This window comes from Delphinapterus leucas, chromosome 5 (genome assembly GCF_059928025.1).
Source record: "Delphinapterus leucas isolate spDelLeu-1000000601 "Yukka" chromosome 5, BTC_Dleu_Yukka2, whole genome shotgun sequence".
In the NCBI taxonomy this organism is placed as follows: domain Eukaryota; kingdom Metazoa; phylum Chordata; class Mammalia; order Artiodactyla; family Monodontidae; genus Delphinapterus; species Delphinapterus leucas.
Window position 1 is genome coordinate 86,261,187 of NC_143133.1, and position 1,075,007 is coordinate 87,336,193.

The window sequence follows — 1,075,007 nt, forward strand, 5'->3', positions numbered from 1 at the left end:
GAACTCAATTGGGCTTAGGGTAAGGGGATGAGGACACAGTGTGGAACCAGCCGCTAAAGCAAGCTCCAAGACAAGAAATTCCTCCCCACCCCACATCAACAGGTTCTCATAACAGTTAACATAAACTACCTAGGCCAGACAATTGACAATTGTCCAACAAGAGACACTTAAGGACATTCTTGACATCTGGTGATTTTAAAACACAGCTAGGAAGTTGTTTGGAGTATTTGGCCTGGGGTGTACAATCAAGAAATTCACACAACTAAATTATGTAGCCAAATGAGAGCTAGCTTAGAACTCCCAGTAAAATGAGGGTCAAATAAACACACTATTACCAGTTTACCCACTTGTTTCTCTTCTAAGATTCAGTGATAGTTTGTTATGCTTACCCTTGTCTCTGATCAATTTCATGACAGTCAGCAAAGGAAAGGTAGAACCAAGCAAAGAGCATAGTCCAATTCACATGCTTTCAGGTCAAATTCATCTCTATAAAACTCTGATTCAACTTCTTCCAAAACCAGCTGATGAGCAAAAAATTGGCCCAACCTAAACTTATCCAGAAATAGCTGTTCAGACAAGACTTGGCTCTATATAAATTCACTGGAGACCAGCTAATCAACAGAGAAGTTTACCATCCAAAATTCACCCCCAAACAAATGTTTATTCAAGATCTAGTTCTATACAAACTCATTTGAAATCACCTTGTCAGAAAAAAGCTTTCTCTTCCAAGGCTCATCCAAAGGCAGCTGTTTAGCCAGGACCTAGCTCTATACAAATTCATCCAAGACAAGTTGATCTGCAAAGAATTCTCTCATCCAAAGAAGCTATTCAGTAAGGAGCTACCTCAAACAAACTCATCTAAAACAAGCCAGTACTCATCCAAAAACAGCTGCTTCTAAACAAACTCTCAAAAAACTAACATCAGGAAAGTATTTCCCTGTCCATAGCTGGTCCAAAAAAAGCTGTTCAGCTGAGACCTGGATGTACACAAAACTATTCAAGAATAGTTAATAAGTAAAGAACCAACCCATCTAAAATGCATCCAGAAACATCTACTTAATTAAGTGTTGTCTTTCCATATAGTCATCCAAGAGCAGCTATTAGGCAACGAATTGTCCTGGCCAGAGCTCTTCATAAAACAGCTATTCAGTCAGGAAATTGCTCTCAAAAACTCATATAAAACCCCATAGTCAATGAAGCCCTGAGCTATCAAAGTATTTTCCAAAATCTGCTATTTATAAAAAACTTTAAAAGCCACCTCAAAAAATACCTGACCACACCAAACTTCAAACAAATCAACAAAAGACCTGGACAAACTCAATCTCACCAAAAAGAAATTTTTCCTCCCCTACTCCTCTATCAAAACCCAAATCCAGATCTAATATTTTCATTTGCAAGCTCTCACCCTCAAATACAAACTAGAACTATAACTTTCACTGTCCCTGCTACCACTGCTTCTAAAGCAACTTCTACCACCACCACCACATCTACAACTAAGTTCTAACCATAATCCCCACACTAACATCAGCTATAACTATAAAACAAACCACCCCATCCAAAACAGCCCCAAAGCTGGCACCTATAACAATTACTTTGAAACAAAAATATTTCCCTATGATGGCACCTAATCTTAAACTGGCTCTTTGTCTAACTTTGAAACACAGAATCTCCTGTGGCACCACAGAATCAAATACTGACCTTGCATTTCCCTTTAAAACTATATATTTTCCTGATACTCCTACAAAACTGAAAGTAACTACCTAATTGTCAGTATTGTTTCGACTCTGAAACTACGTAAATTCCCAACACCATTCCACAACCTTATTATCTAAACCATCATACCACCATCCAAACACTGAAAACATGAATTAATCCTTATACTAGTACCACATCTCTCATTTCTCCCCTCAGCATCCTCATTTGTGACCATTTGCAGGACATTCTTTCTCATTCTGAAAAATCATCTACAACAAAGCCTGCTATTTTTAAATCTATAAGAGTGTACTTTTAATGGTGAGTTGAAATTTTCCCACATAAACAGAGTACAATGTTACCACAACATGTTGAGCTCAACCCTGATGAATGTGGAAATTTGATATAATGTATCCAGTATTTCTAACGACATTACATACTGAACTTTATCACCTATGACCAATGGCCAACCCACTCTCCCAAGAAGTCTGGACATATTTTCCTGATACCCAACCTGAAAAAACTTCAAGAGATTAGTAATAAACCTATATAGTTTTTTCTATTTAGTAGAATTTTAGATATACTTAATTCAGTGGCTGTCCTTCTGACATTCATCAAACCACTCCATAGAAAAGTGGCTCTACAGAAGGTTTTCAAGCATATACCCTAATTTCCTCTGGGTAGTATGAACTGGTCAACAATTTTAAAGAATTTTGTAAATTTACAAAGTCAAGCAAGTGATAACTCAATTCAACTCATATTTATTGCTCTACCACATGCAAGATACTTTGCTGGGTTGTACAAAGAATACAAAATGAACAAGACACAAGATCTTCCTTTAAACCTAATATCTCAAAATAAGAACACAAATAACTATAGCATCAGCCAAAGTAGAATAAAATAAATATGAAATTCATTAGTTAAAATAGAGTTTCAGGGAAGGAAAAGAAATCCTGACTCCAAATTAGGGGCAGAAAGACAATGACTATTGTGGCATAAAGAAGGATCTTTAAGAATGAGTAGAACATTGACAGCCAGAGATGAAACGGGAGACTCCAGGCAGAGGGAATATCATGAACAAATTTAGAGAAACAAGATGAAAATCCACTAAGGCTCTTTTCTGACATCCAGTGCATACTTCCATTTCACCTTCACATTATGCAGTGATAGATACTGGCCGTATTTCCCATAAGAATGTAAGCAGGTATTCTGTCTTATTCACTTTTGTACCCTAGCATCTAGTACAATGTCTGGGCTAGAGCAATTTAGGTTTATATTTAATAGGTGTTGTTGGAATTATTCTGCACCAGGGAATGCTGACTGCAGTTTCCAACTATTGATTTACTTAATTATTCAATTACGTTATCACAATATCACAATAATAAATAGCAATCGTGTGTCTCAAATCCTTTTAATACTGTGATTGAATGATCAAGTGGTAGAAGGAGAAAAAGAGGTTTCCAGTCTACTTTATCTTTTCATTGCCGAACAGGTCCTCTTAGACTGGGATTCACAAAGAGTGCCTTGTGTCTGGGTAATTCCTATCTTCCCACATCCATTGGGTGTAATGGAGTTGGGAAGAGGGTACATCACTTGGCTTGAGAAATCCTAGAAAGTTCAGGGGTCACACAAAAGAGGTTTCACCAGGATTCTTCTAAACCAGAGACTCTTAACCTAGGTCTTCACAGTTAGGCTCTCAGGACATCCATGAAACACATGTGTTGTTTGATACACATTGTGTTCAAGGGCATATGTGCCTTTTTTCTGAGGAGATGGTGTATAGATTCAATCAGATTCTCAAAATATTCCATAAACCAAAGAAACTTAAAACTAAAACCAATAAAAAACATCAAGAAATGTCTAGACCTACAGGGCTAGGTGTCACCTGTAGTTCACAAAACACTTTAATGAATCCTCATATCAAGTCACTTAAGAAAAATAAATTACCTCACTGTTTTTGCGATGTCTCTCAGTTTTTGAATGATTGAGGAATTTTCTCCTTTTATAGTATATATTTCTTGACACACACCTCCATAATTATATTACTGCAAGTTATCAGCTTTCAAACTTAAAATTCCTTGTCTAAGAAATTACTCACCCTTCTTAATTTCCCTTGTTTATTTTGGCCAAAGTCTACTGACTGCTCATTTTCCAAGCTAGGGCATGTCCCATTCTAGCTTGGGGCTGGAGACATGTCTGCAACAGGCATTTAATGCACTGTCAGTTCCCTGAATCACCTGATGTCCAGACAGTCACACAGTGATTCAATTCAAATGAGCTATTCATTAGCACCATACTCTAGATTGGGAATAGAACCCGTCTCCTCACCTAAGCCGAGGAAAAACAGTGGCATAAAATTCAACTCTGCCTCTTCCAAAAAAGAAAAATATATATATATTTAAGGAAGCCCCTTCCCCTACACATTCACTGAAAATAATGCCCAGGGGAGAGGGGATTCCCCAGTGTGGTGGGCTCCCCCCTACTCAATGAGGCTTGACTATTTAATGTTCCCCCACAAAATGTAAGCTCTTTAAGGGCAAGGATTTTTGCCCCTTCCATTCACTGTTTTATCCCCAGGAACTGAAACAATGTTAGCAAAACATAGAGTGAATATATGCTAAATAATGGGTTGGAAGAATGAATTGACTGAGCAAAAGAATGAAGGGCTTCCCTGGTGGCGCAGTGGTTGAGAATCCGTCTTCCAATGCAGGGGACACGGGTTCGTGCCCTGGTCCAGGAAGATCCCACATGCTGCAGAGCGGCTGGGCCCGTGAGCCATGGTCACTGAGTCTGTGCATCCGGAGCCTGGGCTCTGCAATGGGAGAGGCCACAACAGTGAGATGCCCACGTACTGCAAAAAAAAAAGAATGAATATATCTATGAAAGCCTGTGAGAACATAAAGTTGCTTCCCTTCCACATACTTCAGCTCTTATGTTTCATTGTTCCTCTTAATTTCACCTTCTTTACCAGGCTATTCTCTGTCCCATCAATCATATATATCCTTCAAATCCACTAAAAGTCTCATCTCTTCTCTGAACTCTACCTTGCTCCAACTCCCTAGAGTATATACCTCTACCATTTATCCATCAACATGCAGTGACCATCTGCTGCTCTACAAAGTTATTAATATAGAAGACACTAAAGAAATATAAGACAAGGCCCCAGGAACTCTCCATCTATTTCAAGAGAAACATACAGTCAGGAAATAATGAAGGAGCTGTGTGAGATAATGTCTGATCAAGAGCCAAAATAAATAATAGAAGCAAACAATCAAAAATACTACAGGTGATTAAAATTAGGTATCTCTCCAACCTTTCACTGCTAGCCTCACCTCATTTGGTTCCAGTGATAAGCAACAATAACATCTCTCCTTCATATGTAAACACTTGTTCCACTCTCCTTGCATTCTTAATGAATGGATTATTTTTATTCTTCAAAACCTAGTTCAAAGGTCACCTCCTCTACTGGGTTTCTCTGCTGTCTGTCCCCAACAAAATTAACCACGCTCCCCTTCGTACCTGTGAATACTCCTAGGATTACATTTACCAAGCATATACGGGTTACCCTTTGTGTTTCTCCCATTCTTACCAGACAATAACAAAAGTTGATTGTGTAATGAATAATTACAGAAAAGGTTTTGGGAACAACTCATCATCTCAGACAGACATTCTGTCCCCTAAAACTAGCCAAATCTAAGATGGCCTTCGATGGGACTTCCCTGTGGTGCAGTGGTTAACACTCCACCCTTCCACTGCAGGGGGCACATGTTCGATCCCTGTTCAGCACAGAATGGCCAACAAAAAATAGGAACTAAGATGGTCTTCCATGTGAAATCCTAGCATGACACAGATTTATCTTTGATTGGACTCAAAATTTGTTGAACAGACCCCACCTCCATCCATATATAAATCGTTAGAGAAGAGGCATATCTCAAAAACTCCAGGGGAAGCCTGGGGACCTGAAAACCTATGGTGAGCACCTCATTGTTCTTTCTGTGAAAGAAACCTCAGTGGATCCCTGCATTTTGCTTAGATTAAAGTAGATTTTTCCCCATTTAAAATAAAGTACACCATTCAACTTTTCTGGAAGGAAATTTGGCCATACTTATTGAAACTTAAAACATACATATCCTTTACTACAGTACTTCTAGGAATAATATCTACAGAAATACTCCCACGTGTGTTAAAAAAATTTATAAGGATGTTCATTGTACCACTTTTATAATTACAAATTAAAATGGGAATGGATTAAATTTCCATCAAAAGGAAATGTAATATAATGTAGTCATTAAATACATGAAATTAAATCTGTACTGACATATATGGTCATCCATTATTTGTTAAGTAAAAAAGTAAATTTCAGAGCAATAAACATAATAGGTCTTATTTTTTAACATACACAGTTATATTTTGATGTTTGATTTATCATGTATACATGATAAACTAGGGATGTCTGGGAAGCCGTTTGGGAAGGAGATGGAGGTGAAGAAGGATTGTAATTTTTCATTGTCTGAACTTTTTTTAATTACACAAGGTATATCTTCCTGAAATACCCTCTATTCAAATGGTAGACATTGGGTAATATGATGTCTGCCACTAATAACTCACCTAATGAAGTGTTGGGAAATGAAAGAAACCAAATGATTTCACAGACAGCTAAGTCCTCATTGGTCCCTCAGTTGCCAGCCTCCTGGAGTCAAATTTAAATTCCTACTACAAACTCACAGCTCATGAAAGGGTAAAATTTTTCATCATAGAAACTAGAGAAATCAACTGGACTTTGCACATTGTCTCACCTGTACATTTTGCCTAGTGAAGAAAAAGGTAACAGAAATGACCATGTTTCAAATAGAGCATTCTTTTTTTTCAAGTACCACCTTGTCTCAAAAAGAAAAAAATAGTGTGAAAGAATAACACTATTTTGTTGTTTCAGGTAGTAATTTGAACATGAAGGCCAGGATTCTCCTGTTTTGTCTTCTAGGATCAACTCTGTCATTACCAGTAAGTGCAAAATGTATATTTTATGAACCAACCAGCCTGAGCTGCACCCCTCTCTCTACTTGCCCTCTGCTAAAACTGCTCCGTGACCCATTCCTTTAGTTTCCTGTTTTTATTTTCAAAGTTGAAAGATGATAAACTAATGAAGTATTACTGCATATTTCAATGTACTTACATTGTTAAAATACATCCAATCTATCGTGGATTGAGTGGACTAATTTTATAATAAATTAATTTTTATTATTATTTTGATTTATTTTTGAATAATAAATTATTGATTATTTGATTTATTTTGAATAATAAATTGATTTTGATTATTTTTGGCAGAGAAATAGGGTAGAAATTAGGAGAAAAAGGAATGCTTTAGATTATGTCTGCTCAAAGTGGATAATGATTCTACTTCCAAAAAGAAGTTAAGATTTTCTTGCCAACTAATTATTTTCTCATGACCAAAGATGTAAACTAAAACATTCTGATTTTTCTAATTGGAAGCATGAAACATCTAGATTGTATAAACTCTAAAATGTCTACCAAATCATGCAATAGTAAGGGAATATTAGAAAGCAGTCAATATTTTTTACTTAGAACATTTCATCACAAAACCTGTTCATATATAACAGTTTTTTGAACAAAAAAGAGCACTAGTATTCAAACGTGTATTCCAACTGTCCTTCAATATTTTATAGACATAATATGGGTGGTTTGGGTCTCTAAGTGACTTTCCCTTTGTTTGAGATGCTTCAGTGTGGACAATAAGAAAAAAATTTTTAATATTTACTGTGAATTAGCAGAACAAAAAGAAACAATTCTCAGTTAGGCCTCAAGCTCACTTAACACTTCCTTACTCATCCATACAATCAGCAAATATTTACTGAAAACTCTCTGTATACCATATATTGTGCTAGTTCCTGAAGACACAATGGTAAGAAAAAAAGGCATGATCCTTTGTGGTGTTTACAAGGGCTATAGATACAAAAAAATATTTTTAATGTTAAATTATAAATTATAACCATGATTAGTTCTATGAAGGACCTAAACAGGGTGATCTTGGGGGAAGGGGAAGGAACAAAACATGAATAACAAACCTCCTTCTTATTTCATTGCAAATATACATTTGTCGGGCTTCCCTGGTGGTGCAGTGGTTGAGAGTTCCCCTGCCTATGCAGGGGACACGGGTTCGTGCCCTGGTCCAGGAAGATCCCACATGCCATGGAGCGGCTAGGTCCGTGAGCCATGGCCGCTGAGCCTGCATGTCCGGAGCCTGTGCTCCACAACGGGAGAGGCCACAACAGTGAGAGGCCTGCGTACCGCAAAAACAAAAACAAAAACAAATATACATTTGTCCTTTAAAGAAGTTGTCTACAAAAATGTGATGTTTAAACAAGGTAAATTAGGAAGTTAAATTCTTTGTAAAACATGGATTTTGCGCTTCACCGAAGAAGGTTGTCAAAAGGTTCTTCTAAATAAGGTGTCTCTAGTGAATTTAAATTACTATAAAATTTGTAAAGACTCAAGACAAATAAAACTTTCCTGGAGCACAGCTATCATTCAAAGCAGACTGAGGAGTGCTGTGCAGGTTAATGCAGATTGGGAGCGCAGTTAGAAACAGTGGTGCAGGGAATGTGGGAAGAAACATTAAAATGTCTATTAGGTATAGTATTGGTATTTATTAAATAAAACTCAGGACACATAGACAAGGTTTTCAAAAATGATTTGTACATGAATTTATTGAATTATCATAAAGGTATATAAAATGAATCGAACACTTAAAGCAGCCTAGCAATTGCTTTCAGTAAATCAAAAGTTTGGGAATAGGGTACACACTGGAGATGGGACAGGTTGCATACTCAGAAGAATAGTCAGGCTAGGCCTCAAAAAGAAGGTGAGCTCGAGCAACAACATGAAGCTGGTGAGAAAGTGAGCCAACGATGGGGGAAAAAGCATTCCAGACAGAGGGAACAGGTGAAGATGAGGCTCTGAGGCAAGAAGCAGACTTGAGTGTCCCAGAGACAGCAAGGAGCCTAAATAACAGTAGGAGAGTGAACAAGAGAAAATCAGGTAGGATTTAAGGTCAGAGAGGCACTGGGGCCCCAGGGCCTGAGGGCATTTTAGGCCATTGTATTGTCCCTGGCTGAAAAAGAAGTCAAGCCACGGATTGAACAAAGACGTAAACACACCAGACTGTTGTTTTAAAAGGATCCCTCTGACTGCCATGCTGACAGTGGATTGTAGTGGATGAAAACACATTTGCAGAATTTATATTTACATAATCTTAAGGCTTAAAGGGACTCCTAAGGACAGATAGTACCAATCTTACCTCTTACAACTGAGAGAAAAGACCAAAGTGAAATCAAGAGTCATTGGTAGCTCCAGGATATATCCAAGTGATCCAAGGGTTAATGCAGTGCTGGGGGGCCCACAGCACACTGCCCTTGGGGATGCAGCCAGGAGCAAATGCCAACCAGAGTCAACCTGGCCAGAGAGCTTCCACCTGAATGCAGATGGAATACAAAGAAAAACAAATAGAAGGATTCATTTCTTCAAGGACCAAAAGCACTTGCAGGGATCCTAGTTCAGGCTCTGCAACTCAAAATATCATCTTGGCAGGTGACACTGCTTCTCACTTCCCTCTTCTATAAAACAATACAACTAGATCATATGGATTCAAGGAGATTTTTACCCCTAAATTTCAGTTATTCTTAATACACTAGGAAAATACCCTGGCCAGGAAGGGGACAGAATTTCCATTACAGGAAGTGACTTGTCAGGCACGAGGTAAAATTAGGAAGCTTTGTGAAAATGCAGTAGAAATCATGGCAGCTTACCTTCAAGCTTTGGGAAAAAGCAAATGTGTATAGAGCTAAGGTGTGGACTATATATTTCATGTCCTGGAAAAGGAGGAAAGCACTTTCAGAAAAGAAATGGGAACCTAGGAACTACCTCCAGAAATCCATGTGCCTAACTTCACCCTCTGTCCCTCCCCAGAGCACCCCTCCTGACCTGGCACTTTTCTGCTCCACAATTCCATCTCCTGTCATGCACAAAATGTTCCACGGAGTTAAAACTGCTCCAAAACACACAGAGACTAAAGACAGATGTTTTTGCATTTGGGTCAACTTGTTACCTCCTGGAAATAAATGGATGCAAAACCTCAAACACATCCCTGCTTCTGCAAAAATTTGTTATCACAGATGCAGCTCAACCCTGCTTTGGTAGTTCCTCCAACAAAGCTCGTTCCAGGTCAGGCAACACTGCTAAACCAACAGCAGCCAAATCAGGTAAGAGTCCTACAATGGGGAACATTTAGAGATCAGCAAAGGAAACATGTTAAGACTAGTGGATTTAAAATCAAGATTCAGCCAAAGTCTCATGACTGAGCAACAGAGAGAAAAGCTTTATTTGGGGGAAAATAAAAACAAGAAAATACTTGTTTTCAAAACTTTGAGCAAGAAAACAACACATCTTCATTCTTTTTCTTTTTGTCTGAATAATAATTTGGTTTAGCAACCAAATCTAGTAAACTCTGAAAAGCAATAGCTACACCTATTGAAACAGCTTGGTCATCTATGCCCTTGAAGTACTGTGACTTAATCATGTATGGGATTTGCCAGAACTAGCAGGGATTAAGAAGTAATCTATAAAAATAATTGCAGATTTCCTCGTGGTTTTCTTAAATTTCATTGTTGCTGATGAGCTGATGTGTTACTGTAAAATCTGTCTTTGAAACATATTTAAGTACATATGAAAACTGCATGGTCTCCTGGCTACCCACCCCCTTCTTCCCACCCTTCCTCTGTTCAATAGGACCTCTCCTTACCTACATCTAGACTTTGTGAAATAGTACAATAATACCAGTCTAAAGTTCTCTTTTTGGTCTATGGACATTATACAATACTCATGTCAGTAGCTGACCTCCCTCCTTAAGGAACTAGAAGCTCTGGGGACCTTCTTTGAAAAATAATACAAAGTTAGATATGTAAAATTAGTTACTAAAGTGAATAATTTATAATTAGATAAGAAATAAGAGTAAATTACATATTTTTAAGCTGATAAATACCTTAAACTTGACACATTGCTAGAGTGCCTCCTAGGGCCACGGAAGGGGGCAATGTTAGTGAGAGGCCCTGAAGCTTTACCTTCGTGGTAAATCCACCTGTGACTGGAGTATAGGTTACTTGAGGATATCCTCCACTGACAGCACTGTAAAACCAGACAACCTCTTGTCTCACACATCAATTTCAATGCCCTGCAGGTCTTCCCTTCTTTAAGTCTAATTCCATTGACACAGATGCTCACACTGGGGTCAGACCTGCAACTGGTAAGTACTCTTTTTTATCATTTTAATATCCATTGTTAAATAAAAATAATACCTAATGTGGAGGGTATGTGTGTGTGTGTGTGTATCCATAGATGTACACATGCACACATATTTATTGTAGTGACAGAGGAAAGTCAAAGAGAGTTGAATGCTATTCAATACATCATTAGAAAATTTTCTTAGCAAGAGAATCTCTAAAGGAATTAATCTAATTCTTAAGTCTTTAGTTCTTCTCACCTCCTCTCCGAGCTCCCCTCCCCATTCCTCTGACACATCTTCCTCATGGCCCATACAACATACACATACACACACAAACACTATGACTACTCTCATTGCCCCAAAAACAAGAGCAAACAAGAAGGGGTAGAAATATCTACATTCTTTTCATAGAATATCTGTATAGTTTAATCTGTTTGGGGGATAAAATAATGTTTCTTTCCTGCTTAAAATGGATTTTTTTCACTGGTCTGACTTAAATATAGTACTAGACCATATTCAGACTAGATACTTTATTCTGAGCCTCACAATTTTCATGGGGATACCTATGAAGGAACTCAGTCCTTCATAAGAAAGTCATCAGAAAAATTCCAGGAACCCTTGCTGTTACAGCCAAAAAGGGAAGGCAAATATAGAATCACTTAAATAATCCTCAGGAGAATGGGTTAAATGCCAAAGAAAAACTTAATATGAGAAAATTAGTCCTGGACTTGATTGTTGTACTAGTAGACTAAACAAGTCTTTGAACTTCATTTCTATATCTAATTCCAAATGCAGTGTAGTGTACTATATATTTGCATAGCAAATCCTCCCTTTTACATTTATTAAATATGAATTCGGGTCCTGGATGTTTGAACTGAAAGAACACAATGAAAATCTTCCTCGTTGCTCTACAGCTAAATCCTGCTGCAGGGATGGCACCTGGTACCCAGACCCTCCCACTGACCCTGGGGGGATTGAAGGTACAGCAGCAGCTGCAACCACAAGTGAGTTCAAAGACCTACTAAGTTTAAAAATGGGGAGCATTTTCCCTCAGGTGAAAGCCTAAAGGGGAAGAAAGAATATTTTCAAGGTTCTTTAAAGTTCTACCCTGATAATTTGCAGAGGGATGTCCTACTAAATTTAAAGCAGTCTTTGAGAATTTGGTTCTTGCTGAAATCCCATGAGAACACACCCAGAAAACAGCATGCTGCCCCATAACCTCTCTAGAATACATTTGTAATAGGTAACAGGAAATGTGAAGAGTTGGGGAAGATCGAGAAGTAAAGAATAAACGGGGGGATTGAGAGGTATCAGGATTCTTCTCCAGCTTGCTCTGTTTCTATTGAAGACCTTCTGGGTGACCAAAATCATTCCAAAGAAAAAATAAGAGATGGATAAAGCTTATTTCCAGCAAATCTAATCTCATCCTTTTTGTGTGCTTTTTTCATGACTCCTCTCGAGTCCCCAAGTGTTCTCTTGTTCATTCTCTCCTGCCATCATTATTTGCTTTCAGGAAAACCCCCAAAAAAACCCTCACATGAAGATATAAATGACATACTTAGGACATCACCTCTTTCCAAAGTGTTTGCATTTTAACTGCAAAGTCCAAATTTTGTCTTCTTGGAACTTCTCTAGTTAAATTACTCTAGAGAAATATATAATGATCCCTTTATGACTAAATTGGTTACTGTTAACTAATTCTCCCTAACACATGACCTCAGCCCCTATCATTCCCACGTAATGGTCTAATTTTTTGTAGAAGCTTTCTTGATTATTACATACATAGTATATGTTAACTATAGAGAATTTAGAAAACACAGATAATGAAAAAGAAAAAATAAAATTTACCCATAAGCCTACCAGCCAGAATTAAACACTGTCAACATTCTAGGTTATATCCTTCCACTCTTTTTCTATTCATATAAGTACACTTTTTAAAGACAATATGTTCTTACGATATCTGATGCTCTATAATCTAGTTTTTTCACTTAATACATTTTGAATAGTCTTTCCTATATTTTGAATATTCACTTATAACATTGTGAATCACTTATAACATTGTTTTTAATGATTGCTAGTATTCCATCATATTGCAAAAATTGGGGTTTTTTCCAAAATTTTTGCTGCTATAAACAATTCTACAGTGAACATCCTTTGACTAAGTCTTTGACCACTTCAGTGATTATTTCTTTAAGACCAGTTCTTAGGAATAGAATTTGTGGGTCCAAAGATATTCAGAACTGTAAGACTTTTAATACACATTCCCAAATAATGAAGCATGACTATACCTTAACCATCTTCCTACCACTATGGACACATCCAAATTATAGTAGCAAGCTTATATTAATTAGTAATTATAATCAAAGCTGAGTTTAATTGACAAAATTAATTTAAGCTGCTCAATTTAAATTCTATATCATATGCAACTAATACTTTTTTCTGTGCCTTTTGTCCAAAATAACAACACAAGAAACTCTATACTTCTTCATTTATTCATGTTTGTAAAAATATGTAACATAACTAATTTTTACATTTCTTTTTTTAATATTGATGTGTATGCCTGTCTATCAGTCATTACTTATTCCTTACAGATATATTAGAGCCTTCACTCAAAGTATTTGCTGCTTATTTATATCTTAATAATAAAAGTGATCCTCAGAAAAAGACTAGAGAGAGTAGCAAATAAAATGAGAATCTCTTTACTACATGACCCTGGTGTAATCCATCTGCCAATTGCCCAGGTTCAGTTTCAATTGCTGGCCTGCTCTAACCTGGAAGTCAGGCTTAGTACATTTTCATATCCACCAAAGAATATATCCACCAGAGTCAAAGGCATAAGTGGGCACTGTAGATGTTACTAAAGATTCAGTAGAGACGGTTCGACATTGCACGCTCCCCAACATGCAATAATATAAATCAATCCTCGTTCTCTGTGGGGATTCTTCGATGTCTCTAGGCTATGCCACCACCAAGGGTCCCCACACATGCCTTCTCCTGCGCAGCCCCAGTCCCTCCGACCCTATCTCTCCCTATGTAGTGGACCTTACATCCCTGCCAGAAACCTGGGCAGCTGCCCACAGCGTTCTTTTATCTAAGGCAGGCCAGAGTGGCTAAGAGTGAACTCTAGAACCCCAAAACTTCTGGTCAAATCCCAGCTCTCCACTTACTACCTACGTGGCCAAGTTACCTAACCCTCTGTGACTCACTTTCTTCATCATATAGAATAGAGATTAATTAGAATCTACCACTAGAGCTGTTAGGATTAAATGAGTAAATCTACATAAAACATTTAGAACAGTATCTATACATGGTACTCATTCAATACGTGTTAGCTATTATTATTTCAAACAGTATCTCTGTCAAAAACTAACACTTTTTCTCCTTGTTACATTGGTGCTACATTACTTAATTCTTACGTTTTTTACTTAGACATTTGTGGTTTCCTTTTGTATCTTTCTGTTCCTTCCAATTTGCCTTTAAAGAAGAAATTTCAATTTTGTTTTCTCCCAAATCCTGTGTCCCTTCCCTTCAATCCACTTTTCCATTGCCACCCTGAAGATGAGTTGCTTTTGGTCAGTAGCCAGGGATCTGACAGAGAGTAAGGCTTTTTCTTAAATGTGTGTACTTTTTACCTTTTGGCATTATAGGTGCTACTGTACAAACTTCTTGAGAAATAATAAAGTTAAGAGTCTTTTTATAAGACTTTCAAATCTTTTAGGTCTGGAATATTAAAAGTCCCATTTTGATAACTTTTGTGACACTCTATGAGATTCTATAGAAATAAAAATAAACCTTAAAACCCTAGTTCTTTCTGACAAACCCCATGGTTAGTTCTTAGAGTGCTAGAGCACACCAACACCTTACCCAGATCTTTCCAACTACAAATCCATAACATGTACGCAGTTCTCCGTGACCAGTGTGGTATTTCTCACTTAGCTCTAAGAACTCTGTTAGGATGAGCGTTGTTGAACAATATCAGCCAAAATTTCCTTCCAGTGTTCTATTTTAATATCAAAATATCCAGGCAACCATTATGAGACTAAGTACACATGCTTCAAGAAATCTTGATATTTTAAAGTATCCATTACATGTTTTAATGTATCTTCTGAGATGTCATATAAAAGAAACACATGGATTTTATCAACACGATTGCTTGGAATAATTTTAGGTTTGGGGATAGCTTGAAATCAAAGTTATTTTTTGTTCATCCAATTTACTAATTTCTACCTTTTACATGTGCTGCTTTGGACTGGTTTCTAAATCTCTGGGTCTAATCTTCTTTTTACAAACTGGATGAGTTCCAATTCCCATCCTGCTCTGTGAGTCCATATATATGATCATAGATGATACATTAAACAAATATCTATTCAGTAAATATTGTATGCTTTTTAAAAGTCTCAATATTTATATCACTACCAGAACTTACCTTTTAGTATATTTTTTCCTACGTCTTTCACTCTTTTTTCAGGTGTTACCAGTTATTGTAGCACACCTTGGAGCCCAGGTAGGATTATTTTGTAAAATGATTTTTATTTTAAATCATCTTAGTGTGAAATATTTCATCCTATCTCAATTCACCAGATAGTTGCCAAGTTTCCTATTTACTTTGCACTGTATGGACACTGATAATAACAAGAATAATTATTGAGCACTTACTATGTGCCAGGCACTGTTCTAGTACTTTTTATTTATTATGTACTATCTCATCTAATTTTCAAAACAATCTTTTATAGACAATATTTTTATTTCTAATGTGAAGATGAGTAACTGGCAATACTTACAGTTAGTTATTTATTTACAATCACACAGTTAGTAAATGTCACAGATGAAGCAACCAGTCAATCCTTTAAACCACACTCTTAAGAAAATATTAAATTAATGGGCTGATCTAATAATTAATGATTTGGGGGATTTTTATCTCAAATTTATTTATTAACTATATATCTTTTCCCTAAAAATGACACACTTTCCTCTCTATTTTCCTTTGTGAAAGGTAATTCTTGAGATCACTGATAAAATTACCAAGACCCAAGATCAAATATGAACATCAGATGGCAGCTTTTACTTCTAAAAGCAGAATCAAGTATAAAATTCATATTAAATCTTAATTCCACATATGGGAACATATTCCAAGGAAATAATCTGAAATACAGCTAAGGTTTATTTACAAATAAATTCATCAAAATAATTTTATGGTAGAGAAGAATATTAGGTGCAACCTACATTTAAACAAAAGGAAAATTATTACGTAAACTGTACAACATAAAAGCAAATACTTTGTGACTATTCAAAATTATATTTATTAAAATTTGTTGGTAATGTGGTTAAATGATTGCTGCGTAGTATTAAAAGAAAAGGTAAGACACATTGTAAAAATTACATGACTTCTAGTATGTAAAAAAGAAATGTTTGAAAAACATCTGCAAGAAAAAATATCACATTCTGCATGACGGAATTTTTTTTATTGCTTTCTGCATCTTCCAAGTCTCCCCTCATGTGCATCTATTACCTAATTATAGAAAACATGTAACTTCTGTAATGCAGAAGACCTCCCATCACTCAAATAATAAACGTTAGTAGTTCAATGTCATGTGCTAACTTGAGTTTTGTGATACAAATCACAAAGGCAGTTTAAATTATTGTTGAAAATAAATACATATCTCTTTATAATATTTATAACTATTTTAAGTTATTATAATATATATAATATATATATTGCCTCAAATATATTAAACCTTGCTTCAAATATATTAAAAATCTGTCTAATAACTTGTGTTATTTTCTTTTTAGGGTGCTATCCTAAGCTCAGAGGAATTGGTAAAAAGAAAAATTAATTACTAGTATTTCAAATTCCTTTCACTGCTACCACAATGCTGTTTTCTATCGTCATATAGCCACTTTTGACCACAACCCCTAAATCTGGTGCATACTATCATAAACTGAACACTTTTATAGGTCTTCACATTAGGTTAGCTTTTGTCTAGCTGGGGATTTCATCATCCTTCTCCAGCTACTTATCCCCATTAGTTTGACTTAGCTTTTCTTTTCCACATATTGATGTCAGATTCAGTTCTATCCAGAAAGCCAATTCATAGTTTTAAACTTTGTATTGATTAAAATGTAGGATTGTAAGTTACTGAAATGCATGCAGATTTAGAATAATATACATATTGATATTTAGCGCAGGAAGGATTAATTTTTTGACTTAGATGTTTAAGGTTTATAGAAAAATTTATTATTTTTCTAGCATCTTATGGCGATGAATGAACTCTTCTCTATACATATGAATAACTAGAGGGCTGACCCTAAATAAAACTCATAGTACCATTACTAGGCATTTCTATGCATTTCCGTATAAGTCATTTTCAGAGAAAAAATATTTGAATTAATATGGTATCTAAACATGACACTGAAGTAAAGAGTTGAGGCAATATCTGGGAAGATAGTTTTTAAAACTCTATTATTAAAAAGGTAGGGGTTTGCTGTCCATAAATAAAATCAAGTAACAGGGCTAGACTGTCCATAAATAAAATCAAGTAACAGGGCTGTTTTGCCAACACTGATACATGAATACCCATATCAACCAGTTATTGACCCGATTCTATAAAACAGGCACCTTAGTAGATTTTTTTACATGTGTTGCCTTTAATCCTCACCAGATTACAAAGTAGAGTAGAGATACCAACTTTATATAAAAAGAAACTGAGGCTTGGAAAGCTTAAGCAAATTAGGTCCGAAGGTCAAAAAAATAAAAGTAAATCCAGATTGAAAACCATTTTTCTATCCACTATACTAGTGGATAGAAAAATGGTTTTCTTTTTCTTTTTTTTTCTTTTCTTGGTGAAACTCACAGTAAGGGCTATATTTTTTATGTAACTAACACACACACACACACACGTTTTATGAACAAATATTTACCCTTAGTATATATAGTGCACTGGTAATTTATAGTCTATTATTTTTGCCTTATTTTTTAATGATGGGCACCACTCACCTTTATTTTATTTATTTATTTATTTATTTAGCTGCATTGGGTCTTCATTGCTGCACAGGCTTTCTCTAGTTATGGCGAGTGGGGGCTACTCTTTGTTGCGATGCGTGGGCTTCTCATTGTGGTGGCTTCTGTTGCTGCAGCGCATGGGCTCCAGGCACACGGGCTTCAGTAGTTGTGGCACGTGGGCTCAGTAGTTGTGGCTTGAGGACTCTAGAGCGCAAGCTCAGTAGTTGTGGTGCACGGGCTTAGTTTCTCCGCAGCATGTGGGATCTTCCTGGACCAGAGCTTGAACCTGTGTCCCCTGCATTGGCAGGCAGGTTCTTAACCACTGCGCCACAAGGGAAGCCACTTTCTTTATTTCATATGTATGAAAGTCCCAACTCCCAATTTGAAATTTTCTGTACTCTACTCCTATCTCTCACTCAGCATAAGTCTAATTCTGGTTCCAATACCTCATAAATCTAAGACAGTGTTTTCCAAACATCAGTCCTGGACCATCAAACCAGGACAACTTGGAGAGCTGGTTAAAAATGCGTATTTCTGCCTTCCAGATGGTGCTTATGCAAACTAACAATTGAGATCCACACTCAAAGAAACGGACCTATATCTTAATTTTGAATTCTCAATGCTTTTTATTCTGTGAGAATGCTGTCAGAACTGAGAGGTCCCAGAGAACTGGTTCTTGCCTGAACTCTCTCCAAAACCAGCTGATTTCAAATTATTACTTCTTAGGAAGAACTTTTCACAGTAATTTATTCCCGGGGAAAAACAACAACAACAAGTGTAAGTAGCAACAACATTCATTACCAGTGGGCAAATCACTGACTGTCCAAAAGAGAGAAGATCCACTGAGTAACCTCAAGGAATACACCAGTGGCTGAATTGCCAAAAGAAACGTTTCTTACTGAATATTCCAATGCCTTTGAAAAATACATCAAAAGAAACTTGAAGGGGTGAAAAGCATGAGATAAGAATTGATTAATCTACTTGAACTAATTTTTCCATTAATTTTTAGTCTCTTAAATTACTCTAAAAAGAAATATGGGCAAAGGAGAGACGATGCTTTAGGTCAATAACAGAAATGCAGCCCCCTGTAATTGTATGGATTTTCTCCCTTAGTTCTACCTCCAGATACACCTGATATGAACAAATGATGCATTATTCCTCTTCCTGTGACTGGCTTGATTCTGGCTTTCCCTTTCTGAGGAAATGGAGCACAGCAAGGAATCCCAGTAATGAAAACAGCATCAGGCTTGGCTTGGGAGAGGGAGGCATTTCCTCTGAGGAACGCTCGATCTTTACTGTTTTTTCTGACTCTACCCTCTCCATCTGTAAATCCTACCCAAACTTGCTGCCCTCAAGGAAGAAAAAGCTGGTTGACCACCTTTTAAATGTGTTCCTTTGACTTTGTTTTCTATTTCCTTCTCTCATTCCAGCCAGTGACCCCCCAAATCTTAACAGGATTTATCTTCCATCCCTTGTTTCCCGGAGCCATCCTGCCCACCAGTCAGGCTACTCCAGAGGTCCAGAATGGAATCCTTCCTGCAGGACAAGCAGGAGCAAATCCTGCCATCCGGGGAACCTCAGAGGGCCCCTTCCCAAATACCAGTGGCACAGATGACGACTTTGCAGAGACCACCCCGTAGGCATCCAAAGGGGCATACACACCACTGAGGAAACCACCACAGGGTCACCAAAAGGTAAGTTCTCCAAGCCAGGAAAGTGCCCCAGGGACGTGAAAGTCATCTGCAGAGTGAGAGAGGAGTTCTTTGTCTTGCCTTGACAAATACAGATCCCAGTAATATCAGGGAGCCCCCTTACTCACTCACATTTGATTCCAGCAATGTGAGGGAGTATTTTTACTGGGCTACCAACCCTATTGGATCTATCCAGAAAGAAGACATTTAATTGCTGGCATAATTTACTTTCCATGTTAGGTCGGAGCTGGAAATATTTGGAAACAGACAGTGTTCTCCATTTCCCATCCCCCCCCGCACCCTTCAAACACACACAGGACACAGTTAATCAATCAAGATACTCTTTTCCACTCACTAAGCATGGATGAGCCTCAGAACCTGCCTAACATAAGGAAGGTCTGAGGTTTCAGAAGGTTGCAAGCTGCCACTAGCAATAGACTAGAGCTACTGCAGTGCATGAACCCATGTGCCACTCCCCTCACATGGGACTTAAGAAATGTTGCAAAAATCAGCTCTTCTAGTACCAACAGAGATAATCATTTAACCTGTGAGGATGTCCAGACCCACATGTTCCAAATATCCAAATGGACAAAAGAATGGTTTGCTATTGATACTCTTGCTCCAAATAAATTTTGATCTCAAGTAAAAAATGTTTGAATTCAATATGCCTTTACCTACATTTAAAAAGTGTCTTTTTCTTCCAGGAATTTAGTAAGCTGTCTCAAATTTTTTCAACTAAGCCACCTCAAATGTGGTGATACATAAGAATCTTTTTCATTGATCATATTATGGAATAGACTGAGACATACTGGAGAGTATCAGAAGAAATTAATTCTTAGTTTACCTAAAAATTTTTTCTTGAAATTTCAGAAGATATACACTTCCTGGAGAATACTGACTTCTGAAAAAGAATACTAATTAAATGGATAAATTTATCTTTAAAATATAACATTATGCCACCTTAGACCCAGAAGATATGTATATTAAAATGTATTTTGAAACTGACTCTTTTTCTTCTTTGCGGGTGAAAGCAAGTTGGACAATTTCAGAAACTCCATTACTTCAGGATACTTAGATGGTACTCTTGGTCTAGACTTTCTTTGGAAGCAGACAATGCTGCAGTCATGGGAGTGGACATCCAGCTGTGTAAGAAGAGTTCTAATTTCCTCACAACTACCTTATGACCCACTCTATCCCATAAGAGCCACAAATTTAATTTTTAATATTCAAATTAAAAGCAAATTACATATGCATCTAAAATATGCAGTGGAAGTCAAGAATTATAATTCATATTGTCTGTCCTCAAGTTGCTTATACACAGAGCTAGTGATTATGGCATTTAATCATTAATTTGGTATGCCTGAGTAAGAAATGAAACTGATAAAATACCTGCTAAAGAGCTTGAGGAATCACGTTCCCTGACTTCAGACTATACTACAAAGCTACAGTAATCAAAACAGCATGGTACTGGCACAAAAACAGACATACAGATCAATGGAACAGGATAGAAAGCCCAGAAATCAACCCATGAACCTATGGTCAATTAATCTATGACAAAAGAGACAAGAATATACAATGGAGAAAGACAAGTCCTTCAATAAGTGGTGCTGGGAAAACTGGACAGCTACATGTAAAAGAATGAAATTAGAACATTCTCTAACACCATATACAAAAATAAACACAAAATGGATGGATTAAAGACCTAAATGTAAGACTGGATACTATAAAACTCTTAGAGGAAAACATAGGCAGAACACTCTTTGACATAAATTGCAGCAATATCTTTTTGGATCCACCTCCTAGAATAATGAAAATAAAAACAAAAATAAACAAATGAGACCTAATTAAACTTTAAAACTTTTGTACAAAGGAAACCATAAACAAAACGAAAAGAAAATCCACAGAATGAGAGAAAATATTTGCAAATGAAGCGACCCACAAGGAGTTAATCTCCAAAATATTCAAACAGCTCACACAGCTCTATATCAAAAAAACAAACAACCCAATCAAAAAAATGGGCAAAATATCTAAATAGACATTTGTCCAAAGAAGACATGCAGGTGGCCAAAAAGCACATTAAAAGATGCTCAACATTGCTAATTATTAGAGAAATGCAAATCAAAACTATAATGAGGTGTCACCTCACACAGGTCAGAATGGCCATCATCAAAAAGTCTACAAACAATAAACCCTGGAGAGGGCGTGAAGAAAAGGGAGCCCTCCTACACTGTTGGTGGGAGGTGAATTGGTATAACCACTATAGAGAACAGTATGGATGTTCCTTAAAAATCCAAAAATAGAACTACCATATGATACAGCAATCCCAGTCCTGGGCATATATCCAGAGAAAACTATAATCTGAAAAGGTACATGTACCCCAACATTCACTGCAGCAATATTTACAATAGCCAAGACATGGAAACAACCCAAATGTACATCGACAGATGAATGGATAAAGAAGATGTGGTATATATATACAATGGAATATTACTCAGCCATAAAAAAATGAAATAATGCTATTTGCAGCAACATGGATGGACCTGGAGATTATCATATGAAGTGAAGTAAGTCAGAGAAAGACAAATATCATATGATATCACCTATATGTGGAATCTTAAAAAATGATACAAATGAACTTATTTACAAAACAGAAATAGATTCACAGACGTAGAATACAAACTTATGGTTAACAAAGGGGGTAATGGGGGGTAGATAAATTAAGAGTGTGGAATTAATATATACACACTACTTTATATAAAATAAACAACAAGGACCTACAATATAGCACAGGGAACTATACTCAATATCTTGTAATAACCTATAATGGAAAAGAATCTGAAAAAGAATGTATATATACACACATATATATATAACTGAATCACTTTTATACACATGAAACTAACACAACATTGTAAATTAATTATACTTCAATATAAAAAAATAAATAAAATAAAAATTTTAAAAGTATCCACTAAAGTTGAGACTCTTGCTCTGCAAGCCTAAAAGGTAGAATTTAATCTGATTTAAATTTATAACCCAGACCACTGCAGTTCATTCAGAGTGGGAGGGAGTTGGAGGGATTACTATAAACTACAGTAGAGGTCCCACATAGGAAAGATATGAATAGGTTTAATAACATTCCTCATTATATTTGAGTCAGCCCCATCAGTATGGAAAAAACCTAAATATATACCCACACAATATATTCCATGTTATGTTTTTCAGGTGGTTAAAATTTTACTAGTGGTTAAAGATTTATTAGCCACAGTGTTTCAAATTTGCAGAGCTGAATAACATATTATGAATTGTTAAGATTTTTATAGCCAAATAAGAGTAAATTAGGATTTAATTTTCAAAAAATACTTTGCCATTAATGTCATGTGATACTAATTAAAAGTGCTAATCAAAAGATTTCCTAGGTAGCCCTCTATCAAAAAGCATTCTCTCTGAGCCTCATTTTTCTTATCTGTAAAATGGGGGCAAAAACCTGTTATAGATACCCCACAAGTTTAACAAGATGATCAAAACAGGTAATACATGAAAGTGCTCTGTAAACTCCAAACCACTGTAGAAATTCATTTTGTTTACTTTCAATATCCTTCAAACCAATTAAAATTACCTGTCCTTCCAGCCCCACATCTTCTCCCTGGTCTTCCTCAATATATTTTAATTATTAGTGCAGGTATATAATTGCCAGCTAAGCCATCGAGATCAGGTGTCTTCCTGGGTATGCTACACTTGGGGGAATCTGAAAACTTCCCAAGGCTAAAGGCACACAGATGGATTTAAGGGCTCAGTTTCAACATTTACATCCCACATATGGACTTTCCTAAGATAGATCTGTCTGAGAACATGTACTACATTTCTTCCTCTCCTTTCGTAGTCACTTTTTTCTCACATTACAGAAAAAAGACCTATATCTCATCTGTCACTGATCTCACTGTGGAAAAGTGTTATGTCATAGAAAACCCCCAGGACACAAAACAAACAAAGAATTTCAAATACTGGTGCTGTTGTTGAGAATGACAATGGCCTTTTAATGGCCTTTTACAACTCAGGTAGTTTCTTATTCTTAGCTTTTAATGAAATTAAATGAGGACCTACTGGAATAGGAATTTGATCATTGAAAACATTTTTTGTTTTAATGAGGTACGCGGGCCTCGCACTGTTGTGGCCTCTCCCATTGCGGAGCATAGGCTCCGGACGCGCAGGCTCAGGGGCCATGGCTCACGGGCCCAGCCACTCCGCGACATGTGGGATCTTCTCAGACCGGGGCAAGAACCCATATCCCCCGCATTGGCAGGCGGACTCCCAACAATTGCACCACCAGGGAAGCCCTGAAAACATTTTTGATGGTAGAAATTAAAACTACAAAACATTAAATGTTTAGTTACTAATTCATTTTAAAATATCAATAACACATAAACTACACGTCAATACAAATAGCATCCTTTTAAAATTAAAAATAACTTCTTTAATTTGACGAGAATGCTCAATTTAATTAACAAAATTTAGTGAGAAGAATGGTTTTATCTTTGAACTCTCATGTCTGACTTAATAGAAGATGTTAGGATTCTCTTATCTGCTTCTGCATTCAATCTTCATCTGTCACAATATCACATATGTAGCTGCTGGAAAATTCTACTGTATATTCTTCATAGAATGAGAATGACAAAGGAAAATGAAATCTTTATATTATTATGAAAATAGTTTTATCTCACTGACCTATCAAAAGAATCTCAGGTCCATTTACATGGAATTTTAGAAAATGCGAAGTTATAGTGACAGAAAACAGATCAGTGGCCACCTGGGGCAAGGGTCGGTGGAAGGATCGACACAATGGTTGCTCAGGTAAAGTTTTTATGGAGATGGAAACATCTGTATCTTGAGTGTGGTCATGTTTCCAGGAGTATATGCAGTCACCAAAATTTTACCAAACTTTGCAAAAAAAAAAAAAAAAACAAGATCTCAGTGACCCCCAAGAATCCTCACCAAATTTTGAGAATAACTTTGAATGATGTTGCAGTCACATTTTTTAATCCTCTCCCTGATTATATATTGAAAATGGCATAGTGATCTACCACATGTGTGTGACTTTACACACAGACATTCTCGTTGCTTATTGTACTGCTAGTCTGTGCCCTACACACACAGTAACTCTGATAAAATCAAATTTATTCAATTACCACCAAAAAAGAAAAAAGCTATAGTAAATGTATAATTGTATGTGCTGCAATATCAAATATATTCCTGGCAGAAAACATCTTCCCTTTAAAGGAGGCATCAGTGAAAACTGAAAATTCTGCTTCCAATTTTACAGTCTGGTAGAATTTTACACAGACTAGTTTCTGGCTTCAAACATTACAGACCTTTTTTCTCTTTCATTACTCATACTTCTGCTGCCAAGCACCACAAGACAAGTTCATGTGGCAAGGCCAACTTTCGCCTTTCACTTTGGTGTCCCAACACTGAAACTTTGAGACAGTAGGGGGTAGGAGTATTCCTGAAGCCATTTCTAAAGTGGCAACTTATTCACAAGCCACATACATATAGCCCACTAAAACCAAATTCAATATCTCCCCAATTCAACCTTTCTGAGGCAGATCTTGAAAATGCCTGTGATAACCCCAATGTCATTGACGCAAAGTATGATAAAAGAAAAGTCAACATGGAGAGAAACAGAGGTCTTCACTGGTTGTGATTAAAATATCTTACATTTTCAAGAGTTACAAATATAAGATCCCACAAACACACACTCTCAGGACTCGAGAAGGAGCCTGTGTGAGTGAAAGTCCCTGCAGCTTAAACTTAAACTTTATTGGCTTTATAATTAATCTGTCTCTGCCTCACCACTTTTACTCAGTTGTATTTGCCCTTTCTTCCTCTGTATTTTGTGTTATTTTTGAAATAATCCTATTTATGTCCTTATTGTAAAGCAAAAATTTCATAATAACACCTCCCATGTTCTAGGCGACAAGTTCTGCTTAGAGTACAAAGCAAAGGGAAATAATATATACTGAGAGCATTCTATGTAAGAAGTGCAAAATATTTTTGGAAAATACAACTCTAACTTACTCTTGGTAAGGTAATGGATACCAAACTCTAGAGAGAAATGCCGTCCAATAGAAATACAACATGAATCACATATGTAACTTAAAATGTTCTAGTAGCCACATGAAAAGGTAAAAAGAAGTAGGTGAAGTTAATTTTAATAATATATTTTATTTAACCATATAATATATATAATATTATACCCTGGACATACATATAATACAAACAATTTATGATCTTGGGGCTTCCCTGGTGGTGCAGAGGTCAAGAATTCACCTGCCAATGCAAGGGACATGGGTTCAAGCCCTGGTCCGGGAAGATCCTACATGCCGTGGAGCAACTAAGCCCATGTGCCACAACTATTGAGCCTGCATGCTACAACTACTGAAGCCTGCGTGCCTAGAGCCTGTGCTCTGCAACAAGAGAAGCAACAGCAAAGAGAAGCCCACACACTGCAACGAAGAGTAGCCCCCACTCACCACAACTAGAGAAAGACCCAATGCAGCCAAAAATAAATAAATTAATTACTTTTTTTTTTCTTTTTTGGTTACTAAATCTTTGGAACTAGATGTGTGTTTCAATTTGCATCTCAATTTAAACTACTAGCCACATTTCAAGTGCTTAATAGCCACATTTGGCTAGTGGTTACCATACTGGATAGTGCATGTCTAAATATAATGGAAGAGCCACAGGGTTAAAAGTAACACCCCTATTTTAACAACAGGAAAATCTAAAGCTTGGTATAAGTAACATCTCCAAGGTCACTCAGGTGCTAGCATTTGGTGGAGATGGAGTTTGAACATGGGTTTCCATAACAAGTTATAAAGTTGAAAGAAACTTTTCTAAATTACCAAAAATAAAAATCAAATTTAATCAATAGTGTTAGAGAAAAGACCAGATCATAAAATAATATAAAATCATTGTAAGATGAAGAGAAAGAAGAGAATCTAGACATTGACCTTTCACAAAAATTAACTCAAAATGGCTCATAGACCTAAATGTAAAATGCAAAAATAAAGATCCCTAGAATATACAGAAAGAATATCTACATGACCTTAGATTTGGAGATGACTCTTTAGATACAATATCAAAAGTACTCTCCATGAAAGAAAAAATGGTAAGTTAAAGTTAAATTTTTCTGCTCTGCCAAAGATAGGGGTAAGAGAATTTATAAAAAGCCATAGACTGGGAGAAAATCTTAGCAAAACATATATCTGATAAAGGACTGGTATCCAAAATATACAAAGAACTCATAAAATTCAACAATAAGAAAACAAGCAACCCAATTTTTTGAATGGGCAAGAAATCTGAATAGACACCAAAAAAAAAAAACCCATACAGATGGCAATTATTTGGAATATGGGAAAACAATTTTCAACATCATATGTCAGCATGATATTGTAAATTCATAAACAATGAGATACAACTGAATATCTATTAGAAAGGTTAAAATTCACACACTGGTAAAACCAAATGCAGGTAAGGATGTGGAGCAACGGGAACTCTCATCCATTGCTGGTAGAAATGCAAAATGGTACAGCTACTTTGGAAGACAGTTTGGCAGTTTCTTACGAAACTTAAAATACTCTTAGCCACGTAATCCAGGATTGCACTCCTTAGTACTTACCCAAATGAGTTGAAAACTTAGGTTCACACAAGAATCTGCATAAAAATGTTTATAGCAACTTTAGTCATAATTGCCAAACTTGGAAGCAAACAAGATGTCTTTCAATATCTCAATGGATAAACAAACTGTGGTACAACATACAGTGGAATATTATTCTGCTAGCAAGCCACAGAAAGTCATAAAGTAATCTTAAATGCATATTACTAAGCAAAAGAAGCCAATCTGCTAGATACACACTGTATGATTCCAGCTGGATGGCATTTTGGAAAAGGCAAAACTGTGGAGACAGTAAAATGATCAGTGGCTGCCAGAGTTTTGGGAGAAGGGAGGGATGGACAGGTGAAGCACAGAGGATTTTTAGGGCAATGAAACTATTGTGTATGATACTGAGATGGTAGGTACACATCATTACACATTTGTAAAACCCACATAATATACAACATAAAGAGTGAACCCTAATGTAAACTATGGGATTTACTTAATAAAAATGTGTCATTATTGGATCATCAATTGTGACAAACGTACCACACTAATGCAAGCTGTTAACAATAAGATTAACTGTGCAGGAGACGAAAAGGGGATAAAAGGGAACTCTCTGTACTTTCTGCTCAATTTTTCTGTAAACCTAAAACTGATTTTTTTTTTTTTTTGCGGTACACGGGCCTCTCACTGTTGTGGTATCTCCTTTTGCAGAGCACAGGCTCCAGATGCGCAAGCTCAGCAGCCATGGCTCACGGGCCCAGCCGCTCCGCGACATGTGGGATCTTCCCGGACTGGGGCACGAACCCATGTCCCCTGCATTGGCAGGCAGACTCTCAACCTCTGCACCACCAGGGAAGCCCTAAAACTGATTTTTTAAAGTCTATTAATTTTTTAAAAATACCCAAAAAATTACTGGTTAGTATTTTAAAATATTAGCCCACAATGTTTGCAAATTGATATGGTTTGCTAGAAATGACTAAGAGATAGAAAATACCACCCCCTAATGGCCCTGAGAAAGAAAACTACAAGTAATGAACCAGCTAGAGTCAAAGAAAAAGCAGCAAGTGTCCCTTTTGTGGGACAAGATACTTCTAAAAACAAATTACGTCTCACATATGATAACTATACATAAATCCAAGTAAGAACCCAAGTATTCAGGAGGAAGGGTGATTAAGGACAACATTTAAGGAAAATCAGAGAGTGTATGAGCCAAGTATCAATATATAAGTGACTGATGCCTTATAATACCATGGGAGTGACGTGGAAAGAAGGAAACCAAATTCTATAACTCTTTCAACTGTCTAAGTATTCCTTGGGTAAGAAGGCCTCGGCAGGCCAGGAAACGAAGTCACACTAAAGGGCCATAAAAATGCAGGTCCATCCTCCAGTAAAATATTGGCAGACCTGACCAGCAGATGTAAGATATAAGATCTAAGATGTAAGAAGCCACATTCAAGAAACTCAAGGGGACTAAGCAAACACAAGTTGAACTTTTAATTATTAATATAGTTAAAACTTTAAATTTGTTAAACTAAAACACGTTACCATATACCCAATACAAAATGGGTCATGACGGATCTTAGACCAACACGTAGGACAAATAATTGCAACAATTATTCACTTCAGAATAAAATTTAAAAGAACAGCTAATTTGAATTAAACTTCCTTTAAACTGCAAGAAGACATTACATATAAGAACATCTCAACAAGTATTGTACTTATGTCCCTTACAGAATCTATCAAATATTTTTAGGACCCAAAGATCCTGCCATTTTATTTGTGTCCCTATGTAACTGAGAATATAATTGAGAAGTCATAGACTAGAAATCATAGAAGGAAGATAGCACATATGAGAGCGCTTTCTGTGCAGATAAACACACTGCCCTCCCACTACCATTCCAGGTGAATTCCACTGGTGTTGTGGACAGATTCATGCTACAGATAGCATCCTCAATATTTTGAATTCAACCTCCTGGATGTCAATATATATTGCTAAGGATGTTTACTTTCACCCTACATTCTAAGCTTTGGACCTATGAATTCATGAGCTCTTTATCCAAATGTATCTAACATGCTGTTAAACCCCTCCATTGGTTCTCTTAATTGTGTTCATTGACATTTTCAGTTCCAGAATTTATATTTGGCTCTTTTTGAAATCGGCTACACCATATTATATAGTTTCCTGTTGCCTGTCAAAGATTTCAAGGCTTGCTTTTATCTCTTTGAATGTAGTCTTAGTTTTATCAAAGCAAGGTATAATTCTAATTATCTCGATTCCCCATCCGTTGCTTTCTATTTTCTGTTTTTCCTCTCATTCTTCCCATAGGATCTTGCCTCCTATTGAATCAGGTTATCTTTGATAATATGTCGAACTTTGTTGCTAAAAATTTTTGTAGAAACAATTAGTGCCAGAGGGTATTTTTCTTTGTTTCTGCCAGGAGCCCAGGGAAATAACAACCTGGATCATCCTAATCCAGTTTTAGAGTTTGAGATTTTTCTGGGCCCTCCAAATAACAGAAAGGCAGGCAGCAGTCCCTCGAGGGCAGCTGACTTACTTCTGTTTCACCCCTACTGGTCCCTAATCAATGGCAGGTCCAGGGCTCCCACCTTTGGTGGGCCCTGGACTCTGACTGCTGTCCCTTCAGGCTGGCCAGACTATTAAACAAACTCTTCTAGATTGGCAACTAGAATCAGCGCAAAAATGGCCCTAAATGCTGGACTGTCCTCTCTAGATTTCCATCCCCTCCTGGATCTTAGCCTAGTAATTCTACACTATCTGATTAACTCTTTGATGGTTTTAAAATTTTTGTGTGTCATTCAGTTTTTACTTGTCTTGAGCAGGAAGAATCAGTCCAAATGACTTTATCGTTACTGAAAACCAGGATTCCATTCCTGATCTTTACTCCTAACCCATTCCACAGTATCTCTGGCAGGGGGAAGATCTATGAACAATCAAAAGGTGTATGATGCTCAACGATGTGGCCAGTCCCGACACCTGATGTGGATACTCACCCCCGAAACTAAGAGTGTGGATACTCACCCATGAAACTAGGAGTGTGGATACTCACCCCTGTTCTCAACTGAGGCTTGGTTGCTGATTCTGTTAATTTAGGAACAACCCCACATGGTGCCTCATGTCACCATATATCAAATAATAAGTGATTATTCATTAAAAATACAATACTTCTGGAATTCTCAAAAATTAAATGTTAATGGTCCCCTTTTGTCATGAATAAAGAAAAACTGAACAAGACTCTGATATGGAGGGTGTGTGAGTATATTTGTATATGTGTATGCTAGACTCCAAAATATTACACAAGTTATTCTGCTTACTTTGAATATGTATACATGTTTCCATTTAAAAAGTAAAACACATTATTATACCAAGACTATAAAAATATCCACTATTTTTGGAGCTGGTGCAGTTTATCAAACAATGAGACTTTTAGCCAGTCACCAGCTGATTATTACGACTTCGCTGCATTTTTTTTTTTTTTTTTTTTTGCGGTATGTGGGCCTCCCACTTTTGTGGCCTCTCCCATTGCGGAGCACAGGCTCCAGATGCGCAGGCTCAACGGCCATGGCTCACGGGCCTAGCTGCTCTGCGGCATGTGGGATCTTCCCAGACCAGGGCACAAACCCGTGTCCCCTGCATCGGCAGGTGGACTCTCAACCACTGCGCCACCAGGGAAGCCCACGACTTTGCTTTTTAAAGTAGAAGAAGATAGAAAAAATTTTTAATGCAAAAAATTATAAGAAAGAAAATTAGTAACTCAAATCCCACCATTCATATGTTACTAACCTTCACCCTTTGATAAATACTTTCTAGTCACGTTTTTCTGTGCATATTTTATGTATTTTTTTCAGAGTTGAGCTTATTCTGCAGTAATATATACTGTTATGTAACATGCTTTTTCCACTTAACTCTATACCATAAGTATTTTCTCCTGTCATTATTTTGCTTAAACAATTTTAATGTCTAAATTGTGTTCTACTTTATCAATTAACCATAATTTATACAACCTAATTCCCTAAATTTTTAAAGGGATTTTTCTACAGTAAGAAATCTTTAATGATCTCTGTTGATCTGTGTGAGAAGTGATGTTGGAACCTCCTATCACTGGAAGCCTCTTTTCCTTCTTTTCCCTACCTGAAAATTTGTATCAGTGAGATGATTTAGTATGTTATCCTTCATCCCTCCCCATCACTGTGACATGCCTACTGAGGGTAACAGGGGAGGGCGAGGCATTTGGTAGAGAAGGTAAGTAAAGGAAGGGAAGAGAGTGGTTTTAGGGATTATACCAAATGCAAGACTGGCTAAAAGGTGGTCCATCTTGGCAGTGTGGAAGGTCTGACCAGCTGGTAGATGCTCCACCCATGGGACGAGACACCCTCATGAGCCCCATCCAGTGGGGAATCAACTTGCTCTGGAAACCTGGGACAAGGAAGAGTGGGGCCCTAGATTAAATGAATCTAAAGGCCATGGAAAAGATATAAGTTCAAGGGAAGATTTGTTTTTTCTCCTACAAAGTATAAAGCAGCATAGAATCATAAACTATGCTTCTATATTTCTATGAGAGATGAAGGGTCTCTTGTCTGTGAATAAGTCGTGAGGATGACTGAATCCTTGGGCCCCATGGAATTGTGGGTTGAAGGACTTGTCTCTGACCTGAAAGACTGCTTTGTACATTCCTGTGGGTGTTGTTTGTGTTTGATCAGCTGATGTAAGACTGCTTAATAATGCAGTGTCTCTCCTCATTGTCCTCCACTCCAAGGGATGTAGTTGTGGGGTTACAGAGAGGGAAAACCCACGTATGATAATACCTGTAGACGTATTTTTTTAAATCTCTGTTCAAATCAGACTCTGTGTCAGCAAGTTTCTCATAGTTAGTTGTCAAACATTTAACCCCTCCATGCCCCGTCTACTCCACACACTATAATTGTAGTCTGATGGGCTTTTCAAAGGAATGTCTCCCCAGAAATTGCATTGCTGTACCAGTGCAATTTCCAGAAACTTTCTTAGGAAAGCTTGCGCACCATGCCAAGCAAGTGGCTACTGGAAGAGTCTGCTGAAAGTTATGAGTTACATTCTCATATCTGATCAAATCTCAGTCTCTGAGCCACTATAATAAAATGCACATTTAAATTTTTTCTTAGCCTTCACAAATTATTCTAAGTGTTTTAAAGAAGCCAAATAGGAGGCATATTGTAGGGTTCATAGTACACACAACATACTCAAAAATGAAATTATATTCCCTCATGTTCCTCTTTTTGCACCCTCTATTTTTGTTAGTAGTCCCACCACATGCCACATCACCATCATAACCCTTCATGCTTCCCTCTTCTCCTGTCCATCACATCCAATCAGATGCTAATCCTCTCCATGTCTGCTTCAACCCCCTTGTAAAAAAGATTAAATGAGATTATATGCTTAGAAAATACTTGGCAAATTCTTTAGCGTATTTTAAGAATGCAATAAAGGCTGGGTGTTATTGTTATTATGATGATGATTAATTACATTATAAGTATTACCCTGTTTTCTGACCTGTAAGGACAAGAGAATTTGATTTTCCACTTTCACTTTCAGAGAGTGTAGGAAAGTTTCAGGGAGGTAGAAAAGAGTACCAACGAATAACTGTGTCCTTAGAACATAATGAATATCTCAGAGCCTATATTTTGGAATCACCAAACAAGGCTGCTGATAATAACTACCCTGTCTCATAGGGTTGGTGAGATAAAGTAAAATATAAATGTAAAACTCCTTTGCAAAATATAAAGTAACATATAAACATATACTGTTATTTCCATCTTCTTTTTTAATTACAAACTGAAAATAAGCAGGCTGGGATACATGATGACCAAGATGAAACTTTATTGATTGTGAAGAGAAGTTTCAGAAGTGCCTATTATTCTGTATAATATGTAATTTTCATCTCACAGGAGCAATGATTTGCAGACCATCTGACAGTGAAGAAGTGGCTCTATACAGCCAATACTTCTGGATTCTGGAATGAAATGGTCACTCTTTACAAAAAGAAAACCCAATTACATTTATATTTTTTATTTCTTCTTTTTCTTGAAGATGGTTAAGATCGCAGTCCTATGTTGAGGGCTGAATCAAGATGAAGAGGCACAGACTTTTTCCTTGATAGTATAAAATGTTTTTTATGTTTTAACTTCTTATTTGGAAATAATTTAAAACTTATAAAAGCATTGCAAAGGTAGTACAGTGAACTTCCATATACTCTTCAACCAACTTCCCATAATGTTAACATGTCACATAATTATGGTATAATTATCAAAACTAAGAAATTTACATTAGCACAATATTATTAACTAACCTACAGACTTTAAGTGGGTTTCACCAGTTTTTCCTCTACTATTCTTTTTGTGTTCCAGGATATAATTCATGGTCCCACACTTCATTTCATTGCCATGTTTCCTTAGCCACTTCCAATTGATGACAATCTCTCAGTCTCTCCTTGTCTTTAATGACCTTGACATTTTTGAAGAGTACTGGTCAGGTGTTTTGTAGACTAACCCAATCTGAATTTTTCCAATGTTTCCTCATAATTAGATTGAGGTTATAAATTTTGAGGAAGCATTCCACAGAGGTGATGTGCCCTTCCTCAGGGGGATAAATGGTATCATTTATGTCTTATGTTATGTTGAAGTTATATCTGCTAGGTTTTTCCACTATAAATTTACTATGTTTCTCTTTGGACTAAATAAATATTTGGGAGAGATAATTTTTGGCTCTGCAAATATTGTGTTTCTCCTTAAAATTTTGACCATTAATTTTAACATTCATCTGTGGATCTTGCCTGCAGCAATGATTACTGTGGCATTCTGATGGAAATTTACTATTTCCCTCATTCTTTCTACATTTACTAGTTCGAATTCTTCTGTAAGGAAAAGTTGTCCCCCTCCTCCCCCAAATAAATTTTATTTGATTTGTCACTAATAACAATCACTCTTCACATGATTTATGATCCAAATGTCCTTACTACTTTACAGAGTTATCATGGGAATTGAATAAGATGGAACACATACAGGGTAAGCATTCAATGGATGTGAGTTCCATTCCTTCCACTACCCATTTTCTAATGTCTAGATGAGCCCAATATCTAAGCCATACAGTTAGTACTCAATCCACCATAATCAACAAAATTTTTATCATTAGATAACTTTGCACACATGTGACCACACCAAATAGACTGTAAGGCCCAAAGATGAGCAAATAGATTTCTTTATGGCCACAGAGACTCATAGCACCAGTACACTGTATTATATAGGGACAGTCAGAAAATGTACTGAATGAATGAATGGGTATTTCATAAATGCCAAGAAAAGAGATATTAATGCTAAGAGCCCTAAATAAGGATCAGTTTAAATATTATTCCTTTGTTCAAAACATTCTCCCCTATCTCTCTTTTGTGTCATTTGCTTCTAGACAGATTTAAACTTCAGTGTCAATAGATCTCTATTTCATAGTTCATTCATGTTCCTTTTTAAACCCATCAGGTTTTTCAAATCTTCAAAACATTTCAGAAAATAGCCCTAATTTTAAAACAGGCAAAGGATGGAAATGGACAATTCTAAAACAAGAACCAAAAGTGGCAGTTTAACTTCAAAAGTTGAACCACTGCAAGTTCAAATAAAAATATATTGTTTTTGCCTTATGAAATTAAGATATTTTACATCAGCTGTTCTCAAACTTTAATATGCATTCAAACCACCAGAGGATCTTGTTAAAAATTAGATCTTGATTCAATGGGGCAAAGAAAGGACCAGAGGGATACTGCATTTCTCATAATCTCTGAGCAATGCCAATGTTGCTGAGCCTGAGGACCATACTTTGACCACTCAAACTGTAAACATAACAATCAGTGCTGGTGAAAACGGCTGTGTGCTGTATATAACATTCTGATATAAATCAGTACAACCTTTTGGAAAGTACTTTGGCTATGTAACTTAGAGCAGTGCTTCCAAGTCCTGGCTGTACATTAAAATTTCCTGGCAAACTTTACAAAATATCTATGCCCAGATTCCATTCCAGAACAATTTAATCAAAATCTCTGGGAGTGGGGACTAATAGTATTTTCAATCAAAGGAAAATGAAAATTTTATTGAATAGATAAAATCGTGATTATATAGATAATTAATGAAATATTATGTGTTAAAAATATAATGTAGGAAAATGTTTACAATATAATGCCAATTTTTTCAGCTTTATTAAGGTGCAGTTGACAAATAAAATTATAAGATATTTAAAGTGTATGTTGTGATGACCTTGTAGACATAAACATTGTGAAATAATTCCCCCATCCAGGCAAGCCTGCCATAGGAGCTTCTTTCTCCGTGCATTCACAGGTGGCAGGGCACTACCTCCATGAGCTCCAGGGGTGGGAGTGAGCTGCAGCTGCCATCTTGAACCCCAGAGGTGGATGCAGACCACTACTGCTGTCACTACTGCCACCAAGGATACTGTGAGCAAGTGCAGGTCACTGCTCCCACCTTCCCGGGAGCCTGCACAACCTGCCACTGCAGAAGGTCCTGTGATCCAGGGCCAACTGCTGGTCTCTGCCACCACAGACAATTCGCACATGTCCCAGTTGTGGCTGCCTTATCCCTCCCTGGCCTGAGCAAGTAAGTGTGCCCAAATCAGCCACTGCTTTTGCCCTCTCTTGCCTGGGTGGGGAACAGACGCCTGAGGGTGGCCCACATTCAGAGATGGGGCCAAAACCAAAGCTGAGCTACAGGGGCTGTGCAACTAAGGAAGAGGAACGCAAGTCTCCACACGCAGCTGCACAGGCTGCAGATTAAATCCCAGCAATTAGCTTGGTAAACCCTGCATCTGTGGAATGCATGAATCCCACAACTGAGACTGGTCTAGCTTCAGCAGCTGTAGACTTTGGGGGCAAGTACACAAGGGACTTGGGCTAGGTAAGTGTTGGAGCTGCCCCACAGGGCCCAGAGCAGGTCCAAAGGCATACCTAGAGGCATTGGAGGGTCTCCTGGGGAGGCGGGGGTTGGCTGTGGCTCACAACGGGGGCAAACATACTGACAGCTAAGGCCCTGGGAAAATATTATTATTACTTTTTTTTGTTTTATTTTGTTCCACTGTTTTTTATTTTCTTCTCTTTTAAAAATTTTTTAATATATTTTTTCTATTTTTACTTTACTTTTTTGTTGTTTTTTTCTTGTTTTTGTTTTTTCTTTTGTTATCTTTTTTATCATTTTTGTGTGTTTGTTTTATGTTTTCTTTCTGCTTATTTTAGTTTGCCTTCTGCTTTTGTTTTGTTTTTTGTTAGTTTTGTTTTTATTGTTTGTTTTCATTTGGGGTTCTTTGGTTGGTTGTTCTCTTGGTTTTTTTCCTTTGTTTTTTTTCTTTGGGTCTGTTTCTTTGTTAGGTTTTGCTTTTACCACTTGTCTTGGGTTTGTTTTCTTTTCTTTTTGTTGTTGTTTGTTTGCTTTTGTTTTTGCTATTTGTCTTGGGTTTTGTTTGTTTATTTTCTTTTCATTTTTGTTTTTTTTCACCATGGCATGAGGCTTGCAGGGTCTTGGTTCCTCAGCCAGGGGTCAGGCCTGAGCCTCCAGGGCAAGAGTGCTGAGTCCAAGATGCTGGACCACCAGAGAATTCCTGGCCCTTGGGGACTATTAATCAGCATGAGCTCTCCTGGATGTCTCCATCTCAACAGCAAGACCAGGCTCCACCCAAATGCCTGCAGGTTCCAGTGCTGAACGCCTCATGCTAAACACCTAGGAAGACATGAACACAGCCCCACCCATCAGCAGACAGCCTGCCTAAGGTCATACTAAGCTAACAGACACCCCAAAACACACCACCTGACACGGCCCTACCCAACAGGGGGACAATACTAAGCTCCACCCACCAGAGTACAGGCACCAGTCCCTCCCACCAGGAAGTCTACACAAGCCCCTAGACCAAACTCACCCACCAGGGCACCAGGAGCAGACACCAGAAGCAAGAGGAACTACGACCCTTCAGCCTGCAGAAAGGAGACCTCAGACACAGTAAGTTAGACAAAATGAGATGACAGAGATATATGTGCAGACAAAGAAGCAAGCTAAAAACCCACAAGACCAAACAAATGAAGAGGAAATAGGCAATCTATCTGAAAAAGAATTCAGAGTAAAGATGATCCAAAATCTCAGAAATAGAATGGAGGCAAAGATCGAGAAAATACAAGAAATGTTTAACAAGGACCTAGAAGAATGAAAGAACAAACAAACAGTGATGAACAACACAATAACTGAAATGAAAATTACACTAGAATGAATCAGTAGCAGGATAACTGAGGCAAAAGAGTGAATAAGTGAGCTGGAAGATAGAAAGGTGAAATAACTGCCAAGGGGCAGAATAAAGAAAAAGAATGAGAAGAATTGAGGACAGTCTCAGAGACCTCTGGGACAACATTAAATGCACCAACATTCAAATTATAGGGGTCTCAGAAGAAAAAGAAAAAAGGAAAGCGTCTGAAAAAATACTTGAAGAGATTATAGTCAAAAACTTTCCTAACATGGGAAAGGAAATAGTCTATCAAGTCCAGGAAGCACAGAGAGCTACACCCAATGAGAAACACGCTGAGACACATATTAATCAAACCAACAAAAATTAAATATAAAGAAAAAATATTAAAAGCAGCAAGGGAAAAACAACAAATAAAATACCAGGGAGTCCCCATAAGGCTATCAGCTGATCTTTCAGCAGAAACTCTGCAGGCCAGAAGGGAGTGCCAGAATATATTTAAAGTGATGAAAGGGAAAAACTTACAACCAAGATTACTCTACCCAGCAAGGATCTCTTTCTGATTTGACAGAGAAATCAAAAGCTTTACAGGCAAGTAAAAGCTAAGAGAATTCAGCACCACCAGACCAGCTTTGCATCAAATGCTAAAAGAACTTCTCTAGGCAGGAAGCACAAGAGAAGAAAAAGACCTACAAGAGCAAACTCAAAACAGTTAAGAAAATGGTAATAGGAACATACATATCGATAATTACCTTAAATGTAAATGGATTAAATGCTCCAACCAAAAGACATAGACTGGCTGAATGGATACAAAAACAAGACCCGTACATATGCTGTCTACAAGACACCCACTTCAGACCTAGGAACACATACAGACTGAAAGTGAGGGGATGGAAAAAGATATTCCATGCAGATGGAAATCAAAAGAGAGCTGGAGTAGTAATTCTATATCAGACAAAATAGACTTTAAAATAAAGACTATTACAAGAGACAAAGAAGGACACTATGTAATGATCAAGGGATCAACCCAAGAAGAAGATATAACAATTGTAAATATTTATGCACCCAACATAGGAACACCTCAATACATAAGGCAAATGCTAACAGCCATAAAAGGAGAAATTGACAGTAACACAATCATACTAGGGGACTTTAACACCCCACTTTCACCAATGCACAGATCATCCAAAATGAAAATAAATAAGGAAACACAAGCTGTAAATGATACATTAAACAAGATGGACTTCACTGATATTTATAGGACATTCCATCCAAAAACAGCAGAATACACTTACTTCTCAACTGCACATGGAACATTCTCCAGGATAGATCACTTCTTCGGTCACAAATCAAGCTTTGGTAAATTTAAGAAAATTGAAAACGTATCAAGCATCTTTTCCAACCACAATGCTATGAGATTAGAAAACAATTGCAGGAAAAAAAACTGTAAAAACTCAAACACATGTAGAAAAGACAGTATGCTACTAAGTAACCAAGAGATCACTGAAGAAATCAAAGAGGAAATCAAAAAATACCTAGAAACAAGTGACAACGAAAATACAGCAACACAAAACCTATGGGATGCAGCAAACGCAGTTTTAAGAGGGAAGTTTATAGCAATACAATGCTACCTCAATAAACAAGAAAAACCTCAAATAAACAACCTAAGCTTAACCTAAAGCAATTAGAGAAAGAAGAGAAAAAAACCCCAAAGTTAGCAGAAGGAAAGAACTCATAAAGATCAGTGCAGAAATAAATGAAATAGAAATGAAGAAAATAGCAAAGATCAACGAAACTAAAAGCTGGTTCTTTGAGAAGATTTACAGTATTGATAAACCTTTAGCCAGACTCATCAAGAAAAAAAGGGAGAGGACTCAAATCAATAAAATTAGAAATGAAAAAGGAGAGGTTACAACTGACACCATAGAAATACAAAGGATCATTAGAAGACTACTGCAAGCAAACTATGTGTCAATAAAATGGACAACCTGGAAGAAATGGACAAATTCTTAGAAAGGTTCAACCTTCCAAGACTGAACTAGGAAGAAATAGAAAATATGAACAGACCAATCACAAGTAATGAAATTGAAACTGTGATTTAAAATCTTCCATCAAACAAAAGCCCAGGACCAGATGGCTTCACAGGCAAATTTTATCAAATATTTAGAGAAGAGATAACACCTATCTTTCTCAAACTCTTCCAACAAACTGCAGAGAGAGGAATACTCCCAAGCTCATTCTACAAGGCCAGCATCACCCTGATACCAAAACCATACAAAGATATCACAAATAAAGAAAATGACAGGCCAATATCACTGATGAACATAGATGAAAAATCCTCAGCAGAATACTAGCAAATGGAATCCAACAACATTTATCCCAGGGATGCAAGGATTCTTCAATATACACAAGTCAATCAATGTGATACACCATATTAACAAATTGAAGAATTAAAACCATATGATCATCTCAATAGATGCAGAAAAAGCTTCTGACAAAATTCAACACCGATTTATGATAAAAACTCTCCAAAAAGTGCGCCTAGAGGAAACCAACCTCAACATAATAAGGCCATATATGACAAACCCACAGCAAACATCATTCTCAATGGTGAAAAACTGAAAGCATTTCCTCTAAGATCAGGAACAAGACAAGGATGTCCACTTGCAGCACTATTATTCAACATAGTTTTGGAAGTAGCCATGGCAATCAGAGAAGAAAAAGAAATAAAAGGAATACAAATGGGAAAAGAAGAAGTAAAACTGTCACTGTTCGCAGATGACATGACACTATACATAGAAAATCCTAGGGGGGACCTTGAAGATGGCGGAAGAGTAAGACGTGGAGATCGCCTTCCTCCCCACGGATACACCAGAAATACATCTACACGTGGAACAACTCCTACAGAACACCTACTGAAGGCTGGCAGAAGACCTCAGACCTCCCAAAAGGCAAGAAACTCCCCACGTACCTGGGTAGGGCAAAAGAAGGAAAGAAAAAACAGAGACAAAAGAATAAGGACGGCACCTGCACAAGTGGGAGGGAGCTGTGAAGGAGGAAAAGTTTCCACACACTAGGAAGCCCCTTCGCGGGCGGAGACTGCGGGAGGCGGAGGGGGGAGCTTCAGGACCGCGGAGTAGTGCACAGCGACGGGTGCAGAGGGCAAAGCGGGGAGATTCCCGCACAGAGGATCGGTGCCGACCGGCACTCACCAGCCCGAGAGGCTTGTCTCTCACCCGCTGGGGTGGGCAGGGCTGCGAGCTGAGGCTCGGGTTTCGGTTTCGGACGGAGCGCAGGGAGAGGACTGGGGTTGGCGGCTTGAACATAGCCTGAAGGGGTTAGTGCACCACGGCTAGCCGGGAGGGAGTCCGGGGAAAAGTCTGCACCTGCCGAAGAGGCAAGAGACTTTTTCTTACCTCTTTGTTTCCTGGTGCGCGAGGAGAGGGGTTTAAGAGCGCTGCTTAAAGGAACTCCAGAGACAGGCGGGAGACGCTAAGGCTGCTGCTGCCGCCACCAAGGGGCCTGTGTGCGAGCACAGGTCACTCTCCACACCCCTCTTCCGTGGAGCCTGTGCAGCCCGCCACTGCCAGGTTCCCGGGATCCAGGGACAACTTCCCCAGGAGAACGCACGGCGGGCCTCAGGCTGGAGCAACGTCATGCTGGCCTCTGCAGCCGCAGGCCTGCCCTGCATGCAGTGCCCCTCCCTCCCCCCCCCACCCCCGGCCTGAGTGAGCCAGAGCCCCCGAATCAGCGGCTCCTTTAACCCCGTCCTGTCTGAGCAAAAAACAGACGCCCTCCAGCGACCTACACGCAGAGGCAGGGCCAAATCCAAAGCTGAGCTCCTGTGAGCTGTGAGAACAAAGAAGAGAAAGGGAAATCTCTCCCAGCAGCCTCAGAAGCAGCGGATTAAAGCTCCACAATCAACTTGATATACCCTGCATCTGTGGAATACCTGAATAGACAAGGAATGATCCCAAATTGAAGAGGTGGACTTTAGGAGCGAGATCTATGATTTTTTTCCCTTTTCCTCTTTTTGTGAATGTGTACGTGTATGCTTCTGTGTGAGATCTTGTCTGTATAGTCTTGCTTCCACCATTTGTCCTAGGGCTCTATCCGTCCATGGCTTTTTTTTAATTTTTTTTCTTAATAATTAATTTTAATTGTGATAACTTTATTATACTTTACCTTCGTTCTTTCTTTCTTTCTTTCCTTCCTTCCTTCCCTCCTTTAGACAACGAATCACCCCAAATTGAGGAGGTGGTCTCTGAGAGCAAGATTTATGATTTTTCCCCCTTTACCTCTTTTTGTGAAGGTGTATGTGTATGCTTCTGTGTAAGATTTTCTCTGTATAGCTTTGCTTCCAACATTTGTCCTAAGGTTCTATCCGTCCCTTTTCTTTTTTCTAAATATTTTTAATTCAATAACTATATTATACTTTATTTTATTTTTACTGTATCTTCTTTCTTTCTGTCTTTTTTCCTTCTTTCCCTCCTTCCTTTCTTCCTTCCTCCCTCCCTCCCTCCCTCCTTTCTTTCCTTCTTTGCTTCTTTCTTCCTTCCTTCCTTTCCTCCTTTCCTTCTTTCTTTCCTCATACTTCTACTAATTCTCTCTACTTTTTCTCCCTTTTATTCTGAGCTGTGTTGATGAAAGGCTCTTGGTGCTCCAGCCAGGAGTCAGGGCTCTGCCTCTGAGGTAGGAGAGCCAAATTCAGGACACTGGTCAACAAGAGACCTCCCAGCTCCACATAATATTAAACGGCGGAAATCTCCCAGAGATCTCCATCTTAACACCAGCACCCAGCTTCACTCAATGACCAGCAAGCCACAGTGCTGGACAACCTATGCCAAACAACTAGCAAAACAGGAACACAAACCCACCCATTAGCAGAGAGGCTGCCTAAAATCATAAGGCCACAGACACCCCAAAACACACCACCAGACGTGAACCTGCCCACTAGAGAGACAAGATCCAGCCCCATCCACCACAACACAGGCACTAGTCCCCTCCACCGGGAAGCCTACACAACCCACTGAAACAACCTTAGCCACTGGAGACAGACATCAAAAACAACGGGAACTATGAACCTGCAGCCTGCAAAAAGGAGATCCCAAACACAGTAAGATAAGCAAAATGAGAAGACAGAAAAACACACAGCACATGAAGGAGCAAGATAAAAATACACCAGACCTAACAAATGAAGAGGAAATAGGCAGTCTACCTGAAAAAGAATTCAGAATAATGATAGTAAGGATGATCCAAAATCTTAGAAATAGAATGAACAAAATGCAAGAAACAGTTAACAAGGACCTAGAAGAAATAAAGATGAAACAAGCAACGATGAACAACGCAATAAATGAAATTAAAAGTACTCTAGATGGGATCAATAGCAGAATAACTGAGGCAGAAGAATGGATAAGTGACCTGGAAGATAAAATAGTGGAAATAACTACTGCAGAGCAGAATAAAGAAAAAAGAATGAAAAGAACTGAAGACAGTCTCAGAGACCTCTCGGACAACATTAAATGCACCAACATTCGAATTATAGGGTTCCAGAAGAAGAAGAGAAAAAGAAAGGGACTGAGAAAATACTTGAAGAGATTATAGTTGAGAACTTCCCTAATATGGGAAAGGAAATAGTTATTCAAGTCCAGGAAGCACAGAGAGTCACATACAAGATAAATACAAGGAGAAATACGCCAAGACACATATTAATCAAACTGTCAAAAATTAAATACAAAGAAAGCATATTAAAAGCAGCAAGGGAAAAACAACAAATAACACACAAGGGAATCCCCATAAGATTAACAGCTAATCTCTCAGCAGAAACCCTACAAGCCAGAAGGGAGTGGCAGGACATACTGAAAGTGATGAAGGAGAAAAGCCTGCAACCAAGACTACTCTACCCAGCAAGGATCTCATTCAGATTTGATGGAGAAATTAAAACCTTTACAGACAAGCAAAAGCTGAGAGAGTTCAGCACCACCAAACCAGCTTTACAACAAATGCTAAAGGAACTTCTCTAGACAAGAAACACAAGAGAAGGAAAAGACCTATAATAACGAACCCAAAACAATTTAGAAAATGGGAATAGGAACATACATATCGATAATTACCTTAAATGTAAATGGACTAAATGCTCCCACCAAAAGACACAGATTGGCTGAATGGATACAAAAACAAGACCCTTATATATGCTGTCTACAAGAGACCCACTTCAGACCTAGAGAAACATACAGACTGAAAGTAAGGGGATGGAAAAATATATTCCATGCAAATGGAAACCAAAAGAAAGCTGGAATAGCAATTCTCATATCAGACAAAATAGACTTTAAAATAAGGACTATTAAAAGAGACAAAGAAGGACACTACATAATGATCAAGGGATCGATCGAAGAAGAAGATATAACAATTGTAAATATTTATGCACCCAACATAGGAGCACCTCAATACATAAGGCAAATACTAACAGCCATAAAAGGGGAGATCGACAGTAACACATTCATATTAGGGGACTTTAACACCCCACTTTCACCCATGGACAGATCATCCAAAATGAAAATAAATAAGGAAACACAAGCTTTAAATGATACATTAAACAAGATGGACTTAATTGATATTTATAGGACACTCCATCCAAAAACAACAGAATACACATTTTTCTCAAGTGCTCATGGAACATTCTCCAGGATAGATCATATCTTGGGTTACAAATCAAGCCTTGGTAAATTTAAGAAAATTGAAATTGTATCAAGTATCTTTTCTGACCACAACGCCATGAGACTAGATATCAATTACAGGAAAAGATCTGTAAAAAATACAAACACATGGAGGCTAAACAATACACTACTTAATAATGAAGTGATCACTGAAGAAATCAAAGAGGAAACAAAAAAATACCTAGAAACAAATGACAATGGAGACACAACGACCCAAAACCTATGGGATGCAGCAAAAGCAGTTCTAAGGGGCAAGTTTATAGCAACACAAGCCCACCTTAAGAAGCAGAAAACATCTCGAATAAACAACCTAACCTTGCACCTCAAGCAATTAGAGAAAGAAGAACAAAAAAAACCCCAAAGCTAGTAGAAGGAAAGAAATCATAAAAATCAGATCAGAAATAAATGAAAAAGAAATGAAGGAAACGATAGCAAAGATCAATAAAACTAAAAGCTGGTTCTTTGAGAAGATAAACAAAATAGATAAACCACTAGCCAGACTCATCAAGAAAAAAAGGGAGAAGACTCAAATCAATAGAATTAGAAATGAAAAAGGAGAAGTAACAACTGACACTGCAGAAATAAAAAAAATCATGAGAGATTACTACAAGCAACTCTATGCCAAAAAAATGGACAATCTGGAAGAAATGGACAAATTCTTAGAAATGCACAACCTGCCAGGACTGAATCAGGAAGAAATAGAAAATATGAACAGTCCAATCACAAGCACTGAAATTGAAACTGTGATTAAAAATCTTCCAAAAAACAAAAGCCCAGGACCAGATGGCTTCACAGGTGAATTCTATCAAACGTTTAGAGAAGAGCTAACTCCTATCCTTCTCAAACTCATCCAAAATATAGCAGAGGGAGGAACACTCCCAAATTCCTTCTACGAGGCCACCATCACCTTGATACCAAAACCAGACAAGCATGTCACAAAGAAAGAAAACTACAGGCCAATATCACTGATGAACATAGATGCAAAAATCCTCAACAAAATACTAGCAAACAGAATCCAACAGCACATTAAAAGGATCATACACCATGATCAAGTGGGGTTTATTCCAGGAATGCAAGGATTCTTCAATATACACAAATCTATCAATGTGATAAACCATATTAACAAATTGAAGGAGAAAAACCATATGATCATCTCAATAGATGCAGAGAAAGCTTTCGACAAAATTCAACACCCATTTATGATAAAAACCCTGCAGAAAGCAGGCATAGAGGGAACTTTCCTCAACATAATAAAGGCCATATATGACAAGCCCACAGCAAACATCATCCTCAATGGTGAAAAACTGAAAGCATTTCCACTAAGATCAGGAACAAGACAAGGTTGCCCACTCTCACCACTCTTATTCAACATAGTTTTGGAAGTTTTAGCCACAGCAATCAGAGAAGAAAAGGAAATAAAAGGAATCCAAATCGGAAAAGAAGAAGTAAAGCTGTCACTGTTTGCAGATGACATGAATCTATACATAGAGAATCCTAAAGATGCTACCAGAAAACTACTAGAGCTAATCAATGAATCTGGTAAAGTAGCAGGATACAAAATTAATGCACAGAAATCTCTGGCATTCCTATATACTAATGATGAAAAATCTGAAAGTGAAATCAAGAAAACACTCCCATTTACCATTGCAACAAAAAGAATAAAATATCTAGGAATAAACCTACCTAAGGAGACAAAAGATCTGTATGCACAAAATTATAAGACACTGATGAAAGAAATTAAAGATGATACAAATAGATGGAGAGATATACCATGTTCTTGGATGGGAAGAATCAACATTGTGAAAATGACTCTACTACCCAAAGCAATCTACAGATTCAATGCAATCCCTATCAAACTACCACTGGCATTTTTCACAGAACTAGAACAAAAAATTTCGCAATTTGTATGGAAACACAAAAGACCCGAATAGCCAAAGCAATCTTGAGAACGAAAAGTGGAGCTGGAGGAATCAGGCTCCCTGACTTCAGACTATAGTACAAAGCTACAGAAATCAAGACAGTATGGTACTGGCACAAAAACAGAAAGATAGATCAATGGAACAGGATAGAAAGCCCAGAGATAAACCCACGCACATATGGATACCTTATCTTTGATAAAGGTGGCAGGAATGTACAGTGGAGAAAGGACAGCCTCTTCAATAAATGGTGCTGGGAAAACTGGACAGGTACATGTAAACGTATGAGATTAGATCACTCCCTAACACCATACACAAAAATAAGCTCAAAATGGATTAAAGACCTAAATGTAAAGCCAGAAACTATCAAACTCTTAGAGGAAAACATAGGCAGAACACTCTATGACATAAATCACAGCAAGATCCTTTCTGACCCACCTCCTAGAGAAATGGAAATAAAAACAAAAATAAACAAATGGGACCTAATGAAACTTCAAAGCTTTTGCACAGCAAAGGAAACCATAAACAAGACCAAAAGACAACCCTCAGAATGGGAGAAAATATTTGCAAATGAAGCAACTGACAAAGGATTAATCTCCAAAATTTACAAGCAGCTCATGCAGCTCAATAACAAAAAAACAAACAACCCAATCCAAAAATGGGCAGAAGACCTAAATAGACATTTCTCCAAAGAAGATATACAGAATGGCAGCAAACACATGAAAGAATGCTCAACATCATTAATCATTAGAGAAATGCAAATCAAAACTACAGTGAGATATCATCTCACACCAGTCAGAATGGCCATCATCAAAAAATCTAGAAACAATAAATGCTGGAGAGGGTGTGGAGAAAAGGGAACACTCTTGCACTGCTGGGGGAATGTGAATTGTTTCAGCCACTATGGAGAACAGTATGGAGGTTCCTTTAAAAACTACAAATAGAATTATCATATGACCCAGCAATCCCACTACTGGGCATATACCCTGAGAAAACCAAAATTCAAAAAGAGTCATGTACCACAATGTTCATTGCAGCTCTATTTACAATAGCCCGGGGATGGAAACAACCTAAGCGCCCATCATCGGGTGAATGGATAAAGAAGATGTGGCACATATATACAATGGAATATTACTCAGCCTTAAAAAGAAACGAAATTGAGCTATTTGTAATGAGATGGAGAGACCTAGAGTCTGTCATACAGAGTGAAGTAAGTCAGAAAGAAAAAGACAAATACCGTATGCTAACACATATATATGGAATTTAAGAAAAAAATGTCATGAAGAACCTAGTTGTAAGACAGGAATAAAGACGCAGACCTACTGGAGAACGGACTTGAGGATATGGGGAGGGGGAAGGGTTAGCTTTGACAGGGCGAGAGAGAATCATGGACATATACACACTAACAAACGTAGTAAGGTAGATAGCTAGTGGGAAGCAGCCGCATGGCACAGGGATATTAGCTCTGTGCTTTGTGACAGCCTGGAGGGGTGGGATAGGGAGAGTGGGAGGGAGGGAGATGCAAGAGGGAAGACATATGGGAACATAGGTATGTGTATAACTGATTCACTTTGTTATAAAGCAGAAACTAACACACCATTGTAAAGCAATTATACCCCAATAAAGATGTTAAAAAAAAAAAAGAAAATCCTAAAGATGCCACCAGAAAACTACTAGAGCAAATCAATGAATTTGATAAAGTTGCAGGATACAAAATTAATGCAGAGAAATCTCTTGCATTCCTATACATTAACAATGAAAGATCAGAAAGAGAAATTAAAGAAACACTCCCATTTACCATTGCAACAAAAAGAATAAAATACCTAGGAATAAACCTATGTAAAGAAGCAAAACACCTGTATTGAGAAAACTATAAGATACTGATGAAAGAAATCAAAGATGACACAAACATATGGAGAGATATATACCATGTTCTTGGATTGGAAGAATCAATATTGTGAAAATGACTATGCTACCGAAAGCAATTGAGAGATTCAATGTAATCCCTATCAAATTACCAATGGCATTTTTCACAGAATTAGAACAAAAAGTTTACAATTTGTATGCAAACACAAAAGACCCCAAATAGCCAAAGCAATCTTGAAAAAGAAAAATGGAGCCAGAGGAATCAGGCTCCCTGACTTCAGACTACACTACAAAGCTACACTAATCAAGACAGTACAGCACTGGCACACAAACAGAAATATAGATCAATGGTACAGGATAGAAAGCCCAGAGATAAACCCACATACCTATGGTCACCTAATCTATGACAAAGGAGGCAAGATTATATAGTGGAGAAAAGACAGCCTCTTCAATAAGTGGTGCTGGGAAAACTGGACAGCTACATGGAAAATAATGAAATTAGAACACTCCCTAACACCATACACAAAAATAAACTCAAATGGATTAAAGACCTAAATGTAGGACTGGACACTACAAAACTCTTAGAGGAAAACATAGGAAGAACACTCTTTGACATAAACCACAGCAAGATCTTTTTTGACCCACCTCCTACAGTAATGAAAATAAAAACAAAAATAAACAAATGGGACCTAATGAAACTTAAAAGCTTTTCACAGCAAAGGAAATCATAAACAAGATGGAAAAAATCCTCAGGATAAGAGAAAATATTTGCAAATGAAGCAACTGACAAAGGATTAATCTCCAAAATATACAAACAGCTCATGCAGCTCAATATCAAAAAAACAAACAACCCAATCCAAAAATGGGCAGAAGACCTAAATAGACATTTCTCCAAAGAAGACATACAGGTGGCCAAGAAGCAAACGGAAAGCTACTCAACATCACTACTTATTAGAGAAAAGGGAATCAAAACTACAATGAGCTATCACCTCACACCAGTGAGAATGGGCATCATCCAAAAATCTACAAACAACAAATGCTGGAGAGGGTGTGGAGAAAAGGGAACCCTCTTGCACTGTTGGTGGGAATGTAAATTGATACAGCCACTATGGAGAACAGTATGGAGATTCCTTAAAAAACTAAAAATAGAACTACCATATGATCCAGCAATCCCACTACTGGGAATGTACCCAGAGAAAACCATAATTCAAAAAGACACATGCACCCCAATGTTCACTGCAGCACTATTTATAAGGCTCAGGACATGGAAGCAACCTAAATGTCCATCAACAGAGGAGTGGATAAAGAAGTTGTGGTACATATATACAATGGAATATTACTCAGTCATAAAGAAGAACAAAATTGGGTCATTTGTAGAGATGTGGATGGACCTAGAGACTGTCATATAGAGTGAAGTAAGTCAGAAAGAAAAAGCAAATATCGTAGATTAATGCATATATGTGGACTCTAGAAAAATGGTATAGATGACCTTATTTGCAAAGCAGAATAGAGCCACAGATGTAGAGAACAAACATATGGACTCCAAAGGTGGAAGTGGGTAGTGGGATGAATTGGGAGATTGGGAATGACATACATACACAACGATGTATAAAGTAGATAACTAATGAGAACCTACTGTATAGCACAGGGAACCCTACTCAGTGCTCTGTGGTGACCTAAATGGGAAGGAAATCCAAAAAAGAAGAGATATATGTATATGTATAGCTGATTCACTTTGCTGTACAGCAAAAACTAACACAATGTTGTAAAGCAACTATACTCCAATAAAAAAATTTAAAAAAAAGATTCCCATATCCAGTTAAGTAACACATCCTATCTTTTTCTTTTTCTTTTGTGAGAATATTTAAGTTCTACTCTCTTAGCAAATTTCAGTTATACAATACAGTCTTATCAACTGTAGTCATCATTGATGACTATACATTAGATCCTGAGACCGTATTCATCTTATAGCTGAAAGTTTTTACCCTTTTACCAGCCTCTCCCTATTTCCCCCACCAGCACCCAGTCCCTGGCAACCACTTTTCTGCTCAATGAATTTGACATTTTTTTTAGATTCCACATATAAGTGATACCATGCAGTATTTGTCTTTCTCTGTCTGACTTAGCATAATGCCCTCAAGGGCCATCCATGTTGTCACAAATGACAGGATTTCCTTCTTTCTCATGGTTTAATAATATTTCATCACACAATAATGCATGTGTGTATATACATAAATAAATTTATGCATATATATACATGTATGTATATATACATCGTCTTTATCCATCCTTCCATTGATGGATAATATAATGTTAAATTTAAAAATAATGCAAACTGTATGTACAGTATGATTTTAATTGATTAATTGATTCAACAGTTTAATTATTTAGTGTCTGTATGTGCCAGGCAGTATTCTAATAGTTGCTTGGAATAATTTAGTAAGTAATACAAAGATCTCTTTCCTTGAGGAGCTTACATTCTATATATTAGGTATCTGAAACAAAAGTAGATACAGCCAAACATGAGTCAAAGTTAGTTCTGGGCAATCTTTATTTTTATCTTTAAGCATTTTGGTAGTCCCATGTTTCAAAATCATATAAAAACAGATATTTTCCTCAAATATATTATCCACATGGTATCAAGATGAGTTAACACTCCAAAAGTAATCTTTTCTTGAAAGATTTAAATTAAGCCCTCTTGGCAATTTCAACTTTATCTGTCTCCTTTTTTGACAGTTGCTTTTCTATGGGCTAGAAATTTCCTCCTTTCCCCACTTTGATCTCTAATCCTGAGGTGCATCTTCGACTCCCTCTGCTCGCCAGGCAGCATAAACAGATGAAGACCAAATTGAGGAAAAACCTGGAAAATCACAAAGCACAGCAACTATCCTACACACTTATCCCACATTCGTTCAATAAAAAGACACTTACTGAACACCTATTATGTGCTAGACATCATCCTAGGTGCTGGAAATACAAAAGAAATAAGATATAATCCCTGTCCTTGAAATTGTCCTATACTTTTCTCTAGGAAATTACCAAGTCCCAGAAGATTCCTTGGGCCTAGGACTCAAGAAAAATCATCCATTCTGCCTAGAAAGGATGACTGGTATGCATTCATGCTGGGCTATGAAAATAACATGTTTCTGTGGAAATCAGGGGTACCCTTCTATAATACTCTCTGGAAGATACTAAAATATTTAAGCTTTAAATTGCCCTAGACTAAGACAGTCAGCATAAAGTAAGAGACCTAGGCACAAGGGAGAAAAGTGACCCAAAACCATGAGCAGTCTGGGGTGAAAATATGGTCAGCTGCCCCAAGAAAAGTCAGGTATGTTCTTGATTCTTTCCTAACTTAAGACATGATTTCAAGATTTGAATTGTTGCAGGACTATAAAATTCCATGAAATGAAAATTCTAGAGGTGCTCTATTCTTACCCCCTTCTTTTTTTCTTGCTTTTTGTTGTTTTTGTTTTTGGCTGCACTGCACAGCAAGTGGGATCTTAGTTCCCTAAACACGGATTGAACCCGTGCCCCCAGCAATGGAAGCACAGAGTCTTAACCTCTGGACCAGCAGGGAAGTCCCTTACCCCCTTCATTACATAACAAGTAGTTACCTATTTGATGTGGTGAGCAGACATGATATTCCAGGAATGACATCCCTTAAATAAACATTCCCTATAATTGATGTTTTAACCACAAATGGCCATGACAGACAGATGGGATTTGGACTCTGCTTAAACATCTACTATTGAGTCAATACAACTTGCAAACTCACTGTTTTTTTACCCAAGGGGTTTGATCCTTTTGAGCTATGACAGTATATAAATTACATGAAACATGAAAAACTAAAGTGTGAATTTCAGAGTAAGTTAAGCCATTAGAACATTCCAGTAACTTTTCAAGACTTTGAATAAACTCTGCAGGCTTTGGTTTAAAAGTCTCTACCAGTTGGCTCTACTGAACAGAAGGCGTCCTCACTCTCCTTCAAATCCACCATACTGCATTAGTTTTGCAGCAACTGAACTTAGCCTAAGCCTTTTTCACTGCTGTATAGAAACAGAACCTTGTAATGGAGATGGGACAAACCTTTGGGGGTATTCTGACAATTTTTGCAGGCATTTTTTGCTGTCATGATGATTAAAGCTGCTATTGATGTGCAGTGGCAAAGGCCAGTGCTGCTAAATGCTCTGCAATACATGGGCAAGTGCCAAATGAGAAAGTTTGGTTCACATCTTGCATGCCTTTCAAATGCCCCATCAGACTTTCATGGAGTTAAATAAAACAATTTGTTTATCCAAGCCTAGGATCCAACTCTTTTTGAATGTTAATATACACAGAATATTTTAGGCCTGCACCTTCCTTTTAATCATGGAAAGAGTATGCTTTGTTTTTGCTCGAACTTTTCAGAGAGTTAACTGTTGTGGAAAATCAAGTCCCTAAAGACAAGCACCATTCATGGCATTTGAGCCAGTGGTCTACAGTGGTACCATCTATATTTATAGCTGCCACTTGCCAATATTTTACAGTGCAGATTTTAGACACCATTAATGTTAACTGAGATACATGAAGTGCAAAGAGCTTACCACGTTTTATTAATAATTCTATCATTTTACTTTGGGGAATAATGGTTTCTTATTATGTATGTTATAAAAATTACAACTTGAAATTTCTTGAAATTCCCCATTGTTCTTCAATCTAACTTTCTTTTCAACCTTATAGTCCCTAGAGATCTGCCACAAAATTTCTCTATTGTCCCTTGATTTACTATTTATTTTCTCAGTAGATCTCTAATTCCCCGTTGACTATCAAAGTATATGGTCTCTGTGGTCCCTTTGTATATTCAAGACAGAATGTATACCTCAACATGTGGTTTTAAAATAGAATTTGTTTACTGAACTATTCTGTCTCATCTCTGTCCCATGAAACACAAGGAATTATTTAGACATACACTTGTAAATAAGGTACAGCTAATTTGCAAGATCATACTCCCTCATTTTCTCACCTCAACAGTCTGTAAGTTGTCTTGACATGTTATCCCTACTGCAGTTAAGGTTATTTCCCACTTTCTCTTATCATATATAGACAGGTCTAGTCTGTCATTACTTATCCTAACACTAGTTTTTATTCTAGTGTCTACTGTACCTCTGCTCTTTCATTCTCCTCTACTTCTTATTCAGCATGGCTTTTACTTTTACTTCTAAATTCTTAGTCATTACAAGTAGGTACAAACATCTGACTACCTCATTTTGGCTTCTTGTGTAGTCATGCTCACGTGTTATATATTGAAATGCACACTGCTTATTATACTTTTCCTTCTGCTTTAAATTGCAGTAAGGATATTATATGTATATTTAATGTAATTTAGTTTTTAAATCATGTTTGCATGTAGGATACAGAGTGAATTTAATTTCAGGAAAGGAAATATTTATGTAAAAAGAGGACTTCAGGTCTGAGGAGGAGAAAAAATGTACACTATTTGCCACCTCTACCCTCAGACACGTTGTCCCTCCTCTCTGCCCTGTGGTTCTATCTGCTCTTCAAGGCTCATTCAGAGAGCTTTGCAATTAGATTTTCGAAACTGCTTGTGCCTTTGAAGGTCTCTTCTTTGAAATCCTATGACTCTATTTACTATAAGTAGTTGAAATTTAGTCTCCTACTGATTTGAACTACCACTGCTGATCTTAAGTGTGTGTGCATTATTGCCTCCCCAACTGAAATGCAAGATTCTAGAAAGCAAAATTATTTGCCAGGCTATATCCTCTATCACTATACTTCACACAAAGATAGAACTCAGTAAATTCCGGCTGAGTAAATAAACCAACTTCTAAATTTTATATGATAGCATAGTTCTTGGCACACCCCTCTTGTCAGACCAAACTTTAATTAGTTCTGTGTATGTCTGATTCTCCCACAAACTGTTAGAGAGGAAAGGGACCATGATTATTCAGCCTTGTAATCTCAGCATCAGAACCCACTGCCTAGTTCACAGAAATCACCCAGTGGCTGTTTACAAATGACCAGATGGATGCATTTAATTAAATCCATGAGGAGGATTCTGATTAACTATAGATCATGTGGAAGCAATTTAATAGGAATGAATGTAATTAAAAGTCACTGCAGCAGAGAAAATCCTGAAACGGAGGTTCCCAGAGTTTTACCTTCACATTCACATTACCATTTTGTTGTGACTTTCTGTCTCATTTTCAATCCTCTCCCCTGCAGAAACTTTCTCACAAGGTAACTCTTTGAAAGAGATCTGAAAGAAGATAGAGGTTAAAAAAAAAGATGAGGGGGCTTCCCTGGTGGCACAGTGGTTGGGAGTCCGCCTGCCGATGCAGGGGACACGGGTTCGTGCCCCGGTCCGGGAGGATCCCACATGCCGCGGAGCAGCTAGGCCCGTGAGCCATGGCCACTGAGCCTGCGCGTCCGCAGCCTGTGCTCTGCAATGGGAGAGGCCACAACAGTGGGAGGCCGCGTACCGCAAAAAAAAAAAAAAAAAAAAAAAAGATGAGGTCCAGTGGAGCCCTTGCATGGCAGGCGGCACGGGTTTGATCACTGGTCAGAGAACTAAGATCCCACAAGATGCGCGACATGGCCCAAAAAGAAAAAAAATGAAACCCGTCTCGAGGTTAGAAAGCATTTATCCTCCTTGAAAACTGGGAAGAACTCTATTTTGTAGACTTCTTGTAAGACTAAATTTTGTAGACTTAGAAATAATTCTAAATGTCTAACCAAGTTTATTCTAGTTCACTTTACCACCTGTGCATCACCACAGAATCAGCATGTCCTATATTTTAAATGTATCATTTTATCTTAATAATAAAAGAATTCACATTTATTGTAGAACTTTTGAAAAGACAGATAGTTTCAAATTTTAAATCATTCATCTTGCTAACAAAAATGATCACTGTTTCTGTGTATTTCTTTCCAGTCTTTTCCCTATGCATCTATGGGTCTACAATTTTACAGAATTAGGATCATATAATGGAAATACATGGGTTTTTTTCCAATTTTTAAATTACAGTAATGGTTAAAAAAAAGAAGCCTATAACAGGGGTCTTTTCAATGTCAGGACTCCTCTTAAAAATTATTGAAGACCCCAAAGGGCTTTGTGGGTTAAAATTAGAATTTTTTGATATTTATTTATTAACTATTTTGGAATAACAATAACAAACCAATTACATGCTAACATAAATAAAAAATTTTATATGAAAAGTCACTACATTTCTCAAAACAAAATTTTAGAAAGAAATAATGACATTGTTTTTACATATTTGTAAATGTCTTTAATGTCTGACTTCATAGAAGATAGGGAGATTCTCCTATCTATTTCTGCATTCCCTCTGTTATATCATCCATCATGTAGCCTCTGGAAAACTCCACCGTGCACTTGTGAGAGAAGAGAACGAGAGTGAAAAGGGCAGATAACGTCTTAGAACTATTATCTTTAAAAGTTTTGAATTCAGGATGCCCAAAATGATCTTGGGACCCCTGGGTATCTCCAGACCATACTCTGAGAATGTGTAGTCCTGTGGACTGAATGTGGATGAGAAAATGTTAATGGGCCTCGCCCTTCAGCACAGATTCTGCTCCATGTACTCCAGGAACTCCACATTGGCCATACTATTCCTGGAAGACACTAGAATGCCAGCCTTGGCTCAGTCACATCACAGTCTTGGGGCATGATAATTTGCACATGGACCACTGCACCTCTGGCCTCTCCACCACGATGGCACAGTGAATGACCAGAGTAGAGTCTCACCTAGGCAAGGGCTTATGACTGGGAGGACCAAAGAAAGTCATATATTATTTTCTACAGTAAAAATTAAAATAAAGTATTCTCATCTTGAAAAATATTAACAATTCTTCAGCTAGAAATTTTTTAAAATTAAATAAATTAGAAAAAGGCAAGTCACAGGGACTTCTCTGGTGGTGCAGTGGTTAAGAATCCACCTGCCAATGCAGGGGATACAGGCTCGAGCCCTGGTCTGGGAAGATTCCACAATGCGTGGAGCAACTAAGCCCGTGTGCCACAACTACTGAGCCCACATGCCACAATTACTGAAGCCCGCATGCCTAGAGCCCATGTTCCACAACAAGAGAAGCCACTGCAATGAGAAGCACACACACCACAAAGAAGAGTAGCCCCCGCTCACTGCAACTAGAGAAAGCCTGTGCACAGTGATGAAGACCCAACACAGCCAAAAATAAATAAATATTTTTTTTAAAAAAAAGAAAAAGGCAAGCCACAAACACCAGTAGTGTCTAGCCAACATCACCTACTGAAGGAGCTCTTCCCAGTGAATCTTCAAAATTACAAACAATTTGTAAGGCCATCTCTAACGGGAAAGATGTAGGAGGTTGTGGCTAAGCAACTCCATGTATTCCAGGTCTAGTGACAAATCCACCCTTTCATTAGCTATATGTGCCAGACTAACTTAGTCTTTTGCCAGCTAACCTTATGTTCACAAAGAATTATGTGCTTATGATTTAGCTTTTGATATAGGTCTTTCTATGGAGCAATAGTAAAGTGATCATGAATAGTCTGACCAGAGAGAGCTCTGCTGCTTGTTATAAATTAATAAAATAGTTTTGTTTTAACTGTTTTTAATATTACCGTTGTGTCAAGAAGCTTATACTGAACAGGCCAAGAAAGGTATCTGACAGTCATAAGCCCTTCTGGGAACTTCAAAATGCCTGCCAGATCCACTTCCCCTTCTAAAATTTCCTTAGTCATGCTTCACGACTTTCACCATACCTCCATGGACACAACTTACTGGACTAGGGATGGGTACTTTTTCTGGCCAACTGTCTATGAGTTGCCCTGACTCAAAAGTCCTGCCCAGTTCAGAGTTCCTATATGGAATGGTGACTAGTTAAATCAGTCATGTCCTCTCTCTTAGGAAATTTAGAGACTTAGGAAGAGGCAGTTAGTAAACCTAGTTAGCTGGATCATGAAAAGCAGCACAGAGAACAGCTATGTTTCTGTAAGATGTCACAGCTACCAGAAGAGAAAGCTGCAGTGCCTGCTGAGTTGTGAAGCTGCTGGATACCAGAGCAATTACAAGGTATTGGATGACATTCCAACTCCATGAGGCCTGAAAATACATCTGTTCCTATTTTGCTTTCATTAAGTAAGAAGCACATTTTGTTCTTACAACTTATAACAGTGTAAGTCCCATTACATCATAAGCTGAGTGAGAAAGTGGAAAGTCAATTTAGCCAAAGTCATCCTGCATGCTGCAGTGAAAAGTACTTAAGGTTTAGAGCAGGCTTCAAAAGCCAAAATGCCTACCCAGGCAAGGCAGGTAACATACGTGAGTGAAGACAGACAGATGTAAGGGAAGTAAGGAGGGATGCTTGCCCTGTTAAAGGGAACAATTGCACCTTAACATTGGTTATAGTTACCATTCAAAATGACAGTATGAGAGAACTTAAGCTTTAAATGGCATAATGCATGTTCAATGCTTACTATATGTCCAGCACATTGCAAGACCTCATTAATATTCATTATTATTGTCTTATATCATTTACAATCATCATTAACAGTTACATATCTATAAGAATCATCTGGAGAAATGAAACTGCTTGGAAAATTTACATTTTCTAATTCCTTAATATATATTTATCTCACAAAAATTTTTTGATCATACTCTTTAAAATGCTTCTCCAGTTTTACTGGTCTCTTAAGTGGAAACCCTAAAATTTAAGGTACACTGACTCTACTGATTTACTTTCTGTTGATTCATTTCTTTGGTTTTTGGAGGAAAGATAGTCCACTGTTTCTTGGTTTTTCTAGCCTATATTTTCCCTGGTAATTACCTCCATAGACACATTTCAGACATTGCCTATCAGGCAGAAATGTGAATTGAAAATAATGTGATTTTTTTCCAAGTTGGTTTAGGCCTTTAACCAGAGACTGCCAGTTCTGCCCAGCTCTTCCAAAACAAATCAGTAAGTTTTCTTGCCTTTGAAGGATTGGTACAAATGGCGAAATTTAGCTAAGAAATGAGTAAGGAGATACTATCTAAAAAAGCAGCATGGTGACACAACATACACACTTGCAGAGCACTTACACCATAACTTACAATTCCAGGGTTTAGGTAGAAGATCGTCTTTTTGTTTTGTTTTGTTTTAATGTACGAGATCCCACAACCAAAATGAGAGTAATTGAGTCAAATGCGTCTAAGTTTCCTTCTGTTTTAACAACTACTATGAATTAATATTGTGAAATAATATAATGAATTAATATATAACATATTCAAAGCACTTCAAAGCTCAAAGTAAATAATGCTGATTAATATAATCCATTCAGATTCAGTTTCCTACTTAAGAACAGTGTGATATAGGGTAAACAGCATGTATGTAAACAGCTTATACAACTCAGTATCAAAAAAACAACTCAGTTAAAAAATAGGCAGAAGACCAGAATAGATATTTTCCCAAAGAAGACATACAAATGGCTAACAGGCACATGAAAAGATGTGCAACATCTCTAATTATCAGAGAAATGCAAATCAAAACTACAATGAGATATCACCTCATAGCTGTCAGAATGGCTATCATCAAAAAGCCTACAAATAACAAATGTTGGAGAGGATCTGGAAAAATGGTAACCCTTGTATACTTTTGGTGGGAATATAAATTAGTACAACCACTATGTAAAACAGTATGGAGGTTCCTCAAAAAACTAAAACAGCGCTATCATATGATTCAGCAATTCCACTACTGCGTATATATCTGGAAAAAAATGAAAACACTAGTTTGAAAAGATATAGGCACCCCACTATTCATAGAGGTACTATTTACAGTAGCCAAGATATGGAAGCAACCAAAGTACCCAACAACAAATGAATGGATAAAGAAGATATTATATATATATATATATATATATATATATATATATATATATATACACAGTGGAATATTACTGAGCCATAAAAAAGAATAAAATTCTACCATTTGCAGCAATGCGGCTGGACTTAGAGAATATTATGCTTAGCGAAATAAGTCAGACAGAAAAAGACAAATACTGTAGGATATCGCTTATATGTGGAATCTCAAAAATAATACAAATAAATGTATATGCAAAACAGAAACAGATTCACAGACAGAGGAGACAAGCTAGTGGTTACCAAAGGGGAAAGGGAAGGACAGGAGCAAATTAGGAGTATGGTATTAAGAGACATGAACTACTATGTATAAAATAGATAAGCAGCAAGGATATATTGTACAGAACAAAGGATTTATAACCATTATCTTGTAATAACTTTTAATGGAGTATAATCTATAAAAATACTGAATAACAATACTGAACACTTGAAACTAATATAATATTGTAACTCAAATATACAAACAAACAAAAACAAAACCCAGCAATGTACAGATCTTGGAGTGATACTGACCTGAATTCAAATTCTGATATGCTTATCAGATATATATTTTTGACAAGTTCCTTAACCTCTCAAAGCCTGTATTATCATCTCTAAAGATGGGGACAATAAGGCTTCTTTATAAAGCTTATAAGAGAATTTCATGAAATAACATAGAAAAAGTGTCCATTGTCTATTATTTAGCAGACATTTAATAAATGTTACTTTCTTATTTCTATCCCATCTTCCCCCATCACAACATGAAGATCAATCCAATTTCACGTATATGTCAGAAAATATGAGAGAAGACTTGAATGTCCTTAGACACAATACAGAAGGTTAAGGATCTTGCCTCTTACACCTTGAGTAAGGACAGATCTGTGCTGCCCCTCCATTTCAGGTAGATCTGTCTGGAGTGGCCAGAGTGAAAGATATTAGTTTATTTATTCACTAAGTCATTTATTCAACAAATATTGAACCCTGTAAGTTTGAGCTACATGTCTACAGCGGAAGAGCTGTGGACTTTGGACCCAGACTAAATTGGAAATTTGATTCTACTATTTGCCTGCATGGCCTTGAGCAAATAGTTAAAGCTCCTTGATGCTCATTTCCATATCTAAACATTAGGGCTCATAATAATACCTGCCTCCGGGGGTTCTTATGAGGAATAAATGTAATAATATAGGAAAAATACCAGGAATAGAGTAAAAGTAGACCCTAACAGACAGCATTCACCTTCCCCCTATTCTATGCTAGATTTTATTATATGCTGGAAAGCACAGCTACCAGTCAAGAGATAAACACATCTTGCTGGTTTAAAGAGCAAATACATGTGCTTCATCATGTGTACTTCCTCTATTATTTTTGCTTACAGTTTTGTACCTCTCTGCACTTCTGTGTTTCAGCCAGAAATGCTGAGACAACAGTAGGAAAGTGACAGGATCTTCCTCTTGCCTGAATGAGAAATCCTGGCTGCTTTCTGGGAGAAGTTGTTCTTACATTTGCAGTCCAGTTGGTTTAGAGTCCTGTATTTTTACATCAACCCAACATTACCTTCCTCTATCTAAAATTCAGTAAAATCCTCCAAACTCTTCATCCCTGGGACTCACATGGTCAGGATTTTTTTTTTTAATGATGTGTCATTAAATGTGACACTGTGAAATGCAGTGTCTCAGAGTCACAATAAGATTCCTCCATCATTACTTTAATCCATCTCTCTCTAGAAATGATTAAAATTTACTTCTCGATGATAAAATTAAATTTGAAAGAAATAATCATGTGAAACATGTCTTCATATACACTGTATAACCAATAATGCTCCATTTGTGAGGGTTATCAGAGAATGAGCTATTCCACGTATGTGAATTTCAGATAAATGAAGTTTGCAGTTGACCCACTACTATTTCACTTGCCCCAGCTTACTTAAAATGAGTTCTAGAAGCAGAGAAGAAAATGGAGAAATATGGAGAAGCAGCAAAAGCCCATATTATGAATTCAGAGCAGTGTAGATAGCTTGACTAAAGAAGAACAGGAAGAAGAAGCCACATCCCAGCCCAAGGCAGAAAATGCTGCCAGAGCCCCTGTCCTCCTCCCTACCCTGCTTAGGGCAGACAGTGCAACACTATGGCCTATGGTCATTCGCAGGAGAGGTAGAACTACAGATGGCAAGCTGCAGAGTCCTGGAAAGACAAGCTTTGAAATTAGAAGTATCTTGAGTTGAAATTTTGTGTGGCTTTTTACTCTAGTTATTGACCTAAAGCTGAAATATTTGAAAGAATTTGGTTTCAGGGGTCTTTGGGACTTATTGAGAGCTTTGGGAGCACCTACAGGACTTTGAAATGTGTCAAGAAGGGTCTCAGAAAAAAAAAAGGTAATTCATTAATGGGGCTTGCTCTACGCTCCAGTTTTAAAAGAAAGGGAAGAAAAAAGGGTCTTTACACTGTCTTATGGTTTGTTAAGCCCGCTGTCCAGGGAAGGAAAGGAGATCATAATTCGAGACTACCAGAGCTGTGTATATCTATCAGAATTCACTGTGCTCACCCTAGAAACAGATAAGGGTAAGGAATTCCAACACATTTCATCATTTTAGAGGCAAACTCTATAATTTTACCTCTCTGCTTCCTAGACTAAAAGATAAAAACATAATGTAACCTGATTTTAATGACACGATAATCATTTAAAACTCCCTTTTCTATTTTAAGAGGGGCTTCTAAGGCAGTGAGAAACATGAGATTCTGTATAAACCATCCTCAGCCTGTCTGATTTTTATGTTTTTGTTTTGTTTGTTTTTACCTTTGTTCTTAGTCTCAGCTATTATTTCTGGTGACTATGTGTTTCTAAATTTAGAAGTATTTCTCTTTCCTTTCTTATTTTCTTATGATCTGAAAATAATAAAATGATGATATTTATTTGAACTATAACTCAATTAAGAACAAAAAAGGAACTAAGAAAAATCTCTTATAAGCACATTGGCTTTAGGGCTATGTGCTCTCTGTTTTGGTGGCTTTGAAGAGAATTTTTTGCTTACTTCTGAGTTCTTGAACATGTTCCAAATAGCTACATTTAAAGATAAATAACCCTTGAATTAAATGCACTAGATAAATATTACGCCACCCTTGCTGATTCCTTTCATTCTCTCACCCCTACATATACTCTAGCAGTAAATCCTACCAGAGTTACCTTGAAAAATATCCAGAGTCCAGCCACTTCAACTGTTACTATTGTAGCCCAAGCTGCCATCATCTCTCAGCTGGGTTATTGCAATCTCTCCTAACCTATACTATGCTTCTGCCTTTGGCTCCCTTCAGGCTACAGAACACAGCCAGAATAGTCCTATAAAGATGTTATCAGAACATGTTCTTCCTCTGTTCTAACCCCAATGATTTCCTTCTTCACTCAGAGTAAAAGCCAAAGTCTTTACCATGAACTATGAGATCCTCCATGATTTCACCTTCTATGATTTTTTCTCATTCAATCCTTTCCAACCAAACCTAGCCTCCATTACTTGTTTTTAAACACCAATGGAACCATCTCTCTGTGCACTGGCTATTTCTTCTGCCTGGAATACACTTTTCCCAAATATCCATATGGCCTTCTCCCTCACTGCTTTCCCAGATGACATCTTTACACTGAAACCTTCCATGGCCACCGTACCTAAAATTTCAACACATACCCTCAACAATCCCTATGTTTCTTTCCTATTTAATGTTTTCCCCTTGGCACTTATCATACTACATATTTAACCTACTTACTGTGTTTATTGACAGTTTCCCCCACTAATAGGTGAGCTCTCTGAGGGTTTTTTGTCTGTTTTGTTCTCTTTCAAATCTCAATGCCTAGAACAATGCCTGGTACACATTAGATGCTCAGCGTGTTAAATGGGTAAGCGAGCAATTTTAACCTCTCATTTAAGTTGCAATAAAATTAAATCATCCAATTAATAATTATTCCTTTTTAATATTCAGCTCCTTTCCATTGAGGAATTTTTAATCTTTTGGTGCACTTTGACTCCAGTGTCAGAAAGATCTGGGTTGAATTCAGAGTGCTACTTACTAGTTGTGTGACTTGGGGCAAATTACTTAAATTGACTCAACTCATTTTCTAATCTATAAAACATTAACAGTAATAATAGTACCTGCCTGATGGAGCTGTTGTACAGAGGAAATGAAATAAATGGCCAGGATCTAGAACATAGAAAAGACTTAGCAAATATAATCTATTATTTTCATAAACTTTGAATTTTTCTTAATGTATGTATACAAATATCAGATTTTTACATTATGGGGACCAAATAAATTCAAAAGCTGAGATAAAATTTTCTTTTTCATGATACCATACTTTGGTTATAAGTAACTTACAAAAGAAGAGAAACTAATTTCTTCACTGTCCTAGGCATTTATTACCATATTCGTCTTCCAAAAAGAAAAACTAAGGTTCAGTATGTTTGGCATCATGATCACATCACATCCTACTAATCGGATACATTTTTCACTAGATTCCCTAGTATCATTTGACCTCAACATTTTCTTTCACCATCATGCAACCAGTTCCTTTCTTTTCATAAGTCATTCCTTCAATATGGAAGCATCTTTCACCTTATCTTCTATATTCTTTATCTGAAATCCTGGTTTTAAAACTCACTTTCTGCAAAAGTGTTTCTATGATTAAGTCTCTTCGATTCTAATAAACTCTTTATTTGACATCCCTTTAGCATTTGTGCTAAATCTATAATAATTTGCATTAACTTCATGTTTTCAGTGTACCAGACAGTGTTCTAAGTACCTTAGACACTATTTTATTTACTCTATGTAGATTTCTTTATTTATACTCTTTTACAGATGAAGTAACTGAGGCATAGAATGCTGAAGTAAATTGCCCAAGACACACAGCTAGAAAGTCATGAATCTCTATCCCAACCCAACCACACTAACCCCAAAGCCCACATTTTTATCAGCTAAGCACTTTGTGTCCTATCTTCTTCAACATGATAAGACTTTTCATAATAAGGCTCACGTCAGCTCGTGTATCAATGTCATGTAGTGTTTCTTCAACTAGACTGTAACACTTTTTTTTTTTTTTTTGCGGTACGCGGACCTCTCACTGTTGTGGCCTCTCCCATTGAGGAGCACAGTCTCTGGACGCGCAGGCTCAGCGGCCGTGGCTCACGGGCCCAGCCGCTCCGCAGCATGTGGGATCTTCCCGGACCAGGGCACGAACCCGTGTCCCCTGCATCGGCAGGTGGACTCTCAACCACTGCGCCACCAGGGAAGCCCTAGACTGTAACACTTTTGAAGAAAAGGAGCTTGAGTGTCTTTCTTTACCATCATTAAATTTAATATGTAGTCTGTTCATAGTGAGCTTTTAATAAATGCTCTTTAACAAACTCAGCAGTTAAGTAACTAGCACAAGACATGCTTCCTGCCTTGCTTTCCAATTATCTATGCAAGAAGCTTCTCCTGGGCAGGGTAAAAACAAAACACCATTTCTACTGTAAAACTAACTTTATGTCATCTTGTAGGGTCAATGTGTGTAGACATGAAGTCACTGTATTGGTTTGTGGTCAACTCTCTCGTTCTTCCAAAAGTCCTTCTGAAGTGGGCTTATAATGGGTATCAACTGGCAGATAATAATCCAGAAAAGATACAAATGAATCACCATTTTTAAGATACAAAGCAAGTGGGCGTGTTACTTGGCAATCTACCAAGAACTACTGTACCCATTACACATATTTCTGTCACAAATTCCTTTGTTTGTAAAGGACTAATGACAAATTTGTCCATCATCAGAGTTTCCAAGTATGTGACTTTGGAATCCACCATGCAAAGAAAGGAAAATGGGGCAGAAAATGAGCTCAACCTGACTCCAATAAGTATATATGAAGCATACTATGTGAGAAATTACTATGAAATATAAACTCTTTACATGGAAGGCATTTTAACATATATTTTTAAAATGTCTATCAAAAAGTTTACATCAAACATGGCAAGAGATTAATTTGTATATTATATAAGAGTTTCATAATATATGCTCAGCGATATATATATAAAACACAAATTGATAAGAATATCAATTTCCTTGTGGCTAATAAGCAAATACATGAACAATTTACATAAAGTAGAAGTATAGTTAGAAAATAAATACAGGAGGAAAATATTTCACCTTGATAATGATCAAAGAAATATAAATCAAAACCCCAAGTTATCATCACAAGAAAAAAAATACATTGTAACCATGTATGGTGACAGATGTTAACTAGACTTATTGCAGGGATTATTTCACAATATAAACAAATATTGAATCACTACATTGTACATCTGAAACTAGTATAAAGTTATGTGTCAATTATATCTTAAAAAATGATGAAATATTGCTTTATGCCTATTAAGTTATGGGAAAAAATTAATTAGATGAACAAATTCTGGCAAGTGAACTGGTATACATAAATTACTGATAACATATAAACTTGGATAATTCAGCAATACTTAACAAGAGTCATAAAAGAATGCATACTTTTAACTAGGAATCCTATTCTGGTAAATTATACTAAGAAAATAATTAAAATATAAATTATTAAAATATTTATGGTGAAAAATTAGAAACAATCAAAAGTCAAAAAGTAGGAGTGTTGGGACTTCCCTGGTGGCGGAGTGGTTAAGAATCCACCTGCCAATGCAGGGGACACATGTTCGAGCCCTGGTCCAGGAAGATCCCACATGTCACAGAGCAACTAAGCCCGATGCCACAACTACTGAAGTCAATGCACCTAGAGCCCATGCTCCACAACAAGAGAATTCACCACAATGAGAAGCCCGCGGACCACAAAGAAGAGTAGCCCCTGCCCACCACAACTAGAGAAAGGCCACGTGTAGCAACGAAGACCCAATGCAGCCAAAAATAAATAAATACATTTTTAAAAAAGGAGTCTTAAGCACCAATTTGAGAAGCTATTACCCAAGCAACTTAAAATACAGTATTTATACCTACATGTTAATATAGAGCATAAAGCCCAATACAAAATTATACTTACACTACAATCATAACTATGATAAATATGAATTTAACATGAATAAGTACTGTAAGAGAAAAAAATAAAAACAGTTGGTAAGGTAGTAAAATCCTGTCTAATTTGTTTCTCTTTTTTATTTATACAATCATTATCATAATCACCTTATTTTTCTGGTTATTGTTCTTAATTATGAAACAAACAGAATCCAATAAAAATACTATTTTCTAATATTTTCTGCAGTTTTCAAAACGACTTTGACTATTAGCAAGCAAAAATAATTCAAATTTGACTCCTATGCTGTAGAACTATATGGTAATAATGTATCAATAGATTTCACAAAAATTTATTATCCAAATTTTGTAAAAATTAAAAATCAGTTATAAACATTAGCCTAAACCAGCATGACAATGAGCCTTATAAAACACTAAGCGCTAGCAATCAATATGGGTGGCCTAGCACTCAGGAGCATGGTCTTTGGAGATTGACTCCAGTCATGCTACTTATTAACTCTGGAGGACATAGTACCTTTTCTAAAGCCCAGTTTTCACAGTACTTATCTCACGAGGTGATTCATGAAGATGATTTAAGATAAGGAATATAAAGCACAGCGCCTACTGCATGGTAAATGGTGGTTGATAAAAATAAGCTATTCATATAAAAATTTTTTATTTTTTTAACTTTTTATTTTACATTGGAGCATAGTTGATTAACAATGTTGTGTTAGTTTGGGGTGTACAGCAAACTGATTCAGTTATACATATACATGTACCTATTCTTTTTCAAATTCTTTTCCCATTTATGTTGTTACATAATATTGAACAGAATTCCCTGTGCTATACAGTAGGTCCTTGTCGGCCATCCATTCTACATATAGCAGTGTGTACATGTAAAATAAGCTATTAATATTATATACTGTAGACTTTAGTGTAAGATCCATGAACACTTTATTATTGCTTTCATTATTCAACATACAAAATCAGCTTTAAAAATTGGCCTTCCCTGATGTGATAATACCCTCTGCCCTTGTTTCCTTCCACTAAAGCCTAATGCCTGACACTCCATCAGATTCTTTCCCTGGAACACTTAATATTTGACAGTTCACTCAGTCACCAGCTATTGACTGAGAATATTGTCAAAGCTTATCCTTCTTTCAAGGCTCAGCATGAATCTATTCTCCTCATACCTGACCCCAAAGTCCCAAAGTATTTCTCCAACCTCAAAAATTTTATAGCAATCTTCTACAGCAGGGTTTCCCAACCTCACCACTGTTGACATTTGGGGCTTGATAATTTTTTTTGGTCAGGTGGAGGGGCCTATGCTGTGCATTGTAGGATATTTAGCAGCATCTCTGGCCTCTACTCACTAGATGCCAATAGCAAATCCCTCCTTCCCCATTCCCTGCTACAAATTGTGACAACCAAAATATCCCCTGACCCCCTAGACATTTCCCTGAGGGGTAAAATCATCCCTGATTGAGAATCACTATCCTGTAGCATTCTTATTTTAGCAGTTAATCCATGTGGGGCTATGTTTTTTGATATTATGTGTGCTTTTTAACTAAATTATTGTTGGTTTGTTATATGTTTTATTAACTATTTTTGTGTATCTCTCTTCTTTGATTAAATACCTGATAAATTCCTTACAGACAGGTGTGTTGTACTTCTCTGTATTTGAAATGATTGGTCCATGTCATCTGCCATGGATGATTGATTCATTTTAGCATAGTGCATAAGAAGCAAGTGTCCACATTCTGGTTTCACCACTTATTTGATTGTCACTTCGGGCAATTCATCTCTCTATAGATCAGTTTCATCATATATAGAAAGGGAAGAAGAGTATCTTCTTCATAAAGTTCTTATGAGAATTAAATAAATTAATACATGTAAAACTCTAAAATAATGCCTTCTCATGGTAAATACTATCCAAATATTACCTATAATAATGTGCATAGAACCAAAAGGTGCAACATAGTAGAATGGATGATTTCTGTTCTCACAGCAATGTTTTATATGGTTGAAAAGACATGAAAACCATACCCAAAATTTAGAGGACCACATGCAAAGTAAAATGTGAAGTGTCTTCAACAAACAAACTGTCACCATGTAGTGTACACACAACTGACAAGTGACTGACAATTATTTGGAATTCAGGGAAGAGAAAATCACAGAGGAATGGAATGGTGGGAGAAGGAGTCACAGAAGAGGTAAAATTTGAGTAGAACTTTAAAAACAAGTTGTGAAGAGATGAGAAAAGAGTCTCGGCAGAGAGGAAGTTTCATCCAAAACCCAGGAAGAGAAAAACCAGGGCATAACTGGAGAGAATGACTAAATAATTCTGGCTAGAGTAGAAGGTTGAAAGGACAATATGTAAAAACAAAGCAAAAATCAAAGTTCATATTTTGTCACATGGAATCAACATACAAAATCATTTCTATACATTTTAGTTACTTGTTACAGTTCCCACTGGTGGCTGGAACAGCCACACCAAGGCCCACAGTTCAATATGAAGCATATTTTCAGCATATATGTTTCTTTACTTCAAGAAGAAGAATAACTCATGGTCATTGAACATTTTCTTCATATCAGAGAGTGTGCTAAGCACTATATTCTATTTTAGTATTCTGTTCAGTATTCTATTTAAATTAAATGAAATTAATGTTGTCCTATGGTAGACCACACTTCACAGATGAAATTACTATATGAAAATATTATATATATTTGAGTTGAGTAGCTCACCCAGTGTCGCATGATCAGTGTGACAGAGGGAATTTAAACAGCTGTGCTCTCAGCTATTATAATTATTAACATTGTCCACAGGGTCTTCTTTCTCTAGATTTTTCTTTATAACTTTTTCTGTGGCATGTGTCCCCTCAGGTGTTCAGATTTTCTGTTATTCTGAGGTTTTTTATTTTTGCTGGACACAGAATTTTTTAAATTGGGACTCTGGTTGTTCTTTATATAGGTACTGTCTTGACCAACATTACATACTTTCCATCAGCTGTAGTTACTTCCTTAACACCTATAATCACTATCAGAAATGCATTCATATACTCATAATTTCCAGATTTTTTGTAATTAAAACATTTTGCATAGCATATATTAGGAATATTTACTAACTTTCCCAGTAACATAAGCCAAAAATAAAAAACTGTACTGGATACAAAATGAGACTAACTTCAACTGATTACAACAATCATTATTATTATACCCATGTGTCTCACATAAAGTGGGAGATATGATTGGAAGGTGAATTAAAATGTTAATTTGACTGTCTAGTTACAGAGGGTGGATTTTACATTATAGCCTTAGGGATACTTAAAAAGTTTTTGAGTGTGGCAGTGAAATGCTGAAACCAATATTTTAGGAAGATAAATTTGGTGTTGGTATGCAGGAAACTGAAGGAAAAAGAAACTAATGGGCAAACATCTAGAAGACAACAACCCCAGGACTGAGTATGAAGGATGTTTTAAAAAGGTAAAAGCAACATTACTTATGATGTATTGGATATTTGGCTTAAGAGTAAGGCAGAACATGTGAGTGCCACCAAAATTATGATCACGCTCATAAAACATAAAAGACACATACACACACACACACATTTCCCTGTCCAGCTGTCAACTAGGAAACTTAATCCCATAGATTTAGCATCAACTTCCATGAAGAGGAAATGCCTTCCATCAGGTCCCTCCTCTACATCCTTGGAGCTCATGGACCTAACCACCAAAACTTCTCCTATAACACATGAACACACACAATGTCTTCATGGTCACATGTTTCATGTAGTTTCTCCTACACAAAGGACAATCAACCTATTTATTAAGCACCCACTGTATGGCAGCTGTTGTGTCTTGATTGTTTCACCAAATCTTCAAAATAAGCCTATGGTAGGTAGTAAATGATTATTCTTATATTACAGAGGAAGAAAGTGGAGCTCAGAGAGATTAACGAACTTGATCAAGCACCACAGCTGGAGTAAAGACAGCGAGAGAGAGAAGAGAGACCAAAAATAATACTTATCATTTCATTAACATTTTGTTATTTACAAAACATATTCACAATCTTTATTTCTTTGCCCCCTAAAATAATTCTCTTATCAATGGGAAATGGAGTTTTTCAGGGACAGCTTCTTAGATAACATTATTTGAAGCTGTTAGGCCTAACTTAGGTATGAAGAAATCTTTCTCCTAAAATACCAGCTTCCTAAATGTTCCCTGTAATTTGCAAGATCTCTACTCCCCTAAGGAGTATACTTACTCATCCCTTCTCAAGAAACTAATCTTAAATGCTTATCCCTACTACATCTGAAATCATACCTTTGGAAAGACAAAGAGGGGCAGAGAAATAACAAAAGCAGCTAAAGTTCAATCCATATCTAAGACATTCTTATTTGTTCACAGAGAAAACTCCATTCATGTTGATGTTGGCCTTTTAAGTGACATGAATATGACCTAGTAACCTGGCTTGATACTAAATGCCTGAAAATTGTTCTATCTAAAGAGTGAACTGAGAGTAGTGCCCGTGGACTTGATTGGTTCATGGAGAATGCCCTGATTTATGTCTCCCTCCTCCCAAAGAATATGCACTAAAAGTTTACCTGAGGTGATTATTTCAGAGGGTCCAACTGAAACTTCTTGCAAAAGTTTGGCTATCTCTAGTCTATAATCTTCAGATACGAAAATATCTAGGAAATTCTGAGGAAAAAGTCATAACATATTCATTATCCATCTAATATTTTCATCCTCTCTTCTAAACCCAGAAAGTTATTTTAGTGTTTCCTTCTAGATTGTGTGTATGTTGGGAGAAGGGAGGAGCGTTACTTTTACCACAACAAACATGAAAATGAAAATCCTGAGAATACTAGCTCTTGGTCACTAACTTTACCTGAAGATAAAAACCTGCACAAAACAGATAAGGGTTTATTTTGCCCCTATTTTACATATATTTCCCCCAGCTCACCAAAACCATTGTCTTCAGAGTTTATGTTTATTGTTCCTTCAGTGTCTTCTCTGCAATCGAGTTCTCTGAATAAATACAGGGGTTGAGTTACAATTAAAAATAATGAGACTCTACTGGGCCAATGTCCTTGCATGAAATAAAAGGGTGTGGGCTAATTGCAGGAGCAGAGTTGTGATTTTTTTTCCCCCATTTAGCTTTACTTTGATTGGTGGATTGGCACTTTAAATAAAGGTTTCAGGTCTTCCCTGAATGAGGGATACAGAGTGAGTCTCAGGCACAGTCCAGAAAAAAATTTTAATCTTCTTTTCTTAGAACTATATTGGTTGGCATCACCAGGCCCTGAGAGCACAGTGCATGCCAGCATTGAAGGTAAAGTGTGATTTTATGATTTCCATGTGATTCCTGTTCTTTTTTCCTATCTCCAGGCAGCTTTTATAAAGAGGATTTATCTTCATTTGTCACCAGAAGCTGAATAATAGCTTATTGTGAAACATTATTAGCATGTTCCAGAGGAGACCTGCCTAATACCCTTTCAGCTAAGGACAAAAAGACTTGCCTATAGACTTTTTTTACTATTTGTGATTGTTAGTGACAGTACCTAATTTGGAAAAGTATTAGAAGTTGAGCAAATCTCTTGACTAGTCAGATTTTTGTTCATGTGAGAGTAAAGTGCCTTCTGGACTTATAGAATAAACTGAAGAGATAATTCATTTTAGAAAGAGGAAAACTCAATTTTGAGACATATTTTCCACTAATATCAAAGGAAATTAAAATATTTAGTTAATTTTTATTTTTAAATGATAATTATTGGCATGGTTTCCTGGCTAACCTAAACATAGAATAGTATACCCTTTATATCTGCATATAAAGGTTTGTTATGAAATGACTGTTGGTTGTATTACACTTAAAATGCATTTCAAAATTTATTCTGGAGGGAAACAAAGTAAAAATTCCTGTGAATTATACTTAATAGACCAACATTTCACATAGTGGAACATTTCACATTTAAAATTTTAATTTAATGAATTTCATTTAATTCATTTTCATTTATGAAATGAAATTAAATATTCATGGAAGTGTTCCCACATGTTCATTTAGGTGGTAGCTCTGTAAAAAAAAAAGAAAGTACTTAGAAATTTTTTAATTGCTCGTCAATTCATTCCAAAAACTAATAAATAAAAATCAGTTGTTTAGCAACATTTTCCTGTTTTGGTTTTATTTTGTTTTGAACCTAGTCGTTTTGGAAGAGCAAAGAGCTCATGGAAATATTGTCTTTTAGCCATTCTGAAATAAAAATTCATCCGATTTGATTCTCCAATGCAACTCTGCTTCAGATCCCACTTTTCAAAATGAAGGACATGATACTGATCCTGTGCCTCCTGAAAATGAGTTCTGCAGTGCCGGTAAGTCAGTCTTCTAGAGGGTACCCTAGTAGAGACATTGCCAGACGCCAAGCAACACTGAAGGAAGTGGCTGAGTGTCCATAATTGGACTCATTGGGATTAATCCAGTGGTATCTTCCTACTGAGTCAAAAGTCAGGTGCCCAGATGTCAGCCCTTATAATCCAAAAGCAGTAAGCCAAATATAAAATTTTGTTATACAAAAAGATATTTTAAATTTTCCAAAGACAACTTCTACATCTTATTCCATTCACTCAAAGTTAAAAGATGTATGTGGTCTCCAACAATGTCACAGCACAAATTTATTATCAATTACCTGCTACCATTATGAAATCAAAATGGAAAGAGGAAATTTCTCCAAAAAAGTAAAGTATATTTTCTTCTTCATTTTTAAAAGAACAACATTAGCCAAATTACTATGGTTACAAAACTGAGCTAAGTAATTCCATTTGAAGCTAGTAATTAACCAACAAATTTGCCTTATAGGGAGATACTGTGTGACTAAGCCCTGAAGTTTCTTAAATTAAAACACGCCATGCAATGGGCTACTTGTATGTTACAGTCCTGCACCTGGTACATTCCATCATATATTGAGATGATTTCATAGGAATACAATCCTTTGAGCACTGAACTACTCCAGCCAATATCATGTGATTCTGTTTACATGAAGACATTATTCAGTTGCTTCATGCATTTGACAAATATTGACCGAGCACCTGCAGTGTATCCAGCAATGTGCTGGCATTGGAGATGTGAAATTAAATGTGACGTGGTCTCTTGTCTTGAGGAGCTCATAGGTGGTCTTAAATGAACTTTAAATATTTAAGTTCCTTGAGACAAAGGAGTAGCCATTTGAGCTTCTTAAAGTTAAAGCATTTCAAAAAAGGGGGATGAAAACTGACTGCTAGGATGAAAACCTCCATTTTACAGATAAAAAGAGTTTCTTTTACATTACTCAACATGAATTTTAAATGAAAGAAAAATTAAAGCTGCCACCTTAGCTTACCTTTGTATGATACTGACATTGGGGTCACCTCAGCCATCCACCATCAGTCTAACACCTTAACACTCTTGGAACTTACAACGGTTCACACCTGTGTCAGTCAGGTCCACTCTGAGCAAGAGGACAATGGCTTAAGATTGCCAACTGCCAAATCAGATGTTCTTCTCCCTTTACTTCCTCCTGGGAAAGATATCCTCTGTCTATCTGCATTCATGTAAATATTGCTCATTAATTCATGACTTGGATCAAATAGAAGCAAAGTATACTTTGTCCTGTAGTTGAATCTATCCCAGTTACCTTATTTTTGTACTGGCTAATAGGAGGAAATAAGGCTCTACTTTCACATCCCCTCAAATTCCAAACAATTTTCTCACCACACACATACACATATCACTCTTTTTGTCTACAAAGGTAACCTCTTTCTCTACTTGGAGTATTTGCTACACATTTATAACTCCTTCCCTTCTATCCACTTGCAAAACTGCATTATTTGAAGAAGTTTGCACCATGACCCAGAAGGTAGGATTTTACCTGTATAAAAATGTAGGACGTGGAGACAAATAACATATGCTCAGAAAAATATTCCTGAACCTCCTCACAAAGGAAAAATAATCCCAATACATTTCGTGGAGACTCCAAAAATACCTGTGGTTTAAATGAAGGAAGTAAGGCATTAAAACCCCTTGACCCTAGATGTAAGAATATCCAAAGAAAAAAAACCCCTTAAAATCCAATTTACTCTAATTGTTACTCTTCTCTTCCATTCTCTGATTTTTTTCCCCACTTGTATTCATGCATATTAATAAGGATTGGCTTAGAAAGGAAAATATCTTACAGTTTAAAAACCCAGCTGTAAATATAGCTATATTTTTTTAACAACTTTTAAATGAACACAGTAAGTATAATAGTACTTGGTACTAGAATACCTTTTATTTCAGAAAAAATGCCTTTTATATGATTCCAAAAATATAAACACAGATCAACAGGTTTATACATAATCTTTCACAATAAAAATTAAAAAAAAGAAAAAACATTTAAAAAATAATAATCTTTCACTAAAGATGATGGAGGATTTGTTGAAGCCCTTTGAATGGGAGGCAAGTTAGGTTTTACACATGGTTTTGCCGAATGCCGTGATCCCACACCACGTTCCACAAACCAGGTATGTAGATTTGTCAAACACACAAGAAAACTGAGTTCGAGTTTGTTCCCTTTGCTTTTCTATGTGATAATATTTAAGTTGAGTTATTAGTTTTCTATTTTGTTTCTTTTACTTCTCATTTGTTTTCAACATAACTTTCAAACTAAATCAAATTTTGCTTTTAAAGCAATATAGCATTAAGATGTAGATAAAGGGCAGATGATTCATGTGGGAGCAAAATTATTAAATATTAGGAATTCCCTGGCGGTCCAGTGGTTAGGATTCCATGCTTTCACTGCCAAGGGCCTGGCTTCAGTCCCTGATCAGGGAACTAGGATCCCACAAGCCGTGCGGTGCAGCCAAAAAAATAAATTTTAATATTATGTTAATACTCCAAACAATTTAAGTTCTTCTTCATTCTACCCAAAAGCTCAAGTCATTTGGGTAATAAACCAGTATTAGCTGGCCCTTATGTATACGTGTGGCTTTCTATTTTCAGTGTGTAACGAAGTTTCTCATCAAAGAAAATTCAAAATTATTTTTATTTCCATTTAGGTGTTTCCTCAGCAACCTGGGACACCAGGCATGGTTAGTTTGAGCCTTGAGGTATGTATTGTCAGAGTATTTACATATAATCTTTACATTGGTATGTTCTTCATAAGAGAAATACATGGGCTGTTTCTCAGTTTTCCTGGCCAGAAGTCAGTGGCTGTCCTCCTGTGCAGTTCTAGAGAAGTTTATGACATTTATTAGAGGCTCATCTTATAATTTTACTGCAATTTTAAATTTTCAGTTGTTTTGGTTTTTAGAACATCATCTGTGTGTGATCAAAGCAGTACTAATATTTAATACCCAATACATATATATACATTAATTGAAACACATTATTCTGAAGTCACAAATGGCTTATACTTAGTTCCTTCTCCATATAGCATATGATAAAGTTCCCATGAGGAAAGTTTATCTTACAAAATGTAATTGTTTATGAGGACTGTAAATAGCATTAACACTGTACTATAGTGCCTCTTGCATAGGCTCTGTCTGTCTTATTGCAGTTCTTATACCTAACATATACTCTGTCTAGAAAACCCCAGCAAAATAGAAATGTTTCAGATATCAGTAAAAAATATAAACAGTTATGAATAGAAAAATATTTATGAGATTACAAATTTTTCACAAGGCCTTGCAAAATTTATTTATATCATGACGGTCTGAGGGAAATCGATACTTTGTGCTAGAAGCTTATTTCAAAATGAAGCTAATTTCACTGAGTTTTGTTTTTTTTTTCTTACTTTCTAGCTTAAACTCAATGCAAAGCACTCTAAACCTCTTCCCAGGAAAAAATGAAATTGACTTTCTGTTGAATTGGCAGCATTCTTGACCATCTATCTAGATACTTACCATTTTCCCCAGTGTTTTTTATATTTATTATTTTGAGAACTTTTACTTGGGAAGGAGGTAGGGTTGTTTTGTTTTAATTTGTTTGGTTTGTTTGCCTGTTTTTTCAAATTCCTCTTCGGGCTGGATTTATAAAAGGCAAAGTAAGTTAAATGGGGGAAAAAAGAGTCAATGAGACAATGTCCTCGTGATTATATTGATATTTCAATTCAATGAACTATTTTCCCATGTTTCAATATGACCTCCACTTAAATGATATTTTCTCTCTTTTAATTAATGATGAAAAGCAAGCTCACTATTTTAATAGCAATGATAACAACAATGGCAGAACCACATTTAACATTTCTACTTTTTAGTGATGATTTGTGTCTCTTATTTTATTCAAATTGACCCACTCCAAACTTTGTGCTAATACTACCATATGTTGAAAATCAATTGTGTCATACACAAAAGGAACATATGTGACAAACACTAACCCACTTTTTTTTTTCTTGATAGACAATGAGACAGTTGGGAAGTTTGCAGGGATTAAACATGCTTTCTCAGGTAACCTTATTTTCAAATAATTCTTATTGCAAATATTCATGGTGTTGGTGGTAGTGATATTAGCAGCAGCACTGTAATTCATAAAATTTGTTTGTGAATAAACAATATCCTAAATACTGAAAAAGCAAATGAGTAATTGAGATAAGCTAAAACAAAATAAGGACCTAGGACAGGATGGTAGGAGAAAATAAAAATGTTGAATTTTCTTTAGTAAGAAAAAAATTCTTTTTTGTATTATTAATTTTATTATGCAGCCCAAAATATGAATGCTTAAAAAAGCAAAATCTCAAAGAAGTTTATGGGACTATGTCACATTGGCTCAGAATAAAAAGCAAGTCTATTGGAAGATTTAACCTAGCCACATTAAATTAACCAATAACACTCTAATTTTTGCTATTTCTACACTTTTTGTGGATTTTTTAGAAAATGGAAACCAAGTTTAAGAAAACACTGAAATATAAGCATACTTTTTTTCTCCATGTCTTTAGTATTCAAGATTTGGCTTTGGGAAATCATTTAATTCTTTGTGGATGCATGGTCTCCTCCCACCACATTCCTCTTTCCCGTGGATGAGACCAAGGGAACATGAAACTCAACAGGTAAGTTAATTGCATCAATGTGTCTGAAACTTCAAGCTTTAAAATATTCTTCTGCTCGCCTTCTCTAAGTTGTCATATAGTAACCACAGACAGGTAACAGTAATGAATAAAAAATTTTCCAAATAACAATAAATCAAAACCTATAACTTTTTAGTACTTAGGAAAATTTAAAATAGAATGGTCCAAATTTTCAACCCATTTGTATATTTACTTCAAATAGGAAGATATGGCTTCCAAAACATAGATACCTATGTTAAAGATATGAACAATAAATAAACTAGCCTGAAAATGAAAGCAGGCGCTATCCTGGAAAATTCTGATTTCAGTCAAGATTCCTTAAATAATTACTAAAAGACACATTTAAAATGATGCCAAACATTCCTAGTTAAAACATCATAGGGCTTCCCTGGTGGCGCAGTGGTTGGGAGTCCGCCTGCCAATGCAGGGGACACGTGTTCGTGCGCCGGTCCGGGAAGATCCCCACATGCCGCGGAGCAGCTGGGCCCGTGAGCCATGGCCGCTGAACCTGCGCGTCCGGAGCCTGTGCTCCGCAACGGAAGAGGCCACAGCAGTGAGAGGCCCGCATACTGGAAAAAAAAATCATAAACCCTAAGCAATTAATAAATACCTCAATCAGTTAATCATTATTTATTAGATACCTAACAAATACATAAACCAAATGGTAGATTGGAAATGAAAGTGAAGGTGCTTAAGAATGCCTTCAAAGCTTACAAAATTTCACATCTGATTAGGGGATAAGACAAGACAACATATTACAAGGTGCTAAGTTGTGAGGTATAAGTAATGAATGAGGTACAAGTAATGAAAGCCCAGGAGTTTAGAGATGGGCAATGGTTGAAGAGATGAAGCACAGCCAGATTGTTGTGAGACTTCTTTTTTGTTTATTTTTTGTTTTTTTGCAGTACGCAGGCCTCTCACTGCTGTGGCCTCTCCCGTTGCGGAGCACAGGCTCCTGACGTGCAGGCTCAGCGGCCATGGCTCACGGGCCCAGCCGCTCCGCGGCATGTGGGATCTTCCCGGACCAGGGCACGAACCCGTGTCCTCTGCATCAGCAGGCGGACTCTCAACCACTGTGCCACCAGGGAAGCCCTGTTTTTTGTTTTGTTTTAACATCTTTATTGGAGTGTAACTGCTTTACAATGTGTGATAGTTTCTGCCGTATAACAAAGTGAATCAACTATACATACACATATATCCCCATATCTCCTCCCTCTTGCATCTTCCTCCCATCCTCCCTATCCCACCCCTCTAGGTGGAGACTTCTAAGCCACTTTGAGGAGCTTGCAAATAATTTAAAAATAATAGGGAGCTGTTCACAACAGGTAATTTCAAAGAGGAGCAAAAAAATATGGTTGTTTTAACAGGAACTTTTGATTCCAGATGGTTTTCCATAACAAGCAGCATTACTCACCAAGCCACATTTAGTGGGACAGTAAATTATGTTAATGGTGATTCTTTCTCCACTTGATTGTTTCCAAAATGAACTCATGATGTAAGAATTTGATTGGTATTTTATTTAATTACCCTTTCTCCTTTCATTAACTCAAAAAATATATTATCTAACCTGTGCAAGTCACTTATTAGGACCTATGTTAAGTCCTGGGGCTATAAAGATAAATAAGACATTATTCTCTGTCAGCTGACCAAGGGACAAAGCTTTATTAGGAGTAACTGTAATCTAGTGGGAAAGTGTTAAAATAGAGATACATAGAGGCAGCTGTGGGAACCCAGAGGACGAAAACGGCTCAGTCTACCCAGAAGTTCATATAGCTTTCCATCTTCATGCACAGTCGTAGTCCCAAAGGAAGTAGGGGAGGTAAACACCTACCAGACTGCTCCCAAAAACACTGACTTTAAGTGAATCAGTGCTTCCTATGGAACACATCTGCAAGACAAGTCTCCTAGACTCTCTTCCAAGTAGAAAGTTCCCCAAGCCCTTTTGCTTTGTCAGACACCACAGTTCAGTGAGCCATCGCTTCCTGACGCTCCTTTCAAATTTCTCTGCAGTATGAATATTCTTTGCCTGTGCATCCCCCACCTCAGCCATCCCTGCAGCCTCCACAGCCAGGACAGAAACCTTTCCTCCAGCCCACCGTTGTAACCTCCGTCCAGAACACAGTCCAGAAGGGAATACCTCAGCCTCTGATTTACCCGGGACACCCACCCTTGCAGCAATCAGAGGGGCCAATGATTCAACAGGTGGCACCATCAGAAAAGCCACCAAAGACTGAGGTAATTCCTTTCTCTGAAGTCAGATCTGGATCGTCCATTAACTTAGTGAAAGAAAATCGATTTGCAGAGCACATTTAAATAATCAGAGCTTTGGGCATAATGCATGAAAATACAAATGTTTTCGAGAAATTGACATATCTGGGAGTAGAATATAAATATCCATTCCTGCCCTTTGCCATCTGAGATGGGGCATGGATTCTAAAAGATCCTGTTCCTGTAAAATTGGTTTCCTAGTTACAAAAGATGAAAGCTTTCAGAGGAAATAGGACAGCCCAGAGAATTCCAGGCTTCTTATCACCAGGCTCTTTTTTCAATGTTGGAAGGACTGAGAAAAGTGATTGATCCCTCAGCATTGCAAATAGTATTTTTGCATTATTATTTCTCTATCTGGTAATAGAGAAGACAATCAAGCAAAAGTATCAGGTAATAATATTGAGAAAAGAGCAACGGACAGAAAAGGAAGGTATCATGTAACTAGTATGCTGCTGGCATTTAACATCCCCGCATACCATCCTGACTCCAATCCTATGAAGATAGATATTATCATCCTTTTTTAAAAAGACATATTTTAAGAGGTTATAAAATTTTCCCAGTACTACACAAAAATTAAGTGGCACAGCCAGCATTCAAATCAATCTGGCATGCTCTGATTCCAAAATTCATTACTTTCTATTCTGCAAAACAAAGCAAACTCATGACAGACATGCCCCATCTCCTCTCTGTGCACTTGAGTCATGTCAGTAAAGGGCAACTGTAATCTCTTTGGTTGTACCCTCAGAGGCGAAATGAAAGTAAAAACAAGGAAATTCATTTTAGATTGTTTTATCATAATCGTAAATAAGATAAGAACATTTTAAGTTCACTTCGTCTATTTTAATTGTTCAGTAATTTTAATATTTATCTGTAATGCAGTTGCCAGGAATGAATTTTGCTGATCCACAAGATCCATCGGTAAGTACAAATCTCAGTAAGACACTTTCTTGGGAAATACATCTCTATACTTCAAGAAAGGAGAGTAAAAAATTTTAATTGCCCCATTTATCCATAAATATGAAATATAACGTGTTCCCTTGTTTGCGTAAGTATTAAATACTTGTTTATCATAGTAATCCATCTGAAAATAAGTTTCATATAATTCCTAGAAATGGCCGTAATGGGAGGTTTGCCTGTGTTATAGCAAATATGAATTGCTTATTCTCTTTCTACCACTTAAAGATGTTTCCAATAGCCCGTTTGCTATCTCTGGGACCAGTGCCACAAAATAAACCATCTCCAGTAAGTTTTTTTAATACCACTTCTCTGTGATTTACTTAAAAGCTTTTCTCTTGGGAAATGCATTTTGTGATGATTATTGTATTTATATTTAGCTTTATCCAGGAATATTTTACATGTCCTATGGAGCAAATCAATTGGTAAGTCTTTATCCTATAAAAAGTATCATTTTAATTAAATGTTTTCTTAAGAGATAATATTATAAAATCTAGGCCTCAAACAATAGATTCCATATTCTCTGAATGCCTAAGTTAGCAACTGAAATGGCAAGGAGGCACACTTCCTATTTGGATAATTCTGGCCAGGCATACAAACACACACACACACACACACACACACACACACACAGTGGCATTAAAGAAAAGGTAACTTTTCTATCTTAATTATCCAAATTGGCTACATTTATTTAATAATGACTCATCTCTCCACTTTACCCTGCCTCTGGACACGGTATTAATATTAAGTTTTAAAGAAAGACTAAATGACTTTTAACTTTGTCTTGAGTAGTTACAAAGATAATAGGAGTCAGCTGGCTCATAATATGATGCTGTGTTTCTTTTTGAACAGAACGCTCCTGCCAGACTTGGCATCATGAGCTCAGAAGAAATGGCTGTGAGTAATGTCTTCAAAGTCTACTTACAATAGTGGCCAAGGGAGAACAGTCACAGATGACTGGCTGCAAGAGGTGTTGGCCCTGAATATAGCTGAATATACAGCATGGGACTCAAGTTGTTCCACTCCAAAACCAAAAGCTTGATCCTGAAGCAGTATGCAAAGATTTCATCACATTTCCCATATAGTCGTTTCTGAGTGATGACCATTCTTGCATATAGGATTTTGCCCCATTTCTTGAATATGAGAACAGGAGAAACCTCTCTTGAAAAGCCACCATTATTGAACAGCAAACGCTTCAAACCAAAAAAGATACACATGGTTCATGAAGTTTCCGTTACTTCTCAGACCACTTAACCCCTCAAAACAACAAATTCAACAAAATTGCAAATCATTTAGACCTCAAAATTGAGAGATCAAAAGAAACAAAATTAACCAAGTTTAAAATTTGATTATTGTAAAATTCAAAGTACATTAACAATGTAAGTCAAGTGTATTCTTATTCTCTTATCATTATCTATGCATATTACAACTTTAAAATTTGAGATCAATAGACTCACACAACTGGACTTTTTTCCCTCAGAAATTTCTACGTTAAATCTGTTAGAGCACAAAGCAAAACAAAACAAAACCATACTGAATTAACAAATCATTATCAACTACGGATCCTACTGAGTTAATAAATACATGTAAACATGCTATCACTGAAGAAAACTTGAATCTCAACATTATTGAGTGCCTTCTGTGAGTGAGACACATAAAAAGATCCTATGGAGGCAAGATAAATAAGATAAGGTTCCTGATCTCAGGGAGTTCACAGTCTAGTCAGTGGAAAAAATAGACACAGGGGCAGAAAATGTGAAAATCATGTGATAAAGGTAGCAGCCCAGGGGTTCACAGTGCCATCCCTGGAGGAGATGGGAAAATCTGCGAGTGGAGAGCCAGGAGAAGATAAGAGGAAAAAGTACGGATTCTACATAACACCAACGAAACGGGTTGAAAATTCAAGTGTGTTAATTATTATTTTAGAATTTTAATTAATTTATATTTTGCCTCATTCTTAAAAGATTTTTCTGTAGCTTATGAAAAACACAATAAATATAACCAAAAAATTGAAGATAGAATTTAAAATGAGGAAATGAGAATACAGATATGCAAGTTACAAAGCCCTGCACACTTGCTGTAAGAAGCCCAAGATTTGGTCCTGACATTTTTCACAACAAAGGAAAAAAGGACACATGGTCAGTTCTAGAATTTTAACTGTCCACAGGAAGAAAATATTTCTGTTTCTACAGAGGGAGGTAGGGAGGGAAGAAGGAAGGAAGTAGAGAAGGAAGGAAGGAAAAATTTTTAAAGCAAAAGAAAAAATATTACATGGGGCTTCATTCATTTTGAGGGATACTGAGAAATGATACTGACAATGTCCTCCAAAACTCTGCTCAACAAACTCAGGAATGCTTCAGATTTTGTTTGTCTTATGATGGTATTGCCCTTTTCAACTGCTTATTGTTTTCTTAAAATGAAATTCAAACTACCTTTTGCCTGTAGACTTGGTTCTGTCCTACTTCCCTGCTTCTTTCCCTCTTACCTTTCGGCAGGCATTCAAAGGGTCTTCATCTCCCTTTCAAAGAAGTGAGCGTCCCCACCCAGAAAAGTACAGAAGCCAATTTAGTGAGAAATGTGCTTACACAAAGCTGTCAGCCAATTCTCTGTTCCCTATCAGTTTTTTATGGTTTTTCAGTGAATCTGACTGGTATAATGTCATCGTATAGTTAATAATATGTGATAAATGGTTTTTTCCAGGGAGGAAGAGGAGGCCCCATGGCCTATGGAGCCATGTTCCCGGGATTTGGAGGCATGAGGCCCGGCCTTGAAGGGATGCCCCCCAATCCAGCCATGGGTGGGGACTTTACTCTGGAATTTGACTCCCCAGTCGCTGGAACCAAAGGCCCGGAGAAGGGAGAAGGAGGTGCACAAGACCCCCCTGTGCCGGAGGCCAACCCAGCCAATCTGGAAAACCCAGCTCTCCTTTCAGAGCTAGCACCTGGTGCCCTTGGAGGGCTTCTTGCTAATCCTAAAGGCAATATCCCCAACCTAGCAAAAGGCCCTGCAGGGCAGAGCAGGGGACCCCTCAGGGTCACCCCAGCAGCTGCAGACCCACTGATGACCCCTGGATTAGCTGATGTTTATGAGACCTACAGTGCTGATGAGACCGCAACTCTGAGTCTCCAGGAAGAAACCACCATGGATTCCACAGTGACCTCTGACAGTCAGCACACATCGATGCCAGGAAACAAGGCCCAGCAGCCCCAGATTAAGCATGATGCATGGCATTTCCAAGAGCCCTGAGAGCCTTGAGATATCAGCTACTTTCTGTATGCACAAGCTCCCCAGCTTTGTCCCAATAGTCTATCTTTTTGCGAAAACACTTATTACCCTCTGCAGCAAAGGCATTAAAAATGTTAAGCACATACTAATAAATATAAGTGGCTAGAAATAGTGTAGGTCCCCTTCTTGCTTTCATTCTCTTATTGAAATAAAATGTGTTGCCTGTCTCTGTGATTTAGAAATACTATTAATAACATCAGAGCAAGTCTAAGGGTCTGTGCATTTGAAAGTCACCATTTCTTAGCTGTCTTGACATTATAGAATTTCTCTTACTATCATGACACTGTTATATCCAGGAAATGTGACATTGCTTTGGAAATTTTTCTCTAAGCAAAGGCACATATTCTTAGAATTATAAGTTATTTCATTTAAATGTTATTAAATGGGGATTGGTGGACAAGCCCTGACTGGTATTACGGGGTTTGGTATACTGGATTTAAAATTCTCATTTGTAGAGTATTTTATTTAATCTAGTAAAAGCATCTAGCCTATTTTAAATAAAAATTTTTCTCACTGAAACTATCAGAAATTATACGCTTATTATTTACATATATTCAACTATTAAGAAAAGCATACTCATCCCCTGTATTTGCTACTCTTTAACCCATTTTATTCAACTCATTTTTCTTTCCTGGAAAGTTTATTGTGTATCTACCAATGTCCTAGGCACTGTGCTAGGGAACAGCGACACAGCCCCTTCCCTCAGAGCTTTCAATAGGGATGATTGACAAGCAGACAAGCAACCACAGTAATAACAAAAACAGCCGCTCTAGGCCAAGCCCGAGTACTTTACATGTATTATCTCACAACAACACTGCAAAATAGATACTCCCAAACCTGCAAACATGTGAAAGTGCTATAACAAGGCCAAGTACAGGGTATTCTTGAACCACAGAGGAGATTAGGGGTGTCTCCAGCCTAAGGTTAGGAGCATGGGAGGGGATGGGAGGGATCACATAAGTTTTCTCAGAACAGTATCAAAAGCATCTGTAGAATGAGGCCTCCAAGAGGAAGAAACACAAGAAGAGTTATGTGGGCACCATGTAAGAATTAGCTCATTTCTGTGAAATATAATGTGGGAAAACGATAACCAGAAAATGATCATTACTTGTCACCAAAGCTAGGTATATATCAGTCACATCTATTTGCCTAAATTAAGAGGTTCCAAGGCCAGATCTGAAAATTAGCCTCATCCCTAAAAAGGAGCCTCCTCCCCCATTCTCTCCACTTCCTCCCAAGTTGCCCAGCCCAGGTCTTAGGCTCCATGGAGCTCAGATTCCCCTCCATGCCCTGTGGGGATTTTGGAGATGCAGCCAAGGAAAAGAGCCTTGAGATGCCTCCTGACCTGGGATACTTCAGGAGCCTTAACAGGACCATGCAGCCACCTCTTATTTTCTCGCTTTCTCCAGGCAGAGCTCTGCTCACCCCCACTCCATGGGCTAGAGCAGAAGGAGGATGTAGGAGATTCAAATTCAGTTTTTGTCCCATAGTGGCTCTGGCAAAGGTGTAAGGGTAACAGAATGACTGCCATGGTAGCCAGCAGATGCCCACTGAGACCCACCTTAGCACTCCAGACAGTCTTCTAAAAAGCCATACGGGGACTTCCCTGGCAGTCCAGTAGTTAGGACTTCGCCTTCCAATGCAGGGAGTGCGGGTTTGATCCCTGGTCGAGGAGCTAAGATCCCACATGCCTCGGGGCCAAAAATACAAAACCTAAAACAGAAGCAGTATTGTTACAAATTCAATAAAGACTTTAAAAATGGTCCACATCAAAAAAAAAAGCAGTATGGTAAAAGACATATAGAGAGATATGTGTTCAAACCTTGACATCACATCTAATCAGCTATGAGTCTTTGGAAGTAAGACTTAATCTCTCTGCTCCTGTGTTTTCATTTCCAAATTGGAGCTACAACCCAACTCACCTCACAAGGTTGTTGTGAGAATTAAATGAGATAAAGTACACAGATAAAATTGCTAAATCATAGTAGTTTCCTTCTTTTCCTACTGATAATTTTCATAAGGAGAACCAAGCAAAACAGCAGCAGTAACAGTGGAGAAATGGAATTTTCCCATTATCTGACGAAATTGTGCTTTTCTATTCACACTTCCACACACTACCTTTTTCGTCCTTCTTTGTAATTCAGAGCATACATTTATGAGCTCACATACGCTGGTTTCTCTGATGAATGTTGTCCTATAAAGGGCTCAAAGCAGGCTGGGCACTTAATTGTGTAAATAGTTAGATCAACTTTGACAAGGTGGGATACCAAGTTGTTGATACCCTGCCACCATAGCCACCTCAAACACCAGTCCATGAGCAAACACCAAGGTGGTCAGGGAAAGAGGCTAAATGTCGCCCACAGGAGGAGCCATCTTAATTATTGAGAATTTCTTCTACTATGACTTCCCTCTACCAGAAATTTATATGAGAAATGAATATCTTCCTACTGCATCCCATCCCAAAGCCTCTATTTAAATAGCCTGCCTTCTAGACTGCCTTATTAGTAATCTTCCAATCTTGCTCTTTCCAAGTCCTTGACCAGTTGACCAATCTGGTGTTGTCCCTGAGTTTGTATAGATCTATATCTCAGGCCATTTGTCCTTCCACACAAAATAGACAAACTAAAATTCTGCCTACTCAGTGGGGTTGTGGTGCATTAACCGTGCACTTCCAGCTGATACCTGAGTATAGAAATCCATGAACCACACACACACTCTTTCCTCTCCATTAATTGATCAGAAATAAGGTAGTCATATAATTGATTCTCCAAACTAGGATACTTTGATAATGAAAAGTGGTGTCATGAATGATGAATGAATGTCGGACAACAGGTGTAAACCAGTACTACCTAGGGCAAACCTTGACATCTGGTTATTCTAGTCATATGGAACTCCCCGTGAAGCCAAATGTGTGGATTGAGGGAAAGCCATCAAAGTTATAAAGAGGAACCTGAACCTGTTGCTTAGGCAAATTACTTGATGCCTCCAGACCTGCTAAAGCCTGATCATTTTCACTTACAATGGAATGCTGCTGTTTATACTATTTTTTGGTTCAGTGGATCATAAATCACGTAGTTCAAGATGGGTAACTCAAGTAGCATAGTCACTTGGCATCCCAAAATCAGCATATTGTGTCTATTAGGGTCCAGTAGCAAGATAAGAACTTCTTTTCACAAGGAGAACCCTAAGGTTCCATGCTCTTATTCTCCTGTCAGGACTTGTCAGAGGTCCACAGATACTTCCATAAAGCCCTGAGTCGTAATGCCAAAGTGACAGGGAAGCTCATGCTACAACACGTACTCCTCTCTTGTCCTAAGTCCCACTCAAAACTGGCAGCCTTTCAAGTTATACACTAGGTGGTATATGTTGTCTTCAGAACACAAAGAAATCCAAAAGCATTGTGCTTCTCTCTTACTGTAGGGTGGTGCAAGCTGCTGCAACTTGCCTTTCACTTTAGTTATCTTGACATGCCCCAGACTACTAGACCTCTAGAAATGTCAGGAGCCCCATAAACTTCTGCAGTATTTATCTTCCACCCTCTGGCTTGCTACTTCATTCTAATCAAAACCTGTTGCATTGTGTCTTCAATGTAATGGATTGGCATGATTTCCTGTGGGATTTGAAGATGATCAAGGACCCTCAGGACTATCTTATGACAAATTGCAAGAGAGGTGACACAGTCCTGGGGCAAAACAGTTTAAGTTTGTATTGTCCCTGCCGTTTAAAAGAAAACTGCTTCTGATTTTTCTTACTGATTGGAATAGAAAGAAAGCATCTGTCATATCAATAGCTACATATGAAGTGCCATGGGCTATACTGATTTGTTCCAATAAAGCTACCACATCTAGAACTATAGCTACCATTGGCATCACCACCTGATTGATTTTGCAATAATCCACTGTGTCCCCATGACCCATATAGCATTTACATCAGCCAAACAAGTGAGTTAAGTGCGGATGTGGGAGGTCATCTCCCAAGCCTTCAGTGGTGACACTAATCTCTGTAGTTCCCCCTACAGGTTTTACCATCTTGTTGAGGGATTAAAGAAAGGAATACAGTTCTAGGAGCTTCCTTCCACTTGGACCTTCCTACTTATAGCTTTCATTCCACTGGGGTAGGAATCAATGTGGAATGCTGCCAATTGTTAGGCATAACTATTCTGACTATATATTCTGGGACTGGGGAAATAACCACAAGATAGAGTCATTGGGCCACAGTTAGATGGATGTAGACCAAGATTCCATCTCTCATATGACTTCTGTAAGCTTTAATTGGTAAAATATTAAGATTTTCAGGTTCATAACCACTATCTAATAACCTCCAGAAAGTTTGGGTATTTCTCTTCCCTCACTCCACCCTACACAGTCACCACAGTAAACTGCTTCAAGTCTTTCTGGAGAAAATCTAAGGAAACTTCCATAATATACATATGTGGTCTTTCTCACAGGGACCTCATCTCCCCTCAGCTAAGGGGCTCTAGGTCTGAGAACTAGATAAGAGACTGTGAATTCCATTGTGGTGACTTGAGTTAGGTTCGGTGAACCTAGAATTTTTTTTTTAACATCTTTATTGGAGTATAATTGCTTTACAATGGTGTGTTAGTTTCTACTGTATAACAAAGTGAATCAACTATACGTATACATATATCCTTATATCCCCTCCCTCTTGCATCTCCCTCCCACCCTCGCTATCCCACCCCTCTAGGTGGTCACAAAGCACCGAGCTGATCTCCCTGTGCCATGCGGCTGCTTCCCAATAGCTATCTATTTTACATTTGGTAGTGTATATATGTCCATGCCACTCTCTCACTTCAACCCAGCTTACCCTTCTCCCTCCCCGTGTCCTCAAGTCCATTCTCTACATCTGCGTCTTTATTTTTGTCCTGCCCCTAGTGAACCTAGAATCTTTTTATCTTTTTATGTCAAGCAGCACCTTAACAGGATGTCCATCTACTGTTTTCTAGAGACCATGATCTACTAGTCATCACCACAGACCCCTGTAGGTCAAAGCACACTGACTACCATTCCATCTGGTGGCTTATTATATCCTCCTTGTCTCTGAGAGATAAGCGTCACCACCTGGCCTCTATTATTTCATAATTCTATATTACCCATTGATATTCCAAAGCAGCAGCCCCTATCATTTTATCTGACCTACAGAGGATAAAACCACAGAGCTCTTCATAATGCCTTAGTCAAGGAAGTGTCTTCTAGGCCATTCTGGGTGGAGAAAGGTTGGGAGTGAATCTGGAATGGTAAACATAATAGATCCATTATGCCAATGTGTCTCAATTGTCACACCTGCCATCAGTGTAAAGCCAATAATTTTGAAGTAGTACATAAATAACCATACTTTACTTACATCAAGTGATGATGGTTTTCCATTTACAGATGCAAAAATGAGGTTCCTTTTAAACTAAATTTTATTTTTTAAGTGTTAAAATTTTTGAAATTAAGTAAACAGTACAGATTAGGGTAGGATATGGCAACAATCACGAAGGCAGTAGTACATAAATGACTATGTATATGAATAAAGTTTGGGAAAACACTAACTTAATTCAATCTTCTCATTTATGGGTGAGGAGTCTAATGTCCAGAAAAATAATGTCTTTTTTCAAATTCTACTTGCTGTTAATAGCTGAAATATGCAGATCTTCAGATTTCCCATTCAGCACTCTCACACAGACCCTCCACAGCAGTCAAGCATCCACTTGAGAATCAAATGAAAGCTATGAATCATCTTTCCTAGTATTCATAAAATTCTCCCTACAATTTCAGAGATTACTCAGACAGCCTAAAGTCTAATCATTCAAATACCTACCAGTATATGGTATTGTATGACTTGAGCAAATATTCAAACTGACCCTGACTCATAGTCTGAATTTTTCAGAAATTGAAAGTACTCTCTTCGGGAAAACAAGTCTCCAACTCATGACAGCTTTGAATTCCTAGGTGTGTTCCACTTCCATCCAAATCTGCAGCTTGTACTGAAAGGTCAGCTCATATGGGCTGCATGTGACTATCAGTCAAAGGACATCAACACACAGGCTGGGCTGCATTTTGCAAAGAGGGGCACCAAACCCAAAGTTTAGACAGTTCCTTTCTTCCATAAACACTAGAGACTAGGGGGAAAGTAGGAGTACCGGCAACCACACTCTGCAGAAGCCAGACGCTAGAAACAAAACTCCCAGCTTTGAGAAATGATCATTATGAAGCTGTTTGTCAGCATACCTTTTGCTGATGTCTTCAGCTCTCTGCCCGCACTTTCATCTTTCACAGGGCTCAGCACCTTCCTGCCCAGAAACCCTCACATAACCACCAGTTTGATAATGACTTAAAGATAAGCTATGTGAGCACAGCGAAGGAAATGACTGTGGGTTTTCCCAAGTGGATGGGGATTACATTCTAATATATTCACAACCTAGAAATGTGGAGGTGTTATTTAAAGATGTGTTTAGAAAAACTGACATAAAATGGTCAGCCCTGGAGTCATGTGTCTAGCACAGGTTAGACATGATTTCAATATGACTGTCTAGGGTTATGCTACTCCATGATGCAAGGAAGGCTAAGTCCCAGATGACGGAAGCTACAGCATTACTACAGGGCAAAACCTTGGGGAAAAAATGGAAGATAGAAAGTCAGAAATCCTAAGACTGTCCCTCTGTCTTGGATCTCTGAGACTTCATTTTATACCCAGCCCATGCCCAAATATGCCAAGTCAGCTACATTCAAGCCAAGTTTATGAAAGGTGTGGGTGTTGAAAACATAGATTTTGCCTCCTTTTTTGCAGTTTCAGAAATGTTAGTGCCAAGCACATACTTTTGTGAAAGATCCCATGCTGGTGCTGAGGGTGGTTACCTATCCCAGTCTCCTGGAAAGCACATTTGTCCAACAAAGACCCAAGTGAACACCATGCACTAAGCACTATTTCAGGCATTGAAAAAAAAAACAGTAAACAGAAAACCAAATCTGTGATACAATGTTAAATAATGATAAGCCCTGTGTAGAAACTAAAACAGAGTGAGGGAAGAAGGAGGAAGAAGATACTACGGGGTGGTTAGGGAGAGGTCACTGAGGAGGTGACATTTGAATAGGATGATTTCCAAACTGAAAGGTCCTTAGAGAACCTTTAAGGTACATTAAAATTTTTAAAAATAAAACACTGAATGCCAAAAAAGTTAAATAACTTGCTCAAAATTACACAGAGAAGAACATGGGACCCACTGGAAGCCAGTCTGACCAAGGTATTCCCAGTCTGTTATTCTGTGCTACCTGCTACCACTTCTAAAGCACCTTCTGAGTCTTGGTGTTACACAGGCGGAAGGAAACCTGTGAATTAACCCTGACTCCATGCCTGGATTTCATTAGACAGCAGTACAGCACAGTAGTTTAAATACCAATTCTGCCCTTCCTGGTTGGTGACCCCATTCCTTCATCATTCTGTGCCATGGCTTCCTTATGTGAAAGCAAAACATGCAAGGTTAAGAAAGGTATTAAAACTCAACATGTTTGTTAAGAACTTACAATAGTGACTTGCATATTAAGAGCTCCATAAATGCTAGCAATTACTGTGCTTTTTAGAACTATTGATGTATATAATATCGCCTATCATTACAATTGCAATGAATTAATTATTTGTGTAATGTTTGTTTAAAATCTGCCTCCCCTGCTATAGCCCATAAGCTCTGTGACAGCAGGTATATTTGTCTTGCTTACCTCAGTGTCTCCAGATGCTAGAATGGTACCTGACTCAGAATATGTGCCTGATAAATATTTACTGAATGACTTAATGAATTAAAAATGCATAATTGCCATAGATTTTGAAAAAGAAAGCAAAGCTGGTGAGAATTTTGCCAGTAAAAACTGCCATTGCACATTTAGACTTAATGAGTCTCTAATTTAGACTAATTATTTGTTGCCACAAGAGAGGGCTTTAAGTAGGCAATAGCCTAAGTCATTTTGTATAAGCAGCTACATGTACATGGTCCCCTATTTTATACTGCCCATAATTACTTATCATAAGAGTCAAGTTCAGTTAAGCTTCTGCGATTGTACTTAATTCATTCAGCCAACACATTTTGAGCACCTACTAGACCCTGGTACTGAGCTGGCCACTAGAGACACAATGATACCAAGATGAGTAGGTAACTCAGGCGCTGCGGTAAATGCTGCTGCTTAGATAAGGACTCAAAGAACAGAAAAGTTGACTCTGCTGGGAGAGAAGGGTGGAGTTTCTCAGAAGAGGGTATTTTGGGGTTGGCTCTGAAAAGATACAGAGTTTTTTAAGTGGAAGAAGTAAAGAGGGAATTCTAGGCTCAGAAAACCACAAGTGCAGATGGACAAATATTTAGAAAGCTCTGGAGAGTCTGGGGAGGGGAAATAATATGGCAAGAGTGGCATGATGTCAGGAAATATTCTTTAGTGTTAGGTTATGAAAAACAAGAGGAGGCAGATAGTGACTTGTATGCCCAGCTAAGGAGTGTACATTTTGTTCTGTAGCTCTCAGAGAAGAGTGATACAGGACCAGAACTGGTCTGGGTGAAATTAACCTTGATAGTAGTGAAGTGGGTTGGAGGGTGTCTTTGAATGGGGGAAGATTGGAGGCATGAATCCAGTTAGGACTGTCTCTGTCCTCTGAGTCTTTTTTCCTGTCTGCCCTTTCTGTCTCCCCAACCTCTGTGTGTGTGTGTGTGTGTGTGTCTCCCTCTCTCGCACCCTCTGGCTCTCTGCTCTCTCTCACTCTCTCACTCTCTCTGGCTGACTGCCTCTCCCATTATCGTTATTTGATGTACTGAGTATCAAACCTGGAGTGTGGTTATCAACTGCTAATAACTGCTCAAAATAAAACATCGTGTGCTGAAATGGACATTAAATTGAAAGTCAGTGCCACCAACATTGACCCTGACCAGGAGTGGAACCCTAAAAAAATCAATTAATCTCTCTAGACCATCATCCCCCCCTACCTTATATGCACAATGAAGTGGTTGAATTACCAGATTTTATTTAATTCCACAAATATTTACTGAGTGCTTACTATTGTTCAAGGTGCTAGGAATTCAGTAATGGACAAAACAGATAAAATTCCCTGCCTTTATTGCAGAAGAGGAAGACAGACAAAAACTTTGTTAGGAAAATATACGTCAGTTGATGATGAGTGAAATCGAGAAAAATAAAGCAGGAGAGGGGATTAGTGAGGATGATAGGGCTACAGTTTTACCTCACTGAGAAGGTAAAATTTGAGTGAAGACCTAAAGGAGGCAGGGGAGTAAGCCGCATAGACTCTGGGTAAAAGCATTCTAAGCAAAAGGCATAGCAAAGATCCTGAGGTACAAGCATACCCGGTATGATCAAGACAAAGTAACAAGGCCAGTGTGGCCTAAGCAGAGGAAAGACACAAAGTAGGAGGAGAAGGACATCAGAGAGTTGGGATCAGACACATAGGGGCTTGTGGCTAATTAAAGCCTGTCTTTAAAACAGGCTGAGATGAGGACCCATTGGAGGAAGGTCATGATCTGACTTATATATTTAATACATTACTCTGGCTGCTAATTTGAGAATAAACTGAAAAGGAGGAAGAGGGGCCACTAAGGTGGTAAGATTGGACCACAGTGGGTGGAAGAGGTGCAAAATGGTCTGATTCTGGATCTATTCTGTAGGTAGGGCTGACGGGATTTTCCGAGGAATGGGAGAAGACTCAAAGATTATCCCAAGGCTTTAGGTCTATGAAACTAGAACAAGGACACCATCCCTTTAGATAATCCTAAAGTCTCTTCTACCTCTGAGATTTAATGATTTGGAGAAACTTTTTCTCTTCCTTCATAGTGGAATCTTCCACTATTTCAGAAACCAGTTCTTAAAAAACTGAACATATATGATATCTCTTTTATATTATTTTCTCTCTTCAGGAAGCTTTTCCAATGCAGGAAAATCTATGAAAATCTATTTCATTGTTTAAAAATAAATCAAAGAAAAATATTCTTTTGTTTAAAAACCCAATCTTTTCCAGTTGCTTATCTTTTTTTAAACATCTTTATTGGAGTATAACTGCTTTACAATGTTGTTTTTGTTTCTGCTGTATAACAAAGCGAATCAGCTATATGTGTACATATATCCCCATATCCCTTCCTTCAGGCGTCTCCCTCCCACCCTCCCTATCCCACCCCTCTAGGTGGTCACAAAGCACTGAGCTGATCTCTCTATGCTATGCAGCTGCTTCCCACTAGCTATCTGTTTTATATTTGGTAGTATATATATGTCCATGCCACTCTCTCACTTCGTCCCAGCTTACCCTTCTCTCTCCCCGTGTCCTCAAGTCCATTCTCTATGACAGCGTCTTTATTTCTGTCCAGCCCCTAGCTTCTTCAGAACCTTTTCTTCTTTAGATTCCATGTATATGTGTTAGCATACGGCATTTGTTTTTCTCTTTCTGACTTACTTCACTATGTATGACAGTCTCTAGGTCCATCCACCTCACTACAAATAACTCAATTTCATTTCTTTTTATGGCTGAGTAATATTCCAATGTACATATGTGCCACATCTTCTCTATCCATTCATCTGCCAATGGACACATAGGTTGCTTCCATGTCCTGGCTATTGTAAATAGAGCTGCAATGAACATTGTGGTACATGACTCTTTTTGAATTATGGTATTCTCAGGGTGTATGCCCCAGAGTGGGACTGCTGGGTCATATGGTAGTTCTATTTTTAGTTTTTTAAGGAACCTTCATACTGTTCTCCAGAGTGGCTGTATCAATTTATATTCCCACCAACAGCGCAAGAGGGTTCCCTTTTCTCCACACCCTCTCCAGAATTTATTCTTTGTAGATTTTTTTAGGGTGGCCATTCTGACTGGTGTGAGGTGATACTTCATTGTAGTTTTGACTTGCATTTCTCTAATGATTAGTGATGTTGACCATTCTTTCATGTGTTTGTTGGCAATCTGTATATCTTCTTAGGTCTTCTGCCCATTTTTGCATTGGCTTCTTTCTTTTTTTGATATTGAGCTCTATGAGCTGCTTGTAAAATTTGGAGATTAATCCTTTGTCAGTTGCTTCATTTGCAAATATTTTCTCCCATTCTGAGGGTCGTCTTTTCATCTTATTTATGGTTTGCTTTTGCTGTGCAAAAGCTTTTAAGTTTCATTAGGTCCCATTTGTTTATTTTTTTTTCCATTTCTCTAGGAGGTGGGTCAAAAAGGATCTTGCTGTGATTTATGTCACAGAGTGTTCTGCCTATGTTTTCCTCTAAGAGTTTTATAGTGTCTGGCCTTACATTTAGAGCTTAAATCCATTTTGAGTTTATTTTTGTGTATGGTATTAGGGAGTGTTCTAATTTCATTCTTTTACATGTAGCTGTCCAGTTTTCCCAGCACCACTTATTTAACAGGCTATATTTCCTCCATCGTATATTCTTGCCTCCTTTAACAAAAATAAGGTGACCATATGTGCGTGGTTTATCTCTGTGCTTTCTATCCTGTTCCATTGATCTATATTTCTGTTTTTTCGCCAGTAACATACTGTCTTGATTGCTGTAGCTTTGTAGTATGGTCTGAAGTCAGGGAGCCTGATTCCTCCAGCTCCGTTTTTCTTTCTCAAGACTGCTTTGGCTATTCAGGGTATTTTATGTTTCCATACAAATTGTGAAATTTTTTGTTCTAGTTCTGTGAAAAATGCCATTGGTGGTTTGATAGGGATTGCATTGAATCTGTAGATTACTTTGAGTAGTATAGTCATTTTCACAATGTTGATTCTTCCAATCCAAGAACATGGTATATCTCTCCAACTGTTTATATTATCTTGAATTTCTTTCATCCGTGTCATAGTTTTCTGCATACAGGTCTTTTGTCTCCTTAGGTAGGCTTATTCCTAGGTATTTTATTCTTTTCGTTGCAATGGTAAATGGGAGTGTGTCCTTAATTACTCTTTCGGATTTTTTATCATTAGTGTATAGGAATGCCAGAGATTTCTGTGCATTAATTTTGTATCCTGCTACTTTAGCAAATTCATTGATTAGCTCTAGTAGTTTTCTGGTAGCATCTTTAGGATTCTCTATGTATAGATTCATGTCATCTGCAAACAGTGACAGCTTTACTTCTTCTTTTCTGATTTAGATTTCATTTATTTCTTTTTGTTCTCTGATTGCTGTGGCTAAAACTTCCAAAACTATGTTGAATGATAGTGGTGAGAGTGGACAACCTTGTCTTTTTCCTGATCTTAGAGGAAATGGTTTCAGTTTTTCACCATTGAGAATGATGTTGGCTGTGGGCTTCTCACAGACGGCCTTTATTAGGATCAGGTAACTTAACTCTATGCCTTCTTTCTGGAGGGTTTTCATCATAAATGGGTGTTGAATTTTGTCGAAAGCTTTTTCTGCATCTATTGAGATTATCATATGGTTTTCCTCCTTCAGTTTGTTAATATGATTTATCACATATATTGATTTGCGTATCCTTGATTTGAAGAATCCTTGCAATCCTGGGATAAACCCCACTTGATCATGGTGTATGATCCTTTTAATGTGCTCTTGGATTCTGTTTGCTAGTATTCTGTTTGCTAGTATTGAGGATTTTTGCATCTATATTCATCAGTGACATTGGCCTGTAGTTTTCTTTCTTTGTGACATCTTTGTCTGGTTTTGGTATCAGGGTGATGGTGGCCTTGTAGAATGAGTTTGGGCGTGTTCCTCCCTCTGCTGAATTTTGGAAGAGTTTGAGAAGGATAGGCATTAGCTCTTCTCTAAATATTGATAGAATTTGCCTGTGAAGCCATCTGGTCCTGGGCTTTTGTTTGTTGGAAGATTTTTAATCACAGTCTCAATTTCAGTGCTTGTGACTGGACTGTTTATGTTTTCTATTTCTTCCTGGTTTAGTCTCAGAAGGTTGTGTATTTCTAAGAATTTTCCCATTTCTTCCAGGTTGTCCATTTTATTGGCATATAGTTGCTTCTAGTAATCTCTTATGATCTTTTGTATTTCTGCAGTGTCAGTTGTTACTTCTCCTTTTTCATTTCTAATTTTGTTGATTTGAGTCTTCTCCTTTTTTATCTTGATGAGTCTGGCTAATGGTTTATCAATTTTGTTTATCTTCTCAAAGAACCAGCTTTTAGTTTTATTGATCTTTGCTATCGTTTCCTTCATTTTTTTTTCATTTATTTCCGATCTGATCTTTATGATTGTTTTCCTTCTGTTAACTTTGGGGTTTTTTTGTTCTTCTTTCTCTAATTACTTTAGGTGTAAGGTTAGGTTGTTTATTTGAGATGTTTCTTGTTTCTTGAGGTAGGATTGTATTGCTATAAACTTCCCTCTTAGAACTGCTTTTGCTGCATCCCATGGGTTTTGGGCCGTTGTGTTTTCATTGTCATTTGTTTCTAGGTATTTTTTGATTTCCTCTTTGATTTCTTCAGTGATTTCTTGGTCATTTTGTAGTGTATTATTTAGCCTCCATGTGTTTGTATTTTTTACAGATTTTTTCCTGTAATTGATATCTAGTCTCATAGCGTTGTAGTGGGAAAAGATACTTGATACGATTTCAATTTTCTTAAATTTACCAAGGCTTGATTTGTGACCCAAGATATGATCTATCCTGGTGAATGTTCCACGAGCACTTGAGAAGAAAGTGTATTCTGTTGTTTTGGGATGGAATGTCCTATAAATATTAATGAAGTCCATCTTGTTCAATGTATCATTTAAAGCTTGTGTTTCCTTGTTTATTTTCATTTTGGATGATCTGTCTATTGGTGAAAGTGGGGTGTTACAGTCCCCTACTATGATTGTGTTTCTGTCAATTTCTCCTTTTATGGCTGTTAGTATTTGCCTTATGTATTGAGGTGCTCCTATGTTGGATGTATAAATATTTCCAATTGTTATATCTTCTTCTTGGATGGACCCCTTGATCATTAAGTAGTATCCTTCTTTGTCTCTTGCAATAGTCTTTATTTTAAAGTTTATTTTGTCTGATATGAGAATTGCTACTCCAGCTTTCTTTTTATTTCCAGTTGCATGGAATATCTTTTTCCATCTCCTGACTTTCAGTCTGTATGTGTCCCTAGGTCTGAAGTGGGTCTCTTGTAGACACAACATATACAGGTCTTGTTTTTGTATCCATTCAGCCAGTCTATGTCTTTTGGTTGGAGCATTTAATCCATTTACATTTAAGGTAGTTGTTGATGTGTATATTCCTATTACCATTTTCTTAATTGTTTTGGGTCTGTTATTGTAAGCCTTTTCCTTCTCTTGTGTTTCCTGCCTAGAGAAGTTCCTTTAGCATTTGTTGTAAAGCTGGTTTGGTGGTGCTGAACTCTCTTAGCTTTTGCTTGTCTGTAAGCAAAAGCAGATTCTCTGTTGAATCTGAATGAGATCCTTGCTGGGTAGAGTAATCTTGGTTGTAAGTTTTTTCCTTTTATCACTTTAAATATGTCCGGCCGCTCCCTTTTGACTTGCAAAGTTTCTGCTGAAAGATCAGCTGTTAACCTTATGGGGATTCCCTTGTATGTTGTTTGCTGGTTTTCCCTTGCTGCTTTTAATATTTTTTCCTTCTATTTAATTTTTGATAGTTTGATTAATATGTGTCTTGGCATGTTTCTCCTTGGATTTATCCTGTATGGGACTCTCTGCACTTCCTGGACTTGATTATTTCCTTTCCCATATTAGGGGAGTTTTCAACTGTAATCTCCTCAAATATTTTCTCAGTCCCTTTCTTTTTCTCTTCTTCTTCATGGACCCCTATAATTCAAATGTTGGTGCATTTAATGCTGTCCCAGAGGTCTCTGAGACTGTCCTCAATTCTTTTCATTCTGTTTTCTTTATCTGCTCTGTGGTAGTTATTTCCACTGTTTTATCTTCCAGGTCACTTATCTATTCTTCTGCCTCGGTTATTCTGCTATTGATTCCTTCTAGAGAATTTTAAATTTCATTTATTGTCTTGTTCATCATTGTTTGTTTGCCCTTTAGTTTTTCTAGGTCCTTGTTAAACATTTCTTGTATTTTCTCCATTCTATTTCCAAGATTTTGGATTATCTTTACTATCATTACTCTGAATTCTTTTTCAGGTAGACTGCCTATTTCCTCTTCATTTGTTAGGTCTGGTGGGGTTTTACCTTGCTCCTTCATCTGCTGTGTGTTTCTCTGTCTTCTCATTTTGCTTAACTTACTGTGTTTGGGGTCTCCTTTTTGCAGGCTGCAGGTTTGTAGTTCCAATTGTTTTTGGTGTCTGCCCCCAGTGGCTAAGGTTGGTTCGGTGAGTTGTGTAGGCTTCCTGGTGGAGGGGACTGGTGCCTGTGTTCTGGTGGATGAGGCTGGATCTTGTCTTTCTGGTGGGCAGGACCATTTCTGGTGGTGTGTTTTGGGGTGTTTGTGAACTTATTATGATTTTAGGCAGCCTCTCTGCTAGTGGGTGGGGTTTTGTTCCTGTCTTGCTGGTTGTTTGGCATGGGGTGTCCAGCACTGGAACTTGCTGGTTGCTGAGTGGAGCTGGGTCTTAGTGTTGAGATGGAGATCTCTGGGAGAACTTTTGCCATTTGATATTACGTGGAGCCAGGAGGTCTCTGGTGACCAATGTCCTGAACTCGGCTCTTCCACCTCAGAGGCACAGGCCTGACACCTGGTCGGAGCACCAAGACCCTGTCAGCCACACGGCTATTCCTTCCTCCTGTTTTCTGATGACCAGTATCTTCAAAGGCTCTCCAGAACTCTGCAAATGTAGAAACTTCAGGAAAGGTAGGAAGGAAACATAGCCCATTTGTTTATTACCTCTGGATGCAGGGTTACTGGTATTGTGATTGTGAAAAGCACACAGTGCTAATGACAGATTCTCTTTCTCCTCTGAAACTCCAGAAGAATAGAGATGCAGTCCTGAGGTCAAAAGACTGCTGGTCAGACAGCAATATTTCCCACTGCGTGCACAAACCAAGCCAGAGGATAGCAACAGCAGCAACACACTGGGCTTATTCTAGGGCTTTCAGCTCAGCTTCCAGCTAGAGGAAAAGCCACTACTGTCACCGCCGCAGCCGCGCTGGGTCCGCCAATCCAGTTGCTTATCTTTTGATCACTAAATTATGCTGGGTTCCTACATTTCTTATATAGAAGGCAAATACTAAATTGCTGGTGAGCCCTGAATGATCTTGTCATCAAAGGAAAGCAGAAGAACCAAGATGGACCTCTGGCCAGAAATAGAGGGAAACTGCCTGGGGACAACGTTGACTTACTAATGCTGATGGCTCCAGTTAGCTGGTCCCCCTTGTGCTGGCATTTGCCTAGCCCTGTGATGATGGTATTGTTGCAACTGGAAAGTGGAGGCAACAGACATTGGTGCAAACTAATGCTCTGTGTAGCCTCAGCTTATGTTTGTTACTTAATCACCTCAAGTTTCTGTTTCTACCAGTATTAAATATCTACCATTCAGAGTTATGAGGAAAAGGCCACATACGTGAAGTATACAACTCTAACCCTACATCTCAGGCTGAACAAATGGGTGGTAGCACCTCAGAATCCAAGTTCACATTGGTCTAGCATCCCGCAGGTGGGTTTATGAGACCCCCTCCCTGTGAACAGATGGGTGAATGTTGGTGGTGGCAGGTGGGAAAAGGAACCCATACAACACAAAAGCCATAAACAGAAGACTGTATCCCATGTATTTGGGCCTACTGAGGAAGAAGAGCTTGAAATGTGTGCATCATTTCAGTGTGGATGTGTCAGCGTAGATGCTAGCATTTCTGAAAAAAGTGATTAGATGATGTCTGGTAATAAATGATGTGATAGACTCAACAAGCTTCAACTTACACAATTATCTAGTCTGCTCTGTTTATTTAAAAATTGTTTCATCTTGCCCAGTATGCACTACACTCCAAATACTGAGTCAGAGCCTCTTGCTTTCAAGAGAAGCAAGACTTTTTTTTTACTTTTCATGCAATTGGACTTTAAAAAATCATAAGTCATGTTACTATTTGGAATTGAAATTTCACAAACCCATTTCATATAAGTTCACATCCCACTTCATTTTTACAAAGAAGTCCTTTGTAGAAACTTGGTTCTAGTACCCTGACACCTCTGATAAAAACATACATACCATGTATGTCTACCCTATTTAGATGGAAATAGTTAACTGCAGGCAGACGTGGGTTCAAATCTCCATTATACCACTTAGGCTATGGCAAGTTATTTAACTTCATTAAGATTCCATTTTTTCAACAGTAAAATAAATCATCTAAAGCACTTAGCCCAGTGCCCAGCATGCAGTAAATGAAGATATTTATTGTTATATATTTCAAGGTGTTATTACTGTAAAAGAATGATAATTAGGCAGGGTTTATTATTGTCACTATTTTATTTTATTAATTAAATTTTTTATATCTGTCTCTTCTCAAAAACTATTTTAGACAGTTCACAGCAAGCAACAGTAAAATTGAGGGGAGATAAATTAGGAGTTTGGGATTAATATATACACACTACTATGTATAAAATAGGTAAACAACAAGGACCTACTATATAGCACAGGGAACTGAGCATACTCAGTGTCTTGTAATAACCTATAATGGAAAAGAATCTGAAAAAGAATATATATGTGTGTATATGTATATATATATATGTGTGCATGTGTGTGTATGTATAACTGAATCACTTTGCTGTACACTTGAAACTAACGTGACATTGTAAATTATACTTCAATTAAAAAGTGCAAGAAAAAGAAAAAAACTCAAAAAAAAAGAAATAATAATGTTAGTAATATTAGAAGGTAGACACAAGCAAAAAGGAAGTTCACAGGCTCAACATGGGGTCAGAGGTTGAGTCCGTTGCCTACAATTGGTTAAGCCTGTTGCCTCTTTCCACTCCCATGGTCCCTCCATCACGCTTCTCTTAAATTCAAATGGCATTGGAATAACCATGGGCATTTTCAGAAGCTGAGATGTGGAGAAATTTAGTTTGGGTTTAGTGTGATATATTTATGTGATCCACAGTAAACTTCTATGTATAGTTAAAATATAGCTAGCCATCCTCATGTGGGAATGGCTTCCAAGAATATTCCTACTTCCCATGCCTAATTCTCAATACCTACTCATTCTACACCTGACCTAAAGGTGCAGGACCAGAGATCATACTGTGAAACGAATATGTCTTGAAAGCTGGCACTGGAAACATGTGAGTAGAGGAGGAGAAATAGGCCTTCAAACATACAGATGCTATAACAGAGGTCAGGTAGTTAGTAAAAATATTAAGTTGTTTTTCGAAATTTTATATTGTTTGTACTATTTGTCACCTCTTAAAAATCTGAAATTTGCTGCTATTTCTTTTCTTATCTAAACAAACATTTTTCTTACCTAAATTTTGTGTTGTTTTTCTTAAAGGAAAAGCCCCCAAAATTATACTAGCTAAGGCCTCATATAACCTGGATCCACTGTTAATTAAGTATCGTATTTAGCTTAGCTAGTAACCAGAGTGGTAGGAAAACACAGAATGTTACATACTTCTTATTATGTAAAAGCAGGAAATAAATCACATGACGGTTGTAAGAAAAGTGATTAGAATTCCTAAAATAAGATGTAGAAGGGAAAGGCACTGGTCTGGATACTCCACTAGCAATGGGACTCCAGAAAAATAAGTTATTAGATGTCAAGGACAGCAAGGTTTTTCCTGAAATAAAATTCTAGAAGAAATTTCCTCTGTAGAGTTTTATATAATGCATATTAAGTGACATAGTACAGCTTTCAACAATATTTTATGGAAAAGTCCTTCTCTGGGCTTGAGATTCTGTTTGACTAGCCCTGCTCACCTCTTCTAGCCTCATCTCTCACCACTCTCAGCCATGGAGTTCTTTTGCAGCCATTCTAGACTTTTCTAAGTTGTTAGAATTCACCTTGTTCATTCTTCTTCCAGACTTCTCCAATGCTATTCTCTGCCTTGAACACTTTTCTATGTTCTTCTGGATACCTTCAACTCAGACATCAGGTTATAGCTTATATCTCACTTCCTCTGAGACACCTTCCATAAAATCCCTCCTACGTATCCCTCCAATGTCAGTATTACACCTGACATTGCAAGGTCTAGATCCACTATTGGATAAATAGCTCCATGATGGCACCAGACTCTGTCCGTGGTGTTTACCATCGTAACACCACTCACTTGCACTGTTTCCAGCACCTGCTGGGTGCTTAATAGATTTCCTACATCTATCTCTCATTTGTGAGCTTTAGTAAATACACCTTAGTGGAAGTGATTCTTTAAAGGAGCTAAGCTAATCTAAAGGTATGGGCTACAGATGGTGTGACTCAAGTCACACCAGAGACAGAAAGTGGCTGAATAGCTCTATTCCCAAAACCACTTCTCTCAACCAGGCATTTCAGCAGAACTGAACTGCAAATATTTTAAGGTTCTCTTAGATTGAAAGTCCAGACTACTAGTATTCTACTCTGCTGATAAAAGACAATATCATAGGCTTTGGAAAACAAATAGGGAGATTCTTGTTAAGGAAACTGAAAGGCAGTGAAGTCTAAGGAAATTCCCAATGTCCCAGGGTTGGTGAGTGATCAATTAATCTAGAAACTAGGTATTCTGACTCCCTGTGATTTTTCCCCACCATTTACACCAAGATACTCAAATAGGGACAATGACAGTCGTTAAGAAAAAAAAGCTAAATAAGCTGTATCTTAATGTCACTGCTTCAATTCAGGCCAAGACAACATGGAGTAGAGGACAGAACAGGGACCTTGGGGTCAGACTGTCTGGCTTTAGCCACTTACTGGCTATGTAATTAAACAAGCTACTTAATCTTTCTATGTGTTTCCTTATAGTAAAATGTATATAATAATAGAACCTATCTCATAGGCTTGTGGTGAGGAATGGTGAGAATTAAACCATGAAAATTGCTTACAGCAGCACCCAATGCATATAATAAATGGTCAATATATAAAAGATATTATTTCCATGATGAGATGACATTACAACCAGCTTCCACGAAGTATAAGAAGTAGAAAAATGCTTAAGTCACATGAAACACCTACTATGAGTCAGGCACTATTCTAAGTATACATTACTCAGTATTTTGAAACTCAAGGCCTGGGTTCTTAACTATTGGGTTACATCTTCTCAGACTGAAGAGAGAAGATGGAGAACAAAGTAATCTTCTTAGATTCTGAGTCATTTTTAAGCTGATCTTCAGTACATATAAACACTACCTCTGAGGGTGGCCCAAATAAATAACCACCTGCCAGCAGTAACTCACTGGCATCACAGAGTAACTTTTGTATTTGTAGATCAAAAGCTAGACTTAAACTGAATAAATCTGATAAACTTTATGATCCAGTTTTTTTTCTATATTCTATTTATGAAGATGTTTGTTTGCTCCTTGGAGGTTTCTTTGTTTGCTTTCTGTCTTTGTGTTCTTTTTTTCATCAATAAGCACAAAGAGGTGAAACAGCCTTAAAAATCTTTAAGAAATGTATCAGTGGTCAGTAACAAAGCAGCTATTGAGCAAGCTCTAATCATAATCACAGGTAACATTTATATATCTATTTGTGGCATTTATTTAAGCTATGTACTAAGAACTTTAAATAAATTATTAAATTCTCAACAAACTAATGAAGGAAATGCTTTTATTATCCCCCAATTTACAAAGAAACTGAGGCTTAAAGACTTTAAGTCACTTGACTAAGGTTTTAAAACAATTAAGTCATAGATACCAGAATTCAAACCCACTACTGAGTTCTGACTCAGAAATTTTCCTATCCCAACAGCTTATGCAGGATGGGTGGGCACCTCAGCTGGGGATTTGCATGAAGAGGCTGCTCGGGAAATGTCTGTGGAATAAACATTATTAACCACTTAACCTGTGAAAGATTAAACTACACGTTGTCTTCCTTATGAAAGAAGGTGTTTCACATTTAGGGCCTGAAGATATGCTATAGGAATAGTTCCAGAGAGAAATCAAGATTGTGGATGCTTGGATACTATTTGGCCACCAATAGTGGATTCCTAAAACACTACTTTATTTCAAGTACCCTAAGTTCAGCAATCTGCAGTGTGGAAGGGTTCTACTAATAATAATCCACAGAACTTCAGCGTGACAGTCATGCTTAGAAGATCTATTTGCTCTGAGAATCATTACTGCCTTTATTGCTCGTAGGTCCTTAATTATGAAGTATAATGTGGAACCACAAAAGTACCTTAATGTATTGATCAGTCATACACTGATCATCATTCAGTGCCTGCCAGGTGTCAGGCACTTTACACACATTATTTAAATTACTTCCTAGAAGAAACTTATTACCCCCATTTTACTGAACAGGAAATTAAACAGTTGGTTAATTTGTGGAAGGTTTAAACTCAGGTCTGGCAACTCCAAATCTCAGTCTCTTTCCACCATAGAAATCAGAAGATTTTTCTGCTCCCAATGGCTTAAAATCTAGGGCAACGAGAGGATCTTAGGAGAGTGTGGAGGTCACAGACGCTTCAAGGATATAGGTTCTCCTTCAGGGGAAAAAAATTGCATCCACACACAAATTCTTACATACAGTGGCATGGGTTTACACAGACCGAATAAGAAGTCTTGTTTTATGGACGAAGAGGGAAACAGAGAAAAAAAGAGAGAGAGATAAATTCTAAAAATTTAAAAAGCCAAATAATAAACATATTCAAAAACAGTTGTAATCGTTTGGAGGGAAAAAGTATTTATAAAATAAGTAAAGATAATTGGAGTAAAGGAGGAAAAGTCACAAAGGACTAATTTCAAAATATTCTATGGAGTTAAGCAATTCTTTAGTGTTTTTAAAGAAAAAAAAGATGCTTGGTTGTTTTCTCAATCTGATCCACCACTACTAAGAGTTCACCCATTCAATAGCTTAGCTGGGTTGTTTTTTAATATTTATTTATTCATTTTGGCTGTGCAGGGTCTCAGTTGCAGCACACGGGATCTTCGTTGCAGCATGCGGGATCTTTAGTTGCGGCATGCAAACTCTTAGGTGCGGCATGCATGCAGGATCTAGTTCCCCAACCAGGGATCGAACCCAGGCGCCCTGCATTGAGAGTGTGGAGTCTTACCCACTGGACCACCAGGGAAGTCCCTTAGATGGGTTTTTAAAACATGGATTATTTCATGACCACTAACCAGCCTTATGGCAGAGGGAACAAGGGTAAACAGAGAAGCGATCAAGTGAGGTTTAGTAGCAACTCCCAAGAACCTATATGGCTAAGGCTGATAAAACTCTAGCCTCTATGTGAAGGGTACAGGCAGAAACCAGGGTCATCCAGCATCACGATTCCCATTTCATCTTCATGAATACACTGTTCCCTCAGTGTCCTACCACTTAAAACAAATCTCAGCATACACACAATATTGTAATTCCTACTCAGTTTCTACAAAGTCAGATAAAGACAGTCAGACACTTGGAGCAGATATAACTTTGCACACTTTCTTGGACACATACAGACTTAAAAGATATTTAGAGATCAATTTAAAGTCATCTATTCCGGTGCAATTTTATTCTTTGTGGTACTAAATTCAGGGAGTTTGAGGGCTAAAAAATGCAGTGTTATTTAGCCCAAGAGGAATGACATGGCATCTCTCATGCCTTGGAAGAACAGCACCTTGTACAACCCCTAGGTGAACTGATGTGCACAGTCACACAAAGTAGGAACCATCTTTTGGCATCAAATTCAAAAATTCTTGTTATTTAAATGCCAACACTAAAATAAGCAAATATCACCACTACAAATGGAGCCATAGGGAACAGGAGAATCTAAGTTCAGCAAAGATAACAAAGCTTGCTCTCGTCAATGAAAAGTATAATTGTCCTATTTATTTATTTAGCAGTGAAGTCTTTATTATGGGAAGTCAGATTTCTAAAAACATCCATAACATAATTCCTTCAGCGAATTTCTCAACTCCGATTTTCATGAGGTTGTATTATCATGAATAGCTGAGAGTTCATTTGTCATTTTGCCTTTCTCTTCTACAACTCTGAATCCCCAGTAACTAACCTATACTGACTTCAAAAAGAGCTCTATGGCCTGGTATCCTTATGTAATATGAATCAAATCAAGTCACTGAGTTGAATGTTGACATAACATTCCAGTTAATTTTAATTATATATTAAATATATACTAACTAAACATATTAAACTAAATACATATTTTGGCCTGCCTTTTGATCATGGTCAATGCTTTATGACAATAGCATATGGTTAATATTCATTCACCTTTGTTCCCTAAATATCTTTGCATAAACAATGCTTCTATACTTAAAAAACCCCAAATTCATCAAGGAAAGCATCTTCTAAATCTTACTGCTGTAAGCTCATTTTCCTCGACTGTTATTACACATAAGAGGCTTGATTTGACAGCTCCTATAATAACATATTATAAATTTTACATTGGATGTGTTTTAAACTCTTGTGATGGCAAAACCATTTTTCTCGAAGCTGATTGGTTGTGCAGGTCTACAACAGTGCTTAAATGTAACCCAAGCTTTCTGAAAAGGAGGAGTCTTTTTATTTTAAGACTTTTTGGTACAGAACATGGCATCTTCATGAAGAATTTTTGTTTTATCATTAAGAAATAAATGTGTCTAGCTTCTTGAGATCTCCCTGGCTTTAGCAACTTGTAGTCATTTCCACTGTAGACCATTAAGAATATATTTCAAAGACAGGCTAGCAAAGTTCAAGTAGAAGTTATTTTTTATATGTTGGAATTTCTAAGTGGCATTGGGTGAGTATTAGAGATTTTCAACATAATTAACATAGTTCCAAATAATGAACTTAATTCATAGATGTTGGTTGACTTCCTGATTGCATTCTTTGATGTTTGTTGATAATCAATTTTTGCACAGTAATCTTCTGATAAAACTTTAAACTTCTTCGTTTAGTTGGTGTATTTATTTTTCTTATAAGCTTTCTTCCAAACTAATTAGATCTCATTTAACACTGGGCTTTTGTACACGTCCCCATTGAGCATTCAAGTTTTGTCAACATTGCACTAAAAGTATCTCAAAATACAGTGCCTGGGTCATTTTCTCTCTGATTTAGCTTTCACCTTACTCTTAAAGCAACAGAAGATTAAGCTTGAAGAGAGTTTGAAAACTCTCTAATAAAGGTAGAGCTGAAGTTTTGCTCTTAGTTTCTTCATTTATTTGTTTCATTTCTATATTTGAGTTTCTTCTCATGCAAAATCTATACTTTTCTTAAAGGCTTATGAAAATTTTGGTGAAAAAATGTTGCTGCTGCAGTGCAGGCATGAAGCTTCATCTCCTAAGCTAGATAACCTGGTGAGTATTTTCATTTATTTTTCCTAATACAAACAGATCACATATCGAACTAAATACTGTCAGAAGTACACTTGAGAGGATAAAACACTATTTAAATATGTCAGAAGAAAAAAGAGCATCTGAGACCACAGATGGAATGTCAGAACTAAGAACTTACATAGTCATTGTATTCCATAACAATCATTATAATTTAAAAAAACAGCTAAGCATAGACTTTTATCCAATCATGAATTTTTAGAGATGGAAGGAATCTTAAAGTCATCCAACATATTAGTTTTATAAAAGAGTGACATTTGCAAAACAAAAGACCACATCTTCCTATATGAGTGTTTAGTATTATCAAGAATCTCAGTGACTGCTACTATAGAAATTAGATGGATGATTAAGCAAGATAGAAATTAAACATACAAAGCTTCCCCCAAAATCTCAGGCCATAATCTTAGAAAATAGATTTAGGAAAGCATTCACCAGTATTCTCTTTATTAACTTCCTTGTGCTGTTGTAGCCTATACTAAGCACACTAGTTTCAGTTATTTTTAATTCTCTACAATGCTATGATTCTGAAAATCTTTAATTGGTAGGAAAGACATTTACATATTACTGCTTCCTTTGTTTAATTACACTCTCCCAATTTCTCTGATATATAAACGGTAACTGTTTAAACCTACAGTTTAAGAAAATGATGAAGTGTCCTCTAGTTATATTGCTTCTGTGGAAAGCAAGTAGAAGGGTGAGCATTGGCTCAAATCACTACTAGGTGCATTTCATGCCCAGGAAATGAAAGAAACAAAAGGAATGAGCAAATACTGGTGTCTATATCCTGGTTACTATGCTAGGAATTGTCTTGCATCTGATAAACCGTGAAAATATATCATTCTGATTAAAACCTTTATTTTTGTCTATTGTATATGCAAGTGGAAGAGTTTTCTTAAGGGGTTACCCAAGTAAATGCTTTAGAAGAAACCTTATTCAAAGATGTAAATACAAGTACTAATTATATAAGCCTTGCATAATTAACTAGAGTGGGATAAATAAAATCCATGAAAACAATCTCTGAACTTCATATTTGTCTATAGTTTCTATCTTTTCCTCTATGTTTAATCAAAGTGTCTAACAAAGAGATAAATTTATAGTTTTTCTTATTTTTTCCCATTTCTTTTACCAGACCTTGAGCAGAAGTGATTTGTAAAAAGATTAAATAATAACAATAATAATAATAGAAACAACAATAGCGGAAAGAAGAAAAGCATAGATTCTAAAACATTCCAGTGTACATAACAAGCCTTTTTATAATGGAATGTAGTCTATAGCACCTCAGAAACTAGCTCAAAGTACTGATTTTGGATTGTCCCATCACTGGGACTGAGATTATCCTGAACAGTGAATATAGACACTACTATGACTTTCTAAACCAGCCTAGCAACTAGAAATTCAAAATCACCAATATTCATATTTTTCAAGATAAACTCTAATTTCTAATTTTCACATTCCAGTGCTATGAGCCATCTTTTCAAGCATCAATGTTTTCTCTGTCTCTCTGTCTCTGTCTCTCTCTCTCTCCCTCTTACTTTTACCTTTCCTTTTTAACTGACCCTTTTGGCAGCTTAGAACAGTACCAGGTAATAACCATCTAATAGTTTCTTAATGTAAAATAAACATGGCAGCAGAGGTCCCTTTCACTGTGTATATCAGTGTTCTCCTTGACAGGCAGGTGGGCTAGTGCCTGGATAAGCACCAAGTGCCCCCAGCAGAATTATTTCACAGTTCAAAACTAAAATCCAGTTTTGTATCCCAGGTACCAAGTGGAAAAATGAAGATTCTCCTGGTCTTTCTAGGTCTGCTTTGTTATTCCATAGCTATGCCAGTGAGTATTAAAAAAATTTAGGACTTTTCTTTATGTTCTATTGTTGCATAGTTTGGGGAAAATTCCTGGGCTTATTTCAATTGATGTTCTGAATTTGTCACAAATATTCTCTCACTTCCAGATGCAAATGCCCCGAATGCCTGGATTTAGCAGTAAAAGTGAGGAGGTATGTATGTTTAGTCTCAGGAGAGACATTTTCCAGAGCCCTGTCCTGAGAGTTCATTTAAAAAGAATATTAGGGAGTTCCCTGGTTGCCTAGTGGTTAGGATTCTGGGCTTTCAATGCCAGGCCCAGTCAGTCCCTAGTCAGGGAACTGAGATTCCTCAAGCTGCAGGTGCCACCAAAAAATAAAAAATAAAAAGGAGAATAATGGAAAACTTTCTGATATATAAAATTTCTTATGAAAGAGGTAGAGGGACTCTACCTCTTAAACTCTCAAATCATAGTGCCATAGAAGGTTTTTAAATTTCATTACTTATTTTAAATTCATGTACAACTAGTAAAAGACATTATGACTGCTATATCTAAAAATCAGAAACTTGCTTCTTGTGATTTTATTGAATAAAAAATTTTCACTTTGTGCCACATAAATGGATTCCTTTTGTCACAGATGCGCTATGGTCACTTCAACTTTATGAACTCCCCACCTGTAAGTTCCGCTTTATATTATTTCTAATGATTTCTTGTTTATATACAGATAGTTATAAGGTTTGTCTTAGCTAATAAAGACACCAATCATTATTCACATGTTTTAATTAACCATTATAAGAGTTTCAAGGAAAAAAAATTGTTTCACCTATCCCCTTACACCAAATTTTCTTCTTATTCATTAATATTGTACTTTCATGTAGAAAAAAGCATTTATTAATTACACTGCTTCTTTATATTTGAGAGAAATTTGTTCTGGGAAAAGACTGTACAAGATATATTTACAAATAATGAGAACAAAAAATAGCATAAGTAAATACTGGGAGGAGGATAAAGTTTTATTTGGATTATCTTGAAAGATAACACTAAAATTATGAAATAAGTTTTTGTCTAATTTTTAAAATTTAGCTTATACTTCCCACTATGTGCTAATTCTTAGAACTAACTAATAATGAACGTATTATCAGTTGAATCTTCTGGCATAATTTTTCTGAAAAAATTGTATGATAGTACAATAATACTATATGTTACTTTTGACTTTGGTAACATGATCATGAGACCCATTTAGGGGAAAAATCAAGGACTTCATCAATTTTCCCTTAATCTTTTTCATTCAAGTCATTCTCTTTTAAAGCCTCTCACCTAAAACCATCACCATTGTCAATTTTCTCATCTTTATCTTTTGATAGGCCCAACTTTTCAAACTCTCATTCTCAGTTTTAGCAACTTTGCCAGTGATTTGAAATTTTTACCAACTTAATTGTCATGAAATCCTACATCTTAATGCAAGATTTGCAATTTCACCTTCCATCAATCCACATGGCATTTGCACGGTATTGTGTGTGTATCATCCATAGACAGTGAGAGACTGATTAATGAAGCCTGGAGACAGAGACTGGTGTTAAGTCAGAGAGGGAATGTTTGAATGGGAACTACTGTTTTAAGAGGTCAATTCATACATTAGCATTTTCAGATTATAACTGCTTTTGCTTCCCTGCCAACCTTGTAATTGTGGAGATTTTCATAATGAAAACGGAATTAATGAGAATTCACCTGTAATCGAGAAGCACAGGCCCCATATAAGGATATTTACACACATAAAATTTTTACTCTTTCTCTTTTTTTTAACACTCTCACTTCGTCTTCTTTTTGCTCTTTCTCCTCTTCATCCAGCCTATAACAAGTCACAGGAATTGTGAACTTGATATCAACTCCTCTGTAACTTGACTTGTATACTTTTTACCTGAAGTCAGGGCTTCAGAGTTAGAAAATTATAAGCTGAATTCTTTAACTGAAATTTCTCACCTAATTCTGCCTTTTGCTTTGTTTCCTTGGTTTTCTGAAAGACTGAAATTCATTTCTGTAAGAAAACATGTAAAGAAATGCTAGCTAGGCAGGTGAGAGGGAGGTCCAAGAGGGAGGGGATATATGTATACATATTGCTGATTCACTTCGTTGTACAGTGGAAACTAACACAACATTGTAAAGCAACTATACTCCAATTTTTAAAAATAACAAAAATAAAAAGTATGAGAGCATTTTTTAAAAAAATGCTAGGGCTTCCCTGGTGGCGCAGTGGTTGAGAGTTTGCCTGCCGATGCAGGGGACACGGGTTCGTGCCCCGGTCCGGGAAGATCCCACATGCCACGGAGTGGCTGGGCCTGTGAGCCATGGCCGCTGAGCCTGCGCGTCCGGAGCCTGTGCTCCGCAACGGGAGAGGCCACGACAGTGAGAGGCCCGCGTACCGCAAAAAAATAAAAAATAAAAATAATAAATAAATAAATTAAATAAAATGCTAGCTAAAGAGCTTGAAGCTTCCATTGTTGACTTAAGCTTCATAGGCTTTTTAAGATCCTGGACTGAGTTTTAGAGACTGACAGAGAGGGTGGGGAGTGCTGGAGTACCAGCACTCATGTGAATTTACTGTTATTTACTACCCTTGCAGATGGCACAACTGGGTCCCTTGTATGGAAATGGTATGCAGCTCCCTCAGCTCTTCCTGCCGTACCAGATGCCCATGTGGCCTCAGCCACCACCCAACAAGCGCCCACAGAAACCTTCATCTCCCTCAGCACCCAAACACCAGAGCAAGACTGATCAAGCCCCAGAGACCCAGAAACCCAACCAGCCTCAACTAAAACAGCCCCTACCGGAGCATCCTTTAAAGCAGCCATCACTCACCCCAACTCAGCCCCAAGAGGAAACCCAGACACCTCAGGTGAGGCTTGCCCAGCAATATTCCAAACCAGAGTCATAAATGGCCTCAGAGGGCTTCGGAGGGCCATGCCACCCCCACAAACACACTTCCTCCAATGCTCCTCAACACGGATACCGCTATGTACAAAACAGAATCATTAGTTTGGACACTTTCTTCCAAGGTGATGCTGTCACCACCTATCCAAAACTGCCTGGCAAGTCTATTCTAGCCTTCATTTAATGGAAAATTACCCAAATACTGTTGAGAAGCTCCTTTTAAAATACAGAGGCAACAGGGTATAAACATGAGCACCAACAGAAAAGTCAGGGAACAGACTCTTAGGAACGGCCCTTATTAGTTGTATGATCTTGAGCAAGTCACTTTGCCTTTCTAGGCTCCAGGTTCATCATGAGTAAATGGAATGTTCTCTAAGTCCCTTCCAGATCTATGCTTCGACTGTCTAAAACATTGCTCTGAAAGTTAACACTGCTTCCAGGACTTCAGGATAGCATAAATGTAGTCCTGACTTAAAACAAGAAGACGGGCAGATGATTTCTCAAGATCTCATCCATCATGGAGCTTCTAAAATGTTGTCTTGAGTCAATTAGCCTTCATTATCAGACCTATTATAGCTGTAGAGAATACAAATTTGAATGAAAAGACACTCCTGGCTTTGAATCCTGGCTTCAATCATTTACCAGCTCTGAGATTTGGGGCAAGTGACTCAATTTCTCTGAACCTCAGAATCTTAAGTGAAATGAAAATAATAATAGCACATATCTTCTACAGTTATGTAAAGATTAAATGAGCTTACTAGTATAAAATTCTCAGCACATTACCTAGAACGTAAGTGCTCAATAATACTAATTGTTATTATTATTATTATCATCTCTGCCCTTAAAAAATTCAGTTTAATGCAAAGGAAGATGTAGACTTCCAAGTTCTAAATAATTGTCTTTAATAAGTTTGTTTCATTTTTCATTTACTCTTCTCATTTCCACATCACTCTGATTCTTTTCTTCTTTCTAGGCATTCCCACCATTTGGCAATGGGCTATTTCCCTATCAACAGCTACCGTGGCATGTTCCACATGTGAGTTCTTTTCCTTTAAACTAGAACTGAAAAATAATATTAGCATGCTGTATCTCAAACTAATTTGAGTTCATACATTTTAAATGGAATGCCATATGCCAATCAGTAGAGAATATGAAACAAAATCATCACATCAGTAATCATGTAGGAAAAAAAGAATTTTTTAATTGGATTTTTTACTCAAATTGTTGAAATGAACATAGCCTAAATCATCCAACACTACTACTAACTTAGATAATGAATTAATTTCAAAAGGTTGTGCTCCTTCACTACTATTCCTCACCCAAGAGATGAGAAAACACAAAGATTATCCTCATTTAATGTAATGGGGAAACTGGGACAAAATGGAGTTTGAAAACCATGATTAGGCTAAGATCCTTCCATAATGTCTTATTATTTCTAGACAAAGATATTTCATTGTAAAGAATTTTGCATAATTATAGGAATCCTTTAAAGGTTAAAATCATTAAAATAAAACATAATGTTGAAATTGCATGGCAAGCATTTAAGATATGAATCGCAAACTTAACTGAACTATAGAAATATTAATGGTCAGTTGCAGTTAAACTAACAAAAACAACATCAATAAATATTTGATGACTCTTCATTTAGCTATGGCATTGGTTTTTCTTGTCTACAACTCTATAGCCAAGAAGGCTTTATATAACCAAGGAACAATTCATTTCAAGCAGTAAAAATTTCTTATTTCTTTTTCCTTATAAGAGTGACATCCTTTTTACTGGCAATACTGAACAAAGAAAATGAAGGCAGTACCAGGTGAAGATTTAAAAAGGAGATGAACATGATTCTCTTGCTGAAATAGCTATTAATCTCATCTATGTAGAACTTCTGTGGGAGCTGAATTGCTTTTTGAAACCCTCCCACTATGCTTTTCTCAACCCTCCTATGAGCAGAAACCCAACCTCCTAGTTTGATTAGGAAAATAAACCTTGGTTTTGACTATAAAAATATTTTAGTAATAATCCAGGAAGGATTGTCAGTTTGTCACCTTAAATGTAAACATTCAAAAAATAACATCATTATTTAATCTCAATTATTAGATATTCTAATATAGATGCTTGGATCCTAACAGCACTCAAATCTCTGTGCGTGTGTGTGTGTGTGTGCACGCACACGTGTGTGCATTGGTGATGGGGCAGGACGACTGCCAGGATATGCAGCCACATGTGGTATTTTCCGTAAGATAACCTGGGATCCAGATGAAGGCTTTGTATTTACCAGAATTCACTGATGGTTATGTCATAATTATTAATAGCTAGATTTTAAGAGCTAATGACTCAGAAGCTAAAAGCCACCAACAGTGCTAACGCTGACTTGAACTACTTTTAAAAATCTTGAGTTTTACAATCAAATGGCAACATAGAAAGTGGTTTTCTCTGTGTTCATTGTGTCTTTCACCTTTCAGAGGGTACCACCAGGTTATGGACGTCCACCAGTCAGCAATGAAGAAGGTGGAGTAAGTACAAGCAAAGCTACAATCCTCATTAGGAATTACAATATGAAAGTCTCTGCTTTTTTTTATCCCTATCTAATAAGAAAGTTAAAATCCAACACATGAACCTGTAGCTCAAGCACCTGTGATTTTTAAAAAGTGAAACAAACCAAGCAAGTAATCTAAAATAAAATAAATGTGATATATCATTTCTCCCCTGCATGTATAGAAATCAACCTCTCTCTCTCTCTCTCTCTCTCTCTCTCTCTCTCTCAGAAGGCTAACTTACTAACCTTTGCTCAAGGCTGATGCTGGACTCTAAACAGTGATGGAACAACTAGTCAACAGGAACGAAGTAAATCTATCTCAGAATGTTATCCCCAGAAGGAAATTAAGTAACCATCTAATGACCTCATTGTACAAATAAATTGAAGCCAAGAGAAGCTAAATTACTATTCAGTTTTACCTACTGAGTTAGAGGATAAACTGGACCCAGAATCCAAGTGTTCTGATATCCTATTCAATGGGTTTTTTAGTACACCACACTAGGAGAGGGGCCAAATGCAGTGATACACTATTTAAATATTCTAGCAATGTGTCATCAAAAAAAGCCATTGTAGTGATTGTGGCACAGTACCCCACCCCTGGAGTGTATTTCCTCTTTTCCCCTAAATATGTGATATGTCCTCAGTGAAATGTGGAAACCTGATAGTTCTAGGGGGAGGGGCTGAGGGGCGGGTTGTTAAAACAATGACATTGAAAATTCCTATTCAGTAATAGCATAAGGTGCTTTCAGATATATCATTGTGAAATAATCCCAAATCATTATTCAGATAAGTGCATGCAACCTGGAAATGGGCACTTCAATTTTTTGAATTTTTATTGTGGTATAGTTGGTTTACAATGTTGTGTTAGTTTCAGGTGTAGAGCAAAGTGAATCTGTTATATATATGCACGTATCCACTCTTTTTTAGGTTCTTTTCCCATGTAGGCCATTACAGAGTATTGAGTAGAGTTCCCTGTGCTATACAGTATGTCTTTATTAGTAATCTGTTTTATATATAGTAGTGTGTATATGTCAATCCCAGTCTTCCAATTTATCCCTCCTCCCCCTTACCCCCTGGTAACCATAAGTTTATTTTCTATATCTGTGACTCTATTTCTGTTTTGTAGATAAGTTCATTTGTACCCTTTTTTTTACATTCCACATATAAACGGTATCACATGATATTTGTCGTTCTCTGACTTCACTCAGTGTGACAATCTCTAGGTCCATCCATGTTGCTGCAAATGGCATTATTTCATTCTTTTGGACATTTAGGTTGCTTCCATGTCCTGGTTATTGTAAATATGGGCACTTCAAATTTTTACAAACATTTCATGAGAGAGTGAAGGAGGATGACACAGGCAATTTGCATAGGTATTAACATCTGCATTCCACCTCTCAGGGACACTGCCTGATTTGCTGCATGCTGTCCGAGACATATCCTCACCCATCCATCTCTTCATCTCTATCCACAAGTAGGGATAAAAATACTTTTTCTTTAGATTGTATTTTTTTTTAAAGAAAGACTAAATGACCTAAATGCCACATGTGTGTCTAACAAACATACTAACTGACACTGCTCATGATGATTGCATCATTCATTAAACAAACATTAAGCACTTCCCACTGTGCTAAGTACTGGGGAAAACAAAGATGAGAAGAATGTTTTCACTCAAAAACTTCACATGGGAAAGTCAAGTGGGAGAATCCCAGAAAAATAAGCAACTGAAATTCAGTGGGATAATTGTTAAAGCAGAAGCCTATACTGCTGGGGACACCTGAGAGTAGAGCCTAATTCTGCCTAAGAAAACCAGGACAGAGAAGGGAGCATTCAAGCTGAGTCCAGAAGATGAATCAAGCTCTCCAGGAGGGATAAATGTATAGGCAAAGAGAAAGTTCAATCTGAAGAAGCCATGTGCAAAGGCACTGAAACATAGAGTACTCAGAGAACTAAAAGTAGCTGTTTTTAAATTATTATTTATTGTAGTAAGAACACAACATGAGATCTACCCTCCCAACAAATTCTGAAGTATACAATACAATATTGTTGCCTATAGGTACAATGTTCTACAGCAGATCTTATTCATCTTGCTTAACTGAACCGTTAAGCCCGTTGATTAGCAACTCCCCATTTCCCCCTCCCCCTAGCCCCTGGCAATCACCATTCTACTCTTTAATTCTATGAATCTGACTCTTTTAGATACCTCATAAAATGGAATCATGCAGAATTCATCTTTCTGTGACTGGCTTATTTCACTTACCAAAACGTCCTCAAGGTTCATCTATGTTGGTGCATATTGCAGAGTTTCCTTCTTTTTTAAGGTCATTGTGAATAGTGCTGCAAGTAGTGTGATTTACAACCGCATAAACTACAAGGGGGAGGAAATGAGGCTGGATATAATTGTTATGGGCCAGATGATTATTTAAAATAATAATTATCTTTATTAATATTATATATTATTATTATCAGGCACTTAGTAAGTACTAGGGACTGAGCTTTATATATGTTACCTCACTTGATCTTCATGATAACCTATGAGGTAGATATTATTTTATTATCTCCATTTTACAAATGAATAAACTGAGGTTAGCCCAGAGTCATATTATTAGTACTGGTGGAATAGGGATTTTAACCCATATTTGTCTAGAGTCCCACTCTTTGGCACCATGCTTTGTATGTTATGCTCTGGGTTTACAGTTTGTCCTGTAAGGTAAGGGCAACTTTAATTAATATTTAAGGAGGAAAGTGACAGAACTTTCCCACATACCCACCCCCAACCTCCACTACTCTGATGGCAATGGACAGGCAGGATTATAGGAAAGTAAAATTATATCCAGAGTAACCAGTAAGAAAACTGTTGCAATAGTTCAGGGGTATTGGGGATAAAGGAGGAGGAGACAAAGATGAAAGTTTAGATTTTATAAGATTTGGTCATTAATTATCTGGGGGAAATAAAGGAGAGAGTGGAAACTTGGGAAACTGGGTATATAGTGGTGAATTCTGCTTAGATATAGAATATTAGAGAATAAGGTTTTGGGGAAAATGAGTCCAGTCTGGGTACATTCAATTGGAGATACTCATAAACTCTTTAGTGTAGCAGTCTTGCTGTCTCAACCTCAGGAGAGAATCATGTGCCAGAGTTATGGCTTTAGGAGTCACTGGCATGTATCTGTATTGAAAGAACTGGACTGCAATAGATTGATCAAAGCAGGTGTGCAAAATGAGAACAAAAGAATAAGGTGGATAGAGGATGGAATCCTAAAAAAAAACAAAAAGAACTTAGATTTAGAATCCAGGCCTAGGAAGAGAAAACTGAAAAGTAATGGTCAGAGAGTAAGAGTACCAGAAGGAAGAGGGTCATGGAAACCAAGGAGGAATCAAATTTCAAGAAAGAAAGCATAGCCAACGGTGATTTAAAAATTATGTGGCCAATAAGATTTTTATTATCACTTTTTAAAATTCCAAGCAGCACCATGGTGGGAAACAAAGAATAATTGTCAATTTCCATCTTCTTCCCTACAGAATCGTTACTTTGGATATTTTGGATATCATGGATTTGGGGGCCGTCCTCCTTATTATTCAGAAGAGATGTTTGAACAAGATTTTGAAAAACCAAAAGAAAAAGATCCTCCTAAAACAGGAAGTCCAGCCACTGATCCTTCGGCTAATTCAACAGTTCCTGAAACTAATTCTACCCAGTCAAATGCACCCAATCCCAGAGGGAGTCAGGGTGGGAATGACACCAGCCCAACAGGAAACAGTGTCCAGGGGTCTAACACTGTGAGCAATGCTACAGCTCAAAACAGCCCTGCAGTAAATGTTTCAGGCCAGGGAGTTCCAAGAAGTCAAACCCCACGGGGACCAAGTCAGACAAATATTCATGAAAATTATCCAAATCCTAACATCCATAGTTTTCCTGCAGGAAGACAATGGCGACCTACTGGCACCGCTATGGGGCACAAACGTAATGGGCCTTTTTACCGAAATCGACAAATTCAAAGGGGTCCCTGGTGGAACTCCTTTGTTTTGGAAGGCAAACAAGCAGTTCGTCCAGGATATCCAATATACCGCAGAGCTTATGCTTCCACTGCAAGAGGCAACTCTCCCAATTATGCAGGAAATGCAGCAAATTTCAGAAGAAAGCCTGAAGGGCCAAATAAACACCCTGTGGGAACCAATGTTGCCCCTCTGGGTCCCAAACATGGTACTGTTGGCCACAATGAAAACATCCAAAATCCAAGAGAGAAGCCAGTAAGTCAAAAAGAAGGAATAGTCATTCCTACAAGGGATCCAAGTGGCCCCTGGAGAAACTCTCAAGACTATGGAGTTAATAAATCAAACTATAAACTGCCTCACCCTGAGGATAACATGCTAGTCCCAAATTTTAATTCTATTGGTCAACGTGAAAACTCTTATTACCTGAGAGGAGATTCCAGAAGAGCTCCAAATTCTAATGGACAAACCCAAAGCCAGAATTTGCTCAAAGGGATTATTTTAGAGCCAAGAAGAATTCCATATGAATCAGAAATTAATCAGCCAGAATTAAAGCACAGTATATATCAGCCTGTGTACCCTGAGGGATTTCCTTCCCCTGCAAGGGAACATTTTAATGATGGAAGAAATACTTGGAACCAACAAGAAATCTCTCCACCTTTTAAGGAAGATCCTGGAAGGCATGAAGAACACTTACCTCATCCTTCCCATGGCTCTGGAGGATGTGTTTACTACCCTGACTATAACCCCTATGATCCCAGGGAAAACTCACCATACCTTAGAAGTAATACATGGGCTGAAAGAGATGATTCTCCCAATACAATGAGGCAACCTGAAAATCCACACTATCCCATGAATACTCCAGACCCAAAAAAGACAATCCCTTATAATGAAGAAGACCCAATAGATCCAACTGGAGATGAATCTTTTCCAGGACAAAGTAGATGGAGTGTGGCGGAGTCAAGCTTTAAAGGAGATCCAACAGTTAGGCACTATGAAGGCGAGCAATATACCTCAAATCAACCAAAGGAATACCTTCCCTATTCCTTAGATATTAATCCATCAAAACCCAGGAAGGATTTCCCTTATGGTGAATTTTACCCCTGGAGCCCAGATGAGAATTTCCCATCATATAATACAGCTCCCACCGAACCGCGGCCAGTGGAGAGCAGGGGCTATTATGCTAATAATGCCGTTGGACAAGAAGAAAGCACTATGCTTCCTTCTTGGAACTCCTGGGACCACAGGATTCAAGCCCAAGAGCAGAAAGAAAGAAAGCCATATTTTAACAGAAATTTCTGGGATCAGCCAACAAATTTACACAAAGTCCCTGCTAGTTCACCATACCAGAAGGAGAACAAGCCTTATTCCAGTGACTCCCCAGCTGGGCTTCAGAAAAATCCAGTATGGCATGAAGGTGAGAATTTGAATTATGGCATGCAGATCACTAGGTTAAATTCACCAGAGAGAGAACACTTGGTTTTCCCAGACTTAATTCCTCCAAGTTACCCAGCAGTTCAAAAAGCAGCACATTTATTTCACCTAAGCCAGAGAGGCCCTTGCTGTGCTGGTGGCTCCACAGGGCCCAAGGACAATCCACTTGCTCTACAAGACTACACTCCATCTTTTGGTCTTGCACCAGGGGAGAACCAAGACACCAGCCCTGTGTATATAGAAGACAGTCAAACTAAGCATGTAAGACATACTATCTCCCCGACAAGCATCCTAGCTGGCCAAAGAAACAGCTCAGAGAAAAGACTGCCTGGAGAAAGTCAAAACCCAAGTCCTTTCAGAGATGACATGTCCACTCTGAAGAGGAACACACCACGTTCCATAAATCAGTTGGGCCAAAGGGGAATTATGCCCTTTCCCGAAACCAGTTCCCTTCAATCAAAGAATACACCTTGCCTCAAAAGTGATCTTGGAGGAGAAGGAAACATTTTGGAACAAATATTTGAAGGCAACCAGCTCAATGAAAGAACTGTTGATCTTACTCCTGAGCAGCTTGTTATTGGTACACCTGATGAAGGTCCCAAGCCAGAAGGAATTCCAAGTGAAGTGCAAGGAAATGAGGGTGAAAGGCAGCAGAGACCATCTAGCATCCTACAGTTACCATGTTTTGCCTCCAAATTAACAAAGTATCACACCTCCAGCACTGGAACTCCATCTAGCATTGGAAGGCAAGGCTCATTTGATGGGGATCCAATTATGCCTACTGAAATTCCTAACTCATTGGCTGAGTTAGCTACCAGGGCACAGTTTCAGAATATAAATGTAGACCCACTTAATGGAGATGAACACACTCTATTTGATTCTCTTCAAGTAGGGACCAATCCACAGGACCAGGTGCAAGACTGCTTACTACTTTAGGCCTAGGAATTATCTCAATCAAGCATTCTTTGGGGAAGGAAAATACCTGCTATTCTACAGTGGTTTCCAGACATTCTTCCCCCAAGATTTGATAAGTATCTCACCCTCTTGGTTATCCTTAAGTTTTTCCCCATTCCAGCAATAGGAGGTTGGGGCTCTGGGAGTTGCTAGATCCAGTATTGTCACCAATTAGCACACACTTAAAAAAAAAAAAACAGGAAGGCTATGACCACCAGTGCCTTGAAACTTAGAAGCCACTTGTCTGGATTAGTTTCCCTTTGCTTGCCGATTCTTCCTTTTTCTCTCAAGGTTCCATACTTGCAAAATTGTCTGGTTTTGCAAGACAGAAAAGCAGATGAATTTTCCATTTTATGTATGGAGAGCTATACATCAATATAACCCTAATGCACTGTACTTTTTTTTTTCTCATGTTGGTCTTTGTCAGGTTTTTTTTTTTCCTGGTTAATATTCTCTTTTGGAATTTTTTCTTCTACTACCTCTTTCTTTACCTTTATCATTTCCTTTTTTATCTTCCTTCCTTCTTTTCTTTCTTTCAACCATTCTATGTTTAGCTTTCTATTTTTTCCTTCCCCATCTTCCTCTATCACTTCTTATATAATAAGCTATCTTTAACCATCACTAGTCTTTACATCTACTTTCTCCATATGTCTTCCTCTCTTTTCACCTTTCTGTTCTGTCTCCCAATGTATCACTTGTCAATCAATCTCTTTCTCTGACTCCTTTCTTCCCTTCCATTTATCTTTTTTCCCTGCTATACCATTTGCATATCTTAAGACTGCCCATCTCACTCCCTCTTTGTATTTCCTCTAAATTCTATCCCAATTTTTCTCTTGGCCCAGCCTAACCATCATTGTAGAATGTATTTTGGAAATAGTAGACACTATTACCTACTTTTATTTTTAATTTTCTTATGGCCTTTACCAGGTAGACACAACTAAGCCAGAGGAACACATTCAAGAAGAAGAATGGGGGAAGAGAGAATATTTACCCAGAACTAGTAGCCTGGAGACAAGACTTAGGAAGGTAGAGAGGGAAGAACTCCCCCTCTTCGACTGAGCATCAGATAAAAAGAGTAGGACTTGCCATACCCCATCACCAACTCATAATCTGCAAGATCTAGAGAATATATTGGGGGTAACACTATCTCAATCAAATAAGAGAAACACTCAGTGGTTAATTTCTTTAGTAGCCCAGTGTAAGTGATCCTACCGGTGTATGCTACTACTAACATATAGACTTATTCTTCATGCCCTGGTAGAACTATTCACAGACACACTTCCTTTGTATCTTGATTAAATAGTGTAAATTATTTTGTAAAGTAGATATTTCTATACTGCCTTGCTTAGAATACATCTAGGTATTTTGTTTTGTTTTTAATAATGGCACTTCGGCCTACTCTCTGTATATTCCTTCCTAGAGAGGAAGAATTCTCTGAATTATCTAGAAAGTTACCTTTTAGCTCTTAGGAATTTATTAGGAGAAAATTTCCTGGGACAGATTTCACAAGAAGACAATAAGAAAATATGTTGAAAACTTCCTGAGGATTCTTGTCCTTTGAGTCTTCTCAAGTTCCTGGCGCAGTGTCTTGCACATAGTAGACAGCTTATAAATATTTATTGACTGGTTTTAAAACAGCTTTTGAAGCTCCCACGAAAATAGCACAGTGTGCTTGTCCTGTGGGTAAACCATCTGGGATGCTGAACAAGCCACCACACTCTGTAGCTTTACATAGTCAACAACATTTGCATTGTAGAATCTCAGGGTAAGAAGGGATCTTAGAGGTAGATTACCTAGGCCAATCAACTAGGTGCTTAAATCCACCACCGCCACCACCAGATTTTAATCACACACTGAAAAATTATTAACTTATTCTATATAAAACTGTCTCTTAAGAATTATCCTCATCAAAATAAAACTACATTGTTATGTTTCATTACTATTTTCCAAATGATTTTTAAAATCTAGATATGAATACTTTCACTGTAAAATACTCATTCACTTCAGTATTTCATCAAAATGCATGAATCATATATTTCTTTTGGCAGATATGTCAATGGATCTTCATCTACGAGGCACCACAGCTTTAATTTATCATCTGAGACCTCTGTAATGTAAAATGTAAAAGCACAAGGGGACAAAAATATCTACTGAATTTGAGAATATAGAGTGAAGAAAAGGAGGAGGAGACATCCCTGTAGAAAACGACTCTTCCTCTTACCACCATAGGTATTCTTCCATAAACCTGGATACCAGGGCTAAGTTCCTTACAATAAAAAACTTATTCTGTGTGCCCTTGCTGAGTTATTCATTAAGCTTTTAAGGTCAGCTCTAAGATGAAGGTGCATACAGTGGGGATGGCAGGCTCTGAAAGTGATCCCCTCTTGCCTCTAGTGCCCCCATCCCACCACCGTGGCCCTATTTCTATGATGAGTTCCTATGTTTAGTGGCCATCACCTGCTGATTCTAAAATAGCTGGATATATCCTAGTGATGACTCCAGTTGATAAATTAAAGAAGAAGAAAATAATATCTGAGGATGACAAACAAAGGAAATAATCCAGCAAAGCTAACACACACTTGCCTTATAAGCTTTTCTGTCTCACAGCCTATAACAGATTTCTCTAAGGGGTGGCTGGGCATTGATCCAGTTAGCTGAAGGAAGTCCTTTATTTTTTCACTTTGAGCAAGAAGCAAAATAGGATGATGAAATATAGGGTCAAACCACCTCTGAAAACTCAGCCTAGTAGCCCTTATCAAAGAGATTCTTCCCTGGCTTTTTGGATCCCCTGAACATGATTTATTTTAGTCACTCATATCAGAGTCTTAAATTTATACATCTTTAAAGAAAATTCACAAGACATGCCATGTGAGTTACTTTTATCATTTGTTTTGACATGACTCTGCCCTCACTTAACCTAGTCTCCTTTGATCGTGACCTGAAGGACCCTAAAGAAGATTCATCTTGTCTTCAGGAAACGAAACTTTATTTCTAAAAGCCAAAAAGGGAAACAGAAATGTAGGACTGGAAGTCAACAGCTCTGTCCTTCCTTCACAAAAACCTCAAAGGTTTCACTGTGACTCAGACCAAGTACACAACTAAAACTCAGAAGAAAACTGCACTTGATAGGAAAGAGGTAATCACCGTTTAATAATGGGTTATAGCTATTGGTTTTGTCCACCTGTTCTTCCATGCCTCTGCACCTCATCCCTAGCCCAGTAACATCAGCCACTGGATCTTTTTCTCTCCCTTTGAATTCATAGCCAATAAACAGGATTCAGCTGGTAACAAACAGAATACCATGCTGAAAGAGCAGAATTCTTCAAATAAAGGAGCAAAGAGGAAACTAAGCTGTAATTCAACACAGATGTAACTGTGAAATAGATGAAGCTGCCCTCAATGCCCCATCACCTTCCCAGTCAAGGTCCTCTGCTATCACAGTGCCCCATTTCATCTCCCTGAGGACACAGCACCTGCACCCTCCATTTCTGTGCTTCGTCAAAATGGGACAGTAGGGGCTTCCCTGGTGGCGCAGTGGTTGAGAGTCCGCCTGCCGATGCAGGGGACGCGGGTTCATGCCCCGGTCCGGGAGGATCCCACATGCCGCAGAGCAGCTGGGCCCGTGAGCCATGGCCACTGAGCCTGCGCGTCCGGAGCCTGTGCTCCGCAACGGGAGAGGCCACAACAGTGAGAGGCCCGTGTACCACAAAAAAAAAAAAAAGGGACAGTAGTTTCCTCTGTACTTATCCAAATAACCATGCCTCATTCTTATCTGCGCTGTATACAGCAGGTATTCGCTATGGTTAACCTGGCAAAAATATTCCTTCTCAAGTGTTGGTTAATATGTGGCCCTCCCAAATCATCCACCATGCCCTTAAAGAGTGAGTCTAATCACAGCACGCTACATCAAAGTTTCTCGAGCATTAACGTGCACATGAATCTTATTAAAATGCAGGCTTTGGTTCTGTGATCTGGAGTGGGGCCTGTAATTCTGTATAATGAACATGCTCCCAGATGATGCTGAATCAGCCAGTTGGTAGATCAAAGTTGGAATGGTGAAGTGCTAGGCTATTTCCTGTAAGTAAGGGGTAACTGCACACTCACCAGAGAAGGAACACAAAGGTCTCAACCACTGAAAAAACTGAATATCACCAATTTGAGGGGATTTATATAAATGAAGCATGTAAATGACAGGTTCGATACACAACACAAAGAAAGAGGGGCAGGCCAATCCTCTCTCTATTCCTACATGTATGTTATGCTTCCTCCTGTCTCTTTGCCTGGCTCATGTAGTTCTAGAAAGTTCTACTTCCATCCATGAAGGCCCTATTCCGTTAATATCTCCTCCAAGATTACCCTAGCCCTAAGCTCCCCAACTTCCATGAAGGCTCACAGCACATCGTTCTTTATATTTAATCACTCACTGTCTTATATCATGTGCTGATTTTTTCCTGTGTTAGTTCTACCTATAGAAGAGGGAAGAAAACTCCTAAAAAGGGAGGCTCAGTTCTTATTCATCTCATGTAACTATCACAGTAACTGGCATTGTGCTGAGGACAGAGTAGATGCTAAATAAATGTCACTTTTTCTTTAAATACATTTTGTAAATGGATAGAAATTTAGAATTTCCCAAATTTTAATATAATTGATTAAAAATAAAAATTAATAACAATTAATATTTTTCTAGTTACCGAAATACATACTCATTGTAGAATATTTGGCAAGTAATAAAAAGTAAAAGATAAACAAATAAAAATAACACATAATCCCACTAGCCAATGTTAATACTTTGGTCTATTTTCTCTTTTATGTGTATAAGGGAGGGAGGGTCTTGAAGTAATTATTTTATGAAATAGCCTACATTTCCCTCTTCACGTTATATAAGCAATTTCCATATAATTAAAAATACTTAAAGCTTCATGTTTGTTGTCTGTAAAATATTCTCAAGTATATACTATATTATCATTCCCTTCAATGATGGGCTTAAAGTCTCTTATGAATTTTCACTATAATAAACAATGTTGTGATAAATATCTTTATTCCTCTTTGTCCATACTTCTGATTACTTCCTCAGAAGTGGAATTACTGGAGGAAATGGTCTGAAAAATGTATTTTAGACAGGATAACATTGAATGAGATCATTGGCTTTGGAGCCTCACAGTCTGGATCCAATTATCAGTTCTCCATATACTATTTGTCAAACCTTAATAAGATTACTTTAACTCTTTGTATCTTCGTTTCATGATTTGTAAAATGAAGACAATGATTATTTCACAGGACACTTATGAGGACTAAATGAAACGTGTATTGTATTTCAGAAATCAGCCACTAGGTGGAGATGGAGGTTTATAATTCTAAAGTCGTGGTTCTAAAGCAATTCCCAGGCAGCAGCAGAAGCAGCAGCACCGGGGAATTTTTTGAGACGTGCAATTTCTCCTGTGGCATCCCAGAACTACTTAATCAGCATCTCTGAGGGTGGGGCTCAGCAATCTGTTTCAATGAGTCCTCCAGGTGAGTCTCACACACATTAAAGTTTGAGAATCACTGATCTAATATGTGTTCACATTTTTCTCTGATTTGTTGCCTGAGCAAAGAGAAGAGCCAAAAGACAACACATAACATCAACTGTAATTTACAGAAGGTTACTGAAAGCTATAAAAGCTGTGTTAAGTGTGTTAAGCATACATTATGGCATGTATGCTTACTTTTATAAGATAGTTATTTCATGAGATATTTTATGAGATAGTTATTTTTACTCATTTTTCAACCTTACATTGAATAAACTTGCCCTTGGTGACTTGTTAGTCTCTAAGTAGAGTATTCCAAGCTAGGCCATGGATTTAACCACTATACACACTGCCACCCCAAAGCTTGTCTTAGTATCTTTGCCACACTCAGTCATCATTGGTTGGGAACAGCCCATGGACCTCACACAAAGACAAAGGAGAGGTTCCTTTCACAGCTGCTTCATCTGCACTGACTTCTCATGTATCCCTGCTAAATTGTCCACTTAAATGTATGAATGAAACTAACAGGAAGGCTTTAATCACTCTTCAGTAACTCATTTAAGAGTCACCTGCTACTCTGGATTTATACTGAATGAGTTAATGCTTAATAAAGCACTTAGACTAACACCTAGCACTTAGTGTAAGTGCTAAGTTGTTATCAATATGATAATTCTAGAGTTTAACTGAACTTCTGAAAGAAGGAAGACCCACAGGACTTTAAGTTTGCAGTCCTCTTCCAGCTGGCATTTAATGAGGCAATAATACTGGCATAGGGCTCTCTCCTACGAGAATTTGCAACATGGTACCAAAAACTTTTTTATTGGGTATGCAGAGAAACTAAGGCAAAGATGGGAATACAGTAGAGGAGCCTCTTCAGAAAGTCTCCCCCTAAAAGTTCTCATCACAAGGGAAAAAAATTTTGTACCTATATGAGGTGATGGACGTTAACGAAACTTATTGTGGCAACAATTTCACAATAGATAAGCATGTGAAGTCATTCTGCTGTACACCTTAAAACTTATACAAAGTTGTATGTCAGTTATATCTCAATAAAACTGGGGGAGAAGTCTCCCATAAATACTCAGAACACTTCGAAACCTATTTCTTTGCTTTACGTGACTCTGCCAAGTGATTGTGACTATGCATATGTCTTGTTTCCTCAACTAAGCTGTACTCATATTCATTCATTCAACAAATATTTATTGAGCTTCTCTACGTGCCAGACACCCTTCCCAGTGCTGGGGATACATCAATGGGCAAAATAAAAATGGCTGTGCTTGTGGCACTTATGCATTGTTGTGGAGGAGACACCATAAACATAATATATAAGTAAAATGATATAGTTTGCTAGAGGGTGATAAGTACATGGGGGTGGAATAAACCAAGACAGGGAACAGGATTTGCAATTTTTTTTAAGTAGTCAGGGTGAGCTTCATGGTGAAGATTGTTACCGAACTGAACTGGGATCCAACTGAGCAGAGGTCTAGGAAGTGAGTGGCACTATCTTGAGGGCACTTATCACAGATTAATCACCAAAAATCTAGCAGAGTTCCTTGCATGTGGTAAATATTCAATAACTGTTTACTGATTAAATAAAGTTCAAATTCTTGGCTAAAACCACATACCAGATTGAAGATTGGTCAAGAATGATTTGTCTTTAGCATGTCAAAACTATGATTCCTACTGAAGTACCAGAGTGTTGGAGCCTTATCCCTAAAAAAAAAACAAAAAACACTGAACAATCAGTATGAACACAGTGGAAGTTATTAAAAATGACTATTACCATTTGAAAAAAAAGAAAACAGAACAATGTTTCTTCAAGAAACTGATTTTACTAATCAGCTTCTCATTATTTTAAATGCAGGGTCAGCATTTACTTTCCACAGTAGTCTTAGATATGTATGCCAATTGGCCTTGACTTTCTGCCATAAGAAGTTTTATGTGCCATGAGAAACACTATATTTGTCAGGATGGACCTGGCCTTTTTATTTAATTTTAGGTATAAAATGACAAAGCTACCTCAAATATTACAGGTTTGAATTCAGTGATTAATGCATAATTATACTTACAAACTGTTCCTCAATAATAAATGATATTTTTGTTTATTTATTTGTTTATTTATTTTTGGTTGCACTGGGTCTTCGTTGCTGTGACGGGCTTTCTCTGGTTGCAGCGCGCGGGCTTCTCATTGCAGTGGCTTCTCTTGTTGCAGGGTGGGGCTCTAGGCGCCTGGGCTTCAGGAGTTGTGGCATGTGGGCTCAGTAGTTGTGGCTCACAGGCTCTAGAGTGCAGGCCCAGTAGTTGTGGCACACAGGCTTAGTTGCTATGCGGACTGTGGGATCTTCCTGGACCAGGGCATGAACCTGTGTCACCTGCATTGGCAGGCGGATTCTTAACAACTGCACCACCAGGGAAGTCCCATAAATGATATTTTAACTTACATACAGCAAAGTTAACACAAGCAAACTTTTTTCCAGTAAATTATTTCACACAGGTATATGCTTATGAATCTATTTAATTGTTCAAACTGTGCTGGAGAATACATATTTTGGAATACATAATTTGTTAGATTCAGTTATAACAGAGGTGGTTTCTAATGGGAATTTCTCACACTATCCTGATTATCAAAAAAATTTTATTAAAAAATCCATATCATTTGCTCCCAAATCTGTTATATCAAAATATATTTTTCAATTATATGCTTAATTATGTCACTTTCAGCGAATTGGTTTCAAAAATATTAGAGATCCATTTTAAATTATTTTATGAATATTTCCAAAACATATTTTCCAATTATTATTTTTCTAATGAAGACAAACAATTGACCTATATATACATATAAATTTTCTCTGCACAGTGATACTTTTTTTGAAGAGAATAGTGTGGAATGCGCAAAAGCTTGGGCTCTCCAGGGCAAAGCCAAAAAAAAAAAAAAAGGCAAAATTTAATTATGTCTCCTTATTTTTACTCTTTTTTTATTTTCTCCCCTTGTTTATTTTTTTAAATGCTAGAAATTTACCTTAAAAAATAACAATGCTACTATTTCAGTTATTTTCCCGGGGGCAGGGGGGTGGGGGGGAGTGGGGTAGTTAGTTTTATATTATCCCGCCAAAAAAATCATGGTTTCACATTCACTGGTAGTAAATATATTAACTACCTGGAATCAAAATGGAGAGCCTCTCAAGATAAGGAGTTGTGCAGTCAGCAATGACTTAAATTAGTCAGGATAGCAGGAATCCGGGGTCAAAGCTGTTTCCACCATTTTGGTCTTACCACTATAGGTAAGTGGGACTCTGTTTGTATAGCACTTGTTTCTGTCATAAGTGTAACAAGTCTCAATGTCTTCATCACAGATATTGCTCTGGGTGGCAGTAACTACTTGATTATCCAGCTCCACTTCTGTAAGATCACATTTTTTACAGCTGAAAAACAAATAGATGCATTAGACAACCCCCATCAAATGTTGTCTCAGAATCTGAGTAGCTATACATTTCTATCCAAAATCAATTAGTTCTGACAAAGGGTGACTCCTTTCAGACTTCAACGTCTCTATAATACAGAATTATTTATGTAAGTTTTCAACCTTCAGTTGAAAGGAAGCAATATAATTAATAATATGATAATACGATTGTGAGGTACTAGGAGTAAATGAGTTATTTACAGTAACAAAGAAGGGTTTGTTCTTTAATTTTTTATGTTGGATTCTATAGTTTCCAAAGAAACACCTGCATGTTAATGTGTCCGATTATTGAACTATAAAGACAAATTGGTCCTTTGTACTAATGGCAATAATTTCATCTTTAGAATAAACTTTTATCTGTGATAAAGTTTTATGAATTTATGATACCTAATGATTAACACAGGAATTAATGTATTCAAAACTTCAAATTATATTGGTAAATGTTTATACCCCAATTTGTTTTCAAAAACATTCTTACTAACAATTTAATTAAAAGTTATTGACTTCAATATCTATATTAGTATGAAGGAAAATCTCTTACAGGTCGGACAAATGGTACACAAATTTGGTTCTCAGGGGTGAGGTAGGATCAGAGATATTCTCCCTGCTGTTCAGAGGAACACTAAAAAAAAAAAAGAAAGAAAGAAAACAAAGAAGAATAATGAAATTAGCAGATACTGCCATTTTTGGTAATAGGTATATTGCTAGGACAGTACTTACTATTTCATTCGGACATTTAGCACTCTATAAACACTCTTTAGTAATACTATTACTCAGATTTCACAGTAATTGTTACATTTTAAACACTGTCATTCAAAATAAACCTCACAACAACTCCTCTGTCAACTATCTTTGATTACTTGGCAAATCCCTGCTTTTCCTTTCAAAATAAGCTCAAGTTTTACCTTCTCTGTGATTTTTACCTTGATCCCATCACCACCCCTCAATAAACTCCTTCCTCTGTAGTCTCATTAAAGTTTCATATATCTTATTATAACAAATGCCATATTACAGTTGCTTACCTACACAGTAGTTGCTTCTAGATTCTATAAATTCCTTGAAGCAAAAACGTTTGCACATTCCCAGTGCCTTGCTACATGTGTGGCATGTAGAATATGTTCAATATTTATGGAATGAATGGACAGATACTAATATCCAAATTTTAGAAATGCAGTAATTATAAATCAAAGAGGTTGGTGACCTACCCAAGGTCACACAACTACTAAGTAGTAAAGCTGGAACTGGAATCCAGACCTCTTGATTTGGAGATGTTCCATGAAAAATTACACATCGACTAGTTCAGGTGATTTCATTAAATTTTACAGTTTTTCATCTATGTCACCACTCCTCATCATATGCATCCCTCCCTACCAAAAAATACAAAAAACAAACAAAAAAAAACCCCTCATGTTTCCTAACTCAGTATTTAGCAATATTATCCACATAGATATCCAAGCCAAAAACTTGGATACCACCCTCAGTCTTCCCTCTCTGTCATGACCTATATCTAATCCATCTCACAGTTCAACTGATTCTGATTCTTTGCATCTGTGAACTCCAGCTGCTTGATCAGGACACCACCATTTCTCTCCTAGTTTGCAGCAATACTCTCCTTCAGTCTTGACCCCTCCAATGTATTAACCACATTATTGTCAAAATAGTCTTTTTAAAATACAAGCCTAATTTCCTTCTCTGCTTAAAACCTACGCTGTCTCCCCCTAGAAAACAGGGTATCATTAAGATGGCACAGAAGACACTACATGAAATACCTCTAACTCTCCAGCCTTCTCTCTCACCACACCACCCTCTTTATAACATGTGCCAGCTGTAAACACCTGTTTGCAATTGCACAAACTAACCACGATTTTCTCATCTCCAAGTCTTAACAGTGACAAAAACAATAACAGTTCTAACATTTACTGAGCACTTACAATGTGCCTGGTACTATGATAAACATGTTAACATGATGATCTCATATAATCCTCACAGCAACCCTGTTTCCTTTTCCTGGCATGATCTGCTTCACCCATCAACCCTGCCGTTTCCCCACACACATTTACCTAGCTAACTCCAGTTCAGTCAGCTAACAGCCATCATCCACTTCTACCACTTACTCCAAATACCCTCTCCTGCCTCCCCCTGCCACTCTCCCACCTCCCCCAAGGGCTGGACTGGGTGCCCCCACTTTGTGCTCCTATAACATCCTATGCCTATTCTTGTCATAGCATTTACAATACTGTATTGAAATTGCCTTTTCAATTATTTAAAGTTCCCTACTAGACTGTAAATTCTTTGATGGCATGGACTGTGTTTTATGTAAATTATTTTATCCCCAGCTCCAATCCTCAGTGGCTTTCAGAAGCACTCAGTAAATGTTTGCCAAATGAATGGATGAACGATCAACTCTTTATTACACTGTAAAATCTCTAGTAGTATTTAAAAATGCTTTAAATAATGAGAAAAATAAGGGAATAAACATGTATGAGTGTTTCACCATGGGCCAAACACTGTTCTACATGCTTTTATACATTACTATATTTAATCCTCACAACCTTAGGAAGTATATGTGTATATATACATACCTATATAATTATTCCTTTTTTTCAGTTTAGGAAACAGGCTCAAATTAGTTAAGTAACTTGCCCAAAGTCACATCATTAGTAAGTGATGGAGTTGGGAATAATGCCATAATGACACAGCAATGATAATAAAACTTTCAGAAATAAGATTAGGGAAGCATCAATACACATCAGGGAAGTGGCATGAAGTAACTGAATTGCCTGATTTCAATAAATAATATATCATAAAAAGAATCATGTAATAGAAGAAAAAGATAAATTAGAAAATCCTGGTGTGCCATTTTAAATCTGTCCCCTGGAGATTTAAACATAAGATAGACACTCCTCTTCAACATGGTTTAAGTGCCAGTGTCATGGATGCCATCTCCTCAAGTTACATGCTTCTCCAATTGTTCTATCCTTAACAGGGAGCTATGTGGTATAGACTCTGGTCAGAGAAAATCTGCTAGAGGAAGAGATGTCCAAGCTAAGACATGCAGGGTGAGGAGTTAACCAGGCTAAGAGGGGTGAGAGAAAGAGTTCTTCAAGCAGAGGAGCTAGGTTATGCAAAAACGGGAGGAAGAGAGCACTGTGAGTGTGAGAAAATAAAGGTACTGCAATGTACTGGCTTTTCAAACATGAGGTGAAAAAAAAAGTGGCAATGGAAGAGCTTGAGAGTTTTGCCGAGCGTTATAGGTTAGGCTGAGACATTCGTAATTTATCCTAGTAACAACATTACGGGAACCAGCAAAGGGATTTTAAGAAGGATAGTGACATAATGATAACTGGCACATAGGTTAGGTGAATAAATAACAGCAAATATGTTTTGAAAATGTGCCAGGAACTATACAGTCTTTAAAAGGAATAGATCTTCTCAATTTATCTTTACAATAACCCTATGAGATACATATTATTTTCCTATTAGTAAAGATGAGAAAGTTGAAGTTTAGATTGGTACAGTAACTAGCATCCCAGAGCACATAGCTATTTAGTGACAGCCAGAACTCGAAACAAATTCTTAAGCATATTATACTTCTCCCATTGATTAAATGGGATCGAATGCTATGTTCTGTTTCAATAAGAGGTATTTGATTTGGGGGGGAGGCTATTCAAGGTAGAAGTAGTTCACAAGGAAGACATTAATGACTAGATCCAATAGGAATCTCAGTTCTTAAGTATTATTAGCATTTTTGCTGTCGAATAAGACTCATAGCTTATGACAGACTATGTGTGATATGAAATAAATATCTGAAGTCCAATATACAAGTGTAGACGAAATTAATTTAGTCAATTTGATTAGTCTACCTTACTTTTATGGAGACCGGCAGTTGAGTACAAAGTGAAATACTCTGTGGTCCATATATGGTACAAAACAAGCCTTTTAATGTTATCTCAAGTTTCACTTTGAACTGATCAAGGGCAACTAAAAGTTCTGATTCAAATTGAAATAACTCTGTATAAACAGGGCATGTTGATGACTAGATGCGACCTTCCGTTATTATTTGATCTAGCTGACTGGTTTTAGGTTGCCTGGAAACCTTTGTTCCTGCTCCCAACTTCTACATAATTGGCTCAAGTCCATTAACCAGATTCAACTAATGTAAGGTGCTACACACCAAAAAGAGGAGCAAAGATATAGGTATCACATGCAAACAATTGCTAATATCAGAAAGTATCTCTGCTCACAATATGAAAAAATGAAACATGAAATACCACATACATAATTCTGATGTTTCTCTCCACAATGTCTTGACTAGGATCTTCAGCAGAAGGGATGATCCTGGAAGTAATCCGGGCACACTTACATTTGTTGTCAACAAGAACATTCCTTTCATCTTCATCTTGGGCTTGAAAGATAAACATATTAAGAAGAAAGGTAAATGAGAGTCTGTTTTTATACTTTCTATCGAGTTAATTTATGCCCTTCCCCCCAGCAGAAAACTTAAGTTTTATGGTTGATCAGTTTCGGCTTTCTCCATTTGTTCTTTTTCCTAATCTAAAATAGCTAAGTGGAATCTCACAGCGTAGTGAAGGAAATCCAAATGAACTCCAAAAGGAATTTTCTCTCCTTCCCTTGGACCAGTCCATGGTCTTTCTAACCTGACTGAAAGAATTCTGGTTTTAATCTAATGCTATGAATATAGGCACAACCCTCTGAATGATGTGGCTTTGTAAAAGTCAGTGCCAAATGCCAAAATGAGAAAGAAAACAAAAATCTAAACTGGATTTCTCTCAGACCAGAGCAATTAATTCAAAAGTGAGCAAAAAGTAACATTAGCCTTTCTAATAAGCCCAGTTTTAAGTGTCACGTCCTTCCTGAACTCCCAGTTATATTTTCTTTTTTCCTTAGATTGCATTAGAACTAAGAACATGCATATTTTCCCAAAGATAACCTTATTTTGTAACACTTTAAATATTCTCCACTAAAAGTTTCCTAAACTTAATTATATTCTTCTTTTTCATAACATTCAGGTTATCATAGTATAATGATTTAATACAATAAAATAATAAGTGCTATATTTATTAATATTTATTATAAGAATTATTTTTAAAGATACAATATATATAGACATAAGGTGCTATAAATTTGCTAAAACAATTTAGAATATATTGTGAGGTACAAGTTCTATTTAATATAATATGCATGTGTACAGAAAAAAATAATAAATGAATGAGTGAATACACAGATGGCTATTAAAGCCTTAACTCTGAATGTCAACATTTATTGTCTAATCTGAATATTATACACAGATGACTATTTAAGCCTTAACTCTGAATGTCAACATTTATTGTCTAATCTGAATACTAGACAGTGAGATCTGGTAAGTGCCGCAAAGAATTAACAAAGAAAATTTCTTATTATCTGGACTTAGATCAGTTAACAGATACCTGAAGAGTTAATAATAAATAGCTTTACTGGTGACGAGGAGACTAATAATCCCATTAATAAATATAAGGAACACAGAAGAAAAAGCAAGCTTGGAAAGGAAAATAGTGAATTAAGTTCCGGAATATATAAAAAAAGTTCTACATTTTTCTGAAATGATTTTAGTCTTACAGAAAATTTGCAAAAATAGTACAGAAAGTTCTCATATATCCTTCACCTAATTTCCCCTAATATTTACAACTTACATAACCATAGTACAGTTATAAAAATGAGGAAAGTAACATTGATATAATACTATAAACTAAACTACAGACCTAATTCAGATTTGACCAGTTTTTCCACTATTCTTTTCCTGTCCAAGGATCCAATCTGGGATCCCACATTGGATTTATTTGTTGTGTCTCCCTAGTATATATGTATGTACTCTAATCTGTGACAGTTCCTCAGTCTTTCCTTGTCTTGTAAAAATTTTTAATAAAAAAAGAGAAGATGCTTATAATATATGTAGTGGGGGGAAAACAGTGTCATTTCATCTCTCTTAAAATGCATAAGAACCTGAGTAAAAAAAACATTGTTTTTTCTTTAAAAAGTTGAAAAAGTATTGTAAAAAATTAAAACAATGTAAAAGACATAAATAAAAAGTGACAACCCACTCCCTCCCAAAAAATAAATAGCTTTATTTAATAGTGTTAAACAATAATAATGATGCTAAATATCTTTTTTATTCCTATAATTTTAGCTAAGTGACCTTTAAAATTTCCTTCCATCAAGCCTCAATTAAAAAAACAAAGACTTAGCACACAAATTCAAGTTATAAAGGTTAAATGATAAGGATAGATATAACTGTAACTGGAAATCTAATTATTCTGGTGACGATCCCAGAGCAGAAAGGAGCTAACTGCAGTATTTCAGTCTTAATGATAACAGTCATTACAAAACATTTTAAGACCATTGTTATTGTACTTATAACTGTTTTGAAGTACTTTATAATGTATTATTATGCCATTATTCATAAGTTCTTAATAAATCTTCTGATTAAAGTCTGTATGGTATTGGAGAAAAATCATTACGAAGCAATTTAAGACAATGATATAATTCTTCTTAATTTTTTGAAAAGAGTAACATGACTTAAATGGTGTCCTTTCCCTCCTCCCGTATTCATGACTCTTAAATGTTTTCTCTCAATAAAACAGAAATGAGCATGTAATGCCTGACCAAAAAATACAGACTGAGTCAAGTAGTGACTTGACCATTAAGTCTTAAATAGAAAATATCTGTATTTTAGTTATGGCATATATTTTCTTGCCAGAAACCTAGGAAAAAACCATCATTACTGTTACTACATAAAAATACTACGTAGCCTAATATACCTACCAGAAAAATGTACAAATACTTTCAATTCACCAAGACTTGTAAGATTCTAACATTCTGTTTCATCAACAAGCAGTATTTTTCCTAATAAACCTGTTATTGTAGACTATGCCTTACTTTATTCCAAGAGCACCTGAAAGATAGTAGGTGCTCAATAAATATTTGTTAAATTTAGTTCAATTCAAATGAGTAAGAAAATAGACAATACATACTAGATATGAACGTAATGAGTTTACTAAAAGGTGATTCTCTTATACAGGAAGAATAGGATAGTAGTTAGGTGTGGACTATAGTGTCTGATGGCCTGGGTTCTACCTACCACATGCTTGTTGTATGACCTTAGGTAAGTTACTTCATCTCTCTAAATTTCAATGGGCTCAACTATATGTCAGAAACAATAATAGTACCTACCCTCAAATGGTTATTGTGAGAATTAAAGTTAGCATAATGCCTAGAATATAGTATATACTCAATAAGTTATTGCTCTTTTATACATATATAGCTATATATATGTTTCACATGTTTATAGGTATATAAGTATGTTATAAACATATGTATTTATATATATGTATAGGTACATATACATGGTTTACTACTAATACCTTTGTTTTAAATATTATTAAATTCATTATTCTTAATGCTAAGTTAGTATATGTAAAATCACTGTTCTTAATTACATCATATTCTGTCTTGAAATAAGAATGAGATCAAAAAAAAAAGAAGAAACTCAGTAAGTCTTAGAACAAACCAGCCAAATTATATCACTTCTAATTCATATGCCCTTCTAGATGAAAATTATTAAACACTATACTTCTATATTCAGAAAATAATCCATTTTCTATAATAGTTTGAAAAGTTAATAAACAAAATAACTGAGGTTCAGCCATCAAGTTATAGGAAACGTGTACAACATTGAACATTGTTAAAGGGTCATAATAAATCTGTAGGCTCAGATCCAGGAACATTGTTAGAACGTATTAATACCAAGCTCTCTGGGGAAATAAAATCCCAATGCACTCTATATTGTATTTATAATAATTATTACTTCATTTCTCCAGAATATAAATTTGAGATACTCAAGGAGATTACTGATTTTCAAGATTCAATATGGGTATTCGTGTAAGTATAGCTATCTGTACTTATCCAGAAATATCTACTTTCTTATTCTCTAGGTTGTAGTAGGCAAACAAGAGAAGAGAAAAAAGAATAAAAAGAATTACAATGAGTCTTGTACATGTAAATATCACTGCTCATACAAAGATTAAGACATGCTAGAAAAAAGTAGCCAGCTAGCTGTCCAACCAAAACACAAATATAAATGTTTAAATCTGAAGAACAGATCTGTGTTCTATTTTTCCTTTTATCTGGGTTCATTCTCAAAATACCACATACCTGTCACAAGAACAGCCGTAACAAAAATGGCCAGGACTCCCCAGAAAAGCAAATAGTTCTTCATCTTGACTTTCTTTTGAAAAACTGGAGCTAAAAAGTCAGGGTTAAGGTGTGTGGTCTATAAGGAGTGTGCAAATGATGGTGCTTCTGCTTTCTTAAAATAACACTCCAGGCAGCTAACAAACTAAAAACAATCACAACTGCGGTTGAAGTCTGAAATTTAAATACTGCACTGGAGGAAATCATGGCTCAGATTTACGTATTTTCTTCCAAAATATCCCCTAAAGCCATGTTTTGGTGCAATGACTTTTTATTTTACATTTATTCTATATAATTAAATCAGAAGACTAATAATAATTTCAAGGCAGTAGTCCATTAAGAATGTTTAAATGGGGATTCTCAACGTTATTACCTAGATGATAAAGTTTTCAAGTCAAACATAATATAGTATTTGTTGTGCCTGGAACAATAAATGAAGAAGAGAGAAGAAGGAGGAAAAAATTAAAGCCCTTTAAGGTTCCAATTGCATTTTATGTCAACTTTTTCTTCTCGTCCTTCATTAACCAAGTTACCAGGTTTAACATACAGATTATAGATTATATATATAATATATACATATTCTCATTACTTTCAGTTACTTTATAAGTTCAAATGTGGAACTGGAATTAGAAACAGGTGGATGCTAGATGTTATCAGTTGCCATGTTTCAATTTGATAGTATTAAAGCAGACCCTGTATTTGCTCACCCAGTTATACCTTTCAGAACTGTAAATCCATGAAATGATGCGTGTTTGAGATGCCTCAACAGAAAACTGAATCACCACAGTACTGCTTATAAATTATTTTCATTAATTAGTGTAAAAAACAAACAAAACAAAAAAAACCCTGAGCTTTTGGATAGGGCATCCCCCTACCTCCTACCCCAACATGCTAGAATGTCTCTTAGGCAGGGTTGGCTACAATTATACAACATCAAATCTATGTTACTTTTGGTTTTCAGTTCCCTAATTTTTTAAGGATCTCGTAGAATTTTGCGAGTTACTAAAGAAATACTTCAGGACCATAAGTAGGCAAGCAGATTTCACAGCTGGCAGTAAAAAATGGCAGAATGAAAGCTATTAAAGACTAGCACATAACTGTATTCCTTCAGTCAACACGTACTGAACGTCTAGCAAGGACAAAGTGCCAGGCACTAGAACACACAATATTATTGCACTGTCAAACTTTGTTCTCATTTTAATTTATACTTTCATAGGACTTAGAAACTATTTGAGGTTAAGAAAAATACACTGGATTCACATGAATAATTATATCTTATAGAAAAAGAAACAACTGAAAGCTCATTATTTTAGTGTGTGGTCAGGATGTCAAAACAAAGATCAACCACTTAAGATCTAAATAACTGATATATTATATCACTCCAAAAAAAAGAGTAATTAGAAGTTAGTTGGATACATTTTTTAAGCCATTATTTCCTTGAAAATAAACTCAAGGGTAGACTGCCTCCCCAACAAGCAAGTTGGTAAATCTCTGGAGACAAATTAAAGCCTCCCCCAAAACTTATTTTTTATAAAAGCCAAGACTGACATATAATTACTAAGCTAAAGAAAAGCTCTTTATTTGATTTCTATTCTTTCAACCTTATAGTTTTGTAATTCTATTATGTAAACCATGCATCTAAAATAAATTATTTTAATAAAAATAGTGTGGACAGTGCCAAGTGGCACTTTTGCTACCAGAAGAGAGTTACCTATACATGCAACATAGGATCAGGACAAGTGTTTTGTCAAGTGTGGTCCCAGGGTCATCTTCCCTAGAGTATTAGTCAAAATATAGATTTCCTGGCTACACCCTATCAGAATTTCTAGAGATGTGACCTTGAAATACGTATTTTTAAAAAGTCTTCCAGTTGATTTTGATGTACACTAAAATTTGAAAATTGGTAGACTAGAAGCCTGTGGGGAGGAGACATAACTAGCAGCATTAACTATCGAAGAGACAGAAGCTAATAAAGGTAATTTTTTTAAACAAATGGGCTTACATTGGAAATCACTTAGCTGAGGCTTATATTCACTTCTATTTATGTTTTATAGGTGAATTGTTTCATAATCTTTTTAGTAGGTCTGGTTTAATTTTTAAACCACTTCATCTCTGATTTTGTTCTTCCTACTAAAAAATGTATCCATTCAAGTGAGTTAAAATAATTGGGAGCTTAGCCCCATGTTCTAAATTCTTCACCAAAAATGGTTTATTTTTCCACATTTAAACATATGATTCTTACAGTAAGAGTTTCAGTGGTAGACTCATTTGGATAAAAGAGATCTTAAGGTAATTTAGTCTCACCTTCTTTATTCCCACTCAAGTTTTGTTTCAATTTCCTATACAGCAGACAGCCTGAGTTCAGAAAACCATCTGAAATAGGTCGATGCTTCACTTCCTCTGTACATAGCTTATTATATTTAGGATACTCAAATCATGACAAAGACTTGATTCTCTTGAGACACAGACAATACACTTTCCTTGTTTTCTTCCTATCTGACTGATGACTCCTGTTCAGTATTTTGCTGAGTTTTCCTCTGAATATTAAGGTTGATCCTCAGCCTTCTCTTTTCTCTCATCCTCTCCCTAACTGATTTTATCTGATCCCATGGCTTTGAATATAGGACATGCTGTGACTTTCAGATCTATAACTGTAGACTTTACCTTGCCCATCGAGCTGCAAACTCCTGTATCCAACTCTCTATTTGATACAGGTACCTAAAACTTAACCAGGCAAAACAGTACTCTTGATGACAAGCCACCCTCACACTTCCATTCCAATCTCTTTTCATCTTCAGTCTTCCTCATCTCGGTAAATGGTACCTCCATCTACCTGGTTACTCAAGGCAAAATTCTCTTCTTTGATCCCTTTCTGTTCTTCTCCCTCATATTCAATTTACTACCATGTCTTGTTGGTTTTATTTCCAAAATATATCCCAACGTTATGATTCTCTCCATTTTCACTGCTACCCTAGTCCAAGCCTCTGTCTTCTTTCCTAGACTACTATAATAGCCTCAGTAATAAAAAGTGATTTTTTCCTTTGCCCCAGCATTGGCAACTCGGACTCACAGATGACAAACAAGAATGGCTAAGTACCCTAAATTCTAAAGAGAGTTGGATACTTCCTCCAAGACTTAACAAGAAGCAACAGAACTCAACTTACTACCATCACTACCCCACCACTTCCAGGTTCAATCCTCTAGTCTTTAGAGAACTTTGGAGGGAAAAGGGGAATGCTATCACAGAAGCTGTTGGCCTTTTGGAAATAGCACTGTTTGTGGTAAGAGACTTTCCCCCTTTTACTTTTGAGAGGGGGGCAGGACAAGGTGTTCTTTTCTCCCTAAAGTTAAGTGAGGGAGAGAATCAAGAAAATAAAGAGATCAAGAACCCTGCAAGAAGGGGAAACTGAGAAACAATATACATAATAGTTAATATTGGGCTGGCCAAAAAGTTCGTTCGGGTTTTTGTAAGATGTTATGGAAAAGCCCGAACGAACTTTTTGGCCAACCGAATACAAAGGATTCTGAGTCTGACTGCTTGCGTTTACCACCCAATCCACCACTTACTATTTGTGAGACACTAGGCAAACCTTGGTCAAATCATTTAACCTCTATGTTTCAATTCCCCTCTCTATAAAATGGGGATAATAACAATACATATTTCATAGGACTGTTGTGAGGCTTAACATGTATTACTACATATAAAGAAGTTAAAACAGATCTTGGCATATGCTAAGTGCTAAATAGGTACCAGTGATTACTATCATCATCATAACAATTATCACCAACATTATGTTGGTCATGCCTTGTTGAGTTGCAGAAAATGCAAACTCAACTTGGGGCTATCAGTTGCAATGAAGTTTAAGGAAAACATTCCTGGGAGAGCTTCACATATCCCCTTGGGTTGCAGGCATGTAGAAACATAGAAACTGATATGGGCTCCTGCTATATGACCCTTATAAGGTATGAATAAAAATATCCAACAAATCTGTATTAGTAATCAGAACAGTAGGATACTGGCATGAAAACAGACACATAGACAAATGGAACAGAATTGAGAACCCCAAAATAAATCCACACATATATGGTCAACTAATATTTGACAAGAGAGACAATAATAATCAGTGGAGAAAGGACAGTCTCTTCTGGATATTCACATGCAAAATAATGAAACTGGGCCTCTACCTTACACCACTCATAAAAATTAATTTGAAATGGATTAAGGACCTAAACATAAGACCTAAAACCATAAAACTCTTAGAAGAAAACAGATGGGAAAAAACTCCTTGTAATTGGTCTTGACAATAATTTTTGGCTATGACACCAAAAGCACTAGCAAAAAAAGAAAAAAAATCAACAACTGGGACTACATCAAACTAAAAAGGTTCTGCACAGCAAAAGAAACAGTTAGCAAAATGAAAGTGCAACTTATGAAATGGGAGGAAATATTCGTAAACCACATATCTGATAAAAGATTAATATATAAAATAAATAAGGAACTCATACAACTAAATAGCAAAAAAAAAAATCTGATTTTAAAATGGGCAGAGGATTTGAATAGACATTTCTCCAAAGAAGGCATATAAATCACCAACAAGTACATGAAAAGGTGCTCAACATCACTAATCATCTGGGAAATGCAAATCAAAACCACAATGAGATATAACATCATACTTGTTGAAATGACTTATCAAAAAGACAAAAGACAACAAATACTGGTGAGGATGTGGAGAAAAGGGAAACCTGTTGTACTGTACGTGGGAATGTAAATTGATACAGTGGCTATGGAAAACAATATGAAGATTTTCAAATAATTAAAAATAGAACTACTCTACAACCCAGTAAGCCCACTTCTGGGTATATATCCGAAGGAAACTGAATCACTATCTCAAAGAGATATCTACACACCCATGTTCATTGCAGCATTATTCACAATAGCCAAGATGTGGAAATAACCTAAGTGTCCACACACAGACAAATAAAGAAAATGTGATATATGTATTAAACTTACACACCATTATATGCCAATTATTTCTCAATAAAGCCAAAAGGAAGAAAAAGAATATATCCAAAGTTTTTCTGACTTGGAGGGGGAGGCAAAGGACACTTGGGAAAAGTGTTAGCTTTATTTGTAATAGCCCAAAACTGGAAGCAACCTAAATGTGTATTAAAAAAACTGGATAGGGCTTCCCTGGTGGCGCAGTGGTTGAGAGTCCGCCTGTCGATGCAGGGGACACGGGTTCGTGCCCCAGTCTGGGAGGACCCCACATGCCGCGGAGCGGCTGGGCCCGTGAGCCATGGCCGCTGAGCCTGCACATCCACAGCCTGTGCTCCGCAACGCGAGAGGCCACAACAGTGAGAGGCCCGCCTACCGCAAAAAAAAACGAAACTGGATAAACAAATTGTGGCATATCCATTACTCAGCAATAAAAGTGAATGAACTGTTGCGATACACAACAACGTGGATGAATCTCAAAATAATTGTTCTGTGCGAAAGTAGCCAGAAAAATTATCAAAAAGAGTGCATACTGTATGATCCCATATATTTTGTATATTTAAAATATTTAAATATATTATAAAATATATAATCATATATTTTCAAAGATTCTTTAAAAATATATTTTAATGTATGACTATATTAAATTTTATATTAAGTGTTACATATAAAATACATAATGTTTTAATATAAATAATTCTAGAAAATGCAAACAAATCTATAGTGATAGAAAGCAGATCAGTGATTGCCTGGGAAGGTAGGGACAGGGAGAAAAGGGAGGGAGAGTAGGATTACAAGGGTGCATGAGGAAACTCTTAGGGAGGATGGATATGTTCACTATCTTGATGTAGTTATGAATTCAGGAGTGCACATATAAGTCAAAATTTATCATATTGTATGGTTAAATGTGTACAGTTCATTGTATACCAATTACGTCTCAATAAAGCTGTTAAAAACATTCACATCTTCAGAATTCATTTTTTAAGCATGATGTTAGGTTTTCCTTGAATGTCCTTTATCAAGTTGAGGAAGTTCCCTTCTGTTCCCAGTTTGCTGAGAGTTTTTTTTTTTTAATCAGTAATGGATATTGTATTTTTTCAAACGCTTTTTCTCTGTCTACTGGATGACCATATGATTTTCCTTTTTTAGTTTGTTAATATGGTAAATTACATTGATTTTAAACGTTAAACTAACCTTGCATTCCTGGGATAAACCCCACTTAATCATGATGTAATATCCTTCTTATAAAATGATAGATTCAACTTACTAAAATTTTGCTTAGAATTTCTCCATATATGTTCATAATGGATATTGGTTTGAAATGTTCTTTTCTTGTAATGTCTTTGCCTGGTTTTATCAGGATAATGCAGGCCCAATAGACTAAGTTTAAAAGTATTTCCTCCTCCCCAATTTTCTGGAAGAGTGTAGAATTAGTATTATTTTTTTCTTTAAATGTTTGGCAGATTTCACCAGTGAAGCCATGGCCTAGAAATTCTTTCAAGGAAGCAAGCTGGGGCAATTGCAGAGATCTCCTCATCTGTTTTGTTTCTCAGAGATCACTGTCCTTTGCTGCCTAATTTACAAAGTCTTAAAAATCATTATTTCATAGATTTTGTCAGTTGTTCCAGGCAGGAGGGCAAATCTGGTCTCTATCATTCCATCTTGTTTGAATTAGATGCCAGAGGCTTGAAATTAACAAAAAGCAACACTACAACATTTTTCAATAAATACTACTTAAGATTACAGTATCTCTTTTTTGGCAGCTATGTTACACTGTTGGCTTCTATTTGGCTTCTATCAGTTATACAGTCAACTAAACTTCTCTGTTAAAAATAAGTGTTTCCATAAAGTATGAGATAAAAGTTTTTAGACTGAACTAGAGGTTTTTTTTAATAGACTACTTTTTACAACAGTTTCACAGTTTCACAGCAAATAAACCAAACATTTAATAATGGAAAATTACCAAAATTATTGAATCTTTTTAAAACCTTGTCAAGGTAAGGCAAAGAAAAATTTAATTATGGTAATTGGAAGCAATGATTGGGAGGAATAAATGGTCTCATGTTTATTACTCATTAAACTATTTTCTGCTCTAAACTCTTCTCTACATCCAGTCTTACCCCCATAACTCATTGTCCACTCAGCAGTGATCTTTTCAAAAGGTAAATGAGATCATATCTGACTTAAAACCCTCTACTGGCTTCTTATTACACTTAGAATAAATTCAAACTCATTATCTTGCTTGATTTCCCACAACTCTCCCTTTCATTCATCATTCTCCAGCAGCTACTTCTGTGCAGGGCCTTTGTACTTTATAGTCCCTCTGCATGAAACACTTTCCATATCCTTGCATGGTTGGCCCCTCATCATCATTGAAGTCTCAAGTCAAATGTCATTGCCTCACAGACAATTTCTCTGATTGCTAATCATCTTAACTACCAGTCACTGTCATATTACTCTATTTTATTTTCCTCATAGTATTTATCATTGTTCAAATATCTTATTTTGTTTACTTAGTATCTGTCTCCTCCTCATTAGAATAAAAGCTCCTTGAGAATTGCATTGTCTTGTTGCTCACTTCTGTTTCCAAGAACGAAGCACAGGACTGCCTAAAATATATTATTGAATAAAGGATGAATGGAGAACATCTTCACAAGGCATTGAAAACTGTGTCTAATTTTAAGTCCTCTAATACTATTCATCTCTTTTTTGGACAGGCTCCATAGTGTCAATGTCACTTTTTAAAGTGTAATGTCCAGATATGTATACAACTGTCCAAGTGTTATTTGACCAAGTACAAAACACAGCAGGAATATAACATTTTTCAATAAATGATACTTAAGATTATAGTATCTCTTTTTTGACAACTGTGTTACTCTATTGGCTTCTATTACATGTCATTCAACTAAAATCTTCTTTCAAAAAATAAGTGTTTCTAGTCTTTTCTCTTGTCCGCCATCCTATGTGCGGTTGGATTTGCTCCTCGCCATGTCTTCTCACAAGACTTTCAGGATCAAGCGATTCCTGGCCAAGAAACAAAAGCAGAATCGTCCCATTCCCCAGTGGATTCAAATAAAAACTGGTAATAAAATCAGGTACAACTCTAAGAGAAGACATTGGAGAAGAACCAACCTGGGTCTATAAGGAGCCTCACATATGAAGTGGCCCACACTTACGCTATCAAGGTCAACTGTATGTTACCGCATCAGAACATCATTAGTGTCTGGAACAGCTGCCTGTGTTTGATGCTCTCTCCTCTTTTCTTGATCTTTCCTCACCACTGCTCACTGTGTAGCTCAGTAATAAATATGTGAGCCTTTTGTTGGAAAAAAAATAATAAGTGTTTCTATAAAGTAATAACTTCCTCATACTTGAACAGTTGGGATTTGGGTGTGAGATTTAGCATTGGTCCCTAAGTTTTCTCTTACTAAACTCAGACCAACATTACAACCTATTAGATTCTTTTTGAGTCCAGATTTTGAAACCTGGCACATTAGTTATTTCTCTTAGCTCCACAGCATCTACAAACTTAATATACATGCCATCAGAATCCTCATTTAAGTCAGTAATAAAAATGTACAGTGGAATAGTGCTGAAGATAGACTTCTATGGCATACATCTAAAGTCCCACCTCCAAGCTAACAACAATTCATTAATAAGCACATTTTGGGTATAGTAGTTCATTTCAAGTTAACCCATACTATCAAGTTAATACCATACTATCACACAGACTGTAATTCTCCATTTCATCCATAAGGAGAGCATGAATACTTACCATAAGTAATCAATCTCTCCTTAGCCTCTATCTTTAATATCATGTGATTTCTCTCCTTGAAAGTCTTCCATAATATAAAAGGATCCTTGATATCCTGGCAGTTTTCCAGTTAAACACTTAAAAGGATGATATTTTTTAATAGCCTTCTTGGCTTTAAATCCAAGAAGTAGCTCAACACTCTTGATTTTCCTTCTAATGGATTAAATTCTACATTTAGTATTAACAATTCACTGCTCCAATTTGCCCTTGAACTTTATATGAAAAACTGGTTTTGGTAGTAAATAGTATTGCCCAAATCAGCTCCAAAAAATAACTTCTAAAATATGTTACAGAGTCATCAGAAACAAAGCCTTTACACCTTCTCTCTATATACTATATATCTATTTTCTATACCTTTGAGACACTAGACAATACAAAAGTAATTTTTGAATTAACATAGGAAAATAAACTGAGGGAAGATCATATTAGCACTGGAGGAAAGATCCAAGAATCATTAACTGCAAAAATGATCTCCAAGAGAAGCAAGATAAAGTGGAAAATTCTGGGGACTTCCCTGGTGGTCCAGTGGTAAAGCATCCACCTTCCAAAGCAGGGGATGCGGGTTCCATCCCTGGTCGGGGAACTAAGATCCCACGCGCCGTGGGGCAACTAAGCCCACACCTCACAGCTACTGAGCTCCCACTCCTCAACGAGAGAGCCCGTGTGCCTCAACAAAGATCCCGCGTGCTGCAACCAGACGCAGCCAGAAAAAAGTGGAAAATTCGTTGTGTATTTATAAATAGTATAATAAATATATAATTGTTACCAATTCATTTTAAACATCCTAGAAGCCCCAAAACATCCTATAGTCATTCAAAGTTCCACAAATCGATTGTACGTAAAGTTACTCACAAAGATTAAAGAGGGAGTTTTTCTATGACAAATGCAAGCTAAAGCCCTTGATCTACTGGTAATCTATTTCTCCCCTGGAAGGGGAGATCCTTCCTGGCTGGGTTGGTCTGGACTTCCCAAAACACCTGCAGAGCACTCTCCTTCCAATTCCACAAAAGCAAATGTAACTTATTGAGAATCATTATCAAAAAAATTTTAAAGATATGCTTAATAATGGTAAGAAGTAAACAAGCAATTACAATTGATTTGTAATGTTTTATTTCTTGAATCAAGTAGTAGTATATGGGTGTTTGTATTATCCTTTACAACTTATATATTCATAATAAATTAAAGATAATTGAGTCAGTATCAAAGAAAGACCAATTAGCACTCCAAACAGTGCATGCCTATCCCTTCCCTTTCAGAATCTTAACCCTGGATCTATTTTGTAGATTAAGAATTAAATGATGGCCTCACATTTTGCATATCATTACAGGTTAAGCAAATGCTTAGAATTAAGGGCAGAATTAAGAATACTAAACTTTATTTCCAAAATTAATTTCTAATCTTTAAAAGTCTATATAAATGCATTTTAATGATTATACATTTATGCAAACTATTTTGTGTTCCTCTTTGTCACTTGTATATTTTATACACCAATTTCCAAAAATTGATATAGAACACATGTTAACCTTTGAAGTAGTTATGTAATATTCCATAATGTCGATATACTATGGTTTGTCACAAAGTCTCTACTACCCCATTTGGAGTTATTTCATTTACTATTATAGGCATACGTCAGAGATATTGCAGGTTTGGTCCCAGACCACTGCAATAAAGTGAATATTGCAATAAAGTGAGTCATATGAATGTTTTGGTTTCCCAGTGCATATAAAAGTTATGTTTATACTATACTTTAGTCTATTTAGTGTGCAATAACATTATGTCTAAAAAAAAAAAAGTACTAACCTTAATTTAAAAGTACTTTAGGGACTTCCTGGTGGTCCAGTGGTTAAGATGAGCATGGGTTCAATCCCTGGTCAGGGAACTAAGATCCCACATGCCATGTGGTACAGCCAGAAAAATTTTTTTTAAAAAGTACTTTATGCTAAAAAAAAAAAATACTAAACATCATTTGAGCCTTCAGCAAGTTGTAATTTTGCTGGCGGAGAGTTTGAAATAGTCAAAGAATTATCAAAATGTGACACAAAGACATAAAATGAGCAAACACTGTTGGCACCAATAGACTTGCTCAAATGCAGGGTTACCACAAACCTTTAATTTGTAGAAAACACAAGCAAAGTGTAATAAAACAGGGTATGCCTATATATCAAAAATTACTTTTCAAAAAATGTATGTTGCCAACCTAATATGTATTTAATATGTTGTATCCTTGGTGCTAAGATACAGCTGACCATGACTAACCTGTCCCTGCCTTCCCAGAGATTATACTCTAGTGGAGAAGACAGATGAGAAAAATAAATAAAACAATCACAGTTTGCAATAAATGCAATGAAGCAGATAAACAAAGTACAGTCTGCCCTCCACATCCACAGGTTCCACATCCGCAATCCGCAGACCCATTTTATATAAATCCCATTTCATATAAGGGACTTGAGCGTCCACAGATTTTGGTATCCCCAGGGGGTCCTGGAACCAATCCCCCACGGATACCAGAGGACAACTGTAGTGTGACAGAGAGCATCTGGGGTAGGGTTGATGTAGCCTACTTTAGAAGACATACTCTGGAAAGGGCTCTCTGAAGAGGTAACATCTAAGCTGAAACAGGAGCAAGTGAGAAGAAGCCTGAACTAGCTTTCTATGCTGCTATAACAAACTATCATAAATTGAGTGGCTTAAAACAACACAAATGAATTACCTCACAGTTCTTTAAGTCAGAAGTCTGGGTAAACTAATTCCTCTGCTCTGATTTCACAATGTGGAAACCTAGGTGTCAGCCAGCCTGAGTCTTAACTTATCTTCAGGCTCTGGTAGAGAATCTACTGACAAGTTCATTCAAGTTGTTGGTTGAATTCAGTCCCTTGCACTTTTAAAGGTGAGGTCCCCATTCCCTTGCCTGCTCTCAGCTGAAGTTTGTTCTCAGCTTCTAGATGCTGACAACACTCCCTGACTAGTGGCCCCCTTGATCTTCAAAGTTAGCAACAGTGGGTCAAGTCCTTCTCAAGCTTCAAATGTCTCTAACCTGGGCTTTTGCCATATCTCTCCTGCTTCCAGCTAGGGAAAGTTCTCTGCTTTTAGGGACTCATGTGATTCCACTGGGCCCAGCCAGATAATTGAGGATAATCTCCCCATTGTAAGGCCAATACCTTTAATCACATTTGAAAGTCTCTTTTACTATGTAATGGGTAACAGATTCCAGGTGCTAGGGACTAGGGCATGAACATTTTTGAGGGGACATTATTCTGCCTTCCCCAGACTCAGACAAACACTATCCCAAGAAGAAAGGAAACAGCAAGTATAAGGCCTAAGATAGGAAAGAGCTTGGCCTGCCCAGGACAATAGCAAAAAACAAACAAACAAAAAGAACCCTGGAGCTACAGCAAAATGATGAAGGGGAAAACCATAGTAATGACGCCATGCACTTCTTTATATTGATAAGAGGAACTTTTTTCCATTTAAATTGTACAAGTTTAGAATCTATTTTGAATTTTTCAATCAATCTTAGTCATTCTAAAGCTAACAGTAGAGCATTAAGCCTCATAACTTCTAGTCTCTTTCACTTCCCACAAAACCAAAAGTAATCAATAGTATTTTTTTCACATCTGTATGGAGAAATTTCTTCTAACTGACATTTTTTAACCCTAAACATTTTGGTTCTTGCATACAGAATTTCTTCAAGTATTGATCTGCCTCCAATCACGGCATATGTAAAATTTATATGTAGATATCAGGAGGCAAAAACTAAATTTAAAAAGATTTTCAAACTATGAGAAAGAAATTTCATCCTCAACTCTTTTAAAAATTAAAACAAACAAAAAACTGAATTATCTTTCTTTCCCAATGGCTTTCCACATAGACTTTCAGGGTAGTGTTTTGTGGTTAAATGTTTATAAGGAGAATTGCACCTGTGTTGTAGTCTGTTTTTAAATAAACTTGCACCTGCAGTGGCTTTTCATAGAATTGCTATTTGGGATACTACATATTAGTCATTTGACCATTATACAGAGCTCTTCCCTCTCACCACACTACCTTCTGGGCTGGTCCTAATTTACAAACAGCCCATCTCCAAAAATTCATTTGAAAAACAACGGTTTAGGTTTCATGATAATTTTTGAGACACAATAATAAACAAGGTTTCCAGGAAACCCCTCAAACAACAAAATACTCCTTCCAATCCATTAACTCCAGTGGTCTGGTCCCTTGCTGCTTTAAGGCAATTCTAATTTATTTTCAAGGGAGGCCTCTGCTCTAGTCAAATATGTCTGCTTTCCTTTTCCTATATATGATTTGCTAACTCCTGTTTCAGAATCATTTTTACTCTGTTATTTCCTCACCATAAATTTCGTTTTACTTCCGGCCAATCTTTGTCAAAAATCCTAAAATTTTTTAAACTTATTTTAGTAAGTCTTCCCTGCTTCATGTCATCCCATTCTGTTCACTCCATTACTCTGTTTCTTCATTGCTAATAAATTCATCTTATATCTCTTTATATCATTTTACACAAGTTGGCATATTACTTTCCATTTTTATCACTCTTCTTCGTATGTGAACAATTTATCTCATACTAAATTAACACTTTCTAGGGACTTCCCTGGTGGTGCAGTGGTTAAGACTCTGTGTTCCCAATGCAGGGCGTCCGGGTTCAATCCCTGGTCAGGGAACTAGATCCCACATGCGTGCTGCAACTAAGAGTTCGCAGGCCACAACTAAGGAGCCCACATGCCACAACTAAGGAGCCCACATGCCATAAGTAAGGAGCCAGCAAGCTGCAACTAAGACCCAGTGCAACCAAATAAATAAATAAATAAATATTTTTAAAATAAAATAAAAAATAAATTAACACTTTCTAATAAAAACAAAAATAAACAAATGGGACCTAATGAAACTTCAAAGCTTTTGCACAGCAAAGGAAACCATAAACAAGATGAAAAGACAACCCTGAGAATGGGAGAAAATATTTGCAAACAAAGCAACTGACAAAGGATTAATCTCCAAAATATACAAGCAGCTCATGCAGCTCAATATCAAAAAAACAAACAATCCAATCCAAAAATGGGCAGAAGACCTAAATAGACATTTCTCCAAAGAAGATATACAGATTGCCAACAAACACATAAAAGGATGCTCAACATCACTAATCATTAGAGAAATGAAAATCAAAACTACAATGAGGTATCACCTTACACCGGTCAGAATGGCCACCATCAAAAAATCTACAAACAATAAATGCTGGAGAGGGTGGGGAGAAAAGGGAACCCTCTTGTACTGCTGGTGGGAATGTAAATTGATACAGCCACTATGGAGAACAGTATGGAGGTTCCTTAAAAAACTAAAAACAGAATTACCATATGACCCAGCAATCCGACTACTGGGCATATGCCCAGAGAAAACCATAATTCACAAAGACACATGCACCCCAATGTTCACTGCAGCACTATTTACAATAGCCAGGACATGGAAGCAACCTAAATGTCCATTGACAGACGAATGGATAAAGAAGTTGTGGTACGTATATACGATGGAATATTACTCAGCCATAAAAAGGAACACAATTGGGTCATTTGTAGAGATGTGGATGGATCTAGAGACTGTCAAACAGAGTGAAGTAAGTCAGAAAGAGAAAGACAAATATCGTATATTAACGCATATATGTGGAACCTAGAAAAATGGTACAGATGAATCGGTTTGCAGGGCAGAAATTGAGACACAGATGAAGAGAACAAACGTATGGACACCAAGGGGGGAAAGTGGCAGGGGGTGGTGGTGGTGTGATGAATTGAGAGATTGGGATTGACATATATACATTAATATGTATAAAATGGATAACTAATAAGAACATGCTGTATAAAAAAATAAATTAAATAAAATTCAAAAAAAAAATTTTTAAAAAGAGTCATGTACCACAATGTTCATTGCAGCACTATTTACAATAGCCAGGGTATGCAAGCAACCTAAGTGTCCACTGACAGATAAATGGATAAAGAAGATGTGGCACATATATATACAATGGAATATTACTTAGCCATAGAAAGAAAGAAACGAAATTGAGTTATTTGTAGTGAGGTGGATGGACCTAGAGTCTGTCATACAGAGTGAAGTAAGTCAGAAAGAGAAAAACAAATACCATATGCTGACACATATATATGGAATCTAAAAATAAAACAGTTCTGATGAACCTAGGGGCAGGACAGGAATAAAGACGCAGACGTACAGAATGGACTTGGGAATGGGAGAGGGGGAAGGGTAAGCGGGGAAGAAGTGAGAGAGTGGCATGGACATATATACACTACCAAATGTAAAATAGATAGCTAGCGGGAAGCAGCTGCATAGCACAGGGAGATCAGCTCGGTGCTTTGTGACCACCTAGAAGGGTGGGATAGGGAGGGTGGGAGGGAGACACAAGAGGGAGGGGAGGGCTTCCCTGGTGGCGCAGTGGTTGAGAGTCCGCCTGCCGATGCAGGGAACGCGGGTTCGTGCCCCGGTCCAGGAAGATCCCACATGCCGCGCAGCGGCTGGGCCCGTGAGCCATGGCCGCTAAGCCTGCGCGTCCGGAGCCTGTGCTCCGCAACGGGAGAGGCATAGCTGATTCACTTTGTTATACAGCAGAAACTAACACACATTGTAAAGCAATTATACTCCAATAAAGATGTTTAAAAAAAGTAAAAATAAACACTTTCTAGATGCAGAGAGAGGTTCATAAAGAGCAGTAGCAATTGGCACCCCATTAAAAAGATATAAGGAAGTACCAAAACGGAATTATAAAGACTCAGTTAGGATAATGGTTAAGAAAATAAAATTTTTCTTGTTCCTAACTCTTTTACTCAGTTTTTACATCATATTTACGTGCCATACTAAGTCTGTTTTCCCCAATAACAAGGAGAAAGCATAAATCCATAGTGAGGAATATCCGAAGAAATTTTTTTTAAATATCTGATGCATTCTTTCAAGACTATTATATAATTCTTTTGTATTTCTCTCAGAGTTTCAAATAAGCTGCTTTGGCCCAAAATATGTGCAATAATTGATTATTCCCGGCTAATTTTTTTATAGCACCAATGTTTATTACAGCAGCAATAGGAAATTAATATAGCTATCTTTTTGGCTCATAATTTCCTCATATAATTGGAGGCAAGCACATATTTTTATTTTAAAAATTTAAAAATAAATTTTAAATTTATTTTCTCTTTATGATACTGAAATAAAGTTGCCATTATAGCAAATGTGTATATGTGGTCTGCAAGATCAATGCTGCTTACCTGGCCCTTAATTCAAATGATCATTCATTCATTTTTTCTTTCTCTCAAGTATCTATTGGCATCAACTCTATGTGGCAGGAATACAAGTGAACAAAATAGGTAAGACCCTTGATCACATGGGTTTACATGATGACAAGTACAAAGTGCAATAGGAGCACAGATGTTGGGAGAGAGGTAGGCAGGGTCAAGGAAAGGTTCCCAGAGGAAGCAATATCTACGCTGAGACTGAAAGATGAGTAGAAGTAGGGCAAAAATGGGAGGACTATGGTCTAGGAATAAATAAAACATTGACAATTTGGAGTTGAGAGAAAACATGACTATTGAAGGAAATGAAAGTTCAGTACGGCAGTATGAGTCCAGAGACCATATATTTCATGTTTCAACACACTTACCCTTAAGCACCTACTACAGTGCTGTGTGCTGTGCAAAATTAAAATAGTTTACATGGATGTAAACTTAGCATTATTGTATGATATGGTTGTAGAGTAATGATTTTGTATAGATAACTATATTATACTTGATTATTAAATATCTTCATTCAATTCAGCTCTTTAGCAACATGAAACAAATTTTCAAATATAACATCACAATATTATCAGTGATTTATACTTATATGAAAGGAAACAAGTAATGTGTTCACTGTTACTGTAAATATTGCATAATAGGACATTAATTGTACAGTTAGTAATCACAACGTGAAGTAATGCTCTGATACGGCAATCAGTGTAAACAAAAATAAGTTGAAGTAAACAAAGTAATTTATAGTGAATAAACAATTTTACCAAAATCATAGAAGAAAAAAAACAACACAGAATAAACCTGCCCAAAAATAATCAATGAAGGAACAATAGATCAATCTCTGAATGATATCCTCTAATTATACTTTATGACTATATTTGCCTGTACTCTGAACAAATCTACTCAATTCGTGCTTTCCCAGGCCCTAAAATAAAACTGGAGAGATGCAATATGGCTGATGCCTCCTGATTCTCCTATTTTTCTGCCATTATATTGGCTGAAATTGATACCACATCTCTGAGTAATCTTAGTCTATAAATCTGAGGGTTCAAGTTTTTTCAGTACGTATTGAAACAGAAATGCATATGTCTCTGGGCATAAGTTTTTCATTGTGATAAAATGTATACTAAGAGACAGTATAATAAAACAGTTAAAAAAAATAACTTCAGATTGAGACAGACTTGGGTTTAACAACCAGTTATATAACCTCAGGCAAATTACTTCACATCTCTGAGCCTCATTTGTGAAAAGAGGATAATAATGGTACCCTCATCATAGATATATTGTGAGAATTAAATATGATAATATACTTAAGACACCTAGTAGAGTGCCTGATATGTAATTAGTATCTCCCCAAATATTCAATGTTATTGACAACAGCAAGTGGAGAAAGCCCAGACAGGGACTAAAACTTTTGAACATGATAAAAATGTGAGATGAGCACACATGAAAGCTTTATTCAGATGTATTTTTTGTTATTGTTGTTTTTAGTAATTTTTCATGGCTTAGTTTTACAGGGTAAGTTTAGAGGTCTTAAACTTGAATAGGTTTAAAATTACATACTTAATTGCATGTAGCTCATTTATTAATCCAAACCTTTTAAATTTCACACTTGATGATAGTCTTATAACTGTAGTGGCAGGCAGGTAGTATATCCCTTCTGTTAGACTAATTTATGCACGCTAGCTACTTACGTAAAAACAACTCCAAACCATATTTTGGTTTTTAGTTAAATAGCAAATATAGTCTCATGTTCCAGTTAAATGTGGAAGACACCCAAATCTCTTGCTCTAGTTCATATTCTCCCCCCAAGCTTCAGAACCATATATCCTACTGTCTAGAAGAGATTAGACACTTAAACCCCTTCACATACACCTCAAAGGCACAATGTCCAAAACTTATTTTTCTGTTTCCTCACCCCTGCTAACCTCTTTCCTCCTGAGTTTTCTTAGTGGAGGGTACCATCATCCACTCAGTTGTCCAAGAAAATCTGTGAGTCACTTTAACTCCTCACCTCCTCATCCTTAATCAGACACTGAGTCCTGTAATACCATCTCTTAAATAGCTGTTAATCTGTGTACTTCTTATATTTTTGTTTCCAGGGCCCTAGTTTAGACACTAAAATTCTTCACCTAGATGACTGTAACAGCCTCACACTAACTTCCTCTCTATAATCTTACCTCTTCCTGTCAATCCTCTAATCTTGTCCTCTTTAAAACCCCCCAATGGTTCCCCTTTGCTCCTAGCATAAAGTCTAAGTTATCTCTTAATATCAAAAATAGATATAGATCAGTCACATTTTCAGACTCATTAAATTAAGTTATTTTTACTAACTTCTAATACCTTATTGAAATTTAAGAGAACTCAATTTAACTCTCATTATTTGATTAGCTATTTATCGGTACTTACTATGTAACTGTATCAGATATTATAAAGGTTACAGAGATGAATGGTGATATATCTGGCAGAAAATATAAAACAAGTACATAAATAGTCTCAACACAATGGAGAAAATGTTTTAAAATCCCAAAATAGGACCTACATACACATTTTTCCAAAGAATTCATACAGATGGCCAACAGGCATATGAAAGGATTCTCAACATCGCTAATTATTAGAGAAATGCAAATCAAAACCACAATTAGGTGTCACCTCACACCAGTCAGAATGGCTACCATCAAAAAGTTTACAAATAAATGCTGGAGAGGGTGTGAAGAAAAGGGAACACTGTAGGTAGGAATGTAAATTGGGGTAGCCACCATGGAAAACAGTATGGAGGTTCCTAAAAAAACTAAAAATAGAGCTACCATTTGATCCAGCAATCCCACTCCTGTGTATATACCCAGAAAAGATGAACACTCTAATTTGAAAAGATACATGCACCCCAATGTTCATACCAGCACTACTTAACAATAGCCAAGACACGGAAACAACCCAAGTGCCCATCAGCAGACAACTGGCTTAAGAAGATGTGGTGTGTGTGTGTGTGTGTGTGTAGACACACCCACAGTGGAATATTATGCAGCCATAAAAAAGAATGAAATATTCCCATTTGCAGCAGCATGGATGGACCTAGAGAATGTTACACGTAGTGAAGTGAGTCAGACAGAGACATACAAATACTATATGACATCACTTGTATGTAGAATCTAAAAAATAATACAAATGAATCTATATACAAAACAGAAACAGACTCACAGACATAGAAAGCAAGCTTATGGTTACCAAAGGCGAGAGGGAGAGAGGGACAAATTAGTAGTATGGGATTAACAGATACAAACGACTATAAATAAAAGAGATAAGCAATAAGGATTTACTGCATGGTACAGGGAATTATATTCAGTATCTTGTACTAACATATAATGGAATATAATCTGAAAAAAATAACTGAATCACTTTGCTGTATACATGAAACTAACACAATAATGTAAGTCAACTATACTTCCATTAAAAAAAAAAATCCTAACATAGGAAGAGTTAAAGGGCTATTAGATGCCAAAGGAAGGAAGCATATCAGAGAATACAGCCTTGAGAAGATATGATTTTAGCTGGGCCTTGAAGGCCATCTAAGAATTGAGATGTGGGGCAGCATAAGCAAAGGCCAAGGGAAGGAAATCTTAAAAAGAGAAAAAGAACAATGGGCATTTTAGTTTAACTACAATGTGGAGTTCCTCAATGAAAGTAGTAGGACAGCAGCTAGAAAAGTAAGTTGGGGCCAGATATAGGCAGGCCATGAATATTAGGATAAGAGGGCTTTATACTGTAGAGAATGAGGGCTGACTAAAGAGAAAAAAATTACATGAACTGTTTCAAAAGACCTTCACCATCAAAGTACAATTATCACTGAATCAACAGTTATATGTATAATTGTATCTACAAGGTTCCTCATGACAAGAAAAAACAAAAAGGGGTTAAAATAATGTTTAGAAAATAATGGTCCAGTATTTAGTTGAATTAGAGTTTGGAAGAGAAAGTAGTGTCACAATTTCATTAAATTCTTCATTTTGTAATTAAAACTACCAAACCTAGTCATTTTTAATTAAAAGCTTACAAGGGTTCATATGCTTATCTCATATTTCAGTATAAGTTCTATATTTTACTTCCAAATCACGTTTAGGATTTTTGTGTCTTTAAATAGATACAGACCCTAGTTGCAAAAAGAATCAATAACTTACTGGTTTCAGAGTAAGTGGTTTCTGACAGAAATGAAAGCAGATGGCAACTATGCTTCATCTTTTCTATTTTCTTTCTTACACCTAAAAATAATCCTTCTTTTTTTGTACCTAAAAGTAGTTCAAGGAGTTTCTGTGAGGTATATTAAATTATCTAAATAGGTTGATCACTTTTAACACCAAGAATACATCTTCCCATTATTACTCTCATATCAAATTATTTTAACTATTATTACTTCTTCTGAGCATTAAACAAAAAAAAACACTACTTCTTTGACAAATTCAGTCATCATAACCTAGTCTGTGACACTGGGATGAAAGGCAAATACACATTTAATTATTAGCTTAAGTTCACAAAAGCTATATATCAAATATTTCAGTTTTTAAATGTTACTTAAAAAAAAAACAAAAAACAAACCTGTGCTGATGACCAGAGCAGTACAAAAGACATTGCAATTCATCGTTAAAGGCTACTATTTTGTATGCTGACACTGTGTTTAGAAACATATTTTCTCAAATACTGGCCTAGATTCTAGGGATTTAAAAAATAACAGCTTGGATCCAGCCTTAATGGGGCTTATACACTTAATGGAGGGAAAGCAGTAAGTATAAATAGAGATCTAAAGCATGGAAATGCAAAAGAGGAAGTTCTTCATCCTGTCTGAGGAGACAAGGAAAGGCTTTTAAGGTGACATTTAAAATTAGTCTTGGAATTCCCTGGTGGTCCAATGGTTAAGACTCCGAGGTTTCAATTCAGGGGACACGGGATGGATCCCTGTTCAGGAAATTAAGCTCCCACGTGGCCAAAAAAAAAAAAAAAAAAAACTAGCCTTAAATGATGAGTAAGAATTCTCTAGAAAGCATAGAAGAAAACAATATGTGTAAAGGAAAGGCAGCAAGAAAAAGCATAGCCTGTACCAGGTTAAGGAGGAACCTGGTAGATACAATTATTTTTCTATTAATTATTGATACAATGATAACTGTAGTTTTGATGGTGAAGCTTTTTGAAACACAACCCACATAAATTTTTTTTCTAGTCAGCCCTCAGTTGCTATACAATAAAGGCTTTAGCTCTTAGCCTAATATTTACATCTATTGTACATATGTTGTGTACATATACAAGGCTATGCCGTACATAGTAGCAGTGAGAGTGTGGTAGGAGGTAAAGCTTAAGCTGTATGCAGGAGTCAGGTCATAAGGAATATAAACTTGATCCTATAGATGTTGGGAAGCTTTTAAAGGACTTTAAGTTAGAGACATATATGGTCATTTTTTGTCTGCTTATTTGTTTTGTTTTCCTTATTTTTAATTTAACCTCAGATGCAAACAGTTAACCATTCTCCTCAGTTCCTGGCACATTATCATTATTGGTCCATGGAAAGTATTGATACCTCTCATATTTCCTCTAATCTCCAAGCCTCATCCCATTCTTTGCTCCTCCATAAGCAATTGTTCTTTTGTATTTAATGCACATTATTTTGTTTGTATATGTTCTTACAAAATGTGTGCTGTTGTATTGTTGCACACATTGTATTACATATCTCATTTTTTTTACTTTTGTTCTTAAGCACATTGTTTTTAAGATCCGTTCATGCTGATATGTGGATATATAATCCACTTTCCAATTATTGCATAGTTAAGATGACCATATACTTTATCATCTAAATCATAAAAGTAAAAAAGGGTTGCTATTAATAATTACACTAGAATAACAAGTTCAACAAGACTGTACTAAGCAAACTAAGCTGTATGGTCACTTTATGCTCCTAAATTCCATACTGTTCACCCATGACATTTATTGATCTGCTCTTCCAGGGATGGACATCCAGGTTGTCTCCAACACCCTGCTATCAATAATAGCTTTGCAAACAGCCTCATACAGGTCCCATTATGGACCTGTGTGAGAATTTAACCAAAAAGATGTCTGTAGTGATTTGCAACTTTTTTACATAAGGAATTATGAGAACACTGAAAAGATGAGCAAAGAAACAGAGGAGGAAATCGCAAAGCAACGTTTGGGGAATAAAGAGTGGTAGAGCATTTAAGTTAAAATGGAAGATTTTAGTAGGGAGGTAATGAAAGGTATGGCGAGAAAGGTTGCTTTGAGGCAAAACTGTGGGAGGGCCATGTATGTTGTGAACTTTATCTTGACAGTAATGGAGAGTCATTAAAGCATTTTGAGCAAGGGTGTGGGATGAGGGAAATGGTATTCTAGGAAGATTTATCTGATGATGCTGAATCAAATGTATAGCAGAGACTGGAAATGAAAAGACCTATTAAGGGAATATTTGAAAGCCAATATAGTACAGTAGTTAGCTATAGTATAGTGTGAATTCCAAAGCCAGACTGTCTGGGTTCAAATCTAGTTCTACCATTTACCAGTCTTAAGACCTCGTTTAAACTCCAGGTGCCTCAGTTTCCTAAATTAGAGATTATCATAGTACTTCCTCATAGGGTTAAATGTCAAGAGCTTATAACAGTACTGGAACATAATAACTACTCTCAATGTTAGCTATTATTATTGCTGCAAGTCCAGAAGAAACTGAGATCAGTTTAAGCTAATCTGGTGGTAGAATGTCTTAAACAACTTGAACTCATGCCGTGAAGAAAGTATCCTAATATCACTTAGTGTGTCATTCATAAACCCCTACCTCTACAGTAAGAAAATCCTACAAGAGGCTTAGAATAAGGCAAAAAGGGTATTCTAAAAAAAAAGAAAAGAAAGAAAAGAAACCTGTTGGTTCTCATTATGTGTAGTGTGCTAACTCCTGAGCAGGCATCACAATAATGTAATAGAGATTCAAGTTGATAATACATTATAGTTGCCACAAAAATAATGGTTAAATGTTATTTAATATTTGTGCATTTTCTCTGGGGACTCTGTTTTTCTTTTTAATTGGCATAGGCTTATCATATAATAAAGCATTAATCTGTCTTTCCAGCAATAGGATTTTTTTTTCTTTTTTTTTGGCGGTGCGGCATGCCGGATCTTAGTTCCCCAAACAGGGATCAAACCCGTGCCCCCTGCAGTGGAAGTGATCAGTCCCAACCACTGGACCACCAGGTAAGTCACAGCAATACAAATTTTTAAGAAAACAATTTCCTCAACAAATGGCAAATAATTCCAAGATTAGGCTATGGAAGATTAGACTATGGGAGCTGCTGGAATGGAAGAACTAACTTCTGAACTGTTCATCAAAAAGATCTGAGAATGTTAGAGTACAACACTCTCTGAATATGCACTGGTTATTGCAACTTTATTTTAAATAGTTAGGAAATGTAATGTATAGTATAAACCAAATAATATTAGAGGAATGTGATCATTCCATTAAAAATATCCAAAATATTTTTCTACCTTCTCTATAACAGTATACGCATTTTGTTAAGTATGACTACAAATTCTCAAATAATTAGCAATAAAAATGAACAGAAAAATTGAGATTTACGTGCCTGAGTAAAACTTAATGCTTACATATAATGTAAATTTAATACATTTAAAGCATGGATCTAATCACAGTCCCAGCTTAAATGCAACATTCTTTAAGCAACATTTCCAGAACAAAATCCAGAGACGATCTCTCACCTCTGATCTCTCACAGCGCTGGGTTTACCTCACACTGCCTTGTATTTTAGTATAATCTGTATGCATGTCTTCTTTTCTACCTCATTAGAAGAGACTGTGGCTAATTCACCTTTAGATCTACTACAGCATGTAGCATTCTGCTACAATTAATAAGCAGTTAATATTTGAATGACAAAAGCTATTAAAATTTACATTCAAAAATGAATTCTGGGCTTACCATCAGAACATGAGACTTTTACCCACACCTTTTTTATTATTTAAATTGTATTTCCTAAAATCTTGTAAAGGTTTTTTAATGCTTAAGATAACTTTTAACACTTTAAAAATATTTAGTTCAAAATATCATTTTTCTAAAAAATTGTACTATTTTTCATAACCTAACGACACTGCACTTTCTGCAAAGAACTTGTATGTCGCCATTAATTTTAGCAACTTATCAAAAGTTCAGCTTTCAACTACCCACATCTGAAGGTGTCATAATACCTAACATATATAATGAATATGAACCTATCATATGTAATGTCTGAAAACTTAAACCCTGAATTACTCTAAGATTGCAGGGCAGTCCTTTCACACTTCTAGTCCTAGAAATACTTCTAAAGACAAATTTGACTGATTTTTCCCTTATTACCACCCTCTTCTTCAAACACTTTCATCTGAGCTCTTGGTTTCTTTCATCCACCCAGCTTAGCCTATGCCCTGGAAAAGGTCTGAAACTCATTCACATTGAATTAGCAAAGGACTGATAACAGCTGAATGTGAGGGCCTGGTGTGGGAGCCCTATCCCAGGTTTCTGTGCTCGATTTGCTAATGTAACCTTCCCAAGTCTTTGTTTCCACATGTATACAATGAAGATGCTGGAATTGGAATTCATGACTCCTAAAATCCATTCCAGCTCAGGTTATCTCCCTTAAGGATGTTTGCAGCCTTATGCATTATTCATTCCCTTCGTTTATGGAGCACCTGAAATAGATAATCAAATACTGCAATTTCAATACTTATTCATTAAACAAATCTTCATTGAACACTTACTCTGTGCCAGACACTGTATTGCGTGCTTGCAATATCATAGTTCGTTGAGGTCTACTAGGTGATACAGAAGAACTGAGGAAAAGACTAAGGGAATTAAAGACGCGATCAAAGAGGTGATGCTTAGACTGTCTCTTCAATACAGCAGAAATTTCCCATATTTGGGCGGGAGTACTCAACACTTTACTGTTTAGTAAAGGGGGATGGATGGCGAGTACAAAAAGCGATTTAAAAAGGCAGGTTGAGTATTTTCAGCAGCTGGGTAACACAGGACAAGTGTTCCCTGTACTCACCCCAATTATAATCAGGCACGTTTTGCATGATGACTTGATTAACACGTGCCCCCAGCTAGACCACAAGTTCCACCACTGCAGGAACAGCGTCTGCTTTCGCCCATCATTGTTCTCCCAAAGCCTAGCTCGCTGCCCTGTGCTTATTAAATGTTGAACAATTCATGAAGCGTCCGCCCTTGAGAGTTAAAATGTGCCATTTCCAAAATATCTTGAGGAATGAACCTCTTCCACTAAAAGGCAGAGAAATCGCGGTGCCTTCTGCAGCCTACTTGAGCTCCTCGGAAAGAGGCAAACTGTAGAGCGCGGCTCTGCCTTCCCACCGTCACCCCTCAGAAACTCCTCAGGGACACAAATCCCATGAAGTCACCGAGCCCTGCGGAAAGGTAGCTGGAGGCGGGCTACCACCCGCCCGGCGGCCCGGCCTGCGCTTTCCCGGACGCCCGCGCCAGGATTCCAGAGCGCAGTGGCGCCGCTGCCGCCTCAGGCTACGGGGCCCAGAAATGTCATATTTGGACGTTGCGGAGACAACAATAACCTGATTAACCTCCAGACGGATAAGCAGAGAAGATAAAACAATTCCAATAAACAAGGAAATCTACACGGACTCGGCTCCATGCCGGCGACAACCGGTACGGGCGCAGGACAACTCACCGCACCGCCCCGTGACCTCTCCTAGGCGTGGAGGTAAAGCGCCCTCCAATGGTCACGGCGACATCACCTCGCGGTTCACCAGGCCATCCCCCTAGCGACGCCCAGCCTCGCGAGAGTAAGAACTGGGTTAAAGGGTTCTACGGAACTGAACTTCCTATACCTATTGTTCCTACACGGAAAGGCCTGAAGGACCAACCGGAAGTCCTGGTTCAAACGCCACACTGCGAGCATCCTGGGGGCCGGAAGGAGGTGGAAACTCCTGCATCCTACTGGAGTGCCCGCAGACGCGCGTGGCTGTTATAGAGGCTTGTTGCTGGAGCGCGTGGCTCGTGCGCGGAAGTCAGAAGTGACCGAAAGCCAGACGTCGCTGTAGAAGCTGAGACCGCGAGCTATGGTGGGGAGATCCCGGCGGCGCGGAGCGGCCAAGTGGGCAGCTGTGCGAGCTAAGGCAGGTCGCGACCCAGCGGACGAAAATGATGACAATTTGGAATCTCCACCCTCACCAGCGGACTCCAGCTACTACCAAGATAAGGTAGATGATTTCCATGAGGCCCGATCTCGGGCTGCCTTGGCTAAGGGATGGAGCGAAGTGGAGAGTGGGGCCGAGGAGGAGGATAGCGATGAGGAGGAGGTTCTTGCCCTAGATATCGCCGATGAGGACGATGAAGATGAAGAGAGTGCGGGGAATGAGGAGGATGATGATGATGATGGTGGGAGCTCCATGCAGAGTGAGGCTGAGGCCTCGGTGGATCCCAGTTTGTCGTGGGGTCAGAGGAAAAAACTTTACTACGACACGGACTATGGTTCCAAGTCCCGAGGCCGGCAGAGTCAACAAGAAGTAGAGGAAGAGGAAAGAGAGGAGGAAGAGGAGGCACAGCTCATTCAGCGGCGTTTAGCCCAAGCTCTGCAAGAGGATGATTTTGGAGTTACCTGGGTGGAGGCCTTTGCAAAACCAGTACCTCGGGTAAATGAGGTTGAGACACGGGTCGTGAAGGATTTGGCGAAAGTTTCAGTGAGAGAGAAGCTGAAGATGCTGCGAAAGGAATCGCCAGAGCTTTTGGAGCTGATAGATGACCTGAAAGTTAAGTTGACAGAGTTGAAGGATGAGCTGGAGCCATTGCTACAGTTGGTGGAGCAAAAGATCATTCCACCTGGAAAAGGAAGCCAATACCTGAGGACCAAATACAACCTCTATTTGAACTACTGCTCCAACATCAGTTTTTATCTTATCCTGAAAGCTAGGAGAGTCCCTGCACATGGACATCCTGTCATAGAAAGGCTTGTTACCTACCGAAATTTGATCAACAAGCTGTCATTTGTGGATCAGAAGCTGTCCTCTGAGATTCGTCATCTGCTCACACTTAAAGATGATGCTGGAAAGGCAGAACTGAATCTAAAAGAAAAATCCACAAAGGCCAAGCCAAAATCTGTTTCTGCTGTTGCTGCCTCCGCTGTTACAGACCTTTCTGATGATTCTGATTTTGATGAAGCTGCACTGAAATACTATAAAGAAATAGAAGACGGACAAAAATTGAAGAGAAAGAAAGAAGATAGTACTGAAGAACAGGCTCTTGAAGTTCAAAATGCAAAGAGAGCCATTACTTATCAGATTGCTAAAAATAGGGGGCTTACACCTAGGAGAAAGAAGATTGATCGGAATCCCAGAGTGAAACACCGGGAGAAGTTCAGAAGAGCCAAAATTCGCAGAAGAGGGCAGGTTCGTGAAGTTCGTAGAGAAGAGCAACGTTATAGTGGTGAACTATCTGGCATTCGTGCAGGGGTTAAAAAGAGCATTAAGCTTAAATAAAGTTTTTGCTTGGCTTAAGTTTTTTGGCAATAATTTTGGATCAATAAATTTTTATTTTTAACTGGTGACATGATTATTAATATTTAATACCTAACCGTAAATTTTTAAAAGTCTGTCAATAGAGAAAATTGTTTGGGTTACTGCTTAATTTATTTGTGTTTTAATTTGGAATCAGATCATACTAAGAACTGCGGGAACAATATGAGGGTGCGTGGGAAGAGAGATGGTGATGAAAAAAGTTCTCCAACATTCTGTCAAATAGTAGCCTAGGGAAATTCCACAGCTAGTTGTGGAGCAACAATCAAACTTATAGTACTTTTATAATTTTTCACATAAAGTGAAGAGAATGCACCTTTGGCAATCATCTTATTTGTAAGACAGGCTATAATGTAGTTCTGACATTTCATTTACCTAAAGTATAATTCTCGAGCAGCATACTTGTTAATAATGAGTCTACTGTAAACTTATGGATTTTGTACATTCTATTGTGGTACAAGCTTAGGACTGAAGAGGAACTTGGTTAAAAACAGAAAGAGATATGCCTTAATTACATTAAATGTGAATATTTTTTAATAGTCCTTAATGTGGTAAGATAAAAATTCCATTTCCCCTTCTGTACTGGTGGGTGCTCTTTGTACACTTGCTGAAAATCTGGTATGATTACTACTGGGTAAGTGGTAACTAAAGGTGGTAACAAAATTACATTTTTCTTTATAGTTATTCTGGTCTTTACAGTAGGGAAAAGATGAGATGGTGAACTTAAAAATTTTTAGGATGATGCCAGGGAGAAAATGAGAGGACTAGTGAAGGAAAGCACAGAAAGGACATCTTACCTATGTCACTGTTTATTCATTAAACACTGTGCTAGCTGCTAGAAATGCAGAGATGGTCAGTGGTTAATATTTATTATTAAAACATTTACCACAATTTGTGCAGTGGTACTGTTCTCTTCCGTCAGAGATGAGGATGCTGAAATTCCCGGAGGTTAACTTCCTAAAGGACATATGCTTGGGATTTGGACCCGAGCCGGCTTAATTTGAGCCTTCATTCTTTTAACTTCTGGCTTACAACTGCTGCCAGAGTAGCGTACATGCCAGATTATTTTCTTATAAATAAAAAAGGAAAGTTAGAAATAAAAGTTTGTATTGAGTGCAAAGGTACTTTTGTAAGCATTTTATTTATATCCTTATTCCTCACAACTCTTATGTAGTAAATTCTATTATCCATATTTTAAGGATGAAGAAACTGGCAAAGAGAAGTAACTTTCTCAAGGTCATATAGCTATTAAGTGGTAGAACCAGGATTTCAGCCTAGCCTTTCTGGCTTAAGAGCCATATCCTATACTTCCTTTTCTGATATAGTAAGAAAGTACAGGTTTTGGAGTTAACTTACTAGGTTGATTTTGAGTTATACTTGATCTCTGACTCATTTTCTTCAGCTATATGGTACTATACCTACCTTGGGTATAGGTATATACATATAACAGTGGTTAAGAGCTGTGAGACAATAGAAAATATATATATATTGGTTTCTGGCATAGAACTCCTAAAACCCTTGTAAATTCCTAAGTAGTAGGAGCAGTGGGAACAGCATTTGTTCTAATAAGGTGACTCTAAGTGAGCTCCTGGCCGGTCACCAGAAAGACCAAGCTGTGATTAGAAGCTTGGAATTTTCAGCCCCAGACCCCCGTTCTTCAGAGAGGGGAGAGAGGCTAGAGATGGAGTTAATAATTGGTCATGTCTATGTGAGGAGGCGTCCACAAAATCCTGATATTATGGGGTTTGGGGACCTTCCAGGATGGTGAACACATCCTCATACTGGCAGGGTGATGCACCCTACTCCATGGGGACAGCAGCTCCTGTGCTGGGGATCCTCCCAGTCTTCACCCTATGTACTTCTTTATCTAGCTGTTCATCTATATTTTTCATCATGTTCTTTAGTAAAGTGTAAACATAAGTGTTTCCCTGAGTTCTGTGAGCCACTCTAGCAAATTAATCAAACCCAAGGTGGGAGTTATGGGAACCTCAGACTTAAAGTCCATCGGTCAGAAGCACAGATAACAACCTGGACTTGTGATTGGTATCTAAAGTGGACTAGGGGCAGTCTTTTGGGACCGAGCCCTTAACCTGTGGGATCTGACACTACCTCCAGGTAGACTGTCAGAGTTGGCTAAATTGTAGGACACCCAGCTGGTGTTGCAGAGAATTGCTTGGTGGGGGAAACATAGTATCAGAAGTGTTGTGAGTTGTAATAGTGTGACAGTAAAGGAGAAACACACAGGTGGAAAACTCGAGTTTTTCTGATTGAAGAGCAGGCTTCACCCAGATTCCTACCCCAGTTTCATCAATTAGTACCTGTGACTAGGGGCAAGTTACTTGATCTCTCTTCCTCAGTTTTTTCATCTGAACTGGGGATAGTAGTAGTTGTACCTACTTCATAGAATTATTATGAGGATAAAGTGAATTAATATATGTAATGCACTTAGAACAATGCCTGTTACACAGCAAACACCTAATAAGTGTTGGCTTTGGCTTTTTTCTTTTTTTTTTGACACGCTGTGTGGCTTGTGGGATCTTAGCTCCCCAACCAGGGATCGAACCCGGGCCCTCGGCAGTGAAAGCTCGGAGTCCCACCAACCACTGGACCACCAGCGAACTCCCAGTGTTGGCTCTTATCACAGGTTGTGAGCATCCACATGTGACATACAGATGCTCAACACATAGCTAATAGTGTAGTGATTCCTAGGCATTGCAGGAACATAGAGAATAAAATATAGTCGTATATGTAAAAATGCTTAAGAAATTAATATTCTAAGTTTGGAACAAGAGGGGAGCACTGGGTAAGTGAGCACATAAAGGGATATGGAAAATCTGGGACAGTACAAAAACAAGGAAATGAAGTTAGAGGTTGAAGGTATTTAATGTTCTACGTCGAATTTCTGCCACGTATAAAGTTGTGCTAAGGAAAAAAAATGTTTTAAAGGAAGAAAAATCTTTCATCAAGGAAAGTGGAAAAAATTAAGTCATATTTCTCCAGATGTATCACATATTCCTTTAGAGACCTCACAACACTACAAATATTAATTCATTTTGTAATAGCTAGGATCTAGATGGTACTATCCTATTTTATAAACATAAAAAGTGGCTTTGCCTGAGGTGAATTAACAGTAAACGAAGTAACAGAGAAACTACTGGATTTAATGTTTACATCTTCCAAATTTTGTATTTACTTAAAAAACATTTAAAGAGCACTGAGATGTGCTGGATACTGTCCTAACACATGAATAATAAATTGTTAACTATTCAGTATGATCATTTTTCATAGAGACTCACTTTGTGAACTCAGGAGAGTTCACATGGATAAGAGTTCCAATAAAGTAGATTACTGGTGTCAGGCATCAATACAAAGCAACAACCTGTTAGTTTTATGTCAGCATGTTAAGCTATGGGCAGCTATTGAAAATACAAAATATTAAAAATTAAAATAGAAGAAAATATCAAATTAGTGATGCAGTAACTTACTCTGCCACTAAATCAGCTGACTGGCTTTGGGCTAGTCAATTCTGTAAGCCATAGTTTCTCACCTATATTCTTACTTATGAAGGAGTTAATAAAATAAACATCCCTTTAATTTTTGTGTGGAAATAAATTTGTCAGACTTTAATAGTCAAAACTTTTGGCAAACTGGGAAATTACTTTTTGTGATTTTTAAATATAAAAACTAGCTTAGGTAATGTGAATAATTGTATTCACATATCTGATACAGAAAATATTTGATATATCTGAGGAGTAGAGTCGCTTATTTTTCCTTGCTGGTTGTATGAAGTAAAAGAATTTTAATATGTTATGGTAATATAAGTTAACATTACCAAAATAATTCAGGAAAGGTGAAAATCAGTATAATTTACATCTCAGGGATCACAATGATGAACACGTACCACTTTCTGAATAGTAGATGATCCAAAAACATCATGTAGGATTCAACTACAGTTCCAAATCATTTAAACTGAATATTCCTTCAGGTAATAAGTCAGAGTTTTAAAAATCATTTCAAATATTGATTCTTTTTAAAACATTTGTGGTTTGCCATCACAAGTTTAAATGCAGAAACAGTATAGAAAATGTAACACCACCCACATCAACAAATGTTAAAGTGTTTTAAATTTTGCTCAGTATCATATCAAAGTTTTTAATTTGATGTCGTTGTTTTAACTATGTGTTCCAGAAAATGTTTTCTTTCATACATATTCTTTCAGCTATTCATTTGGGAAGAAAAACTGATTTTTTAATATTTGCTTCAAAGTGAAGCTTTGAATAATAATAAATATTAAGAATCAACACTTTTTATAACTATAAAACAAAACAAAAAACCTGCAGGAAACTAATAAAAATATTCTCTCTTAAGTGAAACTATATAGGGTAGCAATTAGGAGCTTGACCTCTGGAGCCAAGACAGAGTTTAAATCCCACTTTTACCACTTACTATGTGTCTTTGGTCTATTTACCTCTCTGTGTCTCAATTTCCTCACACTGAATAATATATGATTGTTATAGCCATTTAAATAGTTAAACCATATAACATACATTTAGGACAGCACCTGGCAGGGAGTAAGTGTTTCGTGTTAGTTACTATTAATCCATTAAAAAAATAAATAAAAACAAAACTAATTTTCTCCCCTTGAAAGAGTTCATTTTCTCCTTGGTTTTATCATACTGGTTCTTAAACCAGAATGCCTAAGGATCCATTGGTAAGTTTAAAATGCAAATTCTTGTGCCCTACCTCCACAACTTATTATTTAGCTGGCCTGGTGTAGACCCAGGGATCTGTATTTTTAAGAGACACTTCAGAGAATGTTTATCCAGAAGCTCTATAAAACACGTTGGGGAACACTGCTCTGAGCACACAGCTTTTTAGGTTCTATTCGCTTATAACATAGGCATGTGAATGAAATTAATTACAAGAATGAAATATGATGTGGTATTATTTACCATGAGACTACGAAAACTCTAGAGTAGCCCCATGACAACCTGATGAAAGCAATGGACCTTCCCCTCAGAACAATAACATAGGCCTAACTGTTACGAAGTCCAAGCTTGTACTGCTCATCACACGACAGGCCAATAAATCAAGAGAGGAGTTATTGGGGCAAGGAATAGTAACTTTATTTGGAAAGCCAGCAAACTAAGGGTGTCCAGAGAACTATCTTACCCAAGTTAGAATTCGGGCTTTTACACTAAAAAGGGAGGGGGTGTAGTTGGTTGTTACAAGCTTCTTGGTGTCAGATTCCTTTGTTTTTGCAACTATCCACATAGATCAGGTCACTAAGTTCCTGTAAACCTGCAACAAGACAAATGTTATTCTCTGTTCTGTAACTTTTTATCTCTATATGAATGGAAAAGTGTCATACCTTTTTTTTTTTTTTTTAATTTTTGGCCGCACCCCACAGCATGTGGGATCTTAGTTCCCCAACCAGGGACTGAACACACACCCCCTGCACTGGAAAGCAGAGTCTTAACCACTGGACCACAAGGGAAATCCCAAAAGTGTTATACCTTTAAAGGTCGGAGACTTGAAAATGAGCTATCCTGTATATTTCAGGCTATAGGCAACATTCTAATGGCAAAAGCAATAGAATACAAAGGTAAAGTAAAAGAAACAGACCCAATATGGAGTTAGATTTGTTCTTCCCTATGACATAATCACATTTTACATACCATGTCATTGGGTTCCTGGACTCTCTGAAGCCTGGAATACTTGGACTTCATAGGAAACTTTAGAGGACTGTTCCTTTTACCCTTAAGCATTGCTTTATATGGCATACATAAATAAATAAATATATAAATATATATATATATGGGGATCATCTTAATCATTGGTAGGTAAGGGGATTATTCAAAGTAGAAGACTAAAGAAAATTTTATTAGCACCTAGAATTTTTTATATTTATTCAGCGAGCTTTTAAACATACTTAAGTTTCTAAGCATATCATGCTTGAACATACACAAAAAGAGAGACTGCAGCCAAATAAATGTTTATTCCTTAAACTTCATATTCAGTCCAAATTTTCTGAATCACTTCTATTCAAGGTCTCTGATGGCCACAGGACCAAAGAATTTTGATAAGATTTTAGGAAGAGGAAAGGAATTGTTAATAAAAAGGTACGTGGGTGGGGGGAGGAGGTAGGGGCATGAGAACTATTAAAGGAGTAAATGTGTTGTGCATTGAAAAAGGAGAAACTCAAAGATGTCAACTTTGGGTGTAGACACTCTGGTAGAAGAGACAGACACAGTTGGAGCAATTAACTGCCCTAGTTAGCATGCTATGCGACCTCCAAAGAGGCATGTACCTCTCTACTTAAGGAGGCCAGAGAAGATCTGTTTAAGTGAAATCTTGAGGGAAGAGTGGGTGTGGCAATATAAGGAATGTCAAACATGTTAAAGTTTATCCAGCACCAACAAGGGTGAAGCAAGCATAGGAAAATAATATCAGCAAAGTGGGGAGGGGCTAGATCAGGAATGATCTTAAGGAGCTTAGATTGTATACCAGGTATAGGGAAGGCAACCAGGGTTTTCAAGAATCAGTGTGACATAATTAAATCAACCTTCAGAAGATTAAGTTACTCATTCTAGCTGCTGTAGAGCAATGGAGTTAGAATAGATTAAAAATAGAGGCATGAAAACCAGGTAGGAGTCCTTTGCAATAACACAGGCAAGAAAAGATGAAAATTTCAACTAAAGCAAAGAGGACAAATTCAGGGACAGATTTGAGAGAAATTTAGAAGAAAATCTGAAAAAAAAGCATGAAAATTGGAACAAAGTGTGGACAAAGTCATAGGCGGTCAGCAAAAGCAAACAAGGAAGTAGCTTCAGCAATTCTATTAAGATATTAAAACTCTAAATAGACACAAAATATGATAAGCTCCTCTAGGGTAGGCCTCTTGAGTTCTACTCCACAGTATATACAAGGAAAACAACTTTGCTGTTAGTAGATCTTCATTAAAAAGATATAACGTAATAAAAAAAGGTATAATTATCAAACTATTCATCAAAATAGTCCTTCAACATGTTTTATTTTCTATTATAAAGGTAACACATTCATTACAGACTACTTGCAAATGCAGAAAAATAGAAAATTGGAAAAATACATCCATATTTCTACCACCCAAAGAAAAGTGCCATTGTTTGATCTTGATTAAATATATTGCTTAAGGGGACTTCCCTGGTGGCGCAGTGGTTAAGAATCCGCCTGCCAGTGCAGGGAACACAGGTTCGATCCCTGGTCCAGAAGATCCCACATGCCACAGAGCAACTAACCCTGGGTGCCACAACTACTGAGCCTGCGCTCTAGAGCCCATGAGCCACAACTACTGAGCCCACACACCACAACTACTGCAGCCCACGTGTCTAGAGCCCGTGCTCCACAACAAGAGAAGCCACCACAATGAGAAGCCTACGCACGGCAACGAAGAGTAGCCCCCACTCGTTGCAACCAGAGAAAGCCCACGTGCAGCAATGAAGACCCAACACAGCTAAAAATAAATAAATTAAATAAATAAATTAAAAAAATATATATATATATATAGCTTAAGCTAAATATATTTCTTTAGAGTGCATTGTACTCTTAATAAGAGTATTGCATTAAGAGTAGTGCTCATCAGAGAGGCGGCCAGATGTTAAAAGTAGGAAGACCCTGAACTCACCTTCTCTGACAGACATACCAAAATTTCAACTAATTACAGAGCAGCAACCTATGAGAACAACCTGAAGACTAGCAGAAAAGATTTTCCACAACTAAATACATAAAGAAGGAATCACGAGATGGGTAGGAAGGGTGGAGAGGCAGTATAGTCAGGACCCACATCCCCCGAATCTGGTGACCCACAAACAAGAGGAATATTTTAATCATAGAGGTCCTTCCCCAAAGCGTGAGGAGGCTGAGCATCACATCAAGCTCCCCAGCCTGGTTGTCATGCACCAGGAAGACAAGCCCTCAGCACTTCTGGCTTTGAAAACCAGCAGGGCATATGTTCAGGAGAGCCAGAGGGCTATAGGAAACAGACTTGACTCTTAAAGGGCACTTGCAAAATCTCACATGTTCCAAGTCCCAGCAGAGAGGTAGTACTCTGAAATAAGCCTGGACCAAACTGGTGATCTTGGAGAGCCTCTTGGTGAGGCAGGAGGCAACTGGGACTCCCCTTGGAGATGAAGATGTTGGCAGTAGCCATTTTGGGGGAGCTCATTCTACTGTGATAACAGCATTGCTGATAAGTTCCACCCTGGAATCCTCCCTGAAGTTTATTAGCACCGGGGACCCAGTCCTGCCTCACAGCAGGCCACAGCAGCTACAGCATAAGGCACAGCCTTGCAGCCAACTGGGCCAGGGGTCAGCTCCTCCAACCAGCACACCCACAGTAGTCAGCCCCACCACAAAAGAAGGGCACACACAGCCCATATGGGGGGGCACCCCTAGAGCATATAGCTCTGGTGACCAGAGGGTAGCATGCTGATGGGCCCCATAGGATTTCTTTTACACAAGGCTACTTCTCTAAGATCAGGAAACGTAGGGAGTTCCTTGGTGATCTAGTGGTTGGGATTCGTCACTTTCACTGCTGTGACCCAGGTTTAATCCCTGGTCAGGGAACTAAGATCCCACAAGATGCACTGCATGGCCAAAAATAAAATAACAATAAGAATAGGAAGTGTAACCAACCTACCTGACACATAGAAATAAACATAGAGAATTGAGCAAAATGAGGAGACAGAGGCATATGTTCCGAACAAAGAGGCATGACCTCAGAAAAAGAACTAAATGAAGCAGAGATAAGCAATCAACCTGATAAAGGGTTCTAGGTAAGACCATAAAGACGCTCACTGAACTGGGGAGGAGAACGGATGAACACAGTGAGAATTTCAACAAAGAGTTAGAAAACATAAAGAGGAACCAAACAGAGCTGAAGAATAGAGTAACTGAAATTTAAAAATACACTAGAAGGAATCAACAACAGTAGATTAGATGATACAGAGAAATGGATCAGTAATCTGGAAGACAGAGTAGTGGAAACTGCCTAAGCTGAACAGAAAAAAGAATTTTAAAAAATGAGGATATTTTAAGAAACCTCTGGGACAACATCAAGCATACTAACATTTCCATTATAGGGATCCCAGAAGGAGAAGAGAAAGAGAAAGGGGCAGAGAACTTATGTGAAGAAATAATAGTTGAAAACTATCCCAACCTGGGTAAGCAAACAGATATTCAGGTCCAGGAAGCACAGAGTCTCAAACAAGATGAACCCAAAGAGGTCCACACAAAGGCACATTAAAATTAAAATGCCAAAAATTAAAGATAAAGAGAGAATCTTAAAAGCAGCAAGAGAAAAGCAACTAGTTACATACAAGGGAACTTCCATAAGGCTATAGCTATAAACTGACTTTTCAACAAAAACTTTGCAAGCCAGAAGGAAAAAAAACTACAACCAAGAATACTCTACCCAGCAAAGTTATCATTCAGACTTGAAAGAGAGATAGAATTTAACAGACAATGAATAGCTAAAAGAGTTCAGCACCACTAAACCAGCTTTAAAAGAAACGTTAAAGGGACTTCTCTAAGCCAAAAAGAAAAGTCTACTACTAGAAATATAAAAAATACAGGGAGAGGAAGCAAGATGGCGGAGTAAAAGGACGTACTCTCACTCCCTCTTATGAGAACACGAGAATCACAACCAGCTGCTGGACAATCATCGACAGGAAGACATTGGAACTCACAACAAAAGATACCCCACATCCAAAGACAAAGGAGAAGCCACAATGAGACGGTAGGAGGGGGCACAATCACAGTAAAATCAAATCCCATAACTGCTGGGTGGGTGACTCACAGACTGGAGAACACTTATACCACTCCACCCACTGGAGTGAAGGTTCTGAGCCCCACGTCAGGCTTCCCAACCTGGGGGTTCAGCAAAGGGAGGAGGAATTCCTAGAGAATCAGACTTTGAAGGCTAGTGGGATTTGATTGCAGGACTTCAACGGGACTGGGGGAAACAGAGACTCCACTCTTGGAGGGCACACACAAAGTGGTGTGCGCATCGAGACCCAGTGGAAGGAGTAGTGACACCAGGGGAGACTGAACCAGACCTACCTCCTAGTGTTGGAGGGTCTCCTGCAGACGTGGAGGGTGGCTGTGTCTCACCGTGAGGACAAGGACACTAGCTGCAAAAGTTCTGGGAAGTACTCCTTGTTGTGAGACCTCCCAGAGTCTGTCAATAGCCCCACCAAAGAGCCCAGGTAGGCTCCAGTGTTGGGTTGCCTCAGGCCAAACAACAAACAGGGAGGAAACCCAGCCCCACCCATCAGCAGTCAAGCGGATTAAAGTTTTACTGAGCTCTGCTCACCGGAGCAACAGTCAGCTCTACCCACCACCAGTCCCTCCCATCTGGAAACTTACACAAGCCTCTTAGATAGCCTCATCCACCAGAGGGCAGAGAGCAGAAGCAAGAAGAACTACAATCCTGCAGCCTGTGGAACAAAAACCACATTCACAGAGAGACAAGATAAAAACTCAGAGGGCTATGTACCAGATGAAGGAACAAGATAAAACCCCAGAAAACAACTAAATGAAGTGGAGATAGGCAACCTTCCAGAATTCAGAATAATGATAGTGAAGATGACCCAGGACCTAGGAAAAAGAATGCAGGCAAAGACTGAGAAGATGCAAGAAATGTTTAACAAAGACCTAGAAGAATTAAAGAACAAACAAACAGATGGGGCTTCCCTGGTGGCACAGTGATTGAGAGTCCGCCTGCCGGTTGAGAGTCCGCCTGCCGATGCAGGGGACATGGGTTCGTGCCCCGGTCCGGGAAGATCCCACATGCTGCGGAGCAGCTAGGCCCATGGCCGCTGAGCTTGCGCGTCCGGAGCCTGTGCTCCACAACAGGAGAGGCCACAACAGTGAGAGGTCCGCATACCACCCCCCCCAAAAAAAACACAGATGAACAATACAATAACTGAATTGAAAACTACACTAGAAGGAATCAATAGCAGAATAACTGAGGCAGAAGAACGGATAAGTGACCTGGAAGACAGAATAGTGGAATTCACTGCTGTGGAACAGAATAAAGAAAGAAGAATGAAAAGAAATGGAGATAGCCTAAGAGACCCCTGGGACAACATTAAGCACAACAACATTCGCATTATAGGGGTCCCAGAAGAAGAGAGAGAGAAAGGACCAGAGACAATATTTGAAGAGATTATAGTCGAAATTTTCCCTAACATGGGAAAGGAAATAGCCACCCAAGTCCAGGAAGCGCAGTGAGTCCTATACAGGATAAACCCAAGGAGAAACATGCCGGGACACATAGTAATGAAATTGGCAAAAATTAAAGACAGAGAAAAATTACTGAAAGCAGCAAGGGAAAAACAACAAATAACATACAAGGGAACTCCCATAAGGTTAACAGCTGATTTCTCAGCAGTCACTCTACAAGCCAGAAGGGAGTGGCATGATATACTTACAGTGATGAAAGGGAAGAACCTACAACCAAGATTACCCTACCCGGCAAGGATCTCATTCAGATTCGATGGAGAAATCAAAAGCTTTACAGACAAGCAAAAGGTAACAGAATTCAGCTCCAACAAACCAGCTCAATAACAAAATGCTAAAGGAACTTCTCTAAGTGGGAAACACAAGAGAATAAAAGGACCTACAAAAACAAACCCAAAACAATTAAGAAAATGGTCATAGGAACATACATATAAATAATGACCTTAAACGTGAATGGATTAAATGCTCCAACCAAAAGACACAGGCTTGCTGAATGGATACAAAAACAAGACCCATAGATATGCTGTCTACAAGAGACCCACTTCAGACCTAGGGACACATACAGACTGAAAGTGAGGGGATGGAAAAAGATATTCCATGCAAATGGAAATCAGAAGAAAGCTGGAGTAGCAATACTCGCATCAGATAAAATAGACTTTAAAATAAAGAATCTGACAAGAGACAAGGAAGGACACTACATAATGATCAAGGGATCAATCCAAGAAGAAGATATAACAGCTATAAACATATATGCACCCAACATAAGAGCACCTCAATACATAAAGCAACTGCTAACAGCTCTAAAAGAGGAAATCAACAGTAACACAATAATAGTGGGGGACTTTAACACCTCACTTACACCAACAGACAGATCATCCAAAATGAAAATAAATAAGGAAACAGTAGCTTTAAATGACACAATAGACCAAATAGATTTAATTGATATCTATAGGACACTCCATCCAAAAACAGCAGATTACACTTTCTTCTCTAGTGCGCAAGGAACGTTCTCTGGGATAGATCACATCTTGGGTCACAAATCAAGCCTCAGTTAATTTAAGAAAACTGAAATCATATCAAGCATCTTTTCTGACCACAACGCTTTGAGATTAGAAATAAATTACAGGGAGAAAAACGTAAAAAGCACAAACACATGGAGGCTAAACAATACTTTACTAAATAACCAAGAGATCACTGAAGAAATCAAAGAGGAAATCAAAAAATACCTAGAGACAAATGACAATGAAAACACAACGGCCCAAAACCCATGGGATGCAGCAAAAGCAGTTCTAAGAGGGAAGTTTATAGCTATACAAGCCTACTTCAAGAAACAAGAAAAATCTCAAATAAACAATCTAACCTTACACCTAAAGGAACTAGAGAAAGAAGAACAGACAAAAGCCAAAGTTAGCAGAAGGAAAGAAATCATAAAGATCAGAGCAGAAATAAATGAAACAGAAACAAAGAAAACAATAGCAAAGATCAATAAAACTAAAAGCTGGTTCTTTGAGAAGATAAACAAAATTGATAAACCATTAGCCAGCGTCATCAAGAAAAAGAGGGAGAGGACTCAAATCAATAAAATTATAAATGAAAAAGGAGAAGTTACAACAAACACTGCTGAAATACAAAGATCCTAAGAGACTACTACAAGCAACTCGGTGGCAATAAAATGGACAACCTGGAATAAATGGACAAATTCTTAGAAAGGTATAACCTTCCAAGACTGAGCCAGAAAGAAACAGAAAATATGAACAGGCCAATCACAAGTAATGAAATTTAAACTGTGATTAAAAATCTTCCAACAAACAACAAAAGTCTAGGACCAGATGGCTTCACAGGTGAATTCTATCAAACATTTAGAGAAGAGCTAACACCTATCCTTCTCAAACACTTCCAAAAAACTGCAGAGGAAGGAACACTCCTAAACTCATTTTATGAGGCCACCATCACCCTGATACCAAAACCAGACAAAGATACTACAAAAAAACAAAATTACAGACCAATATCACTGATGAATATAGATGCAAAACTCCTCAACAAAATACTAGCAAACAGAATCCAACAACACATTAAAAGGATCATACACCATGATCAAGTGGGATTTATCCCAGGGATGCAAGGATTCTTCAATATATGCAAATCAATCAATGTGATACACCATATTAACAAATTGAAAAATAAAAACCATATGATCATCTCAATAGATGCAGAAAAAGCTTTTGACAAAATTCAACAAGTTTTATGATAAAAACTTTCCAGAAATTGGACACAGAGGGAAGCTACCTCAACATAATAAAGGCCATATACGACAAACCCACAGCAAACATCATTCCCAATGGTGAAAAACTGAAAGCATTTCCTCTAAGATCAGGAACAAGACAAGGATGTCCACTCTCATCACTATTATTCAACATAGTTTTGGAAGTCCTAACCATAGCAATCGGAGAAGAAAAAGAAATAAAAGGAATACAAATTGGAAAAGAAGAAGTAAAACAGTCACTGTTTGCAGATGACATGATACTATACATAGAGAATCCTAAAAATGCCACCAGAAAACTACTAGAGCTAACCAATGAATTTGGTAAAGTAGCAGGATACAAAATTAATGCACAGAAATCTCTTGCATTCCTATATACTGATGATGAAAAATCTGAAAGAGAAATTAAGGAAACACTCCCATTTACCACTGCAACAAAAAGAATAAAATACCTAAGAATAAACCTACCTAGGGAGACAAAAGACCTGTATGCAGAAAATAATAAGACACTGATGGAAGAAATTAAAGATGATACCAACAGATGGAGAGATATAACATGTTCTTGGATTGGAAGAATCAATATTGTGAAAATGACTATACTACCCAAAGCAATTTACAGATTCAATGCAATTCCTATCAAATTACCAATAGCATTTTTTACGGAACTAGAACAAAAAATCTTAAAATTTGTATAGAGACACAAAAGACCCCGAATAGCCAAAGCAGTCTTGAGGGAAAAAAATGGAGCGGGAGGAATCAGACTCCCTGACTTCAGACTATACTACAAAGCTACAGTAATCAAGACAATATGGTACTGGTATAAAAACAGAAACATAGATCAATGGAACAAGATAGAGAGCCCAGAGATAAACTCACGCACCTATGGTCAACTAATCTATGACAAAGGAGGCAAGGATATACAATGGAGAAAAGACACTCTCTTCAATAAGTGGTGCTGGGAAAACTGGACAGCTACATGTAAAAGAATGAAATTAGAACACTCCCTAACACCATACACAAAAATAAACTCAAAATGGATTTGAGACCTAAATTTAAGACCAGACACTATAAAACTCTTAGAGGTAAACATAGGAAGAATATTCTCTGACATAAATCACAGCAAGATCTTTTTTGATCCACCTCCTAGAGTAAAGGAAATAAAAACAAAAATAATTAAAAAATAAACAAATGGGACCTAATGAAACTTAAAAGCTTTTGCACAGCAAAGGAAACCATAAACAAGACGAAAAGACAACCCTCAGAATGGGAGAAAATGTTTGCAAATGAATCAACGGACAAAGGATTAATCTCCAAAATATATAAACAGCTCATGCAGCCCAATATTAAAGAAACAAACAACCCAATCCAAAAATGGGCAGAAGACCTAAATAGACATTTCTCCAAAGAAGACATACAGATGGCCAAGAAGCACATGGAAAGCTGCTCAACATCACTAATTATTAGAGAAATGGGAATCAAAACTACAATGAGGTATCACCTCACACCAGTTAGAATGGGCATCATCTGAAAATCTACAAACAACAAATGCTGGAGAGGGTGTGGAGAAAAGGGAACACTCTTGCCCTGTTGGTGGGAATGTACATTGATACAGCCACTATGGAGAACAGTATGGAGGTTCCTTAAAAAACTAAAGATAGAATTACCATCTGATCCAGCAATCCCACTACTGGGCATAATCCCAGAGAAAACCATAATTCAAAAAGACACATGCACCCCAATGTTCACTGCAGCACTATTTACAATAGCCAGGACATGGAAGCAACCTAAATGCCCATTGACAGATGAATGGATAAAGAAGTTGTGGTACATATATACAATGGAATATTACTCAGCCATAAAAAGGAACGAAATTGGGTCATTTGTTGAGACGTGGATGGACCTAGAGACTGTCACACAGAGTGAAATAAGTCAGAAAGAGAAAAACAAATATCGTATATAACGCATGTATGTGGAACCTAGAAAAATGGTACAGATGAACCGGTTTGCAGGACAGAAGTTGAGACACAAATGTAGAGAACAAACGTATGGACACCAAGGGGGGAAAGCCGTGGGGGGTGGGGATGGTGGTGTGATGAATTGGGAGATTGGGATTGACATGTATACACTGATGTGTATAAAATGGATGACTAATAAGAACCTGCTGTGTAAAAAAAAATTAAGATAAAATTCAAAAAAATAAAATAAAATATAAATAAATAAATATTATGAAAGAAAATATATCACATACATAGACTGAAAAAGTATGTGAATGGAAAAGGTATTCCATTCAAATGGAAACGAAAAGAAAGTTGGGGTAGCAATATTTATATCAGACAAAATAGACTTTAAAATGAAGACTGTAACAAGAGACAAAGAAGGACATTTAGTATGATAAAGGAATCAATCCAACAAGAAGATGTAACAATTGTAAATATGTATGCACCCAACATAGGAGCACCTAGATACATATAATGCAAATATCAACAAACATAGAGTGAAAAATTGACAGTAATATAATAATCGTAGGGGACTTTAACACCCCACTTACATCAATGGACAGGTCCTCCACACAGAAAATCAATAAGGAAATACTGGCCTTAATGACACGTTAGACCACATGAACTTAATAGCTATTTATAGAACATTCCATACAAAAACAGCAGAATACACACTTTTCAAGTGCACATGTAACATTCTCCAGGATGGATCACGTGCTAAGCCACAAAATAAGTCTCAATAAATTTAAGACAACTGAAATCTGAAAAAGAATATCATCCCTTCCCAAATGGTATCTTTTCTCTGATCACAGTTCTAAGAAGCTTAGGCTAAAAGTACATCCATGACATTGATATTTTAAAAGTTTGTAATATATTCTAAGTGTCCATCCTTAAGATCCCCTAAGGGTTTCAAAAAACCAAACATGAGGGCTTCCCTGGTGGCACAGTGGTTGAGAGTCCGCCGGTGCAGGCGACATGGGTTCGTGCCCCGGTCCGGGAGGATCCCACGTGCCGCGGAGCGGCTGGGCCCGTGAGCCATGGCCGCTGAGCCTGCGCGTCCGGAGCCTGTGCTCCGCAACGGGAGAGGCCGCAACAGTGAGAGGCCGCAACAGTGAGAGGCCCGCGTACCGCAAAAAAAAAAAACAACCAAACATGAAAAACTAAAAACAAAATGCAAATAAAGTAGAAAAACACCTCTTGCTTTATTTTACAGGAAAATTAATAGTATTTGATTCTTACAGTGGCTTGGATTTCGTCCCTTTAAAACAGTATAGGCAGATGCTCTGTGCATTTTCATAAAGGAGCAGCATGGTTAGGCTTGTTTTTTGAATCTTAGCGTCCTTAAATGTATGTAGCAGTTGAATCAGCCCTTTATGTCACTAAAGCTTATGTAGAGCTGTGATTATAATATTGATCCAAAAGCTAAAAGCATAAGAAACTAGGAACTTGGAGTATCATCCACCTTTAAAGAAAATGCCCATAAATAGCCTTGCCTGTAAATGTTAAAGGGCTCATATTTCAGTTGATTTTCTATATTCATTGCACTGCCACTTAATGACATAAAGCATAAACAGAACTGTTTTAAAAGTAAAGAGGCACAAAAACCCCAGTATACTGCAAGATTCCACAGCATGTCAATGTTTCTAATACCTGTAGGTAACATGGATAACTAGAAAGGAGAAATCTGGTGATTTAAACTAGACAACATTTTATACTTTGTTAACTTGGTGACTCCCTTGGCTTTTACTGCCCTTCCTCAAGAGTGATTTGTGTGGAGTCTGTTTTCTTTTCTTCTACCTACAATGGAATAAGTGTACATTCTTGTTAAATTCTTTACTGAAAAATTTCAGAACACCTGTGTGAAGGAACCTGACAAGAATACAATGATGCTTAGAAATTTCTGCATGCCAAAACAAGGTAAAAGGGCCAGTTAAGGAATCACTTTGCTATCCCGCAGAAATTAACACATTGTAAATCAACTATACTTCAGTCTAAAAAAAAAAAAAGATCCAGTTAAGGTTGGGTATTAAAATCATATATCTGTAATGTTTTAGTTTTTCTCTTCAAGGTATTATACAGCTTGTAATTCCTAAAAGGCAAGTATGTTTTTTTATCAAGACTCTCGCCCTTACAGAGACTGAAAAGACCCAACAAAATTCCAAAATGCTAAAGATATGATGAAAGAGCTCCCCCCAGCAATTCTGTTTTTATTACTGTAAGTTATATGTTGTTTTACTAAAATGATAGTACATAGCTAATAATAATTATTTTCCCCTATTCCAGCACAGGAATCCAGGCTCAGAGAACAAATAACTTACTCAAGTAGGCTGTAGCACTGGAATCAACAGGTCAGGGAAATGCCAGAAACTGAAAAACTACTAAGAAATTTTCTGACTCCTTGAAGTTAGCTTCTTGTGAACACCTCCTTTTAAAATATGTTTTGTTTAAAAGACTTGGTGAAAGATAGTATTAGATGTGTCACGGTAATTTCTTGTAATTTCAAGAGTTATTTCCAGAGAATAACAACAATAAAAAGGTTTACTTTTCCTTTCAGAGAAGCATAACTTCCTCTACAGAGGGAAAGACAGACCCGAGAAAGAAGGAAAAGCAGGTGTTCAAAATGTTACACAACAGTGATTTTTAATTATGAGTCAACATGGATTCCATGCCAGCATTTTGCAACCCGAACACAAAGCTAATCACCTAGGAAATACGAGGGCACGTTCATAGAATCTAGAGTTAAGGAATAACGATAGTAACTGGAAATTGTCTCTATTATAGAAGGAAATGTTTACTTATGGGAATTACTGGATCAGTAATCGTCGATTCAAATATTCAAAATAAAGCAACAGTGGCCCATTACTAGTGAGACACAGGCACTATGAAAGTGAAAACTGTCGCCCTGTAACAGACGCCTGTCATATAAATTCTAAGCTGTTTGGTTTAAAACGTATTCATGCGCACGCGGAACCCCGGAAAACCAGGGAGTTAAAGTCAGAGCAAATACAAGATTTCTATACAGGGCACATGACAGAGAACAAAAGAGGTGGGGGAAGGAAGACACCTACCTCTGGTGTCTCACATAAAAAGCTCATAAATCAAAACCGTGAATGAACGGTTATAGTGTATGCAAGGCATAGGGTACAGTTTAATACGGGAGGGGTGGGGGGAGCAGGTTTCTTTTTAAAATTAGCTTTCGCCTCTTCAACCCAGATCTTTGTGCCTCCGTGCTACCGATGAAGCTGGGCGGTTGCACAGAAAAGCGCCGCTAGATATTTGGCCAGGTCTCGCACCGTTCAAGCACCGGGGGGTAAACACACCTGACCGCTTAGGAGGGCCGTGCCGGGGTCCGGTAAGGACCAGTTACTGGGCACCGTACCCTCCCCCAGGGTCGGGAGGGAGCTCGGCGCCGCCGGAGCCGAGCGGAAGGTGGGAAGTGGGAAGAGGAGGAGGCCGCCCCCTAGGGGAGCCGCGCCGCAGGCTGGGGGCCGGGGCGGGAGGGGCAGGCGGGAGGAGGCGGCCGGTAGGGAGACCGCGCCGTCGGGCGGGGCCGTCCCTTCAGCTGGCTCGGACCCCGGCGGGGCGGGCAGTAGACGGAACGGCAGAGCCCAGACGCCGGCCCGTAGCCAAGGAGAAAGGTGGCGGTGGCGCGGACGGGACGGGGCGGCGGCTCCCCGCCGTGACCCTCTGCTCCCCTGCCCAGGCCCGGGTGCGAGTCGGAGGCGGCGGCGAAGGAAGTAACGAGCATGGCTGAGACCTCGCCGTCGCCCACTGCCGGCGCGGAAAGTTGCAGCGAGGAGCCGGCGAGGGGCGGGAAGCAGCGGCTGGAGGAGCCGCGCCGCGCTCCAGCCGGGGGCGCGGACCGAGAGGACGAGGCGGGGCCGCCGCTGGCCTCCCCCGCAGGGCAATCGGAGCCCGGCTCGCCGGTGGCTGCCCCCTTCTTCCTGCTCTACCCGGGCGATGGAGGCGCCGGCTTCGTAGCGCGCCCGCCGCCGCAGCAACAGCGCGCCTGGAGGACCCCGCCGTCGCCGGGCTCCCCGCTGCCCTTCCTGCTGCTGAACTACCCGAGCGGCGGCGGCGGCGGCGGCGGCGGCAAACACCGTGAGTAGCGGCCGGGAAGGGGGATGCCGGTGGGGAAGGGGGGCCTTGGCCGGGAAGGGCCAGTCCGGCTCCGCAGAGCTCCGCCTCCTGCTGGCTCCCCGAAGCTGAGCAGGGCCCCGAGCCAACGGGGAGACTGGGCGCTGGGGGCGGCTCTCGGGAAGCTCCCATCCGGGGGCGCAGGGGGGCGGCCGCGGTCCGGGCGCCGGACTGTTTACCTCCTAGTCTCCCAAGGCCGCAGGCTCCCGCCCGGCCTCCTCTCCCCTCCCGGGCCGGGCGCTTGTCCTCGCCAGCCTCCCACGTGCTCGCCGGGTCCCAGCCCCGGGTCTCCGGTGGGAGCCCTCCCTGAAGGAGTGGAGGAGGGGGCGGCGTCCGGAGACCCGGCAGCCCAGCTGTCCCGCCTTCTGCGGGCTCCCAGCACCGCTGCGGCCGATAGGTGTGGCTGCTGCGCCGCCGCCGCCCGCGTGGCCTCGGTTGGACCACTAAATTTTTTACTAGCGTTCACTCCACACCCGTAAATATCACATATCCGTCCCCCACAATGGGAAGAGAAATCAGGAACTGTGCGCGAGATGACGAGAAGGGAAAGTGTGGCTTTAGGAGGGCACTTCCCAGGATAATATCGTTTGACAGGAAGAGGCCTCCACCTTTTAAAAGCACTATCACCGGAGTCCTCTAAATGCAGCGCACCGCACTTTGTGCTGTATCAGTCAACAAATGTCTATTGCAACCTGCTGTGAGCGGGGCCCTAGAGTAGGCAATGTGTATAAAAGACTTGAAGAATATTAAGTCTGGTTTAAAAAGACAAGATCTTAGAGTATGAAAATGTGACTGAAGATACAAGGCATGATATAAATGCCTAATACTTTGCTGTATGAGTTCTGAAAAGGGAAATTTGCCTAAGGTGAAGAGGGAATCAATCGATCAATCTGTCTCTTTCTGTCTCTCTCTGAGACACAGCTAGAGTTTTCTTGTTTAGCACGAAAGCAAACCTTTTAACTGTTCTGCACTGCCAAGAAACCCTGACTTTGCCTTTTCTGCCCCTGATCCGTCCCCTAGAAAAAGGTTAACATTAGTTGAATACTTTCTATGTGCATGTGCTGTGATTATCATAGTTAATCGTCACATCTCTGTAAGCCAGATATGCCACTTTTTCAGGTGAGGAAGCTGAGGATCAATGTGATTAAGTGATTTGTCCTAAGTAACAGTGTGAGAGAAAGAATGAAGTTGACCCAGATTCTTTGCCTACCTAGCCCATGTTCTTTAAGTGAATAGCAGACGTCCAAAACTGTGATTGGATGGTTCCTCCCTAGATTAGGGTCCATTGGATTCAGCTGGAGGTAGTCCTTTGTTAGCTTCTCTTTATTACTTACCTAGAATGGGGGCCAACACTGACCATAGACCTAGAGTCTTAGTAAAGTCATAGTTTGTTGCGGTAATCCGCTAATTTCCAAAAGAGAGTGTCTAATAATGTCAGAAATGAGTCTTTTGATAAGCAGAGGAGGTAAAGATAAGAATATTCGCAACACTGCTTTTCATTTTCTAAGGCATCTGCTTTCTACTTTGTTCTTTAAGCACAGCCTCTCTTTTTCTTCCTAAGAATTTCTATTTTTGTGTAATCTGCTTATTAACCAGTCATTATAGGATGAAGAAGACCCTCCTCTCACTTCTTCATAACTCTGTGTAACAGTTCTGGTAGAAGTTGTGATATAGAAAATTTTTTCAACTGTTGGCCAGTATCAGTTATGGGAATTATCTGAATTTCAGGTGATTTATTTGATTCCTTCTTCATATTAAGGGTTGACTTTATTTATTTTTAAGTATTGTCTGAAAATTGGGGCCTTAGCATGATCAAGATCAGCAATGGAGAACTTAAAGCTAAAGTTTCGTAACTGTGATCCCTTGGTCCTTACCTTACAACAGTAGCAGATGTATGGCATGATTTGTTAGCATATAAAGTTCTAATAGTTCGTCCTGGTCTTTAATTTCTGAAATAGTTTATTGGTGTGTAAGCACTCAGAAAATTTACTGGGAAAATACACGTGTCCCACTTACACTGTTTTTAAAGACCAGTCACTGAGGACAGTTCATATTGTCAAAGATCACTGATACTTATTTTATTCAACTATAAAATTGACTTAAGGTAGTTTTTGTTTTGTACTGTTTTTATTTTTACCTGTTATTTTTATATGTACTTTAGAACACACGTACTTGCAAAAAAGGAATTCTCTGGATATTAATAAAAATACTTCCTTGTTGCTGCTCTGTAGAGTCAGTGCAATATTGCTTTATATGATGTACCTGGATATCAGAACTCGGGTTGTCCTGATGACTCATTTGAGCAACCTGAGACCAACAGTTTTTCAAAGACTTCTCATTTCAGTTAGCAGGGCAGTACTTAGACTCAGCCTCAACAGCTAATGAACATTTGCCTCCTCAACACTGAATTTTTAACTCTCACTGATGTACTTGCCTAAAGTGTATAATATATAATCATTTTGATAGACTGTTTATTAAGGCATTATTATCTCTTCATTTTAGAAGTCTTGACTGTACTCAGAGATTTTAAAATTAACCTTTACATTTGAGTTTAGAAGATTTGTTATAAATGACACCGATGAAGAACAGCAAAAATGTGTGCAGAGGAGGTAGCCTAAACCTTTCAGGGTTCATGACATGTAAGGTTTCAGTGTAAAATCTTGCAGGATATAATGTCCGTGAAACATGCAGCGAGCGTAAATGCAATATGGAAGGTTTCTGATGTGCCTTGTTGGATTATGTCACTCTCTGACTCTGAGTGCTGGTAATCTGCTAAATTTTTATGCTCCTAGCTTTTAATCTCAAATTTCTACCATGCCTTTTTTTTTTTTAAGTAAAAATTACAAGTAGCACATGGATCTGTTCTCACTAAATGTTTCATAATGCAAAAGTACATTGAGCACAAAGTGACTTTCCTCTTTGTGGGCCCCCAAACCCTCCTCTCCCCCACCCCCCATCACCACCACAATTTATTATCAGAGACTACCACTTTTGAGTTTGGTGAGTTTTCTTCCAGAACTTTTGCATGCATTCACAGAGATGTATGTGTTCATATTTCGTGGGGCCATTTCCCCCTTGGTGTATGACCGTCCATTCCAATTTCTCATCAACTCTATAAGAAGGAGCTACTTGCATGCCATGGTCCAATACTTTTGAAACCAAGTCCCCCTAAAACTGAGTTCTTCTGCCAAGTTTATGATTAACCTCTCTATTCAAAACTCTATTTCCGGGCTTCCCTGGTGGCGCAGTGGTTAAGAATTTGCCTGCCAATGCAAGGGACACGGGTTCAAGCCCTGGCCCAGGAAGGTCCCACATGCTGTGGAGCAACTGAGCCCGTGCACCACAGCTACTGAGACTGAACTCTAGAGCCTGCAAGCCACAACTGCTGAGCCCATGTACCACAACTACTGAAGCCTGCCTACCTAGAGCCCGTGCTCCACAACAAGAGAAGCCACGACAATGAGAAGCCCCGCACACCGCAACAAAGAGCAGCACCCACTCACCGCAACTAGAGAAAGCCCGCGCACAGCAACGAAGACCCAACGTAGCCAAAATAAATAAATTTATATTAAAAAAAACCAACAACTCTATTTCCTTTCTTGTCCCATACCTGTTCCCCTCAGGATTGAGGAGTATCAAAGTAAAGGGGGCATTGAAACCAAGCAGGACCCTGTGGAACTTTCCCAAGTACAAAAGTCCCATTTCTTGTTTGTAGAAAAAAAGGCTTTAGACTCCTAGGCCTTCCCTGCGTTCCAAAGAGCAGATGCAAGCAGTCAGTGAAGAGGACAGTAGTGTCACAGGACTCCTGGTTTCTCCTGAGGGGATATAGATAACAATCTGATGCATATCTTTTTTTAATGAATATTTAGATTTATGAATCAGCAGATTACTTCAGTTCTTTGTGATTTTTTATTTTATTTTTTTATTTTTGCTGTGTTGGGTCTTCGTTTCTGTGCGAGGGCTTTCTCTAGTTGTGGCAAGTGGGGGCCACTTTTCATTGCGGTGTGTGGGCCTCTCACTATCGCGGCCTCTCCTGTTGTGGAGCACAGGCTCCAGACGCGCAGGCTCAGTAGTTGTGGCCCACGGGCCCAGTTGCTCTGCAGCATGTGGGATCCTCCCAGACCAGGGGTCGAACCCGTGTCCCCTGCATTAGAAGGCAGATTCTCAACCACTGCGCCACCAGGGAAGCCCCTGATGCATATCTTTGAGTTGCTCTGTAGAGACTAAGACCCCCATCCAGGTGGACGATGGCCACTACATGCTGACCACAAGCAAGGTAGACCCCAGACTGGTTGGAACCAGAAGTTTGAGATTCCTGAAACATCAGCCTGTTACCTCACCACCAACCAATCAGAAAAAGGTCCACGAGCTGATCACGCATCCTACGACCCTCTCCTCTAAAACTGTCTTTAAAAACCCTTGCCTGAAAGCCATCCGGGAGTTCGGGTCTTTTGAGCATGAGCTGCCCATTCTACTTGCTTGGCGCCCTGCAAATACACCCTTACTTTGCCGCGAACACCTGCTATCAGAGTTTGGCTTTCTGTGCCAAGGGCACACCAGCCCTTGCTCAGTAACACCTAATGCCTTCCTTTTCCATCCTAACTTTAGAAGTTGTCTTGTGAGTGGACAGAATGGACAAGAGATGGCTTCTCCTTGGTGTTGGAGGGAAGAGGCACCCCTGCCATTTGCATGGTTATCAGCTTCTATTGACAGTTCTTTTCCTCTTTCAACTCTCAGAGCTACCACAAACATTTATATTTAAAGTAATGCCATACAAATAGCCCACATCTCTGCCCTTGTCTTTTCTCTCCCAAATACAGCAGTGTACCAAAAAAGAGTCCACTCACAAAGTAGCAGCTTTCTTTCTGTATTTGTATATGCTATTTTGAGATAGGAGAGCTAGGAAAGGAATAGAAAGAAGGGGGAAACAGGCCTTGGGAAGGACTGGAAGCATTACAGTGACTACCCACGTCAAAGTTGAGTATACTTAACAGTGAATGCCTTGGTTGAGCCCTGGAAAGTGCAGAGAATGAGGCTTCTAGAAGCATTCACTGTTTCACATGGATGCTCTTTAAGAGTCCATGATGTGGGGAATGAGTGCTCTCATTTACATATGAACCCAGGAATGTGTATTTAAGAGGAGAAAATCAATTTTAGGTTCACAGTTTCATACACACACCTACAATAGAAAGATATGTATGTATTATATAGGTATATGTGCATATATACATTATTTGTATGTGTATGTATGTATTTATTCATTGACTTTATTCTCCATGGGTATTTCTATTATTATGTCTCTCTCTTTCTTCTTTTTTCATTGTTTAATAGTACTCTAGAAAACATTATACCTGATTAGGAGTTGAATACACATTAATCAGTTCATCTGCTATATGCTTTTTAAACTTTGAAAAGACAAAAGTCACTTTTTTTGGATTTGTAAATGTAGAGGCATCTGCTCAAAATTGGGAGGTGTGCAGGGGAAGGGTTGAACCATCAGAACCAAAAAGTTTTGAGCATTCACCTCACATGAGTAGGTTTTAGCTTGATGTGTGACTTTTTAGAAGACAGCATTTTGTTATAATTAATGTAGAGCAGTGCCTTCATTTACAGTATTGTGATTCACAAATCTGTCAGCCATCAGCTCTTTTCCAGCTGTGTTCAGAATGCAAAGAGCCACTTTCTGATTCATTAAATGCTGTTTTGTCAAATAGCAGAAGTAAAGGCCCATAAGAAAAGGGGGGAAGCCCTCAGAAACGTAGCATCTTCGGTGTGTAATTGTAGATTAGTGACTACCAGAGACCTGTAGTTTAGCCCTTAAGAGTATCTAAATGCAGGTGGGTCCTTTTCCACACACAGCTGAAATAACCTGGGATCTTGAGCATCCTGGGAGCTGGGTCATACCCCCATTTCCCACCTCATGACTAAGCTTGCTGTCTGCTGCTTGCCTTCCTGATTTTGCTTTTATCACCACTGCTGCCTAAACTGTCAACAGTTTGTCTTCCCAGCCAATTGCTCCCCTTCTCTTCTGCCTGCTTTCTTTTGTTTTACCTACTCTTCTGGCCTGGCATTATCAAAAAGTCCTGTTATGCTTCTTATTGACAAAGCAACAGTTTCAGAATATTAGATGTAATTTTTGAGTCTTTGTTTTGGCTGCTCTGCTATTGATAATCATGGGTTCATTCTTTCAGAGTTTTCTTTTTTCTTAGTTCTCATCTTAGCTTCATTCTGGATACTAGAGGATCCTAAAAGGTTCTTCATTAGATAACAGAAATTTTACTGTAGTTCTGTAACCCAAACAATTATGAATAAAGAATGTGACTAGTAAGATAGTAATGGTACTTAGTGACTACATTTATAGAATATTTTTATGTTCTAGGCAGGGAGGCACAAACTTCACATGTATCAGTACTTACCAGTTTGGGGGTTATATTTATAAGAGGTATTTCTTAGAATTTCCATTAGATGGAAGAGCTAGTGCATAAAACTACTCCCTTAACAATGAAAGCTGAAAAGAAAAAAATGGGGAGGAGTAGTTCACATAGAATTCATATAGGTAGGTGCAACATACGTTTTTCATCAGAGTATTTGATTCAGTCTTTTAGTGATATCTAAGCTATTATGAAATAACTTCTGATAGAGTAACCTTGGATTTAGAAGATTATTCTGGAGATGTAGATTCTTTGGTTTTAGGAAAAGTCTTATCTCAAACTTTAGCACACATCAGAGTCACCTGGAGGTCTTGTTAACACAGATTTCTGGCCCTGTCCCCAGAAGTGTTTTTTGTTTGGTTGGTTTTTGTTTTTATTGATATATAATTGACATATTTTTAAAATTATTTTATATTGGAGTATAGTTGATTAACAATGTTGTATTAGTTTCAGGTGAACAGCAAAATGATTCAGTTATACATATACATGTATCTATTCTTTTTCGAATTCTTTTCCTATTTAAGTTATTACAGAATATTGAGCAGAGTTCCCTGTGGTATACAGTAGGTCCCTGTTGGCTATCCATTTTAAATATAGCAGTGTGTACATGTCAAACCCAAACTCCCTAACTATCCTTTCCCCTCAACCTTCCCCCCGCTAACCATAATTGACATATTGTGTTAGTTTCAGGTATACAACATAATAATTCAATATTTGTATATATTGCTTTTTTTTAACTGAAGGACAGAGAATGAATTCATATTCCTCAGTAGTCTGAGTATCCAAAGCTCATGTTGTTAATCACTGCATACTCCCTCACCAAGGCCTTAAAGGACCCAGTTTGGGTAGAAGGCAGTAAAAAAGTTCCTGGGTGGGAGAGACAGCAGAGGAAAGGTGGCAAAGAAAGCAACTTTTCAGACTGAAAGGATAGTATTGGCTTCAAAACATGTTCACCTGACTGTATTTTGTCTCTCATCTTTTCCCTTTTTTGTTTGACTTTTAACAGAAACCTATGTGTTAAACAGGTAAAATTTTATCAAGAAGCTGAGAACATATTTTTCTAGTGTATGTTATAGGTAGTAGAAAGTCTAGGTGGTTGATGATGAGAGTTTAGCCAAATTAACTGGATGAAATAATGATAATTCCTTGTTGGCTAATATTTTTGAAAATTCCTTAAATAATGAAACAAGTTGCATAAAAGATATGCTGCTTCTCTATCATTACACAAGAAGTAACCTGTAGCCATAATAAATAAAAGTAGAATCCCATTTTAATGAACTTTGCAGAACATCACAACTTACATTTCTACACAAACCTTATTAACATTATAATGTCTTCCTACTGTGCGAAGTGGCTCAAGTATGAGCTTTAAATTTTATTTTGGGAAGTTAGTAGTATACCATAAGCATAAAGAATTGGTTTGAAATTACGTGAAAAGAAATGCTTTTAGAGTTACAAAGGCAGTGGTACTTGAGAGGGTACCTATCAATACTGTCATGCCCTCTACTGTAGCTATGTTTGAGTAATTGTGAAAAGTTCATAGTCTTCCTAAAACATAACAGATCAGGAATCAAGGGCTGCTGGGCCAAGATGATATTCCTCTTTGCACAACCCATCTTAGTGAGTGTCTGGTTCTAGACTTGCTCCATACGGAATGGACATGACACTCAGCATGTGTCAGAGGGAGTGTGATGGATGGTGGGGCAGAGGCGGGAAAGTCTGAAACCTCATGATCCATAAGGAAAGGAGAGATTAGCAGACTGTGACAGCAAAAGGCATGTAGAAAGCAGGAGAAATTGTTTCAACATATTGCCTTTAAGAATATGGTTTTTCTCTCTAATTTTAGAATCTGTTTATGGACTGTCCACAGACATTTATCTGCTTCCTCTGCCTTTTTTATGAACTTAGGAAATCTGGTCACCTGTTACAAAGGCTTGGTAAAATTCTGACCCCTCTCTCCTCTTCCTTTCTCAAGTCCCAAGTGATGCCCCAGCATACCCTTTACTCAGATCGCCTTTTTTACTTTCCTCTACCTTAGTCCCTTGAACATTCATCCTTACTGACTTTCATTTCATGTGATTGATAGGGTTTTTGGGTTTTTTGGGTTTTTGGGTTGTTTCCCAGTACTCTCGAAAGCAGAATCACATATTAAAATGATGATAATGGCTGCCATTTACTGACTGCTTACTTTGTGTAAAGTGCCATGTTGAGCATTTTACTTTCATTACTTCATCTAACTCTGAAGTAGTTAATATGAGTATCGCCATTTTGTCAGTGAAGAAACAGGCACAGAAACAAGCACTCAGCTTCTAAGTGATGGACCTAGGATTGACTGTGGGCATTCTGGCTTGAGTCCACATGCTCTCAGCCTCCTTCACCACCTCCCATAACTGGAATCACATCCTAAACTGGAGGCTCCTCTTTAGGCAGCAGTAGCCCTCTAGTTCCTTGTTCTACCTGATAAAGCCCTATTTGCTAAAAATGAATGAATGTGAAATTCACAAGCCACCAGTGTGACAGAGAAAATAGTTAGGTATGTAAGCAACACTGAATAGCCATGTGTGTGACAGGGATTTAGAAATTTCTTAAACACCTATAATTTTCTGTTTCTTGTCTATTGCCTTGTTCTTTCTTCATATCCATAGTGGCTAGACATAATAGGTGCTTTATACATATTAAATCATTGAATCTGTTGTGTATAAATGAATAAAGCCTGTGTTAGAATGACATGTTTGTTGGGGCATAAATATAGCTTGATTTTCTAGAACTTGGGGGTTTTCATGGTTGAAGTGAAACAGGAGGGTGGAAATATATCATTGCAAGAATATAGAGTGCTTTAGAGTTACATATCTATACCAACAAGTATCTATGGAGTATCTGGTATTTGGTAGGTATTATTTTAAGCAAGTGTGTAATGGTGTGTAAAACAGGCAGAGTTCTTCTCATGGAGCCTGTGATCTTTGTGAAGCTAGTTATTTAGTTCCATGTTTATAGCTGAATAAATTGAGACAAGAGGAGGATAAGTTTCCCAAGATTGTCTACTAAGTAGTTGGTAGCTTTACATCTGTAAATTATTACCTACTGCCACGTAGCCATGAGATCCATTTTAGTTATTAAGGTAGGAGTTATTTTCAGTCTTATGCTGGTTAATTTTACAAGAAAAATATTATGCAATGTAATAGTCCTGGTGGTGTTTTTAGCAACCATAACTCAGCTTCTCAGGTATACTCATAGTATATATTATCTTCCTTGGAATATCTACAAAGTAATACTGAGCCTGCCAAGTATATAAACCTAAACTTGTAGCAATCTCAACATTAGAGGAGGATATAATAGATCTTTGTGTGGGGGAGGGAAGGAAGTGAAAGGGAGGACTGGAGCATGTGACAAAGTCATGATCTTTCAGTTGAATAATCTTTTAATTTAGCAGAAACATCTGGGCTTTCCCAGATGGCATCATGATGGTAATTCATCAAGGGAACCCTTTTGTGCTAACAGCAACTAGTGAACTTGGGGGGAGGGGATGAGACTTTTCTTCTTAAATTGTAAAACCGTGACCCAGGAAGCCTTGGGGAACAGAACTTGTGAGCTTTACAAACTGATGTAGTTGCACAAGTTGACAAATTTTAAGAAGCACTGTTGTGTGCAGAATAGGAACTAAATAATAGGAGGAGTCAGCTAACTGTAAAAGAAGTAAGTGAAGTGGTCTCTTACCCTCAAACCTGTTGAAGAAGAATTGGCATACCTACCAGAAATCTATTTCTGAAAAGTATCTAAATAATATCATTTAAAATGAAAAAATTAGAAATAACCCAAATGCTCACCAGCATGAAAATAGATCAAAAATTGTTTATACATACAATGGACTATTACCTTGTAACACAGCAGCCCAAAGGGTAAAGTACAAGCTACACACTACAATATGGATAAATCTTAGAAAATGCAGTTTTGAGTGAAAGGCTTAGGTTATATACAGTATCAAACCCTTTTCGCTACAGTTAAAAAAAAAACAAGCTAAAATATTATTCAGGCATCCGTGTATTTGTAATATTTCTAAAATAAGACAGTGATTTACACAAAATTCAGAAATAGCTGCCTCAAAAGGGGAGGCAGGAATTCAGAACAGAGAAGGAGCATGTAAATGAAAGACACTGATCTGTTTCTCCAGTTGGGCAATGGTTTCATGGGTATTGGTGATTTTTTTTTAAGAATTAAAATTAGGCATCGAAGTTTGTTATTTAAAGAAGTTCTGAAATGAGTCATTTTAGAAAATAGTTCCCCCCCACTTCATTTATCTTTTAACACTTCTGGATGTATCAGGTGTTCTTAATATGTCCACCTGGATAAGTAAATGTGGTGGGAACTCGGTAAGATGGTTTTTTCAGTGGTACAGTTAAGCAAGTGACATCCTTCACAATAGTCAGGAAGAACCTGGTTTACCCTTCGCCAGCACAAGCAGAAAGATACATGCTGGATTCTCAGCTTCTCAGAAAATGCCCACTTGGGAATTCCCTGTGCTCAATGGTTAGGATGCAGCACTTTCACTGCTGGGACCTGGGTTTGATCCCTGGTCAGCGAGCTAAGATCCTGCAAGCCTTGCTGCTTGGCCAAAAAAAAAAGAAGGAAAGAAAGAAAGAAAAGAAAATGCCCACTTATTAAAAACGTAAACTAGATGTATAACAGTGACTAAGTGGAATATATGGTTTGTGAAACATTAAGGTGTAAAGTATGAAAGCGGTTAAATTTTTTCTCTGCTTCAAATCTTAACTTTGTTGAAATAACCGTTTAGGAAATTTCAAAAGGACCTTGCCTGTGTTACTTTGTTTTGGTTTCCTTTATTTTCCCTGAGTTAAGTTTAATCCTTGGGGTGGAGTGCTGAAGCTGCAAAGTATAGAAGAAAAAATGGACTTAATGGGCATTCTAGAAGCAGCTGGGGATCCCGGTTCTACCACTTGCTAATTGTGTGATCTTGGGCCAGTTATGTGGCTCAACTTTGGTTTCCTTCAATGTAAAGAGGGAATATCAATACCTACTTTGCAGGATTTTTTTTTTTTTTTTTTTTTTGGCTGCACTGGGTCTTCGTTGCTGTGCACAGGCTTTCTCTAGTTGCGGCGAGCAGGGGCTACTCTTTGTTGCAGTGCACGGGTTTCTCATTGCGGTGGCTTCTCGTTGCGGAGCACGGGCTCTAGGCGCGCGGGCTTCAGTAGTTGTGGCTTGCGGGATCTAGACCGCAGGCTCAGTAGTTGTGGTGCACGGGCTTAGTTGCTCCTCGGCATGTGGGATCTTCCCGGACTGGGGCTTGAACCCGTGTCCCCTGCATTGGCAGACGGATTCTTAACCACTGCGCCACCAGGAAAGTCCCAACTTTGCAGGATTTGATATGATATTTACAAAGCACCTAACATAAAATAAAAATTCAATAAATGGTAGCTACCTTAAGTAGTAATAATTTTTCCACATCGTAAAACAGGGACATTGGGTGTGACAAATCAGCCTTTGTCTTATAATAGTAGCTGAGTAAATATACTTTAAAGGAATGTAACTACTAACTTTGAAAAGTGAATCTCATTTGCTTTGAATCAACCATAATGTGGAAAATTCATGCTGGGTGAGCAGTTAGAACATAGTATTGTTCAGATCATTATCTTGGATTTGAACTTCACATAGCCTTGTTAATTCTGTTTTAGGGCCACAAACTGTATCCCAGACCTCCTCACAACTCTTTTACAAATATATGCTGTTATTCTCAAGTGGAATCAAATGAGAAAATAGTTCAATACAGCTTATAATTAGTGTGTTTATGAGAAAAGATTATGAAAAAAAAGTTCAAGGTTTGTATGTCTTACTGATGACTTAATATTGCCTTTATATTCTAAGCTAATATGTTTACATAGTAAAAACATTACCAAGCAATATTTTAAATTATTTTTATTAGTCCTCTATTTAGTGCCTGTTTTTATAGTAAATTCATTGCTTATGAACAGAACAATGAGTAACTGTCATGTTGAAGACTCAAGAGTGGTTACCTGCAAACAGGTATAACTGGGTAAAAGTACAGGTTTTCCTGCCCACCCACAGTTCTTATTTCTGAAATAACTGCTAATACCTCCTCAAACTGATAGGTATGGGAAACTCAAGGGTAACCAGTGCAGACAGGTTTTTCTCTCCTTGGCAGAAGTTTTAGTTGCTTTGGGCTTCCTTCCTTGTGTCTACCTGGAGAGGACCTTTGGAAGGAATGTTAATCAAGTTTCTGTGCTTATTGACCTAGATGTTTTTGTTTTGCTGGTACGTTGTAATCAATCCAGATCTCCTGTTCAGGGTTAAATAAATGCTTATTGTTTGGTTGGTGGGAAGATTGTCCATCATGGTTTGTGACAGGCTGAATTCAGATTTTGGTGGACACAGGCAATCCCAGAGCATTCAGATTAATTCACATATTCACAGTTCTATATTTTAAGAATGTATCAGTGACCTAGAGTCTTGATGTCATATGTACAGATAGCCAGGGCTCTTTGGTATTGTGGTTCCAGGAACTATTCAGTGTAATTTTAAAGATTTTAATGACTGCTTAACGGTGTTTTGAAGTATTACATGGCTTAAAGTGAAACTATAAACTATCTCCCTTTAAGTTTTAATCTATAAAGATGTCTGGCTAGAAAGGAATTGCACTGTAATTAAATGTGAATGTGTTAAATAAAGACTTATATTCAGTATTTGGATATGTAAACTGTGCTTCCTTGAAGAAGTGATCTTGTCTTAAGCTGCATGCCCAGTGCCTGGCACATGGAGTACTCTCAGTGAATATTTACTGAATGAATGAATGAATGAATGAATAGCTCTGGTCCAGATGTAGAATAATATTGGAAGAGATTTAAATAGAAATGAATAAACCTAGTTGGAAAATTTTATTTTCCTTAGTAACTTGCTGATGTTCTTCCTAATTATAAATAAGCATATACGTATATATATTCTTACATTGTACCAGATTGCCTTCCCTCTAACAATATGAAAATACCTGTTTACCTACAGAATCTGGTTCTCAGCATTTTTTCTTTGAGTTGAATCTCAAATTAGGATGGAAGCATTTATGAATTTTTTTGTATTTGCTGTAAACACTTTATTCCAGTATGGCTTTCCTTTTCATTTACTTAAAAAAATTGTTTTATTGAATTATAGTTATTTACAATGTTGTATTAGTTTCAGGTGTACAGCAAAGTGATTCAGTTATTTATATGTATATATATATATATATGTATATATATATATATATATATATATATATATACATGTATATATATATATATAAAATACTTGGGCTTCCCTGGTGGCGCAGTGGTTAAGAATCCACCTGCCAGTGCAGGGGACACAGGTTCGAGCCCTGGTCTGGGAAGATCCCACATGCCACAGAGCAACTAAGCACGTGCACCACAACTACTGAGCCCACACACCACAACTACTGAAGCCCGCGCACCTAGTGCCTGTGCTCTGCAACAAGAGAAGCTACCACAAATAGGAGCCCGCGCACTGCAACGAAGAGTAGCCCCTGCTCGCCGCAACTAGAGAAAGCCCGTGCACAGCAACGAAGACCTAATGCATACAAAAATAAATAAATATTTTTTAAAATTTTAATAATACTCAAGGAGAAATTTTTCTTTCAGTTTTTAGATAACCCTCTGATAAGAAATCCTAGAACACAATAAATCATCTTGGGACGTATTTCTTGAAGTTTTGTGCTCCTCCTAAAAACCAGACCCTTAAGTAAAAACAAACAAAAACTTGTTTTCAATCGTCCAAAACATTGTCACAGAAAATCTTTGTCATCCCTTATCTCCTTGTTATTTATGTAGCTCAGAAAGCAAGTACCTAACTTCTTGCTACCAAGGCATAATGGTCTCCTTGGATAGTATAGATATGTGGGTGGGTGGGTAAACTGGTAGATTGGTTTAAGAGAACTGGATAATGTGCCCTTAGCATGTTCCAAGATGGGAGAATTTTTAAGGTACTAGAAAATAATCTAATGCAGAAACTTGGTAAATACAGCAATATCAGAAGGGGAGGGGAAAATTGCCATTAATCAGGAAGGATTTTACTTTTTTCACTTCATGTTTTTTTTTCTTGCACTTCTGTCCTGTCTACAAAGTTAGGTCTTTGTACTTTGGAGAAGGAAATTATGAATGCCTGAGAGTATGGTATTTAAATGGAAAATCTGCTTTAGTTTTTCTTAAAACACTACCTTTAGCAGAGCAAAGAATTTTGATAGCTAAGTATATAAGGAAAAAAGAGGTGAATTATGTGCTTGTTAAAGTAATCTAACTACCTCTTTTACCATCTTTGCTGTCCAGTATTACCCAGTATTAACTGTCTTCCTGTTATCCAGCCCTTTTATCCCACAGAGAGGGGAATTGATGAGGATATGTGCATTGTGTTATGTCTGATCACAGTTTGACTAGCATAGTCTGGAAGTGGGTTGTGCAGGATGAGAGCTAGCAGCCTAATTGCTCTCCCTGCATCAGCAGCATCTATAAAGCATCCTGGGAATTGCTCACCCTACGTTCAGAGCAGCTGGTCACATGAGCCTGAATTTTCAGTTCAGTTCATTAGTCAGCCATTTTGGTCAACACCCTGCTTACTGCGCACGACCAATCCTATTAGAACTCAGCATCCCAGCTCCTCTGAGCAGATCCTGGAAGTGATTTCTGCAGTTCAGGATTTTTTTTTTTAAGCTAAATCGAAAATATTGGTTTATTTTTTGTTTGTTTTTTTTTTTCTTTTGTACTTTTTTTTTTCCTGCACAGAGAAGGAGGATTTTTCACTTACTCATACAGAGGCCAGTTTTTCAAAGCCAGCTAAGGTAGCATCGGCTGTGCAGGATTTCAAGCCTCTGGCTCAGCTGAAAAAGAAGGAGGTAGGGAAGGGAAGATAACAAAAGAGAAGCTGGAAGAAGACAAGCATCATCTTATTTTGCTAGGTGGTAGGAGCTGTCTATGAGAAGAGATAGTGTAGAATTGTTTATCTTAACAGTTGGTTCTTAAACCATAAGGTGTGTTTTTTTAACCTCCCCCACCCCATTTCTTGAGAGCTTTGTTGCAGAGCTTTGGATTGGGGGTTTTTGTTGAGGAGGATTTATTTTTGTGGGGTGTGTGTGTGTGTGTGTGTGTGTGTGTTGTGGTCCCAGCTGAGTCATCATGTCGGCTCTGACGCCTCCCACCGATATGCCGACCCCCACCACTGACAAGATCACACAGGCTGCTATGGAGACCATCTACCTTTGCAAATTCCGAGTGTCTATGGATGGAGAATGGCTCTGCCTGCGAGAGCTGGATGACATCTCACTTACACCTGACCCAGAGCCTACCCAGGAAGGTATGGTTAGATCCCATCCACTAGTATCTCACCAGCATCCCCATTGTTACTCGGGCTGGGAGGGTCAGGGAAAGGCAGGAAGAACCCATGCTGTAAACTATTAACAAGCCTGAAAACCTTTCATCCTTACCTACCACCAGCTCCCCTTCTCTACTTTACTGGGAAAAATAATTTTTCCCTGCCCCCTGAGGTATCCTTTCAAAAGATGCTGGTGCTTGTTTAGAGTTCTTTGTCTTGAAGCCTCTAAAAAGAACATTTGAGGTCACTTATCACATCTGACCCTAATCAACAATGAAAAAGCTATTAATTCTGATTAGATGCTAAAATATTATAGAAATTGTAGTGATTCTTAATAAAGATAAAAAAGCATGACCATAATTATAGGGTTGTACATGATATAGTTGAAACGCTCATGAAGGGTGTCCTATCATCAGGATATAATGTTAAACAGGCTATGATATCTAGAAAGTATTTGGTCAAACATTTTTTTCTTTAATAATATAGATTATAAGGTTCGATGAGGAAGCAGTTTTACATTCAGTGCTTATTTAATGAATATGGTGTCTTAAAAAAGCACAATGCCTTAAAAAGGCATGATTGATAAGGTAATTCCTTCCCATGGAACGTATTGGCCATTGCTTTTTATAAGTTATTTGTGGTATCTATGATGACCCATTTGAAATTTCTACTGTCAGTACCTTTGAGACCTTTGTGGTTCTTGACTTGTGACTTTCTCCCAGAACCTTTTCTAAATTGTGAGAGTGTTTCATCTTCTACCCCTAAATTCTCTTAGTACAGTAAGGAAGAGAATTAACATGAGTCATAATTTGAGTCAAATTGTTTTGTATTTTTAGGTAGTGACCTCTTAGCTAGTGTTTATTCTCTACCCTTAAAATAATGAAGACAGAAATGCTCATGTATGAGAATAAATTCTTCATAAAATCTGCCTAACATTTAGACATACTGCAGGATAGAGGGCACAAGGTGAATTGCACTTAGCAATTGGGTTAGGAAAAGTGATTCCTTTCCCTTGACCTAGTGTCATTGCAATCTTATCATGACTCAGATTTCACTCTTTGTGTCTGAAAAGGATTTTATTTTTCCAGTTAGACACTTTTAGAGAGGGTTAACATCATAACACAAAGCATTCATTTGGGTGTGTCTTTAGGGCAATGTTTAAGTAGTTTTTAAGGCCCTTTGCATCTCTTAACAATTGATTTGTCAGCTGGACAGCTTCCTTTGGCTCTAAGTTTCAGAATGTGCACAGGGGTTAGAGGACATCAGCTAGAACTGCATACAATGCCAGTACTGTTCAGAACAGCCTCCAAAGCTTTAAAAATCTTTAGGGAAGAAAAATACATTTTTAGAAGGCTACCAAGAAGTCTTTTAGCAAATGCCTCAATTTGCGTATTTTGTTTTAAAATATATTCATTTTGAGAGTCATGCGATATCAAATATTCCCTTAATTATAAAATTTAGTGTGTCAGTGTCTCAAAATAACTTATAACAAATTTAATAATTTGAATACATATTTGTTTTTTGAGCAAGATTCCTGTGAGTGAACAAAAGTGAGCTGTTTGGTTCACATAAGCATTTGTAGTGGTACTGTTTAAATTCAATATGGAGAAATCTGTGATGGAAAATGTATGAGAGCTGCAACCTAAGCTTAAGTGGCACATCCTTAGATTAAGGGAAACAGACAAATAGGAAGTTCCCAACACCTTAGAGTCAACTATGGAGGGTGTGGAGGAAAATAGAGAAATGCTAACAAATGAATTTTGGAATTCTGCCTTAAATTGGGTAAAAGAAGAAACAATTTCAAATGATTAGCACTAGAAGTAATAAAAGAAAGTCCAGACCCAGGAAAACATCTATAGGTTTAGTGATCTAGGAAACCAGGTAAATAAAATACAGGGATTTTATTTCCTTGCTCCACTGGCTAACTCTGGATGTCTAAACAGTCATTTGAACCAAAGAAATGTCTGCTTTAATATTGATGCTAGTGACAATTGTTAAGTTTAATTTAGCTACTAACCTTTAAGTGGTGATCACCAGGCCAGTGATAATGGGAATCTTACTGTGTTGACAAAATGGAGCACCTGGTGCCCAGGCACAGGAGTATTCATAGAATACTTCAGACATCTGACCGCGCAAATCCTGCATTGGGGCCCTCTGACTCCCACAAGAGAAAAGGGGCAAAAGCATAATGTATCCTCTTAAGAGAATAATATAGACTAACTTTGTGGCCTCAGCACTACAAGCATTGCAGTTTCCAACTTTTGTTTTCTGAAAACAGAGTTCCTTCCTTCACTGTGCTGTCCAAAGTGTAGGCCTGGACCTAGAATTTCTGCCTAGCTTAACTCTTAAATACGTGGGAATAAAAACTCACTTAATTATTTCAGTGCTTATTGGTGGTCAAGGAGGTGACCTTTCTCTCACTTCTTTTAATACACTTTTTTTTGAAAAACCTGGAGCAAATCTCCAAATCTTTAATTGTAAGGAGAAGGTTCAGCAAAGGCTTCATCCAGTAAGTGACACTTGGGCTGGGCTCAACCTTGCGTGATAACTAGACCATCACCAGGCTGACACTGTGGCGGGTAGGGGTTGGAGGGGACATTTCAGACAGTACATAGTGAGCTGGCCAAGCTCGGGTATAACAAGTAGTTAGGACTGGTACCTACCAGATAGTAGGTTAGGAGGATTAAATGAGATACTTAATGTAAAGTGCCCTATAAATTTAGTTATTTGTGTAATAGTTATTCATGGAGCAGTGGTTTGAGCTGCAACAGTTTAAGCCCCATTCTTTATTGCCGTTTTAGTGTGTATTTCTGTTTTTATATCTAACTTTCTGGAGTAGTCTAAACTAATTGTTTACCAGACAGACTAAAGGTTAGTAGCTTGAATTCATATAAACGAGAAAATAATCGGTTAAAACGCAGTTATCAAGAAATACTTCTTTTCCTATTAACCTTCTTTTAAAGAAGAGGAATCTGACATTGAGAGGTGAAACACAGATGATCGGTTTAGTACAGTATAATACACCATCTGGTTATAAAGACAGCTATAAGCTTTGAATTATTTTTTTGACTTAGAAAATTTCCTTCTCAAATACAGATAATAAGAGGCAGACTACGAAGAAATGATACATTGAGCAGGCACACTGAGGAGAGAATCTCTGCTCAAGTCTTTGATTTTAGTGTTACTATAGAGAACTGTATGTGATGGCAGACTTCAGACATGCTGTTACTGTGTAACTATGCAGTTTTCCCCTGGTAGTTGCATTTTGGTTTAGTGTTCATTAGACTATCTGGCACTTATACTGTAATGTATAAAGAGATAGCTTATATGTAACATCTGTGAGTGTAGTAATGATACTGCACCACATGCAAGGAGTGTGTTTTGGTCTGTCAGTTGGTCAGAAATATTTATTGGGCATCCCTTCATGCAAAGTCCAGTTCTAGAGACTAAGAAATAGGTGGCCCTTGCCCTCAATGAATTCACAGTCAAGGAAAAGAGATGAAACAAAGATGTCAGAGGCTGCTGTAAAACAAGTGTGAACTACTTAGTTGCTAAAGGACAATCCTGTTTCTTAGGAACTGGACATGGAATTCAAAGCCAGGTAACACTTAGAGTGACCACACTTCCCAAAGGACAGTATGGGTGTAGATTTGGGATCAGGTTTTTCCATTCAGTAGGGAATACGCTACTGATATAACAAGCAAGGAAAAATCCCCTGAAGATGAAATGGAAAATGTTTGTTATCTGGTGACTGTGGAAAGTGTCTGGTGCTGAGATAACTCCATTGATATTTACTAACGTACTCTTACTCATTAATATCACTGCACACTAGTAAAACCCCATCCTGCTTGGGACCTGCATATGTTTTAATGAAAAAAGTGCCTGTCTCAGTGGGCATTTTGTCAGGGGAAGCCAAATGGCTGTTTACCAAAAAACTTCATAGCATGAATTCACTACAGTCTAGTGCAGGGCTTCTAAATCTGGGAACCATGATTCAAAAAATTATATATAAAATTTTACATTTGTGCTTTTTTTTTCCTAGGGCAAAAATCCTTAGGGTCTGTTAGAACCCCCAAAGAAAAAAAGCAGTGTTTGAAAAACACAGTTGTTATCATAAGATCAGAATTTATGCTCCACACTATGCTAGGTCCTGAGGTACAGCACAGTGAATAAGCCCGCTCCTCCGTATTTTCTGAGCTTATTGACAAGTGGGTAGTAGGGTAGTTCAACAAGTAAAATGGCAATCACTGTAGTACCTTGGTACAGAGCCAATGTATGACATATATATGTATGAAATTATATAAACCAGATTTAAGGCATCTGGCTATTGTAGTTTTCTGCTATGATTAAACAAATAGTGCTGTATGTGTTAGGCCATAGAAGAGGGATTTCTGTGCTCCGTTCCACAACAGAAGCTTAATTTTGTCTTTCATTTTAGTTTCCGCAACTACCAGGATCTAATTATGTCACATCCAGATTCCTACACCTACTTTTAGCTTTTCTCCAAACCATTTCTCTTCCTATACTGATTCATTCTTTATAAAATTGCCAAATGAGTCTTCAAGAAAGTAAACTTTTCATTCTTGTACATGAGCCTGTTTCAGGCAGCCTTTATATTGAATGTAGAATATTCCTGAAAAGGTGGTAGTGGTGGTGGTGGTGTAGCAAGAAGAGATGCTATGTTTTATTGAGCAGCTACTTTGTGCCAGGAACTGTTTCCTCTAAGTAATATATATGTATTATCTCATTTAATCCTTACAAAAACCCTTTGAGCCTAGGTACTGTTATCCCCATTTTACAAATTGACAGATTCAGAGATGTAGTAAGTGTTGGAGCCTCCATCCAACCCACATGCAGCTCACCTACACCGCAATTCAGTGAGTGTACGTCCAACAATAGACCTGTGTGTCATAAAGAACATCTTCCTCCCAGTCTCTGGTGACATATTTCCAGTAATTTTGTACACAATTGAACGTGGCATTGACCAGCTTTTGTCCAGTGAGCATCCAAATGAGGCCAAAAGCATGCCAATTGGGGCAGGCTTGGTGATTGCCATCAATTAAATTGGATACCTTAGCATGTTACCCACTTGGGTTTTTTTTTCCTCTTTCCACCCGTTTTTATAAAGCCCATAAAAATATTTACATAGTTGTGCAGATGCTGCGAAACAGTAAAAATGGCACACTGCTGAAACTGACCTGGTGGGCAGGCAGCACCTTTATGTGCTAAGTTTAAAATGTTTCTCAAGTAGATGTGCAAAATGACGTGGAAAGCTGTTTGTGGTAGCAGTAATGTTCATGATTATGGATTGTCTGAAACAGTAACGACGTTGAATCCTTATTCTTTAGCTAACTATTCCCATGCCCTTCTTTTGGGTAATTTTACTTATCAAATGTTTTTTCAAACTCCTTTTCAATGCTTACCTATTTCAATCAGGCTGTGATTCTGCACTTTGCCAAAACCCTGATTATTCTTGTTGTTATACTATTCCCGCTTTAGATTCTCCGTGCTGACATTAAATTAGGAAAGGGTTCATCAATGAACCTTTTCCAACAAGTCCAATATCCTTCATCTCCTGAATCGTTGGATACTGTCTGTGTCACTTGACTGAATGCACTTTAAATCATTCTCCAGTGATTTATTTTAACCTATGTGATTCGTACTTTATGAGATTATACAGAAAGTTCTTTAGGGTAAAACTTTTCTTTTGCATCCTTCAGAAGGCCTTATATTACTGTGTACTGTTTATTGTAGCTGTCTAACACACTTTAGGTGAACTCATTAATGCCTCATAACCCCAGAAAATAATCATTCTTAAAAGAAAAGTTTATTGGAATACCTTCCCTCCATTACACATAACTTATGTTTCTGGGTATTTTAAATTTTAAAAAATCATTTATCTCATATTATAAACTCATTGTATCTTATTTCAAAAATGGAAGTTTAGGGCTTCCCTGGTGGCGCAGTGGTTGAGAGTCCGCCTGCCGATGCAGGGGACACGGGTTTGTGCCCCGGTCCGGGAAGATCCCACATGCCGTGGAGCGGCTGGGCCCGTGACCCATGGCCGCTGAGCCTGCGCGTCTGGAGCCTGTGCTCCGCTACGGGAGAGGCCACAACAGTGAGAGACCCGCGTACCCCCCCCAAAAAAAATGGAAGTTTAGTACAACAAATAATTTGTTGTTGTTGTTTAAAATATCTGTGAATAATATTCAGTGCTGATGAAAGTGTGGGAAGGCTCAGATAGGGCTCTGCTAGTAGGATATATATTGGTACAGCCTTTTTGGAAATCACTTTATCAGTGTGAATCAAGAGCCTTGAAAAATTAAGTTCCAGTTGTTTTACCAGATATCTATCCTAAGGAGATAATCAGAGATAAAGGCAAAATATATAGGTATATATATTTATCACTGTATTATGATTTATAGTAGCAAAACTTTAATTGCAACTTAAATAACCTAATAGGAAAATTGTTCAATAAATTGTAGAGCATCAGTACAACAAACACTAATAATGGTGTTGTGGAAGAATATTTAATGGCAGGGAGTATTTTTTAAAATATAGTAAGTTTTATGGGCTTCCTTGTGGCGCAGTGGTTAAGAATTAGCCTGCCAATGTAGGGGACACGGGTTCGTGCCCCGGTCCGGGAAGATCCCACATGCCGCGGAGCGGCTAGGCCCGTGAGCCATGGCCGCTGAGCCTGCGCGTCCAGAGCCTGTGCTCCGCAACGGAAGAGGCTGCAACAGTGAGAGGCCCACATACCGCAAAAAATAAATAAATAAAATATAGTAAGTTTTAAAAGCTGTCTCCCAAGCCACATATACACTGTGGTCACAGGTTTTTTTGCTGCGTTGGGTCTTAGTTGCCACAATTTGATTTAAATATAGGTACACGTACACACAAGTGAAAGGAAATGTACCAAAAATGTAAAAAAGTGGTTTTCTCTGGATAGTGGAACTACAGATGATTTTTATAGTCTTCATACTTCATTATGTCTTCCAAATATTCTACAAGAGGATATATTACTATAATCAGGAAACAATGTTATTTTTTTCTTTAAAGAAAAAAGCTTAATGAAAACTGTAGATGTGCAGTCATCCATCTTTCTAACTCAGAGTTAAGTACCTTCCATGACAGAGTTTCCAACAGCCATGAATAGGAGAAATAGCCTAAAAGTGGAGCTACTGGGCTTCCCTGGTGGTGCAGTGGTTGAGAGTCCTCCTGCCGATGCGGTGGACACGGGTTCGTGCCCCGGTCCGGGAAGATCCCACATGCCGCGGAGCGGCTGGGCCCGTGAGCCATGGCTGCTGAGCCTGCGCGGCCAGAGCCTGTGCTCCTCAACGGGAAAGGCCACAACAGTGAGAGGCCCTCATACCGGAAAAAAAAAAAAAAAAAAAAGTGGAGCTACTGCTTTAGATTCAATTTCCACTATAATTTTTTAATATTTCTAGTAAACATCTTGAGTTTTTCCAGGTCACAGGTCAGGGTTTATTTTTTGGCTTGCTTTGTTTTCAGAGCTGTCTAAATGCTGCATGCTGTGCACAGGGGTGACCCACAGCATTTAGACTTAGGTGCATTTAGTACAGCATTTGATTTATTCCTTTCCTGTGTTCAGAAAATAAAACCTGAGTTGTTAGGATTCTCTGTTTTACAGAATCGTGTTCTTTGCTTTCGCTCTGGCACTCCTCCTTTTGTAATCTGCCCTCAGTGAGATTATTGGAATATCTGTTGCCACCAACCCAGTTAGCCTCATAGTCAGGTTCTCTTGAGTTGTGATTATGTGTGCACAAGGCAGTCTTCGTGAACTTCTCAAAGTGAAGAGGTTATAGCTTTTACTACCATCTCAGAAACCTACCAGACAAAGTTCTTTGGACAAGGTTCATCCCTTCTTGTTGTTCTGCTCTGGGAGTAGTCTGGCTAGTCACCTTTACAAGGTAAGTTTTACCCACTTGCCTCTGAGATTTTATAAAATCCTAAATCTGGGAGAGAAGTATCAGCAGAGTTCCATTTGTACCTCAATCTGTAATGAAACCATAGAAGAGCTACATGTTTCCTCTGAGCTGACTGTAATGTGCTCTCCCTAAAATCAGCTTTCTCCTTCTGATTTCAGGCCTGCTTTCAATTTCTTCCCAACTCCCTAGTACTCCTGTCACTGGAGTCTGCTTTAGTGCCCTGTCATTAATCACAGTGCCTTACTACTGTCTTTCCTCTTTATTGGTGAGCTTTTTCTGGACCGTTTTTGAACGGAGCTTTTACTTTAATTTGTGACTTTCTTAGTGTAGTTCACATTAACTCTTCTTTGGGTTATCAGCGCCTAGTGCCAGAAGGTTATTTGTCCTAAGCTAATCATGGACATCTTTATCATTTTCCAGAGGTACATGCTGTACCAGATTAGATAACTAATACTCAGTGATGGATCTCAGATTGGAATTCAAGCTGTTGGATTCCCAAGCCTGGGTACCTGTGAGACCTGGCTAGGAAGAGAGCAAGGCTGTCACTTGAGAGCGCCCACAGTATTCTCTGCGCTTCAGTGTGGTTCTGTATTATTTCGGGTTTGTTGGTTGTGCCCCTTTTTTGGGAAGGTGGAGAGTATAATGGGGCATGATTTTCCTTTGCTGTTGTTCTAACCCCACTGGGACTGCTAAAAAGTACTTTTGAGTACAGGGAAGTAAATACTAAAATTCATTCCCTTGCAGTTTTTTTGTATTTGAACTTTGCCAGAGAACAAATAGATGAATTTGATGAGCTTAGAAACACATGTGTAGAGGGACAGTGAAACCTACTTATTGTCAAATGACCCCTGAGTATTTATTTTTCATCATAATTAAATTTCCCCCAATAAAAAATATTATATCAGCATATTGAAAATACTGGGGTTCTCTTAGAAAAATATATTTAGAATTATATATATATATATATATGAATTTTAGTGAAAACAACTTTATTTTTAAAGTTGTATAATATACTCGCATTTAAGAGTCACAGAATACAGACAAGTGAAAATATATAAAACAGTAGAATTCACCTAAAATTCTAGGACCTATCAGTAACCACTGGTAAGGTCTAGCAACCTGATTCTCTTTTTTAATATATACATATGTGGTTCGTTTACAAACTCGCACAATTTTATGCATGTAAGGTCATCACATACCTGTCTTGTGTGACCTGCCGTTCTTCTCTCCACTTCAGTAAATAGAAATCTCTACTGCCTCATTTAATGCCTTCACTTGTTTGGATGTGCCATGATTTCTTTACTCCCTTATTATAGATATTTAGGTTATTTCAAAATTAGGCTACCCCAAACAGTTTTGGTACATCATTATGTTTATAAATTGAACACTTTTCAGTTGAACAATTTCATTTTTAGAAGTGGAATTTCTGGGTCAAATAGTAATATATTTTACTTTTTTTATACACATTTCCAAGCTGCAATAAACATTAAAAAAAATTTAATGCCATGGTGTCATGAATTTTCATATTGGCTGCTTCTTTGCAACTCATTTTTATCTTTTCCCTCTGCAGTTGGTTGTGGTTTCCCACACTATTAAAATCTGAACTTTCAAAGGAAACAGTTGTGGGGTTTTAGGACAGTTGATTCAGCAGCTGCAAACTGCATGATAATGTTTTATCTGGTTTTTTGGGGGGGGGGGCGTTCTTTGAGCTAGTGACAATGTCCTAGCAGAAGAGAATGAGTTTTACTGTTGATTGTACAGTGAGAAATTTCACACTTCTCTAAGATTGCTATGGTTTACTTTCTACAATGAAAAGGCTGCTGGAATTTCTTTTTTCTTTCTCCAAGAGCTGTAAAACTTAGGGTATGTATGAGATGTACTCTGTGTTATCTGAGAATTTCACAGTGTCCTCTTTTATGGGTAGCAGCTACCCAGTTGAGGTCCAGTTAGTCAGAGACGTTATTTTCTGCCATTGCAGCCATTCAGGCAAGAGGGCAAAGGGTCTCCTGATGCAGTGGAGGCCCCTTTTTTTCATCCCCTCACTCCCCGTCAGGCCCTGTGTCACCTAGCTGCTCACCTGACTTAGGAATCTGTTTTATCTAATACCAGTCCCTTTTTACCTTGTGTCATAGTTACATAGTTCTCCTCAAGGGCAGTGTCTGTGGATATTTCATCTTTGTCTTTTCTGTACAGATTAACTGTCCTAACTGCCTTAGTAAAGCCCTGTGCTCCCCGTTTGTGCTCAGCGAATATTAAACGGCTCAAATGTTGATAACTATTGGAAAAACCTGCATTCCTCCTCTTGTGTCTCTCTTTTACTTTCACACAGAACACTTCACTTCCGACACTTCTTGTCACCAAATGTGTGGGATTTTTCCCAATACCAAGCAATTCCGTGACACCAGCTGGGTGTCCCACAATTTATCTCCTTTCTGACTCTGTCTACCTGGAGATAACATCAGATCCCACAGATCAAAGGCTCAGACCCTCAAGACTGTTCCCTCCCAGCCCACAACCATAACACTTCAGCTGCCAAATGCAAGTTGTAGGGCCCCAGATCACCCACCACTTCTCTCTGGCTGGGCTACAAATCACAGATTCCCATGACCTCTCTCTTATATTCAGTTATTTGCTAAAGAGCTCACAGAACTCAGGGAAACACTTAACTTACGTTTGCCAGTTTATTAGAGGATATGATAAAGGAAAGAGATGCACAGCCAGATGAAGGGATACGTAGGGTGAGGTCTGGGAGGGCCCAGAGCGCAGGAGCTTCTGTCCCTGTCTAGTTGGAATGCATCACCCTCCCCGTGTGTGAATGTGTTCACCAACCTGAAAGCTTTCAAACCCCATACTATTGGGATTTTAAGGAGCCTTCCTCACATGGATAAGACCAATTATTAACTCCATTTTCAGCCCCTCTCGTCTCTTCAGAGAGGTGGGGGAGTGTTGCTGATAATTCCAAGCTTCTAATGATGGGAACCAGATCCCATTCAGGAGCCACCCAGAGTCACCTGATTAGAACAAAAGATGCTCCTACTGTTCTTAGCACTCAGGAATTTATATGGTTTCAGGAGGCCTCTGTCAGGGACTTGGCATGAAAACCAAAGATATATTTCTTATTATAAATCACAGTGTCACAGTAACTGTTTGTTTGTTTGTTTTTTTGTGGTACGCAGGCCTCTCGCTGTTGTGGCCTCTCCCATTGCGGAGCACAGGCTCCGGATGCGCAGGCTCAGCGGCCATGGCTCACAGGCCCAACTGCTCCACGGCACGTGGGATCTTCCCGGACCGGGGCACGAGCCCGTGTCCCCTGCATCGGCAGGCGGACTCTCAACCACTGCGCCACCAGGGAAGCCCCACAGTAACTTAATATTACCTTTTCCAGGACCATTTGTATTTCTTTGCAGATATTTTTGTTTTTTATTATACTTTGAGGAGAAGATAGACCTTGGCCTAAATTACTGGTTTATTATAGCAGGACCTCTTAGCATTTTTTTAAGTTAGCTTGATAGTTCCTCTGCTAATATTTATTATTAGGTTACCAACCTAATTATGTTATTGTTTAACAGTGTCTCAGCTGCTGAATTTGTCCTTGGTCTACTTACATTGACTTATGTTCTTTCTCTGTGTTTAATAGTTAGTTTAGTTTGTTTGTTTGTTTTCCCAATCCCATTCCCTCTATTTCCTTTGAATAATTATGGCAAATATACTTAGAGGACTCCAGTTTGTAGCCAAATCAAAATACAGGGCACATATTGGTTTCTTGTAAATGTAAAGTTGACATTGAGTACCTGTGATTTGCTAAGTACTTTAAATTAATTAACATTTACTTTCACAACAGTCCTTCAGAGTTATTTGTGATCAGTGGTTGGGGCTTCAGGAAGGCTGTCCCCTCAAGAAACTCTCAAGAAACTCTAGTAAACTTTTAAAAAGTAACACTCTAAATCAAAGACACCTAGCCTCAAGGAGACAGTGTAACTTGGTTGCTTTTGTCTCTAAACTTGACTGCAACTCCCTTGTCTATAGTAATAATACTCCTGAAGAAAGAACTTATCGAGAAGAAGAGAGATCTCACAAGCCTGGGTACATAAACAATGGAGAGGAACTTTGAGTCTATTCCAGTGCTTCTCAGGAGGGATGGAGCTTCAGCTCTCCCTCATGGAGAGAAAAAAGAAGTAGCTATGCAGGGTCCAGTGTCAAAGCTAGGCCCTCTTTTACCAGACCACACTGCATCATCATTGAGTCACCACATACCATAAGAACAACTATTTTACAGTACCACCTAATTAAATATTTCCAGAGCTAAGTAAATTAGTCTCCATGTTTAGCCAGGAAATGGTTCAGTGAACCTCAAATAACCTATGCTTCCTAATTCAGGGCCTTTGTATAGTTCCAGCCTGACTCTTATCTATTGACTTTAAAAGATGTCTTTGTTCATATGCATCTTAAAAATAAGATGATAGAGTCTGTTAGGAGCAGCATTTTTAACTGCTTTAAATCCAAGCGTTTAGAGTGGAGTGGTGGTCCTGACATTGCATTGGTCTCATGGCACCACACCCTGTGACAATCCACTTGGCATTATAAGGTATGCACTCCTTTCCTTATGAGTCAGTGTTTTGAGTGAACTGAGGCTGTCTGTTTAGCCAGAGTAACTTTGGAAGCTCCCCTTTACCATTCACTTTAATATTTATAGTGCACACCTGGCACAATTCTGATTGCTACAGCTCTGCACTATGCATTATCTAGAGCAAAATTTTAATCCAGACCTATCTTTTGTATCAACCAGCAAGGCTTTAGATTATGCTTCTTTGCAACTTGTGAATATGTATTATGATACAAATTAAAGGTAATATAGTTTTTTAGACCAGGCGAGACATGCTCAAGTCAACAAAGTATTATCCCTAGAGAAAGGAAATGTTCTGGGAAAGAGAAGAGTTGGTCATGCTGCCACCCACCTCTTTGATTCATGTATTACATACTTTTGTTTTTATTGTTGTTGTTTTAATAAGTTGAACATATTCCAGAGGGCACAATTTAAAAAAATCTTTTATAAATCCTTCTTTGGGGGTTATAAAAGAGCAGTATGGTATCCATTCTTTATTACAATAAAACTGTGAGCATGCCAAGGTAAAGTGGGTAACAAGTTTAAAAGGAGAAAACATACCTTTTACCTTTCTGGGGAGGAGGGCTCTTTTAAATTGATTCCATCACTCTGACACTCATAATTTTAAATGTTGTTTTAGAAACAAAACAAAATATGTCTGGTTGGAACAGAAAAGTGCTCTAGGTGGCCCATGCCAAGGGGAAAATCAGAGAGATCCCTTGTACCCACACCCATTTCCAACTAGAAAATCACTTTCCTGAGCTCTTCTTTGCACAAATCTTGGAGTTTCTTTATATTTTGCTTTAATAGAGTAGACTTTTATTAGGTGACAAATGTAGTTTTTAGTTAAAGAAATGAAGAATAAAATAGGAAGTCACCTTACGGATTTTCACAAGGTCACATGGCAAGTCTGTATGGCAAACTAACATGATCGTTAAAAGAATATTCTTATGAATCTATAGTCCTACATAATATAAATCTGTAGCATATTATATTTTCAGAGGATTATACTTGAAAATCATATATGCAAATATATATATGATGCCTTTTAACACAAATTCATTGTAAAATAATAATACTGTGCTTTTTCTGTATGAGATACTTTCTAAGTGTTCTAGACATAAATCCAAAAAAAAGCTCTTAAAGCCAAAAGCATTTTTCATAAATTTGCCTGAACTCACTTGATGCTAAAACATGACCTGAATTTACTTCAGGCTATTTATAGTCTTTATCCTGTTTAATCTGAATATCCATATGTGTCCTGCAGAAATGCTGATGTGCTTGCTTGTGAAGTGCTGTCTCAGGCCCTGCTGGTTCTACATGTTGGCCTCAGTATATGCCGTTTTACCTTTCTAAAAAAAATAAAATTCTGCCTTTCAGAATGCATTTGGCCAGAAAATATTCAGCTAAAATATTTTGGACCTGTATTTACTCTTTTTACTCCTTGCAGCAGGGCTGTAAGATAGGTACTCCTCTTGTCCATGGTTTATAGATGAGGAAACTGACTGAGGAAAAACAGATGAAGTACCTGGACCAAGGTCATACAAACAGTAAGGGGTGGAGCTGGGACGTGAGCCCGGGTGTTCCAGCTCCTGAGTCTGTTCTCGGAACTATCATATTCTCCTACCTCTGTTTATAAAGTGACTTGCTTGGGATGTTGACAGAAGTTAGGAATTTAATCCTGGTTCTCTGAGCTGTACTCCTGTGCTTGGTTTTCTAAGTCATTGACTTCTAAACTTTTGAATTGGGGAACAGTACAAGTGTAATAGGGTATAGGTACTTGCATTCTTTTTATATTACCTTTTATATTACTTTTTATATTGCCTGTCTTTGTGTCTGACCTAACCGATAATCTTTATATATGTAATTTTCAAAAAAGTTCCATTTTAATCACATATCACTTTACTAGATCCCCATCTGCTTCCCTGTTTTCTGAATTTAAATTTTAACTTTTTATATATTTGTGGGGTTTTTTGCACGTCTTTACAGGATAACTAAACATATATTTCACATTAGAATGAATGCTTACATTCCACTTGAAAATCACTATGCCACGTGAGAACCAAAGTTGACCAGTTTAATTACAGTGATAATATAATGAACTAGTGAGTAGGACAAATGATAAATTGTTTTTCTGGATCATTACCCCCAAGTTATTGCTTCAGACCCTATGCTGGCTTCCATGATAAATTTTTCAAGAAAGAGGGCTTGTCATGGACAAAGTATTCTTTGCCCATTTTCTCATTTCTGTTATGCTTCATCCTCTGAGAACTTACCTTTATTTGTATTTGCATATTTACACATATAAAATTCACATGATTTGGTGAGTTTAATTATGAATATTGCAGTTGTGTATAATACCATGGTTTCAGAGTTACTGAAGGATGAACCTAATCCATTTTTTAAAAAATTTCTATAGGTTCTCAAAATTCATTTCAGAACAGATAATGATCTTACAGCTTTAAGACACTATTAGAAGACGCTATAATAAAGTATCTATTATATTTGTAATCATGACATCTGTGTCCTTTTGTCTCACATGGAATATTCTGTATACAAGAACACTGAGTTTATAGTAAGAGGGGAGAGAGAGTACTATACTTTTAACTGAATAAACATCAGTCTTTATTGAATTATAAGTGATTTATCTTCAAAACAGCAACTTTTCCTTTATTTTTGTTTGAGGGAAGGAGAGCTGTTTGGGTGGAAGGCTCGGGAAAGGTATTTAGGGTATTCTTTGGTTGTTTTAGGAAAAGTCACTAGTTTTGCATCATGATATTTGGCCTGAGTCTGAAAAACATTCCACATGTTTTTTTAGCTTTACTGAAGGGATCAAAAGAAATACTGAATGAGGTCAGTGTTGTGTACGCTAGAATACAGAGTCTCATCTTGATTTTCAGTGGGAAAAAAAGTCTGTTATTTACGGGATATACAGATCCCATAGAAGATCTGTGAAATTAGAAGCCTTGAAATTATTAATCTTAGCTTTGAGACCTATTTAATAGTCATAGTTGATATTTCTGCTCGGTTAGTGTCACATTCCTCTTTGGGTATGTTCCCAGCGCTTTTCACCGCTAATCTCTGAGTTAAGCCCAAAGAGTTCTAGGCATCTCCCTTTCAGTTATCCCTTTTGAAACCTTGTTTTTAACAACACTTTTCTTTCTTGGCTTGCATGACATTTTATCTTTCTTTTCCTTTCTTTTTGCTGTTTGCAAAGACTCTTGGGAGGATTTGACAGATTTGGTGGAGCAAATGCGCGATGATACAGAAGGTGCGTGCCACACCAACATCTTTCAGTTTTCTTTTTCTTTTTTTTTTTTTTAATCTTCTAACCACCTTTTGATTGTTTTCCATAAGAGGAAGTGTCCGCTTTAGGTTTTATTTCCCATGACTGTAACTGGAGCAGTAAGCGTATTCGCCAGATTTTCCATGCAGGTACTTCGTACAGGATTAGGTTTTCAGAGTCTTGCATTTAAAAATCTTTATCTTTCTGGTTCCAAGTAAAGTGGGATTAATATATGTTTATGCTGTTCCTTTAAGATAATAATATGTTCAAAGGGGACTTTATTTCAAGATTATATCATTTTTCTATGGCTGTTTTTTCATGTGTTAGGAAGATGTAAATTTTTTATCATTCATGAAAAGAAATATATATATCTATATGTATTACCATGAACAAGCAGTTTAAAAACAAACAGATCCCAGGAACTTCAAGTACCTGGAATGTTGCTCTGATTTGTAGATTTCCCAGAACATTAAGTCATTTTGAGCTTGGTCATGTAATAGCATTCCTTTCTGGTGGAATTACCTTGAAAAGTAGCACATGTGTTCAAATGCATGAAGGTTCCCCAAACCAATAATTATTTCTTCTATAATTGGCACCTAACTTTAGGGATCTCAAGGTGATTCACACATTTTATAATAAAGATAGAAAAATTGAAGTTTGGCTCCACTTTATCATTTTACATTCTCCCACTTTGGCTGGGCACCTACAAGTCCCCCAGCTTCAGTGTACGCTCTCCTAGCACACGCACTCCCACCACTCTGTCCACACTGGCCTTTTCACTGACTGCATGAGCTGACCTCAGCCTCCTCTCCTGCGTTGTTCCTGTGACATCCCACCCGGAGCATTTACTTCCCTTCTCCCTACCCCTGTGCCCCCTACATCCCCATTTAGTCTCGATGAGAGCTCTGTGAAGCGCTCCCTGACAGCTTTGGCCCAGTTCATTTCTCCATTCATTCAAATCCTGCAGAACTTGGAGCCTAAGGCTTTTTACTTGTTCTCTAATTCTTGTGTGTTTACATTCCTAGTTAAAGTGTAAAATCCTTGAGAGCAGAGATTGTCTTAAACTTCTTGGTATTCGTATCAGACTTCGGACAGTATTGTCCTCCGTAGATTTGGTCACACCAGACAAAAAACTAAGGCAGTTTTCTCTCTCCAGTGATGCCCAATAGTTTCTTCTTCAGCGCTTTACTTTGAATGAGTAAATTATCCTGAGTTTCATCTCATTTCCTATAGTCAAACTGTCTTTTTATTCCATCTTTGATTCTACTTTTAATATAATTAGTTACATGTATTTTGATGAAAAGGCAGATCAGTATTGTCTAGTTGATTGACAGTTCATAGACAAGAAAAAAAAGAGGACAGTGTTGATTCATTCAGTGAGTACTGATGTTAGCTGACATTATCATTATTATTATTATTTACCAGGCACTAGATAGGTTTAAGGTTGTGATTCCTTTAATAGACTACATACTAAAGAAAAATGCTGCGTATAGGCCAACAAATCTGTGCCGTTCTTAGAAACTTCTTCCCTATGACTTAGCCCTGGCAAAATTCTATTTCTTTGATACAAGGTACTACTGCAAGAATCAAGCCTACTATAAGAGTCAGCCTCCTCCTTTTCATTTCTTTTTGCTGGAATTTTTGTGAATGATTGTCATAGGTGAAATCAAAAAGGGAAACCCCCAGAAGATGTGTGAATTTTTTTTATTATAGTATAGTTGAATTACAGTGTTGTATTAATTACTGCTGTACAGCGAAGTGACTCACTTATACACTTATATACATTCTTTTTCATATTCTTTTCCATTATGGTTAATCACAGTATATTGAACATAATTCCCTGTGCTATACAGTAGGACCTTGTTGTTTATCCATTCTATATATACCCATTTGCATCCGCTAATCCCAAACTCCCACTCCATTCCTCCCCACACCCCCTCCCCATTGGCAACCACCAGACTGCTCTCTATGTCCCTGATTCTGTTTCTGTTTCATAGACAGGTTCATTTGTGTCATACTTTAGATTCCACATATAAGTGACATCATATGGTATTTGGCTTTCTCTCTCTGACTTACTTCACTTAGTATGATAATCTCTAGTTACATCCATGTTGCTGCAAATGGCATTATTTTGTTCTTTTTTATGGCTGAATAGTATTCCATTGTATATATGTGCCACATCTTCTTTATCCATTCATCTGTTGATGGACATTTAGGTTGTTTCCATGTCTTGGCTATCGTAAATAGTGCTGCTATGAACATAGGGGTGCATGTAAGAAGATGTAAATTGTGTTACTTTGATGATCTTAGTAGATTACCAGTCAAGTGGTATATGGTAATGTTGGCCAAGAACTTATTTATAGAAAAGTCTTTCTGGAATATAGCTTAAAAAAAGAAAGTCAGAAGGGGAAGGAAGGGGGAAGGAAAATGGCTTTTACTTGTTAACTTTTTTTGAGTCATTTCATCCTTGTCTTTTTAATACAATTTTCTAAATCTCTTATCATTTCAGTTATATGAAATGCTAGAATTTTACTGTTTACATAACTTAGAGTTTTTGTAAATGAGTACTTGTAACAAGAATGAACATGAGTTATGGAGTATTATCCACATGTAATACCCAGAGCAGCTCAGGGTCTGGGGAGGAGCCTGCAGTCAGAACCGGAGAAAGCTGCTGATGTATGTAGGCTCAGATCTTGTCAGGAGACCTTCACTGCTGAGCTGTTTTAATTCTGTTTCTTATCTGTTGTTATGGATGTGTCATAAGAGGTGGCTTTTTAATAGGAAATGTGTTAACACTGGCTTCCAGCCTCCTGAAAATCTGCTTTTTAAAATAACAAACTCTAGGAGGTCACAGATTTGAACTGTTAGCTTTGGGGTTTGGTTTTTCTTTTATTTTGTTTTGATTTTGGCAAGATTGAAGGTTTTTCTGGTGAACTGATTTCTTACAGTGATGGTTGGTTTTACAGTCAATGTGTCTGTAACTCCCGTCCGGTAGAATATGAAATGTCTTATTAGGGTGGAATCGTATCATGCTTACAACATTGATCAATTATCTCACATCTCATCTCATTATATGCTATTAATTTGGGTCTAAAAGTTTTGAAACTCACTAGAAAATTATGAAGATTAAATGAAATAATAAAAGCACATGGTTTACTACCTTTAGCTTCTCAATAAATATTGAATTCCTATCTGTACTTACTACAAACCTTTTAAACAGATTACGTGAGCTTGCAGTTGCCCAGATTACTCATCTCTCTGAGCATTGGAGTGGCTGGGACATTACTTGAATTAGGGAAATAATATAATTTGTATGAAATAATACCTCATCAAGATGGCTTACTGGTTCCTTGATATATTTTGTGAGTTGAGACTTGATGTCCACCGTTCTGAAAAATGGAAGGAACATATCTAAGAAATTTTCTTAGCATCTAGCACTGTATCACATAGACATTCAATGAAGGTTTATTTTAAATTAAATAAAAATGTTAAACTTACTTATGGAGGACCATAATAATTTTGATAGCTAACAATTTTTTATTCTTTTAAAAAATTTTTATTTATTTATTTATTTTTGGCTGTGTTGGGTCTTTGTTGTTGTGCGTGGGCTTTCTCTAGCTGTGGCGAGCAGGGGCTACTCTTCGTCGCAGTGCACAGGCTGCTCATTGCTGTGGCTTCTCTTATTGCAGAGCATGGGCTGTAGGCTCTTGGGCTCTAGAGCACAGGCTCAGTAGTTGTGGCACACTGGCTTAGTTGCTCTGCGGCATGTGGGATCTTCCCAGACCAGGGCTTGAACCTGTGTCCCCTGAATTGGCAGGCAGATTCTTAACCACTGCACCACCAGGGAAGTCCCACAATTTTTTATTCTTAGTACATCCCAAGCATTTCTAAATGCTTAACATACATGAACTTGTTTAATCTTCAAAACCCTCTCATTATCTTATGGATGAAGGAAGTAAGGTCTACAGAGTTAAGAAACTTTCCCAGTGGACTACTACTCAGCAATAAAAAGGAACGAACTATTGATAACCTAGATGGATCCCTCATGAACTATGCTGAGTGAAAAAAAAGCCAATTTTAAAAGTTACATACTGTATGATTCCATCCTTGAAATGACAGCACTGCAGAAATGGAAAACAGATTAGTAGTTGCTATGGGTTATAAGGGGGTAGGAGACAGGAGGGAAGTGCTTGTGGGCTGTAAAAGGTCAAAGTGAGGGATCCTTGTGATACAGTTCAGCGTCATATCCTGGTTGTGATAAGTTACTCTAGTTTTTCAAGATGTTACCTTTGGGGGAACTAGGGGGTACACAATATCTCTCTATTTCTTACAACTGTATGTGAATCTATAATTGTCTCAAAATAATAAGTGCAAAAAAAAAATGGAAGAAAAGAGAAAAGGAACTTGCCTAGGGTTACACAGCCAGGGGTAGAGTTCAAGTAGAGTTCAAAGTCCAACAGGCTAGCTGCAGAGCTTGTGCTGTTAACCATTATACCAAAGTTCAAACCTAGTTGGCTCTCAAAAATACTTTTTCATCAAAATTCCATACACACAACATTTATTTCTAAATATCTAGAACAAAAGTTTCATGAAACCACGTATAACCTTACACTGTAGGACATACTAAATCGATTTTTATACCCCACTAAGGGGTTGTGACCTTTAATTTGAAAGATAGTCCAGTATCCCATAGTGCCTCTCTGGTGTATATCGATTTCAGCTCTAGCTACCAAGATATAAGCAAAAGAGCTCTTCCAGCAATGCCAGTATGTTGTGTTCTGTTCCTAGCCTATAATTGTTGGTACCCTTTAAAGGCCAGTTACCTTGCATCCTTCTATTTCTCTTTAAACCATCTCCTCTGGTGGAAACATCTTATTTCTAATCATTGGTACTATTATCCCTTGGCTAGTGATTATCCCAATCCAAACTTTAGTTTGTATTTACAACTATGTGATGAAAATTATGTTTCAAATGCTTCTACATCATTGTATCCTTTATTATATCCAAAGCCAAGCTGATTTTACCCCTTACTTCCAAAACAGTTATTCAGTTTTTTTCATTTCCATTTTCAGCACAGTATTCGAGGTTCACAGGGCAAAAACTTTAGGTTATTCTCGACTCCTCTGTATCCCTAGCAGGTCCAGTTCTTCAAGTGAAGCCATTTTGATCCTCTCCCCCAACTTCTTCAGATTCACTTTGCATAATCCTTTCAGACTAATCATCCTGAAACAAAGTTCTAATCATGTGACTTCCCTGCTCAAAACCTACATTGGTTCCCATTGCCTGCTTCCTGGATATGCAGGTCTAGTTTTAGAGACCTGTCATTTGACTTTACCTTTCCTGTTTTCCAGTTCTCCCCAGGAAGAACTCCCCACACCATTCTTATTTCCTTCACCTCACTTCACATACCCATTCTCCCCATTTGGAATACTTTCTTCCATGTTTTCTGTGAATTTCATATTTAGGGTCTGCCTCAAATCCTATACTGGAATTTATCATGCTTTTAACTATATTACTTTTGGTGTTGTCTCATTTGGAGCACAAGTGTACAATATTCCAAGGAGTTAAGTTAAGGGTAGAGATTATTCCTGTATTTTGTCAAGGTTGGGGTTTACTCTACTTACAAACTAAAAAATTAGCCTATTTCTTGGATACTGGCGAAGGACGGGACAAAAGACTTTATTTCTCATGACACTGCAAGCAGTCTGAGCATCAACACATTTGTGTCAGTTCCTCTTGCACCAGAGTTGCACCTGGGAGACACTGTATCGCTTAGAAAAATGCTACACATGTTGTGGTTCAGTGTTGCAGCTGAGGAACACAGTTTGGGGAACCGTTGTTTTTATAGGAAGCAGTAGGAAAGCCTCCTCTCTTAAGATGATCAGTTGCATAAAGAACCCTGAGAAATGGCCTGGGTAAAAGAGCATTGAGAGCCTTGCAGTCTTGATACAACCCATAAAGACATGTAGTAGCACAAGAAGTCCATGGAGGATTGTCTGTCTCAGTATCTTACAGGTTAGATATAAAGAAATTTGTAATTTTCCCAATATCACCCAGGGAATATGAGAGAGACAGCTCTAACTCTTCTAGATCAGAGATCTAACTATGCTAGATCACCGTGTTGCCCCCTAATATTTAACTTATTTCTATGGAGTAAATTGAGCAGAGTAAGGAATTCCTGAATTTGTACTTATCACCTAAGTTTCTTATGTTGCATCAAAGCAGAGAAGACTGACTATTGTCCCAACTTCTAGATGTTCCCAGAAATCTTCTGGGTATTCTTCTGTGGTGCAGAATTCTTCAGGTAAAGGTACTTGAAGATGTTTGGGAAACTTTCTCAAACTAAAATTGATTGTATTATGATATGGGAGGGCAGTGAAGAAGAAGAAAGTGTGGTTTCTTAGGAACTCTTGGGCAAGCTGGAATTAGAAACGGACATTTTTTAAAGATTAGAGAAATGGATACGTAAAAGAAAAGTGTTTTCCTCTATTGCTCACAACATTTCTGACACTAAATGTGTGGGGAGGTTTTCCCACACCCACCAGTTCTCCAACACCGGTTCAATTCTGACACTGTCTACTTGGGGTTAACACAGACTCCACAAGATGCCCCCTCACTTTAGATGCCAATCACAAGTCTAGGTTGTCACCTGTCCTTCTGACCAACCAGCTATAAATCAGAGGTTTCTATGACCCCTCCTTAAGTTTTATAATTTGGTAGACTGGCTCACACAGCTCAAGGAAAGAGTTTACTTGCTAAAGCACAGGTGTATTATAAAGGAACACAACTCAAGAACAGCCAGATGGAAGAGAAGCATAGGGCAAAGTATGTAGGAAGGAGCATGAAACTTCCATACTCTCTCTGGGCACATCACCCTCCCAGCAGCTCGATGTGTTCACTAACCACAAGCTCTCTGAACACTTTCCTTGAGGATTTTTATGCAGGCCTCATTATGTAGGCATCATTGAGTAAATCGTGGTCTTTGATGTTTGAGCTCTTTGTCCTGCCTGTCTCCCCTCCCTGGGTTTGGAGGTGGGGGAGGGAATGGCTGAAAGTTCCAACCCTCTTATCACACCACTGGTTCCCCCTGGCAACCAGCCCTCCCATCCTTAGGGGCTTTCTAAAATTCACCTCATTAGCATAAAGTCTGTGTTTGAAAGGGACTTGTTATAAATAACAAAGATGCTCCTTTTATAATACTTTTAACTCTGGAGCTTTTTCAGAACTAGAAACAAGAACCAAATATAACAAAAGATGCCCCTATGACTCTTATCACTTGGGAAATTACTAGGGTTTTAGGAGCTCTGTGTTAGGAAGTGAGGGCTTAGATAAGTAGAGAAATTGATTGATTTCTTATTGTTCCACAATACCTGATGAAGAATAAGTAAGAGTACATAGACAATGGTTTTGGAATTTAAATAACCAAATAAGCTTGTTCATTTCAACGCTAATGCCAATCAAAAGGGGAATATTGGTTATGTTCAGGGAAGAAAGCAGTACTAGACTCTCGGGCCTCTCACTGTTGTGGCCTCTCCCGTTGCGGAGCACAGGCTCCGGACACGCAGGCTCAGCGGCCATGGCTCACGGGCCCAGCCGCTCCACGGCATGTGGGATCTTCCTGGACCGGGACATGAACCCGTGTCCCCTGCATCAGCAGGCGGACTCTCAAACCACTGCGCCACCAGGGAAGCCCCTCTCTTTTTTATTTTTAATTGTGAGATTTTTCAAGTAGAGAGTACTTTTTCTAAAGTACAGAGAGTAGCATAAGAAACCCTAACGTTTCCATCACCCAACTTCAATAATTATAAATATGTATTTTTTTAGTTTATATTTTTGGCTGCATTGGGTCTTTGTTGCTGCTCTCAGGCTTTCTCTAGTTGCGGTGAGCGGGGGCTACTTTTTGTTGTGGTGCAGGGGCTTCTCATTGCGGTGGCTTCTCTTGTTGCGGAGCACGGGCGCTAGGCGCACGGGCTGCAGTAGTTGTGGTGCGCAGGCTCAGTAGTTGTGGCCTGCGGGCTCTAGAGCGTAGGCTCAGTAGTTGTGGTGCACGGGCTTAGCTGCTCCGCGGCATGTGGGATCTTCCTGGACCAGGGCTTGAACCTGTGTACCCTGCATTGGCAGGCAGATTCTTCTCCACTATTGCTCACAACCCACCAGTTCAATTCTGTGCCACCAGGGAAGTCCCGCCATTTGTATTTCTTTGGAGAAATGTCTATTGAAATCCTTTGCTCATTCTTTTTTACTGGGTAATAGTAAGTCCCCTACCTACAAACGAGTTCCGTTCTGAGAGCGTGCTTGTAAGTACAATTTGTTCATTAAGTCCAACAAAGTTAGCCTAGGTGTCCAACTAACACAGTCAGATATATAGTACTGTACTGTAATAGGCTTATAATACTTTTCTCACATTAATACATAAAAAAAAACGCAGAAAATAAAGAAAACATTTTTAATCTTACAGTACAGTAATCTTACAGACGTCTGAGCTAACTTACATGATTGGACATGGGAACGCACGTTTGCATCTTTGAAAGTTCTCAACTTGAAGGTTCATATGTAGGGGACTTACTGTATTTGTCTTTCATTGTTGAATTATAAGAGTTCTCTACATATTCTGGATACTGGATCTGATTTATATTTTTTCCTCCCATTCTATGGGCTGTCTTTTCTTTTCCTTAATGATGTCCTTTAAAGTGCAAATGTTTTTAATTTTAGTGAAGTCCAGTTTATTTTTTCTGTTGTTTTTGCTTTTGGTGTCATCTAAGAAACCATTTGGTCATATTGTATAATCCTTTTTGTATGTTGCTAGAGTTGGTTTTGCAAGTATTTTGTTGAGGGCTTTGCATCTATATTAATAAGAGATACTGATCTGTAGTTTTCTTATGATGTCTTTGTCTGATTTTGGTCTCAGGTAACGTTGGTCTCATAGAATGTGTTGGGAAGTGTTTCCTCTTCCTCTGTTTTTTGGAATTGTGAAGAACTGGTAGTAATTCTTTAAATGTTTGGTAAACTTCAGTAGTGAAGCCATCTGGTTTTGGCCTCTTTATGGGGTGTGTTTTTTATTATGAATTTAATATCTTTACTTATTATAGTTCTATTCAGATTTTCTGTTTCTTCTTGAGTCAGTTTAGGTAGTTTATCTTTCTTAGAAATTGTCCTTAGAAATTGTTTCATCTAGGTTGCCTAATATGTTGGCATACAGTTGCCCATAGTATTCCCTTATAATCCTTTTTGTTTCTGTAAGGTCAATAGTGATGTCTCGTCTTCGTTTCTGATTTTAGTAATTTGAGTCTTTTCTCTTTTTCTCTTCGTCAGTATAGCTAAATATTTGTCAATGTTGTTGATCTTTTCAGAGAACCAACTTTGGGTTTCACTGGTTTCTCTCAATAGTGTTATTTGCTGTTGATTTCTGCTGCGATCTTTATTATTCCTTTCTCCTGGGGGCTTTCTACTGATAAATGTATTTATTGGTTGGCCTTGAGGAAGCCATCTGTGAAATCATGGAATTATGACATTCTAGAGCTAGAAGAGCTAGGTCAGTGCTTCACTAACTTTAATGCACATAAAAATTGCTTTAGGTTCTGTCCAGAATCTGATTCAGTAGTACCATTGGAGCCCAAGTTTTCCCATTTCTAAAAGCTTCCAGGTGATGCCAATGTTGATGTTCCAGGACCACACTTGGAGCGGCAAGGATCTAGTTCATTTGGTATCAGAGTGGTTGGTGGGGTTTTCCAAGCCATGTTGTTTCACCCCATTCCAGGCATAGTAATCTGCCCCCTGCTTGAGAATTAGTGCTGCAATTAGTCATTATGATTGGTGCGGGTGTGTGATGTCTTTATAAAAAAAATTACTGAATAAGTACGTTTACAGATGAGGAAATTGAGGCCCCAAAGAAGTAAGATTCCTTGCCTGGCATCATATAATAAGCTAATTAGCACAGATGATTCATATCAAACAGATTGAGTAGTGGGTGGATATAATCTTTCTGATGATAAGGCTTAATTTTAGCAAAGTATATCTTTGATTATGCTATTACTAAGGAAAGGTAGCAATCAGGATAAATAAATTAGTGATTAAATTTTCTTGATTAACTCCTTTAACAGATTTCAACCCAGAGAAAATATTGTTTAAGTGAATTTCCTCTTCATTATTCTTGACTAGAAGCTTATGTGATATCTGAAATGACATTAAGGAGAATAGATAAATACAGATATAGATACATATATAGATAATCTAAGGGTCGGGTCTTAAGACTTTATTATTTTTAAATGAGGATTGAGTAAAGGTTCATAATTATTTTGTACAAATAAGTGTCATCAGACTAGTTAAATGGTGTTTTATTAAAGATCTTTTTAGTACTTTCAGTGATTTCTTTCTCTATCACAGACAACTCATTTTATGCTTAATTTTATACTCTAAGAACTATTACAGCAAAAGTTCAAAGTAGATTTATTTAGGAATCATTGGTCTTCAGTCATTCTGAACATCAAGTAAGCTTTCCTTTCAATATCTTTCTGTTAGTTGGTCATTTTAAATCTCATATTAATGCTTTTAGGTATCACTGGGAAATTTCTGTAGGACAACTGTTTTGTTTCACATTAAGATAAAAGTAACTGTTGTGCTACCTATGAATTATTCCCACTTTACCAAGAATTGGGTATGATGTAACATACTTAATATTAACATAATGTTAAAGATAACTTACTTTTCCTTCAATTATTCATAAAACATTTCAGTATTTCTCGGTATGAACCTTAGTCACTGCACTATAAGGAGATAAAATAGGGTCTTGGTTAGATGATTGGTTTGCAGAACAGTGTGACTCACTGTCGCTCTTAGCTGTGTGACTTTGGGTCCATTTTTGTCATCACTATTGACTAGATGAACCACATGACTCTGTAAAGTTTGTTAGAATTTCCTCATATGGAAATTAGCAGCCTTGAAGAGGTGTAATGAAGACCCATACGCTCTTAAAAGGACTTTGAAAACCAATATGGTTTATTATAACTACAGTCATTTCTACAGGGTTTCTTTAGTCCGCTGCTCCTACTATGTTTCCCACCAAGGTGATTTGTACCACCGTCCAAATGTAGAAACAATCAAATAATCACCAAAACTAGAAACACAGAAGTTGCTCTCCATTCTATTTCCTTCTTCCCTCAATCCAGCTGGTGATCAAATCCTGAAATCCTAACATTCTACCCCTAGAACATCTCTCAGAGCTAACTCCGTCTTCTCCACAAGCACACACTGCTCCAATTCCATCCCATATTATAATTTTCCTCCTCAGTTTCTGTGGTAAACCCTTACTTGCTCCCCAGCTTTGAGATTTTTTTCCTTTTCGATCCATCTTCCACAAGATTGCTAGAATGGCTTCTCTAAAATTCAAATCAGTGACATTACGCCTCACATCAAAATCTTTACTGACTTTAAGGTAAAATCCATATTCTTTAAACAAGGTCCTTAGCAATCTCTTCCTTACCTATTTCCCTCGTCTTATCTCACAACCCTTACTCACATGTATCATAAACTTACGGCATTTTCTTGGTTTTCCTTAGTATGCCGTGTTCTTTCATATTTCTGTTCCTTTACCCAAGCTGTCCTTCCATCCTACTCCCTTCACAGCTCTACTCCTAACCCTTCCTGGCCTGACTAATTTCTCTTTGTCCTTTACGATTGAACTCAAAAGTCTCGTCCTCTGTATTTGGCACCTAGTGATTTCTATATATTAATTTTGTATTCTGCTACCTCTGTGAATTATTATGTTTTTGTAAAAATTTTAGTTTACTTTGATTTTTTCTGGGTGTAAAATTAGATTGTATGAGAGCAGTAATATATGATCCACACTTTTACAGTTTATATGTGTCCAATTTCTTTATCTTCTCTAATTGCATTGGTTTTCCACCCTCAGTATAATGTTAAGTAATAGCCATGGGTAATGGACACTTCTTAAACTTTCCCTCAGAATACATCCAATGGCAGAGGAAATTGTATCGGACTCGCAGCTTGCCTGAAATCCTACATTACTTTCATATCTACTATCTTAGCCTTAAAAATATATATAAAATTTACATTTGATTCCATAGAATGCATATATATGGCTTAACATAAAAACATTTTAATTTATTTGTCCTGAAATAAAATTAATCTTTGTTGAAGATGATAATGTTTATCCTGAAGTTTCAAGTATTCTCTGTAAGCTGCCCTGTTTTGTTCTCTAGACATCTGAATAACCCAATTTTGATAAATAATAAGCACTTGGATGTCGAGGACTAGGTCTTCTATCTCTGGATTCCCAGCATTAAATACAGTATCTAACACCAAGTAGATGTTCAATATTTATTGAAAAAAATGAATGAATGAACAAAAGTTCACTTTTGGAAAAATAGTGTTAAATGTTAGCATTGTGAATAATTGCAATTTTAATTATTTTTCTCATAGAAAAAGTATGACAGACAACATTGTAAAAGTCCTGTACTTTAAAATAATTTTCTGGTCTATATAATAAAACAGAACTTTTTAAAGCTTTTTATAGTTAAAAGTGTAAAATATATAAAAAAGATCACATATTATAAGTACTCAGCTCAATGAATTTTCACACTCACCAATTTCACAAAACTAACACCCCATCAAAAGGAGAACTTTACCTGCCCCTCAGAAGTCCCCCCATGCTCTCTTTTGGTCACTGCAGCCCTTCCCTTTTTAACAGCATACAGGGAATTCCCTGGCAGTCCAGTGGTTAGGACTCCACACTTCCACTGCAGGGGGCATGGGTCAATCCCTAGGCAGGCAGCTAACATCCCGCAAGCCACATGGTGTGCCCAAAAAACCCCAGCCAAACAAACAGCATACATTAGTTCCACAAAATCTTTTTTTTTTTTTTGGCCGTGCCGCACCACTTTGATAATAGTAAGCATTAAATAATCATTGAACTTTTGCATTAATTAAACAATAATGAGCAATAAATTCTTTTGAGCTCTTATGTCTAGTTGTCAAATTACTCTGAATTTTTTTTGACTTTCTTTCATTTGTTTAGGGTAGTAGTTCTCCACAGGTAAGAGATGTCTTTCAGGGGACTTATGGCAATATCTGGAGATATTTGGGGTTATCATGACTAGAGCGTGCTACTGACATCTAGTGGGTAAAGGCATGGGTTGCTGCTAAATTTAATTCACAGAACAGCCCCCCACAAAAAGAATTATCTGACCCAAAATATTAGTAATGCCAAGACTGAGAGTTAAAGAATGGGTGGGTTGTTTATGTTTGATGCAGGTTAGTTCAAATAGGTTATAGCACCATACTAATGGAGTCTAAGGTATCAGGAATTTAATTTCCCTAGGCAGTAGTTCATCCTTCTGTAGTTTAATGCATCCCAGCCACTGACCAGATGTCCTAAACATTTCTGCTACTGATTACAAGAACGAGATGAGGCAATGTAGAAGAGCTGGTACCACCACTTCTGGAAAAATGCCTCAAAGCATCGCGTTTTGTACATATTCCAAATCCAGCTCTCCCACGTGACTAGTTCTCACTAGGTTGGAATTAGATTATTTACTTTGCATTGCTTAATTTTGTTATTAGCTCCCTGAATTATTGGTCAACAGACTTAAGGCAGAGGGAGTGGTACCTTATGGACTGCCAGTTAATCCAGCTTCAGCCACATTTTCTTATGTTGAATGGAGAATCCAGTAGCTCTCCACAAACATTCATGCATACCCACACACCCCTGCCCTATTCCTTTCTCCCAGGGATTATAGGTCGGAAACAGTACAGTGCACATAAATGCTGATAATAATGTTAGAAATTAATATCTGATAAAGTTGTTCTTCATGGCTTTTTGTCAGGGGGTAGTTTTTTGTGTATTTCAATGTCCCTTGTGGGTTTATTCCATTCTTGACAAGTTGACCTACAATGAACAGAGAGAGCCAGATTTGAGGCATGGCCCTAAAACATTTGTTGGTGTGCAAGAGAGAATTAGTGGCAACATACACCAATTCTGACTTTCCTAATAAAGTATCCTCTAAAATTATTACCTCAGAGAACACTACAACAAACCAAGATTTGTATAGTGGGCACTGTAAACCTACAAGTCCTTAAACTTAATGGAGAAGATGAGCTTAGAATTTGACTATTTGATTCTGCTTCATTTAACTGTGAATGCATATCTAAATGAAAACACTGTGTGAAGAAAATTACTTGGGACAATTTGAATGAAATAATCTCTGCTTTGCGCTGTAGCTTGTTTCTATTATGGGATCATGGCTTTTATTAGTACTACTTCTAGTCCTCCTAAAAAAGGTAAAATATTTCATAGATCTCTAGGCCTTTTTCAATTCGTATAGAAATTTAACACATTTAACTTTTGGGAGGATGTCAGGTAAAATGTGGTACTTAGTCCCTTTCCTCAGGGAGTTTATTTGGTTGATGAGAGCCACGTGCTCTATGTTAAGCCTTAAAAAATCGGGGAGTTGATTAAGTTCTAATACTTCATTATACCAATAATGTTAATTATTTTTAGTTCATTTAGTAATGCTTAGTTTAAATAATAATGCTAACTAGTATAAATACTAATAATGCACATAGCGTATTTGGAACAAAGTTTAAGCGCTTTATCCTTTTTCTCTACATTGGCTTTATTTTATTTTTTTTGTGGTACGTGGGCCTCTCACTGTTGTGGCCTCTCCCGTTGCAGAGCACAGGCTCCGGACGCGCAGGCTCAGCGGCCATGGCTCACGGGCCCAGCCGCTCCGCGGCATGTGGGATCTTCCCGGACCGGGGCACGAACCCGTGTCCCCTGCATCGGCAGGCGGACTCTCAACCACTGCGCCACCAGGGAAGCCCGGCTTTATTTTTTAGAGCGCTTCACAAGCTGTAGAGAATGGGTGAGGCAGGGCAAGGGTGGAAGCAGCCCAGTGTGAAGGCTGTGCAGTACTGAGTTGTGACGGACCCAAGTTAGGCTGGTAACAGAGGCAGTGGTGAGAATATTAAAAGACTGTACTCAAGGCTCAAAATTTTATAAAATAAATACATTTTTTACTGTTTCACCAAGAATATTCCTGAGGGAGACTGGCATCTTTTTTTTTTAAAAAAAAAGCAAAGCACATGGTGGAGAAGAATACAACAACTAAGAGTATAATTTGGTGCCAAGGCCTTGATTCTTGCCAAGACACCAACAGTCTTACCCGCTATTGCTTTTGTGCCATCAATGCAAATGTCAACACAGTGAACTTATACTGAATTTTTTAATGCGCTATTTCCAGTAACCAGGCTTCATCCTTTTCTCCTTTGGCTGCAGATCCTAATTATCTCATGGCTAACGAACGCATGAACCTGATGAACATGGCCAAGCTGAGTATCAAGGGCTTGATTGAATCTGCTCTGAACCTAGGGAGAACTCTGGACTCTGACTACGCACCTCTCCAGCAGTTCTTTGTGGTGATGGAGCACTGCCTGAAACACGGCTTGAAAGGTAGACCATGGCCTCCAAATACAAATGTGCACACACTTGTTTCCTAGCAATACATGCTCCAGAAGAGAAGCATTCCTGGTGGAGCCAAAGAATAAGAGTCTTTTTCTTTTTCTTTTTTTTCTTTTTTTGCGGTACGCGGGCCTCTCACTGTTGTGGCCTCTCCCGCTGCGGGGCACAGCCTCCGGATGCGCAGGCCCAGTGGCCATGGCTCACGGGCCCAGCTGCTCCGCGGCACATGGGATCTTCCCGGACCGGGGCACGAACCCGTGTCCCCTGCATCGGCAGGCGGACTCTCAGCCACTGCGCCACCAGGGAAGCCCAACTGTGAGCTTTTGAGGACAGGACCTGGTCTTGTTCACCTTGGCTTCTTTTCCTCCTCCTGCTCCAATCTTTGATAACCTGTTCTTGGATTACATATTCTTTTCCCCTGGACTGTTTTCTTCACTAGTACCACACGGCTTTAAGCATGATATTGTTAAAATATTTTATCGTTATTATACAGCTAGTCCATAAATTCTTCCTGAAAGAGGAAGGACCGAGTCTTGGAAAGTAGGGGATTTTTGATTTTTATGAAATGTTATCTATTATGAAAGCATGAATAATTTTAGAACTGTCTGATAACCTGGGATTAATTCCCGGAAAAGCGCACTGAATAGATGGGAGAGGGTATGTGTGTGTTGAGAGTGTGTTTATGTTGTGAAAAATATTAAAATATTGCTTTGTTTTTATCGCCTTAGCTAAGAAAACTTTTCTTGGACAAAATAAATCCTTCTGGGGGCCTCTAGAACTGGTAGAAAAGCTTGTTCCAGAAGCTGCAGAGATAACAGCAAGTGTTAAAGACCTTCCAGGACTTAAGTAAGTTTAAGGTTCAATTCTGTGTGTCAGGGAAAACATTCTTCTTAACTACCTCCTTTAGGAGTGAGACTAAAGACAACGGTGATCATAATAATTTATTTCATAACAGTCCAAAATGCAAAATGCTGTTATGAATAAGTGATGTTACGAGAGAACTGGTAGCGTAGAATAATGAGAAGTGTGAGGGATAATTATTATTAATCTAAGAAAGGTTGTCTTCATGTTAAAATACCAAATGTTCTCTTTTTTTAAAAAACACTTGTGGGTATCAGCTAGTGAGTCTCAAGAAGTTAGATCTAGGGAGGCGGCGTGTTGGACTTAAACAATGTGTTTGATGAGAACCAAGATTAAAACAGTTGTCAAGTGAGCCTCAGGATCTGACACCCGGAACCTGCCTTGGGACTTGAAAAAGAGTGGTAATCACCTTCCCAAATTAGATTGGTCTAATTGTAATCAAGTAGAGGTCTAAGTGGCCTGTGTCCTGATTATTGTTATTCGGGTCCTTACATGATCCACACTAAATTTATGAGGATTTACCAAAACTAGTCTGATGGAGCATTTTCAGTTTGGCCTTCCAGAGGTCTTGTCTTCAAATCATAGTCTCATTCAGTAATTAATTCCTCATGAGAGCATTTGTCCCAAACACACCCCTGGCTCCCACTGGCCCACACAGAAGTCCTCGCACAGGAGTGTGGTGGGAGAGGCTGTGAGGGGCACGTCCTGTGCACCTTATACTGGGGGGGCCCGTTAGCGGGAGTAAATGGACCTGTCCCACTGTGGCCTCTAGCTCTGCTACTTTTAGTTGGTTTCTGTGTTTTTGTAGGACACCAGTAGGCAGAGGAAGAGCCTGGCTTCGTTTGGCATTGATGCAAAAGAAACTTTCAGAGTATATGAAAGCTCTAATCAATAAGAAGGAACTTCTCAGGTATGAAGATCTTCTCATTGAGCTTCCTTCTTTTTCTCCCCATGTTCTATATCATATGAGGCTGAAGCATATAAATTTATCATTTTGGGGGGTCAGAAACGTTTGATTCATGACAGTTTCACGTAGCTCAGCTAATACCTTCTCCCACATCACACACACACATATGCAAGAATAGATGTTTTTATATTAAGTGTGTTCACACTGTCTCTGTGGCATATGTATGGTCCTTTGCAGGACAGGTCAAAACTTAACACCTTTAGAAAACAGGGAAGGCTTTTGACACCTTAGCATATACCCAGGCTCACTAAGACAGGAAGTTGATGTGTAACATTAAATTCAAATACAGCACACAAAAAAATTTCCAGTTGGGTCATAGGTACAAATGGGAACGAGAAAACAATAAAGCTTTTAGAAGAAACATAAACTAGACAAAAATTTCTTAAACACAAGAAGTTCTACCTGTAAAGGAAAAAATGGCTGAATTGGTTACATTAAAATGAAGAACTTCTGTCCATCAAAAGTCACTCTTGAGATTAAGAGTGAGAGGTAACCGATAACTCTAAAGGAGATATTTGCAATACATGATACATATATTCAACAAATTATGCATACTCATGGTGTATAAAGAACTCCGTCAGTCCAAAAAGAAAAAGGCAGACGAGCAAAGACAGAATTGGGTAAAGGACTTGAACAAGCCTCTCACAGAAGAAGAAATTGAAATGGCCAGTAAAAATATTAAAAGATACCTAACTTCATTAGCCATGTTGTAAATTCAAGTTAAAACAAGAGTGTGATAACCTCACACAACCACCAGAATGGGTAAAATGAAAAAGACAGGTCATCGCAGGTGTTGGTGAGGATGTGAAGTAACTTTAATGTCCTGCTGATGAGTGAATTGGTATAGAAATTTAAGAAAACTGTTTGTCATCCTCTAGTAAAGCTGATCATGAGCATTCCTTGTGATCGAGGATTCTGCTTCTAGTTATTATATCCAATAAAAAATGCATAGTTATAGCCAACAAAAGACATGAACAAGAATGTTCATCGTTATTACAATGTTTGTACCAGCCCCAAATGTTTGTAATAGACCCCAAGTATCTATTCACAGGAGAATGGGTAGGTAAATTATGGTATACTCATACAATGAAATACCATATAGCAGCTACACACAGCCATATGAATTAATCTCACAAGTGTAATGTTGGGCAAATGAAACCAGACATGAAAAATACATTCCGCATTATTCCATTTGTATAAAGTTCAGAAACGTACACAATTTATTTTTCATGATAGAAGTCAGGAAAGAGCTACCGTTGGCAGGGTAGGGGTAGTAAATGCGGAGTAGAAGGGAGCACAAGGTGGCTTTGGAGGTTCTGATGATGTACTGATTTTTAATATAGTGCTGGTTACATAGGTGTGTTCTCTGTGTGAAAACTCATTCCACTGTATTGTATGATTTGTGTACTTTTTAATATATACTTTATAGGTCATTAATATTTACTAAAAGAAATTCAAGTGTAGCAGACTGCCTCTGAGAAATATTGTAAGAAGAATAAGTAATCGAGAATTTAAAGACATGGCTGAATTTTTCAAGAGCCTAGTTTTTACGAAAAATTGCACTGCAAATCTTAACATGGAGCATTGTTTTAATGTTGCCGCAGCTGCGTGTGCCATTGATTGCTGTTTTCTTGCCTAAGAAAATTAAACAAATCAGGAGAAAGAGAAACAGTAACCATTCTGGAGAGCTTATTTATTTCCACAAGGGGAAGGCTCAACTTTCCAAGGATCAAGCCTTAAAGTGGTGTAGGGTCTAGTGTTCAAGCTGTAGGCGGCTACAAAATTATATGATTCAATTGGGGTCTGAAGAATTAGCTCTTCATCCAGCAGAGCACTAGAGTAAATGCATTCAGTCTTACGAACTAGACGAAACACTTTTTTTTTTTTTTTTTTTGCGGTATGCGGGCCTCTCGCTGTTGTGGCCTCTCCCGTTGCAGAGCACAGGCTCCGGACACGCAGGCTCAGCAGCCACGGCTCACGGGCCCAGCTGCTCCGCAGTATGTGGGATCTTCCCAGACCGGGGCACGAACCCATGTCCCCTGCATCGGCAGGCGGACTCTCAACCACTGCGCCACCAGGGAAGCCCGGGAACACTTTTTAATACATATTTTCACTTACTTTGACTCAGCACTTTCACACCCTAGGTATGTCTAACAGAAATGCATGTGTATTTGTACCCAAACCCATGTGCAGTGGTGTTCAGCAAAGCACTGTAGCCTGCACAACTGAAACAGCAAATAGAATAAATCCATTGTGGTATATCCCTACCATGGAATACTGTCCAGAGGTGAAAGTGAATGAACTACTATTGCATACAACAGTACAGTATATGTATTACTAAATCACTTTGCTGTATACCTGAAACTAACATAACATTGTAAGTCAACTATACTCCAATATAAAATAAAAAATTTTTAAATATATATAAAGTTAAATTTAAAAAATACAGCGGATCAGAAAAAAGGCAATTGTTTAAAAATAAACTAATCAGTTTTTTTTAAGATGCATGAAAGATTGAAAAATTATCCCCTGGTGCGTTACAAATACAGATATGTGGCAGAAGCATGAATGCTCACTTCAGTGAAAATACCATTCTAATCACTTTTCTTTCAGCTGGACTGTCTATTATCTAGAGTCTGTTCATGTCCCTATTATCTAAAATAAAGTATCCAAGTAATCCTTGTTTTTACTTTTTTGCTGTTATTATAGATGACCATATTTAACCACGAGGCAAGTGCTTTTCTCCTTGTCTCATGGTTACATCATTGGATTCTTGAGGTTTTATTACAGTAGACTGTTTCATGGATTTCTCTTACAGTGAATTCTATGAACCCAATGCCCTCATGATGGAAGAAGAGGGAGCCATAATTGCTGGTCTGTTGGTGGGTCTGAATGTCATTGATGCCAATTTCTGTATGAAAGGAGAAGATTTGGACTCTCAGGTATGAGGAAGATACTTGGTTACCTAGTGTGTCACTCTGAGTTCTGTTATCTCAGAATTTGGATTGATCAGATTATACCAACCAAATGAGGGGAACTTCTATGAGTCATAAATAGGATTTTCTTTATTTTTGATGTGAATATAAAAAATCTGTTTGTTTTTCCTTCCAGCTTGGCTTATTTATGCATAATGAATGTTTTTCAAATTCTTGTCTTAACTGTGATCCCTGTTAAAAATATTTTGCACAGTGTAAAAAATATATATATATATGCCGTGTGCTGTGTGGTTCAGTGGCAAACATATGTATATGTGTTTGCCGTAGCATCTTATGGAAAAACCCAAACAAACTTTTTGGCCAACCCAATATATGTACACACATATAAGCCAAAATATATACACAGGGGTTTAGTAGCAGAATATTTTAAATAAGCAAGAGAGAAAGAAATGTTAAACCTTAATTTATATTAAGTATTCAGTTGACTTTCTTAGTCATGTCCTACTGACTTAATCTTGGTTCTTTATTTACAACCCTTGCCAATTCTTTTTTTTTTTTTTAAGGAGGAGCTTTTTTTTTTTTAAGTTACCTTTTCCAACTTTTTTTTTCCTTCTCTTTTGTTGGCTACGTTGGGTCTTTGTTGCTGCGCACGGGCTTTCTCTAGCTGTGGCGAGCAGGGGCTACTCTTCGTTGCAGTGCACGGGCTTCTCATTGCTGTCGCTTCTCTTGTTGTGGAGCGTGGGCTCTAGGCACGTGGGCTTCAGTAGTTGCAGCACACAGGCTCAGTAGTTGTGGCTTACAGGCTCTAGAGCACAGGCTCAGAAGTTGTGACACACAGGCTTAGTTGCTCCGCGGCATGTGGGATCTTCCTGGACCAGGGATCGAACCCGTGTGCCCTGAATTGGCAGGCGGATTCTTAACCACTGCGCCACCAGGGAAGTCCCGTCAATTCTTTTTTTTTTTTTTAAACATCTTTATTGGGGTATAATTGCTTTACAACCGTCAATTCTTGATTATAATAAAACATCAAATTTTTATTAAAAATTTCTAGTAGTTGTCATGACCGTAATACTATTTTGAGTACCTAAAAAGAGACATTGTGTTATGCCTTGGGAAAAGTATCTAATTTTATATTGAATTCTGAACATTCTCTCTGTAGGTTGGAGTTATAGATTTTTCAATGTATCTCAAGGATGGGAACAGCAGTAAAGGTAGTGAAGGGTATGTACAAAGAAAATTAGTTTTCTTTTTTCTTTAATGTTGTTTGATAGTATTTAAAGTTTACAACAGTACTGTTTTAACAGATGTGCTGAAAGAATTTCTGATGAGATAGCTTTAATAGAATCTTGTCAAAAATATCTGACAATTATGCCTGCTAAACCCTAAAAGGATTTTAGTTAAGTAGATTTTCCTACTATGTGGCTCAGGGGCAAACAAAATAAAAATTTTTATAAAAGGAATCAAATGCTTCATCTCTTAAAAGTAATGTTTGGAAACATGGTTTTCTTGACCAGAAGGATTGCATTGTCAGTTTGCTTAAAATTTGCACTATTACATGTGCATCATGGGATTATGTAAAATGCTAATATTAGAGGGAGCTGAGTATATGGGAACTGGGCACTACTTTTACAACTTCTGTAAATCTAAAATAATTTCAAAATTAAAAGTTTTAAAAATATTCATATGGTACTTGGAAATTAGCGATCAGAAACTCACCTTTTACCTTTATAAATTTAGCAGTTGAAAGCATAATTAGTCTGAAGTTTTTAACCTTAGGCATTGAGCTAAGATTATATTGCTTGTCCTCTTAGTAGTCATAGAGGTATTGGCCTTGAATTTTGTTTTTCAGTTGAAAAGTCTGTCTAACTTTTGCCTATTCTAGATTAGCTGGTCCCAGAAGTGAACCTTCTTTTTCCACACTTAATTTACTCATGTAATAATAAACACCTGATCTTTGTGAAAGCCGTTTATACCATTCACTTTGAAGCCAAACAGCAGTTAAAGGCAAATAAATATATAGCCTTTGAGAACAATAATTATTTCACCCAAATAAGCTTAATTCAATTCCTATGACAAATGGAAAATGGTTATGATAAATAATACTAACAAAGCTAAAATAAAAATCTGTCAATTGTGAGAAGAAACTTTTTATTCTTTAAATGCCTCTAATAGATTGTACATTATACCTATAACCTAAGTTATTAAGATATATAAGCTATAGCAAGAGCTTTATTAATATGCAGGGGTGGTTTCCATTTTAAACCTCCAAGTCTCTTGTTGATATGCCAAGGGGATTATACATCAGGTCTGTCTTCTGATACAGTGTGTCTGTGCCACAATTTCCTTTCTATGTTTTATGAAAAGATTAGGGGTGGGGCATCTTGGTATTTCTAATATTATTTACTTTTTTTCTATTTTTTTTTTCCCTCAGAGATGGCCAGATTACTGCAATTCTGGATCAGAAGAACTATGTAGAAGAACTCAACAGACATCTGAAGTAAAGAATGCATAAATACTATTACTTTACTGGGGGTTTTGGTGTGGGGGAAGGGAAGGGTAAACTGATGAGCAGTTAGGATAAATTCAGACAATACTCAACAAATATATATAGAACTACTGCTTGCCAGGCACTGAGCTAGACACTGGATGTGTGGCATTTAACTGTTCGGTGAGCTTTAATGAAAAGCAATATAAAATTAGTATGTAATTAGAATTTTAGTGATTATGTAAATATATTCAGTTAAGAACTCTTAAATTTGTGACATAGTTGAAATTGGAGGTCTTCTTGGTTCGGTAGATCCAGCCACATATTTCAGGACTAAATCTTGGGTAAAGCACTCATCATTTTAGTACCTTTAATTGTATCTCGTTGGTCCCTTGCACTTCTCATACATTGGATTGATAGTATTAATTTACCCTTTTTCCACCATCACTACCATTAATTTACCAAGTACTCACCAAGTAATTTCATGACCAGGTTATAAAACAATCTCTTCTTTCCTGAGGAGAGCTATTCAAAATTTATTGGTATTCTCAAGTGTACTGATGGTCTAAAAACTGTTGAATAATTCAGAAGAATTAATATACCCATTAATTACCTTATTTATAGTTCTCTTATGAAAGATAATCATTTTAATTTAAGTAAGACCTAAAATGTGACTATACCAGTATCAATATAAATTATAGTCTTGGTTCCATCTAGAAAACTCAAGAACAATTTAAGTACATTTTCTCTGGGGACTGAGTACTAATAATGAACTGACAGTAAACTGTGGAGATGTTAGCCTAGCAAAGATGTGGTTACAGTTGACAATGAAATACAAATATGACCCTATTATTTACTCTTTCAATGCCTCCATTTCTTTATCTATAATGACAACCCCCTACCTAGCACATGGGGTTGTTGAAAGGAGTAATGAAATAATGCAAGTAAAATCAGTGAGAAGAGTGCTTGGTGTATGGCAAGCACATCATAATTCATGTAGCCCATTATTATTATTACTATTACTATTATTACTATTATTATTTAAGTAAACAAAGTTTACTGTGTAGTGCATCAACTCTTTTATTTCATCAACAAATGCTTATTAAATACAAACTTCAGTGCCAAGAATGTAGCAGGTAAGACACACATCACCTTGTAAGCTGTCTTAGAGCCTACAAGTCTGTCAAGAATTATGGACAGTAAACAATGAAAGTATAATGAGTATTTTAAAAGAAAGTACAGGATATTGCTCTGTTTATCAAAAGAGACTATTATGTTTTTTCTTCTGTTGATAGTGCTACTGTAAACAACCTTCAGGCAAAAGTGGATGCATTAGAAAAATCCAACACTAAACTGACAGAGGAGGTAAGTGTTTTTTGATTGACTTATAGAATTTAGTAGAGTGCATTAGTGGAAAATAATTTCTCTGGAGCCTGGAAATAAAGGACTTGACTTTTCAGATAATATCTACTATAGGACTCCTTGTTGTGACCAGTAATGGCCAGCTGGCTTATCTCAGGGGTCTCAGTTATCCAGTTGGAATATGAAGTCATTGAACCTGGGCTGATCAAATATTTTGCTTTCTTTTGTGAATGTTTTGTCTGGGCTAGCCTAGAGTTAATGTTTAGCAGGTAGCGTGATATTCACCATTTATTCATTCATCAAACAATTTGGGTACTACGTATGTGCCAGGGCTAGACAAAGATTTATATCTGCCAGGCATTGATTTATGTGTGCCAGATTGGCAAGTTCCTGCCTTCAAGGGTTTTATTTTCTTCTTGGGGTGATGGGGTAGATGACATAAAGAACACGGGTCAGGAGACCAGTACTAATAATGAACTAACAGTAAACTGTGGGGATGTTAGCCTAGCAAAGATGTGGTTGCAGTTGACAATGAAATAACAAATATGACCCTATTATTTACTCTTCCATTGCCTCCATTTCTTTATCTATAATAATAACTCCATACCTAGCACATGGGGTTGTTGAAAGGAGTAATGAAGTAATGCAAGTAAAATCAGTTAGAAGAGTGCTTGGTGTAGCAGTAATTCCTGTTTACATGTCATGTGCTCCTGAGCAAGTAAGTCACTTGACCTCCAAGAGGCCCAGTTCCCTAACTGGCAAATTAGAGTGTTTCCCCTTTTAGCTCACAATTACCCTGAAGATCAAGTAAGAATATACATGTGAAAACTCTTAGAAAAGTCCCTAAAATTAGAGTAGAAAAATAACCTCATATTTTACTTCTGATTAATTTTTTTCCCCTAACTTACCAAAGGCTAAGCAACATATTTTTTTCTTCAGTAGCATTAGACATTTCTATGAGAAACCTTAAATAAAATTTTTTAGGTGGCAAAGACTTTATCTTCTCTTTTTCAAATTATAACTATCCTATTACATACAGTGAGAAAAATTTGGTTAAATACAACAACATAGATGGACCTGCAGGGTATTGTGCTGCAGGTATCAGTGAAATAAATCTGAGAGAGAAAGGCAAATACTGTATCTTATTTAAATGTGGAATCTAAAAAATGAAACAAACAAATGAATATAAAACAGAACAGAAACAGACTCACAGATACAGAGAACAAACTAGTGGTTAACAGTGGGGAGGGGCAAGATAGGGGTAGGGGATTAAGAGGTACAAATTATTATGTATAAAATAAGTAAACTACAAGAATATATTGGATAGTATAGGGAATATAGCCAATATTTTATAATAACTTTACGGTTATAATATATAAAAGTATATAATCTACATATTTTATTTATAGATTTTATATATATAAAGTGTAATCTATAAAAATATTGAAGCACTATGTTGTACACCTGAAACTAATATAATATTGTAAATCATCTATACTTCAAAAAAAAATTTTGGTCTAAAATAAGCAAGTTAAAGCACTAGTCAGGAAACGCTATCTAGTCAGATTTTTTTCAGAAGGAAAAAAATCATTGTTCATTGTTATGACTTTAAAACACCTTCCATATTACTCAGTTCTGGGGGCTTTATTTTTGGATGTAGATTCTTAAATTATATTAAAACTTTAATTTATTGATATGACCCTTAGAATTTTATCCCACAAGGCTTTGGAAACATTCTGCAGAGCAATTTTCTACTGTGATTCTACTGCTGTTATATTGAGGCAGTGTGGCATATTAATTAAGCCTGCTCTCCAGAGCTAGACTTGAATTTGTGTCCCAGGTCTGGCGCTTGCTAGCTTTCTGATCCTGGGCCAGTTACTTGAGCTCCTGTTCTTTGGTTTACTTATCTGTAAAATGGGGATAAGAAGAAGAAGAAGAAGAAGATTTTTGTACAAATTAAATGGTTTAATGCATAAGGGCCTAGACTAGTGCCTGACACATCATAAGCACTCAGTAAATATAAATTTTATTCCCTCAGTCACAGGACTTGTGTTCTTGGCCTAAACTTATCTTACCAACAATATTAATTTATTCGTTTACTTATTTATCTTACCAGTAAGATTTATTTTCTTAAAGCTTTGAACTTTTAGAGATAGGAAAGCACTGTGTGTAGACTTTATAAAGAGCAGACAAGGCTAATAAGTTCTGCCCTCTCTCATTTCCATCTATTTTGGATTTAAAGGGACCAGTAAAAAACAAAACAAAACAAAAAAGACCTCTTTTCCCCTCCTGAGTTCTGAACCAATATGACAAAATGAGAAGAACTGAGCAGATGAAGGTAAATAAACATCCACTTTATGTTGGTAAAGCTGACTTAGAAAGTGCACTTGGATCTGCAGTCGTCACTTGTAATGTTTTCTCTGATGATGAGACCTTGGAAGAAGCAGTCCGAGGTGCGCTTGGATCTAGAGAGCAGACCCGTTTGCCCAGAGTTACTTCTTTACGCATTTTAGGCCCACAAAGCAGAGAGAGAAATGGGCTGCCATACCTGCCTCTAGAAAGCTTGCCTGAGCCTGGCTCCTCTGTACTTACATAGTAGAACAGGAACCAAGCAGAGATGACGAAAAGGGAGACTAGCCTGGCTGAGAGGAGTCTGCTCAGTTCCTTTCCTAGCCTCCTTCAGGCACCTTCCCACTCTATGTGGGAACTGAGCTCGGTAGGTGCAGAGGAGAGCGTTTCCACCGTACTCTTCCCTCCAGTGGAATAGGGTTATAAACATTTCCCCTAGAGATGCACTGCCAATAACATTACCTTGTCTTTGTAGGTGCTGAAAAGAAAAATCTCTTTAATGCTTAATGGCATCTTTTAGAATGAGAACTTTGGAATTCATTTCTTACTCTCTTAAAAATTATATGTAGGGACTTCCCTGGTGGTCCAGTGGTAAAGAATCCACCTTACAATGCAGGGAATGCGGGTTTGATCCCTGACCAGGGATCTTAAGATCCCACATGCCGTGGGACAGCTAAGCCCGCGTGCCTCAACTAGTGCCCACGTGCTGCAGAAACTACAGAGCCCACACGCTCTGGACCCTGGGTGCCACAACTAAAGAAGAGAAACCCACACACTACAATGAAGAGCCCGCACGCCACAATGAAAGATCCCGCATGCCACAAGTAAGACCCAACGCAGCCTACAATAAACTAAATACATAAATAAATAATAAATAAATCTTTAAAAAGAAAGTTGAACATTTAAAAAAAAACTATCTGTTAAAGGTTTTATGGAGGTATTGTAAGATGGGTCCCAAGGCACGAGGTGACCTCGTATACATTTTAGAAATAGGTTTTTTTCAGGAGACCTTCAAGATGGTGGAGGAGTAAGATGTGGAGATCACCTCCCTCCCCACAAATACATCAGAAATACATCTACATGTGGAACAACTCCTACAGAACACCTACTGAATGCTGGCAGAAGATCTCAGACTTCCCAAAACCCGTGTGGCTTGGTGCTTCAGCCAGGTGTCAGGCCTGGGCCTCTGAGGCGGGAGAGCCAAGTTCAGGACATTATCCACCAGACACCTCCCAGCTCCACGTAATATCAAACGGCGAAAGCTCTCCCAGAGATCTCCATCTCAGCACTAAGACCCAGCTCCAGTCAACAGCCAGCAAGCTACAGTGCTGGACACCCTATGCCAAACAACTAGCAAGACAGGAACACAACCTCACCATTAGCAGAGAGGCTGCCTAAAATCATAGTAAGGTCACAGACACCCCAAAACACACCACCAGACACGGTCCTGCCCACCAGAAAGACAAGATCCAGCCTCATCCACCAGAACACAGGCACTAGTCCCCTCCACTGGGAAACCTACACAACCCACTGAACCAACCTCACCCACTGGGGGCAGACACCAAAAACAATGGGAAGTACGAACCTGCAGCCTGTGAAAAGGAGACCCCAAACACAGTAAGTTAAGCAAAATAAGAAGACAGAGAAACACACAGCAGATAAAGGAACAAGGAAAAAACCCACCAGACCAAATAAATGAAGAGAAAATAGGCATGCTACCTGAAAAAGAACTCACAGTAATGATAGTAAAGGTGATCCAAAATCTTGGAAATAGAATGAAGAAAATACAAGAAACGTTTAACGAGGACCTAGAAGAACTAAAGAGCAAACAAACAATGATGAACAGCACAATAAGTGAAATTAAAAATTCTCTAGAAAGAATCAAAAGTAGAATAACTGAGGCAGAAGAACCGATAAGTGACCTGGAAAATAAAATAGTGGAAATAACTACTGCAGAACAGAATAAAGAAAAAAGAATGAAAACAATTGAGGACAGTCTTAGAGACCTCCAGGACAACATTAAACGCACCAACATTTGAATTACAGGGGTCCCAGAAGAAGAAGAGAAGAAAATATGTGAAGAGATTATAGTTGAAAACTTCCCTAATATGGGAAAGGAAATAATCAAGTCTAGGAAGCACAGAGAGTCCCATACAGGATAAATCCAAGGAGAAACATGCCAAGACACATATTAATCAAACTATCAAAAATTAAATACAAAGAACAAATATTAAAAGCAGCAAGGGAAAAACAACAAATAACATACAGGGGAATCCCCATAAGGTTAACAGCTGATCTTTCAGCAGAAACTCTGCAAGCCAGAAGGGAGTAGCAAGACATATTTAAAGTGATGAAAGGGAAGAACCTACAAACAAGATTACTCTACCCCGCAAGGATCTCATTCAGATTCAGCGGAGAAATTAAAACCTTTACAGACAAGCAAAAGCTAAGAGAATTCAGCACCACCAAAGCAGCTTTACAACAAATGCTAAAGGAACTTCTGTAGGCAGGAAAAACAAGAGAAGGAAAAGACCTACAATAGCAAACCCCAAATAATTAAGAAAATGGTAATAGGAACATACATATCAATAATTACCTTAAATGTAAATGGATTAAATGCTCCCACCAAAAGACATAGACTGGCTGAATGGATACAAAAACAAGACCCGTATATGTCGTGTCTACAAGAAACCCACTTCAGACCTAGGGACACATACAGACTGAAAGTGAGGGGATGGAAAAAGATATTCCATGCAAATGGAAATCAAAAGAAAGCTGGGGTAGCAATTCTCATGTCAGACAAAATAGACTTTAAAATAAAGACTATTACAAGAGACAAGCACACTACATAATGATCAAGGGATCAATCCAAGAAGAAGATATAACAATTGTAAATATTTATGCACCCAACATAGGAGGACCTCAATATATAAGACAAATGCTATCAGCCATAAAGGGGGAAATCAACAGTAACAGTCACAGTCATAGTAGGGGACTTTAACACCCCGCTTTCACCAATGGACAGATCATCCAAAATGAAAATAAATAAGGAAATGCAAGCTTTAAATGATACATTAAACAAGATGGCCTTAATTGATATTTATAGGACATTCCATCCAAAAACAACAGAATACACTTTCTTCTCAAGTGCTCATGAAACATTCTCCAGGATAGATCATATCTTGGGTCACAAATCAAGCCTTGGTAAATTTAAATTTAAGAAAATTGAAATTCTATCAAGTATCTTTTCCAACCACAATGTTATGAAGCTAGATATAAATTACAGGGAAAAATCTGTAAAAAATACAAACACATGGAGGCTAAACAATATACTACTTAATAAACAAGAGATCATTGAAGAAATCAAAGAGGAAATAAAAAATACCTAGAAACAAATGACAATGAAAACAAGATGACCCCAAACTTATGGGATGCAGCAAAAGCATTTCTAGGAGGGAAGTTTATAGCAATACAGTCCTACCTCAAGAAACAAGAAATGTCTCAAATAAACAACCTAACCTTACACCTAAATCAATTAGAGAAAGAAGAACAAAAAACCCCCAAAGTTAGCAGAAGGAAAGAAATCATAAAGATCAGATCAGAAATAAATGAAAAAGAAATGAAGGAAACAGTAGCAAAGATCAATAAAACTAAAAGCTGGTTCTTTGAGAAGATAAACAAAATTGATAAACCATTAGCCAAACTCATCAAGAAAAAAAGGGAGAAGACTCAAATCAATAGAATTAGAAATGAAAAAGGAGAAGTAACAACTGACACTGCAGAAATACAAAGGATCATGAGAGATTACTACAGGCAACTATATGCCAATAAAGTGGACAACCTGGAAGAAATGCACAAATTCTTAGAAAAGCACAACCTTCGAAGACTGAACCAGGACGAAATAGAAAATATAAACAGACCAGTCACAAGCACTGAAATTGAGACTGTGATTAAAAATCTTCCACCAAACAAAAGCCCAGGAACAGATGGCTTCACAGGCGAATTCTATCAAACATTTAGAGAAGAGCTATTAGCTATCCTTCTCAAAATCTTCCAAAATATAGCAGAGGTTGGAACACTCCCAAACTCATTCCACAAGGCTACCATCACCCTGATACCAAAACCAGGCAAAGATGTCACAAAGAAAGAAAACTACAGGCCCATATCACTGATGAACATAGATGCAAAAATCCTCAACAAAATACTAGCAAACAGAATCTAACAGCACATTAAAAGGATCATACACCATGATCAAGTGGGATTTATCCCAGGAATGCAAGTATTCTGCAGTATACGCAAATCAATCGATGTGATAAACCATATTAACAAATTGAAGGATAAAACCCCATACGATCATCTCAATAGATGCAGAAAAAGCTTTCAACAAAATTCAACACCCATTTATGATAAAAACCCTCCAGAAAGTAGGCATAGAGGGAATTTACTTACCTCAACATAATAAAGGCCATATATGACAAACCCACAGCCAACATCATTCTCAGTGGCGAAAAACTGAAACCATTTCCTCTAAGATCAGGAACAAGACAAGGTTGTCCACTCTCACCACTATTATTCAACATAGTTTTGGAAGTTTTAGCCACAGCAATCAGAGAAGAAAAAGAAATAAAAGGAATCCAAATCGGAAGAGAAGAAGTAAAGCTGTCACTGTTTGCAGATGACATGACACTATACATAGAGAATCCTAAAGCTTATGCTACCAGAAATCTACTAGAGCTAATCAATTAATTTGGTAAAGTAGAGGGATACAAAATTAATGCACAGAAATCTCTTGCATTCCTATACACTAATGATGAAAAATCTGAAAGAGAAATTAAAGAAACACTCCCATTTACCACTGCAACAAAAATAATAAAATACCTAGGAATAAACCTACCTAAGGAGACAAAAGACCTGTATGCTGAAAACTATAAGACACTGATGAAAGAAATTAAAGATGATACAAACAGATGGAGAGATATACCATGTTCTTGGATTGGAAGAATCAACATTGTGAAAATGACTATACAACCCAAAGCAATCTACAGATTCAGTGCAATCCCTATCAAACTACCAATGGCATTTTTCACAGAACTAGAACAAAAAATTTCACTATTTGTATGGAAACACAAAAGACCCCGAATAGCCAAAGCAACCTTGAGATAGAAAAACGGAGCTGGAGGAATCAGGCTCCCGGACTTCAGACTATACGACCGTGCTGCAGTAATCAAGACGGTATGGTACTGGCACAAAAATGGAAATATAGATCAATGGAACTGGAGAGAAAGCCCAGAGGTAAACCCACCCACATATGGTCACCTTACTTTTGATAAAGGAGGCAAGAATATATAATGGAGAAAAGACAGCCTCTTCAAAAAGTGGTGCTGGGAAAACTGGACAGCTACATGTAAAAGAATGAAATTACAACACTCCCTAACACCACACATAAAACTAAACTCAGAATGGATTAAAGACCTAAATGTAAGGCCAGACAGACTATAAATCTATAAAACTCGTAGAGGAAAACATAGGCAGAACACTCTGTGACATACATCACAGTAAGATCCGTTTTGACCCACCTCCTAGAGAAATGGAAATAAAAACAAAAATAAACAAATGGGACCTAATGAAACTTAAAAGCTTTTGCACAGCAAAGGAAACCATAAACGAGATGAGAAGACAGCCCTCAGAATGGGAGAAAATATTTGCAAATGAAGCAACTGGCAAAGGATTAATCTCCAAAATATACAAGCAGGTCATGCAGCTCAATATCTAAAAAAACAAACAACCCAATCCAAAAATGGGCAGACCTACATAGACATTTCTCCAAAGAAGATACATAGATTGCCAACAAACACATGAAAAGATGCTCAACATCACTAATCATTAGAGAAATGAATATCAAAACTACAAGGAGGTATCACCCACACACCAGTCAGAATGGCCATCCTAAAAAAACCTACAAAGAATAAAGGCTAGAGAGGGTGTGGAGAAAAGGGAACCCTCTTGCACTGTTGGTGGGAATGTAAGTTGATACAGCCATTATGGAGAACAGTATGGAGGTTCCTTAAAAAACTGAAATTTGAACTACCATACAACCCTGGGCATATACCCTGAGAAAACCATAATTCAGAAAGAGTCATGTACCACAATGTTCATTGCAGCTCTATTTACAATAGCCAGGATATGGAAGCAACCTAAGTGTCCATTGACAGATGAATGCATAAAGAAGATGTGGCCTGTATATACAATGGAATATTACTCAGCCATAAAAAGAAACGAAATTGAGTTATTTGTAGTGAGGTGGATGGACCTAGAGACTGTCATACAGAGTGAAGTAAGTCAGAAAGAGAAAAATAAATACCGCATGCTAACACATATGTATGGAATCAAAAAAAGAAAAAGGTTCTGATGAACCTAGGGGTAGGACAGGAATAAAGACGCAGTCGTAGAGAATGGACTTGAGGACACGGGGAGGGGGAAGGGTAAGCTGGGACGAAGTGAGAGAGTGACATGGACTTATATACACTACGAAATGTAAAATAGATGGCTAGTGGGAAGCGGCTGCATAGCACAGGGAGATCAGCTTGGTGCTTTGTGACCACCTAGAGCGGTGGTATAGGGAGTGGGGAGGAAGACGCAAGAGGGAGGAGATATAGGGATATATGTATATGTATAGCTGATTCACTTTATTTTAAAGCAGAAACTAACACACCATTGTAAAGCAATTATACTCCAATAAAGATGTTTAAAAGAAAAGAAAGAGGTTTTTAAAATTTTTTTTTTACCTGCGATGGGTGTTCATTGCTGTGCGCGGGCTTTCTCTAGTTGTGGCTACTCTTCGTTGTGGTGCATGGGCTTCTCATTGCAGTGGCTTCTCTTGTTGTGGAGCGCGGGCTCTAGGCGAGTGGGCTTCAGTAGTTGTGGCTCGTGGGCTCTGGAGCGCAGGCTCAGTAGTTGTGGCGCACGGGCTTAGTTGCCCTGCGGCATGTGGTCTCTTCCTGGACCAGGGCTCGAACCCATGTCCCCTGCATTGGCAGGCGGATTCTCAACCACTGTGTCAGCAGGGAAGTCCAGAAAGAGATTTTATAACTAAATATAATTACAAGTTATCCATGAGGAGACCCTTGAGGTAAATAATTGTAAGATAACATTGTGGGACTGAAAAAATATTTCCACAAAAAGCAGTAATAGGAGAAATTTTTTATTTTTATCTTTAAAGACATTTCTCCTAAGTTCCCTATAAGAACATTTTTATGGGGCTGTAGATAGCGTTCTTTCCTTCTAAGAATAGCTAAGCCTGAAAATTATGTCCTAGCAGATCATGAATTATCTTATCCTGTGTTTAGTGAAAGAAAGATAACGATTATTTTTAAAATTTTATCAACAGCTTGCAGTTGCAAACAACAGGATTATTACCCTGCAAGAAGATATGGAACGAGTTAAAGAGGAAAGCTCCTACATATTGGAATCTAATCGGAAGGTTAATCTTACTGGATTTATGAAATATTCCCAGAGAGCATGTCATGTGTCATGTGGGGGGGGCTGCCTCCAGAGGACCACTTGGTAGCTGTGAGCATTTGCATATGTTAAGTGCACCGTTTTCACTGAGGCTCCAGGCACAATTGAGTGAATGGCAAAGGTTATGGGAGGGTTATGTCCCTTCTCCTACAGACACTGCTTGGCTTCACCGCCACCCACATCTGTTTAGAGTCTTCAATAAACAGTCTAATTCGATGTCTTGTTTTTACATACTAATGATTTGTACTATATTTAAGTGTTCTACTATATTAAATATACCATTATTTTTAGACCATGTTACTGTTTTGTAAAAAGTGTTTATCTGATATCACTGGGAAAGAGTTACCATATAAATGAATTTTCTAGATAACTCAGTCCCTTAAAGTATAGGGTTGGTTCCATAACATCTTATGGAAAAGCCCAAACGACCTTTATGGCCAACCCAATACCAAACTTTTTATATATGTCTAAACAGATATTTTGCAAACCTTTTGTATATTGTACAGTTCTAAGCTTTCTTAAGTGGAGGATGTAATTGAACACATTTAGCCCTTTATGATGACTGAATATCATAATTATCAACATTGGCAATTCTGTACTGAGCTATAACAGTGCTACTTTGGTGGGGGTCGGCTATTGAAATTGATAGAGCTTCTAGCTCCTGAGCTTAAATATTCCCAGATTACTGTGGGTGGTTTTTTCTGCCTTTTATTTCACTGGCATCTATTGCTTCTTACTGCTGTTAGCATTACTCTCTCTAGAAAGGTCTCCCTACTTATCCTAATGCTTCTAACCTGCTGTGACCTAGGGATCCAGAAATCCAGTTATTAACATTGTTCTTAAAGAGTAAGCACCTAGGCTCTGAGTGGGGACCGACATGAGTAGTATGTTTGCCTTTAATGCATGGACTTTGTAAAAACAACTGTGACTACTCAGCATTTTCTGATGAGCTACTCATGTTTAGCTCTGATCTCTCTGTATGGGTGGAGACACCAGATGTGAGATCTCTGGAGTAGGACTACATTCCTGTTTGAACCTTTGGCCCAATTTATAGTTTACAGTAAATGCTATTTTGTTTTCCGAGGCTGATTTTTTAAGACTTCTACCACTTGGTTTGGTAAACTATCTTAGGACTTTAAACAAAATGGCAAGAAATACCCAATTTGGCTTAAGAATACTTACTAAACTTCTTCAGTTTCTTTGTTGTCTTCGTTCATTATCATACACGTTTAGGTATGATCATTTCCCTTACTAAATAGCAGTGCTAGTGTCCACTAACTGTATAAATTCTTTAAATCCTTAAATATGTACTATTTTATTTATCTTTTCAAGGGCCCTAAGCCAGACAGAACTTCAGAAGGGCAAGCACTGAGTGAAGCAAGGAAGCACTTAAAGGAGGAGACACAACTACGACTGGTAAACTTTGCTTAGGTCCTAATAGTTCAGGAACACATTAAAACCCCTACCTAGGGGTTTTACCTCACAGATCAAGGAATATCAGTAGTGTTCTAGCAAATTTTATGGATCCTATAAAATAGTTTCTCATTGTTTTAACCCATATTCCCTACAGTGCTTCCTCAGTCCTTTTTCTGAGCATTCTCAACAGCCAATGGAATTTTACCTATTTTAATTTTTAACTTATTTTTGCTTTTATAGTTTGTGTTGCAAAAACATTAGGTATATAGAACCTACTTTTTTCTTTTCTTAATTAATTTATTTACTTATTTATTTTTGGCTGTGTTGGGTCTTCACTGCTGTGCATGGGCTTTCTGTAGTTGCTGCGAGCAGGGGCTACTCTTCGTGGCGGTGCTCAGGCTCTAGGTGCACGGGCTTCAGTAGTTGTGGCACACGGGCTTAGTTGCAGAACCTACATTTTTAAACTATGCTATCTCCCCTCCTGCTTCAGTCCTCACCCCGGCAAAGATACGTCTCCTTGGATTGGGCAGCTCCTCTTCTCCTTAAGAATCATTAATTTAGAATCGTACGCTTTTATTTTTAGTTGTTATTTCTGAATTTATTCTTGTTCTTATACATAAACAGAAAAATGTACATCAGTATTAGTCTTAAGGTATTTTTAGAAATTAAAAAACATATATATACATATATAAAAGAATGTGTAATAAGGACTAATACTCCTATAATAGATTTTATCCAAATATTAGTATATTAAATACACCCGTGGTATTAGTACATTAACTCTTCCTGTAATTTAGATAGTATGACAACCAAATAATCCCCCTCCAATAATGTTTCTAACAGCAGGGAGAAGCCTAAAAATAAGGGGTGATCTGATTTGTAGTTTGTTATCACAAACAGTGTATAGAACAGAATTTCAGGTTATTTTATAATGTTACTTTAACACTGTTATTTAACATCCTTGAAATATTTATCATTTTCCTTCTATGTGTTTGTGGATTTGACCTCAAAATACTTTCCATAAGGAAGGTCCTAGAAATAATGTATGTCAGCATTTTAAGAAGCAGTCTGATTTGTCTTCTGTCATGCTAACCATGTACAGAAGAGTGCCTCAGTTAAGTGGCAAGTGAAAAAATTTTACATAAAATTTTCCACATTCTCGTACCACATTAAGATAAATGTTCATTAAAAGAGAAAGAAACCAAGCAAGTAGGCAAGGTTCTGAATGTGCCCTGGGCACAACATGGATGCAGAAGAACCTCAGGTCTTTGTACCCCTGATCATCCAAATAATGTTACAGTAATAATGGTTGAGACAAAAATACATCTCATGATAAATGAATAGAAAAATTCAGTTAGCCGCTATATTTAAAATAGATAACCAACATGGACCTACTGTATAGCACAGGGAACACTGCTCAATGTTCTGTAATAACCTAAATGGGAGAAGAATTTGAAAAAGGATAACGTGTATACGTATAACTGAATCACTTTGCTGTACACCTGAAACCAACACAACACTGTTAATCAACTACAATATGAAATAAAAAATTTTTTTAAAAAGAAAAAACTCGGTTAGCCATATCGACCATTCCCTGTAACTGAGATGTTACCTTGGGGACCCAAAGTATCTTTTGGGTTCCTTGGGCTCTTGAAAATGTCAACAGCCTCCAAATGAAGAGAATTCCAACTGCTTCATTTTGTGCTGGCTGCTGTAACACTTAATGTATATTTCTATAATAAGATGTGACATCAGTTGTCTGTTTTAATATCTAATGAAGTGACTCAAGTATTTTAGACATACTAGATAGCACTATGTTTGGCCTATGGAGTTTTTCAGATTCGTAAATTATTGAGTAAATGGTACTGTAATTATCCTAATTATTATTATTATTTTTGTTAATGTCTCTGTATTGAATGATAGCTTATAGCTGTTTTGCCAGCCTTTAGACCTGAGAGTTTTGGTCTACCTTGTCCTGTGGAATTTTGTGGTTTGCACTTAGTTGAGGAAAGAGAGAATAAGTAATTTGTTTTCCTTTCGGGGCAGGATGTTGAAAAAGAACTGGAAATCCAGATCAGCATGAGACAGGAGATGGAACTGGCTATGAAGATGCTGGAGAAGGATGTCTGTGAGAAGCAGGATGCCCTGGTGTCTCTGCGGCAGCAGCTGGATGATCTCAGGGCTCTTAAGCATGAACTTGCCTTTAAGTTGCAGGTAGGCTCACTGGCTCTCTAAAATCCCAGGGCTTCCCTCTGCCCCTCTTCTTCTCTAGAATCACACTTTAAATAGAAGAAGAAAGGGTCACATCTCATTTTGAGGCTAGCTACCAATAAACCACTTTAGGAATCAGTCTATCCTAGGACCCTGTATTACTATTCTGGAAAGTCATGGCCACTTTTTACATTGTAACTGGGCAAGAGGGTCTTTTTTATCCTATAAAATAATTTCTACTCTCCAGCCTAACTTGCCAACTGAGTTATACAGATAAATTGATGTACTTTCCAATGTTGATTTTTGAGACAAAACTGCATATAACAATAGTAATCTTAAATATTGCTTCTTGCTTTTTCTACACTTGGTAATTAACTGATAAGCAAATACATGAGCATTTCTATTTCTCTAGTTCCCGCTTACCATTAGGTTCAAAAGGTATGTGTGATTTGTTTCAGGATTTTATGTTATATGCAAACATAAACATCACTCATAATTCTTTTCCATAACAGAGTTCAGACTTAGGAGTAAAACAGAAAAGTGAACTAAACAGTCGCTTGGAAGAGAAGACTAATCAGATGGCTGCTACCATTAAACAACTTGAACAAAGGTAAAAGTGCTGTTTCTTTAGTGAAACACTTAGGGCGTTCAGTCCTGGTCGTGAAGAGAATGCGCTATGCATTTGGCAGAGAGTATGTGGGAATCTCCAAGCTTAACACCAGGCATGCAAGTAGAAAGCAAGCCAGTTAAATTTTGTGATTTTTAAAGATGTCACTAAAAACCATTTTAGTGTCATGTGTTAGAGGAGGGATACTTACAAGGATGAAAGGACTTTTAAATCTGTTTGTGATTCTGTTACGGTTCATCACTCAGGTCTTTGAAGACTTTGGTGCCAGGTGATGGAGGGGTACTGAGGGCCCTTCTAATAACTGTAACCCCTTTCCCTCCTCTCTCATCTCCTTTTTCTCTCTGCTTTCTCCTGAAGAGTTCTATAGCTTCTACTGTCACATCCCACCCACACCTCTTAGATCTGTCGGTCTCCTGCTCTGTCCTCAATCTGGAGACCAGTCTTGCACTTTCATCCCCTGACCAGTTATTTCCCACCAGTACCTACAATTCAATCTGCCCAGAGTACATCTTCTCCCTATGCTACTCTTTTCTCTTTCTGTCTGAAGCCACCATGTTCTTCCTGATGACTCAGCTGCCAAGAGAAATGGCTAAGGCTTGAAGATTGAATGAGCCGCGGCACCCATGGTCATTAAGCGTTGCCAGCCTGTGTTGCTACCTGTTAACACCCACTGATCACCCTTCTTGCACCTGAGCAAAACTAAACTACTTACTAGACATGCCTCCCATTTTCCCCATCCATGTCTTGCCTAATAGTTTCACCAATTAGAAATGCCCTTTGTCTTCCCACTTCCTTGTTCTTCAGATACATTTTTTATGTTCAGGCTTCAATGCCACCTACCCAAAGCTTCCTCTAACACTCCTTCCCAGCTAAAAGTAAACTGCGAATTTGTACTAATTGGAATTCCCATAGCCTTATATCCATACCTATCTCTACTGCTTATAGCACTTCTGACTTTGTCCTACCTTATAAACCTTTATATACATATCTTCTGATGAGAGTGTGAGTTCCTTGACGTTAGTTAACTAATCCTTTAAGTTCCCTTGTTGGATCTGTCACAGTGCCTTGAGTGTCCAAGGCATTCATTTAGTAAGTGCATGGATGAAAGGGTGAATGGATGGCTTCTTTTATTCAGATGGCTCTTGACCAGGGTGGGTCCTGAACAGCACTGCATATTACTGTTGAATCAAAAGTTAATTGCAAATTAATAAATAAGCTTGAAAACTCTGGTTTGGCTGATTTGAAATGAAAAAGTATCCGTCTATTTCGGAAGTTATCTAAGTGCTTGCTCATAGCAGTTATATGTTTATGATTTAAGAAATCAATTTTAGTGTTCATAAATTGTGTTTTTGAAATGTGTCAGATTATTTTTCAGTGGATTTTTGGCTTGGCATTTAAAGCAGACAGAACTAAAATAATGACTTAACCTCTTCAAGTATTATTAAGCTGACTTGTTCTCTTGCTATTTTTGTCTTTCCTATTTATTCATTTTCTCATTCCCCTTTCACTCCCATTTTTATTTTTATTTTTATTGTATTAATATAGTGAGAAGGATTTGGTGAAACAGGCAAAGACCTTAAATAGTGCAGCAAATAAACTGATCCCAAAACATCATTAGGCATTTTACAGCTGGTCACCTCGCAAGTTGGATACCACAGCTTAATTGTAAAAGGAAGAAATCTGAAAGTTATTGCATTTATGCTCTGATTCTATATAAAATGTCACCAAACATTGAATTTGCTGGACTTTTAAAAAAAAATGTTTGATATATATAGGCTGTGTTTTCTTCTTCTTTATTTTCTCCCCAGAGTTAGAAAATTGAGTATAAGTTCTCAATTAAATACCAAATAAACTTTGAGAAATTACTTCTGAGTTGACCAATAAATAAACACACCATTAAAAAACATCTTAGGGAATTGAAGCTCTGTACATATATGACTGATACCTTTACAGTCCAGTCCCCAACAATACCAGTTTCTAGGTGCGATGTCTGTGTCATTGAGCCTGTTCTGCCGTTGCGATGTAATGAACTAGAGGTGACTGCCACATGGTCTTGGACTCTTCTAAAGTAGTTCTGTGTCTCTTAGGCCATGACCCCTTTTCACTTTTGTCATCTAGGTTTAATCCCCAAGCCAAGGATAAGTACTTAGTATTCCACTACAGTTCTACTCTCAGTAACCAAGATTGCTTGCAACTATTTCGCCTTAGTGACTTTGGTGGGGGGCAGTGGGGTGAGGGCGGGGAACAGCATCCTTACATTTCTTTAAAGTCATAGAGATAAAGTTAGTGATTAGGTAACTTATGATAACATAATAATGTGGAAGCTTGGGAAAACCCTCCTAATATTTGTCATCTTCTACCTCTGCCATTTTCCTGCAATTCCACTTCCTATTTAGGTAGCTCAGAGAGAACAATTTTAATAAAAACACATCTCTTCTATTAAAAAAAAATATGCTACACATTTTTCACATCTATCCTGCTTTTCCTTTTGGAGTAAAGACAACAAGGCACAGACATGAGTGATGGTTTCCTGCCTCTTGTTCCTTGCTGGCAACGTTTACTTAAGAGTTTCTGTTACTTTTTGTTCAGATGGGAATTTGCTTAAGTTTCTAGGAGAATAACAATCTATTAGAAAACCATTTCAGAGTAGGAAATAGACAAATGATAAACTTATATTCATTATTATTATTTAGTCTAAAAATAAAGGTTCCCAGTAGGTATTCATAAACAATAATCAGCAGGGCTTCTTTTTCTAAGTGACCACAGATCTGACCCTTCCTAGGCATTACATTGTAATAATCCTATAAATACTTTTTTTTTTAAAATGACTTTTGATTTGGGGGAACAGGTGTTAGTTACATAAGCCTTTATTCCTTCAAAAAGTCTTGGGAAAATTTTTGTTTTTCTGTTTTTTCTCATTCTAGTAGATTTGCAGCATTTCAGCTGCTTAAGTGGGGACAAAGATAACCCCTTTGCTCCCAGCTCTGGAAATTCTTTACTGTCTTCTTGGAAAAAAACAGAATTAAGAGAGTAAGATAGATTTCATGTGTGTTTTTATAGGTCCTTGCAGACTTGAACCAAGGTCAAGTCAAAGAAAATATGACCAACTTCATGGAAGAGCCTGTACTTTTGAACTTAGTTTATTTCTTATAATTTTGCACCTCTTCTTACCTTCATCAACATTTTGTGGTGATGAGTTGCCTTTTCTATGAGCATTTGGAAGGAGTGCTCAAACACCAAAATAAAACATTTTAAAGACTATACATAGTAGCATAGTAGCATGCTCCCAAATTCTATTACAGAGAGCCCCAGATATTTCACCTTAGAACATGCTTCTTTATAGGTGCAAAGTTATAGGATATTTGGAAGAAAACATTCACAATCTTCCAGAGAATATGGTCAGGAATCTTATGCAGGCCCAGTGCTGAATTGTTTGTCCACTTAGTCACACACCAGTTGGTAGAAATGGAAAAGGAAAGAGATAGCCAAAGGCTTTTCATTATGTTAAAAACCCGAAGCCTGGGTAAAGGTTGATGTATAGTGTCCAGTGATTTAATATAATTTGTGGTTTAGGGAAGGGACCAGGAAAATGTTCTCATTCCACATATAAGAAGGTAGTTGCCCATTTGCAAGTTCCAGTGAGTGTAAAACAGAAATATAAAGTACCAAACCTATTAGGAAATAAATACAAACAAAAAAGTGGATTTAACTTTAATTACTATGTACTTGAGGTTGGCTTTGGATATGGATTTTCTAAAAAGTGATGTTTTATTGTTTATCATCTAATGGCTGTAAACTGTAGTACTAGAATAAAAAAAAATGGAAAATCAACTATTCCTCTGCCTGGTTCACCTTCATCTTGCTTTTTTTAAAGAATTTGTTTCTTCTCCATCTTTTCTCCCCCCATAATTTCTTCCCATGTCCTACAAAGTTTATTTTCCTCTCTCTGTCTCTTCATGCCCTTGGGTTGTTTTATTTTGTGTTTTGAACTTGGTCTTCCTCCCCACCATGGCTTGTGTTTTTTATCACAAGTTCATATGGCTCACATCCAGATTGCGCCAGGCTGAGCGAGGCCGCCAGTCTGCTGAATTGGACAACCGGCTCTTCAAGCAGGACTTCGGAGACAAGATCAACAGTCTGCAGCTGGAAGTGGAGGAACTCACCAGGCAGCGGTGAAGAACGGGTGGCTTTAGCGGCCAGGGTGGTCATGGGAAGTACTAAGGCCAGACAGCAAGAGAGGGGCGGTCTCCTGATCAAGCCATGTCTGTTTTGTCCTGCCATGTCCTTTCTCCAGAATTAGAATTCAGAAAGCTTCACATACATAAGCATTCCCAAAATCTCGTCAACATCTTTTGCCATCAAAGAATTAGGAAATTAGAACCCAAGATCCCAGGTAAATAGGATGGAGTAAGAGGATTAATAGCCAACACAACACTAATAATAACAGGATTTCCTGAATTCTTACTGTGTGCCAAATACTTTACTAAGCACTTCATATGCATTCTCTCCTAACATCTTCCCATCGACCCTATTTGTAGGTGACCTTATTACCCCCACCTTCAGAGGAAATTGAGGCTTAGTGGGGTTAAATTGTCCAAATTCACACAGTTAAGCTAATAGGTATTAACACTAATTTAAAAGCCAATTTCTCTGACTCCAAGCCCTTAACCGTTCTTCCATACCGTCTCTCAAATGAGACTCAACTCTGTACCTAAGGCACTGACTTCAAACAAACAGAACTTTGCTGTTGGATATAAAAGCACACAGTTACTAAGGATACTAGTGGTTGAGGGTGTAACTGGGGATTAACTACATAACTGTGAAGAGAGAGCAGCTAATTCATATGTAATGGGACTACAGAGTTAGTGCTTTCATACTGTATGTTGCTGAAAATTTAGAAATACTGTCTTTCAATTATAGTAAATCTTACTAGTTGTCATTCAGTTGACCACAACTTTTCATTAAGAGTTAGTATTAAATGTTGCTATTCGGAGCCGTGACCCTCAGGCACTGGGAGATCCGAAAGTGCATTCTTAATCATCCAAGGAAGATTAAACATGTTGAATGTATTTCAGTGTTACTGGTTTGATTGTACTGTATTTTAGTACTTTAAAACCTGGTTGTCCATATATATCTGGTTTACTTTTTATTAATCAAGTATTAAAATTTAATTACTGAACTCTAAGAAAAGGGTTTGGCATTCTTTAGAAGATAGGAGTACAGAAATCCAAATTTTCATCGTTTTTCTCTCCCACCTATCCCAGGAACCAGCTTGAGTTAGAACTAAAACAGGAAAGAGAAAGAAGGTTACAAAACAACAGGAGCATCCCAGGAAAGGGTTCCCAGAAGCCAGAACCCAAAACGGTAATATTTGTTATTCCCATGTTCATTTACTTAATTTTTAGAGGCTACCTTGATGGGCCGGACAGTTTTCTCTTATGGAACACATGCTTAATTGCTATGGCCTTGAGTACGTAGGTGGCAGGCGAGAGCTGGAGTAAACACATGGAGGCTTGATTCTGAGTCTGCCCCTGGGACACTAAGTTGAATTCATTTGGAAAAGGGGATTAATGACCATAATTCCCAGTGACCATCTTATTCCTTTCAGTTTGTTAAGTAAGATTATTTTAGTATCTAATATTTTTAATAATATGGTATAGTCATCCCTCCCCAACCCTGAATTGCCCTTTAACAGAATTGTCTTAAATATGGATTCGCTTCTGTACACCTTTTTCAAGTCATGAAGATTTCAATTTTAGTATACTCAAGGTACTTCTCTTGGGAAAATTAGAAAAAAAGGGAATTAGGCACGGGGAAAGGAAGGTAATATAGAGTGGTTTAAAGAGCAGGAGTAGAAGCTTCTACAGAACAGTGTTAGGAAAGAGACCTCCAGCAACCTGTAGTGGTGAGAGATCTAACATTGGATTACGATCATCTCTGGGACCCAGGAAACCGAGCCACTCTCTTCAAATAATAAAATCAGGAAAGCGTGAAATACTTTTTCTGTCAAATACAGGGGAAAAAATACCTTCTTTGTAAATATTATATATAACAAAGCAGGACAAATTTATAAGCTTTTTAAAATTTCTAGAGAGTGAGCTGCTAATTTGCTGGAGAGTAGAAAAGTGGTGAACGGAAATTTATTACATCTCTAATGTAACGTGCAAAGAACCATTCTCTCTGTAGCAGGCTGTCTTTATTATCTTAGTTTAGTGAACATAAAATCTACGTATAAGGGCTTACAGAGATTTACTTAAAATCTTGGCCTATCTTATCCTGTTTTTCCAGTGAGGCCTTAGATTTCTCAATCTTGAATCGCCGTGCAGTGCAAGCCTTTCCAGGAGTGGTCTGAGAACGTACATGCTCCTTTTAGAGGCTGATGGGCAAGGAGTTCAAGGCAGACAGCAGTGTTTGTGCCACAGGAAGAATTTGTCCCCCTAAAACTGCCCAGGCAGGGCTTAGCAGCATTGGTAGAAATGCAGTTTGGAATTTTCCATTGGTCCTTCAGAGTAGAAAACTCCTCGAGTTGTATCGGCTATAGAAGTTGTCATGATACTGAGGCAACTACTTGACCGAGCGTCTAGAGGATTACACAGTCTGCTGGACATGGCCATGCTCGGTTTCACTAGCTGTCCAGAGCTCAGCTGGGGGTTTGTGTGTGTGTATGTTTTTGTTTCTTTTTTTTTCCCTAAGAAGTAACTGATACCTTGAAGCCACTTTGTAAGTAAATAGGATACATTCTGAATTTCATTTGAGTCTCAAGCATTAAAGAAAATATCTACTCTGAAAATCATTTGTTGCAGACCCTATCAGAATCATTTGTTAAGAAACTATTTGGAACAAAGAATGATGGAAAATATCTCGAAAGTTAAACTCCTTCCCTAATTAAAAAAAAAAAAAAAGGCTTCCCTGGTGGCGCAGTGGTTGAAAGTCTGCCTGCCGATGCAGGGGACGCGGGTTCGTGCCCCGGTCCGGGAAGATCCCACATGCCGCGGAGCGGCTGGGCCCGTGAGCCATGGCCGCTGAGCCTGCGCGTCCGGAGCCTGTGCTCCGCAACGGGAGAGGCCACAACAGTGAGAGGCCCGCGTACCGCAAAAAAAAAAAAAAAAAAAAAAGCTGCTTAGCTTTATACCCAAGCTAAGACAATATAGAAGAAAATGTCTGCAGCATCATCATTGTTTAGCGGTCTGAATAATTAATAAATTGGGCTGTTTTCTTTTGGCAGGATGAGAAGCACAAAATTCAAGAGGAAAATGTTAAACTAAAAAAGCCCCTGGAAGAAAGCCACAGGTGTTTATTAATGAAGTATTAACTAAGATATAAAGCTATTTTGGGGTGGTGGGAAAAAGGGAGCTTTTGATATACACTGGCAATGACACAGACCAGACACTGACTTGTAATATTAATATTTCAGAAAGACATTTTGAAGGGGGAGTGAATAAAAAGCCAGATATTAAACCAAACTCATTTAGTCCATTCCAGAAGAAAGAAAGAAAGAAAGAAAGAAAGAAAGAAAGGTGATCAAGCTGTCCTCTGATTCTTCCCTGGTTAATCCCCAAACTATCACTTAAAGGATCATGTCTAATCTAATCTTTACTGGATCAGTAGGACAAGTAAATGAAGCACAAACCATAGCATTTCCTAGGTTCTTAAATGTACTTGGGCATGACTTGTTTCCACCTAAGTACTAAGTGAAAGGCAGCTATGTTTCAAATAAATACTCTAATTTCCCTTACTTTTTTTCTCTTAAGGAGAAAAACAGTTTTGCTTTATTCCTTTTTCTTAACTCTTCATCTCATTTCCCCGCAACGAAGAACATGGGATCGTTCCAAGGAAGTTGACTTTTAACAATTATTTTAACAACAAAACATTAACATACTGCCACTGTATTAAAAAATGAAGAAGGTCCAACTATGTGACATTCTGGAAAAGGCAAAACCATGGAGATAGTGATTGCCAGGGCTTAGAGGATGTGGATGGATGAATCGGATTTTGTAGGGCAGTGAGAATACTCTGTATGACACTATAATGATAGATACATGTCATTATACATTTGTCCAAACCCACAGAATGTACAACACCAAGAGTGAACCCTAAGGTAAACTATGACTTATGATGTATCAGTTTAGGTTCAATGACTGTAACATCAGGTACCACTTGGGTGTGGAACGTTGATAATGGCGGGAGGGTGGGAGGTCCAACAGAATATATGAGAAATCTGTGTCCTTTCTGCTCGGCTTTGCTATGAACCTAACACTGCTCTAAAATTTAAAGTCTATTATTAATGACAACAACAAAAATAGATTATTATCAAGGAAAGATACCATGGAGGGATTTTGAGAGACCTATACTGTATACATTTTTGGCAGCTGTACCTGTCCAGCCTCTAATGCCTTAAGAATGAGATAGGGTGTCATCTGGAGCAAAACTAGCTGCTGGGGAAGATAAATCACACAGTCCAACAGTAGGCTGATTTTGCAGGTACTTAGCCTAAACAGCTCTTCCTCACCTCCAAGGCCAGAATGATTCCAGTACCTTTAAGTTTACTCCCAAAGAGAACATGGTCTGATCTAGGACCAGCCTTATTAAACTACAGTCCATCTAACATTATAGATCAGCATGGGCCATGGGAAGGAATTAGACCACAAAAATTAACCAGGGCTTAAAAGGGCCTTTCAGAGTCAGCCTCGTTCCAGACTAAAATCAAGTCATTTACATTCAAGAGGGTCTTACATGCCAGGTTCTGATTTTAGGCCCTCGGAATATAAGACAATACAGTTGTCCCTCAGTATCCAGGGTGCCAGGAGCCCCTTCAGGTACCAAAATCCATGGATGCTCAAGCCCCTTGCATAAAATGGCCTAGTACAATGAATATAATGGGCTCTCTGTATCTGTGGGTTGCTCATCTGGGGATTTAACCAACCACAGATGCGGAACCTGATGATAGGGAGGGACAAGTGTACTACCTTATGTTTGTATTGTGCTCTGCAGCTTCAAAAGTGTGTCACATTCATTATCTCCTTACAAAAGTTTAACCATCCATTCCTACTTTACAGGTGAGAAAATTGAGGCCCACAGAGAGGCCCAAGTTGCCTCTCCTTATCATGTCTTCTGTTTCTAAGCCCTTTGTCTCTGCACTATATAATAGCTGCTGCCAGGGCCTATCCTGGCCAGAACTGCAATCCTAAAACATACCGAGGTTTCCTGGGATTGTGGTCCAAGGAACAGCCGAAAACCTGGTAACACTGATGGTCACACTGCCACTCAACCAGAGAGAATTGGAACCATTGTAGATCTGTGGTCCGTTTTTCCCAGAGCTGAGGCTTTGTTGAGGAGGAGGCTTTGCTTCTCCTCTTGTATAAGTTCTGTTCCAAGTTGGGAAGATCGGGGTTAAGCTCAGCTGGTATCATGAAGCAGTATGTCAATCTGAATGGGTACGTGGGAGAAGGGACTAATACATGACATATGATAATGGGTAGGTTTCCATAATATTGGATAGGAAGAAAGCTAATAAAAGTATGGCCTTGGCCATTGACGTTTTGCAGGTTGGGAAACATAACCACTATTTTCTTGGTAGTAAAAAGGAAACAAAATGTAACTCCAATCTATTTTTAAACAGGAATCTATAGCATAATGTAGGATCATATTCTAGTAATAGATTTAACAACCAAAATTTCCTCTCCTTGGAGGTCAACATTAATAATTACTTTGGTCTCAGCAACATAAAAGAACCATGGTATTGCTTTTTGTGTGCTTTTGAAATGATGAAAAAGGAAATATGTTGCTATTCGTTACTGTTTTTACTTTCCCATTGTAGGCTGCCGTCTCACCCTGTGAATGAACAGGTAACTGAGTCTCCTGTCCTAAAACACCTTGTATAAATAGTTGGCTGGACCATGCCTAGCTGTACACAAGGCAGCAAGGGAGGTAGATGAATGTATACAGGCCTCTGCTTCCCATCCTTTTAATAATATCCTAAACAAACATGCATTTGGCTGAAACGCTCACAGGAAGTAGCACAGTTTGGAGCAATTTACTAAGTAAACAGCAGCTCTTAACTTCCTATCTGAGATTCTCTTTGACATACCACGGGACCTGAGAGCTCACTGTACCTCCCTTTCCCTTAGTCTTCCCTTATATAAAATGAAGAGAAAAAATACTTCTTGATCACTTAGAAATAACCAAACATTTACAAATATAGTGGTAGATGACAACTCCATGAGAAAACTGATAAATGCTACGATGTCTGAGTCACTGCTCTCGTCTATCTATTAGGATATAATGATGCCTACTCCCTCCATTCTTGGTGATAGAATAAGACAAGAGGGATGGGGCTTCCTTTTTTTAGCTTTTTACATTTATATACATGAATTTTCTTTATATAGATAAAATCACGTTACTTTATTATAAAAATTAAAAGAGCACCAAGGATAATGATAGGATTATCAGAGTTGTATATAAGGTGGTGAGACTGTATGTAATTTGTTTTTCTAGTTTCCAGATAGCCTGTAGTGTGATTATGTTAATTTTGTAACTAAAAAATGCATATTCTGAAAATACTCGTCTTTCCGGGGCTAAGGGAAACTAACCGGCTCACTGTGTGGTTTAGGATCAGCCGCTGCCCTCCGAAAAGCCACAGATGTGTCAGCTGTGCCAGGAAGACTGCAGTCTAACAAAGGTAACAGTGGCGAGAAATGAACAGGTTCTTCACAGGGACACCCACTGCACCACCAGCCGCTTCTCACGATAGGGACTTCGCTGTATAGAGTGCGGAGAGTGGGGAGAAAAGCAAAAGGAGCAAGCACTTAGTGTGTACCTATTTTTTTTCAGTCCTATTAAGTCATGTTAGTAAGTCCCCATTAAAATAGTAAATACAAATTATATAAGTAATTTAAAACAAACATAAATTTGTAAGTAAATATTTATTGAGTGCCTACTATGCGGAATGTACTATTCCATGTGCCGGAGAAAGAGTAATGAACAAAATGTAGACCGAGTCCCAAGTCCTTGTTCTTGTTAAGCTTGTGTCCCTTGTGCCATCATTATATAAAGAACCTTGGACTCAGAGGTGTCAAGTGCATTATCCCAGTTACTGAAAGCCCAAATGCAACCTGGCTCTGGCTCCAAAGTCTATACTCCTTCCAGTACTCCATCCTGCTTAGTACAGAGAAGATAGGTTGGGGGCGGGGTGGGGGGTTGGGTTCTTTGGTTCTTTGAATTATTTGGGGAAACAGCCTCTGAGAGGGAAATGAGCTCTTTCTCCACCAAATCACTTGTTCTCCCCTTGGATCCTCAAGGGTCTCTGCCTAAACCCCTACCCAGCTTGTTATCCTAGAGTCAGCAGGGTGAAGGAAGCATGCAGGAAAAGTAAGTGTCTTTGACAGCCATAGCTGTGCCTTGTTCACAGTAGGATCCCCCAGCACCTAATGTGGTACCCAGTTCATAGTAGATGCTCAAGAAATGTTATAGACAAGTGAATGTCAGAAACAAGTGCTTAGAAGAGAAGGAAACGTGCCCAAATTCTGGGTTACAACCTGCGTGCCACCATATGTGATCCTGCTAAATTTTAACAAGCAAAATTGTAGCATGGCCTAGTCTTAAATTAGCAGAAGCAGATAAAGATGAACTGCCTTTATGGAATTGGAAGTTGTAATTAGAGAAATGTGTTCCCAAACAGAAGAAGCTGCTAATCTAATTCTGGCTTTTCTTTTCTAAGCCATGCAAACTAACTGCAATATGTCAGAGGAAGATTCCTCCCAGGCTTTCAAATAAAAATGACCCCCCCTAGCTCTGCTGCACCCTCAGGAAGATGAATTGGAGAAAAGTAGCATTATTTATGGGGGAAATCATTCTTCACAGCCTTTAAATAGGGACCCTTGGAGCTATGTGTGCACCAACCTATCACAGCTTTACCAGTGGCACTGCCATAATGACCCACATGCTGTCCCACAGTTTGGCCACTGAAGACTCAAAATGCTTAATAAAGAGACTAACTTCCCAATAAAAAGGATGCAGGAAGCTGTGCTCCTGCTGCACTGATAACCCCAAAGGATGTGCTTGTAGAGCATCATAGGAAAGCACTGAGCACATCAGTGTATTAGAAATTATACTTTCAGTTCATGCTCAGCAAAGTTTTTAATCTTATGTCAGTTACCCAACCCTACCCATGGCTAGGTCACTGCCTGCCTTATTTGAAGTATGCTTGGGTAATTGCAAACTAATTTTAGAATTAGCCCACCTAAAGCTGAATATAAATTAAAGTATATATTATAAAGATAAATAATTATTGTAGTATCTGTTCATTTGCATTCTGTGGAAATGCTTCTCTTCATTTAAATCTAAGAACTAGGCTGTATGCTTCTTTGTAGACAGATTGTTTAGTTAGATACTGTGTGGCACACAGCACACATTCAGCCAGTATTTTATTAGACATTGAGCATCTATCATATTTGGCCTCTTATATCCCATGCATCCTTATGCCCTGCTCTTCTGTTACCCACTTGATCTCCCTCTCTCCTTGTAGAATGTGTGTAAGAACTGCAGAGGAACCTTCTGTAATGCCTGCTCAACAAACGAACTGCCTCTTCCTTCAAGTATCAAGCCTGAGCGAGTTTGCAATCCCTGTCATGAGCATCTGATGAAACAATATTCCAGCAGCCCATTGTAAGACTGGAGGCTGAGATCTGGACCAAAATGTCCCTACCTGTGTTAGATGTCAGGATCCCCTAGAGCCCAGACTTTAGAACCAACTCAAGAATTGACAGGAATGATTTAAATAAACCAGGTCCAGGGAGAAAAGGCAGTGGTTGGCAGTACTGGAATTCTGCTCATTTTCTCTAATGACTGTATGAATAAAAGTTACTCAGTTGAGCCTCTCTCTGCTAAATCTAAACAACCCCACTTTGGAGCATTTGGAAGGGCTGTTCATTTTTATGAATAGTGATAATACTACTGAGGTGGGTGTTATAGGAGAGAGGGTCCGTGGCGGATAAGAATAAAAAGGAAAACGATCATCCCTCTGTTACATTCTCAGATTCAAGAGGAAAAGATAATTGTTAACTGAGATTGAAATGACAGATGTTACATATTTTCCCAGATGCTGCTAGACACAAACATTATTTCTTCTTTACCCCCACTACCTACCTCTTCTTTAAAGTATCTCTATCGAACTGTGAACCCAAACTCAGGGAAAATAAAGAGTAATATAAATTTTGAATGTACTTAAAACTATTATAACTATATTATAGTTTCAGGACCAGAATTTTCTAGTTCTGGCCTACATGTGTTTTCATTATCAGAATAAGGAGCAAGAACATTTGCTGTTTTTCCACTTAGTGACTTCAAAACTAAATATCTGCCCTTTTCAGAATCCCCTACTACACAACAAGCCAGCTCTTCCCCACTCCCTCTTTCCTCTCAGTCACGGAAATTATAAGGGGTTTTAAAGATAGGGTTTGACTTTTGCAAGTAGGAAGTATTGAAGCAAAGCTATGTCAGGTGTAAAGTAAAACAAATTTAATTTGTCTTGGCTGAGAATAATTAGCTTAGAATATTTATTAAATTCTTTTGTGAATAAGAGATCCCTTATTCCAGGCTCAGATTCAGAACTGGTAGGCAGGTTTCTTGGAAAGTAAGATACTTCAACATCTCTTAGTAACAAACCCTTTGGGGAAGAAGAGGGAAGTGCATTCAGCAGGGGAAGGAAAAGAAATGGTTTATGCTCTTTTGATTATGTTACATGTGTCTAGATTGTTTGATTCCAGTTAAGACCTAAGAAGATATGATTCTGTAAGTGGCTTAGAATTATGGGGTAGAAACATCCTGGAACTATGATATTTGATAAATTCTGTCTCCTGAAAAGGGTTACAGCCCAGAAAAAGAGTTGTTATTCCAGAGGTCTGACCTGTTACTTGGTGAAGCTGAGTTTTAAGAGTACTAGGGACAAATAAAATCTAATAATTCTAGCCTTGTTTGTGGTCATTTTTTTCCCTTTAAATAATATTTATTTCTTGTGATTCTTCATTCTCCTTATTTTTTACCACATATATGTGCCAGCACTGTTCTAAGTGCTACAGATAATGTGGGGAATTATCCTGAATCAGCAAAAGTTATTTTATAATTAATTTTGAATTAAATTGAAAAGAGGCCACATGGAATGTAAGGAGGAATAAGTAATTAACCACTTGAGATTTGATTTTGAAATGCACATAAGCTATATAGCATTTCGGTTTTGTTTGTTTTTAATAAAACAAAGCTCCAAAGATCTGTTATTAGTGCAGCTGCCCACAAAAGCAAGGGGACCAAGTCATGAATACCTCGACTTAATGTTAGGCCTTTCTTCCTTAAAAATTGTGCTTTCCACCATTTAGCATCACCAAGAATAACATACTTGGGAATAAACTTAACCACAGAGGTAAAAGACTTGTACACGAAAAACTACAAAACATTGCCAATACTACCCAAAACCATCTACAGATTCAATGTAATCTCTATCAAAAATCCCAATATTTTTGGCAGAAATAGAAGCATTCCTGTAGAACCTCAAGGGATGCCTAAATAGCCAAAACAATCTTGAAAAAGAACAAAATTGAATGTCTCTCACACTTCCTGATTTCAAAACTTACTACAAAGCTACAGTGATCAAAACAGTATGGTACGGGCATAAAGACAGACATAGGACCAATCGAATAGACAGCATAGACATAAACCCCCACGTATATGGTCAAATTATTTTTGACAAGGGTGCCAAGACTATTCAATGAGGAAAGGAAAGTATTTTCAAAACTGATGTTGGAAAAACTGGATATCCACATGCCAAAAATATTAAAAGGGACCTTTACAACATATACAAAATTAACTCGAAATGGATCAAAGATCTGAACATAAGGGCTAGAACTATAAAACTCAGAAGAAAACATAGAGAAGAGAAAGACTCATGACATTGGATTTGGTAGCAATTTCTTGGATAAGACACCAAAAGCACAGGCAACATAAGAAAATATAGGTTGGGCTTCATCAAAATTAAAAACTTGTGGAGAAATTGGAACCCCTGTGCACTGTTGGTGGCAATGTAAAGTGTTACAGCCACTGTGGAAAACAGTATCGTGGTTGGTTCATAAATTAAAAGTTCCATTAATACAGCAGTTCCACTTCTGGGTATATACCCAGAAATGAAAACAGGGACTCGAACCAATTATTCATACACCCACATTCATAGCAGCATTATTCACAATAGCCAAAAAGTGAAGCAACCCAAGTGTCCATTGACTGATGAATGGATAAACAAAATATGACAGATACATATAAGAGAGTAGTATTCAGCCTTAAAAAGGAAATTCTGACACATGCTACAACATGGATGAACCTTAAGGACATAAGTGAGATAAGCCAGTCACAAAAGGACAAGTAGGTTTCCACTTGTTTGAAGTGACTAGAGCAGTCAAATTCATAGGTAGTAGAATGGCAGAGATGACGTAAAATGGTGGTTACCAAGGACTTGGGGAAGGGGGAAATGGATACAGAGTTTCAGTTGGGGGAAGATGAAAAAGTTCTGGTGATGGATGGTAGTGGTGGTGTTTGCACAATATGAATGTACTTAATGCCACAAAAATGTACACTTAAAAATGATTAAAATGGTAAAGTTTGTTATGTATATTTTACCACGATTTTTAAAGTACCATGCTTTCCAGTCGGATACAGAAAATAATTAGATATGTATGTGTATATGGCTGGTACACAGACATAAAGCCCCATCTGCTGAGAGGGTCTGTAAGTCGACACCCCAGTAGCACTGGGCACACCCAATGCCCAATCTTTCATTAGAAACCAAACCTTGGTTTCTAATATCATTCTCCAATAAAAGGAACCAGGACCCCTTGGAGAAATGGCTGATTCTCAAAGGGATACAGGAACAAGCTAAAAGCTCCCAATGAGTAAAGCTGAAAAAATGTGAGCAGAATAACGTAGAATAGGATTATTACCCAGAGTATAAAATACCTACGAGTCCATATTAATATAAAGCATTAAATAAATGGTGAAGAAATGTCATCTCTCCTATACAGAAAAATTCCAAATAATTTACGTAGCTACGATTCTTTCAGGTAAGTGGAGCTTACCTCCCCACCTCTTGAATCTGGGCTGTGCTTAGTAACTTCGAGAAAGGAGACTATAGAAAGAGAAAAAAGGAACTTTATAGTAACCTAGGAGACACTATTTTGGTCAGGTGATCAAAATTCACATGGTCAGTGATAAATCACGTTGATAACGTGAATCCTTGATAAGATGAATGCAGTGAGAATGACACCTTTGTATTCTTTCTCTGCAAAACCAACAACCCCAGTCTAAACATGAGAAGAACCTCCAATTGAGGGACATATAACAAAATATCTGACCAGTACTCCTTAAAATTGTCAGGTCATCAAAAACAAGAAAGACTGTGGTTAAGGAGACACGAAGACTAATGTAATGTGGGATCCTGGAATGAAAGATACTAGGGAAAAGCTAATAAAATCTGAATGAAGTCTGGAATTTAGTTAATGGTTATGTACTAAAGTTAGTTGTGACAAATATATTGTAGGAATGTAAGATGTAAACAGTAGGGAAATTGGGTGAGGTAGAAGTAGGAATTCTACTTTTGCAACATTTTTGTATATCTCAAGCTATTTTGAAATAAAGTTTATTTAAATTTAAAAAATTGTGCTTTCATACTCAAAACAACTACAGGTCTGACCTAATAGAACTTGACTAAACTCCCTAAATGCAGTTTATTTCCAAATAGAATCTGAGAATTTTCCTCAGCATGAGGATTTTAAATCAGATTTATAGCTCAGCACAACGTCCTTGGTTCATTCATTATTTACAGTCAAGTTATAAAAATGTATGATGATAATTTGAAAAGATACATGCACCCCAATGTTCACTGCAGCACTATTTACAATAGCCAAGACATGGAAGCAACCTAAATGTCCATCAATGAATGGATAAAGAATGGAATATTACTCAGCTATAAAAAAGAATGAAATAATGCCATCTGCAGCAACATGTATGGTCCTAGAGATTTATCAAACTGAGTGAAGTAAGCCAGACAGAGAAAGACAAGTATATATCACTTATTAGTGCAATCTAAAAAAAAAAAATGATACAAATTAACATATACAAAATAGAAATAGACCCACAGACATAGAAAACAAACTTATGGTTACCAAAGGGGAAAGCAGTGGAGAGGGATAAATTAGGAGTTTGGGATTAACATATATACACTGCTATGTATAAAACAGATAACCAACAAGGACCTACTTTACAGCACGTGGAGCTATACTCAGTATTTTCTAATAACCTATATGGGAAAAGAATCTGAAAAAGGATAGATATAGATATGTATAACTGAATCACTTTGCTGTACACCTGAAACTAATATAACATTGTAAATCAACTATACTTTAATTTTTAAAAAAAAAATTTAATGGAAATAAAAAACACCTAGTAATAAAAAATAGTGAAAGTCGGAAAAAATATGTATGATTTAAATTCTTAAAGGGAATTTAACCATTCTGTAAAAGGACTCCAGGTATGGCCTAATGATTTTGAAGTAACTCTCAGGGCCCTCGCCTATATTACAGCCTCATTTCAGCTTTGCCCAAGAGAAAATGTAGCCCTTTTTAAAGAATTATATTTCAGAAGTAAGTGGCATGTTTTGATATATAGTAAAGCATCTTTCTAATAACTTAGCCTAATAACCCCACAAATGTTCTCCCAGGTCAAATCTTAATGATTCTTAGACATTTGTTAGCTTGGGGATTGTCAATTATTGAGGTCTTCTATTTTATTCTCAACATTCCTGAGGACAGTTGATTTTGTTGTTAACACATTAATTACTTTTGTATAAGAGATTTTGCAAGCATGTCAATCTACCAAATCAGAAATCAAGGATCTGACAAGCACAGTTTCTATACCTAGAATAAAAGACAAACTTTATTCAAAGACAGCATATCATCTTGAAATGTAAACATAGTTAAAAATAGAACCAGAGACCAACTGTAAGCAGTACTGAGGATGTCAGATTCCTGAGTTAATAACTAAGCTTGGTAAAGAGAGAGGACTCAGGACCCTAATGGGTAGTAGGGTAGAAAGACTGAACAAGTCTCCAGGCAGCAGTACTACCATGCCATTTTGGGGCGCTGCTTTTCAGCAGATTAGGATCATTCATATTCAATTATAAGGTCTATCACAAATAGTTTACTCCTGTATATTAGAGCAGGTTAAAAATTAGCCCAATATTATCATTTGTATTCCCCCATTTGCTCTCTTGAGGGGACAAGAAATGGATGGAATTACAGCCAGCCTATCAGAAATTCTGAGTAACTTGGTTTCTCAGTTCTGGTCTTTATTCCCAAATGTCATCATCAAGTGGCAGAAAGGCTGAGAGCCTCTTTATTTCAGTTAGAACCAAGCACGTTTTGGGATCACAAGTCTTTGAATATACTTGTGAAGTTTCACAGGCTTCAAATTTAGTCTGGATCATCTGAGAAGCTTATTCTTAAATGTACCTTGGTGATCCTTGTGGGTTTCACTGAGCTGTCCATATTCTAGAGTCTACATTGGCTACATACCTTCATGCTTTATCACCAGGTGCTTTCAAAATCATTTCACTGGGATGTCCTAATTCTGACACAGAACCTAGAAGCCATAAAAGGGGAAGATTTAAGAAATCTACCACATAAAAACAATTTCTGCCATGATAAGCAAATAAAGTGACAAACTGTCAGGGGGTGGCGGGGCAGTATTTAAAGCCAGCTCATTGCAAGGTCTCCTGCCAATTAAGCCAATTAATTAAGAAAAAGACCAAACACAATAGAAAAGTGCTCATTTAACATCACTGAAAGGCCATCAGCGAAACTCAGCTTGTGGAAAACCTCTAAAGGTTTATTGCATTTCTTCAACAAATAAGAAGGGAAAAAAGAAATGGAAGGGGAAACATTAAGATTAAAAGAAATAAGAAACAGGCACTTCAATTTCACTAAAGATATCTGAATGGTCAATAAGCTTATGAAAATATGCTCAACATCATTTATTGGGACAGCAAATGAAAACCACAATGAAATACCACTATCTACAGAATGGCTAAAATTACAGGCTGAAAACATCAGATGGTGAGGATGTGGACCAACTGGAACTCTCATATTGTTTGCGGGTGTTTAAAACAGGATGACCACTCTGGAAAAGGGTATGTCAATTTCTAGTAAAATTAAAAATATATCAACCTTGCAATTTAGGATATTCTACTAAGTACTTACCCAAAAGAAATTAAAACGTGGGTCCACAAGAAGCCTTGCACAGGATATTCACAGCAACTTTATTCATAATAGCCAAAAACTGGAAACAGCCCAGCACCCACAAGCTGTTCACCCGACAAGTGAAAGGTTAAACTATAGCATATTCATACAATGGAATACTACTCAACAATGAAAAGGAACAAAAAGCTGAAACACATAGATGAATCTCAACACATGCTTAGAGGAAGAAATTTACACAATAATACATACTGATTCCATTTCTATGAAGTTCTAGAATAGGCCAAACTAATCTATGGTGAAGACAAAATCCTAATAAGAAGGGATGGGAGAGGTACAGGAATTGACTACAGAAATTTTCTGATGTGATGGAAATGTTCCATAGCTTGTATAAGGAGTTTGGGTTACACAGCTGTATGTCAAAACTCATCAAATTAATATTTGTTCAATTCACTGTAAATTTTACCTCAAGAACAAGAAGTTTACTTAATGATATGGATGCCACAAAGCTTAAGATTCAAGTATAGATGTCTACAACTTTGACACACATAAGAAAAAAGACTGATGGGTGCAGAGATACATGATGAAGGAAATATGGCAAAATGTTACTTGTAGAATCTAGGTGGTAGGTATAGGCATGTTTTTAATCCAACTTTTCCAGATACTTGAATTTTTTTATTAAAACATGTTGCAGGGGAAAAAAGAGACATAATAACCATTGCAATGTGTGGACTGTTGTTCAGATCATGATTCAAATATACTTTTATAAAATGACATTTCATATAGATATTTGATAAGAAATTAGTATTTTTAGGAATGATGGTACTTTTTAAGTCCTTTTTTAAAAGAGATGTACACTGAAATATATCCAGATAAAATGATGCTGTCTTGAAGTTGATTTAAAATTAATGAGGATAAGTAGATGGGGATTATAAGAGAAAAAGAAAAATGGGGAGAGGATATGAAGACAAATTTATAAGAAAAAAAATCCCAAAACCCCTTAAACATGAAGAAATGCTCCATCATAATACCATTCTGTGTGTTTTTTTAAGCTTGGCAGATTGCCAAAGAACAGATTGCTAATACACTGTTGGAGGGCTATGGGGAAATGGACACTTGCATTGCATTGCTGGTGCAAACTAAGGAAAAACAAATTATAGATACCAATTGAATTTTAGATATAAATTACAAGTGCACATACTCTGATCACTTATCCTACAGAGAAATTTATGTATGTACAAAATGATACAAATTTATACAAGGTAATTCCTTTCAGCAGTATAACAGCAAAAGATTGGAAACAATTTACATCTTCATCAGTAAGGACAGGTTAAGTGAAATACACCCACACTGTACAATCATTTTAAAAAATGAGAAAGGATTTTATATACGCATATAAAATATTTAGAATGTAATTAAATGGGAAGAAATGTACAGAACAGTATGCATACTATGCTATAATTTATATTTTTTAAATAAATGAAAATGCCTATTAATATTTGCTTATCTATATAGTAAAATCACTGGAAGTTTACATTAGAAACTGATAACAGGGTTGCCTGAGAAGGGGAACTAAGTGGCTCAAGTATAGGATGGGAAGGAAACTGCTCACTGTATAGCCCTTCATATCTCTTGAATTTTATTTCCTTCAAAAAACCACAAAATTTAAAAATTATTCTATTTATTTTCGTATCATCAAGGTTTAAGAACCAAATTAAACCTTCCTATATCCTCTTCCTGAAATTCAGTAAGAAAACCACCCAACTAAAAAAACTGGGCAAAAGATCTGCACACCTCACCAAAGACAATATGCCGATGCAAATATATACAGATGTCAACAACTTGCACATCATGGAATTGCGAATTAAAACTAAGTATCACTACACACCTATCAGAATAGCTAAAATTCAAAACACTGACACCACCAAATGCTGGCAAGGATGAGTTGCTACAGGAACTCTCATTCTTTGCTGGTAGAAAGGCAAAATGGTTCAGCCATCTTGGAAGACAGTTTGGCAGGTTCTTACAAAACTAAACATAGTCTTACCATATGATCCAGCAATCACACTCCTTGGTATTTACCCAAATGAGTTGAAATCTTATGTATACATAAAAACCTACACACAAATGTTTATAGCAGCTTTATTCCCTTCGTACAAACTTCAGAGATTTATTTTCTGATCTGCTGAATTCAGGCGGGAAAAATGTATTCCTACTACATTAGAGCAATTTTTTTTTTTCAAAGCCCTGGAACTTAGGCACTTTACTGCTGAGATATACCACTCTACTCTATAATACAGGCCCTACCAATTGAACGTGAACCCTTTCACATAATTTAGGGAAAACTCTCAAAATAATGGAATGTTTTAAATTATAAAATGATCAAGATGTAATCCAGAGAAAAATCTCCAAGTGAGAACCCGCTAAGGGACTGTTTAGGGCAGAGGATGCCAATAGGGCATGTTAACTAATAATAAGCAGGGTCACTGCCTCAAAATGTCACATAGATGGAAGTGGCTTTCTCCTGCCTCTTTCTCTCCACACCACAGAAGTGAGAAGGATTTAGAGCCTACTGCTCCACAGCAGAATCAGTCTCCCTTGCCACCTGGCAGAAGCGTCTCACCCAGACGTGGAAAGACAAGCACAAAATGGTTCTGCTTAATTCCCTGGCAAAAGTGAGTATATCAGGTCAGATCACAATCTTCAACAATCTTCTCCTTGGTATTTACATGCTCCTTATGTGTCTTCCCTTGCAATTCCTTTGAGCTAGCCAAAGCAGGATATGGGTAACCTGGACATATCCAACCCCACTATTTCTGAGAGCTTTACCACAAAGGAAATTAAAAAGACAAAGAGGACCCAACGAGAAGAGCAAAATTCACTGTCATTATTTCTTTCAATAGCAAATGATGATGCATAATCCAGTCTTGTCAAATTTCAAGAGGGAGAAGTATGTCTTTAGATTGGATAAAAATAAAAGATTACTTTTATTCTATTATCTGTTTTTCTTCCCTTTCTACTAACTTTCTAGTAATTTGCCTTGTCAGCAATTATTCATTTACTAATGTAAATTATGAGCAATAACCTACTAAAGGAAGTACAGGAAAGTATATGAATTCATAAGATGACTTCCCAAGAATGCCCACCTTTTTCCTGAGAACTTGGCCACTAGTGTGACAAGAAGATACACACTTCAAGCTTACCCACCACGTAATATCTTAATGCTTTGCTCTCATTCTTTTCAGAGAGATGTGCAAGGGAAACTCATTATCTTTTTTATTTTTTATTTTTATTTTTACGTACTTGTCTGCACCGGGTCTATAGTTGCGGCATGCGGGACCTAGTTCCCTGACTAGGGATCGAACTCTGGCCCCCTGCATTGGGAGCACGAAGTCTTAACCACTAGACCACCAGGGAAGTCCCTCATTAGGTTTAAAATAAAGTAATTGCAAATGAATTAATTCCTCACCAACCCCAATCCTAATCAACACTACAGATTTTTTTCCACAGACCTACTGCTAGAGGGAGAAAGAAAAGATCGCATTCTAGTAGCTCATACGGCTATAGACACCAGTTCTTATAGCTCAATACATTCAACCACATATGAAAATACATTTCTACTTAGGTCGTAATACGGAAGATGTTAAGCTGGTTGACTGAATCATGCTCTTATAGGATGATAAAAGCAAACACAATTACAAATTAACCATTTCTTCTTATAATAATATACCAGGACTTGATGTAATAAAAATGTACTAGGTTGATTCACACACTCCAAAATAAATACTCTTAGGTAATCTTCAGCCTGAAACAAGCCTTCATTTATTGACTACTTACAGTACAGTGATTCCGTATCTTAGCTGGTAATCAAAGATGGTTATGTATTAAGTGAGAGAAGACATAATCTCTCTTCCAGATACCACCTCTCAGAAATCTGGGCTAATTAAACTTTAAGAACTAGAACTGCATCTCCTGGTAACCACGTGACAGTCGTCACCCTGAGAACAGGAACAAGGCAAAGAAAACATACAGGACTTTGATTCTCCTACACAGGTACACATAAAGTTAGTTTATTAATGACTACATTTTGAAGCCAGCCATTTTGATCCAATATTTAAATAACAAGCTGTTTAATATTAAAGCAGAAAGTACTGCCACAATGTGACAGAAATACAGCTTTATCCATAATCCTTTCACACGATTATACGTTAAATGCTACTTTTAGTTAAGCAAGGCACCCCTACTTGTTCTAAAATATGGGATGTGCTACCCCACTGAAAAAGCAAATGAGGCTCAGATTTTTTCCTATCTAGAGCTGGTTTAAATTCAAGTGAAGCCATTAATGTCCTTACCAGTCAGGACTGTTACGACATGTCACTTCACAGTATTGAGACTAACACACACCTTAAGGTCTACCCCAAAGTCAAAAACAGGTGGGGGGGCAGGGGTCAGACAACTTTTACATTAAGACTATAATTGCCTCCTTAATTATACAGGCACCAATGTTAAATACCTTCAGCACAAGGCTTAGAAAGGCAAAACATTTCTAAAGACATAAAACTGCCAAACTGTTGTCATTTACACTCACTAACCTGTGGTATTTGTTTTTTGTTTTGACTTTTTTAAAATTCCTACCCCTATCTAAGTAACCAAATACACCTAAAATTAAAATAACTCTGCCAAACCATAATGGTTCAAAGGTCTGAAACCTTTCCTTGCTTTGGTGAGTATTTGGTTAAAATAATCAGTATTTCATTCCATAAAAAGTTTCACATCAGAGCTCTTAATTCACAGGCAAAAAACAAAACCTCAAACAGATCATTTTTAAAATGGGAGAAAGATTTTAAAGGACAGTGCTGAATAAAAATATGTAGTCTTTACACTGGGTCACAAATCGTCTATGAAAACTGTTTAATCATATAAAATAAAGACCAGATTTTTAATCAGATCCTGGACAGTTTAAACAAAAAAGTAAATCTGTGGTTTATTTCATAATCCCAAACTGAATTTTTCCTTTTTCTTTCTAAACAGTCCACTATGGAATTTTTCTTATAAGCAATTAACCCCAAACCCCCAAATGGTTTCTCTAGCAGTTGCTGCTAAAAAACTGGAACTTTAGATCCCATGTCCAAGAAAGATGTGCAAATGAAATGCTTCTTGCTTCATCCTGAAAATAAAACAAAAAATGTTGCATGCTTACTCAAAATGAAAATGTGTTGCGCAAGTTCCCATACCATTTAAAACTACAAATTCAATAGCTTTTTCTTTCTGATTTATTGCAAGTTATCTGACAAACCAATTAAGCTAAGGTGAAGAAAATTAGTTAGGCATTAGTGTTTGCAGCCTGGTATGAAGATAGCAGATTTTCAGAGTTGGGCGCAGAATATATTTTGCATAGATTTTAGCTAATGTAAATATTTAAGTCCCACGAGACTGTGGGACTTTATATCCAAAAATAGCCTATGACAACTATAGTAAACAAATGCCCCAAGTGTTTTCAAGAAATCACTACAGGTAAGTGTCTTAAAGGAATGCCCCATTACATGTAGAAAAATGATCACAATACAATATATTAAAAGATTTTATGGGGAAAAAGAGAACACATGGCACTGAGTCAGGGAAGGGACATCAATACATATTTAGTTGATTTGTCACAGATAAAACTCTGGAATCTATGTACTTCCTAGGACAATTTTCATAACACCATTTCAGGAAAAGAAGCAGTGTTACATTAAGTGTACAAATCCATGACACACCCTGGTTTCAGATATCTAAAAAATATCTTAGAACTGAGGAAATGTATGTAAATTTTATAGGACGACAAGCTAACACAAGGCACATTTTCAGTGTTTTATAATATACAGCTACTAAAGATGAAAAGTTCTTTTTAAGCACATAGCATGATGAATGTTGGGAATGATGCAAAAAGATTCTAATGGGGAAAATACTCAAAGCTACTGTATGATCATAATGAATTCTATTTCCCAGGAGAATTTCATTCCCTATAGTCAGGCTTCAATTATCATGATTAGTTTGATGTTTATTAAAATGGTTTTCAACTGTATTATAAATTTGTGAGTTAATGATTAACTTATCAACTGAAAATAATTTACACAATTGCACCTCTTAAGTTTACCTTATTTTCTGGAATCCCTGGAAGTCTTATTTTCCTTTCGGACATGAATTCAGGAACAATTCAATATATCTATGGTCTGAGAATGACAGAAAAGGATCCGTTCTTAACCCTCTGCCTTTTGAAAGCAGATCGTTTTCACTGAGATGTTGGACACTACAGGTGTCTGACCCCAGGCCAGCAGGGACCTCTGAAGCCTTCTTCATGACCTGGCTTTTTTTCCCATCCCGTGGTTTTTCTAATGGATATTTAGGACTTTTGTAATCTCATAGCTATCCAAGCTCCACTTCTAATTTTAAGAACTTTAATCGAAAGTTAAATTGAAGGTACTGTTTGTAGACACTTAACACCCATGAAAGCCCAGCCATCATGACAAATCCCTGAGTGCTGTCTTCAGAAAATGATGCTGGTCATCACAGCTTCAGCATCTCCTGTTTTTTGATGCTCAGCTCCCCCTGCTGATCTCAGAGTTTCCTGGCTTCTCCTTCCCCCTCTCTCATCCCTTTGCTGTCCTGTGTAGTGATCTGGTGAGCGAAACTGCTGCTTACTCCTCCACCCCTACCTCTACCCCCCTGCACTACATATGAGTTTCAAGATTTATTATTGCAATAAAAGTGCTTTATGCTGGCTTTTCTCAAAACAAAAAAACCCCACAAAAAACACAGAAAGGCATTTGTAAACAAAGATAGACATCAAGAATAACAAAAACCATGGGCAGCACTTACGAACATGGGACCGATCCTTGAGCATAGCTGCAACAGCGTCCTCGTGGGTATCGAAGTGCACATCAGCTTCTCCAGTGGCCTTCCCACTGGAACTGTATTCCATGGTGATTCTAACAGGCTTCAGTGGAGCAAAAAACTAAACAACAAACAAAGGAAGCCAAAAGGAACATAATGTTACTAGGTCAATTTCTAGAAGTCTGGTGGCTCTGCATTTTTCTTTCAGACTTTAATTCATACACCTGCTAAATTTATTTTTAGGAAATCTCTTTAAGCAACAATGTAGTTACACATCTACCACCTCTGCTGGCTCTTCTGATCTTCTGAGAACTCACGGCTACATTTCAAATATCTGTTCACAGAGAACTTAAACTATATACACAATACAATAATATACAATAGTTATCAAACTTTTCTTTATACCAACAAGGACCACTTTTATTATTCCTCCCACACACCTCCTTTCCCGTTTCTAAAAACTGTCCGTCAAATATACTTCATTTCTATTTTTTTTTTTAAATATTTATTTATTTGGCTGCACTAGATCTTACTTGTGGCATGCGGGACATTTAGTTGTGGCACGTGGGATCTAGTTCCCTAACCAGGGATCGAACCTGGGTCCCCTGCATTGGGAGTGCGGAGTCTTAGCCACTGGACCACCAGTGAAGTCCCTACACGTCATTTCTTAATAATTCATTTTTACCATGTTTTAATCAAACATGGAGCTGATAATAAGTTTCTTATCAGCACTACCTAAACAGAGCTACCACACTGAGTGGTTAATATTCCAAACCAAACCAATTCTTTAATGAGACTGTGCAACCTTCATTTAGGTAAAAATATGATTCTTATAGGTTTTTTGAAAAAACAAAGACAATTCTGAGGCCCCACTACTAACTAATTCTGAGGCCCCACTACTAACTGGATCCTAGATTTTCATCTACCTTAAGCACACACACATCCTGGAGTTCAGGAAGTCAATAAGGACTTTGTTATTTCATCTTTTCATTTCACAGAGTACCTATCATAAAATGAAAATATTTTAAAAATTCCTTTTCTCAAAAATCAGGGAAGCTGGATGCAAGAAGGCTATATGGTGTAATGAGAACTCCAGGCATTTAGGCGTACTAGATTCGTGTCTAGTATATAACTGCCCTGTGACAAATGCTCTCGGAGTCTCTTTTTCTTAAACTCAAAGATGAATGGGTTGAGGGACTTCCCTGGTGGCTCAGCAGATAAAACTCTGTGCTCCCAATGCAGGTGGCCCTGGCTCAATGCCACAACTAAAAGTTTGCACATGCCACAACTAAGGAGGCCATGTGCCACAACTAAGGAGCTGGCAACGCAACTAAGAAGCCCACGTGCCGCAACTAAGACCCGGTGCAACCTAATTAATTAATTAATTTTTTAAAATGAATGGGTTGAACTAATTTAGAGAAAGACCAAGCTTTTTTACATTGAATACTTAACCTACGCCATATTATTTTGCACCTATGAAATGTTATCATCCATTATACACATGACCTTAGAATGTAATAAAACTCACACCTCTCAGCCAAAGAAAATAAAACAAGCCCCCACAACTGTGGAGATGCTACCTTGCTGTCCAAAGATACTGCAGAAATACTATATTTTTCTTCTCTACCTTCCCTAAAGAGAAGTTCAAAACTTTAGAACTTTTGTTCAAAGCTATTGAGATTGGATATCTTACTGCCACACACATTTATAATGTCTTGGGCATTGGCTTGGAAAGGCAATCCTCTCATGTGGACAAAATGTAGTGAAGACGTAGTTCCAAAATCAACAGCCTCTGGAAGCTTTTCTGACATCTCCTTAGGCAATTCTAAGAAGTGGGACAAAAAGCACTGTCAAGAACATAAACACTTCAAAAGTTATTAGCAGATTATAATTAGGAATGACCTTTATGACAAAATCCTCAATTACTCTTGAAATACCCTAGTAACGAAGAGGGTTTCAATTTTAAAAGCCAAGATGATCTGAAATTTCTGCTGCCTAACAAGTATCACCTGAACACTCATAAGGATTTAGTGTCTCAAACCATTACCAGATTACAAAAGAACGTACCTTTCTCTAACAACTGAGAGACGGGAAAATGATTATGAACGTAAAAATAAAGACAAGAGAAATTCCCTGGGTTACAGTCACTTTGAAAAAAAAAAAAAAAAAGGAATAAATATGGTTAACAGAATAATCCTAGAGCACAAATTTTAAAAGTATTTATCAAACTTTTAAAGATTCCAAATGTTGCTTTGGGATTAAGAATCAAAGGAATAATTAAACACAGAGGCAAACAAAACACCTTACTTTAGTCAACAATCCTGCTCTCTACACACATCTTTTCCCACCTTAAGTTTAAATGTTGACATCTTACTTCTTTTTGTTGTATATGTGCAACCCAGGTTTTGATACAGAATCTGCAAAAATGATTAAATTAAAAAAAAAAAACCTATGAAATAATTAAGACCATCTTCAACCCTCCATATCTGTGAATGTGGAACCTGTGGATATGGAGGGCTGCCTATGGGACTTGACCATTCATGGATTTTGGTATCCATGGTGGGTCCTGGAACCAATCCCCTGGGGATACCGAGGGACGACTGTATTCATAGCACATACTACACTCAAAGACATATTAAACATTTAACTCAATTTCCTTTGTCCTATAATCTACAATTTGATACAACGTGGTCATAAAAAAAAAATTTTTTTTAACAAGTATCAAAACGTACAAGGCAGACACAATGAGTTTCAATAAGAGGCAAATCCTTACCTATTTCCTTCTCACTTTCAAAAGCCGTCATGGGTCGGATATCCTCAGTTACTTCATGTTCTTCAAAGACCATTTCTGGCTCAGTTATATACTTAGCAGTGGGAGAAGATGCCGTTTTCTTTCCCTTATGAGAACCAACATGTGTTCGAACTTCATTCCTTCTGCTTGGAAATATCTCTATATATCTATGTCAAAGCAAAAGTGAACAGGCATAAATGGTACAAAGTAACTTTACATTGAACTCTTTTAAAATAAAACATGCAGGGCTTCCCTGGTGGCCCAGTGGTTAAGAATCTGCCTGCCATACAAATTGTGAAATTTTTTGTTCTAGTTCTGTGAAAAATGCCAGTGGTAGTTTGATAAGGATCGCCACTGGCATTTTTCACAGAACTAGAACAAAAAATTTCACAATTTGTATGGAAACACAAAAGACCCCAAATAGCCAAAGCAATCTTGAGAATGAAAAACGGAGCTGGAGGAATCAGGCTCCCTGACTTCAGACTATACTACAAAGCTGCAGTAATCAAGACAGTATGATACTGGCACAAAAACAGAAATATAGATCAATGGAACAGGATAGAAAGCCCAGAGATAAACCCACGCATATATGGTCACCTTATCTTTGATAAACGAGGCAAGAATATACAGTGGAGAAAAGACAGCCTCTTCAATAAGTGGTGCTGGGAAAACGGGACAGGTACATGTAAAAGTATGAGATTAGAACACTCCGTAACACCATACACAAAAATAAGCTCAAAATGGATTAAAGACCTAAATGTAAGGCCAGACACTATCAAACTCTTAGAGGAAAACATAGGCAGAACACTCTATGACATAAATCACAGCAAGATCCTTTGTGACCCACCTCCTAGAGAAATGGAAATAAAAACAAAAATAAACAAATGGGACCTAATGAAACTTAAAAGCGTTTGCACAGCAAAGGAAACCATAAACAAGACCAAAAGACAACCCTCAGGATGGGAGAAAATATTTGCAAATGAAGCAACTGACAAAGGATTAATCTCCAAAATTTACAAGCAGCTCATGCAGCTCAATAACAAAAAAACAAACAACCAAATCCAAAAATGGGCAGAAGACCTAAACAGACATTTCTCCAAAGAAGATATACAGATTGCCAACAAACACGAAAGAATGCGCAACATTATTAATCACTAGAGAAATGTAAATCAAAACTACAATAAGATACCATCTCACACCAGGCACAATGGCCATCATCAAAAAATCTAGAAACAATAAATGCTGGAGAGGGTGTGGAGAAAAGGGAACCCTCTTGCACTGCTGGTAGGAATGTAAATTGATACAGCCACTATGGAAAACAGTATGGAGGTTCCTTAAAAAACTACAAATAGAACTACCATACGACCCAGCAATCCCACTACTGGGCATATACCCTGAGAAAACCGTAATTCAAAAAGAGTCATGTACCAAAATGTTCATTGCAGCTCTATTTACAATAGCCAGGAGATGGAAGCAACCTAAGTGTCCATCATTGGATGAATGGATAAAGAAGATGTGGCAAATATATACAATGGAATATTACTCAGCCATAAAAAGGAACGAAATTGAGTTATCTGCAGTGAGGTGGATGGACCTAGAGACTGTCATACAGAGTGAAGTAAGTCAGAAAGAGAAAAACAAATACTGTATGCTAACACATATATATGGAATCTAAGGGAAAAAAAAAAAAGGTCATGAAGAACCTAGGGGTAAGACAGGAATAAAGACACAGACCTACTAGAGAATGGACTTGAGGATATGGGGAGGGGGAAGGGTAAGCTGTGACAAAGTGAGAGAGTGGCATGGACATATATACACTACCAAACGTAAAATAGATAGCTAGTGGGAAGCAGCCGCATGGCACAGGGAGATCAGCTCGGTGCTTTGTGACCACCTAGAGGGGTGGGATAGGGAGGGTGGGAGGCAGGGAGACGCAAGAGGGAAGAGATATGGGAACATATGTATATGTATAACTGATTCACTTTGTTATAAAGCAGAAACTAACACACCATTGTAAAGCAATTATACTCCAATAAAGATGTCAAAAAAAAAAAAAAAAAAAGGAATCCGCCTGCCAATGCAGGCGGATCTTGCTGTGTCCCGGAAGATCCCACATGCGGAGGAGCAACTAAGCCCATGTACCACAACTACTGAGCCTGCGTTCTAGAGCCCTCGAGCCACAACTACTGGAGACGGTGCGCCTAGAGCCTGTGCTCCGCAACAAGAAGCCACCGCAATGAGAAGCCCGCGCACCGCAACGAAGAGCGGCCCCCGCTTGCCGCAGCTGGAGAAGGCCCGTGAACAGCAACGAAGACCTAACGCAGCCAAAAATTTTTTTTTAAATAAAATAAATTAAAATAAAACATGCATACATATTATTTCTGATAGCTAACAAACACAGGTGTCCAAAGACAACAGGTGGGGCATAAAGTAAAAATGGACATAGATATTCACCCATCAAAAAGTACTCTCAACAGAGCAGGTCACTGATTTAATCCTCCCAAGATAAGTTTTCTTCATATACATTTTAACAAATGTTTTCTACCCTGTTTTGCTTCATGCGGACAAATATGCAAAGGTTAACTGTGTGTATGAAAAGAATCTAGTAAGAAAGGTTTCATTTTGTTTTTTACAGTTGATTAACAATCTCTTGAGGTCTTACAATTCAATTCTGTGAAAATTAATCATATGTGTTTAAGATATTAAAAGTCACAATATATGAGGAGCTAACTTCTCCCAGGACTTCACTAAGAGGCTAATGAGAATTAATGAACTAAATGTCAATTCTAACTTGGTATCTGTTTGGCTGTGGAACTGTTAAATCCAAGCTTCTGGAACCAGTTTTCTTTTTCTCAACAATGCTTTTCCAAATTAGGTTATTAAGCTTGAATTGTACAAATCCTTTGCATTTACAGACCCAGATGTGCAACATTTCTTAATTTACTGAAGAGATCTATACACTGCCTTGATGTTCCCACATAAAAACATATTACTGACGTGTTCCCAGTTATAAGAAAATATGAAGAGTACTGAAAGAAAATTAAGGGGGGGTGTTGTGTGTTTTGCATGTATTTTCTTCATTAAAAATTTTTTAATAAAGACCTTTGAACCAATTCTATACGTAGATCCTGAGATAGAAGGACTTTGGAATGACTTTTTTAAACTTCAAAGAATTCAAGAAAAAAGGTCAGAAAACAAGCAAGACAATGAATTAAAATTTGACACTTCTGAGTACTCCCCCAAAGTTAAAACACAAATAAGCACACAAAAAAAGAGTAAAAGAGAAAAAGAAATAAAGAAAACTAAAAAACAGAAATGAACTCAACCCATCACTACGTGTATCCTAGTGTGATGTGATATGCAGTATACAGTATTGCCTATAGAGTATCTGTATCAAAATTGTTAACCTGAATCAATCTAAGACTTTAGGTCTAACTTCCAGTTTTCAGGAAATAATAGAGGATGCAAAGGAACAAGTTAAGTGACACTGTGAGGAAGCAAAAGGATAAACACAGGACGTGAGACACTGTACAGGACAAATGACTCAATTTCTTCAAAAGCCAATTGCATCTTGAAAAGGGGGAGGGGAATTCCCTGGTGGTCCAGTGGTTAGGACTCCATGCTTTCTCTACCGTGGGCCTGGGTTCAATCTCTGGTCAGGGAACTAAGATCTAGCAAGCTGCTCCATGCAGCCAAAAGAAAAAAAAATAATAATAAAAAGGGGGAGGGAACATAAAAATAAAGGAAATGGGGATTTGCTCTAATTGAAGAGAAATGGAAGCATAACAATCAAATACAACATATGGACCATGTCTAGATTCTGGTGAGGGAAAAAAAAAAAGCAACTGGAGAAAGACATTTTGGGTATAAATGGGAACATGTGATAACAGACTGGCACTAGATAATAAATTATCGCTAATTTTGTTAAATGTGATAATATTGGGATCATGTAAAAATGTTTTCTTAAAGATGCATACTAGAAAAACAGATGCAACAAATACAATAAATGTTAAGAATTTGTTAATCTAAGTGATGGGCATTTGACAGCTCATCATACTACTCTCTCTACTTTTTCTGTGTTTAGATAATTTTACAGTCATATTATACTGCATTCATCAAAACGACCCAGTGTATTGGCCAGTATGATCCTTCTGCATCATTAGTATCTGCTTTACTCACCGGTTGCCAATTTCTTCCCTGTGTTTCAAAAGGGCTTGGTTGGCCATTTCTGGTTCTTCAAACTGCACATAGGCTTCTCCTGTTTTTCTTCTCCCTCTATAATCCATGACAAAAGTAATGTCTACTATGTTCAGTCCTAGGATGTCAAAAAATTATTACAAATTAGTGCTGCTAACAGGAGCTTTTTTATTCTTAGACTTAACACATTCATTCACATACTAAGAAACACATTCATTCACATACTAAGAATTTCTTTTTAAGTTTATTAGTAAAATTGTGGGCCTATTTTGCCAGTCCCAAAGCTGAATACATGCCTAATGGGAAGAAAATTATTATGCAGCCAAAAGCTAATAACGCCCACACATTCCCAGAACATTTAGGGTCCAAGCAGTCCATCTAAAACACACAATTTGGTTTTTTGCCATTAGTTATATACAGAGATTTAGACTAACATCACTACTGGTGCATATTTTACCCCTAAGAATTAGATGGTAATGCTTTTTTTTTTTTTTTTTTTAAACAGACGTGCTGTGCAGCTTGCAGGATCCTAGTTCCCTGACCAGGGACTGAACCCGCACCCTCAACAGTGAAAGTGCAGAGTCCTAACCACTGGACTGCCAGGGAATTCCCTAGATGTTAATGCTTTTAGATCATATAAATCACTATTGTCTAAGACAAATATAGCCACTCTCATGAGAGGATATTTTCCTCAATAGTAAAAAAAAAAAAAAAAAAAACTCCACATTAAATTATTTTGAAATATGACACCCACCAAAGATCAGTGTTTTAGGTCAAAACACTTATATAATCCATAAATACTGGCAATCCAAGTGAAGAGTTCTCCCCTAAACAACCTAATAAAACTGCATGCAGTTACCAGGAGAAGGTTCACCTAAGATAAAGAAGGAAACAATGGGGGGAAAAGATATGAGGCCCCAAACACAATATAACTGAAAAGCACCTGCGAAGAAGTCTATAATGTCTTTCTCATTGCAACTATAAGGAAGTCCTCTCAAACGAACCACGCCATCATTTACCACAGGTGTAGATTTGACATGCAGGCTCTTCATTAAGGCATCCACATCTTCATTGTTTATCTCATATACTAAGAAAAAGAGCACAAAAGGTATGCAATATTTACATAACAAAGGAAGAAGCCATTAAAAAAATAATCACACTGGGTGGGTTATCCAGGAATCTAAAAACTAGTATTTTTAACCTTACATACTTCTCTGGAGAAAATAATAAATGACATTTATCAAGTATTTACTATGCGCCAGCTGTAACATCACAACTTCTGAAGTAAACTGGGTCAACACCCTCATTTTATAGATAAGAAACTGAGATTGTGTGCTTCATTTTCACACCCTGGAAAAGGGTTTTTCATAGAATCTAACTACTTTACTATTCATAACATCTAACACAGGATCAAATGAAGCTGCCTTGAAAAGTACAGTCAATGTAATGAACCCGAAAAGCTATAACACGACTTCACATACCTTCCACATACCGCTGCCCCATGTACATGCGGTGTTTCTCTAAGGCTTTTTGCACATCCTGCTCTGACTCCATTTCAATTAAGGCATCACCCCTTCGTTTCCCATCTCTATTTAAGAGGAAGTGGATTCCATTCTCACCATTGCGAATTCTGCAGTCTGAAAGTATGTGAGTAAAATCAATTAAAACCAGAAATCAAAGTTTTAGATCAATCATACAAGTCACTAGAATTGCAATCTTCCAAAACCAAAACAAAGCAATATCCAAAATGCCTGTCATTTTCCTTACACAAACCCCCATCACTGAAGACGTCCAAACGCTGATGAGCTGGTAGTCTCTAAAATGTTCCATGTGGAGAAATAAGCGAACCTTAGCACAAAAGCTTATGACCCCCTGATCATTAAATGGCAAATCAGGCTAGGCTCAATACAAAATGTAATATGGACTTCCAAGTGCTTCTACAATCAGTTTCAAATCACTTAAGGAATTAAAATACGGTTTCTGCATAAGTGTCTTCTTTCGTTATGATCATATCCATAAGAACTCTAATATATCTCCTATAAGAATAATTTAACTTTTCCCCCTTTTCATTACCAAAGAAAGACATCCCCATACTGCACACTACTTATATTGGGAGCAAGCTGAAGATGTAAGTGGCTTTATAAACTGCTTGATCCACACAAATGCACATTAGGTACTTAATACAGTGTTACATTGTTTTAGAACATTTAAGGCAACATCTTCTAAAGGCTTCTTAAGAGGGAGGAAAATTAAAAATCAGTCAGATACAGAAACTTTAACTACAGATGCATAAACCTTCAAACATGTTATTAAGGGAATTATATCACTTGCTAAGTGATCTTGTATTCTAAATGTATGTTATTACATAAAAAGCTACTCAACCTATATTCTCACTAACATATTCCCGCTAACAGGTTTCACATTTTGATATGTACGTATTAAAACTTCAGAGAAAACTGGTTTTGCATCATGTAGTTTTTTAACATTAAAATTTTTTCGGTATTCAACGTGGTATATATGACAAATGATACACATGCTGTCACTATGCATATGTAACCAGCCAGAATGAGACAATTCCCATGCATCAAATAAGATGTCTACAGCATAGCCTAACTTGAATTTTATGGGACTACCTTTCAGTCAGATGAAATTACATATTCAAAACATACATAAAATATACCTGAGAAAAAGCTAAGCACATCTTCTACAGTGCACGACCACGGTAATCCTTGAGCTCGAATGAGATAAACGTCATCCACTTCCTCTCCTAACTTGGACGGAGGCAATTCATATTCAGGGAGAGGTGGAAGGTCTTCCAGGTAGGTAGTTTTGGACTCCTTCCAAGAGAAATGAAGAAATGTAGTAATATTTCTTGAACAACCTACTTAGAAAATTTATTTTCAAAGTTTATTTCTACAAATTAACACCCTGGATATTATTATTTGGGGACCATTAGTATTTCAGAGGCAAGAAGTAAAATTCACAAATCTAACTCATCCTATTTTGGCTTAAATTGTACATCCTAAAGCAACAAGCACGTATAGCCTAATGGTTTGGCAGGACATAAATTTTATTCCAGGCTTGTTTTTAAATTCATCAGTCCCGAAGTACACCTCATAATAGTGTTTTAGTTAAGGCAGGACAACAGGGGTCCCTTCAATTTAACAAATATGTATCTCCTAATCACAGCACACCATAATTAGGCCCTCATCTCAAAAAGCGTACCATCCAGACTAAGACAAGCACACAAGACAGATGCTTTAAGGGCTATAATTAAGATACAAGATATTATAGAAATTCAAAACAGAGCACCAACAGAAGAATCAAGACATGATATGAGATGAGCCTTGAAGGAAGGCTAGAATTCTGAGAGAAATATATAAAGGATAGGCATTCCAGTTTGAGAAGTGAGGGGAAGAAACAGTATGAACAGAAGCCCATTTGCAAAACAGCAATAATTCCATTTGGCTAAACTGTAGGGTACAATTAGGAGCCAAAGAAGATGAGCTGGCAAAAAAAACTGGGTACCACATAGCAGAGGAATTGAGGGTTGAGCTCAGTGTGTGTCGTTAACCTGGTAGGCAAAGGGGAGCTAATAAAAGACATTTAGAAGTGTGTAAATCAACAAGACAGCAGGATGCTTGGGAAGATTAATTTGTCAACTAGTATGTCAGACCAACTGAATAAGGGAAAGATCATAAAAGGCAACAGCAGTAGTGTGAGGTAACAGGAGCCTGAGACATACCCAAAGAACTCTATTTTACAACACTAAACAAAAACTGAAATGTTATAAGATTCCAACAAGCACAACCATAACCAGGGAAGACAACTCAGGTTTTAAGACTTGCACTCTACTAGGCTAAGGAAATAGATTTCTCTGTACCATCCTACCATTTACACGAAGATTTATGTCTAATTTTAAGGAGTCAATGATAAATGTAAACCTCTAGCAGAGGCCTCATACATTTAAATTTAATAAGAATGCAACAAGCACTTCAATTATCAACATGGGAAGACAACTCAGGCTTTAAGTCAAGTGACTTGCACTCTACTGGGCTAAAGAGAGAGATACTTCACTCCTTTGTATATCCCCATCATTTTCATGGAAATTTACACATAATTTTATGCAATCAATAATAAAAGTAAGCACAGAGGCTTACTTACTAGCAGAGCCTCAACAGATCATTATGCTAGTCAAATTCACAAAAAAAAATAATCAAGTAAAGAGAGTAACCAGGTCACAAAGGCTTATTAGAGACAGTTTTTTTGTTGCTTTTTTTTTAATAAGAGCAACATTCCCCATTTTCCCAGAATTCCATAGGCATCACAAGCTTTCACTGAAAAGGGCAGCAGAAAGTATTGGGCCAGGATTCAAATCAATTAGCTCAGCCACTGGCAGACAGCAGCCACGCTGATTAGCTTCCCAGTTTCCCTAAGTTCAAGGAGAATCACAAATTGAATTAACAATAATATGACTCAAGGCATCAGGAACATGGTAGTCAAAAAGTGTGCGGACATTTCCCAAATGCTACGTAAGAAGCAGAAAAGGAAGCTTCCTACGAGGCACAAAATATTTGCAATGTGAGTACTTAAAGCACACACTGACTCAAAAAAAAAAAAAAAAAAATACTGTAGACTCACTCCTGGGTCCCCAAACCATCGCCTCAGCCCCAGACGCCTCCTCTCCTCGGTCCCCCTCCCCCAATGTCAGTCTCCAAACTGTCCTTCCCATCAGCGGTGACCCATGGTCCTAAAGGACCTTCTGTCAGAGGAAGTGAAGGTGCAGAGGTGACCTTCAGTAACTGGGGCAGCCCGCCTTTCCCAAGGGACACGAGAGCGAGGAGAGCGCTGGGGTCCAGCCTCCTTCCCCACGAACCTAGCCCACGCAAGTGTGTGCGTGAACCTTCGTAGCAGCGAGCCGCGAGGCGCACCAAGGGCCGCCCAGGCCTAGTGCTCGGGCGGCACGGAGAGTCCCAGCCCTCCGGGGGTCCGGCCTCCCAACTTCACCACCTGCGGGCGGAGAGCGACAGAGATGCGCGGTGGGGGCGTCAACAGCCTCACAAAACCTACCATGGGCGGGCGGGAAACAAGGCCTCAACATTCACCCCCAGCCACACTTACACTGCCCAACCGACCAGAGACTCGAGAGGAGAACAAAACAAGGAGAAAACCCGAGCGCTGGGAAAGCGTCCCTTGTTCTGGGGCCCAATAGGAGGACTGGGCGGGCGAGGGTGGGAGCGGGCGGGGGGCTGTGGCGCGTGCCGTGGATCCCCGGGCGCGCACGCGAGGCGCACGCGGAGGGGCGCGGGAGCGCGTGCGCACTGCCGGGGAAGGGTCCCGCGCGCGGCCCCTCTCGGCGCCCACGTACCTGGCTGTAACCGCGCGCCGGACCCGCCGCCGCCGCCGCCGCCAGCGACTGCGGCAGCAGAGGGGCGCGCAGGGCCGGGTAAGAGGCGGCGGCCGCGGCGGCGGCGGAGGCGGCCGCTGGGGGAGGCCCCGCCAGCCTCCCGGCCGGCACAGGCCCAGTCTGGAGGCCCCGCGTGTGAGAGGCGGCGGCCGCGGCGGCCCCGAGCAGCAGCAGCAGGCGGCGACGGCCCGAGACTCCCGAGGGGAATGAGCCGGCAGCCGAGTAGAAGGGCAGGCAGGCGGCGCCGGTGCGCCGGCAGCTGCTGCAGTTGCAGCCGCAGCCCCGGAGCAGCGCCCCGAGCACCCAGCGCGTCCCGGCCATGGACTCCGGAGGCGGCGCGGGGCCTGAAGGCGGCTGCGGCTGCAGCGTGAGCGGAGGGGAAGTGGAATCCAGGGCCGGGGAGGGGTTGCCAGGCACATGCGCCGCCGGCACCAGGGGCAGCGGCGAGTCGGCAGGAGGCGGAGGAGAGCGCGCTGCTCCGCCCGGTCTCCGCCCTCGGGGCGGGGCGGGGCTGCCCGCGGGCCGGGAGGGGCCGGGGGCCGGGGGCCGGTATGATCGCCTGGTTATTCTTTCACTCGGTGGAAACTGAGTCTTGAAGAGGACGAGGCTTCCTTTTCTGGAGGGCTGAGCCCTGGAACGGATATCTACCGACGCTCTGCACTTTCTCCACAGTCTTGTGACGTGAGGGGCAAAAGGGTCGTTCCTGGAAGGAATTGTGATACTCTGGTTATAAAAAGAGGTTGGGATAATACTGGCGGAGATTTAATAACGCCCCCTCCCCGCCCCCCAGCTTGGGTTATGTGCGGAAAGCCAGCCTTCTTTGTTTTAAAATGAAATCTATAGATACTTGTTATATGTTAATAACGAATACAGGTATTCCTCCGCTGGTAGAAAGTTCACAACAGGCCGCTTCGCTTTTACCGAAGACCCATATTAGTACCTGTTTTTCCTAGTGGAAAGAAATGTGATTTTCACTTTTATGGGAAAAGGCGAAAATTTTAAATAGTAGTCAGCGTTTGTTTTGCAGCAGCCGTGGTAGAGGCTGCAGTGGCATCGCCAAGCTCTGTCTTGGGAAACTGTACTCAGCATCTCCCTGCTATAGCTTTGAACTGTGTATTTGAACATCTGTGCTTTATTTCCTTAGCAAGATGTCTTCTAGCGTAATTGCTTCCTCACTTTATGCCGTTTTGGCTTCCAAAAGGTTTCATAGGAACGCTCTGCTTTCGGACAGCAGGTGAAACCTGTATAACAAAGATTAAAGCCCCTCCTGAGGTTTCAGGAATAGACAGGCAGAGGTTTGCGAAGGAATGGTTGTGCAGTTTTCCTCCTCCTGTGGCCAGGACCCCTCTCAAGGAAGTTCAGAGAGTGAAAAATAGAAAAAGCTAAAATATTAAAACTTTTTATTGTGGAAAATCTCAAAGAAAAGTATAATAAACTTCTAGAATTTCAGAAATTGTATCAACATTTTTCATTCTTGTTTCATCTCTCTGTTGTTTAAAATATCTGGACTATTTTAAAGCAAACCCCAAAGATCATGTCAGTCATCCTTTCAGCATTCATCTTAAACTGATAATGACTTAAAGGGGAAAAATGACATTCAGATTAGTTGTGTTAAAAAAATTCAACTGAGTAAAATTTAAAGATATTGGCTTTATCCAACAATTCAGGAATTGGGCAGCATCTCATCTAGTAGGTAAAAAGGAGCTGTATAAAATGAAAGACTTTTATAGGCAGAAGAGGGCGGGACAAGGAAATCATACTAGCAAAAAGTGAATTGGGGGGCTTGCCTGGTGGCGCAGTGGTTGAGAGTCCGCCTGCTGGTGCAGGGGACACGGGTTCATGCCCTGATCTGGGAGGATCCCGCATGCCGCGGAGCGGCTGGTCCCGTGAGCCGTGGCCGCTGATCCTGTGCGTCCGGAGCCTGTGCTCCGCAACGGGAGAGGGCACAGCAGTGAGAGGCCCGCGTACCGCAAAAAAAAAAAAAAAAAAAAAAAAAGTGAATTGGTTGTGTGAAGGTTGCTTTCCTTTAGGGCGTAGTTGGGGTCCATCGGGAAGACTACCTCACTAGTGCTGATCAGGTAATTCCTGATTGACTAGTTTAAGATTCCATTTCTGCAAAAGCCCAAAAGTGTAATTAGGTTTGGTGATGTGGGGCTTAGCATAAGTGACTCCATTTTGGACCTGTTTTGTTTTTAACAGCTGGTTTAAAGTATGAAAGATTATTGCATTTAAAGTTTGATTGTTTACTCTGGCCTACTTTTAGGGAAAGGAAAGTTCAGTATTTCCTAGAAAACCCTTTCCTCACCAAAAAAAGTGAAGAACAGGAAAAAATCTGATTGGCTTGGCTCTATGGACCTGGAATATCAAAGAGAAGGGAACTTCTGCAAGATTTAGGAATCCTAGAGGTTGTTTTTTCCTTAGATTTCCCATTCAAGAAGGAAAATGGGTTAGCTCTTCATAACAGATTATCACTACTACAAATCACAATTTGGGGACATGTTAGGGATTCTGTCCATATTTACAGAATCTTGCCTTCATCTTCTTAATAGCCAAAACCATCATCCATATTGTGTAATTCTGAGTGGATTAGAAACCTAAATACATAGAGTGAAATCTTACAGATTATAATCAGGAGTAACACCTAACTACCAAAATGGAAAGCTTTAGTTTTTATTTAGAGGAAGTTGGGAGAAAATAAAAGAGAAAAGAAACTAACTTTGAACACTTAGTCATTCATCTAACAAACACTTATTAAGTGCTTTTTGTGTTCCAGGCACTGTGCTATGCTCTATGCATTCAGGGATACAATAATAAGTTTACAGACTAAATATCAAAATGATGTTTAGACTTACATATGTTTGGATTATATAAAGAGAGAATAGCAAATTTTGAAAATTGAAACTAATGTCTTATGGAACACCAGATTTTAAAAGTTGTGTTAATAAATATTATTTTAAACCCAAATAACTATAACTAGTCCTCTTTAGTGCTAATTTTATTATGGAAATAAAAAGACTCTTGAGCAAAAAAAAAACTACATTGAGAGACTTCTTGAGTAGGGTTATGACAATGGAGATGAAGAGAAGAGGGAAGATTTGAGAGATTTTTTTAGGAGGTAGAATCAACAGAATTTGAGGCTAGATTAGAAAGGGGGAATAGTGTTTTCTGTTATTTTGTTATTATTTAGAACTTGGAGGGATGGATGGTGATGACTTTCATACCTGGGAAAGTTTAGAATTCAATATAGATATATTGGAAGCAAATCAACCCCATTTTGGGTTAAGCCAGAGAAGTCTGTCCTAGAAATATTTATTCAGTAGCTGTCGGTATAAATGAAGCTGCTGGTTGAATGAGATTGCTAGGACTAAGTTTAGAGTGAGAAGAGAAGAAGGCCTAGAAACAAGGCTTGAGGTACTACAACACTGAATGCCCCGTACAGGAAAATAAACTAACAAAAGGGGAGAAAGGAGCAGCAAGAGAGTTAAGAGTAAATTAAGGAAAGCCAACGGAGTATTTCTGGAAGGAAATAGATAGTATTCAACAGTGTCAAGTCCTTATTAAGATCAGGATGTACTCATCAAGTGAGGTGAGAACAAGAAAAAGTCTTGGATTTAGTGATATGGGAAGGTTTCAATAACCTTATCCACAATTGTTTGGGGGAGTGAGAGCAGAGGCCAGAAAAAAGCACAGGTGAGGAAATGGAGATAGAAGTGCAAAATAAGTTATTTTGTAGGTGAAAAAAACAATAAGGCAGTAAAGGAAGTATAGGTCAAAAGTGGCTTTTGTTTTGCTTTGTTTGGATTAAACTGAATGAGAGTAAAGCATGCTGAAATGCTGGCGGGAAAGGATTCAGATGATAAAAATTTGAGTAACCAGAAGAAAATAGGCATAATTGGTGTGTGGGTTCCTAGAAAGGTGAAAGAGGAGAGGCATCAAAGCTCAGAGGCAGAGATTAGCTTTAAATAGGAGAAAGCTCCTCCACCGTTTCTATGATAAGTTACTCATAAAGCACATTGTTCTTCTAGTGTGGTCATTTAGCACTTATTACAGTACTAAATACAGAGTAGCACTGAGAGGGTGTCAGCCTGCTTCTCTGAGGAGAATTCCTGAGGTAGGACTACTTAGTCTAAATTGGTGTAAAGAAACACTGGATTTGGGGGAGAGTAAGGAGAAGGAAGGAGAAGAACGACTGCCTTCCATCACTAGGAAATAATGTTCTAAAGAAGCCCTCTTGGCTCTAAAGAGCACATTATTAGGAGCTGGGAAAGGAGCTGGAAGGGGACAACTGTTCTAATTACTAATAAATAAGTGAAGGAACTCATTTTATTTTCCATGCCCCTCAATCCTTAAAGGTGAACACACTTTTTCTTCTGATATGCAATGAGGTTGAGTTAATCTCAAAGGATCCCACCCCACAGCCACCTTTGCATTTGAAAGAAACAAAAAATCATGAACCATGGATGTCAATAAGCCTAGGGTGGCAAAAGGAAAAGGAATTGAAGTCAAGTACCATAAAGAAATGGTGCCCATTTGTGTAACGTGTGATTAAGGTGCTATTCATCATCCAAGATTAAAGGAAGAAGTTTATTACATTGAGTAGATACAGAGAACTTCAGGAATTGAAGCTACCAGTTACTTCCAAGGAAAGACAAAGAGGTGCATTTTATCACCACTGTCACTGCTTTATTCTTTTATCTGACAAGAAAAATTGATCCACTGGATCCACAAGCTCAAAGACTTGTTTCTGCTGCAGTGATGTGTTTCTTAGGTTAACTTTGTCATTTGATCTATATTCACTATTAACAAGTCCCATGCTAACCAATTTTTATCTCTCCCATAGACTGCATTTGGATAACCCTTCTGTGATGGAATAAAAATAATAATCATAATATTTAGGATTGACACATAACAGACCAATAAACCTCTAAATACTGCAGCTTCTTCACTTATTATTATTAACTTGTTAATTAAAAGCTTTTGCACAACAAAGGAAACCATAAACAAAACAAAAAAACAACCCTCAGAATGGGAGAAAATATTTGCAAACAAAGCAACTGACAAGGGATTAATCTTCAGAATATACAAACAGCTCATGCAGCTCAATATCAAAAAAAAACCCAATCAAAAAATGGGTGGAAAACCTAAATAGACATTTCTTCAAAGAAGACATACAGATGGCCAACAAACACATGAAAAGATGCTCAACATCGCTAATTATTAGAGAAATGCAAATCAAAACTATACTGAGGTATCACCTCACACAGGTCAGAATGGCCATCATCAAAAAAATCTACGAAAAATAAATGCTGGAGAGGGTGTGGAGAAAAGGGAACCCTCCTGTGCTGTTGGTGGGAATGTAAATTGGTACAACCACTATGGAGAACAGTATGGAGGTTCCTTAAAAAACGAAAAATAGAGCTACCATATGACCCAGCAATCCCACTCCTGGGCATATATCTGGAGAAAACCATGATTCGAAAGGTTGCATGCACCCCAATGTTAATTGCAGCACTATTTACAATAGCCAGGACATGGAAGCAACCTAAATGTCCATCGACAGAGGAATGGATAAAGAAGATGTGGTACATACATACAATGGAATATTACTCAGCCATAAAAAGAAACGAAATTGGGTGATTTGTAGAGATGTGGACGGTCACAGAGACTGTCATACAGGGTGAAGTAAGTCAGAAAGAGAAAAACAAATATCGTATATTAACGCATATATGTGGAATCTAGAAAAATGGTACAGATGAACCTGTTTGCAAGGCAGAAATAGAGACACAGACGTGCAGAACAAATATATGGACACCAAGGGGGGAGGCGGGGGGTGGGATGAATTGGGAGATTGGGACTGACATATATACACTACTATGTGTAAAATAGATAACTCATGAGAACCTACTGTACAGCACAGCGAACTCTACTCAGTGCTCTGTGGTGACCTAAATGGGAAGGAAATCTAAAAAAGAGTGGATATATGTATACATATGACTGATTCCTTTTGCTGTATAGCGAGAAACTAACACAACATTGTAAAGCAACTATACTCCAATAAAAAATAATTTAAAAAATAAAATACAATATACAAATCAATTTTCACTGCAAAGTAAAGGAGCTGTTACAGTGGAGGATTCCTGGACTGAATGTCAATATTATGACATAGTATGAGTGTGTTTCATGTTTGGTAATTGCAATCATTGTTGCTTTTGTTGTGGTCATCCATTTACAATGCTTGGTGTCAGTTTATTTATCTCTTGTAAAAATAAAATACAGTGTGTGTGTGTGAGTTGTGAAAAGAAAAGGAAACTTTTAAAAAAACAGAAAAACAAAATAAAATACAGGAGAAAAATAAATAAAATGAGCTTGTTAAAATTAAAGTAGGTGTCTGGGAAAGAGAGTAGCTGATTCATTGTTTAAATGAAAAATACCATCAAGAAACAGTAATTTAAAAAATAAAAGGATTATCTTATATTAGTAGCCCATTTTTTCCCATGGCAATTTTTAAATGAACAAGACTGGAAACCTGAACTGGATTCCTGAGGGAATTCTCAGAATACAATGTCAACACGATTATCACAAGGAACTGATTTACTCCAAGATATATGAGGCAGTCACAAAACTGAATCCTCTATGGATGCTGAGTCAGTACTACTGTGTAAAGCTCACATTGTGGATGTACGGAAAGTGGATGATGGGCTACGGCATCCTCTGGCCATATTTACAGAGATCAGGTGGTAGTGCTTTTGACTAGTCAGCAACTGAGCTGACCAGCTTTTCCTAGGAGGGCAAAAGCTAGGGTGCAACAGGAGCCAAGGCTCTGTGCATCAACCTACACACACGAGACACAAAATAACCGAGAAGCCTTTGTTAATAGGTCTCATTCTGAATAATCACCTCTTTTAAATAGGTAATGCAGAAACTTACTGTTTAAAAAAAAGTCAAGCCATGCAAGATTATATATACACACGTGTACAAACATGTGCATACGCCACCACCCCCCCCCACACACACAGAGTAAGGTTTGCCTCTAACCACTGGCCTCCAGTAATCCAGTTCTCAAATATGTTACCAGTTTTTTTGTGTACCCTTCCCATGATGGTCTGTGCAGTGTTTCATCACTTTTAAATTTGGTAATTCTGCTGTACTTGGGATTTTGACAAGTTTTCCACCTGCTGTGAAAGGATGTTCTGAAGACAATTTGTTTCTAAATTGAGAGCAAAAGGAAAAGGAAACACAATAGACAAATTGGCTTCTGTGTCACAAGGAACAAAGGACACTGGAGAAAAGAGGCATGAAAGAAAGGTGATATTTGGAAGAATAATTTTTTCCCTATTTAAAAATAGCTTAACTAGGAAAAACAAGACTTTAGAATCAGTGTCTGATAAAGTCCTGGCTATGTCACTGTCGAGCTACATGACTTTGGTCATTACTTAATCTCTCTGAGCTTTGTTTTCCTAAATTAAAAAATAGAGATAATATTAACTACCACATAAAGTTGTGAGTTACCTGGCACATAGGAAAAAATTAATAAGTGGTGACTAATATTATTTTCTTAGGCATTGTTTAAAGGAAATGGTTATTGTTGTATTTTAATTCTGTTTCTTCCCTCTGATCCCATCTCAGTATTTATTTATTTTTTTAATTGAAATGTAATTGGCATATAGCCACCTCAATATTTATTTGTTAACAATGTATCCAAGGATTTAAGACAGCTTCCTCCCTAGGAAAATAAAATTTTCTTTGAAATAAATTCTATTGAATTAGAAAACACCAAGTTTAATGCTAAACTCTGAAGAGACCTGTTTAAGCATGTCCTAGGGTCTAGGGCAGATATATATATACCCTAATGGTCTAATGGTCTGAAGGACATCAGAGGATTGAGACTCATCACTGTAAAAAGATCTTGGAAGTACCTATTTCTTTTTCTTCCTTTTTTTTTTTTTCAATTGGAGTATAGTTGCTTTACACTGCTGGGTCAGTTTCTGCTGTACAGCAAAGTGAATCAGCCATATGTATACATTTATCCACTCTTTTTTGGATTTCCTTCCCATTTAGGTCACCACAAAGCACTGAGTAGAGTTCCCTGTGCTAAACAGTAGGTTCTAATAAGTTATCTATTTTAAACATAGTAGTGTATATATGTCAATCCCAATCTCCCAGTTCTTCCCACTCCCGGAAGAACCTATTTCTTATATATTATATTTAGTCTGTTTTCCCAACTACATTTATTTATAAAACAAGTGTCTGTATCATAAAATCCTTACATCTACCTCTCTACCTACATACCTACCTATCTGTACCATACATATATATGAGTGTGTGTATATGTGTGGGGGCTAAGGCAGGGGTCCCCAGCCCCTGGGCTGAGGACCAGTACCGGTCTGTGGCCTGCTAGGAACTGGGCTGCATAGCAGGAGGTGAACAGTGGGTGAGCAAACTAAGCTTCGTCTGCCGCTCCCCATCGCTCGCATTACCGCCTGAACCCTACCTGCCGCCCCCCCGCCCCAAGTCCGTGGAAAAATTGTCTTCCGCAAAACCAGTCCCTAGTTCCAGAAAGGTTGGGGACCACTGGGTTAAGGGATATAATGCTGGTTTTATAGGTAACATTTCTATTTGATCAAGAGGTAACAAAAATGAAAAAGCTAATGGTAAATTGGACATTGGAGAGGACATTTTTCTAGTAAAAATATAAACCTGTATTTTAAAATAATCTTAATATGTATTTTTAATTTGACTATTTGTAGGCTCCATTTATAACAAACACTTACTAGAGGCTGCTATAAGTACACATATAGTACCTAATTTATATTAAAGTCACTTGAGCAAATACTGTTATCATTTGTAGGGTTGCATGTGAAGTGATTCACCTAATATATAATTTTACTATGATCACTTGTTATACTTCATTTACACAAAATTACTTATTCCATCTACTATTATAATCACAAATTAATCCTCAAGATTTCAAGGAGAAAAAAGAGTTAACTAATGCGTAGGGCCTGCTTTCTAGGTATTTTTCTTCAAATAAAAACACAGGATAGTTGAAATCTAAGCTATCACAAGGACTATCCCTGGAATAAATCAAGAAGGTAATTGCACTTCTACCAATTCTATTCCTATTCCATTCTTACAACTTCATGGACATATTTTTGAGCTTCTAGGTCTACTCTCCATTCAGAATTTGTATGCTGGACTGTATTTCAATAGCCAACCCCACAGTTTTTTCCACTCATTACAATTTCTGTAGGTGACAGTTATCTTGAGGGCTAACCATGAATCTGACCTCATAGATCATGGATTTAGGAGTGATCTATTCTGAGACTCATTAATTTCAGAAATATTTATTATTGCATTTTTTGTACTAGACACTGAGAAATATATAATGAAACTAGTCCCTACTTTCAAGGCTGTCACAGTCTAATAAGGAAGATGGATAAGAAAATCAATTCCAACACACTGTATTTACTGTGATAATGAGATATATCAGGATACCATTGGACTTCAACAGAGGGACGCTTTCACACTCTTATGGGTCAAAGACCATGTCAACAGAATTGATAACAAAGTTGGATATTGAGGGAACTGATAAAGATTAGCAAAATAAAGGGAATGCTGTCCTAGGCAGAGGGAGCAGTTTTTACACAATCTCAGAAACATAAGAAGACCTAGAGAATTTAAGGAATTGCAAATGGTTTGTGGCAAGAATACTAACATAGTGGGAATGATGAAAAGGCAGATCATTAAAAAGCCTTATACATACATCGTAAGGAATGTGAACTTTATCTGGAAGGTAATGGGGTGCCCATTGAAATTGATATAAGCACACTTACATTTAGAAATTGGGCTCTGGCAATAGTTCAGAAGATGAATTCGGAAGATGAATATAAGGACAAGAGACCAGAAGTAATTAGGGGGCTAATGCAATAATTCACAGGAGAAATAAGGAGTGCCTAGACCACGAGAGCAACTTCAAGAGCTCTTTGGACTGTCTTTCTGTCCTGAAATTGTCCTCTATAAGCCTTACGGCAGCCCTGGGCAGAGGCTTCCAGGGAAAGGTCAAACTGAAGGAGCTAACAGACATATATCAAAAGTAAAGGCTTTCAGGACATGGAAGCAACCTAAATGTCCATCAACAGATGAATGGATAAAGAAGATGTGGCACATGCATACAATGGAATGTTACTCAGCCATAAAAAGGAATGAAATTGAGTTATTTGTAGTGAGGTGGATGCACCTAGATTCTCTCACACAGAGTGAAGTAAGTCAGAAACAGAAAAACAAATACCGTACGCTAACACGTATATATGGAATCAAAAAAACGTTACTGATGAACCTAGTGGCAGGGCATGAATAAGATGCAGATGTACAGAACGGACTTGAGGACACAGAGGGGGAAGGGTAAGCTGGGACGAAGTGAGAGAGTGGCACTGACATACATACACTATCAAATGTAAAATAGATGGCTAATGGGAAGCAGCCACATAGCACAGGGAGATCGGCTTGATGCTTTGTGACGACCTAGAGGAATGGGATAGGGAGGGTAGGAGGGAGGGGATATGGGGATATATGTATACCTATAGCTGATTCACTCTGTTGTACAGCAGAAGCTAACACAACATTGTAAAGCAATTATACTCAAATAAAGATGTAAAAAAAAAAAAGTAAAGGCTTTAATCCTACTTGTCACAAACTGGGGAAATATTAAACCAAAAGAGTAATTTTTACTATGTCAAAGGATTGTAACGTCTTTGGGATGAAAAGAAAAAAAAAAAACGTTAAAATTATTGAGAGATTCTAACCCAATGTTTGAATCCCCTTACAACATCTCTACTAAGTGGGTACCCAGCCCATGTTAAGTAACTCCAGTGAGAACAATCCACTATTCCTTAAGAAAGGTTGCATTCATTTGCTCTCATTTTTAAAAGAAAAAAGAAAAAGCAGGGAGCTTTGTAGGGACTTGCTAGTCAAGATTCCAGGTGCTATCCAGATTTTCCATTGACTTTGCTTGCATTTTCTCTTCCTGAAATTCATCTCTTTTTAGTGGTGCATAATTTATATGTAGGGCTGACTTTATGGGAAGGTAATAAAAGGGAGCTTTCCCTAAGTAATGCCATTTTGGGGGCCAGGAAGCAAAGCTTCTCCTCCCTCATCCACCCCCACTCCATGCTATCAGAGTCCCAAATTCCACCATTAGCATTTCTGAAGAAATGGCACATTAAATTAAGTCACACTAGGATGTTAATGACATATCAGATAGATTTCATTCTGACATTGGGAATCCTGAGAAGTACAGAGCCACCAGCAAGGGAAAGAGCACTAAAAATGGAGAAAAGAAAAACAGTACCACAAGATGAGCCAGAGGTTCCCAATAAGAAAGACATGAAATTTGTTCAAAATACTCTTTCTAGGACTCCTCTTATTATTTTGTCACAATAGATCTGGGGCAAATTTCTGGGCGATTCTGATATGCAGCTAAATTTAGGAACTATTAGCTGTGAAGCCACATAAAAAAAAAACCCAAACGACATGACCCTCACCTCATAAACACACAAAGTCAATGTTCCTATAATGCTGAGGGCCATCTTGGTTTGTTCATACAAAGCTCTTGTCCTAAAGTTTCTAAAGTAAAGGTTAAGAGGAGAGTCAATGGCACATTTGGTGCCTGATGAAATGTGCCACTGACTTTTCAATTTCTAAGTCTACTTCAACGACCGTAGGCTTTCAGTGAGCAGAACTATGATGATGAGTACAGAATGATACATAACACTTTGCTTTTAAATTTTCTTTTGGCTATTTCAATATCTATGTCTCTTGGGCTGAGAATTTTATGAATTTGTAACAAACATTAGATCATTGGGCTCATGATAGCTTTTGAAGAAAGTGGCAAATTTTAGCTCTGATTTTTTTTTTTTTTTTTTCGGTACGCGGGCCTCTCACTGTTGTGGCCGCTCCCGTTTGTGGAGCACAGGCTCCGGACGTGCAGGCTCAGCGGCCATCGCTCACCGGCCCAGCCGCTCCGTGGCATGTGGGATCTTCCTAGACCGGTGCACGAACCCGTGTCCGCTGCATCGGCAGGCGGACTCTCAACCACTGCGACACCAGGGAAGCCCTTAGCTCTGATTTTTCTTAAGAAAATGGACAAGGAGGTAAAAATGCATTGTTATAATAGTGCAGTGACAAAAAAAAGTCACAATGGTAGCTGAAGCACTCAGATGGAAGATATAAGAACAATAATTAGCATTTGTTTAGCATTTATAGTTTACAAAATCCATTTGTAGATTTGATTCTTCCAAGAATTCTGTAGCATAGGTAGGGTAGGTGTTGAAGATGAAGATTTGCGGTACGCAGGCCTCTCACTGTTGTGGCCTCCCCCGTTGCGGAGCACAGGCTCCGGACGCGCAGCCTCAGCGGCCACGGCTCACAGGCCCAGCCGCTCCGCGGCATGTGGGATCTTCCCGGACCGGGGCACGAACCCGCGTCCTCTGCATCGGCAGGCAGACTCTCAACCACTGCGCCACCAGGGAAGCCGGAAGATAAAGATTTTATTTTATTTATGTATTTATTTATTTTTAAAATAAATTTATTTATTTTATTTATTTATTTTTGGCTGTGTTGGGTCTTGGTTGCTGTGCGTGGGCTTTCTCTAGTTGTGGCGAGTGGGGGCTACTCTTTGTTGTGGTGCAGGGGCATCTCATTGTGGTGGCTTCTCTTATTGTGGAGCACTGGCTCTAGGGAAGCCCGGATGAAGATTTTATAGGTGACATTTCTCAAGGCTCAAAGTTTGGACTTCCCTGCTGGCGCAGTGGTTAAGAATCTGCCTGCAAATGCAGGGAACACGGGTTCGAGCCCTGGTCCGGGAAGAGCCCACATGCCTCAGAGCAACAAAGCCCGTGGGCCACAACTACTGAGCCTGAGCCCTAGGGCCCACGTGCCACAACTACTGAGCCAGCGTGCTGCAAGTACTGAAGCCCGCTCGCCTAGAGCCCGTGCTCCACAACAAGTGAATCTACCGCAATGAGAAGCCGGGGCACATGAGGAAGAGTAGCCCCCGCTCACTGCAACTAGAGAAAGCCCACGCATAGCAACGAAAACCCAATGCAGCCAAAAATAAATAAATTTTTAAAAATAAATAAAATTTTTTAAAAAGACTCAAAGTTTGAAGGATTTTCTCAAGGTTTAGAAGAGTATTCTAAGTTTTTTTTTTTTTTTAAATCCTGCTATGAGGCAGAATATCATACATTGTTTTCCGTTTTCTAAATAATTCTAGTAAACTCAATATGTTAATTCAGAAATTTTAATGATTTATACAAAGACTTGTTTACTCCTGGACATATGCAGTAAATAATAATAGAACTACCTTTTATTGAGAACCTACTCTGAGCTAAGCACTGTGTCAGGTGTGTAAATTATATCTAATTATAACAATGCTGCAAGATGTTATCTCATTTTGCAAAAGAGGAAACTGAGATTCAGAGAGGTTAAGTGAGGTGCCCAACTCCCATCTTTCTGATTCCGAACTTCTTTACATTACACCTTTCTTAAATGATTATAAGGATGTTTACTTACAGTCATCAATTTTTAGTCACTTTAGAGTTACTGATTTATACACATGCAGTGTTCATTCATTCATTTGTATCCCGCATATACTGTAAACATTTTTGTCGCAGACAGAGTATTTCTAAGACCTGGACATTAGCTGCGTACTGGATATAAAAAGGAGAAAAAATATGCCTATATAGAGTTTGTAGACTAGCCTGGAAACTGTAACAGTGAATGAATAACCAGAATATAAAGTATGAATACTGCTTAGGAATATCCACAAAGCACTTTAGCAACTAATAGGGAGCTGTCACTGCCTCAGCTATGCTTTCATGTGCTAATTTTGAATATGTAAACTATTCAATCAAACCTTTAGTGGAAAACATTTAGTTGGCTTATTTGACATTATGTAATGTGCTAAAAGTTAATTTTGAAAAGTAGACTTTTAAAAAATCCTTTGCCTTCTGAAATGGAAATTCCAGAATAGACACAAATAGAAGGTAAATAAAAAATTTCAGAGGTTTCTGTCATCACTGATGTGGCTAAAGCAATTTTCTCAGTTTAATACTTATAACAATTACAGACCTCACTTTTACTCCTGCTCACATGGTTGTAGCTGACTTTTATAACTACTATTAATTCCATAGTCCCGTTGCCCTGGTTCCTTGACTGGTAGGGTGACCCAAACCTTCATTTCTGTCACCCACATTGGGTTGCTGTAGTTTTTTCCTTGACTTAAATCTCAGGACATGGGAGTAACAAGAGCACTTTGGGAGATCTCCCACAATTCAGACTTATCCTTCCTTATCACCATTATGCAGTAGTAACACAATTTCCCCTTGGTAGTTAGGATCAATCACCACAGTAAGTACAGTAATCACCTGTTTTGCCTGTTGATTCATTGGTATGAGGAGCCCAAAGTGGCCAGGTGGCACTCTCAATTTCTAGTTTAATGGAACCATTATTGTGACCTCTAGTGGAAGCATTCCTCCCTTTGGAACTAAGACCTCTACACTAACAGAACCTAAAGTCACAGGGATAGAAAGCAAAAGTTTGCTAGTGGATCACTAGGGATAATAATGAAAAAAGCCACTCCCATTTTCACCTCCTTAATTCCCAGAACCTATGAATCCTGGCTATAGGAGAAAGAACACCATCTATATTATTATCTAATTTAGAGCAAATACTGCACCCTGGAGGACATTGCCTCAGCTGCACAAGTTATTTCAGAGGCCACTTAGCTGGTACCATAAATAATTTTTCAAAAAGCCATTCCACCATTTTGTCAAGCCAGTGGATTTAGGAAGGGAGGAGGGCAGGGTAAAACTGGTGAATTCTATGAGCATAGTCCCATTGCCACTCTTTATTTCTATACAAAGACTTCCTTCATCAGAAGTGATGGTGTATGGAATACCGTGACAGAGGATAAGCCACTCCATGAGTCCATGGATGGTGGTTTTGGCATAAACTTTATGTGCAGAGAAGGAAAATATATATATAGAGTGTCTATCCCATTGAGAACAAAATGCTGCTCCTCCCATGATGGAAGTGGTCCAACAAAATAAACCTGCCCCCAAATAGCCCATAGATCTCCTTCAGGGAATGGTTCTGTATAAATGGCTCAGTTTTTATTTGCTCCAGCAACAAAGTCACATCTGAACAGCAGCTACAGTAGGAATAATTATCTAAGTTCATAATAATCCACTGTCATGCTCCAAAATTCATCTCTCTTCTATGCTCTCCCTAACCCTTACTTTACTGCCCAACAGATAATGCATTACAGATGGATTTTTTTCTTCTTAATTTTGGTATAAGGCAACATTTTTAGATGTGAACACTTTCAGAATATAATGAAGAGTAGAAGGAAAAATAGAAAAAAATGGAGAACATTTTTCTTTAAAGCACTACATTGGGAACCTCAGCGATAAAGGAAAAAGCAAGCACTTCTATCTATATATTTATAATGACAGTTACCATTACTACTGTGTATTCATCCTCACAATAACCTACAAGCTAAATATTAACCCCATTTGTTAAACTGGAAAACTGAAATAGAGTGAAATTAAGTGACACGACCCAGTCCCATAGCTAATAGTGTAGAGCAAGATCTTAAGCCAGATTTCTTACCTCAAAGCTAGTTCTCTTTACACTATACTACATTCTAACAAATGAGATTATGTTCTTTATTCTTTTCCCAGAATATAAATTGCTCTGGTATTGCATGATATAATTTTATTCTTAAAAGGGATGGGGGCTACCCTGGTGGTGCAGTAGTTGAGAGTCTGCCTGCCAATGCAGGGGACACGGGTTCATGCCCCGGTCCGAGAAGATCCCACATGCCAGGGAGCGGCTGGGCCCGTGAGCCATGGCCGCTGAGCCTGTGCGTCCGGAGCCTGTGCTCCGCAACGGGAGAGGCCACAACAGGGAGAGGCCCGCGTACCGCAAATAAAATAAAATTAAATTAAATTAAAATTTAAAAAGACATCAAAATTGGTGAATTTTTGTGTAGCCATTTTAATATTGAAGATGGAAGAAAAAAGCAACATTTTCAGCATATTATGCTTTATTATTTCAAGAAAGGTAAAAATGCAACTGAAACGCACAAAAAGATTTGTGCAGTGTATGGAGAAGGTGCTGTACTGATGGAACGTTTCAAAAGTGGTTTGCGAAGTTTTGCGCTTTCTCACTGGACGATGCTCCACGGACGGGTAGACCAGTTGAAGTTGATAGTGATCAAATCGAGACATTAATCGAGAACAATAAATGTTACACCACGCAGGAGAGAGCCGACACACCCAAAATATTCAAATCAAGCGTTGAAAATCATTTGCACCAGCTTGGTTATGTTAATCGCTTTGATGTTTCGGTTCCACATGAGTTAAGCGGGGGAAAAAAAACCTTCTTGACCATATTTCCCCATACAATTCTCTACTTAAATGTAGTGAAAACGTTCTATTTTTAAAACAAATTGTGACAGGTGATGAAAAGTGGATACTGTACAATAATGTGGAATGGAAGAGATTGTGGGGCAAGCGAAATGAACCGCCACCAACCACACCAAAGGCTGGTCATTATCCAAAGAAGGTAAAGTTGTGTATATGGTGGGATTGGAAGGGAGTCCTGTATTATGAGCTCCTTCCGGAAAACCAACCGATTAATTCCAACAAGCACTGCTACCAGTTAGACCAACTGAAAGCAGCACTCGGCGAAAAGCATCCAGAATTAGTCAACAGAAAACATATAATCTTCCATCAGGATAATGCAAGACTGCATGTTTCTTGGAACGTTACAGCTTGGGTAGGAAGTTCTGATTCATCTGCCATATTCACCAGACACTGCACCTTTGGATCTCCATTTATTTAGGTCTTTACAAAATTCTCTTAATGGAAAAAAATGTCAATTCCCTGGAAGCAAAGGAACTGTAAAAGGCACCTTGGAATAGTTCTTTGCTCAAAAAGATAAAAAGTTTTGGGAAGATGAAATTAGAAGATGAAGTTGCCTGAAAAATGGCAGAAGGTAGTGGAACAAAAGGGTGAATATGTTGTTCAATAAAGTTCTTGGTGAAAATGAGAAATGTGTCTTTTATTTTTACTTAAAAACAGAATGCACTTTTTGGCCAGCCCAATAGTTAAACTATGTCTTCAAGCACTTTTTTCTTCAAGCACTTTTAAATTTTGTCTTAACACGCATTTTGAATTTCATAAATATTTTTGTGTTTACCTCCTCCATATCTTCTGTTCTTCAAGGTACTTGAGGAGAAAAATGATAATAATTGTTGTGAAACAATCAATTCTTATGAGCGTAATACCTATGAAAAAGGTTTGAAAATCTGCAGTTCCTATGTGGATGTTAGTAATTAGTATTTATTGACTTGTCCCATCCTTCTTTGTCATCTGACTACTATGAGTCAATATTTTTGGAAATGTGAAATCTCCTATTTGAAATTTGGTTTCATTTGCCCAAACCTGAATAAAAGGTAGAGTTTGAGTTGTAATGATGTAATCCATCAATACAATACGTGATTTTGTGAAAGTAACCTGATATTAACTAATAACAAAGCCATTTCATTAAAAAAATTAAAGTGGTGTTTCTTTTATGCAGCTAAATAGAAACTTAAAGACAGTTTCATATTAACAGTAGCTGTGGGCCTGATTTTTCATTGACTTACTAAGGCTGTTGTAGAAAAGTAAAATTTAGAGCAGTTTTAAGTAGTATTAATTCTAAGTAGACAGAACTCAGTTAATTATTGCTTGACAGTCACTGGTCAAATTTTTAAAAAGTGAAACTAACATACTGAATAGATTGTATTACAAAATACACTCTTTAGCAAGTGAATAGAATTCTATTAATATATTGAAAAGTAATTGATCTGCTTCTCTCCTTTCAGTCATAAGATTACTTTTGTCAGAATTAAGAAATAAATCCAGGGCTTCCCTGGTGGCACAGTGGTTGAGAGTCCGCCTGCCGATGCAGGGGACACGGGTTTGTGCCCCGGTCCGGGAGGATCCCACATGCCGCAGAGCGGCTGGGCCCGTGAACCATGGCCGCTGGGCCTGCGCGTCCGGAGCCTGTGCTCCGCAATGGGAGAGGCCAAAAAAAGAAAGAAAGAAATCCAGATTTGTTTTGCTTGTACTTTGTTATTTACATTCAAGAAAGTATATTAGAGGGTGGGGGAATGAGTGAAATAGGTGAGGGAGATTTAGAGGTACAAACTTCTAGTTAAAAAATAAATAGGTCATAGCATAGGGAATATAGTCAATAATATTGTAATAACTTTGTATGGTGACAGATGATAACTGGACTGATTGGGGCGATCATTTTGCAATGTACAAAAATATTGAATCACTATGTTGTACACCTGAAACTAATATAATAATGTCAGTCAATTATATTTCAATTTAAAAAAAGAAAGTATATTGGGTAATTTTTAAATCTAGCAACTATAAACTACATATTTTGTTCAAAGCAACTAAATTCATGTTTGCTGAGCTAGACCATGACAGTAAGCTGCTTTCAGTGGAAGTAAACCACTTCTAGGAGACAATATTTATTCAGATAATTAGGGCAATAATTATGAAGGAATCTTTGATTAATTTCCTTTAGTGACTAAATATTTGAAATAGCTGTTGTGCCCTTGAAATGAAATTTAAATTCTTATCCTCCTAGCAGGCTGGATGCATTATGAGACACAGTGGGTGGTATGTGTGTAGACATCTAAGGAGGGTGTAAAGCCACAGCTAGACAAGCAGCTTACCCATTATTTCATTATAAGCTAAGCATAGAGCAAAATGTCACTCTAAAAATGGGCTACAATAGTGTTTTCCAAGATTTTCAAACTACATCTTTTCTTTCAAATTAATCTCATACAAAACATAATAAATACTATGAAGTAGATAAATAAGGCATTTACCTTGTGGTCCTGTCCCTGTGTCTGGGGCTGGGGATGGAGGCAGAGTTCTCACCCAATTAGTTCCTCCCCCAGCAGCTTCTGCTGACCCCTACAAGCATGTTTCTGAAAATCTGTGTCCTAAATCCCACCTATCAGAACCAAACCTACTAATCAACACTACTGTTTTACCCCCTGGCCAAAGGTCAAGAAGATACTTGGGGCTAATGAATAATAAAAATTTGCTGAAATTTTTCCCACTCCACTTCCATTGACAATGGAGAAATTCTGATTCACTTGAAACAGTAGTGCTTAAGTATGAACCAGATATCCATAGACAAAAGATGAAGAATCCAGCCATTTATCCATAAGAGCATAAAGTAAATGCTTCTTTTCATAGCAAAGTGAATTAAAAATTGGTATCAGCCTGATGGTATGAAGAAATGGCCTAGATTAACAACAGAGACAACTAAATTATAGTTTGTGAATCTAAAAGGGAGGTTTATAAAATAGTAGTAAAGTTTATCTTATATTAGTAAAATCTATAATTACAGCTTGTTTTTAAATTACAAATATGACTGGTAATCCTCTGCTTAAAAGTCTCCCACGGTTCTCCACTGCTCATCAGGTCAAGCTAAGATCATTACCCAGGCTACAATATTGGTCTTGGTCTGGTTCCAACCGGATCTGAACAGCCTCAATTCCTACTGATCTGTTCTAGTTGCACAGGAATTTAAAATGTTTTCTGAACAGAATCTTGTCATAATGTTCTTTTTTTTTGTATTATAAAAAGAAAACATGATCTATCAGAAAATGCTGAAAAGAAAAAAAATAAAATAATTTCCATAATCTCACCACAGTTAACAAAGTGGTGTTTCACTTTGAAAATGGAGGAATAAAGCCACAAGTCAAGGAATGCAGGAAGCCTCTAGAAGCTAGAAAACACAGGGAAGTGATTTTCCCCTAGAGGCTCCAGAAGGAACAAAGCCCTGATAAGTTGATTTTAGCCCAGTAAGATACCACTTTGGATTTCTGACCTCCAGATTGTAAAATAATAAATTTGTGTTCTTTCAAGCTGCTAAGCTTGTGGCAATTTGTTACAGCAGCAATAGGAAATTAATATAGTACCTAATGAAATTTAAGACACAGCAGAAAAGCATAATATATGCCTATTTTAAAATGTATCTCAGCACTAAAATTCAATGATTATATTTGGCCCCATATTTTCTGAGGGAGTATATTTGGGAAGTTTCATATTGTTATAAAAATTTTACAGGTAGTATTTTATGATGACCTTGGGTTATAAATTAAAAATAAAAGTTGATTATACAATGAGGCCATACACCAAGAGACATAATCTCAATGAAGCTAGGAACCATATTGATTTTGTTCATTACTGTATGTCTTGTACCTATAGAGTGCTGGGCACATGGTAAATGTGCATGAAATGAACTGAATGAGTGAAATCAGACTCTTAAAGATTTTTCTGAAATAAACTACATGAATACCCATTCATGGGTAACTAACCATTATTGTGCTGTTTAAGTAGTACACATACAAAAGTGGGCTTTTTTCTACTGCCGGTGATAGAGGCAAATTCGAGCTCTCTGGTCTTTTTTTGTGATAGATACATATGCAAATGATATATAAATGCATATATATAAATGATAAAAAGAAAAGAAGCTGTACTAAAGAAAAATATACACTAATGAAAGAATAAACTAACAAAAGGGCAATTTTTAACAAGTGTTCTAGAGCTCAGTAGCTCTTCTGAAACTGTGAGCTCTGCTCCTTTGGTAAAGTATTATCCACTTAACATTTCAGCCATTTAACACTGTTGAGCAGTTTATAGTATAGACACTCCGTGGTGGGTTCACTGAGCCAGCCACTGTCTCTCTCCTTCAGGTGGATGAGCTCAAGGGCTGAAAAGAGATTATGGCTTCCAGATTATTGTCACTCCAATGCCTCATTATTGACTACTTAGAGAAACTTGTGTTCAGGTCAATTGTATGAGTTAACTCAAATAAAGTTATTTGAGAAGGGGCACTTTTCTGGGACTTTTACTAAATAGAATATGATGGAGAATCAAAATGTGAACAACAACAAAATAAAGTTTTTCTCATAAAAGATGTTACAGAAACCATAGATATTCATTCATTTCCTCCTCTTAATTTTAGACACAATAAGTTTACTTATCTGTTTTCCAGCACAGATAATTAGCAGCAGCAAGATGGCATTGCAAGAAAATAGCAGAAAAAGGAGCTATACGAAGCCATAAGTATGGCCATTAATAACAGCAGGAGGTTTCAGTAAAATTACCAGAGTAGCATAATGATTTGGGACATTGATTCCATTTCAACAGTTCAAGTTCAGCTTTACCATGTACTGACTGGTGATTTCAGCTTCCCCAACCACACAACTGGATAATAATAATAGTTACCATGCGGTAGAAAAGATCACATTAGATACAGCAAGTAAAAAAAAAAAAACAGTGTTTGGACATAGTAAGTGTTAAGTAAATGTTACATGTTTTTCCTTTTTTAATTTTATATTATTATTACCATATATATATATATATGTCATATAATCTTAGGAAAGTTCATCTCTCTGAAACTCATTACCCTAGTTGGCCACACATGATTGTAACAAAAATCAACTAAGAAAATATATGTGTAAGCTATTTTTAAGCTGCCAAATATTAAATAGATTTTTAAAGGAACAAATCATACTCTACCCTTTCATAACCCCAAAGAGCTATAGTGAAATGGACAAAAAAAAAAAAGGGTGATGGTGGTCAAAATAATCTTGAATCATCAAAAATGCATTTAACTAATTTCATTCATGTAGTCAGTTAACACTTATTAAGGCACCTCAACATGCCTTGTGCTGGACCAGGCCCTGGTGGTCTGAGCAAACCTCAGAATTCTCAGTCTGATACAGAATAGTTCAAATACTTTAGACATAATATGATAAATACTGTAATAGACCATAGAAGTAAGAGAGAAAGTACTGAGGTGATGATGCAGAGAAAGTATGGTTGAATTAAATGGGTATTAAAAGCTCAGAAGGCATTTACCTCTCTGTTGGGAAAAGAAAATATTCTATATGGGTATAGAGGGGTAAAAAGGCATGGCATGTTTGGGAAATTATAGAAAATCCAGGTATGTACTGGGAATGAGGTAGACTAGAGATAAGCCTAAAAATAAAGGAGGGTCCTTGTATGACTTGCTAAGGGGTTTGACTGATACCTGGAATTAGGGTTTTTGATCGCAAGAAATAGGAAAAAAATCACATATTATTACTTAGTTTTCGGGATTCACAACATCAGCAAGAGGCTGAAGATAAGATCTGGAAAACAGAAAAAAACCAAGATGCTCCTTTGGGTCAAAAAACACAAAGTACAGGGACTTCCCTGGTGGTCCAGTGGTTAAGAATCCACCTTCTAACACAGGGGACGTGGGTTCGATCCCTGGTCAGGGAACTAAGATCCCACATGCCGCGGGGCAACTAAGCCCACACCTCACAACTACTGAGCTCATGGTCCTCAACCAGAGAGCCGGCATGCCTCAATGAAGATCCCACATGCCGCAGCTACGACCCGACGCAGCCAAATAAATAAAAACAAAAACAAACAAGCAAAAAACCACAAAGTACAATGGCTGTTTTTAATTAAAATGGAACACCTCCACCTGTGTGGGATGCTTCTGCAGATTCCCATGATAGAGCTAAGTGTCCCTGGCTTCAGTGAAACCACCTCCAGAGTCAATGCCCTGGGCAGGAAGATCCCATTTCTTCCCCCTTCAGTTTCCATAGAAAATGATGGAGCACTGAGTCCTACTGAAACCATACACAGTAGCAGATTCTCCCAAAATAGGAAAAGGGAGTTGGATAATAGACAGCAAAAACAAAAACAAACCCACAGAAACAATTCTGGCAAGCAGCAATAACATCCAAAAAACCAATACCGAATTTTAAGTAGGCATTGACAAGATCAGACTCATATATTTAACAGCATATGGCTATGAAATGACTTAAATGATGCAAAAGAGGATATGTTGAAAAATAATTCTTCCTAATTCTGATCCCAGGTTGATATTTTCCCTTCTCAACAACACTTTTACTGTTTTCTTGAGTAATCAAGAACATAGATATTTCTATGTATTTTATAATTTTAGTTGCTAGATGGATGGGATGTTGCCTTTTTTATATTAATTTATACATTAATTTTATACTCAGCCACTCTAATAAATTATTTTATTGCTTATAATAGTTTTTCAGTTGATTCTCTTTGGCTGATCAATTTGCTTGGTGGTAGGCAGAATAATAACCCCCTTTTCCTAATCCCTGGAATCTATGACTATCAACAAAGACTCTCTCCTTGATCAAGCTTTAGTCAGGCTCTTCTGAGCCATCTTTTCAAGTAGGTCTTGACCTTTGGGCCGACATGTTTGTCTGCATTGCCCAGTTTTAGGAAGAACCCTGCTAAATCAGTTTAGCCAGAATCCCCACTCTTGAGAACTAATCACCCTCTATGTCTGATTCCTTATCCTCTACCATATCCTTTTGTCTCTTACTAATATATCTGAAAGATAATTTAAGATCAGTTTATATAGATCTGCCTCATTTACTTACCAGCTGTAAAATATTCTGTTTATGTATTTTTCCCTCTATTTAAAAAAATTGTGTTGTGATCTTTTTCTTATTGAATTATAAGAGCTATTTATAAAGCGAAGAAATAAGCACTACTTCTGTAATATGTTGTAAATATTTCTCCCAAATTATCCATTTTAAAATTTTGTTATTAATATTTTTCATTATTGGCAATTTTTTTCATTTATCAGGTTTATCAATATCTCCTGTGAATATCTGTGTGGCTTTGGATTCTGGAGTTATGTCAAGCTTGGAGGCTTTCTCCCTGATGAAATTATAAAAAAATTCTTCAATGTTTTTTCTAGCATTTTTATGGATTCAATTTTTATGTTTAAATCTTTGATCCATTCACAATTTAATTTGGAAAGAAATTAAAGTAGGGATCCAAGATTTTTCAGATGGTTCTCCAGTTGTCTCATCATCATTTACTGAATAATCTATTTTTCTTGTTTTCTTCCTATTCCCTTTCAGTGATCTAGATTTCTTTTCAAGCTTTTAAACATTGTAACTTTATAATGTTTTAATATCTGGTAGCCTGATCACCCCCTCACTACTCTTATTTTTTAAAATTTTCCTGGCTAAACTTGCCCATTTCAGTTTTTCTGAAAATTCTTTTTTTTGAAGCCCCCATCCTATGGGTATACCTGTTGAGTAGAGAATTGTATTACATTTATAGTCTAATTACAGAGTACTGATGTTTTTACACATTCTATTTACTTAAGTCAATTTCTTGATTTGTGCAAGAACATATTGTGTAGTGTGAAATGGCATTCATTTAGGTTTTGAAAGACATTATTAAGCATGGAGACCAAGCACATCCTCCCCACAAGCTGGCCAGTGGCCTTTGATGTGGCCTGGGTAAAGGGTTTAGTCCAAAAATGAGGTATACCAAAGATGAGGTATTGGCTAAGTCAATCATCCCCATCCTGGAAATGTGAATTACAAATGCAGAAATAATTTGCCAGTTGGGAGCAGGACAGAAGAAAGTAGAAACATTTATTATGGCTGAGCCATATCAATGCAGAGCATAATAAGGTCCACAAATTCTGCTGCTGAGTAGTCCAGAGCTGTCTTGAGTCTAGAATCAATCACCAGGTCTCCTTGAGATCTGTTTGGCTTTATTAAGGCACCAGTTTTGAGGTTTCTTTGGCATTCATGCACCATTGTTTTTCTATGAGTGTTTGTACAATAAACTCCACTATGAATCATCTAGTTCAGTAGATCAATTATTCTTTTAAAAAAAGACCCTTCCAAGAGAAGATATCTTACAATTACGTATCAGTTTACAAATCAGTTTACAGTGCTTTCACTTATATTATCTCATTTAATCTATCAACAACCCAGGAAACTAATGAACTTCAGAGATAGAGTTTTTCAGGCATCTAATCATTAAAGGCAAATAACTTATAAGGCTGAACAACCTGAGGCTGAACTTTCATTAAAGGCACTGGATAACTTCCAGAGACAAATTTCTTTTAACGTCCTCTGAACATGGTTGCCTGTGAATGTGAGGTCCCAAACTGCTGTAGTCAACTCACCACCAAGCAGAGGATGAAGCTAGCACACAGAGAAGGGCAGACTACAGGGAACCATAGAAAATCAGAGCTGGAGCCACTGAATTAACATTACTCTGAAACCTCCCAATCTCTGAACTTCATTTCTGTGAACAATAAATTTCCTCATTGTTTCAACCATTTAAGAGTATAGTTTTCTGCTGTCTGTAACTGAAAACACACTGATATGGCATCAATTACATTTTTACATGAATTCAAAAAGCAGGGAATAGAGCACTGGGGGAAGAGAAGAGTACTCGATTGGGGAGGGGGTGTATAAGAAGTCTGGATGAAGGATGTTGCCTAGTCAGTTCAGGAGAATGTGTGTAGAGGGAGGTGTTGGGTGGCACACTAGAAGGCAGGAGAAGAGAAGGAGGTCAAAGAAGAATAAAGATGTTCCTATTCCCATTTTCTTAATTGTTTTGTGTTCGTTATTGTAGGTCTTTTCGTTCTCTTGTGTTTCTTGCCTAGAGAAGTTCCTTTAGCATTTATAAGCAGCTCATGCAGCTCAATAACAAAAAAACGAACAACCCAATCCAAAAATGGGCAGAAGACCTAAATAGACATTTCTCCAAAGAAGGTATACAGACTGCCAACAAACATATGAAAGAATGCTCAACATCACTAATCATTAGAGAAATGCAAATCAAAACTACAAGATATCATCTCACACCAGTCAGAATGGCCATCATCAAAAAATCTAGAAACAATAAATGCTGGAGAGGGTGGGGAGAAAAGGGAACCCTCTTGCACTGCTGGTGGGAATGTAAATTGATACAGCCACTATAGAGAACAGTATGAAGGTTCCTTTAAAAACTAAAAAATAGAACTACCATATGACCCAGCAATCCCACTCCTGGCATATACCCTGAGAAAACCATAATTCAAAAAGAGTCATGTACCACAATGTTCATTGCAGCTCTATTTACAATAGCCCGGAGATGGAAACAACCTAAGTGCCCATCATCAGATGAATGGATAAAGAAGATGTGGCACATATATACAATGGAATATTACTCAGCCATAAAAAGAAATGAAATTGAGCTATTTGTAATGAGGTGGATAGACCTAGAGTCTGTCATAGAGAGTGAAGTAAGTCAGAAAGAGAAAGACAAATACCGTATGCTAACACATATACATGGAATTTAAGAAAAAAAAAAGTCATGAAGAACCTAGGAGTAAGACAGGAATAAAGACACTGACCTACTAGAGAATGGACTTGAGGATATGGGGAGGGGGAAGGGTAAGCTGTGACAAAGCGAGAGAGAGGCATGGACATATATACACTACCAAACGTAAGGTAGATAGCTAGTGGGAAGCAGCCGCATAGCACAGGGAGATCAGCTCGGTGCTTTGTGACCACCTAGAGGGGTGGGATAGGGAGGGTGGGGGGGAGGGAGACACAAGAGGGAAGAGATATGGGAACATATGTATATATATAACTGATTCATTTTGTTGTAAAGCAGAAACTAACACACCATTGTAAAGCAATTATACTCTAATAAAGATGTAAAAATAAATAAAGATGAATGTCATGTACTTACTTGTCTAGCCCCTTCTAAGTTGTTTGAATACTTTTAGCTTTGATAGGAAACTTAGAACATTGTCATAAACCTGCAAATAAAAATAGTAATTTCTGATTTTTAGAATTAAACTTCAAATAGTACTGTCTTAGAGCAGTGTTTCCCAAACTTCAATTTTTCCTGTTACGTGTTTAGATGTTTGTCATATCTAAATATGGCTTTTACCTAACATTTTCCCCTAAATCAGTCGTTCTCAACCAGGGATGATTTTGCACCCAGGAGAACATTTGGCAATGTCTGGAGACATTTTTGTTTGTTATAACTGGGTGCTAGTGGCACCTAGTGGATAGGGGGCGGGGTACAGCCAAACATCCTACAATACATAGGGCAGCCTCCCACAGCAAAGAATTACCTGGCCCACAATGTCAGCAGTACCAAAGATGAGAAATCCTGATGTAAATCAGCTCATTTTCTTTTAAACTTCAGGGTAACTAACATTTATTGAGCAATAGTATATATTTTTTTACTGAAGTATAGTTGATTTACAATGTTGCGTTAGTTTCAGGTGTATAGAAAACTGATTCAGTTATTCATAAATATATCTATTTTTTTCAGATTCTTTTCCCTTATAGGTTATTACAAAATATTGAGTATACTTCCCTGTGCTAAACAGTAGGATATTTTAAATATTGTTCTAAGTGCCTGATGTACAATATTTCATTGAATCTACACATCAACCTTATATAGTAGATAACACCATAAAACTTATTTTACAAGTGAGGAAACTGAGGGTTAACTAACTTGTCCAAGGTCAAACAGCTAGAAAGTAGCTGAATCTGGATGGTTGGATGCTAGAGGTCCTGAGCTTAACTAACAGGCCCAATTTTATATCACTAGTATAAATGAAAGCTAGTATTTTTAAAAATTTATTTATTTATTTTTGGCTGCATTGGGTCTTCGTTGCTGCACGTGGGCTTTCTCTAGTTGCGGTGAATGGGGGCTACTCTTTGTTGCGGTGCGTCGGCTTCTCATTGTGGTGGCTTCTCTTGTCGCAGAGCAGGGGCTGTAGGCGCGCGGGCTTCAGTAGTTGTGGCACACGGGGTCAGTAGTTGTGGTGCACAGGCTTAGTTGCTCTGTAGCATGTGGGATCTTCCCGGATCAGGGCTCGAACCCGTGTCCCCTGCATTGGCAGGTGGATTCTTAACCACTGAGCCACCAGGGAAGCCCGAAAACCGGTATTATGTGTCTCATGTAGCAGAAGAACATGTGAATAAATTCAATTAGAGCAAAATACTATTAGGCTCTAGCTAGATATTGCTGCCTGCTGAAGTCTCTGGGTCTAAAGCCTGGGGCTCTTTTATAAAAAGGGAGGCTAAGTGTTAGAGAGGTGTTAAAGACATACTAGCATCAAACCAAGACTTTCTTTTTGATATAATCAGAAGAAATGGAAATGAATTTAAAGGTGACAACTTCCCTATTATGTAATTCAATATTATATAATGCTGTGTTTGTGTACTACCTAAAATCCCAACTCTTTAAATATACAAAGCTCCAGGATGTTTTGATTCCCCATGAAATAGATAGACCTAGGTTCAAATTCTGGATCTACTACTTATTACTGGTATTACGTATATTAGATATGATTTAATATCCTCATCCAGAGAACTGAGACAATAACATGTGCCTCATAAGGTTGTAGTGAGAATTAAGTGAGATATAAAGAGCTTTGCAAGATACTGGCAGAAAATTATACAACAGAAAATAAATATTAGTTCCTCTAATTTCTCGAAGATTCTGTGGTTCCTTTCCAGCACTGGCTTAGATTCTCATATGCTTCCATGATTATACAAGCTCTCTAAGAGCCATGGCAGGACAGGCAGCCACAGTTGGCTACAGAGTACCACAGGGAACAAAGAGCTGCTTTATCCAGAGTAACCACTGAGGCCTCCTGGGAGGAACTGGCCTTTTGAGCCACGCTGTGTAGCCAACACCTTCCTCCCTGCCCCCAGCTCCTGTGAAGGATGTTGATGATCTGGGGAGGATTTACAGAATTTGCAAGCATGACAGCCCTGAGACAGTGACTCTGATAGATGACACAGGTCCCTGGAGGTTACCAGAGGGAGGAAAGAACGAGGAGAGAAAAAGGCTTTGTTCCCGGGAACACAGTAGTGGATCCATCCTAATTTCTAAACACACACACACCTGCTCCAATTTTAGGTCTGCCATTTGGCCACACAGCCATTGAGTTTATGGCTAAAGGCTGTATTTTAAATATTCACAGCACCTCCTACTGGACTGGATTTGTGATTCTGTGATATCAGCTGAAGCGGAGTTCAAATGAGCATTGGAACTATTGTCTGCTTTTGTTTTCAGAATTTTGACTCTAAAATTTCTTCCCTACTTGATTCCTGATACCTTTATTCTTCTAAAATTTTCCTTTAATAAGGCTTGAGATTTCATGCCATAATCAGGGATAATTAAAATGCAAATACAACTAGAGAGGTAATACTGACAAATTCAGAATATCTCCTCCTCACTAGAATGTAAACATCCTGGGGGTAGGGACTTAGTTTTGTACCCTACTATATCTCCAATGCTTACATAAGTAACTAGCATATAGTTAGTGCTTAATAAATATTTGTCGAATGAATAAGAGTTCATACTAAGGTGTAAATGGTTGTAGCAGTCAACAATTCCTTTGCCTATACATGTATTTTTTTCATGACTCTGGGATTTACACGTGCTACATCATCTTTCTGCAATGCCATTGTCTGCCTCTTACTCCTCCATCACCCCTTCCTTACCTGGAGAAAGTCTACTAACCCTTTAAGACTTGCTTTTTGGGTAAAACTCTCTTGGACCCTATCTTCCTCCTCAAATTAACACTTTCACTAGCTGGGCTCCTGTAGTCCTTTGCATATAATCCTGTTATAAGAGGGATGGTTTCGTGCTGCAATTATTTGTTTATAAGTCAGTCTCTGCCACTAGAAATGAGCTCCCTGAGTGTGGTAACGTTGCACCTTGCTTTTGTATCCTCACCCTTAGCATGGGTGACTGGTTTATGGTAGATCTTCAAAAAATGTTACTGACTCACTGATTCTTATAAGTGGTCCTTTATCCTGCAGGGCTCCAGGAAGATCTCACTCCTTATCCCTTAAGGAGTACAAGATTACTTCCTTTAAAAGCTCTATTTTGGATAGGAAATCTGCCTGCCCACTATGGTTTTATTTTACTAAATCTCTTTGTCCTATACTCAAACGGAATGATTGGTGTGGAAACACAGAGTACAGCCTATATAAGTAAGGGATCTGGATATACTTGGTCAAATTTCAAGGTGGGACTGATTATCTTGGTCGTCTTCTCTGTAGATGCTTCCTGGCTGCCCTGATGCCATATAGACCATAAGGACAGTGATATTCTGGGAGGGTTGGAATATTTCTCCTGAGGAAAAACAAATGGTTTGACTATCTGGGACCAGATTCCTATTGGTGCAGGACAGGGGAATTATATCGTGTAGAGCAGTAGCTCATGTCTCCAGCTATAAGAGGATTGTGGTCTGCTCAGGTTGCTGTGGTTGTGACTATGACAACTATGGAAAACATGAGACAGATGCCAAGAAGAGGGTGTGAGAGCAGCCACGGGCAAGAGAGAACAAATGGCCAAGGCTGGGAGCCACTAAGGGTCCCTGAAGTCCAGTGGTTGTCTAGGCAGGGATTCAAGATCTGACTTCCACATTTCATTATTTATATTGATGCAAACCTTGAACCGCTCATAAGGTGATCTCTTTCATTCATCCATTCTGCTTTAAGTTACTCTGAGGAAGGGAATGGAGATGGGGGAGGCAGCATAAGCACCTAGGGCACAACCCAAAGGGTTGCAGCGCTTGAGAACAGGCGCAATTTAATTAAGCCAACTGTGAATTTGTGTGGGTGAAAGTAACAGCTGCTGATCCTTAGGATATTTTTAAGTTGCAGCCAGTTGGGATACTCTCTATGTCTATATATGGTCCTTCATGCTAAAGGACCTCATGGAGATGGGTGGGCTAAAAACTTAGACTCCTTGAAACTGCATCATCATCTCTTGGTCTTTGACAGCACGTCAGCAGCCTGCTCTCTGGGAAACTTCAGCAAGGTTAAAAGTTAAGCCTCTCAACTGACGTACTCAGTAGGGACTCCTCCATCCCCCACCCCCCTCCCCCCAACATTGTTGCTAGGTGTTTTTGAGGTTAAAGGAGAGACTTATTTGCTTAGTCCCCACATACTTTCAAGCTGCTTAGTTACCACATCTTGTGCACAACATGCACTCCAGGCAAACAAACCTTTAAGAGCACAGCAGATTGAAGCAGCAAGCAGGCCCAGCAGACTGAGCCCCCTGAGTCCATGTGTTATATGAAGCAAACGTAAACACAGCTGGTGGAGTTAATTTTAGGCTTTCTGACCTTGGCAATGTACCATCAACTGGTGAAAAGCAGCTCTGAATAGGTTCAAAAGGAGTCTTCCTCCTTCTCCCCATGCAGCTGACTGGAAAAGTGGCTACATGGTTTAAGTTTAATGGGAAAAACAATTAATTAATTATAAACCAGGGTAAATTTGACAGATCAAGAAATTCAACATTTATTGAGCAAGTCGAAGGCCCATGTAAGAAATCTTTTAGGATGTTTGTCCTATGACTAAGATCCTCAACATTATACTCAAAGTAGCATTTTCAGAAAAGTTCTAAAAGACTGGCTTCTCACAAACAAAAATAAATTTCTATATCACAGTGTTTTTATTTTTATTTTTGGCTGCTTTGGGTCTTTGTTGCTGCATGCGGGCTTTCTCCAGTCTTTGTTGAGGTGCAAGGGCTTCTCATTGCGGTGGCTTCTCCTGTCGCAGAGCATGGGCTCTAGGCATGTGGGCTTCAGTAGTTGTGGCATGTGGGCTCAGTAGTTGTGACTCGTGGGATCTAGGGCTCAGACTCAGTAGTTATGGTGCACAGGCTTAGTTGCTCCAAGACATGTGGGATCTTCGCGGACCAGGACTCGAACCCGTGTCCCCTGTATTGGCAGGCGGATTCTTAACCACTGCGCCACCAGGGAAGTCCATATCAGGGTGCTTTAAGACACCAAAATGGTTTGGCAATGATGAGTGGGGAGATAGAAGTTTTATTAAATTATGCTGTTTATATATATATATATATATATATATATATATATATATATCAAGAATTTAAGTGCAAGGAGTAAATACATACTATTTACTTCTGAATGTATAGGATCCAATTCTCTGACCACCAAAATAGGTGAGGTTCCTGTAATACACTCACATACAACATGGACCTTTCCTTCCTGACACACAATTTCTAATTTTGCTTTTCTTTGTTTGCCTGTATTTCTCAGTGATCCATAGGATTCGTAATGGCAGTGACTATATCCTTGTTTTTTTGCTCACAGAGGCCCATAATAGACAATAAATACTTGTTGAGTTGATAAATGAATGATTTGCACCTCACCATTCCCTTAAATCTAGCATCCTATTGCACAAAATTCACCTTCAAAGGAATGAATATCTTGAAAGTGAGGGTACTGTTTTCAGTTTGGGATCAATGGAAGATCCTTCTTCCACTGTAACACATTATAATGTGTTTTGATGCTCTATGGTTTTTGGTGATAAATGAACACATTGAGAGACACCAACCTTTACAAACAACCTTTAATACTTCCATTCTTTTCTATTACATTAAAATAATATGTTCTCGAAATAAAGATGCAGACGTAGAGAATGGACTTGAGGACACGGGGAGGGGGAAGGGTAAGTTGGGACAAAGTGAGAGTAGCATTGACATATATATACTACTAAATGTAAAACAGATAGCTAATGGGAAGCAGCTGCATCGCATGGGGAGATCAGCTTGGTGCTTTGTGACCACCTAGAGGGGTGGGATAGGGAGGGTGGGAGGGTGACGCAAGAGGGAGGGGATATGGGGATATGTATATATATATGTGTATATGTATATGTATGTATATATGTATATATATATACATATAGCTGATTCACTTTGTTATACAGCAGAAACCAAGACAACATTGTAAAGCAATTATACTCCAATACCGATGTTAAAAAAAATAATATGTCCTTGAGAAGCATTTATAACAATTAATTGGTTTGTCTTTAATGAAGATATAGAATTAAAATCTAAAGACCATTGATAAGGATCAGGTTCAATTGTTAACTATGTTAAATGGGATCGTGTAGCATGCCAAAATTCCTTTAGAATATATTCATTCTAATTTAGGTCACCCTGGGAAGCGGGGGAAAGAAATGGACTTTACTGAATTCAGATTGTACTTACGAGCTCTGTGATCTTGAGCAAGTTACATACAAAACCTCTCAGCATTAGTTTCCTTATCTATAAAAGAGGGAAAATAACACCTAATATCAACCTCATGGGGAAGTGTAAGAAATAAATAAAACAGAGATAAGATATACAAAACGCTTAGCAGAGTGATTGGCCCATAAGGAATAATCAAAAAATGGTAGTTATAAAAGCAAAAATAATATGTAATAAACTAATTAGATGGAATAATTACCACATCAATCTAGATATTATGTAACCCAAACACTCCTGCACAACGGAATGCATTTTATCAGGTTACTAAAGATTTGTTGCCCGGTATACTTTATCTCATGTTTGTTGTTCAGGTATCTATTCTTTCAGAGTCAGATCACATTACCGAATCAGAAGAGAACAGCTACTCAAGAAATACTGAGGCTCAGATTTAGCTACAGGGTTTGAATTCTGCATTTCTTCTCTCTGGCATTAGGAATATTTGCTTTTAGTTTTACAGGTAAAAGAACATTTATATATATATTGGTAGAAAAAGCTAGCTAATGTGACGGCAAGGAAAGAACTCCTTAGTCCGAAAACTCATCTTCTATACTAAACATTTAAAACCCCATTAATAGTAACACTTTTTCTAGGCCTTTTCAAAATGAGACCTGCTATTTGTTCATTTTCTTTTTATTATGGAAAATTTCAAAACTAAACAGAAGTAGTCAGCACAGTATAATGATCCTCATGTACTCATCACCTGGTTTTGACAATTACTAACTCACTTCATCTATACTCCTACTTCCTTTCCCCCTCCCACACTATTCTGAAGCAAATCCCAGGCATATTATTTCAACTGCAATTATTTCAGTACATATTTCTAAAAAATAAGGACTCAAAAAACACAGCCACAACATCATCACTACAAATAATAATTAGTCCTTAGTAACATCAAATATCCAATGTTTAAATTTTTTGGTTGTCTATAAATGACATAAACATTTGCTATTGTTCTTTTTCAGACTGCTTATTTGAATCGAGATGCAAATCACTGTACACGTTACAGCTGGATGATATGTCTCTTATCTTTCAACCTCTATGTCTCTCCTTCAGCTCTATTTATTTCTTGCAATTCATTTGCTGAAGAAATTAGGTCCTGCATATTTTCCCCACTGTTTGGATTTGTTGCTTGCATCCCTGTTGAGTCATTTAACATGTTCTTTACCATATTCTTCTGTGCCCTACATTTCCTGTAATTTGATAAATCTGATATAGAGGCTTGATCAGATTCAGGTTCTATTCTGTTGGCAAGACTTCTTCACAGGTGATGATATAGTCTTCCATCAGGACACACATAAAGTGTGGTTGTCTCTCTTGTGATACTAGCAGCCATTGGTGATCAATGTCTAGATCCATTAATCCATTAGGGGTTGCAAAAATAGTGATATTCTAATAATAATTCAATCATTCCTATTTCTTTCATTTTTATTTTTTTTGGCTGTGTTGGGTCTTCGTTGCTGTGTACAGGCTTTCTCTAGTTGCCGTGAGCGGGGGCTATGTGAGCGGGGGCTACTCTTTGTTGCGGTGCGTGAGCTTCTCATTGCAGTGGCTTCTCTTGCTGTGGAGCATGGGCTCTAGGTGCGCAGGCTTCAGTAATTGCAGCACGCAAGCTCAGGGGCTCTAGAGTGCAGGCTCAGTAGCTGTGGCGCAGGGGCTTAGTTGCTTCACGGCATGTGGGATCTTCCCAGACCAGGGATCGCACCTGTGTCCCCTGCATTGGCTGGTGGATTCTTAACCACTGCGCCACCGGAGAAGTCTCTCTATTTCATTATTTTTAACTGAAATACTTCTATAAGGAGAAATTTCCCTTGATCTACTACTTGGAAATTTGGCTTTACCTGCTGTTATTTTCTTGGAGAAGGGTAACATATTAATTAACACATTGGCAGTGACCAACTTATCCTATAAAAAGATGTGATGAATCATTTTCTTTATGATTGTAGAAACCCTCACCTTGAAGGAAAAGGAGAATATAACTGCAACTGAAGGAGAGGAAGTAAATGGTGATCAAAAACCTGAGATATCTGGGAAGAGAAGAAAGAAACACAGACGCTTAAAGGTAACACTTTGCTAAGTCTGTTCTTATCTGGCATATAAATTCCTATTTGGAAGCCCACCTTAAGGCTTCGAATACTATCAATATTTACTTACTGAGGTGTCCTGCATTCTTATCTCCTGTTCAGATCTCTCCCCAGACTTTGCACAGCTGTCAAAACTCTACCTGACATGGCAACTTTGATGTCTAAAAGACATTTCAGAGTTAACATATCTAACATGGAACTTTTAGTTTCACCTCAAAATTGTGACTCAGATCTTCCCTATTTTACTAAATGGCAGCACCATCCACCAGTTACTAAAGCCAAAATGACAGGAGTAGTCTTTGACTCCTTCTTTTCTCCAATCCCTATAATCAATGAATCACCAAGTGCTGTTCATTTTGAGATTATTAACTTCTTCTTTCTATTATTAATGACACCACCCTAAACCAAGTCACAGCTGTTGAGAAACAATTGTGCTATTACAATAAGTCTTCTGGCATCCCTGCTGACATGTTTGCCTCCTCCGGAACACTCTCCACAAGAAGGGAGAGTGATCTTTCTAAAATGTTACTCAAGGATCATGAGCTGATAATTGTTGAAGCTGTGTGATGGATTCATTATACTAATTTCTTCCCCTCTTTATGTGTTTGAAATTTTCCAAATTAAAAAAATAAAATGTTATTCTGATTATTTATCTTAACTTCTTACTATTTTACTTCTCGGCTGACTCCTCTATGTTCTTAAAATAAAACCAGATGGCTGTGAGTCCCAGCCAGCCCTCAGTCTACATGTCCAGCTTTATCTGACGCCACTCTTCTTGCTCAGGCTGCCCAGGCCATAACCTGTCAGTTCTGAGAACCTTTAAGCTCTTTCTTATCTTAGAGCATTTGTACTTTTTATCCCCTCTACCAGAATATGATCATTCCCTAGCTCTTTGCAAGGCTGGCTCCTTCTTCTTCCTTCAGGTCTCAGCAAAACTTCACCTCTTTAGAGAGGCCTTACTTAACCACTCAATCTAAATTAGATCTTCCTTCACCACTACTCTCTGTCACATTATTCAGTTTATTTTATACCTTACCACAATTTATAATTATCTTGTTTGTTTATATTTATATAAATATACTTACTTGTTTATTATGATAAGAAATTAACTTGAATGAATATTTAAAGATATGTGAAGGCATATACCCACTCACATTCTATTCTATTCTATTCATGTTATAATTCCACTTCTTTGAGAAACTGGTGGATAGAATATAATTTTTTTTTTTTTTTTTGCAGTACGTGGGCCTCTTACTGTTGTGGCCTTTCCCGTTGCGGAGCACAGGCTCCGGACGCCCAGGCTCAGCGGCCATGGCTCACGGGCCCAGCTGCTCCGTGGCATGTGGGATCTTCCCGGACCGGGGCATGAACCCGTGTCCCCTGCATCGGCAGGCGGACTCTCAACCACTGCACCACCAGGGGAGCCCCATAGAATATAAATTTTAATAATCTTGCTTCATAAACAAAATAAGATTTTGATTAGGAGAGTAACTTTTGGAAATTGAAATTTTAGGAAGAGAGTGATATGAAATTTGGATTGGTGAAGAAGAACGTGGAATTAGAAATCTCTATTTGAATATAGTCTCTCTTTGATTCTAAACTGCCCAATATTTTTAAGTGCTGAATAATTTTAAGTGACAGTCATTGTTTGATTTAAATGTCTAACCTCTGAAATTATATTTTGTATTATTAACATGACACCTCTCTCATTTTTACGACCAATACATTTATGTTTTATCAGCTGTTAATTTCAGGCAATTCTCCTAGTGGTATGATAAAGAACTCAGTATTTTTGCAGATTCTGTCCTCTCCCAATCATTGCCCTGACTCAAGAGTCATAGGATTCATTTAAATTTAGTTAGACCAAAAGCAAGGCTACATAAGCCAGCCTACCAAACCAGGGAGCAGATGGAAATTGTCTGCCAGTAATCTAAAGGATGTCCCTGGCATGACAGAATTTTAAAACTGGAAGATATCTTAGAGATCATGTAATAATTCAAAGCGCTCATTTTAAAGGGGGTGAAACTGTTGTTCTAACAGGTTTACAGACTTACTCTTCCCAAAATAAAAGATAATATCCTAATCTGGTCATTCATGTCATTGTCAGAAGACCCTTACGGAATTGTATATTAAATCTGTATCATATCAAAATCTGGAACACAGGGCTTTTGTGTCATAAATCCATGATTTTCAGTATAGTAAGATAACGCCTCCTTCTCCCTCCTTTCCAGCACCTTTGGAGCCTTAAGTCTTTTCAAATTATTCCAGTGACCTCTGCTGTTCCTGAGATAGTATCAACACTTCAATATTTTCTTGTTTTAAAAAATGGTTTGATTTACTGACATGCCAAACTAATAGTACATAAACTCAACAGAACACATTTCATATTGGCACCTCCTTCAAGTCTATTAGCCCAAGGTGGGTTACTAGCTGCACAGAATTTAAATTTTGTTAAGATTCTTTGAAAAAGTTACTTGTAGATTTGACGGGTGTTGTGAGTAAAGAAGATGGACATCTCTTCGTAAAATAAATCGGTACCCAAATCGATAATGCTGTGGTGGGCTGGTGGCAACGCTGATTAAGCATTTATGGAGCTCAAGTCCATTATAGCCACTGAGCACTCTGATGCACAAAACATTTTAGAAGCTAGAAAGAATTCAGTACCCCCTTATAGAAGGACTTGCATTTCACATAGTTAAGGGGCCCAGGGCAAGGCTTTATAATCTATTTGCTCCATATAACTTGGATATGTCACCACAGCAGTTTTCCCAGCTGCTGCTGACAGCCTCACTTGCCTGTTCAGACAGTGATGGACCCTAACCATCTCCTTGTTTAGGGTTTAAAACATGCCCATAAGACGACAGGAGCCTTGAAAGCCCATTTAGATCCTTTCCTCTCTTCTGGCGGAACCACACCCAAACCATTCCAACCAGATGAAACTCACTCCTGTTTTGACATACGTAGTAGAGAGACTCCATAACATTTCATCTGGGCACTCACAGTGGGCAGAACTCTGGTGGCAATTCCATCCCTCACTGCAGGACTCTGACATCCCAGAGTTGCAGCCAATTTCCTTCCTGACCGCTGAAACCCAGCTAAGCAGCTCGGAGCGCTCTGCCACGACCCCCAACCGGGTGGACTGGCCTCGACCAAACGGGTGGCCCCAGCACACTTGCGGGGCGTGGCCCGGGGCTGCAAAGGTGTCCAGAAAGTAGGGGACCCTGGGTCGCAACGGGAGGGGCAGGGTGGGCGCGCGCCGCTCTCGCGAGAGCTCACGGGGTAGGGGCAGCGAGGGGCTGGAGACGAAGTGGTGGGGGAGCAGCGCTGCGGTCGCGGTGGTTGTTCTCTGTGGAGGAGGCGAGTGGCCCTTTCTCCGCCCCTTTTTGCTTCTCCTCCCACTGAGTGATTCAAGCCTTGCGCTTCCCACTTCCGCACCCTCTGCCAGCCATTGGAACTAGCAAAGCCGAACAAGTTGCGGCCGCCGAGCAGCCGGCGCTCCCCGCCTCCTCATCCTCTCCTCCTCCTCCTTCTTCTCCTTGCCTGGCCGCCGACGTCGCCGCCACCCCGAGGCCTCGCGACCGCCGAGCACGCAGCCCACGCCACGGCCGACATGAGCTTCTTGTTGTGAGTAGCCAGGCCCAGCGCGCACCGGCTTTGTTCAGGAGACCTGGGCCGCGGGTCCCCCACCCTTCTCCCAGCTTTGCCCCTAGCTGCTTGACCCGGGCGTTCCCACCCACCAGGTCTAGGGGAACCTGCCCCGAATGCTCGCGTTGCCTGACCGCCGCCGCCTCCCCGGCCCGCTTCGAGCAGGCGGGGAATCCTCCGGCCCCCAAGGAGGCTCTTTCTCCCCGGACCCCAAGTCCCGACACACCCCCATGCCTGCGTCCGCATTTCTCCATCACCCCAACCTTTCCTCTTGCTCTTCTCTTGCGTTTGTTTGTTTGCACGCTCTATATAGATACCTCCCACTCTTGCGCAGGACCCGTATCCGACGCGTGCCCGGTCGTCTGCCTCCGTCTCCCCTGTTCATTGCTTTTATTTCTGTATCCCAAGCACAGAAGATAGAGCTTCTACTTTCTTCCGTCACCCTAGGACCCTTTTCATACCCCACTTAGGTTTTAGGAGTGGGAAGTTGGGGTGACGAGTCTTGTGGATTTAACACAACGCGGCTGCTTGCGCGTCAGGATCCTCTGGTGACAGCCTGGGGTCTTGGGGACTGGAGCGCCTTGCTTTCCCGAGGTGCCCCTCCTCCCAGTGTGCTACCCTGAAGAGTATGGGCTCTATCTTTTTAGACAACCACCATATAGGGTCTGGGTAGTGTGCCCTGGGTTGATTAGAGAGTTGTTTTGCAAATCATTTGTAAATGCCAACTCAACGTCACATTTAGTGCTCGTCATTATTTCCCTTATCGTTTATTGCAGACGAGTTGAGGGGGATGGGCAGAAAGGTGGGGTGGCCGGATGGGAGTATGGTGGCAGCAGACAAGCCTCAGGTCCTCCGAAAACAGGACCTTACAACCTGGGGAATTACTCTTTTGAAGCCTTCGCTGTGATTCACCTCTGTTTAATCTGTGGTTAGAAAGCTAATAAAAACTCGGAGATTGAAACCCACCCCATATGCTCCTTTACCGTTGTGGAGAAAATTAGCATTTAAAGATTTTCTTCTTTCCCCACCTCCCATAATTTTTCGTCATCACATTGGCACCTGAATCCTGAGAATTTAATTAACCCTTATTTTCACAAGCTTATATCTAGAATGTTAATCCTTTTTAGGGTGTTTAAGCAAAACTGAGCCATCACAGAGGCTAACCGGCAGGTGGACTTGCTAATATTTCTAATATGCACAGGGGGTGCCTGGCTTGTGTCAACCTGCCTAACATATTTGAGCTTATGAAACCTCTTTCTTAGGCTCATCCTAGAAGTTGATTCTGAGTTTGTCAGATAGGTAGTACTAGATGAGAGGACTGAGTGATTTCATAAACGTCTTTGCTTCCTATTTTAGTTTGAATCAAGATAGCCAAGCATCTCCACTTGAAACTTCTCATCTTGAGTATTTTTTGCATTGCTGTTTTTTGATTTCTTCAAGAATTTAAAAGCTGTCTTTGAAATAGCAATGTAGATATGTCCTTGACTGCTTCTGATGGGCCTTTGTCTCTTGGAACTCATAGCTAAAATTGTTTGAAGCAGGGAAGAACCATAATTGGCTGAAACTAGGGGATAGGCAAGGTTTGGGTGGTATTTTCTGAATATAAATACAATAGTATCCTGCTTTTCCATGGCTCAGTAATAATTACAGAAATGTAATGGATAAGTTCATTATCCTGAAGCATATTAGCTGCATAAGAAGAATCTTGCCATAACTAATGAAGATAGCACATTAGAGGGTTTGTACTATTTGGAACACAATTTTTCAGTCAGGTCACACGTAGCAGTTAATAAATTCTCAAGATATTTTGCCCGTGTGCTGCTTGACAGTCCAAAAAAGTTAATCTAATATTTTTGGTTTTGATTTTTGTCCACTGATAGTTTAAAATCTGAAGTGAACACCTCGTAAGTAGAAATAATTATTACCAGAAGTGAAAGAACAAAGTTTTGGTTATTATCTATTATTTGGTATAATTTCCTGAATATTATTTCTGTACCAACAGATAAGCAGAGAAAATAAGAGTTGCAGTTTAGGAGTTAAATACAAATATTTCTCTCCAGTTCTTGGAAGCTTATTTGTAAAGCGGCTATAAGTGGATGAAACTGCAAAAATAAGGGCAATGTGAGATAGGGTTATGAAGTTGATGACTCATAACTCTTGAGGGCTTTAAGATAGAAGAAAAGAATTATTGATTTAAAAAACATCATTCAGGGCTTCCCTGGTGGCGCAGTGGTTGAGAGTCCGCCTGCCGATGCAGGGGACACAGGTTCGTGCCCTGGTCCGGGAAGATCCCACATGCCATGGAGCAGCTGGGCCCGTGAGCCATGGCTGCTGAGCCTGCGTGTCCGGAGCCTGTGCTCCACAGCGGGAGAGGCCACAACAGTGAGAGCCCCGTGTACTGCAAAAAGCAAAACAAAATAAAAAGCATCATTCATTGTGCAGGCACTGGCGTAGGCACTGGTTCAGAATAAATTTGCACTGCTTTGATTCTAACTGGGACAAACCTTTGGTTGTGCTGCATATTGGCCTGTGTGTGTCTTCAGATTAAGCTAAACTCCCAGATAGTGCATACAAAAACTTCACAGGAACCTAATTTAACTTTATAGACTCAAATCTTTAAACACATCCATAGTACCTTCTGTGTGCTAGGCATTGTGCAAGATGTGAGACTCTAGAAATGGTAGACAGTGTATAAACAGTCATCTGTAATAGACGCAATACAAGCATAGGGGTCCAAAGAATACAGAGCATTGTGTTCTATTTGAGCAGGGGGAAGATTTCATGGAAGAAGTGATGGATAGTTAATGGAAGGTATAACAAGAGTTCTCTAAAAGGGTAAGGGGAAATGGGAGATTTCAGTTAGAGGAAACATCATGGGGGCATGAAATTGCCTGTGAATTCTCCATTTTCAGGTTTGTTCAAGAGGCTGTAGAATTTGGGAGCTAGATGGGGTCTATCAGTAACACAGCTTACTCCTCTCTTTTTTGCTAAAGTGGCAAAATCACCAACCTCACGTTACTGGCCTAATTATTGGCCTGGGTAGAATTGGAACACAGGTCTCTTGACTTAGGGTTTTTCCTCTCCTGACATTTTATGCATATAAAATTGAGGGAGATTTAGGATCAGAGTGAGTTCTTAACAGTCATTCAAAAAATATATAGAGTGTTCTCTATGTTTCTAGCATTTTTAGATTGCAAGTCTCTTCTGACATGGAATTCCACAGAAACATTTGACTAGGAAAAAACCAAGGTGTAATTTCCTAATGTAAGACTGCTTGGTTGGAACAGAGTTAGAACAAATATAGTTAACTTTAAAACAGAAGTTTGTAGGAAGGTGGTTTAGGAATGAGAATGAATATAAACCAGGTCTGTTTCTGTATAGGAAGAAACAAAGAGGTTGGGAAAGGAAGGAAATATTTCTTGAACATTATGCTAGACAGCTGCCACTTGTGTTTTCAGAAGAATAGCAATTTGGGAAAGGGGACACAGGGTTTTAGCTGTGTTTATATGTCTCTCTCTGTCTCCTTCTTCTACTTCTCTCTTCTCTCTTACCTCCTTCTTTCCTCCAAACACCTCCCCCCACCCCGCCCCCCATACCAGCATCTTTGTTTTCAGGCAGATGATTCAACTGATTTTAGTGCTTCAATATCCTCACCTGTAAAAGAAATTAATAATAAAAATAGCCTGCTAAGTGCTTACCATGTGCCGGACACCAAATGCTTTAGATAAGTAACCCAATTTAATAACTAGCAGGAGCCCCATTTTTACAGATGAAGAAACTGGCAAAGAGATGTTAAATAATTTGTTCAAATTATGTAGCTAGTCAGTGGGGTCGCTGGGATTTGAATCCTGGCAGTCTAGATCCAGAGAACCTACCTCATATTACCTTATATCTAATTGATAAAATTATATAAAAAGGTGGTATTCATATAGGCCTTGTTTTTAAGAGAAGTCTTTCATGACCAGGTATTAATATCTCATACTGTGAGGACTGCTTTCTAAGGGTCATCAGGAATATAATGGTGGAAGAGAAAATAGAAACCTTTAAATTTAAATAATACTTTAAGATTATTTTTGACTTTTATTTTTAGTGTAAGAATAATACTAGTTGATTCACTTTGTTATACAACGGCAACTAACAAAAATGTAAAGCAATTATACTCCAATAAAGATGTTTAAAAAAAAAAGAAAGAATAATACACATGTTGGAGTAATCACAAAATACTTTTAAGAAAAGGAAGAAAATAAAAATCTCTCATAATCACACCTTCAGAGATAACTATTGTATTTTGTGATATCACTTCCTAATCTTTTCTGTCACGTTTTTGTTTGTACATATGTAAAAATACACAAATGGATCCCTACTGTCCATAGACCAGGTTTTTCACTTGTGAATTTTTTATGTCAGTATACTTCTACAGCATCACTTTGAGTGGCTGTTGACCAAGTATTATCTTTGCAGTTTTGTTATCTGACCAACCAATTTAATAAGTTATGCTTTTTCGGGGGTGGGGGGAGGGAGTTGAAGTAAGTATGGTCATCTTTTCAGAATTATAGTTTTGGGAATTGCAAATATCAATACTTGGCTGTCCTTAGTTTACTCTTACCATCTGATACAGGATTGCTTTTGTTTTACATTACAGAGTGCAAAATAATTACTATGTGATTACTTTTACCATTAACGACTTTTTTTCCTTGATGTACTTGAAGAGTTTTTGTATCTTTGGAGTTTCTGATATATGAAAGCACATGTAGTACTTGTCTTCAAATGTATATTTGACTAGGAGGTATTGAAGCAGAATACTTGTGTTACTTCAAGAAAAATGGTACCTATTAGGAATGTTAAGTCTATAGAGAAGTTTTAAACTCTCCTTTCTTCCAACATTCCATTTTTTAAAAGATTGAGATATAATTGATGTATAACATTAGTTTCAGGGGTGTAACTTCCATTTTTGTTTTGTATCAATTAACTAACTTAAGGCCATCGTTTATAGCATGCTTAATTAAAGTGTAGCTGTGAAACCTGTTCATTTGCAGAAGTGATTTTTAAGTTTTATTTTGAAACATTTTCAAATTTTTAGAAAAGCTGCAAAGAATAGCACAAAGAACTCCCATATATTCCTTATCCAGAGAACCCATTTAGTTTCATTAGTTGCTCCAATAATGTCATCCTCAGCAAAAGGATCCAGTCAGGAATCATGTATCATACCCAGTTTTGTGCTGCCTTCTTCAAACTGAAACATTACCTTAGTTTTTCCTTGACTTTCAGGATTTTTATATCTTTGAGGACTACAGGCCAGTCATTTTGTAGAATATCTCTCAGTTTGAGTTTGTCTGATGTTTCCTTGTGGTGAGACCTGGTTGTGCATTTGAGGCACAAGTATCACAGGTGTGATACATGTTTTTCTTACAGCATCTTATCAGGTGCACATAATGTATGTTTGTCCATTGTTGGAGGTGATTCTTTTGATGAAAGTGTCTATAAAGATTGTCCAGTATAAAGTTATTACATATTTTTTCTTTTTGTGATTAATATTTTGTCGGGCGCTATTTTGAGATTATGTAACTATCCTTCCATTTTCACCTACTAGTTTGAGTGTTCATTGATATTTCTTCTCTGTATTACTACTATGATGCTTGCCAATATTCTAATTCTGTCATTGCTTTTATATTTATTATTTGACATTTTTACTGTAAGGGATCACTTATTCTTCCCATTTAATTTTTTTTTTAGTATGTGTGAACTCATGGGTTCCTATTTTATTTAATGAGTTATAATCTGTAATCATTATTTATCTTGGTGCTCAAATTGTCTCAGTTTTAGCTAGTTGGAGTCCTGTTCAGGCTGGCTTCTGTGTCCCTTTGATTTGTTCCTGTCTTTTTCTGAGTACTCCGTTACTTTCCGGCACAATCAGATATTCCAGGTTTATCTTTTTTTAAAAAATTTATTTATTTAATTAATTTATTTTTGGCTGCATTGGGTCTTTGTTGCTGTGTGTGGGCTTTTTCTAGTTAAAGCGAGCAGGGGCTACTCTTCGTTGCGGTGCACAGGCTTCTCATGTGGTAACTTCTCTTGTTGCGGAGCACAGGCTCTAGGCGCGTGGGCTTCAGTAGTTGTGGCACACAGGCTCAATGGTTGTGGATGACGGGCTCAGTAGTTGTGGCTCGCGGGCTCTAGAGTACAGGCTCAGTAGTTGTGGTGCAGGGACTTAGTTGCTCCACAGCATGTGAGATCTTCCCAGACCAGGGCTCGAACCCGTGTTCCCTGCATTGGCAGGCAGATTCTTAACCACTGCGCCGCCAGGGAAGTCCCCCAGGTTTATCTTATACTTTCTCTGCCTCAGTCCTGGAACTGGCCATTTCTCTAAGGGCCTTGGTTCTGGCCAGTGATGAATAGTATTTGGAAACCAGAATTTAGGTGATAGGTGTGCTTATTACTACATATGTTTTGCTCTTCCCAGGCCCTCTCATTGGACAATGCTAGAAAATACATACCCATACAAATTTACATCCAAATATTTTATTCTATATCTATCCATATATACCCAATGAGTTCACACTAATTCCTGCAATTCTGAGCACAGGGTTCATCCTAGTCTTATCCATTTATGTATTTTTCACTTTCTCCTTTGTCAGTGAGAAACCTTGCTCCCATTATCCTCAATATACTTATTTGTTCAGACCTCTGTAAATATAGCTATTCTTCTAACTCTGCCTGGCCACCTTCCATGTGGCTTGGCCTCCAGCTGTCATCCAGCCACCATTACTCCTCTCCTGAGCATGTGTGGACCCCTCCTTCTGCCATATTAAGGATGAAAGTGGTCTCAGACTCCACTATGTGTGGTATGAGTGTGATAGTAATCTAATTTTTTCCCTGTGTTTAGGACCAATACCTCAGAGATGTTGGGAGGATTAGATATCCTGAACGTAAAAGGCCTAGCTCAATGTGCAGCAGTGATATCTAGTTCATTGTCAATATCTCAACAGTGTGATGGTTGCTTGTAGCTGTTATTATTTTTTATAAACATAGTCATCATTTCTGATTACTAAATCATAGCCAATTTCTGTAGCTTTATTATCATATGTATTGGTGCTACTTTGATTTTCTGAAGTTAGAACTTAAAAGCAGGAGTTTGAAGGTAAACAAACATTATTTGGATAATAGTCTAAGTACCTCATAGTCAAGCAGCCTTATTAATATTTGTAATGGAAAGACTGAATCTTATTTTATTGCTACTATTGTTTTATTTTTTTCCCTAAGTTCTCTTGTTGTTATCAAATTGAAATTTGATGAGAATAGTTCAGTAGTTATAGTATTGGGTGTTAATTTTTGTGTGTTTCTTTGTAGAAATAGTTAATGGTTTAACTTAAATAATTTCTTAGTATTCAGTATAAACACAGAATAAAGTGGAAACAGTAGGGGTAAAAGTCTTTTATGGCAACTTTTCTGGTATCTCGATGCCCAGATCATGTTCCACACAGATGGGCAGCAGCATGACCTTCTCTTTAGAGAATCTGTTTGTTTGCTGGTGCCCTGTAGCATTAGATTTAACTAATGAAATAGCTCTTTGTTTAAAAACTCCCTGTTGGTTATAGGTTGTACTCACGTATGCCTGGTTCCATTCTCCCTAACCCTTCCCCACACCCTGCCAAATGTTCAACTGGTTCTCTTATTTTCAACTCTTAGAAATTGTACTTTTGAGTCAGTGAATAACACCGATTTGTCAAAACTGAAGTCTCAACTGGAACACAGCATTGTTTTGAGGACTGATGCTTGTGTTTCCTCTCTATTGTTAAGGACTCCCAAAGGGGTCTTATTTGTCAGAACGTTCAAGCTTTTAATCAGTCCTTTGTTAACCTTGTCAATTTTTAATTTGGGAATTGGCAAGTTATCAAGAACTGAAATTAAAAAAAAATTTTTCAGATTGTAGTTAGAGCCAAACTATACCAAAAAGTACAATTCTAAGTGGCTAGACATTTGGGAACCAAAATGTTCCTCAATTGAGCTGTATTAATTTTAGCTTTTGCCAATCTTGAGAAAGAAAAACGGAGCTGGAGGAATCAGGCTCCCTGACTTCAGACTATACTACAAAGCTACAGTAATCAATACAGTATGGTACTGGCACAAAAACAGACATATAGATCAGTGGAACAGGGTAGAAAGCCCAGAGGTAAACCCATGGACATATGGTCACCTTATCTTTTTTTTTTTTTTTTTTTGCGGTATGTGGGCCTCTCACTGTTGTGGCCTCTTATGTTGCGGAGCACAGGCTCTGGAAGCGCAGGCTCAGCGGCCATGGCTCACGGGCCCAGCCACTCCATGGCATGTGGGATCTTCCCGGACTGGGGCACGAACCCACATCCCCTGCATTGGCAGGTGGACTCTCAACCACTGTGCCACCAGCGAAGCCCTGGCCACCTTATCTTTGATAAAGGAGGTAAGAATATACAATGGAGAAAAGACAGCCTCTTCAGTAAGTGGTTCTGGGAACACTTGACAGCTGCATGTAAAAGAATTAAATTAGAACCTTTTCTAACACCATGCACAAAAATAAACTCAAAATGGATTAAAGACCTAAATGTAAGGCCAGACACTATAAAACTCTTAGAGGAAAACATAGGCAGAACACTCTGTGACACAAATCACAGCAAGATCCTTTTTGACCCACCTCCTAGAGAAATGGAAATAAAAACAAAAATAAACAAATGGGACCTTATGAAACTTAAAAGCTTTTGCACAGCAAAGGAAACCATAAACAAGATGAAAAGACAGCCCTCAGAATGGGAGAAAATATTTGCAAATGAAGCAACTGACAAAGGATTAATCTCCAAAATTTACAAGCAGTTCATGCAGCTCAATAACAAAAAAACAAACAACCCAATCCAAAAATGGGCAGAAGACCTAAATAGACATTCCTCCAAAGAAGATATACAGATTGCCAACAAACACATGAAAGATGCTCAACGTCACTAATCATTAGAGAAATGCAAACCAAAACTACAAGGAGGTATCACCTCACACCAGTCAGAATGGCCATCATCAAAAATCTAGAAACAATGCTGGAGAGGATGTGGAGAAAAGGGAACCCTCTTGCACTGTTGGTGGGAATGTAAATTGATACAGCCACTATGGAGAACAGTATGGAGGTTCTTTAAAAAACTAAAAATAGAACTACCATATGACCCAGCTATCCCACTCCTGGGCATATACCCTGAGAAAACCATAATTCAAAAAGAGTCATGTACCACAATGTTCATTGCAGCACTGTTTACAATAGCCAGGGCATGGAAGCAACCCAAGTGTCCATCAACACATGAATGGATAAAGAAGATGTGGCACATATATACAATGGAATATTACTCAGCCATAAAAAGGAATGAAATTGAGTTATTTGTAGTGAGGTGGGTGGACCTAGAGTGTGTCATACAGAGTGAAGTAAGTCAGAAAGAGAAAAACAAATACCACATGCTGACACATATGTATGGGATCTAAAAAAAAAAATAGTACTGATGAACCTAGGGGCAGGACAGGAATAAAGACGCAGATGTAGAGAATGGACTTGAGGACACAGGGAGGGGGAAGGGTAAGCTGGGACAAAGTGAGAGAGTGGCATGGACATACATACACTACCAAATGTAAAATAGATAGCTAGTGAGGAGCAGCCGCATAGCACAGGGAGATCAGCTCGGTGCTTTGTGACCACCAGAGGGATGGGATAGGGAGGGTGGGACGGAGACCCAAGAGGGAGGGGATATGGGGATATATGTATATGTATAGTTGATTCACTTTGTTATACAGCAGAAACTAACACAACATCGTAAAGCAATTATATTCCAATAAAGATGTTATAAATAAATAAAAACGGGGAAAAAATTTTAGCTTTTGCTCAAATGGTAGCATGTTTATAAGCTGTTGGGAATGTATTGTCATGTGATAACTGTAGGTTCTAGAGATATCTTTACCTTTTTTTTTTTTTCTCATTCAGTATTAAGAAAGTATCACTGTCATTTTATTTAGCACCGTTGGGACTAAAGGCTACTTTTGACCCTCTGGTGACAGAAGGCCACCCCCAGGACTGAGGAGATCATAACTATGCATAACTATAACTCTTTTTTTTTTAAACTTAAAATATGTTTATTTCTGAATTCTTTTTGGCCACACTGCATGGCTTGTGGGATCTCAGTTCCCCGACCAGGCATTGAACCCGGGCCATGGCAGTGAAAGCATAGAATCCTAACCACTAGGTCATGAGGGAACTCCCATAACTATAACCCTTGAGAAGTCTACTTTAGACACTTAAAGTGAGGAACTTTGGCGTCACTTAGGAGCATGTTAGAAATGCAAGATTTCAGACTCCAATCCTTGAAATAGAATGCATTTTAATAAGATCCCTTCCTTTAAAGAGCACCTTCAAGTTTTAGAAGCTTTAGACAATAGTAAGTCGATGGATGCCTGTGTATTGAGTTAAGTAATTCAAAGTAAGGTAAAGGAGAAAAAAAAATCCTTGGGATTCAGTATAATACTACCTCTGTCTTTGAGAGACTCTGAGGCCCTGACAAAGATTCTTTGCCTGGCCAAACTTTGGTCAGGTCTTGAGTTCTAATAGGTCCATCTGTGCACTTCCTTGTAAAGTCTAGTTTTAGCAAGAACCCTGCTAGTCAGGTTAACCACAGTCCCCTACCACCATCAACATCTGATCAGCTTCCTCCTCCGCCACCATCCCTCAGGTGATGTATGGATCACCCCTGCCTGTCTTCAGCAAGAATCCTGTTAGGTCAGGGGCTTCCCTGGTGGCGCAGTGGTTAAGAATCTGCCTGTGAGTGCAGGGGACACGGGTTTGAGCCCTGGTCATGGAAGATCCCACATTCTGCGGAGCAACTAAGCCTGTGCACCGCAACTGCTGAGCCTGCGCTCTAGAGCCCGCGAGCCACAACTACTGAGCCCACGTGCCACAACTACTGAAGCCTGTGTGCCTAGAGCCCGTGCTCGGCAACAAGAGAAGCCACCGCAATGAGAAGCCCGCGCACCGCAACAAAGAGTAGCCCCCGCTCCCTGCAACTAGAGAAAGCCCGCGCACAGCAATGACAACCCAAAGCAGCCAAAAGTAAATAAATAAAATAAATAAATTTATTAAAAAAAAAAGAATCCTGTTAGGTCAGTTTAACCAGAAACACAACACCCCCCGCCCCGTCCCCTTTCCCCCCTGATATTTCCTCTTAGTCATTTTTCTATCCACTCACCCCCACACCCTGCTTCTTCGTTATACATTCCCTCTTGCCCATGCTGTATTTGGAGTTGAACTCCGTCTCTCTCCCATACTGTAAAATCCCATTGCAGTAGTCCCTATATCTACCTCATTGTTCCTGAATAAAATCTGCCTTACCATCTTTAACAAATGTCAGTGAATTTTTAAAAAAATTTTCTTTAACAGCCCTCAAGGTTAGGTTCTCTGGTTGTCTTTGCACACTTGTAATTATTTATAATTATTATTAAAGGTCTTTTCCCCCTTCCTGGACTGTAAGTTTCATAAGGTTTGTTCACTGTTTTATTTCCCAGCATGTCAGTACCCTGCTTGGCAAATATGTCCTCAATATGTAAATATTTTTGATAGACTAAAGGTTGTCATGGAAAGAACAGTGGCCTGTGAGTGAGGACACCTGGGTTTCAGAGTCTTTGGTCTGTCACTAGCCATGTGACCTTGGGCACGTCACTTAATTTCTTCTGTTTCCTCTGTTTACTGGGAGGAAAGGAATGCCTATTCCGTTGGGTAACTGCAAGAATTAAACAAGAGAATGTATATGGAGGTTTTCAACAACCAGAGGGTCCTGTGCAAACACTGTTAGTACCCTTGCTCATGAAATTCCCAAGCCCAGTATGTAAACTCTTTCTGAATTCAAATGTTGTTTAGCTGTGTTAACAAATGCATGGTATTGCTGCATAATATAATAAATATTTATTGGAGTCTCCTGTGTATAAGCAAAGTGTTATTAGGTGCTGGTGGTAGGAGGAGAAAGGTAGGGATTCAGAAATAAATAAGATGTGGTCTCTGTCCTCAAGAATCTTAAAATTGGAGACCAGCATATTACATGGATGTACTCTTCAGTAAAATTGTTGTAAACTCATTAGTTTTAAGTCCACTGGCTAATGAAGGTTAAAGATTATTGATATTATTGATATTCCAGTGAGAATACTTCTTTGGGTGTAGGTGTGAAATAGTTGCCTTCGGTATTTATAAAAGTTACGTGTCTGGTATATTCATGTATTCAAAACAGCAGAAGTTTTGCAAATATGTACTTCTGTATTTTTAGGCAGAGGCCTAAAATATGAATCCGGGGGCCAGCCTTGCTTAATTTTGCACTGTTGCCACTATTGCTCCAGTCCAGCATCGTGTTTTTTAATAGGGAAAGGAGGCGGCTGGAATCCTTTGGCCCACTTTCTTCCTGCAGTTTACTTGGGCTTCTCAGGTAGGGGTTAGAATGGGCTGGAAGTGATTGGCAGAGTCCCAAGGCATAAAGAGCACCCATGATAATGCTGTTTGTTAGCACTCCAGCCTCATCTGCTCTTTCCTTCCGTGTATTCCCTGCGCTGAGCTTAGCCATTTTATTTGCATTTCTTTCAACATGCATTTTTCCCACTTCTGCCTGCTTTTTTAAGTGCTGATCCTGTTGTTCTGGCTGGAGCCCTTCTCCATCCCACCTCCATTTCTTTAGTTCAGGAGCCAACTCTTTTTCCCTGACCTCTGTCCCCTTACCAATTTGTTCGGTACCATTTCAGTGTCCTCCATAGTCCTTATTATAGCTCGTATCAAAAAGATATTGTACTTGTCAGTTTTCAGGCCTTTCTTCCTCATCAGATATGTGACCTCTTTGAAGATGCAGCAGTTTCAAAAATTATTTTTAAATCTCTACCATCTAGCATAGTGCCTGTTATATATTACATACTTGGTAATAAAATTTTTTTAATATGGTATCACATGTGGAATCTAAAAAAATGATACAAATGAATTATTTACAAAACAGAAATAGACTCACAGACTTAGAAAACAAACTTATGCTTACCAAAGGGGATGGGGCGGGGAGGTGCGGGGAGAGATAAATTAGAAGTAAGAAAATTTTTTTTTAACAAGTCAGTGACATTTTCAAGTATTTACATGGTGGTAGGTGGAGGAGATATGAGTGATTCCCTTCATTCTGCTCTAATTTTTCCCTTCCAAAGACTTTTGGGGAGCTAGAAATAGGTGGCTGTTGAGCACAGAAAGATTTGGAACACCTATTTATTGGATCTTTATTTTACAATTTTGTAGAGACCTTGTTGTTTTACCCTTTTTTCAAGAATCGATATATGCCAGGCACATTCCCTATCTGCCACTGTAAATTGTGTTCCAGTAGCAGTGAATGTGAGTGCTCATATCCCTGCATCTCCACCAGCATCGCACAGCTAGGAATAATAATTGTGAGAGCTTCTTGGGCTTCAAATATATATATAAAAATATATATGTATATGTGTAAATATATATAAATATATACATATATATGTAAATATGTCTTTACATATAACCAAGTAAACAGGTTAATAGTAAAGATTCTTCCAAAGAATTTCTGTCCTCTTTCTCTCTTTTTCTTCCTTCTCTCTCTTTTTTTTTTTTTTTGTAAATTTTTTGGCCACGCCACGCAGCATGTGGGATCTTAGTTCCCAAACCAGGGATCAAACCCACAACCCCTGCATTGGAAGCACGGAGTCTTAACCACTGGACTGCCAGGGAAGTCCCTCTTCCTTTCTTTTTTAATTGAAGTATAGTTGATTTACAGTGTTGTGTTAGTTTCTGACATACGGCAAAGTGATTCAGTTATACATATATATATTCTTTTTCATGTTCTTTTCCATTATGGTTCATTACAGGTTACTGAATATAGTTCCCTGTGCTATACAGTAGGACCTTGTTGTTTATCTATTTTATATATAGTAGTCTGTGTCTGCTAATCCCAAACCCCTAATTTATCACTCCTCCACCTGCTTCCCCCTTTGGTAAGCATAAGTTTGTTTTCTATGTCTGTGAGTCTGTTTATGTTTTGTAAGTAAGTTCATTTGTGTCATATTTTAGATTCCACATACAAGTGATATCATATTGTATTTGTCTTTCTCTTTCTGACTTACTTTACTTAGTATGATAATCTCTGGGTCCAGGCATGTTGCTACAAATGGCATTATTTCATTCTTTTTTATGGCTGAGTAGTATTTCATTTTGTGTGTGTGTGTGTGTGTGTGTGTGTGTGTGTATACACACACACACACACCCCATATTTTCTTTGTCCATTCATCTGTTGATGGACATTTAGGTTGTTTCCGTGTCTTGGCTATTGTAAATAGTGCTGCAGTGAACATTAGGGTACATGTATCTTTTCAAATTATAGTTTTCTCCAAATATATGCCCAGGAGTGGGATTGCTGGATCATATGGCAAGTCTATTTTTAGTTTTTTGAGGAACCTCTGTACTCTTTTCCATAGAAGCTGCACCAATTTACATTCCTACCAACTGTGTAGGAGGGTTCTCTTTTCTCCACACCCTCTCTACCATTTGCTATTTGTAGACTTTTTAATGTGGGCCATTCTGATCTGTGTGAGGTGGTATCTCATTGTAGTTTTGGTTTGCATTTCTCTAATAATTAGTGATGTTGGGCATCTTTTCATGTGTGTATTGGCCATCTGTATATCTTCTTTGGAGAAATGTCTATTTGAGTCTTCTGCCCATTTTTGATTGGGTTGTTTGATTTTTTGTTGTTGAGTTGTATGTTCCCTTTATTTCTAATTGCATAGTTAGGGTGTTTGCTTTTATTGTCATCATCCTTTTTTCTCTTTTAATTTAAAAGGGGAAAATTATATCTTTTATGTTAAAATTGAGAATGTAATTTTTTAATAAGTGAAATTTAAAAATAGTCATGAAAAGTAACTGTAGAATATAATTTTAAAATTCTTTAATAACTTGCTAGGAAAATATTACTTTTCTCCAAGATAGGCACAGATTATCTGTAGAGGTGGATTTTACAAAATGAGGTATTTAACTCCAATCGGAATTTTTGTTTCTAAGTTATCTTTCTGATATTTTAATGTGGATAGGAAACTGATAATTTAATGCAAATGATAAACATGTTTGGGAGGCAGAGGACATACCTGGAGCTGTACAAATTACCTATAGATTCTGGAGGTAGATGTAAAACTGCTTTTCACTTGTTACTCTCAACACATTTATTGTCTTTCTCATGGAGTTTGATAGAGAGCTTCACCAGGGGTTTTCTTTCTGGATTATTTCAAAGTGGAGAATCTTTTCCCCAAACTTTGAGTGAATAGTAGTGTCTAATTGCTTATGAATCTGAAGAATATGCCTTTATGATATGCTTGTTGTTTTTGAGCACTTACAGGTCAAACTATAATAAGCATGGGTAAGTTATGTGTTATAAAAACTCAGAACACTATTACTTTATCAGTAAATACTTTGCATACTTGTGTGTGTGAGGAATCCTGCTAGCCTTAATGAATTTGTTCTTTTTATGGCAGTTCTGATATTTACATTTCACTTAGTTCAAAAAGAAACTGGAGAGAAGAGGGGAAGATTTTTTCATTTAGTTTTATGCGTTTTTTACTTTTTTCTCCTCTTTTATGTTTTTCACTCATTTGTGTTATTCTCTCTTACTTTTAAATAGTCACAGTTCAAGCCCTTTCCAGGTACTGGGGAGCATTACTGAATCTCAGATAATGTGAAATGTCACTTTTACAGTTGACTGTATTAGGATTAAAGGGGCTTTTTTTTTTTTTTTTAACTTGTATCTTTCGTGGAATTTTATACAGCCCTTTCTTTGCCGTGCATTCTCAGGTTTGGCTGCATCTGTGTATTATTTTCACAGGGACTTTCTTGACATCACACTGATAGCCACCAGCCGTTCTTGTTTTTAGCCTTTCTTTAGAAGCATCATGATTTGTCCTATGCTTGGGCACCATAAGCTCATGCTTAAACCATTGGTGGTCTGAAATATGGAAATCCTTGCTTCTGAACAGAAAGGGAGAATGAAACAATCTTGATTAAAAGAAATATTTTCCCTCAGTTCCTTTATAGAAGAATTCAGTTATTCTTGTGATCTGGAGTGTGTAAGTTGGGTAAAATCATACTTTTGTGCCTCGTTTTCTTATTTCTAAAAAAGACAGTTTTATATTTGACAACATTCAGTGTTTCTTCCTTATGGTGTTTGAAAAGATTTATGGTGGCTTGTGGGATTGGTAAGAATGAGATTAAATCTCTGGAGAAATAATTTACATTTAGTGATTTTTAGGAATAGAGAAGATTTTGTTCCAACCTCTTATTTTTAGATGAACCAGTTGAGACTCTGGGATCTTGTGATTTTCCAAGGCTACACTTAGTTATATAAACAAATTCTCATGGGACTAATCTTGATTATACCAAGAATTCCAAGTGTCTTACTGTTTTAGTTGTATTTTTTGACATTACATGACTTCACACTTTCTACAATTGCTTATTAAAAAAGGACAGTGTGGGGCTTCGCTGGTGGCGCAGTGGTTGAGAGTCCACCTGTCGATGCAGGGGACACGGGTTCGTGCCTCGGTCCGGGAGGATCCCACGTGCCACGGGCTGGGCCCGTGAGCCATGACCGCTGAGCCTGCGCGTCCGGAGCCTGTGCTCCGCAACGGGAGAGGCCACAGCAGTGAGAGGCCCGGACAGTGTGTAGCTATAACAAAGCTTATGTCTATGATGGACCTTCACTATGAAGGATAAAGAGATGGTACAGATATATTTAACTGGTATCAATTATTGAGCACTGATTGTGCACCAGCTTATGCTCTGTATTTCTATACATATCATTTGGTTTTCAGAACCATCCCACACGGTAGGTGATATGATTTCTCTTTTTTGCAATCAGAGCGATTAAGTAACTTACCCAAAGTCACCCAGCTAATACAAGGCAAATTAGGGATTCCAGCCTAGAGTACGCAATGGTAATATCAAGGTTTCTCCTATTCCTTATGAGGTAGATAATGCTCAAGTTAAATAATAACGGTAGATTGCTTTTATTGAGCCTTGTGCCAGGCATTGCAGTAGTATTTTACTTACTGGTTTCTAATCCTTGAAACAACTCTGCAGCATAATGCTTTCTTCATTTTCAGATGAGTCAGATTAGTCTCCAGAGAGGCTAAGTAATCAGGTCAAGGTCTCTCAAGTAGAAGAGGTACTCTGTGATTCCAGGGCCCTAGGTCCAGTCAGCATCGGTGTTTCCCCACTACCCTGTGCTGCATGCTACTTTTACAAATTTCAACTTGATGTGTATTTAACTGATGGCTTTTGGTTTCCTCAGGGACCATTGGTATATCAACCTGATTGAATCTGGCAAGTTTCTAAGGTGAATGTATGTTTTTGAAACAATTTTGATAATAGAGCTAAGGATGATAGCAATAGCAGCCACCAGCTAATAAACCATTAGGACAAGTCTGCATATATATAGGTGATTTTGGCTTACTTATCCATAGTATACTGTAAATAATACTGGGGTCAGAAATATATTGCACAGTATGTTTAGATTTTAAAGATAGAGCAGTTCATTAACATTTCTGTAAATAACCCAATTTTATTGCCATGTTTTGGTAAACATTCAAACTTTTTTATTAAGCTTTCAAACTTTTTAAGTTTTAGTTTTAATTTTTGTCAGTATTATACATGTACATGATTTAGAGTCAAATAGTTTTATAAAGCTTGTCATAAAAACAATCTGTCTTTTCTTGCTTCTAGTTATAGCCATTTGAGCTCTTTTACCTGATTTTTAATTTCTTATCTCTAACTAGTTTATCTTGTTACATATTGATTTTTTCATTTCTAGGCATTAACTATTGAATTCTTATTATGGAAGAAGAGACTATCACCCCCTCCCATACCATATATATATACACACACACATCCCATCCTGCCTGCTTCTCAGTATAGCAGTTAATACTATATAAACACTGTTGACAGTTGAGCCAAGTATATGTACTGTAATTTTATTTTTCCTTTCCTGAACGACTTTATGTGTTTCTGGAAATTTTTTGTTTTATTTTCTGTGTAGTCAATACTTTTTTTAATCCCCAAACATTCCCTCAGTTAACCTTCAAATACATTCAGATTCTCTCACTTTATCTTCTTAATCTTGTTGTGTAGCTGTTATTTTTGGAATCTACCTTCACCTTCATTCTGGGGATTCCCTTTGCATGGTTTTTGGTTGGATTTCTTCTTTTCTTGGGTCTCACATCCTGTCTCTTGGTTTACTCCCTTATTTGGGGCATACTGTCTAAAAGCTAACTAAAAACAGTAAGTGGAATGTTAATATTTTGAGACCTCATGTGTCTAGAAATATATTCTACCTTCATACTTGCTTGATGTTATGTCAACGTATCAAGTTCTAGGCTGGAAATTTTCCCACAGAATTTTAATTTTAATTTATATGGATGAGGTGTTCTACTTGTTATTGAGAAGTCCAGATGCCTTTCTGATTTCTGATACTTTGTATGAAACTTGTTTTTTCCTCTGGACAATTTTAAGTTCTCTTTTTTCTGAGATTTCATAATTGCATCTTTGGTTGTGGGTCTATTTTCATCCACTGAGTTGGTGGTCTCTCTTTCAGTCTAAAAAAGGCATTTTGGGGACTTCCCTGGTGGTGCAGTGGTTAAGACTCTGCACTCCCAATGCAGGGGGCCCGGGTTCCATCCCAGGTCAGGGAAGTAGATCCCACATGCACGCTAAAGCTAAGAGAGAGAGAGGGAGAGAGGGAGGGAGAGAGGGGGAGGGAGGGGGGAGGGAGTGGGGGAGGGAGGGAGGGAGGGAGTGGAGGAGGGAGGGAGGGAGTGGGGGAGGGAGGGAGGGAGTGGGGGAGGGAGGGAGGGGGAGGGAGGGAGGAAGGAAGGACTTGAGAAGAATTTAAAAATAAATAAATAAAAAGGCATTTTCAATTCTGGGAAAATTTCCTGGTTTATTTCCTTGATAAAGTATTTTCTTGATAAAATATTTCCTTGTTTTTCTGTTATACATTTCTGGAATTCTTATTACTTGGATATTGGGCCTCCTGGACAGATCCTTGATATTTTTCTCTTACATCTCTTTCTTTGTTTTTTATGCTTTGCGTTCCGAGAGATTACTTCAGTTTTATATTCTATTCTTTCTATTATGATTTTCATTTCTGCTACCATTTAAAAAATTTCAAGGGTCTTCTTTTCTTTTTTATATATAGTATTCCTTTCTCATTTCATGAAGCAATATTTTTTTCCTATCACTGAGTATATTAATTTTAGGGGGGCATTTTTATTCTTTGCCATTGTTTATCCTTTTAGTTGCTTTCTTCTGTCTATTTTGATGTCTTGTTTCACATTAGAGGCTTCCCTCAAGACCTGGTAACCCTTTTGCTTTCTGCTTTTATTTACAAGTAGGACAACTGAAAAGTGAATTGGAACTCTGTGCATGTGTGCGGTGGGCATGTCAACTGTGGGATTTGCTGAAGGGTGATATGGCTAGGCTGTTACCTTGAAGAACCCCTAGAATAAAGTACTTTCTAGGTCTTTATGTGGTGTGGTCAGATTTGCCAAAAAAAAAAAAAAAAGCACAATTGGTCTTTGCTTGGAGATTATTATCCCGACTGCAAGGTTCTGGGGATCCTGATGGGGGAAAAGGCTAGGGGTCTCAACATTGATTTTTTTAAACTCATCTAATCACCCAGTGTTAAATATGGTACATCTGCCCGCAACTGTGCCTGTGACTGTATCTGCCAAGGCAGACACCCTCTCTGTTTTGCCCTCTTCATAGAATAAACCTTTAACTTCTAGTCTTTTCTTAGGATGGGAGGTAGTACAGAAGCCTACTGTGTAGATTGCAGAGGGCGTCTGGGTGTGTAACTCCTTAAACAGACTGTGGAAGTCTTGTTCCATCTTCACTCCTACTTCCAGAGTATCCTACTTGTACTGATTCCTGAATCTTTTATGGGATCTATTGTATAAATTGGGCTGCTTCCAAGTTTAGGGTTAAGTTTCCTTAGATATGTGTGGGTTTTTAAAAATTAATTAATTAATTTATTTTTGGCTGCATTGGGTCTTCGTTGCTGTGCGCAGGCTTTCTCTAGTTGCAGAGATTGGGGGATACTCTTCATTGCACTGCGTAGGCTTCTCATTGCTGTGGCTTCTCTTGTTGTGGAACACAGGCTCTAGGCTTGCGGGCTTCAGTAGTTGTGGCACACAGGCTTAGTTGCTCCACGGCATGTGGGATCCTCCCGGTCCAGGGCTCGAACCCGTGTCCCCTGCATTGGCAGGCGGATTCTTAACCACTGCGCCACCAGGGAAATCCTTCCTTAGATATGTTAATTCAGTTATTTATTCATCTACTTTCTAATTCGTAAAATTGTTGTTTTCTCCTCTTTTATTCTCTTTATCCTTATGGGATTGATTTTTTTAAAAATTCACTTTATTATCACTTTGAGTAGGGAGTGGAAGCTAATGTGTGTTTTCAGCCCACCATCTTTAACCATCACTCTTCAGAATAGTCTTCTTATAGGTACTGATCCATTTTATTGCCATGTTCTGTTAAGCATCCACAGTTTTGTGGTGTCTCTAAGAGAAAGGAAATTATATCACTGTGTTAAACTACTTAATGTTTTTTGAGTTCTTTGTTACTGCGATGTATTAGTAGGTAGTGAGTCTAAGAGTCCTTTTCCACCAAACAGAGTTCAATAACTCTAATTTTTACAAAAGTACAGATTAATGTAAATTTGAGCTGCAAGGAGCTTTTATTTATTGTTTATTATCAGTCCTCACTGGTACTCCAGATTATTCAGATTATGCTTCTAGAGTGTGCTTTAGCAAATCTCATTTAAACTTTAATTCCTTTGACCTGAATTATTCATTGGTTAAAACTTATCTCCAAATCAGGAATTATCTGTTTTATTAAAAAAAAGAAAAAAAAAGCAACAAACAAAAACCAGTTAGCTGCATTTGAAATTAGATTTATAGGAGAAAAATGATTTATAACTTTTGTATTCATGTTTCTAATATATTCCTCCAGTTCCAGTAATAAAAGAAATGGCTTTTCCTGTTTTCCAGGACACTTTATCAGTTTTTATAGGCATTAACATGGGCTTCTTCTTTTCTTAAAACTATTAATTTAATGCATTGACTTTCTTATAAATGCCGTGGTTTTGAACTTTAATATAAATTATTGTACAGATATGAACAAAGCTTTCTATTAGAGTTACTATTTAATAGAAAAAGAATAAACCATAGAATACAAACTGTAGATGTTTTTAATTGACTAAAAGACCTATACTTATCATCCTACCATCTGTGTGTTTTTATCCAAAAGAATACATCTAAAGGATTAGAAAATAAATGTGGAGCTCTTAGAAGATTTCAGGAGAAAACGAATGTTCTCATGGTAGCCTGAGAGAAGGGAGACAGACTAGGGCAGGAGTTCTTTTTCTGGGTTTATGAGCAGGTTTTAGCACTTCCCTGAATTCCTGTATGCAAAATATTATGTCTCTAGAGAAAAGGTTCATAATGTCTTTCAGATTATCAGAGGCTCAAAATAGATTAAGAACTAGAGGTAAAAAGGTCAGTAAAGAAAAAATTGTATACATTTTTAAGAACATTACAGGAGGTATTTCCATCTTATGTACTTAGCTACAACTATGCATGTATAGTATGTACTATGCTTCTGTATCTATTATGACTGGGCCTATTTGTATAAGCTCAGAATATAAATTTAGCAAATGTTGTCAAAATGTTTGCTTTTACTTTACCATTTTTGACCTGGAGTCCTTTATCAGTTTAGCTCAACAAACTTTTGTTGAGGATGTGTTCTGACCTGGGCCTTCTGCTAGGTTCTGGAGATGCAGTGATGGCTTGAAACAGTCCTTGCCTTTGAGAATCTCATGGCACATTGTAAAATAGAGACACATTTTAGTGTTCTGTATGAACATGGAGAAGGCATCCTTAACATAGCTTAGGATATCAGTGAAGCTTCCTGAGGAAAAATGACCCTTGAATTAATTCTCTACGGATGACTGGTAAAAAAAAAAGAAAGTTCAGTTAAAAGTGTATGAGATACGGATAAGTAGGCTCCATCTGATTTTAACTTTGTCTTTTTTTTCCTAGTCAGGCTGGCTTTATTGTAAGAGTTTAATTTCAAAGCATTTAGACCAGTAAAACTGCTGTGTCACTGAGTTGATACCTATTGTGTTACTGCTTCATATTTGCAGGCAAATGATGGACTATAGGAGTTGTAGGTGAATCTTTGCTCTACTGTTAACTTGAGATCTGTACCTGATGTAAAGATTGTTCCATTACTGCCAAGACTGCAGACTTGATCTTTTGTTGCGCTGTTTATGATGAGCTGTGGTTTTGAAATAGATGCCAGGGAAATTCTCCACTTTTACTTTGGTGGAAAAAAAAAATCCTGTTACTACAAGGAAGTGCTTATTAGTTTTTAAAGTAAAGTTAAATTGCTCTAAACTATGGGAGGAAACCGCAACCTATTTATTTATTACAAATAACTAAATAAAATGAAAAATAAGAGCTACCTCCTCCCTCCCCCTCCCCTCCCCCAATGGGAGGAGTAGGCTTGCTTTGACTGAGATGTCTTGCTTTGATTGACCTATTTATTTATTTAACTTTTTTTTTTTTGCGTTCCACACGAATTTTATTTACACAATCCATGTGAGATTTCTGAACCTGTGCCAAAAGAGGCAAGATAAGGCCTTTTCTCTCAGGCCTGTTACTGAAATGTAAATTAACACAAATGCAAGTCAAACTTACTCATTGTTGACAAATAGCTCTTAGTCCCTATTTTAGTATAATCATCACATGGGGGAAGAAAAAAACTTCCTAAGATGCTCAGCCTCAAAGGGCAGTCAGTGGGTGTCAGCATCCCCCTCAGAGGTGCTGTGCCACCCTGGAAAGAATGCCTTCGGGCTCCTTCCCATCCCCCAAGGCAGCAGCAAATCCTTCCTGTCGCCTCCTTTTGGCCAAAGCAGCCAAAGATTTAAAAGTCTTTGGTTCGTAGATGGCTAGATCTGCAAGTACTTTCCTTTTGAGCTCCCCTGGCACTTAATCAAGTTGAGGATGAATGCTGGGTACCTGAGGCCGTGTTCCTGGGAAGCAGCTGTAACTCGAGTGATCCAGAGCGTCCACAGGTTCCTCTTCTTCAGCCTGCGGGCTCGGGTGCACTGCACGAACGCTCGCGTCACAGCCCTGACGGCCAGCCGGTAGCACCGATTCTTCCTCCCCCGGAAGTGCCGCGCGTGCTTCAGCACCTCCTGGACCCTCCAGTAGCGGTCGGTGATGCGGTTCCGCAGCCAGAGCTGCGCCGTGAGGAAGACCATGGCGCCAGCAGCCCGCGCCTCTGCTCACCAAGGTGAGCGTCGCACCGCCGCCGCCACCCCTCCCCAGCGATTCCGGGTCAGCTAACTTTTTATTTTATATTGGAGTATAGCCGATTAACAATGTTGTGATAGTTTCAGGTGCACAGCAAAGGGACTCCGCCATACATATGCATGTATCCATTCTCCCCCAAACTCTCCTCCCATCCAGGCTGCCATATAACATTGAGCAGAGCTCCCTGTGCTATACAGTAGGTCCCTGTTGGTTATCCATTTTAAATATAGTAGTGTGTACATGTCGATCCCAAACTTCCTGACTATCCCTTCCCCTTATCTTTCCCCCCTGGTAACCATAAGTTCATTCTCTAAGTCTGTGAGTCTGTTTCTGTTTTGTAAATAGGTTCATTTGTATCATTTCTTTTTAGATTCCACATCATACAGTATTTGTCTTTTTCTATCTGACTTACTTCACTCAGTATGACAATCTCTTGGTCCATCCATGTTGCTGCAAATGACATTATTTCATTCTTTTTAATGGATGAGTAATATTCCATTGTATATATATATACCACATCTTTATACATTCCTCTGTTGAAGGACATTTAGGTTGCTTCCTTATCTTGGCTATTGTAAACAGTGCTGCAATGAACATTGGGGTGCATGTATCCTTTCGGGCCATGCTTTTCTCTGGATATATGCCCAGGAGTGGGATTGCAGGGTCATATGGTAGCTCTATTTTTAGCTTTTTAAGGAACTTCCATACTGTTCTCCATAGTGGCTGTACCAATTTACATTCCCACCAACAGTGTATAAGGGTTTCCTTCTCTCCGTACCCTCTCCAGCATTTATTGTGTGTGGATTTTTTGATAATAGCCATTTTGACTGGTGTGAGGTGATATCTCACTGTAGTTTTGATTTGCATTTCTCTGATAATTAGCAATGTTTACATCTTTTCATGTGCCTCTTGGCCATCTGTATGTCTTCTTTGGAGAAATGTCTATGTAGGTCTTCTGCCCATTATTTGATTGGGTTGTTTGTTTTGATGGTATTAAGCCTCATGAGCTGTTTGTAAATTTTGGAGACTAATCCCTTGTTGGTCACATCATTTGCAAATATTTTCTCCCAATCTGTGGGTTGTCTTTTCATTTTGTTTATGATTTCCTTTGCTGTGCAAAAGCTTTTGAGTTTAATTAGGTCCCATTTGTTTATTTTTGTTTTTATTTCCATTATTCTGGGAGAGGATTGAAAAAGATATTGCTGTGATTTATGTCAGAGAGTGTATTGCCTGTTTTCCTCTAGGAGTTAAAGGACCTAAGGTTGAAAATGAAATTTTGGTGTCAGGGTTAGGAAATCTCCCCAATCCATCTGTTACTTCTTTTGCTGTAGTTTAAAATCTTTTAGATTTGTTGCACCAAATAAAGATGATGGGTCAATCCCTTTCTTTAATACTGAGAACAATTGCTCCTTGCAATAAGAACAAGATTTTTCTCTCCTTTCAGTATCATTATTTAAGATCATAAACATTTATTAGTAAACCTGTTATGTCCCAGGTTCTTTGTTAGATTCTCGGGATTCAAGGATGTCCAAGACATGATCCATATTCTTGAGCAACTCACAGTCTAGTGAGAGAGAGAAAGAAAAATGAAAATGAGTAAGCATGAGGAGGTACTGTTTTAATCTGACCCTTTATGGATTAGTAGAAGTATGGCAGGGAGATTGCTATGGTCTGAATGTGTCCACCCAGATTCATAAGTTGAAATCTTAATGTGCAATGTGATGGTCTTAGGAGGTGATTAGGTCTTCAGGGTTCCATCCTCATTACTGGGGTTAGTGCCCTTAGGAAAAAGATCTCGTAGAGCTCCCTAATCCCTTCCACCATATGAGGAGGTAGTGAGAAGTGGCCAGTCAGAAACCCGGAAGAGGTCCTGACAATGCTGACACCCTGATCTTGGACCTCTGGCCACCAAAACTGTGAGAAATAAATTTTTGTTGTTTATAAGCCACCCAGTCTGTGGTATTTTGTTATAGTAGACTGAATGGACTAATACAGGGATAAAGTGATGATTATCTATATGTGTGTGTATATGTATACGTATAAATGCATATACATATAGTCCTTCATTCATTGAGCATTTTTAAGCTGTCATTTCCTATACTGCGCATTTGCTGTGTGAGAGCTACCTTAAAACTAAGCTGCTTTAGGGGCTTCCCTGGTGGTCCAGTGGTAAAGGATCCGCCTTCCAATGCAGGGGACGCGGGTTCGATCCCTGGTCGGGGAACTAAGATCCCACATGCCATGGAGCAACTAAGCCCACGCGCCATAACTACTGAGCTCCCGCACCACAACTAGAAAGCCTTCATGCCACGAAGTACAGAGCCCATGTGCTTTGGAGCCCGCGCTCCACAACTGCAGAGCCCATGCACCCTGGTGCCTGCGTGTCACAACTAGAGAGAGAAAACCCACACGCCACAACTAGACAGAAACCTGGCACTGCAACAGAGAACCCGCATGCTGCAATGAAAGATCCCGCGTGCCTCAACGAAGACCTCGCATGCCGCAGCTAAGACCTGACACAGCCAAAAAAATAATAAAATAAATAAATGTTAAAAAAAGAATGTAAAAACTTATTTTAAAAAATTAAGCTGCTTTAAATGTATTCATTCATTTAATTGTCATAATGGTCCTGCAAAATTGGTGATGTCATGTCCAGTGTTTAGTTGTAGCTTGGAGAAGTTATATGATTTATCTAAGATTTCACAGCTAGTAAGTTACGAAGACAGGATCTGAAACTGGGTCTTTACTCCAAATCCTTTGCCCTTTCCTATTCTGTATCCCAGATACCACATTGAGCAGTGTAGTTACAAAAATGAAGAGGCCACAGCCTCCTATTCGAAAGAGGTATCTGAAAGAGAACAAACACATAGATATGTTACAGGTGTTTTAAGCTACAAGGAGACAGAAGAGAGGATGGAGAGGTTTTCATGGAAGGCTAGGAAAAGTTTTTATAAAAGAAGTGATGTTCAAGCTCCCTGGGTGTTTCTTGGTTGAAATATCAGTATATTTGGAATTACTGCCAGCTCAGTTGCAGGTTGATGCTCATTCTGAGCTCTGCATATGCAAGTTTTGGTTTCTTCCTTCTAACAGTCCAGCGCATTGTAGAGGATTCAGAAAATGCAGTTACTGCTGTTGCATGGAAATCACCTAGATATTCAACTATGGGCACTTCCTAAAATCTCCTGTGGTTTTAGTACCTATTTACTGAATAATGAATTCAGTTCTGGGCAAAGAAAATTGCAGTCTGTATACAACTTAGAAGCTCAGAGTGTGATTGGAGATGAGTGATTAAACTTTAGTGTCTTCATCTATAGCTAAAATTATGCCTCACATAACTTCACAGATGTAGAAACTAATTGGCCTTTGCTTGTGAAGTGCTTTTTATTTTCTAAGGATTAGATTATAAAATTTTATGGGGTATTAAATAAATAGTGAATTGACCAACCCTCTACCTGTTCTTGCATGAAGTCATGGAGTCACACTTTATACAATTGAAGTGTTAGGAATATGCTGAAAATTGAGAGGTAATGCAGTTAGCAGTTTAATATACTTGTGCAGTGGTCCCTAATGTGTGTTAAGGAGCAAGATGTTAACATGTGGAAGAAAATTTTCCATGACTAAAGATGTTTGGGAAGCCCTGAGCTAAACCATAAGCAATTTTCTTTACTATAGGACTTCTCATAGCTTATAAAATACTTGTTTTAATAATATACTAGTGCATCTTTTGGCACTGTGCTAACCAGTGAGAATGCCAAGAGTATTAGTTACCTTCAGTCTTATTTTTCCTCTGAACCTGAGACGTGTAGGTACAATTGCCTGCCTAACTTAACCATTTGGATGTCTAATAGGTATCTCAATTTGTGCAAAATCCATCTCCCCAGACCTATCTCAATAAATGGCTCATTTTCTGCCTGCTTGATACTAAAAACCTAGGAGTCTTTCTTGATGGTCTTTTCTTCACCACTCTCCACAAATTCTGAAATCCAAAGTGAGTCCTGTTGGTTCTACCTACAAATATTGGAATCTGGCTTCATCTTTCTGTCCCTGTTTGTCCAAGCGATCATTCTTTCATTCTTTCTTCTTTGTAGTTTCGTAACTGGCTTCTCTGTTTCTACTTTTGCCCTCCTCCCAGTCCATTCTCTACATGGCAACTAGAATGATCTTTTTTAGACCATTAAATTGTCATGTTATACTTCCATTTTTTTTTAATCTGCAAAGTCTTCACATTTATACTTAAAATGATAATCTAAATTCCATACTTTGGTCTCTAAAGTCTTAGCTAGTGTGGTTCTACAAGACTCTGATTTCTTATACCACTGTTGCCATCATTCATGCTGCCTTCATCACCATTACCTTCTTAACCCCTCTTCCTTGAAAAAGTCACTTTTGTGCTAGTTTATCCTGTAAGTGTGGAATGCTCTTCCTTCTTCCCCAGATCGTTCCATGGCTGATTCCTTCTTCTTGTCTTTCTGGCCTTAGGGAGGCCTTCTCTAACTATCTAACCTAATATAGTACCTTGTCACATTACATTATTTGTCACATCATTCTGTTATTTTCATCATAGCACTTACCACTACCCAGTAGTGTTTTGTTGGTTTTACTTTTTCTTCTACCTCCTCTCCCCACCATGAAAGTAGAGATTCTCTTGTTCAGTGCTGTGTCCCAGGGCTTAGAACAGTGCTACGTAGAATATAGTAGGTGGTCAGAATATGCTAGTTGGATGAAGGAATGCAAGAGTGAATAAATGGATGAAAGAAACTGACTTATTGAACTGGTGAGGAATGTTATTGGGAGGCTCCTTTTTTTTTAATAGTAAAGGTTTTTCTTTAAACATTTTAAAAAGTTGAGCTGTTATTCACATACTATAAAATTCTTCCTTAAAAGTATACAGTCCAGGACTTCTCTGGTGGTCCAGTGGTTAAGACTCTGCACTTCCACTACAGGGGGCACAGGTTCAATCCCTGGTTGGGGAGCTAAGATCCCACATGCTGCGTGTTGCAGCCAAAAAAAAAAAGTATACAATTCAGTAGATTTAGTATATTCACAAAGTTGTGCAACCATCACAACTAATTCCAGAATATTTTTATCACACCCAACAGAAACCTTTGTATCGTTAGTAGTCATTCTCCATTTCTTCTTCTCCAGCCCCTGGCAACCACTAGTCTCCTTTCTGTCTCAATGGATTTGTCTATTCTGGACATTTCATATGAATGGAATCATAAAAAATGTGATACTTCATATTTTGTGTCTGAATTTTTTTCTCAGCATAATAATATTGTCAAGATTCACCCATGTTATAACATGTTATCAGTACTTAATTCTTTTTTTATGGATGAATAATATTCCATTGTATGAATATACCATATTTTATTTATCTATGCATCAGTTGATGGACTTTTGGGCTGCTCACACTTTTTGGCTCTTATGAATAATGGTGCTGTGTACATTAATATACAAGTTTTTGTGGACATAAATTTCAGTTTTCTTGGTAATATACCTAATCATCTCTCCTCCCCTCCCCTGACCCCCTGGCAAGCACTGATTATTTTACTGTTTCTAAAGCTTTTCCAGAGTGCCTTGTATTTGGAATCATACACTATGTAGCCTTTTCAGTCTGACTTTCTTCACTTAACAATATTCAATTAAGGCTTCTTCATGGTTTTGTTTTTTATTTTTTTGTGGCTTCATAGCTTGTCTCTTTTTAATCTCTGATCATAATATTCCATTTTATGGATGTACCACAGTTTATTGATTCACCTATTGAAAGGCATCTTGGTTGCTTCCCACTTCTACGACTATGATCGAAGTTGCTATAAACACTCACAGGCAGGTTTTTGGGTGGACATAGGTTTTCAGCTCAATTGGGTAAATACCTGAGTCGGTTTGCTAGGTTGTATGGAAAGATTCTGTTTAGCTTTGTAGCAAATTTGGAAGACAGCCAAACTGTCTTCCAAAGTAGCAAATTTGGAAGACAGCCAAACTGTCTTCCAAAGTGGCTGTGCCATTTTGCATTCCTACCAGCAATGAATGTTGCTCTGCATCCTCATCAGCTTTTGGTATTGTCAGTTTTTTGGCTTGTAGCCACTTTAATAGGCGTGTAATGGTATCTCGTTTAAGTTTGCAATTCCCTGATGACAAATGATGTTGACTGTCTTTTCATATGTTTATTTGCCATCTGTTTATCTTTTTTGGTGGGGTTTGTTCATATCTTTTGCCCATTTCTTCCTTGGGTTGTTTTCTTATTGTTGAATTTTAAGAACTTTTTGTATGTTTTGGATACAAGTGCTTTATCAGATATATGGTTTGCAAAGATTTTCTCCTAGTCTGTGTGCCTTACAGTGTCTTTCACAGAACAGAATTTTTAATTTTAGTAAATTGCCTACAGAGGAACCTGCTCGTCCTGAAAGCACTGAGCTTTAGCCTAATGTTAAATACCTGCTGCCCCTTGCCTACTGCTCAGAAAAAGGTCAGCAGAGGAGGGTATTGGGATTCACTTGCTCAGAGACTCTGAATCACAGTCCTATATAATTCCTGAAGAGTCTCTTACAGTCCTTTCACTTTCCTGTAGTCCAGATTCTGAGCTTGAAGCACAGTGGGAACCACTCTTACGTTCACTAAGAAGGTAAGTCTTCTACTGGGTGTGTTCACTGAGTCTTCTACTGGGCACGTTCTAGGCTAGGTTTTTTTCAGACTTTCACTGTCACTGTATCTCATCAACTTTTTAATCTTACCAGATTTCCTCAATTTCTGATCTTCTCTTAGCCTTCTTTCTTGCTTTCCAGAAATATTGAGGGTTTCTTTTTACTCTCGTAACATTAACAATAACAGCAACAGCACCACCAGTGATTAGTGATTTTAAAAGGATGTAAGGTAGAAATGTATTTATAGATATGTCTGTTCAGATTGCTGACTTTCTGAATCAAGATTGTATTTTTGGTACTCATAGCTTTTAGCCTTTAGCCTTTGACTTTATTATGTCTAGAACCCATTCTACTTGATTTTGACAGTTTCTAACATTTTTTGCTGGTGCATATGTGTGTTTCTGAAAGTACAAATGTGTTTGGCAACCTTTTAGGGGAAATTACTCTCTCGTGAAATTGTATTTTTCCTTAATGGCAGTACTAAATATTCATATAAATTAGAAGAGGTGTGAAGAGAGGAAATGGAATTAGGTACTTTGAAGATTGTTTTTAAAAATGTACCTACTAATGACACTCTTAGTACAAATTAGCCTTGTGTTGTTTCATAAGTGACTTGATTAAACTTTGGTGATAGAGGAAGAAAATAGAAATAATTGGATAGAAAATAAAGGTAAGCATCATGTAGTGTTGGCTAGTGGATAAAAGAATGGGCTTTAAATATTTAAATCCTAGATTTAAATTCTGGCTCCTACTTTACCAATATTATAAGCTTGAGCAAATTATTTAGGTACTTTAAGTCTCAGTTTTGTTACCCATAAAATAAAGTATAGCATGTACATCATAGAGTTATGAAGATTAAATGGGATATTGCGTGTAAAATACTTACGAGTACAAGGCCTGCAGTAAATATTAGTTAATATTAATCATCATCATTACTATCCTAGTGTAGGAGCTCTCAGCCTGAACTTGACTGGAACTATCAATTAACAAGTATTTATCAAGTATCTGATCTCTAGTATTGGATTTAGACCTATAGAAGGAGCTACTGTTGTGAATATCAGGTTGGTACCTAGAGGTGGAACAAAGTGAGCTAATATTAGTGGAGTTCTTACCACAGGGTTCAATAGTAAGGTAGATGTTATTATTCCAAGCTGAGGCTTAGTAATGTTAAGTAACTTGAAGATAATGGACTGTTTTTGAGTCCCACTTCTGCCATTTAATTTAGCTAGGTGGTCAGAGTAAGTCACTTAACTTTGAAGGTATGGAGTTATTGACACAAATAAGTTGATGTTAATTTACTTCTAATTTTGAATATATGGACATGTTCTTCAGTGTCAAAATATACACATCTGTATTCTTCTAACCCTTACCAGTGCCCCTGTTTTGAGTTCTCTGTACATCTGCCCCGCCAATTCCTTCAGCCTTACGATTCTGCAGTCCAACTTAGAAAATATCAATTTTGTTGATAGTTGGATTGAACAATAAAGGGTTAAAATTGAGGGTAATGATGGGTGTGACTGTGTTGAGATAGTAAGAAATGGTTTATGAGAATAAATGTAGGTGTCACAGTGGGGACTAATCTATTTAGGGACTCAAAGAGGAAATAAATGATGCTTTTGAAATTTACAGAAGGTGATCAAATTGGATGACTAATTATAAGGGATATGTGTTCAGAGTTTTCCCTTTAGACTCAGTTATTTACCTGTCAAGCCATCCGGTCTTGCTCTAGAAATTGATTGTCCTTCAAATATGAGTAAGAGGACTAGAATAAACAAACCTGACTCCTGGATGTTTATTTGGAAAGAAAAGGCCTCAGGGTAATGCTGTGAATTGTCAGTCACATTTACATTCTAATCAGAAAGCTCTAAATTCTCATACAGTTATGATGCCCTGTTGGGAGCTGTACAGGAGAAACTAGCAATTGAATCCCTGTCCTCGAAGACCAAAAAAGTATATAGCTACGCTCATACGTTGTTAATGGATTTTAAAAGGGTACAACTTATTTTTGGGGAAAAAATAGACCTTATATAAAAATTTAAAATGTATGTGCTCTTTAGCACAGCAATTTTATCTCTACGAATTTATCTTTCATAATATGAGGGTACTTACTGCAGCATTGTTTTTTTGTTTTGTTTTGTTTTTTATAGTTTAAAACGCTCTTGGAATCTTAGTGTTTTGTTTTTCTTTTAAACTTATTTATTTATTTTTGGCTGCGCTGGGTCTTAGTTGCAGCACACGAGATCTTAGTTGTGGCACACATGTGGGATCTAGTTCCCCCACCAGGGATTGAACCTGGGCCCCCCCTGCATTGGGAGTGTGGAGTTTTACCCACTGGACCACGAGGGAAGTCCCTGTGGCATTGTTTGAAGTAACAAATAACTGGAAACAACCTAAACGTTTATCAGTAGGTGATTGAAAATATTATATGCCTATATAAGGAAATATTATTTGGTCTTTAAAAAGAATAAAGTAGATCTACTTCTACCTTAATACACAACAATATTCTGGATATATTAAGTGAAAAACATTATTTAGTATACTATAGTATGCAAGAACTGTATAAAACAGGCACAGTCATTCTTATGCTTGTATAGACATAGACTCTCTGGAAGGATACACAAGATATTTCTTCTGAGATTCTTCTGATACAGAAATTTCTTCTGAGGGGGTGGGGTGGGTGGGAGGGCTACATACTTTCTGTTATTGGAAATGTTTTTGAATATTTGCATCAAATGTCTTAACCTGTCGTGAGATATATTTGCATTTGGCCACATACATTGTTACCTTAAGAACTTGCACTCATTGATGAGGATTTTTGTGTACATGCTTTGGTACTTGTACTTTTGAACTTGAGGACTCTGTTAATCTTTTGACATGGGAATAAGGAGCAGTATTGAACCACCACCCTTGCAGGGTAGGGTGCATCCTGGTTGAAGTTTCAGGTAGTTGAAGAAAAACTGAATATAGTTTTAAAAAAGAACATTTAAAAAATCAGAATACTGAAATGCTTAATTATTCTGCCTGAATAAAGCAGAAGGGTCAGAAAGAAGGGGAATTTGATGGAGGACTTGAAAGCATTTTGGAAGTATGAATGTACATGGAAATGAGGAACCGAGGAGGGAGTCCTCAGGGAACTAAAAACATTTTATAAACATTATCTCATCTCTAAATTATACCCTTTTGTAAAAAGTTATTTTCCAGACTTTCAAAAAACAAAGTAAAGAAATTGAAGCCCGGATGATAATTTGTGGTTTCCTAAGTAACATAAGGAGAAAATAGCAAAATGAGGACTAGCGCCTTGTTTTCTTGATTTCCCGCCCAGCCCCATGATTATTCTGAGATCACCTGAACCGTGACATGGGAATAGCACCAAAAACCATTTTAAAAATTCTGTTTGGAACTTGATGTGTAAGAGCATTTGTTTCCAAAGTAAGGTTATATTTTCCCCAGTCTTAGGAGACAAGGATGGGAATAGGGGTTGAATACAGCTTTGTACATTGCAGTACCATTTCCTTTTTTTACTATGAGTCATTCTGGTTCAGAAAAAGGAAGGATACTAACATTTGCACAGCATTTTACAGCTTTAGAAACTTTTTTCACCTTTATTATTTTCTCATTTTGCAGCTCTTTATGATACAGGTAGTGGTAATGTTTTGTTATTGTTACTAGGCTTTCACTATTAAAGAAAAAATAGGCTCGAGAAAGTTGGGTAATTTGCTTGACACAGCTGATAAGTGTCAAAACTGGCCTTTACAAAATCAAACTCAGATTTTTTTCTTCTTTCTACCCAAGTATTAGGTCTTTGAGGTATATTTGTTTAGCTTTGTGGAAGACCAATTCTGGGTGGGTCATCAATCAAGAAAACATTTGGAAACCTAAAACTTGAAGGGACAGTGGTTGAATAAATAGGTGGTTTAGGGGAGCAGGGGAGGCTCTGACCCTCCTGCATGCAAGCACAGCTGATGTCCTTGTTGTTCTCATGTACTCTGCCAGCCCTTTTCAGAGCAGCTTGTCACCTCAGTTGCTGCACCAGTCTCAGCAGTGGGCTAATTAAAGCGAATGTACTTAACACTAGGCCTGAAGACATGCACCAGATTGATGTTAGGAGAGCTATTTTTGTAGTTAATCATACATAAATTAGTAAAATGTCTTTTTGTAAAAAATACTGAAGTTTATTTCTCACACTAAATTTTGGTAAAGGATGAGAAGGAGCAGGAAAATGAAATAAGCTTCCAGCTTGGTAAGCATAATGACCTTTTCTACGTTTTCACATTTTAGAGATGCTGGGAGAGAATTCGGCATTTAATACATTATCTGATTAAACTGAAGAAGAGTTTCCACACTCTAGTGTGGGTCCAGACCCTGTGTCTAATATTGACTTTGGGGTTTACTCTGAGTGCAATGGAAAGCCACTGAATGGCTTTAAGCAGAGGAGTAACATCATCTGATTAGTGTTTGTAAAGAGATCCTGGGCTGTTGAGTAGAGATATCTGGCAGGGAGAGGGACCAAGGTTAGAGTTGAGGAGCATCACTTTACTCTAAATAAACACCTGAGAGACTTACATGTAAATGAGAATACCATTATCTTAAAGTGAAAAATACCTGTCATTTGAATTGGATATTTGGGTTGACTAGTAAGTAGATTCTTAGTTTCTCTCAGGATTCTCAGTATTTTTTGAAAACTCCTCAGGTGATTATAAAATGCAGCCAGGGTTAAGAACTACTGCTTTATCTTGGGGAAAAAAGGAGAGATCTTGGGGGTAGGCTTGGGAGAAGGGTGTTAAAAGTGAAAAGCTTTGGAGACCTTGGGAAGTATAACTATTGTTTATCTGTTTTCTTTGGAATTTGATTTTCAAATTCGTATGTTCAAATGTCTGAATGCTAACGGTAGTATGAATTTAGTAACATTAAACTTTAGATAATTCCTACTTATCCAGCCTCTTCTAATTCATTCTTTCCCTATCTGTTGCTTTTCATAAGAAGAGCAGGGGAGTATTGAGAATGGATGACTAGAATATAATACAATTTGATAAGAATTTGCCAGCATTGGGGCTTCCCTGGTGGCACAGTGGTTAAGAATCTGCCTACCAATGCAGGGCACACGGGTTCAAGCCCTGGTCCAGGAAGATCCCACATGCCGTGGGGCAACTAAGCCCGTGAGCCACAACTAGTGAGCCCGAGTGCCACAACTACTGAAGCCCGTGCACCTAGAGCCCACGCTCTGCGGCAAGAGAAGCCACTTCAATGAGAAGCCCACACACTGCAACGAAGAGTAGACCCCGCTCTCTGCATCTAGAGAAAGCCCGCACACAGCAACGAAGACCCAACGAAGCCATAAATAAATGAATGAATGAATGAGTGAATAAATAAATAAATAAATTTATATATTAATAAAAGGGGCTATCCGTTTGAACATCTTTTAAAAAAAAAAAGAATTTGCCAGCATTAACAGAAGAATCCGTCTCTTAAAAACTCTTAAAACCATTTCTAAGATGAGTTTCCATTGATTCATTTAAAAAATATATTTCTTTGTGTATACATACACACATTTAGAAATTTGAGCAACCATATTAATGTCTAGCTACTTATCTGCATACCTGGGATTCTGGATTAAGATTGCTGTTGCTTCCTATAATTGGATAGAAGCACATGTAGCTTTTCTTTCTTGCTCTAGGATTTTTGTGCTTTATTGATATAAAATTATATCTTTATGTTTTTATACAAAGGAAACAAATTATTTGTATTAGGATGAGAGACTTAGAATAGGGGTAAAAAGGAATACAATGACTGAAGATTATCACAGAAGTACTTTTCTTTGTTTGTTTTAAATATTTATTTATTTATTTATTTGGCTTCACCGGGTCTTAGTTGTGGCACACAGGATCTTCGTTGTGGCGTGTGGGATCTTCATTGCGGCACTTGGGATCTTTAGTTGTGGCACGCGGGATCTAGTTCCCTGACCAGGGATCAAACCCAGGCCCCCGCATTGGGAGCACAGAGTCTTAACCACTGGACCACCAGGGAAGTCCCCAGTACTTTTTTGTTTTTATAGATTACTGAATCAGTAATTTATTGTTAGATTAGTTAGTTGGATTAGTTATAGCTAAAAATTCTTTTTCTCCTTTGGAGTTACAGTAGGGAATGTAGAGAAGGTCTGTAGGAGTTTTGGGTAATCAAACACAGTGGTTACAACAATGATGTTGCCGGGATTTAATGTAGCTGATACAATTTAGGGTTGTTTATTTGTGAACTTTTAGGATCACTGGCTGTTATTTTATGCAGTAATATAGTATAGTAGACTCTATTGAAAGTCATGCCTTAAACACTGATGTGCCTTTTTCTTCTTTTCTATTCATAGTGGTAGTCGCTCCTCTAAAACGTTTAAACCAAAGAAGAACATACCAGAGGGTTCTCACCAGTATGAGCTCTTAAAGCATGCAGAGGCCACACTGGGCAGTGGAAACCTCCGGATGGCTGTCATGCTTCCTGAGGGGGAAGATCTAAATGAGTGGGTTGCAGTGAACAGTAAGTAGCCTTTCTGTTTCTCAGTAGACTGTAAATTAGGTTAGTAGCCTCACTGTAGGTGAGTGTTGGGGTGCTCTCTATTCTAGGATTTAGTTAGCAACCTAATACCACAAGATAGTGGTACCTCAATTTACTTTAACCTTTATGGTATTTTATTTCTGAATATGGAGTTACATGAAATTCTTATCTCCTGTTATCATGTGATACAAAGCATAGATTTACCATCTTCATTGGAAAAAATGATAATGATAGCAGCAATTAATGTTTATGGAACACTGTGGCACTCTGCTATTCTTTCTACATGAATTATTTTTATTTATTTATTTTATTGAAGTTTATTTGATTTATGGTATCAGTTTCAGATGTATAACATAGTGATTCGATATTTTTAGATTATACTCCATTTAAAGTTATTACGAGGGGGCTTGAGAGTCCTCTTGAGAGTCCGCCTGCCGATGCAGGGGACACGGGTTCGTGCCCCGGTCCGGGAAGATCCCACATGCCGCGGAGCGGCTGGGCCCGTGAGCCATGGCCGCTGAGCCTGCGCATCCGGAGCCTGTGGTCCACAACGGGAGAGGCCACAACAGTGAGAGGCCCGCATACTGCAAAAAAAATAACAAAATAAAGTTATTACAATATAATGGCTATATTTCCCTGTGTTGTACCTTTGTGGCTTATTTATTTGATACTTGCTGATTTGTACCTCTTAATCCCCTACCTCTGTCTTGCTCCTCCTCCATTCTCTCTCCCCACTGGTAACCACTTGTTTGTTCTCTATATCTGTGAGTCTATTTCTGTTTTGTTTTATTCATTCATTTTATTTTTTAGATCCCACATGTAAATGATATCATACAGTATTTGTCTTTCTGTGTTTGACTTAAGCATAATACCTTCCAGGTCCATCCATGTAGTTGCAAATGGTAAAATTTCATTCTTTTTTATGGCTGAGTAATATTCCAGTGTGTGTGTGTGTGTGTGTGTGTGTGTGTGTGTGTGTGTGTGTGTGATGAAGATGTGGTGTTTATATATATGTATATATACATACACACACACACACACACACACCATTATCCATTTATCTGTTTATGGACGCTTAGGTTGCTTCCATATCTTGGCTATTCGCCTCCATATGCTGCTATGAACATTGAGGTACATGTATCTTTTCAAATTATTGTTTTTATTTTCTTCTACATGGATTATTTTATTTCATCTTTACAACCTCATGATGTAGGTACTATTATTATCCCAGTATATAGATAAGAAAGCTGAGACAGAAAGATTGTAGTAATGTGCTTAGGTTATACAGCTATTGAATGCTAGAGACTGGGCTCAAATATAGAGCTCTAAAATTTCAGAGACTGCGCTTTAACCCCTATGCTAAATTGCCTCTTTCAGTAGCATACTTAGTTATTTGTCTAAACTACGCTTTAAAAAGAAAAAAAGACAATTCAATAGTGATCTTATGAAATTAGTAAAATATGTTTATGATATATTCTTAACCTCTAGAAAGAAAAAAATATAAGTAAAAAGTAAATATATTCTTGGGAATTAAGCCAGAGTAAGTTGGGGAATAAAAGTGGTACTTTAAAAAAAAATTTTTTTTAATTTTATTTTGATTCTTTTCTCTCTCTTTTTTTAAAATTAATTAATTTATTTATTTTTGGCTGCGTTGGGTCTTCGTTGTTGTGCGCGGGCTTTCTGTAGTTGCAGAGAGAGGGGGCTACTCTTCGTTATGGTGCATGGGCTTCTCATTGCGGTGGCTTCTCTTGCTGAGGAGCACGGGCTCTAGGCGCGCGGGCTTCAGTGGTTGTGGCTCACCGGCTCTAGAGTACAGGCTCAGCAGTTGTGGTGCATGGGCTTAGTTGCTCCATGGCATGTTGGATCTTCCTGGACCAGGGCTTGAACCTGTGTCCCCTGCATTGGCAGGCGGATTCTTAACCACTGTGCCACCAGGGAAGCCCAAAAGTGGTACTTTTAGTATTCAAGGTTTATCAGCATTGGTGAAGAAATTAATAGAATTTTATAACTGGAGGAAATTTATATGACTCTAGTTATAATAAATGAAATTGAATTGAAAATATACACTAAATGCCTAGGCTTTGATTAAGGAAAAACAGAGCAGTATTTTTATTGTAATATTTGATAGTATCTTTTTGTAATTTGAAACATATCATGGGATTTATAAATTGAGCTGCCACCCACTAACTTTTAGGAACCTAAAGTATTTTACTGAGATGTCTTAAAACCTTACTGTGACAGCAGTTCTGTAAGAGCAGTATTATTAGAGTATGGTTATCCTCCTGGACCCAGAGAGTTTAGTTACTAAAGAGATAAAGTGATTTGTTTGCTTTATTGATGAGAGTCATCTAACCTATAAGATAGTTCTATGACACTTTAAGGAAAATATTCAGAATAAGTTTCCAATATATGTGTACATCCTTTTTTTGGGCACTTGTTTGTGCCTTTTTGTACCATTTATTTGAGAGCTCATTTTCTAATTATAGAAATCTAAGGAAGGTAGTGTAGAGCTTCTGTACTACATGAGATTGTGACTTTTAAGTATAAAACCAGATCATTGTTTTCTGTCTGTATTTTCTCTGTCTCAGTTATCAGAACTGAGTGTCTGTACTATTGAAATGTCTAGAACTTCAGGAACTTATAAAATTTCACAGACATTTTGAAGTTATAGCCAGAAAAATATTGCTTTGAACTGAAGTGTTTGAACATCCCCGTAGAACATAGAATTCTGCCTTTAAAATATAGCAGTTGACCGAAGTATTGGATTACAATTTTTTTCTTATTTATAGTAATCTTTCCAAGTGGCACTTGATGAAGTGAATAGGATTTGAGGCTAGATAGGTAATTTCCATTCACTGACAGTGATTAAGTAAACATTTCGGGTACATAAAAGAGTGAAGGGGATTTGTTGATAAGATTGGCATCTTAATGGCCTTTTTCCTTCAGTTTACTTGCCAGATGAAGATAAATGGTAGAAGATGGGAATTACAAATTCAACAACTAGTCTCATAGCCAGAAACCAGAGGCTGGTTTTGAACATTCTGCTGCTAGAGAGTGATAGGTTAAAGGAGATACAAGGTTCAGAGTTTTGGAAAAAGTGGGTGGATGGCTTATAGTTAATTTTTGTGGCACAGAATCTTGAGGCCATATCTTCATTTGTGGAAGAAAACTAACAATTACTAAATGTCTACTTTATGGTAGACACGATTTTGTTTTTTAGCACTCTGCAGTAAACTGAATTTTAAAGGTAGGAAACTGAGATTCAGGGAAGTTAAGTAACTCAACTATTAAGTATAGAGTTGGGATTCAAAGCCATAGGTTACCCACTGTTCATGTGGAGGACAACCCGATTAAAAATGGGCAGAAGACCTAAATAGACATTTTCCCAAAGAAGACATACAGATGGCCAACAGGCACATGAAAAGATGCTCAGCATCACTATTCATCAGAGAAATACAAATCAGAACCACAATGAGATATCACCTCATACCTGTCAGAATGGCTCTCATCAAAAAGATCACAAATAACAAATGTTGGTAAGGATGTGGAGAAAAGGAAACCCCTACAGTGCACTCTTGGTGGGGATGTAAATTGGTGCAGCCACTATGGAAAACAATATGGAGGTTTCCCTAAAGTTAAAACTAGAAATATCATATGATCCAGCAATTCTACTGCTGGATGTATATTTTAAGAAAATGAAAACATTAATTTGAAAAGATACATGCACCCCAGTGTTCATAGCAGCATATGGAAGCTAATAGCCAAGATATGGAAGCAACCTAAGTGTACATCAACAGATGAATGGATAAAGAAGATGTGGTGTATACACACACACACACACACACACACACACACACACAATGGAATATTACTGAGCCATAAAAAAGAATGAAATTTGCCATTTGCAACAACATGGATGAACCTGGAGGGTATTATGCTTAGGGAAATAAATCAGAGAAAGACAAATATTTTATGTTATCACTTATATGTGGAAACTAAAAAAAAAAAAGAAGAATGAATATAACAAAACAGAAACAGACTCACAGATACAGAATAAACTAGTAGTTACCAGTAGGGAGAGGGTAGGTGGGAGGGGTAAGATAGGGGTAAGGAATTAAGAGGTACAAACCTCTATGTATAAAAGAAATCAGTTACAAAGGTATATTGTACAGGGACTATAGCCAATATTTTATAATAACTTTAAATGGAGTGTAATCTATAAAAATATTGAATCACTATGTTGTACACCTGAAACTGATAAAATATTGTAAATCAATTATACTTCAATTTTAAAAAGAAAAGAAAAGATAGAACACCAGTCTTTCTAAAGCTTTTATGTGGAAAGGAGAAAATACTAGTGTTATGAGTTCTATGTGGACATATAAGAAAGGAAACCAGGTCATCTAACTTATGAACTTAGATGTAAAAATCCTAATAAAAATATTAGCAGATTGAATCTAGCAATACTTAAAAATTATAACACATCATGACCAAATTGTTCTTATTCCTAGAATACAAGGTTGGCTTAACACTTGCAAATCAGTTGTAATTCACCGCATTAGCCAAAATAAAGGAAGAGGAAGAAATCATATGATCATCTCGGTATAAGCAGAAAAAACATTTGGTAAAATTTAAAATCAATTCGTAATAAACTTATGAAGTAAAAGTTGAGAACTTTTTTCTGATAAAGCATATCTACAAAAAAGATAAAGCAAACATCATATTTGATCATGAAATGTTGAAGTTTTTTCTCAGATTAGGAATGAGTTAAGGTTAGCCACCATCACCACTTTCCTGGAGTCTTAGCCAATGCCATAAGGCAGGAAAAAGAATAAAAGATAATAATAACTGGAAAGGAAGAAACAACATTTATGTTCATAGCCAGCACGAATGAATGTTGAAAAACCAAAAGACCATGATTTTATTACTACGCCATCACTATTATTATGAATAGGTAAATTTAATAAACTTGTTGGTTTTGAGGTCAATATAAAAAAATTATGAGTAGAATAAAAATTATAAAAAAACAAGGAATAACAGTTTTCCAGTGAAACATATAGAAAACTATTCCTTTATGACTGGTGCTTTCTGTGCTCTTCTTAAGAAATATTTGCATGCCAAAGTTCATGGACATATTTTTCTATGCTCTTTTAAACTTTATTGTCTTGCCTTTCACATTTAGATGTATGATCCACTTGGAATTGCTTTTCAGGTATTGTGTGAGTGAAGAGTCAAGTTTTATTCTTTTCCATAGAGATAACCAATAGACTCAGAAACCGTCTCACATTTTATTACGGTGTTGCCTTTTTCTAAGTGATCTATAGAAGTTCTTTATATATTCTGAATATAAGATCTTTATTGATTATATGTGTTGCAAATAATTTCTCCCACTCTTGCTTGCCTTTTTATTCTCTTAAGGGAGTCACTTAATAAACAGAAGCTCCTAAATTCAGTGAGGCAAATATTGTTTGTTTGTATTCTTTTCACCTGTTCTTTGTTGAGGAAAGAACACTGATAGAGCTGAGATTCTGCTGGAATAAAAGATTGTTTGAGTAAAACTAAAATTTAACCTTTTACTTATAACTGATGTTTGCTTTGCAGCTGTAGATTTCTTCAATCAGATCAACATGCTTTATGGAACAATCACAGATTTTTGTACAGAAGAAAGTTGTCCAGTGATGTCAGCTGGCCCAAAGTAAGACATGATTCATGATCAGTTCTCATTTTTACTTTATCATACAGTTCTTAGATAAGAAGAAAATTTTTGACCTTATAATTTCTGTATTTAGCATCTCCTTCAGTGATTTACCAATGACTAATATTTTGAGTCCAGATTCCTTAGCCTGAGCTTTATAGTCCTCCCTATTGTATTGTCCTCCATCCTGCCTTTTTTCTGTTTGCTTATGCCTCTCTATCCAAATATTTTTTTAAAATCGAAATATAGTTGATATACAATATTATGTTAGTTTCAGGTGTATTGCATAGTGATTTGACATTTCCATACATTATGAAATGATCATCATGATAAGTCTACTAACCATCTGTTCCCATACAAAGTTATTACAGTGTTATTGACCATACTCCTTATGTTGAATATTATATTCCCATGACTTATTTATTTTATAATTGGAGGTTTGTATCTTTAAATATCTTTCACCTATTTTGCTCTATTCCCACCCCGCTCCCCTCTGGCAACCACCCCTCTGTGTGCTGTATCTGTGTTTGTTTTCTAGATTTCACATGTAAATGAGATCATAATGTGTTTGTTTTATTCTGTCTGACTTATTTTACTTAGTGTAATACCCTCTAGATCCATCCGTGTTGTCGCAAAGGGCACACACACACACACACACACACACACCCCACATCTTCTTCATTCATCTGTTGATGGACACTTAAATTACTTTCATATTTTAGGTACTGAAAATAATGCTGCAATGAAAAACGGGTTGCATATGTCTTTTCAAATTAATGTTTTTGTTTTCTTTGGGTAAATACCCAGAAAAGAAATTGCTGGATCTTATGGCAGTTCTATTTTAAATATTTTGAAGAACCTCTATACTTTTCTCCATACTGGGTGCACCAATTTGCAATTCCACCAACAGTGCATGAGGGTTCCCTTTTTGTCACATCCTTGCCAATACTTGTTATTTGTTGTCTTTTTGATAATAGCCATTCTAACAGGTGTGAGAAGTATCTCATTGTGGTTTTAATTTGCATTTCCCTCATGATTGGTGAGGTTGAGCATCTTTTCATGTGTCTCTTGGCCATGTGTATGTCTTTGGGAAAAATGTCTATTCAGGTCCTCTGCCCGTTTATTAATTGGGTTGTTTATTTATTTATGATGTAGAATTGTATGAGTTCTTTGTATATTTTGTATATTAACCCCTTATTGGATATATCATTTGCAAATATCTTCTCCCATTCAGTAGGCTACCTTTTCATTTTGTTGATAGTTTCCATACTGTGCAAAACCTTTTTAGTTTAATGTGGTACCATTTATTTATTTTTGCTTTTATTTCCCTTGCCTGAGAAGACAGATCCAAAAAATATTGCTAAGACTGATTTCAAAGAGTTTTCTGCTAGAAATTTTATGGTTTCAGTTCTCACATTTAAATCTTTAATTTATTTTAATTTAATTTAATTTATTTATTTTAAAAAATATTTGTTATTTGGCTGCTCCAGTTCTTAGTTGTGGCATGCGGGATCTTTGTTGCAGCATGCAGGATCTTTAGTTGTGGCATGTGGAATCTTTTACTTGTGGCATTTGGGCTCTTCGTTGTGGCATGCGGGATCTAGTTCCCTGACCAGGGCTTGAACCCGGGCCCCCTGCATTGGGAGTGTGGAGTCTTAACCACTGGACCACCAGGGAAGTCCCTCATTTTTATTTTAGCTTATGTTTGTACATGGTGTGAGAAAGTAGTCCAGTTTTATTCTTTTACATGTAGCTCTCCAGTTTTCCCAACATCATTTATTGAAAGGGCTGTCTCTTTTCCCCTGTTGTACATTTTTGCCTCCTTTGCAGATTAATTGACTGTTTAAGTGTAAGTTTGTTTCTGGGTTGTCTATATTCTATTCCATTAATCTGTGTTTCTCCTTTTGTGCTTGTACCATACTGTTTTGATTACTATAGCTTTGTAGTATAGCTATAGTATACTATATGTATGTTTGTTTGAAATAGGCAGTGTGATACCTTCAGCTTTGTTCTTCTTTCTCAAGATTGCTTTGGCTATTTGGAGTCTTTTATGTTTCTGTACAAATTTCAGAATTAACGTGTTCTAGTTCTGTGAGAAATGCCACTTTATTTTGATAAAGATTGCCTTGAATCTGTAGATGGCCATGGGTAGTATGGTCATTTTAAAAATAACAATTCTTCCAGTCTGTGAGCATGTTATATCTTTCCATATGTTTGTGTGTTTTTCCATTTCTCTCATAAATATCTTAAAGTTTTCAGAGTACAAGTCTTGTACTTTTTTGGTTAGATTTATTCTAGGTATTTTATTCTTTTTGATGCAGTTGTAAATGGGATCATTTAAATTTATCTTTCTGATAGTTCACTATTAGTGTGTTAAAATGCAACAGGTTTCTGTGTATTAATTTTGTATCCTGCAACTTTATTGAATTCATTGATGATCTCTAGTAGTTTTCTGGTAGCATCCTTAGGATTTTCTGTGTATAGTATCATGTTATCTGCAATGACAGTGACAGTTTTACTTCTTCCTTTCCAATCTGGATTCATTTTATTTCCTTTTTTTGTCTGTTTTGGCTAGGACTTCCAATACTATGTTGAATAAAAATGGTGAGAGTGGGCATCTTTGTCTTGTTCCTGATCTTAGAGGAAATGCTTTCAGCTTTTCACCATTGAGTATAATGTTGGCTGTGGGTTTGTCATATATGGCCTTATTATGTTGAGTATGTTCCCTCTAAGCCCACTGTTTTGAGAGTTTTTGTTAATCATAAATGGATGTTGAATTTTGTCAAAGGCTTTTTTCTGTATCTGTTGAGATGATAATATGATTTTTATTTTTCAGTTTGTTAATGTGGTGTATCATGTTGATTGACTTGTAGATATTGACCATCCTTGCATCCCTGGGATAAGTCCTGCTTGATCATGGTTTATGATCCTTTTAAAGTATTGTTGGATTTGGTTTCCTAATATTCCGTTGAGGATTTTTGCACCTATGTTCATTGGTGATATCGGCCTGAAATTTTCTTTTTATGTGGTGATTTGTCTGATTTTGGTCAAAGTGATGCTGGCCTCATAGAATGAGTTCAGAAGTTTTCCTTCCTCTTCAATTTTTTGGGAATAGTTTGAGAAACATAGGTAATATAACTCTTTAAATGTTTGGTAGAAGGTAATATAACTCTTTAAATGTTTGGTAGAATTCACCTGTGAAGCTGTTCAGTCCTTGACTTTTGTTTGTTATGAGTTTTTGGGTTTTTTTTAAATTACTGATTCAGTTTCATTATTGGTAATCCATCTGTTCATATTTTCAATTTTTTCCTGATTCAGTTTTGGGAGATTGCATGTTTCTAGGAATTTATCCATTTCCTCTAGGTTGTCCATTTGACTGGCTATAATTGTTTGTAGTAATCTCTTATGATCATTTGTACTTCTGTGGTATTGTTTGTAACTTCTTTCATTTCTGATATTATTTGTTTGGTTTTATCAATTTTGTTTATTTTTTCTGAGAGCCAGCTCTTAGTTTCATTGGTCTTTTCTATTTATTTTATTATTATTATTAGTTTCTATTTCATTTAATTATGCTCTGTTCCTCATGATTTCTTCCCTTCTAACTTTGGGTTTTGTTTGTTCCATTTTTCTAGTTACTTTAGGTATAAGCTTAGATTGTTTATTTGAGATTTTTCTTATTTCCTGAGGTAGGCTTGTATTACTATAAAATTCCCTCTTAGAACTGCTTTTGCTGCATCCCATATATTTTGGATCGTTATGTTTTTGTCTTCATTTGTCTCCAGGTATTTTTTGATTTCCTCTTTGATTTCTTCAGGGACCCATTGGTTACTGGGTAGCATGTTGTTTAGACCCCACCTGTTAGTATTTTTTGCACTTTTTTTCTTGAAGTGGTTTCTCAGTTACTATTTATTATCATTATTAACCAAGAAATGAACATTTTGGAATTTGTAGTTTATAAGTTCATACCATGATGACAGAAACAAATTTCAAAGACAATGGTCTGTCAAAGGTGGAGTAAAAAAAGCAGTGGGTGTAAAATAGAGTTAGAATATGAAGTCATCATTAAGTATAAACGTGACAAAAGAAAAGGAAAGAATCAGGGAATCATAGTTATAAACTCTAGGAGTATAAGCAATATGCAGTTGTTTTATTTTTCAAAAAACCTTAGGACATTGAATATTAGTATTGTTTATAAAGCTTCAGGATATTGAAAATGATTTTTTGGTTTACTGTGCCTGCTTTTGACTTCTGCATTTAAAAATAAATAGGGAACACCTGAGAATCATTAACAAAATGAAAAACATGATTGTGAGAGAAATGCAAAAACATTGAGGCTTCATAACATAAGGGAAAAAACATGGATGAGTTCCTGTCTTTAAATGAAGACTAAGTAAGGATGGCCAGAAGTCCTACCATTCATGTTCTCTGTCTCCTAAGAGGCTCAAACAAGAAGAGGCTTAAGTCACACTTGAGACTTTTGTTTTATGTTAGGAAGAATATCTTGACTGTGAAAGTGATTAAATAGTGGAACAGGATGCCAAGAAATGTTGGGGAATCTCCTCTTGGAGACCTTCAAAGTAGACTTGACATTCATCCTTGTTTCCCAGGGTTGGTATGCTGTCAGAATATTTATTCAGGTGTATCCTGTTTAAGATTTACTGTTCAAGTGTAAGAAACTATGATTAAATAGAAAGCATCCTTGTTATCCTATCTCAAGATACTTTTCATTGTTTAAAATACCCTGTAGTATTTTTCCATTATATTTTCTTCCAGCTCCTTTGCTAGGCTTAATCACCTATCATTACGTTAGTCCAAACTCTGGGACAAGATTATAAAAACACAATTGATTCAAAGAGAGAAGCTAAGTGGCAGAGGTAACCTTCAGAAACTAAAAAACTAAATGCTAGTTCAGTTTAGATAATTTTGTACATGGAGTTTCAGCTGCATGCTTATTCCGTGTCTTAAAAATCAGGTTGTGTGGGCTTCCCTGGTGGCGCAGTGGTTGGGAGTCTGCCTGCCAATGCAGGGGACACGGGTTCGTGCCTCGGTCCGGGAAGATCCCACATGCCGAGGAGCGGGTGGGCCCGTGAGCCATGGCCGCTGAGCCTGCGTGTCCGGAGCCTGTGTTCCGCAATGGGAGAGGCCACGGCAGTGAGAGGCCCGCGTACCGCAAAAAAAAAAAAAAAAAAAAAAAATCAGGTTGTGGTTGTATGTGTGTGTGTTTGTTTAATTAACTCCATTAGCATTCTGTTGTACTGTTTTTACATACTAATTTACAAGTCTCTTCTCTACTAGTCTTTTTCCTTGAGAACAGGGAAAGTGTCTTTCATTTTAGTGTCCGTTGTTCAAGTGTCTTTCATTTTAGTGTCCGTTGTTCAAGAACAGTATTCCTTGACACAGTATTACTCACATGGTAGGTGCACATTAAATGTTTATTATACCAAAGGCTAGTGTCTGGTTAATACCTAGATACTATAGGCATCTTTATTTGGGTTGCCAATTTTCCTCAAAGGCATGTTTAGCTCCTCAACCAAATGTACTCAAATATTGAATCATTATCTTTTTCATTAATCTTACTTAGATGCTTCCATATCATTCTCTAGTCTTAACCCAAAATTTAAAGCCCCAAGTTAAAAAGAATTGTACTGCGTAAGGAGAAACGGTTTTTGAGGAAGAAAACAATAATCATAAAGATTAAAGATGGTCATCATAGAAGTGGGAAGTAAACTTAGGGTTTCTACTATAGCAGTTTATACTATGTGTGATTCTAAAATATAACTGCTAAGTATGAAGGAAAGCTCACAAAAAATGGGTTTGGTGGGATCTGCTTAGTTTGTATCCTGATAAATGCAAAATAGTCCAATAGCAATTTTAAAATGCTAAATTTAAGTGCCAAATGCAAAAAATCTTTTTTTGGAGGAAGAGATTAAAACACATCCTGAATACATTCCTAATAAACATATATATGTAATATAAAAACTTACACATTATATATAGGTATACACTGATGTTCTGTGTACTTTTTATCTTTCCAATACAGATATGAGTATCATTGGGCAGATGGAACAAACATAAAGAAGCCTATTAAGTGCTCTGCACCAAAGTACATTGATTACCTGATGACTTGGGTTCAGGACCAGTTGGATGATGAGACATTATTTCCATCAAAAATTGGTATAATTGTTTAACTGGGATCCATCATGATTTATCTAATTTCATGCGTTTCTAGGGCTTATTGCCTCTCTATTCCAGGAACCATGTTAAATTACCATACCTATCAAAATATTGCTAATCTTATGTACTTGAAAGTGTCTATCTTTTTCATACCAAGTTTATCATGAACATTAGGTAAACCTCCCTATAATTTTAAACAGTAAGAAGATCGGTATATCTTGGATAGTAACAAATCTGGCCTGTGTTAGGGAAAAAAGAGACTGGTCATTGGGTAAGCAGCCAGTATCATCTGCTGCAGTCATATCCATTTCTTGTTTAGGAAGGGAGCTTATATGACTTCAAAACCGTTTTACCTTATATTTGTGGCAAAGAGGGCATTTGTATTCATGACCCACGGTGTGAACCTTGCAGGCTGTGAAATCAGGCTAGGTGAGAAGAAAACAAGATTTGACAGGTTGGCCTGTTATCAACTGAGTGACTTTTATATATGCTGACCTTTTTAAAGGGCTGACCTTTCAAGTGGAAATTATTTACATTTAGACAGTTCATATGACTTTACTGTGTCAAATTCCTTACAACTGTGTTTTCTGAAAAAATTAAGAATTTGCTCTTTTTCAACTTTTTGACTGTATTTTATGCTTTTTTAGTTTTGGGGAGAAGGATATAGTGGAGGAGACAGCAATGTAAATAGTTGCTGTTGGGCTTCCCTGGTGGTGCAGTGGTTGAGAGTCCGCCTGCCCATGCAGGGGACACGGGTTCGTGTCCCGGTCCAGGAAGATCCCACATGCAGAGCGGCTGGGCCCGTGAGCCATGGCTGCTGAGCCTGCGGGTCTGGTGCCTGTGCTCCGCAACGGGAGAGGCCACAACAGTGAGAGGCCCGCGTACCAAAAAAAAAAAAAATAGTTGCTGTTGTTATGGCTTGTTTTAAACACATTCATTGAATGCTTTAACTACTTTGGAGCCTTTGTAATAAAAGGTCTATTTTTCAAGACTGCATTACTTATATACATAGTAATGGTTTGGGATAAGTGCCCTCATCTTATCTTTTATCTTCATAATATAATTTTTAACTTTTAACCCAATTTCAGGCTTCTAGAAAATTTGTAAGAATTGTGCAAACAATCCCTATGTATCCTTCTTCCAGATTTTTTAGTTGCCAACATTTTAACACATTTGCTTTCTCTCTCTCTCTCCCTCCTTCCCCACTCCACATTCTTTTCTTTTTCCTGAACTGTTTGAGAGTAAGTTGCAATTATGATGGACCTTTATCTGTATGTGCTTCAATGTGTATTTCCTTAGAAAAATCACAGTATAACTGTCAGAATCAGGAAATTAACACCAGTACAATACACATGTCTAATTTACAAATCTTATTCAGATTTTTCAAAATTTCCCAATAATATCCTTTAGAGCAAAAGAAAATCTTTGACATTTGTTTTCATTCAGTGTCATGTCTCTTTAGCCCCCTTTAATGTGGAATATGTGTATTTCTCAGGCTTTTTTGGTCTTTTCATGACACTGACATTTTTGAAGTGTGTAATGTAAGCATACTATTTTATATAGTGTCCCTTCATTTTGGGAGACACTTATGTACCCCAAAATGTCTTATGTTTTCTTGTGATCTATAATATTTTTAAATGGGCAGTAGGCAATGTGATGACATTGAACCCAGTAGTACCAGTATTTGCCTTGTGTTTTGCCAATCTGGATCATTTAGCCCCTTTAACAAAGGATGTAGACTTTTGTATTTTCCTAGTTTTGTATTTAATGCTGTAAAAGTGCTCTAATTCATAAAACAAGCCTAATTGAGCAGAGACTGCAGCTAATTTCAGGGTAAATGTAGACCTGGTGTAGTAATGAAATAATTTCCATAGAAAAAAAATCTGAAAATGTATTGCAGGCATTTTAAACAAAACTAAACATAGTGATACATTATTTGTGTTCAGCATAAGAAACCTGAGGATCTGAATATGCATTTTAGCTCCATTACCATCTTAGACATTTATTTGTTTCATTTTGGTAAAGTGGTGGTATATTAGAGGCCTAAAGGGCTAAACTGAAGACAAATTCTTATTCCATAGAAGCATTGAAGTTTATTTTCATTCATGATATGTTGAGAACTTTTGAAAAGTACAATGGGTATTTTAAGTAGTAATTCATAAATACTTCTTATTTTCAGCCTTGTCTTGGTAATTTATATTGCCATTTGCTGATAATGCCTTGTTCTCTTCTTGTTAATAGAGGGGGTTGTTTATCTATTTACTAGGTGTCCCGTTTCCGAAGAATTTCATGTCTGTGGCAAAAACTATACTCAAACGCCTCTTTAGGGTTTATGCTCACATTTATCATCAGCATTTTGACCCTGTGATCCAGCTGCAGGAGGAAGCACATCTCAATACATCTTTCAAGCACTTTATTTTTTTTGTCCAGGTAAGTTGGATTAGGAGATCTTTTTTGCTCAGAAAAAGCAGTTATCTACAGAGTTATGGGGTGAATACTGCATCCATACTGTCAGGATAAAATTTGCTATATCTCTCTAGTCTTCATCCTCTCTTTTTTTTTTTTTTTTTTTGTGGTACACGGGCCTCTCCCATTGCGGAGCACAGGCTCCGGACGCGCAGGCTCAGCGGCCATGGCTCATGGGCCCAGCCGCTCCGTGGCATGTGGGATCTTCCCGGACCAGGGCACGAACCCATGTCCCCTGCATCGGCAGGCGGACTCTCAACCACTGCGCCACCAGGGAAGCCAGGTCCATTAACTTTTGATCTGAATCCTTAGTTGACCTCTTCTTCCTTCTCTCTTTATTTCTCAGAGAATGGGCCTTAGAGATGTAGACTAAAAGGAGTGAGGCTATTCTTGTCCTGCTATAATAATTAGAGAACTAAAAGGTAGGAGTGAAAAAGAGGTAGAAATGCAGAAGCTGAGCAGCTGTTTTTCGGTGGAGTTTGGAGAAGAGAGAGATGGTAGGCAGGAGAAGTCCAAAGCTTGAATCTGTGTTGTTTTTGTATATCTGTGGGCATAAACTTATAAATACCTTTCCCATGCCCCATCTCCACAAAGAAAAATGTGTTTATTTTCCCTCTATACACACTCCTCATAATGGGGATACACATTTTGTATCTTAATTTCACCTATATAAACAAATTTTAGGAGATAGTAACTTGCCAAAACTGTTGCCCTGAGCAATTATTTTACTATGGTATCCCATCTATAGACACCAATAGAAACAAAATGTTATCCTAAAATTTGCATCTGTGCTTTGGTTTAGGCAGAACATGATTGCTTGAGGTTTTAGTGGTTTGGGAGAGGGTATTCTCCCACCAGAAGGTTTATTAGTTTTACCTTATTATATGATCTTAAAGTACACTGTATCTCCCAACTCCTAGCAAAATAGTAAGGAATTGATATGTTGCATTTACCACATCTGAGCCTAGTTACATCTCAGGACACTGTGACCTTCTTAAAGGTGGGTCCATTAGTTATACAGTATTACCGCTTCTTTGAGTGAGAGTGGCCTCTGCCCTGGGCCTCACAATTTAGAAGTTCTGCTCTGGCCCTTGCCCATACTCCTGCATGGAGTGAGAAGTCCATAGGGCCAAGAACATACCTACATAGATCCCTTCTGGTATGTGCTTGGATACCTGAGATTCAGAACTCCCTACCCACATGGTCTCAAGTGTATTGCCAGGGTTTGCATGGATCTTTTCCTTTGGTCTGTACTTTTAAGGGAAGGTCATATCTCTGATAGCCAGACCTAAGGGATAGCCGCATGGCAGCTGCTGGTGAGTGTGTTTGGACATTGCCTTTATAAGCCTGTCAGGGTGTCCACACTCCTGCATGTGAGACCCATTGAAATACAGGATGGAGCTGTGGTTTGGTAGATCAGGGAGGTTTGCTGAGGGCCAGGGACTGGCTCTCCTCATGTCACTACTTTCCAGTGTAGACTGAGGAGTCTTAAGAATTCTAAATTTGAATCTGCTTTCCTGGCTACTATGGTGTGTTTGTTAAGGTAGGAGAATCGAACATATATAACAATATATTAGCTTAATGTAAAATACAGTAATTTAGTCATGTGATATATATCCATTTGTGCTATTGGTCCAGACCCTGCAAGTCTTAGTGGTAGACTTGCTATTGAGTGCCCCTTAATGCCTTCCTAGTACTTACTGCAGTGCTTGGCACGTGATGGATGCTAATAAATGAGTGAAATTGTGACCTCAGAATGCCCCACTGTGGCAGAATATCAAAAGATCAGAAGTATCAACAGCTTTTTTTTTTTTTTTTTTTTTTTTTGCGGTACGTGGGCCTCTCGCTGTTGTGGCCTCTCCCATTGCGGAGCCTGACGCGCAGGCTCAGCGGCCATGGCTCACGGGCCTAGCCACTCCGCGAACAGCCACTTTTTATTAGCCTTATAATTTATAGTTCAGGGGAAATCTATTCATAATTGAATTTCAGAATGACAGTGGTAGAACTTCTAAAGAAGCACAATTTAAATCCAGGCTTTCTTATTTGTTCTTTACAGGATTTACTTATCATTTATGGACTCCACATTATTCATGTTATTCTCATACCACATTATATAGTAGCTTGAAGATATGTTAGTTAATAACATAAACTAACTTTTTTACTCTTCATATAATGCTGAAATTTGCCTGAGATGTTTTTTGATCCCTGCTTGGTTGACTATATCTAAATGGTGCCCTGGTTATTCCTTTTAACAGGAAGCAGCAACTCCCATTTATTGAGCGTTTACTTTGTGCCAGGGATTACATGAAGTGGTTAACATACAGTATCACATTTAGTCCCCATAATAATCTTATGAGGTAATTTACCCTAGTATTATTACAGATGTAAAATATAATATCAGAAGTGGTTAAGTGATTTGCGTAAGACACAGAGGTAGGGAATAGAAAAAGTTTTCTTGAAAAAAAGATTTGACTTTTATTTACTTTAAAAGCTAATTTCCAACAAATGTTAATGGAAATCTGTTTTGGAATGAGATGTAAATAATGTTTCTGGTATTTCTTCTGCCTTTGTCATACATAGGAATTCAACCTTATTGACAGAAGAGAACTTGCACCACTCCAGGAACTGATCGAAAAACTCACCTCAAAGGACAGATAAAAGAATGCAGATGTGTGCAAATTATTCCTCAAATGAAGCTGTGTGGAGTGCATTTGGATTTTGTTTTATTTTATTTTTATCTTGGTTGTTTTTATGTTAGGTCTGGGGGGCTTGTTTGGGTTCCTTTTTCTTTATTCTGAATAAATGAAACCATATACTATGGCTAGAGGAAGGCAAGAACCATTCTCTATTCAGTTGATAGGGGTAAATTTTGTCTTAGTGGCATACAGTATTTTTTCTAACTTGGGGAATTTTTGATAATACTATATGTTGAAAGAAATGCTTATTGATTGGACTGCTGATGGATGGGGGTTCTCCATTGTGTAAATTGTGGTTGATTTTTGAAGTCCCCAAAAGTCTTATGTTTTTAAGTGCCTTGGCAGGCTCATTTCTGAGATGCAAAGCACAGACATAGAACTGAACAGGGCTTGAAACAATATTAGGATTACTACCCAGGGCACTTACTGATGCATGTTTCAAAATACCTATTGATAAAAGCCATAGTTTACCTAAATTGGTGATCTCCAGCTTTTACTACATTAAAGAAACACAGTTTGTAAAGGTGTGCATGTAGAGCATAAAAATTAGTATTTCTTAATTATTTTTGATATTGATAGTAATTCTGTTCAACAGATGCTTAAAGTTCTACAAGCAGGTCTTTTCCATCTCTTGATATCTGTGATATTGAAACTTGAAGATGTTGAAATGTAATACCGATTACATTTTGGCTTCTTTCTACATGTTAACTGCACTGTAGGTGTAAAAATTCAGGTTATATATAGGTTTGCCATCTTCAGAGATGATGCTGAACTGTGAGGTTTCTTAGCAATTGCCAAATGAGCCATAAATCTGCAGAATCCCCTTCTGCTTTGAAGAGGAGGTGATAGGAGTGTGTGTTTGTTTGCAGGGGGGGTTAGTTTGAATGGTGCGTTATAGATGGGATTAAGTACAGGGAGTCAAGTTCAAGAAAGTCCTTTCTCAAAACTCTTGAATAGAATGGCATGAATATTTTAATCAATATTTTGTAAGCAAAGTCTTAGAGACTTCCTTTTAGGAATCAACTTCCATGAGAAGTTAAAAATAAATTACTAATTTTAGATATAGACATAAACATGGAATTTAAGGACTTTGGAGAAATTGATCACTTTACAGCATTTCCATTCAGTGAATGGAGCTGGTGTTTGTCATTTTAAAATGATACAGTACCTTCTTTACTTGTTATAGGCCCAACTTGAAACATTCTGACTTCTGATTTTTCCACTGTGAAAGGAAATCTTTCTTTGCAGTGATATCAGATAATGAAAGTGCTAAAGTAGTAATTAACTTTTACATTTTTTTTTTTTTTTTTTTGCTATGACTTTCTGGTGAACTATTCCCATAAGTAAAAAGTTCAGAAACTTAGTTTTTTTTTTTGCGGTACGCGGGCCTCTCACTGTTGCGGCCTCTCCTGTTGCGGAGCACAGGTTCTGGACGCGCAGGCTCAGCGGCCATGGCTCATGGGCCCAGCCGCTCCGCGGCACGTGGGATCTTCCCGGACCTGGGCATGAACCCATGTCCCCTGCATCGGCAGGCGGACTCTCAACCACTGCGCCACCAGGGAAGCCCCCAGAAACTTAGTTTTTAAAATAAATGTTAACATTTTTTACTTCAGTTTTACTCTTGCAAAATATCCTTTTTAGACTTCCAGTTTTAATTTTGTCATTTCTGGTAAATCTGTTTCCTTCAGTTAGAAATATATACTCTTCCTTTGTTAGGAATATATACCTTTTTCCTTGTAGAATAGAAATCTTACTCTGAAATTGTATAGACTAAAAACAGTAGAAAAGAATCTAAAATGAAATCAGTTTGTTTTTGCCATTAACAAGTAGAATAGTGATACAATTTACTGCCATTACAATTATGATCAGTAGGAACTGCCTTTTTCTCATTTCTAGCAATCATTCTCCAAGTACCAACAGTAGAAAGTAACAGGAGAGCCTGGCAGAGGCAAATATATTGGACATTCATTGGTCATACTTATTTATAAACTGCAATGAGAACTAGCTGATTTCCTTAAAACAAATCTTTTAGTATCCAAATATATAATATCAGCCACTGTGGGTTGATTCAGAAACAAAATCTGGCATCTAGTGATTTGGGGTACCATCTATTTAGGAAGATGAAACATGATTATTCAAATAGTCTTCCAGTACTGCATTTGACTTCATATCAACCTAGTAATAAAGGGGTTGCAATAGCCAAGTGTGGAGAGACAAGTGAAACATTGTTTTTGCTCATTTAAGCCTTATACAGTAGTACACTGTACAAATGTTATTATAAATTAATGTTTAGTAGTCGGACTTACTTTTCCACTCTATGTAGATAGGAGTTTCTTATCACTGTGCCAGAATCTCAGGTGCCTGCTTCTGAGTATTCCTTTAAACAGAGGTATTGGGAAGTAAGGAAATATGTATGTGTATATATATGGTAACAAAGTAGAGACATTCTCCCAGGGAGAGGCCTGGCATTGTGCATGGTGTTACATGGCTGCAAAAAGGGAAACACCAGAGCATGTGAGAAATAACTGACTTAATAAAAAGCTGCTTTGATTCGTTTGGTTCCCAGGAGCGTTAGTAAGATGCCTTTTATAAAATAAGGATCAAATCTTGGTTTTACAACATAGTTTGCTTATAAATGTCTATTGGATTCTTTCCAGATTTCTTAATTTGTAAATAACCAGGATAATGATTTCCCCCCCTGCTCTTCATACAGAGATATAAAGCAGAAGTTGGTTTTCTCATCTGCTGATGAAAGCATAAAATATAAAGTAGTAAGTTAACATAGTGTTGTCACAAAGCTTTGGTTAAATGTTGATAGGAAGCAAGTTTTAGTAATTCTTTTAAATGACGGTGTAATGATGGTGGAGAGAAATTAATAACAGAGTGAAAATCTTTCCATTAGCTGTAGGTGGTGCTACTGGCTTTCATTTACTGGCTTGATTATTCTGTTTACCATAAAAACCATGGCACTAGGCTGCACTAAAACATTAAGTATGTGTTAGCTTGTAGAGGCTTTGGAGGTCAGTTTACCTTAAATTGAAAGATTTTAGATTGCTATCTCTTCCTACCTTTGTCATTTTTAAATGCTAAATGTTCAGCATAAAATTAAGTAGGAAAAGATATGCTTAGTGTATAATATGTCGCAGACTGAGGTACTGCCTGGCTTATCAGGAAAGATAAAGCACTACAATCTCTTATATTCAGGAATTACCGATAATGTGGATATTTATATTTTACATGTAAGCACCACACTGCATTTTATGTATTAGCATTTTCCTTGCTTAGGGGAAAATAGCAAAATGACAGATTTCTTTTATACCTTTGTGTACACCCTCTCTGAGAGAGTTTTTGATAACCACTGAAATGGTAAAATATGTGAGATAAAATTATTAAGTTGTAGGACTTCCTTTTAAGATAAATATGTCATACCTTGAACATCTCAAATGAGAGTTGATCTTCAGAGTAGTTTCTTTGGGAGCACTACTTATTCCAGCTATGCTGCAAAGGTGTAATGTTTCTAGAACACTTTCAGCGATGCCTTGAGAATTGGTTTGTGACTATGCAAGAAAATCTGTTTTATCATTTCAGTTGCACCGAAAACTTTTCTGGAAGCTTAATATGACCTATCTCATTCACCCAAACAACTCTACTTTGGCTGTTTTCTTAGAACTAAACTATTAAGGAAGTTCAAAAGAATATGCCATAGGCTCTGAATTTGCAGAAGAGAATGTTTTGAGCACTGATTTGTAACATCATTTAATAAAAAAATAGTTTCCTGATGTCACTGCTTTGAAGTAGGCAGTATTGTTTGGATGTACAAGTTTTATTTTTTTAATTTAGTTTAATTACCTTACAGTTAAATATAATAGTTTAAAAAACCAAAGTCTTTTTCTTATTTTCTATTTTTGGTCCATTTTCCTGATAACTTTTGGATTATATCTTGAGTACTGTAGGGTAGTTTTGATTGAAGGTATATTAAAAAAAATGGATCCAATATTTAAGATAGAAGTAGCTTAAGGAAGCAGCAGGCTTTACCTCCATGCTTTTTTTTTTTAAACTTATTTTCACGCAAATGAACAATTTGAATTTAAAGACTGGAGATCATTGTAAAAAGAATTTGGAATACAGTTTATATATTAATTATGCTGAATTTAAGTCTGTGTGTCACAGTAAAATATTTCAAATTGTATAATCATTTCATATGTGATTTATAACATTTTGAATGTCTTTTTAAAAGATATGAGACAAGAAGTATATTTGAAAATGTCACTGCATACCAAGAGGAAAACTTAACTTATTTTGAAACTTATCTGGGATATTAAAGAATATACCAATTCCTAGAAACACTATTCTAGATCTATACGGACCGCTCCTAAAATGATTTAAATATCAGCATTTTGTCATAATATTAAGTTTCACCATAGGAATTACAGTTGTTGAGCTGTCAGTTTAATGGTATATGAGATAACTGTTTAGAGCTAAAGCTATTTCATGATTTAATGGAAAAGTTTAATTTTAAGATATAATAACAATTCTGACTGCAGACAATTTGAATTTTTGAGGCTCTCCTAATGGGCTAATTATAGAGAAAAATTCATTTTGAAGGTATAAAACTGTGCTCCATGTCTGCCACTTGTAGCTGAACTGATACTTAAATTTTGACAAAAGAGAGAAAATACAGATTAAAATACTGAGTACTCTCAGTTTTGCAAGTGTGATACAAATTTCCTTTTCTGCATATAATACTACACAATAGAAAAATTTGGATTAGAATCCTCAAAGATAGTGAAATCACTGGCCTTTCCAAGCTTATGTTTACTTGTCATCTCCTTCTCCTTGGAGGTAAATTACTTCCTTACTGGTGTTGACTTTGCATATACTCCTCTCTCCCCTATCTCACAACACACACAGACACACACACACACAGACGAAAAACAAAACAGATTGATTATATAGGTCCTCACTGTTAGTGATTCTGAAGTGATTGCTGTCAATACATAGGTTGCACCTGAAGTGTTGGATGATACAATTTACATAAGCATTTTTGGTTGGTTTTGGTTGATAGCTTTCTTTAAACTACATCACTGAAGCTGAGATTACTAGAGATATAAATTTAAATCTTTTATTAATATTTAATTTCTGTTATATATTATTAAATTCTTATATGTGTGGGTGTTTCTTACAGGTTTGCAGGTTTTCATTTTTATTTTGTTTACTTAATTGTGCAAGTTGTAAAATAGATTCTTGCATTTTCATTTTAAGAACACTTTTCTCCTTAAATTGTTCTGCAGAGATAACTGTTTTTAGGGGAAATAGTTTTTTACAGCCACTAAATTGTATTTGTTATTTTTGTACATGCATTACTAGGGTGGTAAGGACACTAATCTTGTGGGGAAAACTTAAATTTGTTTTATTTGAACTTTCCCTATACATTATTACTAAAAATTATCTAGGAACAGCATCACGAGATCTAGGTTGAGAGAGAATACAATAAACATGAGAATACTTAAAGTTTTAATAGAATCATTTCTGAGGACAAAACCAGAATACTGCCAGTGCCATAAATGGAAGCGTGAGGCAGCATTCACACTGTGCAACTGTTGCAGAGAATGAGTAAGACAGGATCCTGCTCTAATGGAGATGGACAATTTCTCTCTATTAAAGTAGCTGAATCTAAAACATGAAATGCAACATGGGGGCTATATTGTAAACTGTGCCAAGATTACTCAAATTGTAGTTACTTTTGATCAGACTTCAACTGTTTTCTCGTTTTTGTTTCAAAAGGGGATACTGAGGGAATTCCCTGGCAGTTCAGTGGTTAAGACTTGGCGCTTTCACTGCTGGAGGCTGAAGTTCTATCCCTGGTCAGGGAACTAAGATCCCACAAACCATGTAGTGTGGTAAGAACTAAAAAATAAAAGGGGATACTGAATGTCAGAAAATCTGTAATATGTTTTAATTGAGAGATGTAAATAATGTATACAGACTTGTATGTCATGGGATTGGAAATATTTAAATTCTAGGGTTTTTTTTCTTTAAAGGAAGAAACTGAATGTCTATTTAAAAAAATAATAAATAGTTATGTTTGGCCATGAATCCTGACTTTGCATTACTGTTTATTTTTGCTGTAGGTGTTCCCACACTGTACAGATTCCTAGAGAAATATTGAAGGTATATGAAATATGTTGAACATTTAAAACTTGTTAGGCATTATTTTTTATAATACAACAACCCTGGAAGTTAGTGGCTCAGTGTCTTCTATACTAGAAAACTAAAGTTTAGAAATTATAGAAGTCACTGATTAGCACTAGGGTGTGAAAACCCAAATATGCTCGACCTTGAGTCCAGTGGTTTTGTTTATTTCCTTTAAATATACTATTACCATGAGAATAATTAGGAAAATAATTATTTGTTCACCTTTCCGTTAAGCTTTTATCTAATATTTTGTCTTCATTACAGACCATTAAAGAATAAACAGTATGGGAGAATCCTCATTTTACCCTGATACCTAAGTTCCAAAAGGAAATGTGTATTTTAGAGTATTCTTAGAGTATCATTATTTAGAGGTATTTATGTTTAGAGGAAATTGTGTTTAGACCATTAGGTTGAGAATATTTTGATGGTAGTAGCCATAGTTGCCCAGTGTCACTAATTGGTATTTGAGATGAAGACTAGGAGTAGAAAATGCTAGTCCATGCTGATGTGGACTGTGCCTGCATGCTTTAATAAAAAATACCTTGTTAGGGCTTCCCTGGTGGCACAGTGGTTGAGAGTCCGCCTGCCGATGATCGGGACACGGGTTCGTGCCCCGGTCCGGGAAGATCCCACATGCCGCGGAGCGGCTGGGCCCGTGAGCCATGGCCGCTGAGCCCGTGAGCCATGGCCGCTGAGCCTGCGCGTCCGGAGCCTGTGTTCCGCAGCGGGAGAGGCCACAACAGTGAGAGGCCCGCGTACAGAAGAAAAAAAAAAAAAAAAAAAAAAGTTATTATGCATATATAGTACGTACAAAGTGTCTACTGTATGTAAAGAAATATACACATATAAAAATTAACTGTTTTGCTAATTAGGTTCATTTGCTTCTACTGTACTGAATTTATATGGTTCTTTACTATATAATATTGTATGGAATGATGCATTTTGGTAACAAAGGTTCTAAATTATTTCTTTAATGCTTAAACAGCCATGCTTCACAGATACTGTTACGAACAGCATAATGATTACAGTGTCATGTTTTCTTGATGACTTAAGTTCGCCTTTACAAGCATGCAGCAAAATATATGTTCCTTTGCTAAGGAGCTATATAGGGCTGCTGGCTTGCTCCTATGCCGTGCTAGTATGTTATTTTGCTGTCACACTTCAGACTTGCTGGAAGCACTCTCCCAATCTTGCTGTTATGATGGCTTCTGCATCCTTCTGTTTTCTAGGTAGTAATGAAGGTTGCAAGTAGAAATTTATAAGCAAGTTTATTAAGTTGATAAACATCCTTTTACAGAAGTTGTTGGGTTGGTGTACACAAATGCAGGGGCCGTGTAACCACTACTTATCAATGTTCAAGACCTCTTATTTTTTCAGCCTTTGTTCTCATTTTCTCAGTTGGTTTAGAGTTTTATTTATTTATTTATTTGGCTGTGCCGGGTCTTAGTTGCGGCACGCGGAAATTTTTTTTTTTTTTTTTAGTTGCGCATGTGGGCTCTTATTTGGGGCGTGTGGGATCTAGTTCCCTGACCAGAGATCGAACCCGGGCCCCCTGCATTGGGAGCTCGGAGTCTTAGCCACTGGACCACCAGGGAAATCCCTAGAGTTTTCTTAATAAACTTGTATGTTATCAGTTAGGAGACCCTGTCTCATTCTTTAGTTATACCAGCATTCCCGCTGGAGAAAAGGAATTCCTAAATTGAAGGAGTAGTAAAATTTCTGGCAAGGAAGGGTTAAGATGGTAGCATGCTCACACCTGATTGAGTGCTCTAATACAGAGGTCCCCAGCCTTTCTGGCACCAGGGACCGGTTTTGTGGAAGACAATTTTTCCACGGACAGGGGGCGGGGGGAGCGGGGGTGGGGTCCAGACGGTAATGCGAGCAATGGGGAGTGATGGGGAGTGGCAGATGAAGCTTCCCTCGCTCACCTGCCATTCACCTCCTGCTTTGCAGCCGGGTTTCTAACAGGGGGTTGGGGACCCCTGCTCTAATACCCTGTCTTTTATCTGTAATTCCAAAATCTGAAACACTCAGAAAACAAAGTATTTTCTTGAATTCACTGCAAACTTAACCTGATCTGAGGTTAATAGCCTTTATTCTACTTAATGTGAAAACATGCTTCACTGCAAAATGTTAGTGTACTTAACACTTTTGCAGGAGGGTGAGGAATGGTTACATAATATATGTGGTATATAACTATATTTCTTTTCTAAATTCCAAAATTAAAAAAAAAATTATTTACTTGGTTGTGCCGGGTCTTAGCTGTGGCAGGTGGGCTCCCTAGTTGTGGCAGGTGGGCTCCTTAGTTGTGGCATGTGAACTCTTAGTTGTGGCATGCATGTGGGATCTAGTTCCCTGAACAAGGATTGAACCCAAGGCCCCTGCATTGGGAGCGCAGAGTCTTATCCACTGTGCCACCAGGGAAGTCCCATAAATTCCAAAATTTTAAAAATTCTGAAACAGAGTTGACTACAAGAATTTCAGATAAGGGATTGTGGACAAAAATCAGGGAGATACTTTTGAGAGTGCTTTTCTCTAGTCTCTTTCTTGTGTCATCAACTGGTTGTGCGCCATAATGGGAAATTATGCTGAAATTGATGTCAAAAGAGCTAGGTTTCCTGTTTCCCCATTTGTATTTTTGAGGTACGCTCCTCAGCTTGGAGGAACTCAAGTTCTCACAGCCAGACACTGGCAGAACTGGGATTTGAAACCAGTCTTTAATTTTCCAGTGCTTAAACTCTCAGTCACTGCACGATACAAGTACTTCTTTTGTGGTTTTTGTTTTTGTTTAGTTGTTTTTTGTCTGGTTTGGTTTGGTGGAGGGGGAACCACACTTGGAGATTTCTAATCCTCAACCCCAAACATCTTTGTCAGATCCACATGGGACTTACTGAGTTCCACTTTCCTCCTGTTGAAGGTCTCAGAGACTTACCTTGTCTTATTACTCTCTCAGTAGCTGCCAAAACCCTTACCATTACATGTTTTTTTTCCCCCAAGTTTGGGTGTGGAATATAATACCTAGTAGCAGGAATTCCCTGGCAGTCCAGTGGTTAGGACTTCGAGCTTCCACTGCTGGGGGCCTGGGCTTGATCCCTGGTTGGGGAACTAAGATCCCGCAATCTGCTCAGTGGGACCAAAATATAATAAAACAAAACAAAAACCTAGTAGCTTCCCCAGCTTCCTTGCCATCCCCATGACAAGTATTCAGGCCTTTTTCATTTCAAGGATCCTGCTACTAATTACTGTGGGGATAAACAAAAGTAATATACATAAAATACTACCATAATGAAATAGGGAATTTACAAAAAATGATTTTTTCTGTTTTCATCCTAGAGTTCCCCATGGAATCACATTTTGATTTCTGCCTTCTATTTCTGAGAACAGATTCACCATTTACCGCCTTCTTCTTACTCCACCTTTTGATGCATTTCAGGTCTGATGTTGGTTGTAAGGTAGGAAAGAATAATAGGGCCTATGGTTTATGTAGACAATTTGAACTTGGGAACTTCTAGACTGGGGAGTGGCCTGTTTACTAGGTCTTTACTGTGATTAAAAACAAATTCCTCTGGGCATTTCTACACTGCATTTGTCCCCAGCTAGATGAGTCATCTAGCAGAGGACATGGCACATAAGTAGGCATTCAAAAATTCAATATACATTTGTTAACTATGTGCTAGGTGTAGGGTATGCAGATTTAATTAAGCTTATAGTCATGCTGAACAGAAACCTACCCAGTGTGGTAACTTCTTCACAGCATTGTAGGGCAGAGAAATTTTCCCTCTTTAGGTGCTGGTCTAATAATGAAGTTGACATAAAATTAACAGGAGAAAAACATTTAATTACATACGGGAGCCCCATAAAAATTAAGACTCAATGAAATGACTAAAGCAGGAAGCTTTTATATCCTTTAGACAAAGAAACAATAAATTTGTGATGAATTGACAAGACGAAGGGGTTTGGGCCTGGTGTAGTTAATTGTTGAAACAGTAACAAGGTTTATTTATCCAGTCTTCTCTGCCCTAAATTCCCAGTCTCTGGCGATAGGTTGCCTTCTACCCTCCTGGTACAGGGAAGGTAACTTTTATATGGGAGAGTTAGCCCCTGCCTTCAGGAGGAACAAAGGACGGTCAGAGTGTCCTTATTTAATTCAAAGTAATATGCCAAAGTGGCAAATTTGGGGGTGGCACCTTCTGCTCTCCTTCAGCATAAATGGGGCATCCAAATCAGGATATGAGAGATCAGAAAAGGCTTCCTGTGGTGTGGCATCTGAATACTTCAATTCCCATCCCAGTTCCACTCACACTGACTTTGAGACTTTCAAAATCCCTCCTCAGTGCCTGTTTCCTCACTGATAAATGGGGCTAACGGTAGGATCTCTGGCACTTGATTGCTAGTTAACCAATGAAAAACGTTCAAAATAATGTCTGGCACACAGTAAGACTGCAATACATTCCCAGCGCCACCTGGCCTGATGATAGCCTCCAGGCTGAGAACACAGGGTAATTCGTTTGGTTTTTCTACTACTCACTGCGTCACCCCTGACAAGTTCAAAGTTTCAAGTCCAACCAATTCGGTCCAGACGCTCAGAACCCACAAACCCCACGGGCCAAACGAGTTCCCCAAAGCCCGGCCCACTCCTGGTGACGAGGGCAGGTGGCGCGACCTCTACCCTCGAGCGCTTTTCGACCTTGGGCACCCGCCCGGATTCCCACAAGATTCAGGGAACCCTCCCTGCCACCGCCTTCTGGGCAGAGATGCGCCTGCGCGCGCGCGGCCCCGCCCCCCCGCTCCCCGTGACCCTTTGTGCTGGGCGCGCACGCAGGGGCCCCGCGCGAGGCGGGCTCCGGCGGAGGGGCCCAGGAGGCAACTCAGGTTTAGGGGAAGGCGGGGGCGTGGCTTCCCCGCTGGGCGGGCGGCCACTTCACAGTCCCGCCTCATTCGGCAGCTGCAGCCGCGCGCCAAAATCAAACCCGGGTACCCGCTGGCCAGAGAGTCTGCCGTTCAAGGCGAGCTCCGCGGCGGCGGCGGCGGCGGCCCAGTCGCGCACACCTTTGACCACCTCCCAGCGCTCCCTGCCCGACGCGCTCGGGGCCGCCACAAGACGAGGCATGGCCACCCCACCCAAGAGGAGCTGCCCATCTCCCGCAGCCAGCTCTGAGGGGACCCGCATCAAGAAAATTTCCATCGAAGGGAACATCGGTAAGGAGCCTCGGGAAGTGTTGGTCCCAAAGCAGGGGTAGTCGCGGCAGCGGCGGCTGAAGCGCCCCTTCGCTTCATCCCTGCTCCTCCTCATTGAGGGCTTTCCTCCCAGCCTGCTCCTGTGCTTGCAGACGCGCCCTCAAATTCCCCAGCCGCCGAAAGCACCCTTCTCTTGCCTCTCCAGCTTCCCTCCCGTGCCACGAGGGTGTTCGTGACCCCTGGGCGTCAGGCGGCCGGCCTAGGCCTGCGGGCCTTGTGAGGCGCGCTTGGGGTCCCTTTCATCCTCTTTGTTTGGGAAGGGTTTTGTTTTTGCGGTGTGTGGTGTTTTTTTTTGGATGTGTCTGTATGTCAGTTCTTGAGGTGCAATATACATAAGTTAAAGGATCCCTTTTTAGGTATATCCCTCTATGAGGTTTGACAAACATACAATGTTTTACTACCACCATGATCAAGATTCAGAACATTTCCATCCCTGCAGAAAGTTCCCTCTTGCTTCTTTGTAGTCAGTCTCCTCTTCATTCCTATCCCCTGGCAAGCGGTAATCTGATTTCTAATCCTGTAAGTTTTGCCTTTTTCAGAATGTCATATAAATGGATTCATAGAGTATGTAGCCTTTTGTGTCTTCTCTAGTTTAGCATAATGCTTTTACATTTATTCATGTTGCTTGTATCTGTGGTTTGTTCTTTTTTGTTTCTGAGTAGTATTCCACTGCACGGATATACCACAGTTTCTCTCTCCCAATTGTGGACATTTGGATTGTTTGCAGTATTTAGATTATGAATAAAACTGCTGTAAACATTCAAGTACAAGGAAAGAATTTTTAAATGATCTTAGCAGAAGGAGTTCCTCACTCCCTACCCAACATCCAAGTAAACATTGTGTTATGATTCAAAGACCACTGCTGTTTCTGTTCTTAACCCAGATGTCATTTTGCAAGATACATGAGAACTTCTGATTCTTCTCTATTTCCTACCACAGGAAACCTATGCCTGGTACTTCCTGTTTTGATAGGATTTTGGTTTTTTTGGTTCCAAGTTAGGTACTGGCCATTCATGCATACAGCAAATTTTAATTCTTACTGTGTTGAAAGCACTTGTACTTCTTTTAAAAGGCAAGGCAAACAGGTGCTCTAGCAGCATTCCAAGGAATAGAAAAAGCTGGACACACCCTCAAAGAGGACATCTTGTTTCATTGCTCCAATATTAAGGCACCAGTGGGAAAGATCAATGTAATAGACTCTCATTTCTTCTTAGCTGGATAAGTTCTTTGAAGGTGAATGTTTACTAGTATGATTCCTCACAGCTACTTATTGGATATAGAAGACCATGTATAAAGACAGGAGAAAGTAGATGAACAAAACCTTTTCAAAAGTAAATTTGAATGAACAACCTCTCAGATTTATACCACAATCCCTTCCCTTTCCTAAATCCACTGAAGCAATGTATCATATCTGGAAATTTACTTCCTTCCAAGCATCTTTAATCTTCTCAGCACCTAAAATAATTTTCTAATATATCACCCCCTCTCCAATTTCTCAAAATTCTCCCAGAGCAGTCTTTGTGTATACAAATGTGATTGTGTTATCCCTTGCTTAAAATTCTCTGACCTCCCCATTACCTACACTGGAAGGAGCTACAAACTGATGGCCTGCAGTTACACAATATTGGCATGCCCAACTTTGAAAAAAACATTTTTAATTAGTTGCTAGCATTTACAAATGTTGAGATTTCCCATAAACATCTAGGTTCTTGGCTTCTCTTGAAAAATCTGAAGATCTGGTAGCACTGTGTTTCTGTAAGAGAACCATTTGCTCTTTAGATGGGATATGTCACTTACCACTTAACTGTTTTCCCTGACACTGCAGCTTTGTCATTTGCTGTTTATTAATGCTCTTATACTGTTGTTCATGTGCCCTCCGCCTTATTTGCCAGACCCAAATAAGCCATATGTGTACAAATTGCTAATCTGTTTATAGAAGACTATTTCATGATTCGTCTTTTTTCTAGAATTTGAACTTTAACTGGTCATTTTCATTTCATACTCATGTAACTTGTTTTCTCATGTTCTCTAACTAAATTACTCTCTTACGTTAGATTTTGGAGTCCTTACCTACTTCTCATCTTAATGGTCTGTATAGAATGATTTTTGGCATCATTATGCCTACTTGGCATTAATAATTTTGTTAGGTCCCATGACTTTTTAAAGTATTAACATCAGTGTCCTTGGTTCTTGTTCTCCTTTGCCTTCCTAGAATTTTAATTTATTAATTAGCTTATTTTCAAGCCCCCCATTTCCTCCTCATAAGTTAAGGAACTGGATATTAGTCTGATTGGGAACTGCAGGTAACTATTTTTATACTGCTTGAAAAAAAGAGTAATTTTAGAGAGTAACTGTTATTACTCTTAAAATTTCAGAGTATGACCACATGAACTTTTTCTGTTTGTAAGCAGTATCAGAAGAAAGCTGAATGCTCTAGCCTTAAGTGCTTTCAGACTCTAGCTGATGGCTGGTGTTTTAATGTGTTCCTTGGATGCTCTTTCTGAACATCATGTTTTCCTTCCTTCCTCCATCTAGCTCAGTTAATGTCTGGTGAACGTTTTATATGCTTCCATTCACTTCTTAATGCCTTACAGTTTCTGTGCTTACCCTCTTCACATGAAATTTGTGGTCCACCAGTGTTTTTCCTATGATTAAACCTCATGGTCATCTAGTTTATCCTTAAAAGTTTTTTGCCTGTCCTCTGGTGGTAATATGACTTTTGTGTTTTGCTTCTTAACTCTTCTCTCTGTGTTACCTTCTGATTGACCCTCCCTCTTTTTTTTTTTTTTTCTTTTCTATCGACCTATGTAATGTTTTAGGTTTGATTATAGTTCTTCAAGTCAAAGGTAAGTTCTTTTTGCCCTCTTTGGATCCAGTTTATAAGGAAGAGGAGGCTTTGCTTCAGTTGCTGTTTTTTATATGTTTATCTATGTGCGTGTGCATTTGTATTCATATATATGGAGAGAGAGAGAAAACATCATGCTGACCAGAGATGACTAATATAATCACATTTGGTGACTTCAGATAGGAAGGGTGTGGTGGTCATTAAGAGTATTGTTAAACCCTGTCAAATTCTAGGTCAAGACTTTCCCTACTATTAAATTGAATGAATTCCCAGATTTTTTTTTTTCCTCGGTACACGGGCCTCTTACTGTTGTGGCCTCTCCCACGGAGCACAGGCTCTGGACGCGCAGGCTCAGCGGCCATGGCCCACGGGCCTAGCTGCTCCGCGTCATGTGGGATCTTCCCGGACCGGGGCACAAACCCGTGTCCCCTGCATCGGCAGGCGGACTCTCAACCACTGCGCCACCAGGAAAGCCCTCCCAGATAATTTTAAAATAGTGAATATAATGTCTTGGTTACACCCAAACTGTTTTCTTTTTTTCCTTCTAGATATCTCAGAAACTAGTGAATGATCAGGGAGAAGTAAAGTCTGTACAACTTTATTTTTTTTTTAAGGAGTTTGATAGAGTGCACAGAACCATAAAAGTGAAGCAGAAAAAACATGGCTATTGCTTGTAGGAAGTGTTTTGCAAAAATATTTTTATAATTTCTGTTAGCCATAGTGTCATATGATAATTAGTGTCATATAATAATAATCATATTATTTCCCATCCTAAAACTCTGGGAATTGGATGCTTTTTTTGTTTTTTTTTTTCTGGCCATACTGCTTGGCTTGTTGAATCTTAGTTCCCCGACCAGGGATTGAACCCTGGCGCTCGGCAGTGAGAGCTCAGAGTCCTAACTACTGGACCACCAGGGAATTCCCTGGATGCATCTTTATAGTAATTTTGTGGTTTATTTGGTTGTTTCTAGATTGGTTTTAGATAGGAAAAACCTGAGTTTGTTTGTAAACTGAACAAATAGAACCAGTAGAGAGGAAAATTTTGAAAATGCAAGAGCCTGGAATGACTGTCACTGTTGTGATAGTTTACTTATTTATCACAACAGTTTCCATGAGGAGGGTATTATTATTACAGTCTCCACTGTATTATGAGGAAACAGGTTCTGAGAGGTTCAGTGACTTGCCCAAAATTACATACCTAATTAAGTGGGATAATAGCCTTAACCACTTTCCACAGTTATCTCTGTTTTGTTAAGGAAAGTAAGTCTAGGACTAGAATTTTTACTTTTCTTTTTTTTTTTTTTTGGCCGCGCTGAGCGGCTTGCGGGATCTTAGTTCCTGGACCAGACCAGGGATGGGACCCATCCCCCCTGAATTGGAAGTGCAGAGTTCTAATCACTGGACCTCCAGGGAATTCCCTAGAATGTTTAAAATTCTGTTCCATGGCTTTGGTAAACTAAAAACAGTAACAAACAAATGAGCTTAATACAGGTGGGCAGGGATCCTTTTACTTTTCATTTAAATAAAGTCTAAAAGAGAAAGTTTAGAAAATCGAATGCTTTTCTTTTTTGTATTGTTTGCTATTATAAATTTTGTAAAAGCTGATGGCTGTCTTGGCATTTTTTTCCTGATAAATTTCCTTCCTCAGTTTCACTTTTCCTCTTACAACAGCTGCCGGGAAGTCAACATTTGTGAATATCCTTAAACAAGTCTGTGAGGATTGGGAAGTGGTTCCTGAACCTGTTGCCAGGTGGTGCAATGTTCAGAGTACTCAGGATGAATTTGAGGTATGAAAATAAACTTTATTTAATAAAATAAAAATTTTTGATTTAGAGAACAGTTGTATTCTTGGATTTTTTTTGTTTTGTTTTTTTTCCTTTTGCAATAAAACTTTCAAATATAGGACTTCCCTGGTGGCACAGTGGTTAAGAATCCTCCTGCCGGTGCAGGGAACACGGGTTCAAGCCCTGGTCCTGGACGATTCCACATGCCACGGAGCAACGAAACCTGTGCACCACAACTACTGAGCCTGCACTCTGGAGCCTGCAAGCCACAACTACTGAGCCCGTGTGCCTAGAGCCTGCGCTCCACAGCAAGAGAAACCACTGGAGTGAGAAGCCCGCACACTGCAATGAAGAGCAGCCCCCGCTCGCCACAACTAGAGAAAGCCCGCACGCAGCAACAAAGACCCCATGCAGCCAAAAATAAATAAATTAAAAAAAAGCAAGCAAACAAACTTTCAAATATAGCTCTAAGTCTGTATCTTTATTTGGGCAGTAGTTATGTGGAAGTATATATATATGTATAACATGCATTGAACTATGCACTTAAGATTATGCACTCCATTGCATCTAAGTAGAATTTTAAAAGTTTTTAAAAATTAATTAAAACTTTTTTTTTAAAGAAGATGTTGGGGGTAGGAGTTTATTAATTAATTAATTAATTTTTGCTGTGTTGGGTCTTCGTTTCTGTGCGAGGGCTTTCTCTAGTTGTGGCAAGCAGGGGGCACTCTTCATCGCGGTGCGCGGGCCTCTCACTATCACGGCCTCTCTTGTTGCGGAGCATAGGCTCCAGACGCGCAAGCTCAGTAGTTGTGGCTCACGGGCCTAGTTGCTCTAGGGCATGTGGGATCCTCCCAGACCAGGGGTCGAACCCGTATCCCCTGCATTAGAGGGCAGATTCTCAACCACTGTGCCTCCAGGGAAGCCCAATTAAAACGTTTTGAAAAAAATCTAATTTTAAGTTAAATTTCTTGCGTGGCTTTTTACATTTTGTTTAAAAATAGGTAAATAAGAAAAGCAAAAACAGCTACCCAATAGCTGAATTTTACTAGTTTATTTTTCAGGACTTCTGTCTTAGAGACAGCCATTATTTTTGTACTTTCGTTCGTGTTGGACTTTCACCCTGGACACAAGTTTCAATTTCCCAGAACTTTCCATCCTACACTACAAATGAGAAAGACGGCATAATCGTTAAATTCCATTCTTTACAGCAAACTTTATTGTAGGTGTATGAAGAGAGATCTGATTGCTAAGATTTTTATTTCTGGAGAAATGAGAATTGAAATTGAAAGCAGCATAGCAGAAATGGAAAAATGGAAATGTGTGCTAGAAACTTACTTTGTTAGGTCTGAGGAGGACAGAGAGGTTTTGAAAAAGTCTCATTTTAAAAGTTTAGCTGTTGGTCTAGGGAATCTAGGAATAATAATTGAATATTTAAAATGTAAATCATATATACAAGGAGGAGTCACCAGCCAGGGTACTCTGCAGACTTTGGGGACACTGGTTTTTAATAACCAAAAGTATTTTCTCAAATACCTGTTTGCCAAACATAGTTAACTTTAGGTCTGGGACCCAGCTCACTACACCCCAATCCTTTGAATAATCTAGGACTAAACCCTGAAGGGACTTCCTTCCCATATGGACTCCATCTTCTTAAGAAATTGATATTTCAGTCTGGTCTTTGAGGAAGGGCAGAGTTAGCCTTAAGTAAAGTTTTAAAGTGGGTACATTTATCTGCTTCTTTCAACATTTTTTATTGACATATGATATAACTATAGAAAAGTATATAAACCTATGTACAGTTTAAAGAACAATTTGAAGGCTATCATCTTTGTAACCATCACCCAGGTCAAGAAATAGACCATTACTTTCTCGTTCAAGAATTCCCTGTTTGTTCTTCTCAGGTCACAGTATCTCCTTCCCAAGGGTAATAACTCCGCTGGGGTAATCACTCACATAAAATAATTCTTGTGATAATAATTTTTCTTCTTTCTAAAAAGAATTTTATGTACATGAACATATCTCTAAGAAACATAATGTTTTGTCTGTTTTTTAATGTTGTATAAATGAAATCATCTGTTTGCATTCCTTTTCCTCTTGCTTATTTTGCTTAATAAGTTTGTGAAATTTGTCTATATTGTTGCATGCAGCTATAGCTTGTTCATTTTCATTGCCATATGGTATTCAATTGTGTTCATATATCACTGTTTGTCCATTCTATACCTTTGATCAGTTTTTGAGCGGTTCCTACTTTAGTTGCTGTAAAAACAGCCCTGTTAGGAATATGAATCCTGGTGTACACATGCAAGAGTTTCTCTTGGAATAAGAAGTAAAATTACTGGGTGGTGGGTATGTGTTTGATGCCTGTTTTCTGAAGTGGTTTTACCAGTTTACATTCCCCACAGTGTACTGAAGCTGTCACTGGTTCACCCCTTTGCCAGTATTTAGTATTGTCCAGCTTCCTAAATTTTATCATTCTGTTGAACATTTAATATCTTTTATGTTTAAATTTATATTTTCCTGATTGCTAATGAGATGGTGCTCCTTTAATTAATTAATTTATTTGCCATTTGGATTTCTTTTGTAAAGTCCCTTTTCAGGTCCTTTTGCCCATTTTCCTTTGGATCTTCTGTCTTCCCTCACCCTGCATTTTTACCTCTTAAAGTATGTCTTGTGGCCTCTTTCAAAGTGCCCTATTCAAGTTTGCTTACATTTAGAAATGAGAGACCTGTGTTCTAAAAATAATCTTTCTCCCCCTCATTTCTGGGGTCAGCTGTCAGTGCAGTCATTCTCAGGGGTTAGGTAGAAAGTAGCCAAATTAAACCAATGTGAGAAATACAGAAGGAACTCTTTCATTGGGGGAATGTTAGACTAGATTGGATTAGGTGACCTTCATTTAAGGTCCATTCTAGTTTTAATATCATAGCTTCTAACTCATATTAAACATGTATAACTGGTTTGTTGGCACATTAAATGTTTCTGCCTCTCAGTGTACCTTACTTTTTTTTTTTTTTTTTTTTTTTGTCGCACTGCATGGCTTAGTTCCCCGACCACCAAGGATTGAACCTGTGCCTCCTGCAATGGAAGCGCAGAGTCCTAACCACTGGACCGCCAGGGAATTCCCAGTGTACCTTATATTAACCAAGCACACAGGAACATATATAAAAACTATAATGTCAAAAATTTTAATTTGCAGAGAGAAATGTAATTATCAGATTCATTGATGTAGGTCAACCCATTCTCTATATAGGCCCAGTAGAAGGAACTTATAAGATCTCAAGGATTTGGTGCTTTTTCAAACAACAAACAACCCCTTGGGAATTTAAATATGTGGGATGCCTCCTGGTTAAAAATGACTGCCCTAGTGAATCACTGTTAGTGTTAGGAGTGTATTGAACCCTTTAGTTGTGTTGGAGAGGAGAGGTTGAAAACATTGCATTAATATACATGGGAAGCCAATTTATAGTAAGAAGGTTGTCTATTAAGCTTAGAATCAGAGCTCAGGGGAATTAGTTATATTATCTTAATGACTGATGTCATCAGACTAAGATGCATTGATGCATCTGTCTCCATTTTAAGAATTGGCTTCATGGATCTGATATTCATGTTTATGGGCTGGAGCATTTTCTTCCTGTGTACTAGAGTCAAAATTCCAAACTTTCTTTATAACTACCATGCAAGTGAACCTACTATTATTGTTAACATATACTTTCATTAACATATACTTTCATCAGTTTCCTGTAATCCAGTCATGTCTCCACCATGTTACAATTTGGTAACCTTCATTGGATTTTGTATATTTGTGTACATTCTTGGAGGATAGTTTTAATTTTGTGTGTGTATTAAAGGCTACTATGTTGTTAATCCTCTCTACTTAGGTGGAGTTTCAGATTGTGGGGATAGTATTTTGGGGATAAGGTAGCGGAGTGTGAGGGTAGTAATGAGTGGGTGGGTTCTCAGTATCTTTGGATATTTTCTTTTTTCCTGGACCTCAAGAAATGGAATTTCTTCCCTCATCCTGGGGCCCTTCTTCCCCAGACCCATCCCTGACCTATTCCTTGGGATTATAGTGTGAACCACTATCCAAATCTAAGCTTTCTTAGCGTGCTGTCAATAGTGAGAAGTAGACTGTCTTCAGACCCAACTCTGGTAAGGCCAGTCCTACTTCGAATGTTCTCCATTTAATCACACTTCTTGGCAGTAACACTGGGATGGGAAGAGTTGGGCTGCTGGTACCTTTGATCTCTTCCCCTAGTCAGTAATTTAATTTGCACCTGCATGTTTAGCTGGTTTTGTTTTTTACCTGCCACCTAGTGGCTGAAATGTTGCTATACTATCGATGAGCTCCCACCAATTATAGCAAAATAAAGAGGGAGAAAGTACCTAGAAAGATTATGTAGTCTCCCTTCCCTTCTCCTCCCATGGAAAGAGTATCTTTAAATCATATGACCCAGATGATTATCAGTCTTTGTATTAAAGATTTATTTCAAATAACAATGTGCTTTATTTGGTGATTTATGTTATTATTTAAGCCCAAAGCTTTGATTTAATTGCTTTCTTTTAGCCTATTTTTTGAGGTCTACAGACTGTCAGGAAGATATTTTTAGTCTGTTTCAGTGAGCTGAATTCTTTTGGGAGATCTTTGTTATTTACTGTGAAATGCTATTTTACTTTTATCTAACACTTCTTACCACTAAGAAGTCACTGAAAAATTAGTAACTCTGTGAAAGAAGGGATAAAATATACTTATCTGTGAAACAACAGCATATTTTTTGATAAGTCATTCTTTTTTTTAATTTAATATTTATTTTTGGCTGCATTGGGTCTTCGTTGCTGCTTGCGGACTTTCTCTAGTTATGGTGAGCAGGGGCTCCTCTTCATTATGGTGCGTGGGCTTCTCATTGTGGTGGCTTCTCTTGTTGTGGGAGCACAGGCTTCAGTAGCTGTGGCTCGCGGGCTCTAGAGCGTAGGCTCAGTAGTTGTGGTGCATTCTTAACCACTGCGCCACCAAGGAAGTCCGTATCAGGTAAATTTAAGGTAATACTTGCTGCTATAGTAAAGTCTCTGTGGTTTAAGATGATCAAATTTCATTTCTCAGGCAGTGTACAGTACAATATGGTATTGAGTGGATGGCATACCATGCTGTCACTCAGAGACCCAGACCCCTTCTAATGTGTGGCTCATCTAACCTCTAGGACAGTGCTTCAAACTTTAGTGTTCAGCAGAGTCACCTGGAGGACTTGTTAAAACAAAGACTTGGCCCTCAACCCCAGTTTCTGATTTAATAGGTCTGGCAGTGGGGTGTTGAAAATGTGCATTTCTCTCAAGTTCCCAAGTGAGGTTGATGCTGCTGTTATGGGGATCATACTTTGGTACCCCTGCCCTGGAGTTGAAGTTGAAAACCGCTGCTCTAGGGCCTTGGTGTCTTTTGCTTCCAGTTGATGAATAAAGAAAGAATCATCGCTTTTGAGAGGTTTTTATGGGTCCAGCCTGGACATGATAAACATTGCTTCTGCCCTACTTCCACTGGCTAGAACTGAGTCTTCTGGCTGTAGTTAATTACAAGGGAGACTGGGAAATAAAGCCTAGCTGTGTGTCCAGGAAGAAAAACAACCTGGTTTTAGGGAACACATAGTAGTATCTATCACACGCAATTTCTAAATAGAAGTACTTTAAATATATTTGTTAATGTAACTTAAACTCAAAAGTGCCATGTTTAATTAATCAATGTAGAAGTTGTTGAAGTTTATTTTAAAGTTAATGGGTTATTTTAGGGGATTCTCTGGTGGTCCAAGTGGTTAGGACTCCGCTCTTCCATTGCAGGGGGCACGGGTTCGATCCCTAGTCAGGGAGCTAACATCCCACAAGCCTTGGGGCGCAGCCAGAAACAAAACAAAACAAAATAAAGTTGATGGTTATTTTGGTAATAGGTATTTGTGCACCAAAGACAACCTGAAATAGTAAGCCCAGATAATGATAAAGACAAAAAATTGTTTTTCACGGTTAGTTTTATTTATAAAAATAACTCAGATGTATTTTCACTAGTGAATTTGTATTTATGTCATTAGTGAATTCTCCATTGTATAATTATGTAAAGTTATCCATGTCTAAGATAAAATTATTAAAATACAGAGCACCAGCACCAGTTAATTATCCACATAGTATCTGAATATCTCCCTTCAAGAAATCAAATTAAGTATTACTTGCTTTATAGATATGATATAACTTCAGTATTTAATAGCAGATCAACATTTTGGAAAGAATATGGCTTTATTGTCAGTCTTAGGCTTGAATCCTAGTTTTGCTGCTTACCAGATATATTGATATTAATGAGTTATTCAACCTTTTTGAACCCCATTTTTAAAATTTATAAAATAGTGTCAGTAATGACTATTTCATAGGGTTGAGATAATGTATGTAAAACTTTTCATGTAGTCCCTGGCATAAAATAAATAATAAACAGTAGATATTATTATAATTATCATTAAAACTGAAGTATATTTTCTTAATGAAGGGATATTTTGTGTAATGAACTTACTAGTTCTTCAACGAAAATTCTTTATTTTCTAAATCTAAGACATAAAAAATAAACTTTTAAGAAAACTTAAATATGGCCTTTGTGTTCACATTCCTAAGCACATTCTTTTTTGAAAATATGCTAAGTAAGCTACAGATAATGCAACCAGGGATAGAGTAGACTAATCCAAGACTTAAATTTTGTGTTTTGAATTAACATTTATACTGCAGAGAATTCCATGTATACGTAAATACCACTACACCTCTGCCCCCTTTTAGTGTCAAGTAAAAAAACTTTTTAATGTATATTTTTTGATTATTTGATAATTAATAATTTAATATTATGTATTTAATATTTAAATATATTTTATTGAGCTATAATTGACATATAATATTGTATTGGTTTCAGGTGTCCAATATAGTGATTCAACATTTGTGTACATTGTAAAAATGATCACCACAGGAAGTCTAGGTACTGTCTGTCACCATACTAAGTTGATACAATATCATTGACTCTATCCCACATGCTGTGCTTATTTATTTTATAACTGGAAATTTGTACTTCTTGATCCCCTTTACCCATTTCACCCCACATCCCCTACCTCCCTCCACTCTGGCAACCCCCCATCTAGACCTGTGAGGCTGGGGGTTTGGTTTCGTTTGTTTGATTCCACATGTAAATGATATCATGTGGTATTTGTCTTTCTCTGTCTGACCTGTTTCACTTAGCATAATACCCTTAAGTTCCATTAATGTTGTTTCAAATGGCAAGATTTTGTTCTCTTTTATGGCCAAGTAGTATTCTATTGTATACATACACCACATCTTTATCCATTCATCTGTCTACAGACACTTAGGTTGTTTCCATATTTTGGCTATTGTAAATAATGCTGCAATGAACCTAAGGGTACATATATCTTTTCATACTAGTGTTTCTGTGCCTGATATATTTTCTTAAATTTTTAAAAATTAATTAATTTTTTTTAATATGTGGAATAGCAGCTTGTGCTCTTTAGCTAAGTTCTCTTATAAATCCAGCAGTCAGTGTTCATAAAGTTGTCTCTGTTACTAAGAGTAATTTCCAAAATGCTATGCTTACTAGGGTAGGAAAATAAAATAGACACTACTGTCCTCTTTATAAAAATAACTACACGAAAGTTTTGGTTGAGTTGATATACTTCATTTAGCTGGAAAAATTCACTTGTATGAAATATTTTCTCCCTGGATGATGATGAATAAGTGGAAAGTCAGTTTATAATTAAATTAACAAAGGCCCTTGAAACTACTAAAATTAAATTTATTCTTTAAGCAGTTTGGGAAGGCAGTTACTTTACCCTTATTTCAGTTCATCATCTGCTCAGTATTTCTAAACAGCCCTATTGTTGACTGTTAGCCCCTTGCCATTTTATGCTTTTTTTTCTTCCAGTTTTGAGAAGAAGTTTCACTTAATTATGTGGTTTGTGGTATGAAATTTAAATTCTGCCTCAAAGTGCCATGTGTTTGTGTGGTTTTTAGTTCTTAACTGAAACTGAGGTCCGTTGTAATGTTTACACTTCTGGATTTTTTTTTTTTTTCCTCAGAGGAAAACCACCTACCTTGAGCATGAACTTTCAGGAAGTGTTCAGGGGTATTTGAACTAGGATTGAGAATAGGAATTAGGCAGTCATATTTTATTCCTTGAAAGTTAGAAAACAAGATTAAAGACTGTATAACTGTTGGGGGACTCTTTATATAGCTTGACATAGAAAAGATGATGAAGCATCCCTGGGTCCTGGGTTTTGTTTTTTCTTTCTTTCTTTTTTTAAATTTTTATTTTATTTGGCCACGCAGCACATGGGATGGATCTTAGTTCTCTGACCAGGGATCGAACCCATGTCCCCTGCATTGGGAGTGTGGAGTCTTAACCACTGGATCGTCAGGGAAGTCCCTTGTTTTTTCTTTCTTAATCTGACAACTCTAATATCAAAAGTATTCTAATGTATTCTATTACTGTGCAATCAATTTTAATTTAAAAAGAAAGAAAATACTGTCACTCAAAGGAAGAAATTTCAGGGACTTCCCTGGTGGCGCAGTGGTTAAGAATCCGCCTGCCAATGCAGGAGACACGGGTTCGACCCCTGGTCCGGGAAGATCCCACGTGCTGTGGAGCGACTAAGCCCGTGCGCCACAACTGCTGAGCCTGTGCTCTAGAGCCCACGAGCCACAACTCCTGAGCCTGCGTGCTGCAACTACTGAAGCCCGTGCGCCTAGAGCCTGTGCTCCACAGCAAGAGAAGCCACTGCAACGAGAAGCCCATGCACCGCAATGAAGAGTAAACCCCGCTCACCACAACTAGAGAAAGCCTGCACTCAGCAACGAAGACCCAGTGAAGCCAAAAATAAATAAATAAATTTATAAAATAAAAAAAGGAAGAAATTTCAGTGGCTTCTTTCTCTTTACCCCCACCCTCCCCCTTTTTTTTTTGATTGGGAAGCTTCGAATGTTAGAATTTGCTGACTTTGGCCTGTAGTAGTGAAGTGGCAATGGATAGATGCTCACAATTATTTTCTATATTTTTTGCAAGTGATTCATTGAGGATACCAAGCCTCTTTAAAAAAAATTCATGGTTTAAATCAGATATTCCCTAACATAAACGACTTTAATCAGATTATATAAAAATCTAATAACAGGAAATTGGCTCTACAGAGTAAAGAAAAGTGGATGCTGTGGTTGGAGAGAGAATAGCAAGTAGATACCACCAAGGTATCTCAGGAGTTTTTCAGTGTGATAGGAATACTGGAAGGGACCTAAGATGGCTTTGCCTGTTTAATTACTTAAACACATTGTACTCTGTCCAGGGAAGGTGCTAGGCTAGAAATCTGAACAAAGCAGTGTTACTAGTAAACTTTTGTGATATTTTGTAACAGCAGTAAGTAATTTCACTGTGTTCAGAGGCAGGTGTGAATATCTCATTGTCTTGATTTGTGTTTCTTTAAATTAGCAATGTTGAGCATATTTTCATATGCCTATTAGCCATCTGTATATCTTTGGAAAAATGTATATAAAGGTCTTCTACCCATTTTTTAAATTGGGTTGTTTGGTTTTTTTATTTATCCAATTTTTTTAACTTAATAAACATTAAAATAGCCCTATTGATCATTGCTTTTTGTTTCCTTTTTCAAATTCAAAATAGGAACTGACAACGTCTCAGAAAAGTGGTGGGAATGTTCTTCAGATGATGTATGAGAAACCTGAACGGTGGTCTTTCACCTTCCAGTCATATGCCTGCCTCAGTCGAATACGAGCTCAGCTTGCTGCTCTCAATGGCAAGCTCAAAGATGCAGAGAAACCTGTATTATTTTTTGAACGATCTGTGTACAGTGACAGGTATATATAAATGACTGTACTTGTCAGTTTGGAATCTTGGCTTAGAAGTGGACTTTTTTTTCCTGTTTCCTGGGAATCAAAGTAATAAGAGAGGCTGAGTTAGAGATTTGAGATGGAAAATGACATTTAATACCTTCAGCAGTTTGGTACTAATGCCATTAGGGAAGTTCTAGCATAATTGCTAGCTGCCATAGAAACTGGTATAGTGGCCATCTCATCTCATTCAAATTTGCAGAGAAGTTTTTTTTCTTCCAACCCTCTTAAAATTCTTATCTGCTCTGGTTAAATCTGGATCTGTATTCTAGACTTGCACCTGGAGCTAGGAGATCATATATCTCTAAGGGAGGCTTAGAATTACCCTGCTTATTATGTAAGGATTGTTTTACTGGAGTTAGATCTGAGGTTCTCAAACTTTAGGACCCCTTACATTCTTAATAATTATTAAGGAGCCCAAAGAGCTTCGTGTCTTATTGATATTTATGTTATTAGATATTAAGGTTGAGAAATATAAAAAAGATTTATTAACTTATTTGAAGTTAGTAATAATAAATCCATTACATATAAACATAAGAAAGATGTGAAAATTATATCTTTCACAACAAAAAATTAGGGAGAAGAGTAGCATTGTTTGAAACTTTGCAGATCTCTTCAGTGTCTGACTTAATAGAAGTCAGCTGTATTCTCATTTGTGCTTCTGCTTTTAAGCAGTTGTAAGCTTTTGGTTGAAGTACAGTATATAAAGTAATCTGGTCTCTCACAGAACCCCTAGAAGGGTCTTGGGGACCACCAGGGGTTCTCACACCACATTTTTGGGAACCACTGGCCAAGTACATATTTTCTGTAGTTGGAGATAATGTGTTGTTTTCTTCTGTTGTTTTTTTCTGCTAACCAAGGCATTATCCATGGGTTTAGGAGAATGTTTCATGTCCATTTAGTAGATCCGTTTTTTCTTTGTGTTTTTTGGAAAGAATTTATGTGTTGATATAGGCTCTCTTTCAGGTATATTTTTGCATCTAATTTGTATGAATCTGACTGCATGAATGAAACAGAGTGGACCATTTATCAAGACTGGCATGACTGGATGAATAACCAGTTTGGCCAAAGCCTTGAACTGGATGGAATCATTTATCTTCGAGCCACTCCAGAGGTGAGAAACAATAAAAATTTGTTTTGTCTGTTGACATTTCAGAATAATATTTAGAAATCCTTTCAGTGGTATGCAATGAAGGCGATTTAGTTTAACTCCACTCCCCACCTCCAAATTAGAAACTCATAACTGTGTAGATAGAAACATTCTTTTTTTCTAAGCAAACTGTAAGCCCACATTTGGAAGTTGCTCTTTTAGGCCCCTTCTCTGTTCTTCCTCAGTTCTGTTCTTCATTATTTCTTCCTGACTTTCTCAGGGTCTGTCATCTATCACAGCTGCATTAAGAAACTTTCTAAAGCAACCCCTAGAATGTAGGCTTCATGAGGTGGAAGTTTGGGTATTTTAATTACTGTTGAATTTCCAGTGCCTAGAATAGGGCCTGGGTACATAGTGGGAGATCAGTAAATGCTTGCTGAAGGACTGGCCAAGTTGGTGGAGGTCCATTTCAAGAAATCCTTTATGGTTGTTTGTGGCTTGGAATGGGTGGGCAGTAGCAGCTGTAGTTGAGAAGAGCCTTAGAGGACCCTTGCCGTTTTCAGTTAAGGAAGCTTACTTGAAAATGTGCCTTTTGTCATAGGTTGTAAATAGCTATTCTTGTTTACATATGAAATTATGTTATGAATCCAGGAAGACCAAGTAGATAGATGCCTTTCATAAAAGTAACCTAAATAAGAACTTACATTTGTTAAGGAATTTCTGGTTTTGGTGCTTGCATCCCCATTTTTCTCTGTTTTTTATTCCTGTTTCTTCCCTAAGTCACAAAGTAGGCTCTGGTGAATGTAAATGCCATGACTTCTAGCCTGAAAGAATACCGTATTGCTATTGAAGCTGAATTTTCAAAGAAACTAGGTTTCTGATTCCAAGGGATGATTATTTTCCTCTTCTAATGTCAAGTAAGCCAGAATTTAACAATAATAATTTTGAAATTCACTTTTATTTTTGAAAAGAATTTTTGTTTTTAATTATGAAAATAGTAAATACAAATATAGAAGAAAACATGAAGAATACTAATAATTTCATTCTGCTAGAAACATTCATAGTCAATATGTTAAAGTCTAACACAAAACTTTATTTTATTTTTAAAATATTTTTAAACAAATTTATTAAAAAAACAAAAACAAAAAACATTCTATTCTGGTTACCACTCTTTGTTACAGTCTATCCCATTTTAACTCATTTCTATTTTTCCCATGGTCTTTAGAGATAAGAGCCTCAAGGGTATGGAACAGTTTGATAGTAATTCCTCATCTTGAAGATTCACATGCAGTGTCAGTTGTGTGAATTAGCACCCCAATGCTACATGTGTCTGAGGCCTGTGATTTCAGGTTCTCACTGGTGAATTATTTATTTTCAAGTCATTGTCTTGAAATGTTTTCAGACTCCCTCTCTCTCACTCGGGCTTGTGGATGGAATTTTACTAGCTCTCTTTTAATGAAGGCACAACCTCTCAAGACTCTTTGTTTTCTTCAGGAAGATCAGCTCCAGCTCCTTATACTACATAACCTACTGCCTCAAATCTCCTGGAATGACTCAAAACCTCAAAGCTCCATGCTCCAACCTGGGCTGGTTGTTCTGCCATTCTGTTTCAAATTTGCTGTTTTTGGATTTTTTATTCTTATCCTCTTGAGACACCTATTCACTTATCTCTTGTGGATCCTGTATTGCCTGGCTCTTCTTTTTTTTTTTTTTTGTTTACTCTTTTTTTTTTTTTACATTTTTATTGGAGTATAATTGCTTTACAACGGTGTGTTAGTTTCTGATTTATAACAAAGTGAATCAGTTATACATATACCTATGTCCCCATATCTCTTCCCTCTTGCATCTCCCTCCCTCCCACCCTCCCTATCCCACCCTTCTAGCTGGTCACAAAGCACCGAGCTGATCTCCCTGTGCTATGCGACTGCTTCCCACTAGCTATCTATTTTACATTTGGTAGTGTTTATATGTCCATATATATACTACCACTCTCACACTTTGTCCCAGCTTACTCTTCCCCCTGCCCGTGTCCTCAAGTCAATTTTCTAGTAGGTCTGGGTCTTTATTCCCCTCTTGCCCCTAGGTTCTTCATGACCATTTTTTTTAAGATTCCATATTATATATGCGTTAGCATATGGTATTTGTTTTTCTCTTTCTGACTCACTCTGTATGACAGACTCTAGGTCCATCCACCTCACTACAAATAACTCAATTTTGTTTCTTTTTATGGCTGAGTAATATTCCATTGTATATAGGTGCCACATCTTCTTTATCCACTGATCTGTCAATGGACACTTAGGTTGCTTCCATGTCCTGGCTATTGTAAATAGAGCTGCAATGAACATTGTGGTACATGACTCTTTTTGAATTATGGTTTTCTCAGGGTATATGCCCAGTAGTGGGATTGCTGGGTCATATGGTAGTTCTATTTTTAGATTTTAAGGGACCTCCATACTGTTCTCCATAGTGTATCAATTTACATTCCTACCAACAGTATATAAGGGTTCCCTTTTCTCCACACCCTCTCCAGTATTTATTGTTTGTAGATTTTTTGATGATGGCCATTCTGACTGGTGTGAGATGATATCGCATTGTAGTTTTGATTTGCATTTTTCTAATGATTAATGATGTTGAGCATTCTTTCATGTGTTTGTTGGCAATCTGTATATCTTCTTTGAAGAAATGTCTATTTAGGTCTTCTGCCCATTTTTGGATTGGGTTGTTTGTTTTTTTGATAGTGAGCTGCATGAGCTGCTTGTAAATTTTGGAGATTAATCCTTTGTCAGTTGCTTCATTTGCAAATATTTTCTCCCATTCTAAGGGTTGTCTTTTCGTCTTGTTTACGGTTTCCTTTGCTGTGCAAAAGCTTTGAAGTTTCATTAGGTCCCATTTGTTTATTTTTATTTCCATTTCTCTAGGAGGTGGGTCAAAAAGGATCTTGCTGTGATTTATGTCATAGAGTGTTCTGCCTAAGTTTTCCTCTAAGAGTTTTATAGTGTCTGGTCTTACATTTAGGTCTTTAATCCATTTTGAGTTTATTTTTGTGTATGGTGTTAGGGAGTGTTCTAATTTCATTCTTTTACATGTAGCTGTACAGTTTTCCCAGCACCACTGCTGAAGAGGCTGTCTTTTCTCCATTGTATACTGTTGCCTCCTTTATCAAAGATAAGGTGACCATATGTGCATGGGTTTATCTCTGGGCTTTCTATGCTGTTCCATTGATCTATCTTTCTGTTTTTGTGCCAGTACCATATTGTCTTGATTATTGTAGCTTTGCAGTATAGTCTGAAGTCAGGGAGATTGATTCCTCCAGCTCCGTTTTTCTTTCTCAAGATTGCTTTGGCTATTCGGGGTCTTTTGTGTTTCCATACAAATTGTGAAATTTTTTGTTCTAGTTCTGTGAATAATGCCAGTGGTAGTTTGATAGGGATTGCATCGAGTCTGTAGATTGCTTTGGGTAGTAGAGTCATTTTCACAATGTTGATTCTTCCAGTCCAAGAACATGGTATATCTCTCCATCTATTTGTATCATCTTTAATTTCTTTCATCAGTGTCATAGTTTTCTGCATGCAGGTCTTTTGTTTCCCTAGGTAGGTTTATTCCTAGGTATTTTATTCTCTTTGTTGCAATGGTAAATGGGAGTATTTCCATAATTTCTCTTTCAGATTTTTCATCATTAGTGTATAGGAATGCAAGAGATTTCTGTGCATTAATTTTGTATCCTGCAAGTTTACCAAATTCATTGATTAGCTCTAGTAGTTTTCTGGTGGCATTTTTAGTATTCTCTATGTATAGTATCATGTCATCTGCAAACAGTGACAGTTTTACTTCTTCTTTTCCCATTTGTATTCCTTTTATTTCTTTTTCTTCTCTGATTGCCGTGGCTAAGACTTCCAAAACTATGTTGAATAATAGTGGTGAGAGTGGACATCCTTGTCTCGTTCCTGATCTTAGAGGAAATGCTTTCAGTTTTGCACCGTTGAGAATGATGTTTGCTGTGGGTTTGTCGTATATGGCCTTTATTATGTTGAGGTAGGTTACCCCTATGCCCACGTTCTGGAGAGTTTTTATCATAAATGGGTGTTGAATTTTGTCAAAAGCTTTTTCTGCATCTATTGAGATGATCATATGGTTTTTATTCTTCAATTTGTTAATATGGTGTATCACAATGATTTGCATATATTGAAGAATCCTTGCATCCCTGGGATAAATCCCACTTGATCATGGTGTATGATCCTTTTAATGTGTTGTTGGATTCTGTTTGCTAGTATTTTGTTGAGGATTTTTGCATCTATATTCATCAGTGATATTGGTCTGTAATTTTCTTTTTTTGTAGTATCTTTGTCTGGTTTTGGTATCAGGGTGATGGTGGCCTCATAGAATGAGTTTGGGAGTGTTCCTTCCTCTGGCAGGAGGATTCTTAACCACTGCGTCACCAGGGAAGTCCCTGAACTTTTAAATTTTTAACAAAATTTTATTGAAGAATAGTTGATTTACAATGTTGTGTTTAATTTCTGCTGTACCGCAGAGTGACTCAGTTATACATATTTATATTCTTTTTCATATTCTTTTCCATCATGGTTTATCACAGGTAAATTATTTGATTTTTAACTAAACTTATTTTATACAGTTTATTTCAAGTTTGGATGCCAAAAGTTTGTACCCATATTTTGACTTATTTTTGAGAGTAACACTTGGTTTAGAGCTACCAAATGGTTGAAAAGCACAAGGAGAGGAAAATGAACTACTTCAACTTCCTAGGGAAAATAAATAGAGATTTTGGCTAGCATAACTAAAGAGACACTAAGGAAAAATTTAATGGCAGCTGTCAAGAATAATTGTTCCTTGCCTCCTCCACTCCTCCTACCTGTTTCTTATTGCTTGCTTTTAGAAATGCTTGAATAGAATATATTTACGGGGAAGAAATGAAGAACAAGGCATTCCTCTTGAATACTTAGAGAAGCTTCACTATAAGCATGAAAGCTGGCTCCTGCATAGAACAGTAAAGTAAGACTTCCTTTTTCTTATTTATTATTCATTTTAAATTCCTTTATCAAATTTTAATCCAAATCATGTATAATTTTTCATTTTCAGCCATTTTTATTTATTAGTATTGTAGGATCTCCCAGAATTAAGTACGGATTTTGATTCTTTTTACTGCAATGGGATCCTATTTTCTTAAAGTTTTTATAGCTAATCTCCCCCAGCAGTATTTACAGCATAATATATGGAATTTCACATTAAGGGATAAAGTAGGAAATATATCTGTATACATTATTTAGGTACAAGCATACCTTGTTGTATAGCACTTCAATTTATTGTGCTTCACACATGCTGCATTTCTTACAAATGGAAGGTCTGTGGCAACCCTATGTCAAGCAAGTCTGTTGGCACCATTTTTCCAACAGCATTTCCTAATGTTGTGTCTCTACATCACATTTTATAAATTCTTGCAATATTTTAAACCCTTCACCAGCAAAAAGATTATGTGACTCTCTAAAGGCTCAGATGATGGTTAGCATTTTTTAGCAATAAAGTATTTTTATATTAAGGTATGTACATTTTTTTTAGACATAATGCTTTTACACACTTAATAGACTGCAGTATAGAGTAAATGTAACTTTTGTATGCACGGGGAAACCAAAAAATTTGTGTGACTTGCTTTGTTGCAATATTTGCTTTGTTGTGATATTCACTTTACTGCAGTGGTCTGGAACCAAACCTGCAGTATCTCTGAGATATACCTATACTCTTTCAGAGAGAATTTTAAGATATTTCAAGTTTGTTTCTTAGATCACTGTACTTTGTCATTAGTCAGATCTTGGTTCAGACGCATCTCACTTATTAGTATACAACCTTAGACAATCTCTGAGCCTCAGAGTGACCTCCCTGGGCTTTAGTTTTCTCATCTATAAAATGCAAACATTCCTGGATTTCCTTGGTGGTGCAGTGGTTAAGAATCCACCTGCCAATGCAGGGGACACAGGTTCGAGCCCTGATCGGGAAGATCCCACATGCCGTGGAGCAACTAAGCCCATGCGCCACAATTACTGAAGCCCTCGCACCTAGAGCCTGTGCTCCGCAACAAGAGAAGCCACCGCAATGAGAAGCCCACGCTCTGCAATGAAGAGTAGCCCCTGCTCTCCACAAGTAGAGAAAGCCCTTGTGCAGCAACGAAGACCCAATGCAGCCATAAATAAATAAATAAATAAATGTATTTTAAAAAAAAGACAGCAAAGTTCTAAGAAAAAGCAAACATTCCTACTTTATGGTATGATTTTGGTTTTTGAAGAGAATTACATTTCACAATGCCTAACTTTATATATTTTATACCTGAGATTTTTAGACATGTATAGTAAATCTAGGTGAGAAAGAAGGGACTGCCAGATGAAGTACTTGGCAGGATAATTTTAATATAAAATGATTGATAACATTTTGTTTTCCAGTGAAGACATAAGAATAATTTTTTAGTATTTCTCTTTTATTTGTTGCTTTTTCTAATTATTTTGTTCATCTCTCTCTTTTCAAACAGAACCAACTTTGATTATCTACAAGAAGTGCCTATCTTAACACTGGATGTTAATGAAGACTTTAAAGACAAACATGACAGTCTGGTTGAAAAGGTAGATTTATACAAAGACTATAAATAATATTTGTTTTGTCTTGTCTAAAGAAGTGTTCTAACTTTGTGAGAAAACAATTTTCTAAGGAAAGATTACATAAAGTTATATTAAGAGACAGTTAAGAGCTTTAGAGGGATTTAGACTGTTTAGATTCTCATCTTAACTTCAACTTCTAGCTTTGTAGCCTTAGCTAAAATTAGGACCTTCTTTATCCTTTAATTTCTTTATCTGTATTATAGGGGTAACCACGTTAACAAAAGTTCTTGCTCACTCTCCTCTGCTTTGTTCCCTTTTCTTCCCCTCTTCCCTATACCACCAATCTTTAGATAATAATAAACTATTTGTGAAATTAATCTTTTTCAACTAAATTCAGTATGGAAGATGTTTGAAGCTGTAGGATATGGATCTCATCCATTTTTCTACTAACTAGAGTCTTGAGATTAAAGATTTTTAGTTTTGAGTTCTATTTGGGACCTTGTCAGTGATAACTTGGCACTGCCTAATCATTGAGTCATTGTCCTAATCAGAGTTGATCTATCCTCCATAGATTTGGAAGTTGACTATATTCTATAAAGTGAGTGGTGCTCATATTCATAAAGGGACTGGCAGAGAACCTATTGATGAACACTTGAGAGAGAATAGTAATGGGATTTGTATAACAAATATCCTTATATCCATGTTAATTAACTTAGTGATCTAAGAGCTAAAGAAGAAGCCACATTTTTTTGTTGTTTGTTTAGTTTTGAGAGAAATCTTATTTTTCTTTTTTCCTGTCACAAAATGTCTGCTGTTTACTATAATAGGTATTTAACATTTATAAGGGATGTATCTCAAGAATTTTGAAAATCTCACCATTTATAGATAACTACTGTAGCATATAGTTGTTTTTCCCATGATATAAAGAAAAGCATATCTGGAAAATTCAAGTGATCTCTTCATACTAATTTAATGATGTTAAAAAACCTAGTACAGAATTCATTTGTGATACTGTTAAAATAAAATAAATAAAATTAAGTCAGCCAGCCATCATTTTAACTAGATGAATCTGTAAAACCACTTTTTAATTTTATCTAACACTTCTGTATTTTGATTAATAATCACCATTTCATATTATTATTTATTTTTGGTTTAATTAGTTTTACTAGAAGTTTGCTTTCTTTTTCAGGTATTTTTGCAAGGCGGTAATCTTTGTCTATTCAGAATTACTCTGCAGCCTAGAATACGTAGAGAGCAGTATCTTGAATTGTGACGTTGGCCAGTTGGCTAAGTTCATTCACTACTTATATGACCTTTCCTCACATACTAATATTACAGTGTGTATATATGATTCAGATTTGTGCTTCAGAAAAATTATAAATCTGTTACATAGGTTACATACATAATCAGGACCTTTAGACTTATTAAACCGTTGCAATTATTAATGTTATCAGTACTAAAGCTGCACATGTCAGTAGTCTATGGTATTATAAAGAGATAACAAAATTAGTGTTATGGCTGTTATAGAACTGTATCAATCTTAAATGTAAATTTAATGACTCCTGTGATGACATTTTAGGTCATTCATCTTCTAATACTGAAGTATTTGTTAATATTTCTTTTGAAACTAAATGATATGGCTTTGTGATAGTTACTTATACAGTTGAGGTCTTCAACTGTGTAGATACTTTGAATTGAAAATGAATATTAGATATCTCAAATTAGCCAAGGAATTATATTAATATTTTTTTCCTCCCCTCAGGTAAAAGAATTTTTGAGCACTTTGTGATCTTGCTGAAGACTGCAGGCAGCCAAATGATTGCACATACTTCAGCTTTGTGTATCTTCATAGGTCCATATTCATACAAGTCTCTCTTCTAAACCCAAGTTTTTAACTATTTTTGTTTCAAGAAAAAAATTTTTTTTAATGAATCCTATATAAAAGTTTATAGCTAGTTTTTCTTTTTTCCTTTTCTTTTTTTTCTTCTTTTCTTTTTTGGGGCTTTAAAAAAAGAAAGACATTTAAGTATCCCTTACAACAAGAAGCCTGGGGGTAGATGGTTCCCGAATCATTATAGTGGCTAAGCTGCATCATAAAGGACCCAGCCTCCTTCTGTCTTTCTCCTCTATTATCCTCCTCAGCCGGTTGACTTTTTTTTTTTTTTCTGGTGCTTCTCATCTCACTGACCAATTTCTTAACTACAGACTTTAATGTTACATAGTAAATGGTAATGTGTCCTGTGTAAATTAGTGTACCTGTTAAAAATTGAAAAGTGGAATTTAAGGAATCCCTAGAAAGAGTATGATGAGGTTTTATTTTAAATACTTTTGATCAGGTGCCTTCCCTTCTACCTTAATTTATGTGGAAGATAAGACCAGGTTTAGTATTTAATTACTTCACTGATTTATTAATGTGTCTATAATACATTTGTAGAGAAGCAGGTTAGACTTTGTTCCCGGTTTGTAATGGCATAACTTATAAATCATTTAATCTTTTTCCTGCCTTTGTTTCTACATCTGTGGTATGAGTGAGGCTTCATCTTTTGCATGGGATTTTGTAGGATTAAAGAGAAAATGTTTCTATACTTAAAAGATAACTGAAGATTATTACATGAATAGAAAGATTGAATTCATTTGGAACTTAAATAGCTACCTGCTTTTTCCCTTCTCAGACCATTCTTTTAGAATGGAGTATTACTACTATAGTTAAAAGATTGGCTTAATCTATGATTGTCTTTAAGTCATTTGAGGTGGAATTATAGTTTTCCTTAATTTCTTCCCATTTTTATAGGTCAAATGTTAGTGGGACATAGTGAGGGATACATTTTTCCATTTTATTTTTTATTGATACTATACTGGGAATGAGTAGTCTTTCTTTATACTTGGTGAGCTGTCAAAAGGGAAACTGAAGACAAGGTAGATTTTCTTCTTAGCAGTTAAGTCTGTTTAGTTAGTCCCAGCTCTTATTTCCTGCCTCCTACTTTCCCTACTGTCTCGATTAATTAGGCAGCCTACTATTTAAAGTTTTATTTAAAAGTAAATAAAAGTCACACATTTCTACTTTGAGAACATCATCATCACTTTTCACTTCATAGTTTGCTTTGCTTCTCTGTTGGATTATACCTGAAGTATTTTTCCCCCTCCTTTAAGAGAAATTACTGATAAAAATGATCTTGCTTTATGTTATATATCTTGAAAGCATTATCATTTTTTGTTGATTATATGTTAGTAAATACATATATTAATAAAGAAGGCAAGGGGTAAAATAGTTGTAATTTTAAAAATCTGCATGGGTTCATTTTAGGTCTGTATGTATAGATTTAAGTCTGTACGTATAGATTTCTTTCAACTTTGTGTAGTTAAGGTGTGCAGTGTGCAGTGTGTTTTCTTTGTATTTAACCTTTCTACTTGACATTTTAGAAAAATTCTGTGGCTTTTAATGAGAGGAAGAGTTACTTTTACTTTGAAACTATCATTTTCCTTTTTAAAATATCATTTCTTGTTTTTGGTTTCTTGATATTCAAAGATGATAATTTAGTGAGTTAAACAGTTTAGATGCACTGATCTTTGAAAAAGAGACTGTTTCAAATCTGTAATTACCATAAATATTTAAATTGTCTCATGATATTGTATAGATTTGTTTTTGTTTGATATAAATGAATTTGTTACTAAATTAAATATTTGCTTAATAAATAAGTAAAAATATCATGAACTCTAATGGAGCTACACTCATTGAAATGATTGCATCTCTTTTAGAATTAAAATTTATTCTACTTTTGGAGAAAATTATGAATATATAAAGATTGATAGTGGCTTATATAAATTAACATTGAGTCTATTTTAAGTGGAGACATATTTCAGAGATTTTCCATAACCTTTAAAAATGTTTAGCTTAATGACTTTTTAAATCTGTAAAATTGAAAAGAAGCTTAAAAAATTATTATTTGTTATGACTTAAAATAAAAGCTGTACCACTGGGTGAGCACAAGGGTATTGAGCCTAGTGGTCTGCATTATCTCTTGAATCCTGTCTCCCCTATCAGATCATCTTTCTTCAAAGTATATGTACTACTTTTTATAGTTTACTCTTCTAAGAAGGTGATTAATTGTACAAGGTTTATCCCTTCATTCAGAGTTTTCTCATCTTATGCCTGAAACTTAGAGCAGTGTTTACCAAGCCCCTAGGAATCAGGTCTGTTATATTTTAAAAGACAAGAAGTCCCAAAGTGTTTTTTACGTAGAGGTATAAATCTCATTACCTACAGAAAAATGCTAGATAAGTTGCTTAAAGTATTTATAAATCCTGGTAGATAATAGCCTTCCTCATTTGAAAAATCTTACCTCTTTCCTTTATTTATTTTTTGGCTGCGTTGGTCTTCCTTGATGCGTGCAGGCTTTCTCTAGTTGCGCGGGCTTCTCATTGTGGTGGCTTCTCTTGTTGCGGAGCATGAGCTCTAGGTCCACGGGCTTCAGTAGTTGTGGCTCGCGGGCTCTAGAGTGCAGGCTGAGTAGTTGTGGTACACGGGCTTAGTTGCTCCGTGGCGTGTGGGATCTTCCCAGGGCTTGAACCCGTGTCCCCTGCACTGGCAGGCGGATTCTCAACCACTGCGCCACCAGGGAAGCCCCTACCTCTTTCCTTTGAAAAAAATTCTTTTGGGGGGGAAATAATTTTAGATTCACATAAGTTGCAAAATTATTAGAGTTCCTGTGTACACCCATGGTAACATTTTACTTAACAATAGTGTATTATCATGACTAGGCAGTTGACTTGGTGTACTGCTGTTAACTAAACTACAGAACTTATTTTTAATAGTTTTTATTTTCATTTTTTAGAACAGTTTTAGGTTCACAGGAGAATTGAGTGGAAAGTACAGAGTTCCCATATACTCTCTGCCCCCATACTTGCACAGCCTCCTCCAATATCAACATCCCCCAACAGAGTGGCATGTCTGTTATAATCAATGAACCCACATTGACACATTATTACCACTCAAAGTCCATAGTTTGCATTAGGGTTTACGCAGTCTTGTATCTTCTGTGGGTTTTGACAAATGCATAATGACATGTAACCACCATTGTAGTATCATACAAAATAGCTTCCCTGCCCTGAAAATCCTCTGTGTCTGTTCATCCCTCTCCCCTAAACTCTGGCAATCACTCATCTTTTTATTGTCTCCATAGTTTTGCCTTTTTTCAGAATGTCATAGAGTTGGAATCATTCAGTAGGGAGCCTTTTCAGTGGCTTCTTTCACTTAGTAAGTTGCAGTTAATTTCCTCCATGTTTTCTCATGGCTTGACAGTTCATTACTTTTTAGCACTGAAAAATATTCTCTTGTCTGGATGTACCATAGTTTATCCTCTCACCTACTGAGGGACATCTTGGTTGCTTCCAAGTTTTGGCAGTTATGAATAAAACTACTTTAAACATCGGTGTACAAGTTTTTATGAGGACATAAGTTTTCAGTTCATTTGAGTAAATTCCAGGGAGTGCAATTGCTGGATCATATGGTAAGAGTTTGTTTAGGTTTCTGAGAAATTGCCAGACTGTCTACCAAAATGGTTGTATCATTTTGCCTTTCCACCAGCAATGACTAAGAGTGCTTGTTGCTCTACATCCTTGCCAGCATTTGTTGTCAGTGGTTTGGATTTTGGCCATTCTAATAGGTATGTTGTATCTTATTTTAATTTAAAATTCCCTAATGACATGATGTTAACCGTCTTTCCATCTGTGTATCTTCTTTGGTGAGGTGTCCGTTAAAGTCTTTTGTCTTTTTTTAATTGGGTTCATTTTCTTAATACTAAGGCTTAAGAGTTCTTTGTATGTTTTAGGTAATAGTCCTTTATCAAATATGTCTTTTGCAAATATTTCTCCTATCTATGGTTTATCTTATTTTCTTGACATTGTCTTTTGCGAGCAGAAGTTTTTAATTTTAATGAAGTCCAGCTTATCAATGATTTCTTTCATGGATCATACCTTTTGTTTTGTTTTGTTTTTTAATTTAATTAATTAATTTATTTTTGGCTGCGTTAGGTCTTTGTTGCTGCGTGCAGGCTTTCTCTAGTTGCAGCGAGTAGGGGCTACTCTTCGTTGCTGTGTGCGGGCTTCTCGTTGCGGTGGCTTCTCTTGTTCCTAAGCACGGGTTCTAGGTGTGTGGGCTTCAATAGTTGTGGCATGTGGGCTCAGTAGTTGTGGCTTGTGGGCTCTAGAGCGCAGATTCAGTAGTTGTGGCACATGGGCTTAGTTACTCCGCAGCATGTGGGATCTTCCTGGACCAGGGCTCGAACCCATGTCCCCTGCATTGGCAGACAGATTCTTAACCACTGCACCACCTGGGAAGCCCCATACCTTGTGTTGTATCTGAAACGTCATCGCCGTATCCAAGGTCATCTAGGTTTTCTCCTATGTTATCCTCTAGGAGTTTTATAATTAATGCATTTTATTTTTAGATCTATGATCCATTTTGAGTTAATTTTTATGAAGGGTGTAGGATCTTGCATCTAGATTCATTTTTTTGCATGTGGAAGTCCAGTGGTCAGCACCATTTGCTGAAAGACTAGCTTTAATTGAATTGCCTTCTCTCCTTCGTTAAAGATCAGTTGACTATAATTTTGTGGCTTTATTTCTAGGCTCTCTATTCTGTTTTATTTTTTATTTTATTTTTGGCTGTGATACGCATCATGCGGGATCTTAGTTCCCCCACCAGGGATCAAACCTGTGCCCCCTGCAGTGGAAGCATGGAGTCTTAACCACTGGACTGACAGTGAAGTCCCTACTGTAGCTTCATATTAAGTCTTGAAGTTGGGTAATTTTGCATTTCCTAGAGGTATGAGCTACTTAGGTGTAGTAACACTTTGGGTGCTTTTTGAGGTTATCCTAATAAGCTTTTTCTCCTTTTAAGAATTTATTTGTATAATGAAATCGTTTTTCCTCATCTTCAGTTAGAGAGTAGAATATTGAAAAATGAAGGCATGTTTGATATAATTCATTTTTTTCCTTATTCTGTGTAGTGCCTTGGAATGTTGTTGTCAATTATAAAATTTATTAGTACTGAGATTAGTAATGCCAAAAATGTTTAAATACAGTCTTCCCCCATAAGAGCTGTTCAGTAATAACTTTCTACCATAACATCTTTTAAATGATTATATCATTGTTGAGACAATCACCTTTTTTTTTTCTCCTTGGGTATAAAGACTCTTCCTACGCTAAAATATACTAAACAAGTATGCAATAAAGAACAATATTTAAACATTTCCAGCTCAGACAAAAACATAATAATTTACTTGATACTACACAGAGATTATCATTTTGAACACACTTGAACTGTACATCAGGTAATTTTGCTTTGCATTAAGTATGTGAAATGAGAGGAGTGAAAAAGTTATATCTTTTAGAACTCTCATCTGTTATATGTAGATGCCATTTCCATGTGTTTTGAAGTTTCCTAAAGGTGTTTTTTTGTGTTATAACTTAATTTTAAGTGGAGTTTGAATGCCAGATAACCATTAGTCCCCAAAAGGGTGGAAGACTGGTGGGGGAAAATGGTACAGAAAGCAGAACTCACCTTCCAAAGAATGATTTCTTTATTCCTCTCCTCCACCAACCATCACTGATTATCAAATTTTCTTTCTTGGCAAGTACAGTAAACCTTGTTTACAATATATTTTATGCACAATCTATATTGTGTATTTCTTGTAAACTTGTTATTATTCAATCGATACATTTTTGGTATCTTAGGATATAATATAATGTGCCCCATTAGAATTAATGGAAGATATTTCACTTAAAGCTTTTTAATTAGTGACAGCTTTTTTTTCAGTAATAAAAGACATAAAGTGAGGGACAGGTATGTAATTTGAATTTGATTCTGTTACATACTCCCTTTCCCCCACCTCTTAAAAACTTACTGTGACTGCAGCTCTGTAATTGTATGTTTAATGAGGTATAAATTCTTAATGTGATATTGATGTTCTCAGAATATTTTGTATGAATGAAGATTTGGGTTTGGTTCAAAGATTTCACAAAAAATTAACACCAAGCTCTGTTTTGGCAGATTTTGAATTGATAAATATCAAAGTGTTTCTTTTAAGAATTAAGACCATCCTCAAAGAAGATTATTATCAATATGGCTACTCTTTGAATTCATTTAATTTTAGTTCTGTGCCTAGAATAAAATAAGTACTACACAGATCAATGTCCATTGTACTAGAATATAAAAGGTGACAATTAGAAGTCAAACTAGGTAACAGTACTTTAGTTTTTGGTTTATGTTTTTATGATTACCTTAAAAATATTTTAGGTATAAAATAACAAGTACCATAAATAGAATAAAAGAATCATCAAATATCAGATATTAAAATCCTTTCTTAACCATTGTAACTTAGACTCTGTGGTAGACAAAATTTATTACCATTTTACAGATGTGAGAGGCTGAGGGATTTCTCAAGATCCCACAAAGACTAAAGCTGAAACAAAACCCAGATATTTTGACTCTCTAGAGTGGGGTTTCATTTTATTTTAGTGAGTAGCGACTCTAGTTTTACTTCTGCTCTTTATATCTAGGGTCATTTTTCTTTCCGTCCCTAACTCTGTCTAGTATTTCATGCCCATTTAAAATAGCAATTTGAAAATAAAAATCCGATAACAAAAGTAGTTTAAGCCCATGATTATTTTATAGTGAAATCAGTAATTGTAGCCCTTTGCCACATGAGGTCATTATATACTTGGTTCTTTCCTCTGCTCTGCCTCTAATCCAAGCATCATAATCTTGATGATGAGTGGTTGGGAAAAGATAGGAGCTGATGAGAGGTCTTTTGCATTGCCAGAGCAAAAGCATTAATTGATTAATAAAAACTTTATTGAGTGAGATTTTATGTGTACAGATGTTGGGGAGGGAAGAAAATGAGCTGTCAGAATAAATACAGGCAATCAAAAAGGCAATACTTTTAGAATTATTTTACTATAAGAAAGTCTGGTACCCAACTCCCAGGGGCTTCTCTAAGTATTAGATTGAATAATACCAATTGTTTTTTTATGGGATAGTGATTGGTTAGATAATTATGCCTAACAGGTTGCCAGGAAACTTAAATTTTCTAACGTTCCCTCATTAGACTGTTTGTTAAGGGTTATCTTGCAAGACTGTTTCCCATTTACTTAGCAATTATGTATACAAAGAAACTTAACAGTTATTTTTACTGTTCTGTGGAACTGCATGGAGCTCAGAGATGCTTATTTTTCTAAGAAGGAAGTTTTACTTAACAAAACCATGATCTAGAAAGTGATTCAGTAACAGAGTTAGGTGAAACCTGATTTTTGATTGACCCATCTTCTGAAACATATCACCTTTTAATGTTACTTGGCATCACTTCAAAATGGTGGTGGTATTTTGGTGATATTGAATATATTTATATGTGTGTGTATGCACTGTTTTTACCATTATCCCTTGCTTAAACTAATAAGATTCATTCAAAGATAAGGCATCTTCTAAAGCTGCCATTTTGTCCTTGCTGTTACTGTCAGCTAGAGTGGAATAATTTTATATTAGAAGAGTAAATTAGGAAATTGGCTAATGTTATAAAACAATTTATGCTTCACTTGGCTCAGCAACACTATTTTGATATGTTGTACAGAGCTTAGAATACTAGTTATCAAATTCCTGCCTTGGGGACAGAATAGACGGTATGGGCATAAGTTATTATTTTGCTGATGGTTGACATGAACTGGTTGCTAGATTAGTAACCAGTTAAGTATGATAACTAATTTTTAACAGACTGACCTTAAATAGACAATTGAATATTGTCCTTTTCAGAATAGTTACCTTGAGAGACTATACGTTTATTCCAAAGATTCTGCCATTATTCAAAACACTCTTGGATCTGAGTTTAGAATCTGAGTTATATAACTGTTTAAATGTGATTCAGGTTCTTTTTGTGTGTGTGACTGGATATAGTTTTTTGTTTTTTTTTTTAATGACCATAAATCATTTAGTGGTGAGTCTAATGAACAAAATGGATAGTAAAACTTGAAAAAAGCTGCTTTTGGCCATAAAAGAAGGTAACAATAAGGCACTTAGATTTCTTGTTCAGTTTATGAAATATATGTGAAGGAAATTCATACGTTTTTTGCTAATGCAAATGTTTATGACTAACGGCAGACTCTAAACAACACATAACCTATTGGTATGGTTGCTTTGAAGGCAATCCTCAGTACAAGGTTCTGGTATAGTTAAAAAAACCCAAACAGACCCAAACATTGTGTCCTATTATGTTTACATTCGGTATATACCACAGTCAGCTGTTGTTAAGTAAGAATTTATCTTTAGTATTTTTAACATCACAGAGGCAGTAATGATTAAGAACACAGGTTCCCAAGACAGACTGCTGGCTTCAAATCCTGATCCTGCCACTTATTGTCTAACATTAGGCAAGTCATTATAATCTTGGGAAAGTAATATATTTAAATTTCTTTATAAGAGGGCCATAAGTAATAGTACCTACTTATAAAGTTGTGCAATTTTAATGTGTAGTATATATAAAGCACTTAGAACAATGCTCAATGCATGTTAGCCATTACTATTAGTACTTTTATTTCCTTTCATTCAACATCTTGGTTGCTGAAAGCATCTGGAAAATTGGTAAGTTTGTGCAGTTATAAAAAAAAAGTGAATAAAATGGAACTATAGTAGGATAATCACTGTATTTTTTGAGTGGAAATAGCTATGGTGTGTGGAGAGAGAGATTCACCAAACTTCATTGTTGTTACCTTTGGTGAGTGGGATTGGAATGGTGGTTGAGATTCTTGGGAGAAGGTTTTCATTTAATATTAAATTTATTCATTCAGCAAATATTTATTGATCTCCTACTGCATGCCAGGGACTGATGAAAGAACATCTAAGTTGTTAGGAGTCACTCTTCCCCTTGAGTAAGTTTGGAGTGATAAAGGAGATTAAATTGTGTAAGTTCTTAGCATTTTCCTTTATTTTTATTTTCTGTGCTTTTACTTTTTGAGTGGCGCTGAATATAAACATTTTTGATATCTCCATTAATGTTTCAGAAAATTACGATTTTTCATTTCTGAATGTAAATGTTCTTTGAAATAAAGTAGCTTTATTTTCAGATTATAAAATTAATAAATATTTGTTATGGAGAACGCTCAGGAGATTTTGATGCTTGATATTTCTAACACCAAGAGAACTTCCTTCTCTTGGTAAGTAGATGAGATTAATAGGCTATGGTTTTTCAACCCAGTGGAAGAATGGGCAGAAGACCTAAATAGACATTTCTCCAAAGACCTACAGATGGCCAACAGGCACATGAAAAGATGATCAACATTGCTGATTATTAGAGAAATGCAAATCAAAACTACAATGAGGTACTACCTCCTACCATTCAGAATGGCCATCATTAAAAAGTCTACAAATAACAAATGCTGGAGAGGGTGTGGAGGAAAGGGAAGCGTCCTACACTGTTGGTGGGAATGTAAATTGGTGCAGCCACTTGGAAAACAGCATGGAGGTTCCTCAAAAAACTAAAAATAGAGTTGCCATATGATCCAGCAATCCCACTGCTGGGCATATATGCAGAGAAAACCGTAATTTGAAAAGATACATGTACCCCAGTGTTCATTGCAGCACATTTACAATAGCCAGGACATGGAAGCAACCTAAGTGTCCATCAACGGAGGAATGGATAAAGAAGATGTGGCACATATATACAATGGAATATTACTCAGCCATAAAAAGAAACGAAATTGAGTTATTTTTAGTGAGATGGATGGATCTAGAATCTGTCATGCAGAGTGCAGTAAGTCAGAAAGAGAAAAACAAATACTGTATGCTAACACATATATATGGAATCTAAAAAAAAAAAAAAATGGTCATGAAGAACCTAGGGGCAAGACGGGAATAAAGACGCAGACCTACTAGAGAATGGACTTGAGGACACGGGGAGGGGGAAGGGTAAGCTGTGACAAAGTGAGAGAGTGGCATGGACATATATACACTACCAAATGTAAAATAGATAGCTAGTGGGAAGCAGCCGCATAGCACAGGGAGATCAGCTTGGTGCTTTGTGACCACCTAGAGGGGTGGGATAGGGAGGGTGGGAGGGAGGGAGACGGAAGAGGGAAGAGATATGGGTATATAGGTGCATGTATAACTGATTCACTGTGTTATAAATCAGAAACACCATTGTAAAGCAATTATACTCCAATAAAGATGTTTAAAAAAAAAAGATGTGGTACATATATACAATGGAATATTACTCAGCAGTAAAAAAGAATGAAGTAATGCCATTTGTAGCTACATGGGTGGGCCTAGAGATTGTCATACTGAGTGAAGTAAGTCAGACAGAGAAAGACAAACATCATATGATATCGCTTATATGTGGAATCGAAAAACATGGTACAAATGAACTTATTTACAGAAAAGAAATAGAGCCACAGATATAGAAAACCAATTTATGGTTACCAAGGGGGAAATCTCCCATCAACTGGGAGATTGGGATTGACATATACACACTACTATATATAAAATAGGTAACTAATTAGAACCTATTCTATAATGCAGGGAACTATATTCAATACTCTGTAATGACCTATAGAGGAATAGAATCTAAAAAAGAGTGAATTTATGTATAACTGATTCACTTTGCTGTACAGCAGAAACTATCACAACATTGTAAATCAACTATACTCCAATAAAAATTAATTTAAAAGATGTGGTACATATATACAATGGAATACTACTCAGCCATAAAAAATAAAATAATGCCATTTGTAGCAGCATGGATGGGTCTAGAGATGATTATACTTAGTGAAGTAAGTCAGAAAGAGGAAGGCAAGTATCATATGATATCACTTATATGTGGAATCTAAAATATGACGTAAGTGAACTTATCTACAAAACAAACAGACTCACAGACATAGAGAACAGACTTGTGGTTGCCAAGGGGGAAAGGGAGTTATATATATAACGGAATCATTTTGCTGTACAATAGAAATTAACACAGCATTGTAAATCAACTACAATAAAATACATTTTAAAAATAGGCTATGGTTTTTATCTATTGTTTTTAAGCAAGATGTATAAGGATGTTTGTACCCCTTCCTAGAACATATGTTGCAACAAAGAACTTTCAATGTCTATAAATTATCCTTAGTTGTTTAGAAATTGCCCTTGCTCTTTCTATTTTCTTATTTAAGTAAAAGAACATTATGATTAGTGTTATGAGTCCAATATTTCTGCCCCGGGGAAGTGATAAAAACCAAAATTCTGAATTCCGTATTGAAAATGTAATAATACAGAGTTTTTAAAACTAAGATTGGATTATTAGCAAAATTTATTGACTTTTATGTTTAGTGATAGATACTTAATGGGCATAAATTGAAAGTTATAAATTAGGCTTTTGATATATTAATTTTTTCCATTGATTTATAATTCGAGTTTTTTTTTACTTGATTTCTGTTGGCATTGAGAATAAACCTAAACATTTTTCTTTTCTTTATAAAAGTACAACACTCCCATTAAAACAATTTGGACATTGCAGAAATATTGAAATAAGGTAATCCCTAGATCCTATCATTCAGAGGTACCAACCTAGCAGACTGTTGCCTTCCAGCTTTATGTACTTACATCTACAAAGAAACATTTTTCTTTTTTACCAAATTGAGTTCATGCTATAGATTCAATATTATGTCCTGCTTTTTTTTTTACCTTAAAGTATATTGTAAAAAAATTTCTTGCATCTAAGTTATTTTTGAAAATTTAGTTAAACCCATAATTTCTTGGCTCTGTAAAATTTGAAATGTTAGAAAATATGAGAAGAAAAAAGATCTGTAATCCTGCCACTGAGAGTTAGCTACTTACACATTAGTATTTCCTGCTAAACTGTTTCTTTGTTCCCACCTTCAAACAAAACAAATATCCATGGTAACTCTTTATTTAATTTCTTTTGTTAAATGAATAATCATTTTGAAAAATGAACTTCTTTAAAGAAATTTATCTTTATATAATTAATATGATTAGTAAATTCATATTTTCACACTTTGTAGAACTTTTGCATTTGTAAAGGACCTCTAATTCGAATTTATTGTAACATTTTCTCTTTAAAATATATTTGTACATGCTTACATGTGTATGTGAAAGTCCTTAAGTGCTGTTTTATGTTGGAATCTTTAGGGAGAGAGTAGATGTGTGTGCATGTGTGTGTGTATGTGCACGTGTGTGACAAATTTGAAGACACTTTTTTATCTGGCTGGGCTTGGGTAAGCTTCAACTTCTGTGAGCCTCGGTTTTCTCATTTCTCAGATTGTAATGGTAGGACCTTTCCAAATCTGTGAAAGGACCTCTTAAATTATAAAACATACAAATGTTAATAGTTATTATTTAAGGGGCTCTAGGAAAGAAAAATAAAAGGCAAAGGCAGTCCTTGATTCCATCAAGTTATGGTCAGATTTCCTATCAAGGTAGGTGGAAATTGGGTATGGGGACCTTGCTGTAAGAAACGCAGAATATAGTTTTGCATTGAATTTCGCATCTTTCTTATTAGCAGAAGGTACAGATTATCCTAACAGATCACATGTCTAGATCTTAGGGCAAGAGAGAATGTAATTCTTTTTGTACCATTTTAATTTTGAACAAGCCATGTTTATGGTACCTAGCTCTTAGAAAAAATAAAAAGAACAAGAGAGAAGTGGTATATCTGCCCACCACCATCTGCTATTTTTAGATTGGCTAGGAAGCCCTATTTGGCCGCCTTTGCCCATGTCATTTGGCAACTCTTGAGCCTGCATCATTTAGAGATAAAAGAAGCTTAGAAGGTGGAAAACTGAATTTCTTTGATTTTCCAGTCATCATTGATGAAAAAATATATCACCACAAACAATTTGAAGGACGTTGGCTGTAAGTAAAACAATAAGTGTTTTCATTTAGTGAGATGGGCTTATGCGACACAAAAGACATGATGTATTTCCACCTTTCTGCCTTAATAGGGGGTGAAGAATGTATGAACCTTCTGTCCTGGTTTGATTTTTATTTATTATCAAGAGAAATAATAGTTTAGAAAAAGATGTAAATACTGTGCATATATATACATATAATATAAATATATGCTTATATATTTTTATGGCCTTTTAGAATAAAATTCTTAGAAAAGAAAGGGAAACTATGAATGTCAAGGAAAGAAGCACAGAAACAATCTGGGAAATGACAGATTTTAAGATTAATGTACTAAGATGAATTTGAAAACTAAAGAAAGTAAATAGAGAAATCTAATTTTCCATCTACTTGGATAAAGGGACATAATATTATACCCATGGATCAGTTTTAAATGAGCATACATTTGGGCATTTTATAGGTAATAAAATTTAACCTGTTTTATCTGTGGTATCTATAAAGTGTTCTGAAACATTTCTATTGTTGGATATAGTAACTTACCAAAAGCTCTAGTAAAAGTCAGGTTATATATTGTAGGTAGTTTTTCTTTTGCCTATATTATTATTTTACTAGCTTCCTACACTAACTTTCCTTTAACTGTTAAACTTTAACTGTTAAATTATCATTTTCCTATAATTGAAGAATTTTATTAAATGAGTTACCAAATGTTAAGTGCTCAATAAATGTTTATTATTACAATTGTGTTGATATTTTTAATATGTGCACAAATTCTAATGAAATTATATCATTATACTTTCTAATTATATTAGAAAGTTTATTTAAAGCCTGTCCTATTGCAAGCCATATTAATTATTTTACATAGCTGTGCATTAAAAAGATGAAATTCACTTTCTCATAGCTGTTCCAAAGTTGATATTTTCCTCCATCTCCAAAAGAGTTTGAGAAAAACTTATACTATAATCTTAGTCTTATGTCTAGTAGTAACGGAAAATAATTTTGCCTACTAGGAAAAGTTGTGGATATATTGCTCTTTTTAAATTTGTGATTATGAAGTCAGAAATGATATATTAAGGAGAATCCATTTACAATAACTTAAATTCAAAGATAAAATTTTGTTTTTCAGGTCTAACATACTTGTAAAGAAAGTTCAGGGAACATTTATAAAGTGCTTTATTGTTTGCAAAGGACATTTACACACTTTATCATTTAATCCACACAATAACCTTGTGAGATAAATAGAAGTATTCCGTTTAATAGATGAGAAAACTGAGTCTCACAGAGGTCACAATTTGAATGTGATAAGCCAGTATTTCTACAAGAGACTGGATCACTGGAAAGGATTCTGTAGAAATGGTGCTTGCACAAAAGGGAACTTGTAAGGGATCCTAGGGTGTCCTTTCAAAACTATATTTCTGTGATTTGTATAGCTTTAGGTGGGAGGCAACATGATATAGTAGGAAACACCTGGGAAGACCTAAATTTACTATATCCTGGCCTTGAGCAAGTAATTCAGCCTCTCTGAACCTCAATTCCTCATAGGTAACATAGGAACATTTTTTATTAACTTGCAGTGTTTTTTTAAAAAATATATCTTTATTAGAGTATAATTGCTTTACAATGTTGTGTTAGTTTCTGCTGTACAACAAAGTGACTCAGCTATATGTATACATATATCCCCATATCCCCTCCCTCTTAAGACTCCCTCCAACCCTCCCTATCCCACCCCTCTAGGTCTGCAGTGTTATTGAAAAGATAAAATGAGTTAATGTAGAAAAGAACTAGGCACTGAACTGCTTAATGATAGAACTATTGTTAATACATATAAATCCAAATACAGTAACCCTTCCAACATAGCACCGTAGCCACATAGCCCATTAAAGCCATACTTTTGAAGGGGAGTATAGTGTTACTAATCAGCAACTGTTTTTGGTAAATGAGGAAAATGAATGGAGAATTTATTGAAGATGTTAAAGCAGAGAAGGGAATTGCATAGAATGGAACCCATGGATATATATTTGAGGTGGAAAGTAAAATCTCAATGAAAGCAATACAGATGGAAGAAAGAACACTGCAGGACAAGAAAGAGCCTGCGACCTAGCTCAGTGGAAGCAAAAAGCATGAGAATCACTTGGCTAATCCTGGGCAAACTGTTTCTGGACCGACCATGTATCAGAGAAGTCTCCAGGAACCTCTGTCATTCAGGGAAATGGAAAGTTTCAGCAGTGGAGTGGAATTGCTGATGTTGGACTTGGGCTTTATAATCTGATAGACCTAGGTTAAAATTTTGGCTATGCTACTTCCTAGCTGTTTGATCTTGGACAAGTTATTTGATATCCCATGTCTCTTCTGTAAAAGGGGGATGATAAATCCTACCTCGTGGAGTTGTTTCAAAGATTAAATATGATATATGTGTAAAGTGCTTTCTTGTTTTTTGTTTATTGCTTCCTTTGCCAACAAAAATATAAAATCTATATGGACAGGACCTTTGTTTTGTCCCTGTATCTGTTGTATACATGTAATAGTAGATCCTTAAACATTTGTTGAATGACCAAACAAACTTGTCGAAGTGTGTTTGTGTGTGTGTGTGTGTGTGTGTGTGTGTGTGTGCGTGCGCATGTGTATAATACAGTAAGCCCATTTGAGTGATGTGAGGAAAATACTCCCAAGCTGCAGTGGCTTTATAAAATTTTTATCATGATCTATCCTTGTCTAAATTTCTATTACATTTATTATACAATCACTCAGGTAATATTTAATCACATACTATTTTGTGTCCTAATCAATTTTATGTTTAATTTTTTTAATTAGATGGTTAAGCTCATGGAGAGTAGAGAGCGGTATTTATCCATCATCATCCAGTCTGATGCTATGCTCCTAGATCTCCAGGTTGGAATAATATGTGTTGTGAATTATTGGGCCACATAACCAGGAATTTATACTTGATAATGGTAATTGGTCATGGTAGGATTTTGGCCGAAGATGAAAATATGTTTTCTTCTGTTGTCTTCGATGAATATTTGTCAGATGAAAGGCTGAAAGACATGATGTCACTGGACAAGAAAAGGACAGAAAGATCTGTATGAGAGTATTTATGTTCTAATCCCAGAACAGAGTGTATGTGTTGGTGGGTATTTTGAGGTTTCTTTGACAAACATTTCTCTTGCTTCTGGGCCTTTGCACATATCTTTGCCTGGAAAATTTCCCTTACTCCTTCTCCTTCATCTGCTAATTCCTACTTATCAGTTTTCTGCTCAAAGTCACTTTCTCCAAGAAGCTTCTATAGTTCTGACCTAAGTCTGAACAAAGTGTCTCTCATCTGGGTTCCCATAGCACTCTACACTTTCCCTACTATAATACATATAAAATTATATTGTAATTTTCTGTTTGAGTTCCCAACTAGACAATAACTCCATGAAGATAGGAATTGTATATGTCTTACCATTACACCGTAGTGCAGTGCCTATTACTCAATAAACGTTTGTTGAATAAATGAATGAAAAGTGACTAAAGGAAAGGAAAAAAATCTTCAAAATAAGAGCTGTCATTTATTGGATATCTGTTAAGTGTCTGGGCCTTTATAAAAGTTAATATTTAATCCTTGCAACAATCCAGATGGAGCAATTGAGTTCAGGGAACTTAACTTGGTCAAAGTGATACTGCTGAGTTTTGAACCAGGGTCTCCCTAGACCAAAGCCTCTGTCCTTTCCACTTTAATACTGCCTCTCTCATGCCTTACATTTGAGCAAGTTGTTACAGGGTACAAAAGTTTTTACCTCTTATGACACCTTTGTAAAGCTAGATGTTATCTTCCTTTTTATATCCAGTAAGTGGCAAAGCCATGATTTTCCAATTAGATAGTCTAGATCCAGGTTCTTTCCCTTTCCATAATAACACAGCTGTCCATTCTGGGGGGATTCAGTGGTGTAAGGTCTTTACAAAAATGGTGCGATAATAAAAGTTTAAACGATAAGATGTTTTTGATTCAAAAATAATAGAAACAATTCCAGTCAGATGTATTTCAGCAGGGCTGGAATAAATCCTGTATTTTCTTTGTCATTTTTTTCCAAGAGGGGGAAAAAATGAATACAGTTGGGAATGATTGCTATTAATACTATCAAATGCTTTCTTCTCTTTGATATCTGATTGTTTCCTGGCCTCATATTGCTATGAGCTCAAAATTCATAGGATTTCTACAGAAGAAAGTATAGTTGGTAGGACAAAATGGTGCTGTTGGGTGAATTCAATGCAGCTCCTTCCTACCATTAGCCCTCCTTCTTGTGACAGTTTGTTTTTCAGTTACTTTGCTTATCCCACACCCCTCAAATTGTGGTTTCTGGTAGGAGCAAGCTTAGTTGGGTTTGCCACAGAGGTCATTGACTTTGGCCACCCTTGGCCTATGACTTTATTTTGCTCTTTACCCTCACACCAAAAATTACTTCTGTTGAGAAGTAAGGGGAGTGGGAATAGGATAGTAGGGAGTGTTGTATTTTTGACTGAAACAAGAGGCTCAGAACTAAGGAAAGTAAATCTCCACAACACCTTCCCGAAAGTAGATAAGTCTCCCACACGTGCAGACAAAAGAAAATGTAGTGTGAAAAGGAATTCAGATTTTTCTTAGTCTTACTAGAGTTCTTGCAGCTGCTTTGACACATATAGGTCACTGGACTGTAGGGCAATGCAAGTACAAAATTTCAAAAAAGTATTTTTTTAAATTTTAAGTATTTTTAAAAGCACTAAAAGACTATAGTTTTATAAAACCACAATTAACCAAAATTTTGTTATAATCTTTTAATAAAATGTTAGACTTAAATGAAAGACTTAAAAGCCAATCGCAAATTTGAAAATAAATTGTTCTAAAGCAAATATAATCCCAACGTATATCTTGATTATTGGCTGCTTTGTTCTGCCCTGTACTTGTCTGTAAATGTTTGATGAAGCCACAGTTCATTATTTACTTTTCTTTGATCTCTACACCAGCTAAATATGGTTGTGTTTCTGTTTTCCTTGTGACTTTGCATTTGTACTATCTGGCATTGGAATTTTGCTGAACAGGTGAGTTTGACCCTTCATGGGGGAGAAAGAGAGGAATGTGGGTAACTCAGGCCCAAGTAGGTTGTGGCTGAATAGAAGGAAATCCCAGGTTCGTTTTTTAAAACAGAGGTGTAATTTATATACAGTGATCTGTAAATTTTAAGCAAACATTTAAAAGTATGTTTACATGCATCTAACTGCCTCCCATCAATATACAGAACATTTTCAGTACCACAGAAGGCTCTTAGATGTGCCCCCCACTGACATTACCAACATTTGAATTCCTTTTCACACTACATTTTCTTTTTTTAATGAATTTATTTATTTACTTTTGGCTTCGTTGGGTCTTCGTTGCTGCACGAAGACTTTCTCTAGTGTGGCGAGCGGGGGCTACTCTTCCTTGCAGTGCGCAGGCTTCTCATTGCAGTGGCTTCTCTTGCTGCCAAGTATAGGCTCTAGGGCGCGCAGGCTTCAGTAGTTGTGTCTCGCGGGCTCTAGAGCGCAGGTTCAGTAGTAGTGGCACATGGGCTTAGTTGCTCCATGGCATGTGGGAATCTTCCCGGACCAGGGCTTGAACCCATGTCCCCTGTATTGGCAGGCGGATTCTTAACCACTGAGCAACCAGGGAAGTCCCACGCTACATTTTCTTTACATTATTAGGATAACCACTATTCTCATTTCCATCACCATAAATTAGTTGTGTCAGGAGAGCCATCTTTCACAGTGTTTTTCACAGAAGACATCATGAATGGGAATGATTGATACAAAGTTTGGGAATTGAGAGTAAGTTCAAATTCCTTGGGATGACATATATGACAGTTGTGGTGCATCCATCATTTCCTAAAGACAGAAATTCCCAACTGGTTCTATTCAGTTCCACACTGGTCAGTGGGCAGAGTTTTCCCTTAGGTATCCACCTCCACATAGGATGTCCAGATTCCCCACATTAAGTCCCACTCAGTCTTCAAGGGACATCTTAAGAGTGTCCAGGTTGGTTAGATGGTTAATGTTCAGAGGCAAAGTGTCAGTGTGGGGTACACATTAAGAATAACTCATCATGGAGTCCTTTTCTCTATGTTTCTGGGCCTAAAAATTTCCCACTCCCACTTTGAAAGGGCCTCCAGTCCTGGACCCCATCCAGGTCTGTTCTCCATCTCTGTTGTCTCTATCTTAGCTTCAGGCATATTAACTCTTTGGGGACAAAAAAGCTAAGCTAGAAGCATACATCCATACTTTTTCTGTCTCAAACTTAATCCATTGGGGTTTTTGGGTCTCTGTTTCTGCTCCTGGGCTAAGGGAAGATAATAGTGATCTTGGAGATCATTTCATATCAGTACATACAGATTTGCCTTACTCTTAGAAGGTTGCATATGATTCCATTACATAGATGTATCCCATTTGGTTCAATATTTTGATATTTTAAATAACGCATAAATATCTTTGTATATGTCTTTTCTCTCATTTATCAATAAATACTTGGGACAAATTCCTAGAAGAGATTTCTGAGTCAAAGATGTATACACTTAAGATTTAATTTTAATAATGCCAAATTGCTCTCAATAGAGCCGGTACCAATTTATATACTTCTACCAGCAATGTGTGGGTATTCCTTTTCATACTTGATGAAATTTAAAAAAAAAATTTTTGCTTACAGTGTTTGTGCTATGTGGAAATTTAAAATTTTTATGTACTTGAATTGATCAGTTTTTAATGATTTCCTGGTTTTGTGTTATAATTAGTAAGGCCCTCCCTACTCTGAGTCTATGCTTTATGGTTTTTTTTAATGTTTAAAACTTTTATGTACCAAACATTTATTTTGGTATAAATGATATGACAAAAATTTTTATATAGCTAACCTACTTGTTCCAGAACTGTTTACTTAATAATCCATCTCCCATTAATGATGTGCAATGCCACCTTTATACTAAATTCCCTAATATATTTATGTCTATTTCTAGACCTTCTATTCTGTTTCATTCATCTGTCAGTCATTCAGTGGCACTGCACTATTTTAATTGGTGAAGTTTCAAAATAAAAATAATTTTAGTAGGCTTGTTCCCCTCTTATTATTAATTTTATATTTTTAGAGTTTCACAGCCTTTTGACATTTTTTCTTTTCCATATGCACTTTAAATATACCTTACTGTTTTTCTGACAAAAATTCTGATGGTATTTTTTTTTTTTAAAGACGATGTCGCGGGTAGGAGTTTATTAATTAATTAATTTATTTTTGCTGCGTTGCGTCTTCGTTTCTGTGCGAGGGTTTTCTCTAGTTGTGGCAAGCGGGGGCCACTCTTCATCGCGGTGCGCGGGCCTCTCACTATGGCGGCCTCTCTTGTTGCGGATCACAGGCTCCAGACGCGCAAGCTCAGTAGTTGTGGCTCACGGGACCAGTTGCTCCGCGCCTTGTGGGATCCTCCCAGACCAGGGCTCGAACCCGTGTCCCCTGCATTAGCAGGCAGATTCTCAACCACTGCGCCACCAGGGAAGCCCCTGACGGTATTTTTATTGGGATCATATTAAACTATAGATTTAAATTAGGGAGAATTGCTATCTTCATGATGTTGAGTCTTCCTAATCATGAACTTGATATTCATTTTCATGTATTAAAGGTTATTTTTTGCATTCCTTAGTAGTATTTCAAAATTTTCTTCAAAGTTCTTGCCCATTTCTTGTCAAGTTTATTCCTAAATATTTTGCCATGTTCTGTTGTTATTGTAAATGAGATTTTATCTTCCTTTGTATTTTTTTTTTTTTTTTATTTTTGCGGTACACGGGCCTCTCACTGTTGTGGCCTCTCCCACTGCGGAGCACTGGTTCCGGACGCACAGGCCCAGCGGCCATGGCTCACGGGCCTAGCCGCTCTGCGGCATGCGGGATCCTCCCGGACGGGGGCATGAACCCGCGTCCCCTGCATCGGCAGGCGGACTCTCAACCACTGCGCCACCAGGGAAGCCCATTTGTATTTTTAAACTGATTGTTGTTGCTATTAATACATATGAAGGCAATTAATACTTACATATTAATTTTGTAACCATTCACATTGCTGATTTCTCTTTTAATTTTAATTGATTTTTGTTCCTTCTTTAAGCTGAAAGCAATTGTTAGATGGTCTACAAATTATAATGTTTACCTATTCCTTTTCTATTTTTATAACTAATTTCTTCGTTGACCAATTGCATTGGCCACTGTTTTCCTCCAGAACAATATTAGATAATAATGATGAGAATGGTCATCTTTGAGCTAACATAGTTAAATTTGTGTAAAGTGATCAAAAAGGCTATAAAATATGTTTCCTTAAAACCACCACAGAGGACACGTTTTCAGAAAGGAAATGACTTTTAGAAAGTCAAAATGCTTCCTGAAAGGGTATCTTGTATGTTCAAATCTTCCATGTATTTGTTCAAATGAATCTTCTCAGTGATACCTTCCCTGACCACCTATTTTATTTTTTAAACTTTTTATTTTATATTTGAGTATAGTTGATTAACAATTTTGTGATAGTTTCAGGTATAAATCAAAGTGGTTCAGTTATACATATACATGTATCTATTCTTTTTCAAATTCTTTTCCCATTTATGTTGTTACATAATATTGAGCAGAGTTCCCTGCACTATACAGTAGGTCCTTGTTGGTTATCTATTGTATTTTATAAATTTATTTATTTATTTATTTTTGGCTGTGTTGGGTCTTCGTTTCTGTGCGCAGGCTTTCTCTAGTTGCGGCGAGCGGGGGCTACTCTTCATCGCGGTGCGCGGGCTTCTCATTGTCGTGGCTTCTCTTGTTGTGGAGCACAGGCTCTAGATGCGCAGGCTCAGTAGTTGTGGCTCATGGGCTTAGTTGCTCCGCCCCCCCCCACCAAAAATTCCTTCTCTGAGTCTGTTTCTGTTTTGTAAATAAGTTCATTTGTATCATTTCTTTTTAGATTCTGCATATAAATGATACTTCTCTTTCTCTGTCTGACTTACTTCACTCAGTATGACCCACCACCTGTTTTAAATTGCACCGGCCCCCTGCCCCAATCCTTCCTATCCTCTTTCCCTGTCTCATTTTCTTCTATGGTATTATCACAGTCCCCCAAGCTAGTGCATGTTTCCTTCCACTGGAAACAATAGCAGGGATTTATTAATCTTTGTTTGCTTTGTTTTATATCTTTAGGACCTAGAACAATACCTGGCACATAATAATGCCTAATAAACACTTGATGGATGACACTTCCTAAGAAAATTCAGGAAAGGTGCTAAAGAGATTTGCTTGTCTCCAGTTAGATGTCAGTATACAATAGGAATTAATTACCTGAAGAACTAGGTGAGATTTAAAATTTTGTTGTGACATCATTGCAATTTGAATTTCTGTTACATTTCTTTTTCTGCATAGTGATGAACAATAAATGAGAGTCTTCAAAGCCCAGTGGGTGTGGGAAGATAAGGACCAGGTGATGGTAGCTGTAAAGAGGAGAATAGGCTGAAACTTGAGGAGGCAGGAATTCCCATAGAGCTCCCTGACTGGCATCCGTTTTGAAGAACAAAATAGTTTTCTTTTGCAGCAATAACCACAAAAATATTTCACTAGAAAGAGAATTCACCAGGAGGACTTGAACTGCACAGTACAATCTTAATATTGCTCAAAACAGATGTTGTTTTTTTGAACCTAATTTACCATTAAAATTAAACACAGAAAAGTTCTTTCCCTAAAGCAGGGAGAGATTTCACCTCTAAAGGAGATAATTTAGGCCCAGAATGTAGCTATGATTACTAAGAAAAAGAAAGGAAGGGAGGGAGGAGTGAAGGGTGGAAGGAAGGAAGAAGGAAGGGAGCGAAAGAAAGCTTATGAAGGTTAAACAAATTAGGCTGGTGATATTTTGTGCAAGTTCTGTTGGAAAATTACTCTAGTAGCCTCAGTGTGGGAAAATGAGTTGCTCAGCAGTGACTGCTAAAAATACAGCAACTAGAAAGACGAGATTACTGCATGCTGGCACATTTGCCTGGCTAGTGCTTGGTAATTTGTTCTGAGGTCTAGCTTTGTTAGAGTGTCGATGCCTCTCCTTTGAGTTTGCTCACCGCAGGATGGTGATTAACCTGAACCTGGAGGACATGTAACAAGGCTTAATTCAGAAGCAGAAATTGGGGATCTTCAGCTCAGAAGTGCTCTTCACACTTGTGCTATTATTGGCACCATGATTAGGCTGAATTTAGACTAGCATTCCTGTCTCACCTGATGGGAAAATAGGAGGTTACTGCATTTAGGATGGAAGGAAATCACGAATGTCAGCCTGCTATTAACAGTGTTTTCAGATAAAAATTGCAAGAGCCACATGTTATGATCTTAAGTGGATTTCCAATCAGTCTCTTGTTCACCAGGACTAGTCTCTTCCCTCCTTGGTATTGTGATTCCTGTTAATGTATTCCTTTCCTTCCTTCTACTCCATCCCAGGTAGAAATGAAGGACTGACTTCTTCAGTAGGATAAGGGAAATCTAATCCCTTCTTTTGTCTCTCATTTCAATCAGAGGCAAGACAAAAGACCTTACTATTCTCTATAAGGTACTTCATGATCTCCACTTCTTACTGCTTTCTTCCTTGCTGGCTTCACAGCAGACTGGACTCTGCCGTTCCTTGAATATACAAAGCACACTTGTCCCAGGGACTTTGTCCTGATGGTTGCCCTGCCTGGGATGCTATCCCCCGAGATCTTTTCATGGCTCACTCCAGCACTTCCTTCAGGTCTCTACTCAAATGTCATCTTATTAATCAGGTCTTAGCTGACTACCCTGACTACCTGCCTCTGTCTCCCACTGTTCCCTTTACCATGCTTTGTGTTTGTTTACTGTTTTTATCACCACCTGACAAATTATGTATTTGTCTATAGTCTGTCTTCCTACACTAGAATGTAAACTCCACCAGAGCAGGGACTTGTGTTGTTTACTACTGTGTTCTCATTGCCTAGAATGGTATCTGGAAAATGAAGCAGATGCCAGATAAACATCGCTTGAATGAATAAAAGAATTTTCTTTAATCCTTGGCACTTTAATGTACAGGTTTGTTTTTGTTTTCTGTAATGTACTTGATTCTTCTGTAGCATATGGGAATGTATTTGTCCCTTAGCATCAGAAGTCATTTATTTTTTGAAATGTTTTATAAATATGAACTTTAAAAAATCAAATATAATAGGATATGTGTGAAGGCTCTGTAGGAAGTTGGTTAGTGAAAAATGATCCTGGAGTTCTTAGAGTATATACTTTTAATTTTGGTTTCTATCTTTTTCTACCCAGCACACTCTACGTTAGGTAGACAAAGATAGACCAAAATAAGATGTTTACTCAACTCTTCATTATCCATGCTAATGAATAAGCTACTTGCTATTCTTGCTATTTTGCTTGTATTTGTTTTTATACTTTTCCCCAGTTAAAGAGGATCAATATTTTGTTTGACAAAGTTTGGTTATATACTATATAGGGGGAAAAGTAAATAAGAAATAATGAACATTGTAGCAGATGGTTTTGTTATGTATTCTGCTTAATGATGCCTAAGAATTTGAAAGCAAGATTTGATATGGACCGTACTTCTCTTGTGTTTTCTCCTATTGCACTCAGTTTCTTCCAATAAAAATAGATAATTAAGACTTTTTTCTGTACATTAAAAGACAAAAGAATTACTATCTTGCAAATATACTGAATGATTATACATTATTTAGAAAAATCAGTACAAACGTATTTATGTTAATCAAGTGTGAGTTGCAGGAAAATGCATGTTTAGATAGAATGGGCCTCTTTTCAGCTCATTACTTGGAAAAACCTTGATAAGAAAAGACGAGATTCTAGAAACTATAAGAAAAAAGGATGTATTCTATGGAGAAAAGGTAGCATGAGAAAAGATTTGGATATAGGAGTACTGTGGTCCCATGAAGGGGTTCTAGAAGTTAACACATTTTGGGCCCTCAAAGTGCATCAAATCATTGTTGAATGTACAATTGGCATTCATTAGTTCATTAATTCACTTATTCTTCATCTACTTATCACATACTAGTTGAATGTCCACTATGTTCCAGATAGTTTTTAACTGAAGTATAGTTAATTTACGTTATGTTAGTTTCAGGTGTACAACACAGTAATTCCCTGGTTGAGGAAGAGCATCTTGGAATCTAACTTTTTCTAATAAAGACTTTCAACTTATCTTTGTTTCAGCCACACTGAAGGACAAATTCAAGATTATTGGGGCCTAAAGCTATACAATTTAGGGGCTCCTCTTTACGAAAAAGAATACAAAAGTAGTTACTGGGCTTTGGTAGAGCCTGTACAAGAGAGTAAACCTTGATTGACTTCCCTTCTCACTTTTACTTTCATAGGTACTAGTGCCTTCAATTTCAGAGCCATTCCAGTGTTCTGGGTGGGTGAATTGAATGGTTTCTGTGCAGCTGCTTAAATCTCTGCTCAGCTAAGTCAGTTTGACTTGTCCATCTACTTTCTACTTTCTGTTATTTTGTTAACGTCTCCTCACCTTTTATTATTTTTCTGGTTGTTTTCATTTTTCTGGTAAGTTTTTAGGAGGGAGTAGAGAAAAATGAGATTGTTTAATCTGTCAAGTTTAACCAGAACTTCCATAAACTCATCTTAGAATTGGAAGAAATCTCAGAAATCATCTAGTTCGGGGTTCCTTAACCTGAATTTTAAGATCTGTGAAACTTATCCTCCCAAAATTATGTGAAAAATTTTGTATAGAAGTGTTTGTGTTTGTTTTTCTGGGGGGAAGATCTGTAGCTCTCAGATTCTCAAAAGTTAACGCCCCTTGATATTCACAGTTGAGGAAATTGTGATTAAGAGAGATAATTGTCAGACATCTCCTTGATTCTATGTGTCTGACAATAGAAGAGCCTTGATCCTTGGTTAGAGAGGTCACCCAAAGGAAGAATTTTTCAAGCTATGAGCTTTCTGACTCTGATTTTCCTCAGCACACTCCAGTCCTGTCTCGGGTGTGTAAATGTGGACATGTGCAGAATCTTTGCTCTTGCTTAGTTGAAGCCCTTCTTTCTTGTTTAATGATAGTTTTGTCTTCCATTGTGAGGAAGTCATTTTCCTTGACAGAATGATGTACATGGTCATAAATAAAGTCACCTTAACTGTGTTTATCCCAGGTTTGATCATTCTGGGAGGTCTGTGTCTCAGGCTTCCTTAAATTTGCAAGGTCTCTAGGAGTCTGTCTACAAAGTGGCCTGAGCAGCCTGCTTGGCAATAAATCATCCTAAAGGAATAAGGGCTGGCGGCAGCCTAGGGTTGGTGGGGGTGGGATAATCTGGGGGCACGTTGAGGATTCTTCATGAAGCTCATACTCTGTCCAGTTCCCACGGATCCCTGTCTGAGTGCTAGGGAGGGGCTGCGAGTAAAATGTCAAAGAGATTTTTTCATGAAAATCTTGGGAACATTGGAGGAACAAAGCATTGCTGTTTTGGGATCCATATAATAATTTAAGAACGGAGTCATGAAGAGCTATTCTCTACTTTGGTGGAATTGTGACGTAATGTTTGTTCTTTGTCAGCTTTAGGGTGCTTCTATGGCAGAGGTAAAACTCTCAGAGGCCTTGGCAGTCATCTCAGGGAGCCAGGATTGCAGGAAAGTGGTGTCAGTTGTTCGTTGCTGAGAGAATTCTGATATTGCTCTCGAGACACCTCCTGGGGAGAGGAGGGGGCTTTGGGGTCTTATAATTGCTATGCATTCCTATTCCAAACCTATTATTTGGTCAAGACAGGGGAAACATGTGCACATATGCAATGTGTTAAAACACCTATGGCTGTAGAAGTGGTATGTCCTTTTGTGCTTTGAATTTCAGGCATGCTATTTCTTTAAAGATTCTGTAGCCAGAATGATCTCCAGGTATCATCAAATCCTCAAGTCCCATTATGATAAGATTTGAATTTCACCAAAAGGAATTGCTGTGATTTGATGACGGACCATTTTCCACAGAGACCAGGATGCCAACAAGCCATCATATGTCACTAACTGGAGGTAGACTCCTCTGTGGGTACTAAGTCTGTATTGGAAGCAGTAAGAAGGTGTGAAGTGTAAGGGCTATGGGCTGTGTCCCCCACAGCTGAGCAATGCTGCCAGTCTTCTCTGGTGGGATTAATATATTGATCTGCCCTCTGGAAGGCAGTGACCTCCCTACAGGGAAAAGTCTGGCTAATCCCTTAGTTTCTCTGACAGCAGGTCCGGAAGGATCCTGTTGCCAGGAATTGAAGGTAGTTGTTACCTTGACAGCAGGAGTTCAGCATGCGTGCGCCTCTTCTGGTCCCCATGTGATCCTTTGCTGTGACGCTTATGCGTTTATACCTGTGCAAGACTCAGGAAGGTAGAGACAGCTCACATGTGTCCCGTCTGCCCTCTTAAGGAGGCTGGGCTGGGCCCGCTAGGGTCAGTGTGCACTCTCCCTTTGCTGCCTTCTCAGACAGCAACTGATGGAACCGCTTAAGCCAGAGGGGGATCTCTCAGGGAAGCCAGCATGATTCTTGACATGGGCAAAGTGCTGGGTGAGTAAGAGTACCTGCACTTTCAACAAACCAATTGGCTAAAATGCTTCTCCACGTAGGACACATTTAAGAGGATGACTAGCTTCCCTTTCCACCCATGTTTCTGGACAATGCTCAACACTGCATCAGAATTATCTCTGGTGTTTCTACTTCTCCTGCCTTTCTCACTTCCATAATTTTTCCGTTCTTCGTATATTTAAATGCTTTGTGAATTGAGGATGGCTTGTGTTACGGGCTTTTAAATGTTTGGGGGTGAGTTAGGGGGCTTTTTATCTTTGGAGCCAGCTCTGTGGTCACTGTTATGGCTCAGCCCCTCCTCATTTCACCTGGATTTCTGTCTTCTGTCATCCCTGCTGCAGGGGTGCTGTCACCTCTCCCCGTATACCATCAGGCTTCAGGCTAAAATTCTAGCTATTACACCAAGTTTCATTTAAAACAGGCTCAAGTATTACATGTTTCTCATTGCTTACAATTGAAGAGATTGTCAACATATTGTAAGTGGATATATTTGATCATTTGCAGTTTCTTCTTTCTTTTCCTCCTCCCTTCCCATTCCTTGTTTGCTTAACCAAAAAAATCCTCTTAGAAGATTTCATATCTTAGAGGGATGCAAAAACATTGCAAAGAATGATCTAATTCAAACTTGTGTTTTGTTTTATTTTATTATGTTTTTTTCCCTCTGAAGCACAAAGACTTTCATAAACATTCCGTCTTTCAAGTAGCAAGTTAAGGTAACTTGAACATCTCAGCCTTTCCCACCTTAGGAGCACAAAAACATTCACATCTCAATTCCTCTACACCTCACCTACCCATTATGCTTTGTGTGGAGTCCCCCTCCTCCATTTATTTGTGGAAACTCCCCCACAAGATGCTTTTCCTTTATCCATAATGAGTCCGGGCTAGAGCTCACTTCTGGGGCTTCCTAAACTGAATTGCCACAGCTGCGAAAACTGGAACTCTGCCGTTGCTACTGCAGTCTAGCTGCAGATCCCAGCGAAGGGCTGCCTCATTGGGAAGGGCCGCCTTGTTGGTGCCAGCCTGCCACAATGCTGCCATCACTGCCTTGGTATGGCTCTTGTCTCAGGCACCTCAGCCAGTGGAGCTTTTGCAAAGTCAGAGAAGGAATGCTTCCTTGCTCTGTGTTCACGGTGAAGACAAAGAGTTCTAGAACAGGCTTGGTGAGGCTTAAAACACAATGAGTTAGATAAATAGTGCTGTCTTTTGAGTTGAACTGCATTGCTCCTGCTGCAGCCAGAACTTCCACCTGGAAGTAATCTGGTTGGAACTCTGATGTTGCAGCTGCCTTTGAGCCTGGTAAGCTGGGACTTTGCTGCCACCAACACCTTCTCATTTGGGGTCTTTGCTAATAGTTTCACCAATTTTGTTTTTGAGAATGAAAAATAGAGTTTTTCTTTCTTCAGTTTTGGGAATGGTACAAAGACTTGTGCCCCAAAGTTTCTAAGTTGTGAGACAGCTGTTAATTCATAGGTACAGGGCTCGAATATGCTGCTGGAATGCCTGCTTCCTCTTGGGTTCTGCTCCGAGCTGCTAAATTCTCTGCCCTCCACTGGGTTCTTTTGCTGAATTTACTGCACCAGACACTTAGCTCCCTTTGGTAAGTTTTCTGTTGTCTCTTGTTATTTCTGATTTTACTTGAGTTTCCCTCAATTAAACAGACATAGTTGTATATGTGTGAAACCTAACTGGGGTCAGGATTTAATTATTTTCCCAGGCGGATCCACAGTCTCAAGTAATCCAGTTTATTTCAATAAATTCTGTGTCTGCAGGAGGGAAAAAGGGTGCTGGGTGTCCTCTTATTCTCCCTAACTTGGGTGTGTCTGAGTCTCAGCTCCAGCCCAGCCAGGACTCTGCATTTGCAGTCAGTTATAGTTCAGGTTTCAAACATTTCATTTACATATGACTCCCCCCACCATGCCCGCAACAGAACACTATATTCTCTCATCACCTTTTCTCCTCCTGTGTTCTATCTAACCACTACTTTGACATCTTCCCCCTCCCCAGACTGCATGCTCAGATGGCCACAAAACTGCTCTATGCTCCTTGCATTCAACAGTGGCTGGTCTTTCTCTTTCCTCAGAAGAGAGCATGAATTATATATCAATACATTCCCCATCTCACAATACATAATTATCTATTTCTCATAACTTTTCCCACCTCAGTTGTGCAGTTGAAATGATAAACTATTTCAAACATTCAGAACATTATGTTGAAATAACAAACTCTCACATATTCTGGAATTTATAGAAACGAATATAACAGATACCATGTAATCACCTCTTACATTTAACAAGTATTTACATTTTGCCATCTTTGTCTCAGACATTTTGAAATAAATACAACATTACAGATATAGTCAAAGTCCTCTATTTACTCCCTAGCCGGTAACTCCCTAAGTTCCCCAGAAGTAACCATTCCCAAGGCAGATTTTTTTCCCCTTCCCATCAGTGTTTTATGTATTTTGTTTACATGTGTGTGTCCATATCAATATATAATGTTATTTTATGGGTTTAAGAATTAAAGGTATAATATTATTCAGTACATAACATATTCCAACTTGATTTCTTCATTCAAGCTTAAGTTTTTCCAGATATTTTCCATGTTGCTACATTAGATATAATTCCTTTGTTTTAACTACTATTTGAGAATATACCACAACTGGATATATCCATTTCTCAGCTGATAAGACAATTAGCTACTTTGAAAAAGAAGCTCCCTTCTTTCCCACGCTTCCAATTTTACAGCCTAAAAATTTCATTATTACTTCCTGATTCTAATCATTGGCTCAATTCTAGAAGCCTTCTTGGCTTACTTGGCTCCAGTGTTGAAGGAAGTAAATTGACACTTGAACTAAAAAACATGGCAACTTAAGGACAAGAAAGGAGTACAAAGTTTTAAGCTCTGAAATGGTGACTTAAAGGTGCTCCATGGGTTTATATGAGGTTGCTAAAAATGCTGTGACTGGGACAGCAAAAGCATGGGGCTCTGGGGTAAGACAGCCCAAGTTTGAATTCTAGCTGCACTCTTCCTTGGCCATGTGAACTTGGCAATTCTCTCTAAACCTACAAAAACTCTCTAAACCTCAAATCATGATAGCTTATAGAGTTGTTCTGAGCATTAAATGAAAGAATTCATATAAGGCTGTAGTGCAGTGCCTGGCTCAGAGTAAGTATTCTGTTCATCTTTGTTATGAGTAATGGTTATTAGCTTACTTGAATGCAGAAACCTCTATTTTGGCAGTGGAGTCTATATGGGGATCTAACTCTGCCTCTTCCCTGGAGCTGTGTGTGTGTGTGTGTGTGTGTGTGTGTGTGTGTGTGTGTGTGTATTTATGTGTGTTCAAGGAGGACTGAGGAGGGAGTTGGTATAAAGCTCTTATAACCTTAAGCTTATACGGAAAATTCTCTAACATGCTTTAAAGGCAAGATGGGCTTTTTGATGTGCTGAGAATTCTATATGAATTCTATTAATATAGAATTCAATTCTATATTAATTAAAACAGTTCAATATCCTTTTTAGGAAAGATTGTGTTGAAATATATTCTATAAGAGTAACTTCAATAAGTCCATTACATTAAATATAATTTAAAGGGGTTTTCTCATATGTATGTTTTAACTTATCTGAGGCTTCCATGAACCTATTCAACTCTCTATTTAAACCTACCTCTAAATGAAAATTTTTATTAGAAAATAAACATGTATATATGCAGATAAAGATAGTGACAGGCCATCAAGTTCAGGGAGAATACTTTGTGGCTTGAGGGATTTCAGTGACTCTGGCTTCATTCTCATAACTCCTGTGCTGTATCACTGCTCCTTGAGGCATTATTCGGCCAAACACACACAGATGCTATTGAAAGAGACACAGTTTATTCTTTTCTGGGAAAAATGCGAAGGCTAAAGGTAGAATGGGAACCTCTTCAGAATGGCTCTTTCTTCCCAAGTCTCAAATAATTAGTAGGGGTTACTCAGAGATTGGTTATTTCAAGTGGCTCTAGTAAGACGAAACAGTGACTCTGATGATTATAGTCAGAGACACAGAAGAAAGTAATACCAAATACTTGAACACAAGGAAAATTCACACAGAAGACTATTCATCGTGGAAGTATTTTAAATGGTGATGCGCTAATCCTGAGGATGAGCTGAGGGTGGGTGTGTTGGTTAAGTTCCAAACTCTCGAGGAATCAGCAATGGGTCATGGTCCTTTCACAGTCTGAATTCGTATTCTCTTTATTCTATGGGCATTCTGAAATTATCATTTCTTTCACAGGGACAGAAAATAAACAGTTATGGGCTTTGGGAAATACTGCATGTCTCTGTCAGGACCTGGCTTCTAACACTAGCTTTGCACCCATTTTCCAAAACTGCATACATTTTGCAGACTTTCCTCTCCCAAATATGATAGTGTTTGTAATAACAACTAAGATAACATGAAAAAAATTTATTGCGTTTATACAATAACTATTAAATCTTTGAGAACCATATGTGGACTATATGTAGAACTACTCAGTAAGACTATATAAAGATGATTTTTCATTAAGGGACAAGATACAAGATCACGTAAACATATAAACAAGAACCAGCAGTCTGCTGGTTAAGGAAGGTAAATCTGGCCACAAATTCTACACTAAAACTTATTTTAAGTATGAGTTGTTGTTTTTTGTTTTTAAGAGAACCCAAATCCTTATGGTTGATGAATTCCAGTAGATTTCTATTTTTCTATATTTCAATAGGATTCTGTTTTCCCACGTTTTCTTATAGGGGCTTTTTCACTTTGACAAACATTTAGAAAGAAATATTTGTATTTATGTCTTTCAAATCTCAGTAAGAGATTAGGAGTAGATAGCCTTATAGAAGTTCTTGCAGAGATTTGCTGAGGCAAATTTCCTATATATTTTCTAGGAAGAAATCTTTTGATTTTTCAGTATTTTGCCAGTTAATGGAAATTTGCACATCATGTTACCTCAGCAGTGAGTGCAGAAATCTAAAAATAGAATGCTAAAAATAGAACCTGAAAGGGGGGCAAGAAGAGAAGACATGAAGAGATTCTTATATGGATTTAGGTATCATGAGGTATCATACTCTCAATGAAAATTTTATATCATTTAAGATTCATCAAATAATTGTTATTTTTCTTTTTACAGATACCCATACCTGTTTCATAACCTCTCCTGGCTGTAAACCTGAGCACCGATGCTTGACCTATTGTAAGTCAGAAAGTTATGTATGGGAAAAAACCAGCTTTGCATTTTAACCTCTTTCCTGTCTTTACTTTTAAAAAAAAAAAGATTTAAATCATAAATGGCTAGGAAGAGGAAAACCTTTTTGTTTCTGTAAGCAAATGTCTGACCTTGTTCTGAATTGATAAACTGCATAGGTCTAGCTTTACTAATTTAAACTCCGAGAGTTCCTCTTGTGATACTGGGGGGTACTCAATAAATCTTTGCTCTTGTTGTTGATGATGAATATAGGTAATAAAGGAGTATGGAGTTGCATTTTTACCTTTTGTGACTTGATGTAAAAAAATTCCTTTTCAAACCATTGTAGTAGGATATCTATCTGTAGGACTTATGGTGGGTCATTTATGCATCCTATTGTAATTTGGTCTGGATACAATAGTTTTTATCTTCACATGGAAACAAATTGGAAAGAAATAATGAGACACCATTTGGAATTGTTGGCAACTTTATTTTTTATTTTTATTTTTTGGCTGTGTTGGGTCTTCTGCTGTGCGTGGGCTTTCTCTAGTTGCGGCGAGCGGGGGCTACTCTTTGTTGCTGTGCACGGGCTTCTCATTGCGGTGGCTTCTCTTGTTGCGGAGCACGGGCTCTAGGCATGCGGGCTTCAGTAGTTGCAGCACGCAGGCTCAGTAGTTGCAGCATGCAGTCCCTAGGGCGCGCAGGCTTCAGTAGTTGGGGCATGTGGGCTCGGCAGTTGCGGCGCATGGGCTTAGTTGCTCCGCGGCACCTGGGATCTTCCCGGACCAGGGATCGAACCTGTGTGCCCTGCATTGGTAGGCGGATTCTTAACCACTGTGCCACTAAGGAAGTCCTGTTGGCAACTTTAAATGTTCAAAAATAAAAATAAAAACAAAGAAGTCACAAAAGCAGGAGAACAAAAGACCTCATCTTGACTGATTAGCTCTTTAACCAGCAGTTGTTGTTGGCACCAAAATGTCAGCTAGACTTGAAAAAAAAAAAAATCTCAAGGGGCTGGTAACTCTGTCCTCTGCGGGGGAAAAGATCTAACATGTATCCCAGATTATACCTTTTGGTACACAGATTTCCCTTATGAATTTCTAATTGGAAGGAAAATATGAGGATATGGCATTGCAAGGAAAGCCAGGAGTGGGGCACATAGTAATAAAATGCAGGACTCTGCTGCAAGGGAGTTTTATCCTTTGCAGTTTGGGAAGCAGTCAGAATATCAAGTCTTCTGTTATCAGGATGTCTCCTCCTGCCTGCTTCGAAGCTCCTGTGACTTACATATTGATGTTCAGAGGGAAAGACCCCAGGAAAAATGGATCGGAAATGTACTCATATTTACTATGCAGAGCCTCTGCAGTGGAGTGGCACATATAAGATCTTTTCCCAAACATTAAGCAGTTTCTGTCTGTTTTTGGCATCACATTATAAATAGGGCTCGTGCTTATTATGATGTAGAAAAAATGCTTTCAATGAGATTCACATTCAGCTCTACCATTTTATAATATTTAAGGCTGCAGTATTTTTATAGATGATGCTAACTAGTTAGAGAGGTTTATTAGCTGTGTGAGTCTTAGCCCTTATGTGTCATCGGGGAAGCTCTGAGTGTCTTCTGACAAATCCTCACATGCTAATAGGGAGTATTAACCACACACAGTGAAGTTAATGAAGTTCTCTCTTCTGTGTTTTTTGTTATTTATTTATTTACTTTGCACTTTTTTGAGGATTACAGGAAGCTGGATGTTTTGTGCTTATGTCCAGCTCATGTGACAGTCTTCATTCTCCTGGGATGAGAAAAGTCTCTTTCTTCTGCAGTCTTCAGTGAAGTCCCCCAGAGCCAAGTTCTACATTTCTTAGCTTGACTCTATTGCCTTTTGTTTTATATATACCCCATCAGTTTTCAATGAACAGGCTAAAAGTTAAGCAATTGAGGGTTTGTTTTTCTTTAGTCTATGGAATTGAACTTGTTTCAAATTGTTGACCAGTAAAACCATATGTGTTAGTCACACACTGTATAATATGAGCTTCCTGTTTGAGCAGCATAATCTTTTTGGAAGAACATTATAAACCTAACTTTGTTAAGAAGGGATTCTAAGCTTCACAGTGAGCTTTTGCGACCTGGCCAGCTTGAATCTCTTCCTTACTGCTGTGTGAAGCCATTCTGTACTACTCTTTGGTGAGATGCAATAGCCAGCAAACAGCAAGTAAAACCCTACATCCTGGAAAAGATCAATGGGCAGAGCATTTGATCACAGAAGAGCAGAAATGAGTTTCAGGAGGGATGCTAAAGGCCAGATGGCCCTGCAGATGTCTGCCAAGATTTCAGAGGCCCCAGGTCAGCCAAGCCAACAAATGGATTGTGCTGTGCCTATTATACAGATAGTACTAGGGCAAGGAGTCCAGGCTATTTAGCAGAAAAGATGTGTACAGGATTAGAAAAAACTGGGAGCTCCTTCTTAGCTGCTTCCTAATAGTGGCTGGATTTTGTGATCTTTGCATCTGCTGCCTTTTGCTCATTTGCTCTACTGCTCATTGATTGCACTGGTTCTGCTTAGATGGTGTTTGATTCTCTCTGACTACCCTCTTTTCCTTATATAATTACTTACCGAGTGGCTGATAAATCCCGAGCAGTGTGTTAAAGCTGGATGTATAATAATGAACAAGATGGACATGGCTTCCGCCTTCATGGAGTTTATGGTCTAGTGGGGGAGACAGGAAATGGGACAAGTAGTTACAATAAAACATAAGAAATATGAAAGAGAAGGTACAGAGCCCTATAGGCACACATAGCAGGGGAACCTAATCTAATCTAGAGGGCAGAGAAGGTCTCTCTGGAAGGGATATGTGGGCTGAAACCTGAAGGATAAGTAAGAGTTTGCTAGCAAGTAAGGAAATATGCCAGAATAGAGAAGACAGTGTGTATGAAGTTGTGAAGTTGAGAGATATTTTGGCAGAGCTGAGCAACTGGAGGTTGAAGTGGAAGAAAGGATAAAATGGAGGGCTGGAGGGTTTCTGTTTCTTTCTCTCCCTTCCTGTACCCTAGGGTATGAAGCGGGCATGAGGGAGGTGGGGAGAGGGTTTTTGGTGAGCACAAAGATTTAATGGCAAGAGGAAGTACATCATTGGGAGTGGGAAGTACGTCTCCATAAATGCATCACAGGAACAGAAATTGACCCAAAACGCAGAGGATTGGGCTTAGATTAGGGTTAAATTATCCATATAGTGTGGCTGCTAGTATGGCTGAGGGTAAAGCAAAGGGGAAACAGTTTGAGAATCAGTAGAACATGGAAGTAACTGAGATAATCCAGACTATATGTATAGAGAAAGGAGAGAAGACTTAATGAGAATCCTGAAGAACATTGGCATTTAGATGACGGACAGAGGAAGAACTGCAAAAAAGATTGAGAAGGAGAGGCCAGAAAGAGAGGGGAAAACTAGCAAACTGTGATATCACAGAAGTGACAGGAAGAGTCCTTTCAGGGCTGGGACTCACCTCAGGACACAAAATTTAAGGGGGGTGCCCAAAACCCCAGTAATTATGATAAATAACATTTTTTTTAACTTTATTTTTTTTTAATTTTTTTAACATCTTTATTGGGGTATAATTGCTTTACAATGGTGTGTTAGTTTCTGCTTTATAACAAAGTGAATCAGTTATACATATACATATGTTCCCATATGTCTTCCCTCTTGTGTCTCCCTCCCTCCCACTCTCCCTATCCCACCCCTCCAGGCTGTCACAAAGCATCGAGCTAATATTCCTGTGCCATGCGGCTGCTTCCCACTAGCTATCTACCTTACTACGTTTGTTAGTGTGTATATGTCCATGACTCTCTCTCGCCCTGTCAAAGCTCACCCTTCCCCCTCCCCATATCCTCAAGTCTGTTCTCCAGTAGGTCTGCGTCTTTATTCCTGTCTTACCCCTAGGTTCTTCATGACATTTTTTTTTCTTAAATTCCATATATATGTGTTAGCATAGATAAATAACATTTTAATGCGGTGTTTGAAAAAAAACCTAGTTAATGCAAAAAGTCCATGATGATTAAAACATCAAACTTTTAAATAAAGGCAAGGTCAGAATTACTGAATTCTCCTTTTGCCTCAGGCTCCAATAGGGCTTGTCAGGACACTATTACACAGTTAGATTTAGAAACTTTTATATTTAGAAGTTTGATATTTTGTTCATATAAAAAGAGGAAGTGATAAGCTGTGTTAAATGTAGCCAAGAAGTCAGTCAAAAAATGGGTTGAAAAAAGCTAGTTCATTGGTTATATGGACAAGCTATTACTATTTGATCTTTTCTTTACCATGTTTTAATAAATCATAATGGAGGTTATCTTATTGTCTCTGCAAACATGATTACCACCTCCTAAAAAGCTGAGTCCTTTTCTGAATTAGGAGATTATATAAATACAAACAATTTTTTTTAATTGTTTTTTTATTCTGGTAAAATACACATAGCATAAAATTTACCATCTTAAGCATTTTTAAGTGTACAGGTCAGTGATATTAAGTACCTTCATATTGTTGTGCAACCATCACCACCATCCATTTCCAGAACTCTCTTCATCTTACAAAACTGAAACTCTGTACCCATTAGAAACCTATTTTGATTTAAACTCTATTTTGTCTGATATTAATATAGCAATATCCTGCTCTCTTTTGGTTACTATTTACATGGAATATCTTTTTCCATCCTTTCACTTTCCATCTGTTAGTGTCTTTGAATATAAAGTGAGTCTTTTGTAGACAGCATATAGTTGGATCATGGTATTTTTTTCCTTACTGCCAATCTCTGTCTTTTGATGGGAGAATTTAATCCATTTACATTTAAAGTAATTACTAATAAGGAAGAACTTCTGTCAGTCTGTTATTTGTTTTCTCTATACCTTATAGTTCTTTTGTCTTTCATTTCCTGTGGTAAGAGCTGAAACTGACTGAAATCAATTGCAATTTACTGTCCAAGTCTTCCCCTGAAAGTTGCAAGCCTTCAATAGACTCCAGAGTTCCCAAAATAGTTACATCAGACAGATCCTGCTAGTGTGATTGTTGTCTGTGGGAAGACAGATTCCTGGCACTTCCTATTCTAGTCTTCCCAGGATCCTTTCTCCCCAGACATACATTTTTAACCGCATAGTGTCTATTGTATCAACTCTAACACAAAATGAAATAATTCCTTAATGTTATGAATCCATCTCTTTATAAGTTCTCTGGATGGATCCTTGTTCTTGCCTAAATCCATGGAGCAGGCTTATCTGAGGGTCAGAAATACACACTGCGGAGCCAGGTAAATAGGTTCAGTTGCTAAGCATATACGCGTTTACCCCTGTGAGAAGTCATTTGCCATTTTATTTGTAGGTTTTTGTAACTGTTTGGGAGGCACTAGATTCTTTTTAAATAAATCACTTCCTGATGGCCTCTTCAGTTTGAAGTGCCATGTATAAATCATTGCTATGTACAATACAATCCCCAGATCCCTCTCTGATAAAGGTATTGCTTACATTCCTTCTCAAGTGCTCTGTTGCTTTTTATTCAGATCATACCTTAGGTCCTTTTATGCTCAAATGCTATTTTTATTTTAATTATGGTTGGGATACCTCAGAAGATTAGAAGTAACTTATCATATCCCAGCCACCTGTCTAAAATCTGGGGAGCTCCATCTTCACCTTTCAGTGTGTCAAAAGCTTAATTACATATACAAGGTAAAATTTTTCATTTATAGCTCATGAACTCAACCTTTGGCTTTAGGCTGACCAACCATAATGGTTGGCTACAAATGTCCAGGTTTTAGCACTAAAATCCTATGTCCTGGTTAATCCCTCAGTACTGAGCAAACCTGGGCAATAGGCCACCCTATTTGTCCTAGAAATATTTCTTGGATTCCTTTATTAAAGCCACCTCTTTCTTCCAGGTCTAAGAGTAACAGGTGACGTTGATAATTTTACATGTTCATGTTCTTGCTAAGTTGCTGAGGATTTTGTTCAACGATTATGAACATTCATGGACTGCTGGCAGTTTAGAGTTAGAAGGGAGTTAAGAGATCCTGCACTACAAACCATCTCATTTTACAGATGAATAAAATCTCGATTGCGTTAGAAAGTTTTTGCCGTCTTTGTTCCACTCTGGCTGCCATGGTACCAGTTTTCTGCAATGTCTTCAAACATCTCTTTTCCCACGAATTAAAAACAAAGGATTATGTTGGAACATCAGCTACAGTAACAGGAAAAAGTAGCATTCAGTTAGTTTTAAATTGTCCAATAATCTTTTTCTAATGCCTCTATTTGCGTCATAGGCATTTTAACTTCCCTCGTGTCTAAAGTTCAGTGTCTCTCATGGATTACTCATATTATCTGAGTGTGAAAATAAATATGGTTGGGTTAATTAGCATCAACTTTAATAAGATCCCAAAGTAATTTTATACAGTGCTTCCTGGGAAGAAAGAAATTAAGCTTGATAACTGAGATGATGGGATCTAAAATAGAAGCAATGCAAGGGGCACGAAAGAAAGAAAATAAGCACAGAAAAGGGAGAAAGATATTGTGTGTACTGTGTGTGATGGATGAAGAAGGTTTTCTTTTCAAAATCACAGAATGGACTTTTGTTATTTTCCCTCCAAAGGAAGTCAGAGCCCAGTGGTTTTCAAACAAGCAGATTGATCTCACCAGCTTGTTGAAAACTCAAATACTTGGCTTCCATCCTTGGTCATTCTGATTCAGTAGCTCTGTATTGGGACCTGGGAATCTCTATTTTTAGCAAATTTCAAAAGTGATTCAGGTGCCATTGGTCAATGGAATGATGTCTGGAACCACTGAGCTAGGCTATTTGAAGAGGTTTTCCTATTTTTCACTTTGGGAAAAATATTCTTCAGACTTCACTTTTTTGAGATGGCAGGTAACATTATGCTTCCTTCAAAGACAGGAAAATTGAGGAAGATAGAGTTACATTTTAATGTAAGAATATGAGAAAATGAGGATTTTTACCCTCCTTAAGAATATATTAAGGTCTTGAAATGAGACCTGCTGCAAAGAGTGAGGGTGAATTCCTCCAGAGGGCATGTAGGACTATGCAAGGCAATTTGTACATTCTACCCTTGACCATAAAAAAGAGATGGAGTAGGGGTTGGCTCTTGGGAACTGCCCAAGAGTCCAGCATTTTCTAGTCTGACTTGTGCTGTAGAGATCATCCAATCCTAATAGGGTGGAGAAGAACTGTCTGAAGTCTCTCCTGTTCACGATCTATGATAGAAGTATCTCTTATTAAGGGTACATTTATGTGGCCATGTACGCATACCCAGAGACCCTGAAAAGTCCTCTGGGAAACTAACACAAGGCCCGAAGTTCTTAATTAGCAGAGTGGATTCCCCAGTCCTGTCACCTAATGGTATAGCAGAAGATGTGCTTGCAATTAATTGGATGAGCTGTAAAACTGGAATCCTGACCACGTGTGGTCATTAAAGATCCCAGGGTACTTTCCTTACGGCAGATGGAGTCCTGGAATAATTCCAACCTTGATAATTAAATTAGATTGTGCCCAGCTTCCCTTTACACTTTCTTTCTTTCTTTTTTAATAAATTTATTTATTTTTGGCTGCATTGGGTCTTCGTTGCTGCGAGCCACCTTTCTCTAGTTGCAGTGAGTGGGGGCTGCTCTTCGTTGCAGTGTGCACGCTTTTCATTGTGGTGGCTTCTCTTGTTGCGGAGCACGGGCTCTAGGCTCTCGGGCTTCAGTAGTTGTGGCACGCAGGCTCTAGAGTGCAGGCTTAGTAGTTGTGGTGCACGCGCTTACTTGCTCTGCAGCATGTGGGAGCTTCCCAGTCCAGGGCTCGACCCCGTGTCCCCTGCATTGGCAGACAGATTCTTAACCCCTGTGCCACCAGGGAAGTCCTCCCTTTACACTTTCAACTGGACTCTGTTCCCTTTCCATCTTTAATTTCAGGGACCTAGTACATTAATGGAGAACCACTAGATTCTACAGATGACGGCAATAAAGTAACAATGTCTCCTAATTGATGGAGTGAGATTCACTGGGCTAGTGGTGGATAGGCAGGCACCCTTTGTACAAAGACAAATTGTTGGATTGGCATCTAAAGAGACATGGTACCACTCCTGAAAAATTAAACCTGTTAAACATTTTAGTGTATAATTAAAATATATGTCCTATTAACTTTTAGAGGTCTTTTAAAAGTTTTTTCCTTTTCTTTTTATGGAGAATATCTTTCTAAAAACAAAGTAGTTAATAGGCATACTTTATTAGTAGACTGAATCCATGTGTTTAATTTAAAAAAAAGAACCAAAATATAAAAAGACTGAAATTAGTGTCTAGGATAGAGGTAGCGATAAGAACAGCAAGACATACTGCTAGCTTGAAATATGTTGATGCAGAATTTGACCTCATGTTTCTTCACTATATACAATTAGTCTGATTCTAATCTTCTACTACGTTTTTTCGAAGTGGGGAGGTTTGGAGTATGGCCTGCTTTCTCTTAACAGTTGTATTTTATTACCACAAATTGTTTTATTAATACAGATTTTTTTTCAAACGAATGAAAATTCAGTGAACTGTGTACTTGCTGAAAATAGAGTGCTGTTATGTAAGGTGAGCAAACTTCTATAAATTATTATTTAGCAGGTTGTCTGCTTCTGGAAATTAAATTTTTCTCTGAAATACTTTTAAAGATATGAATGAAATATTATTTTCTCATGTGGATAATAATTTTCCATTTGAAAAGTATTTAACCCACACTCTGTTAATAGACCAAAATAGGCCTTTATTTGGTATGCAGATTAACTCATACATATCCAGGAAAGCAAAATGTAGTCTTTAGTTTCTATGGTTTGTCAACATGTTTGAGACTACATCCAGTTGGAGATTGTTTTTGTCTGCTTTTGTTATTATCGTTAAGCTGATTTTCTGTTTCAGATAATATACTTGGCTCAAAATTTCCTACCTTTAACACAGAATGGGTCAAGACATACACCCATTCTGTATGTACATAGGATTTTGTGACCATTTTCTGTGCATCTTTTCTCTAACCCACCATAAATATTCCTTCACTTCAACTGGATAAAAGAGAAAAAAAAAAATCAGGAGGCAGACACCAGGTGGTTTTCATTGCAAGGAAGCTGGTTTTATTACCTGAGTTAATGTGAAGAAGAATTTTTTGAAAGTGCATTAAGGGTGCTTGTAAAAATGTTTTAAGTATAAATATATTCCTTTAATGAAAATAAGTGGAATTTTATCCTTAGAAAGTCTTTCAAAATAGTGAAAATTCTCAGAAATATAGATAGCTGGTGAATGAATCTGTCCTGTACTTGAAAATAAAAATGTAGATAGGGACTGTTTGTTTGTTTAAATGGCAAAATTTTGAAAGCTTAAAGAGAGGAAAAATGGAAGAAATAGTACATCATATTGTGTTATTTCTTATAGCTGCTTAAATGACATAATGGAATTTAGGCTACAAGTGGCCGATTGAAACATGTGTTCATCTCCTTTTCCTCTAGAGACTTCTCTAAAATGAAAGTAAACAATAAAAACTCTTTATACGTGCAGTGTCAAAGAAAATGGGATAGAGGCCATCCTCTAGCGGGAGAATGCCCACAAAATTAGTCTGACTTAGCGATCTACCCTTTTGTGGGTGAACGGCTAGCCCTTCCAAGATGAAAGGGGTCTGATGTAGCACTATATTGTAGTTTAAAATAATTTCGTTTTCAGTATGACTTCTTCTTTGACCAGTGCAAAATTCGGAGGTTTATTTCTTAACTTTTAAACATATTTTCTAGTTATCTTTTGTTATTGATTTCTACCTTAATTGCATCTGGAAATCCTATGCTCTATTTCTATTCCTTTTGTGGTTTTCCTAGAAATTACAACATGAATATTTAATTCATCATAGTCTAAAGTTAACTAAAACCTTTATCCTTTTCTTGGACAATACAAGGTCCTTAGGACACACCTTCACTTCACATACCTTGCTTCTGTCTTACATGGTACTGTTGTCATGAATTGATTAACACAAGGATATTACTATTATTATACTATATAGATAATGTTTATTTAGATTTATCTACATACTTACCACTTTACTTTGCTCTTCATTTCTTTTGTCTTTAGCATTCTAAGAGTATTTTCCTTGTGCCCAAATGCACCCTTTAGAATTTCCTTTGTTGAATATCTATCTGTGGCGAAGTGTCTCTGTTTTTGCTGTTCTGAAAATATCCTTATTATGCCTTTATTCTTGAACAATTACTAGTTGTAGAATTCCAGTTGGCAAATATTTGCCTTTAGCACATTAAAGATATTACTCCACTATCTTCTGGCTTCCAATGTTGCTGTTGAGAAGTTAACTGTCAGCCTATTGCTCATTTTAATCTCCTTCTTATCCCTGGATTCTTTTATGATTTTTAAGTTTATTATTATCTTTGAGGTTCTGCTCTTTCACTATGACGTGTGTTGATTTGAATTTCTTTTTACTTATCCTGTTTGCCACCTCCAGAGAAGTTTTGCATTGTTTCTGTCAGGCAGCAGCAAATACTGGCTCAGGGTTCCTTGACCCACCCAGCTGATAACGCTTTACTATTTTCTGAAGTTGTAGTCCTTTGGAGCCCTAGTTTACAGAGAAGAGCTTCTTTTACTAGAATCTCCACAGTGTGTGGGCCCTGGACCTTGATTTTATCCCCTTTGGTTGTCAATGCCATCAGGACAATTCTGCTTCTGTGCTGGCTTATCTCTCTAGTCTCTGCATTCCTTTCAATTTTGGCCTGAAAATTGCATAATAACTTGTGATTTCTTTGCTTCTCTAAAGAAGATTGAACAAGTATTTGAACTGGCAATTTTAGTCATTTTCAGTGGGAGGGTGGCCTGAAAACATTTTCTGCCATTATTGGAAACCAGGAAGATTTCAATGTAATTCTGGAATCAGAAAGTAGATGGAGAGACTTCCCTGGTGAAGCAGTGGTTAAGAATCTGCCTGCCAATGCAGGGGACACGGGTTGGAGCCCTGGTCCGGGAAGATCCCACATGCCGCGGAGCAACTAAGCCCGTGTGCCACAACTACTGAGCCTGTGCTCTAGAGCCTGAAAGCCACAACTACTGAGCCCACGTGCTGCAGCTACTGAAGCCTGCAATCCTAGAGCCAGTGCTGCGCACAAGAGAAGCCACTGCAATGAGAAGCCTGTGCATCTCAACGAAGAGCAGCCCCTGCTCGCTGCAACTAGAGAAAGACCGTGTGCAGCAATGAAGACCCAACGCAGCCATAAACAAACAAACAAATAAATAAATGTAGATGGAATAGAAATAACCAGTATAGCTAAGAGGTGGAATTTTACCACTGAGTGTTTTCAAAAGAGGACATAGAATCATAGAAATTTGATTTGCCTCCACAGAACTTCACAGAGCCTTTAGATTTAGAGATGACAGATAAAGAGGACGGTGGAAGTGAGATGTAGGGCCTAAAAGAGATTGATAGCGTAACACTGACAGCAGTTGCACTTTGCCCCATAGGAAGTTTAATTTCTGAAGAAATTCAACTGTCATAGACTTCCACATGCTGGCCTTGAAATTTCCCCCAGATGATTCCCTTAGACATCTCCTTGGACATACCTACCACAAAGTGAAATCCATTGATTAAAACACTGTTAACATACACAGAACTCCCAACCATTTTTTGATGTGTTTGTGCCTCATGTCAGTATGAACGGCAACCATGGAACAGCAAAGAATTGTAGAAACTTTACTGTGTGACAGAAGAGACAGAGGTAAACAAATAAATAACATAAAGCCAGAGAAAACAGCAGTAGTGCAGAGAACCTCAAAAGAGAAAAAAAATGAATACCTTATAGAGATAAGAAAGATACTACTTTCATAAAACAAGAAAAGGGTAAAATAAAAAGATAAAAGAGAACAATAAAAGCATTTTGAAAAGCAAAAATATAATGGCTGAAAAAATATCAACAAAAGAGAATCTCTCAGATGGTATAACAAAAAGTCAAAGATATGGAAAATAAGGGAGAAGAGACTTAAAGGAGCAATAATGTAATCGGTGGTCTAGGAAGAGATAACAGAGGAAATTTATCAAATATGTAATATGAGAGAGGAATTTATCAAATATGTAATATGAGAGCTGAAGTAAGCAGGTTTCTGGATCTAAAGGGTACATTGAATGTCTTATAAAATACATGCAAAAGATCCATGTCAAGGAACATTGTTACATTGTTAAATGTTACATTGCAATATGCTAGGGGAAAAGAGTCAATAATGTCCCAGGATAACTCCTGTCCCATAGGCCTAGAAAATAATCAAATTGCAGTGAAATGCCAGAGGGCTCTAGCAGGCAGTTATTTCTCCCCATACCTGTAAAAGACTCCATAGTATTCCTAATACGATAGAGCTTTCAGAAATAAAAGTGGAGAATTACTATAATAAAAATTCTGCAAGGAAAAAAGAAAGACAGAAACTTTAGGAAAAACATTTATCCTAGAAAGAAAACATATTTAGCTCTTCAGTGAATATTTATATTATGACATTATGCAAATATTGTTTATTAACTTAATAAAAATCATTATGTAACCAGTAATATGCTAGTGAATGTTTAACAAATAGCTCTCAAAAATGGACATATTTATATACATACATTTATTATAAATTTTACTTATATAAAGGATATATAGCCCACAATATACACTTAATAATAAAATATACAAAACTGTATTTTGTAAATTCCATAAAGCAATTGATTCTCACATGTTTTGTTGATTTTTGCTGAATTCTTGAACCATTGTGGACCTATGGTTGCAATTGAAAAAGGAACATTCTTTTGATATGAATGTTAGTTGAATTTCCTTTTCCCTTAAAAAATAAGAAAGAAGGGCTCCCCTGGTGGTGCAGTGGTTGAGAGTCTGCCTGCTGATGCAGGGGACACGGGTTCGTGCCCCGGTCCGGGAAGATCCCACATGCTGCAGAGCGGCTGGGCCCATGAGCCATGGCCACCTAGCCTGCGCATCCAGAGCCTGTGCTCTGCAACGGGGGAGGCCACAACAGTGAGAGGCCCGTGTACCGCAAAAAAAAAAAAGAAAGAAAGAAAGAAGTGAAACAATAAAGACGTCAGAACGTCACTCATTTACCAGTGACATGAGCAACCGCTTTGCTGAAATGTATAATATTTTTTGAATAATGGAAAAATATTCCCTCATTTTTTTATCTATTCATGATGCAATGGATACAAACATAACACACGTTTACATTTTATCTAAATTATTATGTTATTCATTTATTTTTTGATGTGGACCTTTGTTTTTTAAAGTCTTTTTTGAATTTGTTACAATATTGCTTCTGTTTTAAGTTTTGGGTTTTTGGCCACAAGGCCTATGGGATCTTAGCTCCCCAACCAGGGATCGAACCCATACCCCCTGCATCGGAAGGCGAAGTCTTAACCACTGGACCTCCAGGGAAGTCCCCATTTTATCTAAATTATTAAAATTTTTCTCCATTATTTTCTTGTCTCTAAACAAGTATAGACAGTCATCAAGTCAATAAATCAAACCTGGAGTTGTGGCATTTGCTGATTTATGTGGTGAAATACTTCCACTATGATCAATGTCAAGCAACTACTGTGACCTCACTAAACACAGAGTTGGGAAGATATGTGTAGTAGCATGCCATTATATAGTATTTCTACCATACAGATACAATAAATGTAAATAACCTCAGTGACATAGATAATAGTAAAAGGTAGTAACATAATTAGGAAGTGTAAGTTTTGAGTATTCATTGCCTTTGTTGTTAATATAATTAACTTAACTATAAGTTTGTGTAATTTAATTTCTTTTAATAAATTTATTTATTTATTTATTTATTTTTGGCTGCACTGGGGCCTCGTTGCTGCCTTCTCTAGTTGCGGCGAGCGGGGGCTACTCTTCTTGCGGTGTGTGGGCTTCTCACTGCGGTGGCTTCTCTTGTTGCGGAGCACAGGCTCTAGGAGTGCGGGCTTCAGTAGTTGTGGCCTGTGAGCTCAATAGTTGTGGCATGAGGGCCCAGTTGCTCCGCGGCGTGTGTGATCTTCCCGGACCAGGGCTCGATCCTGTGTCCCCCGCATTGGCAGGCAGATTTCTAACCACTGTGCCACCCGGGAAGCCCTGTGTAATTTAATTTTTAATAATGGTTTAACAGTTGGCTTGCAATATTTCTAAAACAATGGGGCTCTTGCAATCTGGTGCAAGAAGATTCCAACACACCACCAGATATAGTGCTGTTGGGTGAATTGCGGAAAACTAGCTTGGCAGTAGAACAAACAGATAAATCTTCATTTCTCATAGCATAAAGCAAAAATGTCATGACTAAAAATGTTAAATGAAAAAATAGCAAGTTTTCTAAAGATTTTTATATAATTACTGAATTATTTAAATATGATTATAGGAAGAAGGATTGGGAGGCTAAGTGGTTGTAGGGCAGGACAAAGCTTTTATTAGAAGTTTTTTTTTTTTTACATCTTTTTTGGAGTATAATTGCTTTACAATGGTGTGTTAGTTTCTGCTGTATAACAAAGTGAATCAGCTATACTTTCATTTAATATTTAACCCTGAGTATTTACTAATTTGAAAAAAATTTAACAAAAATAAAATAACTAAATGCAAAAAAAAAAGATGTGATAATATAGACGTTTTGAACTAGTGTGAGTTGGTATTTTTGCTCATTCTGTCCTGTCTTATTCAATGCTCCAGTCTACCAATAAGGAAAAAGGTCTAGTTCACTGTTTGAGGATCTTCTGAATCAAATCACTCTAAAGATCTATAATTTAATATAGCCTTTGGATATTTATGGCTGAGCTGGTTTTAACTGGTGTTTTAAAATTTGCTAATTTTTGATAGGAAGTGTCAATTGAGACAAATCTGTTTCCACTTTGAGTGTCTGATTTGCTGCTTTCTTCTGGCAGTCACTGAATTCTTACAGTTTTAGGCCATTGTTGGCTCACTAGGATTTTAATTAGACAGCTGAATCCCATATGTTTATGTGTACTGTTTTAATTTCTCTAGTATGTTTATTTTGCGTGGTTGTGGCACTTTAACACTCTGCTTTCCCAGAGGACATAGTCTGGTAATTTGCTACTGGATGTAATCACAGGAAATATAACAGGTAATCAAATGTCCTAAACCCACCCACACCTTCAAAACCTGTCTGGTGAATGAGTGCATTGTAAATTCTGTTTATTCTTCATTTATCAGGTCAGTTTGTCTTGTGTCTTGTTTCTTATTCTCATTTCCACACTACTAATTTTCATTCATATCACCTCATTTTTAGATTTTTGCTCTGGCCTCCTAACTCATCTTTCTACCTCCAAATTCAAGTGTTCAATCCATCTTGGACAGCCTCATTAAAATAGTTCCCCCAAATACTGCTCTAATGTCTCTCCATTGCTCAAAAATCTTCTATGGTTTCTTTTTTTCAAAATACTTTACACCCATTCACTAGACCAGTAATTTCCAGAGTGAGGTGGGTATACTCAGGGGTTGTGAAAGACAATCCACTGGAATACGAGAATGTGGTAGAACTTTTTATTCCTATTTCTATACTAGGTAAATAATTATACATATTTTTAAGTAAAAAAAAAAAAGAAATTAAACTTTGCTAACATGTCACATGCAGATTGATACAGGTACTATCTTTCACACTCTATGACAGATGACCATGTCACTCATGGTACCTGAGATATCTTGAAGTAATAGCTGAAGTTTCAAAGTGCTTTGAGGATAGCAGTTATACCCTCATTTTGGGGGGTAGGTTCCAGCATACTGTGATGTTTTTCTATTTAAATGCATCTAGCTATGATTTATTGATTGTATGCTTTAATGAATGAGCCAGTGGCTTAAAAAGATTTTAGAAAGAAATCACAGATTAAAGAGAATAGTAACTGCAAGTATAGGAGAGCAACAAAAAAAGGCCAAGCTGTTACTTCTCTTCATAGTGTAAACACTTTGCAAGACACATTATGCAGTAAAAATAATGCAACTAATCAGGTCTGACAAAAATTTGGTCAAAATGATTCAAAATTACTGAACTGACAACTTGAAATATGAATTCTTACATTTAATAATACATCTCACTTTAAGTGTACGTAGTGCTTGAATTTTTAGTTAGTGATAGTATGAAGCCATTAAATTCGCAAGATACTTATAAACTGAGCAGGTAAAAAGAGCATATTCAGGTTTTGTGGACTTTGAACCTGAGTTAGTTTTGGAAGCCTCTTTAAGAGAAAAAAGATAAAATTGAAAATGTAAAATCAAGTGTGAAAATGAACATTTATTTAGAATGAGAAAAGAAATCACAATAGTTACTCATTTTAAAAAGCAGAAAATACCAAAACAACACAAGATCCAGAAAAATAACATAATGTTTTTATAAATGAACTGTTGACATGCCTCTATAACACCTTTTTTCTGTACTTTTTTAGCTGCATCTTCTTTGAGCACCCCTTCATATGACAATCACTTTGCAATATTTTCTAAAGACAAAATAGAAAGATAATTCATACTTTCTTTAGCATGACTGATCAAAATTTGTTTTTTATTTTGATAATAATTGCTATTAATAATGTTACACAGATTTTTCAAGTTATAGTCAAATTTGGGGAACCCTCTATCATGTTTATGTTTGAGATGTAAGATTTGGGGGAGTTTCATATTTTATCATGCAAGACTAAATGCTCTTTGAATGAACAATACTAGTTTATTAGAGCAAATTCAAGTGCATTTAAAAACTGCCCTTATGTTGTAGTGAGCTATATAACTGTATAATCAAATTATTCTTATGCTATATATTCTGACTTACTGATAAACATGTGTAGGAGTTCTGTCATAGGAAAACTCATTCTTCATTTGTTTTGCTATGTTGGTGGCAATCTTGTAGCCACTTTATCTGGAACTGCCAGATTGCACCAGGACAAGATATGTGAGACATGGTAAGATGTGCTCTGATAGCTGGATACACAAAATATGTGACTTCACATACAGACATACCCACTGGTTGTAGGATTGCTATAGGTTTGTGTCTTGCAAACACAGGAATTATGATAAATTCTGTTTCACGTGAATACAGTAAAAAGCAAAACTAAAAAAATCTATGAGCTGTTTAAAATTGAATATGATGACAGAGATAATTTCCACTGAAAACCAGATCCTTTGCTTAAAATCTTACACACCTGATGCCTGGAAGAATTTTCCACAGACTCGCTTCTGGTTCCATAATTTCAAACCTTGTTTCTCTTCCACTTTCACATATTTTTGACCCTGCACACCATAGAACACACTCATATTGCATCTTCATGTCATAACCATACACAAGTAAACACAGTGGGCAGGAACGTTCCTGGAAGGCATCTTCTATTGGGGTGGCTAGTGTTAACCTAAGTACGTATGGAAGAGCCTAGGAACCATGTAAATATATCCCACTAAACCTGAGCTAAATGTGCTCCCAGCTCTATTTCCCCTTTTTCAGAACCAAAAAGTACTTGCAGCCCGTTATGCCACATGTAACACAAAGGAAGTGTCATAGAGGCAGTCAGAGTGGGAAGAAACACTGGTCTTAATTGTGCTCAAAATGTCATTCCTTTATCTCACCTCTGCAGTCTTTACTGAAATATATGACCATGTGGATACATTACAGGGGAGATGCTCAGGCAGGTGAGGGGTCTTGCACTGAAGCTTCATTAGCTTCATGGTAAATTTGTCTTTAACTTCAGAAAACAAAAATATTTTAATGGTGTTTAAAGGCATTTGACACAAAGCATAGAATGTTGCTGAACTTAATGGTAAATTCTATTGAGAGTCCTTCCTTACTTAAAAGTGAAAAAAAACCCAAACCACTCACATATCTTTTGCCACCTGTATCAGCCACTAAAACCAACTATCAGAATAAAATAAATGTAGAGCCAGACTTTTGGATCACTATGTCACCAAACATTATTAAAAGATTAACAAAGTTGGGCTTCCCTGGTGGCGCGGTGGTTGAGAGTCCACCTGCCGATGCAGGGGACACGGGTTCGTGCCCCGGTCCGGGAAGATCCCCCATGCCGCGGAGCGGCTGGGCCTGTGAGCCATGGCCGCTGGCATCCAGAGCCTGTGCTCTGCAACGGGAGAGGCCACAACGGTGAGAGGCCCGCGTACCGCAAAAAAAAAAAAAAAAAAAAAGATTAACAAAGTATATTAAATCATATTACTCTCATTAAAAATATTGATTTTTTTCACTTATGACAAAAGAATTTTTGTACCATAAATACAAAATTTAAAAGAACTATTATTTATTTCATTCTTTAAAATATGTTCTTTAAAATGCATGATATATCCATTCATTGTACATGTATTATGTATATACAAATAATTGGGGTGTGCTAAAAATCTTTGCTAATAGGTTGCACAATCCAAACTACTTGAGTATCATTGAATTAAGCATTAAGGAGGCTCAAAATTTGGCCCTAAAGGAGCGCATCTCTTAAGCTAGCCTGAATTCCCAGTCCCTAAATCAAGTGTTTATATTCTTATCCTAGTGTCATTATTCGAGTAAATCCTACCCCAGCTTCCAACTTGGAATATCCCCTTTTCTTCTGGCTAACTCAAATTTTATCTATCTTCAAGGACCTGTTCTTCAAAGACTCCCTTGGATTCTTCAGTTTTCAGAGTTCTCTCATTTTGTTATATGAATAGTACTTACTATTTTTAATATGCTCTTAGCACCAAATGATAGCCTACCTTAAGACACCTCTTTTATTGTATTTTTTTTTAATGCATGTATATCTTATTTTGCAGCTTCTCAAAGGCAAAACCTCTCTCTTAGACTTTTGTATCCCTGCAGCACCTAACACAAGGCTATTCAAATAATAGATCCTTTCTGAAGATTTGTGGAATCAATACCTTTTTTGGAAAAAATCAAGTTAAGGGGAGATATCTTTTGTGTTCACAAAACCCTCTCTGAGGGAGGGTGTGTGTCATAATGGCAGCGTTTTTCTTCCCAGTGACACAGTGGCAGAAAGTTCTCCCCTTTACACATCTATCCCATGCTGAGAATATAGTCATCATAAAGAATATGAAGTAAGTGGTATACACTCAAATCTCAAATTATGACACTAAAGAGAAAGAATGGCTTTATTTAGAGTCCCAATGAGATTAATATATTCTCTTTCCCAAACGAGATAATTTTATCTTCTCAGCAATTTAATTTTCTGCCTTATTCATCATACGGTCATATTCACTAACAGTAGCAGATGGGAGGGTGGCGGTGTGTCTGTCCACCTCACGCTGGTTTGGCATCTCTGTAGAGAGGAAACAAACTGATGAAAAAGAAATCCTGTTTCCTTTCTGAGTATTTTTGTGATGGCTTTTTTCGGTTTTGCCTCTTTGGAAGTGAACTTTCACTGTCCCTCTAAAGATGTTGGTTCTTTTTTAACAGCAGAGGTCCTCCTAGCTCAGCAGTCCTCCAGGATCAAGTAACTACTCATCCTAAAAGTGTGAGATAGTTGGGAACTGCGTGACTTAAACAGGTTATTAAAAAGCCATTGTCTGTGCTGTAACTGGGTTTATGATGTCTTTTTATCTCGACACCTGCTGACATCTCATGGTTCTAATTATCTGCCAATCAGGGTAAAAAGCTCAGAATAGGCAGCATTGTGCCTAGAATTACTATGTGGAAGTATATGCAAACTACGTGGGTTAAAGATAAGAAAGACTCTGTACTTTAGAGAATGAAAAGCTATATTAATCTAGGATTATCAAACACTGGTAAATGTATTATTAACCTTGTCATGGTGCCAGACAGAATAATACCATGATCTAGAGCCCAGATTTCCTGGACACTGGTAAAACATGCTGGCTCTGCCCTAGCTACTTCCATCTGAATCACAGGGAGTGGAAAGAACTAAGCTACTAATCTGAGTGTGTCTGAGGTCCCAAGCCCACGAGATCAGGACAGGCTCTACCCTGTGCCACCCACCTTTTGCCATCTGTATCCGTCTCCTACTGTGTTATCAGATGCTCCAGATGGAGCTTCCTGTGCAATTGTTAATTATTATTTTTATCTCTTCACCCATAATGTCTCTAAATCTCCCGGCACTGCAACTGTTGTCTTTGTTGGAAAGAGATGATAGCCTTCTGAGATGGAGATGGTGGCATTTCTTTGTGAGCTCTCAGAAGGAATGTAGATACTATTTAAGTTTAAAAAAATAATAATTATGTCCTGACACTTTAAAAAAGTGAATTTCTTTGTAATTAGTTCTCATGTTTAGGATTGCTTTGAAATTCACTAGGGTTTTTCCCTTTAAACAAGGAGAAAAGGTTCAGCTTGTTTCCCTTGTTTGGGATCCTTTGGGAAGAAAAGCACTATAGAAATGTAAGCTATTATTAATCCACTCCTTCTCTAGACACATGTCGACGGGGGCTCTAAAATGTATACCAGCTGATGGTGTGTCTCGGCTCAAAGGAAGCTGCAAAATTATTTTTAAGCATGTACTTTGAATTTGCCCAAAGCCTGTCTATTTCTATGGAAATAGAAGTGACATCCTGTGGCTGAGAATCCTGTTGGTTTTAGCAGTTACAGCAAGTTCAGTTGGGTGGATGCTACCTCTTGGATAATATCTCATGCTTTTCTCTAAGTGGTCTGTATAGCAAGGGTGAAGAGTGGGTTGGACTCTGCCTAGACACAGAGGGATAGACGGATCTTACAGATTTCCTTCAAAGCTTTGCATTCCATAATAAGACCTTGATAACTGTTACCTCTTTTGCGATTGCTTACAGGTATTGCATAGTAAGAGAAAGTCATCATGTCTTGCCCCATGTAGCTTTACCAGCTGTGTACCTACTTGGAATTTTTAAGTAGTACTTCCTTTTCCAGCGTTACTTTACAACTAGTGTTGACTGACCCAAACCATCGAGAAATCATGATCTCTGCTACCTTTGTCCTCTGTGGGATATTAAGTACCTGCACATGTGATCACTGTGTTGGGCGGCATATAGGCAAGACAGAGAGCTCAAGACCACCCCAGTGCTGATGGAGATGTGGAGAATGTGGTGGGGACTAGCAAGCTCTGAGCACCAGAGGAATAGACAAGGTTGTAGATTTGCATCACTTATCAGTTTATGTAAGTACATTTGGTGATTTCTACATTTATCAGGGTGAGATTTGTGGAAATTTAGGATATTTTCATTATAATTTGGAAATGGGTGAAAGCACTTGAGCTGCTTTTAGTTCCTTGACCCTGAACTCCCCAGGAAGAAATTTAGGAGCCTTAGGTTAGTAGCATGGAAGCATCAAGCCATCTTCTCAAGGTCCCACTTGGACTCTATTTCCCAGCTAGTTCTGTAAGGCTGATGCTTCACTGTGTGTTCCTGGTATCTATTCACCCCAAAACTCAGTGGTTTAAGCAACAATCAGTTGTTTGCTTATGATTCTTCAGTCTTTGTTCTCTTGCTTTTAAGTTTTGAAGGATTCTATTGGTATATTTTCTAACTCAGAGATTATTTCCTTAGCCATGTCCAGTCAACTCATAAGCCCATCAAAGGCATTCTTTATTTCTGTTACAGTGTTTTTGATCTCCAGCATTTCTTTTAGTTCTTTCTTAGGATTTCCATCTCTTTGCTTACATTGCCCATCTGTTTTTGCATGCTGTCTACTTTATCCATTTGAGCCCTTAGCCTATTAATCATAGTTGTTTTAAATTCCTAGTCTAATAATTCCAACATCCCTGCTATGTCTGGTTCTGATGCTTGCTCTGTTTCTTCAAAATGTGTTTTTTGTCTTTTGGTATGCCCTGTAATTTTTTTCTTGGTCATCGGGCATGTTGTACTGAGTAAAAAGAACGGCTGTAAATGGACCTTAGTAATGTGGTGGTGAGGTGTGGGGAGGGGAAGTGTTCTATAGCTCTGTGATTAGGTCCAGTCTTTCAGTGGGTCTGTGTCTTTGGACTGTGAATTTCACAAGCACTCCTCAGGGTTTTTTTTTTTTTTTTTTTCTCCCCTCTTAGGTGAAACAAGATGGCTAGGTTGGGTGGAAGGCCAGAGCTACCTGATTTGTGCATTTTCCTGCCCCCAAATCAGTTAGGGTCTGATAATACCACAGCAGGCTAGACTCTGGTTAACTAGTTTCCCCTGAGAGCAGGCCTTGTTAAGAACAGAGCTCTCTGGCTCTTCCAAATGGTTGCTTTTTCTCTCTTCCTGCCAGAAACTTGAGATTTTTCTCCTGTATTGACTATGGGAATCTGGTTGAGTTCTTGGTGGTAAATCTCACAATATTGTGGGGACCTCTCCAAGACTGGGTCCCCTTGGCATCTTTAGCTCTCAGAGTTCTCTGCACGGAGCCTCCAGCAATTCCTCTATTACAGTTCAGCTTTTCCTACCCAGGCACTGGTTCCCACGGTGGTACCTGCCTAGGGGTCTCTGCTCTGGTAAATTGTGATTCTCTGTGTTCTCCTTTTGGTCTCTCCCATTTGGGGGGCAGTGTTTTGCTTCATGCCCTTCCCTCTTCTAAGGATTCAAGAAGAGTTGTTGATTTTTCAGTCTGTTTAGTTTTTTACTTACTGTTAGGACAGAGTGGCAACTTACAAGCTGCTTACACGCGGAACTGGAATACCTGCTTACGATTCTTTATTTTGACTATGTCTCAGCAAGGACAGTGTGATTGTGCCCCCTGTGGTGTTATCTTCCAAGACGGCTCACTCATATGGCTGGCAAATTGGTACTTAGCTGGGGCATCCAGCCAAGGGCACCTTGTTTGGCAGGATTCTTGGGTTCCTCTCCACGTGGCCAGTCTGAACTTCCTCACAGTAGGTGGTCCAGGGTGGTCAGGTTTCTTACATTTCGGCTAGATCCCCCCAGAGTGCAAAAGCAGAAGCTGCAGACCTTTTGAAGGCTTTGTCCTGGATCTAGCCCAGCATCACTTCTGCCAGATTGCAGGCAGCTCAGATTCAAGGGGAGGGGCTGTACAAGGCTGTGAATACCAGAAGTGAGATTCACTGGAGGCTATCAGTAGAACAGTCTTTCAGTTTGGTTCCCTGATTCTAGTGGCTGTCCTTGCCGTGATACCCCCGTTATTAACTTCGCACCCTCATTCCTCACATTTTTAGGGTTCTGCTTTCCTCTCGCCAGAACTTCCAACGACTGAAGCCCTCCTCTTCAAACTTTGTTCTCGTGGCAGCTAACAAATGCCTTGCCCTGCTTCACGGGCACAACCATTGATTTCCCCCATGAAGTTTTCTGGAGGCTATGTACCAGATCTCCTGGGCCTTCACTGTGTTCCTGACTCTCAGAGGCCTAAATACAGGTGTACGCAACAGTTTGCCCAAGGACGTATGTGGAATTGCATGAGAAGAACATGAATCATTTTCCCTGAAAGTTGATTTTACTCAAAAATATAGATTTAAAAAATTCTCATTTCAATCATTATTTTTTATATAAGAGCACGTGAATATGGAATAAAATGTGGTTCTATTGAATATTTAAGGTAGAAGACAAGGAAGGCTTCAAGGACATTCAAAGCTTAGTGTGGTTGCTGGGGTCATGGGTATATTCTCTCATGTCGCTGTAGATCTGTCCAGTTTTTGTTAATAGAGACTCCTCCTGTCTTGCTTATCCTGCCATCCATCTAGGTCCAGGTTAGACTACGTTATGGCCTGGGCCCTGACTGTGGTACTTATGATGCTTGTCTACAGCAACTTCCCTGTAAAGGGAAAAAATTGTTCCGTGAAGGAGGAGGAACAGTATATTGTTTCTGTATCCTCTTTTTGGAGCCCAAATCCTGTTCTAAACTTTGCTCTATTAAAAGCAGACCCTGCCATCTACTCTGCATACCTCCCCGACACTTGCTTTCCCAGCCTGTCAATATCACTGAATAAGAATACTCAGTCAATACAATACCGAATTGTATTACTTTGAATGGAAGACCCAGAGGCCAGGGATTTTCTCCTCTGTTGCTGTCCTTAGTTAGCATGGCTGAGAGGCTCCAGTAGGGCAGTTGGGAACTTCAGCAGCTCCTCATTTCTGGTTCCCTGGTGTTCTGTGAAGTCTCTGAAGGCTGCACTGCCCCCCAGGCTGAGTCAGTTACTATGGAACCCAGTCCTGTTTCCCCCATGGGGAAAGGGTGGTGCCTAGAGAGATTAGTGGTGAATATTAGGCCCCAGGAAGGCCAGCAAGCTTTGTCTCCTCTGTGTGCAGCAGAGGTTGGGGTCTTCATCTCTAAGAGAGCCAGGATGATGGAGCCTCTACTGAAGGGGGTGACATGAGGCAGTGGGCTGTGGTCAGTGCTTGCTGGGGATTATGGTTGCTGGGAGTCAACTGCTAAGCTCATTTGAGGTTGCTCTTTAACATGGCTCAGATATCTTCACTAGATCCCAGAGGCGAATACTTGTCTTTTTTGAGCTGTTGAGTTGTTGAAGCCCAGCCCAGTTGCCTCCTGAAAGAACTTAATATTTTGGACTCAACTGAGACCCTCAACACATTTTTTTCTTTTTATTTTTGCGGAACACAGGCCTCTCACTGTTGTGGCCTCTCCCGTTGGGGAGCACAGGCTCCGGACGTGCAGGCTCAGCGGCCACGGCTCATGGGCCCAGCCGCTCTGCGGCATGTGGGATCCTCCCGGACCGGGGCATGAACCTGTGTCCCCTGCATTGGCAGGCGGACTCTCAACCACTGCGCCACCAGGGAAGCCCCCCTCAACACTTTTAATGTTGTTCTGATTAAGTTTTCAAACCCTCAGAGCTTCTCTTCTTAGAGGTTCATAGTGCTGCAGAGACAGGCATTAGGGGGCACCGCAAGATCTCAAACCTCCTTTTCTTGTCTATACATTGTCCTGTCTCTTTGGATGGCTAGCTTTAGAGGCCAGTATAGCTCAGGTGTTCATCACAGACCCTGTTTTAATGCTTTCGGATTTAGTGTTTGTTTCATCCCAGGGCCTCTAGCTGGGTGCTCTGGGGGCTCGGGAACTCAATGCTAAGCATGTCCTTGATGACCTAAAGACCAGCAGAACTGGCTACAAGCCCAATATAGTTAGAGAAGGACCCTCATGCATAGCTGAATGCTCTTTTCACGAATCTTACATGGGAATGTTTGTCTTGAGTTCTCTTGAGAGAGAGTCAGAAGTTCACCTGTCACTTGGAACAGATTAAAGCAGAGCTAATTATTGCCCTTTAGTCAGTATTAGGGTGGGGTTGCCTATAACGCCCATATGTTTTGTACACCATCCTCTGAGGAACTATCTGGGAGGGGCCATCTGAGATTCTAAAGTGGACTGAAGACTCTATTATCACGTAATACTTTCAAGGATGAGTATATTATAAGAGCAAATGTTCTGCTGTTAGACAAACTGGTTTGAAATACCAGTTCCTCCTGTACTAATTGTGTAACCTTGGACAAGTTATATAATCTCTTGAGGGTCTCACTTTTCTCATTCATAAACATGTGGTAGACCTACTTCAAGGGATGTTGGGTGGGCTAAATGAGGTGACATGTCTGGCATGTTGTAAGCCCTCTGAAATAATAACAGTAACATTTTGTGGTATAACTTAGTGTAAGTGTGGCACAGTATTAAGCACATTGCATGCTTTACATACAAAGAGACTATGTTGCTATCACCAGGATCTTGCTAGCAAATAGATGAGAAAGCTGAAGCTTTTGCCTGAATCCAAAGCCTATGCTCTTACTCTTGGCCAAATAAGAGATATTTCTGTGTCATAAAGAGATATCTTTATGTAGCTCTTTCCCATAAAACTAGCTACAGGAATCCTTGAGAGGAAGATGGTGTAATGACCAATCTGGCTTCCTTACCGTTTTAACTACCATTTCCCAGAGTTGGAGTAAAGCTCCCACTTAAGCTTAGATCTGGCTCAGACTCCACTTTAATCAGGGGGAATATTAGCTCTGGGCCAAGAGGCATTTTACTGCTGAATCTGCTCTGACTCTATACCACAGTTGTGATAGAAGCCTCCATCCTGGACCCAAGTTCTGATAAACTGTCATATTTCCTCCTGGCCCCACCTTATACTCCACCCTGTGCCTTAGTTCCTCAAGAGTCATTCTCCACTGATTGCTAATCCATGAAACTTCTTACCCTGATCACTCTTCTATCTAGACATCAGTTTATTCTCTGGCCAGGATACCTGAAGAGTCTGCTCAGCATTCCTTCTGTGGTATAAAAAGTGATGCTTCCTGGGTTAGCTTCTTACTTTGAAAAGACCTTTTCATTTATACATTGAAAAATATTGAGTGAACATGACTACAAGCTTCTTGATCTCAAGACACTCACAAGGTCCTTTAACCACCCTCTTTTTTAGAGCCTTCTCATAGCTTGAACAAACCCTCATTTCTCCTGAGAAATAGGTCCTGGTTCTATTACTACTTCATTCTTATTTGCTTTCTGTATTATCTCCTGAACATTCAACAATCTTAGGATAGAAAATTCTCAAGTGGTTTCTACCTGTCCCCCCTTGACCTCTGAGGGCAATGCTAACCACTGGTTCTGTCTAAAAAAAGAAGTAGAGTTGAATAAAGGTGCTATTAGCATGGGGAAAGACTCTCTCTTTTGTTTCTGGTTTGTTCTGCTCACGAGCTTAAAGGCAAAGTGTCTACTTTACTAGGAAGTTTCATCTACCAAGCAATTTCATGAAATAGGACCCAATACTTTACTTTGGCAAGGGTGGCTCCTAGCACACAGGGAAAATGCCCTGTGGATTTTTTCTTTTTGCTGATAGTGGGCTCTAACAAAATGATCTTGTTACTTTTCAATATAAGAACCCTCCATGGATGTATTTGCCATATTTGTTTCCACTTTTAACAGTGTCATAGCAGGGCTCCAAAAGACAGACTTCATGCATTATGTCATTGTGGCCTTGGAATGACAGACCAGGTAGTTAATTTGATTAATGAAGGGAATGTTTAGTCACCACTTCGAATAAAAGGAAGTCAGAGAGGTCAATAAATGAACTCTTTCTGGATGCCAGTGTTATCACCCCTATTAAAATATTAACACTATCCATTCCCTGGCTGCCTCACTAATCAATTCTTTTTTTATATATTAATTTAGTTTTTAGGCCAACCTGTTTCCCAAAGCTTGCCCAGGCAAACGAGATAAATCACAGGTGGCATTTACATCAAATAATGGTCATGGCTAGTGTCAACTCTTGCAAAACACCAGATAGGGTCTATGGGAAAGAACTGTCCTTAGCAGGAAAAGAAAGGGGCAAACAAGGGCACACAAAGACCTTCCATCTTTCCAGTGAGAGAAATCAGCTTATAATTAAATCTCACTCAGTTCATATTATCTCCAAGGATCTGTACAGTCAGTGAGCAAAGTTCTCTTGAGCAAGCATATCTCAAGGTTCACAGATTATCCAAACACTATTTCTTCTCTGTACTGATTGTATCCTTCTACCTTTGTCACAGTGATTCACACTTCCTTGCCTGTGAAACTGGATTTTCTATTTTGCAGCAAGGGAAGGAGGCTGGTGGGGTATTTGGGGGGCCAGAAAAAAGGGTACAGGTAAAAAAAAATCAGTGAGTTGATGATTGATTCATTTTTCTTTATTTAACACAAGTTTGGAGGGAAGTGGTGGTAAATCTACTTCGTCAAGCTAAACTGCTTCTTTTGGGGATAATAGAGGTGCTTGATTTTCTGTTTCCCTTTTCTTGGATTTTCTAGTAAAATATTTTAAAATGGGTTGTTTTTGAACCCATCATAGCATCCAATGATAATAAATAAAATCTGTTAATGACCTCCAAATTTATATCTCCAAGTTTGACTTTTCTTTGATCTCCAGACTTCTATATTTAATTGACTTGGCTTTCCATATGGATGTGTAACAGACATCATAAACACATTGTTTTTTGTTTTGTTTTGTTTTTTTGCGGTACGTGGGCCTCTCACTGTTGTGGCTTCTCCCGTTGCGGAACACAGGCTCCAGATGCGCAGGCTCAGCGGCCATGGCTCACGGGCCCAGCCGCTCCGCGGCATGTGGGATCTTCCTGGACCGGGGCCTGAACCCGCGTCCCCTGCATCGGCAGGCGGACTCTCAACCACTGCGCCACCAGGGAAACCCAAACACATTGTTTTGATTTTTCCTCCAGAACTGCTCCTCCCCACCCTTAACTACCCCGTCTCATTAAATGGGATCATTTATATTTCACGAAGTTGCTCAGGTTCCAAACCTAAGGCTCAATCTTGATTCCTTTCTTCCTCATTTCCCCACAACATGGCAATCCATTGGTGGTTTCCTTTCAGAGCATGTGTCAAATATGATCACTTCTTATCACCTCCACTACTATCAGAGTAGTTTAAGATACCATCAGTCGGGCTCCCCTGGTGGCGCAGTGGATGAGAGTCCACCTGCCCATGCAGGGGACACGGGTTTGTGCCCTGGTCCGGGAAGATCCCACATGCCGTGGAGCGGGTGGGCCCGTGAACCATGGCCGCTGAGCCTGCGCGTCCGGAGCCTGTGCTCCGCAACGGGAGAGGCCACAACAGTGAGAGGCTCACATACCGAAAAAAAAAAAAAAAAAAAAAAAAGATACCATCAGTCATCTCTCACCCGGATGGTTGCAGAGACTCCTAAGCTTCCACACCTGTCCTCCTTCAGTGTAACCTGATAGCTAAAGTGATCATGCAACTTCCTTGCTCAAAACCCTTGAATGACTTCATGTTACATTTAGGATAAAATCTAAATCTCTTACCATGTCTGCAAAGCCCTTATGATCTTCTTATGCTCATTTTCTGCTCTCTCTTTCATTCATGCTGCTCCAGTCACACAGCCTTAAACATTTTAAGACTTGCCTGTCTCAGAGCTTGTGCTCTTACTCTTTTCTAATCCTGGACTGTTCTTCCCTCACACCTTCACCTGACTTGCTCTCTCACTTCACTTGGGTCTCTGCTCAAATATCTTCACCCCTTCAGAAATATCTTCTTGGCCACCTTTTCATAAATAAGTTTTAAAACTTTGCTTATAATTTGTTTTTCCCACTGGGAATTAATTTCCAAGAAATCAGAGACCTTGTCTACCTTCCACATTAGTACACCCACCAGCACTTAGAACAGTGCCTGGAACATATCAGTGCTTAATACATATTGAATGAATGGGTGAATCCATTTGTGTATATACTATACTGAGAACTCAACTAGAGAGAATTAAATGTATTAAAGATCAGCAAAGCTCTCAAGCCAGGGTTCAATGTTTGGAGAATAATAAGAGAGTGAATAAGGAAGAAGACAGCCCTGACTGCTTAGGTAGCTACTTTCTAACCTTACCTATCTTTTAATCAGAAGGCTTAACCTAAACTAAGATAACATTTTTTTTTAATTTTTGGCTGCGTTGGGTCTTCGTTAATGCATGTGGGCTTTCTCTAGTTGCAGCGAGCGAGGGCTACTCTTCGTTGCAGTATGCGGGCTTCTCATTGCAGTGGCTTCTGGTTGCAGAGCAAAGGCTCTTGGCACACAGGCTTCAGTAGTTATGGCACACGGGCTCATTCGTTGTGGCACATGGGCTCAGCAGTTGTGGCTCTTGGGCTCTAGAGTGCAGGCTCAGTAGTTGTGGCACATGGGCTTGCTCTGAGGCATGTGGGATCTTCCCAGATCAGTGCTCAAGCATATGTCCCCTGCATTGGCAGGCGGATTCTTAACCACTGTGCCATCAGGGAAGTCCCAATATAACATTTATTGATAATTTATTATGTCCAAATCATGGGAGCAGGGAATACAAAGTTGCATAACACATGGCCTCACACATTTATATGAGGGATGTGTTTGTGTAAGAGGGACAGATCTTATTCAGAAAGGAGTAAGGAAACTTCCACAAACTACAGGTAGTCCTTGCTTTGTATTCGGACCTAATGTATAGAAATGCCATAAATTACTACGTGGTTAGAGTTTAGCTCTAGGATGGAACTCCCCAGTGGATTTGCCGGTTATAAGTGTGCTTCACGAGCAGCTGCTTCCTTTTGCTAAAACCAAAATAAACATATTAAAAGTAAAACTAAACACTGTGCATAAAAGAGTGGGAAGCATTTAAGCATGAAACAGAGGAGAAAGTGACATGATTTGGAATCTGCTGGGGTAACTTTTCTGGGAATCTGTGGGGCCATTTCTGGGCACCTATGACATTCAAACTTAACCATGGTTCTTGCCGTCCCTCTGTGTTAGGAGAAAATAGAGGGATGTCACCTGAGTGACGTCCCTCTCAGTGATGTCACCAATGTCAGCAATGTCATTTATAGCAGTGGCTGCATCCCATTACAGGGAATTCACCAACCTGAGTCTCAGCCTCTTTGCAGCACCTTCCCATGTTCTTCTTGGAGATGATATCTAGCAGTTGGAAATACAGTAGCATAAACTCAGCTTTCTGCAGTCATTCCAAAGGAGTAATCAACTTTTTTTTTTTTTTTTTTTCGGTACGCGGGCCTCTCACTGTTATGGCCTCTCCTGTTGCGGAGCACAGGCTCCAGACGCGCAGGCTCAGCGGCCATGGCTCACGGGCCCAGCCGCTCCGCGGCATGTGGGATCTTCCCGGACCGCGGCATGAACCCGTATCCCCTGCATCGGCAGGCGGACTCTCAACCACTGCGCCACCAGGGAATCCCAGCTATTTTTTTTTTAAGAGACTTACATGGGGGGTTGGGAATTGTGTGTGTTCTGTTGTTAACAAGAAGTCTTTCTCTTCATCTCCTTTCAAATTTCTCCTTTCACATTTCTCTTACACTTCTTCCTTCTCCTTTATGTTTGCTCTCTCTCTCCTTCCTCTGCTCTTCTTGTCCTCTTTTCATCCTCCTCACCTCTGCCTGCCATCTCCCCAACTCTCCCCGGTGCTGGTGGTTGATGACAATCAATGAGTAATAAGCAGTTGGAGAGATGAATTCCAAAGTCAACTGTGAGAAACCAAACCACGCACCATAGTGATGCTTTTCCTTCCTCTCTCCTTGCACTTCTCCTCTGCATGAACCAAGGACTTGGGTTTTTCTGCCAGTGCCCTGTGATGGAGTGGAGCAGGAGAAAGAGGAAAAAGTAAACAAACGGGGCTTGACTTAATCACACCAGGAGTTCATTTGTCAGAATACCAAGTTAATTTATAGCCTTGTGACACGGAACATCATGTTTCAGGACGTGGGATTAAATCAAGTAGGATCTCATGGTTTTTCAGGTATGGTCTTTCTGAGGAGGGGGCCTGAAAGGGCGCTGCAGCCGTCTGTCTGCATTGTAGCCAGAAAAATCGCTGTTTTCCACAGTTCTAAGGCAGGGTTTGTTTTTCACATGCCTGGTAAAGCACTGGTCTGTCCCAGTGGCCTGAGGGAGGACTGAGTACTTCCAATAAGCAGTGACTCGAGAGGTAACTAGGCTGGTCTCAAGAAAGCCCTGGCCTGACCCATGTGAGATTCTATACTTTCTTCCATTTTCCTCCTTACTTTCTGCAGTTCAGATAAGAGACTAGATTCAGAAACTTATTTCAGAAGGCCGGGAGGGGAGGCTCATGGAATCACAGGAGCTTAGGACTAAAAAGGACTTTAAAAGTTTTCACCCTCACTGCTGACTGATGCACCTTCCTTCCTCTCTGCTTCTGCCCTTTATCCGAACTGTGACAGGGTCCTGAGATAGCACATCCAATATTTGTAATTTCATAGACAGTTCTTCTACCTATTGAGTCAACATCCCTCTTCTGCCTAAAGTTTTCCCATTGGCCCTTCTTAGTGCTCTTCTGAGACCCTGTGAAACGAGTCTTGGGTCAGTCTAAAAGGAAATAGGGTCTCTGAAGACCCTCCAAAGGAATGACTCTCCTAAGGTCCTCAGTAGAAATAGCCTCAACCCTGGAAGCTGGGATTGAAGGAAGCGGTTGAAGCAAGATGCACCATAAGCTCAGTGAGTGTAGTCAGAATGGTAAAATTCTCTTTGTTGAGTTTTCTCACTATTAATTCTTTAGAAGGTGGCATGGAGGCACTCTTTACTATTACTATTATTAGTTTAAAACTAAAGGCCTAAAAATTGATGCAACACTAAGAAAAGAATTACATGCAGGTTCTCTCCTCCAAATGGTCTTTTTCTGGGCTCTCTTCTGATATGATTTAGGGCATTGGTTCAAAAAGGACATAGAAATAAGACACAGCTCTTTCCTAGCAGAGAACAGGAAGTCCTAAATTTTGTGTGTTAAAAGCAGGGAGTATGAGAGCATTAAATTCCTTCAGCTCATGGATTATACTAGAGAGGAGACCTCTAAACTTCTTTCAGGTGTGAGTCTGAAATTCTTTAAGTACTCATAAGTATGGAGATACTTTCTGTTCTGTTTCTCATTATTTATTTGTTCAGCAAATGTTTATTAAGCACCAATCACATGTCAGGTACTGTGCTCCAAATGGATGGAGGTGGGAGATGGGCAATTTTTTCTTGTTTACCTTCTGAAGCTTAACTTGGGACGAGTTTTGTCAATTCTGCTGATAGGTTTGGATGAGATTTGCTGTTCGCTAATGGCTTTTCTCTTCCTATCACTATGAAAATGCAGTGGGGCCAGAGTTTTACTGGCCTACTTTCAAAGATGACATTATTTTTTGATTCACCAAATGGAGCCCCTAAATCCAATTAGCCATCTGGTTTAATTTAAGGGTTCATAAATTTAAGTGTGAAATATGTATTTATATTACCTGCTTACAAATACTTATCTATATAAGTATATCTTCATAAGACCATTTTTTATACTTCAATACCCTTTAAATTTTGTGCTTGAAAAAGAAAATGCATCGTTAATCTTGAGTGTCATTATAAAAATAAATGTTGAGCCCTGACAATCCTAGGAGTGTCCAAGCAATGAGTTTCTGTACACAGTGATGTTGCCTAGGGAAACAGAGAGTATCTGAGAACTAAGAAACCAGTTTGGCTGAGGGTGGGAGTGGGAAGCTAGCCACTAGGGTCTGGGGAGAACCAAGAGCCATACAGTAAGATGTGGCTGGGAAAACAGATGCCCTTCTCATACATGGAGATGGTCGGCAAGTTGCCTTCCTCTGGGAACCAAAGTGTAGGTTCAGCCAGAAATAGTGGTATGTAAACACCCCGATTCCCTCACGTGCACGCAGAGAACTGAGCCAGTAAATACATAGGACTTTTTTTTAGTCCACAGTAGGCAAATGGAAGCTCAGTTAAGTGTGTTACCTAAATGGAAAGGTAAATTCAATTTGCAAAATGCTGTAAAGGTCCTGCCATTCAGCAGGACTAGCAGAAGAGATAATTTAAAAAATGAAATCCTTTTCCTTATTGCATCAACGGCTTTCCACTGGCAACTCTTTAAATAAGTGTGCAGAGAGGGGAATAGGGGAAGGTTAGGTGTGGGTGCATTGGGGGGTGTGGAGAAGGCAACCTGAATTTCCCTTTTGGCAGCTTGCTTTGTCCTTTAGGTTGGTAAGTGCTCTGGGACCACTCTCTCTGGCTTTAGCTGACCATCCTTTTCCATCAGCTCTCCTCATTTTTCTTCTTGTGTTTTTCTTCTAGCTTCTCATAAGTCTAAAGGAATGTGGGGATGAGGGTAGAAGAAGAGTTATGGAGTGATTCAGGTGTGTCAGAGAAATATTTTGCTGCTTGAAAGTCCATGCCCCAAATTGTTCTTATATGATTATATTTCATTCCTAGTTGTGGGGAGACGGGATACCCTGTACTATCTAGTACAGTAGCCACTGGCCCCATGTAGCCATCCAAACACTTAACATATGTGACTAAAAAACTGCACTTTTAAAAAGAAATTAAAAAAACTAAAAAAATACAAAAGCAAAAGAAAAGTTTAAAAAAACCCTGAAATTTTAATTTAATGATACATTTTAGAGGAATGAAGAGAGAAGATGTTTGTACAAGGAAGGGTGCTGGAAAGAATTATCACAAGAGCACCTGACCCTCCAGTGTACAATCAACAAAGAATCTGGGTAAGTTTGTTAACACTTAGGGTTAATAGAATTGGAAAATCACTATGAAAATGTATACTGGACTTGATTAAAGGGAAAACAGAAAGAGAATAATAAATATTCTCTCTCAATAGAAATGCTAAAATACATTAGTGACAATGTCAGGAAGACAAAGATCATGTTGATACATATTATAGATTAAGAAGAAACTGGAAAAAAACGAAATCTATGCCAATTAAAGGGAGAGTAGTTGTAAATAATCAATCATTTATTATTTCTTATATTTGTGAAGGAAAATTGGGTGATCCATGCTCTGGAAAAGATTGATATATAAGTCCACTTTTGCATCATTTTTAAAATGAAAACAATTGGATTTCATCTATATTTTATTTCATTCTTATAAATTGCCAAAGGCTGGAGTGTGGCCTAAATTTTTAAACTGTGGGTTGCAACCCACTAGTGGGTCACAAAATCAATTTAGCAGGTGACAATGAGCATTTGAAAATAGAATAGAATAGAAACTCTTAGAGTGCATTTCATAGGATAAGAGACTTGGTTTGTGTGTGTGTGTGTGTGTGTGTGTGTGTGTATGGTTGAAAAAGTTTGAAAGCCACCAGCCCATATGACTTCTCATAAATCCTTCCAATTCTGGTGTATAACAACTCTGTATGTTAAACACGTTGAGCTCTGTAGATGGGAATTGTTTTGTAGGATTTCAGGTAGTTCTTCCATCTGGGAATAGCACTAGTTTTTGTTGAATGGAATTTGACTTAACGTGTCTCTCCACTTTGGACAAAACACAAAAAAAGAGCGTTTAATTATTAAAGAACCAAATAAGGAATAAACACTGCTGGTCTCATCTTGAAGGCAGTCCAAAAATATGGAGCTGGTGGCTATAATGTAGGGGAAACTCCATCATATGAAAATATTTCTGCTATATTTCTCTGCATGAGTTTACAGAATTATCCATTTAATTGGAGGCATTCTAAATACATGAGTTAGGATAAAAATATGTGATTTTTAAAAAGAGTACATTTGGTGTTACAGGTATTGGAAGCATTTATTTGCATTTCTTGGTTATATATATGCATAAACTTTGTACATCATGATTCTTTACAGAGCAGTTGGTGCAGAATTTATAAGAATACACATGATCTCTGCTGGCTTTTCACACACTAATTTAATAAAAAGGAGCTCAAGTCTATCCTTCATTGTTATGTTTCTTTGTTATTATCCATAAAAGCCCAGTTTTGGACTTGTGGGAATGATGAGGCACTGTGTAAACAGGCCAGTTCTGTGGCATGTAATTCCACAGAATGCTGCCAAAGAAGCTGTGGTGGAGGGAAGTGAGTTAGTTTCCTAATAGCCTGTTCTACTTGTGCGTCAGTCAGAGATTTTGGTGAACCTCATGAAGGACTCTTGACACCTGACCACAGTTGGGTGGGGTGAATTTTTTCTTTTTTTTTGATCTGTAGCCTTAACAAAATTTCATTACTCTGATGAATTTTCACTTTGTGCAGTTATGTGCACACCTCATGTATATATAACATGTTTTTGGTATGTCTTATGGTCTTTGACCATACTATGCTCACAGATCTTGCAAGTAAAATTTATAGGACTTTTACCACAACTGACTCTGATACGACCAAACATATTCGTATAAAAACAGTAAAATTATACCTTGAGAGAAGTTGGCTTATGTCCAAACAAGGACACATATAGTGATTCTGTAGGCAGCTGATATAAAAATACCTTATCAAAAGAAAATAACAGCCCTTGACACAATATGAGGCTTATCTTATAGTGAAGCCATCTTTGCTACCTTTGCTACCTCTAGTATTCTCCTATGGATTTCTCACATTTCATCAGCAGTTGTTTTTGGCCTCATTTTAGCAATGCTGAGGCAACATTTCCTTTTTACTCCAAACCCTTAACCGCTTTAATTAATAGTACTTATTCAGCTCATGCTTAGCAGTTTTATTTTTGCAAAGCAATTTATAATCATTTTTATTAGTTATTCTAAATTGAGATTTAGAATGGAATGTCATAAAGAAAATGCTTCATGTTTGAGAAAGGAGACTATGCCTACCCAACGTTTGTCTAAATAGCATAATTATGGTGGCATTACTCATAGCTTGTTAATTATTTATTCCTTAATCTGTAGATGTAAATACCCCACACTCCAACCTGCAATTATGAAAGGTCTACAAACCTGAATTGTGACATTCAACTGATATCTGTAAGAATTCTTGAGGTAAAGTTGAGTATGTGTCTATGGCTAAAACACTATTAAAGCAAAAGGAAGTTGGAGTAATGATATAAATTATTAGACACTAATGACAATTCAAATTTAGTAGTAATGCTGCCATGCCATTAGAATTCAAGAGTATCAAATAATACAACTTTTAATTATATAAAAGTAATACATATTAGTAGAATATATATTAATGTGTTTGTTATAAATCAAACTGATAATTGGAAAACATGTTTTCACATGATATGAATCAATATTGTCATTGGAATATTTATTTTTGAATGGAATTTCTAGATTTTGCATACCAAAAGGACACAAAATTAGCATAAGAAATATGTTAATGACTTTGCATTTACTACTTTTGCATACATTACAGAGCTCAGTGTACAAATTCAAAGCTCTGAACTAGGCAGTTTGAAATGAAATGTAATGTTCTAATTACATTAACTCAGTACACAACTTTCAACCAACTTTTGATTATTCAGAGACCTTCTAATCTTTGGATTATGTGTACCTCAGTTTGCCTTTTGCACCTGCCTTTTGGATATTACTCTACACATGTAAGAATTTTTATAAGAGAAGGCCTCCAGAAGGGAAATGTGGAAAAACAGTGACCACCTTCCTTGCTTACTGGTATCTCTGTTAAGGAGGAATGGCGGCAAGAGGAAAACAGGACCAACTAGGAAACCTTATATGCCAGAGAAACTGGCACCCTCTGATTCAGAGACATTTTTTCAGAATTTAAATGCAATTTTCAGACTATGGAATGATGAAAATGAATTTCATGAAAAGTTTTCTTTCCCTGGTTACCATGGTGTTTGTGAGAGAAAGAAACTATAAACAACAACCTAGGTTTATGGGAAAAGAGCCAATTAAAAAATTGGAATGCCAGGCAAACACATCCTTGATTCTGTCTTTTTTTTTTTAGGAAGGAGTAAAATAAACATGTAGCCACACAGCTTCTGCATAGATATTAAATATGATAAAAAGATTTACGAATGTACAACTGTGACCTGAATGAAAGGGCATGTCTAAACATAATGAATCCAATTTCCTGCTTACACTGGCAGAGAAACCAACTACTGTGCCTAAAAGAAGTAGTTTAGTTTTATTAGCTAAATAAACAGACTAATCACCTCTGCTCCCACTTACCCAAAGCTTTTTTACCAGAAAGCTGGGATACCAAAGCTGGGATGTTTCTCAAGGGCAAACTACAGATTTTAAACGCTGAATTGAGGTTTTAAATGCACCAAAATTCAAGTGGTGGTTTCCATGGTGACCTCACAGCCACTTACTTGGAATGGCAAAGCACCTCCCCTTAAATATGAGTCCCTAAGTCCCTTTAGCCCTGTAGCAATGTGCTGAAAAAGGAATAGCTGGCTTGGAGAAGGGTATTTGGTGTTGGCAGGCACTTCTTATGTCAATATGGATTCTGATTCCTCATCAGACTTGATTCTAGGGATTCTGCTCAATCTCTATCCCTTTTTGCCACCTGTGGTGTTCTGGGTCAGGGCAGAGGGAGAGTATGGGTAAAGTGTGGGCGGGCCAGTAAGAGATGAGTTAGCTTGTGTGTGCTTCTCAGATTGCAAGAATCCAGAGGGGAATCTGATGTGAATTGGAAAACGGAGTCCTGAAGTAACATGTTCCATTATTTTCACCTGGGAGATCTTAAAAGTCCAGTGTTTTTACCCAGGAAGCACCTGGGTGAATTTCACAGTACCTCATGTGTAATTTATTAAAAATATACATATATAATAAAAAGCTAAATAAAAATGAGATATAACTTTAATTATAAAAGAAAAATATAGATACAAAATGTGTGTGTATAGTTATACATCTATGTCTATATAATGAAAATATATATATGACTTTCCTGTACTGCTAAATGATGATCAGTAAGCCTCTCTAAAAATCTGGGTAGTTTTCCAATTCATTTGGTTTGAATTTTCTATCGTATTAGAATTCAAAAAAGAAAGATGTGGACTTCTGCAATTTGGAATCTATCGTAATAATAGCTAACATTTATTGAATGCTTCCTATGTACCACACCTTCTGAGTACTCGACATCTATTTATTTATTTGTTTGTTTGTTTATTGGCCAAGCCCTGAGGCATGTGGGATTTTAGTTCCCTGACCAGGGACTGAACCTGTTCCCCCTGCATTGAGAGCACAGAATCTTAACCACTGGAGAGCCAGGGAAGTCCCTACATCTATTTAATTCATGTAATTTTTATAATAACTAGATGAAGTAGATACTTTTTACTAATGTAGAAACTGAGCCTCAGAGCAGTTAGATAACACTGGCTAAGGTCAAGTAGGTAGTAATGAATGTGCCAGGATTTAAACCCATATAGTTTGATTCTAGAGTTGAGTCCTAACCATGACCCAGTACTTCCTCTTTCTTACTGATATCTATTTGAAAAGAATTAAACACATTCCCTATTTTTTTATGTTATACATATGTCCAGGTAAGTGTGAACTCTCAGCGTTTGTTTTTTCTTTTTTCCCCAAGAACACAGGGACAGCCATAATAAATGTCAAATTTTACTCGATGCCATTTTTTGGGTGCTTGATAAAATTGTAATTCTTCTGCTATATATTGAGCTTTGCTCACGTGGAGCTCCATTTTATTTCCATAGCTCTTTAATAGGAAGCAAAGGAACGTTCACCTTACATATTCAGAAACCAGCTTAAATCATGAGAGGAAACCCAAAATGGGGGGATGGATGGGGCAGAGGGAAGGGAATGTAATGTCATTAGTATCGTAAGATGGAAGACAGCATAGATGAAGGAAGAGGTAGAAGTTAGGAGCAGACAGAAAGGAAGGGAGCTATGAAAAAACGAAAACAACCTTGGTCTAAAGAAAGTACATAAATGAAGGCGGTTTGACAAAAATATACAGACTAGGAACACAGTGTCCATGGCTTAGAATATATCTTTTTACCACATTTGAAAAGTCAAAACAACAGCACAACAACAATCCTGATAATTAGAAAAGAAAAAAGAAGGTGGCGGAGGGCTTTGACTAATTTTTCCTTACTGGCACACTCTCCTTTCATATACTGGCTAGATGTTACAAATGAGGCTTTGATGAACTCTGAAGGAAGATCTATATTTTGAAGAAGTAGTACCTTCGATAGTAAGTATTTGCCCTCCAGATAAATATAAAAATCCTAGGACTGGGACTTCCCTGGCAGTCCAATGGTTAAGATTCCGCATGCTTCCACTGCAGGGGGCAGGGGTTTGATCCCTGGTGGGGGAACTAAGATACCACATGCCGCATGGCGTGGGCCAAAAGAAAAAAAAAAAAATTCTAGGACTGCCTAAAACTGCAAAGAAACCATACTTCTGCAGTATTGGTTAGGGCTCTGTGCCTGAGGCGGGGATTGTGTCTATCAAGAGGCAGAAGAAGAGACTTCGGTGTTTCCAACTGGACTTTCTTTCTCTTACAAAGATGAAAACATGAGTGAGCCATAGGGTTCTGACAGAAACATCACTCTGAGCTCTTCTCCACAAAACAAATAAGCCTCTCAGTGTGCATTAAATAAACAATTTGTGTGATTTCCCTGAAGGCAAGTACAGTGTTACAGGGTGAGAAAAGGTATCATGCGGCAGTATGATTATTTCATTAACTTACTATACAAGAGCATTTATTGCCCCACCCGAGCATCATCATCTGTCTCCCACTGTTGGGTTTTACTGAGAGGATGACGTCAGTGGCAGGGAATGTGGAGATAGGAAAGATGCCTTCAGTTGCCATCCCATTAGGTATAGAGGTGATAGCTCACCGGACTTTCATAGAGCAGATCTCCTTCTATTCTGTCAATGACGACTGTTGTCTAATCCAATTAATAAATTGCCTATTTGTATATTTCTTTAGTATCTATTTTCCATAGGAACTCTACAGTAAGCTCCATGAGGACAAGGACTTTGTCACGTCTTGTTCACTGTTGCTTATTCCCACTGCTGAACCTAGTGTTTGACACATAAACTGTATAAATTGTTGAGTGAACAAAAAAAGTGCAGAGTGAAAAGCAAAAAACTGAGCAGGAGTGTGGCAGTTATAGACTCTAGGTCTAACGTTGTGTTAGGACACATTTATAGTGACTTTTTAAGACATGAAGGAAAGACAACCATGATAATATGGGAGAGAATAATGTCTACTCTCATGGATTATTTAATTCTGTTCTCAGAGTTTAAGAAAGTAATAAAAACGTATAGAAATAAATCTGTCTCTCTCTTCTCTAACTCTGACTTTACTCCCATCCCAATCTACTAATTGAGAGTGGGATTACAGTGAGGTTTGCAGTTCTACAGGAAATAAGAGGATGAATTTAATAGTGAAGACTCTTCCAGTGCTTATTTCCATGCCAAGCAGTGGCCTTAAATCAGCCAACGTCACTTTAAGGAGATAACATTCTTGCTCACTCAATAGAACATAGATTGAGGCATTCAATATGTTTGATGGGCCAAGAAGATTATTTAATAGTATTTTGGCTCTATAATTGTCGTTTCTTTGCATGGTTACTGAGCTACTAGAAATACCCCCACCTTTACCACCTGCACTGAGAGCCCACCATCACCCTAATAATAGAAGTTACCCCGAGAATAAACAGTAGAGTGAAGCTTCAAACCCAGATTGGTCTGACTCCAAAGCTCATGCCCTTTCCTGTTTGACTGTTATTACAGAGCATACTCTTTTTAGGCAGATCTTCCAATAAGGAATAGAACAGTTACATCCCATTTGATACCACCACTGTCAGGTAAGTGCATGATTGTTAACCAGATAATTCCCAGGTTTTAGTGGTCTTAGTTCAAGGCTGAGTGGCAGAACACCTGAGTTCAGTCCCTACGGACCTTGCCCTGATCCCTTGTCTTTATCTTTTATTTTTTTATTTTATTTTTTTTTACATCTTTATTGGAGTGTAATTGCTTTACAGTGGTGTGTTAGTTTCTGCTTTATAACAAAGTGAATCAGTTATACATATACATATGTCCCTATATCTCCTCCCTCTTGCGTCTCCCTCCCTCCCACCCTCCCTATCCCACCCCTCTAGGTGGTCACAAAGCACCGAGCTGATCTCCCTGTGCTATGCGGCTGCTTCCCACTAGCTATCTATTTTATGTTTGGTAGTGTATATATGTCCATGCCACTCTCTCACTTTGTCACAGCTTACCCTTCCCTCTCCCCATATCCTCAAGTCCATTCTCTAGTAGGTCTGTGTCTTTATTCCCGTCTTTTAAATGGAGTCGTAGTTCATGAGAATTGGTGTGAATCATAAAGGACTGCAGAGCACAGGCAAAAGTAGATTAGTGGATTAGCTCAAGAAAGAATTATAGATTATTACTCTGAAAGAGCATTTTACCATTGTGCTTGATTTTGGATCAAAACTTGGAATGACAGAGGAAAAGCAAAATAAGTCTACCATATATGGTCAAAATTTCTTTATGTAAAATTAGGAAGACAAGGCACTCAAGCATTCATCAGACACATTTATTTGATATTTCAGCTCCATTTATTTTTTTCACCTACTCTATTGCTCCTGATTTTGCTGTTTACTACTTTTGGTAACATTCTTTTTCAACAGTGTTCCTAAAATTGTTCTGTGGTTCTTTATCAGGAATGATTCAATCTTTGACGGAGACCATGGGGTCAGGGAGCTAGAAATCAGAGTCATAGAGGTACAAGGGAGATGACTTTTTAGAAAGTGATTAGTAACACAAACTGGGAGGAAAAAAAATAAAATTAAGCCAGGTTGACTACATCAGATGCATCATTTAGCCAAAGGAGTAGAAATACTTTATAAAGGTATTATTTTAATCTACCATTTTCTGTCAGTTTTACTTAATAGTGAGACTGGTTAGGGTGTGGGCTTAACTTTTGTTATTCTAGTTTTATTAGGTTCTCTAATTTAAGTAAAATGGGAGTGTCCACTTCATTGTGTGGATATTAGTGCCTCTGAGCAGTGTACCCGCCCCCATCAGCCACATCAGCCATCATTTTAAATTTAAATGTATCTACACAAGGTAATAGAATGCTTTGCTAAATAGTTTGAATTAGTATTTTCACACTTCCCTCCAACTCTAAAATGCTAGGTATAGTCTTTCGGTCTGTTTCTTTCTGCTGTGGTGTCCCAGAGTGGTTTTGTGGCATTCCAGTCATGGATGTAATATGATAATTGACTTGTCTCAGTTGGCTGCAAGAGTGGAGGTTGGCTGAGTGAGGTGGCATGGTATAGTCTGCAATAAAACAAAACAAGAGGTATAAGGAGACACTAACAAGACTTGAAAGATCTTTTCATAAATAAACATGTTTACATTCCAGTATATTTTATTAATGTAGCTTGCCTTTAGTTTCAGCCAGGGGTTGGCAAAGTTTGGCCTTCTGTGGTCAGATCCAGCAACACCCATTCATTTGCACACCCATTCATTTGCATATTGCCCACAGCTGCTTTCTCACAACAATGGCAGAGTTGAGAGTAGTTGAGACATAATCATTTACTAACTGACTCTTTAAAGAAAAAGTTTGGTGACCCCTGGTTTAAAGTAATTTCTTATCCTATTTCTTATTGGGTATATACATTCATGAAATGTAACAAGCCCCTAAATTCAAACGGTTCGGAAAACAAACATATATTTGTTTTGAAGTTGTTATAGCACATCATTAAAAAAAAAAAAATGACATGACCCCATAATTTCCAAAATAAAAATTTCCATATGGCAGCCGGAACATTCTAAGGCTTCAAATACTGAGTATGTCAGTTTATTTCTTTGGAAAGAAACGGAAAAAAAATATACGTAAACACACATAGTTACAGTTTTATAGGGGTTTCCAGAATTTTAACACTCCAAATAGAGTATCAATATTGGTATTATCCATATGGCTTAATAGTGAAAGCAGGGAGTAGGGTCAGGATTCTTGAGTTCAGTTTATTTTGCCCATACAAGGCTAAAAGTTTCATATTGATTATGGATCTGCAAGAGTAATTAAAACTTTTTGAGGGGTAAAATATGATTAAAGACCAGCTAAAATAACTGCTATCTCAGCCATGTAATTTATTGTTAGTGCTTGCTAGTCACTCATAGGAAGGTGTGATCAGTCACTAAATATTTCTGATTGCTGTAGAGACAAAGCAAATTGACTTTATTTACTTATAGGATGGCAGGTGCTATTTCCTGGGAAAATAATTCATTTCAAAATTTAGTACATTGTGTTAAGACAGTTTTTCAAATTAAGATATTATTTTGAAAAAACATCCTAATATCCAAGGCCAAATTCTCCTATTTCACACTTTTTGAAAGGAAGGTAAAGAGAAAATATTGATTGTTAAGAAAAGAAAAAAATATAGAGGATTGCTTCTGAAAACATAACAACTGTGTGTTCCAATTTCCTAACCATCTGTCATACAGGAATTTTATCCATTAGTAGTCTATTCTATCTGTAGCTCCACTCATGTGACCTTAGAGATATCTGCAGGAAGACTGCTTATGAAATATAAGGGAAATTACAACATTTGAAATGTGGATATGTGCATCAGGGCTTTAAAAGGTGACTTCATTTGACTTGAGTTTTTATCAAAATTGAATATGCTTACTACCAAACTTAATTTTGCTAAGAAGAATCAAGTGCCAAATTTACGTCTGAACTTGATTCATTGTCTGTCCCATAGTCACCACTAATATGGCTACTCAACCTTTATTAGAGGAAGTAAAATGAGAGTTTAAGAAACTTGTTTGGGAATTGCATACTCTGCTCGGAATGTAGTATTTAACTGTACAGGCAGCAAATTGGTCGGAGTATAGCTTATATGTATCTATTTCCCGAATGTTTGATTAACGGGCTGATCTGGGTACTATTGCTGCTTAATGAACTACCCCAACATTGAGTAGCTTGCAATAATCATTTTATTATGCTCATGGATTCTGTGGGTCAGGCCAGGGGACAGCAAGGTTGCTTGTCTCTGCTCCACACTGTCTAGGATTTCAGCTGAAAAGATTTGAGGGCTGGGATCATTTGGAGGCTCCTTCGCTCATATGGCTGGGTCCTGTGCTGGGAAGACTTGGAGACTAGAACTGCCACCTGGACTGCCTACAGCTGGCTTCTTCATGTGGCTGCTCCAAGTGAATTGGCTTGGAGCCAAGCATGGCAGCTATAGGACTGTTGGATTTCTTACATGGCAGCTCAAGTCACCAAGCATGACTATTCCAGCAAACACGGTGATAACTGCATCATCTCTTATAACCCAGCCTTGAAAGCCATACAGCCTCACTTCACAGTGTTCTGTTGGTCAAAGCGGTCCCAAGTCCAGCCAGATTCCAGGAGAGGAGAGTTAGACTCTACCTCTTTATAGGGGAGTGTTAAGGTCACATTGCAGAAGAAGATGTGGAAATGGGAGATGTTATTGAGACCCTCTTTGGGAAATAGAATCTGCCGCCCTGGCCAAAGAAAAAGTGAGTACAAAATTGAGAAAATATAAGTGTTTAGTGAAATGTTAACATTTTTATGATATTGATTGTTTATTAGAATTGGATGTCTAAACGGCATCCCAGACCTACTACATTCAAAACAGTGTTCTATATCTTCTCCCCAAATCAAAACAGTGGTTTCTGTCTTCTCCAAACTTGGTCCTCATCAGGTATCCCCATCTTAGGAAACAGCACCATTTCCTAGCCAAAATTTAGGAGTCATCCCTGATTTTTCTTGTCCTTTCAACTCCTATATCTAATCTGTCAAGTCCACTTAGTTCTACCCAAAATGCCTCTCAAATTCACCCACTTCTCCCCATCTTTAGTGCTCTCCCCCAGATGCAAGCCATCAGTTCCTCTCTAATCCATCTCCATTTAGTATTAAGAATGAATTTCCCAAAGCCTAAATTTGATCATGTGATACCCTTATTTACAAGTCTTCAGTAGCTTCTGATTGCTCTTAGCATATGATGTTAATTTCTTTCTGGACCTACAAAACCCTGCAAGATCTGGCTCCTGCCTTCCCCAAATCTCATCCCATACCACTCTTTCCTTTGCTCATTTTGCTCTACCCTCACCAGTCTCCTTTTATTCCTCAACCCCCAAGAGTCTTTGAACCTGCTTTTTATCTGCCTGAAGTGTTTTCTTCACAGTTTTCTGCATGGCTGACTCTTAAAGTCAGCTGTTACCTCCTCAAGCCTTCTCTGATGAGCCAATTGAAAGTATTCCATCTCATTACTCTCTCCTTTATCATCATATTAATTTCTGTAGTAGAACTTATTCTATACATTGGTTTACTTGTTTATTGCCTCTCTTCCCAATTAAAATTTAAGCTCCCTGAGGACAGTGGCCTTTTCTGTCTTGCTCACCCCTATTTCTTCAGTACTTCATTGGATCTGGTGCATAATAGGCATTCCAAAAATGTTTTTTTTTTGAAAAAAATAAATGAAAGATTGCTTAAAACAAGGAAAAATCATATGTTTAAGCCTAATTTCTCATGAAAACTTATCCATATTGTACTAAAGCCCATGACTGAACACACAAGATGATTTTTAAATTAATAGCCACAGGAAAGTAAAAACTCACAAGTGCTTTTTGGGTTCAATCTGACCTTTCAAGGGAGATCTTACTATATTTGAAGTTGTAATTGTCATTAACTCAACTTAAGCTTCATTTATTCATTCTTTATTTTTTCATTCAGTTTTTGGTGAGAGCCTATTACATTCATGGGACTGCACTAGAGGAGATGAAGAATGTAAAAATGTGTAAGATCCATTTTCTACTCTCACAGAGGCTACAGTTTTGTGGGGGAAATGAGGAACACATACTGAAAGCCTCATTACATTGAGATGTAAGTGGCACAACCTAAATGCTCTCCGTATGGAGAAGAGAGAGGTCGTCTGTACTGAACTAATCAGAGAAGATAATATGGATTAGCTAGCACTTTAATTGGGCGTTTAAAAATAAAAAGCCTTTCAATAGGTGGAGATGGAGGCGGAGGAAAGAAATTCATTCCTCGTAAAATAAATTGGCCTGAGCCAGTAACCAGGACCAAGAAAATGAAATGCATGCTTGGGGAGTGGTGAGAAGTCCCATACATCAAGCTATGTATGGGATCAGTAGCAAATACAGCTGGTTGAAACCTGGTCAAGAAAGGTCACTAACTGTAAGCTAAATAATTTGAACTTTATTCAGTAGTTGATAAAGAGCTTCGAAAGTGTTTTTGTTGTTGTTTTTTCGGGAGGGTAGTAGCTTAATCAAAACAGTGCTTTAGGAAGACTCACCTGCTTTGTGTGCAGTTTAGACTGAAAATTGGGGTGGGTGGGTGGTAAAGAGCCCACACTTTTTCACCAAAGACCAAGGACCATGTAATCTTAACTTTCTCCGTGTACCTCCTAGGGGTAGATTGAGGAAACATGGTGGAGTGGAAAGAGTGGAGGTTTAGGCCTGGTTTCAGAACCCTGGCCCCATAACTTTGGTACTTGTTTCTGGGCTTCTGTTTCCTTAATTGTAAAATAGGGATAATTTTTATCTTATCGACAAGGATTAGGAAGTTCTTGACAAATGGTAGCTATTATTAATTATTGAATGCAACACTGAATTTATTTGCTTCAACTTTAGCATTATACTGGACTACTTCTGTTTGCCTTAATTGGTAGTCTATGCTAAAGCAAGATTATGAAAGCAGTTAGGACAGAACCACTATACCTAGTATGTAATATTTTCTTCTGTATTCTCTGAAAAATCACCTCCATCTACTTGATTACTCTGCTCTTTATTCCAAATAGTAACTGCAGCATCAGCAGAAGCTTTTGAATAGTTGTTTCTCTAAATGGAATGTCTTTTACTTTTGCCAGGATAGACAAAGTGTTAAATAAGTACTCAATACTTATTATATTTTAATTTAATCAAAGAAGCGGTAATGGAATTTGAGGGCCACTGGCTGGAGCAGCAAGAGCTGTCTAGCGCTCTTTCTTCTACTTTGTCCCTCTTTAGGGTTTATTTTAATACCATCCTTGGACTAGGATACCAGGGTATTGGTTCTAAGGCATCACTGAATCTATGAAGAAATGTGAGCACCTAGGAGTGATCTGGGGTTACTTTCCCTGGATCAAAGTTACCAAAGTACTCAAATGGAAAATTGAGAGGAAAGGAATTTACCTTTTAGTTATTTGAAAATTACCTTTCTCTTTCAGTTTCTATCTTACCATTACAGATGCTAGCACAGAAGTTTCTGAACGATTTTTGCTAAATACTAACCTTTAAATTTAAGCAAGTAAGAAGTGCTGAAGGAAATTTGTTACCAATTTCTGTGTAATGCTGGATGAAATGTTCATTTTTGGTAAACAGAGGTGAAAGTCTTAAAATTTAACTTAGGGATGAAGATTGCTAGTACCAGGCCAGGGCCTAAATACCAAAACAACAATAACCATACCAGAATACCAAGAAAAAGATTTTCTTCTACCACTTATTTCAGTATGAAAAATTTAAAAGTTAAGGAGGGATGGAACAAGCAAATACCATGGTGTTACCCATTCATGAGATGTTATTAATGACCTTCAAACATATATGTTGTATGTCAATTTTGTGCCCTCTAGGGATGAGTGGCTAGAAAGCACATACATGTAATTGAAGTTAAAAGAAAATAGCACAAAAAAATCTCATTTTAAATAGTTGTGATTTAAAAGCAGCCATGTTAAAAAAGAAAATAAAACCAAACTATAGTGGCTTCAACTTCCAAACATTCTGGTTTTGGATAGCTGAGTTCTCAGAAAGTATATGCAGGTGTTGATATTAGCGTACATGTGCTCTGTCAGGTTCAGTTGAAATTGGAGTAGTAGATGTAATTGAAGTATCATATTGTGTGGATTTCCCCAACAGTTAGCCAACTCTCTGGATCAGATGTTTAAGTTCACAGAAAAAGACCAACCCCCAACTCCAAACTTCCACTAATTTTGAGGAAATCTGAAACAGAGTTGACATGTAAGAAGATGTATGGAGTTCTGGTATTCACGTTGCTTCTCTTGATGACGGGAGTGATAACATTACTAATAATAGGGTTATTATGAAGATGGAGTTCATTTATCTTAAGTAATTAGAACAATCCCTGGAACGTGGTAATGGCTATGTAAGTGTTGGCTATTAGCAGCATTAGCATGTATTAGTATTGTTAGTGGGGCTATCAATATTTTCATTGCCAGATAGCAGAAACTGTCAATAGAGAGCCTATTTCATGTGAATTTTCATAAGCAGAAGAGCAATTCTGGAATTGTGCTGACATAAGAGTGTAACACCTATTAACTGGGTTTAGGAAGATGGAACCAAATTCAGGCTCCACACTCCTTTTTTTCTAGCTGTATCTCTTAAAACTTGTGTTTATGCCAAAAGAGATTGTCCTCACTTAAAGTTAGTCTCGATGACCACATCATTAAAAAAAAAATACACTGTGATCAATCAACTGGAAACCACAGATCTTAATTATGCAAAAAGGAAAATATGCCCCAATATTAGCAGTCTTCTCTGAAAGGGGATATTTCTCACTGCCATTCCATCTATTTTTCTCTGTTGCACAGCTTTTTTTATCATGAAACTATATTACTATCATAACAGAAAAAAGCAACAGATTTTCATTTTTGAAAACCAACAGCTATAATCAAAGGTACAACAAGATGCCCAATAAAACATTACTTTAAAATTTTGTACTGTATTTTTATATGCCAAGGTGCAAGAAAAGCATCAATATTCTTTTGAAGATCTTCTCATCCCACAACACTAACTTGAACAAAGCCCAGGTGGGTAGTGAGCAAACGCTGTCAGCACTGAACAGCATCCAATAACTATGAAAGGGTTCAGACATTCCAGTCGTGTCATTGGTGTTGCAGTAGCCTCTGTTTCATAGTTTGTAAGGATATTAATCTTACTATCAGAAGGGTTTCTGTGAATTATATATTACAATAATATACAATATATAATTATACAGTACTTGTATGGAAAATAGTTATAGGCAGGTAAATGAGATTATTTATATATTTTAATTCAAATTTAAGTTAAAAAATAAGCTATTGATCCACAGGCTCAAAATTCAAAAAATTACAAAGGATACACTGAAAAGTCTTTCTCCCTATGCCTACCCCACAATCACCTAGTTCCATTTCCTGGAGGCAAATACTGCTTTTAGTTGCTTTTATATCCTTCCAGAGATGTTTTACGCACATGCAAATAAATACATAGATATAGCCTACAAGTTATAGATTAGGAAGAATGATGTCTTAAGGAATTTGTGGAGCCTGAATCTGTTGTAATAGAAAAGTATTCTGGTTGAGTAAGGGTCTCTCTTTTTAATGTTCCAAAAAGAGTGGATGCAATCGATCATTCTATGAGTAATTATCGAGTTCCTACTATGTGTAAGACTCGTGCCAAATCCTGTTTGTCCTGTCAAGTTGCCTTTAAAATTTTTCATATGTATTCATCTTGTCATTCAGATCTGTGTGCTCAAACATCACCATGTCAGAATGGCCTTCCCTAATACCCACTTGCAAACGGCTCTCCCTCACCCTCTCACTGTGTTTTGTTTCTTCTGGAGTTAAGGTGATTCTATAACTTCTCACCAATTTCTCATTTGATAATGAAGTGGAGTGCTATTATCATTACACAGGGATAAGAGGGTAAACTGGAACTATAAACTGGGATGGTTGGCCACCCTATTTATACCATTTATTACGTCACAGCATTTTGCATTCCAAGGAAATAGAGATTATCTTGTCTATTTATTGATATTTGTCCACTTGTAATCTCCATGAAGCCAGGACTTTGCTTGTTTTAGGAACCCATCACCTGGAAGAGTCCTGGACACACAGTAGGTGCTTGATAAATATTTGTGGGCTGAATGGGTAACCCAATCATGCTTCATGTTCTGTGTAGAACTGAGCATCTTTTGGTCAGCAAGGGGAAACTGAAAAGTCATAAAGGGCAAATTTGCTCAGAATGTGTCCTCCCTCAGGATAGGGGGGAAAAGAAGAGGCAACTTTTAATATTCAAATTTCAATATCTTGCAGCATTTCGTGTAAAGAGATCAGTCTTGCAGACGTGCACTGGAAGTGTCAACTGTTTGGTTATTTGCAGGGAGATGGGGGGTGTTGTGGGCTGCAGGATAGGCCTGGTCTGGGGAGTAGACCAATGGGATGAGAATGGTCATGGACCAGTTTGATCCAGTGGTTGGTTAATCTGTAGAAAACTTGTCTCCACACAGTGGAACAGCTATGTCCATGTGACTCAGTCCATAGGAGAAAAGGAAGAGCAACTTCAGAGCAAGCAGCCTGCCATCTGGGCTTATTCATCCTCCAGGAGGCGGGAGGCCAGCAGGATACAAAGAAACAAGCACCTGTCTGTGTGTGGGATGTGGCTAGTGGGTCACACACAGACACAGACACAGGCAGAGACACACAGACACACACAGACACAGACAGAGACAGACAGACAGACAGACACACACACACACACACACACACACACACACTGATTAGCAGAGTCCAAGGGCCCTGGGAGTCGGTTTTGGTAGAAAAGTCTGATGTAATTCTCTACTATCTTACCTAAAACCAGATTAATCTTTTTAATCATAGAGGGCATAGGTTGTAGTGGCTTAGTAGCTCAATTTAATTTTCCCTTTTCCTTTCCAAACAGAGAAGCCTATGTCCTGCTGTTGGGGCTGGTCCATGGGAGAATTCCTGTAGGAGGAAGAGGCTGAAACTCTGGCCTAGTGTTATTAAACAGAGCACTCATAATAAATGTGTCAATACTATTTCTGAAATATTTGCAAGTTTCTCTCTATCACAAACATATTGTTCAAATTTTATTAAAGGAAAATATTGTAGTATCCTATTGGAATTATTGGGTTTTTGGGTAATTATCTTAAGCCCCTTGATTTTATTGCTGAGGGAACTGAGACCCAGAAAGGTTGAATAACTTGCCTTACTCTACATGAGCAGATATAGTCTCCTGTTTTTACAAGTTACAACCGCTTCTAATATTTGACGATAGGTATGTGGTTTTTTTAAAAATTAATTAATTAATTAATTTTATTTTTTTAGGCTGCGCCTATGGCATATGGGATCTTAGTTCCCCGACCAGGGATCAAATCCGTAACCACTGGACGGCCAGGGAAGTCCCATGTTGTTTTAAAGTGACATTTGGATATGGCTGAGATTTCAGTAGTTTAAGCTGTGAAGCAACTTATGACGCATATTTAACCAAATAAAATTATTTTCCCTAGCTCGTGCCATGCTGACAGCTTACAAAACCTGTGTTCATCTTCCTTCACTCATAAAAAGGACTACAGTTATTTCTAAAAAATATTTTATTAACTTTTATTGGAGTATAGTTGCTTTACAATATTGTGTTAGTTTCTACGGTACAGCAAAGTGAATCGGCTATACATATACATATATCCCCTCTCTTTTGGATTTCCCATTTTAGGTCACCACAGAGCACTGAGTAGAGCTCCCTGTGCTATACAGTGGGTTCTCATTAGTTATCTATTTTATACATAGTATCAATAGTGTGTATATGTCAATTCCTGTCTCCCAATTCCTCACCAAACCCTTTCCCCCTTGGTATCCATATGTTTGTTCTCTACGTCGATGGGACTACAGTTATTTTTAAACCTGGAATTTGAAGGAGGGAATATAGATTATATATCAAGGTTGGCTGAATTTACTCAGGAATTTTTCAGACTGAATATGTAATTTCTGGAGTGTAAGTGAAAGAAAAATGAAGTCTTTAAGTGATCTCTTTGTCTCTCTTTGTCTATATCTTCAGTTTCATCCCAGACTAGTCCCAGGATGGGAAGAAAGAGTGATTTTCTCTTTCCTTACTCTTACATTATGAAGTGGTTGATTAAACTGATTCCAGGGCAGCCACTTGAATGAGCATTAGATAGCAATATTGCTTAATAACAAAACAATTACAAGTCAAAACAAGTATTGGCACAAAGAAAATCTCTATTCTGTGTAGCAAAATGTTTATCAGACTTCCACCAATGAGCCATGTGTTTAAAAAGCAGCTGATATTGAGAAACATTTCTGATTATTCTTTGAAGTTTGTAGTAACAGGATATAACATATCTATACTACCTCCTTTTGTTTAGGGCCCCAAATGAGATGTGTATGAATGTTGCAATTTTGTATAACTCCAGGATAAGCATTCAATTATATCTTTCACCCTTTTTTTTTTTTCTAGTAAAATAGAATAATAAAAAACCCCAAATAATAGTTTATGGGCTCTGCTATTTGTTGAAAAAAATGCTTTATAGATAATATTCAGTGACAAGCCATCACTCTCCTTGGTTTATATAAAGAAACTTAAATACAGAGGTCTTTAAGTAAAAAAAAATACAGAGGTCTTTATAAAGAGGTGTGACTATACACAATCACACAAAGATTGAGAAAACTCTTTGTGGCAATAATTCTACCTGCAGGTCAGATCTGTGCCCTACTTCTGTGAATAATCGTCACAGGGTCTACTAGTTGCATTATTTTTTAACATACAAACTTCTTGTTTTAGAATCAAAGAGTGCCAAGCTTCTCCAAGACCAGGAATGCCTGGACTGCCTATTCGAAAACCTTCATCTTCATTCTTGCTGGAGACATTATGTCGTCAGGAGGTTTCATCACCTGCTGCCACTAGATGGTGCCTGTCATTGAAACAAAGGTTCTTCCTCCCATCTTTTGTTTCCTTTAGGTGCCTATAAGGACGTTGGATGATATCAAAGAAATTTGATTGATAAGTTAAGTAGTGGGTTAGTATTCTAGAAGGTCATTTAGCACAGAGAGTTATTTATTTTATTTTGTAATTTATTTTTTAAATTTATTTTTGGCTGCGTTGGGTCTTCATTGCTGTGTGCGGGCTTCTCATTGTGGTGCCTTCTCTTGTTGTGGAGCACAGGCTCTAAGCGTACGGGCTTCAGTAGTTGTGGCACGTGGGCTCAGTAGTTGTGGCTCGTGGGCTCTAGAGCGCAGGCTCAGTAGTTGTGGAGCATGGGCTTAGTTGCTCTGTGGCATGTGGGATCTTCCTGGACCAGGGCTCGAACCCATGTGCCCTGTGTTGGCAGGTGGCTTCTTAACCATTGTGCCACCAGGGAAGCCCCACAGAGAGTTACTTATTAAAAAAAAAAAAATCATTATCCAAAAAGACTACTTATATTGTTTTTCTAATTCCACTAATTTTTTCTGTTCATCCTTCTTGTCACCAAGCTGTGTGAACTCCAGTACACAATGAACAAATAAATCTTTCCTTGGGCTCATGAGAATCAAGGGACATAATTCAAGGTTTAGAATCAGTGAAAAAAAGATCTCAGGATTCATTGTCCTTGCTCAGAATAGCAATAGCAAAGGTGACCACATGCAGAGATAACGAGAAAAGTTAATGACCTTTCAAAAGAAAAACACTTGCATCTCAATTACTGGACAATAATCAATAGGAAAGGAAATGGAACATGCTTTTTTAATTGTGGGATACCAAACATCAAGTAAGGAGAAAGATAACAGGTTGTTGGCTTGTTGCCAGTGACAGCTCTTTTTCTCATTAATTTAAGGCACACACAAAACCTCAGCCCAAAGTGCTCTAATTCCCTCTCTGCCTCCCACCGCACACTCCAGCCCTATACTCTTTCAGGGTAAAATTTTGTCAATCTTGATAGTGAAATGCCTTCAAGGGGTTACTTACTTGGTTTGTGTGAAGGTCAGTTAGATATATTTTGTAGCAGAATATTGGAAAACATAAGCTTCTTGGATTTTTCCTTTCCCAGACAGTCACCAATGCTGACCATTCATGGCTGGTTCACGATTATAATGAGAAATTGTCAGCTATGTTGAAATACATAATCCACAGTGTGAAAAACTGCTGAATAGCAGTTGTAAATTCTTAATACAAAAGTGTCTTCTCTTTTCCTGTGAGCTTACTTTGGGGTTGCTGATTCTTGCTAACTGTGTGCTCAGGGACTGAAAGTTAATTTTAACATTAGTCTAAAAAAATATAACTATGTAGGGAAAACCTTTAAAGCTAAAAAAAAAAAATCTTGTTTTGAATTTCCCACATCACTGCAGTGGGTCATGTTGAATGTGTGAGCATATATGTGAGCCAGATGTAACAACACCCAGACACACAACATTAATGCAATTTAATTTTAAACATTAGACAGCTTCTGGTGGTTCCTAGTGTCTCCTGAGCATTGACTAAGGATTTTAAACACACCACGTTTTTTAAAAAGATACGAGTATATACCTGCTTCCCAAGCAGTGGTGAGGTACAATAGATCTATTCCAGTTTTAAATACTGGAAAGAAAAGTCTTTTCCCCTGGGACTTCCCTAATGGCACAGTGGTTAAGAATCTGCCTGCCAATGCAAGGGACATGGGTTCAAGCCCTGGTCCAGGAAGATCCCACATGCCGTGGAGCAACTAAGCCTGACCGCCACAACTACTGAGCTTGCGCTCTAGAGCCCGCGAGCCACAACTACTGAGCCCGTGTGACACAATTACTGAAGCCCGCGCCTAGAGCCTGCGCTCCCAACAGAGTAGCCCCGCCCCCTCCTCCTCGCAACTAGGGAAAAGCCTGCAGGCAGCAATGAAGACCCAACGCAGACAAAAAAAAAAACAAAAAAAAGCCTTGTCCCCAGATTATTTCCCTCCAGATTCCCCCCCCCCCCAAGTCTTATTAATTACAGCTTAGCACTGAAGGAAGGTTTGGAACCAAATCTTTGGAGCAGGTTGTCAGTATGTGATATTATTTCTCTTGGGCTTTATGTGCTTTGGTGGCTATCCTGAAAGATGCAGTTTGGTCAGTGACTTCCACATGTGTATTATATATATAATATGTGTTAATAGGCTTATATAGGCTTACGTCATATACCGTGAGGCTCAAATCCATTAAGTGGCTTCTCTCTAGCAGTACTCAAAACATTAGATGGTGTCTGTGCTGACGGTCTGTTTATAGCTTAATGGTCTACTTAACTGATCACGATGGGGCTGGGTCATTGATATATTATTAGTAGTATGTGCTTGGCAAAGGGGACTTAAACTCTTATTGGCCTTAGGAACACAGTAAATACAATAATCCCTTTATATCCTCAAGAAACTCCCTTGGATGGCTTAAAGATGTTTCCCAAACTGCTTGAGGACGACAGAAGTCCAGTGACATAAGCGAAGGACAAGGTTGAGAGCCGTGCCCTCCCCAGGCATCCTCTGCTAAAGGTGTACGATGTCTTAATACTGTGTGCTGGCGGCACTCTCTCTACCTATATTCCTCAAGTTTTATAAAGTAGCGTCAAGAGTGACCTGGGGCTGGGAAATGCCAGCAACTTCAGTTCTGCAAGAGAGAATAAGCTCTCCCCAGCAGGGAACTCTAGCGAACAGGGCAAAAAGCTGGTCCTCGCAGCCCGCTCAGGGCGTGAGAGAGACGGAACCCAGGAAGGCGAAGGCGGCGGGTCGGGAGCCGGGTCCTCGGTCAGCTCCAGCCGGGCGCTGCGCGCAGAGCCGGGGCCCCCGGCAGAGGCGGTGCGGCGCGAGGCCCCTCCCCACCCCCCCGCCGCCGCCGCCGCCGCCGCCGCCGCCGCCGCCGCCGCCGCCGCCGCCGCCGCCGAAGCCCGGGCTGCTGACGCCGAGCGGCGGCCCGGAGCGGTGGGGGCCGGGCGCGCGCGAGCGAGGGCAGGGCAGGGGGCTGGCCGAGGCCAGTCGCGGCTTTAAATATGGATCGCGGGCTCGCGCTCGTGGCACAACCTCCGCCACCGCCGCCTTCTCCGATCCCCCCGCCCTCCCCGGGCTCGCTCCCGAGGGGCGTCCAGGCCGGGCACCATCGCTGCAGTGTTAGTTACTGGCAGAAACGTTGGCAGAAACGTCGGCGATCCCTATAAATATGCAGGAGCTGCAGAAGGCAAAGTAGAGTAGACGCCCGCGCTCTCCCACACTCACTGGCCGCTCACCACGCGGGCCGTGTAGATATCTATCCCCCGCGCTATCTCCCCCATTTTCTCGCGGGCCGTTCAGGTTCCCGTCCTGCTGGCTCCGAGGACCCTCCCGCCCCAGCGCCCTCGCCCCGTCCTCGCCTCCCTCCGCCCCGGAGCGCGCACCCACCCGGGCGGCAAAGTTGTGACTACTTGGGCGCGGGTGGCTCGCGCCCCGCTCGCTCCGCGCCTCGCACCAACTTCCCGCGGTTCGGCCCCGCCGCGCCCCGAGCCCGCGCCTCCGGGGATCCCGCGGGCCCCCAGCTTCCAGCCCCGGCGGCGCGCCGGGCAGCGCTTCGGTGGCGGCGGCGGCGGCGCAGGCGGTGGCGGCGGCGGCGGCGGCGGCGGCGGCGGCGGCGGCGGCGGCTGCAGCCCCACACTCAGCCGCCAAACTGGAGGAGCGACGGAAGCCGGACCCGAGGAGGTGAGCGCCCGGCCGGGGCCGGGGAGGGAGGGTCGGCCGACTCCCCCGCCTCCCGGCGGCGGCGGGCGCTGGGGCGGCGGGGGCCCGGGGCAGGTCTCGGAGGGGGCTCAGGCGGCCTCTGGCGCGCGCCGGGAGGGAGAGAGAGGTCAGTTGCGGGCCGGGCATCCCGGGGCTGGGCGCTGGCGGAGTGTGCAAGCCGAGGACGCGGAAAAGTACTTTTTTTCTTCTTCGCGTTTAGAGGAAGAGTTTGGGTGGTCCTGTTTCTCCCCCACTGTAAAGCCCTCAGCTCGTAACCCGGCGTTGCCGCCCGGACTGGGGGGCCACTGTACCCCGCGGGCTGGGCTCCGGCGCAGTGACACGTGTGTTCCTGTGAGCCTGGGTGGCCCCAGTGTGGCTGGGCACCTGCTTGAGAGGGTAACGTCCCCAAACCCACTAGCGGGGGAGGCTTGGGGGGGGGAACTTAAGGTGCCGCCGAGACCGCGGCCCCCACTTCACTGCCAGCTCCGAGATGGAGCATTCACATCTTTCCCTGGCACGTCGAAAGCGGGGGTGAGTCAGGCAGATTCTCTGCAAGTGGCACACACACAATTATTTGCAATGGATTTGGAAAGGGTAGGCAGAGGTTAAACTGGGATTTCTCTTGGCCGGCGACAGTGGAGCTCTTCCTCAGGTACTGGGCAGCATGTGCGTCTTGGCAAGAAGAGGTGATTTCTTTCTTCTTAAGTGCATTTTACCCAGCCTTTGCCAGTCCGTTAATAAGAGTCCCCAAAGAAATGCAGGAGTTGGGAACTACATCAGCAAACTGCAGCAAGCACCACAAGCAGGAAAGTTATTAAAGAACAAAAGAACAGTAACAACAAAAAAACCCGGAACTTGACATGAGAGATGGAGAAGGAAGCCATTCTACCTCTGTTCTACCATCGTAAACCATTTTTTAAAAAAGTTCCATCTAAAACTTCTGTTTTGTCCACCCCTCATTCCAGGCCTTGCCTTCATAATTGGCCTGCACCAAGCTCTTTCCAGGCTTGATGATGAAGAGCACTTTATAATTCTGGTTTACCCTCCTCATTTCTTTTCCCATTTCACTTCAGTGCTGGAGAAAGTTGCTCCCAATGGGAAATCATGAACACTGGCCTGTGCCAAACACACATTGTCTCAAATCCTGGAACAATTCCTTTCCTAAGAGACACTGCATTATAACATATTTCCCTTTTACTCATGTATCTGGGACTTGGAGTTCGAATACTACCTGAATTAAATTTAAGTGTACATTGCTCAATACGGCTTAGTTTTTCATTTTGGTCTGAATAGATTGTTCAGAGCAGTTAGAGCAGTATTCAGTAGCTTCGTATGGCCAATGTAATGTCTTTTGAAAAGGTTTCTGACTTAAGAACTCTCTTCCTTGTATCCATCACATTAACATTTAAGTAATTTTCATGGTCATTATGGCACTTAGATAGAGGTTATTAGTATAACTTCAGTCAAAGAAAGCATGCCTACTTCTTTTTCTATAGCTTTAACAACTGGGGAAAAAAACCTTTTACTTTCATTTTAAAGTTAAATGTAGTGATAAGATTCTGTTCTCTTTCTATTACATCTTGAAATTGAATAGTTTTAACTTTATCTCAGGGTCTCTGGTAAGATGACAAAAACCTCCCACATATATGGATAGAGAGAGGAAAGTAGTACTCTTATGAACTCTTGAGGCATAGGGTATTTATCAGAGAGGAGGTGGGAGGGATAAGATGGGATATTTTGATAGTTCCAGGCATGTCTACCTTTGTGAAAACAGAAAACTAAGAAACCCCCAACATTTTGCATGAAGCTGTTTTCAAAATGAGGTTTTGGGTATCATTTAATGTTTAGGGGTCATTCTGGAGCCTTACTAACATATATGTATCTCTTTCAGTTCATTTTGTTAACGTAAAATGCCTTTAAATGTTTGAATGTTAGTGTTATTAGTTTAGTCTTTTAAATGATTAGAATATGTTTTGGGTTTAGAACAGTGTGTGAAAGCGATACAGGGAATCATATTTAGAGAAAACATTGTGATAGAAACGGGTAACCTTTGGGACAACTTCCAGCACACTCTGGTGGTAATTTCATTTTTCACTTAGCTCCGGCAAGTATAATTTTAAGGTTCTGATCCCTTGTTGATAACAAGGTGGATAGTTTACAAGGTCAGGCCGTAGCTTACATCTTAAAGAAAACACAGCACTTAAGGAAAGGAAATACACATAAGTTTTTGAATCATGTAGATAATCAGGTTTCTCTGCCTGCCTCTGAGGGCGCTGCAGTCCGCGAGGACTACTATTGTTAGGGGAGAGAGTCCTGTGAGAATTCACTGCTACTTAAGTGTGGCAACGCACATCATCTACTTGTTTTGGAGCGTTTCTTTGTTTGTTTTTAATGTGAATAGAAGCCAAGACTGGAGTTGATAGCTAGAAAGATTGGGAGTGGAAAGAACAAACTGAGAAGAGAAAAATCTAATGATGATGAAAGTTTCTAAGGAGGTTTTCCTTGATTGCTAAATGGAAAGAACCAGGGCACATGATTTGATGGGACAAAAGAAGCTGTAAGCGGAACACCTATCTTGGTTCTCACTGTTGCTGCAGTTTCTGAGGCCAACCTGTGATTTATGACGTTTATCTATGTTGGGGAAGCCATTTAGCAAAACACATAGTTTAGGAAATCCAGGAAGTTAGTAAGACTTTTACAAAACTAAATTAGATCTTGCTACTTTCAGGAACTTTTTGCATAATGCAGGAATTCTAAGGGAGGGGAAGAATAATGTTTTTTTCATATAAGGTCAGGGCTTAGTTGTATTTCACATACACTTTTTTTTTTTGCGGTACGCGGGCCTCTCACTGTTGTGGCCTCTCCCTTTGCGGAGCACAGGCTCCGGACGCGCAGACTCAGTGGCCATGGCTCACGGGCCCAGCCGCTCCGCGGCATGTGGGATCCTCCCGGACCGGGGCACGAAGCCGTGTCCCCTGCATCAGCAGGCGGACTCTCAACCACTGCGCCACCAGGGGAGCCCCTCACATACACTTTGCCTTTCTCCCAAGAGCTAAGCATTTGATATGTTTATGTCACAAATAGAAAATATGCTGCTGTCCTTCTAACATTAAGATGATATTTTATATCCCCTGTAGTGCACACCGTTAGTTATTTTTGCAGCAGTGGAGATGGATTCTTTTAACCCACCTTTTACCCAGTTCTTTTGTCTGATGTACATTTACACACATGCACAAGCACAGGTGCACGAATAATACTCATTTGTAGAGGTAGCCGATTTTATTTTATCTGAAACCATATTTATGACTGTCATAATGATTTTGTGGCAATGACTTTTATTGCATTTCTCTAGTCTCAGCAGTGCAATGGCATTTCAAACAAGGCATCAAAAGGACAGCCAGCTATGAATGGTGATGGATTTATTTACCTGCTGTGAAAAAGAAGAGAGAAAACTTTTTCTTCCAATCTTCTTCATGATGTTCATAATTTCATCCCTCAATGATAAGGTCTTACTTGCCTTTGGATTAAGTTATATGTTCGAAAAGATGGTGATAGAACTAATAATGGTGAAACCATGTACATCTATAGTTGTTTTCAGAAGCCAAAACATCCATCTTTTTCTGCTTCCCTGAAAATTAAGTAGATGTAAGGGATTATCATGCTTGTTGAAAAGATGAGGAAGTTAAGACACAGTGAACTTTGTATGCTTTTCTTAAACTAAGTGGAAAATTATTGGTGGAGGTGGGAATGAACATTTCATCTCTGAACTAGTGACGCCTGTTTATTGAATGACTGTTATCAAATGAACGAGTATTGTTTTTAGTCACAGCTTTTAAGATACTAAAGCAGATGAACATTGCTCTTGGTGTAAAGTGAGAGTTTCCATTCCTGTAGGTAATTCTGTTCAGCGGAGGCACCCACCTGTCTCCTCTTTAGTTCAGGTCCTGCAGTGCCCGCGGTTGAAGCTTTCAGTTTGTGTGTGCCCGTTCTAGCTCCAGGCTTGAGAGCTAACTTTTGTTTTTCATGGAGACTGGATACAGAAAGAAGTTACATGAAATTAGGATGTAAAAGGAAATAATCACCAACTAGTATTTCAAGGTCTTTTTGTTTTTTTTTACTTTGTGGATTATTGTGTAGAAAAAGAGTATCCTTTGTTTCACTTGAATTTCTGTATTGGAAACATTAAAAAAGTTTAAAATAAAACTTTTAGTATACATTTTTGGGGGATTTGAAAAATCAAAATTAATAAAAATACAAAATGACAAAGGAATATATTCTTTGAAACTGATATGATGTTCTATGAGTGACACAATTAGAAAAAGTGTACATAATGTCTTGGGTAAGAAGTTAGCAGTTGGACTAACAATGCAGGGGACACAGGTTCGAGCCCTGGTCGGGGAAGATCCCACATGCCGCGGAGCAACTAAGCCCGTGCATCACAACTACTGAGCTTGCGCTCTAGAGCCCTTGAGCTGCAACTGCTGAGCCTGCGTGCCACAGCTACTGAAGCAAACGCGCCTAGAACCTGTGCTCCACAGCAAGAGAAGCCACCGCAATGAGAAGCCTGTGCACTGCAACGAAGAGTAGTAGCCCCCGCTAGCAGCAACTAGAGAAAGTCCGGACGCAGCAGTGAAGACCCAACGCAGCAAAAAAAAAAAAAAAAAAAAAAAAAAAAGTTAGCAGTTTCTTTTCTTTTTTATAAATATATTTACTGCCTGATATTCTCTTATACTATTTGCAAATAAGTAAACTTGTGGGATCTGCAGTTTTATGTTTGTTAATTCTAGCTTTGGCCTGGAGACCTAGTATTCACGGATAGGGCCCAGTAACAACTCCCATCTATTTGGAACTCCTGTATTTGGCATATTCTTCCAGCAAAACAGCCTGTGAGCAGGCAAAATAGAGGGTTAAAAAAAAGAAATCATTAAAGAGGATTCACTTTACTCATAAGACATCTCTCAGATTCTGTTTACTCTTTAATTCAGATACAGTTCCAGCGGCTGATTATAACATTTCTAATCCTACAGCAAACAGAAAACTACAAATTAGAAGATAGAAATGGCCTGATATTGGCAGTTGCATGGATAATATTGAAAAGTGCCAGAGAACAGCTTGGTAGTAAAGGAAGAGGTAGACTAACTACTAATAGCAGATGTAAGAATGAAAGAAAAGCCTGTTGGTTTGGACTCTGCGCTGCCCTGACAGCATCACTTCATACATTCCCTTCCCCCTCCTCCCCTTCTTTCTTTTCTTTCTCCTTCCCGTCTTCCTATCTATTTACATTTTTATTGAAATGTAACGTGTATAGAAAAGTATGCATGCCATTAAATTATAAGTAAATAGCTCAGTGATTTACCTAAGTGAATACAGCCCTGACCCAGCACCAAAGCCAAGATGTAGACCATTGTCAGCAGCCAGAAACCCCCTCCTTCCTCCCCGCCAAGAGTAGCTTCCCTCCTGACTTCCGGGACTGCAGGTTACTTTTACCTTTTTTTTTTTTTTTTTTTTTTTGCGGTACGCGGGCCTCTCACTGTTGTGGCCTCTCCCGTTGCGGAGCACAGGCTCCGGATGCGCAGGCTCAGTGGCCATGGCTCACGGGCCTAGCTGCTCCACGGCATGTGGGATCTTCCTGGACCGGGGCACGAACCCGTGTCCCCTGTATCGGCAGGCGGACTCTCAACCACTGCGCCACCAGGGAAGCCCTACTTTTACCTTTTATTGAACTTTCTACCAGAAAAGTTGTATATCCTTGTGCCTGCCTGCTTTTGCTCAATGTTATGTTTGTGAGAATCATTCACGTTTTGTGCATAGCAACAGTTTGTTTATTCTCATTGCATTACAGTGTTCCACTTTATAAGAATGCCACAATTTATTCATGATGGACTCTTGAATAAATTCACTCTTGATGGACATTTGAGTTTTTTTCCAGTTTTTGGTTATTATGCAAAGTGCTGCTCTGAGCATTATTACGTATGTCTTCCGGTAAATGTGGGAATTTGGGATGTGTGTGTTGTGAGTTGGATTGGTGAGCTAGACTTAGTAGATAATGCCTTCCTTCAAAAGTGGTACCAGCATCTTATGAGAGTTTTGGCTGCCCCACATCCTTACAAACAGCTGGTATCATCTCTTTTTAATTTTAACCATTCTAGTGGATGTATAGTTGTATCACATTGTGGTTTTAATTTACATTTCCCAGAGTACCTTTTGTACCTTTTTATATGTTGATTGGCCTTTGTTTTTCTTTTGTGAAGTACTAGTTCAGGGTTTTTGCTCATGGAGTTTCTGCCCAGTATGTTATCCCAAGTTACAGATTTTAGTACTTGGCGGGTAAACTTACCTTATTTGTTTAGAAAGCTAAGCTAACCAGACAAACTCGTTCATCAGTGTTTCTGTATAATAAATGAAATAAATGGGTGAAGGGATTGGAAACATCTTTTTTTTTTTTAAGTGAAAGTGAGTTTATTCAGAGATACACATTCCATAGGCAGAATGTGGTCCATCTCAGAAGGTGAGAGCAGCCCAGGGGTATAGGGTTGTTAGCTTTTATGGGCTGGGTTATTTCATAGGCTAACAAGTGGGAGGATTATTCCACCTATTTTGGGGAAGGGGCGGGGATTTCCAGGAATTGGGCCACTGCCCACATTTTGCCCCTTTATGATCAGCTTCTGGACTGGCACCTGTGGGTGTGTCGTTTAGCATATGCTAATATATTATGATGAGCATATACTGAGGTTCAAGGTCTCCTGGAAGTCGAATCTTACAACCATCTTGGGCCTAGTCGGTTCTAACCAGTTTTTGTAGTATCCTGTTTGATTAGAAACATTTTGAACTTGTAAACACCGTAGTCTGGATCTGTGAAACTGTGTCCCTAAAAAAAACAGCTTTAACACAACATTCGAAACCATACAGAATGTGGCCTCTGTGCTTACCATAAAAGTAGAGTACCTTGTTATGTGGTATTGCCCAGTGACTGATGGAAATGTGCATTTGGAAGGTATGAGTTGGAGACCAGGCTCTCTTATTTGTGAGTTATTTGATTCGGAGAATTTAGAAAATCATCTGTAATAGATCTCTTGTTTTTTTCATTAGTATTAAAATGGCTGTAAAACCTAATTCATTAGAGGTATTATGGGAGACAGATGAGGTGGTATTTATAAAACCTTGCTCAGAACTGTAAATGGCTATACATATTTTAGTTATTTTTTTATTGTTGTTGTGTTCTAAACATATCTTACTTTTGAGTTGAATTTCCAACACTGAGAGCAGTTCCTGACATAGTAATAGGTGCTTGTTTGCTGAATGAATGAACAACACACTTAAGCACCCTTTTTGAGCTGTTAACTCTGCATGCTTCGAACTGTGTTTTACATTTTTTCTCTAGAACTTTTACTTTTTATTGCTAAAGCTGAGTTGGGAACAGGGTTTATTAAACATCAGCTTGAAAAATTGAGTCTAGTAGCCAGCAGCTTGAGATCACCCGTTTCACTATGTAGCTCATATCAAATTTATGCCTCCAAATAACACACACAGGACCTGGAGAATCCTTGAAAATGATTATAGTGCTCTTTACCCCATGGGTGAGCCCCCAGAGCTTACACATGGAATATTTTTTGCTTCTATAAATAGAATGCTGGCCAACAATTTCCAGATTTAAAATCTTGTAGTGGGTTTTCCAGTGCTGATACCTTGGAAACCATGTTTCGTGAAAAATGGAATATTTAAAGATGAATAACAGCTGAAAACTGGAGCTTGTAGAGAGCCCTTTCAGCTTACTATGGTTAAGTTGGTTCTTGGATATGTTGATTCTATTATCAGAAGCAAACATGCAGCATATACCTTATGAACATTTGTGTAAAATAGCGATTCTTAATCCCTTGAAAGGTCTGATTCTCAACTTTGGTTTGACTTTCTGATCCTCCTTTTTCTTCATATGAAAAGGAGTTTAGTGCCCTGTATTTATATTTAAATGAAATAGAATGAAAATTTGTATGATTTTTTTTTTTGGAAAATTACATGATAAACAACAGTAGGTATCCCTTTGCAAAATCAGTCTTGCCGCAGAAGAAACTTGGACTTTGATATGGAAATCTAATTAGATTTTCTTACCCAAAGACTGATTTTTTTCCCTTTTTTCTTATATTTGAGTTTTTTGTCTTTTCTTTTGAGAGCTGGTGGTGGTAGTGTTGGTTGGTTGGCTTTTATCATTTAAGTGTAACTGTTTTGTGGTACTCAGATTACTGAGTATCTAACATGTATTGCTTCAAAATAACATGTCAGTGTACATTTTATGAGGACGTTTACATTTTAGGTAGCATCTCTCGTATGTATTTGACCCGAATGTGGCTGCTTTAGGGTGATTTACTGGACAAATGGAATCATCTGGAATAGTAGACAACTTTTGTTTTCTTGTTACAGATATAATGCTATGGAAAATTGAAATAAATACAAAGGGTAATTATAGTGAGTCTTGTTAAACTACTGTTTTAAAAATAGTGAATTTCAGAAAACCTCATCTTCTGTTCTGGGTGATTTCATTCCTGTGAGAAGTTAAAGTGGGTCCTTTAAAAACAAAAGCACCCAGTCATGTCTGGTTATTGCTGTGTTAAAAGCTGTAAGCAGGACTCCTTCCTTTGGTGTCTACTCAGCACATGTGACTTTAAAAAAGAAATTGAGGCTATGGATTTAGGGAAGAACAACTATTTAAAGAATAGGATTGTGACAACTATAGTATCTAAACTGATATCCCATGAGAGTGGAGTGAGATTAGCTCTTCCATATCTCCTGCTTTTCAGCATGGAAATCTGTTGGTCTCTATGGCCTGATGGGGAGATTCCTAATGTCTTTAACACAAACCAGGCTTTGGTACTTTCTACCCCACAATGATCATGAATGAAGTTCTGAAAGTGTTATTTGTGAAACATGTTTGTTCTGAGTGAGGACTGAGTGAGATCATCAGCCTGGAAGTTTGACTGTATCTTGAGTGTTGATGGCTGCCCTCCTCAAACCCTCCCCTTGCGTGTTGCATGTTGACTGCAGTTGCCGTGAGACCTCCCAGCAGAACTGCTTCAGAAATGCCTTCATTCCTTTGACCTCTGGAGACTGTGTCCTTAGGAATGTGAGATGAGCACTCATGATGTTAGCAGAGAGTAGGGCCTCATGTTAGGAGCTGGCTAAAGTACTGATTACAATCACCTTTAGAAAATTGCTGAGCGTTAACAGATTGAGAAGAAACACACAGCTCACACGTTTGCAGTTTTACAAGTTGAACTCCTTTGCCAGGGAAATGAGAGAAGGTGGATAGGAAGTGTCTCAAAAGATTTAGATAAATGAGATCAGATAATTTCCCTTGAAAAGTACATTAAGAGATGAAACTAAAACACCCATCCAGAAACATCAGAAGAAAATATATTTCAAGCACTCCCACTTTTTCCTGCCAAAACATTAGGCAGTGAATTGTACACTCTATTTGATCACTTTATTGCTTACTGCTCTGCACTGCCCTGTTTCATATGGGTTCATGTTGTCTTTCTACACTTTCTGCTTCCTCACTCTAAGAATTGTGTCAGGGTATCTTTTGTGGTCCTCACAGTGGATAGCATATTTTATAGTGAAAATACTTATTTAGTGGAATTATAATTAGTTACTTAAAAAATCTGGACAGACCAATCAGAGATGCCCAGTCATTACACTCAAATTAATCTAAAGTCTATTTCTTCTCGAGAAATTCCTCCAGTGTAGTAGCTCTGATCATTGCTGTTAGGTCTTTCAAATACTTCTTGTGAAATTCGTTGTCATGAAGTTTGGAATCTGGTAACTTTGGGGATGAAACTTTTGTAATTAGGGTTGTGATGTTTTATAGTTCCTTGGAAAAATTACCTAACCGTTCTATTTAGATAAGACTCTATTTTATCTGTTCTCTGAATTGGACACAGTTTTATGCACTAATTTTTTGAGATTAAAAATGAGTTGCTAGCACTTAAAAAAACTTTTTATTTTGAAATAATTGTAGGCTCACAGGAAGTTAGAAAAATATAGTCCAGTTTTTACATAGCTTTGACCCAGCTTCCCCCAGTGAGCACTACTTTTAAGATTTCTAAAGAGGCATTTACCTAAAAAAAAGTTTAAAAGGAATTATAATTTTTTTTTTTTTTTTTTTTTGCGGTACATGGGCCTCTCACTGTTGTGGCCTCTCCCATTGCGGAGCACAGGCTCCGGATGCGCAGGCCCAGCAGCCATGGCTCACGGGCCCAGCCTCACCGCGGCATTTGGGATCTTCCTGGACCGGGGCACGAACCCGCGTCCCCTGCATCGGCAGGTGGACTCTCAACCACTGCGCCACCAGGGAAGCCCAGGAATTGTAATTTTGTGCCTTCTCTGAAGAATATGTAGCAGATAGTATAAAAAAGGCAAAATTAGGCACATCTAGTACTTTCTGGGTTTCAATTGGCAAATCTGAGTGGGCATCTCCTGTGGTAGGCAAGGGGAGAGTCATTTATTCACTTATGTATTCACATCTGTGAATTTGGTGTTTGCCTCACTCTAATCATTCTTTTATATTGTACTGATCGTGTTGAACTAGGAGTTTTAAATCCAGATGTTGTTCTCATAAAATCTTTGGAAGATATAATACAAATATAAATGAGGAAAATAGGACTCCTCTGTGGTACTGCTGTTAGGGCACTGTGATAATACTGGGTTTTATGTAAAGGTGAGAGAATATCATTGCACTATGTATCTATGTGTTAGGTGTATATTATTTGCCTTATCATCTATGTGCCTTATAATATGTGTGAATGCATAATATACTGAGACATTTTAGAATAGATGTTTTACTTGTTATATATAGAATAGTATTTCCAGTGAAATCTCAATGTTCGATTATTTTTTGGTATATTGATAAATATTACATTTGAACACATACTATTTGAATTCAGTTATCACCTCTTAATAGGGGTCTTTTAATGTTGAATGTCTGTGTTCATCCTTATGAGCCTTACCTATATGACTCCCTCGAAGGTTTGGTCTTGCACCTCAAGACAGACATAACTGGGAAAGGTCTAGAGAAGTGCACTGCGTATCATGAGAATAGGGGGCTGTCTTCAGGAGAACAGATAGAAATTGACTTGAATGCTGTTATCTTGAACAATGAAGTCTGAAAGGAGACCTCACTTACGTCTGAGTCCAAGCCTAGGGAAAGTCATGAACACTCTGCCCCAAATCCAAGAACATCAGTGCTAGGAGGTCCACTTACAACTGAGAGAAATAGGTTTAGAGTTTAAATTTATGTAGTGGATATTTCTGTGAACAGCATTTTACCCTAAGAGGAGAAACTGGCTTCTAAAGAGGCACAGAACAAATCTTTATGTAGATTAAGTATTTATACAATGTAAAAGAGAATATAGATATGTTTGGTAAATAGACCTCTTTGGACAGTATTCTCTCTTGACCCAGAGCTCTCTCACAGCACTTTGTTCGAGTCACCTATCATTTTGTAGAATGGTTTCTTGCTTTTTGATGTCACTGTCAGGTGTCACTGAAGGGTGGTCTAAGGGATTGTGGGTCTGACCTCACATGATGTTTCCTGTAAAGTTTTACCTGCCTCAGCAGGTCTTATCTCAGCTCTTGACCTTGACCAGAAGGTACTAGTATAAGTGCATTGTTACACTTGAGGCTATAAAATGATCAAATCATTTAATACTCCCTGTAAAATTTCTCTAAATCAAGTCCACCCCTTGCTGCTGATAAAATAAAATTGGGTGTTTCTGAATTAAAACCAACACTTTTGGTTCAGGGTTCATTTGGGATAATTCCAGTACTCTGAAAGAGTTTGCTTTCCCAACTAAATGAAATTTATTTTGTAGGTTTAAAAATCGGTGTGTTAGATACCTTAGATGTAATATTATGTTCACAGATTAAATAGAGAGCTTAGAAAGCCCAATGCCATATATTTCTTTTCGACCCACAGCTTTTAGCTTCTGTGATGGAAGGACTCGGGTGTATGGGCTTGAATAACACAGTGTCTTTTATATAAAAACCAGAGCAGCAGAAAAAACCAGGCTAGAGTACGTGGCTCAGGCTTCAAGCAGGTTGCTGCTTGAATCGGGAGCTGGTGGAATAACTTCCTAGTCCTGTAGAGACAGTCAGGGTTCTAAGGTGGGTGTCCAGGGATAAGGGATCTATCAGGACCCTGACGATTTGGGGAGCAGTGATGGGATGGTGTGAATGCCTGAAGTAAGGGCAGTAGGTGCCATGGGTTGCAGTCTGTGGAATCAAGGGAGGGGAAATCATATTTTGAAGAGCCCATTTCTGGGAAATTGTGAATCTGTCTGCTTAAATTGCAGGAGTGATCTATTTATCTACTGTCATTAGAGTATGAAGCATTCACTTTAATTGAATTTTCTGATAACTGAAGCTTACCTAATTAAGCATCCAATTAAAATTGCTAGTGGGAAGCAGCCACATAGCACAGGGAGATCAGCTCGGTGCTTTGTGACCACCTAGACGGGTGGGATACGGAGGGTGGGAGGGAGATGCAAGAGGGAGGGGATATGGGGATATATGTATACATATAGCTGATTCACTTTTTTATACAGCATAAACTAACACACCATTGTAAAGCAATTATACTCCAATAAAGATGTTAAAATTGTCTTAAAATATGTTTCTGAATTGCACACACTTATCTCCTTTCTTAACAATCTATTGAATATAATTTTCCCTTTTGTTCATCTCTCATGGTCATTATATAGTTCAGTGATGCTCTTTGGGCTGGAGATGTGTGGAGCTATTGCTCCTGTGCCAAGTGTTCCCATATTGCTGTGCTTTATACATTCTTTTGCTTATCCTTTATGTTGTAAAGAGGGTGTCTTAGCTGTGTCTCAACAGGGATTGAGGATCTTGCTATTTGCTTATATGGTGGGCAGTGACCCCCAAAGTATCTGTTCTCATGAGTTGAACATATATGAGGAAATGCTGTTTTGACTAGAGGCCACGATGAGAGAGGGGAATGGAGGGTACTGTGCCCTAGGAAGGAGGCCTTAGCCATATTGAGAGAGAGAGACTGTAAGACAAAGCCGAAGGACCCATTTTCATGAGGTGGTCTGAGAAGTGTGGGCCGGGAGAGGGCTGCTTCAGGATCCAGGTAGCAGAGTGTAGCTCTGGGGTGATGGTGCCTGAGGCAGTAGCTGTGGGCTTCAGTGCCTTGAAGGTTTAAAGCATTAGGACACCCGGAGAGAGCATCCTGGGCAGAAAAGTGGCATTCTCCAGTAGTCACTGGCCTTCAGTGAAGAGGCCCAAATAGAAGGTCATGAAAGGACTGGTGGTGAGCACGACTGATAGACTCCAGAAATGAGAGAAGGTTGCTGAGATCCAACAGTCCTGTGGCAAATTTTGGTTATTGTTACCAAGACCTCTTTGTACCTGCAGGTATTGAGGCTTGTGGAAACTCCCATTGAGCTTGTTTTCTGAATCTGCATTACTGTCAGGATTTCAATGTGCTGTTTATGAGCACAGACGCTGGAGCCAGAGTGCCTGGGCTTGAGCCCTGCCTCCAGGACGGTCTTAGGTTGGGTTCCCTGGGAAACGGGTTCTGATTGGGCAGGAAGTTTATTGGGGCTTGCGCTGAGGTATAATACCTGTGAGGGAGTGAAGGAAGTTAGATTGGGCACAAGGAGGAGTTGAAGTCGATTCGATGGTAGCAAAGGCTTCTGCTGATGCCCTCAGGAGCTCTGGAGCAGAGGAGACCCTTCAGAGTTGCCTCTTCTTGAGGTAAGGGAGCCAGGCCTTTTTACCCCATGTCAACCAGTCGTGAGATGTGGGCTGCCCTTGGCCAGGGCACTGATTTTGAATCAGGTGGCTCTCCAGAGCAAGACTGAGCTGGGCGTTGTCAGTCACCCAACATTCCCACGGGGAAGCCCCTCCTTTATGAGGGGAGATCTGGGTGATACAGCATGGCCCCCAGATCCTTAGTGCTCCAGCTCTTCATCTGAATCCACCTCCTTTAAGTCCTAGGCTTTCAGTAAGTTAATATATGTGAAATGCTTAGAAAAGTTTGTAGCACATAGTATGATTTAGGTGTTCTTTACTATGATCATACCTGACTTCATCACCTCTACCTTTCCTTTATAATATGGTTCTTTTAATACAATTTGAGTTTGAAAGCTAATGCTCTCATTGTTAATTTTTTCTAATTTTCTTTGCAAGAGGAAAAAGTCTGACAATATCCTTGTAAGAACATTAATTTAGTGTACTATGTATTATGGTAGTATTCGCATTTTTAATTTTTACTGGAAGAAAGGTGCAAAAGAAATAATCACTGATGATGAAATTGGAAGGATTTGGGCATATGGTGAATGAAATTTTTAGGTAGGGGTGTGTGTGTGTCATTTTTAGCCTCCCTCAGAGTAACTTAGGTGAGGACCTTCCAAGTTTATGGGACATGGACCCGCCTCTGCTGTTGCGTTGGGGAGTGGTAGGATACAGCAGTTCATGGCCAGGTGATAGTGTCCGTCTCAGAAGGTCCCCAGAGTCTTGATCTTTGTCTTTCCTGTCACTCTGGTTCTAGATCTGAACATTACAACACAATCAGTAAATACAGCATTGCCAACTTAATTAAGTTGCTTCATTTCTTAAACATTTCAGAATCATTCTTTTCAACATTTCAGTATTTAAATTCCATAAATATAGAGCGGGTCACCTGGAGTGTTTTAGAAATTTGGTTTTGATTCAAAGTAATGTTCTCATGGAGGCTCGGTCCCTGCCAATTCATTTCTCATTCACTTGGGGACATGGCTAATTCCTTTGGGCAGTTTCTATCTCCTTCGTATTTGTATGGATGGAAAACGTTTCATTTGAAATGACTTACTTGATTGACCCCCTACGCACCAGGCAACTATATCATAGTAAGTTGTTTATTTTGCCCTGTTAACGTTAAAGCAGTGATAGTTAATTATGTGTGCCACAAAACACTTCTTTAAAACATAAAGTTTGTCTCTTTCTTCTCTTTGCACCAATAGTCCATTATTGGCATATCCTAATAAAGCCAGCAGAGCAGAGGAGGAACTACTGTGATACTTCCTTTCATGGAATTCTTTTAAAAAAAGACCTTCCTTGGATTCATTTTCTTCCTTAGTTTTAAGTTGCTTGTAGCTATTCTCAATTTCTTTTAAAGAAATGAGAATATTTGGAGTAAACCATGAAAAATAATTTATCTACATATTTATTATACAGTGAACCATAGATGATGAAGATTATATGGAATACATAGTAAATATCAAGCCCAGTCAATGAGAAAATTTATCTTAGCTGCTTTGGTGTTACCTTATATTTGGGTTGAGCAGTGCGTTGTGGGTTCCATGCAGAATTCCATAGTTAGTTTTGTTATGTGAGCCGGGAGCCTTATGGAGAATCTCACTTCAGCAACCAGCAAGGTTTTTTTTTTTCCCTATTGAGATTAGGAATGTCAAGTACATTTAAGATTTTACTTCCACGTTTTTTTTTTGTTTGTTTTTATTTTTGGGGGAGGTGAATATTGATAAAAGATTTAAGGTTGACTAATAGATGTGTAAAAGGTATTACTGTTCAAAGTGGTGAAAACTCATCTCATAATAAGCCCTTTCTAAAACCAAAGATGACTTTTAAAACTGTGCATTTTGGGGATTAAAATACATAAACCCTCTTTTCAGAGAAATGTTGAGCTCCATGTAATGGAAACAAGTCTCATATCCAAGAAGATTATGTCAGTACAGAATTTAATTCTCTAAAACATGAAATTATGACATTTGTATATATGGTCTTTCAATGTGTAGGAGACATGAAGTAAAAAATGAATATTTTGGACAAAATTATTTATTGTTTCCAAAATGGACATGGGTAAGAGTGATTGTATCTTGTATATTGTCTATTTAATCCCAGACCAACCACAATTACCATGTGATTGCTTTGCAGAGCGTGGCCTGCTACTGACTCTAGAAGCCACTTCATGCCTCCTCTTTTTTTTTTTTTAGCATGAATGCAGGCGGATTTTTATGTGGGTTTTAGTTATAGTCTGGTGAAAAAAAATTCTCAATCTTGGGCCATTGTTTTGAGTTTTAAAATGAATAAATTAAAACCAGAATATATTGTAGATAAGAAGGAAAAATTGTCTAACAAAACCCAATTTTTTATTTAAATAGAAGGACATTACTTTCATATAGAGTATTACTCAAGGTTAACCAATTCTTAGCTTGTCCATCTAAGTTTATATGTGTAGTACAGTCATGGACATTAAATGTTTGCTTAAATGATCACTAATACAGTAGAAATACATTAAACTAGACTTTACTCTCAGAGTTTTACATATGAAATCTTTAGTAAAATCACTATTATATTACTTAAATAAAAGATAGAAGAGGAAGGATACATAATAAGCATCTCACTGTGAATTCCAGTGAAACCACATTATTAGAATTTACATTTTTTTTGAAAATTAAGGGCTAGTTTTTACTCAGTGATACTCAAAGGTTAACCAAAAGGAAAAGGAAGGTTCCAGATGGGTGTCAGCTGTTTGGTCTAATGGTCTAAATGAAATGGGGAAAAAAATGAAAAAGAAATCATGGGCTTAGACTAATGGTTCAGTTTCCAGCTGTAAACCTGGTGAGTTCGCTTTAAGTGCGGTTTGCTGCAAATTGATGATGGTTTTTAGCACTTAGCTTCTTATCTCCAAAGCACTTTCCAAATGTTGAATAATTAATTGCCACAACCCCTGTGTGGGGGGTAGAATCGCAGGCATGACTCTCTGTTTACCAGGAAACCATTATGGCAGAGTCTGTAAATGTTGATTTTTATTTTTAGAGGTTTCTGTGCTTTCCAAGGTGACCAGCTTTTTAAATGCTGTCCTGGTTTCCAATCACAGGGTCATGGGAAAAGTAATCAAGGATGTTGAGTACTTGAAAACTTTTTCTTCTCATTGTTCCCATTGTTTTCATCTCACTTCTGCCTGCTCATCATTTTGGAATACAATTTTTTTTGTAAAAAAAAGAAAAATGTAATAGTAAGTATCAGTAAGTTTAGTCTCTGAAATTAGTACACTCTCATCTCATATGGCAAATTCAAAATTTGGGAAACCTGGTGGAGCAATGGGAACAAATCTAAGTGGCAAAAAAGTCACATTCTGAAAACAGTTTTAATAAATTAATGAATCTTTCAAACAGTAGTTTTTATAACTTTAACTTAACCTTGGAGTATGTATATATATTGAATAGTGTATTATAGACAGTTGAGCTATGTGACATATATAGAAGATAAACATTAAAAAATTAGAGCACAAGAAAGAAGATAAGAGGCTAATTTAGTATAGAATGAAATGGATAACTGAACACTGGCGTTAATAAATCTGAAAGGAGCTTGAGAAGAGGGACGTCTTAAGTGAAGGTGCAATATGACCAATATGACAAGAGCCTTGAGGAGGGTGGGTGGCTTCCGGTGGCAACCACGGCTTACCAGATGACAATACCTACATTAGCCAGACTGATTCCTGGCTCGTTTGTGTTGCCAGCCTCAGGATGTCTACTGATTAGCTCTCTGGAGAGATGCAGCATGAAGTCACTGTGGCAGACGCAGGAGGCTATCCATCCCTCAGGTTCTCAGCCTTTGAAATAGAAAAAGAGCCAGGGCCTTCCCTTAAGAGCAGTTAACTAAACTGTTTATGTTTTGAGAAACTGACCAGATAACAAAGAGAATCCTGTGGTAATTGTCTCTGATAAGTGCTGAGTTTCTTTGCGTATGATGAACACCTTTAAAGGCAGCCAGAGTTCGATTCTTCATGTCGTTTCAAGGAGATAAAGTCCTAGAAATCTTAGAAGTGTCTGCTTACACTTGTCTACTGAATGCAGAGATAGGTTCTTAATTTGGAGGTCTGGGGTCCACAGTTGGACCTTAGGCTGGGGCTCATGAACCCCCAGATATTGTATACAGAATTTGTATGTATATATGTTTTTGGAAGAGTGCATCCAAAGGATTCATGTGTTGCTAAAGCGGTGACATATACAAAATATTTTATATTTAATGTGGACTAGTGTCCCTTAACAATGTTTACTTAGTCCCCTACAAATAACAAAACAAAACATTAGTTTTTAGCTATCTACTTCCCCCCAAGTCTGGGTGGAAAGGAAATGAGAGCCCTTCAGCTCTAGGATATCACCTCTAAAACTCTAATGTTTTATGTTATCAGAAACATCAGAAAGTGCAATGATGCAATCAAAACCAGTGAACATGGTTATTTAACTACAGTGCATTAAATTTGGAAAGGTAGTGATCAAGTCCAGCTTATCTACAATCAGTCATGGGGCTTTCTTGCTATCAGATCTGAAGAAGGTATGCCCATAAGGATCGGCAGCTTTGACTGCATTTGTACTTTAGCTTACTTTCAGACATGAGGTACTTTGATAGCATTTTTGTGGGAAACTGCGCATTGAATATGTGATACCTATGGGAAGTAAGGGAATTCCTTGCCTCCCCCTGTGGGGTTCCTTTTATAAGCAATGTAGTTATTTTCCTGAATATTGGTAGATTAATTTAATTTTTGTAAATAAGATCATGTTTATGTGAAATTTTACAAATAAGATCTTGATTACCACTCATTAGGGGAAGCTTGATATTTAAAAGAATACTGCAATATAAGAGATTGGTAAATACTAGTGCAAAATAATACCAGAAAATTAGGGTTCTTTACTTGAGTTCAGAGTTGGCCTTTGCGGGGCAGGGGTTCAATAACCTCATGAAAATAGAGCACCATTTAAATTATATATTCATCTATCCATTTTATTTTGAGGTTATTATCTATAGCTTTCATCAGATTTTCAAAAGACCATGGCCCCAAAAGAGGTTAAGAATCACTCACTTATAATGTCAGAGTCTTATATGTGCTTGTCTAAAAAGAACGCTTCTATTTTGAAGATTTTGCTCAACTTCAGAAATTTAAAGAGGGGTCATTGATAAAGAATAAAATGGTATGACAAAATGGACCTCAAAAGGGTTTAGGGCTGCTGTGGTTTGAATGTTTGTGTCCCCCTCCAAATTCACATGTTGAAAACTTAATTCTCAAAGGTGATGGTATTAGTAGATGCGGCCTTTGGGAGGTGATTAGGTCATGAGGATGGAGCCCTTGTGAATGGGATTTGTGCTTTTGTAAGAGATTCCACAGAGCTCTGTAGTCCCTTCTGCCATGTGAGTATACAGTGAGAAGTCTGCAACCTGGAAGAGGGCTCGTACCTGACCATGCTGGTGCATGGACTGGTCTAGGACTTCTGGTCTCCAGAGCTGTGAACAAAAAATTTCAGTTGTCTATAAGCTTCTCATCTGTGATAATTTGTTATAGCAGCCCGAAGGGACTAAGGCTGAAAGTTATGGAGATTCATTACACAACATTGTACATATATTTAACACTACCGAACTGTACACTTAAAAATGGGTGGTTGGAAAATTTTGTTACATGTTTTTTGCCACAAGTAAAAAAAAAAAAAAAAATTAGGGCTGAGTTCAGTGCTTGATAAATATGTATTAGGTTTGACAAATACCTAAGAAGATAAGAAAGATCAAACCAGCGCCTCTCAATTAACTGAGGGCCTGGGATTGAATATGTGGGTTAAAAAAATCTATGGATAATACATGAAATCTCATTATGATCAATAGTTGGAACAGTTTCACGCATGAAATGCACATTCATTTTGATTCTGTATATATAAAAAAAGGAGAGAGTGGTTTCTTACTCTATTGATTGGTTTGGGTTTTATTTCTTGGTTTAGGTTTTATTTCCTCTATGATGGCTATCTATTGGAGGCATATCATGCAGTGCTTAAGTATTCAGGCCCTGGCAGCAGACCAAATGGTCATTTTGTTTTGCCATTTATGACTGTGGTCTTGGGCAAGTCAATTAACAGCATCCTTGTGCCCCTCATCTGTAAAATAAGCATAACAATAGTACTGATCTCATAGGGTAGCTGTGGAAAATCAAATGCTCTAGCATATATTGACAGCGGTGCCTGTCTCATGGCAAGGACTTAATAATTGTTAGTTTATTACGACTTTTGGAGTGATGCCTACCAATAAGATAGATAAGATACTGCAGGCTGAAAGGACAGCAAGAAGAAATGAGATGTTGGCTGTGCTCCAAATGCTATAATCTTCCCTTGAATAAATGAGAGTTGATGGTTTATGTTATTGACACTGGTGTGAAGTCTCTCGGAGAGTTTCATTTGATTTAATATGTCTAGACACATGGGTCTTCCAAACAATATTTCTGAGCTTATTAATTCAGAGGTATAAAAATTTTAAAAATCTGTAACCATGTGTGAGGATAAAGTTTTAGGATATGTTTCCATAACCTTAAAGAAAACTATGCCTATAGGTACATATTAGTGTTGCTTTTAAAACTAAATATGATTTCACATCATTTCACACACACATAAACTAAACAAAGGTCACAGACGGTAAAATGAATTTTAAAATGTTGAGATCAGATCATTTAGTGAATAAACTTAATTTTCGGGACTTCCCTGGTGATCCAGTGGTTAAGACTTCACGCTTCCAATGCAGGGGTCCCGGGTTCAATCCCTGGTCAGGGAACTAGATCCCGAATGCCGCAACTAAGAGCCCGCATGCTGCAAGTAAGACCCGGTGCAGCCAAGTACATAAATAAATAAAATTTTAAAAAACAATTTAAGTTTCATCTTTCTGTAGTGGTAAAAGAAGCTCTGGAAGTGGGAGAGTGATGCAGAATTTGCTACTTCAAATTCTTCTTTATGAATCACTTCATAGTCTTCCAAACATCTTTGTATTTTTTTTTTTTTTGCGGTACGCGGGCCTCTCACTGTTGTGGCCTCTCCCGTTGTGGAGCACAGGCTTCGGACGCGCAGGCTTAGCGGCCATGGCTCACGGGCCCAGCCGCTCCTCAGCATGTGGGATTTTCCCGGACCGGGGCATGAACCTTTGTCCCCTGCATCGGCAGGTGGACTCTCAACCACTGCGCCACCAGGGAAGCCCAGGAAACCTTTTCTTATGGGTTATTTCTCACTAAAGAATGTATTATTTGATCTCTCTCTTTTTCTGCCTCTTTCCTTCTACTCCTCATCCACACCCCAAGTAGAAGCTTAGGGAAATTAACCCAACTGAGGAGAATGCTTTCTTCTTGCTACTGGGAATCCTGTGTATGTAGACAAAAAGGATGAAGCAATATCTCTTGTTATTCTTGAACAAGTATATTTCTTGGAGTTTGAAGCTATGCAGAATTATCTGGTAATAAGCTTAGTAGGCTCTACCTTAGTAGGCTATAATCTCCTCTATGACGTGGTTGTATATTTTTCATTTTTTGTGTCACCAGTCCCTGGGTTGGACTACCACAGAGTAGGTTCTCAATAAAAAGTTAAGTGAGCTGAACTGGAGGTGTACAGCCACAGTAACAAAGTCGAAAAGTGAAAAAGAAAGAGTGCTGGATAATCAAAGTTCCAAAGAATTGTTTAAAAAATCTGAACAGACTTCCAGCTAAATGTACTACAAAGAAAAGTCACATTCAGAATGTTTTTCTTTGTAATTTATCTTGGGAACATTTATTCATTTGCAGATCTGTGTAGTTTTTAGATTGCTTTCAAATACTACCTTTGTATGCCAGGGTGACTGCATCATACACTTTTACCACAAAAGCACCTTCATAAAACAGTTTCTCATTTCATAATCAGCTTCCCTCTTTTCCTTTGCTTGCTCCTACAGATTTTGGGCTTTGGTTGGTGACTGTAAAAGGATTTATAATTTTTATTTGTTTTAACAAGATAAAGACATAGTGATAGTCTTACGATTTTATACCGTGGTGAATTTAAATCTGTCATTACTGTGCTTTATTTAAAATACAGAAGTTTTTATAGACTGCCTCTGAAACGCCAAACAATTTGCAAAATTAAAACATAGAAATGGTAAATGATAGCTTACACCATTCCTGAGGTACTTTCATCAGGTAGATAGAAAGACATTTTGGGTCTATAACAGATTTCTGTTGTATTTCTCTCCATATTATTAAGAATATACTGGCACAAAATAGCAGTGACCTTAATGTTGCTGCATTTGGAAGTTTTAAAAACATGTGGGTTTAACACAAGTTCCTGATAAATGTGGGCATGAACCTGAAGAGTTGCGCCCCTGCCCTCATCAGGCAGACAGACCTTTACAAATCAATGTCTCTTGCTCAGAAGGTGGAACATTTGTCAATTTAAACCTGCATAGGTTGGGAGTAAACACACACTGGTATTATATCTCTAGAATTTATCTGATGCTTTTTTGTGTGTGTGTGAAGAGCTTCATGGATCTTTTCAGAGCCACATAGCATTCTTAGGCCTGAGGTTGTACAAAAGTGACCTTTGTCTCTTAAAGCTGAGGAAATAGATACAAAGAAAGCAGAGGCTTGTGTGGAGTTATCCAAGTCAGGGGTTGTGAGACTTAACAACCAGCTTCATGGATGTGATGACTGCAGTGCTACATCACCAAGGAAGTCAGCCAACTGTCAGGATGTCTCATGGGCCATTTACAGAGACAACTTAGATGCCATCTAAGAAAAATCTAACCTTCCAACCTTTGCTTGTCCAAGTGTGTCTGCCCTCAGAAAGTCTGTCTTCCATCTGAAATAATTAATTCAGGCCTCATTCCAAAATTATCTAATTTCCCCCTGCAATTTTGAGGTCCATATCTCTATTCTTCTTCTCTGATTTGAAATACTTTGGTATTTTCTTAGTGTCCTATGCACTGCATTTGGTTTCTCACTTGGTTAGATTCGGGGTTATTTTCAATATAGTCACCCTACTGTGTTTAATCCCCAGGATAAGGAATGGATCTAAGCAAAATTGTACCTGGCTGGGAAAGCAGCAAGGAAGAGGCCCAGTCCTCTAGGGCTGGGCAGAAGGTGGGGTTGCCCTTGCTTGGAGCAGAAGGTGAATACCAGGGCTGACTTGCTGTGGTCTGGGGGTCTCACCAGAAATGAGAGAAAAGCCAGGAAGTCACTAAGACCAGAGTCGGGTTCCACAGGGCAGAGTTACATTGGGGTTGGAGAACTATGGGGAAAAAGTGAAAGTGTGAGGCAGAGGTTGAATCTAGGGGAATGAGGTGTTGGCCTATATTCTGAAATGATAATGATACTGCCTTTGTGTGTGTGTATGTGTGCACATGTGAATAGGGTACCAGGTGCAGTTTTGGGCAGGCCAGGTCACATTATGGAAACTGGGATGGGATAGATATTAGAGAGCCAAGCAGAGTGATTGCCATGAAGCCAAAACTCCTCTAGTGCTGGGGAAAGTTTTCTAAAAATGAGATCGGAGTATAAGGGCTGATGACATCTCAGACTAATGTATCATCCTACATGCACTGTGTTGCTGACTGGCATATAATTTGTACCTTCTTTTATTTTCATTACTAGTAGTAACCCTGAACTTTGTCTGGTAAAGGATTGGCCTGTGAGTACAGCTCCTGACATGTTATAAGGAGTTAGTAAAGCAGAAGTGGGGAAGTCTCTGTTCTTGTTTTTGGGATCCGCAGACACAAGAGAGCTCTGCTACCTGGGTGGTGGGCTTGAAGCCAGGGACCTCTTTTGCCACCACACAGGCCCATCTTACTGTGGAGAGCTGAGTTTTCACTGCACACTGGTTGCTCTTTATAAAGTCATTACCTTGGCTGTCCTTACGATGGGTATCGATAAATACAGTGAAAGATGAAAAGGTGAGACGGAAACCTCCCTCTTCTCTGCTCCCACTCAGGCTGCCCTCTCGCAATATCATTGTGATGGTTCAGTTGGCACTCATGCCTCAATTGTTTCTTTCTGTTTTAATTGAAGTGTAGTTGATTTACAAAATTGTGTTAGTTTCAGGTGTATAGCAAAGTGATTCAGTTATACATATATATATATTTTTCAGATTCTTTTCCGTTATAGGTTATTACAAGATATTGAATATAGTTCCCTGTGCTATATAATAAATCCTTGTTGTTTATTTTATATATTTTAGTGTGTATCTGTTAATCCCAAACTCCCCCTTTCCCCTTTGGTAGCCATAAGTTTGTTTTCTATGTCTGTAAGTCTGTTTCTGTTTTGTCAATGAATTCATTTGTATTTTTAGATTCCACATAGAAGTGATATCATATAATATGTGTCTTTTTCTGCCTGACTTACTTCACTTAGTATGCGTCAATCATTTCTTGTTTTTTTTTTTAATAAATATGTTTGTTTATTTACTTATGACTGTGTTGGGCCGTGATTGCTGTGTGCGGGCTTTCTCTAGTTGCGGCCAGCGGGGGCTACTCTTTGTTGCAGTGTGCGGACTTCTCATTGCAGTGTTTTCTCTTGTTGCGGAGCACGGGCTCTAGGCACACAGGCTTCAGTAGTTGTGGGTTGCAGGCTCTAGAGTGCAGGCTCAGTAGTTGTGGTGCACGGGCTTAGTTGCTCCGTAGCATGTGGGATCTTCCCGGACCAGGGCTAGAACCCGTGTCCCCTGCATTGGAAGATGGATTCTTAACCACTGCGCCACCAGGGAAGTTCCCTCAATCATTTCTTAATGTGGCGTCCAGGCACCCAGTTGCATCCCAGTACATTTTGTGAGTGGTCCATGTGCAGAACTGAACGGTGTGGGGCTCCCCCTTTGGCATTGACTGACCCTGTACTGAGGGATGTAGAAGTGCCTTCAGCTGTGGCCGCCTACCTAGGTTTACACAGCCTTGTATATAGTACTTCAGAAAGTGTGTCATCCTCAGCCTGGGATGACGCTGGCCAACAGCTGTTAGAAAAATAATGGCCCCATGGGGTAGAGAAGAGGATGGAGGGGGAGTGTTTATTTGCACTACTCCAGGGACATGGTGGACTTTCTGTTAGCATTTCCTGATCAAAAAGTTGGTGAAGCGATGGATTCATTTGCTAATGCTTTTGAACCTTTGTCACATCATAGAATGCTTAGTAAGTAATAATATTTGTATGGCACTCTGGGTAAGCAGTCTAGACATCTTGTGGATGGAGGTAACTGGCCTAGGCCCTGGCTGTGCCTGGCCCTGCCTGGAGTGAGGATGGACATCTTAGCCCACCTGGAACGTGATTCCGGTACACTGGCTGGGAACCGTCAGGATTCACAGTTGACACAGTGGCCGTCTTATCAATGAAATAAATTCTATACTAGGAGCTTGGATTATGATTTTGCTTTTGCTGTATTTCTTCACATGCTTAGAACTTCCTTTTCTCTGAACTGTCTTATCTCTAACCTAGTTAACCTATCTTATTAGCTATTAAGCATATTGAGAAATTAAACTGTGTGAACTCCTCAAGCACTTTGAAAATAATACTCTAGATGTTTACAGTGGTATCACAGAAATTTGGAAGTCATTTTGTCTGTCCTCCTGTGCTCTACTCAATCCTGTTGATTGTATACTAAAACTCACAGATGGGCTTGTTTTTTGCAGGGGTGGGGGGTATTCATTAATTTGCTCTTTACTGCTTTTCTTTTTTTGGTTTTCTGAGAACTTTGTGTTCTGGTCCTGTCCAAGGTGCAGATGGCTATGCTTTCAAAACAACGTATTGTCATAATAGCGCCCATTTAAAATCAATACATGCGCTCAGTTTCACTATATTCGGCATCATTTGTTTGGTCTCTGAGGAGCAGGTGATGTTCTTCCACTGATGCTCCAGGTCTGCTCCTCCAGTAGCCTCCATCTACCTCGAACCTTTCACTTGTCACTTAGGTGGGAGGACACAGCAAATGGACCCTGTGCTGGGCACTCTTACAGCCAGTGAGGGAGACCCTTGGTTTTCAAGTCAGACAGATCTGAGTGTGAATTTCCATTCTTCCTGTCTTAGGCTGTGCATTCTTGGGCCTTTCCCTTTATGGCTCTGAGACTAGGTTTCTTCCTAAGTAAAATGGAGCTTAAAGTCACTCTAGGGTTTGCGCATTGTTGTGAAGATCACAAAGTGAACCATCTATAGGGACCAGAACATAGTGGGTGCATAGCTAAGTGTACATATAATTACCATTATTGATAATTCTTTAGCGTCATACAGAGTCAGTAGTTTTAGTAACACAAGAAATTATTATTGCTTATCTACCAAGTCTGTCATTTCTATTTTAGGAAATCATTAATTTCAGAAAACTAGTTCTTACCAAAGCTATGTTAGTGAAGACCCCGGGATACATTTTTTCTTTGTTTTATTGCCTACATCCCTCTGTCACTTCTATTTTTTATTTTTCTTTTCTTCTGATTTTAAAAAAATTGGCATTTGGGGTAATTTTCAGCATTTTCCTAGTCACAAAAATTACATCAGCAGGTCTATGTTTCACAGGGCGACCACCTTTCAAAAATACTCTGCCGGCTTCCTAGTCCTCAGCCACATTCCCAGCGAGTCCTCTGAGTATTATCAACCAGTTGACAAATTGGACCTCTGGCATGTCAACAGGTACATGCCTGATGACCTCTTTCCTTGATGCCCCTGCACTTCACATAAGGTTTAGAAGAGGGAAACTCTCGCATGTTCCTGGCTCCCACCCTGGGACTCATAAGCTTAGAAGAGACTTTGGAAGAACTACCTGGCTATTCCCCATATTCCGTTCAGGGGAGGAGGCATGGCATGAGGGCACTGGAATCGGGCAGAGCTGGGTTTGAATTCCCTCTCTGCCAGTTGCTAGCAATGTGACCTTCATGAACTTGTGCCTGTCTGGGAAGAGTTAAGGACCTTGTTGCACAATAAAACTAGCTGCCTGGGTGGTCTGCAGCTCTATGCCCAGCACCTACCACGTAGTGTGCTTTTGTGTATGTTATCTTGTAGCTTACCCACAACTGAACAATGTAGTTATTACTAAACCCATTTTTCAGATGAGGAAATTGAGACTTAGAGAGTTAATAACTTGAATTACTTTATTTTATAAAGATTCTTTTTTTATTGGAGTATGGTTGATTTACAATCTTATATTAGTTTCAGGTGTATAACATAGTGATTCAATATTTTTATAGATTATACTCCGTTTAAAGTTATTATAAAATTTTGGCTATATTCCCTGGGCTGTACAATATATCTTTGTAGCTTATTTATTTTATACATAGTAGTTTGTACCTCATAATCCCCTACCCATATTTTACCCCTCCCCCCTTCCTTCTTCCCACTGATAACCACTAGTTTGTTCTCTATATTCTGTGAGTCTGTTTTTGTTTTGTTATATTCATTCGGTTTTTTTTTTGTTTTTTTTTTTTGCGGTACGCGGGCCTCTCACTGTTGTGGCCTTTCCCGTTGCGGAGCACAGGCTCCGGACGCGCAGGCCCAACGGCCATGGCTCACGGGCCCAGCCGCTCCACGGCATGTGGGATCCTCCCGGACCTGGGCACGAACCCATGTCCCCTGCATCGGCAGGCGGACTCTCAACCACTGCGCCACCAGGGAAGCCCCCTATTCATTTGTTTTATTCTTTAGATTCCACATATAAGTGATAACATACAGTACTTGTCTTTCTCTGCCTGGCTTATTCACTAAGCATAATAGCCTCCAGGTCCATCTATGTTGTTGCAAATGGCAGAATTTCATTCCATTCTTTTCATGGCTTAGTAATAGTCCAGTGTGTGTGTGTGTGTGTGTGTGTGTGTGTGTGTGTGTGTGTATATATAACATCTTCTTTATCCATTCATCTGTTGATGGACACTTAGATTCCTTCCATATCTTGGCTCTTGTAAATAATGCTGCTAAGAACATTGGTGTGTGTGTATATTTTCAGATTAGTGTTTTCATTTTCTTCAGATATATACCCAGGAGTGGGATTGCTGGATCATATTTTTGGTAGTCCTATTTTTAGTTTTTTGAGGAACTTCCATACTGTTTTCCATAGTGGCTGCATCATTTGACATTCCCACCAACAATAAATGTACTAGGGTTCCCTTTTCTCCACATTCTTGACAGTATTTGTTGTTTGTAGACTTTCTGATGACAGCCATTCTGACAGGTGTGAGGTGATACCTCACTGTGCTTTTGATTTGCATTTCTCTAATAATTAGTGATGTTGAGCATCTCTTCATGTACCTGTTGGCCATTTGTATATCTTCTTTGGAAGAATGTCTGTTTAGGTCTTCCGCTCATTTTTTAATTGTATAAAAAGTCATTACTAATTTTTTTTTAGAGAAACTGTGAGAGTGGAATAAGGTTGGGAGAATCAGAATTGGACAAGAGATACCACTTTAGATTTGCCCAGACGTCAAAGTTTCTTTCCTTAAGTAGACTAATCCTTACTGAGAGTGAATAAGATGTTTCCTCTAATGCATGGGCCATCAGAGCCAATGACAAAACAGTGCAAATCAATAGTGTAATGAAGCAATAAATGATTTGGCTACTAGCAAAATGGCATCTGTATAGGTTACCAGGTAGTTTTTATCTGTAGGTACTTATTTTTTGCTTGCCTTTCAAAGCAAAAATGATTCTGTGAATGTAACAGAAACAGGCAACTCTCAGCTGGTCATCACTTCCATTTGGCACGAGAGCCATCACTTGTACTTAGCTGGCCTTGCCTGGTGTTGACTCTTGGTTTTACAGAACCATAAGCACAGGCAGGAAGACTTACAAAACACACTCAGAGGTCTCCATCAAGGCTGGAATGTGGTAGTGACAGTCTGACTTGCACTGTTTTTGGCTCTTCCTTTTCAGCTTGGCTGCAGCTAGTAAGCTGGGAGGATTGTAAAAGTTAAAACAAATGCAGATTGGAGAGAAAGTCATCTTAACTTCTAAGACTCTTCTTGGCAAAGGGAATTGTCTTCTGATATTTAAATGAAGAGATAATTCTTCCTTTTTAACTAGTGATTTGTGAAATTGATTCAAGTTGGTAAAAGTTCACAAGCAAGTCCCAAGTCTCCAGAAAGGGAATGTTATGACACAGAGCAGATCTTTAAGAACTGATTGGTGTTTTACTTTGGTTTGTAGCTGTCATGTGTTTATGCAGATAATTGATTTTTGAGATAAGGGGAAAAGCAAATGTAGAAAGTTGCCTTAGACAATATGTGTATGTAATTTCTTCTTGGAGTAGGTTTGTCTCAACTGATGGTAGTTAATTTATTTGTGTTTATCTATTAGTGATAACACTGATATTTATCCTCTAGTTTCAGTTATTTGTTTGATGACCTTTCTAACCAAATGCATGCTGCTTCCTACCCATTTTTGGAATGCTATCATTATATATGGTTATTTGAAGCTCAAAATGCATTTTTTCATAGAAAGTAATATTAGAATGATGGTGGGGTTCCATTCTACCCCACACAAGCCTATTTCACCCATTCTGTACCTGAAACAATACTTCCAGCACTATACTCTTATTAGTTATTTCAATACTGTTTAGCTGATAACCTGTATGGATTCCATCATTGTATGACCTTGACAACTGCTTACATCTTTAAGTCTCAATTTCATCGTCTATAAAATGGGGATGTTAATAGCACTTATTTCATAGACTGGTATTAAGTTTTAAACAATTCATACAATGCACTTATATTAGCTTTTATTATTATTACTATAATTTGGCCACATTTGCAGTAAATAGTTTTATGTGAGTTGGCTTTGGAACCTAACCAACAAATGTAATGTTATTTCTTGGGAAAAAATAGGTGTCCTGTGTTTGGCAAGAAGGGAATATGGTGTCACCAGGACATCCTTCTTTGCCTTTTCCCTTGTACGTCACCAGTGTCTAGCAGTAGAAGGGACTGTGGTGGTTTTGGGGTACTTTTTGTTCTTCCAGGATCTCAAAGATAGCTCACTGTCTTGTGCATAGACATCATATATTTGTATATACAGGCAGTCCTGACTTTCCTAGCTTCAGCTTTGATACAGACTGCGCTTTAGTATATAAGACGGGCTCCGCCTCGCCCCGCCCCCACCCCGTAATTGACCTTTCACACTGTGCTTGTGTTTCTTTGCACGTCAGCGAGGAGCTGGAGGGACATTTGCGGTGAATTTGCAGTGCATTGCACACGGCCCGCGGGTTCTGTGTTGTCGGCGTCACCAGGTATATTTGCACCTCAGTCAGTGTTTGTTGCTGCAGATATATGAATACTTTTGCATTTTACCATGCAGCTTTACATAGATGAGGGGAAAAATTAAAAATGCTGATGCTACTAAACATACATACCATAAACTTCATTTCGTTTTGACTAAGATGGAAAGGGTTGGACACGCCGGAGTCAATCCAGTACTCGCTGGATGAGAGCCTATGGATTAAGGTGTGAAGGAAAAGAAAACACACATTGAAATCCTTCCTATGCATTTTTATTTATTATGCCTAAAATGAGGGACATGAGTCTGGGCGTTAGAGTTTTTTAATCTTTGGGAACGGAACCATCTTTATAACGTGAATATATTTGTTATAATTTTATATTAATACATGTTTTCTGGAATGCACTGGGCATAGAAGAAGGGAGGCTTATACAGGATAGTTTGGAACTATTTATTATTTATTTAAAAATTTTTTATTTTAATATCACAAAGTAATTTTATTAAGGTTTTATGGAAAGGTCACTATTGGGTTTCTTTAATACTAAAATCTATCTCAGCATACAGAAATCGCCCATGAGCCTGAAATATTAGTTCAAGGCTAAGTTTATTAAGGTTTTGGCATGACTCAATATTAACTTTCTCCAAACATGACAACCATTTTCAAATCAGATAAGCTGTAGGATATAAAACTGTGGCTCATAACAATAAAATCAGGAAAATGGCATCATTGCATATTAGTTCTTAGGGATTAACTTTAAATATACTCTAAAATTGTGAGGAAGCTTATCAAAACAGTTCATTCTGTATTGGCATTTTCAGTTCACAAAGGATCATACAGAAACATGGTTAAGGTCTGTGTAGCATGCTTCAAAGCAAACTGATATTTTTAAGACAAATTCTAATTCAAGTGCCAATACTGACTTTAGCATCACAATCCTTTCTGTCTCCTAATACCTTCATTTAGGAGTTGAGTGATGAGTAAACAGAGAAATGTCTGGTCTCTCTGTACCTGCGTCTGCTGAATCTGCTATCTTAAGTTTTCAAACTCACATATTCCAGCAAAGGTGTAAAGTTTACCTGATATAATCAATAGCAAAAACCTGTTATTAGGCAATGTATGACATTACTGTTGTTTTTTTTTAACATCTTTATTGGAGTATAATTGCTTTACAGTGGTATGTTAGTTTTAGCTGTATAACAATATGAATCAGCTATACATAAACATATATCCCCATATCTCCTCCCTCTTGTGTCTCCCTCCCACCCTCCCTATCCCACCCCTCTAGGTAGACACAAGGTGCCGAGCTGATCTCCCTGTGCTATGAGGCTGCTTCCCACTAGCTATCCATTTTACATTTGGTAGTGTATATACATCCATGCCACGCTCTCACTTCGTCCCAGCTTATGCTTTTTTTTATTTTTACATTCCATATATATGTGTTAGCATACAGTATTTGTTTTTCTCTTTCTGACTTACTTCACTCTGTATGGCAGACTCTGGGTCCATCCACCTCACTACAAATAACTCAATTTCGTTCCTTTTTATGGCTGAGTAATATTTCATTGTATATATGTGCCACATCTTCTTTATCCATTCATCTGTCAGTGGACACTTAGGTTGCTTCCATGTCCTGGCTATTGTAAATAGAGCTGCAATGAACATTGCAGTACATGACTCTTTTTGAATTATGGTTTTCTCAGGGTATATGCCCAGGAGTGGCATTGCTGGGTCATATGGTAGTTCTATTTGTAGTTTTTTAAGGCACCTGCATCTGTTCTCCATAGTGGCTGTATCAATTCACATTCCCACCAACAGTACAAGAAGGTTCCCTTTTCTTCACACCCTCTCCAGCATTTATTGTTTGTAGATTTTTTGATGATGGCCATTCTGACCTGTGTGAGGTGATACCTCATTGTAGTTTTGACTTGCATTTCTCTGATGATTCGTGATGTTGAGCATCCTTTCATGTGTTTGTTGGCAATCTGTATATCTTCTTTGGAGAAATGTCTATTTAGGTCTTCTGCCAATTTTCGGATTGGGTTATTTGTTTTTTTGATATTGAGCTGCATGAGCTTGTAAATTTTGGAGATTAATCCATTTTCAGTCGCTTCATTTGCAAATATTTTCTCCCATTCTGAGGGTTGTCTTTTGGTCTTGTTTATGGTTTCCTTTGCTGTGCAAAAGCTTTTAAGTTTAATTAGTCCCATTTGTTTATTTTTGTTTTTATTTCCATTTGTCTAGGAGGTGGGTCAAAAAGGATCTTGCTGTGATTTATGTCATTGAGTGTTCTGCCTATGTTTTCCTCTAAGAGTTTGATAGTGTCTGGCCTTACATTTAGGTCTTTAATCCATTTTGAGTTTATTTTTATGTATGGTGTTAGGGAGTGTTCTAATTTCATTCTTTTACATGTAGCTGTCCAGTTTTCCCAGCACCACTATTGAAGAGGCTGTCTTTTCTCCATTGTATATTCTTGCCCCCTTTATCAAAGATAAGGTGACCATATGTGTGTGGGTTTATCTCTGGGCTTTCTTTCCTGTTCCATTGATCTATATTTCGGTTTCTGTGCCAGTACCTTACTGTATTGATTACTGTAGCTTTGTAGTATAGTTTGAAGTCCAGGAGCCTGATTCCTCCAGCTCTGTTTTTCTTTCTCAAGATTGCTTTGGCTATTCGGGGCCTTTTGTGTTTCCATACAAATTGTGAAATTTTTTGTTCTAGTTCTGTGAAAAATGCCATTGGTAGTTTGATAGGGGTTTCATTGAATCTGTAGATTGCTTTGGATAGTATATTCATTTACACAATGTTGACTCTTCCAGTCCAAGAACATGGTATATCTCTCCATCTGTTTGTATCATCTTTAATTTCTTTCATCAGCGTCTTATAGTTTTCTGCATATAGGTCTTTTGTCTCCTAGGGTAGGTTTATTCCTAGGCATTTTATTCTTTTTGTTGCAGTGGTAAATGGGAGTGTTTCCTTAATTTCTCTTTCAGACTTTTCATCATTACTGTATAAGAATGCAAGAGATTTCTGTGCATTAATTTTGTATTCGGTTACTTTACCAAATGCATTGATTAGCTCTAGTAGTTTTCTGGTAACATCTTTGGGATTCTCTCTATATAGTATCATGTCATCTGCAAGCAGTGACAATTTTACTTCTTCTTTTCCGATTTGGATTTCTTTTATTTCTTTTTCTTCTCTGATTGCTGTGGCTAAAACTTCCAAAATTGTGTTGAAGAATAGTGGTGAGAATGGGCAGCCTTGTCTTGTTCCTGATCTTAGAGGAAATGCTTTCTGTGTTTCACCATTGAGAATGATGTTTGCTGTGGCTTTGTCATATATGGCCCTTAGTATGTTGCGGTAGGTTCCCTCTATGCCTACTTTCTCAAGGGTTTTTATCATAAATGGGTGTTGAATTTTGTCAAAAGCTTTTTCTGCATCTGTTGAGGTGATCATATGGCTTTTGTCATTCAGTTTGTTAGTATGGTGTATCACATTGATTGATTTGGGTATACTGAAGAATCCTTGCATTCCTGGGATAAACCCCACTTGACCATGGCGTATGATCCTTTTAATGTTCTGTTGGATTCTGTTTGCTAGTATTTTGTTGAGGATTTTTGCATCTGTGTTCATCAGTGATAATGGCCTGTAGTTTTCTTTTTTGTGACATCTTTGTCTGGTTTTGGTATCAGGGTGATGGTGGCCTCATAGGATGAGTTTGGGAGTGTTCCTCCCTCTGCTGTATTTTGGAAGAGTTTGAGAAGGATAGGTGTAAGCTCTTCTCTAAATGTTTGATTAGAATTTGCCTGTGAAGCCATCTGGTCCTGGGCTTTTGTTTGTTGGAAGATTTTTTTTTTTTTTTTGTGGTACGTGGGCCTCTCACTGTTGTGGCCTCTCCCGTTGCGGAGCACAGGCTCCGGACACTCAGGCTCAGCGGCCATGGCTCACAGGCCCAGCCAGTCCGCGGCATGTGGGATCTTCCCAGACCGGGGCACGAACCCGTGTCCCCTGCATTGGCAGGCGGACTCTCAACCACTGTGCCACCAGGGAAGCCCCTGTTGGAAGATTTTAATCACAGTTTCAATTTCAGTGCTTGTGATTGGTCTGTTCATATTTTCTATTTCTTCCTGGTTCAGTCTTGGAAGGTTGTGCATTTCTAAGAATTTGTCCATTTCTTCCAGCTTGTCCATTTTATTGGCATAGAGTTGCTTGTAGTAATCTCTCACGATCCTTTGTATTTCTGCAGTGTCAGTTGTTACTTCTCCTTTTTCATTTCTAATTCTATTGATTTGAGTCTTCTCCCTTTTTTTCTTGATGAGTCTGGCTAGTGTTTTATCAATTTTGTTTATCTTCTCCAAGAACCAGCTCTTAGTTTTATTGACCTTTGCTATTGTTTCCTTCATTTCTTTTTCATTTATTTCTGATCTGATCTTTATGATTTCTTTCCTTTTGCTGACTTTGGGGGTTTTTTGGTTCTTCTTTCTCTAATTGCTTTAGGTGTAAGATTAGGTTTTTTATTTGAGATGTTTCTTGAGGTAGGATTGTATTGTTATAAACTTCCCTCTTAGAACTGCTTTTGCTGCATCCCATAGGTTTTGTGTCATCATGTTTTCATTGTCATTTGTTTCTAGGTATTTTTTGATTTCCTCTTTGATTTCTTCAGTGATCTCTTGGTTATTTAGTAGTGTACTGTTTAGCCTCCATGTGTTTGTATTTTTCACAGACTTTTTCATGTAATTGATATCTAGTATCATAGCGTTGTGGTTGGAAAAGATATTTGATACGACTTCAATTTTCTTAAATTTACCAAGGCTTGATTTGTGACCCAAGATATGATCTATCCTGGAGAATGTTCCATGAGCACTTGAGGAGAATGTGTATTCTGTTGTTTTTGGATGGAATGTCCTATAAATACCAATTAAGTCCATCTTGTTTAATGTATCATTTAAAGCTTGTGTTTCCTTATTTATTTTCATTTTGGATGATCTGTCCATTGCTGAAAGTGGGGTGTTAAAGTTCCCTAGTCTGATTGTGTTACTGTCAATTTCCCCTTTTATAGCTGTTAGCATTTGCCTTATGTATTGAGGTGCTCCTGTTTGGTGCATAAATATTTACAATTGTTATATCTTCTTCTTGGATTGATCCCTTGATCATTATATAGTGTCCTTCTTTGTCTCTTGTAATAGTCTTTATTTTAAATTGTATTTTGTCTGATATGAGAATTGCTACTCCAGCTTTCTTTTGATTTCCTTTTGCATGGAATATCTTTATCCATCCCCTCACTTTCAGTCTGTATGTGTCCCTAGGTCTGAAGTGAGTGTCTTGTAGACAGCATATATACGGGTCTTGTTTTTGTAACCATTCAGCCAGTCTACGTCTTTTATTGGAAGCATTGAATCCATTTACATTTAAGTTAGTTATCGATATATATTTTCCTATTACCATTTTCTTAATTGTTTTGGGTTTGTTACTGTGGATGTTTTCCTTCTCTTGTGTTTCCTGCCTGGAGAAATTCCTTTAGCATTTGTTGTAAAGCTGGTTTGGTGGTGCTGAATTCTCTCAGCTTTTGCTTGTCTGTAAAAGTTTTAATTTCTCCGTCAAATCTGAATGAGATCCTTGCTGGTAAAGTAATCTTGGTTGTAGGTTTTCCCCTTTCATCACTTTAAATATGTCCTGCCACTCCCTTCTGGCTTGTAGAGTTTCTGCTGAAAAATCAGCTGTTAACGTTATGGGGATTCCCTTGTACGTTATTTGTTGCTCTTCCCTTGCTGCTTTAATATGTTTTCTTTACATTTAATTTTTGTTAGTTTGATTAATATGTGTCTTGACGTGTTTCTCCTTGGATTTATCATGTATGGGACTCTCTGTGTTTCCTGGACTTGATTGACTATTTCCTTTCCTATATTAGGGAAGTTTTCAACTATAATCTCTTCAAATGTTTTCTCAGTCCCTTTTATTTTTCTCTTCTTCTTCTGGGACACCTATAATTCAAATGTTGGTGCGTTTAATGTTGTCCCAGAGGTCTTTGAGACTGTCCTCAATTCTTTTCATTCTTTTTTCTGCTCTGTGGTAGTTATTTCCACTGTTTTATCTTCCAGATCACTTATCCGTTCTTCTGCTCCAGTTATTCTGCTATTGATTCCTTCTAGAGAATTTTAAATTTCATTTATTGTGTTGTTCATCAGTTTGTTTGTTCTTTAGTTCTTCTAGGTCCTTGTTAAATGTTTCTTGTATTTTCTCCATTCTATTTCCAAGATTTTGGATATCTTTACTATCATTACTCTGAATTCTTTTTAAGGTAGACTGCCTATTTCCTCTTCATTTGTTTGGTCCGGTAGGTTTTTACGTTGCTCCTTTATCTGCTGTGTGTTTCTCTGTCTTCTCATTTTGCTTAACTTACTGTGTTTGGGGTCTCCTTTTTGCAGGCTGCAGGTTTGTAGTTCCAATTGTTTTTGGTGTCTGCCCCCAGTGGCTAAGGTTGGTTCGGTGAGTTGTGTAGGCTTCCTGGTGGAGGGGACTGGTGCCTGTGTTCTGGTGGATGAGGCTGGATCTTGTCTTTCTGGTGGGCAGGACCACGTCTGGTGGTGTGTTTTGGGGTGTCTGTGACCTTATTATGATTTTAGGCAGCCTCTCTGCTAATGGGTGGGGTTGTGTTCCTGTCTTGCTAGTTGTTTGGCATAGGGTGTCCTGCACTGTAGCTTGCTGGTCGTTGAGTGGAGCTGGGTCTTAGCGTTGAGATGGAGATCTGTGTGAGAGCTTTTGCCGTTTGATATTACATGGGTCCAGGAGGTCTCTGGTAGACCGATGTCCTGGACTTGGCTCTCCCACCTCAGAGGCTCAGGCTTGACACCTGGCCGGAGCACCAAGACCCTGTCAGCCACACAGCAGATGGCTGGGGACTGACTGAAGGTGAGGTCCACTTAGTCAAATCACAGCACTGTCCTCTGTCACTTTGCCTGGAGCTGCTGTCGGGGATGCGGCCATGGCCGCCGCCTGGAGACACAGTTGGTGCACGTGTGGATGTGCACACGTGCGCGCACCTGTGTGTTTGTGTGTTTGTATGTGTGTGTGTGTGAGCTCTTGTTTACGGTGCGGCTCACTAACTGCTCCCGGCGCCACCAACCCCTTCCCCCCAGAAGGTGTTGGCCACCTGGAATTTTTTAAAAAGCTTTTTATTTTGGAATATTTCAAACGTGAACAAAAGAGGAGAGAATTGTACAGGAACTCCCATCTACCATTATGCAGCTTCAACAATTCCCGATATGTTGCCAATCTTGTCTCACACACCCCCAGCTTTTTTTTTGGCTGGAAGATTTTAAAGCGAGTCCTACATTGTGTTATTTTACCAATTAATAAAATATTTCTAAGAAATAAATACATTAAAAAAAACCCAATACTATTATCATACCTAATAGAAATTAACAGTAATTTGTTAGTATCATCTAATACTCAATTAAATATTCAAGCTTCCTTAATTGTCCCCCCTATTTTTTTAAAACCAGTTGATTTGTTCAAATCAGGATCTCAACCTGCATTTTGCATTTGATAGTTATATCTGGTAGGTTTCTTTTTAATCTACCAGAGTTAAAGAGGGTGTTTTTAAGCTAGGGAGTACCATGCTTCTGTGGGGTGGCCCATTCCTTGCTAAGAAGCCACTAGAGCCATACAAGTATTTCTTCCATCATTAGACAAGGGATGACAAGCTGAGTGCATTTTTCCTAAAATACAATAGATGTAACTAAGGAATTTGCAATCTTTCCATGTCCTTTGTGTTCTTACAAGATTAATCCAGAAAATTTACTGTTAAAAACAACTTTAAACATATTCCTTTATTATTTAAAGCATAGATTTGAGTCATGGGTGTTAAAAAGCCACCAAAAAATCCATTCCACATTATTCTCTTGATACCTATGTGTTAGTCATCTGCTTTGGCATCTTCTAACACTGAGAGCTGCCATCCCTGGGGCAAATTTAAGTAGGTGAGGATTCAGGTGGCAACTACATAAGTCATGAACTTCAAGGCTAGTTTGGCAGAAGTTAATAATGAGTATATGAATAAGTTAATGCAGATTGGCCTTAGTTCAGAGGACTGACATGAGGCGGAAGTCAGTGTGTAGGTGCTAAACGGGGGGGGGGGGTAAAGTCTTCTAAGGTGGGTTGGTCCGCCCCTTGATCTGCACACAGAGGACTGAAGCCGGCTCCGGCCTGGCTGCTGTAGGAAGCTGCCCCAGCAGACCCTGCCTGTACCTTCTGTGCTGTGGCCCTTGGAAGACCTTCTGAGTAGAAGTAGGCTCCGGGGAGGACCTTAATGGAAATGTTTATATAATGACAAAGATTTAAAAAGTAAAGAAGACTGTAAGCTTGAGGAAATATTATGGCTGCTCAGAAACCCGCAGTGGTTTCTAGTTGCTCAGAGTAAATGTCAAAGACCTTTGAATAGCCTCCCAGGCCATGCAGCCTGCCCCTCCTTTAGTTTGACCTTTCTGGACTTATCTCCTATCCTACACTGCTCTAGCCACTGGGAGTCACTCTGCTCCCACCCCATCCCACCAGCACTCCTTAAATCTCTTCCTTGCTTACATTTTTCCGTAGCAGTATCACCCCCTAACATATTATACAATTTACTTTTGGATTTTGTTGATTGTATGTTTTTCCACTATGGATTTATCCTTAGTGCCTAGAATAAGGCCTATTCATAGTAGCCACTCAATAAATTGGTTAACTGAATGAGTAGAGAAGTTAAACATTGGAAAATTTGATCACAAGTATATACACTGAGAGATTTCTTGAGGAAAATGAAGGATAAACTTTGAAAAGTATTGTGGAAAGAGACATTGGTAAGGGAAAATAGACTAGAGAAGTATCTTCATGAAACAGTGAACTGTGCTTATAAAGTTTATGAGATAAAGTCGGTTTTCTGCTTAATGGTAGAGTCCGTATCATGAGCGATGTACTCTTCTGACTTTGGTACAGTAGATCCTTGGCCTGTGTGAACCTGACAATTGTGATTTCGGCTATTTGTGGGGAGCCCTGAAGGGTCATACCATGTAGTCATTTGTGCTTTATAGAGACATTAGTGGTGACCCCCTGTGCCACTGGTGAGCCCAGTCTGAGCCTGGTGGATGGCCCACCCCCTGCACTGCCTGTCATCCTGGTAGCCTTTTTTTCCTTGGGAATTCAGAAACTCGTATAGTTACACTTGACCACACATTATATCAGAAATTGTATGTTACGGTGATATTTGTGAATTTGAGCATTTGCAAAACAGGGTTGGGGAGGAGTTTTATGAATGTCAAGGGTCTGTATACTCTGTAGGTGTTCTGGTGAGTCTGCTCTTTCACCAAAGGTCTGTTTAAATTTGTGATCCTGGGTTCCTAAAGAGTTTGGAACAGATCAATCAAAGTAGCTAAAGGGAGGCAGCATGACATGTAGTGGTTAAGAGTACAGACCTATAGATCTAGGCCACCTGGGTTTCAATCCTGACTTCGACAGTTATTAGCTGTGTGACTTCGGGTAAGTAACTAAATCTCGCTGTGCCTCAGAGATGTTGATGATAAAAATGGTACATACCTCATTAGATTATTGTGAGAATGAAATGAGCTGATGATATTTGTAAAGCAGTTACAGCAGTGGCTGGCACATAGTAAGCTTAACCTAAGTGTTTGCTGAATAAAAATAAAGACATTTATTTGGGAAGCCTGTTAGAGGATACTTCAACCTCTGGCCCATAGATACACCAAGATAGGGAAAGAGGTGAGTGTAAGTGATATAATTTGAAGTTATAGGAAGGCATACTGAAGTTAAGTAACATGAAAAAAAATTCTTGAAGGTAATCCCTGATGGACATCGGTTGGTTAATTTTGAAGGAGTATGAGAGAGTGGTTAAGTTAAACTTCCTGCCTGGTCTTCTTGTCACACTTGCTGTGTGATGTTGGGCAAATTATTAACTTCAAATTACAACTGTAAATGGGTATGTTAAAAGTATTTACCTTATGGGGTTGTCATGAGGATTGAATCAAACAAGCATTGTAAAGTGCTTAGCACAATACCTGGAATGTAGAAAATGTTTTAAACATGGGACTTTTAAGGAATTAATCGATGATGAGAATCCCTACTCTCAGTCCCTACATTGTTACAGGTATTGAAGTCCTTTAGCTAAAACCTTCATCCCTGTCTTATTATTAAGCCAGCTGGGCAAAATTTTACAGCATCATGAATGAAATAATGCGTGCATGGTGCTTAACACATTGCCTGGCATGTAGCAAGAGCTCAATAAAATGCCAGGAGCCTTGTCCTTGCCAGCAGATGTGGTGGTTCAAGATGGAAGATGTGAATGGTGTGGCTGCCACTTTGGGTAGGGTTGGGAAGGGAAGGCTGCTTTCTCCATTGTTAGCTCTGGGTGTCAGAGGTGGGATCTCAGGAGCTGTACCTGCGCAGATGCCATCCAGCTGACTCCCAGCACTGTGTCCTGGAACAAATACCTACTCTGGAGTCCCCATCCACCTACCAACCTGGATGTGACCTGAGGTCACTGTAGAAGCCACAATGAATGTATGCAAAGTCACAGACTCAAATGAGAAGTATGAATTAACTCTGGATATCCGGGCTATCCCTGTACTAATTACTACAGACAATTAACATTAACTATGTATAAATTTAAAGTTAGGCTGCAATTTCCAGAGCTCAAAGTTTATGTTGACATTTCAAATCCTAATTTCCTTTTGCAGGTAGTTGCTATCCAGCTTCTGTATTGGTTTACCTAAACACATTACAGAGTTTTATTTGTCCAGTTTCAGGCCTGAGGAACAAAATTGAGCTTTCTCATAGCTTCTCATGCTTCTTCTGGATTTTTTTAAAATTAATTTATTTTTTAAAATTTATTTATTTATTTTTGGCTGCATTGGGTCTTCGTTGCTGCGCGTGGGCTTTCTCTAGTTGCGGCGAGCAGGGGCTATTCTTTGTTGTGGTGTGCGGGCTTCTCATTGTGGTGTCTTCTCTTGTTGCGGAACACAGGCTCTAGGCACGCGGGCTTCAGCAATTGTGGCTCACAGGCTCTAGAGCACAGGCTCAGTAGTTGTGGTGCACAGGCTTAGTTGCTTCACGGCATGTGGGATCTTTCCGGACCAGGGCTCGAACCCATGTCCTCTGCTTTGGCAGGCAGATTCTTAACCACTGCGCCACCAGGGAAGCCCTCTTCTGGATTTTTAAAGCAGTATAAGCTGTGATTTAAGTTCATTCATTCATATAGTCGTTAAGCACATATTTACTTAGAACCTACTATGTGACAGATCTAGGTACCTCTTAAGTTTTTAGTTTTAAGCAGACAAGGGGAAATTCTCATTTGAACTTAATTCTGCATATCACAGTGCAGTTACGGTCTGTGTGAAAGGTTAAGTTCTAAAGTTAGGCAATAAGGAAAAAATTAGATAGTTAAGATTATTCTTTAAAAAATCACTTAATTCATCCATAGACGTAACATTTTTCAAGGGATACAACATAGCCATTTCCCCCTCTGACTTTGGAGCAAATCAGTGTTTTGACAAGTAATTGAAAGTTAGCTTGTGTATGGGGTTCATGTTTGAAAACTACATATAGGGTCTTTACACTTAGAGATGCACTTAGTACCAAACATGTATGTACCCTCACTGTACCCCTTCCTCAAATGGTTGATTGATCAATCCATTCATTCATCAACATTTGATGAGTACTTACTATGTGTAGCGCCTATGCTTGACCCTGGAGGTAGAAAGGCTCTAGAAAGATGATACTTGCTCTCAAAGACCTCATGCGGTGGTGGGGACAACTGCCATGATGTGTCCAAGGACAGTCGCTTGAGGTTAAATAAATGATAGTGCAGTGTTGTACCTGCTGCGTGAGAAGCAGACACGTTCAAGGAGCCAATGGAGAACAGAGGAAGGAGCATGGCTCTTCTTGGGGAAGGGTGTGTTTGAGAGTGTAGAGAGCATTCTAGAGAGTTGGATCTTGAAGAATGGGTTAACTAGGATGACATGGTATTTAGAGGAAACAGCATGTACACGAAGGTATGGTAGCCTGTTCAGGGAATGGAATGGCGTGGAGAGTGGCCAGAGCTACGTGTGGAAGGGCTCATGATAAGCCTTAAATTCCATGTTGAGCAGTTTGGACTTCATCTTCAATGTAATGAATGATCTTTAAAAGAAGAATGATACCAGATTTGTTCTGTAGATGGATGGATAAGTGGGGAGTGAGTTCAGAGCCAGGAAGATCAGTTAGAAGCCATTGGTGGGCGGGCAGGTAGCATTCCAGCCCCGATACACTCACTTCTAAGCCTGGACATGTTGGCGCATGCGTTGCAGGATGGGTTTCCAGCTATAGATGTCCTTTCCCCCACTTTTACCCTGTGGGCCTCCCCTTCTTTCCTTTGCTCTGCCTTCTTTACTTGGCTGCTGGTTCCGTCTGGCTCTTGGCTGGAGGGCTGGCCGCAGGGAGGATTTGGGGGACAGGATGGATGTGCCCACTGCTTCCCTCCTGGCTCTCCCGTGGAGTAGCCCCAGCCTTCCAGTTCTCGCCTGAACTCTCTCTTAGGACCTTTCTGTTTTCATACCTGGGCCCTTGAAGAAGGGCAGTTGAAAGTTAAGAGTTGAGAAGGGAGCCTCCTTTTCCTGTTCCTAACAGTCAAAACTCTGAGAAAACTTTCGATGGGCAAAGTGCTGAATTTTTGATGTAGGAAGTCTGGTCAGAAGCAGAAGCATATGGATCGGAAGCAAGTGGATCAGCCCATTAAAAAAAATTAAAGGGTGTAAGGGTAAGTCAGGCGGATGTCCCAGGGGGTCAGGCAAGCCGTTCCCTTTTCAGCACTTAATACCCTCTCTACAATTTCTCCCTTCATCTGTCACCTCCCCTGAGCCTCCAGGCCCTTCCTCTCCCTTCATGCTGTCTCCATCCTGCTACTAGTTCTTTCCCTGTCCTTTATCGCTGAGCCTGCTCCAGCCTTTCAGAGCTCAGTCAGCAGTCTGAGGACAGTGCAGGAGACCTTGCCCCAACATGCAGAAGATGGGAGAGAGGAGTTTGATCCTTGGCCTTGAGGGGCAGTTTATTGCTGGTCTCCCCAGTTGACACTCCCGTGCATTTGCTTATGGGGACAGAACTAGGCCTTTGGGGTTGTAGGAGTGTTAATAACTCTACTATACTCTCTGGACCCATGGGACCTTAGATTTCGATTCAACTAAAATTAATTGAATATATTTACTCTGGGAACTTACTTACTTAATACCCTAAATCACTTATGAAGTGTTTTAGGGTCATTTTAAAGTACACTGAAGTGAGAGGTTAACTAACTTTCCCAAGGTTACACAGTTACTAAAGGGCACATCTGGGATTTGCACTCACTTTTACCTGATTCTGCATATGTGTAGATGGACCAGCTTCTGTAACTGGCCATCATATTAAATAAAGTTTCCAGGGGAAATTTTAAAAAGCAGATTTGAAATGACCTTTTCTAAATTGAAATTTTTATTGAAATAATTGTAGATTCACATGTATATTTGAGAAATAATACAGAGAGATCACTTGTATACTGCCAGTATTCCCCACCATTAACATTTTGCAAAACTTTAGTACAGTATCACGACCAGGATTTTGGCCCTGATATGATTCACTGATCACTTATGATCCACTTATTCAGATTTCCTCAGTTTTATTTGTAGTCATTTCTTTGTATGGGTGTATGTGTGTGTTTTCAGTTCTGTACAATTTTATCACCTATGTAGATTCGTGTATTTATCACCACAGGTAAGATACTGAACAGGACCAACTCAGCAAGGACCTTTCATGTTGCCCTTTTATAACTGTGAGCACCACCCGCTGCCATCTCTATACTCTGGTCACCACTAACCTGTCCTTCGCATCTAAAATTTTGTCATTTCAAAAATGTTGTATAAATGGAACCATACAGTATGTAACCTTTTGGGATTGGCCTTTTTCATAGCCTAATCTCTTGGAGATTCATTCAATTTACTTTTTTTTCACCAATAGTTTGTTTCTTTTTATTGCTAAGCAGTATTCCATGGTATGGATATACCAGTTGGTTTAACCATTCACCTGTTGAAAGACATCTGGGCTAATTACTAGTTTTTGGCTATTACAAATAAAGCTGCTCTGAACATTCATGTACAGGTTTCTGTGTGAACATAAGTTTTCACTTCTTTAGGATAAATGCCCAAGAGTGCAAGTGAACTTTTAATGCAGTTCATAAATCCAGAATTATGTTTGGCGTGATCCTGCTCTGGATTCCATTTTCACCTTTTATCCAGTCTGATTTCGTGTGGGGCTGTCACCCCTTTCTCCCTGACCTCGGGCCTGTGTACATTTCCAGACTGCTGAGGGCACTCCTGAACTCTGTGGAGGGGATTTGCTTTGCTTTGCTGCCGCCTGATCGCTGGGACTCGCCTCTGCCATTAGTCACGCTTGTCAGGTTTGCCACGTTGATGTTTCTTTCTCCCAGCACCTACGTCCAGAGCTCCAGGAGTCTCTACAGTTAAGCCCACACCCGCGTCCTTCTCCCTTCCTCCCTGCGGGAGTGGAAGGCCCTCTCAGCACCTGACGAGGTGAAGTTAGGAAGGAAACAGTTGCAGCTTTTCCTCCGCCCCTGCTGTCCACTTCCCTGTAGTGAACACGTGTTGCCGAGAGATGGCAGTGCTCTTTGCAGCCACTGGGATTGCTCTCCCCGGTCGCCTGTGCTTTGGAGAACCGATGTTGTTCTTTATATGTACGTTGAAAATGTGGACAGCAGATTTTCCAAAACAACAAAGGCACCAGTAAAACACTGTGTGGTTTACAAACTTTGAAAGAAAACATCACGTTGGCAAATAATGGGTGATGAAAACGGTTCCCCACTTCTTAGAGATGAGTTGAATAGGAAATAGAATTCGGGGATGTGTGTGTGAGGGTATAATTTTAGATGTCAGTACTGGTGGTTGCATTCTGTGTGGCTCCTGAAAAAGACCTGTGAAAATACGGATTTTTTTGCCTCCCATCTGATCTAAGACCAGCCAAGGAGCAAGGAGAGCCTGCATTTGAGCTCTGAGACTTGAGATGAACCCCTTTTAGTCCTCAAGGAAAGGCCCTTATGCACAGTGTAAATATAATTTTCACGACAGCAACAGCTAATACTAATAATACAACTCTTCACTTCCTGGTATTTGTCCACTCCCCTGCGTGCGTCACTTCGGTGTGTGCGGGCATGTGTGTAAACATTTGCTGTGCACAGGAAAGCTGTTGTAAAGTGAGAGATTATGGGGTTCCCTTGCTGTTGTAAACAGCTAGTGAGGATAAAGTGAGATGAGCTTTAATGTGAGGTTAACTGATTAAGTTGTACGCATGGAAAGAACTGGTGGTGTCCAAGTCGGGTATGGACTTGTGAACAACTGGAGCCGTTCTGCTCCCTAGGGTGCCATGGTCTGGTGCCTTTTTGGAAGCAGTCAGAAAGCCCCACTGTTCATTCGATCCACGTGCGGCTTGGTTAAGTGGAGAACAGGGTGTGGAGGAGAGGGGGTTGGCTCTGGGAGTGGGGCTACAGCCCCAGAATGATTCCTCTGTGTACACACCAGTGTGCCAAGGTCAGAGGGCTGTTTTCCGCTTTCCTGGGTCTGGGTGCTGCTGCGGCTGTGACCCTGCAGCTCAGAACATAGCCGCGGTCCTGGGGTGGCAAGGGAACACGTGGCTCCACCTTAAGCAGCAGCCTTTTTGCTGCTAGCGCATCCTTTGGCAAAAGCCTTCAGTTAGGAGGAGAATTGCTCTGCATAAAGTTATAACCCTGAAACCAGATGCTGTTACTATAGAGACGAGTGAAATGCTGGCGTGGGAGACAGAACAGGGGAGGGATGGGAGAAGGGAGGTGGGAGGGCAAGTGAGGCTAATCTAAAGGCTAGCACACCAAAGACCTTCAACCTTTAGCAGCACTGTGACAGGGCATGCTCGCATTCTGAAACTTGTGTGCTGGCGGCCTGCCACTTGCTGACGGGCTGCGTGGCAGCTGCTTGCTGTGTGGACTAGCTGGTGAGCACGTTGGCAGTTGGCGAGGGCTCTAGGGGTGGGAACTCAGAGGAGTGGAATGTAGATGGGTGCCCATGGCCCAATGGCTGACAGTTTTGCACACATGTTTCTCGTGCCGGGCTTAAGTCACCCTTACAAGCCTGTTCGGCGATTAGGACCGGCTGCTGAGAGCCGGTCCATTTCGCAGCAGATTTGACATGTGTTACAGTTAAATCACTTTTGTGTCCCAGAATAATGGAGGATGAGAGAAGCCCCACGTTGTGTGGACTTCTGGGGAAGGGGTCGAACTTCTACTGTCAGAGGCCCTGTTGAAGGAAGGCAGTATCGGCCCCGTGTGGATTTTATACTGACTGGTATGACCCTTATCCCCGTGATGATGGTGAGAAGCTTGCAAATCTGTTCTGAACTTTGCCTCACGCTGGCGATGCGAGCAACCTAGGGAGCTGTTTAGAAGCATGCTCCTTCCCTTCTTTGTTTTCAGCAAGTGCAGTTCGTGTGAAAGGAACATTTCAGAATGGATTTGGGGGCCTGATTAGGGACCAGATGAGTTCATTTCTTCTTACTGGTAGAGGGGAAACCTGGTTGGGTCAGACCGTCATTTTGAAAGATATCTCTGTCTTACTAATAATAGCAAGCAACTGAGAAGATTTGGTGGGGAGGGCGAACACAAACCCAAATAATTGACGCTTGTGGTGTAAAGATGGAAGAAAGCTGTAAAATCCCTGTACTTGGTGCAAAAGCCCAGATGTGCCAGGCTGCACTTGGTCTTGACCGGGAGAGGGCTGCTTTGGGCATGCAGGTTTTATATTTTCAGTTTGCATTTTCTTTTTCACTTCCTACAGGGAGGAGGAGGCTGCTTACAGATTCTCTGCGTTGTCCATCAGAAAGAACTAGGTTTCTAATTACTTGCTATGTATAGTCTTGGAGGGAATGTGAAATATGTATCAAAGAGCCAAAGAATGCCCCAACCATTATTCTCTCTCTAACTCAGACAGAGCCTGGGGACAGTGCTTCAGTTAGGCTGGATGGTTTTCTCCACCCAGGAAGAGGGCTCTGGGCATTCACGTTTGTACGGTCTCCTTCAATTGTTACTGCTTTCTTCCTTTAATTCTGCTTTGATTGTTTGTTGTATGCGATTTTGGGAAGGGCTTAGGTGCAAAGGCTGGTAAACATTTTATTTAGGAAATGTGTGAAAAGTCAGTAAATGACTTTGGGACCAGCGTGATTAATGGTGGGGTGCAGAAATGATATTCTGCGGGAAATTGTGTTGGATTCTGTAGGTTGATAGGAATGGAAAGCGTTTGTTCTGAGAAGAAATGTGGGCCACACTACTCTTTGTTTCCTGAAGGGGAGACAGTACTATGAATGTAGATGCAGTAGTACAGGACTCCAGGATTTTTTTGTGTTTCCAAGGCCTTTTAAGGAAATTTCTCCATTAAGCTGTCATCCTTACCTAGGTCTACGAGTGCTGTATTACTGATGGGGTCTTGTTCTTTGGACCAGCCCTCAGATTGCTAGGGGAAGTCTTCGAGAAGGCAGATATGATTACACTAGAGCCTCTGTCTGTCTTGCTTATCACTGTATCTCCAGTGCCCAGAAGGGTGCCTGGCACCTAGTAGGTACTCAGCAAATATTTACTGAATGAATGAATGGAGGAGGGCAGGAAAGAGAAGAGGGAATGACTGAATGCTGCTTGTGTGTCTAGCACTGTGCATGGTATGTTTGAAGTACTTTGGTCATCGTTACCAATGACCTCCATATTGCCAAACCCAAGTTTTTCTTCTCTGTCTCGGTCTTTCTCAGCCTCTCGATAACGGCCCTCTCCTCTTTCCTCAACTTCCTTGACATCACTCTGTCCTGGTTTTCCTCTTACCTCATTGACTGCTTTTGTTCCTCTGCTCTGCTTGTAAATGTTGGCATGCCCGGCATGCCTGGCACAGGATCTTAGGTCAACTCCTCTATTTCTGTATTTTATTCCTGAATTTCATCTAGTAATAGCTTCAGATACTAGCTTTATTCATTGATTCCCCAATTTTTATCTCCAACCTTAGGCTTCTGAGCTCTAGCCTTAGACCTCCATCTAGTTGTGTGCCTGACAGTTCTTTTTTAATATATAATAAGCATCTCAACCATAAAGTGGCCAGAAAAGAACCCTTGGTTCCTCCCCTGAAACCTGTTTCTCCCATAGTCTTCCCTGGGCTCCTGAGATAGTTTGTTAGTTTCTTTTGTCTCCTGACTATGCACTTTTCACATAGCAGCCGGAGTGATCCTTTATTATTATCATTATTTTATTTTTATTTTTTTTCCCTTTGCAGTACGCAGGCCTCTTACTGCTGTGGCCTCTCCCGTTGCGGAGCACAGGCTCCGACGCGCAGGCTCAGCGGCCATGGCTCACAGGCCCAGCCGCTCCGCGGCATGTGGGATCCTCCCAGACCGGGGCACGAACCCATGTCCCCTGCATCGGCAGGTGGACTCTCAACCACTGCGCCACCAGGGAAGCCCCAGAGTGATCCTTTAAAAGGCAAAACAGCTCAAGTCACTTTCCATCTTGAAACTCTTCAGAGGCTGCTGTAACACCTAAAATTCTAACTTCTTACCATGAGCTGCATGGCCCTGATTCCCTCCTGCATTGTCACCTCCGGTTGATCTCCTGTCTATCTGTGCAGGCTCACTGACCTTGCTCTGTTCCTATAACATGCTAAACTTCTTCCCACCTTAAGGCCTTTGCCCTTGCTATTCCCTTTGCTTGGAATGTTCTGCCCTCAGATTGTCAAATGCCTGGTTCCTTCCTGTCATTTTCATGTCTGCTCAAATGTCACCTCCTCAGAATCCACATCTGAACCACCTTATGCTAAGTAGCCCCCTGCCTTATTATTATTTTTTTCTGCAAAGCAATTAATGCTAAGATTACCTTGTTCATCTATTTATTATTAGTTTTTGAGACATTTTGTCTGCCTTATTCAAAAATGTATTCCCCTCCCTCTCAAGAGTGCCAGGAACATAGCAGACACTAAATAAATATTTGCTGAATCAGTAAATATGTTGGATTATTTAATCTTCATGGGAACCAGAGGCTCACAGAGGCTGGTAACTGACTTGACCTCTCAGATCTTCAAGGCATTTTCTTTTCTACTGTGATCCTGCTGGCTGATCCATGTCCTGTTTTTATTTAGTTTTATATTTTTAGTTTGAGTAGAGAAAAGGAAAAAAGATGAACTTTTACGTATAAGACCCATATCCCTGAAAAAGGATATTCTGCAAGTTTCCAAAAGTAATGAGTTTCTTAATGGCATTGTCCACCAATAAAGGTCAGGTGAAGAAGAAAGGAAGGAAACAAACCTTTATTAAACATGTAACAGGTGCTAGGCACAAAACTGAGTGCTTTCATGTGTGTTACCTGATTTGAATTTCCTACAAGGTTGATATTATTTCCCCCTATTTTGGAGATGGTAAAACCAAGGCTCAAAAAAGTTGGATACTTTGCTCTAGGTGATAGAAATACTAAGAGGTAGAACTAGGTTTTTTGAATCCGGGTCTACCTGACACCATATTTCTGACTTTTTAAGCTCAGATGGTTGCTTTGTGAGATGCTCCTAAAATAGAAAGGAAGAAAAAGATTCAGTGCATATCACATAGATGATAACAAATATGGGAAGCACAAGAATAAGTTATACAGACAGTATGGAAAACAGACCTACAGTACAGTATTCAATACCCGAGCATATAATTGGATGAATGGAATACAGAGTGAACATTTCACTCTCTGGTAGAGCTCATGTACGGTATGACATAGGACAGCTGTCCTCAGAGAACGTTCTTTGTTTCTAGACCGGTACGACACAAGCAGCATTTGAGCAATTCGGGATTTCTTTCTGCTTTCACTATAAATAGAGTTCATGGAATTCTGTATGTCAAAGTTAACGCAATGAAAAGAAGTCACAGAATATGGAAATAAACCTTAACTTATTCTATAAACCAGAGACATGTTTGGCATCTGGAGGCCGTACAAACGCTGTCCTTACTTGGTTGGATCCTGAGGTCTTATTTAGCATAGGAAATTGCAGACATCCTATTATGTAAGGAGACAGGAGGACAGCATAATGTGGCTACAAAATGAAGAACTTTATGCCCTTCAGGGAAGAGTTAACGGGACAGATATACATAGAGAGAGACGTGTGATTAAGAATGTGGAAAATGAATGAATGGGTGGCATATATATGTGACTGTTGCCGAAGCCGGGTTGCTGGATAATCCTCAGATGTCAGATTTCCGTAAGGCCAACATGTGACTCAAAGCTTGCCACTCAACAGAGAACACTGGGCTGTGCTGGTATTAAGAGGCTGGCTGGAAGCTAGGCTTCCACTGTGCACTAGCCTAACTCCCTGTCGCTTTCTGTGCGTGGGTGGGTGTGCATGTGTGCGTGTGTGTGTGAGGGTATACATTTTTATGCAGTGGGTGTTTAAAGAGCTAAGCACTGAAGCTGGATTTCCACAAACGATCATCACGAGCACTCCAGGCACACCAAACTTCCTCTCTTGGTATTTTTTTTTCCTTTCATCTTTTTTTGGGGGCGCATCCCGAAGGGGAGAACCCCCAGCATCCAGCCTAAAGGATCGAGATGATTTTCTCTTACCTGTCCCTGTGGGTGCCCTGTCAAGGTTAGAACTGAAGCTATGTGGGACCGGCATATTCTCAAGCACCAATGAGAGGAGCTGAAGGAGTGAAGCAGCAGCAGACACCAAAGGAAGAGGGACTCTGCCCTGTTAACATGAACAGCAGCTTGCAGGTTCACCTGCCCAGAAGCTGGGCTGTGTCCAGTGGCTCACTCCAGGAGAAGTCTGAGCATTCTTTTTTTCTTTTTTATTACTATAGGATGGAGGATGAAGCTGTCCTGGACAGAGGGGCTTCCTTCCTTAAGCATGTGTGTGATGAAGAAGAAGTAGAAGGTGAGCTCGCTGGGTCTGGGGAAGTGTATATTCATATACATATGTCTTTGTAAATAATAGCACTCATGCATTTCATGTATCTTATAATTTTGAAGTTAAAAACCCAAGCCTATCTGTGGAGTTTCATTAATCTCCACATTTTGCTTCAACACAGTAATTCTAAGAACTTCCGTGGACCATCAGAATCTGAATCGGTGTTGTCCCGCATGGTTGACAACAACAACAAAAAGGTCTTACTTTGAAGCAGGTGCCTATGTTAGCTGTGCCTCTCTGTCAAAAATAAATATTTTGCCAGATAATATTAACTACCTTCCAATGACTAATTCAAGGAAGCTGCTAGATTTATATAAATGTATTTGGCAGTATCTTCTAATATTCTTTCTTATAGCCTGCAGGGTAGAAAAACAGATGTTGCAGAGAGAGAATGATACCATTACTGCAGGAAACATGGGGCTAAGCTGAGGAGTTAAAGAGTGGTAATTATGGATGTGTCTCAGTTAAGAAAAGATGGACAAGCATTTTTTTTTTTTTTTTTTTTTTACAGGGAAGCCACTTGGGGCTACTTTTCTTTGTGGGAAAGTTCTTAATTACAAATTCAGTTTATTTAATGAATGAATACATTTATCTATTCACTGTATCTATACACTTTTGGACTGAGTTTGGGTAGTTTATTTTTTTACTATCCAAAAGTCTATTATAATATTCTATTATTATCTTTTCAGTATCTATATCTGTAGACCCTTTCTTGATGTTGTCGCTCTTACTCTTTTTTTTTTTTTAACATCTTTATTGGAGTATAATTGCTTTACAATGGTGTGTTAGTTTCTGAGACAAGCAGTTTTTACTTAAAAAATCTCTAGGACCTCTTTTATTAATGTTCTCCAGTGCCAGTTGAAAATCAAATAAGAGTTAAATTTTAGCTGGTGCTACGGTGCTTTCAGTGTGCCTTTTCTTCTCTTGTCTCTTGACTTATCAATGATGTGGGAATAATACTATTTATTTGACAGTCATAAGGCAGGGCTTAATTAATATTTATTAAAATAATTATTTGAAGGTGTGACAGGTATACAACATTTATAATGACAGTTTTAAAAATAATCAAGGTTCTAGAAAGTACTCATAAAGTTAAGTAAGACTTCCTGGTGAACCATGTCTTAAATTCTGCCCTTTAAAATCACCTGAGAAAGGATTCATATGTATTTTGGAAACTCCAGTCTGATGGGTACCATTTGGTAATTACTTAGTGCCTACCAAAGACTTGGACCAGACGGGTGGTGGAGTTGGGAAAAAGAAGGTGGATACTGTGTGTTCTGGAGTGATTCATCAACCAGACTGAACACCAGGTCCCAGGCAAGTGATACTCCTGTGCCACCTGGGATAGTGTGAATAGTGTGGCCATTATGTTTCCTAGGTAAGTTTTTTCTGACCCTGTAGTGCTGGAGTGTTGGTTCCCCCAGCCCCCCATCTCCCTACTTGCCACATGTATGCTCTTGAGACTGAATAATAAGAATTTGATGCCTACGTTTCTTAGGAAAAAGGAAACCACAATATTTTCTTTCATATTGTTTTATGGGCTCCTTGCACTTTTACAACATGACTGTGGGAAAATGCCAAGTTAGTGAAAGCAAAATAGTGAAACTTTTGTCTGAAGATTCTAGTAACCCATGCTGCTAAGTCTTCATTGTGCTGACTCTGTCACTGTCCCAGTGTCAAAGGGGAGATAAGAATCTTAAAGTTATAGCATATGAATATAAGAAATATTGTAGGAATGAGCAAATATCCTATAATTTGAGGACCATTAAAGTAGAAAAATCTGTGAGAAAGCGTGGGGGTGAGATGTGTACTGTGTGTGTGTGTTCCTTGAGAATAACCTTCTACCTAAGTTCACAGGAGAGGTAAATCACCTCTTGAATTTGTAAGGTCTATAGGACTGACAGCACTCTACTGCAGTAGGATATCGTACATGGGTTTCTTAAGCCTTAGACTAAGAAGTTTTTCCCTTGATTTTCAAGCACAAAATTAAGACAACACTGTAATGAATAGCACACAAATCTGTAGCTGGGTTTCTTTATGGAGAAACAAAAAAGGCAAAAGGTAGAGATATCTGTAAAATTGTCTTTGTGATGACTCAACTTGCGACATGGATTTTGTGTATTTTCCTATTCTGGTAAGACTTCTATTTTAATGATTATCTTTCACATTGAGTGGAGCTTGGGTTGATTACATTTCTTTCAAAGCATGTTTAGCTAGTTGCCTGTGGTTGAATCCTGAGGCCCTGTAGGATGGTTGCTTATGGCCATTATTTGGTGGAGAACATCCAACAGTGTGGGCTCCTTATAGCAGAAGTCATGAAACAGTAATTAGGAACTGTTGTTCCTAATTCAGTGCCCTCCCAGTTGACCCTCCCATTTTCTCACCTGGCTTCATCCACTTTCTCACCTAGCACTTAAATTTTGTAGTAACTCTAGGTGAAAGTGTAAAGAGGTTGAAATGGAGATGGGCTTGATGGCTTATTCATGGTCCCAGTGGTTGAGAGTGAAGAAACAGATGACTTGACTGTCAAGACTTCTAATCAAGATTTTGATGGGAATGTTTTCCACAAGGATGTGAGTCTGTCTCATATTTTTAATTGCATAGAGTGTACTTGAAGGAAAGCAGACTGTTATTTTTGTTACGAAGTAGCTGAGTTTTTGGTACATTTATGGCGGAAGTAAGTGCTCCAGGTTTAAGGATCAGAAATTCAAAGGGCAAGGAGCTGAGGGGCTTCCTTCCTTAAGCATGTGTGTGGTGAAGAAGAAGGAGCTGGAACACCTAACATTTCTGTTATCAAATGTGTTTCCTTTTATCCAAGTATTTATTTCTCTTGGCTTCTTGGATAAACATGGTTGAAGTATATTGCAGCACACTTGGCACAAGTGAACTTAAGATAAAACTTTGTTTCTTAAAGTAATTTGCACAAATAAAATGCACTCCCATTAAATGATTATTAGGGTGACTTCCAGTAACTCTAGTTACTCTGAAATGTTTATGCTTGGAAAATTCTTCTTAAGGTCGCTCAGTTTGGGGTGACTGGATTCAGCTCAGCCTGAAGGCAAGAAGAGTCAGATGCTCCCTGGTAGTTCTTTCTAATGCTGTAGCTCTGAGCAGGGGAGACAGGTTGAGATTTCCAACCATACCCTCAGTTCACCTGCTTCAACTTTACTCTCAGTGGGTGGTGTGACACTTAATCCACATTCTAAAAACTCAATAGAAAACCATCAGCTGCAAAACTCACTAAGAATAGAGTGAGTCAGAAGAGGAGTCATCTTCTGTTTAAATAATGAATTTATCTGTGTGAGATATATATTTAAAGACCTAAAGCTCGTTTTCACATAATTTGCCTCCTGTGCATTTGTGTTAATGGTTTAAAAAGATACTCTTGAGAAAGGAAACCAAGTGTCGAATTTACTCTTTAAAATAAAGAGAGGCTTGTATGTCTGTTCTTTCAGTGGCTACCTTCTACTGTGTTTTGTAAAGCTAACATTTTTGGCATAGAGTGGTTACTGTGGATAAACTCATTTAAAATTTGTAACATTTCAGATATCTTATTTGTTTCTGTTCCAAAAGGCTCCCGCCCAGACATTTCCACAGAATTGGTCTATAAATGACAAATTGACATTACCAGAGTGACCCAGAAATGCCCACTATGACGAACAAGACTGATTTTTCATTTCAAACACACTTAATGGAAATTGGCAAACTTTGTTGGGTGAACCGGGGTTGAGATAGGAAGAAAGATCCCAGGTAGCTTTTTCTAGAGGAAGAAATTCTATGGATATTTTATCCATTAAAAAGTCAGCCAGGATTTTGGATCTGTATGATATAAACAGATTACTTAATATTCTCATATTTTGCAATAGGGGAAAAAGAGCAAACTCCACCTTATCCTTGAGATAAAGCCTTGGCTCTGCAAGGCTAGGTAACTCCCCGGCAAGCCTTGGCAACTCTGACTTCACGAGGAGGGGCCTTTTCTTAACATCAAGCCTACCCAGCGACTCAGGAAGCATAAAGTACAGCAAGACAATATTGGCTGAAATGGGTCTGCATTTCTGAAGTTTGATCGGTGCTCTAAATGCCATTATGATATATTGGGGTGATTTTCCTCTTCCATTGAAAACCAAGTCCAAAAGGAAGTGTGCTCCCATCTGTCCAAATGGAAGAATAATTCTACAAATTCTCATGTCTACTGATGGATATTAAGAGAGTGAGTATGGTTGAAAATGCATGGAATTTACAGGAAGGTTATTTTTAGGGAAATAAAAGTTAAAAAGTTGGACAGGGTCTGGAACAAAGTAGACGTTCACTAAATATTTTGTTAAAAAAGAGAATGAATAAATGAATGTGTAAATAAACTAAATGAAGCATATATAGAATTACTTACAAAGATTAGTCCTCTAATCTTTGTTTAAATTTTTTTAGTTAGAAATTTGGTTCTCTTACTTCTCTTAGTCAAATGAGATGATATAGTCTCTGATGATCCTATGTTTGCTATTAATCCCATTTGATTTTGCAAAGATCATTGATATATTTATATCATTTATATTGATAAGAAAAAGAAGCCCCTAAAACACCTCCAACCTTATTCTTCTTCCTTCCTCTGCTCTGTATTTTAAGGAGAGAGACTAAAATGATGAAATGGTGGCTTTTGTATTTTTGGAGGTCAGGATCTCAACATTTTACAGACATGAAATCATAATGACTTAAACCTATTTTTCACTAGAGGATATTGTGATGATGTATTTATGTGTATTGGAGGAGGTAGTATGCTAAAGAAAAAGTGGGGCCTGGTGGAAATTTGTTAATAATTACAATGGTCAAAAACATAATTGCCGAGAAGGAGTGAATGAAAACCTATCAGCTGGGAAGGGAGGGGCTGAGTCCAAGCTGGCGCTATTCTGAGCGCAGGATGTAAGTGTCCGGTTGCATTTTGCTGACCTCCTCTCTCCTGTTCACTCTAATTGCTCCGAAACAGTGTGTACAGAGGAAATACTTGGGCAAATATTGCTGAAGGAAAAGGCTTCTTGAAAGAAACAATGTATCCACACGTTGGAGAGCTTGAAGGAAATGCGGTGAGGTGTTTAAGGGTTGATGCTTGGGTTCCCAGAGCATGTTGAGCCCACGCAGACCTTTCCCAGTGTCCTGCTGCTTTCTCCTTGTGGCTCCAGCTGAAAGCCCGCCAGAGGGCCTAAAGCAGGCAATACTTAGCTCTCTGACACCTCCTGCTGTGTCAGTGACGTTAAATATTTGTATATAGATTTCTTGGATGATAATTCCATGGGTTTCTGAAACTGGAGTCAGACATCCCTTCCCAGAGTTTTCCAGTTGTAGAGAATTCCCTGGTAGTGTAGTACGGGCTAAAGCCCTCTGGAAGCCACTTTCTGTCCTAGGTGACTACATTCTTTTATGGCAAGAGGCATACAAAATTGAACTTGGTACTTGAGTTGTGTTTTACAAGGATTCAGAAATAATACACTTGGAGCATATTTTGTCTATAGTTGAGTTTCTTTTTCAAAGCTTTGTATCTGCTCATATTTTTTTTTGCGGTATGCGGGCCTCTCACTGCTGTGGCCTCTCCCGTTGCGGAGCACAGGCTCCGGACGCGCAGGCTTAGCGGCCATGGCTCACGGGCCCAGCCGCTCCGCGGCATGTGGGATCTTCCCAGACCGGGGCACGAACCCATGTCCCCTGCATCGGCAGGCGGACTCTCAACCACTGCGCCACCAGGGAAGCCCCTCTGCTCATATTTTTGAGACATATTATTTCATATTTAATTTTGGGAGTCTCTGTCATTTGTGTTATTCATGTGTTATTAAAGCAGAGTGGCTAAGCATCGGTTTGGAAATAAAAGTTTAAAACTTGCTGTGTTGCTGAAGCATTGCATAAATGAAGGACAAAACTTAGAGTTTGGATTTTGAATTTCTCAGTTCTGTAAAATGAGAATAATAGAACATGTCATTCACCGTAGAACTGTTTAAATAATTACCAGAAATAATGCTGCTGTACCTGGCATTAGGCATAGGAGTGCTTTATACTATACCACTGTCACCAATAATTTTTTTTTTTTTTGGCGCATTGTGGCTTGTGGGATATTAGTTCCCTGACCAGGGATTGAACCTGGGCCCACAACAGTGAAAGCACAGAGTCCTAACCACTGGACCACCAGGGAATTCCCCTCACCAATAATTTTCCATGATGATTATCATTCCAAAAAATTCGAACTGACCGAAATGATGTTTGTTATTTGCTTAATTCATCTTAGCAAGGCATCTATCCCTTGCCTTCCTAATAACCACGCTTACCTACTGCTTCTTGTATTGGAAAAGGAAAGCTAGAAAGGTCAAGAGAAGTTTCCTGAGGCCTGCTGTTTATTTCTCTTTGGACTCATTCTGATTCCCTTTAAGCTCTGGGCGTGAGATCTGATTTCCATGGTTAGTCTGCTCCGACAGACATTACCCCTAGTTTGTGAAACTGTCTCATTTTTCAAGAGACACACTAACTATGATTGCATACAGGGTAAATTACAAATGCATGCCCACTGTCTAATAAAACCTGCAAAGTTACTTTTTCTGGAAAACAGATTAAAGTGTATGATATTTTCCTACCAATGAGGAGGATTCAAGGGTCTATTATATATGTAATATGTATAAATATGTATATATATATATTTTCTTTTTTTCCCTTCCTTGCTCTGCAGCATAGACTAGGGTAATTCTGTCCACTACTGGCTGTTATGTAATTTAGGTGCCATTTCAATGAGATTATTCAACAGTATAGAAGTAATACCAAGTATTCAAACCTGAGCTAAGTATTTCTCCATTTTTATCATTACAAGATTCAGAGTCACTGGGGGAATTGAAAATTGGGACTGATGAGGGAGAGTAGAGTAAGAATGGAATAAAACTGAATAAAGCTCAGTTGAGGCTCTCCCATTGCTCCAGTGAGCATACTGCTGGGATCTGGTTTTGTTTTGTTTTGTTTTACTTTTTTGGCTGATAGCATTTAGGGGACTGAGGTGAGAGCCTGCCATGGCAGGAGTTCACAGGAGCTTCCAAATATTGTACCTCTGAAGCTGCTGATTGCCAGGTGGGATGAAGGTGAAGGGAGGGAGGGTGGTGAGTGACATCCATTAAATCAGCAGTAGAGGCGACTTAAATAACTCCCTTCCCTGAATAGCTGCAAAAGCTTTTAAATCTGGTTAATTGTTTTTACCTTTCTTTAGAGTTAGAATTACAAGGCAGCTATCCTAAGTGCAATATCCAACATGTTCACCTTTCTTGATACTGTATTGACTTTGAAAGGAGAACAGACTTTACTTAAACCTCTCCGGACGTGATTTTACCAACTCTTTTCATGGTGGGATACTCAATAACTTTTACAAGGCCAAAACTTCTGGAAATAAAAACGAGTGTTTGAATTTTAGTAAAATTGGCCAACATATCAGCTTTAGAGGGCCAGAATCTCACATTTATGGATTAGTTAAATCACCACCCTACTCTCCAGTTGATTATTAAATTTTCAACACGATTCTATCCCTGTTGAAAAATAAAGACAATGTCTTGGATGTTAAATGAAAGCTCACAGTCAAATCCAATGGGTATAGGTATTTGGCATATTCTGTCGGTATCTGGGTTGAGATACTTTTATTCAGTCTGCTGTGGGTTAAAGAACATGGTGGGGAACCAGGAGTCTCAGGACCTATTTCTGTTCTTGGCTCTGCCCCGCCTTACTGGGTAACATGAGGCCAATCATGTTTGTGTGGTTATATTTCCTTTGTACAGAGTGCAGTTAATAACCTATCTTCTTATCCACCTGCTAGAGATGCTCTAAGGATTCTTGGATAACACCAGAAAAATACTTTGATATTTGCAGTAAGCCATTGACGAATTACTTAATTTCTGAATCTCAGTTTTTCATACAAAGAAACAGCATTGGTGCTTCCTTATCTCCTAGTCTTGCTAGGGATATAAGGAAACTAATTTGAAATCCCCAGAATGAACCCTGTAAATTTAAGATGTTATCTTCCTTGGTTATATTCCTTGCAGGTGATTTATCTTTGTGCTTAACCCTTTCTCACCAGTGCTTGCTGTGACTGCAGAATGCTTTCAGACTAAAGCTAGTACTGATAACTGGTGATTAACAAATTAGTTGGTTAATATCTATGTTAACTCTTCTTACTAACTCTGATGGACAGTGCTTTTATTAACTTTTTCTTTAAGCTTATCAAAATGGTAACCAACAGTTGCAGATATATAAGCTTTAATATGTTGCTTTTTCAGGCTCATATGTATCATTGAAAGTGATAATATATTCCAATTAGGGACATAATTAATGTGCGGTCAAATAAACCAGTCATTAATTAAGGACACAAGGTTGTTTGATGTGATAATTTAGAGAGTGTATCATGTAGGTGGGTGAGTTTACATGGGAAACCAAGGTATGTATCTCCCATAGAGTGACATTAAGTTGAGACCTAAAGGGTGAAGAGGGTTAGCTAGGTCAGGAATGAGGGAAGCCTCCCAGGCAGGGTGTGTGAAGGCCCAGTGGTGAGAAAGAGGTAGACCTGTTTGAGAAGTGAAAATAAAGCCCATGTGGCTAGACTACATGAATAGGGAGAGAGTGGCCTGAAGTGGATGGAACCCAGATAATTCATGGCCTTTTATACTATGCTAAGGATTTAGGATTTTATTGAGGGTGCACTGGGGAGCCACTGCAGAGGGTTGTAAGCAGGGAAGTGATAAGACAAAATTTGCATTTTAAAAAATATCTCTTTGGCTCATGGGTGGAGAGAGCTTCCCAACAGGGCAAAGATAAAAGTGGAGACACTGTTGCTAAGATTCAGCTGAGAGATGATTTTGGGTTAGAGTAGAGGGACAAAAAGATGGGTTGAATTGCCAGGACTTGCTGATGGACAGATGGGTGGGTGGGGGTGATTGCTTCTGGATTTGTGCTATGAGCAATTTGGGAGACTTATGTGCCATTTGTACGATGGGGAACACTGGAGGAATAGTAGTGGAGGATGGTAGGCATTCAGCTTTTTGAGTCTGAGGCCCCTGTGAGACATCCAAGTAGAACTCTAAAGCAGGCACTTGGCTACACAACTGGAGCTAAAAAGAAAGGGAAGGGATGGAGATGTAAGTTTTGGAATCCCAGGGAGATAGCTAGCATTTCAAGCCGTAGGAATGGATGACATTACCAAGGGGAGAGAATAGAATGAGAAGAGGACTGGGTGGGCTCTGCTCTGCCAACCTTTGGAGACTGAGAAGGAGCAATCATAGAAGCTGGAGGGTAACCAAGAAAAGTGTGTGTCTGAGGCCAAGAGAAGAGCATTTTCAGCAAGGAGCCAGTGACCGACAGTGCTGAGTGCTGCCTGGAGTCAAGTAGATGAGGAGCGAAAAGTAACCAGTGGCTCTGGCAGAAAAAAGTGCTTGGTGGCTTTTGTTAGCAATCTGGGTGGCATGGTTAGTAAAGAGTCAAATCGGAGTAGACTGAAGAGTGCCCAAAGAGAAAGCTATCCTCATAAGAAGTGGCGAAGGGGGCTTCCCTGGTGGCGCAGTGGTTGAGAGTCCGCCTGCCGATGCAGGGGACACGGGTTTGTGCCCCGGTCCGGGAAGATCCCACATGCCGCGGAGTGGGTGGGCCCGTGAGCCATGGCCGCTGAGCCTGCGCGTCCAGAGCCTGTGCTCCGCAACGGGAGAGGCCACAACAGTGAGAGACCCGCGTACCGCAAAAAAAAAAAAAAAAATGTGGCGAAGGGACCTGGAGAAATAGTAGAAAACTTTTGGCCTTTCCCCTATGTGCTCCATTACACTTAACCAATTAGAATACTTAGAATTCTTGTAGAATTTTTAGAGCTAGAAAGGATTTTAAAGAAAATGTAGCTCAACGTTCTCACCTTACACATGGAGAGATGAGCCTTGGAGAAGGTAAAGTGATTTGCTTGCAGTAACGCTGATGGTAATTGGGAAGAACTAGTACAAGGAAGGCAAGCTTCTTGACTTTCCTAGGGCAGTACTCATTCCAAAAAAGTGTGCTTGAAGTCTGGTTCCTCTGGAGCGGGAAAGGAATTTAGAAAAGGAGATGGATGAGAGCTTAAAGAAGCGCCTGGAAGAATAGGGGGTAGAAAGAACTAACTGGAGAAGAATAAAAGGTGTTGGGAGAGCTTATGAAAAGGTGAGAGAGAAAGAAGGCAGAAGCCTGGCTGGCCTCATTGTTTGCATGACCGCAGATGCTCGTGGGAGGACAGATGTCAGAGCCAGAACGTCTTCATGTTCTGGGGCCGTTTATGGTTACTAAGGGCTGTGGATTTAAACTTGTCATTCTCTGGTTATAAGACAGAAACATTTTCAAGAATTCCTGAGCCCTTTTTGTCTTCTAGGTAGTTGCTAACTTGAAAGGCCTAATCGATTACCTTTTCCCTCCTTGACTGTATTTTGCAGACAATGGAAAATGGGGGGTAGTGTCGGGGACTGGTACCATGGTAGTAGGAAAGTAGGAAAGGAAACCTTATATAACCAGGAGCACCAAGAGTCCCGGCCTCTATGTCATTAATTATTTGGCTTTAGTTGGTTCATTGGTACATGAAGAGGTTTAATCAGGTGATCTTTAAGGTCATTTCAACTCTAAAAGTCTGATTATGAGCTGCAGTGTCAGTGAATGTTGTCCTCTATTCTGGGTGCATGTGGAAAACCATAGTCATGAAGATTCTGGGATTGGGCTTAACTAGGCTCGTTTAAGTCTCTCGAAGCACTTTCCCTAGTTCTTGGTCATTGTTTTAGCCCCATGGCATTATCCACATCTCATTTACCTATATACAGGTATGTGAGAGGAAGGAATTATGTGAACTAATATTAGTGATACCTGATTAGCCGTGAGTGCATTGACTATATGGTGGATTATCTGTCTATAGCGACTAAAGACCACTCTTCCTATTGCCCAGCCAGGGCTTAGGCCAGTGCTAAAAGGGAAGCCAGAATAGAGTCGGAGATGAACAATGTGGTTAGAATGAGAGTGTGAATGTGCGCATTTATGTGTCTGTCTAAGCTGCCTCTCTGGCTGCAATTGCAAATCCGGTTATCAATGACCATTGGATTAGCCATTGTTTTCTCTCTTCCAGTCCCACTTGCCATTCAGTTGTGCAAATGGTGACCACAAGAGAGATAATGGAAACTGTCATTTCTCTGTGTTTGGCTCACAGGTGGATTTTGTCTGACTGCATGTATACTGCACATTAAAATGCTCCAGCTCTTTCGGGGTTCTGGGATGTCAGGATGAGTCAAGGTTTCACCTCTTCCTATTGGGTGGCTCCTCTTGGCTCTTAGCCCTGCCCTGCCTGGCTCTGGCCTTCCCAGGCCTTTTGGCTCCACTCTCCTCTGTGCTGTCAAGTAAAAGGACAACAGACCTGAGCCCTGGGGGTCGGCACTCACGGCATGAAAGCTCTGGGGGAGACCCTCCCAGAGCAGGGTGGACATGGCACGGCATTTGTTCCTGGGCCGGGTGAGGGAAGATTGAGGTTATGGAAGGTATTGCCTCTGCTGCACAGTTAAGCTCTGCATAATGACTAAAAAACAGCTGAGGGACGAGTTAGACTTGATCTAAAGTTGGCTATTTTGTCCTGCGCAGAATGAGTGTTCCGGAGTGCCTTAGCTGGAGGGCAGAGAGTGTTCACAAGTTATTATCCGGGCTCAAGGGGAGTGGGAAGGAGGAGAAATAGTACTTTGTTTCTTCCCCTTTGGAAATAGGAGGGAGATATAAGAACAACACTTACCTTTGTGCACCAGACACATTGGAAAAGACACTTTATTGACACTATTGGATTCGGATTGTCCTTAAAAATGCCTAACTATCTCTATACATAGAGATTATATATATATATAAAATAGAACATAATATAATATATATATAAATCTCAATATAAATGTATAGCCGTAGGTATAAATATAGGTATTTTATATCTACAGATATGAATATAAAAGAGGTTTTGCTAGAGCAAAGTTAAAATTACTTTGGAGAAGCAGCTTTTTATTGATTGTGGAGCACTTCAGGAGCTGCAGTTTATAAATGATATAAGGTGATTTTTAGTCCTGTTTATTCATCAAGGTAGGTTCCTGTACTGCCTTCAAGAGGTTGTTCTGGCCTAGATATCTTCAAATAATGAATGACCACTGAGTATAATAAGGTTGCATTTCTTTAAAAAAATACTCACTAATTCAGACTTCACACAGTGCTGGTTAGTTTAGCTTCTGTTATCAGCTATTAGTAATGGAAGCTGTAATGGAAACTTAACCTCAGTGTGTGGTCATAGGGTCCTCACCTTTACCTAAACACTGTGATTAGGACTGTTTTGCTAAAAATGAGCACTTATAAGGCAGGTGCAGAAGTTTCCTGAGCTTTAGCTTGTCCTTTAGGATGAGAATTTAGCTAAGTCACCATAAGCTCATCTCCTGTTTGAGACCTTTTCCTTGTGCTGTTTGTTCTTGCCTAGAGATTGTTATCATCATCGTGATTATCAGCATCAAATATTAAATATTAAAAGTACTGTGCTCAGTAAACACCAGGTAACAAGCTAAGATTTCTTATCAGTCTTGCTTGGGGGAACCCCAAGTTGCCTTAAGGATTTCTGGGAGGCTTTCAGTGAACAAAATTCCCATGCAGTTCAGTGGGAAGAAAAGTATTTCCCTGTTTTTCATCACTTTTACTATTTATTTACTTGCATGCCTGCTCCTAAGTGTAATTGGTAGCATTAATAATAAAATAGATTACTAATCAGCATTCAAAATGGTCTATAAATAGATTACGTATGTAGCATGCAATTACCTATTAATAAACACATGCATTATTATTTTTTTTTCTATGTGAAAAGTTGCCCCTATCCAAAATACAGAAATAAAAATCATCTGTTGTCCTGAGTAGTGGTGTCAGTTTGAAGTGTGGACCCTCATGCAAACATCTAACCAAGGGCTGACTTACCCTCTGTTCACTGCAAAATTACATCATGCCTTTCAAAGTGAGTTTTCTTTTCATGAACCGGTATTTATGCTCAAGTAAATTAGCAGTGTTGCTATGATTATTTCTTAATAGAACTGGTTATGGACACTCTTATGGGTTTGTGAGTAATACACTAGCAATTCATTTATTAAAGTATTTAGGATTAGACATACTGATCTATTTCTTATTATATAAAGTGCCAAACACACAACGTCTGTGGCATCTGGACTTGATACTGTGACTCTGTTTAAGGTTTCTTATGCATGTACTTCTAAAAAACCTTCATGATTCGTTTTGGTCCAAGAAGTAAAGTCTTCACAACATCTTTTTAATAATCTATCGCTCATCCAGGGTCTTTGCCTCCTCTTCCAACAGTGTTCTTTTCATAATTGAAAAGAAATAATACATATCTCTTAAATTTGCCTCCCTCCCCTATATCCCCCTCGGCAATAGCTACAACGTGTTTTAGGCGTCTTGGCATAAGACCAGGTTACTTTATTTTTTTAATTATCATTATTTTATCTTCCTCTCTTTTTTTTTTAACATCTTTATTGGAGTATAATTGCTTTACAGTGGTGTGTTAGTTTCTGCTTTATAACAAAGTGAATCAGCTATACATATACACATATCCTCATATCTCTTCCCTCTTGCGTCTCCCTCCCTCCCACCCTCCCTATCCCACCGCTCTAGGTTGTCACAAAGCACCGAGCTGATCTCCCTGTGCTATGCGGCTGCTTCCCACTAGCTATCTATTTTATGTTTGGTAGTGTATATATGTCCATGCCACTCTCTCACTTTGTCCCAGCTTACCCTTCCCCCTCCCCGTGTCCTGAAGTCTGTTCTCTAGTAGGTCTGCATCTTTATTTCATTTTTTTTTTTTTTTAGATTCCATATATATGTGTTAGCATACCGTATTTGTTTTTCTCTTTTACTTCACTCTGTATGACAGACTCTAGGTCCATCCACCTCACTACAAATAACTCAATTTTGTTCTTTAGATAAGCCAAAGAAGGCAGAATTTAATTTATATTTGGGGAATATTGCTGATTAGTTCTGAAAGAATGATGTAAAGTGCCAAGTGTCATGGAATCTTTGCTTCAAACTGGAGAGAACAGAAATTCCATTGGTTATAGAAAGAGCAACAATGTGGATAAAAATCAAATTGGGAACATCCCTCAGTATTAGAGAAGTTCTGTAGGAGGCTGGGGGTGGCTGTGAGGGAAGGTAGATTTCTGGGCAGAGATTTAGGCCTATAGATTTAACTGTAGCTAAAGGATCACCAGAGGACAAGTAGAATCTTTGCCTAGAAATCTACCTTCCCTCACAGCCACCCCCAGCCATCTACAGCTTCTACCCCCAGTACTGACATCTCAGGTCTTAAAAAATATTTACATACTGCTTTATTCCAAAAAGGTTTAATGTGAAGGGAAAATAACGGGTAAAAAGTTGGAATAGCAAGGTTCATGTTTAAAATTCACGTCACGAAACTCTGTCTACCTACTACCGGTTGGCCCGAGATTTGTCTCTTCTATTTCTAGCAGTCAGCATGAGGAAGGAAACACAGTCAATTATAAGGTAGTGTAAATATAGTGTACATTACAAAAAAAAAAAAACCCACCCTAAAAACAAACAAAGCACCACCAAAGCAGTAATGAAGCACTCACTCTTCTTGATGTTGAGACCTGAGAGATATTTCTCCTGTGGGATTTTATGGGTTAGCTGGTGACAATATCCTTGACTTCCCTGAACCTTGGTTTCTTTGCCTGTACAATGGGGATAATGACAGTATTTAATTCGTGCAGTTGTGAGGATTGCATGAGGTAATAGAAGTAGGAGACCTAGCCAGAACCTGGCATATTTGTAAGAATTCCATAAATGGCTGCTATCGTCTGTATGTATAAACACAGCACCATGTTTCCTAAAGGAGCTAATGATCTATCCTGCATAGAGAGGCATATGTTGTTAACCACTCAGTCCACTGCAAAAATTTTAGTTTGGCTCATTTGATGGATTTGATTCTACAAAGTCCTAAATCATCATTGGTAGGGAAGTGGGTATATGTGAAAGCCTCTTTAACATGAATGGCTACAGAGTTACTAGCTGTAAAAGTTCTCTGGTGGCCTGAAATCATGATAGCAGCTCTCAGTGCTGTTAGTTTAGAAATATTTTAGGAATTGGGAGAAGTGGACATGATAACATGGCAGGACTTCTGCTTTCACCTGAGGTGGAGCACGTGAGGATGGAAGAAACAGGGATCACCTAGTGATGATTTCTGATGGTCAGAGATAACCAGGAAAGCCATGTTTTCTTCCCAGTAGTACTGGCTGTGGATGGATTGTGAGATATTCCCAAGACATTTAGAGTTTGTTGGGAACTTGCACCATCTGTCAGAGAAAGGCATGCGGGGTATTTATTTGAACACATGTTACTGAGGCCACTGCCAAATCAAGGACTGAATGCCCTTTGACTCACACCTAAGTGAACACTGTCAAATGTAGATTCCAGTAGTTTTACTTTACAAAATTTTGAGTAGCAAGAATGTAACCTTTATTTTAATAACATTTAAAATAATCACCATTTCCTTTTGAATTCTACCTATTAAAATTTTTTTTTTGCTCCTTCTTCTTTTTACATTATCTTTGGAAGAAGTTTTTACTGACATTTCTACCAGAGAATTTTTTTTCTTTTGCGCCTAAAATTCACTCATAAATTAAGCAGGTAATCGTCCCTGATTCTCTGAGCATCTTACTGTTTTGTAGACTCTTGTTGAATTAGAAATCTTGTCTATCAAGTTTCTCCTTTGCATTTTACATGTAAAATAATACTACACCTTCCACCGCTTGGTGTCATTTGGGGAGTTGTAATTTTAAAAATAGCCATCAATCTTCATGGCCTATCTCTGAGACAGGTAAAGATATTTTAATGAAAATAAATATTGAGATCACCTATGATATTCTTATCAACAACAGCATTTTTTTTTAAAATCAGTAATGCTGCTTCTATTGACTCTAAAGACAGGTATTTTGTGGAGGTGGTAAGAATGCTTTCATTCCAGCTTATTTTATTTCTGGTATTTTTGGTACTTAGCACATACAGCTTATGAACGATTTGGTCATCATTTTGAGAAAGCATGCCTTTCCCCCAGTCACCAAAGTGAGGCTGCCTTCCTCTCTTCTGGTGGGCAAAGAAGCTGAAATGAAAAGAGGTTGAGAAGTAATTGATGAAACACAAACACTGTCTCTGAGGTCCTAAAGGCTTGTTTAACCTCAGGACGCTGTTCCTTTTCCTTTATCTGAACAAAGACAGAAAAGGAAAATGTAGTTACCAGTAATGTACGAGAGGAAAAGGAAAATGCTTTGCATTTTGAATTGCTCAGCTCAGTGCCCTGGTTTCGTTTGGCAGCTCTTGGAAGGCGAGAGCTTCCTCACCCAAGGCGTATTCTATTTTACTGTGCTGTAAGGATCCCCCCCAAAATTCATAGCCGTGTGGTTACCAGAGAATTGTAGCTTCCCAGAGGCCATCACTGAGAGTATAAAAATACGCCTAAGAGGGCTTCCCTGGTGGTGCAGTGGTTGAGAGTCCACCTGCCGATGCAGGGGACACGGGTTCATGCCCTGGTCCGGGAAGATCCCACATGCCGCAGAGCGGCTGGGCCCGTGAGCCATGGCTGTTGAGGCTGCGCGTCCGGAGCCTGTGCTCTGCAACGGGAGAGGCCACAACAGTGAGAGGCCCATGTACCGCAAAAAAAAAAAAAGCCTAAGAGTGTTAGTAAGGGATAGGAGTGGGAACAGGGAACAGAGAGTGACTGCAGATGAGCATGAGGGATCTTTTTGGATTGGTCGACAGGTTCTGAAATTGGATTATGGTGATGCTTGCCCAGCGCTGTAAATATACTAAAAGTCATTGAATATGAACCCTTAAAATGAGTGAACTTTATGGTATGTGAAGAATTATACCTTAATAAAGCTGATAAAAATGTCTGAAATAGGGGCTGTCTTTTTTTTTTTTTTTTTTTTTTTTGCGGTACGCTGGCCTCTCCCTGTTGTGGCCTCTCCCGTTGCGGAGCACGGGCTCTGGACGCGCAGGCCCAGCGGCCATGGCTCACGGGCCCAGCTGCTCCACAGTATGTAGGATCTTCCCGGACTGGGGCACGAACCCGTGTCCACTGCATCGGCAGGTGGACTCTCAACCACTGCGCCACCAGGGAAGCCCCGGGCTGTCTTAAAAGGAACCATATTCACTGTTGGTACCTGGGCTTCATGGTGCAGCATCGTGTCTGAAACTTCCCCACCTGTGGGAAAGTCGGCGGGGTTGGGGGAGCATCTGAGGGAGGGGCAGGAGGAGATGGGGATAAGCTGAATCTTATTCCTAAGGCAGGGAGGAGGCCTGTGATCATGATGCGTATACAGTGGTACCATTTTTATGGTGATGACGACTCCGGTTAGGTTTCTGAAGGTAAGGTACCTTTCTCTCCTGGGCTTTGAAAACTCACCTTCTGAATCGTCCCAACTCTTTTGTTGGGTTGACAACAACACTTTATAGCCAGAAATCTTACCTTAAAATCTTATCAGCCCATGTAAACTGTCTTTTAAATGATTTATCAAATATACTATGCAGATTGGTGTAAATACATTAAAAAAAATCTTTCTATGTAACATCAATTTGACTCATGTTGCTTAGCCACTACATTTTTTTTTATTGCTTGGTTACCATTTTTTAATAAGAAAATATGTTTTTGAACATCTTTTTGGAGTATAATTCTTTACAATGGTGTGTTAGTTTCTGCTGTATAACAAAATAAGAAAATGTTTAATGTGACAGGTTAAAAAAATTTTTTTCAACCTCTTAGTTTTTTTCATGATGTTTTCCTATTTCTTGAACGAAGGCAATCAAGCTTTCAGAGTTTGATTTACTGAAGAAATTGGTTGGCTTTGCTTACATATATTGTGTGACTTGAGATAAAGCTGCAGGACTCCCTCAGTAACTGGAGGGCAGGAAACAATTGACACTGTTTCTTAATTCACATTGTTTCTGAGACATTTCCTACTTCCTAGTATAATATAGCTTTCCCATGAGAACAATTTGCTTGTAAATGGTTAGACATGATAAATTTCTCATTGGCACACATTCTGTGAGGGGAATTTCACTGTGCTTTTTAGTAGTTGAGTTGGCGTGTGTGTCTGTGTGCATATCTGTGTGTGTGCTGGGGGCTGGTGCTTCATGTTTTATGTAGATGCCTCCAACTTCATTCCAAGTATGAGATATTTTCTTTTGAATGCTTACCCATTAACCTAGAGTTCTGCATTCCTTGGTTGGAACCTCTTTCTTGATATAATTGTTTTAATCCTTCCAGTTTAAGGGAACAACCCTGTGGATTATGGTGTTTTTAGATATGCCTGATGAGTTACCGTGGAAAGGAATTCACAGCATTTACATCAGACATTTGCATGTATGTGTATTGCATGTGGGTGTGTGATATTGTCTGCAGCACTGTAAAGTGGTCATCAAGGAATAATGCCAGAATGGGAAAGGAAATCCGTAGATTATCTCATCTTTTTTGCAATTCAAAAAAAAAAGTAGTTTTCACATTACTTCCGAAATGGTGGTTCCCGCATTCAGAAGTTAGACCGTATATAAAGTGAAAGTAAAAGTTTTCCGATTAAAAAAAAAATGTAGAACTTTGAGTTCCCTTTTTTTTTCTGTCTTATCAGATTTTGTAAAAATAATACCACTTGTCAGTTTTGCAGCTCCTTCCATCTAGAGAACTAAAAGCATTTCACAATCTTTTTTCCTCATGCCCTTCTCTTCAAGGCAATCTTTACTGGGCTGGGTTTATTTTTATCACTGCAACAACCAGTTTTTAGAAACTTTTGCAAACGAAAAAAGAAAAATGAGAATGGCACTGTAGCCGACATTCATTTTAGCTGTTTCCTAGTGTGAACATTTGAGTATTTCTAAAATTTTCTCTCCAAGTATGTCTTATTTTTTCTTAGTTTGTCCCAGTTCTAAGTCTCTATTCTGCTGATTGGGTAAAAAAAGTTTTAGTGTAAAACCTTATACCCCGCAGAATGACCTCTTGACCTTTGAGTTAGATCTCCCCCCTACCCCCGCCCCCCCTACAGTTCCAAGAGCTCCTTTTTCATCACTGTGTTCAGTATAATCATAGATTCCAGGAAAGTTAGCACTGGAAGGGCCTCTAGGGATTACCCAGTTTAAGCCTCTCTTTATATAAATGATGAGATTGAGGCCTGGAATGGCTAAGGGACAGGCTCAAGGTCAGATAGCTCATTGATGGCAGAGGTATGACCAGAATCAAGGATTCCTGATTTCCGGTTCAGTATTCTTTGACTTTCCTAAACAAAGAGGTCTCTCTGGATAGAATTAGAGCACACCATCACTGAATCCTAGTGCCAACCAACAGGTTGATTTACAGTCTAGCGCAATGAAAATTGGGAGAAGATTTTATTTTTCCAGTTTATTTGTCAAATATGGAATGGTAGTGTTGAATTCATAGACATTTTTTTCTGACCTGTGGGTCTTGTGCAATTTCTGTGCAGCGGAGACTGTGATTTGAAATGACTGGTGATTTGTGTACCTTCCTCAGGCCACCACACCATCTACATCGGGGTCCATGTGCCAAAGAGCTACAGGAGAAGGAGACGTCACAAGAGAAAGGCAGGGCACAGAGAAAAGAAGGAAAAGGAGAGAATCTCTGAGAACTACTCTGACAAGTCCGATGTGGAGAACGTGGATGAGTCCAGTAGCAGCATCCTAAAGCCTCTCAGTGAGTACTCCCTGGGTGTGGGTGCCTCTCTCTGCTCCACTCCCGCAGCCTGGGGAAAGACACGTGTCAAGATCTTGTGGCTAACAGGGAGGGACGCAGCGATACTGGAGTGGTGGCCTCTAAAGCGTAATGTCTCTGGAGAGACTTTTCTTGTCCCAGCAGGTTGGTCTAGGAGGAGATCTGGTAAAATTATGAGCTGGTCAGAAAAGATGTGACAGAGTTTAGGCGTGGTTGTGTGTTTTGACTAGGGAAGGAGGACAGAATGTTATAGATGGTATTTAACTGCAGTTATCAACAGTAACTGGGAGATTCTTCAAGAAATTTTTGGATTGTTCCTGCTTAGCAATAGGTTGTATTAAGATAGTAGGTCAAGATGAGAAATATATATATATATATATATATATATGACATTTATAGGAATATAGGTGACATTTAGCCAGGTTGATTTAAAAAGGAATAGTGGGAAAGCATCCTGAAAATCAGAGAAGGATATAGAGTGACACAGCTCTTGAAAGGTTGAACCTATTAGATATCATACTTTGGATAGAGGTGTTATTAGGAACAGAATAGCAGGAGGTCAAAGCACATCCTTGGATTCAAGCGCTAGGGTGGATGTGTGTTTAGGTGTAGGTGTCTCTTGCTTTGGTTCCTTTTGATATGGAGAACGTTTGGCTATCTGGGCAGCTTTGTGGCTGAAGGGAACATGAATATATGCTGTAGAAGGGAGAAGCAGTAGAAACATATGCCAATTTGGGAAGATTCCCCAACAGGAGTTACATAGTGACAGCTTTTCATGTTGGCAGAGCTCTCAGCACAGTTCTTCCTCTCTTTGCTACACTTGCAGAAGTCTGGAACCTGCAATAGAACGCTTTATTATGGGTGGTGGAGATAAAGATCCAGTTCAGTCTTTGCAGGTGATGAGAGGCCAAATTAGAATTAACAGCTCAGGTGTGTTGAAAAGTGAATTTACAGAGTTAAATTAAAGAGGGTGTGAAGTGTGGTGTGGATCTGTGAATTTTTTTTTATAGTCTCTCTCCTGGAGCTGAACAGGTGGCTTAGCAGCTAGAGAGGTACTTATGCTGAGAGGAGCCATCAGGTGGACCACCAAATTGAAGAGGAAAGTTTTGAGGGCAGTTTGGAGATGTTCCACTATATTATAATTTTAAAGTGTTGGAATAAATTTAAGACTTAGATGGGACCAGAGGGCAGGAGGCAAGAGTTCTGTGCTTTTCACTGGAATGTTGGGGGAGAGCCTTTCTGAAAGGAACTGTTCATATGTTGACTAAAAAAATGGGGTCTGTTTCAAGCAAACTCCTTGACATGCAGCCAAAAAAGTTCACAGTTAATAGTCTGGAGGAACAAAAGATAACATCCCTTTCCAAATAAATTACTACTATTTATCTCCATTTGCTATCTGTTTTGGCAAGGCCTAAGCCAGAATCAGAGGTGCGTCTCCACTGTGTGTGTGTGTGTGTGTGTGTGTGATCTGTCTCTCTGTCTCTCTCTGTCTCCCTCTCTCTCTCTCATAATCTCTCATTCTGCAATTTAAGAACAAGAGTGCATCATCACTATAAATACTAAAAAGGAAAGAGATGCTCACCTACACAAGTGGGCCAAGGGATTTTGAGATGATAATTATGTAATAGCTTTTCAGGAAGGGCAGTGGAAACAATGCCAGTAATACTCAAGAAGGTAATAGTGAATAAACAGGTCAGAAAGGTACTGAGACTGAACCTGTCTCTCCCATGGGGGTCCTGTGGCTTTCTGTGGCATTTGGGGGACCAGTTTGAGTACAACATGTAAAATAAGGAAGGCAGTTCATTCTCTTTACCCTCAGAGGTGTCCTCCCTGGGGAGTACTGGATTGGGTTGTATACTTGGTTTCTGAAGCGATCCTATGGAGACATCATTGTTAAGGACAATGATAATAAAGAAATGATTTATAAATTTGTATTTTATAGTTGTTACTTTCTGCTAGTCACTAAGTTATGCTGTCATATGCCTGTGACATATTTGACATGAGGCATCCAATTTGACATGAAGATCCTCTTAGAAATTACCGTATTTTCTCCACTGCTTATCATGGAGACTAACGAGATTGGTCGCTGGTTTATCTGGTGCAATTCTATTTAAGATTATTGCACTCAGATATGGAAAGACGTTTAAATCTGTGATTTGGGGGAAGCTACAGGGCTCTGACACCAACATGAAGATAAAATTCTTATGGGAAAACTCACTGAAATACCTGCCATTACTGTCTGTCAGGAACAGCCCCACCCAGTTTATGTTGTTCTTGGATCTTGGGTTTTTGAGTTAACTTATGTTTACAGACATACCAGGTCCTCTAGACTAGATTCTTGCAAGGGCCTGGCATTGTAGCAGGTCATGCTTGTAACTTCTGAAGAAGCCCCACATGGAAATAGAGTAACTTGATGAGAATCATCTCTGATTTTTTTTCCTTGCTGTCACCTCCATATGCAATCCATCAATGACTTCTGTTGGTTCTACTTCTAAAATATGTCTGAATCTGTCTACTCTTTTTTGGTTTGGCTGCCACATTGTGGTCCAGGGAATCCTTATTTCTTGCTTAAGGCAACTGCAACAGACTCCGCCTTTCAAGTCTCTTCCCACACAGTGGCAGCAGTGATCATCATGAAGTTTAAATTGGGTCATGCCGTTCACTCCTTAGAATGAAATCTCGGTTGGGCGTTAGGGCCCACAGTGTCTCACCAGAGTCCTTTGTGTTATTTGCTCCTTGTTCACTTTAATTCAGCCACGGTGATTTTTTTCAGTGGTGCCCAAACCTTTTCTGCCTTAGGACCTTTGCTCATGCAATCCCTTCTTTCTGGAATGGTCACTCATTCTGGCCCCAGTTAGCTTTTCTCTCCCTTTATGTTCCAGCTTTAAAGTTTGGTCTCTTCAGAGAGGCCTTTTCCTACTGCTCTCTCTGACGTAGGTTCTCCAGTGTTAGCCCCCCTCACTTCTTATCTCTTTCCTTCATAATACATGTTTCACTTTGGGACTTTGTTAGCCTACAGTTTTGTCTTGTGCTGATGGTACATCGTAAGCTCCCTGAGAGCTAGGATCAGGTTTGTTTTGTTCACCTATGTTATCTCTGGCACCTAGTACAGTGTCTGTTACATAGTATATATGTGCCTAATAAATGCTTATTGAAGAGCAGTTGATTACTACAGCGGAAGACATTGCTTCTGTTGGTCTGTTTCCCACATTATAGGTAAAGATCCAGTTGATTTTCTGGTTTTTAATCCTCACACATGATCTTTTATATTTCCCTGCTCTGCCTTTTTCTCTTGCCATTTCAATCTGGTCCTAACTTTTAATTATGCTACTTTGGGAAGTGCCTCATTATTTTAACTATTGCTAAAGTGGTACTTTGGTCTGGGTACACGACTCCTGAGTGTGTTGAGTTGCTCGTCACCCACAGGTGATGGAAGAGATTGATCCACAGAGCACATGGATTCATCCCATACATTTAAAAATGCTTACTATTCCGGGGCTTCCCTGGTGGCACAGTGGTTGAGAGTCCGCCTGCCGATGCAGGGGACACGGGTTCGTGCCTTGGTCCGGGAAGATCCCACATGCTGCGGAGCAGCTGGGCCCATGAGCCATGGCCACTGAGCCTGCGCGTCCGGAGCCTGTGCCCCGCAACGGGAGAGGCCACAGCAGTGAGAGGCCCATGTACTGCAAAAAAAAAAGAAAAAAAAAATGCTTACTCTTCCGGACGAGAATGGCAGCTCAGCTTCAGAAGCCATATTAAGGAGGCACAGAATGAATAGTAAAGGACATTTATAACAAGACGTAAGCCAAATATCCTCCAGTATTTAGGCACATTAGGAAGATGACATAATTAACGGGTTCATTTAACTTATAACACAGATGCTTTTTTCTCTTCTCTGTGGCTCTGGTCTCAAGACAGGGCTTCTAAAGAGTGGAAGCACATTTTGAATCTCATGCATCTGGAGCTTTGAGGAGGAGGCTAGCCACCCTCGTTTCCCCTCCGAGCTCAGTGGCAGCTCTGAGTCCTCACACAGCTGCTCTTCTCAGTGTGGTGTCTGAGCTGGTGTCTCAGCTTGGGACACAGAGAAGAAAGCACATGTGAGAAGTGTGGCATGAGCAATGGGGAGAGAGGCTGGGGGAGACAAGTGAAATGGAAGAGCAGGCAGGAGGAGAGACAAGGGAACGAGGAGGTGGTGTGTGGAGTAGGTGGTGGAGAGAAAAGCTAGATTGTGCTCTTCCTTAAAAATAATCCTTTCGCCTCCCCCACCATACACTTTTTTTCCCCCTAAGTTAGCAGCTGCCATCCTCTGAGGGTTGCCCATTCTGGGTGGGAAGGTGGTCCTGGATGAGCTAGGCTCTGCAAACACAGTGCAGCGACCTTCCATCGATGGTTCTCACCTCTGTGCTTTGCGTTTTGTTAGTGCCCTGGGATGCTTATGGGGGAATCACAGGCTGCTCTGTGACTGCAGAGACTCTGAAGATGTGTAGAATGTTGGGAAACAGAGCTACAAGCAGAACATCCTGTTCAGCATAGTGGTCTGATGTGTAGTATATCTCTTGACAAGCTTGCACATGCATCGGCGCTGGGCGGTGCTAACTGCCTCGCACACCTATGTCTTGCCCGTGGTGGAATCTGGTCGCTGGGTATGCGCACACAGACACTCATTCAGTCTTGTGGTATTCTTTCTTAGCTCTTTGGATGTGTACCAGAACTGATGCATTTATGCTAGTGAACATTGTTCTGTGAGCCTGGAACAATGGGTGCCCATTGGTGATCCGGTTATAGTCAGGAAACTGAAGCAGAGAAATGGGCAGCTGCTTTTGTTCGGTGCTTCCGGGGAAATGAACAGAGTACCTTTTCATAAGAGCCAAGATTATTTGGGGTTTTGTCATTTGACTTCCCCTTTTCCCAGCGCACACACACTGCTGCGCCCTCCCCACACCTGACCTCATTCTTCTGGGTGCATTCCTACTTTTTCTTGATTCTTAAATGTTTTTAGGCAAGACCCTTAATGCTGATATCACAAAGTAAGATTTTAAAAATTTTCTGTGTGCCATTTGTGTATCCCCCAAATGAAGCAGTATGTAGGAGAGAAGGGAGTCTTCGGAATGTATGTGAAAGGAGGTAGATTCTGTCCCTGTTAGGAAACAAAACACAAAAGAAATATACCATCTTTTTCATCCTCTTCTCTATCTTTCATCTTATGTACGTAGGAGGAAGTACTTTAGGTCTGAAACAAAGGCTTTTGGTATTTAAAAGTAATTGAAAACTTAAAGTTTGCCTTTTCAGAAGGGCCACTTGTGATGGAATTTTACTGGAAGTGTATCATATCAGTTAGGAGCACATATTCAAGCCACACAGAGTTCGAATCCCAGCTCATACCAGCAGCGTGGCCTTGGCAAGATAGTTAAGCTCTCTGTGCTGTTTCCTCTCCTGTAAAAAGGGAATAACGACAGAGGTTACTTCATAGTGCTCTGAGTATTAAATGGGAAGTGTATCTGGTTAGCAATTATTATTTTGGGTTATTCTGAACATTTTCTTCAAGCTCATCTTTTCCCATCCATTGTACACAGGTAATGCCAAAGCTTCAGACTAAAACTTTGCAGAGATTAATTCCCTGTGAACATTAATCACTGCTTTTTAAGCTCTTATGGCCTTTTCTACTGTAAAATCCCACTAGTTCTTCCTTTGCTTTGGCTGTCAGCTTGGCTCCTGGCTCCCAAAGGCATCTTTGGGAGAGCTAAGTCTCTTAACTTGCCAGTGGTACAGGCTGGATGCTGGCTGGCAGGTGAAAGGACCAAGGAAATAAGACTTTCACGGGGCAGAGGTGATACCTATTGTGCTGTGCCTTTGTGTAACATAGGGCCACTAGCAAGTGACTCTGCTTACCAAATGTGCCCTTGACTTCAGTCAACAGTTGGAATTCCCACTTCTGGGCCCCAGCAAGCAAATGGGCTGTTCCTTCTTTCCTGAAAAGGATCTCTTTCTGGCTCTTTCTTTGTGTTTCTCAGTGAAATTAATCTGGTTAAGAAGGGCAGTTGGGTGGGACGCATCAGCAACTCAAAGGCAGTGCTGTGCAGAGAGGAAAAATGTTTGGCATACTTCTGTTTTTGGTGGCACAAAGCTGGCTCAACAATGTTGTGTTTTGTGTGGTACAAATAATTGCTGTTTATTCCTCTGTGATGCTGACGAGTACAGGAGCACTGTGTCTTAGCTCTTCTGCCTTCTCCAGTTGGTTAACTATATAAACCTCTTAGGGAGCCTTGCATTTTGGAAACGCAGTTCTCTTGAAATCACCTTGAAGTGGCCTCCAAGTGGCAGTCCTTTACACTATGGAAGAGTGTCATTTCTCGCTGCCTCTGCCTATTCTATTACAATAGTTATTTCATTTTATCATGCTGTGAGATGTTATGAATAGTGCATTTACGTGTGTCATGGGAGAGTTGATGTTGCTGCTATTTATAGTGACTCATGAGTTCAAGAGGCCTCAGAGGGTTCCACTGTGCTCCAGGTGCTGGGGTACTCAGGGCTAAAAAGAGACTGTGACTTGAGGTGGAAAATGGGGGAAAACTAGAGCTGTATATGGAATTTAAGATGTGAAGTATACTCCAGAGAAGCGAAGGGGGTGTAAATGACTATCTGTCACAGGTATTACTTCCTCAGCAGAAGGCAGGACTCATCCTGTGGTTTGGGTTCAAGGATAAGATTGGAAGCTTGGGGGTGTGAGTGTATTTGTGAGTATGTGTGTGAGAATGTGTGTGATTGGAATGCACTGAAAAAATGAAAGATACTGGTAGGGATCTTCTTGAAATGGTATTCTGTTCAGGAAATTTCTCATATCAGAAAAAAAAAAGATTCTTAAAGGACTATATGGGTTCTTAATACCAGGGATTTAGATTCAGGGCTTTATGGGTTTGAACTGTTGATGCAGAAGTTGGGATGTGGGACCATGGGGGACCATGGGTATATTCTATAAATAAATTCTCTGGAATTCTTCCATGACCACAATCTGGAAGCAGGAATGTTGGGTTCTTTTAATAACTTTCCCATGGATGGGGAGTGTTGCTTGACTTTTCATCACATTTCTATAGAGGTGTTGTGAGCACGGAGTCCCCATCATCCTCTTACCTGTATAATCAAAATCTCAGTAATCCTTGATTCTTCCCTATTCTTTTTCTCCCATAATCAGCCACTCACTGAGTCCTGTTGGTTTTTCCTTCTAAGTATCTCTTGTGTCTGCCCTTTCCTTTGAATTCCTAAGGCATTATCTTCTTATTTGGATTTTCTGCCTTTAGTGTCTAACTTGAAATACAAGGGAGTTATTTCTTTTTTTAATTAAAAAAATTTTTTTTATTGGGGTATAGCTGTTTTACAATGTTGTATTAGTTTCTACTGTACAGTGAAGTGGATTTCCCTGTGCTATACAGCAGGTTCTTCTTAGTTATCTACTGTATACATATTAGAGTATATATGTCAATCCCAATCTCCCAATTCATCCCCCCCTCACCGCCCCACTTTCCCCCTGGGTATCCATACGTTTGTTCTCTACATCTCTGTCTCTGTTTCTGCCTTGCAAACCGGTTCATCTGTACCATATTTCTAGATTCCACATATATGTGTTAATTTACGATATTTGTTTTTCTTTCTGGCTTACTTCACTCTGTATGACAGTCTCTAGGTCCATCCACGTCTCTACAAATGACCCAATTTCATTCATTTTTATGGCTGAGTAATATTCTATTGTATATATGTACCACATCTTCTTTATCCATTTGTCTGTCGATGGACATTTAGGTTGCTTCCATGACCTGGCTATTGTAAATAGCACTGCAGTGAACATTGGGGTGCTGTGTCTTTTTGAATTATGTTTTTCTCAGGGTATATGCCCAGTAGTGGGATTGCTGGGTCATACGGTAATTCTATTTTTAGTGTTTAAAGGAACCTCCATACTGTCAAAATGCACTGTTCTTTTTTTGGGGGGTGTCACATGGCATGTGGGATCTTAGTTCCCCAACCAGGGATTGAGCCCATGCCCCCTGCAGTGGAAGCACAGAGTTGCAACCCCTGGACTGCCAGGGAATTCCCTAGAAGGGAGTTATTTCTGACAAGGCTTCCAGGTATCTCGCAACCCCTGGACTGCCAGGGAATTCCCTAGGAGGGAGTTATTTCTGACAAGGCTTCCAGGTATCTAAAATGTCCCTTCCATCTAGTCTCTCTTTAAATAAACAAACAATAATGGTAATAAAAAAAAACCTTCTAATGCTTCTCATTACTGAAAGCAGGTTCCTCACTTGGGGTCCATAGACATTTAAAAAGAAATTGAGAATGTAACGGAGTTTCCTCTACTTTTTTCAATAGTTTAATGAAAATTATAGGTTTCTTCTGTTTCAGCAAGGCCTTAAAGAGAGCATTTACACCCACTCATAATGACTTTCCCAGTTTTTGGACTCCTGTGGCAAGTATTTTACAAGTACATTACATATTCTGGTACTTAGGCCTGTGATGCTTCAAGTGTTGACTTGACCTCTTTCATTCAGCTGTGTGTCGTCTCTCCAGCCATATCATTAGAGCCTCACGGGCAGGAGCAATATTTCGTACTTATTTTGAGTCATGTTCTGAAATAGCATATCCTTTGAGTGGATGCACAAATAAAATGTCTAGAAATTACCAGTTAGTTTAAAATATTCTGCTGTGTCTGAGAAATAAAAACTGAAGAGGAAAGGTTATGTAATTATTTAGTATTAACAACGACCTTAGTTAAAAAAAAATACTATCCCCCCCACCTAAATCTTATTGAAATATGATTAAAATAGAAATCACCAGAGTTGTGTAAGAGGGTGAGTTGAATAATGGTGAAATGAAAAGAGAGAAAAGTAATTTTTCTCATGCTATATAGTTCTACAGCTTTGTTTTGCAATGATTAATTAGCACGTAAATAAAATAGAAATTGTTCATGTTTTCGAAACAGAAATAAAAGTGCTACCCTGCACGTACTTTTTCTCATGAGAAAGTATTAAAATGTGTGAAGATACGCATGTCAATGCAAGAATGCAAAATATTATTTTAGATGACATTTCACTAAAGAACCATATTAACATGTTGAATTGGAGTAAGCTTGCCTCTGCATGACTGTTTGCGGTTCATATTCCACTGTGCTGAGTGAGGATAGTGTATAAAAGAGGTTACTTATGATAGTGAGATTTGTTAATCACTTGATGTCACCAAGGCTGTTTGTGGAGTGTCTTACATAGAGAATTTTAAGAATTGTTATGTATGTTTATTATGGATAAACAGAGTAGTCCATGTTGCTGCAGAGATGAACTTAGGTGACCTTTGTACATCCTTCTCAGAATTATGATGTAATGTTTTTGAAACAAGAGCATCCCTGAAATTTTTTATTCTTCTGCTATTTGCCAATTAAGCAGAATTCCATTTTTTTAAAAAGCAGGATTTACTCAATACCCTTAGAAGCCACTTCTGGTAGCTGTTTTACTGTGATCCATCAATTTGTATTAAAGTTATCCTTTGTCTGTTACCAAGTTTTGCCACAAGGGCCACAGAGAAAGCAATTATATTTCATTGATTCTGCTTCATTTACGAGGCTTTGGGAAGGAATAACTTAGGTGTAATGGAAAAATGTGACCTCTGGACGCAAATTTCCAATAAACATGTGGACCATATAGCAAGTTGTGTTTGTTCAAAACTGAAGCTGTTTTCAGCAGAAAATAGGGTGATTTCTGCTACCAAGTCATGGGGATAGCAACTTCTTTAACTAGAAATTCGCTGCAGATTTACCCAATATCCAGAATGCATGCATGAGCAACTCTAAAATCCTGTCAGTTCTTTGACTCTACTTTGTTACTGCTTGTGAAACTGCTGAATTCCCCAAACAGACAAAAACCAAGGAAACAAACAAGCAAAGAATTTCAAAAAGATTTTTGGATTATTGTTTTATTGATGTCCACACCCAGAAACAGCTAATACTCTCCCTTGTTCCTCCAAGTTTTAAATATAGATTTTGAGCAAAAGATACTGTAGTTAAGAAGGGCTGGAGGTGGATAACTGGTGTTCCACTGGCCACTCATTTAGATCAGATGTGTGTGGCTTGAGGAAACTTTTTCTGAGCTATTATTTGCATGCTTGAACCAAACTTGGAAGGTTTATAGATTTTTTTTCCTCTATGAAATGGACTGGAAATACGTTTATGACACATTCTCTTTAAGCTCCTTTTATTCTATTATTTTATGATTGTTTCTGACATTTGTAAAGACATCTAAGTGGTGAATATAATGGGATAAATTTGAGGATCTGCTTTGCATATTTTATATACAGTAGAAGTGACAGAGATGCTTTCCTTGTCTGGCAGGTGGGGAGAATGTACTGCCTTTAAGAGTGGGTGTGGAGAACCTTATTTTAATAGAAGGCGTGGAGAACCTTATTTTAATAGAAGGCTCACACTAGTTTAGACGAAAAAGAGATCAGTCAAGGGCAATGTATAAGAAGAAAAACCAACGTGAAGTTTGTATTTATTTTAAATAACAGTTGATTTTTTAAAATGTCATTGAGTTCTACATTTTGGCCAGTCGTAGGGATGGAGGAAGAAAGCACATGAATGGCACTGAAGGTAAGGAGAGAGAGGCGATGACAAATTCTGAGAAGGAGAGAACGTGGAGGGACCCTTACTATCGAGAAAGACAGTGAGACCAAAGAACAGAAAAATCACTGGGTGAGTGCCAGAGGCTAACATCTCACCCCTCATAATAGAACCCTATTTCTTAGCAGGACCAGGTCTCTACATGCTCTCCTCAAACAAGTTCCAAGTGGCCTCTACCTGCCTTATCTTTAATTCCCCAGGGATGATTATGAAATGATGACAGTGATTCTCTAACTAGCTTCCTGTCATTCATCTATTTACATTACTTCCTTGTATTGGTTTTAGAGTCATCTCTGAGATGTTTCTTCTATCAGGAACTTGGGTCTTACAGCTTACTAGTCCTCTTCTTAATACTTTTTAATTATTATTTTTTAAAAATTCCAGAACACTATGGTATAACTTTATTTAGCATTCTAAAGAATTCTTTTAAGTATTCTCTAAGTCTTCTAGTAGGCCATGTAATATAACTGCAATTCAACTTATACTCCTTATAGGAGATTACCCCCAGGATTTGTTCAGCCACAGGACAAAGCTGGGGGAAAGTACTTTCTACAGAGGTTACCCTGAGTGTCCACATCAAATCCAAGACTGGCCCTTTAGTAATCTGCCTGATGACAGTGGAAATTCAGTGAGGCAATGGGACTTTTTTGGCAAGACAGCTGGATCTAGGGGAATTTTTGTAAGCAATGAACCATTCTTTAATTGAAACCACTGGATGTGGTTAGTAGTTTATTTTAAAAACACCATATGTTAGTTCATTCCTATATACTGTGACAATCATAGTTTAATCAAAAGCTGCTTGTGACATTTCAGTTTAGTAGTGTTCATAAAAGAGTGGCTCGCTTCCTTGAAATCCTGATCTCTGTGCCAAATGCCAGCACATTTACAATTACAGTTTGGCTTTTAGGCAGTTGTGCAACTTTTGGAGTATGTGGTAGGTTTTTATTTATTTTTGTCACTTTCACTAATTTGTCATAGTCTTAAATGAAAAAATGTTTTCTCAGCCTTTTGTTTGGTAAACAGTGACTTTTACTCCTTTCTCCACGGTTCCCCTGAGAGGAAATAAGCTAATGTAACTGTTTTTTGACTCTCCTTTTTGGCCAGCAAGCCAAGCTAATGCATGATCTCATTGAGACATGATCTATTTGTATGAACCATAAGCTTGTAAGCTTGTCATCATCCTTCATGTTTCTGGGGCAGGCACCCCGTGAGCCACCACAGCAGGGTGAGAAAAGAGTTGCAGCCAGATCCCTGAGCCTTCAGTGCAGTGCAGTGCACGTCAGTTCAATTTAATCCATTTTGATCCAATCCAAGGAATATTTAGGGAGTACTTCTTCTTTTCTTCTTTTTAGGCATAGACTTGGGCACTGGGCCTGTAGAGATGAAAATTTCGTAAAGAAACCTGACAATTAAGTGGAGAAAATGACACAAATCAGACAAATTGCAGAGACTATGGTAATTGCTATAGTAGAGTTATACACAAGGTGGTATGAGGGCATCAAGGAAAATGCCTAGGTTTGGCAGGGGGTGTGGGAGAAGGCCTCACAGAGGAAGGAGCACTTGAATTGAGCCTTGGAGCATCAGGAATGTCAGGATGGTAGGGGAGAGGAGTGAGGAACTGGTTAGGTTTCACTCCTCCTTCACCCAGGAATGGACCAGCATGGAGGGTAAACAAGCTGAGGGGCTTCTACCAAAAGACCCCTTCCCCCTTTAGAAGGAAAGAACGTGGTCATCATATTTCTGTACTTAAACGAGCATGAAAGTCCATTTTAGGAGACTCTGCTTAGTAGACTGTCTAATATCCATTCTCTTCTTCTTCTTTATCCTCAGAACCCAGTTTTGTTCATGGCAGCAGTGTGGCAGCTGAAAACATTGGTTTCCCAGGTTCTCTTGTGGGTGGGGCGGGGGGGGCATGTGACTTAGTCCTGACCAATGAGATGAAAGCTTAAGCGAACTGGGTGGTACTTGGAGAAATGCATGTTTCCTAATGGAAAAGGATGGGTGGCTGACACATATTTGAATGAATATTGGTGAATGAATATTTTAGTTCCATTATTTATTCCATAAACGGTAAAAAATGTGTTTTTACTTAGAGGAAGTAAGACCTGGAATCTCTTAATTTTGTCATTATTGCTGGTGAGCCTGAGCAGCCCCTCATATTTTCTAGGTTGGTCTGTTTATATGTCTACCTGTCCTTTCACTCTCTTCTTATGAAGGAGAGCTGTGAGAAGTAATGAGAATAAATCTCATTATTTAAGGTGACTTGAATTTTGTTGATAAAATGTTGCTGATAATAATAACAATTAACATTTATTGGACACAAGATCTGGTCTGTGTACTCTGCCAGTACCTAGAAATTGTAATCTTAGTTTTCCTCATCAAAGCCCTCTGAGGTTAATGTCCTCATTTTCAGGGTTAGGGACACAGAGGTGAGTGACTCACCTGACATTACATGGTTGGCAAGTGGCATTGCTGGGGCACTGGTGTTTGTTTCTCTGACTCCAGGCAAAGGTTCTTAACCATTGTACTAACGTGACTAGGTAGAATGTTAGATCAGGGTTTTTCACAGCTTCTAGCTTGAGTGAATGAGATCTAAAAGTCATTGTACACATCCAAGTTCAATTTGCATTGTCAGTATCGATTCTTTATTATTCTTTCGCTACAGAGTGATTAAGAACTTAAGCAAAATAGATGAAGTAGCCTTTCCTTTTCTCCCTTGAAATCCTACATGTTTAATCCAGAAATCTTGGCTTAGAATCAGAAGTCATATTGTGCATCTTTTTATTACTGATTTTCTAAGTAGTTACATTTATTATTTAAGAAAGTACACAAAACAAACTATAAAGTAGCTAAAATTGACTGGATGCAATGGGTAATATGACTAGATTTTGCTGTGGACACAGGTAGTTTTCCTTTCTGGGTGAAATGTGAACCTGTTTATCTTATGTTAAAATCTCTCATCTGTCACTTTATCACTCATTTCTTTGTTCTTTAAAAATTTTTTTTTAATTTTAAAGTTTTAAAATTTGGTCAGTTATCTTGGTTGCATGTTTTGAAAATATTTTGGTCTCAAGCAACTTTAGTATAAAATGTTACTCAGCTTCCCTGCTCTGGGAAATCTTTAGCGCTCCAAGTTTTGTTCCTTCTGAACAAATGAAGTCATGGAAAAGTTATTCAGTACTGAGACCTGTAGGGAGAGTCTCTCAGTAAACCCCCAGGATCACATCAGTCTCAGGAAGGATGAGATGCCTCATTCATCCATCTACCCCTTCATCCAGAGTATTTATTGAAGGTCTACTGTGTACTAAGTATGGTGCTAGATGCTGGAGATATGATGATGAACAAAATTAAAGACACTTCCTGCCCTTAGGGAGCTTGTAGTCTGTTGGGAGAGACACATACTAATCAAATACCATACAAATAAATGTTAAATTGTACCTATGGTAAGTGCTGTGGTGGAGTGTGGCCCACGGTGATAATAGTGGGATCTCAATAGTGAGTTGAGATCTAAAGGATGAGAAAGAAAAAAAATTGGTGAAGTTTGAAGAGAAGAACGCTGCAGGTAAAAAGGAGAGCACAAAATCAGGCTCTGTGCTAGGAAGAAGCACAGTGAACATAAACACTCTTGTTTAAGACATGCCATCCATCTCTATAAAGAAAGTAGATTAGTGGTTGCCAGGGGCTGGGAGTTGGGAGAGGAAAAGAGAATGAGTGCTAATAAGCATGACGTTTCTTTTTGGGGTGATCAAAATCAGTTCTAAATTTGATTGTGGTGATAGTTGTACAACTCTGTGAATGTGCTAAGAAAAACATCAAATTGAATACTTTAAATGGGTGAGTTGTATGCTATATGAGTTATATTTTAACAAAACTTTTTTTAAAAAAGCAGAGATCATTAAAGCAAAAATTAAAAAAAAAAAAAAAAAAGACATGCCATCAACACTGCCTGAGCATGGGAATGCCTCACTGAGAAAACTTCCACCTAGAAAATAATTCCATTTCCTTTGACTAATATTTGAGAAAATAAAAGGTACCAATTTCAGGTTAATGATTAAGCATATAAAATGTCAAACGCACAAATGAAAGCATCAATTTTTTTTATCTGAGTTTAAATAGAATGTTTTGTTTTCCGACATCATGTCTTTTTTCCCCAATGCTGTTTTGTCTACTGAATCACGTCTGGCTTCTGTTTACGTGCTGTTACTTTCTTTTCTGCGAATATTGCTTCCTACTGTATCAGTGTGTCAAATAAAGCATTTGTTTTTGAGCCACTAGTGAGTCTCAGCAAAAGCTTTCGGCCTTCGCAGGAGAGGTGCGTTCCTACCTTCTCTAGTGGCTCCATGACAGTCCATTTTGACGTAATAAGACTCTACTGGCAGTCAGGATCATCCCCTGAGGATACCAGTTCTACAGTTTAGAGTGCAGAAGGGTGGAGGGGCAAACCATTCTGGGGAAAGTATCAGGAACATTGACTTTAACTCATGCATATGCCTTTTCTATCTGACTCACATGATATAAGGAAGAGAAGGAGGATCGAATGACGGGGTCAGGTGCTTCTGCTTACTCAATGATTTCCTTCCAGAGTGACTTACATCTGTCACCAGAGTGTAGAATGATATCTTACCGTGACGATTAATGCCATGGTTTTGGTTTGTTAGCTTATTCTGTCATACCCAGGGCAGGAAGAGAAATTTCTGATGTGAGCGAGATTTTGTTTGGCCAGAGGAATTTTGAAACTTTCATGTACTAAGTACATCAGTATATTTTTGTCGATTGTACTTTCAAAGTCTGTGATCAGGAAATGTGTGTCTTCCCTAAAAAGAAATCAGAAAAGGTCCCAGGAGGGCCTCATTGACTATAGCAGAATGTATTTTTTATGGCGCTTTTCCTGTGTTTTTACACTTTGCTTTTTCCCCTTTTCTCCAAGTTGCATTTTTCCATCAAAGTTATTTTAGATGGCATCGCAAGTTTCCCCTGGGCCCCTTGTGTGCAGTTCAAAGGGCATTCGGAGAGTTGAGGAAGCTGAGCTGACTATATGTTACAAACTATTTTATTTTTGTGTAGTGCCATATAACTTAGAGAGGCTTTTATACCCCTGTGCAGTTGTTCCAGAACCCTTGATGCATTGAGAGCCAAGCATGATTTCTCTCTTAGGGATACTGATCAGAGCTTCCCAGAGGCTACCAACTTGCCCGAAGGCACACATCCTGTGTTACAGGGTCAGGCTTAGGATGAGGTCTTCGGACCCCTGGTCTGGCTCCCTTTCTACTGTATCATTCCACTGTGACCTTGGAGTTGTTGGGCCAAGAATGAGGACACATTTCTTCATCGGGTGCAGTCAGGCCCCAGCAGATTCTGCTATTCATTTCTCCAAAGCTGGGGGGGTATATTCACAATTAGAAAATCACAGCTATGAATAGTTGCCTTCCACCTGACTGGTCTAAAGTCAACTTAAGCCTGGAGAAAACTCCTTTTGAAAGTGGGTTGCCTTGGCAATGGATGGATGAGCATTGCAGTAGAATAGCTTCTACTGTCTACTGAAATTCCAGCAGTTTAGGCGATAGTTGTGTCTTTCTGAAGGACGTGGGCAGATCCTGAACGGGCTTTTCCCGTTGCCCGTCAGCTCGGCCGTCTTTGCTCTTATCACAGAAGTCACTCATTTTCACAGATGCCTTTTAAAAATCTTTTGTCGTCGTCGTTGTTTCTCTTCTGAGTTCAGAATGTATGTAGAAGTCACTTCGTTTTGGCCTTGCTTAGAAGTAGTTGGTGTTAGGAAACGCATGCTGACTTGAACAGGAACATGTCACATTTGTATAGCACTTTAGACTTCATAAAGGGCTGCCACCTCCGTGAGTACATATATTTGATCCTCGTAACAACCTTGTGAGAAATCTACTGCCTGTTTTATCATTCCCTTATCTTGCAGATTAAGAAAGCAAGATTTACAAAACACAGCATTGCACAGTGGTTAAGACCATGGGCTTGGAATCATAGTTTGAGCTCAGATGGCAGCGTGCCTTACCTCCCAGCCTTTTGATGCAGGGCAAATCACTTGACTTTTCTAAATCTCAGCTTTTATAATCTATACAATAAGGTGAGAAAGGTATCTACATCATTGGGTTGCTGTATGAGGCCCTCAAAGGGCACTGGCAAGTAATAAGTCTCAATGTGTATGAGTTATTATCATTCAGTGATTTGATCACATTCACACATTCACAAGGAGTGGAGTTGGGACGTGAACCTGTGACTTTCAACTTCATCTCCTCCCTCATCATCTTTCCAACCTGCCATTCTGCAGCAATTTCCTTCTCTCTCTCCTCCATGGGCAGGCAGCTGCTACACTAAGTGATTAGTGAGGGGGAGGGGTTTTGGAATAAAAGACTTAGAGATGCTGAGAGAACATTTGAACTCCTTGGAATAAATCAGCAAATTATTCTAAAAATGGAGAAACACCTACCCTCCATGTTATTAAGAGCTGCTTGATTCTAGCCCAAATTTAGCTTTTTTAAAAAAAAATCCCCCTCTTTGAATTACATTAATAGTGTATGAGTACTTTGGGACATTGATGTGATCTATCCACTGTTGCTGGTAGGGGATTAAGGAGAGATGTGGGATTCCCACATTATAAGCCCCTTGTGACCCACAGCCTGTTCCCGTGATGAGTCTGGTGAGAGTGAGGGGTGCAGTCCACGGGCTCCTGGGGAACAAACCATGGTCTCATTTGCACTGCACTTTAAGCAAATCAACGTAGGTTAGTGACCCCCAAACAACAAATGGGCTTAAGATAGTTACTGAATTGGGATTGTCCGTTGAAGTGTTTACATTCATTTCCATGAGGCCTCTTCCTTCTCAGAGAGTTCTCCTAGAGTCTTCTAGCGAGCCTATAGCATGGTGGCTACTTTGGAGCTCCATCACTACTCATCTTCCGAGTTTGCCTGCAGGGGTCCCCAGTGCTGCACTGGAGTCCAAGCGTATGTGTACACCTTCACTCATGTGAACATTCGCCTCTTCTTTGATTGTGAAAATAATAATTCTTGACCTTATACAGCACTTGACAGGTGACAAAGCACACTTAAATATGTAAATGATTCTGAGAGGTCTTTAGAGATTATTATTCCTACTTGACATGAGAAACTATAGATCCAAAAGGTTAAATGAATTGCCCAAGGAGAGGGGATAAATGTGAAGAGTAGTTAGGTCTTGAATATCCCAAGTCAGGTGCCCTTTTCCTAACACTTAGATCAATATTTTCCTCCTGACTGAATTAATTAGTTGGTTGGTTAATAGTTTCTCACATTCTACAGAAGATGTAGGTGTCTTGTAATAATTAAATATGGGTGAATATATATGCCCAAACCAGGGAGAACATAGAATATGCAGAACCACTTAGACCAGTACTGTCATGGAGCAGAATTTGTCTTTGAGCTTCCTGGCAGCTAAAAAGAGAGACACAATCAGTTAGGTATTTCTTGTCAGAAGAGGAAAAGTATGCTAAAGGGAAGCAAAGATTTTAGTAGAATTGGATTCTAAAGGGAACGTTTCACTTGAGGTAAGGGGCAGTAAGAAAAATTGAAGATAATGCTCTCAACCAAATTTTATAACTATGCAGTGACATAAAATTCATTGCAAGAGGGCAGGCATTTGTTGGGTACCTATTATGTGGCGGGCACAGTACTAGGGACTCTGTGTGCCTTACTTTATTTAACCCTCATAAAGATTTAATTATTGCAACTGTCTTTTAACGTATCATTATATCCATTTAATGATAAGGAAACAGCCTCAAGGAATTTATATAACTTCCTCGAAGTCACATAACTAGTAAGGAGTAAACTTGAGAGACCCAAGCCTTGCTTATTCTAGAGCCCACGTTCTCCCCACTCTATCTTGCTCTTACAGTGCTTTACGGAGATACGTTAACTAAAAGCAAGTATATCGTTAAGTTCTGCAGACCTAGAATGGAGGATCGTCTTCTGTAAACATCACTTCTCTCATTTGAATTTGGTACTGAGTAGTAGACAAGCTTGTGTTCTGTTGCTGCTTGAGACTGTTTCCCTAAACTTGGAATAATGGTTATTTGTTGTTGTTGAATACTATGCACTTTATATACATTATCTTCTTTAGTCCTTCCAGCAGCTCAATGAAGAAGGTACGTTATTATTCCCATTTTGCAGATGAGGAAGGGGAGGCTCACTGAGGTTAAGTAACTCAGAAAGTGTCATCTAGTTGCTCATTGGCAAGATTCAAATACAGATCTCTCTGGCTCTGTTGAGCTCCTGCTTTACTGTTGTACTAGTGGGCCTCTTGCTAAGCAAGTGGTAAAGTTGTTAACCTTTTGAAAAAACTGAGATCCTAATCCAGACTATTGTCTGGAAGGAAGGTCGTCTCACCTCAGCACTGAGGTGGCTGCAGCGGTAGCTACAGGCAAGTGCGAATTTTCCTCGAAAGGTAGTCGGGTCAGCTTTAGCGTGTGTCCCGTGTGTGGCTTTCACGTGCAGAGTTTCACATCGTGGAGCATGAGTGAGATGACTTTGACATGCAAAATTTCTAAAGGAAGGTGTTCCGGATGACTCTCACAACCACAGGAAAAGCTTAAACACATTTCAGTGGATTTTATTTCATGGGGTCTTTGAGGAACTCCCAGGGTGAATTAACTACTAGATATAGGGTTGTCAAGAATCGATACGAAAAAGTTTAATTTTGGAGCATGTAGTGAAATGTAATGATCTTAGTTGAGAATAGTTAATACAGAATTGTTTTTTTATTCCTTTAGTACCGTGATCAATGATGTAAGTGAAGTCACTCTCATTTTGTGATTATTCTAATAATAATAACCATTATCACAGTAAGAATAGGTAACATTCACTGAGCATTTTTCTGAATGCTTGGTAAGTAGTAGCCTCACTTAATCCTCATAACCAACCTATGAAGGGGGTATAACTATTAACTCCATTTGGTAGATGAAGAAATGTAGCAAGGTTAAGTAACTCATCCAAGACACACAGCTGATAAATGGTTTACTCACTGCAATAGTCTGTTCTTTATATATGGTGGATCAAATAAAGATACTGATACTCCTCTGTTGCAGGTTACAATGCAACCAGTTCATATGCAAATGATTTTAAATCCTTAACAATAGAAATAAAAAATAATGGGGACAAGGATTCTGAGAACAGTGAAAGATTGCTAACTCACTTAGGAGGAGACCATTCCTGCCCAGCCTAACTCTTACAGTGGGGCAAGTACCAGATGACTGGGAGTCTCTATTGAGCACAAGAAGTTTGGTTCAGAATTGGTTTCAGTTCAGTGTCAAAAGCTAATCTTGTGACATTGTTCTTGAGAGGTTTCTTTAGTAGGTAATACACATTGTTTCAGTTATTAAAAGCAGCATGCTTTTGCCTAAAGTCCACTTACTCCTTAAGCTGAATGTTAGATTGAGAATTCTACATGTGTATATTGATAAAGAAAAAATTGGCATAATGATTTGAAAGAATAGCTAAGTGATTAAGAAGTCTGTAGCTCTGAGAAGCATACTGGGTAAGCCTTGGATGCTGAAATCAGATTGACCTGGATTAGATGTGTGTCCTTGAGCCAGTTTCCTGACTTACTCTAAGTCTCAGTTTTCTCATCTGAAAACTGGGGATAAGACTCCCTAACTCATAGAGTTGTGATGATTAAATGAGATAATCAATATCAAGTGCTTAGCCTAGTGACTGGCATATTATAAGCTTTCAGTAAATACATGCCATATGAATGCCCATTAGAAATGGGATAGACTGTGTTCTGAGTCCATTCAGATAGAATTATACATGAAGAATTAGAGTGAACAATTTGATAGGGATTCGGGGTCACCAAATAGAATATTCCTGAGTAATTTAGGTGTTAGAATTTAAGTTTCCACATGCAGTATCTTTGGAGGAGTTGGAGGCTCTAATTATAAGACTCTGCAGAAGTTTTTCCAAGCTGAAAGGGACGGAGTGGTCCTGTGATGGAGCAGAGAAAGCCCTGAGCTGGTATTCAGGAGATGGAGTTCTAGTCCATCTGTGCCACTTACCAGCTCTCTGACATTGGGCACTTCATTGAATCTTTTTGGGCTTCAGTTTACTGAGTCATGGAATGAGGGGTTGGTGTAGGCAATTTTAAAATTTTCTTCCAGCTCTCACATTTCTACTGTAAATCAGTTTAGACTTTTGAAGCTACATAAACTAACCAGTAACAAAAAAGTTGCTAGAAAAGAGCTTCTTTTTCAGATAGTCACAAGTAAAATAGAAAGGAAATAAATGAAAACAAAACAAAAACTCCTAAGTAGGTTGCTGGACATTCCAAAATGTCCCTTAGGGCCAAATGACCCTTTATATTGTCTTTCATTGATTCCTTTGGAGAAATGTCCTCAGCTCATTCACAAGTTTAGACTTTTTTCTTCCTTCCTTGATTGAAAAAAAATTCTTTTAAATTCTTTCACTGCAACAGCAGGAGTGGCCCCAAAGGATGGAGGCACAGGAAACGTCTTTACTATAATCGTTGCCAGTGGCAGTACAACCCTTTTCTGAGTTGCCTTGAGCTGTCACCAGAGTGAATGTATGAATGAATCAGATGAATAGGGAAGATAAGTCCAAATAACAGAACAGTTGTTTTTTTTTTCCTCCCAAAGAACAATTTTGTCTTGAGCAAAGGGTCATTTAAACTGGAGATATAGTTGGCATGGTGCCTTGGAAAGGCTTGTCACTTTCTTTCTACAATACTTCCTGAAAAATTTCCCTTTCATTTGGGACTCGTTCAAACTGGCTGTCATAATTTTCCTTAAAATAATGGTGACAGAGAGTGATGATTAAAGAGTACATTCTAGAACTGGTTTTCTGCCTTTCAACGTTTCAAGGTAATAAGATGCTCCTCAGAAATGTAGCTCTTCTTTCTGTGATAGTGCTTGGAGAATAGTAGTCATATCCAGCAGGCTGTCACGTCACAAATTACTTAGCTAAACCTCCACATCTAATATATGAGACAGCTGGGGAAAAGTTACTTGGCCAGGGTGGCCCAAAGAGTTAACTTAGGCCTCTTTCCCTCAAGCGAGTGTTTTCTCTCCCACGCCACGTTTCCTTCCTATATTGGGCTGCGGCTTCCTAATTCTTACAGAAAAACTTTAATTTGCCACAGCTGTGCCCATCCTCCACCAACATCAGGACTTTGGAGAGTGAAAAGATTTTCCATCTTTCTGAGGGGTCAAATCCATGAGGTTGTGGCTGCCAGACTCTCCTGAAACTAAGAGATACCGGAAGAGCAAAGTGAAACCATCCATGACGGGACTAAAGTTTCCGTGACAGTTAGTGAGCACGCGGGATCTAACTTCAGATAGGAGACCTTTTCCAAAGCTTGAGAATGTGGCAGACCTTCTGGAATAATCCCGTGGCACCGCAAGCTGGAGTGATGTGGGTTTTTTTTAAACTTTTAATTTGAAAAAATGCTAGGTTTACAGGAAGTTGCAAGAGCTAGCACAGAGAGGTCCCATGTCCCCTTCATCCTATTTCCCCTAGTGGTTACATCTTATATAATTATAGTTTAATATCAGAATCAGGAGATTGACACTGGTACAAAGTGTGTATATAGTTCCATGTCATCTTGTCCCCCGTATGGATCCACGTAACCACCACCACAATCAACATACAGAATAGTTCCACCACCGCAGAGATCTTCCGAGGGCTGTTTCTTTATAGTTACACCCTCTCCTTTCACACTATCCCTAACCCTTGGCACCTACTAATCTGTTTTCCGTCTCTGTAATTTTGTCATTTTGTGAAAGTTACATAAATGAATCATACAGTATGTTAACTTTTTATATTGACTTTTTTTCGAGCAGTGTAACGCCCTTGAGATCCGTCCGCAAGTTGTTGTAAATAGTTCATTTCTTATCGTCAAGTAGAAATCTACACTATGGATATACCAGTTTGTTTAACTATTTACCTACTCAGAGACATTTTGATTGTTTCCTGTTTCAGGATTTTACAAAATAAAGGTACCACCAGCAATTGTGTACATATAGGCTTTGGAACAGATACCACTTCATTTCTCTGAGATAAATGCCAGGAAGTGTGATTGCTGGGCTGTATTGGTAAATGTATGTTTAGTTTTTAAAGAAACTGCCATACTATTTTTCAGAGTAGTGGTAGCATTTTACTCTGCCACCAGCCGTGTATGAGCAATCCAGCTTCCCTGCGTTCTCCCCAGAATTTGGTGCTGTCATTATTTTTTGTTCTGGCTGTTCTAATAGGTGTGTAGTGATAATCCTGTTCTGGGTCCTATCTTGCATTTTCCTAATGGCTGATGGTGTTGAATAGCTTTTCATGTTCTTGTTTGCCATCTGTATATCCTCTTTGGTGAAATGTCTCTTTGTATCTTTTGCCCACTTTCTAGTGAGATTGTTTGTTACAGTTTTTTTTTTTATTGTTGAGTTTTGAGAGTTCTGAATATAGTCTAGATATGAGTCCTTTGTCAGATATGTGATTTGCAAGTATTTTCTCCCAGCCTATAGATTGTGTTTTCATTCTCTTCACAGGGTTTTTTACAGAGCAAAAATGTTAAGTTTTGATAAAGTCCAATTTATCAATTACTTTTTTTCTTTTATGGATCATACATTTTGTGTCATGTCTAAAAACTCTTCACTAAGCCCTAGTCCTGAAGATTTTTCCCTTTGTTATCATCTAAGATTTAAAAAACAAATTTACATTTAAATCTATGATCTGTTTTGAGTTAATTTTTGTATAGGATGTGAGGTTTAGATCAAGGTTTAGTTTTAACTTAACTTAATTTTTTAATTTTTATTTTTTTTAGAGTGTTCTTGTATTGAGTAGTATTTTCATCCTATGCTTAAACTAAATAAGAAGCAAAATGTCTGTAACCAATATCTTCTAAAAAATTTTTTATTTTATATTGAGCATAGTTGATTAACAATGTTGTATTAGTTTCAGGTGTACAGCGAAGTGATTCAGTTATACATATACATATATATTTTTCCTCTAAATAAAAAGATATTGTCTGTATGAAAAGATACATGTAATAAGTTCCATGTAAAGTTATTACGTTGCCCACTTTTTATAGTAGCCAATGTCTCCTACAGAGAAGTGGTCACTGCAGAGAAATAGAAAGGAAAAGACATAAGCTGGATACCTTTCGGGAGGGCTGGGGAATATTTAAATAGATGAGAGCAGATTTCAGGCAGAGCAGGAATCTAAAGGAGTACATCTCCCAACCCAAAGTTTACTTCCTGATTACCGCTCGGATGCACTGTAGTAGCTAGTTGGGAGTTGGACAGTAGATGCTGACTACAAAGCAGACACTAGAGCTTGTATTTGGGGCTGAAGATCCTGCAGTGGGCCTGGAGGCCCAGCTGAAGGTTCTACCTAAGGGCTGCAAAGCAGGGCCTGAGTTCAACTTTGTATTTAATACAGTGCTGAAGAATGATTAGATAAGAAGATTGCACTAGAATTTGATTTTGAGGGGCAACATAATGTAGCATAAAAGCACTAGGGTAAGAGTCAGGAAGTCTTGATTAGTGTCAGTTCTGCAGTAAGTGGTCTTATGACTTTCTGCAGCTCGGATAACCAACATGAGCCCCAGTTTTCTACTTTGTGAAACAAGGAACTTGGACCCAAGGTGATCTCCAGAGTCTTTTCCAGATTTACACTTCATGGTTTTGTAAAAATAATTAAAAAAAAAAGAAAAAGGACTGTGGTATGATCTTCATTTTCTCTTGCTGGTTGGAATATAAAACCTTGATATGAGAAATGATAATTGTTGTTTAATAGTACATTTGTTAAATGTGTTATGGATATGCCCCCTTTAATTTAAAATATGTACTATATTAAGTGTTTACATGTAATGCATCTAATGCTACAGTGGGTTAATTGATTGACTGATTCTCTTTGAAAAATATTTGAGGGCTTATAATCTATGTTAAACATTGCATGTCCCCTTAGGAGTATCCCAGTACTGTCAATGACATGTGAACTGTTGATTTGTCTTGAACAATGCACAACATCAGTGACTGATGGCAAGGGGCATTCAGCTTATTTTCCCCTTTTAAAATTTCCCTTTAATTTTCTGAATGAGATGACTGCATGCTATACGTTATTTTGTTCTTATATTTCTTATTTACATAATCTTAGTTCTTCCTCACTGGTACAAGTTCTGAAAAAGAGCAACTTTTTAACGAACCCTGGTAAAAAACCTTGAAAACTTTGGTTTGGAATTTGAACAGAAAAGGAATGGGAAAATGATCTGAGTTCTTAGGAAAGAAAAAGTAGCCGTGGGCTGATAAAGTTACAAGCAGGCTCTTGGAAAGCCAGAAGATAACCTGTTTGGCCAGAGCATTATAGTGTATGGCAAGCAGACAGGTAGCTGAATTAGGAAAAAGGGCAGCTCTAAAGCTGATTCTAACTGGACCAGTATGGTGTCAGTCGGTGTTAATGAGTGGAACACCTATGACTGGTCACTGGATGTTTCAAATATGCAAAGAAAAGGGGATCATTACATTTTAAAAATATATATATATTTTATTTTATTGAAGTATCGTTAATTAACAGTGTTGTGTTAGTTTCAGGTACAGCACAGTGATTCAGTTATATATATATATATATATATATATATGTATTCTTTTTCAAATTCTTTTCCCTTATTGGTTATTACAGACTATTGAGTATAGTTCCCTGTGCTGTATAGTAAGGGGGACCACATTACGTTTAAAGCTAAGTAAGGCCTGACAATACCAAATGGCCTTGGTCTGTGAATCTGATGAGCAGAGTTTTGTTAATGAGAATACCTACCAAATGTCCTGTCATGCGTTTTGGAAAAGTTCTGTCACTCTTTGTCTTCTGTGATAACCTAAAACTGTTTCTCTGCCTCAGCGCAGCGATAGACAGTGACCATGGCTCTGCTGATTTTATATTTCTTTAGCATCATCACAATATTCATTCCTCTCTCTCCTTCCTCCTCCACCCTCATTTCTGTTTCATTGTCTTAGGAAGCCTTTGGGTGAAAACCCCATTCCACCTTTGATCTTTGCGTGCTCTTGTATGGTCACGTTTCCCAGAACAAGAGGCCACTCTAGGTACAGAGCTGCCTGCAGTAGCTGAAATGTGTGCAGCCCTAACATTTGATTCACAGAAGGAGCTTCTCTTTCTTGTCATCAGAGTCACACAGGGCCAAACTAGTTCTGCCTCAGTTGCGCTGAATGTCTTGGCCTTTGTGGGTGGGAAGTCAGCAGAATCTCGACAGGATCGGGTGTGAAGGCCACTCTTGTGTCCTATGTGCAAGGCGGTAGCCTCATTACCCTAAGCTCCGGGGAAGGAAATGTGAGGCTGTCAGGGGAGTGGCTTTTGCATCAACATTATTGCTACATGATCCCCACTTTCTTTCCTTAAGATTTATGGATCACCCAATTGTACCCATTAAGAACTTATTGTTATTTACAGAAATCAGGTTGGATATGAAACTGATTCCTTGTCTTTTACAAAATTTCCATTGGTTTTGCAAGTGTTCCGGTCCAAGGGAACTTCTGTGCAGAGTTCAGTGTAAGCCGATACCAGGCTGGTCCACGGTGTCATCCTTTTAGACCCAAGTGAGCTTTTTATAGTCCTCTGGCTGCAGATCCCTCCTCCTTTTGCTTCTTTATGCTAAATGAGGAGAGTGAATGATCATCTTAGAATTTTCTAGCTAGTCAGCTTTCAGGAACAGAATCACTTTTTTTCTTTGTCTTGACTTGTAATGTCTATAAACTTCTGTTGGAAACTTAATCAACAGTGATAAGGGTAATAGGAGTAAGACTGGTAGTAGTATGATGTCATAAGGTAAAAATAAGCCTCTATCAGTTATATTTCCCAGAATGGAAATAAAGGGCTTCTACTTGTAATTCACACTGGGGATATTTTAGATGTTACACTCTTTGCCAGATTCATTGCTACTCCTTTAATAATGGAAAGACTTGATTTCTACCAAAAGTATTTTTCATAGAATTTGAGCACAAAGGGCCAGTTATTCTGTCTCTCACCAAAGTAGAAATCCTTGCTACGACTTTTCTGACTGGTCATAATTCACACTGTTAGGGCCAGAGAGCTTACTTCTTGCACTGCGGTCCATTCTGTTTATGGACAGTTTTAATCACTAAGACGCCTTTCATTACATTCGATCAAAGTCAACCTTCCTGTAATTTTGACCCTGTGGTCTTAGTTGTATCCTTGTTAATGCATTTAATCCTTTCTCCTTTCTCCATGTAACAGCCCTTGAAAACAAGAAGGAATCATAACATCTCTCAGCTTTGTGTGACTTGATAAGCTATATTCTATTTATCTCTCTTCTTCCAAGTCATTGCTGACAACGTTGAATGCAGCAGTGCATTACTTCTCCAAGCTGATCTTGGTTCATCAGTCAACTCTCTCTGTGTTTATATCTTTCTGAACCTTTGCATTTAAATGAGGATAATGACCCACATGGGTCCTGGTCTTGGAACCCCTTTGCTCCCACCAGTGCTTTTGCTCCCCATCTTTTTCTTGCATATTTCTGATTCTTACACTTTGGGTTCTTATTTTGGTTGTAGATTGTCCCTCAGTAGCCTCTGGTTTTCTGGGGTTTCCCTCTTTAGCCTGCCACCTTACTTCTCTCACTGATAGTTATCAGCCTGCTGCCCTTGATGGGGAATCTGATTAGGCAACTGTTTAGTCATGGAGTAATATTCCTTGGAGTGTGTTTCCTGATGGCTGTCCTGCAGCAGTGGGTTACGGATATGCGGAGAAATTGATCTCTGCTGCTCTTGGGTAGCCTGGCAGGGCTTCAGTGGACCCAGGTGTCAGGTAGCCTCCTCTGTAGACTTCAGTGTGACATACCAATGTCATTCCCTACGTGTTCCATGATGGGCCAGAGCCCTAAGCACTGCTTCAAGGAATTGACCTAGAGTGCCACTAGTTAGCGATGGGATGGGATTAGATATTTTGCTTAACTCAAGATAAATGAGGCAGTCATTTAATCAGAAAAGGAAATGAGGCTTTCTTGGCATAGCATATTCTTTATGATCCCATCCCGGCTCCTGGTAACGTTTTGGGTTGAAAGAACTGGTGCTATCAGAGGTGCTCTTGTGTGAGGATACCCCCTACAGGCTCACCTGGGTAGTGTGAAGGCAGATGCCCGTGCTGATGATAATCCTCTCATTAGATGTCTCTAGGCTCAAAAGATGGGTGCTAGTATTTCAGGCAAGTTCAGTGAAAGCTGGGGCCTGATGAAACATTGGAACTTGGAAGTATGCTGACTTGCAACTCCTGCTCATACGGCTGGCACAGGCAAGTGGGCAAGCGTTAAGGGAAGCAAAGTCAATAGCTAGGGCACTAGAGACACTGGACTGCTCAATAATGACCAGGTGTAAAACAATTCTTGTATTACTCTATAAAATGTCATTGAAAAGTTAAATCTTAATTTTTTTGAAATTTGCCCATACTGTGCATTTCAAAATCTGTACTTAGATTAAAATTTTTTGGTAAGATCTGTTTCCTCCTTGTTTTTTTGTTTTTTTTTTAATGAATTTATTTATTTTTGTCTGTGTTGGGTCTTCGTTGCAGCACGTGGGCTTTCCCTAGTTGTGGCGAGCAGGGGCTACTCTGTTGCGCTGCGCGGGCTTCTCATCACGGTGGCCTCCTGTGTTGCAGAGCACAGGCTCTAGGCGCGCGGGCTTCAGCAGTCGTGGCACGCGGGCTCAGTAGTTGTGACTCACGGGCTCCAGAGCACAGCCTCAGTAGTTGTGGTGCATGGGCCTAATTGCTCCGTGGCATGTGGGATCTTCCCGGACCAGGGCTCGAACCCATGTCCCCTACATTGGCAGGCGGATTTCCAACCGCTGCGCCACCGGGGAAGTCCACCTCCTTTGTTTCTGATAAATAGTTTTCCATAGTGACAAGTGCTAGCTCTGTTTATTATGATTTTTCATAATAAAAACTTTGAAGCAGCAGTTCTCAACTCGAGTGGACATCAGAATCCCTTGGAGGTCTTGTTAAAAATTCAGATTTTTGGGCCTCACTCCCAGAGACCTGACTAAGTAAGTTGTGTGGCTCAGGAGTGTTTTATAAAAGCAGCCTTGTGGATTCTCTTGCAAGTGGTCAGAAGACCAAACATTGAAAAGCATTGGATGTGAAGGATGATGCTTTCCTACTTATCAGGTGGTGGATACTTTTTTTGTACTGTCAAAGGAAGATTTGATTTGAAGGCTTGTGTTTTTCCCCTAGCATGTGTTTCTTCTTATGCTGTGTTGAAATACAGAGACACCCAACCAAACTGGGATCATCACCAGCAGTTTCTATAACTTTGTGCAAAGTCAGGTCAATCATTATATGTTGTTTTTGGTTATGCCATTCAGAAAACACTCAACTTATTAAGTTGGACAGAGTAACATCACCTTGCATTTGTGTATAGCTATACAGTTAAGCAGTATTTTCACTGACATTGTCTCAATTGATCTTTATAACAATCTTGTGCAATTGGTATTCCATTTTTGAAGCAGGAAGTTTAAGATTGTGAGTAAATGGTAGAAGTGATACTCTAACCAACATCATTTATACTTCAAAATTAGGCAGGGGGGCTTCCCTGGGGGCACAGTGGTTGAGAGTCTGCCTGCCAATGCAGGGGACACGGGTTCGTGCCCCGGTCCGGGAAGATCCCACATGCCGCGGAGTGGGTGGGCCCGTGAGCCATGGCCGCTGAGCCTGCGCGTCCGGAGCCTGTGCTCCGCAACGGGAGAGGCCACAGCAGTGAGAGGCCCACGCACGGCAAAAAAAAAAAAAGGAAAATCAAATAACTGAGTTCTTAGCAACCGTGCTGAATGCTTGAAGATAGTGAAGCAGTATTTTCATCATTTGGGGGAAAATATTGAACTTAAATTTTTTATAGTTAACCACATTATTTATCATATGAGGACAAGTATATTTTTATATTTAGAAAAACTACTTTATATGAAAATATTTGAGACACTATAATACAGTGGAAAATATAATCCAAGATAGAGGATATGGTGGTAGGGCAGTGTTGGGGGGAGGAAACTGGTAGCTACAGTGGCAGTCTTGGGCCTTCCAAAAGAACCAAAGACAGGGCTTCCCTGGTGGCCCAGTGGTTGAGAGTCCACCTGCCGATGCAGTGGACACGGGTTCGTGTCCCGGTCTGGGAAGATCCCACATGCCGCGGAGCGGCTGGGCCCGTGAGCCATGGCTGCTGAGCCTGCGCGTCCGGAGCCTGTGCTCCGCAACGGGAGAGGCCACAACAGTGAGAGGCCCGCGTACCGCAAAAAAAAAAAAAAAAAAAAAATTAGGCAGGATTTATTATGTGCCAGGGACTATGATGTACATTTTGTTCATTCTCTCTTTGAATCTTCATAAGAACTGTGAGGTATTATGAATACCTTTATTATTATCATGGTCTTTTTAAATAATTTGGCTCTTGATGAGGTTAAGTAGCAGTAACTTTTTGAGGCGACGCCTTTAAGTAAATGACAGGGCCAAGATTTGAGTTAGGTTCTTACCCTGGGTAGTGTGAAGGCAGATTGCCTGGATTGATTACAATCCTCTAATTAGATGTCTCCATCCTCAGGAAGCTGGGTGGTAGTATTTCCAGGCAAGTTACCAGTACACATTACAGCCAGTTACCAGTATATACAATAGAAAGCCATGCTGCAACTCATTCTAGAAAGAACAGAAAGTAACAGAAAGAAAGATCTAATAGGAAGGAAAGCAGACATTCAAAATATAAAAATTAAAACCAAAGGAAAGGAAATAGAATTGTACATTTTTAGAAAACTTGATAAAAATAGGAATTTATGCTTTTTAGACATCGGAAGTACAAAGGGTGGGAAAGGCATAAGTTGTAGTCTACACACATTCTGATAATGTTAGCCATTCTTCTTGAAGCATAGAGTTGTCCTGTGTTTTATAGGCTTTTGTGTGTCATTCAGTCTTTCATTTATGGGATCATGTTTCCATTACTAATACCACCTGGCATTTGACCTTCATGCCTATGCCCTTGGCAGTGACTGTCTCTATATCTTCAGTGTACAGTATGGCCTTTGTGTTTTGAATCAGAAGTTTGCTTTCATCAGGTACATCTTGTATTTTTTGTGCTAGTGATTTCTTCCCATTGATAGAAAAGTCTCAGTGATACTATATTTATCCTAGACTTCCTGTTGAAAGTTCACAATTAAAAATTTTGGTTTTGGTAGTTTTGGTTATAATCCAATGATCAGCTTTAACACATAAGAAATAAACAAAATGCTTAAATATTTTTTTGGGCCCTGAATCCTACTTTGAACTATGAGGTAAAACAGAGTGTTTTCTATTTACTAAATGTCACCAAGATTCCACATGAATAAATGACTCAAGGCACCTTTTCGTAATCTCAAGTCAAGCTTTTATCATGACTTCATGTCATCTATTACTGATGGTGATGAAAATGCCCATGATGTAATATATTGCCCTGACGTTTTAAAATTCTGTATCTACGAAAGTGCATTTAGCAACTATCCATGTCCATCTGACTTTTAATATGTACTGACTGCATATTAACATGTTTTGGTTCTGATAGTCTAGGGGACTGGGCCAGAAAGGGGAAGCATTCAGGATGATGTCCTGTTCAAATTGGCTCTGTCTTGCTTGGTACCCTGTTGAGAGCCATGAGTGAAGATCTAGGATATATCAGTTTAGGCATGTGTTTTTTCTAAATGCTTTTCTTTCAGGGAGGATGGATTGCTGAAAATGTCAGAGGCCCTACTTTCTGATGGAGACAGTGAATCCATGCAGCTCTTGATGGTTTGGCTTGAAAACAAGGAGTTGGGGAGCAAATGTAGGGTAGGCTTCTAGAGGAGCTTTTGAGGGCATTTCGAGCCTTCAGGCCGATACCTTCATTCGGGACATCTTGTGTGGTTCAGTTGTTTATTCAGTTAAAAAAATCTCCATGGAAATGCTATGGAGAGTACTCTGCTTTTTTCCTCGCTCCATGCTATAGGTAAGAGAAAGTCAATTCTAATTCTTCCTTTTTTCTCCTTTCTGTGACTGGCAAAATGTGCATGACCTTTGTACCTTTCAGTCAAATGGAGGCTGCTTCTTGACTTTTAAGGTGGCTGGTGGAATTACATTCTAGGTTCTCAAACTTTAGGGACTTAGCAGAGGCCTAGGCTAACCTTGAGAAGGTGCATTCTTATGCCTTTGAGAATAGCACAGAGTGAAGCAGTTGGAGGAGCCAGGATTTCAATACAGACAGGCGTAAGTAATTTACATTAGGTAAGAAATTATTCCCTTTCCTTCCGGCAGGTGAACAAGCTAAAGAGGAAAATACGAGAAAGGAAATTAAGCTGATTTGAAGAGGGAAAGTGTCTATAGTGGAATATTTACAAACTTTTTATTAAAGGAAATTGTATCTTTTTGGACTGTTGGTTGAAATGTGTGTTGGATGTGTATATAATATTTCTTATATTATAGGATTTGGGTATAGGATTAAGACATTAGTCAGCCATGACAACTATGTTATTAATTAACAACTAGTTAGTGGATACCTGCTGGTACTGTACTGTATAGAATACCAAAATGTTCTAAATGTTTTTATAAACAAACTAAGATGTTATTATAAATAGGAGAGAATCCCTGCTTCCAAGGAGTTTTACAGTCTAGCAGGGGTAAAGATAATGTGTACATACGACACCAGTTGAGAGCACTTGCCAAGTAACCTATCAGTAAGTGAAAAAAATAGTGTAAATAGAATCTCTAAGTATTGAGTGATGAAGGGAGTGGTACTAAAGATGTGGGACTAACAGAGGAAGGAGATGAATTTTGAACTGGATAAGAGAGAAACGTACATTGGCAAATAAAAGTGAGGACGGCATTTTGAGTAGGAAGAAAGCTAAATGTGAGGACACAGCTTTGGAAATGACAATGAACAAGTCAGGCACACTGGCTTGGTTGACATGGAACTTCCATGGTCATGGATAATTTGTGATGAATTTGATTATAGCTTTGACGTGATACCGCAGTAGGAACATGCTATAGGTCCTTTTTTTTTTTTTTTTTTTTTTTTCCCCACTGCGCCGTGTGGCATGTGGGATCTTATTTCCCTGACTAGGGATCGAACCTGCGCCCCCTGCAGTAGAAGCACAGAATCTTAACCACCAGGACTGCCAGGGAAGTCCCTCCATAGGTTCTTGAATACATGCAATGTGTTGAGATAAGATAGTTACTTAGGCAGCATAAATATCTTCAATGGATTGGAGTGGTGGAGCTAGAGGTGGGAGAGTGTTAAGGGGTTGTTGTAATCCAGGTGTAAGTAATGAGGGCTTAGTGGGCTGTGTTGGGAAAGTCTGCTGGGCTGGAAAAAATGAGCTCAGGTTTTGAGATGTTACATTTCAGGTGTCAGGGTCGTAGCCTGAGTTGACCAGTCAGTAACTGGAGATGGGATCACAATTTGAGAGGTCAAGCCTTAATCATTGATTTTTGAGGCATCCGCATAAGGGGATAGTTCAGTAACGCCTGTGGTATATGCTTCATAGTGGTGAATACTGAGGGAGAAATGCAGAAAGCCAGTTTCAAACCTTACAAACTGTTGCCAGCCAAGGGGGTGGAGGCAGGCAAAAAGAAAAGTCAGCAAATGAGAGAAAGAGGTGGTAGAAGAACACAGAGAACATCCAGGGAAACCATGCGAGAAGAGAATTTCAGCAGTGCTAAATGAAGCATAGAGGTCAAGGGGATTGAAAACTTGAGAAAGGCCTATCGGATTTGTCAAGGGAAAGGTCTTTGGAGCCTTAGAAAAATGTGTTTCCAGTGAAGTTTCAGAGCAAAAGTGCATCAGGGATTTTCTATGTACTCTGCATGACAAGGGGATTAATGTTTAATAAATAAATCCCTTCTGTAATTGCTTTAGCACATATGACTGGGTAACTGGGTCTTCGGTGTTTCAAGGGAAATTATGAGGACACCTCAGGAAGAAGGTGAGGTTAGATTTCTCATATTATGCAAACCAGTCAGGTGATTTGGTGGGTTATGTGACAGAGAAGCTCTCAAAGCTGAAATGTTGGGCTTGCTTGGATTCACAAGGTCATACTGGCTTTGGGGAAAATCCTTGGGAAAATGGAAAATCCAGGGTTTGAAAGCTTCTTCATGGGTACTGTTATTTGGTGTGTGCTGATGGATGAGCTTGAAAGGATTTGTCAAAATGTTGAGCTGTGGAAAACAATAAGAATCAGAGTGAAGTTTACGAAAAGTAACATTAATTAACATGGAAATGGGGGCACCGAAGAAATTTTGGTCAATGTTGAATCAATGCTATAAATTTAGTGACTTGTTATGAATAAATGGAGGTGAGAGGTTAGACATGGTGAAGACCTCAAATTTTAAAAGGCAGGAGACACTTTTTTATGACTTTAAAGGGAGACATTTGTAGTAAGAAAACAGGCTTTTCAATTTATCTCCTATTCAGCTAATTAGTGGTAGTCTCATTAGTTAGAAAACCTGGAACGATAGCTGTAACATGGTCTGACAGATGTAAGTAGATGAAAATATACTGCTTTTCTGGTGAGTTAAATATGTGATTTTGGATTTATAATCACAACAGACTAGTTGAGAAGGGATGAAGGGAAGTAGAGACGGGATTAACTTCTTTTTGGTCTTTAGCTCATTTTTCTTTATGTTCAGAACTAACTATGGGCTAAATACAATTTTGCTATAATTGAGGATATGACTTCAATGTTTCTACAGATTTTCATGTCTCTACAGCAAAACGTGAATTGCTTGTGTTGTATCTCTGATATAAAATATAGTGTTTTCCAAGTGCTTTATAAAACGTAACTTAGGTGGGTGAACATGGAACTGTGCTTAAACTTGGATTGCATGGGAATCTGAAAATTTCCTGATTTTCTATTCAGGTTGATATATGATTGTGATATTCATGATAGTGTGTTTCTTCTTCATTTCCCAAAAGCTGTTGTATGGTATGTGATGTATATTGAATCGAGCCAATAGTTTTCAAAAGGTCTAGGAACTTTCTAAGTTTACTTATTTGAACTCTACCTTGTTACCAAAAACCAGGTGACATATAGTTATTACATACACTAAAAGAGTAAATTATAAATAAGTGGGAAAACTAAAGGGAAAAAAAATAGTGACTTAAATGGAGTCAAGAAAGAACAAATGTAAGCCAGTGAGTAGTCATGGCCATGTGGTATATGTGGACCTCATTTTTGTTTTTAAGTTTTCTATCAACCAAGGCAAATGTGGAACTTGTTTTCTTACTCCACTTATAGAGACCATGAATTAAAAACAAATCACTTGTTTAGGAGAAGCACAGGTATAACCAACACAGACCCAGAAAGAAATAAAGAGGGCTTTCTATAATGCAGTGAACGATGCCCTTAACAACATCTTGATTAGAAACCCGGCAAGTTCTCATGAGCTGGCTCCGTGAGTCCATTGACTGCTGGTGTCACATGAAAATGTCCCTTGGCAAAATCTATTCAATGGCGGGTCTCCAGGGTCAGTTAGATAATTCTTTTAGTGCTTAAGTTTGGGGTAACTATATTTCTTTCCATTTCATGTGTTTTGAGCTGTCAGGGTATCCATTTGCAACCCAGGACATACCCCTGTCACTCTTAAGGTCTGAGCACTCATAATTGAAAGCATTCACTATATGAGCTGTCCTTTTACCGTGAACCAGCGGGAAGGATGAGCTTTCATCACATTAGTGAAGGGTGAGGTAATGGTTACACAATCGAGTTTTGGAGTAGATGATAAAGAAATTCCAAGGAAAAAGTTAGGGTCTTCATTTCCCCTGTGGATTTAAAGGAGAACTAAACCTGACAAAAATTTCCAGAAATAGTTTTCATGTTCCTTCCCAAACTAGGAGTATACTAGTAACTACAGTAATTTTTTTCTGGAACAAGGTGGAACATTCAGAAGAATAAAGTACATAAAATAGAAGTAAGATTTCTGTGAGTTTAAGGGAGAAGCAAACTCTCCAGTTAGGAAAGGTTTCCTCTGTGAAGCTGTCCAGTGCTGCAGTGGAACAGATTCCCCTGCCAGGTATGAAGCGTGTGTTCACTCTGGAGCGGCCTGTTCATTGTATTTCCCTTGGCACGTGATTCGGGTTCTTGGACACCTTGGTGAACTCATCACATTAGATCATGGGTTGATGGAAGTTCATGTTTGGATGTTTTTAAATTGGTTGGGACCTGGCTAGGGGAAGAATGTATGTCTACAACTGGCCCTGAAAGAGATTAAACTTATTTGAATTTTTTTTTTAATGTCAGTGGAGTGGGTAGTAATATTTCTTTTGCACTGAGCTAGCAAGTGTACCTGTTAGAAGAGCATTCCTGAACACATGATGAATCAGAGACTGATTAGCTCTAGTTTAAGGAAGGCATCTGGAAACCGCTTGTGAAGGAGATTTTGCCATTAATTATAGAAGATACACATGCCACCGATTTAAGGACGAAAGACAGAGATTACCCCTTACCAGACTGATTTCTGTCTACTGTATGTTCTCTTTTAATTTAAACTTCAGGATGCTGTCTTAAAAGTAGTTTGTTTTTTTCAGCCAATGATATGGAAAAAGCAAATGATAGCCACAATTGTTACAAATATTATGTGTACAGTTATATTGAGCTGAAAACACAAGTCACTAGTCAAAAGCGTAGTTTAGTTTTTCCTTTGCAAAACATTTAATCTTGTTCCATAAAACAGATTCTTTATAACTTACTGCTTTTATGAGGCTGCTTATTTACCTTTCTACAATTTTGACCATTTAGGTATGCTGAAGTTATAAAGTATGCGTATTCAGACCTTAGGTTTTTAGGTATGGATGACTGAGGGCAATAATTTCAATGAGTGAAGTGGGGAATAGAGCTTGTTTCTGTAGGGAATGATAATTGTAGACAAAGAACTAAAGTTTAGGAACATCATAATTATAGATGTAGATTTAGAAGTTATCTATTTTACAATACTTCAGAATACTTTTTATTGCAAAAGTAACATATATGTATTTATATTGAAGAAAATATAATTAATATCAGTAATCAAAAAGAAGAAAAATGTAACAATCACCTGGGATCTATACATAGGCCATTAATGTTTTAGGTATATCCTCCTAAGTTTGTATATTAAATGTATATATTTTTGATAAAAATGGTATTATACTATAAATACATACTATGTTCAAAACCTGCTCTTTTTTTTCCTAACAGTGTCTCATGAATACCTTCCTAGATTATTATATAGTTTTATAGCCAACCCAGTGTCATTTTAAGGCTGTTGCACAGATGTACCATAATTTATTTAACCATTCCCCTGTTTTGGGGTGTTAGGTTGTTCCTCATTTTGGTTACTGTAAGTAGTGCCTTAACAAACTGCCCTGTAGTTAAATCCTTGAGGCCATCCATGGTTATTTCCTCAGAATAAATTGCAAAACGCGGAATTCTGGGTCTGGAAGCAGAACTGGAAGCTTCTGGTATGCATCATCACAGTTATCCTCCACAAAGTCTTTATCAATTTGCAGTATGATCAGTGGTATATGAGAGGGTGTATGGAGGTGGCATTCTCTTTAGAGGTAATAGCTAAGGCTTTGCCGTTAATGTAAGTTGGTATGGTTGACAGTTCAGCTGAGCACCTGGAACCCTTCTGGGAGTTGGAGCGTTCTTCAGCTCCTACTCGATTGAGTCTGGGAATATTTTAGGCTGAGTCCTTTCTGAGCCAGACTCCTCCTCCTTACAATTTACAATGACATTCTTGGGACCTCCCGGGTGGTCCAGTGGTTAAGACTCCACGCTCCCAGTGCAGGTGGCCCGGGTTCGATCCCTGGTCAGGGAACTAGATCCCGCATGCATGCCGCAACTAAGAGTCTGCATGCTGCAACTAAGAAGTCCGCAGGCCGCAACGAAGATCCCCCGTGCCGCGACTAAGACCTGGCACAGCCAAAAAAATTTAAAAATTAAAAATTTAGCTTAAAAAAATGACATTCTTGGATCAGTCATGGACTGTGGCAAAGTGAAAAGCTCCTCTTCTCCTCCCCACACCTGCCTTTTTTTCAAGTTCTCCTTCAGAGCTATCCACTGATCTTCTTGCCCTGCTGAGAGTTAGGTCATTTCCTATCTGAGTCTAACACACAGAAACTGGGGACTGTTGCTCTGCCTCTGTTCTTAGAGATGGAGAAAAATTATCTCTTGATCCTTGTCTCCAAGGACAGCTTAGACCCTGGAGCTGCAAACCTTACGTATTTATGCAGTAACTCTGGACTGGCTTTTACCTCTAGTTTTAGATCCTTTTTAATACCCATGTAAGGGATTTTCAGGGGCTTTACCTTGAGTTTCCTAAGAGAGGAAGCAATCACAACCAATTCCTTCTTCAGCATTGACTGGAGAAGAAAATATTTGTAGTCCCTCCTGCCTTTTCACTTTGAGTCTTCACAATGGGAGTGTGCTCATCCATGGCAGTGGCTGCCCACTCCTCCACTTCTAAGGCATTGTGCCATTCAGCGCTTGTTTCCAGGTCTTTAGTTGTCCTGCCTTGAACAGAATCTTTTAAATTTGTTCTGTTTTTTAAACTTTCTTTCTTTATCTCGTACAAATAAATTTTAATGTATTTTTATTTCCATAGTTGAAACAGAATGGAGTCAAAAGCAATACAATACAGAATAAGTAATGGAGCAGAAAATCAAAGCCTCTCTTCATCCCTTTGCTCTTGAGTCCTCTCCAGGGTTATCTGTCTACTCTTTTCTCTTTGGACTTATATGCATTTAAATGCACATGTAGAAAGATAATAACTTGTGTTTTGCAATAGGTATAGTTAGAAATTGACCTAGCTCACGTGTAATGATCCATGAACTTTGAGCCTAAAAATCCAATTTGTATCTTTTAGTAGCATGCAGCATTTCTATGTTATAGGAAATGTCTGGGTAAATGGCAAAGTGCTAGGCTCCTTGGATTTATTTTTATTGAGTTGGATGTATTTTCTGTTTGGGGGCCATTAGTTACTTTTAGACACACTAGACTAAATGATAATGTTTTAAACATCAAAAAAGGATTTGGGAAGACTGAAACATGATTTGATAATTTCTGTTGGTTATTTGTATTGTCTCCTTAATGTTTTCCTAATTTCAAAAAGGGGCTTACTTCTGTGTGTTTGGCGTACCTTGGAGTTGATCGTTTCAAATAATTCTCTACTTACTACACTTACTTAAAAATCTGCTCTTTCGGGTTAAAAAGGAGAAGTATTCTGTCCTTGTAGATATGTCATTTCCACAGACATGTTGGTTTGCCATATTGGCTGAGTGATAGGAAGTAAAAGGCAGAAAATATGAAATTATCCTTCATTGGATATTACGTTGTTCTCTCAAATTATCTGGATTTTAAAGTATTATTGGAAAAAAGTACCCCCTAATCTTTTATTAAAGATAAAAGACAAGCTCTTACAAAGTATAGGTTGTTTGCAGGACTGAGAAATATTGGAAATATGTCTTGGCTCAACTAGCTGGCCACCCTCGAGAGCCAGTAATACCAAGTGGCTCAGCTTAGTTGCACTCAGTGGCAAGAGCCATTCTGAGGTTTCCCATGTGTTGGGAGGGGGCCCAAGACAAAGAGGTCCTTGTAAAACTCAGCTAGAGACTTGGCCATGGGACAGAGTCCTTGCAGAATCTGCATTAACTGTGCCCTGCCCAGAGGCAGGCTGCTACAGCCCCTGTGCTGTAAACCATCAGCATCACGGACTGAGTCTGCATCTCCAGGTAATACTCTGAGCTTCTTTAGCTTATTGTCCTCATTATTATTCCTGAATACTGGAGCTGCCCTTGTAACATCACGTGCCTTCTCTGCAAAATCATGTCACACATTCATCGTTAAAAACCGCTTACTCTTCGTTTTCTCACGTGTGGTTGTTTCTGTAGAAGATAATCACTTATCCTCACATCTAACTTTCATATTTGCCATGTATATGTATACACGCATATATCAATAAAGTTTTTAAATTCACCAATACATTTGTTTCTTTTGCCATAGTATAAAGAGAAGATAGCATCATAGTATTTGAAATCAGAGGACCTGGGTTCAAGTTTTGCTTCTGCCACGTAATGGCACTATGACCTGCTGAGGCTCTGTTTCCATCTCCCTTTCCCTTCCTGGTTGGGACTTGTGAGCCTCAAATGAGGCAATATATTTAAAAACATTTTGTGAACTGTAAACTGCCACACAAATGTTAATTATTGTTATTGTTTTAAATTTACTGTCTCCAGTATAATCCAGCATTAGTAATGAATGCCTCATGAGTCGTCTTAATCCCAGAGAAGAGAAGACATAAACTTAATATACCCTACTTTGGTGGTCAAAAGGTACATTCATGTTAAGGGCTACTGGTAAGGAGTGAAAAATCACAGATATGCTGGGGTTCCGCAAGCAGCCTTGGGTGGAGAAAAGGAAGGAGGCTGAGGATAGAGATCAGTAATGGCTTAGTTTCTGCACAGCCCGGTGAAAGACCACTTTGAAGGATTAGGTTCAGCTGTTAAGGTTGATAGTATTTTATACTTTACATTGATGCTTAAAGAGTAACATTTAACAACTTTTAAAACAATAATTTTCTGAGTCACCAAATACACAGATATGGTCAGATGTGTATTACACTTTTCAGGGAAGTTATCTAGCTGTTTTGGTAAAAGTGAGAGTCCTTTGGTTACAAAATAAGCAGTAGAGGAAAGAAGATTCAGGATTTCCGAAGGTGAGTTTCCCATCCTGGAAAATGTGTTTCCTCAGTTGGACGCTGGGGCCATCTTCAGGTTAGAAAGTGCCAACAGGAAACAGTTCTGGTTCAGGAATAGGTAGGTTCTGTGTTTCACACTTTGTAGAAGGACTTCTGTTTATCAGTTGGGACTTGGTTTTCTTCCATCCAGCCTCATAGATGAGTGGCTGGTTTCATTTCATTTTTTGGCTTCATCTTCAATTTATTTGCTTGTTCTATTCATTGGAAACTTTTCTGCTGAAAATATCTTCTGGGGTTCAACTTTAGTGAAATCTTAGCAAGTTTTATTTATTAGTCTAGCTATTATGTTTATCCTTAAAACTTCTTTTTTGAAGCAGGACATCTCACACATCTAGATGCTTGCAATGTGAACATTGTTTATAATTCCAAAGAAAAGTTTTATTCTGGGTTTGACTGAAGTGTTGAATTAGTCAAGTTACGAGATTCGGTTTTGCTCTCCGTGAGGCAGAAAAGTGGCGGGAGGATGTGTTGTGACTTCAGCCAACTGGCCAACAACCAGCCTCCCTGATTTCTTGGCCATAGGAAATAGGGTATTTGGTGACAGGTGCTGAGGAAATGAATAACAATTACTATGATAAGTCTGACACATTCCCAGTTTTGTTCTCTATTTTTGGTGTTTGGTGCTTTTGTTTTATTGAGAAAGAATGGTATAGCTTCGTAAGATGCTATTTTATTTCAGTTTCTAGGTAGGAGTGATCGTTGTGGATGTGGGAGGAGGCACGTATCTGAGTTGAGAGCTATATATTTATTCTTGCGGGCTTGGAAATAATGGTGATTCTTTTTCAGTCTTAGCAAAGGAAATATTTTAAAAACAACCCGGTTATTGAGAAAAGCGTATCGTGGTGGTAGAGAAGCAACGAGCTGAGAGTCATGCGTTTAAAAAAAGTCTTGCTGAACATGGATGTTTCCCTTAATGTCTCTGAACCTGTTTTCTTGTTTGTAAAATGATATTTCTATGTAATTTCTAAGGTCCTTTCCAGATCTAAAATTCTCTGACTCTGTGATTTTTCTCTATGACCACAATTGTTTGATTCCTTCCACAGAGAATGAAGGTAAGAGACATTGCGTATCAATGAAAATGACCTTTAAAGATGTAAGGCAGCAAAGGGAATGTGTGGACATGGACTTGTGGGTCTTGAACCTAACTGGTTGTCAGTGGCGCACCCTCTTTGATGTGGGCTACCTGCACTGTTGACTCCTGGCTGTTTGTTTCTCCACCCCCAGGTATGCTGATATTCTGAAAGGCAGGCACTCTATCCTCAATGCGTAGTTTTCAGCAGCCTGTTTCTAGGCAGGACACGTGTATTTCAATGGTGACCTTCAATGGCAGCCTTCATTGTATGACTCTTTGGTAACACTAAGACTGGGACTTTGCGACCCTATGGGAAAGGAGGATGGTGCCATGTTAGGCTTAAATAGGGTATTTTGGAGATGAAAAAACATCACATACGCTATCTAAGCATAGATTTTGGTAACTGGGTTTTAGATGGGTTGTTTTTCAAACTCTGTCAGGTTTCCTTAAACTTTTTCACTTTTAGTGGTAATTGTTTTCCTGAGGTTTACAATACATTTTATTATAAATGAGGTTTTCCATCTACAAAAAGAAAAGTCTAAAAATCAGGCTGTTTCTCTCTCTAAAGTAATTTCCATCAGATCTCATTTTCCTCTGTTTTAATCTCTGCTATGAATGTGGTAGTGATCTTGAGTGGTACCTCTCATGAACTTGAGGGACATTACAGATATAAATCTGAGGATTTAGCAGAAGAAGGGATGGATAGATAAATGCTAAGATGGGATGGTAGGGGCAGTTGATCGATTATTCATGTAATCCTTCTTTGGGAGTAAAGAAAAGCAGATTGGTTGCTTATAATAAAATTTAGCCCAAATGGCACTTCCACAGTTGTAAGTGTCATTTCACAGCAGCAATATGCCTATTAGTGTTTTCACACATTTCTTTGTCGCGCTGTCAGAATGTCTGCAGATGACTTTGTTCTCAGACTTAAAGGCGTTTTTTTTTGTTTTTTTTGTTTTTGTCTCCTGATGTCTTTCCCATGGACCATCGCTTGAAAAACAACTCTTCTAGTATATATGGATGAAAAGTAGCTATTTATGACCCATCCCATTTTACTTTTTGATTAGGAATCACAATTTCTGTTCTCTTACCGGAGAGATTAAAACAGGAGGCCCTAGTTTAACATTGTAATCCAATCACAATCACAAGACTTTATATGAATTCGAAGCCTGCCTGCTCCGTCTCAACCGAGTTGCAGCTATAACATCCCAGATAGGTGTTTTTATCTCCTTTTCTTTCCCTCCCTCCCCCTCCTTCTTCTCCTTCTTTTTCCTGTCCATCCCCTGTCCCTCTCTTTCCCCCTCCCTTCCTTCCTCTCTTCCCTTCTTCCTTGCTATATTAAAGTACTTGCAAGAAAAGGGGCACCAGTACTTTGCTGCATCTCATGAACTCCAGCTTCTGTTTCATCAGCACCTGTCGAGCGCCTGTTATATTCTTGACTTTACGCTAGGCCCGTTCCTATGCATTGTATATTTAACCCCCGTAGCGTCCTGTGAGAAAGCTGTTCATCCCTACTCTGTTGATGAGGAAACTTTGGCCTGATTCACAGAGCTGGTATGTGGTAGAACCTGAATCTGAAATTAGGTCTTCTGAATCTTTCCTCTGTTGGGTCGAAAGTCTGTGATTCAGTTTGGGAGTGTTTTTTAGAAAAAGAGCCACACCTTAGTATGGGAGCAAGGTAGCTGTGATTAAATGAGTGCAGGATGCAGGTTCCAAATTCCCCAATTAATGAGTTGGCCTTGGCCAAGCTTTTTGCTTTTGTATTTTAGAGTCCTTACTTATTAAATAGGGATGGTACAAAGGTATCCTAGAAGAATGTTAACCTATAGGTATCTTTAGTCACTGTAGAATCTTACTTTCACTTATACTTTTAATTTTGTGGAACACTTGGAACTCCATCATTTGGGAGAGAAATCACAACATAGTTGTCTTAAATTTTTTTTCCCCAGTTTTACTGAGATATAATTGACATACAACACTGTATAAGTTTAAGGTGTACAGCATAATGACTTGATATATGTATATACTGTGAAATGATCACCAAAATAACTTTAGTTAACATCCATTACCTCATAGAGTTTCAAAAAAATTTTTTCTTGTAATGAGAACTTTTAGGGTCTACTCTCTTAGCAACTTGCAACCAACATAGTTGTCTTTATGGCATAGCATTTAATAGAAGTTTTATTATCTAAATTGATCATTAACAAATGTGCTGAATTGCTGAGCAGAATCTGATTATTCAGTGGGCCCATCGGTACATACTTACCGAATACCTACTATGTGACCAACAACTTACATTTATTCTTTCATTTAATCGTTATGTCATTCCTGTGAGTTCTCAATCACCAGCCTCACAGATGATAAAAATGAAGCTCATGAACTCACAGAAATAGAGAGTAGAATGGGTATCAGGCGCTGAGGGGTGGGAGAAATAGGGAGATATTGGTCAAACTTCCAGTTATAAGATGAATAAGTTCTGGAGATACAGCATAGTGACTATAGTTAACAACACTGTATTATATACCTGTAAGTCGCTAAGAGAGCAGATCTTAAATGTTCTCACCACACACACACACACACACACACACACACACACAGATAATTATGTGGGGTGATGTAGATGTTAACGTTGTTGTGGTAATCATCATCATAGTAACCATCACAATATATATCAACACTTGTATCAAATCATCATGTTTTACACCTTGAACTTATACAATGTTATATGTCAATTATATCTCAATGAAGCTGGGAAAAAATGAGAAAAGTTGAATAATTTCCCCAAGGTCACATAAGTAGTAGGGGGAAGGGCTGGGATTTGGATCTTTAAAAGCACAAAAGTAGGACAGTGGTTACTACTGTGTGATTTGGAGTTAGATTTAAGTCCCACGTGTGTGTCTTACTAGCTGTGTAACTTTGGGCAAGTGGCTTGACCTCTCTAAAGCTTCATTTTAAAATTTAAAAAAAATTTTTTAATTTTTTGGCCTTGCGGTGCAGCATGTGGGATCCTAGTTCCTCAACCAGGGATTGAACACGTGCCCCCTGCAGTGCAAGTGCAGAATCCTAACCACTGGACTGCCAGGGAAATCCCTAAACCTTCATTTTTAGAATGAGCTCCTTCAGAGGGCTCTTCTGAAAATTAAACTGCAGTTATGGAAGCCTTTAGCATGGCCTGACACAGTAAGTGAGGTGTACACTGGCCCCTGCCTACAAGGGTTTACTATATTAAATGAGATGAAGCATAAAGATGAAATGTGAGCAAATTTTGTGTGTTTCATGATATATGAGAAAATGTTAAATCATGAAGTTTTAGCAAAAGAGAAGATTAGTGTGGTGCATGTGGTGTATCAGACAATGTTGGACTAGGGCTGAATATACAAATTCTTCTCCTCTTTGCCACTAGCATACTGTGACTCTTAGAGCCGTTTATTTCACTTCTGTGTCCCTCTTTCTGTGTTTCATTTGTTCATTCATTCATCAAACATCTGTTGGGAGACAGCAGTGTGCCCAGGCACATTGCTAGGAATCCAGGTACTGGAGAAGGAGCTAAGACATGATCCCTATTCCCAGCCTGGGCCATGGAACCTACAACCCTAATGGGAGGAGCAGCAGACATATGAAGGCTTAATTATAATGCAGTATGAAAAGTGATATCATACTGCTTGAGAGACACACACAGTACTTTGCGCACCTCCAGAAGGCACTGATTAATTCTATCTGGAGTTAGAGAAGGCTTTATGAAAGTGTTGACAATTAAATCATGCATCGAAAATGAGAAGAGATTATGTCTTATTCATCCTTGTATTAATATTTCCCAAAGTACTGAGTGCAGTGCCTGACACATAATAGGCCCCCAGTAGTGAACTGGATACTGATTTGCAAGCCTGAATTGGTTTGAAGATCTGTTCCTTCCCGTGTTTCTGGTCATAGCTCTGTACCTCTCTCAAGCACAGTTCAAGCCTGTAATTCTTTTTCCATCAGTACACCAGGGTGGTTAAAAGCATAGACTCTGGTTTTAGTTCCTATTTCTGTTACTTATTGGTGCTGTTTGACCTTGGGTAGGTTACTTAACTACTCTGTGCCTCAGTTTACTCATCTATAAAATGGGGATAATAATGGTACCTAGCATTATTAAATGGAAAAAATTAAATGCAAAGACTAAGCATTAAGAATAGTAATCACTCATCCTGAGGGTTGTCTTTTCATCTTGTTTATGGTTTCCTTTGCTGTGCAAAAGCTCTTAAGTTTAATTAGGTCCCATTTGTTTGTTTTTATTTCCATTTCTCTAGGAGGAGGGTCAAAAAGGATCTTGCTGTGATTTATGTCATAGAGTGTTCTGCCTATGTTTTCCTCTAAGAGTTTTACAGTGTCTGGCCTTACATTTAGGTCTTTAATCCATTTTGAGTTTATTTTTGTATATGGTGTTAGGGAGTGTGCTAATTTCATTCTTTTACATGTAGCTGTCCAGTTTTCCCAGCACCACTTATTGAAGAGGCAGTCTTTTCTCCATTGTATATTCTTGCCCCCTTTATCAAAGATAAGGTGACCATATGTGTGTGGGTTTATCTCTGGGCTTTCTGTCCTGTTCCATTGATCTATATTTCTGTTTTTGTGCCAGTACCATACTGGTTTGCTTACTGTAGCTTTGTAGTATAGTCTGAATTCAGGGAGCCTGATTCCTCCGGCTCTGTTTTTCTTTCTCAAGATTGCTTTGGCTATTAGGGGCAGGACATTAATAAAGACAGAGACGTAGAGAATGGACTTGAGGACATGGGGTGGGGGGAAGGGTAAGCTGGGATGAAGTGAGAGTAGCACTGACATATATACACTACCAAATGTAAAATAGATAGCTACTGGGAAGCAGCTGCATAGCACAGGGAGATCAGCTCGGTGCTTCGTGATGACCTAGAGGGGTGGGATAGGGAGGGTGGGAGGGAGACGCAAGAGGGAGGGGATATGGGGATATATGTATGCATATAGCTAATTCACTTTGTTATACAGCAGAAACTAACATGACATTGTAAAGCAATTATACTCCAATAAAGATGTTAAAGTAAATAAATTCCTGGTCTGATAACTCCCCCCCCCCAAAAAAAGAATAGTAATCACTTAATAGCCATTAGCAATTTTTTGTGTTTTGTTTACACATATCTTTGCCCTGAGTTCATTTATCTCTAATGTCTCCTCACAAATACTCATTGTAACCAGCAAAAATAGTACTTTCCTGTATGTTTTTTTTTTAAACATCTTTATTGGGGTATATTTGCTTTACAATGGTGTGTTAGTTTCTGCTTTATAACAAAGTGAATCAGTTATACATATACATATGTTCCCATATCTCTTCCCTCTTGCGTCTCCCTCCCTCCACCCTCCCTATCCCACCCCTCTAGGTCATCACAAAGCACCGAGCTTATCTCCCTGTGCTACGCGGCTGCTTCCCACTAGCTATCTACCTTACGTTTGATAGTGTATATATGTCCATGCCTGTCTCTCGCTTTGTCACAGCTCACCCTTCCCCCTCCCAACATCCTCAAGTCCGTTCTCCAGTAGGTCTGTGTCTTTATTCCTGTCTTACCCCTAGGTTCTTCATGACACTTTTTTCCCTTAAATTCCATATATTTGTGTTAGCATATGGTATTTATCTTTCTCTTTCTGACTTACTTCACTCTGTATGACAGACTCTAGGTCTATCCACCTCATTACAAATAGCTCAATTTCATTTCTTTTTATGGCTGAGTAATATTCCATTGTATATATGTGCCACATCTTCTTTATCCATTCATCCGATGATGGGCACTTAGGTTGTTTCCATCTCCGGGCTATTGTAAATAGAGCTGCAGTGAACATTTTGGTACATGACTCTTTTTGAATTATGGTGTTCTCAGGGTATATGCCCAGGAGTGGGATTGCTGGGTCATAGGGTAGTTCTATTTGTAGTTTTTTAAGGAACCTCCATACTGTTCTCCATAGTGGCTGTACCAATTCACATTCCTACCAGCAGTGCAAGAGTGTTCCCTTTTCTCCACACCCTCTCCAGCATTTATTGTTTCTAGATTTTTTATGATGGCCATTCTGACTGGCGTGAGATGATACCTCATTGTAGTTTTGATTTGCATTTCTCTAATGATTAATGATGTTGAGCATTCTTTCATGTGTTTGTTGGCAGTCTATATATCTTCTTTGGAGAAATGTCTATTTAGGTCTTCTGCCCATTTTTGGATTGGGTTGTTTGTTTTTTTAATATTGAGCTGCATGAGCTGCTTGTAAATTTTGGAGATTGATCCTTTGTCAGTTGCTTCATTTGCAAATATTTTTTCCCATTCTGAGGGGTGTGTTTTGGTCTTGTTTATGGTTTCCTTTGCTGTGCAAAAGCTTTGAAGTTTCATTAGGTCCCATTTGTTTATTTTTGTTTTTATTTCCATTTCTCTAGGAGGTGGGTCAAAAAGGGTCTTGCTGTGATTTATGTCATAGAGTGTTCTGCCTATGTTTTCCTCTAAGAGTTTGATAGTTTCTGGCCTTACATTTAGGTCTTTAATCCATTTTGAGCTTATTTTTGTGCATGGTGTTAGGGAGTGATCTAATCTCATACTTTTACATGTACCTGTCCAGTTTTCCCAGCACCACTTATTGAAGAGGCTGTCCTTTCTCTACTGTACATTCCTGCCTCCTTTATCAAAGATAAGGTGACCATATGTGCGTGGGTTTATCTCTGGGTTTTCTGTCCTGTTCCATTGATCTGTCTTTCTGTTTTTGTGCCAGTACCATACTGTCTTGATTACTGTAGCTTTGTAGTATAGTCTGAATCCAGGGAGCCTGATTCCTCCAGCTCCGTTTTTTGTTCTCAAGATTGCTTTCGCTATTTGGGGTCTTCTGTGTTTCCATACAAATTGTGAAATTTTTTGTTCTAGTTCTGTGAAAAATGCCAGTGGTAGTTTGATAGGGATTGCATTGAATCTGTAGATTGCTTTGGGTAGTAGAGTCATTTTCACAATGTTGATTCTTCCAATCCAAGAACATGGTATATCTCTCCATCTATTTGTATCATCTTTAATTTCTTTCATCAATATCTTATAATTTTCTGCATACAGGTCTTTTGTCTCCTTAGGTAGGTTTATTCCTAGATATTTTATTCTTTTTGTTGCAATAGTAAATGGGAGTGATTTCTTGATTTCACTTTCAGATTTTTCATCATTAGTGTATAGGAATGCCAGAGATTTCTGTGCATTAATTTTGTATCCTGCAACTTTACCAAATTCATTTATTAGCTCTGGTAGTTTTCTGGTAGCATCTTTAGGATTCTCTATGTATAGTATCATGTCAGCTGCAAACAGTGACAGCTTTACTCCTTCTTTTCCGATTTGGATTCCTTTTATTTCTTTTTCTTTTCTGATTGCTGTGGCTAAGACTTCCAAAACTATGTTGAATAAGAGTGGTGAGAGTGGGCAGCCTTGTCTTGTTCCTGATCTTAGTGGGAATGCTTTCAGTTTTTCACCATTGAGGATGAGGTTGGCTGTGGGTTTGTCATATATGGCCTTTATTATGTTGAGGAAAGTCCCCTCTATGCCTACTTTCTGCAGGGTTTTTATCATCAATGGGTGTTGAATTCTGTCGAAAGCTTTCTCTGCATCTATTGAGATGATCATATGGTTTTTCTCCTTCAATTTGTTAATATTCCTGTATGTTTTTTGATTGACCGGGAGAAAAAGAGAAAGTGACTTATTTTAGGAAGTGAGTTGTTTATTCGTGGGCTGCTCTTGCTTTAAAGCCCTGATCATAAGGACCTGGTTAATGCCACAAGGATCTCACATGTGCTTTGCTAATTACAAATCATGCTTCTTGGCGGCCCCTTTAACTGTTGAAATGACCTCCAGAATCTGATTTCTCTTCACTCTTTATTAATAGTTAACAAACTGTTCAGTGCAGTAGGAAAGTCAAGTAAGCCTGAAGCGTTTAGAAAATGGCATGGGAATTAGTTGTAAACTGTTTCAGTAAACATTAAATGGGTGGCAATTACTTAAAGTGATTGCATAAGTTTCATTAAAGTACTTAAGAGAAAAATATGTGCGTAATGCTGCTTTAATTATAAGGAACTCATTAAGGTAGCTTTGATCTGGGATTCATCAACCAGCCTAATTCATAAGCTCACCCAGGAGATCTGTTAAAAATACAGATTCCTGGTTCACCCCTCTGTTCAGACCTACTGAGACTTGGAAACCCTGTAATTTGTGTTTTTAATCACCTCATGTGAATCTGATGATCAGGCCTGTTTGGAAAACACAACTCAGGTATTGTCTTGGCTAAAAGCCTGCTTTAGATTTTTGCTTTCAGCCATCAGAAAAAGCTCTTAAAGATACTTCAAGTGTAATTGGTTACCAAGGGTTAATAGTGGTTAATGTAGAATGAGAGTAGCTGAGAGAATGGAAGTCTGAGTTTTGGATCACCTTCCTAAGCCATTGACATTGGAAGCCACACCACCATTATTTGACTACAGCAGGAACTGTTGTCTCGGTTTGCCACAAGTTAGTTTAGGTTTTTTACGTGGGTGAAGAGTATGGATGAAAATAAGGTAAGCTTATCAGATGTTGTCTGATACGTGGAAGTGGTGCGTTTATGAACAGATTGGCAAAAGAAATGCTGAGTACAGTTTTGAATCAGGGTAGCCTAACCACAGGTCATTAAATTGTTAGAAGCAAGCAGAAGCAGCAGCTGCATTCTCAAGGTGTGTGCAGCTAAGAAAACAAAGGTGCTGAGATGCAAAAATTAGTGAACTTGAATAGGTGTCCACAACTGCTATCACAGCGTTATAGGTATGTTCATTGTGGTAAGAACAGCTGGCTACCCTCCTTCCCACCAACTATGGCACTGCCCTAAACAACTTTCTAAAACACACAGCTGGTTTTACCACTCCCTGCTTGAGGCCCTCAATACTTCCCTATTGGTACTAGAGGATAAAGTCTAAATGCCTTATCAAAATATGTAGGGCCATTCACACCTTATCTCATACTATTTTTATACTCTCCTCTTTCTTCTCTTACCACATTTTCATGCTCTGTGCTCTAGCTACACTGAACTGTAGGCTTCCAAAATGCTTTAAGGAAAACAAATGACAGTATTCTGTTAGAGCCCCTAGCATAGTGCCCACTAGGGGCTCAATACACAGTAGATGTTTAATGTGTCAGTTGGATGAATGAATAAATCAAAAGCTCTTAACACAATTACTGTAATTATCTGTTTACATGTGGGTCTTTCCCCCTTGTGGGACGTGAGCCCACTCAGAGTACTATAGTGTATATAGATGAGTATACTCATTACATGTATATAGTATACATATGAGTATATAGAAACTTATGAATGTGAATGAATCAATAGCCTGCCTGATAGGATCATAGACTACAGCTACTTTGCACATTCATGGTCAACCGTTAGTTATCCATGCTGTTGAAGGGAGATTGAATAAGCCAAACATATTAAATAATAGTATGTTTGATTTTCTTGGAATTTATAAAATTATCAAGCCAAACAATGACTGTCTGAATCTTGAGAGACTGGAAATTTGGCTGACTTTCTAGGTTCCTCCCTTTCCCATGGAATTCTTTGTTTTTCTCCCTCGTCTATGTCCAACAGCATCAAACCTAAAACTCATGCAAATACCATAGATTTAGGCAGAGCTGGCCTGTCCAAAATCACACCTCATCAAGGTTGAGAAGGCAAGTAAGTGTTTTGAGGTGTATAAGGACTTGGACTTGAGTTGCGTTTCCTGGGAAAACAAAAATAGACGAGATTTCAGATAGTCATTATATTACTTTATCATAGTCAATTTGGTTATGACGAGGAACTGAAAAGAATGGTTGAGAGTTGGTCATAGTCACCTGGATGGGTGTCGAGCCATTGCAGAGCCATGTGCTGACATTGACTTAGACCTTCTTCAATGGACACAGAGAAAACTTCCTTCTCAGACTGGGCTGCACCTGCTCTTGAGATAGAGTGGTACGGAACACAGGATAAATATATATTTACCTGAAGGCATTACTTTTACTTGGATATTTGGAAAGAAATATTTTTATAATAAAAGAAACATAAAGTCATTAATTTTAAGTGCAAAATTCATGAGACTCTTTAAAATTTAAAGACAGAGCATAGAGATTTACGGAGATACATTGAGGCTGGATGGCTACTTCAGTTATCCCCTCTGATTAAAGTTTTGAAGAACACACACATTAGATGAGAGGATTGGTTTGTAACATGGACGATTTAATGATCGTAACATAGAAATTTTCAACTGAAAGTGCACATTTTAAAGTCTTTTTTGACTTCTTTGCTGATGGCTCTGAAGTTCTCTCTCACCACTTCTTGGGCATAAAGGACAGCGGTAGGATCTTTAGGTTCACTTTGTTGCATGAGAAACCAGTTAGGACCCAGAGTTTCAGAGAGAGATGCCTTCCTGCTTTTGAGAACAAGTTAAATCATGAACTGCTTTATTTAGAGCCAGTTGGAGGTAGCATATTGTTGGCAATTGCAAACCATTTAAAAAACAAAAGTTACGGTTATTAAATTTTGAAGACACAGAAGAATGAATCAACATTATAGCAGTGTCAGTATCGCAGTAGGAACTGGTTTCAGCTGAACTGTGGCAGCAAAATAAACGTTTGCAGATTGTTTTGACAGAATGTCATCCACTGGGCTTCAATTAATTCGCCAGCAGCCTGACTTTTGAAACAAGAGTTGCTGCACTTGAAGTAGAGAAGAAAATCCTCCCTCTAACATTTCTGGACCTTAGCGAATAATTCTATTTGAAAGCATTTGTAATGTAGATCTGCAGATGTTTTTAATTGGACCTGAATATGTTGGTTAGAGATGCGCCTTGAAACATCTGTCTGACATATTTCACCGTAGTGGAGATTAGGGAAATGAGTCCATAAAGCAGAGTGGTCAGCTGGTCACCATGGTGGTACAGGCCTTTTTTTTTTTTTTTTTTGCGGTACACGGGCCTCTCACTGCTGTGGTCTCTCCCGTTGCGGAGCACAGGCTCCGGACGCGCAGGCTCAGTGGCCATGGCTCACGGGCCCAGCCGCTCCGCGGCATGTGGGATCTTCCTGGACCGGGGCACGAACCCGTGTCCCCTGCATCGACAGGTGGACTCTCAACCACTGTGCCACCAGGGAAGCCCGGTACAGGCCATTTTAAAACACAGATCACATGTGTTTTTAAAGTTCTCTAAACAGAGCTGTAAAATGGAAAGGTACTTTTTCAGTTAATGTACTGAATTATTATAAGCACTAATTGACCCCTGACAGTTAGTCTTAAAGATTGTAATGGTCCTTGGCTAATTTTTATGGGATACTGTTTTTTTTTTTTTAAATCCGCTAACATTTTATGAGTGTGTGTGTCTGTGCTGTTAGTTAATTTTATTCTTTTTTTCCAGTGTACACCCATCACTGGAAGTTAGGCACATGCAACCCTAGGAGGTTAGTTTATTCCCTGGCATGAATGTCTTCTTTATATTTTTTGAAAGTTGTTTGATGAGTTTGAAGAAAATTACTTTTCAAAGCAACTGCATTCATTTTTTACAAAACTCTGCTTGTATGTGTTTGTACACATTTCATCTAACTCTCAAACAGATCTGTAACCCCCAAAGTTAAAACTGACAAGTTTGTAGGCTATGTTGTTTGAGCTCTGGAATGAATTTAGACAGCTCTTAAAGTCATTTATAATCAGAGGAAAATAAATTAAAAGCAATAGAATGGATGGCTTGTTGAAAAGTAAAGGAATAATGGCTCAATCCCAAGCTTAGTGTAACAAAAGTTTAGCACTCATTGGAAGGCATTTGGTAATATATAGTGCTTGGTTACTTAAAAAGAGAAAAATAAACATTGTTATTATCAAGATTTTAACATGACTCACTTTCAAAAAGTTCAGTCAGTGGCCAGATATGTTTTTGAGAAATGGTTCATGGGCTCTTGAAGGGGTACCCTGTGTTAAGAAATACAGTAGAAATGGAAATGAAGGGGGAAACACACTATAATAAAATAAGTACAGACTTTATAGTCAGCCAAATCCACATAACTGCATTCTAAAGCTTAGATTCCTCCATTACTAGATTTGTGATCTGAGTAATGTATGTAACCTCCTTGAACACGTTTCATTTATGAATACAGAGATAATAATACTTAGGTTATAGGAGTGTTCTTAAAAGAGATAATATCATCCTAGTTTGTGCTATTTACTGATGGATGTTCTTATTAAGTAATATTTCCAATCAGGTACCCTAACTAATGCAAATATTACAGTTTATACTGCTTGGCTGGAAAAAATGGAAAGCAAGCTGAAGACTCTTCAAAACACCCCATATTAGTAACTCTCGTTTGAAGAGGCTTGCAAGTGGTGATCAGTTGACAGAGGAAGAATGAAATCTTGTGATTCTGGAAAATACAAGTATAAATTTTGGAAGAAAAGACTGCAGTGGGTGTGTAGCCCAGTTTGCTTACATGCGATTTTATCCCAAATGAATTGTAAGCCAAGTTATTGTTCTCAAAGTCTTTGATCACTTAAAATAGTAATAGATTCAAGAGAGAAGAGAAACTCATTTCTGAAGTGAGCTTGATTTCAGCATGTGGAAGAGTAAATTTTTTTTTGGACTCAGAGCATACTAATTTCATAGGCAAATGAACTGACTGTCATTCATGGCAGGACATACCATACAAACATTTCAGAAAAAATTTTAGTTGCAGTTGATGTTTCTGAAGTGAATTCTTGGACATAGCCATCCGTATGACTCAGATGAATTACTCTGTAGGAGAAAATTTAGTAGCCACCAATTTAATGTCCAAAAAATAAAATATTAATATTTAGGTCTATTTTATATTAGTAGCCAGGAAAAATGATTAGAAACTGACTTTCAGAATGCTGTTTAGGGGATTTATTTAGCTGGGATCACAAGTAACTATTAGATGGCATTTTGGGGTGTGGTTTAAAGTAGGATTAGATGAATATAACATTGTAAGAACTGGGCATTGGCCAGTTTTTCTTTGAGTATATAAGGCAAAAATTCAGAGTGTATTTAATAACTGTAATTTATTTTTATGTAAACCAACAATGGAATCTGTAAAATTGTTTGGGCTCTTGTTTCGAAAAAGTAAGACTTTTTAAAGGAACATGGTAACAAAACATGAGTTTTGTTCTACTGTAGTAGAGAATCACACTTCCTAAAATCTCTGTTAGACAAGAGTAGAGACTGAGTGGGTATACCTAAGGGTATAATAATCTTCATGTGTATGTGTTTTGGGTGCAGCTCAGAAATAACCAATGTTGTCTAACATTTATTATCTCTTGGGTTGCTGATGTGTATTTGCTTTGACGACAGACACTACTCGAAGAGAAAAAGTAGCTGGTTGTCAGTAGGACCTGTACATCAAAACACGTGTTCTATATAGAATTTCCACATTCATTTCAGTAAGTCACCCTTGTGCATAGCTTACTTCCTTTTACCATGTATTTTTGTTAATCTGTGAACCATCATGCATGCCTTTCCCTTTCTGTGTTTGGAATCCGTCATCCTTATTCACGTGCTTTATTCTTCTTCCAGTGAAGTTTCAGTTTTAAAAATTATCTTAAATATTTCCTGCTCACTTAGGTCTCTGGAGTTGGTTATGTGCCTTTACCTCTTTAGGTCATTTTCACTGAGGTTTATTTTTGTTGCCACAATTGATGATAAATTCATTGAAAAAGGAAGAGTAAATATCTTCATTCATTTTATAACTCCTTTATCGCTGGTTTTTAAATACTCCTAGTTACTGCTCACTACACATCTTTGATTGAAAAGCAGGGTAAATAAAGGGTGAGAATGTTGCTAAGGATTACTAGTTTTTCCCTCCAAGAATGCCAAATTCAGTTTTTTTAGTCTTTGCATTTGAAAATTTGTTGATAGGTATTGTTTCTCAAATGAAAGATGAGATCAAAAATGACAGAATGAATAGCACGTTAGTAGATCATTGAATCTAATAGCACTGTCTTGTATTTCTGAATAGATTTTGTAAGGCAGAAGAGTAAAATTCAATTCCATCATCCATGGATGTGTCTTGAAATTTCTTCCTTTTTCCTGTTGTTATTATATGTCAGCCAGGTGGGGAACCTGAGCCAGAGGGTGAAGGGGGATTTGCTCATTTGGGATTGGAGCTGAGCACGGGATCTAGGACTTACAATTCTGATTCCATCACTCCACCCATGATTATTGTTTACTCAGGGTTGTGTTGTCTCGAGAAGTAAATTCCCTGGCTATCACTAGACAGGAGGGCATGTGCAGAACTCCATCCGAACAATGAATGCTTCCTAAGTCAGAAAGACCTGTTTCCCCTGAGAACGAGCTCCTGTGAACACTTCATTGATCACATGGGGGGAATTTGCCAACATATCTGCAAGGTTTGGAGGGTCTTTAAGTATCTTACGTAAGTCCTCCTTAAAATGCATTGAGAACAATCCCCCCCTCTCATCATAGCCCCCAAAACAATAATACTTCTTTAGTTCATTTTCACATTATTAGACAACTTGAGTATTTATATTTAATATTTGCCTTGACCTACTGACTCACCTACATATCCACATTGGGTTGCTTTTATCTCAGTTTACCCTAGCTTTTCACTCTTAACTTGGTAACTTGATCTTGATTCTTCCTTCTGGTTCCTTTAGGTTTGCTGTTTATATTTGCGGGCTTTGGCATTTGATCTTGGCTTCCTCTTAGAGATTTTGGTTTGTCTCATTTTTCATACCCAGAGCACCTTCTATTGTCTTATTAGGAGTTCCCTGTCTCATTCTTTATATATCCCTCTATATCTGAATCCCAGATATCCCACTTTGCTCATGGCTCTTTTCTGCCCCTCTGCATAAGGAAGGTGACAGAGGAATTTGGACAATTTTCTGGTGAATGTGTAATCTCTACTTTATGAAGTTACTAAAGCATTTTATGAACATAGTTCTAGGAAAGACAGATTTTGACAAAAGTATTTCTAAACCAGCTTAAACTGACCCGTGATGGATCTAAAGAAAAGGTGACCGTCTGAGAAGGCAAAGGAACTCTAAATTTTGTGATTGATATTTAATTAATTGGAAATTCTGCAGCCAATTAAGGAATAGCCATGCCTTACACATCACCACAAGCCTTAGAAGTGACTAAATACTTTCTCTGCCTGTTCTTTCTGAACAGGAAGCTGTTAATAATGACTTCTGAAGTGGTGCTCATTTACTTCCCTCTAATAAACTGAGGTTATCTCCAGATGACTTGAAGTCTTGTAAATACGCTTTTTATATAAGAGATAAAGAAATGTTGCATGGAAAGTTTATAGTGAAAACATATTGTGTTGAAAAGGGTGACTTCCTTACGTTTGTTGATAATACTCTGTGAAATACATAGATTGTTCATAGCAGACTTTAATGAAATCAAAGTCCCTAACCAGCCCACATGCACAGTCTGATCTATGTTTTCTATCAGCTTTGTGTGGTTTAGCTGTATGGATAAGCTAGAAGGAAGTCTATTTCTGTAACAAATGATGCTCCTCTCTTCTAAAATATGGTTCTAAAAACTTAGCTGATTTCATTTTATTTGTTACTGAAAATGGATTTAGCATTTTTTAAATGCTCTTGATAATTTGGGAAGGTACTTAATGAAACAGCATGAAAACTTATTGTTTATATTAATTAGACTCTTGTTATCCATGTGCCATTTCTTAGGCTTTACAAGTGGTCTTTAAGATTCTGGCCTGGTTTTGAGGTCTTTGCTGGCCAGGGGACATATGTTGCTGGTTGGTTTCAATAATGCAGAGCCTTCTGGGTAGATAAAACAAGGCAAATGAAGCATCGTGTTGTCTGAGAACAGTGAAACTATTAATGTCAAATTGGTAGTGTTGGAGAACCTGCTATGTATATTTTTCTTTGCTGAGAATGTAATTAAGCTTCAGAGAACTGGGGGATCACTGCCACTAATTTTGGATCTTCAACTCAGAGCAGACTTAAGGCGGAAAAGCTTACTGTAGAATCTTGCTGACATTTCTGTATTACGTTCAGAGTTCTATCAAAATCTTTAGAGCAGTGATATATCTGTGGGGAATGTGACTTTTTTTTTCTTTAGAAAAAATCAGCACCTATGTAATGTTTCCTTGATGTCTCTATTCCCCACGCTCCCTTTTTAACGGGATTATGTTTTGAATCACATTTCTCAATATTGCTATCCAGGAAAGATGGGTAGAATATTTTGGCCACGTGGGGATGGAGTCCTAAAGATTCTCTAAGGCTTGGTGCTTTTATATTCCTAGGCATTTTGAACGACAGTCTACAGAAAGGAGGATGCCTTCTTTTGTACGTGGAGGCATCTAATAGCAGCATTAGCATGGTGGTTGTGACACTAATATTGGAGCGGTAAATTTAGCTACTTTGTATAGAAGAGAGTTGCGCTCCAGCAAGTCTGTAGAGTTTATTTTGGGAATCGGGAAGACTTCCTAATGTTGATGAGAATTGAGTCTGACTTTGGAAACCTTAGGGTATAAATTGTGCTGATAATTGTTCTGAGTTGAGCCTGGAGAAAATGCTGATGTATTCACTCTTAAGCAGAGTGATTCATCATATAACCCTTATCATGGACAGCTCTGGCAGAGCAAAGAGAAGTGAAGTAGGGAGTGAGAAATTAAAGGAAAATGGAAATGGGAACTGTGACATGCATTAGGAACTTTTCAGTCTTTTAGGAAGAGCTTGCTGGTGGCCATATTTTTCACCGTCTTAATTAAAGGGTGAGTTCCTCTTTATAGAAAGCATCTTACTTTTCCATGCCACTTGCATGGAAAGCCCCTCACCCTGTCTCCATTGTTCTGTGCCTATGGAGTTATTTTTAGACCTGTGTGCCTTTCAGAACCATGGCCAGTCCTGTTATATGGTTCAGAACTGTCTGTTTGAATCCCTAGACAGCCGTTAAGGCAAATGCATGAGGGTTATGCTTCTTTTGGACATTTTTGAGAAAGATAATTGAGATTCTGTAGTTTCAAGTACGGTAGGGAAGTGTCTGGCACTAATTTGGCATGACTGTCCTCAAGTTAGCTATTAAAAATACCTTAATAGGTTTGTTTTCCTTATAATAATGACATTAATGTTAATTTTAGAAAATTTGGAAATTACACGTAAGCAAAATGAGGAAAACAAGAATAATCAATAATTCCATCATTTAGGGATAGTAATTGTTAACATTTGGTTCTTTTTTTTTTAATATATATATTATATAAATTAGCCTTTGGTTGCAAGTGTAAGAAACCCAATTATAACTGGAATAAACAAAACAGAATTTATTGATTCACTGAAGGAAAGGTCAGGATAAAGCTGTTTCTTTGGGGAAAGGAATTTGATCTGAACAAACGACTAGAAGGGAGTTAAAAATAAGAACCAAAAGTTAATGCTTATCCAGATATGTAAGGTGTTAGGTACCTTGTAACAAGGCAGATACACCCTGGTGGTTAAATTTGAGTGAATAGACATAGTTGTAGGAATTTCTCTTCCTTACTTGAATCATTTTTCTTCTGTAAATTCTCTGGCATGTGGTAGATGTCAAAAGACATAACTTAAGACTCAAGCAGGGGCCAAACAACACTCTGAACAATGTACTGACTCATCAAAATCCACATTATCTGTTATGATATTCCACCAGACTTCTTGGTCACCTGTTTTTTTTTTTTCACTACTGTGTTGCTTTGGTACCTTGGATATTGCCTCCTTGGGAACTTTGGAAGCTGACTTCCTTGGCAGGGTAGTGGCATTGCCATGCTGGGCCCTAGTGACAGTGTCTAAAATGTGGTACCCTTTGCAGGTGATTTTGCAGACAGAGGGCAGCAACAGTGGGGCTGGAGCCAAAAGGATAAGTGTGAAACATCCCTTGGGGACCCGGAAAACACTTGGGAGGTAGATTTATCAGTGGGGTGCAGTCGCATGATATGCAACTAGAGCAATGTCAGTGAAATTGGGTTATTACTGTTTTATGAGCCCATCCCCCCCCCCAAGGGCTCATAAATATCATGCAAACTTGGATTAAATGAAGTAGGGAAAATGATATGGTGATGAGAAAAATCCAGAAAAAAAGTCAAAAAGTTTAGTTTCACCATTAGTTAGTTTAGTTACTGTATTAGCTCAGGCTGCTGTAACAAATATCATAGACTATGTAGCTTAAACAATAGGAAATTATTTATCACAGTTATGGAGGCTGAGAAGTCAAACTCAAAGTTGATTAGGTTCCCTGGTCAGGGCCCAGTTCCATGGCAGCCTTCTCCCTGTGTCCTCACATGGTAGAGAGAAAGAGGAAGCAAACTCTCTGGTGTCTCTTCTTATAAGGGCACTAATCACATTATGAAGGGCCCACTCTCATAACCTCATCTGTACGCAGTTATTTCCCAAAGGCTCCATCTCTAAATATCATCACATTAGGGCTTAGAGTTTCAACATGAATTTTGCCAGGGACACAATTCAGTCTGTAATAGTTACTTACTTTAGGTCCCTACTGAGGCTGCTAAACCCCAAAATGACTGATTAGAATTTTAAGTCTTTCTGATAGAGATTCTTGAAATATTGGAATAATATTAATAATATAATTAATATAATTGGAATGATTAATAAAAAGCATCAGCAGACCCAAAAGTCTTTGAGCCAATGTTTCAATATGGTGTGCCCTGAAGTTTCATAGATAAAATTTATTTGACTGGTAGACCATCACTGGGACTACTTCTTTGTGAATGGCTTAGCAGCATTTTAAGTACATGTATTAACACCACTGAAAAGCCTAGTTTTAATTTTTCCAACCCACTGTGTTAGCAGAAATTATGAAAGAGAAAGAGTAAATTGGGGAATGTAAGGGCTACCACCTTTTTGTTCTAAAGAATTCTGAATAGTCTTGTAAATATGACTTGAGTTCTGATAACATTTTTGTAATGTAAATTGTAGGTAAATTTTTTTTTCAACATTTTGAAGATGAAAGCCTAAGACACAGGTATTTTCCAAAAATATCTCAGCGATCTCCAGTTTTTATCACCTCTTGTTGGCTGAAATTGAGCTTACTCTGCCCCTAAGTAAGATTGCTTGGTAGTATTCTGAAATCTAGGGTCTTTGTGCTATTGACTCTTTATGGCTGCATAATAATTTCATGGCATATTAAGGATAATTGTGATAATTGACAGCTTTTCATGTGTGGGAGCTTATTAATACATGGATACCTAAGTATTTTTTAAAATTATCCATCTAAATGAATGCTGTTTGGCTGTTTCAATTTCTTAGCTAACTTGAAACAGAAAAAGTAATCATCTAATTTACCTGTCTAGAGCCTGCCAGCATGTAAGTCAGCAGTCATTTTCTGGATATGTTGAAGTAGAGGTAGATTAGGGCATGGAGAAACTCTAGGTGAACTCGTACAGATTACTCCACTAAAAGTTGGATTCCATAAAAACAGGTTCTTCAATGCAATTATTTTGAAGATGCTGATATGTGGATGGCTAATATAAGTTAGTTCTACCCTAACTCATTCAAATGGAATCATAGATGTCTATATCATAAATCTTTGGTTGTAAGTGACGAGAAAAATTGCCTCATTACTTTTAGCTAGAAGGGAATCCTTACATAGCATTGAAAAATTACTGACTTCAGGCATGGCTGGACCTAGGTGCTTAAATGATGGCATCAGGAGCCTGTTTCTGTCTTGGTTTTGAGTTTCTTATTCCCAGGCAGGCTTTTCCCTTAGGGTTGCAAGGTGACCAACTGCGCTCAAAGATTTTGTTACCATCTTATCACCTTAGCGTAAAGTGAAGATTTATTTCCTGGAAGTTCCAACAAACAGCTGATGATTTTTCATTTTGATTGGTCTGGATTAGATGAAGTGTCCACTCGAAAATTAATTGCTGTGGCCAAGAGTTGTGATATTCTCATTGTCCAGGCCTGTGTCACAGGGGGTAATTCAGCCTTGGTGGACTTACAAGGATAAAGATGGTTCTCCAAAGGAAAATGGGGTGCTGTTATCAGAAAAAGAGCTTAGGGTTGCTAGGTGGGCAGGAGTAACAGATGCCACTAAAATGTGTGTATGTACGTTAAAGATTTATATGTATATGGAGATTTATTCATTTAGCTAGTTATCATTTCTTATAGTTATGAATGGGAAAAGAAGTTTGAGGATTTTATATATACATTTAAGTGCATTTATAGAGTACTACGATGGCCTAATAATCAGATAAATTGTGGAAGTTTTAACAACCATGGTATCTACCTACAAACTTTTATCTCAGAATGAAGAAGAGAAATGAATACTTAAAATGATAACTGTGTAAACCAGTTGGTGATAGCACATTAATAACTTAAAGAAACAAATAGTTATTTCTTTTTATACTTTGGTTTGAGATCTAAGACTTTACCAGATGGTGGACTTTGACAAGGAGAAAATACAAAATCCAGAAGTCCTCACTTAACCCACAGAAGGGAATTTGCATGTAAGCTTCTCATGCACAGTATGAATGTTCGTTATGATCATTACTTCTATTAAAATTTTTTTTCTTGCGTAGCCTGCAGGGTGACCACATTGGGATGCTTCGCAGACCAAAAATAAAAGGGCATGTTCACAAATTGCCTTTCAGTGGATAATGAACCAAATGTTAAATTAATTTACTTTAGGACTATTTCATATGCCATTATGATTTCTGCCTTTTCTGAAATCCAGTACATTTACTGTCTGTACTGTTCATATGGAAATCTGACCATTTTGAAAAGTGAGATCATCCATTAGAGTATGGTGGCCAAGAAATGGGCTTGGAAGTAACACAAGTGGGTTTGAGGTCATATCACTTACTAGTTGTGTGATCTTGGGGAAGTCTCTTAGCCTCTTAATACTCAGTTTCCCTATCTGTAATGTGAGAGTAATACAAGAGAATAATAGTAGAGGATATTTCACAGGCTTGTGTAAAATAAATGATGTAAATGGAAAGTACTAAACACAATGCCTAGTACAGTGTAACAATTCAAAAATGTTAGTTATTGAGTGTTACATTTTTATTGATAGCATTTTTTCCCCTTTATTATGTGTTATCTTCCAGCTTTAAGTTCCTCGAGGACAGAGATCTTATCTTAAAAAACATTTTGTGTCATTTCAACAAATACCATAGTGTATTGCATGCAATAAAAACTAATAAATATTAATTAAGTTATCAAATGAGAGTGTAGGAGCTATACTTCAAATATTGCTAAGCCTCCAGAGTTTTCATTTTGTTCATCATGTCATTTTCCTAGTTGTGCTTAAAAAGAGGTAGAGGATAGAAGCATAGAACGATAGCTTGTGAGGAACTGGGGCAGAATATATATTATTCATTGTTTCATTCATTCTTTTACTCATTTTTCCATCCATTCTCTTTTGTATAACTTCACTGTGCCCAAGATAGGTGCCAAGAGCAGTTTAGGTAAGGCATGAAAAGCTGCAAAGACAAAGTACAGCAATGAATAACACACCAAGCAGTGGATATTAAATGTCTTAATAGATGTGCACATTAAATGTTGTGGTCCCTCAGGGTAGGAGGAGATTGCATCTAGCAGAGGAAAATAGCTCACCGGAAGTATTCATTCTTTTATTTGTGACTTTCTGTACAGGGAATGGCGACTATATTTTGGTGCAGCTCATGCAAAGATGGATTAAGGGGAAGAGTAGAATAAGGACAGTTTTCCAAACTTATTTTCCATTTCAGAGTTCTTAATGTAAGTGGCTTTTTGCAAGCAAGCGGTTGTGAGTTTGTGTATTTGAAAATGTCCAAGTTTTATTTAGTCATGTCTAATTCATTAATACTCAAAGTGACTGTTAGGTGCACACTACTGTGTTGGTCTTTAAGGAGGGTGCATAAAATACAGACCCTGTCTTTCAGGGCCTTGGTGACCTAGTTGGAGAGAGAAGGTGCATCTACAAAAGTTTAGGGACTAATGAGCAAGCTGTATATTTATTAGTGCCTAAATGAGTAATTCAGACATAAAGTGTTGTTATGGTTTGAATAAAGGAGAGATTCATGTCTCTGGGAATGGTTAGTATAGGTTATTGGAAAAGATAGACTCTCCATCTGGGCCTTAGAAATTGAATCAGAGTTAGAGAGGAAAGAAAAGAATATTCTAGACTGGAAAAAGGAACAGATCTGAAAATGAGCAGGTATATTTCGTCACAAGACACTTCTGGGTTGCTGTGGGAGAAAAGGTTGAATGCACAGATTGAGGCCAGAGGTACATGAAAGGCAAATGCAGAGGCCAAGTTCAAGCTCCACAGGAGATAGAGTGAGGGTGTGGAAGTGATGTCTGCTGCAGTAGCTGGTGGCAGCAGTAAGTGTGGACAGCATCCCTGCCCTACATTTGCTTTCTTCTTGTTGGCAATGGGGGTTTGGGAGCACTGGGTGTCCCCAAGCCCTGCAGACCATCACGTGGTCTGCCAACAGGTGGACCTGGGTCAGAGAAACCATGTTGATATAGGACCCTCCAGGAAATTCTAGAGCTACTCAAAAAAGCCAAAACACATTTTAACCAGAGGGCAGAATAAAAAAAGAAAAAAATCAAGGCAGATTAGAGACATTAACTTCACTTTGATCTAGGGGCCTTCTGTTCTGACAAAGGTGATTGGATGAATTTGAGAGTTTCTCTCTCTCCTTTCTTTCCTCTGTGTCACCCTGTCTCATTTTTTTCTCCAGGTTCTCTTTTATGATGAAACTAGATTAGGTATTACTTAGAATCATAATCTATTCATCCGTAAAGCAAGTTGATTTTCTGATGTTTTTGCCCCCCACCTGCCCCCCCTCCCCCAGTATTAAAGTGAGGCAGAAGGGGTTTCTTTATTTTCCCCTTGTTCTTTCATTGGCTGTTTCCTAAAACACACACCTTTGTGTTCTCATTACTGAAGCCACTTAATTCACTGAAGTAAAACATGCAGAACTTTTGGCTATTTTCTTTCTTACCTTATATATTTTCAACCTATAAGGGTTGTCAAGGCTAATATCTGTGAGAGCTTTCTTTCTTAGAAGTTAGGCAGGTTTTGCTAGTAAGGGTCAACAATTTTTTAATGAACTTAAACCTTGTATTTTAGCTACTATGGTGATCATCATCATCCCATTTTTCAGGTGGGGAACTTGAAACACAGAGAGGTTAACTAGCTTTTCTCAGATCACACAGCAAATAAGCAGCAGAGTTTGGATTCAAACCCAGACAGTTTGGCTCCAGAGTCTCAATGCAATACTGTGTCTTGTATTTAGATCATTTCTTTTTTTTTTTTTTGTGGTACGCGGGCCTCTCACTGTTGTGGCCTCTCCCGTTGCGGCGTACAGGCTCCGGACGTGCAGGCCCAGCGGCCATGGCTCACGGGCCCAGCCCTGTGGCACGCGGGATCCTCCCGGACCAGTGCACGAACCCGTGTCCCCTGCATCGGCAGGCAGACTCTCAACCACTGCACCACCAGGGAAGCCCTAGCTCATTTCTTGATCTGATCAAAAGTTATGGAAAAAAACGAATTCCTGATGTACTTCATTGGGTAGACTCTCACTCTGCATATCTTTGTGTTAAGAATGGTGTTAGAAATTGGGGAGGGTATTTGCTGGCCATAGAGGATGCCCCTCCCACATGTTGATATTGACAATACAATTGCTGTGACCTCTTATTTCTGATTCCTGGGGAAGCTTCCTTCTGATTAGGGGAGCAACTGAGCAAAGAAACTAGAGTAGAAAGCTGATTTTTGATACACAATTTTGGAATTTTATCCCAAAGGGATTGTTATATTGGTTGCTCAGAGACTGTATTTAATAAATAAGACAACTTATGAAAGGTGCTTAGATATGGTACCTGGAGAGGAAGACCTGGAGGTAACAACGTTACATCCTTCTTCCATTCCACTTTACAGAAGTCACAGCTGAGTTGCTGTCTGATAAGCAGTGAGTTGTATTTCCCTAACTTGAGAGCACCAGACCTGTGGATTAGAGCTCAGCAAAGATGTGTGTAGTGTCTGTGCAGGAGAATCTGTTCTTTAAGCAGGAGAGACATGTATTCTTCTCTGTTAGAGATGGGGACAAACCCACATCATATCTTTTAGAAAGCGACAAAAAGTTGATTCTCTAAACATAGACTTTTCCCTTCTAAAAGCGAATTCTATCTCAGGGATCTTTGATGTTGAATGTTGATGAAAAGTCAGTCAAATTTGTGGCTGTCAGTTCCAGAACCACTCTGCTGAATAACTACATTTCTAGTAGTGTGAACACTCTACTTGTTAGGAGTATGTCCAGATTCTAAATTCTGCCAGTCATTTCTTACCCTCATATCATTTCTTTCATGCCCTCTCTGATCCTCTAAAATAGTTAGACATACCATTTCTTTTTTTTTTTTTTTTTTTTTTTTTGGTATTTGGGCCTCTCACTGTTGCGGCCTCTCCCGTTGCGGAGCACAGGCTCCGGACGTACAGGCTCAGCGGCCATGGCTCACGGGCCCAGCTGCTCCGCGGCATGTGGGATCCTCCCGGACCGGGGCACGAACCCGTGTCCCCTGCCTCGGTAGGCAGACTCTCAACCACTGCCCCACCAGGGAAGCCCACATCCCATTTCTTGATTGGAAAGGCATTGCAAATGTTTTTACACAAAAGTCCTGGAACTTTAGATTTTTTTCTCCCAGAGATTTAAGAAATTTCAAAGCTTTTTTTCTAATTACAAAAGTAAAACATATTGTATCTTATATTAATATGTATTCGGTTACCTTATTTTAATGTTCTGTGAACACAAAACAGTCTGCAGATATTTTTCTTGTTTATTGGTTTATGTACTAATTTATTTATTCACTTAAGTAATTAATTAATTAGTTAATGTTTGTTTTCCCTCCTAGCATTTAAACTCAGTAAGAATAGGGACCTTTTTGTCAGGTTCTTTGCTTTATCTTCAAAGCCTGAAGCAGAGCCTATTTAGAACATAGACAGTACTCAATAAATATTGCTGAATGAATACATGAATGAGTTGTGCACGTTTTAAAATTGATAGGAAGGTGAAAGGAAGAAAATAGAAGTCCTAGAAACAAACTGCATAACATTTAAAAGGTATGTATGCAGGCAGTCCTTGCTTTACACTGTAGCGCAGGACCATAAAAATGACTATGCAAGCTGAAATTATACAAAACAATCCTAATGATCAATGGGAAGAGTTATTATTGTTCTTTGACCTTTAAAAAAATTTGCCAAATCATTAAAATCTCTCTTACTGTTGGCTATAAAGGTATAGGGAAGTGAAAAAAATAGTAAAACTAGTCATTTATTTAGTATTTGCTAATTTAAAACATTAGAAACATTGAGATTAAAGTGGTTGATTTCTTCGTAAAATCTTATCGGAAGTAGTTTGCCTTTTTCCTACAGTACAATTCATGAAATGGAGTGAGCATCTTTTCTATGCCCAGAGCAATTGTCATTCTCCTCTCTAAGTCTGGATCAGCTTCCAACATTTTATCGTTTGCGCTTTGCGTGTTAGGGAATGTCTCTGAGGGTTCCTGTAACATGAAAGATTTTTGCCAGCATCACTCCCTCTGGGACATCGTTAGCATCCTGTTACAACCACTTGCCTTACTATTGATGTTAATGAGTTTGCCTTCACTAAGTTCCTCTGACTGTACATCTAGAGTCTCTCAAATGGGGAACGGCAGCATTATCTACATTCCCATAATCAGCTAGGTCTTCTGTAACTCCATTCGTATTTGACATAGATTTCACTTCCAGTGTTAGTACTTTTTGTTTCTGTGCTGTACTTTCATCTTTGTTGGCTAGCTCCCTCTTTTGATTATTCATGTCATATGAATTTATCATTGGAAGACAAGAAGGCAGCACAGCTACACACTTTGCTGTCTGTGCATGAACTGGATAACAAATGTGTAGTGACCAATCACTGGCAGACTTCGAAAGAAGCACTATGATTGGTCACGATCATGATGCATATATGTTATGTACATATACGTAAAATACAGTACATAAAATACAGTAATTGTATTTTATGCAATTACTCACAGTGAATTTACCATCCAGCTGAAATTTGAACTGTGTTGTTGGGGGACTAGTGTTCTTTAACCAAACTGTGGTAGCTGAAATTCACACTCATTAGAACCATGCAAAATAAGGGCTCTCTCATTTCCAGACTATTTTATGGATATATGTGTAATTTTTTCTTTACCAAAATGGGATTGCTTTATGCATATGATTTTGTAATTTTATTTTTTTCAATTAATATTATATGATATATATGTCAAAAAACAATAATCTCATCTTCATGTTTTATGACTGTGTGGTATTTGATTGAATGGTTGTAATATAGTTTATTTAACCAATCCTCCTTTTTGGACATTTAAGCTTTTTCTGTTTCTCTCAATTATAAACTATGCTGTAGTGGTCACCTCTGTAGTTAAGACTTTGTGGTAACAACTGTTATGTGTTTAGAATGAACATCTTGCTAGTGGTAGATGCTAGTGGTAGAATTGCTGACTCACAGGATAGATACACTTTAAAAACATTTCCATACCTTTTCAGAGAGATGTTCGCATTTAGGCTCCTACCAGCGACATAAATTGGAAGGTGCTGGTACATGTGTCCTAAACCCTTGCCAACGTTGAGATGATCATTCTTTAAAGTTTTTGCCGTTTTTTTTGTTGTTGTTGTTGTTTTGCGGCACGCGGGCCTCTCACTGTTGTGGCCTCTCCCTTTGCGGAGCACAGGCTCTGGACGCGCAGGCTCAGCGGCCATGGCTCACGGGCCCACGTGGGATCTTCCTGGACCGGGGCGCAAACCCCTGTCCCCTGCATCGGCAGGCGGACTCTCAACCACTGCGCCACCAGGGAAGCCCAGTTTTTGCCATTTTTATAGGTAAAACATGTATTTTATTTTAATAGTTAGTATTGATTACTAGGTAGGTTGAGTATTTTTTCATGGGTTTATTTGTAGTAAATATATTTTCATCTACGGAATTTTATTCTGTCCTGATTATAGTGGTTTTCAGATGGTAGGAAGTTTTTTGTTTTTTTAGGTTGAGTACATGTATTTCTACAAAGTTCTGCATATGAATAAATCTGTGTACTCGGACTGCAGTTACATGTATATTCTTGGTTTTACCCAGGGATTATAAGGAGTATCTGTGGGCCTTAGTTTTGTAATATAGCCATCAGTTTCCAAATGCTTTCCATTTTTTTTTAAAGAAAGAGAAAATAGCCCACAACCTGGGGGAAATTCTAGTTAATTTTTCATTACATGATTTTTAGGAGATGGGGTCAAAAGGAGCTAGTAGGGCATTCAATTATGTGCTTGAGTGTGTTGGAAATTTTTTTTCCCTTCGTGTGTACAATATTTTACTTGGGCTTGTTTTTCAAGCGCACTGAAGTGTGACTAAACATTTTTGGGTACTGCCCTTATGTAAAGAAGAGGCTCCATCTTGTTAAATATTCCTTCATCAGCTTTGCAGTTAGGCAGTTATGGGCAGTGAGAAACCTGCGAGGGTGTGGGCTGCTTTGGGCATTGGACAGAGGGAGGGTGGCTGGGAGGCGGGGGCCTGGGGGAAACCCAGCATTGGGGTGCTCTGTTGCCCCCTCCCACTGTTGTAGAAAAAGTGATTGGCTCAAGCTGGTTTCTGTCTTATACTTTTGGATGGGTCATCAGTGGGGAAGGAGGGAAGGTCATGTGGTTGGACCTGAGCTCATCAGAGGGCTAAAGGTTCTTTGCCAGTCGCCACACAGAACTGGAGCACTGTCCTTCTGGAGAGTGGTGGAGAGCTGAGACACAGTTCAGAACTAAAGGACTAGAGAAGGCCTTGGATTCCTGTTTGTCTTTAGATTGGGGACAAGGAAGGCTCAGCAAGGAAGATGTCCACTGAAAATGTGGAAGGGAAGCCCATCAGCTTTGGGGACGGAGGAAGAGCTCGGAGTTACACTTTCCTCAGGGTTGTCCAGCCAATGTTTAACCACAGTATTTTCACTTCTGCAGTCTCTCCTGCCGCAGAGCGCATCCGATTCATCTTGGGCGAGGAGGATGACAGTCCAGCACCCCCTCAACTCTTCACGGAACTGGATGAGCTGCTGGCTGTGGATGGACAGGAGATGGAGTGGAAGGAGACAGCGAGGTGAGCCATAGCTGACTGTGTAGGACTGATGTGGGGAAACAAGGGCAGGGCAGGATTCTTGTCTGTGAGCTCCTTTCTCTAGCCCAGATGATTGATGAGCATGAGGTTGGCTGGGTTAAGGAGTAAAAGGATTCTTTTTCGATTTTGACATTGACATGGACACAGGACACCCTTTATTTCACTGCTGAAGTCATTGATCTGCATTGTTAGAATTTTAACCTTTATAAGGAATTAGAAGTAAATCTCCATTTGTATGCTGTTGAATAGTAAAATATTTAAAAGAGAGAAACTCCAGCACCTAAACATGATAGCCTAGTGATATGTGTTCACAGTCTCCACATGCCAAGGTATCTTGTGAAACCATGTCTGACTTATATTACCCATTCCCTGTTAGGAGGGAGGTTGCAAAGACAATGACTGCTACACACAAACTTGCCGTTATTCCAGGTGAAAACCTGTCATCTTTTAAACATCCAGTGAAAGCGAATAGAAGGTTCACTTGAATTGGAAGTGTTAGAGACCTGAGTTCTATTTCAGACTTTTGTCACCTGCCGGCTGCATAACAGTTTCTCAGAACTTTGATTTCATCATCAACAAATAGTGGATAATAATGTCTATTACATATAATATATATGTATGTGATATAAGATATATAATATGTAAATATAAGGTTCTACTAGATATCGAATTATATCATGGATATTTATATACATACATACAGGTATATATATATGGAAATGCTTTGTAAATTGTTAAGCACTGCACAAATATCTAAAGTTTCATTAATCTCACAATAAGAGCTTTTCTTTCTGTCTTTCTGCATGTATATTTAGTTATATATGCCACACTAAATCTTCTATAACATATAAAAATTGTGTACCATAAAGACGTTGATATAATACAGTTATTGGTCTCTCATTGTCATCATTATATGGGGATTCAATGCATTTGACTTGCACAAACAAAATAATGTTAACATATGCCTTTTATAGTCATTTAATTCAGATCAGTTAAATTCAACAACTATGTTCTGAATGCATAGTACACATCAGGCACTGTTTTAGGTACTGGGAATACAGAAGTGGGCAATAACTCATTTCTGCTCCTCCATCTCTGAGGCTGCCACTTGAAGCTCTTCACTCTTTATTCTTTTGGGGCCACTTTCCATGATATAGTAATTGTCTCTTATTCCCCTCTCAGTACCAATAACCTGGATATTAAAAGTCCTTCATAAAGTATACTTTCAGTTCATAAAACATTCTCTGAAAGAAGGCTCTCAAAGTGAAAACTTGTACCAGTATCTCCATTTCATTCTTTCTTTTCCTTCTTTCTAATAGAAAAAAAACAGAGTGAGAATTATACTGGTGCAGCATGAGTTAAGTGTTGGGGAGATTTTGGTTTAGTCTTGGCTTTGCTGCTAACTAGCTGTTTAACTTTGGGCAAGTTATATAGTCATGTAGTCTTCCTGAGCTTGTGTTTTCTATACTATCAAATGAGGGTCATACTGGGTTGCATCCTCTCTAACATCATGCGTATTTTATAGCTCTAAAAGTTCCATCCCTGTGCGTATAATTGTGTAGTCAGCTGCGACTAGAAGAGTTCCTTTGATTCTTACTTTCATCTTAAAATTCTGTGTGAGTAACTATATAGAGTAGAATTCAGGTGTAGCATTCTGTTTTCTCTTTCAGCCAAATGCAGACTACACTTTATTTTATGTGACCCCGGTCCCAGAAATGTGAAGAGATCACAGCTCATTGTATAGGTAGTTCAACATTGAATGAGATGGACATAGTTTTTTCATTTAAGGTTCTTAAAGGTTAGGATGGTCATGAATACTTTACCATCTTTAAAGACTTACTGTTTCCTTAGGAACATATGTGTCATTTTGGTAATGTCATTGGTCCCTGAGAGACTGTATGTACAGCTGGAGAGGAAGTACGGTGGGAGTACACCATGTATCGGGGGAAGTTGTCCAGGAAGAAACATACTCACAAATAGTCTACCTTCTATAACTTCTCATATAGGATTTGCCACAATTACTATTAATTAATTAATCATATATGTGATAGTATTGTTTTCATTTTGTCTCCCTCATTACACTAATTTGCCTAGAGGGAGAGACCACCATGTCTGTCTTTCATTACTGTATTCCCAGTGCTTTGCAGCGCTTGGTACGTAATAGGTGCTCAGTAACATTTGCTGAGCGTGATTAGTTGAGAACTCATTGCCTTAGAATCTACTGTTCTAAATATAATACTTTCTTAGAAATATTACGTGATCAAAGCTGGAGTTCGGTGATAATCCATCTCTTTCTGACTGATGGACAGCTCAATGACAGACCCAAGTTACCCAGTACACCATTGATAAAGCCCAAGAGAGGACCTTTGTTTGATGTTTCCAACTAATTCATCAATATGCTGATGCCATCTGTGTTTAGATCTCTAGCCCAGACTTCTTGCCTTGTTTGATTGAAAACAAATATTTGGTTGGGTAGTAGGCATCTCGAAGTAACGTGTCAGAAACTGAACTTCTCACCTACCCACCACAGATCTCCTCCTACAGAGTTACCCGCCACAATGAACAACTCCATTTTTTTAGTTGCTCAATCCAGAAAGATTGGAGTCTTCCTTGACTCCTGTCTTTCTCTACACCCCTTACTTGATCCACTGGCACATCCTATTTAGTTTACCCTCAGTGTTATTCAGATATTCAGAATCTCACCATATCTCACATTCAGTGCTGCCACAACCCTGGTCCAAGCCTCCATCCTTTCTCATCTAGATTACTGCAAATGCTTCCTAATTAGTCCATCTCCCTGAACCTGCCCTTGCCTCCCTCATGAACTACACACTATGATCTCTGACCTCATCTCCTCATCTCTTACTTCTCTCCCCCTGGTTCACTCTGCTCAAGCCTCACTGGCCTGGTCATACTCTTGTGTCAGAGCCTTTGTACTTGCTGTTCAAATGCGGTTTGCACTTGAAATGCTCTCCCTGCTGTACTCCACAGTCATCTCCCTGGCTCATTTCCTCACCTCCTTCAGGTCTTTTTTCAAATGTGACCTTCTCAGTGACTGCCCTGTCTAAAACAGAAACTTTCCCCAAACCTTCTTATCCCTCATCCTCCATTCTATTTGTCTTTGGCACTTATCAGCAGTTAGCATATTAACATATCTTGTTATTGTCTCTTTCCAATAAAATTAAAGCTCCATGAGGGGAGGAATTTTTGGTTGTTTTGTTCACCACTATATTCCTAGTGTCTGCAACCACCTGGCACACAGTCCACAATCGAGAAATGCGTGCTTATAGAATGAAAGAATAGAGAAATAGAACCTTGATTCTTAGTTTACGGTTCTACCTAAATTCTGTTGGAAAGTTTGGAGGTGGTTGTGCCTCCAGAAATGATTCAAATTGACAGTGATTTTTACTTCCTGCAACGTAACTCTGCTTCTGAATGTTTTTTGCAGTAATTTCTGACTGCCATTTATGATGTCCAGTTTCCAGACCTGATAGGGCTTTTTTTCCCCATGAAAAGCTCTCAAACCTACCAGACTAATAAAAGTTTAGTGCTTAGAAGGAGCTCATTTTACATATGAAAATGCAGCATGAATATTCTTTTGGCTAACATAAAATGGAGAATTATTTGCTTTTTGTGAAAACTCCAATTAAATGGACTATTTTATTCCATAGAGAACTAGCCTGCCAGACTTCTCAAGCTCAGTGTAGTTTCTACTGTGAGCCTACACCCCATAGAACACAATAGTACCCTCTTTAGTACTCTCCCTTTTCATGTTCTATACTTTTTTCAGTTGACTAATGATTTGATTTTGACCAAGAATATCATACATTGAGTCTCAGCATTACTGCAGTTTTAGTCTTGCTTCAGGAAGTTCAGGTTAGCTGTGTGTCTTAAAAAATAAGGAAAATGCTTTCAGTGTTAGGAAAAATATCCCCATTGAAGTCTCACAAAGCACAGTAGTCATGTAAAACTATAAACAAGGGAAATCTTTATTTACATGAAGTTTGAAGTCAATTCTACCACCCTCTTTTTTCACATCTTTTCCCTGCTGTTCCCTTTCCTGAAAGTCAGAACTTTGAATTTTCACAGACTCTCCCAAGGGTAGAATGATCAGACCTGAGAAATGTATATAGTCAGTGGAATGCAGAGAATATTCTTTTTCAAAGGAGTATCCTCAGTGTTAGGTCATTAGAATACTGACATTCAGTGGTGTAGCAGTAGTTATAATGGAATATTTGGTATTAGTGAACGAGCCTATGCTTCTCATTAACAATTTCTAGGTGGCTAGGCGTTAGCTAATGGATTCATGAGGAAGACTGGTAGAAGAATAAGTCATGGTCCAGCTTTGGTGTTGGCCCAAAGCCAGGAAGAAGGGCTATCACTACCACTCCAAACGCTTGTATTCCTTTGAGTCAGTGATGTCTGTAAACATGGTTATTGGCTTTCAGTTTTCCCTCAGCGAATATTCAGATGGGCCATGTTGGAATTTATCACTGTTATAAGAATATATGTTAAAGATCACTTCCCCTCTTCCCTGCGATTCAAATTTTACGGCCAAACCTGGGTAAAAAGGAAAGACATCACAAGTTTCAATAAACCCAACAAGCCAACAAAGGAAAAGGGTACTGATGTTTCAGTTCTAGTGGGACAGCACGAGTGACCCTGCCTCCCTCTGGAGAACATGACTTCGGGGCCTGGCCATCAAACACAGCCACATGCACTTACCCTGGGGCTTTGCATAGGGCCCTCTCTGTTCCCAATCTACCCTGACCCCTCTTTCTCTCCTCTACTGGATGGCTCTGGAAAATTCCATTTTAGACCAAGTTTACTTTTTCTGTAAGAAAAAGTCTGAAGAATAAGGAATTTAATCATCTATGTAATTATATGTGCTTACTACACTGTTTTGCAATAACTTTCACAGTTGATCTAGATATTTAAGAATTCTCCTAAAAAACATCATTTATCCCAGATGCACACTAGCGTTGGCTTCTTTTATGTGCAATGAGGCACTTACTAGTTAGCAAGAAATTTATTATTGCTTTAAAATAGCTTTACGTAGTTGGATTATATTCCAAGACAGAGGTCATGTCTATTTTCCACTGTAAAACTGGCATGTTTTAAAGTTAGAGGTCTTTTCTTTTCTTAAGTATATTTAATCATATGATTGGAAAGTTGCAAAATTCAGTGTTTCCCAGTGGACTTTCTATTTCTTCAACAAATGAGTGAAATGCTGTTTGGTTGGCAGTCACTCAGAGTGGGTTAAACTGCAGTGTACTTTATCATTATTCTTCAAAGACCTTGGAATAAATAAACTTCACCTAATAAACTCTTCCTTCAAGGTTACAACAGTTTTGTAATTGCCAGCATTTAAAAAGCCAGCTTCTGAAATTAACTTTCTTATAACATGTCAAGTACTGAGACAAAAGGAAAAGTAGGAAACTTATTGCAAATACTTGGTTATTCATAGTTATTATGAAGGGTAGATAGTAGCTTTTAGTACATTTTACAGTAAAAATGTCTTTTTTAAAAAAAATGTAATTACATGGTTCTAAAGCACCTTTACAAATTCATTGACACTCCAATAGCCTGAACTTTGGTACCTTTGCCTTAGCCTTTTCTTTAATGGGTTCTGATTTGAACTGAGTCGTTTTCAGTTTTTTCCAAATTTGTCCTTGATATGTGAGGAGGATAGACATAGCATGTGTAGTTTCTGGAATGAAACTACCTGCAAACAATCTGTTTAAGTGGGTAAATCATTACTTTCTGAGTAAAAGTGTATATTGGAAGTACAGTCAGTTCCTTGAACAATTAGAGCAATGTATTTTAAAGTAATTTAATAGTCATTATCCCAGAGTTACCTTGTGCAATTAGCTATACTATGATATGACATCATCTCAACATACAATATTTACTGAACTCAAAGTGAAATAGATGCTTAAACTGAACTATGAGACAATACTTGTCTCTTAGGAATGTAGATTCTAAGGAACTGGCTTTTTGAGACTACATTCCCATTCCATTATGGTTAAAGCTTGACCTAATCTTGGCTGGTATAATCCGGGAGGGTGAGTAATACTATTCCCTAAATCCAAGCTAGTTGGGATTTATTATTTCTAAAGGTACTTTTAAAACTTGTTCAAAGTCATATTTAAGATAAACTGTGGAGAGGAGATTGGTCACAGAAGAATGCAATGGTTTTGTTCCTTTTTTTCTTTTCTTAAAGAACATTTTATTAAACTTACATTGTTTGGACAGTTGAAGATGATAGCAGAAAAGAGCTACTGTCACATACCGTATGCAAGTGAGGCTTAGTTTTCTTTTACAAAATGGATTTGGCCATACAGATTGATGGTGACTGATAGAAGGGCAACTGGTTATCATTTAGGAAAGAGAAGAGGGAAGTGAAGGCTGTATGTATAGAACACTCCCATTTACTGAGTTTCTAGCTGGCCCTTGTCATTCATCTTGGACTTAAATTCTGTGACTAAAGATTCTATCCCTCAGCTAATAAGAATACTCCTAGGAATAAAAACAAGGTCACTATACTCTTTATCAATAACATAATTATATGTAACCCTGACTAGGTTTCATATACTATGGAATCTTCTAGAGTCTCATCTTGAGCAAAAAACTGTAACATCAGATGTAAATATGATTCATATACTAGCTCCCAGTCAACATGGTTAGAGGTTCTGTGAGTAAGCCTGAAAAGATAATATGCCTAAAGTTAGCCAATGTAATATACTCCATAAAATGATTACTCTCAAAATAACCCAATTACCTCTTATTGTTTTGGCAAATCCATGGAATTCTATAAGAATGTAATATAAAGTTGTCATTTTTCTCTCACTTCCTTCTATTTCTGTGGTTCTAATACCAACCAAGGTGAAGAACTACTAATTCTCACACACACACACACACACACACACACAAGAATATTAAAGGTCTTTCTCTCAGAATGTTTCACAACCACTTTTGTAGAATAAACAAGGTCCAGTTCTGAAGTTTTAGAACTTCTTTGGTGTTGGCTTTTTAATGTGAGGAAAACATGGAAAAATCTCTACTCCCTACATTTTTGGGGATACAGGGGAAAGGAGGAGGGTCTTAAAGTGGAGGGTGAAGCTGGGGCTAAGGTTGCCATTGAAGTGTGGAAGTTTCCTGGCCGGGAGAGGGAAGAGGGAGTTTTGGGATATGGCTCATGTACTTATGAATCACATGAGTGTTGGGCTTGATTAAAATTCTGAATTTTCTTTGACATTGTGGCTGATCTGTTGATCTATTTTCACTCATGGTTCTACTAATGTGTTCTTTTCTTCCTCTGGGGGTGGTGAGCGGTCTATAAATAATACCTTATGTAGAGCTTTCTCTGATCTCTGCCCTTTGTTCTCATCTTTAATGAGTTGGGTGAGTGTTTAGCTTTTTCTAGGAAAACATTTTTCAATCATTAAGCCTTTGCATGAAGAATGTAGGAAAACAATTTTTAACCCCCTCTTTATCTTGTTCAGTATCTTTCAGAGGTTTGAAGTGATAGAAAGCAGCATTTTTCTTTGGGTCCTGATGAATAGCAAAATGATAATGCTTTCTTGTTTTCCTTTACCAGTGTAGGAAGAGTCAGTATGTATAATATGTGGGATACAGACTGTCAAATGTGTTCCGCTCTCATTTCCATTAAACTTTTTTCATTCCTATATATTGCTAAGTTATCAAAACATCTACAAATCTTAGAAAGAAGAAACTATAAGAGAGGGTTTTTTGTTCCATTACTAAGGTTAATAAGAGATCTGTTATTATCAGAGTAGATGCATTGTTCCCTGAGCTTGTGTATTTTTAAACACATGTGGAGCCAAACATGAGGGGTAAAGCTATTAGCATCTCAATGAGAGGGGAACATGTGTCAACTGAGAGAGATGTATTAAAGTAAGATACAGCAACACATGCTGGCACTCTTTAAGCATGAAAAGGGAATTTCATTTGTCTGACCACTTCACGCACCGTACTTTCAAATATTTATGATCGGCATCGATTCATGCTGATATTTTACCTTATATAAACGTGCCTTGTGAAGTCACAACAGAATTCTCACAGTGGTGGTTGTTTTACACACTGTAGGCTCTACCCACATGGAGAATTTGAAATGCATATTTTTCCTACATTATTTGAAAAATTTGGTTCAGTAGTCATTCTTAAGGATTTCATGGTTACATATAGACAGATATAAAACCAAGGAGGCGTTGGCTCCTTTGGGTTTGTTTTCTTTCTCTCTAACGTCAGGGGGAGGAGCGGTCTAGTGAGTCTGTTTGGTGTATTTATAAAGGTAATGCAGTTAATGATAGAATAAGCTTTTAAGACTCCACAAAAGGAGACATTTTGGAAGTGCTGGTGGGGGTGGATCTGGGGGGTTGGTGTTGCTATTTCCAGAGGTGATGAGAACACTTTTAATGGTTCTTCACTAATCTCATGTTTCTAGGTGGATTAAGTTTGAAGAAAAAGTGGAACAGGGTGGGGAGAGATGGAGCAAGCCCCACGTGGCCACCTTGTCCCTTCATAGCTTATTTGAGCTGAGGACATGTATGGAGAAAGGATCCATCATGCTGGACAGGGAGGCTTCTTCTCTCCCGCAGTTGGTGGGTAAGTATGTTGTCTTAAGTTCCTATCATTTTTTTCTGCTCTACCTACCTCTCCATGAGTCTCTTTCAATGCAGATGACTTGTAGTGTAAGCGGAGCTGAATATTCTATAACATTTATTCTCTCTCTTTTTTATATTATAAAACTAGTAAGGGTTATTGCAAAAAATTTGGAAAATACAAATATTGAGAAAAAAATTAAAAATCATCCATCATACTTCCATCTGGACATAGCCATTGTTAACATTTTGGTGTATTTCCATCCAGTTTTGGTTCTCAGTCCTCTCTCTTATGCTTTTCACTTTTATGTTATATTAAAAATTACCATGTTTATATGTACAGATTTGCATTCCTCCACTTATTAGCATAAGATTAATATTTTAAATAGAACACCCCCCCTTCGTCCTTGGTCATACTGGACTGGAAGTCTGGACACTAGATTTCTAGAACTCCCTTGACCTTAGACATTGCGCTGAGCTTCTCTGGGCCTCAGTTTTGTCATCTGTAAAATACAGTTTGAATATTCTGTAAGAAGGAAACTGGTCTAGGTCTAGTCCCTCAGTTGGGCTGATTTTGTAGGTGAAAGTCAAGCTCTTTTCGCTGTAGGTAGAGCAAATTGGGTGGGGCAAGGAACCAGCAGAACGTTATGGATTAATGACTGAGTCAGGTCATGGTGGTGCCGAGGATCATTTGTACAACCCCGGACAAGTCACTGAACCTCATGGTGCAGAGCAGCTTTGGCATCTTTGTAATTAGTGTTGTGTAGTGAATGTCAACTCACCATGTTGAACACCTTGAGCACACGTCGCTACATTCCAAAGAGAGGTTATTGTTTTTATTTTCTAGCAAGAGACTGGCCTAAGCTGCCTTATTATCCTTCAGGTTGGTGTGCTAAAGATCATGTGTTCCTTAAGGAGAGGTGCAGGGGCTCTGCTTATTATTCCTAGGAAAATTCCATAACTCGGTGACTGCATGACTGCACTTTCTTAAGGGTCTGCAGTGGGCCTACTTTGGGATTGTGAGGAGAGGATGTGGATCGTGGCCCTGATGACCAGTGTAAAACTCCTGTGTAATCTCGAAATTTCTTTGAATATCTGTAGGCAGAGGGCTTGTCTATGGCATCTGTGTCTTTATGGACAACGGGAAGGCTATAGTATTTGTATTGGAAGAGAAGATCCGTTCTCAAATCAGGCATATATCTTGCTGACCTATACACATCTGTTTCTTCTTCAGAGAGCTTGTTAGTTAGATTTACAAAGCAGCTCCATGCTTTCCTTGCATCTGAAGTGCTTAAGGTACAAGTGGAGAAGGGAGAAAGACTAATGTGAAGATGCTGGGTGGACAGAATGAAGTAGTTTATGCATTTATTCAGCAGTGGTACATGGCCTTCTACAATGAGCCAGACACTATTCTAGGCCCTGAAATTAGGTTTGCAAATCTACCACTTTGTAAATGGGATAAGTTACAAATCCATGTCCGCATAGGTAGTGAGAAGATAATGTTGGAAATACTGCTTTACGTAGAATTTTTTGTATTTGACAAGGCAGGTGAGACTGAAAAAGGACACCTGATATATGAGGAGAGCTGTTGGATTATTGTATGCAGGGAAGATGAAGCCCATCTACGAAGACAGAGAGAAGCAAAGGGAATGAATGGTTTTCCAGGCTATTTGTTTCACTGACTTTTCTTCATTTGTTAAAGCTGCAAGAGAGATTGTTATCCCAAAAAGTATCATGGTTAGCAAAAATCAGTCCAGTTTCTGAGCGAGATTTGCAATTTTCAGGCTTTAAGAACTAATCTAGAGCAAAGATGTCTGAAGTTAGAAGTCAGAAGTGCCTAAGTGCAAAGCAAAATGGGAATTAAACTTGTGACTGGGCAATGGATCGCAATCTGTGTGTTGTGGTTTAAGGGTCATCGGGAAGTTCCCTGTATTGGAAAAAAAAAAGTCCTACCGTAGACCATGGTTACTGCCTGAACTTCCACTGTTTGGAGATTCATTTCACTGAACCCAGGGTTTGTTTTATATTAAAATATACATACTCTTTGGCAGATGTCATATATATTCATTCCATGAGATGCAGAGTGGTGTTGTAGAAATAATGGTGGATTTAAAGTGGGGGTGGCGGTTAATTAAAGTCTACCCCTACTAGCACGTGTGACCACAGACAAGGCACATTGCTTAACTTATTCGCAGTCTCTGTTTCTCATCCATAAAAAGTGGATGAAGGTAGACCTCTCAGGGCGTCGTTAGAATTGAATGAGGATCTCAGGTGTAATTGTACTTACTTTGATGACTATCCCAGTATGAATGAGTTTATCCAGATCTTTCTACATGTCACCTAGCAGGGGCTGAGTGTAGACTGAGTCAGGTCAAGAGATGCTCAGGGACTTCATGAGCAGGGGAAAACTTCTGAAAGGTGTAGTAGATGGAGCTAGAAAAAAACCTCACAGCTTCTTTGCTGTGCCTGGAGCTGGCTGGTCAAGATGGGTGATGAACGTTAAAGTTGAAGTATATACTTGGGCTTTTCTGTAAAACTGTCTTTGAGGTCTTCAGCACCAGAAAGAGCCATCTTAAGGCATTTCTGGTCTTCAGTAACTAACTTACCCTTTCCATGTAGTAGAAGACAGAGTCCCACATTACACTGGAGCCTCATTAGCCAATGGCCAAAGAGAGAGGTTCTGGTATTTACTACATTTAAGAAAGGTTCATCAAGCATTTTACATTCTCAGTTTAATTTTCCGTTACTTTTTATTATCAGCTGTGGCTTTTTTTCTCTAACCTCCACACGTTTGCTTTAATAATGTCATTAAATTTTAAAATTGGACACCACTAGGTCACTTTGAGGTGTCATCACTCAGTATTGTGTTTGCTCTGCCATCCCTGAGGCAAGCAGGCAGGGAGCCAGTGCTGTCATTCTGGAGCTGATAACGCAGAGAAACAATTCAGAGGCAAATAACACACATCACAAGCAAAACAAAGAAATTTTTAAAAAATGGACTAGATTTGGAGGAGTGGGGAGAAGAGCATGTTTGAGAGAGTGTAAGTGGCTGAAAAGAAATACTTAAAAATCCTCTGAAAGAGTCAAATCCTTACAGCAGGTTAAAAAAAATGAAAGAAAAAAAACTGCCCTGATTTCAAGTGGTAAAATGGCATGGTAACTTCAGTTACTGTCATTACTTGATTATTAAAAAATCTTTTTCTAGCAGAGGATGCAGTGGATTTGTTGTTTCCTGAATGGTGGTGTTATTCAGACTTGAGAATTACATGCAGCTAAGTCTTAAGATGCATTTCCCCTTCACCCGACTTTTATTTCGACAGACAAGAAGAAAAAGAAATCATGATGAGTGTGATTATATCCAACAAACAATAGCACGATTTCTTTCCTTTTTTGCAGTCCACTTGCTGCTCCTTCTCAGTGGCCTCCGAGGGGCACCCTCCCTTTGCAGGTGCAAAGCCACTGCCACATGGGGGCCCATGAGCAGTGGGCCGCTGCCTAAGCGGGTGTCACTTCTCACACTTGTGTAAAAATTCAGCCTCATTCTGATTCTCCTTAGGACCTCTCCTAGTTTTCTTCATGAAGATCCCCTTCTGAACCCTAATAGAAAATGTGTGTTATTTAAAGGATAAAACATCATTTTTATAGGTTATTTTAATCACTTTATTATTGCTGTCATCTTACAATTTTACATTTAAAGTATCATTCACATATGAAGCCAAGTACATGAGAATTTCTCTCCCCTCCTTAGTTAAAAAACAATTATAAGCCATTTCAGGTATTTTATTATGATGGGAAATGGATTAGGAAAATGTAGCTCTATTTTTGGAGCTCTCTCTCATTTTTATATTTAAAGGCATTCCTGGGCTGTGCATGTTGGCAGATATATTAGTCATGTTGTTTCTTGCTTTTAACACCTTTTATATTTTCAAAATGGTAATATATTTATTTTTTTATCACAAAACTAAAACATGTTCATTTCTAGTAATGCAGAAAAATATAACACGCAGAAGTCAAAATACCACTAATCTCATCTTTCAGAGCTGTCCTCCCAGCAGTTTTTCGGTACCTCTCTGTTTACACACATGAAATTTATTTTACAAACTGGGATCATACTATAACCCTCTAATCTGCCCTTTCTAACTTAAAAACATAATATGAATATTTCCATGTTATTAAATATAAGTATAAACATCATTTTAATGGCTGCAAAATAGTTAATAATCTATAGTTGGGCATTTAAGTTGCCTTCAAGTTTTTATCGTAAAGAAAAGAAATGAACATTTTTGTTATACTTTTGTGAAGTTGCTTATATCCTGATTATAGATTTCTTATGGTGAAATATTCAAAGGGTTTGAACATTTTAAATGGCTTTGTTTTGTATTGGCCAAGTGGCCTTCAGGAAAGGTTGTCCTGTTTGTTACTGTTATCAGTATATGGCCTTGTCTATTGCATACAACATTCACGTCACTGGAGACTGGTCTTTTAAATTTTGCCACTTTGATAGATTAACATAAAATTGGTGAAATTTGTATAAATTTGTTTAAATTGTCTGTTAGTCTTGAAGTTGAATATTTCTTGGGCCTTTTGTGTTTCTTTTAAGAATGGACTTATATACACTACCAAATGTAAAATAGATAGCAAGTGGGAGGCAGCCGCATAGCACAGGGAGATCAGCTCGGTGCTTTGTGACCACCTAGAGGGGTGGGAGGGAGACCCAAGAGGGAGGAGATAATGGGGATATATGTATACATATAGCTGATTCACTTTGTTATACAGCAGAAATGAACACACCATTGTAAAGCAATTATACTCCAATAAAGATGTTTAAAAAAAAAAAGAATGTTACCTTTGACCTTTTTGGGGGCTTGCATGACCATCTTCTCTTCAAGATTTTTTTTGGTCTAGAGTTTCCTTCTTAAAGAAAGAAAAATATCATGTGATACGGAAAAAGATCTAAACAGTGAATCAGAAAACCTGGTTTAATTGGTGGGGGGGGTTGCCTTTAATTAGGCTGTATCGGTGAGCATCTCCCCTCTCGCGCTCTTTTCTCATCTGTATAACAAGAGCTTGAACCTGATGCTGCCTGAGATTCCTTTCAGCTCTGCGGTCATCTTGAGCTGGCACTTTCTCTCCCAATTGGGTAACGTCTGTGGGATTTTGAACACTGAAGGCTTAATTTTAGTGTAGCTATGAAATGTTACTGCCTCCACTTTCCTTGAAGGGTTTTGTAGTTTATGCTTAAAGAGATCCCTGTGGGCCATTTTTATGGAAACCTAATGAAGGGCATAAGCCACACAGATGTTGTAACCTGTTCTAATTGGTGATTTCCAGACATTAGTAACAGAGGGCCGGCTGTGCATATATATGCATTGGTTTGAGATTACAGGGGAGGTCAAGAATAGAGGGAGGCCCTGCCAGGAAGGGTAGATAAAGAAACACTTTAATCCACAACCCTGGAATTAGAGTAGGAGTTTGATAACACTTGCAGCAGATATGCCAGGGCTATTTATTTTTATGGTTCTTCTGTAAAATGGACTCTCTACTTTCATTAAGGCTTAAAGGGAAAATAGACGGGTTGTATTCAGTAGCACTTAATTATTTCACTGTGGAACAGAGGGTTAAGTATAATTACAGAATCCGTTCTGAGAGTTTTACTGAGTAAGGTTTGTGTAGTTAAAAATACTCAGAGCTAAAGGCCACTCTCAAACCAAAACATTCCTATGGGAGAAACTCTTCCTGCTTTGCCCAGGCTCTCTACCAAGTGGTCCAGTGTTATGTGACATTTATAGCATCTGTGTAAGGCATGTGACGGAAAATCCTGGATTCAGCCTCTGCTTGGCTCCCAGGTAGTTGATTGTACACTGTGTGAATCGTCAGCTTCTGGCTGTGAGACCAGTTCCATGACTGCTTGTTAAAAAGATGGACTAATGAGAGGTGCAGTCATGCCCAAGCAAAGCCCCTTGAACATCTGTAACTTCACTTTACGAAGAGATGGGAATGTTTGGGAGATGCTGTTATCCTATCAGTATCCATCAATTTTCTTTCAGACTTTTGCAAAAGAAGAGCTTTTGTTCTCTTCTCCACTTTTGTATGTGGAGGAGTTTGCGCAAGAGGAAAATACTGACGTGTTTTGATGCAGCCATGTGCCTGAACAGGTGGGCCTGGGAGCTATTGTTCTAGTTCTCTGCCAGGGACAAAGCTCTATCTGCAGACAGTGAGGTGTTGTCCTGCCATTGCATCTTTTTTATTATTATTATTTAGTTAGTTAGTTAGTTTTGGCTGCGTTGGGTCTTCATTGCTGCACCTGGGCTTTCTCTAGTTGCAGCACATGGGCTCAGTAGTTGTGGTACACGGGATTTGTTGCTCCGTGGCATGTGGGATCTTCCCGGACCAGGGCTGGAACCCGTGTCCCCTGCATTGGCAGGCAGATTCTTAACCACTGCGCCACCAGGGAAGTCCCCTGCCATTACATCTTGCACAGATTCTGTGATATTTTGTCCTGTGCTCCATTCTGGACAGTGGATATGTCGACCTGTGATGTGACGTTAGAGGAGACTCTTATGTCATACTGCAGACATGCTGATTTGTGAGAAAGAGGACTTTTTGTTTTCTGTTAGAGTAAAACATATCCTTCAGCAGACCCACTCATGGAGCAATTTCTGTGAAGCACAGTCATCCTTTCTACTTAGAACCATTCTGAAAAAAAGAGCTCATAGAAATTTTTTGGGAAAGATTTTTCTAAGACTATTTTATTATTTTTTATTGAAGTATAGTTGACATATACAATATTATATTGGTTTCAGGTGTACAACATAGTGAATTGGCATTATTATACATTATGAATTGATCACCACAATGTCTAGTAATTATGTCACCATACAAAGTCAATACAATATTATTGATGATATTCCCTATGCTGTGCATTACATCCCATGGCTTATTTATTTTATAACCTGAAGTTTATACCCCTTAATCCCCTTCATCCATTTCACCCACCCACCTCCCCTCCTCCCCTCTGGCAACCACTAGTTTGTTCTCTGTATCTTTGGGCCTGTTTCAGTTTTGTTTGTTTCTTCATTTTGTTTTGTAGATTCCACACATAAGTGAAATCATTTGGTATTTGTCTTTCTCTCTCTGACTTATTTCACTTAGTGTAATACCCCCTAGATCCATCCATGTTGTTACAAAAGGCAAGATTTTATTCTTTTTTATGGCTGAGTAATACTCAATTACACGCACACACACACACACACACATATGTATATATCACATCTTCTTTATCCATTCATCTATCAGTGGGAACTTAGATTGCTTCCATATCTTGGCTATTGTAAATAATGCTGCAATGAATATACGGGTGCATATTATCTTTTTGAATTAGTGTTTTTGTTTTCTTTGGCTAAACACCTAGAAATGGAATTGCTGGATTGTGTGGTGGTTCTATTTTTAATCTTTTGAGGCAACTCCGGTACTGTTTTCCACAGTGGCTGTACCAATTGACATTCCCCACAGTGTAGGAGGGTTCCCTTTTCTCCACATCCTCACCAACACTTGATATTTGTTGTCTTTTTGATAACAGCCATTCTGGCAGGTGTGAAGTGATATCTCATTGTGGTTTTGATTTGCATTTCCCCGATGATTAGTAATGTTGAACATCTTTTCGTGTGTCTGTTGGCCATCAGTATGTCTTCTTTGGAAAAATGTCTATTCAGATCCTCTGCCCACTTAAAAATTGGATTGTATTTTTGATATTGAGATGTGTGAGTTCTTTATGTATTTTAGATGTTAACCCCTTATTGGATGTATCATTTTCAAATATCTTTTCCCATTCAATAGGTTGTCTTTTTGTTTTGTTGATAGTTTCCTTTGCTGTGCAAAACCTTTTTAGTTTGATGTAGTTCCATTTGTTTATTTTTGCTTTTGTTGCCTTTGCCTGAGGAGACAGGGCTAAAAAAATATTGCTAAGACATGTCAAAAGAGTGTACTGCCTATGTTTTTGCCATGAGTTTTACGGTTTCAGGTCTTTCCTTTATATCTTTAACCTGTTTTGAGTTTATTTTTGTAAATAGTGTAAGAAAGTGACTTAGAGCTAATAGAGATTTTAGTGATTTTTTTTTTTTTAGTAAGACTAATATATTAAAATTTCTAGAAAATTCTGATCAGGTTATACTTTAAAATGACTAATATATTGGAAAGGCTTTAGTTGGATCTAAACAAGAAGAATAAACCTCCCTTCTTAGAAAAGACTGAGGCATAATTTTATACTTTAATCTTTCTTTCATTGGATTAATTGGTGTTCAAATAACCTGATATGGTATTATTTTTCTTTACTTTGTCCTATTATAAAGAAAATATAACATTACAGAAGAATTTGGGAAAACATTTAAAAATCAATAATGTCGTGATGTTAATTTTTGCATATTCTCTTCAAGATTTTTTCATATCATTTGTATTTCTGGCACAGTTGCTATGATAAGAGTACATGAAATTTTCTAATCTTACTTTTAAACAAAACAATTGGAAAATATAAATGACTTATTGTGTTACTAAGAGAAGAATGTGATTAATGTGAATTCACTACTAACTGGGATTGAAAAAAAATTACAAGACAGTTCTTCCTCTCTAAACATGTAATTAATACCAGAATATTTATAACTCTCTCTTTAATGCCAATAGCACTGTACCCTGTATCTTTACCTTCACAGACAGTGGAAAGTTAGAAATTTGGAAGATAAATATATTGATATTAAATTTGAGGATGACATCCATAAAATTACAGTAAAACATGAACTTTGTGGTCTTGTGACTGAGTTTCGTTTTTTGCTTTTGTTTTGCTTTGTTTTTGTATCAGAGATGATTGTTGACCATCAGATTGAGACAGGCCTATTGAAACCTGACCTTAAGGATAAGGTGACCTATACTTTGCTCCGGAAGCACCGGCATCAAACCAAGAAATCCAACCTTCGATCCCTGGCTGACATTGGGAAGACAGTCTCCAGTGCAAGTAGGATGTTTACCAACCCTGATAATGGTAATGCAGGGGCCGCCTGGCTGCTGCTCTCTCTTACCTGCCTCACTCACCTTTATTCCACCTCTTGTCACCTTTATTATTTTTTTTAAATCCCTCTTCTTATTTCTTCTTTTCTCAAGTTCATATGCCACAGCCATTTCATAATGACAATTTTTATCCAATTGGGCAGGTTTGCAGTCCTGTTGGAAAGATGTCAGCAGTTACTGTAGGCTGCAGATGCATTGCTTGTTCCACACACATCTATTCTGATTGACTGAGAGGGTTTGGTAATAACGCTATGATAACACTATGATAAAACAACTGAATGTTTCCAATGAATCAGCAAACTTGTAGATTATTGAGTACATCAAGGAAAGTGCTTTTGACATGGTGGCTTGTCAGAATTAGGAGGACAGACTAAGATATGATACTCTGACATTGCGTATCATGAAGTGTTTGCTTGGTACATGAGTTGGTGTCCAGCCTGTAAATGATCATTCATAAAAGTAAGGTTCAGTATTTCTTTTACTGCTTAAAAGACCAATCTACTCTTTTGTTATATGATACTGATAGTTAGATGTGAGAATAATTATTCAAGGTAGGATATTAATCCCATTATATAGCAATAGGAAAGGCACTGTGTTTTATTTATACTCTCTTGCATTTACCAGAGTTTCTTGCAAAGTGTCTATCCTCTGTATCATTGTCTTTGTTTCGAATAAATTTCATGATTTGGTGCAGTCTAAGGGAGAAGTTAATTTCCATGAGGTATGGAAAATGAAGTTGTGGGGAAAGAGTTGCTAAGCATTGGGCTGGTAAAACTAGGTCTCTCCCATTCCACCCCCAGTCATTTTAGTATTAAGAGAAATGAGTAGATAAGGGAGCTTCTAATTCATTGTTCTCAGCTGCACTTTCAGAATAACATAAAACATGTTGTCACGGAAAAGGTGGACTAAGTGAAGTGTATAAACTGAACTCTAACTCAGCCACTCCATTTCTGGAAATCGGGTTTTCTGACTTAATAAAATTAATGGTTGGCTGGGAGAGAGCTTACTGTTAGCAAACTTTGCTATATTTTGGAACCATTCTATGTAGTTTTTTTAATGAGTGTCTAGTCCTTAAGCAGAACCAAATGAAAAGTTCAATTTTATTGAGTGACTTTTATATTGATTTAATTGCTGCTGTAAGTGTTTTGTTGAAGCACAACAGGTTATAAATAAATAATTAACATTAAAATGTTCTTTACAAAAAACATTCACAAAAGGAAGAATCTAATCTAGAACATTCCTGTGACAATTTGATGGTTCTACCATTACCTGGAATATTGAGGCTGACTGGAAATGTTTTGATTTTTGTATATCTCTTGTTTTATTTATTTTTTAAATAGCATTTTGAAGAGTTTAGTGGCTGGAAATGTTATGTGATAAACAGTTTGTTAAAACTGATGTCACAAATAATAATTTTAAAAACAACTCACATTTTAAAAATTATGGCATTTAAAGTACAAGTCTGTTTTTTAATATCTTTATTATCCTCTTTCTCACATAAAATGAAATTTTATGATTTGGAGACTTACTTTTTTTATCACGTAGTTGGTGGTAGTATAAAGAAGCAAGAAAGTGCATTGTTTTCAAATGTTGCTGTATTTGCAACGAGAAGAGGAATGAATATTGTAGAGCAAGGGTGCCTTCTACCAGTGTGGTGTGAGGGTGAGCTTCATTTTCACGGAAGTATAGGCAGAGGAGAAATTAGGAACAGATGGGTCTTGGAAGCCAGAATCTTGTGCTTTAGGGGAAAGCATTTGGACATGGAATACAACTAATGAGTTGATATTGCTCGGTCATTCAATCTTTTATCCTATCAGTAGATCTTTGTACTTCAGAGGAAAGTTGAAATTGCATTTGTCACTCACCTTCTCGCATGTGAAATGCCATAGATGCTGGGCAGAAAGCAAGTAGGAAGGGCAGGCAGTTCTTTTTCTTTCTGACTCTTCAGCTGTTCAGCTTACACCCTACAGCATGGAATATGATTAGGCCTTTTAAAAGATGTTATTGGCATTTATGTTACCTAACTCCTTTTAAATATCCAGAGGCAAGATTTGGCTCTAAGAGATTCTATAGTAATGAGTTTCATGTGCCTCCAAGGTACATTATTATAAAGTATCAGATGGGAATTTTTTGGTTATCTAGAGGCACTTTTTCTTAACTTGAAAGTTTATACAGTTAGAAATGTTCTTAAAGTAAAATTCTAAAATAAAAAATTATAGAACTTTTGCTACTACTTTAATAAATCAGAATAATATATCGATTGTAGTTGAAGCTAGATTCTAATACCCCCATGTAAACTCCTAGATAAACTGAAGTCACCTTGGTTTTCTATCACAGCCTTAGAAAATAGACTCAGGATGATGCCAGCCTTAGTTATGATAGCAGCAATGCAATTAATAGGTGAAATCTATGGACATACTGTAGAATTGGAAATTTTTTCATTCCCCAGTAGTGTGCTACCTCTTACGTACTCACAAGAGCCAATTGCTATTGGGAATTTTGAGGGCTGGTTGTAAAACACAGCTACTATTAAAAATAAATTACATAAATATATACAGTTAGATCATATTATTAAAAACAATGGTAATAATACTCAAAATTCATTATCTCCTACTTATTTTACTGCATTTTACTATAGGCTATGCTCTTCAGGTTACATCTATTGTGTCGGTGTAGTCAAAATGCTACAAAATAGGGTTCTGCTACAAAATAGTGGGAAGTAGAAAACTTCTTCCCAACTCTGTATTCAGGGACTTCATATTGGAAGCTTGGACTCAGTCACGATGGTAGTATTACACCATAGAAATCAGCAAACTCTACAAATCAGGACTTGATATATTGTTTTGTCAGTTGTTTCTAGACTTAAAAAAGGGATAGAGAAAATGCTAATAATGCAGATTAAACTTAAAAGTAGGTAGTGTCTGTAGCCATTATCTTAGCTTGGGCTCCTATAGCATGTTACCATAGACTGGTATAAATGCTTAAACACAAGCATTTATTTCTCATAGTTCTAGAGGCTGGGAAGTCCAAGATCAAGATAAAGCAAATGTGGTTCTTGGTGAGGGTCCTCTTCTTGGTCTGTAGATGGTCACCTTCTCATTCCATCTCCACGTGGTAGAGAGAGCTCGATCATCTTTCTCCTGTTTCTTCTTATAAGGGTGCTAATTCCATTCATGAAGACTCTGCACCCAAAGCCCCACCTCCTAATACCATTACATTGGGAGTTAGGATTTCAATATATGAATTTTGGGAGAATGCAAACATTCAGTCCATAACAGCTGTTAAAATGTGAATAACACAAAGAATTGAGGAAATATTCTTTCAGTATTCAAAAGATATTATCCAATTTAGCGAAGGAGTCACCCACATCATTGATGATTGAGTGAAGTCAGTACACTCATACTTACATATATCTTCATTGTTTCACTTTTGTCTTACTCATTAACATATATGATACTGGATGTTCAACATGGATGTTGGGCCTATGCTTGTTTGCCAGCTGAAACCATAAGTTGGCTACTGATAGAAGAGTTTGGTAAAAATCAAAAGCTTTCTGTGAGAATCAACTGGCTGTAGGCAATTTACAGTGGAGCATTGTGTATTTATTATTTGTACCTGTGCTGCACATCTTTTATAGCAGTAAAACTTACTACACATACACAAACACACACAACACACACAACACACACACACACACACACACACACACACACACACACATTTTTCCACCAGAGAGCTGGTTTTCAAACATTTACCAGCCCATGCACTACAGCCCACCACTGGCTAGCCATGGCCAAAGGTTAACTCTAATTTTTTGGGTCTTGATGTGGCTTTGGAGTCCAGATGATTTAATGATTTTGAAAAGAAATGAAAAACATTTTTATTTTTAATAAATCAGGGGAGAATCAGGCTAGCTTCCAAGGTGTTAATTATTGTGAAATTGCCACTTATCCAAGACATCTGTGAATTCTAGTGGGCATGTCTGCCAGGTACTAAATTTTAGGCAAGTGCTATATTTCCTTAATATATTACTTGAGGCATTTCTATGGAGTTAGTGTCGCATGAAGAAATTAATGAAGTTTTCATTTCCTCTGGTGTTAGACTTTCGTTTAGCTATTCTCTTTTTCTTTCTCACTGTTATTTTAGGTTGAACCATATGAAATTGCCATTTTTGTGGGTAAAATTGACATTTTGTGGGTAAAAAGTTGACTATCGGCAATTTCATATGGTTCTACTTAATAATTTGGTCAGAGATACTTAGATAATAGTTCTGTATTATTTTAGTTTACTATGAAAGAATAACATTGAAGCCTAGGAACGTTCCTTGGTAGTATTTAAAAATCAAATAAGATGTATTTAGTTTATGTTTTATTAGAAAGTGAAAGTAAAGTTTATACCTAATCTGTATTCAGTCAATAAATTGACAAGGTTACCTGATAACTCTGTTTTAAAAAGTCATGTTTTATAGGATTATCTGATTTTTAAAAGTATAATTTACCATTTAAATGGATTCTTTTGATATGCATTGTCTAATCTTACAAAAGATGAGTAATACCCAACTTAAGGACCAAGAACCATAATTCGAGTATTCGGCTCTCACTCCCTTTATGGAAATTTGGGCGAAGCCATTATGAATTTGTCCCTGGTCTTTTCGTGGCTTCATTTTTTCCCCCTAGACTATCATAAAAATCCTTTCCTTCCGTGGTCTGGGAGTACAGATGCCCTTTACTGAGAAGTGACTTTAGTTATCCAACTGCATCTAGACTATGAATTTCATTTTGCCCAGTCCAATTTTATGATCCCTATATTCATTAGTTTTTTCAGCAAAAAACTGGAAAGGTAATTTAGTACCCAGTTTCTATGTTTGTAAAACAGAGATAATGAAAATTAAATGAGATAATAAATGTAAAATGTTTAGAATGGTAACTGTACATAGTAATCACTCAACAAATAATACTAAAGTATATGTAATAAGTTTAGGCACAAGTAAGGAAGAAAAATCTCATATTGAGTAAGAGTATTTTCTGGAATGCTATTTGCTCTGTAACTTAACTATTTTGGAAGAATCTCATGGGTATAGTGCTGATTTATTTTCTCTGCCCTTTGATAAATGATACCAATACCATTTCATTAGCAATGGGAGAGGAAGAAGCCCTTTCTCATTACAGCCCTCTTACAGAATAGTCTGTGCGCATCATTGATTTTCCTCTTTGCTGGCTATCAGGGAAACCCTAAACCACACTGAGAATCGAAGACCTAAAGCCACTGCAGCAGGTGGATGAGGATTTGGAAAAGGTGGCAGCTCCAACCCAGGGCAGCTGGCTCCTGGGCCTCGTGCTGCTTCCTCCAGGCTTTCTCCTGGTGCACTTTGGCCTCTTCTGTAGTTATGGGGAGTCAGGGCCTGCTCCTGATTGAACCTCCAAATTTTATCTGAATTCACCACTTTCTGTTTGTCTATCAGGTATGAGAAATGCAGTCCACTTGCTCCCACCATTTATTGCCCACCCTTTACTTTCTCCCCGGATTCCTCTTTTCAGTGTTATCTGCCAGGCAGGATGCTGCTTCCTAACTCTTTCCCACACTGCTGTTTCTGACATTAGCACACAACACCTTTAGGTATTTTAAAAAGTGCAGTCTATTGCTGTTACCTATAATAACATAGATAGTGGTTAGCAACATAGAACAAACAATGAAAAGAAATCATTTTTTTTCCATTAGTAGTAATTCTAGGTCCCACTGAAATGTAAGTAGGATTAGCTAGGCTCTTGCTGCTTTGCACCCGATTGGAGGTTAGGCATATTCCAGCTATTTGGTTTGGGTATTAGATCAAGCTGCCTAGATACTGGCATGTGGTGGATCTGGCTGGGACCATCGCCAGGTTTGGCAGCTTTCTCAGTCACTTTAGACATTCTTAACTTTTGTCTGTGTTTTGGATTCCACCTTACCCCAATTGTTTCTGGCTGGTTATGCTACTTTGCAGTATCCCTTTCCCCCCATACCCTTGAATTCAGACCTGCTCCCTGAATCAGTGGGTAAGGCAGACATTTCCCTGACTTCTCTCAAAGATTCTGTTCCAGAAGCAGGTTACTGTGCTTCTCCAGTTCTGAAATAGGTCAGCTGACAGGCTCACATCACCTTCAGAGGAGAGTCATCTTCCCAGGTGCCTTTCTGCGTATAACCAGCTCTTTTCAAAAACCAGCAGCACACATCCATCTGTTTTGTTCAGAACTCTAATTCTCCGTTCATTTGCACAGCACAGATGAATGTCCTGGCTAGAATTCAGTGAATGACCAAGCTCTTCTCAGTCTTAGATTAAATGAACCAATCCATGGAAAGTTTCTAGAAAAATGTCTGAAGAAAAGTATTCCTTAATAACTGTAGTATTTCTAAATCATCTATCAGATACTATTCTTATTTTTCTTTTCTTTCCCCAGACAGGTGACTGATCTTCTAAGATTTTTAATGTTCAGATCTTTAAATAAACAATAATACATTTTTTCTCCAAGGGTCATGCCCTTGCAGTATTTGCTAGTCTAGTCTGCTGTTTATGGCAATGAAGAGTCAGTCTTAAGAGATATAACACAAGTGAGTATTTAGTTTTTGATATTGAAGGCCTACTTTACGATCTTCTCCTTGAAGACATGGCACCATCTTTTCCAAAGGCTTCATTCTAATCCGGGAGTAATACTTAGTAGCAGTATGAGTTTGAGCAATTTACATTATCTCCTTGAGCCACAGTTTCTATATCTGTAAAATAAGGGTACTAATGTCTTATTCTATGTATATAACCAGGAGTAAATGAGATACGTTTGTGAGAAGTATTTAATAATCATAATGTGAGATGTCATTGTAAGGAACAGCTATTATTCAGAAATATTTTAAGGGGAAAATTTAGTGCCTTTCAGATTTAAAACTGAAGGCAGAGCTTCAATTCCGCACCATTATTTTGTATTTTCTCATTTTCTGTGTCTTTTAATTTTTTTCCCCCACCACTCCATATATGAAAACATTCTTGGAGTTTTATTTTTAAAACAGCACAACTTTCATTATCAACTTTACAGAATCCAAATAATACATAAGGAGGTGCCACTCATGGGCTTTATAATATTTTTAACTTAGAGTATAAAGATTGATTAGTATGTCTGAGCAGTGACAGTTCTTAGCTATCAATAAATAATATATGTATAGCAGGATGTTACCATGAAATAAACATATTTAAAAATTTTACTAATCGCCAGTCTGTTTTACATAACCACGGTCTGTGATGGAGTAAAGGAATGGAATGATTCTCATTGTCGTATCTTACCACATATGAATATTCTCTTCTCCATTTCTTTCTTTCTCTGGAAAAGAGCCCTTAACTGATTTTCTGCTGCCAGCCTCGAGTAAACCTTCTTCCAAGGCTTGAGATCCTTGATAGAGCTGCCCTTGTGAAGTGTTGCTTTTCCCAGACTCAGCTTGCTGTGAGAGCAGACAGGAGGGTAGGTGTAGATCCTACTCCCTGCCCTGGTCTCTATGAAAGAGAAATAGAGAGGAGAGGAGAGGGAAGGACAAGAAAACATGAGGGATGAGGGAAGGCAAAATAGAGACATGAGATGTGAGCACTGTGGACTCTTTGCCGTGTCTTCCCAAAAGAAAAAAGGGGGAAGAAAATCAAAGTCTTCCAAGAATGATAAAGCATGCCTCATTTTACTTGAACCCTGTTTCAGTATAAATACAAAGGACAAAAAGGAGATTTTTTTTCGGGTTTATGAACCTGATTTCTTAAAAATCACATTTTGATATTAAAGTTGCATTAAATTAAGCCAAGGTTGCTGTCTTTCATGTTTTCCAGCACCCTTCAGGATGTTGAACAAAGGAAGTATCGTTCCATCGATGGTTGTAGTAGTAGCAGCAGCAACAACAATAATACCTCCCATTAATTGAGCACCTGTTATACACCAGGCATTGTTTCCTGTGATGTTTCTAATGTTTCTATATCATTATCTCCAACTGCAGATGAAAAACCTGAAGCTCAGAAATTAAAATAACTTTCCTCAAGATAGAGAAGTGGGGGAACCTAGTGCCCTTGATAACAATATTCATATTCAGCTACAGCGGTAATGAGCTTCCTCAACCATAATTTATTTCCCACACATCAGTGATTCCACAGCTCTTACTTTGTGTAACCCTGTGTTGTTGAAGGGCTGTGAGGTCATTCTGTGCCTAGGCAGGAATCCATGCCAAACATGGCAGTCGGATGTCTTTATTCGCTTTCTAAATGGAGATTTCTAGGCAACATGTCATGTGTTTACAGGTGAAATATTGCTAAACTCCTGAGTTAACTTTCTTGGCTAAATAATGGTGTGGAACACATAGTAGGTGCTGAATAACTATTTGAACATACAACATTGCAATCTGGAAAGAGTCCTAAACTTTTAGCACGAGTAAAATTTGTTTTCTTCTTAATAGGATTGCTAAGAAAATGTTTTTTTGATAGGGTTTTTTTGTGTTTTTTTCTTTTTGGTTTATTTGCCTGATTCAAGTAGGGACACCCTTACTTGAACAGATATAGGACTGATGATTTTGAACAAGTTGATTCTCAAGGAAAAGACGAATCATTACTCCCACCCCCCCCAACCCAAAATCCTCCTCACAACACCTTTTTCTGCAGTCTAGATATTGGAAACCATCACCCGAAAATCTTTAGAGCTATGTCTCCTCATCAAGTCACAATAATATAAACCAGTTTCTACCTTGTTTATGCCAGAAGTCAGGCAAAAGTGATTTAAAAGAGAATATGTAGGATAGTAGCAAAGCTATTTATTTTGTAGCTTAAGTGTAGAAGAGGTACAGTGAAAGCATTATTTGGAAAAGGCTTACACAATATATCATTACTATGCTATCTATAATCATAGAAAGTTTGGCTTCATGTTTAAGAACAACTTTTCAGCATTTTATCTTTGGAGTAAATTTGTGAAGAGAAGAAAAGCAGCATGAAAATGTTACAGAGTTTGTATCTCTTCCTGCACAGAAGTACACAGAGGTCTAACAAATCAAAATGTTGGAATTTGCCAATATGAGTAATGGATGCTGTGAGCCTTCCAGTTTTCATGAGGGTAAGCAGCCAGATGGCTCCAATCAGCTCTACTAAAACACAGGTGCCAAGTCTCTATGGGCAGTTTCGTTTTCATGCTTGTCTTTGGAGCCAGGTTCTTTGCCAGTGTGTGCCGGGCTCCATTCCATTGTCCCCTGGATGGTGAGGCTTAGCATCAGTGGAGGCTGTATATGCAAAAAGGAGTTCCCAGCTTTAGTTCCCAACAAATAACGCACTGACATGTTGGCGGGGGTGTGGGGGGGAGGGTGGGGTGTAGAGGAGAGAGAAGCTGTTGGGGAAAGGCAGTCATCAGCACCCGAGTTTTGGAGCAGCTGCTGACCTCTTGTACTCATTTTAGGAGCAAGCCATGGTATTGGTGATAGAATTTGGGTGGCTTTGTACTTGTTCAGCAGCTGAAGAATGTGAAGGCTCTTTTGACTTTACTTTGCATTCCTAACCTCCCTCTGTTCTCACTGATCTGGAATTTTAGTTGGTCCTTTCTTGGTCCTAGATAAATGGCTGCCAGTTGTCCAACCTCTTCCATTTCCTTTAGCTAAGCCTGCAGGAATATTGGCTCGCTAAGCAGGTCCCTCAGTTGTCAAAAGAAATAGGAGGTGAAAATTGGCCCGTATGATAATATATATTTCTAAATGCCTCCCTCTTAACAAAAGCAATTTTGGAATAATCTCAACTGGTTCATTTCCCTTTTTCATTTTTCTTAGTGCAATAAAAACTTGCAAAGAAGTTCAATTATGGGAAACAAAAATTCAGATTGCAAAGAAAAGACATCAGATTTGCCTCAAACAGGTGCTGGCACAGATGGCCCGCTCACAAGTCCTGGCTTTATTTACAGCTTTTAAACACAGACAGATAAATTGACAAAAATGTTTCTAGATTTTATAATGTGCTGAATGCCTAAATTTGGCCATCAACTTACATTAATTTATAATTGATTCAATTTAGAACTTGACCTCCCCAGTCACTAATAGCCTTAAGAGGACTATTTGTCTACCCTGTCATTTGCACACTTGTGTCAATAGATAATCTTTGCTTTCGGTTGGATATGCTTTTGTTTGTTGCTTTGATCATTTAATGACTATATTATTTAGGAGAAAAAAAGTCTCTCAAGTCAAATGTATGTAGTCTGATGGTTAGTTATTTCCAACCTCATTGTTGTTCCTTGAAGGATAATTATGCTGCCTGTCTTACCAGGAGTGAGGCGTTTGATGAGAATAGCGAAACAGATGACATGAAACCCAAATGGAACTATCTTCAGGCTGAAGTTGATGGTGTTCTCCAGTTGATTAAAAATATCTGGAGGCACCATGCTGTATATTTAGCCTACATCATTATTCTGTCTCTGATGTGGTCTAACATTTGGCATGGGTACACCACATTTTAAAATTATAGTAAAATTAAGTATTAAAGGGCACCAGAAAATGAGAAATAACATGCATTTCTAAATTGATTTGTCTGTATCCTAGTCTCATGTTCCTGAAGGGCTGAAAAACAGGAAGCAAAGGGAATTGAAAACCAGTTCTGTATTCATCAAGGAAAATATTTCCGAAGTCAGAGTATGAAATGTTGCTTTTTTTTTTTTTTTTTTTGTGGTACGCGGGCCTCTCACTGTTGTGGCCTCTCCTGTTGCGGAGCACAGGCTCCGGACGCGCAGGCTCAGCGGCCATGGCTCACGGGCCCAGCCGCTCCGCGGCATGTGCGATCTTCCCAGACTGGGGCGTGAACCCGTGTCCCCTGCATGGGCAGGCGGACTCTCAACCACTGCACCACCAGGGAAGCCCTGAAATGTTGCTTTCTGTTTTGTGTACAAGATCCATAAAAGGGTCTGTTGGGTAAATCACAGGAAAGCGCGTTACTAATGTAACACCCTGCTCCCCGCGCTTTACAAAAGTGTATGTAACTTCCCTCTGTGTGTGCTCATGTGGTGCAAGGTTATTAACAGTCTTGATCGTACATCTTGAGATTAGTGTTCATTATGTAAATCTTTCCTCTGGATATAGTCCATGTTTTTTGTGTTAGAACTTCAGGGCGGATCATCCACTGGTACTTGGGGAACTATGATGATTGAATGTAATTTGTTTTAGGCTTTTAAATTCTGTGTTGGGATTTGTTCCATCTAAGGATGCAGGGTCATGGGAGGGGTGTGTGTGTCAATGTAATATGTCATTGTTCTCCTTTAACCTGCTTGTGTGATTTGCTTTAGTATTTTTTTCTTCTTAATTAATGCTTTCATCCTCATCCTTGCTGTGGCTGCTCATGTGTCCTCCTCCTCTTCCTGTCTTCTGCTTCTGACACTAAAGCCCGCAGCCCGCTTGAGAACTCAGTGCCCTGCCTAGCAACCCGCACCTTGGACGATGACCCCCGAGTGCGGCGCTTTCCCAGCGTGGGATGGCTGAGTAAGTCAATGACCGGGAAAGGGCAAGGATGGTGGCAGTGGTGGGCGTGGGAGGGCACGAAGATGGGGCTCATGGTTACTGAGTGGAGGGCATCCTCAAGAATGCCTGAAGGGTAAGGCTCACAGATTCCTAAATTCACAATTACGGATTCGTTTCTTCTGTTAGCAAAGAGGACAGTAATAGTGTATTCTCTGGGTGATCTGCCATCCTGCATTAAGCCGAGTACCTTGTAAGGCAGTGGAAAGAGTTGGAGACTACGGGTTGGGCTTGGCACTGGCAGTGCTCCCTCCACGGAACACTTACAGAACCTCAGTTTCCTCATGGTGGTGATGACGCCAGATCTTCTTACTTCAGAGGATTGGGAGGAAGATCTCTTAAAGATGAGGTCTCTGAAGGTGATGTGAAAGCATTCAGATGCTGGATGAGAGGAAAAACTAAGTTAGTGGTCTAAATCTCCCCTCCCCCCCATACCTGTTAAGTGACAAAAAGGCAGTAGGTGCTACAGACAATGAAAACGTAGCATAAGATAGAATCTTTATTTTTTATAAAATAAAGAGTTTTGTTAAAGAGACAAGATTTATATACCTAAAACCAAAAGAGAAAAGAACATGTACCAAAAACATCTGCTGGGCCTGGGAGTTGTGATGGTAGAAGAGGCTTTTGGAGGAGATGATCTTGGGGCTAAATCTTAAAGGAAAAGTAAGAATTTGGTGACAGGAGAATTGGGGGGGAAGGGCCACTTATTGAACTACTAACTTTGTAATTATTTCTGTTGTACGGTAGGTCTAAGAAGCTTGAATAATAATTTTGTCTTGAATAATGATAAGAGTTACAAACATTAATTCATCACTTTTTTTGGTACAAACCCTGAGCTAAGTAGTTTATGGGATACCATTTAATTTTCTGAACAATCGTGTGAAATGGCTTTTGTTATCCACAGTTTACAGGTGAAGAAATGGGGCTTAGAGAGGTTTAATAACAGATCGTTAAGTGTCTTGGGCAGGACTCGAACTTCATCGTGTAGTAGTTTCATCTGTAACTTTGACAAATAGTGTCTTACTGAAGTTAAAGTGTAAGAAACTCACATGGTTACATTGCCAGAAAGATTTACTCACCTTGCAGTGAACCTTCAGCATTCACATGATTTTCTCTGCAAAAATTACCCATTTCTTTCAGTAAACGTTTTTCTCAGTGGTGCCTCTTAGGGAAAAAATAAATTCAGGTACAAAGTTTAGTCATTGGAGTTTGGAGTCAGGCAGAACTGGATTTGAATCCTGCATCTACCACTTACTGGCCTCTTCACTTTGGGCAAGTTACTTCTCTAATGGAAATCTGGGTTTACATAAAACCCAACTGTAAAACTGGGTTAATCTTACCAACAGAGGATTGTTGTGAGGATTAACTTAGAAATATGTAAAGTGTTGAGTGTATTGCTCAGCACTCAGTAAATCTAGCATTTACCGTTACTAGGAAAGTGCTTATAGGAATTGCTCAAGAAAATGTAGCTGTTGTTATCCTTTTAAAGTTTTATTTATTCCATGTCAGACATCTAGACATTGATATACTGTTGTGGATAAAGCATCGAGGAAATTGACCACAACGGAAATTAACTTAAGATCACACCCTGGGCCAATCCTTCTAAGAAAACACATTTTAGTCATGAGAGATGATTCTTCTCATTGTCTATTTATATGACATATTCTTTCCCTAAACAAACGACTTTGATGTATCATCTCAGTCACCTCCCCCAGGGCTCCCTATTTTTTTTTTTTTTTTTTTTTTTTTTTGCGGTACGCGGGCCTCTCGCTGTTGTGGCCTCTCCCGTTGCGGAGCACAAGGTCCGGATGCGCAGGCTCAGCGGCCATGGCTCACGGGCGCAGCCGCTCTGCGGCATGTGGGATCTTCCCGGACCGGGGCACGAACCCGCGTCCCCTGCATCGGCAGGCGGACTCTCAACCACTGTGCCACCAGGGAAGCCCAGGGCTCCCTATTACCTACCACATCAGTTCAATAAACTTAATATACATAATATATAAAATAATGAAGATGTGCAAAGTGGCTTTAAGTCCTGCTGGTCCTACCAACCCATTCCTCATTTTCATCTCTTCTCAGTATGAAGCTCTAGTCTAAGCAGCTTGTCCTTTTTCTTTTGGTTTGTTTCGTGGGTGCCTTGATCCCTTTGCCTTTCTAAGAACACCTTTTCAAGTATGCCCATGCAAAACTATTCAGTAGGGCCCGAATGAAGTCCCATCTCCTTTATAAAATTGTTCTCATAAACACAAAAGATCTTTTCAGGTCCTAAATTTCCTAGTTCCTATTGTCTGTGTCTCACAGTGGAGGATTTGCTGTATGTTGTTTTATGTTGGCATCTGATGTTTCATGACTTGTATTTTTTCATTTCCACTGTATAGAAAATCTCCTTTAGGTCGGGAGCCTGATCTCATGCTTTTGTGTCTCTTCCAGTGCAGTGTAGGTATTTGAAACATAGGAGCTGTACAGGAAATATTTATTAATCCTTGACACGCTATCATTTCCTTAAAAACACCAACAGCTCAGTTTTCTTTAGGGCCCATCTTGACCACAGTAACCTATTAAGCAGAAGTGAATATTGTTTACCTGGAAAAATTATTTCCTTGTATTTCTGCTCACTGCAGCCTGATGAATTTTGTCATCAGTTTATTCTAATAGTTTACATGGAATTGTTTTTTCAGAAACACCACCCAAAATATCACCTAAAAAACAGGTTTATGGACAAGGTTCCTTATCTTTTAGTATTCGCAGCAAGATATTTTCAGACTTAGTGTTAACTTGAAGTAACTACTACCTCTAATAAGCTACATTTAAAGTTGCTTTTGGGGAGTTAGCTCTCACCATTTTTACATTGTGTGCTTCTTATCTTAGTTGTCACCTGAAGCAGATGTGAGCTTACAGCTCTTATCCATTTCAAATGCTGCCAAGGTATTGAATTAGAAGTTGGAACAAAACCAAAAATGACTTCCTCTTAGAGATCTCACCGGCACGTCTAAAACCAGCCTGGGCTACTGAGAACAAAGGAGCTTTTACTCTACTTTTCAGGACAAGTTAATACCCACCTAAACGCTTTGCCATTATTAGAGCGTAGGTGTGCGCCCTATCTTGGTAGATCCAGAATGGCTCTTCACTCTGAGCGCTTATCTGTGAATTCAGTTTGACATCTAACAGCCCACATCCCCTGAGCCCTTAGAAAACACTTGTGTCCTTTTGCAGTTATTGGCAGTGGAAATCAGCTGCTTCAGACTGTTAGGTCTGAACTTCAAAGAAGAAAATGAGGTTTAGGGTTTTTTTTCCTATCATCTTCTGCACATTCCAGCATCCGTCATCACTTGGCTTTATATTGTGTCTTTCTGTCTGGTTTGTAAATCTACCAAGCAGGGACCCCCTGGTCCAGTTCAGTGTATTGTTTTGTTTTGTAGGTACTTATCCGGTGTGTGATATTATTACTATCCCAAGTATTAATATTAGATAGTACTATTTTTTTTTTAATGAAACCACAGTGGTATAATCCTGTAGATTCTTGTTTCATCTTACAACCAGGTTACACAGTTAACATTAGAATTGAAAGAACTGAAATGCAAGTGGGACTCTTCTGCTTTAGGAAAAAAAAATTGTATTTTTTCTTTTGGGGCATTTCTGGAATTAAGCAATTCAAGTCTTTCAACTGTTGGAAAGTTTACTGATCCAATAAAAATTATAATTTTCTCTGGCTCAAGAGTTTTCTTAAAGAGTACTGAAACTTCTTTAGGAAAGTCTTGAACCCAGAGAGTTCACTTTAACACATTCAAGTCAGCGAATGTTCCCTGGGCCCTTCCATTTCTAGTTCCATAGTCCAGTGAGAGAGAGAGGTGAGGGAAGTTCACAGCTGACAACAATTTGAGAGAGACAGAGCCCCCGGAAGAGTATGAGGAGGGACCTATTTGTCTACAGCGTGTAACAGAGTAGCTTACATTATACTCTCTGAAAATGCTTATTGGAAGAATGGATAGTGGGGCATAAAAAATATTGGGGAATTAATTCTTCTTAGAGGAGGCAGACTTTTCAATGGGCCATAAAGGGTAGATTGTCCTTCCATACATGGAGGTTGTGGTAAAAGCAGGAGTGAGACATTGAAAGGTAATACTAGGCTGAGAGAAAAGTGTACAAGCAACCAGGTTGTTGAGAATAGAGAAGAGTTTGTGTGACATAGAGTCAGTCAACACATTTAATTAGCAGAGAGGGCATAAGAACGGAACATGTGGGTGTTAAGGTGGCGAAATCATTAAGCTGTTTTGTGGAAGGTCTGTGAACATTTTTTAGCAAGGAGGTAGTTTGGTCAGAACTGTGTATTAGGGAAATTAATATGCCAGGGGTTTCAAATGGGTTAGGAGGGGGAAAGGCTGAAGGTAAGGAGAGAGTTAGGAGGTGACTGTAGGAGACCAGTTGAAGAGAACGAGCATCCAGGCTAGGATTGTGCCTGTGGAAATGGAAAGGAGGGGATATTGCAAGACGTGTTGTAGAGACGACATCTGCAGGAATTGGCACCCATTGAATGTCAGGGGACGCAGAGTAAGGAATCCAGGATGCCTCAGGTTTTGAGCTTGCAACCAGGGAGATGGTAGGAAACCTGTCATAGAAAAGGGTGATGGGGTTTACAGAAACAAGACAGTCCCTATTTCTGCCCCTTTCATGCCTGCTGGGACCATCTTTGAAGATCCATTTGACTAGGAGATGGTTAGATTGTGTATCATGGGCCAAGACTCTTTTAGAATTCTGCTTTGTTAGCACATTCTCACCTTAGTTTTGGGGATCCATTTAAACCTGTCTTTAGGGTGCAGAATGACCACCACATCACAGCTCTCTTTAGGCAACTAGTGAGTATAGATCATTTTCATCTTGATTCCCAGCATTTCACCTTCCATCCCTGTGTCCAAGATGTGGGCTTGTTCTTGATTGGGAATATTATTTGGGTCATTTATTGTACCATTCTCACATATACTTTTTGGCCTTTTCAAGGGCAAAAAGGAAATCCAAGTATAACTTTCAAAATTCTCTCACTGTAGCTTTTCATAGTGAAAGACTATGACAAGACTGTAGGAAATGAAATCTTTCAGCAACCTCACATCTACCTTCAGACTTCTTAGTTAACATAAGACATTCAGAAAACTTATGTGGTATCCAAGAATAAATTATAACATTCTTCAAATACAGACAGTCCTAACCACTTTCAAAAAGGGGGTGTTAGTTACTATTTATCCTGAGCTTCTGAAGAAGGGCTCATTAGTTATTTCATTGTTATCTAATATGGTATTTACAGCGGACTAAAGTAGGTGCTGGCTCTAGAAGTTATTAATAGAAAGAATCAAGGTGGAGAAAGAATAAAAACTTAGAAATTCTGTTGTATTTCAGAGTACTGGGAACTTGGAGGAGATTTTAAGAGGCACAGATTTCGAAAAATTGTGACCATCTGCTGGAATTATGAAATAAGAGTTTTTTTTCCCCAGCAAGGAGAGCTTGGGAATTGTGAGCATTCAAACTTGTATTTGGCCAAATGGTGGTATATGTGGAATATGTTCACAATGGAAGTCTTCTTCTCCTCACCAAATCTGTGCCTTTTCCTGTCTTTCCTGTTCGTTACCATCTTTCTCCCTCCTTTAGACCTGGAACCTTAGAGTCATCTTTGATTATGCATTCTCTCTTCCCCTGCACCCGCAGTGAAGGACTAAATCTGTTCAATGGTACGTCTGTCATGTTGCTCGCCTCTGTCTCCTTTCTGGTCTTAACTCTCATTGCTTTTGTTCAGGTCCTTATTTCCTCTTGCTTGGCCTGTTATCTGGGGTCACTGCTTATAGCTGGGCACAGGCAAATGCATCCTATACTTTGCCGTCCAGTTAATCTTATCATTCCTGGCTGACATCCTCATGTGGAAATGGTCAGTGGCACCTCAGTGCATCTCAGGTCACATCCAACCCCCTGATCGTGGCACTCAAGGCCCATTGCATAGTGACCTAAAGTTCAGGAAGCAGCATCTCATGCTGTTGTATTTCCCTTTATCTACACTACATTTCAGAAGCTACTTACCATTACTTGAAGCTGCTGAATTTTTCCCTCTGTTAGTGTCTTTGCCCTGAACAGTCTCTCCACTTGAAATACTTACCTTTCTCCTGAGACTTTCTGTCAAAATTCTGCCAGTTGTTCAAGGCCCACATTCTCCTTGAAACATTCCCAACTTGAGGTACTCTCTACTGACCTTGAATTCTGAAAGCACCTTTTTTTGCGCCTCCTCCCATGACCTTTATCTCATTCTGCTTTGTGTTGTAGTGTGTGGGTACGTCCTATTCCCTCTACTAGCTATACTTTTCTTAAGCGGGACCCGTGTCGAATTGACTTAGGTATCCTCTATTGCAGGGATGGACAATTAAGGCCTATGTGACATACTGTCTGGTTTTGTAAATAAAGTTTCATTGGAACACAACCATGCTCATTAGTTTATGTATTGTCTATGGCTGCTTTCATGCTACAGTGGTAGAGCTGAATAGTTGCAACAGAGAATGTATGGCCCACAAAGCCTAAAATATTTACTATCTGCCCCTTTTACAGAAAAAGTTTTCTGACCAATTACACTACGGAACTAGTTCTCAAAGTGGGGACTGGGGACCCCTGGAGTTTGAAAGGTCTTAGGTTTTTCTTTATATCACTCAACCAAAACAGCATATCTCAACAGATTGAACATAGAAGCAGACATGAGAATCCAGGTGTATTTTCATTAAGCCATACATTCAAGATATTTGTAAAAATGTGAAACAATGCCATTCTTTTTGCCAAATTTTTAGTTTTGGAAAATACAGTTATTTTTCATAAAATACATTACTTATGTTAACATGCAATGGGTTTATTATGTAATACATTACTTATGTTAACATGCAGTGGGTTTATTATGTTATTTTAAATTAATAAATATTTTTAAAACTTTATTTTTAATTCCTAACATGGTCTAAACCAGATAAATAAACACTCTTAATTTTTGGGTCTTCCTGACCTTTCTTCACTGCTTTCATGACAACTAGTAGTCAAGGTGGGCTGGATTTTGCTAACCCCAAACATCTCAGTTAACACCACAGAAGCTTCTGTTAAACTACTACATGCTTAATGTGGAACTGTGAGAGCCATGCTCATCATCCTTATACAGGATCCAGGCGAACGGAAGCCTCATCTTGGTTCATGGTTCCACAGTCACTGTAGCATGGGAAAGAGTTAAGGTGACTCCTGGGCTGCCTCAATAACTTGTGTCCAGCAATGACATGTTATTTTCACTCATATTTCATTCACCAAAGTGAGTCATATGCCCACACCTAACTTCAAAGAATTGTTATCCTACCATGTGCCCAGAAGGTAAAGATTCAGAGCTATTTGGTGGACAGCACCAATGGCTCCCACCCAGTTATAACGGAAATTGTAACCTTGACTTTGGAGTGTGCCCTTCTGGGCAATGCTGAGAACCATGTGACGCTATGCAAGGCCGGTGTGCAGAAAATACTCTCCTCCTGCCTACTTGTATAGACGGAAGAAGAGAGCTTTTCTCATAGTGAGGAAGGACTAGGGTTACCAGTTCAAGGTCTCCCAGAGAACTGCTGGGGCTGTGGTTTTATGGGAGACTTCTGAGATTAGACGGGATTAATTTGAAACTGATGGAGGGTCTTTCATGCAGATGTATAGTAAACCACTCTTATTAGACCAAACAATGCCTGGATTTAATTCTTGGAGACCACTGAAGATCTAACTACTTGAACTAGTGTGTCTGTCCACACGTGAGTGAGAGAGACTGAAGGAAAAGCAAATGTAATATTCTAGCTGCAGTTGTCAATTTCAAAGTTAATCATGAAATTTCTTCTTGGCAGCACGTAGTAGAATTTTACTTTGATGAAAATTACAGGCAGAATCTTCAGTAATAATGGCTTTTCTTTCTGTGGTAAACTGAATGTTTATGGTGTTTAGAGTTGTCCTGGTAATTCAGATCCCAATTCTAGTCCTCTTAATGCATCCTCCCCCTCAGGAGCCCCTCTTCCATCCCTTGTCAGAGCAGAATCCCCGATCATCTTGTACTCCTTCTTGTCCTTCATCCTTCATCCCCTTCCTATTCATTCCTGCCTTTCCCTGACTCTCCATTACAACTGCTTTACTTTGGATCCTCATTATCTCTTGCGTGAACTATTTTAATATCCTCCTCCTTTCCTAGCCTTCATTCTTGCCCCTTGAAATCCATCTTTCACAACCGCCAGAAGGACTTACCTAAGTCACAGATGCACACATATCACTCCCTCTGCTTAAAAAACATTAGTGGTGTGGTTGAGAGCCCGCCTGCCGATGCGGGGGACACGAGTTCGTGCCCCGGTCCGGGAAGATCCCCCATGCCGCAGAGCGGCTGGGCCCGTGAGCCATGGCCGCTGAGCCTGTGCGTCTGGAGCCTGTGCTCCGCAACGGGAGAGGCCACAACAGTGAGAGGCCCGCGTACCGCAAAAAAAAAAAAAGCCATTAGTGGCTACTCCCTATTTTTTGTACGCCCAAGCCCAAGCATCATAGCCTTGCTCATGTTGGGAAGGTCAAGCCCAAGTTCTCTAACCTGTGAGATGCTCCTTGACTTGGTCTCTGCTTAACTCTGTAATCATCTCTTGACATTTCCACTCTGGTACTACCAGCTCCAGTAATATATGGATTCTCATATACTTAGATTACATGCCTTTCAGTCTTTCTGTCCCTTATTCTTGCTGTTGCAGCTTCTCCCACTTTTCTAAATTTAATCTATCCTTGAAGCTCTTATTTCCTCCAGGAGACTCTTTTTCATTTCTCTCTCCTTCCTCCCTCCCACCAATGTGCCCCTTTCTCATTTCTGCTCTCATACTCCCTGCCATTAGTTTATCACCACACCATAGTACAAATATGTTTCCTTCACGGTTGGCAAAGTGCTCAAAGAGCCTGAACCACATCCCATCATCTTTCAATCCCCTCTGCCAAGCACAATGTTGCACACTTAGTAGAGGTTTAGTAAACGTTGGACTGGACTCATTCATCCACCCAGCTCTTGCCATGGGTAAATTATTTGCAAACCATACACTGTCAGTCACACTTGTATCTCCTTTGTCCCCATTAGGTTGGTATGGACAGGATATGCTCTTATCATCTTTAAGAGCTTAGTCGATCTGAAAACAAATAAGAAAGGAAATAGAATACGTAGCATCTACTTAACCAGAATGTGTAGTATCCATTTGCCTGAGATAAACTTTCTGAACAATAGGTAGTTCCTTTTTTGTTTTTGACTGTTGGGTACTCTTCTCAAATATATCTACATTTCCTTATTTGTATGACTTAGTTTTCTTTAACTTTTTTTTTTCCCTTTTGGTGAGGGGTGCTGGTGGTGTGCAGGCTGTTTTTGGACCATAAATGGTGATTCTTCCTACCTAGACTGGGGTTCTTTTGGAGAAAACTGATTTGTTTCTTACTCAGGGGGCTAATGTAGTGCCTGACACACTTTGTGAATATTTGTTGATTAATTGAACACTTAACCTGAAAATGGGAAAAAAGATGGAAAAGAGAGGTCATGTGAAAACGTAGAGCAGGAATGATTGTTTTAAATTTGTCAGATCATAGTCTTCATATCATACCCAACTCACCAGCTTTACTGGCATGGGAAGCTCTGCTGCTTTTCTGTAGCTGCTGACAGTATTGATAGAATTTGAGAATTGGATTCCTTGGCTAGGGCATCCATTTCTTGCTGACTAGATCATTCTATCCATGGTTGAGATACCACTACCAAGGCAACTACGACTATTACCAGCTGTCATTTATTTATTCAAGCAAGTGCTGTCCCAGCTAATCCCCACAAAACATTCTATGAAGTAAGCATCCCTGACTCTTGTTATAGATGAAATCGCTGAGGCTCAATGAGGTTAAGTACTTATGCTACCATAGTACTTTAGGGCTATTCACAACTGTTGCAGCTCTCTTTTTTTCTGGCCATATATGAGTACTTTCTCTTTTCCTGGGCGTATGTGAATACTCTACTTCCTCACCCACATGAAGTTAGGTGTGACCACAGGACTTGCTTTGGCCAATGGAACATAAGCAGAAGTGATGGGTATCATTCCCAGGGAAAGGTTTTAAGAGCCAGTACGTATTTTACTAGTTTCTTTTCTCTCAAACCAGCAGTGTGTCTAGTGAGAGCTGCTCCATGCATTTAGGTCCTGGCCTAAGGACAGAGTTGTAGAACCAAAACCCAAGCAAATCCATGTGGACATTATTAGCATGAGAGAGAAATAAATCACTGTTGTTTTAAGCCATGAGAATCTGAGGTGGTTCTTTTGCTATAACCTTGCCTGTCTGTTGGGGAATGTTTGAGGTCACACAGTAAGTGAAGGACCAGGGTTTGAACTCAGGTGTGTAGACTCCAGATGACGTGGTTCCTTTTTATTTCCCTCTCTGCTTCTCATTCCTTCTGCCCTCAGGTCTCACTGCTTTTAGCCACAGATAGTGCTGTTGTCTGCTAACGAGAGGTGTGAACACTGATGACTTGGCTTTGTTGTTTCAAATCAGAAAATGAAATTCCTGGTGATTCTCAATGACAGGCAACAAGTCAGCATTCAGAAGTGTAATTTTCTGGAATGGTTCTATTTTCTAAGGCCCATTCTTATCGACTCCAGGAAGCAGCTGGATCACACAGACTATTATGGGCCATGATCAGCTTTTGCTTCAGAAAGAGCCATACAGTATGATGGGTTCTGCAAGTAGTAACCATGGTTACAAATCAAAGAACAGTCTCATTAGGTGCATGTAGTGGAGAGACTAATGTCAGCATCCTTTTGAGGAGGAAGAACAGAATAAATTTAATTATAATGACAAAATTTTCCCTCAAAAAATGTCTTTTAAAAATCAGTTCTTGTAGCATATTCTTTTTAGGAACTGCTGTAGATGTCACGGTTGAATCATTTCCCCGGTTTCCAAAGGACATCTTTGAATAATTTTTGTCTGTGTTTCTAGGGAAGTGCCTAGAGCCTGTATGAAAGTGGCATATCCTTTTAACCAGCTAGGGACTTAGGCTGTGTAGGTTGTTATTATAATTTGTAATAATTTCAGTGATAGCTGTAACTATTGTCTTTGTAAGAATGATTATTATTACCTTGGATTGGAAGTATCCCTTCCCCTATAGTGGTGATAATTTTATTATATGAAGTCGCAGTGATAGAGTTTTGGGCTGTTACATTAATTTATTCAAATCATCAATTCATTCATTCACTTAATTTTTTTTTTTTTTTTTTTTTTGCGGTACGTGGGCCTCTCACTGTTATGGCCTCTCCCGTTGCAGAGCACAGGTTCCGGAAGCACAGGCTCAGCGGCCATGGCTCACGGGCCCAGCCGCTCCGCGGCACGTGGCATCTTCCCAGACCGGGGCACGAACCCGTGTCCCTTGCATCGGCAGGCGGACTCTCAACCACTGCGCCACCAGGGAAGCCCCACTTAAATATTTTTAAGTACCACTCTTTGGCCAGTGCTCAGCTAGTCCTGGTAAAATACAGTGAACAAGGCAGACACCTACTTCAGAGACCTCCTAAATAGACCTGCTTTTACCAAAGGGAGAGTGAGGTTGGTGATAAGCTGGTTCTCTTGAACAGAGTGGGAAATGCTTGTAGAGAAGGGTGGGTCACATCTGAAGGCAGAGAATGAGAACCTAGAAACCATCTGGGATGTGATTAGATAGTGAGGGATGTGCCTCGGCCATCTGAGTGTGGATGAGTGGAATCAGAGAAAGGCAACGTAGTTGGTTCATGAGAGTGGGCTTAATATAAACACACAGAGGAAAGTAGAGTTTGCTCTGCTGCTTCAAAGAACAATCAGGCCCTATGGGTGAATATTTTAGGGAATAAGATATTGACTTGGACTCCTAATGTTTTAGATGAGGATTTGAGTGTGATTTTTATTTTCGTGATTCAAAGATTTATGAATTTCAATGATTTTTCAAAGGATCAGTGACTTGATCCAGGTTCAGGCCCTGTTGGCAAGGATAGAGTCCTGTTCCTCTTGTATGAGGATGCAGGGTTTTCTCATCAAGGGACCTTTGTTTACTAGCTTCTTGGGAGGGAATGAGGGCTGCAGGGACCAACTCCCCAGTGCTAGAGAATTGTAAAGGGTAAAGCAAGGGCTTCTATTATGAAAATCCGTAGTTAAGTCTGGGAACATATGAGAATGTACATTATTTCTAAGAAGTTCTGTGTATTTAAATGAAAGCCAGCTCTTTCTAAGCATGTATATGCTTTGGTTGGCACTCACTGTCTCTTGGTCCATCCAGATGCTACTGCTTACCTGGGAAATTGAAGTGGTTTACTGCATGTAAGAATAAGCTTAATTATAATAAAATAGATCGCTTCATTAAGTGGCAAGTTTCCTGTCATCAAAAGTATATAAACAGACATTGGGAGACTAGCTATGTCTGTTGTTATAAGAGAAGAACTGCTTGGGAGAGAAGTTGGTTAGTGCTCTTGGTGTCCTTTAACTCTGTGATTCTCTGAGCCACATCTCTAATAACATAGCCAGCCTTCCAGAATATCTACCCTGTGGGGCGTTTGCACTTATTGTACCCTCTGTATTATCTTCCTGCAAGAGATATGTATAACAGTGAGAAATTTCCAGTAGTACTGTACTGAAGTAATTTCTGAAGCTAACTTTTTGATACTGATTCAGGTTATTACTGATATGAGTTTTTTTCATCCTCTGCTTTTTCCCCTCTTCATCTTGATTCAGCAGAAAATGGATTTTCTAGAAAGTACCTCTGCCCACTGATTTAAGCAATGTTTAAACAGTATAACTAGACCCAGTGGAGTATTCTTAGAGTCTGTATCATTTTTTGTTATTGTTCAAGTGTTCATATATTTTACCACTGTCTCTTTTCCCATCCAGTTCACCCTCCATTCCACTTCAGGAGGAAATAGAGAAAGGCATATATTGCCCTCAAATCAGAATGATAGGTGCTAGAATGAACTAAGACCACAGTGTTCTCAGAAAACATTCGTGATTACCTAAAGAATTTCCTATCAGCACGATGGAACACACATAAGTAAGTTAGGTACATATTACATAGGTTTCTCAAGTAAATAATTACTAATGACCTCTGCACTCAGGGAGACATGTAACACTTTTGCAAGGAGCTCTCTAACTTTGGTTTGCCTGAGGTCACTGCATACCCTCTGTGTGATGAGTAACACCTGTGTTTGGGCCTCAATCCTCATTTCTTGAATCAGCTCAGATGATTTTAACCCCCAGCTACAATCTTTTAGGCTGGAAAATTATGAATGATAAGATCCTACCCTGCAATTTGTAGTTCACAGTTTTCTGAGGATCTTGAATTCAGAGGGGATGTATGCATGTGATTATAGGCCAAAAGGAAAGAGAAGAAACTAACATTTATTGAACATCTCTGCAGGACACTTGCTCATGTGTTTCCTTGCTTAATCCTACAACAATTCTGTAAGCGATTATTATTCTATTTTATAATCTTTTCTTGCTCTACCTTTGTCTTCTTTCCATGATATTATGCTGACATAGGTTATCTCTTGGGTTCCTTTTATATTTTTCCTTATGGACCCATTAGGTTCATCTGAGAGAGGGTGAGGTGTGAGTTACCACCACATACACCCCACCCACCAGTCAGAAAAATCATGGCCGCGGCAGTTGGTGTCATGCAAATCTGTGTCATGGAGTTACAGACTCTCACCCTTGGGATTTCTTAGAACAAGATGACTAGATGAGATTTAGGAGTGAGACACTGTCAACTCAGAACTGTAGACGTTCAGTTCAACTTGAGGTTTCCAATAAGAAGGAAATCCTGGGCCCATCTTAGTTCTGACCAGAATTCCCCAGAGTAACCCTACGATTACTTGAGGCCCCATCATTTGAAACCTAGATGTCACTTTGGCTGAATTGCATAATAAACCTCTCCAAGGCAGAGAAAGTGAGTATATGAGCCAGTGCACACTGGGAAAGGTGATATACCTGTTACTGGTCCAAGCTAGTACTGTGTGGTGCACGACAGACCAATAAATCGAGAGACAAGGTATTGGGGCAAGGAATAGCAACTTTATTCAGAAATCCAGCAGACCAAGAAGATGGCAGACTAGTGTTCCAAAGAACCATCTTACCCGAATTAGAATTCAGGCTTCTTTTATATTAAAAGGGGAGAGGGGGATGACTGGTTTTTGCAGACCTCTTGGTGCTGGCCAGACCCTGGAGCGGGTGTGATCATCTTTTGTTCTTAAAGCCGCCCATATAGTGTCTGGTTACTGTCCGTGAAAACCTTCAACAAGACAAATGTTATTTTCTGTTCTGCAACTTATTACCTCTATATGAATGAAAAGTGTTATGCTTTTGAAGGTCCAGCCTGGGAGGCAGAGGCTTGACATTGCTATTATGTATATTTCAGGCTATAGGTAACATTCTTTTACTGTTTGACTAGACAAAAGTGCAGAGCCAGCATGACTAAGCACAAGCAACAGAGCACAAAGGTTAGAGCTAAAGCAATAGATCCAGTATGGAGTCAGGTTTTTTCTTCTGTTACACACTGTGCCTTTGCTCTCGCTGCGACACTCAAATGTGTAGAGTGTTCAGGGCCACATATGTGATAGGGACATGATGGGCCCCAAAGGTCCTTGTTCCCTTCTTTCCTAGAGTCTGTCCTCTGAGTTGTGGGTGACCTGTGACCACTGATTGCCCAATGTGTATCAGCTAACTGGATGTGTATCAGCAAGGCCATGAGGAGTTACCGCACCAGGAAGCTAATTGAATGGCTTTTCTCCAGGTCACATTTTGTGAGTGTAAATCAGGAGTAGTTAGGAGGGGCTGCATTTGTAACTGGAGGCCCAGGGAATGTGTCTATTACTCTTTTAAAGTTTTATATCTGTATCTATGTCTATATATAATGCTAATAAACTATATCTGTATCAACATTGATAGCAACATTCGTATCTATATATTTATTTGGCTGCAGATGCAGGACTATGTTAAATAGCTTGCTTTTCTGCACATACTATTTTTTCCCCTGCATACACTTTTTGATATAAGGGTTTTTGTTGACTAAAGCTATTGAAATGAATCTTTGATAATCAGACAGAGCCTTCAGGAAGATTTTCCTTGCCATCATTAAAAAAAAAAATAGTGTAAATATTATTTCATGGAGCATGTTAAAACTACTCAAAAATTGATTTTAAACTCTTAAAAAAATCTTGATCTCCATGTTTATATTAAAAATTTGATTTAATTAAAATTCCCAAGATTGTCTACTAGTCAGTAATGTTTCAACTTAATCTCAGGTGCTTCAAAATAATAAAAGTAGATTTAATTAACATTATCATATGATAAATAGACATATGTATTATGTTTTTTACTAAAGTGCTGTGTGCAAATGATTATGAAATTGAAGAGCACAGAGGACTTCTAATGAAAAAGAAACTCCTTTGCTTCATCTTCCTTGTTCCCAGACCTGCCCTTGTAGCAGTCACCTTTAACCCTTTAAGTTGTTTCTGTTTTTTTCTTTTAGTTTTGTCATGGTTATCTTCATATAATTGGTTTATTTTGCTTTTTCTGATTTATCAGTCTTAGATGTTTCCTATTAATTTTTTCTTTGCTAGAAAAGATTTTACTTATTTTCTACAAACATTTTTCCTTCCTCCAAATACATTTGTGTCATTATTCTTAGTTCCATTATTAATTACATTTGCAATTTTAGGTAATAAATCTAAGTTTTCTTTCTTTTTGTAGCAAGTATGGACAGAATCTTTTGACTTCTTACCTTGTCAGAAAAGGATATTGGCTTCCCTACCCTTCCTTGGCCCTCTCCTCACCAATTTTACTTTCAGATTTCTGTCACTGGTACTTCTATTTATTGTAAATATTGGTTAGATTTACATCCTTGTTATCTAGAAATACATTCTGTGCTTTATCAGTTGAATCTAAAGTCAGAAATTCATAAATAATATTTATATTATTATGACAATATGAAAATAGTTTAAAGCTGTATCATGGGTTATAATTACATTTTCTGTCTTGTACAGTTTTTTTTTTTTAACCTGGAGTTTTAAATTACATTTTTTTTTTCAAATTACCTATTGTTACTGTATTCCCAAGCTCTTTCAATACCTCAGTGGCACTAATAAACCCTGTAGATACTTCCTTCTCACAGGTCCCTCCCTCCTTGCTGTCTCCTCTCTACCCTACATTACCCTTCTGCTCCATAAGACACCATTGCCCCCAGACCTGCTGCACAGCTGCACTTCTGGCATTTACTTTCATTGCTCTCCTGAGCTGGAGACCATGTATCTCTTTTTCTTCGTTTATTTTTTCATTTTTCCAAATTGCATTTCAAGTGACTTTGTATGAAAGGACATATAAAGGTTGACATTTTTTAGGGTTTTTTTTTTGGCCGAAAGTTTCCTTATTGTTTTTTCACACTTGATTGATAGTTTGGATGAGTATAGTAATGTAGGTTGAAAATAATTTTTCTTCCAGAACTTTGAAAGCGTAATTCCATTCTCTTATTCTGTTTTGTGTTGATTAAGAGAATTCCAAAGTGCAATTCTTATTGCTTTTCTCTCTAGATAGGAAATTTTAGGGTAGTCTCTTCGTTCCTGGTGTTGTGAAGTGTTGCAATGATTCATTTACATACAGGGCTGGATTTTGTATGTGGTTTGTTTTGTTTATTTTTCCCTAGGCAGCCTTGTGATTTGAAGAACTAGGTCCTTTATTAACTCGTAGGATATTCTGTTTAATAATATTCTGTTTTTCATTTTCCTTCTTCTGGCTTAGTAGAACTCTTAATAGCCCTCCTAATTGGCCTTCTGGATTGATCCTTCGTACCTCTGATCTTTTATATCATATTTTTTGGATCTTTTCCCCCTCGACCATTACTTCTTTGGAAGATTTGCTTGATTTTATTTTCTAACCCATGTATATATACATATGTTGCAATCATATATAGTCTTTAAAAGTATAACTCTAAAGCATTTTCCTTGTTCTGTTTTTCTTAACATCCTATCCATGTTTTATGGATATAATATCTTCTCAAATTTCTCACAAACCAGTAAGAATTTTTATTTAAATGTTCTAAATTGTAATTCTTTTACTGAAGTTGTGGTGTTTTGGTTTTGTGTGGGTGTGTGTGTTTTAGTCTTGGGCTTCCTCTCTTAAACGTCTGATGATTCTCAATTGTCCATTTGTATTTAAGTAAGAGGATTTGTTTTAGAGTGAGCAGGAAATGTCATCCTGAGGTGTCCCCTAAATTCTAGAATTCAGAAGACTTTGCTGTGAGGTGCAAACTCCTGCACTGATTGCCCGGTCTTTTCTGAATCTCTCTGCAGCAGAGAGCCCTGTGGTGCCTCAGCTGCGGGGTGTGCTGCCCACTGGGGTCGTAGTAAACTTTTGGCGTATTGACTTTCCAAGAACTCATCCCTTTCCGCTTGCATCTTACTTGGGCCTCCATTGTACTTGGTCTCTTCCAGTGTGGCACGTCTTCAGGGTTTTGCATGGAAGACCCCTTTTTTGACTCCATGCCTTTCTGTGTGTATTTTACACTGCCATTTCTATATAGTGCAAATAGTATCAGGGTCTAATACTCTTATCTGTTCTTTTTCTTCTAGAAAATTTTTGAAGTCTCTGTTGTTCTTCTACCAGTTCTTTTAATTGATATGGTTTTATACTTTTTGGTTTTCACTACTTTTTAACCTATTATTTTAAAAGTATCTAGGAAGGGAGAGGGATAAACTCATTTGCCAAGTTATATACTTAGCTGAACTGGTAGCCTTCTTAAATTGTTTTAAATTTAGACACTTCATCAATTCAGAGAATTTCTCCATTAATCTGACTTAGTGAAATTTTACTATATTTTGGATCAGGTATTAACATATAGATTCAAGAGAGTAGGCCCAAATTAGGAAATCAGACACTGGTACCTGTGCTTGGAATGATGTGGCTGTGGGGACCTATTGAAATTCCTCAACTTGGCCTAAGGGCATTTAGTAAAATCACTTTGGTTCAATGCCTTTTTGGAATGAAGGCAGTGAGATGTTTGTTTCATTCTGTCATAATCTTCCATCAGTCTTTCTCACTTACCCTTTTACTGACTAGCATAGTCTTGCGATGGCATTGTTCTTTTCTTTTTCTATTTTCATGAGATAAGGTCACAAATTATTTTATATACTTCCACCTATATTCTTTAGAGAGAATAACTTTTGGTTCATAGTATTATATTGTGCGTGTGTGCGTGCACACATGCACAGGTGACACAAAAAGAGTTACAAATACTGTATGTGATCACAAGGACCACAGATTCCCTGAAGTCCTTTATGGGGACTTTCCTATTTTAATAAATTTTCTAGTCCTTGTTTGTTTCTGAACTTTTTTCCTCAGCTGAGTAGAGATTTTTAAAATGTTATGTGTATGTGTATGTGTGTGTTGTGTGTGCACAGAAAGGGAATGAAATGCCTTTAAAAAATTAAACTCCTATTTTAGATCATAATAAAAATTAAATATCATGTGCAATATTATTAGAATGGGAGTCAATAGGGTTAGAGCATTTTGCTTTTGCTGGTTGAAATTTGAAAAGACTTATAAGAGATGAATGTTGCGTATTTGACATTGAGATGTCTAAGACCTAACATTGAATCTTGGGAAAAGTCCACAGAGTAGTTCAGAAAATTCAAAAACAGGAGAGAATAGGATCAAGGAAGTTGAGGATGGGTAGATTACAAAGGGCCATGTGCACAGCAGAGGTCTCAAAATAATAGAGAATGGTCTTTAAGAAAGAGAATAGTCTTTGTGTTTGCTCTGCTCTGGCCTCTGCACACTTCCAGCTCTCTCTATAAGGATGTCTTCTCCATCATCCTTACCCCGTATATTAGGGATGACTTCAGCTTTTGATTAGAGCTTGACCCAACTACTTTGATAGTTATCTGGATCTTTTGATGTATTCTTCCTTTCTCCAAATTTGCTTTACTTTCCAAGCTGATCACTTTCTTTGAGTTATTTCTGTTCCCCCAGACTTTTCTCTTCCCAAGCCTCTCCTTTCCTTTCAGTGAGGTCCTGACACCTTCTCGTATTTCTCCTCTCATTTTCATCTGATTCTTCTTGCACACGGGGTTTCCTATTCTCTCTTTCATTGCTTCTTACCTCTGTTCCCACTGCTGACTGACTGACAGGCTGTTAGCCAGTTTGGCAGGGCCTTTCCATTCTGTTAGTTCTGGGCCAGCTACAAACTTCTTCCTTATTTACTCTAAGGCTTTCCAAGTCTAAAGTTTCTTGGAGTGTGCACACAGCATCTCCCTCCATAGGAAATAGAGTTTGAACAGTAGTGTTTATAGTAGTAACTCCAAATGGAAGTAAAATGATACCCAGTTGCTATTATTCATTCATTCACAAATATTTATTAAGTGCCACTAGTGCCAGGCTCTGAGGCTATAACTGTGAGCAACACAAACCAAGGGCCTTGGCTCTGGACTCTTGGAGTTTATATTATATTAAATTATGAACAAACAAACAATAGAAAGCCTCTAAATAAAACAAAATAATTAAAAATTGTACAAGCAAAACTATCCAAACTGATTTTCTGTTAGTTATGAAGTTCTTTCAAAGAGCTCTTTCTGGTAATATTTTAAACTTTCCTTAGTCTAATACTTATATATATATGTGTATATATATATATATATATATATATATATATATATATGTATTTTTTTTTGTGGTATGCAGGCCTCTCACTGCTGTGGCCTCTCCCGTTGCGGAGCACAGGCTCCGGACGCACAGGCTCAGCGGCCATGGCTCCCGGGCCCAGCCGCTCCGCGGCATGTGGGATCCTTCCGGACTGGGGCACGAACCTGTGTCCCCTGCATCCGCAGGCGGACTCTCAACCACTGCACCATCAGGGAAGCCCCCTAATATTTATATTTTAAATATTTCTGTATTTTATTTAGAGGTGGGCAATGACACTGGGTTGGAGGTCTTGATGACATGCTTATTTTTAAATTATTTTTGGTGGGGACAGCTCTTGATGGTCTGTTGCTATGGAAGACTAGGAAACTGATCTGACAAAACGCAAGCTTATCCCAGCCATTCCTTCTAGACTTTCTCAGTCAAACTCACTGTGAGTATCCCAAGTGATTTATTCTCCTTGTCGCATTATATTCCTGTTTTTCGTGGTTGAAATTGGAAGAAATTGCAGTTGGAGTACCTTGAAAGGTAGAAAACTAATATGGAAATGGAGAATTGGCTGTATGTACATTGTGGAATTTTACAGACACCTTGGCTATGACTATGAATTAGGACATTCAGAAGCATGTGGCATTATTGCTTTTATAATTACTTTGCTATTGCTTTTAGCACCCTTTCTTCTTTGTCACAGAGCTGTGGTTTGGGGCTACTATTTAATCACTCTGGCAAGCAGATTAGCTGAGTTCAATCTTTTTCTCCTTTTCTTTATGAAAATGAAAAAGTAAAGATATGCAAACTCCATCTTTGGGAACAGCTAAATTGGAAACCAAGAACATTTCTGCCTTAAACATCCTTGGTGGTTTTATATTGCATGTAATTGGCATGGAAATAGAATATATTCTTTGCGGTTATACATTATATTTTCTTTTCATTAGAAATGATGATGTTTGTATGTTTATTTATGTAAATAACAGAGAGAGACCCCCCCCCGCCCAGAGGTAGTGGGATTGGTATTATGAAATACAGATTGAAATTACAATTTTACCACTTGCTGTGTGATCATGAACTTAACCTCCTTGAAGTTCATTTTATGTATAAAGTGGTAATAATAATACTAATCTTAAAGTGTTTATGTGAGCATTAAGTAAGATAATGTAAGTTAACGTACTTATACTCAAAAAGATGAGTTGACCCTTAATCTTAGGTATACACATTTTCTAGTAGATTTGTTATGTCAACAAAGGGGGAAAAGAGTATCAGTGAGTCAGCGGGGGTACAGAGAATATATTGTATAGGCTCATTATAAGGGTATGAGATGGGGGGGTCAGTTTATGTGCATTGCATGGCATACATGTTAACATTTTTACCCAATATGTACACATACAAGTATCATCACCTTTCTATGCTGTACATTCTCCTTACTCCTTTTTATTGTATATAATAGATACAATTGCAAAGGACTTTATGAATTGCTACATGTGTGCTAAAGAATAGCAGTGATTTTCAAACTTAGTACAGAATGCAATTAATGTTTATAGAAGACAGTATGTACCTGCCAAATGGGTACTTTGAAAATGAAATTGTTTTTGATTGTGTGAAACTGCTTGAAAATGTACTTCTCAAAATCTTTCTTTTTCTTATGGCCCAAATACAGTGATATAGAAATTAATTATGATTATACACTCGAGGCTGGTTCTTCTTCTTTTTCTTCTTTTTATAAGAATAAAATTTAAAGAAACAAAGTTTTGAGATTGGTTCAGAATGGTGGAGTAGAAGGACGTGCTCTCACTCCCTCTTGTGAGAGCACTGGAATCACAACTAACTGCTGAACAATCATCGACAGGAAGACACTGGAACTCCCCAAAAAAGATACTCCACATCCAAAGACAAAGGAGAAGCCACAATGAGACGGTAGGAGGGGCGCAATCACAATAAAATCAAATCCCATAACCGCTGGGTGGGTGACTCACAAACTGGAGAACACTTATACCACAGAAGTCCACCCACTGGAGTGGAGGTTCTGAGCCCCACGTCAGGCTTCCCAACCTGGGGGTCCAGCAACGGGAGGAGGAATTCCCAGAGAATCAGACTTTGAAGGCTAGCAGGATTTGATTGCAGGACTTTGACAGGACAGGGGAAACAGAGACTCCACTCTTGGAAGGCACACACAAAGTAGTGTGTGCATCAGGACCAAGGGGGAGGAGCAGTGACCCCATGGGAGACTGAACCAGACGTACCTGCTAGTGTTGGAGGGTTTCCTGCAGAGGCGGGGGTGTGGCTGTGTCTCACTGTGAGAACAAGGACATTGGCAGTAAAAGTTCTGGGAAGTACTCCTCGGTGTGAGCCCTCCCAAAGTCCACCATTAGCCCCACCAAAGAGCTCAGGCAGGCTCCAGTGTTGGGTCACTTCAGGCCAAACAACCAACAGGGAGGGAACCCAGCCCCACCCATCAGCAGACAAGCAGATTAAAGTTTTACTGAGCTCTGCTCACCAGAGCAACACCCAGCTCTACCCACCACCAGTCCCTCCCATCAGGAAACTTGCACAAGCCTCTTCCATAGACTCATCCACCAGAGGGCAGACAGCAGAAGCAAGAAGAACAACAATCCTGCAGCCTGTGGAACAAAAACCACATTCACAGAAAGATAGACAAGATGAAAAGGCAGAGGGCTATGTACCAGATGAAGGAACAAGATAAACCCCCCAGAAAAACAAATAAATGAAGTGGAGATAGGAAACCTTCCAGAAAAAGAATTCAGAATAATGATAGTGAAGATGATCCTGAACCTCGGAAAACGAATGGAGGCAAAGACTGAGAAGATGCAAGAAATGTTTAAGAAAGACCTAGAAGAATTAAAGAACAAACAAACAGAGGTGAACAATACAATAATTTAAATGAAAACTACACTAGAAGGAATCAATAGCAGAATAACTGAGGCAGAAGAACGGGTAAGTGACCTTGAAGACAGAATGGTGGAATTCACTGCTGTGGAACAGAATAAAGAAAAAAGAATGAAAAGAAATGAAGACAGCCTAAGAGACCTCTGGGACAACATTGAACGCAACAACATTCGCATTATAGGGGTCGCAGAAGGAGGACAGAGAGAGAAAGGACCCGAGAAAATATCTGAAGAGATTACAGTTGAAAATTTCTGTAACATGGGAAAGGAAATAGCCACCCAAGTCCAGGAAGCGCAGAGAGTCCCATACAGGATAAACCCAAGGAGAAACACACTGAGATACATAGTAACCAAATTGGCAAAAATCAAAGACAAAGAAAAATTATTGAAAGCAGCAAGGGAAAAATGACTAATAACATACAAAGGACCTCTCATAAGGTTAACAGCGGATTTCTCAGCAGAAACTCTACAAGCCAGAAGGGAGTGGCATGACATATTTAAAGTGATGAAAGGGAAGAACCTACAACCAAGATTACTCTACCTAGCAAGGATCTCATTCAGATTCGATGGAGAAATCAAAAGCTTTACAGACAAGCAAAGGCTAAGAGAATTCAGCACCACCAAAACAGCTCTACAACAAATGCTAAAGAAACTTCTCTAAGTGGAATACACAAGAGAAGAAAAGGACCTACAAAAAAAACCCCAAAACATTTAAGAAAATGGTAATCAGAACAAACATATCGATAATTACCTTAAATGTGAATGGATTAAATGCTCCAACCAAAAGACACAGGCTTGCTAAATGGATACAAAAGAGGACCCATATATATGCTGTCTACAAGAGACCCACTTCAGACCTAGGGACACATACAGACTGAAAGTGAGGGCTTGGAAAAAGATATTCCATGCAAATGGAAATCAAAAGGAAGCTGGAGTAGCAATACTCATATCAGATAAAATAGACTTTAAAATAAAGAATGTTACAAGAGACAAGGAAGGACACTACATAATGATCAAGGGATAAATCCAGGAAGAAGATATAACAATTATAAAGATATATGCACCCAACATAGGAGCACCTCAATACATAAGGCAACTGCTAACAGCTCTAAAAGAGGAAGTCAACAGTAACGCAATAATAGTGGGGGACTTTAACAGCTCACTTACACCAATGGACAGATCATCCAAACAGAAAATTAATAAGGAAACACAAGCTTTAAATGACACAATAGACCAGAGAGATTTAATTAATATTTATAGGACATTCCATCCAAAAACAGCAGATTACACTTTCTTCTCAAGTGCACATGGAACATTCTCCAGGATAGACCACATCTTGGGTCACAAATCAAGCCTCAGTAAATTTAAGAAAATTGAAATTATATCAAGCATCTTTTCTGTACACAATGCTATGAGGTTAGAAATCAGTTACAAGGAAAAAAACCTAAAAAACACAAACACATGGAGGCTAAACAATACGTTATTAAATAACCAAGAGATCACTGAAGAAATCAAAGAGGAAATAAAAAAATACCTAGAGACAAATGACAATGAAAACTCGATGATCCAAAACCTGTGGGATGCAGCAAAAGCAGTTCTAAGAGAGAAGTTTATAGCAATACAATCCGACCTCAACAACAAACAAACAGTTCAAATAAACAATCTAACCTTACACCTAAAGGAACTAGAGAAAGAAGAACAAACAAAACCCAAAGTTAGTAGAAGGAAAGAAATCATAAAGATCAGAGCAGAAATAAATGAAATAGAAACAAAGAAATTAGGAGCAAAGATCAGTAAAACTAAAAGCTGGTTCTTTGAGAAGATAAGCAAAATTGATAAACCATTAGCCAGCCTCATCAAGAAAAAGAGGGATAGGACTCAAATCAATAAAAAATGAAAAACGAGAAGTTACAACAGACACCGCAGAAATACAAAGCATCCTAAGAGACTACTACAAGCAACTCTATACCAATAAAATGGACAACCTGAAAGAAATGGACAAATTCTTAGAAAGGTATAACCTTCCAAGACTGAACCAGGAAGAAAGAGAAAATATGAAAAGACCAATCACAAGTACTGAAATTGAAACTGTGATTAAAAATCTTCCAACAAACAAACGTCCAGGACCAGATGACTTCACAGGTGAATTCTATCAAACATTTAGAGAAGAGCTAACACCCATCCTTCTCAAACTCTTCCAAAAAATTACAGAGGAAGGAACACTCCCAAACTCATTCTGTGTGGCCACCATCACCCTGATACCAAAACCAGACAAAGATACTACAAAAAAAGAAAATTACAAACCAATATCACTTATGAATATAGATGCAAAAATCCTCTACAAAATACTAGCAAACAGAATCCAACAGCACATTAAAAGGATCATACAGCATGATCAAGTGGGATTTATCCCAGGGATGCAGGGATTCTTCAGTATATGCAAATCAGTCAATGTGATACATCATATTAACAAATTGAAGAATAAAAACCATATGATCATCTCAATAGATACAGAAAAAGCTTTTGACAAAACTCAATACCCATTCATGGTAAGAACTTTCCAGAAAGTGGGCATAGGGGGAACCTACCTCAACATAATAAAGGCCATATACGACAAACCCACAACAAACATCATTCTCAATGGTGAAAAACTGAAAGCATTTCCTCTAAGATCAGGAACAAGACAAGGATGTCCACTCTCACCACTCTTATTCAACATAGTTTTGGAAGTCCTAGCCATGGCAATCAGAGAAGAAAAAGAAATAAAAGGAATACAAATTGGAAAAGAAGAAGTAAAACTGTCACTGTTTGCAGATGACATGATACTATTCATAGAGAATCCTAAAGATGCCACCAGAAAACTACTAGAGCTAATCAATGAATTTGGTAAAGTAGCAGGATACAAAATTAATGCACAGAAATCTCTTGCATTCCTATACACTAATGATGAAAAATCTGAAAGAGAAATTAAGGAAACACTCCCATTTACCATTGCAACAAAAAGAATAACATACCTAGGAATAAACCTATCTAGGGAGACAAAAGACCTGTATGCAGAAAACTGTAAGACACTAATGAAAGAAATTAAAGATGATACAAACAGTTGGAGAGATATACCATGTTCTTGGATTGGAAGAATCAATATTGTGAAAATGACTCTACTACCCAAAGCAATCTACAGATTCCCTGCAATCCCTATCAAATTACCAGTGGCATTTTTTACAGAACTAGAACAAAAAATCTTAAAATTTGTGTGGAGACACAAAAGACCCCGAATAGCCAAAGCAGTCGTGAGAGAAAAAAACGGAGCTGGAGGAATCAGACTCCCTGACTTCAGGCTATACTACAAAGCTACAGTAATCAAGACAATATGGTACTGGCACAAAAACAAATATAGATCAGTGGCACAGGATAGAAAGCTCAGAGATAAACCCATGCACCTATGGTGAACTAATCTATGACAAAGGAGGCAAGGATATACAATGGAGAAAAGACAGTGTCTTCAATAAGTGGTGCTGTGAAAACTGGACAGCTCCATGTAAAAGAATGAAATTAGAACACTCCCTAACACCATACACAAAAATAAACTCAAAATGATTAAAGACCTAAATGTAAGACCAGACACTGTATAACTCTTAGAGGAAAACATAGGAAGAACACTGTTTGACATAAATCACAGCAAGATCTTTTTGGATCCACCTCCTAGAGTAATGGAAATAAAAAGAAAAATAAACAAATGGGACCTAATGAAACTTAAAAGCTTTTGCACGGCAAAGGAAACAAGACGAAAAGGCAACCCTCAGAATGGGAGAAAATATTTACAAATGAATCAAGGGACAAAGGATTAATCTCCAAAATATATAAACAGCTCATGCAGCTCAATATTAAAAAAACAAACAACCCGATCCAAAAATGGGCAGAAGACCTAAATAGACATTTCTCCAAAGAATACATACAGATGGCCAGGAAGCCCATGAAAAGCTGCTCAACATCACTAATTATTAGAGAAATGCAAATCAAAACTACAATGAAGTATCACCTCATACCAGTTAGAATGGGCATCATCAGAAAATCTACAAACAAGTGCTGGAGAGGGTGTGGAGAAGAGGGAACCCTCTTGCACTGTTGGTGGGAATGTAAATTGATACAGCCACTATGGAGAACAGTATGGAGGTTCCTTAAAAAACTAAAAATAGAATTGCCATATGACTCAGCAGTCCCACTACTGGGCATGTACCCAGAGAAAACCGTAATTCAAAAAGACACATGCACCCAAATATTCATTGCAGCACTATTTACAATAGCCAGGTCATGGAAGCAACCTCAGTGCCCATCGACAAATGAATGGGTAAAGAAGATGTGGTACATATATACAATGGAATATTACTCAGCCATAAAAAGGAATGAAATTGGGTCATTTGTAGAGACATGGATGGATCTGGAGACTGTCATTCAGAGTGAAGTAAATCAGGAAGAGGAAAACAAATATCGTATATTAACGCATATATGTGGAACCTAGAAAAATGATATAGATGAACTGGTTTGCAGGGTAGAAATTGAGACACAGATGTAGAGAACAAGCGTATGGACACCAAGGGGGGAAAGCCATGGTGGGGTGGGGTTGGTGGTGTGATGAATTGGGAGATTGGGATTGACATATATACACTGATGTGTATAAAATGGATGACTAATAAGAACCTGCTGCATAAAAAAATAAATAAAATTCAACAATAATAAATAAACAAAGTTCCTTTGCACCGAGACCAGTTATGAGATGTTCATTCACCCTGGATATTAGATAGAAAAGGCCTATTAGTGGTAGCTTTGAGTAGGTGAATCATCACTTGCACAATAAGTAGTATGGTTTGGGGTAGGCTTGTATTTCACCTTTTTGTTACAAGGTGACATTTGCCTCTGCTACCCCCACTCACTCAAGATTGCAGTATAATGAGTTCACATCATAGGCCAAAACTCTAGAAAGCACTGACTTATCCTGACAATGTGTCTTGTTGACTGTTAGGTGCAAAATATCCACAGTAGAACATTGTTAGGGTCCTGTTGTGTAAGTTTCCCAGGCTTGCTAAAGTGCCACACGGAAATTTCTGATTCCCAGATATAATCTGGTTTGTAATATCTTGTCCTTGTCTTCTTTGATCTGGGTGATATGTTTCTGGAAAAGTCTGATTAAGCAGTGAGTTCTGTTAACAAAGTTATTTATTTGACTGTGTAGGCGAGGATTTAGAGGAAGGGCCATGTATGATCTTTTTGTGTGTGTTTATGTGGCAAGGGTGCTAACTTAATGATTTGCTTGAGATATGATAGTTTGGAGCAGTGGCTTGGAGGAGGACAAGTTTATCAGAGCTACCTCTCTTGCTACATCAAGTTATATGTTTCTTTCAATTCAGTTCTGACCTGGACACAGCCTCCGGTTAAGATAACTGATTGATTTAGAGCAGTGGTTCTCCAACTTTAGCTTGCTTCAAAATCATTTCAAAGGTTTGTTAAAACCCACCTTGCTAGACCCCTTGCCCAGAGTTTGATATAGTTGGTCTGTGGTGAGTTCCAAGAATTTACCTTTCTAACACATGCTCAGGTGATGCTGATACTGGTGGTCTGGGAACCACACTTTGGCCACCACTGATTTAGAACATTGGGAAGCTTTTGTCCCTGGTTCAGGGTGTTGCAGGGTAGGGGTGGAGAGTTTGATAGGGAGGGAGATGGGAAAAGATGCAAGAATGCGGATCATCTTGCTTAAGGTTTATCTAAAAGTGTTGACTTCTGAATTCTTTCAGTGTAGTACAAAGTTAAACATCAGTGAAGCTGTTAATATTACTTTTATTAATGAGAATCAGATAAGGTTGGGAGGAACAATAGATGTGATTGTTTCTTAACCTTGGCCTCCTCTTCCCCATCTGGTTCGTGCAACTTCCTTATCCCTGTGCCTCCCTACTCCCCCATATAGTACAAATATAGATAGCCATCCTATAACTGTCTTTCAGAAATGAGAGAAATGAGACAGTATATGAGGCTTCTTGGAGAAGTTGTGACATCAGTTAGGATTACCATTATAACGGAAACTTCATTCATTTGGCTTCTACTTATTCATATTTTGCAGCAGTTAGGACAGTGCTTGAGTTGAAATGTACCTTTGTAGTATTTATAAAGAATTTCCAAAGCAAATCAGGGAGTTTAGAATATTGCCCAGGAAATTTAAATTACTTAATGGAAAATTGCTTTCAAATTCATTTCGGTATTGCTGCTTATGTACAGTTGATTTAATAATTAGAAATCAGTCTCATCTATTCATTTACATAAGTTGCTTTTAACTTATGATTAAGGATTTGCTAAGACTTCATTGCACTAAGAATATCTAGTTCAGACTTTTATGCAGGTAGAATTTTCACCCATTTAGTCCAAAAGACTAGTTTTATTTTCTAATGTAAAGTATAAAATTGTATGTACTCATCATTTCTTTAGCTTCAAGCCCAGCATTATTTGGAGGCATTCTTGTTTGGGCCTGGTGTCTTGGTCTCTTTTGTATTGAGTGGACACTAGAAACCTAGTACGCGGTTCAGAGAAGAAAATGTGGCTTTCAAAGAGCTTCTTTTAATTTTGCTCATAAAGCAGTTTTTCACATGTTACTTTCCTTTGAAGAATGCCCTGTGCTCAGATTTTCCTAGAATAAAACATCCTACCAGGTAAAGTGTTTAAGAGATCTAGGCCATGCTTACTCAATGAAATGCAGCAGAGTAGCAAATATCCTGTTTTGCCAACTCAAGAAAATTGATCTAGTAGTTAAAGACAATTATATTATTTAAAGAGCTGCTGTTATATAGACGTTAAATTATTAGTGGGTAGATTTGAGTCTTTTGCAAAATTATGTGTAGAAGGTTTGGTCTGAAGGAATGGAAATCTGTAATCTAAAGAATTATGTGGAAGTAAATGTGAAGCTGTGTTCGAACCTTGATGCTTGTTTTTCAACCCTTGTCCTCTTGGTGTGAAGACCAGCCTGAGTCAGATCACAGGGGATTAAATGGTGAACCCATTACTCAGCACCCTGCAGGGGGGGGCGGTTAAACACCCTGGCTTTGAAGAATTACTCTTTTGCTTAGTAAGCCTGGAAATTTCAGGTTCACCTGCAGAATGAAAGCTCAGTATTTTGTTGATTAACCAGTCTATTTGAAAATGGTCTATCCCTCTTCTAGATGTCCCTCCTCTCTGTTCTCATATAACCATGTCTGAAGTCACTGGCTGGATTGCCAATGGATTTTACCTACGGCAGCTTTACAGCCGGGGAGCTTGGTTCCCATGGAGTATTCCTGATGAAATCCATCGCTTGACTTTAATAAGAAGTTAGACGTGTTAAGGGGAAGAAGGGATACACTTATTTTAGTCTGGCAAATGGGATTGCAGGAAATAAGGGGAGCTGTGATAACACTGCTTTGAGGCAAAGAATGGGAATTCTGGATCAGATGCCCACTACGGAGAAATATTCTTGATCAAAGTGTTAGGCAGAGAATGGAGTGCAGATGGCTTTTTGGGTTGATCCGAGCAACTGGTGCCCTAGGAAGGACTGCAGAGGCTGGGGGAGAGGAGGTCCAGGCCTTTTTTTCCCCTGGCGCTGGCTCTACTGAGATGAGGAAAAAGCCCATCTCTATAGGCAATAGAAATAGGTAGATTAGGATGTGTGTAAAGGGCCGTAACAAAAGGCAAACCAAAAACAGGAGTGAGTTTATTTTTATGCTTATTGTTTTACACATTTCTTTGAAAGTTTAACTTATCTTGAAATGGAGCCAGAAGACTTAAAGAAAGTATATGGGATTTTATACATATTTCATTTAACCATGTTAGTGCTCTAAACTAACTTTTCAACTCTGGAAACCTGTTCAGGAGAATCCTAATGTAGCTTAAACATCATCACCATTCCCATCGTCATCTACTAGTGGTCATGAAATGTACAGCCAAACTCTTTGTGTTGTTAACAAGAAGTCTTTAATTAGGGTTCACTTCTGTTTTTCCAGGTAGCCCAGCCATGGCCCACAGGAATCTGACTTCTTCCAGTCTGAATGACATCTCTGATAAACCAGAGAAGGACCAGGTAAGCAAAGAATTCTGCTTGTTTGAAATGTAAGACTAAATGTATATCTAGAAGATGCTGGGAGAAGATTAGAAATGATGGTCCTCTAACTTAAAATGAACCAACATGTGTAGATTGTTTTGTTTTGTTTTGTTTTTTTCACTTTCTCTGAGGGAAGGGGAAGCAGTGTGTGAAGGGATTTGAAGTTCAGAAGATAAGAGTCTCTACTCCAGCTCTTATAGATGAATTCACTTGGGCAGTTTAAATCTTGGAGCTACAGTTCTCTTAGCTTTAAAATAGTAATACTAATTCCTACCTCAAGTTTATTGTGGTGGTTAAATAAGATGATTTGTGGAAAAAACTGGTTTGGTAAACTGTAAAGGGCTAGGAAATGCTGGCGGTTGTTAACTTTGAGGGGATATTTCAGGCAAAGGTAATGACAGTCTTGTTAGCTGTATGTTTGTCTATTAAAGCATATAGGAAGTAACCTATTTGAAATGAAAAGTAATTAGGTTTTGAATCTCGATTTGCTTTCTTTTAAAAAGAATATGGTAGAAACTGGTCCATTTTCCTAGTTGGGTGGGTATCTGGGCTTGAAACTAGTAGAAAATGGTGACTGGGTATAATTTTGCACTTTACATTAAAAAATGAAATGAGTTATTTGGACTAATTGGTTGAAAATTCTACCTGAATAAAGAAATCTGAATTATATATTTCTAAGACAATGAAGCCTTGTTTACAACAATGTTCTTCTTTAACTGACAGAGGTTTTTTAGACCTTGGTGAACTCTCAAAAGTGCAGGGAAGGTGAAATTATGTTCTTTCTTGTGAAATGGCTTTTGGATTCTTTCTTCCTTCTCCTTCTAAACAACAGCACCCTAGTAGGGCCTTCATTATCTCAGAACAGATTGCTAGAAAAACCTTGGGAATTAATCCTGTCCCCATTTTCTCCCAATTCAATACACTTTTCATATCATTGCTCTTATATTTCTCCCCTGGATCAAAAGCTTATAATGGCTTATATCAAGTGAAGTTCAGACTATCCGGACTTTTAAGATTCTCTGAAATCTGGTATAATCTTTCTCATCGTAACTTACATGTGTTTCCCAGAAGAGAGACTCTGCTTTGGTTTGGCTTATTTACCTCCACCTCTGCACTGAGATTAATTCTTGACTTTTACAGCTGCGCCCCCCACCTTAAATGCTAATATGGCTAGCTCTCCTCCCTACCATTGGCCTACCTCTTGAAATACTGTGGGAGAAGATCATTTATTTATTTATTGCTTCCTGGAGGCAGTTTACATTCACTTTTATTTTTTATTTTATTTTATTTTTAAAGAAATGTGTTTTTGGTTTTTTTTTGCGTTACGCGAGCCTCTCACTGTTGTGGCCTCTCCCGTTGCGTAGCACAGGCTCCGGACACGCAGGCTCAGTGGCCATGGCTCACGGGCCCAGCCGCTCCACGGCATATGGGATCTTCCCGGACTGGGGCACGAACCCGTGTCCCCTGCATCGGCAGGCGGACTCTCAACCACTGCACCACCAGGGAAACCCTTTTTTAAATTTATTTATTTTTTTAAAATAAATTTTTAAATTTTATTTAATTTTGGCTGCATTGGGTCTTCGTTGCTGCGTGTGGGCTTTCTCTAGTTGCGGCGAGTGGGCGCTACTCTTTGTTGTGGTGCGAGGGCTTCTCATTGCAGTGGCTTCTGAGAAGATCATTTAAGTATTGGATTCATTGGCAGGTTCATACCAGTAGTGAAAGGGAAACCTCAGTCCACTAGGACTTGTTGAGAATTTTCCTCAAAACTATTTTGTACATTTTGGCTCCATACAGCATTTACCAAACGACATTCTGATCGTGAGATTTGCCAGGGGCTTAGATAAGGCAGAGTCAGGAATATCTGGTTGACACTTTTTCAGGAAGGCTTCTTTTACTGGGGACAGTTCTTGTCAGGAGTTTGTCAATTGCCGCTGGTAAATGCTGAGAGAAATTTCTTACCTTCTTGGGTGTCTTCATACCTGAGCATATGCAGAAGAAATTTGATGACTTATGATGTGTATTACATGAGATTTTGATTCCAGTGTTAGAAGAAATAGGTTAGAACATTATGATTTAGGGTGTTGATTTTGCTATTGATAAATGGAATATTTATAAATGGAATGGGGTATTTATAAATGGAATATTTCGTGCCATATTAATAAACAAAGGATGTCACAGTCATCAAGGATTGCAGCTCTCCATCGTGAGCCGGTGAGCCCTGAGGAAACTCAGGGCTGAAAAGAACACCTGCCATCTAGCAGCCAACAGACTCCCTAAGGTGAGTCCTGAGGAAACTCAGGATGTGAAAAAACAGGATCCTGGCCCCAGATAGCTGAGGTGCATATCAAAGGAATGATTTCAGTGAGCTCTGACTCTTGCATCTTCCCATATATAGAAAAGTGCTAAATTCCTTAACTTGAGATGTCTGGTTTTCTTTAATTAACAATAATCTTGTGACGTTCAGACTGCCTGCCCTTTGTCGCAAAACTCTTATATATCCTGGCTCCTCCCCCTGCCTCCTTGGAGCAGTTTCTCAGAGTTATCTGAAACTGCTGTCTCCCGGGCTGCAGTCCTCATTGTGCCCCAGATAAAACTTAACTCGCAACTCTCACATTGTGCATTTTTTAAGTCAACACTATAAAGCCTTTGTGGTCCTTAAAACCAGAATCTCTGATGCCTGTCACCGACATCTCATATTCATCAAGGTTCATGTGAAGATGAAACCAGGAAGATTTGATTCAGGAGGTTTGTTCTTTTTGTTTTCAAAGCCAGAAAATGTAGTTGATGAGTATATCATTATAAGAGCGACTGTCCATCTTCATTTATCTAATACAATAGGCATAGCTCATCCAATGAGCCCTTCAATCCTCCAAAGAGAAAGAAACTCCATTCTTTGCTTCCCACCAAAAAGTTTGAAGAGAAGCTTTGTAATTGACCCATTCATCTCCTCTATAACTAAAGGTAGAGTACAAATTCAAACTAATTATTTCCTGTTTCTATACTTAACAATTTTATTGACTTCAAATACAAAAGCTCCTCTATCATTTTCGGGTGAGAAGAAGAAAATGGGCTTGCTAAGAAGATGAAGCCATGGCAAAAAAAAAACCAAAACACACACACACACACACACACACACACACACACACACACACACAATAAACTGGGGCTTTTCTTTTTTAACCTGTTTTTTTCTCTGTCTGGGTAGGGAAAAAAGGTTGCCAGGCTCAAATTTGTTTTGAAAAAGCTTTTATAATTAATTAGCCAACGTCCTGGAAATGATCTTGGCAGTAGTCAAACTTGTTCTGTATGCTTTTCCAAGTTGGCCCAAGAAACTTCCATCCAACTGGAACTGAAGTTTTCTGATTGATTATTCTGCCTGGATACAATTCGAATAGTTGCGATGGTGCCTCACGACTTCCTGGAGCTGTATAACTTCCCAGTAGCACAAGAAATGGGTTTCATGTTCAGAGATATGAAGAGGAGCAGAATTTCTCTTTCTGACAGCTACATAGTGACAAAATTTGAGGGCATGTTTTTTATAAGATTCTGTTTTGGGAAAACAGAAGAAACAAATCCGTGGACTGCACTTTCTCTCTCTGGCTGTGCCAAGCCTATGTACTTATGATTTCAGTAGCGGCTGCTTTATTGAGAAATAGCTCAAAATAGTTAACAGCAGAAGAAAGAGCATCGCCAAAATTTAGGTGATTCAATGCTTCAACAGTATTCCAACTTGGATGTTATATTTATTAAGCAAAAAAACACCCGGGGAGAAGTAGATTTTTTAGAAAATACATCTGGAGCTCATCTACTTGTAAATGGACATAAATAATCTCCTCTATTTTGTTGCTATGGAGGATATTTTTTTCTTCTCTATCGAGTTATCTTCCCCAATTACCTTAGATTGATTTGTTTTTCTATCACCTTTTATTTCTTTTCTGTGCTTGAAAAAATTTACAACTGCCACGGGTGCTTATCAAATGCAGTGGGTTAGTTCTACTTTTCATGTGAGTATGGAATCAGCTATGAGGATAAGAAAATCTTATTATTTTACCTCATAGCTTTAACTCTTTGGAGGAAATACTGTGCTCAGTGGTACAATGACTTTTTTAAAGGGGCTCTTTTTTCTTTTCAAGGTTATCAATAGGGCTTCCCTGGTGGCACAGTGGTTGAGAGTCCACCTGCCAATGCAGGGGACACGGGTTCGTGCCCCAGTCCGGGAAGATCCCACATGCCGCGGAGCGGCTGGGCCCGTGAGCCATGGCCGCTGAGCCTGCGCGTCCGGAGCCTGTGCTCCGCAACGGGAGACAGTGAGAGGCCCGCGTACTGCAAAAAAAAAAAAAGATTATCAATAATGTAATACCATCTCACAATTATATGACCAACCTTAAGTGAAATTGCAGTCTGTAGACTGTAGTGAATGCAGTAAATGTAGAAATCCCTTGAAGATTCTTAGAGAGACATTTGTGCTTATATAACCTTGTAACTTTTTATCTGGTTGTCACTTCCCTGATACTCGTTATTTAGCCAGCTTATCGGAGAACCTATCCATTGGTGTCCTGGTGGAATTTGGCCTAAGGTTAATTTCTAAAGTGTATGGTAATCATTTTTCATACTATCTGTTGCCTGTTATCTTTAAATATACTTGGTTGTCTCAATATCTATTTTTGAAATCTTGGTCTTTTGTAGAGATAGACCTAAAAATCTAGAAAGAAACATTTTGTGATTGTACGACCTCCTAATCCTTTTCTTACATGTGTGTAATACAGGAGTGAGTCAACTAAATTCAGCTGAGATGACTTTTTCATCGTTTTGATTTTCATCCTGAGGCTCACATACAGCTTCCCTTAGCATTCATAGCTATGTCATATTCACAGTGATGGACGAGTACAATAGCACCTGCTTTTCTTTTTCACGGCTCAGCCAGAAAACCCTCCGATTGGCATTGGTCACCGAGTGGCCTCACTCCATTACTCAGAGAAGACGCAGTGGCAGAGAAAGGCTCGTATTTGCTGAGGTTATGATACTTGCCTTTAGCATCTTTTCAGGGCCTGCTGAAACACTGCTGTGTCAGGAAAGATCCAGATGGAATCACATCTGTGAAAACCTGATAAGAAAGGCATGTTGTTGAGGAGGAGGTTACAGTCGTTAGGTGTCCTTAGTCACTGCAGTATTGGTGACTGCAACTGGTAACTGTGGTTCAGTGGCTACAGCTTTCCTTTGGCCAGGAGTCCTTGATGGGAACTGGTGAAGCCATTGCAGTGGTTATCTGTGGAGCCCCGCTCCAAGGGGGTTAGCTTGCTGCTTAGATGATTAACAAAACTGCCTTGTCCTTCCTTTCCCCTTTGTATAAGAAATTTGACTTTTTGTAGGATCCTCCTCCCCCCACCTTATGCTCTCTCCCATATTCTTTTTTTTTTTTTTTTTTGCGGTACGCAGGCTTCTCACTGTTGTGGCCTCTCCTGTTGCGGAGCGCAGGCTCAGCGGCCATGGCTCACGGGCCCAGCCGCTCCACGGCATGTGGGATCTTCCCGGACCGGGGCACAAGCCCGTGTCCCCTGCATCGGCAGATGGACTCTCAACCACTGTGCCACCAGGGAAGCCCTCCTATATTCTTAAAGAATTCACAACCAATACTTATTAATAGAGTTTGAGAAACACTGATACTCATAGTGATTTCCAAGAACCTGTGTTCTTAGACCTGGGTCTCAGTTGAAATCGATCATTGAGTTTTACCATTTTCATAATGATATACTTCCTGTGAAAGCCATTTATCTGGAACAGAAAACTAGCCTTCATTTAAAAATAGGTTTTGTGTCAGCTTGAAAGTGAAGGGAGATAAACTTATCTCAGGTAGTCTAAGCTCTGTCTAATTTATCTCAGGTAATCTAAGCTCTGTCTTGTGTTTTCAGGTGTTTCAGGAGTCTTTTGTAAAACTTAGAACCATGTAAAATTTAAAACAAGCTGCAACAAATGTTAACTTCTAAATCACCCCATAACTGTAGGCTGCTATGATTTGAATTCATTCATTCATTTAAAGAGTATATTCTGTGCTAGAAAGCGTTCTTGGTGCTAGGGTTCCAGAGGTGAATGAGACAGATAAATCTTTGGACTCAAGGAGCTTCCGTGCTTTGGGGAATAGATAGACAGTAAACAACAAAAACAAGTAAACAAATGAATAGGTTAATTTTACACAATGATAGTTGTTATTTAGAAAATACAGTAGGATAATGTGGAGAGGTACAGGAAAGCTGGTTTAGGTAAGAAGATTAACCAGAGAAGAGACAGTCTGGGGGAAGAGGTTTCTAGGCTGAACAAAAAGCAAGAGTATAGCCTTGAGGCAGGAATAAATAAGGTATATTCATAACAGAGGAAGAAGGAAAAAAAAAACCCAGAGTGGCTGGAGCAGGGGTAGCAGGTACGCAGAGGTACATAAGGCCACGTAACCTTTTCATGCAGGGGACCTTTTTTTTTTTTTTTTGCATGGTACTTGGGCTTCTCACTGTTGTGGCCTCTCCCATTGCGGAGCACAGGCTCCAGACGCGCAGGCTCAGCGGCCGTGGCTCACAGGCCCGGCCGCTTCGCGGCATGTGGGATACTCCCAGACCGGGGCACAAACCCGTGTCCCCTGCATCGGCAGGTGGACTCTCAACCACTGCGCCACCCGGGAAGCCCCAGGGGGACCTTTTAATTTTATTCTATGTTCAGTGAGACACTATTTTAGGAGTTCTACCTGGAGAGTTGTGTGTTGTGATTTACACTGAAAAAAGATCACTGGGGATAGCGTGTGATGAGATGGAGGAATTTGCTAATGTTTTGGATCATCTGGTGTTGTTCCTATAATTAAACATTGGATGAGCACCGCAGTGCATTAAACAGCTCAACAGACCCAATAGCCAATTTCTTAATGTGTTTGACATAGATGTCAAGACCTCATTCCTGTCGGCAAAGGGAGCTCTTCTGTTCCACTGAAGTATTGTAAGAAAGAAAATGAGTTTCCTAGTTAAAATATTTTCCATGCACCATTAGTTAGAATTAATAATTATTTAATTAATATTATTAAAAATTAAAATATTTTAATGCACTAGAAATGGATGTAGGTCACCAAGAGTAGTGAGATTGAGCTTTTGAGTGATTATATCTGTTACCTGCAATTCTCTTTTTGATGTCATGACTCATGAAACCCTCACCAGAGGTCTCTCTAAGGAACAGTGACAAGTGTCTTAGTCCTTATTGTTCCAAAAGGGGCATCGGAATGTGTAGGTGGAGGACAGAGCCGCCCCGTGGGGTCCTGAGCCACACTCTCACCGGTACCTGGGAAAATCGAACTCCAGGAGCACCGCAGGGTGTTCTGTATTCAACATTTAGCATAAGAGATTGCAGGGTTTACATGTCTTAAATGGCATGTCTTATCTAGCATGATTTATGTTTGATGTCACTTTTTTCTCTTTCTAGTATGTAGCAGTCTGCCTGTATCCCAATGCCATAAATATACTTAGAATAGATTGCAGAGAGTAGTAGAATGCCATCAACAATTATCTTTAATAGATGTATGCTCTCATGTCACACGTTACCTACCTCTGGCCAGAACTTCATTTTAAAAAAAAAAACCACTTTTTTCCCCTTAGAAGTGGCAAACCGGAAAGCAGCAGCACCTGTGGTAAACACCCTAAGGGCATGATTAAAAACCTTTATAATAATTCTAACTATAAACATGAACTCATTCTTTACTTTCTGTAGTAACATTTTATTATCTATGACGTTTTTTAAACTTTAGTTTTTTCTGATTCATAATTATACAAAATTGCTGTAAAAATTCAAACAAAGGAAAAATGAATAAAACAGAAAGTGAAAGTTCACAAATTCTCACCCTCAATATAACTACTATTAGCAGGTTGATGTAGTCTTCTAGACTTTTTCTATGCATAAAATGTATATATTTATATAAAATACAAATGGGATCATATTGTTCTGCAACTGGATTTTTAAAAGAACTAACAATACCACAGACATCTACCTTATTTTCCTTGAAGGCTATATGGTATACATGAATCATATTTTATTTAAATGGTCTTCTATTAATAGATAGTTACTTATTTTCATTTCTTTGCAGTTAGACAAACAGGCCTTTAAGAAATGCCCTCATTGTAACTTTTTTTTTTTTTTTTTGCATTCTTTCATGAGTATTTCTGAAGGAGAAATTTTGTAAGTGCAATTGCTGGGTCACCATGTATTGCCAATTACCTCCTCAAAAGATTATATCAATTTGTGTCCTAGGTCTTTTAAACACTTTAATTAATCCTCCTCCACTGCTAGAATACTGTTTGCCAGTCAGATTTGAGTTTCTCCTTTCTGATTCATTCCACTAAAAGCTTAGCAACTCAGTTAACGTGAAAAGAATCACAGTCACTAGCATCTGCCTCCCAGCTCACTTTGGGGGCTTTTTTCAGAAGCTTAAAATATCAAGGCTAAAACTGGGTTTATTCTCCTGGTCTAATTGGATCTCTGAGCTGGCTAATCTGCCTATATTCTGAGGTAAGGAGGTGAAAAGTCCAGTGGTCGTAGACTTGGCCACCTGTATGTTTCTGATTGCTTCTGCTTAAGGAGAGGCTGTTCTCAGCTCTGAGAGAAATCCTTTGGCTTTGTGAGAATTTCCTTGGCAACCAAAAATGGCTTCCTCTTAAGAGCCCTTCTTGGTGGTCAGCATTTGGAACAAAAAGGAAAATCACAAGAAGAGTTGGACAAGTGTTCTCTTTGAAGCACTATCCAGCACATTTGCAGCTTGGCCCTGCATCTCCTTCCTCCCCAGTCCTCCACCCTCAAGAGAATTCTAAGTGAACTTACCTACATACTGTAAAGTTAGTTAAATGAAAAGTTTATACCTTTATTAGGAGCTTTGATGGAGTGTTTCATCTAGGATAATTGATAAAAAGATCAGCGAACCATTAATTACATGTTGGGAGATATTTGCAGATTTTTCTGCTTCCCTACTTCCCTTGCAACAGGGAGTCTCTGCAGAGTAGAGTTACGAAGAGGCCAAGCCATGGGAGGAAGTTTTCCTTGCTCTTCTTCAGAAAGAGAAGGGCTTCCTCCTGTTTCCACGTCACTTGTCTGATTGATCCAGTGGCTAGTTGATTTATTTGCCTCTGTAGAATCTCATGACCTTATCAGTCGCCAGCAGAGCTTACTGATTTCTCCTGTTGTTACCACCAATCGTCTGGTTTCACTCCCTAGAGCTGAACTGAAGTGAAAACAATCATACTTCCGTTTTCTCTGCCACCATGTTAAAATGGTAGCAGTAATTTTTTCTGCAATCCGAAAGCCAGTGGTTAATCATACCCAGTCGACATTACTGCCTATTCAGTGTTCTATGCATGTGCATACAAGAGGCTAGAAACTAACCCAAGTAGTTTTAGAGGACGCCATTGTAAGTTCAGTATTAGCGGCACTGTTGATCATTCAGTGGCTCTGAGAGTATTGAGCCTGTTCTTTTATAAAGAATAAGTAATAATGACTAACATACATTGGACACTTTTTCACACTAGTGCTTTGGTTGGTATTATCAACCGTGTTTTATATATTGGTAAACTTGAGGCACAAAGACATTAAGTAATTTTTTCCAAAGTTAAATAGCATCTAAGTGGTAGAGCTGCTTTCTGGCCCTGGAGCCTGTGCTCTTAATGAGTATGGTGAATTCTGCCTATTTGCATTATGGTCTTTTTTAGGTCCTAATCCCCAGGTGTCCAATTAATAGTTAGGTTAATAATAGTTAGACCTTAGGTTTGTCTTTGAGGCACACATGGTTCTGAATAGGCTAATCTACAGAATTGTTATTAAATAAACCAACAATTAAAAAATTCTTAAGGGTCTTATGGTGACTGGATGTTTCTGCTGCCACAGTGATTAAAAGACTTGGTGAATCAACTGTTTGTTTTGTGTCCATACTCTGAGTGGTATTGGTGGAGGTCAATGAGAAGAGGCTGATATAATAAAAATAAAGCATAAAATATGGTCTCAGATTATGAGTTTATATCTAGCTGGAGAGACCAAATAAACTGTGGTGCTGACAGTAAACTGCAGCAGGTCAGTGAAAGACAAGATAACTATGTGGGTTAGAACCATCAATCAAAGAGAAACGAGGGATTTGATTTTATTTTAGTTTTTTAATTTTTTAATTTTTTAAAACATCTTTATTTGGAGTGTAACTGCTTTACAATGGTGTGTTAGTTTCTGCTGTATAACAAAGTGAATCAGCTATACATATACATACATCCCCATATCTCCTCCCTCTTGCATCTCCCTCCCACCCTCCCTATCCCACCCCTCTAGGTGGTCACAAAGCACCGAACTCATCTCCCTGTGTAGCTGCTTCCCACTAGCTATCTATTTTACATTTAGTAGTGTATATATGTCCATGCCACTCTCTCACTTTGTCCCAGCTTACCCTTCCCCCTCAAGTCCATTCTCTACATCTGCATCTTTATTCCTGTCCTGCCCCTAGGTTCTTCAGAACCTTTTTTTTTTTTAGATTCCATATATATGTGTTAGCATATGGTATTTGTTTTTCTGACTTACTTCACTCTGTATGACAGTCTCTAGGTCCATCCACCTCATTACACATAACTCAATTTTGAAACGAAGGATTTTAGAAGCATCTTTCCATTTTAGAGAACGTAAATAACAGAAGATAAGAGCTTTAGCCAAATAAAGCATTCTTCCTTGGAGAAAGAGTTAGGTAGGAAATGTGTGAAATAAATTGGAATGTAACTTTCTGCAGATTAACAATACAAGTGAATGACTTGATTTATCCAACAAATGGAAAATACTGTGACTTTTAAAATTCTTTGAATAATGGCCAGTAATCCCCCAAATTTGATGAAATACAACAGGGTTTCAATTAAAATTTATTTTTAAATTAGAGTTACCTGTAGAATTAGCAAAAGTAGATTAGATTAATTAGCCTGTTGACTTGTCCACGGACTGTGGTGGATACTCACTTGATTTACAAAATTTTACCTGAACTTTGAGAAACACCCCATAGTCCCTTAACTGAAAGTTAAGGGAAAGTTCAGTTCAGTTCAGTATTTGTTCAGCATTTGTTCTTGCTACAGATATGTATTCACTTCTGGGTCATTAAGTCTGATAAATACACATCATTGTAACTTTTTTTTTTTCTGGTAAGAAGAGACAGCAATTATTATTGAACTTTTTCTTTAAGCTGATCACAGGAATAGCTTTGAAGATTTAAGTAAACATGTTAAACCTTAACTCCTCTGAACCTCAGTTTCCTGATTCATAATACAGGTCTTATATATAATTCAGTGTGAACTGCCTTCTCCACAGGGTCCGTGTGAAAAGGCATGTGATTAGTACACTTTAAATATTATACGAGTCTTAATTTATCACTGTCATTTTCATTATTTAAATGTACTACTGCTTGTTATTTTTGGCTTTGTTTTGCAGGAAGATTGGGTAGGATGGAAGTCAATTTCATTTTAGATGTCATTCCTCGCTTCTCAGATTTACGTTGCTAATCTGGCTCTTTGGGGTTTTGTGTTCTTCTGTACTCCACTGCTCCGCCTGCGCTCTCATGAAACGTGTCTTACGGGCCTTCCATGAATAGTGGTACTGCATGCACGTTTCCACTGGACCCAAATATCTCTTTTTCTCTCTACTTTTCCGATTCCTACCGTTTCTTCAGGACCTAAGTCAAGTGCTGCTTTTGCCTTACACGTGTCTTTGGACATTCTGGCTCATGTTAATTAACACCTGTCTCAAATTCTAACACCATCTAAACTCTTACTGTTTGTCACTTCACAGGGACTCACTTGTTTGTTATTGTTTTTTATTTGTATGTCTCATGTTCCTTTTGGGGTGGGGGGGCCGGACAGCAGAGGGTCTGGGGTGGAGGGAGGGATAGGAGTCTTTTAAGTTAGTTGCTGATGTAACGACAATAATGACTAATTGGGGAGAATCAGCTTCTCCTTATCCTTTTTCTCAAAAAATCTTCTTTTAAAGGCTGAGAAAATGACTGTGACTATGAGCATTTCTCAGAGAAGGGTGATTTTTGAAAGTATTGTTAAAGTCTTATAATTTATAGTTATATAAATTATATATAAATAAGTTATATAAATAAGTTATGATTATAATTCTGGCAGCTTTAAAAATTACTGTTTCTTATCATGGGCACTGACAGAGTGTTTCATTAGGTTAATCAATTGCTTGAAATGAACATTCTTGCCCATGTCATGTGTTAAAAAATTTTTTTTTCAGCTAGAACAATCATGTGAATGCTAACATTTGAAATATAGTTTACTCTTTCATTTGTTAAAATCCATTTATACATTTTTTCTCATAATTGAAAGCTCAATGAACATAGTTTCCTGGCAGATTGACATAGCTTAGGGAAAACTCTGAATCTTTCTTTTTTAACTTGTTTAAAACAAAATGTAGTGTATCACAAGGACATATTGGAAAAGTCAACTGTCAAGCACAGAAAGATGTTCTATTGCAAGATGACATGGTATTGCTAAGTTTTCCCAAGCATGGCACATTTCAAATCAGGTACTGTCCAACATTCTACTTTTAGATGTGAGCTACTTCATTTTGTATGATATGAAATGGTGTGAAATTAGAAGTAAGGCAAATCAGACTTGGGAAGGATTTATCATTAAATGTGACTTATAATAGAATTTACTAGTTCGATACATTATTATCTTTTTACAAGATATTGAATATAGTTCCCTGTTCTATATAGTAGGTCCTTGTTGGTTATCTATTTTGTATAGAGTAGTGTGTATCTATTAATGCCAGACTCCTAATTTATCCCTCCCCATCTTTCCTCCTTTGGTAATCATAAGTTTGTTTTCTGTCTGTGAGTCTGTTTCTGTTTTGTAAATAAGTTCACTTGTATCATTATTTTAGATTCCACATATAAGTGATATCATATAATATTTGTCTTTCTCTTCACTTAGTATAGTAACCTCTAAGTCCATCCATGTTGCTACAAATGGCATTATTTCATTCTTTTTTATGGCTGAGTAATATTCCATTGTATAATGTACTCTATACATTATTATAACTCTGTTTCACTTTACATTTTTCTTATAGTTTTGAGTCCAAGGACTGCATTATGGTAAAGACCCAAGTATATTATTGGAACAAGTCAAGCTGAAATCCAGCTATCTGTTAGGATGACTTGTTTCAGAAAAACCTTTTGGTCAGGGATGAAAGACGTTTATCTCTTCTCATAGTGTCTTTGGCTGCATTACTCATTGTTTCTCAAATGAAACTTATGGATAAGCCTGTTTTCCATATCAGCTTATTTATGACACTGAGAAATAAGGAAAGGGAATTTGAGACGTTTCAATTAGTAGTCTCCACATTGAAGCTTTGTTCGAAGAAAAACTTGGTGCATAATTCATTGCCTGTTGAATTACGGTCTCTAAGAAGGCATCCCCAGGCACTCACTCTGGAGGAAGACTTTGTTTAGAAAGATAACAATTGAAACTACTACTTAAAATAGTTGTGAAGCTCTTTTTCAAAGTGTGGAATTCTCAGGGAGTAAGTAGCTCTTTTCATTAGGACATTAAGAAAACATCCATAAAAATGTGTCATAAAGAGATTTTTGCGGGATGATGGCAATGTTGTTCTTATTCCCACCTGTCTTTGTGGGAGTCCCTAAATGAAGTCCTGCTGAGGGAATGGAGTGCAATTAGTTCTTTTTAAAGACCTTGATTCATGTCACATTTTGGTTTCTAGTTTTTAAAATTGTGTATTGTTTTTCATTTTTCAAAGATGTCCTGAAGTAGTACAATATGTAGGTTTTATTAAAATCAAGAATAAATGAAAATAAAAAATTTTTAGAAGATTCTCTCTTCTCTAATGTTATACTAGGGGCTGTATGCTCCTGTGCTTGTATATTTCTTAATCTGTGCCATCCTGATCTGAACATGCTATGGGCTATATTGTCTTTATTTTAGCTGTGCCTTCTTGATCTAAACTCACAAGTTGTAATACCTCAGTGTGGAAAGAATAGGAGAAAAGGATTTTCATCAAAGAAAAAAACTCATCTTTCATGTTCTCCTGAGAATAAAAAGAGGTAATATATGTGAAGTACTTCAGGCACAGATTAATTAGGTGCTTAAAAAATATTACTTCCCTTTCCCCACCTGCTTTCTCCTGCCTCCTTGTGAATACAAGATAGGATAAACTATGAAACAAAGTAGGGGAAAATGGAGCAAGTGAAATAAATGAGGCAACATATTTGTAATTTGGGGAGTGATTCAAGAGAAAGTAGCAAAATAGAACACTGGGGAATTTAAAAGTTCTCATTAGAATAAATCTTATGATTCTATATTAAATAGTCTCCGTAGGAGTATACAGGTAAGATTTTACAGTGGTGGTGTTTTCTATTTCCTCTCTTCTTTCCTGAAAGTAACAAGCTACTAGCCCGTCTTCTGTAGTAGTACGTTAAGAATTATTTTTACATTCATACAAACCATTGGGAGTTTTAAATCTTTGAATGTAGACGCTGATAAAGTGCTGTGAGGTATAGAGATGTTATAAGACAGGCTCTGCACTGAAGGACTGTACAGAGGGTGTCACTCATGGCTTAAAATCATTTTTGCAGTGACCCCAGAATCCTTATCCTTAGCATGGCTTTCAGAGCCCCATGTTTGTTTGTTTTTTAAGTTTTTATTGGTGTATAGTTGATTTACAATGCTGTGTTAGTTTCAGGTGTACAGCAAAGTGAATCAGATATATATATATATATCCACTCATTTTTTTAGATTCTTTTTCCATATAGGCCATTATAGAATATTGAGTAGAGTTCCCTGTGCTATACAGTAGGTCCTTATTAGTTATCCATTTTATACATAGTAGTGTGTATATGTTAATCCCAATCTTCCAATTCATCCCTCCCCCCCTTGTCCCCTGGTAACCATAAGTTTATTCTCTACATCCGTGACTCTACTTCTGTTTTGTACCCTTCTTTTTAGATTCCACGTATAAGTGACATCACATGATATTTGTCTTTCTGTGTCCGACCTACTCCCCCCAGTATGACAATCTCTGGGTCCATCCATGTTGCTACAGATGGCATTATTCCATTCCCTTCCATGGCTGAGTAATACTCCACTGCACATACGCACTACATATTCTCCTTCCACTCCTCTGTCGACAGACATCTAGGTTGCCTCCATGTCCTGGCCACTGCAGATAGCGATGCAGTGAACATTGGGGTGCATGCATCAGAGCCCTGTGTTATCCTGCCTAATGTCTCTCTCCAGAGTCCTTTTGCAAGGTTCTCTGTCTTGTTCTCTGACTTTACTCTGACCACACACGTGTCCTTCCAGATCCACTAATGTGCCAGTCTTTCTCCTGCCCCAGGCCCTTTGCACATGCTGTTTCCTCTGACTGAAATGCTCTCCCTACCCAGGCAACTGGGGTTCACCCATTATTTCTCAGTACTGGTCACCTCTGCAGGGAAGTCTCCTGGGATTCCCTGTTTTAGGCTAGAGAGCCTGCTGTTGTAAACTCTTGTTGCACGTTATGCTTTTCCATCATCATGCCTACCCCAGCTGTCATGCAGTAACGCCCATTTTAATTTTTGGTTAAATGTTTGTCTTCACCAATAGGCCATTTGCTTCAAAGTTGAAGAGATGATGCCTGGCAAACTATGGCTTGGGGTCATAGCCTGCTGGCAGTCTGTTTTTGTATGGCTGGTAAGCTAAGTTTAAAGGGTTGTTGAAAAAACAAGAACGTATGACAGAGACTGTATCTTGCCTGCGAAGCCTAATTTGGCTTTTCAGAGAAAAAGTTTGCCAACCTGTGATCTAAGTTATTGCTCTGTATATTAAATAGAAGAACACAAGTATATTTATATATCACATTTTCTTTTCTGAGCAGGCCACTTGGTTGTAGTAAGGCATCCATAGGGTCCGTGATGATATAGTTGTAAGCGCTAGGATGAACTGAGAGCTTATGACCATCAGGGGTTCTCAGCTAGAGAATAATTGCACTCAAGTGTATAAATTAATAACCAATGTAAATGTAGAAGGAATTTCTAATGCCGTGGCACTTTTTAGCTGTCCTACTGAACAGATTTATTAGCAATTTGGATTAAGATACAATGTTTGTCAGATTCTCAGAGGACACAAAATGGACATGGTTAGCTATCTAAATTTTAAATGATAGAATCACGATGGAGAATGATCTTGACAGCCTGAACCCATAAAGAATTTAACAAGAATAAATGTACACTTGTGTAAGTTCAAACGTGAAGTGAATGATGGGGAAAATCTTACTTTATTTGGACAGAAAGTTTATAACTTTCATCAGATTCAGATTTTTCAAAGGTGTCCATTTTCTTTCTTTTAAATTTATTTTATTATTATTTTTGGCCGCGCTGTGTGGCTTGCAGGATCTTAGTTCCCCAACCAGGGATTGAACCCGTGTCCTCAGCAGTGAAACTGTGGAGTCCTAACCACTGGACCATCAGGGAATCCCCAAAGGTGTCCATTTTCAAAAACAGTTGAGGGGATGTGGTTATGGGAACTAGGATGGTGAGCTACCTGGGCACTAGCCTGAGAAGAATAATTGAAGTAACTCACTTATAACTTTTATTTTTATTTTTAAAATTATTTATTTATTTATTTTGGCTGCACTGGGTCTTAGTTGCTGCACGTGGGATCTTCATTGCGGCATGTTTAGTTTTGGCATGTGGGATCTTAGTTGCAGCATGCATGTAGGCTCTTAGTTGCGGCATACATGTGGGATCTAGTTCCCCGACCGGGGATCGAACCCGGGCCCCCTGCATTGGGAGCGTGGAGTCTTACCCACTGGACCACCAGGGAAGTCCCTCACCCATAACTTTCAGAGATGAGAAGTTTTGAGGGGTAGAAAGTTCATGAAGCTTGCCTTCCGGTTAAAGAGAACAGATTTACCGTCTGTTGCTGTAGACATAAACTTGTGATTGTGGGTGCTTGTTTCATGGAGCAGTTTTTATTTTAATATAAGTAAGAATTGGATAGGAAATAGAGCTTCATCACTAAGTTATTTATGAAGTCCTCCTTTGCAGTAAGTATTATATAATGGATCAGGACTACAAAAATGAATAGGATCCAGTCTCTGCCTTTTAGGGATTCTGATTATAGACTGTGAGACAAATCTGTAAATAATATAGGGTGGTAGATATCTTAGACCAGAGAAGGGAGAATGAGTTCTGCCAGGGGCTGGGGATTGGGCAGAAGTGACATTTGAATTAATTCTTGAGTTGAATGCTTTTTTCTTTCACAGTCATGTTCAAGAAGAAGCAAATGACTCGATGTTAAGAATATAGTTATTGGGTGGGAAATTGGACTAGATCATCTTAGAGTTCTTTTAAGATTTTCTGATTCGATGAATGTCAAATGAATGGCAGATAGGGATTCAAAAATTCAAAATTCAGAAAGAGGTAGAGCTTTGCAGTGGAGTGTACCATGGAACAAAGGAGTGAGCTGATCCTCGGGTTCATTACTCATGTCAGTAAAGTGACCATCACCTCCGGGTGCTCAGTCAGAGCTCATCAGGTACAAATGAGGAACCTCGGAAGTCTTTGGAAAGCTGTTGCCTGCTCCTTTGTCAGCCCCTTGATTCTCTTTCTCTGCTTCTTCAGTATTTTCTATTGTTCTAATTTGGTGTGTGTTCTCAGAGACCTCAGTGAAGGGTACATTAAAAAAAATCTGCTAAATAAATAATAGCATGACTACTACAGATTTAATTATAGCTATACAGCTGTCTGTTTGAAGTGTTCTGCTGGGACCATATGGTCCCTTGTACATCCCAGCCCTGGAAGGACCTGGTTTAAATGCTTCCCAGCTGATAGTATTGAATTCTCAGGGAACTGCCAGCAGCCGTTTGGAAGTCAGTAGATAGTGTGTTTTGCCTCTGTTGTCTCTCTGGAGATGGACATTTTATTGATACTTTCTTATTAGACCCCAAGTAATCAGATATTAAAGCACCCCACCCAGACAGGTCTTAAGAGTTATGTCTACTTGTTAGTTTTACAGGCTGATTTTTGTTACCACATTGGATATGCTAAGTGAAAGGTACTTCTGCATTTATACAATTTCACTCAATGGCTTTTTTAAAAAAAAGTATTTTAATGGATTATTATTTTAATTATTTTCTGTTCCAATGGTGTGGTGGGAACAGAGTAGACGAGGGCATCTGTCCTGCCCCTGCCTCCGTTCTGGGAGTGTGACCTTGAATGAATTTTAGCTTCTCTGGGCCTCAGGAGAGCCAGAACTGGCCTTTCTACATCCCTTCCAGTTTCAAAATTCTGCGAGAATCAGCTGTGGACCACGTTCTTGCCGAGGACACACATCTAGAGTAGAGGGGAGTCTTTCCATTTCCCACTGTGGCATTCTGTGTGTCTTTTTCCCTATTGCTTAGAAATTCCAAATTTTCCATTCTTTGGGCCACAAAAGTCTTTCAGTAGGAACACTGTGTAGAGGTCTACACCTCAGAGAGTAACAGTTTGGGCCTTCCTTACATACTGTTTTCAGTTCAGACTCTCTAGTGCAGTGGTTCTTAAGCTTTTTCCATGTCAAGAATCCATTTGAGTTTGCGGTGAAACAACGGACGCTTTCACCAGAGAAATGCACAATAAATGTGTAGGCCTAACAGCTTGCATATAATTTCAAAGTGTCCATGGGCTCCCTGGGTCCCTACCAAGGACCCCAAGTTCAGAACTGCTGCTCTGTGCTTTGATAAAAGCCCTGCCTTTTTCTTTTGTTCCGAATGCAGGGAACTGCAGGTCAGATTGAGGACAGAGAAGCCTGGACCACCAGCTCTGAGGTTCACATGGTGCTGAGAGCAGAGCTTTGCGCGGCTCCTGGACAGCACGGGGGTGGAGCAGATGTTGCAGGCACCGGACGGTGTCTGCTCAGTCCCGTGCAGGAAAAGCACCCTGCATGGGTGTTTGCCAAGCCGTTAACTTTAGACTCTTGGTTGCCTATGTTGCCTCTGATGGTTCCACCCTACCCCCCCACCGCATCTCTTGAACTTTTTGTTTTTACAAGAGCAGTCTATGTTTTTTATTAACTACCCCGACCGGGATGCCTGCAGAAAAGAATGCACAAGAAACATTTCCCTTTAAACTATAATTTTCTCTTGAAGTCACTAACTCCATGCTGCTAATTTTTGTTTGCTTGTTTGTTTTGTCTTCTGCAATCCCTCTCTCCCAATGGTAGCTGGAGGTTGTGGAGCAGAAAGAATGAAAGAAGCCCTGGGCTTAGGATCTTTCTTTTTGGGGTGGGAGAAGGAGAACTGTAAACAGACACTGCTTTTAAGATATTAATAGTTAGAGTGAGAGTTAGAAGTAAAGCATGTCATGTATTTTGTTTTTTTTCCTGCTGAAAACACAGTCATTCAAGGTCAAGTGTGTCATTCTGAGGGAATGCAGATAAAATGGTGCCCTTACTGTGAGCCATTATACTTGTTTTACAGTATAGCTGCACTGATACACCCACGCTCACCTAAACCTTCAGTGTATCTGATTTTTTCTAGCCGTACCATGGTGAAAATAGCTCTGCAAACTTTTGAAGTTAAAACTCATGCAGTGATTCACTTGGTAGAATTAACTTACCTAGAGAGGTACTGTACTGGATGAATATATGTTTTTAAGTCCATGATACAGACTGGGCAGAGAGATTTCTATCTAAATTCAGAGAATTGGATATCTGAATTAAATGTGGTGCCAACGTAACTACTTTTTTCCTTTGGGAGAGAGAAATTTTATTATTTTTCCAATCATCTGTTTCCCATAGATCCTAGGATTATATTAAAACTCTGACATCATAATTATTGTTACTATTTATTGAATATCCACTGTGCTATTTCAGGCACCGTACTAGGAGCTTTTTACATATTATTTATAACATGTGATGTATTATTATCAACCTCACTTTACAGATGAAGAGGCTAAATGCAGAAGATAAGTTACTGTGATCTTTTCAGCAACTGTTGCTTAGGTTATAATACAATAAAAATTGAGGACACAGATATTTTTAGTGCTCAGCCAGATTCTCACTGGTGTACCCGTTATTCTTCAGTATTGGTGAAGTATTTGCTTTTATCCAGGTATTCAGCAAGTCCTGTATATTCTGCCTTTTAATTTTTCTCAAATCTGTTTTCAACATTCTGTCTCCACTGATGTTTTTTAGGCTCAGGGTCTCATAATATTCCCCCATTTAACACATGTATTGAGAGATCTATTACTTGCTCAGCACTGAGCTGAAACATTTTCAAACATCATCTCATTTACTCCTCTTAACTCCATGAGTGGGTCACTTATTATGCCCATTTTACAGATGAGGAAACTCAGCTTAAAGACATGAAGTAATTTGCCCAAGGTAACCACAGCCAGGAAAAAGAAGAATTGAGATTTGCTGATAACTCTGACTCCAAAGCTCATTCTCTTTTTCTCCACTAATTTTTTTTTTTTAAACATCTTTCTTGGAGTTGGAGAGACCAGATAAACTGTGTGGTGCTGACAGTAAACTGCAGCAGTTCAGTGAAAGACAAGATAACTATCTTGTGGGCTAGAACCGTCAATCAAAGAGAAATGAGGGATTTTAATTTATTTTATTTTTTTAATTTTTTAATTTTTTTTAACATCTTTGTTTGGAGTATAACTGCTTTATAATGGTGTGTTAGTTTCTGCTTTATAACAGAGTGAATCAGCTATACATAAACATATATCCCCATATCTCCTCCCTCTTGTATCTCCCTCCCACCCTCCCTATCCCACCCCTCTAGGTGGTCACGAAGCACCGAGCTGATCTCCCTGTGCTGTGCTGCTGCTTCCCACTAGCTAGCTATTTTACATTTGGTAGTGTATATATGTCCATGCCACTCTCTCACTTCTTCCCAGCTTACCCTTCCCCCTCCCCGTGTCCTCAAGTCCGTTCTCTATGTCTACATCTTTATTTCTGTCCTGCCCCTAGGTTCTTCAGAACCATTTTTTTTTTTTTTAGATTCCATATATATGTGTTGGCATACGGTATTTATTTTTCTCTTTCTGACTTACTTCACTCTGAATGACAGTCTCTAGGTCCATCCACCTCATTACACATAACTCAGTTTCATTTCTTTTTATGGCTGAGTAATATTCCATTGTATATATGTGCCACATCTTCTTTATCCATTCATCTGTTGATGGACACTTAGGTTGCTTCCATGTCCTGGCTATTGTAAATAGAGCTGCAGTGAACATTGTGGTACGTGACTCTTTTTGAATTATGGTTTTCTCAGGGTATATGCCCAGTAGTGGGATTGCTGGGTAATATGGTAGTTCTATTTTTAGCTTTTTAAGGAACCTCCATATTCTTCTCCATAGTGGCTGTATCAATTTACATTCCCACCAACAGTGCAAGAGGGTTCCCTTTTCTCCCCACCCTCTCCAGCATTTACTGTTTGTAGATTTTTTGATGATGGCCATTCTGACTGGTGTGAGACGATACCTCATTGTAGTTTTGATTTGCATTTCTCTAATGATTAGTGATGTTGAGCATCTTTTCATGTGTTTATTGGCAGTCTGTATAATCTCCAAGTTTAGCGTGGTGAAGCTTGGGCTCTGCAAACAGACAGACTTTGCTTTGAATCCTCTCTCTGCCTTTCCTAGTTTCTTGATCTTAGTCAAGCTGTGTAATCTCTAAATCTCATTTCCTCTGGTGTAAACAACGACAACAGTAACTGCTTGTAGAAAAGTGATGAGAATTTAATAAAATAACGCATGCAAAGTTCCTGGTCTGGTGCCTGTTGATTAAAAAGTGTTAGTAATCGTTAGTATTACTACTAATAATTTGAACTTATTATTGGAGACTTTTGTGCCTCTTGGTAACAACAATGCCTTTAAAGTGCAGTTTTACTAATCAGAGATTTGAAATCTTAAATTAGGAAGGGTTGCAACATGCAGTAATTCTCCAAAAGCAGGACTCCCTTTCAAAATCTCACTGATAAATCCTGGAGAAGCTAGGTCTTTACGGAACTTCGGCAGGGGTTTAAAAAAAAAAAAGCCACAATGAATGGTAGCTACCATGCAGCCCAAAAATAAAAGTTATTTTTCATTGACCTATGCTCATAAATTTTGGAATCGATAAAGACTTTTTGCTTCTCACCAGAGACCTTTCTTAAGTTTGCTTCCACCAAATGGAGCACTTTTCTTGGAGCCTTCAGTATCCTTGCTTTTATCTGTGCAGAATGTAAAGATGCCACAACACAGGCATGATCACATGGATTCCAGGCATTTAAGAAACATGTAGTGAACATTTCCTGCAAGGTGGTGCCTTTATAAGGCTTCGGGGAAACAAAGTTGAATAATATGTAGTTTCTTTTCATAGGGTACTTTAGAACCCTTTGTAAAAGGTACTTATCATCTAAGAAGAGTCACAACCAAGCCAGTCAATCAGTGCATTGTGATAAGTCTATAACCTCAGAGGGAAGGTGAGGGTCCTGTGAACAAAGTCAGGGAAGGTTGGGGCAGTCCAGGTCAGGCTTGGCTAGAGTTTGGAGGCGTAGGGTTGTAGTTAGCATCTAAGGGGACATCTGTGTAGAGGGCATTTCCCACCAGATAGATTAATGATTATTTCGAGTTTCCTTCCCTGACCTGCCTTTATGTATGGTGGAGTTCATGACACAACAATGAAAGAGGAAAAAGAACTTTTAAAAACGTTACCCAACTCAGTTAGCACCTAAAATTTGCAGGTTCTTGATTTTCTTTAAATACTTTTTAAAGTGCTATTTTTTATATGGATTTTCTGCTTTCCCTCTCTCTCTCTCTGTGACTCATTTTATTTTATGTAATTAAATCCTGTTGAATACTTTAAAATGTGCTTCCTAAAATTTTTGAAGGATATCTGTACAGCACCTAAACCATTACAGATGCTTAACATTGGTTTGCTATGTAAAAGGTTTAGAAGTTTCAGGACAATGTCTTGTAAACTTCAGGTAGTAAAATATATGCATCAGAAATGTAAGGGTTTCACAGTGTAGTGAAGTAGATAGAATTCACATTCTGGCTTGGCCATTTAGCTGTATGAATTTCATTGAAGTCCTTTAAACTGTTTGAACTTTTGTTTCCCTCATCTGTAAAATGGTTAAATAGTACGTTTCTTGTAAACTTTCTGTAAGAATTCAAGTAACACAGTAAATGTGGAAATGTTTTAAACACTGTAAATAGCTATAAACATGTTGATATTTTTTAGCGATGTAAGACAAAAAAATGTGACTAGAGATTTTGACAAGTTGATTTTTAAAAACTAGGTCAGCCCTTGAAATTTCATCCTATTTAGGAAATCAGAACTGATGGATTGTACTTAATGTTATATTTAGTTTAATAGCCATTTGTAAATGTGCTGCTTTGCAGAATCATTTGCATTAATGGTGGTGAGATGTCTATATTTGGAAGGAAAAATTAGGAAATCAAATTATCACCCTCAGGGGACTGTTTTCCTTTTGTATTTTAAAAAATGGAATAAGTGAAAGTAGAATAGTGTTCAGAAAGTAAAAACACGTAGCCACAGAACCTTTTGGCATTTTGTCTTATTTAATGACTTTGCCCTCTTTCATATTTTATACACTCTAGAAATCTCAGACCATATCGTAGAAGTTCTTAAGTGATTGTCTAAATTTTGGATTCTTTAGGCAATCAAGCAATAGCTCCTCTTTTTAGCCTCTTAGACATCGGGCTGATGGTTTTTAAATTTAGCCAGTGAAAGTATTCTTCTAAATTACAGCTTGGAGGTAACCTAAAGGTCAGTCAATAAAGACAATACAAAAAATGTTTAAAGTAATTATTCCGGCAGTTCTCTCTATCACACCAAATAAGTCCTATCCCACAAATTTGCTTACTGGATGAGTAAAGTCTGTCTTTATTTAACAGGAAAGTTTTGAGATAATTTTTCTTGCATATTCTTAAAATAAAAAGCAATACCCGATTAAGCTTATAAAACAGCAATTTCTATCTTTTTCCTTGCTCTGACGTTTCCTTGTTGGGCAACCACACAATTTACAGTAAAGAAGTGAGATTTAGGAATGGAATGCTGGGGTGTGTTTAAGATGGTATTTGTCTAGGCTACTTAGGAACACCCAAACCTGCTCTCAGCCCAACACTCCCGAGAAGATCATGCCAGGAAATATGTACACAGAGCATCAAAGGCCAAGGAACTCTTTCTTACTGGCTGAGGCTTTGACTGCAAACCCCATAGCAGAACCCTGGTGACCTAGGCAGAGCCTTCTGCCTCATCTTGGTAGCTGTGAAGAGCCTAGAAGCAAGAGACTCCTTGTACTAGGAACTCAAGAGTAGGCCTGCTCTTTGCACTGAGAACCCCCTACTACAAAGAAAGGCTAGAATAGAGATTTCAGTGAAAAGAACTATTTTCCTAGTACCTGAGAAAAGCTAGTGTAAACGAATTGACTTTTAGAATTTGATTAGTTCAGATCAGTCCTCTTCTTCCTTGGATGTGGGATGAGAGGGCTACTGGAAACTTGGGGGAGGGTGGACGATAGGGACAGTCTTCAGTTAACCATAGAGGCCAAATGGAGGCAGTGCACTGGTCTCCACCTATCATACTCTAGGACCCCCAGCATTTGAGATGGTAGGTCTGTTCCAAATATATACACATAGTTCTTGGTAGGTCAAATCTATTTCAAAATTATCCCAGGGATTAGTTTTCACAAGGCTGCTTTTGATGGACTGCGTTTTCTTCCCACCCCTGTTGGAGGCTAATTTTAACCTGAGAGAAGTATACTGGGTTAGGTTCTATTATATTTATGTTGAGTAGTGAGAGATTAGGGTTTGTATACCATTGGAAGGTAAAGGCAGGAATATGTCACCTCCGACATAGCACAATCAGATGGTCTCCTGGATATGCATGGTAGGAAGAAAGAAGGCAGTAGAAAGGTTTACTTTCCATGTTGGAGAAACTAAAAAGAAGGTGGGGGAGGAGTGAGCCCCACATGTTTTTGTATCTTGCTAGGCATTTTACCTCTTATCTCTTCTAATCTTTACAAAAGCCTTTGACATATGAGGTAGGACTTTGGAATACAGTTTTAGTTTTTCACCATCCTTGACTTCCTTTAAAGGTTTCCTGCCAAGGGAGCACTACATGTAAGCAGAATTGGAATGAAATTACCGTTTGTTTATTAAGACACCCATTGTAGTATAATTGTTTTATTAAAGTGAAACATATTTGTGATAAAATCTACTTGATAATTTTTTACAATATGGACACATGATCAGCATAGCACGTTTGGTTTTTTAATGTCATGATTTCTTCTCTTATTTTTATTATTACCTTCTTTGAGTTCATTTGCTGTTTTATACTTATTCCTTGAGATATATAGTATTTAGATCGTCAAACTTTAGCTTTTCTTCTTTGGAAATGTTTGCACTTAGGCTATGAATTTTACTCCATGCACTTGTTTAGCTGCATTCCACAAATTTTGATACATCCTATTTTCAAATTATGAATAATACTGACTTTAACTAGTCATTGATACATGTTTTAATCTCTAGGACATCTGGTTTGTTTTTTAAATGGATTCTTCTGAAAGTCTCCATCTCATCAGTGTTTTAAAACTATGGTTATTTCAAAGTCTATCTCTGATAACTATAATATGTAGCTCCTTTAAATTTGTTTCTAATTTCTATTTTTTTTCTCTTGGGTTCTAGTCAATTGATCTTGTCTACTAGTATGCCTAGCAATTTCTGATTGAATGTCAGATATTATGTATATATGTTATATATATATATTATATATAATATGTATATTATATATATAGTAGAGCTAATTTGATATTCTGTTTGATATTTGATAACATGATAATGTTATTTTTCTTCAGAGATTATTTCTTTTGCTTTTGGCTGGCATTTAGGCTGGGGGCAGGCCAACTTAATATTTAGTCTGGAATTGAGCTGATTGGAAGCTAGGTTTCAGTCTTTATGTGGGTTGGTTTATTACTAGTTTGCCCTTTTGCCTTTAGTCTTGTCCTTTAGGGATCCCAACTGAATGCCTGGTATGTTTGCCCATCACTTTGAGACTGCTGAAGGCTCTGTTCAATTTTTGAATCTCTTCAGCTACTTAGGAATCATCAAATGCCTTAAGAAGAAAAAGGTGAGCTGAATTTAGCCTCACCTTTATGCAGTTTCCTTCTTCAGGGACATTGGCTCCTTAGGTTTTTAATGTCATAGTAACTTTCTGATTCCTTTGAACAGCTTATAGAAATCCAGCTTTTCAGTTTTTCTTACTGGAAGGGTTGGTGTGATGGAAGCTAATTTACAATAACTGGAACTGAAGTCTCTCAGAAACATTATTTAGGTTGGAAATTTCTAGTTTACCAAATATACAGCTCCGTGTCTAAAACCACCCATGCGGAATCTAAATTCTGGGATTGGCAGACTTAGGAAACATGAGTTATGATGGAGTTATAATTGAGCATAGGAAACTGACTCTGAATCTTCTTATTTAACCAGCCATGTGGATTAGGAAGTAAAGTCTCTTTTATCCATTCATTTGTCTTGCTGTAAGAGAAAATAGCTTGCTTCTTGTCTTCAAGGCATTGCAACCCTTTTCATTAGGAAAAATCCCAATGAATTTGTCAAACTTTATTCATCATATTGGCCACTTTTCCCAAGGTGTAGAAAAAGGGAGTGGGCAGAGGAAGAATCATTTCACTTATGGTGAGTGAGAGAACACTTTTCTTCCTATCTTAACAGTTAATATTGTTAGCATATAGTAGATGAATAAATTCATACTCAGAGAGCATAATTTACTAAGATGCTGTTTGATCCAGGCAATCCCTCATACTTCTGATTTCCTTGAATCTTAAGTTTTCATAGCATATAATTATTTTCCAATGCCATATCTTAGATGCTGCTCAGGAGTCAACCTCAGTGAGATTAAAATGTAGAGTGATCCTATAACTTTTTTCCTTAGCCCAAAACACTTTTGAGAATGAAAGAAGGTAATATTAATAATTACACCAAGACAGTGGTGTAAACTGAGGCTGTCATATGCATCATTAAACTGATAATTATGGTGACCCTATTTTACCACTAATACAGATACCTTTGCACTGGAAGGACATGGTACTAGGGTGACCTAGAATGATTTTGAGATTACCAGATGAGTTTGTTTGGGAAACAATAAGAGCTGGAAATTTTCAAAGAGAATGGAAAGGAGGAAATCAGCAGGAAAAAGAGAAAATAAGCTAAGAAGAAGAAAATAAGAGAGAAAAGAACACCAAGAAGGAAGCCGGGAATAAGCTCTTTGCTCAGGAAAGCAGGTGGTTGTTAGCCTGTTGACATGAGGCATTAGGCAGGGTGAATTGAGAATAAGCACAGATTAGAAGATTAAAGTCATTCTTCTGGAGAGGAAAAGAGAATGTATGGTATGGGGGTAGATGTAAGCTTTGGAAAAAAAATGAAAAAGTGTACTCAAATTTAAATGGTTTTTAAAACAACACTTGTAGTAAGGGCATTGAACAGCCTATAGGCTGTTCTAATAAATCAGACTCAAATGACAAATCGTGAGTACTCCTGGTTATAAATGACACTTGATTACACTTATTTTAACATGTGCTAATAATGGCAAAGAGAAAGACGTAGGGTTTAGGTACTTGCCTAGTGACTGGGGAATAATATGATAGCCTGGACCTACTTACCAGGTGATGCTGCAGGTCTGAGGATGATGGCAAGAAGGCGAGGACGCCATAATGGTATCCCAGTCAATCAAGATTGATTACAGTTACATTGTGACAGGTCCCATACAGAAAACCTAAAATTGTAATACAAACTGTTTTCATAGGAAAGGGCAGGAGAATCTAAGACCTGAGTGGAATATGGAAGGTTGATTTTTTTCAGTTAGCTATATGTGCTGCATATTGCTTGTGTATGAGTAACTTTCCCATCATCACATGGGTGGTCATCCCAAGTAAGCTATCTCTGTTATAATCAGTCTACTTGTTCTGCTTTATCCCTTCATAATTTCTAGTTTCTTGATATGCTAGTACTCTGATCACTGGGTTGTTAGAAAACTGCTCAGAAAGTAAGGAAGGTTAAGAAATTCTAAGAGTAAATATTTACGGCAGAGGGCAAGCCGTATACTTCTGAGTAATTGTAGCAAGACCTTACTTTGGAAGAAAGAATACAGGCTAATATAAAAGGAACCTGAAATGTACACCCCTGGATTCACAGAGTTGGTGATGTTACCTGGTAAAGACAAAAAAGTGTCCCCAAGTTGCTGAGCTAGCCAAAGTATCTTTTTACCAATTGTACCTCCACGTGGCAGCCCTTTGAAATCCATTTCTTTGGAATCAAGTTTGGCTAAAGGAATTTTTTTCCACCGTGTGTGTTCTCATAGTTGGCCCTGCATAAAATCCAGGCTGGGTATCCCTTGGAGAATCAGCTAATGATTCATAAGAAAAGAATGTCAAACTTTATCATTGGAATTCAATCCAGATGAATTTATTGGGTGATCTTCAACCTGATTTGAAAGCCTTAAAGTCTGTTCTTATTTTCATTATCTTTCATTGTCTTTTCATTATCTTTTATAACCAATAAAAGAATGGTTATTCTTCACCATTCTGTGTAATGTTGACAGGTTGTTTTTTGTTGGTTTTTTTTTTTGCGGTACGTGGGCCTCTCACTGTTGTGGCCTCTCCCGCTGCGGAGCACAGGCTCCAGACACGCAGGCCCAGCGGCTGTGGCTCACGGGCCCAGCCGCTCTGCGGCATGTGGGATCTTCCCGGACCAGGGCACGAACCCATGTCCCCTGCATCGGCAGGTGGACCCTCAACCACCGTGCCACCAGGGAAGCCCTGACAGGCTTTTTTTGTTAGTACTTTATTATTGTTCACATTTTATTGTGTAAGCCCAGAAATGGTTTTTATACTTCAGTCATTAGTTCTTCCTTTATCAAATATTATTGAGGTACTTGGAAAAGAGAACCCATATGAATCAGTATTTGATGAGCCCACCTTTATGAGAGGGATCTTTAAACCTTGATCCAGAGAAGAGCCTTCCTTGAGCTCTGTTGCCGGGTGTGATTGCTATGTTTTGTGACCTCCGTTGAACAATATACCTTTCGTATTGCTTCATGTTTCTTCTTTCATTAGAGCTATTTCTATAGTTGCTTCTCTTTGTTGGACTATAAACTTCAGGAGAGTAGGGTCTGTCTGCTCTCTGCAGTGCCCACTATCAGGCCTTGTACCTTGGAGGCACCCATTAAATTTGAAGAGAATTAAATGGAGCTGAGAGTAGGATTAAATGGGAGATGAGAAAATTTCTGTCTCAAACAGCATTTTAAAATCTGTTTTCATATCAAAATGTGCCTTATTTATCTCCTAGTGGGAGATAAAGCATTCCTAGGCGTATAGGCATATTCAAAACTCTAAGAGAGTGTATAGTATAGAAACTTATTTAATTCTATTTAACATGGTATTCCTCAAATTTATTTGACAAATAAACTTTTTTGAAGGGTCTGGACTTCAGTAGACAGAAATCACCTCAAATTAATATAAACCCTAAATGGAATTTTCTGGCTTATATAACTAGTGAGAATTCTTGTTGAGTTCACAGAATGGAGAAGCTGCAGGACCTCAGGGCCTGGGCTGGGGACTCAGCAGTCTCTCTTTTCATCCATTTTTCTCTCCTGATTTTGTGTGTTTCATTTTGGGTATTGACCTCATCCTCTCCTAGTGTGGACAGTACTGTGAAAGGCCCTTTCAACAAAGAGGGGAACAACCTCAGGTGAAAGGGAAGTATTGGTTTTTACACATTTGAGTATTAATTTTCCAAAATGTTTTGGTCCCTGTGTGAATGGTAACACTGTTACCAATCACTGTTTACTAAGATAGGCCATATCTAGGCCTTTTGTCCACTTAGATGGCTTGGCTAGTGGTGGGATGCCCAGTACCTACTACTTTAAAAGAAGCATTAGAAAAGCTTATTGTGAAGAGCAGAAATAATAACCATCATTCATTCATTCAACAGATATTTATTCAGCTTTTCTCCTAAGCATTAGGGATACAACACTGAACAAAAGAAATGTATATTCCTACTATTAGGGAGCTTACATTCTAGTGGGTAGTCTAGTGGGGAGATAATAAAGAAGATAAGTAAAACATGCAACATGCTTGACTATAATAAATACAAAGAACTAAAAAATGAGGGAGGAAGGAGGAGTAAGAAGAATCTGTGGGGAGAGGGAGGTTGAAATTTTAACTAATGTGGCCAGGGAAATTCTGACTGATGAGAAAGTGACTTAAGTAAAGATCTGAAGGAAATGAGGGAGGAAGCCCTGCAGACATTCCATTCAGAGGCAACAGCAGGTGTAAAGGCCCTGAGGTAAGAGTGTGCCTGGCGAGTTTTAGGGAGGACTTGGAGGCTAGAGTGGGGGGTCAGGAGAAGACTGGGAAAAGACAATAGGAAAGGAGGTCAGGGAACTAACGGGGAGCCAGATGATTCTGGGGTTGCAGCTTGTCATAAAGATATTGTCTTGCCTCTCAGTGAAATGGGGCCAACAGAGGGTTTTATCTGACTGCTGATTTGATTGCTCTGGCTGCTTTGGAGAACTGACTGGGGGGCAAGGGCAGAAGCAGATAATCCAGCCGGGAGACCAATGCCATAACCCAGGAGAGAGATGCTCGTAATGTGGACCAGGGTGGTGGCAGTGAAGATGGTGAGAAATGGTTGGATTCTGGATATACGTTGAATATAAATCCAACAGGATTTGCTGATAAGATGGACATGGGGTGTGAGAGGAGGAGGTGTTGGGATGACAGCAAGGTTTGGGCCTGAGGAGTGGAAGAATGGAGCTGCCATTAACCAGATGAGAAAGACTCCAGGAAGAGCTAGTTTGAGGGGACTCTTAGGGGGCTCAGTTTTGGATTTGTGAACTTTGCAATGCTTATTAGACATCCAAGTAGAGATGTTATAGGACTGGAGTTCAGGGAAGAGGTCCTGGCTGAAGATATAAATTTGTGAGTCATCAGTATGTAGATGGTATTTGAAGGCATGGGACTTGACTGAGATCACCCAGGGAGTGTGTATAGAAAGAAAAGAGCCATCAAAGGACTAAGTTCTGGGGCACCTCAGGCGCCACACGTTTCTGTTTTAGAATAGCTATTAGTTTGTCCAAGAACACTAGTATTCCACAAACAGAGTTTGAGGTATGCTGATCTAAAGGAACATATCTTTATAACTACTTCTCTTCAGAGCACATAGTATACAGTTCCTTTAGCTGTAAAAATATACTTCTGATTTTCCAAGATGGTACAGTCATCTTAGTAAAGGTACCATAGTCCTAGTAAAGCGTTTTGTGGAAGAAAATAGTTGACTGTGGAATATTCTCTGTGTGTTGTGGGTCAGGTAGTTGCTTAGTGCTAGAAGATCCAGACATAGTTAGTATGGTCTAGAATGAGCCTCTAAAACCTCTCTAACTTTCCTGGGCATTTGATGGTCTTGTGGTCTGATTTTTAGTGCTACAGAGTTCATCCCTGCCATTCAAAATATTTATTACAGCTGAATTATGTGCAAAGTAAGTGTTTAGTACCACGGGAAATAAACTGCCCTAACCCTCAGGAAGCTCAGGAGAAAGACTTCACCTTCGGCAAACGTGTGATTCAGAAATGAATGCTTCTGGAATTGCCAAGGAGGAGCACTGAGGTAGTAGAAAGGCTTGTTCTGAGTTCTGAAGGTTTAGAAAAGGTAGAAATGAGGAAAGGACAGTTTTTGATCCTAAGTATGGGAGACTAAGTACATAAAACAGAAGGAGATTATGATCAGATTGCTTGCCTAACTAGAGCAAAGAGTGCTGGAGAGAATTGGATTACTATAGAGCTTCTTGCGCTGTGTTGGTAATGGGAGCTCTCTCTGGAAAGAGGTGGAAGAAGGTTACTCTTGCAGTGATAGTTTGTTACGCATTTGTGTCACTTGACTGTACCCCGCACTCTACTCTGTGTTACAGAGAACAGTTCATTACTGTAACTTTCTTAGGCTATAATAACAATTCTGGCAATTTGATGTTTTTAGACCATTCCCGTGGCTGCTCTTTTCATATCTGTAGAACGTAAACAGATTTTTTGGAAATATTAGTATTTTTTGAAGGATTAATGGTGTAAACTTTGGAAAAGTCTTTTACTGCTAGAAGTAGTCATGTTTCTGACATCTAAAAATATATATCTTGCCTTTGCTTTATTTTTCTTTTTGGTTTCCACTAAATGATTAACCCCAACTTCCTTTTTTTTTTTTTTTTTTTTTGACTCACATCTTTCTTCTTGTATGAAGTACCAAATGAAAGAATCTCATAAAAATGCTACTGAGGGTGATAGTTTGGGGGAATTAACTGTCATGACGCTTATTTTCCCTAATTAAGAACTCTTTAAATGGAAATTGAAAATTAAATGTTACTATAATTTTTCATTACTGGGGAAAATTGGGCCATGTCTCCCACTTCCCATATCAGCAATAATCCATGGCAAAAAAAGTTCACTGTTAACTTTTTGACTTGAGGGGAGAGACATTCATATTGATGATAAGTGTATCCTAGAAGTCTGTGTGTTTCATAAGGTCCTGCAAAATTCTTATCTCCATCCTTTTATGATTGTTGAGATGTTCTCCTTGAGCTTTTGGGAGATGTTTCCCACTTGCTGAAGGGTGCTTGAACAATCCTACTCTAAGTGGGAGCTGGGGAGGAGGGGAAATGAACGAATAACAGCTACAAGATAACTTTTCAAAGTGACTGTTAAGCAACGTTTACTCTCCAAGAAAACCACTTTACCCCTTTACCTTTCTCCTCAAGCTCCCATGTACGTCCCACCTCCTCCTCACCATCAGATCACTCATATTTCACTGCAAAAATGTAAGTCCTCAGAAGCCCTCATCTTCACCCCACAAACTTGCCAGATCACCCCCATCTGTACCCTGCCTTCCCTAGCTGGGATTGATGAGCTCTCTGTGTTCCACCTGAAGTTAATCCCTCTACCTGTGCTGTGGACATCATCTCATCATCTCAGTAGTTCACGGTTGCTTGAGCTGCTTTTGCATTTATCCTCTCTCTCCTATAGCAATAATCTGTCTCTACTAGATCATCCTCATGCACACTCCAAAGTGTTATCATATTTCCCGTTTAAAAAATCCCCTGTTTTATGCCTTCCTTCACCTACCTCCTTAATTCTTGGCTTTTCTTGGCAGCAACATTTCTCAAAATAATTCTCTCCACTCCTTGTCTCTACTTCTTCACCTCTCATTCTTTACTGGGTAGCCTGGTGTCCACTGTAACAGCTCTTGTCAGGATCACCCAGCCCTTCCACCTTGCCAGATTCATTGTTTCCTTCTTAGTTCTCATCTTATTTGAACTTCCAGCAGGCTTTGACTCAGCAGCTGATACCCTTTCCTTACTGAGCCCTTTCTTCACCCGACAGTTGATGAAGTCCTGGTTCTCTCCCTACCTCACTGGCTGCTCTTTTTCAATGTCTTCTGCTGATATCCCCTCCCGTTCCTATAAAAGGTAGAGTAGCCCGGGGTTTAGATCTTCTCCCTCTTCTCTACACTCACACCCGAGGTTGTGTCATCCTACCCTCATGGTCTTAAATACTTCTTACATGGTGGTATCTCCTGAATTGATGTCTTTCTACTCCACGTTTTCACTTGGACTTTTAGTAGGTACGTTCCGTCTAAGACATCCAAAACTTCTTCTGTGGCCTTCATTTCCTTTACCACCTGGTCCCCCCTAACCTCTGCAACTTCATTTGCTGCCCTTTCCTCTCCTTTTCTCCTGCAGCTCCCACCACACTTACCTACTTACTGTTCCCCTAACTGCCAAGCTCTTGCCTGTCTCAGAGGCTTCGCGCTTGCTGCTCTCTTTGCCTAGATCTTTGCTTGGCTTGTCCCCTCTCTCCAATGTCAAATGTATTTCTTCAGAGGCCTTCCCTGACCTCCCTGCCTAAAGCAGTACCCCCTTACGTGTTTTATTTTTCCTTCTCAGCACTTATCACTACTTTAAATCATACTTTACTTCTCCCCTGCTGGAATATGAGCTCAAGGAGGACATGTAATTAGTTGACGCATCCCTTATCCCTAAGGCTTAGATCAGTTCCTGGCTCATAGGAGACTCTCAACTCATTTATTGAGTGAATAAGTAAATGAATTGATACATATGTAAATATTGTTAAAACAATGTAAACCATGTGACTATACCCTCATGTAAACCATGTGACTATACTCTCAATGTTTTTGAATTCAAAGTACAGAGAAATGTTTATTATTGATAGAATGGTTAAACATAATAGAAGAATAGCTAGCCAGGGCTTGCCTGTTGCGTGTAGACTCATATAAAGGAAATTCTTTGAGTTCCCTTCTCTGGAAATAAGTTGTGTTTTCTTGGCTCTTCCCGTGCAGCTGAAGAATAAGTTCATGAAAAAACTGCCACGTGATGCCGAAGCCTCCAACGTCCTTGTTGGCGAGGTCAACTTCTTAGATTCTCCTTTCATTGCCTTTGTTCGGCTGCAGCAGGCCGTCATGCTGGGTGCCCTGACTGAGGTCCCTGTGCCCACAAGGTAAGCTGCTCCCTGACCCGCTGGGGTCCACAATGTGGTGATAGGGACAGCTCCTCTTCCTCAGGCTAGAGAACCAAGAGGATGAGGGTACATCCAAAGCAAGCATATTGGAAAGGTTTAACCCAAAATAATGGTTCAGTCTGATTTTCATGCTATCAGATTACTTGGCACTTGTACAGTAGTAATAATAATAACAATTATAATAATTCATTGGGCTACAGAAGAGTTTCTTATGGATTAGTCTATTTAATCCTCATAATGATTGTAGGTATGTGGATTTTATAGATGAAGAAACTGAGTTTGAAAGTTTAAGTAACTTCTCTAAGATCATATAGATGGTGAATGATTCAAAGGTCAGAGTTGCTTTCATTTGCTCTCTGTTTTATTAGAAAATTGGTAGTGGGTACATACATACATGCATATGCACATTGTATATATAGACATGTCTATATGTACATATATAGACATGTCTATATGTATATTATATATATATATACACATATGTAAAAATCATTTGCACACTTTACTGTTATGTGTTATGACTCATAAAGTTTTAAGAGGAAGCATATTACTGTTATTACAATCATGTACTCATTACCCTGCACAATACTTTAGAAGTCATCCTCTTTTATTTCCTTCTGTAACTGAGCCCAGTAGAAGAGTTAGGAAACTTGACTTCCGAAGTGCAATGGGTCAATAGAAGTTAATGCTTCACTTAAACTTGTGCTTAAGAAGAGTTTAAAGAGCAGTTTATAATCTTCAGGTTGACATTAGAAAATTATCATATAAATAGGACCTTTTTTTTTGGGGAGGGTGCCTTTTGTGGGTCCCAGGGGACTTTTCTTTAGGTTTCCCACATGAGCAGGAAGGGCTGTGAATGCTCAGTGACCTCAGATGATCTGAGTGTGATCAACCAACAAGACAAGGGGGTCAAGGTTTGTTCTGAGCCAACTTAGGAGGCAAATTAGGAGAACATTTCCTATGGCCTCCCAATTTATAGATTACAGGCCATTCTTATCATACAGGCATTTTTACTCCATTTTTATATTTCTTAGACACTTAAAATAGGAATAATATTTATCATCTTACAATATAGGAATAATATAAGCAGTCATTGGACAAATAGCAGAGGAAAGGCGATGATCATATTCAATTAATGGGATTATCATGATTTGTGTTTTCTGTAACTTAGCTTTTCACTTGAAAACATTCCAGCAGAGCCTTGCAGTTCTATCTGAGCAATCACCTGGCGAACAGCTAGCTGACTCAGATCGTGGCCGAAGTCCAGCTTGTGTGTCCCTATGGTTTTATTTTTGTCTCTTTGGACTAACTTTACTGGAGCTTGAAAGAAAAAAAAGTGTGCCCAGAAGTGTTAAATTTCTCTTGCTTTTTCATTTTTATTATTACTTTTCTCTAGAAGCTACAAATAAAAAATATTTTAAAAGGCTTTTTGTTTAACAATAATACAAGTTCATTGAGTAGCAAGTCAGGACTATTTTTGTGTCCCTCTAATCTTCTGTTCCTGTCTGGTTCATTTTCTTCTGTACTGGAGGGTGGTACTAGTCTAGGGGCACAATCCAGCATCATTTGAATAGAAAAAAGGAGCCCAGGCAATTCAAGGGAATGTAATTCAATAATGTCGTAAAGCTGTTTCAGGGCAATAATCTGAATAATATATCCTAGCGTGTTAACATTTTTCCAGGAAGTAGTCTTATCCATTTGCTGTCCTCTGAACCAGGGCAAGCTGTAATCACTGAGTAGGGAGTCTCATTAGCTTTTTTGTGTATGAGTAATATGGGGCCATTTACAATGGCTGCATCCTGTGAAATCCAATAAAGGAAATCCTACAAGGAGTGTGGTAGTCATTGTGAAGGATGCCTCTGCACTCAGCCATGTGCTTTAACATGCATGCCACCCTGTTGTCTTGCAGGGAGACCCGAGAAGTCTGTTTCTGTGCACAACTTGTAACAACGGTCATTTTTCCTTTTGAAGGTGGAGGAATGTTAGGCTCTTTGGCTTATTATTATTATTATTACTATTTATCATAAACAGCATTACTACCGTGCATCTTTTAGGAAATGTGGTGGTAGTTGCTCCTTTTGTGTAGAGTCCACAAGTTTCTCTATCTACTCTGCTCTTGGCTTGATCTGTTTTAGCTTTCTGCTTGCAGCTGGACTCCTACCAACTGGATGGATGTTCTCCACGTAGGGGCCCTTCTTGCCGTCCATGTGAAAGCAAATAAACTCTGTCCTTTGATCTCTGGTGACTTGGTAGGATATGTTTATGATTTTCTTAGCATCTTGCAGATACTTTGCTTGCTATCATCTTACACCTGCCCATAGAGGCTGCCACTCAGTCATTTATAGGGGCCACATGGAGATGAACATAATTCCCATTTTATAGTTGAGAGGTGGAGGCACAGGGACGATTCACTACCAGTGCAGACTTCTGACTCTGAGGCCAGGCTTTTAGGGAAAATCTAAGGAGATATCCAGAATGGATTGGAATAAAATACTTGAGCGTTTTCCCATGAAGAATAATCAAAGTTCCTGATCAGTTTGTCCTTTTCTGACCTTGATTTTCACATCTAAGGCAAATAGTTACTCAGGGAGCTCTAGCCCTCTAAAAAATTAGAATGCTTATTACCCCTTTATATCACTGTAAGTTAATATATATTTTATGTTATAAATAACGATCTGCCTAAAAGCAGTTGTTTGTGCCTAATTGTCAAAACTATAAAAAATTGTATTAGAGGAATTGGGACGGAGGTCCTGCTAGTTCAGTTCTGTCTTGTGTGACAGTCTTCCAGTTGCTCACTGTAATATGGTTGGTTACGGTGGGCTTGCGGTCCTCATGAATTTATTGTGGAAGGTACAGTTTAGCCACATTTTCCAAAGCCACTAAATATGAGCACTGGGTTATTTGATTCACTGTTGTTTTGAAGGAAGGGAGTAAATGACTGATACATACTGAGTTTATTTTAGAAATAGCTGTGATATGTCAGGAAGGATGAGGGTGCACATCCTCTCTGAAAAGATTGAGTGGTTTAGGAAGGCTGGCTCTTTTTCTGATATTATGCTCTGTTTCTGCCTATAATTATTTTGTGAATGTGAGTATAGCCCAGTGGTTCTGGACACAGATCATCTGGTACTGATTTTTGTTGTGGAGAATGCTAGAGACATCCTCCCCAGGCACAATTAGTTGTATGGAAAAGCGAGCGCATAAGAGTAGAAGGGCCCCATGAAGATTCTCGAGACAACCAGGCACTATTAAAAATTCTAACTATGACTTGTTTCTAGTTATGAGTGAATAAAAACAACTCAGCAACATAAATTATTTCCCCCAAGCCATCAACATGAGCTGTGCCCTTTCAGCCACACAAATTTGATGTTTACTCTAATTTGTTAATAAAGAAAAAAAGCTTCTGTTTGAAAAAAACATCTGTCCCTTGACAAAAAACAGCTTGAGTCATGAAAGAAGTTTTCAGTACATTATAAAAGCTGAGTTTGGCAAGAGGTACTTCATAAAAGTTGTGACAGCTTTTGCTTCTTTGAGGGTTAAAGAGGAGAGAACATGTTTCAGGCAGAGGGAACTTCAACTTGATGAGTTTTTCTGTGTTGTTAGTTTTCCCAGATCGCTCATCCCCATTTCAACAACGCAGTTCAAATTAGAGGCTTCTTAAGGGTCTGATTTCCTACAGATGAGATTCTTGACCAGAGGTGATGTTTCCTGCTACTTGTAGATGTCCAGATTTCCTCTCTATATCATTTTAAGGAGATGGATTTACTGAATGGTTCCTGCCTGGAGTAATGTGAAAATTTTAACTGATATGTAATATTTTATTTCTATTTGGCACTTGATGATTTCCATTAAAGTATATATATATTATATAAAATCTAATATATAAGTATATATATAATATATAATATATATTATATATAATAATTATAATATATTTTATATACAATAATATATATGATATATAATATAATATATATATACTTATAATAATATATGAGTGTGTGTGTGTGTATATATATATATATATATATATATATATATAAAATTTTTTTTAATAAAAATCACATTTCCCAGTAAAGGGGAATTGTGCCTTTGTATCTAGGTTAGTAAAACACTATAGCTCTCATATGCTGGGTTTATTGCTATAATAAATGTTATGGTCACCACTGGTCTATTACTGCCATTCATTCTTTGGTACTATTTAGTAAAGAGCAGAGTAAAAACTTGTAGAAAATGTATGCCCTCATCTTATAGTATTTAAGTTAGAGGATCCATTATTCTATCAGTTCTTGGACTGGTTACCCATTGTCTGCCAAAGTTTTTATTTGGGGACTGTTAATGACTGAGAGTATCTTCCTCACTTTCTAACAAGACACTATTTTGGCTTTGTTGCCATTTAGTCAACCTGATCATTAATTTATGTGTCAGTTGATAAATGTGCATTTCTATAGTGTGTATTTCTAAATGTAAAATAATCATGATGGAGATACTAGGGAGAGGTAGGAAGAGGTAGAGAGTGGTTCTGGAAAGGTTTTAGATATTGCGTATTACTTAGACACTAGTATTTAGATACATTGAAATAATAAAAAATGACGAGCAAAGGAAATCCGTTATCTAAAAATGTATTTAGTAAAGCATCCAGGTGTTATGTATTTTCTCTTACTGCACCACATCTGCCTTCTTCTGCCTAAAACTATGGGCTTATTGTCCTGCCTGACAGCTGGCCCTTGCTAGACAGGTAAATAGGATTGGGACATGTGACCAGCACTGTAGATGTTTCTTAATGAGATTTATATTTTACTGTAGTGGTTAAATATTTTTTTCGGGTGTTGCACTCAAATCAGTGATCCGCCCCTTCAGAAAAATGCATTGTACTGTCCATAAAAAAACACTTTATAATACTGTATGTAGTGGTATATAAATTAGGTCCAGCTTCAAAAGAAGAAAAGTTCTAGTTAGAAGAACTAAAATCCAATTCTAATAATGACTTCCTTCATACTTGAACAGACTTTCGCACCTGCTGATTGCTTTTGCTGTTTCTTCTACTGTGATAACACTTGAAAGCAGGTGTACCGCTCCACTCCAGAACTGGTTTCTAAGCAAATAAATACTGAATGGTTTTATGGTTATTCTGGTATAAAATATGGGTATTCAGACTTTCAGATTTACCTTCTTCCATTCTCAATTTGGTTTTTCTTTTTCTTCACTCTTTGGGTTGAATTTTATGATGAAAAAAGGAACTACCTATTCAAGGGCATTTGGGAACAGACCCTAATACCTTGAAGAGTGCTTGCTATCAGTCCTTTCTTATTTAAAATGAGGCGTATAGGAATAAATTAGTAAAAAAATAAAATTTTACTAAGAAAAGTCCTAAGCCATTCCTGGTCGCATAAAATCTTACTGAAGTTTTCTTGTCTTCAGCTAAGTATCCACAACATCTTTCCCCAGAGTGACGTATGGAAGTCATAGTTGGATAGCTTTTCTCTGTGAAGTCACAACTCTGGTATATAGGTTGGGCAGGTATTATTAAGCAGAACCGTGTGCTGAAAAAAACAGGAGGTAAGAAGTCCTGTCTATCTACTCTGTCATTTATTAGGGACAGTCTTTGGGCTCATCCATAACTTCCTTGAACCTAGGTTTCTTCACCATTAAATGGAAATAAGATACCTGTCCTTATTGCAGAGGCTAGTAAGAGTTTAAATGATGTGTGAATGTGAAATGATTTACAGGCTTTAAAAAGCTGTGCAAACATAGGATATGATCATTTTTATTGTCCTCATTATCTCCATGTTAGGTAAGACATGATCATAAATAAGCAAGGAAGGGATTTATCTGGTGTTGCCTTTTGTCTATGTTTTTAAATTCATTTACTTACTGGGTTTCCTGCTCCCCAGTTGAGACGTGCATCTTTGCCCTTATGATCAGTGAGGGATTCCTTCCAACATGATAAGGGGTGAACTTAAGTGGAGATAAGCTCATTATTGCGAGTTTCAGGACCTGCTTGCTATGGAACAGTGCTCTGTGCATTATCCAGAAAACAAGTTTGGAAAAGAAACTTGTTGGCGCCCATGAAAGAATTTTAGCTGTGCATGGTGCTTTGTTTTGAATTTCTCTTATATTTTTCTTTCTTTACTTTGGCTGTCAGCATGTGGCTTACTTGTAGAAAACTTTGTTTTTGCTGACTCCCAGCCACTTCTTAGTAGAAATATTTCTTAAAAATATGGAGAGGATCATTTGTCATCATCCATATTGGGTAAAGAAACGTCAGAGAAATCTGAAGATGTACTAAGTCTTTCTCGTTATTGTGCTTAATGGGTTTTCTCCAAAGATTCTGAGAGTCAGAAGAAAGGGAGAGAGAAGAAGGTTTAGAAAAGAAAGATTGAATGACTCATAAAGTGAACCTTTCCTTCTCTGTGAAGAAGCTTCTCAGGTTTCCATGCTAAATTCTCCCTTGCTTCCAAATAAATGAAAAACAGTTTGTGTTTCACAACAGCGTGAAAGAGTATCTTTCATATTAGCAAGAATATTACCTTTGTTTTAAAGGTGGATTCTGGACCTAACCGTTTTATGAATTAGGGTAAATGTGTCTCAGTGTTATGTGTGTTGAGTTTGATGAAATGTGTGTTATAGCCTTTGCTTCTTTCCTCTTCCATTAGGTTCTTGTTCATTCTCTTAGGTCCTAAGGGGAAAGCCAAGTCCTACCATGAGATTGGCAGAGCCATTGCCACCTTGATGTCTGATGAGGTAGGGAATCGGGAAGATGGTGATCTGTGAATGTCCTACTTGTGTTTTCATACTGTGAGTTGGCTGTCACAATTTATTCAGTTAGAATTATGTAGTTACCAACCTTCTTAAAACATGAGGTACAGTCGTTCATGCAAATGAGCTGACATCTGCATTTGATAGTTTTCAAAAAATAAATTTTATGTTAGAATAAGTCATATTTTCCTTTCTTCCTCTAAACTGAGGTATGTTAAATATTATATAAAAGGTTCAAGACACTGTATTAACTTAATCTCTTAAAGTGTTTAATATATTAATTCTGGAAACTTGTGTCCACATACTGTGTTGTTTCAGAAATGATGCGTTCTATAAAATAATGCATAATAAAATGGATAATGCATGTTTTCCCTTAGGTATCAGAAAGTACCTGTTTTTGTGGTTTTCTTATCTTGTGGGAAGGAATGATACATATACTAAAATGCATTAGCAACTGTTACTGCAGAGCATCTAGTACGTTGGAATTATGACCATCCTCTCCTAATAGCTTGAATGTCATTACACACATTGTAGACATGACGAAACTCCAAACTGGTCTCATAGGAGGAGAAATACTATGAGAATATAGCAGCACTAATTTCTGCTTTTGCATCTTTGTAGCTTACCATTTTCCCGAATGTTTTGTTTTTGCTTCATTGCTTGATATGTTAGCTTCGCCGTGTGTTAAGTGGAGAATAGAGCATTTAGCTATGGCAGTTCTATATGGTGATTACCAGATGGTTACTTAATCTGAGAGCATTGATGAATAGCAGTGCTGTTTTTTTCCCCTTGAGGCAACTAAGCATCTCAGTGGGTTCTTTCATTTATTTCTGCATATTTATGATTTCTTTAAAAAAATGATTCCTCCTAAGATGTATCAATTAGAAATGCTTTAGGCTGCAAATGACAGAAAATTTGACTTATTGTGACTTAAACAATTTAGGGTTTATTTTGTTCACATATGAGGAAATTTGGAGGTAGGTGGTTGCTGGAGTTGGTTTAATTTAACTGCTTAATGATAAAATCAAGTGCCAAGGCTCTTGCTTTGTGGTCTTAAGATGGCTACTGCCGTCAACTCCAGTCACGTCATCTGTATGCAAGGCAGGAGGAAGGAGGAAGGGAAGTGTTAGCTGTGTCTGTCTCTTTTAACAGGTATTCAAAAGCTACCCCCAATCCCCCTTCTTTTTTAATCTCATGGGTCAGAATTGCCCATCCTTATCGTCAGGGTAGGCTGGGAAAATGACGACTTTCCAGCCTCTACTAAGGGAAGTAGCAAGAGAAAATAAGGCTGTGGCCAATTGTGTCCACTACAGATGATATGCTGGCACTTTGTATTGCCCTCCCCTCAACCCCACAACCCCCAGACCATTGGTGTTGTTTGCTTGATAGCTTTTAAAAATTCTAATTGAGGAGAAGAGTCTTAGTAGCGATCTTTAAGAATAGGTAAGGGTATCAAATAAGGGCCATCTTCTCTCCTGGAGACTAAAGAATTTGACTTAACGAGGTATGAAAGTCTTAGGTTATGTGTAAAGGACTTTCAGATCATCAGCCAGGTTAGAGGAATGGAGCGATTGACAAAGAGGATTATGGACGTCTGGAGGCTCCTTCTTTGGATATTTGCATAAAAGACATAGAACATTTGCTGCCTTGGATGGTTTAGTTATTGCCTTGCTAAAAGATAGACAGATGATCACCTACTTAAAGCCCTTTGCTTTAACACACATTATTTGTGTGTTTGAGAGCTACAGTGTCTGAGTCTTAACTTAGCCTTAACAATCAGCTTGAACTTACCCTTCTTGAATTATAAGCAATGGTTTGGCGCAGTAGTTTTTATTTTGGGGAATGATCTTCAGTATATTTCTCTAAACCATTTTCATCTGGCTTCCATCACAACTATATCAGTAATGGTGCATACTAGTGGGAGATGAAAGGCAATGTTGTTTTATGGTATTGATAGAAAAAATCATATAAAAGAAACACAGCTGTGTTCTCATGCCTCTGCCTATATTCTTTGGGTTCATAATCTGAATACCAAAATATTTTGGGGTAAGCTGAACAATAGCAAATATGGGGCTATGGTTATAGTAATGTTAAAGTGGATTATGGATTGCATTCTTCAGGCTCTACCTGATGTGAGGCATGTGGAGAGATCTCTTGTTGGATCAGCACATCTCTTTTTATTCTTTAGGTGTTCCATGACATCGCTTATAAAGCAAAAGATAGGCAGGACCTGATTGCTGGCATTGACGAGTTCCTAGATGAAGTCATTGTCCTTCCACCCGGGGAATGGGATCCAGCGATCAGGATAGAGCCCCCTAAGAGTCTTCCATCATCTGACAAAAGGTAAAATTTTCAGGCCATTGGGAGTTTTCATCCTTGAGAAGGAGGTTGTGTTTAGAAAAGGAAAGAGGTTCAGCCAACTGCCCTAAGATTTTCAGGTTTCCATTCAACTTGAGGTATTATCTCAAATGAATCACACATGTGCCTTGGTTTGACATTTCGTTGACACTATAAAATGAATGTTGTATGTTGTGATTAGTGATGACAAATTAGAGATCTCAGATTATGATACTGGAATACATTGTAGAGATTTTTTTGGGTTGTTTCGGGGACTCCTCGTACATGTGGAAAGATTCGTTTACTCAAGATGACTCCCTGTAGATTTAAGAGGTTAAGAAATTGGATGAGATAATTGAGGAGAAGCCATTTTCTAGAAATCTGTGTTTTTCCAGGTGAAACAATTTCCCTCTTATACAACATACAAGTTATTCAACTTTCTGTTCATCCACTCATTTGTCTTGGCTCTCAACAGAACATTTCAAAAGTTGTTTGTTAGGATGGCAGCCGGAAATAATTATCTTTCTCCCAAAGGGTTTTAGGTCCATCTCTTTATCAGCTAGTGCAGGACCCAGCTAAGAGGCAGGTGAATGAAATAAACTAATCTTTTTTGGGGCTCTGTTGTCTTGCTTAGAAAGAATATGTACTCAGGTGGAGAAAATGTTCAGATGAACGGGGACACGCCCCATGATGGAGGCCATGGAGGAGGAGGACACGCGGATTGTGAGGAATTACAGCGCACTGGAAGGTAACTTATGGATTCGTCTGTCGTTCATGATGAGGTTCTCTTCCGATCTGAATTTACCTTCATCTTTCTGTCAGCATTTTATTCACCTGTTTGTACTTTTGTTTGGTCAGCCAGCACACATTTATGGTGTATCTGTTAGTCACAGGCACTTGGGATGCAGCAGTGAATGAAAGAAAAACCCCTTTCCTTATGGGTCTTACCGTGTAGTGGTAGGAGACAAACAATGAGCAAATAACGAAATGTGGATCTGGTTTTATGGGGCAAAATAAAGCAGAAGTAGGGAGTTTCTGTGATGGGAGAAAGGTATTAGGTATTACCATGAGTGAGGGGTGTTAGAGAGAAAGAGAGCTCGTGGGTGGGTATTGCAGGAAGACTGAGTATTGTGCCAGTCTTCCCCACTTGGCTTTCATGATTCCCTCTCTCCCCTGTACATTTACTCAGAAGTGGGTAACATGTTACAGAAATGAGTAACTCCCAGGCTACCATCTCCTGGGCCTGCAGTGGGGAATTCAGGTTTCCCAGATCGCTTTGGTTAAATCTCTTTACATTAGGATTTTCTTCATGGTTAGGTTCTCCATTTCATTTTGGGTTAACTATAGTTTTAAGTAGGATACTCATTTATGAAGATATGGCTTTTTAAAAACACTGCAGATTTTTTGAAAACACAAAAGTAAGTCATTTTAATATGCAGTCAAATCTGAATGAAATTGTTATTTTCTTCCCCTGATGACCCACTTGGGTTTCTCTCCCAAATTAAGAGGACATTATTTCTCTCCTCTTCCATCTTAAAGAATAGAGAGTAGGGGCTTCCCTGGTGGCGCAGTGGTTGAGAGTCCGCCTGCTGATACAGGGGACACGGGTTCGTGCCCCGGTCCGGGAAGATCCCACATACCGCGGAGCGGCTGGGCCCGTGAGCCATGGCCACTGAGCCTGCGCGTCCGGAGCCTGTGCTCCGCAACGGGAGAGGCCACAACAGTGAGAGGCCCGCGTACTGCAAAAGAAAAAAAAAAGAATAGAGAGTAGAACCTTCTCCTTCCCCCATTTTTTTTTTTCTGACTAGTTCTTTACAAACTATTTCCATTAGGAATATCCTTTTCCTTTTATACGGATATAATTTTGGGGATTTAACTTTTTAATTTAATCAGACTGTTATTTCCTTCTTCCATATTTTACCTTCCCTAAGTGTATTGCATGTCTGCAGTATGCCTGGTACCATGCACAGCCCTGTGCGTACCAAGAAAACTGAAGCAGGGCACTGAGTGCAGCTAAGATAGACAGGCAATCCTGAGAAAACGTGATAGCCCCTAGTGAATGTCTGAGCTATGAATGGAGGGTCAAGACCTCAGAGGGCTGTTGAGCTCTGAGGGAGGGCATCATAGGCAGAAGGCACAGCATGGGAAAGGCTGAGCGAGGTTTGGTTCGGGGTGGGTGGGGGAGTGAGTTGACAGATGCATGAGTCAGCTGACTTGCTGACGAATGTGATGGGTCTCAGCTTGGGATGCTCTTCCATGACACACCTGCGTGGTTCCCTTCCTTAATTCCTTCCAATCCTCACCCCAAAGTCACTTGCTTGGGAGGCCTGATCTGGCCACTCTAAATTTCAGGCATAGCACTCTAGCACTTAATAACCTGCTTCCCCACTTAATTTTTTCTTTGATGTTTTAGCACCATGCATTTTACTTATTTTGTTTCCCCCACACAGAAAGTAACTCCATGAGGGTGGGTATTTTTTTCCTGTGTTGTTCACTGCTGTTTTTCCAGCACCCAGAATGGTGCTGGGCGTGTCACAGATGCCCAATAAACATTTGTGGAGTGAATGAATGAGTGAATGAATGAATGAGGCTGGAAGGGAAGCTATGACAAGATTATAAAGGGCCTTATATGATCTGCTCACATGTTTGGATGTTTTTCTTCAGACAGTGAGAAATTTAATTCATCTACACAGTTCATTCTCGTCTAAAGACCAACTGTCTAGTCTTTAGGGAACGTGATGCCTAATTTGGTGACCAAAAAAGAGACAGAAGAAGATTTATTATTCACAGTCTTCTGGTTTTATCTTAAGTAGTTGAAGAGTATCTTCTAATTCAAACATTTTAAATACAAATTCTTTGTGGTTAAATTATCTCTAAGTTATCTCTTGGTTAATCTGATGGTAATTTATTTTATGTTGTCACGTGTTTGCTTTCTCCCTATGCAGGTTCTGTGGTGGACTAATTAAGGACATAAAGAGGAAAGCACCATTTTTTGCCAGTGATTTTTATGATGCTTTAAATATTCAGGCTCTTTCAGCAATTCTCTTCATTTATCTGGCAACAGTAACTAATGCTATCACTTTTGGAGGACTGCTTGGGGATGCCACTGACAACATGCAGGTGGGTTTGGTTTGGGGAAAGACACAAATAGTACAGCCCAGATTGCCTTCCTCACCCCTACAGCTCAGCTAGAAGCAGATGGCCTTTCAGTTACTCAGCATGATTTTCTTTCTTTTGCTAGATGCTGCATTTTACTTTGCTTCTGGCCTGCTGCTGTATTTCCAGCATTTTAGTAATTACAAAAATAGCTTGATGAAATCTGGCTTGAGTCACAAGTGGGGAAAAGAAGGGAAGGAAATGAGGATACACAATTCTGTTTGGGCAAAAGCATATCGGCTGCTTTAGTTTTGTGCTGGGTATAAGGTTAAGGTCTTCTATTACCTTGAGTGTGTGGACCATACTATTAAACTTGATGATATGTCAAGTTTTGGGGAATGCCTGGTTAGCTTCCTTTTTCGTGTGAGCAAGCGATTGAGTGATTTGCTCAAGATTGGATTTACATCTCTCTCGGTAGAGCTCAGCTTTAAGGAATAAAAGCTAGGTGTTGATTTTCCTATTCCTGAATCTGCCTCTCATTAAGTAAGCTGTGTAGACTCTAGCTTAACTTATTTTGTATAAACCACAATTTGTTGGTTACTTTGCAGGTGGCATTCACCCTCCTTTTGTATCAGTAATAGCTGAAGCTTTAGTTATAGAGAAGATATTTTAAATTCCCATAATCAGAAAAATATGTACAAAACTTCTCTTAGTTGATCCAGTCATTAGGGAAAAATAGGTATTGTGCTAGATGCTGAGTGAGTAGCGAGTGAAGCTGAAAACAACCGGATTCAAGCCCTTTTCAAACTCTGTCCTTCTATGTTACTACTTATTACTGTTTAACCTATGTGACATTCGTAAGTGCTGCCAACCAGCTTATTTTTTTAAAAAAATACAGCTGATTCCAAAGGATGCTTTTCTTCTACTTCTGTTTTCTCCCCTGGGCACATTCATGTTTTAGATTTCTGCTTAAACACAAAATTAAGATGGAGACTCTCTATGACATCTATGTTGACCCGAGCAAAAAGGGAGACATTACTTTAAACAATTGTAATTCGTCTGTTAAGAGAGCTTTTATCTTTTAGCCTTTATCTACTGCTGTAAAGCATGTTACCCCTAAATCCAAGGCTTCAAACAACCATTTTATTATTCTCTCTCATGTTTTTGGTGGTTGGTGGACTCAGGTGGGTAGTTCTCTTGGGTCTTCATAGACTTGTGAGTGAGATGACAGCTGAGATTGGAGTTGCCTGAGGACTTCTTTAGTCACATGACTGGTGCCTAGGCTGGGATGTCTGGTAGTTGGGGACTGAGGGCTCCCCACATGACTTCTCCTAGTTCCCATGTGAATGTGCACTCAGGATTCCTTCATTTTCTGATTTTCAAAGAGAGGTTGAAAATTCGATTGCTTACATGAAATCTGGTGATTCTTAAATATTGGCAACTGATTAACATTTTAAAAGTTACATTGTTCTGCCCAGAAAGCACATTCCCCAGGCATGGGGAATCGAAACCAAGCATGGTAGGACACAGAGATGAAGTATATGAAGAGGGTGTTTCCCACGTTTATTCCTCATTCGTAAGACAAGAATGAATAAATTAAATTGTAACAGTGTTGTCAGAATGGTATTTTTTATAAAATCTGATCTGTATTCAAATTGGGCAGCTATTCTTCATCTAAATGAGAGCATAATGATAACTAAGGCACATCATTCAAAAGAACAAATGGAAAAGAAAGCATGGGAAAAGCACCTTGAGGCCAGCATGGAGAAGATAATACAGGCAGCCTCACATAAAGAAAATCAGACCTTCCTCCCCACAGATACATCAGAAATACATCTAAACGTGCAGCTGCTCCTATAGTACACCCACTGAACGCTGGCAGAAGACCTCAGACCTCCCAAAAGGCAAGAAACTCCCCATGTACCTGGCCGTGTGGATGAAAGGCTCTTGGTGCTCCAGCCAGGAGTCAGTGCTGTGCCTCTGAGGTGGGGGAGCCAACTTCAGGACACTGGTCCACAAGAGACCTCCCAGCTCCACGTAATATCAAACAGCGAATATCTCCAGAGATCTCCATCTCAACACCAACACCCAGCTTCACTCAACAACCAGCAAGCTACAGTGCTGGACACCCTATGCAAAACAGCTAGCAAGACAGGAACACAGCCCCATCCATTAGCAAAGAGGCTGCCTAAAATCATAATAAGGCCACAGACACCCCAAAACACACCACCAGACATGGACCTGCCCACCAGAAAGACAAGGTCCACCATCATCCACCAGAAGACAGGCATTAGTCCCCTCCACCAGGAAGCCTACACAAGCCACTGAACCAGCCTTACCCACTGGGGACAGACACAAAAAACAACGGGAACTACGAACGTGCAGCCAGTGAAAAGGGGACCCCAAACACAGTAAGATAAGCAAAATGAGAAGACAGAAAAACACACAGCAGATGAAGGAGCAAGGTAAAACCCCACCAGACCTAACAAATGAAGAGGAAAGAGGCAGTCTACCTGAAAAAGAATTCAGGATAATGATAGTAAAGATGATCCAAAATCTTGGAAATAGAATAGAGAAAATGCAAGAAACACTTAACAAGGACCTAGAAGAACTAAAGAGGAAACAAGCAACAATGAACAACACAATAAATGAAATTAAAAATACTCTAGAAGGGATCAATAGCAGAATAACTGAGGCAGAAGAACGGATAAGTGACCTGGAAGATAAAATAGTGGAAATAACTACTGCAGAGCAGAAGAAAGAAGAAAGAATGAAAAGAAATGAGGACAGTCTCAGAGTCCTCTGGGACAACATTAAAAGCACCAACATTCGAATTATAGGGGTCCCAGAAGAAGAAGAGAAAAAGAAAGGGACTGAGAAAATATTTGAAGAGATTAGAGTTGAAAACTTCCCTAATTCGGGAAAGGAAATAGTTAATCAAGTCCAGGAAGCACAGAGAGTCCAATATAGGATAAATCCAAGGAGAAACACGCCAAGACACCTATTAATCAAACTATCAAAAATTAAATAAAAAGAAAACATATTAAAAGCAGCAAGGGAAAAACAACAAATAAAACACAAGGGAATCTCCATAGGGTTAACAGCTGATTTTTCAGCAGAAACTCTGCAAGCCAGAAGGGAGTGGCAGGATATATATATATATATATATATATATATATATGCATATATATATATATTTTTTTTTTTTTTTTTTTTTTTTTTGGGCAGTACATGGGCCTCTCACTGTTGTGGCCTCTCCCGCTGTGGAGCCCAGGCGCCGGACGTGCAGGCTCAGCGGCCATGGCTCACGGGCTTAGTCGCTCCGCGGCATGTGGGATCTTCCCGGACCGGGGCACAAGCCCATGTCCCCTGCATTGGCAGGCGGACTCTCAACCACTGGGCCACCAGGGTAGCCCCAAGGCAGGACATATTAAAAATGATGAAGAAGAAAAACCTGCAACCAAGATTACTCTACTCAGCAAGGATCTCATTCAGATTTTATGGAGAAATTAATACCTTTACAGACACGCAAAAGCTGAGAGAGTTCAGCACCACCAAACCAGCTTTACAACAAATGCTAAAGGAACTTCTCTAGGCAAGAAACACAAGGGAAGGAAAAGACCTACAATAACAAACCCAAAACAATTAAGAAAATGGGAATAGGAACGTAGGTATTGGTAATTACCTTAAATGTAAATGAATTAAATGCTCCCACCAAAAGACACAGACTGGCTGAATGGATACAAAAACAAGACCTGTATATATGCTGTCTACAAGAGACCCACTTCAGACCTAGGGACACATACAGACTGAAAGTGAGGGGATGGAAAAAGATATTCCATGCAAATGGAAATCAAAAGAAAGCTGGAGTAGCAATTCTCATATCAGACAAAATAGACTTTAAAATAAAGACTATTACAAGAGACAAGGAAGGACACTACATAATGATCAAGGGATCGATCCAAGAAGATATAACCGTTGTAAATATTTATGCACCCAGCATAGGAGCACCTCAATACATAAGGCAAATACTAACAGCCATAAAAGGGGAAATTTACAGTAACACAGTCATAGTAGGGGACTTTAACACCCCACTTTCACCAATGGACAGATCATCCAAAATGAAAATAAGTAAGGAAACACAAGCTTTAAATGATACATTAAACAAGATGGACTTAATTGCTATTTATAGGACATTCCATCCAAAAACAACAGAACACACATTCTCCTCAAGTGCTCATGGAACATTCTCCAGGATAGATCATATCTTGGGTCACAAATCAAGCCTTGGTAAATTTAAGAAAATTGAAATTGTATCAAGTATCTTTTCTGACCACAACGCTATGAGACTAGATATCAATTATAGGAAAAGATCTGTAAAAAACACAAACACATGGAGGCTAAACAATACACTACTTAATAACGAAGTGATCACTGAAGAAATCAAAGAGGAAATCAAAAAATACCTATAAACAAATGACAATGGAGACACGACGACACAAAACCTATGGAATGCAGCAAAAGCAGTTCTAAGAGGGAAGTTTATAACAATACAGTCCTACCTTAAGAAACAGGAAAATCTCAAACAACCTAACCTTGCACCTAAAGCAATTAGAGAAAGAACAAAAAAACCCCAAAGTTAGCAGAAGGAAAGAAATTATAAAGATCAGATCATAAATAAATGATAAATAAATGAAGGAAACGATAGCAAAGATCAATAAAACTAAATGCTGGCTCTTTGAGAAGATAAACAAAATTGATAAACCATTAGCCAGACTCATGAAGTAAAAAAGGGTGAAGACTCAAATCAATAGAATTAGAAATGAAAAAGGAGAAGTAACAACTGACACTGCAGAAATACAAAGGATCGTGAGAGATTACTACAAGCAACTCTATGCCAATAAAACGGACAACCTGGAATAAATGGACAAATTCTTAGAAAAGCACAACCTTCCGAGACTGAACCAGGAAGAAATAGAAAATATGAACAGACCAATCACAAGCACTGAAATTGAAACTGTGATTAAAAATCTTCCAAAAAACAAAAGCCCAGGACCAGATGGCTTCACAGGCGAATTCTATCAAACATTAAAAAAGAGCTAACACCTATCCTTCTCAAACTCTTCCAAAATATAGCAGAGGGGGGAACACTCCAAAACTCATTCTGTGAGGCCACCATCACCCTGATAACAAAACCAGACATAGATGTCACAAAGAAAGAAAACTTAAGGCCAATATCACTGATGAACATAGATGCAAAAATCCTCAACAAAATACTACCAAATAGAATCCAACAGCACATTAAAAGGACCATACACCATGATCAAGTGGGGTTTATTCCAGGAATGCAAGGATTCTTCAATATACGCAAATCAGTTAACGTGATACACCGTATTAACAAATTGAAGGATAAAAACCATATGGTCATCTCAATAGATGCAGAGAAAGCTTTCGACAAAATTAAACACCCATTTATGATAAAAACCCTGCAGAAAGTAGGCATAGAAGGAACTTTCCTCAACATAATAAAGGCCATATATGACAAACCCACAGCCAACATCGTCCTCAATGGTGAAAAACTGAAACCATTTCCACTAAGATCAGGAACAAGACAAGGTTGCCCACTCTCACCACTCTTATTCAACATAGTTTTGGAAGTTTTAGCCACAGCAATCAGAAAAGAAATAAAAGGAATCCAAAATGGAAAAAAAGAAGTAAAGCTGTCACTGTTTGCAGATGACATGATACTATACATAGAGAATCCTAAAGATTCTACCAGAAAACTACTAGAGCTAATCAATGAATTTGGTAAAGTAGCAGGATACAAAATTAATACACAGAAATCTCTAGCATTCCTATACACTAATGATGAAAGATGTGAAATCAAGAAAACACTCCCATTTACCATTGCAACAAAAAGAATAAAATATCTAGGAATAAACCTACCTAAGGAGACAAAAGACCTGTATGCAGAAAATTATAAGACACTGATGAAAGAAATTAAAGATGATACAAATAGATGGAGAGATATACCATGTTCTTGGATTGGAAGAATCAACACTGTGAAAATGATTATACTACCCAAAGCAATCTACAGATTGAATGCAATCCCTATCAGACTACCACTGGCATTTTTCACAGAACTAGAACAAAAAATTTCACAGTTTGTATGGAAACACAGAAGACCCCGAATAGCCAAAGCAATCTTGAGAACGAAAAACAGAGCTGGAGGAATCAGGCTCCCTGACTTCAGACTATACTACAAAGCTACAGTAATCAAGACAGTATGGTACTGGCACAAAAACAGAATATAGATCAATGGAACAGGGTAGAAAGCCCAGAGATAACCCCATGCACATATGGTCACCTTATCTTTGATAAAGGAGGTAAGAATATACAGTGGAGAAAAGACAGCCTCTTCAACAAGTGGTGCTGGGAAAACTGGACAGCTACATGTAAAAGAATGAAATTAGAACAGTCCCTATCACCATACACAAAAATAAACTGAAAATTGATTAAAGACCTAAATGTAAAGCCAGAAACTGTCAAACTCTTAGAGAAAAACATAGGCAGAGCACTCTATGTCATAAATCACAGCAAGATCTTTTTTGACCCACCTCCTAGACAAATGGAAATAAAAACAAGAATAAACAAATGGGACCTAATGAAATTTAAAAGCTTTTGCACAGCAAAAGAAACCATAAACAAGATCAAAAGACAACCCTCAGAAAGGGAGAAACTATTTGCAAATGAAACAATTGACAAAGGATTAATCTCCAAAATTTACAAGCAGCTCATGCAGCCCAATAACAAAAACATACAACCCAGTCCAAAAATGGGCAGAAGACCTAAATAGACATTTCTCCAAAGAAAATATACAGATTGCCAGCAAACACATGAAAGAATGCTCAACATCATTAATCATTAGAGAAAGGCAAATCAAAACTCCAGTGAGATATTATCTCACACCAGTCAGAATGGCCATCATCAAAAATCTAGAAACAATAAATGCTGGAGAGGGTGTGGAGAAAAGGGAACACTCTTGCACTGCTGGTGGAAATGTAAATTGATACAGCCACTATGGAGAACGTATGGAGGTTCCTTAAAAAACTACAAATAGAACTACCATACAACCAAGCAATCCCACTACTGGGCATGTACCCTGAGAAAACCATAATTCAAAAAGAGTCATGTACCAGAATGTTCATTGCAGCTCTATTTACAATAGCCAGGACATGGAAGCAAGTGTCCATCATTGGATGAATGGATAAAGAAGATATGGCACATATATACAATGGAATATTAGCCATAAAAAGAAACGAAATTGAGTTATTTGTATTGAGGTGGATGGACCTAGAGTGTGTCATACAGAGTGAAGTAAGTCAGAAAGAGAAAAACAAATACCGTATGCTGACACATATATGGAATCTAAGAAAAAAAAAAAGTCATGAAGAACCTAGTGGTAAGACGGGAATAAAGACACAGATCTACTAGAGAATGGACTTGAGGATATGGGGAGGGGGAAGGGTAAGCTGTGACAAAGTGAGAGAGTGGCATGGACATGTATACACTACCAAACATAAAATAGATAGCTAGTGGGAAGCAGCTGCATAGCACAGGGAGATGAGCTCCGTGGTTTGTGACCACCTAGAGCGGTGGGATAGGGAGGGTGGGAGGGAGGGAGAAGCAAGAGGGAAGAGATATGGGAACATATATATATGTATAACTGATTCACTTTGTTATAAAGCAGAAACTAACCATTGTAAAGCAATTATACTCCAATAAAGATCTTTTAAAAAAATCAAAGAATGATGTGATTTTGAGAGGGCGGCAAGAACAAAACCTCCTTCTGTCTTTCAGAATATAGAGAGACTTTTTGTGAAGATAGTTTTTCAACACATTTTTTTTCAAAGATGTTCTCATTGAGACAGAGGCAGTATGACACTTCTTATGTGTTAGTTTATCACCTTTTAAAACTGAATTTAACTCCTTTTCAATTTCATAAGACTTAGCTTTAAAACACTGCATCTGAGACAGGAAGAAATCTGTTAAGGTCTATTGGTGATCCTTCCTGGTGAATTAATTTCCGTATGAGTGAGTTCTGTAAAGTAAAGGATTCTGTTGTGTAACGTGTATAGTTACTGTGGGTTTTTCCTCTGTGATAAGTGTTATGGGAAAGGCGTTGCTGGTGTAGTAAGCTGTTTTCTGGGTTCTGAAGATTTTAGGAGAAATATAAATGCATTCAGTGTGTCAAGATGTCCATTAAAATGACCTTTGGCTGGATGTTACTCCTGGGAGTTGACTTAATTCAAAGTATGTAATTCAAACCTATGAGGACAATTTGCTAGACATAGTTTGGTCATTTTATTAATAGATTTTGTAACCTCCATTGATAGTTTCACTGAAACTGTGAATTCATTATTTTAAATGTTTCTCTGAATGAAAATAGTGATGGACATATTTTCCTTTCATTTCTGAAGACTTTTTTCTTTAAGAAATACATTGATGAAATGCTACAATTTGATATTCAGTGGGTGGCAGAAACACTGAAAAACAGGGATAAAAAATTAATGACCATTAATAGATATTTGTTGAACTGAGTATTATCAATTTCTTTAGGGTGGAATAATGCTATTAGTAAATGGGTTCATAGATCCAAGTGCTGAGTTTATAGATCTAAAATAATATATATAAATATAAATGGACTAGTGTGTGCACACATACCTAGCTCAATAGTTACATAGTAATTTTACATATCCTAGTATTTAAATATGGAAAAATTTTACCTGTAGTCATCAAATTAGGTTTTCCTGCAATGGTAGATGACTTAGATTGGTATATCTGTTGGTTTTATCTATTTTGAAGACCAGGGAATAAGGTGAATTTAATATGTTGAAGGGTATCTCAAAACTGAAAGGGGGGCTTCCCTGGTGGCGCAGTGGTTGAGAGTCCGCCTGCCGATGCTGGGGACGCAGGTTCATTCCCCGGTCCGGGAAGATCCCACATGCCTTGGAGCAGCTGGGCCCGTGAGCCATGGCCACTGAGCCTGCGCGTCCGGAGCCTGTGCTCCGCAACAGGAGAGGCCACAGCAGTGAGAGGCCCGCGTACCGCAAAAAAAAAAAAAAAACAAAAAAACTGAAAGGGTGTACTTTAACATACAGCGGTGTTTTTTTTTTTTGTCTTGTTTTTTTATGGACGTATAGTTGATTTACAATGTTGTTTTAGTTTCTGGTGTACAGCAAAGTGATTCAGTGTTTCAGTTTTATATATGTATATAAATTTTTCATATTCTTTTCCATTATGGTTTATTATAGGATATTGAATATAGTTCCCTGTGCTATACAATAGGTCCTTGTTGTTTATTTTATATATAGGGGTTTGTATCTGCTAGTTCCAAACTCCTAATTTATTCCTCTCCCACCCTACCCCCCTTCAGTAACCACAAGTCTGTTTCTGTTTTGTAAACAAGTTCATTCGTGTCATATTTTAGATTCCACATATAAGTGATATTATATGGTATTTGTCTTTCTCTTTCTGACTTACTTCACTTTGTATGATAATCTCTAGGTCCATCCATGTTGCTGAAAATGGTGTTGTTTCATTCTTTTTTATGGCTGAGTAGTATTCTATTGTGTATATGTACCACATCTTCTTTATCCATTCATCTGTCAGTGGACATTTAGGTTGCTTTCGTGTCTTGGCTATTGTAAATAGTGCTGCTGTGAACACTGGGGTGCAGCTATCTTTTTGAATTATAGTTTTCTCTGACTATATGCCCAGGAGTGGGATTGCTGGATCATATGTCAACTCTATTTTTAGTTTTTTGAGGAACTTGCAAACTGTTTTCCATAGCGGCTGCACCAATTTACAATCCCACCAACAGCGTAGGAGCGTTTCCTGTTCTCCACGTCCTCTCCAGCATTTTTTATTTATAGACTTTTTAATGATGGCCATTCTGACCAGTGTGAGTTGGTACCCCATTGTAGTTTTGATTTGCATTTCTCTAGTAATTCGTGTTGTTGAACATCTTTTCGTGGGCCTGTTGGCCATCTGTATAGCACGTACAGAGGTTTTGATGCTCTGGCGGTAGATGTCTTCTTGACTTGGACACCAGGACAACAAAATATTTTGTGGATTTGGTGCTGAGACCCAGGTTATTATTTCACAGGTCTAAGGCAGAGGTTGGTTCATTCCTTTGCAAATATTTATTGAGTGTCTACCATGTGCCAGACACTATTTTAAGTGCTGGGGATACAGATAACATGACCAAAATAAGTAAGAATCCCTATTCTGATGGTATTTACAATCTAGAGTGTTGATTCTGATGGTATTTACAATCTAGAGTGTTGATAAAGCAATCTTTTTTATACCCCCCCGAGATACCAGTAGTGGTTTGTAGTGGGCTTAATTAGGGGGGTGAATTTGACTTTCTAAACATTAGGTCGAGACTAAGCAGAAAAGCATTGGCACAGCCTGAAATAATCTTAAATTATATCACATGTCTTCATAAATGTGACAGTGGGTTATTCTCAAAAGCATGGGCAGCTCAAATGAGTCAACTGAGAACAGTGTCTTTGCTTTTAAAGGCAGGCAGCTCAGAGATGGTTCACATAGCCTTTATTTTGAGGCTACAAATAGACATGGGTGCTGGGTAGAAGCATGTTGTGAAAACACAAATGAGTCACTGCACTGGTGTTGTTTAAGCAAACTCTTCTGCCAGCTTCTGTTCAGGAGGTCTTGCCTGCTCAGAGATAGGAATTTACATTTAAGTGTTCATTTCACAGCAGAAGTATATATATTATATATATGCACATATATGTAATTAGTATACACACATATATTCTGAGTTATATTTGTATATTATGTATTTAATTATATATTATAATAAAAGATATTTAATAATCATACATATATATGTAATCATTACATATATATGTAATGATATATGTATCACACATTATATGTGTGTGTTTGTATATATACATATACACACACCTCTTTAGAAGCAGATTTTGGGAGCCACATGGATCATTTCCCATGGAACTGTGTTCAAAATAAAACAGTTGAGGCTACAGTGGCTCCAAATATAATCAAATTATAATGGTAACATAGATAACTGTATGTATTTTTCAACTTTCCACATACATTTGGGCCATCATGCTTCTCTGAGAGGACTCTGAGTCTTCCAGTGTGGGTATGCATGGATTCCTTGTTAAGTGTGGGCAGCCTGGGCTTCTGGGAGTAACTGAGCTGCTTTGCCAAGAGTTGACCTTATATTTGTCTGAGATCTATCCCTGGCTTGTAATTGTTTCCTGTTCTTAGAGTTAAAGACAAAGGACCAGAGCATAGGCTTTCTGAGGTCTGAGAACTGTGCAGTTCTCTTACTGTCCTTTTCAGTAAGTCCCACTGTAATAATCCTCTGTTCCCCTTGCCATACTGTCAAGTAAACAAGGGCTTTTATCTTCACTATCCTAAAAACATGTCTTTTTCACAACTAAACTCTCTGTGACCATGCATGCAAACTCATTGCATTATATTTCTACTACTCTTGGTTGTCCTATTCATTTAGATGCTTTAAATTGTTAAATGTTGATTTAACAAATATTTATGGATAGCTTAGTCTATGGGTAAGATACTGATATAAGGAACAGTTTTTTGATGCTTTATAGCAAGTCTTTATGTTGTTTAAAAGTTGTTCTTTTGAGCTTCATGGAACGCAGAAAAGTGCTTTACTTTAAATCGACATTGTTGATTGTGAATTACTGAGAACAGTCTAGAGGGAAGACTGAGTGAAGAAAGTCATTTAAAATATTTTTCAGGAGTAAATATAATCCTATTTTCACAAACCTTTTAGTAAAAGAATACAGTAAGATTCTTAGAATTGTGTGAGTTTTGTGATATTTATGGAGCCTAACAGAGCACATTTTAAGGGAACTTGTTTCATAATAAGGAACATTTATAAATATAAATTTGGCATCTCCAAATTTGAGACTTTATTTTAACGTACTGCTGTGCTGAGAATATTTGATCAATCTACTCAAGATGCAAATGTATCATTTCTTACTTATATGTGATATTCCTTGGTAAGATAAATACTTCTTTGTAACAGCAGGATTAAAGCAGCTGATAATTGCTTTACTACATGAGGGACTGTACAATAATTTCACCTTACCCGAATATTGCACTTTGGAACCAAAGTGCATTTCTTCCTTGAAGTGGAAATAGAAGGTGACATGTTAACCTGTACCAGAAACATGTTCTAGTTTCAAAAAGTTAGGTAGGATAGTCTGTTGGAATGATCCAATTAGGTTGCTGTGGTAAGAAAAAATAAATGTGTATTCAGTGACAAAGCAAAGGGTGCTGCACTGCTTACTCCAAGGGATATTGGTCATCCTTTTCCCTGGAAGGAACTTTAACTTTAGATAATTTACTTCATTTTATTTACAAGTTTTGAATTAAACCTGTTTGATGGAAGGTAAATAATTTTTTTTTATCAAATTTCATTTGCCAGAAACCTTTTTGGTTGTTTTTTTAATTAAGACCTTTGTCAACTCTGTTTTCTTGGTGATCAGAAAATGATAGTCATTTGGGCAGCAGTGGAGATCCCAAATGATGCTAAATTCTAAAATTATTTTGTGTTTAGCTTGAAATTATTTTGAAGTAGCTTTATTTTTAATGAGATGTAATTATACATTGTGGAAAATTCAAACAATACAGTAACACTGCATAGAAGATAATTTTGCTCTTAAATCCATCACCCAGAAATAACCATTATTAACCTTTTCATGAATAGCTTTCCGTATGTCTTGCAATGCATGTGTAAAGAGATAGATCAGTGTATAGGATTTATGTAAATGAGATCATATGTGATCATATACATGACTAGCATTTCATGGAAGTCTTTCCACTTCAATACGATCTTGAACATCATTTTTAACTGCTGCATCTATTTATACACATGATGTATGTGCTATAATCTGCTTAATAAATTCTCTATTAGTAGACTTTCAGTTTTTTTCAGTTTTTTCATTTGTAAACAAACTTGGTGCTTAACCACATTTTCATTCTTCTTAATTACCTCCTTAGAGTAAATTCCTAGCAGCATGTGACTGCAGGATATACCTATTTTATTTTTGTTATTTATTTCAGATTACACTCCACAAAGGTTATACCAATTTATACTTCTCCCAGTAATGACAAGAGTGCTGGCTTGCTCACACTCTTGCAAGAACAGGATTTGTCTCATATTCTCATTTTTGTCATTCTGTGGCTTGAAAAAATGATGGCTCATTCGTATTCAATTTAAATTTCTTTGATTTTTAGTGAGAGTTAATATCCTTACACGCTTTATTGCTTACCTATGCATCTTTATATTTGTACTCTTGGAATAGTTTCCTTTGGGACATTCTTTTTTCTTTTTTTTTTCTCATTGACTTATAAGAACTCTTTGTATAATAAGGATATTTTCCCTTTGCTTGTCAGAAATATCACAGATACATTTTCCCCCAGGTCTGCCATATCTTTTAACCTTATTTATGATTTCTTTTGCTGTGAAGATTTCAGTTCTTCTGTAGTCAAAATCTTCAGTCTTTTATAGTTTCTTATATTCGTGATGTATTTAGAGAGGTTTCCCCACCCCAAGATTAGAAAAATATTTGCCCACATATCTTAGTTCTTTTATGTTTTCATTTACATTTTTTATCCATCTGGAATTGATTTTTGTGTAAGGTTATACTGGTATTTGATGTTTGGACACTTCAGATGATCTAGATACATATTCACAGCTCTTCAAACAAAACAGTATTTTAAAGCCTCCCTTACTTGCTCATCCATTTTCTTGGACTTGGAATTGAAGCTCTTTGGTAAAGATTTTGGCTCATACTTTTCTTCAAGCAGAGAGATAATTCGTCTTTCAAGTCTTCCCTCTTTTTGCTGTTCCTGCTGGGCAGTGTAAACAGAAATCCTGTTTATGACAACAAAGCACTTTCAGGCAGAGAAGATGGCACACTAAGGACTTGGCAGCTGTGATCTGTCAGGACAGAAATCATTGATTTATAGTCTGTAGCTACACAGGTAAAGTAAAAAATGAGGGTTGTATATCCAGTCTTCTTCCCTAGTATAGATGAATGGTCTGTGTAACCACCGATCATTAACCATGCTAGCAGGTGGTTCTTATTTTGATAGAGGAAGGGAGGTTGCTTGAATGGCTGCACCTTAGATTTGGACCATATGAGAATCACCTGGGGAACTTTGAAAAACTGTGGATTCCCCAGACCTGATCTTCGGAGATCCTGATTTAATTGTTCAAAGTAGAGATAAAGAACGTTTTGTTTGTTTATTTTTTAAAACTCCAAAAAACAAAGCAAAAAAAAAAAACCTTCCCAGATAATTCTCCAGTGACTCAAATTTAATTTAGATACTTGCATCATCTCTCCACTTATTTTTGATCATTGGCTAATTTATGTCGGGGATCTGACATCAAAACTCCTATAGGTAATTCAGATTTGTCTGCTTATTTCCAGTGGCCATGTTTGAATGGCATTAGGCTGCATCATTTTTCTTGGCTAAATTTCAGATTCAAAAACTCATCTAGAGAAGTTTAATTAATCAACATTCTACACAGTTTGAATAGATTACAACCAACACGTGCCGAAATTTCTTTTTATGGTTAGAAGACAATTTTTTAAAAAAGGCTTGAGATATGGCAGTAGTGTTGGTGAATATTTTAGCATTTATTGCCACCAAAATATTTTCTTTCTCAAGTTTTACTTGGTTGAAAATTGTCAAAGAAATAGAAAATCTTTTGTTTTTTAAGGCAGTTTTGCATTTGGATTAATTATTAATCCAAGTAATACATTTCTTAATAAGAAGGACATAAAACAACAAAGGTCATTCTTTAGTGTTGTATGAAGATACTAAAGATACTAAATTGCAATAAAGTCAAAGTAGACAGCATAAATTTTTAACGTTTTATCATTTTGAATGTGTTTGCTTTGTGTTAGCCATGACAGGCATGATGGCCCTGGCAGACCTTGTCACAAGTAGCTCAAAGACAAAATGCTGGTGTTACCAATCATGGTTGGATTTTTTTTTCCTAAAGAACCTTGCTCCTATGGTCAGATTTCTTTTATGCTTGATTTTTCTATTATGAGACTTGGGTTGATTTTCTTGGCTCTTTAGTAAGACAAGGACCATCTTTGGTTTAACGTCATACCCTCACGTGAGCAGAAAAATGTTCATAAATTGTTTTAGATGTGGATTTTGACTTCACTGCTGTAAAGTAAAACTGTTTTGTTTCATTGTAGTTGATTCCATGTGTTTAGTAACACAAGGAATGAAAAGAAGCAACAAAATCAATGGCTGTAGCCGTCGCCCTCTAAGGCTTCCGTTGAGTTGGAGTTTTGCTCTGCGAAACACTGTGAATCTATAAAGAGGCTTTTCTCCCCCTTTTCCTCTGAGGACTGATCTTCATCTTTTCATATCACTCCTTTTGACTGTCGCTCTCTATCTCCTTCCTCCTTTGAAGGACAGAGAAGTAATAGAGGCAGACTGGGAAGAAGGAGATGAGAAACAGGAAGAGAAGGGAACCAGCATCTTATTGCATCTTTACTTTATTCTTAGGTCTTTCTATAGTATGGTCGTATTCAGTCCAAATAATTATCCTGTGAAATAGCCATTGATTTTATAGGGGAGAGAGTTAGGATTTAGAGAGGTTGATAACTGGTGGAGCTGAGATTTAAACTCAGATATCCCTGAGTCCAAGACCTGCTCTTTGTGCTGAAGCACCTGGAAGAGACCTAGTTCAGCCTCCTCATCTCATATCTAAAGAGATGCATTATGTATATATTGCTGTTCATCAAAAACATATCTATCAATGACTGTGCTAAGCACTTGACACGCATTATCTAATCTAATATTCACACGGATGGTATGAGGCATGGAGAGGTTAAGTAACTTGCTTAAGTCATCAGTGGAGTAAACGATAGAGTCTAGATATCAACTTGAGGTGGTCTGACCCCACAGTCCATTGTTATACTGAACTGCCTTGACGTTTTTCTCCTTCATGAAGAAATCAGAATGGACAGAGGTTAAGTGACATTCCCAAGATCATCAGCTCTTTGGTGACAGAACAGAGTCTAGACTCTGGGTCTCCTGAGGGCCAGTTGTTAGCTCTTTCTTCTGTTCCACAGTGGACATCACCTAATTGGAAATGGAATAAAATAAAAGCCAAATCAAAATGGAGCTGGAGTGCTTTGTGGCACCTGATTCTGCCACCCCTCAGAGCTCAGCCATCTACATTCTCATGAATTGCTAGGGAGTTTGTTCCTCTGTGGGAAATCAGGTGTAGAAGTGTCTTTATGAGCTATAGCTATTAAAAATACACACATCCACACATTATTTCCTTTTTTATATTAGTGAACACTGACTATAATAAATCAGAAGAGGGGTTTTTGATAGTTCACTTTGTAAATTGCTTTAAATTCTAGTTACAGTTAAAGTTATTCGTTTCATGAGATTATTTTTTTTAATTTCTGTACTGTCAAGAGCAACATGTCAAAATGTGGTGAAAATAGTTCTTTTCTCAAAAACACTGGAAACATCTCTGAGTTTAAGCAAGTTTCCAGTGCAATGTGTATAATAAATCACCTGTCTCTGTTTTAAAATTGTCAGTAACAGGCTTCCCTGGTGGCGCGGTGGTTGAGAGTCCGCCTGCCGATGCAGGGGACACAGGTTCGTGCCCCAGTCCGGGAAGATCCCACATGCCGCCGAGTGGCTGGGCCCGTGAGCCATGGCCGCTGAGCCTGCGCGTCCGGAGCCTGTGCTCTGCAACGGGAGAGGCCACAACAGTGAGAGGCCCGCGTACCGCCAAAAAAAAAATAATAATAAAAATAAAATAAAGTAAAATTGTCAGTAACAGAATGGAAACTGTAGCACTTACCAAAGGAGCAAGTACTAAAATAAAAGTACTCTACTTTTTTAACAGTCACATGACTTCCACAAATCAAAGCCGTTTTCTGGAAGAGATGAGTTGTTATCTTTACTGAATGAGCAGTGATGGCTGTTAGCCTTTGATAAGCAGGATGTAGGGTGTGATTTGGGCGTCTTCTTGGATTCCTTTAGTGTTTCCTGGGTGCTTGCAGAGCATGTGGTGGGATAGTGTATAGCATGGTGGGAGGGAGAGAAACATGGATGACACCAGAGACCCTGCCCTGGCCCCTCACGTCAGACCAAGTAGAGAATTCTTAACCTTGCATTCCTCCTTTCTTCATTCGTGTTCTCTCTTACACTCAGGCTGTGCTGTAATTTGATCCTGCAGTAGTGATGAGAAATAGTCACTCCTCCATGCTTGATAGAGAATGATGCAGTGAAACTTTGCCTATCACGTGTCCCTAGAGTGTGGCTTGTCCTGCCATGCAGAGCCTTCCAGTCCCTACCCTTTCATGTCACACACACTAAAATAAGTCATGAAAAAGAAAGATAAATGATAAAGACATAAAAAGCCCAATGTCAATGCACAGGAGGTAAAAAACTGCAAGTCTAAGAAAGTCCCAGCCGAAGGTATACCTTTTCTCTTTGCCAAGGGTGTGGTAGTAGTTGGGCAGGTAACCATACTCCAAAGACTTGTGCCACAGTGAGTGTGGATTTGTTCATATCATTTAACCCCCTGAAACTCAGTATCTTCACGGATAAGAGATCAAGACTAATACTATTTTGGGGGCACAGGGGAGGCTCTTTCTCTCTCTCTACATAAAGGCAGCCTGTTTCTGTTAGCCTTGCTTGTTATTCTGCTTGCTGAGGAAGAATGAGCTGGACACAGTGATTATGTGTGGAATGGCTATAAAATAACGAGATGGCACCATTCAAACATGCAGTGGAGTTCACAGGTATATAAATGGGGTCCACTTACGAGACTCACCTGCCAGACTTCAGACCTAGACATTGAGGACGGAAGTAGTTGTACTGAGTTGTTTACAAAGTGTCTGCTCACTGTGTGAGGAGCCAGTCTTATTACTTGTCAATTCTTGCTTTCTTGCGCCATCCCCACCCCAACCCCATTATTACATAATGCTGTGCTAAAGGATTTTTCCCTGTTTTCCCAATTGAATCCTACCCTTAAAAGAGGAGGATATACTATTGCTAATGTCATTCTAAAGAAAATATTGCTGGCTTTGAAGCCATGTAAAAAATATTTCAGTATTTTGACATTTTTCTTTAATTTGTTCAGTCTTTAGTGATGCATTCTTTTAGTGTATGCAGTATCTTCAAGGTGAAAAGATTTAACTTCTTTGTTAGTAATTTTTGGAAAATATGTATCCTATTGCTTATGCTTTTTTTGCGGGGCATGGGGTGGGGATATGCGTGTGTTGCAGAATATATTTCTTCCCCTTGATGTTTGATCTTTGAATGAAGGGTTCTTGTTAGCCTAAAAAACAAAAATTCAAGTAATCATTATAATAAGATTCTCCTAGGATGGCCTTTGAGTGGGGATAGCACTTAGTTTAGTTCTGTAAGTTGATTTTTAAAAACCAATTTCTTTATCATACTTTTGTGTATATTATATGATATTTTATATATGTATATATGTGTGTATATACATATATACACACATATATACATATATATATATATACACACACACACATATAAATTCTTTGTTCTTGTTATGCTAAAGGGAAATAATAGGTTGTTTCTCAGAGATACACCTTCAGGGACATGTGGCCACAAAGGTTTAGTTATTCGTGTCCCCGTGCATTTATTTCCTCTAAAGTAGCTCTTGAAGCTCTTGTATAAGTTTACATTGGACACTGAATATGTACTAAGAAATTTTGTTTGGAATTGGTGTCTTAGAGATTGCAAGGTAGAAGGCAAATCATTTTTTTGTCTCCTCTTTGCTCCCTCTTCACTTAAAAAGCTTTTCTCTGTAGAAAATAGCTTTTATGCATAAAATGTAGCTACTTGGGCTTCCCTGGTGGTGCAGTGGTTGAGAGTCCGCCTGCTGGTGCAGGGGACACGGGTTCGTGCCCCGGTCCGGGAGGATCCCACGTGCCGCAGAGCGGCTGGGCCCGTGGGCCATGGCCGTTGGGCCTGCGCGTCCGGAGCCTGTGCTCCACGGCGGGGGGAGGCCACAATAGTGAGAGGCCCACATACTGCAAAAAAAAAAAAAAAAAAGTAGCTACTTATAAGTACCTGCTATGTGCAAGGTGAAATCTGGTTAAAACAAACACTGAAAGTAACCACAGAGAGAAAAATGCCACCAAAAGTACTAAATCACTTCTTCGCACATGGTGGGATTTTATAATACAATTTTATGTACAGAAGCTTCAATTAATATTTTTAAAAGTAGATCAGAGTCACCCTTTGCCTTCTGCAATCAACCACTAGTCATTACAGTCATTATAGTTCTTTGGAGCAGTTCAGCCCTTGGAGTAGGCAGGAATGAGTAAATTGCATGTATGGTGAAATAAAAGGTAATATTCATATTGGTAAGAATCTTTATTCTTTATGTTTGATATGTTTACGATAGCCATCATAATAGCATATTCACGTGGCTTCATTCCCCTAGTGACATCACACATGAAAAGAAAACAAGACAAGTTTCTTTTAACACCTATATTTTCTTTCTATTAGGGCGTGTTGGAGAGTTTCCTGGGCACCGCTGTCTCTGGAGCCGTCTTTTGCCTCTTCGCTGGTCAACCACTCACTATTTTGAGCAGCACAGGACCTGTTCTAGTTTTTGAGAGGCTTCTATTTAATTTCAGCAAGTATGTATATACATATCTAACTATAAATTAGAATTGTTTAATTGTGGACCATTCGTAGTCTAGGTAGAGCACAGAGTAGTAATTAGGCATAACAGAATACGAGAATTGTAAGATTTGGAGATTGAAAAGCCCTTAGAGATTAAGTCCTCCAGCACATGTTTACGTTTGCTTCAGCTGAGGCTGCGATGTTCTGTTACCTCTTGCCCTCCCCCATGATTCTCTGCCTTGTTGTCCTGCTTTGTGCCTCTGGAAGCTGGCCGCTGTGGACTGCAGCACTCAGGCTCCTTTGCCCTCTGGCTTCCTGCAGAGCCCCAGGAACACAGGCAGGCAGAGAGGTCAGGGCGTGTCTGCTTCCCACCTCACTGCCTCTGCTTCACCAGGCGGTCTGGCAGTGTGCCTTTGTCCTCTGAGTGTAGCCCCTGTCAGGTGGCTCCTCCCCGCTGCCTCTGGCCCTCACCAGGCTCTGGTGACTCTTACTTCCTTGGCCTTTTCAAGCCAGGGGTCAGAAATGGCTTCCTGATATTGCTAGTCCCTGAGTACTTGCCATTCCTTCGTTATTCATACCTCTGTAAATAGTCCGTGTGTTAAGTTTTCCTCAGAATCCCATTGGAGATTGCCTTCTGTTTCCTGCCATGATCCCGACTGACACACTAGAGAAATGAAGTGGCTTGTTCAAGGTCACGTGGCTCGTCTGTGAAAGAGACTGGGTGTTCCTGTGGTCCACTGCTCCTAACCCCCATTCCAGCGTTCTTAACTAAAGATACATTTCTAGACTCAAATGAGTAACAACTAACACTTATTGAGTGCTGACCATGTACCAAGTATTGTCCTAAGCACATTACAGGCACTCCCTCATTTATTTCTTGTAGCAGTCCTGTGAGGTAGGGACTGTCTCCTGTTTTATAGATGAGACAGCAGGCATGGAGTGGATAAGCAAACTGCTGAAGGTTGCATCACCAGTCGTTGGCAGGGCTGGGATTTGAATTCCTGCTTTCTGACTCCAGAGCCTACGCCTTTTATGGAATCACTAAACGTTACTACTGGGCATGACAGTTGTGATACCAGTATTTTCTTTTAGAAGTTGATGGATCATTTTAAGAAGGGGAAAATTGAGTTAAGCAAATTATCCAAGTGACCACAATAGCACACAAATAGTTTCAAAATCAGATTGGGAATTCTGGTCTCTTTCTAATGAACTTAATATGTCTGAGAGAGAATTGCCTTTACTGGCAGATTTCAATACCCAGACAGATGGCAGAATTTCATACGACTTGCTAACATTCCTTGTTGGAATTTAAATATACTTCTATTGTTATACATTTCTAGGATTTTAATATTAGAAATGTCATTACCTACTTAATGCCTCATGGACATAAAGACTCATATAATGGCCTTTGAAACTGTGTGTGCCATCATAAAAGATCACAAGAGAGGAGGGGATGAGAATTTGAAATGAGTGTTTTGAGAACTGGGTTGAAAAGAAAAGCAAGGGTCTTCCAAGAATTTAAAGTCCCAAATTTTAAATAGTGTTTTCTGTAGATCATTACTACAAAGCACTCCATCATAATTCTCAGAAGACCATTGGAAAGAATTCTGCTCATGTCAGTTTATAGAAAGAGTCAAACAGTTTATATATGTTTAAGAAAATATTGTGGGAGACAAGAAAGCCTTTGTGGAAAGATTAAACAGGCATGTACTATAAACAGGAACAAACATGTGCAACCTTTGCAGAAAGATTTATTGGATGCAATGTGATCAGAGCCTTAATCTACAGAAAATGTTTGCATCATGGTTTGCTTTAGATAATTGTAGGATAGAAATTATTTCCTTTCACTAAGAAAGTTCCTTTCTCACTTTCTCTTCTGTTTCATCATATTTGGAAACTTAAACATAGTTTCAAGTGATATATTTTCAAATGGTTGTAAAGCAACAAGAAACATTTGAGAAACTGTGTTTTAAATCCATCACTGGGCAACATGTGACATTTATGTGGCAAACCTTATTCTTTAATTCACAATACTATATCATTTGCTTACATATCATAACAGCAATGCTAACATTTTATACAGATACAGAGTATTTGTGTAGATCACTGTTTCCCAAAGTGTGTTTCATCATTTACTAGTTTCATTAGATGCCCCATGAAAAAACAACTTCTGTGATCCCGGTAAGTCTGGGAAGTGCTGTACATTATATTATATCCTCCTCTTGGTCATTCACTTTACACTTTAGCGTAGTGAGGGATCTGAGAAGTCGTTCAGTAAAGAAACTGTTTTACTATGTTTTGCCCTGATTTCCCCCATCATATTTTACCTTTTTTTGGGGGGGGGGGAGAAATAGGTAAATCCTTGTTTTATGAGTTCAGTGGACTCAAACAGTAACTCCACATAATCCACAGATTTATCTCTGACTTGGAATACAGGTTTTAATATTTGCCCTATAAACCGGGGAATCATAAAGGCATATGAATGATATGCTGTCACCTTTTAAAATTAGTAACAGATTGAAGGAATAGCTCACAACTTTGCAGAGAACACGTAGTTTTGTTTCCCCAGTTCTGCTGTCTCTTTTGCACTATTTTTACACGTTTATCCCAATAATAGAGAATTAGATTCCTTTTCCTTTTCTTCAGGAAGGATCTGAAGGAGGTTTTAACAGTGTTCTAAGCCACTTAGAAACTTCATAATTAAAGTTGGATTTTAGCCTGTATAATTGTCATTTGGTCATTTAATAATTTCTTTCTTATATTCTATGAACAGTTTACTTTTGGCCTTCAAATTATGATTTTCTTCTATGCAGTTCCTGGATTTAATCATTTAGTTTAGGGAGTTTATATTTATTTGTCAGTGGCTGATTTCTGAAGCATGCTTCAAATGTGAGTTCTTCAGTTTGCCTGTACTCTTGGGTTTATGCTGCTCAAAACTATCACTTAAAATCTCTAGAAACACTGAGTGTTACCAAAAGGATATGCGCCCATTTTCTCCTTCTCACTCACTATAGCTTCTTTGGTCTCTACTATCATTTCCTTTTTAGAGCTTGTAACTTTTTATAACTTAACTGCTATTTAAACTTGGCACCAAGGGGACTGCTAGTCTTATTGGATGTAACATTGCCTTTTATTGTAGTCATTACTGTTGATCGGCTTGTTTAAAGAAGTTCCTCATCTTTTATTCCTCTTTCTTCTTGCTGCTGTAAACATATCACTTTCCTCCCTAATGGAGTGATTGGTATTAGTGATTTTATTTGGGTTATTCTTACAGAGCCAGTCTGGGAGCATTGAAGTATTTTAGAGGAGCTATTTTGGCATATTGTTCAGGTCCTAAGATTTAAGTTTATACATGCATTTGTTTCCCCTTTGTATTCAGACTGATAGTGTTCCTGGCCATTAGCTGGTGATTAGATTTATTTCTCATCCTGTTTGTAAACATCAATTTTGTAAACAACCATTAGCATTCTTAGAACAAATTAAGATGGCTCTAACTTTCATCTTGTTAGGGAAGCAAAACTAGATAATTGTTTAAAACTTTAAGGAAAAAGTCTGTTGGCTCAGAAGTAATAAAACTGTTTCTGAGCTCTGACTCACTGTGTGATAATGTAAATTATCTCAAATTCCTAGAATTTAGCTTTTTCTTGAGTCTACTTATCTCAGAAAGACATGCATAAGATTAAATACTGGGGTTCCAGACGTAAAGGGAACTGTGAGGGAATGCCAAAGATGTCTTCAGAAAGATTTCAGGAAATCTATAGAAGATAACTTTCTACCCAAGTGTTACTAATCTCCTGCTTTGGTAATGTATTCCAGTTTGTGTGATTTGGTGAGAAGGAAACAGAGGACAGTGACTTTAAGGCCCACCCTACCATGAGCTAAATATAAATTGGACAGGAGGAACCGTGCTGGAATTTTTAAAAGGAGCAGTCCAAGAGTACAGAGATTTGGTTTCTGGTCCAGCTCTGCCATTAAAGCCTTGGCATTGGGCTTCCCTGGTGGCGCAGTGGTTGAGGGTCCGCCTGCCGATGCAGGGGACACGGGTTCATGCCCCGGTCCGGGAAGATCCCACATGCCGCGGAGCGGCTGGGCCTGTGAGCCATGGCCACTGAGCCTGCGCGTCCGGAGCCTGTGCTCCACAGCGGGAGAGGCCACAACAGGGAGAGGCCCGCGTACCGGGGAAAAAAAAAAAAAAAAAAGCCCTGGCATTGGATAAATGACTTAGTTTCCATTGGCCTTGGTGTCCTCATCTATAAAATGAGGCATATTTGACCAGTTGGCGATTAGTCAGGATTCTGCAGAGAAACAGAACCAATAGGATGTGTGTATACATATATAAGAGATTTATTATAAAGAATTGGGTCACACAGTTATAGAGGGCTGGCAAGTCCAAAACCTGCAGGGTGACCCAGAACCTGGAGACCCAGGAGAACTGATGTTCCAGTTCAAGTTCCAAGGCTGTCTGCTTGAAGAGCCTTTGCTACAAATCAAGTCCAAAAGCAGTCTGCCTGCTGGAGAGTCCTCTCTTGCTTGAAGGAAGCTGGTCTTTTTGTTCTATTCAGTTGAAGAACTGACTGGATGAGGCCCCACCCTCATTATGGAAAACAATGTGCTTTACTCAAGTCTACCAATTTAAATGTTAATCTTATCAAAACCACCCTTAAACATCCAGAATAATATATGACCCAATATCTGGGCACCTTATGGCCTAGTCAAGTTGACACATGAACTCTAAGCAAATTTAATTATAATATTTAGTAAAATTTTTAGTTGGTCATCGTCTGGTTACCTGTGATAGGTCATCAGCCAATGACAGTACTGTAACTGTCTCTGTCAAGTCGTAACCTGCAGGCATGGCTTAATTCATCTACCAACCCTTTATTGGAACCCTTCTATGTTCCGGGCACTGTGCTAGGTAGAGAATTTGAATTTTATTCTAAAAGCAGGGAGAAGCCACCAAAAGATTTTAAACTGGGACATTTGATTTACATTTGAAAAGGTCATTTTGGCTGTGATGTGGAAAATGGCTTTGAGCAGGACAAGCATGGATATTAGTAAGGAGGTTCTTAATAAGAATCTATCAAAGACTTCTTGGTGGCCCAGGCTGGGATGTTGATGATGAAAGTGTTGATGCGATGTCTTTGGGAAACTATTAAAATATGTGGCTGTCAGTTATCAGAAACTCATTGTCTAAAAGCAAGGCCATCGAGCTTCAAGTATGCATGATCCTTGATTTATTTTTTTCTCACACAAGAAATGAGATTACCAGTAACTGCTTTTGCATTGCAAATGATGAGAAAAAAAAACTATTTTAAAACACTCTCCACATAATTTTGAAAGAATCAATATGAAATGGTAAAATGTCAACGCTTGACCCATCTTTTCCTAAATGTGAATCTTAAACTAATTTACTTGTAAGAAATGGAAAGGGCATTGAAAAAAAAACGGCCCACTTAGATGGAGGCAACCTATTCTAAAACTGTGCTTCACACAGCTTCAGCAGAAGGTTATCATGCCTGTGAGCGAGCTTCAAGAGGAGTGGTAGTGTCTAGTGGTAACATGGCAATGCAGCCTTTCTTGATCTAACTACAGCCTACATATCTGATCCCATCTCCCTGTGTTGGTGGCACTTGGTCCACAGGGAGCATTGCACGCAGTTTCATGCCATTTGCCTTTTTGAGTACTCTTTCCTCTTCCTGGCTTGGCCCTCCCTGGTCTATCCAGAAAGTTCCCGCTTATCCTTAAATACCTTGAGTTTTTTCTGCAACTTTATCTGTCCCCCAACCCACACCAGCCCGAATTAGTGACTCCTTCTTCTGTGACACTCTGTGGGAACTTTAGGTGTCACTTAGTATTTTATAGTGTGATTATGTTTATCAGTTTGACTTCCTCAGTAGACTTTGATGACTTGGGGACAGAGAACATATTTATCTTAGCATCTTCCTTAAGCAGAAAGCCCACAAATATTTATTGAGCACATGCTGGGTACCAGTGTTATGCTTTCAAATTGTTTATTCTGTAAATTCTTTAAAGGCAGGGATTGTCTTTTTTGAATGAGAAAATTAAATGAGGGGATGGAAAAAGATATTTCATGCAAACAGAAATGACAAGAAAGCAGAGGTCACTATACTCATATCAGACAAAATAGACTTTAAAACAAAGGCCATAAAGAAAGGTGAAAAAGGACACTGTATAATGATAAAAGGATGAATACAAGAAGAAAATTAATGAGTTATTTACATTCAAATGTTATGACTACTTTTGATGTACTTTTCTCAAACTTCTGGAATTATTTCTTAGTGGTAGCCTAATGTCACTAGACCAAATCCTTAAAGGTAATACTTTCTGGATAAAATCAAGAATGAGCTTATATATAGTGGCTAAAAGAGATCTTGTATTTTTAACAATCATTCTATAGTCATTTGGTAGTTTTGTGTTATTCTTTGTGTTCCTTGGAGGAGGAGTCTAAATGCCTTTCTGCCTTCTTTCCAGGGACCATAATTTTGACTACTTGGAGTTTCGCCTTTGGATTGGCCTGTGGTCAGCCTTCATGTGTCTCATTTTGGTGGCCACTGATGCCAGCTTCTTGGTTCAGTACTTCACTCGCTTCACTGAAGAGGGCTTCTCTTCTCTGATTAGTTTCATCTTTATCTATGATGCTTTCAAGAAGATGATCAAGCTAGCTGATTACTACCCCATCAACTCCAACTTCAAAGTGGGCTACAATACTCAATTTTCCTGTGTTTGTATGCCTCCCAACCCAGGTGAGGACAGCATGCTTATGGTATTTCTGCTTACCCTGTGTTTGGAGGAAGCCGTAGGCTCCATGCATGCAAACTTTCAACACGGTATCCCGATCCTCAGGAAAGGGTTTTATTTTCTCTGAGAAATCATCCTGCTGAATTTATAGTCTCATCGCCTGAGGTATCTTAGCCATGTGATTCAACCAGGAAGTGAAATCAGGAGCTCTGGAATGTGAACATAATTAGCTCAGTGCTTTGAAACTAACTCAAGCTACAGTATTTGCAAGGAAATTTTGGGTACGTTATTCTTGATCTTCTCTGATAGGTGAGGAAACCAGCTATCTATATAACATATTAAGGACCATACCAACCTAGTCCTCTGAACTTCTGTTCCTTATTTTGCTGCTTCTTTATTGCTGTAGGGATCTCTTCCTTAAGTAAATTCTAAATAGATTATCTTAAACTTATAGAAGAAGCAAGATACTAATTCACTTTATATAATTTGAAGCATGAAATTAAGAAAGAAATTCAGACTAGAGCCACCTGGTGATAAAGCAGAGCTTTATAGTTCATCTGGGCTAGACAACGTAAATAAGAAAGGAAAGGAAAGGAAGAAACAAAAGAAAGAAATAAAAGAAGGAATATTATGTTCTTGGAGAAGATTTATATTCTAGGGTTAGGAAAGACATAAAATTAACTTGTTGGTAAGGAATATGATTCTATACATCTTAGCACTTTAACATCCATCTTGCTAAACCTGAGTCAGCCTCAGAACCTTGTCACAGAACAGTGCTCAATTTGGTCTTTGCAATTTTTTCTTGGAGTAATTCATTATCACTTTACAATATGGAAGGCATTTGGGGAAAAAAAGATTTACTTTGGGGAAAGCTGCTTTACATCTGCTTTGGTAGAATGAGGGGTAGACATTTGTGTCAGACAATTAAATGCTAATAGTGCTCGTGATCCCTAGTTGTAACATTAGCTACAGGTCATCGTCCCTTAAAATAAAAATTGATATACTTTTTGACTAAGGTCTTGTAGCACCAGAAGCACAGCAGCGTATTGAGGGCTATGTAAACCTGGGCTTAAACATAGGGCACATTCATGTAACAGCCATTTATCTATACATTCTAAGGAAAAACCACTTACTGTTTACAGTAAAACAAACATGGTTTTGTTATAGACTAGAATGCAAGATGCTTAATTCAAAAGCTCAACAAGAACTATGAAGAATTTTAATGCTTGTGCAGGCTGTGTCAGATGACTCCTGGCTATTTTGCTGGTATATCTGCCACCTTCTCTGCCACTTTGGTGGAGAAGCCTTATAAGACCCATATGCATCTTGAGAGGTGAGAGGAAAGAGAACAGTATCTCCCTAAAAATGGGTCAGTCAGTGACACTGGTGAAAAGATAGGGCATTGTTGGGTTTTGCACTTATGGATTCTTTTTGTCTTGCTTAAGGAAAATCAGCTCACATTAAAATAAATCCCATGCTTATTAAAAGCAAGCAGAGACAGGTAAAAAGTGGAAATTTGAAAATTCAGGCAACATGGTTGCCGTAGATATAAAGACCTATTATTGTTAAGATGTATACTGATTAGAAATATTTCAAAATTTAAGAAGTGTTTGGAAAAGAGTAAGCACTTAATACATAACAGATATGATTAGAACCAATTAAATATCCTCCCCAGAGAGACGCAGAAAATGTGTTGCCATTACACAACTCCTAGAACTCTTCCTGGGAGAGAAGGGGGTAAAACTCTCTCTAACCGTGCATCCTGGACATTGCAGGGGAAGTCCAAACTACACACATTCAAAATATCAGATCACAGACATATTTAATTGTAGGATTTTGAACTTTTCTTTTTACTTATTTGTTTCTATCTATCTATATATTTATTTATTTGTGGAAAAGTCTGTGTGCTGACTTCTTAGGCATTCTGAGTAATCATACGTTAAGACTTTCTAGAGGAAAAAATATACTACCAGCTGTTTGGAGGTTTAAAGTGTTCATGAACCAAATGAGGACTTTGTCAGCACACCTGTCACAAAGATCTCCCTAGTGTCAGCCCCACACCTACCTGGGTCTATTGGAAACTTGCATTCATTGTTTTAATTGGATGCTGGCAGAGAAGGTAATTTGAAACCAGGGAAGACATATCTGAGTGCGTTTTCATTGTGAAAAGTACAACAAAAATTTTACATGTAATTTTCCTTCCAAGAAGGATTTCTGTTTTCTTGAGAAAGTGATATTGAGGCTTGAACCGATTTTACCCATGCATAGCAAGTGCTGGCTGAGGGGGTGATAGATAACTTTTCCTTTGACCTGTTTTCCCTAGGTTGTATAAAAAGTCTGTCCTATATAGCTAGGAGCTGTCTTGGAGGGATTCTGACAATTCCACTAACTCTAGGGGTTACCAATAAAGCAGCGTAGCAGGGCTTTGAAGTCAGAAAATCTTGTATTCAAGCCCCTCTTGGCTAATGCCCAGTGCATGACTTTGGGCAAGTTCCTTTACCCAAGGAAACTTTGCCTCATCTTCCTTACCTATAAAATGGGGTTAATAATAGTACCTTCCTTAAAGAATTGTTTTGAAGAAAAAAATGAGGTCTTACAGACAAAGCATTTAGGACAGTTTCTAGTAAGTAATTAAATGTTAGCCATATAACAACCATTATTATTGCTGTTGCTATTTATTAAAATTTAGGGTTCATAAGTATGAATGACGGGACAAGCAAACCAGACTTCATCATCCTCCATTCTAAGCAAATGTTGTTGGGCAACTGGCTCATTCTGCAGCAAGACTGTTGGTTGCACCCCTTAGTTTTAGAGTCGTTCAGACGAGTGGCACTCATAGAAGATTATGTATGTGAATGTGAGGGATTATTTAATCCATGGAGATGAGATCTGTTTCTGGTATGGAAAAAGGCAAATGGATATTTGCATTTTCAGGACAATCTCATGTTTTACAAAACCCTTTTTAAGATGAATGATCATATATTTCTCCCACAACCTTAATACTTTTTGATAGAAGACTGCACAGACCCACCATAAATTTAGTTCTTCATGACAACAAACTGAAAACCAATAGTGAGAGAATAATACAGTTGTATATACAGCTAGAGTAAGTGTTCTAAAAACAATAAAAGACTGGTCTTTCATCGCAACATGCACTCCTAGTAAAAGAATTCAATCAATGAGCCAATAATATTTAAACTGGCGGATGACTTGTTTTTCAACACTGGGACAGTATGTAAGGATGAACCAGCAACTGCGCAGATGGAGTCATGATCCTGCAAACTGAGGAATGATTTTACAGGAAAGGAAATAGGGGTCACTTAATCTCTAAGAAAACTATATGCATGGCCACAATAATATTGTGGCTTTTTTGGTGCTTTGTGAAGACAACTCTTCTTCCCCCCTTCCTGATCTTTCTTGTTCTTACTTGCTTTCATAAAACTTCATCATCTCCTGAGTTTCCTTTTCTTAATGCACCTTTTCGCCCCTTCCTCCTGCCCCCATCTGCTGCTCAGTAACCCGTCATACACCTAGGTTCTCATTTCTTGAAGAACTAAGGAAGCTCAGTTGCAATTGCTAGGAAAGTTAGCCATGAAATTTGACATATCAGTCAGGTTTTTATTAGCACCTGGTTTTTGTGCTAGCATTCTCTTTTCCTAGAAATAGGATAATTATTAATTAATGTATTAATAGAGGTAATAGATGTTCTATTTCCCACTATGCCTTGATGGTTACATAGCAGAGGATATATAGGAAAGAAGATGATTCAGTTCAAAAGCCCAGAATGAAAACTGAACAATATCCAGTTGAAGGACAATTCACAATATTTCATTCATCACCAACATACCAATTTAGAAAACTGTTAGTGTGATAAAATATAAACCATAAGTTCTTTGGAGTAAAGGAAACTGAGTTTGAATTTTAGCTGTAGTTAGCAGTGTGACCTTTGGCCAGGCTGATTTCCTAATGTCATTGTTTTATAATCTGTGAGCTGGGTTAGTAATTGTACCTACTCTTAGAGGTTACTATAAGGATTAAATGAAATAGGATATGTAAACTTGTTTGGCACCTAATAGTAAAAATTTGTTGCTTCTCTCATTTCTCACTGTCCCACAAAAGATGCCCCAACAGTTAAATCTTTTAGTTGTATTCTTTTAAAGGGATTCACACGTTTAACTTCCCTAGAAATGGAAGTTAAATTTAAATTTCCATTTTAAAATTCAATTTAAATTTTCCTAGGAAAAGATATTGACTAGGCTTCACTGTAAGCTTACCAACAAACAAACAAAAACCAAGGTACTGTTGTAGATAAATATGAAACATTGAAGTGGTATTTAAAGGGAAAAATGTTAAGGAGTTCAGTGTATCATAGTTAGATCATTTAATACTATACCCCGGAATCTCAAGACTACAAAAGTGTTGTACACTATACACAGTCATGTAGAAAAAGGCTTTAAAGTCCCAGAGGTGAGATACCTAGTTCTTCTAAGAAGAGTCTATCTACGTAATTCATTCAAAAACATTAATGCGGGCTTCCCCGGTGGCGCAGTGGTTGAGAGTCCGCCTGCCGATGCAGGGGACACGGGTTCCTGCCCCAGTCCGGGAAAATCCCACATGCTGCGGAGCGGCTGGGCCCGTGAGCCATGGCCGCTGAGCCTGCGCGTCCGGAGCCTGTGCTCTGCAACAGGAGAGGCCATGGCAGTGAGAGACCCGCGTACCGCAAAAAAAAAACCACAAAACATTAATGCTAGAATTCTGTAAATAGGGAACAGGAGGTAGACTTTCCTCCTTCTCTTTCCCCTTCTCCTTCTCTTCCTTCTCCTGCCTTTTCTTCTTCCCCTTCTGCTATCAACAAAAATTTACTGAGGGTGCAGTTCATTGCTTTTTAAGAATTGTGCTACTTGCAATGAAGCAGAACACACACTTACACATGCATGTACACACACATACACACATATATACACACTGCTTTTTATAAAGTGAGTTGTTTTTTAATTAGTGTTAATTACTTTTTGAATGAATAAGGTCAGAAATTCATTTGACGTAGACTTTATAAGTAAATTTCTACCCTAGTACCTTTGTTCATTTGCCTGATATGTCAGGGTTGCAGTGACTATACACTCAAGGGCATTGTTATTATTTTGGAAAGGGTCAAAATAAATTTTCTGACCAGGTGTTGGTTTTGTATCTGGAGGGGAAAAAGGCTTGCTAAATATGATAAACAAATTAGAAAAGCAAGGAAAATTGCCTCAAGGGGATAGACACTATACTCTTAACAGCAGGGGTATATCTTATCGATTCAGTGTTGACTGTTCCAGGAAGAACATGCTTAGTAATGGATGAATGATTAAGAAGAATAAAGCCTTTCTCAGGCACTGAGTGCATCACTGTCTGTAGTATCTCTAAGTAAAACATGGCCTTTTTCCTGGCATGAAACTGTCAGACCAAGTCAAGTGATTGGAAGTAAGCATGGCTTCCATTTCCACACCTTGGTTATATTTACAGCATGAGGAGGCTTACAAATGCTTTAAAACTATCGTCACTAGAGTGGAATTTCGTTACCTTTTTTTGTATATGATTTTTCTATTATCTTAATAAATTCTATGCACCAGCATGTCATAACCATTAAAAAGAACTGCTGGATCGTGTCTCCTGTGGTCCCATATTATAGTCAATATGTGCTTCATAATTAGCCCATTAAAAGAAAATTAGGACATAAAAGATAACCCTAATTCATCTTCCATGACCTGCATCATATTCTATGCAGTTTTATTTTTATTTTATGTCATTCCCTCTTTTGCTTATACAGTGGGTTTAAGTCATAGACCGAGGGTTGAACAGGAGGTGCAAGGCCTTCTGCTGTAGCACTGCTTAGACTTGCATTTGCCAAGATACTTTACCAGCGCAGCTGACATTTTGTCATTCATGGTAACATGGTCTTTTGAGATAACCATGGATATTTGAAAGACCCATCATTTTAGTTTCCTTTTATTGACCTAACCTATATTTTAGCAGTTTCTGTATAAAGCTTGCAGGGATCAGAAAAGGAGAAGCAGTGTATCTGGATAATTACCAGACCTGGGTAATTCTCTAGCTTTGGGTTTGAATAAAACCCAGATTTGGAAAATGTCCCCGAGAATAATGTCTATGCACACCCTAAGTGTAATGATGGGTGGGTATAGAAGAGAAGTTTTTGTGAAAGTAGTGGCTAAATATATCCACCTTATTACCAGAAAATAGCTCAGCTCCAGTGCAGCATCATAGGTGAGCATGTGAATAGAGTGTTCACGGATTAAAGAACATCTTACCTTGAACTTGTCTAATGACAGTGGAAATCTCAAGCATGAAGTTTTGGTAAACATACTTAGGAAAACAAAAAAGATAATAACAAGAAATAGTGAGTAAAAACTTCCTATTAATTTTGCTTGTTTTAAGACTTAAGGCTGAGATCGTGGCAGGTAATTTCCCAAGAGCTACTTCTTCCAAAGTTTTCCTCCTTCACTTTGTCATCCCTACAAAAGCCATTTTTGTCCTTTTATTGATCAGGAAACTTAAAGCATAAATATTTGACTTTATCAAGAGACACTCGTGTGCTCGAGTTATCCAGAATCCTTAAATACATCTGACATGACCATGCAGGCAAGATACTCTAAATTTTATTCTGTATTTATTTTCTAGTTACTTAGTTGCCTTAAGATGTTGCTTACATAGAATGGAATAAAACATTAAAGGTTTATTATCATGGAGAATACTCTTAAATTTTTTCTTATTCAGAGCAGGTTAATCAGTTCCACCCTAAGAAGCTATGTAGAAGGTATAAATTCAGATTTATATGACTAACCTTTATTAAGCACCATCCAAATGCCAGACATTTTACTACTGGATTTTAATAAACTATATTTTAATATATATAATATTTTAATAATATATATGTATCTTTGGGTGGTGAAGCTAATAGTAATCTTAGCTATATTTATTTAGAGTTTACCTGGTACTGGGCACTGTGCTAGCAGTTTTGCCTATATTGCCTTATTTAATCTGCACGGTAACCTTATGAGGTGGATGCTGTCAAATCCAATCTCACCAGTGCGGAACCTGTGGTCAAGAGGAGTGAGGTAATGTTCTCAAGTTTATGTGGCAAGGGAGTTGGGGCCACTGTGCTTCAGAAGGTGGAGCAGCCAGCATTCCAACGCAGTTCTCCTGGGACTCCTTTCTCTATACTGTGAGGTGATGGTGCTTCAGAGCAGGCAAATCTGCCTCGTTGGCCGGTTGTTGCTTCTACTTGACCTGTTAGCCTCAAGTGAGCTTTGGTGCCTATTCCTGATGGTACCATTTCTGCTAACATGTAAAGCGGAGGATTCATGGGGTAGTTCCTGGTGCCAGGTCACTAGAGGATAAAGAACAGCCTTAAACAGTACAGTTGATATGCTCTACGTAGGAGGTTTATATCATTGATGTGTGTATATCACCTCCTTTTTCTCCTCGTAGTTCCTGCAGCTTGTTCTTTCTCTAGATCTCTCATTAAACACAAAGACTAAAAGCCAGCTTAAGGTGGAAAAGTCACAGACACATTTTTTTCTTTTTTTAGTATTTATTTTATTGACAGTTGATTTACAATGTTGTGTTAATTTCTCCTGTACAGCAAAGTGATTCTGTTATACATATATATATATTCTTTTTCATATTCTTTTCCATTATGGATATTGAGTCTAGTTCCCTGTGCTATACAGTTGGACCTTGTTGCTTATCCATTCTCTATATAATAGTTTGCATCTGCTAATCCCAAACTCCTGAGCCTTCCCTCCCCCACTCCCCCTCTCCTTTCTCAACCACAAGTCTGTTCTCTGTGTCTGTGAGTCTGTTTCTGTTTCATAAGTAAGTTAATTTGTGTCATATTTTAGATTCCACATATAAGTGATATCATATGGTATTTGTCTTTTCTCTTTCTGACTTACTTCACTTCGTATGATAATCTTTAGGTCCATTCTTGCTGCAGCAAATGGCATTATTTCATTCTTTTTTATGGCTGAGTAGTATTCCATTGTATATATGTACCACATCTTTTTTTTTTTTTTTTTTTTTTTTTGCCATACGCGGGCCTCTCACTGCTGTGGCCTCCCCTGCTGCAGAGCACAGACTCCGGACGCACAGGCTCAGCGGCCATGGCTCACGGGCCTGGCCGCTCCGCGGCATGTGGGATCTTCCCGGACCGGGGCACGAACCTGCACCCCCTGCATCGGCAGGCGGACTCTCAACCACTGTGCCACCAGGGAAGCCCTGTACCACATCTTCTTTATCCATTCATCTATCAATGAACATTTAGGTTTTTCCATGTCCTGGCTATTGTAAATAGTGCTGCAATGAACATTGGGGTGCATGTATATTTTTGAATTATAGTTTTGTCCGGATATTTTCCCAGGAGTGGGATTGCAGGGTCATATGCCAACTCTATTTTGAGCTATTTGAGGAGCCTCCAAAATGTTTTGCATAGAGGCTGCACCAATTTACACTCGCACCAACAGTGTAGGAAGGTTCCCTTTTCTCCACACCCTCTCCAGCATTTGTTACTTGTAGACTTTTTAATGATGGCCATTCTGACCAGTGTGAGGTGGTACCTCACTGTAGTTTTGATTTGCATTTCTCTAATAATTAGTGATGTTGAGCTCTTTTCATGTGGCTGTTGACCATCTGTATGACAGACACATTTTTAAACATCTAGTACTGTGTTCATTCCTCCATTCCAGAGGATCAGCTAGAATTTGATACACAGAAAGGAGGATCAAGACGTGAAAATCCAAGGAACGTAAAATGATCAACCTGTGTAAATTACCTGAAACCAAGTATGGGACACAGGCTGTCCCAGTGGCAATTGGCTCATTCTAAATTAACCAGGTTCCTAGAGCAAAATGTTTCTTTTCTTCATAAGCCATGGTGCTAAGCAAATAGTGAAGACACAGAGTGCAGTGTCTTTTGGCTTTTCCATTTCACCTTTCCAGAATCCTAATTAAGGATATTACAGATTCTATACACAAGATCATTCTGCATTTGGTTGACAAAATATTTGCATTGTATGTGTCTGGATCCAAGTGGTGACCAAGGGCTCTTGTAGATCAAGTTTCCAATTGGAATTGATCATTGTCTCTTCTATGAGCTTAAAGAAATTTACTTTTAATCTTATTTATGGGCTCTGCCATATCCTGCCAATATGTCTATTTATAGAAGTGCTTGTTTATATATTTATTTGGAAGTCTTTCTCTTGAAGCAGCTACTTATTAAAATAAGTAGGAAAAGTATATACTTCTTACTTTTGTTTTGATACTGGTCTTTTGGGATTTTGAGAGCCAATGTGCATAGCTTGTCTCAGAGGCATACTGAAAAGATGAAAGAAACTTGGATGAGCAAATTGACACGTATCCAGAACTCGAGAGTGGTTACTAAAAGTTCAGATTGGAACTCGTGGTCTTTATTATCTGTCATTCATTTCACAAGGAAAGAGCCTGGAATGCCTTCCTCCTCCCTCCTCACTACTTGTTTCACACTAGGCAGAAAAGTGTGTTGCAAAAAGACCTTCACTCTGTTACGACAGGAAGCTCATAAAATTGCATCAAAGAATCTAGCTCAGGAAAGGCAGCTTCCCAGACACCCTCTAAATACTGCCTTTGATTTCTCATGTGCTGTTTTCCTTCAAATGCTTAGACAGGTCAGACATTTCTATTTACAGTAGAGAGATCCACATCATCTAACATTGGTGAATCGTTATCTCCCACCTTGAATTCTGTGGCCACATAAATCATCTTGATTTTGGTGAATAGAAATATTGGGTAGGAAAAGGAAGAATGATGGACAAGATTTTGGTACCAGCTCTACTTCTGGTTGACTCTGTAATCCTGGGCAAGAAACCTGGCATATCTTGCCTCAGAGTCCCATCCAACATAAAACGGGTATAAAAGTATACCTGGGGCTTCCCTGGTGGCACAGTGGTTGAGAGTCCGCCTGCCGATGCAGGGGACATGGGTTCGTGCCCCGGTTCGGGAAGATCCCACATGCCGCGAAGCGGCTGGGCCCGTGAGCCATGGCCGCTGAGCCTGTGCGTCCGGAGCCTGTGCTCCACAATGGAAGAGGCCACAACAGTGAGAGTCCCGCGTACCGGTAAAAAAAAAAAACCAAAAAAACAGTATACCTGTTTTGTGCTCTTATGTGTTGTAAAATGAACAAATGGAATAATGTAAGAAAATGTACTTTAAGCTTTTTAGAACAAAATAATAATAAGATTCTAGGTTTTACTATTAATAATTTACTAACATCTTCTTCCTTCAGGGATTTATGTTTTGTCTTACTCTTTGGGCCAAGCATCCTTTATCCTATTTTGATTCTTTCTGTGACCTATAATGAAACACAAAGAATGAGAAAATAGAGTCTGCACGTGTGCTTGTTTTACTGATGAATTAGGGAAGCCCTGGCGGCAGCTAGCAAGAGGTTAAAAGTTTAACAATTCCAGAGCCTTCAAAGATCAGAATGGATTGCAAATACTAGGACCGAAGCTAAGTATTTTCTCCCCTTTTGTTTTCCTTATTTCAATTCTTTTGCCTTTATCTGCTGTCATTCATTTGTAGTCGTTGAATGACCCCTTTCCTAGCTTCTCTTACTGACAGTAAACAATTGTCTTTCAGCTTTATTGAAGTATAATTGACAAATAAAATTATATTTAAAGCATACAACATGATGATCTCCTCATGTGTATACATTGTGAAGGGATTCCCACTAATTTAATTAACATATCCATCACCTCACATATTTATTTTGTTTTATTTGGTGAGAACACTTAAGTTTTACTCTCTTAGGAAATTTCAGTTCTTTGGTACAGTATTATCAGTTGCAGTCACCATGTTATAATTCGATCCTCAGACCTTAGTTCTCTTACAACTGAAAATTTGTACCCTTTTACCGACTCTATTTTCCCCACCACCCAACCCCTGGCAACCACCAGACTTTTTTTTTTTCTAAGATTCCATCTATAAATGATACCATGCAGTGTTTGGCTTTCCATGTCTGACTTATATCACATAGCATAATGTCTTCCAGGTTCATCTATGCTTTTGCAAGTGGCAGGATTTCCTTCTTTTTTTTTTTTTTTTTTCCGGTACGCGGGCCTCTCACTGTTGTGGCCTCTCCTGTTGTGGAGCACAGGCTCCGGACGTGCAGGCTCAGTGGCCATGGCTCACGGGCCCAGCCGCTCCGCAGCACGTGGGATCTTCCCGAACCGGGGCACGAACCCGTGTCCCCTGCATCGGCAGGCGGACTCTCAACCACTGCACCACCAGGGAAGCCCTCCTTCTTTTTTAAGGTTGAATAATTAACAAATATTTTTGAGTTCCTGTTAGTTAAGTGCCAAACTAGGCAGATTCTGGGAAAAAGCAGTGAACAAGCCATGCCCCTTTTCTTCTTCCTTCAGGGATCTTATATTCTAAATTGAAACAGTCAAATAAACCTGTTTGTTTCTTCTTAGAAGTTTATATAAGTGAGACCTAAAACATGGCAAACTAAGAAGACAGGCTAGAGGTCTGGGGGCTGGGTTGGGGGGCACTCTGGGACCAAACAATAATTAGCAATTTGGATGTTAAATGAACTTTGTGAGCCTCAAAGGCAAAAACTTGGTAAGTGTTGTTTCATAATATTTCCATAAATGAGGGATAGTCTCTGCATAACAATTTATTTTCTAATACATAAAGCTTCAAATAATAGGAAAAGAGCTTATCGGATAAAGAAAAATTTTGTAATTATAGAATACTTTTTAAATCCTATGTTTTAATTTTAGACTCATAAGTAGAAAGGAAGCAATGAAATATTTCAAAGAGGAGGGTTGGTTTAATAAATAAACTAGGTTCTGCAAGTGACATCTTCATAAATCTACAAATGATGCCAAACTGTATGAAAATAATTTAAAAATTAGATTAAATATTCATGCTCATTATAATAATATATTATATATAATTGATTATTTAGCACTTTTTTGTTTTCACACATTTTGCAAAGATATACTCTCATATGAATTCCAAAGTTCCAAAGTTCCAAAATCAGCTGATTCTTAATTAGTAAAGCTTCAATTCATGGGATTTGACTGTGCGTGAAGCCAGTGATCAACTTCCTCACTTATTAACAGCCATTTCTTCCACTAGGCAAAATATAGAGCGCCTTTTAGTAACATAGAAGTGTTGGGTTTTTGTTTTTAAACCTGAAACAAAGTACAATATCATCTCCTTAAATATTTGTCGTTGTTTCTTATCGGATTAGAGCACAAAAGACATGTCCAAATTTTTGGTTGTTTTATGTAGGTGAAAGGTGAATACAGTTATAATGAAGAAAGACTTATTGTGCCTTTATGTTGTTATTGAAGACATTTTTTTTAATGCCTAAGCCTGCCTGTTTAGATTCCTAAATATGCATATAGGTCACTTTAATTTTATTTTTACAGTAAAAAATGGTCTTTTGCTTACAGTTAATATCTCCATGTCAAATGATACCACATTGGCTCCTGAAGATTTGCCAACTGTTTCTTCTACTGACGCAGTAAGTGGCTTAGTATTTCAGATCATTTGCATATTGTACATTCTAATAATATTCATAATATGATGTCTCTCCCACCACTCAGCAAGCCTAGTCTGAACACATAGTTAATAGTCAGTGATGGTAGAGGGACAAGAAAAACATTTTCTGTACTCTAGTCAGCTTTTTTTCCTTTTCTTTTTTCTTTTAAACTTAAATGCACTTAAAGTGCAACATACTTTTCAGACCTTCTCAGGAATTTGACTGTTATGTCCATTAATTGTCACCTTGAAATATTTTCACAAGGGAAAGTGAGCGAAGTTGCAAAGTGAGAGCGTAGTATCCTCTCTTTGTTTCTAGTACGATTACGAATTCTTCTGACTACCAGATGGTGCTGTGTTCCCTTCACTGAGGGTGACTGTAGCAGGACACTTCCCGTGTCACTTAGAAAGGACCGTGCCTCTGTCACATGATATCCTTTCCCAGGGCTTGTAACCAAGGATCTTTAAGAGACTGGAACTAAGCTTTAAAAATGAGCTGTTTTGCATGGAAGGTCGCACACTGGAAGAAGACTTTTGTGTTAGAGAAAAAGGGGAAAGTGCTGTTTCAGACTTGTAATTGTGTTCCTTCTACACTGGATATGGAATCTTACCAAAGAATATCAATCTCTCAGTTATAAAGACAGAACCCATACATAATACTTTGTATTGATCGAGTGCCCATCTCTCAGGAGACCAGAACACTTCTGCAGATATTATATAATCAGTGCCCACAACATCCCTTTCAAAGATGATGCTTTGTATCTTTCCTGGACAACTCTCACTTGACCCTGTTTCTCTCTTGTTTTCATATTCAATGGCTCTCTTGACTTCTTTCCCTACTGTTTTCTCTGACTTTCTCCAAACTTTGCCTCTCTGTTTCTTCCATGTTTGAGAGTGTGTGTGTGTGTGTGTGTGTGTGAGAGAGAGTGTGTGTATATGAAAGAGAGTATGTATATGTTTTAAAGGCCACATATAGAAGAGAGTTCAGTTTTCAATCTTCAAGCCAGTCAGCCAACCTAGTGCCTAAAAGGATGTGACTAAAACACAGAGAAAAATACTTCCTTCTAGACTTTTAAGGAATTTAAATCTAATTAAAAATTTAAAATATATATGTAACTAATTAAAACAGTAAGTTCATTTGCAATAAAAATTAATAAAATACTTCCAATTACTTAAAAAGAGATTGTTTCCTAACTTGTTTTTGTAACTAATCAAGGAAAGCTTTAAAATTAATGAATTTTTTAAGCCCTGTCTTTGGGCAAGCCCTGGAGAGACTCTAGTAATTGATATGTAATTATAATAAGATGTCACTGTAAGTTTCATGGAAAACAAATGGAAGTTGTGGTTGACTTCTGGTACGACCATGATAGAGGACATAAAGGCACAATAATGATGATAATTTAGCTACCATTTATAAAGCATCTACAAGAGACCAGGTGTTTTATACATATTATCATCATTATAAACCTTAATATGTATTGTAATCATTAACACAACCTACTGGGCATAATTATCTCCACTTTATAAATGAGAGCAACTGAAGCTCCAGAAGGTAAATAACCTTTCTTGCTCTAGGTCACATAGCGATAAGTTAGTAGAACAAAGATTGAACTGAAGTTTGGATGGTTCCACGACCTGTGCTATTGCTAATGCACCATGATGCTTCAGTGTTTGCAAATTGGAATGTTTACTATTGTTTACTTTTTTAGTTCCTATGAATGCTCTATACTCCAGGGCAGCAGTCCCCTCATGTGTGTATCAGTTGCACACCTTAATTAAAATGTTAAGTTGCTATGTCCAGCACCTCTAGAGAAGAAATTAGGGAAAAATATATAATGTGTGTGTATGTAATTATAAAGGACCACTTTTATTCTGTTCTTTATTTCTCCTTTTCTCTCTGTATTTATTCCTTTATGTATACTTTGCATAAACACACACACACATATATGTGATCCAAAAATGAGTGTTAGAGAGGTAATACGATTTATTATCTTCACTTATAGCACCTACTATTGAGCACCTACTAGGGGCCAGGCTCTTTACATCAATTGTTTATAATCCTCACAATACCTTTGTGAGTTACGATGTTACCTGTATTTTATAGTTGAAACAGAGGCTTATAAAGGTTAGCTGACTTTCCAAAGGCCATATGACCAGTATATAGTAAAACCAGAATTTGGACTCAGGGCCTTCTAACTCCAAAATCTGCATATTTCCATTCTTTGGGGGAAGCAGAATAGCATGTCCTGTAGAAGGATTTACAGATACTTAGTTCTCATGTCAGACTGGTTGCAAACGCAGTGCCCCACTACTTTAAAAACAGGCTGTGGAACCTTCTCAGCTTCCCATCTATAAAATGGTGATGATAAGAGTATTCCCTCAAAGATGCCAGAAGAGCCAGATTAATAAATAGGCAAAACTTCGCAGAGTGGCTGGCACATACTTGTCTCTCAATCAATGTTAGGTACTGTTTTTATTCTATTTAGGTGTTCTTATCATTCCACTGGGCCGTTTGTCACCAAAACTCAGGTTGGTGGAGAGAAGAAATTGAAAGCCACTGCTTCTGACCACCTACTGGGTCCTCTGTGTGTTTGGCCACACTAGCTCAGTTCCCCTGAGCCTTTCCTAAGACCTACAGTCAGCAGGACTTTATTTCCTTCTTTTCGTTTGGCCATAATTAGATCATGAAAGAAGGTGCTGTAAGAGTGACATGCAGCCCCTGGGCACCCATGAGACGCCCTCTCACAAGGCCCTAAGAACATCCTGTCAGAGGAAGGAAGGTCTTTTCTTTTCAGCTTCATTAGCATGAAGACAAGCTTTCTTCTTCCTTGTGGTATGGGTTTGTTTTCTGGGGGAAACAGCAGGAAAAACGGGACATGAGAGCATTTGGACAGAAGTTAGAACTCAAGAATAACCACCCTTCAAGATAAAAGCCAGATTTTCCATTATTTGCATTTATTGTTGGAATCATTGTGTCTTTAAATCTTCTCACCTTCATCAGTTTTCCTATTGATTTCTCACTTCAGCCTGCAAAACACAGCTCTTTAAAAGGGCTCTGTAAATCTTTGAGACCAGCCACAGCTTATCCACACTGTATCTAAGCAATTAGTGTTGAGATTTGCTGACTTCCACTTACCAGCTCTTAGAGGGAGAGAACAGATTTCAAAATCTAATGTCAGAAGCTTCTCTTCTGAAGATGTGATAGAATGGATTGGTTAGTATTTGTCTTTCATGTTAGATTCCTTTTTGTTTTCGTTTTTTATTAAATTGAGTCATACCTTAAAAGACACAGTTCTTTTGTGCTCATTGCAATGAGTTTTGACAAGTTTTTACCTCATGTAACCACCACACAAAACAAGATACAGAACATTTCCATCTTCCCGGAAAGTGCTCTGAAATGCTCTATTTCCTGTTTTATGCCCCAGCTTTTTGAGCCTTGGGAGATCTTTCTTTGCCAAACTGCTCTGCCCACCCCCCCCACCGCCGCCACCACCTTCAGAGGGCAGATGCCTTAGCCCTTTCAGAAAGTAGCTGAATGCCACGGAGGGGTTTCTCTCTGCTCTCCTGCCCTGCTTCCCATCTTAGGAAAGTGGCTTTCTTGCATTTGATAGAGACTCTGTGTCTAAGAGGGGTTTCTCTCAGCTCTTCTGTTGAATCTCCAGGCTTTTCTGAACTATCTGTGCATTTGACAAAGACCATTAGAAAGTTTGCTGGGTGGACGGACGCAGGCTTTGTCGACACCTGAGACTCCACAGAATTCCAACGTGTCACCCCAGACTACAGGCAACCATTAAAAATTCATTAAAGACTTGGCTTATTTCTCCATCCCTCCATCTACAGTGCATTTATCTTCCACCTGCTACTCTGCCAGGGATGAGGCGGCCATGGATCTCTTCTCTCCTATGAAGGTCTTGTAACTTTGGAATTTAGTTTATTTAGGTTTCTTTGCATCCTCATCTCACTGGTGGAATTTTTTAAACTATGATTTTATAGCTTATCCTGCTTGCTTTTATTGTTAGGTTGGGACAACTAACAGTCTCCTGTAACTTTCTATATCTTAATCATAAGTAAGCAACCAATTAGTTTTGATATTTCACAACAGTATATATAACTACAGTCACAGCTCACATACATCCTGTAGACCATAAAGTAAGATTGCAGATCACTGCAAGTCTGGCTTACCCACTGCAGGGAAAAAGTCCTAAATGAGTACATTAACCACTTAACCTTGAGACTTTTATTTGTAGCATTACCCTCATTTATATATATGTTTGTATATAAATATATGTGTGTGTGTGTTTAAAGGCTTATATTTTACCAGTTGATACTCAAAGAGAGCAATGTAGACTCTTTAATTTTTATTTTTGAATTTTTTTGCTTATTGTATTACCCAATGAAGCATATCATGATAGTCTACATAGAGATGCTGTTAATCATGGGCCTAAGGCCTGTTACAGTCTCATAAACACTGCTTGGCAGTCAGACATGGAAGTAAAAGTGCTTTGATTTGATGTACCTTCAGGGTGATTCTAGGAGCTAACATTCATTTTCATGGGAAATGGAATGTCATATTAATCTTCTTGTGCATAGCATCCTTGTGATTTTCTCTCATTAAGAAAGTGAAGTGCAAAAACTATTCTGTCCTTAAATCTCCTTAAAGAGTACATGTTCCTACTTTTAAAAATATTATGGAAAATTTAAAACATGCACTAAAATAGAATAGTACAGTAAATCCTCATATGTACACATCACTTAGCTTCAGTGACTGTCAAAATTTTTCCCACTGCCTCTCATATATCCCCCACTTTTGTCTTTGCGGAGACTACTATGGTGTTTTAAATTTTAAAATTAATCCTTCAGTATACATTTTACTTTTAAGATTTATAAACATATTCACTCAATACAAATAGGGTCATCCTCTAGAAAATGAGATCCATAAAAATAGGTGGAAATTTCTTTTCATGAGATTGACCTCAGTTAAGACCATCAGCAACTTGGTCCCATTTCCTTTGCACCTTTTTTCTCACTACCCATTTACACAGACACTCTGCTCTGGTCCACTCACTGTGAGTTCCTCCTCATGGTGAGCATTCAATAAGTGGTGCCTAAAGGACTTACTGGATGAGTGAATGAAGCATCATATGTCCCCGAATCCGCATCTTTGCTCATGGTGTCTCTCCATCTAATGCTTTACCTCTTTGTTTCTGCCAATGCAGAAAGAAATATACACCCAAAGTTTGTCACTTTTATTCCCCTCTTCATTGGCTTTTGTTACTCTCTCTGTCATTCCTTTCTAGTTTTGTTGTCCTGCCACACTTCTTCTTACTGCCTTTTGAGTATGAGAGTTCTACAAAGACCAGTTCTTTTTTCAAGGTGCAGTTTAACTTTTGTTTTCCCTGTGCTGAGTGAAATTAATCAGTCCCTCTTCTGATCTAATCATCTGTGTACCATTCATTTAGACACTTGCTTTTGATGCCTTGAATTATTAGTTAATATTTAAGTGGGCATATTTTATTTCTCCAATAAAACTTTTAAAAGTTGTTGTTTTTATTCTTCTTTATTGTTCCCTTAAGGCTTATCTTAGTTAGCCATGTAATTGGGGCCCAGTGCATTTTCTGTTTACTTTTGGCCACATTTTTCTACTTTCTCTTTTGTTACTCAAAATAGCCTATAGCTAACTGAAATAGCATCACCAGAGTTAGAAAAAAAAATAGGGTCCCAGTTACATTTGAATTTCAGATAAATAATGAACAATTTTTTTAGTGTAAGTATGTCCTACATATTACATAGAACATACTTATACTAAAAATATTATTCACTGTTTATCTGAAACTCATATGTAACTGGGAATACTGGATTTTACCTGATGATCTAAATTGAACATTTTTTTTACTTTAGTTTTGTTCTCCAGATAGAAAGAGTAGGTACACTGATAGATATCTTCCTTAAATATGTCAAATATTTGTGTCTTGATGAGTGATTTCATTCATTCAATTAACAAACATTTCTTTTGGCGCCTGCTGTATCCTAAATTGAATTCTTCCCCTGTCTTTGCTCTTCTTTCTTATTTTTTGGTGACACACAGTCCCTTTGGTCTGCAGGCGTTATACTTTTGTCATTTCTGGCTTTTACCCATCCTGTCAAAAGAGGCCAAATCCTTGTCAATCTCCCTTTCTCTCTCTGCATCTTAATCTTTCACCTTACTTCCTCCATTCATGTTTTTCCCAGCACCCCCTTTTTCCTTCCATACCCATAACTGGGTTCTTTCTCATCCACCACAAGCATATCAAAAGTCTTCGCCAGCCCTAAAGAACTTGCCTTGATCCTGTAATGCTCGCATGCTCTAGCCTTTCCTTTTGTTACTGTATTTCTTAAAAATTGTCTGGAATTGCCATTTCAGTTTTTCATCCTCACATATTTCTCAACTCATTTCCCTTACTTGAACTCCCCTCAAGAAATTATCAAAAATATTCTAGTCACAAAAAAAGCAATGAAAATAAATCAATGGATTTTGTTCAGTCTTCATCCCTCATTACCATTTCTGCAACATTAGACCCTTATCAACCCTCCCCCACATGTTACTATTTTCTCGTCCTTTGATTTTCAACACTGTGATTGTACTTTCCCTTTTACCCATCACTCTCAAAGTCTTTTGTGGTGTTTTTACTTCTATTGCAGGTACCCTAGATGTTTTACACTCGTTTCTTCTAGCACACTTGCCCTTTGTAGTTTTATTAAATTTTATTACTCCAGTGATCAGCTCTTTGCAGCTGACTCCTTAGTCGATGTCCCCAAACTTGACATCTCTCCTAGAGGCAGGTCACCAGACCCACTGGACATCTCTCTGAGCATTTGCACCTTATAACACTGATGGTCTCATTGAAGGGAGCTACACTGTGCTTGCAATAGGAGGTTAGAAACATCATGAGAATTAGAGATCATGTGCTATGACAGTTCTGACAGGCAAAGAGGACTTCTGAGATTATATTCCCAACTGTTTTGTTATTAAAGTTCTGATTTAATCACTTAAATCCTGTGCATAGACTTTTGAGATAAAGATCAAAGCCATAGAGAAATGAGAATCACCTATAAGGAGTAAAGGACAGAGCGGCGAGATAAAAGTCTCCTGCATTAAGCTCAGAGGAGACAATGGTCGCTTGAACAAGAGTGTTAGCCATAGTTATGGGCGAGATGTGATGTATTTTAATATAAAGTCTTCACCATAATGTGACTTGCGAGAAAGAAAAGAATTAACAATGACTTCAAGTTTTCTGTTCTTAGAATCGAGGAGGATAAAGTTACCATTAACAGAAATGGGCAAGACCCTAGGGGGAGCAGGTTTGAGGAAGATTAGGAGTTAGTTTTTGAACATGGTTAAGTTTAACATGCCTCTGAGGATGTAAGTACGGATGTAGAATAGTTTACTAAGAAGTAGGTACAAAATGATTAATCTTTCTCTGAATTGGAGAACATTTGCTGAGAGATTAAGAAATCACTGTTAATCCTGAAAGCAGGAAGTTGCTCTTAGAGTGAATGAAAATTGGAGTGTGGTTGAAATACACAGAGAATGTCGTATTAGGAGGACAGAATTATCTCAGTTATAACAACACGAAGGCAGTACTTCTGAAGCTTCTTTGCATCACTGCCTCCTTTGAGGTTCTAATGAAATCTTTGGTCGCTCTTCCCAGATAAATGTACATACACACAATGTTTTACATATTTCAGCGGATTGAGGGATTTCTTTCTTCTTCATGTCACTTGACATCTACGCTGGATGTGTCCAACACAGTATTGCCTTCTTTCAGGAACCAGTGTTATTTGGTTGTACATTTTCCGCCATGACTTACTGAACTGTAAACAAAGTGATTTTCATGTGAAGGATACTATTCACTTTAGAGCATTTTCCAAAGTTAGGAGCACAGTGATCTTCATGGTACTCTTTTGCAGCTATTTAAGTAAAAAGTCCTATTTGTAGTTGCACAGGAAAGTGAAGTTACTTTTTTCTGTGTTCCAACTGAGTGGTGATAGAGTTGAGATTGAAACCCATGAGGGTATTTTCCCAGTCGGCTGCTTTGATACATGTTCAGTATTTCCATGAACTAAAGAAGAATCATTTACATCTTTTTGCTTATTCTATGACTGAATTACAAATGATCAAAACCAGAATTATTTACAGTGAATCAACCAGCATCACAAACACTATTCATGAAATAATAAGTATAAAAATGTGTAATGTACTATTCTGATGAAATCATGAGATTTTTTATTTAGTACAATAATGTAAAGTAACATAGGAGTCCTAGACAAGAGAGTAAACCACAGTAGGCACACTTTTTCTATGAAGGACCAGATAGTAAATATTTTAGGATTTGTGTGTCAGTCTCTGCTGAAATTATTCAATGCTGCAGCTGTAGCAAAAAGCAGCCATGAACAGTGTGTAAATGAATGAGCATGGCTGTGTTTCAATAAAACTTTATTTACAGAAACAGGTAGTGGGTTGTATTTGGCCAGTGAAATGTTGTTTACTGAGTCCTAGATTAAACTACTCATGGTAATTTTAGATAACTTTTTAATAAGAGATGGGTAGATAGATAAACAGATAGGTAGATAGATAATTCTGCTCAGCAGGGGCCTCCCTCCAGGGTTCACCTACTTTGCTTTAAAGCTGCTGACCTAAGGCTGCCTACGTAGAAAACTTCTTGTGTCCACGAACATAGAGTAGATTTAAGTTTATTGAATGCAGAAGCTACACTTAGAACTTCTCTGTATCAGCACCCAGCCCAGAATGGAGCTCAAAATGATTAGTTGAATAATCGCCCCAATCAGTGGAATAAGTTGACCTATCTGGACCTTTCTCCATTCTCATCCTTACTTCACGTCACATGCCCCTAACCTGTCGTTAGAGAACTCGGTGTGAAGAGAGCACAGCCTGGAGCAAAGAGTGCTGTCCGTGAAGATGATGACAATTTTTAAAATTGAAGTACGGTTAATTTACAGTGTTGTGTTAGTTTCAGGTGTTCAGCAAAGTGATTCAGTTATACATATGTATACAAATCTATTCTTTTTCAGATTCTTTTCCATTATAGGCTATTACAAGATACTGAATATAGTTCCCTGTGCTATAGTAGGTCCTTGTTTTTTATCTATTTTAAATATAGTAGGGAGTACCTGTTAATCTCAGACTCCTCTCAGACTGAACTAGGATTCCAGAGAGCTGAGTCAGGAGCTGCTTTGCGGTAGGCAGGGATGTTGAGAGACAGAGAGACTCAGGGCCTCCTAACCGTGTAAAGGCAGAATAGCTCAGTTTTGTCCATTTTAATTATTGGGGTCCTGGGTAAATTTTACATGAAAAAGATGTTTCACTGATGATAAAAATTTAAAAACCATTAGCTTCTAGCAAGTGGCAACTTGTATCAGTGCAGTTTTTGTTGTTTTTAATGTTTCCTTTACTTAGGTAAGGCAAAATTGACCTCTGAAGCAAAAGATGTTATTTCTACGCAGAAGTATCTGTTTCATAGATAACAAAATGAGATATGTGATAGTAAAAATTATATAAATTGATATATGTGATGATTAAATCATAAGCTAATTATCTAACACTCTACTTTTCATCTTTACTTATATACATCATTAATAATGAGTCATGCTTGGTCTTACTGTTTAGTTTACGATATGGCTTTTGCCTGAAGTTTTACAGAATTAAGATTCATTGATACCAGCTTATGCAGAATAGTAACACTGAAATAACACAAATAATATAGATGTCTTTTCAGTGATATTTAAGTAGAATTATTTTTAGCTAGTTTGTTTTATGGGAGTGGGAAACTGTGTGTTAAGATACAGATACTGATATAAATACATGCTGCCTGAAGTTTTTATACTGAAGCCCTTAGTGAAAGATGGTGTTGGAAGCTAAAATTTCTGTACAATGACACAAAGAATCATTTGAGGCATACAAAATTGTGTTACTGGCATTTTAAGTTGATGTAAACAAGAAACCGTGTCTGTCCTGCACATCTGTATAGTTTTCACCTCAACCTGAATCTCTGTAAGAAAATCAATAAAACTGCCTGTTGGGGTTGTTTTAATGCAGCTTACCTCTTCTGGGAGCTGCAGCTATAAAGAAGGATTCTGCTGATATTAAAGTGCTGAAATTAAAGTGAAATTATGGTAAATTTTTGCTGGTTTTATTTAAACCAAAGAAATCTGTTACCTGTTATGACCTCTAAACTTTAAAGGTATTATGCAAAAAATATTCATATGCAGAAATCTGAAAAACAAAATGAGATGTGATTAATCACCTCTCAGAAACAGACTTTAACAAAAGAGTAATTGTGCAATTCAGCTGTTTACAAGTTGAAACTAATATTTCAGGGAAAGATCTAGAGTTTTGGGGGGGGTTTTTCCTGACTTATGTAAGAACTTTACCTTTTGAGCTCTATAAAAATATGAACTCTTTCTGGTCAGAGATTCTTCTTTTATGTGTGTGACCTTCTTTTATGACTAGATGACTTATATTAAGAGAATTCATGAATAGTAAAGGATATTGATGCATTTGGTGAGAGGGACAACTCTTGCCTCCAATGGACAGGAAAAGTTTTTCTTTCTATATTTCTTTGAAAGGTATTCTCAAATTACTCTTCTGTTAGCACATGACATACCCATTAGCCCTGCACCTAAGAGAAAATCCAACATCACGGCACCAGCAGATTCAGTGTCTGGTGAAAGTCTGCTTCCTGGTTCTAGACAGTCTTCTCATTGTGTCCTCATGTGACAGAAGGAACAAGGAGCACTCCGGGGTCTCTTTTGCAAGGGCACTAATCCCATTCATGAAGACTCCACCCTCTTGACCTAATCACCTCTCAAAGGCCCTGCCTCCGAATACCATCACATAGGGGATAAAGTTTCAGCATATGAATTTTAGGGGAACCCAAATATTCAGACAGTAGCACCCCATTAGCGTTGGTGAGTAACTGGCTGCAAGAGGGCATAACCTTCCAGGTGAGGCTGCTCTTAAGCAGCAAAAGGCAGTTTTCTAGAGAAGGAGACAGCTGTGAGCTGATAGCAGCTAAAACTCAGCAGCTGGAGGACGGGTGCCCAGGCCTTATCCACTACGCTAGCAAAAGGATTCTCTTGCATATTGGAAACAGAAACAGGAGTGAGCTCCTGTCAAGAAATACAGCACTGACAACATGACAGCAGTTCACGAGCCAGAAGAAAATTTGAAAATTGACCTGTGAGCTTGAGGCCATGTAACACAGGGCTAGAGATCCCATACCCAACTCCACAGCCCATCACAGCACTCTCCAATAATGGATTCTCTTGACACTGACCTGGAGTCAACAAGAAAAGCTGTATTTTATTAGGTTATGCAATTGAAAAAAGCAGAGATCTCCAACATTTTTATAGTTTAGTTCCTGAAGTCACCAATCTCTATAGTTATTTAGAAAAGAAATAGCTCATTTGTGAAAGCTCTGGGTAAATTAGTTAACCAAATATAACCTTGAGAGCATTAACTCTATGGCCATCAGCTTGAAGCACAAGAATCTGTGCACTACAGAAATCAGTACTTTTTTTTTTTGGCTGCTTAGTGCAACCTGCGGGATCCTAGTTCCCCAACCAGGGGTTGAACCCGTGCCCTCTGCACTGGGAGCTTGGAGTCTCAACCACTGGACCTCCAGGGAAGCCCCATCAGAAGTCATTACTTTTTGAACAACAAAGGTGTTTCAGAGAGTCTCACGTTTGGAGACTTAAAATATTACTGTGTCTTGGTTTACTCTCAGGAAGGTTCACAGGAAAGAAAGACTTTGTGGTTTGTTTCTGTTGAACAGATGGTTGATTGTAGGGTTGTAGCACAAACCAGGTAACGGATTGCATCATTCTCATTGTATTTTCAATAATTGATAGCCTCCTGGCCCCCCTTACCTGTTATTCCATTAACACCTCCTCGGGTGTCACCTTCCAATGGTTTACCCTCAGGCTGTTTTACAGAGACTCTTAGCATAATTCCGTATATAGCCCATCAAGTATCAAAAGCTGCTTTTGTTGTGGCACAGTGTTCCCTAGAAAAATTTTCCTGTTTTTCTTCTTCAGCACCATAATGCTACCTTTGACTGGGCATTTCTGACGACGAAGGAGTGTTTGAAATATGGAGGAAAGCTCATGGGCAACAACTGTGGTTTTGTTCCTGATATCACTCTCATGTCTTTCATCCTTTTCTTGGGCACCTACACCTCTTCTATGGCTCTGAAAAAATTCAAAACTAGTCGTTATTTTCCAACCATGGTAAGTACCTGAGCTTTAAGTAATTTTCATTGAATTCCCACTGTATTAACCGTAATACAGCTTTACAAAATGAAAAAGGCACCTGTAATTCAACCTTTCCAATATAAATTTGTGCATTTAAAAAATTGCTTTCCAGCCTGCGTCTATGTGCATACATATTCTTAATATAATTGTAGTCTAGCTTTGAAAAACCATCCAAGGATTTTGCTCACATAATTCTACCCTAAATTCTGACTGTTGTAATTCCAAATATACTGAAAGAAAAAAGTGGGGTGTATTCTATACAAAAATGCACAAGTTAAGAAAAGACCTTCTAAATCCGTAGTGTGTTTAAGTACCTAAGCCAAAACTCTTTTCATATTAATCAGGAATTTTGACATAGAACTCTTTGTTCATGAGAGTACATGAGAGTAACTGAGTAGTTGAATCATGGACTGTAGGAGTAAACTTGAGCCGTGTTACACTAGTACTGGTGTAAGATATGAGTGTCATCTGAGCCAACCTTTCCTTCCCATAGTGACAAACGCCCTACTGTGGAAACACAGATAATTGAGCTGAGCTGTGCAGACATCCTGTCTCCCATTAATATGCTTAGGTGAGCTCAAAGTCAAAAATGTGGTTCCTTGAGAGACTACAAGATAAGACCAACATTTAGTTAATGGCATTTTGTGTTTTTACCTGCAGAACAAAACTAATCCTTTGCTTTACAGTTCAGTTCTCACTGTTTAGGGTGTCAATACTTCTTAGTATTGTTGATTATACCTCATTTTTATCAATGAGCTGCTCTCCACAGCTGAAATCTCATGAATCTCTCCTCCTGTGTTCTTGTAGAAGGAGCAGGAGAACTTTGGAAGACATGAGATGCAGTCGATAAAGTTCCTTTTCTTAATTCCTGGGAAATGAAACTGACAATTAATACGTTCACTTTCAGCTAGGAAATTTTTTGACTCTCTGATATTTCTTTTAAAATGGAAAATAAAGGGAAGGTTTGATGATTGTCTCAATCTGTTTGGGTGGCTATAACAGAATACCAGACTGGGGGGCTTATAAACAACAGAAATTTGTTTCTCACAGCTCTGGAGGCCAGGAGGTCCAAGATCAGTGCCAGCATGGTTGGGTGAGAGCCCTCTTGCTGGTTCCTAGCCAGCACCTTTTCACTGTGCCCTCAGGACGTAGAAGGGCTGGGGAGCTCTGCATAGTGTCCTTTATAGGAACGCTAATGCCATTCCTGAAGGCTCCATCCTCATGTTCTTCCTAAGGCCCCACCTCCTAATATCATCTTGTGGGTTAGAATTTCAACATATGGATTTTGGAGGGTCGCAACATTCAGACCACAGCTGTAATGAAATGTCCCGAGCTAGCTGGCCCAAAGAATGAAACACTTCCTCAGAGTGAAATGTAGGAAGAAGCGTTCAACTTTGTCTGCCTTAAATGGACATCACAAACTGGTGGTCCACAGGCAGAATTCAGCCCCCAGACATTCTTTGTTTACTTCACAGTTTGTAAACACACACATGCACACACATACACACTTGGAGGCTTAGGTGGAACCTGTCCTTTGCAGGTAGTTACTGTCCTCACGACTCTCTGTTGTCTAAGACTTGGCTGCTTCACACATTCAGATTAAGTGCCTATCCCTGAAGACATTTGAGCTTGTGACACCAGTCCACGCACTGGGAAATGTGCTTACTTGATCCACCTCTTCAGTGGTATATTACGTGTAGAACAGATTCCTGGGTAGAGGTCTTTGAGGGTGATTTCTTCTTCTCTGTTGAGGTTTTTCCTTCTTAATTATTAATTCATGGGGCATTGTTTTTTGTTTTTTTTGGGGGGCTCACACTTTGGGAATTATCACCCTTTTTATATCTTTCATTTGCCAAAGTCTGATATTATTTAGGCATAGTAGTAGGTAGAAAGGTAGAAAATTTGTGAAGCACTTGTAAATCATAGTTGGCAAAATAATTTCAACCTTAAGATGAATAGTGATGAATTTTTTTTTCCCCCCTGTACGCGGGCCTCTCACTGCTGTGGCCTCTCCCTTTGCGGAGCACAGGCTCCGGACGCGCAGGCTCAGCAGCCATGGCTCACAGGCCCAGCTGCTCCGCGGCATGTGGGATCTTCCCGGACCGGGGCACGAACTTGTGTCCCCTGCATCGGCAGGCGGACTCTCAACCACTGCGCCACCAGGGAAGCCCAGTAGTGATGAATTTTAATAGACATCACCTTTTTTTCCCAGCAGTAATTCCCAAATTGATAATAGCTCTTTAGACTAAAAGAAATTGCCCCTTATAAAGAGCCCAAGCAGGTAATTTCTCAGACATTGATAAATGCAATTGAGAAATGTTGAAAAATGTTGAATATGTGAAAATAGAATAATGATAGCATTCTAATTACAATTCCTATTGAGAAGGTTCTCGCATTGTTTACAGTTGTTTACACCAAATTATAAAATAAACAGGCAGGAGAAAATATATGTGATTTCTAAGGAGTGATGTTTAAGTGTGTAGGCTTTCACTCTGTCATCTCCCCTACTTACTTCACGTTTATAGCTAAATAATAATACATACATAAATTCATAACATACATACATGAATAATAAGAGCATTTTTTTCCTCTCATTTGCCAAAACATGTTTTCATTTAAACTGTCATTTAAAAGGATGGTCTCTATAGGTAGGAGCACATAGGTTTATAGATTCTTATACTTGTATACTATATTCTACAATTAAAACATATGCTTAAACATGGTAAGTTAGATAGTCCTTGACTACTGTGACAGTAATCAAGTCTAACTGTTACTGCTTCCTCGCTCACACCAACAGTTCACGTGAAACCTCTAAAATTGCAAAATGCTAATACTGGATGGCAGTGTCCTTGCCGTACAAAATGTCCGATTCTCCTTTAACTTACACAGTCATTGCTATCTTGCACTCTCATTTCCAAACTGTTGCATGAGTTGTTAGTCGATGAAGACTGTAAACTGCTGGGAAACTGTTATACTTTTATTTTACTCCTCACATCAATTAGCACCAGGTTGGATGCAGGCTAGTACTCAATATTTGTTGACTAGTGGAAACCAGTCAAGTAGAGATAAATGCTGCAATTTATGGAAAGAGCACAGATGTAGGAACCCAGAAGCAGTAGATGCTAGTGCCAGCACTGCCATTAACTAACGGTGCGCCCTTTGATAGCTAAATGTGGACTTTAGTGCACACGCGTAAAGGGAGAGACTTAAAGAAATTAATAGATGACAGTTAACATCCTTTAAACTCTAGTATTCTATAATTTTAAAGAGAGTTTTCTGATTCCATCTCCTAAAATAAGTTCTCTGTATTCAGCTTGTGCTTATAGCAATGATCAGGACTTACAGGTTCCCAAAAGCTCATTATCTTCTCCATCTTTATGCCAGGTCTGCATTTGCAGCTGCTGCCAGCCTCTCTCTGTGGATGATCCACAATCGCCGTGTAGCAAATTCAAAACGTGGGGTTGTCTTTCCACAGTGGAACGTCCTTACCTTCTGGTACTCCTTACCTCAGCTAATAATATCACCTCTCTTCACAGCCACCCAAGATCAAAACCTTAAAATCATACTTGGTGTATCAGTCAGAGTCCCAGCAGGAAGCAAATTATACACTCAAATTAGGATAGTCTGAGGGGTTTAATAAAAGCATCATTTGCAAAGGTGAGATCAGGTTTAGGGAAACGGCAAGGGAGAGTGTAGTGTCTGGTAGCAGTGAGACTGTTACTATCCCTCACTCAAAGAATGTGGAAAAGGAGTGGTTGCTGGAACCTGGGGAAGACAAAATGGTAGAGAGAGCTTTCCTGAAAGGCCCCATGACTTTGGATTGAGGGGTTTAGCCAGTCTGAGGCAACCTCAAAGGGATATAACTTTGGGAATCAATGCTCTGATCTCTCTCTTCCCCCCATGGCCTGCCCAGGCTGAAGGCTTCTGGAATCTGGAGAGCAAATGAGCCTATTGTAGACCACACAGGTCAGCCTCCCAAGGCAGAGAGCCTGGTGGAAAAGAGTAGAAATGGATCTGGTACGATAAAAGATGATATCCATCGTATTTACCTTTCCAAGTTTTTCTTTATCAAGTTAAACTCGTCAGCCCCCTCGATTATACTGCTATAATCGCTCTCCTTTATATGTACACTTATGCTCCCCTAGTTCAGTCTCTCATTGCCTTTGCCTAGACCAGGGTTGGTTATCCACTCTTCCCCTCCCTCATGAAGCCACTGGCAGTCCATAAGTGTGAACACTTAAGATGAAACAGTTTGCCTTTGCTAGCCTGTCCATCAGGAATTTGATTTGTCTGTCAGGCACTTCCAGAGAGCCCTAATGCTCAGTGGAACAGGGTAGAGTACAGTACCCCACTGACTGCCCCCTTTGTGCTCCCCACCCCTTTTAGAGGGGTGCATTAGTCTGTTATCCCATACATTTACTCTTCTGTTACATCGGCCTCAAGTCTTTTGCCAGTGTTTTGGCATCAAAACTTCCTGAAGGAGCATCACAGCATAATCTGTGGTCTTCTGTGGCAGATGGCCTGGGGTATTACCAGGAAATGTTCTTCCAGAGTCCCCTACCGACAAGTGGTGGTGCTCACGGAGCAGAGATGCCATCACTGCAATATGTAGTGGCAAAATGAAAGCAGTCAGCTTGAAGATGGAGCAGGATTGTGATTAGTATAACTCATAAAGCCACAGAGCCTCTGAGTTAGGCAGAATTATTGATACTTTAATATAGTCAGATGCAGTGTGGCTGGTTGATGTATGTAATTGGCATGAAAATGTTTTTCTTAAGGATCTACTTAATTTCCTCTTTTTCCTCCCCTTGGAAAAAGTAAGAGTTCTAACACGCCCATGAATTGATGTAATGGTAAGATTCTTTAATATCCTCCTGGTTGTTATTGTCATTTAAATAGAAAAGATCAGAAAGTGCCAGGTACTGTTAATAACTTTGGCAACTTCTATGGTTTATTTAGATGACATTTGAGCAGAATGTTCTTTGATATCCTTCTTAAAAAAATAACAGTATTCTAAATTCTATAGTTAATTAGTATATTCATTCAATATTGAAAAAAATTATTTTGAGTCTGATGTGTGCTTGATACAACACTGGATGGTAAGGCTACAGAAACAAGTAATTCATGGGCCTGGAATATAGTAGAAACTTAATATGTATTTGTTGAATAAGTTAGATTTTTTGAGTTTTTAAATGGGATGATTCATTTTGATCCTTCTGCCCTATTCATGCTTACTGTCTACTGTAGGATCACACTTTGGTGACTTCATGTGACCTAAGTAAATTGATGGTGGCCTTTGAGGAGCTGGCTTTATGGGTGAGAAAAAAGTGTAGGGCTTCAGGAATTTCAGTGAAAACACAATGAGCATTTTAGTTAGGTGGCACGTTAGTTTTTATCCATATAAAACACAGTTTTACAATTAGCTATATTTTTGGAACCAGGATTCTTAGTTGGCCTTTTGGCCTGTGACAATTCTATTAATGTTGGATGTGTTTAGCTTAGTTTATAAACAGCTCTTTACAAGAATCAGGTAGCATCCCTACTCTGTTTTCTTTTTCTCTCAGAAATTTTTTTGGTGAATGGTAAAAACTATCAAATTGAAACAAATAATGTATCCAAATATGAGGAAGAAATAGTGGGCCTGTATTCTTTGTCCCATCCTAGTGTTAATAATACTGGGTGACATTTGGCTGGTTCTTGCAGAAACATCAGACCACATCCTGCCATTGAAGCTCATTTGGAAAATGACTTTGCTTGTCAGTGAAAGGGAATCAGATTTTCAAATTCTTGTGTTATTTTGTACCAAGGAAAATAATTTTTAAAGTCAAATTTGTTTTTAATTCAAAACTCACTTTCATATTTTTTTTCTTAAGAATGACAGAGGGTAATAGGTTCTGAACACAATCCAACCTGTTCAACATTCAACAAAGATTACAAATACTTAAGTTTTTGTGGATGTATAACAAAAAATACAACCAACCTGAATGGAGCCCAAAGAAAAAAAAGGTCGGGAGCATTGTTTGGCCAAAGTGTTTTTGAGAGTTTTGTTTGTTTGCAAAGTCCCTTTTGCCGTGTGATGTGAGAGGTTTTAATGTCAGCATAGAGGTAGTCTGTGGACAGAAGTCATTTTGACCGTGGTACCTTGTTGGTCAGAAGCACCATACAAAAGTCACCAGCATTGAAATCTATCCATTAACACAAAATGATCTCCTGCTCCATTTCTAGACTGTCTCATTTATACATATGACTTACCAGTTCTTTTTAAATTTAAAATTTTGTACCTTAATGTAAATTATAAAACCGCCTTCCTTTTAAAGCCCTTTATTGTAATGGTTTTGGGGGGATATGTCCAAGAAGACCTTATTAGAGGATCAAGAAATTTTGACACTTGGGTCTTAATCATTGAATTTTAGTATTAGGACTTTGGATACCATCTAGTCCATCGTTGCCTCTTCATTTCTGACAAGCACTCATCTGTGGGCTGCTCGAATGCTTCCCGGAACAGGAACTTCACATCTCCGAAGGCATTCCTGATAGAAAAACAAACCTGCCTTTCCACAGCCTCGTCCTCGGGGTCTGCCGTTGCCCTCGAAGCTACACAGAACAAGTTTAGTCTTTCTTTTCTATGACAGATTTCACATATTTGAAGGCAGTTTCTCCCTACAGCTTCTTTAGGCCTCCTATCATTTTGTATGAGATGTGATTTCTGGACTCCTATTCCACTGGCCATCCTTCTCTGAGCCAGCTCCAGATTTTCAGTTTCTACTTAGAATATAGTGACCAGATTGGGACATAGTATTTCCCAGGTGATTTACTCATTTGCTTCTGGCACTCACGCATTTGGGTCTTTTGTTCTACTGCTCAGTTTGAGGCAGAATAGAGGAAGAGGCCCATGGCTGCTAAAGTCTCCTTAGCTTCCCTGCTGAACCACTTGATTAGGCCTACTCCCCTCTGTTCCCTGCTTGGAAAAACAATTTTTTTTTCTAGTAGACTTTCACTGGCTCTTAAGCCCCGCCTAGATAAATTGCCCAATCCAATTCCCTTCTTTGTTCCCTGAATTTCTCTGACTTTCGAGCTTATGGCATTAAAATCCTGGAGTCTAAATCAGACTTTCCTTTTATTGAATTCTAATTATAGTGGGTATTATTGATTCAAAATACGGTGTATTATGATTGCTGTACTGATATTAATGCTTATTTCTTTTATAGTGCTGTATAGCATTGGCTATGGGGGGAAGGGGATCAAATTTTTAAACTTTCGTAGTATTTTGTGCCTTTTCATGACTGCCAAAGACACATATTTGTCTGACACACTTTTTTTTCATCTAGAATAAATGCGTTTTTACACTGTTGTTTAGCATTTTCCAAGCACGGCGATCATGCGAGGAACTGACATCCTGAATTAATATTTATTGAGAACCCCCAGAGTGCCTGCTGCTGTAGTTGTCTCTTTATAACAGCTCCATCCATTGAGAACTGCTCTGCAGGCTCACAGCCTTTCCCCCCAGTTAATTTAGGAACAGCTGCAGTCCTTGCAAAGTGAAAACCAAATATCCTCTGGGGCTTCAGAGGAACCCAATTCATTTTTTTCCCCTGTAAATTAACTAGCTTCTCACTGTTGGTGTCTCAACGATTATGACTCTCTTAATAACTAATACGGTACCATCCTTCATGAAGAGTATGTGTATAATAGATTTATTAGATGGTTATTTGAATTTCCCTTCCCATCCACTTAATTTCTTCTTTGCTTTGATAGTTTAAATATTTAAGCTGGTTGCTTTTTATTAGATTGAGATATTTTGTAACTCTGCAGAGGACAGAAATATTTTTCTCCTCTCCAATTTTATAATTAAAAAATGGTAAACAAAAATGAAAGAGCTCAAAACCATTCTGGTATATAAGAATCTTAGTTGAAACACACTTTCCTTTTCCCCATTCATGAATGGAGGTAGGAATTATTATATGTCATAGCACATCTGTGTACCACTCCAAAAAAAAACAGCAAACTTTTTTATAGTTAGTCTTTGATATATATTAGTTAACTTGTGTTTCATTTAGATTGTGATAGTTTATATTCTTAGGATATTGAAGTGTGAGCCTAGAGAGACTTAGCATTTGATTGGATGGACCCATTAGTTATGACGTTTGTCCAAGCTAAAGTTGAGGCCTCTGAATCCACAGGATTGGGCATGAAATCTTGTGGGAACAGTTTTCTCATGAAAACTTTGGCACTTCTAATCATTACCAGTAATAGCTAGTAGGGAAGTAGGGACTATGGGTTTCTAATTTGATTTATTTATATATTGACACATAAAAGGGTACTGTTTTGGAGTTTTTGCAAGAGATCGAGTTTGATGAAAAGGGAAGATAAAATAAACTAAAAAATGAAAGGAAGTTCATACATGTTTCTTTTGCTAAATGTGTTTGGAAAGGTAAGAAGGACCCAAATAGAGTGATTCTTACTTCCTTAAAGTCCGATGCCACGCTACTGTACCTGGGTCGTAGAGTGTATCTAGTAAGCTTGTATACTCAATGCTTGACATTTTTCAGGCAGTTCAAATTAAAGTTTAATTTTAGTACAGGGTAAGACCTGAAGAGCCTGCTAAAATAGCACCCCTACCTGCCTTTGCTAATTAGAGGATTTAGAGTTGAATACAAAAGTGGCCTGGGAAAAATCAATTTCCTTGACTATGAAGTTCAAACCAGATCCACTATCTTAGAAATGAATGTCTTACAATAAACACTCTTCAGGAGTGATTTCTGATGTACCTGAACCGTATTGTACAATTTAAGGGGAAGGAAGGGGAAATAGAAGTGAGTATAACTGTACAGAACATATTACCCTAGCTGTGATTTTTAATAAGGTTAAGCAATATTATTAAGAGTATCTTTCTTTCCCCATAATTTTAAGAAATGTAATCCTGAATTATTAGCATTTGACTTTTTAGCTACTGTTGTACCTATAGTATAATAGTGCCACACTTGACAAGAATGCCATTGCCAAGGGGTTCTACCAAATTTATATATAATATAAATATATTATATATAAATTTGTGAAACTAATAATTAAACTTAAACTGTTTATTTTATTTTATTTTTTCAATTTATTTAATTTATTTATTTTTGGCTGCATTGGGTCTTCATTGGGTCTTCATTGCTGCGTGCGGGCTTTCTCTAGTTGCAGCGAGCGGGGGCTACTCTTCGTCTCTGTGTGTGGGCTTCTCATTGTGATTGCAGTGGCTTTTCTTGTTGCAGAGCACGGACTGTAGGCGTGTGAGCTTCAGTAGTTGTGGCTCGCAGGCTCAGTAGTTGTGGCGCATGGGCTTAGTTGCTCCGTGGCATGTGGGATCTTCCCGGACCAGGGCTTGAACCCGTGTCCCCTGCATTGGCAGGCAGGTTCTTAACCACTGCGCCACCAGGGAAGCCCAAACTATCTGTAGTTTCCCGTGGCTGCTGTATCAAATTACCACAAACACGATGGCTTAAAACAACACATTTACTGTCTTGAGATCTGGAGGTCAGAAGTCTGAAATATATCTCAGCGAGCTAAAATCAAGGTGTTGGCAGGGCTGTGTTCTTTCTGAAGCCTCTGGGGGAGACTATCTTTCCTGGCCTTTTCCAGCTTCTAGAGGCTGCCCACATTCCTTGGTTCTTGGCCCTTTTCCTCCATCTTCAAAGCCAGCAGTGACCAGTCAAGTCTTTCTCACGCTGCATCACTCTGACACAGATTCTCCTGCCTCCCCTTTCACTTACAGGGATTCTGGTGATTATACTGGACCTACTGGAATAGCCCTGGATGGTTTCCCTAATCGCGAGGTCGTCTGATTAGTAGCCTTAATTCTGTCGGCGACTCTGATCCTCCCTAGCTGTGTAACATTACATATTCACAGGTTCCAGGAATTAGGCATCTTTAGAGGGGAATTACTCTGCCTTCTACATTATCCGACCTAAATTTTAACATGATTATTCTGGGTGATACCTTGGCAGTGTCCTCAAGTTGGTGAGTATAGAGACAGGATGCAGGAACCATATGAGATAAAGTGGTGGTTTAGATAAGGGTGGGAATAGCAATGGAGGTGATGAGAAGAGACAGGATCCCAGATATGTTTTGAACGTAATTTGCTGACCTGTTGGATGTAGGATGTGAGAGAAAGAGAAGAGTTGCATGGATAGTCCAAAGTTTTGGGCCTAAGCGATAGGAAAAAAATAATGTGCCGTTAATTAAAATGAAGAAAACTACTGAAAGAGCAGGTTTAGGGCTTCAGTGCTTGGTTTATGGAAGGCTGAGAATGACTCCTCTCCTAAGTAAAGAAGCAGCATTTCCCCGGTGCCTGGTAGTGATTCCAGTCAGGCAGATCTGTCCCCTAGAAGGGCCAGAGGTGCGGGCCCTAGGGGCATTTCTACCAAGAAATGGCCAATTGGATTCATTTGCTACCCTCTACTTCCCTTCTCCTGTTTATGGGGGGGAGAAAAGGAGGAGCAGTGCCTTTTTAATAACCATTACCCTCTTTAGAAAGAATAACTTGTAGGATATCTGAGCTGTCAACAAGTTGGATCTGCTGAGTAAGGATTGGGAGGGTGATAAAGAAGAGAGAACTTCTTTTTTGCCTTGGCAGTGACCTCTAGTCTTGCAGTGATTCATGACCTACCGGACCAGAGAGGCTGCTGTAACATCTTAATATACTCCTGAGCCTGCTTCAACAATGACCATCTCTTGCCAGACCATCCTGAGCTGCCCGTGTGAAAATTTACTTGCACAAAACCTAAGAAAATGGGTGTTTCCTCCCGTATTGAGCCCCTGGGAAGCATCCTTTTTCTGCAGGGATTCCAGATACTTCCAACCAAAATGAGCTCTGAGTGGCAGTTTCATATTATTACTGGGTTTTTATTTCTTGTTTCTTGGAATTCAAGATTTCTTTCAGAGACCTCCTGACAGTAGATTATTTAGTTATTCCAGTGGTTTCTGCAGCCAAAGAGGCTTTGTGGAACTTGAAATAACCTGAGTTAATGTATATTAGGAGAGTTTGTGATGCTGCAGGTGCTATGCTAAAAAGCACTTTCATGGCTTATCCTATGTAATTCTTATGACAGACCAATGAAGTTGTAGAGATTATCTTGGCTACATTTTGCAGTTGGAGTAATTAAAGCTAAGAAAGGATAAGTATTTACAAGTAGGAAATAATGGTACTGGAGTTCCAACCCAGGTAATCTGACTATAGAAACTGTGTGCTTCTAACTGCTGTACTATATGTTTTCCCCAAATTGATCCCTGCCATCTATTTGTGCTTGGTGTTAAATTGCCCCTAAAAGTCCCATAGCTGGCTCTCTGCTCCTCTGTGTGTACTTCTCCAGAAAGCTAAACCAGTCCTCCAAGAGGGAAAGGAACTTCTGGCCAAATGGCCATCTTTGATCCTGCTGCTAGTACCCAAGGCTCCTGATACCTGGTCACGGTCAAGAATTGAGCACTACTGGGCCTCCCTGGTGGCGCAGTGGTTGAGAGTCTGCCTGCCGATGCAGGGGACACGGCTTCGTGCCCCGGTCTGGGAGGATACCACATGCCACGGAGCGGCTGGGCCTGTGAGCCATGGCCTCTGAGCCTGCGCATCCGGAGCCTGTGCTCCGCAACGGGAGAGGCCACAAAAGTGAGAGACCCGCGTACCGCAAAAAAAAAAAAAAAAAAAAAAATTGAGCACTACCATTTCCTTTACCATGTCCTTCACACCCACATCTCCAAGTAATTCCATTCTCCACTTCAGTTTCTATTGAACACCTGATTGCAGTAGTCCTACTACTCTTTCCAAAGACCCTCTATCCTGAGAATTGTGCAGCCACTCAGCCCATCACTGATCTCTCTTCACCTAGCAGCACCAGAAAGCTGACTGCTTACTCTGAGATTACGTTATCACTGCTGAATAAATCCTGATTTCATTTAGGAGCAGCCTTCCTCATGTATGACTTGACTGTGAACTTCATGAAGACATGGATTGTGTCTGTTTTGTTTACTGTGGTATCCCTAGTGCCAAACAAAGTATTAGGTACTTACAGTTGGCCCTCCGTTTTCACGGAAGCAGAAGCCGTGAATACAGAGGGCTGAATATGCTAAGTAAATTTTTTTTGAATGATCAAATTATGCACAACCATGTGTACATACCTTACAGAGAAACTCAGCTGTCTGTGCTATAGTAATGCTCGTAGGCCATTGTCAGTGCCGCTAGACACCGCAGAGGAACCGCCAACCAACTAAATGGTCCCATGTTCCGGTACTGACACAGAAATGGCCATTCTGCACCCACTCCATGGGAAAGGTTTGGGTTTAATGCACTCCCATAAAACCCAGCCCTTGTCCTGACCAGAGGCAGGTACTTAGGAAGTTTAGGTGACCACACTTAAGAAGTGGTGGAGAAAGAGATGCTCCACATACAAGATATTTTAAGCACTAGCGTAGAGTGAAAAATATTTTCTTTGGCAAAGTTAGTGAAACCATCAGATTTCTGTCTTTCATCACTTTTTTTTCTCTGAGGTCTTAAGCCCATTCATTGGACTGGAACTGTAACACTTTCCCTGCTTGGTTCTTGGAGTTTTCAGGTTACCTGTGGAATTTATCTTGCTCTGTACTCACAACGCTACCTCCCAAGTAATAAACAGGATTCTGAATTTTTGTGCAGATTTTATAATATGCCTTGAGATTTCATCCTTATTCCGGTCTCCTTTGTATTGCATACAGGAAGAGTGTTTGTACAGTACTTCAAGGATATATTATCTTTGATTCCCCTCCCCTGCCTACACACACACACACACACACACACACACTCTCTCTCTCTCTCTCTCTCTCTCTCACCTGTTCTGTGCAATTAGATTATTTCTGGCCAGGTAAGAAAGTGATGCAAAAGCAATTTTAAAAATAATCTCTCTGCAGTACGACACCTCCTTTAATTTGTTAATAAAGCTGTTAGTATAAACTGTTAGGAAATATAGAATTCTTCATTCACTTCAAACAGAGGCAGATATATATATCCAGTGCCTAATGGTCCCTGGTTTCTTTTTTATTTTCTCAGGCAAGGAAACTGATCAGTGACTTCGCCATTATCTTGTCCATTCTCATCTTTTGTGTAATAGATGCCCTGGTAGGTGTGGATACTCCAAAACTGATTGTGCCAAGTGAGTTCAAGGTAGGTGAACTTGTCTTTTGGTCATTCCTGGAATTCTTCGGTTTTCTTTCCTTTCCCCTATTCTAGTTTGTTGTATTTCTCTTTGAGTTAGTTTTGTACAATTGTCCGTTTCTTTATTTTATAAATGATCAGTTGCTAGGTGCATATATACATTTTGTCTATTTTTTCACTAAAATTAAATGCCTGACCAGGACTAAATGCAAGGTTCACATTATATTGATTTTTATTGGAAATACCTTATGGTAACATTATAAATTCTGCTTTATATTTTTAGAGTATTTAAAAATATCCAGAGTATTTTCAACTGGATATTTCAAGGTTATCAACTTATAACCTTGACCCATATAATAATTCTAGGTTGCAATGTAACTATCATCATCCTGATTTTATGAAGTTGAGATTGAAGCTTATAAAAATTAAGTAAAATACCTAAGGTTACATTACTAATTCAGTGCTCTTTTCCTGCCACCAAACTACCTGCCATATACACACATGTGTATATATAATGTGCATTTTAATTATTACAAAGATATAGGAATTATTCATTTTATAAACCTGTGGGTATGTACAAGCCTAATGGGTAATATTTACATTTCATTCATTCATTCTTAAATATCCCTATCTAATTTTTCACCACAAGTCTTTCACTTATTTTCTAGAACACTCCTAACCTCTCTCTCCATCACTGAGAACCATATATTTGCTAAGAAAAATTAAACGAACTGCAGTTTTAGCTTAATGACTACCTGATGAGGAAGGGATGTCTGTGTTATAGCAAACAAAATGTTTTTTGCATTTTCTCTGCCATGATATATTTATTAGCAAAGGTAAGTGCTCATTTATTCAGTCATTAGTTAAGTCAATATTTATTGAATGCTTGCTTTGAGTCAAGCCCTATACTGGGAATTTGAAATGCATTGAAGAGCAAGACAAAGTTCCTTTCCTTATAAGCTCACAACCTGGTAAAGGTAGTAAAATGTGAATAGATTCAGTGATGGAGTTATGAGCAAAGTGAGACAGAAATATCTTCAGAGGAGAAGTGAAGCTTTCTTCATAGTAAATGTGGAGAAAATAATTCATAGTTAGGATTCTGTTTTAGTTTATTTATATTGTTTAAAATTAGGAAAAGAATAGGAAAATATGAAAATAAGAAAGATCAGGGTATTTAAATAAGCTTAATTATAACATAAAATATTTGTAGCTTTATACGTATTATATCATGAAACGATTGCAATTTGGCAGTAGTAAAAACAACTTCTGTATAATTGCTAAAACCCATGAACAAAATTCATGGTTGTTTTGTAATTTCTTGCCTACCTCCTTACTGAATATTACATTTGGGTTTTTCTTATGGCTACCCCTTAAACTTAAATCACTTTCTTCCATCCTGATTCTTATCTTGGAGCATCCTAAATGTGAAAATTGGCATTTACTTCTTTTCCATCACTGTATATTCTCAGTTTCCTTCATTTAAAACATTGTCTTAAAAATAACCTCCTTTAGGAAGTTCTTGCTGAATAATCTTTGTACAAGCTATCAGTAAAACTATCTCTGTTTTTTAATATGTTGGCTCTCCATATATAAAAGTGTGTCTCCCCCACTGATTTTTCACCAAGTAGTATGTATATTAATATTGTTTTAAAAAATGTTTTCTCTCTACTTAAAGCCAACAAGTCTAAACCGAGGTTGGTTTGTTCCACCATTTGGAGGAAACCCCTGGTGGGTGTACCTTGCAGCTGCTATACCTGCTTTGTTGGTCACCATTCTCATTTTCATGGACCAGCAAATCACAGCTGTGATTGTAAACAGGAAAGAACATAAACTCAAGGTAAATCTTCATAATAATGGTTATCACTGCCTTCTACTTTCTTTTTTGGTGCTTGAAAATATTAAATGCTTCAAAATCAAGATAGTTTTATGGGAATTACAGCTCATGTTCTTTAAAGACTTCGCAGAGTCATAGATCACCCTGTGTGGACACATCTTCTCAATATAATACTTTTGGAAGACCTCATTTAAACCTGAAAAAGTTGTTTCAAATCATATTTTCTTCACCATCTGAGAGGGCAATATAAACTGTTTACCACTCAGCCACTGTTATCCTTCATCTGATTTTAATACGGTAACTGTCCTTAATGAAGACAAAGACAAATGCTTTCTCTGAAACTATTGAGATAAACTATTGAGATAAAAATATGAGTTTTCTTCTTTAACCTGTTGACTTGGTGAGTTATATTAATAGATTTTATACTGTTGAACCAACCTTGAAACCTGGCAGATATATAGTTTCTTTCTTACACACAATTGAACTTGGTTTGTTAATATATATATTATAATATGTAATATAATATATATTGCTTATATATGTATATGTACATATTTATGTGTATATATGTATATATATAGGTATGTGTATATATAGGATTTTTGCATCTCTGTTTAAGAGTGACATTGGCCTGCATTTTTCCTTTCTTATACTGTCCCTGTCTGGTTTTGGTATCAGAAATATACTATCCTTATAAGATGAGCTGGGGAGTATTTCTCCTTCTATTCCACTCCCATCCCATTCTCTGAAATAGAATATAATAGTCTCTTTATTGTGTATAATATGTCAATTATCTTTTCTTTGAATGATCAGACAAGTTGTTAAACTACCTGGGCCAGGTGGTTTCTGTATGGAACTGTAAAACTGGTGATCAAAATGTTTTAATGGCTATGAGACATTCAGAATTTCTATTTTTCAATTTTAGTAACTTATACTTTTTAGATTTTCCCTTTTTTCTTCTGTTTTAAAATTTATTGCAATGTTGTTTATAACATTATCATTTGTCATTTTTGTAATCTGAATCTGTTATTTTTCCCTTTAAAATCTTAATATTATTGGGCTTCCCTGGTGGCACAGTGGTTGAGAGTCCGCCTGCCGATGCAGGCGACACGGGTTCGTGCCGAGAAGATCCCACATGCCGCGGAGCGGCTAGGCCTGTGAGCCATGGCCGCTGAGCCTGTGCGTCCGGAGCCTGTGCTCCGCAACGGGAGAGGCCACAACAGTGAGAGGCCCGCGTACCACAAAAAATATATATATATAAAATTGATTTGTGCTTCTTATTTTTCTTGATCAATCTAGCCTGAGGTTTGTTAATTTTATTGGTCTTCTTTCAAAGAAACAATTTTTTACTATATTGATTTTCTGTACTATGTTTTTTGCTAATATTTGCTTTGTTTTAAAACCATGTTATTAAGTACATCTACATTTATAGTTTATCTTTTTAGTGAATTGAATTTTTATATGACTCTTTGTTTCTAGTAATGCTTTTTGCCTTAAAGATTAATTTATTTTGTACTAATAAATCTGTGGTACCTTATGTGTATTCATTCTGTTATTTTCAATATACCTTGTATCTTGTGTCTGTAGATAACCCATGGTTGGACTTTTAAAACAATCCAGTTTTACAATCTTTACTTTTAAATTTAATCCATTAAAATTGATGGTGATGAGCGATAGATTCGGATTCATCTTTAGCACATTATTTTTGCTTTCTGTTTGTATAACTTTATGTTCTTTCTTTTTTATTCTCCTTTTTTGTCCTCTTTTAGGTTGGTACAGGTTTGTTTTTCTTATTTTCTCCTTTCTACATTTTTTTCTGTTAGGGTGGAAGTTACATACTTTACCTTTTAGTGATTATGTTGCATATTTTAATATGCATTTTTAAGTTCCAAAGTTAGTATTTTTACACTTCTCCTGAATAATGCTAAGAGCTAAGGAATGCTTTAAGTTTGATATTCCTTCCCATATCATATTCTGTTAATACCCAGAGTTTATTGCTACCTGAATTTTAAAATCCAATTAATTAGACATGGTCAAGATTTTTAGAATTACAAAGAAGTTTTCTTTTTTTTTTTTTTGCACTCCAGACCTTCCTTTTCAGAATATTTTTCATTAGACTGAATTATTTCCCTTAAACAGTACTAGTTTACCAGACTTTTGAAATTTTCTCCTTTGAGCGTCTTTGGGAGGTAAACTCTCTCATTTATGTTTGCCTGAAAATGTTTCTCTCACCCTCATTCTTGAAAGGTGGTTTCTCTGGATGTATAATTTAGGTTGAAAGCTATTTTTTTTCCAGCATTTAGAATCTATTTTCAATTATTTTTGACTTCCATAAAAGTGAACTGTCAGTATAATTCTCATTGCTTTGTAAGTGATCATTCTTTTCTTTTGGGTGCTGTAGCATTTTCTTTTTGTCTTTATTTTGGAGTTTTATTATACCTTACGTAAGCACAGATTTCTTTTTATTATTATTGGATTACTGGGCTTCCTGAATCTTCCTGTCTTTTATCAATTATGGAATTTTGTAATTCTTTGACTCTTTCAATCTCTAATACATCCTTCTGGAATTACAAGTAGAATTTTATTGTACATCCCCATCTTGTGCCCCAATTCTACTAAACTGTTTTGTTTTCACATTTACTATCTTCAGTATCTGTGCTATATTTTGGATAATTTCTTCAGATCTTTCTACTAATTCTTCTGTTGGTTGTATTCTACTACCAAACCACTCCATTGAATTTTTCCTTTCAAGAATTATAAATTTTTTTATATTTAGAAGTTCTGTTTTGTTCTTTTCTAAATCTTCTTGTTCAATTTTGATAATCCACTTTATTATTCTTCCATATACTCTTTATTTTATATATATATTTGCTGTCTTTGTGGGTTTGATTCTGAACTTTGTTTTCTCAGCTCTTACCCGTAGTGTCTTTCTTCCTCATGCATTTAGTGCTTTTCTTTTTAAAAAAAAAAATGTGAGCTAATAATCTTCCTATGAAATGCTTCAGAGCCTTCCAGAGATTTTATTTGCTTCTGGGAGATATAGGCGAGTCCAGCCAACCTGGGAACACTTTTTTAAAAATTTATTCCCATGAAAAAATCTTTTATTATGGAAAAGTTGTAAACATACACAAAAGAAGACAGAATAGTGTAACTCAGTATTTATCACCCAACTCTAACAATTAACAACTCCTGTCCAATCTTGTATCATTTAAATTCCCATGATCTTATCCCCTTCCTATAATACTTTGAAGTAAGTGTAGACAGCATTCCATATTATCCATAAATTTTGGACTATGTATTTCTAAAGATAAGATCTCTTTTGAGATCTCTTTTGAAAAGCATGACCACAATACCATTATCAGTCTAAAAGTTAACAAAATTCCTTAATATCATCAAAAATCCAGTCAATATTTAAATTTGCAAATGTGTCATATATATATTAAACTTTAAAAACATAATGTATTTGTTTAAATCAGGATCCAAATAAAGTTCAAACATTATCTTAAGTCTTTCATAAACTTTTATTTATTATTTATTTATCTTTGGCTGCATTGGGTCTTTGTTGCTGTGCACGGACTTTCTCTAGTTGTGGCGAGCTGGGGCTACTCTTCATTGCGGCGCACAGGCTTCTCATTGCGGTGGCTTCTTTTGTTGCGGAGCACGGGCTCTAGGCACGTGGGCTTCAGTAGTTGTGGCTCGTGGGCTCTAGGGTGCAGGCTCAGTAGTTGTGGCACACGGGCTTATTTGCTCTGTGGTACGTGGGATCTTCCCAGCCCAGGGATTGAACCTGAGTCCCCTGCACTGGCAGGCGGATTCTTAACCACTGCGCCACCAGGGAATCCCCTAAGTCTTTCATAAACTATCAGTCCATAGATTCTCCCCTCCATCAATCTGTTTGTTTCCCCTTGTAATTTATTTGTTGAAGATAACCAGGTTGTTTTTCTCTTTATCTTTTGCTGTATAACAAGCCTCCTAAAAACTTAACAACTTAAAACAACAATTCATTATTATTTCTCATGTTTCTTTGGGTTGACAGGGTTCAGATGGATACTTCTTGCTTGAGGTCTCTCCTGCAGTTGCAGTTAGATAGTGGCCAGGGCTGATGTCATCTAAGGGTTGACCGGACTGATTCACATGTCTCACATACCTTGATATTCCTTGGTGTGTCTGCCTGCCTCTCTCTCTCTCTCTCTCTCTCTCTCTCTCTCTCTCTCTCTCCGCCCCCCCCCACTTCTCTCTCCCTCTCCCTCTCCCCCTCCCCCTCCCTCCCTCTTCCTCTCCCCTCTCCCGCTCTCACCACATGGCATCTCATCTTCCAGGGTCTTTCCGTGTGGTGTAGGCTTCTCACAGCACGGCAGTGGGTTATTTGCACTTACTACATGGCAGCTGACTTCCAAGAATTAAGAAGTGAAAAATTAGGCCATATCGTGGTTACACCTGCAACTGGCACAGTTTTACTTCATAACTTTGCCAGAGTCAGCTGGTCAAAATAGTCATAGGACCATCCTCCATTCAAGGAGATAAGGAAGGACTCCACTGTTTGATGGAGGAGTGGCAATTTTACATTGTAGGAAAATATGTGGGACAGGAGATATTTTCCCAGCCATTTTTGGAAAGTAAAATCTGCCACATCTGTACTGAAGAATTTGCAGTAGTCTTGACTGCTTCCCTAGAAGCTTGATGAAATATAGCTTCAATATTTTATGTCTATATCTATGCAGCGTTTGAGAGTGTGGTGGCAAGACTAATTCATAGAAGGCTAGGACTAATTCACACTACACTTTTAGCTTAAGGTTTTTCAGACTGCAGAGGTAATGTGAAGTCCAGCCCCAAACTCAGTTGTAGGTTTATGGTTAGAAATATCTTTGGAGAATCTTTTTTTTTTTTTTTTTAATGGCATTACATCTAGTGGCAAGGCCAAGAGAGGCATGTATCCCCACTGTCTCTCTCTGTAGGGTGTTTTTTCCCTCTAGTCTACCAAATGGGTATGCTGTGTTTAGAGTATCCTAGTTTTATTTCAGGGGATGTCTCCCATCTATGCCCTTTCCCCCATATCCCTAGGATTGGTGTCCTGTCCCTAGAGTTCAGATGGTCATTCTATCCCATGCCTTACCCCGCCAAAGATTGGCATAGTCTTGCTGGGCAGGCCCAGGCCTCAAGGGTTTACTGACATTGTAGATTTACTCTTTCCTGTTGCCATTATTTTTCGTTTCCAGTTATTTCTCTTACTTTCTGGCAGATAAACCATGATTTCTGTAAGATATTTTCTGTATTTTGTTGAGCATTTTTAGATGTTCTTTACTGGGAGGAATTCAATGTTGATTTGCTTTTGAAAGGCTGGAAATAGATGTTGACTAATATATTTTATTCTGAAAAAATTTGGAAACATATTCTTACTTTTGATATATAGTTAGTCAGATTTGCTATGTGTCCTTGAAGGCAAATGCCTATTCTTTTTGCTCATTAAGTTTTCTTACTAATAAAATTCAAAATTTTGAATTTAGCAAATTTGGGGTTGATAAAATATTGAAATTTTATTCTACTCCCTATAGAAAACATTAGAAAATCAAGGCATATTAGGATTTACCTCTTAAAATAGGAGTTGAATAAATAAAAAATGTTTTCATCACTTTTGGAATTGCTTATTAGAAATCATTCCTTTGAATAACAGTAGTTATAGAATAAATGCCAGTGTTTTGACACAAATCTAAAGATACCAGTGGGGATATCATCATGAATCAAAGGCTTTTCACACTGGATATTGTTTTGTTCAAATAATTTTGTTTTTCATTAGGGAAAAAGGCTGTGGAATGTGAAAACTGGAGATTCTATCTAAAATTATTAAGGGCCCTGACTGCTATGAAATTGATTCAAAAGAGAAACCTGACACAGTGAGAGAGGTGGAGGCATTGTGATACTAAAAGCAGCATGTTTTTGGGTGGCACTGGCTTTGGCTCTGTGTCAGATGGCCCTGGCTGGCTGATTGCTCTGTTTAGGATGGGATCCACCTTCCCACTCTGCTGAGCAGCTCTGTACCGATGAGGAACGCCAAGGCACTTGGCTTTTTTTGGCCATCATTTTGGTTAGTTATGTCCCACTTTATCCCTGCAGAGCACTCAAAAGCAAACCAGGTTCAGCAAGGTCATGACTTCTCCAAGGTCTTTCCCTGAGTCATTGCAGAGGCAGGAAGAGAGTGTGAGCTTCAGGCTTCAAAGCAAGGGATACTTCTCACAAGGGAAGTGATTTTAAGTGTTAAAGATAGGGCGCAGGAGGGAAAAATTGCTTGGAATCGGTATCCAGAAATAGATATTAGGTCGTTGTAGCAATAGATTTTCTCTGTTAAACTCTATGGTAAAACACTTAATTTGCATGTGTTTTCTTGGATAACTCCAAAATGTGCCCTGGGGCTTCCCTGGTGGCACAGTGGTTGAGAGTCCGCCTGCCGATGCAGGGGATACGGATTCGTTCCCCGGTCCGGAAAGATCCCACATGCCGCAGAGCAGCTGGGCCCGTGAGCCATGGCCGCTGAGCCTGCGCGTCCTGAGCCTGCGCGTCCGGAGCCTGTGCTCCGCAACGGGAGAGGCCACAACAGTGAGAGCCCCGCGTACCGCAAAACAAAACAAAATGTGCCCTGTTTTAATTTTTCCTTTCCATTTCTGCTATGATACCTTAGATTCAGTCCTTTTATCTCATGTCTGTTGTAATGGTTTAACCATGAGTTATCAATAATAACCAGTCTCCCTTGCTTCATTCCAAAAGCTGGAATATTTTTTAAAGCATTTTTTTTTTGATATGTCAGTCCTGTAGTTCTTAAACTTTTATACCTTGGCCCTCTAAACCTTCTCCCCTTGAAGAATGTCCATTTGCCCTAGCTTGGAATTTAAGTCTCTTTGCGATATGATCTCACCCAAAATTTAAAATGATTCTTTCCACATACTATATACAATGCCCTGGTCAAATGAATTGTTGTTTTTTCTTCACCTCGCAGTTTCTTCTGCTGGTTATTCCAACTCTCCTCTCCACTCCTCAATGATTACCACCTATGAGAATCATCCCCATCCTTTAAGATCCTCCAAATATAAAAACTTGTCAGCGTAACCTTCACTTATAATGTTAATTTCTATTGCTGTTGTTTTTGCTCTTACTTACTGTATTACTCTGTGGCATTGGTCATGTAATGTCTTGCACAGTAGTATTTTTGTGTAATTACCTTATTTTCTTTTCTGAGCCAAACGTTTTCAAGGCAAGGACCATGTTTTAGGTGTCTTTCCAGCTCTCGTGTGGCCCATCACAATGATTTCCATAAGGTAGACTTAGTAAATACATCTTGAAGAATTTTGTTATCTGTGGCCACATGGTTCTCAGAGCTGTTGCACCGTATGAGGTGGGTGATAACCAAAGAACCTGCCTGCCCATCTCCAGTTCTCATAGTGAGTGCTTGTATTAGTCAAAGCCCTGTTTAGATGGCATCACTGCAGGAAGATTTTGTGGGTTCACACTAGGCGTAGCTAAACACTCTGTACTCTTGGGTGTCTTTCTCAAACCTCTTTGAATCTCTGTTTAAAATACATTATAATTTGTGTACAAATCTGTGTCCCCTCCTTTGGTGGGAGAAACTGTGTCATGGTTCTAGGTGTCCCCATAAACCAGCTTGTTCTCTGAATCATGGGGGCTCCTAGCACAAATGTTTATTCTGTGTCTGTGCGTGTGTGTGTACTGCTCCTGACTCCTTTGTTATCATCTATTTATCAGATGTAAACTGTGAGGCTAATCTTTGTCTCTCATAGATTTTGATTCTGTGGATTTATTCCTGAGTGACCTTTGTTCTGTTTTAACAAATCATATACAATATCAAAAGGAGGTAAAGTTTCACTTCCTATCCTTGTACTTAAAATAATCTCCAGTTTCAGAAAGTAGGACATTTTTGGGTTTATATCCATGAAGACAAGGACTTTTATAAACTTTAAAGGACACACTTAACCTCTTGAGCGCTCACTAAATCCTTGCTCTGTATGGAACACTTGTGTTAGATGTTGAAGATAAAAATTGTTCTAAGTTATGGTCTCTGCCCTGAAGGAGTTTAGTGGATTTCCCCTATTCACCACTCATATCCACCCCTAGGTTGAAAATGACCTTGCCTTCTTTGTGCCTTGTATCTTTCACATACAATAAATTATTTGCTTCCACACCTGACTTCAACTAATAACCTGTAAACCTCTTAAGGGCAGGTATTCTTTCTTATTGTTTTATCTAACACAAGGCCTAGCACAGGTGTTCGATGAATGTTTATTTGAAAAATAGTTTTCCAAGCAAAGATAGGAGCAGGTACAAAGGCCCTGGGTGGGAAGCTTGGTGTATTGAGGAACAGATAACAGATCAGTGTAACTGGAACCTTGGGGAATCAGGGATTCAAGATAAGGTCAGGGCTTCCCTGGTGGCGCAGTGGTTGAGAGTCCACCTGCCGATGCAGGGGATGCAGGTTCGTGCCCCGGTCCGGGAAGACCCCACATGCCGCGGAGCCTGCACGTTCAGAGCCTGTGCTCCGCAACGGGAGAGGCCACAACAGTGAGAGGCCCGCGTACCGCAAAAAAAAAAAAAAAAAAAAGAAAGATAAGGTCACTGGGAGTGGGACCAAATCACTCAACTTCAGCATTATTGTCGTTTTGCATAATTCTTTGTTGGTCATGACCGTCCTGTGTATTGTAGGGTATTTAGCAGCATCTCTGACCTCTACTTACTAGATGCTAGTCGCACCCTTTCCCGCCAAGTTGTTACAAGCAAAAATGTCTCCAGACATTGCCACGTGTCCCCTGGTGCGCAAAATAGTTCTGGGGAGAAACACCGATGTAGAACCTTAAGGATAATTTTACACTGCTTAGGTTTTATTCTAAGTGAAACAAGAAGCCACTGAAGGATTTGGGGCAGGGAAAGCAATGAGGAGAGTGGGTTGTCAGGGACAAGAATAAAGCAGGGGCTTCTGAAGCCAGAGCGGCATCGAGAGCTGAGGGTTGCTGAGCGGATGTGAAGGAGGCCTCGGAGTTTGAGCTGGACCTTGAAGGGACAGGATGGATTTAAACAGATGTCAAGTTGCAGAAACAGTGCCAGTTTGAAGAGTGGCACATAATGTGCAGGACACGTTTAGGGAACGGTATCGTTTCAGGAATCTGTGAGGGCCCCCATCACAGACTCAGTTGCAGGAGACTCGGCGTGGGAAGCCAGGCTCGTGGGACCTGCTCTGTCCTGCTTGGGCTGCTCATCTCCCACTGTCCTCCCCTGCTTCCTCAGCATGCCAGCCTGGATGGGTGGCATCACAGCTATACTTTAGACCCTCACTCTGGCAGCAGTAAGGACGGATGGGAGAGGTACAAGAGAGGAGGAGGGTGGAGGGAGTGGTTACGCGGCTGCTGTGTAATCCAGGAGAGAGATGATCAGAATCTGAAGAAGGCAAGAGGCAGTAGGGAGGAGGGGTGAGAAGCAAAGATGTCACATGGCATTTTCGAAAAAATGCTGTTTTCTATATTTCGTACAGTATTATTTCCATTAAAAAGTGCCAGATATTTTAATATTATTTTCATTCCATTCAATCTAGTTATTCAGACACTTGTAGCTAAAAGAGATACCCTAGAAGTGGCTCATGTTCATACATACAGGTTTGTTTTGCAGGAACAACTTCTCTAACATAACCATTTGCGTTCTGGGGTCTTTATGGCAATAGTTGGGGCACCATGAATTTTTGAGCATAGCTTTTATCATTTTGTTCAACAAACATATCTCCAGTGTTTACTATGTGTAGGACACCATACTAGACATTGTAAGCCTTAAGCATTGAAATTAGGCAAAATAAATTCATTGCTTTTCCCTCTTTGGACTCAGTCCCCTTAAAATCTCTCCCATCTGTCCTTTGTGTTTCCCCACTACTGTTCCTTTAGTTTGAACTGCGTCATCTTAAGCCTGGATTATGGCAGTGTTGTCGTCTCTGCCTTCAGTCCTGACCTCTTCCAACACGTCTTTTACAATCCAACAGAGCCCTCCCTCTAAACACAAATCTGATCACATCACTTGCCTGCTTAAAATCCTTCAGTAGCTTCCTGTCGCTCTATGATAGAAAGAATTCCAAAGCCTTCAACAAAACATCAAAGTTCTTAACTTCTTTAGCCTTATTTTCCACCTTTCCCATCTCCTCCTAAGCACCAACTCTATTTACTTTTCTCAAAATGGTAGCTCATTTGCCTGTTATTTTCCCCTGCATCTCCATATCTTGTCTCCCAGCTGGTTATGGCTTACGTTTTAGGACTCAGCTTAGATACCACCTCCTATGCAAACTATCCTTGACTTAGGGCTGAGTTGAGTGCCCCTCCTGGGTGCTCACCCCTGCTGTAGACCTTTAACACTGTGGTACTGAGAATGCCTATTGATTTGTCCAGCTCTACTACTACTCTGTAAGCAACTTGAGGGCAAGGACTGTGTCATTAGCTATAATTTTATTTTTAGGATCTAGCAGAGTGCCATTGAACGATGAATTAACATGCATTCATTTATCCAATGAACATTTATCTAGTGTCCACTCAGTAGTGGGCGCAGTGCCATGTGCTAGAGCTTCAGTGGTGAACAAAAACGCACATGGTTCCTGTCCTCATGGAGCTTCTGGTCCCTGAGAGAGACAGACATCATCCCAATAATCATGCAAAATGTGACGTTGCAAATGCGTCTGGTACCGCGAAAGACAAGTGATGGTCCTTTAAGAGTCTATAAGAGAGGGTTTGACCTAGTCCCAAGGTGCTGGGAGTTCCAAGGTGCTGGGACTTCCAAGGTGCTGGGAGTTCCAAGGTGGTGGCACTTAACACTGAGATCTCACACAACAGTAGGATTAGCTGAGTGAGACTGGGTGGGAAGAGGAACACAGGATGGCACAGGAATCACTGTATATGAACAGGCTTTATAAGAGGCGGTAACCTGGCAAGAATGAATGACCAAAATAATCCAGTGTGGCTGCAGTGAGAGAGGGAGGGTTGAGTCTGGAGAGGGAGCTCTGCAGAGGCAAATCAGGCAGGACCTTCAGGTCAAGTTGATAATTTTCCCTTCCTTTTAAGAGCATCAAATAGTCTCAGCGTGTTTGAGGGAAAGGAAGACTTTTTGAAGGGAGTGATGTCAAGAGGCAGAGTAATTATATGTCTGTAATTATTTTGCCCCAGAACTTTTATTTATTCTGGTGGTTTTGCGGTTACCTTTGTATTCTACTTTCTAAAATCCTCATTCCACCTTCTTTGGTATTATGCAGCCCCTTTTTGCTAGTCTCCAGCATATCTAGCTCAAACTTCTTTTACTTGAAATAGTTTAAGAAAGCATGGAGGTGGCTCGGGGTAACATGCATGACTTTGCTGCAGTCAGTCTTCTTTTGACCCGTTGATCTGGCCAGTGTGCACATCCTTAGGTTATTACAGTTTACTTGGTGACAAGATTTGGGGATCTTGCCCATTGATTACTATGTTGGTACCTCTAATATGGTCTTGAGTGATTTAGTCTAAATAAGGCTTGAAACTATGTGGTATTTCCAGATGTTGTTCACCTCCCCTCTTCCCCCTCCAAAAGGTTCACATTTCTACCGATTAACAAATAGTTTTAATTTTTTGTGTAGCTAATTAAGAGTTTATAGTTGCCACTCAAAAATGTATACATGCTATTTGTCATTCACTTCTTAATTAATTGAGCATTGACTATGCATCATGTACTCTGCTTAGGTATTCAGGATAGAGTCTAGCTTCTCATGTTACTTACAGTCTGATATCAAATGTGTAGATAAACACATCTACAATTTCAAAACAGTGTGATGAGTCCTGTGATAGAAGAAAGTGTAAAGTGATAGACAGGGGAACATAAAGGAGGAGATCTAACCTAACTAAACTCACCTATCTCACCTGGGCTGAGGAAGGAAAAACTACCAGAAAAAAAAAAAAAAAAAGGCGGCTGATTTAAGTCTTAAGGATGAGTAGGACTGGCCCAAGGAAAGAAGGAAAAGAGAGGTTATTCCAGGTAGGGATGCTATATGGGCAAAGACACAAAAGGCATTAGTGAGTAAGACATATTCAAGGAATTGCATATGGTTGAAACTGGCCGTGATATAGGCTCCAAGTAGGGCAGAGGTCAAAGATGAGGCTGCAGATGTAAACAGAGGCCAGATCATGAATGGCCAACACATCCACAGGCAGGAGTGAGCAAATCCTGTATGCTCCACCTGACGGAGTAGCCAGAATCCACCCACTTCTTGCTATGTTCACTGTTACCACCCTGGTTCTAACCATGACAGTCTCTTGCATGGGTCATGGCACCAGCCTCCGAACTGGTTACTGTTTTCTTCAGTCTGTTCCTAACACAGCAGCCGTGATGTTTAGATCATAAGCAGGACATCTCATTCTTCCCTTTAAAACCCTACAGTGGCTTCCGACGGTCCTCAGAATACAAGTCCAACTTCTCATAGTTCTCTTTAGTGCTTACTACTGTTTTAGATACTGTCTAGTTTACTTGTTTATGTTGTTTATTGTTGTCTCTGTCAGTAGAATGTAAACTCCATGAGCTCAGGAATTTTTGTCTGTTTTATTTGTAGATATGTCACTAACATCCAAGCCTGTACTGGTTACTAGGTTGGCAGTCAGAATTTGTTGAAAGAATGAATGACTGAGACCCCACATGTAGCATGATATTCACCGCATTAGTCACTACTGAACAAGTTACTTCAGTTCATCCTCACCTTGGCCCCCTTTCCGCTGCCTTAACCCACTCCCAATTCAAACCCTTATGCTTTCAAACCATTTGTATTGCCGTGAACTGGTTTTATGAATATGTATCAATCTATTTGTCTCTCAAGGAGATTTTCGTTCTTAGCCAAACCTGGACTAAGTAAAAATATGCTTTTCTTTCTTGTGTCAGCTGTGATGAGTTCTCTGAGAACATGATTAGACCCGTGTGTGCAAGCCAGGGGTGAAATCCTGGCATTTCAGTGAGAAGAGAGCAGTATTCTGAGTAACTGTAACAGGATCTCAATGATAACAGTCACTGGGTTCCTAGTGTAAAGACCATTCTCATTTTTTAAAGCCAACCTCTCTGTTTGCTCAGATTGGTCATACTCAGCCTCTTGGCGCTGCTGCTTCCATGCTGTGAAAATGGACTGCTCTATTTTCTCAGGCTCCATAGGGGTATTAGGTATTTGATTTCTTCATAAATAGAACAGAGAAATATAACCAGAGAATAACATTGTGGACACATTTGACAATATTTATTTAGTGAGTAAAAGAGCTAGAGCTTTTGTTACATTGTCTGCTCTTCCAGTCAGTAAATGTTATTGTGACTATTTGGCAATGTTTGAAATCAGCCTGTTCTTATTAGGGGAGTACAATTACCTTAATTATAATGTTTCATATGTTGTTAAACAATTATTTTCATATACTATTAAGGGTGAAAAATGGTCTTCTATGTACTTTTTTGTCTTTATTTTTTTTAATTGAAGTGTAGTTGATTTACAGTGTTGTGTTAGTTTCAGTTGTACAGCAGAGTGATTCAGTTTTTTAAAATGTATATGTATTTTTTATATATACTTGTATATGTATTTTTATTTATATATATAAATCTATTCTTTTTCAGATTCTTTTCCATTAGAGGTTATTATAAGATATTGAATATAGTTCCCTGTGCTATACAATAAGCCCTTGTTGGTTCTCTATTTTATAGGTAGTAGCATGTATGTTAATCCCAAACTCCTAATTCCCCACCCCCCTTTGCCCTTTGGTAACCATAAATTTGTTTTCTATATCTGTGAGTCCATTTCTGTTTTGTAAATGAGTTCATTGGTATCATTTTTTTAGATTTCACATAAAAGTGTTAAGGTTGCTTTTCTTAAGGTTGCTTTCACATCATTAGTCTACATGTGCTGAATACTGTCTGGGTGAACAGCATATTGCTAGTCAAGCAGAGAAGGCATCATGCCTGTTTTTAAGGTACCTATCCTGTTTATGTTAAAAACAACCAGTATTACTATTGCTACTGTCACCATTTATTGAGCTTCTACTCCCTAACTATCACTGCCATTTAAGTTCCTACAAGGTGATTTGCCTCAATTACTTCATTGAAGGATGTCAGTAGCTCTTCAAGGTAGTTCTATATCTCCATTGTTCCAATTATGTATTTGGATGCAGAGACGATAATTAACAATAAGCAACTAATAAGCTGTGACTTAAATCAAGCTAGAGGAGGTGTGCCATGTGGCAGCTTTGTGTTTAATTGTTAGGGGGATAGTATGAGGAAGATGAAGTCTCATTCAAGGACCTCATCTTCTGGTAGATACGAGTATCAAGCAAAGCGAATTGGTTTCTTTGGGTAATCTTAACTCCCATCTGGAAATATGACTAGATAGCAGTATGAGTGCTTTCTTCACATGGTTTTGTTACCTCTTGCTACAGAAAGGAGCTGGATATCACCTGGATCTCTTTTGGGTGGCCATCCTCATGGTGGTGTGCTCCTTCATGGCCCTTCCGTGGTACGTGGCTGCTACTGTCATCTCCATTGCTCACATCGACAGTTTGAAGATGGAGACAGAGACTTCTGCACCTGGAGAACAACCAAAATTCCTAGGAGTGAGGTGTGTTACGTCAGAGAAAAATGGCTCTATAAAACATACCATGCTCACATCTATGTGTCAGTCAGAAAGAAACGGACAAATGTGGAGGAGAAAGGGCTGGTGATGAATAATTTATTCCTGTACTTGATGTTCTAGAAAGGACTAAATTTTCATTTGAAAGAGTCTTCCATAATTTCTTGAGTTCACTTTTTACCTTATATACATTTCCTTTGATTAACAGCAGACTAAATTTTGCAGAGTAAAAACGCAGACAGGTCATTCATTTTCTTCAACGTGCAGGTCATTTTAGTGCTGTGGTACCTACTCAATCACAATCATATATATATATATAACCAGACCCTTTAATTTTTTGGCTCTGTTGAGACTCCCTAAAACTATTGAGTCTGCTTATGATTCTCAAGATGCTATGAAAGGAGGGAATTCCCTGGCAGTTCAGTGGTTACAACTCGGCCTTTTCACTACCAGGGCCCCAGGTTCGACCCTCAGTCAGGGAACTAAGATCCACAAGCCGCGCGGCCAAAATAAGATTCTGTGAAAGGAGAGGAATTCTTATTTTCCAGTTCATTTTCTGTCCCATAAGCACTGAGAAACCTTGACCTCCAGCAGTTAAATCTGGGTAGCCATGAAGAGCTCTTATGAGACCTTTATACTTTATTGCGTGTTTTGCAGCGGACTCTGCTCCTAAGAGCTTGGGTGAATAGCTCACATGACAGAGCCATCGTTTCCCATGCCACAACAGTGGGTGATTTTTCTTGGGGTGAGGGGGTGTTGTATGGGAATCGTATTTGTTAAAAAGTACTTTTGTTGTTGTAGATTTGGAAATGAGACTGATGGGATTTACTGCACTTAGGAAATTTCCCTGAGCTGTTCGTTAATTAGAATGTGGGACAATGTAATAACTATCTCCTATGAAGGAAGGTGTAATTACACAACAGTACAAGTTGTTTAAAAAATAAGGGCTTCAAGTAGGCCAGTAATTGGTGGAACCAGAGCAAGTGATTTTTCTCTCCTGATTCTGAAAGGACAAAGGATTTAGCAGAATCACTTTTTTCTTGATGAATTCAAATCACATACTGCAATAGTTTTAAGAGAATTTTGTAGTTCTGTTAAGCTTATATGCTGTCCTTGAGGTATTAATTACATATGATATCCGTACCTTTCCTGTCTTAGCCAAACAGTGATTCCATCCATGTATAGTATTTTCTGAAGGTGAAAAGACAAGAGCATGTTTATGAAAACAAAAGGTAGATTGGTAATCTTTTGATTTGGTTTCAGGGAACAAAGAGTCACTGGAACCCTTGTGTTTATTCTGACTGGTCTGTCAGTCTTTATGGCTCCCATCTTGAAGGTAAATATGTGAAATACTCACTTCTTCCTCCTTCTCAGAACACTGACAGATAATTGGATATGTGAACAGTAGAATTTCTTAAGAAATATCTGCAAGATTGTTATCACATCCATACACACTGAAGGAAGCAGGAGTCAGGTAGAATGAAGACTTTAAAAACTACCTTGATTTCCTTCTCACTCCTTCTATTATTATTATTATTATTATTGCAGTTATTTGGTTGAACCATATTAAATTACCACTATTCAAATTTTTGGACCTACGCATTATGGCAGTTTCATACAGTTCAATCTAACTAACTGATCTCCACTCCCCATGACATTTTTCACTCTCCTAGTCTCCCTACATCCTTTCTTCCCATCACTTCCCATTTACTTGTCCCTAAATCCTGCCCTCCCTTCCCACATTGGACTCCTGAATAACATGAATGACTCACAATGATCATTTTGTAATTGTTCTCTTATTATTAATTATTGCTGACTGTGTTTCTGTACTCTTTGAATCAGAAGGCCTAATAGCCACAAAGAAAGAATGGAATAAAATTACTGATTTGTAACTAGAAAACTTTATAAATGAACTTTTGAAAAAGAAAAATGACAGATTATTTAGAAAGTTAGGAGTCAATGTATAGGTTTGATTGACGGGGTGAATGTTTAATAGATAAATATAAACTATATATGAAAGCATATTTAGAAGTAGAGATAGTACTTAAAAAGATTAACATATATCTGTCATTGAAGCTTCCAGTTTTCTTTTGTGACACAAATATTTTATTCTTTTTTATTACATAACAAAACTAGCCAATTATTGATAATTTGTATCTTATGCTTTGCATCACAGTACAAAGCATGAATATCACCTATAGACCTAATAGCTATCAGCAATCCCACTGTTAGCAATATCCTTCCAAATTTTTCTCTAAAAATTTTTGTGTATCTTTCAACAACTTTAATATTTCAAAAGGTTTTTTGAATGCTTATTTAATTACACAAGTAATAGAGCAGTACATTCTTGGAAAGAATTCAGAGAATACAGAAGTACAGTGAAAGGCAAAAGCTCTCCATTTCTTTCCCATTAACACATTTATATGTCAATTGCCAATCAGATGAATTTGTGGAAAATAGTACTGTAATTTCTTAACGTATAGCTAGGACTGACTCTGCCTTCAGAGTATTTAGATTACTGCATACATTATGCACAAGATACTTTGTAAACAGTTAAAAGATTTAAATATTCATCTTTTGTCACTGGTTTCTACAGTGTCAATTAGCTGGTTTAATTTCTGACTGGAATCATGAAGGAATATGTATCTCATGTAATATGTGGGGAAGTAAAACTAAAAGTAATTGCAAGGAGTTCGTTTCTGGTTATATACAGAGGACCTTAAAAAAGGACAGATCTTATGTTCTGTGAGGACAGAGGGAAATCTGTTGTCAGTTTGGCCAGTGCAGAGCGAATTGTGGGGGAGGTTCGAGTTGTTATGAGTTTCACAGCATCAAATCCACTTCCAAAGTGCTCTGTGTTCCTCTCTTGCCCCGTAGACGCCCCACCAGCACATCAGCTGGTGGAAAAGTCTAATGACAGCTTTTTACCGCATAGGCAATGGGACCTCATCTGGACAGATCAACTTGTAGAGATCATTGTAGGTAATTATGACCTCACATTGTGGGAGGCTCTCCTAGGAAGGAATTTGCCCCTGGGACCCCTGAAGGTGGATTCACACGACACAACTGCCAAGTCTCTTTTATAGGGTCTCTTAGTTCTTAAGCCACTAGTAAGAGATAAATAGAAATCTTCCCATCAGTTCGTATGTACTCATCACCACCCACTCTTTCTTTAATTTTATTTTTATATTATTCCTTTTCAATAATGCAGTATAAAATCCTAACTCAGAAAAGTCAGATGTGTTTTAAAATTCTTCTTTGTTTGTTTGTTATAGCAAATTGGCTTTAATCTTGGAGAATCTGTCAACTGAATGATCATGCATGGTTCCAAAGGGACACAGAGAACAAACAGTGTATAAACTGCTATTTTTAGGAAGAGCTGCAAGGCCTCTTCCTAACTGTTTTCTCACCCAACTATGGCTACAGAGGAGTTAAAGCTGAAAGCACTTTTGTTCTTCATTTTACAATGATTCTTTTTGCCCCTGATATGCAAAGCACCGTAGTATCTACGGGAACAGATTATAATACAGAGAAAGGAAAAAGATAGATGTAAGGGATCAGTGAGTATGAACTTGCTTTTGCTTTGACCTTCCTTAAGTACTCATGTTCTGGCTCACCCTCCTTCAGGTACTAGTGTCCATAATTGTGGCTATTTCTACCTGGCAACTTTGAGTTAATGCAAAGAGTCAGTGTAAGCATCAGTGGAAAAGGCAGCTCAGCAAACATTTTTGTTAGGCCATCTTTTGCCCAAACTGTGGGAAATGAAATTGTTTAGTTAGTGTAGCTTCCAACATATTGTGGGGAACCTGGGTTTAAAAACAACAAGGATAAAATAGTCTAGCATTGACTCTTGTGGCGTGTTACTTCAGCAAGTGAGGCTGTTCCTTACTTCAGGAATCACATCTGAAAAGGTCAGCCAGTTTCAGATCAGGTGCCCTTCTTAGCACTGAGGTTTGGTAAGCTATGTGCTTTCACTACAGAACCCTTGTTAGCTCATCTGAAAAGTCAACACAGGAAGAAGCAGAGGTTGAGAGTAGTTGAACTAAAACCTAAGTTACGCCTAAGAAGAAGTCAAGATTAACAGTTAACCTCAGAATTCACTCAGAAAGTGGTGTCGTGAGTTACCTTGGAGGAGGGAATCTTTTTTCCTCCACTGTGTGACTGTGTTTTAAAGAAACAGGTGATGACTTTAGGGAACGGTTTTACTTAAAAGAGCTGCCTTTGAAAGGCCGATCAAATGAATGAAATCAAGAGAAACATGTGACTTTTAAAAATGAGATGGCTCCACACCTTCCCTCCCACCTCCCTGCATCCATCACAGGTTTGGTGGCCTCCAGTGATGCTAGTTATTTTCTCCCATGCGTTAAGCAGTGGGGGTAGTTGTTCCCCGTACCTACTTGGGCAGACTTACTTTGAACATTGATTACTTTGAAGTTGATGGACCTGTGTTTTGATCTCTTTGCCAGAACCTGTCTTTTTACATAGAAGGATGTAAGGAATCATAGTGTACTAGCTTTAAGTTCAGGAGGCTACCCCTTGACCTTGGCCAGCAACAGTGGCGCATGCCTCAAATCTCACCACTGATTCAGTACAGAACTGCCGGGAAGCAGGAATAACTGGCTTCCTAGGCTGGCTAGATAGTTTAGATCTGTGTTTCTGCAGCAGAAATACTGCCTGTTAAGCTAGTGTTCTGTATGGGGAGACTCGGTAGACCAAAGAGCAGCAAATAGATGAAAGACAGTTCCTGGAGCTTACTTTTTCCATACTACTGGCAAGTCCGAAGAAATAAAGATCAAGAAAAGTTCACTGCTACTTCTGTTCCCTTTGCTTGAATTAGTTTATCTTTAACATGAGGAGTGGCCAAAATTTATCTTTCAGATTTGTTCAGTGTCCTAAAATGTGGAGGATAGTGTTTAATTTGTATTTGACAACAGTTGTTGAGCTCCTGCTGTATGCCGTACACTCTGTTCAGTAACAGAAAAACAAGGAGAAATGATAATGAAGATGCTGCTGCTGCTGCTATTGTTGAAGTTGATTGTAATAGAAGCTTCCATTTGTTGAGCTTGGCCTTGGACTAAGGGCTCTGCACAGGTTTTTTATATTTAGTTCTCCAGTCACACCTCCAAAAAGTATACTTACTTATGCTTGAATCCACTTTATAGATAAGAAAAATTATGAGTAACTTGCCGGGTCACAAAGTTCTTAAATGGTAGAGCCGAGATTTGAACTCAGGCAGTTCTGACTCCAAAGCCTGATCTCATATCCATCATGGTTTACCACCTTTTAAATAAAACAGTATTTGCCCTCTAAGAACTTATTCATTTTCATTTCTCATGAGATGATCTTCCCCAGCTTCTCTGGTCTGATTTCTGATTCTCTTATGTAGTGAGAAGGATGGCATTTTTACAAACTGCTCATCATAGCTCACTCCACAGTTTCTTGTGACTAGGGACCAGATTGCAAGTCAGAAGCTTCCTTACATTGATTTTTAAGGCTTAAGGGTATTAGGATATTATTTTAATAACATATTCCTGAAGACAGTTGTTATAGTTGAAAAAGCAATATTGTGGAGCCTAGATAAAACCAAGCCTTCAAGTTTGACCTCTGTAGCCATCCTTCTGTCCTAAACTCCTGCCACCCAAACCCACCACAGAGGGGCCAGAGAAAGTGGTGCTTTGCACTTGTAGGCTTCTTGACTTATTACTAAAAGTTCTGATGGTAATGACATCAGTGCCACATTTATAAAGTATGTATTATGAGCCAGGCACTGAACTAAATGTTTGTTCTATGTAATCTTTATCATAAGCACTATATGGATGAGAATACTGAGGATAGGGGAAGTTGATCGTTTTCTCTGATTTGCACAATCAGTAGTGTCAGAATTGGAACCCAGGTCTAACTTTTATGCCCACGATCTTATCAGGACCTCATTCTGGGTTTTATACACACACACCCACACACTGACTATGATTCTGCTGGGAGACCTCACTCTTATACTGAATTCTGTGCTGTGGATGCTACACCCTCTCTTTTTTATTAAATTTACCCTTTTTACATTTTTTTTTGAGAATACTCTAACACCATCAGAAAATCAAAGGGAGGGTTAAGTCACCAGAATTTGAAAAATTTGGTAACATAGTCTGAATATGTTAAATATTGATCTCATCTCAGTTTCACTATTCTGCCTGGTTATAGGATCAAGCACTTAATTTTTTCATTTTTAATTTTTATTAAAAGCAGTGTAATATTTATTTACAATTATGCTTTTTGGCTTTCTGGGTATGATTGATTATTTATATAATTTTTTGCATAATTTTATCATTTGGCACTTCTTGATATGCCTATGAACCTAGTATACCCTGTGTTTTGGTTTTTTTTTTTTTTGCGGTACACGGGCCTCTCACTGTTGTGGCCTCTCCCATTGCGGAGCACAGGCTCTGGACATGCAGGCTCAATGGCCATGGCTCACGGGCCCAGCCGCTCCGTGGCATGTGGGATCTTCCCGGACCGGGGCACGAACCCGCGTCCCCTGCATCGGCAGGCGGACTCTCAACCACTGCGCCACCAAGGAAGCCCTACCCTGTGTTTTTTATATTTTAATTTCTCCTGTCTTGCTTTATAAAAATGTCTACCTACTATTACTATGTATATTATGCTAGTTTAACTTAAAGTAGGATCCTACCTTTTTAAATCACAGTCTTCTTTTCCTTCCTTTGGGAAATTTCTATTGTGATGAATGATTCTATTGTGATGAATTTTTAAGGGTTGACCTCCTAACATGACTCATGAACCAAATCCAATAAAAGGTATCCTCTAACCCAGTAATTCTGTTAAATTTCATCAGAATTTCCAAACTGGAAGATTTTTATTGAGACACTACACTATCATAAAGAAAATGGTGAATTTCATAAGACATTTGTATCACTTTGAAATTGGCTAAAAATCAAATTAATAGCCTCCTTTATACGTACTATTTTCACCAAAGGATAATTTTTTTAAAACATTGTCATATCTAAATCTGTTCTCCTACCCATTCCCCATTCTGAGTTAATGCTGCCTTCTGATTTTATTTTGCGGTTGGTTTGGCAAATAACCTGTCATCATCCGTTCAGAGAGAACAGACCTAGACACCAAGGCACAAGTTGCCTTCGCTCTGGCATTAGAACTACATTAGAGAAAATACTTAACTAAGCTTAGGTGAGGGGTTGGGCTAAGGTCCAAGATCATCTATGTGATTACTTTCTTTCAAGTCAGAAAAACACTCAAAAAATAACTACTGCAGGATTTCTAACTAGTTTCCCATGAACTCTATACTTCTTTTTCCCCTTCCACCTTTCATTTCTTCCCAAGAAATTAGAAGTGAAATGATAAGAAATCTTCATATATTAAGGAAGAACAGAAGTGGCCTTGTCTATAGAAGATATTTTTAAAATTGAGAAATAAGTCAAAACTATGAAAGGGTCTTTTTGTTAGTTTCCTATTGTATTTTTTTGGTAAATTTGTGTGGAGGCATCATAGGGAATGGAAACACGCACATTCTTAAAGGAAATAAAGGCACATGTCCCAGCGTAAGTGGCTTGGATGTAATGTGTTCACCTCTTTGTGGTGACTGTTGGGTATTACAGCCCACATGGCTTCCCTGCCACTCACACTGTCCCTCCCACCACCTTCAGCATTCAATATCATTTATTTTTTTCTGAGCTCAAGATCAAATTAATTATGTTAAAATTGTTAGTCTTTTTTAGAAGAAGCATGCAATGTTTTATATAAAGAAGTATATTTATTCCATATACGTTTAACAATTTTTACAGCTAACCAATAACAATTAGAGGCAGTTGTGACCCGTTTTGGAATTTACTGTTTCTCTAGTAGTAGCCAAACGGTCTCAGATACAGAACTGTTTGAGGTGATCACAAGGAAAGGCTGATAGAAACTGTGCTTCAATTTCTTAATACATGTGATAGTTCTTTAAAAATTACTCTAAAGTTATACTGTTTTCTGGCTACAGTAGTCTCCTTTGTGCAGATTTGGTAAGATTGGACTTAATTGATTGTGATTTTAGTATTTGAGCTTTGAAAACTCCTGAACTTGAATTTCTTTTCAAAATCCAAGCTTGAGAACCCATTTTTTTTTTATTGTTGTTCAGATAGAAGACTTCCCAGAAACAGAGTCATCCCTGATTTGCTTGGTTTCCACAGTACTAGAGACATTTCAAAGGTCTAGGAATAGACAAAACTTAGGAACGTCATCTTGGAACTTCTCATTGTTAAAACACTTCACATGACTGTTCAAGACTCTTGCTAATTAATGCATGAAATGTATTAATTCCATTTTAAATATTAATTCCATTTTAAAAGATGTGTATTAATCTGTGTGTGTAATTAATTGCTTCCAGATGCTCCATGCTCCTTTCAAGCAGTGTTCTCATTAATTAGTCCTCTTAATATTCCTAAGAGGAAGAAAGGGGACAGTTGTTTGATGTTTACTTAATTGAAAGAGGCATTTATACACCGAGCTGATAGATCATTTGGTGAAAATTATTTAGAGAAAAATCAACAGACTATTGGAAAAGAAATTTGGTCTCCGGAGTGGGGCAACCCTCTGCCTCTCTTTCTGCTTCACAGTCCATGCAAGCATTTAGTTCACACGGTCATTCCTTTCTTAAAAGAGACTTCTTTTTCCATTAAAAAGTTATTTTTAAGGTCATGCATTCTAATTGTTAAAAAAATGCAAACAAGAATCAAATGAAAATTGAGTCTCCTTCACCCTCCTTCGTTGCTTTCTGGTACAAAGAGTTTAGACGTTTATCAATGAGGAGTTAAGCACACTGATCAGTGGTCACCGTATTATTAAGTCCTATCGTTTAGTCTCAGATTTAGCCTTTATTTAAACTATCGCTCTCTCTTACTGTTTTTATTATTATTGTTTTTTAACGTTTCTCCAATTTTCTTCCATCCTAGTTTATTCCCATGCCTGTACTCTACGGCGTGTTCCTGTATATGGGGGTAGCATCTCTTAATGGTGTGCAGGTAAGTTTTCCATAGCAATCTGAGCAGAGTCATATTTTTCTAGTAGTATTAAAAACAGTCCAATAATAGGTCATTGAAGAAAAGTGCTAATCCTTAACTGCTGAGGTTTTAAAATGCATTTATTTCCTACTTTCTCCACCATTCACCTGTGTTTCTGATTTAATTAGTAAAGTTAGCTTGTGTTAACAAATGTTATCATACATACCCATTCTCGAAATAAGCTGTTAGAAGCCATTTGGCTAGGAAAGTGAGAGAGCTATCTCTGACCTTCCTCCCTTCCTTCCTTTGATGGAAATCTAACCTTTCAGTGTGCTCGAGATACTGTTTATCCATTTGCCTTTACCTTATACTAAGAACAGGCTATTCTTATTGGATGTGCTTTTCGCATGGCTGAGATCATTGATCAAAAGTTTTGCACCAGTAAAAGAATCAAGTCAATGTGGTTAATGTGCTACTTTTGTCAAAAACTTCAGCTGTCACATCGTGGATAAAACTGGCCCTCTTTTAAAAAAATCATTAGGGGAAACTTTGTAAGGGACTTTGTCTTTCAATTGAGGTTTTATTTAATTGGCACCAGGAAACTGGAAGTACTGCTGCTGCTTTCTGGCACCTTGTTAACTGTAGCCTTATTTAGCACTTAGTGATGTTTTAATGGGAAAAAACTGCATGTTCTGTGAACATCATAAGAATTTATTTAAACCCCTTCGTAATAGTCCTTGCTTTTATTTATTGAATTTAGATTAATTTGATTTTAGAGTCAGATGGAGCTGGGCAACTGGCCAGACCCTCAAAAAGAGAAAAGGCTATTTTATTTTTCCTTGTTTAGGTCCATTGAGTAGAGTTCTTCACCATTTGGATATTTATTACAAAATACAAGGTGGTTTTTCATAGATGGGACTAGACGAATGTGAATGTGGGTTTATTTGTGCCCGTGAAATTTTGGGGAAGGGTAAATGTGTAAAAATATTTTTACCTGACATTGTAAATATTCTTTATTACTTTAAATGGAAAAATATGAAACAAATATGGTCCCCAAATTAATAGTTCTTATTTTTGTTTGGCCTAAATAAGTCAGTCTAGATCAGAAGTTTGATTTTATGTGTTCTAGGTGTGTGATAGATGGTTGGAGCTTAGTACATGTTTATTAAGTTAAATAGAAGGGGAAAAAATCAGCGATTCCATAACAATGGAAAAAATCCCTTGCTGAAGGGACAGCTAGTGGATTTCTTAAATTCTGCCATGGTGTTGCCCTATCACCTTTTCTCTTTACTTTTCTCTTGACTCTTCTTCTTTTAGACCTTTTTGGCAAGATCTGAGTTAGCAAAAAATTTTATTACTCCAGTCTTTATAAATGGGAATACTTCTACCAGTCAAAAATAGCTCTGGAGGAAGAAAGAAAACTCTTTAGATAGGAAATCACTTCAGAGAAGATTGTGATAGTCTATTTACTTTTACATTTTTCTCTTCCCTCCAGCAAGAAAGTAGAGATATTATTTCAGAGTTCTTATTACATAATTATTCAATTCAGCAGCTATTTAGTGAGCATCTTACATCTGAAAGTTCCTATGATAGGTACTTAAGTATCATCCTTATCATCAGCATTGATGTAAACCCAGCGGTTATTCTTTGAAGCACAGCACCTGGCACATAGGTGCTCAGTAGTCATTTTAGTACCTGTTTACACATGACAGTGTAATAGCCTCTCCTAGATCAGGTATCTAGTTGTTGACGCTGTGAAACTCACTGCAATGTTCATGTGGCTTTTCTCTGAAAAGAAATGCTAATTCATTGCTAAATGTATTAGTTAAGTTATGCCATAGATAAATAATGTGGAATTTATGAAAATACCAATGCATTCCCATTTTCAAGTCAGATAGTTCCTTTATATCCTTGAAACATTATTGAAATATATATGATACATAGCATCTCCTCTTCCTTTCAGATAAGACAGCTGCGGCACAGTTAGATACATGAGTTTGATGTCTCCCTTCAGCATATTATTACGAGAATAATAGGCACAAGATCTTCTCTCCTAAGATGCAGACAATACAAGTAGAATGTAGGAGATGAGCATCTTTATTTTATATTTGGCTTTGAAACTTTAGTCTTTGGTGGCCACTTTATCTCATATAGCTGCATAATATTCCTGCAAAGTAATAACATAAATAGGAAGACTCATACTACGTCTTACTGTGTTAGACTATATTTCTGCACTCCCTGGCCAGTGTCCTCTAACAAGGACCTCGCTTGCCTAAATTGTAGAATATAAATCACTAGTGGTTAGTTAGACAGAAAGAGATGACTTGGTGCTGCAGCTCTTGAAGTAATGTACTTGTCCTCTCTTGCCCTTTCTTCTCCCAGTTCATGGATCGTCTGAAGCTGCTTCTGATGCCCCTGAAGCATCAGCCTGACTTTATCTACCTGCGCCATGTCCCCCTGCGCAGAGTCCACCTGTTCACTTTCTTGCAGGTGCTCTGTCTAGCCCTGCTCTGGATCCTCAAGTCAACTGTGGCTGCTATCATTTTTCCAGTCATGGTAGGGATTGTTTTAATTGAACTACCCATGAGGTCACACCAATATCATGTGGTTATTGTAATATTGATGACACATGTGTCTTTTATGGAGGCTTCCAGTTTTTTTCCAGCTTTGACCTAATCAGTTTGATTGGTTGTAATTTAAGGTTGCCAGGTCTGTGGTTTATCTAGGCTTGACCTTGGAGTCAGACAGCTGAGTTCAGACACTGGCTCTGGTTCGTGCTGATCAGTGAACTTCCCTGAGCTCCCATCAACTCATCAGTAAAATGAGAGCGGCATCTTTGTTTTCATTCTGAGCATCAATAATGAATATAAAGTATATAGCACAATGCCTGACACATGGTAGACACAAGTGCACATAACGTTAGTTATTTTTAAAATACTGCTGTACATTGGAATTTGTCTAAATAACAGAGTACAGAACATTTCAGGCCAAATAATAGAGCACCAGTTTGGCAACTTATGAGAGATCATCCAGTGAATAGAAGAAATGGAGAGAGAAGCTTAATTTTTTGCAGTTCTTCTCCTTTGTATCCTGCTAAGTTTAAGGATAAGTCTGGGCTTTCTCTCCTTGCCATGTTACGATGAGAAAGAAAGTGAAACAACTAACATTCCACTCTGAATCACAAGTGAAAGAAGGGCAAAAGGAAACAATAACTTTGTATTTGGCTTCATCATTGAATTTGTGTGGGTGAAATAATGCTATGGTGGCTTATTTTTATTTATTTTTCTTTTTAATTAAGACTTTATTTTTTGAATAATCATTGAATTTTTACTGTAGCCTTACATTTGTTGCAAGAAAATGCACATGCATATGCTTGAAACAAGTCACAAAGCCAACCTCAGGTCTGGCTCTGTCTCCCCTGTAGCTTTGGAAATAGAACTTTAATATACAAACCATATTTTTTTTTTTACAAAAATTTTCTTACTCTTATCCAGAATTATTATTTTATTTTATGTATACTGGTTGATTGTAATTGTTTTTTCTTCCAGGAAAGCAGAAAAAAATGATGTCAAATATTAACAGTATTTGTGGAATCAGATTTTTACTCTTGATGATCCCTTATGTTCTGCTTTTGAAAAAGAACTCTATTAACTTATTGGAAAACACACTGAGTATGAGAAGAGACTTCCATCTGCCTATTAATATAATCTACCCATGTATTAGTTTTGCTAAAGCCAGGAAAAACAAAGTTAGACCTGGATAAATTTGAAATATATCCAGTAAATCACTTATTGCTTGTGCTAAATAATAATAAAAAATATTTTACCTTTATAAAGTATTTTTCATCTTTCAGAGCTTTTATTTGATCATAAAAGAATCATGTAATATCAATAGGTTAGTTGTTATTAATTTCTCTAAGAGATGAAGAGGCTGGCATAGAGCATAATATGGATAAAGACAACTGTTCATTTGAGGCAGGGCCAGGACTTCTGAGTCCTACTGCATACTAATTTTACTGTTGAGCAAAGACATCTTTAAGATACCTTCAAGAGCAATTCATAAAAGCAAAGATACAGAGTTCAAGAATACTGGGGTTAGAGTTAGAAAACTGGGACCCTTTGTATTCTTCCTTTATCTGGCTTTGTGATCTTGGATAACTTACTTATGTCACTAAGCTTTAGTTTCCTCTGCTGTTGGAGAGATACTAACATCTACCTTTCAGGTTTGTTGTGGGAATAAATGAGAAAATATTGTCTAAGAGTTCAGCACAGCGTCTGACTCAAGATAAGTATTCAGTTAATGGTGGGGATTGAAGTTGCCCCAGCAGATTAAATAGTCTGTGCAAACTCAAATACTACCTCATTATTAATACTTTGAAGATGTCTCAGTGTACTATGCGTTGTACAGATTTTCTTGACTTTCAAAAACCTGTGTAATGTTTTAATTTTGAATAATTAGAAATCATACACAGGCTGGTTTTTTCCCTTGAAACTTCTAGTTATTTTATTAAAAATCTGACATGGAAGAAAATGGTTTAAAAAATAATCTTTTCATATGGAAATTCCAAATGAAGGGATCATACAGTACAGTGAACAAAATACAGTGAGTTAAAGTAAGACTTCTGTGAAGCAGCTTTCTCCATGAAGCAGACGTTTATGGTCTACATAATGTAAGTCCATACAAGCAAGATGCGTTCTGTCATACTCTAGACTTGTACAAAATAGGTTTCTACTGACTTTGCTAGGGCAGTATTAATACTCACTCTGACTTCTCTGACATGGGTTCTTTCCTACTTTTTATATTTATTCTTCCAGATCTTGGCACTTGTAGCTGTCAGAAAAGGCATGGACTACCTCTTCTCCCAGCACGACCTCAGCTTCCTCGATGATGTCATTCCAGAAAAGGATAAGAAAAAGAAGGAGGATGAGAAGAAAAAGAAAAAGAAGAAGGGAAGTCTGGACAGTGACAATGATGATGTAAGGAGCTTTCTAAAATTCCGAAGTAAAATTCCAAAGTTAGTTAAACAAATGTGAAAATGGTATTTTTTTAACCCTTGTGTGCGATGTATGACTGAATTTCAAGGATGTTTACCTGGTCATGCTACTTGTCGCTTTTCACCTTCCTTTGCCCTTTATTTTGTCTCTTTATTTTTTTTTAAGTATTTTCTGAAGTCTTTCTGTAACTGTGAATACACTGATAATGATATAATGACTTCTAAAAAAACAAAGCCCACCATATATAAAAAACTTCAATCTCTGATCTCATACATAAAAAGGAAGCTTGTTTCATAATGCTGTAAAATGTATTGGGTTTATTATTGATAATCCAGGATTTAAATTTGAGATAATAACTCAGTTTTACATAATTTTAAGCCTAATGTGGGCAAATGCTGGTGATCTCACCTCCTGTGATCTGTGTATCTATTTGAGTGGGCTCTCAACCAAAGTTCTCTGCTATTGTACTTATCCTTGCATTGGGATTTGACATGATTTGAGATCACTTCTCTGTAACCTTTCAATAAAAAGGAACGGAAATTGGAATTTGGGGTCTTTCTACATAATTGTAGCAGTCAGTGTCATAATTTAGGTGATCCTCTTGCAATCATATAACTAAGTTGAGAAATAAAATGTCCACTTTTTAGGAAGCCATTTCACAGAAATCTTGGTGTTTCAGTAGGGGTCTGTGATCAGTGCTAAGAGAAAATCTGGGATTTGCTTTTCTTTAACACACAGACACACACACACACACACATAAACACCCCAATAGCTTATCTCAGTAGCCTTTTGAAAGGACAGCCAAAATGACACCTTCTATATGAAGATTTGTAGGTTTGTTCTAGATTTTACACAGTGCAGTATCCCCATTCTAGTGGAATCCCCAGTATCTCATTCTAACATGGGAGTCTAGTTAATTTTTGGTGTCTGCTCTGTACTTGATCATTTTGATGGATCAGGCATACTTTGTTCTTAATTGCTAAAGCAGCTCTTTATAGTATATTTTTGTTCCTATTTTACAGACGGGGAAATTTAGACTGAGAAATGTTAAGTCATTTTTCTAAGTGTACACATATTGGCAAAGGCAAAACTCTCATCCAGGCCTGTCTGGTTATTTTCGATTGGTCAGGCTGTCTGATTGAATTATTTTTGGAGAACTTGGAAACAGTACAGTGAAGGAAGGCAACAGACAAAATTGGATTTCAGATAAATTGATCCAATAAGAAAAGGCTAAATATATGAGGCACATTTAGCTAAAGAGAAAAAGAGTCTGAGGGAGCTTTTGTGACTGTCACCATGCATCTTCAATGAGAACATGTATATAGGTTTTCTGTTTCCAATGATGACAGAAAAAAAGAGAATGTGCTTAAACTGCAGAGCAGATTAAGATGCAGTATTAAAAAGAACGATGCGTTTACACATTGAATAGAAATCAAAATTTGAAATAAATTTCTAGGCTACTCTAGACAAAAAAAAAAAAAAAAACCTGCCTGAAATACTGAGATAATTAAAGCAGTATTTTTTTTTTTTTTTTTGCGGTACGCGGGCCTCTCACTGTTGTGGCCTCTCCCGTTGCGGAGCACAGGCTCCGGATGCGCAGGCTCAGCGGCCATGGCTCACGGGCCCAGCCGCTCCGCGGCACGTGGGATCTTCCCGGACCGGGGCATGAACCCGTGTCCCCTGCATCGGCAGGCGGACTCTCAACCACTGCGCCACCAGGGAAGCCCAAAGCAGTATTTCATCTTGAATTTTCAAAACAAGTACCTCAGTTTATGTACATGGACATCAAACTTAAAATTCATTATACATTACAAATGTATGAAATAATATTATAGAATCCTCTTCTCTAATGGCTTTTAAGAAAAAAATAGTAATAAAATATCCACTTTTAAGAAAGTTTTAAATTTAGTGCTCTCTAGTGTCAGAAGTTGGATCAAATGAGCTCCTGAGAAGGTCTTCTAAGTCTTAGATTTGATTTTCAACAAATCATATTTTATTTAAATAATGCTATTCTTATATTAATAATATTTATCATTTTGAATCCATATCTCCAACAGATTTCTTGAAGATAATGTGTGATACTTGTTTTTTTCTTTTCCTCTTTCTCTTCTTCCCCCAACCCCACCAAAACAAACAAACAAACAAGCTTATATATTTATCCTAGACAGTGAATCCAGCCAGAGTGTATCTGTGTAATACGTTCTGTGTGTTGAGGCCATTATTTGGGGTTCTCCATTTGAAATGTAGCTGTTGTGATGTCCACCTGGTCATTGTGTGGTTTGGGAATCCATGGATGTAGGGAGCCACACAAGGGCATGGGAGTTCCAACTCTAATATTTGTGAGCAGAATTAGTGAAAAATATGGCTTGCCAATATTTTGAGCTGCTCAGTCATTTTTGAACCCGCCCAGTAGGCTATGATTAAGGGTTGGCTGCCAACCTGTTCATCTATAAATGCTATTATTGGGGGAAACTTTGAAATACTGTAATAAAACTTGTCCTTGACATTCTTACAAAGGTAGGGGCACATGGCATCTTCATTTTTTTTCAAGTGAAGTGCAATATTTTAATCTTTGAAAAGAATATTGTGGCTCATTACCCTCTTTAGATTCATCATAAAGAAATTTTCAATGTGCGTAGTAGCTTTATGTTAAGATTCATTTTTTTCTTACTTCCTTTCACCCCTAGTTCCTATTTTTTCCCTTTCAGCTAAAGGTCATCATCTTCTTGGTACTTTCAGTTAAGAGATGAATTCCATCTTTTGAGTCTAGGCATAGACATAGATTCAATATAATGAATTCTAAAAACAGTGAAGTGATAATCCTGTGGAAATATGTTACAGTTTTGGCTTAGGTGGTCTCTTCTTTCAGAAGCTTCATGATTAGCTGCCTGGTTTTATCATTTTATTTTGGCTATGATTCTTCTCTGCCTATCTGGCCATCATAGGCACCTTCCTTTTGACTTTATTTTCTCATGTTTTGCTAAGTTTCCAAATATATTTGGTGTGAGCAAATTGAGATGAGCCTTAAACTACAAAATAGTTCTGATGGAATATTAGAGTAAGGGAGATGGTTTATTTTCAAGTCTATGTAAATGACCCCTTGTGAGTGGATATTAGAAAAAGTCTTCTTACCTGTCTTGGAAGGAAAGATAAGTCATCATATTCCTGGAGGTGGAATCAGAAAGCATAAATGAAACAAAAATTTCAAGACCATATTATAGTTTAGGAAGTCTCCTAAATTACAGTCTTTCACGTTTGAGATTATTTCCTTCACACACACATACAACTAACCCATAAATATTTGATTGCAAATCCAGCTTATGGAAAGCTTTACAATTGTTTAATTTGTAGTGATCTCAATTTGGTGTGGTTCTAGTTTTAATTGACTTAATCTCCTTAACTCAGAAGAGAAGAAAACAAATGTGAGGGGAAGATACCATAAAATTTGAAAAGTCAGCAAAGGAGAAGCGATTATATCTAAGGCTGTTCTCCTTAGTACAATGTAAATGACAATATGGTAGGTTTAATCAGTACTGGGAGGTAGGGAGGTCTGTATAGTAAACGCTTTCTAAAAACTGTTATAAATTTCTTTCACAGTCTGACTGCCCATACTCAGAAAAAGTTCCAAGTATTAAAATTCCAATGGACATCATGGAACAGCAACCTTTCCTAAGTGATAGCAAACCTTCCGACAGTGAGTAGAACTAACCTCTTGCATGCCAGCTTGAATATGATTTGCACTTACACAGAAAAAACTTTAGGACTGTCATCTTCATTAACTTTTCCTCTGTTTTCTTTCTTTTTTTTTTTCTATGTGAAGATTTACATTGATTATTATGAAACTTCGTTTTTACATTCCTTGACCTTCACTCCTTACCTTTTTCTTTTATCCATAACCATTTAAGTTTTTATTTGGTCATCTTTTCTCTGATCCAAGTTATCGCCGTTTTCTTTTGAATTGCTAAATTCATAACCATGTTTTTAATTGATTTCCCTTTTTTCTGCTGGTATGTAGAATGGCAGCTTCTAGTACTACATCACTGTCTGTTACTGTTTGTCTTCCTTAGGCTTCCACCAATGACCAAATCAGCTCAAAAGAGAAATTGCATAATGGGTCTCTCAAAGATCAATGAATCAATTGTTAATACTGAGAATTTGGAATAATTGTTATTTTCAATTAAATTGGCAATCATAAAATATTAACAACCGCTCTTTGGGTATAGCTTATAAGATATTTGCATTTTCTTCCTAATTTCTTCATTCCCTTTCTGCTGTTTCAAAATTATCTTTGTAACTGCGCTGGTCTTTCTGGGGTAGTAGCCTGGTGGCTAAAGTATAATGGTTTTTGACCTGTCATCTTTGCTTCTGTAATTGAGTTAACAGGCCATTTGAAAAGGGTAAAAACCTCTGTGGTAACATTAGTGAATATCTCAAGCTTTACCAATAGCAAGCAGCAAGTGCCTCCAAACTACTTTACTTTGAGTTCTTATTTGAAGAAAACATTCTTTTAGATCCACATGCACTTCAAAGTATACTGATTTGTTACAGGAAAAGACAGTTGAAGTACTTTTATTTCTGTTTGATAGTGCTACTTCAACTTCAATAAGAAGTTACCAAGAAAAGTTTGAAATGAATGACTATTTATGAAAAAATGGGTATTTTAGTTATCTATTGGTGTGTAAAAAGTTACCACAAAACTCAGCAGCTTAAAACAACAAACCTGTACCTCCTCCCACAGTTCCTGATGTTCAGGAATTTAGGAGCTGCTGATTTGGGTTGATTCTGGCTCAAGGGCTCTCGTGAGATTGCAGTCAAGCTCTTAGCTGGAGCTGAGTCTGAAGACTGACTGAAACTGGGGATCTGCTTCCCAGCTCAAGCACAAGGCAGTTGGCAGGAGATTTTAGTTCCTTGGCTCATGGGCATCTGTTAGGGCTGCCCATGACATGGCTGCTAGTGATAACAGAGAAGAAACCAAGACAGAAACTGCAGTCTTTTATAATCAAATCTCAGGAGTCATATACCATCTCCTCTGCCATATTCTATTGGTCACACAAACCAACCCTGGTACAGTGTGAGGAGAAATTATATAAGGACATGAATACCAGAAGGCGGGGTGCATTGGGGGCCATCTTGGAGGCTGGTTTAAAGAAAAGAGAATTAAGGCAATCTCACTTTTGGTGTCCAGTCTGTAGCCTGTAACTTGTGATGAGGCTACTTTCTTCTCAATCCTATCAACAGGCTTTAGTTGAATATTTTCTTTGTAAGTTCAAGCTCCCCAAACCATTGTCTGGTTTCATTTTTCATTTCTAGAGCATTAAATAGCAAAAAGAGACTATGAAAGGATGTCTTCTGTTGGCATCATAACCTAGCACAGCTCTTCTAAGTACAATTTAAAGGCTGCTTAAAAAAAAAAATCATCAGCTAGAATTTGAGGCTCCTGGAAAAAAGTCTGTGGCAAGTTGGTTATTTAGTGCTAGTTGTTCTTCATTTTCTCAAAAACGCTTTAAAAGGATACATTGAAAGTAGTGGTTATGATATTAGAAATTTACTTAAGCAAAATACCGATGACCATTCTAAAATCTTTTCCAGTATCATATTAATCCATGAAAGAACAAAATTGCTAGTAGAGTTGCAGTATAAGTAAGTTTCTCAAAATCTTCTTTTTTTTACCTGCATGAATAACAGCAGGACAAAATTATGAATGCTAAAGATGGCAGGAAATCCAAGGACAAGGCTTAGACATTAAGTAGGCGCTATCACCCTCTAGAAGTGATTTACCCTGCCCCCTCGCTGCAAAGAACAACATTGGCCCATTCTAGAAAACCTAGAATAAAAGAGGCTGAGTGATTTTGACTTCATCACACTACTTAGATTCTTAGCTTGATACTGTGTTTATTGAAATCATCTAAACTTGTCTTTCTTACTCTTTCCAGTTGTGAAAGATGCATCCATTTTTGTGAAGATGGAAAAATTTTTCATTCTAATGTTATACTTTACCAATGACTATTATTTATGATTTGAAAAATTTTTTTTCTTTTTTAGGGGAAAAATCACCAACATTCCTTGAACGCCACACATCATGCTGATAAAATTCCTTTCCTTCAGTCACTCGGTATACCAAGGTAAAGGACAGCCCAGTATTTTATGTTATTCTGTGGGATGATCGCCCCACAGAAATAGAACCAATGGCGGGTTATCGGCAGAACGCCCCGTTCTCCGTCCTCTACAATTTCTCTTAAATAAATTATCTAGTCACCAGACCTCATCCCAGCTTTTACTTGTAGAAAACATTCTAAGAGACCTACTTGACTTACTCTTAGAAATAATGGAATCTTTCAGTATCATTAAGGTAAAGCCCAGGATCAATGTTAGCTCTTGTCATATCAGCATCATCTCTGTTTTAAGGGTAGCTGGCATTTCCTGGTGGCTCTTCTCCAATAGTTTTCTTCCCTCTTAACACAACTCTAGAGATTTCAGATCCTCCTTGATTTTCCAAATCGTGAAATCTCTGAATATTTTCTTCATGTCAGTCTTTTTGCCCTTCAACTTCTGACAGGGTCACCCACCTGGAAGTCCTCTTCCTTGATTGTTTTTTTTTCTAATCTAGGTGTGAGAGCTTATGAAATTTTTACTTGAATTTCTTAACTCTATTTGGTAACTTCATCCCATTTAAAAAATGTTTGTTTTTAATACAGAAGGAGGAAGTAAGTATTTAAAGAGAACAAAGAAGAACCCATTTGACTTCTGTACAATGCATAAACATTTGACAGACGGTAAAGGAATTCTGAGTTACTTACTTTTTTTTTTCTTTTTTCTTTTTCTCTAGTCCTTCTAGAACTCCAGTAAAAGTTGTGCCTCAAATTAGAATAGAACTTGAGCCTGAAGACAATGATTATTTCTGGAGGAGCAAGGGAACAGAAACTATATTGTAACCTGTTTGTCTTTCTTACAACTGACAGTTTTTGTTGTTTATGTTCTTGTTTTTTGTCTAATTGTTTATTTTTTAATTTTTGTTTTGTTTTGGGTTTTGGTCACTGGCCAAACAATACAGTGCTCTCTCTGCTTCTCTCTTGCATAGGTAAAATCAAGACAGTAGTGCACCGTTCCTTAAAAACAACATCTGAAGAATCCCCTATTTGTTCTTATACTTTCAAATGTGTCCTCTGACAGCCAAATTCCTCTGTCACTCAAGACACACACAGACCCTGTCCTTTTCCTTTATTAAGCAGAGGGCAAAAGTATTAAGGATTTTATAACACCTTTTATTAAAATATTGAAGGAACTTCCCCCTTGAGCTTTGGAGCTGTGCTTACTGGCTTGTCTTTCTGTCTGGTTGAACAAACCTTGACCTCCAGACAGTCCCTTCTCGCTTATAGCACTCTCCAGGACTGGAAAAAGTGCTGCTATTCTAACTTGCTCTTGCTTATAAACACTAATCTCTTAAGAGTTATCAAAAGAAGAAAAACTAAGGTACTTTACTCCCACTAGAGAAACTATTGCCATCATTGTAGCAAATGCTGGAATGTCCGTTTTTTCCTATGCAACTTTTTTTAACCCTTTAATGAACTTATCTGTTGAGTACATTGAAGACTATTTTTCTTCCTAGATTTTGTTGTTTAAATTATGGGGCCTAACCTGCAACTTATTTTTTGTCAATTTTTTAAACTTTTTTTTAATTACTGTAAAGAAAATGAATTTTTTCCTGCAGCAGGAAACATAGTTTTGAGTAGTTCTACCTCTTATTTGTAGCTGCCAGGCTTTCTGTAAAAATTGTATTGTATATAATGTGATTTTTACATAAATATACACACACACACATACACAGATACACCACCTCTAGGGTATGCCAGAGGGCTAGATCGGATTAAAAACACCATGTTTCTAAGCATCCATTTTTCCCTTTCTTTAAGAGAAATTTAACTGTTCTATGAAGGAGATTGTGGGAGGAGGGAGACGCTCCTTTGTAATGGGAATAACTGATGTTTTGATAATAGTAGTATCCGGGCAAAGATGCTGATTGTATTACCATTTTGATGTCCTATGCAGTATTGTTAGACATTTTTTTCATTTTGAAAACATTTGTGTGTTTGTGTATGTACTCTGTGTGTGGCTGGTACACATATGTGCAAGGGTAGAAAGAGACAGAGTGATGGTAGGTGAAGGGCAAAGTTATCTAGCCTCTCATGTCAGTTTTTGTAAAACCCAAACCACATATGAAAAATCCATCAGAGGTCCAGGAGACTTACTGTTATGCAGATGAGGGTAAATATACTTTATTACCCAGACAGCAGTCACCATCACTGATACAATAGCCCTTATTTACAATACAAAATGCATAGGACTGTGATAGACCATTTTTACATTTATAAAGTGTCTATGAGAATGCAGTTGGATCGCAGAGGTATATATATATATACATTTTAACAATACACTTGTCTTTAAGATTGAAAGGCAATTATTCTTTGTGATTGAGGCATATAGAATATACATGTCTATATACGTGTGTGTATGTGTATTTCAAAGTACCATATTGAAAGTTAGAAAAAAGAAAATTAGATCTTTAACCAAATTTAGCATGTTATCTAAATGTAGTGTTTTAATAGGCTGCATTATGTATTATGAATCTGCATTAAAAACAGCATTTTAAATGTTGAATCCATCATTTTGGATTCCTATAACTATATTTGTGATATATGCTGACTACGGTCGTTGGAGGAGTACTAGAAGCAGAACGAAACCACTTATTTTGGTTTCATAATATGCACATATTGACTCCCACTCATTCTTATATTAATTAAATTACAATTCTGTCCTGTTGAAATTTTGATTATAAAAATTGTATTGTTCTAAATTAACTGTTACTTTTATATCTGATAATCTCAAAACTTCAAATTTTATACAAATTAGACACAAATGACCTACAATTTTTTTCATTAAAATGAAGGCGGCAAAGTGAATGTTATTTGTTAAAACCTCACATGCCAAATTTTGGCATCATGTTTGTATTTAGAGCTATCCTTAAAATGATTACTCTGTATTATCTAGTTTTTCATTACCTTAATATAAAACTATATGAAGTTTTTCTCTTTGTTTCTCCTGAGCATCAATAAAATGTTTAAAAGCCATGCATATTAAATTTAGCCTAACCTAGGATCTTGTTAAATTAAAGACACTTTTGTTCACTTTTATAAAAGCTCTAAATAGAATAATTTATTTTTCTGATCATGAATCAAGTATTTGAGGATTCATGCCCCTCTCTTTCCCTTTCAAAGAACTCCTGAAGCAGCTTAACTCAGTATTTCAGCCTTTGAGTATATCTAAAAGCTACCTGCACTTTCATTTATGATCCATATTCTGTGACAGAAGGTCAATACTCATGATATGAATGCGGAGTGGCACTTCGTATTTGCTTAAAGGAACAGTTAGTATCAAACCTTTTCAATATTTTGGAACCCAGAGAAGTATTTTAAAAATCATTTACTTTCAGAGGAACACAGATAGTTACCAAACAAACGAACAAACCCTGAGGTCCACACAGAGCCACCGAATTATCTGTATTTTAACTGAATTTACACACTATAAAGAACTAACCAGATTTTTGGTGGTTTTGTTTCTCTGTAAACTGGACACACAGAATACAACAGTAAATTTTTTACCAAGTGTCTCTTCCTGATGTAAATACAAAGAGAAGAGATTCAAGTTGTTAGAAGTAAAGCAGTAAGTGTAGTTGTTAACTAGAAGTCCTGTGGTAGTACAGACTTAACCATTGGAAGGAAAGCATCACCAGGTCAAGAGTCTGCTTTATCAGAGCAGAAAGGCCCATGGTTTTGCATTTGAAAGAAAATCTTTTGGAGACACTGTTTTCCTTGAAAAACGTCACTCTACTATGTAAAACAGTGACCAACTTGGAATCCTAATCATTTTGTGTTCCATACTGGGAACTGGAATCATTTTGTGGTCCAGGCAGGCAGTGGAGTGGGGTGGGGGGATGGAGGAAGTCAGAGACATAGGGAAACAAACCTTTAATAGTCAGCCGCCCACCACCTCAAAGAAAGGGGAAAAGAGAAACAATTGTCTGCCGCCAGAAATTCAGTTGGTATATATTTTTATGCACATGCACCAACACACACAGAGTAAATCTTTTATCAGCTATATATTGGTGTTTAATACAGAGAACGATTGTCTTCCAAGTTTTTGCTTCTTTTTTTTAAACTGTGTTAAGTACTTGAAATGTATTGACTGCTGACTATCTTTAAAAAACAAAAACAAAACTATTTGAGTTGTATTACAGAGGTTGACATTGTTCAGGGGATGGGACAAAGCTTTCTTCAACCCTTTTCATACCACTTAATGATTCTGGTGCAGGAACTTGAGATTTTCTTATTTATTCCATGAGATTTCACATCCCCTCTTCACAGCATGAGCATGAAGCCCAGTGGCACCAAGTGGCTGAATACAGTCAAATGATATTTTGCTTGGGCCTTGGGAGCTTTTAGATGATGATTTCATCAAGCTTCATTGCAGCCTGAAATAAAAAAGCTTTGTGGTATATGCTAACCAGTCAAGTTGCGTTTTGACCAGGAATTTGGATATGTTCTGTTTTTTGGCTCATTTCTTTGTGCTCTATGGGTACATACAAAAATCCTGAATTCTGTTTCTTAGGCAGATATTGCAACTCAGGGCTAAAGTCATCCAGTGAAATTTTTAGAGCCATAAGTAACTTTGTCCCAGTCCTACAATGTGAAGAGAATGAATAGTTGCCTCTTTTTAGCCATTTTTATGGCTGGTACATATCTGTACACATTACTTTTCAGAATCAATACGCACTTTCAGATACTCTTATTTTTATTCTCTTAAGTCTTTATTAACTTTGGAGAAATGATGCATCTTTTTATTTTAAGTGAAGTAGATCAACATGGTGGAACAAAATGATAAAGTACAGAACATTTCAATATATTACTAATAATTTTTTTCCAATATAAAACCTAAAATTCCTATAACATTATAGTATTTTACAGTTTTATGAAGCTTTCTATTGTGACTTTTATGGAATTAAGAGATGAAGAAGATGAGATATTTTAGCATTTATATTTTTCAAAATTAAATGTATACTTAAAATAAAGTAACTTTATGCATTTATGAGTGTCAAGTGCTTCTGTTCAACTCTTCAAATAATTATTAGGTGCCTGTTATTTTACGTCTTTGGGTGCTGGTGGGAATACAAATATAAGTCCAAGTCCCTACCTCTGATTGCTTTTCATCACTCTAGGCAGGAGGATAAAATAGATGTTCAAATTATGGAAAATAAGAAATTGTAAGAATAGCTATTCAAGCCTTAATGAAGTACTATCATGCAAGGGTTCAAAGCAAGAAAAAGTATGCCCACTAAGATCAATGAAATGGTTTATTGAGAAGATGGTATTGTTGTTCTTCTTTTATGAAGTTAGTGAAATAGAAAATGCCATTTTTCTTGACTCTTTATATGATACTGATGTATTTCATCAATTCTCAAAGCAATAGAACTAAATATAAGCACTTATTAAAAATTACTCAAATTAAAATCCTGGAATGGTGCTCCACAAAAGATACATAACACAGACTCCCCAGGGTTCCATGTAATATTTACAACCCTCTAGGAAATTTCAGTTCAGTCTTAATTTATAATCAGAGAATGGTGGTGGGGTGGAGGGGGGAGGGGGGAGGGTCGGGGGAGCAAATAGGAGGGAGGAAAAAGAACCATTGGTAAGCAGTAGATAGCATCTGCGTGTGGATAACTACCAAATCTGCACTTTCAGCCCAGATTGCTCTCCTGAGCTTCTCACTTATATATGCAACTGATTTTGGAATATTTGTCTTTAAATAACACGTGTTAACATACCCCAATTGAACCATCCACCTATTTCACCAGAACATACTCTTTCTTGTTCTCTGTGTCAACAGGTGGTGCCATCAGCCACATAGCTGCTCAAGCCAGAGGCCTAAATGTCATCCGTAATTCCTGCCTCTTCCTCATTTCATTCATTCAGTGAATCACTATTTCTGTTATATCTCCTTAGTAGATCTAAATAATTAACTTTTTATAAATATCTTCATGGCCACTACATTAGTTTAGACTCCATCATCTGTTACTTGGATTAGTGAACTAGCCTCCCACTGGTGCCTCTTCCTCTAGGTTTGCCTGTTGAAAATATATACTCCCTGTCTTGCTTCCAGGATCATTTTATTTTAATGTAAAACTGACGTTTGTGCGTATTAGTGAACTAAGACTTCTCCTCTCTAAAATGCCATTAAAGTGATTGTAAAGGAATAAAAAAATATATATATGGAAGGTAGCACAGGTAGACCAGAAACTCCCACAAAATTCTAATGATGAAAGGTAAATGCAAGTTTGGATGCTGAAGCAGAGCGTAGGAAGCTGCAGCCTAGAACACGTGTGAAGCAGCCTGCACTAAGGTCATAGATGGACAGCCAGGAGAATCTCAGCAAGGCTCAGACTCAGATGTTGCAGGTAGGACCAAGGATGGGAATGGGAAGTGGAGGGCTGAGAATGGATATTAACAGGTTGTGTGTGTGTGTGTGTGTGTGTGTATATATATATATATATATATATATATATACATCTCCTTTCCCGCCTCTGCTTGCTAATAAGCCTAATACCAAGCTCTTATCTTTAAGTTGAAAAAAAAATCAGAGGGTTTTTCTCTAAGATAACAGAACAAATTGCCTTGGGAAAAATTGGGAGCTCCTGTTAAAAAACTCTCCTCATCTGACATTAATGAATAATTATCTTTCTGTACACTCAGGCAAGGCCTGAGAGTCAGCAAGACTCACCCACAGACATAAAGCACCCTGTAGATATGTATAGACAATAAGAATCACAATATGTTTGAAGAAATCCTTTAAGCGTTACTGAGAAAGACTGAGATTAGTAGAAAAGATCAATCCTATGAAAACAAGCATTTCAAAGACTGGGAGATAACTTGAGAAAAATCATTGTAATTTGTTTTACATTTGAGAAAACACCTGTACAAAATTTGAACAGGATCATTTAAAATAGAATAATCAAAGAATGAAAGGTAACACTTGGAAATTTAAAATACCATTCCAAATCTTAATTAAAGAATTAAAGTTGGAAGTTGGAAGATAAAGCTTGTGAGATATTTCAAAATATAGAATCAAAAATAAAAGAAAAATAGTCAAAAAAATGTATAGGATACCAATGTATAATAAAGAAAATTTCTCAGAAATGAAGGTTGTTACATATCTTCATATACGAATCTGAAAAACTCTGAACAAATAATTTAAAATATATGTGCATAGCACTGTTGGCTTTCAGATTACCAAGAATAAAAGTTTCAGAACACAAGAATAAAAGAATATCTTTAAATTGTCCAGAAAAAGAGGCCACATACAGAGAAATAAAAACCAAGGTTCTTTTCAACAGCAATTTTGCTTTTCAACAGCAAAATTGGAGGCCAGAAGACATTAGTGCAATGTTTTTTAAAAACTCTGGAGGAAAATAATTTTAAACCGAAAATTTTTGACCCAACTAGCCCATCAATCAAGTGTAAGGCAGAATAAAATATTTAGAAATCATCAAATTCCAAACAGTTTATCTTTTGTTCACCTGCTTCTAGAAAATTACTTAAGAAGGTACCTCGCTGTGAGGGATTTAACTGAGACAAAGAGTCAAGGTCACAAAAAGCAATTGATCCAACCTTACTGAATAGTCAAGTCACAGAATAACAGATCTACATCAGGCCTAGAGACCAATCAAAACTAATGAGAGAGGACAGAGGGCTTTGGGAGAGAACATTAAAAAACTACTCTATGGAATGGTTAAAATGACTGGAAACTTGGAAAACTTGAGTGTAAGATAAAGGCCTTGAAAAAAAAAAAAGGGCAATTAGAAAGTTCTGGAAAGAGAAAAGTTGCACAAGAAAGTCATGGTCTAAAAATTAAGAAACCAGTCCCAATTGGAATAGAAGTTAGAAGACATCAAGGAAAAGATCTTAGAGTAAGAATCTGGAAGATATTGGGGATATGGTGAAGAAGGCATGTGTTTATTTTCCCAAATAAAAAACAAAAGCAGTCAGAAACTTCAGGAAAAATAAATACTGTATGAGCAGTAAATACTCCAAATATGTAGTAGACTTGTTTTGAACTCTTGATGGAATGGAAGAAAAGAGAATTTACTTGAACTTGACATTTTCCTATGAGTGGCTCAGGTGTAAGTAATTATATTGAATTTGTAATTATACCCCACTACTTGGCTCTACTAGAATATTAACACAGCCATCATACCTAATGTCTGAACGTATTGGACCTGTATAGGCCCTGGCTAAGGGTCTAACGCATAGGCCCTGGCTAAGGGTCTAACGCATAGGCCCTGGCTAAGGGCCTAACTCTGTGCTTTGCAGAATGTCCGCAGTGCCCTGAGCTGAGACGAGATTTGTGGATTCTGTGGACTTTCTTCCATGTAAATCATAGAGGGGAATACTCCCCATAGCTTTGTTTGTTGTTATTATTTTCTTATTAAATATTATTCTAAAAAAGATAGCCATCATGCTAACATTAGAATATTAACCATAGTCATAATAATGGAAACACTATTTATTGGTTTCAACATTCAGAACCAACCCATAGAAATAACATGGGACATCAAAAAATGTTAAAACACATGCAAATGAGATTAACCTTGACATCATAAAAGGAGGCTGAAAGAATGTTGGGAAGTAAGAGTGAGAGAGAAACGGTTGAGAGAAGTGTGGGAACACAGTATGTCAGCAATGTATTTGGAAGAACTGAAAAATTTTAACTTTGGCTTAAATAGTCTGGGGTTAGGCAACTTCTGGCTTTTGTTCAGTGTCTAGATGCTGTCACGGCTGGCATCTCTTGTGATTCTCTTTGTTGTTTAATTCATATTCACAAGAGAACTGTTGTACTTTCAGTCATCATATCAAAGCAGGAAGAAGCAGGTAGACAGGCTAAGGACTTTCTCTTAGCCAGCCTTCGCCTTCACATTTGGGAAAGGGAGCTCTGCCCAGCAGACTTCCCCTGTGTCTCGTTGGATAGGTCTGAATTACTCCCCACATTTAGATCAACCACTGTCTAAAAGGAATTTGATCAGCATCTTCTGGGGCTAGGTTGGGGTTGGGGTATCTCAGTCTACTATCTAAACAAATCAGGATTGGTGTCAAGGGGTGGAAAGAATGGGTGTTGAAAGGAGCAGAAGCATGGTGATATCTTCTGTTTTGAAAACAAGCCATTCTCCAGCATCTGCAGTGCTGTTGTCTTCTTTTACCCTATTTCACCCGACCTTGAATGTCAGGCTGGCCTGGTAAAAATTGAGCTTAGTCAGGTTATTTCAAACGTTGAGACTCAGTGAGAGAATTATCAAGGGGGCGCATCAGTTGAGCATTAGCCACAGTGGAGCTTCAATTATTGATTAGGTTTCTCAACTGGCAGACACAATTGCTAACTTTGGGCAGAGCCACAAGTAACTATGACTTAGTGGATTAGTGACTATATATAAGCTGTTTTTAAAGGAGCAGCTTTTTGAAGGGTGAGACTGTGATTAGCAGCTATAATTAGAAAAGTGCTGAGTATGTTTTTGATGCCATGATACATATCCTCATACTAAATATGCAATTTAATACAAAAAGTGTCTTTTTATATAGTGCTTCTAGAATACCATGCAAGCTGACATCTTCATTATGAAAACAAGTTAGGTTTAACATTTCGAGATATTAATTATTTATTATCTGAGATGGGAGGCTTGAGTCTTCCATTAAGAAGCTGCAAAATGACGCTGTTGAGTTACTGGCAGGCTACTTTTTTTTTTAGTGCAATCCTTGAGAGATCGAACATATTTCAAAGACTTCTTAGAACAGCTGAGTATGTGGGTGACTTATAGGGACGGAAGTGGAGTACAGTGGTTAAGCATCGAGGCTTTGGAGTCAGCTTTGAATTCCAGCCTTGCAAAACCTTCTGAGTCTCAGTTTCCCATCTGTAATTAGAAGTAATAACAGTATAGTATCTGTCTCTTAAGGTGGTTGGAATGAGGCATAAGAAAAGATGTTAAGATACGTAAAATATTTAGTACAGCTCCTGTCAGAAATAATACTTCTTTGATTAATATTCCAGCAATTCAAAATCTGTAATCATTTGACTAAAGCCTGAGTTAAATTTTATATTTGCATGATTGCTAACATGTAGATTCCTAGCAAATTAACGCTTAAGATTTTCATGCAGAACTTCTAAACTATTTCAGAATTAACTGATTTCAAACATATCAAAGCACTTTCAGGGTGACCATCCTCATAGAAACAGTTAATAGACTAATTATAAAACTTCCCTAACTATTTGTTAAACCATAGTCCCTGACAACCTCCACTGGACAATTAATTATTTAACAATCATATATGTAGCCTCACTGTGTAGTAGGCAATGCTCCAGATGCTTTACAAATATTAATTTGTTCTCATAACAACCCAGTGAGAGAGGTACTATTATTTCTCCCATTTTGTAGTCGTAGAAACCAAGGGCTGGAGAAGTTAGGGATTGCCCACGGTAAGTGCAGCGCTGCGATGTACTTCCCAGCTCTCCTTCAGGACCCAGGCTCTCATTCTAGGTGTGCTGGCTGCTGACAGTCACAGGTGAATCCCTCCCCAGAAACTTCCTTTGGCTACAGGGAGCTGCTTTCATCCAAGATTATTCCCATCTTCAGGGACAACCCACATCCAATGTCCCTTACCTCAATTCAGGGCATTTCTGAAAGGCCATTCCAGTTCTAGAGCTCCCCATGGGGACAAGCTGAGGCCTCTTGTGCAACTACATCATAGTCCAACATTTACTTCCACTCACCTCTCTTCCCCTCACTCCCTCACAAGTGGTGATCCCCAGAGCACCACCCCGGACCAGCCTCCTACAGGGAAATCTCTGCTTTGTGGCCTGTTTCCCAGGAGCCCATCCTGAGTCAATCACACAGCTCATAAGTGGTCAAGTTGACCGGAGCAGTGTGGCTCCAGGATCTCTCGCTCCACCCCCACCCCCAACCACTAAACCGTGGGTGTTATTATTATAACAATTCACTTCAATAATATGCTTCGTAAAGTACAAGTTTTCACTTCAGAAATATTCTATAAAACAGATTTCTCAGGAATCCAGCCCTCCTCCCAATTTAATCAGACAAGCAAAGTTGTTTTTGTTTCTTTTCTGGATAAAAGTTCTGAGATCTTTTAGGTCAGTTACACTCTAAGTCTCACTGCAGTGAAAGGCCAATGGACTCCACAAAGGCTATCTGACTGAGAATGATAAATATATACTTTTAGTGGGAGTTTAGAAACCAATAAATGGGGAACTAGCTCTGCGATACAGGCTTCCTCGATTCCTCTTAGGGACTCAAGCCTTGTGAGTGTCTGTGACACCATGAGAGTGACTTCAGTTTTCCAGTTCAAAACAAGCGTAGGCATTATGCCTATGGTCCTTCTCATCTCTTAAAGTAGGGTTTTCTCTCTTGTGCAGTTCCCCAGGAATACATCCTGATCCCAAGCCCAGGTGGAAATCCGCTGAGCTCAGCTTCCACAGGTCTCTCCCCAACTTCAGTGATCTCACAGGAACACGAGAAAGCAAGTCTAGTTCCCCCAACATGACATGTTGGCACTTATTCTTGTGACACAATAGAGCGACTCGTGCTCCCAACCAACAGCTGAAACACCTGTTTGGTGGGGCTGAGACTACATTAGAAACTCACATCTCAAATAAATGCTCAAGGACATCTTTCAAAAGGTCAGTATGTTTGGCAAAACTCCAAGAGGGAGAGAAAACCATATTGGTCAGCTTGGGCAAAATTATGTTGAGGTAACAAAAGCTTCAAAAACGTATAGGCTTATAAGAACAAAGGTTTATTTCTGGTTTCTGCAACAAGTCCATTGTTGGCTGGAGCTCTGCTCCATGTCATCTTTGCACCAAGACCCGGGTTGATGGAGTACTTCCATCTGGATATAGCTGAATTCATAGCAGAGGGAAAAGAGAGCACAAGAGAACCATTGATGGCTATTAAATCTTCTGCTTATGTTTCATCTCCCAAGCAAGCCACATGACCAAGTTAGGTCATCAGGGAGGGATGTATAATCCTCCCACATTGGAAAGACAGCCAATGAAGAATAGTACAAAATACAATCTAGCACAGTCTCCAAACTTATTCACAAATATTTGCTTCCCTTTCTACTGCACACAAAATGTACTCATTTCTCTCCCAGAGGAGAAAAATCCAAAAGTCCAGGAGTAGCATCAAAATGAAAGTAAACAATTTTGTGATTGTCTTTACTATGTCAGGTCTGAGTATGGTTTCTCTTTCTCAAGAGACCCCGCAATTCCCATCCACAATTCAATGATGGAAGACAGCGAGGCTCATTACAACAGATATTTCCTTTCAGGAAGAAAGGGAAATAATGAGAGGCATGAAGCAATTCTGAAATCACACTGAGTCATTGTTTCAAGAACCACCCCTACTCTGAGGATGAAGAATACTCCTTGATTAAACCCCTCTTCTGTTCCCAGAGAATAAGCTCCCAGTCTGTCATCCTCCGTGGCTCTTGGCTCTACTCTCTGGAAAGATTTTCTTTCCCCAATATCCTTCTTAGCCACAATTGAAGAGGACATTGGAGTATGTTCTCCTTGGGACTAAATAGCTTTCTCAGCCTACTTTCTCTACATGGACTACTCAGGACCCCAATGGTAATTTTTAGTCAAGAACAGCTACAATCGTATTTAGTCTCAACTAACACAATACTCTCAGAATAAGGCTATTTAACTTACTTGATTCTAACAGCTTCATGTGCCTATAGACTCATCTGCAATTCTTTTCAAGACATGCATCTTTCTCTAGACTTAATTACAGGCGACTTGAGCTAATCAGGTTTCTCGGAGGTGGGGTAGATTCATGCCTTTAATCTCTTATCCATGAGCTATTTCATCCAAATGAAAGGACTCCATCTTAATTAATTCAAAAATTTTAACAAAGGACACTATGGTCATATTTGATTTGGTCCTTGGAGTGAGGTGAATTTTATTTGTCCTTTTGTAGGTCAAATGCCCTCTTAGTTTTGCCTTTTACGTTTGGGGAAGAGAAATAAATGAATCTTTCAATTCTATTCCCTCTCATCTCTGATTGCAAATTTACTTTTTTCCCTTAAACCAATTAATCTCTGTCTTGTAATATATAGGAAGGAAGGAGTACCACTAATTTTGTTTACCAACCTCTATGCAGAATTCCAAAGATCACTCAACACATTAACTGTCTTCCAGGTTAATGCATGCAACAGTTTTACCAAATGTTTCACCAATGCATAGATTGTCATCTTTCCAGACTCCATTAACAAAGCTTCCTCACCACGCACAGGCTGGCCCCTGAACCAACGTCACACAGCTTAGGTTTTTGTTAGGGTAGCGCTGCATTTCTAAGCACCAATTTCTGTATATAAATCAGTTTAGGCTAAATTATGCTATGTTAATAGCCTTAAAATGTCAGTGGATTATAACATCAAAGATTAGTTTCTCAGGCTACAAACCAATATGGCCTTGTACCAGGTTATCTTCATTCCTGAATATAGATTGATGGAGCAGCCTCTATCAAGACATTACCTATTCTTCATTGTTTCCTTAAGATGCAATTCCAAGAGTAAAATTAGTAGATCATGTATATATTTATCCATTCTTCCATTGATGGGTATTTGGATTATTTCCAGTTTGAAGGTATTATGAGTAAAGCTGCCATGACCATTCTTGTGTGTGGTCATTTATAATCTAGACTCCTAGGTATAAACCTAGGAATGAAATTGCTAGGAAATTTTCCCCCCGTCTGTGGCTTGCCTTTTCATTGTATTAAGAGCATCTTTTGAAGAGTGAAAGTTTTAAATTTTGAGGCCAATTTTACTGATTTTATTCTTTTAGATACTGTGCTTTTTGTGTTGTATATAAGAAATCTTTATCAAACCTAAGGTAATTGAGATTTTAGAAGTTTTATAATTTTAGCTCTTGCATTTAGTTCTATGGTCTGTTTCAAGATAAATATGCATATTATATGAGGTAACAGTCAAGGTTCATTATTTTGCATGTGGGTACCCAATTGTTCCAGCACCATTTATCAAAAGACTGTCTTTCCTTCATGGATTGCTTTGCATCTTGGGTGTGGGTGTATTTCCAGGCTCTATATTCTGTTGCATTGACCTATTTGTCCATCTTGATACAAATAGTACACTATCTTGTTTACTGTAGCGTTATAATAACTCTTAAAATCAGGTAGTTTAATTTCTTTTTAAAAACTGTTTGGGCTATTCTTAATCTTTTGAACTTCATATATGTTTTAGAATAAGCATGTCAATTTCTTAAATTTTTTTCTTTTTTTTTGCTGAGTTTTTTTTTTTTTTTTTTTTTTTTTTGGCTGCATTGGGTCTTCATTGCTGTGCGTGGGCTTTCTCTAGTTGTGGCGAGCGGGGGATACTCTTCATTGTGGTGCACGGCCTTCTCACTGTGGTGGCTTCTCTTGTTGCGGAGCACAGGCTCTAGACGAGTGGGTTTCAGTAGCTGCGGCACACGGGCTCAGTAGTTGTGGCTTGCGAGCTCTAGAGTGCAGGCTCAGCAGTTGTGGCACACGGGCTTAGTTGCTCCACGGCATGTGGGATCTTCCCAGACCAGGGCTCGAACCCGTGTCCCCTGCATTGGCAGGCAGATTCTTAACCACTGCGCCACCAGGGAAGCCCTTTTTACTGAGCTTTAAAAAACTACAGTTGTGCTGAATCTACAGATCTGGCAGGAATCTTCTTCCTAGTTTTATACCCAAGGGAAATTTATGCTCATGTGTACCAGGACACATGTATAGGAGTGTCCATATCAGTATTATTTATAATAATCCCCAAATTGGTATTATAACAATCCCAAACAAAATGAATACCTATCAATATTAAAATAGGTAAATATATTCTATATAAGTACGGCACACTAACCAATTGTGCCACTGGAGCTCCTAGATGAATATATTCTATACAGAAAAGTAAATGAACAAACTACAATGGGGGGCTTCCCTGGTGGCGCAGTGGTTGGGAGTCCGCCTGCCGATACAGGGGACACGGGTTCGTGCCCCGGTCCGGGAAGATCCCACATGCCATGGAGCGGCTGGGCCCGTGAGCCGTGGCCGCTGAGCCTGCGCGTCCGGAGCCTGTGCTCCGCAACGGGAGAGGCCACAACAGTGAGAGGCCCGCGTACTGCAAAAAAAAAAAAAAAAAAACTACAGTGGTATGCATCAATGTGTTAGTTAGGGTGTCCCGGTATCCCAGAGAAGTAGGGCCAATTGGATGTAGAGAGAGAGAGAGAAAGAGAGAGAGAGAGAGCGAGATTGATTATCAGGAATTCGCACATGTGATTATGAAGGCTGACAAGTCCTGAGAGGGGCAGAGTGAGCTGGCTGGCAAGCTGGAGACCTCTTAGGGTCAGTGGTGTATTTCCAATCCAAGTTCAAAGGCCTGAGAACCAGGAGAGCTAATGATATAGTTCCAGCCTGAATGCAGGCAGGCCCAAGGCTCAGGAAGAGCCAGAGTTTCACTTTGAGTTCAACATCAGGAACAACAAAACAACCACAACAATGTCCCAGCTCAAAGGCAGTCAGGAAGGAGGAGTTCTCCTTTCTCCCAGGAGGGTCAGTTTTCTTGTTCTATTCGGCCTTCAACGGATTGGATGAGGCCCATCCACGTTAGAGATGGCAGTCTGCTTTACTCAGTCTACCAATTCAAATGTCAGTCTCATCCAGAAGCACCAAGAATAATGTTTGACCAAATAATCTTAGATTTACAAAGAGCTACAGTAAGAGAAGTTACAAAGATAATACAGTTTTCCCTAATAGTAACATCCTACATGACCATGGCACATTTATCAAAACCAAGAAATTAACATTGGTATAATACTATTAAGTAAACAACAGACATTATTGGCATTCCACCAATCTTTCCACTAATGTCCCTTTTCTATTCCCGGATCCAGTTCAAGACACAACATTGCATTTTGTTGTCATGCCTCCTTATCCTGCTCTAGTCTGCAACAGTTTATCAATGTTTCCTTATTTTTCATGACTCTGACAATTTTAAAAAAATGGGTCAGGTGTTTTGTAAAATAAATTCCAATTTGGATTTGCCTGATGTTTTCTCATGATGAAGCTGGAATTATGAGTTTGGGGGAAGAATATCACAGAGGTGAATTGTCCTCATTGCCTCAGATCAGGAATACGTGGTATCAACGTGACATAGCACCAAGAAGCAAGACCTTCATTATTCTGTGTTCAGTATTGGACAAAATGCCTCCAGAAGCCATGCATGAATTTAATAAATATGTGTGTGTTTGAGCCAAGTTGGTTATGCAGTTGAGCATAGCCGTTTCAATATAAGAAATAAAGTGAAGAAAAGTAGTCACCAGTTATTACTTCCTTAAAAATCAAGTTCCCACTGGAATATTCCTTTCTGTTTACTGTTTGCTCTAATACATACTATATTTCTTTGGAAGTAAAATACAGCCCAAGAACACTGCTTCAAATCACAGGCAACTATAGCAACCAGCGCTAGACTGTGATGGAAAGCAAAGATTTAATTCACCTCGTTCCAGTGACATTTTTTCTAATGGTAAATTATACACCCTGAAAACTATACCACTAGTAATTATCAGGGAAATTATGCCTTTAAAATAAACCCTAATCAAATGATGTTTAATGCACCGGAGAAGAAGGAAATGTTTGCCTTTGCTGGTTTCTCTTCCATTAAATGATCTGAAAATTACTATGACTTTATTCCCATAGGCTGAAAATTAGCCTGCTAAGGTTGTGCCCAAATCAGATTCTGATAACTAAGAATTCATCTATTTTAGTGGAAGCATGTCTAACGGAAATCAGTAGAGCTCTCTGTCGCAGCAGAGCAGTCACTGCTGTCACCTGTGACTGATATGCAGTGGTCACATGTGGAAATCATTCGGGTCTGAATCCCTTTGCTCTCTGGCCAATATTGATCAAATTTTGTTTCTCCAGAGTATATCTGTTCACGCGCACAGTTTTCACAAAGGAAAACCCTTCATTTTGAAGGTTAAAAAGAAGAGTTTTAAGAGAGTATATAAATCTCTTTGGCATAACTACCTGTAACAGTGATGTCCCAGTTCTGACTTTGTGATTCTGGCTAACTGCAACTATTTTGAGAGATGAGAAAAAGTTATTATTTTTAAATTCCAAGTTTAAAATCTTTCAAATTAGTGTATATTTTAATATATCCCAGTAAAAATTACAAATGATAAAACAGTATGAGAAAGAACTGGAGCTCTCAGAAGCTGCACTTAGGGAATTGATTCACAATGAAGCCTTTATGTATTGAGTGCATATTACCAGGTATTGTGGTATACGCTTAATAAATACTGTTGAATAAAATAGCTACTGTCCTTACCCTCATGGGGCTTTCGGTCTGAAGGGAAATAAATTAAAATTATGTCCATGTTAGATTTGCATTTGCTTTCATTACTGCATTTATCCACTGCTTAATGGTGCTTTTTTTGGCTTCAGTCAGAGACTCACTTTTAAATATAATTCAAGGGTGAACAGATATATCTTAGAGTTGGTCAAAATAGACATTTATCTATGTGGTAGCATTTGAAGGTTCTGCTGCTTTAAAATATCTCTTCAGGGGCTTCCCTGGTGGCGCAGTGGTTAAGAATCCGCCTGCCAAGGCAGGGGACACGGGTTCGAGTGCTGGGCCGGGAAGATCCCACATGCCGCGGAGCACCAAAGCCTGCGCACCACAACTACTCAGCCTGCGCTCTAGAGCCCGTGCTCCACAACAAGAGAAGCCACCGCAATGAGAAGCCCGCGCACGGCAATGAAGAGTAGCCCCCCGCTCGCTGCAACTGGAGAAAATCCACACGCAGCAACGAAGACCCAACGCAGACAAAATATGTATATATATATATATATATATATATATCTCTTCAACCCGGGTGTGTCACCATCTAACTTTCCAGGGTTAGTAATCCTCTTTAAAACCCAAATAGTGCTGGGATTATTATAAACTGCTTCTTTGAATAGGATCTCCTTCTACTCACCTGCGTGTACCTTCTTCTCAGCCAAGCTAGCCTCATAGTTCCCCAAGCTGTGCCTTGGAGGCATTCCTTCTGCCCCCAAATCCTTCCCTTCTACTAGGCTTTTCATGAAGACCCATATCAAATGCTACCTCCCTCTTTATGAAGCTTTCCCTGGTGTCATTCTTGATATGACTCTTTTTTCTGTATCATTTATTTGATACCTACTATGTTTTGCCTTGTATCATAGCAAGTAGGCAATTAATATATAAGATTTTTCTGTGTAACTGTGTGTGTCACCAGCACAAGGATTTTCCATATATAAACCTGGATGCATAAATCGCCATTTTCCCTTTTGCCTCTGTACGGTCGGGCCACTCAAGATGGCTGTTCTCTTGCTCTCTGTACATCCCCTGCTCGACCAGTGCCTGCTTCCCCTACACCCTACTCTCATGGATGTGCTTGCCCCCTGCCCCAGCTAGTGACTGTTCTAATCTTTATGCCAGAACGGCTCCACCTGTTAGTTGATTAAAGGGAAATATCTGTGCACGTGATGGTCAGTAACCTGAGAGGCTGTGATGGACGTGCCTCAGCTGCTGGTTTCCCTGGTAACTGATGAGCCAATCTGATGTCAATTGCCCCCTATAAATGGTAGCCTCCTTCTCCTCCGAGGAGTAAAGGAGTAAAGTCACGTCCTGCTTGCTGTATACCATGAGGGTGTTGCCCCAGGACCTTTTGCTTCAGACTTGTAAGATCCCCTATCCAGTAATCACTGATGTCTCTGTGTCTATTTCTGGGCTTGTTATTTTGGCTTGAGGCTGGGCAACTGTGAGTCTTGCAGGCCTGTGGGGTATAGCCCAACAACTGGTGAGCCAATTGGCCAGCCAGGATGTCAAAGAAACTCCCATGAGTGCTGAGATGTCGGGAAATAAGGACGGGGAACAGAGAGTTGGTGGGGGGGTGGGGGGTAATTCCAAGGTGGCCGTCCACTAGCACGTGGGGCCTGAGAGTCTCAGAGTCTGTTTCCAGTTTAAAAGTAGCAGTCCTGGGCTTCCCTGGTGGCGCAGTGGTTGACAGTCTGCCTGCCGATGCAGGGGACACGGGTTTGTGTCCTGGTCTGGGAAGATCCCACATGCCGCGGAGCGGCTGGGCCCGTGAGCCATGGCCGCTGAGCCTGCGCGTCCGGAGCCTGTGCTCCGCAGCGGGAGAGGCCACAACAGTGAGAGGCCCGGGTACCGCAAAAAAAAAAAAAAAAAAAAAAAGTAGCAGTCCTGCACTCATGGCTCATCTAACTGCACGGAGAAGGCTGGTGAATACAGGCAAAATGCAAAGAGCTGGATTATCTATCAGATACTTGGGTGTTATCTAACTGGGTAAGAAAAGCATACCTCTGACCCACCACCCCTAAATAATTACAGACATGGGCTTTAGGGATATTAACTCAGAGACAGGCTTGTGAATTGGACGTGGCTGGCTACCTGGCAGGGTATGGTTGGGACCTGTGGCAATGGCAAAATAGAGCACCCTTGGGCTTCTGGTCCTAGCTATGAAGGGGGTAGAGCAACAATACTGTGTGATGGAACAGCTGTGTACAGTCTACAGTGTGTCACAACAGGTGGAAGATATTACAAAAGGCCTACTCATGTTGTCGAGCAATGCAGAAAACTATTACTTGGGGTCTAGGTCAGCTGTGCGTGCCATAGGGGCCCCCAAGGACATCGATAATGATCAAGGTGTCCGCTTCCCCAGCCATGAAGTTCAGGAATGGGCTGATAAAAATAACAGACGCTGGCATTTCCACCTGCCCTACAACCCCACTGCTGCTGAGCTAATTGAAAGGAGGAATGGACTGTTTAACAAACAATTGAGACTGGAAATGTCATTCTCTCAACATATGGTCCAGAAGCCTAACTCAAGCCCTAAGAGCTATAAATGAACATCCCAGGAGCAATTGTGCCTATGCCAGTGCCTATGCTATGTTAACCCAGAGGCAACTAACTAGTCAACACCATCAACTCTTGACCACTGGGACCATTGCCAGCTATCGGTCAGGACAATAACTCACTTCTGCCCTTGCCACAGGATCTACCCCGAGGAGAACGTAGTATAAAATGGCCCTGGGACGGACAGGTAAGTCCCCAGTAGATTTAGACAGGGACTCAGGTGGGGCTGAGTAGAAGACAGGTGAAATCTAAGGCTACTAAGACAATTAATTCGGGCCCCCTACTGGAGAAAGACACTACTGTATTAACCCTGTGGTCTGTTGTTGTACCGCCTGTCCAGTATTCAGCACTGGCTCTGGGGACTGAGGACGGACAAGCAATATGGTACTGCAGACCAGGACAGAAACCACAGGCAGGGGTGGTGTTATCTCAGAATGCTGTTACTGCTTGTATCTTGCGTTATGGTCATAAACTTCCCTTGTTGTGCCTGTTAAACATCTTAACATATGTCCCTGGTCAGAGCGAAGGGAATCGTTCCCGACTGGTCAACAACAGTGGTCTCACTGAGAAATGAGTCTGATTGCTGGGTCTACAGCAAGATGCCATTGTCGTCCTCCTCTGGACTTCCATGAAAAATTGACCTGATAAATGCCTGGCTCCAAAGTTTGCCCACCTCTTGGACTCATGATACTCTTTAGATGCTGGTGAATATATTGCATTTGTGGTATTTGGTTGCAGTGCCCTTCTGCATACCTGATCCCAGGGATATCGCAGAAGACGGGCAGACCAAGGTTATAAAGGTCATGCAGGGTCTGTAGGGGTGGAGTGTACGGTCAGGCCATTCAAGATGGCTGTTCTCTTGCTCTCTGTACATCTCCTGCTCGACCAGTGCCTGCTTCACCTAAATTTGCTTTCCCCTGCTCCAGTTGGTGATTGTTCCAATCCTTAGGCCAGAGTGGCTCCACCTGCTAGTTGATTAAAGGGAAACGTCTGCCCTCGTGATGGTCGTTAACCTGAGGGGCTGTGAGGGACATGCCCCTGCTGCTGGTTTCCCTGGTAACCGATGAGCCAACCTGATGTCAATTCTCCCCTATAAATGGTAGCCTCCTTCTCCCCCAGTAGTGAATATGGCTGCCAAGTCCTGCCTGCTGTCTGCCATTCACCGTGGGTTGTTGCTCTAGGACCTTTCAGTTCAGATGTGTAAGATTCCCTGTCCAATAAACCACTGATGTCTCTGCCACTGTTTCTGGGCTCCTCAGTTTCAAGGATGGGCAACTACAGGGCTTGCAGGCCTGCGGGGTGCCACCCAAGAGCCTCCTACAAATGATTAAATAATAAGGATCAAAACCTCTGAAAATACCATTTATGGTAAAAATACCTTTTATGGTAAAAATAGGAGACAGGTATGCTCTTCAGTTACATATAAGGGCCGCAACAGGCCTTCAGGATTGAGTCGTATTCCTTTCGAAAAGAAATGTAGATCAGAAAAAATTGAGAGAAATATTAACAGTGGGAAGTCCAGTGGTAGCAGCTCATGAAGGCCACTCTGGACTTGACATTTTTTTGTGACCACAGAGGTGGGAATTGTGTGACCTATGTGATAGAATTATCCTGGAGCTGGTTTGGTTCCAAGAGGCAGAAGATACTAGGTTTACCAAGGAATTGCACAGAAAAGCTATATTTGCTGGAAGCAGTTTGTCTCTGTAGCTGAAAAATAGGAGGGACTTTTTCGTATAACAATACAATCTATCCTTGGCCAGGAGACCATTGAAAACAGCTGGCCTAGCAAAATCCAAGGTATTCATGGCTAGTAATAAAAAGGAACTGGTAAAATTTAGATGCTAAGATACAGTAATAAAAGGAAGTAGAGAAAGTAGTAATAAATTCTTATTAATAGAAGAACACTAACCATAAAAAATATTATGTTGCAGATGAAAATTTTGATTAAATGTTTTACTCTAGTGGAAAACCACAAGGGAAAAATGGAAAAGCTCAGAGAAAAAGTGGTGAAAACATGAAAAGATATAATGTGAACTAAAAAAAAAAAAGAGAAGAAAAATTTGTATAGAAATTAAAATACATTTGAGAAGAACACAAGGCAGAATAGACACTGCAGAAAACAATGAAAATAGAGAAAAATACAAAGTGAAATGAAATAAAATGAAGTTAAGGACAAATCACAGAAAAATGGAGATAAAAGTATAGATATATAAGAAACATAAATCCAAGATATATACAATTGGAACTCCCCAAAAGAAAGTCAAAATAATGGACTGGGACAAATATTCACAAATGCAAGCAGGAAAACTTTCTTGAAATAAAATAAAACTTGAGTCTGTATATTGGAAGAGCACATCTTGAACCATGGAAACTGACTCAAAATAACTAATGCTGGAATATATAGCTAGTAAAGTTGACTTCAAAGGAAAGTCCTTTGACAATTTTTCCATTTTCCATTGGGAAATATGCCAGACATAGTTTGTTACCCAGAAGCCATTCTCTTGTGTATTGCAGGGTGCTAGAGGGGAGTATGCCACATTTTCCATCTCCTTTGCCAGAGGTTTCAGTTAGAGTCTGCTGATGGGAGCCACTTGTGAGATTCGGAGGCCGGAAGCAGGTAGAAGCAGCAGCAGTTCCTCCAGGGACACTGGGCTTCAGTAGCAATGGCAATGAGTGCTGGTTCCTGAGCCTCAGGTCAGTGCAGAGCAGTAGCTCCAGCAGTATCCATGGCAAGGATAGTTTTGCAGGCTCCTGCAGGCCTCTGCACCTGCCTGCAGTTCCTGATCTCTGGATATCACCATCTAATTTCTTTTCCTCTTCCAATACTGCCAACACTTTTGCAAGTGTTGCTTGGAGCACCTAAAGGAGTTTCTGTTTTTCTCATCGGACTCTGGTGGAAATAACCTGGCAGGAAAACAGACAAACAAAACATTAAGTCACTTAGAAGAATCACTAAAAACTAATATAAGGCTGACCTCAGATTTTGTCATAAAAACATTAAACACCAGAAGGCAGAGGAGAGTACTTGTAAGACTCAAGGAAATGCAAAAATAAACAAATGAGACTACATCAAACTAAAAAGCTTTTGTACAGTGAAGGGAACTATGAACAAAATGAAAAGGCCACTACTGAATGGGCAAGATATTTCCAAACAGTATAATTGATAAGGGGTTAATATCTAAAATCTACAAGGAACTCATACAACTCAACATCAAAAAAACCCAAACAACCTGATTACAAAATGAGCAGAGATCTGAATAGACATTTTTCTAAAGAAGACATACAGATGGCCAACAGGCACATGAAAAGATGGTCAACCTCACTAATCAACAGGGAAGTGCAAATAAAAACCATAAGGAGATATCACCTCATACATGTCAGAACAGCTATTATCAAAAGCCCAACAAATAGCAGTGTTGGCAAAGATGCAGAGAAAAGGGAACTCTTATGCACAGTTGGTGGGAATGCAAACTGGTGTAACCACTATGGAAAACGGTATGAAGATTCCTCAAAAAATTAGAACTACCACATGATCCAGCAATTCCACTCCTGGGTATTTATCTGAAGAAAAAAACACTAATTTGAAAAGATGTATGCACCTATGCACATTGCAGCATTATTTACAACAGTCAAGATATGGAAGCAACCTAAGTGCCCATCAGTAGACGAATGGATAAAGGCGTGGTATATATATATATATAAATACACACACACAATGGAATACTACTCAGCCATAAAAAAGAATGAATTTTGCCATTTTCAACAACATGGATGGACCTAGAGGGTATCATGCTAAGTGAAATAAGTCAGAGAAGACAAATACTGTAGGACTTCACCTTTTGTGAAATCTAAAAAAACAAATGAATAAACATAAAACAGAGTCATAGATACGAAGAACAAACAGGTGGTTGCTAGAGGGGAGAGGATAAGGGAAGAAAGAAATAGGTGAGGGACAGAAAGACGTACAAACTTCCAGCTGCAAAAACAAATGAGTCATGGTGGTGATTAGTTTGAAATATATAGAAATAACAAATCACTGTTGTGTAACTGGAACTAATATATTATTGTAGGTCAATTATACTTTGGAAACAACGAACGTACAGAAGAAATCAGATTTACGGTTACCAGAGGTGGGGATGAGGGGAAATGGCATTGGATGAAGGCTGTCAAAAGGTACAAAGTTTCAGTAATAAGATAAATAAGTACTAGGGATGTAATGTACAATATGATAAATATAATTAATACTGCTGTACATTAAAAAATTAAGAGAGTAAATCCGAAGAGTTCTCATTACAAGGAAAAAAATTTTTTCTATTTCTTTAATTTTGTATCTATATGAGCGATGGATATTCACTAAACTTATTGTGGTAATCATTTCGTGATGCATGTAAGTCAAATCATTATGCTGTACACTTTAAATTTAGGCAGTGCTGTATGTCAACTATATCTCAATAAAACGGGAAGGAAACATGTTAAGAGGGTAGATCATATATTAAGAGCTCTTACCCAAACAAACAAATATAAAAATCAGGCAGTTATAAATGTGGTGAAGAATAACAGCGCAAACGTATATAGTATTTACTATGTGCCAGACACTCTTCTGAGTGCTTTTCACATATTAACTCATTTAATCATTACAACAATACAATGAAATAATATTATCCCTCCTTTTAAAGATGAAAATTATAAAACAGATTTAATAAATTGATATCACTCAATTAATAAAGCAGCGGAGGAGGGGAAGCTGGAATTCAGTCCAAAAAGTTTGGGGCTGGAGTCTGGCCCTTAATCACTAGCCCATGTGGGGTTTCAGCATAGAGCAGGCTAAGGAGAGTGAGATTGACAAGGGGACCTGTATTGTTCTAGATGCTAGAGTCAGAAGGCTTCTGCATTGGGGCTCAGGAGCAGAGAGCTGAATGAAGTGATGCTGCCTTCTCACACAGAACACACCGTAAGGTCATTAACCTATTACCAGGTTCATTTTATCTCTTATCTTTCGATTCACTTGCTCTTACATTTCCCTCAAAATCCTACTCCAGCAAGTGTGCAGACCTCAGGCTTGGATATGCGCGCTGTAACCTACTTTCGTGTTCTCTCTCCTTATTTCCTGGAGTCCATTGCTCCCTCCCTGTCACAGAGGTGGCCATGTTAACCCTTAGACTAGTCTCAGTACCGTCAACGGGGATATGAGGAAATAGAAGGATGGATTTAAACTATGGTCCCCAAAGACTCATGGGAGTGGCGCGGTTCCAAGAAAATGTACAAGATGTTTTCCTGATCAGGGTCACTGATAGACGAGGTGAGAGGGAGGCAGTCCCACTTCAGTTATTTTATGATACAGCTGAAGGGCAGCCTGGGCCATGCAGTTCCCACTCCTATTGTGAGAAGTGGTAGCCACACTGTAGTACTCTGGCTGCTAATCTAGAGTTAAGAGCAGGATACATGAGGCAGCAACAAACTGGGTCACTCAAACAGGCAACAGTTTCCCCTAGAAAGAAAGAAATTTAAAAACTTAGATTATCAGATTTTAAATTCATTTGGGTCTAAAAAGGAAAGGAATGCCTGCATAGGAGCTAGTCGCTTGCCATTTCTCTTCCCTAGTGGACAATTTTAAGATTAGGGTAATACAAGTAGACTTTAATACTTTTCAGTTGCTGAGCCCAGTAAATACTTGTTTAGCCCTTGCTGTGTTAGGAGACCTCTCTGTCAGTGAGGGGCTGGACACCTAGTGGGGGAAGAAGATCTGAGCAGGCCATGTAGTAAGAGCTACTACCTGAGCTCTAAGGAGTGACACTTCATCCAGCCTGGAGGAGTTTAGGAAAGCATCCCATCTTTGATTATTCCTAAAAGCAAACACAAGTTCCAGATTTCTTTGTCCATGAATCTGCTAGTGTACGTGGGCGTCTAAATATAGATCCTGAAAATTTCTAAAGCCTGTTGCAAATTCTAGAGGCTTCTTTGCACCCAAACTCCTCCCACAGCACCCTTACCCCCACCCACTCACCCCTCCCACCACCTAACTACCATATTTTTTCTTTGCTTTGTTAGAATTTTTACTGAGAAATGGAATTTTCTGATAGTTAAGCTCCTCCCCAACCTATGTTCAGGGACCCTACTGATCAGTTACCTTTGTTTTACTAGTGACTTCTCTTTAAGTGTCCCTCTGTAATTTCAAGATTCTAAGGTGGTTAAAAGTGGCCTAGTTCTTGGCTTTCTGTGTACCTGCCTTAAAAGAGGGCACTATATTTGCTTTTCCCAGCAACTTGAGAGCTGATATCTCTGTGATGTTGATTCTGCTAGGAGAAATATGGTGTAATTTCCCAATTTTTCTTCCGGGCTGATTGTTTGATTTTTAGGGTTTCTTTCCAAGCAGCAATGATCATGCGGCAAGACAATGCGGATATATACATGACTTAGGTTTCCTCCTGTTAGAGTCAGCTTGAGAAGCAACAAGTCGGCAGGACCCAGAGTGTCTGTTTCCTTCCCTTCAGCTCACAGGCTCTAGGTAACTCTTCTATTTGTCATATTCTTTCATTTCGTCATAATCAATCTTGTTCTGCGTTGCAAACCATCCCCCTAAATCCTCCCTAGACACGTCAAAATTGAGGTAATAAACGTCTATGACTCTGCCCCCAACAACTGTTTACTTCATTTGCGTGTGGTCTTCTCATTATGAAGTCATTGCAATAAGGAGCTGGTGCAAGGCTGGAATGACTGAGAGCTGAACTTGTGCAGTGTAGCTCTGACGGACATTTAACTCAGCTTGCTCTGTTCTTGGTTACTCTAACTATTGTGATTAAAGAATACAAATGATTCTACCTGTTTTCTCTCCTTGTTTTCTCTCTCTGTACCCTCAAGTTCTGTCTGACTGGCATAGTGCCTCCTGGATTTAGTAGTTCAACTCTTTCTATTTCTACTGGCTGATACTGATGCATTTCTACACCTTCTGGAGTATAGATTCCTCCCCGACATCTCCTTCCCACAAAATTGTGGGGCGTTGGTGATTTATTCTAGTCCTTAATATCTGTTGTTACCCCAAATTGTAATAGAATTAAGACTTCGAATAAATGCTATGTTTTTAATATAGCTAAACACCGATACATTCATCATTTAAAAGTCTGTTCCCTTGAAAAATTTAAATACTAAACTTAAAACACGTTCAAATAGTTTGACTCTGCTGAGAGGTGTATCATAGTAGAAAAAACTCTGGATAAGATGTTGCGCTTGGATTTGAGATCCACCTCGGGCAGTTATTACCTGTGGCTTCAGAAATTTGGACATATTTCTTAAACCCTTTGAGCCATGGTATCATCATTTGCAAAGGAGAATAACAAAACCCCCATCACAGAGACTATGTGTTGGAATTGCAAGCACCTCAGTGCATGATGTGACCAGTATATTCAGGTAGTTGAGTGCATAGATTTTGGTGTCACACAGGGGTTTGATTCCCAGCAATGCCATTCAATTATTATGTGACCTTGAGAGAACTATTCATCTTCTTTCCATCTCCTGTCCCTGTGCGTTAAATGGGGATAAGATTTCCTTGTCTCATAGGGCTGTTGTGTGGATTAAATAAGGTGATGAAAGTAGTGTTTAGCACGGTGCCTAGCAAGTTAGTAAATGTTCAATAAATATTAGTTGTGTTAACACAATTAGTTATTCCATAGCTAGTATTAATAGTTGCTCAATGAGTGTAGTCCATTTAGATTTAACAAAAGGCCCGGGCTTCCCTGGTGGCACAGTGGTTGAGAGTCCGCCTGCCGATGCAGGGGACACGGGTTCGTGCCCCGGTCCGGGAAGATCCCACATGCTGCGGAGTGGCTGGGCCCGGGAGCCATGGCCGCTGAGCCTGCGCGTCCAGAGCCTGTGCTCCGCAACGGGAGAGGCCACAACAGTGAGAGGCCCGCGTACTGCAAAAAGAAAATAATAATAATAATAAATTTAACAAAAGGAAGAAAAAATATCTGGAAAAAAAAAAGATCTGAAGCAAAACCAGAAGGTACTTTGTATTATCTGACTAGGAAAAATGTGCTCAAATAGGCAGCCGAGCTCATGATCATAGGCCATTTTACAAACAACTTCCAAAAAATCTTAGAAAAATCAGCTTTGAGAGAGAATCATAGAAGTTGGCTCTTGGAAACTTTCACTCTTGCATTAAGGTGAAACCAGAGACTGGTATGTAGATAGAGGTCAAATAATATTTGTAAAATAAATGCTACTGTATGGCATGTTGTTGAAAAAGTTTTGAAAGTAGTTATCGAAATACATTATTTACTGTGGGTGGCATGCATCAGGGCATAATACTTCCCTTTGAAAAGACAGACTCAACAACAAGGTTATTTTTCCATAAATGATCTGAGGAAAGGCTGATGTGGAATTTACTTCAAGCGAAATACCATGGTCTACAGGTTATGTCTTTACAGAATTATTGGAATGTAGATGGTATGTTTTCTTTTCTTGGAACTTGTAAGTCTATTTTTCTGTATTTGAACACTGGAGAGGTGAGTAGATGCTGTTAAAAAACAGTTTGAAAACTCTGCTTTGAATAGTCTGAAAACAGGTGGAAGGTTTTAAAAGACCTCTTTAATCTCAGCATTCTGTTCATGAAAAATCATTGTAAATGTTAATAAATCTGCTGGTTTTATAAATACTACTTATTAATTGCACTCATAGAGAACAAGTGGATCTGGTAGCAGCATACTGATGTCTCCACCCAGCACTCTGTCTCCCTAACCACAGCCCTGTGGGGAAATGCTCCTGTTCAAGAATTTCTGATAAATATTTAACAACCTGTCCCCAGGAAAATAAAAAAGTCCTGGTATGCTTGTGTATGCTTTGCAATGTATGCTTATTTCTGTTGTGTAAATATTCCCACCATGGCTGATTTCAAGCTTTTGTCTGGAGTTGGGAGGAGATACATACAGTCAACTCCAAGGGCCATAGCTGGCTCCAGGCTACCATTGCTCTTATCTCTCTCATTTTTAAAAAAAAACATCTTTATTGGAGTACAATTGCTTTACAGTGTTGTGTTAGTTTCTGCTGTATAACAAAGTGAATCAGCTATATGCATATGTATATGCCCATATCTCTTCCCTCTTGTGTCTCCATCCCTCCCACCCTTCTTATCCTATTACCCCGCAGGTGGTCGAAAAGTACCGAGCTAATCTCCCTGTGCGATGCAGCTGCTTCCCACTAGCTATCTATTTTACATTTGGTAGTGTATATATGTCCATGCTACTCTCTTACTTCATCCCAGCTTACCCTTCCCCCTCCCCATGTCCTCAAGTCCATTCTCTATGTCTGTGTCTGTTTTCCTGTCCTGGCCCTAGGATCATCAGAACCATTTTTCTTTTTTTTTAGATTCCATATATATGTGTTAGCATACAGTATTTGTTTTTCTCTTTCTCATTTACTTCACTCTGTATGACAGACTCTAGGTCCATCCACCTCACTACATATATCTCAATTTCGTTTCTTTTTATGGATGAGTAATATTCCATTGTATATATGTGCCACATCTTCTTTATCTGTCGATGGACACTTAGGTTGTTTCCATGTCCTGACTGTTGTAAATAGATCTTCAGTGAACATTGTGGTACATGACTCTTTTGGAATTATGGTTTTCTCAGGGTATATGCACAGGAGTGGGATTGCTGGGTCATATGGTAGCTCTATTTTTAGTTTTTTAAGGAACCTCCATACTGTTCTCCATAGTGGCTGTATCAGTTTACATTCCCGCCAACAGTGCAAGAGGGTTCCCTTTTCTCCATACCCTCTCTAGCATTTATTGTTTGTAGATTTTTTGATGATGGCCACTCTGACCGGTGTGAGGTGAGAGCTCATTGTAGTTTTGATTTGCATTTCTCTAATGATTAGTGATATTGAGCATCCTTTCATGTGTTTGTTGGAAATCTGTATATCTTCTTTGGAGAAATGTCTATTAAGGTCTTCTGCCCATTTTTGGATTGCTTGTTTGTTTTTTTGATATTGAGCTGCATGAGCTGCTTGTAATTTTGGAGATTACTCCTTTGTCAGTTTCTTCATTTGCAAATACTTTCTCCCATTCTGAGGGTTGTCTTTTCGTCTTGTTTATGGTTTCCTTTGCTATGCAAAAGCTTTGAAGTTTCATGAGGCCCCATTTGTTTATTTTTGTTTTTATTTCCATTTCTCTAGGAGGTGGGTCAAAAAGGATCTTGCTGTGATTTATGTCAAAGAGTGTTCTGCCTATGTTTTCCTCTAAGAGTTTGATAGTGTCTGGCCTTACATTTAGGTCTGTAATCCATTTTGAGTTTATTTTAGGGGTGTTAGGGAGTGTTCTAATTTCATTTGTTTATATGTTGTTGTCCGGCGTTCCCAGAACCAGTTATTGAAGAGGCTGTCTTTTCTCCATTGTATATTCTTGTCTCCTTTGTCATAGATTAGTTGACCCTAGGTGCTTGGGTTTATCTCTGGGCTTTCTATCCTGTTGCATTGATCTATCTTTCTGTTTTTGTGCCAATACCATACTGTCTTGGTTACTGTAGCTTTGTAATATAGTCTGAAGTCAGGGAGCCTGATTCCTCCAGCTCCATTTTTCTTTCTCAAGATTGCTTTGGCTATTTGGGATCTTTTGTGTTTCCATACAAATTGTGAAATTTTTGGTTCTAGTTCTGTGAAAAATGCCATTGGTAGCTTCATCGGGTTTGCATTGAATCTGCAGATTGCTTTGGGTAGTATAGTCATTTTCACAATGTTGATTCTTCCAATCCAAGAAGATGGTATATCTCTTCAACTGTTTGTATCATTTTAATTTCTTTCATCAGTGTCTTAGAATTTTCTTCATACAGTTCTTTTGTCTCCGTAGGTAGGTTTATTCCTAAGTATTTTATTCTTTTTGTTGCAGTGATAGATGGGAGTGTTCCCTTAATTTCTCTTTCAGATTTTTTATCATTAGTGTATAGGAATGCAAGAGATTTCTGTGCATCAATTTTGTATTCTGCTACTCTACCAAATTCATTGATTAGCTCTAGTAGTTCTCTGGTAGCATCTTTAGGATTCTCTATGTATAGTATCATGTCATCTACAAACAGTGACAATTTTACTTCTTCTTTTCCGAATTGGATTACTTTTATTTCTTTTTCTTCTCTGCTGTGGCTAAAACTTCCAAAACTGTGTTGAATAATAATGGTGAGAGTGGACAACCTTGTCTTGTTCCTGATCTTAGAGGAAATGGTTTCAGTTTTTCACCATTGAGAATGATGTTGGCTGTGGGTTTGCATACATGGCCTTTATTATGTTGAGGTAGGTTCCCTATTGAGGCCTACTTTCTGGAGAGTTTTTATCATAAATCGGTGTTGCATTTTGTCAGAAGCTTTTTCTGCATCTATTGAGATTACCATATGGTTTTTCTCCTTCAGTTTGTTAATATGGTGTATCACATTGATTGATTTGTGTATATTGAAGAATCCTTGCATTCCTGGGATAAATGCCACTTCATCATGGTGTATGATCCTTTTAATGTGCTGTTGGATTCTGTTTGCTAGTATTTTGTTGAGGATTTTTGCATCTCTCTTCATCAAAGATATGGCCGTAGTTTTCTTTTTTTGTGACATCTTTGTCTGCTTTTGGTATCAGGGTGATGGTGGCCACGTAAAATGAGTTTAGGAGTGTTCATCCCTCTGCTATATTTTGGAAGAGTTTGAGAAGGATAGATGTTAACTCTTCTGTAAATGTTTGGTAGAATTCACCTGTGGAGCCATCTGGTCCTGGGCTTTTGTTTGTTGGAAGATTTTTAATCACAGTTTCAATTTCAGTGCTTGTGATTGGTCTGTTTATATTTTCTATTTCTTCCTGGTTCAGTCTTGGAAAGTTGTGCTTTTCTAAGAATTTGTCCATTTCTTCCAGGTTGTCCATTTTATTGGCATAGGGTTGCTTGTAGTAATCTCTCATGATGCTTTGTATTTCTGCAGTGTCACTTGTTACTTCTCCTTTTTCATTTCTAATTCTGTTGATTTGAGTCTTCTCCCTTATTTTCTTGATGAGTCTGGCTAATGGTTTATCAATTTTGTTTATCTTCTCAAAGAACTTTTAGTCTTATTGACCTTTGCTATCATTTCCTTCATTTCTTTTTCATTTAGTTCTTATCTGATCTTTATGATTTCTTCTCTTTTGGTAACTTTGGGATTTTTTTGTTCTTCTTTCTCTAATTGCTTTAGGTGTAAGGTTAGGTTGTTTATTTGAGATGTTTCTTGTTTCTTGAAGTAGGATCGTATTGCTATAAACTTCCCTCGTAGAACTTTTTTTGCTTTTTCTGCATCCTATAGGTTTTGGGTTGTTGTATTTTCATTGTCATTTGTTTCTAGGTATATTTTGATTTCCTCTTTGATTTCTTCAGTGATCTCTTGGTTATTTAGTAATGTTTTGTTTAGCCTCCATGTGTTTGTATTTTTTTATGGATTTTTTTCTTGTAATTGATATCTGCTCTCATCGCGTTGTGGTCGGAAAAGATATTCGGTATGATTTCAATGTTCTTAAATTTACCAAAGCTTGATTTGTGACCCAAGACATGATCTATCCTGGAGAATGTTGCATGCACACTTGAGAAGGAAGTGTATTCTATTGTTTCTGGATGGAATGTCCTATAAATATCAGTTAAGTCCATCTTGTTTAATGTGTCATTTAAAGCTTGTGTTTCCTTATTTATTTTCATTTTGGATGATCTGTCCATTGGTGAAAGTGGGGTGTTAAAGTCCCCTACTGTTATCGTGTTACTGTTGATTTCCCCTTTTATGGCTGTTAGCACTTGCCTTGTGTATTGAGGTGCTCCTCTGTAGGGTGCATAAATATTTACAATTGTTATAACTTCTTCTTGGATTGATCCCTTGATCATTATATAGTGTCCTTCTTTGTCTCTTGTAATTGTCTTTATTTTAAAGTGTTTTTTGTGTGATATGAGAATTACTACTCCAGCTTTCTTTTGATTTCCATTTGCATGGAATATCTTTTTCCATCCCCTCACTTTCAGTCTGTATGTGTCCCTAGGTCTGAAGTGGGTCTCTTGTAGACAGCATATGTACGGGTCTTATTTTTGTATCCATTCAGCCAGTCTATGTCTTTTGGTTAGAGCATTTAATCCATTTACATTTAATGTAATTATCGATATATATGTTCCTATTACCATTTTCTTAATTGTTTTTGGTTTGTTATTGTAGGTCTTTTCCTTCTCTTGTGTTTCCTGCCTAGAGAAGTTCCTTTAGCTTTTGTTGTGAAGGTGGTTTGGTGGTGCTGAATTCTCTTAACTTTTGCTTGTCTGTAAAGGTTTTAATTTCTCCTTTGAATCTGAATGAGATCCTTGCTGGGTAGAGTAATCTTGATTGTAGGTTTTTCCCTTTCATCACTTTAAATATGTGCTGCCACTACCTTCTGGCTTGCAGAGTTTCTGCTGAAAGATCAGCTGTTAACCTTATGGGGATTCCCTTGTATGTTATTTGTTGCTTTTCCCTTGCTGCTCTCAATATTTTTTCTTTGTATTTAATTTTTGGTAGTTTGATTAATATGTGTCTTGGCATGTGTCTCTTTGGGTTTATCCTTTATGGTACTCTCTGTGCTTCCTAGACTTGATTGACTGTTTCCTTTCCCATGTTAGGGAAGTTTTAAACTATAATCTCTTCAAATATTTTCTCAGACCCTTTCTTTTTCTCTTCTTCTCCTGGGACCCCTATAATTCTAATGTTGGTGTGTTTAATGTTGTCCCAGAGGTCTCTGAGCCTGTCCTGAATTCTCTTCATTCTTTTTTCTTTATTCTGCTCCCTGGCAGTTATTTCCACCCTTTTATCTTCCAGCTCACTTATCCGTTCTTCTGCCTCAGTTATTCTGTTATTGATTCCTTCCTGAGTATTTTTAATTTCAGTAATTGTGTTGTTCATCACTGTTTGTTTGCCTTTAGTTCTTCTAGATCTTTGTTAAATGTTTCTTGTATTTTCTCCATTCTTTTTCTGAGATTTTGGATCATCTTTACTATCATTACTCTGAATTGTTTTTCAGGTAGGTTGCCTGTTTCATCTTCATTTTTTCGGTCTTATAGGTTTTTACCTCGCTCCTTCACCTGTAACAAATTATTTTGTCTTTTTTGTTTTTTTTTTTTGATGGGTGGTGCTGTATTCTGTTACTGGTTGTTTGGCCTGAGACATCCAGCACTGGAGTTTGCAGGCAGTTGGATAGAGCTGCGTCTTGGTGCTGAGATGAGGACCTCTGGAAGGCCTCAGTCCAGTTGATATTCCTTGGGGTGTGAGGTTCTCTCTTAGTCCAATGGTTTGGACTTGGAGCTCCCATCACAGGAGCTCAGGCCTGACCTCCAGCCTGGGAACCAAGATCCCACAAGCTTCGTGTTGCACCAGTTGCTGGGGGTTCCTCCTGTCCCCTTAGGTGTCTCTGGTCTCCTACCGGTGCCTGGTAGGTGCCCTAGTTGTGAGGAGACGTGAATTCTGTGTCCTCCTAGTACACCATCTTGACTCCACCTTCCACTGTTCTTATCTCTTATCCAACTTTGGTGGGGCTGATACTGGCAACACTCACACAGAAGGTGGACACATGAATGAGACATGGCCAACCCTTGTGCTCAATCCCTTTGCCTCAGGTATGGGTCCAAGAGTAAACATGTGACCCATTTGGGTTAATCAAGGTCTCTCTAAGGAATTTGGTATTTAAACAGTGGAGATGAGTTCTCTCTTTGTTCTTGAATAAGGAGCTGTGATGTCATAAACTCAGAACATCCTCAAGGGACAGAATGAGGGCCAGCAGAGACTGGGAGAGATGTGAAATGGAGAGAGAGAGAGATTGACATCATCATATTTTCAGTATCTTTTACAGCTACATGAGCCAGAATTTCCATCTGTTGCGTAAGTTAACTTGAGCAACAATTTTTCCAACTTGCCATTTAGTACATATCTGACATATTCAAAAAATAGAATCCTATAAACCTATTAAGATGATGATTTGGAAGCATAATAATTCATATTTGAAGATTTTTCTTCAATTACCATAAATTTTATTTAAGATTTTTAAAAGTTGAAAAAATGCATATGGATTAAAGTTGCACATTTTCAATGGCTTTTGAATTCCCCACTGTTCCTTGAAAACTCGTCTTTTAATGTGCCAAATGATCCATTCTATATATATATTAATTTTCATCAAAATGGAAACACATATATACAAACTTCCCACAAAAAATAACCTCAGATCCCAACTGAGTTCAGGATGTGTAGATATAAAGAAATAATGGATAGCAATAAATACATTTTTCTTCAAAAAACAAGCAAAAAAATGAACCCCTTCTCCCAATACTGTACACAATATCTTAGAACCATCTGTCGCCAAGGCTGCTCAGATAGCTATCTGCCTCCTATGGTGCCAGGAGTTGAAACTGTGATTTGAAAAAGATTTCACAAATGCCTCTTGCTCATTTTTATTTATTAAAGAAGCTGCCACAGGGATTTGAGTGTTGAGGCACTGCAGCATCATGGTTCAGGGCGTTGGCTTGGTCTGCATTGTGGCTCAGCATTTCCTGGCCATGTGATCTTGGTTAAGTACTTAAATTTGTAAGAATCAGTTGCTTCATGTGTCAAATGAGAATATTTATGTTCTAGGAGATACCTAGTTTTTAATCTGCCCTGTAATGCAAGCCAGCACTTATCCTGAAATGTTCCGCTTCCTACCCTGTCATTTACATGACTGTTCTGGAAATTGCCAGAGTGGTGAAATAAGGGTGAGTTTTTCCACTGTTCAGCCCATCCAAATACCTGTACTGGGGCTTTCCCTTTCCCACCACTGCTGTCATATGGTGGGTGAAGTTTCCTGTGCTCTCTTTTGGGGTACTTATAAAGTGTCCTGGGTTGATGATAGAGATAGTGTCCACAAGAGACTCTGCAAAGTTTAGAGCACAGATAGAGGTGGAGGCAGCTGGTAATGGCAGCCATCCTCTACCCAAGAGTGATGATAGTCACTGACATGGCTTTTCTGTAAGTATAAGAGTAGTCAAATATCTTGGCTTCCACTCTGCTTCCTAAAGCTGGCCGCTTACTGATGACTAGACATATTTCCCTGCTAATACTTCCCTCTCATCCCTAACTCCCCTGTGACCCTTCTGGTCTGGAAATTCTGTCCTGAGGTCTTGGCACCACAATTCCCTTTCCTCTTTCTCTCATCCCAGTTAACGCTCAACCATCGTTTTTCCAAGTGTGGGAGTTGGAGTCATTTCCTTCCCTCTTGTTTGCTTTTCAATCTTTGTTATATAAACTCTTTGATCCACTTCCTTTAGGGACTTCCTTTTGAGTCTTAAGAGACTAGTTAGGAAGCATTAAAAAAAAAAAAACAAAGCCAACCACCACCAACCAAACCAAACCTACAAATGAAAGTACATGCATTTTTTTCTTTTTACTTTCCTTGTAGAAAAATTCTAAAGCTTCTAGATTCCTCTGACCAATTGGGGGAAGAATGAAAGTGCATGAAAGAAAGTGAAATCTGAAAGATTGACATTTTAAGATCTTGTTACCTTGATATAACAGACATGACCTCCTGAACACTGCTGGTCTGATGTTGGGCATCTGAATAAACCTTGGCCAAGAGTGGTCCTTTGCCAGGAATATTAAAATTGCAACTCAGAAAGGATAGCTTTTCTTTGGTATTAAAAATTTAAGAGTTGAGTTATTAGTGGTCTTGTTTTCTGTCATATAGACATGAGGACCAGAGGAAACCCATCTGCAGACCAGGAAAGAATAGTGTGGGAGACTTGCAAAGAGAAGCAGAGAAGACAGAGTAAGGAACCTGAGCAGTTCTTCTAGAACCAGTGGTTTGGAGCCAGTGGTTTGAGAGTTCTCACTATATTCTAAACACTGGGTTCTGTGAGTTGGGTTTCTGTCCTTGTGATCCAGAGTCCTATTACAAATATCCACTTCCTAGGGTTTCTGTGCAGTGTAGATATGGTAAGCTCGTTCAGTTTCTTAGTATAATATCTGGCACTTAATAAGCATACAGAATTTTGTTATTGTTTAAAACAATTCACTTTTTCATATCTGACTTTTGGTTATCCAGATTTCCTAATCACTCTCCGTGCCTGTCCAAGACAATATGGTTTACTCATTTACCATCCATTCTGTTCATGTTTAGTTAAGCAATCATTCCTGTTCTTTTTCATCATTACGTGCCCTTAGGTACCATTACTTACTTAGGGCAGTGTCCGGCACACAATAAGCATCAAATGATGATTGTTCAGTGAATGCATTTGGGATACAATGTGATAATGATTGATTAATTTCTGTGATTTAAGAACAAGAAAACCAAAGTATCACTCCTAACTATTGCCATATATATTGAAACCAAAACTTAGTGTTAATGAAAAACATTCTGACATTTCCTTGAAAATGTCTCATAAAACTTATATTGAACACAGGATACTTCGGTTTTGCATTAATTCTGAAAACTGACATACTCTTACAGATTTGGGATTTCCTTAATAAAAATCCACATAAGGTTATCATGTTCTGAATTTATCTCAGCCTAATGGAAGAAGAGCAGCTTTACCTGGGAATATCACCATTTTATGAAATTTGCCATGTATCTTTTACTACACATTATGTTTTACTATACTTACACTTCCTTGTTTACATATTTTAAAAGATATTTCAAAAATGACTTCTGTTGTGCATTTGTTGTGTGCTTTATGGTAAAGAGATGATCATTTTCTAGGAAGGCGTGTTAATATTAACCTCCTCCATTTGAAGGAAATGTTGACTTAACAAAGGTACTTTCCTGATGACTTACCTGGCTTGACATTCCATTGTGATTCCATTTAGTACTATGGAAGTTTCACGTTGTTTAACAGCAACTTTGGTACTTTATTCTACTGCTCCAGAGTGGACAAAAAAATCTAAAGAGACTTTGACTCTGGCAATTTCACTTCCTTTAAGACCATTCCTCTCAACTATTATTCTTTCCCATGAAGCTTTGTTTGTCTGTCTTGAAGAAGAGAATGTCAGGGTGTTACCTAATGAAAGCTTTCAAGAATAAATTGTACAAATACAAGGAAAAAACTGTGTTCGATCTTGTCTGAAGACAGATGGAGAAGCTCTAGAGTTTAAATTATGGAATGAGAGAATAAGGATTGGCTTTAAAGCAGTAAAAGTTGTTTTGTGATGTTTTTGTTTGCCATGGACGCCTTCAGGAACTGCAGAAAGTTATGAATCCATTCCCTAGAGAAATCTATATATCAGTATACACAGAATTCTTCATGGCATTCCAGGGACTTCACAAACATGCTGAAACTTTTCTACAAATTCTATGTTAAAAACATTTGCTCTAAAGAACAGTTTCCCAACAATAAGATTGTTTAATAGTTAACTAAATTGCTTACCATGAAGATTTATTCAGATGGGAAGTACGGCCTTAGTAGTTTTACTTCTGAACTGACAATATCTACTTATTGAAATACTGAGGTACTAAAGCCACTTTCTGCTCTGTGAAGCTTTGAAAGGTATGTTTTCTGCAAAATTCGTGTGCATTCATATTACACCACTGAATCTAAGGGAAACATCTGCCCTTTCTGAAATAGTACCCACTATAATGGGACATGCATCATAATTTTGGGGAGAAAATCAATTTACAGAGAATTGACTCTATAGAATTGGATGGAAAATTAAATTTAGGTTCATTAATCATAAAGAGTCAATGCATTGAAATGTTCTAAGTATTATCTTCTAATATCATAAATAAAATTGGGATGAGTTACTGTTTCATGTGAAATAATAAATCAAGAACATAAAAATGTCTAGGGAAATTTTATTGCTATTTTATTCTAAACATCTCAGCAGGATACGGCCAGAAGTTTCTGCTGGTGGTAATGAATTTGTATGTGAGTGTTTAATCCTCAGGGACATCTCAACCCTTCAAACAATACATATTTTAAAAAATATGGATGGACACCATAGTAGACAAAGGATATTTGATGTTTTCCTTCACTAGTGTGTTTAGAACAAAAGCACATGATACATATTATATATATATAATTATGTATATAATATATATTATGTGCAACTGTATGTTTTATATAATATATAATAATACCACTGTTTACTTTTTTTTTTTTTTTTTGCGGTACGCGGGCCTCTCACTGTTGTGGCCTCTCCCGTTGCGGAGCACAGGCTCCGGACGCGCAGGCTCAGTGACCATGGCTCACGGGCCCAGCCGCTCCGCGGCCTGTGGGATCCTCCCGGACCAGGGCATGAACCCGTGTCCCCTGCATCGGCAGGCAGACTCTCAACCACTGCACCACCAGGGAAGCCCACCACTGTTTACTTTTAATTCTCAAATATACCAGAGAAGACGGATATTTTCAGAAAATATTTGAAAGATCTGAAGTCAATATATACCTCTTGATTAGTGTTTTAATAGTATTTTGATTGAAAGCCAGAGTAAGATATATGTATAACCTATTATACTCTATGTATTCATAAAAGCAAAAATTTCATAAAATATTCTTATGCTTACTATCAGTAATATTTAGGTAAACATTTAAATAAAGTGCAATACACTTTAATATTTACTTTTCCATTTTATTTTAATCTATTTCATAGAAAATTTCTTTCCCCCTAAATTGATTTCACAACCCCTGAAGAATGAAAACAGTTTAAAAATTCTTTCTCAAAGTTAAAGGTTCTCAAAATTAGGTGTATAAAAGAAAATCCCAGAGCTCTTTCAAAATGCAGACTACTAGGCCCATTTTCAGAGATTCTGATTCACTAAGATTTTGTGCAGTCCAAGAATCTACAATATTCAGAAGCTTCCAAGATTACTCTGATGCAGATTCTGAGAAATAGGTTCTATCTAGTAATCCAGGTTCTATCCTTGAATTAAGTTAGATCAGCTAAAAATTACACATTTGCTCTAGGCTGTGTTGACTTCCTGCAGGGTTGATTTTACTGAGGCAAACTTTGGTGTCTTGTCTTCAGTTTTCACTGAACAATGCAAGAAGAAATTTAATATTGCCCTTTCATAGGTATGTCATTGAGACAAGAGTCTTCATAGCACAGCAGTGTTGCATATGTGAAGCTCCAAGTGAAATTGTTGCTATACACCAGGGAAGGCTTCACTTCCCTTAAAGAGTTGCTATTTTTTTCTTATCAAAGAGAATTAAATAATTGACTCTTCTGTGCCAGAACAACCAAGACGTTTTTCTATTTTAACTACTGTATTCCTGGCACCTAGAACAATGGTTGGTTCATAGCAGATACTAACAACTTAAATATTTGTTGAACTGAATGCTTCCCTTTCACTTTGGCTTTCAACAATATTGTAGGCAAATTCATACGTCAACTTTGACACTAGTAGATCTTATGGCCTATATATGTGCACATTTATTACCTTTGTGATTTTGACATTCTGTGCTGATATTTTTGCTTCTGGGTTTTTATTTGGTAAGCTTATATGTGGCAAGGTCTATATACATAAATTTTACCAACAACTATTATGTATATGATGCCTAATAGTTTAAAATTATTTTCCGCTCATAAGAGGCTGATTTAAAAACTGAAATTTAAGAGATTTCGTGTTTTACCTAATTCAGACTTCAGGAGGGTTGGAGGACTTTGATAAAATCATTATGAGAGCAGCATAAGACTGTGGTTATAGAGTACCTGTTTTCTTGCAAATATTGTGGAAACTTGGCCTTCCAAGTTTGCTGTGGAGATACAGCTGTAGACTGCCAGCGTATGTTTAATTATACTTAAACCTGTTGTTTGAATCATTTCACCTCTACACTCCCCATTTTGCGTTGAAGTACGTGACAAGAATGACTTGTTTTGTGATAATCTTGGGTATTCACAAGAAAGATCACTAATGATCAGGGAAGATGTGCTATTGTACTAAACAGGATATTTAAAGATTTTAAGTCATATCTAAAAGGGTTGCATTAGAGCAGGAAAGTTAGCACTTGTCCATATGTTTTTCCTGTGTGTTTCCCAATGTTCTGCCATAAAGGTCCATCTTGTTACTCTAGTTTTAAGAAAAGGATTGAGGGCCAGAACTTTTAAAAAAATTAATTTTATTGAAGTATAGTTGATTTACCGTGTTGTGTTAATTTCTACTGTACAGCAAAGTGATTCAGTTATACATGTATACACATTCTTTGTCATATTCTTTTCCGTTATGGTTTATCACAGCATATTGAATATAGTTCCCTGTCCTATACAGTAGGACCTTGTTGTTTATCCATTCTATACATAATAGTTTGCATCTGCTCATCCCAAACTCCCAGTCCATTTCCCGCCATCCCCACTGCCCTGGCAACCACAAGTCTGTTCTCTGTGTCTGTAAGTCTGTTTCTGTTTTGTAGATAAGTTCATTTGTGTCATATTTTAAATTCCACATATAAGTGATATCATATGGTATTTGTCTTTCTATTTCTGACTTTACGTAGTATGATAATCTCTAGGTCCATCCATGTTGCTCAAATGGCATTATTTCATTCTTTTCATGGCCGAGTAGTATTCCATTGTATATATGTATCACATCTTCTTTATCCATTCATCTGTTGATGGGCATTTAGGTTGTTTGCATGTCTTGGCTATTGTAAACAGTGCTGCTAAGAACATTGGGGTGCGTGTATCTTTTCAAATTATAGTTTTCCATGGATATATGCCCAGGAGGGGGATTGCTGGATCATATGGTAATTTTATTTTTAGTTTTTTGAGAGGGGCCAGAATTTTAATGTTAGTTTTGGGTAATTTTGCCTTGACAGAGGTTCTAGTTCTAACATTTTGGGGGAGCGAGCCTGGGCATGAATGAGCTTCAGCGGCCTCATCTGCCCCTGTGATTGGAGAGGAAAGATTCCCTTGACTGCCTTCTAACTCCAGTTTGGAGGTCTTGCTCTCATGCTTTACTCTTTCTCGTCCTTTATGTCAACCTATTAGTTTTATGAAATTGTTGAAAGTGTGCCACTGGGGGAGGGGGAGAAATAGTACCCCCAGCTCCTCGGCTATGGGGCTTCTTGGCAGAGTTGAAATGTCCAAATATTTGACCATTCTTGCCTAAGTGGTTGTTGATTAATTTGTCTCCTTTGTTCATTATGCCACAGATGACTGTGAACAGGGAAATAGGTACAAGGGGAGGGAAAAAAAAAGATTGGAACTAACATTCCTCAAGAATCTATCTACTAAGTCATGTTTAAGTGCATTTTTTTACTTTAAATTTTGGAATGAGTTCCAAATGTGAGTAGCCCCTCAGAAATAGCTCTTTTGGATATTATTATTATCCTCACTTTATTGATGGAAAAAACTAGTTCTCAGAGAGGTTAAGCAGTTTGCCAAGATTGCATGTCAGTGGTCAGCATGTATGTCTAAATTCAATGTCTCTTTCCACCAGACCACATGCACACCCAAATCTGTGCACAGGCAAGGAAAGGTATCTCTAGTTTCTCTGAGAGCAATAGTAGTGATTACATTGCTGGTTTGCTGTCATATACAGAGGATATTATCCAAAGTTGGTGTATTTGCTCATTTGTAGAGAAACTGTATTAGTGTTTCTGTCTTCTTGTTCTTGTACTGATTCAGGTGGAGCGGTAGACTCCAAGGTTTTTTGGTTTGGGTTTTGTCTTGGTAATAATTAAGTACTGCCCTATTAAAGCCCTACTTGTGCATTGCATTGCCAATTTATTAGTAAATGTCAACTATTCCAGAACTTTTTACTGTATCAAGACCCTTGTCCCTTTTAGAGTTAGTTGTTTGTAATATGTATCTGAATTTTCAAGATAGGTTTTTCCTTACTTTCCAGAACATCATGCCCAAACATCCGTCCATTGCTTCAGATGTGGGCCTCTGACTTTCCTCTTCCATTCCATCTGCTCCACCTTCTTGACAAACTGTAACATAATGTAGGGTTACACTTTATGTAACCCTTATACTTCTTCAGAATGCAAGGAAAAAAGCATGAAATCAAGAAAGAATAAAGGAAAGAAACAGTCTGCTCACTGGCAGACTAGAAAAAGCAGCACAGATTGTGGTAAGAAGGAACACATTTGTATTTCAGAGTAGTCTTTGAAGCTTAGATATGAAGGCTGGTTATTAATGAACCCAGCATGAGGTTACTTTCCATCTATCATCCTAGATAGTGATTTAGATAACCCCCAATGGCCACTTCTTTTTCTGTTGATGACTTATTTCTTTTTTATCTGTGTTAATTAAATATACCATTTGAGTAAATACCTTAACTGATATTAAAAATTGATGAACAAATGAAAGTGATCCAGCACCTGAATAATCACTAACTAATAATCTCATTACTGTTCTCTAATAAACCATATAATTATATCACATCACACACACATCACTCAAACCAATGGAGCCCAGAGTAATTTACATTCTCACATGCCCTTTAAAGAATGGTCCCCAAATTCTTATAAACACATCAAACAAATTAAATAGTGGGATATCCGAAACTTTACTGTCTTCAATCTGGAACGAGTAAAAAGTTCAACAATCCCTTGGGAGATGTATTATACATTTTACATTTTGTGACTGGCCTTTTTGAGATCATGTAGACAATGGACTTGTGAATCTTCAGCACGTGCTTTCCAGGTCAGGTCTGCTTATTTAGATACCCAGATAAGTTTATCCAGGTCTGCATATCTAGATATATTTACCACATCATATCATTTCTGCTGAAGTCACTTTTCTATCTCTGCTATTATCAAAGAATTCCACAGTATTATGTTTCTATGGTAGACACTTTGTTTGATTAAATCAGTTTTACGCAATACACTTAAACTTGACTCAAGAGTTCCTTAGAAATATTTTTTTTTTTCTTAGAAAATATATATTGTGACTCAGGGGTTTAAGGGTGGTGTTTTAGAAAATGTGACCAGTGATTGCTGTGTTGGTGTCAAGTAGCAGTTACTCAGATGCTTACAGATGTTTGTTTATATGCCTGTGTCCAAACCTCCTATCCTAACAGTTTTAGATAAAATTTCTGCTTATGATATCAATATCATCCAATAATCCCTCTATGCTGAATTTTAAGTATGGGTTATGGGAGAAGGAATTAAAATAATTTTTTCCCCTTAGAGAGTCTCTTGCTTTTCATTCATTTTGGCTCAGCTCACAGCCCTCGCCATATTGGCCTCCCCTGTACTTCTATCCTTTGCAGGTCTCTCTCCTTCCTACTAGAGTAACAGTGGCTCATCCACTTGTACAGTTGGCTGGTAATGGATCAATGGAAAGGTGAAAAGGGAAGGAGAGCCTTTAGCAGAGTGTTCTGGGAACTCTTTATGATCCAGAATAAGTAATGAGGCATTAAATCAATACAGAAAAGCACTAAATGTAATTCACCCTCTTTATTCCATAATCTGAAATACTTTCCACAATCCATAAATATTTCCCAGGTTTTATCAATGTTTAGTATTAACGTCCAGTCAGTCATGCTTCTCTCTGTGGAAACATAAGAAAAGCATGCTTCTTCCAAACCCGAAAGCTAGAAAAGTCTGCCAAGCTAGAGATGTATTATTTATAAAGCAATATATGGAAATGTTTCATTCCTGATAAATGTAGTCCCAGATAAGAGAGGTTTATATCATTAAGCTCCAAAACCTTAGAAAATATATTGGTGTCATATAGAGAGAAAAGTAGAAATAATTTTACATTTTGTTGATGAGTCAGCACCATCATTATGAATATTAAATCTCTGCACCTTTCTAAAACAATTATCTTGATTGATTAGTAAGTAGGTCTTATACTTGTAAAGGGTAAAAAAAATACTGTTTCTGATAACATACAAATTAGTTTGGTATGACTTCCATGAAAAATACCTGGTCCTAGAACCATGTAAGGTGCAAGGCTTAGAAATAGGAAGAAGATCCAGCCCTTTTCCTAAGAAACACAGTAACTGTTAGATTTATTGTTTGTGAGCAATGGAAACATACTGTATGTAATTTATGGAAAGAACATAGGAGAATCACAGGCTTGAGAACAGGTGTAGAAAGAAGCAGTAACCAAAGGCACTCTGGACAGTAGAAAGGGAAGCAGGCACAGTCCCATAGCAGGAGCTATTTGGTTAGCAACTACCACCACGATGGGTGATTGATCTCCAACTATTTCTTCCCTCCTTTAATGTCTCAGTCAAGATTCAGAGCCCCATGAGAGAGCTCACAAAGGACCAAGTTTAGGTTCCAGGCCTGTCCCTTGGTTCAGTGTGGAGGGGAGACACACTGAACTATTTCCTTTGGTCTCCTTTATGGAAGTTAGAAAGTGGTCCCTCCCACCCAACACTAGCTAAGATGAGTGGGGAAGAAGCAGTTGTATGTTAGGACTGTCTTGTATTGCTCACTAGAGCCAATTATTAAATTTTCAGAAAGTTTATAAGCCAGTTGGTAAATATAGTAATTATTTAAAATTCAATGATATTAGCTTACAATTAAATAAAATTTAAAACAAAGGTAATAAATACTCAAGACTTACAACTTCCAAACTATTTTACTATTATTTATGTTCTTGAGGTTATTTACATCTAATATGGCTGTAGAGTAGAAATATCATACATGGGTGTGCCTGCATGTCTCTTCCCAGCTCTGTGTTAAGTGACGTCATGTTGGTAGCTCAAAACTGGCCAAGGTAGAACTGTTTTATACCATAGAGATTCACAAGTGCTACAAAGAAGTGCTTGATTTATTGCTGTGTTGAAATGTAAATAATGCAGATTAAGCTTAAAATTGTGTCACACCTGTAGCCATTACATTGTGAAAGAGCACAAAAAATTGAGGAAATGGTCTTCCAGTATTTTCAAAAGCATTATCAGATTCAGCAAAGAACTCATTTATGTCATTGATGAACAAGAACCTTCTGACATACATCTTTGTTGTTTCACTTTGCCTTACTCATTCATAGACACAAAAAACTCAGCAACCTTTGAGTTATAACTACATTCTTTCATCAACTACAACAGTAGTTTGGCTGTAGGAGTTTGGCAAAATATCAACAAAAGCATTCTTTTGTTGTGAGAATAAATTGGCTCTATGGAACTTACAATTAAGAGATAGAGTGTTATATATTTTATTATTTATAAATTGTTACATGTTCCTTATATGAGCAAAATTTATAATAAAAAGTGTGTGTGTGGCTTCCCTGGTGGCGCAGTGGTTGAGAGTCTGCCTGCCGATGCAGGAGACACGGGTTCGTGGCCCGGTCCGGGAAGATCCCACATGCTGCGGAGCGGCTGGGCCCGTGAGCCATGGCCGCTGAGCCTGCACGTTCACAGCCTGTGCTCCGCAACGGGAGAGGCCACAACAGTGACAGGCCCGCATACCGCAAAAAAAAAAAAAAAAAGTGTGTGTATATATACATAGTTTTATATATATATATATAAATATATATAAATTACTTATCTATCTTCACATTTTTTTTCCTGGAGATCCAGGAAAATATTTATCAACATTTATCAACCTATCACTGGGTATGTGTAATTCTCCAAAAGGAAATGAGGATGCTGAACAGACAAAACCATAGCTAAAATGTGTCTCCTAAGATGCAGATACATAAACAGGTTGCAAGACTACGCATGGAGCATACATGAGGCAATAGAGTTCAAAAAAGAGAACAATGTAAGCATGGAGAAAAGAGTGAAAGGAGATAAAGGACTGAGTTGAGGGTATGTCAAAGTTAAAGGGAGGTTATTATTGATCCCATATTTCAATCATGAAATATGAGACTAGATTATATCCTTTGAAAATGTAAGGCAGTGGGATTGATGAGAGTAGCAAATGTTTGGGAGAGAGGTTAAGGAATATGTTAGAGGGTGCTACATCCTATTATTCCTTGGAATGTCCAGATGATACTTTATATATAGTAACTTTAGTAAATATTTGGCCTTTGGATGTATAAACCCACCATTGTGTTATATAGTGATCCTGGCTTTGCTATTTACTAGCTGAGTGACATTGGGCAAATTAATCTATCACTCAGTTTTCTCATCTGTAAAATACAGATAATAATATTAGCTAATTTGCTGTGTAGTTTTGAGGATTAAACATATTCAGCCTATGCAAAGCCTTAGAACCGGCAGCCAGTGAGCTGCTGCTGCTGCTGCTGTTTATTGCTAATATTATTCTTTTAATTCCATGTTTTAAATTTTTTGACTCTTCCCTTAATAACAGGTAGTCAGTGATTACTTCCTCTGTTTACACTGTGTCTGCCCCTTATAGTACTGCTCATGTCCTTCTTCTACTTCTTTGGTGAGAAATTGAAAAATGGCCCTGCTGACAACCAGACCACAGTATTCTTAATAGAACATAAACAATACTGAGAACAAGCCATAGACAAGGCCAGTATGTGACCACAAAAATGAGTAAACACCCTTCTCTTCTGACTAACGTGAAAGATGGTGGTTTCTTTAGCGATGGCAACACTAGGCTTATTTAATCTTCCCACTTCTTAGAGGAAATGTGTTAAGATTCCCAGTCACTGCATTTCACTGGCTTCTTGAGAGCTTCCAATCCAGAACTGGTCCCTGCTTCCTTAACTCCTCCTTAGAATCCTCCAATGTGAGCTCAAACCCCATAAGAATCTTTTCTCAGCTCCTTCTGCTGAGATGCTCCTGTGGTTCCCGAGGGCTTGCAGTCTCCCTTTCTGTACAAGCTAAATAAACTCACCGGTATTTTTTTTTCTTTTCTTTTCTCAAGTGTGTTCCTGGTAGTCTTTGATCTGTCAGCCTCAATAGTGGTGATGTAATAAGTAATTGGCAGGAAAGATTGAAAGCCAAGTATAATTTGTTCAGGAAAGTGAGAATGAATGTGATGTTTAGTACGTTGCTAAGGGAAGCAGTATATTGCCAGGGGTTAAATGATGAAGATCCTCTTGTATTACATTTGAGTTCAAGCTGAGTTCTGGAGAATTGAGCTGACATCAGTCTGATATTCTTATTTGTTTGTTTGCTTCTTTATTTAAAAGAAATATTCCAACCACCAAAAAGTTGGATTACAGTAAGTACAAAGAACTTTTTTCCTGAATCTGTTTTGAGTAGATTGCTGATCTGCTTCAGCTTCCTGAATACTTGAATGTGTATTTCCTACAAAGAAGGACATAACCACAATACAACCCTCCAAATCAGGAAATGAACACTGATGCCGTACTCCCATCTCATCCTGAGACCACACTGAAGTAATATCCTTCATAGTTAAAGGCTGCAGTTCAAAATCCCATGTTGCGTTTAGCTGTCTTGTTTCTTTAGCCTCCTTCAATCTGGAACAGTCCCTCAGTCTCTCCTTGACTGATGATCCTGACGCTTTTGAAGATTACAGACTAATTACTCTAGAGAATGTCCTTCTGTTGGAGCTTGTCTAATATTTCCTTATCTTTAGATTCAGGTTGTGCGTCTTTGGCAGAAATACTGCAAAAGTGATTCTGCCTTCTTTTCTTTGCATTTTATCAGGTGAGACATGATTTCATTTTCCTCTTGTTAGGGGTGTTCACTTTAATTGCTTCAGTAAGGTGATGTCTGCCTGCGTTGTTCACTGTGAAGTTACTCTTTTTCTCTTTGTAGTTAATAAGTTTTTTTTTTTCCTATGGGAAGGTATTCTGAGAGTGTGAAATCCTCTTTCTCATCATACTTTCAATGTATTTGTTTATTCAATTGCTTATATTAATATGGACTCATGATTTTCTATTTTATTTCTAAAGCTTTTTTTAAAAAAAACAGTTTTAAGTACACAGCAAAAATGAGAGGAAAGTACACATGCAGTCTCCTCCATTATCATCATCCCCTACCTGAGTGGTACATTTCTTATGATTCTATTTAATTTAATTGATTGTAATCTGTTCCTGTGTATTTATTTTGACCTTCACATTATCCCTGACTTGGCCAGTGGGAGCCCTTGAATCTGGCTTTTGACAAGTCCCCATACTTTTTTAATACCTCCTCACTTTCAGATACATAAAATATTCGAGGCTCATCTTATATTTTTTCTTTCTCAGCCTTGGAATCAGCTATTTCGTCAAAGAAGCCTTGTCTCCAGTGGATAAAGGTCTTCAGAGAGGAAGGTCTGAGTGCTAGGTGTGCATATGGCTTTTGCCCTTATCATGCCATCTTAGTGGACAGAACTGGGAATTACATGTATGCACACACACACACACACACATACACACACTTAAACCTATATTTATTTCTCTATCTATCATATAGATAATTTTGTAAAACACTGAGATTACATTGAAGCCTTCAATTTCAATCAACACCATAGGGTATCTTTCCATACTGGTAACTCCGTTCTCTGGCAGGGAAAAACCTGCACCATTACCCTTAATATACTAATTTATTGATTCATCTGCATGTATGTAATTCACTCTCATCACTGATCCTGCCCCTCTCCTCCCACAGATGCTGTCCTCACTCCATTCAGGTTTTAAGTCCCCATGCTAGGCTGTTGCCATGGCTCCCTCCCCCATATGGGTACCCTCTCTACTCCAGTTGGGCTCTTATACCCCACATTGGGCCACTCTTCCACCTAGAAACCTTCCTCACCCACTTTGGCTCTGATATTCTGCAATGAATCATCCCCACACCCAGACGTCCTTCCTCACCCAACTTGGGTTCCAGTTCCACACCCCAGGTCACCCTTTCCACACACACACCCTCCTCATTCCGCTTGGGCTTTGACACCTTGTGCCAGGCACCCTCCTTCTTGGATCCTTCCTTACCCTCCTTAGCTATCACACCCTGGGTTAAGCTTCCATGGAAATGCTCAGGCTTCAATGTCGTGTGCCTGGCTGCCCGCCCACATGGAGGTCTTCTCACCCCACTTGAGTGCTGACATCCCACCCTGGCTGCCTTCCTGGGTAGACACTCATCTCACCCTGCTCTTGCTGCAAAATCCCACTCTGGGCCCCCGTGACTCTCCTGTTCGTAGGCGGACTCCTACCACACTTGGCCACACCTGATAGTCTGGGACTGATGTGTCCAGGAAAGGAAGTAGGGAAGAGGAAGAGACCTGTTGGTTTATTGGTAAGTAAGACTTTCTAACATTTTGTCTTTAATTAGCCATGTGTTTTAGTAAGTCCGGCACTTTTGTTTTTCTTTGATAGAATCTATGGACATAGCATTTTAAGAGATGAGAAGTTACCTGGAATATTTTTATTTTTGTTAGACTAAAACTACCACTGGCTTTCCCTTGATCAGATTAGAGTTAACACAGGACTTTCTCAATCTGGTCCCAACCTATTTCTCTTGCCTCCTTTCCATGTACTTTCTGCCCTGTGACTTAGCACTTCAGCTCCTCTGAAACCTTAGCCCTGCAACAAATACCCCGTGCCCCCTCACACACTTGCTTCTGCTTTTTCTTCCTCCCAGTGTGCCTTCACCTCCTTCTATCTGGAAACCTCTGACTCATTCTGTAAGATGCAGATGAAATGTCACTTCTTAGTGAAAGCTTTCCCAACTCCCCAGGGACTGGTAGGTGTTTCCTGCCCCTGTAGAGAGTAATTAGAGCACATGTGATTAAACTTCTGCCTCTGATTGGCTGTAACTTTGGACAAATTGCTTATCCTTGATGAACCTCAGTTTCCTCTTCTGTGAACTGGGCATAATAATACAATAGTATCAAACTTCATAAAGTTGTTGTCAAGGTGGATTTTGATAATGCATCACCCAACACGAGTCATCAAAATGCTAATTATTGCTATTATGATGATTATCTGATTAAATGTCTCCCACAAAAGATCATATGTTCTTAGATATAGTCCCAGAGCTTAATCCAACGTCCAAAACATTGTATGATAAACATTTTCTGAAGGAGTTTATTCATTCTGTAAATATTTTTAAGTGTATACTTGGTGCCAGTCATGTATTAGGCAATATTGTGATCAAAACAGAGATGCTCTCTGACCTCATGGGATCCATAGTCTAGTGGGAAGTTGAGAATTTAACAAATAATTACACAAATGAATAAATACATAAAAATTGTGATAAGCCTTAAGAAAGACAGTAATTGTAAGATCAGAAAGAGAATGAGGGGTGCTAATTTAGAGTAAGGGGTAGAAAAGTATTTCTGAAAAAGTGATATTTGCTGGAGATCTGACAGAAATGCCTGCAAAATGAACAATATGAGTGGAGGTGTGAGGAAGAAAGAAGCTGGCTCCATTAAGCCAGGATTCAGGATGCAGGGAATGGGGCTCGTGAGGAGGAATAGTATGAGATGAGATTTAAAAGGTAGTCTGGGCCATGCCATGTCAAATTAAGAAATTTTGTGGATTATAGAACCTGCAATGGAAAGCCATTGACTTTTTTTTTTTTTAACATTTTATTAACAATTTTTGCTGTTGAATTTTTTTAACACTTTATTGGAGTATAATTGCTTTACAATGGTGTGTTAGTTTCTGCTGTATAAAAAAGTGAATCAGCTATACGCATACATATATCCCCATATCTCTTCCCTCCTGTGTCTCCCTCCCTTCCACCCTCCCTATCCCTCCCTTCTATGTGGTCACAAAGCACCGAGCTGATCTCCCTGTGCTATGCAGCTGCTTCCCACTAGCTATCTATTTTACGTTTGGTAGTGTATATATGTCCATGCTACTCTCTCACGTCGTCCCAGCTTACCCTTCCCTCTCCCCGTGTCCTCAAGTCCATTCTCCGCGTCTGTGTCTTTATTCCCGTCCTGCCCCTAGGTTCTTCATAACGTTTTTTTTTTTTAATTCCATATATATGTGTTAGCATACAGTATATGTTTTTCTCTTTCTGACTTACTTCACTCTGTATGACAGACTCTAGGTCCATGCACCTCACTACAAATAACTCAATTTCGTTTCTTTTTATGGATGAGTAATATTCCATTGTATATATGTGCCACATCTTCTTTATCCATTCGTCTGTTGATGGACACTTAGGTTGCTTCCATGACCTGGCTATTGTAAATAGAGCTGCAATGAACATTGTGGTACGTGTCCCTTTTTGAATTATGGTTTTCTCAGGGTATATGCCCAGGAGTGGGATTGCTGGGTCGTATGGTAGCTCTAGTTTTAGTTTTTTAAGGAACCTCCATACTGTTCTCCATAGTGGCTGTATCAGTTTACATTCCCACCAACAGTGCAAGAGGGTTCCCCTTTCTCCACATCCTCTCCAGCATTTATTGTTTGTAGATTTTTTGATGATGGCCATTCTGACTGGTGTGAGGTGATACCTCATTGTAGTTTTGATTTGCATTTCTCTAATGATTAGTGATGTTGAGCATCCTTTCATGTGTTTGTTGGCCATCCGTATATCTTCTCTGGAGAAATGTCCATTTAGGTCTTCTGCCACCATTGACTTTTTTAGTCAGAGGTGTTACTTGATCCTAGTTTCCCCCCAAAATACTCTGGAAAGAACCTAGAGCAGGGGCACCAGGAAGAGGCTGTGGGGGTCCCAGGGAGATGTAGACCAGGTGGGGGCAGTGCAGACAGAGAGAAGGGAGAGAGTGGAAATGCATTTGGGAGGTAGAACAGACAGGTCTGGTGATGGTTTAGATGCCATTTGTATTTGGGGGTGGTGGGGAGAGTTGTTTGGAACGACCAGAATTCAGGCACGAGTGGGAGAAAGAACAAGAGCAGAGGGGCAGTTTACTCAGGTGATGGAAACTGGGGGAGGAAAAATTTTTCAAGAGAAGATGAAAAGTTCAGTTTTGGACATATGAAGTGCATTTGAGATGGTGGCAAGATGTCTAAGAGGAAATGTCAAGTACCTGCTGATTATGTAAGCCTGGAGGCCAGAAGAAGGATCTGAGCTCGATGTATAAATTTAGGAGTTGTCAGCATAGAGATGAAATCCCCATCACCCCCTGCTTCTCATTATTGACAAACCATTAATCTTATTTACTAGACTCTTTCTGGATAGTTGTCATACTAAGTATAAAGTATAGATGAGTTGTATTTGTAGAAAGCTAGAGACCTTCTCTAAAGGAAAATACAGCCAGTTCTGCTATAGCAAGATACATACATTCCTCAAAATGGAAAAGCTATGAAAATTGTACAATAAGAAACACACAGTTTATGGGAAAAGTGGGTCACAATACTCTAAAACTTCATCAGTGACATGTTATAAATATATAAAAAAGAAGAAGAAATGGTAGCATAGTTTTACACATGTTAAATGATTAATACGTAAGTACTACAGTAAATATGGCACTTAATCTTGAGAAGGACCTGAAGTTTGTTTGTGGAAGTGGGCATCAGAAGTGTTGTGACTTGTGAGTTGTTGTGAATTGTGGCAGTACCATACCTGAAGTCAGATGGAAAGTTTGGGTAAGTGTGGCTCATTGAGCTTGAGCCACACATCACAGTTAAACGATTCACAACCTTAAATCCCAGGGCATATTTTTCTGCCTTTCAGGTGTAGGTCCTTCTAGGCATACAAGAGAATAGATACTTGCTTCTTCAAAATTAAAAATTTGATCTAAAGCATAGTCTTTTTCTTCAGTTAACTTCTGTATCACTGCTGGAAAAATTTTTTGTGCCTTTCTTGTTTGTGCTTATGTTTTCATCCAACAGTTGAAGGCTTTGGAAATGCCAGCCTTGTTTGAAACCACCAACCACACCACTGTGTTTAAAAGCTGTGATTTAAGGGCTTCCCTGATGGCTCAGTGGTTGAGAGTCCACCTGCTGGTGCAGGGGACATGGGTTCGTGCCCCGGTCCGGGAAGATCCCACATGCCTCGGAGCGGCTGGGCCTGTGAGCCATGGCCGCTGAGCCTGCGCGTCCGGAGCCTGTGCTCCGCAATGGGAGAGGCCACAACAGTGAGAGGCCCGCATACCGCAAAAAAAGAAAGCTGTGATTTAAGAGGTCATTTTCAGGGTTTGGTGATTTCTGCTGAAGGTCCTTGTATATAGATAGTGCTTTCTCTTTGTGAGGAAGATTGTTTCTGATTTACTTTTATTTGGTAGTCAATCCATATGCTTAACAATCTTTCTATTTTTTCTGCTTCTTTAGGCCTTATTCTTACTGACTTTTCAGCATTTGAAATGCTTCAACCATAACCTTTTATTTCCCAGTGTTGTCTCTGTTGCTCAGGAAGTATCACACGTTCTCTCATTTCTTTCAAAATGCATTATCATTTCAAGCTTCTCTTCATTCCTTAAAGCTTTCCTTTTACATGCATAGGTTGGAATTTTGAACCATTTAGACATATTGAAGATGCTGGATTAAAAATAAAACAAGTTTACAAATGCAAAAGAATAGTAAAAACCTTGCAATTTAACCCTTGCATTAGTAGGTAGTTAGCAGATGTTTAAAGTGTTTGCGTGAACGTGTTTTGTGCGTTCTGACTCAGTTCAGTTGGGTGCAAGTTTTTTACCTTCATGTAGTTTTTTTCTGCAGATAAAATCATGCATAAGTAAATGTGAAGTTCCATTATGCCCAAATTGTTCCCTAATATGCCAATTACCTTGGAACAAATTTGCACTTTTCAAAACAAGCATTTGAGAAGAACAGACTCTATTAACTTTTACTCTTATTCTCAAATTTTCCCAGGAGAATATCCAAGTTTTAGAAAATAGAAATACTTGTAATAGACTGGGAAACAAATTTTCCTCCTGGAAATTTGTGGTAAATCAATCCTTGATAAGGTGGAAAATGTTGGTGAAATTGGCAGTAACTGGATTAGCTGTTTGATTTATACTCTAGATCATGAGTGACTTTTTTTAACCTCAACTTTGCAATAATTTAATTGGATTCCAAGAAGCAACAGTTTTTATTTATAAACGTATCATGGAAAATTTTCTCTGTTGTCTTCTTTCTTTGTTATCTATCTATCTATCTATCTATCTACCTATCCACCCATCCATTTCCCTTGAGTCAATTCAATCCAAATAGAGGTGCATATTTGGCAAATATAAGAACCCCAGAAGAGCTTTCGAGATTGTTTTAAATTTAGAAAATCCCAATTTTAGGTATAATAGAAATAAACAATACATGGAATTTAAAAGAAAATGTATTAATCTTTACATCAACTTTATTTTGCATATATTTCTATAAGGGATCTGGTGTTTTAATTTTGCATTCTGTGACAAATAAAAATTGGTTGCTGTGCACCAAAAGTTATATTTTGCTTGATAACTACCAAAATTAGAATTCTTAACAGCTGATAGTAAAAATTCACAAGTCATTTTTGGAAAAATTATAGATTATTTCCACCATAAAATGAGTCCAAGTTTAGTAAAACTAAAAGTTTAATTCAAGTCACACACACACACATACACACACACACACACCACAGTAATGGGAAACTAATATTTATTATGAATTTTCCTTGGGCCAGAAATTCTGCTGGTTACTTTTATATGTTTTCTCTAATCTCCACTATAAATCCACACATGGTAGGAACAAACTCAAAAAATCGGAAATAATTCACGTTGACCAATAATCTTTAAATTTAAGAAACTAAATTCCAAAGGCCCCTAGGATTTCAGAAAGGTTGAATCATGGTGTGGTACTTTTATAGGGAAGAAATTTCTTCTTTGCCACACCTAGGTTTTGTTAGACTCTTCACTGTACTGTATATGCCTTGACCCGAGTTAAAAATGAGTAAAAAAAAAAAAAAGTTGTTCCTCTCTTTAAAAATTAAAATTATGCATTTTAAAATTCACTAAAGCAATAATTTTAAAAAACAATTGTCTTGAACTCAGTAAATGTAATAAGCTATATTGATTGAATTTTAGCCCATAGACTTAAGAATATTTCTGTCTGCCTCTTTCTTGATCATTTGCTATCTCCTTTCTCTGGTGACTGAAGTTTGCAGCTGATGTAAAGGTGTATAGAATACATTTTAGAGTTTTCCTTGGAAGCTACTCTATTCTCTAGTAGGCTGTGACCTTCCTCAAGGCCATGATTATGTCATCTTACAAAATTTGGCATTCTTGTACCTGATAACTATAGATTCTCATGATGAATATATTTGATACATGACTAGATCAACAAGAAAAAATTTTAGTTCTATGGTTGGACAAATCATTTTTACTATTAAATGTATTTTAGAAATTCTCTCCAATGCTAAAAAACATAAAACAGAACTGAATGGTTATATGCAGCAGTTATGATTGGATAGTTAAGAAACTTTATCAGCTGAAAATCTGTAAAAATTAATGAGTTAAAAAAAGACTGAATATGAGATTATAGTCATATCAATAATGATGGAAAGTATAGTAAAAAATAAGATTACATACACATCAGCAACAGAAACATTACATTCTTAATAATTATATCAAATAGAAATTATTGAATTTATATACAGAAAACTGCAAAACTGAGATATAAAAATTATAATAACTGAAGAAATATACTGTGTTTCTGGATAAGAAAATGAAATATTATAAAGATGTTAATTATCTACCAATTGCTATGGGTTTAGTAAAAATTTCAACTTCTTTTTAGAGTTTGATGAAGGGATTCTAAATTCTTGAGGAAAAAATGAAAGGATGAGAGAGGCTTAAAAATTGGGAAAAACCTCACTAATTATGTGAAATTTATCAAACATTAGAAAATATTATAAAGCCCAAATAATTGAGTGAAAATGATAGATAGAAAATAGTCCAGAAGGAGAGTCAAGAGTCCTAAAAATGTAATATATGTTGTCAAAAACTGGGAAGTTTCTGAGGTGTTACTCGCATAATTTTATATATATCCATATATGTATATATATATATATAGAGAGAGAGAGAGAGAGAGAGAGAGAGAGAGAAGGAGGGAAAGGGAGAGGGAGAGGGAGAGAGAGGAGAAACATCTACAGATACTCTGTTAGACATCAGAGGTTTTTTTCACTCACAGCTGAAACTGTCCCCAGAGTCGGTCCCCCACTGCTCCCTGCCTAAACCCGCAGATGACATGATTAGAGGTAGATGGGTAAATCCTACACGTGCTGTGGGATTGTGTCTGGCTAGGGATCCAGAACTATGAATTTCTCCCCTACACAGAAGGGGACTGTCGCTGCCCCTCCTCCTGGGAGCGGGGAAGGACTCTGGGTTCTTAACTTTGGAATGCAAATAAATCTCTTTAGGGGGAAGATAAGACCAGTTCTGAACATTTACAACCCAGGATTCTGGTTCTGTCTTTTGAAATGTAAACACATAGAAAGACAACACTCTAAATCCCTTCGGTGGTCTAGGCTTTACTCAGTCTCCTTTTCCTTTAATTCAGGTGCCTGTCCTGGAATGGAATCTTTTGGTTCTTAGGGATAAAAGTCTTATGATCCTTTGCATAGGAGCAATAAGTTCCACCATTAAGGAGACAGATGGCTAAATATCTAATACTCAGGCAAGTGAAAAGCAATTTTGTTTCCAGTGAAAATAAAAATAATCATGGTGTATCAATTTCCATGGCTCAGGAGGCCAGGACTTTGCAAGAACACTGAGAAATCCAGGTAAGATCTATTTTCCCACAACATGTGATACATATATTAAAGTTTTTCAATAAATGGTACTAGAAAAAAATTCGTTTATGATTTGGGGAAACATTTAAAATGCTTAAAGAGTTTAATGTGAAAAATCAGATTGTAGAAAGTCTAGGAAAAAAAATAGAACTTAATACATTATCAAATGTCTGTATGAGAAAGATTTTGCAGACTTAAAAGTAGTGCAAGAAATCAGAAAGGAAAGATAATAGATTTGATTATATAAAATCATAAAATGTCTATATGCCAAAAACATAAAAGACAAACAAAATTTATTCCAGTAGATATAATGGAGAAGGGATAAATATTTCCAAAATATATGACCACATTGGCAAAGTACTCGTACAGTTTTTGTGAGTGTAAACATAGATATTATCTTTTTGGAAATTAAGACAGCTCTGACAGTTCCTCAGAGCTGTCTCCAGGCTATGGTCCTCAGTAAGACCCTGAATAAAACTTAAACTCACAACTCTTATGTTGTGTGTTTGTCTTTAAGTTGGCAAGAAGAAAAATAAAAGTAAATGAAAATTTCAACTCTACAGCTCTTTATATGATGATGTGATACCCTTATGGTGTAGTATTATGTAGTCAGTAAAATGACATTACTAAGTGTTATGCTAATGTTATAAAGGCTACCTGAAGAAAAGCAGAATACAAAATTCTTATCAGTACAAGTTCTCAATAAAGCAAAGAGAAAATCTGGCAGGGAAGGGGTAAGGAGGACTCAAACTATTAATAGTTATTTCTCAATTGTAAGATTATGAGTAACTTCAATTTTGTTCAGTGGAATTTTTTATAGTTTCTAAGTTTTTGATAAGCAGATAATAATTTGTGATTCCTTTGAGGCTTCCCTGGTGGCGCAGTGGTTGAGAGTCAGCCTGCCGATGCAGGGGACACGGGTTCGTGCCCCGGTCCGGGAAGATCCCACATGCCGTGGAGTGGCTGGGCCCGTGAGCCATGGCCGCTGAGCCTGCGCGTCCGGAGCCTGTACTCCGCAACGGGAGAGGCCACAACAGTGAGAGGCCCGCGTACCACACACACACACAAAAAAATGGTGATTCCTTTAAAGGTGATTATTAAGGAGAATTTTAAAATAAGGATTAAAGTTAGAATATGCATCACAGTCCATAGCTGTCTCACTAATATTAGGAGTTCAAAGTGGCCAGTAGGAGTTCCAGTTGTTCTACCTCTGTAAAGGCTAGATGGATGCAATTGTTCCCTCAGATCAAGAACCACTTCAGAGCCAAAAACACTAAAAGGAATATGCTTTCTTATATCTGCTGGTCACATAGCAATAGTCTTGCTGTGTGACGAGCACCAGTGGCACTTTAATGCTGTTGCTGTATTGTACGTTTTTCTTGGAAAACTGTAGATTGGAAAATACTGTCACTTTGGGTCCTGGGAATGTTCTCTAGCGATTGAAACCTGTCTGTCACTACTGGCAACACCAATGGCAGAGACCTTCAGGGGTTTCATGAAGATTAGGTACAAATCATCAGTCGCACTGTTACCAATAAACAATGCCAACAAGTTGGTCCAAACTTCTCTGAAATTTCCTGGACACAAGGGTACAGGGCAACACTATAATCATATGTTTCCTGCCTTGACCAGGGATAAAGGATTTTTGGTATCCCTATTAGGTGGTGAAATAACTCAGGTCAATTCTAGTCGTGCTGCAATTAACCCTCAAACAGCCTGAAATGTAAGAAGATGGCCTGGCATGGAGATCTGACATTAGCTTTGGGATGATTGTTTTTTCAAAAGCGTTGTGAATATATCAGCAGCCCTTCATAGAGTGACTGATCCATTAACTGATGCAGCTTTTAGATTGTACCATTGACTTCATTTCCATCTTGCAGCTACTACTGCCTCGGTGCACAGAGAATTCTTCAGGAGCACCCTGGGACTTGAAGGACATAGTTGTGAATTGTTCATTTGAATGCAAATTAGATTCAACAGCTGTTGTTGCTACTAGTATTAGCAACCTTAAGGATACATTGTATCTTAGCAACCAGAGAGGATGTAGATAACAAATTTCCTTTTTATATGGGAAAAATAATGGTCAGAAAGCATAAGAGCAATGTTTCATTCAAATTCATCTATTTCACAAGAGGAAGGCTTTTAAACAGAATTTAAGAAGGCCACAATCAATTGCTTCACAAGATTTTGCAGAATAACTATCATTACCAAGATGGGTGAGGTCGGCATTCTACAATATTTGGTAGGTTTTGTTCTAGACAGCGATTTCATTTCATAAGTTGACAAAAACTGTGTGAGTGGAGTCAATAATTTAACTCTCCAGCTTAAACTCATCGCTATTGATAAAGCCAGATTTGTATGGATTGTCTTTAATTTAACTAAAATGACTTTAGATTATTAACTTGATCTTCTATTTTATGCAGCAAATGTTTATTTCATTGTCAATGTTCCCCTTGGACAAATTATCATCAAAAGATTTAAAAACACTTCAGCTTCTGACAGACACGAACTGTTGACAGCTAGGACTGATTCCCCCTTGTCATGCACAGGCCCTCTTTCGTAGCATGTTCTTAGTCAAAATTTACTGAATTAAATTCAAATATTGTTTGATTTAGCATCATGTTTTATCATTTATCCAGGTTGTTCTTGAAACCTCATTTTCTGGAGTCTGAGGCTTAATCATTGCAATTTCCATAAATGATATTTAGGACAATTTTCTAAAAAGGCTAAATATATCCAAAATCCTATTAAGAATGTCTAGGAATATTTTCATGAGTGTATGTAAACATATTGTGTCTTTTAGTATCTTGATCCCACCACAAAACTCAGATAAATAGGTAGGTAGGTAGGTAGGTAGATAGATAGAAAGAAATATTATTTTCCAAGAGGCTTTCACCATTTTGGAATTTTCTTAAAGCCTCAAATGGAAAACTACATTATGTGATAGAATTTGGGTTTTCAGAATTATACATGTTTCAAACCTGCAACACAAAATCACTACTAGATATTTTCTAGTGTACATCATTGCTCTGGGTCTCAGCGTTTTTTTTTTCTTTTTTTTAATATATGAAGTTTAAAAAATCAATGTTCAATTATCTCCATAATTTTGTTTGTCATAAAAGTATAAGTGATTTATCACAATTTCTCAGTTATCTCTGCTGGTTGGAAAAAGTCTCAATTATTGATCCAATCATAGTCTTTTAATCAATATTTTTGAAGCCTAAGTTATGGTTGCTGTTATTTTTATTGTCGAGTTGTTATCAAATAAAATTACTGGTTTAGTTTGACTTTTAATTTTTTTTATCCTATCAGCCTTAAATGGATGACAAGGAAGAATTTAGGAAAAGGAAATGAAGGATTTATGAATTCACAAACAAAGATATAACCTGACCATTCCCTGAATGACTGAGAAATAGATATGTAAATGGTGACTGAAACAAGTCTTGGCGGTGAGAACCAAATGATGTCTGGAGCAGATTTTCCATGTATTTGGAGTACACAATCACTTTGGGAAATGTCATTCTGGCTGCGTTAAGGTGTACCTGCTCCTGCCAGTCCTGAGGATTTTGAGATCCTCACATTTAAGTCCTTCACAGTCAGATGCACCAACTTCAAGGGCTGATTATGTAGTTTAAAGATTACCAGGCTGGCAAGCTAGTTCTGTGGTTATATCATTTTGAGAAACACGGGCTAGATCATTCTGAATGAGTCTTTACTGTGGGACTTTTTATTGGGCTGTGTTTGGAGCACCTCTAAGAGAAGGATAGAGTATACAATAAAGGGATATAGTGTTTTTCAGAACTAATATGTTCTACATAAATCAACCACCCCTTTTTCTGAGAAAGCCCATTGTCCCTATGCTCCAGAGGTGTGCTGGGGCTGGCTCCTACTGGCTCCTGAAAGCCAATTGTGTACATCACTTCCCAGCTCCTCAGTGATGTCATGTAAGTAGCTTGAAATTGGCCATGATCGGAGTATTTACACTGTAGGAATCAGTGAAGTTTACAGATCAGAACGTTTCCCTCTGGAGAGCTGGTGGTTAAATATTTACCACTGTGGTTTTCATAGGACACACTTTATCTTATTCAATGCTATGTCCCCAGCATTCAGAGAAAGTGCCAGTCAAATATAAAATAGACATTCTGTAAATATTTGTTGAATGCATTAAGTTGTACTAAACCAGTCAGAAATAAACATTTGTTTCCACTTTTCTTGAAGATCTTTCCAGGATATATATTTTACCATCACTATCCCTAAAACCTCAATAACTCCTCTCATACCAAACCTATGCTTTTTATTTCTGCTGCAATTTGGTGAGATTTTTAACCTTTTCAGTCATTAGGAAGCTGGAGAAAAACTGGCCTCTTTTTGTTACAAGAAATCCTCATGCAAAGTTGAAAGAAATACAGTCTTCCGTTGAATGGTGCATTAAATCAGTCTCTCAAGTGGAAAGAATGTGTCACAGCTGGTTTGTGTTAGTGACATGGCAACCAGATTGTACCACATTGTGAGTTTAACACAGGGCAATTAATAAGTTAGAATGGCCAGTCATGATTCCATCCTGCTTCGTCCTGGAGCTGCCTCAGTTGATATTCACTCAGCGCTTATTACAAACAGAGTAGGAAGCATTTATATTTTGCTATTTGGATCTTTTGTTTGTTTGTTTGTTTTTCAATGTTTCTCCCAGTTCACCTCCTTTTGCTGGAAGTTTCTGCTCAGAGTGGTGTCCGGCAACGGTTAACACACCGTTTGGCTATGTGTGTCAAGGTAGTTACTGGAAGTCTGATAGATGTACAGCTAAATTGTTTGGGTTTATGATATGACTAATATGACTTCGTAAATTTCCATATAGAAACTTTGAACACCTGAAATAGATGATATTCTGGGTATTGATACCTGTAGGATGGTTAAAGACACTCAAATCTCTTAAGAGGGAATTCTAGTAGTATCCTATTAGGCCTTGGTTCTCAAACTTTGGAAAGTATCAAAATAACCTGAGGAGTTAGTTTAAAATTCAGTATGAGGATTTCTACTAGATTTTTATGAGGATGTCTATAATTTCTCTTTCACTTGATTGCTATTAGGTATTAGGTTGGCCAAAAAGTTCGTTTGGGTTTTTCGTAAGATGTTATAGAAAAATCCAAATGAACTTTTTGGCCAATGCAATACTTTACTTGCATATCTGAAAGGTGGGAATAGATGTTAACTATATTTTGATTCCTCTATTCATCTAATCCCCATTTTCTATCAGTCAATGAGTTCCATAAATTACATCTCATTAAGATCTTTCAAAAGTGTCCCTTTCTCCATTCCACCCATAGTTACTGCCTTGGTTAATGCTCTGGAGATTATAATAGCCTCCCAGCTGGTTTCCCTACACATGCATGTATTCTTTCTTCCTTTCAATTCATCATCTCTATTACACAGAGTACTATATATATATATAAATTGTATCCATATCTATATAAAATATCCATAATTATGATATCTATATCTATCTATCTATCTGTTGTATCCATAAATAATTCTTTAGTGGTTGTTCATTACAATCTTTTCCAATCTGCAGAGTGCATATTAATAGTGGAATAAAACAAGATTTTTAGGTAGGAAATGGATAAAAATTTTAAAAATAATATTTATTTTTGTGTGTATTAAAAAATGTAGTTGGCACCTTCTTTTTAAGGCAGGAGAGACAGGTTTTCAGTGTATGGTAGTGTATGTAGCAGGTGCTGTCAATAACTCCTCATTTTTCCTTGACCTACCTGGATCTCCTACAGCTTCTATGGGTTATACAAATGCACTGTTTCTGCCTAATTGACCGAGGGAGTTTGTTTGGCCTGTGCCTGGGGATGGTCCAGAAGGGGACTGAGAGTTAACTCCTCTGAGCCAGCAACAGTGACGGTCAGGAGTTGTGGATAAATACCTCAACTTCTTTGCCCCTTGGTGGGAAAATTCTGAGGTGTATTCTGTAGTTTTCCAGAGAATATCGGTTGCTTACTGTGAAAACCTGCACCTTAACATTCTGCTTATTTGATTTCCTTCATTCTCTTTCACAATTCCCTACACCCTTAACATGCTTTCTAGAATTACTTCCCAAGGAAGCTACTTGCATCCAAATCCTTGACTCAGAGCCTGCTTTTTAGGAAACCCAATCTAAAATAATTGGAATGAAAAGTGGTCCTAGAAAGAAGACCTTTAGAATGAGAGTCTGCAATTTGATCATTTTCTGGGTCAGATAAAATAAAGATCCCAATGGCTGATACTAATTGGGGTGGTGGTAGCATGCAGCATTCGCTATTATGAGGTTTCCAGGAACCCTAAAATTCAGCAGAAGCAGCCCTTCTCTCGGGCTAGCAGCTCCTATTGCCTGGAAGCTGTGCAGAGACTTCACCTGAGGACTTCCAAGATGATGCTTGCCCTCCTCAAGGTCTGCTTACACCTTTTCTCATTGTTTCTAGACAAATAGCTGGGGTCGAGTCTTAGCATGAAAGGAAGAAAGAAGTACAGTTTCCGTGATTGGAGGAAGTGGATTATTACTTAAAAAGCTGTAGTATGTGGCTAACATGGACAGGAACTGGGAGAGCATGTATGGAAATAGTATATGTTAGGAGTGGGGCAAACTATAAAACTGGATAGGGAAGGGTTTGTTGCTGTGGAGATGCTTTCATGACTCAGGGTTTAACACAGTGGCAATAACACCTGGATCTGGTCCTAACATGCTGCTCTATTCACTCCTTGAAACCGTGGCGATAACAATGATGTAGTAAAAGAGGTGGAGGTGCTGTAACTGCCTTGGTAGACAATTAAGCAAGTGAAAGCCTCTGAAATTGCCCTCTAACTCCTAACTCCCACCCTGTCCTCTCGGTTAAGGTAGTAAATCATAGTACCACAGGACTCCATCCAGGAGGAGTTACAGGACTCCTACAAGAGACTCACAAGGTGGAGGGGTAGTAGTCTTCATCATATCACAGTTGAATTCATCTGTATCCACCTTTATGGAAAACCAGATGGGTCATGCTGGATGCAGATGAACTTCAAAATGGAACAGTGCTGTCTTGTGTGAGTCATTATTATTGTTTTTATAACAGTTATCCTGGAAGCTAAATGAAGAAACTGTTTCCAGGAAAAGAAAGTGATCATCTACATCATGTGCTGCTGATATGTCAACTAAAATGAGAACCGAAACCTGGCTGTTGGATTTAACAACACGAAGGTAATTGTTGACCTTGGCGTGACCTATCTGGGTAAAGCAGTGGTGGCAAAAGCCTGGTTAGGGTAGGAGTCAGGGGAAAATGAAGGAGAATAACTGGAGAGAAGAAATACAGGCAGTTCTTTGGGGGAATTCTTTCATAAGGAGAAGAAAAGCTAGAGGGGCTGTGAGGTCCAGAGGGGTTTATATTTTCATGGGAGAAAATTATAGCATTTTTATACAGATGGGAAATACTCAGGAAAGATGACAAATTTATGTGGGTTAGGGGAGAATTGCTGCAGCAATTTCCTTGAGTAGATAAAAGAGTTGGAATCCAGTGCATAAGTGGAGGGATTCAATTTTTTAAAAATTGCTTTTGAATAGATGAGGCAGTGTGTAAATGAATGAAATGAATGAAAAGTGTTTTCTTCAGATAACTGTAGTTAGGTTAGCAGAAGCTAATTGTGGCTTCAGAGAGAACCATACTCGGGGAATTAAAAAAAATTAGGGTACCTCAAGTATCTTGTGCAAGTTGGAGATGCAGTACTGTAATTACGTATGCTATCAACTTTGACAATTGGCCTAGCCTTTTCCATTCTCTAAATGCAACAAGTAGGTACTCTTACCCTTCAAGTTCTTTTTACTTCTAACACATATTCTGAGGGAAACTGCTATGATATTCTAACAATTCAGGTGAGATAATAGATTAATATTTTTCTACATATATCTGAGCATTTGTGTAACCATAAGCATAGCCTAAACATAATAATGTTTTCATATTCCTTTATTATTAATTTTTAGGCTATATCTCCAATTTCCAAGAGCAAATCTCAGAGAAGTGGTAAGGTCCTTGGTAGTTCTGTATAAGTTACAAGTATATGAGGAAAGATGAAATCTCAGGGAGACTAGAGCATCTGTAAAAGCACTGAGAAATAGAGACACTTCTGGGGTGAAGAACCTCGGAAATCACCTAGCTGAGCCCCTTGAGTTTGCAGATGGGGAGAAGAGCAGTCAGGGAGATTAAGTGATTCACCCCAAATGACATGATTAATAATGGCAGAGCCAGAGTTAGAGGCAAGTTTTCCTCACTCCTAATCTAGTGCTCTTTCTACCATACCTTCCCTTTGGATTGTCAGAAATTTGTAATAAAGCTAACGTCAAATTTTAGGATATAAATAAGTGTTTTTCAGTATGATATATAGACACAAAGAAGGAGTTCACATAAATGACCCATCCAATATTTCTTTTATATAGTCATCATAATTTTTATTTTAGAATAAAATAACAGAAATATTTTTGGAAAATGATATAAATTAGTTTCATCAAAAAGTAAGTTAAGTTGAGTTATTTTTCCTGTTTTCATAGAAGTAGAATTTAAGAGACTAAGAAACCGTATTGTCTTAAAGAGAGGAAGGAAGAAAAAAATGCTCTTCATCAACTACTACGAAGCAAGGACTTACATTTGTCCTGTAATTTTTCCAACAGCTTTATGAATAGGCATTATCTCCAGTGTACATGTAAGGTAACAAGCTCACAGAGGTTAAGTAATGGTTCCAAGGTAATGGTTCCAAGTGAGGAACTGGTGTTCCACTGAAGAGAAATTTGTGAAAGAAAGGAAAATATTCGTGACCTCACAATTTCGTTCAGGTCTGGCTGTTCTATATGACTTTGTTCAAATTTACCCTGCCGTGAATAACAGTGTCATGATAAGAACAAAAAGGTATGGGCAGTCAGTGAATAGCTGATTGATTGTGTCTGCTGTGTTTTCTTTCACCAACTTCTTTTGACTGTGAGAAACTAACTTAACCTCTCTCTTTCCTCATCTAATTATTGAGATCAATTTCAGGTTCTAATATTTATGAGTCTATGGTTCAGGGCTCATAAATCTCCTGAGAATTTAAAAATTTTCATAAAATAGACACAATCTTCATACCATTGGATAATTGGTGAGTATTCTGGTTCTATTTCTATTGAGGAATATTTGGACATTATACAAGCTAGTAATTTGCCAGATGCATTGCCTGATTCATATGCTATTTAAAGAGACACTGATAAGTAATTTAGAAACAAAGTAGAGGTATGTGGGGCTTTTTTTGTGAAAAAGAGAAGGAACAGTAATATAAATAATTTTTTTAAATGACATAATTTCTCCAAAGCTTCTATTACAAGAAAATAGCTGGTGCATGAGAATCCAAAGGGAAATTGGATTAGAAATCAATGTGAAACTGTCAGTGAAATATTTCTTTAAAATATAAAAAGTGATATATAAATATAAATATGCCAAACCTTTATTAGAACTTCAGACAGTTTAGGATAGAGTCGATCGTAATATTAAAAACTTTAGGAAAAGAAAAGAAATTGAGAAGCCTTTCAACCTTGATGTCTACTTTACATACCTCTTTTAAGAACTCTTCCTAGGACAAATCATGAAAAATGGGAAGGGTACCTTCACAGTCTTTTTCCTCCTTTTTCTTCACCATATATTTCTTTAAGCACCTATCATTCCAGGCTCTGTGTTATTAGGCATGCCGAAGAATTTTAAAAATGGAGAAGACATTACTGTCTTCAAATGACTTAGGATTTAGGAGAGGAAAGAAGACAAGTGTACATATGTATAATTGTGATGCAGAGGGGAGGATTTTTAAAAGTCTGAAAAATCTGACTGGAATTTTGGTTGAGATGATACTGAAATTATAGATGTTAAGTCACCCCACCATGAACATGGAGTATCTACTCCATAAAGTTCTTGGGCTTTCCTTATAAGGTTAATTCCAGTTCATGTTGCTATTGTGAATGGATCTCTATTTGGTAGCTGGTTATTGCTGGTGGAGAGGAGAGCTTTTACTTTTTCAAATTGATTTTATAAAACTTGCTGATTTATTGAAATTGCTCTAATAGATGTTATTTTTATGTTGGTATAGAATTTTGGTGATCAGGCTTATGAAATTAAGGAAGTTCCAAGTTTTCTATTCCTAGTCTCAGGAAATGTTTTGCTTTGTTTTAGTTTTTAAGTAATAAATATTCAAATATTTCCTGTATCATTGGAAAAATCACATGATAATCCACTTTGCATTCATTGATTTGGTGAATTACGATTGGTAGAATTTTCCATTATTCAATCATTTTTTTCAATCTGGGTTAACCTTTCCTTGATTGTCATTTAAGAATACACTGCTGGAGTTGGTAGGCTAATATGTTATTTAAAACTTCGGCATCTATATTCATAAGTGAAATGATCCTATAATCTTCTTTTTTTGTATAGTTCAAAACAAATTTTGGAATCAAGGCTATACTTGCATCCTAAAATCTGTTAGACAACTCCTTCACCAACCATGTTTGAAATTAGGGAACAGCTAGTACAATACAGGGTTACCTGTTCATTGAAGTTTCTTAAACTTAACCTGCAACCCTCTGGGTCTGAGATTAACTGCATTGTTATGTATCCGTTTGAGGTATCTATATTTTCTTGCATAAATATCAGCATTTTATGTTCTGGTGGAGCACAAAATTTGTCCATTTAATCTAGATTAAATTTTTTAACATAGAAGTTGTTCAACTCATCTGTTTATTATTTTAAAAATGTTTGTGTGTCTATACTTATTTGCCTCTGTTCACTATTTTGGTATTTGTATCTTTCTATTCAGAAATGAGAAAAAGACAGTGGCCTGAGGAGACTAACAAAGACTTCATGGATCAGTTGCCTTATGGGGAAAGCAAGATTACAAGAATAAGGCAATGTAAGTAGGAGTATGAACAGTTACCTGCATGAGAATAATTTTTTTTTAATGGAAGGAGTGGATAGAAAATTATTCAATGTTTTGGGAGTATAGAATACATATTATAAGGAAAAGACCTGGATGAAAATGCCTTAAATACAGGTTTGGCACTTAACCAAAGCAAAAATCTAATGTAGGACTTTAAGAGGTAATGACCAATGGAAATGTTATGAGGAAGAAAGTCACAAGATTAGACGTAGGGGTTTACCTGGCATGGATTGTGGAATAACTGAACAGGGAACAACAACAAAAAAAAAGGATTTTAGTCATTCATGCATGGTTGTGAGTTATTTTAGTACAATAATTGAGAACCTCCTGAACTACTGTTTTATTCCTTCTTTTCCAACTACTACCAAATTTCTTTTTAAAAGTTGAGACTGAACTTACTACCTTGACTCATATAGCATTTACTGTTTCTTTAAGTTCTTGCTATCTGGTTTCTGCCCCTGCTGTTCAACTCCTAAAAAGCATCATGGACCTGCTATTGCCAAGTCTAATAACATGTTAGTATTTTTTATCCTATTAGAAGTTCTGTTAATCCTCACCTCTGTGACATTAAGGTGGTTTTCTCTTAACATGGCTTCTATAAGACTTGGTTGTTTTGCTTTCCTTCTTTTCTGTAATTACTCCTTCGATGGCTCCAGCTTCCTTCTTGTTCTCCCCCTCCATCCCTGCATGTTCATATTTACCAAGATTTTACTTTGGGGCAGTTAGGGTTGGGTAAAGGATTCTAGGCAATTATATTTCTTCTCATAGCTTCAGCATAACTTCTACTATGATAACACTCAAATCTAGTCTGTGAACTTACTGAGAGCATGGTCTGTATCTCCCTCACCTTTGCAGGCCCATTGCCTGGCATTCATTCCATTAGTATGTTCCAAGAGCATGTACTAAACCAGGAACCTGCTAGATACTAGAAATACAATGGTGACAAGATGGGGTGACCCATGAAATGATCATAGTAATACACAGTTCTTGAATGGATGAGTGAGTACCTGTCTTCAGCCTAGTCTCACTTTTAATCTCCACACCTGTCAGATATCTTCATCTGGATGTTCATGCTGAGGCATCAAGAAAAATATATCAAAAGCTAACTGTTCATCTTCTCTAAATTTTTTCTTCTTCCAGAGCTTTTTGGTTTCTGATAACTTTACTACTCTTTTCCAAGTCTCTTAAATTAAAAAATCCCAAGTATCTTTGATGCTTTTCTCTTTTAACTCTCCACTGTCAACTAATTGCCAATTTCTTACTAATAGTTTTCTGGATCAAGCAGTTGTCACACCTTCATAAACATTCTAAGAATTTACTAATGGTTCTGCCTCTATTCAATCTCTTTTCCTCCAAAAAGTCTCATGAGTGTGTTACTGCCAAATTGATAGTCCCAAAGCCCAGCCCTGACCATGTCACTCCACTGCTTAAAAGCCATTACTGACTATCCACTGCTGAATAAAATCACTTTGCATTTTCTCTGTCTACTGCCCTACAGGTTCTATGTGTCCTACTCTTTTAATAGTTAAATATGTTCACACATTCCTATCTCTAGGCCTTTACTTTTGCTGTTTCAGCCCCTTGAGATATCTACGTACCTCTGTCTCCACAAGTTCAAATGCTTTCATTATTCGAGGACTACCTGGAATGAAATTTCTTTCATAAAACTTTTTTTCTTTTATGATGCCCTACCCTTTTAAAAAAATTTTTCACTGAATTACACTGACCTTTATTAATATGTCATCTAACACCTTTTAAATTGAATTACAGTAAGTTCTGTAACTATCTATGATAGTTTGAATTATTGCCCTGCAAATATTCACTCCCCTCCCTTTCCCCTTCTGGGTGGAATATATTTCTCTGCCCCATCAGTGTTGGGATTGGCCATGACGTTTGTTTTGGCCAAGGAATGCTAGTGGACCTGACATGAGCAGAGGCCATAAGCTTGTTTGTGTGGTTTGGCTTGGATCTTGCGCTTCTGACTTTGCCATGAGATCAGTCCTGGGGAAGACATATGAAGCAGACCTGAGTGCAATATTCAACCTAAAGCAAGTGCAGATGAGATTAAGGTGGAGTCACCCAACTGAGTCTATACTAGGTTACCATTAAACCCATGAGTGTGAGAAAAAATGCTTATTGCTGTATGCCACTAATTTTTTTTGGTTGTTTGTTATGAGGCAAAAGTTAATGAATATACTGTGCTATACAATTTAACACATTTAATTGAAAGCCTACTATGTCCTGAGTACTAGCCTAGTTGCTAGGAATATAATAATTAGCAAAACCAAGCATGATTTCTGACCTCATGGAACTTACAGTTGATTTGAGGAGACAGTAGTTAATAAAATTACATACTTCTAGGGGGAAAAACATACTTCTTGTAACATACAAGAAATAGACCTCATCTACCCATGGGAATCAAAGAAGATTTTCTGAAGATGTGATTGAATCTGAGATTTGAATGAAACGTAAGAGTTGATGAAGAGAAAATCATGATGAAACAGAGGGATGATGGACTGGGGTTTGGGGGTCTGGGAAAGGTAGGGTGAAGTGGGAGAAAATGTTCTTGTATTTCAGACAGAAGGACTAGTCTGTGTAGCAACCTGTGGTGAACAGGCATGTAGCATGTTCCAGGACCACAGAGAAGGCCACTGTGACTGGGGCCCATAGGGTAACGGTGTTGTAGACATAGGATGACGCAAGGCCTTGCTAAAGATTTGGGAGGTTTTTTTCCTACAAGTTTTTAGAGCCATTGAAATCTTTTTATGCAGTGGCATGATCAGATTAGTATTTTGAAAAGAATTCTCTGGGCTCTGGATGGAGAGCAGGTTGGGTCGTGGTACTGGATTAGAGTGGAGAGACCAGTTAGGCAAATATTGCACCTGACGAGGCTAGAGATGACGGTGGTTGTGCTAGCAGAGGCTGAGGAGATAGAAGAAAGCAGATGGCTTCAAGGTATCTATAGGAAGCAAAGGCAGCAAGGAAACACAACATTTTGTATTTGGCTTCTGAGGGAGGCTTCTTGGGTTTAATGACTTGACCAACTAAATGATAGTTGGTTCCACATCTGGAAAGTAAGAATGAATCTGTGGAGGAGTATTATGCTTGTTCATGTCAACATGAACAGTTGACATGAAAGTTGGGATGTTGAGTAGGCAGTCTGGAGCTCACCTGCCAACCCCACTCTAAGAAAACCACCTTCCTGAACTTGTGTTCATCATTCCCTGGGAGTAGATATATTATTATCGTTTAAGCAGAGATGGAGAAGAATAGTTTGGAAATGGCAATGGGAGAAGAGACCTTGATCCCAGCTGCTGACACTGAGGCTGTTGGGAACATGGAGTCCTGATGGGAGAATCATGAGTGAGGGCAAAGAAGTGGTAGACATACTCAGAAAAAGAGGTGGAGGGTGGAGGAAGATTTACTGACTTACTTACTTGGAAGATTTACTCCCAAATCTGAGCGATAGTTCCAGAAAACAGAGATTCTATCTCTCATTCTAGAATTTCAGCCAACTGGGGCAAGGGAGGAGATAATTAGATTACTGGAAATATAAATTAGGGAGAAAATCACCAAGGTCATAGTCAGATACATTCTTTTCATCTGTTTTACCATCAGACTTCATTAGAGAATTAAAAAAAGAAAAGTTTGGACAAAGTTTAACCACAGCTTTCAATGTCCTTGGAAAGAATAGGCAAGTATAATGTCAACCTTGGCAACAACAAAAGATTAAAAGAGCATTTTATATTTTCTCTGACTCTGAATTTCCAGATATGTAATTATGCTCTGGTTACTTAAAATAGAAGCCTGAATGAAATTTGGGGGAAATTTTAGTTCACGTTACTAGAAAAATTCTCTCCTGTAATGGCAGCCAACACTCAACTAACATTCTTGGGAAATTGTTGGGAACAGTAGGTAGCCACTGTAAGGTGCATCCCATATTTCTGTCTGGCCAGTATTCTGGGGAGACCGTAACTTGATGGTTGCCAAGTCAAGTTCTCAGGACATGAAATGAGACAAACAAGCAGACAACACCCTGGGAGAGAAAGGATTGGCCACCAGTGGGTACCTGGCAGCAAATTAATGTCACAGTTCAAAGATTTAATTCTTACAAATGTTTTTTGCCTGCCAATGTGAATTTGGAAAGGAAAGATTATACAATTATACCTCCCTCTCTCAATCAGGCACCACAGATCTGGGAGAGTAGACTTTGGTAAGAATTCTCACCCTTTGCTGGCTTCTGCCAATTTTCCTAGGATTCTGCCTGTAGGCTCTGGATGGAGTGGCTTGTCCCAGCAGTTCTCAGCCTGGTCACCAGACACTGTAGGGGATGAAAAACAATTTTCACTCCACCCTTAATGGTGAGTGCTTGGCTGACACCCCCTTTTCTCTAAGACACGTCATAAATTGATAAACTTATCTAGGTTAGAATTTTTCTCCACTATGGCCACTGTAATTCAAGATTATCTTTGGTAAGTTTAACCTGCTTGTTTCCCCTTCAAACAAGATTTTATTCACCTGAGGCCTCACACGGGATGCAGCCTTGCTTGAGTTGGACCTAGTCTAAACCTGGACTCAGTTTGGTTTCTAAGTTGGATCCCGTCCAATTCTGAACCCTGTCTGATTTTTAAGTTGGACCCAGTCTGACTCATACTGGTTTCCGGACCCAGTCTGGAAAAAGAATGCTCCAATAAAGTCTGGAACGTCCTAATGTGAAAGCTGTGCTGCTAGGATCCTAGAAGGGCTCACCCACATCTGAGGCAGTGAGCAGGTGGCTAGCACAAGGGGCTCAGCAGCTATCTGCGTAATTAATTCTCAGGTTGGTTATGTGGGGCTTAGCATAAGTGACTTCATTTTGGTCCTGTTGTCTTGCTTTGAGCAATGGTTACTCTTTTTCTTATGGCTTGCTGGTGAAGTCTGCACATGGTGAGAAGTAACTCTGCTTTTTCTGACTTCTGGGTGCAGCTCCTCACTTCACCTGGGCAGGAAGGTCCCTGCTCTGAATCCTGCACTTCAGAAGACGTCACTCTGGCCCTCCTCCCGCAGGGCTCCTCCCCTGAGGTTTAGGAGTTTGTGGGCCCAAGAGGATGGGCTGAACTGAAACCCTTGCTGCCCTTCCCTCCCCCTCCATCTAAATTGTGTTCTGGTTGCTTTGGTCCCTAGAATGCCCCAACCAACCACACTGAGCCCACTTCAAGGGCCTGATTGTGACTTTTTAATGGGGAAGACCATGTTGCTGCCCCTGGCGATTTGGAGGGAAACTTGGGCTGAGAAGTAGGAAGGGATATCAGCCTGGGGACTGGGGCCAGGACTGGAGGTTGAACCTCCGCACCAGCTTCAAGTACAAAACTCCAAAAGTCCACTCATTCTAAATTCAAACCTGCTTTTGCAGCTTTAATTCCTTTGAGGAAACTAAAAGGCTGATACCAACCAGGGAAAAGGGCCGGGACACTGTGGTGAGAACTTACCCAGCCTAGATGGCATCACAGTAAACCTCTGGGCATATGCAAGGAGGGCCCCTGTGCTGCAAGAGACCTCTATCTTTATCATTTCCTGTGATTTTCTTTTCTGTTTTTCCTAAAACAAAAATATTTGATTCCTCTAATTTTTCTCTCTGTTAGACACTGAAATGACACAAATAAAAGCTTTTTGATCATTTTTTGTAGCAACTAATTTATCCTTAAGACCATTTTAACTACCTACTTTGATCAAAGAGCTCATCATATTTCATGAACTCTTTTTGATGTTCCAGCAATACATTATAACTTTAAAAACATTTCAGTCAGGTAAGTTTGACTAACACGGATATACCACATCCTTTGAACATCTGAGATTGACAACATCAAGCCCACATCTCTGTTCAAGACTTCCAGATAACCTATCTTTACCTGAATGCTCATTTCTTAGCTGCTCTATGTCTCTCCTAACCTGCTCCATCACGCCGCCCACCTGACCTTCCAGAACTTTCCACTGGGACCTCCAGAACTCATGACCTATCACTAACAAACTGCCTTACACCTTCAATCTCCTCTGTGAATATTCCGTTCACCTTTTACTCTAACTGAAAACTGCCCTGAGATGAGTTTATTGCTTTCCCTGTAATTTTTCTCTCCTTACACTAAATACATGGAGTTGGGGTAGGTATCCTTGGTGACTCACTCTCTTGTGAACATCCTCTTCCTCACTATTTCTTGAATTCTTCCCTTCCACTTTGTTCACACAGCTCCCCTGATTTGGACTCACTAAACATCTCTAGATCCTTGCAATAGCCCCTAACTGCATTCCCTGTCCTCTGTGTGGCCTCCCTTCAATCTGTCCCCACTGCTGTGATACTGATCTTTTTAATCATGCCATTCCCTTGCTTAAAATCTTTCAATAGCTCCCAACAGCTTTCAAGGAGAAAGTTCAAACTCTTTCATTTAGTATCTAAGGCTTTTGTGACCCCATTTCTTTCTATATGTTCGGCTTTATCGCCCACACCCCTTCACATTCAACCTTGGCTCCAGCAGTATTGAGCAATTTGTAGTGCTCTGCAGTTTCCCAGGGAACCGGACAACTTTCCAGGACAACCCCTCCCAGGACGACTTAGATGCACTATACCTGTGCCTCTAACACACTGTCCATCTCCATCCATCCGTCACAGCACTGACTGCACTGTGCCATGGTCTGATTTGCAGCTTCCTAAGGGAAAACACCATGTCTCAGTCAGATTTAAATCCTTAGTACCTGGTAGGTGTTTGTTAAATAAATGAATAAAGGAAGGGATAACCAAAGCTGCTCTACCAATATTAATGGGGCATAATTTTGAGTTGTTTTTTTCCATTCAGAAGTGGAGCTGGTTTATGTTGACCAGTTGATTTTCTTTCTATTGGTTTCCATGAAGTTTAGTGTTATATGCATATGTTGGGTGGTGTTGGAGGTGATGGGGAGAGTGTGTGCCTGTGTGTGTTTGTGGACGGGGAGGCCGCAGGAAAAATGACTTTCCTAAAGACAGCCTCAAAAACCGGCTCTCGGGAGCAGCAGAGAATAAATTCCTGGGACTGCCTGTCTCAGAATGCCATTATGGGCTGGGATTAAAGTCTTTTAGGGTTCTTCACCCTAGTTTCTCTGTGCACTTTCTTTTGGCAAGCCATCAAATTAACATGAGGCTCTCATTAACATCAAAGTCTAGTCAACCAGATTTACTGTTCACAGAAATAACCCTTAGAGATTTGACATGCACTACCCAGTTAATGAGGATAATGTGCTTTAAAATCAGACTTGCTGAAAAATTAGGCAGTGAAGGTGTCTTTCATGGACACTTCCCTCGGCCTGGGATGTCCTCTCCTTGTTTTTCTGCTTGTCAAACTCTAATTTTTTTCTTCGAGACTTTCCTGGGTTGCTGGACTGATGTAAGCACTGTCCTGTGTTTCCACTGTACCTGGTGATAGAGCACTGACTGGAACAGCTTTTTTTTTTTTTAAATACCTTTATTGGAGTATAATTGCTTTACAATGGTGTGTTAGTTTCTGCTTTATAGCAAAGTAAATCAGTTATACATATACATATGTTCCCATATCTCTTCCCTCTTCTGTCTCCCTCCCTCCCACCCTCCCTATCCCACCCCTCTAGGTGGTCACCAACCACCTAGCTGATCTCCCTGTGCCATGCGTCTACTTTCCCACTAGCTATCTATATTACGTTTGGTAGTGTATATATATCCATGCCACTCTCTCACTTTGTCACAGCTTATCCTTCCGCCTCCCCATATCCTCAAGTCCATGCTCTAGTAGGTCTGTGTCTGTGTCTTTATTCCTGCCTTACCCCTAGGTTCTTCATGACCTTTTTTTTTTTCTTAGATTCCATATATATGTGTTAGCATACAATATTTGTTTTTCTCTTTCTGACTTACTTCACTCTGTATGACAGCCTCTAGGTCCATCCACCTCACTACAAATAACTCAATTTCGTTTCTTTTTATGGATGAGTAATATTCCATTGTATATATGTGACACATCTTCTTTATCCATTCATCTGATGATGGACACTTAGGTTGCTTCCATGTCCTGGCTATTGTAAATAGAGCTGCAATGAACATTTTGGTACATGGCTCTTTTTGAATTATGGTTTTCTCAGGGTATATGCTCAGGAGTGGGACTGTTGGGTCGTATGGTAGTTCTATTTGTAGTTTTTTAAGGAACCTCCATACTCTTCTCCATAGTGGCTGTATCAATTTACATTCCCACCAACAGTGCAAGAGTGTTCTCTTTTCTCCACACCCTCTCCAGCATTTATTGTTTGTAGATTTTTTGATGATGGCCATTGTGACCGGTGTAAGATGATATCTCATTGTAGTTTTGATTTGCATTTCTCTAATGGTTAATGATGTTGAGCATTCTTTCATGTGTTTGTTGGCAAGGCAATCTGTATATCTTCTTTGGAGAAATGTCTATTTAGGTCTTCTGCCCATTTTTGGATTGGGTTGTTTGTTTTTTGTTATTGAGCTGCATGAGCTGCTTGTAAATTTTGGAGATTAATCCTTTGTCTGTTGCTTCATTTGCAAATATTTTCTCCCATTCTGAGGGTTGTCTTTTGGTCTTGTTTATGGTTTCCTTTGCTGTTCAAAAGCTTTGAAGTTTCATGAGGTCCCATTTGTTTATTTTTGTTTTTATTTCCATTTCTCTAGGAGGTGGCTCAAAAAGGATCTTGCTGTGATTTATGTCATAGAGTTTCTGCCTATGTTTTCCTCTAAGAGTTTGATACTGTCTGGCCTTACATTTAGGTGTTTAATCCATTTTGAGTTTATTTTTGTGTATGGTGTTAGGGAGTGTTCTAATTTCATACATTTACATGTACCTGTCCAGTTTTCCCAGCACCACTTATTGAAGAGGCTGTCTTTTCTCCATTGTATATTCTTGCCTACTTTATCAAAGATAAGGTGACCAAATGTGTGTGGGTTTATCTCTGGGCTTTCTATCCTGTTCCATTGATCTATTTTTCTGTTTTTGTGCCAGTACCATACTGTCTTGATTACTGTAGCTTTGTAGTATAGTCTGAAGTCAGGGGGCCTGATTCCTCCAGCTCCGTTTTTCGTTCTCAATATTGCTTTGGTTATTTGGGGTCTTTTGTGTTTCCATACACATTGTGAGATTTTTTTGTTCTAGTTCTGCGAAAATGTCAGTGGTAGTTTCATAGGGATTGCATTGAATCTGTAGATTGCTTTGAGTAGTAAAGCCATTTTCACAGTGTTGATTCTTCCAATCCAAGAACATGGTATATCTCCCTATCTATTTGTATCATCTTGAATTTCTTTCATCAGTGTTTTATAATTTTCTGCATACAGGTCTTTTGCCTCCTTAGGTAGGTTTATTCCTAGATATTTTATTCGTTTTGTTGCAATGGTAAATGGGAGTGTTTTCTTAATTTCACTTTCAGATTTTTCATTACTAGTGTATAAGAATGCCAGAGATTTCTGTGCATTAATTTTGTATCCTGCTACTTTACCAAATTCATTGATTAGCTCTAGTAGTTTTCTGGTAGCATCTTTAGGATTCTCTATGTATAGTATCATGTCATCTGTAAACAGTGACAGCTTTACTTCTTCTTTTCTGTATTGGATTCCTTTTATTTCTTTTTCTTCTCTGATTGCTGTGTCTAAAACTTCCAAAACTATGTTGAATAAGAGTGGTGAGAGTGGACAACCTTGTCTTGTTCCTGATCTTAGTGGGAACGGTTTCAGTTTTTCACCATTGAGGACGATGTTGGCCGTGGGTTTGTCATATATGGACTTTAATTATGTTGAGGAAGGTTCCCTCTATGCCTACTTTCTGGAGAGTTTTTATCATAAATGGGTGTTGAATTTTGTCAAAAGCTTTCTCTGCATCTATTGAGATGATCGTATGGTTTTTCTCCTTCAATTTGTTAATATGGTGTATCACATTGATTGATTTGTGTATATTGAAGAATCCTTGCATTCCTGGAATAAACGCCACTTGATCATGGTGTATGATCCTTTTAATGTGCTGTTGGATTCTGTTTGCTAGTATTTTGTTGTAGTTTTCTTTTTTTGTGACATCTTTGTCTGGTTTTGGTATCAGGGTGATGGTGGCCTCGTAGAATGAGTTTGGGAGTGCTCCTCCCTCTGCTATATTTTGGAAGAGTTTGAGAAGAATAGGTGTTAACTCTTCTCTAAGTGTTTGATAGAATTCGCCTGTGAAGCCATCTGGTCCTGGGCTTTTGTTTGTTGGAAGATTTTTAATCACAGTTTCAGTTTCAGTGCTTGTGGTTGGTCTGTTGGAACAGACTTTTTTAAAAACAGGGACTGTGTGTGTGTGTGTGTGTGTGTGTGTGTGTGTGTGCGTGCGTGTGTGTGTGTACACACCCTCAGTTCTTAGTATTGTGTCTAAAGCATAGTAGAAACCAATTAATATTTCTTGAATGTCTGGATCTTGGGAGGTGACAAAATATGATGATGGTTGTATGGCCTGACCAGAAAAATTAGTTGCATATACAATAACTATATGGTTGTTTATATGAAAATAACTCATTCTACTTTTAGAGAATTTGGAATACATAGAAGTACACAAAAAAGAAAATTTAAATTTTCTGTAATCTTCATATCTACCCAAAATTAATTGCTCTTAGCAACTTGAATACTTGACTTCTGTGTACATAGAAAATTTGAGGGTCTTACTTAAATATTTATGGCACGTTTAAACATTTAGCTTAACTTCAGACTGAATCAAGAATCAAAAATATGACGCACTTCTAAGAAATCAAATACTCCCTTGAGGGAAAGCAGTTCCAAGGACAGAAGGGACATGTGAGATTAAAAAAAGGAAGTTCCATTTAGGGAATCATTTAGCCTTGAAGGAGCTATTTACCCAGTATGAGTGAGCATTTTATTCTGAAACCAGATTTTATTTGTATAGGATTAATCTTTTGACTTTTTTCTACTTTTTAAAACCTGTTTTTATAAAGATTGAAGAATCAGTACACACTACAGGGACTTGTTTATCCAATGTATTAGCTCAGGGGTGGCTGGCAGCCAGGATGAAGAGAAATGATTCTGAAACTTTGAGTAGATGTTCTCAGGTGGCTCCTGTCTTCCAGACCCTGCAGTGATGCCCTGATTGTTCCTAACATGAACAGGTATATACCCTGGCTCTTCAATTTGATCTGTGGGCCAGTAGCAGTGACATCACCTGAGCACTTGTTAGAAATGCAGAATCTCTATCCCACCCCAGATCTATTGGCTCAGAATCTACACTGTAACAATATTGCCAGGTTACCCTAAGCACATTATGTTTGAGAGGCAGGGAATGATACACATCACCACAGCTTCCTGGAATCCTGTGAACTGCACCAGCAGATTATTCGTATTTGATTATTTGGACTTTTAATAAACCATCATCCTGGTCTGGCTCTGTGGATGGGCCCCTTGGGCTTACACTGCTGTGCGGAGAGGTCACTTGAAGCTCAGGTTTTCTTTTCTCCTGCACACAGCCCATTTGGGGTCTGCTGCTGATTCCACCATGGCTACTTTGTCCTGTTGAAATTCCTGGCTTTCATGCACTCCTAGAAATTTCACTAGATGAATGGTCTTCTGTTGGCCTTCTGCAGTTCACAGCTGGCTTCTACCTCAGGATGGCAGCACTGTTGTGATGCTATTGTTCTTTTGTCTTCTCTCTCCTTTTTACTTGCATGCTTGGAGTTCTACCCATCTGACTGTAAGATGAGGCAGGTTTTGTATAAGTGTTACTCGCATTCTATAGACGAGACAAGTGAGGTTTAGAGGAGATAAAAACCTTCTTTTAATTAATGGTTTTTAATTGAAAGAACCAAAACAAACTCCTAAAAACATATTGAGGTAGTTGGCCTCAGGTAGAATAGCCTGCTATAGTCTCTCTGCCTCCTGATACTTTTTCCTGTGTAGTCCCTTCCACTTTGTATCAGGGCTGGTCTGTGTGGCCCGTGGAGCACAGCAGAAGTGATTGTATGTCACTTCTGAGATTAGGTTATAAAAGACACTGTAGCTTCTGTCTTGGTTTCTCTCTCTCTTGGATCATTCACTTGGGGAAAGCCAGCTGTCATGTCATGAGCAGGCTTATGGAGAGGCCAAGGTGTTGAGCAATTGAAGCCTCCTGCTTACAGCCATGTAAGTGAATTTGGAAGCAGATCCTCCATCCCAGCCAAGGCTTCAAATGACTGTGGCTCCAAGTGACATCTTGACTGCAACCTCCTGAGATACCCTGAGCTAGAGCTGTTTTCTCAGAAATGATGTGAGATGACAAACAGTTGTTTAAGTCACTAAGTATTGGACTAATTTTTTATGCAACAGTAGATACCTAATACATATTTCATATTTTCTTTTGTCTCAATCAAAACACAAATGCCCTGAGGACTCTATAAACAATCATAGTGGCCATATAATTTAATCGAGCCACAAGCATTATATGAGAAAAAATAAAATGAAAAAATTTGAGAGTTAACGTAAGTAATTTAGGATTAGAACTAGGATGGGGCAGCACCTAGTATGCTACATTTAAGGAGGCAACCCCCTCTTAGATCAATGCTAGTGCAGGGCTGAGACCACCCTGAGAGCAAGTGCCTCCTTAATGTTGCCTCACTTGACTCACTGTAGTCCTTCTCTGTCTAGGATCACGATCCAATAATAACACTGATATACAAGTATTTATACCAAGTTTTAGAAAAATCCCCAATCTCAAAGCTCTAAAAATTAAAAGAAGCTTACCATAGAAAGAGAAACTAATATTTATCTACCGTGTGCCATATACTCTGGAGAGTGTTACCCTGTTAACTGTGTCTTAGTCTGTTTGGAAGGCTATAACACAGTACCATGGACTGGGTGGCTTATAAACAACAAACATTTATTTCTCACAGTTCTGCTGGTTAGAAGTCTGAGATCAGGGTACCAGCATGGTTGGGTTCTGTAGAGGGCTTTCTTCCGGTTACAGACTTCTCACTGTATCCTCATGTGGGGGATAGAGCAGAGTGTTCTCTTTTATAAGGCCACTAATCACATTCATGAGGGCTCCAGCCTCTTGACCTAATCACCTCCCAAGGGCTGTACCTACTAATACCAACACATTGGGAGTTAAGGTTTAACATATCAATTTGGGGCTGGGGACACAGACATTCAGTCTACAGCATTCTACCCCTGACTCCCATCCAAAATTCATGTTTTCTCACATGACAAGTACATTCATTCTATCCCAAGAGCCCTACATATCTTAACTTGTTCCAGCATCAACTTTAAAATCTTAAATCTCATTTAACTCACATATGGTTGAAACTCAAAGTACAATTTATCATGAGGCAAATTGCTCTCCAGCTCTGAACCTGTGAAATCAACATGTTAGGTGTTTCCAAAATACTACAGTGGGACAGGCACTGGATAGACGTTCCCATTCCACGAGGGAGAAGCAGGGAAGAAGAAAGTAACAGGTCTCAAATAAGTCTAAGCTACAAGGCAAACTCCACGAGATTGTAAGTCTTGAGAATAATCCTCTTTGGCTTGATGCTCAGACTCACTGGAGTGGAGGTCCTGCCTTCGAGGCACAAGGGGTAGGAGTCCTGCCCTCTGACCCGCTGGGACATCAGTCCTGCCCTCACAGCTTTTCCAGACAGGGGTTTGACCCCCAAGGCTCTGGGTGGGCCTGCCTCCATGCTGGTTCTCTGCCTGGGCCCTGCTGCTTTCGGGGGCTGGTGTCTTAAGCTTGCTGGTCTGCCAGAAGGTCTCACCCTTTGAAATTTAGGTGAAGGCAGCCATTCCCCCCCAAAGTTCTGCTGAGAGCAGCCCATGCAGCACCAGGGCTCACCAGAGCTGTGCCAAGGGTGGCCGAGAAACACGGAGCTGAAGTTCTGGGAGCAGAGACTGCAATGTGAGGCAGCCCAGGCAGGGTGCGCTGAGGCCCCACCGGCACTGGTGGTCCCTCCTTTGAAATCACTCTGCCCCCCTTACTCTCTAGGCTATGATGGGAGTGGCAGATCTGGTGATCTCTGAATTGCCTTCATGGTCATTCTGCCCTGGTCTTGGACAATAGTTCCTAGCTGCTGTTGAGACGGCTGATCCATAGGAATCTCCTTATCCAGTGCTTGCTCGGTCACACTTTTAGTGCTCTGTTCCACATTCTCATTTTTTACAATATAAGAAGGCTGAGAATTTTCCAAATCTTTAAGTTCTGCTTCCTTTTTGCTGAACAATTCCATCTTTAAATCATTTTCTCTCTTTTCACATTACACTGTAAGCAGTAGGAGGAACCAGGCCACTCCTTCAACACTTTGCTTACAGATTTCCTCAGCCAGTTATCCAAGTTCGTCATTCACAAGCTCTACCTTCCGCAAAACGCTAGGGCACAAGCACAAATCAGCCAAATTCTTTTCCTCTTTATTCTAGGATCACTTTTCCTCCAGTTTTCAAAAAACATGTTCTTCATTTTTGTCTGAGACTTCATAAGTATAGGCTTTACTGCCCATATTTCTACCAACATTCTGTTCAGAATTGTTTTGGTATACTCTAAGAAAAATGAGGCTTTCTCTACTGAGCGGTCACCAGAATTGCCCTTAATGGTCTATTCAAGGCATTGCTGGCTTTCAAATATGTTTCTCAAAACTCTTCCAGCCTTCGTTCATTACTCAGGGCCACAGCTACTGTCACTTATTTAGGTATTTGTTACAGCAGCATCCACTTCTCAGTACCAATTTCTGTCTTGGTCTGTTTGGTCTGCTAAGACAGAATACCATAGACTGGGTGGTTTATAGACAACACAAATTTGTTTCTCACAGTTCTGGAGTATGGGAAGTCTAAGATGAAGGTGCTAGCAGATTTGGTGTCTAGGGAGAGCCTGTTCTCTTATTCATAGACAACCGTCTTTTCAGCTTTTTGCTATGTTCTCACATGGTGGAAGGGACGAGGGAGTTCTCTGGGGTCTATTTATAAGGGCACCTATCCCACTTGTGAGGGAGCCACCCTCATGACCTAATCACCCCGAAGATCCCACCTCCAAATATCATCACATTGGGAGTTAGAATTTGGCACAAAATTTCTGGGGGGGAGACACATACAGCAAGCTGATTGAATCCTCATAAACCTCTTGTGAGTAAGTTATTATTAAGTTCATTTTAGAGGTGAGAAAATTAAGGTTCAGAAATGTTAATGTCTTTTAAAATTCCCACTAGGAGTTAGGGAGAGAGTTTGATTCCAAAGCTGTACTTTTTTCATTACATCACCACTCCTGACTATTCTTGGAGAGTTAAGTCTCTAGCTCTGTGAAAACTAATTAAAGGTAACATTTCATGACAGTGAATATTTAAGATCTATGGAGGAGAGAAACAGTGTAAGTAATAGAAACAAATTTATACTTGATTTTGGGGCAAATCACTTTTTTTGATAGTCCTAATATCCTAATTTTACTTTCCTTCTGATAGTATTAAAATTTAGTTTGTATTCTGTCTATGGAGTGACAGGAGTTGTTGACAAAGAAATGTGTTATTGCAAAGGTAGAGAAAAACTTGACTTGGCAACAAAAATTATTTGAGATAAATTCTGACATAAACAGCTGTGAATGAGTAATTTGAAGCTATCTTCAGAAATTCTTCTAAGACTTCTAAGTTTGAAACAGTTTATCGTAAACATTGGAAAAAGAGACCCATGACTTAAAAAGCACAGTTTTATTGGGATTTAATGACTTTTGAGCCATTATGTACCAAATTAGATAGGTTTAATTCATGCAAATATGCTACTACATAATTCTTCTCAAATAAGCAGCTTCATCAATAGAACTTGTACAAATTAAAGTCAAAGAACAGCTTGAATGAATAACCAACCAATAGTCTATGGAACTTGATCTCTAACAACTAATACTTGGGCTATTGAGTCATTGCATTTCACTTTTAATTGTCACTTTTAATCAGTTGGCACTACATTCTACTTGCTGGGCAAAACAAATTTCCTCCTTTGAAAGACAAATTGAGCTCAATTTGATCCTTTGAGTTAAAATTGCTTTTTTTTAAAATTAATTTTTATTGGAGTAGAGTTGCCTTACAATGTTGTATTAGTTTCTACTGTACCGCAAAGTGAATCAGCCATACATATACATATATCCCCTCTTTTTTGGATTTCCTTCCCATTTAGGTCATGACAGAGCACTGAGTAGAGTTCCCTGAGCTATATAGTAGGTTCTCATTAGTTAACTATTTTATACATAGTATCAATAGTGTATATATGTCAATCCTAAAATTGCTTTAAAATGCAGTTTATTCTGAGGGAAAACTGAGGCTAAGAATGGAGATATTAAACTTCTAGGCACAGGCCAGAAACAAAACTTAGGTTGCCTATTAGTTTACTAGCAATGTTAGATCTCTTGATTAAAAGAGAACATTTAACTATCAAATGAAGTAAAAAAACTTTATGGTGAAATGAACACATCCAATAAACTTACTTGATACTTAACCACATATTATTTTTTGTTATTAGTTTCCCTTTTATATAAGATTATAATCTCCTACCTAGAAGAGATTGTATTTCTTGGATTCACCATGGTTCCAACACATTATCAAATCTGAAATGCAATAAATATCTTAGCAGAAGATTACACTTTACAGATTTCATTACAGAAAAAATTCCATGAAATTGTAAATGGGTATCCATCTCACTGTGCTGGATACTGTACAAAGCAAATGGCCTGATGATGCAATTCTGTATTCTCTATCCTGAGAAATAGCATCAGAACCAAACAAATCTAATTACTGTTTGGTCATAAAATCATCCTGGGAATTTTCTAAGTGAAATATGTATATTTTTCTTATTTTGTTCTCATTGATGTTTGAAGTGATTATTCACAACAGAGAAGAAGCCTGATTCAAGAATAGTTTCAAGCAGAGGTAAAGTACCACACAAAAGAGGATTAAAAGCAGAGATAACTAGAAGCATTGTTTCAACCAAGAAACAATTTCTTCCCTAATTCTCAATTTCCTTTTAAGGCCCACTTTTGCTCAGGAAATGTAATATCCCTCAACCCACAGTTAAGACCATAATCAATAGAAACCTTAGGCAGTTATTTCTCATGAGTTCCAGTGTCATTAAGTTCACCTAGAACTTTCTGTAGTCAGTTTGGGTAGATGGGGGCATCTAAGGGTAAGAGAAGGATTCTATGAATTTGTAGAAAGAAAGCAATACATGAAACAATACAAGCATTCACTCTTTGATTTAGTAATTCATTAAATACCTATTTATTATTCCAGACACTAAGTAGTGAACAAAACCAGCCCCCCTCCAAAAAAATTCACATCCTCATTGTGCTTACATACTAGAGAGGGGAGAAATATAATCAGCCAGCAAAATCCACAGGATATCAAATATTAATATGAAGAAAAATACAACAGGGACAGGGGTAAAGGGGTGCCAGTTGGTGAGAGTATTAGGGGTTTGCCATTTCAAATTGGGTTGTCAGGGAGGCCTCCATGAGAAGCTGATGCCAAGCAGAGATCTAAGGAAAGTGCAAAAGTGAGGGATGGGGCACGTGGATAACGGTGAAGGGGAGCGAAAGGAGGCAAGAATTTTAAGATGCCTCTTGGGATGCATTTTAGAGAGACTACTTTCTGTGGAACACTTAAAGTGGAATAAAAGGAGACCTTGAGAACAGATGTTTGCCAATTATTTTTGGATCCTAGCACCAAAAATAATTTGCCAATTATTTTGGATCAAAGCATGATGGGGCTTTGGTGACTCAGTTTTGCACAGGTAATCCTGGGAATCAAACAGAAGGCCAGGAGAGCTGGGTCAGGGGTTATGTGAGGAGCAAGTTCTGTTGAGCTTCTCAACATTGCTTTTCCTTCTGACCTTGGAACATTTGCTCTCCACCAAACTTGTGTAATTGATTCTCACTTTCACAGCAGCAGACCACTCTTTCTCAAGATAGTCCTTGGTCTGAAAGGAAATGAACTCCTGTAACATCTGCTTCACTCCCCCCGGTTTTGAGCCCCAGCTGTGCTACAGCTTAGGCACATACTGGGCACCTTGGGTACACACACCTGATCAGTCGCCTGCCCCACATGTGTACCTCTGCCCAAGGTCAGTCTTTGTTTCAAGTTAAGATGCTGCTTTGAGTCTTTAAAAGGCCTTATTAACTTTCTTTTTTTCGTTTTTTGGCTGTGTCGGGTATTAGTTGTGGCATGTGGGATCTTCCCTGAGGCATGAGGGATCTTTGTTGCGGCATGCGGGCTTCTCCCTAGTTGTGTGTGGGTTTTCTCTTCTCTAGTTGTGGCAAGTGGGTTCCAGGGCGTGCGGGCTCTGTACTTCGCGGCACGCAGGCTCTCTAGTTGTGGCGCAGGAGCTCAGTAGTTATGGCACGCGGGCTTACCTGCCCCGCAGCATGTGGGAACCTAGTTCCCCGACCGGGGGTCGAACCTGCATCCCCTGCATTGGAAGGCGGATTCTTTACCACTGGACGACCAGGGAAGTCCCTAACTTTCTTTAAATATTCTTTATACATATTTTTCACATCCTTCACTGAACTTTAACATTCCTCACCTGACCGAAGGAGGGAACTACTGAACAATCCCTTTTGTGATTCAAGATATATTCTCCCTTAATTCTCTTCACTTACAATTTTGTTTATTCTAAGCCTGGGCATTCTAAGTAGGCTGAGGTAACAAGCTTTCAGAAGTACTGATATTCAGCCAGGCCATTTCTTGTCACCAGTTCACCCCACAGTGTGGAGCAAAAAGTTATGCAAGGTAAAACCATTTACTAAGTAGTAACCATGGTCGCAGCTGCCAGAATGATTTCTAAAACTTTAGGTCCTGGAAATTAGGTTGTACTTGCTCTCATTTTCTTGGTAGTACTATAAGATTTATTGAATGCAGTTAACACACTCAAATTTTTCTGTCTTTAGGAGTTGGTTTTTGGCATTAAGTTGGATAGAGAGGTAATAATTTAGGAGATAACAGTAGGATTTAAGGAACCTTGACAAGCTGAGGTGAAAAGACAAAGGGGAAAATTTAAAACATGTAGCAAAGGAATGCTAACACACTTAGGAAGGAGAAACAGATCTCTTACATTCAAGGAGAAGGGAAAGAAACCAATTTTTGACAGTGTGACAGAAAAGATATTGGGGTGTTAGCAGACAGTAAGGTGAAGGGAAGTCAGGATCCTCTATTACCTCTGTTCCTTAATGTGTGTGTTTCTGTCAAAGTGTGAGTTTCAGTTGACAAGGCCTGGCTGCATCTTCAGTAGGACGTGTGAAGATGGCTCCTTGGCCTTTGCTAAAGCGGCCCTGAGTACTTCTTTCAGTGCTGGCAGAGAATATTTCCCCATCAGCTATGCACTGTCTGCTTCCTCCATAAGGGAAGGAATAAGTCTGCTCCCTCTTCCATCTGCTTTGCTTCTTCCTAAAAATTATTCCTTTTGGTTTAAACCAAGGTGAAGTTGGAAAGACCTTTGTCCTCTTGTACAAGGCAAATCCCGAGGAGAGGAAATTCATTCATTCTTACTACACATTTAAGTACAGTTTCAGTGTGAAGAAACATGAGACCATTTCCTGAAAGCTGCCTGAGAGGGTGGGAGAGAGAAGGCAGCATGAGAGAATATCAGGATACGCAGAGGAGGAGACAAGTTATTCCGGAAGACAAGCTTTGCCTCCGTCAACTTTGCCAGGCTTTTCTGCCTGCCCTGGTTGGAACAGGAACTTGGGGAATTCTCCCAAGAGTTTTCCTGCCTTCATTTTAGTGTTGTCACGTTTTCCGCGTAGCTCTCTATTGTTCAGACTTTGTTTCAAAACAAAGTATCTTAAATAACAAAGTATCTTAAATAACTGAATATATAAGACAGTTTAGCACAAATGTGTTTATTTCCAGATACCAAAAGGAAACTAGTTTTCGTGGAGATCCCCTTACTCTTCTGTCTAGAAAAGTTATGTCAGTATAATTTTGGAAATCTGTGAAAATGTTCGTAAAGGAATGTGCAGACACCCAAACCTACAGGTCAAAGACAATGCAGGAGAATCAAGCCCTAGAAAGGGCAGCAGCTAATTCCCGAGGGCTGGGAGGTGAGCATGCTCTCAATACTTTGTGGGTGGTGGAAAGGAAGCAGGCAGACTTCCCTGGGTCAGGCTGACTTTCCAGGACAGAGTTCTTTATTTGGCTGCTAGAAATACCTTCATTCTTCCCTGGGGAAATTTGTCTAGTGAGGAAGAGAGAGTGAAAGGGGGTGAGGGTGGATTTGAAGATCGAGGTAGAATGAGGCCATGAATGACATATTATAAAAATTTCTCTCTTGGATTTAGTATGGGAAACTAGAAATAGTCTGTGGGGCTTGTGGTCAAACATAATTTCCTCAGAGCTGCTTTAGATTAGAGACAATACCAGAATGAGAAGGGAGCCAGAATAAAAATGTTTAACAATTCTTCCTGTTATTAAGTGTCCTTTTTCATATTTATCTTAGCCAACCTTAGAGAAGGGATCCCATTCACTTCTAAAATTCAATCTGTTTGGGGTCTTTCATCTTTGAAAGAACTCCTATTCTCTTTGTTCCAGTCAGGAGATCAGACAATGATTTATTAAAAAAATATATTGAGTGTCTACTATGTGTCAGGTGAGATGCTAGTGCTGGAGAGACAAAAATGGATGAGCTACAGTCCCTGCCCTCAAGGTGGAGATCACAAAAGAGCCCATAGTCTATCTTGGGGAGATAGAGATTATCAAATAAATTATGGCAATATTGGTGAAAAGGGCTAACACAGGATCCTATAGGCTTAAAAGAGGCAGCAGTTAAATCTTCTTGGGTAGATGAGAAAAGTCTTCATGGATCAAGGTCCAGTCTGGATCTTGGAAGGTAAAAAGGAGTTCACCAGGGGGATTAAAAGTGGACATTTCAGTCAGAAGGCATTGTTGAGAACAGCAAGAGGGTTCCCATCACAGAGGGCTGTTCTAAGGAGTTTAGGCTTTATCCTATAAGCCCTGGGGAGCTGTAAAAGATTTTTTTAAGTAGATGAATTACATGATCAAATTTGCAATTTAGAAAGGTCACTCTGGTGTTAGTTTGGAGGACATACTGCAGGAGGGCAAGACCATTACCATATTTGAAATCAGTCTGGAAGGAATTGTTAGCGAAATAATACTGATTCTTCCAGTCTAGAAATGTGGTATCTGTCTCCGTTTCTTTTGATCTTTTAATTGCTCTTGGCGGTATTTTATTATTTTCACTAAACAGTTCTTGAACATATTTTATTAAATTTATTTCTCAGCATTTTATGTTTCTAATGCTATGATAAATGGTATTGTTTTTAAATTTCAATTTCCAATTGTTTATTGCTACGATATAGAAATGTAATTGTTTTGTGTATAGTAATATATCTTTTGATCATGCTTAACTAGGCTATTATTTTTGGTAGCTCTTTTAAAAAAATAGATTCTTTAGGAGTCTAAAAAAGAACATGATTATATTTTCTGGAAAGAGTTTTACTTTTCTTTCAAATTTGTATATCTTTTTTTCCCTTGCCTTTTACACTAAACCTTGCAGTAAAATTTTGAGTAGAAAAAGTAGTGGACATTCTCACCTTTCTCCTGATCTTAGTGGGAAAGCGTTTAGCTTTTCACTGTTAAGTATTAGAGTTTTTTGGCCTCTTAATGTCATTAGACGGTTCATTTTGTGTGTGTGTGTGTGTGTGTGTGTGTGTGTGTGTGAAAGTCTGCTTTATTGGAATAGAGAATATAGGCAACAAGAATCACACTTGGTGCTGGCAGCTCTGGGACCCCTGCCGCCATCCATCTTAGTCCCAAGGCCTGGGGGGTTCTTGCCTTCACAGGCCTCTCCTACTTGTTTGCTCCAGAAGAGGCTTCCACTTTGGAAAACTGCACTGAGCAGTAGCTTCCAATGTACATTTTCCCACCAACTTCATGATTAGCAGCAAATGCCCACAGTGACAGCAACAGCAACGAGACTGGGCTTGACATTTCAAGGAAGGATGACTAAAAGAGTAAATCAGACCCACAGCACCATGCATTAACAATGGTCCCACAAGAGAAGACTCGACACTGGTGTGCCTAGCAATGCCGCACCAGGGGTAGGCAGCACACCCATGGGAAGCTAATGGCACACGGACAGCCCTGGAGGGGACCTGACACTATCACTCCCGGTATTAGAAAGGATTAACTGAACAACTATGTTCACATTCTCTGGGAGGACAGTCAATTTGGGAGTTAATTCTTACTCTTTTCTGGAAAAGTATGTATAAAATTGGTATTATTTTTTTCTGCAAATGTTTAAAAGAATTCACTAGTGAAGCCATTGGGCCTTTTTCTTTGTGAGAAGATTTCAAATTATATATTAAGCTTTTTAATAAACTTAAGGTTATTGAACTTAAATAACTTAAGAGTTTAAAAAACTTAAACTTAATTTCTATTGCTTATTCAGGCAGTTTTTGGTAATTTGTGTTTTTCAAGAAATTTTCTCATTTCATCTAAGTTGTCAATTTTTTTGCCAAAAATTTTTTTGTAATATTCCTTTCTTACCCTTTTAATGTCTGCAGAATTTATAGTGATATTCTCTGTTTCACTCTAGATATTGGTAATTTGTTTCTCTCTTTTTTCCCTTGGTAAATCCAGGCAGAAGTTTATCAATTTCCTTGATATTTTTTCAAGCAACTTGCTTTTAGTTTCTTTGTTTTTCTCTATTTGCTTTTCTATTTTTCTTGATTTCTATTATTTATTCTTCTTTCTACTTACCTTGGTTTAATTTGTTCTTATTTTTCTATCTTCTTAAGGATGATGCTCCTGCCACTGTTTTGAGAAATTTTATAATACAACCAATTAAAGCTATAAATTCCTCTTGAAGTACTGTTTTAACTGTACCCCCACAAATTCTCATATGTTGGGCTTAACTTTCATGTATTTTAAAAGTTTTCTAATTTATTTTGTGATTTCTTCTTTGACCAATATGTTGCCTTAAAGTTCAATTTCCAGGGCTTCCCTGGTGGCGCAGTGGTTGAGAGTCCACCTGCCGATGCAGGGGACACGGGTTCGTGCCCCGGTCCGGGAAGATCCCACATGCCACGGAGCGGCTGGGCCCGTGAGCCATGGCCGCTGAGCCTGCGTGTCCGGAGCCTGTGCTCCACAACAGGAGAGGCCACAACAGTGAGAGGCCCGCGTACCACAAAAAAAAAACAAAAAAAATTCAATTTCCAAATATTTGGGGATTTTCTAAATATCTTTTCTGTTATTGATTTCTAGCTTAACTTGGTGTAGTAAAGTAATATATGTGGTATAATTTTAATCCTTCTAAATTTGTTGAAACTAATTTTTATAGCATGACATTTGGTCTATCTTGATGAATGTGCCATGTGCACTTGAAAAAACTGTATAACATTTCATAATAACATTATATTGTTTAATTTGTCTGATATTAATATAGCCACTCCAGCTTTCTTATGATTAATGTTTGCAAGTTACACCTTTCTTCCATCCTTTAAGTTTTAACCTATCTATGTCTTATTTTTAAAATTAGTTTCTTATAAACAGTGTACAGTTGTCTTATTTTATAATCCAGTCAGCCAATTTCTGTCTTTTAATTCAAATATTTAGACTGTTTACATGCAGTGTAATTATTGACATGGTTGAGTTTAAATCTACCATCTTGGTATTTGTTTTCTCTGTTCATTTTCATTTTCCTGCTTTATTTTAGATTAATTTAATATTTTTAGTGTTCTATTTTACTTCCACAAATGGCTTGTTCATTACCTTCTCTCAGCTTTTGTTTTTCTGATAAAATTCTGATTTTTCCCCCAAGAATATTTTCACTGGGTGTAGATTCTCTGTTGATAGATTTCTTCTCTCTGCATTATCCTATAGCTTGCTTAGTTTCTAAAAAGATGTCTGTGGACATTCTCATTTTTGTTTCTCTGTGCATATGTGTCTTTTTTCGTGCAATTTAAAAAAAAATGTTCTCTTTAATGCTTGTTTCCAGCAGTTCAATCATAATAGCCTTTGTGTGCTTTTCTTTATGTTCATCTTGCTTGGGTGTTATTGAATTTCCTGGATCTGTTTGTTGATAGAAGTAATCAAATTTGGAAAATATCTGACCATTTGTTATTCAAATATTTTTTCTGCTCACCCTTCAGACTCTAATCATATCTATGTTAGACTACTTGATATTATTCTACAAGTCACTGAGGTTCTGTTGATTTTTTAGTCTTTGTTAATCTTTGTATTTCATTTGGATAGGTACTATGCTATGGCCCCAATTTCACTGATTTTTCTTTTACAGTGTTTAAACTACTATTAAATGCTTCTAGTAGATTTTAAATTTTAATTGTTATAATTTTCACTTGTGGATGTCCCCTTTGGTTCTTTTGTATGTCTTCCATTCCTTTCATTATCATGTTCATTTTTCCCCTTTGCATCCTTGAGTATGTGGAGTAAACGTATGGTAACATTTTAAGATCTCAATCTTCTGTTTCTACCTCTGTCATTTCCGGATGTGTTTCTGTTGACTGAGTCTTCTGATCATTTGTCATATTTGCCTGCTTCTTTGCATATCTAATCTCTTTAATGGTTGCTAGGCCTCTGATTTTATGTTATTGAGTGATAGATATTTTTGTGTTAATTTAGTGAGTTCTGATCTTTTTCTGAAGACAGTTAAATCACTTGTGGATTAGTTGAATCATTTCACAGCTTGTTGTTAAGCTCTTTTATCTTGGATGGATATAGAGTAGGTTTTATTCTAGAAATAAATTTATTCTCACCCTTAAGGGATGGCCCTTCTACAGTCTACTGAGTGTCTTAAATATGTGGCAAGGTCTCTCCATTCTGTCTGGAGGGAATTCAAACTCTTCCTGGCCGATTCTTTGCTCTGGGAACTACTAACTATTAATTCAGCTTGCTAGTGATTGCTTTCTCCTCAGAAATGTTTCTTGTCTGTCCTCGTGGAACTTCACCTTCTAAACGGGCAGAATGCTATTTAGCTAAAGACTCAAGATGAGCCTTACACAGGTTTCTGAGCTCTTTCTCTATGTAATTTTATACTCTCAGGTATGCAAATTTTAGCAACTTGGCCTCCCTGAATTCCAATCTGTGTCTGTTTAGCACAGTAATACTGCTGGGTTCTCTTTGGGCTCTTCCTCTCTGTATCACTTGAGTGATGGGAAGTTTCAGCTGGTCCCTCCCACCACCCCCATTTCTTACGGATTCTAATGGTTGTGCTGCCTGTTGTCTAATATCTGAAAATAGTTGTTTCTTACATTTTGTCCAGTTTTCTAGTGGTCCAGAGGATAATTCCAAACTGCCTTACTTTCTTGTAGACAGAAATAGAAGTCTATTTTACCTTTTAACCTTTTAACCGTCAGCCTATCCCCTTGTCAAGCTTCTTTCCCCCACTACTCAGGCCCCCAGCATTTGTTTTATCTTAGTTTTGGGGGGATGGGGTGGAAAGGGCTTAGATCTTATGCACACGTAAAGGAAGATAAGGAAGAGAGAGCAAAGCACCTACAAGGCAAGCAAAGCTTTCTACTTCTAAGATTGGTTCCTCCATTTACAAGTGTCCCAATCATTTTTATGCTAAAATATTCTCTGTCTTATTTTTCAGCCTTACCTAATATTGCTAAGACTGTCTCCTTTTCGTAAGTCTCGTATATTAATGTGCTAAAATAATCTATGTTTTTTTCTGTGTTTTAACAAAACTCTCTTGTTATTTTGTTAGTTTCTTATGGCTCAGTATCCCAAAAGGAGACCTTAGAAGGTAGTGAAGGATGGAGAAAACACTAAGATGGGAGAAATATTCAGTCTTAGGCACTGAGGTTATGAGAACATTCTTCTTGAAGTTAATGTTTGCTTCTCATGGAAGCATAGTTTTAATGTCTGCCCAGAATCATTTATCATTCATATTTCTACCTGGGAGAGTATTTATTTAAGAGTTAGGAAGGCCAGCATGAATACCCTGGGGAACGGACCCAGAAGATAAAGTAGATTTTTCCCATATGACCTGCTTTTTGTTATTTTTTGTTTTATGGCTTTGACATAACTGGTTCTTCCTTTATTTATCTCAAAAGATACTAAAGTTATTTTTCATAAGCACTGTTTTCCTTAGGTAGAATGAAGCCACCTTAATAAACTAGTTAAACACAGTATTTATAAATGTCTTTTCACTACTGTATTTGGGGAAACTGTATATAACACTGACAAATGTTCTTTATACTGTGTTGTAATTTTATTTTCCATAGTACTTATTATTGTGCTATATACTCAGTCGGTTCTGACAGATTTACTCCTGATCCACTGCAACCTGTCCTGTTGCTTTCCACTGAACCCTCTATATTCACTTTCTATCCTTTTCTGCTTTGCTTTGACCCCCCAGGTTTACAAAATATGTGGTCTGGCCCCTATATCTGGCTCTCTTGCTTTGATGGTTGGGTCCAGAAAATTGAGAGTCCCAATAGAAGATTGGAGGGAGAAAGGGGGCTTCCTTCCCATAGTCTGGCGGTGGTGGTGCTCCTCCATGGATAACAGCTCTCATGGGGTGATTTCCTTCCCTTACTTCAGCTCTACCAGTGGTTCAGGTACCACTGTACCTTCTTTTTGTCCATTCAGGCTTTGGCATAGTGATAATTCCTCTCTGTTGGGGGTAGTTCACTCAGCCTTGTTAGCTGCCTTAATCTACCCATTCCCCTAGAAGTAAAATAAACTCCTGTCGTTTAAGCACTTTTGCATGTGGCTCTTTTTCTTACTGGGGCCTTGCCTGTTATAAATTCCTTTCCATCCCGTGTCTGGAGAGCTCTTTTAAAACCCAAGTCAAATAAGGCCACTCTCTTATTCCAAATTCTTCAATGATCTTCCTTTACAATTAGAATCAAATCCAAACTCCTTGATAGAACCTCAAGATCTTAACTCTGCAATTTCATCTTTTTCCAATCTCTCCTCCTCTTATTCTGTAATAGCCACACTGGTTCTCTTTCTCGCCCATGAACATGCCAAGCTTATTCACGCCTTGGGGCTTGTATACTTGCTGTTCTTTCAACCTGGCAAGGTTGTCCCCTAGGTCTTTACATGACTGACTCCTTCTCAACATGTGTGTTTCTGCTCAGTGACCTCCTCTGAGAGACCTTCATTGACCAACTTCTCTAGATCCATATTTTATATCCTATTACCTCCAATATTCTTTCCAGCAGAGTCAAAAATTCTAGCAGAAAGATTCTTTTTGTTTGAGATACCACACCTCTATTTAAAGTCTAACAGGCTCTGCACACATGGAGTCTCTCAGGAGCATGGTCGTGGTGTCTCTGCTAAGTAAGACATGCTACCTTGCCACTTCCCATTTGAAGCTTGGTTTCTTCACCTGCCTACAGGAGACTCCCAAACCCTGGTTCTTCTCAGACACACTAAATGTCACACAGACGGCTATGTTCATCCTGTATTTCAACAACAGGGTGGTGCCTCCCTTCCCCAGGTCCATTGCTTACTTACCCAAAAGCTGATAAGGGTACTTCATTGTCCTAAAATGTAATCTCATGAGGCAATGGATGAAAAATATCACATTAACTAAAAATATCCATGACATATATTGGTTACTGATTCTCATTCTAGATGAAACTGAGCCCTCCTCAGTGACTCCTAAAAATATCAATGGCATGTAGAACTGTTGTTAAGCCTCTTTAGTAGGTGTGAGGAGAAGCTGTCCTGGAACAGTGACTTTGCAACACTCTCCCCACACCAAAGGTAGCAGAATTACTTAAAAAAAGCAGATAACTTCTTTCCCTGGGGAAATTCCTAGAACAGAATGTTCTTCAATATTGGAAATGTTCTATATCTGTGCTGTCCGGTGTAGGAACCATGAGTCTCATATGGCTGTGGAGCATTTGAAATGTGGATAGTATAGTAAGCAACTGAATTTTAAATTGTATTCGAATTTAAGTCGTTTAATTTTAAATTAAAAAAGCTACATGTGGCTAGTGGCTACCATATTAGATAGCACAGCTCTGGAATCTTCCTTTCAGTACACCACAGCCCAAGTGCAAAATTGTGCACTTCTATTAGTTTATGAGGTATGATCCAATGATGGATTGGCAAGACTCAGAATTATTTTGGAAAAGTAGTACATATAAACAAGAATATATCTTGTTCAGGTACCAATTTGTAAGGGGTATTGCTTCTTGGTCTGTTTATTCTGGAAGCCATACTGGGTAGAGCCAAATCAGGTATTCCTAGTGTTAATCACCAATCACTTCGGTATGTGGTATGGATAGAATTTGTAGTTAGTGTAGCTTAGGAAGTCTCTGACATTCTTTGTTTTGAGTCTACACTGACAATTCCTCTCAGCTAAATCTCGTACTAATTCTTCTCCAAATCTCATACTTGCTGAAAAATCAGTATCAGTTCTGACAAATCCAAACAGTATTATCTCTTTTTGATGTTGCTCAAAATCCATCCATTAAAGTACAGAGCCACTGTGCATTGGCTATAGAGTTGCAATAACTATACATTCCAAAGCTTTAGCTAACTCTGTTCTTATTTCATAAAATTGTGTAAATGCTGGTCTCCGGCTCTCTTCCAATGTGAATGGGCTCCATTTGTGCAATCTGTAAAACTTTCCTTTGGTGTCCTTTAAGAATCAGATACTAAGATGGCATTAAACATATAAGGGTTCTCTTAGGAGAAGATGCCCATGTGAAAGGAATAGGGAGGTACCCAGAGGAAGCTGGGGGACCCATCTGACCCCTAGGTCAGTCTAACCCAGAGTGAGGGAAAGAGGGAGAGAACGTTGGGTGGAGTGCCATACAGTGCCAGCAAAGCCATCAGGGGACTGTGCAGACAAAGTTGGCCAACAGTAGTCTTATGTCTCTCTGGAAAGGAATCTACCTTAGTATCACTGCTATACTCAGTCAGTGGCTGGAACAGCTTAAGGGAGTGGCAGCCTGAAAGCAATCACTGGATTTCTAAGCTGGGGCTCTTGGTCAGTTACTCTCTCTGTAGTAGGAAGTAGGCAAAGTACATCCTCATGGCCCCCATACCTTGTACAGTTCTGCTTCAGTTACGACAGGTAGACAAGAAAATGAGAGATAAAAGATAGGATGACTAGAAAATAAAATGTCTGAAGCCCTCTCCCTCCTTACTCAGAATTATCCCCACTAATCCTCTGAGGTTAATTCCAGTTCTTCTCTATCAAATGTTGCCACTGGCTACAGAACTGGGGTTAGAGGTGATCTTCTTGTGACTTTTCTGGGCTTTTCAGTTAAACTGTTAACATACCCATTTACAAATGGGTCTTACTGGATCTGGCCAAGCAGGGCTACATTAGTAATGTAGGATGGAAAAAAATGGGGATGGAAAAATTGACCACTATAATTTTTAAAAAACCCCTTTGTTCAATTCTAGTTCTTTATTTGCAGAATATACCAAAAAGAAACTTTTCTTTTCTTGTGTCCTGTTTACAAGCTACTGTTATCAATTTATCTGCAGTTTGGGGGTCTTTAAAGGGGCTCAATAAATAATCCATTGCTTCCTCTTTTAGTTTCAGAATAATTGAGAAATAAGAAAATGAGTCAGTAGGTAGAGGCCAAAAAATGTGACCTTAATTACTGATAAAACTACTACTGGAAATTTGACTTCTACCTGTGGACAAGTTGGCTCCCAAATGCTGAATCTAGAATGAGGAGGTTCATCTGTTTAGCTTTGTCTGCGCTAGAAAGGGGCAGGCACCCTCTGCTCCAGTGCAGAACACACCCAAGCTGTAGAGGAGAGCAAGCACGTGATTCCTGAAATCTTTCACAGTTGCTCTCTCAAATTCACCAGTCAGCTGAACTCACTCCTAGTCTTCTGGGACTGAATGAGGGAGGGAGGCAGAGAGAGGCCAGGGGTGTTAAATAAACAGAAGGAAAGATCAGTGGTGGGGAAGATGCATGCCCTCCCTAACACGAAAGACAAAATGCCAAAAGGACATGTGTCGGGGGATACACAGGCTCTGTAACAAAGCAGAGGCCAATGATTCTCTTGATCTGGGATAACCTTAACATTGTCTTGAGAATTCTGAGTTTACTCATAGTTATATTTGTGTGCCATCTTCTGTCTGGATTCTTGAAAAATATATCTTCTTTTCTGTTTTGGCTCAAAATTTTGGGTCAGAGTATTTTAAAAGAAGTTCATGGAAGCTATGAATTCTTCCCTACCTAAAATATATACAAACTCAATTTCTGCCTTATTGATTAAAAAAGAGATTGGATTTCTTTCTTGACTCAAAACTTCAGGTCTTTTTTCGACACTATTTTTATTTTGTATTCACACACACACACACACACACACACACATGGGACTTGAGGGTCTAAAGTCCCTTTCTTTCATTTTTGTTTTTCTTAAGCTCACTTGAGATGAGCCCAAATCACTATAATCCTGACTTCTGAACTTGGGGAGTTTATGTGAAATGGTCCATAAACTCATTCTAAGAAAAGGTTACTTAATGCCATTTCTGTATTACTGTGGAATTAAATCCCCTTTCTCAAACTCACTGTTACATTACCTTTCTCAGGTCAGAAGCTCAAGCTGAATTTTATGGATTTGGGGAAAAGAATTATAGTAATTGAGTCACTCTGTATTGTGAGTTAATATAATACACTGGGTAGGAACTTAGGCATTGGAGTCAGGCATAGCTGTACATAAATCCTAACTCTTTGACCTTGTATACACTACTAGACCTCTCTGGGACTTAAGTTCTTCATAAAATGAGGACAATGATAGTACCTATGTTACAAAGCTATGGCGAGGATTAAAGGAGATAATGTATGTAAAGCATTTAGCAGGGTGCCTAACACATAACCAGCAGCCAATAAGAATAAGCTCTTCTTATTGTTACTATTATTTAATTTTGTATTAACAGCATCTGCCACAATTGTTGACACAGAATAAGTGCTCAAGAAATATTTACTAAATACATGACTAGGACAAGTCTTGTTGCTTTATTCTTCCTGTGCCCAAGAGTAGTGGGCCTTACTATAGTTTGTCATTATTTGATGGAATTCAAAACAGACCTGCCACCCTTGAGTCCTTCTGTGACCAGAAGAATCTGTCTGAGGACATGATACTAAAACTTGTAGCATATCCAACTATTATCCTGTTAAGAGAATATCTGTCGAACACACATTTACTGAGGAATTTCTCTTTAGGAGAAGTCAAAATGTTTCCATTCAGTGAACACACTCACTAAGACCTTCATTACAGAGAGGTTTCTGAATCTATCTAAGTAGACCCTTTTCAAGGATTGGTGCAATTCTTTGAGAGTCAAAAGTCAAACTAACTTAGAATTTACCTGAGAGGTAGAAATAGCCTACCTAGAACCATTTGCTCTTTTTTTCCCATTTATAAATATACCTATACGTATATCTACCCAGAGAGACAGACATAGACATAGATGCTTTGAGATTAACTTTCATTATTCCATGGGTTCCACGTAATTCTCAGCAAATCTCTCCCCCCACACCCACCTCATACATCACCAAACGTTTTCATATCAGGAACCACAGGTCAAGCAACTGTTTGTTTAAAAAGTGCTTCATTGCTTTCGTGTTCTCTCTCACATGATTTTCCTCCTCTGCCTTGCTGGACAGGTAGAATCTTATGAGGATATCAGCTTGCCAAATAACTGAGATTCTTTTCAGTAATACAGGACCCAAGTCAAAAACATTCCTGGAGGCTAGTACATTTACAAATGTTATTGCTTATACAGATGTGCGGTGGAATGGAATAAAGTGTTGGGTATGACAACAACAAATTATAGAAATATGAGGCTGCCTTCAGGCACATGAATATATACATGAGGATAGAAATATTTTGGTGGGAATTATTACTGAGGATGTGGGATCTTTGAAACAATGTTTGGGAACAGAGGATTCCAAGTTAAAAATCAAGGGAACCAGTCAATAAATATTTCTTGAGCACTAATTATGTGCCGGCCACAGAGGATACAGCTGTGAAGGAGACACACAGAGTCCTAGCCTGGGCTTATAGCCAGATGCAGAAGATAGACATTAAGTAAACAGTTAAATAATTCAGGAGGGCAAAGTGCTTTGAAGAAGTTCGGGGTCTTGTCGAATTACTGGTAAGTGTAGATTCAGGAGGAGAGAGGTTTTACGTAGTCTGGGAGGTTAAGGAAGATTTCTCTCTCAAGGAGACGATGCTTAAAGTAAGACTTAAATCTTGGCTAGAGAAGTTGCTCCATCCAGGCAAAGGGAACAGAAAGAGCAAAGGTCCATGCAGAGTTGGGAGAAACCCAGTGTATTAGTTTCCTAGGGCTGCCATAACAATGAACTGGGTGGCTTAAAGAACAGAAATTTATCATCTCACAGCTCTGGAGATGAGGTGTTGGCAGTATTAGTTCCTTCTGAGGGCCATGAGGAAGAATCTGTCCCATGCTTCTCCTTAGCTTCTGGTGATTTGCTGGCAGTATTTGGTGTTCTTTGCCTTGTAGAAATATCACTCCCCTTTCTGTGTACCTCTTCACATGGTGTCCTCCCTGCATCTACGTCCAAATTTCCCCCTTTTGTGAGAATGCCAGTCATGTTGGAATAGGGGCCCACCTTACTTCAAAATGACCTCATCTTAACTAATTACATCTGCGATGACCCTATTTCCAAATAAGGTCACATTCTGAGGTACTGGGAGTTATAACTACAACACATAACATTTAGAGGGTACACGATTCAACCTATAATACCCCATATGCCTAGCCTGCAGAGAAGAGAAGAGAGTGTGGTTTGATGTGATTTTAGAAAGATAATTAGGGTCCAGGCATACAACGTGTTTTTAGGTCAAGTTAGGATTTTGTACGTTTTTCTAGGGGCCATAGTAAACCATTTCTGATTTTTAAGCAGGGAAATGAAAATGGTCAGATTTGTATTTTTAAATGATTGCTGTGGCTTCAGTGTGAGAGATAGATTAGTAAGTGGGTAAAAGACTATATTGCATCCCTCCACCTTTCTTTTTTAGCTTTCCTCTAGTCATTCCCTTAGATATATTTCTCCCTACTTCAAGGCCTTGAATGCCATTTAATTGGCCTTTGGGATACCTAAATCTCTTCCCTGTGTAAAAGATTCTCTTGGGAAACTTTCTACGCTTCTGAATTCATCTGTCACTCATACTGTGTTTTTCTCCTTGAGATATCAACAGATTACAAAGTTTAAGTTTGCACAAAAAAAAACTTGTCAAATAACTCGGTCTTTTAAGATCATTGAGCCTTCACATTAAAGTTCAAATGAAACTATTGCTAATAAATATTGCTAATAAAAATGTTTAGCAATTAATAAAAAGACAATCTGTGTGTAGGTGTAAAATTGCGTTTTTAAGTCTGGGTTTTTACAAAGCCACTAGAGAGTGGCTTTGTAAGTTCCTTTTCGGTCCATGACTTGCCTAAGCAAAAGCGGGTCTGATTCAGGTGACTTTCCCAGAGCTCCTTCTGGCTCCCCCTCTAAACTGCAGGGTTTCAAGATTTCAAACCCCACATCATCCGCAAGCCCTCCCCGGATGCCTTATGCTGTTAGGCAGAAAACTATTTCAGTGATCTAATCTCCTCATAGGATTATGCCTGGGGATAATAAAACTTTACTAAATGCCCCTGGGAACTTAAAGATAGTCTTTGTAGAGAAGGTAATCTATTGTCGTACTGCATGGTAGTAAAATGGAAGAACACTGAAAGTGATTAATAGAGCAATTAAAAGATATAATAAAGGGGCCTCTGAGTCTGAGTTGCTAAGAAATAAGAAAAGAATGTCATTTAAAAATTGATCTTAAGCTTGAATATGTGCTTCGGTGATCATCGTTGGCAGGCTAACAAGGTTTATTCTACCTTTTGTTTTAGTCCTAAAGCAAAACTCTTTGTTATGAACATACTTCTGTGATTATTTGTTCAGGAACTTCTGCATTAGCTAGGGTTTGGGCTAAGTGAATGTAACAAGGAGAACCCAAACTAAAGCAGCTTAAAAAAGAGGAGCATCTTTTCTTCGCTCTCACATAAGAGTGCAGAGGGAAGTGGTGTAGGGCTGGTGGGACTTCTCTGCTCAATGATGTCCCTCAGGAACCCAGGCTGGGTGGAAGCTCTGCCATCCTCAATGTGTGGGTTCCCAGCTGGGTCTAACGTGGTGGCTCCAGTTGTTGGCATTTCCCAACCAGCGGGAGAGAGAAGAGTCCAGGTCAAGTGACCTCATCTCTAAGAGATGATATAAAATGCAAAATCATCTTTGCCATTTCATGACCACTCCTAGCTAAAAGGGAGATTGGAAATACAGTCTCTAGCTGGGCATCCTTGTGCCTTGATAAAACTTGGCTGGTGGTGGTGAGTGGTTATTACTAAAAGGGTTACTGGGGCAACTAATGGTTTGTGTCACACTTTCATCCTCTGATGAAAGTATTAAGACGCAATGAGGGGAAATGATTAGCCGAAAATCTCACGGCTGTTGAAACTTGGATTTCTAGACTCCTGGTAGGGGACAGATTTTACTAAATGTCTCTGGGAATTACCCCTTATCCTGTTACCTTCTTATGGCTGATATTAAGAACTGTGGACAAAGGTCAAGAGTTTGTCACTTGGTTCCCAGGGATTCCTAGGAATTAATTAATTTTAAGTATTGGTTTGAAAAGCCCTTTCAATTGACTAATTCGCTTGTCAGAATAGAAAGATAATTGTAAGCTTCTTTTTACTTGCTTTAGAATGGTTTTCTCCATACCAAAGTGCTGCTCTCAATACTAAATTCATATTGGCCCATCTTTGTTTCTTTTACAAATTTTCAATGTAAAAATTCAGCTTTCTGAGGAAGTCTGTCACAGTTTATCCTAGTTAACTTTTTCACATTATTTTCTTTCATTCTGAAATTGTCACACTATTTGCTCAAATACACAAAGTAGCACATAAGATGACATAGAATGTGATCATTCTATTTCTATTAATAGAAATCCTTAATTCTCATTTTCATAGATATCTTCTCCACCACTTCCTCAAGAGAAACATGGGTTAAGCAAACTGAATAGGCAAGTATTGGGTGTAAGATTTTATAAGTGTGGAAAAAAAGACTTATTTTTATTCTTTCTTTTTAAAATAAATATTAAAAGTAATTCTTTTCAAGAAGACCTCATTTACCCTGTTTTATTCTTAGAGATATATTGCCTTTGAGGGAGTTTTTGACTAACCCTAAAAAATCTGGGGTGCTTTTGGCTCTCTGGGCTTTGAAAGGTAATGAGATTTTAGTATTCTGTTTTCTCTTGATCAATTCTGGACATGATTGCCTCATCTTTTCAGCATGGTAAAATTTTTGCTCCATCAGTCTCACTTACACACTGGAGAAACCCAGGATTGTATTTTTTGGAGATGAAAGTTGTCCAGTGCTACACACCCCCTTATACCAACTATTCAAGATGTGTTTCTGACTAAATATTATCTTTAAAAGGCCCTCAGGAAAATAAGTGTTAGGACAGTATTTGCTTTCTTTAGATATAGTGAAGGTAGTTTTTCTCATCCTTTTCTAAAATTTCTTAAATTTGTTTATTGAATCTTGTCAAGTCTAAGAATAATGTGCAGTGGGGAAGTGAGAAAGGTGGTCAAAATAGTGCTCTGATTATTTGATCCCCAAATTCAAACATTTGAAGTTTTATTCTTCTTATCTTTTTTTTTTAATTTAAGAGAACTTTGTTAAAAGAGAAAAAAGAAAAAAAAAAACCTTTGTCCTGTACCTCTCCTGCCCCTCCCCCCGACAAACAAAATTTCTACCTCTTCTCTCTCATCCATACTCTTCTATTACATATTCCTTTATTCAGACCTCAACACACCATGCTAGTTTGTCTCGATTTCAATAGGAACCACATAAAAACCCAGTAGGTGAGACAGGAAGTTAGCGAAAATGGAAAGTTTCTGCTTGCTGCTGTTACCCAGGAGCTGCCCCTAAACTCTGTCTGTGTTATTAACCTCTGCTCCGTAGATTTTCCTGTCTGCTGTGACCCCTTATATGCTCTGAACTGATTTTTGACCCCTGCAAGCCTTTGAGAATCAATGTATACTTCCACTGCCCACAGCTCACCGGGTTCAGACCCACCTTAACTTACAGGTTCTGAGCCCCTTCCTGAGTCTGACCCACTTCTACATCTTCTCCTCATCCTAGCCCTTAGCCTAGCTCTTATCCTTGTGATCTTCTGGACAGGACAAGTATTCGTTCTTCTTTAGAAGGTTATGATCAAGCAGCTATGCTATGTCAGAAATTTCAAAGGTTTAGAGGGTATAGAATAACACTGCTGTTCCAAAGAAAGCTTAACACTAAAATTAAGTCAACACATTTAATTGTATGCATGGTGTTTATTGTGCTAACAATAACCTTTTTATTTTTATTTTTATTTGCGGTACGTGGGCCTCTCGCTGTTGTGGCCTCTCCCGTTGCGGAGCACAGGCTCCGGACGCGCAGGCCCCGCAGCCATGGCTCGCGGGCCCAGCCGCTCCGCGGCACGTGGGATCCTCCCAGACCGGGGCACGAACCCGCGTCCCCTGCATCGTCAGGCGGACTCTCAACCACTGCGCCACCGGGGAAGCCCTAGCAATAACCTTTTAATAGTAAGCTATTCATTTAAATGAAAATAATATTTCTATACAGCTAAGGTACATAGGGTAATCTGAAAAGTAGTTCAGAGATGGGAGAATAGAAGTCTGTTTCTTTAGGCTTCCTCTTCTCTTGATCAATTTCTTCCTTAAATCCCAAGGTATTATTTAAAGGCAGTTCCTACCCAGACTCAAGCATTTACCTTGAAAACGTCTGAAGACAAGACAAGAAATCATTACCTATCTCTTCTAAATTTCCAAAAGCTGGGGGAGATTAAACAAGTTAGCCAAGGATTAAAACTTTTAGATTTCAACTATGCTCAGTTTAGTTTTCAACTGTTGGAGCATTTTGGTTTTATTAAAATCTATTTTCAAAAGTAATGTTTTCATTTTCATTATAACTCCAAGTTGTTATAGAAAAATTAGAAGCAACAAAAAGGAAAAAATGCCATGCAGAGACTACTGCCACTGTGGGGGAATTTTAACGTTAAGAAGTCATTACAGGAGGAGGTGGCATCCCATAGGGAAAGCAAGATGCAATCCAAAGCAGTGGAGCACAAAAACAGCAATATTTTCATGACATTGTAATATCATTTAAGCAGATTGCCTTCCTAAAACCATCTTAAAAAATGGCAGGGTGGGGGTAATTTTGGTATGTGCACAGAGCATAAGATTAAGAGTTTTTATGGAGAGAATCATGAGCGTTACAAAGAAGGGAAGCCCGGAGACCAGAAGCAGTGAAACCAAACTTCTGTTACCTGGAAATATTGCTCATTACTGTTGGCCTTGCTCACTTTCCTCTTAGACACTTTGACATTTAACCCTTTTCAAGTCAGTTTTTATACTTCCTTCTCTTTCTAGTACCCTCTCCTATCCAACTCTTCCACAACCTTGGCTCTCACAAGAATAATAATAATAATACCAAAAGCAGCTAACATTTATATAGCACATTACATTGTCTAAATGCTTTCATACATATCATCTTGTTTAATATTTATATTGGCATTCATTCAACTATATTAAGTGAACTCTGGCTAATTTTCAAAGTGAACAGAACAGGCCTAGTGAATTAGGTGTTACAATCCTCCTTTTATCATGAGAAAATAGTGCTTAGGAAGTGTAGGAAACTTTCCCAAAAAGACACAGCTTTTATTTAAATCTAGGATTGAACTTTAGGATTGCCTACGTTATGTATTATGTTTTTTTCTCTATGGTACCTTGAATATTGAGCTAAAGGGTCAGTGACTGAGTTTCTGTGACCTGGATCCTTAGCGCTCTATAAAAGAATTTGTTTTTGATAGAATTTTAAGCCCTGAAGTTTGTTTGGACCTAACTTTTGGTGGATACCATGCCCTTGATTCATTTTCATATATCTTATGCTGATAAACACTGAAGGATTTCTTTGATTCAGACACACTATCTTGCTGCATAAAATCCAAGGGGCTTTCCTATTATTTACACACGAAAATAGTAAATCTTCCACCAAATAGCACACCTTAATTCCTTATTCATTATTTTTGCATATACCATATGTAAATTTCATTAGAATGAGGCTTTCGTGTATTTTGTTCAGGGCTGTATTCCCAGTATCTAGAATAGCGACCCGTAGTACATGTTCAACAAATATTTGCTGAATGAATGAAAGCACTTTGCTTTTTGTTGGTATGGAGGTAAAAATGAGTGTCAAGTGTTTCGTACACATCATTCATTCAACAAGTTAAGCATTGGCCAGGCACTGTACTAGGAATTGAGGATAAAAGACAGATTATGTCCTGGTCAAATGAGTATATATTGGTCTTAAGTTGCAGTTGATAGAAATCCAATACACTTGCTTAATCAAAAAGAAAAATGAAATGCATTGGCTCAGGTAACTGAGAAGTTTGAGAGAGAAATGTGGCTTCAGGCATTGCTTACCTAGCAGGGGTTCATGTGCTACAAGATGCATCTGCTTCCTCTTCACTTCTGCTTTCTTTGTGTCAGCTTTTTAAAATTAAAAAAAAATTTTTTAAGATAAGCTATCTTTAAAAGATAGCAAGGAAGGAAAACCATATATTCCTGGCATACCTTGAGCTAGTGGTTGCAGACTATTTCTAGAGAGTTGTTGTAATATAGATGAGAGGTGATTATGATCTGAATTAGGGTATGGGAATGATGAAAGTAAACTAATTAGAACAACATTTACAGAGAAGAACTGATTGGTATAGAGGAAGAGGGAGAAGAAAGACTCCCAATTTTTTGACCAAGGAATTCAGTGAATGGTAGTGCCATTTACCAAGACTGGGAACACTGAAGATGGAACAACTATTCTGAAGAAGATATGTTTAGTTTTGGATACGCTGAGTTTGAGGTTCCAATATGAATTTAAAAAGAGTGGACATTCTGATCTGAAAACTATGAAAGAAATCTGGGCTGGAAACATATAGTTGGAAGCCATCAGGATGAAGATGGTAATTGATACCATGGGAGGAGATGAGATTACATAGGAAAGATTAGGAGAATGTGAACAAAAAAGGTCTTAATACAGAACTTTGAAGAATACTTACGAATAAGGTATGAGTAAAGGAGGAGTCCATAAAGGGCACTGAGGAAGAATAGCCAGAAACTTGGAATGTGGTGTCATAACAGTCAGGGGAGAAGGACCAGCATTACCAATATGTCAAATGTTGTTGAGAACGTAAAAAAAATATGAGGACTAAAATACATTGGAAATAGAGGTGGAGGTCTTGTCAAGAGCACTTCAGTGGTTGTGGAAACCAGACTGCAGTGTGTAGAGATGTAGTCAGAATTGAAGAAACAAGTGGAAGACTTCCGAGATATATTTTATGTAAAAGAGAGACAAAAAAATAAGATAATGACCATGTCCCAGAGCAAGACATGGGATTGAGGAAGACCTTTTGTTTTTAATTAGGAAAGATTGAAGAATATTTGATTGTTGATGGAAAAGAGCCAGTAGAGAGAGAGAAGTTGGAGAGACAGGAAAGAGGGAATAACAGAGCAAGGCTGAAAAGTTGGAAAGGTGAGAAGGTGAGATGAGATGGGTCCAGAGCACAGGCAGAGGGATTTGCCATTGATAGGAGGGGCGGTAACTTTTTCACTCTAACAGGAGACAAGGAGAATAAGGGTGGGTGGAAATATAGGTGGGATTATTTCAGCTTGGTGGTTGGAAATTGAGGGAGTTTATTATTGAAGTAATTATATGTCCTAGTTTGTCTGGGAAAATCTTGGTTGATATCTATGGTCCTGGTGTAATTATGGGAGTTTCCCTTCTTATTCTCAAAATTGTCTCAGTCTGGATGAGAAATTATATAGTCACCCTACTTAGGATGGCTTCTTTTTCTCAGTGGCATTGGAGGGGAGATGTAGACACAGGCTTGAGGAGAATGAAAGGTATTAAATAGTAGCCATGGAGAATGGGAGAGCAAACAGATCAGAGCAAAAAAGGTTGTAAGATGGTATTGCAGGCCCAACTGACTTGGGACTTTGACTTTCTAGAAGCACCACTGTATATCTGCCACTGGACAATAGCACTCTAAGGCCTGTATTAATGTGCCTATTTCCAGGTGAGAAAGCTGGCTCAGAGAGGTCATATAATTTGCTCACGGTCACAGTAATGAGAGGCAGAACTTGGAGTCAGATTCAAGTGCTTTTGATTCCAAAATCTGTATATTTAACCATATACTACCACCTTGCATTGTCATGAAACCTTTTGGGATTTTAGGTAGTAAGAAGCACTACCTGTGCTCTTGACTACCATGCTGTATTGTGTGACCTTTCTTCATTTATGATATAGAGTTGCTGTTGCTTTGATTATGCACATGTATGTGCTTTATATTCCAAATCTGTAAATTATGCTTTTTGGAAAATACTCCTTTTGCACCATGTATAAGTTTGGAAACAAACCTGGGAGAGTGAAGACCTTAGGTTATAATTATTATTTTGTGCTTTCATCTGAAGTGTCATGACACACTGGTGTGGACCATTGGTTGTGAGGAAAGATCACTAGTGATGCAGTACTAATAACAATCATTATAAAGTGTTTGCATATGATTTATATTTTTAAATAAAAACAATTAGAGGATATCAGAGTCATCTTTGCACGTGTATGTTGGGGCAGGGGGAAGGAATGACCTCTGTGATTCCATAAACAGAAACACATTTTTCCTTTTCTCTAGGGTAGATTGGGAAACACTTTCCATTTTCCAGACTGCTGTGTGTATGCAAAGCGAGATGGGGATGGAGGAGGTGGGGAACTGATATGGATTCTTTGAAGTATTTAAGGAAAAAAGTCTGGGACTTCAAAGCTTTCACTGACACTTTGTATTGCTAAAGATGAATTCCCTATCATGTTTGAGAGAGAAGGAGTTTTGGTTTTGGGAGTAAACATTTGCATGAATCTTTGATTATACAAAGGTAAAATAAAATCCTATTCTGGAATGCTGGATTTGGAATGAAAGAAATCCAACTACTCCACAAAACAATGACCACTGTGTTTTCTGTGGTCACAGTAGCATTTCTGAAAGATTATTATGGGGTTAACTTGTTTGATTTCTCCTGGGAAGCTAGAACAAAGATGGGGTTTTGGCCGTAAGAAGAGTGAAAGTGTCCTAGGAATTTAATTGAGAGCTGAGGAATGACTGATGGGTTTTAGGAGTTGTATTTTCTTTTCTTTTTTTTGCACTGTAGTTACCTTTTCCCACAAACTTTTCACTTATTCAACAGGCTTTTACTGATCACATACTATGTGCTAGGCAATATTCTAGGTATTTAAGATACATCAGTGGCAAAACAGACAAAGATTCCTGACAGAGGGTAGCCTATATCATAGCAGAATACCTTCCGTGAAGTCTTTTGAAGAACAAAGCCCTGTGTCAGCTGTGTTTTGGAGAAAGGAAAATGGTGTTTAGTTTTGGAGTGACACAGAGCAGAGACAACTTCACTAGCATGGGGAGTAATTATGAGATGGTGGGGATGGAGAAAAATGGTGGGGAAGCCTGGCATAGCCACAACCAGGAGAGCATAAGCTCTGTTTGCAAAGTCTCAGGACTTGTAAAGGGGTCTGGACTTTGTGTAGCCATGCGTAATGGAGGCCCAGATTGTAATTATTTAGGTTTTAAAGGAGGAAGAAGCCAAGAAGCTAGTGGGATTCTACGTTATACCTATAATCACATGAATTTAATTCTCAAATTGTTAACTATATCACCTGGAGTGGGAGAAAAAGAGGTGGCATCAGAAATACTATACAGGGAATTGAGCTTAAATCTCATTTATGTCCATTGCATTTATGAGTGTCATCATCTCTCATGAATGCTCACTGTGGAAGAAATGCTGAGAATCATTGGTGCATCTGTTCACCAGGAGTACACGTACTAACACGGAGCTTGTCAATATAGTTTATTAAAAGCAACATAGACATCCTCTATTTAGTAGAATCCTAGATTACATTTCTCATTAGCTATTGCCAGATAGAGATATTTTTATTATCAACCCAAGGATATTGTCCTTGTAAATATTTCTTCCACTCATCCTATAAGGTCATAGTTATGTGACTAATCAAATGATTGTTCTTGAAGAACACAAACTGTGTAAGAGTACTTTTCGTTATTATGGTACTTTTCTATTCATTATTCTATTACTTTCCAAAGTTTTTCTCTACTAATGAAATTATATTCATTTTATTCCAGGTACATCAGTAAGTAATGCCTTGTTATATTCTCTGATTACATTTATCATGTTAAGATGCACTTCAAAATTCAGATTAGGCTTATATTTTACAACATGTGATGCACTTATTTGGTTTCCTAACTATACAGGACACCAAATGGACTTCTAATTCAACCTCATGCTTATGGAGTTATTGACCTGAAACAGTTATTGACCTTCTGGGTAGTATTAATGAGATAAGGAGAATTTATAAGAACAAAATAAAAACACTTCAACTTTAAGTCATATATAAATATTTTCTTTGTCCCGTGTGAAACCCTTCCTTAGCTTCAGCTTTGTCTTAAACATCTCAATATCTTTTAAAATTCCTCATCAGATTCTTAAAATTAATCAGTTAGTAAAGTCTGCTATGCTAGGTACAATAATGCCCCTCCCCAAAGATGTCCACATCCTAATCCCCAGAACCTGTGAATATGATGTTACAAAACAAAAAAGAATTAAGGGTGCTAATCAGCTGGATTTAAAATAGGGAGATTGTCCTGGATTATCTGGATGAGCCCAATGAGATCACAAGGTCCTTAAAAATGGAAGAAGGAAACAGGAGAGTCAGAAGGAAATACATTTACAGACAAGAGGCACAGGGAGATGCAATGTGACTGGCATTGATGATGCAGGAAGAGAACCATGAGCCGAGAAATGTGGATGGCCTCTAAAAGCTGGAAAGAGCAAGGAAAATGATTCTTCTCTAGAGCTTTCAGAAAGGAAGCCCATCCTGCCAACACCTTGATTTTGTCTTCTGACCTGCAGAATGGTGAAATTACACTCTCTGTTATTTTCAGCTGCTAGGTTTGTGCTAATTTGTTAGAGCAGCAATGGAAAACTAATATATCTGCTATTTGCAAGACTGTGATATTCATATTTTCATTGCCTCATCTTTCTCTTTGTACCTTCTCTGCTTCTTTAATGATATGAGAAGCATGGATAAGTCTGAGTAGATCAGTTTGGGAGAATTGACATCTTTACTACATTGAGTCTTCCAATTAATGAATATGGTATGTCTCTCCAGTTTTTTTTGTTTGTTTGTTTGTTTGTTTTTTTAGGTGTTCTTTGCTTTCTTTAATCAACATTGGTAGTTTTCAGCATACAGAGTCTCAGAGTCTGATCCCTTTTTTTGACTTATACCTTGTATTGCATTTTTTTTACTTATTATAAATCATGTATTTTTAGAATTGCTTTCCAATTGTTCATTGCTAGTATATAGAAATATGATCAATATTTGTCTATTGACTCTGTATACTGCAACTTTGCTAAAGTCACTTATCAGTACTAGGAGCTTTTTTCCCCCCTTTTGATAGGTTATTAGAGATTTTCTTTATGGACAATCATGTTATCTGTAAATATAAAGAGTTTATTTCTTCCTTTCCAATCTGCATATATTGTATTTCTTTTTCTTGCCTTGTTGCATTGGCTAGGACTTCTAGATGATAATGAATAGGAGTGGTGAGAGTCATATCATTGCCTTGTTTCCATTCTAGGAAAACGTTTAATCTTTTACAGTTAAATATGATGTTAGTAATATTACATTGAGGAAGTTGCCTTTTCATCTTAGTTTGCTGCGATTTTTTTGAAATCATGAATGGGTATTGAATTTTGTCAAATGCTTTTCTGCATCAACTGATATAATTTTGTGGGGTTTTTTTCTATAGACTATTAATATGGTGGATTGCATTTGTTGAATTTTGATATTGAATCAACCTTGTGCTCTTGGGATAAACCCCACTTAAGTTGTGGTATATTATTCTTTTTATATATATTGCTGCATTCAATTTGCTAACATTTTATTGAGGATTTTTGCATCTATGTTATAAGGAATACTGGCTTATAGTTTTCTTGTATTGTCTTTGTCTCATTTTGGTATAGGAGTAATGCTGGCCTCAAAATCAGTTGGAAAATGTTCCTTAATCTTCTAATTTTCAGAAGAGATTGTGTAGAATTTGTGTTATTCTTTCAATGCTTTGGTAAAGTTCACCATTGCAACAATCTGGCTCTATTGATTTCTTGTTTGGAATGTTTATATCTCTATATTTAATTCCCTTAATTCTTGTGATACTATTCCAGTTTTCTGTTTCATCTTGGATGAATTTATATAGTTTGTGGTTTCTGAGCAGTCTATTTCATCTATGATGTCAAATTTATGTGCGTAGGTCTCTGCCTAGTATCCCTTATTTTTTCTTTCAGTGTGTGCAGATTCTGTCATGATATTCCCTCTTTCACTCCTCTTTTCAAAGTCTCTGCAGCCCTGTTTTGATCTGACCTGTGTGTGTATTATTCAGTTGCAGGCCTGAGACATAAGCAATGATCTAACTCTTAGCTTAGTTCTCAGAGTCTTTCCTATGCTGACTAGGGTCAGATCCATGCATGTACAGCTTGGGGGTGAGCCCAGGAGTTCACAGCCAACTTTATAGTATTGCTTTCCTGAACTCCTTCCTATCTGTGATTTCCCTATTTCTTTCCAGTTCCCCGAGGCTCCCCTTTTCAGTCCTGCTGCCAGAAAGCTGGAAGTTGATTTACTTTGCTCTGCCAGGCATTTTTCATGACTCCACCAGTGTTTGTGGATTGGTGGCTGAAAGATATATGGAGAGAAAAACAGTGAGGGTTCACCCCACTCTCTTAGGTCTTAGGACCATAACTCTTCCAAGTGGAGAGGAAGTATCCCCTCCTTCAGAGTTTTAGGTGACCCCTTACCCACTTCTCAAGCCTAAAGAGTTTTTCCTGGAACTATTTCTGTCTACACTGAGGCTTACTTCTGGGTTTTGGGCTGCTTGGAGTTGAGGCCAGGGGATACCAGTGGTAGAGGAAGGTAAATGCACTACTGTTTCAGAGGTACTACAATCTCGTCCTCTTTCCTGCTGCACCTGCTCCGAGTCTTCAGATAGCTGCTCATGCAATCTGTCTAGGTTCTTAGCTACATTCAGTGGGAGAGACAGGATAGGATGTGTTTGTTCTATCTTACTCCATACTGGAACTGAATAGAACATTTTTATTAGATTGGAAGGTAATGCACTTTGAACTGATAAACTTTTGCAACTGGACACTAGTTCCCTATTGGGATGGTGATGATGATGAGAGGGTTATATGAAGATTGAAGCTAAACAGCTTCTTCTTCATAACTTCACCCAGAGCTGGCTCAGCTCCTGAACTCATTTTCCTCTGCCCTTTCCCTGTACCCCACCCCCTATACTGGCAGCCTTGAAGGCCACATATTAAATGATTGGAGTTCTTTTCAACTCGGGGACACAGTTTACCATAAGACTCAGTGTCACAAGAGTGCCAACTGAGCATCATAGAATTCCACCTCCATTGCCTTATTTTTCCAGTCACTGATGGCTTCATTTGTCACATTTGCTAATTTTGTCATCATTTTCATGTGACATCTGTAGTAACCTTGAAGACCATTGCTTATAACAGTTCTAGGATAAAGTATAAGGATGCCTATATTTTTATAGCTTCACTTTAAGGTATTCAAAAACAATTGTTTTAGGTTGTTAGTTAACAAATTCAGGAGCATATTGAAATGGTGAGAGTTCACACTGCTCTAAAGCACACAGAAAGATGATTACATGTAATTTGCTGGAATCCTCCTTGTGTTTATGTCATCAGTAAATCTCCTGTAAGCAGTTTAGTTGTTCACACACTGAAAAGTATGTGGATTAGGGAGAGTAAAAGACTGTGTGGGAATTTATAAAGATCAGGAACATTGGCTCACCCTGCTGAATCCAATTTTCTCTTCTTCATGGTCAGCTCAGAATCAGAGTAATATTGCTGAAATGGACTATTATTGCTGAAATTAGACTGTTAGTTTAACATATGAAAAAATCCAATTAAATGGCTTGCTCCAGGTTACACAGCTGGTAGATGCCAAGACCAGGCATGGGTTATAGATCTTCTGACTTCCTGCCAATTGTACCATGTTTATGAAGCAATTCTAAAGAACTCACTATTAGCGGGGATGGCATTCAGAGTGCCAGAGGCCATCAACTGTACTAGGCATGCAGGGAGTTTACATCCTTTGGAAGCCTAGATCCTGGCTTTAGTTCTTGTTTGGGGTGGTTGAATTCTTTTGTACGCTTATGTGTACGTTCAGCTTAAAAGTCAGGAAAGGGCTAAAGATCAGGGAGTTTATGACTCTGCACTTTAGTGTCTCAACAGGACATTATCACAAGCTTTTGCTTTCAGTATATACTCGGTTGTATCATCCACAACAACAGTAATGAAGGCAAACATTCACTGAGAGCACAGATATGCCAAGCACCAGATTAGTCACCAGTGATAAAGCAGGTAAGCCAGGTTCAGTCTCTACCCTCAATGAGCTCAGTGCAGTGTGGTCTGCATCTGCGGAATTTTTCCTGAGCTAAAAAGTATAATTGGAGGCCAGCCTTTTCTCTTCTTTGCCTCTTATTCTATTTTGTATTCATTACTCTTTCTAAATGTGAGATATGCATTTAAGAAATGTTTAGTCTTGCTTGCCTTTTTTGAAGGCCCTGAGGAGTCTACAGTGAATAAAGAACCAGTGTTGGAAGCAGATAGATTCTTAATACTGCCTCATTTAAGGGGTAACCACAGGGTGTTTTTTTCTGGTTTCTTCATCACCCCGGCAGCCTCAGATCTTGGAGTTCTCCTAAGTCTTACGTTCTTGTCTTATCCCTGCCAGTATCTAAAGGGTGCTAGATATTTCTAGACCCAGCTCATCTCTGGTTCTGCTTTCTCATCACCTGTTCTGATCTTGAGTGGCTGTGCTACATCCTCCATGGCATTTGCCCGGCTAGGCCGTGTTCTCTGGTTCATCACTCTTTGTTGGCACTGATATCTTGACTGGACTCACCCTGTTACACAGAACAAGTTATCAGCATACACCTATGTTCCTGCTAAATAAAATATGTGCTAAACACTGAATTATTAAAAAAGAAAGAAAGAAAGAAAGAAAACCAGAGAAATCTGTTGCAGGCTTCTTTGGAAAAAGAGGTGGAGTGGGTAAAGGGATGGTTCGTACTAGGAATTAAAGCTAGTTTTTTCTCTGCTTTGCACTTTAATTCTGCTAGGTTATAACATCCAATATTTTCAAAGTGATGATAGCTAATGAGGTCAAAGAAGCACAGTGGCTCCTAGGGATTTTATTTGTTTCCATTGACTCGATACCTTTGGCCTTTTCATGTATTTCATGTCTTCAAGAATTTAAACAAATACCTAAGAGAAAATGGTAACTCTTGTCACACAACATGTAATACAACATTTTTATTTAGAAGCAATATAATTGATGATTGTGGTAAATAATCATCAGAGCCAGTTCAAGAAGGAACCAGATACACTGGCTTCTGCAATCTAGGTTAGGCATCTTTCAGAGTTACTAGTCTTTGTAGTGCTTTGCTAAGATTGGAAGTCCACCATGTTTACCTGGAGGTCTTCAGGTTGAGTCCCCATTCTTTAAAGGGGAATCCAAAAGACTACAGGCTACAACTCCAGACCTGAGGGCTCTTTCAAGGAGTTTTAGTGAGGATTGATTAAGGCAAAACACCTAGATTTCTTCAGGACTTACAGATCCAAGGCCTAGAACTATTTGCAGCAACTTAGACTGAAGAGGATTCCATGAGGTATCTCTGGACCCATGTGCTGTTCTGTGTAGACTCTGAACCTGTAAATAAGAGTCAGCCTAAAGTCACTGGCTTATACCTTCAAATATCAGGAGAGAGGGGTGGTAGGAATAATGGTCTGAGGGAGTCCAAATGCCATGGAACAAAATCATAATAATTTAAAACATAATAATTAATAAACAATAATTGCTAAAAATGACTGACATTTATTATCTGCTTTACTTGTCATATCTGTTTACTCATTACAATATCCCTTAGAGATACTATTATTTTCTCTATTTTACAGACAAGCAAACAAAAATATTGTTAATTGCCCAAGGTCTCATGGATAGAAAATGGAAGTTTTCTTTGTGTCAAATGCAAACTGTTTGAATGGCTCAAGGTAGAAAAAGAGGACATCACTGTTTAACATTATCTTGTTCTTGCTATGGTAAGGATATTCACATCACAGTTTTAGATCTGGAAGATGCCCTTTGATTTAATGGTAGGTAGTCAGAAACCCCAAAAGGCCCATTTGGCCAAGATCATAGTAATAAATGGCAGAGCTGAATAAAACTCAGTTTTTTGATGACCAAGGCAAAGTTCTCCCATTAACTCTTTGATATTAGAATTCACGGTGTTATGAAGGTTGAATTGGCTGCTACAATCATACCAGGAATCTGCTACCATCTAGTGGGTCAACTGAGTAATTTTTTCAAAAAGTTTCAGTTGCTGGGCATAGAGCAGCAACAAACACACACACAGTATACTGTTGTCAGAGAATATGGGGTGAATAAAGAATTATAGAGATTATATAGTCCATTGTCAACATTTTACAGATGGGAGTTTCGGGAGACTGAATGAAATCTTCAAGGTCACACAATATGATGGTGGCAAAACTAGGATAAAGCTCTGGTCTCTTCGCTTTCAATTTAGTGTTCTTTTTCTCTGGTACTCCACCAATGGGAAAGAAGGATTCCTTTCAATTCACAGAATACAGAATGAAAGTACTTGCCTGAAGTATTGTGAGGCTTTAAGTGCATATAATGTCATTCAACTTCCCATTTTGGCAGTCAGTTCTTAGTTATATTAATAGAAGGAAAAACTGGTGTATGTAATATGGATATTCATCTATATCTCCATATCTGTATATTTTATGGCTATGTCTGTACCTCCATCTGTATCTATAATCTGTTTTCTAAGGTTAACATTAGAATAAGTTTCCATTTCTTGGGCCCTTGATAACTTATAATAGCCTAGAAGTACGCTGGATGGCAGTAGACTGCCTGGTCAGTATTTTAAAAAGTTACTAAAATAAAAAAATGTTTAGTAAAGTACACATAATAGAGTATACAGCATACATTATATAAAATACACTTTATGCTATTGTAGTCATAGCAGTAGAGGAGTTATGTAACAAGTTTCAATGATGCTTATTTCAAAAGCAGATTTTTATTTCTACTTTTGATAACTTAATTTTGCATGTCAGATAGCATACAAGATCTACCGTGATAAACTTAAATATTTAAGAACCGGTTTGTTGTCTCTATGTTTGAAATGGACAGTAACTTAAAATGGTGGATTCTTCTCTCTTCCTCACATTTGCTAGTTTGTTTCTTCAATTCCTTTACCTCAAACAATGTATTGAATATCTGGAGGAGTTAAGAACTGTTTATTTAGTGGTGTTCTTTTGAAACACAGTGGAGCTAGGAGAGAGAGAAACACAGACTTCTACCAGGAAAAAGCATTTCTTGTGTTTTGGGGGATGATCTTGTCTATATGTGAAATATTGGAGATTTGACAAAAATTTTTACTTCTTTTCTAACTTCTCCAAGCCGTTCTCATAGGTGGAAGCCATTATCAAATGTCTTATTTGTTATCACCTTCAATTTTGCAGTATGCTGGACACATTAATAAAAATTCCACCGCACTTTCAGCAATTTTATAATGACAGAAGAAAGAGAGAGAGAGAAGGGTGGGAGGGGAAGAGGGAGAGAGGAAAGAGGGAGGGAAGGAAGGAAAGAAAGAAGAAAGAAAAACAAAAACCTTTGGATCCAGACAAAAATATATTAAATGAGCCTGGCTATTAGAATATATAGGTAGAAAATGCCTTTCTGACCAAACCATGAACAACTTCTTCTATCATACCTTTGGGCATAATTTAGAGAATTTGGTCTTCCTAAACTACCAGACCCAGGGGGCAGAGACAGGGGTGTACAAGTTGAGTACATGGGCTCTGAGTCATATTACCCAGCTTTGAATCCCAGCTCCACCACAACTTACTAATGGGTAGCCTTCACCTAGTCACTTAATCTCCCTATGTGTCAGTTTTCTGATTTATAAAATTGGCATAATTATTGAACCTATCTCATAGAGGTTCCTGTGTTTGTTTTGTGTGAGTGTGTGAATATGAGATAGCACAGTTAAAGTGTTTTGAACAATGCCTGGCATATAGTAAACAATAATTTTCAGCTATTAAAATAATTCTTATTAATGGGCTCTAGTTAGAGATCTTGAAGTAATCTAAGTCTAGCTTAGCTCAGTGGGCTCATGACTCACATAACATTTCTCTTGAACTAATCCCCATTCTAACCATTTAGAACTAATTCTGTTCCTTGGAGAATAGTTCTTCAGTGTCTTGTAAAGAACAGGGTTTTCTGTGAATGTGTTAAATTTGACTCTGCTCTGTACTATGCGGGGGCTAGGCTACCACAGCAGGAGGCAAATTAGTCTAATGCTGGAATGATTATTTCTTTTTTTTCCTCTGTAATTGTTTGAATTGCTTGACATCACAAGAGTAAATGACAATGTAGGCTACTCTTCAACAGCATACAGACAATGCTAAGTTCTGGCCTAATTCTTGGCTAACTGGTCCCTGGGCAGGAGACTACAGGCACAACTGGTGCCTGGGAATGATGTCTTAATGACAGGTTGGGCCTGGCCCAGAAGTCCTGGACGATTTACATTGGAGAATTCCTTGGGATACCATATCATATCCTCCCCATCTCCCTCAACTATTGTTATAGACCATGGGAGAGGCCTTGGAAAAAGCCAAAGACAGTGTTGACCTGAACTATACATCGTGTGTAGGAGTGACAAAGTCCTGGTATAAGATTTTGAGATTTCAGACCTCATTTCCATATCTGAGCTAGAATATTTTTTTCCATATCTGAGCTAGAATATTTTTTCTTTCTTGTTGGATCTCAAGTGCAGAAGGTTAGTTAATGATAATCATACTCCTCAGTTAATGCATGTTCTCTTCTTTGGTTCATGTAAGGCCCAGCTCTTATTTAATTTATCCCCATTCCTCATACCACATGTCCCTTTGCCTATAAGTAACCATTCTATGTGCTTCCTATGTATACTTACATTGTGTCTGTTCTTGTTAAATACAAAATTTTGTTTTGCATGTATGCATTTTAAATTTATGTAGATGGTAATGTGTAAAAATGTCATTGCATTTCTTGTATTTTTTGTCAGCACTATGATATTAAGATCCACGCACATTGCTGTATGTACACCTTCTGATGTTTCTAGCATCTGTGTAATATTCCATGGTGTGCATCCCTCATGTTCTACCTGTTTATTCTTCTAGGCTAGGGCTGGATATCCAGTTTTTTTTACTTTGTTTCCACAACAGTATCCTTCTACATATTCTCTTAGGCACCCATGTGAAATCTATCTATCTATTTTCTGGAACAGAATATGGAGTCAGAGTTTGTACCTATATGTAAGTGACTAATGGCCTCTTAGAACACATACACCAGGCTGCGCTCCAACCAGCAGTGCACTGAGGGTTTCTTTATCTGCAAATCTCCAAAGCCTGCATTATCCAGTTTTCCAAGTTCATTCAGTCTCACAGAGGTAAAGTGATATCTCACTAATGTTTTAATTAGCATTTCTTTGATAACTAATGAGTTTGACTATCTCTTTACATGCTTGTAAGCCTTTTGGGCTTCCTCACCAATAAACCACACTTTTATTAATAGGCTTTATTCTTTAGAAGAGTTTTAGATTTAGAGAAAAATTGAGCCGATAGTATAGAGTTTCCGTATTCCCTCCCCCACCCCCATAAGGTTTCCCCTAATAACATCTTACATTAGTATGTTACAATTGTTGCAATTAATGAACCATAGTTTATTCAGACTTCCTTAGTTTTCACCTAACATACTTTTCCTGGTCCAGGATCCCGTACAGGGCACCACGTTACACTCCGTCTTTGTATCTCCATAGGCTGTGATGGTTTCTCAGACTTTTCTTGTTTTTGATGACCTTGAAAATTCTGAGGAGTACTGGTCCAGGTATTTTGTAGAATGTCCCTTAATTGGGACTTGTTTGATGTTTTTCTCATTAATAAATTGAGTTTATGGATTTTTAAGAGGAAGACACCAGAGGTAAAGTTTCATTTTCATTCCATCACATCAAGGGTACACACTACCTACACAGTTTATCATGGCTGATGTTGACTTTGATCTCCTGGCTGAAGAGTGTTTTTCAGACTTCTCCACTGTGAAGTTTATTTTTCCCCTTCTTTTTCCACATTGTACTTTTTGGAAGGAATTCACTATGCAAAGTCCGTACTTAAGGAAGGAGCATCTACATAACTTATTTGAAATGCTTTTGCAGGGGAGTTTTAATTCTTCTCTCTTATTTATTAATTTATGCAATCATTTATTTATATTAGTATGGACTAATTTATGGACACTTATTTTACACTTTGGGTTATAATCCAATACCATTATATCTATTTTGTTCCAGACTTCACCACTGTAAACTCTTTACATTGGCTCCTGTGTCCCTTTGACTTACCCCAACCTTTGTGTTTTTTCTTTTTTCCTTTTTTTGAGCACTTTCATTCTTCCTAGCACTACAAGGGTCTCCAGGCTGATTTTTAATATTTCCTCACCAGTCCTAGAATAGCCCAGTTCTCCAAGAATTCTGAGATCCCTTTATTGGAGAATGGCATTAGAAACAAAGATCTGGGTGCTAGGTGTGTTCATTGCTCCTGGACTGTTGTTTCCTTTAGGACTTCTCAGGTGACAGAGCAAGCAAATATATGTGTGTAAACTAACCCCTGTATAGACACACATGTATAACTATTTCTGTGTGTGGCCATCTGTATCTGCCTTAAATTAAACATGAGTCTTACTTGTATCTTCAACTCTAATCCATTACCGCATTGATCATTTCTGCCTCCCCCCTCACTTATTTGTAAACTTCCTCTCCAACAGTGAGAGACCTGGCTCCTACTAACCTTCATCCACTTAATTGTTCACTTCCAGAATACATGTATAGCAGTATCAGAATTGTTAACTTGTATCCCCATGGGAAATAACTTTATCAACTGGAGTACAGTGTTTATGTGCAATTCCTTTTGCCTTTAGTCCTACAGACTTCATTCATTTCTCAAGTTATGTAGGTTGATATCTTCTCCCTCTATCCCTTCAGTGAAGTTGTTTCATACATGTGTAATACGGTTAGATTTTCTTGTCTTAGTCTGTATTCTTTCCTGGGATCCTCGACCTTCTAGGTGAAGATTTAGAATTGCATACATTAAGGTTCACTATTTGTGTTTTGTACATTTTTATGGGTTTTGAAAAATGTATGTCATTTATTCACCACTACAGTATCATACAGAATAGTTTCACCACCCTAAAGATTCCCTGTGCTTCACCTGTTCACTTGATTGATGCACATTTATTCTTCTCTTTGTGGATTTTGTCATATTTTCTAAATTTTAATGCCTCGCTGGTTTTAGATTTGCAAATATATTCTTTATCTGCGTATGGCTGTGAAATTTACCGTGGTATCCTTTGTTGAACAGAACTCTGTAACATCAACATTTTGCCTATGATTTGTCTTTTTTGAATTTTTATTAGGTAGTTCCTGATTCCATGTTACAAATATATTTACCTACATTTTTTATGTAGGTAATTATATAGGTATTATGTAGAGAGTTATCTTTTACTTTAAAGTCTTTAGTCCATTTGCATGTAGTCTACTTTGCATGTGCTGTTTGATAGGGTTTCAATTCAATTTTTCTACATAATTAAAAAATTCTACACCATCCAAAATAATCCAACCTTTTCACATTGATTTCTGGTGCCATTACTATCGTGTTTTAAGTTTCCATGTGTATCTGGATTTCTATTTTATTCTGTTTAACTCTTTGTATGTTATTACACTGTTTATTATTTGTATTATGTCCTAATATCTGGTTATGCACATTCCCACACATTACACTTTCTTTTTTAGTCTTCTTTGTTGTAGACCTTATATTTCTACACCCATTTTCAAATAAAGATTTTGAGTGACTGATAAAAAAATTCATCTGGAATTTTAATGGTGATTGCATTTAATTTATAGATAAATTTGGAGAGAATTGATATTTTTATGATAGCAAGTCATTCACTGCAGGAGCATAGACTATCTTTTCACTTACTCAGGCTATCTTTTATGATTTTATTAGAGTTTTAAACTTTTCTGAGTGCATGAGCAGATTTTAGAAGCTTTCCTCCAGCTTCCTCTGCCCAAGGATGAATCCACTACAATTCGATGCCCCTCTCCACTATGTTGCCAAGTTCAAGATAGCCTTTAGGGGATCCTCCAGCCTTCAGACTCTCCAAGGATTCTCATAATTATTATTATTATTATTATGGTTCTTAGTTCCTCAAATCGTGTTCGTTTTCTTTCACAGTTTCCAGACTTGATTCTGGAGAGAAGGCCAGCAGTTGCTTTAAGTCACCATCGTGATAAGCCTGGGTGCAGTTTGTTGTTGTTAAGCCTGTTTGGATGAGGCCGCTGAGTATTGCTTTTGTGTGGGGGGAGAAAGAGAAGAAGTCACTTACTTGATTCATTTTAGTACCTGCAAAACACAGACCTGACCTGAAACTGCAGGCCCAGGTGTAAGAGTCCAAATGGAGGTCCACACTGCATACGTCGAAATATTTGAAAATTTGAAATCAAGCTGACAAGCTGTTAAATAAATAAAGTATGTTCTATCCTCCTCGCTTGGCAAATATACCTTCATAACAACCTGAAAATCTAGGTTTAAGTTTAAAATCCTTAGATGCCTCCAAACTCTGTACTAGAATTTGGCAGAATGCAGAAAGCCAGCCTCCAGCCCATGGCCTGTCCCTGTTTCCTTCCCAGTTCGAATCTGTCCAGCTCTCTGATGATCTCATTTACACGCACGTGCAGACCTTGGCCCACGTGTCTAAACCATGTCCGCATCTTCTGCAAACAGCTGCCTCTTGGCCTGCTGACAGTGTGGTCTGCCTGGAGACCTGTGCAGGTGCTGGAATTCTGCAAGGAATTCTGGCATCCTGGGTCCTAGAGTGAGGTCTGGAAGGAGGAGAAATGGATTATTGGGTGGGCGTATCCCTTTGGCCCCTTGGATGCCTGGCTCCATGGGGAGGGTCCTGGCTGGACGAAGGCTAGAACAGGACACCTTAAGGTGTGATGCTCAGAGCTGGCGCTTTGTATACCAGGTCTAAGGGAGGTCCTGGTCAAGAACTAGTGTTGCTTTCAGGCTTTGAAGAAAAAAGTAGAATTCCTTTCATTTAAATTCTAAAGAGGCATAGTTGTTGCTTCACACGGTATAGGGTAGAGCTTTCTGTCTGAGGAGTAAAATGAACTGTGTATGTTGAGAAGAAAGACATCTCCCTGCAAATGCCTTTTCTTTCTGTTCCACTTGATAGTGCAGATAAGAATCACAAGTTCCCTCTTTCTCAGCCCAGCTATTAAATGAGAATGGAATGACTTAAAACAAGGCTGGGAAGTATGTGGGTGATGGCTGGGGAAACAGGCCACCTTTTAACAAAACCTCACTAAGTGTGGATAGTACAGTTGTTTTGAAGTTGTGTTATGACCAGTTTTAAAATCAAATGATGTGTTTACTTATCTGTGTATGGAAAAAAGTGCTCAATTCTGAAAATTCTACATCACTGATGTTCTTAGCATTTTATTACATGGGTAAGATGAATCTTTCATTAAGGAGGGGAGGGTGAAGAGGGCAAGGTATAGACCTTGTTCCTATATTGTAAAGATTATGCTCTGAACCAGCAGTTGCACAAATCAACCTCTGATTGGGAGGGGTCAACAGTACCGTATTTCATATAAAGTAGCAGAAAAGGCTCAAATCTCATAGGTACGCAAGTCAGACAGAGTGGAGTTCAAATGATTGGTCATTTATCATCCTTCCTGTGCTCAAATGCTTGTGAAATAGATGAATGGTGACTAGTGATGGCCTCATTGCACTTGGAGCACAAACGAAGGCATGGAGGTCTTGTGGGTAATGTGCTCTGATAGCCTGAGTTTCTGGGTAGAAGTCTGGTCCTTTGTCTGGCGTTTCCTGTATACAATCCATCAATCTAAGCAGAGGGGTGGAGGCAGGGACTGGTTTCACGGACAGGTGCTCCTGAGAGAACAGTCTCTTTTTCTTAGTTAAGTATTTAAACCATAGCACACCCTGGCTTCATGGATGTTTTTCAAAATTAGCTAAGAAATAGAAGAAAGCTCTGGAAGATCTATTTTCAGGAACAGTGATCGATGCTAAATTTTTGGCAATAACGGTGCTGTTTTATTTATTTTTAAATTTTTAAAAATTAATTAATTAATTTATTTTTGGCTGCGTTGGGTCTTCGTTGCTGCATGCGAGCTTTCTCTAGTTGCAACGAGCAGGGTCTACTCTTCGTCGCGGTGCGTGGGCTTCCCATTGTGGTGGCTTCTCTTGTTGTGGAGCGCAAACTCTAGATGCACGGTCTTCAGTAGCTGTGGCATATGGGCTCAGTAGTTGTGACTCGCGGGCTCTAGAGCACAGGCTCAGTAGTTGTGGCACACGGGCTTAGTTGTTCCGCGGCATGTGGGGCCTTCCTCTACCAGGGATCGAACCCGTGCCCCCTGCACTGGCAGGTGGATTCTTGACCACTGCACCACCAAGGAAGTCCCAACGGTGCTATTTAAAATTTTTTAACGTGTCAGAAAAAATTTCCTCAATGTTTGCATTATATAACGATGGAAATGCTTAGAGCAATCGCAATTTTAAAATGCAGCTGTGCTAATGAAAAATTATATAATTGACTTTATAGAATTGCCAGCTGATGAGAGGATTGATTTTATTTGAATCAAAATTAATCACAGGTTTCATCATTGCTGTCTTTTGAGTTAATAAACTGATGATCCTTCACAATTTAATTCTCTGCTTTTTATATAGAAACAATCCATTAGAATTAGAGTAGCAGCTGAGTATAATTGTCGATTTAGCTTGAGTATGTTAGGTATCATAACCGGGAACATATGAATGACAATGAGCTGTATATCTGATAGACCGGATGAGAAAAACTTATTATAGATTAGAACTCATTTTTTTTCCTTCTATGTTAAGTTTCTAGCACTTTTGGCCTTACTCTGAGTTTATATTACACCTGACTAATTTTATAATATCTAAATTTATTCTGTGAATGACTTCTCAGATTATTGATATTGAAATTAATTTTTTTAAATGTTGATAATTTTGTTTCTGCTCAACAAGTCTACATTTGACTTAGGCTTCTATTTACATTATTTCCCCAACCTTAGGAGTGTTTTGTTCTATTCTGCATGGCCACTGCCAATGACAGATATGTCGATCTTAGAATTTTCCAAATGAGTAAAATTTATCTTAGATTCTTTCACTCTATCTTTTGGTGCCCCTTCTTCTCCAAGGTTTTTCCTAACTCCTTCAGCTATTCCATTCCTAAACAACTCAGCCATATTGGGGGGGGTCCATCTGAATATTCCCTTGGGGAATATATAGATAGAAACCCCCCCAACCCCATATGGCTGAGCCAGTTGCTGGTTGTTCATGGCCATCATCTGTTCTTACTGTTCAGTGTCCTGTTCTGATTAGTCAGGACCTATGCCATATCAATTGTTAAATATTTTGAATCTCACCCCCCCATTAATGGCCTTTGGCCTCATTCCTTTCCTAAAAGAATTTGTTTTTAACAAAGTATCTGTGGTCTCAGTTATTTACACATTTCTATGAATTTGGGTCAGTGTCTTACATTTTCCAGGGCACTGCACTGGAGCATAGCTGAGATGGTTTTGTTTAAGGCAGGGGTAATTTGGAAGAACGGGTAAGACCCCTATGGGGTTTGTTGGCCTCAAAAATGGACAGAGAAGACATGTCCTCATGCTGCGATCTGGTCTCCTGGAGAGTCTACTGTTCTAAAATATTTTCTCCCATCCATGTGTTTCTAAAATTTGAGTTATATATTGAGTCCTTTGGCTTCTAATTTCAGTCAGTATATTTCTTTAAGAAAACAAATGTTTCTGGGAAAGAAAACACTAAATTAAATCAACATAAGGTTTTTAGCCCAACTTGGAGACTGGATAAACATATCAAATGTACTAATAAAAACACAAATGCATTGAAAATAGTCAAAAATATATAAACATAAGATGTTATTATCACTGTCATTAGGACACTGGAAACCTTGAGGAGAGTTTGAGTAAAAAGGGGAATTAAGTAAAAAGTAAAAAAGAAAGTCCAGAGCTGGATATTGAAGGACTTGGAAGACGTATTCTCTCTCCTCTTTATTTAACCAGGTGGGTTGTCTAGAGCCTTACTGTAGAGGTGACAGCATGACTTATTTCTCTTTTAAGTTTTAATATTTTTTAAATTGAAGTATAGCTGATTTATAATATTGTGTTAATTTCTGCTGTACAGCAAAGTGATTCAGTTATACATATATATGTATAAATGCATATATATGTATGTGTATATATATATATATATATATGCATTCTTTTTTATATTCTTTTCCATTATGGTTTATCATAGGATACTGAATATAGTTCTCTGTGCTATACAGTAGGACCTTGTTGTTTATCCATTATATATAAAAGCTTACATCTATTAACCCTAACTTCCCACTCCATCCCTCCCGCAACCCCCTCCCCCTTGGCAACCACCAGTCTGTTCTCTATGTCCATGATTCTGATTCTGTTTCATAGATAGGTTCATTTATGTCATATTTTTAGATTCCACATATAAGTGATATCATGATCTTTTTCCTTCTCTTTCTGACTTACTTCACTTAGTATGATCATCTCTAGTTCCATCCATGTTGCTGCAAATGGCATCATTTCATTCTTTTTTATGGCTGAGTAGTATTCCATTGTATATATGTGCCACATCTTTTTTTTTTAACACCTTTATTGGAGTATAATTGCCTTACATTGTTGTGTTAGTTGCTGCTGTATAACAAAGTGGATCAGCTATACGTATACATATATCCCCATATCCCCTCCCTCTTGCGTCTCCCTCCCACCATCTCTATTTCACCTCCCATTGAGACTGGGTGGATCTTTGCACTGCCTGTTGAATAGAATGTGGTAGAAAGGATGCTGCCTGATTTCTGAGGGTGGATTAGATATGCCATCATATTTTGGGAAACTCACTCTGGGAATCTTCAGCCACCACTTGCAAAGTCTGGCTGCCCTGAGGCTGCTGTATGGAGACCACTGGCCATCAGCTGCTGTATGCCAAATAGACCACTAGAGACAGATGCCCAAGGAATCCCATTATTCCAGACCCCAGCTGTTTGATTCCTTCCAGCTCATGCCAGCTTATGTGAATAAACGATCTTTCAAGACGGTCCCAGCCCCAGCCATTGCCTGACTGTAACTATATGAGAAACTTTGAGTCCAGTCAATCCCCAGATTTTTAACCATATTTAATGATTTAATTATTGTTCTAAGCTGCTCTTTCAGGGTGGCACGTTACAAACAATAGATAAGTGGCACAGTTACAGAGCAGTATGTGCCCTACCTGATTTAAGGAAAGTGCTTAGTAAGTGTGCGTTATTGTTAGATCAGTGTTTGCTGTTAGCTTGTTATCAGTGTGCTCATCTCCCTGAGCCCATTTTATCTGTAAATTAGATGTATTAGGACCTGGATTATCTGCTTCATGTAATGGTGATGAAGATTAGATGAGATAATAAATGTAGGAAAGTCCTTTGAAAAGTAATACAGTATGTAAAAAGTGAAGTATTTTACCATTTTTAACATCTTTTAACCTAATCTTAGAAGGAGTTTAATATTGAGAAGATATACTTTATCACTACTGCTCTCTTTTAAGAGATAAAATGGGTCTTTTTCTTCTCAAAACTTTAAACATTCTAAGGAGCTAAATGAAAAACTTAGGTGGATCATTTAGTGTGCATGCACGAAGTTGCCAAATTGACACGGTTAAAATGTCTGAGAATAAAAGCTGAAAATTCTGTATGTTGTTAGCTTGCCTCCAATTTTCATGTTGTTCTAAATAGAGCTGTAGCACAAAGTAAGCTTGTTTAAGGTGATTACATACTATCAATTTTATTAATATCTGATTTTAGAATAGATTTCTCCACAGCCATCTGCATTTATACCTGTCATCCACAAGGTGGCAGTAAAGATTCTGATTTGAAATGGCCATGCCCTCCTGAGGCTATTCATGGCGCAACATACAAGGGACAGAACAACGCAACCAAAAATAAATAAATAATTAAAAAAAAAAAAAGATCTGTGCTTCTGATAATTGAAGAGTGAGGACACAGACACACGATTCACTGTTAGAAACTTTCTTGCTGGGGTAGAAGCAATATAGGAACCTCCAACCCCTGATCTATGGATGAGTAAGTAGGTCCTATCATTAAATGTAAACCAGAATTTGCCAAAAAAGTTTAAGTTATGAAACTAAGAGTCTTGTGGCGGTGGGTGTGGTGGAAAGAACAATTAGGTACTTTCTTGGACAAATGGGAAAAAGAGTACTTTAGATCCTGGAAGAAATGGACAAGGATGAAATAGCTTCTGGGAAAGGCCATCTTTTGACTTGATTATCTATGACTGGGCTTTCTATAATGAGAGACAAAAATTTCATTCTATACTTGACAGAAGTTTCAAAATGCAACAGCAGATTGAGATAAGGCAGTGTTAGAAAATTTCCCTTCTCCGGTACAATCAGTCATTTAGCCAACTGGTGCTTAACGGGTTGATCTCAGAAGCTTTCCTTTTTCTAAGTGGAGTGAGGTAACACGCTTCTGGAGCAGTGATTTGCAGTCTTGGCTACCAGCTTCCATCAAGACTGATTAAATCTGAATCTCAGAGAGGCGGGTCCTGGGCACCGTTCTGTTTTGTTTCCCTTCAGATGATCCCTTCTTCAGATGATTCTAATATGCAGCTAGGCTTGAGAATCACTGGTCTATGGATGGGTGGGGATGAGACTTCTGTGGTGGGGAGAGGTACACAAAAGGGAGACCAGAGGCCTAAAAAGACAACCTTCTGAGCCTTCTTGCTTATTTTTAGCTATTTATCACTAAATGGAAATAAACAGTTAAGTTGATTAAATTCTCACTTCATTAGAGCATATTACATACTGACATAATAGAACAGCTTCTCCCTTATGTTTTAAAATTTAAATCTCCACAAAAAGAAGCTTTGTTTTGCAAGAGTTTCCAGTTAGGTATTAATACACTAATCCTGTGTAGGCCATTTAAGGAGATGGTTCCCAGGTGATGGTTTAAGAATCACCTGTGGGATGACTTAGGCATCCAGAAAAACACAGGATGTTAGTACTGCAACTTGAAAGACTTTAAACCTTGCAAAGGGTGCAAAAATAACAGAAGGCTTGTGTGATGGTTAAATTTCAGGTGTCAACTTGGCTAGGCTATGGTGCCTTTTTGTTTAGTTATACATTAGTCTAGATGTTTCTGTAGGTATTTTGTAGATGTGATTAACTCTCCCACCAGCTGATTTCAAGTAAAAAAGATTATCCTTGATGATGTGCGTGGGCATCAGCCAATCAGGCAAAGGTCTTAAAAGCAAAGACTGAGGTATCCCAGAGGAGAATTCTATGTCGAGACTGTAACGTGCGTGAGTCTCCAGGCTGTTGGCCTGCCTTACGGACTTTGGACTTCCCAGCTCCACATTTCTGTAAGTCAGTTTTAATAATAAATCAATCTCTCTATCTCCTATTATTTTCTTGGAGGAACTCTGACTGATGGAGTTTGTGGATTACATTCTTAGAAACAAAGTATTGTTTTCTTTGTTTCTCTCATGAGGACCAGTGTTTTTCGAGGAAGGTGATATGTAAGGTATAAAAAATTGAGGACAACTTATATAATAGACATTAACCGGTAAAGTCAGCTATGGTTGACAGTAGTAGGTGGAAATTCAGAAGTGTCTCTTTAATGTTGGGAAGCGCTTAGGAAATAAGCATAAATTCTGGCAATATCTTCTCAAAAAATCTCTGTTTCCTACCAAACGGAAGAAATGCAGGCATAATTATGGGTATAAAGTCTAAAATTAAGATTCTTGTACTAAAATGATGGAATATTTGGGTCAGTGATTCTCAATATTAAAAAATGGTGAAAGGTGTTCAGAGTTTGCTGGAAAATATATCCAGGGGAACCATGACAACACTACTTCAACCAATCATGTAATATTTATTGAATACTTAGTGATAAAAAAAAACACCCAGTTCTGCCTAGTCAGGTGTAAAAATACTTGACCAAAATGGACCAGTTTGTAAGCAGTTCATGAATAATTTGTAAATGTGACCTTTCAGATAAGAGCAGAGCAGAAGTTATCAAAATTACTTTCACAGAGCCATAATTCTGGGCCATATTGAAAGGAAATGAGATCACTGGTTAAATGTAGACAGTAATAAGTTGTATACCGTAAGTTGTAACTCTTCAAGGAACATACACTACATTGTGATTCCAAAACTAATTTGATCAGTGAGTACATTCTTCAAGTATGCCTATGAGTCTTGACTGGTGTGCTAGAAATGAAAGCTAAGTCTTTGTTTTTTACTAACTCTGCTACCTTGGGCCCTTCACCCACCTTTATGGAGTCTCGTTCCCCATATCTTTTATCAATGCTGCTTACTTCTCAGAGTTGGTTTTGAAGCTTCAGCAAGTTAATTTTAGAAATAAAAAATAGACTTTAAAAGGTCTAAAATGCTGCCTACAAGTGAAATGGGTAGGTCGTTGCTTTTTTACTTCATGGAATCACCTAAAGAACTTCCCTGTTTGAGGTTAATTTTCCCTCTTGGAATCTTCGTGGGAGGGTAGAACTGCACATTCTGCAGAAGCTGCAAGGAGCAGGCATTGGCTTTCCCAGTTCTTGGCAGCTGAAGTCTTGAGCACCTGATCTTGGTTTAGTTAATGAAATGCAACCTGCTGGAGCTTAGAATCTTGGGAGGGGACCAGGGACGATTTTGGTTAATATGACTCCAGTTATTTGCTATAAAACATGCTTCGTCTCTACCATAAAACTCTACATGTACCACGAGGTGAATTTCAATTCCTTGAAGCAGTTAACTATAAATATAGAAGGCTTTCCTTGGCTTGTATTGGTTTCAGAGGAGCATTTATTCTGAAAACATAATCTTTCTTTCAAAGCAAAATCTGTTGAGTTAGAACACCTTCAGTTTCCATGGGCAAATCAAGCACATAGAAATAATATAGTGTATATACGGTAAATCGAATTCAGCTGAAATCATTGTATTTAGAACTTTGACCCAATAAATTGCTCTGAGGACTCGTCTTTAGCAACAATAAACTTGTTCAGGCTCCAAAGATTTTCTTTTTGCCAGGCAGATACTACCTAATTAATGGCGTACAACTTGCAGCTGGGAGCAAGAAGGTATCCTCAGGGAGGCTGCTTTTTCTTTAATTAAAAACAAAATTTTTCTTTAAGAAGTGAGCTATTCTGGGCTATTTATGGTAGAAGGCTGTTAACTTTTTCTTAATGGTAAGTATTAAGCCTGAGAAGCGATCAAGGCATGGAGCTCAGTGTGCTGGGAAGTGTAAAGTGGATGCTTATGCTGTGAATCTTTTAGGACACAGCAAATCTAGAAAAAAGCAGGGCCTTGTGAGGCTGAGGCTGCCTCCTGTAGTGTCTTGGTGAAGGTCACAGGACTAGTGCTGGAGATCAACATGGCAGCATCATGCTCGTAGCATTTATGGCTTGCATTGTAGTTCCATTTATTTTGTTAACAGATCATCATACTTAACATTAACAATAGCACGAGGCTATTACAGCTGATAACAAGCAGGGAGTATCCTAGTTGTCTCCCTAGGAGCTCTGGTTTTGCTTAGGTTAGGCCGTCAGATGTCATTCCCAGAGTGGTTCCAGCTCTAGGTCTGTGGGGATAATGGAAATAAATGTTAGAAAACCAGAGCTAATGGGCGACAATCATCCTGCAGTTCAACAGATGCATATAAGGTCAGGTTATTACACATAAAGATAAACCTGTCTAGCGTGACCCGTGTATCCACTACAGCCCACCTGATGGGTCCAGGGTCAATGTAAGAAATTCCCAAGGCCTGAATATAAAGGCATCACTGTTATGCTAAGGTACATCATACAGTTTTTTTTTCTTTGAACTAATGGTGTATGTAAGTTTCTGATGTATGAGTATGAATAATCACTGCCAGAGCGAAAAAAGACAACCAATGCACATGAGGCCCCTCAGTCATGGGACTGAGATAATAGTTCAGTTGTTATTTTAGTACCTCACTGAGTGTGAGGTTTTAATCAAATCACCTTCTACTTTGTAATGAAGCAAATGTGTCTCCCCCTTGTTTATTTTCTTTTCCAAGACACTACAGCAGAGTTGTATCATAATTGTGTTTGCACAGTGCAAGAAATTCCATCTTTCATTGACCTCAATGAGTTTATGCCTTGGAGTGGGGATGAGAAAGGAGACACCTCCATGCTTCCCTCATGTTTCTCTTGTGGTGTCAGCACCTAGTTGAGCTGAATGTGATTCTAGTAGTATTTTCCCTCTGACTCGATTCTGCAGCATGAGCTAGCTCCTTTATCTGTTGGCAACCCAAGGAACACTAATCGTTTCCAAAGCTGAAGGCAAAAGATAACTGGCTTTGTGGGGTTTATTAAAAGACAGTAATTCCTTCTCCAATGGGGCATGCAAATGTGGTCACAATCAACTTGGGGGTTAGAAGAAATTGATCAAGGGGCCCAATAACTGTCAAGATGACAAGTCGTTTTATAAAAAGACTTTAGTTAAGAATGAAATAGCATCAAGCTGTTGAGTGGAAGACATGAATTGTGGGTGTACCTAAGGATGGGATCACCTTGAGACAAAGGCTTCAGCTTCTACAAGCTGTTCAAATCTCTAGAGTGGGGTGGGCTTTCAGTGAAAAACACATAGCCAGCCAAAGTTAGTTTAATGGATTTAGGAACTGCTTCATGCTAAATAATGTGCCACTTCTGTCATCAAGAGCGTAATTGTTAGAGTAAGAAAAACCATAGAAGAACTTGGATATATTCTACAGCAATTTAAGATATGAAGAAAAGGCTGGTCTGGGGGGAGAGGGGGGAGGGAAGACAAGTGCTCACGACTTAGTTTGGAATCAAAGTCAAGTGCTGGATTCAGAGCAGCTCACGACTGCTCATAATTAAATGAATCCAGGATTGTCCTACAGAGCTACAGAATTCTACCTGGAACCCAAGAATCATCATCTGCTGGCTGTGTTCTAGAAACCTCATAGAACCGTTAGGTTATGGCATCATTACTTCTAGACATCAAGTGCCCCAGTCCCACAACCTTGTGAACAAGGTATAATTTGCTCTTTCAAAGCCACATAACCGCTCCAAGTATAACAACCCTTTATAATTGCAGGTTGTGGTTATAATAAACAGGCAGTGGGTAAAATAGAGCTTGAAACCTATGGAAGGAATATGTGAGTGATTTTTAGGGCTTCCTTCTAGCTCATCAAAATGTGTTTGGGTGGCCAAACAATTGGGTGATGCAGAAATTGAAGGGCTAATTAAAGGCCATAGAAAAATATTGACTAATGCGAGAGAAATGATAAAATAGTTATAGAAGATAATGACTAGAACCAGAAGAATCAGTATATTAGAACCCTTCATTAATCTGTCACTGAAAAAAACAGTTTACCTGTTGATTTAGCCAGCATTAAATATTTCAGAAAGTTGTTAGGTTAAAAAAAAAAAAAACTCTACCAAATTAGTGTTACCGCTCCTTAAAATACCCTCTTTTTCAATTTGTGCTCCCAGGGACTGAAAGAATATGAATATACATGAGACACCAAAAAATGCACTGAGTTCCTAGAGAATAACATAATCCGGTGAAAGCAAATTCAAAGGAGAAGTTATATGGCTTTCCAAACGACCCGAATTCTTATTAAGGCTAGGGATACCTCAAAGGGTGGGAGGTAAGGTAACTTGTGTATTGGGATTTTAACTCTATATAGATTATATGTGGATTGAGATGAAGGGAGACTGAATTAATTTAAATGAGGGAAAACGATTAGTTTAGCAGCAACAGAGAGCAGATACTATTTTTAACTCTAGAATAGTTATACTCAAAGTAACTTCGCTTTTAATTTTTTAATTGAGGTATAAGTGACATATTAGTTTCAGGTGTGGTCTTTTTCTCCAGAAATAGTTCAGTGAACTTACTTTCCCTTTAAGACACAATATTCATGTGCAAAAGCACAAGAATATATAGGCAGGGAAACTTGTTTTAGTTTAGATTCATATTGCAGACAAAGAACGTTGCCTGCCGTCAGACACTGCAGCTGTCCTGACAGTGTGCCCTGAGGGGAATTCAGGATGGAGAAAAACAGAAAACTTTCTGTGCTCTGGATTCTGGCTCTACGCATATCTAAAGCAATAATTTCAATGACCCCAGATTCTTGCACCTTCCCATATAATAGAAAAGAACTAAAATCACTAACTTGAGATGTCTGTTCTTTGTGATTAGCAATCATCTTTGATGTTCAACTTCATGTTTGTTTTTTCAGCAAAAAAACGCCTATATATCCTGGCTCCTCCCTTACCTCCTCAGAGCTATCTGAGAGGCTGTCTCCTGGGCTATAGTCCTCAGTAAGGTTCCCAAATAAAACATAACTCACAACTTTCAGGTTGTATGTTTTTCTTTAGTCAACAGTTGTATCAGTAGTAGAAGCGGCAGTAGTAACAACTTTGCTAGTATTACTGCTACTATTTTCTAGGAAGTTTATATGCATAATCATTTCACTTAATCATTACAACAATGTGAGAAGTAGATATTACAATTTTCTTCTTACAGAAAAGGGAACTGAGCTCTAGGCAGTATAATTTAAGTTTATAAAGATAGACGGAGAGGGGATTCTAATCCAGATTGGGTGATTCCAAAAATGAGTTTCCTTGATCATCTCCATTGCAGTGCCTCTCAGAATGTTAATTTTCTTTTGCTGTTTCTAATGATTCATATTGTTGATAGTTGGAAGCTTGAATTTCACTAGTCAAAGGCTTTTGCTTTCATATCATTTTAGGAAAAGATACCAGTAAATCGGCAGTTAAAATTTTACATCATTGAAAAGCCTGTTTAAGACCTGAGATAAGCCAAAACCACTTTTTTAAATCATTTTTTTAAATTTCAGAAGCAATATCTTTTGTTGTTGTTGTTGTTGCGGTACGCGGGCCTCTCACTGTTGTGGCCTCTCCCGATGCGGAGCACAGGCTCCGGACGTGCAGGCTCAGCGGCCGTGGCTCACGGGCCCAGCCGGTCCGCGGCATGTGGGACCTTCCCGGACCGGGGCACGAACCCGTGTCCTCTGCATCGGCAGGCGGTCTCTCAACCACTGCGCCACCAGGGAAGCCCAGAAGCAATATCTTTAAAATGAATACAATTAAATCTAGAGAGAAAATATTTTTGTAGAAATGTGCACAGTTGAGATCACCTTCAGTTTAAAGTATGGAGTTCTATCGAAATTATTTTATACTTTTAATATCTTTATCAGGCGTTTCTTAATGGGTGAAAATGTAATATCTGAAAGAAGCAAGTGGTACTCTTTCCAGTGTTGCTTTAATTTGAGGAATGCCGCTTGCCTTCTGAGAACCCTGCCATGTTATCTTTAAGACTTGATGATCTCTGTCTTTGAACTCAGTTTTTTCTATTGAATGCATTAAAATCCCTGAAATGATCTCTATACTGTCATTATTTTAGATGTGAGGTTAAGATGGATATAGTACCAGGCTGGGGATATGAATTCTAGTCCTAAATTTGTCAGAAGTTGGTCGTATATACTTGCGTAAGCTCCTTGACTTTTCCATATGCTTAATATTCTCATCTCATAAAATAGTCTCATAAAATGACTTTAAATAATTGTTAGAATAATTTGGACAAATAGTCTCCTTCCCATTATGATTTTAAAGATACATTGTACAAAGCTGGGTTCTTTGCTGCCTTTTAAAACTGTACTTACCAAAGACAGTACACATGCATCAGGACTGTAGGGTATTCATTTCAGCATCAATCTGAAATGAAAAAAATTATTTAAATCATGGAGTGTTTTGTTTGTAGACTAGTAGGTCATTTCAAAAGGTATAATAAATTTTTTTGAACCGTGTTTAGAGGAAAGGATTCTTGTCAAAATGCAGTTTTATATTGAACTTTTAATTGACCATCCTTCACATCCTTATTTAGTTTTACAGTGTCCCTGCTCTTGAAGAGTTTACAGTATTCCAGGAAAAAAGACAAGGAACAAATGACAATAGTTAATAGGTGCTAATTATTGGGTGTGCACTGAATGTTAAAGCATAACAGCTTGGGTGCCAGGGAAGGATTCCCAGAGGAGGTGGTGTCTAAATTGAATCCAGAATCTTGATGAAAGATTGAGCCACGTTATAGGGTGCGAATAGGGCAATCTAGGATGAGTCATTAGGTGCAAAACCTTGAGGTAAGAGCAACTTTAATGTACTTGAAAAATTGCAAGTAGTTCAGGAGAACCAACACAAGAGGAGCAAGAAGTAATGATCAGTTTGGAGAGGAAACCAAGGGTCCAAATTCTTTGATTAAAAAAGAAAATTGGACTTCAATTTAGAAGCAACAGAGAGCAATTAGAATGTATTAACCATTTTGTGCTTTGCAAAGGTTATTTTGACCTCAGTATAGAGATGGAATTGGGTGTGAGGCACTGGAGGAAGACTGGAGATGGGAGACCAAGGGTGTAATCCCGGCAAAAGATTGCCGAAGAGTACTGATAATGTAGAAGAAGGTATCTACTGAGAGATATTGAAGAGTTAGAATTGATAGGATTTGGAATTTAGTTGAATGTATATAGAAGTCAAGGATTCCATTTTAGACAATGTGAATGACGATAATATTTATACATTTAGGAAATAAGAGGGGGTTTTAGGGGAAAGACTTTGGGCATGTTGAGTTTGAATTTCTTGTGGGACAAGAGAGCCCCCATGGACAGTTGGATAAAAATGTTGGTGCTGAGGGGAGAGATTCTGGCTAGAGGTAGAGATTTGAAGATTGGAGGCATGTCCATGGATGAGAACACTCAGGGAAAATGTCATGTCATGAAGAGTGAAGAAGATCAAGGAAAAACTCTGGAAAACATGGAAACTTAAGGGATAGGTAGAGAGGAAGACAATACTAGAGAGAGTAAGAAGGGAAGAGTCAGAAGGAAAAAGGTAGAATATGATAATGCAGATGACAATTGTTTCAAGAAGAAAAATAATTGTGGGTATCAAGTGTTTTGCAGAGAAGGCTGGTAAGATAAGGACTGAAAAATGTTTATTAGATTTAGCAAGAAGATTTCAGTGTGACTTTGCCATCAGTGGTATGGTAGCATCAGAAGCCGTACTGCAAAGGGTAGAGGAATTAATGAGAGGTGTAAGGAATGAGAGTATATGCCGTTCTTTCAGGAATCTTGGCTGTAAGAGAAGGAGGAAAAAAAAGCTAGGGAGTAGTGTCTAAAGTATCTTAGTTTTTTAAGATCAGGAGATAAGTAACTTTAAATTAGAATCATTAAAAAGGTATTGTTGAAACAAAAGAGTGTAACTAATGAAAGAAGATTCCAAGGAAGTGGGATGAATGGAATTCAGAGCGATACTACTGACCTGGTATCATTTTTTCTATTTTAACAATAATTTTGGATTTTCAGTCAGTAATTAATAGTCTTCCGGTATCGGTAATTTGCCTTTGTCATTATTAGCTAAATTCCGGCTGAATTCTGACAATGACATGGAGTGACAGTAACAGACTCATGAAATAAACTTATGATTTTCCTTATATAATCTCTATATCTCACTCAACCGATGTGTAAAGGGGAATTAAAATGTTACCTAACATTTAGAATTGTTTTAGATCATTCTATAAATACACGTAAAGCTATTAATATTCTGCTTAATAAATAGAAATGGTTTAATAATTGCTAGCTATGACACTGAGGATTATAAAATCTACTTATACTGAGAGATGTAACAATTTTTCCTGAAGTATGGGAGAGAAGAAAAGGGGAGAGCAGGAGGTGAAGGGGATGAGAGAGGAAGAGTCAGTCTCCTCTTTGCCCAGCTTCTCTTGGCTATTTGCATTTGACTGTCTTTGAAATTTTAATGATCAACTCCAGCACATAACAGTGGCTTTCTGAAAACTTTGGGAAATCTGTTGGGACATCTTAGGGATAGCATAGTAATGAGTTTTCAGAAGAATGAACAGGGATGCCTTGCCTGAATGATGGAGAGAAATAAAAATCAAGTCTAATTTTGCAGCGGTAAGTTTTTCTACAGTCAGTGGGCCTCTACGGAATATAAAAATGGACCAGTTCTGAGTGCCGTGGTAGAGCCGAAAGAAAATTACACTGATGGTTCTGTTTCCTGTTGATTTCAAGATCAGGGTGAGGGTAGGTAGGGGTAGATGACCACGTAATGAAACACTGATTTAGCATGGTTCAGAGGCCCCTTCTGCCACTCTTCTAGCAACTGTGCCAAGTATATTTAGAATGGCAGACAGAAATGGATCCCTGGATATAAATGACTTGGAGTGAATGTGGTAGATGGGCACTACTTATAAGGAAAAGAAACTGTCAAGCATTTGGATGAGGAGATTAAATGATAAACTTAATGAGAAGTCATCCAAATTATAGGGTAAATGGGACAAATATTTACACTAAGCATTGAGAATTAAAGCGAATGCTGTTCTAGCGGATTGAAGTCAGAAAGCAGAGGTGAGAACACCTACCTCACAATGAGATTAACGTAGAAAGACAATCAAAAAGGCTAACAAACACCAGAGGCTCTAACGTCCGAGGGCTCTAAATAATCAAATGTTCATGAGTATCTCAACTCCATTCCTCTCACTGTTCTTTAGCTATTACGGAAAGCCTGGCTGCTCAGCAGCAGCACTGCTATAAATTTACTGGTTATAAAGCAAGAAAATAGAACACTACCAAACTGCCTTCTCATCATGGTTGTTGAAAATAAAGTTTAAAAACGGCAATGTGTTATAACGAAAAATATAGTGAAAAGCAGATTAAAGAAATGAAAAGCAAGAGGCTTGAAGGAAGCATGTGCTTCGTGCATAAAGCTCAGTTTGTCTCGTATGAGGTCAAAAAATTTGTAGCTGGATGAACAGATGATGGGACTAGAGACGGGTTACAAAAGTGGTATTTTGACAGAATATAAGAAAAGGATTTAGGCTTTTTTTTTTTTTCTTGATGACTGCATGAGACCGTCAGAGCAAATTCTGCTGATAGAAAACACCTTTTAGGTAGGGTGACTTTTTTTTTTTCCCCCTTCTGGAAAAGGCAGCCTAAGCTGCTATTTATATTACCCAAAGCCAGTTGGTAGTCCAGGAAGGAACTGTTCTATTTAGTTGCCTTATGCTAAATGTTTTAATGCCGATAATGACCAAAATATCCTAATACTCCAAGTCTTTCAGTTTTTGTTTAGAATCTTACTTGTTTTGAATTTCAATGAAAGGTGAACATGATATATTTCTCAGCAGAATTTAAAGAACAGGCTTTTATTCTATTGTACCCTTTTCGTCTGGAATTCTGACTTTACAAATCATTACAAACAAGGTTGGCAAATAGGTTTGGGATTGGAGTGTGTACATGGAAATTGGAGGAGAAATCAGAATCTTCAAGGGTATAGAGAAGAAAGACAAACAATATGATGTAGCTCGATTTGTTAATTTACGGCTTTGTTTGGCAGTATACGGTGAAAAACAAAACTTCACTAAAATGTTAAGAGAATTGGGTACGTATAACCCCAAACTTAAAAGAATAAAAACAAAGGCACAAACAGCTTTTCACAGTCTGACTTTCCAAAAACCACTTCAAATATAAAAGAGCCTCTACTGAGAAGAGAGAAAGGCATTTTCTAGTTGGTAGAGAAAGCCAGACTAGACTCAGTAGAAATTATGAGGAGAATATCATGGTTTAGTTTATAGAAAAATGTTCTCATAAATGAAGCCACTGGGCAGTGAAAATAGTCTACCTCTAAGAGAAAATAAATTGACTGTATTTAAATGGAAGCTGAATGACCTGTGGAAGGGATTAACTGAGTAACAAAGTACACTAAATGAGCTTCAAGGTTTTCTTCTGACACACAAACTTTTGTGATTTTTATTAAGTTTTAGGATATTATCAAATGTGCTCTGATAGAATAGTAATAGAAATAGAATAGAAAAATAATAGAATAATAAAATGAAACCAGCCTTTGTTGCTTTCATGGTTTAGATGAACAAAAATTCATGTAAGTTCTTGAAAAAATTCTTTAACTTATAGAAAGGGACTTCTAATTGGCATTAAATCACTGGCCTAAGTAGTATTAACTTTTTTTTTTTAATTAATTTATTTTTTTGCGGTACGCGGGCCTCTCGCTGTTGTGGCCTCTCCCGTTGCGGAGCACAGGCTCCGGACGCGCATGCCCAGCGGCCATGGCTCATGGGCCCAGCCTCTCCGCGGCATGTGGGATCTTCCCGGACCGGGGCACGAACCTGTGTCCCCTGCATCGGCAGGCGGACTCTCAACCACTGCGCCACCAGGGAAGCCCCGTAGTATTAACTTTTACACTATAGTTAAATTACTTTTATGTAAAAGCAAACATGATGGGTCCAAAATGGATCATTAATGTTTCCTTCCCAACAGACAACAAAACCAACAATAGTTAAATCCGGCCAAAAGGGATACAACTTAATATCATGAACTTTAGAAAGAGGTGAGCAAAGGAAGATACTATTTTGGTATGGCATAGAGTTGTTCTTAACCCTGCCTCTATACTGCAGAAATAGAATGGGTGAGACATCAAAATTCTTGGAATTGTCACTAATACCTCCAAATTAGCTGTAAAGTGAAATGGAGTGCTCTCTTTATCTTTTTTGACTATTCTAATATAGCATTCTGAAATGACTGCTGGAGAATAATGGGTCAAATGGAGGATGTAAACAAATGGATTACTGCATCTGAAAAGGCCAACAAAACATTTCTCCATCAGGCAATCAATAACAAATGAGTAAATCTTACTATATAAGTTCTTAATACTATGCAGTGGTTAAGTAGAGGGTTAAATTTTCTTACCTCTGAATTGCAGTAGAGAGGAGGTGAGTTTATAGAACAACACTTGGAGGCAAAGTCTGAGCGCTTGTCAACCAGCTCTTCGAGTTCTGTCTCTGTGGCATCAGGCAGTTTTCCTCTTAGCCTCTCTGCCAGTCTGAAAGGCCAATTTTATGTGAAGTTTTACTAGATGTGTTTTATAAACACGTCTAGTGCAAAATGATAGCCACTTCAGATCTTTAGCAACAAAAAAGGAAAATATAGTTGCCCTTCTTAAGAAAACTTAATATCTGTGGGATGATTTTTAGTGCCTCAATTTGAGATTAGAAAGTGAAACCTGTCTCTTTAGATCATGAAAGTAAACATACAAACTTGCTGAATTTGAATTCCCGCCTTTCCCCTTTCATTCGCTCAGTTGCATCAATCAGCATGGATGACTTCCTCCTCTATCCTCCCTGACCTTTCATCTTCTCTCAAGTTCTAGATCTCAAACTCCTCAAAGAATACTTCCCTTAGAGGACTTTGTCACCTTCATGTATTCTCCCTCATTTTATGTAATTTTCCCTTCAGTTTGCCTACTTCTCAACTAGCTGTACTAGAAAACACAACAAAGGTTAGAAACTTTGGCTCTTGTTTTTAGCTCTACTATTAACTAACTCTCTATCTCCCTTTCAAGACGGTGCTAGGGTCTGAATTCTCTTGATTCTCTCCTAGTTTGATTGGTCTATGATCTTGGTAACTCTCTACCCTCATAATGGTTTATGACTCAGCCTGGTTTACGACTTTCTCCAAGAAATACTTGCCAGCCCACTCAGTAGTGGGATTGGGAAGTAGTAGAGACCCAAGTTTATCTGGAGTTGGGATTAGTAAAATGGATACAGGGAAAGGACAAGAGGGTGAGGGTGACTAGCCTGCTTATAAAAGCGTTATTGAAAAGAGTTGGTTCCAGCTGGGAGGGAAAGCAAGTCAGACCAGAAGGAACTCTGGTAGGATAGGGAGAAAAAGGGCATGTATGGGATTGTAAATACCTAGACTCAATCGTTTCCATCTTCTCTACTTTCAAAACTCAAAATGTCAATTTTACTGCATTAACATTTTTAATGTATTGAGATTATATAAATTATCACTCAGTTGCCCCGTGTAATCCTGGAGTTCAAAACTGTTGGCAGAGAACTTAATCTTGCATTATCTGTAACATTCTATAACGCCTCCATAATCTATTAATTATGTAATTTCCTGTTAACTGGGAAATAACCATTTTGAACTTAAGGATTTCACAGCTTTTTTTCTTTTAGAGCTTTGTTAAGGTAGACTTCATGGGGGTCACTGAAGAAGGTGTCATCCTTTTGGGATTCTTTATAAAGGTCTTTTTGTGGGGTTGTATTTGTGCTTGCTTGATCTGTGTTGTTCAAAATGATTTGAAATGAATCTAAGAAATTAATCACGTTGAGAATGATATGATCTTCTCAACAGAGATTTTCCAGGAAGCCAGTAAAACTTTTTATTATTATGGCCTATTATTTTAGTGTTAACACTTATTTATAAAGAAATGCCTTCCTTTTTGACTTAGCACATCTAAAGTCTTCAACTCTTCTTCAAATAGCAGTACTGGGCTACTATTATTGATAAATTTGGAGGAATCAGCCAGAACAAGTCCCTTACTTTTTCTTGTACTCAGTAAATGTGTTTTCTGAATAATCGGCACACAGTTCTTGTCCCTTTTCAATGAAAGAAGATAGTTCTCTCGTCAATTGAGGACCCTGTAAGAAAACAGTTATTTGTCTTGAAACACTGTCCAGGGAGATGTTAAATCAGAACTCCATGCAATGTATCAAGATGAGTGTTTATTATCTATTATCAGATATTGGCTAACATTTTCTACGTAAGACCAGATTGTAAATATTTTAAGCTTTGTAAGTCCTATACAGTCTCTGCTGTACCTACTCAACTACCACCATGGCAAAACAGCCATAAACAATAAGTAGAGCTATATGCCAATGAAACGTTATGAACGCTGATGTGGGAGTCTTATATAATTTTCATGTATAATATTATTATTTTTAGGGCATTTAAAAATGTAAGACCATTCTTAGATCACAGACACCAGGCCAGATTTGCCCTATGAGCTGCAGTTTACCAACCCTTGATCTATAGCAAAGTTGATAAAGAAAATGTAGCACATTGTACCTTAGCATTGAAACAGGCAGTAGAGTCTTCAGAGTGGCAGCATTCATCAAGGCTTTTCAGGGTTGGCTTAAGTATTTTACTGAGGAATACTTCTGGAATATGAGTCTTCCTACTTAGATCAAACGTATACCTGGCATGAAAGAGAAAGGAGATAACACTCTTTAACAATGGGTAGATTTGTGTAGGCATGTCATGTTTTGAAATTTGACATCTATTAAGGCAGAATACCTGCCTTCTTAATTAAAAATAAGATTTAATTAAAATTGACTCCAAATCAACAGGTTTGAAGTTAAAATCAATATTCTCATTTGAATGCAAATTATTAACAGTTGCTTTGAAGCTATTGTAACTAGTTAATTTAACTTAAGTAAAATGCTGTATGTACTACATATAAATTTGTTTATATATTTATATATAAACAGATCTACTTCACATGCCTATGGAACTGTCCTTTATGCAACTATAATACAATGAACCCTATATAAAGCATCAAGTGAGTAACTTGGGTAGCTTTTCTGTGAAAGTAGTTTGTGTAAATTCTTCCATTGTCTCTTCCCATTGTTTATGCATTTATAAAAACAAAGAGGGGCTTCCCTGGTGGCGCAGTGGTTGAGAGTCCGCCTGCCTATGCAGGGGACGCGGGTTCGTGCCCTGGTCCGGGAAGATCCCACATGCGGCTGGGCCCGTGAGCCATGGCCGCTGAGCCTGCGCGTCCGGAGCCTGTGCTCCGCAACGGGAGAGGCCACAGCAGTGAGAGGCCCGCGTACCGCAAAAAAAAAAAAACAAACAACAATGAGTACTTAGACAAATGTAAATTAGTTTCAATCTAAATTCAGTCTAAATCCTGCTCTCTAATACTGGTAATTGATTTTAGGGCCTGTTGACTTAATTAAGAAATATTTTTACACCTCAAGTATGCACGTACTCGTAGTTCATGCAACTCAGTATACGCAACCAATGGTTTATTTTAGTTCTTAGCTGGAGGAAAACAGATAAAGGCTTACTATTTCTTCCCATTTTAATTTCTTTGTCACTTAATGCTAGTGAATATCAATACTGTCAAATTAGATCAACCCTACTTACTGATCCAGGACTTTGGTGTTTCCTTTATCACACACATCTTTGTTTGTGGGCAACTTGACATCTGGTAGGTCAGGGTTTTGGGCAGCTGGCATGAAGTAAGTGCACACAAAAATGTCCATGGGTGTTCTTTCTTGACAACAGTCCTTAAACTTAGAATTCTTTGTGGATAAGTTGTCACAGATTTTTACTGTGTACTCAGGCAGCTACAAAAGCAATTGTGAGTTTGTGCATTGTTAGTTTCCTAGTTAGTCTAATTAAAAATAAGGAAGGCTTACAAAAGTCAGTGTGAATGCTCTTTCAAGGTACATTGGTAGGACATTTGCGGAGGGCAGTTTGTCAATGTGTACTAAGAGCCTTAAAGTATACAATCTGATTTCCACGAATTTACTCTCAGAAAATAATTATGGGTGAAGGGAAGATTTAGCTATAAGGCTATTAAGGGCAGCATTGCTTAACATATTAAACTGAAACAACCTAAATCCAATAAAAGGGGACTGGTTAAATAAAAAGATGGCATATCTAGGTAGATTAATGCAGCATATGCAATACATACATAGAGTCCCACTTAGCCATTATAAGTCAGGTTATAGAAAAACATCTATGGACATAGACAGGTATCCTTAATGAAAAAAGGCCAGGTAACAAAGTATCTATCTCTAAAGAGGTCCACAGACACGTAGTGACTTTTATTTAAGTAACAGTTCCAATTTGTATCTACTTGAAAGGATTATATAAATGGAAGGTGAGAAATTTGGATGACTATCAAATTTTAATAGACATAACAAAAACATTAGACGCTTTAAATAATGGTTGTAGTGTTGTCTCATAGAACAGATAATGAATGATGAAATAAATAATTTCTATCTGTACTGTGCAATACTGAGCATTTGAAAAGTGGCTAGTGTTACCAAAGTTGAAGTTTAAACTTGTTTAATTTAAACTTAACTATACATGACTAGTAGATCTGCATTGGGCTCTGTAGGTAGAGTAAGGTCTTGGGAATCAGAATGTTGTCCTTGTGTGTGGACTTTGCCACTTGCTAGTTGTATGACTTCAAATTATTAAACCTTGCTAATCTTCTGTTTCCTCATCTGTAAAACTGAGTTAACAATATATTTAAATTTCATAGGATACATATGAGGATTCATTGAGATGATGCAGATAAAAAGCAGCTTAGGAGAATGCCTGCCACTCAGTATGTGGCTCATGTTAATGATGATTTTCTTACCTCCTTAGCCATGCAGTCCTCAGAGGCAGACTCACAGCACTTGGAGAGGATTGTGGTAATACCTTCAGCCAGTGGCAAAACATCCTCCAGATTTGCAGTAGGCACTTTTTGGGCAAATTTTATGAGATGGCTAAACAGTTAAAAGTGAATTAGTAGCTTACCCATATTCTCAGTTTTTTTGGTTTCATTATGAACACAGAGTCGGGAGGAGTAATAGCATAATTTTAATTCCTCAGCGGCTGCATAGAGCAAAACTGCTATGTGATGGATCCTTTGTGCAGAAGTCACTATTCAGAATTCAGTCATCCCCAATGAATCTTTTCATATTTTCAGTACTGATATAGAGCTTCTATGTGGCCAGATCTACGTAGTTGAAGAATGCCTTTAAAATGTTAGATCTAACGTATAGCTGATTCACTTTGTTATACAGCAGAAACTAACACAACATTGTAAAGCAATTATACTCCAATAAAGATGTTAAAAAATAGTTGTGATAAAAAAATGTTAGATCTAAAATGGCAATAAATAAAGCACTAATGTCTATTCATAAGGCCAGCGCTGTGTTTTTGTGACCCCTCATCGTGTTTAAAAGTTTTCATGAGTTCATTTAGAAACTACAGATAAAAGAAATAATGAAGACCTATAGCCCTAGACCACAGAGTTAATAAATGTTGATGTTTTGATGTATTACCCTGAAGTATTTTATAAGGCTTACAAGGTATTTTATAAGCGATTATGGTGTGCTATACCATTCACCTATTTTCCTTTTTCACTTAATATATCAGGAATAGGTTCTATATCATTCTTTTTAAATTGCAGCAAAAAACATAAAACTGGCCATCTTAACCATTTTTAAGTTCAGCAATGTTAAGTATATTTACTTTTATATAACAGATCTCTAGAAATTTATCTTGCAAAATTAAAACTCGAAACACTTAAATACTGCCCCCTCCCCACTGATCCACCTTCAGCCTTTGGTGAGCTTCTACCTTTTTGCTTTCTTTTTCTATGACTTTTATTACTTTAGATATTCTATATGAGTGAAATCATACAGTATTTGTCCTTTTGTGACTGCTTATTTTGCTTAGCCTAACGTCCTCAATGTTCATCCATGTTGTAGCATGTAACAGGAGTTTAAGACTATATAATATGTAATATAGGTATGTATTGTATGTATGTATCACACATTATCCATTCATCTGTCAGTGGACATTTGGGTTGCTTCTACCTCTTGACTATTGTGAATAACGCTACAGTTAACATGGGTGTGCAAATATCTCTTTGAGGTTCTGCTTTGAATTTCCCTGGATATATATGCAGAGTGAGATTGCTGGATCATATGGTGACTCTATTTTAAAATTTTTGAAAAACCTTCATACTATCTTTCACAATGGCTGTACCATTTTGCATTCCCATCAGCAGTGCACAAGGATTCCAATTTCTCCATATCCTTGCCAACACTCATTTTCTGTTCTTTTGGTAGTGGCCATCCTAATAGGTGTGAGATGATATCTCATTGTGGCTTTGATTTGTATTTCTCTTATGATTAGTGATGTTGAATATCTTTCCACTTACATATCTCTTGTTGAATCATCTATTCAATTATTTTTAATCAAGTTATTTTTTGTTGAGCTGTAGAAGTTCCTTACACATTCTAGCTATTAAACCCTTATTAGATAGATGACTTGCAAATATTTTCTTCCATCCCATAGATTGCCTTTTCACTTGGTTTTTTCCTTTAAAGTGCAGTAGTTTAAGCTTGATGTAGTCCTGTATATCTAGTTTTGCTGTGACCTATGCTTTGTTGTCATTTCCAAGAAATTGCCAAATCCAATGGCCTGAAGTTTATTCCCTGTGTTTTCTTCTAGGAGTTTTATAGATTTAGATCTTTAATCCATTTTGAATTAATTTTAATGCATGGTGTAAGGTAAGGGTTCAACTTCATTCTTTTGCAAGTGCAAATCCAATTTTTCCGCACCATTTGTTGAAGAGACTTTTTTCTCAATCATGTAGTTTTGGCACCCTTGTGGAAAATCATTTGGCCATATATATATTAGGGTTTCTATATGAGCACTCTATTCTTTTCCACTGGTCTCTCTGTATCTTGTTATGCCCATACCACAGTGTCTTTATTACTGTTGCTTTGTAATATGTTTTGAAATCAAAGTGTGAGACCTCCAACTTTGTTGTTCTTTTTCCAGATTGTTTTGGCTATAAGGAGTCCCTTGATATTCCATATGAATTTTAGGGTGATTTTTTTTTTCTGTTTCGGCAAAAAAAAAAAAAAAAAAAAAATGCCATTGGGATATTGATAGAGATTACATTGAATCTGTAGATTGCTTTGGATAGTATGGATATTTTTACAACATTCTTCCAATCCATAAGCATGAAATATCTATTTGTAGTTTTGATTTCTTTTAGCAATACTTTGTTTTCAATAAATATTCTTTTAAAATATAATTATAACAAACTGTATGGCATTCTCTCATAAATGGATATATCATGATTGATTTAAATATGCTGTATTAGGAAATATCTAAGTTTTTCATATTAAAAAAAAATGTGGCAGCAATGTTTTTAGCTAAATCTTTGTCCACACTCAGTGATAGTTCCTTGGAGTAAATTCCTAGACACTAATGCAAGTATAAATTTATGATTAAGACATATATGTATATTGTTATAGGGGGTTTTATACTATGAATTCCTATGCTCTGCATGCCAAATACTCTAAATGCAAGGAAAACTAAAGGGAAGTTTTAGAGAAGATGCCATTTAGTATTTCAGTAGTTCTAGTGGAAGATTATTTTTAAAGGACTTGTGAAAGTAGTTTCTATGCCCTTTGGGGGAACCTTAAGATCTGGTCCCAGCATGAATTCTTTCATTACCATTAGAGGAAAACACTTGTGGATCAGAGTAAAAGGAATTAAAGAGACTCTAAATACTGAAGATATAAAGCTGGCAAATCTAGATGTCTGAGAAGTTGAGGGAAGTGTAAACATAGAAACTGTCAAAATTGTGAAATTAACAATAGCCATACAAAAATAAAATGAAGCTTATAAACAAAGTAAGTAATTAGAATAAATTCATGAAGCTTAAGAGATGTACACTATAGAGCACAAAGCTTCATATAACAAGAATTCAGGAAGTTTTTTCCCAAGGAAAACATAGGCAAAGCAAGTAACACGTGATGAATAAAAACGATTGTTTTTGCTCATGTGTTTGTAATACATGCTAATATGAATACTGAGGAGATAATTTCTAGTGGTCTACCAGTCTTCCCATATGAGCATATGGAAAAGGTTGATTAAAATCAAATTATGGTTTAGAAAATTTTGTTCCTTATTCATATTTTGTGTAGAGAAAAGAAAAAATAACTGGGCCCTACTTGAGGATTATTGGAGCATAACACTATGGTCTGTATCTTCTATTACAAACATTTTCTTAGAGAATCCTAATATTATGGATCAACAGTGCAGAAACAAACAGCTATACATGCTGATGGTGCTAAATCTTTACCTGAGCCTTGATTTCTCCTTCCCATAAGCAGAGTATTGTGAACAGATTCTATTTGACATTGTGGTGAGAAGTGATAAATGTTTAAGCTGAAGTCTCTAGAAAATAAATGAGAGAATGTCATTAGATGGTCAGGATCCATTGAAAGCAGTGTGCAGGAATGGCCAAAAGGAGACCATTTGGACTCCTTTTGATGACTAGAAAACTGAATTCTGACCAACGGAACTTTTTCCCCAGAGGTGATTGTGTGTTTTTTCCAATTAACAAAATACGAAAGAGGCATTTTAAAAACGTTTATGGATTCCAGAATCGGAATCTTTCTAACATTATTTGAAAGGAACGGCATTAATAGAAGAAGAAGAAAAAAGAACATAACTATTTAACAAAATGACACTTACCTCTTTCAAAAAGCATACTGTTGGGTTTGGTGAGGTACAGCACAACCCTACCATGGAGAGAGAACTCTTGGTGTAACTGACTAATAGTGTCAAAGGAGCTTGTCCATAATTAATGGAATATTCATACATAAATCTGTGGGGGGAAAAATAGGATTGGTCAAAACATTTGTGGGAAACAGTCTTTTTCAGAAGTGTTTTGATGGAAAAAGGGTGCATGTTAGTTGATAGTTATAATATCTAAAAAGCACTAGGGATTTAGAGAAAGGGTTATAATACTAGTCACTTTTAATCAATATCTTCATTTAAAAAATCGTTTCTGAATTTCCACGTAGATTACTTGGGAGGGGTCATTTATCCCTTTATTCCTTTAGCGTCTGCCATATGCATGGCCTATGGTAGCTGCTTATTAACGTTGGTGGAAAAAATTGAAATGAAGGTAATGGAATTATCTTTCATTATCTGTTTATTCTAGACAATTGCTGTGTATAGGCTTGTTTGTTTGTTGAAATTATTTTAATTTTTGTGAGCATAAGCCGCTAAGTGTCTAAAGAGACTGAGATCTTAGGCAAAATCCTCCCTGAATTTACAGGGATGGGCAAGCCAACCAACTTTTATGAAATCACGACCTAGATTTCATACTTCTAAAGCCAGTTTGAATGATGTTGCTTTTGACTTCTGTGTGTGTATATATATTTTTTCTATTATTATAATTTTTTTCCAACTTTATGATCTTCTGAGAGTAAAGAATCAATATATAATCGGCTCTTCATGAATGTTAAACAAGAAGGTAAAAGTAATATGTCCACTAATGTGGTACAACAAGTGTCATGTTCACAAGTGTTTCTGGGAATGTACTGTAAGAGTGAAAAACTGTTTATTTCTTGTGCTCTACTGGAAATTAAATACTTGTGCACAGCAATAAAATTCTATCAGATGGAGTATGCAAGGATCCCTAACATAAGAGGAATCACAACAGCTGCTGTCAAATATTTGAACGTGTCATGTGGACAGGGGATCCAAGTGAGCCTGCTTCAGATACTAGAACTGCGATGAGAGAGGGTAGACGTTTGGGAAAGTTGACTTCATCTGCATCTGAGAAAGCTATTTGTAATAGGCACTGACAGAGATGGGATGTTGTGGGTGATAGTCAAGTTTTCGTTATTGGTAATTGTCCGGGTTGCGGTAAAAGAGGTGTTTATATAGAATAGGGGGTTAGATTAGACATGTATGTTATTTTATGCCCTGAAGTTTTACATATGATGAAAGCAGCTTACTGATCAGCAAACCCCTTGGGATCTTTCCTGAATGCCTCACAGATCTCATCATTTGTTGGCTCTACATAGGTAGGAAATTCTTGTGGCTGGTGCTTCAGGGCAGCCATACAGAGTTTCTTTTCAAGGCCCTCTTTGGTGCAGCACTCGGGAGTTCCTGGGTGTACTGGGAATGGAGAGTCACTTTCACAGGACTTAGCAGACAATGCTGAAGTCTAGAATGAGAAAAGAAAAGTAAACTCACATATGTGCAAGTTTCCAGGCTTATAGTTCTCCATTTAGTATAACATCTTAGTCTTAAATTTTAAAATTCTCATTGGTAACAAACTGGCCATGACAAGCTGCATTATTCTAGTTATAGGCTAGTACAGGGTCTTACGTTAAGACTCAGAGTAGGACCAAAAGAGAACCTTCATTAACAAGTTAACTGTACACGATTGCAGCTGTTAGAGGTTTGATCCTCTAGTACAGTGTTTATCCACAGGGATATTAACATCTCTAAGGATGAGGGAGGTCATTTGAAAAAGCTCCATTGATTCTGATGTGACCTCCCATCTGTATTCTGTTCTAAATACCACTAAGAATGGGGACCTCCCTCTTCCCTCCTCTCCTCCCTTTGTTAAATGAACAGGCTCTTAATCCTTGACTGCTTTTGTCTTCAACATTGATTTGCATTCTCCTACTCAATGGTTCTTTAGCCTGCTTTTGCATCAGTGTATAAAAATAAGAAATGCCAAAAAAAAAAAAGAACAGAAAAAAAGAAATGCCTGGGCTACATAACACAGAAATTCTGATCAGTATGTCAAAGATGAGGCCTGAGGGCCTGTTTTTTCCCCAAAGTCCCAAAGTTTATTCTCCTATGCATCATGGGTTGAAGCACTGGTACAACTTAATTTACTGCCTCAACAGTGGTACATAGATACGTGTGGGCGGACTAAGCCCATGGTAAGAGTACCACCAAAGCAGTTGTAGCAACAAAATGTTCTTTTTGGAAAGAATTTGATACCTGGAATAAAAACGTGGAATAGAAATAGTCCCATGGAAATAGAAATAAGTCCATGGAAAAAATTGGGGATTTACATGGGAAAATGATTTTGACATCTTTACAGTTATTTTATAAGATATCTTTTGAAGATAAAACTTCTAAAGATCTTTCCTATCGATGAAGGAAAGCAAAGCAACATGATGAATCATTTATGTAAGCCAAAAGTAAACAGTGAATCTTTTCCCATTTCTTTCCCTGGCAACTTTCCTATTTTTCCTTTTTTTATTACCTCCTTTCAAATAAAAAAAAAGTTTACAAAGAAAGTAACATATTTGTAGAATAAAATTGCTTTGTAAAGCAGGAAAATGGTGTTATCCAAAAAATGTCAATGCTATCTCTGTTCTTATGATCTGTCTCTAACAATCTTGGATGGGTTATGACCAAACATTTCTGGTCAAGGGATGGGTTAGCCAATATGTAAAACAAAATGGAAATAAAAATGTGTTCTGTTTTTTTGATTGTAGTTGGTAGTTTGCTTGTTTATTTTAAGATAGTGCAGAAGGTTGTGTTGAAATGACATATTTGTGGAGTTGTTGGTGAGAGAAAACGCTAAAGTGCTTAGAATGTAGACAAGGTCCAGGTAAAGAAATTAATAGGTAAGAGTCATAGAATATATTCTAATTAGATCTTTGGAGCATTGTGTCTGTTGGCTAACTGTTGAAGTCTTGAGCAATGAGACATTTGTCTGTAGAGGCCTTTATCAAGATGCAGCTAAATGTCATTTTCATTCTTCCTGATGACAGTATCAGTAAATTGCTAGAAACGCCTGTAGTTTCACATTTTTCAGCTGTTGTCTATATTTTGAAAACTGTCACTTCAGCATTTTTTATTTCTGCATGTATACTCTAAGGTAGAAAACGCAGAACTGTGTGTGTATATACAGGGCAATTTTTGAACCCCCAAATAACTTGAAACCAACGCTAAGTTTTTCCAGGGCACTTGGTACCAGTCTTGGCATGATACAGGTATGGGTATTGGTAGGCTTCTAAGATACACAGAATATATTAGAATTATTTCAAGAGGAATTTCAAGAGAATTAATAATACACACCCCAGTTTTCTCATTTGAACCTTGTAGGACTAATGGGCAGAATTGATTCACTATACCAGAATAAATTTGGGCTCTAGGATAATAGACTTCGTATCTCCCTCAAACTTGGAGTAGGTGGGTTGCTGTCTAAAATTTCCCCAAGATATGATGTAAAGGCCTGTCTTGACCCCCTTCTATGGGCCAGCATAGACACGGCCAACCACACAATCCTACCCTGTTGTCATAACAGTCAGGGTCGGCCCCCTCAGCACAGCAGGCTTCTGTCAAGGAGACAACTTCATTCACAAGATGACTGATCTGTTCAAAGGTAGCACTGGGAAATTTTCTGCTGTATAGGACCATTGACCTGAGGAGAAATGGAAGTCAATGTATGCAGAATTTTTTAAAGTTTTCACATTTGCACATATTTTAATATGAAATCTATTCAATTTTTTAGTGGAATATTGCACCCATGTTCTTGACTAATGAAAATATGACATTGGCTTTAAAAATAAGTTTATCTGGAACAAAGATTCATCTTGTAACAGTAGAACTTGGGTTTGGGAGTTCCATCAAACCAGCCTCATGTTCTTTCCTCTCTCAAGCCTCCCCAAATGAACCTTTCCTTTACTTGCTGCCTTTGTTTGCCAGCGTCATAGCATGTACTATTTGCCTTTTAATTCACCTTAGAAAACTATGCTTACTTGTTTTCTCAACTCATTAGTATACTTGTAACAAATTCTTAGACCATATTAACAATAGTTCAGCTGGAATCTTTGGATGTCCTCCATTTGCCTGACATCTCTGCCCACTTTGACCCTGGGGCTCTATCCTCTTAATCTTAATGGAGATCAGTTCAGTCCCTGACACAGAACTGAAGATACCTCACACTTAGCTTCATTCAAGGTCAGGTAGCTAGGAGAGTGAGCAAGTACCTCATACTTACAAAGATGTGAAGTCATCTTTTCCCAGGCTGGCGAGTTCCTTGCAGACTTTATCTTTCTCATAATCTCGACCTAGGAACCAGAAATATATATTAAAAAAGTATCTTTTTCCTTTTAAATGAATGTTGCATTAAATGTATATATACAAAGGGATCTTCCACATGACTCATCAATGGTGAAAGTAGCATTTTTCTCAATACCTATATGCAATTACACTTTTTGACAATGGATCAAAATTTGATGGCATACTATAAACTTTAATGAAAATTAAAGAAATAAAATAAGAAAAAGAATTAACTGTAGAGGGCAGACAACAGAAGCAAGAAGAACTACAATTCTGCAGCCTGTGGAAGGAAAACCACATTCACAGAAAGATAGACAAAATGAAAGGCAGAAGACTTTGTACCAGATGAAGGAACAAGATAAAACCCCAGAAAAAACAACTAAATGAAGTGGAGATAGGCAACCTTCCAGAAAAAGAATTCAGAATAATGACAGTGAAGATGATCCAGGACCTCAGATAAAGAATGGAGGCAAAGATCGAGAAGATGTGAGAAATGTTTAACAAAGACCTAGAAGAATTAAGGAACAGACACCTAGCAGAATTAGAGAACAAACAGAGATGAACAATAACTGAAATGAAAAATACACTAGAAGGAATCAATAGCAGAATAACTGAGGCAGAAGAATGGATAAGTGACCTGGAAGATAAAATAGTGGAAATAACTACTGCAGAGCAGAATAAAGAAAAAAGAATGAAAAAAATTGAGGACAGTCTCACAGACCTCTGGGACAACATTAAATGCACCAACATTCACATTATAGGGGTCCCAGAAGGAGATGAGAGAGAGAAAGGACCCAAGAAAATATGTGAAGAGATTATAGTTGAAAACTTCCCTAACATGGGAAAGGAAATAGCCACCCAAGCCCAGGAAGTGCAGAGAGTCCCAGGCAGGATAAACCCAAGGAGAAACATGCCGAGACATATAGTAATCAAATTAATAAAAATTATTGAAAGCAACAAGGGAAATATGACAACATACAAGGGAACTCCCATAAGGTTACAGCTGATTTCTCAGCAGAAAATCTACAAGCCAGAAGGGAGTGGCATGGTATGTTTAAAGTGATGAAAGGGAAGAACCTACAACCTTGCTGGATGTAATATCCAGCAAGGATCTCATTCAAATTTGACAGAGAAATCAAAAGTTTTACACACAAGCAAAAGTTAAGAGAATTCAACACCACCAAACCAACACTACAACGAATGCTAAAGGAACTTCTCTAAGTGGGAAACACAAGAGAAGAAAAGGACCTACAAAAACAAACCCATAACAATTAAGAAAAGGGTAATAGGAACATACATATTGATAATTACCTTAAATGTGAATGGATTAGATGCTCCAACCAAAAGACACAGGCTTGCTGAATGGATACAAAAACAAGACCCATATAGGTGCTGTCTACAAGAGACCCACTTCATACCTAGGGACACATACAGACTAAAAGTGAGGGGATGGAAAAAGATATTCCATGCAAGTGGAAATCAAAAGAAAGCTGGAGTAGCAATACTCATATCAGATAAAATAGGCTTTAAAATAAAGACTATTACAAGAGACAAGGAAGGACACTACATAATGATCAATGGATCAATCCAAGAAGATATAAGAATTATAAATATATATGCACCCAACATAGGAGCACCTCAATACATAAGGCAACTGCTAACAGCTATAAAAGGAAACTGACAGTAACACAGTATTAGTGGGGGACTTTTAACACCTCACTTACCACAATGGACAGATCATCCAGACAGAAAATTAATAAGGAAACACAAGCTTTAAATGGCACAATAGACTGGATAGAGTTAATTGATATTTATAGGACATTCCATCCAAAAACAGATTACAGTTTTCAAGTGCACATGGAACATTCTCCAGGATCACTTCTTGGGTCACAAATCAAGCCTTAGTAAGTTTAAGAAAATGGATATCATATCAAGCATCTTTTCTGGTCACAATGCTATGAGATTAGAAATCAACTACAGGGAAAAAAACATAAAAAACACAGATACACGGAGGCTAAACAATACGTTACTAAATAACCAAGAGGTCCCGAAGAAATCAAAGAGGAAATCAAAAAATACCTAGAGACAAATTACAATGAAAACACAACAATCCAAAACCCTTGGGACGCAGCAAAAGCAGTTCTAAGAGGGAAGTTTATAGCAATACAAGCCTACCTCAAGAAACAAGAAAAATCTCAAACTATCTAACGTTACACCTCAAGGAACTAGAGAAAGAAGAATAAACAAAACCCAAAATTAGCAGAAGGAAAGAAAGAAAAGATCAGAGCAGAAATAAATGAAATAGAAACAAAGAAAACAGTAGCAAAGATCAATAAAACTAAAAGTTGATCCTTTGAAGGTAAACAAAATTGATAAACCTTTAGCCAGACTCATCAAGGAAAAGAGGGAGAACACTCAAATCAATAAAGTTAGAAATGAAAAGGAGAAGTAACAATGGATACCGCAGAAATACAAAGCATCGTAAGAGACTGCTAAATGCAACTCTATGCCAATAAAATGGACAACCTGGAAGAAATGGACAAATTCTTAGAAAGGTATAAACTTCCAAGACTGAACCAGGAAGAAATAGAAAATGTAAACAGACCAATCACAAGTAATGAAATTGAAACTGTGACTAAAAATCCTCCGGGCTTCCCTAGTGGCGCAGTGGTTGAGAGTCCGCCTGCTGATGCAGGGGACACAGGTTCGTGCCCTGGTCCGGGAAGATCCCACATGCCACAGAGTGGCTGGGCCCGTGAGCCATGGCCGCTGAGCCTGCACGTCCAGAGCCTGTGCTCTGCAACGGGAGAGGCCACGACAGAGAGATGCCCATATACCGAAAAAAAAAAAAAAATCTTCCAACAAACAAAAGTCCAGGACCAGATGGCTTCACAGGTGAATTCTATCAAACATGTGGAGAAGAGCTAACACCTATCCTTCTCAAACTCTTCCAAAATATAGCAGAGGGAGGAACACTCAGAAATGAGAGAGGAACACTCCCTCAATCTATGAGGCCACCATCACCCTGATACCAAAACCAGACAAAGATACTACAAAAAAAGAAAATTATAGACCAATATCACTGATGAATATAAATGCAAAAATCCTCAACAAAATACTAGCAAACAGAATCCACCAACACATTAAAAGGATCATACACCATGATCAAGTGGGATTTATCCCAGGGATCCAAGCATTCTTCAATATACACAAATCAATCAATATGATACACCTCATTAACAAATTGAAGGAAAACCATATGATCATCTCAATAGATGCAGAAAAAGCTTTTGACAAAATTCAACACCCATTTATGAAAACTCTCCAGAAAGTGGGCATAGAAGGAACCTACCTCAACATAATAAAGGCCATATATGAAAAACCCACAGCAAACATTCTCAATGGTGAAAAACTGAAAACATTTCCTCTAAGATCAGGAACAAGACAAGGATGTTCACTCTCACCACTATTATTCAACAAAGTTTTGGAAGTCCTAGCCACAGCAATCAGAAAAGAAAAAGAAATAAAAGGAATACAAAATGGAAAAGAAGAAGTAAAATTGTCACTGTTTACAGATGACATGATACTATACATAGAGCATCCTAAAGATGCCACCAGAAAACTACTAGAGCTAATCAATGAATTTGGTAAAGTTGCAGGATACAAAAGTAATGCACAGAAATCTCTTGCCTTCTTATACACTAATAATGAAAGATCAGAAAAAGAAATTAAGGAAACAATCCCATTCACCATTGCAACAAAAAGAATAAAATACCTAGGAATAAACCTACCTAAGGAGACTAAAGACCTGTATGCAGAAAACTATAAGACACTAATGAAAGAAATTAAAGATGATACCAACAGATGGAGAGATATACCATGTTCTTGGATTGGAAGAATCAACATTATGAAAATGACTGTACTAACCAAAGCAATCTACAAATTCAATGCAATCCCTATCAAATTACCAATGGCAATTTTTACAGAACTAGAACAAAAAAAATCTTAAAATTTGTGTGGAGACACAAAAGACCCCGAATAGCCAAAGCAGTCTTGCAGGAAAAAAATGGAGCTGGAGGAATCAGACTCCCTAACTTCAGACTATGCTACAAATCTACAGTAATCAGGAAAGTATGGTACTGGCACAAAAACAGAAATATAGATCAGTGGAACAGGATAGAAAGCCCAGAGATAAACCCACACACCTATGGTCAACTAATCTATGACAAAGGAGGCAAGGATATACAATGGAGAAAAGACTGCCTCTTCAATAAGTGGTGCTGGCAAAACTGGACAGCTACATGTAAAAGAATGAAATTAGAACACTCCCTAACACCATACCCCAAAATAAGCTCAAAATGGATTAGAGACCTAAATGTAAGATCGGACACTGTAAAACTCTTGGAAACATAGGAAGAACACTCTTTGACATAAATCACAGCAAGATCTTTTTTGACCCACCTCCTAGAGTAATGGAAATAAAAACAAAAATAAACAAATGGGACTTAACGAAACTTAAAAGCTTTTGCACAGCGGAGGGAACCATAAACAAGGTGAGAAGACAATCCTCTGAATGGGAGAAAATATTTGCAAATGAATCAACGAACAAAGGTTTAATCTCCAAAATATATAAACAGCTTACGCAGCTCAATATTAAAAAGAAAACAACCTGATCCAAAAACGGGCAGAAGACCTAAATAGACATTTCTCCAAAGAAGACATACAGATGGCCAAGAAGCACATGAAAAGCTGCTCAACATCACTACCAGAGAAATGCAAATCAAAACTACAATGAGGTATCATCTCACACCAGTTAGAATGGGCATCATCAGAAAATGTACAAACAACAAATGCTGGAGAGGGTGTGGAGAAAAGAGAACACTCTTGCACTGTTGGTGGGAATGTAAATTGATACAGCCACTATGGAGAACAGTATGGAGGTTCCTTAAAAAACTAAAAATAGAATTACCGTATGACCCAGCAATCCCACTAATGGGCATATACGCTGAGAAAACCATAATTCAAAAAGACACATGCACCCCAATGTTCATTGCAGCAGTATTTACAATAGCCAGGTCATGGAAACAACCTAAGTGCCCATCGAGAGATGAATGGATAAAGAAGATGTGGTACATATACACAATGGAATATTACTCAGCCATAAAAAGAAAAGAAATTGAGTTATTTGTAGAGAGGTGGATGGACCTAGAGTCTGTCATACAGAGTGAAGTAAGTCAGAAAGAGAAAAACAAATATTGTATATTAACACATATATGTGGAACCTAGAAAAATGGTACAGATGAACCGGCTTGCAGGGCAGAAATAGAGACACAGATGTAGAGAACAAACGTATGGACACCAAGGGGGGAAAGTGTAGGGGGGTGGTGGTGTGATGAATTGGGAGATTGGGATTGACGTGTGTACCCTAATATTTATGAAATAGACAACTAAGAAGAACCTGCTGTATAAAAAATAAATACAATTTAACAATTAAAAAATATTGTCTATATCAAAAAAATTAAAAATCAACAAAATGAAAACAAACTCAGATACAAATGGGTTGTTCCTTGCTGGTACTGGGGGTGTGGGTAAAATTGGTGAAAGAGATTAAGAGATAGAGCCCTTCGGTTATAAAATAAGCCATGAGGATGTAATATACAGCATAAGGAATATGGTCAATAATATTTCATAACTTTGGGGACAGACGATTATTAAACTTACTGTGGTGATCATTTCATAATGTATGCAAATGTCAAATCACTATGTACTACACCTGAAACTAACATAATATTGTATGTCAACTATATTTCAATAAATTTAAAAAAAGAGTGAACTAATACTGAAAGCACGTAAGTCAAAATATGTATGCCAACTAGTGAGTCAGAACCTACTGATATAGCTATCATTCTTAGGTCCCATCTTTATAATAATGCTCAAATAAGTAAAGCTTTTTATTCCTCCTTCCTTTCTTTGCCTCAGTTTCACCCAAGGCCTCAAAAGAACCAAGAACAAAGAAATAAAAAAATAAATGGAGAATATATCTACCTTCCGACGTGAAGAGCTAGGCCCAGTAATGCGGGCCTTTAAAAGGGGGGTGTGAGCACTGGTGTTGCCTCCCTTGCTTCATTACCCACCTCCAGACTCTCTAAGGGAAGCTTAGGAATTCAGCTGAGGAAAAAGATGGAAATTAGGCAAAATAAGTTTTGGAGAAAGTTGTCAATGTGGTGGGTTTGGGAGAGTGGTGTGAGAGTGCATCTCCTTACTTCAAGCATAGTAAGAAGGGCTTCAAAGAAAACACTCAGACCTTGATAGGTGACCCTTGGAAGGTGGGGTACAATGGACAGGTGTCTCATTCAGACTGGAGAAATCTACGAGGTTAGAAAGGCTGGTTAAGTGGCCTGAGGCAACAAAGGAGAGGGTTGTGAGTGGGAAGTTCTGCTGTGGCCTGTGTACCTGATATAGATCGAGCAGGAGAACAAACTGTCCTGGAATCATCCTATCTTTTTTTTTTTTTTTTTTTTTTAAGGTAGGGAGACATTTATCTAGAAGGCAGCAGGCTACCAAAAGTAGGACGCCTCTGTGCAGATGCAGATAACTTGAAAATCAAAGGGAGGTCTTAAGGTGCCAGCTGGATGGAGAGATCCCCAGGGATGATGGGGAAAGAGATCTCTAAAGAACCCATGAAGAGAAAATATCAACTCTGAACATCTCCTGTAACCAGAGAAAACACCACTATCTCACCAAGCTGCCCATTTGAATGAGTTTGCTGCTGCTTACCTTTCCTACTAGCTTTTCTTTTCCCTCTGTTAACCCTGGAGGAACTAAAAGCAGCCTAGAGAGTAGCAGGAAGGAGAAGAGAACAGGCAGAGGAAAGTGTATGCCTCCCTTTGCCACTAAATGCAATAGGACTGAAACATGCCTGATCTGGGGGAGTAGCTTCAATTTTAAATGAATTTACAATTTTTTGACTTTAACCAGACAGTCCCATGACTGTTAACAGGTGGTTATTTTGATGTTCAAAAGGACCAGAGGACCTTATATGAGTGATCAGAAAAATCATAGAACCTACTCGTAAGTCCATTCGGGTGGTTGGGAAGAGCTAGTTTGCACAGGGGATGAGTTCTTTATTGATGGTGAGACCCACGTGTTCAACACACCTGTTACATATACAATAGGTGGACGCATGGAAGGCAGCCAGTGTTTTTCTTCCCCGATTCATCATTTATGCAAGAAAGTCTAGGAAATTTGCCAACATTTTGATGCTATGTCTTTCCAAAAAAATGTAAGAAGTATAGAAATGGCCCAGTTCCTGTTCTAAATGGTTTTAACATTTAGTAACTTATCCTCCTGGATTTAAATATTGGGAAATCCATCTTGGATGATATGATGGCAATTACTGGTATGCATTTTACCCCCTAAATGTGCTCACCTCAGCTCCATGGATGAATGAATATTCATAAGGCAGAGTAGGAATTCTTTTTTTTTTTAAATGGAGTATAGTTGACTTAAAATATTGTGTTTCAGGTGTACAGCAAAGTGATTCTGTTATACATATATCCACTCTTTTTAAAATTCTTTTCCCATATAGGCCATTACAGAGTACTGAGTAGAGTTTCCTGTGCTATACAGTAGGTCTTTATTAGTCGTCTATTTTATATCATGATATTGCTTATATGTAGAAATTCTTGTTTTATGGTTTGGAGTGGACGTGGTAGTGGCTGGATACTGGCTGGGGAAGATTTTGTTTTGGTTTTTTTTTCCTTTTAAAAAGATTCTCAGGACTTCCCTTGTGGCGCAGTGGTTAAGAATCCACCTGCCAGTGCAGGGGACATGGGTTCGATCCCTGGTCCGGGAAGATCCCACATGCCATGGAGCAACAAAGCCTGTGCGCCACAACTACTGAGCCTGCGCTCTAGAGTGCCCGTGAGCCACAACTACTGAAGCCCACAGGCCTAGAGCCTGTGCTCCGCAGCGAGAGAAGCCACCACAGTGAGAAACCCGCACACCGCAATGAAGCGTAGCCTCCTGCAACTAGAGAAAGTCTGTGTGCAGCAAAGAAGACCCAACACAGCCAAAAAAAAATTAAAAATATAAAAAGATTCTCTTTGGGATTTGTTAGAATTCATGTTAAAAATGCCTGATTTCAGTGAAAATTGCCTGTAGAGGAAGCTGTTGTACCCTACGTCTTTCAGGTGGACTGTTCAATGCATATAACTAAGGTGAGAAGTCAGAATTGAGGGACAAAGACCTTTTAAGTGGCATTTTCTAATAAGGGACCAACTCAAATACCATCAAAATCACAAAGAAGGTGGATAAACCTGCATGATCAAATCGCACATTATCTTGGAAACTAGGACAAGACAGTAGGATTGATAGTGGCTTTTTATACTCTATTGACTGAGAACCTTCATATCTAGTACATTTTCTGTAATTTATTGACTTGTTTACAAGGTTGGATATTGTCACAGTTTCAGAAGGTCAAAATAAGGCAGAAAGTTTCTGTTAATCATTAATGGTATTCAGTGGGACTGAAGATTAGGGCACAGGGAAAAAATTTAGGGTAGAGCTGTCTTCCTGTAGTGAGAAGAGGTAGTATTAGGATGTCAGTGGAGTTTTATGTTGCTCCTGGGTAGAACTGGGGAAAATGGCTGGCAGTAGATTTTAGTTCAGTGTGAAAGAACTTTATAACTGTGGCTAATTAATAACTGAAATGATGAACAGCTTTTTTTTTTTTTTTGCGGTACGCGGGCCTCTCACTGCTGTGGCCTCTCCCGTTGCGGAGCGCAGGCTCAGCGGCCATGGCTCACGGACCCAGCCGCTCTGCGGCATGTGGGATCTTCCCGGACCGGGGAACGAACCCGTGTCCCCTGCATTGGCAGGCGGACTCTCAACCACTGCGCCACCAGGGAAGCCCTGAACAGCTTTTTGAAGTGAGTTTGTTTTGTCCTTAAAATATTCAAATGGAGTTTAAATAACGGTATGTATTAGATTCCTGAATTTAGTACACAGTCATGATCTTTGAGATCACTTCTAAAAGCTTACAAAATCACCCCTTTTAGAAACAGTAAGAAATTATACAGAATCTTTTTTCTCCCAAAGCTTATGGTTTCAAGCCACAAAAAAATACTCAAATAAGAACTCCTTTGTTCTTAATGCAAAGGAAATAACTTTGCTTAATAAACTCTCCCTATAAAACTGCAGAGGTCACTTTTGTTTTATTGTCACCATGCAAAATGAGAGCCTGCATTCAATGGGGGCACCTCTGAACATTTAAAAAAATATTTTGTTTCTAACTTTCCAGATTTCTCACTTCATTAAGAAAGTAGAGTTTCATTCAGTGTGCTGAGAACGTGAGTGCATGTGAATATAGTATAAGTGGAGACTACAGTTTATCTCCTGATTTAATTAAAGCTATTTAAACAACTGAGATTGCACAGAAACACATTGGAATCCATGGGTGTTATGTACTGCTTTAGTTAGAATGCAGTGACAGAAAACTGGGAAACTAGATCAACTACACAAGACTTAAAATGGTTTTGGAACCATTTTTGCTGGAATATTCAGTCTTGGGCAAAACAGAAGCAAGGGAAAAAGCCCAAATAGGCATTGAAGAAATTCAGAATTAAAATATGAGGGTAAAACTGCTCTTACAAAAGTAACCTGTGGAGGAAGCCGTTGCACCATGTATTTTTCAGGTGGATTACTTGAAATATTTCTGATTAAAAAAAATTCATCTATTCATTTATTCAAAGAGAAGACCTGGAGCTGAACTGGTTAAGCGAGTATGTTAATCACTTTCTCATCTTCCAAACGTAACAAATACTGAACTTAATTTGCCATGAGATTGTTCTAAATCAAATCCCTATTCCATGGAGTATTGCTTAATGTTTTCACACCAGTTGAGCTCACTTTCATTTATATAATTAAATCCTATATCAAATGAATTGTAAATGACTTACTCTGTTCTTTAATGTGCCATGTGGTTATGAAGAGGGCAATCTGGACTTTGATACGGCACTAGTAAATATTGGCATAATCCTAGTGACACTGGCGAAATCATTTTCACATTGTGACCCCTAAACACTCAATGTTTACAAATGTCGTTAACAGAATTGTTGCTTTTTGCAATAGCATGTCCCTTTTCTGTCTGTATTGTGAAACATTCTGGTAAGTTGTGCCTAACTCTGGACTTTTGAAAACATTTGGTTTACTTTCGGGAAATCTTTACTGCTTCATGCATCGCTCCTCTCCCAACACAGCTGACGATACTCATTCATACATGCAACGGACATGTCTTGAAGACTTACTCTGTGCCAGGCGTTGGGTTCAGTATTGAATATACAATAAAGAGCAAAATAGACATATCCTTGCCCTTATGGAACTTTTAATCTAGTGGGGATAGACAATATGATACTCATTGTTATAGTACAAACTTTACTAAAAATGGTATTTTGAATGCTTTAACTATTGTTATAATCATTCTCTAAAACGAGTTTGGTCCTCTAGAAAAGCTGTTTGTATACCGGGAGCAATGGTTGGAGCCTATATATGCTGTGTTGAATAAAAACGCTTATATAGGATGCTAGGAACTGTCTTACGTTGCTATTTTCCTATTCTGGAGAATCATGGGCTTTCAGAACTGTTGGGCATTTATATTTTTGAAATTTTATTCCTTTGACATTTTTATTTCCATTCTGCACTGACAGACTCATCTATGTCAGAAAAGGTCAGTGTATTAGTGCGTTTTTTTTTTTTAACTTAAAGAATATGGTTTGTAGTATTCGTTCAAACTAGGTGGGCTACATATTCAGAGTAGTGGTTTTAGTTGAGAAATTAAATATTGTTGGGCTGGTTTAGGAAGTTGCCCTGATTATTGGAACTAAAGAAAACTGCCGATATGTCATTAAAAACATTGTCAACGAAGAAGTGGTATTCAAATTAGTACTTTTATTTCATTTTTCAGGCTTTTTGGGTCTCATTTCCGTTGACATTTTAAATCACTATTAAATAAAGCATTGATCTGGTTTCATATTGATGTTTGCAAGCAGGGGTGCAGTTTTGAGCTTAAGTCAATAGAAAGTAAACTTAGAGTTCTGCATGACATCTATAGATTAACTATCTAGAGGAAATTAACTGTACCTCTTAGGATGCCATCAGTGGAACATTTCACATGTTGAAAATTCAAAATCAGTAGAAGATATAGGGGCAATGGGTCAGTTGCCCCAATACTAAAATTGCCATAGAGGATGGCCTCATAGACTCACTCAAATTTGATGCCTTTGGCTTCAACACGGGTGGTAGCCCATCTAGGTGCTACACTCACCAAAGTCCCAGAGGAGGCATTCTTCCTCCACACATCTCATTCCACCTCGCTTTTCCTTCACAAGTTGAGCACCTGTCATCAACAAATGCTTTTGCAGAGGTGAAGATAAAGGAGCAAGTTTCCCTCTCCAACCTTTTGCATGAGTGAGGGTGGTGTCTTTGGTATCCTGAATTGGAAACTTAGAATGCATTACAGGGCTTAGTTTTTAAAACAATATAAGAACAAATAACATGATAAAGCACATACAAGAAACTTGAAAGCCACCAATACTTAAGGAACTGAGATCTGATATTAGAGATAAGAATAAGAATACAACACCAATAGCAGCAGTAGTGATCATTGCCATGGAAGAGATTGAAACAAAGCATATGAACCCATGGAATGGAAGAGAGTTTTTAGAAAACCTCATGAAAGGAACTATTACTTGAAGTGGACCATGAATGATGGGCAGGATTTTAACAGGAATAAGTGAATTGGGAGAGGAATTTTAAGTGGAGAGAACATGAAGAAATATCTGAAGTTAGAAAATCTCCAGTCATATCTGGAGAATGAGTAATCCAATAAAACTGAAGCAGTGGAATTAAATACTAGAAAACTGGATCACCAAAGTTTTACTTACTTTTTAAGGTAATGGGGTATCTATTGAAATACATTCATGGAGAGAAATGACCAACTCAGAGCTGTACTCAAGGAAGAGTAACCTTGGGATCTAAGCGAAATAGTACCTTGTTATTAAGGCTGTTCTGTGAAATATGTTAGTCTATGTAAAAATGCCTAGCACATCTCCTGCCTAACGTGGTAAAAACACAGTGAATGTTAGCACCTCTCTTATAGTAAAATCCAGTGATGATACCTATATGCCCTTGTGATAAGGATCCCATGTGGCTTGCTCCGGTCCTTCTCTCAGATGGTAGGCTAAATTACTTTCTGGTCAGAAGGAAATGGAAGAGAATAGAAAACTCCCAGGAAGCATGGAAATGAGTTAACATGTACCCCAGTTATCTCCTGGCCAATTCTCCCTGGATCTGACCAATGAGATTATAGCCTATCAACAGTGAGATGCTTTCACTCAATGATCCTTTCCTTGGGGAAGTCCCAGCCTGTCACAGAACCCAGAAACCTACAGTATTAGGTTTCTATTGCTACTGTAACACATTACCACAAATTCAGTGGCTTAAACTTACTGCTTTACATTTCTACTGGGTAGACTGACACAGGTCTCACTGGGCTAAAATCAAGGTGTCAGCAGGATTGTGTTCTCTCTGGATGCTCTAGGGGAGAATCCACTTCCTTGCCTACTCCAACTTCTAGAGGTGGCCTAGGATTCTACTCCTTCCTCCATCTTCAAAGGTGGCAACTTTGTGTCTCTTTGTGCCTTTTCTCTTTAGTGACATCATCCTCTGACTGATTCTGTTTTGCTCCCTTTTTTTGATTACTTTGGCCTCACTCAGATAATCCAGCATTGTTTTTCTACTTTAAGTTCTGCTGACTAGCAACCTTTATTCTGTCTGAAACCTTAATTCCCCTTTGTGATGTGAGCTAACCTCTTAGCCCGTTCCAGGCATTAGAATGTCAACATTTTTGGAGGATGCTCATTCTGCCTAACATACACATTACTATTTAAGCCTGAGGTTGTACCCACCGTCACATGACTCCAAATAGAGACCAGAATTGGGGTGGGTTTGTATCAGACAGCCTGATAGCTAGAATCCCACCAGTCAGCTATACATGTTCACCCCTAGCATTTCATTTACCTTCCCAACAGTGATCCTAATTTTTATGTATTTCATTTTTGGCCTCTACTTACCAGGTTATGTCAGGTTTTGCATTGTGTTTTAGTATGAATTGATTGGGGAAGGGATGGGATGTAGGGATTTTGTTAGGGAAGCCACTACAATAGCTGGGTGAAGGTTAATAAGGGCCTGCACAAGGACAGTATAAGAAAGTGGAAATGTAGTAGAAAAGAGCCAGTGTTCCCAGGATTTGAGAACTAGATCTATGCAGGGGGTAAAGGAGACAGACAAAAGGACCACTGAGGAGTTTCGGTACAAGGCTGACATATTTTAGGGCTGAAATTTATAGAATATAGAAATGATTGGATACTGATAACAAAAGTGTATAAAATAAAATCCAACAGTGCTCTACAGGATTGAACATAAATGATTTAGAGGTGATAGTGCCAGGAAAACAGGAAGTTAGAAGGCAGAGCTAGTTTCGTGGAATAGGGATGAACTGGGATTTGGATCAGCTGTGGATGACCATGGTGGACAGAATGAATTTCACTTACTTCCCCCTAAATTGGTGTCAATGATTGGCTCTCTCTTACACTTATTCTAAGATTAGTGAAAGTATTTCAGGTATGTGTCTCATGAGAGGCAGCAAAGCAGTGATTTTGGGTGACTGTAAACCCAGTGAATTGATGTAAGATTATGATCCTGACACTTAACTAGCTCAGTTACTTTGGATAAGTTACTTAACCCCTCTTTTCCTCAGTTTTCCCCATTTATAAAATGGGGATAATAGTACTGAGCTCATCATGGTGTTGAAAGGATGAAATAAATCTATCTGAAAGATTTTAAACATGGTAACATATTGTAAATAAACTATTAGCTATTTTATTCAATGGATAAAATCTAGTGCCAATGCTTCACAGTGGATACTATATATAAAATTTATAATGAAAATAACAAAAGACTTAAAGTTTACTCCTTCTAGGATATATATTATGTGTCCTAGTTGATATTTAATTTTCCTTAAATACTCAAAACTACCTTATGAGGTAGGTACTCTAATAACCTTAGTTTTGTGATTTTACACACAAAAAACTGCTACACATGATATATGGCAAGTAGTGTTCTAAAACTGAGAATTCCAGCAAGGAACAAAAAGTCCTTGATTTTATGGAGCTTACATTCTACATCTTACTTTCATTACAATAAACAAATGAACAGCTGGTAATAAGGTGATGAGTGCTAAAAATAAAAGCAAAATAAAACAACAAAAACAGGGTAAGAGAATAGAGAAAAATGGAGTAGTAGGTGCTATTTGAGGTAGATTGGTCAGGGAAGTCTTCTCTATATGTGAACTTGGAGCAGACAGAGGGGATCCATGTTCTAAGATGAGTGAGGTGCTAAGGCAGATCCCTGGGGTGCAGAATACAGAGAGTGGGAGCTAGTGGAGGCCAGTGTGGCTGAAACAGAGTGAACTGGGGGAAATAGAGAGGGGGTAGCAGTGGGCAGAATAAAGAAGTTAAGTGACCATAGACACTAGGGGGAGGGTAATCAGTTCATTTTAAGGATTTCTTCATCTTCTTTCTGTATAGATCAACCTTGTGGCCTGTTAAAGTATGCTTACTCATCCCCATACCCCATATATGATGGTGAATTCATACTGGCATTGCACCTCATAGCAATGAAGCATAATTTTGCTATTAGGTTAACATGGCTTTTTTTTTTTTTTTTTTTTTTTTTTTTTTTTTTTGCGGTACGCGGGCCTCTCACTGTTGTGGCCTCTCCCGCTGCGGAGCACAGGCTCCGGACACGCAGGCTCGGCGGCCATGGCTCACGGGCCTAGCCGCTCCATGGCATGTAGGATCTTTCCGGACCGGGGCACGAACCTGTGTCCCCTGCATCGGCGGGCGGACTCTCAACCACTGCGCCACCAGGGAAGCCCTAACATTGGTTTTTGTTTTTTTTTTAACATCGTTATTGGGGTATAATTGCTTTACAATGGTGTGTTAGTTTCTGCTTTATAACAAAGTGAATCAGTTATACATATACATATGTTCCCATATCTCTTCCCTCTTGCGTCTCCGTCCCTCCCACCCACCCTCCCTATCCCACCCCTCCAGGCGGTCACAGAGCACCGAGCCGATATCCCTGTGCCATGCGGCTGCTTCCCACTAGCTATCTACCTTACGTTTGTTAGTGTGTATATGTCCATGACTCTCTCTCGCCCTGTCACAGCTCACCCTTCCCCCTCCCCATATCCTCAAGTCAGTTCTCTAGTAGGTCTGTGTCTTTATTCCTGTCTTACCCCTAGGTTCTTCATGACATTTTTTTTTTCTTCTTAAATTCCATATATATGTGTTAGCATACGGTATTTGTCTTTTTCTTTCTGACTTACTTCACTCTGTATGACAGACTCTAGGTCTATCCACCTCATTACAAATAGCTCAATTTCGTTTCTTTTTATGGCTGAGTAATATTCCATTGTATATATGTGCCACATCTTCTTTATCCATTCATCCGATGATGGGCACTTAGGTTGTTTCCATCTCCGGGCTATTGTAAATAGAGCTGCAATGAACATCTTGGTACATGACTCTTTTTGAATTATGGTTTTCTCAGGGTATATGCCCAGTAGTGGGATTGCTGGGTCATATGGTAGTTCTATTTGTAGTTTTTTAAGGAACCTCCATACTGTTCTCCATAGTGGCTGAACCAATTCACATTCCCACCAGCAGTGCAAGAGTGTTCCCTTTTCTCCACACCCTCTCCAGCATTTATTGTTTTTAGATTTTTTGATGATGGCCATTCTGACTGGTGTGAGATGATATCTCATTGTAGTTTTGATTTGCATTTCTCTAATGATTCCTAACATTGCTTTTGATGATGAAGTTAGCTACCTCTTTGACTTCAGCTCTTCCTCCTTTCCTCCTTTCCCTTCTCAGCTAAGCCTCTTTAATGCTTTTACTCTGGGTGCTTTGTGAACTTGGATCAGGCCGTATTTGTTCCTAGCTCAGGACATTTGCCCCTGAGTTCGTCAGCTTGAAACATACTTCTAGATATTTGCATGGCTGTCGTCTTTTCATCATGTAGATCTCAAATCCTATGTTGCCTCCTCAGTCACCTGAGGAGGTGACTAAGCACCAAAATAAGCGTAAAATTATGCTTATTTTGCAGAGAGCATATACAGACATATCTGGGAAAGTATCAATAGAATATTTTCTTATTCTAAATTACTTCTCTTTAGCATTCTGTACAGCTATGTTCTTGAATCAAACTGAGGGCAATTTTGTTTTTCACATGGCTCCTGATGAAGGGGTGGCAACTTGTAGAAAAGAGAAACAGTGATTCAGTGGTGGTTTGGAAGATTGGGATGAAACACATTGTCTCAGGGCTGTTTCGACAGGTAAGTGGGAGAAGGAGAAATACAGCTTCCCCCTCACCTCAAGGGGAATTGACTTTCTTCTTGCTATTTGATACCATGTTTACTAAAATTATGCTGAGAATGAAATGCTTAAAGCAAAAGGAAAATGTTCTTGCCAATAGCTCTTATAAACAGCAGTGCTTTGCTTCCTGTAGCATTATTTCTTTGGTAATTGTGTAGCAATTGTGTAGTAATTGTGTAGCCTTCTTGTTTCTTGGGAAGAAGGAAAGATATGATTTAGATTAGTGCTTTATCCATTTCAGTTTTGAGTAAAGAGGCCAAGTGGAGGCAATTGGCAAACATAAATTTCTTGCCTCTCACAGGGTAGCTAAAGTGGATATTATAATATCATTTAGATTTGGTATATTTGGTAAGCCCTTCTCTCTCAAGATGTACCCAAGGGCTTGTGAACTGAATCCCCAATGCCATTTGATAGAAGAGGATGAGCCTGACTGGAGCTAATGTTCATATTGTATCCACTTTAGAACTGAGGTTTTCCAAAGACTGCTTCCATGGGATATAGGCATTTTAGGAAAGAGCCCATGCGTTTGGGAAACTTTATTGTTTTGAATAAAGTTAAATTATCTTGTTTTGATTTCTCAGAGCTCTTAGGACAACAAAAACATTGATTATGAACCAACCAAGAAAGACTAATGTCTGGCTTATTTCTTAAATATGTTTGGCCATAGAAACATATTTCCAAAATGAGTCTTGAAGGAAATACATCTTGGAAAAGAGGTTCTAGACAAATGCTGTGGGTGATTGGTCAGCTCTGTAGAACTAGGCAGAGAACTGCAACCCAAACCAATCCTCCAGCATCCAAAGTTCCTCTCAACTCCTTCAATCTGTACACTTCTTGCCAGGAGTGAGCACACCTAGCTTCCAGGTAAAACACTGACTTGGTATTTGGGTTATGCTCAGGTATTACAGAACAGAGGACTGATGGGTCAGGACTACTGTCCCCAAATATTGGACATTTGTTACGTAGGTAATTGTACTTTATGTCTCAGGAGTCATGATCTGACCTATGGCACATAGGTAATCGAGTTCATTGTGAAGTTCAGACCTTCAAGGGAGCTTACTTGAAGTTTTCAGCATCTGTTTCATCAGAGGCTGAGTGAATACTAAAGGATGTTGAAATAGAGGTTGCAGAATACTGTTATTCTCCAAAGCACTGTAACTCTTTGAAGTGAAGCCAATGTACATTTATTGAGTCAGTAGTTCAAAATGGCACATTATGGCATCCACATATAATCCCAGGACATAACCATTACTGGACTTTCTGTGTTTTGAAAATCCAGATCTGAACCTACTTCAGGAGGACTTTTCAGGGTCAGATCTGCCTCAGGGAAACCATGGGTGAAGGAGTAAGCTTTTAGGGTTCCTTGGGACCTGGGCTATTCAGAGGTCTTGTAAGGGACATGAATAAGACAAAATTTAAAATAATTTAATGACAAAAATGAGGTTTTTTAAAAAAAATGTAAAAATAAGGTCAGGAATAAGGTTATTCTTGTCATAATTAATAACTGTTGATTCCTGGGATACATGCATTTTATTCCACTGGTTAAATGTTATTAATATGACTTGGGTAAAGCGGTTAACTGGAAGCACTACATGAAAATTTTGATTTTTTGAAGCCGGATGAATGCAGATTCCTTTTATAAGCATTAAAGAATCAGCCAGAAAGTAACTTGGAACTGATTATGAATTTCGCAGCTTGGGAACTTATAAAGTTGTATATTGCTCAAAGACGAAGACACCATGTGATGAATGAACTTAATGAAAAATATAGCTCAGAGACCTTGATAGTCATATTTCTTAGCTAATGAATTCTTTTATGTGAGATATTTTAGAAACTATAATGCGTTTTCAAATATTACACATAGAGGATTCCTTGAAGAAGATCAAAGAAATCTGTTGACTTCGTCATTGATATGGTATATTGTACTCTCACTGGCAATGAATATTTGAAGTCTGAAAAAGCTCAGTGATGGATCACAGCCTCCATTTGCGTTCTCCTTTAACAAATTAAAAAATTCTAATTTTGAGCCATTTTTTTAAGATCTTGGTTATCAAGAAAACAGGGAAAGATAAGTGACAAATTATATAGTTTTTCTTTCTTTCATGAGATTCTTATCATGACTTCTTGGCTATTCTATTTGAACACTCTATGTGACATTTGAGCTCAGATTAACCCCCCTTTGATTCCTCCCTCTCTCCCCAACATATTCACTGATTCTTCTGTTTTTCACCTTGTGTATAATTTTTAAAATGGTAACAAAATTAGACTAGTTGAGAGTTCTTGTAAATGGTCACAGCACTGGAAGTCTTACCTCTCTCTAGAGCATGCACAAATGCTACAGCAAGCAGGAAAACCAGGATCCTCTTCATTTTCCTGCCGGCAAGTCCTGTAGCACCCCTGTCTCCTGTATGTTACCCAGTTAAAAAAAAAAATGGCATCCAAAAGTAACCAATTCCCTTTTACTAATAAGATTCCTGACTGTGAGCTAATCAATTATTAATCTCTACATGGAAGGAAGGGCAGTCATCCTTGGGCCACAAGAGATAAAATATCATCAATCAAGGCAAATAGACAACCTGGGGAAAAAGTAGTGGAAAATCTAGGAGATTTTAATCATTAACTTTGTCGAACTGCAAAATAGTCAGGGTATATATAGATTTTTCCCCCCACTTCTGCTTTTTGCTAAAGCTTATCTAATGTATTTATGGGCACATTTTCCCTCCCTCTTTCTGTGTTGTCTTTGGACATTCCCTACCCTTCTCATGTGTATAAATGGAAACTTGGAGGTGTCTCTTTGTTTAAACCTACTAGAAATAAAGATTATCTTAAAATATCGTAGACTAGATGTTTAATAAGGGCAAAAAAAGTGAGAACCCAATTTATCGCAATTGCTCAAATCCATAATTTTAATGCTATATATTTTATTGAAGATGATTGGGATAGTACTTTATATTTATGTGCTATATTACACAAATATATTTCTAAAGCACTGACATACATATTAGCAATAACCCTTGAAATCACAAAAATTAGTGGCAAATCTCGGACTCCCCATAGCTCATTTAAAGTTCTTTTTACTAGTACTACACAACTAGTATATTTTAGGATAATATAACTTGAGAGTACACAGTTGGCCTTGTAGAATGCAGAATCCACCATCTTCATTTTACAGAAGAAGGAACTAAACCCCAGAGATTCTGTGGCTTGCCCAGAAAGGCACAGGTAGTTGTCGTTCATTCCATCACTGGAAACAGGTCAGCATCTTGTTCTTGCAGTAGTCATCTTTTCAGGAAACAGGGTCAGATAAGGGTTGGGTACACCAGCTCTGGAATCAAATCCCTACTCAGCTCTTATCGGCTATATAACCTTGGAAAATCATCTCTCTAAGCCTCATCTCTCTCCTATGCAAAATGATGATAACTTCTAGTACTTTTGTTACAAGTGTTGTGAGCTTAATTAAGATACTGTGCAAGGTTTACCATAATAACAACACATGGTAGCATGCATTAATGTTAACTATTGCTCTCATTCTAGTTATTGCCCCCTCTTTTCACTGGCTCTCCAAATTTATAATATCTGAGAAGGTTATTGAATCTAATGAGGCCTAGAACTCAGTGGAAGATCTTGAAGCCAGCCTGTATTATGAGTTTAGGACCATCACAGATAAGTGGTAAAGAATTCTGATATCAATTTAGTAGCTAAGGGTTAACTGCATGGTCAGATTCCATCAAAATCTCAAATTGCATAAGCAGCTTACATTTTTAGTAAGATTCTCCATCTATATTGAAAATTGTTGAGTGTTAAGTTCAGAAAATACAGTCCAGGTAGTTGGAAAAGGATAACTAAGCAAGATTAAAGCAGAGATATCTCTATAAAGCCAACGGAAATTCACGTGCTAGAGGAGACTAAAAGATACTCTAAATATTGCTAGGGGCAGTATGGGAAGATAGCCTTACTGTTCAAGGACCAACTATATGCTGTTCAAAGATGAACTTCCTTCCTACTACAAGTCCTCTAAACTTTTCCTTTGGCTAAACTCTTAGTTTACTTTGCAAGTTAATTTAAAAGTGTGTTTTAATCTTAGTATAGATTATTTGGAAGTGCCAAATAATCAAGTGGCACTAATAATCAACTGTTATCTTAAGTGCCAAAACACTTAAAAATAACTAAGAAGCCCAGAACTCAGAAACATTATTAACACATTATAGTTTCCATTTTTAAGATAATACACATATCCATTTTTATAGAGTTTTGTATTTAACAGTATTTCATCTTCTGATGATTAGTTCATTCAAAGATATACTGGTTTGTTTCCCATTAATTTTGCTACGGTTTAAGATCAGCCCGTTCTTCCATTTAAAAAACAATTATAACTTTATCTCTGATTTTGCAATAATATCTCCCACTTTCGTTTAATGATAAACTACATGTAGCAAGAGTTGCAACATCTCATTTAGGTCCTCCTGAGAAATCTCTACACAAGCTGCCAAATGCATTCTCTTGGCTGAGTTTACCTTTTTCCAACTGAAAATCGGCACTCATGTGCTAATAGCTAAATACATGAACCATCTCTCAGTCTTACTTATATAACTCTCCTTTAATTCTTTTACATGTTGATAGCTCACCGTCATTCTGTTGGAAAGAAATAATTGGCTTAATTGAGATATCTCATCTTGCCATGACTACTCTAGTAAGTCCAATGGGGCGGGGGGAAGATAAAAAAGACCGAGTGAAATCTTCTGCCACAGTTACAGCAACTCAGAAATTTATAATGGAAATAGTTATTTTAGAAGAATTATTTATTAAATAAGCAGTAGAATTTCACAGGAATCAAATAGCATATACAGAAGTCGAAATAAGTTGTTGTACACATGAAATTGATATAATATTATAAACCAGTTAAAAAGCTGATTTGAAGTAATCTCCCACCTCTTTATCTTGCCATTGGCTTCAGAAGAAATGTAGGTTTCTCCCTAAACAGCGCTAGTTCTAGGCAAAATTGTGAGATAAAGCCCATCTTTTGTTCTTTTGCTATCACATTCTCTTCTTGTAGTAACTCTTAGATCTTACACCCTTTACTAGAGGAGTATCTTTAACATTTTTATGCTGCAACAGGCTGCTTAAAACTCTCCTATTATAGTAGTCCAGTAGAAATGACCTTCAAATCGATTTCATTTGCCAGAGAGTTTTCATTCAGATTCTCTGTATTATATTGTTAAAGTGCATTTTCAGCATCTTTCCCTGATAAATGACCTGGTGAAATGGATATCAATAGCATAAAGTGATATCCTTAAAGTTGATGTGCAGAGCAGGAATGGAGGACAGTCTAGGCTGCAGGGAACTCTCGTAACCCAATCACTTTGCTTTTCTCGACTCCCATGAGAAGTTCCAATATCCTAATAAGTCTCCCTTTTTACTTAAGCCTATTCAAGCTGCATTTATTTGCAATTAAAAGCATCCTAACTAACGTATTTTAGACCAGTCTTCCCTCTGTTGCTGTCATTATTTATCTGAAATGTGAACAGGACCATGTTATTGCTTCCCTACTTATAACCCTTCAGTTAAATGCCTGCGCTCAAAGTTTGTGACTTCATGCTACCTACGTCTGTAGGGTACTCTTTGCATATTAAAATTTAGTACAGCTGAACTGCTTGTGGTTCACTGAGCACATTGTGCTGCTGGGCCTCCAAAGGTCTTTGTTCACACTCTTTTCTTTGAAAGACCCCCTTTGTTGTTTTGTGTGATTGCTCTTATCTTTTACTAGAAGAAGGCTTTCACTTATTCATTTGACATATATTTAGCTGACACCACTTTACGCCAGCTGTCACGCAAATAGTTGGTATTATAACGGTGTACATAACTACCTCGTGGATCTTCTAATCCGGCTAGGAAAGCAGATAATGAAAACAACAAATGTGTTGAGTGGTGAGTGTGTGGAGGATGGAAGTGGAGGCGGTAAAAGTAGATGCAGAGAGACCAGTCTGAAGGCTGCTTTGAAGTCCAAGCAAGGGATGACAGTGGCTCAGCCTGAGGTACTGGCAATGGGATGAAGAGACTCTACTTAGAAGACAGAATTAGGGGGGTGATAATTGACTAGATGTTGGGAGGCAGTAGGAGTCAGAGGTGATTCCCTAGGTTTCTGGCCTAAGCACGTGAGTGACATCTGTGCCATTTTCTGGGATAGAACAAACTGGAGGAGACACATAGTTTGGGGGAGGATGTGTTAGGGAGAATTTTGATTAGGTACATGGATATACAGTTGGCTTTCTATAGCTGCAGGTTCCATATCCTTGGATTCAACCAATCTCGAATTGAAAATACTTTAAAAATTCCAGAAAGCAAAACTTGAATTTGCTGACCATGGCAACTATTTACATAGCATTTATGTTGTATTTACAGCTATTTACATAGGATTATATTGTGTTTACAACTATTTACATAACATTTACATTGCGTTAGACAGAAGTAACCTAGAGATGATTTGAAGTATACCAGAGAATGTGTGTAACTTATATGCAAATACTGCACCATTTTATATAAGGGGCTTGAGTATACTTGGATTTTGATATCTGTGGGGATTGTGGAAGCAATCCCCCCAGGAGATCAAGGGTTGACTACCACCCTGGAGTGCCGAAGAGATCTGAATTTCCAGGCTGCACTGAGTCTTCCTTCTCTGAGCTGTGCTCTCCCACAGTGCTCTTAGTCTAGCTAAAATTTATTCATCTAGGTATTCCCAAAAGCTAGCACAGAAACTCAACATGGTAAATCCTGAGAAACAATCAGTTTAATGGAGGAATTTAAATATCTAGTGAGTTTGTCAATCCTCTGTTTAAAATGAAGGGCTATGATAGAAGTCTATAATTTGATTTTGCTCATTGAAATCCAGGTAAAATTAGAACAAATCACTGTTTTGATGAACAAGCTAATTCATTTATAATTTTACTTGGATTTTTATGCAAATCTGTGAATGATTCCTTTGTATTTAAAACAAAAAAGGCTATTAGATAAATATTTTCAACAGAGGACAGAAGTTAGAAAAATCTCACAAACATAAATGATTTATTAAGCAAGTTGGCTTCATTTATTTTAAAAGGAAAATTTTAACTAAAATTAGAGAAAATTGTCTTCTACCATGGCTCCATCTACCAAGACTGCAGTAGTTTAAGAAGTTTTATATGATAAACTGGCAAATCATCAATTTCCCAAGAACACTTTCATAAAGAAACACACATCGCTAAAGAGAATCATAGATATTTAAGAGAAATGCTTATTCAGACTAGAAAACAATTTTATATTCTGCCTGGAAAGACAAAGAAAGAGAAAGAAAAGGAAGGAATCCAGGAACAAGGTTCATCTGAGCTTTCCTCAATAACCTTGGACAAACAGCTACATATTTCTGCCTCTGTTTGATGGAATGAAGAACTCCATAGTCGCCACTGTTATAAGCATAGTCATAACTAGTAAACTGTCAGCTAAGTATTCTTAGTACTATTGGGAAAAAAGATGTCTAGGTTCAGTTGAAAAGAAATCACTTTATAGCAATTTCTTGCTCAGCTATTTTCCAACACTGAAGCCAACTAATTGGTGAAAACAGGTCTGCCTATTAAAACTGCAATTATTTTCTAGAGTATTGCCAATGGTGGTATATTTTTTGTATCATTTATAGAGAAAGAGGCAGAGGTTGATAAAAGAGAAAATGAGAGAATGGGGAAAAATAAAAGATGAAAGAAAATGAGAATGAGAAAATGCATCTACTTACGGTAAAATATCTGCTGTGAATAGTACAGATTGTTGTGCCCAAAATGTACATATTTCTCTTCCAAATTTTAAAATACTTTCTCAGAATAGGGTCTATAAAGATAGACTGTTAATATTCATAGCCTGTGTTAAACTTCATTAAGAGTTTCTAATAATGCTGTTTCCTATATATTCTGTAATAAGCCAGATTCCATAGAAGAAAGTCTGGCAATTTGAATAAAAAGTGATACTTAGGGGCTTCCCTGGTGGCGCAGTGGTTGAGAGTCCACCTGCCGATGCAGGGGACGCGGGTTCGTGCCCCGGTCCGGGAGGATCCCACGTGCCGCAGAGCGGCTGGGCCCGTGAGCCATGGCCGCTGAGCCTGCGCGTCCGGAGCCTGTGCTCCGCAACGGGAGAGGCCACAACAGTGAGAGGCCTGCGTATCGCAAAAAAAAAAAAAAAAAAAAAAAAGTGATACTTAAATTGGATTATATGGGTTTGAAGTTTTCAGGAGCATATTGTGACACTAGTTAATATTAGATAATCTAATAAATTCTACTTGGTTGAAAATGTATTACCTTGGTTTTCATGAATTTCTATTTAGGTGGGTCTGGAAAGTTAAGAAATAGGAAATTTTATGAAACTGATTGCGATAGGCAGAATAATTCCCCACAGAGCTCTCTGGCGCCCATCCCCCCCCGCCCCCCTCAAATGCCCACGTCCTAATGCCTGGAACTTGTGAATGTTATGCTACATAGCAAGGGGGAATTAAGTTGCTGATTGGATTGCTGTAAAATATGGAACTTTTCCTGGATTATCCTTGTAGTCCCAATATAATCACAAGGGTCCCTTAAATGTGGAAGAATAAGGCAGAAAGTAAGAGTCAGAGAAAGCTGTGAGGAGAAAAGCAGAGATTGGAGTAATGTGATTGCTGGCTTTGAAGATGGAAAGGGGCCATGAGGCAAGAAATGTGGGCAGCCTCTAGAAGTTGGAAAGGGCAGGAAAACAGGGATGTTAAAATTTCCAGCTCTTGAGGATTTTTCCATTTTTTCTTATATTCCTCTACTGTTGTAGAGTCTTGAATTTTGAAGCTCTGTTATTATATACATACAGACTTATAACTTATCTTTCTGATACATGTACCCTTTTATTGGTATGTCCTTTATGTAATACTTTGTCTTGGTCTCTTTTGTCTAATATTAATATAGCCATGACAGCTTTGTTATACTTTTACATGGCATATCTTTTTCCATGTTTTTACTTTGAAGCTATTTGTGTCTCTGTAAAGTGACTCTCCTGAAAAAGGAATATGATTGCATCATTTTTATTAAGACTTATCTCCACTTTTTGATTGGAGTGTTTATTAGTTCATTTATGTTTAATGTTATTATTGATATAATTGAATCTATCATCTTGTTGTTTTATGTACTTGAATGTTTTCCATTTTTCTCTTCTGTATTTTGTTCCTTTGTTCTTTTCTTGCCTCTTCTTGTTGAATGTTTCATTAATTTTTTGCAGCTTCTTTGTTTTTATTTTTCAGTGGTTGCTCTAGGACTAACAATACTCATCTTTAATCAAAGTTTATTGGTTTTATATCTGGCACTTTCTATTTCACACTTCTCATTTCACATCTGATAGTTTTTATTTCCTACTTTCCACTCCATATTTTCATTACCATTTCACGCATTTTAAAAGCTTACAACAGCATACCATTTATCCATCCCATCCTTTGTACTTTGTCATACTTTGTATTTTTGTTTTATAAACCTTTCTTTCAGAGCTATTCTTTTTGCCTTATATTTTATTTAGCCCTTTAAACATGTTTTCCTATTAACTTCTGACAAGTAGTTAGTGGTCATTGTTATTATTGCTGTTCTGTATGTGGTATGTCTTTTTTTTTCTCCAATTGCTTTCAAGATTAGCACTTTACCTTCGGTTTTCAGTAGTTATTATCTGATGTACATGGTGTGGTTTTTTTCCTATCTATCTTGATAAGGGTTCATAGAGCTTCTTGTTTCTGTAAGTCAGTGTTTTTCATCAAATTTGTGAAAGATTCAGACATTATTTTTGAAGGATTTTTCTGCTTCATTCTCATCCTCTTCAGGATAATAATTACACATGGTCCCAGTGGTGTATTAGACTATTTGATATTATCTCACATCCCTGAGGTTCTACTCAGCTTCTTTAACCTTTGTTCTCTCTGCTCGTCAGTTTGGATAATTACTGTTCATTAGTCTCAAGTTCATTACTCTTGTATCTCCAATCTCATTCAATAAATTTAGCATTCTTCAGTTTTTGAATTTCTATTTGATTTTCTTAGTTTCTGTTTTGCTGCTGAGTTTCTGTTTACTCAAGACCGTATTTGCTTTAAATGCTTTAAACATATTATCTTTTAAATCTTTCTCCATATTAATAAAAGCTGCTTTGTTTGTAGTCTTTGTCTACTAAATACTATGTTTGGGCCATCTCAGAGTTGGTTTCTACTGATTTTTTTTTTTAAATCTGGATTATCAGTGATATTTGCTTCAAGTGTAGAAATATTTTCACTATACACTGTACTTTATTGAAGATATGTTATAATAACTCTGTATTCCATTCTATTCCTGTAAAGATTTGAATTTTGTTTCAGTTGGCACTTCAGTTACTGACCAATCATCTTAAACTCGTGTGAGCTTAATATTGTCTTTTCTTAGGGTGGATGTGTGGAGAGCACAAAGCGTTTCCCAAGCCCCTGTAACTTGGACGGGCTTAACCCTTCTAAACACTATTACTCTTGTAAGGATGTAGATTTTAGACTCTGTACAGGTGAGTCTGGAGTAGGCCTTACTCTACAGTGAGGTCTGTATTTCCAAGGTGTAGTCTTTCTAATGTCTTAGCTGGGTGCTCTGGTGTTTAAAAAGGTGATAAAGGGGTTTTCCCACTATCAAGGTGGGGCCTCCAAAGTCTTCTAGCACTGCTTGACCTCTAGTCTCTTTTCCTTTCTCAACACCTTACTAGCTACTTTTTGGTAAACCATATATGTAATTATATATATAATTTTATATATAATTACATAATTTTTTATATAAAACTATATATATAATTTTCTTAAAGCAAAATTACTGAGCTATAATTTAAATTCCATAATGTTTACCTATTTATGGTATAAAATTGAGTGGGTTTTGGTATATTCAGAGTAGGACAACCAGCACCCTATCTAATTTTAGAACATTATCATTACCCCAAGGAGAAGCCCTATAGTTCTCCTTTTGGCATGATAGTATGAGGAGCTCCATAGACTTGCTCCCCAAAGAAACTGGTGAAAATCTATGGAAATGATTCTAAGGGCATGTAGCAAATGAAAAGCTTAATTAAGAAAATTGACTAAACTTGGTAAGAAAAACGACAGTCTGTGGAATCTGAGCCAAGACCTACTCACTCACTCCTAGCTCCAGCTCAGCAAGACAAGTATAACTAAGTACTCAGGGCTCCCTTTCACCCCATCTCCCAGTTAGAAGGCTATTTTCCATAGAGGGGCAGAATGCCAGCATTTCTCCTCATACATTCACCTACCTGTTGCTGGGGCTAAGTTCCAGGTGAGTGTGGCCTAAAAAGTGGTGCCCTTTTTCCTCCCAGGCCCCATTTGTGGGAGGTAGACTCCACCTTGGGCCTGGCATGACTAATTGCCCTTGCTTCAGCCCCAGGACAAGAGAGACAAGCCAAGGAGATTTGGGGTTGATGCCTGTTCCCTCCGCTGAATGCTCAGCTCAGCTGACACTCTATACTTTCTATTTTACTATTAATGTCTTAGAAAAAGGTATGGGGATAATTTTCAGGATCTTAAATTTGGCAATGGATTCTTATATATGATACTAGAAGGATGAACAACAAAAGAAAACATAGATAAAATTAGTATCCTTTTGAAGTGCAAATTTTTTTTTTTATCAAGAAAGTGAAAAGACAACCCACAGAGTAGGAAAAAAAAATATTCGCAAATCATTTCTGATAAGGGTCTTGTATCCAGGGAATTCCCTGGTGGTCCAGTGGTTAGGACTTGGCACTTTCACTGCTGAGGGCCTGGGTTCAATCCCTCGTTGGGGAACTAAGATCCCACAAGCTGTGCAGCGCAGCCAAAAGGAAGAAAAAAGTCTTTGTATCCAAAATACATAAAGAACTCTTACAATTCAACAACAGCAATCCAATTAAAACTGGTAAAGGATCTGAATAGACATTTCTCAAAGGGAGGTATACAAATGGCTAATAAGCACATGAAAGATGCTTGACCTCATTAGTCATCAGGAAAATGCAAACCAAAATGGCAATGAGGCACCACTTCATACCCACTAGAATGACTATATTCTCAGTCAGATAATAATGTGTTCTTGGGGATGTAGAGAAATTTGGACCCTCATAAACTGCTTGTGAGATGTGAAATGGTGTAGCCACTTTGAAAAATCATCTGTAAGTTCCTCAAATGGTTAAACTTACCATATGGCCCAGCAATTCTACTCCTAGATTTCTACCCAAGAGAAATGAAGCCATATGTCCGCATGAAAATTTAAATGTTTATAGCAGCACTATTCACATTAGCCAAATGGTGGAAAAACCTCAACTGTCCATCAATCCATGAATGGGTAAACAAAATGTGGTATATCCTTACAGAATACTGGGACTGAAATATGGATACATGCTTAACATGGATTAACCTAGAGACCATTATGCTAAGTGAAAGAAGCAAGTCATGAAAGACCACACATCACATGATTCTGTTCATATGACATATTCAGAATAGGCAAATCTATGGAGACAAAGTAGATTAGTGGTTGCCTAGTTTTGGGGGAATGGGGGATCCATGTGGTGATAGCTAAAGGCTATAGCATTTCTTTTGGAGGCGATGAAAATTTTTTAAAACTGACAGTGGTGATGGTTTTATGTATCTGTGAATATACTAACACTTTAAATGGATGAATTACATAATATATGAATTATTTCAATAAAGCAGATATTATTAAAAAAAACACCTTACCCATTAGCAAGCCTCATATGTCTTTGCCCTGTGCACACACAGCTGAGACTTCTGTGTGGGACCTATGGGGAAGCTATGCCCCCTGAGTATATTTCCTGCCTGCACACAGATTCTTCCCCTCTGGTACCCTACTCTGCAAATTCCACTGTTTAAGCTGCCCTAAGTTCTAATCTCTGCCTCCTCATCTCAGTGGGATCACTGTGCTCCACTTTTGGATTTCAGCTTGATATAGCAAGGTCAGGACATTTTATACAAATAGAGAATCAAGGTAACCTTGGAGCTCACCTTTGTCCTTACCCAGAGGGATCTCAAACTTATCTGTTGTCCAGTCCTGAAAACAGGTACTTCATTAATGCTTTCTTACAGCCTGAACTCTAGTATGGTACTTGACTTTCCTGCTATTCCTTTATACCCAGAAGGGAAAATACTCTAAATGTATAAACACAATTACAAATACCTAAAATATAAAAAAACTTTGCCTATAAATGTTAACAATAATAAATAATTACTCAAGAACTTTACTGGCATATTCTAAAATTTTTAAATGACTAGACTTTAATTTTTAAATGTTAATATTTCTCAACTTTCCTGTAACTTTGTGTAATTTTTTCTTTTTACCTGTTCTAAGTCTAGTTTAATGCTAAGATGGAAATTAATCTTAGTATTGGAAGGATCAAGTGTTTGAAGAAACCAGCTTAAATTTTCTGTAATTTTGTTGAAGTGAACAAAATAATTTTTTGAACTAATTGACTTTATTGTAGTCTTGAATAATACCTTTATTTCTTTGCTTTGCTTGAACAGATGTCTTGACTCTGCGTATTGGATATAAGCCTTTAGTGTAATAGTTTCATATATTCACCATTTTAATTATTTTTTATTAAGTATTCTGGTGAACACCTCATTATTTTAGTAGTCTTAGTTTCTCCAGTGCATTTAATTAGTACAATTAGTGTTTGTTTGAAGTTTAATATTATTTGTGTGTGTGTATACATATGTATATATGTATATACAATATATATTTTTTGGATTGACATTTACCTTCTGGAGTATTCACATGCAAAATCATTAGGTTAGGTCAAGATGATCTTTCACAGGAAAACAAGACCGTTAGGATGGGTAGTCTAATTAGCATGGGTAGTCTAATTACAGGGAATTAAAAAAAATTAAACAATACAAAATTGTCAAGTTGTTTTCACATTGCTCTTCTCATTCTTGATATCCCAGAGTTTAATTAGCACTATTCAGACATTGTTTTGATTGAATTGATTGGATAACAGTCAAATCGCTGCCTACTTCAGTCAAACCACCATCTGGAACACTCAAATGTGTGACTAAGAGAGAAAGGGATCTGATGAACTCAGTTTGATGTCATATCTAAACTCTAATTGGGTCGGGGATAAAAAGCACTAGCAAAGAAAAGTTGTTTTCTGGTAACAGAAAAAATTTTATTCTCATTCTATTTCTACTCAAGTTTCTTTTAAAAAATGGAATCTGATTATCTATTAGATAGTTTACTTTGGACTTTAACTTCAAATGTGGAGACTTTAAACAGGAAGTTAATGTATAACGAAAACTTTACATATTTCTCCCTTTCCTATTTCAAAGTACTGCCATGTGAATGCTATACGAGGATTCACTCTGAAAAAGGAGTCCAGTTAAATGTAAAGGGATACAGTACAATTTAAACACTGGCTATTTGTTATTCTTTTTTTTTTTTTTTGTCCTCTTACTTCAGATATCTGGGAATCTACTGCATCCCCACAAAGAAAATTTGGTATAAAGTGACAGTTCTTAAAAAGTTTTTTTAAAAATATGAATGGATATAGGTAAGTGCTAATGTGAACAGTATCATATGCACTTCAATATTGCTTTACAATTTACAAACTGCTTTCCTATACTTTTAATTTCCTTTGTTCTAGACAGCAATTTAATGCCTTGATAGGCAGAACATTAATTTTACAAACAAGAGAGTTGACTCAATACCAATGGTACTTGAGAATTTTTAAGATTAGAATTCAGAACCTGACTGCAAGACCAGAGTACTTCCCACTAACTGGATTAGAACAGATTATCACCATTGGTATATAAGGTAGATGGCTTTCTCCTAATGGAGTAAGCAATCTCTTAGAACAGTGGAAAGAGCTTGAACTTTGATGTTCGACAAAGATTTGTATCTAAGCTTTACCTATCAACCTTGATTAATACAATAATATGAGTTTAATGAAAAAAGTCTAAATGGAAAAAGTTTACTTAAAGCACCTAGGTAAATATAAACATTCAATTCAACACACACAAACATAACTTGTTTTCTATTTTGTATTTTTAGAACACATCATTTTTCTCAATCATGGATAATTCATGAGGAGTTAAATTTCTTGGTTCTATAAATGTTGACTGATAAAACAAATCGGAAGAAATAAAATAAACCCCCTTTTTAAAACAGAACTCTAGCCTAATCTGTAGTCATTTGGCATAAGTATAGTGACAAATTGTTCATAGCATATTCTTTGTTATACTGTTAATAATAGTATTTTGACTAGCATTAGTAACACATTCATTCATTCATTCACACTTTTGTTCATCCAGGCACTGTTCTAAGAATTGAGGGTAAGGTAATGAAAATACAGTCAAAAATATTTGCCCTAATGGAATGTAATTCTAGTGGGATAGAATTATTTGTTAAGTAGTGATAATCGCTTTCTAATGCAAAAGTTTTTAGTGGACCCTCCTTACTCAGGTAATTAACACTACGAGAAATCTGATGAGCCCATGTTCTTCTAAATTGCATGTGGCATATCTATTTTAGTATTCATAGTCCTCTAATACATATGATTATATACTTTTTAATATTAAGGATATTTGAGCCTCTGTTGCCCAAGGAAAATTGTTCTATAATGAGAAGCCCATCCCAATACTATTTTTTAAAAAGTTTTGTACATTTTTAAAGTCACTGAGTACCAAGAGGATTTGAATTTTATTAATTTTTTCATACAGCAGGTTCTCACCAGTTATCCATTCTATACACATTTGTATACATGTCAATCGCAATCTCCCAATTCATCACATCCCCACCCCCCACTGCTTTCCCCCCTTGGTGTCCATACATTTGTTCACTACATCTGTGTCTCAATTTCTGCTCTGCAAACTGGTTCATCTGTACCATTTTTCTAGGTTCCACATATATGTGTTAATATACTATATTTGTTTTTCTCTTTCTGACTTACGTTGTATAACAGTCTCTAGATTCATCCACGTCTCTACAAATGACCCAATTTCATTCCTTTTTATGGCCGAGTAATATTCCATTGTATATATGTACCACATCTTCTTTATCCATTTGTCTGTTGATGGGCATTTAGGTTGCTTCCATGACCTGGATATTGTAAATAGTGCTGCAGTGAACATTGGGGTGCATGTGTCTTTTTGAATTATGGTTTTCTCTGGGTATATGACCAGTAGTGGGATTGCTGGGTCAGATGGCAATTCTATTTTTAGTTTTTTAAGGAACCTCCATACTGTTCTCCATAGTGGCTGTATCAATTTACATTCCCACCAACAGTGCAAGAGGGTTCCCTTTTCTCCACACCCTCTCCAGCACTTGCTGTTTGTAGATTTTCTGATGATGCCCATTCCAACTGATGTGAAGTGATACCTCATTGTAGTTTTGCTTTTCATTTCTCTAATAATTAGTAATGCTGAGCAGCTTTTCATGTGCTTCTTGGCCATCTGTATGTCCTCTTTGGAGAAATGTCTATTTAGGTCTTCTGCCCATGTTTTGATTGGGTTGTTTGTTTTTTTAATATTGAGCTGCATGAGCTGTTTATGTATTTTGGAGATTAATCCTTTGTCCATTGATTGGTTTGCAAATTTTTTTTTTCCCATTCTGAGGGTTGCTTTTTGTCTTGTTTGTAGTTTCCTTTGCTGTGCAAAAGCTTTTAAGTTTCATTAGGTCCCATTTGTTTATTTTTGTTTTTATTTCCATTACTCTAGGAGGTGGATCAAAAAAGATCTTGCTGTGATTTATGTCAAAGAGTGTTCTTCCTATGTTTCCCTCTAAGAGTTATACAGTGTCCGATCTTACATTTAGGTCTCTAATCCATTTTAGAGTTTATTTTTGGGTATGGTGTTACGGAGTGTTCTAATTTCATTATTTTACATGTAGCTGTCCAGTTTTCCCAGCACCACTTATTTATTTTTATTTATTTATTTTTACCTCTTTATTGGAGTATAATTGCTTTACAATTGTGTTAGTTTCTGCTTTATAACAAAATGAATCAGTTATACATATGTTCCCATATCTCTTCCCTCCTGCATCTCCCTCCCTCCCACCCTCCCTACCCCACCCCTCTAGGTGGTCACAAAGCACCGAGCTGATCTCCCTGTGCTATGCGCCCAGCACCACTTATTGAAGAGTCTGTCTTTTCTCCATTGTATATCCTTGCCTCCTTTGTCATAGATTAGTTGACCATAGGTGCATGGGTTTATCACTGCGCTTTCTAACCTGTTCCATTGATCTATATTTCTGTTTTTGTGCCAGTACCATATTGTCTTGATTACCATAACTTTGTAGTATAATCTGAAGTCAGTGAGTCTGATTCCTCCTGCTCTGCTTTTTTCTCTCAAGACTGCTTTGGCTATTCGGGGTCTTTTGTGTCTCCATAGAAATTTTAAGATTTTTTGTTCTAGCTCTGTGAAAAATGCCATTGGTAATTTGATAGGGATTGCATTGAATCTGTAGATTGCTTTGGGTAGTATAGTCATTTTCACAATATTGATTATTCCAATCCAAGAACATGGTATATCTCTCCATCTGTTGGTATCATGTTTAATTTCTTTCATCAGTGTCTTATAGTTTTCTGCATACAGGTCTTTTGTCTCCCTAGGTATTCCTAGGTATTTTATTCTTTTTGTTGCAGTGGTAAACGGGAGTGTTTCCTTAATTTCTCTTCCAGATTTTTCATCATTAGTGTATAGGAATGCAAAAGATTTCTGTGCATTAATTTTGTATCCTGCAACTTTACCAAATTCATTGATTAGCTCTAGTTGTTTACTGGTGGCATCTTTAGGATGCTCTATGTATAGTATCATGTCATCTGCAAACAGTGACAGTTTTACTTCTTGTTTTCCAGTTTGTATTCCTTTTATTTCTTTTCCTTTTCTGATTGCTGTGGCTAGGACTTCCAAAACTATGTTGAATAATAGTGGTGAGAGTAGACCTCCTTGTCTTGTTCCTGATCTTAGTGGAAATGCTTTCAGTTTTTTTACCATTGAGAATGATGTTTGCTGTGGGTCTGTCTTATACGGCCTTTATTATGTTGAGGTAGGTTCCCTCTATGCCCACTTTCTGGATAGTTTTTATCATAAATCGGTGTCGAATTTTGTCAAAAGCTTTTTCTGCATCTATTGAGATGATCGTATGGTTTTTATTCTTCAGTTTGTTAATATGGTGTATCACATTGATTGATTTGCATATATTGAAGAATCCTTACATCCCTGGGATAAATCCCACTTGATCATGGTGTATGATCCTTTTAATGTGCTGTTGGATTCTGTTTGCTAGTATTTTGTTGAGAATTTTTGCATCTATATTCATCAGTGATATTGGTCTGTAATTTTTTTTTGTAGTATCTTTGTCTGGTTTTGGTATCTGGGTGATGGTGGCCTCATAGAATGAGTTTGGGAGTGTTCCTTCCTCTGCAATTTTTTGGAAGAGTTTGAGAAGGATGGGTGTTAGCTCTTCTCTAAATGTTTGATAGAATGCACCTGTGAAGCCATCTGGTCCTAGACTTTTGTTTGTTGGAAGATTTTTAATCACAGTTTCAATTTCATTACTTGTGATTGGTCTGTTGATATTTTCTCTTTCTTCCTGGTTCAGTCTTGGAAGGTTATACCTTTCTAAGAATTTGTCCATTTCTTCCAGGTTGTCCCTTTTATTGGCATAGAGTTGCTTGTAGTAGTCTTTTAGGTTGCTTTGTATTTCTGCAGTGTCTGTTGTAACTTCTACTTTTTCATTTCTAAATTTATTGATTTGAGTCCTCTCCCTCTTTTTCTTGATGAGTCTGGCTAATGGTTTATCAAGTTTGTTTATCTTCTCAAAGAACCAGTTTTAGTTTTATTGATCTTTGCTATTGTTTTCTTTGTTTCTGTTTCATTTAATTCTGCTCTGATCTTTATGATTTCTTTCCTTCTGCTAACTTTGGGTTTTATTTGTTCTTCTTTCTCTAGTTCGTTTAGGTGTAAGGTTAGATTGTTTGAGATTTCTCTTGTTCCTTGAGGTAGGCTTGTATAGCTATAAACTTCCCTCTTAGAACTGCTTTTGCTGCATCCCATAGGTTTTGGATCATCGTGTTTTCATTATCATTTGTCTCTGGGTACTTTTTGATTTCCTCTTTGATTTCTTCAATGATCTCTTGGTTATTTAGTAATGTATTGTTTAGCCTCTATGTGTTTATGTTTTTTACGTTTTTTTTCCCCTGTAATTGATTTCTAATCTCATAGCATATTGGTCAGAAAAGATACTTGATATGATTTCAATTTTCTTAAATTTATTGAGGCTTGACTTGTGACCCAAGTTGTGATCTATCCTGGAGAGTGTTCCGTGCGCAGTTGAGAAGAAAGTGTAATCTGCTCTTTTTGGATGGAATGTCCTATAAATATCAATTAAATCTATCTGGTCTATTGTGTCATTTAAAGCTTCTGTTTCCTTATTTATTTTCATTTTGGATGATCTTTGGATGATTGGTGTGAGGTGTTAAATTCCCCCACTATTATTGTGTTACTGTTGATTTCCTCTTTTATAGCTGTTAGCAGTTGCCTTATGTATTGAGGTGCTCCTATGTTGTGTGCATATATATTTATAATTGTTATATCTTCTTCTTGAATTGATCCCTTGATCATTAAATAGTGTCCTTCCTTCTCTCTTGTAACATTCTTTATTTTAAAGTCTATTTTATCTGATATGAGTATTGCTACTCCAGCTTTCTTTTGATTTCCATTTCCATGGAATATCTTTTTCCATCCCCTCACTTTCAGTCTGAATGTGTCCCTAGGTCTGAAGTGGGTCTCTTGTAGACAGCATATTTATGGGTCTTGTTTTTGTATCCATTCAGGAAGCCTGTGTCTTTTGCTTGGAGCATTTAATCCATTTACATTTAAGGTAATTATTATTATTATTATTTTATTTTATTTTGCGGTACGTGGGCCTCTCACTCTTGTGGCTCCCGTTGCGGAGCACAGGCTCCGGACGTGCAGGCCCAGTGGCCATGGCTCATGGGCCCAGCCACTCCACGGCATGTGGGATCCTCCCGGACTGGGGCACGAACCTGCGTCCCCTGCATCAGCAGGTGGACTCTCAACTACTGCGCCACCAGGGAAGCCCTAAGGTAGTTATTGATATGTATGTTCCTGGTACCATTTTCTAAATTGTTTTGGGTTTGTTTTTGTAGGTCCTTTTCTTCTCACTTAGAGAAGTTCCATTAGCATTTGTTGTAGAGCTGGTTTGGTGGTGCTGAATTCTCTTAGATTTTGCTTGTCTGTAAAGCTTTTGATTTCTCCATCGAATCTGAATGAGACCCTTGCTTGGTAGAGTAATCTTGGTTGTATGTTCTACCCTTTCATCACTTTAACTATATCATGCCACTCCCTTCTTGCTTATAGAGTTTCTGCTGAGAAATCAGCTGTTAACTTTATTGGAGTTCCCTTGTATGTTATTTGTCATTTTTCCCTTGCTGCTTTCAATAATTTTTCTTTGTCTTTAATTTTTGCCAGTTGATTACTATGTGTCTCGGCATGTTTCTCCTTGGGTTTATCCTGTATGGGACTCTCTGCATTTCCTGGGCTTGGGTGGCTATTTCCTTTCCTATGTTAGGGAAGTTTTCGACTAGAATCTCTTCAAATATTTTCTTGGGTCCTTTCTCTCTCGCTTCTCCTTCTGAGACCCCCTATAATTCGAATGTTGCATTTAATGTTGTCTCAGAGGTCTCTCAGGCTGACTTCATTTCTGTTCATTCTTTTTTCTTTATTCTGTTCCGCAGCAGTGAATTCCACCATTCTTTCTTCCAGGTCACTTATCCGTTCTTCTGCCTCAGTTATTCTGCTATTGATTCCTTGTAGTGCAGTTGTCGTTTCAGTTATTGTATTGTTCATCTCTGTTTGTTCCTTAATTCTTCTAGATATTGTTAAACATTTCTTGCATCTTCTCTATCTTTGCCTCCATTCTTTTTCTGAGGTCCTGGATCATCTTCCCTATCATTATTGTGAATTCTTTTTCTGGGAGGTTGCCTATCTTCACTTCATTTAGTTGTTTTTCTAGGGTTTTATCTTGTTCCTTCATCTGGTACATAGCCCTCTGCCTTTTCATCTTGTCTATCTTTCTGTGAATGTGGTTTTTGTTCCACAGGCTGCAGGACTGTAGTTCTTCTTCCTTCTGCTGTCTTCCTTCTGGTGAATGTGGCTGTCTAAGAGGCTTGTGCAAATTTCCTGATGGGAGGGACTGGTGGTGGGTAGAGCTGGCTGTTGCTTTGGTGGACAGAGCTCAGTAAAACTTTAATCCCCTTGTCTCCTGATAGGTGGGGCTGGGTTTCCTCCAAGTTGGTTGTTTGGCCTGAGGTGACCCAACACTGGGGCCTACCTGGGCTCTTTGGTGGGGCTAATGGTGGACTCTGGAAGGGCTCAGGCCAAGGAGTACTTCCCACAACTTCTACTGCTAATGTCCTTTTTCTCATGGTGAGACATAGCCACACCCCGCCTCCACAGGAGACCCTCCAACACTAGCAGGTTGGTCTGGTTCAGTCTCACCTGGGGTCACTGCTCCTTCCCCTGGGTCCTGATATGCACAGTACTTTGTGTGTGCCCTCCAAGAGTGGAGTCTCTGTTTCCCCCATTCCTGTTGAAGTCCTGCAATCAAATCCCGCTAGCCTTCCAAGTCTGATTCTCTAGGAATTCCTCCTCCCATTACTAGACCCGCAGATTGGGAAGCCTGACATGGGGCTCAGAACCTTCACTCCAGTGGGTGGACTTCTGTGGTATAAGTGCTCTCCTGTTTGTGAGTCACCCATGCAGCAGTTATAAGATTTGATTTTATTGTGTTTGTGCCCCTCCTACCATCTCATTGAGGCTTCTCCCTTGTCTTTGGGTGTGGAGTATCTTTTTTGGTGACTTCCAGTGTCTTTCTGTCAATGATTGTTCAGCAGTTAGTTGTGATTCTGGTGTTCTTGCAGGAGGCAGTGAGAGCACGTCCTTCTCCTCCACCATCTTGAACCAATCCTCCTTGTCTGTTTTCTTAATACCACATTTGATAATTTATACATTCATGTGTATATTTTTTAAGAATCTGTTTTCTCTACTACAGGTAAGCTGTGTGAGGGAAAGGACTTTTTTGTTTATTGAGGTTTAGCAAATACTTAGAATTGGGTTCTCTACATAGTAGATGCTCACAAAATGAGTGCATATGAATATTTGGGACCCAAGTGCATGTCTGGCCTTTGGCCTATAGAGAGAGCTCGGTGGGCTCTGTGAGAAGCATCAGGTCCATCTATTCCCACCCACAGATGTTTGATTAAATTTAGAATTTAACATTCTAACCAAAGACACTAGTATAAAAAACATGGAAACTTGTGCAGAGGTGTACTCAGAACTCGGTGCACTGACCCGTTGTTCATCCCCTACAAAAGGGAGGTGGAAAGGGTGTGCTGTTTCACATCACAGGAAGAATAAAGCTGAAAAGATGATTTCCTAGAATTGCATCTCAATCTATTTTTAGGATTCCTCTGTTGTCAGGAAGTCAAGATTGTTTTAACCTTTTCTTGAGAATCCCAAGACAGTACCTGCTTTCAAAACAATTTAAACTTTTATATAGGACAAGGTTGCACAGAAATTGCTCAACTATTTTGTGAGCTTCTTATAGTAAGAACACCTTGCTTTTATTTCTCCTAGTCACATACATCGGAAAATGATTGTAAGAGTGTTGCTATGGTCTGAATGTTTGTGACCCCCACCCCCAAATTCAAGTGGAAATCCTAACTCCATTGTGATGGCATTAGAGGAGGGTCCTTTGGGAGATTTTTAGGCCATCAGGATGGACCCTCATGAATGGGATTAATAATCTTGTAAAAGAGACCCCACAGAGACCCCTAGACCTTTCTACCACATAAGGATAAAGTGTGCAACCAAAGAAGGCCCTCTCTTGACCATGCTGGCACCTGGTCTCAGACTTCCAGCCTCCAGAACTGTGCGAAATAAATGATTGTTGTTTATTACTGGGCAGCTCCCCAGTCTGTAGTATTTTTGTTGTAGCAGCAAGAACAGACTAAGACAAGTGTCTAGGGTTCTCTGATGTAGTACTTGGTGACACCCCACAACCACATAAAAGTGACATACTGGTATGGACTTACAATTAATTGTCTTCTCCAAGCAACAATTAATTTCAGGCTATTTCTTGAGTCTCGTTTCATCCTGTTCTCAATTATGTTAACTATGGATATTGCCATGTGATCTTTCATTTTTACTTTTTCTTCACCCTTCAGAGTTTGAAGGCATTGTCTTTCAAAGAGAGCCTTGAAGCTTTCCTACTCTAGCCTAAACACTGCTTCCGGCAGCCTTTAGGACTCTGCCACTCCAGGGTGGCCTGATTTCAATGTTCCCCAGCACCTGTGAGCAGACCTACATATTCAAGATTCCTTTACTTAGAGCACAGTACTAAATGCAGTTTATTTCATACACTATCTACTTACTCTTGATATTTTTTTCCAGCTTTAACAGTGTCTACATTCCAGCTACTTTTTAGTAGCTTCTCAATAGTAAATGTTCTTTGTTCTTTTATTAGAAGGTATCACCAGTCATTTTCACCCACTGGGCCCTAGAGCGAGTAGTGACTAACCTACAGTTTTATTGCCATTCAGAATATCATGAGTTTCTGGATTTTTGTTTCTGTGGCACTCAAAATGCTCCACCTCTGCCCCCAACCCTCCTCATCTCCCCTACCCTAATTCTTTCAACCAGTACACAAAATGTAGTTTCGTGTCAAATGTAGGGATAGAGTATATTCTTACTACCAAGGCCAGAATGGTTACCTTCTGTCTTAGTCTGTTCAGGCTGCTATAACAAAAATAAAATATAAAAAAATATAAAATAAAATATACTGGGTGGCTTACAAGCAAACATTTATTTCTCAGTTCTGGAGGCTGGGAAATCCAAGATTAAGATGCCAGCTGATTTGGTATCTTGTGAGGGTCCATTTCCTGCTTCATAGAAGGCTGTCGTCTTTCTGTGTCTTTACATGGTTGAAGGGAGCTCTACCCTTATGAACTAGTCACCTTCCAAAAGCCCCACCTCCTAATACCATCACATTGTGGGTTAGGATTTCAATATAAGACATTTTAGGTAACAGAAATATTCAGCCCGTAACACTTTAATTTCTAAAATTCCTGACCAGTAATATAATGAGAGACAGAATAGAATAGTGGTTCAGAGTGCATATCCCCAGAACCAGACTACCCAGTTCAAGTACTGGCCACTAACTAGTTATTTGACCTTGGTCTAGTTACTTAGCACTTCTATGTGTCAGTTTCTTCATTTTAAAATTATAAGATCTACTACATACAATGTTTAAGGATTAAATGATTTAATACATAGAGAACACCCTGAAAGACATCTGGACACTCAATGGGTGTTAGTTAGTATTGCTTGTCATTATATTTTGTATTTCTGATTCAGTTTCAATTTTTCAGTGTATACTGTAAATAGCTATCTAACCAGTTATTACACCTACTACATACTGGTCATCTTTGCTGTAAATACAAAAAGAATTTTAACTAATTTTCGTTGACACCCTAAGGATCTTAGACAAAGTTAAAAAAAGAGAATGTCCATTCTCCCAATAATTCAAGTCATTTATTATGTTCTAATAATTAATGCTTAAAATTGATTATATTCAAATAAAATTTTTGTAATAGTCTAGGTTTTTTTCATTAATTATAGATGTTTTGTACCCAGCAACTTGAAAATCGTTGCCTGACTATGCTTTTATGATGCTACTCTAAATTTCTTTTCTTTTCTTTTTTTTTTTGGAGACACCGAGCAGTATGTGGGATCTTAGTTCCCTGACCAGGGGTCGAACCCGTGCCCCCTGCAGTGGAAGCACAGAGTGCTAACAACCGCACCACCAGGAAATTCCCGCTAATTTAAATTTCTTGACCAACCAACATTTAACAATTTTCAGTCAATTTTCAACCAGACTATTTGTTAGTTAATCACACAGAATATAATATTTCACATGATGGTTGCAGCCTTCAAAACTTGCATAATTGAAATTGTGCAAAATTTGAGATCAATCATAAGGAAGAATAATCAATATTTGCGTTTTTCAGTTAAGTTGGTATTGCCATGTGCTGAGCATAAACACAGCTGGGAATTGAAATTCATGATTTCATTTAAGGGAATTTGCATTATCTCAAATCTTGTGTATAAAACAAACTTATATTTTTCAAAGCATACTATTGATAGGTCAAATTTTTAAAATTCATATAAGTATAAAATGCAAATGTTATTTTGTTTTAAATTTTGTCACCTAAATTATTTGTCTTATGTTCTTTTATTAATCCTTGAAAGCTATCAAAACAGTTTCTAGTTTTTCTTGTTTACTTGTGCAATAGTTCCAAGTAGGGCAACTTTTGACTGGAACCTAGGTATTCCTTTGTATGGGTAGTTGTATCAGAAATCCAACTTGACATTGGTAAAAGGAAAATTTGTTGCATGTATATGGGAGTATCTCACTAACAGAAGCCATTGGGGTTGGTAGGTTCCAAAGACAACTAGAAATAAGCACTTGAACCTCCTCAAGACCCTCTGTCTCTTTGGCATTTGTTCATAAATTATTCTGTGTGCACTTTATTCTTTTGTACTCTAGATTGCCTCTTTTAGTAGGATGGTAGGAAACAGTCACTAATAACTCCCCAGACTTCTATTTCATAGCCACAAAAGTTTGGTTGGCACTGATTCTTATCACTAACTTGATTTAAAAAAAAGAAGGGGGCTTCCCTGGTGGTGCAGTGGTTGAGAGTCCGCCTGCCGATGCAGGGGACACGGGTTTGTGCCCCAGTCCGGGAAGATCCCACATGCCACGGAGTGGCTGGGCCCGTGAGCCATGGCCGCTGAGCCTGCACGTCCGGAGCCTGTGCTCCGCAACGGGAGAGGCCACAACAGTGAGAGGCCCGCGTATCGCAAAAAAAAAAAAAAAAAAAGAAGGAATAGTTGTAATTGGATTGACTTTCATCAGGTGCTCATCTTTGCATCATTTAGCTTGGTCAGGAGAGGAGATTACTCTTATTAGAAGTACAGCATGTCCCTGGACATAGAGAAAAGAGAGAAATGGCTCTTTTTTAGGGTCTACTGTGTGTCAGATATTGTATCCATCAAACTTTTGGATATATTACAAGTGAAGGTGTTGATTTATTGAAGTCAGGTGATTAGCCCAAGGAACTATGACTTTCCCATATTTTGATGACATTGATGGCCCCAGTGAAAGGCCATCTTATACCCATACACGTTACCCTATAATTTTGTAGTCCCTACCTTCTCTTTACTCTGCAATGGTCTTGTGACTCTCTTTGTCCAACAGAATATGGCAGAGGTGGCATGTACTAGTTCTGAGTCTTTGTGCACTTCTGCTTGCTCTCTGACTCAGGTGGACTTGCTTGCTGTTGTATCTCAGCCTTGCTATAATAACATGCCTAATCTAGCCTGCTTGAGGTCAGTGAGGGACACAGGAGTCCAGTCCGTGGCCTGGACCTAACTGTGTCCCCGAATTGAATCATGTGTATCAATTCCAGTATAAGCTATGACTGATGCTGGGCTCGGGGGAACATCTCTGTGACCACTGGTTGTGGGTCTCAACCAGGCATTGAGTCTTCATTCAGGAAATGAGTGTTCAGGGAAAGAGTGACACTCTGTGTATTATATGGGCTCTTTGGTTGGTCACTCTACGGCACACAGAGGTCCACACTGCTAAGCAGATGGCTCACTAGGACCCTACAAAATACTTCTGCTGCTGCTACTGCCTATGCCTCTTCTGCCAAAAAAAACTTCTAATCCTCAGGGTTGCAGGGAAAAATGCTCCTGTACTCATGGTACACCCATGGCTCAGCCAAGAGGTTAATTTAAGCCTGATTTAAGTCTGAGATCTTTAAAACTACCAAAGCCACCATTGCCATGGGAGACCCCTAATCCTGATGATAATGATTTGAGATTCTCTGGAAGAAGAAACACATAAATATAAGCAGGGTGGAAAGTACCTCCCCCCTCACCTCAGGTCTAATCAGCAACTACTAAAGACAAAATAAACAAAAACCAAACAACAAAACCCAACCCAGATATTGGGAGATGAAACAGAAACTGAAGCAGAGGTTTAAAACTTAACGCAACTGGAAAGCCAAAATTTGCTAAATGAATTCATACAACAAAAATATAAAAGGGTGAAAAATGGTCTTTCACTGCTAGCCTAATATATTCTGCATCAACTTTAACATCTAATGAAATGTACCCATTAGCAAACCTTCATTGATACTGGTACTCAAATTACAGTTATAACTTGGGATCCCACTAAATTTAAACAAGATACTCCCGATGGTTTTAGGGGAGTTAAACATAAAAGAGTTAAGGTGAGGTATACCTATTTGTTCTCCGTCAGAAGTCTTGCTTTGCCTAATTTACCCACAGTCATAGCATTTGTTGCCTTAAAATATCTCATAGCAGACACTGAATCTCTGACACAGTGAAGTAAAAATTACTTTAAATCTTTGATGCTTAAAATTGGCTGACAAATAGGACTCCATGGATCTTCCTCCCCAGTTAATTTAATACAGCTCAATATAAGTTAAAACAAGGCTTTCAAGCCTTGTTAAAGCCCATTACATAGAACCTATTGAGAGAAGGGTTGACTATCCCCAGTGATTCCCATTTGATAGTCCAACTTGGCCTGCTCTTAACTTAAAAACCAATGAATGGCACCTCACAGTAGATTACCACAATCTTAATGATGTGGTCCCACCTATTAAGGTCCCCATACCCAATATTATTGAAATTACTGATTCTGTATAATCCACAACCAGTAAATACCTTTCAGTCATAGATTTTGGCTGATATGATGCAGTATTTCAACAGCCCCTCAGCTGCAGTTTACCTTGGCCTTAGAAGGAACACAATATACCTTCACCTGGCTATTCATGGGGAATCTCAACAGCCCACACATCAACATCACATGAAGTCTTTGTAGGAAGGATTTTAACCTTGTTCAACTCTCTCCAGGAGCACAGTTATGGCATCACACAGCTAGCATCCTCCTCCAAGGACATTCATTTGACATACTCTTTGATACATATAAACATTCACAAAGGAGCTGACAAAAAGGAATGGACCATTGCCACACACAAAGTACAAGGTCATTGCTACCTCAATAAAATTTCTGGGCATTATTTGATCAGTAAGGGTCTCTTCAGTCCTGGCGCTGTCAAAACAAAACAAACAAACAAACAAGCACTATTGATCTTCTCAGCACCAGCACTGTTAAAATAATCCTAACATCTTTTAGGCCTTTTGGATTCTGGAGGCAACCTAATTCTCATTTATAAATTCTACTCAAGCCCTTTATGTTGTTACTTGCAAATTTGTCAACATTGAATGGGGTTCCCCACAACAAAAGGGAATCTAGAATCTGACAAAATCACAATCTGGTACTAGTGCCATCAAGAAACTCATGCATTGTATACTCCCATTGTATGCCTCCTGGGGTTTCTGGACCATCCATGATAGCCAAATGTTGTCCCTGAGCTTCCAGTGCAAGAAACTGTCCTCCTTAACTGAATTCTGTAAGCCAGTAGAGTTGAAATTGTTATCTGCTCACCGAGCTTTCCTGAAAACAACTCTCACAGGTCCTGAGTCCACGACCCACTCACTGTACCAGGTCGCCCATTAGGCCTTGGGTCATGGAAACAGCACCTTGCAAGCTAAGAATGGTTGTTAGGCCTCTAAACTAAACCAGAAATGTTACCTGCAGGACAGAACTAAACCTGGGCCCTCTGCCTTATGTCACCTGCAGGAGGGGTGGTCTCCCTAGTCCTCAGTCCCTTGCCAGATGCTATGGTTTTGGAGGAGGTCACCCCTCTTCCAGATCACTTTGGCTACATGGGGTGTCTCTTGAGAGAAACTAAGTGAACAGCAAAGGGTGTTTGTACACTTTATCAGTGGTGTTACTTCTATCACATGTGAAGGAACTCACTGGAGTTCTGCTGCTTTTCATCCCTAATAAAGGATGGGCCCCAAGGATTAGGCACCTCATACCCAAGTTGTCCCAAGTTAAGATCTAGATCTTCCCCCACAAACATGCTCTTTCACAGTCATCCCGATCTCAGGCAAGAAGGATCTCATTTCTCTAGTTGTATGGGTCACGTCTTGGCATCACCTGTGACTGTTTTCAGCAAAGCAGACACAATGATTTTGTCCAAGTAGTATTTGGACTCTGCCACTCATTTTCTCATGTTGCTCCAATAGTTCTCCCTTCTTATAGGTACAAAAGCAAAAGTCCTAACAATGATCAACAGACCTTATGTAACTCATTCTTTAACTTTCTATCCTTATTTTCTGTTCTTCCTGTCATTTTTTCTTCTCCAGGAAGTCTGTCCTTCTCTCTTTTTTCCCAAACGTAACAGGTGTGTTCCTACTTCAGGTTCTTTGCCCTGGCTGTTTCCACTGGCATAACACATTTCCCTACAATACCCACACAACAGATGTGCCAGTATTTCAGGTCCTTTTGGTTTTTGTTTTTTTTTTTTTTTCAAATTCTACATTTTAAAAAAGGCCTTCTGTGACTACCATCCTTTTAAAATGTGTATCTTCCCTTTCTCCTCCGTTATTTAACTCCATTTCCTGCTTTATTTTTCTCCATTAGTGGTGGTGGTTACATACTTTTTAAAAACTTATTTTGTTTATGGTGTATCTCACACTCGTCAGAATAAGGTTCATGAAGGCAGGGTTGCTGTCTATTGCAGTCACTGCAGTATCCCCATGTTTACAAGGGTGCCTGGAAAATGGTAGCCGCCTAGTGAGCAGCTGTTTAATAAATAAATGAAGGCATTAGATGGTTTATATAAACTTTGGGTAATGTTGTAAAGGAGCTCACTATCGTGAACAAATAATAAAATGGAAATTATCTTTTATAAATTAAGGAAAATATTCCAAGTATCTCGATCATCTAAGCAGCACATATGCATTACCTATAAAATAAGTAATGGCATAATTTTTTGGTACTTCTTTTACTTTTCTAGAATGTGGAAATTTACATGTATGGACTTGGAAAGGGAGAGGTTCTGAGGCTGTTTGTTGAATCTGATAAATTCATTATTGATGTTACTTTTTACTAAAAAACAATTCTGGCAAATTGGAATGATTAGTATTGTATGCTTTCCTTAAAACATTTTTATTATGGAAATATACAAAAAATTACCAACTCAGTGCAAATCCCATACATATTATTTCATTTGTGTTTCTCCAAGTACCTTTAAAAGATAGGGATTTTTAAAAACACAAGATTTTAAAAAACACAACCGCAATACTATTATCATACATAACTATAATTCCTTAATATTACAGACATCTAGTCAGCTCTTAAGTTTCCTCAAATGTTTCATTTTTTAAATAGTTTGCTTGAATCAAGAACCAAACAAATTCCACAAGGCTGTTCCCCTCCTTCTTTTCTCCAACTTGTTTTTTGTTGGTTCTGTGTGTGTGTGTGTGTGTGTGTGTGTGTGTGTGTTCTTGTTTTGGTTTAGCAATGTGTTCTAGAAATAACTCCTTACCAGTTTAGAGCTAATCCTCATTTCTTTAACCACTACGTATTACTCCATTGTTTGGATATTCAGAATCATGCAATCAGTTCCCCCCTGCCCTCACCACCCCCCACCCCCTGCTCCACATTTGGGTTGCTCCTTGAATTTTGCCATTACCAATAGTGCTGCAGTGAATAGCTTTGGACATATGTCTTTTAATAGTTTACCAATACATCTTTGGAAAAGTTTCCCGTAGGTAAATTTGCTGGGTCAAAGGAAAAGGCTTACTTTGTTACTTGTCAAATACCCCTCCATAGGGTTTTATCATTTTGCAGTCCCACCAGGAAACATATTAGAGTTCCTGTTTCCCCAAATCTTGCCAACAGAGTATGTTATCAAAATTTAGAAATTTTGCCAAACTGATAGCTGAGTAATGATATCTGAGAATACTTCTAATCTGTATTTCTCTTATTATGAATAAGATTGCATATCTCTTCATGGACTTCTAGCATTTCATTTTTGAGGAATTGTTTCCTTGGTTGTTGTTGTTTCTCTCCTCTACATTTTAGATGTTTTTAACAAACTAGGAACATTTTTCTCTGATGTAAATTATAGGTAAATTTTCCCAGCTTGTCATTTGTCATTTTCCTTTGCTTATGGTGTGTTTTGCCATGCGATGTTTTTGCTTTTATGTAGACAAACTTGTCAACATTTCCCCATATTTCTTCTGATTTTTGAATTCTAATTAGGAATGTCTCTCCACATCCAGTTTATAGGAAAATTCACTCATCTATTTTTATTATTGTATAGTTTAATAATGACACTGAATTCTTTGATTTATTTGGAATTTTCCCTTGTATACTCTTGTGAAGAATTAATCTATTTATTTTCTTTGTCCATGTGGCTATCAAATTATCCCAACACTACTGGAAAGTCCACTTTCTCCCTTCACTGCTTTGAGAAACCGTCTTTATTATATACTGAATATCCATATATATAACATCTATTTCTGAATTTTCCATTGGTCTGTCTACTCATGTTCTAGTACCACACTGGTTTATTTAGAGGAGCTTTTATCATCTGGTAGAGCTAGTCTTCCTTATTGTTCTTGTTCAGTGTTTTCCTGGCTTTTTTTTTTTTTTTTTTGCGGTACGCGGGCCTCTCACTGTTGTGGCCTCTCCCATTGCGGAGCACAGGCTCCGGACGCGCAGGCTCAGCGGCCATGGCTCACGGGCCCAGCCGCTCCGCGGTACGTGGGATCTTCCCGGACCGGGGCATGAACCCGTGTCCCCTGCATCAGCAGGCGGACTCTCAACCACTGCGCCACCAGGGAAGCCCTATAAAGATCTTTTAAACTTATAACTAAATTTAAGCAGCTAATGAATAAAAGGAAAAATTAATATGGCACACATACTATTTATGACATTTAGTGGGTAGCAGGAAATAAATAATAAATGTTAATTTTCTTTGTAATTTAGCTGCCAAGAATATAGGTTTTTAGTCTTTACCCATTATGTTTAATGGTATGCTTATGTCTGTTTTGTCTGTTTGTAAATGTATTTATGTTTAGTATGGTTGGAAACATATATTGTGAGATCTGGAATTGGTGGTCACATAGTTCATTCTCTACATTTTACAGATGAAGCAACTAAGAATGTGTGTTGTCTTGCCCGAGTTGATAGGGTTAGATAGTGAAAAAATGGAGCCGAGCCCAATCTTCTGTTTCTAATCTAAGCTTATTCTACCTCACTATATTAATGGTTTTTTGTCCTAACTGATGACTAATAGCAGATAGTCAACTAATTATTCAGTTAACTACTTCATGCAATATGTATACATACTAATAATGTGCATTCTATGTACGCCATATAGTTTAATGCTTAGACATGGAAAAGTATGTGTTACTGTAATTTTTATGAAAGGAAGAAAAGATTTCAGAAAACTTAGCTAGTCACTATAATTATTAGGTGAACTGTTTGCAATAAAATAAATGGGGCAAATGAATTGGTATCTGTATTCTTTATGTTTCTTTTAAATTGCTACCAGGTGGAATCCTTCTCTTACTCTGCCTCAGAGCAGTCTCCTGCCTTTCCCAAGGGGTCCAATTCCAGCAGTGCTGTACTGTAAGCAGTTTGTTATTGGCAGTGACATGAAGGGAGCAGTTTATCAGTGATCTTCCATTTCTTTATTCTCTTCTCAATCAGCAGCCGTCATTTACTTGTTTCTTATAACTGCTTCTACTCATTCTGTGACGCCCAATCTTGACAAAACCACCTCATTTGAGAGAATTTGTTGGCTTTTTTCACTCCTGTGTAGGAGGGTATGAGTTCATTGCAATTAACTCCACAAAAACTTTTGCTTTTTAGAGAGGACAATGTCTCTTTTGAATTAAGCCAAGGAGTAGGCAATTCAAATTGTGAGTTCCAGCTTCTGCAAGGTGGTTGAGATAGTAAATAGGAGAACTAGGAACTTTTCAATTAAGAAAACTCACCATATTAAATCTATGGTTAGCCTTGCTCAAATAAAATTATATTCCCAAAGATGTAACAATCTATAGAGACTCGATGTTTTTCTGTTTCTCAGCTATTGACAAACACAACTCATGCTCCTCAGTAACATAGCTCATTACACACAGTGGTTGTTAATTGGGGGTACCTCCCATAGGTTACTGTGGTTTAGAATTTTTATGTCAACTATAGTTTAAAAAGTACCTGTTAAAAAAGATTCTAATTTCCCTACCATTTCTCCCCACCTCCTTTTATGATCACTGAGAAGGACAAATTGGCAAGAACATTGTGTATCTGACATTTTAATCTTTTGGGAGCTGTGTTTAAAAGTGCCAACTTTCTTCTCACTTCTGCAGACTGAGAATGTAATTAACGTGCTTTCTATTATATTGTATTCATGTAGAAAATATTCTATTATGATACAAACTTTTAAATACCTTTTACATTAATAAGATTTTTGCTAGTAATCTTTGGTATTCAGGTGTTAACTATTGAATGAAAAAGAAGACATTAATTTTTGTAAATGAAAAAATAGTTTTTCCCCTAAGTGGAGTCTTGTTGATTTTGTATTTATTAATTCTTTCATGAATTTTAACTAGTACATTTCATATGGCCTTATATTTTCATAAGGAACTTTGAGATAAAGAGAAAGCATTGCAAATAAGAGACAAGCATGACTGGGCTTTGAGATTTGAAGTAGAACAAAACTGAGGGGAAAGGAGTAAAGAAGAAAGGGATTTAAAAAATAAGACAAAACTAGAAGAAAATATTGGAGACAAAGCTGGGAATAAACTAAATGACCAGCGACATCAGCTTCTGGCTTGTTACAGGCATAAGTTGTAATGAGATAAGGTCAAGCATGGACACAGATTTAAATGACCCACATTTTTCTTATCCATTCATCTGTTTATGGACACTTGATTTGCTTCCACATTTTAACTACTGTGAATAATGCTGTTATGAATGTGGGTGTAAAAGTACCATTTTGAGACACTGCTTTCAATTCTTTTGACTATAAACACATAATTGAAATTGCTGGATCACATGGTAACTTTAATTTTTTTAGGAACTGCCATACTGTTTTTCAAAGCAGCTGTACCATTTTACATTCTCACCAGTGGTGCACAAGGGTGCACTCTACATGTATTCTACATCCTTGCCAACACTTGTTTTCTATTCTTTTGAATGTGGCTATCCTATTGGGTGTGAAGTGATTTATCTTTGTGTTTTTGATTTGCATTTCTCTTAAGATTAGTGATGCTGAGCATCTTTCATGTGCTTATTAGCCATTCATATGTCTTCTTTGGAGAAATGTCTGTTCAGGTCCTTTGCCCATTTTAAAATCATAGGGTTTTGTTGTTGTTGTTGAGTTTTAGGAGATCTCTATGTATTATGGATATTAATCTGTTAGTCTGACTTGCAAATATTTTCTCCCATTCTTTAGATTACCTTTTACTATGTTAATAGTGTCGTTTCTTCCATAAAACTTTTAAATTTTCATGAAGTCCAATTTGTCTATTTTTTCTTTTGTTACCTGTGTCTTTGGTGTCATATCCAAGAAATTATTACCATTTCCAATGTTGTAATGCTTTTGTCCCATGTTTTCTTCTAAGAGTTCTATTGTTTTAGGTCTTACATTTAAGTCCACATCCATTTTGAGTTAATTTTTATAAATGGTGTTAGATAAGGGCCCAACTTCATTGGCTTGTGGATATCTTGTTTTCACAGCACCATTCATTTAAATACTGTTTTTTCCCGTGGAATGGTCTTGGCACACTTGTCAAAAATCATTTTACCACATATGGAAAGATTTTATTTCTGGACTCTATTCCATTGGTCTATGTGTCTTTCTTTATGTCAGTACTACCTTGTTTTTATTACTGTAGTTTTGTAGATAGATTTGAAATCAGGAAGTGTCAGTCCTCCAGTTTTGTTCTTTGTTGCCGAGAATGTTTCGGTTATTTAGGCTAACTTTAAGATTCCATATAAATTTTAGGATGTATTTTTCTATTTCTGCAAAAAAAAAAAAAACGTCATTGGGATTCTGATAGGGATTGTATTAATTATGTAGATCACTTTGGGTAGTAGTGATATTTTAATATCTTATAATATGCTATTGTAAGGCAATCTGGCTCTAGAAACCATATTCTTAATAACTGTGCTATAATATGTCCCTATATTAAATATTGGAATTATCTTAGCATATGAGCTAATAGAAGACTGAAGCCCTGTATTATGCTTCCTCATTTCTGCTCTTCACACAGTGGTTGGCAAAGACTGGGTCCTGCCTTAACCTCCTCCTCATGTATAGAGCATTGGTATCACATTCTTCTAAAGTCAAAAGCTAAGGCTAACTAGAAAAAAGTCTCAAGGCCCTTTTCTGCTCTTTAGTGGGAAAGATACTTTTAAAATCTCCATGTAGTCATTTAGAGATGGCACATAAAAGGTTTCCATATTTATGACTCTTTAAAAACCAGCAGTTTTGATGTGAAAAGCTAACATTGAAGAAACTGTGTGATATGTAGTAAAACTCTTGGGCTGTTTCTGCTTTCTTGAGACATTGCCTAGAAAATGGATTTTAAATAGTAAATAGTATTTTTGTAAATTAATTTTAACAGTTTTTTTCATTGAGTTATAACTGACATACAATATCATATTAGTTTCAGGTGTACATCATAGTGATTCATTTTTTATATACATTTTGAAATAGTCACCAGGACAAGTCTAGTTATCATCTGTCACCATACAAAGTTATTACAATATTGACTATATTCCCTATGCTGTACATTACATACCTGACCCTCCACCTGTGGTTTCTTTATAACTGCAAATTTGTAACTCTTAATCCCCTTCACCTATTTCACCTTCCCTGCAACAACCCTTCTCTCTGGCAATCACTCATTTTTTTTCTGTATCTATGAGTCTCTTTCTTTTTTGTTTGTTCATTTGTTTTGTTTTTTAGATTCCACATATGAGATTGTACAGTATTTGTCTTTCTCTTTTTGATATTTCACTTAACATGATACCCTCTAGATACATCTATGTTGTCCCAAATGATGAGGTTTCATTCTTTTTAATGGCTGCATAATATTCAATTATATATGTGTACCACATCTTTTTCATCCACTCATCTATCAATGGATACTTAGGTTGTTTCCATATCTTGGCTATTGTAGATAATGCTGCAATGAACATAGGGGTGCATATATCATTTCCAGTTATTGTAATTATTTTCTTTGGATTAAAACCTCATAAGTAGGAATGCAGGATTGTTCTATTTTTAACTTTTTGAGGAAACCATATGCTGTTTTCTGTATGGGCTGCACCAATTTACATTCTCACCAACAGTGAATGAGGGTTCCCATTTATTTGGTAGATTTCACCTGTGAACCCATCTGGTCCCAGAATTTTGTTTGTTGGAAATTTTTAATATTACAGATTCAATTTCATTACTAGTAATCAGTCTATTCAGAGTTTCTATTTCTTCATTTAGTCTTGGAAGATTGTATGCTTCCAGGAATTTATCCACTTCTTCTAGGTTGTCCAATTTGTTGACGTATAATTGTTAGTAGTATCTCTAATGATCCTTTGTATTTTTGTGATATCAATTTTAACTTCTCCTTTTTCATTCATGATTTTATTTATTTAGGCCCTTTCTCTTTGTTTCTTGATGAGTCTGGCTAAAGTTTTATCAGTTTACCTTTTCAACAAACCAGCTCATAGTTTCATTGATCTTTTCTATTTTTTTGTTCTCTATTTCATTATTTCTGCTCTGATCTTTATCATCCCCTCCATTCTGCTAGCTTTGGGCTTTGTTTGTTCTTATTTTTCTAATTCCTTTAGATGATAGGTTGGGTTGTTTATTTGAGATTTTTGTTTCTTGAGGTAGGTCTATATCACTATATAACAATCTATATATAAAGCAGTCTGTTTTAAGTTGGTAGTCACTTAATTTTGAACACATTCTAAAAGTACTACATTTTTATCCCACCACATTTTATTTCATATTTTACATCTTTTTATTTTATGTATTCCTCAATTATTTATTTTAGTTACAGTTGACTTTACTGCTTTTGTCTTTTAATCCTCATACTAGCTTTATAAATGATTGAACCACTACCTTTACTTCATGTATGCGTTTACCAGTGAGATTTTTTTCCTTTGATATATTTTCTTATTTCTAGTTATGACCTTTTCTGCTTAAAGAAGTCCCTTTAACATTTCTTGTAAGGCCAGTTTAGTGGTGATGAACTCCTTTAGATTTTACTTGTCTGGGAAATTTTCTCTCTCCTTCAATTCTCAATGATAACTTTGCCAGATAGAGTATTCTAGGTTGTAAGTTTTTTTTCCTTTCAACACTTTGAATATGTCATGTTTCTTCCTTCTGGCCTGCAAACTTTCTGCTGAAAAATTCTGCTGATAGTCTTATGGGGGTTCTCTTATACATTTTCTCTTGCTGCTTTAAAATTTTTCTCTTTGTCATTAACTTCTGCTGTTCTAATTATAATGTGTCTTGATGTGGATCACTTTGGGTTCATCTTGTTTGGGACTCTCTGTGCTTCCTGGATGTCTGTTTTCTTACACTGATTAGAAAAGTTTTCAGCCATTATTTCTTCAAATAAGTTTTTTTCCCCTTTTTCATTTTCATCTCCTTCCAGGACCCCTATAATGAGAATGGTACTATATTTGATGTTGTTTCAGAGGTCCCTTAAGCTATCCTTTTAAAATCCTTTTTTCTTTTTGTTGTTCTGATTGGGTGATTTCCATTGTCCTGTCTTCAAAATTGCTGATCTCTTCTGAATAATCTAATCTGCTTTGATTCCCTCATTTTTCATTTCAGTTATTGTATTCTTCCACTTTGACTCATCCTTTCTTATATTTTCTGACTCTTTGTTGAAGTGCTCACTGTGTTCACTTATTCTTCTCCTGAGTTTGGTGAACACTTTTATGACCATCACTTTGAATTCTTTATCAAGTAGATTTATTCATATTTGTATCATTAAGGTCTTGTTCTTAGATATCATCTTGTGCTTTTATTTGGAACATATTTCTGTTTCCTTAGTTTGCTTGGCTCTCTGTGTTTTTTTCTATGTATTACGAAATACTGCTACATCTCTGTCTTGAAGGACTGGCCTTATGTAGGTGATGATCCTTCTCGTTCAACCCTCCCCTAATTCTTGATTGTCTCTCAAATCTTTGTATTGTCTATAATACCTGATTTATTCTTGATATGCCTCTGTTGTTGAGGGTGTGCTGAGACCTGTCAGTGTTTGAAGGGGTGGAATCTCATTTAGCACCTAATTTCAGGCTGATTGGATGCCAAACTGTCAGCAGTTTTTAAAGTATGTAGATAAATACAGTCATGTGGGACTGCAATTGTATTCCTGCTGGCCTCCAGACTAGGAGATCTTTAAATGTTTCCTGGTGACAAGTGCTAAAATTGCGGCTCCTGATGAGTGTATAAGTTCCTTTCTGGGGACCTTCATTGAGCTATAGCAAGGCCAAGTGTGTTCAAGGATGGTGTCTCCCTGATTACTAAATATATGGGAAACCTGAAGCCAGTCCCTCAGGGTAAAGTTCCAGGCTAAGTAAATAGGTCTTTTTCATGGGAAGACTGGGGTTGTTTCAGTCTGCTCTCTGTGTCATTCCCTGGGTATGGTAGCCTGTCAAGAACTGTCTTTCCAATTGTTACAGCCCCGTGGAGCTCAGGAATGCCAGCTGATCAAGGGGTGTGCCCTGTGTTGATTGCATGTACCTGCTTGCCTTACACATGATGGATAATTGTAAAGGGAAACCTCTTTTTTAAATTGTTAAGATTTATAGAACACTCTGAGAATCTTAAGAAGGAGCAGGGAAATAATTCTATCTGGACAAATTAAAGAAAATAAAATATTCTGTGGGCATTTAAAACATAAAAATATAGACTGTATTTGTTAATTTCTATATATTCTCAAATGTAATTTTTATAGCTTAATAGAAAATTAAACATATAGAATATCAAGAAAGGAAATACATGTGATTTTAGTCAATCCTGGGGAATACATGAGAATGAAGATACAATGTTGATATAAAGTGGCAAATTCTTATCCTTTAATGTTTAGTTTCCTCCTACTTAAATATAATGATTTGTTCACATGTTTTTCTTTCCTGATGGGAACTTGAGATTTTTTCCTAGCACTGGGGTGACTAAAATGTGATGTGCATTGCCTCCAGAGACTCCTGTGGGATTTGACCCAAATTTACCCTCTGTGAGACTTTGCTTGCCATTGCACAATGGCTTAGTCTTTTTCTTTTCTCCATCTGACCTCCTCGCTTCTTGACCAGTATTTCCTTGGATTATATCTTAACATGTAACATTCACAAATATCCTATACTCAGGGTCTGCTCCTAAACTATGGAACATGTAGATGTCAGGCTCTTCTTTAGAATGAGCTAATTGGAATAAGGCAGTTAGCCTTGGGAATTACACCCCACTTCTCCCCACTGCTGGAATTTTGAGCTGGTTCTAGGTAGATAATGTAACATTGCATGTAGGTATATAAAACTTCAGTGTGTAATGGTTGAACTCCTAGTTTTCTGCTCTAAAAAGCTCACAAAAATGCTAACTCAGATTTTTTAATACTTCCTAATTCTTCCATATCTGTGTCTCATATCACATCTCATGTTGAGAAACTACAAATTTACACAACTTTGGTCATAAGCAATCAAATTATAAACAGAAAGGAGCTAAATATATTGATGTCTGAAATGTAGTATATATATGAAATTCTTAGGGGTCTTAATCTGTGGACAGATCAAAAGAAAAAGCAAGAAGGAACATATTCCAGATGAGATTAATTGAAACTAAGAAAAATGCCAAGTCTTCATCTGTTAGAAACTGGCCTGTCAACAAGTACATCCTTTGGAATTAGAAATGAAAAATCATCTATATCAGAATTAAAATAGTGGTTGGTAGTTTGGCTATTGAAAAAAGGCAGGTGCATTCCATGCTTAAAATACAAGAAGAAAAGCAAAAATGACAAATAATAAGTAATAAAATGGAAAGCAACCAAGAACATGATATAATACATAATTTAGAAAAATGAATACTAAAATGACCAAGAAACCAAAATCAAAATTAATGAGGAACAATAATATATTAAGTACTATTTGGATACCGCCAGTTTCTCTCTGGGGAGAGTTATGTTTTCTGAGTAAAGGCAGCCTTAAAAAAATGAAATCAAATTCGTCCTTTTCCCAGCTGCTGCTTTTTCATGACAGGCTGAAGCAGAAAACACTAAAAGTGTCTGTTGGTAACAGTTTGAAAAAGCTGTAGTCTCTCTCAAAATATAAAGGTAACTTCAGAAGACATTTTCTCGAGCTATATCATGATATTACTGACATATATATCATGTACTTTTAAGGTGTACAATGTGATGACTTGATACACGTATAGATTGCGAAGTGACTGACACAGTAAGGTTACTTAGCAGTTTGATCCTATCACATAACTATCATTTTGTGTGTGTGTGTGTTAACATTGAAGTTCTACTCTCTTAACAAGTATACAATACAGTGTTGTTAATCATAGTCACCATGCTATACATTAGATCCCCAGAATTTATTCATCTTATAAGTGGAAGTTCATACATTTTGACCAGCATCTCCCCATCCCACACTGCAACCCCCACCCCGGCCCCAGCCTCTGGCAATCACCATTCTACTCTACTTCCATGAGTTTGGCTTTTTTAGATTCCACAAGTGAAAGATTTGAATATTTTCTCATGAACCTGGTAAACTCGTTTATTGTTTCCTATTCTCCGTGAATCTCTTCTCCTAGCTTCAGGTCCCAGATTAGATATAATCTCTCCTGGGAAGCATTTCCTGACTTCTCAAAACTCCTCTATTACTTTCACATGAGATTGTGATTTCTCATTTAGTTATCTGTATCTCCTAATAAACTATAAGTGCCACCATGGTCTGTGGCTCTAGCGCTGAGCACAGGGTCTCGTACACAGCAGTGTATTTAATGAATCGATGACTTATGTTGCCACATCAGGATGTATAGTGCAATTCTGAACACTACAGAGAGAAGTCTTGCCTATTTGGTAAACTCACTTTGGATTGTCAGTATGGGTTTTGTTGTGGAAGGGAGAACAAAAGAGGCTGGCAGGATCAAGGGTTCATTTGTTAGTTGATGCACCAGCAGAGTGCCCCTCCGAGGTGGCTTGGCAGAGCAAGCCTTTAAATCAGCACACATGTCCATTCCCTGGGTGTCATGCCTGCTCCAACCCCGTGCAAATCAGGAGTATAGGAAGACCCTGATACCTGCATCTCCATAACTTTCCTTTGCTTATAAGTTGATTCTGATTAAGGCTCAAAATGAGATGAGAAAAATGTCTCTTGTGTGTGAGGAATGGATAAGGCCTACTCCCTTAGTAAGGGAGTAAGCTACCTGCTCAGAATGGCACAAAATCTCATCTTTCTTTTATGTTTCATGGGTTTCTTCACCATGCCTCTGTGCCTTTGTGCATTCTGACCCTTTTGCTTAGATTATCTTTACTCCCTTTTGTTACCTGTCATACTCCTCTTCATCCTCCAAGACTCAGTTTACTTGTTTTTTGGAATTTCCCTAAAACCCCCATCAAGTTTGAAACTCTCTTCTGTTTTCCTCTCACTCCTTTATTCACATACCTTACCTTATGGTATTCATTGTATTGTCCACTTCTGTTAACTACACTGTGAACTTAGTTAAGGCAGGAGAATGTCTTTTACTTTTTTCTTGCTCCATCCGTATAAATAGCTCAATAAAATGTTCATTGATATATGTGTAGATTCAAAATCACCAGTAAGACTAATAAGAAAGGGACTTCCCTGGAGGTCCAGTGGTTAAGACTTCGCCTTCCAATGCAGGGGGTGTGGGTCCGACCCCTGGTCAGGGAGCTAAGATCCCACATGCCTCGGGGCCAACAAAACATAAAACAGAAGCAATATTGTAACAAATTCAATAAAGACTTTAAAAATGGTCCACATCAAAAAAAAAAAAAGAGAGAAAAAAAGAAAGACTAATAAGAAAATGCAGAACTATAGGGGATTGTAGAGACATCTACTTGAATTCCACGACTTTGTATTAAAACCTATGGCTATAAGAACCTCTTAAACATTTGGACCTAGTTATTTTTATAATATAAGAGGTATTGGGGAAAATTGAGAATGAGAAAAATATGTCAATACTCATTTGACTAATAAAAATTTGAAGGGATTTTTAAAATAATGAACTTCTGAAGGAATTTGTAGCATAAATTATGACTGCATGCAATAAATATAAAATAAACAAATGAACTTAATACCTGTCATATTTCAGACAGATATTTCACTTCCTTTTACTGGGGAAGTCAGAACTTCTCTGCTGCATTTCAATTACGCATTTAAGTACTACAGTAGAATAAAATTGTGACCTGAAAATTGGCCTGCTGAAACTGGCATCAACTATTTCAAGTGGTTGCTTTGAAATATCAAAAGATAACCCTTATATGGGATGAATGCTTAACTGTTTAAAATATTACCATTCAGTAGCCATTAACTGAGCAGAATTCAAGGCAAAGAAATAAAAAATGAGCATGACATGTACTCATGATTTAGTGAAGAGAGAAATAAACAAGAAGTTATAATTCAGTGATCTAGGTACTTGACACACAGGGTGAGGTGACTACTGTGCTTTGGGGGAATATGTTGGTGTTTATTTCCACTCCTCCTCTGTCCCCTCACATGACTGTAGAAGTTGTAACCTAATTTTTTCTTCTCCCGTTACTACACCACACCTGCAATTCAAATTCTCAGTCTACCATTTACTAGCTTCATGATTGTGGACAAGTAACTTAATCCTTATTTTCCTCATTTATTAAATAACTTAAGTTATTTAAATTTATTAAATACTTAAGTCTTAGTTGCCTCATTTATTTTTTTTAACATCTTTATTAGAGTATAATTAGAGTATAATTGCTTTACAATGGTCTGTCAGTTTCTGCTTTATAACAAAGTGAATCAGTTATACATGTACATATGTCCCCATATCTTTTCCCTCTTGCATCTCCCTCCATCCCACCCTCCCTATCCCACCCTCCCTATCCCACCCCTCTAGATGGTTGCAAAGCACCGAGCTGATCTCCCTGTACTATGCGGCTGTTACCACTAGCTATCTATTTTATGTTTGGTAGTCTATATATATGTCCATGCCACTCTCTCACTTTGTCCCAGCTTACCTTCCCCCTCCCCGTATCCTCAAGTCCATTCTCTAGTAGGTCTGCATCTTTATTCCCATCTTGCCCCTAGGTTCTTCTGACCGTTTTCTTTTCCTTCTTTTTTTTTTTTTTAGATTCCATATATATGTGTTATCATATGGTATTTGTTTTTCTCTTTCTGACTTACTTCACTCTGTATGATAGTCTCTAGGTCCATCCACCTCACTACAATAACTCAGTTTCGTTTCTTCTTATGGCTGAGTAATATTCCATTGTATATATGTGCCACATCTTCTTTATCCATTCATCTGTTGATGGACACTTAGGTTGCTTCCAGGCCCTGGCTATTGTAAATAGAGCTGCAATGAATATTTTGGTACATTACTGTTTTTGAATTACAGTTTTCTCAGGGTATATGCCCAATAGTGGGATTGCTGGGTGCCTCATTTATTAAATAAGAAAGCTTCTTTATTAAATAAGGATGATAATCTCTGTCTTGCAATGTTGCTATAGTATTAATTGAAATATTGTATTTAAAACACTTAGCATATTTCCTAGCATGGAAAATTTCTCAACAATTTTTATTTTTTTCTGACCCTTTTTATCTTTTTTCACTGCTGGGATTCAGAAGGAAATTTATTTATATGCTTGCAATATGGTTTGCATCAGAAAACACTCTATGATCGCTTTCATCTTCTTGTTTAATCCACTCCTTGAAGCCGTGAGTAACTCCAGGGCAGGGGTTGTGGCTTTACTCATTATTGCAGTCACAGAGCCTAGTACTGTGTCAGTACAAGTGCTCAGTAATTTGTTCAGGGATTGGACAACACCTAAATTCTATTTGATTTTAAAATAGTAATGAAAGCTGAGCAAAGCTGAGGATGATATAATGTAAGCAATATATAA

At 38.3% G+C, this 1,075,007-nt stretch overlaps 13 protein-coding genes and 1 pseudogene across 49 annotated transcripts; 9 read left to right on the forward strand and 5 right to left on the reverse strand.

Moving 5' to 3' along the window:
* Positions 1–6,166: 6,166 nt before the first annotated feature.
* On the forward strand, positions 6,167–30,384 carry AMTN (amelotin). The gene is given in 9 exon segments (XM_022599547.2): positions 6,167–6,693; positions 9,882–9,968; positions 10,943–11,008; positions 11,902–11,991; positions 15,456–15,491; positions 16,778–16,804; positions 19,418–19,622; positions 19,625–19,681; positions 30,260–30,384. Coding segments are annotated over 9 exon segments (747 nt in total). The 5' UTR covers positions 6,167–6,639.
* Positions 30,385–57,066: 26,682 nt separating this feature from the next.
* AMBN (ameloblastin) lies at positions 57,067–83,812 on the forward strand. The gene is made up of 10 exons (XM_089911261.1): positions 57,067–57,180; positions 72,279–72,347; positions 75,045–75,095; positions 76,386–76,433; positions 76,922–77,032; positions 79,061–79,353; positions 80,392–80,560; positions 80,653–80,697; positions 81,125–81,169; positions 82,973–83,812. The coding sequence occupies exons 1-10, from the start codon at positions 57,067–57,069 to the stop codon at positions 83,516–83,518; spliced, it is 1,491 nt and encodes a 496-aa protein (XP_089767387.1). The 3' UTR covers positions 83,519–83,812.
* Positions 83,813–107,173: 23,361 nt separating this feature from the next.
* Positions 107,174–121,610, forward strand: ENAM (enamelin). The gene is made up of 8 exons (XM_030764031.2): positions 107,174–107,803; positions 109,599–109,667; positions 109,789–109,833; positions 110,278–110,316; positions 112,261–112,533; positions 113,542–113,604; positions 115,031–115,081; positions 118,627–121,610. Exons 1-8 carry the CDS (start codon positions 107,750–107,752, stop codon positions 121,465–121,467), a joined length of 3,435 nt encoding a protein of 1,144 aa, XP_030619891.2. The 5' UTR covers positions 107,174–107,749; the 3' UTR covers positions 121,468–121,610.
* A 7,879-nt stretch (positions 121,611–129,489) lies between these two features.
* Positions 129,490–138,793, reverse strand: JCHAIN (joining chain of multimeric IgA and IgM). The gene is made up of 4 exons (XM_022599426.2): positions 138,661–138,793; positions 134,731–134,857; positions 130,994–131,074; positions 129,490–130,414 (listed from the first exon to the last, which is right to left on the reverse strand). Exons 1-4 carry the CDS (start codon positions 138,722–138,724, stop codon positions 130,210–130,212), a joined length of 477 nt encoding a protein of 158 aa, XP_022455134.1. The 5' UTR covers positions 138,725–138,793; the 3' UTR covers positions 129,490–130,209.
* A 7,799-nt stretch (positions 138,794–146,592) lies between these two features.
* Positions 146,593–147,336, forward strand: LOC149749170 (large ribosomal subunit protein eL39-like). The gene has a single exon (XM_089912000.1). It carries the CDS (start codon positions 146,684–146,686, stop codon positions 146,837–146,839), a length of 156 nt encoding a protein of 51 aa, XP_089768126.1. The 5' UTR covers positions 146,593–146,683; the 3' UTR covers positions 146,840–147,336.
* A 17,312-nt stretch (positions 147,337–164,648) lies between these two features.
* UTP3 (UTP3 small subunit processome component) lies at positions 164,649–166,396 on the forward strand. The gene has a single exon (XM_022599425.3). The coding sequence runs from the start codon at positions 164,915–164,917 to the stop codon at positions 166,328–166,330; it is 1,416 nt and encodes a 471-aa protein (XP_022455133.2). The 5' UTR covers positions 164,649–164,914; the 3' UTR covers positions 166,331–166,396.
* A 19,032-nt stretch (positions 166,397–185,428) lies between these two features.
* Positions 185,429–274,501, forward strand: RUFY3 (RUN and FYVE domain containing 3). 10 transcript variants are annotated; one of them, XM_022599328.3, is made up of 18 exons: positions 185,446–186,004; positions 232,983–233,156; positions 233,894–234,011; positions 234,835–234,936; positions 237,812–237,935; positions 239,089–239,150; positions 240,361–240,426; positions 241,710–241,779; positions 251,513–251,605; positions 252,976–253,059; positions 255,106–255,273; positions 255,783–255,880; positions 259,951–260,070; positions 261,163–261,262; positions 263,124–263,188; positions 265,716–265,743; positions 266,508–266,576; positions 268,422–274,501. In XM_022599328.3, exons 1-18 carry the CDS (start codon positions 185,650–185,652, stop codon positions 268,563–268,565), a joined length of 2,040 nt encoding a protein of 679 aa, XP_022455036.1. In that variant the 5' UTR covers positions 185,446–185,649; the 3' UTR covers positions 268,566–274,501. The 10 variants fall into 10 exon arrangements, 9 of the variants coding, with proteins under 9 accessions (XP_022455040.1, XP_089768129.1, XP_022455041.1 ...); XM_022599331.2 differs by lacking the exon at positions 185,446–186,004 and adding an exon at positions 199,783–201,834; XM_089912002.1 differs by lacking the exon at positions 265,716–265,743 and having other exon boundaries at positions 185,439–186,004; positions 268,422–268,534.
* GRSF1 (G-rich RNA sequence binding factor 1) lies at positions 267,074–294,898 on the reverse strand. The gene is made up of 10 exons (XM_022599451.3): positions 294,417–294,898; positions 291,729–291,885; positions 290,530–290,685; positions 289,992–290,135; positions 289,031–289,166; positions 284,834–285,018; positions 283,764–283,885; positions 282,046–282,181; positions 281,324–281,399; positions 267,074–280,354 (listed from the first exon to the last, which is right to left on the reverse strand). Exons 1-9 carry the CDS (start codon positions 294,774–294,776, stop codon positions 281,350–281,352), a joined length of 1,446 nt encoding a protein of 481 aa, XP_022455159.1. The 5' UTR covers positions 294,777–294,898; the 3' UTR covers positions 267,074–280,354; positions 281,324–281,349.
* Positions 294,899–324,355: 29,457 nt separating this feature from the next.
* On the reverse strand, positions 324,356–333,946 carry LOC111187601 (uncharacterized). 2 transcript variants are annotated; one of them, XR_016393320.1, is made up of 4 exons: positions 333,431–333,945; positions 329,432–329,502; positions 327,440–327,496; positions 324,356–326,202 (listed from the first exon to the last, which is right to left on the reverse strand). XR_016393320.1 is itself a non-coding variant. In XM_089912028.1 (3 exons), the coding sequence occupies exon 1, from the start codon at positions 333,456–333,458 to the stop codon at positions 332,967–332,969; it is 492 nt and encodes a 163-aa protein (XP_089768154.1). In that variant the 5' UTR covers positions 333,459–333,946; the 3' UTR covers positions 324,356–326,202; positions 327,440–327,496; positions 329,432–332,966. The 2 variants fall into 2 exon arrangements, 1 of the variants encoding a protein (XP_089768154.1); XM_089912028.1 differs by having other exon boundaries at positions 329,432–333,946.
* Positions 332,909–392,960, forward strand: MOB1B (MOB kinase activator 1B). Its single transcript, XM_022599403.3, has 6 exons — positions 332,909–333,183; positions 369,649–369,815; positions 375,435–375,528; positions 381,569–381,702; positions 383,969–384,132; positions 386,749–392,960. Exons 1-6 carry the CDS (start codon positions 333,170–333,172, stop codon positions 386,824–386,826), a joined length of 651 nt encoding a protein of 216 aa, XP_022455111.1. The 5' UTR covers positions 332,909–333,169; the 3' UTR covers positions 386,827–392,960.
* Positions 355,384–357,052, reverse strand: LOC111187582 (large ribosomal subunit protein bL20m pseudogene; annotated as a pseudogene).
* On the forward strand, positions 392,669–510,886 carry DCK (deoxycytidine kinase). Of its 6 annotated transcripts, none has more exons than XR_016393318.1 (10): positions 392,669–392,764; positions 392,996–393,035; positions 396,393–398,258; positions 402,814–402,929; positions 412,612–412,805; positions 413,805–413,952; positions 418,820–418,935; positions 420,461–420,551; positions 444,607–444,756; positions 455,128–510,886. XR_016393318.1 is itself a non-coding variant. In XM_089912026.1 (10 exons), exons 3-9 carry the CDS (start codon positions 397,814–397,816, stop codon positions 455,146–455,148), a joined length of 1,131 nt encoding a protein of 376 aa, XP_089768152.1. In that variant the 5' UTR covers positions 392,669–392,764; positions 392,996–393,035; positions 396,393–397,813; the 3' UTR covers positions 455,149–455,190; positions 463,713–510,886. The 6 variants fall into 6 exon arrangements, 4 of the variants coding, with proteins under 4 accessions (XP_089768152.1, XP_089768151.1, XP_089768153.1 ...); XM_089912026.1 differs by lacking the exon at positions 444,607–444,756 and having other exon boundaries at positions 455,128–455,190; positions 463,713–510,886; XM_089912025.1 differs by lacking the exon at positions 444,607–444,756.
* A 743-nt stretch (positions 510,887–511,629) lies between these two features.
* On the forward strand, positions 511,630–861,871 carry SLC4A4 (solute carrier family 4 member 4). Of its 22 annotated transcripts, XM_089912012.1 has the most exons (29): positions 562,623–562,696; positions 563,085–563,172; positions 575,595–575,738; positions 582,324–582,503; positions 652,037–652,172; positions 660,658–660,818; positions 669,666–669,845; positions 681,266–681,361; positions 712,032–712,108; positions 744,976–745,035; positions 746,574–746,731; positions 753,409–753,496; positions 755,700–755,854; positions 756,483–756,596; positions 758,794–758,968; positions 778,574–778,707; positions 785,186–785,457; positions 797,949–798,019; positions 810,130–810,321; positions 823,400–823,513; positions 825,180–825,341; positions 839,789–839,967; positions 841,243–841,315; positions 848,940–849,008; positions 851,370–851,543; positions 853,802–853,963; positions 857,579–857,675; positions 860,024–860,103; positions 860,808–860,915. In XM_089912012.1, exons 3-28 carry the CDS (start codon positions 575,672–575,674, stop codon positions 860,065–860,067), a joined length of 3,390 nt encoding a protein of 1,129 aa, XP_089768138.1. In that variant the 5' UTR covers positions 562,623–562,696; positions 563,085–563,172; positions 575,595–575,671; the 3' UTR covers positions 860,068–860,103; positions 860,808–860,915. The 22 variants fall into 22 exon arrangements, 20 of the variants coding, with proteins under 20 accessions (XP_089768135.1, XP_089768142.1, XP_089768130.1 ...); XM_089912009.1 differs by lacking the exons at positions 563,085–563,172; positions 575,595–575,738 and adding an exon at positions 511,630–511,701; XM_089912004.1 differs by lacking the exons at positions 563,085–563,172; positions 575,595–575,738 and adding an exon at positions 518,274–538,159.
* A 139,489-nt stretch (positions 861,872–1,001,360) lies between these two features.
* Positions 1,001,361–1,033,209, reverse strand: GC (GC vitamin D binding protein). Its single transcript, XM_022599422.3, has 11 exons — positions 1,033,128–1,033,209; positions 1,014,259–1,014,328; positions 1,013,547–1,013,679; positions 1,011,242–1,011,453; positions 1,009,968–1,010,100; positions 1,009,573–1,009,667; positions 1,006,057–1,006,186; positions 1,004,829–1,005,031; positions 1,003,746–1,003,875; positions 1,003,221–1,003,318; positions 1,001,361–1,001,715 (listed from the first exon to the last, which is right to left on the reverse strand). Exons 1-11 carry the CDS (start codon positions 1,033,183–1,033,185, stop codon positions 1,001,496–1,001,498), a joined length of 1,482 nt encoding a protein of 493 aa, XP_022455130.2. The 5' UTR covers positions 1,033,186–1,033,209; the 3' UTR covers positions 1,001,361–1,001,495.
* Positions 1,033,210–1,075,007: the final 41,798 nt, after the last annotated feature.

Coding starts and splice junctions, on each gene's coding strand:
- AMBN (XM_089911261.1), top strand. CDS start 57,067: ATGAAAAGCAGCACAGAGAACAGCTATGTTTCTGTAAGATGTCACAGC. Junction 80,561..80,652: donor CACAAAATAAACCATCTCCA/GTAAGTTTTTTT, acceptor ATTTATATTTAG/CTTTATCCAGGAATATTTTA. Junction 81,170..82,972: donor TGAGCTCAGAAGAAATGGCT/GTGAGTAATGTC, acceptor GGTTTTTTCCAG/GGAGGAAGAGGAGGCCCCAT.
- ENAM (XM_030764031.2), top strand. CDS start 107,750: ATGTTGCTGCTGCAGTGCAGGCATGAAGCTTCATCTCCTAAGCTAGAT. Junction 109,668..109,788: donor GTTATTCCATAGCTATGCCA/GTGAGTATTAAA, acceptor TCTCACTTCCAG/ATGCAAATGCCCCGAATGCC. Junction 109,834..110,277: donor TTAGCAGTAAAAGTGAGGAG/GTATGTATGTTT, acceptor CTTTTGTCACAG/ATGCGCTATGGTCACTTCAA.
- JCHAIN (XM_022599426.2), bottom strand. CDS start 138,724: ATGAAGAACTATTTGCTTTTCTGGGGAGTCCTGGCCATTTTTGTTACG. Junction 134,858..138,660: donor TACGGCTGTTCTTGTGACAG/GTATGTGGTATT, acceptor TTATCTTTCAAG/CCCAAGATGAAGATGAAAGG. Junction 130,415..130,993: donor GTGTACCATTTGTCCGACCT/GTAAGAGATTTT, acceptor TTTGTTTTTCAG/CTGTAAAAAATGTGATCTTA.
- LOC149749170 (XM_089912000.1), top strand. CDS start 146,684: ATGTCTTCTCACAAGACTTTCAGGATCAAGCGATTCCTGGCCAAGAAA.
- UTP3 (XM_022599425.3), top strand. CDS start 164,915: ATGGTGGGGAGATCCCGGCGGCGCGGAGCGGCCAAGTGGGCAGCTGTG.
- RUFY3 (XM_022599328.3), top strand. CDS start 185,650: ATGGCTGAGACCTCGCCGTCGCCCACTGCCGGCGCGGAAAGTTGCAGC. Junction 186,005..232,982: donor CGGCGGCGGCGGCAAACACC/GTGAGTAGCGGC, acceptor CTTTGGCTGCAG/ATCCTAATTATCTCATGGCT. Junction 251,606..252,975: donor TATTGGAATCTAATCGGAAG/GTTAATCTTACT, acceptor TATCTTTTCAAG/GGCCCTAAGCCAGACAGAAC.
- GRSF1 (XM_022599451.3), bottom strand. CDS start 294,776: ATGGCCGGGACGCGCTGGGTGCTCGGGGCGCTGCTCCGGGGCTGCGGC. Junction 289,167..289,991: donor CATTATAGACTTCTTCGCAG/GTGCTTTTCAGT, acceptor TTGACATCCTAG/GACTGAACATAGTAGACATT. Junction 281,400..282,045: donor CAAGGATCGGTCCCATGTTC/GTAAGTGCTGCC, acceptor TGTCATTCTCAG/ACCATAGATATATTGAATTG.
- MOB1B (XM_022599403.3), top strand. Junction 375,529..381,568: donor GTGATGTCAGCTGGCCCAAA/GTAAGACATGAT, acceptor TTTCCAATACAG/ATATGAGTATCATTGGGCAG. Junction 381,703..383,968: donor ATTATTTCCATCAAAAATTG/GTATAATTGTTT, acceptor TCTATTTACTAG/GTGTCCCGTTTCCGAAGAAT.
- LOC111187601 (XM_089912028.1), bottom strand. CDS start 333,458: ATGGAGAAATGCGGACGCAGGCATGGGGGTGTGTCGGGACTTGGGGTC.
- DCK (XM_089912025.1), top strand. CDS start 397,814: ATGCGCCTGCGCGCGCGCGGCCCCGCCCCCCCGCTCCCCGTGACCCTT. Junction 398,259..402,813: donor TTCCATCGAAGGGAACATCG/GTAAGGAGCCTC, acceptor CTCTTACAACAG/CTGCCGGGAAGTCAACATTT. Junction 420,552..455,127: donor ATGACAGTCTGGTTGAAAAG/GTAGATTTATAC, acceptor TTCTTTTTACAG/ATACCCATACCTGTTTCATA.
- SLC4A4 (XM_089912004.1), top strand. CDS start 538,035: ATGTTTCACAGGGCGACCACCTTTCAAAAATACTCTGCCGGCTTCCTA. Junction 669,846..681,265: donor GTTTACCAACCCTGATAATG/GTAATGCAGGGG, acceptor CTGACACTAAAG/CCCGCAGCCCGCTTGAGAAC. Junction 758,969..778,573: donor ATGCCACTGACAACATGCAG/GTGGGTTTGGTT, acceptor TCTTTCTATTAG/GGCGTGTTGGAGAGTTTCCT.
- GC (XM_022599422.3), bottom strand. CDS start 1,033,185: ATGAAGAGGATCCTGGTTTTCCTGCTTGCTGTAGCATTTGTGCATGCT. Junction 1,003,876..1,004,828: donor AACACCAAAGTCCTGGATCA/GTAAGTAGGGTT, acceptor CTTTCATGCCAG/GTATACGTTTGATCTAAGTA. Junction 1,003,319..1,003,745: donor CTGCCTGTTTCAATGCTAAG/GTACAATGTGCT, acceptor GTTTTCTTACAG/GGTCCTCAATTGACGAGAGA.